General features: G+C 43.2%; 7 protein-coding genes, 1 long non-coding RNA gene and 1 pseudogene across 30 annotated transcripts; 4 read left to right on the top strand and 5 right to left on the bottom strand.

Moving 5' to 3' along the window:
- The first annotated feature begins 237121 nt into the window (after positions 1–237121).
- ZBTB20 (zinc finger and BTB domain containing 20) lies at positions 237122–863542 on the top strand. Of its 4 annotated transcripts, none has more exons than XM_048818071.2 (12): positions 237122–237377; positions 305979–306038; positions 349497–349618; positions 429451–429526; positions 560551–560685; positions 621378–621470; positions 706404–706458; positions 749207–749348; positions 816809–816910; positions 825401–825588; positions 849607–851208; positions 862011–863542. In XM_048818071.2, the coding sequence occupies exons 9-12, from the start codon at positions 816846–816848 to the stop codon at positions 862427–862429; spliced, it is 2274 nt and encodes a 757-aa protein (XP_048674028.1). In that variant the 5' UTR covers positions 237122–237377; positions 305979–306038; positions 349497–349618; positions 429451–429526; positions 560551–560685; positions 621378–621470; positions 706404–706458; positions 749207–749348; positions 816809–816845; the 3' UTR covers positions 862430–863542. The 4 variants fall into 4 exon arrangements, with proteins under 4 accessions (XP_048674028.1, XP_048674004.1, XP_048674056.1 ...); XM_048818047.2 differs by having other exon boundaries at positions 560548–560685; XM_048818099.2 differs by lacking the exon at positions 560551–560685.
- On the bottom strand, positions 834184–834458 carry LOC125621338 (small nuclear ribonucleoprotein F pseudogene; annotated as a pseudogene).
- Positions 863543–883042: 19500 nt separating the features above from the next.
- On the bottom strand, positions 883043–926733 carry TIGIT (T cell immunoreceptor with Ig and ITIM domains). Its single transcript, XM_075124600.1, has 6 exons — positions 926622–926733; positions 925877–926113; positions 898037–898360; positions 894534–894643; positions 892776–892994; positions 883043–883356 (listed from the first exon to the last, which is right to left on the bottom strand). The coding sequence occupies exons 1-5, from the start codon at positions 926731–926733 to the stop codon at positions 892806–892808; spliced, it is 972 nt and encodes a 323-aa protein (XP_074980701.1). The 3' UTR covers positions 883043–883356; positions 892776–892805.
- A 6133-nt stretch (positions 926734–932866) lies between these two features.
- DRD3 (dopamine receptor D3) lies at positions 932867–957591 on the top strand. Its single transcript, XM_048818034.2, has 7 exons — positions 932867–933369; positions 938207–938494; positions 947143–947255; positions 949328–949470; positions 949992–950188; positions 951240–951579; positions 953270–957591. Exons 2-7 carry the CDS (start codon positions 938225–938227, stop codon positions 953464–953466), a joined length of 1260 nt encoding a protein of 419 aa, XP_048673991.2. The 5' UTR covers positions 932867–933369; positions 938207–938224; the 3' UTR covers positions 953467–957591.
- A 13896-nt stretch (positions 957592–971487) lies between these two features.
- On the bottom strand, positions 971488–991210 carry QTRT2 (queuine tRNA-ribosyltransferase accessory subunit 2). Of its 9 annotated transcripts, XM_048818023.2 has the most exons (11): positions 991124–991204; positions 988817–989046; positions 987864–987919; positions 985714–985790; positions 985283–985364; positions 984444–984538; positions 982728–982937; positions 980703–980902; positions 977387–977538; positions 974053–974170; positions 971488–972890 (listed from the first exon to the last, which is right to left on the bottom strand). In XM_048818023.2, exons 1-11 carry the CDS (start codon positions 991193–991195, stop codon positions 972659–972661), a joined length of 1524 nt encoding a protein of 507 aa, XP_048673980.2. In that variant the 5' UTR covers positions 991196–991204; the 3' UTR covers positions 971488–972658. The 9 variants fall into 9 exon arrangements, with proteins under 9 accessions (XP_048673980.2, XP_074974935.1, XP_074974939.1 ...); XM_075118834.1 differs by lacking the exons at positions 984444–984538; positions 985714–985790 and having other exon boundaries at positions 985288–985364; XM_075118838.1 differs by lacking the exons at positions 984444–984538; positions 985714–985790; positions 991124–991204 and adding an exon at positions 989811–991029 and having other exon boundaries at positions 985288–985364.
- Positions 991116–1029208, top strand: CCDC191 (coiled-coil domain containing 191). 2 transcript variants are annotated; one of them, XM_048817857.2, is made up of 18 exons: positions 991116–991495; positions 992802–992840; positions 994632–994773; positions 1000996–1001127; positions 1001692–1001870; positions 1004627–1004850; positions 1005634–1005784; positions 1008106–1008296; positions 1009316–1009565; positions 1011915–1012028; positions 1012174–1012649; positions 1013114–1013253; positions 1021988–1022070; positions 1024111–1024212; positions 1025354–1025497; positions 1026308–1026460; positions 1026940–1027094; positions 1028488–1029208. In XM_048817857.2, the coding sequence occupies exons 1-18, from the start codon at positions 991427–991429 to the stop codon at positions 1028618–1028620; spliced, it is 2877 nt and encodes a 958-aa protein (XP_048673814.2). In that variant the 5' UTR covers positions 991116–991426; the 3' UTR covers positions 1028621–1029208. The 2 variants fall into 2 exon arrangements, with proteins under 2 accessions (XP_048673814.2, XP_048673825.2); XM_048817868.2 differs by lacking the exon at positions 1013114–1013253 and adding an exon at positions 1013291–1013364 and having other exon boundaries at positions 991220–991495.
- Positions 997163–1044342, bottom strand: ZDHHC23 (zDHHC palmitoyltransferase 23). Of its 6 annotated transcripts, XR_007352464.2 has the most exons (7): positions 1044105–1044342; positions 1043474–1043773; positions 1041837–1042547; positions 1040851–1041018; positions 1016944–1017098; positions 998529–999100; positions 997924–997972 (listed from the first exon to the last, which is right to left on the bottom strand). XR_007352464.2 is itself a non-coding variant. In XM_048817936.2 (6 exons), the coding sequence occupies exons 1-6, from the start codon at positions 1043578–1043580 to the stop codon at positions 997889–997891; spliced, it is 1320 nt and encodes a 439-aa protein (XP_048673893.2). In that variant the 5' UTR covers positions 1043581–1043953; the 3' UTR covers positions 997163–997888. The 6 variants fall into 6 exon arrangements, 4 of the variants coding, with proteins under 4 accessions (XP_048673893.2, XP_048673917.2, XP_074974929.1 ...); XM_048817936.2 differs by lacking the exon at positions 1044105–1044342 and having other exon boundaries at positions 997163–997972; positions 998529–998623; positions 1043474–1043953; XM_048817960.2 differs by lacking the exons at positions 998529–999100; positions 1044105–1044342 and having other exon boundaries at positions 997163–997972; positions 1043474–1043952.
- Positions 1044343–1046046: 1704 nt separating this feature from the next.
- Positions 1046047–1133271, bottom strand: GRAMD1C (GRAM domain containing 1C). 6 transcript variants are annotated; one of them, XM_048817900.2, is made up of 19 exons: positions 1130292–1130345; positions 1129234–1129362; positions 1105910–1106069; positions 1098931–1099015; positions 1093689–1093792; positions 1092366–1092461; positions 1090515–1090595; positions 1080398–1080516; positions 1079026–1079149; positions 1073821–1073995; positions 1066180–1066323; positions 1064175–1064293; positions 1063355–1063497; positions 1058055–1058158; positions 1055441–1055620; positions 1053657–1053714; positions 1052867–1052977; positions 1051710–1051815; positions 1046047–1046728 (listed from the first exon to the last, which is right to left on the bottom strand). In XM_048817900.2, the coding sequence occupies exons 3-19, from the start codon at positions 1106024–1106026 to the stop codon at positions 1046651–1046653; spliced, it is 1944 nt and encodes a 647-aa protein (XP_048673857.2). In that variant the 5' UTR covers positions 1106027–1106069; positions 1129234–1129362; positions 1130292–1130345; the 3' UTR covers positions 1046047–1046650. The 6 variants fall into 6 exon arrangements, with proteins under 6 accessions (XP_048673857.2, XP_048673848.2, XP_048673865.2 ...); XM_048817891.2 differs by lacking the exons at positions 1105910–1106069; positions 1130292–1130345 and adding an exon at positions 1132998–1133270; XM_048817908.2 differs by lacking the exons at positions 1064175–1064293; positions 1105910–1106069; positions 1130292–1130345 and adding an exon at positions 1132998–1133271 and having other exon boundaries at positions 1066184–1066323.
- Positions 1093499–1101584, top strand: LOC142068827 (uncharacterized). Its single transcript, XR_012664739.1, has 3 exons — positions 1093499–1093611; positions 1096196–1096236; positions 1101295–1101584. It is a non-coding gene; the product is annotated as an uncharacterized LOC142068827 (long non-coding RNA).
- Positions 1133272–1135898: the final 2627 nt, after the last annotated feature.

The following is a 1135898-nucleotide window of genomic DNA, read 5'->3' as shown; positions in this document are numbered from 1 at the left end:
AGAATGGGATGAGGATATGTATTCCCCATTGGAAATGGAATAGTCTACAGCTTCCTTTCTTCCATTTGGTGTACTTGGGTATTGCACTCCAGCATTCCAGATATCTTCTATACTCTATGTGCACCACAAAAATCACTCAGAATAGCCTGTTTCCTATTCCAGGCACAGGAGCGAGTGAAGAGGGGGCATGTTTGGAGTCTTCTACAGGCAGTACTAAACAACATGATTAGCTGTAGCAAAATCAACCGTAGCTGTTAGTGGAGATAAGCACTGGAGTCGAGTGGGTGCGTGCATGTGTGTGACTCTTCTCCTTTAGCTAACTCCACAGTCTAATTGCTCAGTGTGCCCTGTAGCTCCACACAATAAAACACATTGTCCAAATAGCCTGCTTGCTCTGAAGTCTAAATTAATCAGGTTTGTTTCTGTAAATGGGCTTGATGCATCCCATGTGCCCCGTCATGGCCTAGAGTCATACCACAGGCAGCCTGCCTCAGTTTCCCATCTTGGACTGTTGAAATAAAACTTCACCCAGGCTTTTTTGTGGTCAAAAATACCCTCCTTGGGGACCGAGTTCATTAATATAAAATAAACTTCAAACAAAATTCAAAATTCCCAACACAAAGTCAATAAACAGCAAAGGTTTCTCTTCCTCCTCCCAGACCTTCTTTTGCAGTCCTTGCCTGGCTGGAGTCTCAGGCCTGATTCTCTGCTAGGCCCTGATCTCTCTCACACACCCAAAACACTCTCACCCAAAGCTTTTCCCCCTTTTGCTGCAGCTGCATTCTGCTCTTTATAGGGCAAGCACCTGATCACCTTAGTGATCAGGAGTGGCTGGCCCCAGACCTTCCAGCCTTTAGGGGCATGCCAACATGTTATACTGTCCTAGGTAACTGGAGGAGTACAGAAAAGAAAGCCCAATTAACCTGCCAGCATTGGCTGGCATAGGGGCTTACTCTGGGCTCAGTTTGGGTCCTCTCTTTGTCTTCTTTCTGCATGTCACTGCACTAATGTAACAGCACTGATTCCGGAACAACATTCTACAAAAATAGTTGCAGTTTAAAAAGGGAAAAGAAAACTCTGGCCCCATGGATGCTGTGGGATTCAGCTTTCTGCATGTAACCCTTTAACTGATCTTTCTGATGAGGAGAATTTGATGCTTAGTTTTACTGCTTCCTGGATGGGCGTTATGCAGACCTCACTGGAACTAGGTCACACTTATTTGGAAAAAAGTAGATCCTGGGAAAGCATCTTTCAAGCTTTCCCAGAGAGTTCCTCATTGACCTCCACGTATGTGTGATGTCACAGAGGCACCTCGGGAATGAGGAGGTGGAGGGGCCCATGGTTCCTTGATGATATCGCAGTGTTCAGCACCATGTCACAGAAGATTCTTGTGTAGGAGGATGAGAGGCCAGGGGTTCACAGATAGCATCGTATGTTTTGCATTATAAAGAGGGAACTGAAGTTTGCAACGATGTCACAGTGGATGTCGCAGGTACATATTGGGTATGAGGAGGAGTGGCAGAGGGTATTGCAGTGACATTGCTGCGTACTGTATGATGTCACAGAGACTTGGTTGGTTTGAGGAAAAGGACTGAGGGTCCCTCTTTATAGCACTATTGACATCAGAATGCCACAAATATCCCACTTGCATGTTCTTGTGTGTCCCTTTATGGTACTGAGGCTTGTGTATCACCCTGTACCACCCAACTGAAGATATGTGGTGACCTCTTGATCAACTCAAAGGTCCAATTTTCAGGTACTTGGAGGCCTCTTCAGAGAAGTTGGAACTCTTGGACTGGCTTAGAGTCCTACACCCCCCCCAACCCCTGCCCCCCCCCCAAAATGTGGGTCTCCTTTGAGGCACATATAGGCCCCAAAGATCTCCCTGCAGCCCCCATTCTCAGATACTTGGGGAGCCCTTTGAGCACATAGAGCCCAATGATCAGCTTGCACCCAGACACTCAGTGACCGCTTCATGGCACAGGAGACCTTACTCTGTCACTGCTTCTAGTCGGAGCTATGTCAAAGGGAAGTTTGGGTCTTTAGTATATTTGCAGATAACTAGAGAATGCAGGTCAGCACAGCAGGGCAGAGGGGGTATTAAAGATCCTATAAAATATTTCAGTGTATTCCATCCAGCTTGTGGGACAAGAAAGGGAAAAGGGCTTTCTGTATTGAGATGTTTTGGGAGGCCTAGTCTAAAATTCATCATTTCTTGCCTAAGAAGAAACTGTACCTGTTTGGAAATCCCTATGGACACTTTGCCTGCTGTTGGAAGGGACTGGGCCTCAGCCTGGGCGAACAGAGTTAAAAAGACTCTTTGGAAAAGGAGACAAACCCCTCTTACCGAAATAATGACAATACTGTAGTGTGACACTGGCAGACCAGGTCCCAGCTCATGCCAAGGCCCCTAGGCTTCACTGAACACGGACAAATGCAAAGCTGGAAACCAGCCTGGCTCACCTGCGTGCTAGTATTGTTAAACAGGTATTAGAGTATTTAGTATTTAGACTTCATGAAATGCTTGTGAGTTGCTGCCTGCATTTATCTCACTTCTATTATCTGGATCCCATGCTACAAGGTAGTTTTTAGGTGTTTGCTCTGAAACTGTAAGACCCCCCACATCCGCACACACAGAGTCAGGAGTCTGAAATACTAGTTTTCCACAAGAGGTGTCGTCTCCGGCCCAACCAAAGAAGGCCGACAGCCACCAGACAAGCCATTGTGGAACCTCAGAGGACAAAAGACTTTGCTGATTGCTTCTCCCACACCTTTGAAAAGGAGCTGTGCAGATGGACTGATCCCATCAGCTTGAACTCTGGGGAAAGGCAATAAAAATCCCTGATGAGAAGGAACTGGGTCTTTATGGTGCTTGGCCTGGGTTAGCCCTCGTGGACACATAGAACTTGCATATTATGACAGCTTCTATCACCCTTTGGAACCTAAGACAAACTCATTTGTGTGTGTATGTTTACCTTTAACCTTGTAAATAACGCTCATTTCTTTTTCCTAGTTAATACATCTTTAGTTAATTTATTATAGGATTGGCTACAAGTGTGGTCTTTGATATAGGATCTAAGGTGCAACTGACCTGGGGTAAGTGACTGGTCCTTTAGGACTCGGAGTAACCTGAATATTGTTGTGATTTACGGTTTAAAGCAGTGGTTCTCAAAGCCGATCCACCGCTTGTTCAGGGAAAGCCCCCGGCGGGCCAGACTGGTTTGTTTACCTGCCGCGTCCGCAGGTTCTGCCGATCGCGGCTCCCACTGGCTGCAGTTCATCGCTCCAGGCCAATGGGGGCTGCGGGAAGCGGCGCAGGCCAAGGGAGGTGCTGGCCGCCCTTCCCGCACCCTCATTGGCCTGGAGCGGCGAACCGCGGCCAGTGGGAGCCGCGATCGGCCAAACCTGCGGACGCGGCAGGTAAACAAACCGGTCCAGCCCACAAGGGGCTTTCCCTGAACAAGCGGCAGACCAGCTTTGAGAACCACTGGTGTAAAGGACCATCTATCACAAAGCCAAGCTTACCTGAGAGGCAAGAAACTGGAGTACCCAAGGCGACTGTTTGTGACTCCACACTACAGTTGTTGTAGCACTTGAGGAGTTCACACTTGATACTTGGTTGGTGAAATCTAAGTATAGAACTCACAACCAGTTTGTGGTTTGGGCCTTGCTTCTTCACAGTCTGCCCTGAGGTTAGTACTCGCACTCATGAGCCACTCCAAACAGCCTGACAAATACTTTGTCCTTCTGTGATACTCAACAGCCAAACATTTCATAGATCAACAAATTTAGCCTCACCTCCGCCCCCCATCCCCCGAGAGAAGCATAAGCATCATCCACATTTTATGGATAAGGAAACTGAGGCACTGAAAGGAGAAATGACTTGTCAAGAATGGACAAGAACCCACGAGTCCCGATTCCCAGTCCTGTGCACTGCTCATAGATAAGTCTTCCTCTTTGAAGATAAGCCACTGGGGAAACACTCAGCTAGACCTGGAACACTAATGCAGCACACTTGACTGGGTCAGGGAAGAGGCAATGTGGAGGCTCCAGTCTTCACTTAGATGACACTGAGTAAAGGCCTCAGGATTTGGCCCTAGAAGCCTTTCATAGCCCTTGCCAGCTCTGTCACTTTGGGATGATGTAGTTAACAAGTCTTCTGGATCTTACGACTCAGTGTCATGGTGTATATGTGATGAAAACCAGCCAAATTAACACCTATCTAGCTAAAAATAAAAGTGTACTCCAAGGCTGGGCCCATAGTACATGGTGAGTGGTGAGGTGGGATTGGCAGAGCCATGCGTCCATCGTGGCTGTCACCACGGCACACCCACGCCAGCATCTCCACGGAGACACAGCACGTTGCTAGCTCTTGCATCACCAACTTGTTGCCAGGGAAACAGGAGGATGCAAAAAAAAATCTCAATGACATTCAATTTTGTGACAGTCAAGAAACCCCTGAAAGGGATTTAAAAGGTGCCTGGATACGAAGCGGAAATTGGTCTTCTAATTACAGATTCTCAACCAACTTCTTTTTATTCCCCGGTTATTCTGTCTGCTCACGTCATTGTCTTCCTGCCTTTCTGTGTCTTCCAAGGCACAAACACCCGACACCAGTGAAAAGAGAATGAGAAAGAGCTTTCCCTGGAGTGAAGGAAGACAGGAGTGGGAGATTAGGGGAGGTGGTTACTCAGTACAAGTAGAAGTAGAAGTTGAGCTCCCATAGCATAATAAAGGACATGGGTATAATTTGCAGAAAGAAGGATGTGTGGAAACAACACAAAGTGGGGGTGAATGCTGTTGTTAGAAGCGTGTATGTGTGCGCATCTCTGTATGCAGGAGTGTGCATGTGTGTGTGTGTGTATGAGTGAAAGAAAGGAAGCACAGTGTTTTGATATTTGCATGTGGGCTAGTGAATATTTGGGTATGTACCCAAGGGTGTACCAGTGCAGTGTGCATATGTGAGTATAACCAGAAGTGCATGAATGATGGAGTGCAGTGGTGGCAACCCCAAGTGGTGAAAAATTGAGTTGGGCCCCTAAGAAATCACAAGGTTGGCTTCAAAATCATGGGATTTTAAAATAATAATACTAATAATTGCAGGGTTCTTTTTATTTGGCTTCAGATTTTTGAGTCATTAAGGTCATATTTTCAGGCTTTTCTTCTCAACCACAAGGCCTAGAAACTTAGGGCTTGACTACACAGGAAAAAGCCCAGAACAGTACTAAGAGTGCCTTTGTGCAGTTTAGCTGAATCCACTTTGGAAGTGGAGTAACCTAAACCACAAAAAAGCACTCCTGATATGGAATAACAATGTTCATATGGGGAGCTGGTATGGAATAGTTTGCATTTTAAATTCACACCCTAACTATTTTGCACTAACTTCCACATGAATTCCCCATGTTGTTTTTTAAATGAAAGTTGAGATTCTCGTGTAATCACCTGACTCCAGGAGCTGGAGCATTAAACCCCCATCAAATATTGTGAGACTCAAAATAAAATCATGAGAGGTTGAAACACTGCATGTGTGTGAATGTGTGTGTGTATAGCCAGGTGTATCAGTGCCAACAGGTGTGTGTTTGTGAATGGGTGCACATGTGAGTACTTGCAGGCAATTTCAGTTCAATTCAATAAGATTTTATTGGCACTACACATTATACAAGTGCTGCCAAAGTGTTTCTGTCAGAGATATTTACCATCCACCCAGCATAGGGCTATATGTAGGCATCTTTTGGGGTGTGCATGAGCATGAAGAGGAGTGAGCATTTGGGTGTGTGGACAAATGTATGTCTACCAGAGAATGTGCATTTGTTTAAATCCACCAGCTGAGAACAATAGATGCAATTACTGCCTAAATCAATCTCTCTATCGCACACACACCCACACACCCTCCAAAACTGGGACTAGCAACTAATCCTTCATCTCCAAATATTACAGCCCTGTACCACTTGAGCTAAAGAAGATCACCATTAGATTGCACTGGTACTAAATCTGTCATACTCTCTGTGGACTAGCCTCTGGAAGGTAACATTGCTCACTCACTCACACCTGTCTAACAGCAGGCGTATCTGGGGAATCAGCTTGCTATTGTCCACTCACCATCTGGCAGTCACTCAGCCTGTTACCTAGGTCACTCGCTTTACGGCACCTCTCTTGCCGGTCCGGAGTTGCAGCACCTCGCCTTCACGGCATAGCCCTCCGGCCAAATCACTATCATCCTCCCCTTCCAGGGTATTATCAAATTCTCCTTCCTCAGAAGTCTCAGGCAATCTCCATCTCCACTTGGCTTACTCTACCACTCCTGCAGTGGCTGGTAGAGGAACCCAGGCCTGCCCTCTACACCAGCTTCCAATTCAGGGACCCTCAAACCAGCAGTTCACATCTATCCCTCTCAGGCCTTACTGCTCCTTCCCTAGACTGCTTCCAGTCCTGCCTTTCTGTGGCTCCTACTCTCCCCCCTGTACCAGGGAGTGTGACTGCAGTCTCACCTCACTGCAGCCTCTGCGCTATCCTCAGCTTCTAGGCTTTATAGAAGTCCCACCTGTTCCTGCCCTGGTGAGCTTCATTCTCAACCAGTGTCCTTGCCCCTTAGCTCCCCAGCAGGTGCAGCCTAAGGCTAATTGGCCTCTCTTGTCACTTTAACCCATCTGTGCTGGTGTGAGGTCAACACCCCAACACAGAAGCCTTTCATACCTGATCACACAAGTGGTACTGAGGAAAAACAAGGCCGGGGTTCCTTGTGTGTAATATGCCATTGGCTGGCTGGTTGATGACCAGAAGTGGTAAAAGCCTTTGTTTCACAGCTCATCTGAAAGACAACACCTCCAGCCACACTGTGGAGGGCCATTAGGTCAGCCCTGGCAGGGAGGGAAGAACTCTGTCTTCTCACTCACAAAGATCACCTGGGTTTTCCTGGAAGATCTTCCTATCCTAGAGCTCACCAGGTCTACCCCTGCTTAATCTTACGGGCTCCATCAGTCTGGCAGTCAGTGGTGGTGGTATGGCTGTAGGCCAGAGAGTCAGACATATAGGACAACAGTAATTACCACTACAGTGCATTGGGGGTTGTCAAGGTTCCTCCCCCACTCTGAACTCTAGGGTACAGATGTGGGGACCTGCATGAAAACCTCCTAAGCTTACTTTCACCAGCTTAGGTTAAAACTTCCCCAAGGTAAAAATTAATTTTATCCTTTGTCCCTGGATCTCCACTGCCACCACCAAACTCTAACTGGCTTTACTGGGAAACGTAGTTTGGACACGTCTTTCCCCCAAAAATCCTCCCAACCCTTGCACCCCACTTCCTGGGAAAGGTTTGGTAAAAATCCTCACCAATTTGCATAGGTGACCACAGACCCAAACCCTTGGATCTGAGAACAATGAAAAAGCATTCAGTTTTCTTACAAGAAGACTTTTAATAGAAGTAAAGAATTCACCTCTGTAAAATCAGGATGGTAGATACCTTACAGGGTAATTAGATGCAAAACACAGAGAATCCCTCTAGGCAAAACTTTAAGTTACAAAAAAGACACACAGACAGAAATAGTCATTCTATTCAGCACAGTTCTTTTCTCAGCCATTTAAAGAAATCATAATCTAACACATACCTAGCTAGATTACTTACTAAAGTTCTAAGACTCCATTCCTGTTCTATCCCCGGCAAAAGCAGCATACAGACAGACACAGACCCTTTGTTTCTCTCCCTCCTCCCAACTTTTGGAAGTATCTTGTCTCCTCATTGGTCATTTTGGTCAGGTGCCAGCGAGGTTACCTTTAGCTTCTTAACCCTTTACAGATGAGAGGATTTTTCCTCTGGCCAGGAGGGATTTTAAAGTGGTTTACCCCTCCCTTTATATTTATGACAGGGGTCCTACAGAATAACACGGGGGCATCCACATTAATGCCAAGAGAGTTCATCCAGGCTGAATCTTGACTCAGTTCATGATTTCATGCCATTGATAGTAAAAAGCTGCTGGTGTTGAGGTTTGGACTCCATTCCAGATGGAGAAGAACCATCGGTATCCAAAAATAAGAATGTCACTGCGTCCCTCCTCCTCTGTATTTCCTGAATGAACAGCAGGACCTGATGACTTCCCTTTTCCCTACCCATGTCTGTTGGAGGCAGTTGTGGAGAAGGGGAATGAGCATGCTTTTCCAACATCTTTCCTAGAATACTATGCAGCACCACCAGTGTTGGCAGGGTGACAACCTATCCCAGGGTTGCCATGTCCCAGAGGAAGCCATTACAGGTGTTGACCATTGACCCTTGACCTGATCTTGGAGGTTCTATAGTTGCGGGTAAAATATAATCTATCTGCTAAGCATGCTTTTAGACATCATAATGGAAGTTACCAAAGCCGTAACAGCAATTAGAAGAACCAAAATATATGTATTAAAAATTGGCTTGACACTAGATCTTAAGCATTAAGTGTTAAGGGCTTAGAGTGAAGTCCAGTAGAAGTTGGCAGTTGGCCTGAGTATTATGAGCTTGACCAAAGCTTATGAAATGATATGTGCTTAATCTAAGGTTATAAAATTAAGCAATATGTATCTTGTGATAGGGACAGGTAAACCACTAAGCAAACAGATGGTAGCATCTTAGGAGCTTTTTGCAATAAAAGCTAACTGCATTGACATATCAAAACTACTGGGAAAGGGAATGATGTGGTTGGTTGGAAATGTAATTATGAGCAACTGGAATACCACATATGGACAACCATACCCATAAAATTTGGTCGCCCAGAACACCAAATATGAATGGGGGCTGAGACTTAAACAGATGTGGTCCCAGCCGTCTGCGGTGGAATGGAAAAAGGTGTACAAAAGGTTGTCGAACACACCCCAAATCAGGACAGTAGGCGACAACATGGGGCAACAGTTTCTAAATGGTCCCTATAAGGTTGTAAGTACACACAATGTCACATTGTAAATATGGACAATTCAGGAAAAGCACTTATCTCGTTCTTATACTTACGTATATTGATTTTTCTATTATTTCAATTATATGAGTCTGTATTAAGTAAAGCTCAAAGTTTCTGTGTGTGCTTCACCAATGTCATCTTTTTAATTAACTCTAAGTAGCTGCCTGAACAAGGAACCTGTTATTTGTGACCCTAAATTAATCCCAGGCTACATGGGAATGGCATCAGAGCAGTGACCGTTAAAAGTGTGCAGGTGTTGTGGAGAATGTCAGGCTAGATGTAGACACCAAACTTATGTAAGAATAAGCAACTCCTGACCATTCGGTTCTGCATTAATTGATGTGGGATTGGAAGTCATAGTACATACCTGCCTCTGAGCTCTATTATTAAGGGGGATCTTCTCTCACACATACACAGCAGGATGAAAACACTGGGAACAAATAGCCTGACCAGTGCAGCCAAAACCAGGTAGGACAATCTCAGATTGTACACACATCCCTACATGGAGCCCTCCATAGACCCACCCACATGCTGTGACCCAGCCTCTACTTGGAGTGGTAATAACAGAGACCACCAACACAAAAACCCTCTGTTGGACTGGTGTGGGGGCCACCCCAACTCCTTTTGGGGCAGGCTAGGACTTCCCTCCTCCTTGGAATACAGCTCCCTATCTTCAGGAGGGCTGTGTTCCATCCCAGAGGACTCAGTATTCACCCACCCAAGCAGAAATATTGGCGGGGGCCACTGCAGACACCACTCCAGAAGAGGCATGATGGCATCTGATGCCTGAATTTGAGAGTAAAACACTGGTGGGAGATGGGAAAACAGAAGCTGCTGTAATAATGCAGGGGAGGTCTGAGTCAGTGAGCAGAGCATACATTTCTCCCCCTCTCTCTAATGTATACAGTGTAATCTTATAGCTCTTCTTGTAAAACCTGCACACAACCCTACCATCCCGCCTCTCTCTCCTGTTCAAAATCTTAACCCTCTCCCTCATACCACACACACACACACACACACACACACACACCATTAAGGTGACTATATTTGCAAAATAAAAAAGCAGGATGTTTTTATGCCAACAGTTTTAGGGTACTAAAAAATGTGTACAAAAGCAAAAAGTAGACCCTTTTCAAAAACGTGTGCTTGATGTCACTGCTGTCAGCTTCTGACTCAACAGTGACACGTGCATATTTCTCAGAACGGAGGATGTTTTCCAGTAATGTAAGTGCTCTGAATGAGTTTATCATGAACCTCTAACAGGTTCACTTTGGGGAACAGCTTTGATTGTGTCAACGCCCATTTGACTTTTCTCTTCACTCCCACCACTTGTTCGTCACAGTGAACGCTTGTTATAGTGGACTGGTAAATGCAGAGCACATTCCACTAGGTGTTGCAGTGCATCTTGAACAAACATTTTTTTCAAGTATTTTTTTTCAAATATTCCAAATATTTTAAGTTTCATCATTAAAAACAATGGACGTTTCAAGTGTTGGGGTTCCTTACTGGGACTCTCAAACAGACACAATGTAATCTCCCTCCCTTTAGCACACACATGGTGTAATCTTTCTCTCTCCAATACATACAAATGCACACACACGTGTAACATAATCTCTTTCTAACACACACACTGTACTCTAACACAGATGCACAGAAACACAATGTTCTCACTCTCTAACACTCACACATAGTAATCTCTCTTTCTAATACAATGTAATGTCTCTCTCTCCCAAACACACACAATCACGCACACACAAACAGTAATTTTAAAACACACTCACATACGTGCATAGTCTCACTCATTCACATAACTATGGTATCTACAGTAGTAGCAAGAGAAAGACAGAGGAAGATGTAGTCTTCTACTTGGCAGGAAAGGAGAGCTAATAATGGGCAAGATTAAAAAGATTCGGGTGTTTAATGCTTATTCTGCGTCAGTTTTCAGTAAAAAAAAAAAGTAAATTGCGATAAGATACTTATCCTAATTAACACAAGCAGCAAGAGGGATGGAACATAAGCCAAAACAGGGAAAGAACAGGTTAAAGAATATTTAGATAAGATAAATGTATTCAAGTCAGCGGAACTTTATGAAAGTCACTCTACGTACTTAAGGAACTAGCTGAAGCAATGTCAGAACTGTTAGTGATTATCTCTGAGAACTCATGAACGATGGGTGAAGTCCAAGAGGATTGAAGAAGGGCAAACATAGTACCTATCTTTAAAATGAGGAACAAAGAGGACCTGGGGAATTATAGGCCAGTCAGCCTAACTGCAATACCTGGAAAAAGACTAGAATAAATGATTAAATAGTCAATTTGTAAGCACCTAGAGATAACAGGGTGATAAGTAACAGCCAACATGGAATTGTCAAGAACAAAGTATGCCAAACGCAACTAATTTTCTTCTTTGATGGGCTTATTGTGCTAGTGGATGGGGGGAAGCTCTACATGTGATATATCTTGGTTTTAGTAAATGAATTTAGGGAAAAGTAGTCTAGATTAAATTTCTATAAAGTGGGTCCAAAACTGGTTGCAAGGTACTTAAACAGTAGTTATCAATGGTTCACTATCAAACTGGGGGGGGGGTGTATCTAGAGGATTCTCCTGAGGGTTAGCTCTGGATCTGGCACTAGTCAATGTTTTTATTAATGCCTTGGATAATGGAGTAGAGAATATGCTTATAAAATATACAGATGACACCAAGCTGGGAGGGGTTGCAAGCACTCTGGAGGACAGAATTAGAATTCAAAACGACCTTGACAAATTGGCGAATTGGTCTGAGATCAGTAAGATGAAATTCAGTACTGATGTGCAAAGTACTACATACAGGAAGAAAAAAATCAAATACACAACTACAGAATGGGGAATAGCTGGCTAGCTGGTAGTACAGCAGAAAAGGATTTGGGGGTTATAGTGGATCAAAAATTGAATATGAGTCACCAATGTGATATAGTTGTGAAAGAGGCTAATGTCATTTTGGGGTGTATTAACAGCAGTGTCATATGTAATTTGTCCCACTCTCCCCAGCACTGGTAAGGCTTCAGATAGGGTGTTCTATCCTCTTCTGGGCAGCACTTTAAGAGAGATGTGAAAAAATTGAGAGAGTTCAGTGGAGAGCAACAAAAATGACAAAAGGTTTAGAAACCCTGATCTGCGAGGAAAGGTTAAAAAGACTGTTTATGAGTATTCACTAGATTTGACTCCCTCAGACTGTTCCCCAAGTTGAAGGAAGACCTTAGTGGGAAGAGTTTCAAATAGGATAATGAGGTGATTGCAGCAGGGATACTGGAACTAAGGGTGCTGTGGGTGCAGCAGCACCCCCTGGCTTGAAGTGTTTCCCCTCATATACAGAGTTTACAGTTTGGTTTAATGGTTTTCAGCACCCCTACTATAAAAATTGTTCCAACACCACATCAAGGAGTTTCTGGACATACAGGACAAGGATTTCTACAAGCCAGGTATAGCCAAGCTGCTCCTGTGCTGACCAAGTGCATCAAAGTCAAGGGGGATTATATTGAAAAATAAATAAACTATTGAACGCGAATCATGGGGTTTTTGTCTTTGTCAGGCTAGAAACTTTCTGAACGCCCCTCATACATGGATAACTCATAAATAATAAGAGACTTAAATGCTTGATAAAAATGTGAGAGTCTACACAAAAATAGAATATTGGCTATATTATTATCATTATCAAACATTGTATTGATATGTTTCAGGATATGTACTACAAGCAAATTACAATATGCAGTTACACCAGTATCTCCTGTGACATATAATGTGCCATAAACCCTGAGAATTCAAAAGCAGAAGAGAAAAATGTATAGAGGAGGTTCCACCTCCACTTAAGCTATTATTTCTACAACAAAAGCCTATGGTTAGCTTGACTGTATTAATAGGATGATATAAATTGTTCTAGTTCTCTAACTGGAATAATGGAACCACTGCTTTGGGGAGCACAGGTCCGTGACATAACAGGGGTTGGATAGCTCAGGGAATGAGGTACAGAACATTTCACCTCCGGGTCACTGGTTTAAATCTGGTCCAGGCTGAAAGTGAGTTAATGACTTCCGTCCAATTTGTAGCAGGCTAACGTCCCCACCAAAAGCCCCGCCCTAGCATCTCAGATGATCTCTCCTGAGCAGTCTCAGTAGCACTGTATGGGCTATGGAGCCCGAACTATCCTTTCGCACCTAAAAATGGTGCTTCTAGGTCAGACTTTAGGTACATTGGCCCCTGCCAGGACAATACCTCTTCTGTTGTGACACTGAAGGGACTGCTCTCCAGAGATGTCAATCTGGCTTCCACAGACACTAACTAAGTCAATAAAACCGGGCATGTGACAAAACTAGAATCTTTCAGACCACTTTTGACAAGAGAAAAATTGACTCAAATCTACAGTAGGAAAAGCGCTTCACCACAGACCTTGAGAAATCCCTAGGATCTGTGCTAGCATTGGCCTCTATGTCTCCATAGAATTGATACCGCAGGAGCCGCTGCAGAGTTATAAGCTTCCCCCTCACTCCACATCCCCAATATGCCTCCTCTCCCCTGACCCTGTGAAAGGGAAGTTGCATCTCATGGCCCATTCAATAACGACATAACACTTATACGTACCATCTTCTACCTGAGGATTTGAAAGCACTTTACAAACTTTAAACTGCAAGCTCTCTCCTTACCCTGAGAGACTGATAAGCATCATTATCCCTGTTTTACAGATGCAGGTACTATCTGACTTACAGCATGTCAGTAACAGAGTCAGGAATAGAGCATAGGTTGGGGCTCTAGCCACTTGGCAATATTGCCTCTCTTGCCCTCTGTGCTAAGACCACTGATAGTATGGAAACCTGTCCAACAGAAATTGTTAACTAATAAACAGAGTGGGACATGAACTGCGGTAGCCTGAGCCACTCCAGGCTTGTTTACTTGTCCTGGCATTTGGGGTCTTTCAATGATCTTCATGAATGATATTTTTAGGTCATTCCTGGTTGACTCCTGAGGAGTATTTCTGTGTGGGGCGAGGAGGGGCGGGGGGAGTGTCTCTTTCTTCTGTCTGTTCTGCCAATTAAGGGTTTCTGACCTTCAGACCTTATTCCACTTGTGCATATGAGAAAATATAATTGTATTTAGAAGATACCTTCCACTCCCTCAATCCCCATCATAGTCAGTCTCTGCAGATATCTGAGGGGAAATCCTCGCAGGTAATACACAGTGGCCTCCCTCAGTTAGCCAAGCCTCCAGTGGGATTGTGCTGCTAGTCATCACAGAGTCAACACACAGTCGGTTCCCTGGAATAGTTGTTGGCAGTCTGCCTCCTGGCAGTGTCTGGGCCACACATATGCTACTGGAAACAAGCAAATCCTTTCCTCCAGTGGCAGGTATATGCTGCACAAACAATCCCACACAGGCAACAGGGGAGAAACACTCTCTGTGGATGCCACTGTCACCACCATCTTTGTCTCAGCTGCCCTCCAACCTTGTTGTTGTGCCTGCCATAACACAGGCCCTGCTGTCAAAGTTTCTTAGACTGGAGCCTCTGGACTCCTACAGCACTTCCTTTTTTAGCTCTAATGAGATTGACCTATGGGGGAAGCTCTGGAGCTTCCTGTCATCGGTGTCTGCATGCCTCTTGTAAGCCTTCTTCACCTCTTCTAAGTGGCTCTTGAGCTCCTACTGGATGAGATGGATCTGTCGGATCCAGCTGGTGTTGGCTGGTCGATTTGGGTGAAAATGGGGGTGGAACCCATAATTTGCAAACGCGGGGCTCTGACCTGTAGAGGCCTGGTCAGTGCTGTTATATGAAAAGTCTGTTTCTGTCAGGAGTGTGGACCAATTATTCTGGTGATAGTTTACGAAACATCTCAAGTATTGTTCTAGTACTTGGTTCGTTCTTTTGGTTTGTCCATCTGTTTGGGGGTGGTACGCGCTGGAGATGGATATGCAGATGTTCAATAACTGGAGCACTTCGTGCCAAAAGCAAGAGATAAACTGTGGGCCTTGGTCTGAAATGATGTGGTCTGAAAGTCCATGAAGATGAACCATCGTTTGCACCAGGAGTAGGGTGCTGGTCTCATCAGCGGGCAAGTGGTAGCAGGAGATGAAGTAGGACATTTTAATTAGTCCACAACCATTAAGACAGTGGATCTCAAACTAGGGCCGCCACTTGTTCAGGGAAAGCCCCTGGCAAGCCGGGCCGGTTTGTTTACCTGCCACGTCCACAGGTTCGGCCGATCGCGGCTCCCACGGGCCGCAGTTCACTGCTCCAGGCCAATGGGGGCTGCGGGAAGCGGCGCAGGCCAAGGGACGTGCTAGCCGCCCTTCCCGCAGCCCCCATTGGCCTGGAGCGGTGAACTGCAGCCAATGGGAGTCGCGATCAGCCGAACCTGCGGACACGGCAGGTAAACAAACCGGTCTGGCCCGCCAGGGGCTTTCTCTGAACAAGCGGTGGCCCTAGTTTGAGAACCACTGCATTAAGACTACTGTGTGGCAATCAGATGCTGGAAGTTCCACAATGAAGTCCAGCGTGATGGTGGACCAAGGTCTGGATGGAATATCCAGGGGCACTAAGATTTTGAGGGGTCTAGTCTGGAACCTAGTCCATCTAAGCATTGACTTTGGCCTGCATGTGGGGCCACCAGAAAAAACAGACAACCATGCAGGAGATATTAAGGCAGCCAAAGTGACCCACAAATGGAGTGCCTTGGCACAGCTATAGGACCTTCAGTCAGGGGAGCCCTAGTGGAACATATACGCTTGAAGTATGTTACCCCATCCCATATGTAGCAGTGCATCTTAGCCCCTAATGGAGTAGACTGTGTTTCTTGGGTGAGTGGATCTTCTTTTGAGGCAGATTGAATGAGGGAAATTAGGTCCTGATAGACTGGGGCAGTGACAAAGTTACTAGGCTTGAAGAGGTAGGGTGGCTCAGAGGTAGGTTCCTCATTTTCCTTATAGTATTCCCCCTTCCGTGACGGAGCATCAGCTTTCCCATTTCAGTTTCCTGGGCAGTAGGTGATAGTAAACTTGAATCAAGAGAAGAATAAGGCCCACCTTAACTTCCACCAGTTCAAAGCTTGGTCCTTACAGAAGCATGCCAGGTTCTTATAGTCAGTAAAAACCTGTACTGGGTGCCAAGTTCCCATGAGGTGGTGATGTCATTCTTGTAAATGAGTTTTGTCCCGTATTTCATAGTTCATTTCTGCAGGGGTGAGTTTTCAGGAGTCATATGCACAAGGGTGCAGAACTGACTGGGATCCAAGTCACTGTGAGAGTACTGCCCAGAGGGCCATGTTGCACACATCCACCTCCACTATAAATGGACAAGTCAGGTCGGGATTTGCAGAATTGCTCAGGAAGGCGATGGTGAAGGCAGACTTGAGCTAGTCAAAGCACATTGGGCTTCAGGCAGCCAAGTGAACCAAGCAGCTTTACGTCGGAGGGGATATTTGTTCGGATAAGTGGGTGATGAATCACCAATAAAAATTCACAAAGCCAAGGAAGCGTTGTGTTCTCAGAGAGTCTGAGATGCTGCCCACTTGTGGCTGGCCTCCACCTTCTGTGGGTTCATCTAAATGCCCTCCGGAGAAATCATGTAACCCAAACATTCAGTGGCTGCCTGGTTGAAGGTGCACTTCTCTAGTTTGGCGTACACACCATACTTCTGTAGATTCTCCAGGGTGCACCAGACATGATGGTGGTGCTCTTCGGGGCTCTCAGAAAACACCAGTGTATCACCAAAGTAGATGAACACATATTAGTGCAAGGTTTCCCTATACACATTGTTTACAAAATGTTGGAACATTGTGTGGGGGGGGTTGATTAAGCTAAATGGCATTACTTAGTATTCAAAATGCCCATACTGGGCATGAAAAGTGGTCTTCCATTTGTCCCCAGATGTAATGTGCACTGGATCGTATGCCCCCTGAAGATCTAATTTAGTGAAGATCCTGGTGGTCCTCAGGCAGTTCAACAATTCCAGGATGGGGGCAGAGAACACCGGTTATGAACAGTCATCTGATTTAGTGTACACAGATGTGCTGTGACCCTTCCTTTTTTTGCAAAAGAGGACTGGTGTCCCCCATTGGAGAAGTGGCTCGCTTTGCATGATTTTCCGGGATTTACATGCGTAGGACCTCAAGTTTGGTTCAGATATGGTGTATATCCATTCGTAGGATACCTTTGCCCCAGGTTATAGGTCTAATGGACAGGTGTAGCCCCTCTGTGGGGGTAATGAATCCACGTTTTTTTCCCTTCAAACATATCCAGGGAGTCTCCATATTTGTTGGGGAGGCCAGGGTTGTGGTCTAGAGCCTCCCCCTTCTGGTTAGCCTTTGCCATCTGTGGGCTCACTTCCGAGGGTCTTATCCAATCCTGGGGCCCAGGGTGCAGGTCACCTGGGGCTTGGTTGATTTGTTGCAGGTAAGCTGTCTGGCAATATTTGAAGGAGACGGTAATGCTCCTCTGCCACAAGGATATCCATGGGTCATGACCCTCCAACCAAGGAATGCCAAGAATTATCAGGAAGAATGGAGAGCAGATCACATCAAAGCATATTATTTCCCAGTGCCCTTCCATTGCAGTTTCTAGGGGGATGGTCTTTTGGGTCACTGGTGCCAAAGATAGGAGTGACCCATCAATCACCTCCACTAGGTCTGGGTTGGGTTTGGCTGGAGAGGGATCCAGATGGTTTGGGCTGCCTTAGTGGTACAAAGCTGGCAGTGGCCCCAGAGTCTACCATCACCAGTTACAGGGGAATCAGTCTTGCCTCCCCCAAGACATGCAACCGCAGCAGCAACTGGAAATGTGGAGAGGCCCTGTGGTTCCCAGCGTGTGTCCTACTCAAGGATAGGGACTGGCTGTGGAACTTAGAGCACTGGTGATGCCAAGGCTGTACCCCCTCCCCCATTAGGCCTGTTCTGGTCCTTTTCCTGAGCTCTTTTGAACTGGACAGGTGACAAGGGCATGTCCTGGACACCCCAGTGAAAACAGAAGTTCAGCTGCCATTGATGATCTTTCTCCTCCAGGGTCAGGCATTGTTGACCCAGGGTGACCTGCATGGGTTCTGGACTCAGTTCTGTAGGCTTTGGCATAGCAGGCAGATGTGGGGGATCAGGCTGCCCCTTCTTTCCTCCTTCTGCTTGCACAGCTGAGTCAATGTGCAGGGGGAGATCAATAAAGGCCTCTAGGCAGGTGGGCTCTTCAGTGCAGGCTAGCTCATCTTTTCCTTCTCACTGAGTTCCCACCAGAACTGGTATAGTTGGGCAGCCTCATTACATTTGACATCAGCTGCATGTAGGTTCTGTGCCTTGGCAGCAGCCTGCAAACAGGTGAACAGCTCATGCAGGGTCTGTGCTTTGGTTGCCAACTGCATAGCTTGGGTCTGCAACATGAAGTTCTCCGCCTGCAGGTGGGTGACTTGGTCCTGTAGGTCTCAGGCCCTGGAGGAACCTCTGTTCAGAGGGCAACCTGCCTCTTCCATCTTGTGTGGAGGGGTTGGATGCGGGGCTGAGCCAGGCTATGCACTGATCAGTTACCAAGCTGCAGTCAGGAGATAGGGGTAGGATCAATAGCCATCCTACTGAAGAACTAGTATCAAACATGTCAGGTAATTTCCCATTGTGAGGCATGGTAGTGGGGTGTGTGCAGGTGGGAATGGTGATTTCCAGCACAGGATACACTGGAGGAATGTTTCCCATGAGCCGTGTGCGTGATCAGTTTGGAGCTTAGTGTAATGCTGGGACAGTTGCTTTCAGATCTCAGGGTGAATTATTTGGAGGGAAAAAAAACCCAAGGACATACTTAATGACAGCACAGCCCTTTTTTAAGTTTGTCCAACCAAATCCCAACATTCTGGGCTGAGTTGGTCAGATCTCAGTGTTATGTTGCCAGACCCAAAGACCATGTTCCAAGACCGTACCTTCCCCAGAGAGTGGGGGGAAAGGGAAACAGGAGCTGGCTGTGGGAAGAAGCATCTGGTTTTGCTGTGTGTGTTTTCCAGGAGCCCTTTCCAAAGCTCAGGGAGAAGGAAAAAGCTGGCCACATTGGGAAGCACATGGCCAAGAAGGCCCTGTGAACCTGGAGCCAATTCTAGACATTTGGGAAAAGACAAGGGCTGGATGCTCAAGAAAGGAGCTGGTTCAAAGGAGTATTACACTTCAGAAGGCCATCCCTTGGCTGTCGAGTGGAGAATGTGCATTTCAGTTGTAACATAATTGCAGTATTGCCAACCCCAACCAGTCAAAATTGATGACTCAGGCCCTCAAAAATCATAAGATTTTTAATATAATACATGCCGGGTTCTTTTTATTTTCCTTCTGGCTTTTGAGACTTTAGGTGTTGTTTTCAAGTTTTTCTTTGCAAACAAACTTGGCGGGGGGAGGTTTAAATGAAAGCTCAGATTCTCCTCTAATCACATGACTCCAAGAGCTGGGGTTTTAAGAAACATATCCAACATTGTAAGACCCATGATTGACTCATGAACACTGGCAACATGTCCCTAAGAGAGGCATGTTGTCTTTCTGGCCCCGTGTTAAATCATCCACACGCACATTGCTCACAATTGTTTTTATGCCTATGGGTTTGTGGAACTTCTGAGCCATGACCCCATGATCAAGGCCCCATGTATTATGTGGCAAGTCAGACCTGAACTGGTGGCAAGGCTTCTTCCCCACAAGGCAGCCTATCACAGTGACTCTCAACCTTTCCAGACCATTGTGCCTCTTTCAGGAATCTGATTTGTCCCCAAGTTTCTTCTCACTTAAAAATTACTTGCTTACAAAATGAGACATAAAAATACAAAAGTGGCACAGCACATAATCACTGAAAAATTGCTTACTTTCTCATTTTTACCATATAATTATAGAATAAAGCAACTGGAATATAAATATTGTATTTACATTCCAGTATATAGAGCAGTATAAACAAGTCATTGTCTGTATGAAATTTTAGTTTGTACTGACTTTGCTAGTGCTTTTTACGTAGCCTGTTGTAAAACTAGGCAAATATCTAGACGAGTTTATGTATCCCCGGAAGACCTCTGCATACAACCAGGGGTACACGTAACCCTGGTTCAGAATCACTCGCCTAGTGGATCGGGAAAGCAGTGGGAGCTGCACCCACTGTAGAGCTCACACTGGGATTTTATGCAAGCCAACACTTTCTGCTAATGCAGAGTCCACATCTCATTGGAATACTCAGAGGGAAGTGGTTCCCAGTAATGCACATCATGGAGTCCTTGTTTGTTTCCCCCAGATCTTCCCAAGGGGGTTGAGGGCTGCACCCCCAGTCTCCAAGGGTCCGTCTCTCTCCCTTCAGTTTTACATCCTTCTCCAAGTCTTCAGACTCAGGCTAGCAAGGCTAACAGTGCACTAGAGGCCACACCCCATTGACCTCTGATCTGTCACCAGTGGCTCCTCTGGCTTTTTCAGGAACAACACTCAATTAAGTGCAATGGGCTGTTGCCCTAATACAGGTGGCTTGAAGATGAGAAAGAGAGTACAGGATATAAAACTAGGGTGAGCCTAACAGCTTTGAGAGTTGGAGAACCACAAGCCCATGGACACAATGCCTGCTTCTAGAGATTGAGGTTGCATAGCAAGTTTGCATGTGATAGCACCATCTTGGCTGACATACCAGCCATGGAACTGGGGACGTTCAGACCTGAAAACATAAGCTTTTACTTATTGAGCTAAAAATTCAACATTCTGGAGTGTGAGCAGCTGTAACAGACTCATGTCCTTTGTGGATTGCTCGGAGGGGGACCCAAATCACACACAAACCGGTGTACTACATGAGCATTCCCCAGATGTTTCTCATGCAGAATGTCTCTGCTTCTCCTATGGATCCTGTGTGCGTGGGACACAAACAAAAGACAAAAGGGCCCAGGGTCATGCCATCATTACTGCTTTACGGGAGCTCAGATGTTACTTGTTACTACAAAAGGAAATTATACAACTATGTTAGGGAGTTTCAGACTTAGGCTCTCTACAGGGGGTGGCAGGGCAGCCCCCTCACCATCCCCAAGGTGGGAACAAGGTCAAAGACCAGCCAGCAGGCAGCACAATGAAGCCCTCCCCAGAACAAGTTCTCCCCACAGCCAGTAAAACGCAGAGGGCAATTGCTAGGAAGGAGGAGGGCTAGCTCTCTGGTGAGAGAGTCCTGCTCTTCAAACTCAATTAAGTGGATTACAGATGAGCTCATTCCCAGCTGTGGGTCACATTCCATTAGAGGCAGGCTTGGTGCCAAGTGGAGTCAGCAGTGCCGGGATGGCAGTGCCGATCGAAGCCATGCTGCCACTTACCGTCTCTGCCTGCATTCTCACCGGTTTGCCATAACCTGTAGGACGTCCCATCTCACTCCCTGTCATGCTGTGGCAGACCCATCAGTCATCCTGACTAACTCTCCTAGTGAGATAATAGAGGTCAGCATTAGGTCGGCCTGAAAGGTCACAGGCTGCTACTACCCTCTCTGTGAAGGCCCAGTGCTCTGTTATCTTTAACGCTGAGAGAACAGCCTCATGGTGGGGAAGGAGGAGTAAAATTGATGAGAGCAGTGGGATTTGATGAGAGCAGGAGGAACAAGAAGAAAGGTTTCATGGGGGATATTCAAGCTGAGGGGCTTTGTGGGATGGAAACAGCTGGCACCGTGAATTGTGCCAACCTTATCTCATGTGGGGGGCAGCCAGGGAGGGAGCTCAGGGCTTTCCACTCACCACTGCCAGGGGTCCCTCCTCTCCCAGAAACAGATGTGATCTCACAACATATGTGCTACCTCCAAAAATTGTGCATAGATTCCAGAGGTGTGCATGTTTATCTGAGCGTGGGTTTGCTTGTGGGGGGAATGAACGAGTGTTTCAGGAATGGATATAAGTGTTTGCGGTGTGAACCAGTGGGTCTGTATGTTTGAAAGAGAGAGAGAAAGAGGAGGGTGAATGACTTTGCAAGAGGTGAATGTGTGTGTTTTGGGGGACAGAGATATGGGTGAGTGAGTGTGCGTGTCATATACATGTTAGAGTTGGTCAAAAAGTGTACGCACCTGTGAGCATTTCGCCGAATTAGTGACCAGATTTTGCTTGGGTCTGTTCATCCAACTTTGTTCTGCATTGTTTGCAAATGTTCCTAACAGCACGGTTTTATTCATAGAAACAGGCAGCCAGTGCAAAGAGCCAAGTGTGAGTGAAATTGATTGAGAAAGAGGAGGTTTATGGACATAGCCAACTCAGAGTGGCTTTGCACCATCTGGAACTTGTGTACTGAGTAGGCAAAGGCCTACAAGTGAGATCATTCATCCACTTCCCCATACCCCATGCAGAAAACAAATACATCAGACCAGCTGTGAAATAACACATGCAGCCTGGACAATGATTCTTATGGTACATGAGGCCTGCACAGCATAGGCATCTGCCATCCTGGTGCATGAGACCTCCTCCAATTGTCTTTTCTTCTTCTTCAAACCTACCCTTTATTTCTGTCTCTCTCTGTTTATTCAGCACCACCATCTTCTGTGGCCCTGCCTGAAATTTGACTATATTGTTGCAAGTGCCTTCTCCTCTCCAGAACAGCCTCACTGCACCCTCCCCATCTCACTGACCCTTCTCTTTTCCTGGCTGAAAATGTACTAGATGTTCTTGCCTATACGCTGACTTGTATATCAGCTGATCCTTTCGCTTCACCATCACCATACACAAACAGCAATGGGCATATAGAGTGACACCTTCTCCGTCTGGCCAGAAGGGAGAAGATGTGTTTCCCATCTACCAAACCCCTTTACCAGGCCGGAAGAGGAGAGAGAGAGCAGCAGATCCGCCTTGAACGCCAATGCAGGATGGAATGGAGAAAGCCATTTTCATATTGACTTGTGCATACGATGACTTTCACAGAAGCTGATGTGAAATGCTGGTGGAAATGTCTCAGTGACGTCCAGGTATATATGGTATCTTTTTTCCTTCGTAACTCCTCTCTCCTTCTGCTATTACCTCTGTGACTCTATTTCTTTTAGTCAAGCATGCTAGGACACAACTTCTGTGAAAAATCCTTTGCAAAATATAGCCTCACATCCCTTGAAATGAGCGATGATAGCTGCTGAACCTGCCACAGCACAGACAGCAAAACTTGCTGCTTGCATTTAATTACACTGAGAGTTAAATTAATGTGGTTGAGGCCACTGCTGTTCTTTGCTTTGGAATTGACTCTTCTGATAGGCAGCCAGGCAATCCCGCTGCTGCTGCTATTTCTACGCTGTCTCAGGAGGAGAGATCGGGAAGAGGACATTCTAATGGGCTAGCTATGGCTCAGACCTCTGAGCAAGGTGTATCAGTCATATAGCCCCCTCCCGGGGTGTTCTCATCTCCCAGCAGGCATTAGCTTTTGCAATATGAACTAGTTTTATTGCAGGACTTTCGGGCCCATCCATGTTCACTAAGAGCTCCTGTTTCCTCCTTCTTAAGGCTTTGTCCCAACTCCCATTAGAGTCAATAGAATGACTCACCCTGACTTTAATGGGCATGGGTCCTCTTTCTAGAGCTTCACATTCTTTGGCACCCCCAAGTCTCAGAACTAGAGAGAAACCTCTAGCCTGTGTCTCCCAACACTGTCTCCTGGACCATGCAGGTCATCCCACTTTGCCTCTAACTCTGGATCATTTGTTGGCATCATTCTTGGCAATCACACAGGATTTGAATTTTCAACAAGAATTTCCAGGATATTTGAGTGAATCCTTAGGCTTGTTAAAGTGAGTGAGCAAGTGTATTGCGTCAGGCAAACAACAGGCTGCCATGGATGCTTCAGGCCTGATTCACACTGCCTTGAGCCTTGTGTTGTCATTTACACTTGCACAAAACGGGTGTACAATATGATAACATTTTCCATCCATTTTGCAAGCGTAAATTTCCACACAACAGGCAAGGCCCTTGAGGATTTTGAGATGTATTCGCCCATACCCAAATAATCCTGACATGCAATACCATCTATCATTCCAGTACTCCACTAGCTCTGCTGATGCACCTCACTCTGACCTGCTGCTCCCTGCCATTCCAGTCCTGAGCTCCCCTCACATAGCTCTGCCAATGCCCCTCAGTCCTGACCTGCAGCCCCCCGCTATTCAGCCCTGCGCTTCCCACGCACACCTCAACCAATGCCCCTCACTCATGAGCTTCCTGCTGCTGTTCCAATCCCTCTCTTGAGAAGAGACTAACTACCTTGCCAATCTATGCTGTGGTTTTGGTCTATGTGGCTATCAAGTGGAGACTAGGCCCTGATCAACCAGTTCAATTCACTTTTAACATACAGTACTATAACACAGATTGTAATCCCAGGGCCCACAGAGCTGAAAAGCTGGTGCATTAACCCAGTAGCCCACCTGCAGTAGACCCTTGCAATTGCCACTTTACGTTTCATGGAGGGCACTGCTTTTCTACATCCCCATGGTAATTTTCCTGAGCATGCAAGAAATCATTCTAAACTCTGCAGTGAGGACAAACTCCACATATTATCCTCTGGCTTGTTTTGTCTGGGTGTGAATCCCTACATGATGGGGTGTCCACCCCACACAAGTCCTGAGCAAGTCAATGTGGGCCAGAAGGGGACAATGAGCCTTGTATGCTACTCCTCGAGGGGAACCAGGGATTGATAACCACTAATTGCCGATGAAGCCCATCTGGAGGTGGGGGAAAGGCTAAGCTAAGAGAATAATAAAGCCAGGGAGTGAGAGCAGGAAGATGCTATAAGGGGGAGATGTGCCGTCACTCGATAGAGGGAAAGGGAGTTGGTTAGGGACAGGGAGGATATCCAGGGGCTAGTAGGGAAGTTTTAAAAGAGGCCTAGAGGGGTGAAGCAGCCATGGCAAGTGGAGGAATCTTCAGCAGTAAACCCAGAGATAGGCATGGAGATAGAGCAGTGGTTCTCAAACTGTGGGTTGGGACCCCAAAGTGGGTTGCGAGTTCGTTTTAATAGGGTGACCAGGGCCGGTGTTAGACTCACTGGGACCCAGGGCAGAAAGCCTAAGCCCGGCCCCAAGCACAGGACTGAAACCTGAGCCTGAGCCCAAGCTTCGTGGGGACGAAGCCCTCAGGTTTTGGCTTCAGCTCCACATGGTGGGGCTCAGGCATGGGCTTTCTGCTCTGGGCCCCAGTGAGTCTAATACCAGCTTTGCCAAACCCTGAGTCCTGTTACATGGGGCTGAAGCTCATGCCTGAGCAACTTAGCTTCATGGGGCCCCCTGTGGCATGGGGTCGTGTAGTAATTTTGTTGTCAGAAAGGCGGTCACAGTGCAATGAAGTTTGAGAACTGCTGAGATAGACGGATGGGATAGGAAGGAGCCCTGGGAAACAGCAACAGGGCCTGAGGCTCAGCAGACCTAGCTAGGTAGTTAATCATAGGGTCCCTGGGCTGGAACCCAGAGTACCAGCTAGGGTACAGGGAAAGTGGCACAGGACCTGGAGTTGGAATAGAAGACTACCTGGAATGGCATATGGACAGCTGGTCCAGTAGGACTTCATGCCCTGGAAGCAGGGAGGGAGGGGGCGGACAGAGTATATAGTGAAGTGGCTGGAGTGGTGAATCGTGAAGAGGGAGCATTCCAAGTTGTGAAGAGAGAGCAGGGTCACAGAGTAAGTAACTGATGGCAGGGGCTGGCAGCTGGGGCAGGAGCTAATTCCCAGCCCCAGCCACAAGGAGGTGCACCTGTGGAGTGTGGACCCCTTTGCACCTTATCCTGGCTTTTCTAAAGCTGTGAGACGTTTGTCTTCACAAAACACCTTCTTCCATCCTGTAACCTAACACAACAGAAGTGCTGAGATGAACTAACCCTCCCACAAGAGCTGCTGGTGCTGCAGCTGTGGGATTCAACTGGGCTGACCTGCCTAAATGTTTTACAGGAGAATGGCCGGTACCTCTAACAAGATTCCTGACACAGAGCTCCCTGGAGGGCGCAGCTGCCGAGATGTATTTAACATTCACCGGGCCAGACCTTTATTAGAGCTAATGTAATCTGCAGCCTGCTGCAGTGGAATCCCAACACTCTCCTCTTCCTCCTCCTCCTCCTCCTCCCTGCATGCCCAGCCATCTCACTGAAGGCTCTGCCAATCAGTGAACTGAGATCCAGAAACTAGCCAATTATTCTCTCAGGGGGTAGAGCATTAGGAAAACTGCTCTTTGGATTTGTGGTGGGCATGGTGCATTGGCACAGCTGTCTTGACCCCTTGCACCTATTGGCACTTGATGGAAATGTGGTGCAGTGGGACAAAGATAAAGCACATCCTGAGGGGAAGAGAGTGTGCGGGGTCTTGGAAAGGATCCACTTGTTTGTGTCACCCTGGCATAAGGCACATTTTCTACAATATGTTTCTCAGGCATGAAACAAACGCACCCCCTGGTGCCTTCTCCTTTGTTTTTTTTTTCCTGGGCTTCTGACATGATTTAAGAATCTGAGCATTTGCACAGCAAAGGGTTAACTCCCTCTGCCTCGCTCTGCCTTTTCCTCTCTCCCTCCCTCCTTCCATCTCTCTCTCTCTCTCCATTTCCTCCCTCCCCCACTATCCCTTATTTAAATACAAATATCTCCCCCCTCTTGTCTTTCCTCCCACAATCTCCCCCCACTTTACATCATGCTAGAATCACCATGGAAACCAGAACACTAGCAGCTGGCGGCTGCTGCTGAGACAGCCAAGAATTCACAGATAAAGGCAACAGCAGCAGCAAAGAGGTGTGAGACCTTTCTGAGGAGATGCCATTTTCCTTCTTCACTGAGACATTGATGGGTCTGGAGAGGGAAGCATGGCTAGTGCAGAGGAGGGGGGTCAACATCAGCCACCTCCTCTACAGAGCAAAAAGAGTGGAGGCAGGATGATGAAACCTGCCCCCTGCCCTGGAGAGGACCCCAGGAGAGCGGAATTCAGTCCCGGCTTCTTTCCATGCTGCTTTACCTAGGGATGCGTCAGCTCTAACCTGGAGGTTTTTCTCTCCTGAGTATCTAAGTGAATCCAATCTCTGTGAACATTCACAGCATCCAGCAATGGAACCTGCAAGGTCTCCAGGCTCTCGGGAGCTGGGAGGGACAGTCTGTCTGGGCTCCCTTATGCTACCGTTGTTAGGAGTAAAGACAACAGCTTTAGTGGGGCACATGTGCACAAGGCAGCTTCCTTTTTTTCTGGATCTATAGTCAGAAGTATGGCAGGGGTGCCGGTGTGAATTCAGGGATCCATTTTGCCTTTTGCTCCTTTCCAGAAGGAAATCCAAATGGACTTCCAATGGCCAAACTCTCCTGAAACACAGCAGGTTAGCTTCAATCTCACCTTGGATAAATGACTCTCCAGCTCAGACATTCCACTGCAACTAAGAGATGCATCTCTGGAGACCTCCCTTCTACTGAGTGTATGTCGCCACTGCAGGGTTAGCCCAGGCTCTAACTCAGACATTGCCCCAACACACCACCCATCCACACACAACACCCTCTCACTCAAGTGTACTGGTGATTTCTGTGCAGATTAGCTGGTCCATCCTGGGCAAGAGGCTAAAACCCAGGTGCTGCTTTCACTCGGGCTGGTAACCAGTCCACTTTGCAGCAAGGACACAGGCTAAACCATTTGAGTACTGATGGACCTCCAAAGCCCCACAATTCCTCATGTACCCAAAAGGACAGACAAGCTCTCCCACAATCCACCAGGAAAGATTCATAGAGAAGTTCAGCTTACTGCCGCACAAAGAACCAGGAGCTATGCCCCCAGAAATCCTAGCAACACATATGGGGAGTGCAGTAACTCAAATATGACTTTGAAGTGTGGCAGTTCACACCTGGCCTATGCTAACCCACGTGTTTATCACCCAACTTAACTCCACAGTGAAGACATAGCCAAAGGCATGTCTTTAAACTGAATTAAAGGAGAGTGTGGAATGGGGCTTTGCCTTCCTACCATTCACACTGGACCCTATTTTACCCTATGCTCCTACCTCATATCCCATTGCTGGCAAAATATTGTCCCCGGGAGTGTCTCAGAGACTCACTATACCTACCCTGATGTAAAGCGGCAATTGTGTCCCAGCCCTGGCCTTAACCTTGATCTTACCCTTGCCACTGACCCTAAACCTCTCCCTCATCCTTTGCCTAATCCTAACTCTCATTCCAGCCCAGCCCAATCCCAACTCTCTCTCTCTTACCTTAGCCTTTTTCCTGACCCTAAACCTCTCGCTGATAGTAAACCTGTCCCTCGCCCTCTCTGACCAGGTCTCATTCTGCCCAATCTGTGTGTAATGCTGCATTGTGCCCCTAATCCTTGGCTGTAGGTAAGTGCCAAAGGGCAATAATAGCTTCTCTCCCCACCTCAGGCTTCTTCTGAGACTAAGATTTTGATTGTGGATGAGACAAACACCTATTCTCAAACTGGAGTCTGCTGCTTGAAGGCCACCAGCTACCTTCTCCCCTCACTTCTGCAGGTTACTCCTCCTCCCTCAGCTCTCTGAATCAGTTCTTTCTTCCCCTTTGCTCTCCACAATCTCCAGACTGGATCAGTCCCTAATACATGGAAGTGCAGATACTGAAATTGCTGTTTGATGTCACTCAGGAAACATCTGTCACTCAATGCCATTAGTTAATTAGAAGATCTGATACGATCTAATAGATATGGCTATTAGATGTGAACCGTCTCAGTCAAAAAACATCAGGTGTGAGAGCTGACAGTTCTGTGTAAACCACTCTCATTCTATTTTATGTGCTTCTGACATCATCTTTATTATGCCAAATAAATGTAAACTCCCCTACTAGAGTCACCCACCTACCAGCCATGCACACCCACACCCGTACATGTATTCAAGGCACTCCAGTAATACATATGCATGGAATGTTAAGGTTGTGATTTAAACACATAAAGAGTCTAGGGAATTCAAGCTGTGGTATGTGATGACAGACTAGTTCTTTAACCTTACCATCAAAAGAGGGTGTTAGAAAGAACACAGATCAAAGGGATACATATTTTAGGTGTCATGCTGGACACCTCACTACTCTTGGGTATACAGATTGCTGCTGAGGTGTGGATGAATTCTTCTTCCTTTGCCCAGTCAGGAGACTGTACCCTTTCCTCTTGGATGAGGACCTAGACATGAGGATCCACGCAGCTGTGACTTCCAAGGCTTGACTACTGCAATGACCGTGATAAACTCCAACTAGTTCAGAATGCAGCACTAGCCACTGAGCATCACAAATCACAAGTACACATTACACCAGTGCTCAGCTCTCTGTACTCATTCTCTATTGAATAAAGAGTCAAGTTGAAAGGTTTTAGTTCTTGTCTTTAAAGCCCTCCATGGGATTGGCCATAGTCATCTGAGATATCACCTCCCCCTACATGACTATGCCCTTCCATGACATCTACACTTCTTTGGAACAATGGAATGGCCAACTTCAACAATGAAATTCATGAATGCAGCAATTGGCCCACAACCATTCCACAACTGAGTAAAATGACCATGGATCTTAACGCTTCCAGAACCTCATGCAAAACTCTCTTCTTTAGACCCCACTTTGCGACAAAACAAACAATGAAGGAATCAATTGGCCAAAGGGAGAGGAAGGGAAACAGAGGGTTTTTAAAGCACTATGCCTTTTCAGAATTTGTCAGGAGCTCAGATACCATCAAGATGAGTGTGGTGCAGGAGGGCAGACATAGGTAGAAAGAAAATAAACCAACAAGAGGAGGTAAGAAAGTTAAGTAGTCCCCCCACTCCACTTTAGCTGACACTTTCTGACCCCTTCTTCTAGCCCCTTGGAGCATAAGGTATACCATCTTAGGTCTCCTTAGGCTCATTTGCCAATGTGTAACTTATACTGCCTAACGCAACAGTCCTGAATTTTAGTCACCTGCACCTTTGGCGCCTCAGGTCCTTCACATGGTCATTAACTGCCATGAAGTGCCCTTCCTCTTGATCAACATTGCCTGCTTAATCATAAACTGAGTGGACTGTTCAAGCCATCTGATTGGTTAATGTGCAGGGCACTAATTCTTTCGAGATGCCCTGCACATGCCAATGAAACATCATCACTCTGTGACAGGATCCTGGGACCCTGTTTGTTTTCTGGAAGACAGGGAGTTAAATTGCAGCTTAGGCCTCACCCATAGCTGGAAACATGAGGCAAACATGGGGACCCAAAGCAAGCAGAAACTAAGGTGACTGTTTAGCTTATGGTGCACATACGTCCAGAGCTGTACCCTGTAGGCTTGTCAGTTATGAACGTGAAAGAGTTCCTTCCTTCCTTCCTTCCTTCCTTCCTTCCTTCATTTCACCAGAGGAATTTAAATTTAAAAATGCTTTTTATGGCTGCACATGTTAAATCTCAAAAAATAACGCCAGGCAATGCCTAAATGAAGGCTTCTCCAGCAGTGTCACCTTGGACATCCTGTACATGGTAGACGTGTAACGACACTGAGGGAGAGTCTCACCCCTTCCAGGACTCTGCAAACCGGGGAAAGAGGTCAGAGCAGCATCAAGGGCCTCTAAAAGCCATAAGCTGTCTTCTGAGGACCCTTACAGGCCCTGATGATGAGGGTCTGTCATGGGCATGACTGGGGGCAGTAGAAGCATGTTGGGGGCAGGGCTGCAGCACATAGCACTGTGGAAACTTTGGGCACCACTGAGGCCCATTGGCAAGAAGGGACACATTGCCATAACCTAGCCCCTTCCCCTCCAGTCTGTCTCGGTTACCCCCGGGGCTGCTTTGGCCCCTACAGCAGCCCAGAATTGGGAGGGAACAAAGGTAGCTTAAAGCCCACTGGGTTGGACCTGTAAAGAGTGGTATACTGAGATACATATTTAACAAGGATAAGGCAACAGAATATACTTCATAGGCCAAATTTTTCTCTCAGCTATGCTTGTGCAACCCCACTGAAATCAGTAATGATGCTTCTATGTAAACGAGGACAAAAGGAGGCCCAATATGTGCCAAAGGGCCAAGGTAACATTGGCATAGGAACCTTCTTCAATCCACTTCCTAACATTTTTAGATTTAAGTCATATGTCCTTGACAGTGAATTAGTGTAGCTTTTCCCATTGTCATTATATTACTGTAATTAACCCATCCTGGGTCATCAGCCCAAGTTCCTACCATTGAGGCTAAATGCCTTGAGAAACAAACAGACTCTTATCCTCCGTGTGGACCAGCCATTACAGAGAAACTCCACCCCCTCAACTTAGCCAGCATGATTTGTGTTTACGTTATATTGTGTGGCGTCCTGCCATTTTGCTGAACCATATGTCTCAGTGTCCAGTGTTGGATGATCACGTAATGAGAGACACTCTTGTAATGTGTATGAACAAGAGGACAGAGATATGATTGCTGTGGGAGCCTTAGCTCTAAATTGCTCTGATTTTCGTGCGATTGAAATCTCAGCCTTAATGCTTCATTCACATAGGTTCCCCTCTCCTGTACCTTTTTCTATAATTTTATGTTGAAGGAAGCCTGTCAATTGTTGCCCAGTTCCTGGTCTATTCAGAGGAAGCATCACGACCTACACGTCTGCCCCTGACCTTTAGCCTGATCAATAAAACTACAAATTGGTCTTTTCTTATCCTTGGCACTTTAGTCATAAAATCTCCATTGAGATGAAATGAGACTTTGAACTTTATCTCTACAAGTTGGGAATATACTTGGGGTGGGGGTGGGGGAGATTGGCAGCATTTCAGCCACCAAATTTAAGGAGCCTCTCTCTCTTGGTGCATCATCCGCATAGTTTATATTCAGCCCCTGTAGCACATCTTATCGTCTCTATATCCAGACAGTTTCCCATCACTTCCTGAACTGACAGAGCCTCTGGTGCCTTTCAGCAGTGCTGCTGCTCCCCATAATCCTCCTTTCTGTGTCTTGTCCCTATTTGCATGCACAGAGGTACTGGGCTCTTCTGCGGGTTGGTGGCCAGATTCCACTTCCTCCTGAATGCTACCCTCTCAGCTACAACAATGTACAATAGCAGGTAAAACAACACTGACAAGAAGTCCTAGAAATCAACTTTGTCCTCAATGTATCAGCAGCTGAGGATGAGAGATGTGGATATGACATAAATACACTCCCGCTTGAGTGCCTAGTAATAAATACCTATTTCAATGCAGAGCACAACCTAGCAGGGTGGAAAGAGCAGAAATTGCTTGGTGGGTTACAAAGATGAGAGCTTAACTTAACGGGAGACTGATGAGTGAGTTTGAGACAGTCCCTCCCAGTGTGAGTGTCGAGTATTCAGACACTAAAGAGTTAAATAGGGTTACAGTGCATCCATAACTCAGGGACAAGCTTTCTCCCTGCTGCTCTCAGAAGCCTGCACTAGGAGCAGACAATACAGCAGACACAAAAAGGAAGTCATTCCCTATGCGTGTTTCCAATTATTCCTGAGCCATAATCACTATACTAGGCCACAGGAGACTCCAGAGGGAGAGGCACAGAGACAGCCCCTCCCCGTGTGGGGCTGAATGAACTGTGATAGGGAGAGATATATTCCAAAAGAACAACAGCCAGTGGTGGAGCTGAATTATAGTTCACCTGCAAAGTGAATTGGGTTGAATGTATTACGACTGCCACTACTACGAAGATGACGATGATGATGATACATTTAATTGTATTGTGGTCACACTCAGAGGCTCCCACTGGGGCTCGGGTGACATTGTGCCGGGCAGCATACAACACACAGGGAGGAACCGTTCCTGGACCTGATTCTCATTTACACCAAGACCCCTTACCACAGCTCTGGCAATGTAAAGGGGATTAAAGCAGGTGTAACTAATTAACTATAAGGACATTTACAACCATTGCAGTGTAAAGGGGCCTTAATGGGAAAGAGCATCCGGCCCCCACAGTCTTATTTAAGATGATACACATTGAGACACAAGTGTGGCAAATGATAGTTGGAAATGGTTATATAGGGTAGTTAAATGCACAACTGGAAGGATTTATTCCACCCATCCTACAGTGAATTTCCTGGTGGTGAAGTCATGTTACTCCTCCGCGCTGACAGAACAGAGTGTAGCAAGCGCATGGTGCCGTTATTGAACGGCTGAAAAACTATAGGTTTTCACTCTGCTCTACAGCCAAGAGCCTCTTGGGAGGGGCCCTGAATATCCTCTTGCTTCACTTAAGGGCATTTAGCTTAAGCACTGAAGAAATGAAACACAGCTGTGAATCAGAGAAAAAAAAATCACAGCAGCCTCTCTTCAAATTCCCTTCAGATAGTCAGCCACCTCCTCACACCTGAAACACACGGTGTCCCATCCAGCCAACAAGTGGCCAGAAAGCCAGCCTCAGGTGACTGCTCGCCGCTGGAAGGACTGGAAGACTGTCAGGTACTTGCTAGTCCAAGAGGAGTGGTGGGAAACTAACACGGCTTCCTGTGTCTGTAGCACGCTGTATCATGAATGGGCCAGATGTGTGTTACATACCCTGCTGAGTGTAGAGACATGCCTTCCCACACCTCTGCCTCGGCTGAAATACAGCAGTTATTCTGTGTTAGCATCACAGCACGACACAAGGGTGAGACTAATTTCTCCAGCTTTACACAGCAGATAAGGAAAGCCTAGCCTTTAGAATGGTATCGCAGGGCCTTTAACAATCACATGTGGTCAGGACCAGAGCACTACACATCTTAAATATTTGTATTGCAGGAGCACCTAGAGGATCCAACAAAGATCAGGGATTCACTGTGCTGGGTGTGGTAGCAGCATAGGGTTGCCACCCTCCAGCATTGTCCTGGAGTCTCCAGAAATTAAAGATTATTATTTACTTAAAGATTATGTCATGGGATGAAACCTCCAGGAATATATCCAAGCAAAACTGGCAACCCTGTTAAAAGCAGCACATAGTAAGAGTAACTTCCCCAAACAGCTTACAGTCTAAAAAGACGGACAGAGTGAAAGGGGAAGTAGAGGCACAGAGACAGGAAACACTTGCCCAAGGTTGGTCAGGAGCCAAGATAGGACGAGAGCCCAGGCCTCCTGACTCCCAGCAAAGTGTTCTATTCACTGGACCAAACAACCTCTCTCAGCAAAGTTTCCCCTAACACCATGCTGGGGCACTGCTTCATTGTACACTCCACATCAAAAACCTCTCTTCTGTCCTTTTCATAGTGCTTCTTCAGCTAGTGCCCTGATGTCTCTTCTCTTCATCTTCTTGTAACACCAAAAATGTTGTTCTTAGCTAGGACCACCAATGGGAATGTGTTTGATTTTATTGTTGATTATCATTATGTATTGCTATGTCCTTCTTCTACCCTTCCCCAGTGCTTTCGATCAAAGCAACTATTTAAATAGGGACCACTTCAAGTTGCAAAACTCAGATCTGACTCCAGATTTCAAAACACCCCCATGTCCATCGATCAGTCCAACCCTCTGTTGAATCTGTGGTTCCAATCCTGCCATCAGATAGATCCTCATGGGAGGAATCCTTTGTCCATATAGAGACCCACTAGATCTGACTGTAAGATCCAGTTTCAGGACCAGGGGTAATGAGTGAAATCCTGGCTACGGCAATAAATGGCAAAATTCCCAATGACTTCACCAGGGTCAGGATTTCACTCTGTGTGTTTACAGTGTGCTCACTGGTGCGGTCTCTGAGCATGTAACTTAAACCACTCCACATGATATAAATTTAAAATATGCTCCCTACCTACAGACTTATCTTGGAGAGGATGTGGTCATTCTGACCTCTTTATACATATGGTTGAGCTGTGTTAGGAATAAACATGTCTGGTACTGAGTTCAGTGAGAGTATATATTATTGTAGACAATAAGATATTATCTTCTCCATTGGCATTACTGGGAGCTGATAGCATTTTGCAAAATGCAGAAATAGTATGTGTCTTAATCTCTTGTGGGCTTATCACCATGCTAACTGCTACAATAAATCTTGGGTCAAATGCTGCTTTCAGTTATACCCCAGCAGCCCCAATGATTTCAGTAGTATCAAAAGGGGTATAAATTAAAGCAGAATTTGACTCCTTATAATATCTCATTAATTCCTACCAGTGATCATATTTGTAGATGGTACATATAACCACTCTAGTTTATTATATACTGAGCCAAATTCACCCTTAGTGAAACTCCACTGAAGTCAGAATACGCCAGGGAAGAACTTCCAGACCAATAATTTAAGATGATCTGTGTGACATATATTGGGATGCTTGCCCTTTTTCAAAATATATTGTTGGGTAATGCATAGGTTATATTGGGAACCTGAGACAGTAGTAAAAGTACCAAGTTCATGGAAAAATAATATTAGAATGTATCTTGCATTAACTTTGAAAGTCTCTGCCGCTCTACAGCATTCAAATGTTAAACTGCATTTCCTGTGTCCTAATCCAACATCAAACTGTCCGCTTGGGAGCTTCCTGTGTGAGCAATATTATTTTTTTATTATCATCAAAACGCTCTCAAAGAGTGGTGTCAAACAGCTGTCAAATGTGAGCTGAGACTATGCTTGCGTCTGTAGCTACTTGAGCTTGAAACAATGACTCTGAGACCTGTGATCTCCTGTGCCCCCTACTAACCTCACTGCAAGCCTAAGGCTTGCCCTTGAAATGTCACACTTAACTAGTTCATTGCTGGTCATTTAGTGAACAGAATGGAGAAAGATGGAGGAGTGATGATGGGGTAGAAACTGGAAGTTGCTACAAGGAAGGAAATGCAGATGCAAGAAAGGAGAGACACACAGAAAGATGAGAAACAAACAAAAAAAGAAAGACAGGGAAGGAAGAGAAAGAAAGGGTAGAAATAGCAATGGTCATAAAGGTGAGCACATTTTCACACTGGTAAGTGTGAAGGAGCCCTAAGGTCCCTGGGCTAGGCAATGTACAAACCCAGAGGTAGACTGAGGTCTATCTATTCCAAACCAAAACACATCATTAAAAAGAGTTAAGATTGAAAGTGTGTTTAAGTGGAGTCCAACTCACAGTCCCCCAAGATACTTAACCCTCTTCACAAAATATATACTCCTTACTCAAATCAAAGAGTTAAAAATCCTGGAAATGAACGGGCAAGGGATCCAGTCACTTCCTCGCTGCCATATAATCCCATCACCCCACCTGACATAGAATGCCCAGCCAACTTTAACTTTGTCCTCCTCCTTTTTTCTATAATAGAACGATGCTGTTGGAAGCATACTATTGATTTTATATATTATTTATTAAATGTGCAATAAAGATTTCAAGATGACTATAGTCCCAGGGTACATTACATTACATTTTATAAGTTTTCTCATAGGTGATGTGTTGGAGGAGCTGAAGAATATTTTTATGAATAGAAGAATATTGTTTTGAACTGAAATGATTGATCTGTTGGGTATTATGAAGAGTGTTGATTATACAGTGTTGTAGGTTTTTGTAAGTGTATGTAGACCTTAAAAGTGTTTATTTTAACTATAATAGTAATATTGTGTAGCAATTCACATGGCAGGGTTTTTGTTTGTTTTTGTAGTGAAGAATGTAATAGTATACGTTTCTGTTACTGTAAATTGCAACTGGATCTCTTGAATAGGAAATGTGATTTTATAATTGCCTAGTAGTTAATTCTGGGTAAAATTTTCAAAAGACCCAAAGTGACTTAGGAGCTTATGTGCTATCATAAAAAAGGATTTGGGTGATCCTGAGCCTAAATCTTATTAAAGTCAGTGCGACTTGAGAACCTAAGGCAATGAGGTGCTTTTGGAATGTTACCCTTTATCCTTTGTGTGTATTTTTACAAGTTTTAGGGGGGGGGGGAATTAAGGGTGGGTGAGTGGTGTCAGAAGGATGGGGAGATGGTGAATGATGTGTAATTTAGCATAGGAAATGTCAGGACTGGGGAAGTTAGGAGGGGGTTGAAAATAGAGCTTATGATCATAATGGGATGTTAGCTTCAACCTTAACAATCGAGCCACTAGTGCCACTCCATAAATCATCTATCTATCCCATGTCACACTCATCATTACACTTTCTGAGGATTTACTCTCTGGGCCAAACCCAGCTTATCTTAGTTAAGTGAACATTCCACTGAAGAAGGGTGAGTAGGATTTTGTCAGATGAATGCTAAAGGTGAGGCATAAGTATGATCTGGGGCTTTCACATTCCTGGATCAACCTGGAAACCATTCCACTGGAGCTGTGCCATTCCCCTCTTATCCAGTGTCAGCAGCACCCCCACAAGTCACTCGCCCAGGCTCCGGCCCATCACTGCGCCTGCAAAATGCCTATGATTTCCTTTTTACTTGAAAACAGCTGTTGCTAGGGAACTGCTTAAAGCAAAGATGAGAGGGAGGGAGGAGAGTGGCAGTCGAAGGATGGCAGGCCAGAAGCTGAGGAGTGGGAAGGGAGCTGAGGGGAAAAGAAAGATCGAAGAGAGTGGGATTGGAAAAGGAATTATTTTTCATTTTGCCACAGAGCAATAATTCATCATTCCTTCCAGCTCCAGCTTTTCTAAAACAACTTCCCCCGGACTTTTCCCGCACAGCTTTCCTTTCATTTAGCTCATTTTCACATTCTACTCTTGCACTTAATTTAATTTTTTCCCCAAGTCAGCTTTCTGTCTGTGAGGAAAAATACAACCCATACTTCAGCCTCTCTCTCCCTCTATGATCATCACTCTGTGGCAGTGAAATTTATTGTGCATGTCCTGTTTTACACATTCATATTAAACCAACAGCTTACTTTCTCTCTGTCTCTCTCGTGTATTATATGTCATTCTTCCTAGAATTACTGGGATCCTGAGAGGTGACTCTGGTTATGTGTCCAAGAATCACCTTGGGGCATATAACTACTTCCCATCCATAACCATCCAAGCTCCAGTTAAGATCTATTTTATCCAATCCTAGGGCTTGAGCCAAAGCCCAATGAAGTCAATAGGAGCCTGTCCACTCTCACTCCAATGGGTTTGGCACCAGACCCTTTGTGATGATATTACAAACCACTACGTGCAACAGACTCTAACACAAAGTCTTCAGCATCAAGGATGTCACCCTGCCAGCTGCTGAATACCCTCAACTCACAATGAAGACAGTAAACACTGAACACCAATCACTGCTTCCATTGCCTGCGGAAGTCACTGGGGATCTTTCCAATTACGTCAATAAGTGTTGTATCAGGCTTTCAGAACTTTGCCAAATCAGGGTTCAAGCTACTAATGTCAAATTCAGAAAGGGCTAGGTCATGTAAATCCTTACTCAACTGAGTAATCTTCACTCACACAAGGGATTCCTATTAACTTCAGGGCTGTAGGATTCGGCTCCAGGCTTGCTGATTTTATCATTTAGGGTATGCTCCAAAGTCTACCTCAGATTTTTCCTGAGAGTGTGTGAGTAGGAACGTATATATGGAGAGGGTGGTCTGAGTTGGGTAAATTTTAATGCTGGACATTGTTAATGCTGGAAACACAGCTGGAGTGGTGGATTGGTACATTTCAAATCAATCAATAAAAGTATACCTTTTTTTTTACTAAACAAAACAAAAAAAATTCCTTGCAATTTAAAAAAATAATTTCATGTGGATAAAAATAAAAGGATGTGTGTGTACACAAACACACACACACACACAATAAAGAAAATATAGCATACTATATGTGAAATCTCCAAACTTAACTGTGGCATAAATATCCCCTAAAAGAAGCCGTCACTTGTAATAAAAATGACTGCAGCATTGGTTCCAAATGCTAGAATTTACTTATGACGGGGGGGGGGGGGGGGGTTGGTGGTGGGAGATGCAATATTTCACTTCCAGGTGGCTGAGCCAAAATGAGCCCTAGTTAACAGTTATTGAAAGTTATTAACATCTGATGGCTCTTTAGTGGAACATGTGAAAGGAGCTGGAGGTTTCAGTGCCCATACCACAAAAACCACACCACTTTTGGCACTTGTGTTTTTGTTGGCAGTTGCAGTGGAGAGGCTCAGGACTGAATGAGCCTTGGAAACTTAACTCATCTTTCTGCCCCAGATGAGGTCCTCCAGTTCAGTGTTGTGGCACATTAATGGGAGTGTGTGAACAACAGTGCCCTGCTGCTGTCAATGCTGTACCTACTAGACAGAGGACTTCAGTCTTCAGTGCTCTCAGCCCCTTTCATCTACTTTTAGGAAAAAATATTGCTGAGTCTACAGCAGCCCATTCTTCAGTGTGACCCTGGGTGAAGGATCCAAGTCCCAGGGTCATGCCTGGGCTCTTGTTCCCAATTTGGCAGGCAGGTTTTGGGGAGAGGAAGCACCTTCTTGCATTATTCTGCAGTGATCCTCTTGGCTGGACTGATGGAGCCATGATGTCGATTGACAGCTCAGCACTGAGTCCAACTAGTCTCAGGCAGAGGCGTCACTGTCACGTTGCATGGGTGGTCCTGAAGACAGAAGAAATACAATGGAAGAATGGGGATGGAGTCATCCTCTGGACATGGAGAACTCCCTACATCCCGCTGCTCAGCTCCAGGGAAGATGACTGAACTCTGAAAATGGAGGCTCTTTGACAAATCAGAGTTGCTCTTTAGAGGTTGTTCACGGTGCTCCGTAGCATGCATTTGTAACTGACATTTATATTTAACATTTTGCAGGCTTTGCTTTCGCCATGTTTTCTTCCCCCATTGCTTCTTGGCAGACAAATAAATCCACCTGTCTTTTGGTGGCTGCCTGTCACGCTTCCCCTCCTCATCTCCTGGGCTCTCTTCATTTTCTTCCCTCAGTGTCATTTGCTCAGAGGCACATCTGCTTTGCAGCTGTATTTATTTGTTGCTTGACTTTGCAGCACCTGCCATGCAGTCCTCTGAAACTGTCATACCCCCGGGGTTCTCTGTGTATTGGGTGGTTGGCTCATTAACCCCTTTCATCTTTTACATCTTTGCTGCCATATGAGAAATGTGCTGTAAAAGTGGCTTGCAGAGCTTGAGGGGGTGAGCCTTGATCAGCAGAGTGGGGAGGGCAGGGGCAGCCACTGGGCCAAGGCCACAGGGGTTTGTTTTCTTTATAGTTTCCCTTGTGTGTCCAGATAGATTGTATGTAAGAAGATTCAGCAATTATCCTATTTCCATGATCCTAAGGAGCCCTGAATGTTGTCATGTGCCCTGTGTTGGGTAATAGCATGAAAAGACTTCAGACTTGTAAAACTAAGAAAACTATTTACAGGGATGCAGCCATTATAGCTAGAACTCCAGCCATGTGCACACAGATGGAGTTCCTTGTGCATTGTCCATGCTCTCCCCTACCACAACCTGTGCTCCTCCCACCAAGTTCCATGCAGCACCTCTGTGTCATCACGACAACTGTCTATACAGCCAAAGAACACAGATTGTGGCTTTTCAAGACTGCTCCTCCTGCTCCTAGCCAAGCCAGAGGGAGCTGCTGCAAAGGCATATCAAATACTCCCTCCTTCTCACCCTTTGAGTGTGTTGACTCCACTCTGTTCCCAAGCCAAGCCTGAAACAAAGAACAGGTGCTGAGCCTCAATCTCATCTCTACTCTAACTCTGTCCAAGAGTAACATGTTGCACCTACCCTTGCACCTCTCATAAATAGCCTCCTGGCTGCTTTACCGACAAAATTCTCATCCAAAATTGCCTATCCTTAGGGAAGTTGTGATGCTGGTTCCCTTCCCCCTCCTGTTTTTCCTCCTCATTTATATTATCCCCTCTCCTCTCTCTATAATCTTGGCTCTGTAGGCAATGGTTGGATCAAACTTTATCGGTCAGCCAGAGACCAGATAGCTGCTGTGGTGTCTCAGCACTAATTATTGTAGAGTCAAGAGCCTTCCCTGTGGAAACTAAGTGCTGAGGCTGAAGTTAATGGCACAACAAAGCAGTGTTGTGGTGTTAACAATAGCACAAGGCATCCTTGAATGGTAATTAATGGGATGGCCCTTTCCAATTCTACTAGAGGTTGGGCTCTTCCCAGATATCTCAAGTTTCTTTTTTATTTTCTTAAAGGTGAATTAATTGCTGGTGAAAGTTGCCAGAGTAGAAGCCCTGTAGACCTCTGTATATCCACAGAGCAGGACCATCACTGGCAGCTGAAGTGCAAACTTCCCTCACACACTCACTGCCCATTACCAATATGGATTCATAGATTCCAAGGCCAGAAGGGACCGTTGTGATCATCTTGTCTGATCTCCTGTATAGCACAGGCCACAGAACTTCCAAAATATATTCCTTTTGAACTAGAGCCTGTCTTTACCAAAGAATCCAATCTTGATTTTAAAATAGGCCTCAGACCTGACTTATAAAGACCATCTCTTGGGGCAGGAATGGGATTCATTCTCCAAGGGCTGCTCAGTTCTCAGCTCCACTGCTGTAACTACGAACCACAGCCCACCTATGATGGAGCTTTCTGTGATGTGGGTATTGGCTACTGTCCACTAGGAACAAGAAGGAGACAACCAGTTCTTTGCCTCTGTTACATTTATACCTGTAGTATTTGTCTTAGTTAAGATGACCACAAGCCAATCCAGGTTATGAAGACACGAAGGGCTTCTCTACATGGAGACCCGAGGCAAAGTTCATCCGAATTAACTAAAGGTGTAAATTAAAAGTGGATTAGTTAAATGGCACTAAACATCTGTGTGGATACTCATTCAGAATTAAAGTTGCCGTAATTTGGTTTGGCACCATCATTAGCAGAGCGAAGTTAAGGAAGTTCCTGCCAGCCTCAGTACATGGAAAGCCCGGCCACTCCAGACAGTTGGGTCAGTCACAGCAGACCAGGACAAGGGAGCCCAACAACCCCAGCTGAGAGGGGGCTGGGATTCTCTGGCCCAGTTCCAGTCTATCCTAGGGAAAAGGGATTGAAGCATCTCATATACACCAGCCTGCCCCTCTGCCTGCCACAGATCTGCACCACTCCTGGCCCCTACCACTGCTCCCACCCCAGTTAATCTGACTACTGTCACCACCGTTATCCTTAAATCCTCTTCTCACTTCTCTGGACCTCACACCAGGAAAAGTCTGTGTTTCTCATTTTTCATCTCTCAGAAGGAGAATCTCCTTTAACCCATTTCTCCCCGCATCCCATTAAGTTCCTCTGAACCCTCATCAAGAAGGTTTATGCCACTTAATTCTTTAGTAGAGAATGTTGTTTTTCCTGTTGCATTGTAGTTTCTCTCCTGTGAGAAGAAGCTGAACTTTGGGTTTGAAATGGGAATGTGCTCTCAGGTGGGGCTGCCTTGGTTCCCCCCCAGTTCACTGCAGACCATTACACCACAGCCGTATGGGCTCCTGGTCCTTTCAGATTTATACAGCTGGACTTCAGCACTTCTACCAGTCTCTTTTCCATATTTCCGTATAAGCAGAACCTCCTAGGAAACAAAACCCTGATTGAACAAGGTTCTTGGGTATTTCAGATGTCCTAAGCACCCCTGAATGGGTCGAATAGGAGACAGAGGGGTACTCAGCACCCATGAAAATCATCAAATCAAAATGATAAAAGGGGTGTCTAAATGCAGAACCAAACCCCAAAGTGTATGCTTCCAAAAGCCAAAGAATGCTCTGCAGTTCTGACTGAGCAATGAGCGTCAGCAGACCTGGTTCTGATTGTTTGACCTTGTACAATTTGTGTCACCTTTCTGAGCCTTAGTTCCCTCCTCTGTAAAGCAGGGGAATTGATACTGGTCTGCCTCACAGAAACAGGGTGCAAAGCTTAATCCATTAATGGCTGTAATGCACATTCAGCTCCCCAGGCGCAAGGTCACCTGCAATGGGCTGACGCTATTATTAAAGACACATATTCAGAAAAGGCAGCATTTGGAAATTGTTTGTGTATCTAGGAATGCTCTAAAAAGACATGTGCCCATGTTAGCTATGACCTTGCATTTTAATGAGCACCCCGGGTCCAAAATGTTGGCTTTTCTTTTCCAATCCTTCTTTTGCCTCTTGTCTACTTCATCAGAGTCTTTTTCATTTGCATTACAAGTTAGGGAGTGTCTCTTCCTAGGTGCTAGGTGCTCTCAGTGCCCACCAACTTCAATGGATGTTAATGGAACTCAACACCTTGTAGGACTGGCCCACAGTCCCCTGTATGTTAGAAAAGGAAAGAGAGAGCAAATGTGTGCATGCGTACCACTGAGTGTGTGGGTGTGCGCGCAGGAGAAAAAAAGGAAGTAAGAGTGTGTGAGAGCAAAAGAGAGACCAAGAGACAGAAGTGTGTGTGCGCACGCATACATGCATGCACGCATGTATGAGACAGAGACTAGCATTGCCAAAATTGAAGTGATAAATCATACCTGAGATCGCCCCAGAGACGTATAAATAGGAAACTGAAAGCATTTCCTTCTATTTATTTTATAAGAGCAATAAACTTTATCAGCTTTTACTACTGGAAACTTGTGCAATATTTATGTTCTGTTTACTTTAGAAGATATTCAGAGGTTAGTGTCAGGAGGCTAATGAAAAAGCAAACTGGGAAGGTACAGGGAAGAGGGCTTTTCCTATCTCTTTTCAGTAAAGATGTACAACTGCTGAGCCACTCTGCCCTTCTGTTGCCATCACTGGCTCAAGATGTGCTACTGATTCTCTAGTGAGCACCTACCGTAGGCCCCACCACTCCACAGAGGTCACTAGGCACCCAGGCTTTGTTACAAAAATAATGTACTTGCTCTTGGGCTCCCACAAGGAGTCAGTGGAGAGAGAAGAGAGGCTGTGCAATGAGACTGGTGTGGGGGAGTTGGGAATCCCCTGGACAGTTCAATTTACTAGAACCCTCTGTGTATGCACCAAAATCCATGTAAACCTTCAGTTAGTAATCAACTAAAGCCCAAGGGTAGGTTATGGAGGGAAGCTCCTGCCTTTGTTTTGTAGGCCAGGAGCTGTTATTAAGGATGGATCAACAGGTCTGGATAAAATAAGGGCCATCCCTACTCCCCATAGATCTTCACCCAAAACTCAGACCAAATGTCGTCTTTTTTGATGTCCAAAAATGGTTACTTTGCCCTCCTCCTCATTGTTTTTCGTTTATGGCCTTTCTACACTTCCAATTTCCAGATGGAATTGGAAGCAGAAGCATCAAGAAACTGGGACAGTAAAGGTTGTTCTCAACATTTTCATGTATGGAAGGAGAAAATTTGTCTGAATTTCTAGACAGTCTAAAAGAGTTTTCTACTATCTGTCAATATGGGTGTCCTTCTCTGAACAGGCTTTAGAGATAGTTTTGGTTTCAGCATAAGGAACAGTGACCGTAAAGAGGCTGCTGGGCACGGTTGGCACCAAGGAGAGCCCTGGCAGGGCTGTGGAAACAAGAGCACATTGAAAAACACTTAACAATGAGAGGAAGCAACTTCCTCCAGCTTGCCATAGTAGGAAGGCAGGCCCAGTCCACAGATGCAAAAGGTGAAGTGGTTCAACACATCCAAGATGGCATCAGCAAAGCACAGGGATCATGTTACCATTGCTTGGGGACACTGCATTGTCCAGAGCTGTATTTCTTCTACAAGCTAAGCGCAGAAACGGTGCTAAGAGGGAACATGATGCCCAGGCCCTTAACACACCTCAAGAGGACATGTAGTTTATCCAAAATAAGATGAAGAGGTGACTTGATTACAGTGTATAAATACCATTCTGGGGGAAAATACCAGATACTAAAGTGTTCTTTAATCCAGAGAAGAATGGCAAGAACCAATGGCTAGAAGTTAAAACCAAACACATTCAAATTAGCAATAAGGCTCAGATTTTAAAATAGTGGGGGGTCATTAACCAATGGAACAAAGTGCCACAGGAAGTGGTGGATTCTCCACCCCTTGAACTCTTTGGATCATAGAATCAAACAAATACAGAGCTCGGAGGGACCTCAAGAAGTTATCCAATCCATTCCCACTCTTCTGAGGCAGGACCTAGTAAACCTAGACCATCCCTGACAAGTGTTTGTTCAACCTGTTCTTACAAACTTCCAGTGACAGGGATTCCACGGCCTCCATGGGACGCCAACTCCACAGCTTAACTACCCTCATAGTTAGAACATTTTCCTAATATCCAATTTAAATCTCCTTTGCTGTGGGTTAAAACCATTCATTCTTGTCCTACCTTCAGTAGATAACGGAGAACAATTGATCCCTGTCCTGTTTATAAAAAGAAAAGGAGTACTTGTGGCACCTTAGAGACTAACCAATTTGTTAGAGTCTCTAATAAATTTGTTAGTCTCTAAGGTGCCACAAGTACTCCTTTTCTTTTTACAGATACAGACTAACACAGCTGCTACTCTGAAACCTGTCGTGTTTATAGCAGCCCTTGTTGTATTTGAAAACTGTTATTAGGTCCTGCTCAATCTTCAGATCTCAAGACTACACATGCCCAGTTTTTTTAACCTTTCCTGATATGCCAGGTTTTCTAAACCTTCTGTCATTTTTGTGGCTCTCCTCTGGACTCTCTCTAATTTGTGCACGTCATTCCTGAAGTGAGGTGCCCAGAACTGGACACACTGCTCCAGCTATGGCTCCTTGAGGGGAGCAGGATAATTACCTCCTGTGTCTTACATACACCCCAGAATATTAGCCTTTTTCGCAAGTGCATCCCATTGTTGACTCATATACAATTTGTGATCCACTGTAACCTCCAGATCCCTTTTCAGCAGTACAACCACCTACCTGGTTCAAGACTGGATGCTTTTCTGAAGACTATGCTTTAGTCAAACATAAGTTATTGGACTCAGCACAGAAATAACTGGGAAATTTTATGGCCTGTGATTCTGCAGGAGGTGAGACTGAATGATCTAATGGTCCATGGGGCCTTAAAAATCTATGAATATATGACAGAGGAACTCACTAACACCTATAAGTACAAAACACTGCATCTGCTATTTGATTACAAAGGAGCCCACCTAAGAAACTATGCCTTCCCACAACAAGACATTGCAGAATATGTTTGTTGCATACGGGTGAGATGGTGATACTGGGTGAAATCTTGGCCCGTTTAAATCAATGGGAGTTTTAACATTGACTTCTGTGGAGTCAGGATGTCACACATTGTTTCACGCAATGTTCCTCAGTCTTCCTCTGAGAAATTTCAAATATTCCACAGGAGAAATTCAATAAAGCACCCTAGATCTGTTGCTTGTCACCCGGCATCAAATGGCTTAGAGGAGCATTTTGTGAAGACATTTCAAAAGCATTAGAACAAACATTAAACTGGAAACTTGCACTGTCATATTGCAAATGTACTGTTATTGTATAAATCAACGCTATAGTCCACCACTCAGAAAATTCCAGCAGCATTGTTTTTAAACCATCATTTACAGATGAATGGTGATTTAGTTATAGCAAATTTAGCAAAAATTAAAAAAAAAAAAAAAAAAGTCAGAAAAGCAACAATATATACCTCCTTGGATTTTACACCTCAACCAGAAAGCTGGTTGTGAAATAACAGGGAGAAAGAAAGTGGGGACAAAGTGTCAGGAAGTTGATAGAACCAGTAAAAGCAGAGAGGTAAATGGGGAGGTAAGGAAGAAACGTGGATCAGCTTTTACAAGACAAGGTGTAAGGCTGAGGCCTTTTCCGGTAGCCATAATAAGAGCGCAGCAGCCATCAGCCGAGAAGCAGAAAGTCACATCCTCAAATTCCATCTAAATTACATTAAAACAATGTAATATCGGGATGTTAAGAAGGCGATCCTGTCCTAATAGTATCTACCATCACCAGATAAAGAAACAGATGTTAAGATAGTTAAAGAAAACTTGGTTTGATAGCATTCTGTCTGGCAAGAAATCACTTATCAATAGTTGTGGTTGTGAAATCCTCACTTCTTTATTGTTTTGTCATTATGGTCCCCATTATGGTCCTGGTTCTTTGATTGTTTCAGTCTCTTACATAACTAATTTTGCTAGGTGTCAATCAACTATGGTGGTGGAGTATGACGGGTTAAAGAATTGTTTTACAGTATGTTAGGATTGGTTAGAAAATTGTTTAGTAATACTTTAGTAAAATGATTGGTTAAGATACAGCTAAGCAAGACTCAAGTTCACTATATAAACTGCAGTCCAAAAGGAAGGTCCTGGTTCTTTGGAATCAACCCCAGGACACAGCCCCAAGATGAGAGCTGCCAAACCTCAACACCCTGCAAATCACACCATGCAGAAGCTGGAGTCCCCGGATGACCTGATCCTAACTGGCCATCAGGAAAAGTTTATCTGCCCTATTGGGAGTGGTGAGCATTGTATGCTTAGCATGTGTATTCTGTTTTGGTGATTGCTAATAAATAGAGGTTAAGGATATTACTGTGTAAGGCTCTTTCAGTGGTAAAAGACCCTGTAAACCAGCAAAAGATTACACCCTGAGCTCTAGGAGTGGGGTAAGGGTGACTCTGAGCCTTAGGAGCTGGGTAAGGTTGGGTGCCTTTTGTCCAGAGCGCATGTAAGGGAAAGGGTGGGGTGCCTAAATCAACCAGGTTATGCCTTGAGCCACGGAAGGGTAAAGGTGGGGTATCCTAGAGTGTAACAAAAGGGTTCTGAAAGGGGAAAAGGCCCTGAAAGTGAAATTGTCACGACCATGCAATACTGGAAGGAAATTGATTCTGCTCTTTACTGGCCTGAAGAAGATGTAAATGAAAATGTTACTCTAGAAGGTGACTCTCAGGGTGCAGATGAGGAACCTTGCTTCTCAGAAGACAGTTTTGGCCACAGCATAAACACAGATCTGCCAGAAGACAAAACCGATAAAAGGTTCAAATATTTTCAAGAGTGGATATGTAGCTGAAAGAGGATGGTGTGATTCTGTTTCCATACTGAAATAGTAAAGAAGTCTCCTTGGCTCTACTGCAAGGACAGGTGTAAGGTAGATGCATTTTGTGCTTCACTTCTGGTGCAGAATGTTACAATCAGTCACTGGCCTTTACTCTTGGAGACTTTATATTTGTTCTTTGTTTTGTGTACTCTTAAATAAAATAATCTAAAGTGGAAATACATGCTCTTTTGTTGATGAGAAAACACTGCATTTTGGGATTGATTGATTTATTTACTTCCTTCATTCTTTCAAAAAATAAAAAAAAAAAACGCTAGGAAATTCCAACCCAAAAAACTAAAGATAATGTTAAGATTAAATGGTTAAGCACTCCAAAGGCAGGAAATGCCAAAGGTAAGCTTTCCCATGAAACTTTAACTCTGTCCCTTGTGTTGATTTACCTTATGGTTGCAGCGGGACAGAAAACTTTGAAAAGATGCGGGGAGGGGGGAAATTTGCAAAATGTTCACAAAATGTTTTCAGTTTTCCAACCTGCATTAATTATGATACATCCTTTTTTCAAATAATATAATATAATATCATACATCTTTTTTTAGATACACATTTATAGCATTTTGTGTTATGGTGTGCTGCTCTGTGTATGCCTGACAACCAGAGCCCACACAAGTAATTTATATGAGAAGTACGTAATAAATTGTTTTTACGCAATATGCTAGTGATTAAGTAGAACAACACAGAGTACCAGGAATAAAATTGCTGCCATATGTGGTCACCTAAGTACACGGCTAAGTCAAACTCATAGTTAACTGCCTCAGCCCCAAAAATACACTCAAAGACTGAACTCAATAGGTATGCAAAATTAAATTAGCTGTGTAGTTACCTGGTTGATTCCCTGAAATGCACCAAAAGAAGATAGAGCAATTGCTTCCTGATTTCTAGAGGTATTCATATCCATAGTTCCTGTAAATTTAGAGTCATAGAATTTAAGGCCAGAAGGGACCACCTGATCAGCCAGTCTGACTTCCTGCACATCACAGGCCACCCACCAACACCACTCAGCGCCTGCACACTAAACCCAACAACTGAAATTGGAGCAAGGTATTACAGCCCTCAGGAGACGCATCTATAATGTGCCCCAGGCACAGAATAAGAGGGACTGAGGTGCACCAGTGCCTGATAGGGTTGCCAACTTTCTAATTGCAGAAAACCAAATATCCTTGCCCTGCCCCGCCCCTCCCCCAAGGACCTGCCCCTGCCCCGTGCCTTCTCTGACGCTCTGCCCCTGTTCACTCCATCCCCCCTCCCTCCATCGTGCACTCTCCCCAACCCTCGCTTACTCGCTCATTTTCACCAGAGTAGAGCAGAGGGTTGGGGTGTGTGTGCAGACTCTGGGGTGGGGCAGGGGATGAGAGGTTTAGGATGTAGGAGGGGGCTCTGGGCTGGGGCCGAGGGGTTTGGAGTGCAGGAGAGGCTTCAGGGCTGAGGCAGGGGGTTGGGGTGTGGAACGTGGTTTGGGGTGCGGGCTCCAGACGTTCTTTACCTCAGGCGCCTCCCAGGAGGCGGCAACATGTCTCCGTCTCCCAGGTGGAGGGTCAGCCAGGTGGCTCTGCGTCCTGCCCATCCACAGGCACCGTTCCTGCAGCTCCCATTGCCCGCGGTTCTTGGCCAATGGAAAACGCAGAGCCAGCGCTTGGGGCAGGGGCAGTGCCCAAAGTCCCCTGACTGCCCCTCTGCCTAGAAGCTGGAGAAACATGTCACTGCTTCCCGGGAGCCACACAGAGCCAGGTAGGGAGCCTGCCAGCCCCACTGCGCCACCAACCTGACTTTTAATGGCCTGGTCAGTGGTGCTGACTGGAGTTACCAGGGTCCCTTTTCGACCAGGTGTTCAGTTGAAAACTGGACACCTGGCAACCCTAGTGCCCAAGGCTCGTGCAATGGCAGGAAATTGATTAACTGAGATCTAAACCCACACCCTACGTTACCCACACCCCACATTGCAGAGGAAGGCAAGAAACTCCAAGGTCACTGCCAGTCTGATCTGGTGGGAAATTTAGTGGAACTTGTTGATTTTCAGCACCTCTAAACATCTGGTTAAAATTGAGGGCCATGTAACATGGAGAGAAAGGAAGTTACCATAAAAAATCTACTCACCGATGTCTAACTAAGACACATTACAAATGAATGGGCAGTTTTTCCATGCACAAAGAGCAGCCCTTGTCAGGAATCAGGGCCTGCAGCAGAGCCTGTCTCCAGGCAACCTAATGAGTGCAGCTGGCCTGTAGTAGGCTGCATAATTGGATAAACTACCTGATTGCATGGAAGAGTCAGTAGACCAGCTCTTAAGCCCAGCAGTAGCAGCAGCAGTTCAGTGGCTACTCAAAGCATTTGCCCATGGCTGTGATAACTCCTGGCTTGTTCCCCGCCCTGCCCTTGCCCTGCCTTGCCTCACTCCAGATAACTCAAATCTGACCCTTGGCTCTGGTTTCTGCCTCTGGCTGTGGCGCTGGGCTCCAATTCCACTGATGGCTACTGATGCCTGCACTATCCACTAGGTCCAACCACCCACGTCCCAGTCACTGACCGCCATCGATTTTCAAAAAAACCCTGACTTTTATTTTAGATAAAGAAAAACAATTGCAAGAAAGAAAAAAACTAAATCCCCAGGAGAGAGCACAGTGTGTTTGACTCCTCTGTAATAGGTTGCAGCATCTCTGAGAACAAAATGGATGCCATTTGTGCATACAAGCAGAGGTCTTAGGAATGTAAATGTGCAATACTCTAAAAAGAAATCTGGGAGGACCTATGTCACAGTTTCAGGGTAACTGCACCGGTATTTCCCCCTCATTTTCCCCCTTTTCGTCAAGTCTCAGGTCTCCAGCCGTCATCTGTTTCTGCCTTGTCCTGCTTCCTTCTGACCAGGGTTTAAAGGCTACATAGACCCCTGCCATACACTGTGATATCTCCAGCAAGCCACTGTGCGTAAGGGCCCCCACCTGAGCTGTGCTTTCTCTCTGAGGACGACTGTTTTAACTAGTGACCATACAGCTCTTCCAAAGCTTTATTCTTTGGGCACAAGCTTTACAGAGAAAACATATAAACATAATAAAAGTTCCAGTATGCTTACTAATAAATGAACCAGAAATCACCCATCTTCCTGGGCTGATAGGCCGGCGTCCCTCCCCAACCCTTCAGCAAGGGAGGGAGGTCTGTCCTTGGACAGAAGGTCCCTGTCCATTTTCGCATTGAGAAAGAAGGCCCTGTGTCTGTTTAAACTCAGCCTTTTATTCCAAAAGTCCTGCTTTGTCCCCCAGCCTCCTGAAAACAGGTAAAGGCAGTCCCTCTCCCTATAGCTCAGAAGATCAAGCTTCAAAGGCTGGGAATTAACATATCCAGCCATGGGATTTTGTATTAATCACCCCCTAGTCATTCCAGATTCCACAGGACACCCCTTCACCCTGCAGTGATCCAGGAACACACCAATACCCATCACCTGTCTGGATACAAAGGGCTCATATACAGCTCATGCTGCCTGGCCCATCTCAGTGTAACGGCTTTTTGAGGATTTCGTACTTTAAACATAAAATATAACATGGTCCCCAGAGGTGCTGCATATGGCTCTCGGTCCCACCTCCTCAGAGGTTGGAGCCTGGGGACCCATTTGGCCTGACTTCAGCTTCTCAGTGGGGAGGGGGTAGCGTATTTATTCCCTACCCCATTGGGGAAGCCTTTTGATCTCCATGCCCTGAGTCAAGGTGATCAACAGTTCCTTCCTCACCAGGCTCCGGGTCCTTTACATTTTCACAGACCAGAAGGCAGTCACAGAGTGTGGGAAGAAATTCCCCCTTCTTCCTGGATGTAGTTACCTCTGTCATCTCCCGAGCAGGTGTTGTACACTTTACATGGGCATTTCCCACCTTTGGGTGGGTGTCACAGATTTGGCAGTGCACTGTAGTTGCCTCAATATCCCCACTTTCAGATGGAGACACCATCATCACCTTGCTCTCTACTGCCCTAAATTTCCAGGTAAGGGTGGACAGAAAAGCTTATTTCATTGGCCTGGGCTTCAGGATTCAGGGTATGTCTGCACTACAAAGTTTGGTCAACATAAATTACAGCTGCCAACTTTAGTATATTGCTTGGGTGCGTACACACTTGGTTGCCTGCATCATCACTGCACGTCCTCACCATGAGTGGCTGTGTCACTGGAAAATGTGGTACGCGGTGGGTAGGTATCCCAGTGTAATCCATGCCACTGTCCACTGCAATGCCTTCCAGGACATTTGCACAGTGCTTTGTTATCTACCAGCAATTCACTCCGGGATTTCTGGGAGCTAGGGATCAAGTTCCCACAATGCCACTGTCTCCATCCCATAATGCTTATTCCATCCCATAATTTTCACACCCTTTTAAAAACTACCACATGCTGCCATCTCTTTGGCAGAAGCATGAACCCTGCAAAGCTCAGTGCAATTCTAGTAACCGTTGCTAACACATGACATCCAATTCTACTGTATTTGCAGAACTTCAATGATATACAGCTACAACCGGTGGCGCCAGGAGAAAGAAGAGGAGATTTTCCACAATCATGACTGGATACTGAGGGACACAGAGAATAAAAATGTCAAGTTTCTGCTGGCATTCATGGAGCTGCTCCACTCAATGGATTGATGCTTCTGGGCCCAAGAAACAAGCCCTGACTGGTGGGATCACAGCTTAATGCAGGTTTAGGACAATGATCAGGGCTGCAGAACTTTTGAATGAGAAAGGCCACATTCCTGGATCTATGTGCTGAGCTCACCCAAGCCCTCCAGCGCAGGGGCCTCAGAATGGGGTTGCTGCATTGCCAATGGAGAAGCGATGATGATTACACTTGACAAGCTTGCACACCGGATTGCTATTGGTCAGTGCCAATCAGTTCAGAGTTGGAAAATCCACTGCAGGGGCCATTATTATCCAAGTATGTAGGGCCATTAAGCATATCCTGCTGCACAGGACTGGGACTTTCAGCAGGTGCAGGAAATCATCGATGGATTTGGAGCAATAGAGTTCCCAAACTGTGGTGCAGCAATAGTCAGTATACATGTCCCTGTTCTGGCACCACCCTGCCTTGCCACTGAGTACATACACGGAAAGGGATTCCATGGTTATGCACACACTGGTGGATCACTGAGGGTGCTTCATTTATATCTGCTAGTCAGGAAAGGCGAATGACATTTGTGACAAGTTCAACAAGACAATTCTTTTCCAAAAGCTACAGGCAAGTGCATTCTTCCCCAACTGGTCTATTCTACTGCTGATACTGAAATGCCAGTAGTGATTCTGAGGGGCCCAGCCTATCCGCTTGCTCCCCTGGCTCATGAACTGGACACCTGAACAAAACCAAAGAAAAGTTCAACTACCCACTCAGCAGGTGCAGGATGACTGTTGAATGTGCTTTTGGTAGCTTAAAAGGTCACTGGTGATGTTTAGTAACTAGATTGGATCTCAGGGAAGCAAACATTCCCCTTCATTATAGCGGCGTTTGTGTACCGCATAATAACGGTGAAGCACAGGGGGAAGTCTACTGCCAGGGTGAAGGGGCCAGGTCGACTGGCTAGCTGTTACATTTCAACAGCCAGACATATGGGCTATTAGAAGTGCCAACCATGGAGCTATAGGGCAGAGGGAGGCCTTAAAAGAACATTTTAACAGTCAGCCACAGCTGTGTTGTGTAATGCTCTTATGAAGCAGTGCTTCCTTGTGTGCATGGAGCTTAAATATGCATGCGCTATTGACTGCTATTATGAATTTTTTAATGTGGCAGTTGTGCTTAGTGTCCATTAATAAATAGTCGGGGATTCAAAAATCAGACATTTATTGTGTCCAAAGAAACAGGAAACAAAGGATAAATACACAAGTTAAACATTTTAAATGTTACCCTTCTGCCAGGTGAAGCCAGCAGCAGCCAGGGCTAGGTTCAATATCTGGGGATTCCTTTCCATCGATCCAACACAGAACGATCTTGAGCCCCCACCCAGTAACCTGGGAAATTTACACATCACGTCCGGATGCCTCTGAAAGGCAATACTTCCCCACTCGCAAGCACAGAGTCTGAGTATAGAAAAGAAATTTTTAATAAAAGGAGGGAAGTAACAGAGCATTAATTTGGGAAAGCACCAAAAACAGAGTTCATAAACACAAACCATGAGTAAAAGGCCCACCCCAGGTAGGTTGGGCAGTGCCCTTTTCCCCTCAGGTTCTTAAGTCCAGCAACCCAAAAGTCCCCTTCACATGCCCGACCCTTCTATGCACCCCACTCACAGTTGCTGCCTCTGGTCAGTGCAGACCCAGAGTTCAGAGGTGCATCTGCAGAGTTCACCTCCCACCCTGGGTGCAGGGTAAATTTCTCTGCATCCGATGAAATGGGCTGTAGCCCACAAAAGCTTATGCTCTAAAAAATTTGTTAGTGTCTAAGGTGCCACAAGTACTCCTGTTCTTTCAATGGGTAAGAGGCATCTTACTCACTCATCACACCTCGCCACTGCTGCCCTGCTGACTGCTCATCACACCTCTCCACTGCCGCCCTGCTGGCTGCTCATCACCAGCCACCTGCTCGCTGCTCCCACCAGGCAGTCTCTTAGCGATTTAAGCTCTGTGCAGGCTAGGCGGAAACACAGTCCTGCCACAAGTGGTTTCAGCTCTTAGTGAGCCATTTAACATTACAAAAGCAGCTCCTAATGAAGCCTATTTAACTTTCTTCTTTGAACAGTGGGGAAAAACAGGTTGAACCAGTCTTACAGAGGACCCTGGTTGAGAGTGTGCAGCCTCCTGGCAGAGCAGAGCAGAGCAATCTATTCTCCCCACACCACCCCTTTCTTTCAGATGGGCTCAGCCATTGGAGCCCTTGTTTTCCCAAGGTTCTTTAAGCTAAAAGTGACTCCTTCCTTTGTGACAGGTTAAGCATAGTCCTTCTTTTCTGTATTCCCACAATAATTACAAACTTTGGTAACCATATTTCACTACCCCTGCATTCACTTCTATCATAATTTGTGACTGAACACCAGCCAAGTTGATTACAATGAGCAAAACACCACTCCATCAGCTGAATAACTAGCAAATCTAAGCAAAGCAGGAGCAAACTGTATTTACATAAACACACCCAGGGTCTCTTCCCCGCTCCCAGCTAGCTGTCAGGGAAGCATTCATTCAGACCCTGCTTACATATAAACACTGTAAGAGGGTGAACCACACTTGTAAAAATCAAGTGACCAATAACATCTGTGATTACATATTAAAACATATTACAAAGTTTCATTCATGTTACAAAACATGTAGTTCAATGTGCTTAGTGGCTGATCCTGTGGTTATCACAGGTCAGTATAGTTGTAGTCATAATTCTCCTTGTTTTCCTCTGGCATGGAGAGGTAGGGAGAAGGGTTCCTGCCATGCTACCACCTATTATGTGGGGGTTATAAGGAGCAGCAACCATGGAGTTTTCCCTGGACTGGAAAGGCTACTATGTCTGGGGTCAGCATATAGCTCAGTAATGACAGGTTTCAGAGTAGCAGCCGTGTTAGTCTGTATCCGCAAAAAGAACAGGAGGACGTGTGGCACCTTAGAGACGAACAAATTTATTAGAGCATAAGCTTTCGTGGGCTACAGCTCACTTCATTGGATGCATAGAATGGAACATATAGGAAGAAGATATATATATATATATATACATACAGAGAAGGTGGAAGTTGCCATACAAACTGTAAGAGGCTAATAAATTAAGATGAGCTATTATCAGCAGGAGAAAAAACGTTTGTAGTGATAATCAAGATGGCCCATTCAGACAGTTGACAAGAAGGTGTGAGGATACTTAACCTTGGGAAAGAGATTCAATATGTGGAATGACCCAGCCACTCCCAGTCTCTATTTAAACCCAAGTTAATGGTATCTAGTTTGCATATTAATTCAAGCTCAGCAGTTTCTCATTGGATTCTGTTTTTGAAGCTTTTCTGTTGCAGAATTGCCACCCTTAAGTCTTTTACTGAGTGGCCAGAGAGGTTGAAGTGTTCTCCTACTGGTTTTTGAATATTGTGATTCCTGATGTCAGATTTGTCCATGGAATGGACAACAGCGGATGGATCACTTGATGATTACCTGTTCTGTTCATTCTCTCTGGGGCACCTCGCATTGGCCACTGTCGGAAGACAGGATACTGGGCTACATGGACCTTTGGTCTGACCCAGTATGGCTGTTCTTATGTTTTTAACATCTCCTGGAGCAAAGCCATATGCCCTGGGGCACTTCCCACTGCATTTCTCGGTCCCTTTGCCTCTCCTACAGCAACCGCTCTCTCCATTCCTGTCCTTGACGGTGGACATTTGGTGCCTCCAATCCCTGTGTTCATAGTCATCAGCTGCAGAGGACGGGAGGATCTTGCAGAACATGTCCTTCCTGGTCTGCTTCTTTCTTTGCCTGATCCAGGTCAGGACTGCATTGGGGCTGGAGGAGGCGGCACCTCTCAAACAGGCAGACAAATCCTTAGATTTACAGTCACAATGGAAAGGGAAAGATAGATCTCCAAACACCCTGACATTATTCCCATAAAGACCTTTAATAAAAATGGTAATTGTTCCTTTAGCTTGGGAACATCTCGTTACAGCACTGCTCAGCAGCTTGAGCCATGGTGAGTATGGACTAGCAGAGCAGGAGGATTGTTGCATGGAAGGTTTAGATGCTGGGTGTCCCTGAGTATGAGTATAGGGAAAGTGCAGTGAATACAGCCAATATTTCAACAGGCAATGGTGATTTTAGCTGATATCTCACTCCAGAGGGTGACAAAGGGCCAGAGAACTCAGCTGGGACTGGTATCCTGAGGCTACCTGGGCCCGTACGCTTCTAGCCTATTTACTGCAATGGTGCCGACCAAATTCATTGCATAGTTGCATAGGAATGTCTTCCATTGTTGGGGAAGAAACAGGGATGCCACACTGAGAAATGTTTGGGAGAGTATTGCAGAGTAACTTCATGAAAGTTTCATTGAGATTGCTCAACAGAATAAAAGGACATCCCTATTCAGATAAAGAAAGTACTCCCTATGGGGAGAATTGTACTCCTCCCCTACCCTCTGCTGTGACCAACAAGCCAAAGTAAATAAACTGGATGCTGCCGCTACCTCTTTCTTCTACGTCTGCTGAGTGCAGGACAGTGATCAGATATGGACTGTGTAATTTGGATTGCATTACTAATCTTTTTGAAATTATTTTCTAATGTTTTACAAGTAAAGTGAGCAATCAAAAGTAATTGCTTTTGTTCTCTAAACACATGGATGGGAAGGTGCCATTTTTAAACAGGGAGGGAGGGACAGTAGGTTTCAGGCCGCAAAAAGGTAAACAAAACTTAAGGAATAATTAATATATATACTTACTCGAGCTTCTTTCCCCTTCATCCCAGGGCTCATCTGTGTTTGCCTGGCAGGACTGGTTTGACTCTGATGGAGTTTCAGACTCCTGACTTGCCACATGGTTTGCAAGACCCTTTAGTTCCCCCCCACCCCCCGCAGCCGCCGCCACTGCCCCCACCATCAGTCACATTCAGGGGGCTGATGGGTTCCTGCCAAGTCCAGCATGCGGTTTGTGGTAGAAGCAGCACGTCTGCAGGGCGTCCCCAGACCTGTTGTTGCCCTCCCTTGCCTTGCCAAAGTCCCTTCGCACAGCACTGCTCTTCATCCCTGTTGTGCCCCAGTTTTAGCATCCCTGAGCAGTCTGCATATAGATGTCTATATTTCTTCAGCTACTCCTTCGCTGGACTTGCTCAGTCTTTTCTCCCCACAGGGTGCAGAGACCAAATGACTTGTTTCCTGCTGCAGACAGATGCATGCCTAGGATCTCTCTGTGTACACAGAGCCTGCATGTTCAGATGCTTGCAAAAGCAGACAATCAGGAAAAGGCATTTCAAAAACATGCTGGAGGCTTTGTGGGCAGAGACAGATTAAGGTTTTCTGGGGTCCTGGGCCAGAGCAAGTGGAGGGCCCCTATCCACCCCTTCTGCCTACGATCCCGCCCACAGCCACACCCCTTTCTGACCCTTCCGCGGGCCCACCCCTGTTCCACCCATGGTCCCACCCCATTGCACCCCCCCCCACTGCAGCCCTGCAACCCATTTGCTCCTTTCTGCCCCTCCCCCCGGACTGCAGCCCCAAGACTGGAGAAGCTCTGTCCCCCCACCATGGCCTTGGGGCCGCAGTGCGGAGTGAGAGGTCTCGCAGCCCTGAGGCCGCAGCAGCGAGCAAGAGCTCCAGTCCCAGGGCCACAGCGGAGGTCTGGGTGCTGGGGCTTGCCCAGCCACCCCACACTTCTGCAGAGGATCAGGGTCAGGGAGCTGGGACTTCTTCTGGCCCGCCCAATGCTTCTGCCTGGCAGCAGGGTTGGGGCACAGGGGCTTCCCCTGCCCCATCCTTCCTACCTGGCGCTTCTGCCAGGGCTCCAGGCTTCCACTGCCCAGCGGCGAATTTCTGCTGGGGGCAGGGCCCCCATTTTTCCTGGGCCCCCCGATTGGCCAGGGCTCCTGGGCATTGGCCCTGTCGGCCCATTGGATAATCCACCACTGTTTGGGGGGTGGGAGCTTCCAGTGTCTGTGACCACTGGGTTGTTGGGTTCAAAATTATGACCGAAGCAACCAATGTTGCAGGGACAGGGATGTTATGGGACAGTGACTAAAGGACTGCTAGGCTGAACACAGGTTGACACAGGTCTCCACTGGGGACGAGATGGATCTGCACCCCGGAGCGGGTTGTGCAGCCTTTAAACCCCAGTCAGAAAGGAGTGGGACAAGGTTTCCCTACCCGGAGACAGGTGACGCAGAAGTCCTGAGACCTGACTGGGCACTCCTGGAGTGGACCACAGAGGAGGGAAAGAAGGTGCAGTTACCCTGAAATTCTAACAGTATAGTGGCAGCTTCTGAGATCTAGGACAGTGTGAATTGCTCATAAGTGCCAGCAACAATGAAAGCAAGTACAGGGGGTGGTGTTCTTGAAAAGGGTGATGGATACTGAAATGACATATACCAGGGAAATTTTCCCCATAAGAAATAATGTAATGGGGGGCGGGATGTATTCACAATGTCACCACACTCACCTATGAGAATGCTCTTTTCACCTAAACAGTATACCTCTTTTACAATGACAGGTTATACAGTACACATTTTACACATAAAACGTTGAATAAAATAATGTAGAACCCTAATAACACCATTCAAACACACAGAACATTTTAATACAGTACAGTAATACAGTATAAAACAGTGTTAATCACGGTCAACTTAAGTAGGAATGGCGACTGTGTTTTCTTGGGCTGGCTTTTCCGTGGCTGGCTTTTTAGTTGCAGAAGTATTTAAAAAGGATTTTATCAACGTCTGCTCTCCTGCATGAATCTCTGAACGATAGATCTTCCTGTAGCAAGCCACTGCATCATTGAGAGCCCTGGAGACTTTGGCAGACCGTTCACGAAAAGGATTACTGCTCTGCATGATTTCCATCATCTCATCCAGCAATCCAAAGAAATGCGGGAGACTCTTTGTCGTCCTGCCCTACGTCATCGTCATCATCGGCCTTGCTTTCTTCGGATAGCCGTTGTTGGTCCAGCTCAATCAGTTCCTCATTTGTCAGTTGCTCACCATTATACTCCAACAACTCCTGTACATCATCCCCCTCCACCTCCGCTAAGCTGACATCCTTCACCAACTTGACAATTTCTTGCTCGAGAGAAGGAATGGCATCAAATCCTAAGAAGCTGTGAACAGCATCTGGCCATGCATGGTGCCAAACACCATTCATACATTGTGAAGTGACCTCTTCCCACGATGCATCCATGTTTTCCATACCATTCAAGATGTTGTAGGACTTCCAAAACTCCTTTACACTGGGCTTTCCTTCACCTGCCATCTCCTTTCTCAGCATGGAAACCATCCTCTGTAGGTAATAAGTCCTGAACGTGGCCATCACACCCTGGTCCATAGGCTTCAGCAATGATGTGGTGTTGGGTGGCAAAAATAGGACCTTGATGTTTGGGCAGAGGGATTCATAGTCCAGTTCATGGGCACTTGTGTTATCCAGCAGAAGGAAAATCTTAAAGGACAAATTTTCCTTCTGACAGTAAGCCTTAAATTCAGGGACAGCATGGTCTACAAACCACTCACAGAAAATATTGCGTGTCATCCAGGTCTTTTTGTTCAACTTCTAAATTACGGGGAGATGAGACTTGATGTAGCCCCTCATTGCTCCTGGGTTTTCACTGTGGTAGACAAAGAAGGGCTTCAACTTGTAATCACCTTCTGCATTTCCCTCAAGCAAAAGGGTTAAGCGGACTTTTGGGGCTTTGCATCGAGCAGCAGTCTTCTCGTCATGAGAAATATAAGTCCTCATTGGCATCTTCTTCCAGTAAAGATCTGTCTCGTCAACATTAAAAACTTGTTTTGGAGAGTAGCCACCTTCCAAAACAATTGCGTTTAGCTGCGCAGGAAACATTTCAGCTGCTTCTTCATCCGCACCAGCCACTTCTGTGAGTTATACATTATGTAGATTAGCATGCTTCTGAAACCTGTGGAACCACCCACAACAAGCATTGAAGGTCTCCTTTTCTGCTGTTGAGCTCTCTCTCTCTCTTTCCTTTAAATCGTTATACAGGCTTTTGGCCTTCTCCTGAATTAAGCTTAAACTCGCAGGCGTTTTCTTTTCATGGAGGTCATCAATCCAATCAGCCAGCAAACATTCCATCTGCTCCATTGTACTGCTTCTCTGTTTTGTTATCTTCATGGATGACAATTTCATAGCACTTCTAGTGCTTTCGCGAATTCAATCAGCACTTTTAAAAATTGAGCATACCGTCGAAGCAGGCAAAACGAGAAAACGAGTGAGGTCGGCTGCACGCTCATCTCTTTCAATATGCTTTATAACATTTAATTTCACTTCTAATGTTACACTCTTACATTGCCTATTAGACACAGGCCCACTCTTAACACTTTGAATGCATTTTGCACTCACGATGGCTACAGGCCAGCACTGTACTCACTGCTGCCCCGCTTCTTCCCGCCCCCCTCCACCCCTATCCTGCCTTTTTCCACCCCCCTCCACCTACACCCCACCTCTTCCCGCCAAGTTCCACCCAGCCAAGTTCCAACAGCGTGTCAGGCAGGAGGCCCTGGGAGGGAGGGGGAGGAGTTGATGCAAGTACAGTACTGTACTGTACTGTACAATAGGGGAACGTGTTCCAATTCACATCGGTCCCAATCTGTGCAAATGATGGATATGTGGATCAAGACCAACGTGAATCCGGAACACGTTCCCCTATTGATGAGTGACAGATATCCGAAACAACGCATAAGGGGGAGATGTATACCGGGGACCCCCTGTGTTGTAGAAGGGGAAAGCAGAGAGAAAAGTGTCTCATGGTGTTTTTGGGAAAGGAATAGCAAAAAGAGAGACTGAGGGAAATGAGTTAAGAGCAGCTGAAGAAAAATCAGTCACGCTCCATCCAGACTGAACGCATCACTTCAGTGGAGGTTGTGGACAGATCTACAGGTAGAGCAAGAGAAGCAGCAGCTGCAGAGAGGCAGACTGCAGCTGGAAGCCCAGCAATTTGCAGACTGGGAAAAGCAGTGTCAGCATAAGGAGAGAGAGAAGGAAAAGGAACATCATCAGCTCGATATGAAGAGACTGCGCCAGCAAAACCCTAACTGGTAGGTGGAGCGAGATGCCATGTATGGTACCTGTCCCAGTGAGTAGCATAGACTCCAAATTATTTCCTAACTTTAGGGACAGGGAGGAGAATGATGTATTTCTAAATGCTTTTGAAATGGAGCATGAATTGAACAAAGTGGGGCAGGAGGACATGATACAGTGTCTGACTCCACTGCTGTCAGGGAAGGCTTTAGACACTTTCACCCATACGGACAGAGATGACTAAAAAGATTAGGGCCTATGCAAATAAGCTTTCTTGCAAAAAGATTGACCCACGAACCACAGGAGTAGAAGGAAGTTTCAGGAAGTTCAGGATAAAGGGGACATGACCTATGCTGAGGTTTCAACCCAAATTAGGGGTTACATAAGGAAGTGGAGAACTGGTTGGGGGATTGCCAGGGTCGATGAGGCCTATGAATTAATGAGTTTAGAACAATTCTATAAACTCTGCCACTCCAACCTAAAATCATGGTTAACAGACAAAGATACTAGAGAGGTGTGTTTAGCAGGAAAGCTGTGGACAGTTGACTGGGGTGTGATAGAAAACCTAATAGTGATGTAGTAGGATCAGATACCCTGAGCAAGCCAAATTGCCAAAGAGCAAGAACCTGGGTGTGCTTTCTCTCTGACGACCATGACAGTGTTATTACTAGTGACCACACAGCTCTCCCAAAGCAAGATACATTTATTCTTAAGGCAAAAACCCTTACAGTGCTTACTAATAAATGTACCAGAAATCACCCATCTTCCACTTGGGGAATTTGATAGGGCAAAGACCTGCCCAAACCTTCAGCAAGGGTGGGGATCTGTCCTTGGACCGAAGGCCCTGTCCATTTGTTCACTCAGCCTTTCATTCCAAAAGTCCTGCTTTGTCCCCCAGCCTCCTGAAAACACGTAAAGCCAGTCCCTTTCCCTATAGCTCAGGGCGTCAAGCTTCATAGGCTGGGAATTTACATATCCAGCCTTGGGATTTTGCATTAATCACTTCCTAGTCATTCCAGATTCCACAGGACACCCCTTCGCCCTGCAGTGATCCAGTAACACACCAATACCCATCACCAGTCTGAATACAAAGGGCTATGACTCGTGTATAGCTCATACTGTCTGGCCCATTTCAGTATAACAGCTTTTTGAGGTTTTCATGATTTAAACATAAAATATAACACAGCCCCCAAAGATGCTGTGTGTTTTTTATAGGCAGCAGGTTTAAAACGAACAAAAGGAAGTATTTTTTCACACAACGCACAGTCAACCTGTGGAACTCCTTGCCAGATGATGTTGTTGTGACAGGTTGAGTCACAGAGACCCCCTTGTGACTGTCACCTGATGTGCTGAGACTACCTCTGAGCCCATTTTCTCTGGCAGTTTGGGCCTCCAAAACCCTGTCTTGTTGAGCCAGATACGCTAATCTGATTCATCACAAACCCAGGGTCTGACCCACACCCCCAAAGCTGCAGACTTAACTGAAAACAGCTTAGCATATGCTCCTGTCTCTGGTACCCAGACACCCAGCTCCCAATGGGATCCAAACCCCAGATAAATCCACTTTACTTTGTATAAAGCTTATAAAGGGTAAACTCATAAATTGTTCGCCCTCTATAACACTGGTAGAGATATGCACAGCAGTTTGCTCCCGCAGGTATTAATTACTTACTCTGGGTTAATTAATAAGCAAAAAGTGATTTTATTAAGTATAAAAAGTAGGATTTAAGTGGTTCCAAGTAATAACAGACAGAACAAAGTAAGTTACCAAGCAAAATAAAACAAAACACGCTACTCTAAGTCTAATACATTAAGAAACTGATTACAGATAAAATCTCACCCTCAGAGATGTTCCAATAAGCTTCTTTCACAGACTGGACTCCTTCCTAGTCTGGGCCCAACCCTTTCCCCTGGTACAGTTCTTGTTAGCTTCAGCTCAGGTGGCTGTCTCATGACTGGAACCACCTTTGTTCTGTTCCACCCGCTTATATAGCTTTGGCACAAGGAGGGAATCTTTTGTTTCTCTGGGTCCCCACCCCTCCTTCTAAATGAAAAAGCACCAGGTTTAAGATGGATTCCAGTACCAGGTGACATGGTCACATGTCCTGGGAGACCCTCCGAGCCTTCATTCTTCCTGGCCTGACTCACAGGAAGACTTGCAAGTAAACAGAGCCATTTACAACCAATTGTCCTAGTTGATGGGAGCCATCAAGATTCCAAACCACCAATAATGGCCCACACTTTGCATTATTACAATAGGACCTCAAAGGTATATTTCATATTTTTAGTTTCAGATACAAGAATGATTCATTTATACAAATTGGATGAACACACTCAGTAGATTATAAGCTTTGTAATGATACCTTACAAGAGACCTTTTGCATGAAGCATATTCCAGTTACATTATATTCACATTCATTAGCATATTTTCATAAAATCAAATGGAGTCCAATGTCACAGTTGTGAAGGCCAAGACTATAACAGGGTTCAAAAAAGAACTATTCATGGAGGATAGATCCATCAATGGCTATTAGCCAGGATGGGCAGGAATGGTGTCCCTAGCCTCTCTGCCAAAAGCTGGGAATGGGTGACAGAGGATGGATCACTTGATGATTACCTGTTCTGTTCATTCCCTCTGGGGCACCTGGCATTGGCCACTGTTGGAAGACAGGATACTGGGCTAGATGGATCATTGGTCTGACCCAGTATGGCCGTTCTTATGTTCTTATGCGGTTGTGATCTCTGTTACAGCCTGGTTCTCCACTGCCCTTCATCTTGTGTAGTAATTTGTACCTGTGCAAGGTGGGTGTGAAATGCCACCAAATAAGGGCTTATCCACTTATTTTGCCTAGATATAAAGAACTACACAGGCGCAAGACCACAGGGAATTAGGCCCTCTGTGATCGGAGGAGTTGCAGTGTGGAGGTGAAGGTGGCTTTTTGAGTTGGTGATCAGCCTATAAACGTCAATGGGCATTTCATTAGGCTGGGAAGGAAGAACATGTACAGACTGATAAGAGGCTCAATGCCTACAGCAGCTTCTTTCCAGCACACGTGGCCAGCCTATGTCTGTCACAGTACAGACTGACTGAATTCACTGCCACTGCATGGTGCTTTCATCTTTAACATGCTAGCTAAGGGCCAGCTATTTAACACTTTAGGGAATGGCCATTTACCTGGAGGTTCTGTCGTGAGGTAAAGAGAGGATTTCTAGTTCCTGGGGAAGAGCCAGTCTTGTCCTGTCCACCCTGCCAGGAAGCCCTCTTCTTCTACCCTCCCAACATGATCTAATCTCTCCTGCCCACAGTCCCTTACATCTCCTTACGTCTCCTTCAAACCTGGAACCATCTTTCCCCTCAGTGAAGACTCTGACTGTGTCCCCATCCCAGCCCCTTCACTGTAGGCTCTGATTATATTCCTCCTTCCCCCCAAACCAGCCCTCTCAGTGCAGGCTCTGTGTCCTCCCCACCCCAGTCCTAGACTCCGTACAGGTTCTGACTATATATCCCCTCTTTTCACCACAGGCTGTGAATATTCCTCTTCTCCCCAGCACAATGCAGGCTCTGAGTGGCCCTGCAGCAGGTTTCTCAGCGATCTTCCTGCGCAGCAAAGGAAGAGGCTCCATGCAGCAGTCAGCTCATAATCTACCAAGGGGCCTGTCACCATGAAAGGCAGCCACGCCTGAAATAAATGCATGTGCTACAGTTTTGCCAACACTCCCTATTTTGGAGGAAAACTCTCCCCCCACCACCACCATTTTTTATAATCAAAAATTTTCCTGCTTTTCCCTCTGCCCCTGCAGAACACTCTCCTGGTGCAGGGCATCAATGGAGTTAAAAGGTGTATCCGTTTCTGGGAGCCTAGTCCGGCTCTTCCCTGGCAAGCTTGACTTTGCTCCTGGTTTCTATCTTCCCCCTCCTCCCTAGAGACTCTCCTCTTCCCTCCCCCTCCCATAGCTCCAGTGAGATGCTGGCTCCTAATTAAAGTGCTTGTGATTCCCTACTGGAGCACTGGCGCCATGGCCTGAAACTGTCCTGCTCCTGCATCCTCCAGAGATGGCCCAGGCAGCCTCAGACACCTTGCAGCTTCTCCTGTCACAGACTTTCTCATGTTCGCTCCATTGGGTTTGTTATTTGTGTTTTCTTCTGTGCTAATTTCCCTCCCACATTGCAGGCAGGGAAGAAGGTGGGGGCAGGAGACATGCAGCTGACGTGAAAATGCCACAGAGAAATGGAGAGGGAATCAGCAACTGGGGGAAGTGCCAGGATTGAAGCAAAGGCAGAGCGCTGTCCTGTGCTCTGCACGTTTCCATTTGACTCATCCCTGTCGTTTACAGAAGCCAAATGCACCACACAACCTGCACCAGCCAAACACAAAATACACGTGCACGTATCCCCCAGCTATGGAGAAACATGTTACAGACTCCACACTCACCTTTGTGCTACCAACACACAAATATTCCACACAGACTTGCCTCACACAGCACCATAAACACAAGCATGACACACGTCCCATACATTTCTGCCTGCATTATCCATACCCATGCCTCATACCAACATTGTGGACAAACCTATAGGGCAGGCATTTTGCACATTCAGCACATAGCCACCCCACACGTCAATACATGCATTGGGTAATGCACACAGACTACTGGCTCAAACTACAAATTCACATGCCTCACTCATACATATGTGTAAGCGGGGGAATGGTCCCTCTACTGTGGGGAATTTTCCTGGCTTCTGCACTACCCCGGTGAAGTAGGCTAGGGAAAGGATCTGAGTCCTCGCTCCCACTTCCTTTACCCAGAGGCCTCCCTGCCCTTGGGGACTCCCCTTCCACTCTCCTGTCTGGCAGAGTCTGCATAACCCAAACAAGACTGAGCCCAGGATTCCTGGGGGGGGGGGGGTGCTCAACCCCCAACCCTGCTGCAGTCACCTAGGACAGGGGCTAGGGTGTCCCCACTCCGGGGTGCTCTCTCTGCACTGGACAATTCCATGACCCACTGATCATTACATACAATTTAAAGAAAATACAAGTTGTTTAATCACAATTAATTTAAAAAAGAATAAGGGGAAATGGGAAAGGTTAAAGGAAACACATCACCCCGCTCTGTGGCAGGGATCATCACAAACAGTGTCCCTGGAACGTCAGGGCAGTTCACAGTCTGTCCCTCGTAAGTCCCAGGCCTTCTTCTCAGGCCCTGGCTGTGCTGCAGGGATGCTGCGGGTTGGACACTTGCTCTGGTGGTGGCCACAAACCTCCGGGCTTTGGGTGGTGGGACCCTTCTTCCCAGCGTCAGCCGCCCGTCAGGTTAAGTTTCCCCTCCCAGTCGGGCCTGCAAGGACCCTTGGCTGGGGGTGTCTTTCTGCACTGGACCCTCTGCCCAGGGTCCCCCCTTGGCTGGCCCCAGTTGCTCACCACATCTGGCTCTGTGGCTGCAGCTCTGCTCCCAGCACAGGATCTGCTCTCCCTGGGCTGCTCCTGTGACTCTGCTCCCAACTCTGACCTGCTTCCTGGGCTGCCTTTCTGGCCCCTCTGGATCTGGCATGGCTCTGCTCCCCAGCTCAGCTTGAGCTCCTGCTTTCCCCTTAACTCGGCCCCTCTCTGTCTGACTCAGACAATTCCAGCTCACACGGAAGAGGATGGGATCCCCATGGCCTCCTGACTCCCTGATTAGCCTGCCCGCCCTGTCATTCACGCTGACCTGGAGTATTGGCCTCAGGACCAGCTCCAGGCACCAGCAAAGCAAGAACATGCTTGGGGCGGCATATTTCCAGGGGTGGCATTCCGGCCATCCTTTTTATTCCCCCGGCCCCGCTCAGTCAACCAATGAGCCCCTGCATGGGGTGGGAGAGCAGGCTCAGCCCGGGGGTCTCAGCCTGGGGGCGGTCCCTGCCCTGGTCCCCCACCGCCAGGGGAGCAGGGCGATGCAGCTCCTCCCCCGCTGCCCACCCCTGCTGCACGTGTCACAAGCAGTGGAGGAGCCGGAGCTGAGCGGAGCGGAGCCCGGGATCGGGGCAGGACCCGCGGCCAGTAAGGGATCAGCTGCCCCGGGGAGCTCGGCGCTGGGCGGGCACCCCTGGTCCACCCCCGTCCCCGTGGCTGACCCGCCCCCCAGCAGCTCTGTCGGTTACTGTCCCCTCTGTGGGGGTGGGGCCAGGTGTGAGATCGGGCTGGGGGCCCACAGGCGGGATGTACAGCCTCGAGCACCTCACTCCAAACATTGCTATAGCATTACATATTCTTTTAACATTACCAGTATCAGTGGCTTCTGGTGAGCGCAATTTCTCAAATCTGAAATTAATAAAAAATTATTTGAGGTCCACCATGTCTCAAAATCGTTTGTCAGGACTGGCATTAATTTCAGTTGAAAGTACCATTGCAAAAAATTTAGATTTCACTGAATTATTAAAAGACTACGCAAGCATAAAAAACAGAAAAATTCAGTTCATATAAATTCTTGTAATTTATGAGAAACTGGGCGCATCGGAAGATGCTAACGCTTTTCATTACAGTGTATAGTTGATCCCAAATTGTTTGTAATTATGATTTTGTTAAAATTAAATGAGCACACTAGTAGGAAATTGTTTTATTTCACTAACGACAAATTCTCTGTTTTCATTTTTTTAAAATTTTAAACAGTTAAAAAAAACCATTGCAAAGTGCAAACGTGTAAAAGCCAAAAAAAAAAGGGGTGGTGGTGGAGTGAGGGCGGGAAGAGGCAGGGCATGGGTGGGGCCTTGGGGCAAGAGGTGGAATGGGGCGGGATCTGGGGCAGAGCCGGGGGTTGAGCACCCCCCAGCACTTGGAAAGTCGGCACCTGTGCATGTTACAACTATTTTGAACACTCCATACAAACCCACTCTGCACATCAAACACATGAATAAGGAAATGTGAACAGTACTGACGTGCAAACTCAGACACTTAAAATGCACGTCATATACATTACCCACATGTCTTATATGTTACATGTACACAAACTAGAGCCATCTACATGTAAAAGGTCAGCTGATTGAGGGCAAGTCACTCCTGGCTGCCACTGAAGGCATTTATGTCTACCTTATTATCATAAATATTGAACTACAAAAGAAAATTAGCTTCATCCTATATTTTGACTATGGGTAACTGTGACAAAGTTCCTGCTCTACTTTGGTGGGTCTTGCGCTTATTGGCGGATTGGCTCGCCTTGGAGCTTCAAGGCAGCCCTCAGCTAGGCTGTTTTTCTGAACCCACAGTCCAGGTCGACTCCTCCTGTGTCTGACCAGGAGTTGGAAGGATTTGGGGGGAACCCGGGCCTGCCCTCTACTCCGGGTTCCAGCCCAGGGCCCTGTGGAATGCAGCTGTCTAGAGTGCCTCCTGGAACAGCTGTGTGACAGCTACAACTCCCTGGGCTACTTCCCCATGGCCTCCTCCCAACACCTTCTTTATCCTCCCCATAGGACCTTCCTCCTGGTGTCTGATAATGCTTGTACACCTCAGTCCTCCAACAGTCTGTGTTCTCACTCTCAGCTCCTAGTGCCTCTTGTTCCCAGCTCCTCACACACACACCACAAACTGAAGTGAGCTCCTTTTTAAAACCCAGGTGCCCTGGTTAGCCTGCCTTAATTGAGTCTAGCAGCTTCTTGATTGGCTGCAGGTGTTCTAATCAGCCTGTCTTAATTGTCTCCAGTAGGTTCCTGATTGTTCTGGAACCTTCTCTGTTACCTTACCCAGGGAAAAGGGACCTACTTAGCCTGGGGCTAATATACCTGCCTTCTATTACTCTCCTATAGCCATCTGGTCCGACCCTGTCACAGTAATATTTTCAGATGTGCCTACGTGGTTTAGGAGCCCAAGTTCCATTTCCAAAAGTAATTTGGGCCCTTACAAGCTGAAGGCCTTTGACTTTCAGTGAAACTTAGGCTGCTAAGTGCCTAAGACCTGGATGCACAAAAGGAGTAAGGCGTTATGACACTGAGCATCACTATGCCTTACTTTTAGGCACCTAGAAAAATCCCTGCAATTCACAAAGCCTCTGAGTTAGATGCCTCTGCTCCTATACAAAGGGTGGGGAAAGATAGGTGCCTAAGAATGTGAGCCACAAAAGCCAGCTTTCTAGGCAGGGAGCTCCCTAAGCTAGCCAATGGGAGATGCCAACGAGAGGGCACTAAAGCCCAGCTCTCCTGTGGAGATAGGCTCCTAAATCTAGCTGCAGAGAGGTGCCTATCTCTGCTAGTGAGTCTCAGCTGTGAACCTTCTCCTAGAGTTAGGAACCTACACAATTTTAACAAGAAGCTGGAGGAGGACCTCTCCCATAGGTTAGGGTGCTCACCTGGGATATGGGGACGCCCATTTCAAATCCCTCCTCCACTCTCAGGAGAGTACTTCAACCATTGGAATACAGGATATTCTAATGTGAGGCTCCGTCAATATGAAAAAAAAATGCTATGTTTGTTTTACCTTCCCCCCCACCCAAAAAATCAATGAAAATATAAGTTGTCTATTGAACATTCCAGTTTCAGCAAACAGCCATTATCTTTTTTTGAAATTAAGTTTTGACGCAAGATTTTCAACCAGCTCTACCTGACAGAATGATTGATTTAGCTAGTGAATAATTTCTGCCAGGAATATGGCAGGAGCACTTGGGACATTTCAAACTAGACTTGACTGAACAGTAGTAAACGTACAATGGGTGCAGAACACGTAGTGGCAGGGAGAGTAGTCTGGATAACATACTGGAAATAGGCCTTGTCCAGCTTTGACTTCTGGGATTATGTGACTCAGCAGCTTCCTACCACGGCCGGCCCTCAGAACCATCTGGGTCTGAATAAGAAAGTACTCTTTTCCTGTGCTCACCCTGCCATCCCTGCTGCCCATCTCCATGAAAATCCTTGGCTTCCCTCTGTGTAGACTGGGTTGATAGGATATTACAATAAGGATTTCAGGGCTTGACACCCAGCAACAGTGATGGAGAATATGATAAGTAGGGGTGTGCTTCTGTATAGTAAGGCATTTCTAATTCATCCATTACCATAGTATCTCGGTTCCAGGTAGTGTGTGTTTTGTTCTTATGTCCTGGCCCGGTGGTGTTGCATACAACAACATGCACATGTGAATGGGTGCTTGAATGTGAGTTGCTTGTGTGTTATACCATGTGATGGGGTGTACAAACCCCACACTGAACCCGAAGGGATTACAGGACAATACTGGGCCCAGGTAGCCCTGCTCCTCCAGAGCTGCAGAGCACGCTCCATTCTAATATATGTTTCCATATCTATGGATATAATTTCCAGAGCTGATCAGGAAATGAGTTTTCTGCTTCATGGGAAATTCTGACTTTTTTGGTTTTGTTCTCAACTGGAACAAAACGTCAAAAACTTTACATTTCCCGTGGAATGGAAATTCCAAAAAAAAAATTCTATTAAGGGCCATCAGAATGTTTTGTTTTGATAGTATTAAATTGTTTCCTTTCAAAAATGTCAAAACATTCCACTTCAAGACATTACTATTTTGTTGAATTTCATGTTGACTTATAGCTTATATTAAAATATGAACTCTACTATATTATATATTAATATAATAAACATCAGAACAAAATGAAACAATACAGTCAAAATGAAGTGTTTTAGCTTATTGAAATGAAATGTTCTGATATTATCGAAACAAAATTAGAGTCACATTGATTTCACTGAGTTTTTCCCATCAAAAATGACACGCTCCCACACAAAGGTTTGAGTTTAATGAAACTGCATTTTCTGCTGGAAAACTCTTTTGCTGAAAATTTTTCAGCCAGCTCTAATGATTCCACAGTTTAAGTGTTTGTGGACAAGTATGTGTGAATGTAGCTCTGTGTGACTTTGTGTGTTTACTAATGGCTGTATGTGTGCATGAATGTATGTGGTTTTGTGGCTTCAGGTATATATGTACAGTGGTGTATGCGGAGAGGCCTGATGCTAGGTGTGCTAAAGTATGCAAGCACAGGAGTAGGTATGTGTCCAAATATTTTGGGCTGTTGTACATTCACACTGGAGGTCTGAACACTTGATAGTAGCGTTAGTTTCATTTCCTCATTTTACAGATGGGGAAACTGAGGCATGGCCACTTGCGCAAAGTCACAGTAAATCCAAACCCGAATTGGGACTAGAACTCAGGTCTCTGGACTCTCCGTTTTACATACTAACACGCTGCCTCTCTTTAGTGACACAGGGAAACTAATGTACACACATATAGAATTACTAGTACACTCATTTTCACCACAACACTATGGACATGCAGACACACATACACTTACCAGTATGTACACAAACTACACAGCCATCTATATGCATACATGCTACAATTCAAAAGTGTGCTGGGCAGTTGCCTAACAGGGAATATCCTGACTCCCAACTTCGGGATACTCACTCCCTCTTACTCTCTTTTAATCTGGGGGCTCCTCATACTTTCCATGCTGTCCTTGCTCATTTAATGACAGAGCAAGAGTACATAAGAACAGCTATACTGGCTCAGACCAATGGTCCATCTAGCCCAAGGCCCCACCCCCACCCTGCCTCTTCCTGCCCCATTCTGCCCCTCCCATGAGTGCGCCCCACCCTCCCTCCACCTCTTCCTGCCCCTGCTCCTCCTCCCCTGCAGCGTCCTCTGCATGCTGCTGAACAGCTGATCCCAGCGAGCAGGAGGTGCTGGGAGAGAGGGGGAGGAGCTGATCGGCTTGGCCCTTCGGCGGGTGGGAGGCACTGGAGAGGAGCTGACATCCGGGGCTGCTGGTGGGTGCTGAGCACCCACTATTTTTTTCCCAGTCGGTGTCTACTTAGCCCAGAATCCTGTCTTCTGACAGTGGCCGGTGCCAGATGCTTCAGAGGGAGTGAACAGAACAGGACAAGTTATCATGTGATCCATCCCCTGTTGTCCAGTCCCAGCTTCTTGCAATCAGAGGCCTAGGGACATCCAGAGCATGGGGTTGCATCCCTGACCATCTTGGCTGATAGCCATTGATGGACCTGTCCTCCATGAACTTATCTACTTCTTTTTTTAACCCAGTTGTACCTTTGGCCTTCATAACATGCCCTGGAAACCAGTTCCGGAGGTTTAGTGTGCATTATGTGAAGAAGTATTTCCTTGTATTTATTTTAAATCTGCTGCCTATTAATTTCATTGGGTGACTCCTGGTTCTTGTGTTATATGAAGGGGTAAATAACACTGCCCAATTCACTTTCTCCACATCAGTCATGGTTTTATAGACCTCTGTCATATCCCCCCTGAGTCATCTCTTTTCCAAGCTGAACAGTCCCAGTCTTTTCAATCGTTCCTCATATGGAAGCTGTTCCATACCCCTGATCATTTTTGTTACACTTCTCTGCACCTTTTCCAGTTCTAATATATCTTTTTTGAGAAGCATCTACCAGAACTGCACATAATATTCAAGGTGGGGGCATACGATGAATTTACATAGTAACACTGTGATCTTTTCTATCATATTATCTATCCCTTTCCTGGTGGTTCCTAACATTCTGTTCACTTTTTTGACTGCTGCTGCACATTGAGCTGATGTTTTCAGAGAAGTATCCAGAGTAATGCCAAGATCCTTTTCTTGAGTGGCAACAGCTAATTTAGACTCCATCATTTTATATGTATAGTTGGGAATATGTTTTCCAACGTGCATTGCATTGCATTTATTAATGTTTAATTTCATCTGCCATTTTCTTGCCCAGTTCACCCAGTTTTGGGAGATCTCTTTGTAACTCTTTGCAGTCTGCTTTGGACTTAACTATCCTGAGTAATTTTGTGTAGTCTGCAACTTTTGCCACCTCACTCTTTAACCCTTTTCCCAGATCAGAATATGTTGAACAGCACTGGTCCCAGTACAGATCCTTGCAGCATCCCACTATTATACCTCTCTCTACTGTGAAAACTGATCTTTATTCCTACCTTTTGTTTCCTATATTTTAACCAGTTACTGATCCTGGGAGAGGACCTTCCCTCTTATCCTATGATTCCTTACTTTGCTTAAGAGCCTTTGGTGAGGGACCTTGTCAAAGATTTTCTCAATGTCCAAGTACACTGTATCTCCTGGATCACCCATCTCCACATTTGTTGACACCCTCAAAGAATTCCAATAGATTGGTAAGGCATAATTTCTTGTTACAACAAATTGTGTTAATCTATGTGCCACATAATTCTGTTCTTTACTATTGTTTCAACCAATTTAACTGGTACCGAGGTTAAGCTTATTGGCCTGTAATTGCCAGGATCACCTCTGGATGCTTTTTTTAAAAATCGGCCACATATCAGCTATTTGCCAGTCATATGGTAACAGACTGATTTAAGCAATAGGTTACATACCACCAGTGCTATTCAATATACTCTGATCTGGAGAAAGTGCTAAACAGTGAGGTGGCAAAATTTAGTAATTAGTAGGTCTACACTTTCATATTTGAGTTCCTCAGAACTCTTGGGTGAATACCATCTGGTCCTGGTGACCTATTACTCTTTAATTTATCAATTTGTTCCAAACCCTGCTCTACTGACACCAGGGCCATCCCTAGGGGGGGGTGCAGGGCCCAGGACAAATCAGCCTCCCCGCTAGTCTCCTCACCATCCGCCTGGTGCGCCCACCCACCCAGTCACTGCTCGTCTCCTCACCCACCTGCCTGCTGCTCGCCTCCTCACCCGCCTGCCTGCCGCTCGCTTTCCCACTAGTCTCCTCGCTGTCTGTCCAGAGCTCCCCCAACCTCCTCACCTGCCCACCCGCCACTCTCCTCCTCGCTGTCTGCCTGCCCACCTGCCTCTTACCCCCCCTCCCCACCTGCCTGCCTCCTCACCCACTTCCCTGTCGCTCGCGTCCTCACAGGCCTGCGCGCTTCTCACCTTCCCGTTAGTCTCCCCGCTGTCCATCCGGCATGCCCCCCTCCGCCCCCCGTCCGCCCACCGGTTGCTCTCCTCCTCGCCGTCCACCCGCCCACACGCCCCCTCACCCCCTCCTGCCTGCCCACCTGCCACTCGCCTCCTCACCTGCCTGCCTGCTGCTCGCCTCCCCACTAGTCTCCTTGCCATCTGTCCAGTGTGCCCCGCCCCCCCGTCTGCCCGACCGCCACTCTCCTCCTCAGATTTATCACCTAAAAAGAATGGCTCGGGTGTGGAAATCTCCCTCACATTCTCTGCAGTGTAGATTGATGCAAATAATTCATTTAGCCTCTCTGCAATGGCTGTATTGTCCTTGAGTTCTCCTTTAACACTGTGATCCTCCAGTGTGCCCACCAATTGTTTGGCAGGCTTCCTGCTTATGCTGTACTTAAAAAAAAATGCTGTTATTTTTTGTCACTTTTGCTAATTGCACCTCAAATTCTCGTTTGGCCTAACTAATAACACTCTTTCTCCTTGACTTGCCAGAGCTCATGCTTCTTTTTATTTTCCTCAGTAGTATTTTACTTCCAATTTTTAAAGGCTGTCTTTTTTTGTTTCTGACTGCCCTCTTTTATTATTTTGTTTAGTCAAGGTAGTGTCTGTGGGGTTTATTTGTGCTCTTACCGGGGTTTTTTTTGTTTTGTTTTTTATTTGGGGTATAAATAGAGCCTCTCTTGTGGTGTTTGTAAAAAGTTTCCATGCACCTTGCAGGCGTTTCACTCGTTCAGACTTGTTTCTTTTAATTTCTGTTTGACCAACTTCCTCATTTTTGTTTAGTTCTCCTGTTTCTAGTTAAATGGTACGGTGGTGAATTTCTTTGGCATTTTCCCCCTAGAAAGATGTTAAACTGAATTATATTATGGTTGCTATTACAGAGCAGTTCAGCTACATTCATCTCTTGGACCAGATCCTGTGCTCTACTTAGGACTAAATCAAGAATTGTCATCCCTCCCCATAGGTTCCGGGACTAGCCACTCCAAGAAGCATGTGATGGGCTGTCCACCCCACACAAAGCCTGAAGGGGTTAAGGTGGCTAGGTGGGCCAATTAACCACCTAGGCTACACCTGGAGGAGGATCCAGGGAGCAAGGACTAATTAGAGATGAAGCTCCGGTGGAGAAGAACAGGAAGGGCCTGTATAATGCCCAGTAGCTGAGAACAGAAGGGGGCTGCACAGAGAGAACTGCAGTCAGCATCAAGGTGTGGGAAGGCAAGGTAGGAAGCAATCCAGAGACACAGCAGTAAGATTCAGGGCTGAGTAGACCTTGACTGATTGTTGTAGGGTCCCTGGGCTGAAACCCAGTGTAGAGGGCAGGCCTGGGTTCCCCTACCAGCCACTGGGGAAGTGGTACCATTAAGGGGCAGTGAATGGGAAAACTGCATGGGACAGTGGGTCCTGAGATGCTTCAATATCCCGGAAGGGGAGAACTACAGTGACCTGGCCAGCGGGCCAACCCATGAAGTGGGAGCAGCTGAGTCCCAAGAGAGTGAGACACAGGGCAGGTCTACGCTACTGCTTAAGTCGATATAACTTACATTGCTCAGGGATGTGAAAAAGACACCCCCGCCCCAAGTGACACAAGTTACAGTGACCTAAGTGCCGTCTACAATGGTGCCATGGTGGTGGGAGATGCTCTCTCACCGACACCGCTTCCGCCACTTGTGGAGGTGGAGTAATTATGCCGATGGGAGAACGCCCTCCTGTGTGCATACAGTATCTTCAACAGACGCACTACTGCTGCGCAGCGCTTCCTAGCGTAGGCCTGCCCACAGAGACAGTGATTGGAGTGCAACCACAGGAAGGGGCATTGGCCTGTCAGAGCTAATCTCCAGCTGTGGCCGGAAGGAGGTGCTCCAGCGGTGAGAAGACCACCCTGTGACAAGCAGTCATTAATGGTATCTAGAAACTTTTATCTCTGCATCATGTCATGAGGTGACTTGTAGCCACTCACTATGGGGATAGTTGAAATCCCCCGTTATAGTTTTCTGTTTTTGTAGCTTCCCTCATCTGCTTGAGCCTTTCGTGATCACAGTCACCGTCCTGATCAGGTGATTGGTAGTACATTTCCACTGCTGTGCTCTTATTATTCCAGCATGGAATTTCTGTCCATAGAGATTCTATGGTACTGTTTGATTCATTTAAGACTTTTACTATATTTGACTCTATCTTTCACATATAGTGGCACTCCTCCACCAGCACGACCTACTCTGTCATTCCTATATTTTAGCGCCCTGGTACTACTGTGTCCCACTGATCATTACCATTTCTCCAAGTTTCTGTGATCTCTGTTCTATCAATATTCTCATTTAATACCAGGCAATCAAGCTCACCCATCTGAGCATTTAGCCTGTTTGCATTTGTATACAAGCAATTATAAAATTTGTCAATATTTAGTTGTCTGCCTTCATGTCATGGAACAGACTCCATGACTCAGACTCTTTTTGTTTGACTGTTTCTCTTCTGCTTGTACCTGTACTTTATCAACTTGTATCTGCTCCTCTTTACTAGGATAGAGAAGATCCCCTTTAATACATCCTCCCTCACAAGGGACATGTCTCTCTGAGTCTTGTGTGCCTCCACACCTGTTGGCTTTCCCAAGCCCTTAATTTAAAAACTCTACAACCTTTTCAATTGTACATGCCAGCAATCTGGTTCTGTTTTGGTTTAGGTGGCATCCATTCTTCCTTTATAGGCTCCTCTTTTCCCACAAGGTTCCCAATAATCCCAAATCCCTCCTTTGAACACCGTGGGGTGCTCGCCTGGTATGTGGGAGACCTGGATTCAGTTCCCTGCCACAGACTTGCTGAGTGACCTTGGGCAAATTGCTTACTCTTTTCTCAGTTCCCCATCTGTCAAATGAGGATGATAGCACTGCCCTACCTCACGGGGTGCTGGGAGGATAAACTCATTCAAGATTGTGGGTGCTCAGATACTGTGATGATGGAGGCTAGAGCTGACTGAGAAATGCTGTTTCGTCAAAACAGAAGTGTTTCATGTTAACATATCGCTTTGGACAAACATTTCCTCAGGCCTAGGATGGAATTTCCACTCTGAGAGAGAGAAAGCCCCCACCCCAGAATAGCCAATAACCTGGAGGTTAGGACACTTATATGGAAGATGGGAGAGGCAGGTTCCAGTCCCTGCTCTGTCTAATTCAGAGCACGGATTGGAACCTGGTTCTCTCTAATCACCGTGCTATTGGCTATCCTGGATTGGAGCTCCCTCTCAACAAACTTCAAGAGCTCTTGGTTTTGTTCCATAGTGGAACAAAAACAAACTTTTAAATCCTTTGCAAAGCAGAATTGTTGTTTTCCTTCTGCTCTCAGCTATTGGGCTTTATATAGGCCCCTCCTTTTCTTGTCTAGACAGCCCTAATGGGGGCCATATAAGTCCTTAAGTTAGCTAAACTGGACTTTCTTTTATAGGGTAGCAAGGCCTTTTATATATAAAATCCCAAACCTTGAAACAGAATCCTAGCCTTTTTTGCTACAGCCATTGAGAAAGGTGAGGGGGAGGAGCATTAGGTTGAGAAACACCAAGAAAATGAGCTCTTTTTCCCTTGATCCAATACACGCAGCTCCTGTGAAATCTAGTAATAAGCACCCATGGGAAGGGAGTAACAGGGAAAGTGTATATGCTCAGGTTACAGTAACAGCATAGCAGGCTGAAGGGGGAACATAGTCTATTTGTGTGAGATATACAGAGAGCACCAACCAGATCACATAGGGCTGAGATGCCACCTTGCACACCACTTAAAGTTTCATGTCAGCAAACTATGAGCCCAGTCTTGAAAGGTCAAAATTGCTGGTACCTTTGTCACTGAAGTCCATGGGAGCCCAGGAGCAGGCCCAAACAGACAGTGCAGTGAAATGCTGCTGTAATATGATCATCTGGGAAAGAGGTCAAGCGCAGAGCTAGCAAGCATGACTTCCCTTTTCTGAGACACCATCCTGTAGGGCTTGAAAGGAGACGAGTTTGCTCCTGAGAGGGTCACAGGGCAAGTGTGATTGGAGCTAAAAAAAAGATAGATCAAACTGTTAATACAAACCAAACCAAAAGGCTATGGGTTCTGATTTGATTTGTATTCTCTCCGGTGATCTGTGACCCAGTCTGACCTTCCCCTGTGACTCCTTCCCCTCTACAATCAAGGCAAGAATTAGTCACTGTAAACAAGGACACAGACCCAAGGCTCTAGTGTGGTTCGTGAGCATCTAAACTGATTTCCTTAGGATTAGGGCTGTTTAATTCCATGCACCACCAGCTGCAGTTCAGGGCACTGTAGTGATAGCCATCCGTCTTGAGAGGCTCCCCAGGGGAGGGGCAATCTGTTGACTGGTCCCAAGGCAGAAGCACTCTCTAGTTGTTGTAGATAGATACCTGCCACCCTAAGTCATCTTGATGTCTTTCCCCTCTAGTCCTGCTGAAAAGGGACAGGACGGAGGGGAAGTCAGACTTTGCAAGTCTCCCTCTTCAGAACCACGGTTGGAAGGGTGAGGATTTGACCCCTGAGTTGCTGAGGGAGTGCAGAAGAGCTCCATGCATTTGTTTTTACTTACCGCTGAGCACAGCTGGGTCTGACTGACTGCATTCTTATTAAACAGGGAGTTAATCTTATCAGATGCTTTCCTTAATGAAGGCTGACTGCCCTTCCTCAGGGCCTAAGCCTGTCCCCGGAGAGGGTACAGCAGGGATACAAAAGTGAAATGGATGCCCTGCCCCCAGTGAGGCATCCCCAGATTTGCAATTCAATTCAATAAAAGATGGGGCAGGCTGCTGTGCTGCCTCTAAAAGGGTCAGGAGGTTCCAGGGCCTGCAAGAGCAGGGGCTGGGAGGCAGGGTGCAGGAGGAAGAATGGTCATTATTCTTCTTCATTCCAGAGTGAACGCTTTGCCCCAGGGACCTGGACAAAAAAAATCATGTCTCTGATTCAATTACAAACAAGCCTGGGAGAATACGTGAGCCCTGGGTTGCTGATACCAATTCCATTGGCTCACACGTTCCCAAAGCACCAGAGCCTTCACCTAAAATGAAAAGTGAGGCGGCAGTAGCTTACAGTCAAGGACTGGATAAAGGAACTCTCTGCCCTGATATCATACTAAAAAAAGGCTATCTCCAGTTGTCTGGGCCCCTGTCTGACCACCGGCTTCAGAACATTCATTGATCTTCATGACATATTCCGGCAGAGCACACCACTCTAGTAGCATCCTAATGGGTGGGTACAGAGCAGCTGAGCTTTTTTGGTGGCCTCACAATTACGTGATGCTACATCAGCCCAGCCTAGAAATATATGCGGCTGGGGTGTGTCAGTAGGCCATCTCAAGATACTGTTGTTCTTTCAAACACTTGACAGGCTGAGATATGTTGCTAGAGCACACCACTCACAAGCTATAACACCAGTGTAAGTTTTACCAGGCTGTTGTGGTCAGATCAGGCCAGTAAGAAGTGAGTAAAAGAGGGTCTGAAAACTGGTAATCTAATGATTCCACAATCTAGATATATAGAATTCTTAGCAGTCAGCACCTTCTTGTCCTGAAAGTTCAAGGTTTTATTATTGAGGATTACAGCACAGTGTGTACAAGAAGGATTCAAAATGGTTTAACCTGACTAGAAGAAATCGCCCAGCTTGCGGTATAAACCAGTCCAATAACACGTAAGTATGGCGCTCTATCTTCCCAGCAGCCTTATCCCCCCCCCTTCTGACTACATGATAGCTGTTTTGGATTGCCAGCATTCCCTCTCATAGCTTTTAGTCCCCAGCCCTGCTTCATAGCTCCACCCCATACGAGGCAGAATGTAACACTCCAGAATGGGCACATCCAGAATTTTTCTAAGGAAGAGGCCCAAGCTACCTGCCCAGCAGCCCCAAATTGAAGTGGTGGGGCAACTCCAGGCACCAGGTTGCAATACCACTCACTCAGATTACTCCCAACTGCCCCTCTGTCACTCCAACAAGGAAGGGGCTCCACTGTTTTACCACCCAGCTCTGGTCAGGGGCGAAGAGGAGCCCTGGGACTCCTGCCCCTGCCCCACTTATTGTGCCCCTGATCTCCAGGGAAGAGCTTGGCCTTTCAATTTCACTGTCAAAGAAGCAGTAAAATCTGATTGGTTTCCTCCTCTTAGCACCACTAAGAAGAGACGACAAATCCCCCAGTTGCCCTTCCCCACAGGATACAAGTGACACTTGTTAAAGTCAATGGTGGTTACTGCTTTCATCTGGCATGAGAAAGAGGACGTCCCTGAGATGGCATACTGTTACCTGAAGGTGAACTGGCCAGTGGCATAGAATGTCTGCTCTGCTGGTTTCTTACAACCCCTGCTTCCCTGAAGGAGGTGCAAAAGTTACTGTCCTGTGTCATGATGCACTGAATCATATCACGACCACATAACATATGCCTTACCCCATCTTGCACCTGGGTTTACACAGGGCAAGTGCAGGCAGCTCATCTGAGAGGTCTGATTTACGTATGCAGTGTTGCTGTAGCTGTGTTGGTCCCAGTATATTGGATATGAACTCATCCACCAGATCTGATTTACCACTTTTTTCTTTATTATAGGCAGGGCCAATAGCACAGCCAATAGTCAAGGCTGCCTGACACTTCCTGTTATAAGACTCTGTGTTCAGTTGCTTATAACTTCAATCAGTATGGTTAAAGATTGGCAACATTTTCCATGCTAGTGCCTACCTCAGCCTAAAGTTTTTTGGAAAGTTTCAGCTAAGATGGTTCTGCTGTTTCCAGGACCAAGATTAGGGCACCAATAGATTGGTTTGCCAACATGACAAAATATTTCTTACAACTTTTTCACTGAGAAGCATCCCTGTGCTTTGGAGCAAGTGCTTTGGAGCAGGTGCTTGAAATTTGGCAGGGGAGCTGCTTTCGTGTCAGGGAAGTTCCTTTTGCTGAGCCTTTGAAAAATCTCAGTTCACACAGGCTCAGTAGAGGTTTGCTAGCATTTGGCAGCTACATTCTCCAAAGATCCCATTGCAGGGGCTGAGCAAAACTTTCCCTCCTGGGCTTTCAATACATCTGCCGCTGCTACCCAGGCACCCTAGAAGGGGTAGCAGCCTGACTCAAATGCAGAGGTGATAAAAACTGGACCAGCGGGGTGAGGGGAAGGCAGCGAAGGGAATAGACTGGGGCAAGGAACCAGAGGAGGAGAGTGGGACTGGAAGCTGGAAGAGGTTAGGGGAGAAAGTGGGATTGGGAGTTGGAGGAGAAGTCTGGGACTGGCTGGGCAAGGAGACTGAGAGCCAATGGGGGTCAGGAAGACTAATCAGACATGGAGCCTGGGCAGGAGATGGGAGGAAATTGCCTGGGAAAGGAGACTGAGACTGGTCTGAAGAGTTTGAAGGTTGAAGACTGGGACAAGGACAGGCTGGAGGGGGCAGGGCCAAGGGGATCAGGCTTGGGAAGAACAGGGGTCAAAGGATCTGACCAGTAGAAAAGACTCTCCTCCAGAAGGAATGGAATCCAAGATATCTGAGACTTAACATCCCTGTGACAGGAAATAGCTGTGAAACCCACTGGCCAAGTGTGTGTCTGCTCCCCCTTGAGTGCTGTTCACAAAGGCAATGCATGTGTGTGTGTGTGTGGGGGGGAACACAAGGGGTCACCTGCCCCCTCTCCAATTTCTGCCAGGGTTTGCCAGCCCCACTGGGTCATATGTTGCAGCCAGGCCTCCTTCCTGCGTGGCAGCTTCTAGAGCCCATGAGGGGCAAGCTGCATCCTGTGGAGAGAGGCAGAAGCAATAGCTGGGAGCTGCAAGGAGGGGCTGTTGCTTTCAGTGGGGGGGAGAGACTTAGAAGGTAAGGAGGGGGATTGCCTGGGGGGCATGACTCAAGCTGTTCCAGGCATGGCTGAACCTTTAAATTGTGCGGCCCCCCGTCTTCCCCCCGTCAGCAGGCACGAGTCTTCTCTGGCTGTTCCACTGAGAGGGTGGAAAAGCTCAAGGAGTAGGGTCTGCATGGTGGATCTAAAGGTTCCAGCAAAGCCAGTTAATGCTCTGTGTGTCAATATGAGCACACAAGATGGAATTTTGTTTTCTTCAGGTTTTTTAATACCTAGAAAATTACTCACAAAAACCTACATTAAGAGGGCAGAATCAAGCTCTTGAAAGCTAGGAAATGCCAGAAATAAGGTGGTCTGTTCAGGCCAGGATGATCCTAGACACTCTACAATGACTGTCTTTCTAAAAGCTATTCTTTAGTGCAATCGCAAGTGATTGGGTTTGAAGCAGGAATTACTGGGTGAGGTTCTACGGCTTCTGTAACACAGAAGGTGAAACTAGATGATTAGAATGGTCTCTTCTGGCCTTAAAAAGCTCTGAATCTCCCAGGAGCCCTCTCTCTCTTTCTCCACCCTTCTTTCTTCCCCCATCACCTTTCACCCAGGAGCCTCAGCTGCTTGTTACCTTTGTGCTGCCTGAATTCAATTAGGGTTTCTGCATTGTGTCTCTTTCCTCTGTGCCTTTCCCAGGACAATTTGTGGTGACAAGAAGCAGAGATACCAATTCAATTACACACTGTCTCCTAGCTCCCATTAACGATCCCAAGCAGGTCAGTGTGGAAGGGTTGAGGAGGGGAGTCATCCTCAAGTGCATAGGAGGGGGCTGCAGGAAGCAGTGCCTAAGGGTCCTGTGATGTGTTAGTTTCCTAGACCTCTACGTGCTTATGAGGTTTCCAAGGGGGATGAAAAGAAACACAGAGAATGTCCTTCTCAATCAACTTGGAGAAGTAGTTCCTGAAAGAGGGAGGTATCTTGCATACCTGGTGCACATGCCTCCTCTATATAGACACTCATTGGGAGAGTGACACTCCTTATTCCACCAGCATGACTTAGCAATGCCATTTCTTCTCCTCTCCATAGGCTATGCCTGGCTTGCTCCAATATAGTGGGTCTTGACTGAGACAGTCATTCCATACGCCCTGTTCCCTCACTGTAACACCACTAGCTTCTCCATAATGACCAAACAGCCCTAAACCCTTCCAGAAAAGTCTCCAATCAGTATTTATTGGTCAGGAATCCACATTACTAAACCATGTGAGAAAGCCAACTGTCTCTGCCCAGGGAAGGATTAGCACAGAACAAACACGGGGTCAGAGCATCTTTCTTCTTTTTTCATCTGTCTCCCTTCATACTGCAGGTCGGAGAGCACAAGTGTCGTGCAAATATTGCCCACTTCTAGTTTCATGGATTCAAATCTCAGCTATTTCCATTCTCGTGGGTTTTCATTTTCTGAGCTCTGAGCTTTGATTTGAGCTACAGGTTTGAACAAACCCAGAAACTCAGTTGAAACTCAGAAGCCAACACGTTTCAGGTAGAAATGGTACAAAACAGGTGTTCTGTAGGAATCAAAAGCAAACCCAGCTTGGATCACAAAGGTCAGGTGAACCTCTTAAAGAGCCTGATCTGACTTTTGAGCTTGCACCGCTAGTTGAAACCAGGTGAATTCCATTCGGTTTCATCTGCCTGTGAAATTGTGGGGACATGTCAGCCAGTCATAGGGAAGATAGAAGAAGTCTCAGATCTTGCTGAAAGCTGCTGGTTACAGATGGAGTCCTGTTCTTGCAGAGAGCCACACTGAATAAAATGAGACTCTGCATAGGTATTGGGGTTAACCTGTGAGAGTAACTTGCTGGACTGGGTCTCCTGACTCCCAGCCCCGTTCCATATCTACCAGAGCACAATGCTTCTGACACAGCAGTACATGTATCCTCTGAAAGTTAATGAGACACAAGCTTCTAGGTCCCTTGGATGCTTTTGAAAATCTTCCCCCTCAGTCTTTAGGCTTGCAGTTCAAAGTCTGTCTTTCTCTCAAAAGCTTTGGAGTGGATTCTCTGGTGTTGCACTCTAGGTGAGCCCTGTCCACTGTATATGCAATTCAAACCCGAAGGACACGGACACGGACACCGTTAGGACTTACACCCACAATGTAAGCTAGTCCCACTGACCCACAGTTTTGGGCTCACTGTCTTTTGCCATCTTCGCCAAGAGGGTTAGTGTCACCAGTGCCAGGACTGTTGCTGTCACCCTTGTTATCAAGACCAGTACTTCCTGCAGCCAGCAACACTAGCCTCACCAGCGGCAGTATTAACAGCACCTTTGACTTCATCATACGAAAGTGTAAAGGAGGTAGAAGAATGCTTGCCACCACCGATCAAGAGCAGACAGACCTATGGGGACTTTTATTTTTCTTTCCAAACCCCATACTTATTTCCTTGTCTGACGCCAGTTCCATCCTAGAGCTAGGGTGAGCGTTGACCTCAGAGTCCTGTCCAAATGGCAACTCAGAGCCCTTTAAACTGCCCCAAGAAGTATCAGCTGGAGAAGTTATTTTTCCTTCCTGAATACTGCTGTGAAGTGATACTTGAGCAAACCAGCTGTGCTTCAGTGGTGGCCGAGTGATATTTATGCGGTAGAGAGAGAGAAAAATCAGAATAATTTATCTGAATTGCATGTAGTTGATGGGCCAGGGGAAGGTTGGATGCAATAGGGCAAGGTTCTAAACCAACCAGGTTTTGGTTCTGCCCAACCAAATCCTGGTTGAATAGGCTTTGCAAAACAGTATGTCTACTATTTGTGCCCATGTTTAACTAATATTTGTTTGATTGGGACACTTTTTGATAAAAGGAGCTAAAGAAATGTAAATGTATTATTATAAATAGTGGTCGTTATGCTTTATTCCACAAGAGCAAATCTTAGTCTTTATAGGCTTAGAGAAACAGAGGCATGTGGACTTTTAAAACTCCATCTGAGCTGCATTTCACCCATCTCCTCCTCCGCTATAGGGAATCTCATGGTGCAGAGATATCTAATGTCAAACTTTTTTCTTTTGGATAACTTTTAGCCAATTTCAAAACAACTCAAATATGAAGGGATCCAAAGTCCAAGTTAAATTCAAATATTATTAGGCTCTTCTTCTGCTTAGGAGATGTGGTGAAGAAAGGAGGAGAGGAGGAAAGCGAAAAATTAACGAAAATCAGATGAAAACTGCAGTAGAGAGAGAGAGACAAATACAGAGAGAAAAAGAGTATGAAATGATGAGCAGAAAGGGTGAGAACAAATAAAGACTGTCAAAATGAGCAGCAAAGATGTAAAGGAGAAAATTTTTAATAAAAAAAAAATACATGATGAATACAGCTGGTCAAAAATAAGTTTTCCCCCCGTACCCCCAGGGGAAAAAATGACAAACGACAAAAAGGCTTAATTTTCAGCAGAAAATTGAATTTTCATCAAAACATGAAATTTTTTGGCCAAAAATGGGCAATTATTTGGTTTTCACTTTTCTGCCAAAAAACTGAAATTGTTTGAGAAAAGTGGACACTTTCCTTGAAAACGTTCACTGACTCAAAAAATGATTTTTTTTCCATCAGAAAAAAGTTTCAATTAGCCCTATCAGTTACACATAGGTTGGCTCCCTCTGAGGCAGCCTCATTTTGGTCAGACTCTTCTATTCCTAACACCAGCTATTTCACATTTCCCTATAGTAAGAAGAAAACCCCAGCCCCTATATTTAATGTCTCTTGGGGGTTGGGGGAATCAAAGAAATTACAAGGGGAAAAAGGATTATTAGCACATATCTCAAAAAGGAGTTGAAGAGATTCTCAAAAGCACATATTCCAGATTAACACCCCTCCTACACAGCAATCTTGGTCACAAATAACTCTCTGGATTCACTTGTATCTTCTACAAAGCCATTAACAAAATCTTCCTTCCTCTGGGTATGCCAAATGAGCTTGCTCTCACACTGCAGCAGGGACAGAGGCAATCCGTCACCTGGCCCTTCCCCCACTCATTAGACATCCAGCACCAGCCAGGCTCTTCTCAGAACATAAAAGGCTGACTTTTAAAACTTGTTTCCACCAGCAGGCAGTGCTTTTAGATTTAAAACACTCCCCTGAAATAATTGCTGTGTTTGCATGGGAGTGTGCGGGAGATTCCAGCTTTCAGGATGCTGGTTTACAGAAAGCCCCCGTCCCCTAGGATTCTGGTTCAATAGGCCAAGCAAACTATGCTCTTCTAAAGGAGAAGGGGGTGTAAGGATGTAGGATCCAGCCTCATCCTGAGCTTTCTTCTACTGCTGATGCTGCTGCAATACTGTATATCACCCTTAACATACTGTGCCTTTAAGACATGACTGCTTAAGTGAGCTGTCAGTCCAGAGTATGCAATTTGCTCTTGCACAATCTACACCTTGCTCTGGCATTTTTATAATAGGACTGCATATCAGATGGAAAAAATCAGAAGGACTTTGTCTTTTCCATCTCTGCTCTATGATCCCTTATAAAAAAGGTTTACCTTACTATTTCTACAATTCTGCTGGGACTTTCCCTCCTAAAGGAGGGAGACCTGGACATCTCTTGGAGCAGCAGCCACCATGGAGCTCCCAAAAAATTGGTGTTGTCATCTGGAAACACAACAAGATGCTTGAAGGAATGAGATTTGAGGAGGAAGAAAGGGAAGGAAGTAGTAGTAGCTTTGCCCACACATCTCTTTCACATGAACCAGCCTTACTTTTTGAGTTCATTTAAAATCATCTAGCTGTGCATGTAACCAATCGCTTGTTTCCGATCATTGTTACCCAAATCCTCCTTTTCCCCTTCTTTCCAATTATTACACCCACCTGCTGAGTCTTGTCGTAAATTACATTGTCAGCGCTTTGATGCAGGGATTGTTCTTACACTGTGCGTACAGCACCTAGCACTGTGGGGCCTGCATTCTGATTGAGACCTCTGGGCACTGTTGTAACACATCTAATAATAATAATAATAAGGAAGAACTAGCTACATCTTGAAAGTGAGTGCACAGCTGAATGTTCCATTTACGCTGGGATTTTCAAAATAACCTAAGGGAATTAGGTGCCCAAATCCTATTGAAGTTCAATAAAAGTGGAGTACTATTAGGCTCTTTTGAAAATCTCAGCCTTACTCTTCACAGAATGGAAAAGGAAATGTGATACCAACAGCAAAAGTTCACTACCCTGTTATCTTCCTGCAGGCCCGTGATCTTCATCCAGAGGCACTTTGTGGGACTAAGGGACACCTCAATCTTCAGATCAGAGTCCCTGAGATGTGACATACAAAAATAGCCTAAACATTGCTCAGTTTGGGGTATCCCCATGTGACACCACAATGGTAACTGGGAACCACGCTGATAACCATTCAGTTCAGATGATAGGATCATAGACAAACACACACACACATCTCTGTACCAGACAGATGATCTAGATGGGTGCAGCGGGGAGTGCAGGCTGCCACCTTAAATGGGTGGCACAGCTCATGCTGCAGCATGTGGTCTCCAGAAGCCCAAGGAGGAAATCTGGCAGAGTCAGCTAGGCCCTTTGGAATCCCCCCCGGCACCAGCCATGACTTGAAAGCTACAATCTGAAAATCCAGCACCCACTCTTTGCACTACCTTGAGCTGAACAGTAAAAATCAATGAATTCAGTTTAATTTTTGTTTATAGCAGCTTTCACTTCCTCATTTTCAATGGTCCCATTTTTGGGGTTACCTTACAATCACTTCAAGAAAATTTAAACAACAATTTCAGATGGAATTTTTAAAAAAATAAAAAGTCACGGAAACATTTCTGTCAGTCTCAGATTTGGAAACAGTCTATTTTTACAAGATACAAATTTTGGGTCCAATCTGAGTCCACAAGTTCTCTTTAAAAACCAACTGGTGGCAAACCATTTTTTAAAAAATCTGCCGTGCCACACACACACACCCAGTGATTTTAAAATCTCCGTAGTACTTAACCCATTGTATGAACTTTCTATATAAACTAGTTTATATGAACTTTCTATATAAACTAGTTTATAAAAGTGCATTGGGTTTAATGGGGTAACTGGAGTCATAACAATTATGTGTTCTGCACCTTTAAATAGCCAAGAATTTGGCTTTCTAGTAGCCATTGTGTGTTTAATTCAGTGCAGACTTACAAAAGAGACATGCAATATGATCTCTCATGTGGACTTTACTTTTGTTCTTCTTTGTTTAACTCCCATAATCCAGATCAGAAGTCGGTGTGAAAGTTTCTGTTTGTGAGTGACATGTTGTAGGGCTAAATGGAATGCTGAATGTCCATGTGACAAGACACCAAATTAGCCCAATAAACCCCTTTGCGGTGCCCAGCCAGAAGGGATGATTGTTTTCATATTTTGTTTAGGTTAGGAAGTGACTTTAGTGGCTTGTGATAAGAGCTGAATTCACAGCCCTATAAACCAGAGATACCTGAATACCCAGGAAACAGGTGCAGCGTTGCAAACTCCAACACGCTGCTGAGCCAATGAACCCTGAACCTGATTTAGGGGCATAATTTCTTAGAGAGAAGGAGAGCTCATTCTGCAGGCCCATGCAGTCCTTGGCCTCTCTGCTGAGACTGCCAACAAGAGAGCTAAAATATTGCTGGTAGATTTTTGCTGTGTGGACACTTTGTCCACCAGGAACTGGACGGAGACCCATCAGCAACAACTTGCAACCCTTTTAATATTAATTTGAAAGCTAGCCTGTGCTGGATTCAGATCGATGTTGTAGAAAGTGGTTAGGGGTCAAGTGGCAAAGTTAACAGAGCTCTGGATTTCCTGTCTCTTTGCATTTGTGGGTGGGTGGGTGGGTGGAGTGGAGGAGTTGAAGTTTGACTGGTACAATCCGTCGCCTCTGTGTGTGTGTGTGTGTGAGAGAGAGAGAGAGAGAGAGAGAGAGAATCATCTGAATGAAGCACAGTAATTCCCGCCGCTCACTTGTTCTCGTTGTTGCTTTTCATCTCCATGCTGACTCTGCTCTCTAAACGTATCCAGAGAGTGTGTCTAGGAGGGAAGGTAGGAGGACGCCAATGAAGCGGAGATGTGCTTAATGCAGACGCCATTAATAAATCACTGATAGTTAAGATATAGATTGGGTGATGGGTGGCAGATGGGAAGGAGGAATGTCAAATTGCTTTTTTCATATAGATTATTGGATTAACAAGGAAGCAGCGGGTTTGTGGCAAACCGGTGTAACAAATTACTATAATAAAAAAAAGGAGCTCATTGCAGGCTAGTAATAACGCCATGTCGGCCATTAGCTCTCTGGAGAGGTTCTCAGAGCGCAAGCATCCGTCTTCTGGCAAAGAGACGGCCATTGGCACATTAGGACATAGAAGGCTCACACTTGAGTCTTTTTCCCCTCTGCCAGCTCACAGCACATGCTGTTGAAACACAGTGGTAAATAGAGGCTGAGTGAATAAATACCACAACTTTTCATAAGTGCAATGAATTATTCACCTCACCTCCCCGCTTACGCACTCTCTGCTTCTGCACACAGAACATGAGAATGAGATCATTGGCCAAACAGCAAGCTGCCAGAGTCTCTCTGCTTCAGGGCCCTGAGCCATAGTTTCCTGATCAATTTTTCCCCTGTTCTAAGTGCCAGCCACGTGTTCACATCCTGGGGTTCAGGAGGTTACTTACAAGTGTTACATGTTCCTCTTTATTCCACAAATGACTACTGTCCACATGCGCTGCATGGCATGCAACAGCATGTGCCTTCCATAGGCTTTACTCTTTCATGACTGCCAGAAACCCTGTTGCTTCCCAGCCCCACCGAGGAAAGGTACCCCAGAGATTGAGGGGCTAATGTAGCGGGAGAGGTCTCATTATCTGAGGGAGAGATGGGAAAAGTATACAGGTATATTTAAAAGAAACTAATAATACTAGGTGAAGGATAAGTTGTGAAAAATGAATATAGAAATATTCATAATATAAATAAATATACTATAATATAATACATAAAATATAATTAATAGAATGTAACTAGTAGCTGAAAGCCCATGATGTCTCATGAGTGTGGCAGTTGAGGGCAAGTAATCCACCCTCTGTTCAATCTGCCTCATACAACCAATGAAATTGTTTCACATGAATTAGCTATAGAGAAAGGGTGGTGACTGGTTGAATTACCTCTGATATCACAATGGTCTAGGACACTTGGAGTGGCGTAGATACATGCTTTATTGTAGCTGGAAGCCTTGTTGCAAAGCTATAATTCACAAAGTCAAAATGGCTGAGAAATAAAAATTTGATGGTAACAATCCATGAATCCCAGCAATGATTGAACTTGATGATGTTTTAAACAAGAGCTCCCAACCATGCTTGCAGCTACTTCCATCACTTCACACTGACTCAGACATTTTAGGTTTCAGAGTGACACACAGAGTGACAATTCTGGAACCTTAATGTAACATAACATAAAAGTTACAACCTGGCCTAGTACTCCACTGTATGGTCATCAGTCTGTTGCAAGTGGACACATTCTCTAGGTCCCAAGTATTTCCAAGCCAACTGGGTCTGAGCAGAGTCTAATCACTGTTTCTAGCACTGGGACGCTTGGTCACACTCCCAGGCTCAGATCTCTTGTCTGAGTCCCTTCCTTGGGACATGGGATGCCACCATCCAGCCGCACTGTACCCTAAAACCAATGTCTCGGACCTCTTGAGTCCCCCAGTTGCTTACGTGCACTCCCTCAGAGCTCCACCCAGGCTGTGGGCTCTCTGGGCTTCTAGTTAAACCTCTTTGGGGACAACAGAACAGCAAAGCAAGGAACACAGGCTTAGCAAAGGAATTTGTTAACCACAGCAACTTCACTGTTCTAGATATTTGACCATAACAAATGTCTTGAGATGAACACTCCCCTCATCTGACCTTGCCCCATCTGTTCGTAGGGACCTATCTTCCATGGGAGAAGGAACATAGTTGAGCCATTCAACATCAACAGCCCCCGATGGCTCTTAGTGATTGCCCTTCAGGAAGGTGCCAAACACCTTTGCTGGGCAGGGCAGCTGTGTGAAAGACAGCACCATAGGATGCTTTATAACAAGTCCAGACTAGGACAAAGGAGAATTAATAATTTGATACAGACATAGCCCACTCTGTCACAGTCTTATACTAGTATACATAACGTAATGTGTGATCATGTAATTAAAGACTACAGTATAATATGAGGCTATTATAAAAGTTATTATATATTGTAGCATATATTATAGTATATACATATAATGCACATACATAGCGGGGCTAAAGTAAAGTTGCACGGGCAATATTAACACCACCATTTCCTTACTTCCGAGGGCTTGATTTGCAACCTTAATAGTGTTCCTTTAACATAGATTTTGTGTGTGTGATTTCCAAGATTTTCAAATTTCTTGTTTAAAAAACAATATGTGGTGTCATACTGACACCCCAGCACACCCCTCTCGGCTCCTCATCCAGTCTATCTCTCCCAGTCCCAGTCTCTTTTCCTGAGCTCCTCATCCAACTTCAGTATACCCCTCCCTCTCCCACCCCTCACTGGTTCCTTGCCCCAGACTCTTTCCCCAGCCAGTCCCATTTCTTCCCCCATACCCTAGCTTCTTGTCAGATCTCTCCCCTGCCCCCCTCGAACCTGCCCCTACACCAGTTCCTAATCCCAGGCTTAATCCAGCCAGTCCCAGGCACCCCCTGATCCCCCAGCTCCTTGTTTTATCTCAATGCCCCGACCCCACCCAACAAACTGACTCCCAGTCACCAATCCTGTTTCCTTCACCAGGCCCCAGTCTAGCTTCCCCTTCCCCTTCCCCTGGCTTCCAGTCCCAAACTGCCTCTTCCGAGTCCAGTGCCTGCTCCCACCACAGCCATTACAGGGAAAGTCCGGTTTTGCCCCTGTAACCCTATGGTCAATCCCTCTGTAAGGATGGCACATGCACAATGCAGTCACAAGTAGGATCCATGAAGGCATGGAACATGCTCGGTTGCTCTGTATGGGGATTTTTCAAAGACTTATGACTTGGCCAGATTTAAACAGATTTTCCTAGGGATGGGAAAGGGCACATCTCTGACACAAAAAATGCCCCCTTCCAACTTTCAAGACTCTGCTCCAAAGAGGGGGGTAGTAAAGCTTTTTTCAAAGATAAGATCAACAGAATATTTTAACGTGGGCAAAACAATGCACTTTTCCTTCGCTTCATTCTCAGAAATGACTAAACCATTTTGGCTGAATGTTTCCCAAACAATTCAGCCTGAGGCAGACACCCAGCATAGAAAATTTCAGTCCAAACACATTTTTTTACAAAGTTATAAGCAACTGAAAACAGGATCTTATAATGGGAAGTGTCAGGCCACCTTAATAATAGGTAGTGCTACCAGCCCTGCCAATTAATGGTAAACTACTTAATACGATGTATAATAAATTAACTCAGAAGTGTAACCAATTGTTTGACTACACTCGTGGTTCATACTTAAAAATATTCAAAAGACCATATAACTGAACTTAGCCAAATTTATTGTCTACAGACAAAGCAATACAGTACAAAAAGGAAATATACATGCCTCCTACAGGAAGCAAATTCTCCCAGCATATTTACCTTACACAAAAAGTGTGCTTCAAAGATATGTATTTCAGCTAATAGTATTTTGTAACTTATAAAATCACTCTTTACATGTCACTAAAATCCAACCCATCAGCTCATAACAGTTCCTTAACTTGTTGTTTTGTACTCTTTTTATCTATGTTTTGGATACTACATCCAAACCAATTGGGCACAGAGGTACATCCCAACCTGTGCTAGGCCACACCACTCATGCATCTTGGCTTTGACAGGCTTCCTATATTCTAATGCCAAAGCTGACTTCAGCTTTGCAAAGTGTTGTGGAATACTTGACTCGGGTGAATAGAATTGTGGGGAAGCATAATACATTCAGCTAACATAACTTCCCAACACCCATACATGTAATGTATATTATATTAATGCCATTCACATAATACTTATTGATGTGGTGTATACTATGCCTGACATATATGTATTGGCTAACAATATAAATTACAATATATAATATGCAGCTCAGGGTCTTTTTACTTGGGGATTTTGGGTTGAGAGAGAATCATGTGTATGATAATTATAGAAGCCAAATATGTCTCAATGATTTGGAATCATCAGGTTATAAACATGGTGAGATCTTATTACCATTATGCATCATCCTCATTCCCCATGTTCTCTCCATTATCTGTTGCACTCATTTTTTATATCTTGCCACTGGATATACCATAGACTGTTTGAGGCAGAGACTGTGTCTTTCTATATGTTTGCATAGCACTAGGGCACTCTGATCCTGGTTGGAGCCCTTGGTATTAATAATAAATAATAATATATGTGTCCTAGCAGTAAACCTTTGGTGCCCCTGTCGTTACCTGTCTTGGGAATGGAATTAGCAGGTGGCAAAAAGGGCTTGTCTCAGGCATGGCAGCTGGACTTAACCCTGCCAGGAGACAAGGGAAAGAGCCTCCATCCCCACTGCCATGGTCGTGCCAGGAACATCCCATCATGCCAGACAGTTTTGGGAGTTCACCCATCCCCAATCATGTCAAGGAGCTCACCCATTTGGGGACATGATTGGTACTCCCAGTTGCATTGGAAGAGGGAACAGACATGTTTGGGGATATGCCAATGGCACACAGCTGAGCTGGGAGTAGGATTTTGGAAAGTCACCCATTCTGGGTCATGGTGGGCACACTCATCTGCTGTGAGGTTTTGTGCCTGTCCTATTGATGAGGTGAGGATAGACAGAAGGAGCAGGACAGCACAAGGTTCTGTTATCATGCTAATGCATTATCTCATCCAGTGGCAGATTAGCCACTGGGCCAACGGGGCCCGTGCCCAGGGGCCATGGCCAATTGAGGGGACCTCTGAAAAAATTGGGTGCCCCCACACTCCAACCCGCTCCAATTGCCCTGCTCTCCTGCTGGGGAGTGGGGTCAGGGCATGGGGCTCCTGCTCCCCCCGGCCCACCCAGCATTCCTGCCTGGGAGCAGGGGAAGGCCCCACACCCCAACCCAGTTCCCCAACAGGAGCTCTGGGAGGGCAGGGGAGACTGCAGGCAGAAGGGGTGGGGAGAGGTCCCCACTTGCTCTGGCCCAGGGCCCCACAAATCCCTAATCTGCCTCTAATCACAACACAACCTCCAAGTCTACAGGCAGCCCCAGCGCTCTCACTTTTCCTTGAACCCCTAGTTGGAATGCAGCCATCAGTCAGAGTCCCTCTGGCAGGTTAAGTGTCTCCAACCTGGGTCTGGACTGAGGGAAATAACCTGCAGATTTACAATATCTTAGGACAAATCCACTAGAAAACATCTAATTAAACTACTGCCCAAATTCCCACTCTTCAGGCTCTTCTGGGTCAGATGGGTGGGACAGAGCTGCATTCAATGGCCAGAAGAGGAAAGTCAAAGTCTGGGGAAAAAAGTGTTTTTTCTGTCTCAGTCCAGTTCCTAGCAGTCAGCTGTCCATACCACACAACACCACCAGCACAGCTGGTACTCAAGGACCTCATTGTTGGTAGTGTCATCAGAAAGGCCAAGGACTGACTGGATCACGGAGACAACCTCCCACTCACCACAGGTCAGGGCTCAGGCACATTGGCAGTCCTGCCACTCCCATGTTATACCTAATCTGTGAATAAACAGAGTTCAGTCTTCAGGGCTGCTAATCTGCACCTCTCGCCAGCACTAAATTCACATTACAGTTAAAACAAAAATCTCATAAAAAGAATAAAGTCAGATAAAATGCCAATGCCTCAGCGCTGACAGGACAACACCAGCTTTTATTACAGCTGGGCCACAGGTGCCGTAGGCTGCGATTCTCCATGGAAACTCTAATCCCTCTGAAACCTCCATTTGTTTTTTAAGAAACCCACAAAAATAGCTAAGAAATGGAAAGGCTAAATAAAAACTTTGGAAACATGAGAACAGCAGGCCTGTCCCTATCCACATTTCCAACAACCATCAAGCCATCTTTTAGGGTTAAATAAATCGTACTTCCAAATATATGCATCCCTCCCTTTTTCCCTCTCCTCCAACACACACCTCATTTTTTGACTCTCCTTTGTTATTTAAACAAAGAAAAGATAGAAAATCAGGGCAATTCCACCCCAACTCCCTCTTTATATAATTTACTCTGGAGGGACAAATGGAGGTTCTGAGTAGGTAGTGAAATATTTGTCCAGAGTACGTTCAAGAGAAATACACAGCATCAGCATGTACATAAGTCTTGTTAGGTAGGACACTACATATCATACTGGTGTGCAATGGATCCATGAAATCCAACATCTTGATAATGTACTAATTCACTGGCCATGGATAGCTCTGATCTTCAGCATCTGTGTTCTACACTGGACTGGGTTTCTAAATACACAAAACACCTCACAAAATCTAAACTATTACCTATCAGAAAAGACAGAATTTCTCTGTTGAGGAATCTGAGCCACAATTTCAGGGCTGGAATCCCTCACTTTAGGTTTCCATTTTGGGGCATTTGCTGCTTGCCATGTAAATGTAAAGCTGAAAGTCCAAACTATCTAGCCATGTTTGAATATTTGGTTTTGTACCCTTTCTTTTACATGAGGGTTGCCACTTTAAGTTGTTTATCTTACTGGACAAGCTTGCCTGTGTTGTGATGTCTGATATCAGCAAGGTGCTGATGTGGTGCCATGCTCATACTCCATGGTAAAGCTGATTGAAAAATGGAATTTCTGTCCCATGGAAAATTCCCATATTTGTTTTCATCTTCTGAGACTCCACAGGAGCTCAGCCACAGGAATAGACCATAGTGCATCATGGGAGTTGTAGTCCAGATGGGGAGCAAAGGCTAGGGAGGGGAATGGAAGCACAAAGGATCTGGAACTACAACTCCCATGGGGCACCACAATGGTTCGGGTACACACAGATGAATGTTCATGAAATTAGATATTTCATTTTGGGTTGACCTAATCTGAAATTATTTGTTTTTTGTTTCAATTTCTCTGATGGGGATATTCCACTGCAAAATTGATCTTTTCCTGTGGAAAATGTTGTTTTAGACCAAAAAAAAAAAACACCCCACATTTTCTCATGGGGTTTGTTTTGTCTGGATTTTTTTGAACACAGCCCTCCTCCAGACCTTTCTTGTACAATGCAAGAGTACACCTGAATTTTTTTCAAAGTGGGATGACCCTACAATATTCAGGGCTGGTAGCAGCTCTGCTATGTACATACCTCTGACATGTTTCTCCTAGTCTCCAGTGGGACACTGACTAGGTGTGGCATGAAGCAGTAGAATCTGCATAGGAAGCAGGGAGGAGTTTTCCACTGTCGAGTATTTATGTGATTTTATAAAATGTGCTTATCAAGCCCCTTAGGCATATGCATGTCTTTGAAGACACACTAATTACATAACAAATCTATCAATTAACACACTGACTCAATGTATGCAGTGCTGGTGTAGCCATGTCAATCCAACGATATTAGACACACAAGGTGGGTGAGGTAATATTTTTTATTGGACCAACTTCTGTTGGTGAGAGAGACAAGCTTAAAAGCTTACCTCACCCGCATTGACTCAATGTCAATAACATCTTCTGCAGGAAAGAACCTCAACCTCTCCAAACACCCTTTGAAAGTCTATGGCGTTGGATGAACTCTTTGCTCTGGCAGACCTATGGGGCAGTGAGTTCTAGAACTGAGGACCCTCCACAGTAAACACCCTGCCTGCAGCTCAGAAACTGTTAGTATATGCATTTACTTCTGTTGAAAGCATCTATGGACAGAACGGAGAGTTGCAGGACCCAAAACATGTAGGGCACTATAGGTCAAAACCAACTCTTTGAATTGCATCCAGAAGTGAATTGGAGGCTAGTGTGATCCAGAGAGCACAGATGTTATGTGCTTTCATGAGAGACACAACAAAGTAAAAAGAAAAGGAGGACTTGCGGCACCTTAGAGACTAACAAATTTATTTGAGCATACACTTTCGTGAGCTACAGCTCACTTCATCGGATGCATTCAGTGGACTGAATGCATCCGATGAAGTCACTGAATGCATCCGATGAAGTGAGCTGTAGCTCATGAAAGTTTATCCTCAAATAAATTGGTTAGTCTCTAAGGTGCCACAAGTACTCCTTTTCTTTTTGCGGATACAGACTAACACGGCTGCTACTCTGAAACCTGTCATTACAACAAAGTAAGCAGCTACTGTGTTTTTATATTAGCTGGAACTTCCAACTGGTCTTCACATGTAGTGCTGTGTAGAGAACCACAGGAGAGTAATACAATCTGCAGGTGACGAAAGCAAGGGCAGTCAGCTCAGGGGAGGAAAGATCAGTCTTAGCTGTGAACTAGACGAGAGTTCACACAGTAAAAACAATCTGACTGAAAGTGTGGGGAGGCACACCAAGCCAGAAGAGTAGCACAGGATGGGACTTTTCATAAATGCTATGGTAGTAAGGGAGGAGGAACTTTTACCCTCCCTGCACTCATGGCAAAGGAATGATGTGCTGATGACTGGATTCACTGCCAGGTCTCTGCCATCAGCACGCTCTTCTACCAACCATTGGTTGCAGGTTGTGGCAGCCCATGGCAGGAAGTGATAGGACAGACATTAATGGTTGTGAATGCCACAGTGCTTCAATATCCCACCAGGCTCACATCCAGAGACAGACTGGTTTTTATTTTCTCAGAAAACTTTAATGCAGCAGAGTCTAAGCCTCTCCTAGGATGGACCACCAAAGTAGGTTCACGGCCCTGCCATAAGAATAGAATGGGCCTGACCTCAGTGTGGAGGCAGGTCATTATATACCCAGGCTGGGATTTTCAAAGGGCCCGAAAGGAGTTAAACATCCAAATCACATTGACTTTCAATGGGACTTGGGCACCTAATTCCCCTAGGCTCTTTTGAAAATCCCAGTATCTACACCCCATGCCAGTGACCAGACCACAGCATGTCCACCTGTATACATCAGGCTAGAGGTTCCCTGATGTAGGCACAACACTGACACAAGAAATGGCCAATGCATGTGAGCTCTACGTAGGCTGAAGTGTCCCTGCTCCTCCCCACAGACGATTAGTATGCTCAAGAAAGGCTCTGTGTGTGTGTGTGAGATCTGCAAATCCTGGTGCAGGCTTCCTGCCAAAGCACTGATTTTCCTGATGGGCGTTATTGCCTTCTTCTAGTAATTATTGATAATGTTCTTGGATGAATTACAGACATTTGAAAATGAATTAGATTATACGTCTGTGTCTCTCCCCCTTCCCGGGCCGGCCCCCACAGGGTCTCCATCTCTCAAATGTTGATACATATTCATTACAGCTTCTAAGACTTGAAAGACATAGCTCAAAGGAGAGCTCAAATCAACAAGAATGGGGGTGCTGCAGTGAAAGCAGGATTCACTGATAGCAGGGTAGTGTATAGGCAGTATTCTAGTGGTTACAACAGGGGAACAGCTGACTGGACACTAGGGTTCTATCCGAAGCTCTACCACTGTCTCTGTGAGACCTTGGACAAGTCTTTCTGTCTCAATACCCCTCTCCCCTAGAAGGTGGGCAATGATACTTACCCAGTGCTCTGAACTATTCAGTGTGAAGTATTATTCAAAATAAAGTGACATCCCAAAGAGCTGACAAGTGGATCCAACTATTACCCTGCTTCCAGTTATCAAGACAACTGAAATACCCAAAGAAACACTCTTCAGAACTAGAAGGCATGAGTAGTTATTAGTTATTATTAGCTATTAGCCAGAGGCTGCTTCTGTTCACAGGTAAAGTTGATACGCTGGTGGAGAACTGATAAAGAAATGGATCCGTGTTCCAGCTCAGTGCAGATTGTCAGAGGAGATTGCACATGCACATTCATTGTGTTCTTAATGGAAACTTTTGTTCTTTCTTGCTTAGTTGTGCTTTCTATCGAAAATACATTCTGAATGAAGTTTGGAGGAGCCTCCCTATTCCTGCCCCTACAGCCTGAGATGATGTGAGGAACTGCAGCTGAAAGATGACTCTGTTGGTTTCGACAGTGGGCAGAACTGGCCTCATGTATATGTATTCACTTAGAGTCCTATGTATCCAGGAGCACTGTGGGGGAATCCAACCACTTCTCCCATGGTTCATAGCTTTCATGTAGATCGCTTCCTGTCTTCAGGTTCAGTTTCTTGATTGTATTTCCCCAGTGCCATATTCTTGCTGAGTCTCCTGCCAGTAGGCATTTTGCTAGTGGCGGTCCATTTAGGGGACGACAGAAGACCACAATGACTGCAAAGACTCACAAAGAGATGCACAGGATAACGGTTTGCTGTGACCAGATTGGGTGCTGGCAGGCAAACAGAGGCATCAGAGAGAGGAGCTGCAGGTATTCAGAGGTGGAAGAAGGATCCCCAGACACCACGGGGAAAGTGATGGAATCTTGTATGCCTTTCTTCAGATAGAACCCTGTGAAAACTAGGGACAGCGTTGTACCTTACAAACTGAGAGTAGCATCCACACAGACTATATCCTGCAGTTGACTAGAGCACTGACCTCTGAAGGTCTGTGAAACAATCATCTCTCCCCTTTCACACAGTCTAAGAATACAGATACATGGACTTCTGTGGGCCCTTCTGAGGAAACACTCTCTCCCCTTACTCTGCCTCAGGTACTTATTTAGTGCCTTTCCCCTGTTAGATACAAAGTTCTATTTCCCCCATCTTTGTCTCCTTCCCAGGGATTTTCATACGAGTCATTAATTTAACACTGGTGAAAGGTGCCAAGTTGACAGCACCAGAGTCCTTTCTCCACAGAACAGGATCAGTACAGGTAGTGTCAGGCAGGCTTCTCCAACCCTGCCCCTGCTAATGTGCCTCAGCACAGACCTACAATTACCAGGGGCGAAAGGATAGTTCTGGCTCCATGGCTTATTCAATTCTTATCCTCTCTGCTGATCTGGCCAGTGAGGGGGACAGTTCATGCCAATTGTGCTGGTGATCACTCCTCCACTAGGAACTGGACTGATACCTGACTCATTTCATATAGGCTGACATACAGCAATCAGATGGTAGAAATATGCAGTCACTGTCGATGTGGGCTGGATTCATACTGGCTAACTCCAGATGAATGGCTCTGTAAGCCATTACTAAACTGATGACATCTCCCCCATCTCCTGCAAAGATTCATCTTATAGTACTTCTGATGAATAGCTCTTGATTGATTGAGGTATGTAACTTTTTTAAAAAAAGAATATACAGGAAAGAAAACACATCTCTATTTCCCAATGCATTAGGAAGATCCTTCTCTGAGATATTCCATCTCAGCCTGAAAATGTGTGGATTGGACAATGGGTGCCATCAGATTTACAGGGAGATATTTTATGACCTACATAAAGGACATAGAACCCTGGGCTTTAACTATTTCAGGCTCATCATAAGAGGGATGTAAAGCAGCTTGCCAGCAATCTTTCAAGCAATCCACTTCCTTAGTCGGGTGTGAGGCCTGTTTCCATCGTACTTCATTCAAGTGGGTTTGGAATCCATTCTGCACAGGTGAGAGCATCTCTTGTAAAATTTAACCCAGGAGATAGATCATTAAAGGTTAGAAACTTACTGTACACAAGTATGAATGTGCTGAGACCTTACCATATCCTCAACAGAGAACACAAACTCTGAGTTCATGGCCAGACTCACCCCCTTCCTGGGGCCGGACTTTACTGATAATTCAAAAACAATTATAAGACAAAAACTGCAAACTGAGTTTCAATCCATATCTTTTTTCCCCTTTAGGGTTCTCTATAGGACCTCTTCTGTCATAGGTCCTTTGTTCCCACCTAATCTCTTTATATCAGCTGAAACTAATTGGACCCACGTGCCAACATGATTCAGATGAAAGATACAATGGGGCAGACACTCATCTGCATAAATCAGCATAGCTCCAATTAAGTCAATGGATCTATGCTGCTTTTGCACCAACTGAGAATCTGGCCCATTAATAATTGTAAAAAATTAGGTATTTAAGGTAATTTATTGCTTTAGATACATGTACTTCCCCTATTACATGGATATTATCTCAACTGTGCTATGCACACAGGAGACTTCATTGGGCCTTTCTAGAGGCAGTAGCTAGCTAAATAAAGAAATGGGAGTCAGCAGACCTGGGTTCTATCCTGATCTCTGCTGGTAACATGATAATCATTTTAAATCACAACCAAAAAAACCCAATCTTTCTGTGCCTCAATTTCCTCATCTTTTAATTGGGGCTAATACCCACTTGGACACTCTCTGATGAAAGGAATTATATATGTGCAAAGATTTATTATAGTAACCCCTTAGTGAGGACACACGACAGCCGTAGCTCCTCCTTAAACGATCACAAGTAAAACAGAGCCTTTGAGTTACTGTAGCAAGATAGTCCTGGTTGCTGACAGACAGCTTTAATGTGACTGTTATCAGTGCCTTCCTCCAAAAGATAAGGAAACTGTTAGAAAGATAGCAGTGGTTTAGGGAATGCTGGCTGAGGCTGTTCTAAATTAATAGTAGGGGCAGCCTCCTTTGATATCTCTTAAAATGATTTGATGGGACAAACTTGCTGAGGTTCAGCCACAAGGACTGTATTATTCATGACACCATTGTATTTGCAATGTCTTTCCTACGTATTGTTTGCTTCTTCTCTGCCATGTCCATTTCTGAGGGGCTGATTAGAATCCAAGTGGGCTGCGTATTTGTCCCAATAACAGGCTATTTAATTTCACACTGCACATGGCTTCAGAAAGTGCCAGGACCAGACTGCTCTGGGAAAAACAAGACAAAACTCAGGGGGCAGAATGGGTGTGATATTTTCCTTGCTTTAACATCCCAGAGGTTTGTATATCAGTTTCCCTTGTTTATTTCAGTGGGACAGTCAGTGAGACAGATCCATCCCACTGGCAGAGCAGACTGTAATGTTATAATTCCCACATCACTAACAATACATCAACAGGTTTTGTAAGGACCTATACAATGAATTATGTCAGTGTGAAACTCTGCAGTCACAGTTTATTCACACAATGGACCTTTACCATAGGTCATGTGGTTATAGAGAGACATTTCCATTTTACTTTTTCATGCTGGTGAAGGATGCCAGATTGACAGCCCTGGAGATGAAGGGCATGATTTTCAAAGCTAGAGATGGCAGTTGGATGCCTAATATGCTTTGACTTTGAAAGTCTCCCCCTAAAGGCATCTCTCCAACATGGGGAGCACTGGTGTCAGTTTCCTGCAAACTGTCCCACCAACATGCCTTAACCCTACCAGGGCTGTTTAGCTCTTCCCCCAACCACCTAAGGCTCAGAAGGCAGTTAAATCTCAACAGACCTATTCAAGCCTTGGCTTCTCTGCTTAAACTCACATGATGGATCCTAGCTAGTGCCAAACATGGCAGGGGGTTATGATTTGTATAGAAGCCCCCTGGGAACAGAACTGAGACCACCAGCTCATTTCACATAGACCAACAAACAGCCTATGCTCTGTGATTAATGTAGATCAGAGATTCTCAAACTCCGGGAAGGGGGTGTGCGGAATGTATTTGGGGGGGGGGGGCATGAGAAGCTTTAGGAAAAAATACTTACTGTGGGCATTCAGAACTGGGGGCTGCTGACTGGGCACCCAGCTCTGAAGGCAGCACTGCCATCAGCAGCAGCGGACAAGTAAGGGTAGCATGGTATTGCCACCCATACTTCCGTACTGCTGCTGATGGCAGTGCTGCCTTCAGAGCTGGGTGCCCAGCCAGCAGCTGCTGCTGCTGCTCTCCACTCAGCCTTCAGAGCTGGGTGTCCAGAGAGCAGCAGCTGCTGGCCGGGCAGCCAGAGAGGGGGAGGCATAAACTACTACAGCCACAAAGAAAGGGGGCATGATCAAATAAGTTTGAAAACCCCTGATGCAGAGCAACACAGAAGATGGAACTCACTGATTCTAGTTGTGGTATGTCGTCATGGATGGTGATGTCACATGATGAATTGACAATGGATCATCTTGTGTGAGGGAACATGGCGTGGGGTAGAAAATGAGCATACGAGAATAAATGCACCTGAAAGGAGCCCATAGCCCCAGGCAACAGTGTGTATGTGAATGCACACATGCCAGAGTGCAGAACGGTGTAAGGGAACATCGTTTATGCCCCCAATCATCTTCCCCAATGTGCAACATCATGAGGGTAGAGGGAACTCACAGGCCCATTCTGTTTCCCCTGGATTCCAACTGGGGAAGGGGAAGCTGGCTGCCAGGTTTCAGCTCCACCTGTCGCTCCCACTTCAGATGCTCCTGTGAGATATAGCCTTATTTTGCCAGCCAGTGAAGAGGCAGGAGGAAGGGGAGGTGAGCTCCCCTGAACCCAGGAGATGAGGTGAACGGTCCTGCTTTCAGCACAGGAGAGGAAGCTGTGCTGCTATACACACACACTAAGACCTGCATCACCCAACTGTTGACCCAAAAGTATTGAAAGGCTGCAAGTCTTTTTACTACTCCCCTGAATCATAGTGTCATCATACAGGGGACAACACTGCACTGGCAGGGGAAGGGTGAGAAGGCCTAGATACCCTAACAAACCTTTTCCAGCTCTGATTGTTGTGATTCCATGGACACAGCTACTTGGGGAGGATGCCGTCTCCTGGCTGTTTTAATTACTGGTGTGTTGTAGGGGAGGGAAGGAAGCCCTAGGGTTATGCACACACCTCTCCAAATTCATTCTCAGAATTTACTTACTGCCCTGAGGAAAACCAGGAAGCTGAGGTGTCAGATTAGCCCGGTTGCTAATCCCATAGAAAAACATGATGGCTCTTTCTCTGAATGGCCAGTTTAGGGCCAACTTTCATTACAGTCAATAGAAAGCTTCCCATTAATTTAATGGGAGCTGGATTGAGCTCTTATATTGACTGGCTCTGGGGTGGGAGGGCATCAGTGAAGAAATATATATGGATTTCCTCTGCAGAATCCTTAAGGTTGCCAGTTTTCTTCACTGGGTTTCCTAGACAACAATGGCTTCACTCTGTGCTTTCCGCCTTATGTATTATGATGTTCCTGATCCCCTTCTCCTCAGAGCTGGCTTTAGGGGGTTGGATGGCTTTAGAGGCAATTGATAGACATTCAGTATGACAATGTATAGTTATTGAGCTAGGGCAAAAGAGTCAGAGTGACTTTATGGCCAGGTAGTGTGGTATCCTAACAGAGGCAACATGTAGTGAGGTGTGGGGGTCATGTGCCCACCCTCAGATTTGCTGCTTGGCTTATACTGAGCATGCTTAATAACTCCTGAAGACAGCTGCCATCACTTTGCCACACACACACCCCACGCACACTATCAGCAGGCACGCATCATCTCTGTCTCCCACATCCTAGATGGGTGCCTTAAGTTCAAGTCCTTGCTTAGGAAATGTAGAACAGCTTCAAAGGAGAGAGTGAGGAAGTCTCATACTAGACAGGTTTCAGAGTAACAGCCGTGTTAGTCTGTATTAGCAAAAAGAAAAGGAGTACTTGTGGCACCTTAGCGACTAACCAATTTATTTGAGCATAAGCTTTCGTGAGATACAGTGATGCATCCGATGAAGTGAGCTGTAGCTCACGAAAGCTTATGCTCAAATAAATTGGTTAGTCTCTAAGGTGCCACAAGTACTCCTTTTCTTTTTGTCTCATACTAGAGTATTTCATAGCCCAGTGGTGAGGGCAGTGTCCTGAAATGGGTGAAACCCAAGCTAAAATCCCTTTGCCACCTCAGGCCCAGGGTAGGGGTGTGTGAAGAATTATACCTGGGTCGCTACCTTCTCATGGGAGTGCTCTATCCACTGGGACAAAACCCTCTTCCTGGTGGGTGAATTATTTGCATTATTTTGTCAAAAACAAAATTTAATGACCTTTAAGTCATTTAGACACTACCAAAATGGTTGGACTCTTAAGCTCTTGCAACTTTTCAATTTGCCAAAAAGTTTTGAAAAATTGTATTTTCAGTTCAACCCAAAGACCAATTTTCCCCCAGTGAACCAACAAAATCTATTATTTACCCAACTGTACCCCAAATACTACATTCCTCCCCACACACACACACTCAATTATTTCTGTAGGTTAAAGGCATTAACAGTAGCAAGCTCTCCTCACTAAATCTGTACTGTGACGGGCAACATCTAATTATTAACATCTTGGCCGTAACACCACTTGGCACAATGATTTTGCCCCATAGCGCAAAACAGCTTAATCCCATCTTGGCTGATGCAGAAGTAGTTAGCATCTTTTCCCAGACTTGCTCAATCATGTGGTCCATGTAGAGATGCTAGAGGTAACCAACCAATACCAATTCCCTCGCAGGCCCCTCCCTGACAATTCAGGGTCTCCAATTAATGCAGCTGTGTGAGGAAAAATGTGCAGAACCCACAGTGCAGTACCCATCTCCTCCACTGAGCACTGCAAACAGTCTATATCAGTTTCCTATGGTTTCCAAAAACTACTCCCCCACTGTGGTAAGGAACTAAAAAGGGAAAACATCTTTTTTTTCTGAGATGAATGAATGCCTTACGTTGCATTGCCCAAAGCTTTGAACTATCCCAAGTGACGGAGTTTTTATTATTTCTCTTGGGAGATTATTCCTCAGGCTTTTTGGGTACGTTTGCACAGGCCATGGTAGCAAGCTCCCCAGTCCAGGTCAACAGACTCTGGCTCACTGGACTTGTGCTACCGTGCTAAAAAATAGCATATGGATGTTAAAAACAATGAGGAGTCCTTGTGGTACCTCAGAGACTAACACATTTATTTGGGCATAAGCTTTCGTGGGCTATAAACCACTTCATCAGATGCATGGAGTGGAAAATACAGTAAGCAGGTATAAATATTCAGCACACGAAAAGATGGGAAAAAGAAAAGGAGTACTTGTGGCACCTTAGAGACTAACCAATTTATAAATTGGTTAGTCTCTAAGATGCCACAAGTACACCTTTTACTCGAATACAGACTAACATGGCTGTTACTCTGAAACTGAAAAGATGGGAGTTGCCTTACCAAGCTGGGGGTCAGTGCTAATAAGGCCAATTCAGTTAGGATGGATGTGGCCCATTCCCAACAGTTGACAAGATGGGGTGAATATCAACAGAGGGAAAGTATCAGAGGGGTAGCCGTGTTAGTCTGGATCTGTAAAAGCAGCAAAGAGTCCTGTGGCACCTTATAGACTAACAGTCTGTTAGTCTATAAGGTCTGTTAGTCTATAAGGTACCACAGGATTCTTTGCCGCTTTAACAGAGGGAAAATTACTTTTTGTAGTGACCCAGCCACTCCCAGTCTTTATTCAGGCCTAATTTGATGGTGTAAAGTTTGCAAATTAATTCCAGTTCTGAAGTTTCTCGTTGAAGTCTGTTTCTGAAGTTTTTTTGTTGAAGAATGGCCACTTACTTTACTGATACAGACTAACAAGGCTACCCCTATGAAATCTGTATAGATGTTGTGGCCCAGGCTGGAGCTTACCCCCCACCCCCACACACCTCCCTAGACTTCAGAGCCAGAGCTGCAATTTCAAAGTGCTGTCTACACAGCTATTTTTAGAGCAAGCCCAAGTCAATCAATCCAGGCTGGGAGGCTTGCCACTGTAGGCTGTGTAGACATGCCCCTTGCCCGGGGTGGTCAAACTTTTTGGCCCGAGGGCCATATCTGGGTATGGAAAATGTATGGCGGGCCATGAATGCTCACAACATTGGGGTTGGGGTGTGGGAGGGGGTGAGGGCTCCAGCTGGGGGTGCGGGATCTGGGATGGGGGTGGGGATTAGGGGTTTGGGGTGCAGGAGGGTGCTCCGAGCTGGGACCGAAGGCTTCAGAGGGTGGGAGGGAGATCAGGGCTGGGGCAGAGGGTTGAGGCACGGGGGGGTGGCTCAGGGGTGCAGGCTCTGGGAGGTGTTTGTATTGTAGACAAGGCCTTGGAGACAGTGTACGTGACATTGATTTTCAAGGCATCAACCTGTGAATTTGAGAGGTTGTGACTGATCTATATGCCTGACCAGGGGGAATTTAAGGTGCACAAAATTGAGTGGGATTTGATAGGATCAAGACTTTGGATCTCTCACTCACTCACACACACACACACACACACACTTACTTCAATCTCCCCTTTCAAACTGATATTTCAAACTTTACTTATTTCAGGAAGTCTTATACTTCCCTTGCAAACAACATAAAAGTCTGACTAATAGACAAAGATCAAGTAAAATGGCCTAAGCAGTAGACCTCTGTGACCATAACTCACTGCTGAAAATGAAGGCAATCCAAAATACTACACACTTCCCAGATGATCCCATGACCATCCACTAAAATAAAGAGGTTAGAACTTATCCATTCATTGTGTTTCCATGGAAAAGCAAACCCTCAAGTCATGCAGAAGTGCTTATATAGTCTCTGAAGTCCCTAAAATCTGTCTTTTAGTTCCCAGATGTGCTATGCTTGGCGCCAACAACATGTGATACATTCTGGGCTGCTTTTTCCCTAATTGCATATTTAGGTATCTCAAAAAAAAAGGACAAGCACGATCCAGCTCCACTATTGGTTCTGTTAACACCTGAGGGTAGATATTTACCAGAAATAGCAAAGGTCCTCAACACAACTATTCAGCTGTGGAAGGAAGCAATGGTGATGAAAACGGTTGCTCATTGTAAGTTGCTTGAAGCTATATGTACAGTTGGCAACCTTGAAAAAGGAATCTTTTACCTGTACTGTGATCCTGAATTTATTACAGTAAATTATAGCATTTTCCTACACTTAGACTTCAGTAGCACAGTGAGGTGTTCATAGTGCAATAGAAAGGGCTCCTTTTTAAGACAGTTGACTGTAATAACCATAATGATAAAAATCATCCAAGACTAGCCAAGATCTGGCCTGGAATTTTTAAACAGATTTTAAATGTGGGAATCTAATTTTGGAGAGCACATTTGGAGATACAGTTTAGAAATATAGGGTGAAATTCTGGGCCTATTTACATCAAAGGGAGTGTGACAGGTTGGAACCCCCCTTCTGGGATGCCACCTGATGCATTGGGGTTTCACTGAGCCTACTTGCTCCACTAGCCTGGGCTCCCTCACCCTGTTTTGCTGAATTAGGCTCTCTGGCCAATGGCAGCACACACACAGGTAGGGGCACACCAGCTGTAGAATCACACAGAGTCTGGAAACAGCTCTCTATGGGAAGACCCAGCTAGGAAATTGTCCAGCACTCAAGTGCAGCTCCCCTCTGGAAAGTACACCCAGAATAATATGGTCTTACACGGTAGAGAAATCTATACAACGTAAGCTCATAAATTCGCACCCTCCCTTAATGTGGAGAAAGATATGCACATCTTCTTGTCCCCGCCCCCAGTTATAAATTGCACAAACTGAGTTTTATCATAAACAAAAACAAGTTTATTAACTATAAAAGGCAGATTTTAAGTGATTATAAGGGATAGCAAACAGAACAAAGCAGATTACTAAGCAAATAAAACAAAACATGCATACTAAGCTTAAGATATTAAAGAGACTGGTTTCAAGAAGAAATTTCTCACCCTAAATGTTGCTTTTGGGCAAGTTGCAGAAATTCTTGAAGGTTAGCTACCCTGCTTGCAGCTTAAATCTTCAGACACCGTATTCACAGACCAGATCCCTTTTCCAGCCTGGGCTCAACTCTTCTCTCCTGTGTCTTTGTTTCTCAGATCTTTCCAGCTGTCATCCTGGGTGGGGTTTCAGTGAAGAGTGAGCCAAAATCAACTTATTCCCCCATCTTAAATAGAATTTACATAAGGCGCGAATCTTTTGTTTCCCAGTTTTGACCTCCCCCTCCTTTTCGTGGAAAATCACTAGAAGTCCAAGATGGTGTTTAGTACCAGGTGACATGACCACATGACCTTGTAGTGTCAAAGCAAAGTCCCAGGACACTTCTCAGGAAGGAGAGAGATTAGCATCTTCAAAGTCTTATTGTTTCTTCATAATGGCCCATCAAGGCTGATGGTCTGCTGTCTGGTGGGTGTTTCCCAAGTACACGCACTGCTGTAATTGTTACATAGTCAATATTCCTAACTTTAGATATGGAAATGATACATGAATATAAATTGGATAATGACAATCAGTAAATCATAACCTTTCCAATGATATCTCACATGACCTATCTTGCATAAAACATATCTTAGTATGCCATATTCATATCATAACAATATTTCTATGAAGAATATGGGATGTAACATCACAGGGAATTTTCCATCAACTTCAATAGGGTTAGGATTTCACCCCGGGCTCTGGTTATTTGAGCATTCCTGATATATAAATTATCAATGAAGTTTTACTATGAGATACACAGAACCCAGTTCACCATTGTGGCTGAATTGTGCGCAGCACCAAACCTGAGAGGAAGGGGAAATATGTCATCTTTACCCCTCCCCTATTCTGAATCTGTCTGAAGGTCATCCAAGCTCCAGGCAAAGATAAAGAAGCCCAAGGTGCTCCAACCTCTTTTCCCTGGAAACACCCAATACATGCACATCAGTAGCTTCTGGGTATGGAGAAAAGGAAAAGCATAAGACTTCTACACAAATTTGATGCCACAAACAGACTGCCCCCTTTGTCAGGGGTACTCCCTGAAGGCTTGTCAGGGGTACTCCCTTAGAGTAGCAAGGGAAAGTGGCTTCACAGTCCCTGGTGCAGAGCAGGCATAAAAGACCCATAGGGCAAGAGCAGGAATGAATCGGGTTCCATACATTTGATGTATACAATGGAGAAATGGTCTCCTTATACACAGTGCTTTTCGTCTGTAGAAGAGTACTCATCACTGGCACTCCCCCTCCTGGCTGCACACGATGTAGCAGACTCTTTGGCCAGCATGCCTTGTTGACAGTCACTTGAGTCCTGTGGGGGCCTGTCTTCTCATAATTCAGTCCTCCATAAAATAATAGAATCATAGGATATTAGGGTTGGAAGAAACCTCAAGAGGTCATCTAGTCCAATCCCCAGCTCAAAGCAGGACCAATCCCCAACTAAATCATCCCAGCCAAGGCTTTGTCAAGCTGGGCCTTAAAAACCTCAAAGGATGGAGATTCCACCACCTCCCTAGGTAACCCATTCCAGTGCTTCACCACCCTCCTAAAGAAATAGTTTTTCCTAATATCCAACCTAGACCTCCCCCACTGCAACTTGAGACCATTGCTCCTTGTTCTGTTATCTGCCACCACTGAGAACAGCCGAGCTCCATCCTCTTTGGAACCCCCCTTCAGGTAGTTGAAGGCTGCTATCAAATCTCCCCTCACTCCTCTCTTCTGCAGATTAAATAATCCCAGTTCCCTCAGCCTCTCCTCACAAGTCATGTGCCCCAGCCCCCTTATCATTTTTGTTGCCCTTTGCTGGAGTGCCGAATAGAGGGGAATAATCACTTCCCTCGATCTGCTGGCAATGCTCCTACTAATACAGCCCAATATGCCATTAGCCTTTGTCATAAATATAAAAAACACCTTTAAAATCCCTCCTGGCCAGAGGAAAAACCCTTTCACCTGTAAAGGGTTAAGAAGCTAGGATAACCTCACTGGCACCTGACCAAAATGACCAATGAGGAGACAAGATACTTTCAAAAGCTGGGGGGAGGGAGAAACAAAGCCTCTCTCTCTGTCTGTGTGATGCTTTTGCTGGGGACAGGACAGGAATGGAGTCTTAGAACTTAGTAAGTAATCTAGCTAGATATGCGTTAGATTCCGATTTCTTTAAATGGCTGAGAAAATAAGCTGTGCTGAATGGAATGGATATTCCTGTTTTTGTGTCTTTTTGTAACTTAAGGTTTTGCCTAGAGGGATTCTCTATGTTTTGAATGTAATTACCCTAATCATCCTGATTTTACAGAGGTGATTTTTTTTACTTTTTCTTCTATTAAAATTCTTCTTTTAAGAAACAGAATGCTTTGTCATTGTTCTTAAGTTCAAAGGGTTTGGGTCTGTGGTCACCTATGCAAATTGGTGAGGATTTTTATCAAACCTTCCCCAGGAAAAGGGGTGTAAAGTTTGGGAGGATTTTGGGGGGGAAAGATGTTTCCAAACGGACTCTTTCCAAATTATATCCCTGTTAGACGTTTGGTGGTGGCAGCGATAAGTCCAAGGGCAAAAGGTAAAATAGTTTGTACCTTGGGGAAGTTTTAACCTAAGCTGGTAAAAGTAAGCTTAGGAGGTTTTCATGCAGGTCCCCACATCTGTACCCTAGAGTTCAGAGTGGGGAAGGAACCTTGACAGCCTTCTTCACAACAGGGGCACACTGCTGACTCATATCCAGCTTCTCATCCACTGTAATCCCCAGGTCCTTTTCTGCAGAACTGCTGCTTAGCCAGTCGGTCCCCAGCCTGTAGCGGTGCATGGGATTCTTCCTTCCTAAGTGCAGGACTCTTCACTTGTCCTTGTTGAACCTCATCAGATTTCTTTTGGCCCAATCCTCCAAATTCTCTAGGTCACTCTAGACCCTATCCCTACCCTCCAGCACGTCTACCTCTCCCCCTAGCTTAGTGTCATCTGCGAACTTGCTGAGGGTGCAATTCATCACATCATCCAGATAATTAATAAAGATGTTGAACAAAACCAGCCCCAGGACCGACCCCTGGGGCACTCCACTTGATACTGGCTGCCAACTAGACATCGAGCCGTTGATCACGACCTGTTGAGTCCAACAATCCAGCCAGCTTTCTATCCACCTTATAGTCCATCCATCCAATCCATACTTTTTTAACTTGTTGGCAAGAATACTGTGGGAGACCGTATCAAAAGCTTTGCTAAAGTCAAGATATATCACGTCCACTGCTTTCCCCATATCCACTGCTTTTCCCATTTGGGGCAGCGTGCTAGATTGTGCTGAGGCTAGGAGACGGCTGGAGCGGATACCTGAGACAGTGGAAAGTTGTCCAGGATTGTGGAGGAGATGACAGAAGCAGAGAGAAATAGGGACACATGAAGAGAATGAAACAGAGGAAAGTGGGGGATGGAAAGGAGAACATTTTGGGACAACATGGACCAGGGGAGAGTAAGGAAGTGGCAGAAGAGGGAGGTAGGACACCAAAGGAAGTTGGAGAATAGATGTTAATGGCAGCTGAATGCTGAGATAAGTTGGAAAGTTGAAGAGGAGGTAAAAGCAGGGAAACTGGATGGAAATCATTAGCAAATCGGGGGTGGAAGGGAAAAGGAGTTAAATAAGTATGAAGGGTTCACAGAGGATCATAACAGTAGTATGGTCCTGCCATTAGAGCTGGAGACTGTGATTCAAAAGACCTCTTCCATTGACTTCCTGGGTGACTTTGGCCTCTTTACTTTGTTGTGCCTCAGTTTCCCCATCTTTATAATTGGGATAATGAAACCTTCCTTTGTAAAGTGTTCTGGGATCTGCAGATGAAAAGAGCTTATTAATTAATTCCCATGGTGAGTGTCTGAAATCACCTCCATACTTCTATACAACCTGAAATTTAAGGGCTGGTGCTAGTAAAAAGGCATTGTAAATCACCAGAAAATAAAACCAAGGCACTTTAAACTCATTGTACAGCTAGATAAATGGCACAGCTTTCCTCCTGCTTCCACAGGTGGCCACTGAAATGCTGTGCTCCCTGATCTAAGTCCAGTGAATATGCTTTTGGTGAGACGGACAAGAAAGCCTAACATTTCGCAAGGAAAGCCTCGATCCCAGCAGCTTTGTGTATTATGTACACACACACACACACTCCTCCCTCTCCATGGTCTGTGGTTAATACTGAGTTACAAATCACCCAATGACAGCCCTGCAGAGACAGGCAAAGCCTGCACTGCATTAAACCAGAACACAAAGCACACTGAACCAGGTTTGTCAGGAAATATCATGCTCATCTTCCCAGAGAAAAACAGGGCTTCATAACTCACATCAAGTGACAACTTGGGTCCTGGACATTTATGCCCTGAGTGAGCTAATTTAGCCTTTTGTCACAGGTGTTTCATTTTTTTGGCAAGGACTGCTGGAGTGAAATGCTTCTACCACATCAGCAGGCATGTCACTCCCTCACCAGTCACATCAATCACAGAGTCTCTGGCAATCAAATAGCCTTGTCTTGTGCTTTCTGGTGAAACAGGAAGTCCTTTCCCCTCATATCATTCCTCCCCTTTCTGAAGGAGCAGGAGGTTTGTTCAATTACACACAGAGGATGTGAAGAGGCTATCCACCACACCCAGTGGAGAGAGACTGCATCAAAGGATCAGTTTGAGATATTGCAGAACAACGAGGTGAAACAAGGGGATTCGTCCACACTACAGTTTTCTACTGGGTTTGCAACCAAGGTGTAAAATGGCTGACTCCATACACACTGGATCCACATGCAATATAGGTAACACAAGGCCAGATTCTTGGCTGGTGTAAACTGGCACAGCTCTGTTGACTTCAGTGAAGCTACGCCAATTTACACCAGCTGAGAATCTAGCCTACGTGCACATCTAGTTCCTAACCATGTTCATGCACCACATTTTGATATACAGCACTGGGGTCTGCTTTTCAAGCTGTGACTGGGGTGTAACATGGTTCTTCTGAGGTGCAGAAGAAGGGACTGCCTAACCACATCTGTGTAAGTTCACCAGTCCTCCTGCCTCCTAACTGTCTGTGCTGGAGGACATCCCAGAGTACACTGCACCATGTGGCAAACACATAAGTGAGGAAATTAATGTGGAAAATTCCAAATTGTCCCATGTGGAAAAACACCCATAATCCTCAGGCCCTGACACCAGATACTGAGGCAGTTGTCCCAGAATGCACTGATACAAACAGTTGTGCAACATGCTAGGTGCGGACAAATCAATCTGGTTCTAGGCGTGAAGGAAGAGTTGGAAACAGGTAATGCAAAAGTAGTCCAGGAGAGGAGGGGCTCACTATAGGGGGAAGCAAGACTAGTCAGAGCAAACTCCAGACAAGGTTTCTGAGCTGGACCTACCTTATACAGCTCTCCCTTAAACTGTAGGAGCTGCTTAGTCCCCACAGTGTGTAAGCACCTGGGAATACGCCATTGTCCTATAGGTTAAGGTGAGATTTAAGGATAATGGATTCACAAAGGAAACAGAAAAAGAGCTCCAGATAGATATGGCAGCACAAGTGAATGAGACACCACCAGCTGCAGAAAGTCTTGGGGAGAAAAAAGAGAGGAGACCAGAAGGAGCAGACAGAACAAGCAGGAGGAACAGCAGGATACAACATCAGAAGGGCAGGTACATGGAGAGTTTTGAAAACCAAGAGAGGGCAATATTTAATCAGAGCTGGAGATAGTTCGAAAGTCAGTGAAGCTGACAGAGAACGGGGAGGATAAAGTCTCACTTCCGGGAGCGGGACAAGAGTTCGCATCCTGGACTCCAGAAGTTCACAGAAAGTGGGGATTTAGGAAGACTGTAAGAGAGGGACATGCAATAGTCAAGAAGGGAAATAAACAGCCTGAAAAAAGATCTCAGCAGAAGCAGGATTATTGTGAGGGGTAAGGATCACAAGTTCTGGAGGCAACAGAGACTTAAAGACAAAGAAGAAGAAAAAAGGAAGTTTAGGGGTAGAGGTGGCCCCAAGATTTCTGGCCTCAGGAAGCAGCATTAAGGGCTGAGTTAAACAGTGTGTAGGGTGACAGTGATGTGGGACAAAGAATAATGTGCTTCACTCAAGAGGAAGAGGTCACTCTCTAGAAGGTTCAGTGGTAGGAAGTTCTGATGCAGAAGGGAAGTGACTGAGTCCAGCTGGGTCTGGAGATGGGAGATCAAAGGAAGAGTTTCCCATCGGAAGTGGTAGAAGCCCCATTTTTGTCCAGTCCAGTTTTATGTGAATTAGAAAAAACACATAAGGAACCAAGTGCACTGATAGCAAGGGATTGACTAGACGGGGCCAAAATATGTCACCTGGTGAGGCAGTTTAACTGTTTATCTCTGAGTACTGCACATGACACTCTCATCCATGTGCACAGGAGCGTGGACTCAAAGAGAAGGCTGAGCTGTCACAACAGGCCCTCGGAGAAACGGTTTGATACAATGAGTGATATTTCTTACAGGTTAAATATTTGGACAGGTGTTTTGAGAAGAGCTGGAAGTGTTGGGTAAACCTGGGATTTTGTCACATAAAGCCAGTCATTGGACCAAATCCTCTCCTGGTCAGCATTCAAATCCTCCCCTGGTCAGCATAAATCAGCATTGAAATCAGTGGAGTTCTGCTGATTTGCCTCAAGTTATATTTTAAGGATGGACAGAGCTCAAATCTTAGTCTGACATCTTTAGCAGAGGGAGGATAATGTATTTCAGCATCTCGGTTCCTAGTGAGCAGTGATTTCCCTGTCTTTAGAGAAAGATAACAATTTTCCAGTATGACTTGAAGGAAAGGCCTGGATTCAATTAACTGGCAGACAAAATGATTTCTCCTGCTCCTTAAGATAGCGGGTGGCCTTACGCACCAAGGCCACCGGCAGCATGTTAGGCAGTGGAGAAATGGGGGTGTGGAATGAGGAAGCTCACGCTGCAGCTGCCGACACCTCGGTAACCTTCACAAACATCAGTTCTGCAGAGATCTGTAACTGTTTTAAATGGGTTAAAATAAAGCCTATTATTTAATGTAATGTGCATGCTAGGAGGGTCAATATCTATCACTCTCACCCACTCCCTCTCACCCACCCTCAGGCCTCTAAGGGCAGAGGTTTAAGTCCCAGCTGAGGAAACAGGGCTCACTTCATTTAGTAGCGTCACAACATGACTGCTGGGGATATCATGCTTCTGATGAGACATTAAATCAAGGTAAACTCTAATCTCATGGGCATCCCTGTCTAAGGAGCACAGGAAAAAAACATAGCTCCCATGCTTTGACCTAACACTACAGTACAGCTCTCAGCCCTCCTTATGCTACAGCACTGGTTCTTAAAGAGGCAGTTTCAAGTGTTAGGCTGTAAAGAGGGTCACACCACAGGAGCACCTCCTCATGGCCAGACATGGCATGGAGGCTGGCTTTCACTCCAGTACCCCTTGCTGACAGCCACCCCATTGCTGCAGTGGTCTCTGTGACGGGTTCAGTCACAGAAATCTCCTTGGGACTGTCACCTGATGTGCTGAAGTTACCTAGTATTACCTAGTTACCTAGTATGTATTAGTAGGAGCATTGCCAGCAGATCGAGGGAAGTGATTATTCCCCTCTATTCGGCACTCCAGCAAAGGGCAACAAAAATGATAAGGGGGCTGGGGCACATGACTTGTGAGGAGAGGCTGAGGGAACTGGGATTATTTAATCTGCAGAAGAGAGGAGTGAGGGGAGATTTGATAGCAGCCTTCAACTACCTGAAGGTGGGTTCCAAAGAGGATGGAGCTAGGCTGTTCTCAGTGGTGGCATATGACAGAACAAGGAGCAATGGTCTCAAGTTGCAGTGGGGGAGGTCTAGTTTGGATATTAGGAAACACTATTTCACTAGAAGGGTGATGAAACACTGGAATGGGTTACCTAGGGAGGTGGTGGAATCTCCATCCTTAGAGGTTTTTAAGGCCCAGCTTGACAAAGCCCTGGCTGGGATGATTTAGTTGGTGTTGGTCCTGCTTTGAGCAGGGGATTGGACAAGATGACCTCCTGAGGTCTCCTCCAACCCTAATCTTCTATGATTCTATGAAATGTAACACACACATGGAATTTAACCATGTGTATATATATATAGTTTCTATATTTGAGGTATCTTTAAAATCTAATAGAGAGGTGAGGGGCACATCAAGTCAAGACACAAATAGTCAGCTCAGACTTGAAAGAGAACTCTGTGTAGCTCGTAATCTTGTCTCTCTCACCAAAGTCGGTCCAATAAAAATTATGACCTCACCCACCTTGTCTCTGTCTATATGAGGTACTACCATTATCATAGTAGCTGAGCACCTCACAGTCTTTAATGTATTTATCCTCACAACAGCCCATGAGGCAGAATAGAGCTATTATCTCCATTTTACAGAGAGGGAACTGAGATACAGATAAACTAAGGCTATGTCTACTCTAGAAGCACTACAGGGGTGCAGCTACACTGATGCAGTTGCACTGCTGTAGCGCTTCTGGTGAAGATGCTCTATGCAGACAGGAGAGAACTCTCTCATCAGCATAATTACTCTGCCTCCCATGAGAGATGGTGTGGATTATTCACACCCCTGAGCAACATAAACTATACTGAAGTAAGTAGTAATGTAGAGAAGGGCTAAGTGACTTGATCAAGATCATACAGGAAGCCTGTAGCAGAGCTGACAACTGAACACAGGTCTCCCAAGTCCCGGCAAGCTCTCTAGTCACTGTCTGGACCATCCTTCTTCTTATTGTCTTTGTGCCACGCCCCCCACACTCCTGGTCATTTTACAAACATAGGTTATCCCAGCTGATTTCAATCCTTGGAACAAGGACTTCCGTTCAGGTCAGGATATACAACACATTTCTCCCCAATGTAGACAGGAAGCCACAAGTATCAAAGCTGCACTATTTCAGCCTCGTCTCCTAACCCGTTCCCACAATGCAGATGCTTGTGTCTGGAAATAGCCCCAATGCCCCTGTTCCTTGCTGGAGTCCCAGAATACAGTGGTACAACTATGACTGTATAGGCCTGGTTCTCCGTGCGGATGCAGCAATGTTAGAAACAGAATTACCCTGAAGGAGGCACTGAGCCATCCCAAAGATAATCAAAGGTGCTAACTATCAAAGCAGCCACAGTGGCTTCCTCACTTCACCTAGATGCACACACAGAGTGAACGAGGAGAGGTAGATACCATGGTTAGAAGCAGAATATAAATACTCTTCATGGCCCTGCATTCTGTACAAAGTCAGAGCAAAGGGCGTTTAAAATGCTCCCATTCTAGCTTACACATACTTCACACTGGTCTAAAGAACTGCACAAGGCAATGGAGAATCAGGACCAGAGAGAAGAGTGTAATGGAGAGAAAGACTGATCATGCCAAAATAAGAATTAAAATGTTGAGGTGTTTATTTCTAGGCTTTTCTTCTGGGATAAATGGATCCTTCAAACAGCCCCTGCCACCCACCCTCTGTATTCTTTCACTTTTTCCAGTCCTTCAAAAGCACCAGTAAAATAAAGGGAATTCTGAACCAAAATGTACCATGCATATCTCATTTGTTTAGGAAGGAACTAAGGATGAAGCAGCCAGAAGGGATTCAAGGAGCTCAGATTTCATGAGATCAAACCAACCCCCCACTCTATACTGCCCAGCAACTTTGGGGAAGTTCTGATTGGGATCCAAGCTTCATAGCCAGAGCCCAGCTCTAGCATGTACGAGTCCAAAGCTAGGAGTAGGGTAGTATTTTAGTCATCATGTCTGTAAGGGTTAAACATAATGCAGTCCATCATGACACCAGCACTGCAGCTCTCATACTTCTCCAGTGATCTAGAAGTGTTGGGGACACGGAGGAGAGACTGCATTTTCCATTGGGGAGGAGGGAAAGTGAATAAAATATTTGAAAACGTTAGAGTATTATTTTAAATGGGGAACAGAGAGATCAGAGAATTCCAATACTACCACTTACTGAAAAACAATTAATCCCTCCCTTTAATCCAGTCACGTGCAATGAACGTACAGAGCCAAATTCAACACCACTGATTTCACTGGGCTCACACCAACAATGGATTTCCTTCTGCACACAAGCATGTTGTTATATTCCCCACCCCCAGCCATCTTTAAAACTTTCATTTGACTCTGTCTCTCCAACTACCTTCCTGTCTCCCTCTTCCCCCAAGCTTCTAAACTCTTTGAACATACTGTACTAATTTCCTCATCCCAAAGTCATTCCTGGATTTCCTCCAATCCAGCTTTCACCCTTTCCACTCTCAGAAACTGCTCTCACCAAAGTCTGAAATCAACATTTCCTGGCTAAATCTGAAGGCCTCCCTCTTCATCCTCTTGTCTCTCTGTTACCTTTGATACTATTGATCTCTCCCAACTTGACAGTGTGTCTGTAGAGCCCCTCGGCGTTCTGTCCTTGATTCCCTCCTCTTTTCCCTCTAGACTTTATCCCTGAGTGATGCTCATTCACTCATAGGTGTTTACCTATCACTTCTATGCTAACAACTCAAATATACGTCAATCACTCAGAATCTGGTCCTGAGTTTCATTCTTATATCCCTATCTCTCTGATATTTCCTCTGGGATGGCTTGCCATCTCTAGCTCAACGTAGCCCAATCCATACTCAAAGTTTTCCTCCAAAATCCTCTCCACTATCTGTATCTTCCAATGCTGTTAAAGCCCCCATACTCCTTATCAGCCAGGCCTGAAATTATGGGTGTCATGTTTGACACCTCCCACATCCAGACTGTGGCCAAACCCTTTAGCTTCTTCTTCCACAACTTTGCAACAGCTAGACCTCTTATTCAGGAAGATATGACTACAACAACCTCACCTCCTTTGTTCTTCTGGACATTCACTGGGTCCTCCCTCCCACCTGGCCAAAACTCAATGCATATAAATTGATCGGCTGTATAACACCATGCCCTAATATCTCAAGACAATGGCTAGGAAAGTCAAATTGCCAGGCAGGAGAGTCTGGATACAGGCCTTACTCTCCATCCCCTTGCTCCTAAGCCAGCCAGGCTAGGAATAAGGTGAAGAGAGAGTGCTAAACGCCTGGGAGGAGGACAGTGTTATACACCTTTTTAGTGACCCCACTTGGCTGACTGTAGAATGGCATTGAAGGGTTCGAGCAGAAGTCATGCCCAGCTCTCTTCAGCTGGCAGGATGCAGCAAGGGCTCTTTGATTATGATGGGGGTACCAAGAGAGTCTACATGGGGACACATCTCCACTCCCTGCCCCAGAATTATGCTAAGAAGATTTTGGCCTGATCGCTAGTATTGTTGAAGACACTTCTGCTATGTTTGGGAATAGTAAATCACCCCCATTTCCATGTCACACCCATAGGTACCAATGTACTTTTCAGGAATTCATTGTGCTAACAGTTCCCATTGTACCATCCAATGAGGATAGGATAGAAATCATGCACTCATGTCAGCCACTGCATGACATGGACCTTTTCTCCTTATTCCCATACACAAGCGCAAACTCTTTCTCTTGCTCACACACACTTCAGTACAGACAGGCACATGCTTTCTCACAGAATCTCTCAAACACAAATTCTTACATATCATCTTTCACACATATTAATTCACACAAAAAGACAAACACTCTCTCTCTGTTTCTCTCTCTCTCTCTTTCTCTCTGACACACACACTCTGTCCCTCAAAAATGACATACCCACATTGTCAGTTCTTTAGCTCCAAGAGAAAAGGATCTGGCTTCTCCCTTGGACAAAGTGTTACCTCTCTTTTGTACAAATAAATATAGTTCATGTATCTGATGAGCCATTTAGGCCCAAGGCAGGGAATGCATTAATGTTCAGATTATGTGTCTGTGATTATGATGTACAGAAATGTATTTACACTGCAGAGTACTGGATCTGTTTCTTTATTGCAGGATCAGGACCATCTTTTATCCAGAGAATAATGAAACAGCCTTGAAAGCTTCATCACTGCACTGCAGCAAGGAACTAGTAAAATGGGCCTTCAGAGCCTTTTTCTGCCACTTGAAAAAAAAACCCAACAACCCTGCACCACCTCCCAAGGGCTTTGGATACTGTTGCCATGGCAACACTACATCTGAGTCAGAACTATTAAGGATCACCATGGCAACAGGTGTCTCACTTGCCATTTCCAGAAAACTGACAGTGTTTGGAATGGAATCATCACACCATACAAAAAGGGGCAGGGTTGTTGCTGCACCGAGAACCACAGTATGGGCCAAATCCTGCTCTGGTGTAATTACACTGAGATCAATCGGCCAAACTGATCTACAAGGAACATCCACAGAGTTTGATGGAGCTACACAATTGATTACTTTGGATTTGGAACTCGAATATGAATACCCGATGTGCTATTTTACACCATAACTCTCAGGATTAGTGGGAGGCAGGGTTAAGAAAAGTTATGGTGAGTTGATTATTGATGTAAAGAGTTCAGTATAAGTGGATTGTAGCCTCTAAATTGCAGACAAAAGGATAACAGTAGGTAAAACGCTTGGCTCTGTTTGTAGATTTCCATCCACCCCTGAACACACATTTGTCTTCATGCTCCTCTGAATATTTTGCAGAGACAGAAGTCTTCAGGGATTTGCATTTCACTCTCATCAGCAAATGAGCAGCAGGAAAAAAAAAATCACACTCAGACTTTAGAATGGCACCAATACAGATATTTGCACTGGACATATAGCTCTAGGGCCAGTTCTAGGGTCCCATTGTTAGGGGGCAAGGGATATTCTGAGTCCTGGGATGTCGCTATTTAAAAAACAACCAACCTTCGAGCACTCCAGGGAAAAATCCTGGAAAATCTTGGATTTTAAGAGTTTAAAGATGTAAAATTTGGCTACAATGTCAGAATGTTGATGGGATTTATAATTTATGTAAAGGAGGAAGTCTGTACGTATTGTTCATATTTTGGCCCCTCTGACAATAATTTGGGGCCTTTTGAAGATCGTATGGATGGGCAAACATCCCTTTTGCTCCCTCTCCACCCCAGTAAGTGCAAACCTGCACAGATCCACAGCAATGGTGCTTTCCCTCTCCCTCTATCCTAGTGAGCAGAAATTGGCTTTGCAGCCAGCAGGCTAGGTTGAAACCACAAGGTAGAACAGAATCTGGACTGCAGTGAGGAAAAAAAAAAGCATTCCGAGATGTCCATTTTATGTTTCTATTTTCTAACGTCTGAAGTGACTCACACCATCCCCTCCTCACACAGTTTTTGGGCATAATCCTGTGAGATGCTGATCACTCAACCCCCAGTAAAAATCAGCAAGAATTCCAGGCACCAAGCACTCCACCCGCAGCACCTCACAGGATCAGGACCTTTAACTAAACAAAAGAGGGTTCACTTGGATTTGGTGTTCAGCTCTATGATCGCTGGGGCTGAACCTCCCCACACACAAGACACACGTTTTTATAACCAGCTGGAGTGGTAGCTTAACACCAGGGAGTGTTTGTTGGCATGGAAAATTTGTCAATATGGATTAAATTTAGTGACACAAAAGGTGTAGTTTGCTTGGCAAAATATATTGCATGTACCTGATCGTTGTTTGTTAGGTGGCATAGGACTTACTTTGCCCCTTACCACAGCTCTGAGATCCATTTTCAGTGCAGCGAGCAGGGCCTTTAAGCAAATCCTCTTGAAGTACACCCTTCATTCTCTAACAAGGGCCCCCTGCTCTCACTACACTGTCAAATAAAGGCTAAAACACCGGATGAATATGGTGATGCAGCTACAGGTAGGTGGCGGGTCTTGCACCCAGAGAAATGTGGGATCATCACTCAGTATAACCTAAGTCAGCAAGACAGACGCAAACTGGGATGTGCCACCTGGCTAGCAGAAGGTATGTCTATGGTGGAAACTTTTGTGGCACAGGGCACACCCTGGGCTACATCATGTGTTATTAATTTCTATGCGAGTCATACACTTCTGGCATCCAGGACCACTGAATGAGACATCTGTACATTTACAACCAAGAAGAGTAGCCAAGCTGTCCCTTATTATCCCCAAACTCAGTAGAGCTATGTTGTATCACATACACTATCATACTGCCATCAGGCCAAGTGGCTATACTGTGCCATTACACCCTGGAAAGGTGAAACCGGCCTGGATAAACCCTAATGCACTTTAAAGGCTCCTTTTGTGGCTGCCTGTGAGGAATCTTGAAGTAATGTGAGATTCTTGCTGTAGCTCATAGGCTTGTCAGTACTTGAAATACTCCTCTAGCCAGGGGTGTGCACAGGAATTTAAATTTGACTGCTTTTGGAGGGACACATTAAACACACACATTATACACATTAAACCATATCAACACATGCACATACGTCATACCCATAGAAATAAACAGTACCATTTCAACAAATATCCATGCTGTTCTTCTTCCCATTCTAGCACTACAGCTGAACTCTACTGTTAATCCACCGTGAATACATAATGGGGGAACGTGTGCAAATGAGCCTTAGTATTTGCATATCCATAAACCTCACATTATGGGGGTACGTGAATAACCTGAGTTTGTGCGTGCTCATAACTGCATGTTATGAAGAAATACATTTTACTTCAGTTTGTGTCAGTGATAGAAAGGATAAAACGTAGTGAATTGATCCTCAGAAATAAAGCTATTACCAGCAGGAGAGTGGGGTGGGGGGAGAGAAAACCTTTTGCAGTGATAAACACCCATTTTTTCATGGTTTGTGTGTATAAAAACATCTTCTGTATTTTCCACAGTATGCATCCGATGAAGTGAGCTGTAGCTCACAAAAGCTTATGCTCAAATAAATTGGTTAGTCTCTAAGGTGCCACAAGTACTCCTTTTCTTTTTGCGAATACAGACTAACACGGCTGTTACTCTGAAACCATATATTTTCTGACTAATACTGGGGGGGGGGCACATGCCCCTGCCTCTACCTCAAAGCCATTTCACACCAGTAGTTTTATAATGTGCAAACGTGATAGCCACCATCTCAGCAGATGTACCAGAGATTGAACCGGAGACCTCAAGAGCTAAAGCATGAGATGCTACAGGTTGAGCTAAAAAGCCAGCTCTCGTTAACTATGCCTAAAACAGACTCATAGCCTCAGTGAATCAGGCATAGAAAGTAGGGACTTCTAACACACACCTACTAGAGGTCACACATAAAAAAACCCTTTATAGCTGGAATATTCAAAGGGCAGCCGAAGGCAGTTAGGCCCACAGCTCCATTGAATTTTTGTGTCTAATTCCCTTAACCTCAGCTGGATATTGTAGCCTGCCTTCCTAACCAGGCCACGGACACAAAGAAAGTACAGGGTATTCTCAAGGCCTTTTCTGAACCACCTCCCCAGCCTGACAAAGCTCCCTTGGTAACACTGTGCCACCCAGACGGGTAGAGATAGTTCAAGAAAAGAAAGTGACATGCAGTAGCTCAGTAAAGAAGAAAAAGGGCTTAGTTTTCAGAGCATCCGCAAACCCAGCTGAAGTCAACGAGAGCTGCAGGATCTCAGCACCTTTGGAAATGAGGCCCCAAGTATCTGGTCCTTCAGGGATTAGTATTTGTGCAACCCAGCCTTCTAGGTGATGACAGGATACTAGAGAGACATAATGCAGGGTTGTTTTATCTCTCCAGACATCTACCCTATTGTAAATTCATCACTAGTGGCCAGTCACATGGCAACTTATTATGGAGCCTCGGGCTGGAAGGGTAAGCCCTGACTTCTGCTTCAGATCTGTTCCTATTCAGCCTCTTCAGCATCAGTCTTCCGGGGTGACAAAAGAGTAGGGGGGAGGGGGAAGGAAAGGCGGAAAATGCATGTGCTGCATGCACACCTAGTGTCACACAGTTCTCTCTACAAGCTTAAAATTCAGGGATACATTCAGCCTTGGTGCAGTTATTGAAGTCAATGGGATTTGCACCCATTTACACCAGGGCTGAACTGGGCCTGTACTGTAGTTTGAGTAGCAGTGAGACAAAGCACTAGGTAGCCAATCACCTGCAACTGCTTGAAAAGGACCCCTACACCACCCCAAGAAAGGGTATTCCAACACAGCCCCATAATTCAGAAAGTTGGAGCCAGCCATCAGATGTCTATCTTCAACACCGGTTCCCTTGGCATCCTGAAAATAAACAGCCATAATAGGGTGCCAAGTGGACCTGGCCAGAAAATTTTGCCCAAAATTTTGGAATTCCCCCCCCATACACACACACAAAAGAATTTCCCCCAAAAAGAATTTTCACTAAAAAACCCAAATAAATAAAACCAAAGATTTAGCTTTTGGTTGTTCATTTTTTCTGCTTCCCCACAGCCATTTGTGATTTTCTTGGGAATCTGAGCAGGCTGAGGGCAAGAAGGGGATTGGGCCATGCTTTCCATTTCTCTGGGTGGGAAGATTGGTACTTCCCTAGGAATTTGCTGTTCCTCCCAGTCCACTCAGAGGTGGAACTGATTAGCACTTTTAAGTGTGGCTGGAATTCCTACTATCCCACCTCCCACCCCATAACTCCCAGCTCACCCATACTCTAGCCTCCATCTATTCCCTCTCTTACATGTGTAGGTCCCGAAGAATAACCCTCCACAGTATACCAGGCAGTGATATATCTTTGTCCTTCTTCCCCAGGTCTGGACTGCAGCAGTGGCTATTCACATCCCCTCCTGGCCCCCTGCTACTTACATTGAGTAAGGAAGCAGCTGGTAAGGGAAACATAGAGAAAGAGAGAGGAAAAGGATGAGCCACCTGCTGCTATTCAGCATTCAGTCATTATTATTGCTATTTGATTTATTTGCATAGCACTACCCAGGAACCAGGTGCTTTCCAGGCAGGTATGAGGACAAAAAGCTTGATTATGCCTCACTGTAACTCCATGGGCCTCAGTAGAGTGCTGATTTACATAGGTGTGAGCCAAAAATCAGGCCAAAATCCCTGCCTCAAACAAAGTTCTAGGGCAGAGGTGGGCAAACTACGGCCCGCGGGACCCTCCTGCCCGGCCCCTGAGCGCCTGGCCCGGGAGGCTCGCACCCGGCCCCTCCCCTGTTGTTCCCCGTCCCATGCAGCCTCAGCTCACTGCGCTACCAGTGCAATGCTCTGGGCCGGGGAGCTGCGAGCACCTGGGGAAGCGGAGCTGCAGAGCCCGGCCTGATCCGGTGCTCTGTGCTGAGCGGTGGCTTGGCTGTAGCACCGCCAGCCACCGGTGCTCCAGGCAGCGCGGTAAGGGGCCAGGGAGATTGGATAGAGGGCAGGGGAGTTCAGGGAGGTGGTCGGGGGTGGGGGGGTGGATAGGGGTTGGGGCAGTCAGAGAGCGGGAAACAGGGGAGTTGAATGGGGGCAGGAGTCCCAGGGTCCTGGGGGGCCAGTCAGGAAGCGGGGCAGGGGTTGGATGGGGTGGCAGGGGGCAGTCAGAGCCAGGGGTTCCAGGGGCAGTCAGGGGACAGGAAGAAGAGGTAGTTGAATGGGGCAGGGGTCCCAGGGGGGCAGTCAGGAATGAGAGGAGGGGTTGGATGGGACAGCAGGGAGCAGTCAGGGGTGGGGATTCTGGGAGTGGTCAGGGGACAGGGAACAAGGGGGGTTGGATGGGGCAGGAGTCCTGGGGGGTGGGGCACATCAGGGGGCAAGAAGCGGATGGGGGCGCATGCCTCGCTGTTTGGGTCAGCCTCCCCTAACCAGCCCTCCATACAATTTCCGAAACCCGATGCTGCCCTTAGGCCAAAAAGTTTGCCCAACCCTGCTCTAGGGGAACATTTTCAAAAGAGCCACAGTGATTCAGGAGCCTAAATCTTATTTTCAAAAAGAGATTTGGATACGTAGGAGCCTAAGACATGGAGGCTGAAGTACTTTGGAAAATTTCACCCTTAAATCTAGGTAGACTGGTACTTAGCAGAAGCAGGACAAAACTATAGATCGGGGGTTGCTGCTTCCTGCAGCTCCTGTTGGCCGGGAACGGTAAATCGCGGGCACTGGGAGCTGTGGGGAGCCATGCCTGTGGACGCTCAACATAAACAAAATGTCTCATGGCCCACCAGCAGATTATCCGAAGGTTGCCAACCCCTGCTATAGATTAAGAGGATTTTTTCCCACCCATCTACTTTTCTGGGGCAAGAGGGGATGATGCCCAATGATGGCTTATTTCTGTCCACCCATCCTTTTCTGGGCAATGGAAAGGCACCTCCCTAGGAAGGTGGACCCAAGAACTGTAAGCCAGGGAAAAGAAGGGCAGCACTGTTAAAGCAGTGCACTCTTTTGAACCGCAAAAGCCCCTTTTTCGTCTCCAGTACCTAATGCTGTATCCAGCAAAAATGGAGAAGCACATTAACTGGACAGTTTGGCTAAAATCATCAGCAGTGAAATAGTTATCAATGTTATCATTAGACTTCCGAATGAATACCTATTGTGATGATGGACGGTTCTCTCTCTGATATGTCGCCTCAGGCACTCTCTGCAGACTCAGACTGTGCTATAGAAGGCCATGTTTGGAAGGGTTTCTCCTCTGCCAGAAGGACTGGAAATGTCATTTTAAAAAGATCAAAGCATAAATTCAGCAGAAACTTTTTTTATGGGGGAAGGAAAGTTAAGCTTGTAAGAACCGTTGGGATTAGCACCTGGGACCATGGGGGCACTGATGCTTCTGCATCACCATTGGAAGCTTAGACTGGGTTATCACTAGAGAACCCTGTGACGCCTGGCATTGCAGGAAGTACCAACCAGCAGGGCCTGAGTGGCGGCCCCTCATAGCCCACTGATTGGCTCAAGTTGGTATATAAACCAGGAAGCCATCATAAGGAGCTGTCTGACCAATGATGCAGATGGCCTGCTTGCTTCTGCTCCAGACCTTACCTTGCTGTGGACCTTGGACTTTGGCTTCTGATCCTGGTTTGTCCCCAACTTTGCTATTTGCCTGCTATCTGTAACCTGATGCCTGACCCTGACTCCCTGGTATCCTGACCTGGCTTGACCCCAACCCCACTACTCATCTTCTGACTGCAGTTTGATAATTGACAATGCATACAGGCCATCCATGGCTGGGGCCTGACAAAGCTGCACCTATGCCCCAAAGTCCTGCCCTGCTGGCAGAGGTTGTGATGAGGGTCAAGTGGAGAGATTCCTCTTCCGCTCTTCACTGGCGGGGAGGGAAGAGGGAGAAGTCAGGGCAAAGCTGTGATTAGCTAAGGAATGTGAGGTGCTATACCAGGGGTTGGCAACCTTTTAGAAGTGGTGTGCTGAGTCTTCATTTATTCACCTTAATTTAAGGTTTCGCGTGCCAATAATACATTTTAACATTTTTAGAAGGTCTCTCTCTATATGTCTACATATTATATAACTAAACTATTTTTGTATGTAAACAAGGTTTTCAAAATGTTTAAGAAGCTTCATTTAAAATTAAATTAAAATGCTCATCTTACACTGCCGGCCCGCTCAGCCCGTTGCCGGCCTGGGGTTCCATTCACCTAGGCTGGCAGCAGGCTGAGCAGGGCCTGCGGCCGGGACCCTGACTAGCAAGGGGCTGGCAGCCAGAACCCCAGGCCGGCAGCGGGCTGAGCGGGGCCGGTGGCCGGGACCCCGGCTGGCAAGGGGCCGGCGGCTGGGACCCCAGGCTGGCAGCGGGCTGAGCGGCTCAGCCCGCTGCCACTCAGTCTGCTGCCGGTCTGGGGTTCTGTCCGCCGGCTCCCGCCAGCCAGGGTCCCGGCTGCCGGTCTGGGTTCCCGGCCCTGTCCACATAGAGTAGATACCTACCTTCTCCCTGGTTCTAGCCATTCTCTTCCTCTCCCTGCACTGAGCTGAGGGTGGGAGTTTGTTGAGACCAGGGCTGCGGGTGAAAGAGCAGGTTGGGGTGCAGGGTCTGGCCAGGAGCTAGAATGAGGGAGGGGGCTCAGGGTTGGGGCAGGAGGTTTGGGTGTGGAGCACTTACCTGGGCAGCTCCCATTTGGTGTGAGGGGTCCAGGTGGGAATGTGGGGTGTGTGTGTGCAGGAGCTCCCGTTTGGTGCTCAGGGCTGGGGCGTGTGTGTGTGGGGGGGGGGTTGCTGGAGTCAGGGCTGGGGTTGTGAGGGGGTTCAGGGGTGAGGGCAGGGGGCTGGGGGGTGTGGGGGGTGCAGGAGTGAGGGCAGAGGGCTGGGTGTGTGTGAGGAGGGTGCAGGAGTCAGGGCAGAGGGCTGGGGTCATGGGGAGTGTTCCCAGCCCCCTGCCCTGAGCGGCACACGGCAGGGGGCTGGAGGGGATATGCCCTGATTCCCCACACACACACACACACACACACACACCCAAGGTTCCCGGCGCAGAGAGTGCGCTGTGGTTCCGCTTTTCCCTCTCCCCCTCCGCAGCAAGGGCCGTCAGCTGATTGGCCGCAGGGAGGGAGAGAAGGAGGGACAGGAACCCATCACGCTGGGGGAAGAGGCGGGGGGAGGGGGCGTGGTCCGGCAGACAGCAGCGTACCATTAAAAATTGGCTCTCGTGCCGTCTTTGGCGCGCATGCCATAGGTTGCAGACCCCTGTACTATACAGTTGCTTGTGCTAGTGCTTCCACTAGATGGACTTGCCTGAGGGCCTCAGTAGAACTTTGTATCTGTGTGTGATGCTGGAATGAAGCTTCTGTCTGTGTGTGGATATGTGCACATACTATACTACAGATGGCAAATTACTCTCCATTTATGCAGAGAACTAGGCTATTTTCACTCATGAGCCAACTGGTTTTTAATAATCATTCCTTGCATCTCATAGACTTTAAGGCCAGAAGGGATCATCTAGTCTGACCTCCTGCACGTTGCAGGCCGCAGAACCTCACCCACCCACTCCTGTAAAAGATCCCTAACCGCTAAATGAATTACTGAAGTCCTCAGATCATGGTTTAAAGACTTCAAGTTACAGAGTATCTTAGAATGTTAGAGAATAACAGCTCACTTTTCTTGTGGAAAGTTTAGTGGCTCCCAATAGAATTCAGGCAGCAGGAGCAGCTGAGACTAGGGAGGGATAAAATACCACGTTGGATCAAGTCAAACTGACTCAAATCTTTGCCCACCTCTTGGAATGAACCAGAACCTTTTTCAGGTTTATAAAAAATGTTGGGTTGACTCAAATTAAAAGAGGCTGAACAGCAAGACTAAGTTCTGGATTTTATATGCTTCAGGGTGTGTGCGTGTTTAAAACAGTGGTTTGGCTTTCAGGCGTTTGTTTCCATAAATGTTTATCTAGCTATTTCTAATGGGAAGAGCTGAAATATTAAACCTGTAGTCTCTTACTCATTAACAAGTAAGGCACACTTGAAAGTGGAGCTAGTCAGAAAACAAGTAGTCCACCCCACAAAAAGTTTTGAAATCTCAAGTCATCTCAAAATCAGGACCAAAAAAAAGGTCAAAACTTCAAAATTTTCACTGTGAAATTCTGAAAACATTTCATTTAGATCAACTGAAACGTTTCATTAAGACTTTTTAAAATAAAGTAAATTTCTAAATGGAAAATAAAAAATGTCTAAATGAGAAAACAGAAGGGTTGAAATGGGATGTTTCAACATTTTAAAATGGTTTTCCTTGTTTGTTTTTATAAATAAAATTTAATTGAACTTAGATGATTTCATCAAAATGTCACTTTCCAACTGAAAACTGTTTTGACTAACACTTTCTGACTAGCTACAGTTGAAAGGCAAATTCATCCACCAACATGGGGACATAGGGGATCTGAGGGCTGGTTTAGTGCTCAGTACAGGCTAGAACAACTTTGAAAGCTGCCCCGACTTGAGCCCCTACTTCAGTGACCTCTACAGAGCTTTGCTTTGGCACAGAATAAGCTGGATGCAAGTGTGGCCTGGCCACACTCCTCCTGCCCCTTTCCCTCTTCAGCTCCCCCAAGTCCAGCCCTCAGTCCACTTCAAAATGCCCCCTGTGCCAGGGGCTGCTGCCTTATGTAGGGGCTTTCTGCACTGGGCATACTCCTGCTTAGGGAGGCCTTACAAAGCCTCTACTCTTTTGTGTCAGCTGAACTGCTTGGAGCCCTAGGACAACCATCATTTGTCCCTCCTGTGTCAACTTCTCGTAAGTGAGAAGGGAGAGGGAGGTAGGGGTGATGTTCTGGTGTTGGAAGGTTCTTTGTGCTGTGGCTAGGCAGCTGTATTTTGGCTGAAACAAACAGGAAGCTTTTGAAGGATTTTTTTCATTCAACCCAGCATTAAAAAAAGCAGTATTACCAACCATAAGCTCAAAAAATTCAAGAGTTAGCAACACCCTACCCTCCAAAAATATCATGAGATTAGCTTTAAAAAAGAAAAGTTATTTTTTAAAGTGGGTTCTTATTTTCCTTTTGCTTTCCAAGCATTTAGATTAAACTGGAGTCACAAACTAAGTTTTTCCCTGCAATCCTGAGGGCTAGACACTTCTTTTTAAAAATAAAAGCTGAGATTCTCACCTGATCACACGCCTCCTGGAGCTGGGGCTTTAAAAGAAACACCAAATATCATGACACTCAGGCTAAATTCAGAACATCTGGCAACACTTATTCTTGTTCTCTTTTCTTTCCCTCAACCCCCGCTCGTGTTCTTAATTGTGCATTGCATTTAACTCACTCCTGTTCTGTTAGCAATAGATACAACAGTAGCTTAAGCAGCATTGGGCCAAGTTTAATGTGAGGAGAAAATAATATTTGTAGACTTGTGTCAGTGGAGTGCAGCCAGACATTCCAGCAAAGTCAAAGGGCGGGGGGGGGAGTACTCTTTAGTTAAAAAAGAGAGAAACCCAACAGTACTTTTGTGCTGTGAGTGCTGAAACAGAGACACAATGCTCCATCTCCCAGGCACATGGTGCACCGGTTGATATCAGATGTACTAAGGCCCAATCAAGAGAAATTTGATTCCTGTTTGCTGGGGCTCCACCCCCTTCCATTTCACTTTATATTCAGACTTGTGCAGGGGAGAGGGGTTAAGTTCAAGGCCCCAGTACAATTATTTCTCCTTTTTCCCCCTATCGTGTTATCCCTGGGTGACAGTGTACCCATCAATTGCCTGTACTGCTTATTTAAAATACCAGAGTGCACATATGCACACCCTGCCCCCCTCACTTACCTCAGCCCTGCCTTTGAGGGGTTGACTCATTCTAGGAGTAAGAAGGAAATTCAGTTTTCGCAGGCCATTTACCCATTGGACTCTGCTGATTTGTAAGGGAGCAAGGAGGTTACCAGTTATGTCCTGCTGAGATCTTGACTCTGGCGGGGCTGCTTTAGGACCATCATTTTCAGACTCTCACTTGCAGAGAGGCAGCTTTTGCCCCTGCTTTTCTCACCCACACATCCCGCTCCACCTCTGATGGTATTAAGACATTAGTAAGGGTGTCCTGGTCTTCTCTAGCAACAATCTAGTCCCAGCCAATGTCAGGCTCACTCCTCTGTCTCAAGTGTATAAATATTAAGTAATTTGGAAGCTTCATGGACTTGAATGAAATGCCAAGCCAAACATTAATTCAATGACCCTATACTGTTCTCCTACACAGGGATGGAAATATGAATGGGCCTGACTTTCAGAGTTGCTGAGCTCCTGCAGCTCCCACTGACTTCGACTGGGGCACAAGCATTCAGCACATCTGAAGCCAATATCCAAGTGAATTTTTTTGTGGGGGGAGGGAGGGTCATTTAAACCAAGAGGTTCAGATTATTTAGACAATCTTCCACACTTCAATGCCCTTATCTGGCCTGAACAACCTAATCCCTTTGGAGTCATCCAGCTGAGAGACTAACTGGGAGGGAGAGAAAGGCACCTGCCACTGGACCTGGCAAACACTGGGAGGGTGAGGTCTGGGGATGGGGAAGGAGGCCAGTGCAGGCAGCTGGTGCAGCTAAATGAAGGACCCAGGGGAACTTAGAGATACCGGAAGGGCTGAGACAGGCAGCTGAGGGACGTAGCAGAGGAAAATGAGAGAGATAGAGAGCTGACTGGAGGAAGATAATAAAGCTTGCCTGTCAGGGGAACTATATGAAGGGCAGACAGCAGAGGAAAAAAAGCTCACTCGAGTCCATGGACCCATAACTGGGTTATATAGCTACGTAATCCACTTAAGCTTTGGAACGGTCCTGCTCCCCCTCCCCCATCCCCATTCCCTCATGCTCCTCCTCCCCTTCACCTCCAATATACAGAAACGTTTCCTCAAAGCCTCACAGGAAGTCTTGACAGCAGTTCAATTTGATTAGAGCTAGCTGCAGAGTTTTCCCAGTGTATCTTGGGAAATACAGCCTCCGGTACACCTCAGGAACAAGTAGGATATTGATAAATTCATACTATGTAGAAGAGAGATTCTGTAGAGAGAAACAGAGGCGGGGGAATTATTTTTACCTGTATAAAGGTATTAAATGTGGATATGTAATACAGTTTATTCAATAAGTCATTAAATGTTAGTGACAGGAATACCTGTCTTTTCCATTATATGTCATTTACCCTCAGAGAGAGAGCATAGGAGCTTGAGATGTAAAAGGCCTCTTAGAACGTCTAGTCCACTGCCCTGCAAATGAAGGATTAATTGCATTAAGGGCCACCACTGACGTCAGTGGAATCAGGATTTGGCCTTAATTGCATAAACACAGATCCATTACAATACTGCAGTCTGAAAGAAACTTTCTCTTCTAAGCCAAGTGCAGTTCTTAATAAAATGGCTTATCCAAATAGTTTTTCCGTATGCTATGCAGTGATTGTCCAACTTTCTGTTGTTTAATTCCTATTAGCATAGCACCATGCAAGAGATCAACACCTCATGGCCATATCAAAAAGACAGGTCCCTGCCCATGAGGGTCTTCTCTAATTTAGTACATGGATTGGAGCCCTGGATTAACAAACTGACCAGTAGGGTTGATGTTTATGGGAAGGATGAGGGATACAGTAGCAATGCCTGATCCAAAGCCCATTGAAGTAATGGAAAGACTCCCACTCATTTCAGTAGGCTTGGGATCAGACCAGAGGAGAGCCAGATATGCTTTTTGCTATGTACGCATCTTGTTAATTTCCTTTAAATTAGTTATTAAGGAGCAAAGTCAGGGAAGAAGTCAGGATGAAGAGGCCCAGGAAGAAGTGAATGAGGCAGAATTTATAGGCAAGCTAGGCTGCATGAAGGACAGGGTCAGGGAAGCTGTTTCAAGCATAAGGCAGGGTGAGAAAAGATGAAGACAGCAGTGGGGGGTACAACTACATGCTGCAATTATACACCCATGACCAGCCTGTGCTGGCTGACTTGGGCTAAGGGGCTGTTTAATTCTGGTGTAGATGTTTGGGCTTAGCCTGGAGCCTAAACTCTGGGACCCTCTCCCGTCACAGGGTGCTAGAGCCAGAGTTCCAGCCTGCGCCCAAATGTCTACACCACAGTTAAACACCCCCTTAGCCCAAGCTGCAGCAGCCCACGGTCCAACCATGAGTTTTTAATTGCAGTGTAGATGTACCCTAGGAGACCACCAGAGGATTAAAAAGGCTCAATGAGCTGTCAGAGTATAGGGGCAGCTGGAGATAGGATATAGGCAAGGACATAGCTGTGCACGGCCTCAAGAGGAAGATAATGAGTAGGCATTTGATACGAAAAAGATGACAGGAGCCAGTGGAAGACTCAAGGAGGAGCTTATGCATTTGGAGTAGCAAACAAAGGTGACTTTAACTGCAATGTGTTGGATGGACCTACATGGTGCAGTGCAAGAACTGAGAAGGCAGGAAGTGGCAATAGTCAAGGCGATAGATTCTAATGGTCTTCAATAAAAAGTAATTAAATAATGTCACAATAAAGGCCAGAATATGAACCAGGTCCCAAGGAAGTCCTAAGGCCTGACTAAGGGGAAAAAAGGAATGGGATCTTACATTACCAAGCAACAAGGGATTATTTCACCTACTGTTGTCTGTAATAAGACTATCAGTCAGCCAGGATGGATGTTTATCCCCTAGTCAAGTATTTAAAGCCATTCATTCCCCAGACACAAACAAATAAATAATTGTTCTTAGAACCAAGAAGATGAGCCCCATCCCTTTGCCCCTTCAATCAAAACAGAAAGCACCACATGAAAAATATAATCCTGGTCAAGAAAAGAGGGCATTTCATGAGAGGCAGGAGAGCCCCAAAATAATAATAGCGTTTGCAGACAATGCAAGGGGAGAGCGAAGCAAAACAGAAGAATAAGATCTTAAAAGAACACCACACAAAAACACAACCAAACATTCCAAGAGCCATCCCCAGGATACAATGAACTAGTTAACAAATATAGAAGTCAGCACTGGAGGCTCAACTTCAACTGAACATCAGCAAAGTGTTGACAGCAGGGCACTGGGAACCAGGACTCCAAGGTTGGCATGACTTCTGTTAGCTGAACTTGAAGTAGGGCTGGTGCCAATTGCAGAAGATGTTTTCATACACTGTTGGCTGGAGAGAGGGGGTCAACATTAGAGATGTCTGAAGAAAACCAGGCATTCCCAAATATCATAAGAACCGTGAGCAAATCATGACAGCTGGCATTTTTCTGAATGCTGGAAGATCTCAACTCTTTTTTTTTTTAAATAAGTTTCTATCCATCATGGTTATGTTAAAAACTTGACTGTGTGAAGTGATTGGAGTTGAGTGGGAGATAAGTTTCCCATCCCACAAGAACTGTCATTATTTTGAAAATTTTCCCTTTTCACATCAAGACAAAACTGAGGCCTTTCAAAACTTTTTGCAAAAATGGTTCACCCCATTATAGCTCAGTGTTTAGAGCACTCAGCTGAGATGCAGGATGCATGGGAGAACCAGCTTCAAGAATCTGCTCTGCCTGAGAGTAAGAGCTTGAACTTGGCTCTCCCACATCCGCGGTGAGTCTCCTACCCACCAGACTGTAGTCTAGAATACTCTTTCCCACATCATGTCAGACTGGAATCGATCAGAAAAGGAGTTTTTTTCCTAAAAAAAAATTTTAAAGAATGTTTATTTTCAAATACCCTGTTTTTCTGTTTTCATTTTTTGATTGAAAACATGAAGAAAACTATCATTTTTCAACCAAAATGGGAAAGTTTTCTATGAGGCTGGAAATGTTTTTGCTAAAATTTCCACTTCACTGAAAAGCTGTTTTTAATCAGAAAAAAAGATTACTTGGAAAGTGTTAGAACTAGTCCTATGTCAGGCTATTCTCTCATGCCCTATTCTCTGTTGCCAGTAAACTGATTCCAATATTTTCCACACCATGTATGTGGTAATCACATGGTATGTATTGCACATACATGACAACACATGTGAACAGTTTGTATTCTTACCGAAAAAGAACTACAAATCGATCAAATTGTAGGGCTCCAGCATAACAATGCCAATTGTCCTTTCAGTTCCTGTGACAGCTGGAATGAAAGAGAACAAAAGGACAGTGGGATTGTGTCAACACACACAAGCATTTTAGAGGAAGTACAGATAAGCGTCATTCACTCTGCTGTGAACACTAAACTGTTGGTGCTAGGAGGCTTTCTTGGTACTTTGATCCTCATTCTTTTTGTCTTAATCAGTTCAGCCTAATCATTCTCATGATGTGATGCAACACTTGCAGAAGAAAGGGGTTCCTCGCTACCAGAGATAATTATTCGATTTCACTATGTATTCCCTCTTTATGGGACTGGAATGATTTAACCCATATAATAAACGTGTATACACAAATCCAATAGAAAATTTTGAATTTGAAATTGGCATTACAAGCGAGATAAGCATGGCCAAGGTACAAACAGGACAAAAAGTTTTGGGGCTCTTGTTGTAGGTAGGTGCACTAGATCAAGCATCTGCTCAGGCGGGGGCTACCCAGCATATTTGGAATTCAATCCGCCATGTCTATTTATTGTTTCTGATTCAGTGGCAAGTTGATCTGTAATGCAATATTGTCTTTGTCAACTCTCTCCTTTTTACCAGGGCTGGGCAGTTTTCCCTCATTGCCTTTTAATGGTAAATCTTGTCTCATTTCTAATAATTAGGGGGAAAAAATCTCTCTCACTCCCTCATTTTAGGCACAGAGAAAGATTTTCTTGTTCAATTTCAACCTCTCCTCCATCAGTCTGTTGCATGCTACTCTAGTTTATGATCACTGATTCCGTATTTGGTAAGAATCTGGCTGAGTCTGGCACATTTCATTGGGGTGAGGTCATTTGCTATCCTGAAGACTTTCTGTAGGGATCTGTAGCAGGCTGGTTGATTCCTGATTTTTAATCTGTTCTTCCCAGTAACGCACACATTGTTTCTTTAGGTTTTTATCTAGTGTTTTGAGTACCATTCCTCTTGTTTTGGTGAGGTTATTTGCTTCATGGTCCTAGAGATTGGTGTTGCTTAGCCTTGCAGTTTTAGAGGGTTGGATTATGCTTTCATTAAATTAGTCTTTTTTTAATCCTCACTGGCTCTGTGGTGGAGGGAGCATTTGCAGCATTGGTCAAGACGACACCAGAAACTCAGTATTCTTTTTCATACATTGCAAAGACATATGTGCTCTCTCCACATGAATGTAACAAGCCTATAGCAATGCCTGCCCTGATGTTACACCTTTTTGTATTTTCAGTTTACTTCAGTGAGGCACATGGAATGCATCATGTGATATAGAATGAGAGGAGATAATGCCATATGACAATCTCTCTGCAACCAATTATGCCTACATCCCAACCCTACTTTCTTTGAGTTCCTGTCATACAAAGTAGACTGATGCACAGCAGAAAGTAAATGGATACTGAAGAACTATTCAAATTTTATCTTGCCATATATTAAATGGCCCCAAGTTTGTGGGAGGGATGGGCAAGAGGAGAAAAAGAAATGTCTGTTTGACAGGGGCTTCGGACTCAAAGGGATGAATCCCTTAGCTTGTGTGTATGTGATAGGGAGGGGGTATAAGTGTCTGGGTGAGATAATCTCCCTTGCTTTACTCCTCCCCTCCCCCATCCCTCTTTCTGTGTGACTGTGCGTGCACATGTGCCTCTCTCTCCAGGGAAATGACTCACACCTGCTCTTCCCTTGATATTATCATTCCCCATCAGAAGCACACAGCCACTATGATGTCAGCCAAGCTGTTCTATGTTAGATCCCTGCATCGCTTACATCTGCTCCTTACCCTGTTGGATTCAAATCTATGGAAGGAGGTAGTAGGGAGAGCTCTCCCTAGTAACTAAGCATAGAGTCCTGCAATCCAGTAACCTCTGTGTGGCATTCTGTCCAGATGTCTTCCTTGGCTTTTGAGTCCTTCAGCCTGGTGGGAAATCCATTTCACAGTGGGTCAAGAAATTGCTCCCTGATTATTCCCATTATTAGAGAGGTGCTACTTTCTGAGGGCCCCAGGCAAAACATTCCTCAACAATTAACATCAGAGCCTCAAATAGCTTGCAAAAAGAAAAGGAGTACTTGTGGCACCTTAGAGACTAACCAATTTATTTGAGCATAAGCTTTCGTGAGCTACAGCTCACTTCATCGGATGCATACTGTGAAAAGTGTAGAAGATCTTTTTATATACACACAAAGCATGAAAAAATACCTCCTCCCACCCCACTCTCCTGCTGGTAATAGCTTATCTAAAGTGATCACTCTCCTTACAATGTGTATGATAATCAAGGTGGGCCATTTCCAGCACAAATCCAGGGTTTAACAAGAACGTCTTGGGGGTGGGGGGTAGGAAAAAACAAGGGGAAATAGGTTACCTTGCATAATGACTTAGCCACTCCCAGTCTCTATTCAAGCCTAAGTTAATTGTATCCAATTTGCAAATGAATTCCAATTCAACAGTTTCTCGCTGGAGTCTGGATTTGAAGTTTAAATGGACACAAATCAGATGTCAAGAATTATAACATTCATAAACCAGTCAGAGAACACTTCAGTCTCTCTGGTCACGCAATTACAGACATGAAAGTTGCTATATTACAACAAAAAAACTTCAAATCCAGACTCCAGCGAGAAACTGTTGAATTGGAATTCATTTGCAAATTGGATACAATTAACTTAGGCCTGAATAGAGACTGGGAGTGGCTAAGTCATTATGCAAGGTAACCTATTTCCCCTTGTTTTTTCCTACCCCCCCCCCCCCAAGACGTTCTTGTTAAACCCTGGATTTGTGCTGGAAATGGCCCACCTTGATTATCATACACATTGTAAGGAGAGTGATCACTTTAGATAAGCTATTACCAGCAGGAGAGTGGGGTGGGAGGAGGTATTTTTTCATCTTTTGTGTGTATATAAAAAGATCTTCTACACTTTCCACAGAATGAATCCGATGAAGTGAGCTGTAGCTCACGAAAGCTTATGCTCAAACAAATTGGTTAGTCTCTAAGGTGCCACAAGTACTCCTTTTCTTTTTGCAAATACAGACTAGCACGGCTGTTACTCTGAAACCTGTCAAATAGCTTGATGACTTCTCATTTCCAAAGGACTGACTCCTTTCTTCTGCATTTACCTTCTTCTACTCTCTCTCCCACCCTACTTAAAATGTACCTTTTTGCATGTGAATCACTGCATTATCCTTCTCTCTAGTGCTTTCCACACAAAGAGTTTTGTGAACATTAAAGAACTAAAAGTCCCAACCCTTCCATCAGGCAGGCAATAATTATCACCCTCATTACAAACTGGGAAACTAAAGGCACGGGAAGGTTAAGTGTCTTACCCAAGGCTAGGTAAGGAATCAGCAGCAAAGCGAAAAAGAGAACTGGACTCTCAATTCCGAGTTTTCCTCACAAGACCACTCTTCACCTCTACCAAAAGGGTAGGTGTAAACTGGTGTGGCTGCCCCTCCATGTCTGCCTCTGAGGGAGGCCACTCGCAACAATGGGCAAACATCTAACCTTAGTTCAGCTCCATGAGCATTTGCATCCCAAAATTTCACTTGGAGTTTCAGGATCAAATGGGCCCAAAGAGTTGAAATGACATTCAGTCAAGATGGCCCAGTTAACTGGTTTTGCCTCAAAAAAAAAAAAAAAAACCATGCAACTTCCATATGATTCAATGTAAAACTATATTTTTCCCCCAAGTTCCTGAACCCCAGGGAAGCTTCCAGAGACCTGGAGCTAAAGTCATTGAAATATGGCACAGAACAAGTTTCAAGTGGTTCTGAAATTCATTGAGAACATTTTGCCCACAACTACTTCCTGCTATTACTTTTTATAGCTGTGTTCCCAAAGTGCCCATTACTTAGGGTGACTAGATGTCCTAATTTTATAGCGACAAGCCCAACATTCAGGACTTTGTCTTATATAGACGCCTATTTTCCCTGTCCTGATTTTGCATACTTGCTATCTTGTCAATAACATCACTGCAGTATCTGGTGCTCTTTACAGTTATTACTGAGTCCAAGGAATATCCATGAAGGAGTATGACTCTCGTCTCCATATAGCCATTCAGCACCTGCCTATGTCCTTGGATAGTGTAGTTATGTGTTCTCTAGTACACTAGACACACAGGTAGCACTTGCAACCGGAAGGGTCTGATGTCTCCCCTTTCTTTATAGACATTCAGCACTTGTCTATGTAGTGTACTTCCAAAGCACACAGAACTACAGTATCCAAGCACATAGACAGGTAACCCTAATAACCTGAAGGGTCTGATTACAAAAGTAGTCACAGTGACTTCCAGTTATGAAGATGTTTGCCTCAGGAAGGAAGTCTTGCACCATGCCCTGTAAGGTTCCAAGGTTCAGGCTGATCTCCAGTGGAAGGCAATCCCACAGTGGCGGGCCCTTCCTGGAGAAAGCTCTTGCCCCTAAAAAGTCTTTGCTGGGCTCCATCAGTGGGAGTGTCCCTACAAATCACAGCTGCCACTTCAGGGCTTGGGAAAAGGGAAAGACTAAGACAGCCAGACATCAGCATGTTTTACTTTATTTTCTGAAATACTAAGTACCTGCCACTCAGTAGGTTAATAGGAACCTCAGGTGCCCAGCACCTCTGAAAAAAGATCAAGCTCTTAGGGCTCTGTTGATGTGGACCAGAACTTGGAAATAATTAGGAGGAAAAATAGGACTTGACTAGCCTTGTACATTAAAACCACAAGCAGCTACCCATAGAATAAAATGGCATCTGTAGCTGTGTTTCTCTCTGCTTTAATTTTCCACAGAAGAGATGCTACTGAATTCGTCCACTGGGCCTATCCAGTGACAGTGCTGGCAGTATTTGGGGGATATAGTGCAAGAAGAGCTCAGGTCAGGTTTCTGAGGTGGCCTTTAGGGTGACACAAAGCAAGGGGTGTGTGCGCTTTTCCTTCCAGAGTTTTTGTTCTAAGCCTCTGCTTGGTTTAGGGCTTGGCTACACTTGCGAGTTAGAGCGCCTTAAAGCAGCCCCAGGCACCCTAACTCCCAGCCCATCCACACTGGCAGGGCACTTAGAGCACCTGGACTCTGCAGCTGGAGCGCTCCTGGTACTCCACCTCCACGAGAAGCATAACGCTTGCTGCGCCCTGGCTGGAGCACTGCAGCGCCAGTGTGAATGAGGTGTTGCCTTACTGCGCTCTGATTGGCCTCCGGAAATGTCCCATAATCCCCTTACGTCAAGTGGCCACTCTTGTCATTGTTTTGAACTCACTGTAGGAATGCAGATACAGTATGCCCTTTCAAAGCTCCGTTCTGACAGCTGGCTGCTTATCTGCTCCCGGAAAAAGGAACCATAACTGAGGAATGCTGCTTGCTGTGAGGTGAGAGAGAGGCGTGGGAAGGGAGGGGGGTCTGCTGCCATCTGAACTTACAAGACAGCATGATGACACGCTCTCAGCTACCCCAAAACCCACTCTCTCCCCCCCCACATACACACAACACGCTCCCTATCATACTCCACCCCACCCCCCGCACTTGAAAAGCACCTTGCAGCCACTTGCGTGCTGGGATAGCAATCACAATGCACTGCTCTTTCTGGTGTTGCAAGAGCTGCTAATGTGGCCACTCCACTGCACTTCCAGTTGAGAGTGTAAACACTCAGCAGCGTTTTCCCTGCTGCGGTCTGCAAAGGCTGGTTTAACTCCCAGCGCTCTACAACTGCAAGTGTAGCCATGCCCTTAGTCTCTCATTGTTCCAGGTATCAAAGAAGGCCTAATAAAGGGCCTGTTGAATACACCTCAGAGTATCTCTGCAATTCACTAACCACCCGCTGAGCTCTTCTGCTTTCTTGTCTGTATCTCCCAGATGTTTATCTTTCTCTCCCTATCAATTTGGCTAATCTATTGCCTACCTGTCTTCCCTGGCTTCCTGCTCCCTATAATGTCACCCTGATGCATCACTTTCTACTTTTAGTTATTCTATCATTGATCAGATCAGTCATTTGGCAGCTTGCAAGGTCTGCCCAGTGCCTTCATTTAGTCTGATAAGGGTAATACTTAGCACTTGTGTAGCCCCTTTCTAGCTGAGGGGCCAAATACTTCATGAAGGTCAGTGGATGTCATTACTCCCATCTCACATATGTGGAAACTGAGGCAGAGAGAGACATAAGTGTCTCACTCACACAATCCCATACAGAGTCTGCGGCAGTGTCTGCTGCAGGGTCAGGTCTCTTCCTGCCTCCCAGCCCACAATATCCAGCAGACTACACCACAGAAACAGTTAGTACCATGCTTTTTGTCACACTATCCAGCCACACGGCCTTAAAGTTTAAAGGGCCTTTAAACAATTGCACTGATGAAGAGATACATAGTGCTGTTACAAAGATTGCTAGGCAAGTGTTGAGTTGGCAGAACTACTGAGCACAAATATATAGTCAGACTGTGTCCCCTGGAACCCAGCAGAGTCCCAGTATTTCTCAGTTACATTAATATTTTATATATTGTGCCACTAAGCTGTGTTGGTGCACTAGACCTGGCGTATCCAAAAGCCGGACAGGCCCCTAAAACTCCAGCCTGATCCTGGCATGTTATGTTCTTGCTGCTAGATTAATCTCAGATCTGATTTCCCTGCCACGAGCACCACAGTCCAAAACATTTTCCATTCTCCACCTTCTCACTTACAGGGCCTTTAAATTTTTAATAAAATGTGATTGATTAACATTTACATGCAAAAACAAAAGCATCTATCGAGCTGCACTTACGCGAATCAATGTTTCCAAGAAACCCAAAGCCCCAGCCCAGTGAAGATGGAGCCTTGCCTTTGGCTAGCAACTTCTCATGCTGTGCCCTGGCTTCCTTGGGTTAACACCTTTTGGATGATGTTTTAACAGGCCAGGATTAAACATGATCCCCCGCAGCCTCAACTTCTACCCAGTATCCTCCTCTGATCCCATGTGTGAAAGTGAGAAGGTGGCCTGGGTCTCTCTTTGGAAAGGAAGAGAAAGAAGAGTCATTCAGGGTGTGAGGAGAAGGGGGAGAAAAATTCAAGGTCTACCAGCGATGCAGAGGAAAGCAACATCTTTTCAATGGCTAGAAATCAAGGACCATAATTTCCTCTCACGAACGAAGGCTCATGGAAGGGGAGAACTTACCTGGAAGGATCAATGACTTCTACTGAACAGCTTCATCACCTTGGCAACATAGGAGGAGGCAGAGGCTTTGGCCTACAAAATACTTATAGGCTGAGGTGCCATTGACAATAGTGTCCAAACACCCAGGGATCTCCAGCTATGTGTGATGCCTGAGAACCCGTACAGCATACCCACAAGTCTCTGGGATCCCCCACACACATACTAGTAAATCCCTCCAGACACCCCTTTAACTCCCATTGCTGTCATTGACACCCCACTAGTAGCTGCACTCAAGTGATTCCTCCAGTAGGATTTACAGGATGTGCATATATAAAGTCATTAGATTACATACAAGGCCCTCACCCTTTAGACTGAACTAATTTTCATACATTTGTTTCAAATATTTTCTCCCAGGAGTAGTTAGCTTGGGTGGTTGGAAATGGGACACAGAGCTTTTTCCCTAAAGGTGACTGTTATGAATTTGGCCCGAGTCAGGAGAGGCCAAGAGTTGGTACCATCTGGTAGAGGTTTGGTGGTCTGTGCGAAATGACCTGGTGATTCTCAGGATAGCATTTTCCAAAGTGCCAAAGTGATGTAAGGCACTTAATTCCTATTTTCAAAAGTGATTTAGGCACTTAGGAGCATATGTTGCCGAGACTTTCAAGAGATTTAGGAGCCTAAGTGCGTAAACCTTTTTGGAAAGAGGTCTATTTTTTTTTCAAATGGATAAGTGTCCACGTCACAAGAACTCATTCAATATGAGTAATTTAAGTGACAGCTCCATTGAAGCGGCCAAGAAGTGAATGCATCATGAAGCCTGAACTCCCTTCTCACCTCCAGAGATTGAGCTAAGGGACATTGGTGGGACACTGTGGAGCAACATGCACCATGCGGCTGCTGGCAATGCTGTTTCAGAGATAACGGACCAACTTTAATCTCCAGGGTTATTAATCCAGCACCTTTCATCAATGCTAATTTCACTTTTAAGAAAGAAAGAGAGAAAGAAAGAAAGAGAGAGAGAGAGAGAGAGAGAAAGAAAGAAATTTCTAGTATAGAGAGGCAAACACTACTAGCACAAAGTGGAGCAGACCTAACGTGTTTAGTGTAGTTGCCTATTTTATTATTCCTTGGAGATGTATTATTTTAACAGGTTTATTTATGGTACTTGAAGTTAAAGATTCCTTTGTCCTTGGAATTTAAATAAACTGTTGCAGAGTGAGATTTCGGGTTGAGGTGGGCAATTAATCAGGTATTTGTAAAAATAGCCTCACGGGTATTTTTTTTAAAATACCTTTTCAGACCAATATATATATTTACTACAAAACCTCTGCTCGTATCAGACTCCATCTCAGTGCCTTGTAGGGGCCAGACCAGTATTTTGGAACAATCAGAGAAGAGACTGGCCCCAGAGAATCCATTCTGCACTTTCCACCAAGCCAAGCACATACTGGAGCAGCATTTTGGGGAGTTTAATGAGCGCTGCATGGATCCTCATGCAGTGCAGATATAATCAATAAAGCGAATCATTCTGTACCTCATTCTTGAGGCTCTGTGCTGTGAGTTAAGGACCTCCTAGTCAGCAGACAACAGGGCTCTCAAAAGTTGTTGCTGGAAATCCTGCAAAATCAAGGGGTCTCCCGCGTCTCCCCTTCCTTTAGCACAATACAATAAAGGAATTTAAATAGGTTTGAAAGGAAACAGCTGAATGTAATACTCCTCCTGGGCGTAATACACAATAACCTAGATTTTTAAGCTCTACAGGGCAGGCACCACATCTTCTATTTATCTATAAAATGCCACCATGCACCCATGGTTATGAGAGATTTTGGGGCTTTTTTTTGGCACAGGAGAAATCTAAAATAAATAAATAAAATAAATAATCCCTGAAAGGTGCTTAACACCAGTAATTCGGATTCCAATTGACTTCAGTGGCTGCTGTAGCAGCATAGTGCCACTCAGAATTTAGCCCAATATTAATAATAATACACTTGGGACAACACCTTTCATCCCAGAGATCTCAAAGCACTTCACCAACATTAATCAAGCCCCATAAAGTCCAGGGTGGGCAACAGGGCTGGTTTTGTCATACACAGAGAACAAGGATTAGCTTAGAGCTTCAAAAATATTTCAGTAATGCTGTATAGGTGACTACATGCTGAAAGAGGAAACCATTTTTCTCACTAGCTTATAGCAGCAGAACCCCTAGAGCCAAACATTATTACTCCAATTTTGCAGATAGGCAAACTGAGGCACAGAGACCTGAAATGATTTGCCCAGTGTTACCAAGTGACTCAGTAGTGGAGCTGGGAAGAGAACTGTAGTCAGTCCAGCTGCCTCCTTTGCACCTCTCATGGCCTTGGGTGACACTGAGGCAACCTGCCTCAGTGTCCCCTCTTGGACTGTTCAAATAAACTTGACTTCAGGCTTTTTAATTGATCAAAAAACACCCCTCCTTGGGGACTGGTTTTATTAATATAAAATAAGCTGTGAATAAAACTCAATATCCCAAAACAATGTCCATTCATAAGTCCATACAACCCAAGGTTTCTCTTCCTCCTCCAGGCCTTCCTGCCTGGCACACTTTCCTCACTCTCTTCAGATTCTACCACAGCTTCCCAAGATTTCCCCCTTCACTGCAACTTCTTGCTCCTTTTATGTTGGAATCACGGGATTCCCCTCAGATGGGGCTCATCCTGTAATCAGGGCTGGCTTAGCCCCAAGCTCTCCAGCCCATGGGATAAGACACCATGTTGCAAGAACCCAGGAATCCTGACTCCCATTCCTCTACTCTCGTTATCTGAGAAACTTCCAAATACAGAATGCCATTGCCCCTTTAATTCTATTCAGCCGATGTTTTCCTGCCAGCTGTTACACAGAATATGCTTTTGACAGTTTCCTAGGAGAACTACTGGAGCTCTCTACTGCAACCCACATTTTTTTCCTAGCAGCAGGGGATCCTCTCTGGCTGTGCAGGGGCAGCAGCAATTCCAACACACTAGTGTGAAGGACATAATTCGATACTTTGAGCCTTTTGTGGATAGGATAGCTTCTGTGACTTTGAATGTTGCTTTTATATTGATAAACACTAAATGACAAGAATAATAAAACCTCTCTCTCTGGAGGAGTTCCCAGGGGAACTCCAATCTTTTGAAAGCATCCATGAACATTTTTTTCCACTCTGCTTTATTTGCCAATCTGAACATAGTATTGGCATTTGGATGGCTCTGGGAATTGGCAATGAGCTATTGTGACTTTTACCTCCCAGGCTCTGGTTTGAATCCTAAGTCCATGGTGACTCAAAGTTGCTACCATACAATACCTGCTTGGTGGCACATGAAATGAGTTTGGTATGCCTCCGCCCAGTTCCTTATGGACAGATGTCTGCATTACCCTACCCCCACAATTATAACTCATAGCCAATCGGGGCAGAGAGGCCAAGGACTATATAAATATGGAGGAGTTACTTGGTGACCTTTTCATAGTAAGCTTGATGAACATTGATGGGCCAGTGAGGGGGAAGCCTGTGTTGTAAGCTTTTATTATTCTTGGCAGTTTCCAGTGTTGGGGGCTGCCAATAAATTCACCAGCACTAAGTTCATTCAAATAAATCAGAAGACAAAACACATGAAACTCTGTCCGGGACCCTGAAAGCAACTGGTGACAATCAATTCTTCTCCACGTCCCATCTGCTGAACCTCCCCATAACCTCCTCTATCAAAAGAGCTGTCTACTCCACCCAAAATACCCTCACCCCAGTTTCCATACCCACAAGAAGCTCCCCCATAACAGAACCCAGCCACATACCTCACACAGATGCAAATGATTACAAAGGGTGCAAAGCAGTGGAGTATCAAGCCCCAAGTATCTGTCCAGATAAGGGATTATGTAGGGATCTATAGAGGTGTAGAAGAGCAACTCAAGTTAATTTGGGAGCTGGTTAGTTTGAATCTCCCTCTGTTCAGAACCCACATTCCAGCTTCTTAACCTGCAGCTCAGGGAAGTGATATTTTACCCTTCACATAACATAAGAACTAGGGATCATCCGATAAAATTAATAGGCAGTAGGTTCAAGACAAACGTACAGTCACATCGCACAGTCAACCTGTGGAACTCTTTGCCAGGGGATGTTCTGAAGGCCAAAAGTATAATGGGGTTCAAAAAAGAATTAGATAAGTTTTTGAAGGACAGGTCCATCAATGGCTATTAGCCAAAATGGTAAAAGGAAGGCAGCCCCATGCTCTTGGTATCCCTAAACCTCTGACTGCCAGAAGCTTGGACTGGATGACAGGGATGGATCATGTGATAATTGCCCTGTTCTGCTCATTCCCTCTGAAGTATCTGGTACCTTCCACTGTCAGAAGACAGGATACTGGGCTTGATGGATCATTGGTCTGACCCAGCATGGCAGTTCTTATGTAAAATTATTAAGTATCACCCAAAAATATTAAAATCATGGGAAACTGAGGAATTCAGGGGTCCCATGTCTTAGGGAAGATCTTACAAAGGCCATGCAAAACAGTTAGCTAGCCACATTTCCATGGGAATCATATAGTATTTAGAGATGGGCCCAAATCAACCCCCCAGAAATGCTCTTCTTGAACTTGTTCAGATGTTGATCCAAACTAAGTGGCTCAGCAGCATTTCTTGTATTAGCAGTGTAAATATGTGTGGTGCTATATAAAACACAGAATACAATAGAGCCCCTGAATGACCCAGGAACTTTCTCCAGGAAGACAGCCACCAAAGTGCTGCTATTCAGGAGAGTGAGAGAAAAAAAAGGGTGGAGAAAAGAGGTAAAGCTCTTTTGTGGACAGAATTCAATGTTACTTGGTGTACATGGTGCTTAGATCCTAAGGTTGGAAATGTAGACAGATGGGCTGGATAGATTGGAGATGTTCAATGAACAGATGAGATACCAGAGGATGGATGGATCAAAACCAAGCCCCACCCTTTACAATGCAGCATAGAAGGGACAAAAATTCAGGGAAGGGAGGTTGTGGGAAAGAGGAGTTAAGTGGTTTGGGGGACTAAACATAGAAAACTTCCTGGAAGAAGCTGGGTTTAAAGAAGGATTTGATGAGGCAGAGGAGGCATTTGGACCCTCACCTAGAGCCCACTTAAGTCAATGAGAAGACTTCAATTGACTTCAATGGGTAGTGGATGAGAGTGTGGGCAGACATGAGGAGGGCAGGGCATGTTCCAAATGTGGCAGGAGGAAGGCTAGTCTTTGCTAAACTGAGACTTGAGGGGGAGACAAATGGAGAAGTGGGAGGAGAGCATGGAGGCAGACGGAGAGCAGGAAGAAGAGAAGGGAGACAACTGTAAGGTGCTCAGATACTCCAGTATAAAAATATACATGGAGATGGAAGTGAGGACAAGATTATGCAACAGCATTATTTATAGGTATAACAACATTCTTGCCAACATCATACTGCCTTTATTGTGCAGCATTAGAAATCAGCCATAACTGGAAATGGGAGATTAGAGGAGTAAATAATTACTTAATCAATTAACTCATTTTGACTTCAGAAATTATTTACAAACTAGAAATTACTGAAATCTCTCTCCTCTGGAAAAAAAAGTGCCACAAAATAAACTAATTGTTTAATTAGTAATTTGGGGAGTGAATCAATATTTACTTCAAAACAAGTTAACAATATATAAACACACCCCTTTTCCTTTTCACTGTGTGGGTGGCAATTGCTGGATATTGCTTAACTACCATGTGGGCTGTGTTTAGTAACTATTGTCAATCCTGGAGAAAGATGATGCAGACTCAGCTTGTTCCAGAATTCAGTATTATTAGCTTCAAATCTGCAAGCAGTGGCGACTGGTACAGAAACAGTCATATAGTATCTGGGTGACACACACACAAGTAAAAGGGACACAGCCATCCTGTCTTCCTCGATCAATGCGCACAATAGTAGACAGCAGAGACCACATTAATTAGAAGACTGTCCCAGTCACAGAGTTCTGTATGAGGCTCCTGTTTCTGTATTCTTCCAGGTTCCTTTCTAAGAGACTAATATGAAGCCCATTAAAATCAGAGGGTCCCAGATCCTCAAAGGTATGTAGGCACTTAACAGTGAGAGTTAGGCACCTAAATACCTTTAAGGATCTGGGCTTAGGAGTCTTTCCATTGGCTTTGGATCAGGACCTAAGAGTTCTGTTCTGTAAAGTGCTAATTCCTGGTGGATCTTGGTGCCCTCAACTCTCATTGATGACATTGGTGCTCAGCACTTCCAGGAGATACTCAGCACCTTACAGGGATCTTAGTCCACAACACCCAATTGTATTTTGCTTTGCAGGTGAATCTGCCAAGGCCATTTCACTCACATCTGAATAAGATTGAGGGGAAAAGCAGTTGAGGCCACCCATATTCATGGCATTAATGTCCGCAGGGCAACCACGACAGGGATACATGCCTCCACATCCTTGCATTCTCCAGTCAGGCAGGATTACATTGCAATGTCATTGGGAGTGACATACAGCCACAACAAATGGGTGTAATGTTAGGCAGTTGGGGTTTTATTTACTTTAGGGCCCCTAACAGCTCCTAAAAGGGTCTCTCAATTTTTAATAGGTTATATTTTAAAATAAGAGAATGAATGAAGCTTTCTGAAACTTAAAACACCCTTGCCGGATGGAAGCTTTAAATTACAGAGTATACACTGGCTTCAAACTGAAATGCACGCATTCATTATTTATAACCACTTATAAAATTTAAGTAATCTGCTACGAGTTATTACCTAACACTTGCTTTTCAGTATCCACAATATATTGGTTACACACACACACAGTCAACAAGCCTGCTTGTAGAAGACTTCCAATGAGAAGGAGGAACCGGGCTATCCTGCATGTATTTTCAATTCCTCTCCTTTGCCACCAGTAGGGCTCACGCTGGTCATCTCTTCAAAAGGGGGTATGATGGTCGGTTACCACAAATCTCTCCCTTTCCTGGAAGGTAGGAGTGGAGTGACTACAACAGGTGCTTTGCCAAAAGCACATTCAGAAGGGCACAGGTGGCCAAAACACAGCCCAAATAGCTCCATGAAGTGGTCCATGGCCACTGTCATTTATAATGTGGGGGTGCCACCCAGCCAGAGACTGCAGATCCCAGCCAGCTGTGCTCCATCTTAGTTCAAGCAGTGATTGTTTGGATCAAGATGGAGCACTGCATGCCAGGGCTTGTGGACTACACTCAATTTTCTTCATTTTTTAAAGTACATCTTTAAGCACCTATTCAATCCAGTGGGCTGGAATGTGCTCTATTTAAGGTACACTAGGGGTCATCCTCAGCCTCCCAGGAAGTTGCACACATGGGCTTTGATTGAGCAAAATGCAGATATCCCCAAAGTATGCTCTATGCTCAAAGTGCACAACTTGAGCCACACCACCATCATTTGTGCTAACCTGACTCCTGCATCTAAAACTCTTCATGATGAGTTCAAGATACACACACAACTACTGTATGGCCAACTGGGAGTTGTCCTCAGGGAAGCTCTAACATCCATCTAGCTGCATTTTTCAGGAGCATTTTAGGCCACTTTCAACTCCTTGACTGAAGGAAAGAGAAAATCATGAGGTGTTTAGTTTTTAAGAGGGCAAAACCACTTCAGATATCTACAGGATGCTATTTTTATCCTAGTTTCCTTAACCTCTTTCATGGCATGTAAGCCTTGGAATAAAAACAATATCACCTACAAAGCTGTATGGTGTCTCTGCCTTAAAAATCTATCTCCTCCCTCTCTCACACTCCCTCCCTGCAATTTATTTTTGTTTCCATCAAAAAGTTGAAAGTGTCTGAAATGCGACAGAACAAGGCAGCTGGGCTGACGTCAGAGCCTCACTGAGAATGTCTCCTAATAGGCCTTGAAGAGGATTAAACCGTGCTCTGTGACAGTAAGGCCTGTTGATTTTCAAATCCTTTTTACTCAGTATTTGCATTGGCATTTTCATGCATGTTACCTCCAAGCTAGACCAAGTATCAATCTGCTCTCACTGGCCCGCTCAATAGCATGCATGAAATAAGCATTAGCAGAGTGGACATCAGCAGTGAGTGATGGTAATCAGCTATATGGCTTTGGGAAACGAATGGCAGGCAGCTGCACATCAGAATCTAACGAGTGGGACTGAGTCAGGTTGCTGCTGAAAGCTCATGCATGGTATACCGTGTCACCAGTTAGAACACGGCCCGATCTTGATAGGTTGCAAGCTCCTCAGGGCAAAGAGCTTGCCATCTCAAACGACTGTGAAGTGCCATGCACGCCTAGGAACTCTATTAACGATGACAGTGACAGAAGAATAGGAGAAGGAAATATGCAGGTGAAATTACCTTTGACAACTTTGACATCCTTCTCCATGTCAATACCTGCACTGGTGGCAATAGGGAGGGGATGTTGTTTCAGGACACTGGTGGCAGGATCCTTCCATCTCTCAGTGACTGGTTCAAATCCATCCCAGGATCAATAATAAGGACCAAAAACTGATACCATACTATTTTGTTGTATACTTCATATGCATTGTCATTCTTAGTTTACTTGATTTTCCAAGATGCCAGGTGGGATTTCAGTTCTTCTCCAAATGCTTTGGTGAAGAGGCAAATCCTGGAGCACCATCTGAGAACAGCAAGGATTGGATTCTTATTGTTTTTCCTACGGGAGGCTGTTACATTAAAAACATAAGAACGGCCATTCTGGGTCAGACCAATGGCTCATCTAACCCAGTATCCTGTCTTCTGACAGTGACCAGTGTCAGATGCTTCAGAAGGAAGTAACAGAACAGGGCAATTATCAAGTGATCCATCCCCTGTTGTCCAGTCCAAGCTTCTGGCAGTAGGAGGCTTAGGACACCTGGAGCATGGGGCTGCATCCCTGACCATCTTGGCTAATAGGTTAATGGAGGAGAGGTCCATCAATGGGTCTCTCGTTCTTTTTTGTGCCCAGTTATACTTTTGGCCTTCACAACATCTCCTGGCAACAAATTCCAAAGGATGACTATGCATTATGTAAAGAAGTACTTCCTTACGTTTGTTTTAAGTCTGCTACCTATTAATTTAATTGGGTAACCCCTGTTCTTATGTTATGTGAAGGGGTAAATAACACTTCCCTATTTACTTTCCCCACACCAGTCAGGATTTTATAGACCTCTGTCTTATCCCCCCTTTGTCGTCTCTTTTCCAAACTGAACAGTCCCAGTCTTTATAATCTCTCATATGGAAGCTGTTCCATAACCGTAATCATTTGTGTTGCCTTTCTCTGTACCTCTTCGAATTCTAATATATCTTTTTTGAGATGAGGTGATCAGAACTGCACGCAGTATTCAAGGTGTGGGGACATTCGGATGTTTTCTGTCTTACTCTCTATCCCTTTCCTAATGGTTCCTAATAGTCGATTAGCTTTTTTGACTGCCGTTGCATATTGAGTGGACGTTTTCAGAGAATTATCCATGATGACTCCAAGATCTTTTTCTTGAGTAGTAACAGCTAAATTAGACCCCATCATTTTGTATGTATAATTGTTGTTGCAGAGTCTTGGACTTGCTCTTGAAAAAGATTTCCCTCAAGCTATCACAATGTGCTGGATTAGCACAGCTACCATTGTGGGTCTCAGAAGGAGAGGCAACCTCTGAGCAGAGTGTATTAAGGGCTTTGTAAATCTTTACCAGCACCTTGAAGAGGATCTACTACTAATGGGGATAGGGAGCCAGGTCTTTGCAGGGCTATAACATGTTTATAACACTGTTTGTTACATCTACCCAAGCAGGATCAAACAATGTTTGGATTAAAATTCAAAATGATCTAAACAAACTGGAGAAATGGTCTGAAGTAAATAGGATGAAATTCACTAAGGACAAAAGCAAAGGACTCCACTTAGGGAGGAACAATCATTTGCACACATACAAAATGGGAAATGACTGCCTAGGAAGGACTACTGCGGAAAGGGATCTGGGGGTCATAGTGGACCACAAGCTAAATATGAGTCAACAGTGTAACACTGTTGCAAAAAAAGCGAACATCGTTCTGGGCGTGTTATAAGCAAGACGTGAAGTAATTCTTCAGATCTACTCCACGCTGATTAGGCCTCAACTGGAGTACTGTGTCCAGTTCTGGGCACCACATTTCAGGAAAGATGTGGGTAAATTGGAGAAAGTCCAAAGAAGAGCAACAAAAATGATTACAGGTCTAGAAAACATGACCTATGAGGGAAGATTGAAAAATTGGGTTTGTTTAGTCTGGAGAAGAGAAGACTGAGAGGGGACATGATATCAGTTTTCAAGTACATAAAAGTTGTTACAAGGAGGAGGGAAAGGAACTGTTCTTCTTAACCTCTGAGGACAGGACAAGAAGCCATGGGCTTAAATTGCAGCAAGGGAGGTTTAGGTTGGACATTAGGAAAAACTTCCTGTCCGGGTGGTTAAGCACTGGAATAAATTGCCTAGGGAGGTTGTGGAATCTCCATCATTGGAGATTTTTAAGATCAGATTAGACAAACACCTGTCGGGGATGGTCTGGATAATACTTAGTCCTGCCATGACTGCAGAGGACTGGACTAGATGACCTCACGAGGTCCCTTCCAGTCCTACGATTCTATGATTCTATGTTATGATACAGCTAGGGCACAGTTCTGTTATAGTATGGTGCCCCAACACAGTAAGGGCCTAGTGTTCCCCTGTTCCCCTATATGGGTTCTTCTAGCATAGGGGAGTGGAAAGTCCATGCAGAATTTCTTCATTCTTACATTGGGCAGGAGTTTGCACCATGATGAGAGATGCTGGGTTGCAGCATTCTATACCCAGGGAGCCCTCCACCCCTTGATTTCTGTGGTTGTTGGAGAATCCACCCATATGCCTTGCCTCTGGACTTCTACCTGGCTCCCCATGACTCTCTGAAGCCCCACAACAGCTTGGCTCCCATAGGAGCCTTGGCAGGGGAGAAAAAAAGGGTATCCACAAGGAGGAAGTGGGGCAAGTTAATATAAACTCTGCAGTAAATTCCACTGATGTGCTCCATCACAGGCTTGAGGATGGAACAATCCACCAGGGAGCACCTTGGCCCCTCCCCACCCACATAGCAGGATCATCACAAAGTCACTTCAAAGGGGCTTGTGGGGGGTTGAGGGAATCATGACACAAAGATGGCTCTCCCTACACCTTCTTCTGTGCCTCCTGAGCCAGATCAGAAGAGGTCAACTCTCCACTCAGAGCGGCTGAACAGCGCATGGGACTTGAGTTTCTGTAGGGCACTCATCCAGCCTTCCATCCACAAAAGTAGTTCCTCCAGCTCAGCTGTGTGCAGAAATCTGCTTTGCAGCTACCTGTGCTGTTCCTAGTCTGGATAAAATTAGGCCTAAGTCTAGTCCACAGGTCTGTCATACTGGCACCTTTCCTCAGAACACCACCATCCCCAGAAAAAGACTATGTACAAACTCAATAAGGCAATCCCACAGGTGTGGCTAGAAGGACATAGCTTAGTTGCCACAGAGTAAGGACATCAGCATGCTTTTCATAATGCCCTGTCTTGTAGTTAAGTACAGGCTTCCCAAGGGTTGTGTTGTGCGTCTGTACTCTTCATCATTCCCTCCTGCTTCTCATTTTCAGGCACTCTGTGAGGTGAATTCTTATCACAATTCTGACAACACCACTTGGATTTTTGCTCAGGCTTGGTCAAGCCTGGCTGATGAGCAAATGAGGATTCTCACAGATTTTCTTAAACATGAATGCAGATGAAACAGAAAGCTGGAGAACTGGCTTCCCTCAACCCCCTGAGAGCTACTTCTGATTTTAAAGTTGTGTCTGAGGCTCTTTTCCAATGACACCGTAGTTTCAACGGGGCAAGGGAATTTCTGTGTTCAGCTGTACATAAGACTCTATGGTGCTGCCCGTCTCTAACATCAGTGGAGTAATACCAGGGATGAATCAGGCACTCTGTATTTCACTCTTCCTGTTAGCATCTTGTTCAAAATGCAAAATATGTTAAATCAGTCTAACACCAACGTGGTGGCACATGTGTTTGACATAACTTCTCGGGCTGATTCCAGAAAGGCTGAAATATGGGCACATAGTGTGTTGAGCACCCTCTTCTGGTAATTCTAGCTATTGTACTCCTTAGTATAGGAAATTGCCCAATAGATGTCACTTCCCAGAATTCTTAAGAGGGAGTTGGGTGTGCGTGTGTTTGAATAGTTAAACATAAGGACTAGTGGATTGTTAGATGCAAACTTCAGTCTTTTTCTTTCCTTATTTTACAAAAAAATGAATCTCAGATGCACATATTAGACCACAATTCCTGTACTATTTTTCGTGAGCTACAGCTCACTTCATCGGATGCATTCAGTGGAAAATACAGTCAGTATTTTCCACTGAATGCATCCGATGAAGTGAGCTGTAGCTCACGAAAGCTTATGCTCAAATAAATTGGTTAGTCTCTAAAGTGCCACAAGTCCTCCTTTTCTTTTTGCGAATACAGACTAACACGGCTGCTACTCTGAAACCTGTACTATTTTTGTTGCTCCTTGAAATCTTGGCTGTATCACCCTCAGGTTCAAAATGCTGCTTTTAGAAAATGTTACAGGTGAAAAAGACCTGCTTGAGTGTGTCTCAGTAATTATTACTTGTCTTGCACACTAAATATTTATGGCATTTCCAACACATATAAATAGATTTCCCTGAGATCCTGTCAAGATTAAAAATAATATGAGCTTTACCACTGTTTTGCTATCAGCAAAAATGAGATTCACATTGATTCTGCCCATAGAGGCCCAAACTCTCCACTCTTAACCTCTTTGTCTGTCTACATACAAAACTCAGGATGAACCACAAAACTAGCTTGGTAAGTTTTGCTATCCTTCTTCTGGTCAGTTTCATTTTCCAGTTCCTGCACACTTGCAAAATGCCATTGTGTTTGCAAAGAAATGTATGCGGAGTAGGGTGGGCAATTTTGGAGGTTTCTGGAGCTTTTATCACATGAGAATCTTTAATTAAAGGTTAATCTTTAATTCCTGGAGACTCCAGAACAATCCGGGAGGGCTGGCAACCCTAACAAAGGGACTTTTAAATTAAAAACAAAATAACCTCTTTTCACTGAAATTAGAACAAAAATCATAAATATACTTCTATTTGTATTAACTTTTGTAATCCCCCTTTTTACAAACAAATACCCGTACCAATTTGCTTCTAAACTAACTGGTGCTACTAGACATGCCATCTTTTGCCTGAAACCTAAAATGGAGATTCTGAATATTAATAATCATTAAGGGCGTGATCCACAAAGGTACTTAGGTGCCTAACTCCCACTTTTAGGCACCACTGCGATCCACAAAACTCGCACTTGGCTGCTGCTGAACCCTGAAAATGCCTAAATTTCTGCCTCTGAGAATGCGCACTGCAACCTCATTCCAGGCACCTGGAAGCATATCTCCTGCCTTAGACCCAGAGGGAGTCACAAACCGGGGGAAGTCATACGTTTGGCCGCCTAAGTTGCATGCAGGGGCCCGATTCAGTCAGCATGCTCAGAGACTGCCTACCAGATTGGGCATAGGGTTTCTAATTACTGAAAACCAAACACCCTTGACCCGCCTGGCCTCTTCCCCAAGGCTCTGCCCTGCCCCTTCCCTGAGGCCCCGCCCCTGCTCAATCCTCTGCCTCTTCTCTCTGTCGCTTGCTCTCCACTCCCCAGCCTGCTCACTCCCCCCTCTCCTAGGACTCACCTGCTGCCTGCAGAGCCAGGCTGGAAGGAGCTGACATGTAACCTGCCTGCCTGCCCAGTCAGAGCACAGCGGGGTTCAGTCGCTGGAGCAGAGAGGTCAGTCTCTGTAGCAAGGGGCCAGGACTAAGGCAATCGGGGCACAGTGGGGGCTGGTCCCCAGAGCAAGGGGCTGGGCCGGGGAGGGGTCAGGCTGTTCCAGGCCCAGAAGCTGCTCCTTGCCCAGGCTCTCCCGGACCGAGCTCTGTGAACAGAGCCCATCGACTGTGTGGTTTCATCCTTGCACCACAGCTGTCGCCAGGGAGAGGGGCCAAGCAGCCTAACCCAGTGCACTGGAGGAACTTGGAGCCGCCGGCCTGGCCCTGAGCACCTCCTGCAGCCTGTCTGTGAGAAGGCACTTGCAGACCCCTCACCCCTGGGCTCAGGGCCTTGTCACTTCAGCTGGGTGGCCGAAGTGAAAAAGAGAACCCCGCAGAGGGGAGTTCTTAACGCCTAGACTGCTGCGTAGTGAAAACACTGGGCTGGGACTAGCCTTAGGATGAAGGGGGGAAGGAGCGAGGGGCCTGACAGAGAGAGAGAGGGATCATTCACACACAGATGCAGAATAGTACATTACACACACTCGATTTTCAACACAGTTGTATACGCAAAAAAGGCACACTCACAATTATGGCAGTTGTATGTTCAAATAGTCAGTTTGCATGCTTGATCATGATAATGATGTAAGCAGTGTCAGGATGAGCTCCACCCTGACATCTGGTGGTGAGGTGTGGCAAGTTGTGGAAAAGAACTTCAGGGGCCAATCTCATTTGAATAGGCACACCCACCCCGCCTAGAATGAGACCATAGCTGCCCAAATGGTCACTTTGGCTGCTGTGGGATCCCCAGTGTCTCTGTTATTGGGGCAGGAAGAATAAATTGTTATTACCCTGATTATGGGAACTGTGCTTGGAACTGTACGTGGCCTTTTGTTATGATGGAGGGATTCACCATCAACTAAGTAGCACTCGCTAGGCAAGGGTCATGGGTTCCAAAACTGTGTGAATGGAGAGAGGCTGGGGACAAGTATTAATACTTGGTGGCATGGGCCCCTTGGTGAGGGCCTTACATGCTAATTGCACTTCCTCCTCTCTCCACTGTGGAATATCAGAGCTAATTTTGATTTCATTAGAAGTCTAGTTATAGGCTGCTGAGCTCACTTTGGGCTGACAGTGCACCAGCACTGGGGCTCCCCTACTACAAGCTGAATTCACCTAAGAGCTGAAATCACTGAGTGTTGTGTTAAGTAGTGGGGGAGCCTGAAGATATATTGTGGAGCAGTTTGCGGGACGGCTGGTGAAGCAGTTCGACGCGGAGCAGTGTGTGGATGGCAGGAGCGGCTTGTGGGCCGTGGAGCTGAGCGAAGGAGTTCGTGGGGCGGCTGGCGGAGCAGAGCGCAGCTGAGTGAAGGAGTTCGTGGGGCGGCGAGTGGAGCGGAGCGGAGCGAAGGAGTTCGTGGGGCGGCTGGCGGAGCGGAGTGCAGCTGAGCGAAGGAGTTTGTGGGGCGGCTGGCGGAGCGGAGTGCCGCTATGGAGCTATGGGGCGGTCAGCTTCAGATCACGTAAGGTGCCTCTTACCCCCGTCCCATTTCCACCCAGGTTGGGAGGTAAAGCTCCGCAGATAAACTTTCGAACTCTGGGGCTGCCCTGACCAGGGACAGAGACTTTTGGGGCATTGGACTTTTGGGACTTTGGGTGATTTGGGGTTGCTGGACTCAAGAACCAAAGGGAAAAGGGCATGCCCCAATTTGCCTGGGGTGGGTTTTTTTTTTGCTCATGGGTTGTGTTATGAATCCTGTTGGTGGTGTTTCCCCAACATAATGCCACATTGTTTCTCTCTGTTATTAAAAGGCTTTTGCTACACTCAGACTATGTGCTTGCGAGAGGGGAAGTATTGCCTCTTGGAGGCGCCCAGCGGGGGTGGTATATATTTGTCCCAGGTCACTGGGTGGGGGCTCGAGAAAGAAAGGCAGGCTGCCAGTGAGTTTTGGGAAGCCCAAACATCGGATCCAGCCAGCACAACACCACTGCAAACGGCCAGTGTACTGATGGTGAGCACCAGAGAGGAACTTGCCCAACAAATGCAGGTCCTGACGGAACGGATAGCTGAGCTGCAAAGTACCGTTGACCGTGTTAAGACTTCCAGGAATAAGAAGCCTCAAACTGTGGCGATTGAGAAGCCCGCACTTAGAGCCACCATCCCCCCCAGACGAAGGGGGAAAGGTCAATTCTTCTGCTACCGATGTGGTCAGGATGGACACAGTGCTGCCAAGTGCCGTAATGAAGAAAACCCCTCCTTAGTGTATGGAAAGCTGAGGATCAGTTGGGAGAGATCCGGTAGCTGCCAAAGGGTCTGGGGACGGGGACCCCCCAGGTCTGCAGGATTTGAAGATTCCCCCAGAAAAGACTGTCCAGCTGGGATCTCTGCAGGACTGATAGGGCCTCGAGCAGAGGTCAAGGTGAGGATCGAAGGGGTGGAGTGTAAAGCAGTGCTTGACACTGGATCTCAAGTGACTATTATATTTCAGTCATTCTACCAACAGATGCTTAGGCACCTGCCTATACAGCCACTGACTGGCCTTGGCCTGTGTGGCCTCAGCATGGATGAATACCCCTACCAAGGGTATGTCATAGTGCACCTGGAATTCCCAGAGGAGGTTGCTGGGGTAAGAGAAGAGGTAGACACAGCTGCCTTAATATGCCCTGACCCTAAAGGGACTTCTGATGTGTCTGTGCTGATAGGGACCAACTCCAGTCTCTTCAAGGTACTGGCGGATTACTGCAGAAGGCGGGCTGGGGACCAGTACCTGAATACCCTGATGATCCATACGCTTTGTGCTGAAGCCTATAGGAAAATTGAGAGCGCTAAAAGGGACACATCTGAGCTACCACTTGGGGCACTGAAGTACGCGGGCACAACCCCCTTAGTAGTGCCTGCAAGGACGGAGCAAGAAGTGCTTGTCATGAGTACCTGTCTGAAAGGCAGTAAAGGGACGTTAGCAATGATAGAGCAGCCGATGGGAGGAGAGCTCCCTGAAGGAGTGCTGGTCCCCAGTGGAGTCATAACCCTACCTGCTGACGCCCAGGAAAGGGTGACTATACTGATTGCTAATGAAACGAGTCGTGATATTTTTGTGAAGCAAGGACAAAAGATAGCAGACCTCTTTGAGCCTGAGTCGACTGTAAAACCCCAGCGTGAAACTCAAGTTCCGACAATAGACCCAGCAAAGTTTGACTTTGGAGATCACCAGTGTCCGAGGACTGGAAAGATCGCCTGAGGAAGAAACTTTGTGAAAGATCCAAGGTGTTCTCACTGCATGAGTGGGATGTGGGATGTGCAAAAGGAGTAGAGCACAATATCAGACTACATGACTCTCGACCTTTCAGGGAGAGATCTAGGAAGATTGCTCTCTCTGAGATGGAAGATGTGCGACATCATCTTCAGGAGCTGGCTGCGAATGGCATCATTACAGAGTCCCGCAGCCCATACGCCTCACCCATTGTGGTAGTCCGCAAAAAGAATGGGAAAATCCGGATGTGTATTGACTACCGCACCCTAAACAGCCGTACTGTGGTCGACCAGTACACTATGCCTCGAGTGCAAGACGCCTTAGACTGTTTGCTGGGAAGCCAGTGGTTCTCTGTGTTGGATCTTCGAAGTGGATACTACCAGATCCCTCTGGGAGAAGAAGATAAGGAGAAGACAGCCTTCATCTGCCCATTAGGGTTTTATCAGTTCGAACGCATGCCCCAAGGGATTTCTGGAGCACCTGCCACCTTTCAACGTCTCATGGAGAAAGTTGTGGGAGACATGAATTTACTGCAAGTGTTAGTTTATTTGGATGACCTGATTGTGTTTGGAAGAACCTTAGAGGAGCATGAAGAAAGACTTCTTAAAGTGCTTGATAGGTTGGAGGATTATGGTCTGAAGCTTTCAATTGACAAATGCCAGTTCTGCAGAACCTCAGTGAAGTATGTGGGTCACATTGTGTCCCAAGAAGGTGTGAGTACTGATCCTGATAAAATAGAAGCACTCACTACATGGCCACGTCCAAGTAACTACAGAGAACTCAAGACCTTCCTTGGATTTAGTGGCTACTACCGCAGATTTGTGAAAAACTATGCTACGATTGTAAAGCCTCTGAATGATCTTACCAGGGGACATCAGTCCAGCAAGAACAAATCTAAGTCCAAGAATAAGGGGAGGTCCCCAAAGCCTCCTGTGCAGAGACACAATGGCCCCTTTGCACCATTTGGGCCACGGTGGGATGAGAGATGTGAAAGGGCTTTTCGAGAAATCATTACTTGCCTAACTCATGCTCCAGTCCTAGTTTTTGCTGACCCAAGCAAACCATTTATCCTGCATACTGATGCCAGTTTGGAGGGTCTGGGAGCAGTCCTGTACCAGGAAGTGGAAGGCAAATGTAAACCTGTAGCCTTTGCCAGCCGAGGATTGTCTGATAGTGAAACTCGCTATCCCACCCACAAGCTGGAATTTTTGGCCTTGAAATGGGCCATCACTGAGAAATTTCGAGACTACTTGTATGGTGCTCAGTTCCAGGTGTGGACAGACAACAATCCACTGACTTATGTGTTAACAAGTGCTAAGCTGGATGCTACAGGGCAGAGATGGGTGGCCGCCTTGGCTAGCTATGAGTTCAGCATTCAGTACCGATCAGGGAGAAGCAATGTAGATGCAGATGCATTGTCCAGGCGTCCGCAGGCTCCAGAAGTTGCTGTGATACCCACAGATGGAGTGAGAGCTATTTGCAGTGTGAGTCGCCGAGAGCCAGAGGCCCGTGAGGGCTTTCAGGGATGTGTTGCAGAAGCTTTGGGCCTGCCCCCTGAATGCATGCCTTCTGCTTCGGTGAACTATATTGCATTAGACCAATCTCCTTTGCCCATGCTCAATGCGGCTGACTGGCAAGAAGCCCAGCGGCAAGATATTGACATTCGTGATACACTACTTGCCAAAAGGGAGGGGCGAAGCCCAGCTGCGGTTGTCCCACCTAACCCGGAGGGTAAACTACTATTGAGAGAATGGACCAAACTAAAACTGATTCAGGGAGTGCTACACCGAATGACCACTGACCCTTTACAAAAACAACGAGCACAACTAGTACTGCCAAAAAAGTACAGAGCCCTGGCCATGAGGGCCCTGCATGATGACTTTGGGCATTTAGGGATGGAGAGGACCCTGGAACTTATTCGTAGTAGGTTCTATTGGCCCCGAATGGCTGAAGATGTTCGCAGGAAATGTGAGACTTGCGCTCGATGTGTTCAAAGGAAAACTCTGCCCACGAGGGCTGCATATCTCAAGAACATCACCAGCAACAAACCTTTGGAGTTGGTATGCATTGATTTCTTGTCTGTAGAGGTAGACAAGAGGAATGTTGGAAACATTCTAGTAGTGACTGACCATTTTACACGGTATGCACAAGCATATCCCACACGTGATCAGAGGGCCACCACCGTTGCTCGAGTATTGTGGGACAAATATTTCTCAGTCTATGGATTCCCGGCTCGGATACACTCTGATCAGGGGTGGGATTTTGAGAGTCACCTTCTGAAGGAGGTGCTGAAGATAGCAGGAATTAAAAAGTCTAGGACAACGCCTTATCACCCCCAAGGTGATCCTCAGCCAGAGAGGTTCAATCGAACCCTATTAGATATGTTGGGAACTTTGCGACCAGAGCAGAAGGCAACCTGGAGCCAGCATGTCGCATTTCTGGTGCATGCCTACAATGCCACAAAGAATGATGCTACGGGAGTCACCCCATATCTCTTGATGTTTGGGCGAGAACCAAGATTACCCATAGACTTGTGCTTTGGTGTATCAGAGGATGGAGATAGCTATGAAACTCATCAGCAATATGTATCCCGACTAAGAGAAAAGCTGCGGGATGCTTATCGCTTAGCTACCGCTGCGGCTCGGAAGAACGCAGACCGCAACGAACATCGATATGATGCTAGAGTGCGTTCGCAGGAGCTCCAGCCGGGGGACAGAGTCCTGCTGCGAAATTTGGGTATTGCTGGCAAACACAAGATAGCTGACAGATGGAAGGCAATACCTTACCTGGTGATGGAAAAGCTGGGAGATCTGCCGGTCTACAAGATCAAACCTGAAGACGGTCCAGGGCAAATAAAGACGGTGCATAGAAACCTTTTGCTCCCTGTGGGGGAATTGGTAAGCACCCCTTGTGAGATGGGCCACGGCAGGGCCGCCGGGCAGAACAGAGGTGCTAGACCAAAGCCGCCATCCAACACAGACAGTGGGCCCCCTGCAGCTAACTTATCCCTGTTCTGCACATCTGAGAGTGAGTCTGAGGAGGAAGACACAACCCTGGTGTATCCTGGGATGGAGACAAGATTTCAGTCTCGATCAGCTGAACCAAACGAGAGTTTTCCCTCTTCCGCCCTAAACCCAATGGCGGAACTATTTAGGCCCCTTTCTGATACCCCAGTGCTGCTGATGAGACCCCCCTGTGATGACACACACAGGTTATTGGACAATGGGGACAGACAGGTAGAGGATGTCCTGGGCACCTTGGACCCTCCAGCGTTAGAACTAGGAGTGCAGGGGCCTACGCCAGTAGCCGAGGGACCCTCCAGGGAAGCCTCTCCATCCGTCACTCAAGAGGATGTTCCCCCTACCTCGACAACAGAGATTCTCAATAGACGAGACAGGGTGATAAGACCAGTGAAACGGTTAACTTATGATGCACCTGGGGTGACTAGTGAGGAGCCAATACATTTAGCACACAGGCTTGTGGAAGCTAAAGTGGGCTTCCTGAGGCCCTTTGGAGGAAACCAATGAGTTGGTATAAAGGGAGTGTGATTTGTCGGGACGACAAAGTCTCGGCTGGGGGGAGGATGTAAGCAGTGTCAGGATGAGCTCCACCCTGACATCTGGTGGTGAGGTGTGGCAAGTTGTGGAAAAGAACTTCAGGGGCTGATCTCATTTGCATAGGCACACCCACCCCGCCTAGAATGAGACCATAGCTGCCCAAATGGTCACTTTGGCTGCTGTGGGATCCCCAGTGTCTCTGTTATTGGGGCAGGAAGAATAAATTGTTATTACCCTGATTATGGGAACTGTGCTTGGAACTGTACGTGGCCTTTTGTTATGATGGAGGGATTCACCATCAACTAAGTAGCACTCGCTAGGCAAGGGTCATGGGTTCCAAAACTGTGTGAATGGAGAGAGGCTGGGGACAAGTATTAATACTTGGTGGCATGGGCCCCTTGGTGAGGGCCTTACATGCTAATTGCACTTCCTCCTCTCTCCACTGTGGAATATCAGAGCTAATTTTGATTTCATTAGAAGTCTAGTTATAGGCTGCTGAGCTCACTTTGGGCTGACAGTGCACCAGCACTGGGGCTCCCCTACTACAAGCTGAATTCACCTAAGAGCTGAAATCACTGAGTGTTGTGTTAAGTAGTGGGGGAGCCTGAAGATATATTGTGGAGCAGTTTGCGGGACGGCTGGTGAAGCAGTTCGACGCGGAGCAGTGTGTGGATGGCAGGAGCGGCTTGTGGGCCGTGGAGCTGAGTGAAGGAGTTCGTGGGGCGGCTGGCGGAGCAGAGCGCAGCTGAGTGAAGGAGTTCGTGGGGCGGCGAGCGGAGCGGAGCGGAGCGAAGGAGTTCGTGGGGCGGCTGGCGGAGCGGAGTGCAGCTGAGCGAAGGAGTTTGTGGGGCGGCTGGCGGAGCGGAGTGCCGCTATGGAGCTATGGGGCGGTCAGCTTCAGATCACGTAAGGTGCCTCTTACCCCCGTCCCATTTCCACCCAGGTTGGGAGGTAAAGCTCCGCAGATAAACTTTCGAACTCTGGGGCTGCCCTGACCAGGGACAGAGACTTTTGGGGCATTGGACTTTTGGGACTTTGGGTGATTTGGGGTTGCTGGACTCAAGAACCAAAGGGAAAAGGGCATGCCCCAATTTGCCTGGGGTGGGTTTTTTTTTTGCTCATGGGTTGTGTTATGAATCCTGTTGGTGGTGTTTCCCCAACATAATGCCACATTGTTTCTCTCTGTTATTAAAAGGCTTTTGCTACACTCAGACTATGTGCTTGCGAGAGGGGAAGTATTGCCTCTTGGAGGCGCCCAGCGGGGGTGGTATATATTTGTCCCAGGTCACTGGGTGGGGGCTCGAGCCGGTTTGCATTGTGTTATTGGAATGGAACCCCTAGATATTGAACCCGGCCCTTGTTGCTGCCAACTCTGACGGGCAGAAGGGTTACAATTGCAATTGAGATCATTTGCAGATGCTTTTTGTATTATTATTTTTTTTCATATGCAGTTCTGCACTTAGCACTTGAAAGAGCAGACCCATGGTGTGTGAGAGTAGGTAGGGAGGGTGTGTGTTTGTGCTCTCTCTTTTCTCTCCTACAGGTAGAAAGCCACCATCCTTGCTGTGGAGGGTAGAGTCTTCAGGCAAGGGCAGCCCGGCCCGGAGGGAGCCACTGCGTGCGGGTGCTGGGATGGGACGGAGCCGGCGCCTACTGCGGCCAACTGATTCGGGCCTCAGGTGAGTTTACACAAAATAGCAAGAGTGGGTGGAGGACTTCCCTAATAAGCTTTAGACGAGTGGATAGGGTACTCACCCAGGATGTGGGAGACCCACATTTCATGTCTCTCCTCATCCTGAGGGGGAGAGGAGATTTGAATAGAAATCTGCCCCTTCTCAAGTGAATCCTCTAATCACAAAACTATAGAATCATTCTAACTCTTTCACCAGCCCCACTCATATTTAATTATTCATCTATTTAACTGAAATGGAACAACTTCAACAGGAGAGACTGAGGGAGCCTCTTCCCCCCGTCAGACTATCCCACAGTCCCAGTGGTTAGAGCATTCTCCTAAGAGGGGGCTGAGCCTTGTTCAAATCCCTTCTCCTGCTCACAGGGACAGGGGACGTGAACTGGGGGGCTCCCAGACCCTGCTTGAGTACCCTAACCACTGGCCTAAGGTTATAAGAGAAGACTCCTCTCCCCCAGTCTGTTTTGTTTCAGGCCCAACCTGTGACTTAGGCATTCAGCTGCCTATCTTTCCCTTGTTTAAGTATCACAAGCAGAGCCAGGCACCCTGGTGCAGACTGGACTTAGACATCTATCTCCATGAGAGGAACAGGGCTTAGCACACCCTCCGGTTGGTGTCTCCCATTGGCAAGTTTAGGCAGCTCCGCAACTGGTGTGCTAGCGTTGTGGATTGAAGTCTACGGCTCCTATCTTTCGCCATTCATGGTATAAGATCCTAACGCAGGCTTTGTGGATCACATTGTTCCTGTGATTTTCTAGCAATGCTTAGCACTGCAGCATCTAAGTTCCTTCATGGATCTGTTCCCATAGCCTTTTTCACAAGAGTAGGGATGTCGTACTTCCAATCTCCTAGACCCAGTTTTAATGCAAGTTAGTATATTTTTAGCTAAATTTCTTCTCCAATTTCAATTGGATTCAGAGTTCTTTTTCACTTTCTGTCCGAAAATGTTGTGTACTGTTGGTTAAGCACCGTTAAATAGCTTCATTCTACACCAGAGGTTGCTGCATTTCAGTGGTAAATAACATGCTTCCTATATATAAGTGTGTGAAAAGCTTTGAGAAGAAAGTAAATAATATTGTAATTCATAGAGTGACTACTATCTGCAGAAGAATAGCTGGGGAATTATGAATAGCAACAGATGAACTACCATAAAACAAAGACCCTACTTTCATGCAGATATATTTAGTGAGGGGAGAGTAAAAGAGGAAACAAGATACATAAGCAATAAGGTTACTTAAGTAGGCTTTTCAGATTTCATCTATTAGACGCCAGTAGCATTTTTTCACAGAATAACTTTTCCTTGCAAACAACAAATGTCTTTAAACAGGAAACTTTATCTAGTACTTTTCATCTCCAGGTATTCACTAATTACACAAGAAGTCAAAAGCAGAACCAGGAACAGAGTCCCAGGAGTCCCAATACCCAGGTCTTCTCCTTTGATCACTAGACCACATGCCCAGTGTAGTTGGCAGTTACCCAGTGCCTAATGTCTAAGCCTGTGCATTTTGAATGTTTTGACAAAATTGTTCCTTGGGTGCATTTTGCATTCTGCCAGAAGCTCATCAGATATTAATGTTTTCCTGTGGCTCCAATGCTCTCAATCCCTTTAGTGCATGCAAGAAATACAAGAAAAAACACTGACCTCATTTGCTTGTAGCACACCAAGTGTCTTCACTTCCAATTGCAACCAGTCACAGACAGGCAAATCCCCTAATTTTCCATGGGAGGCAAGCATTTGAAAGATATCAGATGACCCTTGCTCTGACCTTTGCCATGATCTTTGGAAACGTTAATTATTGGGCGTGCCAAGTGTCCTCCATCTTCCTGCTAAAATCAGTTAGGATTAAGGCTTTAGATGAAGACAAGCAGCTCAATGAGGGTCTGTTCCTGCACAGTGCTGAGTATTCTCAGCTCCCACTGAAGTGCAGTGGAGGATGCACAAACGGTACCTTGCAGCAGGTGTTCTGCATCTCACAGGACTGGGCTCTAATTGCCTTCTTTTAACCAGCAGCCGTTGTTTGTGTATGTCTGGCCAACAGATCAAACCTGGCTGTTTCTAAACTACTTCTTTATGGTTTCCAGTTTGTGTCTGTGGGTAGTTCTGGGGTTGGCTTTGCTGTCCAATGGGCCCTAAGGTTTAAGTCCTGTGTACCACAGAGACCGACCTCTCTCCTCAAATTTTAAACCAGCAGTTGATATCCAATGGGATATTCCAGCTGGCTGTCCCAAGATCTGTTTGTCAGGGAGCGTGGCATTTTTAGTGGAGGTCCATAGACTATGAAATATTCTCTCTTCCTTAGTCTGACCTAGGCCAAACACATTGACCTGTGTTATGCATTGCAAAGCCTAACTATTTCCCCAGGCTTTTTGGAGGCACAGATTGAGTAGAGGGGTAATTGGGTTGAGTGAGGAGGGTTTAAAAGGCTTGGTAAGTTGGGAGTATTGATAATGGATCAACCTGACTTTTTTGTATGACGATTTAAGACTTGAAGTGTACATGGAGCTGCAGGCTTAGGTGCAGTCTCATAAATAATACTCAATGAATTATATAAGAAAAGTTCCACCTTTCCTTGGCTGTTTTAATTAATACCTAGCTTCTAGAGACAAAGGAGGTCAGGATCATTTTCTCCGTTTTACAGATGGGAAAACTGGGGCACGGGAGCTGATATGTGTGGCTAAGGTCACTCAACAGGCCAGTGGCAGAGCCAGGAATAGAGCTCAGGTCTCATGGGGGCTAGTCCAGTGCTCTAGCCACTCAGCGACACTATTTCTCTATGTGCCCCACTCTGGGTTTCTCAGGGCAGAGATCAGTGGAGCAGGCAAAGTGTTATTTGCATGAGAAACCCCAGTGGAGAAGGCAACTCACCTACCAAGCGTAGCCCTATATTACAAGCCAGAGTCTGACCTCTATTTCCATTTTCTGATTGCTTCTCCTGCAGCCCACATTTTTTATATTTGTGCATAGCTAATGAAAAGGTAGAGTACTCCCCCTCACTTCTTTTTCCTTCCCCGCACCCCACAATAAACTTAAATGTATTGCTGCCCCTTGTGAAATATAGAGCTGGTGCCTTTGTTCCTCTCAGCCACCCCTATGGAGCTGTCTGAAGAGGAGACTGCCACGCCTAGTGGCTGGGACAAAGGCAGGGATGAGAAACTGTGAGGTGGCATAGAAAGAATTCACTTTGACTTTATTTATAGGTGTGTGATAAATTGTCCCCGGCAACTCAAAGGTGTAAATCAATTGCTATCGCTATAAACAGACACATACAAAAGGGGCTTAAAATGAATGTCTGATCTAAAATGCCAGCTGATAGAGCATTCCTTTTCCTAGAAAGAAAGGGGTGTGTGACCAGGCAGCTCCCTTCTTTTCAGCTGAGGGAGAATGCTGCCCCCTCTCGTCTAAGGAGAAGAACTGCAATTCCACCCTAGCTACGTCCACAAAGAATTGAATTCCTGCCAGTCAAAATGAAACAATAAAACCAAACCAAAGGGGCTGGCTATTTGAGACATGGCTGAGACACAATATTTGCATGCAGAATTCAACCACTGTGAAGTTCAAGGGTACCTGGATCTCAGGTTTTAGTTTTGCCTGTTATAAATATAACAGAATCTGCAGCTTCTGAAACCCCACAAAGTGTTGTGTGCTTGGACCTGGAGTTACCAATGAGGCCATTGAGGGGAAAAGTGGGTTCCATTGTTAAAATGTGGTTTGGATTCTGACAAACCACCTCCACCCTGCCCCCTTCTCCAGAACTGTTTGGGCTCCCGGTTTTGCTATGGCCCATGACAGAGATAGGAGCTAGCTGTGAAATTCAGCTCCAGAACTGGGTTATGATTACAGTAACTTATCCTTCCCAAAGTCTGGCAGTGAATGCTGTGGAGTTTAGGTACAGTTCTACGAGCAACATGGCCTTTTTCTTTAAAGACTGGTTTGTAGATTGTGTGTTCAGTGGGATGGCTTTTCATACTGACTAACACTGAGCCATGCACAGACTTGACTTCTGCTGTGTCAGTTTATACAGAGGTGTCTCCTGAGCAGGGGTTCCTATTATACTGAATCTCCAGGGTGATTCCAGCGTGCTGCCATGCAAATCCCAGTGCTGTGTTTCCATCACTATCAGCAAGCTGCCAGGTGGATTAAACGAGTTTCTTTTATTCAAGCAAACACATAAATAGGATTCTCTTCTTTTCTCTTCCCCAGCTGACTCCTTCCCTTGGGCCCTCTCTAGTGTTCTTGTGTATGCACTGCATTCACACATTACTGCTCAACTCCATTGACAGTAGACACAGTGCTGCCATGACGTATTCTCATATCAAGGCGTAGGAAGCTATGCACAAACTCCCCATGCCTCTGGAACAGAAAGTATCCCCAAATCCACATTTGAGAGCTGAATATGTCATTTGCTAATGCAGCAAGCACATGTTAATATGTCAATGTAGCATCTTTCATTCCAAAGGAAACCAAAGCACTATGCAAGCTGCAGGATCAAGCCTGCACCATTTAAGTCGATGGGAGTTTTGCTACAAATTTCAATGGGAACTAGGTCTGGCCATGTAAGAATCACTTCCCCTGCTTTTGAAATGCTGCCAACTCCAGGCTGCAACACTACAGGCTAGAGTCTAGCAACATCAGACAACAATTAAGAATAGGAAGTGAGGAAGAAGTTCACAGCAGAGACAGTGAAGAGGATTTAGGGCGGCAGAATGGAATATCACAAATCAGCAGTCCATCAACGTTAGCAACGCTCATTTTGAAAAGGAGCCATGGAATCTGTAATGTCCACATGTTGTCAGGGACTCAGTTTATGTTTCATCTGAAAGGCGGTACCTCCAGCAGCACAGTACACCCTGAACATCATGGTAGGGTTTAGTTCAGTAACGATTCAAAAGGAAGACTGCCATCTAGTGTACTTCCAGCAAAACTTTATGGAGCAGCTTGGCTTTTCTTTGGATATTTCCTGCCCCAAACCTGTGGCAGCTAATATCTCAGATGTGCCAGATGGGAGGATGGACTCAAATATTTTATATTAGGTAGAAAAAAATGGTTTAACTTGCTGGTGACCTGAAAATATCTGGAAGGGGAAAAAATCCTATAAAGCTACTTTCAATGTTTTTAGTCAATTTAATCCTGAATTGACAACCTTTTATGGGATGCCTTGGATTAACATAGAGAACAGATATGGCACAATCATCCCCCACACCCTGCCCTGACAGCATGCCTCACTTCTGATCTGCAGGGACCACTCTAGGATTTGCGGAGCACTGGAGTCCTATATCTGTACCCATTTGTTCCTAGATCATTCTGTGCCCATCCTCACAGTGGGACAGTTGTGATGGTGCTTTTGTGATGTGGACCCTTATCCACTGGGAATGGGACAGAGACCTATCCAGCTCACTTCACAAAGACACACTGATTCTAACAACTTTAGTCTTGGGCTAGATTCAAGCCAATAGCATAGAGCAGAAAGTCTCTCTAGCCCACTCCTTGATCCATCCATTCCCCAACAACCACTTCACTGTAACTTTAAAAAGGAACTAAAATCCCACCCAGGGCTCAGACTTCATATCATATACTTCATATACTGATGCCTATGGGAGTTTTTGTCATTCACTTCAAAAGAAACAAGATCAGGTCCATTATCTATTTGTTTGGGGCATTTCAGCACTTCATAGCACAGTGATTTGTTTACTTTTAAAATATATATATATTTGTAGGCAACTCAAAGATATCGGGACATTCTAGGACATGTCTAAATGAGTTAGCTTACAGCCACAAGGCAAGTCACAGGAATTGTACCCTGAGCGCAGCACGACTGTCTGCACTGCATTGTAAATCTAGGTCTCTGGGACCCTGGGCTGGTGTGCTTGCTGGTTCCAAGCCTGTACTTGAGCATCCACACTCCATTGTAAACCTGGGCTTACAATTGCTGGATCCAGATTCCATAGCCATGTTAATGCGTCCATTCTGTACTAGGCAGACCTTCTGACAGGTCTGTGGCTTGACCTGTGTCCAAACTGCAATGTAAACCCAAGGTTAATGGAACTCAAGTCCCTGGATTCTGGGTTTGAGAACCTAGGGCTTGAGCATCTACACTGATTGCTGACCTTAGGCTAAGAATTTTTGAACCTGGACCCCAGCCCTGGGCTCCAGTATCCACACTGCAGTATGAAGGCCCAAATCCAACCAATCATATCCCAGACTTCCCAGCACTCTCCCAAAATGTAGCCACTCTTGCCCTTTATTGTGGTGTAGTGTGGGAAAACCTGACGGTCCACCCCCACATGTCACAGGAAGTTGGAGCATCCCACCAACACATCCTGCTGAGCCATCATTTTGGTCTACTGTGCCGCAATCCCATGAACTGGAGCCAGCAACATGGAGGAGTCAGCATTTGAAGAACTTCTTGCCTGTGCTTTCAATCCTGTTTCAGGAAACAGACAGAGCTTCCATCAGTCACTGGTGGACATTCCGGCAGCATTTTCTGACCCACCAAAGGCACCTGATGAAGCTAATGACAGCAGAGGAGGAAGAGGATGACATAGACATGGAAGAATCGCATAGGCTGATGCTGATCATGACTCCTTTTGTAGCTGCTGATGCCTGCTACATAGACTGGCACTGCTGGAGCAGGGGCGCAGGTACAGACTGGTGGGACCACATCGTCATGCGGAGCTGGGATGACCAGCAGTGGATCCAGAACTTTTGCATGAAGAAAGCTACATATCTGGAGCTTTGTGAGCAGCTCGCCCTGACCCTCCAGTGTCAGGACACATGCATGAGGGTGGCCGTGCCGGCCCAGAAGCAGCTTGCTATAACCATCTGAAAGCTGGCTACTCCTGATTGCTGGTTGTCAACCAGTCTGGTGCTAGGAAGTTGACTGTGACTAAAGTGGTGGCAGAAGTTTGTGAGGCAATCAGGTGTGTGCTTTACCTCAAGCTGGGGTACATTTATGGACAGCCTGGGATACTATTCTCACCACGTGACATTGTCATAAATGGAGTTTTGTTCCAGGGTTATTCTGGGGCACCCCACATAATCCCTTTTGCCTTGGCTTATGAAAACCTCTCCTGACCTCAGAGGCCTCAGCAAAAGAGAAGGTTTATCTACATTCTCAGCAAGCACAGAATGGTGGTTGAATGTATGGTTGGCAGACTGAAATCCCTCTGTCATTGTCTCCAGACCCGTTTGGATGTCAGTGTTATCAATGCTGGCCAAAGGGGAGTCATTTCCCCCGAATGGGCCTATGACAGCAAGGGGTTGCTGAACCGGTGCACTCAGTCAGAGAGTGCACTGACCACAGCTGGGACTGGATGCACCCAGGCAAAAGAAATCAGACATGCTCTAAGTTCCCACATTATGGACTTGCCTTGGCCAATGGAAGAGGGAGAATAGTACTTTTATGAATGTGTTTAAGGTACATTAGGTACTGTTGCACTCCGCAATGAAATGGGAGGGATTGTTTGCCATGCAGTATACTTATGAATGACATGGCCACTTATGAAATAGGGGTAGGGGGGTTGATTGCCATCGTACCTCTAAATGACATGACCACTTATGTAATGGGGGGCAAGAACTGTGTATTTACAGTATGGTTTGATGTAGATAACAGTACTGATAAATAGTGTTTATATACAACTTCCCAGTTGTTTCTTATCATGGGTTTACCTTTATTGTTTGAAACACACATTGTATGATGTGATGCAGTGGTGGCAATAAAATTTCTTTAAAAAATTAAAAATGTTTTGAGCATTTGTTGGAAAATATTATACCATTGCCAGGCACGTCAGCTGCCATTAGCAAACCAGAACACCAATAACAACGAACATTGCAGCAAAAACCTTTAGCAAAATAAAAACAAAGTGCATGAGCAGGGCAAACAATGAAACTATTTCCAAGACAGAAATCCCCCACTATTGCATGTCCCTTGGCCTCCTGTTCTTTCCCTTTCTTCCATGTTTACCACGCACTTGGTGCCGACCCAGGCAGGGCGGAGGGGTTCAACATGGAGAATTGCATGGAGGTATATATGCCCTGTCCAGCTGCTGCTGAGGCCTGCTTGCATGGGCCTCCCAGCTATGGAATTATCCAAACTATTCCTGGTGTGCAGCACTTACGGGAGAACCTCAGAGTTACGCACCCGTCGGGGATAGAGGTTGTTAGTAACTCTGCAATGTTCGTAACTCTGAACAAAACATTATGGTTGCTCTTTCAAAAGATTACAACTGAACATTGACTTGAAACTTTACTATGCAGAAGAAAAATACTGTTTTTAACCATCTTAATTTAAATGAAACAAGCACAGGAACAGTTTCTTTACCTTGTCAAAAAAAAATTAAAAATGCTTTTTATTTTTTTTAATAGTTTGTGTTTAACACAGAACTGTACTGTATTTGTTTTTTTCTTTTGGTCTCTGTTGCTGCCTGATTGTGTACTTCCGGTTCCAAATGAAGTGTGTGGGTGAATGGTCAGTTCATAACTCTGGTGTTCATAACTCTGAAGTTCTACTGTAGTACCATGGAGGGGAGTCAAGCTGTGATGTAGATGCTCTAGTACCCATGAGCAAAATCAGCTGCTCAAAAAGTTCTTTCTGCTGTGCTCTAACTTCCTGTCTTACCCAAGGTCTGCTCATTCGCTACAACCCTGTCCTCAAGTTCTGCAGCCAACTTGTGCCTTTCCTCTAGCCGTTAAGTCCTTCTCTTTTTTGGTATTGGACTGCTTGGTGGGGCTGTCTGGAATGTCAACCATAAGTACATCATGGAAATGCTTCCTCTTGGAAGGGTCCGCAACGGTATAGCGTCCAAGGCTTCTACTAGAGTGTGGGCAAATGGTCAAGGTACTGCAGCTTGCAGGGGTCAAGGGGTGTAGCAAAGTGATGACTCACCGGTGTAGCGCCTCCTGCTGGTCGTCTGGGAATTGGCTCTTTTCCAGCATACGGAGCATCCTGTGCAGGCTGGTGTCTCACCTGCCTTCAGGCCCCGGTGTCCCTCCCAGACCCCAGTGCCCCTTTACCTCAGGGTTCTGCCCCTGCAGTACCCCACCACATTCTGAGTTGCCCCTCCAAGGGGAACCCCCAGTCCTCTAAACCCACCTTGCCTCAGTGGCTACTGCCAGTCATCATCCAGCCCCCTTTCCCTGGGGCAGACTGCAGTCTGTAATGGCCACTCAGCACTGGCAAGGGGGGTTAGGACCTGCTGCCTTTGCCTATTCCTAGGCTGTATCTCTGCAGCTCCAGTACCTCTGTAGGCCTTCAACAAGGCCTGCAGCCTGGGGGTTTACTCTCCCCAGCCCTATTCCCCAGCACTGCTCCAGTTCAGGTACCATCCTTTCAGGCAGCAAGCCCTTCTTCCTCCAGGGCTGGAGAGAGACTTCTCCAGCTTCCAGCCCACAGCCCTCTTATCAGGGCCAGCTGGGCCCTAATTGAGCTGGCCATAGCTGTGGTTGCTTCCGCAATCAGCTTAGCTTGTCTGCTTTTAACCCCTGTTCTCCAGGAGTGGGGCACTACAAGGTGCCTGGAAGCAGACAAGGCCCAGAAGAGTTATTGTATGAGCACAGAATTTCAAGGACATAAAATGGTACTTTGCAGAACTTCACTTCAATAGGTTGTGAGAGGGATGCTTCAGACCACTGAAGCTCCCTGGAAATAGCCTGGTTAATCACAATGAAAGAAGTGCACAGAGAAGGCTAACGGAAATCACAAGTGTTTTTTTCCCTAAAAATTGCAGGCCACTTTGGGCAAGGGCAGTGACCGCGGCGTGCTACATAACCCTCTCTACCATTTCAGGCATTCCACCGTTTGGAGCACATAACAGATCTTGAGAGAGCTTTTATTCCAAGCTGCCAGTGCCAAGCCAGCTGTGCATGCTACTGAAGTATTCAGGTGTATGGTGACTGAACAGCCCATCTATGAGTGGAGTAGGCTGGCCAGCCCTTCCCTGAATGTGACTGTCTATCTGGAGTCCCTGCAATGGGAAAAAGTTTGCAGCTATCTGCACCCGGGACTGGGTTAAAATTCATGAGGGAATCCACAGGATGCTGTGTTAGCAGCTACATAGCTTAGTGCTGCCCCACAGCTCCAATACAGCCTTTTGTGACTGCATGAAAACACACCAAATTCCACTGCCATCCCCCTTCCTCTCGTCACATTTCTGGACTGCGTTCAACCCCCCAGCCATCGTTCAGACAAATGTTTCATCACCCATAGAGTGTGCGGACTACATTTAACTAAAACAGACTACATTTGTAAATGGACTACATTTCAACCTTCCCACCCCTACAGTTCACTTTTTGCTGGTGGCTCAGTACTCCATTGGGTCGGTACAGAGTGGTGTGTTTACAAGGAAGGCAATATAAAGTTCTTATTTTTAACAAACCGGCACGTCCTACCACAATTATGCTATTTTCTAGTAGGTCACTTTTAGATGCTTGTTTCACTATTTGCGCTTCCCAGTCTCCATTTTGAATTTCACATAGGAGGTGGTGGAGCCAGAGACACTAAGATGTTGGCATGCAATCCACCATTAGGCATAGTCGACGTGAGGGCGAAGTATGTGGGGTTATGTGTCTTCCCATATTTGCTGCTTGGCTTATATTGAGCATGCTCACATGGACTGAGCATGCTCAGTAACACTGCTGAAGCTGGCTGCCCTCACTCTGCCCCCTCCCACTATTGGCAGGCGCAGGCTGTCTGTGCATTAGTGGATACCCGTTGCTACCTGGGGCTTGTAATAACTTTTGTATTGGTTCATAAAACAGAAATCCCTCCCATAGCTATATTAATAAACCCCAAAATGGAGCCGGAAACATACCTGACTCTGGGGCAACTACTGCCTCTTCCATTTTTGCTGCTGGTTCCATGGAGGGCCACTCCTCCGGATGGGCATGAAAAAACTCCTCCAAGCAGCACCCCAGAATGTGCTGCAGCTGCTCTGTGACAATGCCTCTTTGGGGACCAATTCCAGCACCAGAGTCACTTCAGTGGCCTCATCTGGTACCTGCTGCTAGCTCCCATCCATTCCCATGCTAGAGTCTGGGATCAGCAGGTCGCCATCCCAGCTGGTGCACCACTGTTGGCTCAGCACAGTACCCAGCCCCTGTCAAACTCCTTGTAAAACGGGCACAATGACGGTAAGTTCCCAGAGGTGTGGTTCTGGTCCCTGGCTTTCCAGTCGTCAGTCTGAGCCACTTAATTTGCTCCCTGAACTATCCACTGGTCAGGTAAATTCCCAGGGCTGCAAGCTTTTTCGCTATTTGTTGGTACACATACTCATTCCTGGTACTCTGGCTAAAATCAAATGTTTTGCTTGCCTCACACCAGAGATTCACCAAAATTTGGCTGCAGTCCCGTGACTAGGATGGAGCGTGCTTCGCAAAGGACTTCTTGTACTCAGTGGCCATTACAAATGCAGGAGAAGGCTCACTGTAGTTTGCAGCTCAACAGACAGAACAAAATGGAAGGCTTAAATGCTGAGGAGCTGTACTTGAACAAAGGGGGTTTCCTCTGTTTCTTGGGAGTCAAATGGTGAATTGTGGGATAGAGAGGACAAAGAACACTGGCCCATGGGATTGTCAGATAATGTTGGCAGACTCTCAGGGCCTGAGTCTGGGGAGGCTGCATCCACATTGCAAAACAATAGGGCTTGAGCCCTGGGTCCCGGCAAGACTTGGGCTCAAACCCACTCCCCTGGTGGGGTTCTGGGGGGAGGCCTGAGTCTGACAGATTTGCATGTGGAGAGAAGGGGATTTGGACTGGAGCCTGAGTCTGAGCCCAGGCTTACTTTTCAGTGTAGGCAAACTCTTAGGTGCTTAGGGCCGATTGTAAAGGTATTTAGGCACCTAAATCACATGAAAATGGGTCGTGCGCTCCTAAGTCACATAGACTTTTGAAAATGTTACCACTTATCTTCTTACAAAGCACCCCTTGGTGAGGGTTGAAAAGAGTTTTGTTGGAAGCACAACTCCCCTACCTCTTCTAAACACAGGACAGTTCCCGCTTGACTCCTTCTAGGCTTCAAGCTGAGCTGCCCTCCTCCTGGCCCTTCACTTGCAAGTGAAATGAGGATGCATCAGGCAAGAGAATCTGCTGGGAGAGTGACAGGAGGGGCTGGTGGCTGGCTTGGACAGTATATAGGGTTCTAGGCCTTCCTAACATTGTGAAGAACAGCACTGGCACCTGATGGGAGAAGAAGAATTGTCCAAGCTGAGTGCCCCTATCTATCTCCCTGCAGGTATATCTGTCCCCTTGCTGGTTCTGCCTCTTCTCCAGGGGGATAAAGAAGGAAAGAGGCAGAGCCTGCTGCCTCCAGTTCTTCCTCCCCTACAAGAGAAAAGAGGGACCCTGCAGCCAGCTTCCCCTTCCATAGCCAGAATCCAAGGGAAACATAGTGGATCTGTGAGTTCCCTCTGTCCTCCTAGAATGAGTGATATGTGTGAGAGGAAATAAGCAGGGAGGTGCTTGGGAATGCGAAGATTGTCCTTCTTCACAGCTCCGCACTATCTAGGCATGTGCTTGCAGACACACACACACACACATATACACACATTCTTGACTAGCTATGTGCCTGTTTGTGGCTAAAGATTAGGGCTGGCTGGAAAACAACAATTCCATGTTTCAAAATTTGTTTTCATTCCCAGGCGGAATGAAACTGGCCTTTTGAAATATTTTGCAAAAACATGTAAGAAACCCAGAAAAGAGCTGAGGGGCCAAACCAAAATATCTGGGGGGAAAATATCCAGTTTGATTCAAACCAAAACAAATGTTTTTGTCAAATCGAAAAACTCCAGAAATGAGATTTTTGCTTCATTTAAAGTCACCAAAACTTTTCAGTTGACTCAAAACAATTTTTTTTCTAAGTTTTTCATTTTGATTTGGTCATTTTGGGTGATTTTCACCCTTTTTTGTGGGTGTGGGGTTTTTTATACTGGCCAAATTTAAAATGAAAAAGCTGTTTCAAATTGAAAAGTCTAAATGAAATGTTTTGATTTTTTCAAACCACATTTTCCCGGAACTGGAACTATTTACCAAATTATTGAACCCTGTGATGGGGTATCCACGACATACAAGCCCTGAGCCCATTAATATGGGCGAGATGTGGTTATAATTAGCCTTATAAGTTGCACCTGGGAAGAAGCCAGGGCTTGATAAGTATTAAATGAAAATGAAGCCCACCTGGGAGAGGAGCAGAGGGAGGAGTATAAAGCCAGGGGGTGAGACCTGAGTTACAATTCCTAGCTTCTGATTTATATTATTGACTACCAACTCTCCCTTCTTCCACTTGTTGTTATTATATTTAGCATAGATATTATATATGCATTTTATAGCTAACTTTGCTTCTCCTCTAAACCAGTTTAAAAATAAATAAATACAGCATTCTTCCTCAATTGTGGTATTTTGAGAGGCTAGTAAAGTGTTCTGAAAAATTCCCAATTATCTGATTAAATTCTTCCTCCCAGCTGATTTGGCTCATATTTGTTTTCAGCTTTGTGAAATTATATAACTGGTCTGGACTGTACAGTATTCAGTTTTCACATTATAAATGTGATCAAGTCACGACCACTTGTACCTAAGCTATCATTAATTTTTAGTTCTGTGATCAGTTCCTCATCTTCTGTCAAGACAAGGTCCAATAGAGAATTCCCCTAACTTTTTGAGTTAGGAAATTGTCATCTATAATATTTAGAAATTTCAAGGATGTTTTAGTACTGACTCATTCATATGTCAGTCAAATTGAAATCTCCCATCATCACTCAGCTTTTTTCCCCACACATTATAAATAGGTACAAAAGAAACTGGTCACCCTGTTCCCTAATGTGATTTGGTTGTCTGTAGCAGACACCAACAAATAACCCATCTTGTGCTCTAGCTGTTAGGACATTGATCCATAAGCATTCAACGTCATTTGCTTCCCAATTATCAGTGACCCGGAAACAGGTAATGCCGGTTAACATAGAATGCCACTTCCTAAATAGGTTATAACCATTGATATTAACATTCCAATCATACAACCTCCCACCAGGTTTCAGTAATACCAAGTAGGTTGAATATTTTGTTCATAAATGAGCAATTCCAATTCCTTTTGTTTGTGATCCAGGCTCCTAGCATTGCTGTATAGGCAATTTAAAAATTCTTTCTCTTCATGTTCTTTTGTGCATTAATTAATTCTGTTCTCAACATCTCAATTTTGTGCTAAATGAGTGCTCATATCTTCTCTCTTTTTACCCTCCCCATTTGTTATTAGTTTAACAACCCTCTTGACTAGTGTAACCAGCCTGTCCTCCAAGAGATTGATTCCCCTTCTACTGAAATGAAGGTAATCCAAACTATACAGCCTTTAGACAGCGGACCAATGTTGCACAAAACCCAAACCCTACACCACTTACCTAGCCAGTGGTTCACTTCCAGAATCTTCTGCCTCACTTCACCCATGGGGCAGGGAGGATCTCAAAGAAGATCGCTTGGACACTCTTCTTCTTCAGCACGTTTTTGAGTTCCCTGGATCACATCTATCCCTCTCAGGATGGATAGATGAATACAGATAGATCATCACCAAAGTCTCCATGCATTATTACAATTATTTTTATAAAAATAATAAATTTTAAATGAATAAAAATATGTTAAAATCACAGAAAAACCCACTCCAAAGAGTAGTGGTTAAAGTAGACCAAAAGAGGAGCATGATGCAGTCTATCAGGCCTTTTCTTCCCTCTGTTGGAGCCCCTGACCACCCTCCCTGCTCAGGCCAAGCTACCAGCAATACAGTCCTCTAGAGGTGTAGAAAGATCGGGAGGAGACACTGACTTAATGGGGAACTTCTTGCCTTGCACCCCACTGCCTATCTATGGCAAAAGGTGGTCTCCCCTTGCCCAGTTCAATTAGCAGATATTTCACTTCCTCATTGCTGTGAGTTGGTAATTTGTCACCCACCTCATTATTCACACTTTGCTCAATGACCACTGACACAGGGCTGTTCCTCTTCCTTACTGATCTCACTCTCAGGCAACTGACCTTTTGGTTGCCTTTCTGCCACAGGCTCCTGCTTCTTACATTAACTTACTGTCCCCCAGCACTGATGCGAACACTCAGCCTTAGGCTCCGTTCTGGGCAGTGCTCCTGAGTTGGTGCTACTCTGGTCCACTCCATAACTCCTTGGTTATGTCCTCAGGCAAGCTGTCTGTGCGCCACCTTCTTCTCAGGTCCTGTCAAACCTGATAGCAATTAGTCCTGCTGTGGTCCGAGGAAGAGCACTCACTTGTGGACATGAAACTGATTGATTAATCTGACCGCTTTCCACTAGATGGAATTGATGGTCATACCACAATTTCACAACAACTCGTTGTTAACAAGGTAAGGTTCCAATGCTGTGTGATCACTAGGCCAGGCTGTCATAGTGATCCTGAACCCTGAGATCCCCGTCCCATAATCAGAAAGGGCATGAGAGGGATTCAGTACAGAGGTGGCATGGTGTACTGCTGATTGCTTCTAGCTGACCATCTGCTGCTGCTAGCGCCCAGGGAGGAGAGGAGGAGATGCACTGGCACTCAAGCACCATAGTGTCCCATCAACTCCACAGATCATATCACAATGTGGACATCGGTAAGCGAAGGAGCAGGCATATGCTAGGAGCCATGAAATTCCTACTTAATCATCAGGTGCAGAGCACATTGTTGGCTGTCCAGGGGAAGGAGCCAACATTTCTTTTGGGAGGTAGGGGAAATGGGCAATAATTTGGTGGGGTCCATGCTCAGTCTAGTCTTAAATCCATTCCTACTGCTAGTATACTACATCATAGAATGTCACACTACTCCTTGATTACAGTTCTTATCCTATTTTCTCTTTAATAATAATAATAATTCATTGCACTAATATAGCATCTTGCATCCAAGAGTATATGTTAGTGAATATTAACCCTCTTAGTCCTTTTTCTTTCTGTATCTTTGATTCATTTATATATTAACTATTCTGTAGAATCTTAGGATATTAAAGTGTATGTTGAATTCTAAGGTCCAAGCCACTTGTCCTTGACCGATAAATAACCCTATTCAGGAATTCTATGTGTTAGATTGTATTTTATAATCCTGTATGCCTCTATGTACGTTGAATTCCAGATAGCCTGGGAAACCATTCCCTTCATATATATAATGCTTACAAAAGCATATATAAACCTGGGAAACTGATAAGGGATAATTGTCACAACAGATAGGGAAGAATGATTATGGGAGGAAAGACCCACTGAAATATATTATCTTGAAGAACTGCTAGTCCTCTCAGCTCTAAATGATTATGCTTTCACACATAAATCAGATACACTTAAAATGTTTAGAAATAACATCAGAACATATGTTTTTTTGGCAGAGATTTTCTTTGTTTGAAAATCCTATATAATGACACTGGTATGAAAACTTAGTGGGGGAATGAATCTGCCATGTCCCTTCAGCTACAGTGAAGAAGAGACACAGAGCCAGCTCTTTATCATATCATCACATAAAGGGGGAAATGCATCTATTATTTCTGTATTCTGTATAATGCTGTACTAATCTCTGACTGATAATCTTGGATTAAATAATTCCAGTTGAGCCTGTTATTCAACAATCTTGAATCGTCAATAATTCAGACATGCAACACAAGAATCTTAGTAAGGCAAGGTGTCTAAATATCATTATCCCTGTTTTACATAGGAAGCACAGAGAGGTGAAATGATTTTCCCAAGGTTCCACAATGAGTCAGTAGCACACGGAAGAAATAACCCAGGAGTCCTGATTCCCAATACCTTGCTCTATTACCCATACTACCAAGGCCCCACATACTGCATAGGAAGCTAGACCTGCATTTTATAACAAAATTCCTGGATTTTGCAGCATTCTGCAGCATTCTGCAGCAGCAGATTAAACATTCAGTTGGAGCTTACTTTTAATTATAAATGTTTATTTTTATTGATGTAAAAATGAAAGTGAATAATACGGTGAGTACACTAGCCCCTATGTTATGTATTTTACATTAAATTCACATTTTTATGTTTTTCTCACGTTTTCAGTGTGCCAAAGGTTTTGTTCTGACAGTGCATAACACCTGCATGGAAGATGTCAGGGACAAAACTTCACGTGAAGTAGGCGTCAGGTGGGGTTTTTTGGAACCTGGAGAGGTGATGGAGGGAATTTGGAACTCTGGTGTAAGCACATTAGCTGGATTAACAGTGAAATAGTCAGTGTTGAAGTGTAATGTCCATCATTAGGTTTCAGAATTAATAATCCATTGCGAAGAATGGGACAGTTCACATCCTTCAGAGTGGTTGCCTCAGACAGTTGACAGACTCAAGTAGGCAACAGTGCATCATTTACATTTGATTCATATTTTCAAGGTTTTCTTGATTTCAGAGTGTTAGACTGTATCAGCAAAAACAACGAGGAGTCCTTAAGGGCTTGGATTCTGGAACACAAATTTGTGGCAAAGAATGAATGCTCTTCCCCGAGAATCATGCAATACACAGGCCCCTTCCATAGCACATCTGCTTTGTGCTGAGTCCATCTCTTGCCTTTATTCTAATAGAGTTCTTGGGTTTCACATAGTCCATATGATGAACATTGCAGCCACTTTAGCTGCCACTCATCTGCTTTATAAATCAACAACTCTGGTACCTGTGTATTAGTACCCTGAGAGTTTTCACACATACCATATACTATAAATGAGACAAAATGGACGTAAAGTATACACCCTTCAAAATTCCACCTGTTCAGCAGTTATTTTGTACCCTGCAGGGTGAATTCCATAGAATAACATTGAGTTTCAAAAAGAAAAAGCTGCTCCATCCCTGCACGACTGGAGAAATATTAGAAGACCAGGATTCTAGGTATAGTGCCATGGGCATCACTTTGAAGTGCTGCTATCACCAAATGTGAGCAAAAAGGTTAACTCCATGATTTTACTGTAAGCCTCTGCTGTGTATTGAAAAGGCTTCATCTCTCACTGTAACACCAGCCTACGCTTCTTGTTGTAGGTTCTTAATCTTCCTCCTCAGAAGGTTCAGAGGTCACCTTTGATGCGTGCTGCTTTGCCAGTTATCGATCTTTGTGATGTGTGTGTAGTTCAGTCTTTTGGGACTCACCATTTTCATGTTCTGATTGTGTCAGAACATTTCTAAAAGAAGAGCCTTTTATTCACTCTGTACAGCCTGTCCAGATCGTGTGCTGCCCACACTGCCTGCTCTGGCCCAGCCTCCAGTGGAGCAGGCACTGCCCAGCCTGTCTGCAGTGAACCAGCCAAGGCAGCCACTGACTACCCTTCCTGCTCTGTTGTGTGGTGGTGCCTAGACATCCTATTCAGGAATCAAGGACTCTTTGCACTAGACACTGTACGTACAAATAATTCAAAGACAGTTCCTGCCACTGAGAGCTTTCATAGGATTATGAAAAGACATAACAGGTGAGGGTAAAGGTAACAGTAAAGGGGCATCACCCACCCTACCTGCTCTGGCCCACCTGCCTCTTTGGTAGGCAATAGCTATCTTACTTGTGTGTGACCAGCTGCCTCTGACACACACAGACACACACACACATTAAATAGTCTTTATGGAGTGTTAATAATTAGCAAATGCTAAACTCAAACCAGATGTAATGCCCTCCACCAGCTAGCGGGTTCGGAATGTAGTTCCGCACTGTCCAAGCAGGGCTGGCACCCAGTGGGCCTTTCTGGGGTTTCACTTTCCTACAGCTTAACATGTGCTGGATCCATAGTATCACTGCGAAAAAAAGTACAGTAGAACCCTGTTTATCCGACCCTCTGTTATCCGGCTTTCCATATTAACCAAACAACCAGTGTGCACAGGTCCAGAAGCGGGCGATCTCTCCTGTAACCACTAGATGGCGAGGCAGCCCCACACTTTCCCATTCTCTGGATTATCTGAATTTTTGACTGTCCAATCTGGAGTGCAGTCTCAATTAGATCAGATGAAGGGAGTTCTGCTGTGACTAAAATTTACATGATTTGACCCACCACAGATTTGCTGCAGTGAAACTGACAAGAAACATGTTAACTTAAGCCAGCCTCTCCCAGGCCTGCAGGATTCATAGCTTCATGGCAGCCCCACCATACTGACTGTTTCAGAATTGGGGACCCCAGGGCTTCCAAACTCTTGTGCAGGCTGGCTCACTGGGCTGCCCAACTCTCAGGGCAGTGGACTCACCAGACTGTGGGAATCAGGCAGCCCGGGAGTCAGGCAGACGAGGGAGCCAGCCAGCCCAGGAGTCTGGAAGCCATGGGGTCCCTGGTGCCGGGGGTCGGGCTGCCCTGGAGCTGGATCCTGGAAGCCTATTTGAGGACTTCCAGGCTCCTGACTCTGCAGCAGGGAGCCTGGCAGCCCTGAGAGATCTGACAGACTCCCAAGGCTTCAGGCTACCTTCCACAGAGGCAGGAGCCTAGACCTCAAGACACTTGGCTGGAGTGGGGGCCTCCAGGGATGTCTGGCTTGATGGTAAGGAGCCTAGAAACCCTGGGAGCCATCGCTGAGTTAGGAGCCTGGGTTGTAGTCATTGCAGGGCTTCCAGCTCCATGGCTGAGAACCTGGAAGCCCCGAGAGTCCCAGATAGAGCTGTCAGGCTAGTCGGATCCCTGGGCTGCAGGAGTCAGGCAGCTGGAGGAGCCAGCTGGTTCAGGAGTCAGGAAGTCCAGGGGTCCCTGGCCTTGGGGCAGTCTGTATGGCTGGGCTCCCCCAGAGCAATTGACACTAGAAGCCTAGGATTCCTGAATCCAAGGCAGTCCTTCAGCCAGGGTGCCAATAAACCATGCAGGTGAGCTTGCAGGAAACCAGGCAGTTTTCAACAAAACACTGGCAGAAGATTCATAAAAAATGACACATTTCTGCAAAATGTTTTGCTTTCAATGAGTTGGCATTTTCCAAAGGAAAACTGTTCTGCTGGAAAATGCCTGACTAGTTATAGTCTCAACCTTCTGTGCCTGGCAATCTGCAGGGAACTTTGATTCCAGGACTTCTATATAGGCCTGATGATTGTACTACTCTTTGTGTTATTCTGGCACCATGGCTCCTTAGAATGTGTGTTGGCATTGGATTCACCCCTATCCATACACTGTGGCTGAGCAGCAGATGCTGCAGAAGGTCCCTGATGGAATTAATGGGTTCATCAGCATGAACTCCCATGTGGCTTTTTGAGTAGGAATTTGCAAGACACAGTAGGCTGCAGCTGCAAACTATGCTACTCCATGGCTCTGCCTCCAAAAACCTGCTGGGCAGGAGGATTCCCTCTGCTTGAGAAAAAGGGAAGTATGACCCACTGGCTCCTGCTCCTCTTTTCCATGGGCTGATTGTTAATCCTTCACTTCCCTCTGAGCTAGTTAATGGTGGGAAAATCCAGCCCTTCCTGTGGGTTTCTCAAATAACTGTGGTCCTGGAAAAACACTTAGTGGCCTTGGCACTGAAAATGAGTGGGTTTGGGAAAAGAACTGATCAGAATAGAATTACAATCCACATGTCAATTTTAACTTGAACAAATTCATATTCTTGTTCAAAGTGATAGTTCTTTAACTTCCAGAGGGATGTAAAACATGAGTAAGCCACTGCTGAACACTCCTTTCTGATTAAGTAGAAACTGCATCCCAATTATTATTACTAAATAAGGCTCTTTGTTTGAGTTTCAGTCAATAAAGTACAACCAAATGACTTTTACCGTGCTATCTAAACATTTGGTCTGGTTAATGTCTAACTACAAGTATTTTTAATATTTGTAATAATTAAATTCTTCTGGGAGAAGCTTGGGCCAAATGCTGATCTCAATTACACCAACAACTAGCATAACTGTATTGCTCAACTTTGTCATGTGCTGTAAGCATTTGTGACACTGTTTACGTGCTCTTCCAACTATCCACCAAGAGGTGGCAGCATCTGAACTCGTTTCTTCTCACAGATTTTAAGTAAAAGGCACCCTGAGAAGCTCCTCCAGTTTATTTTCACTCTCTGAACAAGTTGGATTCCCCCCCCCCGGCCCCCGCCGTGATTTAAAGCTCACTTCTCAGAATAATGACAATAGGGGAGAGAGGCCACTCTCTGAAGCCCAGAGAAATACAAGAATGGATTTCACATCAATACATGAAATAACTAGGATAACTTCACAGTCGATATATCATGGAATAGCTGTCAGAAAGGGCTAAGAGTCAAATATAATTTTAATTTAAAAGCAAAAAGGAAGAAAACCTAACGGAATTCCACTATGACAGGTTTTGGGGCACTGCTGCCTCCTGCAACCATTTTTTGGAACTATACAAAACTGTGACTGGTTAAACAATGAGACTTTAACTAATGAAGTTAAATAATGAGACTTTCACTAATTAAGCTTCCTAACAGTCCTGTAAAGTAAGAATTTAATGCATTGAGCAGTTTGGGAATAGGAGGCAGAGACTACACATAATTTTTGGACTGGAATAACATAGTTATACTGATACAAACCCTATTGTGAAGACAGTTATACCGGTATAAAGGTGTCTTATAGTGATATAGCGTATTCCCCTTCTGCTGTGGAAATAAGCTATCCCAGTACAGTTAAAGCTATATAACTTTTGTGTGTAGACAAGGCCTGACTACTTTACCCAAAGTCCTGGCACAAGTCAGGCTAAGAATATTACCCGGGTGTCTTCATTCCCAGTCTTCTGCTCTAACTGCTACCCATCATTTTTTTCATATTACTTTCAACTATATCTTAACATAAAGCACCATGATCTGTAAGATTTCACAATGTTCTGGGTATGAAAAGTGATTTATAGCTACAGTGGAAAGCAAATATTCAAAGTACTTACCACAGCACACTTCCAGTAATACCTGGCCATTTTGTGGATGCTTTCAGTGGAGTGTAATTTTTATTTAATCGTGCTTTCTATAGGGCCTGACAAATTATATTTAGTTGCACAGCAGAATTACTGAAAAAATGATGTTTCTTACATTGAAAAACTACACACAAAGATTACTTCATCCACCCATGAGCTAAAATATGGCAGTTATTTAATAGCTCTCACCTATCTGATAGCTTAAGTTTTTGTACCGCGACCCATCTCCGTAATATCTGAGCACTTTCCATGTAAAATTGATTAGAAGTAGTCAAGTCCCTAGTGGACTTCCTGGAGTCTCTGGCTCTTCTCCCTTTCAGGGTAAAATAATTCTGCTTGGAGTAAGGTTTTTTGTTTCAGAGTAGCAGCCGTGTTAGTCTGTATCCGCAAAAAGAAAAGGAGGACTTGTGGCACCTTAGAGACTAACAAATTTATTTGAGCATAAGGTTTCGTGAGCTACAGCTCACTTCATCACATTCATCTGATGAAGTGAGCTGTAGCTCACGAAAGTTTATGCTCAAATATATTTGTTAGTCTCTAAGGTGCCACGAGTCCTCCTTTTGTTTTTTTTTGTTCGGTAGTTTGATGGTTGATATTTACTAGTTTCACATCTTCTGGGTTTTAAATTTTTTTGTTGGGGAGCGATAGATAGAAGGAGTGCAGGAGCTGTGAATGCAATACTGTGCAGCAGTGCAGGACAGGATGTGAAGAAGTATGCAGGTGAAACTGGAAGGAGTGTTTAGGAAGGAAGAGATCTTTTATATGTGAGGTCCTCAGTTACATCTCACATAAAAGATAACATTACTAGTAGCACAGGATCTGTTAGCACTGAGCTGCACCATTGTTATAATGCTAATTCACAGACACAATGACAGTCCCCAATACCACTGGAGTCCCCACGCCACTTCCTGAAGCTCCTGAGGCTTTTCACTGAGGTCTCGTATCATAGCACTGAGGCAGACTGTAACAGGGTGGTTTGCCTTTGGGCTGGAGAACCTGGAGCTAAGCCAGCCCTGATTACAAGATGAGCCCCATCTGAGAGGAATCGGGTGATCCAAATATAAAAAGCAGCAGGAAGTTGTAGAGGGCATACGTATGTTTCTGTGAGGGAACTACAGCAAAAGAGCATCTCCTGTGGTGGTCCCTGAGGAAGGGATAGCACCTCAGGAAGGAGGCGCTGTACTGAGTTCAAGGCTGAATAGAAGATTTCCTTTGTGTTTGCTTTTGGGACCTTTGATAATTTAATTTTAAAAAATGTGTGGAGCTTTAAGGAGCCCTGAAGGAGAAAACAGGGGCAGGGCACTTCAGAGGCTCCCCTGGTCACAAGGGGGTGGCGGCAGCCATGGCATTACACAGACCAACACTACTTGCTTGAGATGGGATAAGATCCAGACAGAAGGTGGTATTGCTATAGGCCCTGAAGATATCAAAAGGGCTCCAAGAAAAGAGTTTCTTAGCCAACTGGTGATGAAGAAAGGTGTTTTGTTTGTTTTTTCCCCTAGATCTGCAGTGCAACCAAGCCTGACACCTCTTGGGTTGGCTATCATGCCCACAATGCCTTTTTCCAGCTTTGTTCTAGTCTCATTCAGAGCATGTGTGTCGGGGGGTGGGGGGGTGGGGAGAAGATGCAAACCCTATCATAGCTGGCTGGGTGCCTAAACCAGTATCCCATTCCTGACTCAGCCTTCTCCTTAGGTTAATTCACTCTCAGATCCTCAACAGTGGTGAAGCAACAACTTAAATTGTGAGTAGTGACTTGCGCTGGTTGGGAATTTTCCATTAAAATGTTTTTTTCAATAGAAAATGAAGTTTTTGCAACATCAAAATTTTCTGCAGGAAAGTTGATTTTGCCATTTTTCCACTGGGAAAATAAAAATGAAATATTTAATTTTTAGTCAGGTCGACTTGAATTGAAATGTTGAATTTCAGACAGTTTTACTTTAATCTGTGTTCACCTGAGCTATTGTGGTGCCTCGTGGAGTGGTAGTTCAGTTGCTTCATGACCCTATTCTCCTCTATGGGCTGGCTTCCAGAGCTGGAATACATCTCCTACAACACACCGGAATCTCCCCGCAGGTCGGACCACCAGAGTGCATCATGGGATATGTAGTCTGTCTGGGCCATAGAAGAGAACAGGTTCATGAGCCACCTGAATTACAACTTCCACAAGGCCCCATGGCTGCTCGCGTGGACATAGATTAATGCTGAACCAAACCAAAATGAAATGTTTCAATTAATTCAACAGACTAAAATGAAATGTTTCCTTTCAACTGATAATGAAATGTTTTGACATTTTGGAATTGAATTTTTTGAAAGTTCAATTGCACTGAAAAACACCAATAATTTGATATTTTGGGATGAACATCAGCTTGAAATATCTCAGTTTCCCTTGAGATGGAAATAATGATGTCTGACCAGCGGTAGTAATGACTGACTTAAACTTCCACAGAACAAACCAGATACTGGTATTTAGATTCCTAAAGATCATAACCGTGATGCAATAATATTTTTAAAGTAGGCCAAATTGTGGGCATAAAAACCGCAACAATTATACCCTTTTAATCTCTTCCTAGAAGCAATAAGCCTTTTGATATTATTGCTATCTTAAATATTAAAGAGAAAGCAAATTACAATTACAATCATGAGAATACAATAGATCAACGCTATTGTCAGACCAATATTCAGTCAGATTGTCACAAATTACTCAAAAGTAAGTGCTATTTAAAGAATTAAATAAATTAGACTCTTTATACTACTACTACTGCTCCTGTATAGTGTATCATTGACCCTCCATCTTTGCCAGTTTAATTACCAATTTAATCCCCAGTCCTTCAAATATTTAAGCATAGAAGTAGTAGTGGATACTCGCATAAAGTATGTAACTGCAGGATTGGGGCCTGAGTTGGTTCCATCACTTGTGTAATTTTACAGATTTTTTACAACATCCCAGTTTCCAAAACTTTCTACCAGGTGGTTAGATAACAGATCTTTAAAATGTTATCCTCTGAAAAGACTATAAATAGGGACATAACTGCAGCTCCCATTGACTTGAATGAAGTTGCACCATAGCTGAATTTGGCTCAGAAGAAGCAAATATACTGATTAACAAGATGGCCTTTTATAGGAACACTTTTCTTACCATACTTGCTGTGTATCTTTGCTTCATCTAATACTCCCACCTTAAATACAGCACATATTTGTGGTCAGATGCAGGCAACAAGTATCATCAACTGAGGGGAGAATTCCTTCCCTAACACTTCTTTAACATTCCTTTTCCTTTATTCAAGGGTCCATGAGTCCATTATCAAGTGTACTTATTCTCAATCTAGAAACTCCACCAGGTATATATCATCTATCAGGCACGTGATTCCTCATTCAGTAAAACACCTCATTGATAGAAGAGTGTTTTAACACTATCCCCAAACTGATTTCAGACAGTTTAGACTCTGAAATATTTCTGTATAAAGTGTATTCAGTTTTTCTGTAGTGTGCCACTGTTTTGACAACCCAGCTGAAGTTATGGGTATGCTGCTATTAAACAGAATATACCTGAGAGATATTATATTTCTAAAAGCATTTTACTCCACAGTCTTTCTCAGCTTAAAGATGCCGAATGGGCCCCAGAAAATGAAATTAAAATGAAGGCTCCAATTCAGCAAAGAACTTCAGCACATGCTTATATTTCAGCACATGAGTGCTCAGACTAATTATGTACTTAAAATTAGGCATGCTGAATCAAGGCCTTTGGGGGATACTTTCTTTAATACTAATGGGAATTGTTTTGCTATGTCCTCCTACAGCATTTTGTAAATAGAGGGGTAGTGTGTAATGCAAAATGGATGTGCCTTATTTTCAACATGAATAGAATCCAATTCACCATTGCCCTCCACCTTGTGTGGTCATTTACACCTGTGCAGTATGAGTTCAAAATACCCTCAAAAATCAGAATTATAGATTTTTTACACATTTTTGGCAGTCACTTCACACTGATGTAAATAGCTACACAACATTCAAGGGCAACGGTGAACTGGCTCAGTCTTTTGTGTGGTTTTCATGTTGGTGAAAGATACCATTGTACTTGTCAGTCCTATAGACCAGAGTCCTGTATTTAATCACCAAATAACAGGTACAGTGTGGACAGCACAAACATCCCCTAAAATGCTCTTTCCCCCTGAATTGAAGGAACCAACATAGGGAATCAAATTCCCCTCATACTCCTTTTGCCCATTTAGTCCTTATTCTCTCTATTGAGCCTGTGAAAAAGGGGAGCAGTTGGCTCCTGTAGTGATGGTGGATTTTGTGGTGTGGACTCACACCACCATATTCAACAATCTATGGCAAGCATAAATGGCTGCTTCTCTGCAGGGGTGCTGGAACAATTTGTATAGTGGAAGGGCTCGGAGTCATTAAACCAAACTGTAGTAGCAGGCATCCTTCAGTCTCTAGAGACCATGGGTATGCGCTCCTGAGAGATATAGAATTTACTCAGTTCGTTTTATGGCAGCTGCAAACTTGGCTGAAGAGATCCACTCAAGAGAGACAATCTCTGCCGCATCCACCACATTTAAAGGTGATATTTCAACCCTTTGGACTCTGCCTTCTGTGAGCTCTTTTCTCCTCTACTAAGCTGGACTGCTTCCTCTTGTAACTATGGAGACCTTTGTTTAGCTCTTGTTTCCAAAGGCTGCAGTCTTGAGTGTGATCTTCCCAGTTGTCCACGTCCAGGTCCATTTCTTTGAGATCTCACTTGCACACATACTTGAAACACAATTTTGGGTGTCCTTTGGGTCTTTTTCTAGATGCCTGTTCGCCATAGAACATGTCCTTTGGGATGCGCCCATCATTCATTCAGTACACATGCCCAAGTCAGTGGAGGCATTTCTGTCTGAGAGTGTTTGCATGCTGGGTAAGCTGGCCTGCTTGAGCAGCTCAGTGCGGATGACTCTGTCCCTCCAGAAGATTCCAAAGATTTGACGAAGGCAACAGATATGAAAACTGTTGAGCCTCTTTTCCTGAAGAGAGTATAATGTCCATGTCTCACTCCCATTCAAAAGTGTAGAGATAACACATGCACGATACACACAGATCTTTGTGTGTTCTGTTATATTGTTGTTTTGTCATACCCTCTTGTTCAGAGGCTTTTCCAGTGCAGATGTTGAGTTCTGTTTCAAGTGAGAGGTTGACTGTGATAGTGAACACCAGGTATGTGAACTCGTTCATCACTTCAAGTTCATAGTTGTTGATCTTGATGGAGGGTGCTTCCTCAACTCCTTGGCACATTATGTTAGTCTTTTTTAGGCTTATAGTAAGCCTGGAGTCTTGACAGGCTTTGGAAAAACTGTCCATTAGGCTTTGAAGATGAGCTTCTCTGTGGGTTGTCACTGTTGCATCATCAGCAAAGAGGAAGTGTTGGATAAGAGCCTCCTGAGTCTTGGTTTTAGATCTGAGTCTTGCAAGATTGAACAGATTCCATCAGATCTTGTATGCAAGTAGATTCTCTCAGTTGAGGAACCAAAAGCTTGTTTCAGTAGCAGGGAGAAGAAGATCCCAAACAGAGTTGGGGCAAGTACACAGCTTGTCTTAACTCCGCTACGAATCTGGAAAGCCTCAGACACTGAGCCGTCATATAGGACTGTGCCGTACATGTTTTCATGGAAGGATCGAATCATGCTTAAGAGCATGGGGGGACATCCAATCCTTTCTAGAAGCGCGAATAGTCCACTTCTACTGACAAAGTCAAAAGCCTTTGTGAGATCAATGAAGACTATGTAGGGGGCTTTTTTTTGTTCTCTGCATTGCTCTTGTAGTTGTCTCAGTGAGAAGATTGTGTCTAAAATAGACCTTTCAGCTCTGAAGTCACACTGTGATTCACGATAGATTCTGTCTGCAAGGGTCTGAAGTCTGTTCAGGACAACTTGGGCAAAGGCTTTTCCCATAATACGAAGGGAAATGCCACAATAGTTGTTACAGTCGCTCCTGTCACCCTTGTTTTTACAGAGAGTAATGATGTTGGTGTCTCTCATTTCTTGTGGTACTTTGCCTTCTTTCCAGCATAGGCAGAGCAACTCATGAAGATGTTGCAGTAGAATACGTTTTCCACATTTTTTGACCTTGGAGGGTAAGCAGTCTTTTCTGGGGGGGCCTTTCCATCAGGGAGGCCATCTGTGGCAAGGCTAAGTTCCTCGACAGTCGATTCCCACCCATCATCGAGTTTGTTTATAACAGGCAGCTGTTGATGGCTGCATCCATAACAATATTTTCATGAGAGTAAAGCTCAGAATAGTGTTCTACCTAGCGATCCATCTGCTTGGTCTTTGATTGTTTCCCCTGTTCTTGATTTCAATGGAGCTATCTTCTTTGAAGTTGGTCGCAAGACTTTCTTGATCCCATCATACATGTTTCTGATATTGCCTGCATCAGTTGCTACTTCATAGAATCATAGAATATCAGGGCAGGCCTGATCTTAAGATTTTAAGCCTGACCTTAAAAACTTCTAAGGAAGGAGATTCCACCACCTCCCTATGCAAAGCATTCCAGTGTTTCACCACCCTCCTAGTGAAAACGTTTTTCCTAATATCCAACCTAAACCTCCCCCACTGCAACTTGAGACCATTACTCCTTGTCCTGTCCTCTTCCACCATTGAGAATAGTCTAGAACCATCCAACCATACTTGGATGCTTTCACAGAAGTGCAGCCAATAGTCATTAGCGCAGCATTGAGCAGCTTGTTGTACCTTGGTTCTTGCCACTCTCTTGTAAGGTTTTTTCATTAAGGTCTCTCTTGTAATTGGTTTGGGCTGTGTGTTTGGCCTCTATGACTGGTGTCAACATACTGGAATATGGGTCAAACCAGTTGTTGGTCTTATTTTCCTTCTTTCCAAAGACTGACAGAGCTGACATCATAGACTGTGTTCTTCAGTTGCTCCTGGGTGCTTGTGACACAATCACTGGTGTCAAGGGCTTGTTGTAGTATGTTCTTGTACTGCTGCAACTTTTATTGGTCTGCGATGGCACTGAGGTTAATATGAGGACATCCTTTTACTTTAAATCTATGTATTTTCTTTGGTTTAAGTCTGACCTTGCTGCATACCAGAGAGTGGTCTGTGTTGCAAACAGCACTTTGATAACTGCGGGTAATGAGTATGGTGTTAAGGTTGGTATGCCTTGTGATGATAAGATCCAGTCGGAGCCAGTGGCCAGATCTGGGAGGTTTCCAAGACACTTTGTTTTGTGACTTTGTCTGGAAGAATGAGTTTGTTACACAGAGGTAGTAATAGGAATAAAAATCTAGAAGCCTCTGACTGTTTCCATTCTTCTTACCAGTTTTGTGTTGACCAAGACAGTTGGTCCATGCTCCCACCCTTGCATTAAAGTCACTTAGCAGGAAAACATATTTGTGTTTCGGAATCTTGCTGATGGTGATGTTCAGCTGGTCTTAGAACTGGTCCTTGATATCAGAAGATGAGGAAAGTGTTGGGGTATACACACTCACAAGGTTGACTGGGCCCTCAGATGTGAATAAGGATAGTGCCAAAATTCTCTCTGATCCATTTGTAGGTGGCTCAACCATCCCCAGAAATGAGTTCTTGATGGCAAATCCGACTCCGTGCTCTCGCATTACTTCTGCGTTTTTCCCCTATCAGAAAAAATGTGTAGTCTTTTGTTGTGACAGATCTGCTTGACGCTAGCTGAGTTTCTTGGAGGGATGCGATATCCACATTGAGTCGTTTCAGCTATTCATTGATCACAGCAGTTTTACGTGCAACGTTGATCTGTTGAAAGTCCTCAGATACTCTAATTGTCATGGTGTGAATGTTCCAGCACCCTATCTTTAAGGATATTTTCTTTCTTTTACCTGGTTTGCTTGTGCATTGGTTACAGTCCACTTATCAAGTTATAAAACTCTAAGCTCCAAGCACCCATGAAAGCAGGCAGACTGTGGAGGGACAACACCCTATTGTCTGGGGGCTGCCCAGTTTTATAGGGGGTGGTGGTTGCCCAGCGAGATATGATGATCTCTCCCACCATCGGAGGCAGCCCCTGGCGTTCTACTCTACACCAATTGAGTAAGAGCTTAGAACCGGTGACTGCTGCCTCCCGTGTTGTGTCGATGCTCGAGGTGAAGCTGGAGTTCCTCTCCAGGGCGCAAGTCTGGGCAGATGATATGGAGGTCCTGAGTTTCCCATGCATCAGGACCCCCCCTCTCGGCATCATCAGTAAAATCCACAGGAGAAGAAGAACCAATACATCTGGTACCCAATGCGCTGCAGGAATTGCCAAAAAGATTAGTACCTGACCACCTTTGGGGCTCCACTCCAGATTTTCAGTCTGCGTTTACTCTCATATCCTTACATTCTCCCGAATCCATCCACTAGGCAGTGGGGCTTTTCTGTCAGGGGTTGCTCCCTTAATCTTACAACCTGCCGGGCTATCCACAAGGCAGTGGGTTTGATGAGCCGCAAATAGTACCCTCTACTCTCATTATGATAGCAGGCATAGCCTGACCTGACACTCAAACCAAACTGTAAACCCTTTATATGATGGAAATCACGTCAAGCCAAGAGGTGCTGCTGCACCCTCAGTACCCCTTCTCTGTAAGAATGCACACAAGTTGCTTTCAATGGGGATCTTTCTCAGAAAGTTGAAGTCCCTGAGAGAGAAACAGGGGGCTAGGAAACAGGCTGGGGGTGAGAAACTCCTAAATTCTTCCCCTAGTGATGTCACTGGAATGCTTTGTGCCCTTCGGCTAGTGACTTCACCACTGTATGCCTCAGTTTCCCCAGTTGAAAAATGGGGAGAATGATATTTTCCTGACACACAAGTTGTATTAGGTTTAATAAGCATTTGTGAAGGGCTACATGGATGTTAATATTATAAAATGAGTGCAGGTTTGCAAACCAACTTCTGTAAAATGTCCTTCAAACTTGGTTCCTTGGTTGCACAACAGAAAATATAATAAAATAAGGGATGAGTTCATAGCTTCAGCCCTTGCATGTCACTCATCCCATTTTCAGGAGGGAAACAATTGCAGGTCCCTTCCTCACACACCCACGGGCCTGACTGCTCGCACTCACCCGAAGGCATCCCTCTTACCCACCCGTTAACAGTGGGAAGAATCTTTAACTCTCACTTTTTATATGGGGACATTGGGCCTGACTGTCCTCTCACTCACTTCAGTTATACACAAGACGAACATGGTTCAGTACATCCAGCGGACCACTCCTTCCATGCATGGAACACTGTGGTCCCCTACACCTGCTGTCCACCCCTGCTGGGACACTACTGCCCTATTCTCCCCCCCCATGCAAGGGGTACTACAAGCCCACTCTCCCTCCATGTGCCCTACTCTCCCCTCCATGCCAGGGACACTACTGCCCCCTCCTTCACCTAGGCAAGGGGCACTATTGCTCCCTCTCTTCCCCAGGCCTGAGGCATTACTGCCCACCCCCTGCACGTTCCCCCCTGGCATTTCTCTTGCCCCCCACTCAGCCCTGGGGCAGTCCTGACCTCCCCCCTTCCAGGATGAACCTGTTCTAAATCCCCCCCCCCAGTAGTTTAGGTGATGGTACAGGCTGTCTGTCCCCCCCTCCCCCAGCTGGGAATGGTGCAATCCACATCCCACTCCTGGCACAGACAGTGATTAACTGCCGCCGGTGCCAGGCAGAGGGTTAAGGAAAGGGGGGGAAGGGATGATTGGGCCGGCCGCACGCCAAGAGCTGAGCCGCTGCTCTCTCCTTATTGGCCAGCACGGTTGTCGGCCATACCCCTTCTCCGTCTCCCATTGGTAGTCGTCTCCGTGAGGCCCCGCCCCGCCCCCTCCTCGCCGGGGTCATTTAAGTTTATGAAGAAAATAAATAAATAAATAAAATGGGAAATAGAAATGCGTAGAAAGAGGAGGATTCGCAACCTAACCTGCTGTGTTGGGCGGTGTGGCATCGGTAGCCAATCACCACTCACCCGCCGGGGGGACTGACAACATAACTAATCCAATGAACGTCCTGTCTTCGCGAAAGTGGACTTCATCTTTCGGATCTCTGCCAATGACAGACGAATTTCAGTTGATGAACATGTGGCTGGACCAATCGACTGGGCGAATAGCGGGACCTGAGAGCACCGCTACACCAATAAAGAACCAGCATCCAGAGGCTGGCGGGGAGGGAGAGAGTGCGTGCTGGTAGGCGGGGCTCGATTGGGAGTAGCGTGGTTCTGAGCCAATCGGTATCTGCGTATCCGGGGCAACAGGCCAATGAGGGAGCCGGCTAGGCGGCGGCGGCTGCCTGTGAAAGTGTGGAGCTGCTGCAGAGGGAAGAGAGAAGATGAGAGAGGTACCGCGCTTCCGGGGTCAGCCGAGGGTTAGGGGGCGGAGCCGGCAGGTTGCTCGCCCCGCCCATGGGGGGTACCTGTGGGGTGGGGATTGAGGAGAAGGGGAGGGTAGCTGGGGGCAGGCGGCTCCTCTGAGCCGTTACTGAGGTGCCCCGGCCGGTCTCGCGACTCCTCCCCCCCCCCCGCCGGCGGGGCAGAGCGGAGCGGGGTGCCCGAGGCGCTGGCGGGTCTCGGCTGGTCTCTCGGGGCCGAGCAGCTGCCCCGGGATCGGGCCCCCGCCTGAGCCGGCTCCGCGCGGCGAAGTTTGAGCCAAAGAAAAGTTCTGCTGGAGGCGCGTCCCGAGCGCGGGTCCCGCCCTGGGGTTCAAATCCGGCTGGAAACCGTTAAACCCCCGCCAAGTGCCGCCTCCCCCCTCTCGCGCTTCCAGCTCCCGCGCTGTGGCCCTAAGCCGGGGACGCCAGGGGAACGCTCCCGGCGATAAAGCGCGGTCTGCGCGGGCGCTTTTCAGCCCTAAAACGCTCGGGGAGGGGCGTGTTTTTTCACCCCCCCCCCCCCCCCGAGGGACTAAAGTTGTAGCGCTGGAAGTGGCCCTGCGCATCTCGTCCTGTCAGCGCTTTGAACCCCCGCCTCTCCCGCCGCGCGGCGCTCGCCCTGCCCTGGGGACAGAGTATTGCACCGGGGCGGTGAGCAGGCGCCGCTGCCGTCAGTCTGTTCCGTCCCTTAGGGCGGCACAGCCCCGGAGTCCCTGCACCCCGCCCGGCGCGCTCCCTGCGAGCGCGCTGCTCCGCCGCTGCCCTTCCCCCAGACGCTGACAACCAACCAACCAATATCTAAGGATTATAAATAGTGCTGTAAATAACTGTAAAGGGGGGGTGGGAAAGGGGAGAGCAGTGGTTCATGTGAAGAGAAGGCATGTGGGGTTTGAGTTGTCCGGGTGAAATTCAAGTGTTGAAGATACTAGGTTGACTCTGAAACAAATGTCTTGGTTCAGGTGTCCTTCCATTGCCAAGTCTGAGCTTGTCCCACTCATGGCACCAGGTGCTTGGAACTCTTGTTTTTTTTTGCCTGACAAAATAACACCTGTATCTCCTGCTCTACCAAATTATTTCCCTTTTCACTTTGTTGCACAGCAGTTAGGTACCATGTTTTATAAAAGGGGTGGTAAATTTATTATAAATTAAATGAATAAAGAGTAGCTTGGCTGGTCAGGAGGGGTAAGGTATGCATCTCTGTGGCACAAGTGGTACCCGTTTTGGATTTCAGCCTTCAGACTAGTAGAGAAGATGTGCATTTTGATCCTATGACAGGGACAGCCAGTTAGTACCTGAGTGCCCCCTTTGGACAGTTCACCGAGCAGTTTAGTTTTCAAGAAAGTCAGTTATTTGCAATTCCAGGGCCAAGCATCTGCAGATGCAAAGATCACAGGGCCTCCTGTCCCAGATTCCTGCAGATCCCTCAATAGAATCATAAGTTAAATGAAAGGGCTACTGCCATTTACATCACTTTTCTTTTTTTTAGAGGTGGAGAAGTAAATATAGCTGTAAAAGAGAAAAGATTGAAATGAGGATGCTCTGTGGATAGGCAAGAGAAAATCCACTTTGGGGTGTTTGGATAAATACAGCATCAGGACCGAAATATATTTTCACTTTGAAATTGGATAGTTTTTTTGGAAAACATTGTAAATGGTTATTCCAGTGTTTAAAATAATTTCAATAATTTAGAAAAGTTCCAAGGCTAACAAAGGAGAAATAGTGAAGTGTTAATTCTCTGACCATGTCCTGACTGTCTCAGCAGGTGATGAGAGGGTATCAGTTACATGATTTAGAGGCTGGGACTGCTGGTTGACCAATGTCAATGACATCCCTAAGTGTAATAGATTGGTCAGAAAGAAGGATGTGTTCCTCCCTCCCCCCTCCGAGACATAGTCACTCACACCAGCTCTTTCTGTCACAGTGAGTTTGAATGAAGTATCAAGAAAATCTTAGAACATACTTGTCTCCAGGAAATAGTTTTCATGAGATCTACAATATGTTGGATTCTAGAATCCCCATCAGTAACAGCACTTTTGCTCAAAGACTCTTACAGCACTCGACAGACATTAGTTAAGTATAACAACCCCCATGTAAAGTATGTAAGTATTATCCTCATAGAAAAGGACATGGAGGCATATATACGTTAAGTGAGTTGCTGATGAAATGGCAGAACTGGGACTAGAAGACAAGTTTCCTGACTCAGTCTTGTTATCCAGCCACAAGACCCTACTGTCTTCTCTGTCTAAATAAGTTCAGAATCTTGAGGATATGCACAATCTTGTAAAATTAAGTTGGCCCTTGTGCTAAACAGCATAACAATAATAACTGCAATAAGACAAATAAAGGAATCTCAATCGGGTAAAATGAACCAAGCCTGCTTGAAGCCAAGTTCTGAGATCTAAGTAATTATTATAGGAGAAAAACGTCTTTATATTCTAGAAATGTGATTATTTATGATTATACAGCAGACAATCCTGAAATTTGCACATTTCAGTGGGTCTTTCTGGAATGCATTTTATATACAAATCATATCTTTGAAATTAAGAGGATAATAATAAGACTGCTCTTCTACAGCATCTTACATCTCTGGAGCTCAGTGTGCTTTGCAAGCATTAATAAATTAAGCCAAAACCCAGCTCTGTGTGGTAAGAAAGGAGTATTATCCCCCTCTTATGAATAGGGAAACTCTAAGGCATGAGGAGGTTAATGGCTTGGATGTCTTTAATAGGAACTGTTTAAGAGTAGCAGACGTGTTAGTCTGTAACCGCAAAAAGAACAGGAGTACTTGTGGCACCTTAGAGACTATCAAATTTATTAGAGCATAAGCTTTCATGGGCTACAGCCCACTTCATCAGATGCATAGAATGGAACATGTAGTAAGAAGATATAGATATACAGAGAAGGTGGAAGTTGCCATACAAACTGTAAGAGGCTAATAAATTAAGATGAGCTATTATCAGCGGGAGAAAAAAACTTTTGTAATGATAAACAAGATGGCCCATTTAGACAGTTGACAAGAAGGTGTGAGGATACTTAACCTTGGGAAAGAGATTCAATATGTGTAATGACCCAGCCACTCGCGGTCTCTATTTAAACCCAAGTTAATGGTATCTAGTTTGCATATTAATTCAAGCTCAGCAGTTTCTCCTTGGAGTCTGTTTTTGAAGCTTTTCTGTTGCAGAATTGCCACCTTTAAGACTTTTACTGAGTGGCCAACTATTTCACATTTGGGGACAATATACACCTTCAAGTCAGCAGCACTGCTATGGGTACCCGCATGGCCCCACAGTCTGCCAACATTTTTATGGCTGACTTAGAACAACGCTTCCTTAGCTCTCATCCCCTAACGCCCCTACTCTACTTGCACTACATTGATGACATCTTCATCATCTGGACCCATGGAAAAGAAGCCCTTGAGGAATCCACCATGATTTCAACCATTTCCATCCCACCATCAACCTCAGCCTAGACCAATCCACACAAGCAGTCCATTTCCTGGACACTACTGTGCTAATAAGCGATGGTCACATAAACACCACCCTATACCAGAAACCTACTGACCGATATACTTACCTACATGCCTCCAGCTTCCCTCTAGGACACACCACAAGATAAATTGTCTGTAGCCAAGCTCTATGATACAACCACATTTGCTCCAATCCCTCAGACAGAGACAAACACCTACAATATCTCTATCAAGCATTCTTAAAACTACAATACCCACCTGCTGAAGTGAAAAAACAGATTGACAGAGCCACCTACTACAGGACAGGCCCAACAAAGAAAATAACAGAACGCCACTAGCTGTCACCTTCAGCCCCCAACTAAAACCTCTCCAGCACACCATCAGAGATCTACAACCTATCCTGAAAAATGATCCCTCACTGTCACAGATCTTGGGAGACAGACCAGTCCTCGCTTACAGATAGCCCCCCAACCTTAAGCAAATACTCTCCAGCAACCACACACCACACAACAAAAACACTAACCCAGGAACCTATCCTTGCAACAAAGCCCGATGCCAACTCTGTCCACATATTTATTCAAGTGACACCATCATAGGACCTAATCACATTAGCCACGCCATCAGGGGCTTGTTCACCTGCACATCTACCAATGTGATATATGCCATCATGTGCCAGCAATGCCCCTCTGCCTTGTACATTGGCCAAACCGGACAGTCTCTATGCAAAAGAATAAATGGATACAAATCTGACATCAGGAATCATAACATTCAAAAACTGGTAGGAGAACACTTCAACCTCTCTGGCCACTCAGTAAAAAACTTAAGGGTGGCAATTTTGCAACAGAAAAGCTTCAAAAACAGACTCCAAGGAGAAACTGCTGAGCTTGAATTAATATGCAAACTAGATACCATTAATTTTGGTTTAAATAGAGACTGGGAGTGGCTGGGTCATTCCACAGATTGAATCTCTTTCCCCATGTTAAGTATCCTCACACCTTCTTGTCAACTGTCTAAATGGGCCATCTTGATTATCACTACAAAAGTTTTTTCTCCTGCTGATAATAGCTCATCTTAATTAATTAGCCTCTTACAGTTTGTATGGCAACTTCCACCTTCTCTGTATGTGTGTGTGTGTGTGTATATATATATATATAATCTTCTTCCTATATGTTACATTCTATGCATATGATGAAGTGGGCTGTAGCCCACGAAAGCTTATGCTCTAATACATTTGTTAGTCTATAAGGTGCCAGAAGTACTTCTGTTCTTTTTAATAGGAACTGTGGATGCTCAGTACTAGAGCTGGTTGGGAATTTTCTATCAGAATAATTTTCTGATAGAAAATACCTTTTTTTGCAAAATTGAATTTTTCTGTGGGAAAATGTCAGTTTTGCCAGAACATTTCAGTTTTCTATGGGGAACATCAAAATCGTGGCTGGTTGCCTGGAGGGCTCTTGTCAGTTATACTTTCTGCCTGCAGAGAGAATGTGAAATTGACAAGAGCCTTCCAGGAAAAATTCCATTTCAGTTTTGATGAAATTTTTCAGAATTTCTGTCCTCTGAAAAATGTTAAGGTTTCCCCTTTTTGCCCCAGATTGGGATGAAATTTTTTCTGAACTTTGAAATTTTCCGTGTGGGACAGAAATTCTGTTTTCCTGCCAGCTTTACTCAGTATCTTTGAATACTGAGGATCAGAGCCTCAGATGGTGCAAATTAATGTAGCTCCACTGAGCTTAATCTCTTGAAAATCTGACCCTAACTCATGAGTAACTTGTCCAGGGACATACAGTGAGTGAGTTGCAGAGCTAGGAATTGAACCCAGAGTTCCCAGCTCCCAAACTTGTTAGATCAATTATACCACAAATTCCTTTTTCTTCATATAAACATTGTTTATATCTTGAACTTTAGTATAGGACATTTTATTCTTCCTCGACAAATTTGAGTAATGAGATCCAGAATTCATGAGATTCCCTGATTGTAACTTTTCTAAAAATTCACATTCTCAAAACCTTTTGAATTGTGGTCTTACTTGAAAAGATAGTAAATACGTTGTAATTAATGTATATAGAACACTGACTTAAGTGTGTGTTAGAGAGAGAAGCCTGAGAAACAGCTTTTGTTATTTAAACCTTTCTTTCAAAGTACAAAAGCATTTGATTGGCATTCCACTGATTTAATAGTCCATTTGTAATGCAGGAAGAACATTACAGAAGATTTGAGCATTATTTTAAATCCAATCATTTAATCTGTAGGTGTAAAAATCCCAGATTTCTAACAGAAGAATACTTTCTGATGGCATGTATGAGAGAATTTGTGATTTAATATCTAGTAAGTTGCCAAAGTTTTGGATATTTCATACCTTTCCAAAAATTAGTGCATGCCCCTCAAATGAGTCCTAACCCGGGTTCCTAATAATACAGTAAAATTAAGTGGCCAACTAGAATTTCACGGTCGCCATTACTTAATTGTGACACAGGGGCCTCCTGCTCTAAAATCACAGGTCTCTGCCACTTAAGCTAAAAGAGAATCTATAACTGTTAGTGGTAGAGGGCTTATGACATGGAGTTGAACTATTCTGAATCAATCTAGCAGAGGGCAGTGACATATATACTTTACTTTACTTTTACATACATTTGTCATCAGTACATGCAAAAAGTCACTTTGCAAAGGTGGAAATTATTTCTGTATTACAGATGGAGAAGTCACAGAGACAAGAAAAAGACGTCCCCCCCCCCACCCCCATAATCTAGACAGAGCCCCTGTAATTGATTAAAGGAAAAGAGCAGAGGACTTCATAAAGTCCATTGGGACTTCTCTAAGCCCATCTAATTTTCCTTGGAGGGACTTAAATAGTAAAGTGATGGGTGCTATAGAAGATCCTAAATTAGGTGAAGATACTTGGCCAGTCGTATACAGCAAATCAGTGGAGGAGCTGGGGACAGAATTTCTGCATCGAAGACTGTTAGGGGGCTTATTCCTTCACCCAGTTACTTCCCTGGTCCTTCTCGCATGAACAGAGAGCAACAATACCCGAAGTCCAAAGGTGCAAATAATTCGATGTTTATTGGGGTGAACTTCTAGTAAGCATGATTCCAGTTTCCTTCCTTAGTGTCCTTCTTCCCAGCTCTGACACCACAGAGCCTTACACCTGTGTCCCTGTTCCCGTTCCTGCCCTTAGCAAAACATGATTCCAACTTCCTTACTCCCATTTCCTGTTCCCATTTGCCCGTTTAGCAAAACATGATTCCAATTTCCCCACTCCCATTCCCTGTTCCCATCTCCCACACCCACCTCAACCCCCCCTCCCACTTCCTGATTGACTGCAGACTATATAGTAAAACTTGAGTTCTGCTTTGCTATACCTTAACCAATCATTTTCCTGAAATTTAACTAACCAATCCTAACATATTGTAACATGATTATTTAACCAATTATATCCCACCACTTTAATTAGTTTACACCCAGCAAAATTAATTATACAACAGACAGGAACAATCATAGAACCAGACAGAGATTATACAGACAAACAATAGCAAAGTGGGAACTATAATGACAAAACAATACAGAAGTGAGGATTTCACATCCCAGCTATTGATAAGTGAATTCTTGCCAGACAGGATGCTATCAAACTAAGTTTCCTTTTACATTTTCTAGGCACTTCCCTTTCTCTGGAGGCGATAGGCACTATCAGGACAGGACTGTATTCCTAAGAGCCCAATAGCACCTTCTTTCAATGTGACTAGTTTGGAATGTGAGGATGGGACCATTTGCTTCCCAGCTTATGGCTGCCTCTGTTGCTTAGCCAAAGGCCTTAGCCTAAGAACAGGGCCTCAGACTGTCACAGTAAGAGAAGGGCCTTACACCGGCAGACAGTGATTTTGATTCTCTTTTGTACCTCTATAACTAGCTAAGTGATAAGAATACATCTAAATTCTTAGAGTATAGGCCTTTACAGACAGACCTGAATATCTATATCCTAACACTCCACCCCTTTTTTTTTTCTTTTTCTTTTGGGATCCTCCTGCCCAGGTATCCCTGGAAAAGCATAGGACATATGGCGACACATTTCCTGATAGGGCCAGGCATCAAGGTGGAAGGTGTCGATATTCCATTTGTCCCACTGTCCCTTGTGTAGTATAGTGCCCTGCACCTTCTCTCATACGGGCATACCACACCTATTCCAGTTAGTGTTCCAGACTTCCCATTATAGTGGGCCCGAGAAGGTTGGGTCCGGGTTGTCTAGTACACTGCAGGGTTTGGAGGGCTTATTACATTACTTATAGGTTATCTCCCTATGCAACGTAACACAAGTACAGTTAACAATTCAAAATCCACAGCAACACCAAGTCCTGACCACTGCAGTATGATCCAACATCCGAGACACCACCAAAACACTGCCTCTCCTCCTTCGATGAGGTCACGATTTTATGTGTCCAGTTGCTGGTAGTTGCAACAAGCTGCTCCTGCAAATTTTGCATGCTTTTGTCCATATCATAAGTCCATTGAATGTTCACAGAGAAATGGGATATTGTCCACACCAGCTTGACCACTTGGTATGGAATCAGGCAGTATGCCCTGGTTTGATTATTCACAGCAATAAGATTCACAGATCCATTTGTGCACCAAAGTCCAGATAGCAGCATGTAAATGTGTGTAGTTTGGTTATGGGCTGGTGTAATTGTGCCCCCAGTAATATGTACATTCCCAGCAAAACACCACAGCTGTACCTCTTGGCTTTATTGATTTGGGTGTTCCCTCCAACCCAACTCAACTCAACATAAACCTCAGTCTAGTCTTGATTTGGACATACAGCAGAAATGTAATAATTCAAACTAATAACTCAGAGAGCCGTTTGTTGAATTACTTATTTTGCAAATTAATAACTTAATGAAGAAATGGATTAAAAAATCAAGTATACTCTATCATACAATCTGCTTTGTTCACTTATTTAAACAATGGTGTTATTTTCATTATCTGTAATAATTTAATAGTATAGGAAAAAGAAAAGGAGTACTTGTGGCACCTTAGAGACTAACCAATTTATTTGAGCGTGAGCTACAGCAAGTGAGCTGTAGCTCACGACAGCTCATGCTCAAATAAATTGGTTAGTCTCTAAGGTGCCACAAGTACTCCTTTTTGCGAATACAGACTAACACGGCTGTTCCTCTGAAACCTGTCATAGTATAGGAAATATTCTGTTGTATATTTTGTATAAGTAAGAAAGTCTTATGAGACCTCCGTATAACACTGTCTTTGCTATTAAATCTTTGATGAAAAGTGGGGTGTCAGGTCTTCTGTAGGGAGTTATCTGGTAGGGATTAAGAATTAATAATAATCGTTAGCACCCATCGTACAAAACCAGCATTTTTATAGTATTCTCTAGTGGTTAAACCACAGCCCTTGTATTCAGTAGTTCTGGGTTATTTTCCTAGCTTTTCTTCAGGCTTACTTGATTTCAGTGGGACTGCTTGATTAGGGGCAGGAAATCTCAACACAGGTGGGATTTTAAAGCTGTAGGTCTAACCTCTTTTGTGTCCAAGTTACTGAGATTCAGATGTAATTACATACTTTGTAAAATAAAGTTTTTTTCTAATCTTATTATTTCCCTGGGCTGTGGATGGCTTGAGTGATAGTACCTGAATTAAATGTCTGTTGAAATAGTCAGCTGTTATAGAAAGAGTGTACATATCATTACAGGATAGTCGGTAATGGGATGCTGACATGGGTGACTTAGACATAAACTGACATGGGTGACTTCAGCAAGCCTGGGCTGTTTCCCTTACTGAAGAACCTTGATGCAGAGTAGCAGTGAAGCATCATCAAAAAAAAAATTAGCTCCTTGTAATTTTCATGAGGAAGATATGCTGGGACTAAACATTTGGAGTTTTCAACCCAAAATAAAAGTTGGTTAGTAGAGGAGGGATTTTTCAAAAGCACCTAAATGACTTGTGAATACTAGTGGCATATTTGAATAATTTGAATAAAATAATTTGAATAAAACCCGATGGAACCTGATTTATGATTTATGTTCAGAATGTGGACTCCCTCCTGATCATTGATCAGGAGAGGGAGATATGTTAGTAGTCTTGGACTGTACTGTACTCTTACTTCACTCAGAACTACGGAAGACACAGAGATGAGACCAATCAGGAAAGATGGGAGAGTTATATTACCCTTTGCAATACACGTTTTTTTTCAGAGAAACAGACATGACCCACGTCTGACTTTTCATCTATATACAAGAGGAATGATTCCTTATGTCCTCCCTGCTTTGTTTTAAAATTGAAGTGCCTTAGTACATATCATCAATACTCCGTGTTCCATGATAAATATGGGTCAGGGTTAGGTTGCTGTCTTGGGATTTGGGGGACCTGAGTTCAATTTCCTGCTTTGTCACAGGCTTCTTGTGTGACCTTGGACACATCACCTAGTCTCTCTATTTCCCATCTGTAAAAATGGGTATAACAGTATCTTCTTACTTTACATAGGTGTTTGAGGATAAATATATTTAAGATTGTGAGGTGTTCAGATATTATGGTGATGGGGATTGTATAAGTACCTTAGATAGAAGGCATTTCATGGATCTTCTGGCTTGACATTAGAGGCCAAATTCTGGTTGTAACTCTATTGACTTTGGTGGAATTAGTCTACATTACACCAGAGAGCAGAATGTGGCCCTAAAGATTAAATTAATCTCTGGTGTAATTTAAATGACATCAGTGGAGTTACACAAGGGATGCATTTGGTTTTAGGATTTTTGAAAGAGATACTGTGCTGTGTGAGAACTTTGACCACATACCAAGCGAGCTAGACCAAAAAAATTTAGGCTGTATACACACTACATCTTAGGTTGATATAAATTATGTCAATCTGGGGTGTGAGTAAATCCCCCCTCCCCCCAGTGACATAAGTTACATTGATCTAAGCGCTGTTGAGGATAGCACTATATCAGCAGGAGAGCTTCTCCTGCTGACATAGCTACTGCCAGTCATGGGGGATGGAGTAATTAAGTCAACGGGGGAGCTCTCCTGTCGGCTTAGAGTATCTGCACTAGCAGCGCTACAGTGGTGCAGCTGCGCCGCTGTAAGCTCTGAAGTGTAGCCATAGCCTTAGTAAAATAGTCCAAAGTTTTCCTTGAATTGTATTGTACAAAATTTACTGTTGTGAGTTTATGTGTATTGAAGCTAGCAACTCTGTCTCTTGAGCAGTCTATCCAAGGGCTAGATAAGGGTATCAACACGGTCCTGTCCTAATGTAAAAGGAATACAAAATGCTTTGATTTTGCTGTCTTGTAGTACTGGAAAATGCATATGTCTCACACCCACTGGTTATTAAACAAATGACTTAAACTCCCACACAACCTCTTCCCCACCCATTCTGAGTTTTGGACAGCTAGTGCTTTTGGCTTAAAAAGGTCGAACACTCAAAGCTTGCATGGCAAACCACGCTCAGAGCTGTATGAAAAAATAAAAACACAGGGATCCAGTTTACATGTACAGTGTTCAAATATTAATCTTCACAAACTCCCTGGGAGGTACATACTGTAGTATTATCCTCCTTTTACAGAGGATGAAAAGAAGATAAATCAATAAAGCCCTAACATTTCAAAAATTGCTGTTAATTTAGGATGCCTCTGTTTTTGGGTACACACCTTGAGACACTTTGAGGCTGATTTTTACAGGTAGTGAGCATGTACTTCTCCTTTTGAAGCCACTTGAAACTGTGGGTATTCAGCACCTCCTAAAATCAACCCAAGCTGTTTTATGTTGGACACAAAAATAGATGCCTCCAAAGCTAGTGGACACTTTTTGACCATAGTGAGGCAGTAGCAGAGTCCATTGAAATATGCTGGGAGAGCCATTTGGGCCACTAGATCAGGTTGTCACTTAAATATTCTTCAGTATAATAAGGTGCAGCGGGAGATTGAAATAGCATCCCTATTTAGGAAAATCAGCCTCTTCTTGTTTTGTTTAGTTAGCAAATGATTTCCCACTCTATCTTCCCAAAAAGCTCTCCTAAACTAGTGTATTTCAGTGGAATTTAAAGGTATGTCCTTACTTCTATCCTAATCATACCTGGCCCCTCTTCTACCATCATAGCATATGAATAACTTCCACTGAAGTCCATATAAGTTATTCATATCATGTGGCTGGAAAGCAGGGTCGCCTGTTTATAGCATTCAAGTGTTGGCAAGTGTGAGACTAGTGAGAAACTTTAGTCTCACACATATAAATTAGTTTATTTAGAAGAGCCTTACATGCAGCAATAGCCACTTTTAACTGGGCTATTAGAATCACTGGTATCGCTCAGTAACTGTCTTCTTGTTTAGATCTGTCAGCTTGTATTTCCAGGCTGCTGTGTAATAAAGGGGGCCCTGATATTGCTGATTGCAATGATATACTTAGCTATGGCAGTCTTAGCTATTTATAGCAGTGCTAATTATATCAATAGAAATAGCAATATTAATACTATTAAGTGTCAGAATCCATGCTTGACAGCATGAAATAAACACAGCCACCGTGAAACAAAGCAGCCAACTCCTCTCCATTGCTAGTTCACCAATATACACTTCAGGGAAAGTATACACCCAGTTTAATTGCTCAGAGACTCATCATTTCTCACTAGATCTCTAGCATTTCTAGTTGAAAATTCATAAGATTATCTGTTCCCATGAGATTTATCCTGCATCCAAAGTCAATCCAGGAAATTCAAACTGGGATCAAAGCCACAGGGGTGGATTCTGTTTGAAAGCAGCCAAACCACTGATGCCAGAAACTCAAAGCTTTGAATTCAAAGCTCTGATTCTGACCCAAATAATTTTTAATCTGAATTTTCCCATTTTCATGTTGACTAACTCATTAGTGAAAACTCACCAAGATTTCAACACCCACGGTTGCCACGAACATTATAACCAGCCCTAATCGGCATCTTTTAAAGGGCACAAATCACATTACCAAAAAAATAAACAAAATTAAAAGAAAACAAGAGCATATTGAGACTTATTTTCTGGCTGCTTTTTTAACATTTAAAATGTGCTTGATTTTCTGTCATAGCTCTTGTTACTTCTGCCCACCTCTTGTGACAGTATTTTAGACTGGCTTCCCACAGGAGCTTACAAATCAAGCAGGTTAATGCCTTCATTAAAACTGAATAGCAGTTTACTTTGGGAAAAAACATATTTAATATTTCAAGATATTGAACACTAAACTACTATTAAGCTTTAACTAATGCATTTACTTTGCTGACACTTACTCTCCGATGGGACATGTAGCTCAAGTTAATGTCACTAGAAGTGATGTTTAGGGCTTCAGGAGAGAGTGTTTCCAACCCACTCTAGACGATTTTACTTCACTTTCGTCTTGCTGTACTTGAGAAAAAGTTTTAAATAAGTGATTCCAGCAACTCGCAGTTTCTACTTTGGAAATGCACTGAGTATTAATTTCCCCTTTGCCGTCTTAAATAACCTTTCAGTTGCCCTAGATATATGTGGTATATGCAGCAAAGAAGGTGGCAATCTAGTGGCCTTTGGACATGTGTGGAATGTCCTATCACTTCTTCTGCTTTCTGAGTAAAATATAAAGGTTGCTTGACAGGAAAGGTTTGGAGCTGTGTCACCTGAGATTGCAGACCTAGCTTACGGTCTGAGTGCTTTGAGGGAGGGTTGGTCAGGGCCGTCCCTAAACTAAATGGCACCCCAAATGAGGAGCATCTTTGGCTCCCCCCCACCTCCATTTGTTTCCCATCAAATTTGCCCCTGGATGCAAACTAGATTACAACTGAGCTTTCTGCTTCCTAGACTGAGCTTCTGAAGGCTTCTTCAGGGACATCTTTTATTTTCTACAGGGAAAAATACACAGTATTTGGGAGAGTAAAAATCTGTATTCCACAGATTTAGGAAGTCCTCAAATGTTACGTGTTAAGCATGGTAAAAGAAGTAACAATGCGTATGTATTTTATATTGTTGTGTATATAGGGGTTCTGGCATCTCATTAAATATGTCCTTTATTAGTCACTACTTGTACTCTTCAAGTCTTAAAACACAAATACACTTTCACAATTACACAATAAAACAAGGTTCACAATATTGAAGCTGGGCTTTCACTTCATTTCAGTTCATACTTATATATCACTGACTGGCGATGCCCTGCTCCTTATATGCCTGCGTGGGCATGGCTGACAACATTTTAGGAGGTTTGAGGAAAAAGTAGTTCTCAGAAAGTCTAGAAGGTTCCATGAGATTCTACAAAGGTCCAGAAGGTTAGTGAAAAATGAATCCATATACAGAATACCTGAAACATGTTACTTCAAATATTCTATTTTCCCTTTTGTTGCTAGGAGCAAAAACAGCACCCGAGCCTGGTGCCCCGCAACCCCGGCACCACAGCCTGAATCGCCTCCCCCTAAATCCGGCCCTGGGGTTGGTTACTAGTGCAGAAGCACAGCAATATGGCCAATCAGTGCAACTACTGGCAGATTCAACACGGACCATCATCACTGCAGGGTATTTTCCTATAAGATTACTGCTCTTTCCAAGAATCACTTGTAATAGTGCCATCTGGGGCACAGGGACATGAGCATTGGGAATTGGATTCGTTTGGGCTTCTTTTGTTCCTGTCACATTGTAAATCTCATGGGTTTAATTTGCTTTATCAATGATTTTTTTACCTCTGGGATTTAGCAATCCAGCTGTTTACCTATGTGTTATCAGAGCCACGTGAAACTGTACAGCATCATTGGTTCTGAATCCAACCATAGCAGCTTCTCAGTGACAGATGCATCATATAACATTCTTCGACCGGCAAATTCAGACCAATCCACCTTGGTATCAACTCAGCTTCTGCTAATTTATCTAGAATTAAAATAATTTTATAGTTCTAATCAAAGGGAATACTAAAATTTTGTCGTGAATTAATGAAATTTCTATCATTGGACTATAACAACCACAGAATTTCTTTGACATCTCTTTAAACCCCATGATCAGGTGATATGTGAGTAAGTCTCCCCAAGGAGTGAAGAACTTTCCTGAATTATTTATATAATGTGCAGGAATTCTGGTCATGTGTTGCATACTTGGCTGATTGTGTAGAGATTACAAGCTGAGTGATGAAGAAGGAAATAGTGGATGTGCTGAGTATATAGAGATATGAATTAGCGTGTTATATGCACTGGATGAAATAAGTACCTGGTATAACTCAATTGGCTTCAGTGGAATTATATCAGGGACAAAACGGGCCCACGGAGCCTAGGATCCTGGTTATATTCTTGAAAGAGCTCACTGGGGAAAGTGAATGGCTCACGATTGTTAATCCATTATCAAGACTTTCACTTCTAAGTCATCGATAGACACTTGGCCTAAATTGATAATGAGTGGCCAAAAGCCATCATCATTCGATAGCTGGTTTGTAATCCAGTTCCTTAAGTCCACATTCAAAGCTCCATCTCTCTTATCATAATTGGCTGTAATTGGTTACTGGTACTAGGCTAAAGGGTAATTAGTGAGTGGGCATGGAACATGAATTGTCTTTTATCACTAGACATGGTCCCTCCAGATTTGAGTTCAGTAGAGTTGAGAGAATAGTGTGCAGTGAATAACTGCATTCCAATAATTCTGTGTGTCATTCCACTTGCAGACTAAATTAGAGCAGATTGTGATTTCCTTGAATTTATTCGTTATGCACATTTGTTCAACATATTTTCTCTTTGACTTCATGGATGGATCACACGCACTTCACCTGTGAGAATTTGACACTACGTCATTTGAAAATAAATTTGTCCTTAGTTGTGATTGCTCAGATAAGTAGCATGGTATTGTTTCTGTTCCCTAAATGGTTGAGTGCATTACTACCAGTAGAGCAGATGCATCTGCAGACTTACCATTTATTTTTTGTAAATGCCCATGCATATGACTCTGAAATTCACATTCCGTGAACACTTGCTCCAGTAAAACTCAATCTCTTGAATGTTCACAGAATGCAGATATGAAAGGTACAACAAGGTCAAAATTAATTCATTTAGAAATCAGAGTGATTGGGTTGGGGGTCAGTAGTTGCCCTTCTGTAGGGTTGTGTCACATTTGGGGTGCCATGTGAGCAAAGCTTACTCTGCTGATGCCTGAGCTGAACCTGCCTTCTGGATAAATAAAGGGTTTTGGTATATAGGGCTGTTAATCTGGCAGTTTTTAGCAGCACCAAATTACAGGCAGCATTATAACCAGGGCTTTGAGAAATCAGTTTTAATTAATGCTATCCAGACCCCTAAACTAGTATTAACATTATTTATTATTTGTATTACAGTAGCACCTTGAGGTCTCAACTGAGACCAGGGCCTCACTGCAGTAGGTTCTGTACATAAGTTAGTAAGAGACAGTCCATGCCCCAAAGCGTTTATAGAGTCTAAATAGTCAAGACAGGCAAAAAAGCTGGGGAAAAGAAGTAAGTATTATTATCCCCATGGTACAAATAGGAAACTGAGGCACAGTGAGAATCAGTGACTTGCTCAGGATCACATGGGGGAGGGGGAAAGAAGATTTTCAAAAGCACCTAACTGCCATCTGTACCTTTGAAAATCTCCCTAGAGAATCAGTTGCAGAGCCAAGAATTAAACCCTGATCTCCTCGAACCCCCACAAGACCATTCTTCCTCTACTTTAAATACTTTTCGACTGATAAAAACAGTCTGAATAGTGTCTGTAAAGAGTTTACTTTTATGCAGGCCCTCCTAAACAAAAGAAAAATGATGGACTGCAGAAATAAATTAACCAGTGATCACAATAAAGAAAATCATGATCTTGTTATGGAAACCAGAATTGGTCTGTAAATACTGTCATCTTATTACACTACTGAACAAAAATCCACCTTGTAAAATGCTGGTACATTGCAGAACTACAGAAGTAAAAAATGATCTGCTTGAATATTTAAATCTCTCTTTTAAACAGACTTTAAATCCAAAACTAAAAATTGTTATACAGCACCAACTTCTCCTGTTGTATTTCTGCAAACACTATTTATAACTGGGTTGTGTTTGTTTTTGGGAAGAGAATAAAATTTAGGCTCACGTGAAGTTCCCATCTCTGTCTCCCCAAATAGTAATAACACTTAGCACTTTTCCTCTTCAAAAATCTGTACAAATGTTAACTAATCCCTCATGGCTCCCCTGGGAGGTGGGCATTATTCTCTCCATTTTACAGTTAAGGAAACAGAGGCAGAGATAGAGGTTGTCTGAGTTCACAGAAGCTGTCAGAGTCTGATTACATCTCTGGAGTGACCTGTGCTCAGGCCTCCCCTAATAATATTTTACAAGCATGACCCATCTGTGTGTGTGTGATGAGATCAGAAGCAAGGAAGTATGTGGTTGCCAAGAGAATTTTAGTAAGCAGTGAACATAGTTGTAGGACAAAAAAGAAATCCCAAAGCATTAATAAATCAAGTTAATAGAAATTTGCACTTTAAACTTTTCTTGGATGATCTTAGATTTTATTTTCTGCTCTTGTAACATTTTAGGGGTTCATTCTTCCCTCTGCAAACATAATTTCACTTATGGTAATAGGATTTTCATGCATGTATTGAAGGCAGAATAGACTCCAAAATGAGTAGTTAATCAGTTTACAAAAGGGAAAAATAATACTGCTTTTTCTGAATCTCTTCATTTACTTAGCTTAGCGAAAGCCAAACTTTCTGATATAGTTGCTTCACATTGATCACAAACTTAGGCTTTGGGTCCAGGACAGCTGATACACTGGCCCTAATACTGCTCACATTGAACTCAACAATAAAGTTCCCATTATCTTCAGTGACAACAAGACCAGGTCCATCCTGCTGTCTTAGATCACTGTATTGGCATGCATATTAAAGTCCTTTGTCACACACAATTTTTTGGTTAAAATAATTAGGGCCATCCTTATTCAGTCCTTACTCAGAGAAAACTCCTATTCATTGAAGTCAGTGTGGAGAGTTTTGCTTTTAGTTAGAAGATTCCTGGATCAGGCCCTAAAATAATAGAGCCCCAGATCTGCGTCCTATCTTTTTTATTCATTAACCTATGGCAACAAGTGGTACATATGGCTGCAAGCAATGACAGACTGTGATGCCTTCCTACAGCTGAGTTGCAGAAACCTGCATGTGAACAGTTTGAGAAGAGAGGCTTTCTGAGCCACAGTTCAAGGGTTGAAGAGCTGCATTTTTGTCACCCCTATAGAGTCTGAGTAAATCCCAAGATTAGAATGGGGATAAAGGGAGGGGCAAAGCAAAAATAGGTTCCGTGTGTAACCCCTAAAGTGTCTGATACCATTGGCAAAAATTCCATGGACCTCAATAGGAGCTTCACCTGTGTAAGAAAAATAGGATTGGGTTAAAGAGTTAGTTGGAATTGTATAAAATAGGTTTAAACATGTGAGGATATAACATAAAAATACATTGGGGCTTCACACTTCCTTGGGCATTGGAGAAAACCTAAAGATCCATGAAAGATAAGCAGATTTAAAACAACATTTTCTTCCTCTCTTTTTTCTCTTCAGTTTTGTGTCACTCTTTAGGCAATGAGGGTCAAGTTTTTCCGTATAATTTTGACCCAGCCTTTATTTTGCATATCTCAGACTGCACTCCCAAGTTTTTGTGCATATCATTTTGAGTGATCTATTTATGTATTTTTAACATGATCAAAACTTCAGGATTTGTGCACACAATTTATATTTTTTCACTCAAATTAATGCTTGAGTGCACATAAGAATTTGCCCATGCACATAAGAATTTTGGAACATACAGAAATGAACTACAACAGAAACTGGTTAGGCAAACTCAGAGATTTGGCCCTCAGTATATGCAATCCCAATGTTGACACCCCTTGTGAATTCACTGAGTAATGCAGTTTTTCTCTCTGCTGGAACTAGTCTTGCCATGACATGAGAAGTTCCAGCCCTGACACAATTTCCAGCCCTGCTCTCTTCGATTGGCTGCCTTCCCCAGTTGTCCAGCTAATGGGAAAGAGCAGCCAATCAGGGATTCTGTGGGAGGAAAGCACAGCTCTCCACAAATTTTTCAGGAGTTTAAAGGAGATTTTGGGAAGGGGAGAGGGAGCAGTGCCATGATTCACACAGGATGGGGACAGGAGAGGAGGGAGTAGAAAACCTAGGAGCTCAGGGCAGTTCTGCTTCCTCCCCTCTTGTGAAAAATGGATCAGTCTGGGCTCTGCCCCTCCCCTCTCTCTCCCTGTAATACTAGACTGCGAAGGGAACAAAAGTAGTTAGACTGTTGGGGTTTGGGGAGAAGCTGGGAGCTCTGCTCCATCAGGCAGCTGCGAGAGCTCCTGCAGCAGGGCCAGAATTACCTCACTCTGTACAGCTGGAAGAGCTGGCAACTGTAATGGTCACTCATACGTATTGGGGTGGTAGGAGGAGCTCAATAATAAAAAGACAGACCAAAAACAAAATACAACCCTTAAAAGCAATCTGATGATTTTGGGGCCAATCTCCTAATTTTTGAGCCTTTGAGAGCACTGCAATTCCCTCTCATTACTGGAGAGAATTTCACATCTGCTTAAATGTTTGTGAGTATGTCATTCTCTAGTGGCTGCATCCCACAAAAGCTATGAACCCTAATCCTATTATTGGTCCAGGTCCCCCCGCCCCACCCCATGGGGATGGGGGGGGGACAGAGAGAGAAAATCTACAGAGAATCTCCTTACTGAGATATCCCCAGTGTCCTATTGTCCCTCCTACACCAAAGAAAAGGCTGTGGGACCTGCTCCCAAACATAGATGATCTAGGGGCTTTTGCAGGAGGCTTGACCCATGAATATGTGCAAGCTCTGTACTTCCACACTGGTGCAAGTCCTTTTCTCTTTCCTCTGCCACCTACAGGCTCCCTCATTGTGCCTCTCCTCAGACATCCCAGGGGAGGCTCTATAGAAAAATTAATAACTGGGGTTGTATGGTGTTTTGTGGGGAATCTCCATAAAGCCAGAGAGAGGGCTGTGTGTGCCCTCCTAATCCCAGCTCTGCCTCTGGGAATGGGATTTCCTCACCTAGCCCTCCCACTCTCTTCTTTCCTCTGCATGGATCTTAGACCCCACACATTTCTGAGGAAATGGTGCTGTGGAGGTGGCTGACTCCCCCCTTCTGTGTGGGAATGGGAGAGCCATGTGAGCAGGGTCTAGGTAGGCTATTAATTTGGTTTTAAGTCGGACAGTCCTGCTACTGTAAGATTTGTCCCCTGTTTGGTACTGAGACAAAACCAGGTACGGTTTTGTGTGGTATTGGATGGGGGCCACCATTTTGAAGAGTGTGCTGCCCTGCCTCCACCAGCATAACTTGTCACGCACCATGCATGTGAGTTCACGCTTGTGGAGGCGGGGTCATGCAGGCGGAGTGGGCCCATGCTGTTCCTGGAAGTATAGGAATGTCTAGTATTCTGGGGATGCATCAGTGGCCACCTGAGTAAGGTCCCCTCCATTAATGGATATCAGGGCACAATCTGGAACATTTCTTATATCTTTATGCTATTATTTACTTTTGAGTACCCAAAACATTGTGAAGTATTTCATAGAAATAAATAACTGCAAAGGGTGGCATTTTCAAAAGGGCTCAACATTGGCCCAGTTCTGCTCCTGTTGAAATCAATGGGAATTTTACTTCTTTGGGAATGGATTTAGGGCAGTGCTGAGCATTTTAAAACATTCAATCCATAGTCTCTGACCCTAGAGAATTTAATTTCTAAAGGGACCATGTGATTGATTGGTTAATAGTAAAGTTGACTAATGAAGATGATTCTTTACATCAAGTAGCAGAACTCTGTGATTTTGGAATTGAAAGTTGCTGAGCTTTTTGTTTTTAGTAACCATGGGTTAAGTTCTGTTAGTGTTTCTGTCAGTTTGTTTTATTAGAAAACACAATTTATTTGACTGTGGTATGCTACCTAAAATTGTTGTAATTTGTTTCTTTATTTCCGTAAACATTGCTGGGTTTATTTGGAAGAGTGATTACTTCGAAACAGTTGCACCAAGTAATCCTAAAAATATATTGGTTATCTACAATATCTAATTTTGTCTTTTAAGCAGTGTATATAATTTTTCTATGACACCAGTTAAAAAAAGAAAGACATCAAAATCTATTTTCAGCGTGGCATATCAGACCACACACACTTAGTACGGAGGGGTGGGTTGTTATTTTGGGCAGAATTATGAAACTTATGTGAAGTTTTTTATACAATGTTAGGTCAGAGCAGATTAAAGTTTATTTCAAACTCAGCATATTTGACCTCAAGCATCATAAGAGTCATGTAGAATTGGCCCATGCAATTAAATTCCTACAGCGAATGTTATAATAATGATTAATTTATTTCATAACTCTCTTCATAATTAATATGGGTTTCATTGTGGACACTGATATTCTCTTATTGATTATCTCTACCATTTAGATTGGAACTAGTAAAACTGTGTCTCTTTTTAGTCTGATGACCAGACACTTATTTTCTTTGGCTAGCTCTCATCATTTGTGAACAGTACTGGGCATATTGACTATCATGGAAATTACAGGTATTTCAGTGCTTGTTTCACACAAGAGCAGGGTCATATTTTAGCACCTGAGGTTAATAGTGCTTTGATCTTCTCTGGCATCTTTCATATGAAGATCTGAGTGGATTATGAGCATTAATTAATGAAGTCATACAGCATCTCTGTGAAACAGGGAAATAGCCCCCTTGTACTGTTAGATAAACTGCGACTTAAAGAGGTTATGTGAGTTGCCCAAGGTCACACAGTAAGTTAATGTCAAGAATAAAATCCAGATCTCCTGATTCTCTGTCTTGTATTCTAACTACTAGAGCCTTCTCCCTCCTTGCATAATTTTTGATGTGGGATAGTTGCATTTGGCAAAAGATGCTTTTTAAAAGGTTATAGTAACAGGCGATATTTTAGCTGCCTAAACAAATATGGACCTTTCATGTTACTTTTGAGTTCATTTAAAAAAAAACAATTGTTTTCAGTATTGTAGCACATTACAATTTGTATTCAGTAAAATGTTAAAGAGTATCAGAATTTGTTTTGAAAAGAAAGCTAAGATTGTCACATACCTGCAGGGCTCCAGGGGACAAGGCTTTAAGAAAAAAACACTGAATATTGTACAGTAAAATTGTAAGAGTTGGCAATGTTGGAGGAAAACAACCACAAAAAAGTTTTGCAATTTGTACTATTGTGCATTTTATAATATATTTGTGCAACAGGTAAGCTTCCCTCTGAGACAGTTCCATATTTTAATAATAAGAATCTACTGTATAATACAATTGGGCTCACTGTGGACGCCAGCCTACCCTGGGAGAAAATTGGTTTTTGACTGCACAGAAGTTACTGCAACCTGGACCTGGCCCTTACTACAAACATCGAGGCTGGATTCCAGCGAAAAGTCAAGACCAGTACCACTTTCATCAATCTGTCAGCGGCATGTGACACAATCTGGAAGGATGGTCTGCTACTGAAACTGGCCAAAGTGATTTTCTGTATGCTTGGCAGCTGAAGGATGCACATATACCTCGGAGGTAAAACCAGCAAGCTGCACGCTTTGAATAGTGGGCTAACACAGGGCTCCGTACTCACGCCAGCACTCTTCAATGTATACCTGGATGATATGCCTGAAATGCTAGCACAGAAGTTTGTGTATGCTGATGATTTGGCACTCATAGTGCAGGCCTGTAGCTTTAAAGATCTTGAAGTGATTCTTACTTCTGACCTTAAAATCATGGAGGAGTACTTCCAAAAGTGGCAGCTGAAACCAAATCCAAGCAAATCAGTAGTCTCTATTTTCCACCTTGACAACAGAATTGCACAAATCACTCTGTCGATTTTTGTGGTGAAACAGTGCATTATGACCCAAAGTCAACATATCTCGATGTCATTCTTGACCACATACTGACCTTTCATGACCATCTCAAGAAAGAAGCCTCTAAAGCAAAGGCTTGAATCAACGTAATTCAGAAGCTAGCGGGAACAAGCTGAGGATCAACAGCCTCGATGCTGTGAACATTGGCCTTGGCCCTGTATACTCATTGCAGAGTCGCATAAACCGGTGTGGACAAGAAGCTGCCATACCCAATTTGTGGCTAGACAGCTGAATCAGACCACCCAAATCATCACAGGAACTTTAAAATCAATACCTCTACCGTGGCTTTCTGTATTAGCAAACATTGAATCTCCAGCTATCTAGTGAGATATAGCCAAAGCACGAGAACTTAAAAGCACTGATGACTACCCAGAACTTCCCATGTGGAAGGTTATGGATAACATACCCCAACAATGTCTGAAATCTCAAAAACCACAATGGACCACATGTGACTGCATCATGTCTCTGGATCCAGACAGGGAATGGCAAAGTGTGTGGACCCCATCTACTGTTCCAAACAAGCACACTATTACTGACCCAACAAGCCACCCTCCTGCCCCCCGCAGGTTTCAACCTGCCACACAGACTTTGGACCATATTGAACCGTATCCAAACAAACCATGGAATTTGCAGCTATGTGATGCACAAATAGAAAATTAAAGACCCCCTTTGTGTGACTGCAATGAGAACATCTAAACATTGAACACATCATAAAGCAGTGCCCCAAATATATATTCAAAGGTGAATTGGATGATATCCAGAATGTCACAGTGGAGGCCTTGAAATGGCTTATGGACCTACAAATGCATCTATAGAATGTTGCTCTGCAGATGTCATGCATACGTGCGAGAGAGAATACAATATGCAGACAAAATTCTCATGTGATCCCATCCATCAGAGATCTCAGGCATGTATTAGTTACACCAGCCTAAATAACCTTGATGCCCAGTTTTGAAAGGGGGCCTGAAGTGCTGTACCCCCTCTGCCACCACTGATTTCACTGGGAGTTGAGACAGTTCAGTCCCTCTCAGGGAGGTGCCCAGTATCTTGTAGATTCAAGCTCCTAGAGACGAACTAGGACAGAAAAATTCTAGCTATAATTCTAGCTTTTTAGATAAATTCAGCCATCATACAATTGCCAAATCCATGAGTAGGCAATACCAGGTCTGGCTCCAGCTTTTTTGCCGCCCCAAGCAGCCAAGAAAAAAAAATGAAGAAGCAGGGCCTGCCGCTGAATTGCCACCGAAGAGGGAGAGAGGGAGTGAAGCACCTGCCGCCGAAGACACAGACATGCTGCCCCAATCATGGACAGAGTGCCGCCCCTTTCTATTGGCCGCCCCAGGCACCTGCTTCCTTCTCTGGTGCCTGAAGCTGGCCCTGAGCGATACTGTGGATTTACCAGGCAGCAAGTATATCGTATTGATAATACGTGGAGTACAAAATCTCCCATGTCGGGGAGACTACTGTGTCCTTGACTGCACTTAGACTTTTCAAAAGTTCCCCATGTGCTGAGATGCCTTACAGTCCCTCTGTGAGTGGCCTAGCAAACACCACATGTGAAATATAAATATGTAGAAACTTAAAAGTGGAATGAGATTCCACCCCTTTGAGTTAATTTTATAGTATGCCACATCCAAGGGTTGAGTGTGTGTTGGATCTAATGCTAGTTGAATTGTGCGGCAGTTATTAAATTCAGTATGTTCTGGAGACACAACAGGGCCTAAAGGGAGACGTGAGAAAGGAGAATAATATGGTGGAAATATTATATTTCAGTGATTTTTTTAAAGAAAGATTGAAGTTTAAACCCATTGACTGTTTGTTTTCTTCAGTCAAAGTGCAAGAATGAGCTCCTGTTGTCATGCTGAGTCAGTCACCGTGACTCACTTTATTGGTCTCCAAATTGTCCAGCTTTCATCAAAACTGGATTACATAGTGTTTATTTTCCTTTTCTTCTTTTTCTTTTCATGTATAATATTAATAGATACACAAATCAATCTATATCACTTTCTTTCCTCATTTACTTTTATTTTATTTTTTACATTGTAAAATTAGCAATGATGCACAATTTACCAAAGATGTATATAATCCTGGGTTTGACTTGAAATTCTACAGAAATTACAAACTTTCTCTGTTATATATTTTTCTCAGTTAAAAAGTAATTTTAAGCCCATCTTTTACTACTAAATAAATGAAAGTCTTTTAGACCCAGAGCCCCAAAGGTATTTAGGCTCGTTTTAATTAAATAAACCTTGACACAACCTACTTTGTAAATATTGATTTAGGATAGATTTAGGTTTTCAGGGTATAAGAAAGGCAAGGAATATGTTTGATCAATCTCTTCATCTTTTTCTGGGTTTTACCCCTTACCTTTCTGGTTGGGATCAGTCATGTCAGCTAAGAAATTGAAAGATTCCAAAGGGCCATTGAATAACTTTTTATTTTGTCCTTCTGTGGTTTTAGTTCTTTGTTAATTAGATCAAACCACACTTCCACTGAGGTTCCAACCATAGTATCATTGGCCTGTAATCTAAGTCTTTTGTAAATGTAGTGCCTCTCTTTAAAGTTTCTTGCTGTATATCATGCAGGCTGTGTTTTGATCAAAATCCTCCTTGGCAGTGCAAATTTCACCATACTTGTAACTTGATGCAAATGTGGAGGCACATCTTCCTGAGAGTTGTTACTGGGGAATGGGGGCATCGGTCCTCTCTTTTTGCTCAGTCAGTTAAGTAGATGGTGGTTTCTGAAGAATTTTTAACTTCCAGAATGTAATTTATGACTCTTAGATTTTTTTCTCTCTCGATGTTGAAATACAGTAGGGAACATCAAAAGTCTAGAGGATTGCACTTGAGAAATTCTCTCTTCTTTTCATCTTATTTCTGTAGTCTGAGCAAATAGCAAAGATCTCCTTGTCATGCTTTTCCCTGCATTCTTGGATGGCGTCTTCAGCAACTTCATCACAATATTTGTGCTTTTAATTTCTGATGTAGAATTCGGTGTTATGCAATAGCACATATTTCCCTGTGTGGATGCTTTAGCCATTATTAGGTAACTTGTTTTATTCACCTAGCCACCTTGCATTAATGTCATTGTTGATTCTTTTAGTTCTCCCTTTAATTCCTTCCCCCCCACCCATTATTTCATTTGAGCATCTAGTAGTGGACCTCCAAGTTTAATGCTGTCTGATGCAGTGCTTCAGTCAGTTTTTTAAATTGCTGCAGTGAAGGCAATGGTTAATATAAAAGAAGATTGCATATTTCTTATAAAGTTCAAGTTGTTTTTATGGCATAATCACTTACTGATCTTTGCAATTGTTAGGGTGTTGAAGACAAACTAAGATAGCTGATGTTGAAAAGTTAGTAGGAGGGTTGGGCTTAAATTGACTTTGCAGCTACGTTTCAATGATGATGATAGCACTGAAAATCACTTTCAGGATCATCAAACTCATCAAAGGTATATCTGATCTTCGAGGATCTGAAGAAGCAAATTTTCTGTACTTTTTGAGATGAGCATAAATCTGTCCTATCTTGCTCATTAACACTTCTTGACAATGTTTACATGTTACTTTACAAGAATTATCTCTTTTCATTATGTCAGTCCATTCAGACACTTGTTTCCTGTCACTTCTTTTAACTTTAAACATGGTGAGTCCATTCCATACACTAATTTTGAACCCTGAACACAGTTTGTAGCACTGATCAGAATCTTTCTTATTGACTACAGTTAGAATGAGAAACAATTGTCTTGTGAATTCAGTGCTGTGAAGAATGAAAAGTGAGATGAGCTAGCTAGCTTTCTATAGAACCTCACTATCAAATGTCCTTGCCGTGTACCAGAAGTTTCTAGATCCTTGAAAACCAAGCAGTCATACCTGTTCACATCTACACCCATTAGCCTATCCACAACATCCAGTGACAAATGGTTCTGTTCACTATCCATATACCTCTCTCCAGTCATCAGTGACACCATTCATTCCCACACAGGCTTCTATGCAATTTGATAAATTTTTTACTATTTCCTAAAAGGAACAAAAATCCTGTTGTTCTCATCATTTCTCTATTAACTTTTTAGAATGGTTATTTTTTTTTCGCTCACAGATTAAAATTGGAGCCAAATGTTTCTAGTATCAAAGTGCTTTCTAATATATGTTATGTTCATATCAATGCTTCAGAGTGACAGGCATTAAAAAAAGAGAAAATTTGCAATAATCCCATTTGGGTTGTTGTTATATATGAAAATATATCTCAAATACAAATGTATATCACATTCCTTGCTGAACTGGCTATAAATAACAGCAACAAAAATGCAATAATTTATCACTATTTTTACAGTTACATCCCTTTGGACCATCAGATTGTAGAAAAGCATTCTAGAATAATTGTATTTTCTAGAGTTGCAATACTCCTTGTCAGTTTGCATTCTTGCTAGCAGGTTAGATGCAAATCTGATATAACAGAATAAATGTACTGCAGTTTTGCCTGTCTTTGCACCATCTCATCAATCCCATCTTTTATTAGGGATTTTTTTAATTGTGTCTCCTTATACCTGCTGTGCATCAGAGGGTTCCATCTTAGAAAGAAAAATGTTTTATGTTATCCAAATTGCACCAATCTTGCTGCCTTCAGTATTTGACTACTTCTATTCTCATCTGCCATCAGTTCATGTGAAGTTCTTCCAGTTGCCTATTGCTCTTCTTGGCTCTCTTTCATTGATAATAAGATAGCGACTCTCAGACTAAATAGGTGCAAGGTAGCGTGCATGTAGCACCTTTGCTCAACTACTTGTGGGCTATGCTTTTGGAGTCAAAGGATCCTGACTGTCCCCTGTACAGCCATGAAGTCCTGCAATGGAGATGAAGTGACTGTGGTGAAGTCATTTGTGGCCACAGACTCATGATTTTGGGTAGTGAAGGCAATAATAATTTGCTCATCAATTTTACAGACTCTCTTTGCCGGGACCCTTAGTATGCCTTCTGTTCTCAGTAATGTCATATTTTTAATCCATGCTCCTGTTAGCTTTAGTTAGAAAGGTTGGAAACATATTCTTATACACCCTTAAGGGAAGTTATTTCATGCTTCTTAAGGGGAGCTACTTAGCTTATGCTCTTCTTCCTTATTTTATTTCCCATTCTGTCCATCTGTTTTTGATAGATTTCATTCTTTGATCTAACTCATCAATTTTAATAGGAATGTTTTCTGCCTCCTTCTCCTGTGATGTGAAAAATATTAGCATCTCATATGTTTCTTTAGGCACAATAGCAGAGATTTGCAAAGCCATCTCTGGGATTTAGGCAACTATCTTCCATTAATTTTAATGGAAGAAGATGGATTTGAAAATCTGTAAATCCTGAGTTGTTTTAATCAATGAGCCTTGTTGAACTGAAGGGAACACCTGTTGCAGGTGAAGATGGGTGAGCTTGAGCCTTGCAAATAGCACTGAGAGCCTGTAAGTCTTTTGCCTTGTTCATGGGCATTTCTTGGTCAGAAAGGAATAGCCTATAAAGTAATTCAAAGATTTTTCGGTATTCTTAAGTGCCTGTCATCACAAACTCACATAAGTAATTATGTTATGGTTTCTCTCGGAGTTGATGCAATTTGAGTTTCCATTTTTTAAGGCAGAGGCCAGATGGAGCTGACTCTTGGCAGCTTGGTGAGCTGGTGCTTTTGCTTGGGGGCTGCCATCTTGTGCTCTAAAATTAAAGCTGTGATTTAGAAAATAGTAAGCCTCTACCCCTTATGGCCACAAATATAAGCTTTAAAGCGTGACCTGGATGTGAACTGATGCTGTGCTGTCTGCAGACAGCCTGAAATTATAGGTCTAGGTGGTGTGAACTGGGCCATTAACTCTGAAGTCTAATGGTGATCATATAAATGTCATAATTGGTAACTATTTCACTGATTCTCAAAGAACACAAGCAAGAAAAGGGATGATCATATTTATGAAGATCTTTACAAGTGTGATCACATTTTGGCATCGTGACTGGTTGGAGCTTGGATTGAGAGTGGAGTTTAAGAAAGTATCGCCCCTTAACTTTGACCAGTGACCCCTGGACTCCCCTTTCCTGTGTTTGTTTTAAATAGTGAATGGATAACATGAAAAATTCTTATTGATACACTTATCTGCAGTGAGGGTTTACGGTATTTCAGATAGATAAGCAACACTTCCGCATGTCTTTGTGTGTTACAACTTGTGTTTGATTGTTGTGCATTATTTATTTGTTTATTTGAAGCCTGGGAAATCCCAGATTTTGAGCATGAGTTCTGCCTAACTTATGGCTATGTGTCGTATAGGTTGGAATATATGTGTGGAACTTATATGCTTTATTTGAGAGAACATTAGACCTGAAGAAATGGATGAGATTTTGTTTCCATCTCCTGGCTGCACATGAAGGATGTAAGCCTTAATACTTGTGCAGCTAATGGAGACTTGCCTTTAGCTCAAGTGGGAGCACCATTGTTTTTTAAACTGAAAGTCCTGAGGTCTATTCTATTTATGATCCTCAAATGTGTGAGGCTAGGATAGTGTGGTAGAGGTGATGTCCATTAATTCTCAGGCAACTGCAAAATTGTTTTGAGTTATGTCCTTAACCTACTTCCTGCTACCTAATGTAGCAGGTATATCTAGTTAAATGCACACTGGTGTCAGATATACAAGTTAGATCCTAATGCTCCATTGACTTCACTGTAAACTGCAGTAAAACTCAGCAGGTGGAATAGGAGGCTGGCAATGTAGCTGTTATATAAAATGCCTTTTATCAATCTATTGAATGCTTTGAGTGTGACCTCAAAGCAGGTGAAATTTGGAAATTAAACAAATTAAAAGCAAAAAACAAAAATGAATGCAACATTATAGTTGGTATTTTAAAGACTGAAAGTCAAGAAATTAAGTTAAAGTTCCCCCAGCAATTGCAAACTTAATTGTGCTTAATTCCATAGACTTATTACAATGGAGGTCTCTTATTACGTGATCATAGATCATTTATGCAGTAATAAAAAATGCTGTTGTACACACCAGTATGTATACAACTGAGTGTATTTGCAAAGCCTGACTGGAAAAGCAATATAGAATATAGTGTCGTTCTTTTCCATTGTATCATTTTGAAAACACTGACACCTTAACCTGTATTGTGTGCTCCTGTAATGAAAGACCTTGTAGTAATGAATACAATGTATGCAAAGGGGAAGAGTTTTCTCTAGGAACCTTGAGCTGGATTTTAATCTCATTTAGACCAGGTTTACAGTGATATAACTCTACTGACTTCAGTGGAGTTTCCTCTGATTTTTTGCGGAATCAGGCCTCTGAACTCTGACTCTTGTGTAGTTGAAATCTGAATTAACATAGCCTTTTGATTTTAATTTGCATGGCTTTTAATAATAAAAACCACACTCCCTCTCTCGCCACCAAAAATAATTTCAATTAATATTTAGGTTTTTTTAAAAAATGTACCTCCAAATGGATACTATAAAACAGCTGAACAAACTGTGTTCAAACTATCCAAAAATATTCACCTCCAGGCAAAGAACTAAATTCTAATTGGAACCAGTCTTGCTGCGTTTTTTGTTGAGATCAGGCATGAGATCTTAAGTTTATACAAAATCAAGAAATATTCAAACAAGGACAACCCTTTGCTTTAATGCATCTAGCTATTGCTTCTTCACCAGTGTTTTCTTGTGACTAGACGCTTTAAGGATCATAAGGGCTAAATCCTGCTCACCTACACACACGAAGTCCCACTGAAGTGTGAACAGATGATCAAGATTTGGCCATTAATTTTTTGCATTACTAGTGAAACAGTGAATTCTTCATAAGTTGGTTCAGTGCTTTTGGATGCAGAGGTCTCTAATTCAATTGCTGGAGTGGATTCCTCAGAATAATAATAATAAGAAAGCTTTTTTTGATAGTTTAATTGGTTAACTTTCTGTGCTCTGCACTGTTACTGGCCACAGAACCCTTTGCAGCGTTTGGTCTGCTGAGGAACAGCAGAAGCAGACCTCGGGATACTTTTGTACACCTTGGATGTGATTTTGTGCTGTACCTCATAGAGGTGAGGAAAAAGGTGTCTATGACATGTTTGTGACTTCCTGATTCCAGGCTACCTTATGGCTGCATGCTGCAGGCCTGTCCCATCATCAGGGCTAGGTTTCATATGGCAGGCTTATACCGTGCCTGTGCTTGGGAAAATTCTTCCCTGGACAGCTCAGGGATTTATATGGGGCAGCAATCAGCATTGTAGTGGGGCCCAATATTGCTCCTTTTCACTGTTGTCATCAACTCTCCCAGTTTTCTCACAAGTGTCGTGATATTTGATGTTTTTCTTAAAGCCCTAGGTCATGGAGTCAAGTGAATATGTGAGCACTCACTTTAGTAAAAGGTAAGTTTCTAGTCCTCCTAGTTCTATACAAAAGCGTGAAAACTTGACCCAAGTGCACTTAAAGCTTCAAAACCCAGAAGTCCAATAATTTTTAGTTTTATGATTTGGGGTTTTGACCTATTAATTTTGAATGCTTGGAGTTGGCAGTACTGTCTTTTTTTGCCAAGTTCTCCTTTCTACATAGATATTCTTGTACTTACTCTGTGAAATGGTAAATCTAAAAAAAAAAGTGAATGTATTTATTTATTTTTCTTTCCGTGTTCTGATCCACATCAGAGTCAGTTTTTCCAAAAGAGGCCACTAATATTGGGTGCCTACATATGTGGGCCTGATTTTCTGACATAGTAAGCGCCCACAGCTCTCATTGATTTCAGCTGGAATTGTGGATGCTCAACAACTTTGAAAATCAGATCCTCATTGTCTCAAATTTGACATCCAAAATGAATGACCACTTTTGAAAATGTTGGCCCAACTGTTTTTCATGTGACTTGGGTGTAGGCTTACACACTATTGAGAAAAAACTCCCTCACTTACACCAGGGGAATCAAAATCCTAGCCTCCGAAGCCTTTGCTCGTGATGTGTCTCTCTTGTTTTTTTGCACGCTTAGGGTCAGTTCCTAAGCTGCTACAAATTAGTGCAGCTCCACTGAAGGATCTGGCCCATACTTATTAGGCAGTTGCAGTAGAGAATAGTGTTCATTATAATTTGATGTGAATACAGTAAGAATATGATAACTCTATACCTACTTAGGAGTCCATGGTTTTCACTACGTTCTATGCAATGGCCACCAGAAACCTCTGAGTGACAATAAGGACAGGCTGCACAGGCCCTACTACCTGAGCCAAAGGAGAATCTCTAATAGTAGTATAGAACCTCTGACACAAAGTTAAGCAATTCAGATTCTATCCAGGAGAAGACAGTGGTCAATGCACGTACTAACCAGTTCATTACAGTGTTTTCCTTTTTAAAAAATAGAATATTTTTAGTTTGTAAAACCACTTCATAGTCTATTCTGTGCCTCCCAGAGGGTATTTATAATTGAATCATGGGGTGTCTCATTCTTGTTCCAGATGGCAAGAGGACTGCTCAAATTTCATAGTCCTTTAAATGTTGCCTGAAATGCCACGAGGTACCCTATAATTCAATTATAGGTAGCCTTTGGGAACCATATAATTATATAACTAAAGGTGCCTTGCACAATGGACTAGGCTATGTAACAAGATCCCATTGCATTGTAACTGTACTGCGTGGGAGTGGGTCTTATACAGTAGCTGAACAGCTAAATTGGTCATGAATTGTCCACTGGTGCAAATAAAGGTAATGTCCAGCACCCCGTAAACTTAGCGGATGGGCAGAAAAACCAGATGCATAATTAGATAGTGGATGCTACGGGCTTTACTAGGTGCCAATAATTGTAGCACAATAAAGGGACGGAGGCGATTTATTTATTTAAAAAAATTAAAGAAATGAGGACCCCAAATGTGTGTGTGTGTGTGTGTGTGTGTGTTTAGTGTCGAGGGGCTGAATAGAGCATATTCATTGTATTGTTCTCTGATCTGGTAGTGTAGTAAAGTGTCATTTTGTTGTGAAGTTGCATCTTCACTTGTCATCACTCCGGATTTGTCTACATTAGGGCTTTCTGCACTGATATAAGGTTTACTGGTGCAGGCCCCCAGCATAGATGCACGACACCCGCTGAAACAGTGGGGATTTGCACTGGTAGAGCTACACAGGTGCAAAAATCCCTAATGTAAACTAGCTTTCAGTGATTCTGAGAGTCACAACTCTCTGTCATAACAGTACACCGTATCTTCTTTTAGGGGAGCAATGTCACCTCACAGTGGTGATGCAAATATACACATCATCCTGACATATGGATGCCATCATCATGCAGTGAGGTCACGTGATAGCAAAGGATGATCATATAGGATGTGGGTTATGATGCAGTACTACATTATGACTTGGACCCAGATCCTCAGTTAGTGTAAATTGGCATAGCACCATTGAAGTTAACGGAGCTATGTCACTTTCCCCCATTTAGGATCTGGTCCATAATATTTGACAGGACACTTGATTAAATAATATTAGGAGAAGTCAGCAACAGTTTAGAAGCTGTGACTCCACTCTTGTCAATGGACTGAGTTAATTGAGATCCTGTTCCTGATACAAAGAGGGTGTGTACTCTAATGGTTTGAGTATGGGACTGGGAGTCCAACATCTGAGTTATGGTCTCAGTGAGCAATTTGCTCTTTTTGCCTCCATTTTGCTGTCTGTAAAATGGGAATAATAACAGCCCTCCTAACCGAGGGAGTGGTAAGGTTAGATTCATTAGTGTCTTGTAATGCATTGTGAGATCTGTGGATGAAAGCTGCTATATTAGTAGAAAGTATTATTTTGTTGAAGTGGGTCTGGCTTTCGGTAATGACTACTGAGATGGGAGAACTATTGAGATGCTGTGCATTGTGCAGCACATCAAAAGCACATTGTAATTCTCTCCTTCTGTCTTCAGTGCATCCTCAACAGCAGTTCTGCAGGGATAAGAAGCATTTGCAAAGTCCTTTTAGATTTTTGTTGACCCCTGCTGATATAAATTAAACACACTGTCCTCTTGTTATCCTCAAGTTTAGAAAACCTGTTTTTTAATCACTTCATACAGGTATCTAATTTGAATCGGGCTACTGAACTGCAGGGCTCTTGTGCTTTTTTAATTGGCATCTTCCTCATTACATTTGAACAAAGTTGCACACACACTGCAGGACATTGATTGATAGAGACAATTGAATCACCAATCCTGACAGTATGGCAGCAGGATGGTGTGATGCACCCTGGGAGTCCAGGAGACCTGGGTATGCTGTGGCAGGGGCTAACTAGAAGTAATGTTATGTAACTAGAAGTAATGTTTCCGGATGACTGGAAAAAGGCTAATGTAGTGCCAATCTTTAAAAAAGGGAAGAAGGAGGATCCTGGGAACTACAGGCCAGTCAGCCTCACTTCAGTCCCTGGAAAAATCATGGAGCAGGTCCTCAAAGAATCAATCCTGAAGCACTTGCATGAGAGGAAAGTGATCAGGAACAGCCAGCATGGATTCACCAAGGGAAGGTCATGCCTGACTAATCTAATCGCCTTCTATGATGAGATTACTGGTTCTGTGGATGAAGGGAAAGCAGTGGATGTATTGTTTCTTGACTTTAGCAAAGCTTTTGACACGGTCTCCCACAGTATTCTTGTCAGCAAGTTAAGGAAGTATGGGCTGGATGAATGCACTACAAGGTGGGTAGAAAGCTGGCTAGATTGTCGGGCTCAACGGGTAGTTATCAATGGCTCCATGTCTAGTTGGCAGCCGGTATCAAGTGGAGTGCCCGAAGGGTCGGTCCTGGGGCCGGTTTTGTTCAATATCTTCATAAATGATCTGGAGGATGGTGTGGATTGCACTCTCAGCAACTTTGCGGATGATACTAAACTGGGAGGAGTGGTAGATACGCTGGAGGGGAGGGATAGGATACAGAAGGACCTAGACAAATTGGAGGATTGGGCCAAAAGAAATCTGATGAGGTTCAATAAGGATAAGTGCAGGGTCCTGCACTTAGGACGGAAGAACCCAATGCACAGCTACAGACTAGGGACCGAATGGCTAGGCAGCAGTTCTGCGGAAAAGGACCAAGGGGTGACAGTGGACGAGAAGCTGGATATGAGTCAGCAGTGTGCCCTTGTTGCCAAGAAGGCCAATGGCATTTTGGGATGTATAAGTAGGGGCATAGCGAGCAGATCGAGGGACGTGATCGTTCCCCTCTATTCAACATTGGTGAGGCCTCATCTGGAGTACTGTGTCCAGTTTTGGGCCCCACACTTCAAGAAGGATGTGGATAAATTGGAGAGAGTCCAGCGAAGGGCAACAAAAATGATTAGGGGTCTGGAACACATGAGTTATGAGGAGAGGCTGAGGGAGCTGGGATTGTTTAGCCTGCAGAAGAGAAGAATGAGGGGGGATTTGATAGCTGCTTTCAACTACCTGAAAGGGGGTTCCAAAGAGGATGGCTCTAGATTGTTCTCAATGGTATCAGATGACAGAACGAGGAGTAATGGTCTCAAGCTGCAGTGGGGGAGGTTTAGATTGGATATTAGGAAAAACTTTTTCACTAGGAGGGTGGTGAAACACTGGAATGCGTTACCTAGGGAGGTGGTAGAATCTCCTTCCTTAGAGGTTTTTAAGGTCAGGCTTGACAAAGCCCTGGCTGGGATGATTTAACTGGGAATTGGTCCTGCTTCGAGCAGGGGGTTGGACTAGATGACCTTCTGGGGTCCCTTCCAACCCTTATATTCTATGATTCTATGATTCTAATAGGGTTCAGACATATTGTTCTTAGTGCTTCTAGGGTCTGTCTATATTAAATGAAAGAGTGCTGCAACAAACAAACTTGTAACACCTTGTATAGCACCTTGTGTCAACTCACAGAAGCAATTGTACTAGTTGGTTGCAATGCCTGGGGCGAGGTCTTTCACTCAGGACCAGCTGAAGCAGTATAGCCTACCTACAGCAGCCAAAATGAGACCCCAAGTGTTGTGGCTGCTCTGGGTCAGTTGCATTTGGAAATTGCCCAAAAGCTCCTATTTCCAGGAGCAATGCTGGGCATTCTGGTAAAAAGTGCTTCAGAGAAGTACGAGGATGCACTGGTGCAGTTGCAGTTGTCAGTGCGATGTTCTGACATATCACAAGGATGAGCAAGACAACCAGATAGTTCATGGAGCCGATATCCCTGGATCAGTGTCCTCACTTCGAGTTCAATTCTGCTTCAGTTAAAATAACTGATAAAACTCCTATCAATTTAAATGGGAGCAGGATTATACCTTTAGACATAGTTCTAGCATACTATGCCTCCTGTTCCAACTGTTGCTGCTTAGAAGAGGTGTCCTAACATACCATGACAGTGAGCATGGGAGTATGAAATAGAAAAGGGATTTAAAAGGAGAGAACTGAGGAACATACCATAGAACATATTCTTTGGCACTGAAATATGCTCTTTCCATCACCGACTGCCTGCCATGCAGAATGTTGTCCCTTGTAAGCAAAGAAGCTTTCACAGCAACGTCGGTTCTGGTGGGTTCGCCCTTATTAACGAAGATCAGCAAGTTCTTAGGGCTTCTGCAGCTCCTTCAAAGAACTGTAGATGGGGCCCCTGCTGTGTGCATCACTGTGATTCCTTACCCACCTTTAGGAGCCTGTCATTATTTCATTAATTTTAAGGCTTTATTGGAGATGCCATCCTCCTGCAGCTGCTTAGTTTGCAGCTCCCCAAAAAAACCCAGCCCTGGACGGGAAAGGCAACAGAGATTAAGGAGGAGAGAAGGATAGAGCATGATGTACTGGTTAGAGCACCAGCCTGGAAGTCAGGACTTCCAGATTCTTTTCACAGCTTTGCCACTGATTTTTTAGGTGACTTAGCGCAGCATTTTCAAATTTGTAGGCTTAAAGTTGGACAGCTAAAATAAATGGCCTGATTTTCAGATGTGCTCAGCACCTGCAGCTCCCATTTTCTTCATTTGAAGCTGTTGGTTCTCAGCAGCTCTGAAAATCAGCCTATTTTTATTTAGGTACCAAAAAAAAATGGATTTAGATGCCTAATGTTATAAATGTATAAATTTAATGTAATACATTTTTCTCTCAACTTCCATAAACCATATGGAGTTACACCAGGGATGAATATGACTCTCTGTCCTTTCTAAAATGGGAATAATAGTACTTCACTATATCCCGGGAGGGTTGTAAGGCTAAATCAACTAATGTCTGTAAAGTATCTTGAGATCCTCTGATGGAAGCCACCACACAAGCATAAAGGATTGTTATTGTCTTCTAGTTATCACTCTATCATCTTAATTTCAGACTCATGGGGCCTGATTCCCCAGAGCTTTGCATCTTGTGCTATCATTTATACATTTGCAAAACACCACCAATCAAAATCCTCCATTCTCATATACCGCTGGTAGTGTTTTTGGATAGGTTTAAATAGCCAGCTGCATGAGTTACAAGATAGTGGAAAATCAGGCTCATGGTTTCTATGTTGTACCTCAGTTAGGCTGAGATCGCAGTGGTCAGGGAGGAAGACCTTGCCTGTTTTCCGATGCATGTGAATCATGATTGTGATATTAACACTAGTGAATCAAGATAGCTTGCTCCTTCTCCATGTGCGGTTTGCTGGAGGGGACAGAATTTACAGGGCTGTGTGGTGTTGTGGTAGCAGCGGATTTTAGCCCCAGGGATCTGCAAAGTCTGCATCTTTTTCTCCTCAGTTGCCACTACTTACAGTGCCCCCCACATCTCCTAACTATTTCTACTCAAGGGGAGAGATATACACCACATCTGACAGCTGTCTCTGCCTTCAGCCCACCACCATTACAACCAGGCACACAACTGCCTATGCCCCCAGGGACACCATTTCCCACATACTCTTAGTTGCCTCGGCCTGCGGGGAAAGCTTCCAAATTGCCTCTGCATGGGGAAGATAACTAACAGATTCTTCTTGATTCTTACTCTGGTTTCTCGGACAGTTTTAGCAGATTTTTGCTTTAAGATTTGGTAGAGATGGGCCTGTGTTGCAAAGTTTGGATCGAGAGCTGAACTTTTCCAGATTCCCAGCAGGTGTCTGATTGGAAAGATGGGGTAGTTTGGATCCATCTTATAAAGGATCCCAGGTTAAGAAGTTAAAATCCGGATCTCAGCTTCCCTACGGTTTGAGGGGACTCAGATACAGAGCTGAATTTTGCAAAGATTCAGGAAGATCACTTCCAGTTCAGCTCAAGATGCAATTTCTTTCATATCTTGAGAAAGTTTGGACCCGGCTCTCTGGTTTATATGAGACTCCAAACACCCTCAAAGCTTTGGGGAGTTCAGATCAGGTATTGTAGTTCTGATCTAGATCAAGACTTCAGTCAAATTTTCATGGTTTGTTTCTGGGGCTTCTGTTCAGACCTGGATCTGAACATTCCCAAAGCTAGAGGGGAATCAAATCCAGCTCTTCAGTTCTTATCCAGATCCAAACTTCCCCAGTGCTTGAGGGAAATTGATCTGTTTTTCCAATTTGGATACAGATCAGAAATTCTAAAAAGATGCAGTAAGTTCTGATCTAGTTCTGATTAAGATCTAAACTTCCATCAACTTGAGAGGGTTTGGATCCAATTCTCTAATATAGAGCCAAATCTGAACTTCCCCAGAGCTTAAGGGTTTGGATCCAGTTCTCTGGTTCAGAGCCAAATCTGAACTTTCCCAAAGCTTAAGAGGTTCAGATTCAATTTTAGGGTCTTAATTTGGATCTAAACTTCCTCAAGCTTGTGGGGCTCAGATCTGGTTCTCTGGTTCAGATCCAAGTTAGAATTTCTCCAAAACATGATTGGGGTTAAGATCTCTTTTCTGATTTGAATCCACTGTACATAGATGAGAGTGAACCAAGAAGTTCAGATCTGGATCCAATTACAGTTGCACCCAATATTAAGGGCTGTTTATGTCTGATGTCCTGAATTGGATCTCTATCTATATTTTTGGATTTGAATCTCAAGGACTACCAAGGTGATATGAAATGTATAGGTGTATACAAACCCCTGTGAACTTCAGATGCTGAGTTTCACATAGGTCAACTCATGCTTATCAAAAAGAAAAGGAGTACTTGTGGCACCTTAGAGACTAACGAGTTTATTTGAGCATAAGCTTTCGTGAGCTACAGCTCACTTCATTGGATGCATACTGTGGAAAGTACAGAAGATCTTTTTATACACACAAACCATGAAAAAATGGGTGTTTACCACTACAAAAGGTTTTCTCTCCCCCTGGTAATAGCTTACCAGCAGGAGAGTGGGGTGGGGGGAGAGAAAACCTTTTGTAGTGGTAAACACCCATTTTTTCATGGTTTGTGTGTATACAAAGATCTTTTGTACTTTCCACAGTATGCATTCGATTAAGTGAGCTGTAGCTCACAAAGCTTATGCTCAAATAAATTGGTTAGTCTCTAAGGTGCCACAAGTACTCCTTTTCTTTTTGCGAATACAGACTAACACGGCTGTTACTGTGAAACCTGTCATGCTTATCAGTAAATCTCCTGAACTTAGCTTCTATATTCTTCCTCGTAATGATAATGATACTTTATCTTTCTATGTTCCTCTGAGGGCCAAAGCAAATTAATCCTCACAGCTCTCTTGGGAGGAGAGTAATTATTACTTAGATGCATTTTATGGATGGGGAAACTGAGGCAGAGATGAAGTGACACATCCATAGCCAGAGAGTAAATCAGTGGCAGAGCCACAATTAGAGGCCTCTTCATGCCCAGTCCCCTGTCATAACCACAAGACCATATTTCCTCTCCAATAGTATATGTTCTTGAAGTCCAGGAAAACAAAAGAAATATTAGGGCCAGCATGTAGAATTGATGTAAACCATATATTTTCTCTAGATGTGGCAGATTTTTTTTATAATATCTGAGTTTTCTGTAGACATAAGCAGTCTATTGCTTCTTCCCCATTTCTTCTCCTCCCTCCCCCCGCCCCGTGGGAAAAATGGGGGTTGGGGGTGTATGCTTCAGCCCAGACCTTTATTTTAAATAACCTTGGCCTGGTTGCCATTGGAAAAAGATTTCTTTACTTGAGGGATTTATTTTTGTCCTTGCAACGCTATGTACTATATGCATTGCACCTGTTCAGACATAAGCACAGTTCATTATTATAGCTGTAGGGGCAGAAGCTTACTAATACATATATATTGGGGGGACAGAATGTTGGGGAGAACTGCCCTCTCTTTTAGTTTGCTTACTGAGCAACCTCTTGAACAGACTTCCTCCTCCAGATCAGTTTTCCCTGCTCCCCTATTGTCTGGGGAAACCTGTCTTCTGGAGCTTCGTTCTTGAAAGATCTCATGACTTTAAAATCATCAGTGGGCTTTGTGTAGCCTGCCTGTCAAAAGAGATATGTTTACACCTTCCCTGCATGTGTTAAAGCTATAAGGTTACGGAGGAGAATGGCTGATACATTTCAGTGTTTCATGCTAATATGCACAAAATGTATTTATGATAATTACATGGACTGTCTGAAACAATGCATTCCAACATTCTGTAACATAAATAAGAAAGGTGGAGCCAGCTGGCTGTAAACAGTTTATTTGCCAGCAATCCTGATCTGCACTATATACCTTTTTTACACTGTCTCAGTCTGGCAGTATTGAACCTGTTGCTGCATTAGCCGAGTTGTATTTTGCTAGATAGGGGAAGGAGGGTTGTCTGCTGTCTGGTAGGAGGGCTTTGTCTGTGTGTGCCTTTCTCTCTCTCTCCCTCTCACACTGTCGCTTGCTCTCTCTCTCTCTCTCTCTCTCTCCCTTTCCCGTCTCTGTGGTTTGTAAGGTAGGTTGCAGTGTGTGTATATACACAACATCAAGAGCAGGAAAATGGACTCATTAGGGAGGCAGGCAGTCATTACCACTCACACTGTACTTCCAGGGAGACAGCGACTATGAGGAGACAAACTGAGGACTGGGGAACAAGGTAGGCCAGTCAACTTTTATAAAAAAAAAAATCCTGCTCCCCCCAGCCCCGTGACACTTCTTTATTCTTTCACCCCCACCCTCTTGATTTTTAATGTAGAGATGTAAGTTTGTCAAACCCTTTTGCGAGCTTAAAATTTGGAACATCTATAGAAGGCCTTAGCCTTTACAAATGTTTTTTCTCCTTCTACTTATTTCAGGGTGTGCCCCCTTATGATTCACTTTAATTACTTTTTTTTTAACATCAATGAAGGAAACAAATATGTTTGTTTTCCAACACTAGTTCCAAGTAAATCAATATCTTTCACTCTTTTAAAACAGCCCTCTCCGTATGTCTGTGGGTCTCTGCTTTTTCTTTTCTGTTTATGCAGTTCCATCTGTCCGTCCATATATCATGTTCTCCTTATTTACTGCTAAATGGGTTTTTGTTAGTATTTGCCAATGAGTTTTAGCTGTATTGCCGGTGACCAGGTTTAACTGTGACTCTTGTTCTGTTTTATATTTACTATAAGTTTAAAGTCCATGTTTATTGTACATTAAATAAAAACAGAAAGCAGGTTCCACTCTTTCTGCCAGGAATTTTATTTTAAAAATTTTGGGTGGGGGGAGGGAGAAGGGGAGGTGAATTTAATTATCGTACATGTACTTTTCCCTGATGGATTTTTTAAAGCATTTATTTTAATTTTTTAACTCTTTATTTTACTTAAGAGGGAGTGGGAGATATATTCAAACTTTTATGTTGCTGATTTAATGTAACATCATAGAGGCAGAACTCGGTTAATATGAATTCAAACTTTCTAAGAGGGAGTTTGTATCTTTGATTGCCCTCCCCCCTTTATACATGGTTGTGCTTGTGTTTCAGTATGTGTATTTGGAGGGGGGAGGTAGATATCCTTTTACAGTGGAAACAATTTATGAAATCTTTTGAGCCATTTTGTCTAGAAACAGTAACTATTTATTTACCATATTTTCATTCCATAAATAACCTTTGTATATGTTATTTCAAACACAGAGTGTGTCTGTGGATTAATTATTATTATTTTTCTGGGTTTGTGTTGCGTTTCATAGCCCATTTAACATTGCTGAGTTTTTCAGGCTAGCCTTATCATGGGTTCTAAAGGCTGGTTAAATAGATCCATTCGAAATGGGCTTTTTATCTGAGCTCTTGTCAGTGCTGTCGGAGGGTAAAACTGCTACTCTATTGGTAAAAAAAAATTAAGACAGATAGTGAGTGGACCTGAGTTATATAAAACATTCTGGAGAATCCATGAGTAATTATAGAAAATGGACGCTGATCAGTGGAGATCTCTTGACAATAACAATCACCTTTTTAAATAGCAAATTATTTTATAGTAAAAGGCAGACTATTTAAAAAAAAATCTATTAGGCCTTTCCGATAACACATGTCCATAAAACAATATTCCTAGCCCACTTGGGATTGTACAGGAGATTCTTCAACACATTACCAGGGTTCAAATCTTGTGAAATGTTTATTAAAAATTCACTGTTTCAGGACAGTAGACAACTTTTGGTACCAACAGGTTTATGTTTTGTATTTTTACATCCTGTATCTTGTAACTCTCTCATCTCAACAAAAGTGACTCCGCACTGGACAAACCAAGTCAGTTTAAATCCAAAACAGCAAATAATCAACTGGCTGTGTAGATACAGAACCCATTCACTGTGTCTTATTAGTTTTTTTTCCAGGGCCTAAGTGGAACTTTACAGTGGCTTTCTGTAGGATTTTGTCAAGATTCGGTAGTCCATCTGTTAGTTCAGGAATGAAATTTAGTGTTTTCCACTCCCTTTCCTGCCTCTTTTTAACTCAGGCTACTAATTAACATTTGGTCGACAAACTTTAACTCTTTTTATTGCTACAAAATACATGTCACTGTAGTAAAATATCCCCCTCCCTCCCCCAATCTCAAACCTTGAAACTCTGATTTGAGCATATAGGGAGCTGAAGTATTTCCAAAAATTAAGGACTCTCAAATGGGGGAACATTTGATGCCATTTTTGGAGGGTTAACCTGGAGGGATGGAGCTGGAATATTAGCATTCTCTCTGCCCCCCCCCCCCCACCCCCATGAAGTACTGTATGTGTATGCATTTCTAGACACCCATCACTTTCTTTTGAACCAATACAGGTGTGTATGATCTCTTTCAGCACTGATTTCTATCTGTGTGAGTTTTTGTGAAACTGATGTTGGGACTCCTTAATATATGATTAACAGAAATCATGGTCCTATCCCAACTCTTCCAAATAACTTTAAAAAAGATTACAAAATATCAATTAATTTTATGTAAACCCCAGGAAAAAAGAATTGCCTAGTGAGAGAAGCAGAATGTATGAAACATTTTTTATCATCCAGCAGGAAGAAAAAAAATTTAAATCCTTTTTAAAAAATACTTTGCCATTAAAATGATTTAATTCTCTGTGAAACCAAAATATTTTCTATCAAAAGGCTCAGCTCTGTCTATGGCACAAAGTCTATTTGCAATGTGTATACAAAAGCAAAGGGGAGAGTGTGCCTAAGTAAACTTAAAGCCAGCATATGATGCTGTAGTTGGAACTCCAAAAGCCAAAAGTCTTTTGGCACAGGGGTGTATAACAGAGTTGGAAGACCTGACATTAGCCAACCTCAGGTTCTTGTGGGGTCTACATGTTCCAATCCTACCAGCCCTTTTAGTCTAACAGAGTAGAACCCCGCCGTGTTGAGTGGGTCTCAGTATGCTTTATTTTAGTGTTGGAGCAGACAGTTATCTAACACACCCACATGAGGAAGTACTCTGGAGCAGTTATTTCATGCTTTGCCATGCCCTGTAGCTAATGCAGTTTTGGACTGGATGGTGTGTGTGTATGCCTCTTTAACTCCTGTGAGATCAAAGTGAGTGCTGGATTTTTTAACAGGGCCAAAACATGGGGATACCAGATAGTTAAACCCAAATGCCAAATAAATACCAAGTCTAATTATTTTTAGTACTTTTTTAGGAGGAGAGATAAATATCAATTTTGTTTATTTTGATATACACAGTTGTTGTAATTTCCTGAGTTGGATATATCATAATAGTAAATATTACTCAGTTTTCCTATTTCCACATTTTCTCCATAGGCCCAGCTTACTCATAAGGGAACATCTGCAGAACATGTTTAAAAATGTATTATCATTTGTATAAAACTGAGATTTAAATGGAGAATGAGATCCCTGCTATAGAATTCTGTAGGATGGTTTAAAAATCCCATAGATAGGAACTCATATTCTGTTAGATTTTATAGGTTTTAAATGTCATTTCAGGAAACTCCTGCTTAATTTCTACAGCCCGTATTGTGCCATTAGTTTTTAAGCAAAAATATATCAAAAAGGGGTTTTGTTTATTAACTGACGGCATGATATGTCCCTATATAATCCAATTTGTTTCATTCCTATATCATTTTATAGGTCTTTTCCACAATGATGTGTTGGGGAAGATGGCTACTGTTGCGAGGAGTTTACAGATGTGAAAGGGAAATTAATAACTCAAATCTAGCTTCAAGTTATTTAGATATTTGGGGGGGAAAAAACTTTGACAAAACCTAAGACCCATAGAAGTGGTTCAGAATTCTTTTAAACATTCCATTGGGAACAGTTGTTTTTAAAACAACCTATTGTTCCCTCTGCATGGTTTGCAACTCAAACCTTGCAGCACTGAGAAACTGATGGTAAACTAAAGTGAAACTGACTTCATTGATTTGCTGTCTGGCTCAAGAAAATTCAGAAAATAAACAAACAGCATCAACAGTATAAAATTGGATTTTTAATATTCTTTCTCCTCTAATAATCCAGGGTTTTATTGGTACTTTTTAACTAAGGTCTAAATCGTAAGGATCTTATGAAATGTTTACTCAATTTTAGCTCAGGCATGCTCTTGTTGATTTATGAAGTTTTGAGTAAGGGGTGAATAAAGTTTGAGTAAAGAGGATTTGCCCCAATTTGGTTTTTTTAAGTCGACACTATCCCTTGTATTCCTGTTCATTATTTATCTAATTTTAATTTTAATGCTTAGTCCTATAGTAATTATCAAATTCTCCTTTTAGTAGAAATGGGGCTCTTCATAACGATGACTAATTATGTATGTTTGATTTTCTGCGTATACAGGACCTGATAGTACAGTCTTCCCATGTACACTGTGTATATTGCAGTCACTTCAATGGATGTTCTATTTGTATAGGGTTTGCAGGAATGGGCTCATAAGAAAGAACTGAAACATTTGTGGCTAGCAGGGATATGGGTATGTGCTTGTCCCATGGTCTGTGGGCCAGCAGGGACTGAGAGTATTATGGAGTCAGTTTGTCACATAGCTCTTCTGTGGCCAGTGTAGGATCAGTGTTGATAGACAGCAGGGGGTAGGAATGGGAGGTACATCCAGCTTTCATCAGGGAAGGCTATCTGACTTGGAGCATTTGAGAGTCCTGGATGGAAAACTGGGGTAATGGCAGAAGACTATGCTGAAAAAGAAAATAGTTACTCTCTGACAGCCCTTTGTATGTATTATATGAAATAAACATGGGACTCTCAATCCAGTTCCTAATGGGCAGATGTCTGTATTACAAAGTCAAATCACAAAAGCCATTGGCACTAGGTGGCAGTGTGAAAAGAAAGGGGAAGGACTAAATGGGCACAAAGACAGAACTCTCATGAAGTGGTTCCCTCACCGTCAGGAATAAGCCATGTCATCAGCATAATGTGAAGAAGATTTTATTGCTGCTGCCTGTCTTATACCTGTTCTGTGACTGTCAATCTGGCATTATTCGGCAACTGTGTGTGTGTGTGTGTAGCTAGATAGGCAGACAGATAGATAGATATGTTAAGAACAGTCCTGCCTAATTCAAACATTGGCACAACTTATAGGGCTTGATTCTCTAGTGTCTTGTACCTTGTGTCATTATTTACACCTGTGCAAAATGAGTGCAAAATATTACCACTGGTGTTTGTGAGTGAGAAGAAAATTATGCTTTGGTAGCATTTTATGCCTAATTTGCACAAGTATAAATGACAGTGCAAGGTCCCAGGAAGTGGCAAAGCATGTTCATTTTGTCCCTTCCTCGATGTCCCAGCCAGAATTAAATTAGTGGTTATCTAATTTTGTATTTTCAAAGTAGTGAGTTTGGTAAACTCAGCAGTGAAGAAGAAAGAAAACCTGAATGGTAGGCTGTGAATCTGCATGCAACACACTGTATAGTTCCTATAGAAACTTTTGGAGTACTGAAGTATTACCATCCTATAAATTACATAAAGATCATCTGAAAATGTAATGCTCACACAATAAATTTGCTTTGGAACTGTGGCACTGCTACTAATGCAAGGGTGGTCTGCCCTTTGATCCTGAGGGCAATTCATCATGGGAAATTACCTGCACTCTACTAGAATACTTTTACAGTAAAGTAGTTGCTTTCTAGTCACTTGGTTCCAAGGTGATTAGTGGCTGGGAATGTGATCAGTTCCATGGAAATATGAACATGGAGTGGGAAAAGTGCTTTGTGGGACCTCACTGTGATCCTTCCAATTGACTGAAAGAAAGTTAATTATAGATGTGTGCCTCAGGGAGTCCTATGTCATTCTCCTTGGCTGGGTAGATGGTGACCATGATGCAGGAATTTGACGATAATGGTTAAGGGGGAATCTTTGAGACTCCAACAGGGATGCTGAGAATCCAGGTAGGAAGTGAGGTAGGGATTGAAAACATATCCATAGGCATGCTTTGTGTGTGTGTGTGGGGGGGGGGGGGGGGTTAATATTTGACGGTGTGAAGGTCTTTTTTGTTACCTATACCTTAGCCCCAGTTTTTTTCCGTGTTCTTTATTTTAATCTTCTCTTTCAAAGATACTGTTTAAGCACCAAATTGTCCCTTCTGCTCACAGATGAAGGTTACATAAACCCAACAGATCCCTGCTTGGAAATTGGGTTCTGTACTGTTGCTGTGGTACCCATCTCCCCTTCTCTATAACCCTTAGGGTCTCTGGCTCCACCTGTTACACTCCACTGTGTTGGCCCCTAAACTCCTAACAATTTGGTAGATTACTGAATTACAAGAATTGGAGGTGGATGGAATGCTGAGAATTAGAAAACAGATGATTGTTTAGATACCAGGACAAATTGTTTAATTGCTCTTGTGCTCCCTCTGCTGGTTCTATGTCGAACTAACAAATCCTATCCTTGGAGTCATGCCCAAGCCCTCTGTGAGGGTGCAGTACAAAATGGGATGTTAAATAAGTTGATTTCAAGCTGTTTTGAAATGGACAACATTGGTAGAGGAAAAAAAGCTTCATATGAAGAATATGAAAAGCAGTGGATCCTAGAAAAAGTATTTTACATCATTGTTCTTTTAACATTTGAAACATGCTAACCTGTGATTCTTCCGTCTACCCTTGCTTTGTCATGCTTCTGTGGGACAGGAGTCTTTCTCTGTGTCATTTCCCAAAGTCTGAATTTCTCCCTATTGTTGCTGCTATCACTAAGTTATTTCCTACATGAGGGCTCTATAGAAAAATATTCTTACTGGTGCAACCATTATTTTCAGCTGAGCTACTGGCAGTAGTGGTGGAAACCTTAGTGTAGATAAGGCTCTGGCAGCTCTTAGTATTTTTACAGCTGCATCAGTTAAATCTGCTCCTCTGCTGAATACAGCTCTGCTCATCTCATCCTGTTCCATGGCCTGGAAAGCTTCTGTTCTTGTTTAGGGTTCTCTTTAGCCTCTTTTCTCATTGTGATGCCTCCTAATTTGTTTTTTAAGATATAGACTTGTTTGTTTAATGAACTCCCTTCTTAATAGGGACATTTGCTTCCCACTTCATATGTTTTTCACATCCATCACTTCCCACCTTCATAGTATCAAAGGTTTCTGAATGTTAGAGAAGACTGAGTCCTGTATAAAACCCAGGTCTGATTGTAGATTCCCCTGGAAAATCTGGAATGTACTGAAGACTTCTGAAGGGGTGATGAGGTCATACAAGATCCTGCTGCCTTTCCCACCTAAGCAGAGTATCGTGATAAAAAGGTTTCAGAGTAACAGCCGTGTTAGTCTGTACCCATCAAAAAGAAAAGGAGGACTTGTGGCACCTTAGAGACTAACCAATTTATTTGAGCATGAGCTTTCGTGAGCTACAGCTGATGAAGTGAGCTGTAGCTCACTATGCTCAAATAAATTGTTTAGTCTCTAAGGTGCCACAAGTCCTCCTTTTCTTTTCGTGATAAAAAGCCTTCTCTCACAGCTAACTGACTTTAGTGGGGGTTAACTGTAGAGCTTCTTCAGGACTGGGCCCAAATTGTTAGTCCAGACTTATGGAAGTTTTTGTGGGTGCAAGTCTCATGCTTCCCTTAAAAGTGACTGCTTGGTTGCTCATTGGTTGGAGTGACCCAACCCACATAAAAATCTCATTGTTACTGAATAATTTGAATCTTTTTGGCCAGAGCCCACTTCCTAGACCCCATCCATTTTTGAAGGGTCAGAAAATAAAAAGAAAACACTCAAACTCAAAACTTCTCCTTGTGGGTTCCCCCCCTTTTTTGGGAGGCCTCCAGCATCATCCTCTTTTATTTCCTTTTCCCAGGCTCCACTTCATAGTCACCCACCTGTCTGGGCCAGAGATGTAAGAAATTGACCTCCTTGTAGGCAGTCTCAGCAGAGATGTCATGAAGTGAATTGACCATTGAGAACTGAAGCTACTCTCTGACCCCTGACATAAGGTCAGACATGAGGAACAGTAGCAGGGAATGGTGTGGCGGTAGCTTGCCCTACTGCTGGACCTGCTTTGGGGTTAAACAGAGAATTCGGTGCCCAGGAACATCAATCCGGCCTCTTTCACTAGCACTAAACTAACAAGTACGAAGTTGTCACTGACTCACGGACAAACTGTTTGAATTCCAAGAAGTTTATTTCGTAATTTCCCCCAGCATTTCATAAAAATGCTGCTTTTTTTTCTTCTCCCAATGACTGCCAAGTTTTGAAAGCTTCAAACTTGCTCCATTTGGAGAGGATTTAAAAAGATACTGACATTTTCTAAACAAGTTGGTTCTTTCTGAGCTGTACAGACAGACTTCAAACCATTTGTCCACGAAGCCAATCCAGCATGCCCTGAAACATTTCATTGCTGTGAAAGTAACTGCTCCTAGATGGTTCAAGTGTTTTCACAGTATGGTCAGCTAAACTGCACTAAATATTGAAGAAAAAACCAATCGAAGAGAAAAATCAGACCTTTCCCCTGTTGTAGGGTTTTGCTAAACATCTCCAGAAATTAAGACTTCCCTCTCACAGAGGGTTGTATACCTGTGTCATTGGCCTCCTTTTTATGGCACAGAGCCTGCAAATTAAAACTTTGCTCAGCCTTTTCTAGACAATTTTCTTTACTTGCATGCAAGGAGAAAAATGAAGGGTTTTTTTTGGTCAGCGCAAAACCACAGTTCAGAGTGCAAAGCTGTAATGAGATTATAATGCTACAGCTGGGGTGTATGGGTAAGTAACTTTCTAATAAACACATCCATGGCATGTGGAGTCAGGAGGCTTGGTTTTTATTCCCAGTTTTGTCACTAATTCCCTATGTAATTCTGAGCAAGTCACTTTCCTCTAAGTGCCTCATTTACTCATCTGTGAAATGGGGATAAGAGTGTTTACCAAATTTTGGGAGGGTGCTTTGAGACCAATGAAGAAGCATTGGGTATAATTTTATTATGATAAGCACTTTTTACCCTCAGACTTGGGCCTCACAACACCTCCCCAAAGGTGCATAGCAACCTTTCCTTCCTTACTTCAGTGGGTTTGCTTTGGTCTTTTGATCTAGTTATTGAGCACTTAGGCTTTTCCAATGTGATTTCAGAAAAGGGCTGGCAGCACAGATCTCATTTGGTCTCTGTCTATAGCTGCCTCAAGTAAAAGAAGCTGTGTTTTGTTTTATTTTGTTTTTTTAATAGATTAAATTGTTTATTTTTACTTTATTAGACAAAGGCCCTGTCTATCCGTGAGTTTTAACTATGTTCGGCAGAGCCACCCTGACACACACGATATATGTATATAAAATATGATTCATGCTAGAAAGGCTCTCATAACATTCCAAATCCCAGTGTCACCTGGGCCTTAGTAGTGTTCTAAAATGGTTCACAAACCCATGTGATAGATTGGGTCTGGATGTAGGCTATACCATATAATGTCTTGGTGTCTCTTATAACATAGTTAGGCCCTGACTACACTAAGATTTGAAAAAAAACCAACCATTAGGATGGTAGACTGTGGTTCTGGTTAGACTGCTTCAAACTCCAATGTGATAGTTTCTATTTAAAGAGCTTTTGGGGTAGAGAATATATAGCTCATAGAAAATGAAAGCTTAGTCAGGCTTCTGCCATTTGTGGATCTGGGGGAAAACCTACGGCAAGCATTCCTTGCTGGCATCACAGGGCATCGTTTGCTCCATAGTTAAAGTTGCAACTGATTTCCCCTCCAATCCACAAAGACAGTCAGATCAGTCTCAAAATTTCTAGTTTAGTTGGGGGTTCAACTAGAATTTTTCAGGGAGATTTGCAGTGAATTGGATGCAAGGTTCCTCAGATATGACACCCTAAAAATAAAGGCATTAGACCCAGTTCCAAAATTCTTCTAACTTTTCTTTCCCACTTCTTAGGAAAAAAACAAAACAAAAAAGAGATAAAACTAACTTTATGGGAGTTCCTGTCAGAGCTAGTGCGCAGGACCAACATTTAGTTGATGGAAGTCTGATTAAAAAAGTTATTAAAATCCGATTTGGTAATGTTACCAGGGAACACCGGCTGCAACATGGGAAAAGTATACAAATAGGGCAGGATAGGGGAGAGGTTTGGGAAGAATGTGAGCACTAAGAAGGAATGAAAGCTGAGATGCATGCGGTGGGGAAGAGCTGTGTAAAGAAGATGAGGACAAAAAGCCTGAACTTAATGCAACAAGAGGGGGATAACTTGGTCACAGTGGCAGGAAACATAATTCTACCAGCAGTATTTGATATAAACAGCAGTGGAGGGATGAGGGCATAACTTTTTCCTTCTATCGCATAGGTAGTGAACTGGACTCATATTCTAACAAATTCAGAGGACTATGGCCCAAATCCTCAAACCTATTTAGGCACTTAACGCCCACTGATATGGGTCCTATTTTGCCCTGTGTTGCATCAGTATAAAATGGAGTGATTCTGTGGAAGTCGATGGGGTTACAGTATGCTAACTGAAAGCAGAATATGGCCCTATGTTTCTGTGCTAGAAGCTGAAGTTTGGATTTACTTCAAGCAGAAAAGATCACACATGAGATTCTATAAGTGATTCCTATCGAGCAGCCAGTTTCCTTTAGGATGCTGCTGCTGAGTGTGACACCTTCACTACCTTAGATATCGTTTCTCTAGTGGAAGCATATGTAGGTGTAATATCAAGCTTCTTACCAGATCTTTCTTTGAAATCTTACCTAATGAGGACACCCTTTCAAAGAGATCTGTGCTTAGGATTTCCTGAGAACTTTGAGGCAGATTTTTGAGGGGGCTTGCTTCCGGCTTCTTACTCGACAGTCAGAGAAGAACTGTTCATCCTCAGCCAGATTACATGCTGGGGAAACTTGCAAAAGTATTAAAGTCCACAAGAGAGAGCTTTTCTGTGTCAGTCCATATAGGTTCAAGTCAGTGATGCTGGAACTAGAGCTGCTGGGGGTGCGGTGCACACACTGGCTTAAAGTGGTTTCCATCATATACAGGGTTTACAGGTTTGTTCAATTGCTTTCAGCACCCCTACTATAAAAATTATTACAACACCAGTGATTCGAGTTGTATAATAGTCAGTCTTCATTTTGTAGCATCAGAATAAGACCATGATCCTAATATGATTCTTTTTGTTGTTCTTGCCAAAGGATCACGTCAGGTTTCACCTGACTCCTTTAGTTAAAGGAGCAACACAGGCACTTCAAAATGGAGAGCAATTATCAATGGAGTACAACCAGAGAAGGGAATGACCATGGAGCATATCTGGGCAGTTTAACCAGAGGCAGCTAATGATAACAACAATTTTGCTTTCCATTTCTGTAGAAACTCTTGTCCAAATACCTTGCGCGTCACTTTACAAAATTAATGAATTTAGCCTCATATCATCCTGAGGAGATAAGACAATATTGTTATCCCCATTTTGCAAATGGGGAAACTCAGGCAAAAAGAGAGGACTTGAATAATCCACTATTACATAGAGAGTCAGTGGCAGAGCCTGGGATAGAAGCTTAATAATCTGAATCAGAGCCCCTGACTTAGCCACAAAATCATTCTTCTGCATTTCCTTCCCAGCGTATTGAAATAAAAGATAAGGCTTGGAAAAGCAAAATCCATCTCCCCTGCACAAGGGAAGCTCAGATTAGCCTAATTCTCATTTACACTAAGGCCTCTTTACACTACTCTGGCAATGTAAAGGGGGGGTCCCAGTGACTGTAAATTACACTTGTATCCACTTTAGGGCCCCTTTACATTGCCAGGGTGAGATAAAAGAGCTCTAGTTTAACTGAAAATTCAGCCAAATGTGTCTAAGGATTTGCTAACATGTCAACAAATTCTCTCTTCTACTAGCAGTTCGAATAAAAAACAAAATGATTCTTAGGGTTTCTTTGTTTGCTTGTTTTATTATTTTTTAAGTGCCATCCTGGCCTAGTTAGCATAACTTCAAAGACTCGTAAAAAATTATCCAGTTGGCTTTTCCACACTTGTAGATGCCCCTCTGAGCTCCAGCGATAGTACTAACTCAGTTCAGTCAAGAAGGAGATGTTAGACAGCTGGACCGTTCTGGTACCTGTTTCTTGTGCAGTGATATCCACAGCAGGAAAGTGTGACTGGCTGGGGTGGCCAGTGGTGTTGCCTGCTTCAGTGAAATGAAAGAAGTCACCAAAGGAAGACAAAGGCTCCTATGTGTGAGGTAAGTGGTATATTAAACTTTTGGACTAGTCTCCACAGCTAGATAGATATAACTGCCATTAACCTCAATGGGAGTTACAAGCACATCGGGAGAAAATAAACCCTAAGGGTTTTCTGGACAGGGATATTTAGAGAAGATTGTTAGTTGTCTGTTTAAATCATCAATGGAGTCTAAGCATGTGCAAGTAATACTGGAGGGCACACAAGTGCTGGACTGTGCAGGGATGCATTTCTGCTGATACATCTGTCATTGAGAATAAACATTATGGTAGACTGAATTGCTCATACATTCAACCTGAAAACTGGAACTTGTAAGTGATAAGACTATACAATAGATTGTTGCACTTACCTCACTGTTACTTGAGATTCGGGTTCAAATCTCAACTCTTTCAAACTTGCAAATAAGTTTGTTGTTTCTGTCCTAGTCTCTAATTAATATCTGTCCACTTCTCAAAACCAGTCTGACTCTCTGTCAGTTGATGCTCAGGACAAGTCCAGGGCTGAAGAACAATAGGATTTTTCATTGGCCAGCGCAAGTAATACTTTTTTTCTTGAGCACCAAATTCAGCTAGTGTGGTGTGTTTATACGGGCAAAGATTGGAATGCTCAAAAAGGGTTTTCATTTATCAGAGACATATGGGACTCACCATCACTGGATATATTTGTGAGACACTATAACAAAGAACACTCCTCAGGCATGTCTCACATTTCAAGGATAGGAGGGCAATCTGGATAAATGTCTTTTCTAGGAAATTGATGAACCAGCTTTCTCATATGTACTCTAATTTCAGTAATCCTTAAGAAGCTAATAAAAGCCAGGAGGAAGTCAATAAAACCTCATGTTTTTAGCCTCCAGAAGGACACAAAAGTCTGTGGATCTCAGGGCTGGTCCAGATGCCATGTGCACACCTCTTCTGCATTTTCATTTTGTCTGGGCCTGTTGTTTCTGTGTGCTGTTATGATATAACTTTGGACTGGCACAGTCTGATAACATGGCTACAACAGAGTAAGGGTCTGGACTTGCTGGGAAGAATTCTGACTTGACAGAATGTAGAAGATAAATCACAGTCTCTCTATATTGTAGAGCTAGTAAATATATATTTGCTTTTCTCCTGTATGGAATTTTCCCCAGTTTCTTTCTCATTTATGCATAGTGATCTGTTTGAAGATGGCTCAAATGGGCTCTGAAATCCAGTTGGTCCTGTTGATGATCATTGGGGCAATGGTGATCCCATGAGATATGTTTCTATACATAATTGCAATCATATCCTTCTGGTCTTTAGGGCTTTTAAGATTATTATCCAATGTTAAGGTGTAAACTCTTAGAGGCAGGGACTGTCTTGTGTTTGTGCAGCAGTTAGCACCATGGGGTCTGTACCACGTAAGTGTCTCTGGGTGCTACTGTAATAAAATTACCAACTTTTATAAAGTTGGCAACTTCTTACTAGATAAACATCTCAATTTTGTCTTCAAAGTATTGCTTGCAGAAAAGCTCTTCTGAATTTGTGTAGCAGATTTATTACAGAGGTACCTCTGTCTTGCTCTGTGTAATGTGTTTATGGGATGCTTGGCATTCCTTGCCTATCTTGCCTGCAGAGCCCAGTCCAGTAGGCCTTTTCAGAGGCCACTTATTGGATTCCCCATACCCAAACAGTGATGGTACCAGTCCCCATGTAACCTTTAGCCCAGTGGATAAGGCACTCACCCAGGTTTTGGGAGACCCAGGCTCAGTTCTCCCTTCTGCAGGCAAATAATTGAACTTGAGCCTCTCAAGAGAGTGCCCTACCCTCTGGGCTGTGAGGTTTGTTTTTCTCAGGCTCTCGTGTTGGAGCCGTTTCACTTTGTATAAGTAAATATTCACTGGATCAGGGAGGATGGAACCTGGGCCTCCCATCTCCCCAGTGAGTGCCCTAACAAGTAGGCTTGTTGCCCTCCCTCTGGCCAAGATGCCCTCCCTCTGGCCCAGAGTTACATCTATAACTTGATAGGACCTAGTTCTCCACATGCATTGTATAGGCAGCCTAGGCGCTTAGTTCAGGGATGTGGATTACACTAGGCACCTAAAAATTAGGAATTGCTAAATCCCCCTGTGGATCTAATCCTAAAGAATGAAGCAGTATCTGGTGATTTAAAGCACGCAGGTGGGAGTTCTGAAATCTACTCTTCTTTATATTGAACTTAGAGAGTGAAACTATAGGCGGGGAAGGATTGTCTTGAGGAAGAAGTGCAGAACTGTGCATCAGAAGATCTGTGTTCTTTTTCTGGGCTCTGTCCCAGACTTCCTGATTGATCTTGGGCAAATCACTTCACCTCTGTGTGCTTAGTCTTCCAGCTACAAAATGGGGGTTATGATAATCTCAAAGGTGTGTTGAAGCTTAATTAATACATGTAAAGTGCTTTGAGTTTCTTGGATGGAAGGCACTACAGAGGGGCAAGCATTATTACCACATTCAACTTCTTATAACTTAAAGGAAAAATTATTAAAACCACTTGCATTGCTTTGTCTCTCAAAGCTATGCTTGATTTGTGAATTTCTTCAACAAGCCAGTCCATACCATCTCTAAATTTCTGCACAATGTTCTCTTTTAGAGCTTTAATCATTTCCTTCCTTTGGTGTTGTGCATGGTGAGATCATTCAAAAATGGCAGGTATGGTGAGTGGCAGTGAAACAAAAGAGTTAGATCCTAAGGTATATACTTGTTCCAAGCATGGAGCTCCCACTGAAGTCAATGGGAGTTCTGCTTTCCAGAAGGAGGGTAAGAGCTTGGTCCTTCCGAACAGCATAGGAGAAGTGGTTGGGATGACACTGGTGTTGAGGAAGGGTATACAGTTGTAGGGACAACAAGTGGGTGTCCAGCTGGAATCTCTGGGTGATTAAAGGGTCTGTAGATGAAAGGCTAACCTCCAGGTGGTGGAAGAACGTGGTTTTGGCTATACGGGGGGATGTATGTGTAAGGTATGTGATTTATATTTTACCTACGAAGGATAGAGGGTGGATTCAGGAGGAAGTGATTTGCAGGGACAACATGGGTGAATAATAAAGTAGATGGCTGCAAAGAGTGAAGAAGAACATGAAACTGGGAGATAAGAGGATGGTGTAGTTCTGCAGATTTTACTGTCTAGATGCTTGTATTTATTCTTGAGTTTCTGTGGCAGAGCTGAATAGCTGTATGTAATATTCTCAGTATAAACAGAATCCATAAATAGTTTTGTAGGGAGTCAAGATTTTATTTTTCTTGTGAGGTTGGACCTTCTGTGACTTTTTTTGCTCTGCCATTTTTTTTTCTCATTTTACTGGTGGGATAAAGTTTATATTGTTTAGCCCAATTTCAGATATACATATTTTAATAGATTTTCATCTCTTTCTCTGTCGCTTTGTTTATTTGTCTCCGTCTATCTCTCTGTGTGCCTGCTGCTTGTCTGCTTGCCAGTTTTTTCTTTGTCTCTATCACTTTATCATTGAACCCATCTGTGTAGAAAATGGGATATTTGGCTGTCTGGTATTTTTTTTATATTTGTTTTGTTTCATACCTCAGACTTAGGAGGATAAAACTCACACTCCTGGGGGTGTCAGGCGTTCCAGCTCTTGCATTTAGGAGGAGTCATGATGCTTTTTGCATCTGTTTGTCTGTCCATCTGTCTGCCAGCCTATAATAAGCTGTGCAGTGAGACAGCAGTTTACTATCTGTGTGTGTGTGAAATTAGCTAATTGGTGTTAGCAGCAATATTTTCACATGTTTTATAAGCAAAGTGCAGCAAGGTATATAAATGTAGATATGATCCAGACACACACACACACACGCACGCACGCAAGCCTGTCGCTGCTCATGCATAGACGCTCAGAAGTAATTAATGTTAATAAGATTTTAATGTGCTTGTGAGATCATAATGAGGAGAAATGAATGCTCTGATTAGAAAAAGGTAACTGTGTGTGTTTTGGCTCAGAACAAGATTTCCTATTTTTTTTATAAACCTCAATTTCAGAACTTGTTTGTGATTGCATCAATCGGTTTTTATTTTCAAATTAGAGGTCTGTTTAGCCATTTGAATGATTAGCCAAATAAACTGGTAAAACCCTGATCATAAGGAACGGTGCAGATCTTTTTTTCTTTACAAAGCAGTGCTAGTGTACTGCTGGGCTCCATCATCCTTTCAGCATTACATTTTAGTTGTTGTTGCTGCCTTTAAAGCCCCATCAGAAATTGCTTCCAGAGCCAGTGCTCATTTTTACAATCGTAGATGTTACCTATATGATTCTGGGATGAATAATCAACCACTAAAAGTATTGTGCCAAGACACGTTCCTGTCCATCAGTAATGGTGACTCCTTAGAGTCCAGATGATCACAAGATAGCTTGATAATGTGTTTTCAGATAATTATTTTCCTTTAAAACTAAAATAAAAAATCCATTATTTTTTCCTTCCAATTGTAAGAGGTTGGAGACTATTTGCAGGAATATATCACAAGGTAAGCTGATCTCTCATCATGGACTCAAATGCTGTACAGTCACCAGTCACACACTCCAGTCTGGCTAAAATCCAGATGGACGCTAGGGGTCCTTCTCTCCAGCAAATCATGTGAAAATGTGGTCTACCAGGTTTTAATTTTATTTGCATTATAATTAGTATTGTTATTTATTTTTAGTAATAACATGTGATAAAATATCGAAGAGTTTTTGCTCTGTAGTATTACCCAAAACCTCAAAAATGATTGGTGTAATTATTGCTAAATTTAAAAATTAAATAATTTTATGTTTATTTTTGAAAGCATCTTTTTAATTAAAAACACAAGTAAAAGTCTAGCTAGATTACAGTGCATTTCATTTGCAACAGCGCTCACTTCCTTCTGTGACATGTGGCAAGTTGCTTAAACAAGATTTGTGTTGTAGTGGGGCATTAGGCATAGCTCTGAATTCAGGAAACGAAGGTTTACTTCCAGAAGATGTTCAGATACCACGATGGTAGGTGCAGTATAAGAATAGAACCATAATAATGTCATGACAGTTTCCAGCCCCTGATGAATCAAGTGCAGTAGAGCTAGATATAGCTTTGACATGACTTGCAATCTCAGAAGATGAACTGACGCAGCCTTTATTTATAATGAATGAATTTATTCTGGGGATAGAAAACACCAGGCATTCTGTATAATCCCTAATATCCTTCTAAACACCTTCCAGCCAACTGCTCTTAGGGAAATTACCTCCAGATTATTATGGGGAACAAGGTTCAGACTTCTTAGCCAATAAAAATAATAATATAGAAACTTTTATCCTGCATGTGCCCCCCCCACACACACTTTCCAAAGAGCTGAAGAAGTAGAAACCTAGGCTAAGCCATTAAGGACGCTAGAGCAGGGCAAGAGAACATTGTAATTGTGTTAAGCACCTATATTTACATAAATAAAATACTATTCAATTGTTCTCTGTAATCTTCTGGACACTGGTTAGAAGGAAACCCCCTTCCTTTAAAATCACAGATCTTAGTTACAGCTCTAGATAATTTTATTAACAGCTTTGAAAAACTGAAAAAAATATTATTCTCCAGCTTGTTTCATCTGTTGCTTTTGTGCATTGCCTATTTCCACTTATTTCCTGTACACTAATTCTGCCATTTCCCAAGACTGGTTTACAGGATGTCAGAGAGTGAGAGTGGGAACAAAGTAATGGCAAACTCCAACAAAGCCAGCTATTGATCTCGGTGCATGAAGTGGCTAAATAATGCAGGGACCTTCTTTTTAATTTCTTTTTTAATAAACTTGTATTTAGGGATCCCTTTAATGCTCTAAGCTTCAGGGTTGAGAGATCTGAGCTCTCTTGAGCTGAGCCACTGGTTCAAAATCTGTCTGAAACAACTCAGCTTATCGTCCTTCTAAGAAGCAAATAAACACTTCCATTCAGTTCTCTGTACACGGGTACTTTGAACAAGACAGTGAAACTCAAGCGTCTCCCTACTATTGAAGGGAAATTAAAGATCCTACTGCACTCTTATTAGAATTTTCCCTGCTGTCCTTAGACACCATCATTTTACTGAGCAGCTGCTGGGTGTTAGCCCCAGAGACGGCTTCATTTCACTGATACTAATTGCATATGTAGTCTGAAGTGCTTGGGGATAAAAGGTGCCATAGAGAAAGGTGCTATATATTTGCAACAGATTAGAATCTTTTAAAGAAATGTAAATATCTTCATAAATTCAAAATTTGGTGACTTTAAAAAGAAGGTGAGTGGAAATACATCTCATGGGCTGAATTGTTCCTTTTGGGTCTCTTGGGTGCAACACTGCCAAACGAAGCTGATGTGGTAAGGTGTATATGAAGGATGGAGAAAGAAGTGATTGTTTACTTGAGTATAGTGGGACCATTGACAGTGACAGGCCAACCTGAGTGAAACAAATTTTCTCTTAAAGGGATCCAAACTTCTTGTGAAAAGGGGATCTGATGATTGTTTGTTCAGGTTGTGACCTATACAGTGTAGATGTGTATTGTCACTGCTTTTGCTGTCTCAGTTATATTACATTTATTAAAGATGAGTTTATTTCTAAGTGTACATATAAAATTAAAACCACATTAATTAATTAAAGTTTAAAATTGATAATTGACTGTGATTTAAGGAGTCAATGAAATCTTTATCCGAAGAATGCAAGTCTCATTTAGAGCACCCTCTTGAGCAAAACCATCTGCAAATAGATGGGCCTAGAGCAGTGATGGGCAACCTGTAGCCCATCAGGATAATCCGCTGGCAGGCCGTCAGACACTTTGTTTACATTTGCCCACAGCTCCCAGTGGCCACAGTTCGCTTTTTCCGGCCAATGGGAGCTGCGGGAAGCGGCACGGGCCACAGGGATGTGCTGGCCACTGCTTCCCGCAGCTCCTATCGGCCGGGTATGGCAAACCGCTGGGAATCATCAGATCTGCCACTGGGAACTGCAGGCAGCCGTGCAAATGTAACCAAACTGTCTGGCGGCCCGCCAGTGGATTACCCTGATGGGCTATGTGTGGCCTGTGGGCCGCGGGTTGCCCACCACTGGCCTGGAGCATGCCTGGAAGGTCAACATTCTCTAGTTCTGTCAGACCAGTGGATGAAGCAAGTGGTAGAGCTGAAGGTCCTTGACCGGAAACAGTTACCCATTAGCCCCAAAAACATTTAGAATTGGAGATGTTAGTTTTAGTGGCTTGGCTGATCTCAATTCCCTTGGTCCAACATGAAGACAGAGGCAGTCTAAGACCAAGACTATATAAGCCAAGATTCTTAAAAATGGGTGGCTAGAATTAGGAACTGAAATATGGACGTAAAAGCCTAAATAAGGGGCCCAATTTTTAAAATGCCCCATGAAGTCAATAGGAGCTGCTGGGTATTCAGAACCTTTGAACATCAGGAGCCTAAATATGGACTTAGAAGCCTAACTTTAGGAACCTATTTTTGAAAATCTTAGTCCTAAACTGTTAGGTAAAAAACAATGTACTACACTGTATCTGGTAACTTACTAAAAGCCAGTGCAGGCTGCAGAACACAGGTGTCAGATACTTCCTGAAAGCAACACCATTAAGTAAGTAGGCAACCACATTCTGCGGTAGCTGGAGCTTTTGCATGATCTTCAGGAACAGCCACTGTGTACAGCGCTTTGTACTAATCTTATCTAGGAGTGACAGCATGGATAACTGTAGGAAGATAGGAATTGGTGAACTGAATAAGGCAGAAAGTCCATCTAGTTTAGTATCCTGCCTCCAACCATGACCAGAATCAGATGCTTCAAAAGAAGATACAAGAATCTATTTAATGGACAATTATGAAATAACCTGCTTGTGGGGGAAATTGCTTCCCACCCCCTGTAAGAGAGTAGCTGGCTTTTTTTGATGAACAATCAAGGTATATATCCCTTACATAATTAGGATTCTATCTAATGTAATTGCAGGTGTTCTTATTATTAATCTAAGTGTCTAATCTTTTTTAGGATTCTGCTAAGCTTTAAGTCATATTATACTTTGGGGCAGTGACAGTGAGTTCCACAGATTAATTCCACATAAAAAAGACAAGGGCCAATTTTTCCAAATGTTTATGTTTGGAGGCTGGGGCAGATGCTTGAAAATTTGAGGTGAATATTCAAAGTAGTATATGAATGCACAGACCCCAACCCTTGATAGAATTGCCTTGATAGGATTCAGGTATGTAATTCACCACTCTGTAAATATAGTCCCTGGGCTCCCAGCTCTTGTGTACACGGCCATTAGCAGAATGCCACTGTAAACAAGATTGCCAGTATTCATCAGGAAAAATCCATTAAATACACAATATATGGTATATATGCAATCACTGGTGTAACACTTGCCTATGCTTATAGGTAGCACAGCTGGAAAGCAATCAGGCTGTATAAGAAGAGTATCTGAACAACATTGTTTAATACTCAATTAAATGTGATGTGATAGGGAAAATAAATGCTATGATAATCATCTGTTGAAAAAATTCTACAGCATTTAAGACCTGCTCTGGTTCCCCACTGAAGTAAAAGGTTTTGCCATTGACTTTAATAAGAGCAGTATCAGGCCTTTTTACATATGTCTTTGTGGCTAGTGAGGACAGAAGAGAAGAATGGCCTTATAGCTAAAGCACCAACAAGGGAATTGTCAGAGCTGGGTTCTAGTCCTGGCTCAGCTGTGGTGTTTCCTTGAGCAAGTCACTTCACATTTCCTACCTCAGTTCACCTATGTATAAAATGGGATTGATACTCCCCTCCCTCACAGTTTAATTAATGGGCAGCTCTTTGAAGATCCTCAGAGGGGAGGCATTACAGAAAGGTGGAGTGTTACTAAATGCTGGCTTAGAAAATTACTGACTTCTTTATAGTCTTTTCTATGATACTTGCTACAGTATCATCTGAGCACCTCACAGACATTAGTGAAAAATCTAGGTGTGAATAAAGGCTAGCTGAGGCCAAGGCCCAACAACTGCCTTTCTGCCTTCCCCCCAAACCTAGCAGTCGAATCCCATCCAACTACCCTGGACAGACTAGTGCTTGTACATTCTGTCCTAATAGGCCAACAAGACTGGCCTGATTTTTTTTTCGTCTCTGACTATGTCTTCAGCCCTCTCCTTCCTTCATAATCTGATCTGATTTAAGGATTTGAGATTCATCATGGGAGGGAAACATCATCTTTTCGTGAGTCCTAATTTTATTCTAATAGTAGAAGGCTCACAAGCAGTAATCAAGTATGATGTTTTTTGACTACTGCTGCTTGCTGTGACTTCCTGCTAGAAATGGCTAGGTGTTTGAGGTGGAACGGCTCACCAGCTACTGGCCCCATGTCCCAAAGATCCACTGTTTTTCTCCTGAAATGATTTGCTTGTTTTAAAGCATCTGGTGCATACTCACAGTTTAAGTAGGTATTTGACAATCCAGTGTAATGGAGCTATTTTGGAGGGTCATAAGAGGAGAGCCCTAAAACCCTGGAGTATGTCCACACTGCAGCTCAGAGCAAGACTCCCAGCCCAGGTAGACAGACTTGCAATAGTGGGGCTCATGTTAGTGTGCTAAAAATAGCTTTGTGGACATTGCGTTACCTGCCGAGGCTCAGATTAGCTACCTGAGCTCAGATTCAGAAGGTAGGGTGGGCTTGAGCTCGGGTTGCCAACCCAAGAGTTCACCAGGGCCACAACAGCCACACGGCTATCTTTAGTGCACTAGTGCAAGCCTCCCTGACACGAGTCTGTCTCCCCAGGCTTTGAGCCTCACTCCCAGCTGCAGTGTAGACATGCCCTCATTTATCTTGAGCTATATTTACAAAGAACATGCCGTAATGGGATTCAAACACAGTGGAGGAAGATCCCTTCTTGGGTTCTCAATAATGCAAAGTTTTAGCATATAAACTCGCTTCATCCTGCCTGGTGACTCTGGCCCTCCATACATAGCTGACATTCCTGCTACACCTATCTGAAGGATATTTTCATTATTCACATACACAAAGTAGGCACACAGCCACGTGAGTTTCCCTACATACAGTTTACAAAGTATTATTGCTAGTGTTTGGCTTTAAGGGGAAACCCCAGCTTTTGTTTTTCAGTCCTGCAGTACTTGCTTTCAAAGAAAGAGATCCCAAACTTGTTTGCTCTTTAGTGGGTTTTTTTTTATTGTTTGTTTTTTCCTCCTCAGGGGAATGCCTTGTATTCAAGTAGCCCAATCTTTGAGAAGTGTGGGTTTTTTAGTTTTGTTTTTGTTTTTTTATTTTGAGAAAGCATCCTTGAGTTCCTGCAATGTCCTGTTAATATTTTGGTGATATCTCTCTCCATTATTGGGGTTGTGATGGAGAAACCTTCATATTATTTGTTGGGCATGGCCGCCTTCTAGTAGACAGTGTTATGCCATTGGTTCACTTTCTTTTGAGACCTTCTTTAAGCTACTTGCTCTCCAAGAGTGAAAATCCTTTTTGTGTGATATAGTCCAATAAACGGAATCGTAGGTAAATACTATTCCACATTAACTGCCTCCCAGGGTGCAGTGAGGATTAATTAGTTAACATTTGCACACTGCTTTGAAAATGTTAGATTCTTTATATGTGTTAAATATTGTGATTTATGTGAATTTTTTTTTATTTTGCACACATTTTTGGAGCAACGGTTGATGCAGACATCTGCCAAAGATAGATGATCCTGGACAACAAATTAGATTGTCATTTATGTTGTTGGGTATGGAGGGATGACCATTGCTATTTCTGCACTGCACAATAGTCTGCATCTCATCATGAACCCAGGAAAGGATACTCTCTTTCTCTGTACAGCATTAAGGAGACCACAGCACTGTACCATTCTGGCCACTTTGTAGCCAAAATGTTGTCAATAATTAGTTGGCAGAATTCACAGAAGAGCAACAGTAGTTAAGAGACTGGAGAGACTGAAATATGAACAAAGATTACAAGACTGTAATATGTACCATTTGGATTAAATGATGACTACGGTATATAATAACTAGCTACATGGTGTAAAGCATTAAGACAAAAAAGGAATTATTTAAGGTGCTCCAATGGGGTAAAAGTAATGAGATAAAATTGAGTATAGAAAAATTTGAGTGAATATCAGAAAATCTTCTAGTAATGAGAAGTATTAGATATGTGGAATGGCTTTCAAAATATGTGGTGGAAACCTTTATAATTTCTTACAGCACCCAGCTCATGTTTAGAAAAGAAGGCACCATGACCTCCACCCCATCAATTTGTGGGCAACTGTCTGGAACACAACAGCTCTGAAGAACAAAACTAGAATTGAGAAAGCATTAAAGAATATACCATAAAAAGTAAAATATGGGATGGGCAAGATTATGGTAGATTTTTTTCCATCTCTAATTTCAGTGACTCACCACTTATATAGTTGGTAAAATCACATGGAGAAAAATGGCCATTTGGAAATACACTCTGTAAAGGTGTATAGCCTGCTGTCCCAAATGGTTACAGCCCCCAATTAGATAACAGTTCCAATGTAATACAGTATTCTCAGTTTAATTTAGATGTAGTTAATCAGGAAACCTGCATGATTAGGACAAATCCCAGGGCACTGATTTAAACCTAAGGATATTTAACAGCCCTGACTGCTGCTTATTAGGGATGATGACTCTGCTTAATGGGGACACCTTTCCTTGTTCACTGAAACTTTTAACCCTTCATTAGTGTGATACAGGCAGAAAGAGTAAGATTTTTCCCCATCCCAGGTTTCTTCATATTAAATTGTTGTATACATGTCAACTAAACATGCAGGACTGTGTTGCCAGCATTGCTACCACTGGCATAGAGCCGGCTCAGGCCCTATCCCTGTGCGGATTCTGCATTTGCTTAATTCCACAGGTTTCTCTAGTATCAAGATAGGCTCTGCAGCAACTTGGGCAATGATAGCACTGTTAATCCCATGTATGAGGGATTCTTTTTAATGGGATTGAATAATCATCCATTGGTCAGCCTGAAACACCCACATCTGGGTGATAGCCCCTTAGGCACCCTCTATTGGGGGCAGAAGAACGTTAAAGCTGAAGCAACTTAACTTAAGAAGATTCTATTGCATTGACGTATGCAGGAGAAAGGAAACAAAACAATTCTCTATAGTAGACTAAATGAGAAACCAGGAACCACTCCCAACATCAATAATCCCTCCTTTCCTTTAAGCCACTGGAAGCTGAGCAGGAAATCACACCTTGATGAACCAAATACATACCATGGGCCACTGATCCAGAGGGCTTTGGTATGCTGACAGCATCTGGGTCTGTCTTGTAAATGCACTTGTCTGGGCTAAAACACAGGCCATTTAGTGGTGTGGAGGCCACTGGGGAAAGTTCTGATTGGGGCTAGATTTGAAATACGGTCAATTTTGCACGGGGGAGAATGTGTGTCCCGTGTGATCTGTGCATAGAGTATATAGTATCGTGGCGTATGACCCAGCCAGTCCTCACCCACCCTGAACAATACTTTTAAAGTTGCATTTTACAAGAAAGCTAGCTATTTGCCTCCATCTCAAAAGAATAAGTCTCTCACTGGTTGAAAATGTTGGGCTCTCTGCCCCGGTTATTCTCTCAGGGAGTGTCTTTTCCATCGTTGCTGGCACAGCCCTCTGGCACGCATGGCCAGCTGCAGGCTAAACCCTGTAGAATAAGAATTCTTTTATCCCTTTGTCTGCTGCATTTAATTTTCTGAGTTTGGATGATCCTCTTCTGCAACATCAGGCATTGTTAGTTTTAAAAGGCAGCCTGGATGCCCCAGAGCAAGTGTTGCAGAGAAAGATACAAGGTTTTCGGGCTAGTTCCTCTGTGCTGTGTTGCTATAGATCATGTCACCTTGGTGGATAAACAGTCCAAAAATAAAAAGAGCAAATGATACAAGGAATCCAGTTATATTTTTATATCTCATTAGGTTTCACTCCTCCTTCCAGCCTCATTGGCAGAGGTACCAAGGGGAGTGTAAGTCTCCCATCCAAACAGGGGTGAGGTTGGCCTGCATTGGTTGTGTGGGTGGGACATTATTTTAGCTATAGATATGTATGGGAATTATATGGAAAGGAATTAGGATTTCCCTTCCCCCCCCCCATCTCATTTGGGAATACCCTTCTTTTATTGTGAGTGTAGAGCACCTGTTGAGTTTAAGTTTGTTCTTGTAGTCCACCCAGGAGTTCTTTATTTAGGTACTCAGCTGTAAGAGTTGCTGTCATTAAATGTCTTTTCATAAAGAGGGTTTCTCAATGCTGCCATGAGCTGAAGGAATAGAGTACAGGTGAGTGAATGGTTTCTGGTAGGCTGAGCTTTCCTTAGATGGTGGTGGCAGGCAGGGAGAGAAGCTGTTTGACAAACTTGTGATTTTGCACTTACTGCATGTGTCTCACTGGTCAGGTCTGTTCACTCATCTCATGAATCCAGAGTGTTGACTGATATTGTCCATACTCTTCCCCTTGGTGACTAATAAGGTTATCTCTAATTGTCCTTGGTGATTTTTTGAAGTCCCTGATTTTTGTTGAATAACCAAAATCTGGCTGGATGATTCTTCTGGGACTTGATTTGCTCAGCTTTCTCCACACAAGTATATAGTGCAGCTTGAGTCAAGAGAAGCGCTGGCAGAGGGTGTTGCATTCCCACTGTTGTGGTGCATAAACCGTTCTCTTATATTGTGAAATTCCTATCCCAGGTGACCTTTTTTTTTCTCGCCTGGTGCTAGAGTCATCCAACTGGATGACTTCAACATCTATGTGGACAGTGGCTCTTCTGGAGATTTTATGGCTTCAATGAATGATGGAGTCCTTTGACGGGTGGCTTCTTCCACCACATTCATGTGTGGGGGCACTCCAGTCTAGGTTATAGCCTGGGATACAAGATTGATTGCACCTTAACCTTGATCCAGTGATCATTTCCTCTGGTTTAAAGTTGGGGCTCACCTTTGGTCCTCTTGGGGTTGAGGACCAATCCTCTGAGTTCATCATGCAGATTAGTTTACCTGTGTCATCAGCCTTTGATACTGTTATCCGTTACATTTTGCTCTTCAGAGCTGCTATATTTCAGATGATTGTTTAGGAAGTGATAGAATGGGGGCTATTGTGCCTCTTTTTATAGACATGATCTTGGTGCTGTAGGAATTGTGTTTCACACTTGTGGCCTCTAGTTAGGATCTATATGTAGTTATTTATACCACCCTTGTTCTGGGGAGCATGCGGTAAAGGGCATGACTCGCAAGTGTGGCTCTGTGATGGTAATGATATTTGGAAAACACCAGTTACGGGTAAGTAACCTATTTTTTCTGTATTTCAATCACATAGCAATGCATGTTGCTCTTAGTGCTGAGAAAATGAGCACCAATAAGTAGGAGGTGACTGGATTTCCCCCCCCCTTCCATTGGGCCTGAGCACAGAGTAGATCAGGAGTAAATATTGATTAAGTTGCACTCAACAGCTGTAGAGGAGCATGTGACTGCTCTAAAGCCATTCTTTTCGGCAGGTGTTGCCATTATGACAGGGTGTCCCAGGAAGGTTGTAGAGTGTGATGGCCACAATGAGAAGGTTAAAGTTCTCCACAGAGAAAGAATATAACTTCAGTATGTACAAACAGTGACTACTGGTTTCCAATGAGAACACCAATGTTTTTGCTGCTCAGTTTTTGATCCCTTTGTACATAATATAAAGTTCCTCTGTGAAAAACAAAACACAAAACTCCCCAAAATATCCTAACTTCTTCCTTCCAAGTAATCTATATTGTTATTCTTGAACTAATTATAAAATAACAAAATTCTACTTAGTGTAGCTCATGCATTTCCATGGAATGTCCTTAACTATTCACTGACTCATTGCCTATTCATCTATAGCTAATATTAAAGCACTTTTGTTGTGGTTTTCTAAAGTATGGAGGTTATGTGAGTCAGATGCAGTTTAGAATGAAGATTATATTTAAATAATCAAAAACATGACTTGCCAAACAATATACTAAAAAGAGGAGAAAAATAGCATCTACTGCTTAAATATGAAGTACAGTACCTTTTAAAAGTTAAAAACAATAAGTAAGTAAAAACAAAAAAAGTTATGTAAACCAAAGGGTTTAGCAGACATCCTTTTACCTTCTTCAAGGAGACAAGGTGTTTTGAAGATTTCCACTTCTCATGAGAAAGGCACATTATTGAAGATTTTCACCAAGGATGTGGGGGAAGAATCTCTCCTTGAAGACTGTCACCAAGAAAACACGGGGGCACATGTGGTGCTACGGAGAACTTACTTCTTGAAGAGTTTCATCAGACTTTTTTGCGAGGCGCAGAGTGGGGGTGTAGATAGTAGATTTATTCAAAAACACTTTTTATTTAAATTGATTATGGCTTTCATACAGGTTTTCACTGATAGTGTGGAGTTAGCTTGGGGATTATAAATTTCATTGCTGATACTTTGAAGAGTTACCCTGTGTTACAGCTGCTAGGCCAGTATTTCCCAGACTTCAGTAATACATTGTGATTGTTTGCCTTGCTTCCCTTCTTTCTGATGGGATTTCTCAGGAAGAATGAGAGGAGTGACAGATCTGAATCCCAGTATAATAAAAGTAGGTGGATTAATTTTGCATTGGGGGTAGATAAGAGAGAGAGAGATCCAAAGAATTAATGACAGATACAGTATTGTAGTCAGCAAAGGCATACTAGTGATTTACAGAGAGAATCGTGGATAGGCCCAAAAGCTGGAAGAATATGTTTTTAGAATTTGTGTGCAGTGTTGTAGCCACATTGGTCCCTGGATATTTGAGAGACAAGGTGGGGGAGGTAGTATCTTTTAATGGACCGAATTCTGTTGGTGAGAGAGAGAGACAAGCTTTTGAGCTAAACAGAGCTGTTCCGTAGGTCTGGGAAAGGTATTTAGGGTAAATACAGCTAAATAGAAGATGGGACAGATAGTTTAGCATATATTGTTAGCACATATTCTAAGAAACCATTCAAGATCCAGTGACCCGTATCTAGAATTTCTCTCTTTTGGCACAAAAGGGCGCTTTTTGTTCAGTGTTGTGCAATAGTGCAGCGACTAATACTGCTGGCAGGCCAGAAAATGTCAGGCTGTGTACAGGCCAGATTACAGTAAAAAAAAATTCCACTATAAAACTGTGCATTGACTTGCATGTTTCCCTATCAAAAATAAAATACTTTTGGCCTTTTTTTTAAGTGATGCTTTGCACAAAAATATTTGCAACAATATATTAAAAGTCTCATATTCCTTTTTCCATTACAACAATTTTTTTTCTCTTCTGATCTTTTTTTAAATAACCAAAGGAACAAATATGTCTCAGTTCTGAGCTTTAATCTGGTGCTTCGCGTACCTCTGATGACCTCCTATTCACACTCTCTATGACACATCAATCCATTGCTATGGAGAGTGGGTGATTTGGACTGTCATAAAAGTGTTGATGTAACCATATATCCTGCACACTTAGGATAGAAAAGTTCAAAGAAATGCATCAACAAAATGAATGAAACGTTATGGGAACCCATAATTCAGCTACCAAGCATCCTTTTCCCACTTCATGAGTGGCTCTTTATCTGTGTTATGACTTTAAATGGGAGCACCAGGTGTGAAGGTATCTGTTCCAGAAAAGATAACTTTCTTTTGTTTAAGCAAAAACAAATATTTCAGAGCCGATGCAAATGATGAAATGTAAAGATGTGAGGGAGATTTAGTAAATAGTCACAGTGCCTATGTCTAAACAGAGAAGGAGAATGTAGAATGTGGAATTAATTTATGTTGTACTCTTTTCCTGGCTACATAACCCTTTGTCTCCGTGGTATGTTCTCTTTGATACTAGTGATCTTTCTTGTTAGTTTAGAACCTAAAAAGTTAAAATGATGTCTCCTCTGGGGATCGCAATTCTATCTAGACCACAAGATGTAAATGAGTGTCATTAGTTTTCATTTTGATGGACTAATTTCTTCCTCAGAAAGGAAAACTTAAAATTAATATTTTAATTTTTAAAAATGGTATTGACTTTAATATCGAGAGGCATGATATGAGAACAGAACTGGGAGCCAGGAGCTACTGAGTTGTTTTCCTGGCTCTGATACTGACTATCTCTGTGGCCCTGCGTAAATTACTTAATCTTTTTGCCTGAGAATCCCCATCTGTAATATGAACGTAATGCTGTTTGCCTACATAGCGGGTATTGTGAGGGTTAGTTAATGTTTGCAAAGTGCTTTGAAGATGGAAAGTTCTGTAAAAGGGCTAAGTGTTATCATTTGATGTTCTCATCAAATGGAAGACAAATATGTAATCAAACACTTTCATCTTCAAAACCCAACACCTCTTTCTTACCAGCTCAGTGGAGACACAGGCATACATTTATGACATTGTGGAATTGTCTTTGTTCAAAGAACATGATGTCCCAAAGTAAGAAACTACTTTTTGTTTGTAGGAGGTGGACTGTGATTGGAGAAAACCTGTCCTAGTATCTGAAAATAAAACATTACTTTGCCCATGAAATTAGTCAGTACTACCATTTAAAGTTAATTATTTAGACTTTCATTTTAAAACATGTTTGTAAGGTTTTTCTTGGGTCTGAGGCAGTGTTATTCTAGGTTAGAACAAAGGACGAGGAGATAAGAGACCTGGGTTTTATTGCCCACTTTATCTCTGACTTGCTGTGTGACCTGGCACAAGTCATTTGTATCCAATTCCTGCATTTAAAACCATGCAGTAACCCCCAGCCCCCAACACACACCTCTCCAAAACCCCACTCTAGTCAGTGGGGATGGCTGCAGGTCTAAATGCAGCATCGGGGCCTTAAACTCTGTGCCTAATTTTCCCCATCTGTAAAATGGTAATAATGCTTTAAGATCTTCAGAAGCATTCTGAAAGGTGGACGATCTGAAATGTGCTCATGAAAAGCATACAAATTGTTGGCATGCCTGTGAACACATGGCAGGGCTTACACCACCTTCAGCATAGCCCTATTTGATGCTCAGTGGTTTGAGCATTGGCCTACTAAACCCAGGGTTGTGAGTTCAATCCTTGGGGGGGGGGGGGCGTTTAGGGATCTGGGGCAAAAATTGGGGATTGGTCCTGCTTTGAGCAGGGGGTTAGACTAGATGACCTCCTGAGGTCCCTTCCAACCCTGATATTCTATGATTCTATGACTGGGTTTAAAAAGGGTGAATGTGTGTCTAACAGGCATGGCCTTGCACTAGCAAAGGGTTAAGAGATGAGGCAGTCCATTCTGGGTGACGATTGATTGATTGATTTGATTGATTGATTGATTTAAGATGAGTGACTTGCATCTCATCACTTAGGCAGTTCTTGAATGGTGGTGTGGGCGCTTTGTGGGTGTATACCACAGAGGAAGTTGAGATAAAATAGCTGTTTAAAAAGAGATTATGGGGTTTACTGTAGTGCCTCCATGGGTTGTAATTTAAAGGGAAAGAAGCCCAATTCTTTGTGTTGCTGGTTCTTTCATGAGCTGCAGGTTTTAACTTTTTGGAAAGAGTCCCATATCTTTCTATCAGCCAACTTCAGGAGCTAATCCAAACCAGTTGTCAAGGTTCCTCCCCCACTCTGAACTCTAGGGTACAGATGTGGGGACCTGCATGAAAAACCTCCTAAGCTTATCTTTACCAGCTTAGGTCAAAACTTCCCCAAGGTACAAAATATTACACCCGTTATCCTTGGAATGGCCGCTACCACCACCAAACAATTACTGGTTACTGGGGAAGAGCTGTTTGGACGCGTCTGTCCCCCCAAAATACTTCCCAAAACCTTGCACCCCACTTCCTGGACAAGGTTTGGTAAAAAGCCTCACCAATTTGCCTAGGTGACTACAGACCCAGACCCTTGGATCTTAAGAACAATGAACAATCCTCCCAACACTTGCACCCCCCCTTTCCTGGGAAATGTTGGATAAAAAGCCTCACCAATTTGCATAGGTGACCACAGACCCAAACCCTTGGATCTGAGAACAATGAAAAAGCATTCAGTTTTTACAAGAAGACTTTTAATAAAAAATAGAAGTAAATAGAAATAAAGAAATCCCCCCTGTAAAATCAGGATGGTAGATATCTTACAGGGTAATTAGATTCAAAAACATAGAGAACCCCTCTAGGCAAAACCTTAAGTTACAAAAAAGATGCACAGACAGAAATAGTTATTCTATTCAGCACAATGCTTTTCTCAGCCATTTAAAGGAATCATAATCTAACACATACCTAGCTAGATTACTTACTAAAAGTTCTAAGACTCCATTCCTGTTCTGTCTCTGGCAAGAGCAGCATACAGATAGACTCAGACCCTTTGTTCCTCTCCCTGCTCCCAGCTTTTGAAAGTATCTTGTCTCCTCATTGGTCATTTTGGTCAGGTGCCAGCGAGGTTACCTTTAGCTTCTTAACCCTTTACAGGTGAGAGGAGCTTTCCCCTGGCCAGGAGGGATTTCAAAGGGGTTTACCCTTCCCTTTATATTTATGACACCAGTCAACACAGCCATATATTGCACTTGATTCCTTGTCATTATAGAAAGCATTTTGGTGTCTGGCTTTGTCATGTGCACATCCTAGTGTTTCTTGGCAGATTTGGGATTGGTGGGCAGGTGGGAGAGTGCCAGAGGACCATATCCAAACTATACTTTTTCCATCATTTTCCAGAGCTATAAAATGTTAAAGTTTGGAAGGGAAAAAAAGGACACGAGGAAATAATAAGAAAATGATAAAGCTTTCTCACAGTTCAGATTAATACTGGATCCAAACTAAAGACTCCAAATCCAATGACCCCATAAACTTGTCCTAGAAAAAATATTAACTGGCTTCTATATAGTCATTTTGAGAGACAAAGGTTGAACTTTGGCATCTCAGTATAATATGTATATTCAGTATCAGCCAGCATCATTTTGCATGCTCGAAGCACACCTATTTGGCTAGTGACAATAGGTAGGGACTTAGCATTGTCCATCTTAATCAGTTTGCCACCACCACAAGATTTCCAGAGATAGTTGTGCCTGACGGCATGGCTTTGTAGGCGGTCTCAGGCAGCCTTGTTGGAAATTGGCTTTCATATGACAAGATACTAGATGGTTGAGATGAAAGGCTAAGTGCTGGTGTCACTTGCATTCAGTGGAAATTTTGCTACTGACTTCACTGGTAGCAAAAGTTGGCCCCTGAATAAGTTTTTGTGTGTGAAATGGAGTCAGTTGCATGTCCTGGTCTCACTGGATTTTTAATGCAGCGTTATAAAGTTCTTATTCTCCGCTTTACAGTAGTTGTAACGGGAATAACCTGAATTTGCTCTGCCTCTGTGACATGATTTTTTATTTAGTGTCATCTTGTACACAAGTAACTTCCATCTAATTTTTTTTCCAGGGAGGATCCTGAGTTTCAGTACTGAATCAGCTACCACCGGAACTTTGGGTAACATTTTCAAAACCTCCTATTTTTCAAAAGTGACATATAATTAGGTGCCTATGTCTCATTGAAAGCCATAAATGGGCTCCTAATGACATAAATCACTTTTGGAAATGGGACTTAGGCTCCCAAGTCCCTTAGGGTATGTCTACACCACAGAAAAGGACCCACAGTGGTAAGTCTCAGAGCCCAAGTCAACTGACTTGGTCTTGCAGGGCTTGCACTACAGGAGTAAAAATCACAGTGTAGCTGTTCACGGGCTCTGAGACCCTCCCCTCTTGCCGGGTTTCAGAGCCCAGGCTTCAGCCTGAGCCTGAATGTCCAATTGTTAACCCCATAGCATGAGCCCCAGGAGCCTGAGTCAGTTGTCCCAGGTGCTGCATCTCACTGTCGCTGGTGTGTGTGTGTGTGTGTGTGTGTGTGTTTTGAAAAATGTAACCTTTGTGATGAGGAACAGGTTGTCTCAGGGTCCCTGATACATCAGAGTAACCAAAAAAGAAAGTATCTACTTGTGGTGCTGAAGGAGCAGGGAGGAAGAATCCATTTGAGTGGTATGGAAGAGGAAGATCAAAGAATTGGAGGGACTGAAGAGTAACGGGAGGAAAAGTCTATGGGAATCTGATTGATTTTTTGGAGGGGTGAGGAGAATGCAGAAATTTTAGTATCATTTAGCCACCACTTAGTTGTAAAGGGGTTTTGCAACAAGTAGGGAGTTAACTCCCTGCTTAGACCCCACATAGATATGCAAGTCTAATAATGAGATGGGGAACAGTCAGGGGGAACTGAAGAAACATTATAATAACTGCTACTGTGTAGTGAGAATTTAGTGAAGGATTCTGAGAAGATAGAGCTCCACCCTTTGTGGTTACAGGGTTTGGTTGTGTAACAAACTGGGGGGAAGGAGGGTTTGGGTTTTTTGTAAAGCCATTTTTTTAAACCTGAGGTTGTAATCAACACCCTGAAAACTCAGAAAATAAAACCCAGAGGAAGATAACTCCCTGATCTCATCAGAAAGCTGCTCTGTATGCTTCCTTCTTGCTGACTCATACTTCCATCTTACACCAGAGTCCTACTCCATCTGTTTGAACTTCCCACTTGTTGAACATTTCAGGGTCTAAATGGGAGATTAGATGTACTAGATATGGCATATATTCTTATGTTCTTGCTCAAATCAAATAACCACTTTCCAGATAGACAGTATATTTGTGGCAAGGCTTGGCTGCAAGTGTTATGTGGGAGAGCTGCAGTATACCTGCTGTGTTTTATATTTACTAGCATTAGCAAGGTTACTGTGAGACTGAAGTGTATGGTGAATGGAATCTGGTGAGAAAGTTCCAAGGTCATTAGTAGTTTCAGTTTGGCACGGGGCAGTTTGAAGATAGACTGTGTTGATGACAATGAAGGTCCTGTTTAAGTGGAAATAGTATTTAGCTCCCCTCTGTGCCAAACATGCAGGTCAAGTATTGCCTTCTTTGTTTAGTGTTTGTGGATGTGCTCTTTCATGAAGCATGCAAGAAGAGCAGATTTTGCTGACCTTGGGAGATGTCAGAGAGCACTACACTTTGTAGTTGGGGCATTCTGCCATGGTTCCAGGACTCTATGATGAAGTTAAATATTTGTTTTTTAAAGACTTTCCCAGTTGCTATGAAGTTATAACATGCTAGAGTTGGTAGATAGGGGAAAGTTGTCTCGCCTGCCACAGACTCTTTGGTTCAGACATTCTTAATAAGCCCATTACTGATGAGGACAAGATAGATGGCCAGATCCTCAGCTATCATAAATAACATAGCTCCATTGAAGTCAGAAATTGTTGTGGAGCTACAACAATTTACATCAGCTAAGAATCTGGCCCAACTGGATAAAATGAGAACTCGGTCTCATGCAGGGTGATACACAATGATAACATAAGGCCATTATTGGGCTGGGCCATTACCTTTGATTCTGTACATCTGAACAACTCTTTTTCCCTAACTAAAGGGAAGAAAGGGAATTTGATTAGGGCTGTGTTTTGTAGCTGGTTTCCCTTTTCTTCACATTTCTATTTCTCTGATTACGTAGAATGTTCATTAATGAGTTTTTCCCCATTCTTTGGAAAGAGATCAATAGTAAAATTATTTTTATTTGGAAAATTTTAAATAAATATTTAAAATATTTTTTAAAAAAACCATAGACCAAACCCACTGTGGTTTCTGTCATGTCACTTCTTTTTGGTCTTTCTTTAATGTCATTCTTGATGCCGTCAACTAAACCAGTCAGTAATACTTAGCCCACATTAAAGCCTAACTTCTTATTTTTGGTCTAGAGTTTGGAAAGAAAAGCATCACATACCCAGAGAAATATATAAATATTTTGCCTCTGTAAATCAGAAACAGCTTGATGGATTAGCTGTATGTTTTTATTGGGTGTTGGTGGTGTTGAAGAAAGAGGGGACAAAAGGTTGCATCTAGGCAGGTAGGATTGTATGCCAAAGTCTCTAGACCAATACTATTTGAAACTGCTGGGAGATTTAACTCTGAAAATCAGGGCTCCAGAAGGCAAATGGGAAAATTAAGTGCAGAAATATTGCAGGAAATAGCCTTACATTGTGGTTCTTCCCTAAAGTCTGGCTCCCCAATCCTCATGCCTTCACCTTGCATCCCCTTCCCTAAAAGCCTTCTCTGGTCTAAGAAAATATTGAAATGTTTATTTTGTGATGGTAAGTATAATATTCAAAGTGCTCCAACTTTAGGGGCTGGCACTATGGTGGGATGGAGGCTCATCCCTCCATCCCTCCATAATAGTTCCTTAAAACACTGGACGATGGGGAAAAAAGTGTGAAAAGTAGCTTCAGAGTCTATATCCAGCACCTATTTGTTCAAAATACCATACATTTAATTTAAAAATGAAATGCATGCTTTAAATTTAAAAAGCATTTGAAAAATGTGCACCCGAATTGACAGTGTGCATGAAGATTCCATCCCAGTGCAATTTAAAATATCTGAGCTATTTTCTCTCCCCTCAACCTTCTGAAAATTGGAATTTATAATGAAGATACCTTTAAACAAAAGGTTGCTGCCATGGATTTTTGAAGAAATAATTGTTCTTCTTCAAGTGCTTGCTCATGACCATTCCACATTAGGTGTGTGTGCTTGCCACATGCACCAATGCCGGAAGTTTTTCCCTCAGCAGTATCCACAGGGGAGTGGCTCTGGCGCCCTCTGGAGTGCTGCCTGCATGGTGCAGTATAAGGGGCGCCGCCGGCTCCCCCACCCTCCGTTCCTTCTTGCTGCCAGTGACAGTGCACGGGGCGGTCGCTGCTGTTACTAGCGTTGCTTAGGCTTCGTTCGTACGAACTAGAGTTCTTGTAAAGTTAGTGTACATAGTTAGTAGTTGAGTTAGTTAGCCCTTAGCAGTAGTTAGAGTTTTGTTAGTCCCATCAGGGACTTAGCCGGGGGATCGGGCATGCTACAAAGAATATAGGGCAATCCTCGATGAGGGCACGGCCGCTGCCAGGGTGGCCCTTCAAGCGGTGTCTGACGCAGCAGACTCCGCCGCCCACACCATGGCATCTGCCATCTCTATGTGGCAAGTGTCCTGGTTGCTCCTCCTTGGGTTGTCCTCCGAGGCTCAGCAGTCGATTCAGGACCTCCCCTTCGATGGCCAGGCCCTGTTTGCATAGCAGACGGACAACAAATTACATGGGCTGAAGGACTTCCGAACCACCCTAAAAACCCTGGGGCTCTATGTTCTGGGCCCGGCATGTAAGCAGTTCAAACCACAACTACCCCAGGGGCAAGGAAGCCAGCCCCGGCAGGACCTGCCACACAAAAAGCCCAAGGGCTACACATGGTGCACAAGCCACCCACCCCCACCCTCTGCCCAGTTGGGCTCAACTCGCTCCAAGCAAGGAGCTAAAAAGTCATTTTGAGGGTATGCCCAAGGGCGACCTACTAGTCTGTTCCCTGGATCCAATTTTCCCAATTTTTGGCAACTGCCTTTCCTTTTTCCTCCTGGTGTGGTCTGCGATAACTTTGGACCACTGGGTCCTCAGTATGGTGGCGCATGGCTACACTGCCCCAATTTATTTCCACCACCCCCTCCAAACCTCCCTATCCCTCTTCAGGGACCCGTCTTACGAGAGTCTTCTCGAGCAGGAGGTTCAGGGGCTCTTACAGCTGGGGGCGGTGGAGGAGGTCCTGCCTCCTTACCAGAACAAGGGTTTCTATTCCCAGTATTTTCTGATCCCAAAGGCCATGGGTGGTCTGCGTCCCATCCTGGACCTGCGAGACCTCAACAGATACCTGAAGAAGCTAAAGTTTCTCATGGTCTCCCTGGCCTCCAATATCCCCTCCCTGGACTGATATGCTGCCCTCAATCTGAAAGATGCATACATTTATGTAGTGATCTTCCCAGGACACAGTCGCTTTTTCCATTTTACGGTGGGTTCGGCCCACTACCAGTTTGCAGTCCTTCCATTTGGCCTGGCTACAGCACCAAGGGGGTGTTTACCAAGTGCATGGAGGTAGTCGCGGCTTACCTCAGGCTTCAGAGTGTCCAGATTTACCCATACCTCGACAACAGGGAGGTAAAAGGCAGCTCCAAGGCTCACGTTCAATGCAACATCGCTGTACTACAAGCCACGTGCCACTCCTTAGGACTACTGGTCAACCACAAAAAGTCCACGTTAGTTCCAGTTCAAAGGATAGAATTCATCAGGGCTGTGCTTGACTCGACTTGGCGGAAAGTGTTCCTGCCGTTAGACAGGTTTCAGACCCTGATGGACCTCATCGAGGAAGTGTCCGTGTTTCCCCTGACAACAGCCAGGGTGTGCCTGTGCGTGCTAGGCCACAAGGCAGCTTGCATATACGTGGTCCACCATGCCAGGCTCCGCATGCGGCCCCTGCAGCAATGCCTGGCGTTGACCTCTTCCCAATCCAGGGACCATCTGGAGAAGATAATCATCATTCTCCTGGCGGTTTTCACCTTGCTGCAGTGATGGACTGATTGCAAGAAGGTCCTGGAAGGAGTCGCGATCGACAGGCCCGCTCCATCTGTTGAGTTAGTATTGGACGCTTCGGACCTTGGTTGCGGGGTGCACCTCGGACATCTCCGGAGCCAGGGGACGTGGACCCTGGAGGAGGCAACATTACATATAAATGTCAAGGAGTTCAGAGCGGTCCGACTGGCCTGCAGGGTCTTCCTGCCGCACGTGTTGGGCAAAGTGGTGAGATTCCTGATGGACAATACAGCCTTGATGTTCTGCATCAACAGGCAAGGAGAAGCACACTCGTTGGCTTTCTGCCAAGAGGCTCTCTGTCTCTGGGACTTCTGCATCAGCCACGACATCCATCTGGAAGCTGGTCATCTCCCCGGCATCAGGAATGCCTTAGCAGATCACCTCAGCAGGGACTTCTCTTCTCACCACGAGTGGTCGCTCCACCTGGAGGTGACCTGGATGATCTTCCAGAGGTGGGGAGCTCCCCAGGTAGATCTGTTTGCCACCAGGCGAAACAGAAAGTGCCATCAGTTTTGCTCCTGTCAGGGTCTGCCCCTGCATGGCTTCGCCAGCACTGGTTCGGCATGCTCATGAACAGGTGGTGGCCCCTCCCTGGCCCCTTCCCTTCAGTCCGGACCTTCTGTCACAGGATCACAGTTGGCTCCTACACCCCAACCTTGAGTCTCTACACCTCTCGGCATGGATGCTCTGTTGTTGAACCCGGAGGAGCGTACCTGCTCAGAGGCGGTCCAGCAGGTCCTCCTGGGAAGTAGGAAGCTATGCACGAGACTAATTTACCTGGCCAAGTGGACAAGGTTTTCCTGCTGGGCATTGGAGCATGGCATTTCTCCCTCACGTTCTTCAGTGCAGTCCATCTTGGACTACTTACTGCAGCTCAGGAACCAGGGTCTGGCGCATTCTTCCATCAGAGTGCATCTTACGGCCATATTTGCGTTCCACCAGCCGATCCAGGGTCAGAAGGTCTTTTCTCATTACATGACTGTCAGGTTCCTGAGGGGCCTCAAGAGTCTTTACCCACAGGTACGGGCCCCTGTCCCACAGTGGGACCTTAACTTGGTCCTCTCCAGGCTCACCGGTCTGCCTTTAGAGCTGGTGGGTTCCTGCTTCCTTTCCTACTTGTCCTGGGAGGTCTCTTTCCTGGTGGTGGTCATGTCAGCGAGACTAGTCTCAAAGATTAAGGCCTTGACCTTGGAACTGCTTTACACAGTGTTTTATAAGGACAAGGTCCAGCTGGGGCTCCACCCAGCGTTTCTGCCAAAGGTGGTATCTTCTTTCTGCATGAGCCAGGATGTATTTCTGCCAGTGTTCTGTCCCAAGCCACACAAGACTGCTGCGGAGAGGCGTCTGCACTCGCTGGACATCCGGAGGGCCGTGGCTTTTTACTTGGAGCATAGCAAGCCTTTCCATAAATCGACCCAGCTCTTCATCGCTACAGCGGATAGGATGAAGGGGCTTCCGGTTTCTTCGCAGAGGAATTCCAACTGGATCACCTCGTATATAAAGACCTGTGACGAGCTAGCAAAGGTCCCGCCGCCGCCGCTCATCAGGGCCCATTCGATTAGAGCTCAGGCGTCTTCAGTGGCCTTCCTGGCACACACCCCAATCCAGGACATCTGTAGAGCCATGACATGGTCCTCGGTACACACGTTCACATCTCATTATGCCATCACTGAGCAGGCCAGAGATGATGCTGGGTTCGGCAGAGCTGTATTACAATCTGCGCAGCCGGGAACTCCTACCCACCTCCATGGGAACTGCTTGGAGTCACCTAATGTGGAATTGACATGAGCAAGCACCCAAAGAAGAAAAGACAGTTACCTGTTCCATAACTGGTGTTCTTTGAGATGTGTTGCTCATGTCCATTCCACAGCTGGCCCTCCTTCCCCACTCTCCTAGTTTCCAGCAAGAAGGAAGTGAGGGAGGAGCCAGCAGTGCCCCTTATATCGCACCATCACAGGGCTCCAGAGCTGCTCCTCTATGGATACTGCTGAGAGAAAAACTTCCAGCACCGTTCATGTGGCGAGCGCACACATCTAATGTGGAATGGACATGAGCAACACATCTTGAAGAATACCAGTTACAGAACAAGTAACTGTCTTTCATTTTACATAGAGAGGAACCTTAATCAAAGCCCTAGCTATGATCTTGCAAAAAAAATCCACCATGGCTAACCAGTGGGGCTAGAACCCATGGCCTTTAGCACCACAAGCGTGAGCTTAAGAGACAACTTCTGTGCCCCACATTTCCATATTATCTGAGCACCACGCGCTTTTTAATATATTTACCTTTACAATGCAGTGCGGTAGGGAAGTGCTATTCCCATTTTACAGATGGAGAACTGAAGCACAAAGAGTCTATGTGATTTGCCCAAGGTGACACAGGGCATTTGTAGCAGAGTAGAATTGAACTCAAGTCCCATGTTAACACCTTAACCAGTGAACCATCTTCCCTGTCTGCTCAACGGTTTGTAAATAGAAGGCTCTTGTCCTTTATGTTGCAAGCCGCTGCAGGGAGAGATAGTGCAGACTTGTAGTTTCTTATACACTCCCTTTTTAAGAGAAGCTCATCTGTACTGTCTGAGGTCCACAGGAGTTTAGGTTTTTTCTGGGGTGCCATTTTATAATGAGCCTTAGCTGTAATAAGACATGACTTCTATAAATGTAAGTTTGGAGTGGAACTTTGGAAAAGTTTGGATCTGGATGTGAACTTTGCGCGTCCATTTTGTAGTTTTATAGAATCTTTCCTTGCCTCTTCCCACCCGGGGAAACATTCTTTAGTAAAGTTATGCAGGTGGCGTTTACCAGAAAGATAGGGAGCATTTTCTTTATTCTGGAAAAGCTGAGGATCTTCATCAGGGCCTGTGAATTCTTGATGAAATGGCTTGCCCAAGGATATGAAGCACTTCATTGGCAGAACTGAGGATAGATCCCAAGTGTACTGGGTTCTTTCTTGCCCTAACTGCTAGATAGGCTGTAAGGAAGGATTCTATTGTCTGACATGGTTCAGTTTTTTCCTGCTAAAATTTTAGTGCTCTGTGCATGCACATCTAGCAAGTACCAAATGCATTTGCTGTCAGTAAGAGGAAAAGATGGAGGTTAGGAATGGATATTTCCTGACCTAGGTGACATCTGGAGGGCATTTTAGGCAGAAGGCTAGGTACAGTCCTTAAAACCACCTTATCTTTGTGAAAGATGAGGAGGAACAAGAAATTGAAGCAATTTCTCCTACTCCTTTGGCTAAAACAAAAAGTACTAGAAGGGGGATGGGGGGGGGCAGAGTGCATGTTACAGATTCCATAGGCTCAGAGGATGCCACATAATCTATGAGAATCGGGTTCAGGATCCGAGGAGAGAGGAACCTAATCTTGAAATAAATGATTAGAGGATATAAACCTACCAGGCTGCCTTCTACCTTACTTAGTTTCCCCATCTATAAATTGGAGATAACACTTACCTACCAAATATAGGGGAGCGAAGGTCTTAGAGATGATTCATTAATGTTTATAAAGTGCTGTAAATTTATGAAAGTTATTATACAAGTGAAACATATTGCGATTTATGCTGTTTAAGGGGAGAGAGCTTTCAGTGCAGATCAACAGCCACATTGTCTGTAGTCTGCATTAGGGAACTCTAGGGAGCTAAAGGCCTCATAATTAGGCCATTGTCCACGTTACATATTTGCTTTGCACCATGTTACTTTTTAGGCCAGTAAACCAATTAGTTCTAAAATGTACACACATGGCTAAACTGGATTCTCTAGGGCTGATCCAGAACTCATTGAGTTAATGGAAAGACATTCACTGACTTTTGTGGGCTGGTACTATGGCTAGCTTCACAAAGAAACTTAGGTATTGTGACGCGGAGCATCACCGCGCCTAACTTTTACGTGCCTAGAAAATTACTGAGATTCACAAAGCCTCAGGTAGGCACCTCGGTCCCTATACAATGAATGGTGAGAGATAGATACCTTAGAATGGGATTCACAAAAGCCAACATGCTAGGCGACTCTCCTCCTAAGGTAGCCAATGGGAGGTGCTGCGTCACGGGGTGTGTTCTAAGCCCCGCATCTCTCTTGGAGATAGGTGAAAAGTCCATTCTGCGGGTAGGTGCCTCCCTCTGCTAGGGATTCTCAGCTGCAAACCTTCTCTTGGCATTGGGCACCTACATCATTTTTGCAAGAAACTGGGAGAAGGCGGCCCTCCCTCACAATTTTTAGTCCAGTGCTTAGGGTACTCACCTGGGATTGTGGGAGACTCCCACTTCAAGTCCCTCCTCCACCTTGGTAAGGGAGGGAAGAGATTTGAACAGGGATCTCCTACTTGGCAGGTGAGTGCCCTAACCACTGGACTCAGGGATTTTCTAATGTAGGCCTCACTCACTCACTCTTGTTTGCTGAAGCTGTTGCACTCTGGATAACTAATTTTTAAAAAGTGGGTCAGAGAAAGAGAGAGAAAGCAAGCATACATATGACTCTTTAGCTTGATGATTAGCCTACTGACCTGGGTAGCAGGAAAACCACAATCCAGTCCTCCTGCTCCAGTGTTTTTTTTTTAATTATTATTATTATTTATTTGGCCACAGTGGAATAGCTTCAACAGGAGAGCCTGAGGGAGCTTCCACATCAGAATATGCTATAGCCCGTTGATTAGGGCACTCACCTGAGAGGTGGCAAATCTCACGTAAAATCCCTTTTTCCCTCTCAGGTAGAGGGGGACTTGAACTGAGATCTGAGCACACCTACCGGATATGCCTACTGAGTTACGTGGAGGGAAGCCTATCTTCTTCCAGTTTGTGTGTTGCTCTGTGACTTAGGCATCCTGATGCCTGACATGGGATTGTACTGCACATGCTCGGAGGCAGAAACACAGGCACCTGGGGAACTTTGACTGTCAAGTCAATCTGGGCGCCAAGTGAGTGTAGGTGCCTACAGGCTTCAGGGGCCAATGAGTGGGGGTTTCTGAACCCTAATGGGGCCTTATGCTGGGTTTTAGGCTCCTGAAGTGTCAGTTTTAGGGGTCTGAGTCCTTTTGTGAATCCAGTCCCAAGGAACTGATCCAACTCCCACTAAATCAGTGGGAGTCTTTCCTTTGTCTTTAATTGGAGCTGGAGTAGGCCCAATGTGAGGTTATGTAATCCTATTGAACTGCTTAGAACAGTTTAAAGGTTGTTGCAACTGGTGTGCACCTACCGTGTTTACATCTAGTCTAATTAAATATGAATATTTCTACAGTGAAGTTTGAGAGCTGCTGGAGAAGCCTGCTGGCTGATTAGAATTCTATTTGGATCTCTTACTTCCTTCTTTGGAATCTCTTTTCTGTGTTAAATAAAATTAAGGATTTTGTTAAGGATATCCAAGAAGCTGGCTTGTAGTTTCTCAATACTGCACCACAACTTTGTGGCCAGAAAAAGGAGCTGTCTTAGCAATAGCCATCTGCAAAGCTTCCAGTGGGAATCATCTATACATATTCACCAGACGCTGCAAAATTGACAGCAGTGGACATTACATTTGGCTGCGATCCTTACACAGGCATTTTAAAGAGTTCTCAAAAATTTCTACAGTATTCATTGCTTTACAATTAGTAAAGAGGTCAAAGCAACGCTGTCAATTTGAATAAAAAACAAAAAACCTAACTCTTAAACTAAGTTTTTTTTAAAGACCCAGTTTTTGATAGAGTACCCTCTGAATATCACATCAAGAAATAAACAATAACCCTTTAATAGTTTTAAAAGACTTCCTTCTCCCCCATAGATGATTATAATCAAAGCTGTAAAGCAAAGGAGAGACTAAGGCTCCAATCCTGCAAAAAACGTTCTACATGGGTGAATTTCTGTATCTGTGTGGAGCTTTGTTCACTTCAGTGGGTCTGTTCATGAGCCCAGGGTCTGGGCACACAGGATTGGGGGGTAACTAACTGTACAGGGGAACAGTGAAACTGAATGTATGTAAAGGGCTGCTAGGCACACACACACTGGAAATTTGGTACGTTTTTCTCCCACTAACTTCCCTTAGTTCTAGTGATCCTTAGCTTTTACTTTTAACTGTAGTAGTACAAAAAATTTTTAGACAACTGTGATTTTTCAAGTGCAAGGAGTCTCTTTTTAAAAGAGTTCATTATTCGTATTAATAATCTGCTTCCTAAGTATTAACATGCTTGTAAGCACCCAGTGGTCTGAAAAGTTGGCAGTGCAATTCTCTGAAAGGAAAGTTTTACTTTCTAGTTCAGTTCCTAACATTCAGATCCACTATCCCTCCCTTCCAGCCCAAAGTTAGGGTGGGATGGATTTTCTTTTTTTTGGTTCCTTGAAACAGAGGTCTATGAAGTAAGTTTCTGAATGAAGAGTGAGAGGAGGAGATTGTTATTGAATGCTTTTGACTAGTGGATTTGTCTCAGTACCCATCAGGCTGGACTAGGGCTCCAAAATCTAGAACCTGAAATATTAACTACACTGTCCCATGGAGTGGAAGCATAGTGTCCTGGTTAAAGCACAGCACTAGGAATTGGGAATGCTAGAACTGTAGTAATAGACATCCTGCGTGAAACTGGGCAAGTAACAGCACCTTTCTGCATCACCTTTTCCATCTGCAAAAAAAAGGGGAGGGGGCAGGTAATTCATTGGAGTTTGCGGAATGCTTTGAGTGACACTCTCTACTGCCTTCCATCAGAGGTTAAGTGTTATTACTCAGTCTCTAGTGCCACTGAAAATAGTTTTTTTGTTTTTTTTTTTAAAGGGAGTAACTGCTGTGAACACTCGGACGATGGATGTAAATTGGACTCTTCTGAATGGCTGTGTCAAATCTATCAGCAGAGTTCTGTCCATATAAATAACACCTGGAAAATCTCCAGGTCCAGATCGTCAATTGATATAAACCAGTGTAGTGCATTGAATTATATCAGAAGATGATCTGACCCTTATTCCTTTCCCCCTTTATAATATTTTCAGAATGGCCACTAGTAGGCAGCTTGAAGATATTGTTGAACTTTTTGGGTGGCTCTGATCTGATACCATCTAACTAGGGATTATATATGTGATGCTGAAGAATTTTGGTAGAAACCAATCCATTACCTGCTGCATTTGAAGCTGGGCTCCAAGGGATATAAATGTGGGGAGAGGGCTAAAATATCATAAAACAAATTGTCCCCTGATTGTACCGCCCGGAACATTATTAACCAGCTATATGTTGCCTTTTGTTTCTTTGTGCTTTATTAATATATGTGCATATAGTATATATTCTATACAACCCCCACTCCCCAAATTAAGAGAACGTCTAAAGTTGTACTGTTAAGCAGTCAGAATTTACGAACCTCAAAAGTTAAGGCTGGGCATTCTACTTCAAAGGGATACAGCCAATTTAAAATTCACACTTCTCTCAAAACAAAATTATACCTAGTATTGTTACAGATAGCACCTTAGATCAGAATAACTGAAAGAGTTGCGGGGGAAAAACGCCAGACTCTTTCTTTGTTATTTCAGTTTGTTTACTTTGTGCATTTGATAGGCCTTTCTGTACAGTAAATTTGTTTCTCTTGTATATTCAGTTTCCCTTATTGTTTGTGTGGGTCTTTCACATAGCAACGCTGGAGAGAAAAACATTTTAAAAATGGGAAAATTTGCAGGGGGGCAACAAATAGGTGGGCAAGGGATATAGTGTACTTGGACTTCCAGAAAGCATTTGACAAGGTCCGAAACCAAAGGCTCATAAGCAAAATAAAGAGTCATGGGATAGGACGGAAGGTCCTCTCAGGTATCATTAACTGGTTAAAAGATAGGAAACAAAGGGTAGGAATAAATGGTCAGTTTTCACAGAGGAGAGAGGTAAATAGAGGGCTATCCTGAGGATCTGTACTGGGACCAGTGCTGTTCAACATATTCATAAATGTTCTGGGAAAAGGGGTACACAGTGAAGTTGCAAAATTTGCAGACAGTACAAAATTGGTCAAGATAGTTACTTCCAAAGCAGACTGCGAAGAGTTACAAATGGATCTCACAAAACTGGGTGACTGGGCAACAAAAGGGCTGATGAAATTAAATACTGATAAATGCAAAGTAATGCACATTGGAAAACATACTCCCAACTATACATACAAAATTATGGGGTCTAAATTAGCTGTTACCACTCAAGAAAGAGATCTTGGAGTCATTGTGGCTAGTTCTCTGAAAACTTCTGCTCAGTGTGCAGCAGCAGTAAAAAAAAGCTAACAGAATGTTAAGAACCATTAGGAAAAGGCTAGATAATAAAACAGAAAATATCATAATGTCATATAAATCTGTGGTACGCCCACACCTTGAATACTGAGTGCAGTTCTGGTTGCTCCATCTCAAAAAAGATATATTAGAATTGGAAAAGGTACAGAGAAGGGCAACAAAAATGATCAGGATATGGAACAGCTTCCATATGAGTAGAGACTGAAAAGACTGGGACTGTTCAACTTAGAAAAGAGAAGACTGAGGGGATATGCTAGAGGTCTATAAAATGAATGGTGTGGAGAAAATGCATAGGGAAGTATTATTTACCCTTTCACATAACACAAGAACCAGGGGTCACCCGATGAAATTAATAGGCAGCAGGTTTAAAACAAAAAAACGGAAGTACTTCTTCACACAGTGCATATTAACCTGTGGAACTCATTGCCCAGAATACTTGGGTTCAAAAAAGAATTAGGTAAGTTCACGGAGGATAGGTCAATCAATGGCTATTAGCCAAGATGGTCAGGGATACAAGCCTAAGCTCTGGGTTTCCCTAAACTTCTGACTGCCAGAAGCTGGGACTGGACGACAGGGGATGGATCACTAGATAAATTGCCCTGTTCTTTTCATTACCTCGGAAGTATCTGGCACTGACTACTGAGAGAAGACAGGATACTGGGCTAGATGGACCACTGGTCTGACACAGTATGCCCTTTGTATGTTCATTGTTCAAGTGATAAAATAGGGGAGGCCTTGTCAATTTCTCCCTGACAGAGCAGTCATCCTGCCTGCTTGCTTTATGTTGGCCCCACTCTCCGCATGCTGCAGTATTTTTTGATAGGGTTGTTGAGGGATAGTTTTATGGAGGCCTGTTATGCATTCTGCGTGGAGGTGTTTGGCTTTGATCAGTCACACTTATCTGTCCACATTTCAAGGATTTCCATGGTATTGACATTTCCATTTGAGGAATTTGAAGAATGTTCAATTATATACAGGCCATGAGACATCTTTCCTTTTTTTTTTTTCGTATACTCTTGCCAACTGTTCCCTGCCAAACTTTAAACTGGGCTGCTATAACTCTAGGATTTTTGTGTGTCTGTTACACTGAGGTGCGCGTGCGCGCTCACACACACACACTTAAAGCTCATACCATAGCATTATAACACAGCACTAGATTTTATCTGGAGGATTATTGCTTGCCTGCTTTTAATTTATATAATGTTTTTGTTAATGGCAATACTTATTTAAAACGCCCAATAAAATACTGTAGCATTAATTTAAATAGAAATTCCAGTCATTTTACATTTTCCCCTGTTATAACAGGTCAGGCTTTTAACAGATGTCTCAATAAGTTTGCTATTAGCAGGAATATTTCATGAATTAAAATCAGACCTCTTTGTCTCTGTCGCTCATTGAAATGACCTAGATATTTGGCAGATGGAGAGGACTTGCTCATGCCCTAAGAGTGGTGGGTAGGATTTTTTTTTTTCAGTTGTGATTTTTGGAGAGAAGAGAAAGATTTAACATAAGTTAACATAGTCTGTTTTTTATTAATACCATACTTCTGTTGCCCTTTACAGCAAAACCATTTTAGGCACAACTTTCCTGTTCTGGATAGGAAACATCTAGGACATTTCTCTCGGGCACGAAACTTCTGTCTTCATGTAAACCTTTCAATGAAGCAGGGGACAATTTGTTTGTGTGTGCGCTGAAAACTCGTCTTGAGATCTAAAACCTACCTAAGCTCATCTGGGGTGTAGATTTTCTGCTTGAGTATTTGCATTCTGCTTCTCAAGAGTGGAGATGGTTTCAGCATCCTGCTAAGGATCTTTCTAAAACAAGTTCCTGACATGCTGTCATGCCAGTACATGTTACTGTCTTCTTGCAAGTGTCAAAAGGGACTCTGAGCTGAAAACCTCATTGGCTGTCCTGATGACAGCAAAGCCTGGAGCCCCGCTGTGAACACGCAAACCATGGAGAGAGATTTAGTTGTAGATTTGGCCTGCTTAGCTGCTGCAAAATTGCTCCCAGGTGTCCTGTGCACCAGCACAGGTAGAAATTACTGTTTATTATTTTTAATGTATGTTTGATTGGAATGTAACTAATTACACAACAAAGTAAAATAACAACCTACATAAGCATGGTATTTGAGAAAGCAATACATCCTACAGCCATAAATCAAGAGATAAAAAACACAGTGGATTTGAGTAGAGTTACATCAGGGATACATTTGACCCATTATGTTTTTCTTCATAAATTAAGGGCCGGATTCAGAGACTTGCAAAGCACCTGCAGTTACCGTTGACTACAGTGAGAGCTGCAGGTACTCAGCATTGCCCCAGATCAGGCCGTTTGAAACTATTGTATTAGTACTATTTGATCAGATTAATTAAATTTGTTAAATATTTGATCATAAATATTTGGAAGTGTGTAGTGACAGGTACTGCTCTTAGGGTGATACTTCATTGCTGAAGATTCTGCCTGGTTACAGAGAGATGTAAATTGTTCCATCCATTGAGGAAGCATGGGTCAGTCTGCAACCATGAATGCTTTCCTACTGGTTTCTCTCATAGTAGATATTTTCATGGAATGAAGTGATAAATCAGGAAAGGTGCTCTGTTAGTGAGCTTGTCTTTCCCATACCTGCTATTCCACTCCTGCTAAACTGTGCTGGGATATGTGTGTGTAGGGGTAATCTAATAAATAATAATACTTAGCACTTAGCGCTTTACAAATATTAACTAATTATTTATTTATTGTAATGTGATTAAGTGCCCACTATACCTACTTCACATGTGATGTAATCCAAATGGAATCCTAAACCCTTTTGGGGTGAGTGGGTTTGGGATTCATTTTAACTCTTCAGTGCCAAGAGTCAGGACTTCGTGTTGTAAGATCTCCCAACAAGACAGGCACCTACCATAGTTCTACTGGGCCTCATCATATATATGTTTTACATCTGTGTACCATGCCATTAGGGGAAGGGGCTGAAAAGATAATGTGGCAACAAGGACTTTCTTTACCACCCAAGGGAAAATAATGATTGTTGAGGTAAAAGCATTAGATCATTGGGTTAATCATCTTGTTGGGTAGCACAGTTATCTCTTAAATGAAAAAGGAGGCTTTTTTGATTTATTAGAGATTTTCCTACAAGTAGGATTAAACACATAATCCCATAGAAAGCCATTGGATATTTATTATTTATGTAACCAAGCAAAAAAACCAAATCAAACCACATACCCTTTTTAAGCATTATCTTTTAACTCTTTTTTTCCTCCTCTTAATCATTCTTTGTACATTGAGAGAGAAACACTCACATATAAAGGCAACGGGCAGGGATGTGGTACATCCCGTACCCATTAACACTGTCAATTAGCACCACTTATCTTGAAATATGTCCAAGTTGGAACACACAGGATGTACGTCAGGGTTTGGGCCAGACAGAAACATGAAAAGATTATGGTATTTGTGGAGGTGGTGAGACACTGGCCAATGAGGGGGAGAAAGAAAAGGCACAGAGCCCATCTAAAGAGATGCAATTTTTTTTTGAAAATTTGATTATGTGATGACTCTTTCACCATAAATACAATTCCCTGAGGACTTATTAATGCTTCAGTAGCATTACAGTGAAGATACCATGCGGTCCGCTTTAATAGCTTCCTGGCTTGAACCCCAATACATAATGTTCTTGTAATAGTTTATGGGTGACTGCAGTAAATTGGTAGCGAATGTTTTCCATTTTTTTTTTTGGCTCTTCTTTTTAAATCTGCTGGTGGAACATTTTGTTTTTAGAAAATTGTAAAGGCAATCGATCTGCTTTGGAAGTGTGCTCACCAGTTCTGTGTCATGTAAATATTTTTAAAATGTATTTTTCTGCACCATATTCTGAGCTGTTGACCAACAAACAGTAAGTAGCTGAGGTCAATGAAATATTATGGGGACCTGAGCAATTGGTTAAAACCAGCTGGACTCCACCCACCCTGACTAAAGTTCTGTGAGCACTGCCAAAAAGGCAGTTTTTCCCCCTACTGATGCTTTCATTGTTCTAGTCTGTTCAGATGAAAGTAGAAAAATTGTTTTTGTCCCTGATGGAATAAAGTTTCCTCCTGCAGGTTCATACTGAACCCACACAACTTGTTGAAATACTAACAAAGATGGATTATTTTGCATTTAGTAATGGGAAAAGAGCCTATGAAGATTGGGTTACCTTTGATTCATAGTGAGATCTGGATCTGAACTTAACTGCAATTATGGATAAAAATTCTATGGCCTCTGTTATTCAGGAGGTCAAACTAAATGATCATAGCACCCATTCTGGCCTTAGATCTAGGAGTTCACAGCTCAAATCTATTTTTATAATGATCCAAATCAAAACTTCCAACTCAAACATCCCATGCCTTACAACTGGAATAGGGGTTGGAAATCTGAACCTGGATCACAATTTCATAGAGGGCTCCTGTCTATAATGGGCTAAACCAAAATTGTGGGTCCCAATGCCCCGGAATTGTTGTTTCTAGAGAAAGTAGAAGTGGTTGAGCAAACACTGTCCTTTATCGAGCAAGTGGTGCTTCAGAGCATAGAGTGTGTGCCACAAGCTATATTTCAAACTGTGAGTATCCTGGCTTATGTGCAATCCAAAAAAAAAAAAGTTTGTAGATTAGGTTGAAAATGAAAATGGGTAGAGTTCTCAGAGATAACATTAAACACATGTAAAATAAAGGACAGCTAAGTTCCACCCTATTTCCTTTAGTTTTCTGTGTGTGCTGAAACATTTGTTTTATATAAAGGTTATATTACCAGAAATACTGGACTGGGGCAAAAAGGGAATTTGAAAGAATGTGAGTTAGAGTCTGAAGATCTACCAAGTGCAGGTGGAGAGTTGTTCAAGGAACATTTAAGGCAACAGAATGTAGAGTCTGCCCAGTTAACGTTCAAGTATCCAAAAAGACAGCAGGAGTCAGCTGGGTTGTGATATAAAGCTGTAGAGAGTTGCAGAGGAACCAAAAGCACTGAAAAAGTGGCACTGAGACAATAAATGGAAGAGCTAAGCAGAAGAGTGAGAAATGCTAAAGAAAGTTAGAAACCGAGAAGCACAAAATTAATGATTTTTGTACCAGGACCACTTGTAATAGGGTTAATACTATCACTAGCCCAGTAGGATGAAGATCTCTTCCCCTAGAATCATAACAGCTTGTAAAACACAGGCTATAGACTCCTGGGAGAAAGAGAGTTGAGGAAGTAGATGTCTGTGTACAGGGGGATGGGTCTATGATCCTTAGGGTTGCCAAACCTCCTGGATTGTCTGGGAGTCTCCTGGTGGCTACTGAAACCAGTCCAGGAGAGTTTAATAGGCTGCTAAAAGTCCGGTCGGCGGCACATGGGGGCTAAGGCAGGCTCCCTACCTGCCCTGGCTGTAGGAACCGTGGCCAATGGGGTGGTGCCTATGAGCCAGACATGCCGGTCGCTTCTGGGAGCTGCCCAAGGTAAGCGCCGCCCGGCTGGAGCCTGCAGCCCTCACCCCCTCCTGATCCGCAACCCCCTCTCCCAGCCCGGAGCTCCCTCCCTCACCCAGCTCCCTCCCAGAGCCTGTACCCCTCCCATTCCCGAGCTCCCTTCCCCAGCCCTGAGCCCCCTCCCACACCCAAACTTCCTCCCAGAGCCTGAACTCTGAACCCACTCCTGCACCCCAACCCTCTGCCTCAGGCTCAGCCTGGAGCCCACTCCCACACTCTGAACCCCTTGGCCCCAGCCCAGAGCCCACACCCCTTCCCACACTCCAACCCCCTGCCCCAGCCCGGTGAAAGTTAGTGAGGGTGGGGGAGAACGAGTGATGAAGGGAGGGAGGATGGAAGGAGTGGGGGATGGGGCCTCGGGGAAGGGGCAGGGACAGTTGGCAACCCTAATGATCCTGACCTCACTGGATCTAGAACTAGTTACAGTCAGTTTTAAATAGATGTTGTTAGCAAGGTTCTAACCAGGTTTCACTGACCAAAGTGAACTGGGATTTTTATTTTTTCCTCATTAAACTGAGTTAATAAAATAATGCTGTAGATTAGTTGGGGTGGGGATGGGAAGGCTAGACTGTTACGTGTTGAGGAGGCATAAAATTTTGTGGGTTTTTTATTGTAAATCAAGACCGAGACCTTGTAGTTTGCTGCTAACAATCCACCAGGCTTCAAGTTTCACTCCACAAATACAGGTGCATTTAACTTCCTGTTAAGGATTCTGGGTGGTGCCATCCAACAGGTAATTTCCTGTACTGAAAAGTACTGTAATTAGAACTACCACTCGAGGACACGCAGCACCCTTTGTGTCCATATTACTGCATTGCAGAAATCATACTAGAAACAACTGTAGTGAAACACAGCTGTTGCTAGCAGTTTCCAATGTGGTAAGGAAGAAATGCAGTGGGGAAATGGTGAAACTGGAGAATTAGATGTTTGTAATAATTTTAATCAGAGACACACTTGCATATGTTGGACAAGGCAGAAGATGAAGTGGATGAACCACCCAGAATAGTCAAGCCCCTTTCGCCCAAGAAATACATTGCATGGTGTGTCTCATTGCTACTGGGAATTTTATTTTTAAGGAAAAGGTTCATAACTTGTATTTACACATATAATCCCATTTGTGGACAGCCAATAAGAAAGGTTCTGTGAAGTTGATTGTTCTAAAAATGTTCCACAATATTTTGTTAAATGCTGTGAAAGCTGTTTCAGAGCTTGGAAAATGACAGCATGATGGCAAACTCAAGGACACACAGTAAGAAGCATTGCAGTTAGCTACAGTCAGATTTAGAACAAATTAGCAACCCAGGCTAGTAGATGGCAAATTCTGCTCTTAAATTTTTGGGGAAAGAAGTCTGGGAACAGAGCACTAGAGGAGGAATATAATAGGCCAAATTGGAACAGTCCTATTTGAAATTAATGATGGAAACAAGAAAATCTGGAGATATCAATTACCTTTTAAGTTCACTGTAATCCTTCACTATATAAAGTGCTCTCTTTATGCTGTTATGTGTTTGATGGAGCACACAGTAAAGTTGGTATACTTCATTGCAATGTCTGTCTATATAAAGGACTGTCTCTGGTACACTGGCTCTCAGATCAGCTGTTTATATATTTTTTTAAAATGCTCCCATCTGTTAAATCAAACTTGTTAATATAGGTCTACAGGATTCAATAACATTAATGCTTTAAGTATCCAAATAAAATGTCAGAGTCCAATTGCATATACAGATGTGGCAGTGTCCTGAATCCACCTCTACTACTAACAGGCCATTTAATAATCCGCATAAGTATCTATAGACATCTAAGTGTCTGGCTTGTGAGGGGCAGATGTACAGATGCAGTTGCAGCATCAAATCCAAGCAGAAGCATTTCCATCACATTAAATTTTGGTCTGTTCTTTGGCTTTTCTGCCACAGCACAGTTTAAGATTTGAGCCTTAAATGGAAATCTGATTTACTGTGGCAAATCTATGAACCCACTGATGTTCCCATTGAAGTCAAAGGCAGTCCATATTTCTGGAATCAGAATCAGGCCCTCTGTGTCCTGCAAAACAGCTTGCCACTCCTCTACACTGCTTCCCAAACTTTGTAGGGTTTTATTATTTGGCATATAAGTAAGCCACTGATATTGTTGTTTTTTTTCTAGGGGCTACTGCAATTTATTCTTATAATGATCTGGTTGCAGTAAAGATATGTGCCCCTGTTTTGACCCTGGCAATAACAGAGGGCTGAATGTAGGTTTTGTATATTACCTTTCTTGTTTCTACTCTTTTGTATCCATGTTTTTTTTCATTTACATTGCATTATGAGAGGAAACCCTTGTCTTCTGTTGTATTTTTCCCTACCACTCAAATTTTGCATCAACACAAAAGGTTTGTTCCTCTCTTGGTCCTCAGTGTTTGGCCATGTTCATTATGAAGTGTATCTGGAATACACAAATTGCAAATTATATATTAAATATCATTTCTCTAAATATCTTTCTCTACTGATATCTGATTTTTAAAGACTGTTTCTCAGTCGGTAGAAGCCCAATCCATGCACAAAAGTGTATTCAAATAAGCTTTACACATGTAATTTTATATTGATTTTTATTCCTAATTTACAGTGCACCTGTCTGAAGTGCTAGGTGCCCTACAGTAATTTAAAATACAACAGTTATGAATTAGATTACAAATAGACACAGGAAACACAAAGCAAATGGCTACATAGGATCATACAATAGGATAATAATCCCACAATAATTAAAATAACCACGGTTGAGAATAATAATCCGTTTACTTGCCTTCATCCAACAACTAAACCCTTCCTCATCTCCCCTCCCATTGAAATCCCAAGAGAAAAAGATGGATTTTGCAGCATATCTGGAACATTAACAAATCTGGACTTTGTCAGTGTGAGCGAGTTCAAGAGTTGAGAACCCTTTCCAGTGAGCATCTTGCCATCATCTCCTGCTCATTTAAATTGATGGGGCTCCAACTGACCTGGAAATGCTGTGGTATCACATTGGGTATGTATGTGTTTGGAGGGAGTCTCCTGTATAGCAGGATCCAAAACATTTAAGGCTTTATACATCAGACCCCCAAATTGTTGAAATTATGCATACAAATAGTGTTTTCAGGGTCTTCATGATCGTCTATATGCATAAATCCTGGAATGTATGATTGTAGTCATGCTATTGCTCCCAAAAATGTGGGTGTGCAGTTGTGCATGCAAGAGGGTCTTTTTTTAAAAATACAGGAATTTATATTGTCAAAAATTGGCCCAAAATGCCATTCACTCAAGAAGAGCAATGTAGTGGTCTAAGCACAGACTGGGAGTTAGGATGCCTAATTTTTCCATCGCTGTCTCCTTTCACCTCTCTGTCTCATTTTCCCGATTTGTAAAATCAGAATTATGCCAGCCTTAATAAAAGTGCTTTGAGATCCTGTGATGGAAGGCGGTAGTGTTATGTTATGTTATCATTGTTAACTGTCTTCTGTTGATAGCCCCTTATTTGTCAGGTGTCCAGACCTAAAAAACCCATTCTGTGTTAAAATTGAAATGTAATGTAAAAAATCTCTCTCTCAAACAAATTCCACCTTGTCTATTGGTAGAAGAATCTGATTCTATAATAACTGATAAGTAAACAGTCAAGCAATTATCTCTGGTACATACTGTAATTCACGTTTTAAAAATTGCCTAATACAGATTCCCCTTTTAAAAACAGAGCTATTTGGGTGTATCAGGGGCATGCTGTACTTCTAAAAAATCTGCTATTTGAAAGAGACTGTTTAACCTTTGCTCCAAGCTAAATAATAGATGTTATTCTCAGATAAATACAACATAGTCTATAGCTTTCTATCAAGTAATGTTTTATTTTATTTGAATGCCCTACTCCCTCACTCTGTCCAATCCGAAAACAAAAACCAAAAGAAAAAATGCATTGCAAATAAATTTAATGTTGTTGTATAAATTAATAATTAAATAAAGTTAATATTTAAATAACTTGGCAATTATTAGCAAAAGTAGAAAGTTCAGCGTTTACGAAGTTCTCTTCCTCCCCTTAAACACTTAAAAATAAACAGTTAACAAATACACAGAATTCCTGTGTATGCTGTAGGTCTTGCTTCTCTGTGCATGCCTGAATGGGAAAGTTCCCTGTGTTATGGTGCTGATGCAGACATCACTTGGACAAAACTATTAGAATGTGACCTGCTCAGATTCTGATTTTCGTCATTGTTTGTAACTACCATGATGTGAAAAGGAGGAAAGGAGTGGTGGGAGAAGGTGATTTTGAGGATCTATGGCAGTTGCCAGCTAGCCAGAACTCCTTATCTTGATAGAATTTTCGGCACTATAGAAAATTACCACTGACAAATTGGCAACTGAAGTGGGAATTATTAGGAGGTCAATGTATGAGAGTGTCCCTGTGTTAGACTAGAGCACCTCATGCACTTAGTGGCAAATTCTGGTCCCATGATCTCAGCCTGAGTTAATGAGCTGCGCACAAGGGAGAGTGAGAGGGAAATTCTGTTCTACTCTATATAGGTTTGTAGGCCCATCAAGAGAAATGTAATTATTTTCAGGCCCTGGTACATCATGTTTGCTGGAGCTCTATTTCTGGGGATATTTATAAAGCCGTTTTGGGGGACCCCCTCAACATTAGCCCCCAGTACAATTGTCCTCCCTCTCTTCCCCATCAGCCCTGTAGGTTCATATACTGCGCTTATCACCTTAGTAACTGAGTGCCTTGCGGTAGTGCATTAAGCGATGTGACTAATATCTGTCACGTGTTGTTTGTTCTGTCATCATCTCCCCAGTGGGAGAAGGATGTGCTGTGGAGTGTCAGGTTTTGGTAGGGTTATTTATTTAGTTTTTTTAAATAGTTGTTACTCTGTATTTATGTTAAACAGGGCAAGGTCAAACAAATGTGCCGTGCATTTAGAGCAAAAGGTGGTGAGGTTTGTGATGGTATTTAGTTCTTGGGGGAGTTCATTCCACAGTCTTGGACTGGCCCCAGGGAACATTCTGTCTCCTCCACAGACAAGCCTCCCCCTTATTTTAGAGAGTTCCATTGTGCCTAGGGTTGCCATCTGTCTAATCGCACAAAACCGAACACCCTAGCCTCGCCCCTTCCCTGAGGCCCCACCCCCCGCTCACTACATTCCCCCTCTCTCGGTGGCTCGCTTTCCCCCCACCCTCACTCACTTTCACGGGGCGGGGGCTTGGGGTGCGGGAAGGGGTGAGGACTCCAGTTGGGGGTGCGAGCTCTGGAGTGGGGGCTGGAGATGAGGGCTTTGGAGTACAGGAGGGGGCTCCAGGTTTGGGGGGGGGCTGAGGGCTGGGGCAGGGGTTGGGACTCAGGCTTACCTCGAGTGGCTCCTGGTCAGCGGCACAGTGGCGGGGGCTAAGGCAGGCTGCCTGCCTGTCTTGACATTGTGTTGCATATGTGCCAGAAGCAGCCAGCAGATCCGGCACCAGTAGGCGGGGGGAGCAGGAGGGTTTGCGCACACTGCTCTCGCCCACAGGCACCACTACCCCAGCACACCCATTGGTTCCCGGCCAATGGGTGTGCTCAGCCGGTGCTCTCAGGGTGGGGAGCATTGGCGGTGCTGACGGGAGCCGCCAGGGTCCCTTTCAACCAGGTGTTCTGGTTGAAAACCAGACACCTGGTCATCCTAATTGTGCCAGAGGAGTGTGGTTAGACTCCTCTCACCATAAGCCCGGGAGCAGGGATGGAGGATGTCTTTAACTACTTCCATACCTCTGATGCTTCTCTACTGTGACATGAACAACGCTATGAACATGGTTTGGGAACCCCGGACATACGACTTTGACCATAAACAGAGAGACATGATATAAGAGATAATCATGTGAGTAGAAGAGTGGTGTTTCTAGCAGCTGGCTCAACTCTAATTGGTAGGGTTATGATAAAAGAAAAGGAGTGCATCCGATGAAGTGAGCTGTGGCTCACGAAAGCTTATGGCTCAAATAAATTGATTAGTCTCTAAGGTGCCACTAGTACTCCTTTTCTTTTTGCGAATACAAACTAACACGGCTACTACTTTGAAACCTAGGGTTATGATGAAGCATATAAGCTTGAACTTAATGCAGTACACTTCACTGCTGCGTTCTAAATCAGGACCTGAATTCTTTCTGCATGTACTTCACTGATGCTTTTTGCCAGTAACTGAGCGAAGAAGATTGCACTTACACTCAATATTTGGCATTTCAGGAATCATCATTTGTTCATGTCTGGAGGGAGAAATTAATCCCTTTTAGGACTGAGAAAGTGACTAACTGTGAGTGAAAGCTCCAGTGTCCCATCATGTGACTTCATCAGTAACCCGTGCTTTTTAGGGAAATCTTTCTCATGACGTATGTGGCAACAGCACTAACATGTATTATGTAGTATTATATACTTAGAATGGAATCTTCTGGAGCAGCTCATTCTCTTGTTGTACGTGCTGGTATCTTTCATGCATGTTGTCCTGTTTTAGTAAGATGAGAGTATCTTTTTAGTTTTGTGTTAATCTTCTCTTTGGAGGGGCAGTTTGAAATGTTACTTTCACAATGAGTTCTGCACTCTCAATCCCTGTTATGCAGTTGAATACTGTAATTTTCACCTCTTTCAAGTCTATCTGAGAGTGAAGCATTTTCTGAACTCTGCAGATGCCTGATCTTTGTGTTCCCAGAAACAGTGATCCAAACATTTTCCATTATTCTGAAAAGTCATTTCAGTCCCAGCCAAGTTTATTTTTACTAGGACTCCCAGTTATTTCCTTTGTTGAATAGTAAAATTTGAGAGCAATGTCTGGTAGCTGATTTTTATAAATTTTCTTTAGGATTTGCTGTGAATTGTTTTTTGCGTTTATCATTTTATATTGGGGTTGAACCTCACAGACTCAACCATATTGAGGCCTCTTTGTGCTAAGTGCTGTACAAACCTAGAGTGCCTGTCTCAAAGTTCTTACAGCTTGAAAGACTATTTGGGGGCTGAAGTTAAAGATATTTTGCCACAGTCAGCATTAGAGATTTGTACATTGGGAACAGGTGAAGTAGCACTGGATGTCTGATGGTTATCTGATGGAAGTCGGGGCTCATGGTCTCACCACTGCTTGCTGTTGTGCTGTTACCTCAGGCAAGTCTCTTCATGTCTCTGCTTTTTTCATAATTTATAAAAAGGGGATAGCACATGCCTAGTTCCATAGGCATCTTGTGAGGCTTCATTCAAACTTACAAGGTGCTTTGAGATCCCTGATGAAAGTCTTTATATAAAGGTGAAATATTATGTTTAGAAATGAAAACTGATGGGGACAGAGATTTATCACAGGAATTCCCGTGAAGCGTGTTTGTATTAATTAATCAGAAAGAAGGATGGCCTTGTTAAGGAGCTGAACTGGGACTTAGGAGATCTAAGGGCAGGTCTTCACTTAAAATGCTGTATCAGAGCAGCTGTACCACTGCAGCGCTTAAGTGAAGAAGGGAGAGCTTCTTCCGTGGGCGAAGTTAGCTACCACTTCTACGGAAGGTCAGTTATGTCAATGGGAGAAGCACTCCCGTCAACACAGTGCTGTCTACCCGGGGGGGGGGGTGTTAAGTCAATATAACAACGTCACTCAGGGGTGTGGATTTTTCAACCAATATAGATCTGTAGTGTAGACCTGATGTAATTTCAAATTTCCATTGTGCCACGGACTTCCTGTTTGACCTTGCGCAAGCAACATAATCTCTTTGTCTGAGTTTCCCCTCTGGAAGTGTTAATGGAACTCCTTTTCTCTCACTATTTGTCTCTCCAGTCTATTTAGGCTGTATGTTCTTGGGGACTGTCTCCCACTATGTATTTATGCAGTGCATAGCACACTGGGGTCCTGAGCTCACTTGGTGCCCCTATATGCTACTGCAATACAAATAATTAATAATTATAATAATGTATATTCTGAAAATATAGTATAACATGATACAGTTCAGAAACCGTATCTACCTCTGGTTAGTCTAAAAGGATATAAAGCTAGTCAATCCATTAAACTGTTTTAAATATAAATCGGTGAAAGTCATATATATATATATGTATGAAGTTGCAGGAAAATATTAACATTTTGGATCACAAATATATATACAGAATTAAAGCAACAATAAAAAATATCCAGGAGATCCAAAGTTCATGTTTTTGTGGCTATTCCCTAAGAAAACAGACTTCTTTATGTAAGAAAATATTTACACTAACAAGTTGTTAATTTAAAATAATATGTTATAACATTCATTGGAATGGGCTAAATTCATCCTGGTGTAAATTCATTGACTTCAGTAGTGTTACCCTGCAAAGATGACTTTGACCCAATAAAATATCCATGGCTCTGCTGAGTGCTGACAAGGAATCCTAACCTGAAAAAGTAAATCCTCTTTTTGGGTTGTTTCCTTCATAGCTTGAATCTCTATACACTTTGTGATATTGGTTCAAAAAAATATGGGACATTCTTGCCATGGAGAAATTTACTAGCTTGCAACATAATAAAAATAAGCAATATTTCACTATCTGGGCACACTTCATCCACGTCTTTGAACTGAATGATGGTGTTAATAAACCAGTCATCCCAATGTCCTTAAAACTGGATGAAATGTTAAATGAATGTTAATATTCTAAAATATCCCACTGACTTGATTGTCCAGGAATTGATGTTGATTATCACAATTGCTATTTTTATACGGGCATTAATTATTTTAATATATTGCATTGGGTTTGTGCTCATTATTGTTACTTCGTTTGTGTATACTGATTTTTACCCTTTTATGATATCAAAAATAAATAAATTGTATTGTTACAAGGAATTAATAAAAGAAAGAGAAGCAACTCAAATCATGACAACATTTATTTCTATGCTGGATGCCACTGAATATTCAAAATTCACTGTGCCAGGGACCTGCATTAACTGTGGTATTTTCCTATACTTACCTTAAGAGAAACCCATTGCAGTGGTTCAGTCACTGCAGAGTGGCAAACATTGAATTTTTAATGGTCCCCTCTGAATGTAAGTGGAAAAGATGTATTTTCAGAGAGGTTTTGTAGATTCTTTTTCCTAGAGGAAATGTTAACAGAAATCCTTTATTGTAATTTTAGTATATGCCATTTAAATGTTATATGTGTGTGCACATGTTGGAATATTTTTGAAAAATTCAGAAAAGTACTTGGGGAAGAAAAAGAACATGAAATTGTTTCTCTCTCTCTCTCTCTCTCCATTCCCCCCCACCCTTAATTAAAAAAATGGTTTGCATGTCACTTGACAAGCATCCACTGCAGTTAATGAGAAAAGCTTTGGGACTGAGATTTGTCAGGGATTGTAATAAACAATTAGATTCCTTTTGTAAAATGGTACACAACTACCCTTACCCTGAGAAAAAGCCATTGCTGTTGCTGTGATCACCCAGTTTTGCAAGAAGACAAGGCTGCCGTTTGCTAAAGCTTGAACCTCTAGCTCAGCTGCACAACTCATTGTAAAAGGATTTATAAGTCTGTTGACAAGTTATGGCTTTCGAAATATAAAAATCTAAAGCATCATGGATGCTAGCAAGGCCTTCTCTATGAATGGCATCAACTTTCTTAACTGAGATGCCTTGGGTTTCAGAACCAGGACAGGACTCAACCCAGAATTTTACTGAGACTGTCTTTCCCCCGCAGTGAATATTTACCTGCCTCAAGAGAATCTCAGAAAAACAAGAGTTTATAGAGAAATGTGAGTGAGGCATTTGCTAGAAGTCAAAGGTTATCTGCCTTTTTTCCGGCTTCAGAGAAACAGTCACTTAGTGTACCCTTTCCAAATCAAAAGTGGGTGGTAGAAGGTGCTGTCTCTTCAACCCATAATGGCTCGGTCATTTCAGAAACAAAAAAGATTCTAATGCAGATATTTGGCCAAATATATTCCTGGTATAATTCCATAAATCAGAGGAATCACATCATGGATGATTTTGTCCCACTGAGTTCAGTCCTTAGTGAGACAGAACTACAGAATGTCCTTGTCCCTGTGGACCTCACAGTTGCCTGTCAGTTTGTACCTAATTCAGCCATTTTTTTAAGTGCGAGGAGAGTGGAAAATAATATATTTTCTCATAATAAAGAAAAAATATTTTGGAGTCATTTTTGAACAGCTTTACACCCAAAATGGCTGGGGATAGGTAGTTGGAATTTGGCATGGAAATAGTCCTCACTGAAGTGCTTTTTGAATATTCTGGGGAAGTTTGGTTTTGATTTGACTGATTTCTGACCCTTTTGAAATTACATGCTCCTCATGCACAGGATATTTTTTACTGTCTTTTTTTCAGCTAAGTTTCCTCGTTTACATTAAGGAAAGTTGCATTACACATGAGCCTGTGGCTACCTTAAATGACTTTAAGTGGTCTTAAGTCAAGGGCCTCCATTCCTCTCAGTCTGTTGAGATGCAAAAGCGTTAGGGGAAATCTGCTGTGTGTTTTGTAAGGTGCAGAGAATGAAGTTCCTTTGAATCTTAAGATCTCTGCAATGAGAAAATATACTTTGTCCCTTTCTCAGCTAGACAGCATGAAAGGTTCAGAGGAGAGGGTTTGTGGTTGAAAGTATTAAAAAAAAAAGCTACTGTTAAAATTGCTTGTATAACCTTAACTCTGCCCCACTTGGGCCTATGAAATATAACATGGTCCCTAACTAAATAATTACATAGCATTTCTCAAATATCTGCAGTATATCCTATCATTTTTTCTGCAGTCTTAGATATATGTGTAGCAAATGTTATTACTCTGTGAGTATCAAACGTAATTCAATTTATATGAGAAGTATACAGTAAACTATTCTTATACAACATACTAAATATTAAACATAAAGCATAAAGTGAGAATAAAATTTTGCTAGCATATGTAGGCCACCTAAAATAGCAGCTAAGTTGGGTCTGTAATTAACTGGCTCATCCCCTGAATTGCACCTAAGGAAGGCTGTGGTTGGAATAAAAATGTATAGTGCAAGAGTATTGAAAAAATTATTAAAATACAAAGAGAGAAGAAACCTCGTCATATAACAAGTGTGAGACAATAAAATCATGCTGGATCATTAGAACAATTAAATAAGTAGAAAAGAATAAAAATATTACAAAATACTATGTATGTCTAAATGTGGTAAAAATGTTTTTTAAGAAGTAGCATGTGATCGTATTATTAAAGTTATATCATAAAGATATATCATAAAGGAGAGACAGAGTTAAGGTTCAGGGGCAAGTTTTGGCATTACTTGCCTTTTGCATGATTTACTGTGTACCTTCAGTTTGTATGCATATGTATTTTGTTGGACTAAGGCAAGGAGGAGGTGTCATGCCATCTCTTCCATTGAAAGGGTAGCTGGGAAAGGCCTCCTGCCAGTCAGAAGCACATTTGTTGAGTTATAATGATTTATCTATTTACTATGATCTGGGTCCATCTGTAAAGGCAACCGGATGTGTGATGGCATGGTCTGCTAGAGAGGAGAAAAAATTGCTTTGAGATTTGAACTTAAAGGGTACAGTCTATCCTCAGCAATCAATGCACAGTCCCATTTTCAGGAATGATGATGTTACCCACCTAATTTCCCATATGCTCTCACAACATATCAGTATACTGTATTCCATCAGAACCTCATGGTAGACTGCTGGAGGTCAGTCTTAGCAGATTGCCTGATCTGATCCTGAGGGATATATGATGTTGACTTTTTTGCTTAAGGTGCCAACAAGAAGTTTCTTGCAGTAGGCTTAAGAATAAGAATGACTAAGCTGTAGAAGATGAAGATGAACCAAGATAAAGTAGATACAACTCATTCGTTTGTAGTAGTGAGATCAGTAAGCATTGCCATATGGCAGAAAGAGCTACTTCTTCTAACATTGAACAAGAAATTTTACTAGAATAAAGAAAACAGGGTTGTCCCTAAAGCTACTCTCTTTCTCTGTTTCATTTGTAGAACTTCTGTCACCTTCACCAGCTCCCCCTCCTGCCGTGCTTCTTGCTGCAGATTTAAAGAAACAGTGCATATAAACCTCACAGGAATCACGTTTTCACTCAGAGTTACTAGGCAGGAGCAAAGAGCTGATTCACTTACAAAGTCTGGAATACAGATTGACTTTTAGTCCCATGCTTTAATACTCCATAGTGGTACTACTTGGAGGGTGGCAGCATGGGGTTAACAAGAGGCCTGTATTCCTTCTAAAGAATGCTGTATAAAGAAACTGTTTTTTGTCCTTAAAGAAAGCACGTATTTCATGCTCTAAAAGTCTGAGGTTTGTAGTTGAAAAAGATTAAGTAAATAATTCAGGATGTGTTGTGTTTACCTGTTAATAATTAAGCAGGTTAGACTGTGTATTTCTTATAGACATCGAGTTTTTATTTTATTTATTTATTTTATTTGGTTCATGTGGGCTGATTTTTAAGTTAAAGAAGCTTCTGCCAAGAGGGAGATAGAGAAAAGGGGATACACAAAGCCACACAATAAACCAGTGTGTGTGGAGAAACATCCTAGCTGGAGAGAATGGGGAGAGGTTAGTTCGATCAAGAACCCTTGCTCTCTCCTTTCACTAGAGCAGCCCCTACTGTACATGGTGCTCTGAGAGAAATTTTCTTATGGTTCATAAAGATTTCAAGGAAGGAGCACCAGCTTTGACTCAGGATATTCAATGACAGTGACTAAGGATAAAGGAAGCTTTCTTTGTTATGAGGTAAAATTGTAATTAGGTTTTTATTAACAGGGAGTCTCTTTTTGAGTGGAGGCAGGTTTAGCTCAAGCAAAGAAAATGACTGAGAAGATTTAATCTTGTCCAATATTGGAGATGGGATTCAAGTTTGCAGTAACAGGAGTATTCTGTGTCCTTTCTTGTCTGAATTGCATCTTGGTGACAGGTGCTAGGTTGCCATCTCTGAAGTCTAAAATCCTCCTTGTCAACACAACAGGCCAATGTCAAGATATGCTTCCATTACCAACGTATTTGATACTGCACCTTGAGGAGCCAGACCCTGCAGTGGAAGATAGTTTCTTCCACATGGCCCACGCAATGCTTGGCATCTTTGCTGTCATTAGAAATGATCAGGCCAAATAGTGCTGATTTGTTATTAGAAGGTGAATACTTAACTACTAAGAAATAGACTGAGATCAGCATTCAAGTAATTTTATGCACAGCATCTTATTACATTGAATCATTGTTGACATAGACTAGATTTGAAACTGTAACTTTGAGGGGGAAACTCCTACAGACTGCTACTAAACCTGTGAGCCATTTGGTACCCTTCTTCTTCATCCTGACAAAAGAAAGAGGTTTGTTTTATATGTTGTTTGTTTCCCCCTGCCGGGCAGCTGTCCACCCCACCATTAAGTCCTGATGTGCCAAAACAAAATCAATCAATTGAATCTTTCAAACTGTTCATTTGGTCTTGGCAGAGGAAGATATCACTTGGTAGTTTTCACTCACCTTTCCCAAAGCTGAGAGAAAGCACTCTGTTGTGAGAAAAGCCATTTGGAGTAATTGGCCTTAAAAGACAAAGCTGCTGAATTGTGAGAGTGATCTTTGAACTGTACATTAAAAACCAAAGATTTTAAAAAATGTTAATGTCAGAATTAACAGTCTGATTTTGTTGACAGTTGAGGTCTTCATATGTTATCATAGTATGATATGATTTATTTACCTATCTGCATTGGTACTTTCCTCTAAAGAAACATATATTGCAAGTGGTGCCTCTTTCCAGGGCTTCCTTCCTATCTTGCTAATATAACATAAACACATTTCAAGTCTCATGTTTCAGACTCTGTTTTTCCTTTTAAATTTAATTAAAGATTCAGTATGTAAAGATAATGGTTGGGTAGTATGGTGGACACTGCAAGTATTCTCTGATTCTCTTCCGCCATCATGGGGCTGGTGTTTTAACAGGTTTGGGTTTTTTTGGTCCTCTGGCCAGACAATTGACATAAGGCTTTCCCCAAGAAGGATATGGACAAACAGGCTTTTTCAGTTGGAATTTAGACTGGCACAGGGAACTGAATGGCCTGTTTCCTAAGAAATTGCTGAGAACAGACTTGTAATGCTGAGTATTGTTCCTTTAAACTTCATATGTAAGCATACCAAACTTCCTCTCTTGCAGCTGAGCCAAATTCAGATTCAATAGTTAATTGTCTTGTACTCAGCAGGTCAAGTCTACGTTTGGCAGTCTACTTGTTGAAATTCTCCAGATGCTACCATTGAACATGGTAGATTCACATTAGCCATTTGATAGTCTATTTTAAATTTTATTCAGTCAGAAAAGCTTAACTCCTGAAATGAGTTAGATGGATCTCAGTCTATTTCTCAGTGGACAAGTGTCCATACCAAAAAATCATCACCACGGTTGGTAGTAATTGGCCTATAGTTTGTAGCCCCATAAAAGAGGCTGTATCAGCCATTGAGACTTAACTAGTCCACAGTCTAACCACTGAAAGTGGTCTCTCCAGTGAAAAGTTGAGGCATAGTGGTGAGCCTATGTTAGGAAATGTGTACTATATCTGTTCTCAAGCTAGAGGATTTCAACTCCAAAGCTGCATGAGTACTAAATTCACACAAACATCTTTTTTGAAAAGAAAGGTCTTAACTCTGATGTATACTCCCTTTTGGCAAAGTCTTCCTTTTACCTAATAGTCATGTTGGGTTGACTGATGTGTGAGAAGAGCCAAGTGATTTGCTTGTGGTCACACAGTGAATCATTGGCTGAAATCCTTTTGGTTCCTGTGTTCTTACCATGATCAATAGCGTTTCCCCCCAAAGCACTGAATAAAATGGTTTGCATGTGTGATGACTGTGTTTGCTAGGTGAAGAATTGTGCTGAAGTGATACAAATATAATTGGAAATTGTATACGCTACTGAATACAGAATCTTAAAGGGAGAGAAGAATCCCCAATTACCATGCTCTGGGGTTCTACCCCATTTCAGTCATGCTGAAATCTCAGTAAACTCTAGGGCAAACATAAATAACACAGACGTTCTTGAACTGAAAGGTTAAGCTTATCTCGGTCTCTGTTGGTCAGATTGCAGTTCATTGAATAAACTTTTTATCAGTACTGTAAGTAAAGGTCACAAGCATTTACCATTTATGGTTGATGTCAATTATGCCACTCAACTTATTTTGGAATTAGTATGAAAAGGAAGCAATGAAATATAACAAACATGTAGTCTGTTACTGCTTGTGGGTGATAAATTCAGTTTAACACAGTATGTTACTGTTACCTATATGGACTATATCAATATATAACTTGCTTAGATTAATTGATCTCTGTTTTGTTATAGAACATTGACTGTTTAGGGATGTGCTTGGGTACCTTGTGTGCCTCCTGTGTTTGGGTGTATCTCGCTTCAATACGTTAATTATTTTAGAAATCAGTGAGTTCAGTTTATTGAGTTTGTTCTTGTAAATACATTCATTTCCAGCAAATTACAAAGGCTGTGTGTTTGTCTGCTTGGTGCCTATATGGGGATCATTAATGCCTTGCAACCTGGAAATAGTAAGTCAAACATGAGAGAGTATTGCAAAATCTACTGAAAATTAACTTTTGATTACTATGTGGGACTTGATTTTGAAAGGAGACTCAGCCTGATCCCCTAAATAGCACTCACCTTTTTGCATCCCCATTTTACATTTTGTGGGTGCTATTAGATACTGAGGTATCCAAACGGTAAGATTTGTACCAGCAATTAACTGTGGGCACAGAAATATGGGAAACATTAATTGTGGGTAAAAAAAAAAATTTCACAAGTTAGGGCTGGCACTGAAAATCTAGCCAATGGCTTGTGACTCTGAACTCCTTGCAATTTCAGTAGGACTTTTTGTCTCAGCATCTTGAATACTCAGTGTTCATCACAAACATAAAGTTTTGTTAATGTAAACCTAGGTTGTCAATTAAAATAGCAATTACAAAAACTATATAGCAAGAATGTTTACCATTAATATAATGTAAACATTGATCAGTTAAGATATAGTGTAAGTAAAGACTGTAATACTCCATCTGTTTATGAGAAAATTCATACAGCAGAGTCTAATACCAGCCTTAACTCTGTCCACAAACGTAACACATCACTTTTGTAGTTATATGATGTTTCAGCTGCTGATGGAACAGAGATGAAAAGTTGAGATCCAGATCTAGATCCAAACCTTTTCAAAGTTTGAGCAGTTAGGATCCAGCCAGAGTTAAGGTTGCAGTTGGAATGTCCAGTATGAATTTTTACACATTTTGTGTGTGCAATTGCATGGTTAATATTGTTTATAAGCTGGCCATGAATATAACTGTTTTATAGTTGTTGGGAATTAGTTGTGTGTTCCCATGCCTTCCTACCATGATGAAAAACTCTAGTGCTGTAATCAGGTTGTTAGTACGGTGCATGTGTTGGACGTGCCAACCCTTCCCCCTAATTTTTCCCTCCAAAAAGGATGAGAGACTCTTCAGTGAATCATAATGGGGTTACTCAGCTTTGTGCTAATGCTATAGCTATATCATACTGAAGGTAGGGTGACCAGATGTCCTGTTTTTATAGGGACAGTGCCTTTTGGGGGGAGCTTTTCTTATCTGGGCACCTATTAACTCCCCACCCCCTGTACTGTTTTTTCACAGTTGCTATCTGGTCATCCTAACTGAAGGTTCTTTCCAGGGGCTGTGTGAATTTTTGCTGACATAAAATTTTGGGAGGATTATTACTAACAAAAACTTAAGAAAAAAAAATTCTCAGGACTTGAATGTAGTACCTTCTAAATGGCAGGGCTGTAATACTAGGCTAAGTAGCCCCTTTGGACTCATCTGAAGAGTCTCAGGTGTTTGGGCAATGGAGAATTATTACCTCGCTTGGAGTGATGAGTTCTGAGCACCTCTGAAAATTGGGCCACTTTTATTTAGGTGCCTCAATATGGATTTAGGAACTTGGGGGGAGATTTTCAAAGGCACAAAGGTTAGTTAGGGACCTAACTCCCATTGCAAGTCATTGGGAGTTGTGTGTGTAATTCTCATTTGTGCCTTTGAAAATCTACCCCTAGTTTTTGGCACCCAGCTTTGAAAATTTTGGCCATTATGATAAGTAGTGCTAATACTTTGATGCTATCTAGATATCTTAAAGTTTCCAGGTTAAAACAAAGTCTTTTATAAATTATATATGTATAATTATAAAGCATTAGACTCCAGTTCTTCAATTTTGAAAATGTGTGATGTTTAACTCCGGAACTATTAAAAGTATTTACTTGTAACTTTTCCCAAAAATGCTACTGAAAGGCAAGAGTAAGTGGTATAATTTTGGTTAAAACAAGTATTTATTTTGTCCCTAATGATGATAAAACCCCACTTTAACAACGAAATGAAGGGATTTGTAGCCTTGGAGTCTCTGTGAATGCCTCCATAATATGATATTCATGTGCAACTTTTTCCCTATAAAGTACATGTGTGGTGTGATGTTTTCGTTACTAGTGCTTCTTGTTTACATGTTCTTCACCTGCATGCTGAATGTGAATGTGTAGGACTTTGTTTTGTCTTATTCCAGCAGATGGATATATATTGATATATACACAGTAAGCCACCTACTTCTCCAACTGAACACTGAGTCATCTGAACGTTATGAAAACTCAAGGTGTTGTCTGAGTAAATCCCTAAATATAAGCATTTCTTTTCTTTACAGCAGCATAAAAGAGAAGTGTTAGGAGCTGCTCTTAACCCTTTTGGAGTTGGAAGAGAAAAGGTAACATTAAGCAACATTTTCTGGATACTTAAAGGTACACATTGTATCTACTTGAAAATGCTATTTACCTAGCACACTCAGGCTGAGGTTTTTAGAGAGCTCAAAAATGAGAACTTTGAAGAACAGGAGGGATGCTGGGGCAGGAGAAAGAGAATAAAAAAATTACAAGAACTTTTTGGAAACTTCTGCAAATTTTGGCAGAAATTATGCAGGAACAGATTACAAATTGGAAACCACCACAAACATTAATATATATAATTTACAAAATACAAGTTCACAAATATTAGGAGCTCAGTGGGATTTTCTAAAGATTGATCATGGTGCAATAATAATATATATGTATGTATTTAAGTTTTATTAATTCAGTGAGACAAATGTTGCATCTCCTTTTTCAGTCAAGAATCCTTCAGTGAGAGTTTTGTCTAACTGAGTAGTGAGTAAGGTCTAAACAACTAATTAAAATATTCAGTCATTTTACTACTGTGTATAACAAAGCACTGGCAATATTAAAAACTGATAATCTTCCTACTTACTAAAATGTGAACTTCGTAAATACAATGTAGTTTTGCATTTTCTATCATTCATCTTGAAGTACATTAGTAGAGGTGAAATATTCTCCAAAAACTTTCATTTGAATTTCTAAAGGACTGACTTTGATTGTGTTCCTGTCCCTTTTAACAAATATTTGAGTGAGCAAATTTACAAGCAGGACTGTCTGTGAAAACACATATTTTAAGCAAATATTAGAGAATATTCACAGAAAACAACTTTTGAATGATCAATCATAAGTATTTGCACTTGAAACAAGATGCTCAGAGCTACTCATCCTGTCCAAAAACAGAAACATGATTTATTTGTCCAGTCAAAACATCTTGTCTTTCGAATGTAAGTGTTCGTAATTGTCTGCTCACAAATGAATTACAGACTACAAATTATTCAAATAATTTTCAATAACAAATTCAAGAGAATAATGCATAGATAATTCAGGAGCATATTCAAAAGTATAATTGGTTAACTATACTGTTAACTGTATAATTGGTTAACTATACTGTTAACTGTGACACTCTGGTTACCTTTCCCAGACCTTAAGAAGAGCTCTGGGAAGCTTGAAAGCTTATCACTTCCACCAACAGAAGTTGGTCCAATAAACTATATTACCTCACCTACCTTATCTCTCTTAAATTATCAGTCCTTTGCCCTGCTGTAATTTGCATTTGCAGCATAAATTTCCACTGTTTTAGAAGTAAGGGCCAGACTGTGGCCTGGTACTGCATTGTTGTACAAGGTCATAAATAGGGGGAAGACCCACTTTCAACCGGAACACTCAGTCAAAAAGGGGCCCTGGCAGCTCCGGTCAGCACCGCTCCCAGAAGCGACTGTCATGTCCCTGCGGCCCCTAGGTGCAGGTAAGATCAGGGAAGCTCCACGCCCTGCCCCTGCTCTGAGTGCCACCTCTGCAGCCAATGAGAGCTGCGAGGGCAGTGCCTGTGGGTGCAGGCAGCGTGCACTCCTGGCTACTCCTCCGCCTAGGGGCTGGACATAGTGACTGCTTCCGGGAGCAGTGCAGAGCCAGGACAGGCAGGGAGCCTGCTTTAGCCCCGCTACATCACCGACCGGGAGCCGCCTGAGGTAAGCACTGCCTGGCAGGAGCCCACACCCTGAATCCCCTGTCCTGGGGATTCTTCCCAGACCCTGCACCCCCACCTACACCCCAACCCCCTGCCCCAGGTCAGAACCCCCTCTCACACCCAAATTCCCTCCCGGAGACCACACCCCACATCGCCCCATGCACCCCAACACCCTGCCCCAGCCCTGAGCCCCGTCCTGCACCTAAACTCCCTCTTGGAGCCTGCACCCCACACCCCCTCCCACACTCCAACCCTCTACCCCAGCCCTGAGCCTGCTCCTGGAGCCCACACCCCCTCCTTCAAATCAACCCCCTGTCCCAGCTCAGAGCCCCCTCCTGCACCCTGAACCACTTATTTCTGGCCCCACCCCAGAGCCTGCACCCCAATCTGGAGCCCTCACCCCTTCCCACATCATCCCAATCCCCTGCCCCAGCCCAGTGAAGCAAGTGAGTGAGGGTGGTGGAGAGTGAGCCATGGGGGGAGGAGGGCTGGAGTGAGTGGGGGGTGGGGCAACAGAGAAGGGGTGGAGCAGGGGCACGGGGGCGGGACAAGAGTGTTGAGTTTTCTGCAGTTAGAAAGTTGGCAGCTCTAACCCTGACTCGTATACATCTTGGCTGCAGATGGGTATAGAGAGAGGGAGAGCCGGGTCTGCATGGTTGGTGTGTTTTGTCAAGAAAGGGCCAGAAAGGGAATTGGAAATGGGGGGACCCTACATTTCTTCTCCCACTTTTGGTGGCTGGTCCATGGAAGAATCTGATAATCTGTTAAATTGCTGTAGTGAGTTACTTTCCCCAGGGACAAGGCAGGGAATTTAGACTTTGAAAGACTATTCTTTTCCTGAGCTCCCTCTGTGGGGTGGTTGCATCTGTTCCTCACCACTATGCAAGACTGTGCCTAAAGACTCATTCTAGTCCTATGTATTTAATTGTTGCTAACAAAATTTGTTGCAAAAATAGGCCCCAATCCTGCAAAGTCTTACACATGAGCTTCTCTTCAGGCACAGTGAGTTGTCCTATTGAACTCAATAAGACTAATCACAGTGCTTAAAGTTAAGCAAGCATTTAAGTGTTTGCAGAATCGGAGACATAGTTTTTTATTTCTTTTTTGCTGAAAGTGTGGGAAAATATTTGTTAAAATGTGTTAGGTTTATGGGATCTTCCCCAATCATCTGGCAGTTTGAGAGAAGCAAAATTCGAATTTCTATTTATCCACAAAAATCCACAGTTTTGGTAGGTCCTTAACTGTAAGGCATGAAGAAGAATGGACTGTTATCATTTTTCTTTTTACAAGCACTGTTAAACCTTCCAGCTAGAAAAAGATGGGTCGTATAATTTATTACAGAGAAGTAAACTGCAGATTATATTGCACGAAGAAGGGAGATAGAAGATCCAACAGACGTGTGTGTGTGTGTGTGTGTGTGTGTGTGGTATAGAGTGTGTACATAAGTGTGGTATGGAGTGTGTGAACTCTCGCTTATAATTTCTTCACACTTGGGCACACCTCAGACATTTTACTTAGTAACAAGAAATGCAGATTGTTCAGGAGCCAGCAGCAGTTCTTTCAGATAAGATTTTTAAATCAAACCTCAGCAACAACATGTATTTTAAAGCAAGCAATCCAAAGATCTGGGCACCAACTGTGGCCAACATAGTGCAGAATTGTTTTCCCGCCCCTTTAATTTTCCCTGCTTTTATCTCTCTAATTACAAGGAGCACAGTTTCAGTGTAGATGAGCTATTAATCTATATGGAAGTATGATCAAAGAGCAGGAATACTTGTTGAAAACTGGAAGATTTCTGGCATTTGAAGCTGCCCAGGGAAGATGTCTTCTGGTTTTCCAGATGCATTTAAACAATTTTCCCCTTGATTTTTAAGACCCCAGTATGCTGCAGGGGTAGGTGGAGTGAACTCCTAATTCACCTGTTTCCTTATTTTTATTTTTTTGGGGATAAATGGAATGTGTGGTTTAATTTGCTACACAACTAATTACAGAAACCTTAATGAATGCTACCTATGATTGGGTGACGAGTTTTTTACCTGGTTTCAGAGTAACAGCCGTGTTAGTCTGTATTCACAAAAAGAAAAGGAATACTTGTGGCACCTTGGAGACTAACCAATTTATTTGTGCATAAGCTTTCGTGAGCTACAGCTCACTTCATCGGATGCATACTGTGGAAAATATAGAAGATGTTTTTATACACACAGACCATGAAAAAATGGGTGTTTATCACTACAAACGCTACAGTTCACTTCATCGGATGCATACTGTATAAACACCCATTTTTTCATGGTCTGTGTGTATAAAAACATCTTCTGTATTTTCCACAGTATGCATCCGATGAAGTGAGCTGTAGCTCACGAAAGCTTATGCACAAATAAATTGGTTAGTCTCTGAAGTTTTTACCTGAGATCCAGAACAGAACATTTTCAAAGTTTAGGGATATTTGGATCCAGGGCTTTTGTTTTGGCTTTATATACCGGGGGTGGGGGTGGGGGGGTCTGTGAAGTACAAATTGGAATCCAAACCTTTGGGGTGCTCTGCTCTGGTGTCCTGTGTCAAAATGTAAACATGTGATAACATTTCAAGGTAAGAAAATACTGCATAAGTCTCCAAGCTCAATACCTCTTTCCTTCTGCTCCCTCCTCTGCAAATGTCTGCAGATAACAATGTTCAACCCCCTACACTTTTATGTCTTCTAGGGGATGACTTTATGACATGTGCATCAATTAACCAATTGGCTAGATGGGCCAAAGACAACAGTTAGCGAGGGGCAACATAACTTTGTGTGTGTGCATGTGTGAGAGAGACAGAAAGAAAGATTTGACTGTTCAGATGATTTTTATAAAAGGCTTCTATTTCCATTCTGATTATCAGCCTCATTGTGACCCTCTGAATTCTCCCCCGTAACTTGGTCACTGTGTCCAATACATCCATATGTACAATAGACATGAAATCTCACTTAATCACTTCCCTCCCATTGCATGCACCTCAGGTATTGATGCACCTGGGTCCCTCCTGTTCTCTGCCTGTGGCATACAATAGTTTAGTCTCCTGAGGATTGTAATCCTTTGGTCTAATTGTGGTTGTTGGGCTTGCTGTGGGGGTGGCAGCCTGTGATATACAGGAAATCAGACAGACTAGGTGATTTGGTGGTCCTTGTGGCCTTAAGCTCTATGCCAATGAAAGATGACAATTTGCTGCTGTCGTTACCGTTCTCCTATGGGTGGGTTTTTATTTCCTGTTTTAGGTATAGTGGGCAGGAGCAACATTTTAGGCTTCTCCAAAGGCAAGAGAAAGGGATTATTTATTGCTCTGTTAGAATGAGATGACCTGGCCATGTAGGACAAATCCCATCATATAGTGCTCTTCAAGAGATACCATTGGCATAGCAGCTTCCAGATTCTCCAACAATGCTCCTTTTGAAAAGTGGTTTCTAAAATCCTAATTTTTTCCTTGAGCAAATTTGAGACAGAGCATATACAACGGAACATTTTGTTGTAATAACTAGTTCTAGAAACTACTTCTGTCTTGTGGATTCTTCACTCCTCTCCATCCTAACACTGCCTCTTTAAAATCATTAAAGTAAATGAATAATCCACACACAGAGCAAAGCCTTTCAGAGGGAGAGAGTTTGTTGAAGGAAGAATTTGCTTTTTTGGTAAATAGTTTCTTTCAAGGTCTTGTTAAATAAACAGCCAAAGCTTCTGTTGGAAAATAAAAAAGAAAGCTGTAACTTAGAAGTTTGCCTATGTAACTCTGCATAGCTGTGCAAAGTTAAATCACTGACAAAGCTAGAATAGGGTAGATTGACTCCACCTTCCTAACACTGGAGATCAGACATTAGTGCTGGGTGTCTGTGCTCTGAGATAACCCTGGGACAAGTACAACTGTTTTTGTGGTGGGATTCCTCTTTAATGTACTGCTTTATAATTCTTAAAAAGCCCTCGGTGGAGAGGTTCCACTAAGGGTTAGGAATTCCCCGATTTGGCTTTCTTTGCTTGTCTTCCTTTCGTTCCTTAGTTGGCTATGAGCTGCAGGTAAAACACAAAGTGAAGAAGAGTGGCTGTGATATGTTTGGTTTTGGCTGACCAGGGTTAGAGGCATCCACAGACTATCCCCTCAGTTAAATAGACACGCTTTGACCATCTGTTCAAGCCCTGGCACCATAGCCATGCCTATCATCATTGATACTTGCCAGCTACCGTTAAAGTCCTTCACTTGCAGCAGTGTAGGGAGTAATTCTAGACAGGTAGTATCAATAATGTTGCTACGTATAGTTAGTAAATAGTGATACTGGTATTTGTCACATCCTGTAAACACCAGGTATGCCAATATAAAGGGAATGTTGTCATCCCTGCAGATTTGTTCCTCATATGCAAGATGGAGAAATCGGCTTCTTACTTTTGCTGGCACTGGATTTTGCTGTTTTTCCTACCTTGGCTGGTTCGAAGCATCCAGCCAAGATTGGCAAGACTGCCTTATGGGGAGAGGCCACCAGCATTGCTGTGGTGGCTGCTGCTGTTCTACCTGCCATGAATAATAGCCCAGTGCACTAATTAATCATTACATTGTAACTTTTTCCTGTTCCCTCATAACTGATCACTGCCTAGGGAACATGGGCAACCGCAGTCGGGCCGCCAACACAAAATTCAGCATTGTGTGAGTGTGTATTTCTGTTTACACATGTACATATACGCGGCATTCTTCAGCATATGTTCCGGTAAAGCTAATAGATCTGGGCAAGTCTCTGTCAGCCTGTCTGTCTTTTGGGAAAAAAAGTTTTACCCCCCTCCTTCCCACTTCTCAAACCACATGCAAAAGTGTTTGGTCTCTTTATGCAAAACTCTGCTATGATGTTGCTCCTCATCCAACTTTAGTGGAAGAGTGGAATCACAGGATGCTAGGGTTTTGGCTGACTTAGAGAACATCTTAAGATGAGTTGCCCCTGAGCTGTCTTGGTTTTTGAGGATTGTGATCTGGCACTTGTGCAGTGAATAGGACAATCCTCCTGTCCTAATCTACCAGAACTCAAACCACTGGCATTCAGGAAAACTGTGGACTATGACTAGGATGTCAATGGAAACTTGGGGTCTATTGGGAATTAGATAATTAACCACAATGAACCTTGCTCGCATGCACATGATTGAATTAATTGCCAGGTTAGAAGTCAGGAAGGAATTTTCCTTCATAGCACTTTGTTTTTTCTTATTCCTCTGGTCCATGGACTGTCTTAGTGTCAGTTGGGTGTGGCCTACATCACCCTTTGCATTTGTGCAGGGTGAACAGACTTTGGTGTACCTGATTTCTTTCAGTCATCTCTTTCTGTGATTCCATGTACTGCAACAGCAAGGATGAGAAGTCATTCAGTAATAAGCAGTCATTTTGTTACTAAGATGCCTGTGCCCAAGTGTAAGAATAGTTTAAAATGTTGCCCTTTAGCTGCTGTGGTGTCTGTATGGAGCAAACTAGCTTTAATCTGTGAACAACTTGCTTAGCTCAGGCAAGTGGCTTTTTTGCCATTCACTGAACAAGTTTTATTGATGGAGCATCCATAGAACCACCAGGCATTCAGATACTGCAGTCATGGCTACCAATATAAGAACTTGGTTTGACAGAGAGAGCTGCTGTAAAAGGCAGGGGCAAACATCTCCTGCAGGAGGTCTGGGATCTTTGCTTTCAGCATGTTGTTGCATCCCACAAAATTCAACAGCCGTATCTTTTACTGGCTGGATGAGTTATGGGTTTTTCCCCCCCTCTCTCTTTTTAAACAGACAGTTATTTTCTTCTTGGAATTGATTCAAGGACCTATGTGGCAGTGTTATAATGTTATCCAGTGTACCCTCCGGGTGCCCAGTTAATTTGTAAGACTTTCAGTCAAGGCTGATTCAGGTTATGCAGTCACCACAGTAGTGCTACTAACAATAGAGTTTAAAAAAAAAAAGAAAGAAGCAAATAAAATGGCAGATGGCAGAGTTGGAGACATCAAGAATCCAACATGTGTGTGGGCTGGGCCACTGAAATGGCAGCAGCATGTTACAGGGTTAAGTGGAAGATGTTTTCTCAGAACTACATTTGGGGTCTCAGACTTAGAATAGGTAAAGTCTATATTATCTTTTCCCTTCCAAGTGCTTAGAGTCTTATCTGTGTAATTCTCATTAATGTTAATGGGTCTTCAGTGCATATGTCCCTTTTTAGGAAGAGGAGAAGAGGCCCTTTAAAGGTGGAAGAGAAGGCTCTGGAAAGTGGTCAGAAACTCCTGGGAGAAAACAGGCAGCTAAAAACTAGTTTAGTTTAATTTTTGCTGGCATGAGACCAATGACGGTAACCTTGGTAGTCAGTCCAGAGGATGGATTTAAAAAAAAAATCCTGAAGTAATGACCCCAGGCCACCAAAAGGGAGAGAACTTGGGTCCTTGAGCACCAAAAGTGCTTTTCTTTTTTCTGCATTAAAGTCTCTTTGCAGAGCTAGATATGGGCACATCAAAATGATCTCATAATGATGCTTGCTGTGTTCTTTGAGAGTTGGAACTGCTCAGCTTCTTTCGGCTTTAGGTCCCAAGGACTCAAAGCCCCACTCTGACAGCCTTCCCTTATAAGTGCCTCTCACCAACAGTATAAAGAGAGAGAAATTCCTGCAGTCTAGTTACTCTGTGATAAAATATGGCACCTCAGCCCCAAACTCTTTGCTAATATACAAACACACAATAGGCATCTTTGGGGTGAATTTTACCTTGTTTGTGCATATAGCTTAGAGTTCCAATACATGACATAAGCCTCCTTGGAATTCCACAGACCAGAAAATGGTAAGTTTCCCAGATGAGCTCCTCAATCAAGACTAGACGCATCTAGTTCTTATCCTGATGGTGATCAAAGGAGGTCTTTGAATCTTGGACTGAATAGTCTAATTAAGCAGATTATTATTATTATTTTATTATCGTAATTGCTAGAAGACCTAGTTATGAACCAAGGTCTCATTGTGGTAGGCGCTGTACAAACACAGAACAAAAAGATGGCCCCTGCCCCGAAGAGTTCACAATTTAACTTTAAGACAAGAGACCATGGATGGATACAGAAAAGAGACAGACTGAGGGTGTACCATAAGGAAACAACTGGACAGTATTGGTTAGCATGATAGGTAGTGGTCTCAGCACACCAACAGGTAGAGTCTCCTGGATATATGTTGGGAGGATTAGTCTTGTTACGACTCTTGAATCTACAGAAAAATAGGATCATCACCCAAGCACACTGTGGAAGTTTGGGAGATGCCCCTTGTTGGGTTGCTTTGTGGTTCCTCTTTAAGTATTCTTCTTCGCAAGGTGAATTGTTACAGCTGGCTAATCTCTGAGGATAGAAATAAAAATGTAGGAACAGCAATACTGGGTCAGACAGAGGTCCATCTAGCCCAGTATCCTCTCTTCCAACAGTGGCCAATGCCAGGTGCCCCAGAGGGAATGAACAGGTAATGATCAAGTGATCCATTCCCTGTTGCTCATTCGCAGCTTCTGTCAACAGAGGCTAGGGACACCATCCCTGGCCATCCTGGCTAATAGCTTTTGATGGACCTATCCTCCATGAACTTACCTAGATCTATGGAAGCAACATAGAAAGGGGAAAACTAATTAGCTTTGTTGCTCCTAGAGCCTCAGTTCTCTGAGAGAGAGAAAAGTGCTACATGTGTTTCTAATGTTAATGACCAATTGCATATGTGAAGTGGCTCTCTCCTAGGGTGATTTGCTTTTCATGGTTCTGAGCTTCACACATGGACTTCTGAGGAGAAAATACATAAAGAGAATTCCAGGTGCTGGCAAGTAACTTAGTTTCTCTAGGTCTTTGCTATAATACAGGGGGCCAATGTTCAGTTTCCTGGGTTTTGTTTATGGTTCAGAGCCAGTAACTGAAAGGCAGCAGCAGGTGAGGAGTAATTTGCACTTTCCCTTAACTAGCATTAGACAGTTGTGCTGAATGTTTTCATTCTCCAGTCAGATCGTTCATTATGCTGTCTTGGAATTGTGAGCTGTTCATGTTTCCAGACCTGCATAGTCATTCTGTAGCATTGCAAGTCATTACACTAAGCTGGCTGCTGGATTTTGATCTCAGCCAGTAAAATGACCCTCTCCACCCTCTGTTGTCTACTTCAATGTACATCCTATATGTTTGTTTGTGTGTGTGTGTGTGAGTGTGTGTATATAATATCATCTATCTATCTATCTCACAAAATAGATTCTGTGTTTATATGGATATCAGCACTTGTGGGCAAAAAGAATCACATATTGTCACTGCAGACTGGTGTTTTCACATTGTCACTACGTCTACGTCTACACTGGAGCCAGGAGTGTGCTTCCCAGCATGGGTAGACAGATGTGCTAGCTCTGCTTGAGCTAACACACTAAAAATAACAGTGTAGCTATGGTAACATGGGTAGCGGCTGGGGTTAGCTCACTACTTAGGTATCCAGAGGGTCTGGGAGGGTTTGTATTCAGGCGGCTAGCTAGCGTTGCTGCCTGTGCTACCTCCAGCTACACTACTATAATAAGCATGCAAACTCGAGCAGAGCTAGCGCATGTCTGTCTACCTACTTTGGGAAACATGTTCCCAGCTGGAGTACAGACTTACCCTTTGAGTGCCACTAACATGATCAGCAGTGTGGCATCAGAGCTAAACTAGGTCTTGCATGTTCAAGTTTTGCTCTTTTCAAATATAGAATTCAGAGGTGGTTGCAAAATCTGGGTCCCAGTAGGAGAGCATATTTCAAACCTCTCTAAAATTACAGGGGTGTTTGTGTATTGGATTCCAGTTTGGCCTATTAGAGAAATACCTGGAAGGCCCTACTTGTGAAATTTGGATTTGGATTTTGACTCCCCACCAAAAAGTTCAGGATACTGATGCAGGCCACCTTTAATGGAATTACAAGGTTTCACATACCGATCAGATAATACATTTAGTAATGGCACTACATTTTCAGTAGCTATAAATAACAGGTGAGTATTTAAACAGTACAGTGAACTATGTGATTATATATGAGATTTGATTGAGCTGTTTGCTTGTTTGTTTTTAAATACAGAGTTTTCCGAAGAAAGATTTTTCTGTTCGTGAATTTTTGTCAGCAGGAAAAGTAAGGAAATAATCCATGGACCCAATGCAGAATTCTCACCAGGCAGAAAAAATTCCTGAGTTAAGTCTGAGCAAACTTCACACTTATTTGACATGAACTACATGCAGAGCTCACTCTTTGGAATGCTTTGGAAAAATCAAAAGGATGAGCTTCTCTGGCTTCAGAACAATTTTTATCATCATCCTGGCCCCATCTCTCATGGCAAACAAGACCACTTTGTTTTCAGACATTTCCTTTGTAAAGTCAGTATCCACAAGGGACATCCAAGCGCCCCAAAGGGTCAAAGGGCCTACATTTTCATAGGTTATTGGAAATATGTAAATAAGCAACATCACAGAAACTTCCCCAAGGGGATAACAGATGAAGCTATGAAGGAAAGATAAAATGTGAAATTGCAGAGTGTAAAGGAACAACCCCCAGATCCATACTTTCCTGTTAAGGGAACACAGGCTCAAACCACAGCATTGTGATGCAGACCCTAGTTATTAACTTCCAAAGCCTGAGTGTTTGGATCTGGGATTTTGCTAGAGACCATTTCTAATCTGAAAAGATCTTAAGACATCTTGGTGCAGTTATAACCTGTCTCTAAAGCTATTGTAGTTACACACAATGCCTACCCATGGTGGATGAACAGTAGAGTAAGTCTTAAATATTTTTTTTACTTCCCTTAGAGGTGTTAAACGTTAGCACAGTTTTATTGAACTAGAATTTAGATGAACTGAAAATAGGTAATAACTTATACAGGAGACATTCCTGGGAACCAGCTATACAGACCAGGAGGAGAAGCTTTTCTGGGGTAATTTTTTTCTTTTTTTCAATGTGCTGCATACATTAAAGAGCTGGATAATGAAACTCGCTTCTCACAGAAAGCTGACAGTATTTTAAACCTGCACTGGTTCCAGGGCATCTGTGTTGAAACAGGTACCTCACTTGCTTGGCTCTCCTGAAGTAGTTTTATGGACTAAAGCACCGTACATACAGTGCACAGTGGCACCATTAGCATTTCAGAATGAGGTTGGGAAGCAAACTTATCTAGGAGCTACAGACTTAGGTGTAGTTAATAAGGAGAGACAGTAACTGTCATTAAGCATAATTAAGCCTAATATAGATTGTAAACTGTTACTTTCCTTAAACTTCTCTGCAGACAGTGGGAAAGGGATTAACCTAGCAGATATGGACACTAATTACTACCTCCTTCATATTAAAGTTACCATCAGGAAGGTCTGTATCATAAATAAAACATAGTAGGGGATGAGAGACTGGGAAATATGTAAATTCATTGCAGAAAAAAGACCAAATTAAAAAAGAAAGTTGAGTGATGCTAGTGGAAGCACAATGGCACTCTGGCTAATTAGCAGGGCAAGTATGATAAATCCTTGACTTCTGACTGATAGAGCCTGCAGAGTCCAGTCTCTCATGCATAGCTTCCTCTGCCTGATTTAAATGAACACCACTTTGAGGTTGTTGCTTGAGCACAACCTGAAGAACCCACAAGTGTTTTCTTTCTTTTCTCAGAAGTTATCATCACATTTTTCCCCTGGGAATGAATTGTGACCATTGTAGACATACTAGCTTTCTTGTCCTGAAAAAGGGTTGTTTTTTCATGCAACTGACAAACCTAAAGATTACAAAAATGGTCTTATGGTATGGTTTAATAAGCATCTTCTTGAATACAACCAAGAAATAGTATGTTGAGACAATGATAAAAATATAACAAATCTTCAGATGATGAGTTTGCATTTACCTATGAAAATATATTGTCGAAAGGAAGGATGTTCTTGTGTCCAAAGGACAAGAAAAGAAGCCAGGAATTCATGGGGTTTTATTTCTCAATCTTTCACTTGTGCCTTGTGTATTACTTTGGTTAAATCACTTCACCTCTGCGTGCCTGAGTTTCCCCATCTGTAGAATGGAGATGATAAAAACTTCATAATTCTCTGCCCTTCACAACCCTTATTTAGTAAGGTCTTCACTTGGGACTACTCATGTTATTAAGGATTACTCAGGTAATTCTGTCCTGCAGGATTAAGCCTTATTAGATTTTACCGTGTCACTGTTGTTACTACTTAATACTGTTGAGTACTTTTTACCTGAAAACGTATATGCACATTGATGTCAGTTTATGGAAACACTTAGTTTTCCATATATCTCTGTCTAGACCACCTTCAGGTTCAGTCATGTCAGTATAAACACTATTCGGCGCTAACTCATCAGGGAATAATTGGGGGTATAAACCTATCATTCATATCCCAACTGGTTAGTTGACAGAGCCAGGTCAGGAATGGAAGTATGAGTACTCTGTTGTTTTAACAACTGTGACATTATGATATAATCATCAGAATGGCATTTTATTAATCCAGAAATATTTATGCAAAATTAGTGTTGACTTCTACCACACATTACCTTTTAGTTGTTCATTAGCTTTTATTATCTGTGCATATCAAAGGAGACATGGTAAATGAACAAAGAAGACCTGTTATGGGTCAAGTTTTATTTGACATTTTGGGAAGCTCTTTTTATAGGGTTCCCTCCAAAGGAGGGTGAGGGAGAAGGTTATCATTAGTTACACTTCTGCAGACATTGTGCATTTTTTTAAACAGAAACAGATCCCACAACAATTTCTGTTTCCCCATAGGAAGATCTATCTAGTAAAACACTGAAGTGGAGTCCAGATATGAGCAGTAATGTGTGGTCTCCGGATTCTTGAATGAGTCAATGAAACATGATTCTGTCCAGTTAACAGTATACTACTGCTCTGGTAAATCTTGTACTGACTATGCAGTGCTGTGTGCACCTGACTAATGTTTACAAATGTTGGCCTCAGTCTTCAAGTCCTTTGTAATAACTCCCACTAAGGTCAGTGGGAGTTTAGAAAGAGTAAGTGTTGAGGAAGCACCTCAGATTGTGTATGAAAGATGTGTATTATGTTTAGGATTTACAGGGCCACATTCTGTAATGACATACACAATGGTGTGAAATGGTCAGGAAAATATAGGTGGCAAAGCACAGTGATGGTCACTGATGTGATGTTTAGTGGGTGTACCAAACAATGTGACCTGCACCAAAAACACATGTAGCAAAAAAAACAATTTACAGGGCTGGTATAAGATAGGCCCTTCCTAGCACATAGAGCATCTGCTTCCCTTCCCCTTTCTGGCCTAACCCGTTAGAATTGCAACACAAGGGCTTTCACGTGAAATTTCCTTTGGAGGCACCACACACTCCTTCTCCTTCTTTAGGGAGCTTTCAAATAGATTTATTTTGATTCTTTGCGTCTCCTCCATCCCTCACAGTGGAGGGGAATGGAGGCTTCATGGAAAAGAACAGAAAAGGGAGAGTAAAGAGGTTGTGAAAGGTTATGTGAATGGACTGTATAGCCTGTACAGTATAGACTATAACAAGATGTCTAGATAGACTCTAGCATGCACCCATATGATTCAGCCACTACTCTTTTGGGGGGGCTTCAACCACCATGCAGCGCCATTGCATCCCTATCAGGAGGCAGGACAGAATTTTGTCCTAAGCAAGGACTTCAACATTTGGTCTATTAGTAGCAGTTGTCAGTGTTTTTATTTTTTGTTCAAAAGAAACCCAGCATAACAGGCAGGCGAAGAGAGATACAAAATTTATTTTTGTCATAAATATAAAAAATTAAGAAACATAACTCTCCTGTTCTGACACTTTCAGCTACCCAGCAAGTGGGAGGTTAGAGAAGAGCTCCGAACTTTTTTAGGGTAAAAATAGCTATCCTTTGTATGTAATGCACCTGAAAGAAGACACAGATTAGTTCCCATCTTCTTTCCATCCTTTTTCCATTCATCTGGAGGTGGTACTGAACTTTTAACCAGCGTCCAATGGAGTACAATAGATAAAGCAATTAATGAGAATCTTCCTTGATTGTGTCAAGCTTGTTTCCTTTAAGTCATTTAATAGCACTGGCAGATACTTCTAAAAATCAGTTGCTTAAATCAAAAATATATTAATTCTTGGTCAACTCCAAACCATGAGTCATGTCCTGTGGTCTTTACTGAAGCAGAATTCCCACTGAAGTCAATTCAGAAGTATTGGTACCTACAGGATTTGGCTCCATATGAAGGAAATCCCCTTCTTCCATTTTACACAGTCTTTTAAATTGAATTTAGAGCTTGTGAACAGTATCAGGTAGGTTGATAATATATAAAAATTAAATCTTAGTTATCCAAGTACAGGTGTGGCAGTACATACTTCCCTCATACTGACTCACTCTTCACCTGAAGTGACCCTCCAGCAGGGGTGAGACATTCAGTCTCCATAGACTATTCAATCTTTTCTGCTAGGTCTGAGAACAAAGTGGCCAATTAGCGTGAAGTGTGGTGTTTTTGTGGGGTGGACACCTGTCCATTATGTACTGAATACAAAGGCCTTCCAACTAATTTCTCATGGGCTGCTGAGGAGCTGTCACAGAATACCTTCCTTTCAGTACTGACCTATGTCATTTAATAGCTTTATCACACCATAGAATAACTCATTGAGTATGGGTCACAGATATATTTTTGTCCTTTACTCCTGAATTCTTGCTGTAGGAGTTAAAGTAAAGGTGCAGAGGACAGACTAATAGGGAGTTGGTTCTTAAGGAGCTAAATTTACAGCAGTTTTAAGTGAAGGCTTCTGACCCACTAACTGGACCTTTTAAAAATTACTTTTTTATTGGACAGCAAAGAAGGGAACATACAAAGCAATTAAAATAATGGGAATGCTCAAGTGATCAACCAGTGATCAAGAAGAAAAAATATAAACGAGTAACACTGATTCTAAGGCTCTACTGAGCATGCATGGACTGTTGATAGAACATTCTGTAAGAGTCCATCATGGACGGAACCATTCTTGAGTCACAGCGCACTCACTCGCTGCCGGTGGCATCTCCTCCTGGCTATTCTGGGGATTAGCTCTTTTCCAGATCCAACACCTCCCCTTACAGTCTCTCAACCTGTGATGTTCTCTCTCGCTTTGTAGCCCCTCTCTCACTCCAGAGACTGCAGCTTCCTCTTTGTGAATTGGCCCTCCAGCCAGGTCACTATGTGGTTTCCCCTTCTGGGGTATAGAATCTCACTGGATCTGCTGTCCACTCTGTCAGTGGCTGGTAGGGGAACCTGGGTCTGCCCACTACTCTGGATTCCAGCCCAGGGATCCTACAACACACAGCTAACAGCTGCTCAGTTCCCAACCTTGCTGCTCTCTCCCTTGGCTATTTCCTACTCGCCTTCCACAGGCATTCTTCTCAACCCTTCTCTCTTCTGGATATGCTCTTCTCTCGGGGCAAGTGTCCCAGGGTCCTTCCCTCTCTCATGCACAGAGAGTGGCTGCAGACATCCTCACTGCAGCCATTTCGTTGCCCACTTTCTGGCTTTATACTAACCCATGCTCTGCTCAGCTGAACTCCTATCTTCCAAACAGGGATTGCTTCTCCCCCCTAAACTCTTTATGTGTGGCTTATCTCACGAACTGGCCCCTTTCTCAGCTTCCTTCAACTGTTTGGGGCTGGTGTGAGGTGAACACCCCATCAAAGGCCTTAAAACAGATCCCCTAATAATATCCATTGTAGGTCATGGTCCTATCATTTTCCAGAAAGGTTGGTAGTCTTTCTCAGACAGCAATACAGGCAGTCCTCAACTTTACGACGTTAGACTTATGACGAACGGCACTTACAACATTTCTGAATTGACACCCTGATTTGACTTAAGACAATTGGTTTTGACTTTACGATGCTCGATCCCGCAATGGAGTGGATTGTGGTTCCAAGTTATGACGTTTTGACTTATGATGCAATTTTCAGGAACCAACTGTGTCATAAATCTGAGGACTGCCTGTATCTTTCATTTGTCAGATCAACTGTCCAGTTTTCAGCTCAGGTTTCCAAAAGAGGGGTATTGTTTCAAGCACTCTGAACAAGCAGCCCTATTCTGTTGGTTACCAGAGTTTTCTCCCACCTTGCATCCTTAATGTAGAACTGTTAGGTCCACCAGCAACAACTGAACTTTTATTTCCTTTATAATGTAAATTGCCTGGTCTAAGAAATTTGATTTTAGTTCAGTCCACAAATTGCTGAAGATGTGTATCTGTCACAGAATGTTTCCATTGTGACCCGGTGGACCTCACTGCCTGGCCAGTTCAGATGGTTCCGCAGTCACAAACGCACACCAGGCTCTTTCTCTTTAACCAAGGTGTGCATTTATTTCCCTCTTACATAACAATAATGCAGGCTTATAGCAAGGACAGGCTTCCCTGCAGTCCTCATTCACGCTCTGAGCTTCTTTCTGAGCTCCTCTTGAGCTCCCCTTGTTTCCTTTCTTTATATTCTCCCCAATTACCTTGTTAACACAGTGATTGTCACCCAGATGCTCAGAATCTCCCACCAGAAAGTATATAATTGCAATAAGCTGGGTCTGCAGCCTTCTCCAGGCTGCAGCAATGTCAGTGATCAGGGTGCTGCTGATAGCACGCTGTCACAGTATCCCACTCCAAATCACCCATCCAACAAGCAACTGGGTAACTGATATTAAATCTCCAGTGATACATTTGTAAAATTTACGAGACACCTACTAGCTGGAACAGTAAATCTAACAGCCCAGGGTAGATATGAAAAGGTGAGTGATACCATTAGCAAGTTCTGGGGGCAAAATGCTATTGCTGCCAGTTTGAGGGAAGCTGGAGGGTGCTGGAATGTCTACTAAAGTGCTCAGGAGCTTCATCTTTCACAACAGCCCTTGGCTGACAGTATATGAGCTTTATCCCCCTTCTAGCTGATGGGAGAAAGAAGGAGCTTACTTTCTCTTCTCCCCTTCCAGTGCTTCCTGGCTGCTATGACCTGGACGGATCTGTGTGACTTGGCTCCTCACTCAGCCTTGAGGTCCTCTTTGTTAATAATACCAGTGTTTGCCTCTGCTTTCCTAAGCAGCAGTGACACTGTGAACCTGACATTCTCATTATTGCCCACAGGGCTTTGATTAGCAGCAGTGGAAATTACCCAGAATCTTGTTAATGTCATGCTATTGCTGCTTTGCAAAGCTCTGAGCAGTAGCAGAGGCACTGGAGCCATTGGTCTACAGACTAAGGAAAGGGATACTGCATTGAGTCACACTTTGTTTCTGTTTGAAATGTGTTCATGACATCTGAAAGGGCTAGAGACCTTTTTAAAGGAAAGCTTAACTTCTTCAAGTAGAATGACATAGGAATGGATTTGTCAAGTATTTATAATTCTGTGTAACAGGAATAATAACAATTTCCATCATAAGTGTATTTCCAGAAGCAAATAACCTTAGTTTATTTTAGAACTTACGCTTAGCACCTACGTGTTCAAAGCAGTGAACAAACATTTAAGTAATCCAACAATTCCCTGTGAGCTAGGTGTTATCCCCATTTTACAGACGGTGAAAATGAGCCACAAAGAGGTGTGCCCAAGGCCACACAGCAAATCAGCAAAAGAGCTGAGTTTAGAGCGCAGGGCTTTCCTGATTCCCAATGGTTCATTCCCCCAGACCACATCACCGCTCAACAGCTACCTCTTAATTGCTTGTGAGAGCATTCACATTAAACTAATTATGAAACAAAGTAACAAGCCCGAGCAGGTCTAAAAACGTGAAGAATGGTTTGCACCTTCTCAGCAAAATCAGCGGTACTCCATTTCTCCAGTGTTTCATTTCCAATTTGCATCTTAAAGATATGTGACCTCCTCCCTCTCCCAGCTTGGTGCCTCCATTGCCATATACTTTAACTTGAAGTGATTAGATTTTATTTGTACAAACTGCACTAGTTGTCTGCAGTAAGGATGGCTAAACACATTCATGCATTGTTCTAAAATTTGGGTAAAGATAATCCATTAAATTAAAAATAACTAATGCTTATTTTTTTAATTAGGAAGTGTACTTAAAAAATAAGGACAAATCTAATTTGATCAATGAGATTTCTTGGTTGTCTGTTAAATTTCCTGACTAAATAACCTCAGAAGATACAATGTTTCTGCCAGTTGTACCCAGCCCTTCCCCCTCTGGATGAGTCAGTCACACACTTCTGGATCTAAATTTCCTTTTCCCTCAGTCTTTGTTAATAATATGAAAAGAGCTGGGTTTTTAAACTAAGTTGGCTTTTGAAAAATGATTATAACTCCATTAGAATGAAGCGATATCTGCCCTCTGGATGAGATGTGGAATCAAAGTCTTGGCCATTAAAGATTATATGGCACTTTTCACAAAAGTTAAGGGCATAAATCCTCACTGATCTGGTTAAATATCAGTTGGGTTAGTTAAGTTCCACATCCTTAAATTCCTCTTTCACTTTCAGTTGGATATGTAAAAGGTTCTCCAATGTTTTTTATAATATGGATCACATCTGTCATCTTAAGATGTAGTCTCCATTTTTCCAGTCCAAAATTGTTCTTTATGAAACATTTTCTCATATGCTGTCCCATTGAATTTTAAATGTCCCCAGTCATGGGGCTTCCAACACTTCCCTTGGGATACAATATCAGAGGCTAACAAATTGGATATACTCCACCATCACTTTGGCTTCCTCTTGATAAATAAACATCCAGCTTCATGGTAACTTCATCAACCATATGGCTACTTTGCATCAGAAATTTTGCTGAGCAGTCATATAGGCTTCCATATATTCTTCCCCAAATCACTGCAAGGGGGAAGGTCTCTCCTATAGAAGATATATACAGTGTTTTGCTGTGCAGTTCCATAGGTTGTAGTTCTCAAATCTTATTTTGTGTAGTCTTTTTTTTCTCTGTTTTGTACCTCCACTGAGCTTTCTTTCATCTGTTGCTTGATACCACATAGCAGTGGCTGACCAGGTTGAAGGCGGTCTTAAGTGAATTAAGGAGGAGTGATTTCACAGACTGAAGATTTCTTCTTCTCAGTAAAGACATTCATAAATGTGGAGCTTTTGGGGATCATGTAGTGCAGAACATTTTTGTGGAGTTATTTCCATCATTTTTGTTTTCTAGGGATATCCCAGGAGTAGCTGCCCTGGTTGACAGATGTCAGATCACTGAAGAAAATAAATCTGTACAAGGAAAAATTAACTTTACAATAGCCATTAAGTAATTTTGCAACTTTTTTTGCTATTATCTTTTCTCTTTATTATTACAGTCAGCATTAAATATTATAAAACAGCAGTGTGACTTCATGGATGTGTGGATCACTAATCCTATCATAGGTCTGAAAAAGCAAGTTTGTCTCTCATTGTTCTTATTTTCTTCTCCAGAATGATCAGTTTTTGCGGAATGTTCTTTTCAGCATAAAGAACTCTTTGTAGTTAGCTTGGGGTCTCTACAGGATTTCCATCCTCTGGTGAGAGAGAGAGAGGGAGAGATAAAACAGTTTGCCAAGTGTTTTGACTTCTAGAAAATGCCCCTCTGCCTCTCCAGCAGTCACTGCCTGGGGCAAAAGCCCATATACTGGGACACCATCATAGCAGGGCAGGAAAAATTATAGGCCTCCATGTGATGCTATTTTTCAGGTAAAATTTGGAAGGCTAAAGTTGTTCATTCTCTTCCAAACTAACTTCTCAATCTTTTCCTCCCCGGTTTCTGTATTTGTTCCTTTTTCTTCCCTTTCTCCTTCAATTTGTTACTCCTACCAATATTTATGTATACATGTTAAGTGCAGAACCTGTCGTAAATACTCTGGATATAACCAGTGTCCTGATTTTGTATGTTAGGCTCTCATTCAGGAAGGTACTTCAGCATGTGTCTAACTTCAAGCATGTGAGCACTCCCATTGACTTCAGTGGGACTATTTGTACAGTTAAAATCACCTGCTTAAGTACGTTCCTGAATCAGGGCCTTAGAGAGATGCCATTGTGTTTCCATTGCTGGCAAAAGAAGAAAAACAGCTCTCACTCACTAGTGAGCTGATGCAGTGAGAAATGTAGGGCCGGATACGAGCTGTGAATGCCAGCCGAGTAGCATTGTAAGAAGTTATAAAATACCATTTCAGCCAGACTGCACAGATGCAGTTACAGAAGCTTCCATCAAACTAGAGAGTTCTTCACTCCATTTATCTATTTGAAGGTCCTAGTTTCATGACAAATGAAAGACTATTAAATATTGAGCAAAGAAATTTCACCTGGAGTCAGAGCATTTTAATAAATAAAGATTTAAAGAAACCAAAATAGCTCCATGGAATGTTGTCATTCCTATCCATACCTCTAAATTTTCCTGTTTACTCTTATCCTTTCCCCCATATGTCATCTATTCTAATGCATCCTTCTCATAGATTCATAGATTTGAAGGCCAGAAGGGATTACTGTGATACTCTTGTTTAGTCTGTCCTCCTGTGTATCACAGGCCATAGAACTTCATAAAATAATTATTAGAACTGATCTTTTAGAAAAACATCCAGTCTTGATTTAAAATTGGTCAGTGATGGAGAATCCACCACAACCTTTGGTAAATTGTTCCAATGGTTAATTACTCTCACCTTTCAAAATTTCATGCCTTATTTCCAGTTTGAATTTGTCTAGCTTCAACTTTCAGCCAATGGATCCTGATTATAGCTTTTTCTGCTAAATTGAGAGTCCATTATTAAATATTTGTTCCCCACGTAGGTATATATAGACTATAATCAAGATATCCCCTTAACCTTCTCTTTGCTAAACTAATAGATTGTTTTTCTCTCACTGTTGTTCTTCCTCCTTCATTTCCCCCTTGGCGACCCTGTTCATTTGTGGCCAAATCCTGAAGTTTTTACTCAGGCAAAACTCCTATTAAAATTAGTGGAGCCAGGTTTTAACTCCCTGTGTTTTGGCCTTCAGTTCTTACCAGGTAGTTAAATTTTACCCATAGCAAACTATATGCATTTTGGGCCATACATTTAAGCCAACATAAAGACATTGGTTGTTCATTTACTTCTAGAATGAGTCCATTTCCTTTCGATTCTCCATTTGGAATCTTATTAGGAATATGCATGATGCTATAACATGCAAATTCTAATGAGTAGTTGGAGAGTAAGTATTTTCTGTGTGAAATGTTAAGAAGTTTTGTTTTACCCATTTAAAGACAGAGATTTCAATATGCTTGTTTATCATTCAGCAAGCTCTCAAAGCTGAGAGTCCTGAGGGTACGAGGTGGTTAAAACAAAATAACCTACATGTTGAAGAGATGATTAGGTGCAGGAGGGAAGCTGAGAAATGTAGAGAGTTCAAATGGATGAGGGCCAAGATACCCTTAATGCCCCAAAGAACACCACCATTCTCTTCCCATCTCCCACAGGGCTGTCCTAGATAAACTGGCAAATGGATGCCCCCACCAGTCTGCAGTAACCCACTTGTGAATTAATGAAAATTTTACTGCACTTAATATTTTGTTGATATAAAATGTTATATTAATAAGCAGTGTATTTTACTACTAGCATTTATCTTTTGGTTTTTATTTTCTGCATGGAAATTGAGTATATATTTTTGACTTGAACAGCCTATGCCTGTGCATGGGAGTCTGTTTTCAGTGAAGAGCAGCATGAATTAGTGCGGAGCTGTCAATAATGGGCCCTGCACCCCTAATTCCTGTCTTCAGTGAACTGAAAGCATTCAGCCTACACAGTAGATGCCAGCAAATCACTTCATTGAGGAGTATCTACCTTCGAGATGGGACTTGCAATATGGATGGCATTATAAATCACATGCATTTAATTCCGCTGGCTGTTGGGATTCTACTAAAATGTAATGCATGATACTCCAGACAATGAGGTCCAGTAGGAAGAGCAGGGAACTGAAAATAAAAGAACCTGAGTACTGTTCCTAGTTCTGTCACTGTCTGTGTCTGCTTTGGAATAGTCACCTCTCCTTACAATATCCAAGTTTCCCCATCTGTGAAAGTGGGGATAATAATACAATTTACCAATCTTTGTAAAGTGATGTATGGCTCTAAAAGCGCAATATATAGTTGGTGCTAGGTATTTTTATGTCTTGACACTTCAGTACGAAGACCCTCAACTGGAACCTCAGAGACTCGTTAGTATGCAGTTGTGTCATGCAATTAACCTTTGGTAGAGCGGCTGCCCTTAAAAACATAACATTTACCTGTACACCGTGATTGTGATACAGTGGCTTAAGAAAATAGCACAGTTACTGCATGTACTTTGGTTAATGACTGTTGTGTTTTTAAGCCAGGTAGGGTGGAGCTAAGGAGTGAAATCTGTTGTGTTGAATACTCATTGCTATCCTTTCCAGTAATGTATTTTAATAAAGATTTAAGGCTATATACAGCCCTCAAAATGGGCTCGCAACTCTCATTGACACTATTGGGGATATTGTGTGTTGATAGAGGACATTAGTGGCCCTTGAAGCGGTGCTGTGAGACTCGGGGAACATGATGAAAGTAGAAACCATTACTGCTGTATTTTTTTACACTGCAGCACAGAGGCAGGGTCAGATCCTCAGATGGCATAAATTGGCATAGCTTCATTAAATTAAACCGAGTTTATGTTAGATTATACCTGCTGAAGATCTGGCCCACGGTAAACAGGAAAATGGACATACTGCTACAAAATCCAATATGGCAGCAAATGTACTGAGATTTGGAGTAATGACTTGAGGAATAAAAGTTCTGCCCTTTATGGCAGTGATTCAGCAAGATGATTACATGTGCATAATTTTAAGCATATGACTTCAGTGGGAATACTTATTTCCTTGCTCAAAGTTACTCTCATGCCATTAAGTACCTTGCTGAATTGGAGCCTATCTTAATGATGATTTTGATGGAGAATCTAGGATATCACATCAAAATAAACATGGCAACTTTATCCTTTTTTTTTTAAAGGCACATTCATTCAAATGCCACCTACAAGCCTGACTTATGAGTGAATAATGATTAATATGTTGGGAAATTTTGCTTTTTGCTCTGAAAACATAACTCCCAGTAAGTTAGGTCTAATTTGTATGTAAATTTGAATGTACATAAATCTTGATAAGAACTGGGTATCTAACATTGTTTTGTACATTGTTCCCTTTGTATTAAAATATGTAGTTAATTTTTAACCTGGAGAGGAGCTCTCCTGTAGCTTAGTTAACACCTGTAAATTCCTATCAGTTGTAACTAAAATTAAGTAACTTAGTGGAAAAAGTGTCTGCCTTGTAATTATTTTTCCATCAGCATGATTATTTTAGCATTTACTACATAGCAAATGCTATCACTAAGTTTGTGAAACAGCTCCAGCGGTTCTGACCCCATGTTTTCGGTTGCTCATGACTTCCATTTACTCTTTTGGGGCTGAAATTTTCCATGCTTGGTGACATCTGAAATGTAAATTGGTTGGGGAAAATTTCTTGGGCTGTTCTTATTATACAAGCCTGGGAAATAATATCATTTTTCTATAATACAAAATATTACATGCTTTTTCTTACATAGATAACTCATAAATGGCTGGACTATGAACTGTGGTGTGTATGTAGTGCCCATTTTGGAGTATGTCCATGTATATCTAGAAAGTGTATATCTGAATGGGGTAAATACACAAGGTACAATTCAAAAGCTACTCAGGTGACTAATAGGATGCAATGGATGCAAATTTGTCTGCTTTAAACTTCTAATAAGGCATCAAAATGTAATCATTTGTACTCTGAAAGGTACATATAAATAAATTAGTCTTTAAACCATCTCCAGATATAAAATTTAAGCTCAGGTTTTTAAGAAGTACCAAAGGATACATTGACTGTCAGTCAGTCTTTATCACTATAAACTTTCCTGTATCTCACAGGAATTTATATACTGTAGTGACTCCTCTTTGTTCTCAGTATCAAATGCCATCATTTTCAAATAATGGTGAGAATAGGGTAGGGGAAGCAGAACACAATGTTCTGCTATTGTTTTAGTTCTCTAATTATCGCACGCTTCATAAAATTAAATGATACTTTAGCTGAAGAATCATTGCCTGTGAGAAAATAATGTAGGGCCCAATCCAACTTCCACTGAAGTCAATGGGAAGATTCCTATTTATTTAAATATGAATTGTATCAAGCCCAAAATTCTCACAAAAAGGTAAAATCCTATATTAACATTGTATGGTGTCATCATATCCTCATATTATAGCTATAATAACCATAAATAATTCATTTGGTTGAAAATACACATTATATATACAGACAATTTCAGCATAGTTGTAAGAAAGGTATAAATTCCGTTAAGAGCACAATAGCAAGAAACTTTTCTAGCAAAACTTAATCACGCACAATATAATCTGTATCTTCTTTCAGAAATACCAGAGTGTTTTAGAAGTTTCAGCATAATAATAATAATAACAATAATACTTATTTCTGTTTTTTAATCTGAGAGTCTCAAAGTGCTTTACAAAGGACAAGTATCAGCATCTTCATTGTATAGATGGGGAAACTGAGGCACAGAGCATATAATTGACTTGGTCAGGGTTATGCAATAACTTAGTCACTGTGTGAGGAATAGCATTCATGTCTACCGATCCCAAGTTCAGTGTCTATTCACTGGTGCACTGCTTTTCTACATAAAATACAGTAAAGTACATCTATTACCCAGTTTGAAGAAATATGGTTTGGACTGTAATTATAAGTCTCTTGACTTCATTGGGATTGTATGCAAAAAATAGAGGGCAGAATTTGGCCTCTAAAATATTGTACTCAAAGGTGGTTCCAGGTGTTCTGCTTCTCAGAGCAGAAAATGTTTCTGCACTCCGAGCAGTGTATAAAAAAAAAAAAAGGCCAGCTGGCCAAGCAACATGGCACCCACACCCTGGCTGTTGATTTAGCATGCCTAGAAGTTGGTGCCCAAGGTGGCCACTATGGTTGCTCACTCTTGAGTCTGGCACTGATTGGGTGGAGTTTGCTCACATAGGTATCTTAATTTTTAAAGTAACATTTTGTGTATATTGGACCAAAACAGAAGGTTAGTAGGAGATAAATGCCTTGGGTTATAAATAATTGTGTGTGAGCAAAAAGCAATACAATGCACTTGAAAGAACAGCTTGGCATTGCTATAAAATGAAAGTGTATTAATCCAAAACAGAAGAGTTATGGCTTGCATGGTACCATAGATGCTCTTCAGAAGTAGTCTCCATGTTTGCTTAGGTCTGGATAAAGTACCCTATAGGTTTTTGAATATATAGGATATAGTTTGATGATTTTCTTTATGGAATAATGTCTTATATAACCATAACTTGAGTAAGAAGGGACAGTCTGTAAGAGATCTAAAGTTGGGTTATAGCCCTGCTGGGGCTGAATATATAATTGAAGCTCTTTTAAAATGTATGGTAGCTTTTACTGTGGAGTGGAGTGTCAATGGCACCCTCTGTGGTCTGGCACTAAACCCACTAGTCTATTTTACAAAAAGAAAAGGAGTACTTGTGGCACGAGCATGAGCTCATGCTCAAATAAATTGGTTAGTCTCTAAGGTGCCACAAGTACTCCTTTTCTTTTTGCGAATAAGACTAACACGGCTGTTACTCTGAAACCTAGTCTATTTTAAGAAGCTATTGGGGAAAAGAATAGTTTTCCCTTGACTGCTGTCAGAGCCATGTTGAGGCTCTCTCCCCTCTAAATTACAGCTGACTGTCTCATTTTAGAGAGGAAATAGTGCCTCCAGAGTTGTAGCCAAACTGCTGGTATTTGGCTGATACCATGCTGCCTATGGATGCTTATTGAGTGTTCAGAGAGAGCCCCTGGAATTGTTGACGCCATTAAATGCTGTCACACGGGGTGAACTTCTATCTGTTTTCCTTGAACAACTTAAGAAGTGTCTTTGTCTGCCATTCAGTCAATGGCAACCTTAGATTCAAAGAATGAATAATCACTTCCAGCTGACCTGCATTAGCACATAACTGGAACTGCTCTTCCAGTTCTCTTGCCAGTGATAGCATTAAAGTAGACATTCTCCACAGAAAATCAAAGACAAATTTTAATACAGAAAGAGACTAAGATCTACTTCTGGTGACTAGTAGCACTGTGTATGTATATTGTCAGGGTTACTTTGGCAGATTTAATCTCTACCAGCTGGACTGAACCAAATATTGCACAGCGGCAGAATTCTTTCAGATTTGCCCTCCTCAGCACAGGGGGAGACATCTCTGTTGTCATCATCTCATTGCAGGAGGAGAGAAGTACTGGAGGGTCCTGGTCACCTGCCAAATAAGGGATTGCAAATTCTTCTGTGAAACTCTTCTAGAGGATTCCTGAATCTCAGAATTTCATTGGCGTGCCCTGTGGACTTTCCTGTCTTCAGAGACTAAAGGCTTTGGGAGTTTGCCCTTTTTTAAAAAGCTGAATACAGATTAGGGAGAATCAAAGTCCCCCAACAAAATCTTGAGTTGCAGAAGCCCAAGGGGAAGTGTAACCTGTTAATCCATGATATTGTCTCTTTGAAATAACCAGATCACGAAAGTTGAAGTGGTCTCTAGTAAAACTGCTTTTGGGGACCTTATTAGTATGTATATACCCTGAAAGAGAAAAAATAGTGGTGCAGATGCCTTCCTTGCCTAGAGAAGTGGATGTTTCACTAACGAGGAGGGCAGCCTGGAAACAGAAGGCAAAGAATGAGCCTGCATTGGAAGCTCATAGTAATTTTATTGCAAACAGTGCCACATACATTTTTTCTTTAGCTTTTTGGTTTCCACAGGAGTTGCCTTTCATTTGTCGGATGGAAGATGAACTGTGGTCACAGGTTATGCACTACTTTTGATGTACAAATGTTTTGGTTAATCAGGCCATGCCACTCTTATCTCATACACTCCCACTGCAGTTTGTCTACAATCTCAGCCATGGCTCAGTGCCTGTCATACTGCCTAACCAATGTAGTATCAGTGCATTCTGAGACAATCTAGACAGCTATTCCATAAGGCCTCTGTTGTTGCTGCTGGAGAAGAGGATTGTGGGAGTTGTTCATGATGCCTCTTCTACCCCACTGCTTCTACCACACAGGGTACTTGGATTTCTTACATAAATCCCATAATTGATTGCCCTGGAGGAGGATACTTTCCGTTATAGAACCTGTCTGGCAGTTCAGGTTGCTGCAGCCTCTACTTTTAGGAGTTTTTGCTTAAGAGCTTTGATGGTAAGCAAGGTGGTATGCTGACAACCAACAAATGTAAACTGAAGTGGTACATGAAAGTGATGGACACAGAGAGGAGGCTGCACATGAAAACGTTTGGGTCCCACTATATTGCCAAAATTGACTGTGGGAATGCTAGCCTATGACCAGATCAATTTGTATCCACTGGAGGAATACTGTGGTTGGATTGACTGAATGACTGGTTGAGAAACCTTTGAATAACTAACCCTATTTTCATCGTTATGTGACTAGAACTATCACCATCATTAGAGCATTAAACCATCTATAGATGAGATGCTCTTCCAGGGGACAAGAGAGTTGCAGTGTTCAGCTGCCAAACTGATCTATGGCAGTGTCACACAAAATAATAAACTTAGTTGCCACCATAAACAATCTTGAAAATTATGTATATGGTTAGTTTAGGAACAGTTGCTTTGCCCAGGAAGATTTAGTTTAGTTGCAGAATTTGGTTTTTAATGGGGCCCTGTTTTTACATAGAGATGAATGTTTCCTTAGAACAAATGAAAACTTTACACATTTTAGCTCAAACTGTTCTCTGCTAAACCTATCACATTTATACCCATCTTCCTGGCAGTCATCCCAAAATATGTTTGGGTTGAGGCATTACACATTACATTTGGTAAGGCTTTAGCATTCCCTCTTGCTCACATCAATCCTTATTCTGTTTGCTCTTGTAATTTACAGTTAATGAAAATTCTAAGTTTACCTTTGTTTTCGTTGGCTTCTGTACAAGAGAACCCTTCAGCCTTTGCAGCCTTCCATCCAACTGGAAAGCAGAAGTGGAGAAAGAAAAATATAACAGAATAGTTCCATTTTAGACAGCAGCCTTGATGTTTATGTCGGTATGATTGCAATCTTGGAGAAACATTGAGAGAGTCTTGCTCCAGGCTTCACTTTACTTACTGGGATGAGTAGGCTTACAAAGCATCCCAAATGGACAGCAGCCCCCAGTTAATCATAATGTAACAGAGCCAATCCTGTAGTCCCTAATCAGTTTCTCCTCGATCCTTGCTCAGACAAGACTCCTGCTCAAATCAACAGGAATTTGCCTAAGTAGTGACATCAGAATGTGGCTCAGAATACACTCAGATGACCTTAATGTGATGTAGATGATATTGACAAAATAAACCATTCTGGAGCCATTACAGTCTCTCCTGACAAAATCTACTTTTAAAAAATATTCACCTCATGGATTTTCAATCCTGAAAGAATTTTTTCAGTCTGCTGCGTACCACCCATGCACAGGAACTGTATATTCAAAAGATTACTATGTTAAACAGGTGTCTGCACATATACAGTATGTATAGCATGTGTATATAATTATGTGTGTTTATATATATATAAATTATAACACTATGCATACTGTACGCTTACAGTTTAACATTATACACAAATATTTAAAATAGAAACAAAATTCCTACACATACTCATTTTTAAAAATTCTGCTTAAAAATATACAGTTCTCATTTATTTTGGTGGTCATACAATGTTCCAGAGTGACGTCTTTTCAAATTTAAAAAATCCTTTCTTGGATAAAAATGTAGACAAATTTAGAAGAATTATCCAACAGAAATTGTAATACAGTCATAAATTCCTGAAAAAAACAAGTCTTCGCAGACCAGAAGAAGGGCTTTGTGTGAGCTCGAAAGCTTGTCTCTGTCACCAACAGAAAAGTTGGTCCAGTCAAAGATATTACCTCACCCACCTTGTCTCTCTAATATCTTGGGACCAACATGGCTACAACACTGCGTACAAAGTCTTCATAATGGCAAGCCTGACTGACTCTTTGTTTAGCATCATGTGCACACCACTTTAGTCCAGACCATTGTTCTCATTGCTATAAATGTGTAGCTTATCAATATGGGCTCTGATCCCATTTTAAAACTTAATTTTCTGCTGCTTAGTTCATCTTGTGTAACCATTACTGATGCTGTGCAGTCTGATGCACTAGAGGACAAGGCATGGGAGAAAAGCACTGTTTGCACCTGTTTGAAATCTCCAATGCTTTGTGTGGTTCCTGGGCAACAGGCAGGAATCCTGTGAAAAGCTAGGCTGCACTTGCTCAATTGTTGCTGGCAGCTGTGACTTTGAGAGAGCACATAGCAGCTCCTTAGCAGGTTGCTTGTGTTATGTGACAGGCACTGATCATGGCAAACTCTTGGCTGATTTTTCTTCATTTGTGCCTTTGATCAAGGCTGGGTTACTTGAAGTTGCATACTTAGCCAAGAAAAGAATTAGAGAGCTCTAAGGTGAGTTTGTCATTGGTGAGGGGCAGGGAAGTGAGGCAGGGATTAATTGTGAACCAGTGCTTTCTTGACTGGCAAACGAGGAGAGAAGCACAGACATTCCTCACCACAGGGTATTTTTCTCTACATTTCATGTTCTTTTCAGGATCTTTTTGCAGTGATGCCATGTGGAGCACAAGGGCTTGTAGCCTGGGAACAGTGTGTTTTTTTGTTTTGGTTTGTTGGGTGGGCCGGTGTGCATTTTAGGTTGGAAATCTGATATAATTCATTTTTATTTTTATTGTTGGTTCTGATCTCTTGAGGTTGCCAGTTCTGTAATTTGTCTACTGGGGCTAACAATCACATCAGTCTTTGCTGCATGCCCTGTCTGGGTCTACCCTCAGCATCATCTTAGCAACTGATTCAGTCACACAGCACTCCCTGATTGGCAAATTCAGACCATTTCATCTTTGTATCTGCTCTATGTTTTCGAGCATAAACATCTTTTTTCTGCCCTACTCAAAGTAAGTCAGTATTTTATCAGTAGATTTGAACAATTGTCCAAATCTCAAAATATTATGAACGATTGACATCCCCATCCTCACAATGGCAAATTTGGCATTTCTTTGAGATTGCTTTAAACCCTATTTATGCTCATACTGGTTCAGCCCAGAAGGACTGAATACGCTATAGCCTGTTTCCTACTTATGCTTGTATCAGTGTCTTCTTTTCTGAAACTTCCAGAAAATCTCCTTTAGACACACAGTGGAACTGATGACAGTACAAGGTGTTACAACCACTTTATTGACCTAGATCAAGAAAGAGTGGAAGAGTATCTATTAGATGGCATGAAGTGTTGGCATGGACCTTTACTTGATATTGCTGTTGAACTTCTTAGTTAACATAATAGAAAAGTGGCTATTCAGCAATAAGAGTCAGTGTGGTGTAATGGCCAGAACACAAGGAGCCAAGGAATCCTGTGTTCTCATCCCAACACCACCATGACTTGCTGTATGGTCTGAGCCAAGTCGATCAACTTCCCTGTGCATTGATTTCTGCATCTATAAAATGGGGGTAATGATGGTTGCTCCCTCACAAGCTTAATTCTTGAATGTCAGGAATGTTGAGATCCTTGGATGGGAAGTAGTAAAGAAGTGAAAAATATTATTGTAAACTTTTAATTGTGTCCTTAAGTCCTGTGGCATTTGCATAAATTCAAAGAGAGTGTCTACTCTCATTATATCTTTTATCATCTTAAAAACTCAAGTCACATTTCTTCTTCAGCATAGAGTCCCTTCAGAGTTTATTAGCCACTGCTTTTGTGATTAGTCAGTGAGGGAAGGCAAGGCAATGTGGAGTGCCCGATAATGTTTTGAGATCTGTGGTTTTGGGTCTTTTATCTGCCCATGCAGGGTGAAATTCTGGCCCCATTGAAATCAATGGCAAAACTCCCCACTGACTTCAGTGGGGCCAGGATTTTACCTGCAGTGTTTAATTTTGGAACAGTAAACATGTAATATCAGTTTCCAAGACAATATATATGATACCTTTTAGTTCTATAGTTGAATAGCCTTTGACCTTGTTTAGCACTCATGTTGGTGCCGTGACTGCTACATGCATACCAGCCTACTGTACATAATGGAAGCATAGGAAGTTAGCAAATTCATTTTGATCCTATACCACTGTTTTTAAAGTCACAAAAGGCAGATATTTGTAAGACCTCTTCTGTTAGGTTAGGGCATGTTGTAAGCCAGTAATAATAGCTGTGCTGCACTGTACATGGAAGTCACATGTTGTGTGTTTACTAAACACATGATGATATGTGTTGCATTTTCATATACTGATTCCTTTTACATAGAGACGATGTAACACAACAGTGTTCTGACTTCCATTGTAAAACCTGCACATGTCTGGAAGGTGGAATGCAAAGTTTCTTCAGAGGCCAGTGTTCATTCTTCTTTATAATTCAGCCAGTGGGATTGACAGAGCGTGATACCTTTTGTGGTGCTGTTGGACCACAGGTGATGGTCAAAGCCCAGGAAATGGCTGCTGGAGCACTGGAATATACACTACAGCATTAGACTCCTCTCTTTGGCTGGCACATGGCAGATGACAGTGAAAAGCAAATTTAAACAAAATCATGGGTGGGGGAGAAAAAGTTCTGGAAAATAGTCAAATAAAAACATGAAGCATGATTTTCTCTTGAAACTCATGAAATTAATTCATGTGCAAATACAGATTGCTTGGGTCTTTTTAGGCAAGGGTGAACCTTTCTTATGAAGGCCTCTACTTCCAGCCTCCAATGAGGCAAGTTAGCAGGCATTTTTTTCATTGCTGGAAATTCTTAACTGCTGCAAAGCAAACAATACCAGGGAACTAATGTTACTTAACTCTTCATGGCCTGTAGTTTTGTGGCACCTGTAATGTCTCTTTGAATGTCCATTATGTATCCTTATACCCTGAGACAAATCAATGGCACTGCCTTAAATCAGCCCAACACCCAAAAAGACAATCGAATATGCATGGTGTTAAGGAGTTTGGAGCACAAGAACTGATCTCATTGAGCAGCTTTTTTTTCATACAAGGGTGAAGTGAGCTGTGTTTAATAGGCCAGGCTGTGTTCCTGTTGTCACTGCAGGTGTTCAGATGGAGTCTGTACAGTGAAAAGCTCTGTAAGGAGACCAGCCCCTTGGGAACACTGAAGTGCATACACAGGACTGGCACATTCCTATTATTTAAGAAGTTCAATAAACATTATTTGCAGTGGGTGGATGTTAGTACATAGCTTTGTCACAGATCTACGGGATCAGTGCTACACCCGTAGCGTTGGATCAGACTGTAGGAGGAACCCCTTCAGTGTACCGGACCCCAGAGGGGCTCACTCTTCCTCCAGGGTAGGCCATGCGGCCTCACTGCCTCCTAAGACTGAACCTCTGCTTCAGCACTCCTGCTTCATATCGTGAGCTCCGTTCATCGACTCCAACAGTTGTAGACTCCTTGTACACTCTTCAGGGATTAATGCAAGACACTAAGTATTTAAAGTGACACTTAGGCAGTGTTGTCAAAACAGTAGGGTTTATAAATCAACTGGAACACAGTATAGCAAGTCCTTAGGTTAGCACAGAGAAATGAAGGTTAAAGCATCGTCCATTCTGATTAGCCCAGAGCCCCAGCCAGGCTGTAGATGAACCCTGTGTTCAGGCTTTGTATCTCTCTCAGTCTGATCTCCTTGATCAATTCCCTGGTGAGAGTCCAGAATCCTCGCTTCCTCCAGAAGCCAACACTCTATCCTCCCACCTTCACTCCTTTGTTCTCGAGCTGGGGTCTCAGCTTCCCTGCTGAGAGGCAGGGAAATCCATCTCCCTCTGGGTTGTTGGTTGCTAGGTGCCAATATCCTGTTGATTGGTTTTTGCATTGTCTTCTTGGATTTTCCACTGATATGGAGTCAGCCTCGGCCAGTCCTTTTTAATGACCCACTCATACTCAGACAGCTAGGCGACATACACACTTATGTCTCTCAGCCTGCCCTGAGAGCAATCTTAGTCCCTTTTCCCCCACTGGGTAGCCATGCAAAATATAGAAGAAACTGAGGCATACATGTGAATTTTCTGTAATATTTTATTAATCCTACTTTGTCACAAGTTCTTTTCAGTGAGTAGTACACTCCTGTGTGTTAACATTTTCATATGCCCCCTCATTCACAAACTGCTTCTTATTAGCGTAAGATAGGGAAAGGAGGGTTATGACTAGGGTGTTTGTATTAGAGTGTGTGTGTTTTGCCCGATGTTGTCTTTAATAAAGATGGATAGACTTTGATTCAAATAATGCTACTTCTCCAAAAATCCGCATCCTAATGAATTTCGGCTCCTCAATCTGCATGCCCGTTTGCAAACATGTGAGGAACTCTCAAAGGTCTAAACTGTTGGATGCCCAGCAGGAGCCATCATCTGCCACCACTACTGACCTGTCCTCGCTGCTTAGTCTTTTCTCAGGTAGTTGCTTTTGAACTACCCAACATAGCACTGTGATGGGCCGCAGTATGCTACGTGCAGTGTAGGTACATCTAGCAACAAAGGATTTGGAGGATGCATGGCATACAGCACTTGCCAAGGAAGCAGTTAAAAAGGGCTCTCAAGTATCACACCTTTGTTTTATTAACAACTTCTGTAATTTGTCAAGTCCAAGGTGAAGACTACAGTGAGATAGTAAGATCAACAGCAAGGGATTTAAAACCCTCTTTAAGAGAGGTTTGTTAATACATATGATTTATTGTTACAAAACTAGAAACACAAGCAAGAAAATGCTTGGAGTAGAGGGTGGCAGAATATTATACCTTTCCAGACAAGTGTGTCTCAGTTCATCTGTATTTACTCTGCTCATTGATCATCCTCCTCCATTCCTGAACTAGCTTTATGTCAGCACCTGTCAATGAAGATTTGCTCTGGCTTTTTTGAATCTGCAGCATGGTAGTCTCTGGACATCTTCTTTGACAGTAGCTGTTGTCCAGTTTGTACAGATAGGATACTGAGCCGAATCTTAATCCCAAATTTCTCTTCAGTTAGCAATATGCAGTACTTTTTTCGTCTGGTGGTGGCGGTGGTAGTGGTGATGATGATGATGATTATTTCTGCTAGCGACCTTGTGTTCTTTTCAGACCCTGACCAATGGATATTGAATGGACATAGGATGGGAGAGACTAAGTCTTTCTTGTACAATCCAAAATGCATTATCTTTGTAGGCATTTATATTATCATCCTGCAATTCTTTATCACCTTCTACCCAAGCATCCCACCATAGTTTTCAACTGGTAAACCTCATAACCCCTTTTGGGACTACGTCTATGTGTGGTAAGGCGTATAATCCTTGTTCTACTGAGTGAGGAAAGTAACTGTACCAAGCCACACAAGGAGACTGTAACAGAGCCAGGAATAGAACCCAGGTCCACAAGACCGTCCTTCCTGTCTTTACAGTAAACTGTGCTGCATTGTTGTGGGTAACTCATGCTGACATTAAGAGCAATGTGAATTGTATACATCAGTTTCTCTGTCTTATAAATGAAGAGAGGTTTTTTCCCCCTTCCTTTGAAGTTTTCAAATAGAACTTGCTGGTGACCCACTTTTGCTAACAGTTCTCTTAACTAACCCCTGTACTCACTCATACGTTTTTTTTTCTCTCTTCCACCCACTGTCTGTCTAGCCCGGTTTAAAATTTTTATATATGTACTTTTAAAAAATTGATTAGTTGGAGAGCTGCCCGTTCTTCTGCGCTGTATAATAAGGATTTAAAAACTGCACTCTGAATTCTGTATAGTGTAATTAAAAATGACCCAGATTTGGACCTGAGAACACCAGGACTTAGCCAAACTTGCCACGAGCTGAGTTCTGATGGCAGATGGGAACTAACGAGGACACACTGCACTCCAGAATTTCCCAGCTGCTTGGCCCCTTTTTGTACAAACAAGGTTTGGAGTGAAGTCCCGATCCCAAGAGCATGTTCAGCAAATATGCTGCACCCAGTGTTTTGGGAAACAAGGCAATGCTGTCAGACTGTTTCAGAGTATTTTTAAGTCCTGAGCTCCAAAGGGCTTTCTCAGTATATTGTAGCATTAGTGCAAACATGCTACCCCCCAAGCTTCCCTCTTATCCCTAAGGTTGGAAATGATCACCTGCTTCCAGATCTATTTGAATTTTTCTTTTTTCCCCCAAGGGAGACTTGCACTTCATTTTAATGGGGCACTAAAATCAGAATGGACTTCGTCTCCCTTCAAGCTATGGGTCTCTTCAACCAGTTCAATGTCCTGGGACTATTCAGGCAGATGTAATTGAATCAGTTTGAAGCAGCTGTAGCTGGCATGTGGTCTCTCAGATTGCTAGCACCTGCTTGTTTTTCTGTAATTTGCTAGAGCGAAAGTAGTGCCAAAACCAGCATTGGTCTTGGAGCGGATAAAGCACTCCAGATCCTGTATCCCATTCCCCTTCCAACCTAGCCACCTCATTACTGGTGCCTGAATTAAAGTTGTTGGTAGTGAGCAGGAGCAGGTTTATGCTTCTCCTCCTGCAACCATGTCCCTCCCCGCTTAAATCAGTGCACTGCCAATACAGGCTCTCCTCTTCATAAGCAATAAGAGATGGCTTAATAGTGATCAGGTGCTTTGGGTCCCTCTGCCCTCCTTAGAAAATTGGGCAGACTCTGCCTTGCTGTATCAAATTAAAACACATGCACCAAATGTATTTGCTGCTCTAACAGTCTTGCTGGCACAATGAGGGGTTTGTTAATGTCTAACAAATGGCCAAGTGGTTCTGGGATGTTCTGTATAATATTCTTGTTCTCTTGTGGCGAGTCTGGTAGACTTTACTTATTGTATTGCTGCCACAATCTAAACTTTAATATGCTAAGATTTGAAAAGGGAGTGCAAGTCACTTGGTTTCCTTCCTGTATTGTGTGATCTATCATAATCTTACATTCAGATTAAACACACTGGTGCACTTGGTCAAATATGGTATCAACACAGCATGGTGTGGATGTGAGATTATAAAATGGCATATTGAAACATTAATTTCTGAACATATCCCTCCAGTGGATTCCCTTCACTTTCTGTATCAAGTTTATGCGTCAAGTCCTTGTCCTGTTTGTTTTTAAGCCTTTGCACAGCATTGCTCTAGTCCAAATCTGCCTCTTCTCCTGCTATTTCTCCCAGCTTTCTTTCACACTCTCCACACCTCACACCTACCCACTCTTTTCTTCTTCTATGCTGTTCCTTTCTCCTCAATCACTTATCTAATTTATCCATGTCTTTTTAGGGTGTCCATCATTGTAGTATCTAGGTGCTGTGGAAACACTTCATTTCCTGATTTTAGTGTAATTGTATTCTCCTCCTCCATCTATGTCTGTTTATATTAGGCTTCTCCATAGTAATAATCACCGTACTATCCTATTGCATTGACTTGTGTTTTGTAATGATAGGCCATACAACTATGAATGTGACCCCTTATTGCCCTGAAAAAGAGGGCCAGATCTTCAGTTGGTGTAAATTGACCTAGTGCCTTCAAAGTCAATGAAACTATGCTGATTTATGCCAGCTGAATATCTAGCTCAGAAATTCTTTCATGGGGCCTTAAAGATTTTCCTCTTCTCTTCTTTTTTAACATAAACCATTAGGAACTGTGGTTTGGCTGTTCAAATCCCTTCTCCTCATCAGGCAGAGGGGGAACTGAACTGCTCTCCCATATCCCCAGCGTGTGCTCTGACTACTCAGTTAAAGCATATAAGGCAGGTAGGGTGACCAGATGTCCTGATTTTATAGGGACAATCCCAATATTTGGGGATTTTTCTTATATAGGCGCCTATTACACCCCCCTGCCCCCGCACTCTGTCCCGATTTTTCATACTTGATATCTGGTCACCCTAAAGACAGGCCATCTCCACCTCTTCCTTTTTCTCCCCTTCCCTCCTGTTTTGTGTGGAGTCAGGTGGGTGCCTGACTTATTCTCATAAAAAATGACTTAGTTGCCTAAGCCACCTGACTCCAGGAGAGGGGTTCTTTATGGTGGATCACAAGCAGAAATAGGTGCCTCACTTCCTGAGAGGGACAGGGTTTAGGACACACCCCTCTCTTTGGCATCTCCCATTGGTTAGCTTACACAGCTCCCTGCCTAGTATGCTGGCTTTTGCAGATTATGTGCTAAGGTTCCTATCTCTGCCCATTCATTGTATAGGGAGCCTAGGTGCCTAACTAAATCTTGGTGTATCTTAGGTCATTCCAGGGATTTTTCGTGGCACCAAAAACCCCTAAGTCCCTTAGTGGATCGGGGCCTGATTTTCAGAGGTATTGAGCACCCTCAGCTCTCATTGACTTCAGCAGAAATTTGCATGCACACTCCCTCTGACAATCAGTTGCTTCAGAGAGACAGTGATAAGTGTCATATGAATATATAAACAGAGAGCTGTAGCACATTAGAAAGCAGTCTTTTGTAAGCTACCTTAGTAGTGATTGAGAAATAACCAAGGTTGCAGACATTTGACTTAGATAATCGGAATGGTCACTAGTAGGCCAATCAAAACTAAAAAAGGATCTGCAGAATGTATGGTTCTCTGGGAAATAACCACAGTTTTGGGTCAGTAACTATAGAGCATATAAAGTCACATATGCACTGCAGAGTGTAGTGTTGAGCTATTAATTTTTAAAATATATATATTTAATTTTAAAGTATTAGTTTTAGGAGTCATATACCATAGACCACAGAGCTGGCAAGGGCCAACTGGGCCATGGCCTGACCACTTTTTGTCTGGGCTAAACCTGAGTGGCAATGCCACTCCTTCAAATTGGAAGGGATGGGTGTAGGGACTCATGGGCCAGGGGGTTAGGCTGCTGGGAGGGGACACCTGAAAGGGGAATGGGATGGTCAGATGGGGGCGGAAGGGGAGTCTATGGCCCTTCAGCCCCCAGTATAAACCCTTTTCTTTGATTCAGTTAACCATCCAAGAAAATGTAAATTATGTCAACATTTTGCCCCTGGAGTAACGTACTTTCAGTAGGCAGATCTAATCCATCACCAGTACCAGGTGAGGGTGACTGAGTTCCATTAATAAGCAGACACTAAAGTGGAACCACACAGGATTGGGCATGGGAGATTGAACCTTCCAGTTGTGGGTAGGTCACTGTTGAGGACCAACATAAGAGGTTAGTAGCAATGGAAAGTAATCACCATCAGGTGAGATTTTGGTGACCTTACCTAGAAATGACTTGCTGAGTCTGCTTCCTCCTGGAAAATTACCACGAGACCTGGCACTTATTGACACCCTTGTCTGCAGTCTCAGTGGAGGCCAGGGGGTTCAATGAATCATAGAGACAAGACTCCTCTTTCACCCATGCAGATAATTTCTACAGAACAGTCTTAAAGCACATTGGGAAGCTTGCATTCCCACTGTCTGTGCCATACATGGTGTATGAATGGAGAACTTTATTCTCTGGGCTTGTCAATCCGTCACTGAATTCACACACACACAAAATTAAACAAACAATGAACAATTTAATACTACAGAGATTATAAAAGACACTGTGCTATATGTGTAACCAATAAATTAAATCCTCTATGCCAATCAAACAGGGATGATTTCCTACACTGATACAAAGCCATAAGAAGGGAAACAGTATTTAGTCTCACAAGAACATTTCCAAGAAAGAATCTCAGTCCAACTCCATCAGTTCTGCACTCTGTTAATTGGCCCAGTTGCTTCCTAGAAAACTCCCCCAGCCCTGTTAGAATGTGCAACTCTCCTAGGCAATTCCTTAGGTACAGAACATCACACCCAGGATTCCAAGCTTGGCCTGCAAACCAGACAGATGGGATAGGACTTCAGTGGCCAGAAGCCTTCACATGTTACATGCAAATTTACTGATTCAGTATTTTCCACTTAATCAGGATGCTCTTAATCAAGAAATCTGTTAAATTAGATTGTGTCCCAGGGAAATGATTTAGCCTAATGACAGTGAATGGTAATGGATGCTGCTTAATAGGGACAGCGTTGCCAATATTTCTGCTTAATGGGGACACATTTGGCTAGTGCTAGTGGGTTAAGTGGTGTTTAACCAGGTGTTTAACGGGTGTGAAATTCTAAATTCTAATCTTTTAATATAGCAGTCTCCAAATAAAGGTTAAGAGAAGAAGAAATAAAGATTAAATACAGCATAAATCATTTTTATACTTGTATTTTTATTCAGTACAGAATTTTACTACATTTCAAGTCTTTTTAGACAATTTTTTTTCAAATGGCTGCTTCTCTTAATTGAGACAACATATTAATCAAGACAATAGGCCATCCACCAGGGTGTCCCAATTAAAAGGATTATCCTGTAATTTGAACAAAATATCACTTGGTATGGTAGCTAGTGCCAATATCCAGCCCGTGCAGGCCTAAAATGCAACTAAATATGGAAATTTGGTCTTTTGTTTTCAGTGGGCAAATTTTAAACTTATGCTGCCACCAAATGACACAAATTTCTTTCTGTATAATACTCAGGGTGAAGGGTTGTTACCTTGATTCCTCTGAGATGTTATGGAAGCATGTTTTGAGGAAGGTCTGGTTAGACTTCTAGCCTTCTCCACTCACTATTATTCCTCAGATAGACCCTGTCTGGAATAGCAAAAAAAGGTGTCTAGATGTTTTAACATGTTTTAAAATCTCAGTGTAAACAGGGCAAATTGTACTTTAATACAGATTAGCTGGTTGAGGTGAACCTTGGTGGGGAGAATAGGGTTCTGCCTCAACAACCTAAGTCATCATAGTGGCCACATCTTAAAATTTTCTTCCGTGTTGAAAGATTCTACCTGTTTGAGAAATATTCCCCATACTTAAAAGGGAACTGTCAATACTTCTTAAAATGGACAAAGCTATAAGTGCTATCACTGTAGCTACAAAAAGCAGACCCAAAATGGAAATTTACTGCATGTGAGTAGGGAGTTTTAAAAGCACCTACGAACATAAGAATGGCCAGCCTGGGTCAGACCAATGATCCATTTAGTCCAGTAGCCTATCTTCTGACAGTGGTTGGTGCCAGATGCTTCAGAGGGAATGAACAGAATAGGGCAATTTATCAAGTGATCCATTCCGTCATCCAGTCCCAGCTTCTGGAATTCAGAGGTTTAGGAACATCCAGAGCATGGGGTGATGCCCCAACCATCTTGGCTAATAGGTTTATAAAAGCAAGAGTTAATTTATGTATACATTATATAAGTAGCAAAACACTTTGCACTTGATTCTCCTCTTGCTTACAACAGTTTCACACTTGCGTAGCGCAGTTGACTTCAGAGGAATTACTCTGGATTTATAACAGTAAAGGAGGAGAATCAGACCTTTGTGTATACAGAAAAATATATAAAAAATAATTCTAATGAACCAAACATGATTTTAACCTTTTAAACATGCAAAAATCATTGTTAAAGTGAAGTTAAAGTTTCAGGCCCGTATCATTGGTTTTAAGGCATATTACCGTCAAATGTTAGAGCATAAAACAAAAAAGACCCCTTCGAGTGCTAGTAACCCAAGAAATGCAGAATTAATGTTGCTTCCCAAACAAGGTATCCAAACTACCTTTGAATCATAGAAATCATAGAAATGTAGGACTGGAAGGGACCTTAATAGGTCATCTGCTCCAGTCCCTTGAAGGGAGATTATTTAGGAAATTATGGTGAAACAACTTCAGTGGTACTGTAAAGTATCTAGAGTCCTCTGGTCTTTTTGACCCCGTTAGAACTGATTTAGTTGTGAAAGTAGTATAGCAGTGACTTTGGTCATGTTGGTTGTTGATCTTCTGCTGAAAATAGATGAAGATGAGGTGTACATATTGATTCTTTTAGCTCTGTCAGCTGCCTTCTGTAGCACTGATGGTGATTCATCTGTGGCCGCTGTGTTGGTGAGGTAGCTCATGAGAGAGACTGTTGTTTTTTTTTTCCTGAGAGATCCCAGGGGGTAGTGTTGGATGATTACTTATCTTCCTTGAGGGCACTCTCATGGAAGGTTTGTGGGTTTTTATTTTGTCATCCCTATTGTTTTACATGTATATGGGGCAAATAAAAGGATTAGTGAGGCGGTTTGGATTGTATTGTTTTCAGGATGCAGTTGATATCCAGTGTTGTTTTCCCATCCCTTTCACTTTTACCTGCGTTGTGGGGTGACTTGCTCAGTGTTCAACAGAGATGGTGGTGTGTAAGAGGGCTAGCTAGCTGACACTCGCTCCAAGCAAGAGGTAATGCGTAGAGAGTAGGGGAACTAGCCAAAGCAAGTACTCAGTATTATAACTGTACAATATCTGACATTTTCCTGCTGTTTGTTTCTAAGTGCATTTCCCGAGCTGGGTTTGCTGGGTTTTCAGGTGATTCTGGATATTCAGGTAGTAGTGGTTGCTAATTGTGATTTTTATCATTTGCTCTTGGCAAGAGGGTTGCGTCCTTTCATTTTGGGACTTTGCCTTTTATCACCTCAAGATGGGATTACTATATTGCCGTTACGTGAGGCTAATTCAAGGTGTTACGTGGCAATTGTGGTAGTGCGCCTTTTAAGTGGAATGTCTCATCAAAAGCATATTGCATTTCTTCTGCATGAGCTGTATGGCCTGTCATCTGATTTTCAGTTGAAGTTTAAGGAGTTGACTTTGACCTATAAAACCGTAAATGACTTGGATCCCAACTACCTCATAGGATCCTTTCTTCCTGGGTGATACCATGGCAGCCACAACCCTCCAAGACACTCAAACTAACAAACCAAAGGTTTTAACAATAGGGGACTGCAGATATGGTCCTTAAGGGATATAACTATAAGGGATCCTTAGCTCTGGAACATCCTTCTTTCCTTGCTCTGCCACAATCAGGTTTTAAGAACATAAGAACGGCCACACTGGGTCAGACCAAAGGTCCGTCTAGCCCAGTATCCTGTCTTCCGACAGTGGACAATGCCAGGTGCCCCAGAGGGAATGAACAGAACAGGTAATCATCAAGTGATCCATTCCCTGTTGCCCATTCCCAGCATCTGGCAAACTTCAGCTTTTGGTAAACTTCAGGACACACTGCAAGGCTCACATGTTTTCTCAAGCAGAGCTGATTGAAAAATATATTAAAAATAGCTGGGGGGGGGAATTACCCCCATTTGAATTCTTTTAAAAATCAGATTTTTCAAAATTTTGAAAAATTGCAATGAGCACTAATTAAAAGTTTATATTTGTAAATATTTTGTAATGTGCCGAGAGCTCCAGTGAGGCACAGCAAGGGATAGTCAGAACAAAAAGAATTCCTGTACGCTCTCTGAGATCCTGATTTGGGCCTTCAGTCCTCAGACCTGCCTTGTTGTTAGTACCTGCACCATACACCTATGCAGGGTCTGACTAGGGAGTGATCCCCTTTCGTCATGTTAATCGGGTAAAGCTTCTGTACTCTAGGAGAAACTGAGCAGCCCAAATGATCAATGAGGATTTCAAATCTTGGGCCTGACTTGGAAATAATTACTTCTGGGCATAATGTTCTTGAGCATGAGTATTCCCATCCCATTGCCTTTAATGGATCTGCTCACACTAGAAAGTGCTACACCTGGTAGCACATTTCTGTGGGATCAGGCCCCTGTGGTCATTCACTTGCCCCAAAATGACTAGAGAATTTTTTCTTATTCAGTGACCACATGCCATGCTCTTTTTAAAATGTAAAATTCTAGAATTTCACCTTTGAGCAAAGAGAAGAGGTCAAAGGCCGGAGAGGCCAGAGTGATTTAAAATTGAACCAATCAGTGTAACTGGAATTTCCATTGTGAAGATTTGGAGGGAAGGCTTTTGATGGTGTATACTTTGTTTGGGTGGGGTATGGACAGGAGTCTCTGCCTTCTTTCTCTAAAGACTTTCCCTTATATGAGGTCTTAAAATTCTTTCCTCCTCTTCTTCTAGGGAACTAGAGGGCTTGACTTCTCCTTTACCTCCTGCATTTACTCTGACCACAGTCCCTCCCTGTTCTCACAAGTGGAGCTCAGCCCTGCTTCCCTTCCTGTTGATTCCCAGTCAGCTACATGGTAAGTTTCCATTATCTCTATACTTGTTGCCATAGGGTAAAGTCCTGGCAGCCTTTCTATAAAATCCATTAGTGGTGGGCATTGAGGGCAGAGTATTTGATGCCTATCAAAGATCATTCGGTCATATCCCAGTCTGACCAGGAAAAGGTGGTATTGAATTAGCATTGGAGCTGAGCTTCAATGTAGATTGTTATAACAATAAAATATGAACTAAAATATGTGACAGAAATAAATCCATCAGATTCTGTAAAGGAAACAGTGGACCCTTGGACCCTTAAATCCCATTAACCAGGCCAGAGAGAAAATGTGTTAAAACGGAGCTGCGCTGTATCTTTTTTCATTGTTTGATGAAATAATCTTTTTCACCCTTTAAGTGGTGTGTTTAAAAATCCTGATATTTCTGAAACAAAGAAAATACACAGCCACTGAGCTAGCTGGTTTTTATACCTTCCTTTTCTGAGTATTGTCCTTCAGTATAATACAGAACCATTTCTTTGTTCTCACAAGCTAGCAGTTAAATTGTATGTAAATGTATGCAAATTAGATGCTGTCTAATAAAGAGAGTCATTAGATGGAAGAAATATTTAGTTTGGGGGGAAGAAAAGAAAAGAAAGCAGGTGTATTTTGCCGGAGAAAATGTAAGATAGCAAGAAAAGAAACCCTCAAACTTTGGGTGAAGATTTCTAAAATAACTATTAAAATATTTTGTAAAAGGTCTGCTCTACTCTTGGTCTTTCCATTTGTGAGTGTGTGTGTGTGTGTGTGTATTTGTGAGTGTGTGTGTGTGTATTTGTGAGTATGTGTGTGTGAGAGAGAGAGAGAGACAGAGAGATTACACATATGCACAAACTTACACATTTTATGTGTGTATATGTTAAAACACAAATACCCCTACATGTGGCAGTGATATAAATATTTAACAGAAATAGCATTATATATAATATATTTGGGAAATATTTGTATCTCCTCCACGTAGGATATATATATGTGGGTACAGATTAAAATATACATATGCGTGTGTGTGTGTATCTGTATGTGGGTATACAGAGAGCTGGGTGAATAAGTGATGTTTCAGATCAGTGGCAGTTCTGAAAAAATAAGTGGTTCAGGTCAAACCGAATCTGAAATTTGTTGGAATTTTTGGTGAATTTAGAAAGTCTGTTTCAGCTCAATTCCACTGCTGTGATTTGAACCTGCATCTTGCACATCCCAGATGAGTGACCAAAACACTGAGCTAAAGCTTATAAAGGCAGGTGAGCAGCGATGCCACTTCCTTCTCTTCTGGCCATTTTGTGAATGGCTAAAAATATTAATCTCAAATTCACTAATAGTTTGTTAGACTGAAACTGCATTTTTCTTCTAATAAACTATTTGTCCAAGAATTTCACCAAGCTCTCTATGTATATATGTATGAAATAATTTAAGTGTGTATGTACGTCAGGAGAGTAGGGGAATAAATATGATTATTAGTGTATGTTTCTGTATACCACATATGTGCAGGTGATAGCCACGTGATAAATTGCAGAGGCATGGATTAATTTATTTATCATCCACTTTTGACTGCCTCTCCTGCACTCTCCCCCCAATCTGTCTATCTACCCAGGATTTATTCCAGTGTCCCAACTCCCAAGCACGTTCAAGTGTCCACCATTTAATTAATTAATTAAAATCAGCCTCCCACAGAAATGTTTCTCTTCTCTCCCTCAAATGTAGAATTTCCCACTAAATTACCACTTTTTGTGGGATGCGCAAGATTCAGTCCTGGGCCAGTGATTTTTCTGTAGATAAAAAAGTTAGTTTTTAAGTTCTTATATCTCAGTGTCCTAAAATCCTAGGAAGTGGGAACTTTATACCATTGAAAGTGGGAGATTACCAGCTTGTGGATAGAACACACAAAGTTTGTTTAGACCTATAAAGTTCTGAAGTAATGGACCTTATGTTCCTGCCTTTATTAGGACTAGAAGGCTACTTCTCATCATTTTTAGAGGTTTCTGTAGCTTCCTCTGACCTGTGTATCCTTGAAACCCAAGGAGCAGAACAGCTTTTAGGGTTGGGGCCTTTGTGTCTAAGGCACCTAACTTAACAGGTGGGAGGGCGCTATTTTTTTAAATTTTTGTCAGTTATCATGGTTCTGGTGAGTAGATATTTGTGCCTGAAGTGGTACATTTTTTCATAGCAGTTTTGCAAGGCTGGAAGTGTAGAGACATATATGTATATGTTATAAAATATATGTATATAAAAATAATGTTTTTCAAATATTTACATATAAAGCCAAAGGGATTGGCTTCCTTCCCAGAATTACTGGAACTACCTTCCCCAGGAACATTTGGACTTGAATAATCTCTGCAACAACACTTTTCTTCTGAAACTAAACAACTTTAGAAATGGGTGACTGGCTCTGGGGACCACTCACTCACTGTTCATTTGGGTTCCTTTTCTTATGGTAATAGAAAGGCCTCCATGGCTGGGTAATATATTTTTATTTAATTACTGTAAGGTTCCCTTTTATCGCTCCCTTCTCCCATAGTTTTCCCTTAATTTATTTCATGAGGGAAAGTCCCAGTACTAGAACTATGGGGATACTTTTGTAAATGTTCTAGGGCATCTAGCATTGTGTATCGTGGGAGATTTGGGCCCCTTTAAGATTTAGGCAGAAACCATGGAAAAGTTCATGGTTTCACACAGTTTTGAACCTAACCAGTGAAAATTTAACAGTGAAAATCAGAGGATTTGAACTGGAACAGAAACAGAAGCTATTTCACATGGTGCACTCAGGGTCCTGCTTTCCTTTCTCCCCAGAACATGTTTGTGTGAGGTAAATTACTTAGGTAACCAGTCCATACAGGAAATAAGAATGGTCCAATGGGAAAAGAAGGATTGTCCAGTGGTTGGGGTACTAGCTTGGGACTTGGAAGACCTGGCTTCACCACAGACTTCCTGTGTGACCTTGGGTAAGTCATTTAGCCACTCTGTGCCGCAGTTCCCCATCTGCAGAAATGGGATAATAGCACTTTCCTACCTCACAGCAATGTTGTGAAGGCAAAAACAGTAAAGATTGTGAGGTACTCAGATACTATGATAATGGAGACCATATAACTACCTAAGGTAGAAAGCTAGATATACAGACTTGGTAACATAGGAATGTAAGAGAGATGCTATACCGAATCAAACCAATGGTTCATCTATTCAAGTATCCTCCAACAATGGATATGATCAGGTACTTCAGAAAAAGATGCAAGAAACCCTGTAATGGACAGTTGTGGAATAATCAATATTTTTCTCAGTGTTCTGAAAATAATTGAGAATATTTCCACTTTTAATTCTCAGGAGTTTGAAGTTTTATTTTTATACATATAATATTTTTATATATATAAGGAATAAAATATGCTGCATTAAACTAATCCTGGCACTAACAAGACGGCTGTGGGACTAACGGCTTTTGATATTACCTAGTGCTTATTATTGTTATTATTATTATTATTATTATTTCTTTTTAATTATGCAAAGTGCTAATCAGTTTGATTATGCACAGTGCTAATCAGGTTAATTATGCAAAGAGCTAATCAGTTGTTCTTTAAGCACATGAGGAGAGCAGAGGTGCTGGTGGTGAATGGCGCTTCTAGATGGGGGTAGTCACGGCAGTCGTTCCTTATTAAGAGAGGAGTAGGTGAGATGACAGGGGGGTTTCGTCTCCATTAAAAAATAAAGAAGGAAGGAAAGAGCCCTGATGATGGTGGTTCTGGAAAGGTAATGTCTTCTCTCACAGCAAGGCAGATTTTTTGTTTTTCATACTGCCTGGTTGGACAGTCATTGTTAGACTTTGAGTGAAGTGACTTGGACAAACACAGTAGAGAGCGGTATTGTAGCAGGTGTCACATGTCAGGCAGTCTTGTCAGGCAAATTTTCGTTGGAGAGTTGGAGTCCAAGTGGCTGCCACTTGATGGGGAGGGATGTGTAATCAAGAAGGCTGAAAATATTAAGGAAGTCTGCCCTAATCTAACAAAGAGGACCATCTTTGGAGCACTTGCACTCAGAATGCAGATAATGAGTCTTGGGAGGTAGAGGGAACATAATATATGATCAACAAAGATAAATTTGTGTTAGGAGATTATCAGATGAGCACTCACAATGAATTTAATTAAGTAACCTATCCACAAGTAGACATTCTTCAGGCAAGTCTTAACAAGGGATCTTACTCCACGCTGCCCTTCTTAGTCTGCAATCATATGCTAGTTACACATTTTGGGTAAAGCAGAATTTTTTATGGACCAGTAAGCTCTTCGCTGGTTCTCAGAATTTATTGTTGGTCCAATTTGTCCATTTTGTGGTGCTTGATGATTAATTTCTACTCCGTATCTTTTATCTGAATACATTTTACTGCTGGCATGTGGGGAATAGGAATTATTTTTTACTGTTTGTCTAGGAAATGGCACACCCAGAGTGGAGAGTACTTGTTTCTGTCATGTTTTGGGAAATGCCTTGAAGATATTCTGGAATCATTAAAACAAAAAATTACTAGATTATAATAAATTCAGCATTTGAATTTAGTAGGCAACAATACACAGGAAGTTATGCTTGAAATTAACTATTGTAAATGGCTGCTTATTGGGAATACTGACAGATTATCAAATACATTCAGGACAGGAAGTAACATCAGTAATTTGTAGCAGAAACCAATATTTGAAAAAGAATGTGTGTTGCCTTCTTGATAGCTAGTGAACATCACTCAAAAGAACTATTACTATCTTAAGGAAACAATCTTCACATGAAAAGAGAAGGGTCTGCTGACGAGTGGCTGGGTTTACATTTACATGTATGCATTCTATTTGTTTCTCACTCACATGTGCATTTCCTCCATGAAAACTGCTGTTCTAACCTTAGGAGCATAAGAATCACTATACCATATTAGACCAGTGTTACATCAGGTTTTGTATCCTGACTCCAAAAGAGGCCTATGCTTGATGTTGAAGTGAAAAAGCGCTTACTGCACTCACCCACTTGTGCAAATACTGTATATGAAGGGAAGAATTCCTTCCTGACCCCAGGAGCAATGAACAAATGGCCTGAAGCATAAGCTTTCATTATTCCATTATTTTAAGTATTCAGGGCCCACTGAAGATAATGGAAAGAGACTCATGGACTTCAGTGGGACTAAACTCAGTCCCTTATAGAACACTGGCCACTGTAATATCTAGGTGCTGCTGCAGTAGAGTCATACCTACTTGCACCAAGCCTCATTTTGGCCTTGTGAGTTTGAGAAAGTGAATTCCGCAGGCTGACTACATGTGTTCTCCCATTGTTTCATTTGTTAGCTGCAGCTTTGGTACTTACGTGCCCGTCCTATGTCACTTTTGACTTTTGCTGAGTGATATCCCTTAACACACCCCCCACCCCCCCAGAAGAACCGTGTACTTGGGAGTGCTTTAACTATATAAGTCGGTTGGCACTAAGTGAATGAAACTATTTTTCCACTATTCTAATGTTTAAATTGTAAAGTGGTCCTGAAAAAGACTGCTGCAAGCAAAACCAACCAAAATGCAATGACTTTTTCTAGCCAACCCAAAATAGACTACAACTGGTGGGAGGATTCTAGTAACCAGGAATGTTTACTTCCATCCTGCATAACTCATCTGTGCAAGCAAATCTATGTTTGGTGGGTGTGAAATGAATCCACTGAACATGTCAGTATGCTATAGATGCATGGTTACTGTGATCTGATGTGATACTAATTGTTGCCCCAGGAGGCCCGCTAGTTGTCCAGAGCTAGATAGGTGCACTCAGCATCCTGTGCAGATAGCAAATGCTTTTCAGAGATGGAAACAAATTTTCTTCCTAGTCCAAGAAGCTATCAGAATAGACTTCATATCATGGTCACCAGATCGCTTGTTTGGGTTCCTGGTTGGCCTCTTGCTTCAGGTGGTTTTTGTATTACCTGCATTAAATGAGCAATTATAGCAACTTCACACACAATGACTTTCTTTTCAATAGTATTTATATTACTGTACTTTAGAGATACAATTCCCACTAGGAGTTATGTAATATTAAGCATATTGATACACGGAGAACAGCAATATTATGGCTGTCAAGCATAAATATTGGTAATGACATTGACGGAATTGTGTACACACTGTTTGCATGAGACAAAGCAGCCAGCCTAGCATAGAAGTTAGGTAAGGAATTAGCTTGCATCTTTATGAATGATTAAACTGAGACACTTGGTCTGTAACACAGTGGCCCTTCAAATTTGGATTTCAGCATCTACGTGTGGGCAAAACTCTCCCCTGCCAAAAAAACATCCTCCTAATTCTGGATGGATTTTCCCATGGTATTTAGCAAATGCTTAATCTGGTGACATTGGGTTTCTATAGCAATTAAACATATTCCAATCACTGGTGAATAGAAAATCTAATGCTGATGTGCTAACTGGGCGCCTGGGGTAGATATCATAAGTGCTGGAGGCTCTTCAAGTAAAGTCGAGCTGGTCAGGAAGCAGCCGTCTCGGTTCACTACTGTCTTTGAATCCTATATTTAGCATGTCAGAAAGGTTTAACCTTCGCATAGATTTACAAGCAGCTGGATTTTCCCAAGCGTTGGAGACTGTATGCATTCCACTCCTCCCTCGTCAGCTCTTTGATGAGACACAATGGGAGAGTGTGTGTAGTCAACCACAAGAGAAAAAAAAATCCAAATTTGCTCTTGTGAAGCCATTGGCATCATGCAGCTTCAGAGGAGGCAGATGCTCACTTGGGTGCTGTACTCTAGGAAGAATGGTGGCCATTTATACTGGATTATCTGTTTACGTTTCCATTGTTAATTGGCTGTATATGCTGTATGGGAAGGGAGGGAGTTTGAAAGTTAGGGTTATGTTTTAGCTGTATCCCTAGCTTTCACTCAGATCTTTACAAATTAGTCTTTGATTCTTATAAAGAAAATAGTTAAAGGTTTTGTTATATTATGAGTGGTCTTCACCACCTCTAAGAGTTGCTGTGTACTTTGACACCATTAGTATAATCCATGTACTGCCACGTCTGCTCATTACATTCTAAAATCTAAACCATCTTGAGACACGATCATGACATCTGTTGCATTCCACTAGTTCAGAAGGTTGCTCTTCTGGCTCAGGTAGGGGACTAGAAGCCAGGAGACTTGTGTTTTATTCCCAGCTCTGACATGGAGCCTTTTTGTGATCTTGGACAAGTCACGTCCTCTCTCTTTACCTCAGTTTCCCCATCTGTAGAATAGGGATAGTGATTCTGACTGACCTCATGGGAAGGGAGGAGGGAATGGGGATACAGGAGACTTAACTCATTGATTCTCAAGCACTTTGATATCCTTGGATGAAATGAAGTATGTAAGTGCAATGTATTGTGGGCAATTATGAGTGTTAAGTGGCATTACTGCAAATTTGAAGGAAGTTATAGTAAATTCACAATAAAAACACACGATCAGATTAGGTAAATCCTTCCAAAGAAATTTAAGAGGAATAAAACTTAGTTAGCTTGGTACTGGCTTAAGGGGTTAGAAATAGTTAAGGAAGCATAAACGAAGAATCCTGGGCCTCCTGTGGTTTGAGAAGTAGGTTCTGGTCTGACCTGGGATCTTTTAAGTCTCAGTAGCAGAATGTCAGCATTGTAAAAGTGCTTTTGGATCTCCTTGAGAGTGTATTTATTCAGAGGTGCAAAGCACCCTCAACTGTCATTCACCTCGGCAGGAACTGTGTGTGCTCAGTGGCCCACACGGGATCGGGCTGCGATAGGGGATTAATGAATAAAAAACTGTAGGTGCTCAGACTGGCAATTGTATGTTACTAACATGCATTCGGGGTAAGAACATACAACACTTCCTTTTGGGCTGGGGAGATTGTGAATGTTAGATCAGTAACTGGATTACACTAGCAGCCTTTTTCCTCTTCTGTTCTCTCATACCCAGTTGCCATGACAGGAGTAAAAGAAGAAGAAAAATATCTTAACACATACACATCTTATTATGACACAAATAGTTGGAAGAAGCCCCACTGGCATAAACTAGCACAAAGTGACACTTTGTTTAAAAAGTTGTTTTGAATGTCTTCTCCCATTGATCGTATGCAACTGAGATAAATAAACACCCTGTGTGTGGTGCAGCCAGGCTGAGCGTTTATGCTCCTCCAAGTGTTTATACATTCCCCAGTGGTTGTTTGTATTGCTGTTTGTTGACTGTAAATCCCAGACCTGTATATGTTTGTAATATATACATTAGCAGCAGTGGTGCAGTTTTGGGTGTATGCTCAGGGTAAGACTTTTTTATGAACATGACTAGATGAACGGGTTTTTTCTCCCTCCCGTACAGTGAATTAGTCTTTGTGTTTGTGGAGGAACAGAGGGGCTGCTGTAGCAGGAATTTTAGTCAAGCAGGACATGCTGTGCCCTGCTCAAATTCATTCAGGTGGATATGCAAGAAAAGCCACGTAGGATTTATCAGGTAGGAATCAAGTTAGTTTAGCCTTTTCTCTAATTAGGGAACAGGTCTGTTGGGCTCTCAGGTTATTCAGTGGTGATGAGGATGACATATTTTTCCCCTTGAAGTAAAATGACTGAAGTCATTATGCACACCAAAATTCATGGGGACAGAGACCCCCTCTCCGCTCTGTTTTTGTGGTGGTGGTTTAACAGTTTTTTCTCTCCTTTAAAGTCAAATACTCTCTTTCTTCATAGAATCATCATAGAATCATCGAATATCAGAGATGGAAGGGACCTCAGGAGGTCATCTAGTCCAATCCCCTGCTCAAAACAGGACCAATCCCCAACTAAATCATCCCAGCCAGGGCTTTGTCAAGCCTGACCTTAAAAACTTCTAAGGAAGGAGATTCCACCACCTCCCTAGGTAACCCATTCCAGTGCTTCACCACTCTACTAGTGAAAAAGTTTTTCCTAATATCCAATCTAAACCTCTCCCACTGCAACTTGAGATCTTTACTCCTTGTTTTGTCATCTGCTACCACTGAGAACAGTCTAGATCCATCCTCTTTGGAACCCCCATTCAGATAGTTGAAAGCAGCTATCAAATCCCCTCTCATTCTTCTCTTCCGCAGACTAAACAATCCCAGTTCCCTCAGCCTCTCCTCATAAGTCATGTGTTCCAGTCCCCTAATCATTTTTGTTGCCCTGCGCTGGACTCTTTCCAATTTTTCCACATCCTTCTTGTAGTGTGGGGCCCAAAACTGGACACAGTACTCCAGATGAGGCCTCACCAATGTTGAATAGAGGGGAACGATTGCATCCCTCGATCTGCTGGCAATGCCCCTACTTATACATCCCAAAATGCCATTGGTCTTCTTGGCAACAAGGGCACACTGTTGACTCATGTCCAGCTTCTCATCCACTGTAACCCCAGGGCCTTTTGTGCAGAACTGCTGTCTAGTCATTCAGTTCCTAGTCTGTAGTGGTGCGTGGGATTCTTCCTTCCTAAGTACAGGACTCTGCACTTGTCCTTGTTGAACCTCCTCAGATTTCTTTTGGCCCAATCCTCTCATTTGTCTAGGTCCCTCTGTATCCTATCCCTACCCTCCAGAGTATCTACCTCTCCTTCCAGTTTAGTGTCATCTGCAAACTTGCTGAGGGTGCAGTCCACACCATCCTCCAGATCATTTATGAAGATATTGAACAAAACCGGCCGAGGACCGACCCTTGGGGCGCTCCACTTGATACCGGCTGCCAACTAGACATGGAGCCAGTAATCACTATCCATTGAGCCCGACAATCTAGCCAACTTTCTGTCCACCTTATAGTCCATTCATCCAGCCCATACTTCTTTAACTTGCTGGCAAGAATACTATGGGATACTGTGTCAAAAGCTTTGCTAAAGTCAAGGAACAACACGTCCACTGCTTTCCCCTCATCCATAGAGCCAGTTATCTCGTCATAGAAGGCAATTAGATTAGTCAGGCATGACTTGCCCTTGGTGAATCCATGGTGACTGTTCCTGATCACTTTCCTCTCCTCTAAGTGCTTCAGGATTGATTCTTTGAGGACCTGCTCCATGATTTTTCCAGGGACTGAGGCGAGGCTGACTGGCCTGTAGTTCCCAGGATCCTCCTTCTTCCCTTTTTTAAAGATGGGCACTACATTAGCCTTTTTCCAGTCGTCCGGGACTTCCCCCGATTGCCATGAGTTTTCAAAGATAATGGTCAATGGCTCTGTAATCACATCTGCCAACTCCTTTAGCACTCTCGGATGCAGCGCATCCGGCCCCATGGACTTGTGCTCGTCCAGCTTTTCTAAATAGTCCCGAACCACTTCTTTCTCCACAGAGGGCTGGTCACCTCCTCCCCATGCTGTGCTGCCCAGTGGAATAGTCTGGGAGCTGACCTTGTTCGTGAAGACAGCGGCAAAAAACGCATTGAGTACGTTAGCTTTTTCCACATCCTCTGTCACTAGGTTGCCTCTGTCATTCAGTAAGTGGCCCACACTTTCCTTGACTTTCTTCTTGTTGCTAACATACCTGAAGAAACCCTTCTTGTTACTCTTAACATCTCTCGCTAGCTGCAACTCCAAGTGTGATTTGGCCTTCCTGATTTCACTCCTGCATGCCCGAGCAATATTTTTATACTCTTTCCTGGCCATTTGTCCAATCTTCCATTTCTTGTAAGCTTCTTTTTTGTGTTTAAGATCAGCAAGGATTTCACTGTGAAGCCAAGCTTGTCACCTGCCATATTTACTATTCTTTGTACACATTGGGATGGTTTGTCCCTGTAACCTCAATAAGGATTCTTTAAAATACAGCCAGCTCTCCTGGACTCATTTCCCCCTCATGTTATTCTCCCAGGGGATCCTGCCCATCAGTTTCCTGAGGGAGTCAAAGTCTGCTTTTCTGAAGTCCAGGGTCCGTATTCTGCTGCTCTCCTTTCTTCCCTGGGTCAGGAACCTGAACTCGACCATCTCATGGTCACTGCCTCCCAGGTTCCCCTCCACTTTTGCTTCCCCTACTAATTCTTCCCAGTTTGTGAGCAGCAGGTCAAGAAGAGCTCTGCCCCTAGTTGGTTCCTCCAGCACTTGCACCAGGAAATTGTCCCCTGGATTGTCTGTGCACCGCTGTATTGCTCTCCCAGCAGATTTCAGGGTGATTGAAGTCTCCCATGAGAACCAGGGCCTGCGATCTAGTAACTTCCAAGAGTTGCCGAAAGAAAGCCTCGTCCACCTCATCCCCCTGGTCCGGTGGTCTACAGCAAACTCCCACCACGACATCACCCTTGTTGCTCACACTTCTAAACTTAATCCAGAGACTCAAGTTTTTCTGCAATTTCATACTTGAGCTCTGAGCAGTCATACTGCTCCCTTATATACAATGCAACTCCCCCACCTTTTCTGCCCTGCCTGTCCTTCCTGAGCAGTTTATATCCATCCATGACAGTACTCCAGTCATATGAGTTATCCCACCAAGTCTCTGTTATTCCAATCACATCATAATTCCTTGACTGTGCCAGGACTTCCAGTTCTTCCTGCTTGTTTCCCAGGCTTCTTGCATTTGTGTATAGGCACTTAAGAGAACTTGCTGATAGTCACTCTTTCTCAGTATGAGGCAGGAGCCCTCCCCTCTTGCGCGCTCCTGCTCATTCTTCCTCCCAGTATCCCGCTTCCCCACTTACCTTAGGGCTTTGGTCTCCTTCCCCTGGTGAACATAGTTTAAAGCCCTCCTCACTAGGTTAGCCAGCCTGCTTGCGAAGATGCTCTTCCCTCTCTTCGTTAGGTGGAGCCCGTCTCTGCCTAGCACTCCTCCTTCTTGGAACACCATCCCATGGTCAAAGAATCCAAAACCTTCTCTCTGACACCACCAGCGTAGCCATTCGTTGACTTCCACAATTCGACAGTCTCTACCCAGGCCTTTTCCTTCCACAGGGAGGATGGACAAGAACACCACTTGCACCTCAAACTCCTTTATCCTTCTTCCCAGAGCCACGTAGTCTGCAGTGATCCGCTCAAGGTCATTCTTGGCAGTATCATTGGTGCCCACATGGAGAAGCAGGAAGGGGTAGCGATCCGAGCACTTGATGAGTCTTGGCAGTCTCTCCGTCACATCGTGAATCCTAGCTCCTGGCAAGCAGCAGACTTCTCAGTTTTCCCGGTCGGGGTGGCAGATAGATGACTCATATGACTCATATGTTGCTACTGCCAGCATCTTGGTCTCTGTGATGGTGAATGAGGAGAAAGCTCTGGAGCTGATGTGGGCACCTCTTAGTCCACAGAGGAGGACTGGTGTAACCACACAGACTATGGAATTACACCAAGGAAGAATCTAGCCAAATCAATCAGAGTCCATTCCTCTAGTGAATGGTCCTTGAACCTTTTCCTTTAACTGTGTCTCTATCATGTTAGTGCATTGTTAGTTTGAGTTAGCATTATTTATTATATAGTGACCCAAATTGCTGTAGGCATACTTCATGCATACGTTATAGTTATAAGGGTGGCTGGTAGGGGTGCCTATTTTTCAGATTGCCCAAAACTCCCATTACAAAACCCCTGTTTTCAGTTACTTAGAACTTTGCCAAATGGTAACCATTTGATCTGAAGTTTTCCATGTTGGATGGATGTCTGTGTCAAGGTGAATTGTTCTGGACAGTTTTAGGCAAAACAAAACAAGTTTATTAACTACAAAAGATAGATTTTACGTGATTATAAGGGATAGCAAAAAGGGAAAGCAGATTAGCTAGCAAATAAACAAAAACGCAATATAAATGTAATATACTAAAGAGATTGGATATGAGTAGGAAATTCTCACCCTAACTGCTGATTTAGAAAGTTTGCAGAGATTCTTGAGGGTAAGCTGCACTTGCTTGCAGCTTAAAACCCCAGGTATTCCTTTCAGCCCTTCTCCCCTAGTCCAGTCCTTGTTCTTCAGGTCTTTTCAGTAGTCATCTTGGGCGGGGAGTCAGTGAAGAACCACGATGATGTCACACCCCTGCCTTAAATAGCTTTTGTCTATGGCAGGAACCATTTGTCTTGGTTCCCATACCCAGTCAGTGGAAAAACATTGGTATTTCAAGATGGAGTCCAGTAGCAGGTGACTTGGTCAAATGAACCCGTAGTGTCATAGCAGCCATGAGTCAGAGGCTGTTTGTAGCGTCCTCAGGAAGACTCTCTAGGAAGGCTCCCCAGTGAGAGATTAGATTCTTCTAAGATCTGTTGTTCTCCCTCATGGTCCACTGACTTGTTCCCAGCCAGCCATCTAGATTGATTACAGTCTTCCTAGTGGGCATTCCCCAGATGTAAACACATTTGTAGTAGATGCATAGACAATATTCCTAACTGCAGATGCCAAAATGAAACATTCATACAAATAGGATAATCATATTCAGTGAATCATAACCTTTTCAATGATATCGTGCATGACCTATCTTGCATAAAATATATCATAATTATGCCATAATCATATCATAATAATATTACTATGAAGAATATGGGGTGTAATGCCATGCTTGGAATTTGGCACCTTTGAGTCAGGGATGTGGTTTTTATGACCTCATGAAAATCCACCCAAATTTGACCAAATTGTAAGTCTTTGAAGAATCATGGTTTGCATATGCTCAGGAGAGACTTCTTAGAGTTTAACAGCAAATTCTCTGAAGATTTCATCCTCACTGCTCGAGGGGGAGATTGAAACTGGGACTAATTCTAGCTAGGCAAGGAGACTGGGAGTGGGAGCCAGGGTCAGGGAAGGGTGACTGGGAGCCAATGAGGAAAGGGGACGGGGCAGGATTGGGAACCTCCTGGGCTGAGAGTAACACTGAGATCAGATGAGAGCTTGGAGGGAGGGGGAAGACTGGTACTGGCTGGATAAACAGACTGGGACTAGAAACCAATGTGGGGAGGAAATAGAGGTTGAGAGGAGGGGAGACAGTTCTGAAAAGGAGCTGGCATAAGGGGAGAGAAATAGGTCTAACTGAGCAAAGACTGTAGCAAAGAGGAGGGAAGGGGTGAGAGGGAGACGGAGACTGGATGAGGAGCCAGGGGAGGGAGGACTAAAAGGCAGTGAGGGATTTGGGGAAGAGAGAGACAGATTGGACAAGGAGCTGGGGGCAGGGAGACTGGGATTGTGTATGCAAGGAGACTAGAAATGGAACCCAAGATTCCTGAGTCTCACCATTCCTCTGCTGTCATGAAATATCTCTGAAACACACTAGCAAAGGATGTGTCTCGTATCCCTCTCGTGCTGGTTCAGGGGATGGTAACCTAGTATTGCTGTCAGTTACTCTGTTAGCTCAGGGGCCAGAGATCTGTACATGAGAATCTAAAGGTTCCTATCTTGCAGTGATCCTTGTGCTTGTCAATATCATGCCACATGATGGACTTTCTGTTTTTTTATGAGTTTGCTTTTTTTAAAACTGAGCAAATGACAAATAAATAAAACTATGTTAAAAATATTATTAAAGTTATGAAGTCAAGCACCCAAAACTTAGGAAATGCCAGAATTAAGGTTGCCAGTACAATGTTAACCTTTTCCTACATTCATATTTGAATCTATTTAGTCCTTTCTGTTCCCTTTCCTAGAAAATGTAATGCCTGTAACAACACCCCATTCCACCCTCTCTATGCAGAGCCCCCTTGCCCTTCTACCAGTATATTTCCTGTACTTCTTTCTCAGCAAACAACCCTTTCCTTCTGAACAAATCTCACTCTCCTGCACAAATTAGCAGATCTCAGAATGTTGACCTCACTGCTTTCACGTGGTGGTAAGGTTACTATGATGTGAATTCTGCCCTGACACACAAGCACAAAACTCCTCTTGATACTTCACTAGGAGCTGCAAATGTGAGAGTAGAATTTTTCTCCTTTTAGCCAGATCTCTTCATTTTCTAAGCATTGGAATTTAAGCTGTTTTCTAATGAATTTTCTCTTCAACACTGTATTGCTATTAAGAGAAACCAGGCCTAGGAGTCAGTTATTTTCATCAAAATACAACGGGTATTTGTTTTTGTTTTTTTTCAGTTGACACAATAAGCATTATCTGAAGGAGGAAAAAACCCAAACAAAATGGGAAATAGGGTGGGAAAATGTAATAGGATCTATGAACACTTTCTGCCTTGTCTGAGTAAATGAGACCTTATGAGAAACACAGCACAATAAGGGCTGGGGAATGCCAAGAGAACTGGTGTACGGGGATTGTTTTATTTTACTTCTTTTCACTTTACTGGATTGAATTTGAGAGAGAAAATTACCATGGACAGGAAGGCTTATGATGGAAATGCTCTGGGTTGCTGTATCCTTGACATGAACCTGTAGAAACACGAAAAGGAATGTTAAGTAAAGCGGTGTGTGAAATTTGTAGGTATGCATCTGAAAATATTTTTTGAGGAATGTCCAGTACTTTCTGGTACAAGTGGCTCTGCCTCTAGCATTCTCCTGCATCCCTTATATCTTAATCCATTTTATTTCCAAATTGTAAAATAAATCATCTCTTCGCCTTCCAATTTATGAGCCAAAAAAAAATGTTGATTTCATGGTGTAATGACATGGGGGCAACCTCACTTCATGTGGACTTTGGAGGAAGCAAAGAAGAGATTTCCCCGAGATAATACATCTCAAATTTTAAAATGAGTGTAGTGTGGGCTAGGACAGGACTTTTGGGAATTCAACAAGTATTGTCTGGGATAACTCAGTAGTGCACATGTGATTAGTAAATCACACAGGATCACATTGTGTCTTCTGTATTAAAAGCTGCCAGAATGGACTTTTTGGAGAAAATGTTTGTGCGAATTCCCTTGTGGAGATCCCTCATCCTTCCATCGGGGAAAGAAGCCCCCAAACACAGTGGATCCCTGCTGTTTCCTCTCCCCGCCACAACTAGAAATACACCTTGTCCCCAGTGTATACAAGGCTGGAGAGGGCTCTGCTGGCCTTTATGGTGTAATGGGGGAAAAGGTGAAGATCTGGCCAACAGTTATGTACCTCACTATCAAGTCTCAGTTCCTTGATTTTAAGGAGCTCCCACTAACCAGGGACATAACAGGCATATTTTTTAGGGTGCCTTTGCCACATCCTTTCTCACCAAGTTAAACTACTGTTTGTAATCTTGATCCTTATCCACACTATTCTTGAAACCACACCAGCAGGTTAGCATGCTTATTGCCATCTCAATTCTAGTATCATTTCCTTGACTAATGTGAACAAGGATTTGTTTTCCTACAAGCCATGGTATAAATATTCCCTTAGGGCCTGACAACATCTATAAAATGTACCTAGTCAGAACACTGTGTTATAACGTGGTTTGATCCCATCCAGGTAAGCAAGACCAAATTGTGGTATTTCATGGTCTAACTTTCCTGCCTGTGCAATTTAATTTAAGGTCTGTTGAATTTTTCACTTAACAAAAGCGTGGTTGTTAATTTTCTTATTTAAGTCTAACTCTAAATTTAAGTCTAACTCTAAACACACTTCTTATTTAAGTCTAACTTAGCCCTCAATCCTGCAAAGCATTCAAGCATGCACATCCTCATGTGCACCTACTCTTGTGAGCAAAATCTCATATATACTTAAGTGCTCTGTAGGACAGGTACCAAAAAGAGTATTGCTTAACACAACATAGCTAGTAAAAGAATGAGGCTCCAAAGACTCACTGCCTAGTGGTACTTCAACCATTGTTTCTCTCCTTTGTTGCTCTCATGCCTATGAGTTTAATAGCAAGTTCAGCCGAAGACAGGAGGTAGCAAGAGTATTCCATTGGTGCAGCTCCTTGCATGTCACTCACTAGAAGTGGAGCTGTAGCTAGAGTTATGTGAGATATTTTACTCCTGGGGGAATTCTGCAGCACTGTGTATGTGCAGAATTTATGTCCCCCACAGATTTTTTTGCTTCCCCACAGAAAAATGACTTTCTGATGGGGAAGAAAAGGGAAGCCACAAGAGCGATCATGAGACCCTCCCCAGCAATATGTGCCCAGGGCAGCCGGCAGAGAGGTAAATTACTGTTGGGCAGGAGGTGGAACTGGGGAAGACCCGGCTGGTGGCTCCTACCCTCTGTTGGGCTCAGCTGCTTGTCTCGGTTGGGGTGGAGAGAACGGGACTTCCTCTTCCCATGCACAGCATCTGGGGCCGGGTCAGAATACCTTCTCCCACCCCCCCACCTGCCGTCCCCCCCGATTTCTCCCCTGGCTGCAGGAAGCTGTGCAAACCCACTCACCCACCCCCACTTCCTGCACCTATCGCTCCTCAGCTGCAGGGGGAAGGATCCCTGTACAGGGAGCTGCTCCCCATCCGCCCAACTCCCATGGATCTAGACCCCCGAGCCTCACCCCCCGCACTCAGAAACTCCCCCCCGATGAGCCCCACTCCTCCTGCACCTGGGCCATACTGACAAGCCACCTGCACCCAGATCCCCACTCCACAAAGCCCCAGCCAGTTGCACCTGGATCCCCACCACACTGAGCCCCACTCCCAGACACCCCTGCTGAGCCCCAACCACCTTCACCTGGACCCTCTGCAGAGTCCCATTACCATTGCACCCAGAACCCCCCAACAAGCCCCTATGCATTCAGATCCACTCTGCACCCGGATCCCCAACTGAGCCGCCTGCACCCATATTGCCCCACACAGAACTCTCTTGAACCACACCTGGATCCCCCCACACTAAGCCCCTTAACACTTGGATCCTGCCTTGCTGAGCCTACCTGGTGCACCTTGCACAGAGGGGCAGGAATCCTGGGGTGTTTCTGGGACAGGGCCCATTCCTGCAATGTGTCAGGGTCAGGTGCAGCCTCACCACTGGGTCTGTGTCCAAGGAGGAGGTGTCTGCACAGTGATCTCCCCCAGGCTGGAGCCTCCACATTTATTTAACAAATAAAATTTGCAGAATTTTGGAGAATTTTAAAATATTATGTACAGAATTTTAAATTTTTCGGCACGGAATTTTTAATTTTTGGTGCAGAATGCCCTCAGGAGTAATATTTGTAACAAAATACTAAGGTGCACATAGTTCAAGTTTTGTTACCATCTCAGATACAGATAATTTCCTCAGAAAGTGTCATTCAGGTACACCATTAAAAAAAAAAACACGTAAAGCTGATCCATTTCAGAAAATAGAATAGCAATGAGCTTGTTTCTGTGTGGAAATAGCTATTTGTCCAAAAGTTTATGATGTTTTTTTTTTTAATCAGTTATAGGGGACTGAAATTGTGTGAATTGAAAGGGGAAGAATTTCTGCACAAAGTCCCTGAAAGCACAGGCTGTAAGCTTTGCATGGCTCCAGCTGCAACCACTAGTCTGATATGAAGACGTATTTGTGAGGCTGAAATGTTTGCAAGCTAAAAACAACCCCTGCTTTCAAATAATCTGTGTAAGTGGTAATGTTCAGAAATAAAGTGCCACATTCTGAGAGGTATGGGACATCTGCAACTCCCACTATTTTTGGTGAGGTTTCTGGTGTTCAGAGTCTCACTGGATTAAACCTAGGACATGCCCTTGGGCTGAGTACATTTAACTTATACACTGGTCTTTTGTGGGAGCATGGTTTAATTTTTGTTAACTTCTTGGATTAGTGTGCATTACTTTTTTGACTGGCAAGCAATTTGCTTTGTGGACTCTGGCCCCAACCTGAGCCCTGGGGGAAGGGTGTGCTTCTTGCAAAAGGATGGAATAATAGCAGCTGCATTGTGGCTCTGGTGCCACACTGAAGCCAGGACAGGGAGGGATGGTGGATTCTTTTCATGCCAGTCCCTGCAGTCTCTCTCCCCCCTCCTCATGCAGCCTGACAATTCAAATGATGCCCTTTAGGAAGGATTTACCCCATTTGAACTATTTACAGGAGAGCTAACTGAGAGAGATGGTGTGCTAAGTGTTTCTGGTTGTGACTGATTCTGAGAAGCTGAAATGTCCTAGTTTAAGGCTTGATTCAAATATTTCAAAAGTGTCACAGGGTAGTTGGAAGGTTTATTTATTTATTTATTTATTTAGCCATAATCCATTTCTCCCGCAGCTGCAGCTTTCGAAATGGAAAGCCTCCTTCCTTCCCCTTCAGATAAACTTCCTAGATCAGACAAGAAAATTCTAGATACAGTGACTGCAAAAGTGCTGCCTTCTTCCCCTGGAGTGGATATCCTGTGGGAAAGGTTACCTATGCTGTGGGTGTGATCACAGGGCACAATGTCTGCACAACACTGGAGATAGGTCTGAGAATGTTTTGAAAGAATTTAAAAGCTGGCTGTTATCCACAAATTATTGGAAAAAAGAGCCATTTGCAGCAGCCAAAACTTCCTACAGATTATTTTTTTCTAACCCTTTATGCTGTGCAGCCTAAGAGTAGTGATTCTGTCAAAAATATGTAATAATAATTTCAGTTGATTCTACTAAAAGGAATATTCCAAAATTTTGTTGTTTGACATGTGAAATGCTTGTACAATTAAGTTCCAGACAGTTTCTTTCCCCCCAATATTGTTTTGTCTCACCATAGAACCTTGAAAGTTTAAAATTGACTGGTTTACTGTAAGAAGCATTAAGTAAATGCAGTTTCTCTATTTTTAATAACAGTAGCTCAAATTTCATGTGAGATCACACTAGTCCTCCAAAGTAATTAAGTTTATGGTTTTCTTATGCACTTCAAATGCCCGTGATGTGCAGTTAATAGTATTTTTCAGACATGTATTAGGACACCTCGGCAGCGATGCCAATGTGGGCTGGTGTCTATCAGCAATGCAGACACCACAAAGTAATGGAAATTGCAAGACACTCTTCTGTAATTTGTCTAAAAATATGCGTGACAGCAAAGGCTGTTTTACCTGAGTTTTCAAAATGGTAAGACTTTGAGTTTGAGTGAAGCGTCACAAGTGAATAAGGCATGAAACAAGGTTTCCAACATAGGCTGCAGAGTCCTTTATAACCTACTATTTCGGTATGGCTGAATGTACCCTTGACCTTTGAACCATGTCTGAAACCCAAATCTGAATGAGGTTCCAGCTAAACAAGTTTCAGCTATAAATTGGCTGGCATAATTGGCACTCTGATTAAGTCCTGCTAGCTACAGTCATGTTTATCCAGATCTGAATACAGATTTGGTTCTCAGTTTGCAACTTGAACATTAGCTTTCTAATGGACAATGAAATCTGAACATACCAGAATTTGGGAACATCTGGATTTAAATCTGGAGAATCCACATTTTGGGAGTGTTCAGAAGTGGGGTATTGGTTCCACCCTTATGTACAACTAATGGAATTAGAGCAGGATTTTGGGCCCTGATTTGTTTTCAAACAGCTCTGCCAAAATAAAGTTTCATACAGTACCTATATTAGGGTTAATTCAGTAAATTCACACAAACACGCAGTCCCCATACACAGACACACTCCCTGTGGAGAGCTAGAGTACAATTTGCTTTGTGTAGGGATTTCAGCAGATAGTGGAGTACAGTGGGCAAGATGTGGGGCAGTTCCTCAGCAGCTGTTTAATCCGTGACCTGACGCCTAGGGACATTCCACACAGAGCGTTGTTGCTACTGGATCTGCACAATCACTGACCCTGTGACCATGCCCGAGCCCTTCCCTGAGTGTCCTAAAACAACATTTGTGTATGCAAATCAGATAGTCCGTCATCTAACTACCTGCTTTGTTCATGCAAATTTGGAGGCTTTTTTGCCCATGCAAATTTAGATGCCAGGGTTCTTCCATTACATATAAGTGGGAGTGGAGTGTTAGCTTGAAGGGGAATTAATAGAAACAAATGTCCAAGTATCGTCATTCTTTTCAGGGAGCTTTCCCTGTGTGAGGACTGCCGGATTTGGCCCCATGGGCATTAGCTCATAAATTCTGTGGGCAATTTTCTTTGGATTGTCTTGTACTTGAAGGGTTAGGATGAGACTGCAGTAACAGCACTGTCCAACACTGGCTGGGAGCTGCTAGGTGATATTTGAAAGCATATGCTCTATATGAAAAAGCAATGAGTGAATGGAAATTAAAACAAAGGGATTGAAAATAGACCTGTAACCAATCTAGTCTGGTATCTCAATAAACCAGGGACATTTTTTCCTAGCAAATTTGGGGCAGATATCACAGCAAGTGCCATGAAAGCAGGGTCTTTCTCCCACCCCCTTCCCGATCTATTAAATCTACATTTGGAAGGTGGATGGTGCTGACTCATAAATTAAATTGGAGTAATACATACAGTGTATATATATTTCTGTCACTTTGTCTCAAATTAAACACGAACCTTCTCCCCTGACAAGATGATAGAAAAGTTAATTGCTCGCCCTGGCTTTAAATTGGAATTTGAATTTGCAAAATGCTAAAGGTTTATGAGATCTAAATCATGAGGAGCTTAAATTACATTCCTGTGATAAAATATTAATAAATCAATTAAAACATAAGCCGAGTATAATATTACTTTTTTTTGTAGGAACCTTGAACACAATAATTCATTAGAGTGTGCAGTAACAATTATTGTATCTTTTTTAATTTTCTTTTTTTATTAGTTTTTTTTTAATGTGGAAAAGACAACATCAGATGGGAACACACCACACAATGGGGGAACATTATCCTAGTACAGAATCTAGGCATCCCATATACACACAGTGGGAGAGCCTTGCCCCAGTACAGAATCCAGGCATCCCATCCTTCCCCACCCCACACAGTGAGAAAATATTGCTCCATTATAGGATCCAGGCATTCCACAACCACATTCACCAGAGAGTGGAGGGGAACATTGCTTCCGTATCGAATCTAATCATCCTATAACCATACACATCACACAGTGGCAGAGCAGTATCACAGTATAGAGTCCAGGCATCCTGTAGCCACACACACAGTGGAAGGAGCATTTCCTCAGTACAGAATCTGGATGTCCCATTCTACAACCACACATTGTAGTATGGTTGCAATACAGCAAGATATATTCACTGTCAATCAGGGGAAAGAAAGAAACAAGACAGGTAGGGTAATATCTTTTACTGGACCAGCTTCTCTTCAGAGCTCTTTCCAGCCCGAAAGCTTATTCCTTCCACCAACAGAAGTTGGTTCAATAAAAGATATTACTTTTCCTAGTTTGTCTCTGCCATATCCTGCGACCAACACGGCTACAACAATACTGCAAACAGTCAGGGAAAAGATAAAAAAGCTCAGTGGGCCATTGTCTCCCCTCTCCCACCTGGATATTAGCAGTGACTTGGGGTACGAGGGAAGTGACTAAACTTCCCTTGTTTTTTTCTGCTTCCCTCTCTCACCTGCCTTTTCCATGTTGCTTTACACTTCTCTCTCTCTCTCTTTTCATTGGTACCAAGCTTCTCATGGTTTCAGTAAAGTAAAGCTGGGCTGAGTTTTGAGTTAGTAATGAAATCCAATCCTAGCTGAGTTTACACCAGGGTTTTGAGTTTTGTTATGAGCAATTCACACAGATTTAATCTTTACACAATCTATTTTCTGTGAAAGAGCACTTCAAGCACAGTATGAAACTTAGTTATTATTTGAGGAAGGAGGCGTTGTGGTAGCTCAGCATGCATTTCTTACATGCAAACACTAACACACAAGGAATGCAATTAAATCTATATACCTGCACACCTCTGGTGCCTGTCAAGGTGTGGATTCCTTAGTCAAGGGCCTTTCACGATGTGAAAAATGACTGGACTGTATGTCTAATACAACTGCACTTTGTTAATTGTCTAATTACTATCATTAAAATATTTTTGTTGGATTCTTTAAACATTATTATTGTGAATTCCATGCTGGTGAAAGGTGCTGAATTGACAGCTAAGGAGACTGAAATCCTTCTGTGTATTCATGGAACAGATACAGTAAGAAATGCAGCTGGGCAAGCTCTCCACAAACTTCCCCACTGCCTGCGCCCTATCTACACTACAGCTTCCACCATTTTTACCATTGGTGGAGCATTCTGGATCCCATTTTTGTCAGAACTGATAGAGAAGGCTGGGATGGCGGTTGCCTGCTGCATCCTCTCCTTGCTCAGGTCAGCAGAGTCACAACACAGAGAGAACTCTTCAGTGGAACATGAATCAGTTGGGGGCATCAAGTGTGGGCTCAGGTCAGGTCATCCTCTTCTGGCATGATTGGCCATAGAAGGCTCTGTTGGGTAGGGAGCAAGAGTGCATTTGGTTCCGTTCTGCCTACTACCAGTATGCAGCCAGCATTCAGCCTCACAGTGCAGCTGCTCTTGGCCAGCTGAGAGCAGTTGGGGCCACGGTCAGTGGGAGGAAGAAGTTGTGAGAGGAGGGGGTCGGTCTGGGACCAGATGTGCAGTGGTGCTTTTAGCTACCCTGTCCTAAAAATACTCTGTTGCGTTCATCAGTCCTCATGGCACACTACACTACACACCACTTTTTTGGGGCAGTAGAACTTATCCTTATGGATCCTCAGATTCCAACACTGTGAGTTCATGGGTCCCCTCCAGTTTGAAACCTGGATCAATGGACCCCTTGATCTTGTCTTAATCCACCCCTTTCCTACCTCAACCCTGACCTGGAGGGTCACCGCTTAAAGTGAGAATCTAGTTCATGTGCCTGTGAGCCATTGAGTCCTTCAGCTCTCTGCTTAGCATGCCAACTAGTGCAAGTTTGATGGTGTGATTTGTGATAATATAATACAAAGCTTTATTATATTTCTATTGTGCCCTTCAATTCATGGCCACTAAACTCTTCATCAATATTAAATCATTAATAATTCGCTCTTATACATGTGTTATTTTTTTTCACTATCCGCATTTTGCAGATGGGAAACAGAGGGAAGTGTCTTGCCCAAGATCACATGCATGTCAGAGCTAGAAATAGAACCCAGATCTCCTAACTTCCAGGACTGCATCCTGTATCACACTACTTCCCTGAATTAAGCCTCACACACATCAATGAGATAGGTAAAAGGTGATATTGGAAGTGAACTGAGGTCCATCAAACTCATTCCATGTAGATCACTGAACAGTCATCAGATGCTATCTCCTTTTGGTCATAACCAAAATGGAACAGTATTTAAATCAGCAAGCCAAACCTGAAAGCTCTAAACCTGAAAGTCATCTATCACCTGAGCCATTCAGTCCTCCTTTCAGCATTGAGGTCTGATCCAGTTGTGTTGGATTTCAGGATAGTACTTTCATTAGCTAAACAGATTCCATACTCCATGACATCCATTTTATAGACTGTCTGAATCTAGGACAGTACCTCTAAACAATTTAAAAATATTGGATTAGCTGAAATGGTCCTTGCTCTCCGCTTTTCTCATTGATACTGGATGTTTCTAGCAGAGATTAAGATATCTCTGCTGGGATGGAATGATGGGTTTTTAAGTGAAATTCTTTGTCAGTAAAGTCCCCTTCTTGTGGTTGTAGCACCTCACTGGGCTAATTGACACATTCGTTCTCTGCAAGCAGAATGTTGTGACTGGGGAGATGGTAATCACCCTTCATTAAAAGCACCCTTTGCCTCACCACCCAGTATGGAAGTTGATTTTAGGTTTGGGTCCTAGGTGATTTTAGGTAGTTGCTAGAAGTAGAGAAGGAAAGGGAGTGTAGAGCAGTGCATCAGTCCATGAAAATTAAGGAAGAGAGGTTAGGTTGGTCACTGGCATTGAGAGAGCGGACTACAATTTTAGTGGTTTTCCCCATGGACATACATCCTTCCCTGGCTTTTACAGGAAGCAAAATCAGCTCTTTACCTCTGCTGCAGGAATCCTCCTGTCCATTTGGACGAGAGCTGTTGTAAGAATTTCCATGTCTGTTGGGGGCACCGCGGTTCTCACAGACTATGGTAAACATGATTTGGCTCTCACACTCTCGTAATCAGGCTTACTTGTGCTGAAACAGAGATTGCCCTATTGCAGTGCCAGGCCTCTAGCAATACCAACTGTTAAATAATAAACAGGCCCTGGTTGTTGGCAGTCTCTCTCCCCTCCTGACAACATGGAGTACCCATTTTCTGGGTTTACCTGCCTGCGTGTGTTTAGAAACACAGAACAGTGTGTGTGTTTTATGAAGGTAAAAGTGGCACAGAGGCATCAGTCTAAATCTAATCTGCTTAGTTTATTATTCTCCTAGGACCTCGGGTGATATAGCAAACATGCAGTGCCTTGGCAGCACTAACAATGGCTGTGCTGTCATTCTAGATAATATTACAGACTTTTGCCTAGCGCTTGGGATAATTGTTTTTCCTCTGTTCATTTTCCCCTTCTTTGTTTTTTCCCCCCTGTTTTGTTTTTCTTTGGTGAATTGTTTCCTAATCGGCTCTACTTTTGCTTCTGTTTTTCCTTTGAGTTAAAAAAAAACAAAAACAAAAATAAAAATAAGAAAAACAACAAAGGTTTAACCTGCTTGTTCTCCTGTTGGTGGAATGATACTTATTGTTTTATCAAATTAGCAGACTTTACCATGGCTAGCTGTGCTGTTGCTCTATGTAGGCAGCAAATGTCTGGGAAGATGATGGTTGTGTTTAGGGTGGGGAAGGAGGGGAGAGTGAAAAGTGGGAGGTGTTTGTTTCAAATAGCTACCATGAAAGCCGTTTCTATTAAGGATCGACCATTGTGTTCTGTACAGATCACACATGGCGCTTGCCCTGTGTAGTTTACAATGGAAATGGTCAGTTGAATGAAAATCAAAGATTCAGTAAATTAAAGACCTCTGTTGAAAAGATCACTTCACTACCAGAAAAAAATATATGTATTCAACAATTCATCTCTCTGTTCTGGAGACATCTCTGTAGTTTTCATTTATTTCATTTTATTTCTCCTGCGCCTATTGCCATGCATGTAACTCACAGATGTGGAAGGTTGTATGTCCTGGGTTTTTTTGCCTGGAGTGAAACTCAAGAGTCTGAAAGCAAGTTAAGAAAAAACATCCACCTGGTTTTATGAAGAGGAAGAGATTATTCTGACAGAGTTAAATTGAAAGTGGAAGAGCAGGCTGGACAGTAAGTGAATTTCTGTTCTATCTGGTTTCCTAGAAACCGGAGCAGGGCGGGAACTGGATTTTTTTTTTAGGAAAATGTATGTTTTCAAAATGTGTTAGTTGTAAAACAGAACAAAACAAAACAAAAATAGAACTTTCCCACAAAATTACATTAAAAAATGTTTTGGATTGAAAGACTTTATTTCAATGCAATCAATACGTTTTGTTCCAACTTCGTTTTTTCAATTTTTGCCTTATATAATATAAAATAACACAAATACAAAATATAATATAATATATAACAACATTGAAAAGAAAGGTTGCTTCAAAATGGAATATCAAAACACTTCATCCTGAAAAGCTGAAAATGGAACTTATCAACCTTATCAAAAAGCTTTTTTCCCCATTTTTCCTTCAAAATTAAATTGTACTGAAATTGATGTTTCCATGAGATGTTTTACTTTTGACAAATTGGCATTTTTCTGACAAAAAAGTTCCATCAGAAAATTTCTGACTAGCTCTACTAGAAACTCTACCCATGCTCACCAGCACCATATCATGTCAAGTGACACACATTACAACATCGGAGTTAAACGTGATTAATGTTCATACCCTGAGGACATGACACTGTAGCTAACTCCTTCTAGATGAAACAACCCTCTACAAATTAAGTCTTTCCAAGGTTTCACATGCTCTACAGTTTGAGAAGTCTTTTAGGCCATTTCATCTTAGTATATAATATTTACACTAAGAAACAGGAGATGGGAAAGACTGAGGTTCGCCACTGCTGTTGCCCCTAGAAACAGATTGTGTGATACATCCTCATCTGTTCCCAACAGTTGATTGCAGCTGAATACTCCAGAGGAAGGCAGAGGGAAAAAAAGTCCATAATCTTTGGGTCAAGTCATGTGGAATAGTATTTTCAAAAATGCCGAAGTTCCTTAAGGAGCACAAGCACAAGTGCTATTGACTTTCAGTGGTACTTGGGCTGTTAAGTCCCCTAGGCACTTTTGAAAATTCTGCCCATAGTCTTTACCCCTGGAAAAGTGGAAGTTTGGTCAAATAAGGACTGCAGTGTTTGACCCTGTATATATTGAGCCTGAGGAAATGTACTTTTTCCGCTGGTTGTCATTTGACTTTCTACATACAGAGGTAATAAGTACTAAATACAGAGGTTCTCTTTTGATTTATTACTCATACAGACAAGCCTGAGCTGCAGTGTTCCTCTCTCTTGTTGAAGATTCCCAAATTTCATAGGTATCAGGGAATTTTTGGTTTCCATCCCTTCTCTACAAAACAGCAGACTTTGAATAGCTCTAAGTCAGTCCTTGGTTTTATTCTTGTGCTGGGATATTGATGCAATGCCAGCAGATAACTTTCAGGAGGCTAGAATGGGGCAGCTACCGGTATTAGGGAGAGGCGGTGCACACAGGAGATTAATGAAGTGTCTTTGTAGCTGCTATTGTAGAAGCTGAAAACCTTGTTTCATTAAGCAGAAAAATAAACTACGGAAACATAAGACTTGCTCTGCTTTCTATGAGTGTTTCCTTCCTTAAAATGCACATTTTAATCTGTTGGGAAGAATCCTTTCTTACTGCTGACCTACTCCTTAAATCATATTGTTTTCAGGCAGTGGGCAGAATATATAGATGAGTGGCATCTGCCAATCTGTAACTATAAAAAAAATCTATTATATTTATAATCTGAACTATATATAGAGGGCAGGAGGGAAATTTCAAATTAAATATTAAGGAACGTTTCATATCTTTTGCATGCGGTCAGCCCCACTACATTGGGCTGTAATCTTGTTAGTTTTCCTAATTTAAGTTGAGTTGGGTCTGGTCAGTACTCGGACGAGAGACCAGCCATGAAGAAACATATGCTACAGGGGGTATGTTGGCGATTCTGTAGGTGGCACTTTTCCTTCAAAGACAGTTCTGAAACCAGGGCCAGCATGGTGTTAAAGTACACTGTGCTTGTGCAGGTTCTGTCTTCCAGTTGAGGCCTAAAATCTGAGGTCCCTACAACTTATGGCCATTTAAGATCCTATTATCACTTTTCGACAGAGGTCTGCATCTGAACTGATTTTTGGTTTGGGGCTTACATACTCTGGTTTCACAGTTTAATGGGTGCATTCAAACCAAAAACTCAAAGCAAAATTCAAGGGTTCTTAATCCCCATGAACCGAAGCCAAAAATGGTTAAACACAGCACAAGCCACTATGAAGGGAAATTGCCAGGTAGTTTCACAATCCAGATTCAGACTGAATCTGGAGATAGGTGTATGATGGGGGGAATAAATTCCATAGTGAGCAACAAGGGGTTAAGGAACCACTCTGGGTTTAGCTAGCCCTGCCCTGTCACACCTGTAGCAAACACACTAGCTGGAGGAGGACTTCAAAAGCAGGAGAGCAGCTCATTTGGAGGCAGACCAGGGAAAAGAGCAGACTTGCCGCTGGCAGTTCCAGGGGAGATCAGCTGAGGGAAGGCAGAGTCTCTCCCAAAACAGCTGCCCAAAGGCCCCTCCCTGAGAGAACGGAAGGCCTGCTGCAGGGACAGCCTGAGATTGAAGCATTCCCCTCTGATATGAACTCTGGACTTGATTGATTCCCTTGTTTTTGTTTTCCCGTTTTCCCTTTTCCCAGCGGGGGAAAGCCCTTGGATCTAGCTGGCCCAGGAGGCTGGGCCATACCACAGGAGGAGGCAGTGGCTATGCCACCGCCACCAGGAGGCACCTTGTGGTGAACTAACAACCCTCACGCTGCCTTACCCTAGATGCACTTTGTTTGAATGCACCTTATTACAATCGCAGGGGGGGAGATAGGAAGTGGCCCAGGGAGGGCTGCCTTAAACATCTCTGGCTGGCAGAGTGCTGATAGCTCTGGCTTGGAGCCTGGTGGAGTGCGAGGGCCTGGGCTCCCCTACCAGCAACCCCACTGCATGCCATCTGCCTAAACCCTAACAACTAGGCAATGCTCCCGTACCAACCAACCCTGAGCTAGGGGTGTCCCAGGGTCCAAATAAAAAAATTTAGATTTGAATCTGATTTTCAAGCACTCCAAGTTCATTTGGATCTGAGGTTTTGGTAGAGAAGCCATCTAACTAACCCATATTAAAATGAACTACAGTCACTTAACCAAAGCAACTCTTTTCAGGTTAAACCTCACAATACATTGCCCTCCAGATAATCCCTGGTCAAGGATTGGCATAGACTGTCCTTCATATAACTGCATCTTTTGTGTGAACATCATTTGTTATGGTCACTCAGAACAAGAATATCCAGTAGTTTAAACACACTAGGTCGCATAAAACATGACCTTACGATTTTTAATACTGAGAGATTCATGGATTCATACTTCCACAGAGTTTAAGGCCAGAAGGGCGTTAGACCTAGATCTACTCTGATCTTCTGTCTACTACAGGCCATTACATTTAACCCTGTGTTTAGTCTAACAATTTATGTTTGATTAAAGCATATCTTCCAGAAAGGTATCCAGGCTTGATTTGAAGACATCAAGAGATGGAGAATCCACCACTTCCCTTGGTAGTTTGTTCCAGTGGTTAATCACCATGACTGTTAAAAATGTGTGCCTAGTTTCTAATTTAATTTTTTATGGCTTCAGCTTCCAGGCATTGTTTCTTGTTATTCCTTTCTCCTCTAGATTAAAGAGCCCATTAGTACCTGGTATTTTCTCCCTTTGAGTACGTACACACTGTAATGAAGTCACCTCTCAAACCTAAACATAATGAGCTTTTTAAATCTCTCACTGTAAGGTGTTTTCTTGAGCCATCAAATAATTTTTGTGGTTCTTTTCTGCTTACTATCCAATTTTTCAGTTTTTTAAAAACCTGGACACTAGAACTGGACACAGTATTCCAGTCTGGATATCGCCAACACCGTATACAAAAGTACGATCAGCTCCCTAGTCCTTCTCGCTACTTCCCTGGTTATACATCCCAGGACCCATTAGCACTTTTTGCCACACTGCTGCAGTGGGAGCTCATGTTCAGTTGCTTGTCCACTATGACCCGTAAGTTCTTTTCAGAGTCACTGCTTTCCAGGATATAGTATCCCGTTTTGTAGGTATGGCCTGCATTTCTTGTTCCTGGATGTATAACTTTGCATTTGACTGTATAAAAACACATTTTGTTTGAATGTTTACAAAGCAATCCAGGTTGCTTTGTATGACTGCCCTATCCTCATTACCATTTATCATTCCACCAATCTTTGTATCATCTGAAAATTTTATAAGCAATGATTTTATATTTATATCCAAATCATTAATGAAAATGTTGAACAGAATTGGAGTTAATATCGATCCCTGAAACACAGTAGTAACACACCCATTTGATGATAGTTCCCCATTGTCAACTACTTTCTGAGATCTGTCAGTTAGCCAGTTCTTAATCTATTTAACATATGCTTTATTGATACTGTATAATGCTAATTTTTTAATTAGAATGTCATGCGGTGCTAAGTCAAACGCCTCACAAAAATCTAAGTATATTACATCTTCACAGTTACTGTTATCAACCAAACTTGTAATCTCATGAAAGAATGAAATCAGGTTTGTTTGACAAGACCTATTTTCCATAAAATCATGTTGACTGGCATTAATTATATTCCTATCCTTTGATTCTTTATCAATAAATTCAGCCTTGGCATATGTGGGTGCAACTTCACTGATGTCAGTAGAATTGTGCATGGTTCTATTTAGCATCTTGCTTAATTACAGTATTTTTGAAGCGTGCTTAAGGTTTTTTGGTTTGTTTCCATTTTTTATAAATGCCACGAGTAAAGTATTTTAGTTAATGTCAGGCCCCTGAGAGCCAATTCATACCTTCTACTCTTAGGTGTGCATGAGTGGAATACATGAAAGACCCAGCTGATATTGTCCACTGAGTGGAGAGTAAGGAGGGTCTTGGACAGCATCTTTGCTCTTCTAATTCATCAACATGCCTGTAGAATTACTCATGAAGGTTAATGCTGGGTCTGAAACTCTTTCCCTGTGCCTTGGTTGGTGATGTGTCCCCAGTCATTGTGCATTTGATACTAAGAACACAACTGTGATCATTACTAATCGTGTATACACTACATGGCTGTCCACAGAATACCATCTAAACTCCCAAAGTTCTTTCTCATCGTACACTGTGCTCAGCGTAAAACTATGGGTGTGTTCTCTGGAGGCCAGGCTTTTCTTTTGTTATTCAAACTCCTGATCAGGAGTCTACAGGGAAATTCCTCAAGGAGTTTCAGAGTCCTAGACATGGGTAAGGTGACCGATGTAAATGTGTCATAAGGCAGCTGTGTTGCCGTGGGGGAGGGAGGCTGAGGACTAATGTAAATGTCCCAACTCTCCACTCACATAGCTTGAAATCTGTATGATTTCCCAAGAGTTCTTGGGACATTTGGAGCTTCAGACTCCCTGCCCTCTCTGTTGACCATGAAATGTTTGTCATAGCCCTCGTCTCCCGTTAGGAAAGCATATTGGAATCTCTGCAAGCAAGATTTCTTAGAGTTTTCTATTTTACTTTGGCCACCCTACAGGACTTTATATAGCCAGGCATGATGTGGCCCTGAGTTGTATATTTTTAATTTTTAAGTTTACTAAAAAAGTATGCATGCATTTGTGTCTGACTTTAGGGTGAGAGAAGTTAGTGAAAATTGGGCTGGCAATGATGGGGGGGGGAGAATTATAGTACAGAGGACTTGTCTACTTAAAAAAATTAAATCAGAAAAGACTAATGCTCATAGGTACAGAAAATGGCATTTGGAACACTGGTGGTTACAGTCTGTCCTGATCCTGTTTTTATTAATGGCAGACATGTGTGCTCTATCCTGGAAGGACATCATGGTATGAACATAACTTTACTGCATGCACAGTAAACCCACATCTCTCTCCTGCAAATAGGCCTGAGCCAACAAGTTAGGATCCGTCTCCAATATTCCCCCAAAATAAAGGGGCGTTCAGATCCAGAATTTTGGTTTGGACTCATCTCTTCTTCCTTCTCGGGGAAATTGACTAACAAGAACTTTTTTTAAAAGTCTTTTTTGCTTCACTGTCAGCCCAGTTTACCCTTACTTAAAAATAACCATGAACTTAATAAACACTTATATAGCCCTTTTCTTCTCCAAAGCACTGTGTAGAACAAGAACTAATCTTCCCAAAGCACTCTTGTGAGGTAGGTAAATATTATTATCCCTATTAAGTTTGTTGGGGGCAAAGACCATTTCTTTGTATGTGTTTGTATAGTGCCTAGCACAAAGACTCCCATTTTTCATTGGAGACTCTGGGCATTATTGTGATAATAAATATTTTAATGATGATAATTTATGGGTGGGAGAAGCTGAGGCATGAAGAAGTTAAATGATTTGTCAGTATTGTCCTGAGTGTTTGGCAGATATAAGATTCCTGATTCCCAAACCCGTTCTCTTACCACTAGACTATGCTGTCTCAGTAAGTAGTATACCCTGAACTATGATACAAAATATTCCATTTTGGTAAAGGAGTTTCCCTTCCCTTCTACCATACATATATTAAAATATGTAATAAAACAAGTTGAAAACAAATCTTTAGTCCCTGCCTTATTTTTCACCCTCTGGTTTATCATTTTGATTAACTGTATTTTGTTCATTAGCAGTTTAGCTATTAATTCATTAAAGCCCTCCACCTTAAAAGCTCATAGTAGATCTAGCATGGTACCTTACTGTGCCTTGGGGAACTTGAGTGATTCATTAAATCCCCACCCCTCGCCCCCTTCCAAAACCGACAGTCAGAATAAAAAGTGAGAATAATTACAGCTACGCAGTTATATTAGTGCTGAAAGACAGGGTAATCTGAAGACTCCCGAGGAATTGCTAACAATACCAATAGTTTTTCATGAAAGAGAGAGAGACTGTCAAACTAGAGATTTAAACAAAGAATAAATAAAATGAGTTAAATGCCATCCTGGGCCAGTTTAGAAGCAATACTCAGTGTGAACAACCAGGACAGAGTTGTCTAAAACCTCAGTGGTGCTGCCAGCTAAAGAGGTTTATTTGTATTAGTATATTTATTTTTTGTCACACTGAAAAATTCACGATGGACACCTGGGAGCAAAGAAGAATTCACCTCCTGTGAAACAGCAGGTCATTGTCTGTAGCCGCTAACTCCAAAGGAGGTGTATAGTACTGGAGCTGTGTGTGGCAACCAATTTGCATGAATGCTGCATTTATACAAATTAAATGGCATGGTGTATTGTTCAGTCATATATATATATATATCTCCTCTCTTTAAATAATTCATGGAAAAAATGATCTCGTCATAATGCCACAAACTCACAGCAGGCAAAACTAATTTTACATGATATGAAAACAGATTTTATTTATTTAAGAGTAATATTTAAAGAAAACAACAACTTTTTTGACACCAGCTGCTGGGAAATAAATAGAATATTTTATGACAAAAAAAATCCAAATGTGTTAAAAGCTGTTCCTGAGAGACTGAATAAATAAATAAATAAATGGGCAGATAAATTTAAATGCATCAATGCAATTTTGATTCTTAAAGGATGCTTTATCGGGGCAAGAGAAACCCTCAAAGATGGATGAGCTGTGTGTGAGAAAGTTTGCTTTACAGCTACTCTGCCTGTATCTTCAGCGCGGGGGAGACAAATGATCTTTAGAATTTCAGGTAGCAATACTACAAGACCTTTCACGTCCAGTAGTCCAGATAGTTCCTCCAATATATGTTACATAAAAGGCAACCCTCACTGGTGCTTACTTTCTCAATTTCTGACTGTGACTCGTAATTGGGAGAAATCTGTAAGGAGTGCAGATATCAATGTTGAACCACAGCATTTTTTCTTGATGTGGTTTAAAGAGTGCTGTGAAAACCATGTTGAAGAAAAAATAATAGGAATACTGTAGACCACTTTTTCTCTCTCTCTCTCTCTCTCGAGTAATTAAACTGAGAGCTGCCACACAGCTTGCACTATGGTGCAGGGGGAATTGAGGCTTGCAGTGCTATGTGTTAATAACTTAGTATCACAGCAGTCCGGCCGTTGGCTTTGGGCTGGGGATGGGCCCTGTGCCATTGGCACGTCTGAGTTTAATCTCGGATGGGTGAGAGTCCAAGTATCCAGGCAGTTTGCAGTTCCAGTGGGGCAGGCTGGGTGGGTGAGAGAGGAGGGGAAAAGGGAGGAGGAGAAAAAGGAAGACAGGAGGAGAATTGTGCAATGTTTTAGGGCAAAAGCAGTGGGAACAAATGCTGTTGGTAATATAAATGTTGTTTATTGCATTTTTATATAAAATTGTTTAACTTAAAAACTCTTAGTGACAGTGGGAATGTAAATCCAAGACTGAGAGCCTGAGTCACCAGCAGAAGTTTATTATTATCCCTTATAACAGCTGAATTCCAGCCTTTCTGTGTGCTATAAAATGGGGCAGTTTTGTCTATTATTGGCGCCTGGTGCACCACTATAGTTAAGGGTCTGTCAGTAGTTCCATTGTAACCCTATTTTCACAGGTTTATAACTCGGCTGTTAAAAAGTCACTTCCTTGCTGAAACTTGGCACATGAGATGAGGTCTCTCAGCAAGTGGTGGTGAAACTGGCTATCCTGCTTTAACTTCCCGACATTAAAATGCAGTATAGGTGTGTGAGCAGCTCCTTTCAGCAGGCAGATGAGAGCAGAGGTTATGATGTAGCATTATGCCTCTGATTATAGATGGTTTTAGAGATGCTGGCTTTCTTAACAGATCTACCCACATGCCAGACGGCATCCTTATGAAAGTTTTTATGTATAAACTATGGAGCTCCTTCTGATCTAATTTGCATTGGTTTTACCCAAGTAAAATTCCACTTCAAAAGCTTCCCTCCTGATTCGCGTCAGGGTGAGGTCAGAATCAAGGCCCATGTGATTCTTTCTTTGTAAAAATAAAATGTTCTGTTGTTTCCCCTCTTTTTAAGGCATAAAACCCATTTAATTAGTTAATGTTTCCATTTAATTAGCTCCCATTCATTAGTTAATATTTGTACAGAGCTTTAAGGATGTAATGTACTATGTATGTGCTAGGTATATTATTATTTCATAACAGCAATAATGCTCTCCATTCGGTGTAATTCAAGGCCATCATACTGATTGGGTGCTTACAATTATGCAACCTTTGCCCTGATCCCATCTAAGGCATTCTGTAATCACACTGAAGAATACTGTCTGTTGGGTTTCCTTGCTTTAATAAATCAAAGAACAGGCGTCAATACATTTATTAAAGGGTCATCTGTCTCTCAAACATGAGATGCCTTTTTGGGCTGTTCTTTTGAAAATATGGCAGGAAACTATTCTGGATGTTACAAGTGGTCACAGTGAGGGTTTAAGCTGTCCTCAAAATTGTTAGTGGTCCCATTGCTGGTGCAAAGGTCTATGTGTCCTGCAGACAAGCCTAGGCACTTTTCCAACTGTCAATGCAGATAGTGTAAGTTGTTAGTCTGTGCGGTCAGTTAAACAATTGGATTGGTTCAGCCATGAAATAGAAAGTTGGCTTGAAAAATGAATCTTTCTATATGTCATTGTCAGATGGATGGAGGACAGAGAGTTCATGCAAAGTTCATCTAGGAGGGTGGGATACAAAAAAAAGAATGGGTCCAAAAATCAGCCCCTGATTGTGCAACCAAAATATGCAAAAAAGGTACCATTCGCCGTGGGTAAGGAGACTTATCTGTTTGTCTTGTGCAGTTTGCCTTGCATAGTTTTGTGGATGCAAACTGGGATGTAGTTTTTGAAAAATTGACTCTTTGGATCCTATTAATTCTTGGTATAAATCAGTTGATGTTAATGTAATTATACCATAATAAATCTGGCCCAGGGGGCCAAATTAATCTCCCTTATGCTACTGTAAATCAGGAGTAAGTCATGGACATTTATAGTGCTGGTCTTCTGGATTTACACTGGTCTATCTGAGAACAGAATTTGGCTAGCTCTAGTAAAGTAAGAGATAATTGCATGTCACATTGAAGCCCAGAATTTGGATGGAAGAAATCTCTTTTGAACAGGAGTCATCAGGTCTGTCACCCAGCATCCCTGGTTGAAACAATTTCATTATCCTGAAACTACCATCCCTGATAGATGGGTATCATATCTAACCCGGATTATCTCCAGTGATGATAGTATAAATTAGTTATATGCCATCTTCTGGTAATTACTTCCAGATGTTTGGATTTATTACTCAGTGGAAGTAAAAGCCCAAAGTAATGGATTGTGACTAGCGATGGGTTGGAGCCAACCATTTGCCAAACTTTGAGGTGTTCAGATCCAGGCTTTTGGTTTCACTTTGCATCTAATAGTAACAACCTGGAAATAATTCTGGACAGTAGCCAATGCCCAAAATGGGACTTCGTCACTACAAAGAGATAGTATACTGTGGCTCAGATGGATCTATTTTGAACTACAGTAACTGCAGGTGTTGCCCGTGCTGCACCTACAGCAGCTTAGTTTTAATGGTAACAGCACAAGAGAGAGACTGAGTTCAGTGGGCTGAATAACTAGTGGATCTCTGCATGATCGGCCTTTGAGTCCTCAGTTTAAAAAGCATCATTAACTCGGTGTTACCTTTCAATGCATTTCTAAAATCTTTCATTTTAGATGAGAGGCCTGTGTGCAGAATCTAAGAGGCTTATTCTCTTACACAGAAGTAATGCTGCTAAGCTGCTAGAAATCTCAGCAGCTTAATATAAATGTTTAAATAAAAAAATTAGTGTTTTAACTGAATAACCTTCAGATATAATTAATAATGAAATCCTAAGCAGGGAACTAGGGGAAAGCATTGGAATTCTTTCTATTTGTGGAATAGGTGCAGATGGAAATGGGGACTGGATACGAGCTGTAGTTTGGAAAACCACCAGTGTGTGCTGCATGCATGATTAGAGTTGGGCTATGAAGTAGAGCACGAGAGCAGAATTGGGCCTAAGCTGCCAAGTTCAGGCCCAGATAAGTTTCCAAACTTTCCCAGTATGCAGGAGTGTTTGGATCCAAGGTTTTTGGTTTGGTCCCAGAGCTAGATTGGAGATGAATTTCCCTTAAATTCTCCCCTCTTCCACCAGTGCCCTTAACTAATATACCCTCATCTCCCTCTATTCATCAGTGCAAGTCAACCTGTCATAGCAGGGTATAACTCTAAGAAATACCGTGATCGTGAGTAGAAGGTAGTACCCGGAGTGATGCTGCGTTGCTAGCCAGGTGGGGCTTACAGCGCTGTGACTTTCTTCCCAGAAGTTCTGCCTCACAAGTGGGAGGGTTAGTATAAAGAATTAAGACAATGAATGTGGTGATATTGACAATGACTCAGAAGGAACAAAAGAAATACCTAACTTACCAAGGGCCTTTGTTCAGGAGGGCCCATATTCTTCACTGAAGTTGGAGCTATTCACTCGCTTCTGCAGTTTCAGTAATTAGAGCCTACATTAGCTCTTCTGCACTTATAGGATTCATGGGAGTGCTGCCAATTCACTCCTTCTTACAGTATTTGAGAGCTTGTTTATAACGAATACATTTGCAGTGCAGCATGATTATGTGCTAGTGTCTCTGTCCTTGCCAAATAGAAGGTAATGCAGGTTTGGGTGTGCATGCCTCAGAGATAAGGTATGCCCATCCACTATGCTTTCACAGCACAGAAGGGAAAGATGATCAAGCGAATAGACACTAATCTTTATTTAACAGCTCTTCATACAGTGCCCAGTACTCTCTACAGGCCTGATAAGGAGCTAAGCTAAGGGATAAATTAGGGGTTACTTACTCTACTGAAGTCCATGGAGCTACTTGAGCATAAAAATGATGAGGGGAGAATCACGTCCAGTATATACAGTAGTCAGTGTTTTCCTACAGCTATCACAATATGATATCTGAGGTACTATGGTTATTTCTTACTGAATGTATCAATTGATATTTTACTGGCAACCACTGTAGAAAACAGTGGTATTGGCTAATGAAGCAGGCCTATCATTTGTCCATGGCGTGACATTTATTTAAAAATAAAATGTGTATTATTCATAGATTCATAGATACTAAGGTCAGAAGGGACCATTATGATCATCTAGTCTGACCTCCTGCACAACGCAGGCCACAGAATCTCACCCACTGATCACACTTCAGTTACTTCATTAAGTCTGAGAGGAGCAAAATGAAAGAAGCCGGACCAGATCTCCTTGCAAACCTTTTTGTAAGGTATGTTTCAAATAAGGAGAGGCACAAAGCTCCCATTATTGTGATCAAGGCTAATATGGTTAGTCCCAGAGGGCGCTGCTAAACTATATACACTTTTCTCCACTGGCTCCTACATCAGTGTCAGTTTTCTTCCTTTTCCAGCATATGGCAAACACCCTCATCTCAAACTATAGGATGTTTAATCATTTCAGATCTTTTCTGTGTTTTTATCGGGGAGCAGGAGGCTTGATAGCCACCACAACGAGGTTCCTTGTGAGTGACATACTGTTTGTCTTGTGATTAAGGGTTCTGGAACTGGCAGCTTACAAGTGCTAGTTCACAGAACTGAAGTGGTTTGGAAATCAATTTTACCTCTTACTCACCATCATCAAGGTTCAGGATACTGACTCTCCTACTAACACCAGAGTTTCCTCTTATAATAAATCTTTACACTTAGCACCTTTCACTTGAGAACCTCGATGTGCTTTTTAAACATGGGTTTAAACATCCGAGTTCTCCCCATTTCATAGGTGAGTAAACTTGAGACACAGACTTGCCCACAATCACATAGCAAGTCTGTGCCAGAGCTGAGAATACAATTTAGGACTTCTGACTCCCCCTTCTGGTCTTTACCCAGCACAAGACTATCCTTTCTGACCTATCACTTTGGTGTAGAAGTTACCAAACATTATAGAGCAGACATAACAATACCAGCTGAGCTCCATTCAGGAATAACTTAATAGGAAGGCTTTAGTTGTGAGATGACACTTCCAGAATCCTATTCATCAGGACTGATGAAGGAAAGTGGAGTAGAAGGAAAGACTTTCAGTGGACTAAAAGGGAAAAAAACTTGATATTCAGGGGTCTGGGTTCTGCTCCAGGTTGATATTTGGCCTTTGGCCAGTTACTTCTCCAACACTAATATGGGACTAATGATACTTTCCTATCTCCTGGAGAGGGTTGGGTATTCAAATTCATGATGGTGTGTAAGATCCTTGAGATCTCAAGTGGCGAAGCAGTAGGGGAGGGGTCTGTAACAGGCCAGCAGTGTCTCCACCCTGTTTGCAGATAGTGATTCTGTTGAAAGGTTTAAGTGGATTCTGCTGGTTCACAAAAGCAGGTGAAAATGGCTCTGTAGAGAAAGGGTGTTGGGTATGGGCTGAGCAATCTGGAGGGATGAATCCTAGGAGCAGCCAAATTTGGGGAGAAAGTTTAAGCTGAACTCTGTTAGGTTGTTGTTTTCTTTTTAAAATAAAGACAGATCCCAGTAAGAGGTGAATTTTTCACTCTCCACAGTGTGCACTCTTTGTTTTAGAACTGGTTGGGAATGGCACTTGCTGAAAGGCGATGGATTATATAAATGTAATACCCAATAATTTAGTTTCTCCTAGTTTTTCTACACCAGTCTGGCTGTAACTAGTCAAAACACTGAGGCTTGTTCTCATTTCTTGTCTGTAATTTATGCTATAATCAGACCCACATATAGTTTTTGATAGGTCTGATCCAGTGTGAGCTGTGCTGCAAGAAGTTTGGTAGTGTTGATATGTGTGCTAGCTGCAACACAAACCCTGAAGGCACATGCTGGTGGCACTCCAGCCACTAGTGCTATGTGGGCATCAAGCACTTTGTTTAGTTCACCCAGGAATGACTGGGTGGTCCATAAAAAAGGAAGTAAAGATGTGTTGACTACACAAGGTGATGTGGCTACAAAAGTTGCACTAAGCAGCATTACACACTAAGGCCATATCTGCACTACAGCCACAACAGCAGCACAGTTACGGTGTTGCAGCTGTACCACTATAGCACCATAGCATAGATGCTTCCTACATCGATGGAAGGGGCTTTTCCGTTGGTGTAGGTAATCCATCTCTCTGAGAGGCAGTACCTAGGTTGATGGAAGAATCCTTCCATCAACCTAATTATGTCTACGCTGAGGTTAGTTTAACCTAACTTTGGTTCTCAGGACGCAAAATCTTTCACAGCCCTAAGTGATGTGGCTAGGTCACCCTAAGTTTTAGGTATAGACCAGGCCAAAGGTACACGTGCCTGTACCTGCATACTTACTTTCACAACACTTCAACTGCTCCATGTCTCTGCACTGGGAACCTTGCTTCTTCTGGCTTTTACCTGATCTAATTAAACTCACATACAACTAGAATGACCCTAACTTGGTCCCCCTCTCACAGACATTTCTATGCCTCTCCAATTTTTCCTGGCTGCAGTTCCAGAACTGAATTTTCTGTTGCATAACTCAGAGGCAAATGCTGATGCATTTCAGCTGTTAAATTTTATAGGCTCTAGAACAGTGGTCCCCAAACTGTGGGGGGCACCACCCTATGGGGGCATGGAAGAACATTCGGGGGCTCAGGCCAGCCCCCACAGGGAGCAGGGAGGGAGTGCCACCCTGTCCCACTCTGCCCCCAGCTTCGTTCCAGCCTGGCTTCTGGCCCCAGCTGCAGCTCTGGCCCCTGGCTCCCAACGGCGTCCCAGCTTCCAGCCCCAGCCATTGCTCCGCTCCTGGCCCTGGTTCCAGCCCCCTGGCTCTTGGAAGGGCACAGGCAGATTATGATAGGGGTAATGGGGGGTGCGACTCAAAAAGTTTGGAAACCACTGTTCTAGATACCCTAAGGCCTTATGCAGTTACATTTCAAGGTAAAATATAGCAATGTGTAGCTTGGCCCCTAGGGCAGTCTAATAGAGAGTTGAGGCTCTTCAGATTTGGTGTCTGAGATGACCTCTCTTATCCTTTCCTTGATTAGGGACAAGTCAATAAGTTGCAGATTTCTTGGCCAGGATCAGTTTTCCTTCATTAGCTCTCCAGCTCCTCCTTCCCTAACATGGTCCCACCTTACCATGTGGTTTCAGTAGCCTGTCCTGCTGTGCCACTGCCTTCCCAGAAAGAGGGGGAGGGGGTCACTTCTTGGGTCAACCCATTTCAAAGAGTTTCTGGCATCTCTCCCTGTTGGCCAGGCGGAAGATCCAATCTCGTCATCCTGGAGGGTCATAGGTTAGCAGGAAGGGGGTTGAGAATAGTAGTTAAGGTTTTGCTTAGCACTTCCCTCCTTGGCCTCTCCTGCCTTTTCTGTGACCCAGCTCCTTGACTGTTTCTCTCCCCTAACTGGCTCCAGAGAAATTTTCCTGCAGCAACCTCTTCTTATGGAATCCCTCTGACCCCATTCTAAGAGGAAGGATGGCTTTATGACAATGTGTATCCCAGGCCTGCCTTTCCTCATTGGTTTCCTGGAAGCTCCTTCTCTCATCTGAGGAACAGAGATCTGCCTGACTCTCCCTCTTACAACTCCATACCCCATAGCTCCCCAAATGTTCCACTCCATAAGAACATTCTGATTAACTGAGATGCAGCTTGTCCCATCTTTCTTGGATTTTGATTGCTTAGCTCAGGGTGAGACTGTCAGGCTGCCCATTGGTGCTGAAGCTGAGCAACTGAATATTCCATGAATTTTGTTTTCCCTCCTCATATAAGGGTAACATTGTCCCTTTTAGGATCTATTATAATACTTTATCATAGTTTGCTTTTGTTGCTCCATAGTGTCACTCAGAAGTTGAAATGATGCTACTCTTTCCATAGCTACTGCAGTCATGTAAGGGCTTTTCTACTATCAAGATGCAGGCTATTTTTGGTATTCTGGGGGGAGCACTTAGTAAGTATTGACAGGCATAATGTAAGATACCTTTAGGGTCCCCAGGTGGAAATTATCTATGACTAGACACGCCAAATTCAATTTAAACCAGATTATTGAATCAAGACCTTGCTATGTTTTTACCATCATATATTTATAGAAGTCTAAATCTTCCCAGTCATGGAAGGGCTCTGAGAACTTGAAATGCAGCAGAGACCATTGGTATCCCTGTCTAGTTTAACATTTAGTCTTCCATTAACAGTACTCATTCTTGTGGGTTTACTAAGGTTCTGTGGGAACTCCACTTGTGGCCATATGGTTTTAATTCTTCTTGGAAATGGGGGCTCTGTTTTGGGGCTGCCTCCCTTCTAATCTTTATTTTTTGATGGAGCCCAATACATGTAGTGAGAAGAAAATGCTCTTTATTTTGTTCCTGAAGTTTTTCCCCTCTTGCTTCTTTTTACCTTAAAACAGTGGTTTTCAACCTGTGGTCTGAAGACCCCTGGGGGTCTTTAGACTATGTCTAAGATTTCCAAAGGGGTCCACACTTCCATTCAAATTTTTTTAGGAGTCCTCAAGTGAAAAAAGGTTGAAAACCACTGCCTTAAAATATTAAGAATGGCAAAATTGGTCTTCCTTCGTTGTGCTTGGGAAATCCTTAGAAGTCTCAGATGTAGACAGTGAACTTTCTCAAGTCTTAATTGAAGGCTGTGTTGATTCTTTAAGTGAGCTCTGTTTCTCCCAAGTGTTACTCAAGCATTTGAGTCAAATAGAGGTTCACAAAACACTGTTAGAAACAAACAATCAGAAGACTAAAAATGTTTACTCTGTTAATAAATTACATTTGAATTTGAATTTGCAAGGCGATTCTGAAGTCAAAGTACTACTAATCCTCTGGTCATGCATAGAGTATTTCAGGAAAGAACTCTTTAGGTGCAAAGGCCCAAATTTGGGGTGTAATGTGTGACAAAGATCCAAAAGGATAACCACAAAAATTATTCATGCAGGAAATTTAAAATGCTCTAGGATTTCTTCCTTTAGGGTGAATAACTCTATAACCTCCCCTACATGATTTTTCTAAAAACGAATTCTGACGTAAGCAATTTTCAACAATTAAATGGGGGACACCAAGTGCGTGTGGAATGCAGGAAAATTTGGGTCTAATATGAGTGATGTCCCTCAGAAAAAGTGAATGTTATGAAAAATGAGATAGATGAGACCCAAATTTCTAACGTAAGAAAAACCCCTTCTAAAGCAAAAATCTCCCTCCCTCCAAGTCCCCATGTTTCAAAGACATGGGTTAAAAAAGGCACAAACCTGACTCTTTTTGGTGCAAATTATCTTTAAACCACACCACATCTTCATCAGTCTAGTTTTTCTGGTTTCTACCTTTCAAGCTGTGGCCATTTTATAATGTGGGGGAAACATTTGCAGAATACATATGGAATAACTTTTGAGGGTGACGTGTTTCAGGAACCTCCCTATTTTTAATTAAACAGTCAGTGTGAGGAGGTGATGATGATCCAGACACACTCCTAAGAACTTTTTGGAGTGGATTACATTTATGGAGCTTTAAGATAGGAATCCGCAAATTTTCCCATGGTATCAACCACATCTTAACAGGTGTCATGTCTCTGTACCAGATGTGGTCTGGCTACAGAGCTTGCTTATACACCCCAGATGCTCTACCAGCTATGGGTGAGGATTGTTTAAATAAGGTATTTTACACACAGCTCCACTTAGTGGCTGAACAGTATAATACAGTTTAGCATTCTATTACATCTCCCCCTTTAAATTCTACATCACAATTTACCATATTTACCCTATAATGCTGTCTTTGAAGTTCAGTATGTATTGGTCTGTTAAGTGTCTCTGAATCATACTGGTTTCCTAATTATACAACCCGAATTCATAACAAACATGGTCATCTGGCTGTCCATTAGTTGCAATGACTGGCTGTGGTTGGTTTGGAATCCTAGAGATGTCATCGTCTTGTTCTATGTCTGCCATCTGTACAATCTCCTCTGTTGATTGCTTTCTGAGTAACAAACTAGATGTGGATGGTTTTGGTTGAAGTCCTCACTGTTGATTTCGATCACATTATCTGGGCACTAACTTCTTTTTCTTTACAACAGCTGGAGTTGTCTATCCTCTTTCTTCATCCAATTTGATTTGAACACAGTCACCAGGTTCTAGACCTGGCAGTTCTCTGAGTGATGTCTGTTGTAAAAATGGTCATAAACTCTTTTAGCCTTTCTATCCAATTTGGTACTCTCTTCATGTCTGGCCATTTTTGAAATAGGTTATTTTCCAAAATAGGAACAGTAGTTCTGATTTGACTTCTCAGGAGTTGTGCTGGACTGTATCCAGGAGCCACTGTTGATGTTAATCTGTAACTCAGAAGAGCAAGGAATGGATCTTCCTGTGGTAGGATTTTCTTGGCTGTCTGTATAGCTGTCTCAGCCTCTCCATTTGCCTGTGGGTAATATGAGCTGCTAGTAATATGATCAAACTCATATTTCATTCGGAATGACTTAAATTCTGCAACAGTGAATTGTGGTCCATTGTTCGTCACTAGTTGTTCTGGAATACCGAAGTGAGCAAAAGTGCACTTCAGTCTCTTGATAACACTATGGCATTTTATGCCTCCCAAGTACATTATTTCTATATATCCGGAAAAATAGTCCACATCAACGAGGGAATTTGCAAAAATCTGCAGCTCGTCTCTTCCAAGGTCTGGCTGATAGTGGTGTTGTTATTGAAAGTTCTTTGTGTTATGTTCGTCTGTTTGTTCTGCAAAGTTCACATGCAGATACTTTATTCTTTACGGCCTTGCTGATGCCTCTCCGCCAAACACACTTGTTGGGCCACTCATGGGATTGAGTTAATCTTTGATGTCCTCCATGGATGAGATTTAGGATTTCTCCTCTCATTTCATTTGGAATTACGATGCAACTGCCTTTAATCATGAGTCCATTTGACTTGCTTAATTGTCCACACAACACAACACAACCTCTTGCCACTTCCTTAGTGTCCTTTTGTTACTTGGGCCAGCCACCCCTAATGTAACTTAGAACTTACTGAAGTTGCATGTCTTTTGAGGTTGCTTTTTGTAGATGCAGTAGTCTCATTTCTGATACTGGTTTGTATATATGCACAGCATCCACGTATGCCTTTACATCATATTCGAGCTCATAGGTAGTTGAGTGTGATGCTTGGCTCTGTAACAGAGGGTCTATTGCTACCAGATTTTTTCCAGGAATGTATTTAGCAATTGGGTTAAATCTCATTAGCCGTAGCAATAGGCATTGGCAGCTCAGCAGTGCTTGATCCAAGACTTTTCCGTTGATGAGGGTTACAAGTGGTTTATGGTCTGTTATCAGTGTAAATTAATTTGGTCCACACAGATATCTCCAAAAATTCACACATGCGCATCCAGTTGCCAGGCACGCCTTTTCAATCTGTGCATATCATTTTTCTGCTTCTGTGAGTGTGTGAGAGCAAAAAGCAACTGGCTTCCACTCAGGTCCATTGTGTTGTAACAATACACCACCTAATCCATATCTACTTGCATCCACACTGATCATTATGGGATTGTTCGTGTCATAGTACTTGAGAACTGGAGCTTATTTTACCTTTTTGAAGGTAATTTCTTGATTTGGCTCCCAGAACCACAATGTATTGGACTTTAACACTTCATGCAGTAGTTTTGTCACTGTAGAAAGATCTTGTAGGTATCAACCAAGGTAATTTACCATCGCCTTTACACATCTCAGTTCTGGTAGATTAGTTGGTACCTTCAATTCTCAAGTTGCATTTATTTTTTCAGGCCTAGGACTGATTCCATCTTTGTGTATTGTCTGTCCCAAAAGCTCAATGTGGTGTAGGCAGAAAATGCATTTTTCCTTGTTTACCTTCAGTCCAGACTACGTGATTAGGCTTAGGATTTCATTGAGGGTTTAGTTGTGTTCTTCTGTCAAAGATCCATATACCAGACTTATCATCTATGAAAACAACAACTACTCTTGTGTTTGTTAACAATTCTGCCATATTTCTTTGGAAAATTTTAGGTGCACTGATGTGATGTTACCCAGGGTACAGTCTGGACTGTTGAACAGATGTGTACCCTTAATTCTCTAGCCTGGGGTACCTTTTACATTATTTTACTTTTAGAACATCCAGTCCTGGCCTGGTCACACAGCCTTCAGCATGCAGATTCACTCCCAGCTAAATATATGAGCACTCTGACCAGTCACTCGTTAATTAAACTGCAGAGCTACACCCACAAATTCTTAGTCCCAGCCTTATCTCCCAGAAATATGCCTCTTGTACTGTCCAGCACACTACTGAACAATGCAAGCTCACAGAAAGTCTGTCATTTCATCAAAAGAAAATGATATATGCACCAGCTTTCTTATCGAAAATGGAGTTTCCCACACACCCTAATCCAAACATACTTGTAAATAAACTTATCTTATTATTTTATCTTAACTACAGAAAGGTAGATTTTAAGTGATTACAAGTGATGATGCATAAGAGTGAGGATTGGTTACAAAAGAAAATAAAAGAGTAATAAACATGCCAGTACCTAAGTTATCAAGCTAAGTGAATTTAAAAGCAAAAAAGTTCTCTCTCACCATACACTGTTGTTGTCATCATAAATATAAAGGGAAGGGTAACTACCTTTCTGTATACAGTGCTATAAAATCCCTCCTGGCCAGAGGCAACATCCTGTTACCTGTAAAGGGTTAAGAAGCTCAGCTAACCTGGCTGGCACCTGACCCAAAGGACCTATAAGGGAACAAGATACTTTCAAATCTGGGGGAGGAGGCTTTTGTTTGTGCTCTTTGTTTACGTGTTTGTTCTCTCTTGGGACCGAGAGAGGCCAGACAGAAATCCATCTTCTCCAACCCATCCTAATCCAAGTCTCCAATATTGCAACCAGTATAGGTAAGCCAGGCAAGGCGGATTAGTTTATCTTTTGTTTTTCTTGTGAATTTTCCCTGTGTTAAGAGGGAGGTTTATTCCTGTTTTCTGTAACTTTAAGGTTTTGCCCAGAGGGGGATCCTCTGTGTTTTGAATCTGAATACCCTGTAAAGTATTTTCCATCCTGATTTTACAGAGGTGATTCTTTTACCTTTTCTTTAATTAAAATTCTTCTTTTAAGAACCTGATTGATTTTTCATTGTTCTTAAGATCCAAGGGTTTGGGTCTGTGTTCACCTGTACAAATTGGTGAGGATTATTATCAAGCCTTCCCCAGGGGTGCAGGGCTTGGGGGGATATTTTGCTGAAAGACGTCTCCAAGTGGTCTCTTTCCCTGTTCTTTGTTTAAAACGCTTGGTGGTGGCAGCATACTGTTCAAGGCCAAGGCAAAGTTTGTACCTTGGGAAGCTTTTAACCTAAGCTGGTAAGAATAACCTTAGGGGGTCTTTCATGCGGGTTGTAAATTTTACAGGCTGAGCCTCCTTTCAGCCTGGGACCACTCTTCCTTAGTTCAGTTCTTTTGAGAGTTGTTGATGTCATGAGCAGAGAGATGGGATGGGGAGAGGTCAAGTCAATTGTTTTCCTCCTTCTTTATACTTCAGTTTTTGTGCTAGAAACATCCTTGCTGAGTCATGGTGACATGCAGTCCATTGTTGATGTGAGGTTTGAATTGTCCTTGTGATGTAATTTTTTTGTTTATACCTTCCCTCCTGCTGGAGGATGGCCACTTACATAGGTGATGACCCTTTAACACCTGTCTGTGGTGCTAGTGACTCTTTGTCTCTGAAAAACTGACTTGTGGGTGTCACCCAGAATTACAACATATTTCAGTAACAGTCACACAGTAGACTCTTATAACTGCATAGAGTGTCGCTACATATATTTTAACAGGATAATGATATTCAGCAAATTATGACTTTTCAAGTGATACCTCACAAGGCATACTTTATATAAAATGTATCATAGTCTTGTAAAAGCGGTAACCGTCACAGTGTAGCGTGTCACAACTGTTAATTCTAAAAGGTAATCTATGAAAGGAAAATCTCCCAAATGGTGTGATAAATGTAGTCAGTTTAACACTATTTGTCTAAAAGAATTTGCCAGAATCTGCTCCAGGCATCCTGTTTGGGGAATACTGTCACTCCTTTCACATTGGAAAGGAAGTAATTCAATATTGGAAGGATATATTTTTCTCTCACAACTGTTTCATTAAGTCTTTCAAGATCCACACAGATTTATATTTTCCATTTTTCTTTATAACTAGTACCATACAGGCACACTATGCTGTTAGCTCAGAGATTTTCTCAATTATGCCAAACTGTTCCATTCTCTTTAACTTATTTTCTACTTTATGAAGTAAGGGGATAGGAATCCTGTGAGGGGTGGCACACTAGATAGTTCAGCATTGTCTCTTAAGGTTATTTGTACTCAGTATCCTTTAAAAAGTCCAGTATCGCCAAATATTCCACTGAGTTCTTCAACCTTTCTCACTAGGCCCATCATGGCTGCCATGCTGTGGCTGAAAAGGCTATTGTTCTGTGGTCCTTTAATCTGTACACTCTGAATGCATGACTTTTGTCTTTGTAAGTTGTTTCTGTGGTAGACTGGACCATAGCATTCCAGGGCTAGTCTGATCTGTGTCTGACTTCAGCTCTGGGAGAGGTTGAAGGTGACTTTAAGTCCCTTCTGAGATGACTGTGATGTCAGCTCCTGAGCCAATTTTAAAGTCAGTAGTCTTGCTGTGTATATTCTGTTTTACTCTCTAGGCAGGCTCTATGACATCACAAATGATAGGTCCCAGAAAAAATGGATCTTGATTGTCTGTAATATGAGTCAATTCTTTGACTGCTTTGGTGTGGCAAACAGCTGCAAAATGTCCATATTTCATGCATTTATTACACCATGTATCTCTGGCTGGATGTGTACCATGTCATGATTTTTTTCCAACATTTTGCGCATGTAGGCTGGAATTTGTCCCTCTTATCCTGGGCATTCTCTCTCCTTGCCTCAGGGGTCTTATGAGTAATGACTTTTAGCACTCAGTTTGCATCTGTTAAGACTTTCTAAATTAATTTTGTGTTTTTCAGGTTTGGCAAGTTGCTCTTGGTTTTTTCAGTCTGACCAGCTCAGACAGCTTTGACTTTTGAATAGCCAGGGTTAGGGTTAAATCTCTCTTTAGTTGTAGCTGCTGTGAAAGGTTTTTATCTGTTAACCCAATAACCAGCCTGTCTCTGATATTTTCATGTTTTGCATTCCCCAAATCATTTTTTTAGCCAATATATGCAGAGCTCTTCTAAAACATTCAACATTTCCCCCTAATTTTTTAATTCTCTGGTAGAAACATGCACTAGCATAAACCACACTTCTCTGAGGTATAAAGTATGCATCATACATAGCTAAAACTATTTCAGAGTCATCCATGTGTCATCAGTAAAGTCAAAGGATTTAAAGATATGCTCTTCTTGCTTCCCCATAGCACAAATTAAAGAGGATACCTTTATATCTCCAGTTTCTTTGTGGAGTTTGTTTGCAATTTGAAATCTTGCAAAATAGTGCTTCAAGTCTGTCCATTATAAAGGTTTGTCAAAGCTGAAGTTCTCTGGGGCATTGAAGAAAGGCATGTTTATGAGATCCTGCAATCTTTGTTGCTTTGTTACTTCTGTCTGCAACCTTTTTTGATGTTCCTTCTGTCTCTGTTCTTAGTTTACTCCTGACACCGTGTCATGTCCCTGTACCAGATGTGGACTGGCTTCAGAACTTGCTTATACATACTAGATGTGTTCATCATAACATCCTGTAATGCTCTGCCGGGTATGGCTGAGATTTGTTTAAATAAGGTATTTTATACACAGCACCACCTAGTGGCTGAACAGTATAATACAGTTTAGCATTCCAATACAAAGGGATGGCATTTGTCTCGTGATCACCTCCCCTTCTCTTTGCAATCATGTGGCTCCCCTCCCCTCCAGTTTGCAGTTGCATAGCCCTCTCTGCAACAGCTACCACAGTTGCTCACAGGGAAGAGTAAAGTATTACATGTATTTTAGCTGCCTTTTTAATGCAGTTTAGCAGCTGGAAATAAGGTGAACCAATGCCATGTGGCCAGCCAGCTCTCTGCTGGCCACCAGCAAGTGTCCTACCAATGGCGTTAGGACCACAGTTTGAGAACCACTGCTTTAAGAGAAATATCAGTAGTGTATTGCCTTCCAGAAGTACTCCAGCATAAACACGGCACTGGAACATTTCATTAGCCTTTGGAGAGTAATAAAGAAATGCAGGGTATAATAGGGTAATGTGTTTAAGTGGCCTTGGTAGAACTCCACTTAACACAGTGAGATTTTCTACATCACACAGAGGTAGGAAACTGTTCAGTACACATTTACTGTGTGGGGCTTCCTCCTCCTGGGCTGTCTGTGGTTTAGAGCAAAAAAAGAAACAACTTTCCTCCTGTAGTTCGCCAATGAAAGAAGCGTTTTTAAGTACATTATTTGGAAAGATCTATATTTGTACCTGTGAAGGTCAGGGACCCAGCAACCCTTGTTGTTTGTCTGTAATGAGGACTTCCAGTCAAACAGGACAGAGCTGAGACTATGTGAATGAGTTACAATCCTGAATTAGGTTGGAGCTGTGTTTCAGAAGAGGGAGTGTTGCTGCATTGCCCAATCAGGGGGCTCAGTCATGATTTGAAAATATAAGGTAATAATGTTATAGGGCTGCAGGAAAGCTCAAAAGGCTGTGTCAAAAGAGGAAGACAAGAAAATGGGAGACAGTATGGTCGAATGGTTAAATTAGAGAACTGGGAGTTGAAACTTCTTGGTTCTGTTCCCATGTCTCCTGCTGACTAACTGGGTAATGCTGGGCAAGTCATTTAATCATTCAATGCATCATTTTACCCATCTGTAAAAAGGGGAATGCAATTATAAAGCACTGTGAGAAAACTGGAGGAAAGACTTTGTTTATAGCTGGCCAGTTTGTTCCATGTTATTGTGCCCAATTGATTTTAGTGGGGTTAGACAATGTAATGAGGGCAAAATGTGGTCCAGAAATTATACAGTATTATTTTGTATAGTAATATTCTTTTGACTTATTTTTGTTAATTTAAATACATCTGCGTAATGAAAGAATATTGTAAAGAACTTAGGCAGGAAGGAGGACACAGATACCAGTGCGTAATTGCTTAAAATTTTTGTTATTTAGAAGTGTGGGATAATGTGATAGGTTTAGTAAATTTGAAGGAGGGAACTAGTTTTATCTATATAATGTAAATGAAAAACAATGCTCTTTGGGAATAATTTCTGGACTGCAATTCAACATCAAGCTGCTGGAACTCTGAACCCTCTACTCGACCATGACTTGCAGAGGCATTGCCGGGAACCCCGATGAATGAATCCTGACTGGCCATCAGGTGAAATTTGTCTGTCTGTTGGGAGTGGTGAGCATAAGAGATTTGCTTGGTATATGTATTCTGTGTGTGTTGCTAATAAATAGATGTTTAGAGCACAACTGTGTAAGGCTCTTTCACTGAGAGAGGGTTTCTTTCTGAGCACCGTGGGTAGGATAGGTCCTTTACACCCTGAGCCCTCGAAAGGGAAAGAGTGGGGGTGCCTAAATTGATTGGGTCACGCCTTGAGCCTTCAGTGGAGTAGAGGCGGGGTGCCATAAATTGAGCGGGTAACAATATAGATGTATATTATATATGGATGCTGGCATTTGTCTTCTTTTAAACTGTCATCCCAAAACTTACCTATGTTATCTGACATCATAAAATTACATTTTTTTCCTTGATAGATCAAAATAGCAATACAACAGTCATTAGGGAGACACTTTACGTGGGTGGAATAGCATATTCAAGCCGTTAATGTAAGATGTTTTTATCCTGGCAAGCTCCTCCTCTTTTGCAAGTGCATCCACAACGGAAGATGTAGGTCCAGATTGTGTCTCATGGACACTCCCCCATATTGGTGGTGGTGTAAAGTGGACCTGAAAAAACACATCAGAGGGAACTCCAGGGGACATTGTGGCGTTCCTGAGCGTGCGGTGGTGGGGGGTTGGGGAAGATACAGGGATAGGATACAGAAGGACCTAGACAAATTGGAGGATTGGGCCAAAAGAAATCTGATGAGGTTCAATAAGGATAAGTGCAGGGTCCTGCACTTAGGACGGAAGAACCCAATGCACAGCTACAGACTAGGGACCGAATGGCTAGGCAGCAGTTCTGCGGAAAAGGACCTAGGGGTGACAGTGGACGAGAAGCTGGATATGAGTCAGCAGTGTGCCCTTGTTGCCAAGAAGGCCAATGGCATTTTGGGATGTATAAGTAGGGGCATAGCGAGCAGATCGAGGGACGTGATCGTTCCCCTCTATTCGACATTGGTGAGGCCTCATCTGGAGTACTGTGTCCAGTTTTGGGCCCCACACTTCAAGAAGGATGTGGATAAATTGGAGAGAGTCCAGCGAAGGGCAACAAAAATGATTAGGGGACTGGAACACATGAGTTATGAGGAGAGGCTGAGGGAGCTGGGATTGTTTAGCCTGCAGAAGAGAAGAATGAGGGGGGATTTGATAGCTGTTTTCAACTACCTGAAAGGGGGTTCCAAAGAGGATGGCTCTAGACTGTTCTCAATGGTATCAGATGACAGAACGAGGAGTAATGGTCTCAAGTTACAGTGGGGGAGGTTTAGATTGGATATTAGGAAAAACTTTTTCACTATGAGGGTGGTGAAACACTGGAATGCGTTACCTAGGGAGGTGGTGGAATCTCCTTACTTGGAGGTTTTTAAGGTCAGGCTTGACAAAGCCCTGGCTGGGATGATTTAACTGGGAATTGGTCCTGCTTTGAACAGGGGGTTGGACTAGATGACCTTCTGGGGTCCCTTCCAACCCTTATATTCTATGATTCTATGATTCTATGATTCTAAGAGTGAACTTCTGTCCATGGCTAGCCAGCTCTGGCCCATCTCATCTTTATGGTGAGCACAAAGACTGCAATTGTCATCAGCCCCTCCTGAGTGGGAGTGAAGGGAAGTCACCCTGAGCCCTTGCCAGCCTTGTCCACCCTTAAAATTTTAGTTTTTTCTCCATATCTTTGGATTAAATTCTTTCTAGTTTAGCTATCTATATAAAAATTATAAACACATCAAAACATGTCACTTGGCTATAGTTTTCTGGTGACATCATAAACCTCTGAAATATCACTGATGATGTTATACCTACATAACCCCTCAATGGAATAAAAAGCCTGGTCATGCAATATGTACTTTCTTCATTTTATCAGTGAATAGCACTCTCATTGCATTTCCACCTTGCTCTTAAATATTTGTCCTCTGCTTAGTGTTAGTACAGAAGTTTTAGGTCAGGAGTGTTCAAAAAAATCAGACTGGCTGCTATTTCCTTATACCCACACAACTGAAGGTTACCGGTTTTAAAATGCTTTTTTGTTGCTCATGAAATTCAAAAACAGCTTTGATTTCAAACATGAAACTTGGCAAGTGACTGGTCCATAATGTGTTCTAATCACTTCTGATATTTTGGAAAAGACTTGAAAATGATGGAGTCATTATTTTATTTAGACATCTAGCCACCATGCATAGACCTTAATTTTTCTCGCCCTGCCATGATAATATTCAGACAGATTTTTAGCATATGGCTTTGTTGTCCCTGCTCCGGCATTCACACTAATATGACAAATCTTAACTTTGCATTTTCTTGCTTTTCATAGTTCTTGCTTGTCACAACTTTAGTATTATTTTAAAATGTTAGGCTGGTTCTATCTCTGTAGTTTCATTGATCACCAGGGATGAATTTGATTGCTTGACAGTCCTAATTTAAAGAAAACAGAAATAATTAAAAACATGAATTGCAATTAATCATGCGATTAAAAATTATGTGATTAATCACACTGTTAAATAATAGAATACCATTTATTTAAATATTTTTGTATGTTTTCAAATGTATTGATTTCAGTTACAACACAGAATACAAAAAGAACAGGAATACTTGTGGCACCTTAGAGACTAATAAATTTATTAGAGCATAAGCTTTCGTGGGCTACAGCTCACTTCATCGGATGCTGTTAAGGTTCTTTCCCCACTCTGAACTCTAGGGTACAGATGTGAGGATCTGCATGAAAGACCCCCTCAGCTTATTCGTACCATCTTAGGTTAAAAACTTCCCTAGTGTACAAACTTTGCCTTGGTCTCGAACAGTACACTGCCACCACCAAGCGTTTTAAACAAAGAACAGGGAAAGAGACCACTTGGAGATGTCTTCCCCCAAAATATCCACCCCCCAAGCCCAACAACCCGTTTCCTGGGGAAGGCTTGATCATAATTCTCACCAGTTTGTACAGGTGAACACAGACCCAAACTCTTGGATCTTAAGAACAATGAAAAATTAATCAGGTTCTGAAAAGAAGAATTTTAATTACAGAAAAGGTAAAAGAATCACCTCTGTAAAATTAGGATGGTAAATACTTTACAGGGTAATCAGATTCAAAACATAGAGAATCTCTCTAGGCAAAACCTTAAGTTACAAAAAGATACAAAAACAGGAATACACATTCCCTCCAGCACAGCTTATTTTACAAGCCATTAAACAAAAGAAAATCTAACGCAATTTTCTAGCTAGATTACTTACTTGAATAAATATGTGGACCGAGTTGGCATCGGGCTTACACATATTTATTCAAGTGACACCATCATAGGACCTAATCACATTAGCCACGCCATCAGGGGCTCCTTTACCTGCACATCTACCAATGTGATATGTGCCAGCAATGCCCCTCTGCCATGTACATTGGCCAAACCGGACAGTCTCTATGCAAAAGAATAAATGGACACAAGTCTGATATCAGGAATCATAACATTCAAAAACCGGTAGGAGAACACTTCAACCTCTCTGGCCACTCAGTAAAAGACTTAAGGGTGGCAATTTTGCAACAGAAAAGCTTCAAAAACAGACTCCAAGTAGAAACTGCTGAGCTTGAATTAATATGCAAACTAGATACCATTAACTTGGGTTTGAATAGAGACTGGGAGTGGCTGGGTTATTACACAGATTGAATCTCTTTCCCCATGTTAAGTATCCTCACACCTTCTTTTCAACTGTCTAAATGGGCCATCTTGATTATCACTGCAAAAGTTTTTTTCTCCTGCTGTTAATAGCTCATCTTAATTAATTAGCCTCTTACAGTTTGTAGGGCAATTTCCACCTTATCTGTATTTGAATATATATCTTCTTCCTATATGTTCCATTCTCTGCATCCGATGAAGTGGGCTGTAGCTCATGAAAGCTTATGATCTAATAAATTTGATAGTCTCTAAGGTGCCACAAGAACTCCTGTTCTTTTTGTGGATACACACTAACATGGCTGCCACTCTGAAACAGAATACAAAGTGTACAGTGCTCACTTTATATTTATTACAAATATTTGCACTGTAAAAAGCAAAGGATATAGTTTATTTCAATTCACCTAATACAAGTACGGTAGTGCAATCTCTCTATAATGAAAGTTGAACTTACAAATGTATAATTATGTACAAAGAATAACTGCATTCCAAAATAAAACAATGTAAAACTTTAGAACCTAAAAGTCCACTCAGTCCTACTTCAGCCAATCGCTCAGACAAACAAGTTTGGTTACAATTTGCAGGAGATAATGCTGCCCACGTCTTGTTTACAATGTCACCTGAAAGTGAGAACAGGCGTTTGCATGGCACTGTTGTAGCCGGCATTGCAAGATATTTATGTGCCAGATATGCTAAAGATTCATATGTCCCTTCATGATTCAACCACCATTCCAGAAGATATGCGTCCATGCTGATGACAGGTTCTGCTCAATAACAATCCAAAGCAGAGCGGACTGACTCATGTTCATTTTCATCATTGAGTCAGATGCCACCAACAGAAAGTTGATTTTCTTTTTTGGTGGTTTGGGTTCTATAGTGTACACATTGGAGTGTTGGTCTTTTAAAACATCTGAAAGCATTCTCCATACCTCGTCCCTCTCAGATTTTGGAAGGCACTTCAGATTCTTAAACCTTGGGTCGAGTGCTGTATCTATCTTTTGAAATCTCACATTGGTATTTTCTTTGCTGTTTGTCAAATCTGCTGTGAAAATGTTCTTAAAATGAACTTGAGCTGGGTCATCATCTGAGACTGCTATAACATGAAATATATGGCAGAATGCAGGTAAAACAGAACATGAGATGTACAGTTCTCCCCCAAGGAGTTCAGCCACAAATTTAATTAATGCATTGTTTTTCTAATGAGCATCATCAGCATGGAAGCATGTCCTCTGGAATGGTGGCCGAAGCATGAAGGGGCATATGAATGTTTAGCATATCTGGCACGTAAATACCTTGCAACACTTGCTACAAAAGTGCTATGCCAACGCCTGTTTTTACTTTCAGGTGACACTGTAAATAAGAAGGAATCAGCAATATATCCCTTAAATGTAAACAAACTTATTTGTCTTAGCGACTGGCTGAACAAGAAGTAGGACTGAATGGATTTATAGGCTCTAAACGTTTATATTGTTTTGTTTTTGAGTGCACTTATGTAACAAAAAAAATCTACATTTGTAAGTTGCACTTTCATGACAAAGAGATTGCACTACAGTACTTGTATGAGGTGAATTGAAAAATACTATTTCTTTTGTTTCTTTTTACAGTGCAAATATTTGTAATAAAACATAATAACATAAAGTGAGCACTGTACACTTTGTAGCCTGTGCTATAATCAATAAATTTGAAAATGTACAAAAACATCCCAAAATATTTAATAAATTTCAATTGGCATTCTATTGTTTAACAGTGTGATTAATCACAATAATTTTTTTAATCACAGTGAAATTTGAGTTAATCATGTGAGTTAACTGTGATTAATCGACAGCCCTACTTGAAATATAAAATATAGAACAGGTAAGATTGGATATACAAGTTTAACTCTCTGATATCATCTCTTATATTTTAAGTCTGGTTCTTTTTGAGGTGCAAGTGGATCCAAAGTGATGTTCAATCTCAGCTGTTCTTAGTATTGATCAATCAATCAGGGACAGCAGACTTACTGGGTCAATTTCTCACCTGCCTTCTATCCTCTATAGTTATCCCACATGTTCAAAGTGGGTAAAAGTTGCATAGGTGTAAGTGATTACACAAGATGCAAGATAATGGAGAATCAGGACCATGATTCCTGGAATATATGCAGGAATCATCTCAATGGGATCAGTCCAGCAAGATGCTGAGCACTCTGGTCCCAGTCCTGCAAAGCTCTTAAGTATTCCACCCTCTCTGCCTCCAGCAAGAATGGGCCTATTTTACTCTTTCCCTGAACCTATTAATTGGTCCTTAAATCTAGTGATTATTTTGTTGCTTAACTGAAGTGGTTAACTGTTCCAGGGAACGATTGTCAATCAAAAGAGTTGTTTGTTTGTTTGTTTGTATGTTTATACTAATTTCTGAACTCAGATGACCATTGCCCCAACTTCAGCCTATTATTTTGTTTTAGCATTGGTGCCAATATGAATGCTTGCTGGTAATTTCTCTTTTCTGTGTTGTTTCCCCTAAGAAATGTAGAATAGACCTGAGCCCGAGCCAAAGCACAAGAGCCAAATTTCCCCAAACTTTTGGGAAGTTCAAAAGTGGGTCTGAATTTCACCACTTATGGGTGATTGCGTCCCTGTGTGTGGAGTGTGCTGAAAAATATGAGGGGGCTCATGTTGGTGGGTTACATTTAAAGATTAAAGGTCAAATTTTCCAGACTGTCTAGAGGATTTGGAAGCCTAATTCCCATTAATTTATTTGAAAAGCTCACCCAAAGATCTGTGAGATGTATGAAAGTGTTTTTATGCTGACAATGTCACTGTAAGATTGAGTCTCAGTCTCCTAATACAATAAGATATTGTTCCCCAGGCCTCAAACTCTAAAACTGCAGTTATATAAACTGGAACAATGCTAAATCTCTGGGCATGGCTTTTTGTATTGTGCAAGATGAAGCTGGCCTCAGACTTTAGATTTAATGGCCTAGTGGCAAAAGAATATGTGATGTGCCCAAGATAAAGTGTATATCTGGTTTGTGTTTCTGCCTGTACTAAGGCCAAAATGCAGCCCATGTGTAACTGAAAACAACTACACTGTCTCCAGCTGAATGGCACATAACTATCCCTGGTTTGAATTCTGAATTTGACCCAAATCTTGATTTACCAAAACAATTTGTGTGATTTTATTTTTTATTAATTTTCATAAATTAGAAGTACAAAAAGGATTTATAGCTTGGGTATGCTTCTGAATATAATATGCTTCATGGGCTCTCCAAAAGAATTATGCCATTTTACAACTTGTCAAAGCTGCAAGACTAGACCAGTGGTTCTCAACCAGAGGTACGCATACCCCTGGGGGTACTCAGAGGTCTTCCAGGGGTTACATCAACTCATCTAGATATTTACCTAGTTTTACAACAGGCTACATAAAAAGCACTATCAAAGTCAGTACAAACTAAAATTTCATACAGACAATAACTTTGTTTATACTGCTCTATACACCATACACTGAAATGTAAGTACAATATTTACATTCCAAATTATTTTTTTTATAATTATATGGTAAAAATGAGGAAGCAAGCAATTTCTCAGTAGTATTATGCTGTGCCACTTTTGTATTTTTGTCTGATTTTGTAAGCAAGTAATTTTACATGAGGTGAAACTTGGGGGTATGCAAGCCAAATCAGACTCCTGAAAGGGGTACAGTAGTCTGGAAAGGTTGAGAGCCACGGGACTCGACAATAGAAGACCAGACAACACTACATAGATGTAGGGGTTACGGTAATAAATTAGGAGAAGATGTCCATGAATAGGGAGAGGTCACGGTGAGATGGAAAGAGGAGGGAGTTATGTGGAATGGAGGCCTGGAATTCCTTGAGCAGTCTCAAAGTTTTTTATCTAAATGTATCTAGAAACAGAGGCCAGATATCTTCGAATTCATATAACTGATCTCTGCAGTGATAAACTATTCTTTAAAATGACTGCTCAGACAAGTCTGAATACCACTGCTCTATTCTGGACATAAGCCTCCTTTTCCATTTCTGTAAAACCATGTGCTTGGTAATCATTGGAGCCCTCAAAACCCAATCTTTTTGGTGGAGTTAAACCCAGCTTGTCAGGTAAATATTCTAGGATAATATAATTTTCTGCAGAAGTTTGGCTGTTGAAAGCAAGCATTGTTTTAACTTTCATGTCTACCTCTTTCCACAGCTGGATGACTGTTAGACAGTCTCATAGCATATGCATCAGCATTCCTCTTGCTTTATTACAGCACCAACAAATATCAGAGAATAAGGCCTTTATCTTGTGCAACCTCCGTGGTAGCCAGTGCATTTTGAGTAAAATCTTTTGTTGTATTAAGTGTAGCCCGAGATCCACAGAGGCATCTTTAACCTTATGTGGTATGCTCTGCCACCGATATTCTTTGTGGGCTGTGTTAAATCTGCTTTAGACTCTTTCAGAAAAACCCCAGACTAGTGGACTTCATCAATAAAGCACACATAATGGATATGGGCCTGGGGAGTTAATGAAGCATTTCTAAAGTTGCCAGTAGTTTTGGGTTCTCTGACAGTCCTGGGCTAAATTGGTATGTTAGCAAGCGTCTTAGCTGTGTGCAGTGCCGAGTGTGGCAAGCCATAGCACTGCTTTAGCATTAGAAAAGGACAGAGCTCTCATCATTGACCAGTTGGAAAATCAATATGATGCCCCTGCTCAGCCAGTTCTTCTAAACTCACAATATTTTTTTTAAAGTTGTCATGTCCCATCTTACAGGGCAAAACCTTGAGTTCCTTACTCAGGGCCTGATCCAAAGAACACTGAAGTCAGTGGAAATACTCTCATTGACTTTAACAGGCTTTGGATCAGCTCCTCAATGATTTTAGTGGGAGCTCGGACTAAGATCTTTAGGATTTGACCCATATGTCAAAAGGTCCATCAATGGCTATTTGCTAGGATGGGCAGGGATGGTGTCCCTAGCCTCTGTTGGCCAGATGCTGGGAATGGGCGACAAGGAATGGACCACTTGATGATTACCTGTTCTGTTCATTGGCTCTGGGGCACCTGGCATTGGCAACGGTTGGAAGATAGGATATTGAGCTAGATGGACCTTTGGTCCGACCCAGTATGGCAGTTCTTGTGTGTCTTGTAAATTAGCCAAATTTAGTTCCTGCAATGACTATCAGACTTTTAAGACGTCATATAATTTTGACTGACCTTTGAATCCTCTCTCTCTCTACTCAATGTAATTTTGGAAGTCTGGTGATCAGCACTCACAGTATTTCATCTGTGATCTTACCAAAACAATATGAAAGGGTAATATAACCACACTCTCTCTCTAACCTCTGTATAATCCCAGGATGGATTTTTTTCTAGTGGCGTTGCACTAAAAATTCTTGTTCAGTTTATCAATAGTTACTCCCAAGGTTCCTTCTTCATCATCACTATTTTCCACCTAAGCAACTTCTCACACACTTATGTTTGAGTTGACACTGTCTCATGCTTGTTCGCAGCCCAGAGGTAATTTTTTTTTAAGTCTGAAGAAAAACAACTATTTTTGAAGATAATTAAAAAACAAAGGAAATTAAATGCAAATAAATAAAAAATGTTGGTGCATATGTTCTAGGGGATACAACTAGGATTAAATTAAGGATGAGAAAATTTGGGCAGAATCTCAATCATGAACCGCTCCCGAACACTAAGTCATTTTAGGCTTAGAGCTTTCCCACCAAGGGAAGTGGTGGAAGCCCCATCACTTGTTGGGACATTTTAAAACTAGGCTGGATGGAATTCTAGATAATGTGTTATAGAAGGGAACATTCCCACATTGGCAGGGGAAATGGAATGCCTGGGACCTAATAAGTCTTATCCCTATCTTATTTCTCCAAGTTTATTCTCTGAATGTTAAGGTTTAGAGTTTAATTGCACAACACTTAGGGAGTTAAGATTCTTGTTTTGACCCTATCTATGTATGCATTGCACTAGGGCCTTTCATTACACAGTTATAACATTTGTGTCACTTTTCATCTAAGATCTCAAACTGGTTCACGGACATTAGGGGACAGATTGTGTCTCTTGGAGGCCAAACTGTACTGGGAATGGAAGAGGGAGAAGTACTCGCTGTGTAGTGATGGCTGGGGGTATTATATCTGTTTAAGGTACAATGTCTCTAGGACACTGGGAAAAATTCATTGAGCAGCAACATTTGATGCGTCTGTAGAAAAGCATAACAAGCACTACCTTCAGTGCTAGCTGACACACAGGCGTAAGGCTGTGGGCATGCCCGGGCCCCACCTACACATGCTTCCTCTGGGGTGGCAAGTACTTCTGGCAGCTCTACTGCCCTCTTCTGTACTGTCCAGAGTGCTTGCAGCCAGTTTATATCTGTTTCCTACATGGGGCTCCTTGTAACCTCTCCCTTCCTTCTGGCATACCCAGGTAAGAGGCCACCACAACAGCACTAACTGATTAAGTTTCACGATATCCCTTTGCTGTAAATAAGAAATATAAAAGAAACACTATCATAGAAACACAACCTCCTGTGGCATGAAACAGCAACTAACAGTACCTAGCCATACTACACAACAGCTTAACAAAGGGAGTAGAAAAGAATACTGTATCCAAATGAAACTGCCAGAGAATTTAAGGAAGTGGAATGGAATTACTTGAGTTAAAATTTGACCATGACACCAGAGCTAAAATCCTATTGTTAGGAAAAATGACAAGGTATCTTGAATGCCCACTAGTGGTCAGTACCCTGGTTGGAAGTAGTGTGATAAAAATTCTTCTTGTAATGTTCATTCACAAAGGAGCAGAGTTGGTTGTGAAATCCTAGATTCTGAATGTCTGGACTTCTACAGCATCTATATTTAATAGAGTTTTTTGCTTTTGATTCACGTGAAATAGGATTCCATTCTGACCCAGCCATACCTCAGTTATGCTGAAGTCAGTGCAGTTTTGATCTGTGTTCTCTGTCTGTATTTGGTATATGTCTTATCTTTGAGTCATCTACCAATCTGATCACTACTGAAATTTTAAATTCCTTTCTTGGTCTTTAACAAATCTGTTTAATAATAATGGTCCTGGCACCTATCACTGTGGCATCTGAGTAGATTCCTCCCTCCATTCTCATCTAACATCACTGATTAATAACTCATTGCTTCCTTTCTGTCAGACAGTTTTTATCCACCTTATTGTATTATTATCCAGACCATAATTCTGTAGTCTCTCTATGAGCTTCCTGTGTGGTACAGTGTCAAAGGCCTTGCTAAAATCCAAACAAATTATATCCGCCACATTTCCTTTATCCACCCAGTTTGTCACTGCACTGAAACACCCGTCACAATGAAACATTTATTGATGTAAGTTTCTGTGTTAAACCAGAGCAAATGTGAAGGTGCTGCTGTGATTATATGCTAGAACCTGCTTCTTAACAGGTATCATCATTTTATGCACTAAAGATAATTTGAGCCATGGGAGATGATATCATTCAACAGGAGTAGTGGGGCTGCGAAGATCAGAGCATTATGAACCTTGAAAGGAATGGGGAGAGGCTTATATGCTACAATGACTTGTAAAAAGTATAAGCAAAGTCCTCAAGCTGTGTTCTGAGTGATACTCAGAGAATATCAGCCTCAGAGCTGCCTTCACAGAGAATTGTATCTTTATAGAAAGAATTGTTTGGGCAAGGCCTTGCAAAAGCTGCATGCTGTCACTATTTCTGTTCCTTGGGAACATAAACAGGATCTAGGGACAGCTTGTGCAAGAAAACATTTGGAATAGGGAATATTGTGGTTTTCAGTAGCCAGCTTGATTATCATCATCATCACCCCCCTCCCCATAGGAGGAAAGCTTCAAGAGGTATTAAGAGGAATGCTGGGTCCCACCTCAGCTGCAGCATAATTAATAGCTATAGTGCATTTCAGGATTCCAGATTAGGACTTGCATATAGTTATATCATAGAATTTCAGAGTTGGAAGGGACCTCAGGAGGCCATCTAGTCCAACCCCCTGCAGGACCAATCCCCAATTTTTGCCCCAGATCCCTAAATGGCCAATTCAGGGATTGAACTCACAACCCTAAATTTAGCAGGCCAATGCTCAAACTACTGAGCTATCCCTCCCCCCAATAATGAGCTTCTGGATATATGCCATCATGTGCCAACAATGCCCCTCTGCCATATACATTGGCCAAACCGGACAGTCTCTACACAAAAGAATAAATGGACACAAATCTGACATCAGGAATCATAACATTCAAAAACCAGTAGGAGAACACTTCAACCTTTCTGGCCACTCAGTAAAAGATTTAAGGGAGGCAATTATGCAACAGAAAAGCTTCAAGAACAGACTCCAACAAGAAACTGCTGAGCTTGAATTAATATGCAAACTAGATACCATTAACTTGGGTTTAGATAGAGACTGGGAGTGGCTGGGTCATTACACAGATTGAATCTCTTTCCCTCACACCTTCTTGTCAACTGTCTAAATGGGCCATCTTGATTATCACTACAAAAAATTTTTTCTCCAGCTGATAATAGCTTATCTTAATTAATTAGTCTCTTACAGTTTGTATGGCAACTTCCACCTTCTCTGTATGTATTGTGACAAAGTTCCTCCTCTGCCTTGGTGGGTCCTGCGCTTATTGGCAGATTGGCTTGTCTCAGAGATTCACGGCAGCCCTCAGTTGGGCCACTTTTGCTAGTGGCTCAAACCTGCCATTCACTCAGCTAACCTCATCACTGGCCAGCATGGGGAAAGGGAGGAGAACAATCCCCACAGTCTCTGCTGACCCACCTAGTGGGTCGGGGGATAGGCCAGGGACCTTCCCCTCTGGTGGGACCCACAGTCCAGGTCACCTCCTTTTGTCTCAAATAGGGAGTTGAGGGGGATGGGGGGAACCTGGGCCCACCCTCTACTCTGGGTTCAAGCCCAGGGCCCTGTGGATTGCAACTGTCTACAGTGTCTCTTTTAACAGCTGTGTGACAGCTACAACTCCCTGGGCTACTTCCCCATGGCCTCCTCTCAACACCTTCTTTACCCTCACCACAGGATCTTCCTCCTGTAGCCTGATCACACTTCTACTCCTCAATCCTCCAGCAGCACACCTTCTCACTCCTTGCACACCCTCCCCTAACTGATGGGAGGTCCTTTTTAAACCAGGTGTCCTGATTAGTCTGCCTGCCATAATTGAGTCTAGTATGTTCTTAATTGGCTCCAGGTGTCTTAATTAGCTTGCCTATCTTAATTGGTTCTAGCAGGTTCTTGATTGCTCTATTACAGCCCCTGCTCTGGTCACTCAGGGAACAGAAAACTGTTTGTCCGATGGCCAGTATATTTGCCTTCGACCAGACTCCTGTACCCAATTGGTCTGGGTCTGTCACAGTGTGTATGTATATATATATGTCTTCTTACTATAAGTTCCATTCTATGCATCCGATGAAGTGGGCTGTAGCCCACGAAACGTTATGCTCTAATAAATTGGTTAGTCTCTAAGGTGCCACAGTGCTCCTGTTCTTTTTGCAGATACAGACTAACATGGCTGCTACTCTGAAACAAGTTATAAAGAGACTTACTCCAGCAGAGTGAGAAGTTCAGCTACTACTATGCTTTAGCAGCTGGGTTTCTGAAGAGCTGCTTTCTCATTCCTTGAATAACTCGGATGAGTGGACTGTGATGCAGGTGGCCTAAGTGAATAATGGGAACTAGGGATCTAGTTTTGACCTTACAGCAGGCCCTTACCTGGCAGTGACCATTATGATTATGTGTATGTAGCAGTTTCAGTGCTAGCCCCCTGTTTTCCCATAACTTTCTGAAACTTTCATTTTTCAGGCCAAAATTTTCCATGATTAGTTTCTGTCCAGAAGTGACTTTTCCACCTTAAAGTTTGAGTAAAAACAGTTCAGTAAATTTGCAATACAAGGAAAAAATAAACCTTTCCCATGATTAAAATGTACATGTGTGTCTGTTTGAAAACCTTTTCACCTGAAATTGCTATGATTTGAAAGTTGAAATTTGGCAAGGAGGAGGATATGACCTTGTTCTGCAGAAAACTGGTTTTGATTTGACTGAGTTATGAGCTTAAAAAAATCACACCCCGAGTATGATAGATTTTATTCACTAACTCACTAGGTGCGCACCAATGGAAGGATGTGGTGTACATTTGAAATGGGCCATCCTGATTACGTTGGCCTCATTACCACTATAAGAGTGATTTTTCCTCCCTTGGTGTTCTACTGTTGAGAATAGCCCACTTCCACTTTAATTGAATTGTCTCGTTAGCACTGATCTCCCACTTGGTAAGGCAACTCCCATCTTTTCACGTGCTGTGTATATATACCCGCCTACTGTATTTTCCACTCCATGCATCCGATGAAGCTAGGGCATGTCATCTAAATGACGGTGAATTGGAAGGCAGAACTGGAGCAGGGGGGGAAGCTCCTCTGTACTTCGTAGTGTTCACAGCAGTCTCAATTCAGGAAAGCATCCCTTCAGGAAGAGCAATTAAACACATACATAGCTTTAGGCACATGTTAAAGTCCCATTGAAATCTTGCAAGTCTTAACCAAACTGAGAGTTGAGCTGGTAGCCAAACTATTGAGTGTTGAGTCAAACTGGCTGAGGTTCTTGAGAGACTTCAGCTAAGATTTATTTTCTTTATTTTGTCTGTATCTATCCACCTACTTTACTTACGTGGCTCCTATAATCATAGTTTCTGAGCTCTATGTTTTCTCACAACACCCCTGTGAGGTAGAGAATTATCCCCACAGAGGTGCTGGAACAATTTCTATCATGGGGGTGCTGAGAGCCACTGAACCAAACTGTACACCCTGTATATGATGGAAATCACTTCAAGCCAGGGGGTGCGGCAGCACCCCCAGTGCCCCTAGTTCCAGCACCTATGTCCCCATTTTACAGAATGGGGACTGAGGCACAGAGGGAGTAGGGGTATGTACACTGCGATCCTGGGGTATGATTGCAGCATGTGTAGCCATACCTGAACGAGCTTTCGTCTTGCTAGCTGGGGTACCAGAGCAGTTCAGCTGCAGCGGTGCAGGCTTCATAAGCCTTCATGAAACGCAGGGTAATTACTCAGGTGGCTAGCCTGCCCTAGAGCCTGTGCTGTTGTGGCTGCACTACTATAGTACGTGAACTAGGTTGATTAAAGCAGGCTGAAGTATAGCTACATGATCTGCAATAACAGCCTGCAATTGGAGTGTGGACATACCCTTAGTGACTGCACAAGATTACTCATGCAGTCCACAGCCCTACCTGGTTTTCTGGTCATGCCTTCAAAACCAAAATGTGAGGGGAATCATTTTGGGCAATATTCTTTGGTCCTTATTTAGGCCCCCGTCCTGCAATGAGATCAATGTGGGTGGAACTTTGTACATGTGTGAAGCCCCACTGAAATCAATGGCCTTGGTTTTTACTCAGTTCTTGGACAGAACTCTCTCAATGAAATCACTAAAGTTTTACCTGAGTAAGGAGCAAATAAGGTTTTCAGTATTTGGCCTTCTGTGGTTATCCATTACACAGCATGAGCAGCTGTTGTAGGGATCCTGTCATGAAAGATCCACGGGATCAAGTGCCTTTGCTAGTAACAATAGAATTGGTAGTAATAAGAGGATTGAAAATGATTGACTGATGTTATAAATTGTCCATATGTGAATCCCAAAGCTATCATAGGTGATATACTGTTTTGATTGTGAAATTAAATCAATCTCCGATTGCTATTCAAAAAACATTTTAAAAAATCATCGATCAAGGAATATAAATAATCCTGATTAATTTACTACATCTGAATTCAGATGTTCAAGGAAAATCAAACACTTTCAGACTCACACGGTGAGTATGCCTGATACCTACAGCTGAGGAACAGGCTGCAGAAGGGAATGTGCTCTTTGACGGAATGATTTTCTTTTTATTTTGTGAATGAATTTAGTTCTCATGAAAGTGGAAGCCTTAGACTACTGATTTGAGCCAGACATAGCACAGACAGGTGATGTTAGGCTTCTACCATTCAAGTATGCCAGTAAACCTACATCATTCTACAACAGCTCTGCTCTCCCAGTCCTGGGGCTTCATACAGTCTTCTTAGGGCATAGGAGTGACCAAACAGGAGGGAAAATATGCTTACCTCTGAGATTTGTATTTAAAACATTTAATTGAAAGTGAAAACTTGTTCTAATATCTACTAATGCACCTACCAAGTCCTGAGATTTTCTTGAGCAGAAACTCACCACCTGTTTTCTGAGTGCACTTCCTTGATGTGCAGGCTAGTCACCTGAGTAATTACCCAGGGTTCAATATGGACTTGATGTGCACCACAGATCTAATGGTACGTCTGCACTGCACACTCCTTTAAGTGGCATGTAGAGTACGTATACTACATGACCTCCTAGCCCAGGTATAAATAGCAGTGTAGACAGGGAGGCACTGCTTGGGTAAGTAAAGACATACCTGAACCCTATGGGTATGTACTCTATGCAGCTCTCTACACGCCCAAGCAATGGCTATCCCATCTCTACATTGGTATTTTTAAAGATGTTGGAGCAATTTTCCACCTCAAGGAGCTGCCAGAGCCTTTCCCCACTGCAGAGAAAGACTCTGGCAGCAGGGAAAGGCTCTGGCAGTGGAGAGACAGCGGGGAAAGGCTCCCCGCTGAAGCCTTTCCCCACTGCCTCCCCCCTGACCGAGCTTTTCATTGATATGTATAGATACACAGCACAGTGTGGACACACCTGCTTTTTACTGTGCACATACTGTACATGCTGCTGCAAATGGTGTTCAGTGTAGATGTACCCTAAGACAACCCCGCCTTGCCTCAAAAGTGCTAAGCATGCTGCCTGGAGAACAGGAATACTGGCCTTGTGGTTAAATACAGAATCTGGGTTCTATTTCCAGCTCTGACATAGACTGATCTTGTGCAAATCATTTCTCTTTTTTATTCCTTGGTTTCCCCATCTGCACAATTAAGATGATAATACTTATGGCATAAAGTATGAAAGTCTGTATTTGTAAAATTAGTGGATATTTTTGGATGGAAAGTGGTATAAAGTACAAGATGATATTCCCACTCTTGCCATGTTTTCTTTATATTTTGATTCAGTTTCACTACCAACATGTAGCTGGAATAACCATCAGGATTTCTAAGATACACTTATTGTATGTCAAGGTTCCTATGTTAACTATGGTTATTTTCCCCAAATTCTTCATGATGGTAATGAATATGCTATGAATAAAATAGGCTGTCATGCAACCTTGCTGAGGCTCCTGTTTCTTGAGTTGGTGGATTCTAGGCACATGACAAGATCAGGGACTTGGACTGCTTTGTGGAGAAGGAGTCCTTTTCACCAACAAGAGTAGACCCTGCTGGTTGATTTGCAGAGTGACATTGGACATTACATTTTCTTGCCTCCTTTCCTAACTGAAAGGTGAGTATGGCACAGGCGAGGACTTCAGAATGGAAACTGACACTAGGAAGATACCATAGAACAAGATGCGTGTATCCCTGAGATCAGCCTTTAGGGGTGTTAAGACAGATAAACCTATGCTTGGATTTACTTGGGAAAGGGGAGAGCCCTTTCAGAAGAAACAAATATTGGGTGAAAATCACCGTGGTAAAGAGGGCCAGCATAAAGCGTATGCACCACATAAGTCCCACATAAGCTGTGAAAATAGGGCTTCGGGGTGTGTGTGTGTGTGTGTGTACTCTTTTTGCTGGCTCTGTGTGTGGGGATACATTTCACATTCAGTGAATATTTTTTGTTTTATCAGTTTTCAATTGCATATATCAAAAGGAATAGCTTTTGGCTGCAGCTGCCCCATTCCTTTCTCTGCCAGAAAGCCACAATGTGATCTTAGAAATGTTACAAGGGGGGAAAAAGAAAGAACTAGAAGTTCAGATCAGGATACTTTATCTCTCACCTGACAGCTGCACCATTAGCTAGTTCTGATAGACTCACCTTATTTGTCTGATTTTCTTCACTAGTGCTGTGTATATGCCAGTCAGGAGAGGAAAGGATAGTCTTGTACTCAAAGGACAGCACAAAAGGAGTCAGGAATTCTATTTCCAGCTCTGCCACTGATTCCTGGGGGCAAGTCACTTAACCTTCCTGTGCCTCAGTTTTTACGTCTGTAGAATTGAGATTGACATGCAACCTCACTGGGGGTTCTGAGGCTTAATTATTAATGTTTACAAAGCACTTTGAGATCTACAGATGTCAATGCGAAGTATTACAGTTATTACTGATATGTGACACATTTGTTGCTTTCTGATCCCAGACATGCCAAACCCATGGAAAAAAACTCAGAAATTGGGCTTGTGTTTGGCTTAATTGGCTTGTGAGTTGCTTGTTGGCTTGTTTTTGGCTTGTAGCTTGTTGCCTTTTTTTTTTTCCCCTTGATCAGCTCCAGACAAGCAGGGGCAAGTGGGGGAGAGAGTCAGGGGTGCACAGCTGGCCCACCACAGTCCCAGACTGCACACCAGGGGGATTCTAGTCACATAGAATGTTGGGGTTCTTAGGGATTGGCTTGTTTTGGACTTGTTTTGAAATGGGATTAGCTTGATTTTTGATTTATTGTGAAAGTCAGGGTGCTTATTTACCGCGTGAAATTTGGCAACTGTGTCTGATCCTGGATTACTTTAGTAATTTTATCTTATGACGTTGTATTACACCAATATGTGGATTCCCTTTACTTTCATTTAATTGTTTCTGCCAAAGACATCATAATTGTTGTTCTGTCAACTGAATTGGTGTCTACTGAGTTGAAGTAATACTTTTACTCCTTAGAATAAATTGTTGATCACATTCACATATGCACTTTGTATATGTGCATGCAAGAGCGTGTGGTGGGATGAGTTTGTAAATTATATGAATACAGTGGATACAAAAGAATACACAAATGTTTGTTTGTGTAATATTAGCACACTGATAGGTGCCTTACCAGAATCGTAAATAGGTAGGTAGACATGACATGGAAAACACCTTTATTCACATAAAATCACATTAAAAACTACTTTAAAATTTTATAAAATTACAATATATACACAAAAAGATATGAATAAAATACAGCAAAACACATCTTAAATGAACAATAAACATGAATCACTAAAGTAGCATCATTATCAAGTTCACTCAAAATTTGGTTTACATACCCTGTCAACTGAAAAGTGTCCAGATTACAAGTCCATTTATCAAAGGTGTAATCAGTCTGCAGCCTGGCCACAATCCGTGTGCAGAACAGCCCTACCACATCACACCACTCCACCCTAGCCTCTTTGTTCTGGTGAGATTTCAAAATGGCTAGTTTTGCCTGAACCAGCAACAACTTAGTCAGGCAGGAAAACGGTCTAGTGCGAGCACTGTATCTCACTCCGAAAACAAACAAGGGCTTGGAGAAAACCATTGAAAAGTTGCTGCAAAAAAACCCTAAAAGAGGAATTAAACAGAGGCAAGATAGGAAAAAATGAAACAAACCATGTCTGACACCAAAAAGACGGGGCACTGTGCAGGCACCTCAGAGGCCATATGGGGCACCAAACGATTAGTTGCTACAGTGCTACATGGGACCCTCCACTGCAAATCACCAGGACACTTAGGAAGAGGTTTGTACAACATCCTCCAAGCCAAAGACCCAGAGTCATCCAGGGACAGAGGCATCCTCCAAGACTATATCAGGGAGATCAGAGAGGGTGGTAGCATAACCTCACACTTGACACACAACACGGGATTCCCCCCTGGAAGAATCATGCCTGAAAAAACATTCTGCAAATACTGAGCAGTCCTCTGAGCGAGTTCCACCTGGAATTCAGAGAGGACCTTATCAAAAAAATGCACACGCCAGATTCTGCTCTGAACAGCAAATGCTGTTGCCAACTTGTAGCTTGACCAACTGAGAACAAACCAGTGGGACAGCTTGTTCAACCCAGCCTGAAAAAATGCAGAAAACAGGCTCCTGGAGGAGAGAGCTTCAGCTGGAAAAAGTGGGCTAAAAAACAGTGGCTCTTCCAAGAACCATAATCTGGAAAAATGCAGATTTCATAGCAGTCACCAGGCATTAAAAAGATCATTGTAAAATAGAAGCAAATCTAGATTCTGTAATTGACCAGTTGCCAACAAAAATAGGTGAGAATTAAAGCCCATCCCACCAGTATGATGGAGAAAAGAGAAGGCAAGGGATTTCCAGGCCAGGGGGGAGTCAGAGAACAGCAACCACTAAACGGACCAGAGATGAAAGGTTACAGCCCTGCTGACTAAATCAGTGAGTCTCTGACCCCATTCATCTAATGGCAGGAAGAGAAAAGCAGGGCACAACCAGAGGTGTGTAGTCCCCAAAAATATAATTAATATGCCTCTGAATTTGATCCAGGAGGAGAATCCAGACATGCTAGCTGGTGCCACGTTATTGAGGATACGTGGTTGTTGGCAATCAAAACCTATCCCCAAATAGAGAGAGCCTAGGAAGAAGCCACTGTCCTTTCTCAGGTGCCCTTGCACCATCTCTTCAGCCCCCTCCTAGTTCCTTAATATATATTGTTCAGATCCAAAAAGGTCCCCCAACATGTAAATCCCAGAGCTGCCCCTATGCAATTGTTGGGGCAACAAAGCGGGACTGCTGCACTGCCAAGAGCCCAGTAAGATCAAATTGCTTTTAGCCCAGTTCATGTAAGCAGATGCCTGTTCATTGTGATACAGCAGGGCTAGAAGAAAGCAGGAGAGTGATCGATGTGAGATATATAAACCCCAGGATGATCAGAGCCTTAATCCCTGTAGACTAAGGAGAGGTTACTACAGGTTAATTAGAACAACTAAAGCCAATTAAGGCCCCACCCCAGACCTAATAAAAACCCGCAGATAGGGGGAGGGAAAGAGAGCTGACTGTAGTTTGGAGGTGTACTGGTGTTGACCAGAGGATTGGAGTATCGAGGGAATAGAGACCCTGCCCAAGCAGGGCAGTGGGACTCCCCCAGCACAAAGGATGGAGAGAAACCCTTCCCAGGGGGAAAGAGGGTAAGAAGCCTGTGAAGCCGAAGGAGCTGGGACCGGAGTAGGGGTGAACCTGGGTCCCTTCCCCGCTCCCCTTCTCTCCCCCTCCAAGGCACTTGCGAAGCCCAAGAATAGGGGCAGGGGTGGCACCCTGATCCACCACACCAAGGAAAAGCGTGGGACCCACCAAAATAACATTGGCCATTTGCCACATCATGCACTTGTAAACAAGCACAAAGTGCCTGCTTGTCACTGTGAGATATGATCAAAACTGAGATATCATCAGGCTGACAGACGAATGGGGAAAGGATCTGGCACTCTTGGCACAGAAAAGCCAGTCAGATGGCTTTTGGGGAGGTGCAGAAACTGCTCCAAACTAAGAGCACCATGGATGGTGGTATAATAGGCCAAGGAAGGCTTAGTCTTCCCTGGTGCTGCTGCCCACCGCCATGGAACACCTGGGCTGCGGTGGCCCTGCCCCTTCTCCCAGGCCCCACCGCCAGCTACTGCCTGCCTGCCAGCCATGTCTCCTCCACTCCACCTCCCCTCCAGAAGTCCCCACTGCTCACACCATCCCTCCTCCTCAGTGTTGGGGGAGCGAGGAGTGACGTGGAGAGTCGGTGGCGCGGGCGGTAGAGGGAGGAGGCTCAGCTGGGCGTTGGGTCCGGCAGCTCAGCCGGGGCATCCGGCACTCACGGGACTGGCCCGGCTCTGGAGCCAGCCTGGCACTTGGGGGGCCGGTGGCTTGGCCAGGCTCTGGAGGCGGGGGCCAGCAATTTGCACGGGGATGGGCCTTCAGAGGCAGGGGGGGCTGGCAGTTCAGCAACTCAGCCCAGTGCTGGGGCTGGCCTGGCAAAAGGGAGGGCAGTGGGTCAGTTGGCTGGCGGCTCAGCCCAGTGTGGCTGGGGCAGGCGGGCCGGGGCTTCTCAGGTTGTGGGGGGGCCCTCAGGGCTTCTCCTGTTGTGGGGGTTCAGGGTTCCAGTGTGTGGGGGGCGGAGCCTTGGGTGGAAGGAGCGGGGCCAGTGGGCTAGCCTCCCCAAAGCAGGGATTCACCCACCGCCCATGAAGAGCACACAGCATCCCAGACAGATGATACCTCTGACAAATGCCTTTGCAAACTGGGAAGCAGTTGCTAATTAATCTTTAGGAAACTAAAAATGTTATGATACAGTAAAGAAATGTATGAAGAGAACACTGGCCCAGTCCTCAAAGCTTCTGACATTTTTAAAAGATAACTATGGTTAACTCTATCAAAGGCCTTCTCCTGGTTCATTGAAACAAGCCCCACATCCAGATTACAAGTTTGCTAACAGTAAAAACATCAAATTAAACAACAAATTAAAAACAAATTATCCAAAAATACAGCAGTTAAGAATACAATATGCTTGATGAGGGTGTGTCAAAGAACCCAGACAATCCTCCAGACAATTGGGTAAGGTCCTGGATAAAATCTTTTAATCAGATAAGAGAAGGGAAATAGGTCCCCAGTTCTATCACAGAGGTCCCTTTTTTGTGCAGCAGGGTATCACTGCTCTGAGGCAACTGAGGGGCAGCTCTTTCTCCTGGGTACATTGCAGCACCACTAGAAAAAAGTCAGAACAGAGAAGATGCTAGAAATGCTTGTAAAATTCAGATGGCAGCCCATCAGTACCTGAGGCATTGCTTGTAGAGAGCTGGTGGACTGCAACAGAGACCTCCTGCAGCGACAGAGAGGCATCCAGACACCGCTGTTCCTCACCAGTCAAATAGGGCAACTCTTGCTTGAGCTCCTCCATTGCCAGCACACCACAGGCTTCAGGTGAGTACAGAGTCTTTTAAAAAATAACAGCTGCTTTCTGGATCTCAATAGGGTCAGCTGTCAGATGAGTTTCCGGCAGCCGCAGGCAAAAAATCTGCCAACGGTCTGCAGACTTTTTCTCCAACTCGAAAAACAATCGTGTGGGAGTGTCAGTTTCATGCAGCTGAGTAAAATGAGCCCAAATCAGGACTCCTTGCACATTCATTTCCAAGAAGCACCTCAGAGGCTGGTACTTCTCAGTTATGGTTTTGTGATTCTGCTTCGGGTTTCCCGTATCAAGGTTGCCATGAAGGCCCAAGATTTCTCGTTCCAGGGCATTCATAGCCCGATGCAAGGACTGTGTGGGAGCCTGGGTATACTGATGGCAGAACAATTGGTTCTGGATCTTTCTGACATCCCACCGCTGTCTCAAGGACTCATATAGGGGCTTATGCTGCCACCAACACTCCTAGAATACAGCAAACATCTGGGTGAAATTCAAGTGCTGTAATAATTCAGTATTAAAGCACCAGTAGGAAGCACAGGCAGGAAAAGGAAGAAGCACACTGCCAGAGACATAATGATGATCTGACAAGTGAGTGGGAGACATGGACAACCGAACATACATTCACACCGGCTGTCATGGTACACAAGTGATCCAATCTAGTCCCTGAGACCTGGTAGGGAGTAGCCTTCAGTCAAGAGTACGGTCTAACAGTGGGTGAGAGAACCTCCAAACATCTACTAGCCCAAAGGTCTGCAGGACCTGGCATTGGCAAGTGTCTTCAGAAAGGGGCGTCCAGACACTGCTGTTCCTCACCATTCAGATGGGGTAACTCTTGGTGCAGCTCCTCCATTGCCAGCACATCACAGAGTACTGTAAAAAGAACCTGCTGTGTTATGGATCTCAGCAGCGTCAGCCATCAGGTGACCATCCGACAGTTGTAGGGAAAAAATCTGCTGATGGTCCATAGACTTTTTTTCCAACCCGAAAAAGAACATTGTGGGAGTGCCAATAGCATGCAGCAGAGTATAATGGACCTGAATCAGAGCTCCCTGCCCATCTCTTCCACCAAACATCTTAGGAGCTGGTACTTCTCAGTTAAGGTTTGGTGAATCTGCACTGGGTTTCCCAAATCAAGGTTGCCATGGGGGTCCAAGATGTCTCGTTCCAGGATACTCCTGGCCAAATGCAAGGACTGCGTGGCAGCCTGGATACACTTATGGCAGAACAGTTGGATCTGGATCTTTCAGACATCTCTCCACTGTCTAATACACTGTCCCACCACTGTTTCATATAGAGGCTTATGCTGCTGCCAATGTTCCCAAAACACAGCAAACATCTCAGCGAAGTTCAAGTCCTGTAATAATTTGGTATTAAAGCACCAGTGGGCACCACAGGAAGGAAGAAGGAGAGACACATTGACAGAAGCATAATGATGATCAGAGACAGGGAAGACCACACTGGCCTTCCTGGTATAAAAGTGATCCAGTCTAGCCCTGGAGACCTCCTTGGGAGCAGCCTTCAGCCAAGAGTGCTACCTAATACTGGGGTGAGAGTACCTCCAAACATCTGCTAGCCCAAAGTTCTTCAGGAGACAACACAGTTCCCTGGCTGACTGAGGGTGTAGTTCTTCCTGGTTCTTGTCTAAAACATAATCTACAGTGCAACTGAAATCCCTTCCCAGGACAGTATTACTATCAGGGTCACAGCCAAGCATGGCATGGACAAGAGTCTACAGAAAGGAGACACGATCTCGCCCCAGAATAGGAGCATACACAGTAAAAAGATTAAAAAGAGTAGTGTCAATATGTGTCTTCACCTGGAGGAGCTGGCCCTGCACAGTCTCCTTCACAGAGAAGATCTGTGTCCCTGCATCCCGGGGAAAGAAAACAGCTCCTGCAGCTGTGACATTGAATCTATGGCTCAAGAAAGTTTCCCCTTCCCGTTCCTTTAACCAGATCCCCTGATTATCAAGGTCTGAGTGTGTCTCTCCTGGCAGCCATTAGTATTGAGAGCCAAAGGTGAGCAGCACCACAGAGACTAGAAAGAGAGCCAAGCAGCAGAGGGAGACAATAGAAAGTGGAAATACTGTGAACAAAACAAGTCACGGTGATGGCGGTGTATCTTGAACAATCCCCACCTTGATCAACAACTTTTTGAAACAGAAATGTTTCCTACAACCAACTGAGTTATCTCTCAAGACAAGGGCAGCTGAAGGAATAAAGTGCTGTAAATCAACTCCCCACTTCCTTTTTAGAGCTATCCAAAAACGTCATTAATCTCCTTCACACCATACCCCCCCTTCCTATCTAGCTGACTGGCTGGGACATCAGGAACCAGTGAGGAGTTAGAGAGATTATCATCATCCTCTTCATCTCCCTAAGACTCCACCGGGTCAGAAGAACATTGAGCCACTATTGTCACATTCTCATAATTCACAAGGGAGAAAGATTCAGTGCGGGCAGCCAGCATATCTATATTCTCAAGAGGGGTAGGCAGTGGGCTGGGACTCAGCATCATCCCTGCAGCATACAGGATTGGGGCTTGAGGACTCACCATGCCAGAAGAGGACAGTATCCCACTGGAAACACCAGGCATGGAGCTGTCACCCAACACAACACTAGTCTCCTTCGCAGGGCACACAGCTCCATCCTCAGCCACTGCCAGCAGCTCAGAGGCCGCCGAAGTCTTAGTCCTTTTAGAAACAGTGCTGCATAAATCCATCTCATCGATCTGTTCTTCACCCCCATCTCTAGAACCTCTCTCTGCTTCCTCTGCAGGGAGGTGCACTGCAAACTCCAGGACTCGCTTTTGTCCAGGTACAAGTGATGGGGTCACGATAGAGGGCACCTGTGGTGGGGAGGCTTTTCTCTAGAGGATAGCAGACACATATGGCGATGGTGGAGGGAGACAGAATCTGGCAGTACAGATGCCCCTTGATGTCCCAACCTCCCCCACTATCCTGGGATCCCACATTCTTACCAGGGTCCCCCAAGCCAGCAGTGCATGGGCAAGATCAGGGTCACCACATAGGAACATTTCACATTTTCAAAGGTAACGAATACTGTAAAATCTATGCCATCTATGTGATGCTTTAAAACGTAATTCAAGGGCTGTACAGGGGTATTTAGGACCAAATGAATCTGGTACTGTAACGACATAACATGCCCCACATTTGGGTTCTTGCACACTAATGGAATCATCCTAAGAGCAGGAAATACCTTCACATCAAGAGAGATCAGACACTGGTGTCTCACTGTGAAGGAAGGGGGGACATTGGTACTTTAGTAGCAGGAGTAAACCAGGGAAAAATTTGAATAAAAGCCTCCTTGACTCAGAGTCTCTCCTTTACTAAACGATCTACTCTTGGGCCAGGAAAATTACTGTAGATTTGCTCATTCAAGAGGCAGATTTTATATTAGCACAGGCAATAATCTTAACTACACTCAGCAACACATCCTGCACAGTGTAGGAGACAGGAAGTATACACTGAATCCCATGCTTGTGGATTAAACTGCTAAACCCCTCTGAGGCGGAGAACTACACCAACTCCTGCAAGGAAAAGGAAATGGGGGACCAATAACACCCCTAAGGTAAAGAAACAGCAAGTAACAAACCAAACCATACACAGCCTAACAGAAACCTGGCTAGTGCATAGAGCACATAACAAACTCAGCCTCGCTCTCAGAAGCTTCCACAATCCCAAGAGAGAGAGAGAGAATCCATCTCTCTTTCCTGTTTTGTAATAATGAGGACTGGAGAGATCCATGAGAACATAAGAATGCCCATCCTAGGTCAGACCCGTGGTCCATCTAGCCCAGAATCCTTTCTTCTGATAGTGACCAGTGCCAGATGCTTCAGAGGGAATGAATAGAATAGAGTAATTTTCGAGTCATCCATCCCCCATCTTCCAGTCCCAGCTTCTGGCAGTTGGAGGTTTAGGGACACCCAGAGGATGGGATTGCATCCCTGAACATCTTGACTAATAGCCACTGATAGATGACATTATCTAATTTTTTTTTTACCCCAGTTTTACTTCTGGCCTTCACATTATCTGGCAACGAGCTCCACAGGTTGACTGTACATTGGGTAAAGAAGTACTTCCTTATGTTTGTTTTAAACCTGCTGCCTATTAATTTCATTGGGTGACCCCTGGCTCTTGTGTTATGTGAAGGGATAAATAACACTTCCCTTTTCCCTTTCTGTACACCATTCATGACTTTATTATAGTCCTCTGTTGTATCCCCTTTTAGTCATCTCTTTTCCAGACGTTCTGCAAACTTTGCCATTACGTCAGCTATGCTTCAGTCATCAGGTACAGAAGCTGTTTTAAGCGAGAGGTTACATACCACAATTAGTACTTCTGCAATTTCATATTTGAGTTCCTTCAGAACTCTTGGGTGAATACCATCTGGTCCTGGTGACTTCTTATTGTCACCTAACAATATTCTCCCTCTCATCCTCTGCAGTAAAGACTGATGGCAAGAATTCATTTGGCTTCTCTGCAATAGCCTTGTCTTCCTTGAGTGCTCCTTTAGCACCTTGATTGGCTAGTGCCTCACTGATTGTTTGGCAGGTTCCTGCTTCTGATGTACTTAAAACAATTTTGCTGTTATTTTTTGAGTCCTTTGCTACTTGCTTTTCAAATTCTTTTGTGTCATGCCTAATTATACTTGACCTTTCAGAGTTTATGCTCCTTTCTGTTTTCCTTAGTAGGATTTGACTTCCAATTTTCAAATTATGTCTTTTTGCCTCTATCTGCTTCTTTTACTTTGTTGTTTATCCATGGTGGCATTTTTTTGGTCCTCTGACAGTTTTTTTTATTTGTTATATACATTTAGTTGGAGCCTCTATTATGGTGTTTCTAAATGGTTTCCATGCACCTTGCAGGTATTTCACTCATGTGACTGTTCCCTTTAATTTCCATTTAACTAGCTTACCTTCAACTACACAGAAGAGGGGAATCTATCTTCCCCCCTACAAGGATATTAAATTAAATTACATTATGGTTGCTATTACTTAGCCATTCAGCTATATTGCCTTCTTGGACCAGATCCTGTGCTCAACTTAGGACTAAATCAAGAATTGCCTCTCCCCTTGTGTGGGTTCAAGGACTAAGCTGCTCTAAAAGCAGTGTTAATGGTGTCTAGAAATCCATATTTTCTATTAAAGACAGGCCTGAATTAAAACTCCACATTTGAATAACCCCAAAACTCTGGGGTGTTCAAAATATGAATCTGGATTCAGATCCAAAGTTTGTAGCCTGGGACTTTCTCTGTGTTTTGCTAATAAAGGGGACGGCTTTGACTGTGAATTTGTACATTCTAAAAGTTTCACTGCCATATTTTCAAAATAAAATATTTTAACCAAGATATGTACTTGTTTGTTTTTATTTCCTCTTATTAAAACATTATCTATATAAAAATGAATTTTTGTTACTATGAATCCCAAACCCTGGCAGCTTAATGTCAAATTGTTGTAATGTATTAATTTTCTCATTTGGATATCTGGGTTTTCCCTTTTTTCCTGTTTTCAGAGGTTTTACATTTGGATAGAATTAAAACCATTGATTTTTAAATGCTCCTATAACATTTATACTCAGACTAATGGTGTAACCCTTGGAGTTTTTAATGTCATTCCAACTGTTATTTGAAAAATAAAAATTGTTTTTGATTTTTCATCTGTTCAAGTGGTATGAATGTTTATAGCTATCAGTTCGTAATCTACTGTTTTTCACAGTAAAAGGGCATTGATTTTACAAGATAAAAAAACTTCACAACCAAATCAGCTATTTTGTATCCTTTAGCAAAAGGCTATAGAAGCCCTGTACTTTTTACACCTTGTACAACGCATTTCTTCTTTCTAAATTTGCCTGTCTTTCTTTTCCCCTCTGTGCAATTGTCTGACAGTACTACGTGTTGTCGAACGGATTTTAAAAATATATTTGGCTAACATTATTTAAAATCATATTTTCTCTTTCAGTTTGTACATTCTGGTCCTAACAGTTTCCTTATTTGGCTGAAATTAACATTTTTTCCGCACTCATCGGTATGTGATGTTGTCTTTCTGTCATTTTTAATTGTTATGCCTGGTTTTCCTTTTAGAAGGTAGATTGTTAAAATTAAGGGGCAGGAGGTTTCTTTCCATGTAATTCTGAGATCCTTTAATGCAGAGGCATATTTTGCTTTTGTGAATTGCTTCCCCCCCCCCTTTCTTCATTACAGACTACTCTGGGAAGAGCCTTTTTTAACCCAAAAAAAAAAAAAAAAAAAAAAAAAAGGCCACGCTTGACTGATAATGCATTGCTTTGGATGGTGAAACATTATGAAAGTTTAATTTTTAATTAAATCTGAAATACCAATTATAACTGAAAGAGATTTTAACCTGTTTCTTTTCAGACTGCCTGAAGTTACATTTTAGATGCTGAAATCACTGCACCTTAAAAACAAAAAGATTAAGCTGCACTGCATTCCTGTAAGTAAAAGCTTTTCCGGTACCTTTTGTCAGTATTTCTCTGAAACAGTGCACACAATAAAAGTGTTAGCACAGTAACTGGACATGGATAAAGGTCAGAGTGCCCTTGGATGGGATTTACAAGTTTAAATGACATTTATTTATTTTTTTAAAGGAAGTTGTGCTGGATCTTTACCAGGTTTTATGTCAGACCCCAAATTGCCAATTCTTTCCACTGGCTGTTTCGAATTTTATTAGGAATGGTGTGTAGCTTTGTCCCAATTGACATACATTTCCTGTCATCCTGTCACCAAGGATTCCTGCACTTTGGTGCAGGGATAATGGAAAGTAGCAGAAGATTCCTGATAGCATCAGAAATATAATTCATTCTCCTTTGTGATGTCATAGGACATTTTTGTCCTTTGTTATAAGAAAAATCAAAAGAAAGAGAAAGTTTCTGGTGACATCACAACAGGAGTCATCTGCCTGAGGACATTGGATGTGATCAGAAATGCATAATTCTTCTGTGTGTGTGTGTGTATGTGTGTTCCCTCTTGTGCTAGGAAACAGTCAAAATAGCATATCTTATGTTTTCGAACGAGAGATAAGGCTGTCTCTAAGAGCCCCATTAGTCCATAAATGCATGTCAGAGTCTACATCCATTCTGGTCTATTCTTATTTAGAAGCTGCTTTGTCAATGTACTCGAGAGAACAATTAATACTTGGGATTTCAGTGCATGAATAACAGGCAAGTGAATGACCAGACAGTGTAAAAGATTCAGATGCTCCGAGTTTAAAAATAATAAAGAAACAAAACAAAATCTTAAAGATGATAGGGGAAAAGGGATTTTAGTTGGGCAATAAAAGGTTGTGAAATACTACAAAGCAAAGTCAATCTGTTTTCTCATTTAAGATCAAAATGTAAGTTTGGTAATGAAATCCAGAAGTTTATGAATTCTTCCCAAGTGATATCTTTGTTTTATAGCACAAAGTGTTTCAGTGTTTTAACTGTTACATAAGGGGGTTTTCACCCCCTTTCAACACTAATGAATTTACTTTGGAGACTAGCTGAAGGGTACAGCATACTGCGGGTACATAATACCCCTTCCAGGAATGGAATGCCAGGCATGAGTCAGTGAGGCAGATTGTGCCATTCTGGCACTAATCCATTGCGTTTTTACATTACTGGCAGGGGCATGCCATTGTGTTGTTAAATACTGTGCATTAACTGCAGACTGTGGCCAGTGAGTTGGGTTTAAAATGTTCTGCTCATAGTTCTTAACTTCCTACCACAAGCAGTATCCCTGGCCACCATGGTCATCACTGTAACTCTGAGCCTATGACCTAGGTTTAAGGTACTAGTAGATTTAGTGGTACCAATGACATAACATTTTGTGGGGGGCGGAGAGGATGGGTTGGGGGGAAAGACTTTGAAATGTATGAACACTGAATCTAAAAGCCCTTTTGTAATTCCCTGTATATTATAAAATAATAATCAGGAGAATTTTGCTTCGAATGCATTAGACATTTTCTTTCCAAATTTTAATAGATCTAAGAGTGAATTAAGGCCGGTTCTTTGGATCTTTGGGATACAGGTGGTCACTGGGTCCTTGATGGAGCAGTGTGGCGAAATACTATTTAGCAGTATATGGCTCTGATGATTGACTGCCAGCTGGGCTGGGCGATATCACTTGGTAAGCAGATCAGAGACTCAGTGGTTGAGGAAAACAACTTTAAATGTAAATATGGAACAGACCTGCAAAAAACAGAACATTAATATCTTCATTTTAATGATGGGGAAACTGAGGCACAAAGGTTAAATGACTTGCTCCAGGTCACAGAGCGAATCAGTCCTAGAGTTGGGAATGGGACACAGGATCCTGACTCAGCACAATTCCATCCTTCCTTGTGCTCTATCAAACCATCATAGCTGGACCTCTGCTTTATGGCATGCATTATCTTATCTCCAACTTACTTCCATCATTCATTTTTCAAAAGTATCTTGCCTGTAAACTCCTAAATGCTCCTAGGTTCTGTAGCCTCAGCATACAGCCCCACCTCTGAAATATACCAGGATCATTGTACTTTATGATTCTTACGCTGTGAGGAGCATGGTGGAGGGATTTTTATGGGTGGGCATGCAAATCGTAATAATGAAATCTGGATATTGCTGTTACATTTGAGTGTCCATGTAGTCAGTAACACAAAACAGTTAAAATGCATGGTGATTAGCCATAGAAGAAAAGATGCTTTGAAGTCTTGCATTGTTTCTTACTGAGGTTCATTGTGAACAGTGCCTGCTAATTTCTGAGATCTGGGATGAGATTAATCCCAGAAAATGGCTTTCCTGTAAATAGAGAACTACCTATTTTTAAAAAAAATTAAATTTGGAGTCTGGAGAGATCATTCCCAGGCTGTGATGTCCCTACATCATCTGATTGTTCAGAATGTAAGCCATCTCCTCAGCTGGTGCAAATCATATATGCTGTTGACTTCCATGGAGTTTATGCCCATTTATGCAGCTGAGGATCTGCCTGATAGTCACCTGAAAAAGGGGCTTTCTAAAGGTAGTGCGACATGCTATTCAGAGGAGGTGACTGTGTGATTGAGCCTGCAATGTGCTGAGCACTCTGGGTCCAATCCAGCAATGTATTTAAGTGTATACTTATCGTTGTACATTTATTCACTGAAGTCAGAGGGATTACTCCCATACTTAATGTTAAGCACATGCTTAACTACTTTAGTGTATCAGGGCTAGCACCTAGTAGGATCAAGCCCTTTATGCAGAATAATCTCTGCTCCAGGTGAGTATTTGCTTTCCTTTAACATGAACAATAATCAGAGTCAGATCTTTGCACAAGGGAAAGATACTATACATATAAGCTAAAATTGTCCAAAACATATATGGGTGTGGGATAAATTTTCAAAGCAGTGTCTAGGAATTTAACCATGTTTCCCTTATCTAAGACTTATAAGAATTGCATATAGTAGGTACATTTTTAATGTATGTGCTGCCTTGAAAAAATTCAGCTAATATGTAGCCTAGTGGTCTGAGTACAGGATTAATAGCCAAGAGATCCTGTATTCTTTTCCTGATTCAGACACGCATGGCATTGAGCAAGTCACTTAACCTCTCTGGACCTCACTTTTCATATCTATTTTAAAGTGTGGCTAATACTGACATACCTATGTGAACATTATTTAGTTAGTGTCTGTGAAGCTCTTGGAAGTGCTAAGTATTGTTATTATTAACAAACACCTTGTGTGCACAAAACACCTGGGGTGGAGATACAGTCACTCACTGGGATGATCTTTCATAACTCACTTGTGCGTTTGTTTTGTTCCATCACTCAAAGGTATCAAGGCCAATTGTAATTTGCAAAAGTACCATATCACTCTCCTCACTGAGTATTTTTATTGTAAACATTCTTTCTTTATTTGTCTGTCTCCATACTTTCCTCCATGCTGAATTAACCTTGCTTACCAAACTTTATCCCCTCCTCTGCACTATACAGTAGAAACATTTGCATAGCCTCCAAATTACAAAGAACAAATTCATTTTGTCTACTAATTATGTTTGCTGATGATGTATGAAACAGACAGAAGACTGTTTGAATTTTCATAAGTTCAATTGAGTTTGCAGGCATAAGGAAACGAACTGGCAGAACCCAAGCCAATGTGACATGGAATGCAGGCATCCCAGAGTGCATGCTGCATGTGTAGCGTCAGGATGTCAGGGCTAAGAAGGGCCTCTTCCATCAGAGGAGTGCTTTTAAAAGAAGGAAATATTTTGAATCAACAAACAGTCCACCCTAACATATCCTTCAGGTTCTCCTTTACAGTACATTGAACATCATAGCGCTTGGGGGACATGGGCATCTGCTCACCAATATTGTAACTTACTGTTTTAACCAGAGTTGCAAGTCTGAGACAAGTTTTGTTTTCCCCAACAGTTCTCTAACTCCTATTCCTCTCATCAGCTCCAACACTGCTCACAGAGTGATGGCAAGCTAAGCTCTTTTTGCCAGAAAATTTGTGATAGAAAGGGGTCTGCTGGAGAAGACGTTTGGATACAAAAATTGTTTGGGATTCTGTCTGCCCTAAATAGAACTCAATGTCTTGGGGCTGTCACTGAAGAATTGTATTAGCACTAACAAAAGGAATTAATTTTGCCTTCTCTTTCTCCCACAATGAGGCATCAATCCAGAAACTCCTGGGGATAAATTCTACCCTGATTTTTATTCCTGCAACCCCATCAAAGTTAATGCTGTGGTATAGATGTAAGTCAAGGCAAAATTTGCCTCCAGCATTGGATTGGCTGAGAAGGTAGAAGTCTGTTTTGCTGCAGCATCTGACCTGGGGTACAGTTTCAAAAGTGTATAAGTGACTTAAGAGTCCAGGTGCCATTGGATTTCAATTTAGTCTCCTAAGTATTTGGCACTTTGGAAAATGGGACTCAGGCTTACTCACTTACGCTCTTTTGAAAATTTTATCCTTGGTCAGTTATATTGTCAGCAAGGCCCCTTGAAGGTAAAGGACCGATACTCTGTGTGGTGCTGACAACTTCTTAACCCTGTTTTTCAGACAAAGATGGGGAGGGTGTTAGTGTAGACATTTTGGGTCCAGATTTGTCGATGATGATGATCCGCACAGTTTCACTGAATTTGGTGGAGTTACACTGATTTACGCCACTGGGATATCTGGTCCTTAAACTTCAGATGAAATGAGAAAATCCAAGTTACTTGTTTGTTCCTTAAAAAATCACCTTATTTTAGGTCTTTTGACATGGGACATGGTCACAGTTTAAAGGTGAAAATACAGCGGATGATCGAAAGAATAAATATGCAGCGGGGTTTATGGTAATCCTTTTCTGCAGAAAGAAAATTTCTCAGGAGATTATGCAACTTCGGGTTGACTCTTTGTTGTCTTTGAATCTCCAGCTAAACATCCTCAAAAGAACAATAGTGAGACCATTTTGGGTACAATAGCCTTGGAACTCTGATAACGCAGTAGATATTTTTGTTTGCTCTCAGGTTGGCTTTAATCAGACCATCTGCAAGTCAACTGATAGCAGTTAGGACTGAACGTTATTTATGTCCATTTATGTTCACTTTTTGTTTTAGATATCTGGCTTTCCTTTCTAAGGCTGTACTTAAAATGCAGGCTGGAGCACTCACAGTTTAGAAAGTATATTGTAGCATGCAGCTTTTGTTTTAGCGGTGTGTTTGCTACATTAGGTAGAGAGAGGAAAATAGCTCTCTAGTGTACAGTTGCTCTATTAGGCGTAGGGATATTGGTCGTGATTCATTCATTTTAGAAGGTGCAGGGATTTCAGTGTCGATTTCCTGAGCAGTATTGCTTTAATAAGTTATAAAATAATGTAACATTTCAACACTTAAAGAGGCTACAGTGAAACGAGACAATCTTTCACTCCACTTATCAAAGCATTTGCTGGTCTCACTTCAAGAGAGATGAAAGACTAAAGAATATTGAGCAAGGAAAGTTAATCTATAGCCAGAGATGCCATTAGGTAAGAATATACAAAAAGAAAAGAGTTGACACAAACATGCTGGCTTTTGCCGGCCCTTGCTATAAATGTATTTCTTCTTCTCAACACATAGAGCCAAATTCTGCAGCTAGACTAGTGTAAATCAGGAGTGAATCCACTGAAAGCAGTATGGTTATTCTGGATTTACATTGTTGCCAGCATTTGGCAGAATAGACTGGCGATAGTTAAATAAATCCCTGGAAATGTCAAAGCCTCTGATATGTGAGATGCATGAACCTTCTATGCAGGATCCTCCTCTGGTGTAGGTCTGACTCACCCCAGTACATGATCTGGTCTTCTGTGTCTGTATCTCTTCCATCACCACCACCCATCCTTTTGATAACATCACCTCTGGGACAGATTTTTATCTCAGTTACACCAATGTAAATCCATCAATCTCAGTAATTTACACTGGTGCAGTGAGGATCAGAATGTTACCCTCTCCCTTTTCCTAAGAGTTCTCTGGGGAGTTCAACCATTGACACATTAGCAGTTCTGGTGCCAACACAAACTCTGCCTAGTCTTGTGAGCTCTGACAGGAAATGTTCTCATTGAACGTGTCTTTAAGAAGTGCTGTATTTTCTAATGACAGAAGAAGTCTGCTTCCAGAATACTTTGTGCTCATCCCAGAGCTCCCCATATCCTCCATTTAAATGGAGCAACTTCTTCCTCCCAACCTGTTGCTTCTGCAGCTCTGCCCATCACTGAGCCTGCTGGAGGTGGCAGTGGGGAAGCACAAATGGAAATGGAAAGCACTTGGCAGATGCTCTGTGCTGTTAAAGGCCTTTGGAACAGGGTCTGGCTTTGCAAGATGTTTTCAATATCAGTAATATTGATGGCATCCCTGAATCAGAAACTGCATCAACAAATCTTTTGAACCAATTGGTATCCATGGTTGGCTTTTTTTTTAAAGAGGCCTATAACATATTGTTAAGCATCTCATTCCAGTTCCACATACTGTTCTCATGGAAATTTTGAATAATGAAAGCCTTTTATAAGGTGGAAGTAGCTTATCTAATCTCTTTAAGACTGGCAAGAAGTAATCAGGAGTCCTGTGACTCTTAGCAGCAGCACATTTTCAGGGAATTAGGCATGTATTTCCCAGCAGCAATGATGGGAATTTTGTGCCAAATTACTGCAAACCCTTGCTGAAAATGAGCCCTCTTAGGTCATGATCCTGCAGCTCTGGCTCATTTGTGTAGGCTTCACTGGACTCATTAATGAGAATAAAGGCTGCAGGAGCAAGCCCTGAATGTAAGAAGTGCCAGTACCATTTTCATAATGTGTGGCAGGCAGCTTCCCTGTGGCCTTGGGAAAAATAGAAATGGAAGAAGATCAGTTTCCCATTTGGTCCATTTTCCTAGTAGCGCTAGCGTGCACTCCCTGTTTCATTATCTGCTTAGTAGAGCTTCTGGTGTTATTTACCAAGAATACAATCTTTTGTTTTCACTCTCATTCTTTCTCTAAAAAATGCTAATAGTCACCCCCCTGTGGAGCTTTTGAGAAATTTCTCCTCCCGCTACTGTTGTGCTGTGCCTTCCATGTGGGAGTCGAGGCTGGAGGATGTCTGTGGAATGGGCTTGTTTTCATTTGAACTGTCACTGCTCAGAGTCTGCCATCCCCAAACCCGTGCCAGAGGCAGACTAGGAAGTGAGCCTTGGATCCTTGGGTTCTGGGACCCAACTTCCTAGAGGATCTAAGTGAAAAATTATACAGAATAACAGGGGGCAGCAGAGCACACAGTTGGTTGAAGACAAACAGCTGCCTGCTGGAGTGGGCTCTAGGAAGAGTAAAGGACTTGTGCATGGGAGGAAGAAAAAGAGTTCAACCTAGGTTTACAGGAGGGAAATGAGCTGGGAGAAGTGATTGTCTTCGAGGGAAAAGGAGGAAAGAAGCCTGAACTGTTTTTGGCAGAGAGCCAACGTCTGGGAGAATCTGGACCCTATTTGGAATTAGACCACTCCTGCCTAGAGAGTAGAGTAGTGCAAAGGTTCCCAAACTACTTCTTCTTCTTCAGATAATATGGGAAACCATTCCCTTCATATATATAATGCTTACATAAGCATATATAAACCTGGGAAACTGATGAGGGATAATTGTCACAGCAGATCAGGAAGAATAATTATGGAAGAAGAAAGACCCACTGAAATACATTATTTTGCTAGTCCTCTTAGCTGTAAATAATCATGCCTTCACAGTTAAATCATGTAAACTGAGACTGTATAGAAATGACATCAAAACATGATTTTTTGGCAAAGAGGTTCTCTTTGTTTGGAAACCCTATATAATGACACTGGTATGGGAACATAGTTGGGGAATGAATCTGCTGCGTCCCTCCAGGTACAGTGAAGGAGAGACATCATCATCATCACATCAAAGGATGCTAATGTATCTATTCTTTCTGTATTCTATATAGTGCTGTACTAATTTCTGATTGATAATCTTTGATTAAATAATTCCAGTTGAACCTATTTGACAGTCTTGAGTTGTAATTAACTTAGACACGCAACGATATAGTTGATTCATAGATTCAAAGGCCAGAAGAAACCATTGTGATCATCTAGTCTGTATGTTATGAGTAGTCCTGAACCAAATCCTTGCTTCCAGCCACTCCCTGAACTTCAGGAGATTTCAGAGTCTGAACTGGGTCCAAATTTCATAATGGACTGTTATCTCTATAATGGGCCAAACCAAAACCACAGATATGAAAATTGGTGGGGAATGGGAAGGTTTGAAACCAAGATCCAGCTCTGCATTGTTTGGCTTACTCTCATCTCAAAGTCATGTTTAGAACCACTTCTCACTCTTTCAATATTTCCATTAACTAAATTATGCTGGTGTCTCTCAGTGGGAGCTAACGTTCTACAGATATTTCATTGGGCAGGATTTCTTGCTAGTAAGTAGATTAAGACACAGAAAACACATTCTCACCATTGCAGTCAGTAGCATCTGGGAGAATTTCAACGCTGTATGGTAAATTATACTTTTTGTTAGTATAACAGCAGCTAAAACACCTTTTAAATTCCCCTCTAGAATTTACATTTCAGCAACTCAGGAAATCTGAGATTGCCTAAGTATGCTATTGGTGAGACGTATTATTTATGGCCCTGTTTTGTCAGATTCTCATGGCCACAGCTCTCTATATGATTATTATATTTAATTATATTTTAGATACATTTTAATTTTGGAGCATATCTAGATGGACTTGGGGTATGGCAGTGACTCTGTTGCCTTCCCCTCTTCCTTCCACATGCACGAGCTAGCACCATGAGAGCTGTGTTGAGGGAGTTCGTGACAGCTGTAGCAACTGGTATAACTGAGCAGATTCTCCACGGTGTTGTCACTTCTTGAACAGAACTCCAATGCCACTGGATCTAGGGTACTGACTGTACTTTCTTTTGTGCTGTCAACCTCAAGGTAAAGGAGGAAATGCAGGCGTTTCCTGAGTTGACGTAGAGGAAAGGAATCTACAGGGTAAAGATAAATATTTGATGTCCTTTTATAGATTTCAAAGGGAACACTTCTTGGAACAATTACATTTGCCCTTTAACTATAAAACGGTGATGTATAGATAACTGTATGTGTGTTTTTGCCCAGGAGAAGAGAGAAGAGCTCCTAGGATGATCAGGGGAATGGAGGGGCTATCTTATGAGAGGAGACTGGAAGAGCTTTGCTCGTTTAGTCTTGCCAAAAGAAGGCTGAGAGGAGATATGCTTGATCTCTATAAATACATTAGGGCAGGAAAGATGAAGCGCTATTTAAGCTAAAGGACAATGCTGGCAGAAGAACAAATGGATATAAACTGGCCATGAACAAATTCAGGCTGGACATTAGAAGGAGGTTTCTAACTATCAGAGGGGTGAGGTTCTGGAACAGCCTCCCTATAGGAGTTGTGGGGGGATAAAATATAATTAGTTTTAAGAGAGAGATAGAAAAATGTATGAGTGTGATTGTATAATGGGATTGCTTGTGATGGTAGGGGGCAGGCTTGAACAATCCTGGGGTTCACTCTTGGTTTATGTCGTATGTTTCTAAAGTTCATGCTTCAGGGTTTCAGCTGGCCACTGGCAGGGATCAAGCTGGGATATTTTTCCCCATCATTTTCTGGGAGGTTTTTATCTTCTTCCTCTAAAGATCAGGGACAGCCATTGTTGAAGATGGGACTCTGCGTGGGGTGGCACCGAGCAGTCTTTCTTTCACCAATGCCCACTGTTGCTGACCTTGCCATGCACATTCACCAAGTACATCGGGATCCTAGATGCCAGTTAGAAGAGGCTTTAGTCGTGGGAACCTGTGGAACACATCCATGCCCCAGACCTGCTGTGGACCTTCCACTGGGCCTGCCCTGAGAAACCTGGCCCAATGGCTCTTTAGAGATTGCTGTCAGGGGCCAGTCCAGCTAGGACCAGCTGCTGGCCTGCTCCCTGACTAACTTCACTGCTAGGCAACCAGTGAGCCCAGATGCACTCCCTTGGAACTGACAGAGTAGTTACAGCACATGACTGGCTGATGGTTTAGTAGCCCCTCTTATAAGTCTGGCACCAAGAGCAGATCAGCAGCTGCTCAACATGTACCATGCACATAGCTGCACTTGCCCTGCTCTTGTTTCCAGTTCCTGCTCCTGCCCTGATCCAGCATGTGTCCAGTTCCTGCTACTGCTCTATGTCCAGCCTGTTCTGTGTTCAGCCTTGATTCCAAACCTGCTCCTGCTCCACCTGCTCCAGCTCCAGCCCCAGCCCCTGTTCTCCTGGGCTTCTGACTTCTGGCTTCAATCCTCTGCTCCACCTGTGGCTTATGACTCTGGGTTATCCTCTGGCTCTGGCATTCAGCTTCTGTCCCTCCAGTACTGACCCTGAGCTCGTTCCTGAACTTTGCCCCCGTGGACCCTGAGTAGTATGCTGAACTCTCGTTTCAGTCACTAGGCCTGACTGCCCTTGTCCTGGTTGGTCACATCACCATATATGGGGTTCAGGAGGAATTTTCCCCCAGGTCAAACTTGCAGTGGCCTTGAGGTGGAGGGGTTACCTTTCTCTGCAGCAAGTGAGGGCAAGTCCCTTGCCAGAATTATCTGGGTATATCTCACTTTATCATTTTCCTGCCATTTCAGGGGTCTTGAGCAGTGGTGCACCTCAGTCCCTTCCTTTCTCTGCCTGTGAAATATAATAGTCTAGTCTCCTGTGAGCCGTAATACTTTGGTCTCATTTTGGTTGTTGGGTTTAGTGTGCAGATGCTGGGTGGTGTCAGAGGCCTGGGATATACAGGTCAGAATAGATGATTTAGTGGTCCCTCCTGGCCCAAGCTCTGTGACTCTATCAACTAATTTTTGTTTTTTAGGGTGCATAAGACTATTTTTCTTATAAAGCATGGCCCCCTTCTTTGTCTTTCCACTTTATGAGTCTCCTGTGTTCCCTGGTCTGATTTAATCTTTCCAGCAAAACAATCCTCTCTTCTTGGGAAGTGACAAGGCACTAGTCAATTTTATCTGCATTTTAAACACACTGGTCCTGTACTAGCTCTGTGGCTCTGCTTTGACTCCCATTCAAATCAGTGGTAAAACTTTTCTCTTTCTATAGTTGATGCAGTCCAATCCCCAGATCAGCTCTGCTCTGGTACTTCCATGGAGGGCAGGTCTGCAAGCCCTCTTCATGCACTGAGGTTTTTGGATGTTGAGGGCTTGTGGATTGGGCCCATGGTCTGTATTTGGTTAAGTTTAGTGAAATAAACAAAGCACATTCTGGACAATTCAAACTCTCAATTTATTAGCCTAATGTCAACTCAACTAGTGTGTGTATTTAAAGCTAAATTCCACCACCAATTTGGCGGGACTAAATGGGAGACGGTGGAAATGTGTTAAGGATATATGGTTTTGTTATATTTGTGTGAGTAAAGCCCCCACTAACTACAGTAGGAATTTTACCTGCCTGTATATTTGAAGGTTTGGATCCTGCATTTCTTCCCACTCGTATAAAGCTGAGACCATTGTTTCTAATTCATTTCCAATATGGGGTATAAGCTTAAGCCACAAATCATTCTCAGAAACCTGTTTGTAAGCAGCTCTAGGTTATAGTATGTCTTTGATTGGGTGGAAGGGAGCAGAAACAGAAAAAAGAAAACAAACAAAAATTCTAACCCAAACCTAACTTAATAAAAATTACAGGAATTGGTGTTGCATATAATTGCTTCCTCCATGGCTCTTGTGTTATGTTTGTTCAATTTACCAGTCCAAACAAGATTTTGCTCCTCTCTGCCCTGCAGATCTGTACTGGTATAGAGGAAAATAAATTGTTTTTCTTTATTTCTGCTTCATACATCATACCCACAAACCCAGTGATGTTGTCGAGGAAGGAGGGGGAGGAATTTTTGGGAAATAGGTATGTATGTATATACGTAGGCACAGTAACTGGTGAGTGTAGCTCTTGCTGCAGGACCAAAAATAAGTAAAGACCTTTTAGTTTGGCTTATCTTAAATCTCTGTTAAAATAGAATCACCTTGGGTGATGAGCTAGCAAACTGTGTAAGTAGAAGTGCATGGCAAATCTATATACACAGTAGATCAGAGCAGACAGAGGGAGAAGGGGCCTATTAGGTCACCTGGAAGGACTGATGGGTTGCCCCAGGTTTAAACTCCTGGAGACAGAAAGGGTGGAGGATCTTCAGCTCTGGAATTTGCTCCTTGTTGTGGTCCTACAACAGCCAAAACTTATGCTCTTTACAAAACAATGAAAGATGCATCTCTGTCTCAATTTCTAACGTACCCAACATTCTTGTATCTAGGTGCCATGTATATACATAAAGGTCATATCTCATTCTCACTACCCCTCCTCTGGGACTAAAGTGGAAACATTTAGGTGGTCACCTGGCTTTTTGCTGACCTGATGTGGTCCAATAGCAAACTGAGTTTTTGCTGTGAGTGATGGGGGGCAGGAAATGGCACAGAGCTGTCTATGTTGTGGATAGTTATTACTGGACATAGGTATTTCATTGCAATAAACACTGTTAGGTATTGTCTCATTGGGTACTCTCGAGACTTGTAAATAAATAAATAAACCCTGCAGAGCATAGAATATCAGGGTTGGAAGGGACCTCAGGAGGTCATCTAGTCTAACCCCCTGCTCAAAGCAGGACCCATCCCCAACTTTTGCCCCAGATCCCTAAATGGCCCCCTCAAGGATTGAACTCACAACCCTAAATTTAGCAGGCCAATGCTCAAACCACTGAGCTATCCCTCCCCCCTAAGTATGGTTGTTCCTTACAGTATACTTTCCATAGCTAAATCCAGTGTAATTTTAGCTGTTAAAGTGGGCTTCTACCACTTCCTGGGGAGACTAGGAAAATAATTACAACATTTTCAGTCAACTGTAAAATTCAGTACTTGGTGTGGGTTCAGATTCCAAACCACCCCCAAATCTAGAGAAGCTTGGATGAAGCTGCCTTTATTTTGGACACTCTGTTTTCATCTGAGACACTATTCAAATGGGACTGGCTCCACACCCCTAATTCTTCATTGCTTTATTGTCATTCTCATCATTAAGCAATTCATCTTGGGGAAGTCCTGACTGTTCACAATAAGTAGGATCATCTTCTGACTTGGCAAATGGAGTCTCAGCATGGTCTATGGAGCAGCTGTTACTCATTTCATCTACATGATGGTGACCTGATCCTGGATTATTTTTTGGGTGATAAAGGAGATTTCACGTTTGTAAGCAACATTTACAATAGCTTTGTAGTATGCAGGCTTGTTGTAGCCATGTTGGTCCCAAGATATTAGAGATAAGATTAGAGATAAGGTGGATAACGTAGTATCTTTTATTGGACCAACTTCTGTTGGTGAGAGAGACAGGCTTTTGAGCTTACGCAGACTCTTCTTCAGATCTTTGTAGTAGGAATTAAAATCAAAACCTGGATCTGTACCCCCATGCAGAGGTGGATTAAGACTAATGGGGTCCAGATTCACTCCTACCAAAGGCCCTCCACACAACAAGTCAAATTTCTGATGCTCCTGCTCCCAATGTCCATGGCAGATGCCAACATACTGCGGTGGTGGGCCCTCACCCAATAGATCCTGCTTTAATTCAGCCTCTCTCACACAAACTTTGTGAAAATGCAGATCCAAACTTTGTAACTGTAGTCAGCAGTCTGTTGCTTAACTGTTTAATGCAAGTCAGGATTTAGAGAGCTAAAGAGAACTGCAAAGTCTGCCTGTTGAGCCGGTTCAGTAAGGAATGCCCCTTATTTTCATTACAGTCAGTCCCTTCTCCCCTCTACAAGGAGGGACACCATAGTGGCAGCTCTTATCTGTGCTGGGCCAAGCCATCTTCAGATATTGGTTATTAGACATTTGCTACCGTAGAGATGCAAATTCCTTTTAATAGTTGGTGCCTCATTCCTGTAGCTCTCTAACTCAGAAGAGATTCTCTGGATTTCTGATCCTCAGTCACTGAGCAAAGGCCACCAACCTTTGGGCCCTTGAGTTCAATTGCCATCCCGTGTGTCAGGCACTTGGTTTTACCTCATGGAAAGAATGTTCTTTCCGGGTGTGAGGAGTACTGTGGGACATTGTTTCTTTATTTCTGTCAGCTCATCGGATGGAATTATGTTCATCCAGTTTCTTTGGAAAAGTTATCTCGCTGTGTCCAGAATTTTCATACATTTTACTGGGATTCTGTTAACATTTTGGTATGGAATTCCCAACTTTTTACAATACTTAAATGATGGAAGCTTTGAATTAAGCTGAGCCCTAGTGCAGTGCTCTTGACTTGAAGGTAGAGATGAGTTTGAACTGCAGTTGGAATCCAGATTGGGACCCCCGTATTTCCAGGAGACGGAAGAAATTCAGATCCAGCATTTGGATTTGGGTTCATCCATACTTTTTGCAGATCATTTATTATCCAGAGCTTCAGTCCAGTGTATGCCCATAAGGATCACAGTAGCAAAACATCTTGTACTGTCAGATCTCACCCATGCAGAAGTGCATCTAACATGCTCCATCCCTTTCCAGTTAGAACTCACCACAGTATTTCATTTGAAACTTTTTTTGGGTCAAAAAATGGCCTTTTAAAAAACTAGATACATTTTTGGCAGAAATTTTCCTGGTTTTGAAATTTTATGATTTTTTTTGCGGGGGGGGGGAAATGACAATAACCAATTTTTAAAAAGTTTTTTTTACCATTCCCCCTTTTTTTCAGTCACAAAATGGGATGACAGGGAGGGAGGGAAGGAGAGGAAAAATAAACTAGAGAAAGAAAGGGGGGAAAACTGAACAAAAGTTTTCATTTTTTAAAATTTTTCAACGTTCACAAATTTTCAATAAAACAATGTTTTAAAAAAATCATAAAACATACTTACCATTTTCGAACAAGCTCCATTTTTGTTCATTTTGAGGACCTAAGTGGATGTCCAAGCAGTGCCTACTGAAGGAACAATTTCAGGTTACATGGTGTACATGACTTCAGTGAGCTGATCAGATGCGCATTTTTCCTGTTTCTAAGGAACAGAGACAATAAGTGTGAAATGAAACATAACAGGGAGGCACAGGAGTTCAGATCTGAAGGTGGAATTTGCATTGGCTGCTCTTCAGACAGATGGTGAGAAACTTAAAACTATTCTCAGGTCCTGAGACCTTTAGTCCCCTCAGGTTAGTAAACATATCATAAAGAGTGAAACTAGAGAGTCAAATTCTTCAGAGTCTAATGATTCATACTCCCTAAGAAGTAGGAGCCATGGGAAAACTGCCTGAGTTTCACTGTGTTCTTGGATGCACTGGGATGTTTGTTTAGTGCAGTAGATTTGATAATCATCAGATAATCAATCACATGCTTGATACAGTAAAAATCCTCCCAATGTGGAACATAGTTATCACAAGGTTTACATCCACTACAGGATGGCATGTCTCATTTATTGCTGTCATCTGGCAGCACAATGTTCCAAAGAGTGGCCAAAGTCCGAAGCATTCTCCCTGCTGTTCTTTGATTTTAAGCGGCAAAAAGACAGAAAGCCAAGGAGCTCTTCCTCAGTAATTAAAGTGGGATATCTGTGGTTTATTATGCATTCTCTCTCTCTTTCTCAGTGCTTTAATCACAAAAGGACTGATCTTGAGAGATGCGACGCGCCTGTAGCACCCCTTGATTTCAATGGAGGTTGGTAGTGGTTTGCCCTTATGAGGATTAGGCCAAATTTCTAGTATATGCTACAATTCCTGGTGATGTGAACACAGCTGATTTGTTAGTTTTTTCCTGCTTTTAAAGTTGCATGTTTGAACACAAACATGCATAAGCCACTCTCTATCCTGGAGTGGTCAATTACAAGGGCGAGAAGAGAGTTCAGTCTCCATTGCTGATTCACTCCTTGGTACCAAAGAAGCCAGTTAATGATCGCTATGGCGGTGATGATTTCTGTGATGCAGGGGCCAGTAGGAACTGGACTGATTCATAAAAGTCATCTCAAACAAGCCACAGAACGGCCATCAAAAAGTAAAACCTCACCTGGGCTGGATTTGAACCAACCACCAAGAGGTGAATGGATCTGTTACTATCCCATTGCCAATTTTCAGAGCCAGCTTACGTTTATGTGCATATGTATGTGTGTATATATTTTAAATCTTGAATTTTTATTCAGTGAATCCATCATTCAAAATCCGATGATAAAAACCTCCAAATCTAGATGAAAGTCCCACCCCCCCACACACACCTCTCACGAAGATAGAGAAAAGTGTTCAGGACTTTAAAATATATGTAAACATCAGTTCCTCCCAAATCAGTCATTACTCAGTTAACAGCATGGAGGATTGATTGAGAGAATGATTGTTGCTATAGTATGATGATTTCATAAGAGAAAATCTGATAGATTTGACATGCTTCATAAAATATGCAGAATGGTTATTCTTTGGCAAATTGCAACATTTATTTGCATGCTCTGCAGCCATCACTGTCCTATGCTTTGGCATATTTCCCTCTTGCATGTGCTTCACTGTGATCCTTTTCCTGTTATATTCTCTGCACTCCACATTGTGTTACCATGCTTACTTCTTTTTGGCTGGTTCCACATTGCCAGCACCACCTCCCAACACACACCTAGTACGTCCCTTACTCAGTAGGCCATTGTGACGCTTTCTACCCCCATCTTGAAAAGCTGAACTACAGGAAGCCAACCCATTTTCCCTGTTGCCAAAACTTTTCCTGCCCACATCCATCCCTTGCCCTTCTATCTGGCTATTATTTGTTCATTACTTGGAGCTGACAATGTGTTTGATGCAGTATAAGACACAAAGTACAGTCTGTCTCAGCCCAAAGAAGTTTGCGTTCTACAAGGCAGATGGATGAGGAAACACTTATGATGCTCCCACCTCCAGTAATGAGCTTTCTTCTCCCTATCTTTCTTCCTAGAATTCACAAGCATGTTTTTCATTGTCATTTTTTATTTATTAAGGGGGAGATTTTCAAAAGGGATTTGACCTCCTCAATCCTTTTGGTCTTTCTAAAAATCGCAGCCTAAGAGTTGTCAGTGTGTTTGTCTTTGTATAAAAGCCAGAGGATGATACACTCCAAGTCCAGATAATGGTGAGCACCCTGACCCTACACTGCTGCTATGTCCTGCCATGCCAGAGATGCCATGTGAATGACAGAAGTCTGCCCAAGTACAGTCTTCTACTTAGCACACAGAAATGTAGGGCTAGCCCTGGTGCGTGTACTATACAACTAAAAAAAAAAATCCTGGAGTCTGATTATAATTCAGATAAATTCCCCAGCACTCTCTGCACTGAATCTCTTGTAGTGTCACAGAGCAGAATGTAAAATGTCTGATTTTTACTGTATCAAGCATGTGATTGATTATCTGATGATTATCAAATCTACTGCACTAAACAAACATCCATTCAAAACAACAGCAATACCACAGTGCAATCAGGCACTAAACATATAAAAGCAGCAAAGAAACAAAACTGGGACCAAGCATCTGAAACCAGGGACAGTGTCATGAAAACCCAGCCAGTGGTGTGTTTCTACTATGAAAGGAAGGGGGGGAGGTAGTTACTTATGAATCAGTACAACCGTGCTTTGTTCTGCATGAGTGTTTTAATAGAGCGAGTGTAATATAAGGATCAGGTGGGCTCACGGGAATGGAACAAAAGGTTTTGTAAAATTAAAGCAAAATAATTATAGCTTTAGGTGCAGAGTGAGCACACTCCAGCAGTTGATAGCAGGTACCTGCTCAGAAGGGAGGAGGGGGGAAAGAAGCTGGAAGGTTGTTTTTGTGTGTGTGTGTGTGTGTGTGTGTGTGTGTGTGTGAACAAAGCCTTTTAATAAGTGTCAGTTGTGAGCCTCTTTTAAAGTAATTAATGCACCCACACAAAAATTTGTTAAAATAAAATTTTAAGGAATTGTCTCAAATGAATTAATTAATTAACAACAAAAAATCACTGCAGAACATTGTGTCTTTTTATATTAAATAAAGGAGTAAAGATGAACAGGAGGGGATCCTGCGATTTGGCATTTTAAGATGTTCTTGCTGGAAAAACTTAAGGTATATAGACAGGCTGCCAGAAACCAAATACAAACAAGGCTCCAAACGTGGGAGCAGATCCTCCCTCAGCCTGTGTGGGATGCAGAGGGGCTTTAAGCGGCATATCAGCATTGGACAATCTCCTGCAAAGGGGACTAATCCATCTGCATCCTGCAAAGATCTCTGCAGAACAGTGATGTTTGCTCATCATATTCACCCCAGTTTTGTCCATAAGGGCAAAAGTGTTTGGATGGCCAAGGATGAGTCTCCTTAAGCTGGTCATGTACCCCTCATACTCTGCATATATATATATATATATATATATATATATATATATATATATATATATATATAAACACCTGAGTGCACAGGAATCATTTCCCAAATAACTAGTTACTTCTCCATTGTGGGTGCAACTAAAGGTCAAGTGGCAGTGACCAGGATACAGAATAGGGATGCCAGGTGCTCAGGGGTATATCTTTCTCTTTCTCCATCTACACATTTCCCTTAGTTTCAACACATGCAGAATCCACCCCATTTTGAGGGCATAAATCTAGCGATAAATACATAGCACACCTGGCTTTTTGCATTGCTAATTTGCTTGTATGTCCTGGATCTGCTTATTCTTTTTGAAATTTCCAGACAAAAGTCCTGGTTAAAGTGCAGTCTACTCAGAAACTGAGCTTTGGCATTGTTTCTCTCAGTGACTCCCAAACAAACGTGCTCACTTTACACATATAAAGATGCTCTGTCTAACTGCCAGTGCCACCAACTCACCTTAGCATCTGCAAGTGTCAAGCTGGGTTCTTGCCTGCTTAATAGCCACCACCAAAAAACCTAGTTCAACTGAGGGTAGTTCAAGAGCAATTGAGGAGATGTAATAAGACTACTGGAGATGTTGCTCATGAGGAAATGAACCCAGAATGATTACGATCTGGTTTAGATATAGGTCTAAAACCTCCCCCAAGAACATGTAGGATCTGATAGGTGGAGCAATTCCACTGCACACTCAGGTAGGATATAGAGCCTTTAGAAGGTGAGTTATGTGGAGACTTCTACAGTCCCTGTGCTGCAATAGCAGGGATAGAGTTGATGTGTGGTGCTAAGAGACCTTAGAGAGAGAATTCCATCATCCCCCTCTTGGTCTCCCCTCCCCCCCCCCCCAATTTTCCTTTAATCAAGACTTGCTCAGGGTAAGTGGATTTTGCTCATAGACACTACAGTTTTGTACCCATAATAGAATGAGAGAGCAGTTCTCAATTAGGTTGTGGTCTTTGCCAGAATGTGGAGGCTGAGATCATACTGAAGCTTTGTGAGTTCCATTTGGTGCCTTTTACTTCCGTCTTGTTTCTCTCTCTGCAGGGGATGTGAAACTAGATTTGTCCTGTTTCCACAGCAGGGTTTTGGTTTATTTTGTTTTTCCATAGCATTTCATTCCATGGCCCGACTCCAGAGGAGAGTGTACTGCAGAGACGGATTTGAATGTCAGCTAGAAAATGTCTTGTGTATGATACACCCTTCATCGTTGTAAATTATGGTAGCTAGAGAATTATGGTACATTTTCAATGCATCAATACAATTGCTAAATTATCATGTTGAATATTTATCCCTTAGTATAAAGAAAAACTACATCAGACAGGTTTGCTGAAGGGTTGTTTAGTGGTGTAAGCTTCAAGATTGAAACTCCTTGATTCTGTGTAGTCCAGGGCCAAATTCCAACAGCCATTCATCTCTTTATACCTCTGTGAAAGGTAAATTGAAGTTCATGCAATTTACTTTAGTGGTTTTCCAGATGAGTCCTTAAAACTGAGGTCCTGTTAGGTCGGGGTCCTCATATAAAAGAGACTGGGGCAGTTTGGGAAGAGGAGGAGTCTACTTTGGTGTATGCAGCCACAACTTTCCCCTTCTCTACTGTTGTGCAGTATGCTGCTCTCCATTCATCTCTCAGCTTGATGTTTTACCACAGAGGTGGTTGCATCTCTAGTAGTTCTGCGTGTACGTATAGCACTTTGGGCTCTTTCAGAATGAAAGATCCTGTTTAAGTATAATATATTGTTTTAAGTTTACAATCTAATGTGGGCTATTGACCATATAGCTCCCATCAAATGTACAGTAATGGCATTTACTCATCTGTTTCCCTCTCCAACTCCTTTCTGAGAGTATTGTAGGCAGCGCAGCTTACATATTTGTGTTGATCTCATTCCCAAGTGATTTGTCGGCATGGTGTGTTATGAAATACAAGGTCAATAACAGGCCAAGCATTTGACAGCATGGTATTGTGTTGTACACTGGGAAGGGAGAGGTCAAGAGTACTTAGGCAAATCCCAGGTCCTTCGATGTGCCTTGAAAGCAGTGCAGTCAGCCTTCAGGAGTTGGAGTGTGGTGAGGTTCCTGAATTGCTCTCTCTCATTCATAGCAGGACAGAGTATGGTTCTGACAGAGGCTGAGTGCCCACAATGCTTGTTAAAGTCAGAGAATTCAAGGACTGGGTTCTTGTCACCACCTACATTCAATGCCTGTCCTCTTCTAGCTCTGTCCAGTAACACAGAGCCAAACAATATATTGGCATATTAAAGCCTTTCCAAAGCACAAACTTGAGAAGGTAAGGCATAAAAGCATCATTCTTCATTGGCCTTTCTTTCCCTTGGTAGCTATGAGCTACTCCAGAAGATGTTTATAGTCCCCTAGTGTTTTCCTCCAATCAGCCACACTTTTCTAGTAACAAAAAACAAAACAAACAACGACAACAAAAGAAATAAAAGCTGAGGGAGCCAGAAGGGGGGCACTGCTCTAAAGAAATCACCGCAGGCGGAATTTTTACAAACACTCAGTGTTGGTCTAGCTCTGCTCTGAGAGAAGTCAGTAGGAGTTTTACCATTACTTCAGTGGAGCAAAGTTAGGCCAACACTGAGTGCTTTTGACAATCCCATTCCTCTTTTATAAATTTGGCTATTACAACTGCACCTTGCCTTTAATACATATTTCTCTGGGTCTGACTCTGGGGTGGGGAGATTCCTCCTCTAAATATCAAGTAAATGTTCCCTATTTTTACTATTTGTATTCAGCACAATCATATGCAAGCTTCTGCCTTTCCTTGCATCCCATTTAGACTTATACCAACACAAACACATTGACTTTTCTAAAGATTGTTTCCACCCTGTTGTTGTTTCATCTGACTGTTCTTCTATCTGTAGGAGAACTAACTTAACCTGTCTGGAAAGCTAACACCTAAATTGTCAGAGAAGGGAGGTAATGATGACTAAATAAAGTAAGGGCCAAAACTTAGTCCCATTGATGACTTAGTCCCAGACGACTGGAAAAAGGCTAATGTAGTGCCCATCTTTAAAAAAGGGAAGAAGGAGGATCCTGGGAACTACAGGCCAGTCAGCCTCACCTCAGTCCCTGGAAAAATCATGGAGCAGGTCCTCAAGGAATCAATTCTGAAGCACTTAGAGGAGAGGAAAGTGATCAGGAACAGTCAGCATGGATTCACCAAGGGCAAGTCATGCCTGACTAATCTAATTGCCTCCTATGATGAGATAAGTGGCTCTGTGGATGAGGGGAAAGCAGTGGACGTGTCGTTCCTTGAGTTTAGCAAAGCTTTTGACACTATCTCCCACAGTATTCTTGCCAGCAAGTTAAAGAAGTATGGGCTGGATGAATGGACTATAAGGTGGATAGAAAGCTGGCTAGATCGTCAGGCTCAACGGGTAGTGATCAATGGCTCCATGTCTAGTTGACAGCCAGTATCAAGTGAAGTGCTCCAAGGGTCAGTCCTCAGCCCGGTTTTGTTCAATATCTTTATTAATGATCTGGAGGATGGCGTGGACTGCACCCTCAGCAAGTTTGCAGATGACACTAAACTGGGAGGAGCGGTAGATATGGTGGAGGGTAGGGATAGAATACAAAGGGACCTAGACAAATGAGAGGATTGGGCCAAAAGAAATCTGAGGAGGTTCAACAAGGACAAGTGCAGAGTCCTGCACTTAGAACGGAAGAATCCCATGCACCGCTACAGACTAGGGACTGAATGGCTAGGCAGAAGTTCTGCACAAAAGGCCCTAGGGGTTACAGTGAACGAGAAGCTGGATATAAATCAACAGTGTACCCTTGTAGCCAAGAAGGCCAATGGCATTTTGGGCTGTATAAGTAGGGGCATTGCCAGCAGATCGAGGGACGTGATCATTCCCCTCTATTCAACATGGGTGAGGCCTCATCTGGAGTACTGTGTCCAGTTTTGGGCCCCACACTACAAGAAGGACGTGAAAAAATTGGAAAGAGTCCAGTGCAGGGCAACAAAAATGATTAGGGGACTGGAACACATGACTTATGAGGAGAGGCTGAGGGAACTGGGATTGTTTAGTCTGTGGAAGAGAAGAATGAGGGGGGATTTGATAACTGCTTTCAACTATATGAAAGGGGGTTCCAAAGAGGATGGATCTAGCCTGTTCTCAGTGGTAGCAGATGACAGAACGAGGAGTAATGGTCTCAAGTTGCAGTGGGGGAGGTTTAGGTTGGCTATTAGGAAAAACTTTTTCACTAGGAGGGTGGTGCAGCACTGGAATGGGTTACCTAGGGAGGTGGTGGAATCTCCTTCCTTAGAAGTTTTTAAGGTCAGGCTTGACAAAGCCCTGGTTGGGATGATTTAGTTGGGGATTGGTCCTGCTTTGAGCAGGGGGTTGGATTAGATGACCTCCTGAGGTCCCTTCCAACCCTGATATTCTATGATTCTATGAAATAAATAGCCAAGCTCCAATTGATGTCACTGGGACTCAGATTTGGCCTTAAGAAAACATGAGGGGAGAGTGACATTTATCTGCCATTCCTCCTGACTTAGAACAGCACTTAGCAAGACCCAGTGGTGGGTGCCTAGGATACTGGCAGTTAATTTGGAAAATTATCAAAAGTTTGTGTATGCAAGACTCCATGAAACCCATTGTCCAAGGGACTAGAAAGAATCCAGACAGCCAATGAAAAACATGACTAAGTCAATCTAAAACTAAAATGGAAGCTTGTTATGAAAAATCATCTGTCTCCCCATTTATTTTCTCTTTTTTTGTCTATACAGTAGTGTCTGAGGTTATGCCTTTGGCCAAATTCCCTCAAAACCATATGTAAAGGGCATCTACCACTATATTCCTCAAACTGCAGTGCCAAGCTTTGTGAATGAAACACGGTGAAAGGAGGAAGGAGGTTCATTCTCAGGTACCCTTTAAAAGAAATGAACATATTTGGGGCAGTAGGCTGTTAACTTGCACTAGGAATCCATGTCCTAGGAGAGCAGATTCCACCTCTTTGAATTCCAGCTTTTAATTAAAAGATAAAAAAGTATTGCCTGGTGGTTACAACAGAGAACTGGGAGTCTGGAGAGGGCCAGGACAACAGGGAGTGGAGGACTAGGAGGCAGGAGAGGGTTGGGATGACAGGGAATGAGGGACTGTGAGTCTGGAGAGGACTGGGTGATGGTATGGGGGACTAGGAGACAGGAGAGAGCTTAGGACCACAGGGACTGGGAGGCAGGACAGAGTGCTAGGATGACAGGGAATGGGAGACTGCAAGTCAAGATTGGACTGGGACAAAAGGGAGCAGGAAACTGGGAGTCTTAATTCTATTCCCAGCTGTTGATTTGTAATCCTGGGCTGTCCTCTCTGTTTGTCAGTTGTCCCCATCTGTAAAATGGGTAAAATAATACTTATCCATCTTTGCTAAATACTGTGAGAGCTTCTGTCAAAAGGTACTATAGAGGGCAAAATAATCTTAAAAGAATAACTGTCAGGCCCCTAACCTAATATCACTCACTCACCTTGTTGCAGATGTGCGCGGTCTCTAAAGTATAACAAAGGATACCTGACTCTATATGTGTGTGTGTGTGTGAGGTGGTAGGGAAGGCAGAATAGAGATTCTACTTCCATGGAGCTGGGGCTGCATTTGAAAACATTTCCTTACACAGTGTTGTAAACCAGAGTTTTCCCTTTCCACATTTCTTGTAGGAGTTGAATTTTCCAGTTGGCTTGACTTTCCTGTCAAAAAAGTCAAGCTGATTTTTTCTTTTGTCTGATTAAGTTAATAATGGGGTGAATAAAATGTTAAGAGCAATTAAGCCAGAGAGAGTTTTTAATCTGTTTAAAAACAAAATACAATAAACCAACTTCACACATCCGATGTTACAGAGATGTTTTGAAGCTTCTCCTTTCTCTGGTGAAAGCACCATATAAAATCAAAAGTTTCTGTTCTATGGAAGTCTTTTTTTGGGCAGTGAAGTTTGACAGCATAAGATGGGAGTCCACATAAAAGGGTCAGCATGATCCCCACACGTCTGAAGAGGGATAATGCTACAGCAAGTGGTCTTGCAGTCTGGCAAGTAGTTTGGACAATGAAGCAGATTTCTTGCTCCTTCATTCCCTTCCACTGCAAAAAGCAGTGGCTCCTAAGCTGTGATCTATCTGTCTTATTGATTATTCACTGGTTTATTGGTGCCTTAACTAAAGAAACTGATCATATATGCCCTGGGCACAACAGAGGGACAGAGCTGTATCTGTGCATATGTACTGAAGCCTTGAAAATTCTATTGCCCATTCACCCAGGGCAAGCAATTATGTCTGATGGGCAAGTAAACTATATGTTATATTAATACTAGGACAGGCTATCACACTTTTGCCTATAGTGTTAGATTTTCATGCCAGATTTGCAAGGATATCCTGCATGAAGAACAACTGAAGATGTATATTTATTAATAAATTAAAAACTCAGGAAATAGTGATGATTGACAATGTGTATCACTGGAGCCTACTTAACATCCAGAAAATGGATTATAATTTCCATAGAATAATTCCTCTGTCTTTGAAAAAAACCAAACCCTCATAACCGTGAAAGTCTGTGCATATGCAATTACGGGATGCAGCCGCTAATCATTCATGCCATATCTTCCTTCTTCACTTTCTAACACTCTTTGCATGTTACACCTCCCCACCTGATCCAAGCTATGCCCTATTGCCACATTCTGAATAATATGTTGTTGCATATGTACAGAAAAAAATATATATATTTTTTTAATTTAGGGAGAAATTTAGCTCTGTGAAGAGAGCTAGCAAAAAGCTTATGTGCCAGTTAGGCCCCATCCTGAGACTGGGAAGCACAGTGTCCTCCCTGATCCTCTACTTCTTGTCCTTGGCTGTCCTGGTACTTCACACACACACACACACCCGTTCATTTGTTCTGTACACTTTGAGCAACATTAAGCACAACATTTCTCTACAATTGGTGAATTATGGCATCTGAAACCCAAGAGAATAAAACCCCAAGGTTGCTAACTTTGTGCATTCTTCCAATTACCCCGGTCTGAATGGGTGCTAATATTTGCTTTCTTCTTCATTGATTATTAGAGTTGAGTTTGGGTTGCAGAATTTAGATCCAGATTTTGGAAAACATCAGCATTTGAAATTGTTTTTGTTTCACGCCCATGGTTAGTACTGATAGCATTCAACTTTGTTCTCTAAGGCTGAGTCCTGCAACTTGTTCTGCTTGAGTAGAACTCTGTGCTTAGGCAGAGTCCCACTGACTTCCAAAACAGGTTGCAGGAGTGGAGGCCACGTCATTTTCAGATAGCTTCTAATTTCAAGTTCTCTGTCTGAAATCCTAACTGTCTTACTTTTTTTATAGTCATCCGCATCCAGGCAAAACCCCCAGTGGACCAGAATTTGATCTGTCACACCAGCATATATACGGTGTTAACTCTATTGATTTTAGTGGAGTTCCCCTAGTTTTACAATGTAACAGACAGAAACTGGCTCATTGACTTCAATAGGAATATGCCTGGATAAGGACCTCAGGATTTGCCAACTGATTTGGGCCACCTGAGCCATATTCATCCCTCATTTAACTCCAGTGACATCAGTCAAGTTACACCAGGGATGAATTTGAACTGCAATGTCTATGTAATTACACCTTTCCCCCCACCTCTTACATTTTACTAAAGTTTAATTGCTCTGTTTTCTGAGTGCAGCTTACTTGTTGTGGTTAGGGATGCTCAAATGTGGTTGATACCAGGGCGATAACTATGCTATTATAGCTTAGATAGATAGATGCTAATAGCTAATTCAGTGGGGAAGAGCAAGATTCTGTGGTATAAAAAAAAGCATTGAGACATTTTGAGAAAGATCCGTTTTCTTACCAGACATGACTTCAGAGTGTCTCTCCAACTTCTGAAAATAAGTATAAATTTCAAACTGAAAACAAATATGTGTGGTAAGAGCTTCTAATGAGAAAAAATACAGGCAAAACCTAGAAGGACATAACCGGGACAAGGTGCTCCTTTTATTTCAGACAAATTTGGAAGGGAACCCTCCAAAAACATGTATGTTTAAGCAAGCCAGGTTCATCACTGCTGATAAGACATCATGCCACGTCAACATTTGTTTCCCAGTCCATGTGGGAAGGGGGGACTCGCGCACTTTGGTGTCATCCCTCGGGAGATGAATGTAGAGAACTAAGCAGATCAGAGGGTATGCAGTCTGAGAAACGACAGTGTTTTGCACTAACGGCAGCTGCATGAGGTAACCTGAGGACAGTGTCTGGTTACACTATCTGATTGCTTACAGTGTTAAAAAAACAGTTAATGGGGACACCTTTTAAGCAAACCAAATATCCATTTTTGCTATGCAATCTCTGTTGAGAAGAATGTAATTTTATGTGAGTTGCAATGGATAAGTAAGAATTTGTTGTGTGTTGACTTGATCCAGTAAATTTCCGTTTAAGCAGTTGTCCCTATTAAGTGTGTCAACTCTTTTTTACAAAGCTGTCTTGTGAAAAGAAAAACAAGTACATTAATGTTAAATGTTTAGTTTAAGTCAAAAACGTTAAGAAACTCTTGCATTAAAGGAACATTATTATGTTGAAAATGTTTTTTTTCAGAAACAGATTTCTTTTCTGACAGTTTGCTTTTGATTATGTAAAGTAAATTTAAAAAAAATCCTACTTTACTTTCCATTCTTTGTACTTTTTATTTTCCTTCTAAGTTTGGACCACGGAAACAAACTTGTCAGTTTCATTTTTGTTTATAGTTGAAAGTTTCACTTTCAGATTCTCATATATCCTTCATATTAATAGTATTTAGCACTTACAGAGCACTTTTAATCTGTAGAGCTCAAAGGAAAGCTAAATTATTATCATTTTACAGTGAGGGAAACTGAAGCTCAGATAGGTCCAGATGTCCATGGTACTACTTGTGATATTTTGACATCATGTAACATTTTTGTTTCCTTGTGTGGAAATAAACTGTTGACAACAACTACACTTGATTATTCTTATTCAGAGAGATTCAGGCAGAATGGACTGTAGTGATGATATGCTCAGTATTTAAAGAAATCTGCATCACAGCTGATAATACATATCCCGGTGAATAGCACTAAGGTGACCACCTGCAACAGCACCATTTGACTTTTTGTAATGTTACACTTTGGAAACACTCGCCACCATGGTGTTTATCTAAGCACTAGCACCCACTCGCACAACACTGGACTGTTTGTGTTACACTCACTGCATGATAATGGGTTTATTTCTTTTGGGGAAATTTTATGAAACGATGGAAACATTTTTATTGGTTTTAAATGTTATAAAAGTCTATTTCTACACAACTGAAATATTGAAGAAAATTTGACCTGAGAGCATCCCTTAAGGCTGCTCTACTGGCCCTTAAATCATAGGTCTTGCACACTGGACATCAAAGTCAGATTTAATCCTAAATTTCATTGCATGTGTGAGACCCTTGGGGAAAATTTATGGCTGTTTAATATGCAACTAATATACCAAAATGTTCTTAGCTAAAAATGACTCTATTTTTCAAAGGCTTTGCCCTCATAAAGGGCCCTCATCTTTGACATCAGTAAGAGTTTTGCTGTTGTCTTCAATGGAAGCATATGTGGACTTAAGTGAATGCTGAAAATCTACCTGTCTTGTTCTGCAGATGCTTGCATAGCTAGTTAACCTATCAATGAGACATCTCCTATGAACTAATTTCAAGAGGAATTTTCAAAGTTATAGATTTGAAGGCTAGATGAGGCCATTATAATTTAAGGCTGTAAGAAAATCACAAGTAGCAATTTTGTTGCAGAAACCGCAACTTTTAACACAAGCCACAACGTTTTGTAGTTGTCAAAACTTTTAGAGGTCTTGCGACCCTATGCACCAGATCACAATGCCGTTCTCTCAAATTTGGCTTGGCCACCCCTCCTTCATGTTCGCCTTTTAGAGCCAGATGGGACACATGGTATCTCTTCTGCACTGCTGCCCTGCTTTGGAAGGTAGGCTGCATGCCTTGAGCCACAACTTTAGCAAACTAACCACAACTTTTCAATCAAAATATCACAACTTTCTTATAGCCTAATTATGATCATATAGCCTGATGTTTACTCTTGCCATTGAGATATGCCACACTTCCTCTCAGTTCTTTGTCTAATATTTCTTACATAGAAGGCATTGTATGTGCAGAAGATGCCCAGTACCCTTACAAGGTTCAAGGATCTACCTACTCCTTTTTTGCTATATTTCACATTGGCTGATAGGTGTATTGATGCAAGTTAAAGAACTCCTAATATCTTGTCTGCTTTTAAGCAGCTGATATATATAGTGCAAAACATGAAATCAATACATTTCATTAGGGAAGATTAATAACTTCGATACAGTTCATACATCCAAATCATGATGCTTTAAATTCTGTATTTATTCATAAGGAATTATTGTCGTGGTCTGGCATATTTTATCATTTTGAGTTGAGTGATATCAAAATAGGTTAATTCCATAGTTCCTAGAATCGGACCATATCATAGGAAACATGTGCAGAACTTCCAAATACAGCAGTGTATCAAAAGAGCAGGAAATATAAGGCCTTAATTGGCAACTTTGGTCACACAAGTTGCTCTTACTCATCTAAGTAAGAACCAGACCCAAAGTGACTTTGAAAACAGGGCCATGTTTTGCCCTAAGATACAATCTGAGTGATCCAAATTGGGCTCTTTGTCATACACCTATCTAGATATGTTACTTTGAAAGGACCAGATGGATGTATCAGTGTGCTATGGGTCACATTGGATCATTGTTCCTTGAACCTTGTAAAGATATTCCTGCTTCTGGCTCCAGACCCTAGATCTGCCTTTAGCAATTAATATGGGTAATTCAAGTCACTCTTGCTGTATTTTACTTATTTTTCCCAAATATACCATTTGTCACTCTCCTCTTAACTGGCACTTGGCTATATGACATTTCTAAGGAAATACAATGTGCACATCTAGATTTCTTACTATACCCACTTTACCCATTATTGCAAGGTGCTAATCTAGTTGTGTGAATGCTGCTTGCACAGATTTACACCCTCTTCAAAAATAGATTGTGTACCTAAATCGTTGACAAAGAGACTGAGACTCAGTGTGTACGCCCAAATGCTTAGTTTTTCAAAGCATGGGAGCATATGAATATTTAGCCCTTACAGTTACTACAACAGTTTTTGTGGGGGCATTTCCTTGGTTTTTTTCAAAGGGGTTCTTTAGTAAGTGGATTACTGATGTAATAGGCCATAAAAGCTGCTATGTAGCAAAAGTAATTACTCCTCATTTTGAGAATTAACTTTAAATTTTTAACAATGTTGAAGTACATTTTTGCAGTCTGGTTAAAATGGAGGCTCACAAAGAAAATGTTCTTGGTGTCTTGGTCCGAATGAGCTCTTCTCTAGTGCATGGAGGGACATATGTGCCCCATCTGAATACAAACTGGACCCAAAGCAGTAGTTCAGCTGAGTTGTCATGAATCTTGTATGCTGGGTGAATGTGGTTGAAAGTGTTTATAAATGGCATCTGATCCCCACAGACTGAGTCACTGCCTTCCTGATTCTTGGGCTGGAGGTGTAAGGTTATAGAAAAATGATCAGTAGGGGAAAGGTCTTAATTAAAGCTACAAAATAGCCTTTTGCTAACTGAGGCTTGGCATAGTTGGAGAATGATTGGTGAACGTGTTTTGCTTTGGAGAAAAGACTTTTTGTCCTTGTGACGCAGCAAGGGACGGATTATTGAATGTGCGAGTTAGGAGAAGAAAAATCACAGAACAAGCAAATGGAGTATTTACTGGCAAATAATTGCTCTGTTAAGCTATGGCTCTCTTCCTAAATTCTTGGCATTCCCAAGCACTAGAAACAGAAAAAAATGCATCATTACAAAGTACATTTAAAAAAACATACAAAGGCTGATGTTATAGGCTCGCGCAGGTATGAGGGTGTGTATTAATTTGTATGTTTCTTCCCAAGATTTAGATTGAGCTGTTGTTTACTGGAATACTGTACTATTTCCAAGGGAATTGGAAATTTGGTTTCAATGCGATGTTTGCTGCAAACATTAGGGAAGCAGAAGGGTCATCAAAGGCTGTTGTGTGTGCTTTGCATCAGCACTGATATGTCTATGTTTAAAAAAAATACTTCAGTACAAACTGAATGGGCCTAATTCAACTCTTAGTTAAATGAACACAGTTCCCATAGAAATGCCTGTAAATAACTAAACTGCCTTCATTGGGAATTAAACGGGGAAGAATCATTAGCCCCCTATGTGTCTACATCTAGGGCTATCTAATTTTATTTGGGAAATACAGCCCCCAGAGTTACAAATACCAGAGTTACGAACTGACCGGTCAACCACACACCTGATTTGGAACCGGAAGTTCACAGGCAGCAGAGACCCCAAAAAAAAACAAACAAGCAAATACAGTACAGTACTGTGTTAAACATACGCTACTAAACAAATACAGGGAAAGTTTAAAAATATTGACAAGGTAAGGAAACTCTTTCTGTGCTTGTTTCATTTCAATTAAGATGGTTAAGAGCAGCATTTTTCTTCTGCATAGTAAAGTTTCAAAGCTGTATTAAGTCAATGTTCAGTTGTAAACTTTTGAAAGAACAACCATAACATTTTGTTCAGTTACAAACAACTTCCATTCCTGAGTAGGGTTGCCAACCGTCCAGGATTGTCCTGGAGTCTCCAGGAAATAAAGATTAATCTTTAATGAAAGATTATGTCATTTGATGGAACCTCCAGGAATACATTCAACCAAAATCGGCAACCCCATTACTGAGGTGTTCATAACTCTGAGGTTCTACTGTCTCTATAGAGCTTTGACTATGTATAGATCTTTTTGAGTGGCTCTGAAAGATTCCCCACTTCAGCTGTAACCAGGACATGCCTGTGTCTGACTCGTTTTGTTTTGTTAGTTTGATATATAAATTCTATTTCATAATAGCAATAAGGCCAGGAAGTTCTAAATGTGGTCAAAAGTAACTCAGCCTTAACGTATAATCATCAGTCTTGTCTTGGTCATCATATACATGATCTATGTCGAGAAAAATAGTGCTGTTGATATCTGTGCCTAGGATCGGCATCATAATGCCCACACCATACACTGTGTATATGAGCACATACAAATATGTGAGAACATATTTTTGAATTTATGTCTACATGGACAGAATGATCTTTAGCAATTTTTGCCAAGCCTGTGAAATATTTTGCCACCAAAAAACCAAACAAACCCTTCAGTGACTCTCCCCATGCTCACACCATACTCTGCATTATTGTGAATGATCAAAACAGTCGCATTTTGAATGAGTAAATAGAGGTGGCATGTATCCCTGAATACCCTGGAATGCCCCCATGTCCCTGTTGGTTTTACAGGAAGCAGGCCTTTGTGCTCCTTTTTGTAAATGCCAGCAGGCCACCTGAAGGGATCACTGGACACTGAGCTGAGCAAACTGACGGCTGGCTGGCTGGTGAGCGCATGTGCACCTTATGGCCCACCCGCAGATTTGTCACATAATGATATAATACCGGCTCCCTTGAAGCTTCCCGATGAGCACCCCAGTAGACAGCATCACACGCTTCAGAAAAGAGTGCTAGAATCTCCCATAATGAACAGTTGTTGGATAACCTGCCCATAGGGGAAGTTTCTTCTGAACAGTTATCAATTAGAGATTGACTTCTGCCCTGAAACCATGAGGGTTTACAGTCCCTATATGTATAGTGTATTGTAATGTCATTGTGGGTGTTCTGTTTATCCGTATGAATGTCTAATTATTTTTGTATTTCTTATTCTATTATTTAACATGTTTATTACCATAGTGCATAAGGGCCAACAGATATTGAGGCCCCACTGTGCTCAGCGCTGAACAAACACAGGGAAGCAGACAGTTTCTGCCCTGAAGAGCTTACAGTCTAAATAGATAAGACAGACATAGGGCAGGAGAAGGGGTATAACACATAGGCAGAGTGACCTGTGTGATGGCAGCAAATGTCATGTTAGTTCCATGATTCTTTGGGGATGGTGCGGGTGGTATTTACTTATAGAAAGGGGTCAACTAAACAGAAAGAAAAGGGAAGGGTGGATAAGGGGGACAGAGAAGGGGAGAAGAGGATGAGAGGAGTAGGTGTGGAGTGAAACTTAGGTGAAGAGACTGTGAGGAGGGAGGACTAGGAGGGAAAGGAGGGATTTAATTGGGAATTGGACCTGCTTTTGAGCAGAGGGTTGGACTAGATGACCTCCTGAGGTCCCTTCCAACCCTGATATTCTATGATTCTATGAAAGTGGGAGAGTTGGAGCAAATAGCCAGTCAGCATGGAGCAGACCACTCCTTTTTTTAATCTTAGTAAATTCTTGGCCTTTCTTATGCCTTGTGACAATGAATTCCGCAGGTTATTTATATGTGTGTGTGTGTGTGTGTGTATTCTTTCTAAGTTTTAAATTTGTAACTTTTAATTTCAGTGAATGTCTTCTTGTTACTGAATTATGTGAAAGGGTAAATTGCAGCGCCTGATTTATATAATTTCTCTATGCTTATATTTTCATATCATCTGTACCATGTATCCTCCTTTTCCTCTCCTCACTCAACTGAAGCAATCCCAATCTTTTCAGCTTCTCTTCAGATGGATGTGTCTCCAGTCCTCTAATCATTATTATCACCTGTCTCTAAACCTCTTTTATTTCTGCTCTATCCTTTCTGAGATTGGGTGACAGACTATCCCAGATGATGCCATAACACTGAGTTATATAATGGCATTACAATATTCCCAAAACTATTTTCATCCCCTTCCTTATAAATCCTAATATTGTTTCATTTTTCGACTGCCACTGCACATGGAGCAATTTTTATTATGCTGTCCATAGTGACACCCAAAGTTTTTTTCCTGAGTGGTGACAAGGAATTTAACACCCAATGTTAAAATAGAGCAAGCCCTTGGAAAGGCTTGAATGTCAAAAGTAAGATCCAGTAGAAAACATAGCTGTACCTTGTGTAGACTGGAAAGATTGCAAAAAATAGTGCTGGCTGGGATGAGAATGAAGTACAGCCTGTTCTGTGGCTTCTGGACCATCTGCAAGTGACTTGCAACAGACATGAGGATGCCAAACAAAAGCACAATTGTGATATAATGAAAGTATGAATCAGTCATTGGTCCACCCTTCCTGGAAAAAACAGGCGAAGTTTGGGAATATTCCTAGGGTGGCACTATGATACTTGAATGATATGAATTGCAGGCATTAATTCAAGACTAACAATCACATTAAAATGTCTGGACCAATCTTCTTTCAGTCCAGAGTGGCAGATTTTTTTTATCTGTACCTATTTACAATATACTGATCAAGAAGAGCACCATCAATAAAAGGAGGCCTTGTCTCCATGTAGTGCACTTGCATGTTGAGTTTTGCTGGAAGTAATTGAGTTTCACCCCAATCTCCCTCCCACTCCCTCCCCCTAGTCAAAAATGCAGAGGCTGTCCTGGTATTTTTGACTACAGTGTAAATGATAACCTTCAGCAGTAAGGTGATAAAACATACTTACTGCCTTCTTACTTACCCAAAAGGTAGCAAATATATGTAAAAAAGCAGATGACTGAACAGAAAGCCCTGGAGTGCCACAGAACTAACAGGTGCAGCTTCCATTTTAGATTCTACAACACAAAGAAATGCTGTTTCCCAAACTGATCAGAGAATGATGAATAGTGATGAAGTGGACTTAGAGTCCAAAACAAAGGGCTAGGTTTTCAAAGTTACTTTTATGTTACATTATGCAGAAAGGGCATTTACATGTTTGAAAGCAACCACTGCTAAGAGGGAAGATGAGTATGTGGCTAAAGAACAGCACTGAGGCAGGACATCTGCTTTGAATACTGGCTCTGTCTATTGGCTTACTGTGTAATCTTGGGCAAGGCATTTCACCTTTGTGCTTGTTTCCCCGTTTGCAAAAGCAGGGTAATAGCTGAGGAGTTACTAATTAATGCTGCTTCACTACTTTGTGAACTTTGGATGGCAGATGATAGAGAAGAGAAAAGTGTGTTGTTATTATTAAAACCAGTGTCTGCCTTTTTATGTATTTATGTTTATTCTCTGTGCTTACTGTACATTCCAAAAATTTGTGAAATACACTTTTTAAAAACGAAACACATATGCTAATAGGCCTGATCTAGGCCCTGATTCAGCAAGGTACTTAAGCACATACCTTACTTTAAGCATGAGTAGTCCTGTCAAAATGAATGACACATGCTTGCTGAACCAGTTCCGTACAGTGCTGAGAGCTCTTCACTGCCATTGACTTCAGTGGGCCTGTTTATAACACCTTTTATCTGAGGATGTCAAAGCACTTCAGAAAGATGTGAGGTATTATTACCCCCATTTTATAAATGGAAACGTGAAGTCCACAGAGATGGAGTGACTTATGCAAGCCCACACAATGACTCAATGGCATGGCTAAAAATAGAACCCAGGTATCCTGGCTCTTAGTCCTCTGCTCTGAGTACTAGAAGACTGTATCCCTTAGTTCAAGAAGCAGAGAACCCAATACCTCTCAGAATCCTGAATGCCCCTCTGCCATGTACATTGGTCAAACTGGACAGTCTCTACGTAAAAGAATAAATGGACACAAATCAGATGTCAAGAATTATAACATTCATAAACCAGTCGGAGAACACTTCAGTCTCTCTGGTCACGCAATCACAGACATGAAGGTCGCTATCTTAAAACAAAAAAACTTCAAATCCAGACTCCAGCGAGAAACTGCGGAATTGGAATTCATTTGCAAATTGGATACTATTAATTTAGGCTTAAATAGAGACTGGGAGTGGCTAAGTCATTATGCAAGGTAGCCTGTTTCCTCTTGTTTTTTCCTACCCCCCCCCCCCGATGTTCTGGTTTAACTTGGATTTAAACTTGGAGAGTGGTCAGTTTAGATGAGCTATTACCAGCAGGAGAGTGAGTTTGTGTGTGTATGGGGGTGGGGGGGATGTGAGAAAACCTGGATTTATGCAGGAAATAGCCCGACTTGATTATGTAAAGAGTTGTCACTTTGGATGGGCTAGCACCAGCAGGAGAGTGAATTTGTGTGGGGGGTGGAGGGTGAGAAAACCTGAATTTGTGCTGGAAATGGCCCACCTGTTGATCACTTTAGATAAGCTATTACCAGCAGGACAGTGGGGTGGGAGGAGGTATTGTTTCATATTCTCTGTGTATATGTAAAGTCTGCTGCAGTTTCCACGGTATGCATCTGATGAAGTGAGCTGTAGCTCACGAAAGCTCATGCTCAAATAAATTGGTTAGTCTCTAAGGTGCCACAAGTACTCCTTTTCTTTTTGCGAATACAGACTAACACGGCTGTTCCTCTGAAACCTGTCATTATGCAAGGCACTGCATTTAGCCGTATGGAGTGGAAATCTATCAACTGCATGAAAAAACTTGTACAGATACAGACAGACATCATCTTCCTTTCCAAATGCAAACAGATGGACATCGTACCAAAAGGACTGAAGGTAAAAAATCCATTACAATCTACATACCACACAGACTATGCTGACAGCTTGTGCCACACGCTCTCAAAGAAACTGCGGAATCACCTGATCAAGATCCTCTACAGCAAACAGGGAAAGATTAAGAATGAGCTCTCAAAAATGGATACTCTCATAAAAAACCAACCTTCCACACAAACTTCCTCGTGGCTGGATTTTACTAAAACTAGACAAGCCATTTACAACGCACACTTTGCTTCTCTACAAAAGAAAAAGGACACTAAACTTTCTAAACTACTACATGCTACAAGGGGCCACAGCAATGGTTCCCTCAACCCACCTAGCAATATTGTTAACCTATCCAACTATACTCTCAGCCCAGCAGAAGCAGCTGTTCTATCTCGGGGCCTCTCCTTCTGCCCCTCCACCCCCACGAACATGATACAGTTCTGTGGTGACCTAGAATCCTATTTTCGACGTCTCCGACTCAAGGAATATTTCCAAAATACCTTTGAACAACATACTAATCCACAGAGGTCTCCCTACCAAGACTACAGAAAGAGGGATTCTAGATGGACTCCTCCTGAAGGTCGAAACAGCAGACTGGACTTCTACATAGAGTGCTTCCGCCGACGTGCACGGGCTGAAATTGTGGAAAAGCAGCATCACTTGCCCCATAACCTCAGCCATGCGGAACGCAATGCCATCCACAGCCTCAGAAACAACTCTGACATCATAATCAAAAAGGCTGACAAAGGAGGTGCTGTTGTCATCATGAATAGGTCGGAATATGAACAAGAGGCTGCTCGGCAGCTCTCCAACACGAGTTTCTACAAGCCATTACCCTATGATCCCACTGAGAGTTACCAAAAGCAACTACAGCATTTGCTCAAGAAACTTCCTGAAAAAGCACAAGATCAAATCCGCACAGACACACCCCTGGAACCCCGACCTGGGATATTCTATCTACTACCCAAGATCCATAAACCTGGAAATCCTGGGTGCCCCATCATCTCAGGCATTGGCACCCTGACAGCAGGATTGTCTGGCTATGTAGACTCCCTCCTCAGGCCCTACGCTACCAGCACTCCCAGCTACCTTCGAGACACCACTGACTTCCTGAGGAAACTTCAATCCATCGGTGATCTTCCTGATAACACCATCCTGGCTACTATGGATGTAGAAGCCCTCTACACCAACATTCCACACAAAGATGGACTACAAGCCGTCAAGAACACTATCCCCGATAATGTCACGGCTAACCTGGTGGCTGAACTTTGTGACTTTGTCCTTACCCATAACTATTTCACATTTGGGGACAATGTATACCTTCAGATCAGCGGCACTGCTATGGGTACCCGCATGGCCCCACAGTATGCCAACATTTTTATGGCTGATTTAGAACAACGCTTCCTCAGCTCTCGTCCCCTAAAGCCCCTACTCTACTTGCGCTATATTGATGACATCTTCATCATCTGGACCCATGGAAAAGAAGCCCTTGAGGAATTCCACCATGATTTCAACAATTTCCATCCCACCGTCAACCTCAGCCTGGTCCAGTCCACACAAGAGATCCACTTCCTGGACACTACAGTGCTAATAAACAATGGCCACATAAACACCACCCTATACCGGAAACCTACTGACCGCTATTCCTACCTGCATGCCTCCAGCTTTCACCCTGACCACACCACACGATCCATCGTCTACAGCCAAGCTCTGCGATACAACCGCATTTGCTCCAACCCCTCAGACAGAGACAAACACCTACAAGATCTCTGTCAAGCTTTCTTACAACTACAGTACCCACCTGCAGAAGTAAAGAAACAGATTGATAGAGCCAGAAGAGTTCCCATAAGTTACCTACTACAGGACAGGCCTAACAAAGAAAATAACAGAACGCCACTAGCGGTCACCTTCAGCCCCCAACTAAAACCCCTCCAACGCATTATTAAGGATCTACAACCTATCCTAAAGGATGACCCAACACTCTCACAAGTCTTGGGAGACAGGCCAGTCCTTGCCTACAGACAGCCCCGCAACCTGAAGCAAATACTCACCAACAACCACATACCACACAACAGAACCACTAACCCAGGAACTTATCCTTGCAACAAAGCCCGTTGCCAATTGTGCCCACATATCTATTCAGGGGACACCATCACAGGGCCTAATAACATCAGCCACACTATCAGAGGCTCGTTCACCTGCACATCCACCAATGTGATATATGCCATCATGTGCCAGCAATGCCCCTCTGCCATGTACATTGGTCAAACTGGACAGTCTCTACGTAAAAGAATAAATGGACACAAATCAGATGTCAAGAATTATAACATTCATAAACCAGTCGGAGAACACTTCAATCTCTCTGGTCACGCAATCACAGACATGAAGGTCGCTATCTTAAAACAAAAAAACTTCAAATCCAGACTCCAGCGAGAAACTGCTGAATTGGAATTCATTTGCAAATTGGATACTATTAATTTAGGCTTAAATAGAGTCATAAGTCATTATGCAAGGTAGCCTGTTTCCTCTTGTTTTTTCCTACCCCCCCCCCCAGATGTTCTGGTTTAACTTGGATTTAAACTTGGAGAGTGGTCAGTTTAGATGAGCTATTACCAGCAGGAGAGTGAGTTTGTGTGTGTATGGGGGTGGGGGGGATGTGAGAAAACCTGGATTTATGGAGGAAATAGCCCGACTTGATTATGTAAAGAGTTGTCACTTTGGGTGAGCTAGCACCAGCAGGAGAGTGAATTTGTGTGGGGGGGGTGGAGGGTGAGAAAACCTGGATTTGTGCTGGAAATGGCCCACCTGTTAATCACTTTAGATAAGCTATTACCAGCAGGACAGTGGGGTGGGAGGAGGTATTGTTTCATATTCTCTGTGTATATATAAAGTCTGCTGCAGTTTCCACGGTATGCATCTGATGAAGTGAGCTGTAGCTCACGAAAGCTCATGCTCAGATAAATTGGTTAGTCTCTAAGGTGCCACAAGTACTCCTTTTCTTTTTGCAAATAAGAAAGAAGAATTGAAAAGTCTGAGACTGTTAGAGGGGTGGGGAGTAGAAAATCAGGAGATGTTCGTAGAAAAGAGAGTGGATGAGATGGGGGTTTGATCACAGAGCAGTCTTGATGGAGAGTAATATTGTGAGGAGAGTCCTCTAGCCAACTGCAACAGAAGCCATTGATATACAAACATCCTTCTCCTACTCCTGCACCCGTGAAGTGGGACACGAATTCTGGCCTTTCAGTTCCGGTGTCCTCTGCATATTGAGCCAAAGGAGATCTCCCTTAGCTGTAAATTGTAGTAGGACCCTTAATCTCTCACTGGCCCCACAACTAGTGGGCAACGTCACTCACTTACTCATATGAACAACTCCAGTTCACTATAACTGTATCACTGCTGTCCTGCCTATTTCAAGCACTGCTCAGATAACTGCAGAATTAATTCACCTCTACGAGCATGTCTACACTGCAAGTGAGGGGGCAATTGTAGCATGGGTAGGCTGCTAGCACTGGTAACTATAATGGAAGAGATGGGGCAGCATGGGATTCAGCTAGTAATCTGAGCACATACCCAGGGCCCCTGGCAGGCGTGTACTCAGGTTGCTAGCCCGTGCGGAAGCCTGTGCCCCCATGGCTTCACTGCTGTTGTTACCCATGTTAGCTAGATTAAAGCTAATGCACGTTCACCTACCTGGGCTGTTATCAGCCCTTTGTTTGCACAGAAGACGTCCCTAAAGCAGCAGTGTGTACAAAATGACCTAGGGAGACCCTTTGGCCTGGAATGTAAAGGAGGTTTCAATGTTGTGGAAGCAGCAGTGAGCAACAATAGCGAAAGCAAAGGAAGAATTCCGTAAGTTTTATTAGTAAAAACTGAACTGAGAAACTTGCAAAAATTTCAAGAACTTTTCTTGATTGCCTTCTCTCTGTGACAGAATGGGAACTACTGTCAGATGACTCTCCAGTTTTGACAGCCCTTTGAGATGACATGTGAAAAATACATAGACTTTACCCTGTGATACAGTGTCCTTTCACAAAGTGATTTGCCCCTACCTTGCTTCTTTAGTATGGTTGTTTTTTCACCATGCCTGTTCACATAGCCTCACTTGTCCCTGAACTGATGTGATCTCAGAGAAATGCAAAGAAGAATAGAAAGCATATGGGACAAAATAGGTGTTACCCATGGGGCCAAATTACCCTAAAGACCATGGTAGTTTGTCAGCCCTCAAGAAATGATACTCACCAAGAGATGGAGGAAAAGGAAATTAGCTTCATGAGCTGCTGTGATGTCAGGGAGGTACTGCATGGCAGACTTACCTTTGAATTTACTGTTGGCAGTAGGACAAACTGTCTAGTAGGGAAGCTTCTTATGGGCATAGTATTTGTTGTATATACATAAATGATAGGTGGTGGTGAAATGAAGTGCAAAGAAATTGATTCAGCACTTTTCTGTTAGTGCCCTAAACCTCTAGACTCTGGTGGCCTAAATTCTGCCCTAACTTGCACACTCTCTGACTTTAGTGGAGGAGAATTTAGCCCAGGTGACTGGGGTTTTGGTTATTTTCTTCTTCATATTTGCCCAGTTTATTTTGTGTAACGCATCTTTTCTGCAACCTTATTTTCTGCTGTTTTATGCCTGATGCTTTGAATCCCACCACCCACATCACTGGTCTTGGCATTTTCCTTCCTCCTCTAAGGAAGGGAGCAAAGAAGGAGGATGGATTTTACTTGAGAGGAAGAGTAAGGTGCTGGTTCGAGGGGGAATAAAGTGTGCCTGAGGGGCCTCGTTGTGAGGAAATATTGTTCTATTGTGTTGTGGTGAAAAAAATATTGCCCGGGAGACTTTGTGCCAGTCATTCCAGTCCTAATTCCAGCTCCTACTGCTTCCCACCCACAGAATTTCTACTGCTGGTACTGCCTGTAATGCCATAGGAAAACCCCATCCAAATTCTTGATCAGAACTTTGGAACAAATGAAGGAGACTCCACCCCCCCACCCCCCCCACCCCGCAAATCCTGTTTTATGTAAGACCCAGCCTGCTGTATGTTGGGGCAGGACTGTGAACCTGTCTTATGCATGAAGTCAGACTAGATAATGATAATAGTTCTTTCTGGCCTTAAAATCAATGAATCTAGTCACTTCTTCATAGGTTCTCAATACGGATGTGTTCAATGGAGCTGATAGTTAGTTACTTTAATACAGACTATTAGTGCATTCATTCAAGAAGCTCTCAATAAATGAGGATCAGTCTCCTTTCCCTCCCCCTTCCACAGGACCTCTACTTCTTGTGGCTTTGACTCTGACCCCCTGTGCTCCAAAAGTACTTCTCCTCCTGTCTTCTTTCTTGGCACTTTCCTTACCCCTCCTGCTTCCAAGGCCTCCGCAAACTTCGTGCTGTTTTTCAATCTACCAGCTCCCTATGAGCAGAGACGTTCCACAGTGCGCACCTGCAGCACTCACTGTTCTTTTTTCTTTTTTATGTTAACCATTTAAACTGGTGTTGGTATATTGCTGTTTTCAAATATTTAAAAAAAAATTGAAGGCATCCCTAATGGAGCAGGAGTCATCCATATTGCTACATTTTAAATGCCAGCCCTGTGTTTTCTAAGCATGCATGTCTGTTTGCTTCTGCTTTCCGTTCCCGCCATTTTTTTTCACATTCAGAAATCTTACGTTCCCGACGGGAGTTTTCATTCCTCCCAATTAAGCTTTTTAAATAAAAAATAAAAGTTAAAAGCAACTGCCACGTAAGATTAGCGCTAAGTGAGCTGCTGCCAGCAGGTAGTTCCCATCTAGTGTAAATGGCTCTGTATTTCTGCAGCACTAAACATTGCAGTTTACACTTGTGAATTGCAGGGGCTGGTGATGACAAACACATGACTTCTAATGAGTGGGTGAAGGTGACAGAGCTATGTTGGTGTCTCAGACCTATGGGTTACTGAAATCAAGTAAGGCCTCATTTTTGAATTACAGTGCCATCACGCCCATGAAGTACTTTAGGGAGGAAGTGTTGTCTAGTTATTAGAGACAGAACTGGCAATAAAACACCTGGATCCTCTTCTTGGCTCTGCTCTAGACTCTATGTGACCTTGGGCAAACCAGTTAGTGTTTTTGGGTCTCAGTTTCTCCATCTGTGAAAGGGGATAACAAGAAATCCCTATTTCACAGGGCTGTTGGGAGACTTCATTAAGTGTGAAGCACTTTGTTGTTCTTAGATTTGCAGGTTGCACCTTTTATCTGGGAATTTCAAAGTGCTTCATAAACAATTGATGAAGTCTTGCGGTACCAATGTGAGATGGGGAAATGTTATCATCCCCTGTACAGATGGTGAAATGGGGGTGTAGAGACATTATGTGAATGCTTTTAATTTTAACAGTTAATACACAGGGCAAAGCAAAGTATTATAACAGGGATGGGCAGCATTATGGGAATTTTGAGGTAGTTTTAGTACCCTTTGACTAAATCCCAAAATTCAAGAGGGTCAAGAAGCTTAAATAAATGGTTCTTTCTTACTGATCTGGGATTTTGAACATTGTTGTGACAGATATGAATTTATTTAGGGGTTTTTAAAAGAGTTTAGCATCCAGCAGCTCCCATTGTATCCCATTGTGACACTTATCGTCAGACATGGTGAGCTGTTTCAAAAATCTGAAAGTGTCTAGAGCACTTTTCAAAATCTGGCCCGTAATGCTTGCGTCTTTACCAGTGGTACTGTCACTAATAATCTGCCCTTGGCTAGGGGCTTGGCCTACTTTGCAGAGATGAAGAAATGGCAGGCAGCTGGGCGTGACCTCTTGTTCTTGTGTTATGTGAATAGATAAATAACGCTTCTGTATTCACTTTCTCCACATCATTCATGATTTTATAGACCTCTATCATATCCCCTCTTAGTTGTATCTTTTCCAAGCTGAAAAATGCCCGTCTTTGCACAATGTCCAGATGGGTATGTCTGTAAATAACTAAGAGTAAAATGGAGTAGAACAGGAAAGACAGATTTAGTACTTAAATGTCAAGTGTGTACCAGAAACCAAGAACTTGAGGAGGAGGGGCTATGTGGGAGGGGAGTTGAAGTCTGCTTTTCACTGACCAGCCCCTCACCCTGACTTGAGACTGATGTCTGACTATAACTCCTTTGAGTCTAAGGGCCGGTGAGAACACTGCATTGATAAGGACTTCAGTTGTCTTTCTTTAGGTATTTGTTTTCCTAGGGCACTCCTATCGGTATATTCTTATTTCTAGAATTCAGCAAACCCAGGCTCCCAGTTCAGTTAGATATTTATGCACATGCCTAATTTGAAGCATGCAAATAGATTTAAATGCAACTAGTTGTGTGTTTAAAGTTTGACATATGCTTAAGTATCTACCTGAACAGATCACTAATCAAGATTCTCTAGTATGGGGCTAATAGGGCAGGTAGTAAAAATACTGTTATACCACATTCCCCAGGTTCATACCCTTTCACCCAGCTGAAACATTGCTCACAAAAAAACATGTTCTGCAAATTTCTTACTTCCTTTTTCATGCCCCTGAGATGCTTGTGTTTTGTGAAAATGATCATCATGTGGTTTCCCAGACATTCAAAAATGTATATGCTCCAGTGGGGGAAATTATTTTGCTTAATAGTAAATGAAAATGTTGCAAACATTTTATAAAAGTCAGAGCAATTGCAATAAGAATTCTGATTATTGTTGTGGATATTTTGCACAGCTTTAACCAAGAACCTCTTCACATACGCTATTCTTTATATCTGTTTTTAATAATATTCAAAAACTCGTAAGGCAGTATCCAATCCTGTGAATGGGAGTATACTATGGTCCTAGTAAGTAACTGATATGGAATGACAAACTGTGGATGTGAGGTGAGAGGAAGATACTGGGCTAAATTCTGCCCTCATTTACATCTCTGGAGAATCAATGTGGTAGCCTAGGGCATAAGTGAAGATAAAATTTGGTTCACTGTGTTGAATTACAAGGCTCATATCCTATTGTAATTAATTTTGGATTAAATATAGTATATACAGCAGCCTGGTACTGTAGTCTGATGTACCAAATAAAGTGATTAAATGGAAGGATAAATTCCCTTTGGTTTCACATCAACAATAATATTGTCACCTTTCATATGGAGATTTCTAAGTGCTCTGTAAACATAATGTATTACAACGTCTCTCAATGCTTCTGTGTTATGCCTAATTATCTCCAGTTTACAGGTGGAGAAAATGGAGCACAGAGAAATGAAATGACTTGCTGAAGGCCACACAGCAAGTCAATGGCAGATCTAGGAATAGTATCCATAAGCCCTGACCCCTAGTCCTGCGCTTTAAGCAGAAGATCGGTAGCATCAGTAGTGTGCACATCAAGTCAGGCTGATTTCAGTTTGTGCAGAATATGCTTCCCCTTCACTGGCCCAGTTCTCTTAATACCGTCATTGTTGCAAGATCCAATCTTCTAATAATTGATTCTGTGCATAAACACTGGCTCACTAGGCAGCTTTGCCTTTTTAATTCTGTGGCAGTTTATAGTCTGAACACATAGCAAATAATATCTCTTAAACTGTGTTTAACTCCTTTTATTGGCAGACTGTAATTATATAGATACCTATATACCAGTATGTATTGAATATTTAACTGCAATATGTATATGAGTCCCTTCCCCCTTGAGATTTCTTTACCCATTCATAATGATATAGGTGTGGTATCTAAGTGTCGTTGCAACGAAATCAGGTACATTATGGAAGAAGAACGAAAGAGAGACTTCAGCTGAGGTGACATGAAAATACTTGGAGGAGAGACTTGTGTGGCATGTATATACTGGCACAAAGTATTAATATTTGATTTCTGCAGTATCTTTAGGGTAGGCTTTTCAAAAGCTCTCAACACTGGCCTAATTTTCCTCCCATGGAAATAAATGGAAGTTTTACCATTCATTTCAGTGGGGGAAAAGAGTTAGGCCAATGCTGAGTACTTCTGAAAATCCCACCCTTAAATAGGATAAGGTTGGCCCATATGAGAACTAAATCCACCTCATCCCCTGCATTTTTTTTAGAGACACAGATAAGGAGAGGGCTGTGGAGAGAAGCAGTGGCCTCCTTCACATACAGAGAGAGCTGTGACATCCCACCTCATTGTCTTGATTTCCAAATTACTGCCTCCTCAGGTAACTTGCTGAGCTGTAGGAAGCCATTCATCAGTACAGCCAAAAGGCTAGCTAGGCCTCTGGTCTTTTTAACTCCATGATGTTGTCAAATCTCTGAGCCAATGACTTTTCTCCTTGAGCTTGTCTGTGAAGCACCATACACGAGTATCATGCAGTACAAATAACAGGAGATTATTAACTATATATGATTCTTCATGTGGGGGAAACACTGTAGTATTTAGAGCTGCGGAATGAGAGCGTGGATTCTTGAGTTAATTCCCAGCTCTTCCACTGACTTATAGTGTGACCTTATGCAAGTCAGTTAACCATTCTCTGTGTCTGTTTCTTTATCTGCAAAAATGTATAATAATGTTGCTGTAATAATAATTAATAAATGTTAGTAAAGTGCTTTGAAACCCTGGATCAAAGTTGCTAGATATAAATTCAAAGTTATGTCATCGGGGCAAATCCTAGGCTCAGTTTATATGGCAGCATTAGCCCAAGGCTGGCATGTAAAATGACTTTGCACCAGATAGGTCCTAAAGATGGTTAGTTTAGTGTATAAAGAGGATGGAAGGGATTCATCTCTGCTGTGTGCGCACAGGACTACCCACGGAACTCAGGATCTAATGCAAATGAGCTCCCTCCTCTGCCGAGTAGCCCTACATCAATCCTCGTTCTGTTTCTTCCCCACGTTCAGGCTGCAAAGGTTTTGCTGGCCCTGGATAGCAATAAAAGACCCTCTGCATCTTCTTGAGGGAGGAAGGCAGAGATGGTTTGTGGTCGCTCAGTGTGTTTTGGTTTTGAAGGGGCATTGTAAGAGGTCAGCAAGGGGGGATCTGCTGGTTAATCATAGGATTATGGGGGTGGTGATGAGTTTCTTGGATTTGATTACCCCCTGTTGTGCCTCTCAGCCTGACAGCTCTGTTTTGGATTAGTCCATTGAGAAATCTGTCTATGGACTGTGCATCCCAGTCAGTCTCTCTGGCTTTTACTGTGGAAAGCTCTGTAACTCAGACATCCCACCAGGGGCCTAGCTGCCATGCATGACTAGGAAGAGTCTTGTTCCTATGAAATGGGGTTGAGTTGGATGCATAAGGGCTACTCAGCCACTTGGGAGTAGGAGGAAACTCCGGTTTACGATTCTTTATGATTCTTGTTGCACTTTGTGGCTGTGGAGCCCTGGTGAGACTTGGTGCCCCAGTGGGCCCTACTTCATGGAAGCGGTGGGGAACAGGATTCGGCCCATTTACTAATAATTCCAGTAGTGTAAATTCACGATCTGTTCTCTCACAATGTGGTCAGGTTGGAGTCTGGTTCCAGTAACAACTGTGAATCAATAGCAGCCTTAGGACAGAGAACATATGGTTATTAAGTGCTGTATGCTCACTGGAACTATCCGAAGATTTTATATTCTGTATATCCCCATAGTGTAAATCATGAGGGAGGGTGCATCATGAATGCCGTGCTTATTCTTAGCATGATTAGCATTGTGAGGAAGGCATTCAAAGGTGGCATTAAGACTGGGATAACTTCAAAGAAAACTTCATGTTCTCTTTTTTGGACTAATTAATACAGAATGAGACACCAGATTATTTGAAAAAAGAACTTTAGAGTGTGAACTCAAGGCAGTTTATCTGAGAAAAAACTAAAGTTAATCTGAAAAACTTCCCATGTTGACAAGCCCCCACTTCCATTTCCTCTACACTTCTTCTCAAATTTACTGGCCAGGTCACATGCCTAACTTCGGATTTCTACTGCACTAGCTCACTTACTTGGCTCATAGGTCCATAACAGATTACTTGGCTAGCATTAGTATCCACTGCCATTGCACTGTGCCTGGCCTGGCATCAGGAGGGGATGTTACATTTTCCACCAAGCCTCTCACTATGTTTTGAAATAAAAAGTTGAAACAGAGTCCCCACTGAGATTTTAACAAGCTGAGAGGTGGTAACCATAGGAATTTGGGAAGCAAGACCTCTTCAGCTGGAAGGAGTCTTGGAAGACAATCTCAGTCCATCCCCTCCTTTGATTTAGCAGTTGCATGCCAAAATATTCTTTATATCCTAAAAAAGTATGTCTAATCCCTTTTTTTTAGCTTTCTGTTGTATTTTTCAGTGACTACACACCGTATGACAACATCCTGTCCAGCATGCAAACGGTACTGCCGAGTACAATCCACAGCTCCGCAAAGCCATTCCCACAGTCCAGACAGAGCTGTCTCCTCCCTCAAGATACACCAAAGCAGTCATTATGTCAAATTCCACTCAACCGGAACTATGGGATGCTTTCACTATATGAAATAATCCCGGTGAATAACTTAGAGGAGTTTTCAAATCAGAGTCAGGATAAAATATATGTGTGTCCAAGATGCACAAAAAAAAATGCCAAGAATATACTGTTGAAGCCAGTTGTCAATGACAGCTCCCTTTTCACACATTCAGGGAGGAAATTGTTTATTAATTGTTTACCGAGTGTGACAAAGTTTCTGCTCTACCTTGGTGGGTCTTGTGCTTATTGGCAGATTTGCTCGCCTTGGAGCTTCATGGCAGCCCTCAGCTTGGCCGTTTTTCTGAACCCACAGTCCAGGTCGACTCCTCCTGTGTCTGACCAGGAGTTGGAAGGATTTGGGGGGAACCCGGGCCTGCCCTCTACTCCGGGTTCCAGCCCAGGACCCTGTGGAATGCAGCTGTCTAGAGTGCCTCCTGGAACAGCTGTGTGACAGCTACAACTCCCTGGGCTACTTCTCCATGGCCTCCTCCCAACACCTTCTTTATCCTCACCATAGGACCTTCCTCCTGGTGTCTGATAATGCTTGTACACCTCAGTCCTCCAACAGTCCGCGTTCTCACTCTCAGCTCCTAGTGCCTCTTGCTCCCAGCTCCTCACACACACACCACAAATTGAAGTGAGCTCCTTTTTAAAACCCAGGTGCCCTGATTAGCCTGCCTTAATTGATTCTAGCAGCTTCTTGATTGTCTGCAGGTGTTCTAATCAGCCTGTCTTAATTGTCTCCAGAAGGTTCCTGATTGCTCTGGAACCTTCCCTGTTACCTTACCCAAGGAAAAGGGTCCTACTTAGCCTGGGGCTAATATATCTGCCTTCTATTACTCTCCTATAGCCATCTGGCCTGACCCTGTCACACTAGTTAATATATGTACTGATGCAGCATGGTCTTATAGTTGGAGTATGGATTGTATTACTGACTTGCTGCCTGGCTTTGGGCAAAGTTATGGAACCTCTTTTATTTTCCATCTGTAAACTAAGGATGCCAATACTGACCTGGATCACAGGGAGGTTGTGAAGATCATTGCTGTATAAGTGGGCCAAATCACATTAATTTCAATTGGAGATTTGCATTAATGAGATTTTGGCCTGTCATTATTAATATTATGCATGACTTTTTCTGTGGACTCCACCCCTTCTCCCTCCCAGGAAAAATACACCTGTCTGGGAATAAAGCAACATTTCAAACCTGGAGTCATCCAACTTCGGAGGAGCATAATAATTCTGTGTTACTAACCACAAAGTAGTAATCTCACTAAAAATGTCCCTTGGTGTTTGTGGCAGCATTGGTTATTGGTATCACCTGCCCTCTCAAGCCAATAGGGAGAGTGTGATATATCTCCATTGCTAAAAAAAATCTGCCCTATGAAAGAAACTGGTTCTCAATCTTATACCACATATTCCATCCCCTTGTCAGCTTACATTATAAATAAATAACAAAGCAATTTGACACATGCCCATTGATTAAAAATAAAAGTTGTCAGAGTGAGAGGAGAAAGACAAAAATATGAATTATTAATGGTAATATTAAACAATGCAAAAAAGATGCTTAACATGCAGGAGAGTCCCTAAAAAGTCACTTGGTGAAGGGGAAAGAAAGGACAACAAAAAAAGTCCTTTTATCGAACTCCTCTGTGGCCCTGTCTTTCGCTCCTTGGGTCCAAGAAGTTTATAGTGATAGTGTGAGGGGAAGAATGCTTATGTAGGCACCAAAAATAAAGAGTTATTCTGTCTATCTGATCTAGTTTACCTAATATATGGCCTTTCTAATGTGCCCTCCCCACAGCATCTAGGCGTTGCGCAGGATGGAATGGGCCCAATTTGAAGTACATCAGATCCCATCATGCTCTGATTATTGTCAATGCCTGCTTTATTTATGGCCTTTGTTTTACATTTTTGTGTGCGTTCAGTGCAGATGACAGTTTTATTATTGTTATTACTACTGTGGGGCCAAGGAGTACATCGGGCTTGGTGCTATCCAAATACCGGACAAAAAGACAGTCACTGCCCCAAAGAGCTTACAATCTGAGTGTAAGACCGTTGAGAAACTAATCAGCAGCACTGGTAAGAGAGTGGCACAGTGGTGGAAGACGCTGGACAAACACTGTCACATTGGCTAATTTCAAGTGCTGTGCACACATATGGTACAATATATACGTATTAAAAATATGTATCTATTTATTATTGCTGTTGCTTTTATTACAGTTACTTTGTGGTTTTGTGTTGTAGATATTATTTATATAGTGAGCGACATCTTACTCCTTTTGATACTTCTGTATCTGTCCCACTTCTTCTGGCTCTTTTGGTTTCAACCACTTTAAATAACTTCTTCACCATGCCAGTTTGGATGGATGTTTGGTAGCATCAGCTTCGAGATAACACTAATTAAGGGCATGTCTTCACTGGCAATGTTAAAGCGCTGCCATGGCAGTGCTTTAACATGGCTTGTGTAGTGGCAGCATAGCACTGGGAGAGAGGGGAATAGCTACCAGCACTAGGCGTGCGGCTCCCAGCACTGGTGCACTGTCTATACTGGCTCTTTACAGCACTGAAACTTGCGGGGCTCAGGGGTGTGTTTTTCACACCCATGGGCGAGAAGGTTGCAGCACTGTAAAGTGCCAGTATAGGCAAGCTCAAGGGGCTTTCCTCTCAGCAAGTTTGTCTGTGACGAATAGATTTACTTTTTGAACAATAACAAAGCAGAGGCAATTGTATAAGGAAAACAATACCCTAAAACAGTGGTTCTCAAACTTTTTTTTTTCGTGGACCACTTGAAAATTGCTGAGGGTCTCGGCGCACCACTTATTGATCTTTCCAAATGTTGTTTGTACTGTCAGCTAACTATTATAAAGCGCATTGGATAAAAGCGCTATATAAAAAAACGTAATAATAATTACCATTTTTGTTCTACAAATAAAAGCACACAACTCACATTTTAATAGTAGTAGTCTTACCTTTCTAATGCGATGAATGTGCCCTCTCTTCCCCACCACAGCAGCCCCCAAACTGGGGCTGGGAAGGAGAGGGGTATCTACCCGGCCACAGCAGCCCCCGAGCTGGGGCTGGGAGGAGGGCCGTCTCTCCCCAGCAGCCGCAGCCCTAGCCCTGGAGCTGGGGAAAGTCACCTCTTTCTCTGGCCACCGCAGCCCTGCACATCCCAAATTCTCCCCACCCTCTCTTCTCACCCCATTGCTCCCTCCCACCTACCCCCTAATCCCCCCAAGACCACCACCTCACCTTACATATGCATCTTCTCCATGGTCCAGGCACCTAATTAGTGGAGCCATGCCTGCACGGCTCCACTAATTAGGTGGGTGGCCCTTCAGTCTCTCATGTGCAGCTGCCCAGGCATGCACCTTAGCAGGAACTATCCGCGGACCACCTGAATGGAGCTCGCGACCACTGGTGGGCCATGCACCACAGTTTGAGAACCTCTGCCCTAAGAGTAATCCCACCCACAGACCAAGGCAGTTTTCACACTAGTTGAACAGGACTCTAGGTTAAAGCAAGAGAGCTGTACCTATGAACTGTAGACTATTTCAGTGAAGATTGGTTGTGAAGAGGCTTCTAATCCAGGGTGACCAAAGTGCAGTCCATAGAGCTCCCAGGTGTGGCCCACTGCTACCTTCTTCTTATCTATCCTGGCTTTAAAATGATGGTGTGTGCCATGCAAGTGTGGGATTACATGACCCAAGTACCTGTTTCAAGACTGTATCACATATCATTAGAGAGGTTGCATCATCTAAAGAAATGATCACAGGAGTTCTGAGCTCTACTCATGGCTCTGCCACTCACTGGATTCATTGTTACTTTGGGCATGCCATCTAGGTCAAATTTTTCAAAAGTGGCATCTCATTTTGCATGCTTCCATATTTGGAGGCTCAGTTTGAAATATCTGATTTACAGAGATGCTGAATTCCTGCAGCGCTTACTGACTGGACCTGGAGCCGTGTATGCTCAGCATCTCCTACAACCAGGCTCAAGGGGAGCACCCAAAAGTAGAGGCCACTTTTGGAAATGTTGGCATTAATTTTCCCATTTCTCAGTTTGCCCACCAGGAAAATGGGGATACTAAACTATCTATGTGGACGTTGAGAGGATCAACATTTCCAAATTTTATACAGCATTTTGAAAATGTGAACCACTATTAAGTGCTAAGTTGTTTGCTGTTATGCTTTGTTTGGTGTGTCCATTTTCTCATACATTGTCGGTCAAGTTTAGCCAGGGACTAAGTGGATACACCTGTTGAGTTCAATGGAAATAACTTACATCAAAGGCTGAATTTGGCTTTGCTTGGGATTATTGGACTTTCCTAAATATTAATTAATGTAACTGAATTCCCATTAGTATTTCTAACCTACAACACCTGACCCTCAACATTTTGATTAGCAGTGATTTGTGCTTTGAATGACCAAATCTCCTAAGCTATCTCACTGGTTTGGTAATGGTACATACTCTATATATTTGCTTCACAAAAAAAAACAACAACATAGAACACAGTGAACACACACTTTCAAGAGAATGGCTCCCTCCAGAGAGAAAATTTGAGAGAATCTACAGGGATGGAATTAATGAAAAGGACACAGAATTCCATACATACATACAACCAGAATTGTAAACAAAAGTCAAATAGAGCTATGCAGAGAGATGCCAGCAAAATATCACATTCTCTTCTTCCCTGTGCAATCAAGACTTCAAGACAATCAATTCATAAATTGTCAGGGTTGCTACATCCATATGCAGTATTATGGGTCAGTAAATGGATGCATATTTATTTTAAATGATTTGCCTGAGGTCATGGAGCGAGTAAGTGGCAGAGCTGGGAATAGAATCTAGGAGTCCTGACTTGGTTTCCTGCTGAGCTCCTAGGCACACTGTCTCTCAAAGAGTTGCATGGCATTGAAGGCAAGAAAAATGCTGAAAAACATGTCAGGTTCTCATTGCACAAGGAGACTCCTTTTTCAATTAATTTGGGGTTATAACAAGTCTGTACTCCACTGACCAATGTTCCCAAGGTTGCTTTCAGTCCAAACCCATGTCTCCTTTGTGGGTGCACATTGCACTACTAAGCCTTTCAGTGTTCTAAACCAAATGTCTTGTGTTTCATGTACAGATGGGGGAAAATATAGCCACCTAAAAAGCAGCACTACCAATGAAACACAGAAAGCATGGATAAAATAAAGGGAAATCTATGGAACCATCAGAATCTATGCTGCAGCCTGAGTGCTTCCACCAATCTTAGGCTTTTTCATTTAGAGCAGCGAACAGAAGATTGCGCTGTTAGCAGATGATATTTTTATCCAAACCCCAATCTAGTATTTGCCATCTCAGTGAGCTCTTGAATAAATATGGATTGGTCTCTGAGTTTTTAAATGAATATTTTCAAGTCTGAGAATATGCCAGTTGCGTGGTCTTTGGAGAGACACTCTTTTGGAGAGAAGCTTCTTCATGTCAGCTGGTTTTCCCAAGGGCTTTAAGTATTTGAGGGAGAAGGGGAGGGAACAAAGAAGCAAAACTCCCTCTTTCAAAATCTGGCTAAACATTTTAAAGCCCGTGGGACAGAAATTTGGCTAGTGGAAATGATTTACAGCTGAGGGTCTGGTCCAGTGAATCCAATACTGCAGTCCTTACTCAGACAAAGCTCACACTAAGGTATAAACTGAGTTCTTTGCGATTTGTTCAAACAATAATTTTGTCAGATAATTTTCATCAGGATTGTGCCCAACATATTAGAAGGTGTAAGGGCTGATATAGTAAGACAATACATGCATTCTTTCTTAGAATCCCAAACCCTTTAGTTAAGGGAAATATCAGATCCCACAAGCTATAATGAAATTCAGTTACAAACAAACAAAAATTCACATACTGAAAGGATAAAGAATGTCAGGTACTTACAGAAAGCCTAACTGGCATTGATACAATGAGCAAGTTGGTTATGTATCACTCTCCTGACTATATAGGAGTTTAACATTGGGAGTAACTCCATTGAAGTCAATGGAGAAGCGGCAAAGAGTTGTTGAGAAAGAGAGAATGACAGGAGATAGAAAATATCCAGAGAGTGCTGCTAGTGAATATGCCTTAATAGAAGAGATTTATGGGCAAAAATATTATATATCTTGTGGATGTTCTCAGCAGTGGAAGAATTCCCTCACATGGTTATTTCATGAAAAGTGCTGTTGTCTCCATGAGGAGTGTTGAGATCTCTTGCTTTCATTCACTTAAAGAAAGAGAGACTTGGTCTTTCTGCTTGCATAGGAAACCCATTTCAAAGATGTTCTAAGATGATTTTCTCAGGCACAATGGAATAGGGTGTCTTCATCTAAACTGAACAGGCTCTGTATGACTGGTATATGGATTGGAAAAAAATAGAATTTGAGATGTTAGATTACAAGCTTTCTTGTCAAAGGGAGGGTAATCATGACACAGAACCAGAGTATATGTGTGAGATGCCAATGTGGGATACATCTCTAATGTTAGCATTCTGTTGATTTAGCTCAGCAGCATTGTCCTAGCGACCAATAGTATCTATAAAAATATGGTGTTGGTGTAAGCAGAGAGTGGGTGATGAAAATGTTTGTTAGACATTTTGCTAAATCCTAGTCCAGTTTTCAACCAATGTAGCAAGGCTGAGGTTTTCATCCGATTTCCCTTTGGACATAGCTGGATTGGTGTGCATATATTTTCCAAGCCATGAGTAGCAATGTTAACAAAATTATGTTTAGTCCCAAAGTTGGTTAACTGTCTTCCGAAGATGACAAGCTGATTCATATGCTTTGCTTGAGGATATGGTCTATAACATCTTGCCAAAAGGGAGTTGTGAGTCTGGAGTTAATATTCATTTTTCACTTGGGGGATACTCAGAAGCTTATTTTCTGTAATATTTATAAAGGAATATTATGAGTTTCCCCAAGTTTATTGGTTAGGCACAGTTTGCCAGTGCAGGAAGGTATTTTTCTTTTACATGCAGAATAAATCTTGTAAAGATAAATGCCATTTTTGACGCAGTATTTATTACAAGGTGGGCTCATAATTCTCCCCAGCTCATTCAAAAAGGAGGTGAATAGATCTGCAGCTATTTTCTTTAGCAGGACCAAAAACCTAGGTCCGGTTTGGTTAGGCTGCAAAACAGATATATAGAAGTCTCACTTTCTCAAACTGGAAACCTTCAATTGGAGTGATAATCCTCCACTACAGTATAGAAGAGATCTGGATATGCACAAATCTTAATAATAAAGTTCTTATCCATTGAGCTGTTCATTGAAAATGTTCCCTAATGAACTGTTATGGATAAGTCATACATGAATGGAAAGCTAGCTCATAGTGTGTAGATGCCCACAATTGCTTTGTTTTTTCAAGTCAGTCAGCTGGTGACCATCTGGCACATCCAATAGGTCATGGGACTTTCTTACTAGTTGCAGCTAGTTTATTTTGCACAGATCGCCTGGGCGTGAGTGTTCAAAGCCAAGGCATGGGTGGTGCATACTGGGGTTTAGGAAGCAGAGATTTCTGTTGATTTCTTCATTCCGCTTTCTTGTTTTGCCAGAAACAGATGGAATTTGATTTTCTTGCAATTGCTATGGACCGAGAATAACAACTCTGAAATCGATGAGGATGTGGAAAGGTACAACTAGAAAAAAAAACACAGGCACTAATAATCTGGACACTGAAAGCATAAAAATGCAACTTAACATGCAGAATTACTATGACTGGCGCATGATTTATTGTCTACACTCCAATCATATGATAGTTTGAGACTATGCTCTCCTAGTAGCCATTAGAGGTATCTTTTAGCTATCCATTAAAATTATGTAGAATGCTTTATTTACAGGCAAGGGCCCAGATCCTCAGTTGGTGTAAATTGACTCAGCTGTACACCGATTTACATGAGCTGAGGATCTGCACGTACAAGTGTCAGGGCTGCCTGTGGTATGTACTGCTTATGTGGTGGGCAGTTAAAAGTAACTAGGAATGCATCAAATATGTCTTTCCATTTTCTTCATTGATGGTCTTCTGGACCCTTTTGCTCATCTTGAAAATAAACAGACAAAATCTGAAGTCCTTTACAAATTCTCTTCTCAATCCTTATTCACTCAAAGCTCCCATTGACTTCATTAGGTATTTTACTCAAGCAGGGGCCAAGTAAAAAGTTAGTAAAGTATTATAGGATTTGGTGCATTCAACTGAAGGAGAGATGAAGGGGCAGATTGCTTCAATCGCAAAATCTGAAGAGCTTTTGAATATTGCAAATCCTGTTGTGACCTTTTCCTAAAGCATTCTATACATATCTTCAATGGAAACATTTTGTTTTGTCCACAATCAGAGCTGAAAGATTTAGTTTCAAGGTACCTCACCTGGAATCGAGCTTGAAAGAACGGAAAGCCTCAAAACATTTTAATTTCTTTCCCCTGCTCTAATTTATTAATCTTGTGTGCTGGACAGTCATACTATTTCCTGTAAACACCACGTGGGACAGAGATATTGTAAATCCTTCCTAATGCTGATGCAGTGGGAATGAGGCACTGAGTTATGCTAGCAAAGCCTGTGTTGATTTAAAAAAATACAAACTGTTCTTTGTTTTGAAAACTGTATTTCTTACGTGTTAATAGATTTGACAAAGACAGGGTGCCCTAAAGGTGAGGATCATTGGTTACCTTGACTCACTGTTTATAACCATGCTCAGTGTTAATTGGATTGTGGAAAGCCATTGATGCTTTGCTAAGGCACAAAAACAGTTTTACAATTGAAGAATGGACTTGTGGTTAAAGCCCCGGTCTGGGAATCAGAAGCATTCCCAGATTTGCCAGGAGTTACTGTGAGACCTTGGTGCATGTCACCACTTGGTGCCTCAGTTTACCTATTTCATAAATATGGTTGTTAATGCAGGGGTATTGGGAGGCTTGTAAATTGCTCTGAGTTCTTTGGATAAAAGGCACCACAGACATAAAGTATTATTAATTGATATATTTGACACACTTAATGTAATATATTAAATATCTTTTGAGGGTATATATGTTACAGAAAGTGTGGGTGACTCAAGTGGAAGTAATTATGGATATGTCTTTAATTGGGAAGAACAGATTCTTAATCAGTGCATCACAGTCTGTCAAGGTTCCTCCCTCACTCTGAACTCTAGGGTACAGATGTGGGGACCTGCATGAAAACCTCCTAAGCTTACTTTCACCAGCTTAAGTTAAAACTTCCCTAAGGTACAAATTAATTTTATCCTTTGTCCCTGGATCTCCCCTGCCACCACCAAACTCTAACTGGCTTTACTGGGAAACGTAGTTTGGACACGTCTTTCCCCCCAAAATCCCCCCAACCCTTGTGCCCCACTTCCTGGGGAAGGTTTGGTAAAAATCCTCACCAGTTTGCATAGGTGACCACAGACCCAAACCCTTGGATCTGAGAACAATGAAAAAGCATTCAGTTTTCTTACAAGAAGACTTTTAATAGAAGTAAAGAAATCACCTCTGTAAAATCAGGATGGTAGATACCTTACAGGGTAATTAGATTCAGAACATAGAGAATCCCTCTAGGCAAAACCTTAAGTTACAAAAAAGACACACAGACAGGAATAGTCATTCTATGCAGCACAGTTCTTTTCTCAGCCATTTAAAGAAATCATAATCTAACACATACCTAGCTAGATTACTTACTAAAGTTCTAAGACTCCATGCCTGTTCTATCCCCGACAAAAGCAGCATACAGACAGACACAGACCCTTTGTTTCTCTCCCTCCTCCCAGCTTTTGAAAGTATCTTGTCTCCTCATTGGTCATTTTGGTCAGGTGCCAGCGGTTACCTGTTAACCCTTTACAGGTGAGAGGATTTTTCCCCTGGCCAGGAGGGATTTTAAAGTGGTTTACCCTTCCCTTTATATTTATGACACAGTCACAGCCCCCAGGATATCTTCCTGTAGACTTATGATTTAACTTATTTCATCTGAGTAACATATGGGCTAAGAACTGAGAGCTTCTTCTGAGCTGGGGAACGTATGCAGTGTGACAAAGTTCCTCCTCTGCTTTGGTGGGTCCTGTGCTTATTTCTCACCTCAGAGGTTCCCGGCAGCCCTCAGTTTGGCCACTTTCGTGGCTCAAATCTGCCGTTCACTCAGTTAACCTCATCACTGACCAGCATGGGGAAAGGAAGAAGAACAATCCCCGCAGTTGCTGCTGATCCAGTGGATCAGGGAACAGGCAGAGACCTTCCCCTCTGGTGGAACCCACAGTTCAGTTCAACTCCTATGGTATCAAGTAGAGAGTTGAGGGGATGGAGGGATGAGGGGAATCCAGGCCCACCCTCTACTCTGGGTTCCAGCCCACGGCCCTGTGGATTGCAGCTGTCTACAGTGGTTCCTGTAACAGCTGCATGACAGCTACAACTCCCTGGGCTACTTCCTCATGGCATCCTCCCAACACCTTCTTTATTCTCACCACAGGACCTTCCTCCTAATGTCTGATAATGCTTGTACTTCTCAGTCCTCCAGCAGTACACCTTCTCATTCTCAACTTCTTGCACCTCTTGCTCCCAGCTCCTCACACGCACACCACAAACTGAAGTGAGCTCCTTTTTAAACCCAGGTGCCCTGATTAGCCTGCCTTAATTGATTCTAGCAGCTTCTTGATTGGCTGCAGGTGTTCTAATCAGCCTGTCTGCCTTAATTGTTTCCAGAAAGTTCCTGATTGTTCTGGAACCTTACCTGTTATCTTACCCAGGGAAAAGGGGCCTACTTAACCTGGGGCTAATATATCTGCCTTCTGAAATGCCAGAATCCCTAAAGAAGAAGCTTGCTCTAACTGAATAGACAAATCATGGACTTGCTTTTCTGGTTGACCAGCATTAATGAGAAACTTCACTCATTAAACTTCTATATATTTGACCATGTAGGAGACTAAAACTCTGTGTCTGATACAATTATTGGTTGTGCCCTTATCCCAAGTGAGGGTTCAAAAACTTCTATTGTCATTATCTGTTTAAATAAATGGGAACTAGTGTGAAAAATACCACTCTCCTGTAGCCATCTGGCCCGATCCTGTCACAGCAGTTACTTTTGGCATAGGTGTCTGGGTGTTCTCTTCCTCTCTTTCATGGTCTTGTCCAAGCATTCATCTGTGACTTAAATTTCAAAAAGCAAAATCATTCTGAAAGGCATGTTGGTAGGTTTTTTTTCTTCGAAGTGGTTGGTGGAATGGAAAGGAGTATTGTGGTTCCTAAGTATCTTTGATCACTTAGATGTCCAACTATTCCCAATAAATGTAACACTCATACTAGTCTTATTACATTGAAGTTAATGGGAGTTTTGCCACTGAGCTCATCAGGATTTGGAGTTTTAAGGCCCCATACTGTATATAGGTATAAAGTATAGGTATAAAGTATTGCTATGAAGGGTTTAGCATGCATAGTGATATCACTGGATGCTTAGGGTGCTCAGCGCCTCCACAGAGCTGCTCATGGTCATGTGGAATTGGCCCTTAATGTGTAATCTCAATGCTTGTATATGTTATGTAAACCTGTGACTCTGTCCTGGACAGAGGGGATGTGTGTGCATTGTTTACAGTGTTGCCAATTGTCACAATTTTATTGTGAGTCTTGCAATTTCTGTTGTTTTTCTTAAAGCCTCAGCTCTTGGAGTTAGGCGATTAGGTGAGAATCTCAGCTTTCATTTAAAAAAAATTGTGGAGGAAACCTTAAATGTGTGAGCCCAAGGTAACCTAAAGGCTTAAAAACTAAAAGGCAAGAAAAAAGAACCCAGCACTGATTTTGTTTTAATCTCATGATTTTTAGTTAGTCGCAGGATTTTGGGAGCCTGATTCATTCAACACTTGGAGTTGGCTATGTTGCACTTACATTATATTTTCATTTTGGCCAGGGGGTGGATTAGTGATCTGAGCACCAGGTTTGCAGTCCCTTGCCATTTCTGCAAATTAAGTTCAAATCTCCACAGCAGCAACTTAGTTCTTTATCCTTTTGAGGTATATAAATTAACTGCCTGGTAGTATACTAGATGTTTGTATTTCAGCTGAGGTTGTAAAACTGTGGCCCGCACTGCTTTTGTGGGTGAAATTTACCTCTCTGCAGAGGGCTAGTAAAGCAGTGGGACTTCGTTAGGCATTGTGCTGGCTCTCTGAACCAGCATGAATTTCACCCTATGTGAATATTGAAGGGACACTCAGATTAAAAATTTGCTTTTTCTCTGTATCCATCTACATGCATATGCACATATAGATAAATAATTGATCTTTGTTACTAATGACTGGCTGAGCAAAGTGAGGTCTAACAGGGAACTTGATGGTATTTCTCCATTTGTCTATTTGCTAGAGGTTTAGCTCAATGTCCTTGGGAAAAATTTCCTCCTTCTTTCCCCACTTTATTGCAGCATGTTTTGTAGTCTGTCTGTCTAGCTGGCTCCAGGGGTGGCTTCACTGGTGTTGTGTGCTGATGGATATTTCCTCACATTTCATTAGAAATTTGGTTGAGAACCTTTATATACATAACAGGAGGTCTTCAAAGTGAGATTTTGCTCACATACTATGGCTATAGTTGGATTAGGGGAGCTTGGGACGTAATCTTTTGTCTTAACAGTATTAAGGACCTTGAATTGGTCTATGTTTTGCCAGCAGCACTATCAGAACCTCTTCAAACTAACTCCATTCAGTTTTCACAACACTGTGATGAGAAAGAGCTATCTAAGAGCAGACTGTAAAATAGAATAAAAACATAACCACTGGACCCAGGCTTTTCGCTTCAGCTGTTCTTTTCCTCTTTTCTCTTGGTCTCTATTCCTTCATCTTTGTCTCTGATGCTTCATGTTGTTTCATGGCAACAAGCATGCACATTAGTTCTTAGTGTCTATTGATGAACTAAAAGCTAAGCTCTATGCCATAGTTCCAGAGAATCACTGCCCACTGACCTCTGTATCTGATCTGAGGAAACATTTAATCTCCATGAGCATGTAAACTTTAGCTAAAAATGCTGTCTGATGTAGGGTGTAATAGGCTTTTGCTCACTAGATGATTCAGGAAGCAACCTTTTGCAGTCCATACTTGTGAGAATCTGAGGTGAAATCATGGCCCCAATGAAGTCAATGGGAGGTTTCCCATTGACTTCAGTGAGGCCACAATTTTATCCCTGGTGGTCCTGGCTAGCTAAAAACCTTCACTGCTAGCCATCTCTGCCACCAAGAGCAGGTGAACCTGTTCCTCAGTGAAGAGGAGTCTGCAGATATTTGAATCATCTGAAAAGACAGAGGGCAAAGGATGCCAAACTGTGAGAGTCTATAGCTAGGAGGCTGATCCCAGCCACAGAGCAACTGAAAAGCCTGCGACAAGTTTATAAATAAAATTTTACAGCTTGAAAATGCTCTTAAGTCAGTTATTGGGTTTAATTATTATCAATTAAATAGGCAGTTGTTTAAGGAGATCAATGCAGGTTAAAATAAAGGTGTTCTTAGAAATACCTTTCTAGCTGACTGGGAGAATTCCTGACAATGGGCTTGAAAGCATTCTCATAGTGGATGCTTGAAAAGTCCTTATCTTATTTACAATGGAGCTACACTGAATCCCTGTCTCAAGGCCGAATTGCCTTGCAGTGAAAGAGCAATGAGGGATTTGGATAAGGGAATGTCACTCATTCCATTCATTATTGATTACAAACCCATTTGCTTTCCCTGTATTTCTGTATTTTTATTATTTTAGTAAACCTGGATCTTTACAATGGATATTCTCAGGATCAAATGAGTGACTTCACATGCAGGACCTAAAATAATGGATGTTGATAGTTGAAACTAGAGATGAGAAGGAATCACAAGCCCAGATCTGAGCCCCTCCAAAATGCATGGGTGTTCAATATGTGAATCCAGATCCAAACATTGCAGTTTTTCTTGTCTTTGTAATGACTCAACTGTTTCATCCAAACACCCCTGAATATTAGGGCATTCACAAACCAGATAGATCTGATAAGCACCTGAATTTTAGAGCTTGGATCCATCCCTAATTAAGATTTTTTTTAAAACTGATCAATAGTTCAGCTAATACTGAGTTTGGCAAGTGAGAGTAACCACTGGAACAACTTACGTGGAGATGTGGTGGTTTTTCTGTCACTAGAACTCTGAATCGAGATTGGATGTCTTTCTAAAAGCTACGCCCTAGTTCAACCACAAGTTAGTGGGCTCCATGCAAGTATCGCTGAATGAAATCTTATGCCCTGTGTTATGCAGGAGGTCAAACTAGATGATAATAAAGATCCCTTCTGGCTTTAACATCTGTGAATCTTTGAAATTACTTTCTGGTCCTTCAAAATGAACAGCTGTCTATTAATTCTTTTCTCTATAGAATCCATTTTAAAAATAACTACAAAAGAGTTTTACAAATAAGATAACTTGTTTGCCTGATCATTTCTTTATTATTATTTTAGTTTATAAATTATTTGTATTGCAGTAGTGTCCAGGATCCCCAGACAAGATCAGGGCCCCACTGCAGTAAGTGGTATGCAAACACTGAGTAGGAGCCCATCCCTGCCCTAAAGAGTTTACAATCTAAATAAATAAGGCAGACAAACAGTGATAGACAGTGTATAAACAAAAATGTCAAAGGATGTGTCTGAGATTTTGAGATGGCCCATTACAGAGATGGGGCCAAGCAATGAAGTTCTAATCCAGATTCAGAACCCAATTCTTCACACTCAGAACCCAAGGGGGTTGATTTGTGCTCATTTCTAACATAAAATGAAACTATTTCAATCCTAATCGCATGCACACTTCTTCCCCCATCCCCACCTTGTCATTTTGAGTCTTCATACTCATATAAATTAGATATAGAGCTAATTGGAATTTTTTTCTCTGTGAAAAAGTTTTGATTTTTTATTGGAAACACACACCTGCACACATTCCATGAATATTCAGATGAAAACTTCTTGGGTGTTGATTGAAAACTTTTTGGTTTTCAACTAAGAGTTCTCTGACAGAAACGATAAATTTTTCAAGGACAATAGATACTTGTGGGGAAAAAATCATTTAGTCAAAACCCCAATTTTCTGCTGAAAAATAAAGTTTTGAACAGCCCTAGTTGGGAAACAAATAAAAAAAGTTGGAAACAATGGTCCTTGATTCAAAACTTTTGCATGTGGTATGGCTTGAAAAATACACCCAACATCTGCAAACCCATGACAACATCTGCAAACCCAAGGACTGAACCTACAAGCCAGGATGAAAATACTTGGTTTTCATAGAATCATAGAATATCAGGGTTGGAAGTGACCTCAGGAGGTCAACTAGTCCAACCCCCTGCTCAAAGCAGAACCAATCCCCAACTAAATCATCCCAGCCAGGGCTTTGTCAAGCCTGACCTTAAAAACTTCTAAGGAAGGAGATTCCACCACCTCCCTAGGTAACCCATTCCAGTGCTTCACCACCCTCCTAGTGAAAAAGTTTTTCCTAATAGCCAACCTAAACCTCCCCCACTGCAACTTGAGACCATTACTCCTCATTATGTCATCAGCTCCCACTGAGAACAGTCTAGATCCATCCTCTTTGGAAGCCCCTTTCAGGTAGTTGAAAGCAGCTGTCAAATCGCCCCTCATTCTTCTCTTCTGCAGACTAAACAATGCCAGTTCCCTCAGCCTCTCCTCATAAGTCATGTGTTCCAGTCCCCTAATCATTTTTGTTGCCCTCTGCTGGACGCTTTCCAATTTGTCCATATCCTTCCTGTAGTGTGGGGCCCAAAACTGGACACAGTACTCCAGATGAGGCCTCACCCATGTTGAATAGAGGGGAACGTTCATGTCCCTCGATCTGCTGGTAATGCCCCTACTTATGCAGCCCAAAATGCCGTGAGCCTTCTTGGCAACAAGAGCACACTGTTGACTCATATCCAGCTTCTCGTTCACTGTAACCCCTAGGTCATTTTTGAAGAACTGCTGCCTAGCCATTCGGTCCCTAGTCTGTAGCGGTGCATGGGATTCTTCCTTCCTAAGTGCAGAACTCTGCAGTTGTCCTTGTTGAACCTCCTCAGATTTCTTTTGGCCCAATCCTCTCATTTGTCTAGGTCCCTCTGTATCCTATCCCTACCCTCCAGCGTATCTACCACTCCTCCCAGTTTAGTGTCATCTGCAAACTTGCTGAGGGTGCAGTCCACGCCATCCTCCAGATCATTAATAAAGATATTGAACAAAACTGGCCCCAGGACCGACCATTGGGGCACTCCGCTTGATACCGGCTGCCAACTAGACATGGAGCCAGTAATCACTATCCATTGAGCCCGACAATCTAGCCAACTTTCTATCCACCTTATAGTCCATTCATCCAGCCCATACTTCTTTAACTTGCTGGCAAGAATACTGTGGGAGACCGTATCAAAAGCTTTGCTAAAGTCAAGGAATAACACATCCACTGCTTTCCCCTCATCAGTAGAGCCACTTATCTTGTCATAGAAGGCAATTAGATTAGTCAGGCATGACTTGCCCTTGGTGAATCCATGCTAACTGTTCCTGATCACTTTCCTCTCCTCTAAGTGCTTCAGAATTGATTCCTTGAGGGCCTGCTCCATGATTTTTCCAGGGACTGAGATGAGGCTGACTGGCCTGTAGTTCCCAGGATCCTCCTTCTTCCCTTTTTCAAAGTTGGGCACTACATTAGCCTTTTTCTAGTCATCCGGGATCTCCCCAGATCGCCATGAGTTTTCAAAGATAATGGTCAATGGCTCTGCAATCACATCCTCCAACTCCTTTAGCACTCTCGGATGCAGCGCATCTGGCCCCATGGACTTGTGCTTGTCCAGCTTTTCTAAATAGTCCTGAACTACTTATTTCTCCATAGAGGGCTGGTCGCCTCCTCCCCATACTGTGCTGCCCAGTGCAGTAGTCTGGGAGCTGACCTTGTTCATGAAGACAGAGACAAAAAAAAAAGCATTGAGTACATTAGCTATTTCTACATCCTCTGTCACTAGGTTGCCTCCCTCATTCAGTAAGGGGCCCACACTTTCCTTGACTTTCTTCTCGTTGCTAACATACCTGAAGAAACCCTTCTTGTTACTCTTAACATCTCTTGCTAGCTGCAACTCCAGATGTGATTTGGCCTTCCTGATTTCACTCCTGCATGCCTGAGCAATATTTTTATACACCTCCCTGGTCATTTGTCCAAGCTTCCACTTCTTGTAAGCTTCTTTTTTGTGTTCAAGATCAGCAAGGATTTCACTGTTAAGCCAAGCTTGTCGCCTGCCATATTTACTATTCTTTGTACACATCGGGATGGTTTGTTCCTGTAACCTCAATAAGGATTCTTTAAAATACAGCCAGCTCTCCTAGACTCCTTTCCCCTTCATGTTATTCTCCCAGGGGATCGTGCCCATCAGTTCCCTGAGGGAGTCAAAGTCTGGTTTTCTGAAGTCCAGGGTCCATATTCTGCTGCTTTCCTTTCTTCCTTGTGTCAGGATCCTGAACTCGACCATCTCATGGTCACTGCCTCCCAGGTTCCCATCCACTTTTGCTTCCCCTACTAATTCTTCCCGGTTTGTGAGCAGCAGGTCAAGAAGAGCTCTGCCTCTGGTTGGTTTGTCCCCTGAACTTTCCAAAAACTTCTTGGATTGTCTGTGCACTGCTGTATTGCTCTCCCAGCAGATATCAGGGTGATTGAAGTCTCCCATGAGAGCCAGGGCCTGCAATCTACTAACTTCTGTTAGTTGCCGGAAGAAAGCCTCATCCACCTCCTCCCCCTGGTCTGGTGGTCTATAGCAAACTCCCACCACGACATCACCCTTGTTGCTCACACTTCTAAACTTAATCCAGAGACTCTCAGGTTTTTTTGCAGTTTCAGACTGGAGCTCTGAGCAGTCATACATACAATGCAACTCCCTCACCTTTTCTGCCCTGCCTGTCCTTCCTGAACAGTTTATATCCATCAATGACAGTACTTCAGTCATGTGAGTTATCCCACCAAGTCTCTGTTATTCCAATCACATCATAATTCCTTGACTGTGCCAGGACTTCCAGTTCTCCCTGCTTATTTCCCAGGCTTCTTGCATTCGTGTATAGGCACTTAAGAGAACTCGCTGATCATCCTGCTTTCTCAGTATGAGGCAGGAGCCCTCCCCTCTTGTGCTGTCCTGCTCGTGCTTCCTCCCAGTATGCCACTTCCCCACTTACCTCAAGGCTTTGGCCTCCTTCCCCCGGTGAACCTAATTTAAAGCCCTCCTCACTAGGTTAGCCAGCCTGCTTGCGAAGATGCTCTTCCCTCTCTTCGTTAGGTGGAGCCCGTCTCTGCCTAGCACTCCTCCTTCTTGGAATACCATCCCATGGTCAAATAATCCAAAGCCTTCTCTCCGACATCACCTACGTAGCCATTTGTTGATTTCCACGATTCAATGGTCTCTACCCAGGCCTTTTTCTTCCACAGGAAGGATGGACGAGAATCACCACTTGCGCCTCAAACTCTTTATCCTTCTTCCCAGAGCCAAGTAGTCTGCAGTGATCCACTCACAGTCATTCTTGGCAGTATCATTGGTGCCCACGTGGAGAGGTAGGAAGGGGTAGCGATCTGAGGGCTTGATGAGTCTCGGCAGTCTCTCCGTCACATCATGAATCGTAGCTCTTTATCCTGGACTACCTGCTTTCCCTGAAGAGAAAGGGTCTTGCAGTGTCTTCTTTTAGAGTCCATCTAGCTGAAATCTCAGCATTCCACCCAGCTGTGAATGGCAGGCTGGTTTTTCCCAACCCAATTTGTGGCCAGTTCTTAAAAGGCTTAAAGTGTCTTTAACCGCAGGCACATCAGCCTCTGCCTCTCTGGGATCCCAACCTGGTGTTATCTTGGTTGACAGGGCGGCCGTTGGAGCCATTGGCAGTGTGCCCCTTGATCTACTATCTTCCTGGTGGCCATTACCTCGGCCAGGAGAGTTTCAGAGATCTGGGCCCTCACCTCCTAACCACAATACACGGTCTTCTTCAGGGACAAAGTTCGGCTTCGCTCACACCTGTCCTTCCTTCCTAATGTGGTCTCATATTTCTATGGTAGTCGGGACATTTTTCTCCGAGTCTTCTATCCTAAGCCTCATGCAAACAGACAGGAACAGAGGTTGTACTCTCTGGACATTAGATGTGCTCTGGCCTTTTACATAGAAAGGACCAAACCCTTTCAGAAGTCTACCCAACTTTTCATGGCTATCACAGAAAGGATGAAAAGGATACTGGTCTCAGCACAAAGAATCTCTTCTTGGATAACATCCTGCAACCACACATGCTGTGACCTGGCAAAGGTGGCTCCCCCATGCTTAACAGTGCACTTCACGAGATCACAAACCTCATCAGTGGTATTTGTGGCTCATGTCCCAGTCCTGGATATCTGCAGGGCGGCAATCTGGTCTTCATCTACACGTTCACTATGCCATCACTGAACAGGCAAGAAGCAATGCAGCCTATGGTATAGCGGTCCTCCAGTCTATATCTCAGATAAATTCCAATCCCACCACCTAACTGATTGCTTGGGTATCACCTATATTGGAATGCACATAAGCAAGCACTTGAAGAAGAAAAAATGGTTACTAACTTTTCCGTAACTGTTGTCTTTGAGATGTGTTGCTCATATCCATTCCACAACCCGCCCACCTGCCCCTCTGTTGGAGTTGCCGTCAAGAAGGAACTGAGGAGGCGGTGGATCAGCAGGTGCATATATACAGCACCATGGAGGTGCCACTCCAGGGGGCACTGGAGTCGACCCGACTGATACCACTAGGGGAAAATCTTCTGGCGACGGCGCACACAATGCATGCACACCTATACTGGAATGGACACAAGCAACACATCTCTAAGAACAGTTACAGAAAGGTTCGTAACCGTCTTTTCCAGAATAATCAGAAGTAGCCTGGCACAGTATATGGTAACCAGTGAAGTGAGTTTCATTTGGTTTCTTCTCATTTCCATGCGAAAGTAAAACCATTGCCCAAAAATATGAACCACACAGCACAGTCAGTCTTCAGATTTCCTCACGGCATCCAGATGTCCATCTCTGCAGCAGCCCTAACTCCAGGTTTTTTTATGCATCCATAAAAAAGATAAATAACCATTGCAAACCAATTAAGGAGGGGACACAATTTCTACAGCAAAATGGTGCAGAGATTCAAAAGTACTCTTTTGCCATAATGCCAACTAAATACCCAAAGGGGAGTGGGTATTACTGTTCACCAGTATATACTTGTCAGTATATACTTGTTTATCCTTTGTGGTTCTTTCTTGGCCATGGTGAAGAGGTTTGGTTTCTAGAACACCTGGCAAAATGTCTAGGGAACTATGAATTCTTGATTTATGGTATAGTGACTGTATGGGTTGTTTTATTACTTGCTGTTTTTTTGCTTTAAGATTGTTGTTGGTTTTCCCTTCTCTCCCATCCTTTTCCTTGTGGGGGTGGAGGGGTTTTCTCCATGGGGTCCACTTCAGAGGGGTTTGGCAGTTTGATCCGCCAGCATGGAGTTTGGTGTGTGTCTGCTGTCTTCTGCACTGGAGGATGTGTTGCTGAGTGTAGGTAAGATTATTGCCTGTGCTAATATAAAATCTGCCTCTTGAATGAGCAAATCTATAGTAATTTTCCTGGCCCAAGAGTAGATTGTTTAGTAAAGGAGGGACTCTGAGTCAAGGAGGCTTTCGTTCAAATTTTCACCTTGTTTATTTCTGCTACTGAAGTACCAATGTCCCCCCTTCCTTCACAATGAGACATCAGTGTTTGCGCTCTCCTGTTACAGGAAGGGAAGGTAGTTCCTGCTGTTTGGATGATTCCATTAGTCTGCAAGAACTCAAACGTGGGGCATATTATGCCAGGCTTATGTGGTTCTAAATACCCCTAAACAGCCCTTGAACTTCGTTTTAAAGCACCACATAGATGGGACAGATTTTACAGCAGTGGTGGGCAACCTGCGGCCCGCAGGCTGCATGCGCCCCGTCAGGGTAATCTGCTGGCGGGCCGCGAGACAGTTTGTTTACATTGACTGTCTGCAGGCATGGCCCTCCACAGCTCCCAGTGGCTGTGGTTCGCCGTTCCCGGCCAATGGGAGCTGCAGGAAGCAGCAGCCAGCAGGTCCTACAGCCTGCACCGCTTTCCGCAGCTCCCATTGGCCACTGGGAGCTGCGGGGGGCCCTGCCTGCGGACGGTCAATGTAAACAAACTATCTTGCGGCCCGCCAGCAGATTACCCCGATGGGCCTCAGGCTGCCCACCATTGTTTTACATTATTTGCTACCTTTGAAAATATTAAATGTTTCCTGTGTGGTGACCCTGATCCTGCCCATGCACTGCTGGCTGGAGGTCCCTGGTAAGAATGTGGGATCCCAGGATAGTGGCAGGCAGGGGAGTTGGGACATCCAAGGGGCCAGCAGGAGACAGAGCCTGCATCTGCACTGCCAGATTCCATCTCCCTTCACGACTGCCATACATGGTCTGCCATTGTCCAGGGAAAAGCCCGCCCACAGGTGCCCTCGGTCGTGACCCCATCACTTGTACCTGGACAAAAGCGAGTCCTAGAGTTTGCAGTGCACCACCCTGCAGAGGAAGCAGAGAGAGGTTCTAGAGATGGGGGTGAAGAACAGACTGATGAGATGGATTTATGCAGCACTATTTCTAAAAGGACTAAGACTTCGGCGGCCTCTGAGCTGCTGGCAGTGGCTGAGGATGGAGCTGTGTGCCCTGCGAAGGAGACTAGTGTTGTGTTGGGTGACAGCTCCATGCCTGGTGTTTCCAGTGGGAAACTGTCCTCTTCTGGCATGGTGAGTCCTCAAGCCCCAATCCTGTATGCTGCAGGGATGATGCTGAGTCCCAGCCCACTGCCTACCCCTCTTGAGAATATAGATATGCTGGCTGCCCGCACTGAATCTTTTTCCCTTGTGAATTATGAGAATGTTACAATAGTGGCTCAATGTTCTTCTGACCCGGTGGAGTCTTAGGGAGATGAAGAGGATGATGATAATCTCTCTAACTCCTCACTGGTTCCTGATGTCCCAGCCAGTCAGCTAGATAGGAAGGGGGGATATGGTGAGAAGGAGATTAATGACGTTTTTGGATAGCTCTAAAAGGAAGTGGGGAGTTGATTACAGCACTTTATTCCTTCAGCTGCCCTTGTCTTGAGAGATAACTCAGTTGGTTGTCGGAAACATTTCTGTTTTAAAAAGTTGTTGAGCAAGGTGAGGAAGTGTGTGTGGGGATTGTTCAAGATACATCACCATCACCGTGACTTGTTTTGTTCACAGTATTTCCACTTTCCATTATCTCCCTCTGCTGCTTGGCTCTCTTTCTAGTCTCTGTGGTGCTGCTCACCTTTGGCTCTCAATATTAATGGCTGCCAGGATGGTCACAGAAGGGCACAACTCTCTGAATTTCTTAGATCAAAGCAGGTTAATGTTTTTCTTTTGCAAGAGACACACTCAGACCTTGATAATCAGGGGATCTGGTTAAAGGAATGGGAAGGGGACGCTTTCTTGAGCCATAGATCCAATGTCACAGCTGGGGGAGCTGTTTTCTTTCCCCGGGATGCAGGGACACAGATCTTCTCTGTGAAGGAGATTGTGCAGGGCCAGCTCCTCCAGGTGGAGACACGTATTGACACTACTCTTTTTAATTTTCTTACTGTGTATGCTCCTATTCTGGAGCGAGATCGTGTCTCCTTTCTGTAGTCTCTTGTCCATGCCATGCTTGGCTGTGACCCTGATAGTAATACTGTCCTGGGAAGGGATTTCAGTTTCACTGTAGATTATGTTTTAGACAAGAACCAGGAGGAACTACGCCCTCAGTTAGCCAGGGAACTGTGTTGTCTCCTGCAAACCTTTGGGCTAGCAGATGTTTGGAGGTACTCTCATCCCGGTATTAGATAGTTCTCTTGGCTGAAGGCTGCTCTCAAGCAGGTCTCCAGGGCTAGACTGGATCACTTTTATACCAGGAAGGCCAGTGTGGTCTTCCCTGTCTCTGATCATCATTATGCTTCTGTCAATGTGTCTCTCCTTCTTCCTTCCTGTGGTGCCCACTGGTGCTTTAATACCAAATTATTACAGGACTTGAACTTCGCTGAGATGTTTGCTGTGTTTTGGGAACATTGGCAGCAGCATAAGCCTCTATATGAAACAGTGGTGGGACAGTGTATTAGACAGTGGAGAGATGTCTGAAAGATCCAGATCCAACTGTTCTGCCATAAGTGTATCCAGGCTGCCACACAGTCCTTGCATTTGGCCAGGAGTATCCTGGAACGAGACATCTTGGACCCTCATAGCAACCTTGATTTGGGAAACCCAGTGCAGATTCACCAAACCTTAACTGAGAAGTACCAGCTCCTAAGATGTTTGGTGGAAGAGATGGGCAGGGAGCTCTGATTCAGGTCCATTATACTCTGCTGCATGCTATTGGCACTCCCACAATGTTCTTTTTCGGGTTGGAAAAAAAGTCTATGGACCATCAGCAGATTTTTTTCCCTACAACTGTCGGATGGTCACCTGATGACTGACGCTGCTGAGATCCATAACACAGCAGGTTCTTTTTACAATACTCTGTGATGTGCTGGCAATGGAGGAGCTGCACCAAGAGTTACCCCATCTGAATGGTGAGGAACAGCAGTGTCTGGACACCCCGCTGTTGCTGCAAGCGCTCTCTGTTTCAGTCTACCAGTTTGCTACAGGCCGTGCCCTAGGTATTGATGGTCTGCTGTATGAAATTTACTAGTATTTCTGTCATATTATCAGTCCTTACTTTTTTCTGGTGGTGCTGGAGCGTATCCAGGAAAAAGAGCTGCCCCTCAGTTAATGCAGGGCAGTGCTCACCCTGCTGCACAAAAAGAGGACTTCTGTGACTTACAGAACTGGAGACCTGTTTCTCTTCTCTTATCTGATCATCAGATTTTATCCAGAACCTTAGCCAATTGACTGAGGGACCATCTGGGCTCTTTACACACCCTGATCAAATATATTGTATTCCTAACTGCTGTATTTTTGATTATTTGTATTTAATTTGTGATGTTTTTGCTGTTAGCAAACTTTGTAATCTGATGTGGGGCTTGTTTCACTGGACCAGGGGAAGGCCTTTGATAGAGTTAACCATAGTTATCTTTAAAAAACATTAGAAGCTTTGAGGATTGGGCCAGTGTTCTCTTCATATATTTCTTTACTGTACTATAACATTTTTATAAAAGCAGATCTTAGCCACTGCTTCCCAGTTTGCAGAGGCATTCGTTGGAGGTATCCTCTGTCTGGGATGCTGTGTGCTCTTAGTTTGGAGCCATTCCTGCACCACCACCCCCGCGAAGCTGTCTGACCGTCCTTTCTGTGCCACAGTGCCGGATGCTTCCCCGGTTCATCTGTCTGCCTGTACTGATGATATCTCCATTTTTTATCACATCTGACAGTGACGTGCAGGCACTTTGTGCCTGTTTACAAGTGTATGAACAGGCATCTTCTGCCCACACTAACTGGGCTAAGAGCAATTCAATTTTACTGGGCTCCTGGCACTGCAGCCCTTTGTTGTCTCAACAATTGCCATGGGGCAACTCTCAGATTAAGGTATTGAGGGTCTTTTTCAGATCAACAGGAACAATATATGTTAAGGAACTGGGAAAGGGCTGAAGAGAAGGTTCAGGGCACTTGCAGAAATGGTGCTAGCTCCTGGACTTTCTTTTGTGGGGGTGGGTTTTGATAGCCAACAGCCTTGTGACCTCAGTGTGTGGCACCAGCTAGTGTGTCTGGACCCCCTCTGGGCCTTTAGGACTGGATTCAGAGGCATATTTACCATTTCTTTTGGAATAGTTACCACTGGTTGAGCCCTCCTTTGCTGTTCCTGCCATTAGATGAAGGGGTCAGGGGCTCACTGATTTAGTCTGCAGGATTGCAGCCAGTGCTTAATTTATGCCAGGGCTTGCCTGGGATGAGTCCTGGCACCTCTAGGCTTGGCAATTCATAGCCCCGGCACCTCTGGGCTTGCCACATCAGTTATGAATATAAAAAAAATTGCTGGAGCCCTGGCACCTAATTGCTTGACCTCTGGCACCTCTTTCATTACAAATTAAGCACTGGTTGCGGCCTTTTGTTTCTGGCCTGTTCAGTGGTTGTTGCACTCTGACTCCCTACTGGCCTGTAAGTCCCTTGCCTTCTTTCTCCTCCATCATGCTAGTGGGATTTTCTTTTACTCACCAATTTTTTTTGGCACCTGGTTGATTACAGAGTCTATATTTACTTCCATTCTACAATGCTCTTCTTTAATGCCTGGCGTCTGCTGCGAAGTGTGCATCTGGCCCAGGCCTTTTCCAGTTTATGGCTCTTGGAAGAGCCGCTGTTCCTCCAGTTTCCTCCAGGAACCTGTTTTCTGCCTTTACTCAGGCTGGGTTAACCAAACTATCTCATCTGATGGTGCCTAGCTGGTCAAACTGGAAGTTGGCGATACCTCTTACTGTTTAGACCAGAATCTAGTCTGTATTTTTTTGATAAGGTCCTTTCTGAACTCCAGGCAGTGCTACCTCAGCAGGCTGCTCAGTATTTGCAGAATGTTTTTTTCAGGGATTGTTCCTTCAGGGGGGAATCCTGTGTTCCCCTCACTCCCCTTCTATGGATGAGATCCTTGTGCAGCCGGGCAAATTGTTGACCTGCAAGGATTTGGTGAATGTTGCTTTAGCAAGCATGACCAAGAAACAACTCTGTGGTATGTGTGTCAAAGTGCAGGGTTATGCTGCCACCCTCTTTGATCTCCCAGATACAACCTGGTGAATGCCTCTGTTCCTGAGTAACTCTATGTTTTCGGCTTGGAATATGTTGTACAAACCTCCTTTTCCTAAGTATCCAGTGACTTGCAGTGGAGTGGGGGGGAGGGATAGCTCAGTGGTTTGAGCACTGGCCTGCTAAACCCAGGGTTATGAGTTCAATCCTTGAGGGGGCCATTTGGGATCTGGGACAAAAATTGGGGATTGGTCCTGCTTTGAGCAGGTGGTTGGACTAGATGACCTCCTGAGGTCCCTTCCAACCCTGATATTCTATGATTCTATGATCCTGCATAGCATTGTAGGAACCAATCATTTGGTGCACCATATTACCTCTGAGGTGTCTGCACAGTGCCCCTTCTGTTCAATTTCAGACACAGCATTTAATTTTTTCCTACCTTGTCTCTGTTTGATTCGTCTTTCTGGGGGGTTTTGCAGCTTCTTTTCAGTGGTTTGGGTCTGGTTTTCTCAAAGCTTCTGTTTGTTTTCGGAGTGAGATACAATGCTCACATTTGGTCGGTTTCCTGTCTGGCTACATTTTTATTGGGTCAAGCAAACCTAGCTGTTTTTGAAATCTCATTAGAGCAGAGAGGCCAGGGTGGAGTGGTGTGATGTGCTTGGGCTGTTCCACACACTGGCTGTGGCCAGGCTGATTACACCTTTGATAAACTGACTTGCAACCTGGACACTTTTCCGTTGACTTGGTGTGTAAACAATATTTTGAGTGAACGTGGTGATGATGCTACTTTAGTGATCCATGTTTAATGTTCACTTAAGACATGTTTTTCTTTATTTTAGTCATATATTTTTGTGTATATATTGTAATTTTATAGCATTTTAAAATAGTTTTAATGTGATTTTATGTGAATAAGGGTGTTGTTTTTCATGTTATGTCTCTCTCCCCATCCTCACCCCATATCCTCCCATTCCAGAGTCTCCTGACTGCTGTGAGGAGGGGGAAAGCAGAAATTTCCACCACTGCCCCCCATTCCACTTCCTTTTTTGGGTTATCCTCCCCAGTGAATATCCTCAGTGTCTGCCTCTCCTGTTGTTTTCCCAGCTAGCAGCAGAATGAAATTGACCTGCTTCCTATCAATTTCACAGCTGCCTGGAAGATGATAAATGACAATATTGATTTGTTTTCACTTTGCTGCAGCTCGGTAAAGCTATGGGCAGAATCCAGAGGTACTGGAGCTGTCTCTCTGCAGACTCAGAAAGACAGCATCAGTTTTCACTTAGTTCATGATAGGACGGGTATATTATACAACCATAAAAACTAGAAACTTAGGGCAAGATACTCAGCTGGTGTAAATCAGCATAGCTCTATTGGCTACAAAGAAGCGATGCCGATTTCCACCATCTGGGAATATTGCCCTTTCATTTTTTAAATGAAAATGTAGGTACTGTAGAAACCAATGGTACTCGCCCAGGAAAGCTGCCTACCGGTCATAGGCAAGTGCGTTTTTCAAACCCTGCAGATTAAAATTCAGGCAACAGAGAAAGTGATGAGTATATCCTGCAGGTACTGTATAGTGTAGGGCTGGGGGGAATTTTGTATTAACAGGTTGTTTAAATGGTCATGTACAGACCACCACACAAAGTGGCAGAAGTTGTAATGCTTTAATCAATCTGCATTTACTTCAGCTACAAATAAAATAAAGGGAAGGGTATAACCTCACAAATGCTTCTTGATCTGATGTTATTTTTTGCAAGTTAGACAGATGTGCAGGCCCCGTCAGCTGGTGCTCAGGACTAGCTATCAAATTGTGAATCTGTGGACTTGCTCTTCAAATCCCAGCACTAATCGCAATGATAAAGAGCTACCTTTCGATTAATCCTACCCTGGACTTTAGACGAAAGATACTGTAGTTTAATTACTGAGTGAAATCCACTTTGTCTGATCTGCCAGTCTGCACTGTAATGTCATAATATAATCACCACCACCTCTGTCTGAATCTCTATGGCTGTGGAGTCCAAGGACCTATGTGCTTGGAAGGAATAAAACTATATTCAAACAACCACCAGCTTCAGTGTTGTAATTACCAGAACCTTGTTTGCATCTGTCTGTTATTATTGCCATTGGTTTCTTAAGTCACCAAGAGACAGGGAGAGAGAGTGATGGGAAAAAAACAGCAACCTGATGGGTACTGAGTAAGGTGTGGGAGGGCTTGCCTTCAGAAAGTAATCGGTGTAAAATATTCTGGCTAATTAAATTGGGGCTCTTTCTAATACATTTCCCATTGACTTCAGTGACTCCTACAGGTTCAAGCAGAGCCAACCATCTGCTGTGTCTCCTTGCAATTAAAATCTAGTAACTGAATTAGATGAACACTCATGGTTTCAGCTGATGTTTCTTTGCGGGGGGGGGGGGTGTAGGAGGAGGAGGTTGTGTGTGCATGTGTGAATTCACTGCTTGTGATTGATAGCCCCAAAGAGTGAAACCAGCTCTTTACCCACACAAGAGTTACAGCATAGTTGGTTTTGCCTCAGTGACCTATTAACAAGACTCATACCTGACTTGGAGGGACCATTTCTTTGGGCCAAGGGGGAGCCATTGCGTGGTGCTGTGAACTGATGATTGCTTCTTTGCAAGAGGCTTAGTGCCCTCCAGTCCCAGGGTAATGAACGGGAATAACAGGTGCTCAACATATCTCAGGATTAGTTCCTCAATCTCTGTGGCCTCTTTGCTGAGACTGCCAACAGGAGCACCAATCAGTGTCAGCTGGGACTTCTTTTTAATGTGCCATGGACACTTGTACTCTGGGAAGTGGACTGCAACCCCACACTCATTTCACAGAGGTCACTGAACAGCCACCAGAGAACAATGACTTTTGGTCACTACTGAGCGTGGCTTAATTTGGACCAGTGACCAAGAGATGAAAGGCTCCAAATATCCTAGCACTAATTTTATTTGGGTATTTTTTTATCCATTCCAAGGCAGCTGCTGAAAGTGTTAGAGATTGAAGCATGCCTATCTCAGCCCTGAAAAATAGTATACTCCAATAGAGGGTTGCCAGATGTGCACACTGCTAGGCACAGAAAGAATCAAGCCCCACCCCCTCTCTCCTAAAGCAGAGCTCACCCTCCCACCCAGATGCTGTTTAGCTGCATAGGGAGGTTCTCCTCCTTGATGGCATCTCTTGAACACCTGGGCTCTCTTCTCTCCTTCCTTTCCCTATCACGTCTGTCCTTTCCTTTCTTTCCCCTCTCCTCCCCTTCCCTGATTCGCTTGCACCTCATCATCTTCCCGTTCTCTGTTCTCCGCTCCAGCTCCCTCTCTGTGCCTTCACCCCTTCCTTCCTCCCTTGCTTTCTGACTCTTCTCTCTCCTTTTCCCATCCAGATCCCCATTAGGTTCCTCCTTCCCTAACATTATTTTCCCTTCATCCCACACCTTGCAATTTGCCCTCCTCACTCTCTGTTTTATCCCACCTAACCTTCTCTCTGGTTCCTCTACTGGCTCTCCTCTGCCCATTCACTTCCCCTGGTCACACCTACAATTTCCATCTCTGTTCCTCTGTTTTTACAGAGTGGGCACAGTGGATCCCTACCCACAGTTTGATCACCCTCCCCATGCTGACTCAACATCAGAGTATTGGCTTGATGGGCAGTTTTGACCAGCGAGGCCAACCACAAGGGGAGTAAGAGTCAGTCTTGAGCAGTGGACCCAGATGTGCTGGATTACATGCCATGGGCAGATTTCAGTGCAATGACCTTCCCTTCCCTGCCCTATAAAACCAGAGCAATATCTTTTGATTGAGACAAGGGATTGGGGAGAAATATCGGACAGCAGTGTGTGTGTGTGTGTGGGGTGGGGGGGGGTGCATGTGTGTGTCTTATGCTGGCAGTACATTTACTTTCTTCCTTTTCTTTTTGTAGCCTGTAGCTGACAGCAGTGCCAACCATTGCCTGTCAACAAGGATGGCATGTAGGGGTGTTTTGCAATGGAAATCTCGCTTTTAACCTAACTGAGTTTGTCACTAGTGTTTAAACTTCTAAATGGTATTTAAACATTATAGTGTGCAGACTCTGTCTAGGCAGCATGCACCCAGAGGGACTTGCCTAGGAATCTTCCCTGACCAATCTTTGATCAGCAGCAATGGCTCTAATGCTTCACTTGAACGTTCCTTTTGCCCTCGGTTTAATCCCTTGTTTTAAAAACAGAAATGGCAGAAATAAAATGTGAAGAGCCCCATTTAAACCCCAAGAGAGTATTTTTCAGCATGAAGGAGTTCATCTAGTGATATGGCCTTCCTAGTACCAGCCCGCTGCTGTCATGATCTTGCTTCTCAGGGGAAAAATATCTGATATCTCTGAGGCCTGAAGAGGGGTGGATGGGCAGTTAATACAGAAAAGATCACATCACCAAAGCACCATGTAGAGTGTAATGGAGGGCAGGAGAAGTCCATAGCAGTACCTTTTTTTAAAAAAATGAAATTTGTGCAGATAGATCCGAGTGAATTATGCTCCTTTCCAATGAGACAGTGGTCCCTGCAGGCTCAGCCTGTGGCTCAGTAATAGCATACACAGTGTGGGTGTGCCTGCCCTGTATGGCTCAGTGCAAACCTGTGGCTGTATAAAGGAGCCTTCATTATCCAGTATTCTAGAAGCCCTGAATTGCTGTCCAAGTGTTCAGTGCATTTATAAATGTTCACCCAGGGTAATTCTTATCTTTACTGTATTGTCTGATAAACACTTTGATGTCTGTAGCCTTGTGTCCAGGGTGGAATTTCCACTGAAAACGGTAGCTCATGATATCCCTTGTGGCTTTCTGTACAGTTGTGGAGTTTGGCATTGGCTAAGTGAGTGACCTCCAGAGTAGCAGCGTACTAATGGGACAGCCATAGTTGCTCGCCAGTAAACCAAATCAAACTGCTTATCTCTGGCTACGCAGTTTCTGCCTCCCCAGAAAGTTTTCATTGTTTCTATAGAGTGTGCAGCTGGTATCTGCAGGTCTTAGGTGAACTGCACCATCCTGTGGGATGACTGCTGTGGGACTTCCATAGAAGCTCTGCTGTGCCTGGTGCAACGGATTCTGTGGTATCTTCAGAGCTAGTGGTTCCCACTCCAATGGATCAAGGAAATGCAGGGGTGCTCTTTAGTCAGAGGAAATGTCTCACACAGGGGACCATATGGGCAGGTGGGAGCAACAAATAAGGGGGTGATTTGAGGAGACATCAAATTCCATTCTTCCTCAGGCACCAGTGCAACCTGGACTGCCCTCTTTGCATATTTACTTTTTGCCTTGTGCTGCCTCCTCTATCATTCTCTCTAAAAGCCAGATCCTGTAGCCATTTCTTTTGTGAGCCCCATTGGCTTTAATTGGCCTACATATGAGTCAAGGCTACAGGATCAGGCCCTCAAGCAATGATAGCAGCAGCAAGTGCTTCTGCCCAGCTCATCTTTGGTTTTTATTTCCCAGGTTAATGTGCAACTGGTCAGACAGCTGTTTACAAATGTGGTGGTAGATAATCAGGATATTGTTTTTCCTGGATTAATAAGATTAGAGGTTAATTTAAGGGGACAGCACATTAAAAAAAAGAAATAAATGATTTACCCAAGGGTTTCTGTCAACCTCTTCTCATACCCCAAAATGGAATTAGGGAAATTTGCTGGTAGAAATAAAGGGTGTGATTCTCCCCTTACTGACATTGGCACAAATCAGGAACTACCCCACTGAAGTTAAGGGAGCTGGTAAAACTGATGGAGAATCAAGTACCAAGGTTATACTTCAGGGGCTTTCAAGCCCTGCCCCAGGATGTGTGAGTAACTAGAACAGAACATTTTTTTTTTTAAATCGAGGATTGTATCATTGATTTTTTTATCCAAATATTAAGAGCTGGCCAAAATATTTTTGATTAAATGGGCTGTTTCCTCAAAGCTAAAGTGATTTGTGGAGATGTATTGGTTTTGACAGAGTTTTTGATGAGAGGGTTTTGAGGTCTAGGGCTCTCTGACGAGAGCGAGAGAGAAATCTTTGATCCAAACCCAGCCATTTTGGCTCAATTCTTTTCCATGACAGCTTTTGAAAAGTGTTGTTTTCAGTTCAGTGCAGAACAAAAATACATTTTGAATCTTTGAATTGCCATCCTCCGGCCAGCTGCAATTAATATTAACCCTCCCCATCAGCCCTATGTCAATTTGCAGGCCCCTTGTAATACACCTCATTCTGTTGTGAGTGTTTGTGCAGTGGGGAAAGGTCCTGGACTGAGAACCTTGTGGCTTTACGTTCTCCACTGAGCCATAACACAGGGAGAACGAGAGCAACAACAATGCAAGCTTCCCCCTTATGCACCTTCTAATAAGCCCCAAGGTGACCAGCAGGGACTATCTCTATTGAGAGAGGAGAGTTGATTTCTCTCTGGCCCTTCTAGTGATACTGCCAACAATGTGTGTGGAGGACAGGGGGGCAGTTAGTGGCAATCGAGACGTAACTGGAGTTGCGCCATCAACTCATGTCACAGAAGACGTTGGACAACGTATCAAACACTTTTGCTCACTGCTAACCTGGGCTGGATTCAATCTAACGAGCTACAGTTAAAAGTTCCTGGGCCTGAATCTCCACTTGCCCCTTGTGTAGTCAGTTGCCCCTAGTCAGAGTAGGTATAAAATGATCTTATTGTCAGAAGTGAGGAGTGATCTGCTAGTGTTTTACTCTCATTTTTCACAGGAGTAAATAACTACACAGGGGCAAGGCAAGGGGGAATCAGGCTCTCCATATTTGTTCCAAATTGTTTGAGCTATATAGTCCCCCCAGGGTCTACTCCTCTTCTGAATCTTGAAAGGTTTGCTCCTGGGTTATCAGTTGAAGGATCCCTTTCCCCTTCCCCACATAGTGCAGTGGAGAAACTAGGGGGACAGCTTACTTGGCTATCACAGCATCTGTTGAAATCATCCACAAGTCTAAAGAGTTCAAGATCCTTTGAATTGACTCTTTCTGTTACTAGTGTGGAGAGAAATCCCTTAAGCCTTTGGCTTTCTTGTCTTGTACAGTCTCCCTTTGTAAGTTCAGGTCCAAGGTCCCTGTTTTCATTTTTCCTGGGGCTAGCAGATGCACTAGCAGTGTCTGACTTGGTAATTCCTGCAGAGAGAAAGACCCAGCACTGGTGGTGTAAGATGTACGAGGTGAGCAGATGAACAGAGCCCGGAGTGGTTACAAAATTTGTATCTGCATCCGATCCGCGACCCACAAACATGGTCTGCGGATATCCGCAGGTTTGCAGGGTTCTACAGATGACCACGGCATTTCTCCCCCCGCCTCAAAGAACCACTTCCTTATCCAAAATCAAAGTATAGCGTCAGTGGCAAAAGGTGACAACGATGGTGGCTTCCCCTCAGCAATTGATATTTGGCTTTTTTCTTTTAAACATATTGGGGCAGGGATGCAAAAGGAAGGAGGGACACAAGTGTTGCTTTCTAGGGCCCTGCAGACTGAAAATGATTGTGTTTCTAATGCTATTGATTTTTTGCAGCAGCTGATATTTCAATCTGGGTGCAGCGTGTCTGTGAGTCTACGCACACTGTCAAGAAGAAATATGATAGTGTCTTAAAAGATTAATAATATCGCTGGTCCTCAGGAGGCCTGTCTTAATTCACTGGCCTGTTCCTTGGCATGTACTGTAATTTATCTAGTCTGATTTGAATAGCAAATGGCAATCGGCTGCCATTAGGGAAATAGGCATCATTCTTATTGATCCAGCATGGGCTGAATTTTATTTAAGGAGAGCTGCAAAATGTTATTAACTTCAGGGTGAAAGGAGGGTTTTTTCCAAATATTTTCAGGAGGGAGGGTGGTGGGAAATACTTGCATCTCAAAAATAGTAAAATGGGTTGTGGGAAGAGCAAGGGAGGGGGTAATCACTCCCACTGTGCTTACTAGGGCACAGGTTATTTTCAACCCAGCTATTTACAAGTTGTTACCTTTCTTCAGCCCTTTGCATGCTGAATTACTTCGGTAGTGATGTACAGAGTTGTCTCTAGGTGAAGGTAAAGGGACAGGAATGGTACTTAACATTTTGGAGAAAGAAAATGTGATGCTTGTTTTTCCTATTGACTCGGGTACAATTAGAGGTGACTATTCACTGTGATGCATGAGTAGTTGGTCTCCCATTCCCCATTAACCTTAATGGGAGCCATGCCGTTTCATCACCACACATCATGTGGTATATGTGCCCCTTGCTGACAGACTGCGTGCTGAGTATTTGTTACTGCAACCATACTAGATTTTGGTGGAGAGGTGGGAGTGGTTGGTCCAGGTGGAAGGGAGGTAATTTTCTAACAAAATGTTAGAATTACTGGCTGGATTACATATTTATATGAATCCCGCAAGAGAAGTCACTGTAAAGTAGTGTAAGAGCATTGTCAGTGGGTAACTTCACAGCTGCTCTAGTTCCAGTCTCTTTCAGTGACTGTGAGAAGACCTTGCGGGGGGAAGTATTGTGGGGTGTAATGCAGGAGCTTTAAAGGAGTTTACAGCTAATTCAGTCCCAGAGTCTACCAGCAGGAGACACAATAACAAATGTTATAGGGTTATTAAACACGTCTGTTTAATAAAATGAAATTAATAAAACCGCTGATTATCTGGAAAACTTTCTCACTTTGTAATTTATTAGGCTGTGGAATTTATCTCCCAAAGGACAGGATGAAAGCACTGTTACATGGCACATTTAAAATTAGATTAAACAAAATATTGTAAGGAATACCCTGCTTGGGGGTCGGGGGAGGAGGAGATGATTTAATACAGTGGGTCTTTCCAACTTTAATCTTTATGATTCTTTGATACATCAGTCTCTCCCCATCCGTGGTCACTATAAAGAAGGGCCCAGGGGTGCTACCTATTAAGGAGCACAAAGATACTGGAGTCCCAGCTCCTTCCATCCCAGCAGGAGGCACTGCAGAGAATGGTGCAGGAGGGCTGGATATAGGGGAGTTCACAGCTATTCTAGGTGAGCTTTGTAGACACTGGTACATGAGGATCCCATCTATCCCACCCTCTACCTGAAGGAGTCACTGTGAGGAAAACAAGATGTCAGAATGTGCCATGGAAACAGCTCCTAGCTGATGCATTTCTTTTCGATTGCACCTAAAGCTGCTGTAGGGAAAGACAATAAAGTGCTCTGGGAAATAGCCAAGTGCAAAAGCAATAAAATAAATTGAAAACAACTTTGTTTTTCTGAGCGGCAGTAATTGCTATACATTGTGATGTTTGCATAAGAAATTAGTTAATGAGTACGAGAATGACATGTGATACTTTTTATGTTCCTGACGAGTATAGTCTCTGAGTGAATGACTTATTAAGGTTAATAAAGAAAAATTTGCTTGTGACTTGTAATGATCCAGTTGCTAGAATTTAACATCCCCTTATGCATAGTTGCCTAAAGGGGGAAAAACAAACTGCACATATATTCTAATAGCCAACTGGCTATGCTTTTATTTATTATTTAACAGTGGTGTGAGAACAAACAGTGTGTTCTAAATTGTCAGTCTGTCTGTCTTTCTGCCTGCCTGGGCAGGAATGTTATGGCTTTCTTAATTCTCCTGTGTGATTTATCATCCCCAATTCATTGTTTTGCATAACTCTGCTCAAAATGAAGAAATGTCATTATTTTGCAGTGAAAAAGTTGTCATTTGCATAATGCCTGCCATTAATTATTGTGAGACTAATGCAGTTGTTGATATTTTTAGGGCACAGTGGTACAGCCTGCACCTTGTATAATGTCATTTTGAAAACATTGGTAGTTAATAGGTGCCACAACATTGCACAAAATGCAGAAAGGAGGAGGAGGAGGAGAAGAAGGGGACATAATAGAACAGGCTGTGATCTTTATTTAGCATTTTTTTGTGAAATACTTGGTGAGAGACGACTATAAAAGGAAGCAAAAGGAACAGGAAGCTGTGACACTCAGGAGCAAGAGGGAATGGAAAAGCAGAGATTTTTCCCTTCTGTGTTTATTAATCAAGATGGACCTGAACTAAAAAGCCTCAGATTGACCACCCTTAAGTTATGGGGAAATTCAGCATGCTGCAGTGACTAACTGTTCTAATCTCATCTCTGGCACTGACTCCCATTAATCAAGTCATTTGCTCTCTTTATCTTAGTTTCCCCATTTGCAAAATGGGGACCCTTTGTAAATCTCTTTGAGACCTACAGATGAAATGTGCTGTATAAATATAAGCTGCTGTTGTTATTATTTATTATCTGGCACCTGCCTCTCTAAAGGGGGAGAGAAAATGCCTGGATCCATCCTCTCCCACAAAACTTTGTACAAGGTTCTTGGTATGGTTCTTGGTATGAACTTTGTATCTGGGTTCATCTCTGTTTATTAGTATGATCTAGCTTCCAGAGGTAGTTTGGAGAAAATAAAACAGTCCTGTCCAATTGGATTTATGCATAGTGGATGAAATTCATCCCTTGTGTACCTTCATTAACTCAAAAGGAATGGATTTGGCCCATTGATACTGGAAATGGACAGAGATGAGGACAAATTTCTGGTTACGTGTTAATGGGTCAAGGCCTTGTCCGATATATGCTGACCTTATCACTGGAATTTTCATTTTTCCCTGACTAGTTGAGAGCGGCTTCTGTTTCTTTGAGCAGTGTGGGTGAAATAATGGGTGCTATGTAAACAGCAATAGTTTCCTGAAATAAGTTGATGGGCTCTGACTCGTTGGGTGAGACTTTCTTGCTTTTATAATTTGCATGCTTAGAGTTCTACTCATGTAGTTTTCATGCACCAAATCCATGGTACACTCACAGCTTGAATACTGCATGCAGTTCAGGTTGCCCCATCTCTAAAATGTTATATTAGAATTGAAAAAGGTACAGAGAAGACTAGCAAAACTTATTAAGGGTATGAAACAGCTTCCATACAAGGCGAAATTAGAAGGACTGATATTGTTCATCTTAGAAAAGAGACGACTGAGGTAAGATGATAGCGGTCTATAAAATCATGAATGGTGTGGAAAAAGTGAATAGTGTTATTTACCCCTTCACATAACACAGGAACTAGGGGTCACCTAATGAAATGAATCGGCAGCAAGTTTAAAATGAACGTATACAAGTACTTCTTCACACAACATATAGTTAACCTGTGGAATTTGTTGCAATGGGATATTGTGAAGGCCAAAAGTATAACTGGGTTCAAAAAAGAATTAAATAAATTAATGGAGAATAGGTCCATCAATGGCTATTAACCAAGATGGTCAGGGATGCAACCCCATGCTCCAGGTGTCCCTAAACCTCCATCTTCCAGAAGTTGGGACTGGATGACAGAGGATGGATAACTCGATGATTATCTTGTTCTGTTCATTCCCTCTGAAGCATCTGGCACTGGCCACTGTAGGAAGACAGAATACTGGGCTAGATGGGCCATTGGTCTGAACCAGTCTTAAGGTCATGGTAGCTAACTCTCTGCTTTATTTTTTTTTTTAATTGTCAGCAAGGGAATGGCAATGGGCACTCTTGATGTTATATTTATAGTAGAAAGCTAGCTGGGAAAGATGGGTTTTGAATGCCACCAAGTAGAGATCAGAGAGCAAGCTGTCCAATTCATTCATGATGCAGAGCTGAAGGACACTTTTCCTAATGTGTGGATAGCTTTGAGGATTCTGCTTGCGTTGCTGGTCAATTGCTGGTCGCAGTCACGAGTGGGGAGCACAGCTTTACAAGAGCAGGTTTGTTAAAACTTATCTTCAGTTGACAATGTTTGATGAGAGACTGACATCGCTTGCTATTTTATCACTTGAAAGTGCCATTGGTCAGTCTTTGACTCTCTCTGATGCTGTGAGGGCAAAGGTGAGAAAAGCAACCTTTTGACCTAAAGGACTAAGATTAACATTATAAGTCTGTCACATACTGTAACACTATTTAATACTTGTCCACCCAGTGTTGGTGCACAGTTCAGTCTCTTGATGTTAGTACATTTCAGTTATTCTTTAAATTAAAAAGGTTCTATAAGCTGAGAGGAAATGAATTTTTTTATTTGCTTATATGGCATGAATAAATACAGATTTACAGATCCTAGCATGCAAATTTAACATCTTATATGACTGGGATAAATCATGCATGCAAATTGTGCATCAAAATCATGAAATGGGCTACAAATGCAATAAAAAAAATAGGTATTCCAAAGTTTAACAAATGGGGGGGGGCGCCAAATATGCTCGTTGCCTGGGTTGTCATTTGGTCTACAGCCAGCCCTGGCTCTGATGCCAGTGGGGGGGGGGGGCAATTGCCCCTTCCCCAAGGTTTTTGCACTTGCTCAAAGTTCCATTGACAGTGGAACTGCAGGGGCCATGGTCCATTCACTTTTAAGCAGTGGTCCTATACTAAATCAGTACAGCTGCTTCTGGAGCAGTCCAGTGTTGCTTTGGCTGCATGGCCACACCACCACTCAGTTTTGACTCTGTACAGATGGAGGGGATGGCAGGCCAAATTTCAGTGAGTGGCATTGTGATCAGGGACCATAACATCACTCAAATTTGTCCCGAAAATTCCTCTGTCTAGACAGGAATTTTCCTCCTTCCTTTCCCTGCCCCCTCAGCAAGAAATATCCAAAATTGCACCACTGCTTATTCTGATAAGCATCATACAAAAGCAAAAAAGAAAAAGTCTTCTTCGGTGCAGGGTTTGGATGGTGTACAGTAAATAAAGCATGCAGCCACACATTGAACAAAGAGGATAAAAAAAACCTGAATCTGTCTTAGTCACTGGAGTGCCATCCATTCTGCAGAAAACCTAATGTATGATCATGGAATTGAAGGCTGTATTGTGATGTGTGCAGTTTTACAGGATGATTGGATTTTGTCATTTCAATTGTTGAATGCTTTACTTTGCAACCTTAATTTTAGTTATTTATTTTAGATGGAATATGCATATTTAACTATTCACTGTGGGCCAAATCCTGCTCCCATTGAAGTCAGCCAGAGTTTGGCCATTAACCAGGATTTGGCTCTGAGTGCCTGATTCTGATAGATGCTGAGCACTCTTGGCTCTCATTGAAGACAGTGAGTGTAGTGTGTCCTCAGCACGTCTTATAATCAGGTGCTATATCATTGATAACATAACATGATTGACACTTCTAATAAATTCTTCTAGAATTCTGCCTGTTTAGAAAAGCTGCTATACGTAGACCCCAAACCCCATGACTGTTCACACATTTCTCTCACCATACATATTTCACTGTAACTCCCACACTCTTTGGCTTTAGGGGAGGCTTGGTGGAGAGGGTATACTAGTGTTGCTGTATTTGTGCATGGAAAGATTCGTGTCTTGATAATCAATATCCAGCATGTCAGCAGTGCAGTAGCAAATCAACAGTAGCAACCATTAAAGCTGGAGTCTCTCTCTGAAATAGGATAGTGAACTGTAAATTAGCTGTGTTATGACTGCTTACCTATGGCTAGTTATCATGTCAGAGGGGCCTATCTTAATATCCAGAGATTTTCAGGAGGGCCTTTCCATTTCTGAACCATTAGTATGGTGTCTCTGCTTCTGCCTTTCAACCCTAAAGGCTAAATTGTTGTGAATGATCCTGTGTGAGTGCAGAAGGAGGAGTAAAGTGCACATGGAGCCAATGCACCCATGAAGAAGTCAGCCATAATCTTATTGGCTGTAATGGGGAGCATCGGAGAAGGGATATGCTTCTACTCATCCTCTGCACTGGCAGAGTTGCTCTGGGAGAATAGTTGGCTATACCTTTTCTTGACATATTAAGTCCTGTTGCCCAATGAACTGTTCCTGGGCATACTATTTCCAGGCACCATTGCTCAGGCAGTCAGCCTCCTTTTTCTCCCCAATATGTCTCAAGTCCCCTAGAGAGAGATACGGTTGAGCCCCCATATCCTAGTACTCATTTTGAGATAGAGCATCCTTGGACTGCAGACCACTTTTTTCTTGCAAGAGCCATTAGAATGAACAGCATGTTACTTAATACCTCTGGAAGTTTTGTCCTTTTTACATGTCCTTTATACTTTCTTGAATAGAGGTAAGACTCAGGAAAGAGACAATTTAGTATAAGATCTTACCAGGTAACATGCCATTGCGACACTCAGTCACTCATTCATACTAATACACTGGTGGGATTAGAAGCTGTCAGATTGCACTCAAGACATAGCTTTGCTTTTGTTTTATGTACAAAACACAGAGATGTTGTTGTCTGTTTACTTGTCAAGAGTGCTGCCTCCCTAAGTCGTGGGAATGCTTCTACCCCAGAGGACCTACAGACCTTAAAGCCCACCCAGTGACATGCTGTAGATGTTTTTTTTTTTAACAAATAATTTTCAGTGTACATCAGAGTCTGAATAACATGGGAAGGACACTGAATAAGTTTTAATAATAAAGTTTACCAATAACCAAAAGGACCTGCATGCCTATGGCTTTGTGGAAATAATTAGTAATAGATTCAATTTACCATTTAATTAATAAATGACAGGGAATATAACCTTGTTTGGGTTCACTGAGGTTTGGATAATTGAGGCTGTACCGTATTTTAAAATGTGAAAAATCAATCATTATTCTATATGCTTGAGATGACACTGGTTTAAAAAAAAAAAGAAAACTCCATCTGGCCCATATAACAGGATCAGAGCCCAGTGAAGTCATTGCCACAGAATGAATGACTATTTCAGAATGCATTGGACAGGCAAAGATTTGGTCTGTGCAGAAAAGGTATCTCCCTTTTTAACAGGTGTCTTGGATCTGTGACTTGTAATACTATAGGCTAATGTCGGCCTTGAGACTCTACATCTGTCCAAGCATCAGTGTGAGTGGTGGATGATCTTCTCACTGCACGAAGGAGGAACCAACACAGCACTGCATTCAGGGCCTGTTTCTGATCTCAGTTCCCCCAGCGTATGTTTGAGGTCCAGTGTCAGGTTTACAATGGTGTAACTGAGATCAAAATCAGACCCAGTCATGAATGGCCAATAGGAGTAGAGTTGGGTGAAATTTTCTAGCTGAAACTCTTTTTGGTGAAAAATGCAGATTTGCCAAAACTTTAATTGTTTAGAACATTTGTATTAATTTAGCTGCATTGTTCATTTTGAGGAATAAAGGGAAAATTGTGTCCATATTTTCAGAATGAAACATGTCAAGTTCTTCTCAATAAAGAAACTGTAAAGTAGAGATAGGAACTTCTTTGATTTAGGCTGCTGTCTCAATGTGTCTTTTAATCAGTTGTTCTGGAGATTTTGCTTTAGTAACTGTGTCTAGAAGGTATTTACCTTGTAGCATATAGAAATTCCAAGAAGGTAAATTAAATTAAATTCTAAACTATTCAGAATTCAGTAGTGCTATGCCCTGGAAAAAGTGATTGATAGTCCCTTGGCATCCCATCTTTTAAAGTTAGCAGCTGATTCTTGGTCTCTTTTCATGCTATATATAATTTCTGAATATTCTGTGGAGTTCTTTTTTTATATACCAAAAGTGGAAGTACAACACTTAAGGAAGGACGTTCACTTTTATCAAGTTGACTGTCAGTTGTAAATAGTGGTACATGGTATCATCTTAGAAGTTTGACTTTGGGTATGTAAAAGGGGTTGCAGATTTAGTATTAATTACCTAATTATACTGTGTGAAATGTATACCCCCAGTTCTTTGAATCTCTCAAGTGGCCATTGGCCTATAAAGTTAAAGAATCTCTTGTTGGATGGGTGCCTAAGATCATTGCCTCTGATTAGTCATATTTACACAAAAAACAGATATTGAGCTGTAGATGTCTGACTTCTTTGAAGCATTTAATGAAGACTCACATTTCATTGAGATAAATCAAGGTGAAAAGAGCAATCTTATATTAATTATTATGAATTGTGGAGTCCTGAATCTCTGGAGAATCTGCATAAGCTATTAGAACAATTCAGTGGACAAAGCAAACAGAGGAGTTGACAAAAGACATCCATGCCCTGGCTCTTTAAAGCCCACTGAAGTCAATGGGAGTCTTTCCATTGATTTCAGTGGGCTTTGGCTTAGGCCGTAAGTCTCTGATCAGGAACCTATCAAATAAAGCAATACAGATGGAAATATTAGATAAGTTCACGGAGGATAAGTCAGTCAATGGCTTTTAGCCAGGATGATCAGAGACGCAACCCCATGCTCTGGGAGTCCCTGAACCTCTGACTGCCAGAAGCTGAGACTAGACAACTGGGGTTGGATCACTCAATAATTGCTCTGTTCCGTTCATTCCCTCTGAAGCATCTGACACTGGCTATTGTCAGAAGACAGGATACTGGGCTGGGTGGATCATTGGTATGACCCAGTATGGCTGTTCTTATGTTCTTAACAGTTAGATGGAGATTATAAATTGATGTCTGAAATTAAAATTCCCTATTGCTTCAAAAAGATAGTCCCCAAGAACCCTACTGAACACCTTCTCCACACTTAATGCTAGGAAAAAGATACTTGTTTTGGTTTGTTTATTGTGATGAATGATGTTTGGTGTTTACTGAATATTATGGTTTATAGCTCTCCTTGAAATAAAGCCAGATTGGACAGTTTGAATTAGTAATGGTAGGACTAAAGATAGCTGGTTTGCTAAGACTGTTAATCATATTTTATTTTCTGGGCTAATAAAAGATATTGGTCGAAATGATCTACCACCTTCAGGATTTTTATCTTTTTTTGAGAGTGTGATTATACTGTCTTCCAAACGGGAAAGAGAGCTATTTTCCCAGTTCAAGGGAGTGACAGAACATTTGAGTTATACAAAGCACTAGAAGCTCCTGGAAAGACTGATAGAACTCACTGTTAAAGCCCTGGAGATTTGCCATTTGGAAGGTCCCATATACCATTTTGAACTTCATCTGTCAATATCTCTGATTCAGCTATTACATTTTGTTCTTAAATAAGCCACAGGATTTTGGGTTCTTCAAAAAAATATGCCTTTGTGCTAAAGAAGGGGTTCCTGAGGGTGTTCAAAGTTGGGGAGGAGGGTTGGTACAACTTAATAACTGTTTCTGTTGTTGCTTTCTTATCAAGTTTTTCTTCCGTTACAATTGGAGATGTAATGGTTGGGGCATTGGTGGAACGGCATATTTTTGAAAGCATACGGCTGGCTCTTTTTCCAAATTCAAAAAAACGTTGTTGGGCATATGAGAGAGCTGCTATTGCCTAGAGATGTGATAATGTTGCCAAGTTGCACATGCATATCTACAGCTTAAGCTTTGTTTTTGGGAAGCGCCAATGATTAGTTGTTGACGAGATTTGAGCTTTTTTTCTAAAAAGATCTGAAATGGCTCCTTTGGTTTGCAACAATATGTGTCATGGTCATTCCTCTAATGGATGCTTTAAATGTCTCCCACAAAACCTGTGAAAATAATAGCCTTTTGTCCTTTATTCCAAAACACCCTTGTATGTTCATTGATAACTTAGATAAGTGCTTTAATTTTTAGCATATAAGAGGGGAATCTCCATCTGAGTATCCGGCTGTGGTGTTGGGCACTGTGCATTTAAGAGCTGAGCTTCCCAGACAGAGACCCTAGGAGGAGGGCAGTGAAGGTCTTGTTATGCCCAGTCAGTTGGAACCACACACAGAATAAATCAGAGTTCTGGCAAACGCCTTGAGCACTGAGTGATCACTGAATATCATACAGGTCTTTGACAGCCTATGCTTCTAGCAAGGTGTATGCTGGTGCATGGTCTGAGATAAATATCACACTTATCTTAGAAGCTATATCTTTTAGGGCTGTTTCAGCCTTACTGAAATAATAGCTCCTTTAGATCAGGAATCACGGAAGTTGGAAAGAAAATCTTTACCACTTGAATTTAGCAGCCTGGTCTACACATAACTTGTATACCAATATAACTGTTTTGGATAGGGGTGTGATATTTTTGCCAAAATATTTATGCCATTACACCCCTTACTGTGGACACAATTATATTAGTATAAAGGTGTGTTATACCCATCTAGCATATTCCTTTTCCATTACAGGAGTAAGCTATATCTGTACAAAGTGGTCTAACTTTTGTGTTTAGTCAAGGATAGTACTGACCATTTTAGAGTTCAGTTCATTTGGAAATAGAGAGGCACTTTGTCTAATTTGGGTTCTACCAAATTAGAATTAAAATCTTCTCTAAGTAATAATTTATTATTTGTAAGTGTAATTCCCAGTGGCTGAAATGGTTCAGAGCCACCATCAAGTGGTGCGTGGATAAGCTGGTAGCCAGGGGATCAATCAGTATTAGACACAGGCTGGGGCAAGGTCAGAATTCTCACAAGGATTGGTAGCTGGGAGATCCAATCCAAGGGGGCCGGATTGGCAGGAGAGGGAGGCAAGGTCAGGCGAAGTGACAGGGTCAGGTGAGGCAGCAGGCAGGATCAGACAAGGCAGTATGGCAGGGTTAGACAAAACAACAGGGTGGCAAGGTGGTCTAAAAGGCAGAAACCAGCAAGCAATGGCCTGTTGCTCAGACAGCTTCCTCTTCCTGTTCATTATATAGTCCAGATATCCAATGAGAATGCTGTCTGGCTAGCCAATCAGGGACTTGGGGTGTGGCTGCTGTGGAGCTCTATATCTTTAGCATGAAGGCCACTGGTTAGAGGCAGTGGTTCAGAATTATTGCCATAGCATGGAGGCTAGGGATGCCATCTGGGGACCCAGTGGGCCTGGCTTCAATACTGGGGACCTGAGGGTAAGACTGGATTAATTGGTTTGTAAATCTGAGAGAGAAATTATCATGAGGTATTTACATGCACTTTAGACATTAAGATATATTTCCAGACAATGTGCCAATAAGCAAGAGGTATTTGTTTATGTATTAACATTACATAGTGACTCCCTTTCAAGCAATGTAGGATGCATTACATGCATGTCCCACAAAATATTTTCCCAATGTATTGTATACAGAGGAATTTAGATGCATTCCTGAATTTGAGCACCTTCATTTCATAAGAAAGGATAGCACTTTCTTACATTTTAGCAGGTAGTAGATACTCATAATGCTCTCTGTACAGAATTTTTAAAAATTCAGGAGAAATGAGGTGGGAAGTTGCACTAGTCTAAAAAGTCTCCTCTATGTATAAACGTTGCTTTGTAGGACACCCCCCACAGGTAGACTACTGGGTAATCGATAGGGCTGTCAACTGTCTAATCACACAAACTCAGACACCCTTGTCCCACCCCCTGCCCCGCACCTTCTCTGAGGCCCTGCCCCTGCCCCTTCCCAAGGCCTGGCCCTGCTGACTCCATCTCCCCTCCCTCTGTCACTTGCTCTCCCCCACCCTCACTCACTTTCACCAGGCTGGGGCAGGGATTTGGGGTGCAGGAAGGGGTATGGGTTCTGGGCTGGGGCTGAGGGGTTCAGAGTATGGGAGGGGGCTCCAGGCTGAGTCTGAACCAGTGGGTTGGGGTGCAGGAGGGGGTGTGGGGTGCAGGCTCTAGAAGAGAGTTAGAGTGCGGAATCGGGCTCAGGGCTGGGCCTTGGGGGGTGGGGGAGGGGGTTTGGGGTGCTAGCTCCAGGAGGTACTCAGGGCTCGAACACTGCTCCCGGAAGCGGTCAGCATGTCCCTGCAGCCCGGGGGGGGGGGGGGGGGGCGGCTCAGTGCGCTGCCCCTGTCTGTAGGCATCCCCCCCGCAGCTCCCATTGGCCGCAGTTTCCAGACAATAGGAGCTGCAGAATTGGCACTTGGGTTGGGGCCGTGCATGGAGACCCCCTGACCCTACCGCACGGGCTGCAGGGACATGCCAGCCGCTTCCAGGAGCAGCACAGAGTCAGGGCAGACAGGGAGCCTGCCTGAGCCCTGCTGCGCAAGCGGACTTTTAGCGACCTAAAATCTCCTGGTTTGGCTTCAGTCGCCTCCAGGAGATAGAGCCCGATTCCAGGAGAGTCCCTGCGAAACCTGAGGCGGGGGAGGGGTTGGCAACCCTAGTAATCAATCTGTTGCAAAATGAATAATTAAATACAATTTCTCAATTTAATAGTGTTCTTAAATGCACTAAAACTATAAACAATAACCTGATGGGGGCAAAATGAATAGACAGGTTATTATATGACCACAGCTAAAAATAGTACAAATGTCCAGTCATTACAGTTATCATGCAACTAATATTATTAGCTAATTGTTAGTATTCTCATAGTGGTGCCTAACTGATAGTGTTGAAAGAATGTAGCATGCTAACTAATGGTAATCTCTTTTCCCTCCTTTTAAACCCTTATTATTTTTCTAGGAGGGGGAGTTTTTCAAGCACTATGAAATTTGTTTATTTGGTTTAATATTAATAAGCTTAGCCATGGCAAAATGTAAAGTATGCCATCCAAATCTCTTAAAATGGCTGTATCAAACATTAATCAGTGAGTTAAGATGTATCCTTGAGTGTGCGAAGAAGTTTAGTTTACCCCAATTTAGCAGTCTTAGTCAAATATGAGGATCAAGAATTGGGACTGTCAAGACCATAAAGAAAGAAAAGAATAATGAAAGACTGTAGGAGTTCTATGTACAGGAAAAGGATATAAAATGGTATTTCTTATATGCACCTTTAAATAGTCTGTATATTATATGGAAAAAGACTGGTTTCAAACAGGACCGTCAAAGACTAGGTTGTTATAAAATGATTATAGGAGATGTTTTACAATAATTAACACAGAACATTGCAGCTAAGCATGGGCCATAGAACTAAAAAAAAAATTATTTAAATATCTTTCATTTAACAAATAATATTGCCATCTTAGTTACACACTAGCATGTGTAATTTACACCAAAAATATTTTAAGGTCTTTTTACGTTATGTTTGTTTTTATTTCTTAATTTTTATTTTTTCTTGACTCTGCTAATTTCAAATCTTTTTCGGGGTTTTTAAACATGCCATAAAAGTTTGCATCGTTTGAAAAATCTTTTGAGTCACTAGCTGTAAGCTTTCAGAGTAACAGCCGTGTTAGTCTGTATTCGCAAAAAGAAAAGGAGTACTTGTGGCACCTTAGAGACTAACCAATTTATTTGAGCATGAGCTTTCGTGAGCTACAGCTCACTTCATCGGATGCATACCGTGGAAACTACAGCAGACTTTATATATACACAGAGAATATGAAACAATACCTCCTGTAAGCTAAGATACCTAATACTCTGGATTCTGAGTAAAGTCCTTGCTGGATTGAAAGCAGTTCTTTGTTGCTGTAAAAGGGAAGAAACATCTTGATAAAATCTCTATATTGTCTGATTTTAAAGTTAAGTAGGCTGATAAGTACAGATTGGGATGAAGGCAGAGTCTTGCAGCTGTCCTTGGTGCCCAGTAGGATCTAGCTACTTCTATCTTGTTCCCTTTTACCTGTAAATCCAGTATTCTGAGGATCTACTCAAAGGGGTTTTACCAGAATCATTGAATCAAGGTTATCCACTCCTGGAAAAGTGAGGAGTTACATATTGAGTCTGTGACCTCTGTTTTCCAATGACTTTTAAGTAGTTGGAAAGCCACGATGTAGCTCTTGAAATGGAGATCTTCACAGGTTGGGGCTGTGCAGATCCTTGAAATTCTTCTGTATCTTGAGTGCAACAGGGCTGCATGCAGGTGCTCTTACCCACCTCCCTCTCACAAAATCATGGAGAGTTCTGTGTGTGACCCAGGGAACTCTTGATGCCCACTGGCAGCAGGCATAAGGGGTACATAAGGGTAACAGGATTCCCTTGGGCCTGATATTTATATTCTGGTTCACCAGAAGGGATCATGTGAGATCTCTAATAAAAGCCAGTGTCACACTGGTCATCAGTATTGATGCAAAATGCGTGTATGGATATTGTGTGAGGAGTTATGTATATACACTGAAAATCATGTCCCTAAGGTAAGCTGTGATGTACTGTTCCTTTGGGAACAGCAGGCCTGGTAATTCTGTGATTGTTCTGTGGATCGGGGTGGGATGCTACAGGGAATACTTGGAAGACTCGGGCGGGTGATGTGTGCCTATTGCTAACCTGTACTGAGAGAGCAAGGCCTGTGGAGGCCTGGAAGGCAGTGCAAGTGTTGCCAGAAGCTGGTTTCAGGGAGCTAATGCATAGTAGGCACAGACAAGACTGCTTCCCATAAGGGAAGATAGTGGTGAGGTGCCTCACAACCCTGGGTACCCCAGGGAAGCATCATAGCATGCAACCATGATTCCTTTCTATTATTGTTTTGGGACTGCTGGGCCCTGTTATCATTGAAGCCCTGGAGGAGATACCTTCTCATGAAGGTTCTTTTGTTACTGTTTGAGCGAGGCCACTTTCTAACACCTTGTCTAACAGGTGAGTTGGCAAGGGAAAAACCCACTTTGTGGTTAGGGCCTAAAGGAAATGTGCTACTGACATAATGTCCCTTTCAAATGCCTGATCAGCCTGGGTCTCTCATCATGGGGTACCACCCTCTTGGACTCGGAATCAGTCTCAGTAGCTGCTTTCTACTGATGTTTTTCACAAAATTTACTGCTGTAGTTTGTGGGCAGTTCCACTAGTGGTAGCAATGGTGGGAGTGCTAGTGTAGACTCAGCTTTTTAATTACTGTGTCACCCAGGCATCCTCAGGGCAAGTCTGTGTCACATGGCAGTAAAAACACTGGTGGGTGCAAATGCTTGCTACACATGGGTGTTCCTGGCACTGCTACCCCCAGCAGAGCTACAACAGTGGAGAAACGTAAGGAAAACTCAGTGTAGAGAAGGCCTTTGACTCTGAAGCCCAGTAGCTAACAAAGCTTCCAAAGGCCAGCTACCATGAAGACTTATTCAGACCCCCAGTATTCAGCTGTGTACCACTCTGTATGTGTTTATATACATTTCTATAATGCATGTGTTATATATATTTTGCACATGTTTATATTTATACGCCTGTGCTGTTGCTGATGGAAATTCATGAGCATACAGTACATTCATGCATATTCTTGGGTGTATCAGCATGTGTTTATATATATATATATATATATATATATACACACACACACATAATTGTGTATAAATGTATGTGTGTAGAGAAACAGATGCACTGTAGGCAGATAGAGCAGATAAATATAGATTCAAATAGAAGCATAAGTGTATAAATATAGACACTATATAGAGTGAAAGCAGGCAGATCAGCACAGTTTCATTATTACTTGTATTCCATATAATAAAAGAGTAGCTGACATTGAAATGACTGACTGGGTGACACTGTCAGATTTCAGAAGGCATAGTGTAAGGTAAGAAAATAACCTCTTTCTCTCTCCAGTATCAAGAGCATTTAAGGAGGAAGGTTTATTGCCTTTAATTATTTGCTTGATAAAAGTTTTTGCGTGATCTTTTTGGGGGTGAGGAAAGAAGGTGGAAGCAAAATATAAATATGTAATTTTCCCCTAAAATAAGTAAATAATGTAAAAATCTTGACCCAGATTTAGTGGAAGTGGAACCATCCCATTTAGCACACATTACATCCAATATCTATTTTTATAGTGAGCCTCATGTACGATTGTCAACTTTGTTTCTTCTGGTGCTGGCCAGGTCTGCTTTGCTTCATTTCTGCCTGTCTCTGCAAATGAGCTTGGGTGGCAGTGAATGAGGAAAGATTTTAAAGTATCAGGAAAAAAATTAAGCATGGCTAATGGTGTGTAAGTGTGTGTGAGTGAGAGAGAGAGTGTGTGTATATGTGTGTGTGAGAGAGAGAGAGAGAGCATGCACATCTTTGTCTCCAATTTGTTAATCACATTGTGTCTGCTTTTACTGGTGAAAATAGTTTTTTTCTTTAGTCCATTTAGCCCTGCAGGACAATCTAGTTTTGACTAGTCTATTCTGTGTTTTTAGTGATATATATATATTTAGAAACAAGATGTCAGGCGCTGTCTCCCAATATTTAGGCCTACTAGGATGGGGACTGGGCTCAGGGTAGCTGTTGAATTGAGATCCAGGGACACGCTGGGGTCAGAACTAGGGTTGCCAACTTTCTACTCAAACTCAGGGTGCACAAAACTGAACACCCTGCCCCCTTTCTGAGGCCATGCCCCCCACTCACTCCATCCCCTCACCCTCTGTCACTTGCTCTCACCACACTCAATCACTCATTTTCACCAGGCTGGCTCAGAGGGTTGGGGTACGGGAGGGGTGAGGGCTCCAGCTGGGAGTGCGGGCTCTGGTGTGGGCCAGGGATGAGGGATTTGGGGTGCAGGAGGGGGGGTCTAAGCTGGGGCAGAGGGGTGGGGTGCGGGGTATGTGTAAGGGCTCCAACTGGGTGTGCAGACTCTGGGGTTGGGCTGGGGATGAGGGGTTTGGGGTGAAGGGGGGTGCTCTGGACTGGGACCGAGGGGTTCAGAGGGCAGGAGGGGGATCAGGGCTGGGGCAACGGGTTGGGGCACAAGAGGGGGTCCCTTTTTGGCCGGGTGTTCCAGTTGAAAACCAAACACCTGGCAACCCTAGTCAGAACTGAGATCAGAGTCCGTAGACGAGCCAGTATCAGTACCATAGTGGAGTCCAGGTGCCAGCCAGGGTTCGATGCCAGGTGGTTAGATTCTGCAAACAAACCATGTCAGTACCATAGCTGGAGTCCAGGTGCAAGCCAGGGTTCGATGCTGGGTGGTGAAAGTCAGTGAACAAGCCAAATCAGTACTGTAGCCAGAGTCCAGATACAGGCCAAAGGTTGAAGGAACATATCAGTAACATAGTTGGAGCAAGCTCAAAGTAGGGCAAGGACAAAACTGGAACAGTGGCTCAGGCAAGACTGGGGCAGGAACTGGATCAGGCTGGGAGTTCTGAGAGGCTGGTACATAGTGAGGCAGCAGGATGGTTCCTGGCCAAGTAGTGCTCTTGCACAGACTGATCCCCTGTTCTGGCGGGGCTGGGAAAGTACCTGAGCCTGGGGATCATCTGACTCAGGCTCTCAATAGGCATGCCTGAAGCCTGAGTCACTGCAGACTCTGTGGGAAGGGTAAGTTAGTGCAGCTGACCAAGCAGCCCTGGTTTGCTTGCAGGTTTGCCTCACACAATAGGGTGCTAATCTTATTAGATTGAAATATTTCTCAATGCCTATATTCAGGTTGATCTGAAAAGGCAGAAAATTTGTCTTCCTTGGTGTTTCTATTAAGACATTGGGAAAGCTTGGAATTACTGGGGCTTTCCAGAATATTGTCAATAGCATGCTTTGTTTTCCTTTTCTACAGTAAATATGATAGTCAAAGAGGCAGTGTAACATGGCTTGAGAAGGGGACTGGCAGCCAAGTCTCCTGAGTTCTGCTTCCAACACTGACCTTGGCCACGTTGCTTGACTTCTCTGTGCCTGTTTCCCCATTTATAAAATGGAATTGATAATAGTTTTTGCACAATGATGAAGAGTTGAATAGTGCCTTACTCTGTGAGTAGTCACGCTGAGCTCATTGGGAATACTGATGAAGTAAGGTACTACCTACCCAAGGTGAGTAGATAAGTTAGAACAGGAGTGGCCAACCTGAGCCTGAGAAGGAGCCAGACTTTACCAATATACATTGCCAAAGAGCCACAGTAATACGTCAGCAGACCCTCCATCATCTCCCCCCTCTCCTCCCGCTCCCAGCACCTCCCAACCACAGGCAGCCCCGCTGATCACCCTCCCTCCCTGCACCTCCCGGTCAGCTGTTTTATGGCGTGCAGGAGGCTCTGGGGGAGAGTAGAGAGGAGCAAGGGCCTGGCAGGCTCAGGGGAGGGCGCAGGAAGGTGTGGGGTGGGGGCGGGGGCAGGGCCTTTGGCAGACCTAGGGGTTGAGCTCTGAGCACCTCCCGGCACACTGGAAAGTTGGCACCTGTCGCTCCAGCCCCGGAGTCGGTGCCTATACAAGGAGCCGCATATTAACTTCTGAAGAGCCGCATGTGGCTCTGGAGCCACAGGTTGGCCACCCCTGAGTTAGAATATGGCTCTTAATGTTTTCAAAGTGCTTTGAGATCCTTGAGGAGCAAAAGATACAAAAATGCAAATTATTAATTATTATCATCTACTATAAGCAAGCAGCCGATCTATTTGTAACTTTGTAATTGTTTTCAAACAGGCCCTATTAGCTGATGAGCATCTTCAGTTTTCTCTAGTTGGACTAGCTGAATGATAAAGCAGAATAGAAATAAACACCAACATACACACACACTCAGAGTATAAGCAACATTAAGGGTGTAAGAAAAAACCTAGGAAATTCAAACAAGGCTGGCAATCCTTTAGTAACATTCAACCCGTTGTGTGACACTTTTATGGTATAATATGTCACATCACCAATTGGGGCCTATTCGTCCCTTCTTGAGGACATACTCAACTCCCCTTAACGTTACATTTTGCAGGCCAGAGTATATTTGTGGAGTTTAATCTAAGGGGAGAGTTTAGTAGTAAAAGTAAAAGCCTGGAAGAACTCAGGACTCCTGGGTTCTGTTCTTGATTCTACTGCTGAATTGCTATCGGGCCTTGGGTAAGTCACTTAAGGACACAGTTTTCAAACTTGTATGCCTATAGTTAAGTAGCCGGATGTGTATTTTGACACTTACATACCCATATTAGGCATCTAATGTTAATGCTGATTTAGGGTCAGATTTTCAAAAGCGTCCAAGGGCCGTATTTTCAAAGGTATTTTGGTGCCTAAAGATGTAGATAGGTGCCTAGTGGGATTTTTAAAAGTGTTTAGGCACCTATCTGCATCTTTAGGTGTCTAAATACCTTTGGGGAAAGGTCCTAAGTGACTTAGGAGCCTAACTTTCAGTGGGACTCAGGCTCCTAGATCACGTAGGTGTTTTTTAAATTTTTGTCCTTAATGAGTAAATATGGATTTGTGTGCCTAACTTCAGGCAGCCAAGTTTGAAAATAGGAGCCATTTCCCTCTGTGGTCAGTGAGTATTACAATGCACATCTCACAGGCTAGTTGTGAGGCTTAATTGATGTTTGTACAGTACTTTTGAGTACTTGAATGGAAAGCAGAGAAGGTTTGTACCAAAAGTCTGAATATGGACAATCACCTTGGGGAAGTCTGGATTGGATATTGGCAGCATGGTGTAACTGTTAGGACAAGTGAAAAGTATGACACTAACTAGCAAAAAAGGGTACAGGACATGTTTTCTGCCTGTATTTTGAGTTAGTGGGATTGTATTACACCATTTTCATTGTCTATTTTAGGAGTGGCATTAAAGGGATACAAGAAATGTATCAAATTGACATGGTAAGCTATGGTATTTTAGAGACTCCTAACAACTATTAATGAGCCAGCAAGTTCTTACAAGTCCTCGTGGTCTCTTTTTTGCAGCTGTAAAACTACGATCCATAAAACGTTTAAATGTTTAATATGGCCAGATTTCGAGCTGGCATAAGTGAGCACAGCTCCATGGAAGTCAATGGAACAATGCTGATTTTCACCAGCTGAGGATCTGGCCCACAATATATACTAGAGATGGGAAAGCACCAAAACGCTGGGTCCAAACATTCCTTAATTTTGGGGCCATCTCTGCTATGTACCAGTTAATCCGTAACTGCTTACTACAGTGTTATCCGGTTATTTTTAACAGGTATATTGGTTTTCAAAATAGAACTCCTCCCCTAGGAATCAATCCAAGTCTGAGTGAAGTCATCAGAATGTCTCTCCATTGACTGAGACAGGAGTTGCGTTGGGCTCTTAGTTACAGGTCACTCACAGTACAGTTTCAAAGTCTGGCGTGGAGGTTATCCTAACAAAGTACCAAGAGCTTTTATCTTGGTTTCCAAATGTTATTTGCTACATCCCTCTTCCCCTCCTTCCCCAGCACTCAAAAAAAAAAACCTTATAAAGGGACTGAACTGTACTGTTTTCAATATTTGCAAAGAGAAATTTTAAAAAGCCTTGCCCCTGATCTGAGACTATGTGCATGTTGTGTTTCAGCTCATTACAGATCAGATCATTACAGCTGAGCTATGAAGTCTTAAACAATGAGGTTTATAATGGAAACACTGACACAGCCTCAATTATAGTGATTCTGGCATGGTTGGCCATAATATCCAGAGATACTTTCCTGTCTCTAAGTTCTCTGCTAATCTCCTTGGACCTTCTTTTCTGAGTCTCTGCCAATTGCACTGCCATTCGTTTTAGCTACAACCATCTTGGAAATGTGTCAGTGTGTAACAGCCATTATAAACCAAACCATTACGTGTGGCGTGATTTTTTTAATAGCTTCTGCTGTGTCATGGTAGTTTCCAAAATGGTGGAGCCTGGGAAGTTCATATGAAACAGAGAAGCCCGTGGGAGGAACATAAAGGTAAATAGCAAAGTACAGGATATTTCTTGCCAGCTACATCACTGTAATGAAAACAGTTTTACCGTTTGTCTGCAAAAGGTTCTAGTGACTCTCAGTAGCAGAAACAGTTGCTGTATATCACCATATTTATTTTTCTGTTCCCATTATTTCTGTTCTGTACTGTTCATTTTGTCACTGTCAGCCCACAGCCGCCTAGCACTACTCTTGTCCCTTCCGTTTATCCAGCGGTTCTCAAACTGTGGGTTGGGACCCCAAAGTGGGTCACGCCTCTCTTTTAATGAGGTCACCAGGGCTGGTGTTTAGACTTGCTGGGGCCCAAGGCCAAAGCCTGAGCCCTGATGCCTGGGGCCAAAGCCAAAGCCCGAGCTGCACCGCTTGGGGCTTCAGCCCAAAGGCTTCAGCCCTGGGGAGTGAGGCTTGGGCTTTGGCTTCAGCCCTGGGTAGCAGGGCTCAGGTTACAAGCCCTCTGCACAGGCTGAAGCCCTTGGGCTTGGCCTTTGCCCCTCCCCACCTAGGGCTGCGGGGCTCCGGCAGGCTCAGGCTTCAGTCCCTCTTTCTGGTGTCGTGTAGTAATTTTTGTTGTCAGAAGGGGGTCGTGGTACAATGAAGTTTGAGAATCCCTGGACTTCTATTCCATTAAAAGACAAATCCTGTATTAAGAGGATGTTAAGATTGTACAGGTAAGCCCCCAACGTCAGGAAATGCCAGAGTTAAAATTGCTTATAAACTTAACTCTGTCCCTTGTACATATACCTAATGATTCAGTCTTTAGTTACAGGACTACATATTATTTCTCGGCTAATAAAACATAATATCATGCTTCTTTTCTGCATCCTTAGATACACTCAGGTTCTATTCACATATTACTCTAAGTATATCAAATCCAAACAAACAACTACAAAAACAAACAAACAAAAATGTTAGTGGAAATTATGCTATTCGTATGTATCTAAGGTTGTAGAAAAAATGGTCATACTCTATTATCTGCGAAATTAAAGGCTGTACCATAATGCATATGCACAAGAGGGCAATTTAAGTTTGAATGTGCAAACTTAACTTTTGGATTTCATGACTTCTGAGTACTTAACCATGCAATTGTTAATCTGTTTGGGGTTTTTTATGAGATTTCCTACGTTTGAAAAAAGAAGAAAAGTTCAGAATCTGGAATTATTATTTACCTAGCCCCCCCTCCTTCCATCCCAGAATGTTGTATGCACACAAGGAATGCATTCTGTGAGACAAGGATGTATGCGTTTAGCTGCTTCACTCATTTTATAGCTTCTCAGTGAGACAGGAGCCCTTGATTCATTTAAGGCCCAGTCCTACTCCCGTTGACTTCACTAGGAGTAGAGTGAGGACGCCAACCCTAAGCACTTTTGAACATCCGACCGAAAGTTTTCATTGTTGCGGAAAACAATTTGCCCTTGGTATATAACGTTCTCAACTGTGTGAGCCAATGCACACTCAGTGAGACAGTGCTCCTGCCAAAGTTCATCTCTCTACCCCCTGATCCCACCTGCTTTGGTACTACAGATATTTAAAACAAGTTTGCAATAAGTACTGTATAATGGGTAAAGTTAATTTTTATATCCAAAAACAAATGAACTTCGTTCAAGCTTTCCTCAGAATTTTACCTTTAGGCAGAGAACAGGTCTAAAAAATTGCAGTCCGGAAGGCAAAACTTTCAAAAAGTTAGGAACAACTGAAAACAGGTTGGTCATATTGGAAACTTGTTGTCTAGCTTTGCCATAGCTAGATCAGTAGCTCTCTACCCATAAACTATATTAGAGATGGATCTGAACCATACAGGGTATGAACCCCCACATTTTAGGACAAGTTTAGATCCTGATCTGTATCTGAAATTTACAACTCGGTGCTCATCTCTATATATAATACATGTCCACACTCTGGGCCAAGTTCACTGCTGGTGAAGCAGGCATAATGCCACTCACTTGGAATTGCTCTCATTGAGTCCAGAGCTGAATTTATCCCAGTGTAATTGATCTTCTTTCCTCCCACTACATCTTTCCTGGACATGAGATTGCAACGTCTCATAAGGTGAGATGCTGCGTCCAAACTTTTAAGTACCGAAATCATACTGAAGTGTTTGGCCTAAACCTTGACACACATCGCCAATATGGGATGGTGAAGCTGTTACATTGTTTGCTAAATTTGTACTACTCTAGTTCAACCTGCCAGAAACAGTCATCCTACAAGGCATCACTGAGAGCTTCTTTGTCAAACCTTTTGCCAGTGACCCACTGACTATGAGGTAGTGTTTGTGTTCTCCATAGGTCATTCCTTTCATTAGCATTCTCCTATTCAAAAAAGGAAATGCACCTTAATACATTTTTTTATCAGCCCACTCTATTTTAATCTGTGTGCCTAATGCACATTGCATGCCTTATTACCCCTTTACAAATAACTTTCTCTTTAGTTCTATAAGGATCAGTTTCATTTTAAAACAATTCAGAGAGTTAAACAGGCAGCTTGTGACTTTTTGAGCCGACCTCTTCCAGAGGAATTTCAGTGCATTTTGCCCTGCCCATCAGACAACAAAATGAATGAGCATGTGTGAGTGATGGCGGGAGAAATGTGCTATCTTTCTCCCCATCCCTATCTAATCTACCTAATGTACTGACAAAGAGAAACCCAGGATGGACAGTAATGGTTAGTTAGTATCAGTATTGATGGTGTTCTGTATCAGATAACTTGTATCTCAGCTAAAGCAATTTGGATTGGCTATAGTGATTTCCCCTTTCACTGACTTCCAGAGTATCTAACAGAATAAATCCCTGCCCTTGGTGGGTGTGCCATAGGAGAAGAATATTCATGTGCATAGACCATGAAGAGTACTAGAGCCTTACAGAGCAATACCCCTACTCATGCCTCACACCGTGTCACAGAAAAATCCCTGGAGAAAACACAGGCAAATATAGCTCATTAACTGGTGTCAGAAATGTTGTGTGCGTAACTGCGCACCACCTGTGGCATTTCCTCAAAACAGGGTTAACCAAGTCGGTGATGGTAGGGATTGGTTTGTTTCTTGAATTTTGCAAGCCTGATTGTGAGACCCGGAGACTAAAGGACTCTATCCATTACCAGAATATGCAGGGGCAGTGCATTCTTCCCCTGCACTGCCCTGTGAGGGGCCCCTGTAGAAGCTCAAAAAACGCTGGTAGTTCATTCTCCTTCCAGCTTGCATGCTCCGTGTCACTGTTGAGAACATGTTAACAAGGGAGCCAATTAGTGCTATTGGCAGTTTTTGTGATGTGTTCCCTTCTTCACTGGGGACTGGACTGAGGACCAAACTTATTTCACATCTCACCTCAAATAGCAATCAGCTCAGAACAGTTTACAGTCACTACCAACCAGGGTCTTAGCTGCTGACTTAGTAAGAAGCTCCATAACCCATTGAGCCATCCAGTCCCCTTCTGAGTATAGGTCTGTATGTATCTTCACTGTAAGGATTTAGCAGTGATACTGAAGCACCAACGAAAGAGACTGACTTTTTTTGCATAGTCTATAAATCCCAGGAAATAAATCAATGAATGGCCAGGTGGTCAGTTTTCTGTCTTTCTCCTATAGAGCAGTTGACTCTGTTTTATAGGCTCTTATATCAGGTGGGGCATTTGGGACCCAGGACTGTGATAACTCCTGTCACACATCTGAGATGAAGGGATGGATTTCACAACTTGGAAATGAGAGCAGTAAGGAGGATGGGGAAGGGAGGATTTCACCTGCTGTTAGAAGGACTTGACTCATCATGCATGTCATTATAGGGCTATAGAGTTCTGGATACCCAAGTGCATCTTTCAGAATATGGAGTATGGGAGCGGGAAGATCCCAGCAAGTGAAAGAAGCAGTAGGTGTGCTGGGAAGGGGTAATCAGAATATCAAGTTCTCCCCTATCCCCAATAAAAAACAACAAATATGCATGGAGCAGCATACAGGTGTACAACTGGTGACTTTCATATCCTTGCAGCCCTTCTTGTAGTGGGTATAAATCAACCTGCGGCCCATAGGCTGCTTGCGGCCCAGTCAGTGCAGAGCTGTGGCCTATGTGACATCCTCAGGGCCATACAGCTGGTATTGGATGCATCCCACAATGGTAAATAGGTTGAGAACCAAGGGTATAAATCTACAGTTGATGGATTATGCAATATATAATGCCTTGGCTTCATCTTCATAACTGATTGTAAGCTCTGTGGCAGAACCTGGGTCTTCCTCTATGTTTGTATACCTACCACAACTGGCACCACTCCTGATTGGGGCCTCTGGGTGCCACTGCAATAGAAAATAATAATAATAATAATTAATATAATTAATAATTAATTACAGTTAATTAATAATATTTTCAGTCTTGCATCATGGGGGGTGGCAGTTGAGGTGCTCACATTAGGCACACACTAGGCACGGGCTTATGGTCATTGTATCAGGGCTGTGCCACACATCCATTCTCCCAAAGACCTAAACAAAGAGCTGTAGAACAGAAATGTTGGGAAATGAACATTGTTGTTCCAGGCAGGTGGAATTCTTCCTTTAAATGGTTCCTTTCCCTGCCCTCTCTTGAACCCCCCACCCCTCCCTGGCCCCCTCTGTCTTTCCCTGTGTGTGTCTCTGTCTCTCTTTTAGTGCTCTGAATTCATTATATGGAGTAGTGTAAATCAATAGTAAACGCTAACCGCCCACGCTGTACTCAGTTACGCAACATCACATACCGTGTACACAGAGACAAAAAGGGAAAAAGCACACACAGCCTTTACATTCAAGAGCTCTTGCATAATTTTACTTTTCTACAGCCAAAAAAAAAAAAAAAAAGGAAATAACAGATGGGGAGACTTACAGTTTTTTTCCCCTCTTCTCAGACTGTTGAGAGGGGAGTTAGTTTAACATCCATGGCCATTTCTAATTGCCCTAGGCTGCAGCTAAACAAGTCATAATTACCAGTGCCTTAACTTGCGTTAAAATAAGACTTTCTTGACCCTCCATGATGTGGTGCACTTTCCAGGTAATACAAGAAAAGCTATTGTGAAATGTGTAAGGCTGCTTGGGTTATTGATATATATGTTTTAATGGAAAGAGAAGAAAAAACACTTAAAGTACTCAATGAATTTTAAAACGGAAAAGGGGGTGAGAATTAGAGGAGGCTGGATTGATTTCTCGTATGTGTGCGTGGTGCTGTTGTTGCTTTTTTCCCTTCTCTGAAAACAAACTCTCTCTTGATGTAATATTTATGTAAAAAGACAGTTATGTAACCTTTGTCTGCCTCTTGCTTTTGTTACCTCAACAGACTATATAGCTTTAATGTTTTTTCTCACAACAAACTATATTCAAACATGCATATCCTGAGGAAGGGGCAGAATGCCTGGGTGCCCACAGCACAGACTTTAATTTCTAGCCTTTTTAAAGGCTTCAGACGGGAAGACAATGGATCTATTTAAGATCTCTTTTTGGCTTGTGTACTTCTCATTGAGCATTTTCCTGTTGCAGTGTTCCCTGGAACATCCGTGACTTCTGCAAAGTGTATGTATCTCTCTCTCCTTCTTTTAAAAAAAACTTCGGAGGTATACAGTGGAAGCTTTCTCCCCCTCCCCACTCATCCTAACCTGCAGTGTTAGGTCATTCTCCACATGATAGTGGCAAGTGCAGACACATAGTAAAATTTTACAGTGGATTGGACTTATGGTATTTAGTTTTTTCCGGTATAATATTTCATTTCAGTTAACTGATTGATGTCCACAGAGATCCAGAAATTCTTTTGATAAGAGTTGTTTTATTTTCTATTTTTTAATGAATTTCTGCCTGTCAGATAGATGTATGAAAGGATGCTTTGTACATATGGATAAACTGAAATAGATATCCTCACTAAGAGAAATTAAGATAATGGGTTCAGGGGGTTCGGGAAATGGAAGGGGCTGTAGTGAAAAATGTTGATGTTCCTTGGCTGATCGTATTTCAGGAGCAAAAACGTTTCTACATTTATTGACGTCATTAGATCTTCACTGATTTAATCCAGCTGAGGATCTGACCCATTGTATTTAAATGCATTGTTTTGATCAGCTTTCTTCTTCCCTTCATAGATAGTTCCCTGCTGGGTGCACATTCTTGATTATATTCTTCCATGGTGTAATGCTGCTGATTTTGCTGGAGTAAAACAAGGGACGTATTTGGCCAAATATAAAGTCACAGGGCCTGAATCTCAGTTATACTAAGGCTCCTTTATACCTCTCTGGCAATGTAAAGGAGCCATAAAATGAGCATAAATGTAATTTATACCCACTTTAAGGCCCTGTTATACTGCTTCAGCAGTTGCTGAAGCAGTGTAAAGGGGCCTTAGTGAAAATGAGAATCAGACCCAAAGAATCCTCTTTCACATTATAACTGATCACCAGAGATTTTACAGAGGATTTCCATATGAATAATAAGTAAGATAGTTTAATGCTAACAGACAGAGATCTTTGAACCGTAGACATCTTTTCAACCGTTGTCCTTGAGATAGCAACTTCAAAAGAAAATAGATATTTTTGTGAAAATAGGAAGAGCTTTTGAACACCATAAATCTTTGTAGTTCAAACTTGGGGAAGATATACATAATCAAAAGTCTATTTGAATACCTGGGTTCCCTTCCTGATTTTGATGTTGCCTCCTCCTGTTGCCTTGGCCAAGTCCCTTCAACTCTCTCTGCCTCCATTTCCCCCTCTGTACATTGGGGATAATAGTAGATGTCTGCTCTATTGTAAATCACAGGGAAATTATAAGGCCACTTCATTAAGGTTTGTAAAGCGCTTTGAGGTCCACATGTGGAAGCTGCTAAAATCATATTCATTAATAGCTGGTTAACTGCTTTGAAGAGGCAGAGCTTTATGCAAGTGCTAAGTATGATTATTAGTATTACAGTTAATATACTGTTGGCTGTTGGAGTGGCTCAGATATCTCAAAATGAAATGTCTTTCAACAAATCTCCTCAGGGTTTTATTCGTAAGCGTTCTAGACTGTACGAATCAGAACAAGAGATACACAGCCAGAATGGGCTTTCAGAAGTAGAGTGTCTGTAACATTGAGCATGCAGTTTTTCCTTCTCAAAGGCCTTTTCCTTTTTTCCAAACCACAAAGTAGCTGCTTTATAGGATCTTGTGTTGCCCCCCAGGGTCTGATTGGGCCTTCACTCCCCATCCTTGCTTTGTTATTACACAGTGTACACTTGTGTGAGGTCTAAGCAGGGAATTAGCCATTGTACCCTGTCACACATACTTATAATTATTTTCTTTGCAATTACTCATTAAGCAAAAATTAGGGCCACTGGAAATACATACTTCAGAGAATCTAGCTGTAATACACATTTAGGTGGCCACCAAATTTCATGTTTTCTACAGAATTCAAGTTCTCTTTTCAATTTTTAAGCACGTTTTTGGCCATTATGTTTGCAAAGAAATGCCTGGGAATTTGACCTTATGCAGTGCTGTCTCCCTGAGCTCAGAGGCAAAAAATGAGGTATGAACTGCTCCCATTCTTATCAACACTGTTGTAATACTGAATTCTAATGACTGCCAATTCACTTTGCATCTTTATTAGCTAGGGCTTTCTTTAAAGCAGGTCTCATTGTTGACATATCTTGTGATTTCTTCGTGAGTCTCTCAATATTTGCTATTTTGCTGAAAGTCTCAGCTCCTCAAGTCATGTGATTATGTGAGACTTTGAGCGTTCATTTGTTTAAAAGGCAAGCTGCTGGCTCTTGATATTGAAGAGAAAAGCTTGACAATATGACTCTCTAGAGTCTCAAAAACCAGATGGAAAATAAAAGGAAACTCAGATTGATTATGTTTTTAAAAATCTTGTGATTTTAAAGTCAATCTCAAGATTTTTGTGGCCTGACTCATTCTTGGGACTGGCAAGGCAATACTGTAGAAACAGCCAGTGCACATGCTTTTGCTTTGTCCAATGTGGTTGAATTGGTCAGAAAAGTCATTCATTACACAGGAGTGAAGTGGCAGGATTTATTTTTATTGACAAAAATCTGAAGGAGAATATTTTTTCTACTGACTGATGATTTGGGTGCACTTTTATAACAATTTTTTGTCCTTCACCTTCACTAAGGTATCACTGGTGAGCAAGATAGGTTGGGTGTTTTTTTTTTCCCTTACCTCCATTTGATTAGGAGATTGCAACCATTTCTTTGGGATTTGGACCTTACTACATGGCACTACTTGAATCAATTTGGAAACTTCAGACTTTTGCTAAGCAGCTGTGTGTCCAACCACAGGCACATTACACCAGTACTGCATAAACTGAATTAATTGCCTGCTGGAATTTCCAGATGGAGTTTATTTGTGTTGGTTTTGACCTATAAAACCCTAAATGTTTTGGGACCGACCTAGCTGAGAGACCACCACTCTCCTTGTGTGATACCTCTACATTTTAGATCAGCAGAGACACTCAAGGTGAAGCTTTCTCCATTGAAAGAAAAGAACTGAGAGCTGGGCATTCTCAGTTATAGTTTGTCCCCCACTTTTGTCCAAAGAAGCCTGTATCTGTTGAATTTCAGGAGAAACTGCAAAACTCATCTCTTTAGCTATACTCTGGAGGAGGCCGGGATACACCAAGAGCTGGCAGTTGTGGGCAAGGCGTTTGTCATCGAGCATTCTGTTTGGTCATTTCTGATTATGAAGGTTGCAAGAGGATGCTGATCTCACCATTTCATGACTGTGCTCTGAAAAGTGTCAAAGGCACCTTGAGTTTTCAATAGATTTTTTTTTTAATTTACTCCTTCTCGTAACACAAGAAATAGGGGGTTACCAAATGAAATTAATAGGCAGGACAAAAGGAAGTATTTCTTCACACAACACACAGTCAACCTGTGGAACTCTTTGCCAGAGGATGTTGTGAAGGCCAAGACTATAACAGGGCTAAAAAATAAACTAGATCAATTCATGGAGGTTAGGTTCATCAATGGCTTTTAGCCAGGATGGGCAGGGATGGTGTTCCTAGCCTCTGTTTGCCAGAAGCTGGGAATTGGTGCCAGGGGATGGATCAGTTGATGATTACCTGTTCTGTTCATTCCCTCTGGGGCACCTGGTATTGGCCACTGTCGGAAGACAGTATATTGGTCTGACCCAGTATGGCCGTTCTTATGTTCTTATGTATGCAAATAAAACCAAATAAATAATAGCTATATCTTTCCACAGTGAGAAATTATTTGCAGAAAAGGATTAAGAGAAAAGGGTAGGGAAGTAGCTGAAAACACTTTGGTCTATGATTTTGACTACAGTTATTTTTAAATGATTTTTCTGTAAAGGTTTTCATTATGTTCCCTGGATTTGCTATGCCCCTTCTCCTGACTAGAGAGGAGTGCAAAGTTGGGGTCCAATCCAACCCGTTTCCCTCTCTCCCAAGTTCTGGGATGCATTTGAGCATGGATTTTTGATAAAGGAGTGTCAGTCCCATAGTTTGCAGATGGAACTTGATAGGCTCTGTTTGGTGGTGTACAGATCCATGATGTTGGTTCAGGCCCATCTTTGCTTCTAAATGTCAGCTGCTCTTGCTTCGTACTGTAAAAATTAAACAGGGAATGTTAAACGTTTCCCAATTTAGCATTTATAATGGAAAGCGGCTGCAGCGCCAGAGCGCACTGCTGCAAGGGCAGACATACACATCAGGAGTGGTTTAAAACTACTTTTGTTTTCTCTTGAGGCCCATCCATTCCTCCTCCAGCCTGGCTGCTTTGCTTTGCTTTGCTTTTCAGGCAGGTGTAGGCTGTTTTAAATTTTACTTTCACTTAAGTAGGAACTAGTTTATTTTTGCAAATGAAGTTTGAAGCAGCCCAGCCATCTGCAAAGCAAAGAAGGAGGCAGCAGGTTTCTTTGACATTCAGATGTCGGTGATTCTCAAACAGCACCAACATGCAAGCAAAAATAGCTCCCTTGGCACCTATGATTACTAATATTTATTATTATAAATCTAGTGTCTTAGGTCTAAATCTGGACCTCAACTTTTAAAAAGTTTCCTTGTTGCTTTTGTTCAACCATTTGAATAGTTGAGGCCAGCTCAGAGGTGTTTTAATCAGGAGATTTGGTTCAGATCTAGTCCTGGAGTGCAGTGAAATCACATTCTTGACCTAGTGGCAATACAGTCCTTCCAATAACTTGGTTGGTGATGTCATATGGAGAATTGTGACTTCCCTTTTTGGACAGCAAAAAGAAGAAAGTCTGGGAACTCTTAAAGGTGATCCATAAAGGAAAAAAAACAAAACAAAACAGTCACCTCACAAAAAAAACCCCTACAACAAACCTACAACAAAACAAAAACAGTTGTGCCCTTTTGGTAGGATTAACATATTTCAGGTTCCCCAAAGAGAACATTGCCAGAGGAGGGGGGAGGAAGGCGGTACTTGTGGTGGAGGTACTCACTGGAGGTGGGGGGCAGTGTCACTCCCTGTCACAGTGTCAGGGTGGCTGGCACAAGCCCAGGGTGCAGCGACACCTGTCAGTCAGCACCTTCCTTCAAAACCTCCTTCCCAGGGGCGGGAGCCAGGGCCTGGGTGGGTGGGAGCCAGCAGATGTGCCTGCAGGGGAATGGACCAATCAGCTGTGGATGCAGGGACCAATCAGAAAGCAGACCATTCTTGGCTTTTTCTGAGCTGCAGTGTCTGCTCTGCAAAAGTCCTGGATATTTCCTGTTGTTTGGAAAATCTGCCCAGAGAGAGGACAGAGCCTCAAAAAAGAGGAAATGTCCAGGAAAGCTTGGATGTAGGGTAACTCTATTGTTTGGCAACTTTATGTTGAATAAGAAAGGCCTGAACGTTTCCCCCCCCTCTTTCTGGTTTTGTTTGAGGGCTCATTGGTGATCTCAAATACGTATTTCAAGCTTTCTTAATTGAAATACTAGGGGCAGGTTGTATTTTTTGCAAAGTTATCTTTTGTCCCAAGCATTTTTTATGTATTGCAGTTAAATACATGTCAATAAAATGCATTTTAAACAGTTTGACTAAAAACCCCTTTCTTTCTCAAGTGTTCAGCTTTCAAACACTTCTCTCTTGTGATATCAGAACTTCACTAGTTCTCCAGTCACTGTATAGTCTTTCAGAGTAGACAAGACCTGATTTTTCTTTCTGTGTGTATGTATATATATATATATAAAAGAAGAAAACCTTCTTTTGGATAAAAAAAATTCAGATCTCCTTTATAAATAATAAAATAAAAGAGAAAGGCAAATACCTGGGTTGTTTTTTTTCCCCCTCAGTGAAGGTAACTTTTAAGCACGACTTTAAACTGAGCATATTTACACACGAATACATTTATGTACATGAGTAGTCCCTTTCAGAAGTATAAATTTAACCATATGTGAACGTTTGCTGGACTGGGGCCTTAAATTGTGATTTTCTTTTTTCAAAGGGAAGCTTTTCTTTTCTTTTACTGTCTTCTTCCCCCCCCCCCCCCCCCCCGGCAAAAAACAAAGTTTTTGTTTTTAAAACATTTCATCCTCTTTTGATTGCGTCTGCTCCAGGAGGCTAGAATTTTTGTATTGTGCATTTATTTAAGCTCATGGAGAAAAGACAAGCCCAATATTTTGGCAGTCATGAAACTGAAGATGAATAATCCATAGTCTGTTCTCTCACCATTGCTAAAATTTATATCCAGAACACAAGTAGTAAACAAAACAAAAAAATCTAGTTAGCTTTTATTTATAAAGTGATTAATGAAAAGTAAAGTTCAGATGGGGCTACAAATCCTGGTGGTGCACAATGGATTGATTTATTTTGTAAATAGACCATGGATAATTAACCATAAAACAACCTTTTTAAAAAAAACTTGCATAATAACACTGGTTTCTTTTAGTTCCTGAGAGTTGCACAGAGGGATAACGACTAATTCACAACTGGTTACGACTGGTTACAGCCAAACAAGAAAAACCCATGAGCAGCTAGAGAAACAAGTCATTAAAACCCTGCTGCACATGCAGTTTTATAATGAAGCATCCACTTATAGTTACATGATGGCCAAAGCTACACTCTTCTGGTAATGCTAGAGGGGTGAATCTGTATTTAGGCTTTGCTGATGCTTGCCATGTTATCACATGCTGTAGCTCAAACCCTGGCTACAAAGGACAACCCAGCAGCTGGCCTTGGCAACTTTTCAGAGATTGGGGTAGAGAGGAGTCCACCATTCAGCATTCATTGCTGAATAAGCTTCTGAGGTGTCTGTCTATGCCTCTTTTGTCTGACTTAGGCGGAAATGGGTGATGGATCATTGTAGCCAAAGATCTACTTGCCCTTCTGCCATATCCCCCTTTGAACTGCAGTGAGCAGAGTATTTCCGTGGAGTTGAGATCTGTGGTATGTAAGATGTGTATGTGCCTGCCTGGGCTCTCCAAATTCTGCCTCTTCATGTTTCGTGGAGTGGACCACATTAGTCATGGGGAAAGGGCCATTCATGCTCAAGGAGGAGGAGGCAGGATTTGCCTGTGAGTACATTTACTGCTGGTTAAAGATGCTGCTGTTGTAGCCCTGGAGACTGCGTATGTACAGCTACAGCAGGGGCCCATGTAGAGCAACCAAGGAGACATCTCAGGCTTGTCTTCACTGAAGTGTTAACTTGAGTCATCTACACTCAAGTTAACTCCTTGCAAGTTAGCCTCACTCAAGTGAGAGTGGCTGCTCTGCAACATAACCCTCAAGAGGCACAGTGTTTGTATTAGCATCACAGAGGAGCTGGGTCCCCACTGCATGGTCCAACTTCTACCCGCACACCCTGACTGACCAGGTAGCTTGAGTTTAAAGCACCTCTTAACTTGAACTTGAGATTTTTGTGAGTGCATGGGAGCTAGGTGAGGCGTATGTTTGAGTTATACCTAAAGCTAACACTGACTGCAGTGAAGACAAGCCATAGATGGGAGAGGAGGGTTCAGTTTCCATGACTCAGTCAATCCTTGGTGTCTCTGCTGGAAAAGGAGCCAATTAATGCCCATTGTGGTGGTCGTTTTTCTTAAATGGACATGCTAGTCCACTGGGACCTGGATTGAAACCACCAGTTATCAGACATTTAATTCTGGAAGTAAATTGGAGCTGAACCTTTTGAATAAGTCTGTGAGTTTCTTTCATGTGGTGATAATTTGTTTGTAAAGACACGCCATCCATTTCTTTTCTGTCAGACTCCACCATCCGTCCATTGTCCCCCTCCACCAAACCTTCCCCTGTGCAGCTCTGACACTTTTACATAAACCCAGTGATGGTATTTCTTTTCCCAACAGTTCTCCACTAGAAGTTCACAGTCTCTGTTACACAGAGGGTGGCATCCTACAGATCAGCTGGTCCATGTGCAAGTTAGAAATAGTGTTCTCACGGAGAACTAATCGGCACAGTTGTTTAATACCTTAGATGTTCACTCCAAGGGGTTTGGATTCATAAGATCACTTTGGTCAGAAGTAAAATTAATTTGGTGTCTAATGAGATTTTATCCACGTTACAAAGAAGCTCTTTACAGAGTGGCACAGGAAGCAACCACTTCTCATGAGAGTCTGAAGACTGGAATAACAGGGGAGCCAATGATGGGGACTGAGATGCTGTCACAGTTACAGGCTAGCTGCATTTCACCCCGCTTTCTGGTCTCCCTGAATGCACCCCCTCAGTTGTTAGGTCTCTTGCCCTTACTTGCCTGTGGGTAGATATGGTGGGGTGGAGGTCACCCTGGCGTGCCCCCTTTCAATCAAGCATGATTGCAGATGAGCCCTGCTTCAGTTTCCCTTCACCCAGATTATAAACAAGTCCCAAACATATCTTTTTATCAAAGAGCGCCCCTTCCAAGGGTCTCATTTATTAACGGACAGAAGCATAAATAGGACCTTAGATACATGCTGGGGCATTTCTTGTCTTGGCCTCAATCCAGCTGGCAGTCTCTGGCTCCCCATCAGCAAACAGCCTCTTTTTCTGGAACCCATCCCAGATCCTTCTCTGGATTACTCCTTTTCTGTCCTTCCTTAAGCAAGGTGCCCCAGATCTCTTTGGAACTGGGCTGTGTCAATTAGTCCCTCATTCTCTCTTTAAACAGGTGGTCTCCCAGCTTGATCCCTGTTGGCCCCTGGCTGGGGGTGGAAATTTGGCCCAGCTGCCCCTCCATCATGACAGAGGGGTGGCTGGGCCAAATTTGAGTGGTGCTCTGAGCCTCTGGGCCTGGTCACATGCACCCCCTTGCCCACACACACATACACCCTTCCAGTCTTTCAGATGCCTAGAGGCACTGGGCACCCCCAGCCCCTGGGGAATAGCAGATCAGGTGGCACTGGGAATCCCCAGTCCCCAGGATGTGGGAGGATTGGATCTGGGATTTAGGTGCTTCCTGGGAAAGCAGAGGTGCAAAAGGAGAATGGGACTGGGTCTCCCAAAACTGCCTGGCCCCTGTGGGATGATGCTCTTCATCCCCTGTGGGGATGGCCTTTCTGGGTAGAGCTCAGAGCTGGGAGTTGAGTGGGGACACTGCAGGGCTGGGTGCAGTCAGTGTGATGGGAAGTATGCAGGGCTAGGCATGGGGCAGCAAGAGGTGAGTGTATGTAGAGCTGGATGCAGGGGGAGATTGCAGGGGAGAGAGCTTGAGGCTGGGTTAATGAGAGCTCTGGGCCTCCTCCTTAGGGAAATTCTGGTTGTGCTCCTGGGGGTCGTCAGCAGGCCGCCTTTCACTGCTGATCTCTCCTGGTGTCTGACCTGCTATGGGGGAGGAGGCAGCCTTTACACTGGTCCCCTTCTTCTACTTCATCCCCAGTTGGTTAGGGAAGAAAAGACCAGGTGATGACAGTGGTCCTTTCTGGCCTTGGAATCTATGAATCGACTCATTTTATCCTTTTGGAAACCTGTGATCAGTGACCAACAGCCTTCTTAAAACAAAGTATTTTTACTTAGTTGAAACAGGGCATTGGAGAAAAGGGAATTTTAAAATACCAATCTATACGCATATTTAATCTTGTGCTTCACTACCAGCTAAGTTGGACAGACTTTCTTCTTAAGTTGCAGGAACAAACAGACATAAAAAGATATACATTCTCCTGACCACCCCACATCCTCCTGTGTGGTTCCCAGTCTGGTTCTCTCTTCTGTTCAGACTTGTTTTGGGTGCTCCTCAAAATGGCTAGAGCCACTAAGAGTACTTGCTCTGGCATTGTCTCCTAACCGTTATGTAAGATGTGAGGTGAGGTAGGCTTTCCCTAAGTGGATAGGCTTTACTATCAATCCCCTATATGGTCTAGACCAGTGGTTCTCAACCAGGTATACGTGTACCCCTGGGGGTATGCAGAAGTCTTCCAGGGGTACATCAATTCATCTAGATATTTGCCTAGTTTTGCGACAAGCTACATAAAAATCTCTAGCGAAGTCAGTACAAACTGAAATTTCATACAGACAATGACTTGTTTATACTGATCTATATACTGTACTTTGAAATGTAAGTACAATATTTATATTCCAATTGATTTATTTTATAATTATATGGTAAAAATGAGAAAGTAAGCATTTTTTCAGTAATAATGTGCTGTGCCACTTTGTATTTTTATGTCTGACTTTGTAAGCAAGTAGTTTTGAAGTGAGGTGAAACTTGGGGGTATGCAAGACAAATCAGACTCCTAAAAGGGGTACAGTAGTCTGGAAAGGTTGAGAGCCACTGGTCTAGACACATCAAAGTAGTCAGATGCACTGTTGATAATTATTACAGAGCACCCCGCCAATTGCCACTGGTGCATTAGCAGAACGATAGAGCTATTGTATGCGAGGAACCAGGGGTACGATAGCAAGAGATACTGAAGATCAGGATGAGAGCTGGTTGAAAAAAAATCCCTACAGAATGTTTTTCAGCTGGAAAAAGCAGTTTTGTCAAAATCACAACATTGTGGGAGCATGTTGATTATTATTACATTTCACTCTGAAAAAAACCCTGAAACGAAGTATTTTAACATTTTCAGAATGAATTTTTTTTATTTTTTTGTTTCAAGACAACTTTTTGTTTCAAAATGTATTTAATTACAAGTAACAATGAAATGATTTTAACAAAACAAAGCATTTTGATTGACCCACAACAATTTTTTTAAATATTTATTTTGTGGGATATTTTGAAATTCGATATTTCATTCTGATTTGGAACAAAAACCCCTTTAGAAACAGTGAAGGTTCTGGTGAAATGGAAATTGTGGTTCCTGCACACTTCTGGGTGGGACTTCGGAAGAGCTGTTTGGGGACCCAGAATTGGAATATTAAGGATGCTGCAAAGTAGGATTGAAGAACACAGTCAGAGGTATCTGGGGATCCAGGAGTATGATAGCAGGATATATTGCAGCCAGTCAGAATTGAGACACACTGATAAAGCTTAGGCAGGGTGTGGAGAACCCTTAAATTGTGTATGACTGTACTGCATATTGAGCGTTGTCACTCACATTCATGAACCCCAAATGTATTCATATCTTTCAAAGGAATGATACTATTGACCTCACTTTCTGTGTGTGTCTATAAAATGATGGACGTGACTTCTTGGGGTAATTTAAAAAATCTTCTTTTAACACGACTCACCATCTCCGTTACACTTACTCAGAATTTGTCTTGGAGTAAGTACACTTAGTTCCCCTCCACCAAATGATCTGAGTTCCTGTTCTTATAGTCATCTAGCCAGTGAATTGGGCAAATCCATTTGAGCATTTCAGCTGCTCTGGCCTTCTTACTTGTGCAATGGGTTAGGCATGGGCAAAATCTGCAAAGTTTGTACCCAGAGCTGAATCCAAATATCTTCAATGTTAAAGGTCTTGGGCCATACCTGTATTATGAAAGTGAATGTAAGCAAGCCAAATAGAGTGTTGTGGATACACTTGCGTTCGTCATTGTCTGAGCTGTTGGTAAAAGAGACCCTTAATGGAGGAGTCCCTGCTTGTTGTAGTCAGCCTCTCCTGACTGTATCCAGCACCCAGAACCTCACATCTTTTCTCCTCAGTGTACTACATATCTTTTTTTCTCTTTGCTTGTACAAGCCTGATGTGTCTGAGTAGTAAAGCCCTTCTGACAACTCCGTGAGTCCGACCTGAGACAACGGTACGGCTACAGCTATACCACCTCAGGCAGTTATCTTGTCAAAACCCAGGTTAATCAGGATTGGGACTGGACCAGTAATTGAATGGGAGACCTCCATGGAAAGCCCAGGTGAATTAAGGAGTGGTATCTGTGACTATTAGAGATGCTTTCCTTCCTGAGTAAATACTAACTCTGCGCCATAGCCGATTGCTAGGGAGTTCTATACTACAGGTGCCATTTCAGATAAGACATAAGATTCATAACCACATTTCATTCTAAGTTCTGAGGACCTTTTTTGCAAGAACTGGGGCATTAACCATGATATCATGCACAGATTCCGATTTGGTTAGTCACGTTCAGTTTTCCTACATTCAGCTGGTACAATAAGGTTGTTCTTAATAAGAATAAAAGTGTCAGAATCTAGGTCTAGATAAATTACAGATGGGAATGATCCAAAAATCCAGATTTTAGCACTTCTTCCCCCTCAATTTAGGGGAAATTGGTGACTGCAGACTTACTTTGTAATTTGGGCCCATCTCTCATAAAAATGCAAATCCAAAAGGAGAGGGTTTTGCCTTCATTTAACTACCTGCTTTATGGTACTGTTTTTCAGACCTTGCTTTTTACTTTGTTAAATAGAGAAGAAAAAAAAAGCCTTTGTTAATCAAAGAGATGCTCTAGAAATGATGCTGTGTAGTTACAGTGCTTTAGAGTTACAGGCCTGTGACAATATAGTCAGAATAGATGCTCTGTCCAACAGGTGTCTCCTGTATTCATAAGAAATTTGATATGTGACTAAGCATGTAACACGCTGAATCAGTGTAAAGTGGATTTATTGTTAAGAAGGTTGATTTAATCTGAAGAATACATTTTCCATCGGCCTCGAAAGTGAATAGCTGAAATGGTGATGTGTTTAGACGTTTAAAAAATAAAATAAAAGCTCCCTCACTTCAAAGCTGTAAAAAGAAATAAATAAAATAATAGTTTACAATGTGGACATGGTCAAAAATGTTTCTACATGCTGGTAGAGCAGTGCACATGAAAAAGGTAATAATATAAGCAATAAAATATCCCAAGCAAACAGAAAGCATCTGTAGATTTTGCCTGGCTGTCTGGTATAAACAGTGAGAAATCTCTCTCTCTCTTTCTCCCTGTTTCTTTATTTTCCCCTGTTATATTTGTAATAGATGAATGCTATCACATCTCTCTGGGCTTCAACCCCAGGTTCTATTATCAATCTTTCTGCAGAAAGCAAAGGCCATCTCTGCAGTCTGGACGGGTGAGTGTTCCAGTGGATATATTCACGTAATGTGACTTCATATGATTTTTAATTAAATGTCTTTTGCCATATGCTGTGTGTCTTGTAGTAGAAAAGAGACAGGTAGGTTGCAATGCATATAGAGCAATTCCACCCCTTGACTTCAGTGGGCTTTGGATCAAGTCTGTTATGGGGAGTGTGCATTCAGGCTGCTGGAGACAGACAGATCCTGTGGTACCCTCTGGCTCTCTAGCTCCCAGACTGACTTACACAGCTTGTGCTGTCCACTGTCTCAACCCATAGTCTCCTTAGTCTGTGCTGCTCTGGCAGCTAATAAAGATATAGCCCTTCTGATGTTATCACAATATCGTGTGTTGCTTTGGGAAATTCCTCCCTGGTGTGGAGTTCTCCATGCCCTTGCTGGAGCGCTGAGGATTCCTCCGTCTTATTTTGCATCCTTTCTTACTCTCCTCAAGCAACCAGGTAGGCCACATTGCTGGCCGGTTGAGGTTGTTAAATGTTGTGCCAAAAGTAACCTACATTCAGCTCTTACTTGGTGGCTGTTAACAACAGAGACAGTAAGAAGTCAATCATTAGGCAGCACTCTTCCCTCTGAGTCAATGTTGGATCAGTGTGCTAGGTAGGGGTCACAGTGCTGCTGAAGGCATCATCTTTCACAGGAGACGTAAAAGCAAGAGCCTGACTATTTGTGACCATTGTCATTAAATTTCCCATTGCACTTTTCAAAAGAGTGTGGGTCTTAGAAACAGTTCCCTGGACAAAATCCAAGTAATTATAATGGGCCACGCCCATCCTGTTGTATTTCCTGTTGGGGCTACACCACTGATAGATTTGGCTAATTTCTGCTTCCCCGGCAGTTTCAGGTTGATCTGGGATCCTTCTTTACTTCATGTCCTAAACTACGTTGTAGTGTTGCTGTTTTGTAGTGTTGAGGTTAAAAAGCTGCTGCCTTCCACCGCATAGGTGACTAGATTTCAGAGATAGATGCTGTGATCTCTTGTATTCAGTAGTTTTGTATGTTAGTGTAAGGCCCTGATCCTGCCATTTGTGCACAAGAAGGCATGTCCCTGCTCTTGCACAGAGTCCCATTAAGGTCAATGGGGATCTGCAAGGAACCAGGCAGCCTCCAATGCAGTCACTTGCTGGACTGGGCCCTTCGTTTGTAAATGTATTTAGGATTCTTTAGGTTGAAAGGTTTTCTATAAATGTAAGCTCATTATTTTTCTTAGGGGAATCCTGATTTTGGCCATGCTGTCACAGAAGACTTACAAAAAGATCCTGAAATATCTTTGCTGCTGAAACAATAGAAGGTTGTTGACTTTGTGACAGAACAAGGTGAAATAATGTCATAACAAAATGTCATGTGGCAATGATAGGTAGAGCTGGGCAAATCATTTGCAACAAACGATTTGGTGGCGTATGTAGCCTTTTTTTTTTTATCTGTGCCAGAAGTATCCCAAGTCGATCAGTCTCTCTAAATTCAGTAATCACTGGACTTTATTTGATGAACATCTCTGAAATGTGGATTCTGTGGATTCCTTGTGAATGGAGGTTGCAGAGGGAAGGTTACAGATTAGGTTAAGGAACAAATTATGGCTGGTCCTGCATGAACGGAGTGGGGAAGAGGGCATAGTCACTCTCCCCAGTGCCCCGCTGCCTTTGAAAGCCAAAACGCGGCCCTTAGTAACTTGCCCAGTTGCACACAGAACAGTTGAAGGGCTGAAAATAGAATGCAAGAATTCCTGGCTCCTAGTCTAGTATTTAGACCACGTCTTATGTGAAGCCTGTGCTCCGTACCTGCCTCTGCATGCATATTCCTTTGAAAATGTGTGCCTCCCCCTAGCATGGAGATCCCATGGATTTTGTGTGCCATTATTAAAGAGAACCAGTCACCAAAGAACTGCTGATTTGCCTCAGCCTCTAAGACTTTTTCTCACAATTCTGCCTGTGGTGCCTGTCACTAGCAGTCAAATAAGGACAATTTTACCATTCTCTCCTGCTGCTCTAATTTTTTTTCAGTGCCAGTACATGTATTTGTTATTCTTTATAACTCCCTTTGAAGTTGGGAATCCAAGGGGAATCTAAAACCGACCAGATGTTTCTGCTGTTGGAGAGACAGAAGACAGCAAGGATTAAGTTTAACTGAAACTTAGTCCTGTACAAAAAACCATTACAGCTAGAAATCTTCCTCGGGTAGATTTAGTTATTTATTATTTATTTATATTTGCACTTGCCATCCTGGGTAGGTGATACCTCATGTCATCATGCCCAGGAGAAAAATGAATGGTTTATCCAAGTAAATAGTGTATCAGCGGCTGCCTGTGTTGATTTCCCTTATGGGATTTCAGTTCCATTACGCTGCATATTTCCCACCCACACTTTTTATACTGCATTTTTTCTTAAGGAAAATCACTCCCGTGTCACTTTAAGTTTGGAGGGTAGACATGCAGATCCATCCAGAGGGAGTTCAACGTAGCCAGCGGGTGGGGAGGGTGATGTGCATAGAAGAGGGGATTGGCCAGAAGGCAGGGATCAAACAACAACATTTATGTTGTTTAACTCTTTCTCCCTTCATCAGTGTTGCAGGGGGGAGCAGGGAAGTGGTGACTGATTTATGAACAGAGAGAGGCATGTTAATTTCAGCTCCCTGGGCATAGGGGAGGAAAAGGTGTCTACCATACAGAAAAGGACAAATCTATTCAGGAATAAATGTTATTTTCAGCGCCTAAGATTATGTTACAAACACTCGAGGGTGCAAAAAAAAGTTCAAAACTAGTTTTTTTAAAAAAGGTACAATACAATATTATGAATCTGCAAACCCTCCAGGACCTCTTAGATTCCAAGTCTGTGATCTGAAGATTCTCTCAGTCACGGCCAGGAAAGAGGAAGAACATAGTCAGAAATCTCAAGGCTCCCAAGGGTGTTTAAAATGGGGAGACAGCACACAGAGCACAGGGCTTTGGGGCATTCATTTCGAGGATAGCTGAAGCCATAAAATCCTGATCCAGATCCCCATTTAAAACACCACAAACTTCAGGAGTATTTGGTTGCTAAATATTTTTGGTTAAGGGCCATTTCTCTTCTTTACTGGTATAACTCTAGTGCCTTTGTTTACCTTCCTTTCTGTTATGGTAGTGAGGAAAGCTTCTCCATATCCTTTTCTAAGAGTCCTCTTTATTTTTTCCCACCAACCTGCCCTGACTGCACCATCAGAAAGGAATGCCTTTGGGTTCTCTCAGAGCCACTCCTTAATAGGCCCGAGGGGTTAGTGATGATCTCCATGATGCACTGTCATCCACCTCCTCCACCACAGACTGGGTGTGCTGCCTGCCTCCTTAGTACCCCAAACTCCTGTGCACCACCCTCATTTGTTTTTCTGTAGAAAATGGGAGCCCTGGATAATTACATTAAGCCTCATAAGCAGCAAATATAACGTGCATATACTGTTACAAGCACTTCTCAGTGTGTGTGAGAGAGAAAATCATTTGGCTGCTGATTCACTTATTTTAAGCTGCTTTCCCCCATTTTAAAATATAAAAAATTCAGATCCTGGAACACTGGGTGATGTGAATGTTCTGTAAGGATTTGAGAAAAGATACAAAAGAAAAAATTAATCACATTTAAAATTTCATGTTCTTTGGGGCCTGAAGTCTCAGCTTTGTACCAAGGGGAAACAGGTTGAAATTGGGGAGTTTGCGACCCAACCATTTTCTCTTCTTCCTTTTCCTTTATTTATTTATTGTCAAGACAGATAGTATGAAAAGCATTTATATTGGTCTCACTGCTGACGGAGCTTAACGTAATAATTCAAGACTTGGAACTGGGTGTTTCAATAAAGAAAACACTCTGAGATTTTTCCATTCAAAATGCCATTAGAAGTTTTTAATTTGACGACATCAGAAATCAATGTCCTGCCAAGACTGAATTTCTGTGCCATCTTGCTCTTGCGAGCAAGATACTAAGAGGACCTGTTCTGAACGATAGGGTTTTTAATAATTCTCCCCCCACTCCCGACTGAGACAGTTTCTGCTCCATGTTGTACAGCAGGATCATGAGCTCAGGAGATTCTACATCATAGCATCTTCCTGTGTGTGTTTTTTTCTGGGCACTTCCTTTTTAATATTGTGATGCTTTCACCACATAATCCCAGGTCTCTTTCAGACCTCGTGTGATCTCCCAGAGACATTCAAACGTGCCATAGAGCTAAGCAAGTAAAAAGACAAACAAAGGGTGGAATATAAATGTGAATCTAGTGTTCCAAAGCAGCAGTCGAGGCTCCTCAAGGAAGGTGGGATGGCCGTGCCTATCCCGATGTGTGTGATCTTTGCCATGCCAGCTGCTGTGTACTCGTTTTAACACCTTTATACGTCAGTCCCACCTGTCTTCTTTCAAACAGTATCACTCTCTACTGGAAGGGAGAGTGCGTGCCTTCTCCTGCTCATCTGAAGTGATCTGTTCTGGACTGTGTCCCCTCTATGGCAAGTACAAGGACATACTCCAATTCTGTCTATAACACATTTTACCATCATAAACAAAATCAAACAGCAAGGCCAGACAGATGATAAAATGAAATTAATCTCTTGTCATCTCTTGCAACCCTGAACACCAGAGACTAAGCAATGACTGTAAACCAACAGGGAGCAACAGGATAAACTGCAGCCCAGACTGTGAAAGACATCACCAAATCCAAATACTCGTACAAGCGATTTCTCCTTTGGTTCTCAGAGGTTGGCTTGGATTTTAGATTGAGGCCCAGACTATGTTCACACCTGAATGAATGCTTTTGTGGGGAGAGAGAGGGCGTGTTGTATCCATAATATGGCAGTTGGTGCTCTTGTGCACATGGGGGTGACTAATGCTGCCTGCTATGATGAGTCCTCGAGCGCAGAGAACATCTGGATGGGGTGTAGACTTGGATATGGTCCAGGCCCGCTATAATCCAGCTCAGAGATTTTTCAAAGATGTAGCAAGGACCTCCATTGAGTACATTCTGCACTGCGCCCATGGAGGCACTATATGTACTCTTTGTCTTGGGAAGCAAAATGCCTCCTGCCACCACTTCTCAAGCAGTCCACTTACTTTCTCCACTCCTAATGTCCCCATGTCTCGAGGGTATAACTGGGCCCTTTTAGCCCTGGATTCCTTGATCTTCCTTCCACGGAGCCCCAACTAGGCCTCTGAATCCCTGGATAGATACAGGGTGTCTCACTGACTTGCTATATTCACCTCTGAGATTGCTGGGCCCAGATCCCAAGAATGTAAAGATTCTAGCTAAATCCTCCCCTGCGCAGAAGAAATAATAATTCTCGATTGCTTTCTTAGCATTTACTGTGACATCCAAAGACAAATGCAAACTCATCTCTAGAATCATTATTCTCTTTGAAGAACAATAAATTGTCCGGGGAGACAATTTACTGTGTATGGCTTCACTTAGAAGTTCTGTCCCCCAGCATGGTTCTCCAGCTGCCCCGTCATATCCTGAGTTGTTTATGCAACTCTTAATTTTCTTTTCATTCTAGAAAGGGCCTCTTCATTTTCTGTGTGCATGTGTTTTTATTTGTCTCATTTTTAATGGTTTTAATTCACAACATACAAAATGTATAGGAAAAAGGCAACTATTTCACTAAATATATGTAATGTGTATGTGAGTCCTTTGTATATGTATTAGTTTAAATTTCCAAAGGTGGCTAGTGATTTTTTTGTCTCCATTTTTGGGTGTTCAACTATAGACGTGGTTAGGTTCATTTAAGGTGTAACTTGGTCACCTGAAACAGCTAGTAATTTTTGAAAATTTAGACCAATATGTCTATATCTATGTATGTACATCTAATCTATATCTGTGGATCTATATGCAGCCTCCTGTGTATAAACAGTGAGGTGGGAGAAGTGATTAGAGCAGAGGACTATGGGCATTGGTTCTTTAGTGACTCAGAAGGAAGAGTGACACCTACTGAATTACCAACTTTATTGCTGGTAGCACCTAAGCGTTCCATTATTTATTTAGATTTTCAAGACTGTTAGAGGCACCTATCTCACATCACAGGCACCCTCTGTCAGACCGATTAATTGGGTCTGCTTTTAACCCATCCCCGTTTTACAGTAAGAAGGACAAAACCAGGATTGGTGTGGAGCCAAGCCTGAGTTGACATTAAAATTCATAGGTTAATTTATTTTTATTAATATAAGTTCCCATTAAAATATTAAGGCAAGAGATCAACTCAGACTGATCCCACAGATATTGATAGCAGCACGCACACATCTGATTATGGTTCATAGAGAGACCACCATGAAAGTCCAACAAGCACTGCAAAATGTTGTTTCCTCACATCAGAATAACAATAACGAATTAGCCCGTAGCAGTAAGAAATGGAAACAAAATGCTTTCAGTTTTGTCTTTAGATTTAACTATTTTCAGTGCAATACTGTGGTAGGTAACAGCATCGGATTCTTTTTCTTTGCATTCTTTCCTGCTGGCCAATGTTGTGTAGCTCAGCTAGCCTTGTAAAGAAAATCATATCCCCAAATCCCCAAAACAAACCCCACATACCACTTTCAATTCTATTGTCTCTGGCGGGAAATGTAGAATGGAAACAACAAACAATGTTAGAGATAATCATCAGGGGTGAAATCCAGGCCCAACTGAAGTCAATGTGAGTTTTGTAATTGACCTCAACAGGACCTGGATTTCAACCACAAACCTTTGAAAGAATTGGGATAGCATATCTGAGAGAGAGAAAGGAAGGAAGGGCCAGTAGTTAGGGCACTAGCTGGAGACTTGAGTTGTGGATTCAGTTCCCCATCTGCAAAATGCGGATGATAGCACTTCCCTACCTCACAGGATCCTTGTGAGGGTAAATCCATTAAAGACTGTGAGCCGCTAAGATAGTACAGTTATGGGGCCCATATTATTAGTTAAAATAGGCATAGGGACTCAATATGATGAGTCAAGTGAATGAGTACAAGATAGAAACTTGGGCCCATGCCAGGAAATACTTCTTCCCTAGTCTTGGGGTCTGTTGAATATGCACTAATTATTGTTTTGCTGGCCCCAAGTTACTACACAACTTTTCCTTGTAACTTTCCATGGCCAAAGGCCTGTTGGCTCAGTTGTTAGGCTGCGTATTGGATTATATGTTGCTATTGTCCATTAAAGCATTTAAAATATAGAATATAGTATTTGTAATACTTAGATAATTGTATTATAAGATTGATGATCTTATTAGATTTATAAAATGATTATAATAGTAACATAATAATGATAAACATCCATTCCAAGCCATTTATGTACTTGTGCATGTAAATTCGTGTGTGTGTGTGTGTTGTTTCCATTGCCTCACCTCATCACAACTAGGCTGTATAAAACAGCAATGAATGCAGCTGTGTATATGGAGATCCTCGGGATTTTAAAATCAGGCCCTTACATTATGCTACATTTGAATCACTTCAGTAAAGAAGGAGAAATCTACTATGGGGCTGAGCATGAAGGAATATGAAAAGGTGCAGTAATCTTATCTGTGAAAAGAATATGATAATATTCATTGACAGGGGAGCTACAAGGAGCAATTATCCCAAGCTGTGTCTTTCAGACAATGCTGTCAGTTTTTCGTCTTTGATGAGTACAGCTGGGCATGTGATGCCAGGGCAAGAAATTCCTCAGTGTCTGGAAGCCTACTGTATTGGCTGTGGGTTTGTCCCTGAGTGCTGGCACCTTGAGGGCCAGACCCTCAGCTGTGTAAATTAGCATAGCTGAACTGATTTCACTAGAGCGGTTGATCTGGCTCTGAATTCCTTAACCAGCACAGCTCACTTCCTTTATAGTTTAAATGTTTGTGCTGGATGTTTCTTCTGTGCATAATAATTGGGACTTTTTACAGAGTTTTTTTTTCATCTTCAAAGCACTTTACAGATATTAACTAACTAAAGCTCCCTGATAGGAAAGTAAGTGGTCCATAAAGTTTATACACAGTTGTGCACTCTAACATGAGGTTTATTTGGATACAGCGTTTCAGTCCAGTCCATCATGGGGTCAGCCAACAATTTGGATGTGGATCCAAATTTCTCCAAGATTTAGGGATGTTCATAAGCCGTGTTATCATTTGGGTCTGATACTAATAAATGTTGTTATCCTCAGAGATACAGAGACAAAGAGTGATTTGTCTAAAGCCACAGTCGGGCAGCGTTGGTGACAGGACTGGAACTCCCTGCCTCCTACCCCTGGGCTCAGACCACTTCAGGCTGTTTCTCTCACATACATCAGATCTTGAATTGTATGGTGGTGTTTGAAATAAAAATCAGTATGCCATAGTGTGTTATGCCTTCTCTCGGGGACGGTATATACCATTCTTAATAGCCTTTTTCTTTGTTGGTTGTTTTGGATCAGTCCATTGATTACAAGTTAATCCCCTTTGATCATCTTTATACAGTATCACTAGCAACATCTTTTGTCCAGTACATCTGATTACTTTGACTCTTACCTGCTGTTTTGCTGTAATGAACTGAATAAATGGTCCCTGTTCTCTTTCTTAGTCTGTTTTTTCAGATAGTCCTTTCTAGGCACTGCTTTGTAATGTTTTCTACTTTCTCCCTTGACAGCTTGAAGATTCGGGGTAATTCACTAATCAGTCAAATAGTTCAAATAATGGACCCCAAAAATGTAGGTTGTTAATTATTTTTCAGTATGATGACAATTTAATGTTTTACAGTGGAGCCTTTTGGTAATACCTAAAATAGCTTTGGACATACTGAGAACTAGAATCATAATTTGCACTTACATAATGCCAGGCTTTGGAGGATATCAAAGCACTTTATAGCATTTAATGAATGAAGCTTTCCACACAGGAGGTACTAAACTAATATAATCCCCCTTTACAGATGGCAAAACTGGGGCATGGAGAGGTGAAGTGACTTGCTAAAGGTCACATGGATAGTTAGGGGCAGAGCCAGGAACAGAATCCAGATCAGGGCTCCTGCCAAAATAGGACAGCATAAGTATTTGTTCAAGTCCTGGGCAGGAGAGTGACACTTACCAGTGTGGTAGAGTGTTCCCCAGTCATTAGGTCTGATCTGTGTTGCTCTACATAGTGTGACAAAGCTCTGTCCTTGCCTCCGTGGGTCCCGCATTTCCTGGCAGATTTTGTGAACCTCAGAGGCTCACTGTGACCCTCCACATAACCCTTCTCTCTAGAGACAAGGGTCACAGTCTACTGACCCATTTTCATCATAAGCCAGCGAGGGAGGTGAGGAGTAGTTATCCTTCCTTGCACAGTCTCTGTTGTCTCCCGATCTCAGTGATTAATCAGGGGGCAAAGGTGGGTGGGGGAGCCCGGGCCCACCCTCTACTCCGGGCTCCAGCTCAGGGACCCTAATAGTATCAGCTATGGTAGCTGACCTTTTAGAAACATAACATATACAATTCCCTGGGCTACTTCCCCCACAGCAGCCCTCACTTCCACAAGCTCCACTTCACCCTTACATCAGGGCCTCCTTCCTTGTGCCTGATATGGTGTGTACTACTCAGCCTCTCCAACAGCACAACTTCCTCCCACAGCTCCTGACTAACTGGGAGGCTTTTAACTAGTTTCAGCCAGCCCCTGACTGGCTTCAGGTATCCCAATCAACCTAGCCTTCTCCCTGCCTTCTGGAAAGTTCTTAATTGGCCCCAGGTGTCTTAATTGACCCAGAGCAGCTGCCATTTCACTTATCCTGGTACCAGAGATTTGTTTAGCCTGGAGCTAATATATCTATCTCCCACTACTTTTCCATAGCCATCTGGCCTTGCCCCATCACAATAGCCAGAGTACTTGTTCCCCTTTCTCTAGGACACCACTGTGCTGACCTGATATATAGTAGTGGCTGTCCCACAGGTACTGCTCCCAGTGCCTGATTCTTTGGTGCAAAGAGCCTGATGCACTCCCTGGATTTCCTCATTCCCAGATGCCACAGGAGTGACTCCTCCTGGACAGCTAGAACCTCTTCTGTGCTCCTTTTGCTCTCTCTCTCTCTCTCTCTCTTCCACACAGGAGAGGCCCTTTCACTTTGGAGTGTCCTCTCTCCTCTGCTAGTCAACCCCTACAAGAGCAGGGCCCTGTCTCCTCTCCTTTTCCCCCTCATCTGCTGAAAAAGCTCTTTCTGATATTCTGGACCCCAGCTTTCACCAGTGCCTGCAATGAGTTCCTGCCACTACCCCCTCCTCCGAGCCCACGGGGAAGTTGACTGATGGATGAGAGTAAGTTAGGCCCGCCCGGACTCTGTGTATTTGTTTGGGTGAAGGTGAGTGTGGTTGGGTGAGAGAGAGAGAATGAATGTGTTATAACAAATGAATGGGTGCCTGGGTGATAGAAGGAGAGAATGAATGAGTGTAAGAGTGATTGAGAGCATATAGGCAAGAATAAATGAGCCAATGTGTGGGTGAATTAGAGAATGAACAAGAATGAGAAAGAATGGGCAAGGGAGAGAGTGACGTGGAACAGAAGCCATTCCTTTATTCTCTCAGTAGCCAGCCCATAGACTACCATTTTGTTTACTATATTTCTTACTATGTACTATGGAACTGGGTATTTTCTTGAAGCATTATAAGCTTTCAACTCTACAAAGTAAAATCTTCTACCTATATTTTGCTCCATCTGTTTAAACTGGACACACATAATAAATGTCACCATGCAATGGCCTAACAGGATTATTTCAGGATAATCCTGGTCTTTATGTTAAAAGGAATGAGGACATTGGGTAAAAACTGTGTTGTGGCTCATCTTTGTGGCAATATATGTAATGAGCATCTCCAATGTGTCTTAAGGCTATCCCTGAGATAAGGGTATCAGACTTCAGAGTCTGTGTAAAACATTTTTGTAAACAGGTGCAAGTAGCTTTGGATTTTTTCCTCAGTAATTGCAGCAAAAATGTTACTGCTTGATTGTTACCTGTAAGTTATATCAGCTGTTAGTGCCTTTTTCTGTAGATGTAGGATTTTACACATTACGTTCTGGTTCTTGAACAGGTACAAAATGTGAAAAAATTTATAGATGTGGGAAACTGACACTCCCCTATTGTAATGTAATATGGAATAATAAAAGACTGATTCAGACTTTTAGATCTATTCCAGTGATTTTACAGTAAACTAGAAATGACCAAACAAATAAATGATCACATATGTTTATAGCATACAAATCCAATCAGCCAACCAAAGGCTACTTTTGATAGCCCACATATTTATTAAAGAAAGCACGTTTTCAGACAGAATAACAATGTTTGCTTGATTCAGATCCTTCATGTCCTGCACATCTTTTGACTCTTATGAAGAGGTTGTCCTTGGCCTGACTTCATGTTCTCTTGGGCTACTAAACTGTGGGGTTCTTCATCCCTGATAAACACTAGACATGCAGCAAGAAAATGTTTGCAGATGAGTACCAAGAGAACTTCATTTGAAGCCTGTGGAAAACTAACATTTTTCATATAAAGGATTCATCTGCACAACTGTGTCGGATTCTGTTTTCAATATCAGGCTGCATCATCATGCTTCAAAGTTGTATTTAGTCCACTTGTGTTGCTCCTGACTAGCTCCTGAGACTCCTTTTGGCTGTATGTTTTATGATTTTTATTTATTATTTCCGGTCTTATTACAGTTTTCTTTTTAAATAGCAGGCCGAGCTGACTCACTGCTGTTGACTCCATGACCTGCTTCCCATTTCAACCTCCACCTGTTTAAAAAGTTTGCTAGCTGACATTATATCCCCTGGGATCATCTGAGCAGTGGACCAGCAAAAAACAAACCAAAAGGTAAAACTCCTCTTTGCTTGTGAGGCAGGAGTTCTATAGTCACATAAGTAAATCACTGATTTGCTGATTGTTGAACCTAGGGAATGGGAGAGAAAGAGGAAACCTCATGCTGAGCAAAAAGAGCTGCTTGAAGTAAAAAAAACCTGGGTTTTGCCATATCAGCTGCTTGGAGTGCTAGGGGAAGAATACTTTCCTGTTCTTGATATAAAATACCCTGAAAAGGAAGGGAGATGCAGAGCAATCTAGTCAGTAGTCATTGGAGTGGGAGTTAGGATTCTATTCTTGGTTCTACCATTGACATGCTCTGTGACTTATTATTTAACTTCTCTGTGTCTCAGTTTACCCACGTGTTAAGTAGAGGTTGTAAGGATAGGTACTGTAATGGTTGCTGTTACTATTTTAATTGCTTGTATTCTGGTAGTGCCAACAATATTCTAGGTTCTGTGCACACAGAATGAAAACACAGTCCCTGTCCCACGTAATTTACAATCTAACTAATTATGTGACTAGTATGGGAGTGACTATTGAGAAAGATAATATTACTATATATATATATATAATGGTAATCAGTAATTGTAATAAGCATCTGTGCATGCCTATTGTGAGCTAACTAGATATTTCTAGAGCTCTGAGCAGACTTTGACTGAGCCAAGTGCATTTCTTAAATGTGCCTTCTCTCCTGACAAGTCAAATTTCTGTATGCTTATAACTAACCTTTACAAGACCAGTAATTCTCACCCTTTTCATGGGGGTGTTGAGGCTAACAGGAACACATTGTTAGGTAGCTTTGCACCACAATCTAGGCTTTATTTTTGTTAAATGCCTTACAAATCTCATATTAATAGAAACATTTGGTTTATTTTTTTAAAATGCACATAGAAATGGGGGGGAGGGTGTTTTTGGATTTAAACATTTCCCTACAGTGTTTTTACAACCCCAAAGGAAATACATTGTTCTAGCATAGGAGAATCTCCAACTGAAACTGACTAGAAGCAAAAATAAAGCTGAGAAACCAATTTTCATTTCCCAAGATAAGCAGCATGTAAAAAATAAACCAACCTCAAAACATAATAATAGGGGAACATTAAATTAGTTTCAGCTCAATAGTCCCAAGTGTTATTAGTAACACAGGTAAGGAAATTACTTAATAAAAATATATGATTTTTAACTTGACAGTGTCCCTCTTAATTAAGTTATGAGATCCTCAGATGAAAGATGTTATAAAAATGCAGTATATAGCTTCTGATATTTATAAGAGAATGCTAAAGGTCTAGCTCAAACCGATTAAAGCAAGGAAAATCTCACTGAAACCTTTCATTCTATTATGGGTATTTCTAAAGACACCTATCTCACCATGCTGTCTCTAGTACCGTATCTGACTAGCTCCTTAAATCACCCTCTTTTGATGCAGGAATTGCACATATTTGCAGTCATTTTGGCCAAGTCATACATGTATTGGAAATACAACTAAGGGCTTCTGAAAAAAAAATTGCATTATTTTCAAAGGTGGTGACTGTGATGAAATAATGTTTGAAAGCCTGTATCTACTGCCCACCTAAATTACAAGTTATACTAAATCAGCCTCTTGCTACATATTTAGTTTTTCACAGAACCTTCAAATATTTGTGTCAGTCTATTAGCTGAGCATCCTCCCAGCTCCTATTATAGGGCCAAATCTTGCTTGCTTTATTGAAGCAAATAAGTCCCATTGACTTCACTGGAACTAATTAAGTGAATACATAAAGCAGTATTTGGCCCACATATGCAATTTTACTTATCACTGGTGTCCCTTTCCACAGTATTTAGCCCAGTTCTCTGGTACTGAGGTACTGTAGAAATTAAATTATTTATAATATAAATAGATTGTAAGGATGAAGTCCTGGCCCTGTTTAAGTCAATGGAAAAACTCTCATTGACTTCAGTGGGGTCAGGATTTCATCCTAAATATCCAAACTATAAGCCCTTAGGGGCAAGGATCTACTAGTAGCATTTCTTACCTTGCTTTAACTGCCTGTCAGATTCTTCAGCACTGTAAAAACAATAAATGATATTAAAAATGTATATGGCATGAGCATTTTTGTGATGCCCGGAAATCAGGCAGGTCAAAAGTCTGTCCCAATCAGTAGTTAGAGTTTGCACAAGAAGCAAGAAGCCCAATTGCTGGGTGGGTGAGTCAATCCAAGGGAAAGGTATGGCAAGGCAGCTGACGGAGTCTGGCGAGGCAGCAAGGCAAAGTCAGGTGGGTCTGAGTGAAAACGAAACCTTCCTGTAGGTGGCATATGCCTTCTTAGCTGCATCAAGATGTTGCATTAGCTTCTCTTGGTTTTGTTGGATGTGGTGTATCAGATCTGAGGCTGCAAGGACAGCAGGCACCGTGAGAAGAGCAGAATGAAAATGGGGGTGAAAACAGTAGTTAGCAAAAAAACAGGCTAATCCAGGTCAAGACATGGTCCATGTTATTCTATGCAAATTCTGTGTATAGAACCAGTGAAGAGCAAATGTTGGTGGAAATTTGTGAAACATTGTAGGTACTGTTCCAATACCTCATTCACTCTTTCTGACTGACTGTCTTTTACAGATGATAGGAGGTTGAGGTATGGAGACGCACCACTAGTAAGTGGAATACCACCCTCTAAAACTGTGACATAAACTGGGGTCCCTGGTTTGAAGTAATGTGGCTGGGAGGCCATGGAGGCAGAAAACATGGGAGATGAAGAGACAGGCAGTGTCCTCAGTGGTGGGGAATTGTGTGCAGGGAATGAAGTGTGCCATCTGTGTAAACTGGTCATCCCCTGGCCGGATCCTGACTAGATTGTAGGCTCTTGGGAGATCCAGCTTGGTGAATATCTGGGCTGTCCTTACTAGGCCTAGCAGCTCCGGGATCATGTCTGCACGGTATTTTATGGGAGGAGAAACAGCTAACCCTAGAAGTAACAAAGCTCTTTGTGCTGCTTGAGACAGTACACCCTCTACCACCAGACCTGGAGGACGGGTGGGGTGTCTGGCTGGGGATTCTGGAAACCTGGACTTGGGCCTGAAAGGCATTTGGTTCAGCAGTACTCTGAGCTAAAAGTCACAATATGGTGCCACCAGAAGATACTCGGGTAATGCTTGGCCAGCCAGGGGATTCCAAGTATCACAGGGAAGTGTGGGGACCAGATTAAGCTGAATCAATGGAGTTCATAATGTTCCCCAATTACTGTTTCCAGACCTGTGGTTTCCTGACTGACAGGACCAGAGGTGAGCAGTGAGCTGTCAGCTGTCTCATCCAAGTTGGGGCAGCCTGAGGGTGCCTGGAGAGACCAAGGAATTGTGCTTCAGTGGTGTCTGTGGATCTATCCCTTTCCCCAGAGTCAGTAAAAGCCTGCCTGAGAGAAACAGCTTGTCTGGAATTCTGATGTAAGAATTGCAGCTGTAGGTGAAGGGATGATCTTAAGGGGGTTCGGAAGATACCTGTAAGGGCTTGGCCAGTGAGGTTTTCTATGTTACCCAGGTTTGACCACCCCTGATTTAAGCTGGGCAGGTCAGCAATGCTACCCCTGCGGGTTCCATGCCACTTTCCTTGGAGCAGGGGCGAGACCAGGAGATTGAAAAATTGGTCTGAGCAAACTATCAAGCCTGGAAATCAGGCTGGTTAATGGGCAGTCCTGATCAGCGGTAAGAGTTTGCTCAAGAGATCTGATTGCTGGGAGATCCAATCTAAGGGAAAGGTACAGCGAGTTGACTTGTAGGATCGGGCGAGGCAGCAATGCAGGTTCAGGTGGGTTGGAGTAGTACCTGTGGGCAATGGCTCATTGCTCAGACAGGTCCAGAAGGGAAGCAGGAAGTTTATGTATAGTCACCAGCCAGTGAGGGCCAAGACCCTGTCGCAAATCAGGAAGTGTGTCGCAGAACCCTGGAAGCTGGCCCACCCAAGACTGTGAATTCCCTGAGCCAATGCGGCTTTCCAAACACCGACTAGGCCTGAGTTTGAGAGCAGTGTCCTGACAATTTGAAAGAGAAGTACTTGTTAATATATTTGAAACTCTTGCTTGTCTGCCTTCAGATAAACTCCTAAGTAACACAGATAATAAAGCTGTTTATTTTAAATACTTCCTTCTAGGAATATTGCCAGCCACATCTTCAAGGGGAAAAAATGGGCATGATATCTTAACATGATTATGATTGTAAGCCAGTTTTCTATAGGGGTTCAAGGTATAACGCCTAGAACTGATAAAATAGAATTTGTCTTATGACAATCATGCCTGGCATAGAAAATGAATATAGAGAAGACTTCTCCTTAGATTAACTCTGTGCTGCTGATGTGTTCAATGAGCCTGTTTCCTGTTTTGCTTTGTAAGGATCCCCCTTATAATCCAATCCCTTAGAGGCATTTTATCTGCTAATACGTGTAATGACAGGCATTCCTGCTGTCATTTATGAAATTAGAAGACATTTATTTTTATTCAGTTTGGGGGTTCAAATCTGCTAAGTTTCTTGACTGGAATAGAAGTTGTATATTCACATGTTTCTGGAAGAATTCACTGGCACACCTGGTTGTCCAACTTTGCCCTCTTTCCATTTATCATCAGTCAGTGCTGAACTAGTCACAACTCACTGCATGCGTGGATTTTCATCATATTTGAAAATGCTCTGTGCGTTTAATTCCTTGCACTTCATCTTAAAAGTACACTTACTTAGCTCCTTAGTCTTCTCTCACTCACACTGGTTGAGTCAGGAGTCTGAAGTCTATAGAGTTACACCATTGTAAACTTATGCAAGAGGAGACTCAGACCCATGGCATTTCAACTACAGAAACAGGGCACAACGTTTTGCATATTTAGCCATCTATATAAAGGGTTTTAGAGAGCCTTCTAGGGTGTGTGAGAGTGGCTCAGATTTTATAAAGTACTCTGAGGAACCCTCTGTCATAAATTACTCTTGGCTGGAGTGACTTATGGGGAGAGCAAACCATCTTGGAGGCCTGATGCTGCTGGATTTAGCCAATTATGCTTTTTCCGGCTCCAACCATTGTTTCTCCTTTAAACCAATAGAAACCTCCTTTGCCAATCTCCTGCCATCTTTTTAAGCTGCAAGCAATCAACATAGTCAAGATTTAGGAATCTACCATTGGCTGCCGGGACCAAAGTGTTTCCTTTGAACACCAATAGCAACAGTTACTGAACTGGGTTGATTATAACCTTTTCATCCTTGCTTAGTTTTATCAGTGTTTGTCAAAAACTAAATAAAGTTTATAAAACTAAATAGAGTTTATGCTTCTTAACTCTGCAGATAATAAATAACAGTGATTGCTGCTGGCTTAGTAGGCATCAGACATCTGCAAGTCAATTATCTGAATACTCAGGTGATCACTACGTGGATGAACAAAACCCAAGTTTCATATCTTTTACAATCAGCATGATATTGGACCATGAAGTCTGTAAGAAGTAGAGTGAGCAGGTGGGTGTGGTGAGCTTAGAACAAAGGGAGACTTGTATTACATTCTGAATTCAGATGTTATATCATCAGCCAGTCCCTAGTTCCCTAATTCAGGGCACAGGTATATTCTGTCTGAAGTATGAATTCAAGCGGTACTGGCCCTTGGTTTAAAGGAAGATGTGTTACCACTGTGGAGTAAGTACATCTGTAAACCAGACCATAATGCAGAATCCTAGGTTTTTCAAAGCATGTGGGGGGAATAATGTGCTGCTCTGGGGAGCTGCAAAAATGTTCAGATTAATCATCTGGACACAAGGTTGTGACTCTAGAGGCTATTTAGCATGGAGTTAGCAGAAGCACTAAAATCACAAGCAAAATGTTAGGGTAGGTCACTCAGTTCTGCTGGGAAGAAATATCATCCTTTTAACTTGCAAAATTCTGCTATCTAAAGATGAGCCTGTATAGAATAGCTCAGGCAGGGGCAGCACCAATAAAACCTGTAACTGTCACTAATTTCACCCTCACTGGTATTTGGTCTATGTAACTGCTGTTTCCTCTTCCTAATTCACATTATAGCTGAGATTTTTTGTTTATCCACATGAGTAGACAAGCTCATGAAATGGTCTCAAGCAGCAAATGGCTTTGGAAGCCAGACAAAGTGAACTAATCTCCAGTTTATGAATGTTTTGCAATGCTGAAGGAACAAATGCTGCAGCAAACAACTTTAAAGAGGCACTGGGGTGGGAGGTTGCTAAGGAGAAGTATTAGCGATGGAGGAAGAGCAATAATGCCCCAAGAAAAATGACATGCTGGGTAAGGACATTTATGTTAAGGAGGACAATAGAAGGATCAGCTAGAAGGACACAGGATTTGGGGTGAGGGAGGAAAATAGAGGAGATGGACTACGTGACCATGGAGAGAGAAGGGGCAAGAAAACCTGCTGGGCTCCCACTAGCCACACTTTGGTTTGAAAAGGGAGATTAGAAGTTTTAAAAAAAACGAACGTCTTCTCCAGATTGATGAGGAAGGGCCATGCAGGTGAGAATCTTCTCCACTATCATACTACTCAAACTGCTTCAAACTGCTATCCAGAGTAACAAATAATGCTTTGAGCTCTCTGGATGAAAGTCTCTTTAGAAGTCCAAAAGATTGCTTAAAGGCCAGACCCAACAGCTCTTAGTCCTAATTCAGGCAAAACTACCATTCAGAATTGAAAACAATCAAGCATCCATTCCTAACCTATTGTTCTTATAAGCCCAGCAACCTTGCCTGGTGCTACACAGTGTGTAAATCAGGTTAGAATGTTGTCCCGGGTTTCTTTGTGATTGTTTTTGGGGGTAAGGAGGAGAAATGTGGATATCTTCCATTTGTTTGTGAACAAATTTTACCTAAAGTTGGTAATCACTGGCCATCATCAAGTAATCACTTGGGCAGTTCTTTGGGTATATAGTCCTCAGCTCTTAAAATGCTAAACGATCCTTGCTGAACATTCCCATGAGGTGCTGAGCACCCTCAAGTTCCATTCAAGTCATTGTGAGTTAAGAGAGCTCAATAAAGTGTTCAGCACAGTGCAGAAACAAGTCCTAATGCTCATAGGCAGACCTTACTTGAGCAAAACTCCCACTGAAGTCAGTTGAAGATTTCCCTGAGTGAGGACTGAGTTAAAAACTTAGGGCATAATTCTGATCTCAAACTACCTTTTACCCAGGTGTAACTCCCATTACTTCAGTGATATTTCACCAATGTAAAGGAGACCAGAACCTGGCCCTGCATGAGGACTTCAAGATTTGGCCCCACATCTGTAGTTCTTTTTTATGTTATTTATTTCTTTACAAGGAGGGTTGCACTAGACTATAATAACCCTTACCTCAAAGTTCACTTGAAATAAGATTTTTTTATTTAAAAAAACCCACCTAAAAATAAAAGTTGAGCTACGCTCAGCCAGGGTGGGAAATTCCATTGTGGCTGAAAGCCCATGGCAGGTAGAGTGGAATTTAATGAAGGAAACTGTTGTGTTTTTGTGTCTTTCTGTATGTTTTTCCTTTAAAACCAAGAGCTGGGCAGGCTTCCCATTTGACCTGATGTGACCCAAGCAAATTACTTCTTATATAAAAACAACTGCAGACTTGGAGAATGTGAAAATGCACTGTATCCTTTTTCCAACTCAGGGAAAGCGAAAGCCTGAGAAACAAGACGGCCCTGTCAATATTGGTTGAGCAAAACTATCACTCAAGCCCAATAAAGGGAGATTAGAACAGGCTTCTTTATGCCAGAGGGATTCATTATAAGTTAGATCTCTTTATGTTTTTTTTAAACAGACACACTTACCGTCAGTAGGAGAAAAAAATCCATTTTTTGGATTGTGTGTTTTATGAAGGGAGGAAAAAGGAAGAACTGATTAGACAGAGGGAAAGAAATGTTTGATCTTATATTGCAAAACTAAGAGAAATAAAGTAATCATTTTAAGAGAGAGGGAGGAAAGGACAGCTTTTAGTTTTTGCTGCAGCACTGGAACAGCCTAGTTGCAGCGTTTCAGGGTGTGTCCATTGATATTGTATTCAGATGTCTTGCCTTGGCATGTGTACTGACGGATTTATTTAAAAAACAAAGCAAAAAAAAAAAAAGCATTGTGGGCTTGTGAAATTACTTCATGAAATCCTTCCCTTTATGAATTATTTTGATCACAGGCCTGTTGTTTAAATTTCTAAAGTACTGTGTTTTTTTAATTGCCTTTTTTTCAGAACTATCTGCTCTAAAGTTGGCGTCTCCCACATAACAGCATTCAGAAATTAAAGGCGGGAGGGGGCAGGGAGGAGGTATGGAGGCTTTAATCTGACCAGAGGACTAATGTAATGCATAATCAAATTCACATCTGCTGTGGGTCACAAATGAAATGAGTTTAAAGGTCTTGACTGAATGTCTAGTGTGCAGACAAATGTAAACTGGAGAATTTGTTCAGTTGAGGGACAAATAAACACTCTTTGATGACTGTCATACTCTGTCATTGTATGGGAGATAAGAATAGAAATTGTTTTCAGTCTCTTGCTGAAAATCAAGTTAAAGGGCTTCCCAATCAGGAAGGGACCAGTCTGTTGGAGAGATGCAACCTTGTGGAGTGTATACAAAGCCATTAAGAACCACATTTCCAAAACATGACATCTGTACACACACAATCACCTTCAGACACAATTTTTTGCACACTGTCACTAATGGTTGTGCAAATAGTTTTGAGTGTGTATATTTCATCACTGTGTGTACAAGTGATTGAATGGGCAAAGTGGCACGTGCACAAATGGAGGCTGTTTTGAAAATCTTGCCCTAAAAATGAAGCTGGCCAAGAAAGTTTTGATATTTAGGATCCTTGTGGGGACCTGCACTCTCGATGCTGCTAACTTGCACCAGGAAACACTCTCTGTCAGCATTGTCATTGGTTAGATCCTGTGTTCATTCAGAAAACGAAAGATGATACTCTTAAACTAGGCATACAAGGAAGCATGTTCTACTGGTTAAAGCACTGTGCTAAGAGTCAAAAGAAAAGGGTTCCATTTCTGCCTGTCCCCTGGACCTGTTGAGAGACCTTGGACAAGTAACTCTGTTTATTATTTATTTATTATTTGTATTTATAAGCATCATGGTATTTGGGAGTACCATTCTGTGTCTCAGTTCCCACATCTGTAAAAGGGGAATAATAATGCCTACCTCACATGTGTTTAGTGAGGCTTAATTCATGAATGTTCTTTAAGAGCTTCAGGATCCTAGGACGGTAACCAATATAGCTCTTGAAAGTACTAGTATTCGTATCATGTGTAAGTGGCGATACACAGAACTGGTGCCATCAGCCCATTATTAGTGCAGGGGGCTTGATTGGTGTTTGTTTGTTTGTTTTTCTCTGATTTGTTTTCAGTACCCAGCCTTCTGAATTTCCTAATTAGCTCATGATTTCTAAGTGTTTTGCAAAACCAAGAAAAGAATAAATGAAGTATTACAGACTGTTGTGAAGGAAATTTAAGAATAGCCATTTGGCTGCCTGACCAGCATGCTAAGCAAAATATATTTTGTTCTTTGCAATGTGGCAACTCTCTAAAGGCGGTATAGATCTCAACCCCTGGGTTATTTGTATTCAGCTAGATTCAGGAGGGTTACAAAGAGACAAATAGTGCAAAACCTATTACCAGATTCTAGAGAGACTTCACCAAAGCCTAGTGACCCTCTGTTCCCAGAAATTCCTTGCTTCTTCTTCTGTGTTGTATTAGGACAGCTTGAGATGCAACAGATTGAGTATCACTGAGTAGGCTTTGCCTGATGCTTTTCAGTGCTCATGCTCTCACATAGGAGGCAGTGGCATATTGTACCTGATGTCCTGAAATCTATAATCACATTAACCTTTCTTTCTTTCTTTCTTTCTTTCTTTCTTTCTTTCTTTCTTTCTTTCTTTCTTTCTTTCTATATTCATATTCTGAGACAGCATGTACACCAAGTCATATAACTTTGTTTTATATATTCTTTTAAACCTCTCCTCCCAGACCAGCTGACTCAAAACTCATTCATGTAGTTGTTCATTTAACATGTTATTTTTGGAAATATGACTTCTTTATCATAGTTTTTATAACTAGTCTATTAAAATGTACTGGAGGAACAATCAAACCATCTACATAAGTGTGTTTCAGGCTCTGTACTCTTTCTATAATAACAAAATAAACACATTTATACATGTCACCAAAATTTTGTGACATTGTGAATATCTCGCCTCATGCAATGCTGCTGAGAGTTACTGCAGTTGGGATTTGTTGGAATGTGTAAAGGTTTGTGTAGAAAAGTTCATTGATCTTTAAGGAAAGGCCTGAGCCTTCTGCTGCAGTTTTAAATTTGCCTTGTCTGTCTATTATGGAGTTTCAGAAAAATATAATTAGAGAAGTAGAATGTAATCTATATCTTGAGAAAATAAGGACTTCTCAGCATTTTACTGTGCAGGTCACACAGCACATTGATGAAGGCAGTATAATTAGACAGAAATTTTCTGAGAAAGAAAATGGGGATAGGTATTGAGTAGAATTTTAAAGGTTGTGCAAAGAACACTACCTTTTGTAATACATTAATAGTCAGGGAAGGAGAGCTTTGTTTTAAGGGATCTGGTTGGGAGGGTTCATTTGTTTTTGAGACATGAGGTTCAATTTGTGGATTGTATTTATAAATATTGTAATATGTCTAGAGCACTGACTGGATGCATTTTTAAAATCAAAATAATTAAGCTTTTCAAACATATTCATAGTTATAATATTTTTCATTTATATGTCTACTTTGACCTCAAATGTTTCCAAGGCACTTTACAAACTTAGGCCCAGATCCTGCATATACCTATGCATGCCCTTTAAGCACATGAATAGCCCCATTGAACTGAACGACATTCAGTGAAATTGCTCGCGTGGTTAAAGTTAAGCATATGCATAAGTATTTCATGATATGGGCCTTAAATTTCTACACAAACTATGCAAGTATCTTATCATCCACCACAAAAATATGACCATTTCTGGGGTAAAATACAGCAGCGGTTTGACTACACAATTGTTTAAGACAGAAAGCGAAGAGTCTTATGCCCAGTTGAAATTAGATTGTTTACACATAAACAAAATGTAATTACCCAAGTTGGAATTTGGCTGGGACACTGGAGTTAATGTACTAAATTCCTCCATAAATTCTGAACATCTCTTATTTTTATCTCATATAAAAGATGCTACAGATTTCTGAGAGGGCTCTAGTGACAATCTAAATGTCATGACTCACTCAGGAAAGATAGCCTTCTTCAATCCATGAGTGAATATAAGGCATTTGACAGGGTTGAGTGCATATCATTTGATATTTGAATAGCGTTTAGGTTTAGGGTTTATACAGTTTGGAGTTGGCCTCCCTGTAAGTAGCCTAATAAATACTGCAAACTTCCCAATTATTTGAAGCTAAAACAGGTGCAATATATGGTAGAGTTATTCTTTTCTTACCTTGCTCTTTGATTTTGCATTTAAAATGCTTGATTAGTCAATCAGGAATCAAGATGATCTTGACATAATTTAGCACTGCATAGGGTTTCCCTTTAGGCATACAGTGCAACGCTGAATCCCAGAGATGCATCACCATTTGGACACACCACAAACTATCTGTGCTTGTATGCTGCCCTCTAATAAATGAAATGAGAAAAATTCCAAATACCTCTAATAAACTAGTCAAGGGGACTTACCATTGACCTGAACATTTTAATAATCTCATGGGGTAATAAATTATTGTGGAGTATACATGCCTAGAGTCCTTCCCCTACCCTGTGACCTGAACTAGTACTTCTGAGTCCAGTGTAGGCTGAGCTGACTGGACTGTAACACAGTGATCTGTGTCAGCTAATGGGAGATAATTGTACTATTTCTGCTATGTTTAAAATAAAGTGGGTAAAAATTGGTTGTTATTGCTCTTCCTTGTACATCTACTCAGTTTACATAGCTTTGTTTTCTGAATGTTTAAATAACTCATAAGGAAAAGTAAATCCTCCCAAATGTCTAGCCTGAAATTATTTCTGCTGCTGGATCAAGGAGACTTGGATTTGCCAAGGTAGATGTCCTTTTACTGTGAAGCAAAGCTCTGCTACATTCTCTACTTCTTTGTTTTCCTTCGTGGCATGGGGCCCCAGATGTCTGAATTTTGAGTCTGTTTAAACTCTGGGTCATATTCTCATCTCAATGCATAGATGATTTCCTCAGAGCACTCCTACTAATACTAATGGAATCCATGCATGTAAATCCCTTTTACATCTAGGGAAGAAGGGATCCCAAAGATTTTATCCTCCCAGCTGTGCATTTGGAATGGTCTCAGTTGGGAAAGATGAGAAATATGCCAAATATTTAGAGGAAAAGTTTTATTTTTCCCCTGCAGCGAAATAGAATCAAATACATTTGAGCAGAAATAAGTCTGAGTTGTGAAGTTTGGTTCTGGACTTAAACTTCCCCAAAGCTTGAGAGAATTAGGATCCAAGGTTCTGGTTCAGGCCCATCAGTACTTTATGAGCAGAGTAGGACAGAATTAGGACTAGTTTTGGAAAAGCAAAACTGAGGGTAGTTCATATCCAGATTTCAGTTTATCCAGACATCCAAAGTTCAGTGTGTTCAGATAAATGACTGTAGATTTGCTTTGTTTCTTCTTTTGAGCCCTGCTATTGCTTGTTCCATGAGCCTGTCTATAAATTGATTAAATGGACCTTGTATCCCACAGGGGAGAGTGTTATTGGCCTAAGCATCAGTTCTGGCTTGCGGGTACTTAGACTTCATGCAGCCACAGTTTTGAGTCCCAGTAGGATTGACTCAGCCCTCCATCTTTCCAAGAGAAATGATTATGGTAATTTTTTATTGTGCCACATTCCCAAAGGCCTTCAGGTGTCTCATAAAGCATGTACTTAAACAAAAAAGGGACCATACCCTAATAAAATCGATAAAATGTCCCATTTATGTACAGTGTGTCAAGTTTGACCACATCATTTCTAACTGAAGTTAGAAAATTGGGATCAAAGTCTTTGGGTCTTTTTTGTGATGGTAGTAAGGAGATCTTGGTGTTAAGGCTCAGAACTGGGAGTAGACAGCCTCAGGTTCTTTTCTCAGGTCTGCCACAGAATTGTTGTGTGGCCTTCTTCAAGTTACTTAACTGCTTTGTAATTCAGTTTTCCCATCTGTAAAATAGGGTTAATGATACTACCAGAGATGTATGTGAGGCTTTATTCATTGATGTTTATAAGATGCACGGAGATCATCTGATGGAAGGTATTCGAGAACAGTACTGTTATTACTGTGTATCACTGCACTGTAAGGTCCGGGTGGGCCTGTAGCTTGCTGTTTGTACATCAAAATGGCTTTTTTATTCCAGTAGCCATTGAGTGGCTTAAGTGTTGAAAATTGCGAATTAGGGAATTAAGTTTTGTCCAGGTTTCAGAGGTCAAATTACTATAGATTGTCTGCTGAACCAAGAAGACGTTGACTATCTAGTTGCACAAATACATTGCTTAATAATATCTAATGTAAAAAAATGGTTGTTAGATAGAATAGCCATGCTGTTTAGTTTTCAGTAGCTGGCAAAGTGATCTCTCATAGTAATTCAATAGCTCTACAGGAGGGGTCGGCAACCTCGGCACGCGGCGCATCAGGGTAATCTACTGGCGGGTCGCGAGACATTTTGTTTAAGTTGACCATCTGCAGGCATGGCTCCCCGTGGCTCCCAGTGGCTGCGAATGGCAAACCGTGGCCACCGGAAGCTACGAGGTGCCGTGCTTGCGGACGATCAATGTAAACAAAATGTCTTGCTGCCTGCCAGCGGATTTCCCTGATGAATCGCATGCCGAAGGTTGCCGACCCCTGCTCTACGGTCATGTTCATGTGTTATTAATTTTTTTTGTTTCGTTTTGTTTTGCTGTTAGATTTTCAGATTGGGTTTTAGTCTCCTGTCCAGCTGTAATGAGCATAAATGCAAACCCGCCCCACTTGCCTTTTTATTTCCCCAAACTAATAAATATTTCACATGTATATGTTGTACCACATTTTACTGAAGGGACTCAGAGCTCTTTATACCTATTAATTAAACCTCAAAGTCTCCCAGAGTTAGGTCAATATTGTTATCTTTATTTTACAGATGTGGAAACTGAGGTACAGAGATGTGTTGTGACACGGGCAAGGTCACGTAGCAGAGCTGAGACTAGAACCGATGACTCCTAATTCTGTTTCTTAACTAGAAGAACACGTCCCTGATCTCACTTTATTAAAGGCAACTGTAATTTTTGTAAAGTCTGCTGCAGTTTCCACGGTATGCATCCAATGAAGTGAGCTGTAGCTCACGAAAGCTCATGCTCAAATAAATTGGTTAGTCTCTAAGGTGCCACAAGTCCTCCTTTTCTTTTTGTAATTTTCCTTTCACTGTCTAGTAGGGAGACTAGAAAGCTCAGTTTTCTTAGGACCCTGTGCTAAGCAGCTGTATAGACTTCCCTGGAAAGAATTGCTAGATGAGGTTATGCAGCTGTTACTCTTCCCTTCAAGATAGCAAGAGTGACACCTTCATGCTTTACAATCACTATTTGCTAAGCCTTGGAGAGAGTGAGTTGAGGGCACTTCTGGCCCAAGTCCAAGGTATGTTGTGCTGCCACCATGCCAACCAGTTCCATATTGTTACTTCTTGTGTGTATATATATTACATATATAAAAATATAAATATATACCCTAGGGATGCACTGGATATAGCAGCTCCAATCCCAGTGATCTGGGACTTAAAGCTGTTAAAACTGATTTTAATTTCCCATAGCACTCCTTTCTTCTGTGTAAAGCAAGTAGAAATGGTACATGCTCTCCTTGCAAAATTTTTTCCCCCCACCACATCTGAACAGTAAGGTCAGGACCTCACTTGTCTCAGAAAACAGGGAGAGACAGCTTTCTACGAAGGGGACCCAAAATAATCAGTGTGGGAGTTAATGATAGTGTAAATTGAACGAACTGCTTGGAAACTGCCTTGCCTTCCCTGATCTTGTGTGCACTCAGACTGGAAAAGGGTGATGTGGCCTTTAGAGTCTTTGCGATTAGGGTTGCCTGTTCTTAAATCAATTAAAAACTCAGTCCTCTCTCCTAAGACAGCAGGGCTGGAAGAAGGGAAGTAGAGTTAGTCGAGGGGCCGGTGCAGTTATTTGTACATTACTGAGAGACAGTGGTTTAGGCACAGGAATAGCGTTCAGGTGGTCCTACTTCTGAATAATCCTGGCTCTAGCAACTGTCTCCCTCTGTGGTCTTGGTCAAGTCACTTTACCACTTTGTTTCAGTTTCCCCATGTGTAAAACAGCAAAGATGATACTTACCTATCTCAAAGAGCTGTTGTGAGAACTAACTAGATAATGTTTGCAAGGACTATTTGACATAAAAATTGGCTGCATAAGTGCATGGAGGAGCAGGGGATTAAACCCTCTTACACGGCCTTGATGATTTCCAAGGAAATTCAGGTAAACATTACCTGAAATTTGAGACTATATTTGTAAGTAACCCAGGGAGTGCACATTTATTTACTTTTATTCCTTGTTAATTAAAGAAATGTTTGAAATACATGGGCATGCTTAGTTTCAACTGGCAGCCTGCAAGCTAAATTATCTTTTTCTGGGCTTGACTATGTGACCAAAGCACTAAAGTAGGGAGCATTAGATTTTTCTCTTCTAGTTATCTTGTGCATCATGTCCTACAGTTCATTTCTATTGCAGGGAGCAAATTCGGAACACCGCACCTTTAGTGACTTGGAAATTGACAAACATTTGTCATCTGTGTTTTCTTTTTGTCTTTTTCTACCAATTTTAAGTTCTGTGTCCTATGGGTCTTAGATTCACTCTTCCTACAGAGCACAGAAAGAATCATTTTTACAGCAGAGTTTAGAAGAAACACATTGCCACTCAGGTCCCTGTCCTGGTTTTCAATACCAAAGTAATGAGTACCTGAGTTCCACAAAAAAGTTTGTATCTATTGAAACGACCTTTTAGAAGCCAAATGAACTAACAGTAACATTGATTTAATGGAGTACAGCCTATAAGAAATTGTCTGTAACAAAAGCTTGCTTACATTTACTCATCCTTTGATTTAAGGAGTCACATTATTGCTCAATGACTCAACCTCCCTCTTGCAGTTACTGGGAAATTTAAGAAATAAAAAAGGCAAAATATATTCCTGCAGCACAACAATGCCATGCATTGTAAATCAGTGCCAGCCAGAGAGATATCAGGAAGCAAGGTGAAATCAGCATATATTTGTTAATTCCAGGAATGTTTCAGATATTTGAGGGCTGTTTCTGGACAGAACAAGGATGATGGAGAAACTTGGAGTTTCAGTTTGTTAGAGGAACGATGAGTCTTGTGTTTTGTGGTTTTTTGCACTTGGGCTCTCATCTAATTGCACTCTAGGTGATTAAGTCTAACACACTGTTTCTGCAGGCGTGGCAGAAAACTGTATAGACAAATGCAGCAAGTAGTATTTCTTCTCAAAATCCCTTCTGGGAACTGAGAGCTTTCTCCATCCCTTTTCTCTCTCTCTCTCTCGCTCTTTGAACAATAATTTAGTATGTATAGGAGGCCACAATTCAAGCATCACAGTTCAGATAATTTCAACTAACGAGTATATATTACATTTACTTTGTTTGATCATTTCTTGGTACACCTTTTTCTTTTCCAGTATCATATCTCACTCTTATTCCTTCCTGTCTTTTCTCTATGCCTCCATTACTGATTTACCAGGTCCTCCATAAATACCTAAATACCGTAGATAGGCAGCTATTTGCAACTCCACTCCCTTCATTGCATCTACTTGACTCATAGATCTTCCTTGGTGCCTGTTCTAGATCTCTTGTTTCTTAGATTTCTACTCTCTCTGATTTTTCCCTTATACTCCCACAAGTTTAAGATGTCTCTTATCTTATGGACTTTATGCAAAAATTACTGGATGAAATTATGTGGCCTGTTTTATACTGGAGATTAGATTAGATTACCACGATGGCCTCTTCTGGCCTTAATATCTGTGAATATGTATTTTTTGATACCATCACTCAACTTTCAACAAAATATCCATCTTGACTTTAAAACCACATGTGCAAGTTTTGCAACCAGGCATCTGTACATGCAATGTTTTAGATTTGTTTAGGCAAACTAGGAATTTAACTGTCACTCTGCCCAAACTATATGAGTACAAATTCCCAAACCAATCCAAGACCTCCATGCGAAAAATGTCTGGGTAGAAAGGGGGGGGAAAAAAGAGGCATGCAAGAAAAAAATAGATGCTTGAATCCAAAAATGTGACTGTTCTGCTTTGTTCTCTTCCCTCTACCAGGTATATCACCTGGTATCCAGCTTTTATGATGCTCCCAGGCTTTTCTCTTTCAGAATTACTGCACTTTTTCCAGCTCTACTTCTAGTCCTGCTATTTCTTCCCATCAGAGCTCTCCATTCACTGTTTCCGCACAGTTTACTGCTGTTCCAGACTCAGGGCTTGTCTGCACTACAAAATCAAGTCAGATTACGTTAAGTTGACGTACAGCCACCACATTAATTAAAACGGTGGTTCACATCCACACTATGCTCCTTCTGTTGGCAGTGCGCGTCCTCGCCAGGAGTGCTTCCACCGACTGAAATGGGGCCTTGTGGGGTACTGACAGCTGGAGCCCTGTGCTGGGGCTATCAGTGACATAGACTGTAACTCCCATATATTCCTTACCACAAATAGTTCTGAATCTCCCCAACAACTTTAAAGGTGCTCAATCTTTTTCTTTCATTATGGACAAAATTCTCTTTGCTCATTTTTCATATATACTAGGGCTGATGTGGGGCCAGCCCTGGTCTTCCTCATAGCTGAATGGGCAATGTAGAAAGCCGTGTATCAGTCAGCTCAGAGGTGACGGTGTATCCAAGCTCTGCTGGTGAGAGAGATGCCTCCTATCCTTTTATCTCCAACATCTGATGGGATTTGGTGAGCACCTTTTGTTGCGTCCCTGACCACAAATGATGGCCAAGGACAAATATGTCCTCAGCTACCAGTGAAGTTACAGGCTGACATAATCTCATGTACTCCTCTCTCTTCCACCTTCTAGTATAAAGCAATTAAATTTTAAGATAATTTGCTGTCTAGAGATCTGCACTGTCATGCAAGAGACCTGAGATAAATGCCTGTTCCTTTTTCTTCACAAACAGGCATAAGTTTGGAGTAATGCAGTTAGTGTGCACAGTACCACCAGGGGAGGAACTGTCTCATACATCATATCATATAACAGCAATCTGTCTGACCGGTGAAGGAATGGCACTGGCAAGGTCTGAACAGAGTTCTCTCCAGTAGTGGTAGCTGGGACTTAGGACTTCAGTGGTTGAAGCTAGATTTAGAGCTGGGAGAAAATGAGTGATTCTCATGGTTCCAGTCTGGACACAGAAGATGCCCCTGGGGAAAACAGCTAAAATTCAGGATAGTCATAGCTTTATGTTTTGGGGACTTTGGAACAGCACTGGAAGTTCTGTGCTAGTAGAGAGTTGGATGCCTGAACAGTGTGGAAATCCCTTCTGGATCTATATATAGGTCTTGGTCTGTGACTGTTCTCTCAGCAGATGTGTTACTTGTCATTTTAATGCATTAACTGAACATGTAACAAATGAAAACTACACAACAAGCAGGTTCGCCCCCCCCCCCCCCACCCCCGGTTCTAATTTGGTTTGATGCACAAACTGTGAAAGGCATGTAATCAATCGCAAAGATACCTTACTTTTATATGCTCTATCCTGACTGGCAGCCTACAGTTGCGTATAAAAGGATGTTCTTTAATCAATAAGAGTGTGTGTGTATATAATATATATATAATATGTGTATATATAATTTGTGTGTGTGTGTAAAAGAAAACCTCCAGTAAGTAACTGTTGAAAGAAGGACAAGATAGTTACAAAAATAAACATTCTGTGTGACAAAGAAGCATGCTGTACTGCTAAAGGAAACAGTGCAACTCTCAGGAATCGGTCCTTCATAAAGGACTAAGATTGTTCAAACCGTATGTTTTCCATGCACCAGGCCGAATGCTTTAATAGTTTACAACTGTATTTGAACACGGAAAACCTAAAATTAGCCAGGTTTTTGGAGGGATAAAGATTGACACCAGTCTTTCTAGATAGTACGGCACTTCTTTTCATCCTGAGCTAGAAGTGAACCCAATTATACAATGTAAGGGATGTGCTTAGGGAATTGGCCTGTCTGTGGCTGCTGAGCAGAACTGAATACAACTCTGTGGCAGCCCTTTGCAAGCACTCTCTTGAGGCATTGTGGCCTCATGGCTAGAGAACTGGGATGGGACTCAAGAATCCTAAGTGCTAGTCCCTGATCTGCCACTGGTCTGCTGGGTGACCTTGGGCAAGTCACTTCCCCTCCCTGTGCTTCAGTTTCCCCATCTGACCTCCTTGTAAAGCCCTTTGAGGGCTACTGATGAAAAGCACTTTATAAGATCTAGGTATTAGTGGGTTTGATCTGCCAGGGTCTGCACTCCTTTCTCACAAAGCTTCAATTTGACTTCTGTGTTCAAAGCAAAACTCAGGTGAGTATCCAGGGTTTCAAAGGTTTATGTGGAAATTGCACAGAACTTCAAATCTTGCCTGGTATCAAGGCAACGGCCCCAGGGTCACTCAAAACTGGGCCTGGATTCACTTAAAGGGTTTGTGAACCTCAGCAAATCTTTCATCTTCTGCTCTGAATTATTGCTTTGCAATGAAATCAGAGTCTTCTGCTGAGCTGTGAAGGCTTTGTCGATCTGTGTAGCAGTGTCACCACAAAAGCTAAATTCTGATTATGCAGCCCTTAAATGCCAGCTTTGCTCTGATGCACACCCCATCTAGCCACCAGCTCTTCCCTTGATGGCAATATCTTGGATCCTTCTTTCATTGTTCTATTATGTATGGCCTACATGGGAATGAAGCCCTGTTTTGTGACCTTGTAGGATGCTTCTGAGCATGTTCAGGCATCTTGCCTCCACCATACCCTGCTCTTCAGTACTGACATGAGGGCGGGCTCTCTGACTGAGAGGCCTTCACATTAAGTTTCCTGACATCCTGTTTTGGGTGGGTTCAAATAAATTACTGGGTTTAATCATGTTGTGTGGCAGAGTCACCTGACCCTGCCAAATTCTCTTGGCTTGAGCATGAACTCCATGAAGACATATGTTGGCTCCAGGTTCATTTGATAAGTTTACAGAGCAAAGTTTCAAGTTTGTAACAAACTCATGATATTATATTTTGTTGTGTAAATACTTATATGGCTGTAGCTGGGAGCAAGGCGCTGGTAAAGGTCTTACCCCGATGGACGGAGAGAAAGCACTTCACTTTGCTTAACAGCTAAGTATGGAGCTTCACCAGAATCCTTATCCAGGTCTCTTTTCTGAAGCATGATAAAAATGCACAAAAGTCTGTCAGTGTATCATCTCCTTTAGTAAATAATTCCTCTCAGTATCTGCCACAAATGGTCACGTGATAAACAATGAAGAAAAGTTTGAAATGTTAAAGGAATAAAACTGCTCAGAGAGTAAATTATCTTTACAACTGGCCAATATAAAATAATACAGTGCAAGCATCTTAAAGTAGTAATTGATAAAGGAATAAAACTGTTAAAAGAATATATTCTTCATGCACCGAGGCTAAGTGTTTAATAGTGTTCAGCTGTATTTAATCTCCAAGGGCGCACAGAAAATGAACTTACCCTAAAGAAAATAGATGTGGGTGATATTTCATGAGATCTCACATACATCTGCTTTACCTGCTGTCTGCTTCCAACAGCCATGGAGTGCTACAGCGAAATCAGTCTGAGGAAAAGTGTCGATTAACATCACAGTAATACTTTCCCTTTCTATAGCTCCTTTCATCTGAGGATCGGAAAGCACTTAATGGAAATTAATGAGCTATGCCTCACAACCTCTCCCCCCTTCCATGAAGTACCTAAGAATTGTTTCAGTTTTATGGTTGTGGAAACTGAGGCACGGAGAGGTAAAATTACATGCCCAAAGTCAGACAATGAGTCAGTGGTAGAGCTGGGAGTGGAGCTCCGGAGTTCTGACACCCAAGCCTCCACTCCCTTTGTAACTAGTGTTTAAATATCTCATCTCCACTATGAAACAGGACATGTCAGGCGACTCATTTACAACAATAAATTACCCAGAAGAGTACCCAGAAGTCACCTACTACAGGACAGGCCCAACAAAGAAAATAACAGAACGCCACTAGCCGTCACCTTCAGCCCCCAACTAAAACCTCTCCAACGCATCATCAGGGATCTACAACCTATCCTGAAGGACGACCCAACACTCTCACAGATCTTGGGAGACAGGCCAGTCCTTGCCTACAGACAGCCCCCCAACCTGAAGCAAATACTCACCAGCAACCACACACTACACAACCAGGAACCTGTCCTTGCAACAAAGCCCGTTGCCAACTGTGTCCACATATCTATTCAGGGGACACCATCATAGGGCCTGATCACATCAGCCACCCTATCAGAGGCTCGTTCACCTGCACTTCTACCAATGTGATATATGCCATCATATGCCAGCAATGCCCCTCTGCCATGTCCATTGGTCAAACTGGACAGTCTCTACTAAAAGAATAAATGGACACAAATCAGACGTCAAGAATTGTAACATTCAAAAACCAGTCGGAGAACACTTCAATCTCTCTGGTCACTCTATTACAGACCTAAAAGTGGCAATTCTTCAACAAAAAAAACTTTAAAAACAGACTCCAACGAGAGACTGCTGAATTGGAATTAATTTGCAAACTGGATACAATTAACTTAGGCTTGAATAGAGACTGGAATGGATGGGTTGTTACACAAAGTAAAACTATTTCCCCATGTTTATCCCCCCTTCCTCACCCCCCACTGTTCCTCAGACGTTCTTGTCAACTGCTGGAAATGGCCCACCTTGATTACCACTACAAAAGGTCCCCCCACCCCCGCTCTCCTGCTGGTAATAGCTCACCTTAAGTGATCACTCTGGTTACAGTGTGTATGGTAACACCCATTGTTTCATGTTCTATATATATATAAATCTCCCCACTGTATTTTCCACTGAATGCATCCGATGAAGTGAGCTGTAGCTCACGAAAGCTTATGCTCAAATAAATTTGTTAGTCTCTAAGGTGCCACAAGTACTCTTTTTCTATTTACAACAAAGTTATCCCCCAACATGGTTATAGCACAGCTCAGTTTTTAACTATAGACTCGATCCAACTATATTTTATCTAGGTGCCCCAGTTTTGGTGCCATCTTGCAAAGCCCAAGGCCGTAGCATACTTTAGATGTAGAGTTAAAACATGGTTTGCTTCCATTAAGGACTGTAAAACCAAATGGCATTTCAGTTGTAATTGTGTTGTAACTGAGTCCCTTGGCACAGTAATTGTTCAGCATAGACTATCCCAAAATTTCACAGTGAGCTGAAAGTGTTAGTTTTACAGAAATAAAGGGTTAAGGAGCTATTGCAGCACATTGTCTATAGGTTTCAAAGGTTGACTCCCCTGATATTATCTGACAAAGGGAGTGCATTCAGAGATAGGGTCGAGTTCTCACAGGGTGCACTATGGCATGATTTGATTCCTGTTTGACTGGAAATATGTCTGTCCCAATCTGATATTTTAAAAGATTGCATTGGGGGAAAAGGGAGATCTGCTTTTGATGTTCAGATGGAGCATTATAGAGTGTGTGGAAGGGATGGGGGGACAGATTGGGGGTTGAAAAGTATGAGTCAAAATGCATTCAGATAGCACTTTAGAAAGGTGGTACAGTGTGTGTTGTATGTCATGTCTTAGTAGAATCTCTGACAGAGCTCTGTGGCGATCACAGTTGCATTGATCACAGCTCATGAGTCATGCAGAATGCATCCAGCAAGGTTCTCCCTAACTCTGGCCATTCTGGACTGTTTATCTCCCATTCTCCCATTATTGTATTGGCTACTCAATCAGTCCCACCATACAGCTGAAGTTCATTCACTTAGGGCTCAGTCAACTTCCACTGAAGCTGGTGGATGGGTGCACCTTGATTTTGATGGGAGTTGTACTGGGTTTTTTAATGTATCTGTCAACTACTTTTCTGTATTCTTCTCTTTTCTTATTCTTGGCTAATTCTCAATTAGCTCAATTAGAAATGAACCTAAACCAAAACCACAAAGCTAAACACTCTCAGAAGTGAGTCCAGATTTTGCATCATTTCTGGATTTAATCTCTTTATAAAAGCTTGAAAATAATGGGCCAGATCGTCTGTCTTGCTCTGCTTGCTTAGAGATGCTCAAATGGAGGGGATGTGAGAACCTTCAGTGAGCAGGTATAGAAGAATAGAAGGTGGGTGGGTTTGGAAAGCAGCACATTAAGAAAGCTGCTCATAATCTGTGTTCTTGGATCACACAATACTTTCATTACTAACTTATTCATTGTATGCTGACCACAATAATTAATTCAGACGTAATAACATACTCTATAGACAGTGCTAAAATGCAGTTTCCATTTTTATTTCATACTTCCATGTGCTTACAACTTTCTCAAACTAATTTGGGGCTGAAATTTTTCATGCTTAGCTCAGAGGTGAATTTGTCTGAAAAATTAGTAAAAAAATATAGTTCTTGAAGAGTATGTGTGTGTGTGTGTGTGTGAGAGAGAGAGAGAGAGAGAGAGAGAGAGTAGATTATGTTCTCTCCAACATGTTCCAGTAACAAAAGTTTGTGTCTACATAAGTTAAAATAAGCTCAAAACCAATGTTGTTCAAACTTGGCTGGTTTTGTAGATCTCACTGAGATCTAAGTAATGAGCCAAATTTTGTTCAGTAGTTGCAAAGTGTGACATTTTGCACATTCATAATATGTATAGACTGGATAGCTCTTGTAACTGTACTTCTGTAATTTTTCCATTGAGATCAGTTCTCATGCTCATGGTGACCAACTTGTGATTGTCAGGAAATCCATACGTTTCCATTTATTAGCTAATATATTTTCACCAGCTTTCCTGAAAAGGGGAGCAGAGTTTTTCATTATGGAATATATGTGGAATAAAATTCAAATGAAAGATGTCTTGGGGTCAGCTAGAGGGAGGAGGTGGTAAACAGAAGCCATATTGCCTGTACAGGGTCCAAGAATGTGTTATTATTGGTGCCATGGATGAATGTCTTTTGTGGTTGCAATTATTGCATCTACTTTTGAAAGATGCACCATAAATGTGCTTCTCAGTCACTCTTCACTTTTGACCCAAATTTAACCTCTGCGCTATCAAATCCTATTATTTATCCCTCTTTTCTATTGGGAACATTCTCCCTGATGATCCATGTTGAAGACTTTTTCTCCTGAGTCTAGAGATGATCCTTAACTCAAATCCTGGTTCTGAACATCTTTTATTCCTTATCTGTTCTTAGCTGCTGATAATCTTCATGCAGTGAATTTTACATTGCATTGGGTCGTTGTTGACAATGATACCATGTAAGTAAAAAAAGTTGTCACCCCTTATTTTTGATCTTTGTCTCATATCCAGCTTTAAGATCTTTAAGTAGGTGAAAATTGGGGCCTAAAGTACTTGAATATCCATTTAACATATCCTGACAATTTCCTTTTAATCTATCAGATACTTTAAAAGTCTAATCTCTCTTGTTCTAGCAATAGCTTGTCTTATTTGAGTGGCACCTTTGGGTCTAATGAATCTGGATGTTGGTGACTCACCTCTAACTGTGCAACAGCTCCTGGGGTGAAAGTTTTTACCTGTCATGCACCTCGGAGTGGGAATTTTCTGCCTATAGCATTTGTGACATTGACACTATTTCACTTTCCTATGTCAGACACAGGTCTTACTTGTGGACTTGACAGATTTCAAGTTATGTGAACTGTGTCTGTTTTCGCAAAAAGAAAAGGAGTACTTGTGGCACCTTAGAGACTAACCAATTTATTTGAGCATGAGCTTTCGTGCTGTAGCTCACGAAAGCTCATGCTCAAATAAATTGGTTAGTCTCTAAGGTACCACAAGTACTCCTTTTCTTTTTGCGAATACAGACTAACACGGCTGTTACTCTGAAATGTGTCTGTTTTGTAAAACTTTTTAGGAACAGGGGCTTGAGGGGTTTAGTTTTCGTTTAGAAATGGGCCTAAACCAAAAGTTTATATGTGCACCGCCCTAGGGCTTTTGGGATTTTTGAACACAGGTATGAGCTTTGCATCTTGGGCCCACCTCTAGATTTTGTTGGTAAAAAATGTACTGCATTTATTGTAGGGTAAAGGTTCTCAGGTTAAAAATCCTGTTATTGTGAATACATGATTATTAAAGGTGGACTGTAGATACCCCGAAGGGCTAAATGTCAGATCATAGAGGCACACCATGCTTGTACATGAGGGACACAAGTTTGGAAGCTTGCCACACCTTCTGCCCAGGCTGGTAAAACTCACCTCTGAGTTAGGGTGAAGGCTGGATGCTTCATAAGCATCTACTGATGGTTTATATACAGGTCTATAGAGGTGTCAGTGTTGGAAGAGTTCACTCCTTACCCGGAGTATGCCAGCCTCCCAGACAAGTGGCTCATGATGAAGTGGAACTGTGGAAAGAGGAGGTGAGAAAGGAGTATGGAAAGAGAACCTTTGAGAAGCCAACATTAACCAAATGTCATGTGCCTTTTTAATGAGGTTTCAGGACAGGAATCATTACAACAAACAGTTTGTCAGACCCTGGTGCAGAGCTCCCAAACAAAATCCACAAACCCAAGTCTGTGAGTCATGTTAGGTTTGTCCCCTGGCGCCTGAGAGAGAAATCACCACCCACTGCAGTCTCCCTGGCTTCTCCTCTCTATTCCTCCCTCCCCGTCTCTTCTCAGTTTCCTATTCCTGTGTTTAAATAGATCAGCCCAAGGGCAAGATGGGGCCTCCTAGATTATTGCCTGGTTTCCCCTTAAAGGGGTAGTACACTTTTCCCCATACACTGTTTCCAACAATGGTTATATGCAGTGCCTTTTGTACACAAAGCCACGATGCTATGCTGGAGGTGCACATCCTGGCCCTCTAAATAGAAATGATTGAAATAATGTATATATGGGAGGGGGGGTTGTTGCCTGAAGCCTGTTCATTAGTTAATAATCCCTTCTACCCTCCTATGCCTAATCTTGTAAGGAAATTGAGTTAATAAATCCAAGATATTATTCAATAAAGTAAGTATTTAATATCACTTGTCCTCTTCGAATCCAAACTGCAATACAACAGAATTTCATTTTATAAATAACACCTTTCGTGCTTGCACCACAGGGCATGATACAAAAGAATCTAAATAGAACATGAATGCTGTAATCAAATGCAGACCCCAGGAAGGCAGATTAAAAAGGCATGTTGTTGGTTAGAGCAGCAGACAAGGTAAGTATAGTGGGTCACAACAGAAAAGCTAGTTGTAAATACAAGGGCACAGTCAAATGAAAATTATTTGCTTGCCCACTCCAAATCATGAGTGACTGTTCCTGCATCCGTGATCTATTTTTTCAAACACAAGAATATTTGGTGGGTTGTTACATTTTAGTAGTTTCTGCAAAAAAAAAAAAAAAAGACTAGCAGAATATCTATATTTATACATCTAGATACTGCATCAGGAGGAAACTGTTGGAAAGTCAGTTTATCTGATCTAATCTAATGTAGCACTACTTTATCTATAACCACAATATGTAGGCATCAGATACAAGAATTAAGTATAATTATAAGAGGGGTTTGGATGCTACCTTGAGACTTAGGAGACCTGGGTTCCATTCCTAGCTGTACAACAGTTTTTCGTGTATGACTTTGGTTGTCACTTAGGGCCATATTTCCAATGTATTTATGTGCCGAAAGAGGTAGAAAGGTACCTAGTTGGATTTTTAAAAGCACCTAGGTGAAAATTCTCCTACAGTATTCTCTCTGTCATGTAGTGGAGAGAAGTGGTCTGTGAGGTGGGCATGTCCTATTCCAGTAAAGGCTCTAAAGATGGAGACCAGGACCTTATTGTGAAATCAGAATTGGATGGTGAACCATTGCAGAGCATAGAGGAATAATATGATGTGATCCCAAATACATCTCTCACTCAGAAGATAAGCAGTCCGTCTGGTAGACCAGATTAAACTTCCATGTGACCATTCGTAAATGGGGACAGGTGTGTAAGGCTTGCACAGTCCATGCAGCAGAATTTTGAAGAGCAGGTTAAGTAAGCAGTGCACACACCTCATTCATAAATTCATAGATTTTAAGGCCAAAAGGGACCATTATCATCATCTAGTCTGACCTAATTGAATGGGACAGAACTGGTACGTACCATGGACATTTCTGGAGGCAGCTTTCCATGCAAATGCAGGCTTCATAGGATTCAGAAATTGGAAAAAGAGAGTTAAAGTAGGCTCCCTAATGTTCTACAACATCCAAAGGGGAGGAATAACTATCTATCTAGGTATCTACATGGCCTCAATCACCATAGTATCTGAACATCTCATATAGATTAATTAATTTATCCTTGCAGTGCCCCAGTGTCATAGGAAAATATTAGTAGTTTCATATTACAGGTAAGGCAGTGAAGGAAAGAGAGATAAATCAGACTTTGAGTCTGTGTGGAACTGAACCTGTCTCCTGAGCCTAATTCAGTGCTCTGAGCACATGCTCCCTGTTTCTCTAATATAACAGCATTGGCAATAGCCACGTCATAGTCTAGTAGTATTTGTGAGCTGCAGCAAATACAAAGTCCAAGCTTAGCGACAAACGCAGAGATGTGGTTTGATGAGTGAAAGGAGTATTATGTTACTGAGGTGAAAATATACTAGAATAGATTAGTTCCTTGGGAGTGGTGCTGTTTGATGGAATGTGCTCTAGTGGTCAGAGTAGAATACGGGTACGGGCAGCCCGGAATTCTGTGACTCTTAATTTGTGTGTGTCAAATGGTAAATTAGTGAAGTAATACTACGTACAATGGTTGACTAGGATGTTTGTAAAGCGCTATGAGATTTTGAGAAGAAAGGCTCTGCAAAGGGAACAAGTCATTACTTTCTCAAAGCTTTTGTTTATTTTGGGCACATTGCATCTTTCAACACACACCCTCACACATGCAGAAACATACCAAAGGGGACAAGGGTACCAGGAGGCTCCATGAGCTTTGTAGAGTTTCTATGAAGTGTTCTCATCAGGGTAGAGAGGTTTGGAGAAACCAGAAAAATAGTGTCTAAATCCAGTGGATCCCAAGAATCCTTGGAGGGAGGTAGCACAATCCCCAGTGTGTGTCAGCCTTTCTGTAGCGCTGCCCGGCCTGTGCTCGGTCATCTCAAGACCTCCCCACTGGGGTTACGGAGGTGGAGCAGAGGTTAATGGAGATACGGCGGTGGAGCAGAGGTTAATGGAGATAAGAGTTGAATTAACATCCATGTGGATATCTGCAGCTGATTCCCAGTGTTGTCCCCAGCATGAATCCTCCAGACCCACAGAACCCTAATTGCATGAAGAGGAGAAGGAGAATATGCAACAGTGTCTGCATCACTCTCCTGCACTCCCTCCTACTTCTAATAGTTTTTGGTCTCCTTTGCCTTGCATACCGGGTCATGAGAATATCAGGCTCCTTGAGACCTATATTTTTGCAGCATACATCAGACAGCCAGATGAGCCCCTGAGTTGCTCTTGTGTTTCTAAACGGACATTGTTCAGTAATACTGGGAAGTTGTGTATTTTGAGTGGACCTGTAGAATCACAGCCTGATGTGCCAGTCTGCCAGACTCTAGTCCCAGAGATAACAGGCAAGACGGGCTGCAGCAGTAAAGCTTCAGTGATGATAGTATATATATTAATATAAAGAAAAATGTCTCAAGAAGGAATCTCTGAAGAGACCTTACTAGAACATATAGTACACACAGTGGAGATGTTTCTGTGGCCAACTGATTATTTTTGTTTAATTAGGTATGAGCAAACGAGTCTAATAGTGAAGAACAAATCCCTAGAACCAGTGTGTAAACAATGTCAGTGAAGAAAAAAAATAAAAATAAAGTCTTCCAAAGCAGCCTGCCGCTTTGAAGGTAAATGAAATATTTAGTGGCGGCAGCAGCAAAAAAATTGAAATATGAGCTCTTGCATCCCAGGTTATTAGTGACCTGTTAAAAGACAGGCTGCAAAGTGCCTTTACCAAATTAAAACTTTGAAAAAGGGCACAAATGGGAAATGTCAAAATAAAGAATTGGAGGAAAATGATTGTCCTCCTGGCTCTTATTATTTTGTGATGCTGAGGCTGTGGCCGCTGGTAACGGAGGTGAAATAAGAGTGGCATGATTCAGAATTGCTCCTAAAATCTGTAATGGAAAGAATCTGCATTGACTGGCAACCAGTGGAATTTGCTGAGATTTGGATCATGATCTTCATAATACGTCTGCTGCATAAGTTGTTTGTTTAGTCTTAATTTTGGGAAACCTCGTAGGCTTTTTTAATGGAAGGTTTAATTCGTCCTTCTTTTCCCTGTTCGTATTGCTGGCATCCCTAATGTTCCATGATACTAAATAATCCAAATGCCAATGTGCTTAATTTAATGCCTACTACTGATCTCTAATTTATTAAGCACAGAGGGCCAAATAATACCCTCACTTTCATCTATGCAAATTCTTTGAATTCAGCAAATCATTGGGAACACAAGGTGAGTTGATCAGCTTGCAGATCTTATCTTCTGCAGGGAAGTGCTGGATGTTTTATGATGCTTGGTCAGGAATTATTTTCTCAATCTCTATTCTGTTCAGGTTCTTGTACCACACCCATCACCATGCTACCTGAGCACCTACCTACTCCTTCTGACTTTTCATTGACTTCAGTCGGGCTTCACTGAAGTGAGGGTATAAATTGGTTCAGTGTTCGTAAAAGAAGTGTCTCCTCAAAGCCCAAGCAGAAAACATCTTATAAAGTGAAGAATGAATGCAAGGATAATCCAGTAGATCACCAAACAGATGAGAATAGGTTCTGGGGAGCACATTAGAGCTGTGGGCTGAGTTCTGCGTTCTATTCTTGGCTTTCTCCTGAATCACTCTTTGACACTGGGCCTCTCTGTGCCTCAGTTTCACCATCTGTAAAATGGGGGCAGTAATACTGGTCTGCAGTACCTCACATCAGCCAGGTGATCAGATCTACAATTAATCAATTAGACTGGCAGGATCAAATAGAGTAAGTTTTCTCTTTCCCACACCTCGTCATGTGATGTGTTGCTGATGTCACTCTGACTTTGGAGGAGCCTTTTAAAATTCTTCCTTGGTTTTTTTTTTTGTTTTATGGTCTGCTTGGAGTTTTATACCTCAAAATGCTTTAACAATAATAGCTTCCCAAAGAGGCCTGAGTCTGAAAGAGCAGTATTTCTCCATAACTTTCATCTTCAATTCACTCAGCTTTTATTTTTGATCTTAGCTCCTATCTAAACATGCCTCTGTCTGTCTAATCTGTCTGCATTTGTAAAGCGCCTATCATGGAAGGGAGTCCAGAAAGGGAGAGCACCACTTCACCAGCAAGGCACCATATTAAAATACGGATTTTTAATTTGTATCTGATGAACACATTGGTGCTCAGGAAAGCAGTATGGGTGGGCTGTGCAACTCTTCCACTGAAACTCAGTCTTGAATGACAGAGCCCCTACTGTATTAGTAGTGGCCACACTCTCACAGCTCTACCAGTGGACTCACTGCTATTCCAACACCCCTTCTTGTTCCTATCCTATGTCTCCCCTTCCTGCAACTGACATTTAACTCGCAGCATCCCCTGCCGTTCCTGTCCTGGCCCAACACCCAACTTTTCAGTGCACCTCATTCTGACCAGCAGCCTATTCTGTTCTAGCCCTGGGCCCACACACAGCTTTACCAGTCTACCTGTAGCATCACTCTGCTCTTGCAGTCCTGGACCCTCCCGCATCATAGCTCTGATATCTAGCCTTCAGTGCCTATACTGTTGCAATCTTTGGCCTCTCATGAGCAGAGAACTGTGACTCACACTGCATTGTGCCAAGCTGTGCAGTTGTTTTGGTTTTAGACAAGAGTCTAGGGACTGTATTGAGATCACCATGCTCACTTCACTTGTGACCTATGATAAGATAAAACCCATCTATAAGTAAATATGAATTCCAGTCTTCTGGGATGAGAATCATGGCATTAGCTTGCTAGCCCATAAATCTTCTCAGAGCTAGGGAGGGGTGGAAAGGGAGAGCAATAGTACCTCCCTTGCAAATGCTCATGGCCTATCAATGCCTCTATATATTTTATTTGACCTTCCTCCTTCTTCCCCTTGCCTTGAACTTCCCTTCTGAAACTGTGCTAATGGCGCAGTGATGATCAGAGCTAAAGAAACTTTGTTAATAGGCTGTCACAAGAAATCCTGGAACAGTGACATCTGTTGAATTTGGACAGTTTTGTTTGTCTACTGGGAAATTGGATTAACGTCCCAACTAAGTTTTTTTGTTTTTTGGTTTTTTTTTAAGTTCATGTTGTGCTTTTTTTTTTTTCAAGGGAGGTAGCTTCAGGAGAAATGGCTGCTTTCTTGCTTTCTGATGTAGTGTAAAGTTTTCCGTTGAGAGACAATAATGTACATTCCTCTGGCAGGATGGGATGGATTTTTGTGTTTCTCTTGCTGTTGTTTATTTATAAGACATTTCCTCTTGGTTAGTGGAAGTTTGATCGTAAGAGGCTCCAGTGATTTTCCTTCCCACCTCTCCCCTCCCTAATTTCTCTGCCTCGGCACTCGCTTTGGAACACAGTGAACTCAAAAAGCCCATCAGGGCAGGGGGAGTTTAGCAGCCAAACCTTACCACTCTCAAGAGACTGTGAGGTGATTCTCCTTCGTCACTGCTTGGATCAGAACTACAGCCTTGGTGAGTGGTGAGGTTCCAGAATTTGATGTGTCAAGGATTCTATTCTTGGTGCCTTTGAAGCAAAGCAGGAAACAAAGGTTTTTTTGTTTTTTGGGTTTCTTAAGTAGCAACAATCACACTGGAAGATGGAGCTTTTAACAGTTTTTGCAGAGCTGAGGAAACTGCACTTTGTATTCACTAGGCAGTGACAGACCAAATCGATCCTGTGTTTAGGGTGACTTAGCCTGTGTTGGCCAACAGTGGGTGTCAGATTTAGCAACAGCTAACAAGGCTTGTGGGAGACAAGAGGACTGGATGAGCTGGTAAGAGGGAGGGTGTGGGGGGGAGAGAAAAATGTTAATCCTTCACTTGGAGTTTCTGTCTGGCAACTTTTCATATCTCTGTGTTCTGAGCATTTACATTATGCTCTGAATACCTGACTGCCCAGCCAAGCAGAAAAGAAACTCTACAGTGGATGCATAGGAAAAGAAAGTCGTTCTGTGAAGGCCACCTCTGGGAATAGGAAGAACTAGTTGGTTTACGGACTGCAACTCCATTTTTGGTTTTTGTCTGGAGGGTTGGTTTTTTTTCTTTGTTTTTTTCTACCCTCTCTCTCTTGCCTTGTTTTCTCTTTGAGTTCATATAGGGAAGTGGCATATCAAGGCACTGGGGAAAATACGAATTCCTTTGATGAGATTTGTGTCCAAATGCTTTACAAACATTAATAACTTAAGTATTACAACACCTTGTGAGGTATTTAGGTGGAATTATGCCCATTTTACAGATAGGGAAAGTGAGGCAGAGAAATCTGAATTGATTTGTTCAAGGTCAAGGGAGAGCCAGTGAAAGAGCAAGGAATAGAACCCATAGCTTCTCACTTCTAGTCCCAAACTACACCCAGTCTCTTTCCCCACCCCATGTTAAATAGATATCACTTTTCCTAATCTCATGATTGTTGTTGTGAAAGGGCAGTGGGTGTGTTGTTCTGACCCACCTTTATCATCTCCCATTTTATCTGATTTCAAGGAAAAGGCATATTTTCTACAGTTAGTAAAGTAGGAATAGGGAAAAAACACAGGGTAGGAGTCAAAATATTTGCATTTTTAGGTATTATTCTGTTCTCTGAAACATGTTGTCCTTGGCAGAAGAACAAAATCTTTAATGGTGCCAACATAACTCACATGGGATACTAATTGTGGAGTGCTATCCTCACCCACCCCCCTGCTTTTGAAGTGGATGCTTTCAATGGGTGTATCAATACATATGCATCCCCTTCCTCCGTGTAGACTTAACTCCTCGAGACATTGCCATTGACCCATAAGTGCATATTAGTGAACTTCATAGAGAAAATCAGCCACCTCCTGCCAGGGTTCTTAGGCTGTGTGGAGCACATATAAAGACATTGGGCCTGACTCTTCTCCAGCTGAAATCACTAGAAGTTTTGCCATTGACTTCAGATGAAGCAGAAATGAGCCCAGTGTGAAAGCAAGTACTTTAATTTAGGGTCGGATGGGATATTTCTTTATAGCCAATAAGTAAGATTTGGTGATTTCACTGTGTGGCTGCTTCTGCAAATATTTTCTGTGGTTTTGATCTTTGTGGGGTTCTCAATCCCTCCCAGAGTTTCAATTTCAGCTTTAAGTTTGACTGAACCTGAAAACTGTGTGTGGAATGCTGAGTTTCATCTGGTTTTGCATCAGAACCAAAAAGAACAGTGATTTCTCATGTTTTTGACATAATACCATAAATTGGCCCTAGGATTTCTCAAAACTGAGCTTAGGTTTGCTCTTAATGTTCACAGACATCAAGGGAACCTTCCTATGAACTTGAACTAAGTGTCCAGCTCTTAACAAAATCCACAACCAGGTGAATTTTGTGGTTTGGTTGCTCTCGTTTTGCCTGGTTCTATCAGTAATGAAGTTGTACATATAAGTAAAATAACTTCCTTGGTCTTAATTTACTAGAGATGGGCCCAAATCCAAATAGTCCCAAACTTTGAGGAGGTTGAGATTAGGATCTAAACTTGGCTGCTGGTCCCCCAGCTCTCTAATGTGCCGAAACAAACCAACAGCTCAGAACATCCCCAAACTTTGAGGAAGTTTAGATCCAGATCCAAACATAAAGGCTGTTCTTTGTCTCTGTAATGGGCTGTTCTAGACACCCACATACTTTAGGAGAGTTTAGATTAAGATCTGATCTTTGAAGCTTGTCATTTATTTACTCTCTCCCTCCAGATAGAGTAGATCAGACAGACATCAATACTTCTGAAATGGAAAGTTGGTCAAAGCTCAGTGCTTCTGTCTGAAACTTCTTCTGCCCATGCAGTTCTTCTTCTCTGGATATACAGAAGACTTCAAAGGCAAGGGCTGTCACTGGTATCTTTCACCAGCAGTCTGCGGATGAGAAACCAGTGCTTAAAACAACATTTAGTTTAGTTTTTAAGAACATTATGTTGTCCTAAATCTCTTGGAGTTTAAATTATTGAATTAATGTATTTATTTTGCAATCTTCCTCACTACAGTTTCAGCTGTATAGACTACAGTTCAGAATTATAGTGGAAGAGGACTACCAGGGGGTTGAAATATATGGGATTAAAATATGTGATTTCAAGGAGTTGGAAGTATTTTAACTCCTACTTAGACCACTAAACCATCCCCTTCAGTAATTGCCTATGCACTACAGAAAAGTTAGATAGTAAATTATCTCATTATCTGTAACTTCTTTGTCAGCTATGTAATATTTTATCACAATTGCTTTCACAGTCAGCACAAATATATATAGAATGTACATATGGATTTTTGTATAAATGCAGGTATTTGCATATGATAGTTAGCACTGCTATTGTAGAGCACCTTCCAGTTGAGGATCTTGAAGTGCTTTGTAAACAGTTATGAATGAAACCTCCCTATTTTACCCATGGTGAAATTGAGGCACAGAAAGGCACAATTACTTGCCCAAGGGAAAACAATGAGACTATGGCAGCACTGGGAATAAAACCCAGATATTCTGACTGCCAGACCTGTGTTTTACCCACTAGTCTGTACTTCCTTTTGCATAGATATGTTTTGCAGAATGAAAGCCATCATCAGTATCTTCACAGTGGTTTAGTTTAGAGTTTGCTGGTCTGTAGCTGTTAACTCCACGTCAGTCATGAACATGACACAGACAGGGATTCAAAATAGACTAATATTCCTCATTATAAACATCAGAAGTACAAAATGTTAAGCTAGATCCAGAGTCTGATTTTGCAAATGCCCCACGTTTGTTTAATGGTCCAAATCAAATGCCTCAGTTCAAGCACCTTGGAAGTCTGAAGGTGTCCTAAATCTAGATCTAAATTTTGTATCTTCAGCCTGCCTCTTTTGAAAATGTAACAATAGCCTTGACATCCATTCTCGTCAGATTTACAGAGTGATCCACACTTTAATGGCAACACCACCAAATACCTTCTTGTAAATCAAAAACAAAAAGTGAAACTAGATTTCATACAATACACATAATATGACAGGGAAAAATTATTGAAGTAAAAGAGCAAGGTTTCATTATAACTAGTCAATTGTTATAATGATATAGTTCAACCTAAACAGGACAAAGCACTAGAAAATACCTCCCAAAAATTAACTGTATATTAAGGTTACTTAAGTAATGTAACCTTATTAAAAATATGAAACTACAGCATTACCATTAAATAAAACATTAAAAATCAAGATTAAGGGCATTGCATTGCATCCATACATGGAAAAAAGTCGTGGTTAGGTTGTGGTTAGTTAAAAGACTTCAGCCTAACTTCGATCCATTTTTCTGTTGTAGACATACCCTTTGTGTGGAGAGTAATGGAGGTCCTCTTCTACCCGCTATAGGAGGACGGTGGGAATGTGCTCTCCTCCAGTTCTGCACACATACTAAGGTCCGCAGGAGCAGGGACACTATGGTCTTTGAGCTTTGCTGTCTAAGCATTATCATTTTTCTCTCAAGACACAGGCCAAGATTTTCAAAAGTGACTACTGATTTTGGGTGTCCAACTGAAGATGACTTAAAGGGGCCTTTAAGGTGTCTGAAATTGGGTACCCAAAAACTGAGGCACCCTTAAAGTTACTAGCTACATTAAGGTCTAAAATTGTATCTGCCAAGTTTTGATCTGTAGACTTTCCCTCTACTCATGCCTCCAAGTGAGGCATAAAAAAATGGCCACATGCATGAGAACAGGCACAAAGGAGGTCTTTTTTTGTAGTAGGGGGTGTTTGTTGTTTCAATTCCAGAGGAAGCTGCGACTCAAGAAATCTGAGTTCTAATCTTAGCTCCTCCCTTGCTGGGTGACTTTGGGCAAGTCACTTAATTCCATCCTGTGCCTCAGTTCCTGATCTGTAAAGTGGAGATAATGCTTCCTGACTTCACAGGGGTGTAGTGAGGATTCATTCCTTAGTGTCTGTGTGAGGTTCAGATACTATAGTGATTAGTGTTATAGAAAAGCCTATAAATACAGCAAATAAGATACCCTCATTGTGGGATTGTTTCTTTTTCCTCTGTGAATGTTTCAAGTTCCCATAATACATGTCAGTTCCAGAGCTAGCATGGGTTTATACTGCTGGCAAAACAAAGCAGGTACACATTACAGTGGAACTGAAATAGCCCGGTGCTTTGAAGCAGCGGATTGCCCAGTTCACCTCAGGGCATATGTCTGAGTTCACAGAAACATGGCTATCAAGTGCACCCTGAGTCATTAGGTGTGTTATCCAGCAAACAAGAAGCCTAATCATATTTTAGTGGGAACATTCTTATGATAAACTCTGCGTTAGTGAAGCTCCATATATACAGCAATTTCTCCTGGCCGCGTATATTACACAGCAAAGAAAAGCTACCCTGCTGCGTATCAGAAGGCTGTAATTTCATTTAGGGGTTCTATTGACATCGTAAACTGCAAGAGCAGAGCTCAAGTGGCTATTTAAGTCATAGGAACTTCAGGCTGAAATTACTGCCTAGCAGTAATTGCCCCTCCCCCCCAGGGTATGCATGCCCATATGCATGTACTTAATGTTTTCATCTATGTGCCTATAAATAATAAATCTCTTCAGAGTCTTGTGTAGTGAGCAGTTCCATAAAATGACAGTTATCTTCCACCCTTGCAATTGGTACTAGCTTAGTGCTTAGAAAAGCAGTGCAACTTCCAGACTGGTGGGGGAGAAGGATAAAAGAGGTGAGAATGTCAAGATATAAGGCAAGGCTGCATGCACAGGTATACCTAATGCTCCAGTGGAGGGAACGCAGTCTTTTCTCCAGTGTGGCTCAGGAAGCTGAAGCACGCTGGGAGCAGCAAAAGAAGAACATGCCCGTGCTCACTAGTGAAGCTGTTTGTTGCCATCATAGCTGACATATCTGACCTTTCCCACTTGTAATTTACAGATGTACATCCTTGCACATGTGAAGATAAATGTACTGTGCCATTTCTGTGATCCACCCCAGTACAGCGCATTTCCTATTTATACCATGCCTCACTAAAGTCATTCCCTGGAGTCCCACGAGTGACATGCTGCTGGGGAAAGAGACAATAGAGGAGATAGAGAAAATATAAGAAAAGGATTCATAACTAAACTGAGCGCTCATAGAATCATAGACCCATAGGGTTAGAAGGGACCACAAGTGTCTTCTAGTCTAACCTCCTGCCAAGATGCAGGATTTGTTGTGTCTAATCCATGAAATCAGAGCTTCGCAGAAGTGTGATCTGATGCAACTGAGAGGAAGGAATTAAACAATTTTTTAAGTGAAATAATGCATAGGGCCAAAGTCAAACTGATGAATGTTAGGACGTTTTGAGCTAAGATTTCTCCTCCATTCATCCCCTGCCTCACAATATCAATCCTCGCATACTCTGAGAGCAAAGATTCCTCAAATCTTCTCAAAAAGAGATGGATGGGGCAATGACCAGGATATGATCTGCCTGTTTTCCCTTTCTGCTGCACAGGTGACACTAACCAAAATAAAGGTCATTCAGTGGCCTCTCTGAATTGATTTTATTGGTTTCAGTTGTCTCCTACTGGACAGCTATCCACAGCTGACATCCCCCTCCACCACCACTAATGGGCTCTCTCACTGGGAGATTCAACAAAAATTGAATGGTCCATTTAAAATGAAATGTACTCTCAACCTTAGGGGACGGGAGGGGGTAAGGAAATGTGCATTGCTCCTGCATCCCTGTTTTCATAAGAAACAGAAGACGTCCTAGTCTCCCGATCTGTCAGTCTGACACATTGCACAAACATTAAAATTAATGTTTGGGGTTATTTCAAGGAGTAAGTGAAGGCTGAAGGATATTTGTTATTTTTTATCAAGGAGGTGAAGTGGGCCATTGGTTATCGTATAAGTCAGGAAGCCTAACTGAGAATCCTTGATTGATCAATGACTATGTGACCCTGGGAAAGTCATGTAGGCCAAAATTTTCACAAGTGCCTATTAATTTTGTGTGCCTCAGTGTTCAGGAGCCTAATTTTGGTGTCTCAAGTTGGGCACCCAAAAATGAAGGCACCCAAAATTGGTGTACACTTGAAAATTGAGACCTTAGCTTCTCTTCACCTCAGTTTCCTCAACTGTTAGGACAGGGATAATTACACCATTTGTAAATTTCCTTGAGCTCTCTGGGTGAAAAGTAGGTGCTAATTGTTACCAGTAGGAATACAAGTCATATTTATTTATTTTAAATGGACCAATTTTTCCATTCTTAAATTTCATTTAAATTAAACAGAATGACATCTAGTCATGTAAAACTTTATGTAAAAACCACTCAGTTAAGTTAGTAACACTTCCATCATTTACAAATATTTTTTTATTTTTATTCTGGTGCTATCTATGGCATCCATTGGCCTGGAAAATCAATTAAACCGATGTCTCTGCTTCTTAAAGTGACACCTGAGACAGCGGCACAGTTTAAATGAAAGAGCAGTGTAGAAATTAAATAAGCAACTTTGTATAAACATGAGGCATGAAAGTCTGCATTGAAAGGACAGACTTCTCTCTGGGCCGGGATTAAGCTCCGCATGCTTCCATTTACATGAGAAAGGGTTATACCTTGTAGTGTGTGTAAACATATTATCCCAGTGCTGTCTGTTACGTATTCTCAGTGAATCCATTAGAGTGACCTAATCTGCCTGTCAGTGGAATGCAAATAGTGTCCAGCACACTGAGGGGTGGGTGCTATAGGTCCAAAAGTTACTGGGCCAGCTTCTTAACCCTTTCATTCTGAGAAGAACCAGGCAGCTGCTGCTGTTCCTTTCTTTCACCCCATTATTGGTGTCTGGTTCTGATCACTGGTGTTGTCAAAGACTAGGTTGTAAATATAAAGCAGGTGAAGGAAAATTGATGACCTTGAGCCAAATATGCTCTGTGGCTGGCCTCATATTTAATGTAGAGGTGCAGCCCATGCAGACAGCAGGCCCCCCCACACAGTGGGGTCAAGATAATGCAGTGCATGCTGGGATCTGTCATTTCCATGGGCCACATCTCTACATTTAATAATGATGAAAGTGGCCACAATTTTTTAAAATTTTGTGCAAAATAGGCAACTGAATCGGTGTAGTGCTGAGCACCTTCTGTGAGGTGCTGAGTGCCTGAAGATACATATTCTCTATTCAGCACTCCAGCTCCTTGAGTGGAGCCTTCCTCATGCAGAATTTGAGTGCCTGAGATGTAAAGTTATGTTACTGTATTGGTGTCTATCCAACAAAGATGTGTGTTCTACTTGTGCCATGTGGAAAAATGAATAAAATATCTTAAGTTAAAAAACAATTTATAAACACCATATGCATGTACATACCGCACACACAACTTCTCACTGAAGAAATCACAATGGGATAACCTTCCAGATTCTGGATGTAAAGAGGCTGTAGAGTCTGTAACTTACTTTGTCAGAAAATGATGTGAGGCAAAGGCTATTTCCTCTAAAATCTGTATCGTTCTGCCTGTCTAATATATCGCACTTCTAATGGGCCCATCATCTTTGTTTCTGGGTTCCACGACAGTTTTAGCCACTAACTTGTGTGACGATGGGTGAGTCACTTCACCTTTTGGTGCCTCAATTTCCTCCATTTTCCAAAGAAGGTTATGATAGTGACCTGCTCTCCTGGGAGATTGTGAGGCTTAAATCATTAATGTTTGTGAAGGATTCTGATACTTGTTTTAAAGATGGGGAAACGGAGGCAGAGATTGGTGAATGACTTTCTTAAAGTTACACTGTGAGTGCAGCACACAATCAGGAACGGAACCAAAGAGTCCTGCCCACCAGTCCCCTGCTTTAACCATTAGGCCACATAACTGTACTTTTAGTAGCAGACAGAATCACAGATGATAATTCTGGCTTTCAACGTTTAGGAGTTTTGTTTCTTTTTTTAGTAACTTAAAATGAGCTGTGATGGGTTGTCTTTAATATATACAAGCTCATCAGTATCGTTTTGTGACTTCAGTGTGAGACTTCCAGCTTGCCTATGAGAGTGAGTAGTGTGAACATTTCCTTTCCATCCATCTTGGAGTCTCCATTCTGAATGCTGGTTGGGTTGGGCAATGCTATGGCTGTTTTTACTTTATTAATATTAGTATTTTTAGTCTGTTCAGTGATACCTTGTTATTTCATAACATTTACCCTCTTCTGTAGGAGCAATATACAGGTGCAAGAGAAAGCTGAATGACTGGTTACATTTTGATCTGTTTTCTTTGTGGGGAAGGAAACGCACCTTTGACAGGAGAAAAGGAAAATTCACGTCTTTCAAAATCAGGAGAAGACACACGTTTTAGTGAGCAAGAGGCTGAATGGGCTTGACTGTATTTTTTAATTCTGAGCATATCTAGGAAGCCGGTGGAGCTGAGTGATGTATAGAGAACTGCTCTGTCACTGTGGAAAATTAGAGATTTGAACAAGAAGATGGGCTTACTAGTAAAATGAAAGCAACGGCAGTTTATGATTAATGGCTTCTGGCAGAGGCAGCACATTTTATGTTTTTTTGAGAATTAGGAATTGATCCTGGGACAGTTATGGACTGGAGTGGCTTGTGGGGGGGTGCAGACTAGTAGGGAACCCCAGCTGGCTTGTGTGCTTGCACTGAACACTCCAAGCATGGCATTAAACATTTGTTAAAGGGGTCGTCTACAATTTGGGAAGTTTAAAACATGTTTTGAAATATTTTTAAAGGCTTAACAGATCCATTAGGAACACAGTGTTCACCCTTCTGGAGCAGACTGTCAGTCCTTCTAATCTGGATTCCACCTCTGAAGTAACCAATACTGGGTGTTTCTGGGGAAGGTGTTCCATCCTCAGTAGTGCAAGGAGCCAGTTGTGCAATACTGAAACTCTGGCACGTAGACTAATTCCTTACTGAAGCTTGCAGTGATCAGCTGCAGCCTGAAGCTTGCTATATTATACGATACACCTTAAAATGCAAAGGTAGATTTGTCTTATGTGTAGCTTCAGGTGTGACTCATGGTCATTAAAATTAGTCACCAATTTGTGAGGAAAACAAAGGAAATTATATATTACAGAAACTAAAAGAAAAAGCAAAAAGAAAAGGAGTACTTGTAGCACCTTAGAGACTAACATATTTATTTGAGCATAAGCTTTCGTGAGCTATAGCTCACTTCATCGGATGCAGTATTTTCCACTGAATGCATCCGATGAAGTGAGCTGTAGCTCACGAAAGCTTATGCTCAAATAAATTTGTTAGTCTCTAAGGTGCCACAAGTACTCCTTTTCTTTTTGTGAATACAGACTAACACGGCTGCTACTCTGAAACCTAAAAGAAAAAGGAAATTTGCAGAGCCCCCTTGTTGTCTTTGTTCCCGGCAAATAATTAGTCATTTCAGTACATTGTGAGGAACTTTACAAAAGATGTTTTTTCCCCAAAATATGTTCAGGGTCTTGTTGTTTGCCCCTCCCACTACCATTTTGGCATTTCCTTGAGAATAAAAATCACTTTTGCTTTGCACACCATTTAATTTTAAACAAACAAAGTACTATTTTCAGATTGATATTTTTTCCCATGTAAAATAAGCAAATGTATAACGACACTTAGTTCTTACACAGAATTTTTCATCTGCGGGTCTCAAAGCACTATACAAAGGAGATAAGTATCATCATCCCCATTAATAAGAGATGAGGAAACTGAGGCACAGAGAATTGAAATGATTTAGCCATGGTCACCCAGCAGGCCAGTGATAGAGGCAGGAATAGAACCCAGCTCTCCTGTTTTCCAGTCTAGGGCTCTATCCATTAGGCAACACCGCCTTTCCCAGAGAGTGACTTGTTTATGGCTAGCATAGCTTTTCATGCTTGATTGTCATCTGTCTGCTGAAACGAAGAGACTTGGAAACAATATAAATGGTAGCATCCACATCCTCTCTTTATTAGAGATTTGAGTATTGCTGTTCAAATATTCTATTATCAGGACATTAATCCCATTCTACCAATTCCCAAGAAGATATTTTCGCTTCTGGGGATGTATCCCAAATCTCTGTGACATGCAATTCAGAGACTCTTCCCTTTGGGAATTGATTCCAAATTCTGATTATTATTCCCATTTTGCTATTGGGGGAATTAATCACAAGCTCCTGGCTGCTCTTCTGGGACTGAAATCTGTCTATAATTAAGATTTTTGTACTAAATGGAGATTGACAGAGATCTCTCCTGTCTACCATCTAATTTTTCTTCTGGCTGGTAAACTGAATCCAGGTTCACTGAAGGGTTAACACAATCTATTCTGACTACCAATGTTTCTAGAAGGCCTCTGAGAGCTCAGGCATCTGGCTGAAGCCCGTGGGACAGTTGAAGTGTTCTCTAATGCTGAACTTCTGCAGAGAGGTGTGAAAATTGTCATAAGCTGAGCAAAATGGAGCAAACGTGGTGTGGGTGAAACAGCAGGAACATTGTATCAGAAAGGAGGGGAAATAAATGAATGCCTGCAGCCCAGCTCTTGTGAGCATAGTACAATACAATAACAAACCAGTTTGCACATGAGATGGCACTTAAAAGAAAAGTTCAGGGGATCTGTCACGGGAAACAGACTTTTTCCATCTCTAGAGATGTTCTTAACCAGCACGACCACACTGGTAGTGATCAAAAAAGTTGTTACTGTTTGGTTGCCTTGTGAAATGAGTTTGGTGGGTCTCACTCCACTTCCCAGTCAACAGGTGTCCACACCACAGTTGACACTTAAACTCATGGGCATTCTCAGCAAAGAAACCAAGGATTAGAGGGCCAAGGAGGCTGATCTATGCCATCTTCTCAAGATATGGTCTCTATGTAGCTGTGCCCAGTGACAAAGCAGCACAAGGAAGTTTACACTGGCACTGTGCATAACTTGTAAATATAAAAGCTTCATTCTCTAAGGCTGTCACTCCAGTGTCTTTCGCCAGCACAAAATTAACACCACTTTCGTTTAAAATATATACATTGAAAATTTCAGTAGGGAAACTATTTTCTACTTAAAGCTTCCAAGGAATCATTTAAAAAGATCTGTGGGGAGAAAAATGATAAAACAAAAAATCTGAAGAAAAATAACCTGACATCCAGTCGACTTCTTTTATGATTCCATCACCAGAAAGTAAGCCATTGATAAACTTTCAGTCCAAAATGACTGTTAGAAAAAGGAAAAGAATAACAAGGAGAAACAAAAGTAGTACAATGATAAGTGCCAATATAAAACCCATTGATGGGCTCTGTGTGTGCGCGCGCACGTGCCACAACACCAAGGACAAAACAACTGCTATCTCTCCACACAGACAGAGGTCTTACAACTGTAAAGGTGCAATACAGAGAAAACAAAAACAAACCCTCACAGTACCATAGCTACATAAATCCCCCTTTTTATTCAATCTGGAAAAGCTGGATCAGAACACCCGTAGATTTAGCAGTCATTGGGATCTGGACCTACATTTTGTGTCTCAGGCCTCTCTCTACTGTTACTAGAAACAGTGTTTCTAGCGACGAGAGTTGGCTCATGTGTTCTCTAACACTTCAGAAGAGATCCCAGGTTCCTCCTTTTCCCTCTTCTTTTGCAGTGGGCAGCCCTGCAACCTTTTGATCATGCCGACTTTGTACATTACATGACTGAATTCGGCTATGCCAAACATCCTTTTAGGAAGTTGACATTTGTGTGGTTTAAAAAAAAAAGAAAAGAAGAATTAATACCAACTGCTTCCTCCTGCCTTTTTGATTAAGAGAGCAGTAAGTCATCAGGAGTGGTGCAACTTTTAACAAGCAGGGGTGTGCATAAGTTGATTGAGATCTTTCTATAGCAAAAAGGAGGGGGAGGAAAGGAAAAGAAAAAAGATTGATGTTAAACAACTCTAATCAGAGCTGATTACAGGGATGGGAGAGATACAGAGACAACAAAAGAGATAGATAGCATAGGCAGGGATAATCCTAAACGAGGTGAAGGAGTTTGAATTTAATGACCAATGAGGTCTCTAATTTCTATGATTCGGTAATCCTTTGTTTCCTGCTACTTTCTGTGCGGGTTGTTTTGTGTACATATCCTGACCTGCAACACTCCATACTACACTTTGGCTCCACACAGCTCCACCAATGCCCCTCAATCCTCACCAGCAGCAGCCTCTGCTATTCCTGTCCTAGGACCCCAACACACTTCTGCTGATGCAGCGTTATAGCAATAGGGATGGAGAAGAGAGGACTGATTTTAGCACAGTTGTTGTTCAGACAAAACAGCAATGAGATTTAGTGAGAGCTCATCTAGGGGTTGTAAGAAAGGACTGGGAGCCGGCCTGATGTTGGGATCAATACGATGATATGCCAGAGATTCTTTGCACGAGCTTGGATAAGTCACAAGACTTATTCCAGCCCTAAATTGATCAAAATGCCAAAAGCTCATTGAAAAATCATCCACTGTTTCTGAAGTGAGTTAAAAAGTTGCGCCAATCACCCTTTTCACCTCCAGTTCTGTTGCTTTTAAAAATCTGTTTAACCCCACTTTATGATGTTCTCCTGACGATGCAGACAAACTTCCCATGGATGTTTGTTGCAAACAGCTCCATCTGAAACCCAAACCTATACAACTCCATCATTGAGGAGACAGCGCTTGCATTGCCCAGTGGTACATTCAACATTTGTGATGACAGAGATCATCACAGAATGGCCTTTGTGATAGGCCTGTCATTTCACAGCACAGACTTGGGAATGAAGTGTGCTGTACTGTCTGTAACGCAGCCTCAGACTAAGCAGAGTTCAGGGAAAATACATTTCAGTGCAACTGATTGAGAATGAGTGAGCAAGCAAGAGTCAGAAAAGAATAAAACATCTCTATGAATAACAAGAATACCTAGAAAGAAAAGGAGTACTTGTGGCACCTTAGAGACTAACCAATTTATTTGAGCATAAGCTTTCGTGAGCTACAGCTCACTTCATCGGATGCATGCTGTGGAATTACAATAGTTAATGCTATCAAATTCTGGACAATTTATTAAACCTCCTGCTTCAAGGCGGAAGCCAGTCTCTCTTGGGGAGTAGGATGAGACCTGCATAGACGCATATCTGCCTACTATGAGGTCTCTTGCGCCTTCCTCTGAAGCATCTGTTGCTGGCTACTGCTGGAGACAGGATACTGGGCTGGTGGACCACTAGGTCTGATCCAGAACAGCAGTTCCTGTGGGAGAGAGAGAGACAAATGGAGACAGGACTTTTGAGTGGTTGTTTGAACTAATGAAAGAATATTGAAGTACTGAAGTATTCAACCATGTTTTAAATGGATCCCTTGTGAAAAATCTGTATTTAATTGTTCTTTAATGATTAATGAAGTATTTAAAGAGGAACACCTGGACACATTGCCTCCTCCTCACCTATTTGAGTGCTCAGTTATCTGACAGCCATGTGAAATGCACGTTAGTGTAACCCACTGCTCCATGTGTGTTTCGTCTCCCCTCTCCATGGCTGATCCACAGAGGAGAGCTGCCCGCTACTCATGCCAGCTCCTGGATTTAGTCTTTAGCTCAAGCAGCTGAGTTTTGCACTGGAAGCACTGCAGAAGATCCTGGTTTAAACCCTGCTGACAGCCAGTGTTGGGGAGGAGGTCAGTACATTGGCACGTGGCTGCTGTAGCCCCCCACCCACACACACAATTTTGAAATTTCCATGTGTAACTTCACCAGTCCCTGTTTGAAATCTAACCAGCTTCACTAGGTGGCAGTAAGTGGTTTAAATGCCTCCCTTTGGAATGGATGATGGGAATGAATGGATGGACCATGGTAAAGAATTGGATGCCATTCCAGGGAAATTTACTTGGATCAGTACAACAGCAGTTGAGAGGTGCTCAGGAATGAGGGCTGCAGAACTGAGGTGGTAAGGCTGCAAACAAACTGTTCTTAAGTGCAGAAGGATTTCCAAGGGCCACCATGCTACTTAAAAGCGAGGCTGTGATGCCAGTAGTAGGAGTTCAACATCAGAAAGATCATAAACCAATTTCCATCTGACTTATCAGAAGGGGAGCTTTTTGGTTTAAAAATAAAATATTTTGCTTCGGCAACAGCATGTGACAGTCCTTTCATGTTAGCGCTCAGTATAGTGAGTGGGGGGGGGGGAAGTAAGTCACAAATAACCTGACTGGCAAAATGATGTGACAATAAAACCTCATTTGAATATTTTCCTCTTCTTAAAATGAACTTGTAGATGGCCAAGAGATAGAGGATGATGACATGAATATTTCTGGGCAGAGAGTTCACATTTCCCACAGTTGAAAATGAACTGGAGAACCATAAAGTCTTGTGTTAATGAAGCTTATGGATTGCTACTTGCTAGCTTGCTCACTTTCTCTCTCCCCACAGAAGGGACTACTCTCCAGTCTAGGATACTATCCCTGGGTGTAAATCATACCCAGCTACCTAGCTTGTAGCATGTGTGACTAAGCCTACCTCCCTCCACCCGCAGTGTGTCTGATATAGTTACTTTTAGTGACACAGCACACCAGGGTGAGGAAAAACTGCCCTTAACAGATGGGTGGCTTTTAATAATGAGCTTCATTTGCTTTGGAAATACACTCTGAGCATCTCAGGACCTCAGTTTAAATTCTGGTGATTCTGGCCTGGGCAGCACCTCATTTCTTGTGCAAGTCTTATCAAGTGACCCTGCAAACGGGTTGGGGGAGGGAAGAAGCTAGCCCGTAGCTGAACATCTCTTCCCACACCCCACTAGGTGTCACCACATTCAATGGAAATCTACAAGGAAAGTTTGTTTTGTTTTTTTGAAGGGGGGGGGGAAATAAGGACAATTCAGCCTGGCAGGAATTAACATCTGTGCTTCTGTAAACAATGGAACAAATAGCATGTGGATCCACGACTCCAACGTACTGTACGTAGAGGCGCTCATTAAAGCAGTATTTTTAATGTAGTTTGGTTATAAGTGTCCCATTTTTACCTTTGTGTGCATTATCCTCTCACTTTCCCCTTCTTTAAAATGATGTCTCGTGCATAGGGTTGTCATTTATGTGCTGACTGCATTTTGCATTATTACATTTTAATGGTGTTTGAAATTCTTTCATACGTATTCAGCTTCACCGGTATAAATGCAGAAAGAAAAATAATCAGCATACTTGTTATCGCATGACATTTCATGTCATCAGATAACTTTATACAGCTTCTTCTTTAAGATCTAGTATAGTACCTATAGTAAACAGGGGCTTCAACCAAAACTTTCTCTATCTTAATGTCCGAAATCCAGATGCAGATTTTGCAGTTTAAGCCCTTTTGCACCGAAAATGGCAACCATTTAACTGAACCTACTCCTTCGTGGGTTTGGGTAAAGGGAGACCCAGATCTGTATCATCCCTGGTTGTGGTTTTGCAAAACCATCATCATCTCAAATCCTGCCTTTGCATTAAGGATGTATGTGATGATCTAATACAGTGTTTCCTCAATGACTGGTCCATGGACCAGTGCTGGACCCGGAGATCTCCCTCACACAGTTTAGGAAGGCATTAAGCTGGTACCTAGTATCAAAAAGGTTGAGAAACACCAGTCTCATAGATCTTTGGGTTTTTCCTTCCTATACCCTCTTTAACTATAATGATCCTATACCATCTAATAGTGATTTCTACCCTTTGGAGCAGAGTTTTGTGTTAGGATAAAAGTTGATTTAATGTGGATGCTGTGGGGTTTGTTTTTGTTTTTTTTTTTTTTATTCTTTTTCTCACTCTCCATTTCATGAAAATTCATTAATCTGTGACATTTAAAGACTCTGTCTGAGAGGTGTCTGGAGCAGCGGCCGGCTGCATACATCAATAGTTTCTTAGAATCTGGCACTCTGTCAATATTTGGGGGCCTCAGTAACAGCACTTAAATGCAGCGCCTGCCAGCCGTCACGCTCTTAGCATGTCTGTAACAGTCTGAATGAACGGATATTAGCACGTCAAGTCCTTTCACGACTGGCAACACTTTAGAGACAAACAGCTTGGTAGGTATCTTACCTCCCCTGCCCCTCCCTCCTTTTGGGCTTCTTCTCTTTCTTTGTCTGATGTAGCTCATATATTTACACACAAATATGTATCCCACGAAGAGGCTATTGTAAAATGTGAGGTCAAAGGCGGTGTTATGGCAAGCTGTATGAAACAGTGGAAATGGGTTGAGGATAGGGCTGGCTTAAAAACAAGAGCTCTGTTTTGAGAGAAATTTTGAGTTTTGGGAATTTGTTTTCATTCCATATGCAGTGAATCAGACAGAGCAGGGACTTAGACCCAAGTCTCCTGCATCCCAGGTGAGTGCCCTAACCACTGCACTATTGAGTCAGCCTCTTGCTGTTTCCTCAGTGAATATTTAATTATAGATGTAAAGAGAACCCACTCCCACACGAGAGAGAGTGACTGTTTTGCCAAGTAATCAGGGCCCTGATCTGGAATGTGGGAGACCCACATCCTCACTTGTTCTTGCTCCCAGTCAGGCAGAGTAGGGTCAGGGTCCTCTCCATCTCTCGTTCTCTGCTTTCAACCAGAAATTCAATCCTGGACTTGAGCACCCCGTCGCAACAAAAGTTTCCTCAAACCTGTATGTTTCCATGAAAAAAAGTTTCAGTTCCAACAAACTGGCATTTTCCGACGAAAAAAAGCTGCTCCAGAAAATTTACAAGCAGTTCTGGTCAAAACTGTTTGGATCCCGAGAAAGATTAGGTTTACGGTGGAAGCTGGGCTGGATGAATTGGAAACAGTTTGGATTTAGATTTCATGGTGCCAAAAATCTTGTGAGAGTTCAGTTCCAAATAGTGAAAATCTTGGACAAAAATCTTATGAGAACTGCTGCTATGGCAAGATTTCAGCCAGCTCCAAACCGGAACTGGAAAATGGGCCAAACCCATAGGAGCAGGTTCAGAATCCACACCTTCCCGTCCTCTCTCCTTGCCTCCCCCATACTTCATAAAATGGATTTGAAACTCAATCCAAATGCTCCCAGTCACCTGTGTAACCCTATTGACATAGTGGAGAAGCACGAGGGAAGCAGAATATGGCCCATCATTTATTTTTGGCATGGGTGAGAAATACAAACAGAAAAGCTGATTCATAAACATCTATTCTATTGCATTTATTCTCCTCCCCCCCTTCGCTTTGCTGGTACACTATTAGCAGGCAAAGATCCTTCAACAGCTGTTTTTATTATTAATCATGTTTCTTACACAACCCTAAGGGTCAACCAAAAGTGAAACCCCATTTTGCTGAGCACTGTACAAAAACAGTAGGCGATCATCCTTGCACCAAAGAGTTTACAATCTAAGTAGACCAGACAGATGCAGGGTGGGGGGAGAGGTATAACACACAAGCAGAGTGAACTATATGATGGCAGCAAACTTCACTTTAGTGCCACAGTTGTTGTTTTGGGAGTGGGCACTTCAAAAGAGATCAGCTAAATGAGAAAAAAGGGAAGGTGAGGGGAATGGGGTGGGGGAGAAGATAGTAAGGGAGCAGCTGTGGAGTGAAAAGACTGCGGGGAGAGATTAGAGCAAACAACCAATCAGTGCAATTCAGAGAAAGTTCAGTCAATACTCTAGAAAGTTCTCTACCTGACCACATGCCTCTCTGCTTTGCTGTTTCAGCCCCTACCTGCTGGAGTGTCTCTGGGTCCTCTCTGTAGTTTTCCCTTCAAGGTCAATTGGTGGGTGGGAGGGGAGTGAGTCATGCTACTTAGAACTCACCTCCTTTTCAATACCCCCAAATCACTTCTAATAACCCCCAATTCATCCTCCAATAACAGCAGCCAACACCCCCTAACCTGAAATCACGTCACTCCTTGCAGTGATAACTAGAACCCATAACCTCTGCAATCCCTCAAGTAACATCCAGAAACACTCTTCATTGAAGTTCCAATCCTCCTCCGGTTACACTATGAAAGACTCTACCGCTCTACGATACAACCGCATTTGCTCCAACCCCTCAGACAGAGACAAACACCTGCAAGATCTCTATCAAGCGTTCTTACAACTACAGTATCTACCCGCTGAAGTGAAGAAACAGATTGACAGAACCAGAAGAGTACCCAGAAGTTACCTACTATAGAACAGGCCCAACAAAGAAAATAACAGAACACCACTAGCCGTCACCTTCAGCCCCCAACTAAAACCTCTCCAGTGCATCATCAAGGATCTACAACCTATCCTGAAGGACGACCCATCACTCTCACAGATCTTGGGAGACAGGCCAGTCCTTGCTTACAGACAGCCCCCCAACCTGAAGCAAATACTCACCAGCAACCACACACCACACAACAGAACCACTAACCCAGGAACCTATCCTTGCAACAAAGCCTGTTGCCAACTGTGTCCACATATCTATTCGGGGACGCCATCATAGGGCCTAATCACATCAGCCACCCTGTCAGAGGCTCGTTCACGTGCACATCTACCAATGTGATATATACCATCATGTGCCAGCAATACCCCTCTGCCATGTACATTGGCCAAACTGGACAGTCTCTATGTAAAAGAATAAATGGACACAAATCAGACGTCAAGAATTATAACATTCAAAAACCAGTCGGAGAACACTTCAATCTCTTTGGTCACTCGATTACAGACCTAAAAGTGGCAATTCTTCAACAAAAAAACTTCAAAAACAGACTCCAACGAGAGACTGCTGAATTGGAATTAATTTGCAAGCTGGATACAATTAATTTAGGCTTGAATAGAGACTGGGAGTGGATGGGTCATTACACAAAGTAAAACTATTTCCCCATGTTTATTCCTCCCCCCCCGCTGTTCCTCAGAAGTTCTTGTCAACTGCTGGAAATGGCCCACCTTGATTATCCTACAAAAGGTTCCCTCCCCCACCCCACCCCTGCTCTCTTGCTGGTAATAGCTCACCTTACCTGATCACTCTCCTTACAGTGTGTATGGTAACACCCATTGTTTCATGTTCTCTGTGTATATCAATCTCCCCACCGTATTTTCCACTGAATGCATCCGATGAAGTGAGCTGTAGCTCACGAAAGCTTATGCTCAAATAAATTGATTAGTCTCTAAGGTGCCACAAGTACTCCTTTTCTTTTTGCGGATACAGACTAACACGGCTGCTACTCTGATACATGTCAGTCTGTTACTCTGCTGTAATGAGCTTGTGAGAGTGAGCCAGCACCAGGAGTAACTATCTACCACTTCCAAATGTTGCTCCCATCACCTCAGCATTGTTTCTAGACACCCCCACATATACTGAGTATTTTCTTCCTCCAACCAGAATTTCATGTAAGCCCAATTTTCTATTTTATCCCCAGAACACCTGAACCTGTTTATTTTTTTTTCACTTGCCTAAAACAATCCTGATACACCCTAGAAGGCTTTTGAATAGGTCTGCAGGGGTAATTAGCCACCTGGTAACACTGCTTCAGGCAGGCAAGCAGCAGAGGGAAAATAAAGAGGCTCGGGAGCTCTGTGGACACTGATGGTGCTACTGGTAAGGCAGCAGCGATGGTCAATAAGTATAGACAGCCAGCAGAAAACAGCTTTATTTTGAATTATAATAATTGCTCTTTTAGCTTAAGCATGGGAGGGATGGGTGGGGGAACTCACGTCTTAAGGGGTTTGTTCACTGCGAATGAAACCCCTGGATGTGCTATGGTCACATTGCCAGTGATCAGCATGGTTTGTAAACTTGTGACTGTCCACTAGCAGGTGGCTGGGGGTGAGACTTAGCCTCTGGGGAATGGACATTCAGAATGGTGAGTGGTGTCTCCTAGTCCTGAGCAAGAGCAATATGTGTTTGCCAATTATGGAGTAGCAGCCAGAGGAAAATACAAGCAGGTTGAGTTTAAAACTTCAGTGAAACTTTTAGGTGAATGAAGTATGCAGGATCAGGCCTATGTTAGTAGAAGTGTCCAGCATGTGGGTTGTTAGAGGAATTGTCTGTACTGTTCTTTCTCAGTTTATGCTTTGTTCTGCCTTGTTAATGTCTCTGAGAAATAACACAGGAGCTTAGAATAACCATCCTTTTGTACCCAGGGAGCTTCATCTCAACATGTAATGGGGCACATCTTCAGCACTGTTTTAAAAACATGACTAAACTTCCTGCCAGTGGCAGACATTTATGCTCTGAAAAGTCCCCTGGCCCAGCCCTCAGTGCTACTTGTTGCAGGTGAAGAGTTTGTGGTGTTGTTTCATTTTCTATTCTTGTATTGTTTATTTTCTATCCAGTTCTAAGGACCCCCCTCCCCCTTCATAAAACCAGTACGGAGCGTGAGATCCATGGGGACTGCAAAACAAGTGCAAAGAGGCCTCTTTCCTTCAATCACACAGACTTTCTGTAGTGCTTTAGAGACATGCCTTAGGCTCATATTGGTAACTGAATGGGCTGCAATTTAGCCATGCGCTTCCCATTAACACTAATGAGGGTTTCCTGGCTAATGCCCTGTGCAGAGAATTGGGAATATACCTGTTAGCATTCTGTTAAGGAGTTCTTCCTCTTTTAATTCGGGTACTTCTCTCTTGCTGGGAGGGCAAGTGGGGTTGGTCCTTGGAAGCAGGGGCCCGATAGTGCTGAGAGTATCTTGGGATCTGCCTTGCCACTGTACAAGACCATGCTGGCCGCTTGTTTTCTACCTTTTAAAACTGGGCTTGAAGAGATAGAAACAACAAGCTTACACTTTAGTTTTATTATAATAAATTAATAAGACCATTGGTTTTCCCATGATTGTCAAAATACAAAACTAGCCTATTGCCCCTACTTTAAGATTGGACCACCATTGATTATTATTTGTATTGCAGTGGACACTAGAGGCTTCAGCTGAGATCATGGTCCTGTTGTGGTAGGCACTGTACAAACAGATAGTAAGACTCTGTCCGGAAGAGCTTACAGTCTAAGAAGATAGGACAGACACAGGGTGGGAGGGCAAATAGAGGTGCAGGGAGATGAAGTATGTTCCCCATGGGTACACAGCAGAACCAGGAACAGAACTGAGGCCTCCTGACTCCCAGACCAGTGCCCTAGCCACTAGGCCATACTGCTTTGATGGTCACACACTGTCATATGTGTTTGAACCCTATTGCATGCCTATATTAATTATACAGCCAAACTCTGACTGTGTGGGGTGGAAAACAGTACAGGAAACCTTTCCGTCTGAAGCACTACCAGAATTTTAGTACTTGAAATTCCTGAGCACAAAGTGATAAAGAGAGATTATGGTTGGGTGCATTAGGGGCTCAACTATGACATCATTCGTCTTCAACACCTCTGTGTACTTCCCTAGTGTTCCCGGAGCCATTCTGCTGTCCTGAGCTTCACAGACAAATTGCCTCCAGCAACTATTGTTGATGCGATACCCTTTGCTCTGCACCCCCCGCCCCCGCATATGGTAGTTCCTTGGGGCACAGGCTGTATATCCCTGTACAGTAGATGTGTACAGTGCCAAGAACCTGGCATGCTGTTCAACAATAATAATAGCATGCAGTACTGTACACTGGAGAGTTGAGTAGCATGGGGAAGATCTTATGCCTCAGGCTCTTATATTTTCATTTTCAAATGTAGTAGTATTTTGAAAAGTATTGCTTACAAGTTAAAATTTGCATTTATCAGAGCTGCTCACAAATGGGATTTATAACAAAGCTATCATTAAAGGGAAACAAAGCAGGAGAAGGAACAAAAGATACATTCTTAGCAAAGTTTGAAATGCAGACACTTTCAGCGTTCCTTGCTGCCACAGGAAAGATGTCTTCCTCCTCTCCTACCACTCTGTCCCCCTCCCAGAAAAAAGAGGCAGGCAAATGAGCAAATATAGGTATCTCCCAGGAGACTAAACTGCTGATGCTCAAACTCCTCCTTATCTCTGGTGGTAGCATTTCCCAGTGCTCCACATCAAAAATAATGTTTTAGGGTTTCCTGCATGATCATTCCCACCCTGACTGAGATTTCTGCTAGTTACAGTTCCAAATCACAGTTACCAGTTAGCTGTGTATTGCTGACGTTATCAAGGGGATGATGAACCATCTCTCTATCTTAGATATTTCTAATGCACTCATCACTATAGTATCTTTATCTAGCTTACCTATGTACAGTATGTTTTGATACCATCAGCATCAGTATGTTTTGATACCATGGTATGTACAAAATTTAAGTGTCACCTTAAATGTGTCTGTAAATTCATCTGTACCCCTTGCTTCAATCACTGTTACTTAATTTTTCCCCGTCGACATTTGTGCATGAGAAATGAAACCAGGACATTCTTAAGCCTTCATTGTTGGGAAAGACTTGTGCAAAAAGATGGAGTTTGCATCGTGCTCTGAATGTGCTCCGTCTAGTGTACATTCAGATACTTTCTGCAAAGGAATTGAACAGTAAAGAGACTGTTCTCCGGATTGCATTGGCACTCACTACCGAGAGCTTCATCCGGGGATTCGTCAGCCACAGTGCTCCTTTTGGGTGAAATTCGCTTCAGTATTCAATGCCTGCACAATCCTTGGCTCTACTCAAGCCCCACATGAAGGGCTCAGATGGATTGGGCCTTGTGTGTTTTTTCAGTAATGAGATTAATTTCTCCCTTTGAGCTTAGCTGTTTTGGTGAGTTGCAGATGGAGAGGGCAGCCTCTAGGATAGTCAGTCTGTATAACCTATTAAGGACTTTGAAGATTAGAACCAGACTCTCTAGCATATGCAGAATTCTTTAGCATTCATTTCCCTCAGTTCAGTTTTTAAAATCATAATTTTAAAAAGCACTAATGCCAAACCTTGACCCAGTAGACCAGAGGCAGATGGACCGTCAAGCAGGGAGCAATGAATAAAATGTAAGAGACAAGGCTCAGCCACATTCTCTCCAACCCTCTCGTCTCCTCTTGGATGTAGTGAGACTAGCTTTGTGCATATTTCAGATCCTGTTTATTAGTTTCCTCTTCTATGAAAGTCTCTCTCTGTCCTATCATCCATTCTGAACCATTGGCTTTCTCACTCCTTTCCTTCAATCTTACTTCAAGCCCCTTGTGATAAATCCGTGGATGGGGGCATTCACCTTCTCTTGTAACTTACTGTTTCTTCTGTCCTGCCTGTGCAGCACAATTTGCTAGGTCCCAGATAATGGTAGAATTAGAGTCCTGAAGCAAAACCCAGATCTACACACTTCAATTGAGACAATAGCGTGCAGGGAGGAAGTTAGTTGATATTCATTCATATTTGAAAAGGAATTTTGATATGACTTTGTTCACTTTCCATGAAGATTGTAGTAAAAACATTTTTCATTCAGGTGCCCAGCTATTCACCAAAAATTAATTTTGAATTAAATGTTTGCAGTTCATTCTCTGTCAGTTAGCGTGTGCTGCTAATTTTAACAATACATTATGCAATTCTCAATTAGCTTTTTGGGGAGGTTGGTTAGTTTTGTAAATCACCCAATTGGAGACTCAAACCAATACCACATGACTCACCAATGCAGCACAAGTTGCAATTTACAATTTGAACAATCCACAGACTTCCTTCACTGAAGAAAATCCCAAATAATTTAGTATAACAGACAACTTCCCCATCTTTTTGCTGACCATTCTGTGAAGTAGAAACAAAATGTAAAATTTCTCAAGTATTTAATTTACTGCAGATTATTCACTCAGCTCTACCCAGCACCCTGAATATTGAGGAGATTCAGATCTGGTACCAAATTTCTTTGTTGCCCTGTATCTCTGTACCAGGTCAATCCAAAACTATGAATCTGAACAATCCCAAGCTCTAGGGAAATTCAAATATGGTTCTGGATTCAAACTTAGCAGCTCATACCCATCTCTGTGTAGAACAGGATCCTATGCACTCAGCACTTGCTATTCTTTAAAATAAACAAATCGGTGACACGGTGCATGGGACAGCAATGATTAATTTAAAATTATAATGTCATTTATAGAGATAGGCGAGAGCTTGTATCAGTTCCATGTACTATAGTGGAAATGGGCAGTGGAAGGAATGTCTAAAGGCCTTTCAGGCATGTGGTTGAAAATAAGCCTATTAAACCATAATACTAAGTGGTTTCCCATGAAACCTCTTGACATCAGTGGTAGAGGATCAGTAAAGCAGGGTCTTATGCTCTCACAGCCAATGGCATACTTAAGAAAATGATGTCATTATACTCACTGTGCTGGAGAACTGCATAGAACTGCTGTTTTATTGGTGGTGGTTGCCTGCATTCCTAGGGCATCCGGATGTGTGTTTGCCCTCCCTGCAGCTGGTCCCAACCAAAGGCTGTCCTAAATTGGAACCTGAATCATGTAGTTCTGGGCTTACCTGTTATACCCTAATCCATTTCCTTCTGCTGGCCTTGGGTATAGTGCTCATCTTCCTCTTATGCCAACAGCAATTACCTGTGTGGATTAGTCAGTGGGGAGCTCTTGTACCTCCTGGGTACATCTATGCTGCAATTAAAAACCCATGAGTGGCCCATGCCTGCTGACTCAGGTTTGCAGGGCTTGGGGTAGGGGGCTGTTAATTGTGGTGTAGACGTTTGGGCTCGGTGTAAAGCCCAGGCTCTAGGACCCTGTGAGATGGGAGGGTCCCAAAGTTTGGGCTGCAGCCCGAGCCCGAACATCTACATCACAATTAGACTGCCCCTTATCTTAGCCCCATGACCCCGAGTCAGTATAACTGCAGTGTAGACATACCCTGTACAGCCATCATTCCTGTTCCTTCAATCTCCATCAACCTCTGAACCATTATCTTGAGACACAAGTTGGTGTGTTTTTTCTCCAAGAGCAAGACAACCACAGTCTCCTCTGAGTGCTTCTCTCAAGCAAACAGTAAGACTGAAAATTGGGAGTTTGCCAGAAAACATTAGAAGGAGTAGCAGTGGCAGGATAATGTTGGTATGAGTGGGAAGAGAACTTTGCTTTCCTTTTACTGTTCTTAAAGATTCTCCAAACATCTTGTGTCCATGTGCCATAGCCAGATTAGCATGTCATAGAAGATTAGGGTTGGAAGAGACCTCAGGAGGTCATCTAGTCCAACCCCCTGCTCAAAGCAGGACTAATCCCAATTAAATCATCCCAGCCAGGGCTTTGTCAAGCCAAGCCCTAAAAACCTCTAAGGATGGAGATTCCACCACCTCCCTAGGTAACCCTCCAGCGCTTCACCTCTCTCCTAGTGAAATATTTTTCCTAATATCCAACCTAGACCTCCCCCACTGCAACTTGAGACCATTGTACCTTGTTCTGTCATCTGCCACCACTGAGAACAGCCGAGCTCCATCCTCTTTGGAACCCCCCTTCAGGTAACGGAAGGCTGCTATTAAATCCCCTCTCACTCTTCTCTTCTGCAGACTAAATAAGCCCAGTTTCCTCAGCCTTTCCTCATAAGTCATGTGTCACAGCCCCCTAATATTTTTTGCTGCCCTCTGCTGGACTCTCTCTAATTTGTCCACATCCTTTCTGTAGTGGGGGGCCCAAAACTGGACGCAGTACTTTAGATGTGCCTTCACCAGTGCCGAATACAGGGGAATAATCACTTCCCTTGATCTACTGGCAGTGCTCTTACTAATGCAGCGCAATATGCTGTTAGCCCACTTGGCAACAAGGACACACTGTTGACTCGTATCCAGCTTCTGGTCCACTCTAATCCCCAGGTCCTATTCTGCAGAACTGCTGCTTAGCCAGTCGGTCCCCAGCCTGTAGCAGTGCATGGGATTCTTCCTTCCTAAGTGCAGGACTCTGCAGTTGTCCCTGTTGAACATCATCAGATTTCTTTTAGCCCAATCCTCCAATTTGTCTAGGTCACTCTGGACCCTATTCCTACCCTCCAGCATATCTACCTCTTCCCCCAGTTTAGTGTCATCCACGAACTTGCTGAGGGTGCAATCCATACCATCATCCAGATAATTAATGAAGATGTTGAACAAAACCGGCACAAGGACCAACCCCTGTGGCACTCCGCTAGATACGGAGCTGTGTACAAAAGTACTCCTTTATATCTTCCATGCACGCCGTGTTTGTTTGCCTCAGATATGTGGGCATGTGGATATGGATATCAGCTCTTGATGCAATCCAAGTATGAGGCATTCAGTACACTGCAGAATCTCCAGTTACTCTTCAGTATATGCAGTGTTAGTACACAGAGCCAAGTACTAAGAAGGGGTCACAATATTAAATTAATAGCATGAATTATTTAGAAACAGTTAAAGGAACTATATTTTCAACAACACTGGGTTTAAGCATAAGTAAGTCAAAAAGCTGCTTTTCCTTTGCAACCTCAGCAACTCATGGGCCGGCCATGTCTTCCCCTCGAACAGTGGAATCATGGGATCCCCCACTTCTGATCTCTCACTTCAAGTGAGTTGGAACACAAAACATGAGGCCACTCTTACTGACCACTCAGCATGTAGTGGATTTTGCTTATGCAGGAGCTGTTGGTATCAAATATGGTGGCTGGATTTTTAAAAGGGCTGGTTAGTTTTATGACAGGAAGGTATTTTTCACCTGTGGATAATACTGTTCAGCTGACAATGTGTTGTCACAATTGGGTTGTATTTTCTCTTCCTCTCACCATCCGGTATTGGCTGCTGTCTGAGAAGAGATACTGTTATTGTTATTACTTGTATTATTGTAATGCCTGAAGGCCCCAACCAAGATCAGGGCTGCAGTGTGTTAGGCAGTGTACAAACTCTTAGTGAGAGACAGTCCCTGCCCTGGAGAACTTACAGTCTAAATAAACAAGAGAGCAGGCTGGGAAATAGAGGCTCAGAGAGGGTGAAATGACTTGCCCCAGAGCAAGCTGCAGGTCAGTGTCAGATCCAGGAACAGAACCTGCCAGCCAGTCCCGTGCCCTATGCACTCTGCCTTCCCTGACTTGGCTCCTCAGTCACTATTAGTGCAGATGCTTTGGTATCACCTAATCATGCAGGGCTATGTTCTGTAGGTACACTAGTGTGTGGAGTGTGATCCTAAAGGATCATATTTTCCATAATTGCCAGTCAAGGAAAGTTTCTCACTGCTCTTTATGATCCCACTTTGTGGACTGAAGAATAAGGACCCGTTATGTTGGCTGGTGGCCATATTTATTTTGTACACTTTACTACTACACTTTGTCACCCAGAGGAGAGACATGCTTCACTTTCAAAGCCTTGATCTGAAAGGCATGGTTTAGCTGACTGTTCTTTCCGAATCATTGCTCAAAAGGGTCTAACCACAGAATTCTGTGATATAAATGGGCATTCAGATCTACCAGAGGAAACATTTTAGGTTAGTCTTTTTCTAGTCCTGACTTCTTTTTTTGGAGTACGCTGTACTCTGGCGATCATCTCTTACAAAATACCTCTGAAATAAAATATTTTCCCTTGGTTCCAAAAAGCTCATTTTGCAACTTAGCTTTACATTACATGTATCACTCTGTAACAGACACCAGGTCCTCGGAGATTGTTGTAATCAGATAGATGTATGGGGTGAGATTTTCAAAAGTACTCAGCATTAGCCAAATTCTGTTCCCATTAAAGTCAATGGGAGTTTTACCACAGACTTCAATTGGAGCAGAGTAATGCTGAGAGCTTTTAAAAATCTCATCCATGTCATAGAAGAGGTAGATGTCACTAGTGTTTGGTTTATGAAAACAAGACATGCACAAAGAGTGGTGTCCGAGACAGAGAGCAAGCAATAAAATTCAGTTCCTCACTTTTCCAAAAAATGAAGGGGGTTTGGAGCTGGAATTATTATAGTTCAGTCTGTTAAAGTTTGGATCTGAATCCAAATTCTTCCAAAATTTCAAGAGGCTTCTGATTGAAGGGTTTAGTTCATGGCCTTCAGAACAGGTTAACTTCTTGTACCAGCCTGTTTTCAAATACTGTGTCTATTTTTTTTCTGAGAAAACACACACGTGCGCGCATGCACACGCTTTTGGAGGTGGGGGTATAATGTTTCTGTTTATACTTTGGTTTAGTGACTGCAAAATGTATTCTTGTAATAGTTGTATTCTTTTAACAGGTGTCCCTTTAAGTGTATTGTATATTTCCCAAGATATTGTGTTTTTTAAAAAAGTATCCTATCATATTAAATAAAGTCTGGGTTCTTTTTTTGTTGTTATTCATGCATAAATTGTTTTGAAATTATCCCTCTAATTAGAAAAGGAGTACTTGTGGCACCTTAGAGACTAACCAGTTTATTTGAGCATAAGCTTTCGTGAGCTACAGCTCACGAAAGCTTATGCTCAAATAAACTGGTTAGTCTCAAAGGTGCCACAAGTACTCCTTTTCTTTTTGCGAACACAGACTAACACGGCTGTTACTCTGATCCCTCTAATTGTCAGTTTCAGGAAAACCTTTGATTGTCAGACGAGCAACTTTTTTATTTTTGTTTTCTTTCTGGTGCTTTTACCTTTTTATGCTATGTTCTGTAGAAGTGGGAATTATATATTCTGATTGTTATGTATGCAAAACTCAATTTGTGTATTTTATTGTTTCTTCTTCCCCCACCCCCTTTTCTTTGCATTTTCCCAACATCTGCATTGTGGATTGATGGCAAGAGCAGCAGTGGCTGGCACTTTTCCTCTACGGTGCGAGAGAGAGAGAATTGGCTGGAATTGCTTTCCATATAGCCGGCTTGACATGCAGCATTGAAAAGGTATCATCTCATTTTCTGTCCTGAAACCAGAGGTGAAAACCACAAGGAAATAGTCATCTTGGTGCCAAGCCACCTGTTGATTCACACCAGAAAAGCCATTGGCAATACATTCCTAACCATATCCAGTTGGAACGGTTGAATGCCTGACATCTGTGTACCTACAGTATCTGTCTGTAACTATGCATCAGCTACACAGGCTAATTCAGTAGCCTTTTGCCTGAAAAAACCTGGGTTCAAATTTAGGTTAAGGCAGAAGGGAATAGAGTTTTCTGGTCTCAGTCTAGGCCTTTGACTAGTCTATTGTATGTCTGCTTCACATCATTAATGTACGCAATTTGGCATGATTGTCAGTCATGTCTCAGTAAAAGCCCATTTCTGAAATAGCTTGGGGAGTTGTAAGACAAACCTGTTTTGTTGGGAGATCTGTGTGGCAAGAACAGGACTGAAGTAGCCAGGGGTGCTGCAGAACAGGATTGATTGAGATGCATTCGCAGAACTGTGTGAATAGCCCAGGACTGAATAGCAGGGGAGGCTGCAGGTCAGGACTAAGGTGCGTTGGCAGAGCTGAGTGATGGAATCTTGCATAGTGTCTGCCTGCACAATGCCCAGTTCCAACTCGTGCAATCAGTGCTTCAATTTCTGGTGCACTAGAATTCACCATATCAATTCAAAATTAAATTAAAACAAAATCCTGTCCTCGGACCATCATGCACACCCCCAGTTACCCAGTGAGGTATGTATGTAATGCAGACGACTGCAGTGCATTTAAATTACATTAAAGCGCTGAGCTAAAACTACAAAAACTGATCAAATTCTGAGTTAAGAGATTGCTAACTCAGCCTCTTTTGTGCTTACACCTTTTAGTATATATGTTCCTGTATGTGGGTCCCCCAAAGAGCAATAGCGCTAGAAATTATAGGTAACTTGATATATAGAACCAAATTCTGTGCTTGCTTACATGCTGTACAGCTCTGCTGAGGTTTATGGAAGGACATGAGCAAGGGCATAATTTGGTCCATGGTATTTATATTTATCCATATTGCTTTGTGCTTGACAGATGAATAATTCCTGTGGGTCTGAAGCAGGGCCGGCTCCAGGCACCAGCGTTCCAAGCAGGTGCTTGGGTGGCGGCAATTCGGTGGCAGCTTCTCTCCCCTGCCGTCCGCAGTGGCAATTCAGCGGCGACAGGTTTTTTCACTGCTTGGGGAAGCAAAAACGGTAGAGCCGGCCCTGGTCTGAAGCATTGTCCAGTGTTGTGCAGCCATCCCATATGTATCCTTGGTGGGATATCTAATCTGTTGCAAAACAACGGGGCAATGAGCAGTAAAGCTGCACAGTGACTGGGCTATCCTGGGCTCTCCAGACCAAAAAATCAAGTTATGGTTACTGTCCTCTGAAGCCTCCCTAAGGCTGAGGCAAGACACTCAAATGCCTTGAAAGGTGCACCATTCATTTATGAAATTTGCCATTATAAATATTTTATGACAGAAGGACTTTGTAGCCTGCACTCTAACATGGGCTATCCCACATACTTCAGATCCAGACTTCACAGATGGGTGGGTAGGATTAGTTGTGGTAGGAGTGATAAGGTCCACTGAAGTTCGGGGATGTCCAGAACTAGGGTTTTTGATGGGCACATTTCTAAAAACTAACCTCTAAATTCTCTAAGCTCCTGGTTGAGTTTTAGCTGTACAACTCTTATTAATGTCAGGGAGTCTCTGAGCTAATCAATCCTCAAACAATTCTTTGACCATTTTTCTCCAAAGCACCTTCGTTTCAAAAACCTGTGTCCTGCTGTTCAGACTAACATTTGGCCTATGGGTTAACTTTTGTGGGTGTGTCAAGTGGCAGCTGCTTGCTGTGTTGACAGAAGTAAAAAATAGTAAGAACATGTTTTGTCACTAAAATAAGCCAGTGTGGTATGGGATACATATGTGGGGCAAACTCAGTCATGTTTTAACTCCCTTGAAGTCTGTGGATAGGCAAAATTCAGTGGTTTTGACTTCAGTGGAATTACACCATTGATTAATTTTTCTAATTGTTGGGTTTTGGGGGGGGGGGTGTTCCATGTTGCGTGATGAATACATCATGTGGTTTATTTTTGTTCGTCACTTTGTTCATACCAACCACTTCCACAAAATTAACGCCTAGTGTATTAATGAATTGCATTTCTGAAATTCTTCCATTCAGTTTATAATGTAATCCACTTGAAAGACTGTGCTGCTTGCAAAATTTGAAATTTCAAAATTGCTGTGTACCTTCCTGGCAACCAATATAATTTATGTCATGTTGATGAGCCTGAGATATTTCTCAATGTTAGCCTCACGGGAACAAGACAAGGAAGAGGAACTTTTGACTGATCTTGTGGATGTGGCTGTATCGAAAACCTCTTATTTGCTGGAGTTCTTAGAAGTTTTTGATTTGTTTTTCCTCTGTCTCTGACCTAATTAATTTTATGGGACGTCCCCATGGACATAATTTATATGACAAATGAATTATATTAGCAATTGTTGTCGTGGTATGAAGCCCCTCATTTATGGTAAATTTAATGTGTTCTTCTGTTCTTTTCCTTTATAAACTGTGATCTATCAGCAATCATCTGTTTTCTTTATTTTTCAGATGATTTTGATTGCATAATGTCTTTATTGCCAATATAAAAATATGTAAATTTATAAATGCAAAGAGCAAAATATTACTGTAATTCAGAATTGGCTGGCACAAAAAGCCTCTGAAATTGCACCAGCTCTACATTTTTGGTGGTTTTCTTTTGGCTGATCCAGTTGAAATACATTTTTGTAGAAAAAGAATCAAATCGTATCTCCGTTCTCCACCTACTTGACAGTTTTCAGCTTGGTGCAATATGAAAGGATGATTATTAACCCCCCAGAAGAGAGTTTATTAAGGGAAATGCTGACATAACCTTAACTAAGCCAGTGCCAACATGAGCTGCAATCATTTCATTTGCCGCATTCAAAACTGTCCCACTTACAGGGCTCGTATTAGTGGTATTGTTTAACTCTTTCAAGCCAGTGAATGTTCACAGCCTTTTTCCAGCAGCAGTTGTGTGGTAATGTGTTTTGAGCCAAATTCTCCTCTTATACCTGTGCAATTTCACTGACTTTAATGAGGTTACATGGATGAAACTGTGAATCACATTTTAACATTTCTCCCTAAGCCCCACTCCAACTTCTGAAGGATTAAAGGGACACCGGGTCTGCTTCTGTTCCTATTGAAGTCAATTGGAGTTTTGCCTTTGATATCAATGGGATCAGAATTGGAGCAAATGTTGTGCAGTTTAGGGCCAAAATACATGTTTTGTGTGGGAGTTTTTTCAAGGGGTAAAGGGGTTTACAAAACACATAGAAATATAAATGTTTTCATGATTTTCTAAAAATACAATGAAAACAGTTTGTCTTTGGATTTAAACATTCCCCTGTAGTGCTGCCACTTGGTGCTTGTGCGTGAGGGCTGGAAAGAGAAACTGGCTAGTCTAGTTCCTCTTTCCAAGGTGAGTGAAGGGCAGAAAATAAACAGCTTAAATGAGGGGGAAAGTAAATTAGGTCTGTAGCACTCCTTGACTTTGAAGTATCTACAGTCATATACGTAACACAGGTAAGGAAATTTAATTCCTAAATGAAAGGAAAGCTAATGGTAAAAGTGTTGAACAGAACTTAAAATGCAAAGGTACGTTGGAAGATAACAGCAAAGCCAATCCTGGTTCTGATTCAGGAAATCACCTGCGAACATGCTTAATGTTAAACACATGCATAAGTAATGTGCCTTATTGGGGCCTCTATGATGTTCCATATCATGGAGCTGTGCAGAGCTCAGCAAGCAGGCCTGATTCAGTGACCACGGGCTGTAATATTCATCCTCAGAAGGAATCCTGGAAAATGCCTTGGCAGTCATATACTAGTTAGATGACTTGCAAAACATGCCATTGGGACTTTGTGCATGGAACATAACTGAAAGGACAGGATGATGTCTAGTAGTTTTCAGTTCTATGTGTGCATGTGTGGTTAATTTTTTATCAATTTTCCTAAAGAAATAGACAATGAAAAGTTCAGACAGTTTTGTTTCTTTTTTTCGCATTCTCTATTGTTTATAGAGACCCCTAAGAAACCTCAAAATAAAATGACATTCACTAGCAGGTTTGTAGCCTGTAAGAGGGTGCTCGAAAGGCTGGGCTGCCTAGTAATTGGTGCACCTGACATCTGGCAGCTTGCTTCCCTGGCAGAAGTGCCTCACTTCTTAAAGAGGAATAGTAGGGGGATCCAGGCCCTCTTTCTTCTCCACGTCCCGGCCCAGAGCCCTGTGTGAAGCAACACTGGCAGGATCCTCCCAGCAGAGAATCTAAGTCCGCTGCCCTGGGCTACTTCCTGCCTCTGTTTCTTCAGTTTGGGGCATGGCCTCTGTAGTCCAAAAGGTCTGCAGTGGCCCTACTCGAGTGACACCGCCTGGTGGACTCTTTGTGGCATCCGGCCCCAGTCTGACATCCCTCTTGGTGGGAGCAGATGTAATATTGCAGGATCTTAACTCCATAATGTCTCTGTGGTTTAGTCACACAGTTCACTCACTCCTGGGTGTTCCTTGGTCTCCTCAGCAGTCTCCCTCAATCAGGGACTTGGTGCTTCTCCCTGGTGGCTGGCCCGGCTGTCAGCCTCCTAGTGATGCTCCCCTCATGTAGAGGGGCAGAGGTGTCTCCTGCCTCTTCACCAGTCAGCCCTGAAATGAGCCAGGTTCTCCCGTTTTCTTCCCCCTCCAGGCCTGGCACTGGCTGCAGGAATAGCGGGGCAGGGCTAGCTGGGCCCATGGACTCTCTTTAACCTTTTTTGTGCTGTTGTGAGGTTTCTCAGCCTCACTGCATGGCCCTTTTAAATGTGGTGAAGACTGATTGCTCCCTGATCTCACTTTTTCTAATGGTGCTTAACAGTCACATGATGACTAGATGACCTCCTGAGGTCTCTTCCAACCCTAATCTTCTATGATTCTATGACATTTTTAAAAAAACCTTCCTTATAAGACTTTCTTTCTTTTTCTACTGTTGATTCAGAAGACAAGATAACAGTATTTTTTTTTAGGCCCTACACAAATATGTGTTTCTGTTTTGAGGTGGTGGATTATTTTATTTTTCCAAAAGTGAATTTCAGAACCTTTTACTCTCCACTTGCCCAACCACCACCTCCACCACCATCCTAAGTTAAATTTTAAAATTGGTGAAAGGTTCTGATGTTCTTGGCAGAACTTTAAAGCAGTTTCTGAGTTATCACAATTTCTCTTTTCCTTCTTTAGTAGAGTCCATAGTTCAAGATATTCTGTGGACTGCAGCTACTGCCTGCTAGCATTTGAAGGCCTGTGGAAAGGCAGAGGACATGCCAGCAGCTGTCAAGCTTGACCTAACATCTGTATTGTTTCTCAGTTCACTAAGGGGGATGAATGGAGCTGATTGTTGAGCTTTGCACTATAAGAAAGTGGTCATGATTTCGAGGAACAGCTGCACGTGTAAAAACAGTGCAGTTTTTACTTCCTTTGGGATGGTGTTGAAGAGGCGCTTTAGAGATTTTAAAAGAAAAAAAAAGTCATTGGGACAAAATCCATTGACTGCAATGAAGTTACACCAGGGATGATTGTGGCCCAGAAATTCCATGGTGTAGAATTGTGCATGGGACAGGCTCTGACTGTGATGGCCTTATGTAGACAGTGCTGTTGTTTCCTGAAATCTCTTGACTGGGTATGGTCCCAGAATTTGGAAATGCAGTATTAATTCTACTTGTCGCATGATAGCATTTCCTCCTGAGTAGGATTGCTTCTGAACACCTATCCTGAGATTGCCAACATTGTCCCAGTTTGTCAGGGTGACCTCAGAGCCTATAAGCACAGTTAGAGATTACTTTGGGGAGTCCTGAAACATAATTAGAGTGTTGATGTTTGTGACGCCTTGGAGTGATGTTTGAAGCATAGCTTTTTCTGTCTGCCAGGCCAGTAAATAATATCCAGTGTTTCCATTCGTGTAAAACATAACAGGTAAGCAAAATACACAGAGAAATGTTTTTACTTCAACTACATGGTTCAAAAATCTTTGGGCTAAATTTTAAATATGACATGGTGATGTCTATGCACCAAGAACTGTCAAATTGCATGTCAAATTGGGCAGGTAATTTTACTAGTACACTTATTATCACTTCAGTAGGCGGCACTTAAGAGCATAAACTTTATGGCAGGCTAAATGAGAGAGCAAAGATAACTTGGCAATCGTGGATCATGGTCATCTGGTGAAGCAGGTAAGTATGTACTAAAGATAGTTAGAGAGGGGAGTGCAAGATAGTGGGTAGCAAAGGGCCAAGAAGCCAAGACTTTGGGGTTCAACTCTTGGCTCTGGAAGGGAGGGAATATAGCCTAGTGGTGAGAGCAGGGGACTGGAAGTCAGCACTGGAGCTGTGTAAATCTCAGCATTTTTACACTAGAGGGAATCGTGCAAAACATTCTTGGTTTTTATTCACACCTCCTGGGGTTTGCTGTGAGTTTCAGGTTCAGACAAAACTAAAAAAAGTTAAACTCAATTGAAACCACCAAAGTTGTTTCCTCCCCCCCACTCCAGGTTGAAGCCACTGAATTTCACATAGTCTTTATGCAAATCTATAACTTTTTGCTATATTCATTTGACACTGGACCCAGATTTGCTCATAAGGTTTGTGATCCTCTGTAAACCTGATCTAAGAAGTATTCCCGTTGATAATGAAATCCCAAACCAGGGAAGTTTCACCAGCCTTTGAGTTTTGAAACAAAAAATTGGTCCAGTTCTACTTAGGACTAGCCATGGTTCTGATCCAAACCCCATCTCAACCCCCAAACTTTGGGAAAGCGCAGATCAAAACTGCTCAGCTTGGCCTATCAACTCAGTGACCCCAAATGCTGGGAAGGTCAGATTCAGCTCCAGCTTTCTGCTGCTCTGGCCGATTTGGACTTGGAACTCTCCTCACCCCATAACTTCTGTTCTCTGTTCTGACACACTAACTCTTAGTATGTTCTTGACCTTTGGCCTGGTGCACCTCAGTTTCTCCATCTGGCAAAGGAGGATAATACTTACAAGTAGCTCATCATGTAATGGTGGGGCTTAATTAATGAATGTTTGCATAGAGCCTTGAGATCGTTGGATGAAATTGTATAAGGGCATAGAATTATTACTGCTATTGTTATTAACTATGTGCTTAAACCTAGACAATGTATTTGCACATGTAAGTAATTATGATGCACTTCAAGGCATTCTGTTTGTAATGCTTTGCTCTCCATTTCCTGCAAATCAAATTACTGAGGGATAGATTTGATTTCCACATCATTTTGAAAATATTTTCTTTTTCTTTTTTTAATTTCCTTTGTATTAATTTTTGTCAAAGTTCAAAACACAACCAACTGTGACTAAATGCATAAAACCAAACAACCCCCCCCCAAGTATAATAAAATTAAAGACAGCATAAGATGATATGCATTCAAACAATGTAAATCATACCTAACAAACATGGTTGTAATAATATATCTTATCCATGTCTGATCCACTAATAACAAATACTTATTCAGAGTACAAATAAGTTATTCTTTTTCTTAGAGAGGGAGGGAGAAACAGACCCCCACATTCAAATTATATCTTGCAGTCTAAATAAATATGAAAAAGTTGCCAAATCTTATAATGAAAATAGGAGATTGTTGGGATTTTTATATCTTTTAGCAATAAGAAGACTGAAGAAAGAAGGGCAGCTTTTACTGCTAATACGGGGCCCGATCCCATAGCCTTTCTATGAGTAGGCCTGCTGCCTTCAGTCAGATTGCTCATGTGTTAGACCTGAAGGCACAGGCTGAGGTTATTTTTAATGCTTTTTTTCATAACACAAAGTATTTCAGAGGTGTAGGTTTGACAAGCAAATTATAATTAATATCCGTGGCCAGTTTAAAAAGATTGCTTCTAAAGGAAAAACTGTTACTAGAAGATAATTAATATTTTCATCGCAGCATCAAGTAAAAATAGGTTTTTGTCTTCTTCTCATTTCCTTTCTGATTACAGAGGCAATTATTGTTTGTGTAAAGGAATAAGATCATCATCCCTGTCCCTCACTCTGGCTACATCACCTTTATTTTTTCATTCCCCCTCTGCCTCCCTCTGTTTCAGTTCAATTCATTTCCATTCCAGGGGGATTCATTGGCATGACAAGCTATACAGGTACTGCTAAAGTAAAAGAAAAAGTCAGTCAGCCACCCACCCCCAAGAGGATAGTTATGACCCAGGGTAACACACTGTGCTTGGGGTTTGATTCCTTGTGTCCCTTTACATTAGTGCTCATTCCTGATCTGGGAGCATAATGCCACCTTTGCCATCTCTCTCCTGTCTCCCAGGCTTGGGCACTGTTTTGCCTCATTGCTTTCTGATGAGAACTTATCTTTTATGATTCCTGATAATTGGAGGAAATATCTTTCTCACGCTTCCTCCCATTAAGGACTTTGGAGTAGAAAGTCTCCCTTTGTGTCCATCTTTCTTTTGTCTCAGTAGCTGAACAGTCTCTTCTCTCTGATTTCAGATTGTGGTTTGTACCTGTAAGTTTTCACCTCTAGATTGTGGTCACTGATTTGGTAAGCGTCTGCTCTAGTTTTGCATATTTCATTATGGTGAAGAATCTGCTATTGTGATAGCCTGCGAGGTAAGCTGAGAGCTGCCTAACTAGGCTCTAGTCTGCTATCGTTTGATCCCTAATCCTTTTAGGATTCCTTGACAAGGGGGTGGGGCTAACTCAGGGAGAGCAGGGTTTAAAAAGTCAGCGCCTAAGTGACCAGACAAGCTAACAAACAAGAGCAGCAAACAGGAGTTTTGTGAGGAAACGTGAGAGCCAAATATGCCTAGCAAGCTTGTGCTAAACCTAGGCCAATAAACATCCCCCTTCCAAAAAAATAAAACAAACAAAAACCCCTTCAATAGTAAAAAGAATACAGGCAGAGGTCCAGCAGCGGAGTGGGGTCTATAAAGTTTATTGCACTCAATGCAGAATGTACGATTACTTGCTTTGTGGGCTGTCAAGGTTCCTCCCCCACTCTGAACTCTAGGGTACAGATGTGGGGACCTGCATGAAAAACCTCCTAAGCTTATCTTTACCAGCTTAGGTCAAAACTTCCCCAAGGTACAAAATATTACACCCGTTATCCTTGGAATGGCCGCTACCACCACCAAACAATTACTGGTTACTGGGGAAGAGCTGTTTGGACGCGTCTGTCCCCCCAAAATACTTCCCAAAACCTTGCACCCCACTTCCTGGACAAGGTTTGGTAAAAAGCCTCACCAAGTTGCCTAGGTGACTACAGACCCAGACCCTTGGATCTTAAGAACAATGAACAATCCTCCCAACACTTGCACCCCCCCTTTCCTGGGAAATGTTGGATAAAAAGCCTCACCAATTTGCATAGGTGACCACAGACCCAAACCCTTGGATCTGAGAACAATGAAAAAGCATTCAGTTTTTACAAGAAGACTTTTAATAAAAAATAGAAGTAAATAGAAATAAAGAAATCCCCCCTGTAAAATCAGGATGGTAGATATCTTACAGGGTAATTAGATTCAAAACATAGAGAACCCCTCTAGGCAAAACCTTAAGTTACAAAAAAGATATACAGACAGAAATAGTTATTCTATTCAGCACAATTCTTTTCTCAGCCATTTAAAGAAATCATAATCTAACACATACCTAGCTAGATTACTTACTAAAAGTTCTAAGACTCCATTCCTGTTCTGTCTCTGGCAAGAGCAGCACACAGACAGACACAAACCCTTTGTTTGTCTCCCTCCTCCCAGCTTTTGAAAGTATCTTGTCTCCTCATTGGTCATTCTGGTCAGGTGCCAGCGAGGTTACCTTTAGCTTCTTAACCCTTTACAGGTGAGAGGAGCTTTCCCCTGGCCAGGAGGGATTTCAAAGGGGTTTACCCTTCCCTTTATATTTATGACACGCCCCCCAAATCTCAGCTAGGGTGAAACACTGGCTGGGATTTCTTCCTGGAGCTCTAGGAAAACAGAGTTAATAAGACACATGCATCTCTAAATATACTACCAAGTACATAAAGACTAACAATATTTTCCACATCTCAAGGACGATTTTAACTAGTTGATTCTGGGAAACTTTCACGGGAGAGTGCATCAGCCACTTTGTTAGAAGCTCCTGAGATGTGTTGGATGTCGAAATCAAAATCTTGGAGAGCTAAACTCCACCGAAGAAGTTTTTTGTTAGTTTCTTTGACGGTGTGAAGCCACTTCAGTGCAGCATGGTCGGTTTGCAGGTGGAAACGCCGTCCCCAAACATATGGGCGTAGCTTTTCCAGAGCGTAGACAATGGCATAACATTCTTTTTCAGTGACTGACCAGTTGCTTTCCCTCTCAGACAGTTTTTTGCTGAGAAACACTACAGGGTGGAATTCTTGATCAGGTCCTTTCTGCATTAAAACTGCTCCCACACCACGCTCGGACGCATCTGTGGTTACTAGGAACGGTTTGTCAAAGTCTGGGGCCCTTAGTACAGGGTCAGACATGAGTGTCGCTTTAAGCTTGTTAAAGGCCTTCTGACACTTTCCGGTCCACTGAACAGCATTTGGCTGTTTCTTTTTGGTTAGGTCTGTCAGTGGGGCAGCGATTTGGCTGTAGTGCGGTACAAATCGTCTGTAATAACCGGCCAAGCCTAAGAAGGATTGAACCTGTTTCTTTGACTTTGGGACAGGCCACTTTTGGATAGCATCCACTTTGGCCTGTAGGGGGCTGATAGTTCCTTGACCCACCTGGTGTCCAAGGTAAGTCACTCTGTTTAGGCCTATTTGACACTTCTTAGCCTTAACAGTTAGTCCTGCCTCCCTTATGCGCTCAAGGACTTTTTGTAGATGTTCCAGGTGGTCTGCCCAGGAATCCGAAAATATGGCCACATCGTCAAGGTAGGCGACTGCATATTCTCCTAATCCCGCTAGGAGACCATCTACAAGTCTTTGGAAAGTGGTGGGTGCATTTCGCAGCCCGAAAGGGAGTACATTAAATTCATACAGCCCGAGATGTGTGATGAAGGCTGACCTTTCCTTGGCAGATTCGTCTAGCGGTACCTGCCAGTACCCCTTGGTTAAGTCCAAGGTAGAGATGAACTGGGCCCGTCCCAGTTTCTCTAATAGTTCATCTGTGCGTGGCATTGGATAGTTGTCTGGGCGAGTTACAGCATTTAGCTTACGGTAGTCCACGCAAAAACGTATTTCCCCATCTGGTTTGGGAACTAGAACCACTGGAGATGCCCATGCACTTTCAGAGGGGCGGATTACCCCCATCTGTAACATATCCTGGATCTCCCGTTCTATAGCAGTTTTAGCTTGAGGAGACACCCGGTAAGGTTGGACCCTAATTGGGTGAGCATTACCTGTGTCAATGGAGTGGTATGCCCGTTCAGTCAGTCCTGGGGTGGCTGAGAACGTTGGCGCGTAGCTAGTGCACAGCTCCTGGATCTGCTGTCGCTGCATACGCCCAAGGGTCATGGAGAGGTTCACCTCTTCCACACCACCAGCACATTTCCCTTCGTAGTAAACACCTTCAGGCCACTCAGCGTCGTCTTCTCCCTGGGCTGTAAACTGACAAACCTTTAATTCTCTGGAATAAAAGGGCTTTAGAGAATTAATATGGTACACCTTAGGCTTTCGGTTGGAGGTGGGGAATGCTATGAGATAATTAACAGCTCCCAGGCGCTCCTGGACCGTGAATGGCCCTTCCCACGATGCTTCCATTTTATGGGCCTGGAGCGCCTTTAAGACCATGACCTGGTCTCCTACTTTGAAGGAACGCTCTCTGGCATGTTTATCATACCAGGCTTTTTGCTCTTTTTGAGCATCCTGTAAGTTTTCTCTAGCAAGGGCTAAAGAGGTTCGGAGGGTGTTTTGTAGGTTGGTTACAAAGTCCAGAATGTTAGTTCCTGGAGAAGGTGTAAATCCCTCCCATTGCTGCTTCACCAACTGCAATGGCCCCTTAACCTCACGGCCATATACAAGTTCAAATGGGGAAAACCCTAAACTGGGATGTGGTACAGTTCTGTAGGCAAAGAGCAACTGCTGCAACACTAGGTCCCAATCATTGGAGTGCTCATTTACAAATTTACGTATCATGGCCCCCAAAGTTCCATTAAACTTCTCCACCATGCCATTTGTTTGATGGTGGTAAGGAGTGGCAACCAAGTGATTTACCCCATGAGCTTCCCAAAGGTTTTTCATAGTTCCTGCCAGGAAATTAGTCCCTGCATCGGTGAGGATGTCGGAGGGCCAACCTACCCTGGCAAAAATGTCTGCTAGTGCCTGGCACACACTTATAGCCCTGGTGTTGCTCAGAGCTACTGCTTCCGGCCATCGGGTGGCAAAATCCATGAAAGTCAGTATGTACTGCTTTCCTCTGGGTGTCTTTTTCGGAAAAGGACCCAGAATATCCACAGCTACTCGCTGAAATGGAACTTCAATGATGGGGAGTGGCTGGAGAGGGGCTTTGACCTGGTCTTGGGGTTTTCCCACTCTTTGGCACACCTCACAAGACTGGACATAGGTAGAAACATCCTTGCCCATTCCCTCCCAGTGGAATGACCCCCCCAAACGGTCTTTGGTCCTGTTCACCCCAGCATGGCCACTAGGGTGATCATGGGCTAAGCTCAAGAGCTTGGCCCGGTATTTAGTTGGAACTACCAACTGTCTCTGAGGATGCCAGTCTTCCTGGTGTCCACCAGAAAGAGTTTCCTTGTATAAAAGTCCTCTTTCTACAACAAACCTGGATCGATTAGAAGAGCTGAGAGGCGGTGGGTTGCTCCGTGCCGCCGTCCAAGCTCTCTGGAGGCTTTCATCTGCTTCCTGTTCGGTCTGGAACTGTTCCCTTGATGCTGGAGACATCAGTTCCTCATGGGATTGTGGACCTAGGCTTGGTCCCTCTGGAAGCGATATAGGGGATGGAGCTGTTTCTGTTGACTGTGAACCGCTCTCCGCTGGTGCGCTATGTTGGGATTCAGGCTCCGGCTGAGCCTCTTGTGTAGGGTTATCGGCTGCTGCCAGTTCAGGTTCGGTGGGGCCCTCTGGTGTTGAGGTTGCAAGTACTGGATTCAGTGCTGACACGGGGTCTGGTGTTGGTTGTTCGGCTGGTTCCGGTTCTAGGACTGGTTCCGTCTGGGTCTCTGGGACTGGATCCACTACTGCTGTTGCAGACATTGGCCTGGGGTCCGGGTCCATCACCTCTGACTGGGTCCTGATAGAAGTTTCCGGAACAGAGCTAGGCCTCACGGCTTGTTTAGCCTGGCTGCGGGTGACCATTCCCACCCTCTTGGCCTGCTTCACATGATTGGCCAAGTCCTCCCCCAACAGCATGGGGATGGGATAATCATCATAGACTGCAAAAGTCCACAGTCCTGACCAGCCCTTGTACTGGACAGGTAACTTGGCTGTAGGCAAATTGAAAGAGTTGGACTTGAAGGGTTGAATCGTCACTTGGATCTCTGGGTTGATTAAATTGGGGTCCACTAAGGAAGCATGGATAGCTGACACTTGTGCTCCGGTGTCCCTCCACGCGGTGACCTTCTTCCCACCCACACTCACAGTTTCCCTCCGCTCCAAGGGTATCTGGGAGGTATCTGGGCCTGTGGACCTCTGGTGTGATTCCGGTGCAATGAACTGTAATCTGTTGGGGTTCTTGGGGCAGTTGGCCTTTACATGCCCCAGCTCGTTACACTTAAAACATCGTCCAGCTGACGGGTCACTGGGGCGAGGAGGGTTGCTGGAGAACGGGGTGGTGGGACGATAAGGGGTCTGGAGGGTTCTTTGGGAGGTAGGTGGGGCTTTGGGCGGCCCCCGGTAATAAGGTGTGGTCTGGGGTGGTCCCTTCTGGTCTCCGCTCCAACTGCGACCAGTTTTCTTCTTCTCTGCCACCTCCACCCATCTGGCTCCAATCTCTCCTGCCTCAATTACAGTTTTGGGTTTCCCATCTAGGATGTATCTTTCTATTTCCTCAGGAACACCCTCTAAGAATTGTTCCATTTGCATTAGGAAGGGCAAATTTACTGGAGATTCAACACTTGCTCCTGATATCCAGGCATCCCAATGTTTCACAATGTGGTAGGCATGTCGGGTAAATGACACGTCTGGTTTCCACCTTAGGGCTCTGAACCTCCGACGAGACTGCTCGGGTGTTATCCCCATTCTGACTCTTGCCTTGGATTTAAACAGTTCATACTTGTTCATGTGTTCTTTAGGCATTTCAGCTGCCACCTCAGCTAAGGGTCCACTGAGCTGCGGCCTCAGCTCTACCATGTATTGGTCAGTAGAGATGTTGTACCCAAGGCAGGCCCTTTCGAAGTTTTCTAAGAAGGCCTCAGTATCATCACCTGCCTTGTAGGTGGGGAACTTTCTGGGATGGGAAGTGGTACCTGGAGAAGGATTGCTAGGGTTTGTTGGTATATTCTGCTGGGCCTTTATCTTCTCCATCTCCTCCACATACTTCCTCTCTTTTTCCTTCTCCTCCAGTTCTTTGTCCCTTGCTTCCATAGCTCTCCTGTGAGCAGCCGCTTGGTGTTGTTCTGCTTCTCTCGCTGCCTCCCTTTCTTGTTCCTTCTTCAGCCGCATGAGTTCTATCTGTCTTTCATGTTCCCTTTGTCTTTCCTCAGCCTGAAATTTGGCTAATTCCAGCTGTAGTCGAGCTGAGGATTTGGTCATTCTAACCTCTCTGTTTTTAACTAACTTTACACCCGAGGTTTAGAAATAAACAAACAAAACTTGGCTGTAAAATTTTGCTGTGCTGCAATAGAATACCTATTCTCTGATAGTGATTGTCAGCCTACAGAAAAAGACAATTCCCTTGTCTCTGCTCTGGGCCCAAATTAAAGCAAAAAACCTCCAACTGCTTGGAAACCTGCTTACCCAGCCCAAAGAAAAAGCAAATGGGTAGAACACACACCCCCTATTTACTTTTAGGAAGAAAAGAAAAAAAAAAAAAACAATGGGTTGGAAGACTGTGAATTTCCCTGCAGGAGTTAAGTACCCTGCCTCCAGGCAAAAAAACCTGCAATTCACAAGATAATCCCCTTTTGTCTCTGCTTGGCCAAAGTTTCAAAGCTGCTTTCTGGACTTTCTTTCCAAAGAAAAAAAAATTTCCTTTTTAAAATCTGTATTTCTAGTTCAAAAAATCTCAACTGGATCGCAGATGATTTCAGGTTAATCCCACCACTGTGCCACCATGTCAAGGTTCCTCCCCCACTCTGAACTCTAGGGTACAGATGTGGGGACCTGCATGAAAAACCTCCTAAGCTTATCTTTACCAGCTTAGGTCAAAACTTCCCCAAGGTACAAAATATTACACCCGTTATCCTTGGAATGGCCGCTACCACCACCAAACAATTACTGGTTACTGGGGAAGAGCTGTTTGGACGCGTCTGTCCCCCCAAAATACTTCCCAAAACCTTGCACCCCACTTCCTGGACAAGGTTTGGTAAAAAGCCTCACCAAGTTGCCTAGGTGACTACAGACCCAGACCCTTGGATCTTAAGAACAATGAACAATCCTCCCAACACTTGCACCCCCCCTTTCCTGGGAAATGTTGGATAAAAAGCCTCACCAATTTGCATAGGTGACCACAGACCCAAACCCTTGGATCTGAGAACAATGAAAAAGCATTCAGTTTTTACAAGAAGACTTTTAATAAAAAATAGAAGTAAATAGAAATAAAGAAATCCCCCCTGTAAAATCAGGATGGTAGATATCTTACAGGGTAATTAGATTCAAAACATAGAGAACCCCTCTAGGCAAAACCTTAAGTTACAAAAAAAGTACACAGACAGAAATAGTTATTCTATTCAGCACAATTCTTTTCTCAGCCATTTAAAGAAATCATAATCTAACACATACCTAGCTAGATTACTTACTAAAAGTTCTAAGACTCCATTCCTGTTCTGTCTCTGGCAAGAGCAGCACACAGACAGACACAAACCCTTTGTTTGTCTCCCTCCTCCCAGCTTTTGAAAGTATCTTGTCTCCTCATTGGTCATTCTGGTCAGGTGCCAGCGAGGTTACCTTTAGCTTCTTAACCCTTTACAGGTGAGAGGAGCTTTCCCCTGGCCAGGAGGGATTTCAAAGGGGTTTACCCTTCCCTTTATATTTATGACATGGGCTGATGGCATATGTGTGCATTTCTGTGCAAGCAACTTACGGCCCTCAGAGACCGAGTACAGGCTCTTGAGACCAGACTTGCTGAACCAAAGGAACTAAGGAAGACAGAGAGGTACACAGAGGAGACTTTCAGGGGCATAATAAACTGCTCCTCTGTGCAGTTGAGGAGGAAGAAAGTCTTGAGGATGGAGAACATCAAGCTGGAGTGAAGTGAAACAATCCCATAGTTGGGATCTTCCTTCCAGATGATGTCATGGTATCCTCTCGCACTGAGGATACTGCTCATGGTTAGGGGATCCAAGTTATTTGGAAGAGAAAAGTAATAGTAATGTGGGATTCGATTATTAGAAATATAGATAGTTGGGTTTGTGATGGCTGGGAGAATGCATGGTAAATTGCCTGCTAGGTGCAAAGGTTGTGTGCCTCTTCAGACATGTAGATAGACCTATGTGCAGTGCTGGGGTGGAGCCGGTGGTCCTGGTACATGAAGGTACCAGTGATAAGGAGGGAGATGTTGGAGGCCAAATTTAGGCTGCTACAAAAGAGATTAAAGTCCAGGACCTCCATGATAGCATTCTCTGAAATGCTTCCAGTTCTATGTATGGTTTCAGAGTAGCAGCCGTGTTAGTCTGTATTCACAAAAAGAAAAGGAGTACTTGTGGCACCTTAGCGACTAACCAATTTATTTGAGCATAAGCTTTCATGAGCTACAGCTCACTTCATCGGATGCATAAAGTGGAAAATACAGTGAGGAGATTTATATACACACAGACCATGAAAAAATGGGTGTTTATCATACACATTGTAAGGAGAGTGATCACTTAACATGAGCTATTACCAGCAGGAGAGTGGGGTCGGGGGAGAGAAAACCTTTTGAAGTGATAATCAAGGTGGGCCATTTCCAGCACATTTCCAGGAGTTAACAAGAACGTCTGAGGAACTGTGGGGGGGGAGGGGGGAGGAATAAACAAGGGGAAATAGTATGTATGTATGTATAGGGCCAATTAGACAGGGAGAGCCGCAGAGTCTTAATGCGTGGATAAGACAATGGTATTCAGAGGAAGGATTTAGGTTTATTAAGAACTGGGGAACCTTTTGGGAAAGGAGGAGCCTATGCAGGAAGGATGAACTCCATCTAAACCAAAACAGAACCAGGTTTCTGGCATGTAAAATTAAAAATGTTGTAGAAGAGTTTTTAAACTAAGGGCTGGGGGAAAGCTGACAGGCATGTAGCAGCGCACGGTTCAGACAGACGTGCTATAGGGGAGGATTTATTAAAGGGGATACTCTATATCCTAGTAAAGAGGAGAAAATAGAAGTTGATATAGTATGGCTAGGAACTGAGAAACAGTCAAACAAAAAAAGAGTCCAATTCAGTTACATCACATGAAGGCAGACAGCTAAATACTGACAAATTTTATAAGTGCTTGTATACAAATGCTAGAAGTCTAAGTACTAAGATGGATGAACTTGAGTGCTTGGTAATAAATGAAGATATTGGTCATAATAGGCATCACAGAAACTTGGTGGAACAATGATCATCGATGGGACATGGTCATATTAGGGTACAAAATATACAGGAATGACAGAGAAGGTCGTTCTGGTGGAGGAATGGTACTATTTGTGAACGAAAACATATATACAAATACAGTAAAAATCTTTAATTGATCAAACTGTATCATAGAATGTCTGTGAATAGAAATTCCATGTTTGAAGAATAAGAGTGTAGTAATAAGAATGTACCTAACCAGGATGGTGATAGTGAAATGCTCAAGAAGATTAGGGAGGCTAAAAAACAGAAAACCCAATAATAATGGGAGATTTTAACTATCCCCATATTCACTGGGTACATGTCACCTCGGGACAGCATGCAGAGACAAAATTTCTAGATACCATTAATGACTGCTTCTTAGAGCCGCTAGTCTTTGGATCTGGTCCAAGAGGTGAATATAGTTGAACTGCTCAGTAATAACAACCATAATGTAATTAAATGTAACATCCTTCTATGTGGGAAAATACCAAAAAAGCCCATCACAGCAGCATTTAACTTCAAAAAGGGGAACTACACAAAAATGAGGAAGCTAGTTAAATGGAAATTAAAAGCAACAATCGCAAGAGTGAAATGCGTGCAAGCTGCTGGAAGCTTTTAAAAACACCATAATAGAGGCTAAAACTAAATGTATATCACAAATTAAAAAAAAAGGAAGAGGACCAAAAAAAAGCCACCATGGTTAAACAAAAGAGTAAAAGAGGCAGTTGGAGACAAAAAAATTCTTTTAAAAATTGGAAGTAAAATCCTACTGAGGAAAATAGGAGCATGAACTCTTGCAAGTCAAGTGTAAAAGTATAATCAGGCAGGCCAAAAAAGAATTTGAAGAGCAAATACCAAAAGACACACAAAGTAACAGCAACAATTTTTTTTAAAGTACAGCGGAATGAGGAATCCTGCCAAACAATCAGTGGGGCCACTGAAGGACAGAGTTACTAAAGGAGCACTCAAGGAAGACAAGGCCAATGCAGAGAAGCTAAATGAATTCTTTGCTTCTGTCTTAACTGAAGAGGATGCGAGGGAGTTTCCTACCCCTAAACCATCCTTTTTAGGTGACAGATTTGAGGCACTGTCCCAGATTGAGATGTCAGTAGATGAGGATTTGGAATAAACTGGTAAATTAAATTGTAATAAATCACAGAACCAAACGGTGTTCATGCAAGAATGCTGAAGGAACTCAAATATGAAACTGCAGAACTACTAACTGTGGTATGTTTCAGAGTAGCAGCCGTGTTAGTCTGTATCCCCAAAAAGAAAATGAGGACTTGTGGCACCTTAGAGACAAACAAATTTATTTGAGCATAAACTTTCGTGAGCTACAGCTCACTTCATCGGATGCATGCATCATGTAGCTCACGAAAGCTTATGTTCAAATACATTTGTTAGTCTCTAAGCTGCCACAAGTCCTCCTTTTCTTTTAACTGTGGTATGTAACCTATCGCTTCAGTCAGCCTCTGTACCAGATGACTGGACGATAGCCAATTTAATGCCGATTTTTAAAAAAGGCTCCAGAGATGATCCTGGCAATTACAGACTGGTAAGCCTAACTTCAGTACTAGGCAAATTGGTTGAAACTATAGTAAAGAACAGAATTATCACACACAAAGATGAACGCAATATGTTGGGGAAGAGTTAACATGGCTTCTCTAAAGGGAAATCAGCTTCACCTGTCTATTAGAATTCTTTCAGGGGGTCAACAAGCATGTAGAAAAGGGTGATCCAGGTGATATAATGTAGTTGAACTTTCAGAAGGCCTTTGACAAGGTCCTTCACCAAAGTTTGCAGACGATACAAAATTACTCAGGATAGTTAAGTCCAAAGCTGACTGAAAAGTGTTACAAAGAGATCTCACAAAACTGGGTGGCTGAGCAACAAAATGGCAGATGAAATTCAATGTTGATAAGTGCAAAGTAATGCACATTGGAAAACATAATCCCAACTAGACATACAAAATGATAGGGTCTAAATTAGCTGTTACCTCTGAAGAAAGAGATCTTGGCGTCATTGTGGATAGTTCTCTGAATACATTCGCTCAACATGCAGCGGCAGTCAAAAAAGCTAATGGAATGTTAGGAACCATTAGGAAAGGGATAGATAATAGGCCAGAAAAGGTCATAATGCTACTATATAAATCCATGATATGCCTACACCTTGAATACTGTATGCAGTTCTGGTTGCCTCATCGCAAAAAGAATATATTAAAATTGGAAAAGGTACAGAGAAGGGCAACTAAAATGATTAAGGGTATGGAACAGCTTCCATATGAAGAGAGATTATACTGGGACTGTTCAGTTTAGAAAAGAGATGATTAAGAGGGGATATGATGGAGGTCTATAAAATCATGTATGGTGAGGAGGTGAATAGGGAAATGTTATTTACCCTTTCACATAACACAAGAACCAGGATCAGCCAGTGAAATTAATAGCAGGTTTAAAAGAAACATAAGGAAATACTTCTTCACACAGTGCACAGTCAGCCTGTGGAACTCCTTGCCGGTGGATGTTGTGAAGGCCAAAAGTATGGCTGAATTCAGGAAAGAATTAGATAAGTTCATGGAGGACAGCTCCATCAATGGCTTTTAGCCAAGATGGTCAGGGATGCAACCCAATGCTCAGTGTTTCCATAAACCTCTAAGTGTCAGAAGCTGGGACTGGCTGATAGGGGACAATCACTTGATAATTACCCTGATCTGTTCATTCTCCCTGAAGTATCGAGCACCCGCCACTGTTGGAAGACAAGATACGGGGCTGGATAGACCATTAGTCTGACCCAGTGTGGCCGTTCTTATGTTCCAGCTTTGTGTATGGATCTTTTGAAGTCTGGAATGTTATGGTTTTCGACTGTGCCTAAAGGCCCTTCACAACTCTATCCCTCCCTATCTGGCTGCTTTTGTCTCTTACTGTGCTGCTACCCCAGTTCTTCCAGTGATGGCCACCCATTTGTCAGCTTTTTACACAAACATCTTGGTGCCTTCTCCCATGCTGCCTCTTACACATCGAACACTCTCCCTGAACTGACTAAGGGAAGCTCCCTCTCCTTCTTCAGATCTCTCCTTAAGACCTACCTCTTTTGTGACAACTATTAAAAAAACCCTGCCAATTAATAACTGGATTTAGGGAAAAATGGGAGTAGTTGGCACTTTTTTTATCTATATATAAGAAAAAAAGAGGGGAAATTGCAAATGTGTGTGCATTTTGTTGTCATTTGCCTCTCTACTCATCACATGTAACTTGTCTTTTTATAGGCTAAACGCAGGGACCATGCCTTAATATGTGTTTGTACAATATGTAGCACAATGGGGTCCTGATCCTCTCTGGGGCCTCTGGGCACTGCTGTAATATAGGTATTAAATAATAATGAGCATACTTCTATAGTGCCTTTCATCTGCGCACCTCATCTCATCCAGTGTCCTGTCTCTGACAGTAGCCAATGATCTATACCTCACAGCAAGGTGCAAGTAGCCTAATGATAGAATAACCCACCTGTAGGGAAAATATTTTCCTAACCCTAATAGCTAGTGGTTGGTTTATACTGTGGAACACAATCTTTATTATTATTATTTTATTTTTTTACTATTATTTATTATCCTATATACTATAACTGTGGATGTTCTCAGTCTCCATATAAATACCTAATCCTATTTTTAATCCTAATAAATTCTTGGCCTAAATAATATGTTGTGGCACTCAGTTCCATAGTTTCCAAGTAATAATAATTGTTTTTTGTTTAAATAGCACCATGGGCACATGATGCTCTCCAGATATGAAGCAATATTAGGTCCTTAGTCCAATGAGTGTATAATCTAATATAGGATGTGGGAGAGGGAGTAGTAGGATATGAGAACAGAGGTAAAGGTGGGGATAGAGCCATGAAGTCTTGAAAGTCAGGAATAGAATAGAATACACCTTTATATAGCCCTTTTCAGATTAAAATGATCTGAAAGAACTGTATAAAGCAAAGTGCTAGATACTGACCCTGCAGTGAATTTGCAGGCAGATGTGGCTGCTCCCAAAGAGACTTGGTGATCAGAACTTGTTTTATTGAGAGATGGGAGTGTTTTTCAGGATGCTAGGTTTAGCTCTGGGGCACATTTTTCAGAGTTTTCTTTACAGTTGGGTGGGCTAGAAACATTGTTTTTCAAGGAAAGCTAAGATTCTGCTGTTGATGTAATGATATGACTACAGGAGGTAGGGCCCTAGGCACAGGCCTATAGAGCCTCTGCTTTAATATGGCCCTGCCAGAGCCAATGTGGGCAAACCGTCAGAGAAATGAAGACGTCTTGAGTTAACCTCTTATCTAACCAATGGTGCTTCTAGCATTGCTGTGCATCCTGGAACTGCTTTGTGGTGTCAGCACTGGTTCTTAGCCCAAAATCAGGCATGATATTTGGACCTATGTCGTGGTGGTCCACAGTGTTTTGACCTGAACTGCACTGACGCCTTCAGTTACTCTTCCCAGATCAAGATAGTAATGTACTTGTCTCTGTTGGGTACCTAGTGTCTTGTCTTGTTTTCCGATGCCTCCCAGCTTGTCCATATTTTAGTTGTTTAAATAGTCTTGGGCTTTAACCTTGTTGGATCTTCCTTGTATAAGTTCCATTCATTTAATCAGGATGGATACAGCATCTCTGATGGGGCCATGTGTGGTATGCATTGAGCGTCTGCTTTTAGGATTCTTGCCAGGTAGCAATTGTGCTTTTGGGAGTTGTTTAAAGAATGAGTATTCATATTCAATCAAAATACCTAATATTGCAGTACGATAGCATGGACCAAACAAAGATTCTGTTTACTTTGTGAGAGAGCAGTCCTGCAACTCTTACTTTCACTAGTAGTCCCACTGAAGTCAGTGGTTCAACTCATGTAAGTAGGGACAGATTTCTCATGTGTTGCAGAATGGAGACCTTAAACTGTACAAGCTCCTGTGCAACATATCCCAAATAATGTATCCTCTTCAGAGACTGACAGGAGCAGGTGCTTAGGAGTAACAGCACCTAGTCCGTGGTGTGATCAGAAGGCATTCTCAGTGGAAATTTCACTTCATTCTGTCCACGGCACATGAAGCACAGTTTCTGGATATGGCCAAAAAGTTTTATTCCAGTGCACGGTAGACAGAGATGTACACTGTAGTAAAATGTCCTTCACTGGCAGCACAACCAGTGTAACCATCAGACATACACAATGTCTCAAGCAGCCACCACACTGGAGAAAGTACACTCACACAGTACCTGATTCCAGAGTAGCAGCCGTGTTAGTCTGTACCCATCAAAAAGAACAGGAGGACTTGTGGCACCTTAGAGACTAACCAATTTATTTGAGCATGAGCTTTCGTGAGCTACAGCTCACTTCATCGGATGCATGTCATGCATCCGATGAAGTGAGCTGTAGCTCACGAAAGCTCATGCTCAAATAAATTGGTTTGTCTCTAAGGTGCCACAAGTCCTCCTGTTCTTTTTACAGTACCTGATGCCGTCCCTGTACACTATGGAACATATGACCCCCCCCCCACACACACACACATTATAGCCCAGCTGTGCAAGTGTAACCCACACACCTTCTGGGTGTGGTGTTCTGTCCCATCTAGTGGCACCAAGACCACTTAGAGAGAGTTAAATGAGTTTGCTCTATAGCCTTAGCTAAGAGCCAATTGGCTTTTAGCTCATATGGTAGAGGCTCATGCACTAAGCTCCAGAGGTCCCAGGTTCAATCATGCCTGCCGACAACTGGGGTCTGTTGGTGTTACACAAGCCTCACACTCGGAAATATATACAAATGTGCATGTTTTCACACGCCGACACAGTACCCTGTGCATGCAATAACCATGCATTGGGGAAGTGCAAACGGACACAATACCTGGTGCAGCCATCAAAATGGGAAAATTCATACACACACACACACACACCATTGTTGGCACAGCCACCACCGTCCAAAATTACACATATGATGACACATCAGGGAGAAACACAGACTACACCCCATCCAGCCATTACACCTTGAAAATAGATATAAAATGCCAAGTCAGTATGAATACACAGCTCATAATAGCCTAAGAGAATAGATCACACCACAGTCAGGTACATCTGTTCTCTGTACTAACCATTATCATTAGCTTAAAACACTTAAAATCACTGAGCTTCCTCAGATCTAGGGACAGATTATTCTAAGAAGAATCTGCTAAATAGATTTAGCAATGCAGTGAGTGGGGACCTTGACTACATTAAAGTGATACATTTTGCATCTCAAAGGCTGTAGGCTGTTTTCAGAGGAACAGTCTGAATGAAGAATGACACTAACACTGTATAACAATTTCTTTATCTCTGTTTAAATGTGGAAGTGAAGCCCTTGGATGAACGATGATGGTGCCAAGCTGGAAAGCAACTTGTTAGTAAAAAATCATATTTGCCTTGCACAATGGGCCACCAAATAACACATACCCTCTCCTCAAACTGGTCTGTGCAATGTAAAGATCTCAGTGAGGCTGGACTTCAAGTTATCCTGTTCAGCAAAAGAAATAAAAGCTACAGCCTTTCCTTCATGAGAGCTCTTTGCTTTCTAAGAAAGAAGAAATTACCAATGTCTCCTTGTCTCATTCTCTCCTTGTCTGGGCCTGTGGTGTTATTGCAGTGCTATGAAATTTGGATTACAAGCAACAAGAGAGCCAATTACTGTGGCTCTGTGATGAAGGATCCTAAGAAAGTGTCTAGAAGACGGGTGATGCTTTGACTTGTGTGCTTCAGTTACTGCTGGTGTGATGTGTTTCTACTGTGCAAGAGGTGTTCCACCCAGGCTTGGGAAAAGGATGTATAACTGTTCTCCGGGCAGTGGGAGAGGGGCTATTTGGCTGATCTGTGTAAAGAGGAATAGAGGAAGTGGGGCTAGGACTAAATGATTCTGATGGAAATAGATTGATTAAATAGCATCTTAGACTTTTTTTTACAAAACTGAGACTTTGCAAGAGCAGGTCGCATTACTCAAGTCATTCTATACTGGTTCAGAACAGATCCAAGGAAAAGGACAGAGGCTTAACTTGTGTTTCCGGGTATCACAACAAGGTAACAAAATCCAGCTGCACCTTGCAACTGACAGGACCTAATGACTGGCTAAGAGTGCTAGGGATCTGGGACAGGGCAGAGCAGAGGGAGTTCAAGCAAGGGTTCTGCACATTTCCACCCAGTCTCACAGCTTTGTCAGGCAGAGAAACTGAGGTTCACTGAACCTCGAGGGAGCAAAAAGCTACAGATGTGCCTGGGGGGCAGTGGCGATTTCACATCATATTCCCCCCAAGAAAGCTCTTCACTTTAGTGACTAGCCTGTGCGGTTAGGATAGAGGTGGAGACAGCTGCTGCCACAGCATCACCTTCCCACAAGCCTGCAAGGGTTTCTGAGGTGAAGCAGTTATGAGCCTGTCAGCATGAGCTTTTATAGCCTTTTCCCTACTGTTGAGTAGGCTTGCTGGACTGGTTTGGTGCCAGCTGAGGATTCTGCCTCAACACTCTGGTGGTGCAAAGTGACTTTCAGTGTGGACCAGTATCTGATCTGCAGTTACTTGAGCTACTGTTCCTGATGGTTAAATGCCAGATCTTTATCTCCAATGGACAAATCCAAAGGAGGGGGCTGGTGAGGAGACCTTTGTGGCGTCTTCCAGGAGCCAACCCATCGAGTTTGAAGCACCATGGATTTTGGAGGCCCTTTGGGAGGCAGACCACTTTCACATGGAGACAAGAGCCATCCTACATGGGCAACTGCAGCTCCACTGGCTCTGGGAGCATAGTTCCAGCAACAGCAGCACTGCCTTTGTCTGGGCACCCACCTTTAGTGCTGTACAGTTGGTGGAAATCCTGACAGAGGTAATATAACTCCCAATTGTGTTACCTCCTGACTGCATGTACACATTGAAATTCTTGGGCTCTGCAGGGGACAGTATCCTTGAGAGCGGCATCAGCCCTGCTTCTCCTCGACCCAACCTTTGAAGTCCACAGTGCTCTATCTCTGCAAAGCAACAGTGGAAGGGCATCCGCTTGGGTTAAGAAATGGAGGTAAAGTGCTGCAGAGATGACCATCTTGTATATCAGCCGGGGGAGATGGAGACACTCCCCAAACAAATCCCAGAGGGAAGATCTGTGCTTCTAGTTCTTGTCATCAGTACCCTTAGCATATGCCTAATACAGCAATTTAGGGTCAGGGTAGGAGAAATAAACTTTTTGCAAGAAAAAACAGCTAATAAAGTTGCCAAGAACAGATATTTTATAATCTGTGCTGAATCTCTGCTGGAAAACATGAACAGCAATGAAGCTGAGAAGACACTAAAAGAAATTCGGGGCAAAGTGCCAGACGCCCAGACGGAAGCAGAATGTGGACCAAAAAGATTGCGACAATCGGGTAATTATGGTTTATGAATTTCAGCTTTAATCTGTAGTTCAGTGAGTCCTGATTAAATATCTGTTAAACACAATTAAAGTTTGTTTTTGTATTTCACCGTCTTGATCAGAATAATTAGAGACTGCGTGTTTCATGTCAAAAGTAGCAAGAGGAATTTTAGTGAATGAACATCGTTTTTAAAAGCCATTTGTAGCACCAGCTGTTGGCATTATTGTATATTTTAGTGTTATCAGCATAAAGACGGGTCCTCTTGATGCTGAACACTTTCCAGCAGGACCAGGATGTTATTGTCCTCTATTGAGCCCATGCTGAAATTTTAAAGGCACAAGTTGGGAACCATGCTTGATCTCAGGGCTGTTTGGAGGTGGGGCTTTGGAATTATGATGTTAAGACCACACACTTAAATGGTGGAGGATAAGAAGTGCTGTAAATAGGTCATGTAGCACCCTTCATGTGCTGTTCTGTCAGAGATGCTTCACATAGATTATGTGATGAGTGATGGGAAAGAACAGTGCAAAGGGCACATATCTGATGATCTGAGTTTGAATTCCCTCATGACATCTTGGCAGAAGCTCAGAGAGTCCAGTGGCTTAGGTGTTAGAGTGATATCCTATAAAGATAATTGTGGTAGCATGATAAATGCTCTTGGGAAGGAAGCATTAGATTCTACCAGTGATCTTTAGCCAAGGTGACAAGCTGAGGTGATGAGCCCATGCAGAGGCTGAAAATGATTGACATATTCATTTCCATTACCCCAAGAAGTTCACAAGTACAATGTTATTCCACAGTGGGAGTTTCACCTGAGTAAGGAATTCAGGATAAGGACTTCTAAGCTCTTCCATCAAAGGATGAGAAGTGAAAATCAGGAAACATTTGACAGGGAAAAGAGGAATGAAATGGGAAGAAGACAGGAATTGCAAATAAAAGGGAGACCCATTTGGATACAAGTTCTGTATATGGGGGATTTTTTCAAGGAGTTGAAGTTTACCTGAGTGCCACCTGTATGTGGCAAGGATGTGTAAAGAAGTCACTTTTTGGTTCTTTGAAATTCTTAAACTGCTTTGAATATTTGTGATGCTGATTATGATTAGCCTTAATCTGTTCCTTCTTACCACTGGAGGTGAATCTTCTGTCACATTCAGTTGTCGCTGAATGCATCTTTGAGATGTTTTGGTCAAGAGGATAAGGAACAAGTCTCAGAGGATTTTAGAATTTAGAGATGGAAAATACCTACTGGGGACTCTTGACAGTCAGTGCGAGTTTCTTTCCTATAGTACATTTTTACTCTTCTGTGGAGTCTAATTTCAGATTTCCCAAGTCATGGGTTTTCCACTACGGTCTAAGGGAAAATATCTCCTGCTTTGAAACTTTAACTGATGTCATCCCAAGGAGAGCAGAAGTCATTGGGGTGTTTATAAAATTAATAGACAGAGTCTTCAGTTGTTCTTTGAGTAGTGTCACTTGGGTGTCCCACGTCGCGATGTTTGCATGCTCTTGCACTCTTGAATGGAGATCGTCAGTGTCTGTGGGTCTTTGTCTGTGCCTCTGATACCTTCATGTCCCGGTGAAAGGGTATATAGGGAAGGGGCAGACCTGCCACCACTCTAGTTCTTCTCAGCTGCCTGCAGCTTGAGATGGAGCATCACAGTGGCCATTAGCTTCCTATGCAGCTTGTTACCTCTCTCGCTTAATCTTTTCGTTGGCGTTTTCTGTTATTTAGCACTGATTGTGCTTTTGGGCAATGTGTGTGTGAGGGTTGTTCCTCTTACCTTCTTCATTTGCTAATTTGGGCTTTTTCCCACATGTCTTGATCCATGGCCTCATGTATAGGTTGTGCCCGAGACCCTGGGCTTCAAACCCTGCCAGACTTGCCATAGGTCTTTTCCCCACAGCAAAGGACATTCAAGCTGCCTCTGGGAGAGAGACTCATGCCCTCCAAACATAAGATCTGCTCAGGTTTTAAGTGCAGACCTAAGAAATTGAGGGAGGACAGACTAAAATTCCTGATAACGGAGCAGTTTCTGAGACCCGTGGGGTCCAATTCACTCCCTTGTACCTTGGATCCAATTGACCAGAGAGCCTTAGCAACAGTGTCTGCTACAATGGTAAGGAAAGACCCCAGGGGCACCTTCAGAACCATCCAGACTCTCAAAGAATAAAAGATCCCATTCTCCAGAATGGGATAAGACAAGGGAGATGTCATCCCCTCACTCTGGGTCTCAGGAGATCTCACATATCACACAATTACTGCTGAGGCTTCCATCACCTCTGGTATCAAGACCATGGCACTAGCTAAGAAGATTGTGCCATATAGTGAGAATCATCAGGTAAACAACTTGGAGCAGTACCAGCACTGTTCTCAGTGCCTTCAAAACACAGGGACTCCAGACCCTATCCAGAGTCCCTGGTACCTTTCAGGCTGCTATTCCATGAAGACCTTTGAATCCTATAATAGCCTGAATCACTGCGGGGTTATTGAGAGACACTCTCCACTGGTACCAACTCACTCCTATTTATCCTCTGATCCTACTTCAGCGGTGACTCATCCTCTAGAACCAACACAGTCACCATCCCCACACAAAGTCTTTGAGGTTACAGAGAGATATTTCCAGCTGGTAAGCAACACTACATCCTCCTGTGCTGTCTCACCAGCCAACCAACCAACCAACTAGACCTCCAGGTACTGCCACAATTACAGGACCCTCTCCAGACCCCAGTACCAACTCAACCATCTGTACCGGCAGAATTTGCCCCTCTCATAGATATGGGTGATAATAGCTCATCCAATTCAAGGTGTCTATACAAGGTTCCTTGTCCTTCCAGCCTCCATCCCTTGAAGTACACCCTGAGGAGGAAACTCTCAGCAGGAGAAACGCTCACCTGGCTATCCTGGTACAGACAACTTTGGGGCCCTGCCTCCTTGCTTTATGCCCCACCACAGTGGGCTTATTGGAAACCAGGGGCCCCTTGTGATGACCAGTTCTACAGGGTCCCATCTTGTAAGAGGGCACATCAGGAAAAACAACCTCAGCGCGTGGGACCTGCTCCATAGGAAGATTTTATAAAGGAGCAGAGCCAGCTGAGGAAGAAGAAACACCACCTTCCCACAAATCCTCCTCCTCATCAGATGAGGCTGTCATGCCTCTCCCACCATCTTACACCCATTTGTTTCAAGGCTTTATGGAACATACAGCAGAGACCTTACAAATTCCATTGGAAAAGATACAGGGACCCCAACATTCCCTGTTGGACATCCTTCATACATCTCACGACAAAATCACCTTGCCCGTCAATGATTCTTTTTTGACTCTGGCATGTATGGTGTGGCAAACTCCAGCTGCTATACTATCTACATATAAATTGGCTGACAAAAAATGGCCCAATCAACCCTTGGCACTTTTCTGCTGAGACTGGGGGGGGGGAAGGGAAGTGCAGCTGTTTCTCTTGTGAGGTGAAGATTTGTTTACTAGGAGATGGACTGAGGCCACCAAACAGTCATCCTCTAGTAACAACTTAAACCACACCAAACCTGTACAGGATTTGAACCACTGATCTACTAGTGAAGGTCTCTATGGTTCATTACTAATCTCTCGAGCCATCCCATCTGCCAGCAGCTTAATGTTTTAACAAGCAAGTTGTGAAGTTAGATGGAAAATGTTAACGTGGAAAAGAATTGGCCTACCAAAAGTTTCATGCTGAAAATTAATTTTAAACACTGACCACTTCCTTGTAATCTCTCACTTAGGTCTCCAACTAAAGAGAAGAAAACTAATGCAAGAAAAGACAAGATTTCTAAATCAGCGTTCCAAGAAAACTGTAGTTACTTTATTTCCTAAATGAAATCAAGGTTAATGGTGAAAGAGTTGAACAGAATTTAAAAATCAAAGATACTTTGGAAGATTACATTAAAGGCATATCAAAAATATAGTGGTCTTTTTTTCTTTATAAGCTACAAGCCCTGAAGATACAGTGCCCCAAGTAGAGCTGACGGAGAAAGGATCAAAGCAGATGATCATTTGAGTCTGTTTAAACTAGAAAGGATATCTGGAGCAAATCTAGGAAGAGATGTGTTTTGGATGAAACTTCCGTAGCATTAGGATCGTTTACCAAGTTTTGAAGCTGAGGTATGATAAAAATGATCGGCTCTGTCTAGGGAAAGAGGAAAAAGATATTCATTTCAGAGCAGGAAAATGAAGGCCAAACTTGTCTAGCTGTGGAATGTGGTAGAGTATGGACAGAACTTTCATGCTGACCTACTTTTAAAAAATACTAGAAAGTGTAGAGTTTCCTTGTTTTCCTCCATAAGATAGTTATTGTGGTGAGGCAAATGGCATTCACAGGATGTTTAGATGAAAAGATTGTTTTTGCTTTTTGTTAAAAACAAAAATAAAGGCATGAGAAGTCAGTGAGACTGCACATGTGAAAATGAGAGAAGAATTTAGACCTCTGACTCTTCTGTTATCTTTTGATGTATTTTGATTGACTCCAATCTGATACTCAGCACCAGTTGCTTAAATCCATCCAGCTGGATGAGTGAACTAGTCCAAATCCATTACTCCCATATTTGGGATAATTAAAGTCAGCATGGTATGTGGTTCTCAAACATGGTCTCCTTTATAAGTGGTATGAACAGTGACTTATCATTCAGTAGATGCAGGACTTTCATAATGCATGTACAAACCCCAGTGAAACAGGATCAATTTATTCCCTTGGCAATAGCATTCGTAGGTCTTCTATAATGCTGTATCCCATGCCTGAGGCTCATTTCTCTTTCAGAGAAGCATTGACAGCTGTGATGAATGGGAGTAACTGGGAAGAAGCATGTCTAGGTGTTTAAACAGATCAGATTTCTTGTTATAGAACAATAAACCTTAGGTCACAAATCGAACCATCCTATCTTCATGGACAATCTGGATCAATTCCATGCAACTTAAGTATGAGCTGACATTAACAAGGGCGTGTACTTTATAGTCTTTATACATTGTCACAGCTCTAAGCTCACATGAAGCTGAGATGAGTGCCAGGGGCCCATGTTGAGTTGCCTCCCTTATCAGGAGGAAAGATTATCCATCTATCACTATTATTTACAGCGAACCTCCTGCCAGCCAATAAACATCTCATTCACACCATCTTCAATTAATTACAAAATGACTAGAAGAATCAGGATCAGTTTGAATTGGAAAACGATTGTCAATTTCATTTTTATCTTTGGAGGCCCTTTGGAAAAGGGAAAGATGGTGACATGGATGGAGGAGAAGATGATGCCCATTGTCTGCACCCAAACAGACTGGCACTGCCATAGCTCTCAAATGGCTCCTCATTTTACCAAGGACAATAGATTCATAGCATGCAGGCACAGTCATTGATTTTACCCTTCATTGGCTATGCCATGTTATGATGTCATGATGGTGTCACCCTGACGTGAACAACAATAGATGTTGACCAGCTCCAAGAAAAATTATTTATAAAAATTTAAATTTTAATTTCAGTATAGCACAGAAGAGAGCTCCCGCCGTCCAACCCACAAAGTTCATATCCAGTCTAACAACGAACTGTTTGTAGTGTGGCAGTGGAGGGAAGAGAAGGAAATATGGGGAGCCCCATCTGTTGTTAAAATTGTGCCAGCCCGTGTTCTTTTTAATAGGTATCAGGTAGTTTAAAAAATGAGTGCACTCCTTTTATTTGTTACAAGAGTTACATTGTGCTGGTAGTCTGCTGGATAGACCTTGGGCTTTGTCCACTGCCAAGTCTAGATGTCCCATTAAAATATCTCTCTTAATGACTCACTTGGCAACAGTTGTATCACAGATCCACAGAAGAGACCCTTGTTTAGAAGGACAGTCAGGACTCTGGAACCAAAGCTGGGAACATTATATGGAGGGATCCTGCAAGCACAATAGAATCTGTCTGGTTGGCCTCCCAAACTTAGTCTCTGTGGGGTTTTTTTGTTTTTTTTTTCAGTTCAGATGTGGTGGGGGTGAGAGGAAACCTCGCACAAGGCAATGAGTGTGAACCCTATAGCCGTTGCCTGGGTTTATCCTGAATTTTGATCATCTGTTTTAAGGGAGATGGAAACCATTTGGTGTATAGCTTGGTGAAGAGTGAGTGACAGGATAGGCAAACCAAGGATGCCTAGATATCATGGTGATGGGCACATTGTTAATGGATGGATAGATTAGATATGCTGTTATTCTTGGTAGGAAGGAAGGAAGAGGGTGATGTGTGTGCAAGGGAGGGAATAATATTCCTATAGCTTTCCCTCCTTTGTCCTTCAGCATGTGCGCACACACACACAGAGCATAGTGCAGGATCTCTTGTGTTTATATATCTGTTCTTTCCCTCTCGCCTCTCACCTAGCAAAATGCAAAGGTTGGTTTGTTTGCTTTTTTAATGTTGTGATAAAAGTGTTTTGATATGTCAGTCAGTGGCCACATGTGTAGAGAGATTTTCTCTTGGAGCTCCCAAAGCTCATAACCATTGTGTGAGACTTAATTACACTCTTTAGAAATACAGTTCAGTCCATAGCACGTGGGGGTGGGAAGGCATATTATGGACAGATTTTAAGAATGTTTGGTCAAATTCTCATTCTCTTCCTAGGAGTAGCATGGGAGGGGGTTCCAGGCTATTCTATGCGCACATAATGGCTTGGCCCGTTGCAGAAATAGCTAGTATTTAGCACTCTGTAAGAGATGAGGTTTATGCCAGTGGTTTGGGAAGTGAAATAGAGTTAGGGAAGAGACCACCACTGGTTATTATCCATGTCTTTAGCTAATCTAACCTTGTTTTTATGCCACGCCCATTACTGTAGTATCTGAGCTCCTATTGGCTCCTGTGAGATCTTGGACTTGGTTTGCGAAGGAAAATGTACTTCCTAGAGATGATTTCTCAATGGAATAAGGCTACTGTTGTAAATGATCAGGAAATGTGCCTATGCTACTTGGTGATGAATATAGATCTGAATGACTGGAATTATTTTTAATCACAAATTTGCTATATTTTTCGTTGAAATAAACTATTTAACTAAAAACAAATGTACAATTATAGTTAGCATAGTTGGAGCCAAACTAAGGGCTCCATTAGCAATTTTCCATGAGCTTCAGGGTCACACCTGGTTTGTGTAGAAGTGTGGCAGATTGCAATGGCTGTCATGAGACTGGAGTGTAGCATTCAGAGACTACAGGGTGCTTAGACCAAAATAGAGAATCGTGGCATACTAGGTTGTGCAGTATCTATGAAACATACTTTCATACTCAAAAGAAGGGATAGTTATTGGCCACATTGTTGCATACTGTAGGTTGCATTTGGCCAGAAGTCTTCCTATGACCGCCTGTTTTTTTCACATATAGAGCATCCTCTGGGGAGCTGAGTATTGAGTTGTTTTCTGAGTTGTTTAGCCTAAAGATGCAGGTAGGTGCCTAGTGACATTTGTAAAAGCATCTAAGCAGGTTAGGCACCTAACTCCCATTAAAATAACTCCCATTAAAATTACTGGGAGGTAGGCACCTAACATACTTAGGTACTTTTGAAAATCTCACAAGGCGCCTATCTGCTTCTTCAGGTACTTAAATACCTTTGAAAATCTGGCCCTGGATTACCACACCCACTAATGTCACAGAATTCTTCTAGAATTCTCAGTATCTTCCAGTCTGGTCCCATATAAACCTGGGGGCTGAAAAATAGCTCCAGTCTGCGGCTTTTGAACCACAGCAAAAGCTTTTTCAGCAGCTCTGCTTTGAGCAGGGGGAAGTAGGCTATAGCACTGGAAGGGGCTTCAACCCATTACACAAGTGCTAAAGTAGCCTTGAACAATGAGGAATTAGTCCAAAAACCACCAAGGAAGAAGCTGAACAAGTACTAGAAGGAGAGAGGGGAACAAAAGGAAAGCTAGAAAATATGAAATTACAATTGACTTCCTAACGGATGGAGAAAAATGTGTACAGTCAGCACTGCACAGAAAGCCAGAACAACATACTTATTGTCCTCATGCCATGCTCCCTAAGGAGGGAGGAAACTGATCTGAAGAATGGCAGGCTTGTTGGGTGTCATGTTTACACTAGAATACTGTACAGACAAATCAACTGCAATTTGGACTTCAACCAGCCAATAGTGAACATAGCTTGACTTGATAAACAAATACTTAGCAATAGACCATATTCCACATTACTGGTCCAGTTATAGAGAGAGCCTGTAACAATAACTGTCCACTGTACTGTGTTCACTATCGCAGATTGATAGATAAGACTTGCAATGACACTGGGAGAAAAAAGATTGTTCAAGCTCTCAAGCAAGAAGGAAGCACAGCTACTGAAATATCAATTCAAAACACATCTTGAGTGACTGAAAGAAACAACTGTCCTTATCCTCAGGTGATATAAATCATCGTAGCTCCATTAATCTCAATGGAGCTATGGTGATATACACCACCTGAGTATCTGATCCATTGTGCATACTTAGGCACTAAATAAGTGGCCTGATGTTCAAACATACCAAGCCTGGGAGATTATTTTCACTAGCATTTTTGAGCCTAACTTTGGACTCCCATTTTTTAAAATCTTAGCCACGAAGAAATTTCTCTCCAAGGTACAGTCCTCTTTCTGTTGCTTTCCTGAGAGTCATAAAATGTTTGAGGGAAAGTAAAACGAAATCACCTGTATTTCTTTTATGCTTGAATCTGAGTTCCAGGGCCTCCTAATGAAGGAAACAAAAATACAGGGTTTGTCTGGCAAAGCAACTGTGCCAAAGAGCAACATTCCATATTTGCAGTTCTCTGAGGAAGCTAACAACAAGCAGGCTTGACCATGGTTTAGGGAATATTGTAAATACCATGGTATAGGAAATACACAGACACCATAGTAAAAAAAAATAGCATGGTTGCATAACTGTCCATTTTTAAAAATAGCACTCACTGTAAGGATCTGATTCAAAGCTCACTGTAGTCAATAAATTACCATTGACTTCATTGGCTTTGAATCAGGGTCCAGGGCCTAGATCCTCAAAAATACTTAGCTGCCTAATTGCCATTGATTTCAGTGGGAGTTAGGTGCCTGAGTAGCTTTGAGGATCTGGGCCTACATGCTGAGAAAAGAATTTAGTTGTCCAGTCTACATGCTCAAGCTTGAAAGTTCTTCCCATTGCTTAAGAATTCATTTTCATTTTTTCCTGGACTTAGTCCATCCAGTTAGTCCAATTACAGATCCCTGAATGCTCTAAAGAAAACATTTTCCAAGGAAAAATTTGAGGTTAATGTTCTGTACCCAATGAAAGTTAAAGTGACTGTGAGGAAAGACATTCAAGGGGCAGAACGGCTTTTGGAACAAGTTAACAAACCACTGGCAGAAGACTCTTTGAAAGTGGGATTTCAAGTAAGGTCCAGTTCAACTGAGGGCTTTATTGGTTTAATGTTAAAATGATTGTGGTTGCACACTGTTCACAATTGAAACACACATTAAGGGGATTGTGGATTATTTATCATGTAGTTCCTTTCCTTTTGTGCAATGTACTGAGTTCAGCAGAACCTGGAAAGAAATGATGGCCTTGTGTTCTTTAACAAGCAGCTTTGTAGTTAAGACTGAGATGGCACATTGATTTTGGAGATCTGATTCTGCAGTCTTCCTATATGCAAATCTCCCCCAGACTTCAATGAGAGTAATGCATAAGTGACAATTGCAGGTCTGGGCTCTTCGTTCCATTCACTTACCATTTTCCCTACAATTACCTTTTGGGTTGTAATTTCTTCCAGGTGTGGGTGCGGTGGTTTTTTGGTGAGAAAAGTTTTATAAAAATCCATTCAGTTGCTTTTGAGTTAACTGCAGGAGGGGAAAAAGCATTTGTCAACTATTGACTTCTCAGACACATCTTTGTGACATGGATAGCTCCATGTTATAATTATAGTATAACATACTAAAGATGAGTTGAGGAGACGATGTTCAGATATGGATTGAGTGTAATTGAGATTTGGGGCTTGGGTTCAAGGTAGAATCAAGGCTAGAGTTTGGGTTCAAATTTGAATTCAACTGCACTGATACCTCATGAGCTCTTTTTGTGACATTTTTGCTATCTTGAATGGAAATTATGCAAGACCAGATGTCTCACAAGATTTCTGCTATATTGTGCCACAGCTGCCCATGAATGGCTTCTTGTTGGGAGATTTTGGCTGCATTTGGACTGGAACTAGGAGCAAGCCCCATCTGGCTTTCTATCCAACTCAGCCAAAACTGTGGTGGCAGTTTTGAAATAGAGAAGTTTAATCCAATTTGAAAATAATCTACCCTCTTTCCTTCCTATCCCTGAAATTCAAGGGGGTTGTGCCGGTGCATGTAGATGGACATAAATAGAAATAAAGATAAAATGCTTTCTGGTAACTAAAACTTAACAAACTAGACTTGGTTCAATGTAAAATTCTCACCACATGTTTTCATCAGGATGGCTGACCAAACCCCGGGTCAGGATCTGTCCCCCAAAGTCAAAGGGCTAGTACCTTTGTTGTCTTAGGTGAAAGATAGATAACATGAGGTTTCCTTGCCTCTCTTTTTTATAGTCCAATGAGCCTTTTAAATGGATTCTTCTGAAAGATACCTCCAGACAAAAGTTTATTTCCAGCTGTGAGGTGGGCAACATGGAGTTTGTCTCGTTGGAAGTGTCCTGCTACTTCTTTCCCCTCTGGAGTTATCTGCTAAAATGCAAATTATTTAGTTTCTGACCCCTCCAGTGCAATTGAATGAACATTAGATATGTGATTGTCAATCTCTTTCCCTTGCTGTGATAGTTTGATGGGTCTGTTTATACATTTTCATTGTCTTTCAAAGTATTTTGGAAGTAACTCCGAGGTGCGGAAACTACATTCCTTTCTCTGGGTTAGACCTATTTAACAGCTTTACCTAGGCAAGAGCATCTTGTCTTGAACATATGTGAGTGACATCCTACAAGGAGGGTTCATAACCTTATCTATAATATTGGTACATACATTTTACCATTATGTTATTGACCAGCAAACTCTCAGTTTTCAAATAATACCTCACAAGGCATATTTTCTACAAAGATCATTAGAATCATGTGTAGGATGTGAATTGAGGGTACTTTGTATCGCACCTCCCTCTCTTACAAAGGTGCAAAATGGTTAGCCACTGGTTGACCCAGAGGCAGCAGATTAGAGCCCATTTCCCTGGACAGGGCATCTGCCACCGTGTCGTCCCCTCCCCCATTTTATATGTACAATTTCCATAACATATTCTTGAAGCATCATGCTCCATTGTAGTACTTTGGAATTGGAGCCTTTAGTTTTATGTAACCACACTTATGGATAGTGATGAGTTAGGACCCTGAATTTCTTGTTAAAGAAGTAGGGCCTGAGCTGTGTAACTGCCGACGCTATGGCATAGCATTCTCTTTCTATAACAGAATAGTTCTGTTCAGCCGGTGTCATTTTCTTGCTTAAGTGAGGTGTTTCTTGTAACTCTACCATGATTGCATTAGTACAGCACCTAATTTGATGTCTGACATGTCTGTGTATAGCTCAAATATTTTGTCAAAGTGTGGACTAGCGAGAACCGGCTTTTCAGACAAGATTTTCTTCACCTGATCAAACCCCTCTTGACATGTATTTGACCATACTATATTGTTTGGCTTTGTCTTTCCATAAGTCTGTGATTGTACCTGCAATATCACTGAACCCACACACAAACTCTCAGTAATAGTTTACAAGACCTATGAAAGATTGCACCTGTTTTTGGGTCTGAGGCACAGGCCAATTAACAATAGCTTCAACCTTTAACGGGTCAGATGAGATTTGACCACCACCTACCCAATGTCCCAAATAAGGTACTCTGGCTCCTCCAATTAATCTTTGACAACACAATCCCCAAGTGTTTCTTGTGATCAGATGTTGCTAAACACCATTATATCATGGACATAGGCCCTTGTGAAGTCCTGTAATCCATTTAATGCTCGGTTGACCAGCCTCTGAAAAGTGGCTCCTGCATTAATTAACCCAAATGTTAACATTTTGAATTCATACAGTTCCACATCAGTAACAAAAGCAGATTTTTCCTGTGCATCATTGTCTAAAGGAATTTGCCAGTATCCCTTCACTAACTCAAAAGAGGTGAGATATTTAGCTTTGTTTATGCTATCCAGCATATCATCAATTCTAGGCATAGGATAAGGGTCTAGGGCTTTGGGGCTGTGGACAGACTGCTGAGGTCAGAACTGTTGAACTAGGGCTGTCTAGCACACAGACACTCAGGGTGTCACCCATGTGCTTGTAGGCTGGTTGTGAGTGTCCCAGGCTGGGTGCTACATCAGCAAGGCATTGTAAGGCACCCAGGGTTGCAGGGCAAGTGGTGGCACAGCTTCTCACTGGTCTGGATTGGACCCTGAACCCAGTGACAGGATGATTTGAACCTGGCAATCTTTAGGACCTGGAGATATTTCTGAATATCTTACAGCAAACATATATCTTCTAAGAGTCTGGCTCTTTGTACTTGAGGCAAAGCAGTTATAACTGTCCTAAGCTTTCCAGTTTGTCATCTGTAGAATGCAGAATTTGTTACCTAGACAATTCTAAAGCTCAGTGATATAACAAAGTCAAATAATGATACTGAAGAGATGTAGGTACTTCCTGAGGTAACTAAACTGTGAGTCACAAAGCGTTGCCATTGGTAGTTGGATATTTGAGAGTGTAGCACTGGTACTGGTTTGGGCACGACAGATTCTGGAAGGTAAGCAGAAGAAAGTCGTGTTCTTGTTTGGATGAAGAATTAACAGCTTGTGAAATAACATATGCATCGTTTGATGCAGTGTTGCTAACCGGCTTCAGATAAGACTGACTCTGATAGGGAAAGGAGATTTTCTTCTAGCTTAAAAAGTAACCCTACTGCTTTAGATGCAGAGGTCCTGTATTGAATTTTGTGCTGGAATGAATTCCACCGAAAAAAGGATAATCCTTAATTTGACATTTATTCACTTGGTTACCTTCCTGTAGTCTGTGCAGTGCACATCAGACTTTGCAAATGTTTTTTGTTCTTGCCAGACTGCATTTATTCATTAGCTGTGTTTATTGTAGTAATGGTTAAGACAGCGCTTTCATTGTAAACCCCCTATCTTCAGTGGTTTATAACTTTCTGAAACAATTACCATTTTGGCTGAAATTGTTCAAGCTTATTCTAAGCTCAGAGGTGAATATTGTTGCAGAAAGTTTTTTTTAAAAAATCCATTAAGCAATTTATGAGGACAAGATGTTCCAATAAACGTAGGTGTGTTTATTTTTGATGACCCACTTATTCCAATAAAGTATAGTATTATTATTTATTATTTCCCCATTTTAAATTATTTTGCCTTTTAAAAAAGAACAAGGACATATTGTAGTGGATTTTCACATGTAACCTTGTGTGCACAAGTCATTTGCCCTCTGTTCCTTGTGCACAAAAATGTACAGGTGCAGAACCCATTTGTGTTCAGCATGAGGTTTTGCACATGACAATTCTGTCCTTTTGTGGCTGCAAGTGATAGTTCATCTAGATTGTCTTGTCTGCAAATGGGATGGCGCACTCAAGATTTTGTGCACTGGAATGGAAGTCATGTTTGGAAAGCAAGGCTCTAGTTTTAAAAATATGTTACTTGAGTGTTAAGATTGAGAATTTACTGGCACAAAAGCACAACCAATATATTTCCACTCCTTTGCAAGTGTGGGTTATATATCTTTCATGTTATATGCACTGAGTAATCTGTGATACTATCTGGCAAATAATACAACATAATGTAATTGAAAGATATTACACTTTTTCTGCACTGATCTTCCAGACAGACTGTAAAATGAAGCTTACCCTGTGCATGTTTTATAACTCAGATATGCTCCTTTATGCACATATGTAGTGTTTTATGTCTGTTTTGCTCTGTACATAGTGTAAATGAGATGAAGTTCTATTATCCATGTACATACAAGGGGTCCAGTTCTGCTTTTGTTTACCACAGTATAATTCTAGAATAATTCCAGTGAATTCTGTGAGAATACTACATATTTTACTTCAGTGTAACTGACAGCAGAATATGGCCTAGTGTGGGAGGATTAAGATAGTGTGTGAACTTTGACTCTGAATTCCTTGACTTTTTTACACAATTAAGACCTCAACTTTAACATTGCATTAACCTCACTTTTTTCATTTAGTTATAGATATTGGGTTAAAAGCTCTAAAAGTTGTTAATATTGTAAGTCTTCACTACTGTTAGTCAGGTAATTGATGTTGTGCTGTACTGGTTAAATAAAAGATTAGGTAGTCCATTTGATTATAACAGCAGATGAGCCCAGTTTAGCATGGTAGAATGGACCCCCTGGAAGCTAAATGCAAACCTGTATTGTGACTCCCGGGCCACTGGTAAAGTCCAAAAGCTGTTACTGATATCTAGCACAGAGAACCACTTAGTCTCCAGGTCAAAGGTCTGGCATCTTTGCCACAGTAGGGGCACAAGTAGGGGTGACCTGATTTAACCATCTGTAATCGATGGTGAGGTGCCAATAACCATCTGGTTTTTTAATGGGCCAAATCGGGGAGTTGGCTGTAGAAGTGCATCTACACAGGACTCCCTGTGCCAGCAATGACTTGATAGCCTTGGCTACGTAAGGTTTGGCCTGGTCTGGATAGGAATATTGTTTTTGGGCTGCACATCTCCCTCATCCACAACAATAGTGACTGCCTTGCACCCGCAGTCATGTTGTTTGTGTTTAGCAAAGACATCAGCATGTTTGCGAAGTATGGTCTGTAACTCTGGATAGATTGCGTGTTTGGCTATTAATGTGTCCAGGCCGTATTCATCTGGTTCTGGCCCCTCTGCTGGGGTGACCATACCACACTCCGGCATGAGCACTAGCAGGCAACCCAGCTCTTGTCCTGCAGTAAGACACAACAACTGATTAGCCAAATCAATAACACATTCCTGCCTACCTAGGAAATCAGACCCCAACAGATTACCTTTTGGGTCTGACAATGTGAGCAATGCGAAGACATGAGTTTTGCGCAGGTGACCAATTTCTACTTTGATAGGTTTAGATAGCATGGCCATAACTTGGTAATTTACAAACTTTGATAGCATCTTTGTTTTTCCAGATGCCAAAACAGAGGATCTAGGATCCTTCACATGGATGATACTGATTGCTGCTCTGGTATCTACAATAAAATTTAGGTGGCGGCCCCCTACCACTATAGATACTGTGGGTCTTCCACTTGCATCTCTTCCCAAAGGGCCTGCTGGCATCATGCGGAGTAATCTATAGGATAGATAGGCGGGTAGCCTTCAGACTCTTCCACCTCAGACTCCTCAGGGATAGCTGATCCTGCATGAGAATAAGCCACCCAATTGGGAGGAAAGGTTGAGTCCACAGAGGCCACTGGTTGGTTTAAAGGATTTGGACATTGATCTCCCAACACCAACTCGTTTAGGCGTGTCTGGAGTTCTCGGATATCCTGGCATTGGGTCTCCAGGGTTTGCTGCACCCTCTTGAACATTGACACCACTGAGAGGTCCTGCTCCTGATGAGGTGGTGGTAATCTAGAACCCTGAGGATGAGAAGAGTTCTGCACAGCACCTGCAAGAATAGGAACACTATCTCGAGGCCCCCCTCGGGGCCCAAATGCATATCCTTGTCGATTGTTCCATGAATTGAAATTATTGGCCCAGCGCTGAGATTGAGGGAACCTGGGATTAATCTGGTTCTGCCCTTGAGGTGTCCCGATAGGACCCTCAATCCTCACTGTGGGAGTAGCCTGTGGCTCTTGTAGGGTTGCAACAGGGGCTCCATGCCAACCTGCTTTACGGTTTCTCTGGGTATGGGCCTTGGCTAGAAGAGCCAGGGTCTCATCCAGGAATCCTGAAAAGCCTCCTGAACTGGTCTCATCCAGGAAGATCCCATCATGGATATGCATGTTAACCCTTTCCTGTAGGTAGGGAAGAGAATTATTAACCAAGAAGCTAACATACTGTGGTTCATCTGTGCCCTCTTTCACATGACTGCACCCTTCCTATACTCTGGTGGCAACGTGCTCCATAAGGCTCGATTTACTGTGAGCTGTAAGATTTTAACCCAATCATCACTTGGCAAACCAAATATTTGTGCTGTTTCCTGAACACGCTGTGCCTGTACTGCAACAGAAGAATCCTCCATCATTACTACTTGTTTAGCTACCAAATCCAGAGTTTTAATATCTGTAACTACTGCTATGGGACAGTCAGGAGTTACATCTGGAGAGTTTGGGCGGCTCCCACTGGAATCAGTATCTGAAGTTTCTCCCCCAAAACCTAGGGGCCTTCTCCTACCCGAGTCAGTACTTCCTTCAACAGAACTATCAGATATTTCATTGGAGTGGAACCTGGGAACTATATGGTTAGTGTAGCATTCTGGATAACTCCTATGAAGGGCACTCTCATACCGTACTAACACATTCCTTATACCAGTGAAAGGTATGGATGGAAGTTCCGCTGGCACACATGGTGACATTAACACATACCACAGAGTTACTGGAGTCGGAGTTCCTAGTTATTTCAGGAACCTGGGCGGTGCTGGTGACTGGCCCAGTTGCCATGACAAAGGACCGCCCCCCTCAGGAAATCCCACAGTATTAGAAAACTTCCTTAGAAGTTTTTAAGGTCAGGCTTGACAAAGCCCTGGCTGGGATGATTTAGTTGGTGTTGGTCCTGCTTTGAGCAGGGGGTTGGACTAGATGACCTCCTGAGGTCTCTTCCAACCTTGATATGCTGTGATTCTGTGAAATCCTGAAAAGCCTCCTGAACTGGATGATGCCACCACATTAGGTGGAGAATTACATCTCTAGGCTTCACGCTCTCTCTCTCTCCCTCTCTTTCGTGAATCCTGGTGATGATTGTACCACATGCATTAGATATCTGAACCACTTCTGATAGAGCACGCTCCATTTGAATCCATTTGAACCTCCAGAGGCGCTTCTCCTGGTCTGCTAAGAGCTGAGACACTTTTCCTGAGAATCTCCTTCTCTCTCTCCTCTGCAACATCCACTTGATTTTCTAGGATGACAGTGGCTGGTTCACTTAACTCCTCCTCTAGCACTGTGGCCAGAGGACTTCCCTTTTCTGCTGGCACACTGGCTCCTGTTACTTCACTGTCAGTTTCCTCTGCTAACTCATCAGGCTGTTCCTCTGTGTTAGCGGCTTCAGAAGCCATCTCCGCACTAGCTAGCTTTCTCGTTCTCCTTGTTACTGGCCCCACAGGCCGATCAATTTCTGTTGGTTCCACTAACCCAATAGGAATAGAAACCACTGCTGACTCATCTCCCATCTCTCCTAGCTCCTTTGCCATAATCCCTGGGGGCTCCTCTGTATCGACAATCAATGTCTGGACCCAGGTGCTTACAGTTGCAGGTTCTCCTGTGGTCTCTCCCATACAGCTTGACGCCGTACACCTTGCCTTTCCTTTCTGAGTGAATCACAACTGCCTTCTAACTTTCTGATCTGATCCAACAACCAACCATGGTCTTGTTTATAACCTTCCAGTAATTTTAAACTGGCAGCTGCTTGTTTCTGCCACCCATATACTTCCTCATGCACCTCATGGGCATGATGCTGACTTCGTTCTAACTTCCTTTTCAACTCTTTTCCTTTACAGAAAAGAGATAACTGCTCTTCAGAAGCAGTGCATAACTGCTCCTTTAACTCCTGAATTTCCTTATCCTTCTTCTCCACAGCTTTCTGTGCCTTCCTGAGCAGCTCCACTCTCGCATTTAACTTCCATCCGAGAAGACCACACGCTGTCAACAAACACTCCATTGCAATCCCTTTCACTTCACGATCTTTTTTCTTTCTTTCTCAGTTTCAGTTTCAAACACCTGGCTCACGAGACCCCACGGGTTACTATGCTTGGAGAGAACTTCCCTATCTTTCAATTGCTCCAATCCTCCTCCATGTTCCCTAATGTATCTTCTAACAAAAATCTCTAAAGCTATATCGAAGGCAGCCTCTACAGGCTCTGCCGCCTTTCTCTCATTCATTTTTGCTTTTTATACTGAATAGACTTACTTAACCTTTAAAATAACAAGGAGAAAAACTTAACTCTAAATCTTAAATCTAAATTAAGAGATCTAAAGGCACCTTACAAAACTAATAATAGTAATAAAAAAATATATATAACCCAGACCGGACCAACAATACTTCAAACAAGTCCAAAAAAGAAAGGATGGGGGCAGGATCCCTCTCTTCCCTTGATGGCCAACATATATTAGCAGATTGAGAGGTAAACCCCTGGCGGGACCTACTGAACAGAGGGACAAATACTCCTCAGAGACGGCTCAAGGGGGCAACCTGGGGAGCTGAGGGGACTACAAAGGGGGTAACTGGAACTGTACAAGTTCTGAGCTACCATGGCCCTTTAAATATTAATCAACTCCACCATCACCACGAGTGTGGGTCATTGGGCCCAAAGCGATTGCCTAATCAATACTCAATAATCAATACACAAAAACCCCACACCCCTTATCGCGTGTACAATACCATTACTCCCAATATTTGGCCATATAAAACAGACAAACAGACATGAAACAGTTAAACCATTCGACCCACAAGCTGCAAGGGGGGAAAAAAGGAAGTATTATAAGTTCTCTGGGATCGGTGCCCAGAATTCATCTGTTCCAAAGGAAACTGCTACCAGACTGTGCCCAGTGACTAGGTCACACAGAGTTTTGCTTTTTAACCTCTTAAATAAGTGTTTTAATATTGTTTGGGGCTGGAAAGAGGAGACTAAGGCTAAATCTTCACCTTCACATGATTCAAAGTCAGAAGGATATGAGGTAATCATAGGTGGCAATACACACAAAATCAGGGAAAATTAGTCACAGCAATAAAACGGCAGACCAACTATCCACCTGGGCTAATGACACAATACTAAAAATACACAATGTACCCGCATATACGTCCGGCAGGTATAGAGCAGGAATTTGTACAGTTCTCCAACCATTGCCTAATAATTGCATTTGGTGGAGCTATACTAAATTAATTGTTCGACCATCTCACATAAATGAGTTTTCAGAATTTGTAAATTTGGATCCCCATCCTGAATTCATCAACCATCCAATCCAACATGTTACAGGAATTAGGGGGGAAGAAGTCACCTTTAAGTATCAATTAACAGGGGTGACATCACTGCCATCAAGTGGTTGGAAAAAAATTCGGCCATTAGATGAGGATTCAAAGGGGGGAGGATGTAACACTTATATCTCCTCACTAACCAATTCCATGTCCCTCAGACATGGAATTCCCTATGGGGATTGGAAACACAAGGCCAATTGTGAAAACTCTGTAACTGGAGGAAGTCTAATCTTACACAACGTAGAATATGAGAATGAAGGGCTATATGAAGTCTGTCTCATAGCAACCTTTCTGACTAAATTAGGACATAGGAAATACATAGTGAATGTGACTTTTGAACTTAAGGTTCGCAACCCAATAATTGACTATGACTATGACAACACCATGGGTGATGTATTGATTTGTCCAGTAACAAACCCAGAACCAGCTGGTGGTCTCACCGCAACACCCATGTTTCGTGTATTGATTAATCAAGTTCGATTTATGCATAGTCCTGTGGTGTTAAACTTGTCCTACTGGCATCTGGGGGAGTTTGAATACTGCAGACACACCTTCTTCTCAGTACTCCTTGTGGATAAGATTGTAACTTATCAGCAACAAGTATGAGATGTATCAATGTTGGGGGCAGATAACAAAACAAAATCATATACCTCCAGGCAAAAATGTAGCTTGTATCTGCTTGGAGTTCTGGGATCCATATCAGGACTATTTGGTTCAGGGATGTCAATTTGGAACTGTATAGATGTTTGAAAAATCTGCAAGCACATAAATTATGTGTTACAAGAGGAAGCTAATCAAGTGATGAATCCAATGTTGCAAGGCATAAAAGGGCTATCACAGGAGGAATGTTTTACCATTTGTAACATGTATGACATAGCATGATTATTCAATGACACTCCATTCAAAATTAACCAGCTAATTGCTCATAATAATGATCCACAAAAGGACCAATCATTTGGAAAGGAAATTATTTGCTCTGCATATGGGGACTATGTCATTAACACTGTCACTGAGGCATTACAATCCCTAGAATTGGGAAGGATTCCCAATCTAATCAAAGATGAGCAATTATTAAATTGGTATTGCCCTAAATGTTTCAAAGGCCAGCAGGGGAGATATCTGTAAGTTTGAATGCATGTTCACATGTGTCCGTTGGAATTATGAAACAAATTGGGTCTGTGACACCACATCCCAGCCGAGACAGTTGTTTATTTTCTGAAAATTGTGTTGTAGCACGATCCTTGTGTGTTTCATTCACAGTCTCTTTACCTGTGTTTGACTCAGACAAGGATGTGTATAAGCAGTTGGCTGCAGTACAGTCCATAGGTCACCTCGAAGATGGCATCTACAAGGAATGTGTCAATGTGCCTCCCTTCATAGTCAATCACACTCCAACCCAAACATGGAAAGTTCCGCAGATGGCCTGTTGCTCTAAAAAGGGGGCTCAGTATATCTGCAGATGTAATGTGTTTGAGGCAAATACTATCTTGTGTGGACTGCAGGAAGAGCTCCAGAATCAATCATCAATCCAACTTACCAGATGGAAGACTCCTACAGAGAGGGTGACCTGTGCTGGAAATAGCCAATTTTGCATAGTAATCAACCAGGAAAGGTTCCTGTATGGTTCCTTGGAGTGTCAGGTCACAGATCCAAACTTCTGGTTTACTCCTAAGCAGTTTACCTCAATTGGAAATCAAGTGATTTCCCCTATTCCTGCCCTTGAAAACACAACTGTTGTTCTATCTGATCCCTCCTATCAGGATTTGACTATCCAATATACCCCAACATTTTTAGTACATATTCCCCCTCTGGAACTACAATTAAAACAATTGGTATCCCGAAAGGAAACCCACCTTATCCAAATTACAAATGACATGGATAAGGCTAGAAAAGCAATTGTCCAGTTATTAGATGGGGAAGGCCAAGAAGTAGATTCTCCCTGGGAGGAAATTGGATTGAATGGATGGATTATTATCCAAGGTATTGCAACCAGAATGGTTTTCATCACTTTAGGATGTATGCAATGTAAACTCAGTAAGTTACAAAGGCAAACACCTCTCGTACGACCAGCTGAATATGCCTCTATAATGCCCTTGATAGAGATATATCAAGAAATAGAGCCTATTCCCACACATGAACTATCTGTCCCTTCGTCAGTGTGATGGGATTCTTTAGTAATCACCTCATCAAAGGGGGGACTTGTAGCCCATAGGATTACTTTGCTAGCTATTATATCCTACTAATCCCGCCAGCTGTATCAAGTAATATGTTTCTCTTTCTGAGTTAATCAATTTCATATATGATTCTTATTTTATCAGTATTAATTCCTATGAAATTAGGATGTGTTGAGGTATATGATATGTGTTTCCTTATAATTATACATAGAATAAGTTTTGCTGAAATGCAAGAAGCCTACCGGCCTGTATCTAGTAAGATCAGCTAAATGTATGATCAGTTAAGAGTAAGTCAGCATAAAAACTGGCAACCTTTGGCACAGATAGAAATGGTCCCTGAACTTTGAGGAAGCGAAGGGAGGAACTACACACAACATTGAACAGGTTTATCCAGCATCTGCAACCAGTTGGTAACCGCAGGGTACACCACAAACCTGGAAGTCGCCAAGAAGCCTAGGTTGGCAGTTTTTGGAGTGAGACCATCCTTATTAATATGTAGAGAGTAAGTGTCATAATCCACTAACCTATAGGATAAGAGTACCCATAAATTTCTTAGGGTATAGAAATAAGATTTGGGTATAGTAGGTTGGGCCTGAATTACATAGTGTCAGGATCCTATAAAATACCATGTAAGGATATCTTAGGAGGCTTTTTCTTTTCTTAGCCTATAGAATATAGGAGAACAATCTTTTTATCTACCTATAATTCTATCTTCTATCACACTATGAGCTCAGCTTGTGTAGTATAGGATAACTACTCAACATTCCTAACTATTGGGGAAGCTAGAACCTTAGTGTTATCGGGCATGCCAGGAGTGAGACTGGTTGTTCACCTCCTATTACCAGGTCCTCAAGGAAGGGTGTGAGTATGTTAGGTTAAGGTACTTATAATAGGAGTGTTACCACCAGAAGTTTTGGAATTCTTTTACGGTTTTGCAGTCATAAATTTCATAGGATTTATTATTCTTTTGTTAATCTCAATGAAGCTTTTATCAATTTGGTATTGTCCTCAATGTAAGTGTTTTTGCCAAGCACCCCAGAGAGTCTATATCTCCTGATATAGAACTCTCTGAGTTCTCGGACCCTGTAGTCTGAATTGGACAAGAACCTATAAATCTTCTGGCCGGATGCAATCAGTGGCGAGCCGTAACAACTAACCCATAAAATTCAGGTCAACATAGACAAACCAAGGAGGCAAAGGGAATGTAGTTAATTTGAATAAGCTGTTTGTGGGAGGTTTCAGAGGAACAGCCGTGTTAGTCTGTATTTGCAAAAAGAAAAGGAGTACTTGTGGCACCTTAGAGACTAACCAATTTATTTGAGCATGAGCTTTCGTGAGCTACAGCTCACTTCATCAGATGTGTACCGTGGAAACTGCAGCAGACTTTATATACACACAGAGAATATGAAACAATACCTCCTCCCACCCCACTGTCCTGCTGGTAATAGCTTATCTAAAGTGATCAACAGGTGGGCCATTTCCAGCACAAATCCAGGTTTTCTCACCCTCCACCCCCCCACACAAATTCACTCTCCTGCTGGTGCTAGCCCATCCAAAGTGACAACTCTTTACATAATCAAGTCGGGCTATTTCCTGCATAGATCCAGGTTTTCTCACATCCCCCCCACCCCCATACACACACAAACTCACTCTCCTGCTGGTAATAGCTCATCTAAACTGACCACTCTCCAAGTTTAAATCCAAGTTAAACCAGAACATCTGGGGGGGGGGTAGGAAAAAACAAGAGGAAACAGGCTACCTTGCATAATGACTTAGCCACTCCCAGTCTCTATTACCAGCAGGAGAGTGAGTTTGTGTGTGTATGGGGGTGGGGGGGATGTGAGAAAACCTGGATCTATGCAGGAAATAGCCCGACTTGATTATGTAAAGAGTTGTCACTTTGGATGGGCTAGCACCAGCAGGAGAGTGAATTTGTGTGGGGGGGTGGAGGGTGAGAAAACCTGGATTTGTGCTGGAAATGGCCCACCTGTTGATCACTTTAGATAAGCTATTACCAGCAGGACAGTGGGGTGGGAGGAGGTATTGTTTCATATTCTCTGTGTGTATATAAAGTCTGCTGCAGTTTCCACGGTACACATCTGATGAAGTGAGCTGTAGCTCACGAAAGCTCATGCTCAAATAAATTGGTTAGTCTCTAAGGTGCCACAAGTACTCCTTTTCTGTTTGTGGGAGATATTTGTGAAATACAACAGTCTTTACCTTTCCCACCCCTGCAAATATTTATTTGTGTTTTGGGTTTGTATGGGGGAGAAAAGATTTTTCGATAGTTAGGGTGACCAGATAGCAAGTGTGAAAAATCAGGACGGGGGTGGGAGGTAATAGGAGCCCATATAAAAAAAAAGCCCCAAATATCAGGACTGTCCCTATAAAATCGGGACATCTGATCACTCTACTGGTAGTAAGGGTGTTAGACTTGGACATACAGTTCAGTTTCCTGCTCTATTATATTCTTCCTTTGTGACTTTCAGTGTGACACTAGTCTCTCTGTGCCTTAGTTCCCCAACTGTAAAATGGGAATAGTAGCATTTCCTTACCTCATCAGGGTGTCATGGGGATAAATAAATTAAAGATTGTGATTGTGTTGAGATACTATGGCGATGGGGGCCACATAAGTACATAAGAGAGAGAGAATGAATTTGAAATCTCAGGGCAAAACTCCATCAAAGCAGCCAAAGTTTCCTTGGCTGTACCAGATTTTGCATGACTTCAGTATCGTATCTCAAACACAGAGAAGGGAAGTGACTTACCCAAGCTGGGCAGACAATGCACATCTCGTGACTTTCAGTGCCACTGTTTCAGTGCTTTAGCTTCAGGATCATACTTCCTCTCATAGTCTATCCTCCTTTTGCTCAACCAGAATACTGATCAGAGCAGGTGAAAATCTGATATTTTGAGCCTACTACAATATATCCACTTAACTATTAGATGCACAAAAGACAACGGCTGTGAAAGAGATCCACAGAGCATGCATTTTTACAGCTTAACCTTTTAAAATTTTGAACATTCTGTTTCCAGAGGCTACATAAGGAATGGATGTGAGCAAGGCTACTTTGAACTCTTTTCCAAGACCTTGCTTTCTATATCGATCCAGCTGCACTTTTTCAAAGGAGTCCCAATTCTTAGAAATAGGAACAGAGGATTTGAGTATGTTCATGACAGGCGCAACCTTTATGCTAAGTTTCTCAGTTTCTTGCTGAGATATTGAGTGACTCTGGGCTGATGGGACTGCAGAGCTGTTCTCCTTATGCAGTTTCTTAGGTGCCTAGATTGTTCTTTTGATTCTGCAGTGTACTTATTTTTTTAAAAAAACACTTTATTTTACATCTGAAGATATCCTTTTGGCAAAGGGAGAAACTGAGGAACAGATAAATGAAGTGATTTGCCCAACATCATAGAGAAAGTGAGTGAGTGACAAAGTTGGGAATAGAATCCAGGGGTGAAATCCTGGATCCTTGAAATCAAAGGCAAAAGACTCAGTGACTTCAGTGGGGACCAGATTTCATCCCAGCTTTCCTGACTCTTTCTTGTGCCCTGTCCACATACCCTCTAGTAATGATGGTCAAAGAGTTTGGAGGATCTGTTCGGATGGGCACCCAAAATGGTAGAAAATCAATGTGAAGCTTTTGGATCTGCAGAGCTATGTAGAGAAGCTCCTGAGAACTGTCTTGTGTGAAGTTTATTGGCACTTATGCTTCCAGGCCTAATTAGAACCTGGAAATGTAGATGCAAAAAGCAACAACTAATTGACAGTATGCGGAAAGTCAACTGCGATTTTCAAACTTCAGATAAGGTTCAAGGCCCAAATATGCAGCAGCTTTCTGCATGGACTTCCTATTGATTTTGCTGGTCATTCCAGAACTGCAATGGCTCTGGGATCATTCCCTCAGTTTGAGTTTTGGGTGAGAGATCAGAGCTGTTTGTAGTTTCTCTGAGCCTCAGCACCCTTGCTGTCCAAACGTCATACCATCAACTCTGCCCCCAACCCCTGAGCTCTGGGCTAATACCAGGTGGGTGCTAGCGTAGCTTGGCACAGGGGGCAGGGACAGGATGAGGTGGGTGGGGAGGGACATCAAGGCTCAGGGTCTCTGGCTCTCTGTCCCCTGCTCTCTGTCTCTAGCACAGCAGAGTGGTATTGACATCCACATAAACTATAAAGCGGATTTGCCTCTTGCTGTAGGGTATTAGTCATTTCAGGGGGTTGGGATCAGGTAGATCTTACATTCATATCCCAGCTGTAAGACCGTACAGTATTTACAGGAGACTGAACAATCTAATTGTATATTTTTGTGGGCTCCAGCTACAGCACAATGCAGCCACTGCACAAACATCTGTTTAAGGAATGGCCCTGTTAAAAGAACATAATGTTACTATAATGTGGTGATTCATTTTAATAGTCTCCTACTGTACTTTCTCATACTCTTTAGATCCCGGTGGAAAACAATGTGCTCCTCTTGCCCGTTAGAAGTTCTCCCATACAATTACTTGCCCCAGAGAGACACCAGGAGAAAAGGAATTAGAACTCGTGACTTCTTGCACCACAGTCCTATTCTGGAAACCAGCATTAACATAATTCTAACTGTACAGAAGGTGTTGTTTGGGGTTTTTTAAATATATTTTTGTTGCTGCTGCTGCTATTTCATTACTGTACTAAAGGGCAAACAAGTAGATTTTGTGTCAGGGAGCCCTCTTCCCAGTCTATGGCATGGTAGGAAAGCCTCTCTGCAGAAGCTACTGGAACCTTGGGGCTGGTAGATTTTCCTGACAGTTTTGCAAAGCTTCCCTAACCCCTATACCGTGCTTCCTTCTCAGCTTCTATTTATAGAGCTGTGTGTGACTAAAGTACTTGGTGAGCACTCACTTGCCAACAGTCATGTTTTCACAAGCATTTGTGGGTTTGAGTCACAGCGTTGCCATTTCTGAGAGCAAATGCCAATTTGAGAATGGAAAGAATGGTGAGCGATTACCCTCTTGATTAAATTGTGATTTTTTTTTTCAGACATTTGCTCCAGCTAGACATTTGCCGAGCAAATCCAGCTTTTCCACACAAAATGACACTTTTACACGTACAAAATCGGGTGATAGTATGCTGTCTTTGCTGAGGTGAGGATGCTTTCACACATTTCTGTTGAGGAAAAAGAAGATGATGTTTGAAACTCAAAAACTAAAAGCTGTATCCTGCAACGTGCCCCCTCCCCAACAAGGTGTTGAGGGCTCTCAACTCCCACTGAAATCAGAAGGAATTGAGAGCTCTCAGCACCTCACAGGATCTGGTCTTTGGTTTTGTGTGGATTAAAACCTTGGGAGCCAAATTCAGCTTTCAGGTACCCAGTCACAAAGGGGCTATGTAGTTGTAAATGAAGGCAGAATTTAGCCTTGTCTTGCTTGTAGTATTGTGATCACTTGTGTACTGCAGCTTTAATAGTCTAGTTGTCTTTCCGTATTACACAAACCACATGGGTGTTTGATCTGATACAGCATGTTTATAGAAGAACAGGTTATGAATGACTTAAGTGGGTAACCATGTGTCATAGCATAGATGTCTTAATGAAGGAATGCTGACACAGTAGTCCCTTGTAAGGGGTTAATTTAGCATCAGCATATCTGTTTTAATCCTCATTTTTCTGGGAATTCTGACTCAGATGTAAAAATGTCACTCGTCTCTGGAAGCTGGCATATACTCATGGCTGTCACTTTTATGTGCCTGGCAGAACCCTGCAACTCAGGGATGGTGAAATCCCACCATCCCAGGGATTCCTGTCCTGAGGCTTTGAGTAAAGTAGGTGAGTTAAGACTTTAATAGGGCCTATCTCAATCTAAATGTTAGGCTACCTAAAAAATAGTAACTTCTAACAGACTATTCATCCCATCTCTGCTCTCAGGGAGATGGGACTAAGCATGGAACTGTTGATAAACACTGTGGCAGATGGATCTGCACTGCAAGACACTGATCCTATGCTGAAATGTGGCAGCTCCTTGGAGTCCAGTGCTCTGTGTTCTCAAATTCAGAGACCTTTTCTAAGCATGGGACCTGGATCTTCTGCTGCAAGATCCTGTTTTAATATGGTTTCAGAGGAACAGCCGTGTTAGTCTGTATTCGCAAAAAGAAAAGGAGTACTTGTGGCACCTTAGAGACTAACCAATTTATTTGAGCATGAGCTCAAATTCTGATGAAGTGAGCTGTAGCTCACGAAAGCTCATGCTCAAATAAATTGGTTAGTCTCTAAGGTGCCACAAGTACTCCTTTTCTTTTTGTTTTAATATGCTACCAGTTAGGCTGTAATGAGGAGACACTCCAAAAGTGCTTTAAAAAAAAAACATAGTCAACTTTTATCCTTTGTTACACCATGCCTCCTCATTGAAAGCAATAAAGTTGCACAGGGCTTACAGTATGCATATTTTGCAGGCAGTGGGGTTACACAGGTGTAGCTAATGGCATAAATGACAAGTAGTCACCTTGCAAGGTGTAGCTTATGTCAGACTGCGTTTGCACTGGTGTGGCTGATGGCATAAATTTCAGACAGTGGGTTGCACAGGTGTCGCTATGGGGAAAAATTGAAGACAACAGGATTGCACAGGTATAACTGGGGGGATAATTTGGCCCTCAATATTAGGGGAGCACACTGCAGCCATATTGTAGCTTTTATAGTATTAGGTTGGATTTTAAATCTGTCTCTGTCTACTTAATCCTGGGGCTTGCCTTGCAGCTGTTTCTTATTTTTTCAAATTAAGTTCATAGTTTTGAACTAGGATTAATTATTTCACTACATAAATTTAAGGAGGGAAATGTTCTTAAACCAGCACATTCTGTTAAAAAAAAATCTTTGCCCTTCTATAATAATTATACCAAGTAATTACATAACTTTACCCTTTGATGTTCATAGCACTCTTGTCAGGTAAGCATAGAAATGAGCCTGAATCAGAACGTTGGATCTGAGCTACCCACTCAATGCCTGCACTTTAAGGGTTGTTTAGATCTGGATCCAGGTACATTGTCATCTGGACAACAGGAAGTTAACACTGAAACTCTCCAGGAAAGCAAGTCTGTGCAGTCACCAGATGTAGAATTAATTTTGTTATTGTTAAATGTCAAAAGTCCTAAAGAGACAAACTTCAGTGGGTAACGAGGGATGGGGGGGAAAGGGGTCTGCAAGCTGACCTCTACAGAAGTCAAGTGAGGGAGCATGACTGTCCCCTCCCCTCCCGGGGTTTGACAAGCTCCTCCTGAATATGTCAGAGGGAATTGGTGTGCTGGTTTTCCCTTTGAACATGTCAAGGGGGAAGGAGGATAGCAAGCTACTGGGCCTACATTCAGAGAAGACAATACAAGGTATGGGGACCCAGGGCTATGTGGGCATGGAGGGAAGGAAGAAGCATTGTATGAAGAGGAACTGTAACAGGGACCCTTACGAATAAGGAGGTCTGGAATTCTGGAACCTCACCAATTATTTGTGGATTTTTCACAAAGGTAGTTTGAGCTTGCAGTCCTTTCCCCCTACAATTTAAACTCATGGTTTTCTTCAAGGTTGATTACAGTTTCAAAGTATTATCCTAGGTAAAGAGAAACCTCTGCTATATATTCTAGAAGAACCCCCCCCCCCAAAAAAAAGCAGGGCAGGTGCAAGTGGTATTTATTTTCCATTCACTTTTTTCTCTCTCCTTAACATTTAACTCTCTCTGTATTTGATTAGCACTCTGATCCTACTCTTTGCTGTGTTGTATTTTTCTCAATCCACCCAGAAGCCCTGCCCACTCCTATTGCTTCTTAATTCATAGTTTCTCTGTACATATTTGTTTGTTTCCCCTTGTCTGCTTCTAAATTCACAGTCTCTCCTGAGTGGAATGAAACTCAGTAACACTCGCACTGAATTTTAGAGCCTATAGTGAATGGGTGTGAAATCAGGCTGAGTGGGGCTCACCTCTCTTTGCTTCTTGATAGTTTGTGTAAGCTTCAAAAGGAGAGACACAGTTTTGGAGGGTTTTTGTAGATAAACCCAAACCACTACAGGTTCCTCCCTCAGTAGGTCTTAACAAATTTGACAATTTTGATTTAAATTAAACGACTAATTTAATTAACTAAATTAAGCTTTTTAAAATATATTAGTTAAGTTTGTTAGTTTCAGACTCTCTTTTTCAACATATGAGCCTAAAAATTGTTTTGATTTAAAATTTAAACTTGGCAAGGGATTAGTTCATATGGTAAGAATTTTTTTTAGTTTATAATATGTTTTAATCATTTTTGGTGTTTTCAAAACAAATGGTGAAATGTGTTTTTCCTTCTATATTTGGCTAGCCTCCTCTAAGAGGCCTTAGTTCTCTCTTGTGTGTATATTTTGCTGTCAAAGATGCTTTTAAATAGACAGAGGCCTTGTGCTAGATCTGAACACCCACGCACTTGGGGTAAATTCAGATCCAGATCCTTCAGACCTGGACTTTGTATCTGATGTCCATCTCTGTTACTAAGCAAATGTCTCAGGCCAGCAGGGCACCAGGTAATGGGGTCATGCCAAATGGTGCAATAGGTGGTGGGGCTGTGTTGGCGTGGCAACCAGTATTTGGAGGTAGCTCAAATATAAAAATAAGTGTGGAGCTAGCCCCATAACCCTGTTCTAAATAGCCTGTTTGCCTGAGAAGCTGTTTTTAAGGATAAATTTCTATTCTCCATGCTGAGGTTACAGTGACGCAAAATTGCCCTCAAATGGAGTTTACTCACTCTTCTCTTTCAGTCCTAGTCGTGTGTGTGTGTGAGTGTGAGAGAGAGAGAGAGATCCAGACATTCCTGTTTTGCCATTCCTGTGCAGCCTAGTTAGATCCTTGTTTTTAAGTGATCCTCCTTGACAAACAGGGGCCCTAATTGTGTAGTGGAAGGGAAAACAGGGTGTAAGTTAAAACTACATTTATAAGTTTGTTGTGTTCAGCTTAGCATCCCATGGTACAGAATGTGCATGCTTTCAAAAGAAATTTAAGATTGGCCTCTTGGCCAACCAGTAGCACCCAGCTGTACTGGAGGTGTAGGGCTGGGTGGTACCAAAAGATTAGTAATGGCATATGGAGCCCATCAGTTTGAAGTCACACATTCATATTTGACCCAGGTTAGTAATGCCCAGAAGTCATTACCGTAGGATAGCTGTTGGATGGCCTCTGGGAAATGAGTTGGGGATTTGAGCCCAGTTTCTAACAGGCAGGTGTCCACATCATGCATAACCCATTTGTACTAAGTGGCCCCGCCTTTTGTGACAGTCTCAGCAAAATGACCAAGTATGGAATGTTAGCCTCATGGACTGAATTACCCAATCTCTCCTGTGAGTGATCCCTCTATGAAAAGGTGGGAGCACATTAGCAGGGGCAGTACTGGGGAAGCCTGCCCTACCCTGTCTGTGCTGTACCTCTTCCATGGATAAAGTCAGGCCATCAGTTTCCAGAGCTCTCAATCCAGCACCTTCCACTAGCACTGAATTTACTTTGAAAGTTCACAGAAAGTATTTCATAACTGACAGCATGTACAACATTGCATATACATCCATTTGGTTTCTACTTTTGTATCATGAAAAATATAAACAGGAAAACTACATTTTGAATTCATTAAGTTCTTCCTTCGCTGTTTATAAAAGATAAAAACTGCTTTTTTTTAAAGAAAGGATTGATTGGTGTCATGTACATATTCATTCACTTCTGTTTCTGCAAGATAATAAAAGTATTAACATAGAGGTGGAATAATGGTGTTTATAATTCCATCACCACTGTTTATATAAGATAAAAACAGTTTAAAAAACAAAAAAAAACAGAACAAAAAATAGCGAGAACATTTGCTGTTACATACATACATTTTTTTCCACTTCTGTTAATAAAGAATGTGGGGGGAAAGTATAATCAGTTGAAGAGGACTTGATGCTGTTTATAATACGCTCAATCTGTTTACCTAAGATCAGTTAGTTTAGAGGCTATGTAATGTGGCTAGGGAGAGGGGAATTGAGGTGACAGAGGGGCTACTGGGACCGTGTCTCATATTCTAAGAGCCTTATAATCCTTTCCTTTATTAGGGAATGTGGAGGTTGTATGTTGCATCATTCCAGTGGGAATATGATACACTCTGTGAGGCAGGTTTCAGAGTAACAGCCGTGTTAGTCTGTATTCGCAAAAAGAAAAGGAGTACTTGTGGCACCTTAGAGACTAACCAATTTATTTGAGCATGAGCTTTCGTGAGCTACAGCTCACTTCATCGGATGCATACCGTGGAAACTGCAGCAGACTTTATATATACCGTGGAAACTGCAGCAGACTTTATATAAATAAAGACTTTATAAAGTCTGCTGCAGTATCCACGGTATGCATCCGATGAAGTGAGCTGTAGCTCACGAAAGCTCATGCTCAAATAAATTGGTTAGTCTCTAAGGTGCCACAAGTACTCCTTTTCTTTCTGTGAGGCAGGGACACATGGACATGTCATGCCCGCTAACGGCATGTATTCTGCCCCAGGGGTTCTGAAGCATTCTCAGGGAAGTGGGAAATGAGAACAGGGAAGATACTACAATAGTCTGAAGAGGTCTCATGAACATTAAACGCTTTGGAATCACAGACCATAGACTCTATCTAATGATAGATTTTCCTGTGTGACCTTATTTTGTTCTGCAGCTATTCATATCAGGCTATTCCTGATTTCCTTGAGTGGAAAAAGACTTTTAAAATGGCTGATCTTTTATAGAGGCAATGGAATGGCTCCTTTGATGATTGGTTCTACTCTCAAACCAGCATTGACTTTTTGATTCTGTCCAACCCATTTCTCATACATAGGGCATATTGACAGATCAGGTAGGCTGCTGTGTATGAATATTCACTGAGGCTGAATAATGATGTGTCCTTTCTTGATGTGAGCCAGAGGGACTGTATATGCCTAATAGAAGTAGAGTTGTGTGGACATTGCAAAAAAAAAATATTAAAAATTGCTTTGGCCATACTCATACCCCTTTTGTGTTTGCTTTGCGCAAACATTCAGGAACGTGTGCTTTACTCTCATGAATACCTGCAAAAAGTACTCTTTAAAATCACATGCGCCGGTACTTTTAGATAGGAAACTATCAACTCATTTATCTGCTCTGTAAAACGTATATTTTATATAGGATGGGATTCTGCTCTGCCCTGGCACAGAGACAAATGGATCAAACAGGAATTGGACCTTACCTTCCACAGCTAGCATTGTGCCTGCAAATGCAAGTATTTTGTGTGAATGTGATGAGAGAAAATTAAACTCTGTACCTATCTAATCAATTGGACAATATTAGTGTTTTTGGAAGTCATGCATCAGGAAGGATTATGTAGCCTAGAAAGTTACTAAAATTCCCTAAAACTATTTGTTTCCTCTCACTAAACTACTCCCTGCCCTGAGAACATCAAAATCCCAGTGACTTCTTCAAGACTTCCTCCTGATTATGACCTCAGTTCAGCAAAGCACTTAAGACGTGATTGAATACATCCCTGCCAAGCAAAGCATTTAAACATATGCTTAATTTCTAGCATGTGCTTAAATTCATTCCTGTTAAGCAAAATACTTAATTTTAATCACATCTGAGTCCCATTGAAGTCAATGAAACGTAATCAAGTGCCTAAAGGTAAGCACATGCTTAAGCGTTTTGTTGATTTAGGGCCTAATTTGCACTAATCCGGTCAAGATGCAGAACCAGTGACTCATGAACAAAAGCAACCAATTGTGTTGGTTAGTTTGGACCAGAGTACCAAATATCAAATATTTGGAGCAAACTGTTCATGATCAGTCCATAGCATTGCCCCACAAGTAACAGCAACAAAACCGCCAGTTACATTGAAGGTAATGGCAATCTGCTAATGGATAATCTATGAGCAGAGAAAGAGAGCTAAATTAGTCAAGTAAATTATTCCTTGAAAATTATTCTCTCTTCTCTCATTATTAGCTTCTACTTCCCCTAATACTGACACAGAGGTGGATGCAAATAGCAGGGACAGGTCCATAAATCATCTAGGGATGGAATTTTAAAGGGCTGCAGTCTTTAAAAAATTTTAAAACGAAAGGTAAACTAACATGGGATTGAAATTTTATTTCTGGAAATGAGGGACACCTCTACCATCTCTGGGCTTGTTTGTTTGTTTTAATAGGGCACACTGAAAGAGAGGGAACAAAGATTTTACCGTTCAAAGTTTCATAATGAAGTTGCTCTACCTTGGTATTAAGCATGAATGGCAGCATGTGCTGAAGAAAAGCCTAAGACTGGAATAACTAGGGTGGGGGGAGCAGCGGGTCAGAGTGGTGGTGCATTAGGAGAGCTGCGTGGGGAGCCCAAAACTAGAATAGCAGGAGGTGCTGCAAGTTACATTGAGCTGGTAGACGGTTAGGAGATTATGCAGCGTTTGCCTGTGCTGTGACTGTGTCTCAGTGATCATAATGAGCTTCTTTCCCATAAAGGCTTTGGGGAGAAAGTACTGTGTTTGAATAGGGTCCCTTTAAAAAGTAGTTTTAAAAGAGCTCATTTTCCATTCCAATCATGTATATCCCTCAGTAAGATTGGAGCCAGATGCTGGTAGATCTGAAGAAAGCAACCCAGCCCTTTTCTTATCATATACCAGAGATGACGGAATTTAAAAGCCCAGTGACTTTTTTGATAGCCTCTAACAAGAACTGGGACTTGCCAGGCTGCATTTGTCTGGCCAAGCAAGGCTATATTTCTGTGCTATATCCCATGAAGATTTTCAGCAGAACCTTACACTTAGTGTCTAAATTAATGATATTCCTTTGTTTTTGCCATGACAAAACCACTCTCCACTAGACACATAATGTTAAAGTTTTTGTCTTGGACGTATTCTGTAAAAGCTTTTTCAGCTTCATCATTTTGACAAGCTGATTCCATTAAATCATCCACAGTTTTCATGTATTTTTTCTTTCTTTTCTGAAGTTAGAAAACTGTAATAATTTGTGGGGTTACAAGGTGGCTCCTTTCCTGCCCTTCCCCCCCCCCACCCCATCACATTTTGGAGAAACATCAGCATTTTCAACAGAGCAATTACTGCAGTACCTATAGTTACTCCTGGGGAAATTCAGTGCCACTGCGCAATGCAGAATTTTGCAGAAAGTAACGTTGTACATGCAGAATTTCCTTTCCCTGACAGAAATGGGCTGCAATGCTGCTAGCTGCCACTAGGGGCTGCCGGACCTGGGAGAGCCTAGCTCGCACATAGAAAGCAGTGCTGGAGGGAGAGAGAGGGAGCTAGAGCAGCGGTTTTCAAACTTTCTTTCTGGCGACCCAGTTGAAGAAAATTGTTGATTCTTGTGACCCAACGGAGCTGGGGATGAGGGGTTTGGGGTGTGGGAGGGGCTCAGGGCTGGGGCAGAGGGTTGCGGTGCAGGGGTGAGGACTGTGGGGTGGGTCTGGGAATGAGGGGTTCAAGGTGTGGGAGGGGACTCTAGGCTGGGGCAGGGGGGTTGGGGTGTTGGAGGGGGTCAGGGCTCTGAGCTAGGGGTGCAGGCTTTGGGGTGGGGCTGGCAATGAGGGGTTTGGGGTGCAGGAAGGGGCTATGGGTTGGGGGGGCTCAAGACTGGGGCAGGGGATTGGGGCATGGGGTTGGGGTGCAGGCTTACCTCGGGCTCCCGGTCAGCGGGGGTGCTAAGGCAGGTTTCCTGCCTGTCCTGGCATCGCAGATTGCGCTGCACCCCAGAAGCGGCCAGCTGCTGGTATGTCTCCTAGGTGGAGGCACACAAGCAGCTCTGTGCGTCTCTCGCCCACAGGTACTGCCCCTTCCTCAGCCCCCATTGGCTGGTTCCCATCCAATGGGAGTGCGGAGCCAGTTGTTGGGGTGGGGCAGTAGGCGGAGCCCAGTGGCCCCCATGCCTAGGAACTGGACCTGCTGCTGGCTGCTTCTGGGGCGCAGCGTGGTGTCAGAACAGGTAGGGATTACCCTGCCTTAGCCGGGCAGCACCAACAACAGGACTTTTAACAGCCCGGTCGGCGGTGCTGACCAGAGCCACCATGACCCTGTGCCTTCCATTCCATGACCCAGTAATGGGTTGCAACCTGCAGTTTGAAAACCACTGAGCTTGAGGGTTCCTGGCAGCTGCAGTTCCCAGCATGCTTTGAGGGAAGGAGAGGGCAGCGCGCAGGAAACTCCATGCAAGCCTGATACCGAGCATCAGGCTGTTTCTCCCTCTGGATCCCTGGGCTCTGGGGGAGAGAAATGTGTGTTTCTGGGCTGAGGGGGCACAGCTGGGCTTTGTGGGGGAGAAAGTATGATTATCTGGGCTGGGGGGCCCCATGACGGCGCTACAGGAGGAAGGCGTGATTATGTAGTGTTGTTTTGACAACTAAAATTTGCAGAATTTTGCAAAATTTTAAAATATTGTGTACAGAATTTTTTGGCACAAAATGCCCCCGGAGTAATGTAGTGTCTACTTACCCTGGGGTAGCTGGACTGTTCCAAAACTTCTCCTCGAGCGCTTTCTTAGGATTTAGACATGATCTCATCTGATAGAACACCACTGGTGGTTTGTTAAACCCTGATTATTAAAATGCTCTGGACACAGATCAGGTTTCTTTACTTGGTATTTACCAATGTCTCACTTGCTTTGAAATGGAAATCACCAAGAATTTTGACAAATTAAGGTTTCCTAGTTGCACTCATACATCTGAGCAGGTGAGTGTCCTCTGCTGACATTCTGTTACAGGATGGTAGCATGCCTTTGTCAATCACAAAAGGCACCTTTCCACCTCCTAAAGCACCAAAGGGCTGTGTGCTGCATTGTGCTACTAGGACTGGCTATACTAATAAATGCTGAAGAAACAGCACAGATATAAACTGGAAAATCAGAAGAATGTTTGCTAGAGCTGATAATTTGTGGACGGCAAGAAATAATGATGCTTAATTTTTTTTTCAAATATTAACCCTCACAATGCCTCTGTGAGGAGGTGAAGTATTATTCTCCCCATTTTACACTGGGAGAAAACTCAGGCTTGACTGTGCAGACACACATATGGAGTCTAGGGAGAAACTAGACCACAAAACCACTGCTTGAGTTCCAAGAAATACTTTCTATCTGCCATGCAAGGCTTGGTATAAATGAGCACCATTACAAGGCTACCTCCTGGCATCACTCTGGTTGAAGTCAATGAAAGGGTATGACAATCAGTATTTATGAGGTGACCCTCAAACAGCCCTTTGTGTGTGTTCCAGGGGAAGGAAAATCTATCTAAGGCATTAATATGGTTCCTATTACTGTAGTATCTAAGCCCCTCAAAATCTTTAATGTAATTATCCTTAAAATGCACCTTGGAGGTAGGGAAATGCTATTATCTCCCATTTTACAGATGGGAAACCCAGGCAGCTAGAGACTAACCTGCCCACAGTTATGCAGAAAGTACATGGTGGAGAAAGGAAGCAAACCGACGTTGCACGAGTCCCAAGGTAGCCCTCAACTACTGCACCACGTTTCCTTTCTTCTGCCTTAAATGCCTGCTTGTTGCCACATATTCTCACATTGCTCAAATTGACAGCTTCCTGATCCCCAAGACCGAATAGGTGGCTAGCTCAGCTTCCCAGCTTATGCACAGTTTATTCCCCCCAGTTAAAACAGCAGAAGCAGTGGCTGCACACACAGACCATTATCCTAGTTGAGTTGTTAAAGTTACCTTAATGCTGGCTTTATTTTCTGAAGGAAAATGTTTCCTTTGAAAGGTCTCAGACCTCTATCCTCCCAACTCCTGATCACAGTAATAACCAACCTCAAGGAATCATTAGCGAAGACTCAAACAATATACTGTAACGAGTCAGCAATGAAGAAATTGGCATAGTTTATCTCTTGATTCATGTTCTTATAGAGATAATGAGTTGCAAAATAAAGCCAGTATTTCTCTTGTGCTGTACAAAATCTTTACAAGAGACATTGGGACTGATTCTTCCACCCTTCCCCCACTCTCCTTTACTAATGTTGAATATAATCTTGCAAGAGGCTGTAATAGCCAGAGTCCATCTACAGAAATGGCATGCTCTTATAAAGTGGTGCCACTTCTTTTACTGTGCTGATCTTTATGCTGACTTGGTCTTGGTTGGGGTAACGTCTTGCATTGTTTTCAGGTGCTGGGCAAATGATTTAATGATTATATTCAAATCCAAGCCATCTTAAGAGTTTTTTTCATTCAGGAAATTAATATGATGAGCTATATAAACTGGGTTTTGATAAACTCATGGATCTGTTTGCTTCTTTGTCATCTTCTTCTCTCTTTTGTCGTTGTTGTTGTTGTCATTGTGAAATAGACAAAAACTGTAACTCACCACTCAGTGACTTGTAAAATCTCTGTCCCTGCTATTTGGTTTGGCTTCTGCCATCAAAGGTTTGAGGTTTTCTTCAGCAAAAGGAATTTGCAGATAGATCTTTTTTTTAAATTTCTACTGTCATTTGATGTGGTTCAAAAACTGGGGATCGGGAGATTTGGGTTCATTTCCTAATTCTGCTGTTGATTTGCTGTGTGACTTTACACAAGTCACTTTACCTTGCTGCTCTTTGGTTTCTTCCTCTGAAAAATGGAGATAATGATAATTGGCCAAAATAAGTGAGGCCTAACATTCAACTTGATGGCATTTCTCCATTTCTCTGACTATAGTATGCTAAGATTTGAAGACCACATCTGATCAATTCCAAAAATTCAGGGAACAGTCTAGGCATCTATGGGAAGAAGAGCCCTACTGAATTTGGTGACAACTGGGAAACTGGAACATGGGAAAAGCCTGATTTCCACACAGTGCCTATTTGGTGCAGCAAGCAGAGGAGCACTGTGACATCAGAGATAACTCAGCCACTCATCGCTTTCTCCCTCCAGTTTATTTGCATACTTCAATCACATTGGTTGAAATAAGTCAGCAAATGAAACTACAGGTCAGAACTGAGGTGCTTTGACAGAATTGGGAGGGTGCAGGGGTTCAGGACTGGAATAGCAGGGACTGCTTCAGATTAGAAGCCATATTGGCTAATTTGAAGTGAGGCTAGAGATTTGCACATGGCTCCCTCCAAACTTTGCCTGGCTAAGGGAAGATTATTTGCCTTTTCCCAGTCAATGCTGTTTTACTTCCATCCCAACAGTGCCCATTTGGTACTGCAGATGGAAAAATTCCTCTACATGCAGCACCATCTGGGCACTGTCAAGGGGAGAGATGACCAAGGCAGGCAGCAGAATTAGGGTTAGGATTTAAGGTTAAGGTTACTAGCAGGGAATGAGTGATGACAGGCTGAGTTATCGCTGATGTCACAGTGCTCCTCTGCCTGCAGCACCAAATGGACACTGTCACAGGGAAGTTGATGTGAAGTTGATAGATAGATAAATAAATGAAGAGGAGCAACCTAACAATAAAATTTAAGTTTATTGGCAGTATCCTGTAAAATTGCTATAGGTTCAGGGACAGAGGCCGCCACCTCCCACCACCCAACAGGTGGGCCTCCACAAGTAATGAAGTGTGTGATCCCCCCCCCCCCACTTCATCAAGCAGGTGTTGTGAGGCTAAACGAATGTTGTAATTCACAGTGACAATATCAGATGAAAAGTGCAATGTATTATTTTGTGGGCCTGTTTTAGTGAGTCTTCATGAAGTAGTCTTGAATTTTGATAAAAATAAGGGTTTAGAAAGGATGTGCTTGTTCAGCAACATTTGATGAACTGGAATTTTAACTCAAATTTCCTAGCCACTTGTGTTCAAATTTTTGGGAGAGATTAGTTTTACAATCGAGGTTGGCTTACAAGAGTAAGTGCTGCGCTAATGTATAAATGTATGTCCTACGCCCCTGTGTGTACAGAGGCACCAGAGCCTCAGCAGCTGTCAGTTGGCACAGCACCTATGGAACTATTTCACTTGCATAAACTGAAAATACGGCTTTAAATGTGCATATGTTATTCTGCAACGTCCAGTTTGTGGCTATTGAGGCTCTAAATTGTGTTTCTTGAGGTCAACTGTGTTAAAAAGAAAATGTGCATTTTATTATGAACTGAATTATGCTCCTTCAGCTCTCGGAATGGCTGCTAGCTACTCTCTGTTGCAAATGCACAGCAGCTCCCCTGCTGGACACCTACTGAATTGCAGGAGAAGGAGAAGAGAGCAGTTCTTTCTGGTTCCTGGCCTGCTTCACAGCTGGGATATGGGAGCCCCAGGGAAAGGTTGACTTTTTCTGTCTGAGCCTGGGGGAGCATTAGCAAAGGATGGCAACTCCACCCCCGCAGCCACCCGGAGCATCCCAGGAGAAGCGGGGGAGGGAGACGTTGAGAACCAGCAACCAGTTACCGATCCTGATTCTTTGTCCCAGTGTAGATTAGAGCCTGAGGGATGGTTTTAGGTGTACTGGCTGGCTGTAATCCCGAAGGATCATCTACTGTTCCAGCTGGAGCTCAGCTTGTTCCAGTCTTCTCCCCCAAAACACCCCTCCCAATACCCAAAACACCGTCAGTAGGCAGGAATTCTGTGAATGAAGGCATAGGAGCCAGCTATCCCAGTTGTATGCCTAGTGGGGATTCCCCAAACTGAGGGGATTTTCCTTTTTAGCTCCTGAGAAGCATAAAGGGGAACAGAACAAGTTGGAGAATCATCTCCAAAATGTTGATTGTGACCCCTTGGCCTTTTTGAAATTATGTGTTTGGCCATCTGGCTGAAAAGGTTAGATACCACTGATGTATAGCCGTTCTCTGTTTACTGTGAACTTAATTCTGCACTTACTCATGCAGCTGCATAACCCTGTTGACTTCCGTGGGATTGGAGTGGTGTAAAGGAGAGCAATGCTTTTTGTTTAGGTCCAAATATTACATGCTACCATGAGAGCAGTGTTTGTTACAGGCAGTACAAATTGTAAAAACTGTAGAACAAAATGAATGCCACTAAGGTTAAGATCCCCAGGATTTGCTACTGTTATGTATGATGTCTGACAATTTAGCATGTTCCCATATATCTGCATAGTTTCATGGTGTGACTGTTTTATTGGGTTTACTGATGGAGAAGAAACTTTTGGTCACTTTTCTTCTAAATTTTGTATTGAATTTTGTTCTATAGGTCTAGGCTTAATATATTCAGGCTTCTTTATCATGACTCTGCTTAGACACTTCATCCCTGACTTACAATGCACCCTAATGTTCCAGTCCTAAACCACAACACAGGCTGCACAGCGCTCCCAATATACCATAAATCTGATTTCTAATGCCTACTTTTATTCTTGGGTCTTCACAGAGCTCTGCAAATGCACCTCAATTGTCTTCTGCAGCATCTGCTGCTATTCCCGCCCGGGGTTCTCCACACACAACTCTGCCAATGCACCTTAGTTCTGCCCTACATCCCTCACCACTATTCCGTTCCTGGGCTTCCCTCACAGATCTGCCCAAGCCCATCACAGCTGACCTGCAGCGCCCTTGAGGGAAGAGCATTTCTGAACCCGATGTCCCAAATTGAAAGTGTTAGTTATGTCTTGGAGTAAAGGAGATTTTGAGGAGAACTGGCATGTCTGATTTTGGAAAGGAATTACATCGAGCTCATTGGAGTGCCTTGGCTCTTGAGTTCAAAAGCCACCATATAAGCAAATTATCAGAACACACTAGATATTTGGATCACCCTCGGAAGTCTTTAATCCCTAGCAAGAAAGTAACCATCAATCAATAACTTAACTCATTTCCCAGGGTCTCTTCCTCACATCAGTAACCTATTTATATGAACCATTGGACTTTTAAAGTAATTACCTAATTATTAACACTAGACAACAAGCCAGACTTCAGTAATTGCTTTTATTAACTACCAATGCATGTCATCACTAGTACAACATTTTTCAACTTAACATTTCAATAGTTAGTGTTTGAGTTATTCATATTCAGTTTGCTTAATACTTCAGTATTAATTTTAATTTAACTTTGTGTGTCTCGGAACACCATATTCATAAAGACTTTGACTTCTGTCCAGGTGAGATAGGAATTTTCCGAGATGCCGGGTCTCTGTAATCTCTTTGACGTTCACTGATGGGCACAGAGGAAACCTCTGTTTTCTTAGGCTGTGATTCAGAAAGGCATCTCTATTCAGGATAACACTTACCACATACTTGAATTTAGGTATGTGCTTAAGTGTTGTCCTTCATCGAGACCTTAAAGCTGAGTCCAAATATTGCAATTAAGCCCTCTTTTAGAAATGGCCAACGGAGGAAATTTTTTAAATCAGTTGACTCAAAATCAACTGATTTTAAGCTGTCTCTTCTGAATTTCCTCAAGGAATTGATTCGTGACTAAAGCTATTACAAATTATAATTAATACTATTTCTTGTCATCTTTAAGTCAAAATATATACTTCAGATATAGGTGGTTGGCTTATGGATAACATAAAATTAACCCTTTGTGGCGCTTTGTGAAAACTCATTCTAGACTGCAAACTAGCCTCAACAGCTCAGCTGCTGAAGCTGTGCTGTATCTTCTGGAGAGCTCTACAGCCCTTTCTTTGAAGGTACTTTCTTCAAAGGTGCTTCATATGGAGAGAATGAAGATTCTCCTTAGGCAGCTAGAGACTCCTGATGGATGTTAATTGGAGTTCAGTGTTCAGATACTAGAGTCCTCTTTTATTGCATGTGTCTTTCACTGGTTTCTATGAAAACTGCAGTTCGGACTTCTTTTCGGTAGAGTTACCTAAGAAATGTAGCTTGTATACATTTAGAGTTAAGACTTTGATTTTGATTAGCTTCCTGTGTCTTATGTAAAAAACTGTATCACCCAATCTTATTGTCAAGCAGCACATATTCAAAAGTCTGTTTCCCCAAATTGTTCCTTTTATATCTTCAAGTGAAAGCTGTATAAACTCCTTGATTTGTTAATAGATTCTATGTAGTGTGTGTGTGTGTGTGTGTGTATATATATATAATATAGAGCCTTATACAGTTAGTATTCCTTAACCTTAATATGTATGTTACATCATACTAAAAGAGCAAAAAGCTGCAATCCAGGCTGTTTTTTTCATCTGTTTTTAATTACCAACAAAAGGAGCGGGGGGAAGCTCTTTTTGTTCCAATACAAGTGCAAAATGCAACCATATTTGAAAACAAACTAACTTATACACTAGTTAAAGGAAGGATAATGTATAGTTATCTTGCATTATGTACATTTTAAAATGTGTAATTAAGCAAACTGTAACTTTCTTATCTTTAAGTAGAGAAAAGGAAAATCTAGTTATTTCTCCTGTTATCTGAGATGTCTCTTCTGGAGATGTTTTATAAGCTTTGTCCTTGAAGAATAGGTAACCTATGTATCATCAGTAAATCAAAATTGTTAAGCCTTTATCATATCCCATTATGCAAAAGTTACAGAACCAGTAATTTGGTTACTTTTTTTCACACTGTTTAACTGTATCATACCTTTCTATCTTAAAATTCATTTTTTCAGTTTCATTATAAAACAATCCACGCATGCATATAAAATACACTTCACTTTTTTATCAAAACATGACTTAACTTTAAAATATTCATAAATATTGCTTGTTACTTGTTTCAGAGTAGCAGCCGTGTTAGTCTGTATTCGCAAAAAGAATGAGGAGTACTTGTGGCACCTTAGAGACTAACCAATTTATTTGAGCGTAAGCTTTCGTGAGCTACAGCTCACTTCATCGGATGCTTATGCTCAAATAAATTTGTTAGTCTCTAAGGTGCCACAAGTATTCCTTTTCTTCTTGTTACTTGTGCAACTCTCTGCTACTCCAGATGTGAGATTCCATACACAGACCTGCCATTGCCGTTTAAGCTTGACTTGCAGCATCCCCTGCTAATATTTTGCCTTGATTGGATAGAGGCAGACAATCGTGAGACCATCTTCTAGGTTCTTTCTGAGTCTTGGCTTCCCTAGCATTAGTCCATTAGGCTGACTTTCATGTCCTGTCTTGTTTGATAGCCCCAGAGCATCAAGTCATTCCCTTACTACATCTCAAGAAGGGATATACTGATCAGCTAGAATGTATTAGACTGAGAAGTGGCTGTCTGCTAATAGGAACAAACAGAATTAGAAAGATATGAAAGAAGACTGAGAAGCTGGCCATTTACTCCTTTGGTGTCTGCTTCCGATCCTGTCATTGAAATCTACCAGTATGTCTACACTGGAGTTGGTAGTGTAATTTCCAGCTTGGGTAGATGTGTGTGCATGAGCTTTGATTGAGCTAGCATGCTAAAAATAGCAGTGTGGCCATGGCAGCATGGGCAGTAGGATGGGCAAGCTGCCCAAGTAAATACCTAGGGTCTCAGACAGGATTGTAGTCAGGTGGCTAGCCTGTCCCACCACTCTTGCCACCTCAGCTACATTGCTACTTTCAGCCTGCTAGCTTGATCAAAGCTAGAGCACATACATCTACCCAAGCAGGAAACTACACCTCCAACTCCAATATGGATGTACCCAATGAGAAAACTCAATGGACTTCAAAGGGAATCATAGAATCATAAAATATCAGGGTTGGAAGGGACCTCAGGAGGTCACCCAGTCCAACCCCCTGCTCAAAGCAGGACCAATCCCCAATTAAATCATCCCAGCCAGGGCTTTGTCAAGCCTGACCTTAAAAACCTCTAAGGAAGGAGATTCTACCACCTCCCTAGGTAACGCATTCCAGTGTTTCACCACCCTCCTAGTGAAAAAGTTTTTCCTAATATCCAACCTAAACCTCCCCCACTGCAACTTGAGACCATTACTCCTTGTCCTGTCATCTCCTACCACTGAGAACAGTATAGAACTATCCTCTTTGGAACCACCTCTCAGGTAGTTGAAAGCAGCTATCAAATCTCCCCTCATTCTTCTCTTCTGCAGACTAAACAATCCCAGTTCCCTCAGCCTCTCCTCATAAGTCATGTGTTCCAGACCCTTAATCATTTTTGTTGGCCTTCGCTGTTCTCTCTCCAATTTTTCCACATCCTTCTTGTAGTGTGGGGCCCAAAACTGGACACGGTACTCCAGATGAGGCCTCACCAATGTCGAATAGAGGGGAACGATCACGTCCCTCGATTTGCTGGCTATGCCCCTACTTATACATCCCAAAATGCCATTGGCCTTCTTGGCAACAAGGGTACACTGTTGACTCATATCCAGCTTCTCGTCCACTGTCACCCCTAGGTCCTTTTCCGCAGAACTGCTGAAGATTGCACCCTTGAAAACAGAATTTGTGGGAGGACCACCAATTGACTGCCGGCTCAGTTTGTTTCCATGTTGTAACTGGTTGAGTAGCTGCACAGCACTGAGTTCCTGGTCCATAATTACAGTCCTAGGCACTACAGTAGTACAAATAGTAAATAATAATAATCAGTCCACAAGCAAATATCATTGCACCCTGACATCTGTTAATAACAGGCAATAAGAGGACTGCAGATATTTTAACTATTAATAGGTAGCCATTTAAGAGAGTGTGACAATAAAAATAAGTCCTTTTAGATCAGTTTTCCTTGTGCTTTGCCAAGGCACTTTTCCTGATGCACACCTCTCAATTTAATGCAGCATCCTTTGCCAATGCACTTTCACATTGATAGGAGGTTAAAAATTATGTTCTTGGAGTGAACCCCTAATATTAAAGAAGGATCTACCTCTGGCCTCCTTTGCAAGCTGATTGTAATATAGTTTATTACACAGGTGGGCAGGTCAGCACATTGTCAGAAGCATTTTAGGTGGCCACCTGCTACAGTGTGAGTTATTGTAAAGGAGATAGGAGATCTCACAGGGACTGAGATTTTGCTGGCCATTAACAAAGGTGATTGCAAATAGCAAGAGGTAATTAGTACAGGTTTCACTATACCAGTTTTCCATCTGCTGTTGGCTACTGGTTTTTGGGCTGATCCCTTCACTCTCTTGTCAGCTACTTGCATGCTCTGTCTTGGATTCTGGATGAAAAGGACATTTAGTGAAAAGGGGCATAAATCAACAAAATAACAATGTAACCTGTAGAAATATGAATCTATGTAGATTAATCCACGTTTCCTAAATTGCATACTAGGTCGTAATTCAATCAAGGGGCAGGGGTCTTGTGACGTTTATGAACATTTATGGATAGCATGAGGGCTCAGATTAAATGTCAGCCCTGATATTCAATTTAGGATCACGTATTATTGTTGTTCATTAATATATAAAAACAACAATTATATCCACTAAAATCCTCAATTTAATTTTGCTGTAATCTGTCTCTGCCCGTGTCAGACACGCAATGAACTTTCTCTCCACCTCAGATTCAGATCATTCACAGTGCTCTATTGAATTTCAGCTCAGAAGGGTCTGGTGTTTTGCGGTTTTTTGCAGACATGGGCTTGGATTAGTTTGGGCCCTATTTGGATTGAGAATGTAATAACATTAGGATTTCTCCATTGCCTTGCCCGTCCTCCTTTGGCACTAAGTTCTATATCAGATACTATAAGGGTAAAACACATCCAGAAGTGTAAAGGCCATGGAAAGCTTACAGTGCAACAGAACCTTCAGTGGAGTTGGTATACAGCACAGACTGCATGTGGTAGAGCTGTGCTCCATGCCAGCTCCACATAGGCTCTTGGAGAGGGCAGTCTGAGGTAGGCATGTCCAGTTAGTTCATGATTACCCGTCTTCCCTGTGTAATGGGAATTGCATCCTCTAGGCCAGTTCAGGCTTTGAATTAATAATAGTCAGCACCTCTCTAGTACATTTCATTTGTTAGATCTCAAAGCACTTTGCAAAGATGGGTAATTGGCATTATTTCTATTTGACGGATTGGGAAACAGGTACAGAAAGGAAACATTTTCAAAAGCTCATTCAGTGACTTAGGAGCATTTGCAGAAGTGACTTGTACACTTAGGATCCTGTGGGCTTGTCTGCATGAAGCAGCAATGTGCACTATGGGGTTGTGATTTCTAAAACACACTAATGTGTTACACATTGATTGGTCTGTGTCGATCCTGCTGGTGCATGCTAAAAGTTGCCTAGCGTGCTTCTAAGTTAAAGCACACTTGGGGAAACTTTATTGTGCACCAGCACCAACCAGTCTACACCGACCAATTAATTGGCAACTGTCAAGGTTCCTCCCCCACTCTGAACTCTAGGGTACAGATGTGGGGACCTGCATGAAAAACCTCCTAAGCTTATCTTTACCAGCTTAGGTCAAAACTTCCCCAAGGTACAAAATATTACACCCGTTATCCTTGGAATGGCCGCTACCACCACCAAACAATTACTGGTTACTGGGGAAGAGCTGTTTGGACGCGTCTGTCCCCCCAAAATACTTCCCAAAACCTTGCACCCCACTTCCTGGACAAGGTTTGGTAAAAAGCCTCACCAATTTGCCTAGGTGACTACAGACCCAGACCCTTGGATCTTAAGAACAATGAACAATCCTCCCAACACTTGCACCCCCCCTTTCCTGGGAAATGTTGGATAAAAAGCCTCACCAATTTGCATAGGTGACCACAGACCCAAACCCTTGGATCTGAGAACAATGAAAAAGCATTCAGTTTTTACAAGAAGACTTTTAATAAAAAATAGAAGTAAATAGAAATAAAGAAATCCCCCCTGTAAAATCAGGATGGTAGATATCTTACAGGGTAATTAGATTAAAAAACATAGAGAACCCCTCTAGGCAAAACCTTAAGTTACAAAAAAGATACACAGACAGAAATAGTTATTCTATTCAGCACAATTCTTTTCTCAGCCATTTAAAGAAATCATAATCTAACACATACCTAGCTAGATTACTTACTAAAAGTTCTAAGACTCCATTCCTGTTCTGTCTCTGGCAAGAGCAGCATACAGACAGACTCAAACCCTTTGTTTGTCTCCCTCCTCCCAGCTTTTGAAAGTATCTTGTCTCCTCATTGGTCATTTTGGTCAGGTGCCAGCGAGGTTACCTTTAGCTTCTTAACCCCTTACAGGTGAGAGGAGCTTTCCCCTGGCCAGGAGGGATTTCAAAGGGGTTTACCCTTCCCTTTATATTTATGACACGCCCCCCAAATCTCAGCTAGGGTGAAACACTGGCTGGGATTTCTTCCTGGAGCTCTAGGAAAACAGAGTTAATAAGACACATGCATCTCTAAATATACTACCAAGTACATAAAGACTAACAATATTTTCCACATCTCAAGGACGATTTTAACCAGTTGATTCTGGGAAACTTTCACGGGAGAGTGCATCAGCCACTTTGTTAGAAGCTCCTGAGATGTGTTGGATGTCGAAATCAAAATCTTGGAGAGCTAAACTCCACCGAAGAAGTTTTTTGTTAGTTTCTTTGACGGTGTGAAGCCACTTTAGTGCAGCATGGTCGGTTTGCAGGTGGAAACGCCGTCCCCAAACATATGGGCGTAGCTTTTCCAGAGCGTAGACAATGGCATAACATTCTTTTTCAGTGACTGACCAGTTGCTTTCCCTCTCAGACAGTTTTTTGCTGAGAAACACTACAGGGTGGAATTCTTGATCAGGTCCTTTCTGCATTAAAACTGCTCCCACACCACGCTCGGACGCATCTGTGGTTACTAGGAACGGTTTGTCAAAGTCTGGGGCCCTTAGTACAGGGTCAGACATGAGTGTCGCTTTAAGCTTGTTAAAGGCCTTCTGACACTTTCCGGTCCACTGAACAGCATTTGGCTGTTTCTTTTTGGTTAGGTCTGTCAGTGGGGCAGCGATTTGGCTGTAGTGCGGTACAAATCGTCTGTAATAACCGGCCAAGCCTAAGAAGGATTGAACCTGTTTCTTTGACTTTGGGACAGGCCACTTTTGGATAGCATCCACTTTGGCCTGTAGGGGGCTGATAGTTCCTTGACCCACCTGGTGTCCAAGGTAAGTCACTCTGTTTAGGCCTATTTGACACTTCTTAGCCTTAACAGTTAGTCCTGCCTCCCTTATGCGCTCAAGGACTTTTTGTAGATGTTCCAGGTGGTCTGCCCAGGAATCCGAAAATATGGCCACATCGTCAAGGTAGGCGACTGCATATTCTCCTAATCCCGCTAGGAGACCATCTACAAGTCTTTGGAAAGTGGTGGGTGCATTTCGCAGCCCGAAAGGGAGTACATTAAATTCATACAGCCCGAGATGTGTGATGAAGGCTGACCTTTCCTTGGCAGATTCGTCTAGCGGTACCTGCCAGTACCCCTTGGTTAAGTCCAAGGTAGAGATGAACTGGGCCCGTCCCAGTTTCTCTAATAGTTCATCTGTGCGTGGCATGGGATAGTTGTCTGGGCGAGTTACAGCATTTAGCTTACGGTAGTCCACGCAAAAACGTATTTCCCCATCTGGTTTGGGAACTAGAACCACTGGAGATGCCCACGCACTTTCAGAGGGGCGGATTACCCCCATCTGTAACATATCCTGGATCTCCCGTTCTATAGCAGTTTTAGCTTGAGGAGACACCCGGTAAGGTTGGACCCTAATTGGGTGAGCATTACCTGTGTCAATGGAGTGGTATGCCCGTTCAGTCAGTCCTGGGGTGGCTGAGAACGTTGGCGCGTAGCTAGTGCACAGCTCCTGGATCTGCTGTCGCTGCATACGCCTAAGGGTCATGGAGAGGTTCACCTCTTCCACACCACCAGCACATTTCCCTTCGTAGTAAACACCTTCAGGCCACTCAGCGTCGTCTCCTCCCTGGGCTGTAAACTGACAAACCTTTAATTCTCTGGAATAAAAGGGCTTTAGAGAATTAATATGGTATACCTTAGGCTTCCGGTTGGAGGTGGGGAATGCTATGAGATAATTAACAGCTCCCAGGCGCTCCTGGACCGTGAATGGCCCTTCCCACGATGCTTCCATTTTATGGGCCTGGAGCGCCTTTAAGACCATGACCTGGTCTCCTACTTTGAAGGAACGCTCTCTGGCATGTTTATCATACCAGGCTTTTTGCTCTTTTTGAGCATCCTGTAAGTTTTCTCTAGCAAGGGCTAAAGAGGTTCGGAGGGTGTTTTGTAGGTTGGTTACAAAGTCCAGAATGTTAGTTCCTGGAGAAGGTGTAAATCCCTCCCATTGCTGCTTCACCAACTGCAATGGCCCCTTAACCTCACGGCCATATACAAGTTCAAATGGGGAAAACCCTAAACTGGGATGTGGTACAGCTCTGTAGGCAAAGAGCAACTGCTGCAACACTAGGTCCCAATCATTGGAGTGCTCATTTACAAATTTACGTATCATGGCCCCCAAAGTTCCATTAAACTTCTCCACCATGCCATTTGTTTGATGATGGTAAGGAGTGGCAACCAAGTGATTTACCCCATGAGCTTCCCAAAGGTTTTTCATAGTTCCTGCCAGGAAATTAGTCCCTGCATCGGTGAGGATGTCGGAGGGCCAACCTACCCTGGCAAAAATGTCTGCTAGTGCCTGGCACACACTTTTAGCCCTGGTGTTGCTTAGAGCTACTGCTTCCGGCCATCGGGTGGCAAAATCCATGAAAGTCAGTATGTACTGCTTTCCTCTGGGTGTCTTTTTCGGAAAAGGACCCAGAATATCCACAGCTACTCGCTGAAATGGAACTTCAATGATGGGGAGTGGCTGGAGAGGGGCTTTGACCTGGTCTTGGGGTTTTCCCACTCTTTGGCACACCTCACAAGACTGGACATAGGTAGAAACATCCTTGCCCATTCCCTCCCAGTGGAATGATCCCCCCAAACGGTCTTTGGTCCTGTTCACCCCAGCATGGCCACTAGGGTGATCGTGGGCTAAGCTCAAGAGCTTGGCCCGGTATTTAGTTGGAACTACCAACTGTTTCTGAGGATGCCAGTCTTCCTGGTGTCCACCAGAAAGAGTTTCCTTGTATAAAAGTCCTCTTTCTATAACAAACCTGGATCGATTAGAAGAGCTGAGAGGCGGTGGGTTGCTCCGTGCCGCCGTCCAAGCTCTCTGGAGGCTTTCATCTGCTTCCTGTTCGGTCTGGAACTGTTCCCTTGATGCTGGAGACATCAGTTCCTCATGGGATTGTGGACCTAGGCTTGGTCCCTCTGGAAGCGATATAGGGGATGGAGCTGTTTCTGTTGACTGTGAACCGCTCTCCGCTGGTGCACTATGTTGGGATTCAGGCTCCGGCTGAGCCTCTTGGGTCGGGTTATCGGCTGCTGCCAGTTCAGGTTCGGTGGGGCCCTCTGGTGTTGAGGTTGCAAGTACTGGATTCAGTGCTGACACGGGGTCTGGTGTTGGTTGTTCGGCTGGTTCCGGTTCTAGGACTGGTTCCGTCTGGGTCTCTGGGACTGGATCCACTACTGCTGTTGCAGACATTGGCCTGGGGTCCAGGTCCATCACCTCTGACTGGGTCCTGATAGAAGTTTCTGGAACAGAGCTAGGCCTCACGGCTTGTTTAGCCTGGCTGCGGGTGACCATTCCCACCCTCTTGGCCTGCTTCACATGATTGGCCAAGTCTTCCCCCAACAGCATGGGGATGGGATAACCATCATAGACTGCAAAAGTCCACATTCCTGACCAGCCCTTGTACTGGACAGGTAACTTGGCTGTAGGCAAATTGAAAGAGTTGGACTTGAAGGGTTGAATCGTCACTTGGATCTCTGGGTTGATTAAATTGGGGTCCACTAAGGAAGCATGGATAGCTGACACTTGTGCTCCGGTGTCCCTCCACGCGGTGACCTTCTTCCCGCCCACACTCACAGTTTCCCTCCGCTCCAAGGGTATCTGGGAGGTATCTGGGCCTGTGGACCTCTGGTGTGATTCCGGTGCAATGAACTGTAATCTGTTGGGGTTCTTGGGGCAGTTGGCCTTTACATGCCCCAGCTCGTTACATTTAAAACATCGTCCAGCTGATGGGTCACTGGGGCGAGGAGGGTTGCTGGAGAACGGGGTGGTGGGACGATAAGGGGTCTGGAGGGTTCTTTGGGAGGTAGGTGGGGCTTTGGGCGGCCCCCCGGTAATAGGGTGTGGTCTGGGGTGGTCCCTTCTGGTCTCCACTCCAACTGCGACCAGTTTTCTTCTTCTCTGCCACCTCCACCCATCTGGCTCCAATCTCTCCTGCCTCGATTACAGTTTTGGGCTTCCCGTCTAGGATGTATCTTTCTATTTCCTCAGGAACACCCTCTAAGAATTGTTCCATTTGCATTAGGAAGGGCAAATTTACTGGAGATTCAACACCTGCTCCTGATATCCAGGCATCCCAATGTTTCACAATGTGGTAGGCATGTCGGGTAAATGACATGTCTGGTTTCCACCTTAGGGCTCTGAACCTCCGACGAGACTGCTCGGGTGTTATCCCCATTCTGACTCTCGCCTTGGATTTAAACAGTTCATACTTGTTCATGTGTTCTTTAGGCATTTCAGCTGCCACCTCAGCTAAGGGTCCACTGAGCTGCGGCCTCAGCTCTACCATGTATTGGTCAGTAGAGATGTTGTACCCAAGGCAGGCCCTTTCGAAGTTCTCTAAGAAGGCCTCAGTATCATCACCTGCCTTGTAGGTGGGGAACTTTCTGGGATGGGAAGTGGTACCTGGAGAAGGATTGCTAGGGTTTGTTGGTATATTCTGCTGGGCCTTTATCCTCTCCATCTCCTCCACATGCTTCCTCTCTTTTTCCCTCTCCTCCTCCACATGCTTCCTTGCCTCCATTTCTTGTTCCTTCTTCAGCTGCATGAGTTCTATCTGTCTTTCATGTTCCCTTTGTCTTTCCTCAGCCTGAAATTTGGCTAATTCCAGCTGAAGTCGAGCTGAGGATTTGGTCATTCTAACCTCTCTGTTTTTAACTAACTTTACACCCGAGGTTTAGAAATAAACAAACAAAACTTGGCTGTAAAATTTTGCTGTGCTGCAATAGAATACCTATTCTCTGATAGTGATTGTCAGCCTACAGAAAAAGACAATTCCCTTGTCTCTGCTTGGCCACAAAGCAGAGAGAAACCAAGCTGCTTTCAGTTTCAAAGCTGCTTTCTGGACTTTCTTTCCAAAGAAAAAAAAATTTCCTTTTTAAAATCTGTATTTCTAGTTCAAAAAATCTCAACTGGATCTCAGATGATTTCAGGTTAATCCCACCGCTGCGCCACCATGTCAAGGTTCCTCCCCCACTCTGAACTCTAGGGTACAGATGTGGGGACCTGCATGAAAAACCTCCTAAGCTTATCTTTACCAGCTTAGGTCAAAACTTCCCCAAGGTACAAAATATTACACCCGTTATCCTTGGAATGGCCGCTACCACCACCAAACAATTACTGGTTACTGGGGAAGAGCTGTTTGGACGCGTCTGTCCCCCCAAAATACTTCCCAAAACCTTGCACCCCACTTCCTGGACAAGGTTTGGTAAAAAGCCTCACCAATTTGCCTAGGTGACTACAGACCCAGACCCTTGGATCTTAAGAACAATGAACAATCCTCCCAACACTTGCACCCCCCCTTTCCTGGGAAATGTTGGATAAAAAGCCTCACCAATTTGCATAGGTGACCACAGACCCAAACCCTTGGATCTAAGAACAATGAAAAAGCAGTCAGTTTTTTACAAGAAGACTTTTAATAAAAAATAGAAGTAAATAGAAATAAAGAAATCCCCCCTGTAAAATCAGGATGGTAGATATCTTACAGGGTAATTAGATTAAAAAACATAGAGAACCCCTCTAGGCAAAACCTTAAGTTACAAAAAAGATACACAGACAGAAATAGTTATTCTATTCAGCACAATTATTTTCTCAGCCATTTAAAGAAATCATAATCTAACACATACCTAGCTAGATTACTTACTAAAAGTTCTAAGACTCCATTCCTGTTCTGTCTCTGGCAAGAGCAGCATACAGACAGACTCAAACCCTTTGTTTGTCTCCCTCCTCCCAGCTTTTGAAAGTATCTTGTCTCCTCATTGGTCATTTTGGTCAGGTGCCAGCGAGGTTACCTTTAGCTTCTTAACCCTTTACAGGTGAGAGGAGCTTTCCCCTGGCCAGGAGGGATTTCAAAGGGGTTTACCCTTCCCTTTATATTTATGACAGCAACATGTTAGTACACTTTAGAAAACACACCCCTATAGGGCACATTACCCTGCTGTGGAAACAAGCCAAAAGTCTTGTTGATTTTCAATTATAGGTGGGTTCCTAGACGCCCAAGTCATTTTTGAAAATGGGACTTGGACACCTAAATCACTTAGGTGCTTTTGAAAATTTTACTCATAGGGCCAGATTCTGCCATCCTTACTCACACTGAGTAGTAACTTAGACCACAAGTAGTCCCGTGATTTAAATAGGACTAGTCATGAAACAATATTAGAGGAAAGTACTACTCAGTGTGAGTAAAGGTGGCAGAATCTGGCCATTGGGAGTTAATGGCAGAGCTAAGAATAGAACATGGTATCCAGACTCCCAGATCAGTATCCTATTTACTGGACAACAATGCCGCGAAGTAGTGGCCATAGAGGCATTAGTGGCATGACCCACATCTTGCTGGTGAGTCAGGAATTTGATTTTATCCCCTCTCCCCGCCGACCACCACCACTCTGGGCCCTTATGGAAAATCCTCTTACATAAGCTTCAGAGAGGATGAGGGTGGTAAAAAGTGAAATTCTGCTAAGATTAGTAGCAGTGGCATTTCCTTGGGAATTGTTAAGTAATCCTAGGAATTGGAGAAGGAGAAGATCAGTTGGTCATCTTGTACACACCCACCACATATATTGATTTTGGGTTGAAAACACTTGACATTAAAAAGAACAAGGGTAATAGTGGTATATGAGTCCGAGGATTATTCTATTTATAACATGGAGTACTGGAAAGTAAATGGTCAATTTTCATAGATTTTATTTTTTTACATGTTATATAATAGTGTGTCCTGGAGAAAGCTGCTGTGTTAATTCAATGTAATTAGGTTGTGTGTCTCTAGTGACAAAGTGTGTCTCAAAGTGCCATATAATAAAAAGTTACACCCTATCATTTTAATGGGTCAAACTCTACTCTTAGTTGCAATTAAGTCAATGAGGTTGCAAAGGGGTAAGAGAGTAGAGTTTGGTCCGCATCTCATATGTTTTCTATACTTATCTAACATGGAGTGAATCACAGTTTCCTCAGATACATCCTGTTTTTTCACTACTTCCCATGGAAAGTTTTATTTTTATATTTTGGACATGATTTAAAATCAAGCGCCTGGACCCCTTGTGATCATTAAAGAGTTTATGGCACTTTTGGCAGAATGTTAGCCCTGGTGACTGGCCAAATTCCAATTTAGGCCTAGTGTAATTACTCATCTAAAATTTCCCTACCGTTTTCGTTGGATATAGTGCTCTTCCTCACTTCTTCTACCGAACATGTTTGTAGTGTTGCTATGCACTGGTAAACAGGTGTTGAATGCCACCCCAGAACTGACTGCCTTTCAGTAGTTAGTGATGTGATTTTTGTATACATTCTCTGTGGCCTAATTCTGCAAAAGCCGATGAATATCTTCTGCAAAATGGTGAGATTCCCAATTAAGTCAATGCTCAGTACTTAACTTTATAAACTAAGAACCCAGTCCTGTAATTTGGCATTTTTTGGCATTAAAGTTGTTACTGTAAATGATGCAAGTAGCAACACCTATACTTAAGACTGGCTGACACTTCCCATTATAACACCCTGTTTTCAGTTGCTTATAACTGCCAAACTTTAAGAATTTGGGCTGATGTTTTTTCATGCTGGGTCTGCCTCCAGCTGATTTTTTTCCCCCTCCTGGAAAATTTCAGCAAAAACAGTTCAGCCATTTCTCAGAACAACATTAGGGAAAAAAATACATTATTAAAAAATTACCATGGTAAAAGATTCTTGCAACGGTTTCATTGAGAAACTCTCGTGCCTCTATGCTTGGATCAGAGACTTGAAGTGTGGGTGGTCAGCCTGGTGTCAGGGATGTGCCTTTTGCTACTCCTGTGAAAATCTACCTAACTTTAACCAAGTTATGACACTTTCAGTTCGCATCTATTCAGTACGGTCTTGTTAGAGGTTGTCAATCAAATGCTTCAGTCTACACTGAGGATGCTCCATCCCAGGGCTGCAGGGGCTGGGCAGGACTTTAGGTTGAATTACTGCTTCCTGCTACTGTGGCTGTTGCCATACTGGACACAGAAATAGAAAGCAGGGAGACTGTATCTCCTGTGATCTCAATTCTCACCATGTTGACGCCCAGTCAGCAAGGACAAGGAGGAGGAACGGAGAGGGGGTGGCAGCTCCAAGCACAGACAGTGGAGAGGGGATGGAGGGAAAGGGACAGGTCAGTACATTGGGGAGGGGGGGTCTCCCAAGCCCCCACTGCAAAACAGCATACCCCGCCACCGACAACTTAGATGGAGGGGATAGCTCAGTGTGGGGGTACAATGTCCTTGATACCCCCCCACTGCAAAAATGAAACCCCCTCCCCCACTGCTTGCAAGCCAGATGCTGAGGAAGTGAGTAGGAAACCTTCCAGCTGTGCTACTGCTGCTTCCCTGACCCCAGCTTCGCCCCCCCCACCCCACCCCCCCAAAAAAAACCCTCTCTTCCAGCCCTTCCCCCCTGCATATGCGGTCCACGGAGGCAGGGCAAATGGACGGGGCTGTGTGCCCTGGAACTGCGCTGAAGGGCCAGGGTTGGAAGGGGAGTGGAAAGACACAGTTTTGGGGGGGGGGCAGAGCCCCTATATGCTCCCCAATCTCCACCTTCAGATGTGATGTCACAAGGTCACAAATGTTGCTCTTATGCGGCGGCTATGTTGCCGTTACCAAGTGGACCATTCACAGTAGGGACAGTGTTCCCAGGGGAAGTGTTCTCTGCAAGTGGCGATTGCTCTAAAAAGACGTTGCTGCAAGTAAGTTTCTACTGTATCAATTTCCCAGCATTCCATTCTGCTGCTGGGAGGTTCCACTTGACCCTTTTAAACTCCCCTACTAGGATACCAATTTGTTTGATGAAAGGATTGCAGTGCTCCTACTGATGGACCTCTTACTAGCGCTGTCAACGTTTTTTCATCAAACAGTAATTGAAATAAAAAGTGGGTTTTTTCTGTCAAAAATGAAATTTTTTACTAAAAAAATTAATTGGCTTTCAGTTTTTAAAAAATTGGCTTTGAAAATAGGTTTACCAAAAATCACAAATTTTTCTTGTCAAAAACAGTTTGTTTTTCATTGAAAAACAATATAAAACATTTTTGCAGGAAATTTCAGAGAAAAAAACAACAACCCTGAAAATGTTTTGGAATTTCCCATGGAAAAAAAATTGGTGTCTGCCAGTTATAGCTTGAATTGCAACCCTTTTTCTATAACAAAACTCATGCTCCTGAGGTCGCTTTGTTCTTGACGCCTATGCTAGCCAGCATGTTGCTGTTCCCAGGATGGCCAGCCCAACTGAAGCTGTATGCATCTTGCTAGCTGGCCTACAGTTCCAATGATTCTTCTCTACCCTGGAATTCTCTCTAGCTATTCTTTCCCACTTGTTAGCCTACTTGCTTCTTTGTTCACTCCACCCCCACTACTCTTCTCCCGGGCCCAGAATCTGCTGCCTCACCCCTCCTTACACATCGGGTTGCTAGGCGTCTGGTTTCTGACCGGAACACCCAGTGGAAAAGGGACGTTGGTGGCTCCAGTCAGCATTGCTGACCTCGCCGTTAAAAGTTCGGTCAGTGGCGCAGTGGGGCTAAGGCAGGCTTCCTGCCTGCCCTGGCTATGTGCAGCTCCCCATAAGCGACTGGCATGTCCCTGCAGCCACTAGGCAAAGGGGCGATCGGGGAAGCTTCCGCAGGCTGCTCCAGCATCAGCTCTGCAGCTCCCATTGGTTGGGAATCGCAGCCAATGGGAGCTGTGGGTGAGGTGCCTGCAAGCACAGGCATCGCGCATAGGCGCCCGGCCCCTAGGCAGAGGGGTCAGGCGGCTGACGTTCTGGCCACTTCCAGGAGCAGCGCGGAGCCAGGGCAGGCAAGAAGCCTACTTAGCCCCCCTGCGCCGCCGACCGGGAGCCACTTGTGGTAAGCGCAGCCCAGCCGGAACCTGTACCCCAAGCCCACTTCCCCAGGCCTAACCCCCTCCTGCACCCTAACTCTGTCCCAGACCCTGCACCCCAACTTTCTGCCGCAGGTCGGAACCCCCTTCCACACCTAAACTCCCTCCCAGAGCCCGCACCCCCTCCTGCAGCCCAATCCCCTTCCCCCACCCTGAGCCCACTCCCGCACTCCAAACCTCTTGTCCCCAGCCCCACCCCAGAGCCCGCACCCCCCAGCTGGAGCCCTCACTCCCTCCCACACCCAGCTCCCTGCCCCAGCCCAGGGCCTGCTCCTGCACCCCCAGCTGGAGCCCTCACCTCCCCGTGCACCCCAACCCCCTGCCCCAGCCCATTGAAAGTAAGTGAGGATGGGGGAGAGCAAGCGATGGAGGGAAGGGGGCTGGAGTGAATGGGGGCAGGGCCTCAGGAAGGGGTGTGGCAGCAGAAGGGGCAAAGGTGTTCAGTTTTATGCAATGAGAAAGTTGGCAACCCTACCTACACACACACACAATTGCTGCAATACTTACCTAACTCCCAGTCCCTCCCAACAGCAACACCAACCCGCTATTGCTCCTTTTCCACCACCATCCCTCCTTCATATTCCTTAATATATTTTAACATACATTCAGGAAAGAAGGGGAGTCTTTCGTTGGCTAGGGAAAGCTAAATAAGATTCTCTCCTCCTTATCTTCTGAGAGCAAATAGGTTTCCTTATAAGCACCTCCTTTTGCTTTACTGCTGACGGTTAGTTTGGATTTAAAACACACTGGAATTCTGTGCTCTTCAAACCATCTCCATGAAATGATACTTCAAAACATCAATCTTTTGTATAAACCTTTGCTTTCAATCTCAAATAGGAACAGATCATCCATTTGGAACAACTCATCAGAGTAGCAGGGTTTGACTCATTTTGGTCATTAATTCATTCCATGTTAATATGTCCTGGACGATAGGTTTACAGTATAGCTCAGATAATCCATAACATACATTGGTAAATCCAGAGACTCTTTGTTATGCTAAGTGTTTAGACTACCAGAAGGCAATAGTTCCCCCAAACATTCTCTCTTGAAGCAGCGATCTCTTTTCTGCTAAGGTAACACATCAGTTTTAGGCCAAAGACAGAAGAGACTGACATACCACTATTTATCCACAAAACAAGCAGTTGTAGTGTAAACTTCCTTACCTCTCTGCCCCCATAATGTACCTCACCTCTGACCTGCAGGGATTGTATCTAGGACCAAGAAGAGGAGTTCACTCTCTGTGGCCAATTTAATCCTTAACCTCTCTGCTGAGACTACTGACAAGGAGGCCAATTAGTGCCGATTATGGTGGTGGGCTTTGTGAAGAGAACACCTGTCCACAGGGACCACCATCTTATTTCACACAAGCAACTGAACAGCCACCAGATGGTAACATCACTTAATCTTTGCTGACTTGGAATGGATTCAAACTAGCATCCTAGGGATGAAAGGCTCCCTAGACTATTATCAATCCCCTGAGCTATCCAGTCACCTGGTTCTGATAATTTCTGAGCTTGTAAGGTTTATGTGATCCATGAAGTGAAAAATTTATTTTTTCTGCAGGAATTGCAAGAATCCCTGTGGCTCCTGGGTGTCTTTTTTATTTTGGTATAATTTAGCTTATTTATACCTGCTTTATTCTTCATGCTGTTTTTCCTGTTTTCCTCTCAGATCCTTGAAGATCAGTTTGTGCTCTTCTCCTGAAAGAACCTTTTCTGTGTTTCATGTAAGTACTCAGCATTTTGTACCTTTCAGCGACAAGAATCATGTGTTTTATTCAGGGCCCAGTCAAGCAAATCTGAAGCCCCTGTGAAGTATTTTATAGGTTTCTCTGGCTGCAAGGCTCGGTATTCGGTGTGTATCCTTATTCTGCCCAGTTGTCCCAAACTTCTGTACAGCATCAGTTTGTAAGATTCAGAATGGTTCATTTCCACTGTGTGATGGGGAGAATAGGGAGCATGTACAGAAGTGGTGTGTGCATTTCTGGATTGAATTAGGGAGGCAATGGATGGAGGATTCCTGTTAGAGATGGCGAAAGCCTGCCATGATTTCTTAATGGGTATTATCCCATCCCAGAGCTTTCATTAGCACAGAACAGCTTGTATTCCACATCATCCAGGACTGGAACAGGTACAGAAAATATTTCATTAGCATTTCAACCTGTGCTTGCTGGGATACAGCTTCATGACCTGGAACGCCTGCAACTGCAAAGTTGGCAACAGTATGTGAACCCTCGCTGCTTATATTGACACCAATGTGTATGACTGACCATTAGCATAGTTTTCATTAAGTCTTAGTGTACGTAATATAGTTTCTTTAGCATGCCCCAACAGCAGCGGCGACATGTGGGGGGCACACATGGGGTCACGTGCCCCTCCAGATTTCCGCCAGGGTTCATATGCCCTACTGCATACTACCAGAACCTTTAAATCAGAGGTTTTCAAACTTTGGGGCACACCCCCTAGAGGGTGTGGAGGAATGTTCAGGGTGGGGGGAGGAGGGGGAGTGATTATGCCAGACGGCTTGGGCTTCAACCCGGCGGGACTAGAGAGAAAATGCCACCTCCACCCCGAGTCGCCTCTTTTTTCTGCGTTGTGGGGTGCAAACAAAAGCTGTAACTCAAGGGGACATGGGGGGCTCTGCTCCAAAAATTTGAAAAACTGCTGCTTTAAATTGTGGGGCCCCCCACTATCAACAGTTACGGGTCATCTCTGTCCAACAATGCTAGAGTTAAAAAAAAAATCTATCAGTGGTTTCCTTTGCAAACCTATGCTATGCGTGGCTTTTCACTTGGGCTTGGTTGTTGGTATGTAAGTTGTCAGCTCAATGGGTTTTTTTCAGTGAAAAAAATATTGCTTTACTCTAGGGAGTTGTTTTTAGAGATGTGGGGCAGCAAAAATGTAAAAATTCTCATGGTTTGAGGTTTGCTTTTTACAAATGTTGCCAAGTTCTAGGATGTGGTGTTTTTTTAATTAAACAAGTTTACATTTTCCTAATATTTCATAATACATTGGCATTGTGAAATCTAGTGATTCTATAAAACAGTAAGACTTCTTAATACAATATATAAGGAACCTTAGCACTGCCAAGCAGTCATAATTGTAACAGGTAATTAGAGATTGTCTTTCCGTTCTGGCCTAAATTTTCAAAAGTGTCCGCTAACTTTTTGTGCCTCAGTTTATGGGTGCCAGACTTGAGACCCCTTGAACCTGATTTGCAGAGGCATTGAGAATCTGCAGCTCCCGTTGACTTCAACTGAGATTGACACCTTTGAAAATGGGACTCAAGCTATTTTTAATGGGAATGCAAAATTACTGGATGTTGAACATTTAGGCGTAAAACTCCAGATCCAAACTTTGGGGGTTTTAAGATGTGTTCTACTTTTTGCAGCCTAAACCCATATCCAGTACTTGTTCAGTGGAAAACAACTGAACGTTAAAGAACTGTCTGGAAGAAAAACAATGTAACAAGCAGCTCTTTTTTAATTTGCTGGAAGCATTTATATCTGCAAGTTTATACCCAAGTTATTTTTTGTTTCTGGGAATTTTTTTCAAAGTAGACCTAAAAAGGGAGTGGAAATTCTTAGTTTCTTCAGGTGTGTGCTGAAACATTCTAGCACCCTAAGGTGTGTTGTTTGGTTGGGATCAAACATTACAACATGTGACTTATATAGGTAGGAGTATATGCATATGCGTAGAGCTCCTATTTATATTAGTGGCAGTGCCACGCTTGTGCATCAAGGAGCACAGAGGCCTTCAGAAATGAAGTATGGTTTACATCTAATGTGACATTTATTTGACTGAGTAAGGAAATAGATTAAAGTCCCACCAGCCCTTTCCCATCATCTGTTGGTCCAACAGGGGTGGTTCAGAATGGCCCCTAACCAATCCTGTTATTCTCACTGCAGAACTTCAGAGTATCAGTAGAAAGTATGAATGATGCTCAAAGGCTTCAAATGTGTACATTTATGTTAACCCTTTCTGCATCAGCAGCCATTTATGGAAACACCGGGGACCACATGGCATCAGCATTTATTGTAGCTGACCATTTCATCATTGTTATAGTTTTGTTATATAAACCTGCTCTGTGCTTCAAATCCCACTCTGTCAGTGACTTACCATGTGATGGTGAGCAAGTGATTTCCCCTCTCTAAGCCTCAGTTTCCTAATCTGCAATGCTAGAGAGTTGCACACTTTTTTGTGTCTGTAGAGGGAGTTTGTTGCACACACCGAGGTTCCTTTCATTTCACCTCCCTCCCCCCCCCCCCGCAACACCCTCTCATCGCTCTCTATTTCAGGGACATATATAGATAAGTAAGATTGTATAATTTTTAATTTGTTAAATTATTTCTTTTCTTTCTTTCTGGAAGCTAAATTATTCAGGGTGTAGACATTTCAATTCCATTGGGACAATGGGCAGAGCTGAGATGGGGGTGGTGTTATGCCGGAAGGTGTTAGTGACCCTTATATCTTTTTGAATGTCCTGTTCTGAAAAAGCCATTTATTCCACAGCTTCATGAAGTCCTCTGCAGTAGAGTAATGATGACCTAAAGGAAGCTGAGGGGCATCCTGTTGACCTCATCATAGATATGAGAATCATTAGTCAGATGGTCAATGATATGTGTGTCAAAACACAACTGGCAGTGTTCCAGACTGCCAGTTGCCAGTGTCCGAGCATGACTGTTCATTATATCAGACAGATGATACTAAAATAGTCTCTGATATCCATATGTGTGTTCCATGCTGCTGGAACTTGCTCATCAATTAATTATCCTGTAGTCAGCATGCTGTAGCATAGAGTGGTGTACAAATGTCTACTAATTATCACTCTCAGCACTTCTGTGAAGTTTGTTAGTATCATTATCCCCATTTTACAGGTGAGGAAACTGAGACCGATAGCATAAGTGACTTGCTCAGTGCAACACAGGAAGTCAGTGATAGAGACAGCACTAAAAATCAGGAGTTATTGGTTCCTAGACCACTAGACCACATTGCCTCTCACAAGTGTCACATAATCTTTCTTGACATGAAAACAGAAGTTCTCACTGTTGCATGTCTGGAGTTAATGATTATTCAAGATTGTCAAAAAACAGGCTCAATAGGAATTATTTAATTAAAGATTATCAATCAGAAATTAATTTGTCAATATACAGAATACAGAAAGAAGAGATACATTACCACCCTTGATGTAAGATAAAGAGCTGGCTCTGTGTCTCTTCTTCACTGCAAACTGGTGGGATGTGCAGTTTCATTCTCCAGCTAAGTTCCACAACTTCTGTCATTATACAGGGTTTTTAGACAAAGAGACCCTTCTTTGTCAGAAATCCCCTGCCAGAACCATATGTTCTGATGTCATTTCTTATGTTCTGATAGGATTTCCTTTAATATCTGTGAATTCTTAGTTTAAGAACATAAGAATGGCCATACTGGGTCAGACCAAAGGTCAGTCTAGCCCAGTAGCCTGTCTTCTGACAGTGGCCAATGCCAGGTGCCCCAGAGGGAATGACCAGGTAATCATCAAGTGATCCATTCCCTGTCGCTCATTCCCAGCTTCTGGCAAACAGAAGCTAGGGACACCATCCCTGCCCATCCTGGCTAATAGCTATTGCTGGACCTATGCTCCATGAATTTATCTAGTTCTTTTTTGAACCCTGATATAGTCTTAGCCTTCACAACATCCTCTGGTAAAGACTTCCACAGGTTGACTGTGGGTTGTGTGAAGAAATACTTCCTTTTGTTTGTTTTAAACCTGCTGCCTATTAATTTCATTTGGTGCCTGATGTATGTGTGAGGGCAGAATTATTTATAGCTGAGAGGACTGATGTTCTTCAAGGTAATATCTTTCCGTGAATCTTTTTTCCCCCCATAAGCATTCTTCCCTATTGATTTCCCAACAGAAAACATCTGCTGTAGCAATCATCAAAATATCTGGAGTTCTATGAACATGGAGGTGCCAAGGATTATTAGATATAGTTTAATGCATAGAATTCTGAATAGGGTGACTTACAAATTTAGAATCGGTATATTTAATGACAGACTAACTTTCAGCAAATTCAGGAAATGTGAGGCAGACCGAATGCACCAGAAACAGCCAACAAAAGCTGTAGCAATGGTCACAACATAAAAAACTGCTGGAAAGCATCTTTCTGTTTCTGAGAGTTGTTGAGCATTTAGATACACTAGCACTTTCCCAGTATCTGACAAGAGGATATGACCACCTAGGCCAACTCTCCTTAACTGTGAATCAGTGAAAGAGCATTTGGATGACAAAAAGGCTATAGTACAATGAATCTTACATTTACAGTATCTAGTAATTTTCTTCCTGAAGTATACCAGGTTGCTTAATAAACTGATATACAAACTATCCATGAGAATCACTCCATCCACCTCTGAAATTAGAGGGGAATTCTTTGGAGGGGAAATGGAGGATCTGCTTAAGGTGGATGGTAATACTACACAACATTTTGGGATAGAAAATGAAGAGTACCTTTCCCAAGTACTGCGTATCTTCTGAAGAGAAAGAATGCTCTGAAAAGGGAGCAACATGGGCAGACTCTCTTAACTTGGCATGTGCAAAGAGAAGAAATAGTGAGACAAGCAACAAATTAGAAACAGAGTAAAGGTTCTATACTGGTGTGTGTACAGAAATCACATCATATGACTAAGGCGGCACTCCAGAAATGAAGGGCTTTAAACACAAGAGTCATGACCTTAAATCGAATTCTCCACCATAAGATGTAACCAGTGAAGGCACTTAAGCAACAGGATTACCTGAGAAAACTGAGCGTTGTGAAAAAAATAAGATGAACCTCATGATTTTCTGCCTGTTGCAACTTAGTAAGACTAGATTCTGATAATCTGGCCAGGAAGTCCTTGCAGAAATCCCCTCAAAAGAGGGAATCAATGTATGCTCTAGGATTTTGGCTGTATTGTTAGTTCAAGTGCGAATTTTCAAATTGTTTAATGATTGATAATGGCAAATGCTAACTAGAAGTCAATGTAAGGATGAAAAGTAGAGACAGACTTGTCAGTCTATGTAGTTTTATAGACTGTGAAAATTCTGAAACCCCGGGTTGTGGAGTCCAAAACTGGATCTGTTGAACTTGAATGATATTGAACCTAAGGGGTGGCCTGGACAGCAACTAAGGATAAGGAACCCTCTGATGGTGCTCGCTTGAGATGTTGTTGTATGTTCTCTCTCATACAAGTAATTGAATTTATTGAAGGTATTTGGATGCACAGAGACGTAACAGGCTACAGCTGCAAAATCTGGATCTGAATCTGGAAAATTCAGGGTGGGTAAAGATTTTAGATTTAGGAAGGAACCAAAGGAAAAGAGAGATTTTTTTGTCTCTCTCTTCTCGCTCCCTCTAATTTCCCAGTCCTCATTTATTCCACACTGGTACATTCATTCCTAGACTCAGATGGAAGAAGGCCACTTGATGAATCACTGGCAGTGCTGCTTGCAGCAACCTAGAGATCTTCCATCCAAATATTAAGCCTCGTTTGTTAGAGCTGATGGTCTGCAGTCAAACCACCTGGCGTTATGATCCCATGTTGTAGTTTTCAAGGTAGTGCCTTCGATGTAGTGGGAAATTATCTTGGTGAATCTGGCATGCCTGTTGTTGTTGTTCTCTACCTATATTGTCAACCATCGCACAATGAGATTCCACACTACCACCTTGGGTACGTTGGTAGTGCTGCTGTTACATTTTTACAGACCAAAAAACCCTGCTTCGTGCAGTCAGTGCTGACTAATTTCATTTTGTACACCTATCTCTGTATAATTTATAATGTAGACATGAAGCAAAACAGAGGCAGTAAAGACGAGTAACACTGAGTGCTGGTTACCATGAAAATCCCAATTTGCAGATGTAACTGCCTTTACTGGAGCTCCGGATCTCACATCTGGGTGCTCAAACTGGCACTTTTACACATACCCACTCAAAGACCTAAGTGCCAGACATAGACTCAAAATTTATTCTGGATGTCCTATATAAGATACCATATTTACAAATTAGTTCTTAAGAATCTTTCAGCAATTTCCTTTTCCTGTCTACCCCTATTGCTTTAAAAAAAAATCCATCTGCCTTCTGGCTGCCTATATACAATCAAACAGATGCACACATCTGTATGTGTGTCACTGATGATCCATTTGCAAACACACTTGGTGACAGTTGCTTTATTTAGAGGCTGGGAATAGGAATCTTAGAGATGAAAGATCTACAGCATATAAAGAAACAATGTTTTCTTCTCTCCAGTTTCCAGTTCACTTCCACTTCCTTCTTTCTCTTTTTTTCTCCCTCATGTTTGCACTCAGTTCATACTCGGGGAATACTTTTTCAAATCATTAGTGCGCCCACCAAGCAACACCAAATTTTCTGAGGACAACCCAATGGCAATTTTTTCTGGTGGTACCCACAGGACACATGCATGTCTGGTTTTGACCCATCTCAACAAGCAGATTTCTGTCTTTTATGGCATCAACAATGTCAACCCAGTGATTCCTATTTTTCAATTTTTGACTTGTTAAGCAGATGATAGACAGCTTAATTCTTTAAGCAAAACCTCCCATGCTGGAGTAGGCCAAACCCACAAAATAGAAGTCAGATACAGATTTCAAACACCATACCATTCAGGGTTGTTCATGTCGATAGTTCTGTTTCAGCCACTTGTAAAGTTGGAGGCCATTTGTAAAATTTGAATACGGATCTGGGTTCAAATTCAACTGCACCTCTTTATACACCTCCCCTGTCTACACACAAAACAAGATGATTAATGTAACTACAAAGCAAACTACTGCAAGAGTGAGATCAGCTTTCAGATATCTGGTATAATGTAGGGACTGCAGCTGCACTATAAGATTTCTTCTTTTGCTTTTGTATAAGGATGCATCACAACATCTAGCTTTTATGGAATCTGTGTGTCCCTAACAGTAGGATATCTGGTACTTTTCACACACTGCAGCATTTACAAGAGGGCACATTTAACAGTCCTGGTTTCAGGTCTTCCTGACATTGCTCCAGTGTAAATCAGGAATAATTCTACTGAAGCTATTCCAACATAAAACAGGTGTAAGTGAAATCAGAATCCTTTTCAGTATCCAGTAATGCAGGCCTTGCAAAATTCCATTTGTTTGCTCACCTCGGGAGGGTTAATTTTGTTTTGATAGGCAAGTGAAATCTCATTTGTTGTTTTTCATTGTCTTTGTGGCAAAGGGCAGGTGAGCAGATTTTGAGCCTTCGCTGGTGAATGTTCATGATGATTTTGCAAAAGTGTGCCTAGTGCCTTACAATAGAATCAGAGACATCTACCTGTACATGAGAGTGCCTGGGCACTTGCATTTGCAAACCCTTAATGTATGTATCAGTAATGAAAATCTTAATTAAGAAAGCTACATCATTGTCCATGAACACTCTTTCTTTTTCCCTGTGTGAAGTCCTTTGTGTATTGAAGCATCTACCTGGCTGAGACAGACAGAGCCCTCAAAGAGCTTGTCTGGCAGATCTTCTCTTGATTATTAACAGCTAGCGAATGACAAAGTCTCAGTCTCCTTTTGTCTTGTTACTGAGGCTCAGAACTGCAGAACACATAATGTACAATAGGGTTGGATGGTTGGCTGGTTTGTTTTTTCAGTGTTTTTTTAACTTGATTTTATTATGTTGGTGGGACTAAAAATCTGACACTGTTGATCAGAACTAATTTAAGTGGCTCATAGTTCCCAAAATTTGAAAAGATGCCCTTTCATATACACAAGTGTACCTTTGCATTTAGAAACAATACTCTTAGACCACATGATATGCGCGCACACAAAAATTATGCTGATGTAATGTGGAGATTGAGATTTTAATCTCACTAAAATCAGGAAATTCAGAGTTAAGGTTCCTGCAGCAACCTTACCTCTGCCCCTGTAAACTGTGTTCATTACAGTGAGGTCTCTCACTGATCATATGCTGCGTGCTGGGCAATGTGGTATACTACTTTTAGAAAAGACGGTAAGGTGGGAAGGAACTGTTGTTTTTTCTATAATCATATTGTGGAGATTATTTATTTGCTAAGCACCAATAATGTGTTTAATGCCGTTCAGAACACACACACAAAACTTCATAATCTAATGGACATATAAGGCCAAACACTGAGGTACATACAGAGGCAGATTGTGCCAACCCTGTGTGACAGCACAAATAGGAGAGAGGGCATCAAGAGTCTCTCTCTCTCCCTCCCTCTCTTATTCACACACATATATTTGCTCCTATGCAACAGCCAGGAATAACTGCACAGCTTGTATCCCGATGGGCCAGATTCTCCTCTCACATACACCTTTTGTAATTCCATTGACATCAACAGTTTCTCTTGATTTTTCACATAAACAAAAGAAAGATCAGGCTTAGGAAGGGTAAGGACTGTAAGGGTCTAGCGTCACCAATGCCACTACTCTCCTTGAGGTGGGTAAGGAGCAGCTGTATGCACAGATTAGTAGAGCTCAACCCCACACCTAGGGCTTGTCTATACTTACAGCTAGATCGGCACTGCTGTGATCAGTGCAGCGGTGTCAATTTAGCAGGTCTGGTGAAAACCCGCTAAGTCAATGGCAAAGCGCTCTCCCGTCGACTCCTGTACTCCAGCTCCCCAAGAAGAGTAAAGTTAGTTGGCGGGAGAGTGTCTCCTGTCGACACAGCACGGTGTAGACACCGCAGTAAGTGGATCTAGCTACACTGACTTCAGTTACTTTATTCATGTATCTGAAGTAGCGTAACTTAGATTGATTTACTGTGGTAGTGTAGATAAGGCCAGAGAGCAGTGCATGATGCATTCTTGAAAAAGTGTTGCAGCTACCATTCACCCTTGGAAGAGTTACCTCCACCTGAAGGAGGAATTCCAGCTGAGACCCTCAGATTGTCCAGTGGCTGAAAAGCACAGTTTGTCCCACATTGTGTATCATACATGGGCCCTTATATTGTAGGAGTGAGAAAAAAGGATCAGGAATCAAACCCAAGTCATCTATCAAATCCAATCTAATCTGTTTTAGGTATTACTAATATACCCATCACTGTGCTACCACACCATAACCACAGGTTAGTCCACGAGGTAAAAAGACAAAATCTAAAACATTTCACATTAAATTAATTATTAAGGGGCTGATTCTCACCTGCCTGGCACTTTGCTTTGTCATTTATGACTGTATAAAGTGAATGCAAAATGCCACCAGTCTGATCTGATACTGTTTTACACCCACGCAAAGGTGTAAATGACAATGGAAAATAAGTCTTAAAATCTTCAAGATACACCATTACCATCACAGAAGAGCATGAAGCCTAGAAGACCTGATATTTTCAGATTCTCTCCAGCCAAATAATAAGCCTGCTCAGTTTTCAGACAACATCAGGGTTATCCAGATCACTAAGCCATTTCTTTTCATGCCCTGAGCCTTTTAGTTGCAACTTTTTATGTCAATAATTTATGCATCCCAGCATGCACTTAAAGAATGTACTTATCATTATTTGATTTTTATATGCTAGTTTTAAAATGTTATAAACTCTTTCAGAGATGACACACTAAAAATTTATAGAGGGGTTTTGTTTCAGGAGAAAGGATGGTGCTGGTGATTGCTCACCTAAGTAATAGTTTCAAGTTCTTTAGAGGCTATATAAATTTTCTGTCTGATGATTCAAATTCCTGGGGGATTTTGCACACCATATTTTAAAATTGTGCAAAATTCTGCATCTTTTGTTTTTCAAAATAACACAATATAATCACTCCAGTTTCAATTATTTTGGTAGTTTATTTCCAAATACCTGTAAGCAAGTATGTCTGTAACAATACAGACAACAAAAAAGATTCAGGAAGTGGGGGGGGGGGGTTTACAAATAGATTACTACTTAGGCATATGAATAGAGAACCCCCACTCAGCCACCCCCTGTACTCCTGTCCCATGTGGCCTTGCACTCCCACTCCCATTCAGCTCCTGGCTCAATATTGTCACCCCCTAGCTTCTGTGCCTTCATCCCAGTGTGTCCACTCCACTACCCATTCTGAACCGCAGTATGTGTGACACCCCCCAGCAGCCCCATGTGCCCCACTTTTTCCGTCCCCCCATATTCATACCTCCTCACCTGGGCCTGTGAGTAGGGCACTGTGAGGAAGACCGCTTCTGCCCTGTCCCTCCCCACGGCTGTTTGCTCCAGCCTGTGAGACTGCCCTCTCTTCTGGCACCACATCAGCCTCTGGTGAGTGAAAGGTGTAATTGCAACTTGCCTTCACCTCCCCATCAGAATAAATTATTCTGGGGGGAGGAATCTGCAGGGGACATTAATTCTGCACTTGCGTGGTGACACAGAATTCCCTCAGGAGTAAATAGCCTGCAAGTCTAACTTCAGACCTCCTATTCTTATCCTTCACACAATTCAGTAGATTCACTAATGGCTACAATCTGAAAATCATAACACAAAGCATATTGGAATCTTTAAGGCAGTAAATGCTCACTTAGCTATTCTGAAATGGTAATAACTTTGTTATTTCAAAACCAAATGCTTTCAAACATGGCAAAGTTGCTACTTCTCTTTCAGGACTATGTATATGTCAAGTTTGATATTTTAAAACAAAGCCATATTTTAATTATACAAGCATGTTTAAGGGCAGAAAGCTTATGGAAAAATTAACAGCAGGAAATTATTTTTTTACATACTAGGATGACTCAAAAACGGCTAACTGGATTTTTGTGAAACTTTCCTAAAAATGTCACTTTTGGATAGAGACAAGGCATGACCAAGTGTCTGACCAAAAGGTAACTATTTTGGAGTGGTATAAGCAACTAATGGAAGGGATTTAGTATGACAGTCTCATCTCAACTTCAACAATAGCATAATTAATATGATACTGTAATAAAATGATAATTTGCACATGCATAACAGCATCCTTCTGTGAATCTCAAAGCTCTTTACAAAAATGTAATGAATTAAGCTTTGTCACATCCTTGTGACTTAATGAAGTGTTGTTATTCACATCTTTCGAACAGGAAAACTGAGGCACAGAGATGTAAGGGACATGCTAAAGGTCATATAGGAAGGTAGTAGCAGAGCCAGGATTAGAACCCATGTCTTATTTATCCTCATCCTATGCTTCAAAGTCCAATTCTTTTCTAAAACACAACTTTCTAAATATGACATAGTGGTGTTCCATATTTATTGTCTCTCCCTGATTTCCTTATCATATACGTTCAGTTTGAAAGTAAAGAGCTGTTCTTCTTTGAATGATTATACATCTCCATTCCACTTCAGGTGTGTTCATGCCCAGTGCACTAGTGTTGGAGATTTTCCCTTAGAGGTACCCGTCAGGGTGGCGCATGTGCCCTCTGCTGCCACATGCTGCTGTGGGATGGTATAGTTGGCACTCGTTCACAGTTGATCTTTTATAGTCTTAGTGCAGTTTTCTGCTAGTAGGTTTCCTTTTTTATGAGCGTACTTACTGTACACTTCTGTTCCCACTGGTCTGGGATACTGACGTCTAGTGCCAGTGCATGTTTCAGTCCCCAAGCTTCAAACTGCATTGGATGCAAGGTGCTGGTCAGTGACCCTAATTCCAGGTTTCTGAAGAGCCTAGGAGAAACTCACATTAGGGACAGGCGCCAAATCTGCAGGGACTTCAAGCCCAGAACTAAAAAGGAGAGGGAGGTCACACTAAAGCACCTTCTTATGGAGGCAGCTTCCACTCTCAGAGCATTCCGGTTCGGAGAGGGCACCAGGCGCCTCTACTTCACCTACAAGTGCTTCTCCTATCATGACAGAGTCCTGTCTCCAATCTCCTTCTCCAGTACCAAAGAAGAAGCACCAGAAGACTTCATCGGGGGACCCATCATCCAGAAGATTGAGTTCCCCAGCGCCAAAGTCCAGGAAACAAGCTGGGAAGAATGTAAAGTGTAATCCTGCCGAGGCAGTCCCTGGTACAGAGAGCACCTCAGGTAGGGTCATTGACTCTGGCGCTGGTACCAGTACCAATGATCTCTAAGGATGCACCATCTTATTCAGCAATGCCATCATCTTTGGTTCAGAAACAGCTGCAAAGATTCTCCCTGTGCCTTCAGTGCCTGAGGCATATGCCATGGCATGCGATCTCTCAGTGCTGGCTTCACCCTTGAGGTTCGAGGAGAGATTAAAAATACTGGGACTTTTCAGCTTGGAAAAGAGAGATAATGTGGAGAAAGTGAATAGGGAGGTGTGATTTACTCCTTCACATAATACAAGAACTAGGGGTCACCCAATGAAATGAATAGGCAGCAGGTTTAAAACAAACACAAGGAAGGACTTCTTCATACAATGCACATTCAACCTGTGGAACTCTTTGCCAGGGGATGTTGTGGAGGCCAAAACTATAGCAGTGTTCAAAAAAGAACTAGGTAAGTTCATGGAGGATAGGTCCATCAGTGGGCTATTAGCCAGAATGGGCTGAAAGATGCCGAGAGTGTCCCTAGCCTCTGTTTGCGAGAAGCTGGGAATGGGCGACAGGAAACGGATCACTTGATGATTGCCCATTCTGTTCATTCTCTCTGTGGCACCTGGCATTGGCCACTGTTGGAAGACAGGATACTGGCTTAGATGGACCATTGGTCTGACCCATTCTTATGTTCTTATCTTGCCTGGTACTGACAGACACTTTCATGGATTTGCTGGCTACCAGAGGTCTTCCGACTCATGTTTATCGTCTGAGTCAGAAGTTCGATCTTATGTGTAAAGGCCATATCATATTAGCCATCATTTTCTTCCAAAGGGCTTTCACCCCTGGTATTCAGTAGAACTTCTGCATTGGACTGCTAGTAGGAAGCCATGATCAGGAAGAAATTGGTCTCTTGTGCCATATCAATGGCTGTATTGGAACTTATGGGGTTTCCTCCAGTCTCCAGATCCTGACCATACCCTCCCCTTCTACATCCTCCACCAGACATCGTGAAGCTGCACTTCAAGATCTTCAGGAAGCTGCTCCTAGTACTGAGTTTGATACCAATCGTAGGTATTCTGCGTCAGTGAATCCCCCTTTGGAGAAATTGGGGGAAGCTCCACCTCAGCCAGCCTTGGTTCCTCCTCCTTATCATTCGAGAAGGCAATGTCTGGTGTTTCCTCTTCTCACCTGAATGGTTACAAAGCTCACTAGGACCTCTTAAAGAGGGTGACGTCCTTCCTAGATATACAGGTGGAAGTAGTTCAAGAGAACTCACACAGATTGGTTGATACCTTGGGATCTGTGGGCCTTGTCAAGTGCCACTCCTCACAAATGAGGCTACTCTGGATCAGAGCCCACAAAAGTATTGTGGCAAACGCTATCTTCCCTGCCTCCTACAGCTAAAAGGACTGAATAGAGGTCCCCTCATTGGGGTCTGTACATTATTACATGCAAAAGAGAATGCTAGGGTCAATGGGCATCTGCCCGAAATCAAAAGATGGAAAGAAGCTTGAGAGTTTTTTTTGGCAGAAAAGCTTATTCAACAGCTGGACTACAACTCTGGAATTCTAATCAGCAACCATTGCTAGGACATTATGATTTCTCCTTCTGGGACACGTTTTATTTATAATTTTTTCCAAATACAACAAATATACCAAAATACCAGATTCATCATAATACATAAAGGAACTAGAGGGGGTTAGGATAAAGAGAGGGGATGGGAAGCAATGTATTTATCTTCAGGATCTCCGTTAATCGTAGACCTCTAAAAAGTCAGTCCAAATTGCTTTGAATTTTTTGGGCATTCACTATCTGCAGAATGCCAGCCATTCATTAGTTGCAAGGTCAGCCATATCACTGATCCAGACATCAACATTTGGTGGAGATTGACTTTTCCATTTTTGCAGGATTAATTTTTTAGTGACCAAAGCTGCCCACTGGAACCACACCGCCTTGTTACTAGGTAATCTCTGGGACAATGTTGTAAAATTTACCAAGAAGTTCCTAGAGGAGGCAAGTCAAGAATTTCTCACAGTAGTGGACGAGAGAAAGATGGTGGCTAAGACCTTGCTTCAGGCTGCATTGAAGATTCTTGTGCCAGAGCCATGGCACTGGCCATTACATTGAATAGATGTTTGTGGCTACAGTCATCGGGTCTTCCTCAGGAGGTCCAACAAACCATTCAGGATCTCCCTTTTGAGGGACCAGTTCTTTTTTTCACAGCAGACTGATGACAAGCTTCATCACCTTAAGATTCTAGTGCTACACTCAAGTCTTTGGTTATTTACACTCCTTTCACAAAGAAGAAGCAGTTCCATCCACAACAGTCCTGCTATTATGCTTCCTTTTCACGTGCCAGCAGGACCAATCTAAGAGGAAAGGGGAAAGTTACAGAAGGACACCACCACCACCTCCTTTTTCATCTACTGTATGCTCATTCAGACAGACTGGGAAAACTAAGCAGTTAGTTTTATGTTCTTGTCAAGGGAAGCTTTCCAGGTTGCAGTTTGTCAGCCTTTCCCTACCCCTATTTTTTCTGATCGGTGTGGCAAAATACGTTGTTTGTCTCAGTAGGCTCAGTCCTTTTTAGACTTGGAGACTGAGATTTGGGGCAAGGCGAATCCTTATAGGTGGCACAGGATCCTGCTACTCCTCTCCTCAGTCAGTCCCTTGTGCTTGTTTTCCTTCCCTTCTGGGGAGCGAGTGCAGCCTTCCTACTAGGAAGGTTTGGTGTCTTGCTCCAAACAGCCTACTGGCAGCTTCCCTGCTCCTCTCACTCCCTCACTCTCCCACTCCTACCACCCAGGGGAGGGTTTAAAAAGGTCCCAAGTAGTTGGAGTCAGCTGAACCTAATTGGTTCCCTAGCAACCCCTTTTCCAGCTGAACCTGATTGCCCCATGGTTCTCTCTCCTCAGTGGATGGGGAGGGGCCTTTTAATCCCCTGGAAGTAATTACTACCCCCCCCCTTTTGTAGCTGTTTGTCCTGGTTTTACCACACTGGCTGTCTCATTTCCTAAGTGCTTGGACCCATGTCACTACAGACCAGTGGGTCTTAAGCATGGTGGAAATGGGATACGTGCTTCAGCTTAGTTCTAACCCCATCTTACCCCCCCTTCCCCATCCCTTCTCAGGGACCGTTCTCATGAGAAGGTTCTCCTTCAAGAGGTACAATCTTTCCTCATGTTGGGAGCCATAGAGGAAGTTCCTCCTTTGCACAGAGGAAAAGGATTTTATTCTTGTAATTTCCAAGCAAAAGGAGGTCTCAGACCCATACTAGACCTTCGAGAGCTGAACAAATACATAAAGAAAATAAAGTTTTTGCATGGTCACTCTGGAATCCATTACCCACCCCCATCCCCAGATCCTGGTGTCCTTGGCTTAAAGGACGCATATTTTCATATAACAATATATCAATGCCACAGGAAATTCCTCAGATTTATGGTCAACCAATCCCACTATCAATTTGCAGTCCTGCCATTTGGAGTATCTATGGCCCCCTGGTGTTCTTACAAAATTAATGGCAGTGGTGGCTTCATTCCTAAGGAAATCAGGAGTTCACGTGTTTCCATACCTGGATGACTTGTTGGTGAGAGGACAATCCAAGAGCTCGGTGATATCCAGTGTGGCCAAGATCCAGTCCACCTTCGATATGTTGGAATTGCTGATCAACGGCGAAAAGTCAATCCTCTCACCTATTCAGGAACCCAGCGGTTATGCTGGACATGCAGCATGGGGGTCCGGGTGGGATTAGACAAGCTGTTTGTCTGGTTTTAAGCCAGTCTGGCTTGCTGTTGTCTGCCTTGTCCCCTGTCCAGTACTGCAGGTATCATGCCCGGAGGATGCCATTTTGCAGAGCAGGTTCCAGACAGTACTGGACATTTCATTATATCTAAAAGCCCATCCTGCCATGATAGCACAGAATTGCCTCAGATTTCTTGGGCACATGGACTCATGGATTTATGTGGTTCAGAATGCCAGGCTGTCTCAGGAAGCTGCAGAACTGGCTGAGCTCAGTGTGCTTCCCAATGCTCCATCCACTGGATATGCTGATTCAGGTACTCACAGAAGTCTTCGCCTCTTTGAACTGATGGATGGACCCATCCAATGTATGTGTGAGAGTTCCTTTTGTTTCCCCACAGCCAACTTTGACTCTGGTTACTGATGCTTCTGCCCTGGGTTGGGGAGCCCATCTGGGAACTCTGGAGACTCAAGGTCTCTGATCTGGCCAGGATTTAGCTTTCCATATAAACGTAAGTGAGTCAAGAGCCATTCATCTAGCTGGTCATGATTTTTTCTTCTGCATCAAGGGAAGGAATTTACTAGTTCATACAGACAATGCAATGGCGATGTCCTGTGTGAACAGACAGGGAGGGGTCAGATCATCACTTCTGAGCCAAGAAGCAATACTGCTTTGGGAGTTTTGTATTGTCACCTATATCTACCTCAAAGCCTCCCAGTTTCTGGGTGTCCACAACGGTCTGGCAGACCAGCTGAGGAGATTATTCCTCAGTAACCGGGAGTAGTCTCTCCATCCAGATATAGTCAGTCATATTTTCCAAATCTGTAGCATTCCCGTTTGCAACCTGACACAATAGGAAATGTCAGTTTTGTTCATGAGCAGGTCACCAGCCCCATAAACTCACCATGGGCTCTGAAATCAAGCTTAGCTTTCCATCTCACATATCATCAGTAGGTAACATGTTCTATGTGCCAGCTTATACCCTCAGTTACAGGTGTACAACCCACTGGCTCCAAATGTTGCCCCCAGTTAAACCTGTGCATATGCCTTCCCATCTCCCACCACCCATCTGAAGGCTAATGAGGTTGAAAAGGTGATCCTGAAGACATGACCTGAAGACTGTTGTTCAAAATATCATCAAATTGGTAACTCAGAAACAATAGTTTATTGGCTGAAACCTCTGCCAGTGATTTAATATAATCTCACCGCTCCTTGACTTGGGTGAGGAGCTGAGCTGCAGAAATCTCTGCTCTGTTACTTTATATGTTTCCATATTGCTTCAATGCTTTAGTAAAATGGCATATTATTTGCCATTATGACCTCTACATATTTTCTGGGCAGTCATTTAAATCATGACAGGTCACATCTTTATTTCCAGAAAACAGAAATATTTTCGTGACATTTTTAGAAATATAAAGAGAAATGTATTAAAGCAGTGGTTTTCAACCTGTGGTCCGTGACCCCGGGGGTCTGCAGACTATGTTTAAGATTAGCAAAGGGGCCCACACCTCCATTTGAAATTTTTTAGAGGTCCACAAATTAAAAAAGATTGAAAACCATTGTGCTAAACTATTCTCATATGATTGTACTGGGCAGACAGAAGAAGAAAAGGTACAATAATGGGAAGACTCTAGTAAAAGCAGTATGATCTTATGGTTAGCTCAGGGGTCTGAGACTCAGAAGACATACAATTAGGGCTAGGATTAAAATATAAGTCCCTCTTTGATGTTAAACCAATCTCGTCACCTTGCAACTCCATGCCTCATTCTCCTCATCTGAAAGATAGTGATGATCGTGACTTTGCTCGTAAGAATATGAGGCTTAAAGTTCAGTTATGCTCAGAAAAGTGTCTTTACTAAACCAGTCCCTTCTTACTCCACAGACATGCTCTCTCTGTGTATAGGTTTCAGAGTGCAGCTGTGTTAGTCTGTATCCGCAAAAAGAAAAGGAGTACTTATGGCACCTTAGAGACTAACAAATTTATTTGAGCATAAGCTTTCATGAGCTACAGCTCACTTCATCGGATGCACTTCATCAATGCATCCGATGAAGCGAGCTGTAGCTCACGAAAGCTTATACTCAGATAAATTGGTTAGTCTCTAAGGTGCCACAAGTCCTCCTTTTCTCTGTGTATAGAGAGTCCTATCTGCTTTACTGATAAGTCTGCACCATTCTTGTCTCTTGTTAGCTCTGCAGAACCAATGACTCTGGGAGCAGGTACAGAATGCCATTCTGCCTTATGCATGATCAAAAGAATTGTTACCTAAGTTTTTATTTCAGAAACTGGATTCTCAGGATGAGTATGCAGCATGATATTTAGGGGGAGGACAACGGCTTTTAATGTTGTATTTTGAGACCATTTGATCTGGAGTCACTGAGATACAGTAAATGTAATCCCCACAATGCCATTTTTACAGTCACTTTCATACTAGACCCAAACTTTAATCAGTTACAGCTAAATTATTAATTTAAGCCCCAGCCCCACATCAGGGATGATGTGAAATTGCACCCTACCAGAGTGGGAGTTCAGAGAGGCAGTGCGTCTCAGGGAGGCGCATGCCTTCAAGAGCTCTCCGACACCTAGGGGGAACAAGGCCACATGACCCCTTCAGAGGCTATGGTGTGTTCTCCCCTCTGTGGCCAGCCTGCTCTGCCAAGCATGGTGAAGGGGTGGGCCATGGCTCTCCTACTCTTCTCCCCTTTTGTAGCGAGTAGTGCTGCTAACATTTCTCACCAAAAGCAATCTGGGTGCCTCAGTGGAGCACAAAGACTGCAGTTAAGGCCAGCTCCTGCTCAGGGATGGAGGGATAGGATGCTTTTTGCACTTTTCCAACAACTTCACTTGTGCATGTTTGCAAACAAACTTCTGATCAAAGCATTCTGGCCCATAACATTTAAATGCTTTGAGATCCGTGTATTGAAAGTACTTTAAATGCTGAATGTTGTTATTGTATTGTGCTGTATTATGACTGTACAGTACATATATATCTCACACACCAAGAGGTGTCAGGATGAGGGGCTTTGAGAGTCTTGGCATCTTTCAGATCATATGATTTTGGGTATTGGTCAACCAGAGGGGATATATTGAGATGAATGGATGGAGAAAACAGGAGAAAGAGTATAGAAGTTAAAATAATTGAGTTTGCTGATCTGATGGAGATAAATCCCTCCTTGGAGAAGGAGTTTGCATCTTTTAAGACTCTGAAGGATCTGTAAGCATCTTCTGTGCTCTAGAAAGACAGTAGTTGGTGTGACTGAGTAACAGGCTGGCAAATTCCCTGCTTTCCTATTCACTAAAATCCAACTAGAACTTACAAAACATCCGCCTCCAAAATAAATGAATAAATAAATAAATAAATCCAACCTAGTGCCTTTCCCCCACCCCACCCCCGAAGGAGGAACAAGCCAAAATCTAGTAAGTGAAGCAGCCTTAAAAGACACATTCCCAGCTGTAACTATAGCACTTTGCGCCATCCTGTGAGCTTGCTAGAGCTGGCACATATTTAATAATACAGATGCATGAATACAGCCTGCTAGAGACAGAACCGTTGCAGCAACCTCTTGGCTGCTGCTTCATTCCAAGGAGTTTTCACTGTGTGTAGTTTCCTTAGCAGGGCAACCTTTATATAAGAACATTGATTTCTTGTGTCAGGAGCAGCAGTGTCCACTATAAAGAAGGTTGCCACATGGTTATCATTCTAGCCTTCTTGTTTTCAGTCACTAATAACTTCCTAAAACCGTCACCTTTTGAGCTGAAATTTTACAGACTTGGCCTCTGCTCAAAGGTGATTTTTTTTTTTATGTTTTTTAAAATGTTTTTATTTTTCGAAAGCTTGAGCAAAACTGGTCCCGCTGTTTTTAGTGAGTGGCAAGTGTATGTGGTGGGAGGTGAAGGAGAGAATTACTCCTGTCCCATTTTTTAAAAAAGCCCAGTGACCTTGCAACCTTTTTGAATAGCTTGAGCCATGACAAGGGCAAAGGTTGTGAAAGAGGAAAATATGGCATGGAAATAGCCCACAGTGAGGAGCAAAACATGGCTTTGTTTCTGGGGAAATTGTTGTTGCTTTGACAGTTAGTCAATGACTAATTGAAAATTAGATACTTGAGCATTCACATATATTTTGTTTCACTAAAGCCTGTGAAGAAAGGGTGTGCTCCAGACATGCATGTAGCCCACTTGACCTTACAGGTTATTTAGGAAACCTTGTCTCAAACTGTTTGCACCTTACAGTGTGTTTTATCTGAGCTCTGCAATTGCCCACCCATTCATCAGATACAGTGTTAAAATTATTTCCATTTGTACTTGGAGCAGAGGGCAATGTGAGGAGTACAAACACTGATCAAAAACAAGAGGAAATACCCAGGTTCCTATGTGCTAAAATGAGCTCATTAGAGCAGATCTATTCTGAAATTCTAATGTTCCTATTTTCATTAATTTGTTGCGAATAAAGCAATGAAAGTACAAATGAAACAGCCATCTGAAGCTACTGGGTTTCCCAATACTTGGCAATGTATCATCCAGTAATAAGTAACAATAATGGGGTTGCCTCTTGAGTTAGTGACTGTGAGAGGTGTACCTGTTAGTAATAAAGCGTGAGGCCGGAACCATGCCATAGTTAAGTCTATCATTTTTCCATCTTAAAAATTCAGAGGCAATGACCCACAACAATGCTGTTTTTTCTGACAGTTCTAGCTTAGCTAGAAAAATCTGTGGACAGCTAAAACTTGGCAAATTAGATCTGAGGTCAGGAAAGACTTTTGTTTTACAAATTTAAAGACCAAAATCTGTTTTAATATTTCCTAAATGTCAAAACAACCCTCTGACCCTGAAACTGACTTGCTGTGGATTCTGTTCGTGCTTCTCTAACTAGAAAACAGCCACATATTTTTTGCCATGAAATGCTGTAGCCTGTTAGTCATTGATTCAGAGAATTTAGAGATGGAAAAGAGCTATTAGCTCATCTAGTCCTCCCCTCTGCCAAAACAAGAATGGGCATCATTCATTTCGATGGCAAGTGGAGGGAAGGAGACTTATTAACCTTTAACTAAACTTCCAGTTCATTTTCATAATGTACATTACTTCTCATACACTGCTCAGCCCTCTGTGGGTATCATTTCAGAGCACCTACTATTATTTCATAGAAGCATAGGACTTGCTATCATACACCAGTTCAGACCATTGGTCCCTTGAGTCTGGTATACCCTGTCCGGCACCTGAAGTTCAAAGGAATGTGAAAATTATGTTTAATGCACCTGACCAATTGCACAATGCTGTACCCTAAATGCATAAGTCCTTCCTGGGCCCTAAGGTGGAGCCTCTGCAGCATGACATTTGAGTAACTCATCTTATTTTACATAACTACAATAATACCATTTGCCATAAAATTAGCCAGTTTCCATTGCAGAGGGCCAGTCCATTGTGGTCCGTCCCTCCTGCTGCCATTCTAGCATCGCACCTGACTCTCACCCTTCGCCTCATGGGCAGTGAGCCCACGAGACGGGTCCTCATCGCCTTTTGCATGGAAGGCAGGTGCAGTATCTTTGGACTGGCAAATCGGGGTGGTGGTCCCGATCTTTCCAAAAAGAGACCAGACGGTGTGTTCCAACTACAGAGGGATCACACTCCACAGCCTCCCCAACAAAGCCAATGCCAGGGTGCTGGAGAGGAGGTTACGTAAGCCCATTAGTTGAACCCCGGATTCAGGAGGAACAATGCGGATTCCGTCCCCGCCGTGGAACAAAGAACCAGCTCTTTGCTCTCTTTCATGGATACTCAAGGGGTCATGGGAGTTTCTTTTTCCAATCTACCTTTGTTTTGTAGACCTGGAGGAGGCATATGACTCTGTTCCCTGAGATGTCTTGTGGGAAGTGCTGCGCAAGTATGAGCTGCCGGTGCTGCTTTTGCATGCTATCTGGTCCCTCTATTCTTGGAGTGAGAGTTATGTTTGTATTCTTGGCATTAAGTCGAGTTTGTTCAAGGTGAGCATTGGACTCCACCAAGGGGGTGCATCAGTCCCCACTACTGTTCCCGATTTTCATGGATGGGATATCAATGTGCAGCCGAGCTGTGGAGTGCGTCTGGTATGGGAACTCGGAGGTGACATCTCTGCTGTTTGCTGATGATGATGTCCTTCTTGCTTCTTCAGACTGTGATCTCTGACACATACTCGAACGTTTCACTGCTGATGTGAAGCGGCTGGGATGAGAATCAGCGCCTCCAGATCAGAGGTCATGGTCCTCTCCCGGAAGAAAGTGGATTGCTCTCTCTAGGTGAGGGGGGAGCAGCGGCCCTTAGTGGACAAGTTCAAGTATCGAGAGATCTTGTTCATGAGTGATGGCAAGCGGGAGTGTGAGATCAACCTGCAGATTGTTGTGGTGCCGGGAGTGATGCAGGCGCTGTACCAGTCCATGGTGGTGAAGCAAGAGCTGAATTCTCAGATGAAGCTCTCAGGTTACAGGTCCCTCTATGTCCCCATACTCCCCTTTGGTCATGAATTCTGGGTAATGACCGAAAGGACGAGATCACGGATACAAGTGGCAGAAATGAGGTTTCTCCACAGGGTGGCTGGGCTTGCCTTTCAAGATGGGGTGAGGAGCTCGGCTATTCGGGAGGGCCTTGGAGTAGAGCTGCTGCTCTGGATCGAGAGGAGCCAGTTGAGGTGGTCCGGGCTCCTGAGAGGCTTCTTTTGGAACTCTACGGGGCATGTCCCACTGGGTGGAGGCCCTGAGGCTGGCCCAGGATACGTTGGAGGGATTCTATCTTGCAGCGGAGCTAGAACTTGTTGTGGAGGAAAAGGGGCCTGGTCCTTCCTGCTCTCCATGCTGCCGCCACGACCCTCGCCAGGAAAAGCAGCACATACAGGAGAAAGAAGAAGGAACCATAACATTATCCAGCCTTTCTAAATTTTGCCTTTGATGGATTTTTCCCCACTGAAAATCTCCCCTACCCCTTCTTGACTTCCTCTTATTCTTATCCCTTCCAATTCTTTCAACGGTCAAACAGCCTCATGGTGACACTCTGTTCAGTAAAGTAAGGAGAGGATATGGCTCCTTCCACCGAATAGAAAATGTCATTTGAGAAAGCATTACAAAGCACTTCTCCCACCCCCAAGAGCTATGTTCCCAGCCTCTGCTAGTCTGGAAGCATAAAAACAAGACCAGATCCTTTTTAGTACTCTTCACAGGGGAAAGATATATTCAAAAGGTTTATAACTTTCCAAGAAATGAGTTCAGGGCCCAGGTTTTCTTCTGCTGCAGTTCATAATTGTAATTAATATTATTTTGCACTTCTCTATTATCTTCCATCTGCGACCTCAAAGTGCTTCAAAGATGTTAATGAAGTCAGCCTTCTAGCACCCCTGTTGGGTAGACAGGTATTATTTTTCCCATTTTACAGCTGAGAAAACTGAGGCACAGATTGACTTGGACCCCTAGTCAGCAAAATACTTAAGCACATGCTTCTTTTAAGCATGTGCTTCAGTCTGTTGACTCCAATGGGACTGAAGCAGATGCTTAAAATTAAGCATGTGTTTAAGTGTTTTGCTGAATAGGAGTAGATTGAAACTTTAACGTAAATGATCTGATGAAATGGGGACTTGGTGCAGAAAGGAACTAAATGAGCCTCACAACATCATAGGGTAATATTATTCCTACATCAGAGATGGGGAAACTAAGACACATTATTTTCCCAAAAAGAAAAGGAGTACGTGTGGCACCTTAGAGACTAACCAATTTATTTGAGCATGAGCTTTCGTGAGCTCACGAAAGCTCATGCTCAAATAAATTGGTTAGTCTCTAAGGTGCCACAAGTACTCCTTTTCTTTTTGCGAATACAGACTAACACGGCTGTTACTCTGAAACCTGTCATTATTTTCCCAGAATTTTTGGAATAAATTCTGAAAGCTGCTGCCCATGGAATTCAAACTTCCTTCTTTTCATTATCTTTTAAGGTAGTGTTACTTGCTCATGCCCCATAACTGATCCCTAAAGGATTTAACCAGAACCTTTGGATATTGGATAGAATTTGGAGACATTGAGTGCACTGTTCCACGGAGACAGTTGCTCTGCCAATTCATACTTTAAAATTATTAATAATTAAAGACATTCAAATGTAAAAATTTGTAAAAACCTGCTCAGCAATACACTAGCCTAATATAGAGCAAACACCTACCCATATGTAGTTAAATCACTTAATCTAGAACTAATCTATTGATCAAACCAGTTTTTAAAATGAAATAGTTATATCACAAGAAATAATTAATAGTTTAAAGTTTAAACCCATCGGGGCTAAATTCAGCAGTGATCTAAATGATACAGTGAATTGCAAGCTGGACATAAGTGAGTAGAAAAGTACGTGTAAGTGGCAAAATAGTGTTACTTTCACTTATTTTCCCCTACCCCTGCCTTCATCATCATATACTTTCCTGTCAGTTTCATTTTCTGCTACATGGGCTCTTTGCCTCAGCATGCAAGCTCCACTTGTTTTACGAGAACCTTAAATGGAAAATTGGAGCAAGTTTACCCCGCTTTGCCATCTACAGTAGAACCTCAGGGTTCTGAACACCTTGGGAATGGAGGTTGTTCATAACTCTGAAATGTTTGTAACTGAACAAAACGTTATGGTTGTTCTTTCAAAAGTTTACAACTGAGCATTCACTTAATACAGCTTTGAAACTTTACTATGCAAAAGAAAAATGCTGCTTTCCCTTTATTTTTTTAGTAGTTTATGCTTAACACGATATTGTATTGTGTTTGCTTTTTTTATTTTTTGTCTGATTGTGTACTTCCGGTTCCAAATGCGGTGTGGGGTTGACTGATCAGTTGGTAACTCTGGTGTTCATAACTCCGAGGTTCTACTCTACCTCCACTTTGTGACCTGACATTTAACTTGCATCATTACTGATCTTACTAATGCATTTGGCTCAATGGGCCTGATTCTGCAATCGTTTACACAATGTATATGCCAAAGTAATTCCATTGACCTAAGTAGAATTGCTCCTGATTCACTCTGACATAAGTGAGAGCAGGATCAGGCAGATATGCTTTGCTGATGGCAGGTTTCAAGCCTTCCAGTTTAGAAAAATAATGAACCTATTCGAAAAAAACTTAACCTTCTCTCCTCCAACACAACACAACACAATATATATAAACCAGTAACATTTTCTTCAGCCTGCATGAAGAAAAAATCTCTATCACAAATTAACTCAGGATAAAGAGACTGAAACACACCATCTGACTCCTGGAAATCCAGAGTAGAAAAGGAAGATGCTTAGTCCTGTGCTGTGCATTTAGTGCCATGCTTGAAGCACTGTGATGTGGCACTTAAAGCTCTAGGGGACCTGGAAAAAATGTTACAAATGCAACCAAAACTCTCATGAATATGAGCCTCTTAACAGCAGATGAGCTGGTCTGCAATGGCCTCAGGAAATCCCCCTGGCTATACAGGTCCTTTTTATCTGCTACATTGCTTTGATTCAAAGGGAAACCTCACATCACCTCCTTGACCAGAACTGAGCATACATGAAGTCTGTGATGTAGTGCTTTATTATTTCCTTATTTTCAATTAATTATTTCCCACATCCGTCCCCAAAAAAGCATGGCCTACTTCTACTTGCAGTTCTCTTGCTTCAAGCATACAGAGCCCAATCCTGCAAATACTTGTTATCAGGCATAGTGCTTCCTTTGGAGCCAGATCCTCAACTGATCGAAATTGGCATAAAGCTATGCTGATTTTCACCAGCTGGCCATGTGACCCATCGATTGTAATGGGATTTGACTGCTCGTGGTAGTAATACTACAAGTGATTCTATTTTTTTACAGGCTCAGGACCGTGTGGGTGTGTCTCTGTGTGTATGTGTATTATTTACAACAAAGAGCAAATCTGCTTGACATTTGATTTTGTTTTTCACATTTCATCACAAACTTGAAAATGAGCTGCATTTGCCAAAATATTGAGCCACATTTCACACATTTTTTCACTCAAAATGGGCCCATTGGAAAAACTGACATGTTAAACACAGAAAGAAAATGAATATATTGACATATGGCTCTTCTCCTGAGCAAAGAGGTCAGATAACACATCTTAAAAGACTAGACTCCCTATTCTATACCTCAGCACTGATGGTACTTTCACCAATCCCACTAATGCTAGATTCATTAATGGTTTAGGAAGTGGTGGTTTTTGCCCACAGATTATCCTTTAATTTGAGGGGAGGGAGTGTTAAAAAGTTATAAGGAGGAAACATAGAGAAATCTAGAAAGTAATATAAATATTTCTTGTGAATCTACCTTTAACAAGCTTTTAAAGCACTGGGTTTAATTTGTTTATTGGAAACTTTAAAAGTTTATCTCAAAATGAAAATAAACCCATTCAACCTAAAGATGTCTCTGAAATTCATAATTTGGATTTTCACGTTTCCTTTACAAATATGGTTGTTTCATAAAATTCCACCGAAATTTTAAAAAGGAAGAGGCATGAAATAATCTGAAGCAGCAAACATTTTTTGGTGAAATTTCACAGAAAAATTGTTTTAATTTTGTACAGATCTAATGTACAATATGTGTGTATCCAATTATTTACAGAGTAAATTAGATCTCTATGTATGTGTGTGTATTTACATATCTATATAGAAATATGCATTCTCATATATATCATTTTTAAAATAGCTTTCTTTCTGAAGTTTAACTTTTTATAATAATCTTTTAGGTGCCATCATTTGTGGGGAGAAAATTCTTTATAATCAAATGTGCTATGCAAGAATTAATGTACCTGCTCTGGAAATTCCCCTAAACATGTTGGGGTAGATTCTCATTTACACTAAGGCCTCTTTACGTTGCTCTTTATTTCCTCTTTAAAGCCACTTTACATTACCAGAGTGATTTAAAGGGGCCTAAATGTAAATGAGAATCTGGCCCTTATATAATAGAACTGTAAAAAGTTCTACCTTAGCTGCTATAATTATGGCCCCATCCTGCAATTGACTGCGCACAGTTGGACCCGGCACTGAGCCTAACGCTTAATTACATGAAGGCCCCTTTATGCCTCTCCAGTGGAGAACATGTCTAAGGGCTCTGTACCCTGCTCCCAGCCCCCAGTGTAGGGGATGGGTTGTGGACGTGTTAAGGCATGATTAGAAGACCAGCATGTAAGGTTTGTGAATGTGTTAGCAGGGGAATGAGTTGCAGGAGACATCTAGAACACACTTCACTTGGGCATTTAGAAGAATCTGGGACAGGCCTTTCCTTTAAAGTTTCTTGGAGCAGCACTCTAATCACCTACACAGGGAAGTGTGAGAGCAAATTAAGCCTCCTCCGTCTCTGAATACCTGCTACTTACTTGTTCATAGAGTCTCTTAAGAAAAATAGAGTTAATATAATATGCTGTGCTGTTTAACCATTTTAATTTTTGATTATAAATACAGTCTGTTGTACTGGTAATTGTAAATGTATTTTCAAACAACAAAAAGTAAAAAATGGATTATGGGGAGGAGATGGGTAAGGAAGGAAGCTAATGATTTCACTGTGTAAACATCTTCCCATGCCTTATTTGAGGCACAGAGTGCAGTGTTAGGTGTCTTTTTTTAATTCTTCCCTGAACGGTGACTGTACAAATGGAAACTTATCTAATCTTGCCTGTGTGTTGGAGTCAGATCTGCTTATTTTAGTGATGTCAATAAGTTTTTACTGCTTTTTGACCCTATACAGCTAAGAAAAGAGAGGGGGCAGGAATCTATTTAGTCTTGTGTCTCATCAACTAGATTGTTTATAAAATCTCTATAGGCTGAACTTTTGAAAATCAATTGAAGGCAATAGGACTGCAGAGATGTTGCTGAGGACATAATTTGCCCTTCAGGATTTTATTATTGCTGATCATGTACAAGAAGGGGAAAAAGACTTGATTCCTAGATCCCAGAGTGAGTTTGCAGTGCTGGCAGTTGGAAAAAGCTTAATTTACCAGTAAAGATAAGCGCATTTGATTTGGAGTCACTAAGAGACAATGAACGTGGAGCACTGGATTATGCTATTTTAATTGAGTCACTTTTCAGCATAGAAGCACTCCATAAGATTGGAGAAGATACAGCAAACGGCTACCATGGCTATTTTAAGGAATGAAGGCAAATTCCTATGAGGAAATGCTTTGGGAGTTGAACATGACCAGTACCAGATGCTTCAAGAACAGGTGCTAGAAAGCAGATCCAATTATGGTACACAAGGGGGTAAGCTTGGGAAGTAAATGCATAGGGTAAAGATGTAGGAATGAACCTGTTCATTGTGCACAAGGGTAAATTCCTTGTAATCAGAAACTAAAGTTAAGACAGGAGAGATGTAGGTTGGATAGCAAGTGTGGCATTTTTCACCTTATTGGCATGTGGATATGTGTGTCAAACATAACAGTATGAGCTAGTAGTGATCCTGAATGGATAGTGAAGGTATCTACATGGAGTCTCATAACTTTTTTGGTAATGCCTGCCCGTAGGCAGGGGACTGAGTATATAGTAAGCAGACTTTCATGTCTTCCTGTCAGAAAGGTTCCTGTTGTTTAGACGTTTATCCCTGTCCGCATCCCCTCCAACAGGCTGTGCAAAGTTAGACCTCTGCTCTGAATAGAAATTACATGGCATAGACTTAGAGCTCTTTACATCTGAAAGACTCAATGATGTCTGAAGGGATAAATTTTAACAAATTGTCCTGCGAGAATATAGTTACACCACTTTTGTCAGGCAGACAGATTTCTTAACTGGCTCATCTTATTTCTTAACTGTCCTTCATTACAAAGCACTTCACTCTTTTTAGAACTAAATTTTCCTCTGTACCACATAGACCTGGTGATTTCTCGTTAATGTGAACTGACATGTGAAATGCTAAATGTCATCAGTGGGCTTATAGCAAAAGTTGTATTTATTAAAGAAATGAACGTTGTCATTTCTAGCTCCCTCCTACCCTTCTGTTTTTATTGCATCCCTCCTTTTGGGTCATCTTTGTAACACATTAGGGAGTTGGCAGGTTTAGAGCTATGCTAATGGTGACTTTTGCTTGTGTAAATCGTACCCTTTGCTAACAGGAAACCCATTGGCAATGTTCATATGTGAATGTCTTTCCTCTGTTATATACTCATGCTGTACCTATAGAATGCATACCATGCATCAGGGCTTCCCACCTTCCTCCAATGTAGTTTACTTGTTTCAATTTGGATGGAAACAGCAAATACCACTCAGGCTGATACACTGGACTGTCATTTCAGTTCTCTGGCCAGAACTCCAAGGCACCCTCAATGATTTATATGAAGGAAGAATGATAGTGATAGAGAGAGACAGAAACAAAGAAAGAGGCCATAAGGGTGTAGCTGAATTAATAACTGTGATAAAATCTCCTGAGATGAAGGTATTGTACAATTCTAGACTTGTTCTTGGCCTCTTGCATTTATGCTTCATTTCTGCCCTCAGTTATATAAGTGAAATTCTAATTGAAATCAGTGGCTGTTTGACCAATGTAACTCAGGGTAGAATCAGACCCACTGACAACAGAGGCCTTAGGGCTGCTTTCTACACTAGGAACTATAGGAGATTCAGGAACCAGTTCATCAGGAGCTCATTGTCTGCTAATGAAATACATTTCCTATAGGAGAAATTCACCGAGGGTGAAATCCTGGACCCCCCGAAATCAATGGCAAAATTCCCATAGACTTCAAAAGGCTTGGGATTTAAACCAGAGTATCTAATACCAAGAAAGTGAACTGAGAAGTCAATTAATCAGGTTCCTCTGATAAATCTTTTGGAAAAAAACGTTCGGCCATTTCTGAGAATGACTTTAGAGAAAAATATGATGTTCTACCAATGTTAATATTCTTATAAACATTTCTTTTAGAAGCTTTGGTGCCTCCATGCTTTGGCGCAGTGACTGGCATTTGGCTGGGAGAGAGAGGGTGTCTTGTAGTCAGGTGTGTTCCTTTTGTTTTCCCCATGAAAATCCTGAATATGACCAAATTATAAACCTTTGAAATTAGCTGTGTGTGCGTGTTCAGTAGAGGTTTGTTAGAGGCTGACAGCTGAATTATCCGAACATTCCGTTTGAATGGAGATTGCTCCATTCCCCTCAGAGCTGCATACTAAGCACACTGAGCATGGTCAACCCCCACTGAGAGTGACGGACATGAGCAAGCCAAGGGCACTGGACACCAGAAGTGAGTGCAAGGAAACTGCCTTTCATGTGCTCTCAGTACTCAGTCTGCTGGTGCTCGCTGCCCAGGGAGCATGGACGAGAAGTAAAAAGCAGACTGATTTGAGTAGGAGTGGCGATGATGGGGATAGGTTGGACCAGGGGTGGGGATAGTAGAAGTAGGGTGACCAGATTATAGGGACAGTCCCAATTTTGGGGTCTTTTTCTTATATAGGCTCCTATTACGCCCCCCCACCCCATCCCAATTTTTCACACTTGCTGTCTGGTCATCCTAAGAAGAAGGGGGAACAGAAAGAGGCTGGTAGGGGACAGGCTGGTGCAGGGGGACAGGAGCAGGAGGAGAAGGGGTCAGACTGAGGGAGGCAAAAGGACAGGGGAATGGGATGGACTTGGTTGGGGGACAGGAGCTGAAGGGGATAGGAGCAGGAAATATGGGGATCAGAAGGGCCCAGACTGTGGGGTACATGGTTGGGCACAAGAGCAGCAGGGGACAAGCTGGGGATGGAGGCAAGAGGTTCTGTAAGCATTAGAGCTCCCTCCCTTCAGAACCTGGAATTGAACCCAGGATTCCTGAGTCACAGCATTCTTCTTCTGTCAGCAGATAGCTGTGAAACCCACTAGCAAAATATCTTTCTCATCCCTCTGTGGTGGCTGGTGCACTTTGAAGATAACAGTGTACAACTGCTACCAGTTACTGTGTCAGTTCAAGTGCTAGAGTTCTGTGCTGTAACTCTAAACCTTCCAGTCATGTAAGGGTCAGTATGGTCCCACATGATGAAATTTGATTGTTCAGTGTGGTTTTTTTTTTAACAAAACTGGGAAATTATATTTAAAAAATTCATTAAACTAAGATTAATGTTGCAAAATCAAGAACTCAAAAGTTATGAAATGCCAGTAATAATGTTGCCTGTGCAACCCTTTTGGCCCCCTTGTGCCATTATAATATTGCCTAGTGCCATAAAGATATTATGTGATTGTCTTTGATTACATGAGTACATACTATTTCTTCCACTGGACCCCTGACTCAAGTGATCAGGACCTCGCTGTATCTCATCAGAAATGTAGCACTTCTACCTGTACCGAGCCAGTTAGTACCTCATTGGGTTATTAGTTCAGTACTGAGCCAGAGAAAAGAACAGTTGTTTGTTTCATGGCGATTTCTAGAAGCTCCTTTTTTAAAATGGAGGATCTTTTCCTTCTTTGTGGGCTCTTGACTGCACTGTATTTCACTGAGATTTTCTTTTGCACTCCTCAGAAATGACTTCATTTCTGTAGCACAGCTAATGGACATTGCTCACTTCTCTATGGGCAACTGTTCTTTGTGTGAGGGAGGGGTACTTGTACGTTTATCTATCTGTTTTATTCTATTCTGTTTGCTTCTTTAGCGGATCTGTCTCCTTTTGAACGAGATTAGTTCTTTAGATAATCTGTCCTTAGTCAGTGGACAGCAGTTGATGGGCAGAGCTGGATTTAGGGGTAGGTGGGGTAGAGTCACCTAGGGCACTGAATTATAAGTGACAAATGGCCAACCCATCCTCTTCCTGGAGCACAGGGCATTGGGAATAGGTTATAATGCTGTTGCCAGTTATCAACTGTCCACCTACCATATGGCGCATACATACAGCTAGCACTAACCCTGCTGATAGGTTTATCACATGTAGAAAAGATAACTCTGAATTAATTTATAGAGCATGCTTCTTTTTTAAGCATTAACACCCAAAATATACAGTATGAGAGGAGATGCCCAGAGCTAGTCTTCCAGAAAGACAATCATCTCCTCAGAGTCTTAAGTGTAAAGGATTATCCCTTTTTCTCTCTACCCTGTTCCCACACTTCAGAAATGAACCTGTGTGGCATAGCTGTATCTGTACAAATGGTGATTTACAGCAGATATTCATAAAGTGGAATTCATGGATTTAGTTCCCCATCCCTACCCCATTTGGAATATCTAGAACATACCATACCTCCTGCACATAATACATTTTCCATGTGTGTGGGGGGGTGGGGAAGGGGGGAGGGAATTCCCATCATTTGGATAAATGGATGTCCTGTGCATAGTGTACTGAGGGTTAAACATCTTCTAGTAGTAGCAGTGATGTTACCTGATTCCCTTTTTTCAGGCAGAGAGGGTAGCTATTCCATACCTGTTAAAAGTAGAGTTTTCAGAAGTATCATAAATACCTCCCCTGCCTGCCATGCCATACTTTCTCTGCACTGTTTATCACTACAATTAAACCATTTTAGCTGCATCTCAGATTGCAGTGCAGGGCAGAATGAATAGATTGGTTTGCACCTATTTGTAGTTAGAAATTTTGCCTTTAAGGAGACCCTGTGCTATGCTTAGGACTTATCTATCCATAATACCTGGGATTGCCTTTCTGTCTACAGCATCCATCCATCTACAATTGGTATCTGTGTCTGTCTGTGACATCTGTCTACCCTACCTAGCCGTTGATTCCGAAGATATACCCTCACAGAGCATACAGTCTCTGCACCTTAAAAGTCCACCTGATCCATCAGGAAAATTCCTCTGAATAACATTAAGTTCTTGTTTTGAAAACAAAACCAATACCTCTAATAACAAAATTAAACCCCTTTTCCATGCTGCAGGACAGGTAGAATTTGAAGGCTCCAGAATTGTGTGTGTGTGTTTGACCACCAATAGAACTTTGATAGCATGTTAATAAAAAAGAGAGAGGGAATCTCCCAGCTTTTTACAGAGGGCCTCTGTATAATGCCATTTGTATTTTTACTTTTTGTTCAGTGGTAAGTTTTAATAGTTACCCTTTGAGGATTTTCCAGTCTAGCTTATCAGAATACACCAACAGTCTTTTTTGTAATATTCGCATTTCCCCTTTGGTTCAGCCGAGCCCACTGACAGATCATTCAAATTCAATTGTTTTATGTCTAAGCCGAACAGCTAATTAAAGTAGGGATGATTAACCTGACTGGCAGCGTCGCGCTCTCTCTCTCTCTCTCCCCCTCTCCCTCTCTCTCACTCTCTCCCTTGCTTTCTCTCTCTCTCCCTCCCTCCTGTTCCAATCAGTCTTTTTCTCACTCTCTCTCTCTCTCTCTCTCTCTGTCTTTTGCTCTGTTTTTTTTTTCTCTCTCTCTCTCTCTCCTAAACGTGGTCTGCTTGCTGATGGCAGAATGGCACTCGGAGATTTGTGCATTGTGTCTGGTTTCCTACGGGCAGGCTGACCCAGTGCCTCTAGGGACTTATCAATAGACCACTCAGAAGAGACAGAGACAGGAGAAAGGAGGAGGGGTGGGGGGGGGGGAGAGAGAGAGAGAGAATCAATATCAAGAATAGAAGGAGCTCCGAAGCCATTTTTTTTTTTTTAAAGAAGTATCAGGACTTGGGAAGAGGGTGACAAAGAAGGTTTTTCAAAGAGGCAGTGGAGGAGGTTCTAATAAATTTGGAAGGAAACAGTTCCCTGTCTTGAGAAAAAAGGAGAACTCCTGGCTGATTAGCATTCACACCAGGTATGAGATGTTCCCTACCCCTTATCACTGTGTCGCAAGCAAGATGGAAAGCTTTTTTTTTTTTTTTTTTTTTTTTTTGGAGATGGAGCGAGCATTTATTTTGGTATGTTTGTTGTTGGATGGAGGGGGAGAGAATCTGTGGGCATTCGTGTGATGGGAGCAGGAAGAATGGAAGCAGGGCAAAAGAGGGGGTGGGGAGAAGAGTATGGAGTATGTTACTGTGTCTCCTCTCTTTGTGCACTCCTGGGGGGGTTACCCAAGTTCATTTCCAGCAGGTGGATTTAGACGGGGAGTTACTTAACGCTTGACCGCCAGTTTTGAAAAAAAAAAAAAAAAAAAAAAAGCTTCCTATATCTATTAAAGGAAGCTCCAGTTTTTTTCCCTCTCTCTCTCTTCTCTCCCCCCCCCCCCCCCCTCCTAACCAGACAGCGGGAGGGTTTCTGGCTCTCAGCCAGCCCAAAAGCCTCTAAGTGTTTTGCACTTGTTTCAGGGAGTCGCTGCCCGGGGATTTTTTCAGCATTTTCACTAGAGAACAAAGAGTTCTTTACAAAGGGTAGGGGGAGAGCGAGCTTAACGCCTGAGATATGTTTTTCTATTTTTATTAGGGTGTTTTTTTTCTCCTTAATGGAAAGTGACAGAAGCAGACCACAGAATGTGTGACAGCAACAAAATATATTGAAAGGAGATTCAGTTCCCTTACCCCCCGATTTTATATTTTGGAATAAATCAAAGGAGAGATTGAGGGGGGAACGGGATCAAGTGAGTTTGATACGTTGCTCTTTTCTCCTTTTTTTATCTCTCTCTAAATCCAGCTGCTGCTTTGCTGACTTTACCTGGCTTTTATTTCCCCCCCATAAAAGTTATGGTGTAAGCAGTTTGCTTACTTTAAAAAAAAACAAACAAACAACCAGATTCTCATTGGGGAAAAGGGAGGATGCAATGGAAAATAAATAAATGAGTGGAGGCAGAAATCTTTCACTTTCTGCCACTTAAGAAAAAAGTTAGTCATGGCTTGTGGAAGCTGGGTTCCTAAAATACAGATGGGGCACTACGGCATGCATCAATGGCCACAGCTTTTTCCTGGCCATCTTTCTAAAAGTCACCTCTCATTGGAAGCCTCCGCTGTTTAGTGGGACTCAGGGGTTTTTTTGTTTTGTTTTGTTTTGTTCCTCCTGCTAGATGGGAACATCTCCAGAGTGACTACGTTTCATTTACAAACTGTGCTTAGTTCTCTAATGGAGCCACAGATAAGGATTGCCCAATCGATCTATGTGCGTTGTAGGTTTGTGTTTATGTATGTGCATTTTGTGTCATGTGCATATTCTTATGTGCACTTGTACATGTAATAGACATAGGCTATCACACATATAATATACAAACTAATAGTACAGTTGTGGTAAAGGAGATGCTTGTATATGAAATGTATGCATGCATAGTATACAAAATACACTAAATCCCATGCCTCATGTACATTTGTTCAGATGTTTGAGTACACAGACCGCTGCAAATTCGCAAGCTCAAGGAAATGCTTTTTAAGCTAAACTCTTTCTTCCTTCTTTTATTGGTTTATATTTTCCTTGCTTTGTCAAATTTCAGACCCAAAAACTACATTATTTATCAATCATACAGGAAGCAAGGAAGAAAACAATATATACACACCCAAAAAATCATAAATACACAATGTATAGAACTAGATCAAAGGCAGTTCTAACAATTCTTTCTGGATACAAAATATCATTAATATTAATTTTTTCTTTTATTCATGCTGCATGCCTCTCTTCCAGGAAGTGATCTTTTGTAGCTACATATGTACTGCATACATTTATACTACATTCTTTTTTGGCAATCCCGTGCATTTAATAGGTGCATATTCAGAATTAATGTGTTTACAGAAGATGAAAGGGACAAATTCTTCTCTAAGTTACAATGCTTTAAGTTCAGAATAACTTCTTGCAGTCAGTGGAGTTACTCTGGATTTACACTGGTGTAACAGTGGGCAGAGCCTGGTCTGAAGTGCCTCATGGACTCCATAGTTGCGTGTGAAATGCCAGAGTAATGAGAAGTTGGTGGACACTGCAAGAAGTTCAGTGGCCTGTTGACAGACAATTAGAAATGTCAAAAATTCCTTTCTGTTCTGTGGTGTTGGTTTTTTTTAAGCCCTCATTTCTGTCAGTATTCTGGAGACTTTTCCCAGCTTCTGACTTTTCACTGTTTTAATAAAAAGAAAAGGAGTACTTGTGGCACCTTAGAGACTAACAAATTTATTAGAGCATAAGCTTTCGTGAGCTACAGCTCACTTCTTCTGTAGCTCACGAAAGCTTATGCTGTAATAAATTTGTTAGTCTCTGAGGTGCCACAAGTACTCCTTTTCTTTTTGCGAATACAGACTAACACGGCTGTTACTCTGAAACCTGTCATTGTTTTAATGTTTTCTGTGATTTCGTCTCTCCCTCCCTCCTCCCCCACAAAAAAAAATTACCTAGAAAAGTAAATACAAACATGCTGAGAAGGAACTCGGCCTTTGAAGTTTTCCATAGAAGAAGAGATCTCATTACTCCTCCTTCCCGAATATTTTTTCTTTTCTTTTTCTATAACATGCTACATGAGCATTTTGTGACTGCAACCCTGGAGGTGGTGATAGAAGGAGCAGGGTACGCAGTACTGTAATCTACATAAGTCCCCCTCAGTTGCAACTAGAAGGCATCTTCCACCGGCTATCTCCATTTCCAGAAGTACAGTGAATGACGATAGCTGTCTTTCTGGGATTCTTCATGGACCTGACCTAAGAGTAACACATTCACAGTAGAAGAGAAAAGAGGAGGGGGGGGATAGAAAACAAGGAAAGAAAAGCTCTTTGAGCAGGAACACACTGGCTCTTTCTTCCTGCAGGCAATCTGCTCCAGCTCCTGGCGACGTGTCCTGCACTATCAGATATCATATGACTCCTTATTTGGACTCCCTTTTGCAGAATGGGTCTGTTAGGATTCTGTTTGTTTTCTTTTTCTTTCATTTCCTTCTCCCTTATTCCCCAGTTTTTGTGTGACTGTGTGTATGTTTTCCGTTCATTTTCTCAGCTTTTTGTTCTGATGCTTTATTTAAAGACAAAGCTTTAATTATTTCCAAAGGCTGATTATACTCCTCTGCCAAAATTAAACTTCACTGTAGATTTTTTTTAAAAATACCTCTTTTGGTTTTATTTCGATCATTTACCCCTTTTCTCTCCCTTACTATTCCTCATACATGTGTGCACACTTTTTTTATATATATACCTCTTTCTTTTCTACTTTAGTGGGATAAGTTAGGAAGCACCTGTCTTGGTGTAAGGGAGAGAAACACTGGGCCATTGGTTGCTGATTCAGATCTATGCTGCTAGTTTCACTTCAGTAAACTATTTATTTATTTATTTATTTATTTATTTAACATCTTTTATTTATTGCATTTGAAAGCTTCATGGATCATAAACTGTAGGCTAAGCTTTTGTGCGTCCATATGAGCAACAGTGGAAGTTCAGAAAGAGGCTGTTAGGAAACAAAACTAGCTTGCATAGGAAATACAGAATAAAGTACAGGATACAAATCAGACCTAGGGTGTGTATGTTACAATGGAAGTTGCCTGTAACAGAGCATTGAGGGGGAGGGGAAGACAGCAACTGGGAATCAGAGGTGTATGATCATATAAACAGTCCTTATGGAAACAGCATTTATTGTAGGGACCTACCTTTTAGCTAAGCGTTCCCCACTTGTGCTGGTTTTAACAATAAATCACTTGTGAGGAGATTATTGTTACAGTTTTCTGAAACTCAATGTATTTATGTCTTTACTTGAGGAGACTTCAAAAACCAGGTTCTGTCTGGTTTATAGACTCATTAAAGAACTCGTAGCAGTCTTTATAAGAAGTGGACGTTTAGCCTTGCTTTCCAAGGGCCAAAATTTCTCCTCCCCACACTGCTCTACAACCTGCTGTGCGCTGACTGGTTGCCCTCTTCAAGTGGAAGGAACATTTGTATTTTGTATATACAGTTAGTATGCTATATTTTGGATAGATGGTACATGTGTGCATAGACTGTGATATCAGAAATGGGCCACTTTATTATTAGTTTATATTTGAGTCAGCAGATGAGCCCTGAAGTCCCGTATGTCGGACATATGTCACTAATACAGACTTTGTTACAGACCTAGAGGTAGCTGCATTTCAGTGTTACCCTACATATGTAGAACCAAATGCAGAGGTCCCTACTCATTTTTTATCCAAATCTGACACTGTTGAACTCAGTGAGAGTTTGCCCGAGTAAGGGCTAAGTGAAAACAGAGTTGGGACTTAAGGATTAGGCCTAACACTTATAACTGGAAACAGAAAAATAATGTTTGTATGCATAATTTCGCACAGAATAACATAGATGTATAATATGTAGCACACCGTCTTTGCAGCAGAGATGCTATAGCAGTGATTGAGATGGCTCTTCCATTCTTAAACCTTATTTTTCATCTTCTCACTTTCAGCCTCAATGGTAATTTTCTGAGAAATATTTCATGATCTGTCTCAACAGTTTGAAGACAACGTGTTTCCCTTTTTTGCAGTCATCTAAGCATGAATGAAAAAGAGTCTTTAACCACTTAAGACATTTTAAATGTTTCTTTCTTTTTCTCTCTCTTTCTTTTAACATTTCGTATTTAGGCATGTACGTGGTGCTGAATGAATAGCTGGGGTTTGTCTTGGAAGAAATTTGGTTTTGAAATAAATGTTATGATCATTTAAAAATTTTGTACTGTTCCTGCATGGTACATTGTGTTCCTTGTTGCTTTAAGCACGTACCAATGTTCTGAATAGTCAGAGCTGCAAATATTTATTTGCAAGATCATTTTCGTAGCCACCCATGAATCTAGTTGACTTGACAATAAGTAAAAGGGTCAAATTATAGCTGGAGACATTTCTCGGTATGATGTAGAAGACTTCTAAAACCTTTTACAAGCTTTGACCATATGATGAGCTCTGCTCAAACTCTTTATCCTAGAACTACCTCTCCCTGAAACTTTTTAATTTGGTTATATGCAGAGTCAGTTATTAAATTGTAACACTCATGTAAATCCAAATAATGTTTTGTAGATGTACAAGTGCATCATGAGATTGTGGAGTCACAGAAAATTAAAACTGAAGTGACAGTAGATGGATGTTTGAAAGTGCAGGGCTGCAGTGGTCTTAGGCTAAATTTATGACTAGTGTAACTCCATTAGTATAACCTGAAGCCATTGGAATTACACCAGGGTTGTGCTTGGTTCAATGTGATTGCTCCCATCTGATTTTTAAAAGTTGGGTCTGACCATTATTTGGGTGGGTAAGTGCCAATGAGAAATCAGTTAGTGTAACACATGTATCTATAGTGCACCAGATTGTGCTTAGGATGACTACTGACAATAGACACTGATTCTTCTTTAGTATGATAGGTTACCCTGCTGCCTTCAAATACCAGAGATCAATTCATGGAGGTTAAGTCCATTAATGGTTATTAGCCAGGATGGGTAAGGAATGGTGTCCTAGCCTCTGTTTGTCAGAGGGTGGAAATGGATGGCAGGAGAGAGATCACTTATCATCACCTGTTAGGTTCACTCATATAATATCAGGGTTGGAAGGGACCTCAGGAGGTCATCTAGTCCAACCCCCTGCTCAAAGCAGGGCCAATCCCCAATTTTTGCCCCAGATCCCTAAATGGCCCCTCAAGGATTGAGCTCACAACCCTGGGTTTAGCAGGCCAGTGCTCAAACCACTGAGCTATCCCTCCCGCTGGGGCACCTGGCATTGGCCACTGTCGGTAGACAGGATACCGGACTGGATGGACCTCTGATCTGATCCAGTATGGCTGTTCTTATGTTCCAGTTAAATTTCTTGGTGAAAATGAGTGCTGACAAGTAAGGATAAACTCATTTAACATTTTGCAGAACATGGAGTTCCTCTGTTCTGTATTTGCCACATTGGGGCAGGCTTTGCAATTTTGGTTTATTTTTGTCACGTTTATTTTGCATTTATTTATTAGATGAGTTTATTATTGTTATGGGTGAGATCATATTTTCATCCTAAGCACCAATTTTCAGGGGTTTCCACTTTCACAATAAATAAATAAATGAGAGCTGAAGTGTCTAACATTTGTTCTCAGCTCAGAGGTGAATATTATTTTATCTTTAAACCATGATTTGATGACTTCCATAGCTCAGACATAGGTTAGGGGTTTGTTACAGGAGTGGTTGGGTTAGATTCTGTGGCCTGCGTTGTGCAGGAGGTCAAACTAGATGATCATAATGGTCCCTTCTGATCTTAAAGTCTATGATTCTATGAAAAAATAATTGTTTTGGGTTTTTTTAGGACTGGGCAACCAAAGACACTTCTAATTAATTACTAAAATACATTTTTTTCTATTTCTATTTTAATTTTTATTGTTTAATAAAAATATAAGTTATAAGCAACTAATTTCCTTAAAGTAATTACCTTTACAGTTTTTAATCTAAAAAAATCCAACAAATCCATGCAATGGTTTCTGTAACCACTGTAATTCTGCCACATTGCAGATGCCACTCTCCTCTTAACACCTCATATATCTTCCTTTTCATAAGCCTGGGAAAATACTTAGGCTTCTAGCAGGTGCCCAAAAAAACCTCAGATCCAAACACTCCTGAACATTTGGAATCATAGGGAATCCAGGTCCATATTCGGTGGTTTGAGTCCATCTGTGTTGAAAAAGATAACATTTAATTTCCAGACTTTTGTGCAGTTAAGTTTGCAATCATAGCATTGCATTTAAGATAATACATCAAAGTGTGTTCCTGATCCTGTTCCCACTGGAGTCAATGGGAGTGGAACTGGATCATTTGGATAAGATTTCTCATGACATTTTCCAAAAACTTATTTTACGTCAGATGGCCTTTACAGTTTTGACTGTCTGGAGAACAGTGAAGAAATTAGTTACCTAGAATATTTTGTGTGCATTCTCTTGAATAGCATGGATCATTAAACGCTTTCACCTGTTAATCTCAACTACATATCCCATAAAGTTTGAAGAACTAGTATGAGAAACAATTTTTATTCCCTCCCCCATAAAAAAATTGTGTGATGATTTTTCTGGCCAGGAAATACCAAAGAAAATGGTGTGTGCGTATGTAGGAAGGTGCCAGAGTCTTCTCCAGTGAGGAGATCAGCTGTTCTTGTCTTTCTTTCTTTCTTTCTTTCTTTCTTTCTTTTAATTTTGTTTGTGACTTTTCTTTTTGGCTTGCTGAAGCATATCCCCATAATCTTCAGAAGCCACAGCAAATTCCCAGTGCCACAACAACATTGTACAGCTGCAGAGAGGAAAACCGAGCTGATCAGCTGCAGGCTTCCCCACTAATGAAATGAGCCAGCAGGCTGCTCCGCATTTTGCGTACTGTTGCTGCCTGTGTGCTGCAGGGCCATAAGGGTGTACAGTACATGGAATTTTTCCCTCTGTAACTAATAACTTTTTCCCTCAGGGTCCAATCTTGCAACTGCTCTATGCATGGAATTCCCACTGAAGTTAGTGGGAGATCTGTGTCCTGAAGGCATGGTTGGAATGGGCGCTCATTGATCACATGGCCTCTCCTGCTAACACAGTTGAATGTCCAGCCTATTTATCTGTTTTTTTCTGAAGGAGATATTCATAAGGAGAAAATAAAACACATAGTGAGAAACGTAAGCCTGCATTTTGCAGCCACACATCCTTGTGTTTTGTTCCTTTCAGCCACAATCAGGCTTGGCCAGTATTTGATCTGGAGGACCTTCATGACATACAAGAGCACTGCAGAAAGTGGAGTCAGTGACTGAGTAGGGGACACTGTTGTGTCTGATCAGTATTGAACTAATGCCCCAGCGTGATGGTGGGGGGGTGATCTCTGGTGTTGGAAGTGCTGTCTTTTGGATGGAATGTAAAATAGAGATCTAGGCCATTTGTGTCCTGTCTCAAAAGCCTCAGTGGGCGTGGGAAATTGATGGGGCTGGCAGTGAAGGGGGGGGGCAGTCCCAGCAGCAAGGGAGGGGACATTTGCTGAGGGAGACCAGGTAACTCCTCCCACCAGCAGGAAGCTCTGGTACTAATTGGCCAGCATTCCCCAGCTCCCAGGATTCAACTTGGACAGGGACCATGTGGAGTCTCTCTCAGCTCCATTGCAGCACCCTTCCCCCTCAGCTGCCCAATGGGTGTCAGAGAGCCTCGGAGGAGAGGAGCTACTTGGTGTCCCTCAGAGAGTGTCCCCTCCCTCACTATTAGGACTGTCTACCTTTGCCGCCGGCCCCATCAGGTTCCGCCCTCATTGAGACAGGTGGTTAGCATTTGTGTCCTGACTAAATATCAATTCTGGTCATTGCATTCTGCCTCCTTAAATTCCCCCAGAAGTTACAATTCGATACAATATTTTTCTACACTTCCTGATGTGAACTGATGTAAAAGTGTTGCTGGGTATTGTTAAACAGCTGCCGGGGGGATATGGTAGAGGTTTATAAAAATATGACTGGTGTGGAGAACGTAAATAAGGAAATATTATTTACTCCTTCTCATAACACAAAAACTAGGGGTCACCAAATGAAATAGGCAGCAGGTTTAAAACAAACAAAAGGAAGTACTTCACACAATGCAGTCAACCTGTGGAACTCTTTGCCAGATGATATTGTGAAAGCCAAGACTATACGAGGGTTCAAAAAAGAACTAGATAAGGTCATAGAGGATAGGTCCATCAATGGCTATTAGCCAGGATGCACCAGATGCAAAACCATGCTCTGAAGTGTCCCTAGCCCCTGTTTGCCAGAAGCTGGGAATGGGCTACAGGGGATGGATCACTTGATGATTACCTGTTCCATTCATTCGCTCTGAACCACCTGGCATTGGCAACTAGATGAACCATTGGTCTGACCCAGTATGACTGTTCTTACATTATCTCCCATCCGGAGATTGCTGCATTTCAAAGATGAGTAAAATAAAAAATTTGGGAATCCAATCAGGATGTAATTGAAACAATAATATTCGCATTAACACACTGCACTTCTACAGCATAATTTGAATTAAAGATGACAAAATGCTTTATAAACATTAATGATTTAAGTTCCACAACACCCAGGTGATGTTTGTAAATATTATCTCCATTTTACAGATGAGGAAACTGAGGCACAGCGAGTTTTGAGTGACTTGTCTAAATTCATACAGCAAATCGTTGGCAGAGCCGGGAAGATAACTTGGGAATCCTGGATCACAGGCCCATGCTCTAACCACTAGGAAACACTGCCTCTCCAAATGTGAGTTGTTATTTACATATAGTTTCTCTTTCACATGAACTGTCATCTATTATATTGCCACATTTGCTAATAGTTACCAAAGCTATTTGTGTTTTAAACAGTGATTTGCACACTCACAGCTCCGTGTTTATTTAACCATGCAGTGGAGTCATTATGTTGAGATCTTGGCAACAGTATTAATGCTTCATAAGCTCAAAGCACTGTATAAATGATATAGTAAGTTACAGCAATGCCATAAATCCAAAATTTGGAACGGGTCTAAGCAGGGCTTGAAAAATCCATTCAGCTCGGGCCAGTAGAAAACATACCTGGGTGATTGTCAAATCTTCAGTTCTTACATTTCTGTGTTTTAAAAAAATCTAGCCCTTATGGTTATGAAGATAATCTTCCAAATGGAAATTCAGTTTAAATCAAAGTCCTGTCGATTTCATAAGTCTGCAGTCTTACAGCTGTGTTGCTGCTGAAAGCTTTTCCAGCCTTTTTCCAAGCTTCAGAGGGGTAAAAACTGACCGGTCTCCACAGTTTTTGTTGCTGCAGGTGGGAACTCTAGTGAAGCTGACAAGAATCGGGTCAGTTTCAATCTGAGGCTCTTTGGGAAAAGCTCTGAGTGGCAGCAGCCATGGCAGGCACTGGGACTGTGCACAAGGGAGGACCACCCAAAAGTGGAGGTTGTGGAGGGGAGTATATCAATGGAGATACCCATCACTGCCACTCTTTCAACAGCTGGCAGGCTCTGAGGTGGGAGAGGATACCCAAGAAGTAGGAGAATGCTCCTAATAGTCAAAGGGAGCTGAGTGGTTTTTGTTTATCAAACACTTACTTGCTGGAGGCTTCAAAAGATAAGACTGCCAAACAGAATCCAGAGACAGCAAGTTGGGCAGTATCTTGGCTTCTCCCTGCGGCATTGATTGAAATATATTCATAGATATTAAGGCTAGAAGGGAGTATAATGACAATCTAACCTGACCTGCAGACACAGGCCATAGAACATCACGCAGTGATTCCCGCTTCAGACCCATATCTTCTGGCTGAGCTACAGAATATCTCTTAGAAAGACATCTAATCTAGATGTATAAACTTCAAGTAGTGGAGACTCCACCACACCCCTAGATCATATATTCCAATGATTAGTTATCCTCCCTGTTAAATATTTACTCCTTTTTTTCTAGTCTGAATGTGTCTACTTTCAGCTTCCAAGCTTCACTGAATCTTGTTATGCTTTTGTCTGCTGGATTAAAGAGCCCTCTGCTGTCAGAAATCTGTTCCCCATGTAGGTACTCATAGTCCTTAGCTTGGTCCTCTGACTGTTAGATGTCTGCTGAACTTTTGAAGCCAGATGTGCATTGAAGGGTTGGGGGTGAGTGTATAGGTAGAATTAAGTTTTGGATGGGGAGGAGGGTGTAAGGGTATAGAAGGGGAAGGTGATTGATGGGATAGAAAAGAGAAGCAGCATACTTTGGAAGAGATTTTTTTTTCCTGGTGAGCAAGGTGGAAAAGAGAAAATTTAAAGAAAAAGGTGGAGGTCTCACTGGAGAGAAGGAAAGGAAAAGGGATATAAGGGGTTGGAGGGAGAGAAAAGCATCGGAAAGAGAGAGGGAAAACAATGTGAAAAGAGATACATCGTGAGCTATTACAGGCCAAAAAAAGAGGGGGGAAACGTGAAATGAGCCAGTAGTGGTCAAAAGGTACAACACAAAAGCATGAGAGACAGAGTAACTTTTGTTAAAAATATAGCAAGATAGTTGACAATGTTATAATTTGGTACAGTGCACAATAAATGTCAAATTGTTGTTTTAAAATGAAGGGAATGTGGCTTTACATGTATATTTCAGCCTGGCTAATAGGGACTTAGGGCCATATTTTTAAAGGTGTGTGTGTGTGTGTATATATATGTACACCTTAAAAAGTACAGCCCTTAGGCTCCTAAGTCACTTAGACGCTTTTGAAAATGATGTCTTTAGTGCTCAGATTAGTAGGGGACTCGTACATTTTTCAACCCGTGGCCTGAACACAAATGCCAATTTGGGGAAATTTTGGATCTCAGTTTTGTGACTTGGGCCCATCACTGCTCAGGATTACAGTCCTAGCCTTCAGGATCTAACAAAAGTGAAGCTGGGTTAGAAGGGAGAAAGCATTTCTTAATACATATCTATCTTCATTAATAGGAAAGGGACCAAAGAAGTGAGTGCTCCAACTAAATCTGTCTATGTGTAAATGTTGTTTTGATTTTCAAGTTTGTTCTGGCGTGAATACCTTGCTGTAGTACTGAAATGGTATATTGGCTTTCCTTTAGAGAGCATATTCTGGTGGTTAGGCTAGAGGATTCAGTCACTGATCTGGCTCCATTCCCAACTCTGCTACAGATTCAGTGTGCAACCTTGTGCAAGTCATTTCACCTCTTTGTCTGAGTTAATTTAACTATAAAATAGGACTAATAGTTCTCTACCTCACAGGGGGTTCTGACGCTTACTTCAGCAAGGCTTGTACAATGCTTTGAGATCATTAGATACAAGGTGCTGTAGAATGGCAAAATGTTATTAATCTTTGCTTCTCATGCAGTTAAGTATAGAGAAATGGGAATACTTAGCTCTTTGCCTCTCAGACTCCCAGTCATGTCTTTCTTGTATTTTTATTAACTTGTAAAATAAGTTTGATAACGCCTGTCAGTAATGTTATAAGAGTACTGTGTGTGAAGGTAATAAATTCCCCACACACTGAAAGTAATGTAATACCACTCTTCTCTTCTTAAATCTTGATAAGATCATTTAGCCAAGGTAGAACTAGGGTTGGCTTCTATTCAGAAAAAAATAGCATTTTTTAGAAGGACTTAGATTTCCTCTTGAAATCACAGGCCTGAGTCCTAACCAGACCAGAAAAATAAAGAGGGTGAGACCAAGTAATAATTTCTAAGCAGCTACTATAGCAGTGGGGGGCAACCTGCAGCCAGGGACCACACATGGCCCGTCAGGGTAATCCACTGGCGGGCTGCCAGACAGTGTGTTTACATTTACATGGCTGCCACAGCTCCCCATGGCCGCAGTTCGCTGTTCCCGGCCAATGGAAGCTGCAGGAAGCAGTGCGGACCACAGGGATGTGCTGGCCACCGCTTCCAGCAGCTCCCATTCGCTGGGAACAGCAAACCACGGCCACTGGGCACTGCGGGTGGCCGTGCAAATGTAAACAAACTGTCTGGTGGCCCGCCAATGGATTACCCTGACGGGCCGCAGGTTGCCCACCACTGTACTATAAGCTAAACACTGACACTGCTAATCTGAACCAATCTGTCTGATTTTTTAAGAAGATACGTGCTTTTGTAATACACTTAAAGCTGTAAAAAGCAACCCTTCAAACCGTCTTTGTATGGCTGACATGTCTCTGATTTGAATGAAGTCCATGGAAGTAAACTCCACGACACTTATTCCTTGCTAAAAACTCATATCTGGGTTTTCTTGTTGATTGATGAATCACTGAGTGTTGTACTCCAACACCTTTCAAACAGTGCTATCCCAGGGAAATTGTGTGAGCAAAAAAAGACTCAGAGCAAAAAGTATAACTGATAAAAACATGAAAATCATTTCTAAAACCATTACTGCCTGTCACTGGCATTGTGAGGATTTACATTCTGCTTAAAACAATTTAAAAAAAGGAATGATCAATATACTTGGGTCCTAAACTAACAAGGAGAGAACAATTTAATCCATTCCCAGTGCTGAAACCCAACTTTTACCTGCACGAAGTACAGCTCCAGTGTTTCCACATACTGTCCAATGAGATAGCTAACTGGAAGAGCTGGTGAGGGGAGGGTGAATGGTCACTATTTGCCTCAAATTTTTTTGAAACAAATGAAAATGATCTAAATATTACGAGAAATGTTTCCTTTTCTTGGCAAGAAAAAGAACACTGAAATTTTTTTGGTTTAACTAAAAAACAAATATTTGTGTCAGGTTTTGGTTTTATGTTGTTTCTGTTAATTTTTTATGTGAAAATTAGTTGCTTTTTAATTTTGATTAAATGAAAATTTCCATTAAAAATTATTGTTTGGAAAAAGTTATTTTTATAAATAAATTCAAGCATTAATTTTTACCAGTCGCTATGAATGGTCACTTACCATAAATAACTATCAAATAGTGCACCTGACAGAGTAAGCTTGATGTCAAGAAGAGTTGGTAGGAGTAGTTACTTTAACCTTGTTAATGTGAGGTTGGTTTGGGTTAACAGTGTGGATTAGGAAAATGACACTGATTGTGAGGGTCATTCATTGTGAAGAGTGTAAGGAATATGATAGCATCACTTCCTGTGCTGCTGAATATCACGGTGAAGGGGAGTATCTCCTGCTGAGGTGCAATCCAGACCAGTGACAGGTTGTGTTACCATCTGCCCTGCAACCTTGGGTGCCTCTCATTGCTTTGCTGCTGTAGTGCCCACCTGGGTTGCTCACAAACAGCCAAGCAGCACTCTGAGCATCTGTGAATAGCTGCAGCCCTGGTCCAGCAACTCTGACCCCAGCAGCTCATCAGGAACATACCAGCCACACTCTGGCTTCCAGTAGCCTTGGTAACCACTTGCAGAGTAGCCCCAACACACTCCCAGTCCTGGATTTTCGCCCCAAATGTGTGTTCTGCACTGTCCAGACCTCTCCTGGACAGTTCAGATATTATAGGTCCATTGCCTCTGTAAGGGATCAATGTACAACACTTTGCTACTATAATTGGAGTTACTAAACATAGAATGAGAGACCCCTCAGGAGGTCATCTAGTCCAACACCCTGCTCAATGCAGGACCAACCCCAACTAAATCAAACAATTTAGTTTAAACACAACATTGGATTAGTTTTGATTAGAGAATAAAACAAGTTTATTTAACTACAAAGAGAGAGATTTTAAGTGAGTACAAGTATAAGTCATTATGGTGACAAGAGAAATAAAGATAAAACACTTACTAGTAACTAAGGGTATGTCCACACTAAAAACTTAAGTCGACCTATATTAGGTTGACTTACAGTCACCGCAGTAATTACTGCTGTGGTGCATGTCTACACTACCCTCCTTGGGTCGGTGGTGCGCATCCTCACCTGGAGTGCTTTCACCAACCTAAGAGGGGCAGTGTGGGGAGATGAGAGCCTGGTCTCTCAGCTCCACTGGCAGCTCCCTGGAGCCCAGCTGCCTCACAGGCTCCTGGTGGGCTGTCCCCCTCAGCTCCCCATTCCCCACTGGGTCTGGGGGAAGCTGCCCGGGGCTTCTTGCCTCCCTGTTCCCTTCCGGGAATGGGGGGAAGCTGCCCAGAACATCTCGCTTCCCTGTTCCCTGCTGGGAGTGGGGTCCAGCCACCAGGGCTTCTCACCCCTGCGGAGGGGGGTCCAGCCACCCAGGCTTCTTGCCCCAGCTCCAAGTTGCCCAGGCTTCTCACCCTAGATCCTAGCCAGAAGCAGAGTCCAGCTGTCCAGGCTTCTTGCCCTGGCTCCCAGCCAGTAGCGGGGTCCAGCCACCCAGGCTTCTTTCATGGCTCCCAGTTGGGAGTGAGGTCCAGCCGCCCAGCTCTCCAGGGGAGCAGGGGGAAGCTGGGCTCTAGCTGCTTGGCTTTCTTGTGAATTTTACGGCTCCAGCACTAATAGTTGATGTAAGTAACACAGTGTCTACACCGACACTGTGTCACCCTAACTACACTTACTTAAGCCCAGCGCCTCTCATGAAGGTGGTGTGAAAGCGTAGTAGGGCACTTAAATCAGCGGGAGCAAGACTGTAGCATGTACACCGACATAATTAGGTAGACGTAAGCTGCCTTACATCAACCTAACTGTGTAGTGTAGACCAAGCGTAAAAGTTAACAAACTACATGTGGTTCAAGGTAAAATCTTTACCATGTGATCCCAGCAACAGGCTGACCAAATTCTCAGGCTAATGACCACATTAATGCTTTACACTTATATAGTCTCTTTTGTATAAGGATCTCAAACAATTTTACAACAGTTGGGATCATTGCTCCCACTGGAATTCCCAGATACAGAAACTGAGGCACAAAGAAGTTGCCACGGGTCACACACTGAGTCAGTGACAGAGTCAAGTGCCAAACCCAGGCACCCTGACTCCCAGTTCCTTGATGTAATCATAAAGTGCATGATGCCTCCCTGTTACCGAATGCACCCTGTATTCATACCCTACACGCTATTGTAATAATCTTTGTGCAAAATATGACTTGTGAGGTATCCTTTGAAAACTAACTCATTGATCAATAATATGGTGAAGTGTGTGTAGCAACATTGTATGTAAAGTTATGAACATAAGCTGAAGTTGTGGCTGAAATGTGTTTACTGGACAAGTCTAGGGAGGGAGTAAACCTGTTTCTCAAAAACAAAAGGCAAGCTGATGCCTCTAGCCAGGTGACATCAAAGTTCATTGGTCATAATTCTAGCAACAAAAACAGTGCAGCTTGGTTGATAGTTTGGTACTGAATTAATGGTAATTTTTGTATTGAAGGTGTAGTTTAGGTCCAAACTCCACTATGAGTATCTGCAGAGTTGATCATAGCTGAATTTACACCAAAGAAGCACCTGTTGAAAGAGAGATGCAAATCTGCCACAGAAAGGGCAGAAAGGGGTGTTTTGTTTTTGAGTTTTCCAGAGATTAACCCCTCCAAGAATCCCTATGTGATCTGGCCCGGTCTACAGCTATCAGGAAGCGTTACTCCTTTAGCAGTGGCAGATGCTTCATGATCGCTTACTGAAGCAGCTCCATAAACCACCTGCAAATGCTCCACAGACCGCAGTTGGAAAGCCACTGAGGTTAAGAAAATTGGAAGAGATCATCAGTAGGCTCAGGAAGACCATGTAGAACTGAGTAATTGGCTATGTACATTATTGGGGATTGTCACCTTCAATGGAAATAGTAGGTGTTGACCACTGAAGCAGAGGAATGATACCAGACAGTGCGAACCATTGGTCTGATGAAACAAGCTGATAGGGGTGATGTGATGTCTGTGGCCAAGCTGAAGGTAAATGAAATAACCACAGAGTGAATTGCTGAGAATATGGATTGTAGGATGCACTATAGACACGAGGCAGATGGGATGATTATGGGGATCTTTGTGAGACTGTGGATTAGTTCTTCTATTTCACCACCCTGGCATGAGGCTAAACTTGCTGCTGGAGGTAATGATGAATCGTTAATGAAGATCAGACTGCCTGAATAACGGGCCTGGCACTGAGAGCAGAAAGTTTTGCAGATTTCTGTGTGTGTGTGCACTTGCTGCTTCTGGTGTTCCTGGTGGGTGGCTGAATCATCCTGATGGCATTCAACAGGAGCCAGCTGCTGAGAATATTAAAATGCAAGCATTTATTCCTCTAGAGAGACAGTAGCATCTGCAAAGTTTTCCTGTCTTGATAGTACAGATAATCCCAGGGTGCATTCTCTAGTAGTTTTAACTCTCTATTCATTCATATGTTTTCTTTAAACCTTTGTCTCTGCAATGAAGGTGAACTTAGACCTAGATCAGAGCTCCCAATTGTTGTATGCAGGCAGTTTGCAAGCCCTCATCCAGGCTTACTTATCAGGTGAGTTATGTGGGGAGAGGGAAGTAGGACTTTACCCCATCCTGCATGTCTTTTTTCACCCACTACTTATGGTCTTAGAAGGCAATGCGCAATCAGTCATGGCTGGAGTCTTCCATAAGGCCATGTTCCTACACTATCAAAGTCAATGGGAGACCAAAGTCAGCAAGGTGAGACCCTGAGGATGTGTTTACATGGCAATTAGGCACCCCTGGCTGGCCCATGCCAGCTGACTCAGGCTGATGGGGCTCGGGCTAAACTGCTATTTAATTGTGGGGTAGAACATGAGTCTTGGGCAGGAGCCCGAGTTCTAGGACCTTTTGAGGTGGGCCAGCTGCGGGGGCCTAATTGCAGTGTAGACATACCATAAGAGACTAGGCTGTTGACTTGATGGAGCAACATGTTGATTTTGTCCACTGTTTTTCATATTATTTATTATTTCTGGAAAGTTTTTGATGTGCATGACACTTAACAGACATATAAAAACAAGAGCTCCATGCCCCAAGGAACTTAGGCCCAGATCCTCAAAGGTATTTAGGTGCCTAACTCCCATTGAAATCAGGGGCCTTACAGTCTAAGGACGAAGTCCAGAGAGGTGATGGGCACCTGCAGCTTGCGTTGACTTTCATAGGAGTGGTAGGTACTCAGCATTCCTCAGGAGCTGGCCATAAGTTAGACCAAATGGTACCATAGCACAGAGAGTAATAACCAAATTTGAGGAGGAAGGGAAGGATGAGGGCTACAATAATAAAAGATCATGAGAGATTCTTCTGTGAATTAGTTTACTTAAAGATATCTATCTATATATTTTCCTTGCTTTGAATATATTAATATATTAATAGTTTGAAGGAACAAAGTACACTAATAGGAGATGAAAGGAATAGATTCAGGGCATATGATGGCATGAAAAAAAGTGCAAAATCATTTGTTGGAGAAAGAGACACAGTGAGTTGAGACAAGGGCAGGCTTCAAGGAGGGCATTAGTAGGGGAAGAGAGACAAGATGTAGGCAGTGCCAGAGCTGTGCGGAGCTTTTAAACTGAGGATGAGGTGTATGAATCTGATGCAAAAGGAGGCTGGAAGCCAGTGCCAGAGGCTCAAGGGAGGGCCATCAAGGCTCCAGTTCAGCAAGATACTTAAGCATGCGCCTAAACCTAAACATGTGAATAGTTCGGTTGAAGTCAGAGGAGTTATTTTTAATTGATGCCACTGTACGTAAACAGAGGGTTGGCCCTGCTCCTCCTGAGTTTGGATATTTGTTGTGTCTGATCTAAAAGAGGAAACCAGCACATTACAGCAAGCAGTGCAGCACTCTGAATCCATTCTTGTTTCCACCTTGTTTCATTCCCAGACACATTGTAAGGAGAGTGATCACTTTAGATAAAGCTATTACCAGCAGGAGAGTGGGGTGGGAGGAGGTATTTTTTCATGCTTTTTGTGTGTATATAATAAGATCTTCTACACTTTCCACAGTATGCATCCGATGAAGTGAGCTGTAGCTCACGAAAGCTCATGCTCAAATAAATTGGTTAGTCTCTAAGGTGCCACAAGTACTCCTTTTCTTTATACTGTACATGACTGAGTGACAACAGCAGACTCTGTACCTGATAGGGTGTCAGCAAGTCAATGTTTTGACAGGATATTACATATGCAATGACGGGGACTGCAAATCTCACTCTGCAAAGTTTATTGATACCCCCTCTTGTGATGTGACAGGCCAGAAAAATTGTTGCAGGAGAGTTTAGATCTAAACAGCAGTGACTTTATTGCAGCTCCTGATTTTTGTCTTTCCTTGTAAAGAGCTGCGAAAGTCCTTCAGATGTGTAAGACGTGAAGTCAGAGCTTAGTATGGCATCATCAGAATGATGGATGGCTCAGAGAGTCTGTTGTGCTCTCATCCTTTTGCTTGTGAGTGTTATAATGTTTTATATTTTAAAAGATGATAATTTTAAGGAACTCCTGCACAAAGGTCTTTGGGCTTTTTAACAAAGAATAATTTCATGAACTAGCCAGCGTATTACTCATTGCCTTCAGCTAGTAAACGATGTCATAGGCTCTGGACTACAAATAATTAAGTCTCTTTTAGCTCACATGCTAAGGTCTTTTGCTTTCAGAGGAGTATCTGAGTTCTATCCCACTTAAGCACAAGTGCAATAAACCTGTGGTGACTTGTGACTTACAGGTTTGTTACAATAAATAAAAACATGATTTATCCTGAATAAGGTGACACGACTAAAAAAGGTCCTCGAAAGCTCCCAACAACACTCAGCAGCACTTCTCCTAAACATACATTACTGATGCTGCCCCCCATTTAACAGCAGAAGGGAACAAAAGAAGCTTATGCCCCACCCTGAAGGATGCCACACATGTGATTTGGCAACCATAAGAGAAAACAACCTTCCAGATTCAGGCCTTTGACGGAGAAGACCCTTCCCTCCCCATTGGATTATGTTTAGGGATGGACTGGTCAGTAGTGACTACGTTGATAGTTTCAGGTGCTGTAACAGAACAGAGGGTATCGACATGGTCCCTCAGGTATATAGCTTAATAGAAAGATGTTGCAGTGTACTGGCAGAACAACAGCCAGTGTGTAGCTCTCAAAGCCACACAGTTTATAACTCGCCTGTTCTCATGGCCCTGCATTCTCCTGTGCTGTGCAATCTGTGAGCAATCTGAAAAAAGGATCAAGTCGCCTTTTGTTGAAAACATGTTCGTTTTTCCACTGTATAATTTTTAGCAGGTCTGCTAACTTCAAACCAATAGTAAGAAAGGCAGCTTTCCCTTACTTTAATGTCTCTGTATTTCATCATGGACATTTCATCTCCTCTTTTCACTGCTTATCTGTGCTACATATGTACCACTGCAGAATGATAATGAGACAAGGGTTAAAAAAAACAATGTTTTGAGCTGTCTCTTGTCCTCTAACAGCATGATCCTCCAGGGTGATACCCCTCTCACCCAGCCTAAGCAGCTAGCAAAGAGAAATTTGGACACAAATGCAACCACCAAGAATGAAGTTGTAGTTCTGAGCTACAATAATACATTCCATCCTGAGGAGGAGGGAAAAGCCTCAGTGGAGCAATTGCATTTCTGCAGAGCTATGACCTGGTTCTCCATCCTGTGTTTTGAAACTGCATGAGATTGTTTGAGTTACGTTTTTGGCCATGGGAAACTGTAAGCCTTTCAATTCCATCAGTGTTGTCCACACTGACAAATAGCAGGGAGGCAGGGACTGTCCCTTATTCACCTGGAAATACTGTGTGATAGTTCAAGACAACTAAGTGGTAAACTACACAATAATTCTGTGATAAATACGATAATGGTAGTCACTGCAGCATTGCATTTTACTGAGTTAACCCTTTATGCAAACATTGGGCCCAATGCTATAAGTTTTTTAAGTCCCCCCGAGTGGGGATCCAGACAGCCTTGACTCCTCTACAAAAGTTTATCAAGAATTCCATGCACTCTTCAATTAAAGAGTTGTGGAACAATATCTGTAACATTTCAGAGCCAGACTGAACAAATGGAATAACAAAACTGGCGAACTGCTAACTTGGTGCTTCACAAAGGCAGAAGGCAAGAGATAATCTCTGAGATTAACACTCCACATAGCATTGGTTTGATCACCTCTCAAACTATATTGATGAGATATCCTCCTCTTTTATTAGATATTGTAGACCATAACACAGTTCTTAGAAGAATACCACTTCCAAAAACCATTTTGCCTTTCCTCCTTAGAAAAGGCAACATTTTCGCTTTCATCTTTAAAATCAAGAAAATTCCCCAAGGCTGGATAGATTAATGTTTATACAATGTAGGGTTATAGCTCCAAAAGTAAATTCTATAATTCCCATACCTCCCTCAGTGTGATTTTGCAAATGCAAGATTTTTGGGGCAGATTAAACTCTGCTCAGTGCACACAAGCTACTTCATTTCAAATAAGTTTAGTTATCTAAATCATGGCTGGGAGAAGACACCTGCAATTTTACATGCCAGTTTGAGGACCCTTTGAAAATGTGACCTGTAGGACCCAATCACACTACAAGTATAGGTGTGCTTTGGTGACCTGGTCATGACACTTCCATCTGATCCAGTTGAGTTGTAATTACACAGCAACTTTTTTCACAACACACACATGTCAAAATTGTTTGTGTATTCACATCTACTGTGCTGTTTAGCCACATTCTGCAATGTGCATTCTGGGAAAATCTGGACAGCTATTTTATAATGTTTCAGCCTTGGAATAGATTGCCCAGAGGACATGCACACAGAACGAAACTAGCTGCCTATGAGCCAGTGCACTCTGGGTTATCCAACTGCAAAGAGAACTGTGAGGAAGGAGAACCATCTACTAATGCTGTTTTCTCTCTCCCATTTTCTCCCATAGACAAATTAGCCAAGTGCCATATAGTGAGCTGTTGCATTATTGGTTCCCAGTTACCACCACTATTAGTGCAATAGAAATGCACGGATAGACAGCCACACACAGAATACGAAGACTTCATTATTTTTACAAAGTTTACTGTAGCACATTTACTGATACATTGTAAAGTATTTTCATAAATTAAAACTAAGCAGTTGTCAAAATAAATGAACAAAGTATGTTCTGTGATGCATTATCTTTGATATTTATTTTTATTTGGTATTGTCTGTTCACGTTTTTGCTAATTTACAAATTTTACTCACTTGTGATGGGTCACTCTCTCGGTCATTAGTGTGAATTAGCAAGATTGTATTCTCTATCCTGACAATATATACAAAATATTATGCTAATGGGAATAACATTATCTGAAGCACATTTATGTTTGTGCTGGAAGACTAGGGTCACAACAGATAATCCAAAGGATTATTCTGTGATGGATTATCCCAGTGAGTGTTTTCCCAAAATGTCTGCTCACTAAAAGGTCATGTCATTTCTGTGCTGGACTCTCTGTCAAACCACATCTTACCGTCTGCAAGAGGATAAATTCCAAAAGAAAATGATGGGGGTGACAGAACTGAGTGACATGTGGTAGGCATGTCAATGAAGTGAACGGTATGCCACACACCTGTTTTTGGCTGTGCCATGCCACAAGTTAGCATTTTGGATGAGCAATTTCTGTTCTGTTGTTTTCTCTCAACACATGGTGTTCAAAAACAGTTACAAGAAAACTGTACCCGTTTGCTCATCCCAGAAGCCTGCAGTTTCAAAAGATGATGCCAGATTAATTTTCATATCTACAGTATTTCAAAGTGGATACATTCTGAGAAATGTGGCTTATCTTTTGATATTGCAGTGCAATGGCTAGAGCAAAATGTATGTCCTTCCCTTTAACATTCATGAAACACACAAAAGCTGTTTATATTTACTGTAATCAAAATCTTCAAGGTATTTCTCAAATCCACATAATCTTGAATTCTAACATTTGCACTGAGACCTTAACATTAGCAAATATATGTGCAAAAATACAAGTATACATCAACCATTTTTGCTAGATGTACATTGATAAGGAGGCTGCTGTTTTTCATTTACTCAGCTTGAACCAGACTTCATTTAAGCCAGTACTAGGATAGTAAAATCTAATTTAATGGTGTGCTATGTTAAAACAAAAAGAACGGGAGTACTTGTGAAACCTTAGAGACTAACACATTTATTAGAGCATAAGCTTTCGTGGGCTACAGCCCATACAGACTAATACAGCTGCTATTCTGAAACCTATGTTAAAACAGTTTGTTTGGCCAAACCACTTCCCCTATCTCTCCCCCCCCCCCCCCTTTTTGGGAGGGGCAGGCAAAATCCATTACTACCAATGTAAATGTGTTATGACTATAACAAAAAACATTATTTGGAAGATGTGAGGATTCATTGGCACATCACCACACAATTCAGGCAGGAAAAAGGCCTGGTTCTTTTCTAATTTACACTGGTGTAACTCAAAAGTAACATTAATATAAGTGAGAAAAAATCAGACCCATATACTCTAGTTAAGCATCTTATCTGAGATCCATAGAAAAGATCTGGTGGTAGATTTTGGACCTTAGAAATGTGCTGTCTTGCAAGTGACTATATCTATATAATTGGAAAACAGAAGAGATTTCCTTACTTTAATCTGATGTTTATCTCCATCCTCCTTAAGGCAGGAATAAAGCTAAGGGACTTAGTATCTTTCTTGAATTCCTTACAACCTATTGATGTTGGCTGTGGTTAGAAGCTCCTCATGATGTATTTTATAGCAGGATGTCCTTATCGCTAAAAACTGAGCCATTTGTTGCTGGATCTGAACCCATTCAATCATCCCTTTATTTCTGTGTTCCATTGGAATGTCAGCCCGTCAAAGTGACATGACTAGCACAAGATCAGCTTCTGTCATGCCCTTAGCCTGTGTATCAGGTACATTACTCAATAGTCAAGCAATTTAAAGGCAGATGGCTTTAAATGCTGAAATCGAGTTAATTTTAGGGGGCCCTTTTTAAGAGACCAACTGGACCTGGCACCAGTGAAGACAGTTCAAGTAGGGCAGGATCGATGTGTTCACTGTACTTTTAAGAAGAGGTGTTGATGGGCTCCTTCATGGCTAGGCTCCTTAGGATAAAATTTCAACCTATTACATGGGGATTTAGACACTCCTTTCCCATTAACATCAATGGGAATCATGTGGCTAAATCCCTGTTCAGCACATGGAAATTTACTCCCTTATGTCTTAATGCATGTTGTTGTGTATACTCTCCTAGACAGAGAGCAAATGGAACAAAGAAGCAGCTTTGAGTACTAAAGCATCCTGCAGTGGTTTTTTTTTTGTAGTGAACAGCATTTCTGGTTGTGTTTGGGACACTAGGTTAGAGGCCAAGCTTCAGGACACTGGGAAAATGGATGTTAATATGTCTGTATTACTCATTGATCTATGGGATAAATTGGATAGATGGCTAGCTGGCCCTTCATCCATGAGAGTGGGATATGTCGTTTCTCTCAATTCTCCACCACCACATGCCTCCTGTGGATCCAGCTCGTGTGCTTTTGACTACAAGTTACCGTTTAGGATCACTGGCTTTCCGCTGATCTGTAGTCTGGATGCCTGCCCATAAATGTTTTGGCCTTCCTGCCCTGTTATGTGTAATTTCCACAGAAGTGAGAGGGTTGGGTGCATGAGAGGCTTGGGTGCATCCATGGACCATGCTTATCAGACACATTTAAGGTCATAATACAGTAAAAGCTTTTTTATCCGTTATGTTGGGGGCACGGGGGGTGCAGGTAAGTGAAAAATTCCAGTTAACTAAGAGGGAGAGAATTTGAGTGTGTGAGGGGGTGCAGGGCTGGGGATTGGGGCGCAGGAGGGGGTGCAGGACATGGGCTCTGGAAGGGAGTTTGGGTATGGGAGGGTAAGGGCTGGGGGTTGGGGCGCAGGAGGAGATGCAGGGTGCTGGATCTGGACGGGGCTCACCTTGGGTGGCTTCCTGCAAGCGGTGACATGTCCCCGCTGCTCCTCGGCAGAGGCGCAGCTAGGCAGCTCTGTGCACTGCCTCTACCCGCAGACACCACCCCTGCAGCTCCCATTGGCCAAAATTCCCAGCCAATGGGAGCTACAGAGCCAGTGCTCAGGGCAGGGGCAGCATGCAGAGCTGCCTAGCCATGCCTCTGCCTAAGAGCAGCTGGAACATGTCACCACTTGCGGGGAGCCGCCCGAGGTGAGTGCTCCCAGATCCGGCACCCCAAAACCCTTCCGGTGCCCCAAACCCCTGCCCCTCACCCCCTCCCACACTTCAAATCCCTTGTGGCCATTCCTCTGCCCAGGACCAGGCGGGACATGTCACCACTTCCAGGGAGCCACACAAAGCCGGGTAGGGAGCCTGCCGGCCCCTCACCAACCGGACTATAAACCAGGCTTTCAATAAAGATCAGAAATGCTGGTTTATAGAACTTTCCGGTTGGTAAAGTGAGGGATAACACAGCTTTTACTGTAAGAGGCCACTTTATTAGCTTCCTGAGCAAAGAAAGAACATGTTTTTGACACCCATTATTTTTCTTTGAGTAGATGCAGCCATTTATTCCACTGAGGTGTGCACACGCCCAGTGCGCTGGAGCTGGAGAACTTTTCCTGTAGGGGTGTCATTTTTGCCTCATGGTCATAGACCCTTCGCTTACTATATGAAATGGCGCCACCCCAACCCCTCCTCAGTTCCTTCTTACTGCCTGTGGCTGGAGCCAGGGCTCTACATGATTCTTAACCTCACAATTCCTCTATCCTTTTAGTGACTTGCTCTTGTATGTAGTTAGTACGTACCTTTAGTATTCGTTAGATTTAATTAAGTTTTCTGTGGTGATGTCTTCATCAGGGTTCAAACACTGTCTATCATCTGGGGGAGTGATCCCCAACAACGATCCCCACACAAGGTGCTTGCTTTGCTTAGGTGAGGCACATACCAAAGAGTGGTGTTTGATTTGATTCACAAAATGGATTCAGGTGGCTAAGGACTTTTAAGTAAAGCAGCATCTTCTCAAACAGGTCATGCAGCCTGCTTTGACACTGAGGCCTACATCAGATCACAGGTCGCCCTTGGGTTCAGAGAGTGTTACTGTTTCATGCTCTGGAATTGGTGCATTTCTAAAGAGGTGGAGAAGCTGCTTTCCCTCAATTGCACCAAGGAAAAGGTCTCATAAGACCAGTTGAGACCATTCCAAGTCTTACGGAGACTCTTCTTACTCCTCCAGGAACAGTACGGCATAGCATTACTGCAGGCATGTGGGATGGAGCAAGTCCTTCCAACTTCTCCCTGGTATGCATAGGGTGGTGAGAGATCTCATACTGTCAACTCCGGTTCCGGCCCTGGAGCATCCGATGAGTCCGGTACTAATGAGGGTGATGCCAGCACCAGCTGTTTCCATGCTGGTGGCATATCAGGCGGCAGTGGACTTCCTCTGCCTTTCCATCCTGCGTTCTCCCTGGGTGTAGGACTTCACCAGAACTATGGCGTTTACAACCCCGCTGTCTGGCTAGGCTGCTGAACCTTTGGGTCCATTGGCACCCTATCCCAATATTTCCATGCCTAGACTAAAGAAGTGAGGCCGGTGCTGGGCTCAGCCCAAGGGACCTCCTTGGCTCGGTGAGACTGCTTAGCACTGCTGCACTTTGCACTGCCAATGTTACCGTGGCGACACTTTCTACCCTCCACCTCAGCGCTGTCAGCTGCATTGGCACTACCTCTGACTTCAGGACCGACAGCACCAGAGACAGTGGAGGTGTATTCAGTGCTGTTTCCACCATCAGCGCCAGTCCCTCCCTTGTTCTGAGCAACAGATTAGTTGGACTGGTTGCTCCTGCCCCCGGTGCTGGCTCCACCCTTATCCCCGTAAACCCAAGATGCCTCAGCATCCAGGTTGGGGTCCTCCTCCCGCTCTCCATCACCTGATCCACATCGAGGGCTGTTCATGGAGCAGCCTGGGTACCAAAATTGGCACTCGTTTCTCAGTCAGGACAAGGGCCCTTGGCTTGGAGCTTTTTGACCACTGGTGTCCTACCCTTATGCCCAATAGCCTCCATGGAATCTGTGGGGTTGCTCCTCGGTCACAGAGGTTGCACTGCTCTTCACCACTCCAAGGGAAGATCACCAGGCACGTCCATGGTTGGGGCTGTCAATCCACTGCATGTTCAGGTCCCAGGTAATCTTCCCCTTGCAAAGCCTCTGGAGTTGTCCTATTCAGGTCCGCGAGTTCAGGAATGAGAACTAGCCCTGGCGCAGTTAACTGCCTCTTTATCATCCCTGGACGATTCAGCGGTGCCTGGCTCTTCCTTCCCTTCCGTGCCTGAGGACTTCAAGAACCAGAACAACCAGAACATTTTGTGGTGCATGGCTGCTTTCTGGGCATTTAGGCAGAGTTTCTTCAGGAGAATACCCATAAGTTGCTGAACATTCTGCAGCCATCAGCCCCAGGGAGAGTGTCCCTTCCCATTAATGATGTGATCCTGGAGCCTGCATAGGTTCTTTGAAGCATGTGAGCTTTGGTACTGCCTACTGCAAAGTATTTAGAGAAACACTGCTTTGTACTGGTGCAGGGTTTTGAGGGCTTCTACTCCCACCTAGCCCCTACTTCCCTGGTTGTAACCACAGTGAACATCAGAGCTCAGCAGGACAGATTTAAGTCCACTCCTAACGACAAGGACTCTGAGGATGGACTTAATGGGTAGAAAGATCTATACCTCCTCTTCCATGGAAACACAGATTGCAAACCAGCAGGCAATGTTGTCCAAATATGACTTTGTGAATTGGACAGCTATGTCTAAATTTACAGACCAGCTACCTGAAACCTCCAGGGAGGAATTTTGGTTTTGAAGCTCTAATTTAGGGGAGTGCAATTGTACTGTAGTTTGGGATAGATGGATGCATGCATGGAGGAATATTGTTTACTAGTTTGTGTAACCACAGAGTGGGAGGGGGGTCTTCATAATCAGTCAGTCAGTCGGGCTGACCTGAGCATTTTAGGGTGGGAGAAGCTGCTTCTTGGCCTTTTGACTTCAGTCATATGGTAGGTGATGGGAATGATGTTCTAATAGCTTTCTTCCATCTGGAACCATCCTAAACCACATGGATAAAGGATTGGTGTAATTTATTTTGAACTTTTACTCTACTTATCCCATGAAAAGGGTGTCCTGCAGTATTTTCTCCTTTCAGCCATCTGTTGGATATACTCAGTGCCATGGATGAAAAAAGTTTGGAAATCAGATGTGCTAGCTCCCATTTTGTATAAGCTTTGACCCCATCTGGTAGCAAGGAAACTAGCACCCTTTTTAACAACAATATATGGGGAATCCACATTAAAAATTGTACATAGGGAGTTTTGACACACTCAAGAAATTACTTGAAATTAAACTTTTTCTGTGCCCCTGACTATCTAGCTTGGTTCCCAAAGACTTAAAAATCCTGCCAGAAGCCTCCTGTGACAATCAATATAGAAGTCAGTTCATTTCTTGTATAGGGGGAATAGTGTTAATGGATAGTAAAGTTAGTATAGGGGGAACAGTGTTAATGGATAGTGAGTTAGAAGGACTTTCGGAGCTGAGCACTCTCTCCGTATGTATCTTCAGGAAGGTAATTTTATCCCTCTAGGCTTCATCCAGTCCAGCTATACAATAGCGTAAATATCAGAATATCACTGGAAGCCAGATGCTGCATCTGTACTTCCTTGTAAAGTAAATTAATAACATAATTACACTTGTTAAGGTAAAAGGGATAGGGAACTAAATCATATGCTTGGGATGGTATCTATTGCATAGCATGGTGTTCCCAATTAAAGCATGTCTTTTAGGAACTGGAGTATGCTACAAGATGTTAAGGAATTGTTTCAGGTTTAATGTTTTTATTAATAAGTTCCAAAAACTACCACCATCCATCCAACTCAACATTTACAATTTTTTTGGGGGGGGGGAGGGGGTTGATTTTTTAAAATGAAATGAGGAAACTAGTCAAAAAAGATCCTAATGTCCAGGTGAAGAAATTGAAATTAGCATAAAGTTTACTTAATCATACTATAATGGTGTCACAGAAGGCATACATGCCAAAAACAAGAAAGGAAGCAGGAAGGCAAGGAAAAAATCCAGTATGATTAAATGGCAAAGGTATAAGAGGTTATGCATGCCAAACAGATATCCTTTAGAAGGTAAAAATCCAACTCAAATGAAGTCATAGAATCATAGATTAGGGTTGGAAGAGACCTCAGGAGGTCATCTAGTCCAACCCCCTGCTCAAAGCAGGACCAATCCAAACTAAATCATCCCAGCCAGGACTTTGTCAAGCCAGGCCTTAAAAACCTCTAAGGATGGAGATTCCACCACCTTCCTAGGTAACCCATTCCAGTGTGTAACCCTCCTAGTGAAATAGTTTTTCCTACTATCCAACTTAGACCTCCCGCACTGCAACTTGAGACCATTACTGCTTGTTCTGTCATCTGCCACCACTGAGAACAGCCAACCTCCATCCTCTTTGGAACCCCTTTCAGGTAGTTGAAGGCTGCTATCAAATCCCCCCTCACTCTTCTCTTCTGCAGACTAAATAAACCCAGTTCCCTCAGCCTCTCCTCATAAGTCACGTGGTCCAGCTCCCTAAACATTTTTATTGTCCTCCACTGGACTCTCCAAGTTGTCTACATCTTTTCTGTAGTGGGGCGCCCAAAACTGGACACAGTGCTCCAGATGTGGCCTCACCAGTGCACATGAGAAAGGAACATAGTAAGTAAAATATAAAAGGGGAAAAAAGGACTAGGAGGTAATTTAAAGAGCAAATAACCAAACCCATGGCTCAGAAGATAATTTGTAAGTGTGTCAGAACCAGGGGAGTCTGAGAGAGAATAAGTAGGACTGCTGGAGTAAAGGAGCAATTAAGGAGGATATGGATATTGCAGAGAAGGTAAACAATTTCTTTGCATCAGTCTTCATCACAGCATATGTTGAGGAAGAGTCCTACTCTTCAGGTAATAAATATGAGATAAATGTATCAAAAGAGGAATTGCCAGAACAATCAGCTAAGAGACAACATTTGCTACCTACAGTCAGCAGTTCAGCCACTTCATTCTTAAGTTCCTTCAGATCTCTTGGATGAATACCATCTGATCCTGGATGATTTGTTGCTAATCTTTGAAAATGTCTATGGGTGATCTGTGAATTAGACCTGTGAACCTTATTCAGTAGGAGGTAGATTGTTTGAAACTACAGTATAGTTAAAGACAGAAATTATTTCTGTGGGCAGGTTGTTCCATAACTATTCTTTATGGAGATTTTAAACCTTCCTCTAAAGTGTCTGGCCATTGTGGGAGACAAAATAATGGACTAGATGGATTACTGTTCTGATTCAGTATGGCAATTCCTATATTCTTAAGTATTGTTGCAACAGAAGAGGAAATTTCAAAGCATTGAGAGTCAGATCTTATGCCACTTGTTGGCATCTGCTAACCTCTGTGTTGTGTGAAGTAAGCACTAATTGGCATGACAAAATAAAAATGTGTGTACGTTCTATCCAGAAACTGGCAGGAACAACTTGGGGAGCCAATGCAAAAACTCTATGGACCCATTCACCGGCCCTTGTTTACTCTACCACAGAATATTCCTCACCCTTCTTGACAACAGCTCCCACACATCGCTCATCGACTCTCAACTTAACACTGCTATACAGATCATTACCAGAACAGTAAAATCAACACCACAGCTGTGGCTTCCCATAATGGCACACAATCACCCACTCCAAATTCATTGTGATATGAGAATTCTTTAGGAGTCCCATTATATTCCAGGGAACAAGGATATCCCAATACATGAAGACCTAAATAAAATTCTGAGATTCAAAATCAAATCTAGAAAACCTTTTTGGCTTTCAGTGCAAGTGCTCAAGGACTCAGAGTTTCCCCCTAAAGATCAATGGTGAGCAAGGTGGAAAGATTTCAGCATCCTAAACAAATGTCTCATTGAGGATCCAGCTGAAGAATCAATGGCTTTTCCCTCCCAAGAAAGATAATAAACTGCATCTGCACACCACATGACAGATGCACCTACCTCTTTCATAAATGGGGACTGAGACACAATCCTATTTGTGACTGCAGAAATGGACTTCACACTGTGGAACATCTTGTCAACCACTGTCCCAAGTGATTATATCCTGGTGGTATCTCTGCCATCCACTCCATGATACCTGAAGCAATCAATTGGATCACCAATTTGGACTTAAACATCTGAAGTTGCTATTTTTAAGCCATATGAAAGAAGGCAACTAATGGGCAAAATAAAGGGGACCATGTATTTCAGAATCAATATCCTTGCATGTAAATGCGGAGAAAGAGACTGGACCAAATGTGTTGCTGGTGTAATTCTATTGAAGTTTAATGATTTCAGCCCACCCTGTATACATGGCCTTACTTTTGTAAAGGGCCATATTAGACATAGACTCATAGACTTTAAGTTCAGAAGGGACCATTATGATCATCTAGTCTGACCTCCTGCACAACGCAGGCCACAGAATCTCACCCACCCACTCCTGCAATAAACCTCTTATCTATGTCTGAGCTATTGAAGTCCTCAAATTGTGGTTTAAAGACTTCAAGGTGCGGAGAATCCTCCAGCAAGTGACCCAGGCCCCGTGCTGCAGAGGAAGGCGAAAAACCCCTAGGGCGTCTTCCAATCTGCCCTAGAGGAAAATTCCTTCCCGACCCCAAATATGGCAATTAGCTGAACCCTGAGTATGTGGGCAAGATTCATCAGCCAGATACCCAGGAAAGAATTCTCTGTAGTAACTCAGATCCCACCCCATCTAACATCTCATCACAGGCCATTGGGACTATTTACTGTGAATAGTTAAAGATTGATTAATTGCCAAAATCATGTTATCCCATCATACCATCTCCTCCATAAACATATGGAGCTTAATCTTGAAGCCAGATAGGTCTTTTGCCCCCACTGCTTCCCTTGGAACACTGTTCCAGAACTTCACTCCTCTGATCGTTAGAAACCTTCATCTAATTTCAAGTCTGAACTTCCTGATGGCCAGTTTATATCCATTTGTTTTTGTGTCCACATTGGTACTGAGCTTAAATAATTTCTCTCCCTCCCTGGTATTTATCCCGCTGATACATTTATAGAGAGCAATCGTATCTCCCCTCAGCCTTCTTTTGGTTAGGGTAAACAAGCCAAGCTCCTTGAGTCTCCTTTCATAAGACAGGTTTTCCATTCCTCAGATCATCCTAGTAGCCCTTCTCTGTACCTGTTCCAGTTTGAATTCATCCTTCTTAAACATGGGAGACCAGAACTGCACACAGTATTCCAGGTGAGGTCTCACCAGTGCCTTATATAACAGTACTAAAACCCCCCTTATCTCTACTGGAAATACCTCGCCTGATGCATCCCAAGACCGCATTAGCTTTTTTTATGACCATATCACATTGGCAGCTTATAGTCATCCTATGATCAACCAATACTCCAAGGTCCTTCTCCTCCTCCGTTACTTTCAATTGATGCGTCCCCAGCTTATAACTAAAATTCTTGCATTTAGGGATTAATAACATGACCCTACACTTCTCACTATTAAATTTCATCCTATTACTATTACTCCAGTTTACAAGGTCATCTCAATTCCCTTTGTCAGTTTCCCTCTAAGATGTGCTAGGGTTGTGAAATACTCAGTTGAAATCCCTGGTGCTTTGTGTCAGTGCAAGCTTTTCTTCATATCCATCTTCTACCATTCCCAAATTACAAGTTTGTCTCATCCTGAATAAGATATTGTTTTAAGGGAGGTGTCCCTGAGCGTAGATCGTACTAGAACACTTAGAATATGGCTGTGCCCATTATTGTAAGGTAAAATCAACAAACTGCATTGTCAAAGAAATAAACAGAGAGAAGTTTCATTCAGCATACAGGCATAATATCCTTGTCCTTGCCCCCATACCATGCTCCACCAGGCAGATGTGAAGTTTGATAATCATTATCTCTAAAAGAAAATGGAGCCAGGAAACAATGGCTATACAGTTTCCCTGTGACCATGCCGGGGGAGAGGGGTCCTTCATATGTAGTACTTCCACACACACACACACACACACACACACACACCAAGGAATGATATTTACACTTATTATTAACTGTATATGTCAGTCCTGGATTAGTGCCAAAAGCACTGCCAAATCAGGAGATGAGTAGTAATTTAATAGCCAATATATCATAAATCACCAGGCCTAAAAATGCATGCCATATACCATGGAAAGCTGTGGTTCTCAACTTCCAAATGTATAATGCATGCTTTTCATTATTCACCATGACAGTTCATGATATATGAAACCTTAAAGCCACATCTTTCTGATGATCTTGTCTTTTTACTCACTTCAATTCTGACATGATTTTAATGGCTACCATCTTGAGAACCAATAGAACTGGAAATGAAGGATCTGATCTTCTCAGGCCTTACTCATGTGAGACAATGAGACTGCTCACATGAGAAAAGCCTGAGGATCAGGTCTCCGTATTTGATATAATCTGAATGAAGGTTGAGAGCCCAACTTTCAGATAGCATGACTGTAAGAGCAGCCAGAACTGTGTGGTTTTAAAGTCTGACACATAGTGTCTACACTGCAGTTAGACACCTGTGGCTGGCCCATGCCAGTTAGCCTGAGCCAGCTGACTTGGGCTTGTGGGGATCAGGCTAAGGGGCTATTTAATTGTGTTGTAGACATTCAGGCTCAGGCTGAAGTCCAAGCTTTGGCACCCTCCCACCTTACAGGTATAGAGCCCGGGCTCTAGCCCAAGCCAAAATATCTACACTGCAATTAAATACCCCTTAGTCTGAGCCCCTTGAGCCCGAGTCAGCTAGCACAGACGAGCTACAGGTTTTTAATTGCAGTGTAGACATACCCCTCGTGACCTGCCAGTGTTAGAAACACTTTTGTGGCCCAGTAAAAAAGCTTTGAGGGTCAGTAAATTGTTCCCAACACTGGTTCTAGGCTATGAAGCAGAAAAAAAGATTCCCTCTGTCCCCCACACAACAAAAAGAGTGCATGAAAGCAGTCATACAGCATGATGCTTGCTATTCTGAGAAACAACAAGCTGAGCTGGTCTTAACTTTGAATTTGTCTGTCTGTATTCCAACCTTAATGTTGTTAACAGAAAACACAGCTTTTTTGCTTATCTTCTTCGGTGAGGGATTATATTATTTGTAAAGGAAAGTGAACCCCTTATGTAACTGTTTTCAGAGCTCACCATCATGCTTATCAGGGTGCAGATATATACAGTGATGAGCTGCCAAAATCTTAACAACCGGTTCCCTCCTCACCCCACGAGGGGGTCGTGGCCCACCCCCGCCCCCTGGGGACTCCTGCCCCATCCAACCCCCCATGTTCCTTGATGCCCCCCCAAACCCGGACCCCTGCCCCATCCACCCCCCTCCCCTGTCCCCTAACTGCCCCCAGAACTGGGCAGGTGGGTCTCATGGGCCACCGTAGTGGGTACCCACCCCTAAGAGCCAGAGGGACCTGCCGGGGGGCGAGGTGGGGAGTCACGGCGGTGTTTACCTGGAGCAGCTCCCAGGAAGCATCTGGTAGGTCCCTCTGGCTCCTAGGGGCGGGGGAGCCTAGCTAGCAGGGGAGCAGGGGGAGCAGCCACTCCCCCCACTGATCACATCAAAAGTGGCGCCTTAGGCACCAACTCCCTGGGTGCTCCGGGGCTGGAGCACCCATGGGGAAAATTGGTGGGTGCAGAGCACCCACCGGCAGCTCCCTGCCGTGCCCTGCGCCTGGCCCCCAGCTCACGTCCCCTCCACTCCTCCTCCTCCCCTGAACGCGCCGCCCCGCTCTGCTTCTCTGCCCCGCCCCCCCCCCCGGGTTCCCGCAAATCAGCTGTTCGTGCGGGAAGCCGGGGAGGGCTGAGAAGGAGGCGGCGGCTTCGCGCTCAGGCCAGGGTGGCGGAGGTGAGCTGGGGTGGGGAGCGGTTCCCCTGCACCCCCCCCCAGGTTACCTGTTGCGGCACGGGTGGCCCTTCTCTCCCCCCCCCCCCCAGCTCACCTCCTCTCTGCCTCCTTGGGCATGAGCGTGAAGCCTCCGCTTGCTTCTCAGCCCTCCCAGGCTTCCTGCACAAATAGCTGATTCACAGGAAGCCGGGGGAGCAGAGAAACAGAGCGGGGCGGCACGTTCACGGGAGGGGTGGGGTGGGGAGCTGCCAGTGGCTGCTCTGCACCCATCAAATTTTCCCCGTGGGTGCTCCAGCTCCGGAGCATCCACAGAGCCAGCGCCTAAGGCGCCACTTTTGGCCGGTTGTTAAATTTAGAAGCCCTTTTAGAACCGGTTGTCCCTCACGGGACAGCAGGTTGGACAACCGGTTCTAAAAGGGCTTCTAAATTTAACAACCGGTTCTAGCGAACTGGTGTGAACCGGCTCCAGCTCACCACTGGACATATATATATATATATATATATATATATATAGGGAGCGTTTATAAAATATGGATTATTGATGTGATCATTTGGTGCAATTGCAACCTTTAGTGTAAATCTGTAATGCAACAGGGCATTACATGCACAGCATTTGATGGCAAGGGTTGCTCAATTACCCCCTAGCAAAGCTAGAAGAAACTCTGTATTTTCACTTTGCAAACCTTGGCAAGGATATAATGTTATATTTGCCAAATTTTGTAAAATCTAAAATGATGGAATTTTGCTCTTATGCCCATCAGTGAAACAACACAAGGCATGGCCCTGAAAAAAAAAATGCCAGGGAAGTGGGGGTATCAGTCCACCAACCTTAGAACCTACTTTGTGAATGGGCTCTAACAGTTAGGAAGTGTTGTCCAGGAGCACAAGATGTGGAATCTGCCCTTCTGGATTCTACAAAAGAAAAAAAAACACCTCTCTTATTTACTATGTTGCTGATAAAAATACATTCACACACTGTATCCTTGTAGGGCAGTCTTCGCTGAAAGTGAATTTATGTGTCTGAAGTATAAAGCCCTTATGAAAGAATATGGGGGTATTATAATGGAATATATATAATCTAAGTTTGTATCTATTAGCTCTGTTATTAAAATCAAGAGGACAAGCTGTTTCTTGTCTTGATACTTGCAAAAGTTTTCCAAATTTCTCTCATTTTACAAAATGCCAGTTCATTGCTGCAGCCTGGAGTGAAGCTGTTTACAGCTCTGTGCTAAGTAGAAAGTTCAAATCAATTATTGTCCATTAGAGTTAGGTAGAACTGATGAAATATCCCCAGAGGAGTGTTGTAAATGTATCAAGATGTCCTCCCCCATTACAGAAATGGGGAAGCATGGTGAATTACTTACACTTAATGCCTCTGAAATACTGCCAGGCAGAAAAAGCGTATCTTCTCTCACTGGGGTTTAAGAGAAGTTGCTGCAGTCTGGGTTCTGGAAAACCAACAAAGCTCCAGGTGTTGACCAACCTTAATATTATTCCCAGACAGGAACAAGAATAAAAGATAGGGAAACACCATTTAACAACAGTAATAGATTCAAAATCTAAGCAGAAAATACCCAACCCAAAATCCAGGACTGGAGACTCTTTTCTAATATGGTTGGGAACTTTTTGTGCAAACTGTATAATAAATTCAAGCATTAAAATTACACTGACAGAGCTTTAATGGTAGAATGCAAAGCCAATAAAAGCCAAGAAATCCATGCTTAAGGATGTGCCCTAGTGCCAAGGAATACTGGGACATGGAACAGAAGCATGTAGGACTTCACCATTTGTGCCTATCATGGAACTACCCTCAACCTGCATTTTTTCACATCTTAGTTGTCAGGCCTCCTGTATTGGGCTTTGGGCTGTACTGCCATATAAAAGGACAGGGCTACTGCCCCAAGAGAACATTGTTTCATGTCAGGCCCTTACCATGCACATGAATGTTTATAATTGACAGTTTCTTTTAGTTTGTACTTTGAGCTTTAAATGCACATTTCATTTTTCAGTCCACAGCTCTGGCTCCCAGATGGGCCCAAATCCTCTTCAGGGCGGAGTTGCAGTGGTCCCTGCTGTATGTGACTGCCAGTGCCATTTAGCCTAAGTCAGCAGTGGCAGCAAAAATAAACAAAGGGAACCTCTAAGCAACAAGGGTTGTCCCTTTGCCTGTCTTTCACTGGCCACCATGCGACAGATTGAAGCAGCAGGAGGTGCTGGCAAAGAAAGGAAAGAGAGGAGAAATGGGGGTGGGGAACTGCCATGCTCCTAACTGGGCTGCAGAAGTGATTCCCATGTATATAATGATGTGTTTATTTAGATTTATAAAAGCCTCTATGAAATGCTCCAAGCACTCAATACAGAAATTAAAATACACAATATGATATGGGGCTGTTTATCCATCCTCAGCAACAGATATAATGAGTAGAATAAAATAAACCCAAACTCCTGCAACCCTCAGAATAGCCCTGCCCCTAAACCTAGGGGGAAAGAAATGACTTTGCAAAATGCCCAGGGGTTAACAGATCTGATGGAGCACAGACAGAAAGTAAGGTCCAAGGTCAAAGACCCTGAATGAAGGTTGCCCTGCCAGCAGCAACTTCTCCTCTGGGGGGCCTCCAGCTCAGCCGCCTCTGCTGCTCTCAGCTGCAGCAGTAGGCCACAGAAGGACAAGCGGTCTTTCAAGTAGGCCGGTCCCAAACTATTTAGCTTTAGAGATGAATACCAATGCTATGAATTCACCCAGAAACTGTGTGCGCATATCCCAGCCCATTGGTGAGCTGCACCTGAAATGAGAGCAGAGCGTGGCAGGTGGTTCTTTCTGCTCCGCTCAAGCAGCGGAACATGCAGCATGCTTGTTTTTTGCTTCCAGAAGAGCGCCTCTCCCCAAGGGCTCCTCCCCTACTTTCAGCATGGTGAATCCTGCTGATGAGCGTAGTGGAGAGGGAAGGGGTAGAAATGGGATCGCACCAAGGAAGATGAGAAAGGGGAGATGGAAAAGCCAGAAAGAGGTCTAGATGAGACTGAGGGGGAAGAATCTGAGAAAGAACGGTGAGAGCTGGGGGAGAAAGAGGCAAGAAGGGGAAAAAGTGGAGACAGAAAAGGTCAGCAGAGATGAGAAAAGAAAATGGGCAAAAACCTTTGGAAGAAGTCAGTGTGACCAGGGCATGGCATAAGAAGACATGGGAAGGACAAGTATGTTTCCAACACAGACTGAGGAGGCTTCAACACCAAAATGGAAAAGGAAGGTTGATCTAGTGGTTAGAGCACTGAGCGGCTACTTGGGAAACCAGAGTTCAGTTGCCTGCTGAACTAAAGATTTCCTGTGTGATCTTAGGCAAGTCACTTAGGCCTAGAGTCACAAAAATGTTTAGGTGCCTAAGTCCCAATTTTAGGCTCCACTGCAATTCACAAAACTCCCCATGAATCCTGTAGGTGTTTAAAGGTGATCAGTGCCTACGTTTTCTCAGTAAACGTTCCCTAGGTGCCTAAGTTTCTTTCTGCAACGTCTAGGTCTGCCTGTTTCGCCCTCTAGGCACCTGGGCACCTATCTCCTGCCTAAGCCCCAGAGTGATTCATGAACCACGGAAAAATAGGCATTTGGCAGCCTCTCTCATGTGCAGGCCCCAATCCGGTAGGCTCCCTCTGAGCACACCTGCCAGACCAGGCCTCTCAGATGAGTTCACCCAAAACAGCCAGGGAAGAGGAGAAGGAGGAGGACCTTCCTTATGCCTTTTAGCCCAATGGTTAGAGCACACACCTGGATTGTAGAGATCCCGGGTTTAGGTCCCCCTCCACCTGAAGGGGAGAAGGGATTTGAATACAGTTCTGTTATATCTCAAGTGAGTGCCCTAACTGCAAAGCTGTGGGATATTCTGGTTCAGGTCTCCCTCAGTCTCTCCTATTGAAGCTGTTTATGGACAAATAATGAGTCATTTGGGCCAGAGGGAGAGAGAGAACAAGCATAAAAATGATTCTATAACCTGGTTGTTAGAGCATTCACCCAAAAAGTGGGATCCAGTTCCCCTGTTCCAATGACTTTTTAGTTATTTGGTACATCAGACTATCCCACAGCCTAATGGTTAGAGCACTCACTTGAGAGGTGGAAGACCTCTGTTCAAATCTCTTCTCCCACTCAGGTGGAGGGGGGACTTGAACTGAGGGTCTTCCACATCCCAGGAGAATACCCTAACCATTGGGCTAAAAGTTGTGAGGGAGGTCCTCTTTCCCCTCCCCTCAAACCCTTGCTTCTTGCAAAAACAGCATAGAGGGTTCCCAGCTGTGAATTGCTGGCAGATCTAGGTGCCTTCCTGCTGCCTGGGCTTAGGAGCCTATCTCCATCAGAGGAGCAGGGCTTAGCATACATTCTGGTAGACAGTTCCCATTGGCTAGCTTAAGCAGCTCCCTGACTAGCATGCTGCCTTTTGTGAATCACAGTCTATGGTGTGTATGTCCCTGCATTCATTGTATAGGGAGCCTAGCACCTAATTCAGGCTTTGTGAATTCCAGTGATTTTTCTAGGCACCTAAAAGCTAGGTGCTGTGCTGCTCAGTGTCACAACATGTAACTATTCTTAACCTATCTGTGCCTTAGTTCCCAACCTGTAAAATAGGGATAAGTAGTGCTTTCCTACTTCAGCAGGGTGTTGCAACGATCAATATCGTATAGATTGTGAGGCGCTCAGATACTGTAGTAGTGGGGACTGTATAAATACCTAAGATAGATAAAAATGCTGGGAACCACTGGTCTGTGGACTGAAATGTAATATGTGAACAGTGAAATGTAGGTCTGGTCCTATGAAGTGCTTTAGTTCTCATCATAAGGGAAAGGGAGAGGGATGTTAAGGTCCTGCTCTCTTCCGCTTCTTAGGTGTAATTTTCAAAGCATTGCGCAGGGAGTTTAGTTTTATGACTCGTATCAAAGTGAATTAATCACATAGCTAAGTGTCTGACTCTGAGAGATGCTGAGCCACTTGCAAGTCCCACTGAAGTCAGTGGTGCAGGAGCTCAGTACCTCTCATGATCAGAAGAAATCCTTGCTGACAGCTTTGGGATTTTATCTTCTAGATTTTTTTTTCTCCTCCCTTCCCCCTTTATAGGTTAGTAAGTGTAAAAAATGAATCTGGTTGTAATGTAAAAGACTGACAAGAAACACACTGAAATTTAACATTGATTTTGTTTTTGTTCTCCCAGACAAAAAGCGATTCCCTTTTGCTGACTGCTCTGTCCGTGGTGCTAACAAGCAAACATCTTCTCCGCTTCAGTTTTCATCGCGATGCGACCTAGTCCACTAATGCACTACTATTTCACTTCTCAGTACATTCAGTTACGGTGAAAGCATAGCTTGCAGGATAGCAGCCAGCTAACAGTCTTACTTTCGAGATGGCGATGGGCTATTGCATAAATTAATCCACTGACTTTTTTCAGTGGGGTGAGGAAGAGCCCTGTAAGTTCCCTATACTCCCCACAATTTATTCCCCATTGCCACCACCTTCAGACTCCATGCGTCGTAACAGTCCTTTCTCTGACAGATGAGAGCTGAATGGTGCTCTCTACCATCGCTAGAAGGTTCACTAGAAAGTGACATAATTGTTCATTTCTCCCAGCAGCTAAGTCAGCTGCCTCCATATCTCTCCCAGCCTCTCTTGGTCAGGGGAGTCAGTGGACCTAAACTGGAATCCCCATGTAATGGCAAAATGCACTACCAGGCTAAATCACATAATTAATGTGTAGATTTCAGTTCGTATTGATGTAGTGTGGATAGAGTGTACATAGCAAGGCTGTGTGGCATAAAGTCTTTAAAGGCATGAGTTTGGGGTGGCCACATTGCTTGAAAGTAGGGAAGCCACCAGTAGGTAAGTCATGCAGAACTTCCGACATGAGTGCTGGTAAATCCTTTATTCCATCCCACCCCTCATATAATTCATATGTGGTTTATATATATCACACCAAAACTGTTTACAAATGTGAGAGTTTACGTTGTTTGTATGAGTTGTCTGATCTCTCCACCTTTAAACATACCTTAGTACTAGAGCTAGCAGGACACTGCAGAAAAGTTGTCAGTGAATATTTGTTCACATTTTTAATGTCTATTTGATTTGACTATATTTGTGCCTCTTTTTACTGGCATTTCACAAATATTCAGGTAAAAAGCTGTTAGTTAGCATCTGTCTGGATTGATTTAAATCACTGGTTTTAATCATGATTTAAACCAGCAATTGGAAAATCTTGATTTAAATCATCTATTTTAAGCTCATTTTGCATTTGTACTTCTTAGTTATTTTCCTAAAGAAAGGATGCTTCTCATAGCTTGGGAATTACTGAAAACATGTTGATTTGCAACGAAATATAGTCTTTGCATTATATTTCATGCTGCCTTCTTTTTCTTTTCTAACTGGGCAGATACACTGTATCTGTACACTGTCTACTTATATGTAAGTAATTATTCTTGATGTTTACCATTTTTATTATGTTATAAAATGGTGAATGATGCATTTCTTATTTACTAGATGATGATGAATTTTTTACTTGTGATTTATGTCAAACTCTATTTGGATGGAAATTCAAATTAAATTAAAAATGCACAAAACAAGCATTTTTTTTCTTAAGTGGGCTGGATACATAACAAAAAAAACATTTATAAGAAAGTTTATCAAAATGTGTTTTGCATTTAAAATTTAATTGATTTATTAAACAAAGGAAGTATTTTCTGTAGTTATTGAATTAAACTCATGGTCTCTAGTTACCACGTCGGTCAAGATTTTAGAACTAGTAGAATTCATCCTCTTACACCTAGTTTTTAGTCAAATATTGGAAGAGGAAAACAGTGTTTTTCTGCTTTCTCAACTCTGATTGGTTTCTTAACTTTGAAGAAACTAGTTATTGAACTGAACAAGTTGAATACACTGAAATTAATAAAACATTCTGACTACACCTGCAGAAAAGGCTACTAATGACAAAAGCTGGTTTAGTACTTCAAAAAACTCTGGCTCTAGTGCTTAGCCAGTGACTTCAACCAGCTCAATGGTTTGACTTTAAAACTTGACAGCAAATGTACTGTTTCATATTATTTTTTTAAATGTAATATAAATGATTCATAGAGTATAGTAAGATTAGGCCTTAACATAAACAGTCATGATTTCAAATTTAATTTTAAATAGGTTTATTTTTAAAAAAGAAAACTGTATTTAAATTTTAAAATATTTGAATTTAAATTTTAAAAATCCATTTTTTAAAAAATCATAGATTTCTATCTCACCTGGTTAACAAATCACGTAGCAGAAATTATTCCATGTGACTTAGCTGACCTGTGAATAAAACAGTATAAATAACAAATAGTAAATGTGAACAGTTCACAAACATTTGATTGGGTGAAAAACATACATCCGGGCCAGTCAGTGAATACTTAGGAATAGCAAATATGTTTGCAAAATTTAACTTGGCTCACAAATTCTTCCCAAACAGAAAAAAGGGGTAAATGAGGGTATGTCTGCACAGCAAACGCTGTATATTGGCTAACCTGCCCAAGCTACCTTGAATCCAACCAGCGCAGGTAACAGTAACGACCGAGTAGCGCAGGCCTCAGCATGGGTAGCACAAGCTTGGCACAGACCATGGGTACTACGTACTTCGTTCATTAGGTTTCTCTAAAGCCCATGCTGGCTTCTCTGTTATTGTTACTTTTACGCTAGCTGGATTCACACAAGTTTGGTGTATGCTATCCTGTGCACTGCTTTTGCTGTGTAGACATACTCTGAGTTTATTAATATATTCACAATGAATACTACAAATAGCTCTATCTTTATATATACACCTTTATATATTCTGTAGGTGCCACACACATTATGGAAAAAATATTTGAGGAAAAATTTAGATTTTTGGTTTTTTTAATGTATTGGAACAGTTTGTCACGTATCTTCATCTGCAAGGCCAGGTCCCTTAGGTTCATGAATCCTACAGTGTAGGGCACAATGGGAGAAAAATATTCAAACTAATAAATATCAAAACCCTACAAATGACCTAAAATAGCCTGTGAATGACATTACATTAATTTTGATCTGTTGGGCACAATCGGGGCTAGTAATGAGTGCTGCATATCCCGTTAGGAAGTTGGGAACCTCTCCTTCCCAAGTGGGATAAAACTCTCAGTTCTTCCAGTGCAAAATATCAGATGTTAAAGCAGTGACATTTGTATAGATAGAAAACCTGTCGCTGGGGCAGGATTGAACCCTCATGTCTTGGGCAGATGTGATTTTTTTTAAGGAGGATCTGTGAGGAGAAAGAGGAAATGTTGCTCTGGCTTGTTGAATCTTTTTAAATGGTGGCTGTCTGAAGATGCGCAGTGTTTTGAAATATTAGAATAAGCCTTAGGAGAAAGGATGTGTGCTATGTTGACTATGCAGTCTATGATAAATTTATTTAGCACATACCTATGTAATCTAACACAAGGATATCTGTTCTAGATGTATGTTGTTTTGTAAAATGGACATTACAAAGAATGAATCTGACTGGATGACAAAGGCTGTTGAGATTTCATTGCAGTTGTTGAGAGCTTATTAAGCTAATTTTGCGAAGTACTTTGAGGCAAATTCTAAGAGGTGCTGAGCACCTGCTTAGCTTCTCTCAGGGCATGACTTTTTATATTTCAGGAGGAAATAGTAACAACACCACATTCCTTATGTGTTCAAAGACACCTGATCTCCACCTTTGGTGCCTCACAGTAACCTGAGGTATGTAAATTTTTGCTGTGACCATGCACCTTGCCAGATGCTATTGCTGATCTATTTCATCAGAACCTTCCCTAGGCATCTGTGGTCCCTGTGATCACCCTCAGTGGAAGCAGGACTTAAAGGGACATAATTGTCATGGGCTTGGGGTGAGTGTGAAAGCTTCTATTTCTATGTTTATGGGGGGAACAGGAAGCCCATGCGTCCATGGGTCAATTGTGTAAGTACCATTATAAATAGACTCTTATAAATGAGAGGACAAATTGCTCTCATTTGTGCCAGACAGACATACAGTACGTGCGGTTTATCAGGCAAACACTCTCTCAGTGTATGCAAAATAAGCTTCCCATGAGACTTTGCAAAAATATAGCAAAAAAAGCAACTCTTTGTTATTGCAGTAGTCACGAGCTACTGAGCTATGTAAGCTAAGGCTACCCATAAAACCACGCATAAACTAAGGAGATTCACTGTCTATGTTTTCTGCCTTCCATCAGAACACTAGAGACACCATAGTTCCCAAGAGCTTTAGTGCCCTCTAAGACTAAGATAACTTTTATCCTCGACTTTGTTGAAAAGTGACCTGCCAAAGGACCATCCTATCATAGTTAAACCCGAGGAAAGGTTACATCTATCAGGTCAGATTCACAGCCTGTTGCAGCTGCACATCCTGGCTGGATTCCCCAGCTACTCATCCTGAGCATAGAAAAGCCCCTTCGGGACAGGCCACATAGAATCATAGAATCATAGAATATCAGGGTTGGAAGGGACCCCAGAAGGTCATCTAGTCCAACCCCCTGCTCAAAGCAGGACCAATTCCCAGTTAAATCATCCCAGCCAGGGCTTTGTCAAGCCTGACCTTAAAAACCTCTAAGGAAGGAGATTCTACCACCTCCCTAGGTAACGCATTCCAGTGTTTCACCACCCTCTTAGTGAAAAAGTTTTTCCTAATATCCAATCTAAACCTCCCCCACTGCAACTTGAGACCATTGCTCCTCGTTCTGTCATCTGCTACAATTGAGAACAGTCTAGAGCCATCCTCTTTGGAACCCCCTTTCAGGTAGTTGAAAGCAGCTATCAAATCCCCCCTCATTCTTCTCTTCTGCAGGCTAAACAATCCCAGCTCCCTCAGCCTCTCCTCAGAACTCATGTGTTCCAGTCCCCTAATCATTTTTGTTGCCCTTCGCTGGACTCTCTCCAATTTATCCACATCCTTCTTGAAGTGTGGGGCCCAAAACTGGACACAGTACTCCAGATGAGGCCTCACCAATGTCGAATAGAGGGGAACGATCACGTCCCTCGATCTGCTCGCTATGCCCCTACTTATACATCCCAAAATGCCATTGGCCTTCTTGGCAACAAGGGCACACTGCTGACTCATATCCAGCTTCTCGTCCACTGTCACCCCTAGGTCCTTTTCCGCAGAACTGCTGCCTAGCCATTCGGTCCCTAGTGTGTAGCTGTGCATTGGGTTCTTCCGTCCTAAGTGCAGGACCCTGCACTTATCCTTATTGAACCTCATCAGATTTCTTTTGGCCCAATCCTCCAATTTGTCTAGGTCTTTCTGTATCCTATCCCTCCCCTCCAGCGTATCTACCACTCCTCCCACATAGTGTTCATGTTGCTGGACATGCCTTCACTTTACCAGAGGCAGTCACAGATTCAATGAGGAAATAGCATTGGAGTGGGTTGCATGATGCCTCCCAAACATCCATGCAGGTAGCAGTCAAGAAGACTGAACTGGGCCACATAGCCCCAACAGTAGTCTCCAGTCTGATACCTTTGAAGTGGGCATGGATTCCCTCTGCCAAGCTGGTTACAGGACCATCGGGGTCTCATGTGCCCTCTAGAGGATTTGTTACATATGAAATACTTGAACCACAGAAGGTAAAATAATGTGTGACTTCAGAGATTTTTTGTGAGTTTTTGCTGATAAATTAAATTTTTCTTTCTTTCTTTCTTTCTTTCTTTCTTTCTTTCTTTCTTTCTAGAGAGGCCACAGTCCTTATATGTTTATCATAGTAATTAGCTGGAACAGCTGGAAAGTTAATCAGATGGGCACAAGTCTGATAGTCCATACCCGTGGAATCTGTGTAACGCACTCTTCATGATCATTGCAGATCTGGCCTGTATTTTGGTTTCTCCTCTGTGCAGGCACAAACCCAGTTAGAAAACCTGTGATTTCTCTTCAGTGTACCAGGCTGACAGCCTGTGAAAAGGACGTGAGGAGGATGCAGGGAGTCATTGAGCTAACAATGATCTGCAGTCACACTCAAAATGTCTATCCAATCAAGGAAGGCGTATTGGGCACAGAGGTCTCACCTCACTGTACAAACTGTAGCGTCTCGGCGCTTGCAGATGCTGTGCTTGCTGTCAATCAATCTCTGACAGCCAGCATTGCCTCTACAAGTACCTAATTCCCCCCTGTGCTTGGTGTGAACTGAGGAGATTAGGAAATAAGAGTTAACTAAAGGTGTGGGAGCAAGGCTGAGAGAGTTTATCATAATAAATGCAAGATAAAGGTAAACATAAAAATTATGACCCAGCACTAAGATGCTACCCTGATGGATGACATCAACAAACCTGGGAGACATGGACAGAAAAAGCAAGAAAGTAAATTTAAATGAGAGGATATTATCATAAAGTAAGTAAATCTGAGTGTAGAAAATAAGTGGAATGTTAAAGAAGGACAAAAGATAAATAATGGATAGCCAAAAGGAAAGAAAAAGAAAAGGGAAAATGAGATGAAGCAGCCAGGTACAATTTATAATGCATCCATTCATAAGAATACCTACTCTAAAGGATTTTCAAAACTGCCTATGTGAAATAGGTGCACAAATCTCATTGAAATTAAATGGGACTGGTGCTCCTAACTGCTTTTGAAAATCCCACCCTATATTCTTAACAGCACACATTAACGCTAATGAGTGTTGCCTGACTAAAAGCCTACAAATTAAGATTAAAATAGACCCCTGGCACTTCATTAAATGCTAATGCATATATTGTACAATGTGTGTGTCTGAGGGGTGGTATTTTTTCTGGGTTATGGGTGCAGCTGGTAACAGTGCCAACTGTTAAGGTTGCCCATCACTTCCCATTATAAGACCGTGTTTTCAGTTGCCTATAATTTTGTCAAATTTTAAACATTTGGGCTGAAATTTTCTATACTGCATATATGATTCAGACAATTTGTTCTGGAAAATTTCAGCCAAAGTTGTGGAGCTATATCCAGAAATGAGGCTAGGAAAAAATAAGGTGTTTTGCCCATCTGAAAATGTTCTGGTGACTTTTTCTTTGAGAAGCTGTACCACCCCCATGCTTTGAAGTAGGTACTTGAAATTTGGTAGTGGGGTAGCCTTCCTTTTTGCATCCTGTACAAAATCTGTACAAATCTGGCCAAGTTATAAGCCTCTGAAAAATCACTGGTGCCTCTGCTCCATAGAGATACATTAGTCTCGATCACTGAAGATTCTGTCCACACTGAGCATGCTGCAGCTGGGAGTTGAGCAGGATTTTCCCTGCAGTCGCAGTTCTGGGTAGCTGCAGACTGTGCTGGATCTCCATGGGGGCACCAGAACTGAGAGCAGGAAGAGTCTGTTTCTCCTATGCTCTCACTGCCTGCCCCCTCCTTACCCTACTGGACAGTTTGTGGGCCTGTCTCTAAAAAAGTAGCAAAGAACATAATGGGCCTGATTCTTGACTGCCTTGCGCCTTTTGGAGTTACTATCACTAGTGCAAAGTGGGTGTATGATGCTACCAAACCAGAAATCAGTATGGACCAACACTGGTGGGAATATTTTCCACTCATTTTGCACAGGTGTAAAGGAGCAAGGCAGTGGAAAATCAGTATGCTTCCTTAATTTGCTGGAAACCAAAATCTCACTGGGACTAAAGCCACGTATGCCAAAATTTCAAACCAAAGTAGAACTTAATTCTATTGTTGGAGGTTTATTGTGTACAACCTGGTCAGATGCTCCCTTAACTGTAACTGAACTGCTAAAACAAAATCTATGTTTACCTACTGCTGCCCAGAAGATTTGAAATTGAACAGATCCGTTAGCAGCAATGCAAAAGTTGCTGTGTTCATGCTTTGGGCTTAATAGCATACCTCCTGATCTGCCCTGGAATATTGTTCTGGGCAGTGAGAAGGAGGTGAAAATATGCTTTGCCTGGGCAGAAAATGCCTTTGGACTATGAAAAGCCCTCTGGATGGGAAAAGGTGCCTCAGAAGAGCGTCAAAAGGAGAATTGCAAGCAGGGTCAATAGAAAACTATGGGCAAAATCTGCCAGATTTAACGGAACATTAATTCAACATGCCAGGCTTTAAAACTGTGCTTTTCTTTAGCTAGTTTTTCAAGGATATTAGTGAAGAATGCAAATCAGGGCATGCCTGACCAACCCAGGAGTTTAGCTGATGATTAATTTAAAAATGAAAAAAAAAAAGATGTTTGGCATATTTTTAAAAAGTCTTTGGTAAAAATTAACCCTTTACTTCAGCATTAAAATAGTCCTTTTCCAGAGCCAGGCGCCGCCTTTCACATGGTGCATGGGGCTCCCATTAGCTTCTGTAGGATCACTTTGTGCAAATCCAAAGGGCAGAATTTGGCCCCAGATGTTTCATAATTAAGTTCCAGTGGCTCACACTGTAAGCTTGTGTGTTGGATAACTCGCTTAAGGCTGTTAGCATTTAAATAGCCACAACTGGGGCTTTCATGTTAATGCACCATTAATCCTTCCACTCTGGTAGCTGTTGCTACCAGCAGTAGATGCGCCCAGATTGCTGGTGCACAGGAGGTCATATGCAGGGAAGAGATGGTGCAGATCTTTGCTGGAGTTATTTTTGTAGCAGCCCCACAATGGTTGTAGGATAGGCTTGTATTGCATTGTTTCTGTCTAATGAGGCTTCTTTGTGTAAGATTGTCAACCAAGTCTAATAATATCATGGGTGTCATAATAAAATATCCTAACTTTCCATTTGGATCTGATTACTCCTGAGGGAATTCCATGCCAAAAAATTAAAAATTCTATGCCAAAAAAAAATTCTTCATACAACATTTTGAAATTCTTCAAAATTCTGCATATTTTGTCAATACATAAATGTGGAGGTTCCAGCATGGAAGTGGGGAACACAGGCCACTGCGCTGACTGCAAGGAGGTGGAAGATCACTGTGCAGCGCCTCCCTGGAATACAGACTCAGCAGTGAGGCTGCACCCAACCCTGACAAAGTGCAAGGGTCAGGCCTGCCCCAGAAAAACCCCAGGGTCCTGCCCCTCCATGCCAGGTGCACGAAGATAGTAAGCAAGAGGAGCAGAGTCTTGCAGGCACACTCAGCCCTGGACCCTGATCCAGGTGTGGGGCAAGCAGGCTCAGGATCCAAGTGTGGAGAAGTTTAAAATGGGGGGATCCAGGTGTGGGTTGAGATAGTTCTGTGTGGGGCAATCTGGGTGTGGGCAGCTCAGTGGGTTTGGGGAGAGGGGGCATCTCGATGCACAGGGGCTCACTGCGTGGGGGGAGGTTCCAGGTACAGTGGGAATGGAACTCTGCAGGACGGTCCAGGTGAAAGTGGTTGGGGCTTGGCAGGGAGAGTCTAGGTGTGGAGGGCCTCAGCAGGGGTGTCCGGGTGCTGGGGGAGTGGGGCTTGGTGGAGTGGGGGTCTGGGTGCAACTGGTTGGGGCTCAGTGGGGTGGGGGGTCTGGGTGCAGGGGACTCAGGGGGGAGGGATAGCTCAGTGGTTTGAGCATTGGCCTGCTAAACCCAGGGTTGTGAGTTCAATCCTTGAGGGGGCCATTTAGGGATCTGGGGAACAAATTGGGGATTGGTCCTGCTTTGAGCAGAGGGTTGGACTAGGTGACCTCCTGAGGTCCCTTCCAACCCTGATATTCTGTGATTCATCAGGGTAGTCCAGGTGGGGATTTGAGTGCGGGGGGCTCAGCAGAGGGTGGTCTGGGTGCAGGGGTGGGGGATCTGGATGCAGAGAGGAGGGGCTTGGTGGGAGAGTAGGGGAGTGGGGCTCATTAGGTGAGGTTGGGTGCAAGGGGCTCTGGATGCAGGGGATGAGGCTCAGCCAGGTGGAGGGTTTGGGTGCAGAGGCTCGGTGGTTGTGTTCTGGGTGAAGGGGGAGTGAGATTCAACAGGGGGACTGGGTCTGGGGGGGTCTGGATGCATGGGGGTTGGGTAGACAGGGAAGCAGCTCCCTGGACAGTGATTCCTCCCCCTGTGGCTGAGTAGCAATGGGGGCAGGAAGCAGGGGGCTGGGGTGCAGCTTCCTGCAGTCGGGGAGGTTTTTGGTGGTGGCCTTGGCCCTGGCTGCTCCTTGCAGGAGAAGAACAAGTCCCATCCTTCCCCAGCCAAGCCAGGACTAACAGCTGAGCCCAGCACAGGGTAGGAATCACTAGCTGGGGCATCCCTAGCCCTGCTCCCCACCACCTGCACAAGCCCTGCCCCCCATGGTGATTTACCTCTCCGTCGGCTTCTCCAGGCACCCAAAGCCATGCCCCCGTACTGCTGGGGAGGGGTGGATGACCGTTATTGCAGCTTCCCTTTGCTTCCCCATCATTTTCTGCAGGGAAGCAAAGAAACCTGTGGGGGACATGAATTCTGTGCATGTGCAGTGGTGAAGAATTCCCCCAGAAGTAGGCTCTTCAAGATCCTAATTTTTACTTCAGGAGATGTTGGATCAGACATCAGATTGGAGGTTAGGTGTATTATAACCTATTTTGTGGGGCTATGTCCTTAATGGAGATGTCCAGGTAGGTAACTATATTTGAAGATTAGGACCTAGATGAGTCTGACTGACTTTTATTACTCAGGTTTGTAAGAACCTGGAGTTCTTGTGCAAAACTGGTTCCTTCTGCATATATGTGTGTTTTTTTCCACCTGTATTTGGCAAGGAGCTTACAACTGGATCTTTCTGGATATGGGCCTTGCCAATGTTATCTGTTCCATCCTCACTATCAGATGGGATTATTCCAATCTGCTCTACATGGGACTACACCTGAAGGCCACTTGAAAACTTCATCTGGTGCACAGCCCAGCTTACTGCTTACATAAGAGTGTTTCCAGTGTGAAGCATGTCACGCCATTGCTCTGGAGATTGTACTGGTTTCCAGGTCATTCCCAGGTATAATTCTAGATCTTGCTTTTTGACCTAGCAAGGGCCTTTATGGCTTGGGTCCTACCCATTTAGCAATGGCTTCTCTCCTTGTGCTTTTACTTAACAAATGACTGGGATGCTTGACCTGTCATTCCCTTGCAGTGTTCATTGTCTCACTGGTGGGTGATCAGCTCTGACATTCATTTTTCTCTCTTGGTCTGGGAGAGCCAAAGTTTGTTGACTTTCAACAGAAAGGCCTATCTATTTTCCCAGGCTTTTTCTGAGAGGGTGAATTGAGGAGAGGATGAGTGAATAGAGGGAGGGAGGGAGGGATTTGGTTTCTGTGGCTTGGGAACATTTTAATGGCAATAGTGGGCAAATTCAGTCTCTTCTTTGTATCTGAGTTTTAGGTTTAATTTATATATGTGCCTAGTGTTTTTGTGTAGGCTCATTTTTATAAACCTTAGCAAATAAAACTGAAAAGCACTTTATGGTTTAGGGAGTTGTAAATATTGTCAAAGTGATAATGTAATTTTTGTTTCCAAACAGTTATAGTCACTAGTGAGTTTTGTAATTCTCCACTCGAGTGTTTAGAAAAGCTATCAGCTGTCAGTCACAACAGCAGTGCCCTAGGGCAAAGATTGCAGGGATGGCCAGGCTGAACAGAACCCTGGGGTAAGAAAAATATCCCCATATATATATATATATATATAGATTTGTGGATTTAACTTTTTTAATTAGTTTTCACATGTGGAGAGAGGGCTGTGATTAAACATTGCATTTCTCAAATACCTACTTAAATAGTATCCTCACTAGAATAACTGCCAGAAATGCTTCGTCTATTGGCTATGCAGAAGGTTTTTTATGGTGTTGCTTAGGTTTTTGAGCACAGTGCCTGCAGAAGATATGGTAAGCAATGAAGTATCACATGTAGCTTCTAAATATGAAGATCAAGGTACCAACACGCATAATCAGTTGGAAAGCACATGCAGAGGCAATCAACTGTGTTTGACACAGAATCAAGCCCTCTTTGTTGTAATACCTCACAGTATCATGTCTTCAGTATCATGACTGCATGTCTTTCCTAGTACTTTCTCAGGCTCAGCAGGGATTCCCTCCAATTCTTTTAATGAGAACTACAAGTGGCCCTACTGTATATCTGGACAGGTACATGGGGTTAGTTGGCAGGGGGCAGCAGAAAGCTACAAAACTGTTCAGAGCATGGACCACAAGGGAGCATTCCTGCACACAGGTCTAGCATCACATGCAAGTAACATTATTACTGCACATAGCTTTAATTCTCTAGCGATGTGTTATATGCTGGACCATACTCCTGTAGGTGGAGTTAAAGGAAGGACTCTTCTGGAGCCTAATCCCTGTTGGGGTTTCTGTTCACCTCTTAAAACCATCCCATGGTTGGCAGGCCCTGCTCAAGAGGTCTAGGACTGTAAGGGTTAGGATGGAAGTGCATTGGCTGAGCTGTGTGGGAGGGCCAGAACTGAAGTAGACAGGGAAGCTGCAGGTTGCTGAGGTATAGTGGAGAGCACAGGGCTGGGTGGAGAGCACAGGGCTGTAATATCAGGCCAGTGGCAGGTGCATTGGCAGAGCTCTGTGAGAGACCCTTACGAAGTGCCTGAGCTCAATCTGCCTAGCATTAGCCAGCACTTTTAGCCTTTCTCTTTCATGGGAGCTAACATTTACCAGGTTCTCTCCTCCTCCACCAGAATAATAAGGTTTTGGAATCTGCAGAAACTAAACTGTGAGCATTCTTTGGAGCACTTCCTTTGTAGGCCGAAAAAAGAGGCTTCCGTTCCTGGGTCTATCACTTCATTCTTTTGCCCAGAGAGAAGTTTTTACCCTAAAATTTAATGAAAAGAAATATAAAAAGAAAAGCAAATGTCATTCAGAGAACATGCTGATAACGCCTGTTTTTCCATCTGATGATAGGGCCGAATGCAGTGAAAAGCCACTGTCCTACTGAGCCTGTGATTTCAAACTTTCAGCAAAGAAAAGTTTATTTCCCTTCCTCCACCCACCTGAATTCCTTACTGTCCAGTTAGTTAGGGAAGCTGAGAACTAGTTTCACTGCAGGTTGACACTGCACAGGATCTGGTTTGGCTTATCTTTGTGCAGGAACTTGCACATTACAGGTTTTGCTGGTGGTTATCCTGCCTCCATTCACTGATGCTAGTGTGCTTATGAATGGGAATTGAAAGTAGCTTTTCATCTCATCGCTTCCAGATGTCTGCCCTCCCTCCATTCCCCCACCTGAACAACACTGTGATTTTTCTATCTGTATCTATGGGCTGCACTTCGCAGCATTTTAGTGCTCAGCTAGGGAGAGAGTTGCTTTTTCCCTTCACGAGCCTAAAAATAATGTTCAGAGCTAAAGAAGCATTACTGATGTAGATTGAGCCCCTCTATTGTGACAGCCTGCTCCTGCTCCTCTTGATGTCACTGGGAGTTTTCACTTCAATGGAACAAGATCTAGCCCTTTCTTTGCAGGGCCAGGTGTGCAGAGTTTTAAATCTCTGCTGATTGTAATAACACAAGTTATCCCCTCAGTGGGCCACCTAACCCCAATTCAGAAGGTCATTTGCCCCCTGTGGCCCCACTCATAGTTACATTTGATCCTTGTTCCATAGGTGTATCTCTCCATTCACCTCAGCCATTACCCTGCTCTGCTAGTCCGTCTCTCCTCACTGTATCACCTGAGTTTAAAAAGGCCACTTCCCCCGTGCCCTCAGAACACAATTTGCCCCTGCTTATTCAGCTGTCTCTTTACAGTGCCACCTTGGACTAATTCATATTAATTTAGTCCCCTTCTGACTATTCATCATTTTGTCTGCTGAAGTTTGTTTCACATGTTTCCATATTTTTAAAACAGGTTTGGTTTTGGCCAGAAAAAACTCTTGTACCCTTAGAGTCATGGAACTGGAAAAACTGTCCATATCAAATCCTTCCCAGCACATCTCCCAGAGTCCAGTGCAGGATTGTTTTCTGCATCACATCTCTAGTGCTTTTTCCAGTCTAGTTGTAAAGTTCCAGGCAAGAGGGGCTTCTGTCTCTTTCCTTAAGAGGCTATTCCACAGCCTAGTATATTTTGCTGTCAGCCTAAATTTTCCAACTCTTAATCTTATGTCTATACCTTTTGTGCTGTCACTCCTCTCCTTTTTGGGGATTTACACCTTTCAGCTGCATACTGTTGTCTGTTATCATGTCTCTCCCCTCTCTTAATCATCATCACTTAGCCAGTCTATACAGACTGAGCAATTAATGTTAGCTAATAAGTCAGTCCTTCCACCACCTGGATGATTTATGTGGCTTTTCTCTGAACTCTGTCCAATCACTCTGATGAGGAAGTGCCCAGAAATGAATGTAGCAATCCAGGTGATGTCACCTCTGAGTCATATAGAGACTGTATTATTGTACCTCACTGTCTTTGTGATGTGATTGCTCAGTTTTTTAATGGTGCAAATTTTTCTTGACTTTTTCCTCTCTGTGTTTGGTTTGGACTATGGCCACCATCTGAGATGCTTATAAAAGATTCTTTGGCAATTTTTATGCTGTTTCTATGGATCTGAACTTCATTTTTCCTTCAGGCCACTTCTGATTGAAACTCTCTAGTTTAAATTCCACTTCCTTAAGTTTCTCACTGAACTTTTGATATGACCCCGCACCCTGTGTGGCTGTTGTTATGGTCACTGTTATTTAATGGATCAGATACACTTATGTCCTGAACCAACTCCGATGGACTGGGTTTTACACCGTTTTTCCCAAGTATATCAAAGACTTGCATTCAGCTAGCCATACAACTCCCACTAAAGTCAATCAAGTGCAGCTGTTTGTAATGTAGGGATAAGTATGATATCTCGCACATCCAGGGTAGTGGTCCCTCAGTAGAGTGACTTTAAAATGACATGGGATCTGTAGCAAAATGTGGGCATCAGACTTCTTCCCCATTCTGAACTTCTGGAGGAGCTGAACCCAGATGACTGAAATCTATCTATATAAACAATGGATGGAATCAAAACCCGATATCCATGTATATATGAACTTTGAAGATGTTTGGATTCAGATATAGGATTGCCAAATTTCTAATCGCACATAACCGAACACCCTTGCCCCACCCCCTACCCAGCCCCTTACCTGAGGCCCCACCCCGCCCTGTCCCTTCTATAAGACCCTACCCCTGCTCACTCCAGTCCTCCTCCCTCCATCACTCACTCTCCACCACCCTCCCTCATTTTCACCGGGCTGGGGCAGGTGTTCAGGTGTGGGAGGGGGTGAGGGCTCTGGGATCCAGATGGGGCCAGAAATGAGGGGTTCAGGGTAAAGGAGGGGGCTCTGGGCTGGGGTTGAGGGGTCCAGAGTGCGGGAGGGGGAGCAGGGCTGGGGCAGGGGATTTGGGTGCAGGAAGGGGTGTGGGCTCTGGGATGGGGATGAGGGGTTAGGAGTGCAGGAGGGGGCTCAGGGCTGGGGCAGGGGTTGGGGTGTAGGCTCTGGGTGGAAGTTAGGATGCAGGAGGAGGTTCTAATCTGGGGCAGAAGGTTGGGGTGTGGGCTCCGGAAGGGTGGTGCTCACCTCAGGTGGCTCCCAGGTATGTCCAGCTCCTAGGTGGAGGGGTGAGGAGGCTCTGTGCGCTGCCCACACCTGCAGGCACTGCACCCACAGCTCCCATTGGCCACGGTTCCCAGTCAATGGGAGCTGCGGAGCTGGGCAGCCCCTGCGCCTGGGAACCAGACGTGTTGGCCGCTTCCAGGAGCCGCACGGAGTAAGGGCAGACAGGGAGCCTGCCTTAGCCCCGCTGTGCCACCAACCGGACTTTTACTGCTGACCGGAGCTGCCAGGGTCCATTTTCCTCTAGGCATTCAAAAACTGGACACCTGGCAACCCTATTCAGATATCAGTTTTGCGTTAGCCCCTAAAATCATAATTGAAGTTGGTTTAAAACAAGCCAACAAATAACCCAAGCAAAGCTTCTCAAAACATGAAGCATGAAGAGCAGAACCTTTTATAAAGTCCATGATGGCCATGCAACTCTAATATGCCTGTTCAGCAGTTAGTTACTACACTGACAGGCTCTATAGAAATACTAGATTGATGGATTAGATTCTGTGGGCCTGACTGTTGTCTGCCTTACGTCTTCTGTTGTTATTTAGACCAATGCAAAGTGGGGTGGAAAATCTCTGTAGCCTAGTGCACTCTATCCATATCCCTATTTATCTCTGTCTCTCTAATCTATTTTATATATTTACTCTGTCTAGGTTTTTGTATCACACCCATCACTGTAATATGAGAATCTTCCAAAAAGATGACATCCAATCAGGAAGTGGTCTGCTTTCCTTGTCTACTTCCCAAGTGGCAATTAGTATTATGGATTCTGATTTGTGGTGGATTTGAGGGTGAGGGGTGTTTAGCATCTCCCTCATCTCCTCCTTCCTTCTCTCACTTCTCTCTATAATACCTTCCACACAAGCAGCTCAGGACATTTTCTCGACATTAATGAATGTCAGTATAGTATTATCCTGATTTTCCAGATGTGAAAACTGAGGAGAAGGACAGGGACCATGCAAGGCCTGAGCTGCATAGCTGGGAACAGAATGCAGATCTCCTTGCTCCCTGGCCTGTACTTTAACCACTAGATCATAGTTCCCTTTGATTGATGAACATTCTATTGGATGATGATGAGAACAATGCAAGACTCATTTTTTATTTTAAAAATGGATTTTTTGATTATTTATTCTTGATCTTCTGTTTTATAGATTCATAGATATTAAGGTCAGAAGGGACCATTATGATCATCTAGTCTGACCTCCTGCACAACGCAGGCCACAGAATCTCACCCACCCACTCCTGCAAAAAACCTCTCACCTATGTCTGAGCTATTGAAGTCCTCAAATCGTAGTTTAAAGGCTTCAAGGAGCAGAGAATCCTCCAGCAACTGACCTGTGCCCCATGCTACAGAGGAAGGCGAAAAACCTCCAGGGCCTCTTCCAATCTGCCCTGGAGGAAAATTCCTTCCCTACCCCAAATATGGCGATCAGCTAAACCCTGAGCATATGGGCAAGATTCACCAGCCAGATACCCAGGAAAGAATTCTCTGTGGTAACTCAGATCCCACCCCAACTAACATCCCATCACAGGCCATTGGGCCTATTTACCGTGAATAGTTAAAGATCAATTAATTGCCAAAATCATGTTATCCCATCATACCATCTGCTCCATAAACTTATCGGGTTTAATCTTGAAACCAGATAGATCTTTTGCCCCCACTGCTTCCCTTGGAAGGCCATTTAAACCTTTTTTTTCTGCCCGTTCTCCTTCATAGCTTTGATTTTACTGGCAGCCATGTATTTTCTATCAAACCAGTAGAACTTTAAGACATCCACCTAAACTCTTTCACAGTCGGTAAATCAAAATTGACTGGGTCTTTTTGAGGTAGAGGAAAGGATGTTGTGCAAAGCTCTTTTAATGTAAGCAAATCAAACTGTGCTGCTCTGCGTTTTCACGTAGCTTCCTTTGCTTGGTACATTCTGATTGATGACTCTGTTTTCTTGTTGATCCTTTTCTTTTTTATGCTTATCCACTTGTAATAAAATACCCAGCTATCTTCAGTGTTGCATTTTCATACACTAGTCAGCAATCTCATAGCTGTTCTATAACCAACTGAAAATCCTTTTTCTTTTTTTCCTCTTGGGAGATTTGTGTGGCAGCTCAATCCTGCTGCAGACTTAACCTTTGCCTACTTTTTCGTTATTCATGAAGTCATAGCTGTCTGTGATATCACAGTGGGCTACTGTGGGAAATCTTGTGATGTCTGAAGGAGAGGATTATAACTAGGTTAACAAAGCAGTGGCAGGACTGGAGTGATAAAGGTGTTTATCATACCATAAAGCATCTCAGTAATTAGAAATGTAAGGAAAGACATTTCTTGTTTTTGAAGGGAGAGCTGGAATTTCAGTTGTTTTTTTCAAATGTATGGTTGATTAAGAAAGTTCACATGTATAAAGCAAGCAGAATTGAAACCATACTTTGTTTTTTCACACAAACAAGAAGAATGGAGAAAATGTGCAGGCAGCCTTGGTCTATAACATTGATTTGTAACCAACAAAGGAAACGTCAACTTATGAGACACAAATCAATGTAACCAGACTGTGAAAGTGCAAACAGAGATGTGAGAAAATTATATGATCATTAGTCTTCCTTGGAAAAAACAGAGGGCCAAAGTCTGTTCTTTTTAACATGGATAAAACTTGCCACTGAAATCAACAGGAGATGTACCCTTGTAAGTGAGAGGAAAGTTTAGCCTAGAATTTTTCTGATGAGTGGTGGTTAAATATTAGATTCAGGGGAAGGGGTGTTTGTGCTCTAGAGTCACCAGAGAAGGCAGGGGAGAAGGGTGGTTGCAGGCCAGACTTTGTTGTAAATGAAGTGGCAAGTTCAGAAGCTATATTAATATTCCCCTCCTACAGAGGTGATCTGCATGAGTTGCATACCTAGTTGATTTCAGGTGAAATCTCCAACAGTTTTCACAAACCTGAGCTCTTGCTGCTGTAAGATGAGCCATTTCTTTAGAAATGGAGTTGCTTTAGGAAAAGAGAAGAAACCCAGTGCTGCAGTTTCTAGCAAGCAGGGTCATCCCCTAGAAAAACCCAGTATTACCAAACCAGGCAGTCACTTATCCTAGAAAATCTGGAGGTCAAAGTCCAACTGGACTTCTGACAGTTATGGACATTGGATTGGAGAATCAATTTCCTCTGTTCTTCATATATTCCTTGTGCCTGAGGGCTTGGCTTTGCAGGTGCTTTTTGCACCTGTGTAGTTATACCAATATACTAGAATAAGTGCAAAAATCCTCAGTATAGACCAACCTTGAGCACATCACCCAACAATTCCAGTGGGGAAAGTCTTACTGATTTTAACCTCAAAAGTTGCACCAGAGAAGATGCATACTCCATTCCTTCAGTAGCATGTTCTGCTTCATTCTAGCCTTCTATCCACCTTCACCTACAACACGTCCCTGTGCTTACACTGGTAATGGGCGTTCTCCATACTTCTCAATTTGATTTCATTAGTTCCATTACATGAAAGACCGGGAGAGGGACACATACATGGCCTGGTTCCTCTAACACTTAGGCTGTGTCTACACTGCACTTTTGTCGTTAGAAATTTTGTTGCTCGGGGGGGTGAAAAAAACACACCCTGACCAACAGAAGTTTTAACGACAGAAAGCACGAGTGTGGACAGCACTGTGTTGGCAGGAGACACTCTCCCACCGACAAAGCTACCGCCCCTCATTGGGGGTGGTTTTATTTTGTCGGCAGGAGAGTTCTCTCCTGCTGGCAAAGAGCAGCTAAACTGTATACCTTACAGCAGCATGGCTGTAGCAGCGCAGCTGTGCCGCTGTAAGGTACACAGCATAGACATCATCTTATATCAGCTTAGATAAATGGACAGTATTTCTCTGATTTATGGCAGCTCATTTCTGTGGGTTTACTCTTAGTTTATACCCTACAAGGGGAAAATCTGGCCCACAGTTTCTCAAAAGATAGAGCCAATCCAAGCAAGTGATATATCTTTGAAAGAGTGTTTTTTTGGTTAAAATCTATTTTTAATCTAAAATGTGTTAAATGAGCTTTTTTAAAAACCAAACAACCCAAAGCTGACATCAATTTCAGTTAAAGTCCCCTTCACAGCATGGGATGCAACAAGTCATATTGTTTTAATTTGCAACAGCAACAAAGTGGGACCCCTCACTATTCTAGCTTCTAGAATGAATTTGGGGTTTTTGAGATGGAAACAAAGCTTGCCCGCAAGCCTCGCACACAGAGCGTATTTACTCCTGGGTATGCTCTGTGTCCTAATCTTTTACATTAAGTCTCTCACTGTCAGGGATTGCTGTTATATAATACATGTTGTCATCTGGAGTGAGGCACAGTTGTGCATATTTAGCTGGTTTACTTTGTAATGCGTCATTACAAGTGACCGAAAACATGGTACAGGAAGTTGTTTGTGTGCTTTTTTTCATTGCTTATGCAACTCCCAAGCAGAAAATGTTCTTGAGACCAGATGGTAAAGAACTGTCTATGGCAAGTTCCATTTTCCAGATGCATTGATGTTTCATGTCTACTTGAAGCTACTTCAGATGGCTTTGTAAACTTGAGTCTAACTTTTGTTTGACCCTTCACCATGCTGCTCGTGACAATTTTCTGCACTAACTTCAAAAAAAAATTGTCAAGATGCACTAGAGACTGTGTGTCAAGTTATCTAGGAGGTGAACATGTCCTGGACATTGTGCTGTGATCAGGAATGAAGAGATTAACTCTGTTCTTCCCAAATTAGTGTTACAGATTCAGAAATTCATGTCCAGGCTCAGGCTTCAATAAGATTCTTTCCTGCTTCTTTCTCTCTAACTTTCACACAGTAGCACAGTGACCAACACCTGAATGTGTTACTGGCTGACTTGGGGATCACTAGCCAGTGAAAGAAAGTTACTTTCAGTCCCTGCAGAAAAGCCATACTCCTTGCGTCAGGGCAATAACACAGTCCTGTGACTATGTCTGCACAATACAAGTCATCTGCAGTTACAGCCCAGCATGATTTGGGAGAATTTTTACTTGCTTGGGCTCCTTGGAGTTTTTACAGTGAAGCCTGGTGCAGCAAAGCTCTATTTGTATGCATTTTATTTTTTACTACAAATGAAGTTATTGGCCCAAATTTTTATCTCAATTATACCCATCCAAACCTATTAACAAGGTTGCATGGTTGTAGCTGAGGGCAGAATTTGGTTGGCCATGTCTGCATGAAAGTGAGTCTGTCATTGCTGATTAGCTTCCATCAGTCCTCACCACATCTCCACCTTTTAAGGGAAGGCTGCTATGTGAAATAAACCACCTTTCTTTTCTGAATGAATCCTGAACTAGCACTAGGTTCCATCCTGGATGCTCCTAACACATCCACATCTGTCCAGGAGACATTGTCCACACCTTTCCTGGACTACAAAGTTTAGAGAGCCACTTTAGTGGTGTTTTGTTAGGCTCAAATCCTGGCTTCTTTTCACTGGTGTATAGGACATGTTAATAGGCAATAGTAGAGACCTAGTTTGGAAATGGATCTGCAGCTTAGAGAAGAGGAGAACAGGCTTCAAAGAGTTTTCACAGGAAGTGTATCTGAACTGCTTGCATACCGCAGGGCTGCCTTCTGCTGGTGCACCATCCATGGTAGCATGAAGAAATGGGGACAGGGGCAAGGGCATGGTTAGAAGATCCATGGTTAAACAACGGGGTGGGAGTGGGGGCAGTGTGTGTTAGGGAGAAGGGGAAATAGCAGTCGAGGCTGCTGCGGACCAAGGGCTGAAGTAGCAGCCGTAGAGCAGCCTAAGAGAAGATTCCATCCCCTTTGCCCCCGCCTCCCAACTTTAGTAGAGAAACTTGTACATTTACTTCAGCTTTGTACAGGGAGGAAGGATTTAGTCCTCTGTAGGAACAGTGTCTTCATTCCTTTAGTAGCTGCAGTGTACAGTAACTCCTTACTTAACATCCTCCCGCTTAATGTTATTTCAAAGTTATGTCGCTGCTCAATTAGGGAACATGCTCATTTAAAGTTGTGCAATGCTCCCTTATAACGTCCTTTGGCTGCCTGCTCTGTCCACTGCTTGTAAGATTCTGTGGAAGAGCAGTGACTTTACAAGGGAGCATTGCACAAGTTCCTCTTCTCCGCCTCCTTCCCCTCCCTCCCAGCACTTCCCCCACTGCCTAACAGCTGTTTGGCGGCACTTAGGACTTTCTGGGTGGGAGGGGGAAGAGCGGGGAAGTGCTGTGTCTCTGCTCCTCCCCCTCCCTCCCAGAAAGTCTTAAGCACTGCCAAACAGCTGTTTGGCGGCACTTAGGACTTTCTGGTGGCGGGGGAAGGAGTGGGGATGCAGCGTGCTCTGGAGAGGAGGTGGAATGGGGGGGCGGGAAGAGGCAGGCCTGGAGCATCCCCCGGCAAAGTCAGCACCTGTTCTTCTTCGAGGAAGCTGCCGCTGCTGCTGCAAAGTTGCTTCCTAGTGTTCTTGCCAGCAGTGTCTGTGCCTGTGTGGAGTAAGCCTGGGGCACTTCCCAACCACAGTACAGTACAGTATATAATGCCTTTTGTCTGCCCCCCAAAAATTTCCTTGGAACCTAACCCCCCGCATTTACATTAAATCTTATGGGAAAATTGGATTCGTTTAACATTGTTTCACTTAAAGTTGCATGTTTCAGGAACATAACTACAACATTAAGTGAGGAGTTACTGTACATCAGTGTCACCGAAAACATGCAGTGGGCTCTAAAGGTTGCACATGTGCGCACATACACATGCACAGAGCAACTAGCCTGGCTCTGGCTGGCTCTGCAGAGCCAATGCACAGCCAAAGACTGAAAGAGAAAAACCTTCTCCTTTATCCTTCACCTCCCCTGGTGCTAATGTGCTTGAGCAAACACTTGACTCAGTGGCATTGATAGATATTGTAGCATTGCCTGACAGTGCTAGCATGATGGTAGTGATGGTTTTGCCTGCGATTTCTAAGAAGCTGTTTTCTTGTGCTTTAAGACATTTGTTAAAACCCGTTAGTCTGAAATTTCTTGTTTCAGACCAGCAAGGATCTTTGGATACAAAATACATTTGGTCTTCTTTTTGTCATCAAGTGAAAAATAAAGGTATTTGTTGCATAAAATATTTCTAAGAGATACTGGTCCAGTGGAATTTTTTGAACCATATCTGAATTTCAAACACCTCAACATAAGTTTGGGTTCAGGTCCAATTTCAGGTGCTTTTAATAACTTAGAACCACTTTGTTTTCATAATAACAATACTTGCTATATCACATATAATCCATAGATCCCAAAGCAGGTAGGTAGCATTACCTCCAGAGAGAAGTGCTTTCCCCATAGTCATACAGTGAGTCACTGTCATAACTTGGATTACAACCGAAATCCCTAATGTGTAGGTTGGTGCCCTGTCCATTGGGCCACATAACCTCCCTGACTTTTAGAGTGACAAACTTGTTGGAAACATAGTCATGGCTGAGGAAAACATTAAGATGAGAAATAACAGTTGTAATCGACCATTTTCCACTAGGCCCTCGATCAAGTTGACCACTTACTGTATGCCCACAGTACACAGCTAAGGTTGTCAACTCTGACTGAAGCTGTTGCAGGAGATTTTTTTTTCCCCGACATGACTGTGACGGTGCCCCCCATAAGGCTTTATGGAAATATGCTTATGAATATATATATGACATAACTAGAATGTGTTTTATGCTACATATGCCATGTAACATATCTCTGTAAAGGTTATGCTCTACTGAATCTATTAATCCTATTTGTATGTATGTATCATTTTTGTATTCGAAGTTATGAATATTGGCTGCATACTTGTTTGGTTCTGAGTAGGTTTTAGTGAAGCAGTTGGTCAGCTTCCTGAGAAAAGACTATTCTCAGTAACTGCCAAATCAAGAAGCCCTTAAGCCAACAATGAATTTGGAGATGCCAGTCCACATCTGGGCTTTGCCAGGAATGTGGCCTGGCTGGTAAGAAACTCAATCGTGCATGGACATGTGACTTGCCCAGGTGACTCCAAAACTCCATTTTGTAGCTGGACTTTGCGTAGGAGAGAGGAGGGCTCTCCAGCCACAAGAGAAAGTCTGTTTAAGCCCGTGGGAGACCCCTCCATTTGGTCTTCAGCTGGCTAAAGAGAGAGCCTTTCCACCCCCAAAGATACCTGAAATAAACTGGAACAAAGGACAGTAACTACCGGGGGTGTGAGTGATTGCTAGACCCAGTCTAGAAGGAGATTAGTCTGTAAAAGAAAGCTTTCTGGAATTGGTGAGGTCTTTATCTGTATTCAGTTTTTATTACTGTACTAGACTTAGACTTGCGTGTTTTATTTTATTTTGCTTGGTAATTCACTTTGTTCTGTCTGTTACTACTTGGCACCACTTAAATCCTACACTCTGTATTTAATAAAATCACTTTTTACTTATTAATTAACGCAGAGTATGTATTAATACCGGGGGGGGGGCGGGAACAGCTGTGCATATCTCTCTGTCAGTGTTAGAGGGTGAACAATTTATGAGTTTACCCTGTATAAGCTTTATACAGGGTAAAACGGATTTATTTACGGCTTGGTCCCCGTTGGGAGTTGGGCATCTGAATGTTAAAGACAGGCACACTTCTGTAAGCTGTTTTCAGTTAAGCCTACAGATGTTAGGGGACGTGGTTCAGACCTGGGTCGGGGCTTGCAGCAGGCTAGGGGGTCTGGCTCAAGCCACGCAGGGCACTGAAGTCCTAAGTTGACAGGACAGGAAAGCAGGAGCAGAAGTAGTCTTGGCATATCAGGTGGCAGTCCCAAGGGGGTTTCTGTGATCCAACCCATCACAATGACATAATGTCATTTTCTTAAAATATACTATTAAAATCTCCTAGATTGCTTTCCATGGTCACTGTGAGACTCCAGGCCAGTCCTGGAGAGTTGGCAACCCTATACACAGCCTGGTTAAGTTTAAACTGAATGCCCCAGATCTGAACAGCCCTGAACTTTAGGAAAGTCCAGATCCAACTCCACTTCCAAAATTAGTTGCTCGGAGCCATCTTAAATATGTTACAAAATAGCAGTTTGGGATAATCAGGATCTGAGTTTATTTTGGAAGTGCAGAATAAACTAATGTCATATGTCAGGGTGAAAACTTATAACTGCAGAGGTCAGGAGGAATTTGTTCTCTGTGAGCATCATTATGCAATAAGAATATAAGAACGGTCATACTGGGTCAGCCCAGTGGTCCATCTAGGCCAGTATCCTGTCTTCTGACTGTGGCAAGTGTCAGATGCTACAAAGGGAATGAAGAGAACAGGCCAATCATCAAGTGATCCATCCCCTGTCGCCCATCTCAGCATCAGGCAGTTAGAGGGTTAGGGACACCCAGAGCATGGGGCTGCATCCCTGACCATCTTGGCTTGTCGTCATAAATGAACCTAACCTCCATGAACTTATCTAATTTTTTTTAATCCAGTTATAGTTTTGGCCTTCACAACATGCCCTGGCCATGAGTTCCACAGGCTGACTGTGCGTTGTGTGAAGTGCTTCCTTTGTTTATTTTAAACCTGCTGCTTTTTAATGTTATCAGGTGGCCCCTGGTTCTTGTGTTACATGAAGGAGTAAATAACACTTCCTTATTCCTTTTATTTACATGATTTATGATTTTATCTACCTCTATCATATTTCTCCTCAGTTGTCTCTTTTCTAAGCTGAACAGTCCCAGTCTTTTTAATCTCTCCTTGTATGGAAACTGTTTCATACTCTTAATCATTTGTGTTGCCCTTTTCTGTGCTTTATCGAATTCTAGTGTATCTTTTTTGAGATGGGATGACCAGAACTGCACACAGTATTCAAAGTCTGGGCTGTTATTAATAAGCCATTATTGTTGTTATTACTGTGTATTATTTGTATTACTATAGTGCCTAGGAGCCCTACTCATGGACCAGGACCCAGGGTGCTAGGTGCTGTACAAACACAGAACAGAAAGACGGATCCTGCCTCAACGAGCTTACAATCTAAGTGCAGTGTATTATGGCTGCGTTTATGACTTCCTTTGAAATATCAGATATTTATCACTACCAGAGGCAGGATACTGGATTTGATGGACCCCATGGTGTGCTCCATTATGGCAAATCAGATGCTAAGTTTTGTCCCATTAAGGAAAAGTACAGATGGTACAATATCCTGCAGAACATAAAATGGCAATAAGGTTTTTTTAGTTTTAGTCTGAACGTTTATAATTTCTGTGAGATCTCATTCACACTAGATAATTGTCCACACTGCCTTCCTGAGAGCTACTTTTGAGTTACAATAAGACTTTGAATATCTATCAACCCCTTACTCTGAAGATGTAAAGGTGCTGAACAAACATTAATTAATTTAGTCTCAGAGTACTCTAGGAATAGGGTTTGTCTTAATACCTCGATTTTACATGTGTGGAAACTGAGGCACAGAGAGACTAAGCAGCTTAACCATGTGTCAGAAGCTGGGAAAGAACAGATGTGCCAAATCCCAAATCATGGGTTTTAACAAAAAGACCATCCTACCTAGTTGTAAGTTTAGATTGAAGATCTTTTAATTCTCAAGCTAATGAAATTCACTTCTCATTAAAATCTCAAGGTACAAGGATCTACTCTAAATCTGTCCTGACACACAGCAGGGATCCCTGTGTACCTGATGTAGGCTGAAAGGAGGGTAGGGGAGAGATGACATATCATATAGCTGAATCCATTCTTCAAAGGGCAGATTTAAGTTTCTTATGCCATTTGGAGCTAGATCCAAAACTCAATATGTAAGTCTGTGGAAAAACTCTCAGTGACTTCAGTGGGCTTTGGATCAGGCTTTTGGTGAGGTTCTCCTGTTCTGCTATTTTATGTGGGTGTGTGGAGGGTTTTGGGTGGTTCAGAAATAAGATTGGTGTTGAAGACTTGTGAATTTCCTGAGTTTCTAGCATTTAGATTTTTAAAGTACCTCTGAAACATGCTATTAATATTGTTTCAAAGTGATATACTCTCAGTTTTAATTCACCTCTCCCGGAATTATACAGTAATAAATTATTTCAGAAGTTGCCTGCCTGGGTAGAGTAAAGAAGGACCACAGATCCAGAGACAGTCAGGCTTTCAGATCAGATCCAACTGTCAACTTTGCAGCTCAAACTCATCTCAAGCTCAGAGGCACTGGCTGGGTTTCTTGTTGCTCCCTCTGGGTGCTCTGATTTTGCAGGAAGTATTGCACATTCCTGAGGTGTTTAATATATGAGCTGCATTTTAAAACAATAGTCACCAGCTCCTGTAATTCAGAATTTTTAAAAATCACCTTTACTCCCTCCCTGTAGTGAGAGCACTGGGAGTGTGTGTGTATGTCTGGTAGGTAGACAGATTCCCTACCTGGAAATGGCTTGCTATTATTAGACGTTCAGTTACCAGGGGTTATGTAAGACAAGTGAAGCTCTGTTTTTTAACAGAGACATGATTCATGCTACTTGTAGTAACAGTAACCACCTCCAAACGAGACAGAAAGCAGACACAGACAAAAGGCTAGAGAAATCAATGCTGGCTGAGTACAGCTATTCTCCTGCTATCTTCTTCCTCTCAAGCGGAGGACTTGGGTTATCAGGAGAGGAGATTGCTGCTAATTCGGGATCTCTTGAAGTCTCCCAGATTCACTGAGCTGATGCATCTATGTCAGTGGCATTGGCCTGGAGAGGCTGAGTCTGCAGGAGCTTTGGCAATGGACCACAGTCAGCACTCTTTACACCATTCCCAACAGGGTCTCCACTATGCTGTGTGAGGCTGAAGTAGCTGTGACCAGAGCTAGCACTCCTACTCTGTTTTCTCAGTTATTTCTGCTGGGGAAGACTGGAACCAAGACAGCTTCTGGCTTCTCTGTAGTTAACACATCTACATCATTTTTATAGTCATGTGCCGGGAGAGTTAAGACCTGGAGTAGCTTTGAACTTCTGCCAATACTGTTCATTAGAGCAAATTGTGAAATCTGATTAGACTAAAATAGTTGTGAGCCTCCTACAGCCAGCACTTCTGCATCATTCTCTAGAGTGCCTCCTGCTGGGAGAGGCAGGGATCAAAGTAGCTGAGAGCTCCACCACAGCCCCACTCACCTACATCATTCTCTGCAGTGATTTCTGCTGGCACAGGGCAGGTCTGAGCTTCCCTAACAGCCGATCCAGCACCATTCCCCTCAGAACCTCTTGCTGATATGAGAATGGAGTATTTGTGAGCCCGACAAAACCAACACACTTACACCATTTCCTACAACGCCACCTTCCTGGAAAGGCAAAGGATTACAGAAGCTGTTACTCACCCAAAGCCAGGGTTCCTGGGCCACTCCCTGCAGTGCCTGGAAGACTGATGTAAATTTCAGCAAAAACACATCTAAACCATTCTACGTAGTAACTTCTGCTGTCAAAGGAGAAGAAACTAAGGAGTTGGAAATGGTCTTTATAGTACTCAGAAAACAGCGCTCCTACATTAGCAGCATTTATCTAACAGTAGAGGCAACTGCCTTCAGTTTTTCTCAAAGCCTTTTGAAATAACCGGAGAAATATCCCTTAATATGCACAGGAGAGAGCTAAATACTGAACTCCAATAAACCCCAAGTGAGTAAGACTGGCAAATACTGGAATAAGAACAATTAAAATAATATGTATTATTATTTTATCCTTACTAATGCCCTATGCCATATGCAACAGGGATCATTTTACCAGCTACTGATATTCAGCAATCATTCTGTGTGAGCCACACTATATACACTTTCAGGAGAGAAGTGAAAAGTAGCACATACAATTCATTACAAATAGGTCTGCACTCAAATTCTGAATCCAACCTTTCCTACCAGACGTACAGTTTTTTGAAAGCCAGATCCTAACATGGCAGCTTTAGCTGTCATCTGTACATTTTAGACATACTTAAGGAATCCTGTGTTGAGACAGTTAATACATTAATTTATTTAAAATATCAAATCATTATAACAAATATACATCTGACCTCAGGACCTATTGCATTCAGTGACTTGATATTTAAAATGATATATTTCACAAGTGTGCATAACCATCAGTTTGGTTAAACAATGGTTTGGAATAAATTCATGTGTTCATCTAAAACTTCTAAACCTAGTGTTTTGTCACTGAAGTGTGAAACATGAAGTCTACGGTGGCTTTCTCCCTGTTTTTCAGGAAGCAATCTCTTTGATCAATCTTCAAACTCCAAGACTGCAGTCAGTTATCACTCAATGGATAATGGAGCCAAAGCTCAGAGTTTCCCTCTCTCACCATGGATCCTGTGTATTTTTCTTTAATCCTTTTCAACATAAATTAAATGAGCATTCAGCTGTGTAATTTGAGTCTGGAATCATCAAGTATACAGGAAGAGCCATATGAACATCTGGAAAAGTATGTTGCTGGTTCTTTTTACCTAGTCTTTTCACTGGGTTTGTTACTGATTTTATAACTGTTGACTTGCAAGAGAATTGGGATGCTGTTGCTGGTAACATCATGTGAAACTTAGCATTTTTAGCATGGTGAGAATCTCAGGAGCTGGGGATGAGACATTCTCAGTGAAGGATGTTTGGTTATGAACTCCTTACCCTACAAGGTTAAGGAGAGCTTATGTCTTGCATCTCTTAGAGCACAATGCAAAATTCATATTTTCAAATGGGCCTGCTGTGACATTCCCTAGGGTACAATCTGGACTGTCGAATATCTGTGTCCCCTCAATTCTCTAGCCTGGGGTGCCTTTTACACTCTTTTCTGTATAAACAACAACTTCTGGCCAGTTCATACATAGCCCCTAGCATGTAAAATCACTCCCAGCTGAATACATGAATGCTATGGCCAGCCATTCATGAATTACAAACAGGGCAATACCAACAACTCCCTAGTCTCAGCCTTGTTCCCCAGAAATGTGTGTCTTATACTGTCCAGCCTACTACTGAACAATTCAAGCTCATAGAAAGTCCATCATTTCATCAAAGGAAAATGATATATGCCCCAGCCTTGTTATCCCAAATGGAGTTTCCCATGCATGCTAATCCAAACACATTAAGATAAAACAATAATACACATTTATTAACTACAGAAAGATAGATTTTAAGTGATTACAAGTGATGATGTATAAAAGTCAGGATTGGTTACAAAAAGAAAATAAAAGTGTAAAACACAAGCTAATACCTAACTCAACAAGTTAAGTGAACTTAAAAGCAAAAGGTTTTGCCTTACCATACACTGTGGTAAATTTCACAGGCTGGGTCTCCTTTCAACCTTGGACACTTCCCTTAGTTCAGTTCTTTGAGAGTCATTGATGACCTGAGCAGAGATGAAGGAGGAAAGAGGTGAAGTGGAGACCACTCACTCTCTCTCTCTCTCTCTCTCTCACCACCCACCCCTCTTTGAGGATTACCCCCATCTGGGGTGCAGGCGACAAGTAGTCTCTTGTGGAGGTGGGGGTTGAACCATCCCTGTGAAGAAATGTAAATTTCTTGTTTACACCTTCCTATTGCTGGAGAATGGCTGCTTAAGCATGTAGTAGATCTTTAACACCTGTCTGGGTGTTAGTCTGTCCTTTGTTCCTGAGAAATTGGTTTGGGCCTGCTTTTCTTAAACTTGGAGCATGTTATAGCAATGTTATATTGTAGAAACTTATAACTTTACGTACAATGTTGATACACATTTTTACCAGGACAGTAATGTTCAGCAGATTATGAGTTTTCAAATGATACATCACAAGGCATACTTTGTACAAAATTTATCATAGTCTTGTAAAAATTGTGACCATAATAGTGCAGACCATCACATTCTCATATTAGCTAGCAAGTTTTCTTCTTCCTAAAAGACATCTCTCTCCACAGAAAGTCATCTGCTAAAATCTTGCTAAGGGAGGAAAATAATTCTGCCAAGATGATGCTGAGATATTTTTAATTCTTGCATTTGCCCATTTTAATACATTTTGGTGATTGGTGTGTTAGAAATGGATGAGTAGATGAAAATACATGATGAATCCAAATTTTCATTTGCTTCTTTTTGTTCTCTGCATATCTGTGACAAGTTGATCAGATAAGTCCAAATTCATACCTGGTATAACTCCATTCACATCAGTGGAACTACACCGGGGAGGATTGTGACCTATATTGCATAGTTACTGCATATACTTACAGCATCTTTATTGTAAGGTGAACCTCAGGAATGGATCAGTTAGCAGCCAGTTTCTTTTCATTAGCCAGAAAGGGATGAATCCAGCCTGCTGTTTGCAAATAACTATGAAAGAGTGAGAACCAAGGATCTTGTGGCCACCAAAAAGGACCAAACTGTACTACATTAAGTGTTGTACACTTCTGACCATTCTCTCCAGGATAGTTGCCAGGAGTTATATTATACAGTCAATGTACATAGGTGAGAATCGATTGTCAGTTTGCAACCCTCTTATCTATGAGAAATGGAGATCTTTTCCTCTTTCAGGAATTCTTCCATTTATTGACACCTGTGGAGCTAAGAGCCTGTTGTTTTGGAGAGGTGCTGAAAAGTTTGCAAGCATAGCAATAAACTGAACCAGTTTGTGAAGAATAGATGAGCCATTCTCTCTGATACTCGCATTGTTTTTGTTCTGCCTCAAAAATAATGTCCTTTCAGGCTTCATTTGACATCTCCATGATGTTGAACAGATTTGGAGAAATCACCAATATTTTGACAGGGTTCCTTGGCAATGAAATGTTCATGAAGCTCATCTGTCATAACTAGCCAAAGCAGTGGAGGGGATGGATACATTACTGTTACAATGTTAATTCCTAGTCATTTTCTTGGTCCCTAGTGGGTGCAGTGATGGCAACTCATATTTCAGTGCAGGGGCGTTGGCGATGATAATGGTTTCTGGGAGTGGATTCACCTTTATTCGACTGCAATTGCAAGACAGTGTCATTCTGTCCAAATGTTTTTCTTGGTGACTAAGCAGCTGCGCTCTTGCTGCATTGGCCATCTTCAATGACTGCTGCTGCTTGTGGCTTCAAAAAATTTCTGAAGGGAAGCTTTTTTTCTTCTTTAATTCTTCCTCTATCTATGACCTTGTTCTCCTTTTTTGAACTCCTAACTCATACATCTGACTCATTGTAAGTACAAGGCTGTGTCTTAGTGTTGTACTCTTGGCACATACATTTATGAGCCTGTTTCCGAGCTCACACTGGTTTTAGTCGTAGAAGTAGTATGGTATATATTTTCGGACAGCACCCAGAGTCCCTAGTCAGGATTGGGGCTCCACTGTGAGGAGTGCTGTACTAATGCAGGTATGAAACAGGCCCTACCCCAGAGGCCTAACACCAGTGTCACTCCATTCACCACAGGAGAGTTCTTCTTTATTTCCATCTGCGCAAGCGAAACCAGAATCAGGCCTCAAATATTTGTCTCCCTTACTCATGTCTGACTTCTATAGGGTGATAGGAAATGTTTACACACTTTGTAATTTTGTGAGGCAGTCAAATACAATAATGATGGACACTTTATATGAATGTAAATAGACAGAATTGGATGTGATATAATGTATTTTCAAAATTTGAATAAGATATTTTAAAAATGTAGTAAAGGAATATATGTACATTATATATTAGACATACCAGGTTTATGTGAGTGAGATAGTTTTTCTTTTCTATGCCTGTGCATAAATCTGGGCTTGATGAGATCTTTCTTAACAGCAAATAGCCAGGTCTTCTGTTTTATATCTTAAATGAAAGTCAACCTCTCCAGTGGCTGCTAGCACAGTGTTGGGCCATTGGTGTTTGAGCTGACACAATGAAGAGCAGCACATTGTGGCAGGAGGGATCATTTATACTCTGTGGGATTTTGGCAGGAAGGGGCTTGTTCTTTAGACAGGGGAGACTTTGAACTGGGAACTGTTATTGCAAAGGGAAAAGGAATATCAGATACTGACCATGAACACTACTTAAGAGTCAATCCAATCAGTGACGCAGGAGCACAAAAATTCACAAGAGCCCCTTGATAAATCCTCCTCTCTGGCCTGCTAGTTCTCCAGGAACTGACAATTCAGTGTATTATGATGGGATCAGGACTTTTTTAAAAAAAAATACCAAATTCCAGCTTAAGCAAAGAATTGCGGCTTAAGCATGGTGAAATGTTACACTGTCAGATAAAAAAGTGGGGGGAGGGGGTGGCGGCTAGGGAAAGAGATAAATACATACAGATAAGTAATAGAGATTTTGTATGACAAATACTGGGAACATGATGCAGCCTTTACTATAAACATGAATTGCTGTTCCAGATTTTGATAGGAACCCTTGGGATTCGAAGGAAAGTATTTCTCTCCAGTATTTTTTACAAAGATATATTTATGAGAAACTGGCCTTTACCAGACTAAAGCAGCATCCCAGTACATCTCATTTAAATGGTTTATCTACAAATATCCAATCCATGGAGGAATGATTGTCTGAGTTTCAGGACCACATGTCTGAAATGGATACACAATGCTCCTAGCAGGGCAGAGGAAAGGCAAGTTTCCCTTCATTGGTGGTATTTATTAAAGCTCTATCTGCTATGAACAAACCACAGTCTGGTCTTCTTACAGGGTGCCCTGTGCTCCTGAGATTTCATGTTTTCTGAGGTTCAAGTTCTGCCCTCTGTTGTACAGGTGTACTGTGTGCAGTAGTACACACACACACACAGAGAATTCTGTCTTCCTCTCCCTCCTTGGTGCAAAGCAGCACAGCTGGTTATCTACTGACTGCTCGGAGGAGGGCCCAACTTCTACACTGATGTCCGCAGTACATATTTGTCAGGGTGCATATCGTACCATTCCAAAGGATCAGTATCATTCCTACTCTAGAGGACCTAGAATCATTCATTTGTGCCACTAGACAGCTCTTGAACCTGATATGCTGGATAGCGCCATCTCCTTGCAGTTGCTTGAAGAATTCCACCCAAATATGTTTCTGGTTGTCTCCAGTTCCAGAAAGTAATAATGACAAAGACCAAAACTATACTTGGCCTGGACAACCCAGATTTAAAATATCTCTCTGATCAGGAAAGTGGCTGTAAAAATAGTTCCTTCTTATTCAAGAGATCTGCCCTATGTGTGTTCAGAGTCAGATCTGCTCCTTTTAATGACATAAGCAAGTTCTTACCGCCATTTAGTCCTGCAGAATCAATACCACATGAGGACAGCAAGTGGAATTATTTGCTGCCTCACACATCATCAACAAACTAGTTCGCTGGTTATGATATAAGAGGCAAAAGAAACAAAGATTTTCAGATCCCAGTGCAGGTTTGCAGCACTGTCAATCTCAAAAATCAGCTTTTGACTACAAAATTGAACCCATTTGACCATGTATCACTGAGAGAGAATTACCCCAGATCCGGATATCAGATACTGAATCCCTGCACAGAAATGCATAGCTGTTTTGCTGACTGACCATGGCATCTAGATCATGTGAGTCTTTTTATCTCCAAACAGGGAGTAGAAAAGGAGTTGTCGGGTGCCTGAGGCAAAAGGAACTAGAGTTAGGGACAGAGACAGAGGGGCCCTGCAAGAAACAACCCCTGGAAACAGCCAAGATCAGGTCCAAGAACTGGCAGGTAGCTTTTGTTTGCTATTATTTAAGTTAACAAGAAAGGAAACCACAAGAAAGTGGATAAGTCTAGATTATTTTGCTTGTGTGTACTGTGTTAGGAGCAGAGTAGGAACACCACCTGTTTTTGTGAAATTTAAATAATAGGCTTTGACAGACCATTTCTGATCGATGGTGCTGATTAATGAACAGTTCAGGTAAGGTAGCAAACAAATAAAGATGGTTGAAGACACAAATTACAGAAAGGGAAAGAGCAGGATCAGAGCATCAGGATGTGGAGTTATGGTAAAGGAGCCCATTAATCATCAGCACTATTATAAAAGACCACATTTTGTGCTGACTTTATGTCCCTTGCAACTCTACTGAAGCCAACACAGAAATTGACCTAAAGTGCACCTCTTAAATTACAATCTGAAGTACCTCACTGCTGTCATGAATGGACCTTCTTTAATACAAATAATGAAATGATTAATGTGTTGTCCTCCTCTAAAATACTAAATAAGATTTGGGTGGGTTGGAATACATGTAAATATGTATAAATATATATAAAATACCCAAGTTAGTAACATTAATGGAAAGTTTTTAACTAATTCTTTGTACTTCCATAGTGCATTCATGGAAGAAACTCAGTGTCTTCAAAATCTTAATTAAGCTTCGTAGCACCCCTGTGGAGTAGATGTTAATATTCTTCTTTTATAGCAGAAGGAACCAAGGTACAGTGGGGCTATGTGACTTTCCAAAACTCACACAGTGAGTCAGTGGCAGAATCACAGAGAGAACCTAGGAATCCTGACACCCAGTCCCCTGCTTCCTTACTGTTATTTGTGAAAGATGTTTTATGCTCCAAAATCCATGTCATCTGTTGGCCTTCCCATCTGGCTCAAGACCCGTTTCCTAAAGTGTTTCTGGATGCTGCTTTCCCTGCTGTGTCTGTCTGTCCGTCTGTCCCCCCCAGTCCCGTCCCCCCGCCCCCAGGTCTGATCAACCTTCAGTTTCATTGATTTTGTATTTTAAATAAAATCAGCTGTGTCATGTATCCCACTACAGCATTTTTTAATATTAAATCCTTAATATTTAATCATTACTAGTCTGATGCGATTAATGCATATTATTGAACGAAAACAGCCAAGCTGTTCAGGCCATGCAAGAAGCTCTCAAGAAAGGAACTATGAAGCTGGCTAAGTGTTCTGGGACTTACAATTTTCTTCATACTCTTCACCCAGAGTGGATTTTTCAAAAATACCTAAGGGAGCAAGGCTCCTAAATCCAGTTGACTGTCAATGGGAGTTCAAATACCTGATGACCATATGTGATTGTGAACAGCCCATCCCCAACATCCTTTCTTCCTGCCATGCTTGGTTATGAACCACAGGGTGAGTGCTGGCCATGCCACAACCAAGGATCTATTAGATTAGAGTCCTAAACACCAGAGGCGCAACAAATGACACAGAAAAAAAGAGATGTAACAAAATACATCTGGCTAACTCTGTCACCCCTTAGACTTGACTTGTGTGAAATTTCTAGGCAATAGACATGTTGTCTGGCTGAAGAAGGACTGGGGGCCTGAAAATCTATTGTGGGAGTTAAACATGCAGATAAACTGTATGATTGGATCTTCTGTAAGGACTTCAGGATTTTGACTATAAAAAGGTGGGGTGAGGGGCAGAATAAAAGACAGAATGACATGGATGAAATGTACATAGAAAGCAAGGTTGAAATTAATAGAAGGGGAGATGAAGGGTGTGTGGAAAACAAGGTAAGCAGGGAGAAGAATTGAAAGGAAATCTTATGCTGAATGTAAATATAAATGAAATCTAATGAAATCTAAATGAATGAAATCTAAAACCATGCACATATTGGGCATCATTACACCCTTGACATTCAACCCTTGATGTTTGTCACTGTGGTTTGTGAAGCTTTCAAGCAAATCAGGAACTGACTTACGGCTCCACTCCAAACATAGGTTAAACTCAGTGGTTCTGAATAAGTTTTGTATTGAGCTTTCAGATTCGTTTAAATATGAAATTCAAAACAAACTTTAGGGAGGGGTGTGTGCCTACAAAAACTGGAACCTCAGAGAAAATGTGTGCTTGAGCCCCTGTGAAGTGTAACTGCCAAGTGGTGCATCGTCTGTCTATACAGATCCAGCTTGCCATTAGCCGTCATTATGACAAAAGGTGTACATTAAACTGATCCTGAAAGTATGCTTTGTGAAATGCAGTATTACAGTGTCATCTAAAATGCACTGAGAATACTTAATTGTATTGGGAGGCACTCATTCCAATGTGTCTGCTCTATTAATTAGTGGTTTTGAATATTATTGTGATGAGTTTCCTAGCATACATTCAGAGTAATGCTCAGTAATGTTAATTACCTGTGAAATAACAGTGACACTTTGTAACATTTTTGTTCACCTGTGGGTTTGTTTGATTTTGCTGATAAAGCAAATATTCGTTTTTCTTCACTGATCCTACTGAAAATCCTATATTCATGCAAGTAGCACCATTGTGGGCAGGATTGGAGACACTGATGTCCATGGAGCTACTTGCATGAGTAAAGTGAGCAGGATTTAGCTTGTCATCTGGATGTTGGTTTAAGATACACTTCCATCCTCCACAGTCAACTACCAAAGGATTATAATAGTTAGAGAAAGAGAAGCCCTATTAGTCTAGTCATGGATTCAATCACAAAAGATTTCAAAAATCCCCATATTTCGTAGAGTTCCGATCCAGAGATTTGGTCAAGCCAGTTATAAAAGCAGGAACCATTGCAAAAGTCAAGTCTGGATACTGAATTCCCCCTTCTACCAAATATCAAGGATGCTCGGTTCTGAAGGGTTTTTTGGGGGCCCATTCTGTATTAGCTCATTGAGTTTACCTCCTCCTCAGGGCAGCATATGGCCTCCAGAGAAGACATTTAAGATATAAAACTGCTACTAAGGTTTGATGTTAGCTGAAAGACTGAGAATAAATTATCTCCCTGGTTGGTTTTTGTCACTAAAGTAGCACCCACTGGTGTCCAAATGAGGAAGTAGGTGGAGTTTCTGCCTTTGGACTGATACACTTTTATTTTAGCCACTGTTTATGTGATACAAAGAAAGCAGGAGGAGAAAGGCAGGTCCTTTTCCTTCCTTCATCTGTATTTTAGCTTAGAGGCAGCTCTTTCTGTCTTCTCCTCTGAGCAGGGTTAGATCACATGATGGGAAAAATTCTGGTGCCCCTTCTACATTAGGGCTCCTGCTGTTGCTCAGTGCAGCTGCAGTCATAGCAGGCAACCTGCAAGACCAGGAAGGAATTCTATTGTGTGGCAGTTTGCTGCTTGATTTCCCCTATCTTACCTACCCAAAATAGTTTGGATGGTTAGGCCATGGAGATGAGGGACCGGAATCTATCCTCATTTATAGCTGGGGTTTCCCAGATGTAACAGAGGACAGAATTTTGCCCTGCTAGGCCTCACTCTGCCATATAGATGTGGAGAATACTGATTAACCTTGCAGCAAATTCTCTCACTCTTGATAAATTATTAACAATTCCCCCATCTCCTTTCCTTTTGTTTCTTTCCAGTACAGACACAGCCTCTCTCTGTCCCCTGCCCCAATGAATGTCTGCACTAGGGCCAAGGCTTGGAGTGATTTACCTGAAGAGTAACACCATTTGGAAACCACTGTAAGTAAATTTTATGTCCTACAAAAGATTTCTTGTTTCAGCAAAAAGGAAACAAAAACAAAAAAACACCCAAAAACCTTCAACACCTGGCCATTGCTGGTTAACACAAGCTAAATTTTACATTACACATTTACCTGGGAAGTAAGTGGGGTGAAAAACAAACCAGTAAAAAAGTTGGTAAGTATTGGCCTGGTTTTGTAGTTCAGCAGTGGTTTGACCTCTTTGCATCTTCTAGCTGTGCCCTGCTCTGGTAGGAGTCCCCTGCCTATTACTCAAGTTTAATGTGGTGTCTTCATGTCTCTCAGTGGTGTTTTGCCCTGTTTTTTTATTAGATTTCTTTGTCTTTTGTAGAGTTACTGGTCTGGTGCAATCATATTATTTCTTGTTGCAGTTCTGTGCAGTGCAGTTTGGTTTCCCTGCAGCTCGTTATAGTTTTGAGTTGCTCTTGTCAAGTCTCAATGATTCTTGTAGTTCTGTATAATTCAGGCTGGGTCTCAGTGTGTCACTGGAGTTTTGCAGAAGCTTGGTTGGACTCTGTGCTTCTCAGTGAAGCTTCCTGATGTTCTCAGTGGGTTTTCTGTCTCTTGTAGTTTCACAGTGTTCTGAAATGAACTCTTACCTGCTGCCCTGGAGGGCATAATCTTATAGTTTTAACCAGTAATGGACAGATCTCTGTTCCTCTTACTATAGGGTTTTTTTTGTTTTTTGTTTTTACTGCTCTAGTGAAATTGACTTGATTCTCACTTGTAGCTTCCTGTTTCAATGCTCAGGCTTTTTGTGCCTCACACTATAGTTTTATCCTGCTCGGGCTGGATCCCCGTGCCATTCTGATCAAGTCTCCCTACCTCCCATCCCAGTTTTGTGTTCTGTTCAGATTTTTCTGTCTCTTGTAACTTTTTGTGGTGCTGCTTTCAGAATTCTGTGTATCTTTCCATCTTAGTTTTGTAGTCAGGTATCTGGTCAGACTTCTGTGCTCCTCTCAGGGTGGGTTGGTTGGTTTGTTTTTAACTGAACATACTCATCTCTCTGTCTTGCATAGTCAGTTTCTAACCACACATCACATATTGTCAATGTCACATCTGAGAGAGGGTCAGGACTCACAGTGAGAAGCACTGATATCAGGAGTGGCATGAGTATCATACATGCAGGCGGGAGATGAATGTGTAGTGAAACACTCAAAAAATATTGCTTAAAAATTCTGATGAATAGCTTGCTCTCTCCTATGTTTTTAAAACCGGAAAAGCCAGATATCTCGATCTTTATATATATATACTGTGTGCACTAACTATGTTAATGCCAAATTATGACTCAAAAAGTCAGTGGAATGCTTGCTTGGGTACTACAGATGCTCCTCATCAGGGGACAGTGGCTGGAGGGAGACATTATGCCTCTGTTAGGTGTAATACTTGGAGTGTGGAGGGTGGAAACTCAGTCAGTAGCAGTCTTTGTTACATCATTAGCAATCCCCTGGCATTGTCCTCCAAGCACTAGCTGATATTCCAGGGAGCAGGGCTTAACCATGACCCAGCCCATCCAGACACACTCCTTCGGGTGTGTAGTGCTGCTAGCAATGCTAACATATCCTTGACTATGCAGAGGGTCACCTGGGGTCATGTGCCCCCCCCTCAGATTTCTGCTAGGGTTTATTTGCCCTGCCCTGAACCCTGCTGCATACCACCAGAACCTTTAAATTGTGCCCTTCCCCCCCCCCGCCCCCCACTATCAACAGTTATGTGGCATCTCTGCTTGATCCCTTGTGCTCAGGGAGTGCAAATGGCCTTATTATGACTGCCTCCTTTACAGATGCACTAGGGAAGGCAGGGCTCATTCTAACCTTTTTGTCACCTCCCTTTCCCAGTGCATTCACACAGGAGCAATCATAATTTGACCATTAAATAATAATTCATCTTTGTAGTTATCACTGAAAAGCTTTACTCTAGAGAATGTGAAAGGCACCTGCTCTGTATTTTCTCTGCTGCCATAGCACCCCAGCCCTGCCCACAAATAAGTCCCTTTTCTAGAGGCTGGAGAGTTCAGCCTCCACCTTTACCAACTCACCACCTCCCCATGCTAACAGATGCTGATCTGAAGGGCCTGAGGCATCTTGGTTACCTTTGGGCTCACCTATACCTTACTCAGTTCAGCTGTTTGGTAGTGGGTTGTGCTCTGTGATGGGGCTCAAAGAAGTAACTAGTAGAAACTCATAAGAAACCACTCAGGTGCCCTGTCTCACACACTAATCCCAGATCACGCTGGACTGAAGAGTAACCAGGAGAAATTGAATCTTTTCAATAACCTGCATCAGTTGAAATGGGTTTGATATGCTTCTAAAAGTGGAGAACCTCAGACACAGAGCATTTGGGTCCGTTTCCAGAACTGGGACTCGGGCCGATGTCTGTTTCAAAGGGTCTCAAACGTTCGCTAGCTGACATGTGGGAAATGCTAGCAGCTGAGCAAACTAAATTGCCTGTCTGTGAGGGAGACCAGACTGAGAGGTTTGCTTGTTGTGACATGTTAATACATCTGGGGGAAATTAATCCCAAACACAGATAATTGTTGTGAGGGAGAAACCTGGGGAGACGTAATGTTTGAAAGAGACTGAGGAGGATTGCTGGACAGCAAATTGCGTGTGAGTTTGCAATGCAATATGGTAGCAAGAAAACTAAGTGCAATTTTGAGTTTGAGAGGCATCCTGACACAAGGAAATAGTTCTCCCTACCTATATAGCTCTGAGTCTACCACACCCAATCAGTTCTGATCCGTTCTGCCTTTAAAATAGACAGACACAAAAAATTACGCTACTCTACATTCAGTACCTAAAATCATGTTGTAGCTGCATTATTGTGAGATGTCAGGTTTCTAGACCTTTATGACAGAACACTGCAGTACTTATATACATAAAAGGGGGGATACTTCGTTACCAAAAAGATATTGGCACTTCGGCAGGATCAGAGGTTGGAGGGACTGATTTATAAGAAAAGTTTGAAAGACCTACTAAATAAGTGCAGTTTGGTTAAGTGATGATTAATGCATGGTGGGGACTTGATAACAGTCTATGGATATTTGAAGATTATACAGCCAAGAAAGAAGGGGAAATATTTTAAGTGGTGAATATCATGAAACACTTCCCAAAAGATGTATCTGGCTGTGGAAGAGTCTTCCAAAGGAATTGTGTAGAAGCCTCATTACAAGGGCCATTTAAAACTAGTCTGGATGACACCATACTAAATGAACTCTAAGGAACAATCCTGCACTGACTAGTTGAGTAAGATAAATAAGTCTTCGCCATGTCTAACTTCTATGATTCTATACATCGGGGCTATCTACCATAGTGTCCTTTCCCCAGTGTGTTGGCCCTGTTTTCCTTTATAATGAGGATAAAGATGATGATGGTGCCTTGAGTGTTTTCAGACTCAGCTTCAATGTCTGGAAGAGCTAATATAATAAACCACAACCACATACAGAGAAAGAGCGTGGTCCTCCCTGGGGATCAGACCACCCGCACCTGGGGCCTGATTCATAGCCTTATGAAACTGAGTAACTCTGTTAGCTGGCAGTAAATAGGCTGTTCGTTACTAGAAGGCAACATGATCACATGTATTGAAGTAGTGCATTACACTGACACCCACAGGTGAAATTGTTATGTGGTACTGCTAAGTACTGTAGCCAGCTCAGAGGAAGAATCTGGGAAGATGTACAAACTGCAATGACGTTGGAATACTCTATGGTCACTTAGAGAAGCTGCCCCTCCCACCAAACCCAAACCACAGCCATTGTTGCCTCCTTCTCCCATTTGTTTATGCACCAGCCAAATCCAGCTCTTCCATTCCTTTTGACACAGCCAACCAGCGGTCACATTCTGAAACTTCTGACTGAAGTGAGACAGTGCTCCAATTTACCTCCTGGAATAAGGAGATAAGAACACGTTGTGTAATAAACGGTTTGGGATTTGCTGCCTGTCCATAGCACTGACTATAGGAGTCTAAGCTTGGGGATTGGAGAAATGGGGAGGGGACCATTCATAAGGCCTCAGTGCCTGGGCTCCTACATAGGTAATTTCTGATCAAAGTGAGTGCCAAGCCTTGTTTCTAATACGTTTTCTCTAAATTCTAAGTTGGCTTTGATGTTTCCCTAACTTGAGCTTCCCTCCTCCTGCTGGTTCCCTCTCATGTGTTTAAGTTACTTAGATACAGGGAAAGCTCTCTGATCAGTAAGAAAGGAGAGGAGTAATGCTGTGAACACTTATTTCCCTGGTGCCAGACAGCATCATTGCCTCCTTTCCCTTTCCACTGAGTACATGTAGTAGGGCCACAGCATTCTGATTTGGAATAGTTTCTGTTGTGAGGGCCTCCTGATAATATACTGTCTCCCTTGAGAGCAATGGTAGCAAATAAACCCATTCAGAGAGGAAAGAGATTGGAGATGGGGGTAGAGGATGCTATCCATAGTGTCACTGGGGCCACAGCCTATAGTGGACTACATCCACCCTGACTAAATTGGCCTTCAACATTGGTTCTCCACTTGTAAGGTAATTCCCTTCTTTTCATGTGCCGATATATATTTATGCCTGTATCTGTAATTTTCACTCCATGCATCTTAAGAAGTGGGTTTTTTACCCACAAAAGCTTATCCCAAATGTATCTATTAGTCTTTAAGGTGCCACCGGACTCCTCTTTGCTTTTTTAGCCTATAGTTAAAACATTTTCTGGTCTGCCTCTGTACTTGATTCTGAGTGCTTGTGATGCAAGAGAAGTAGAAATTATTTAGCAACATGGCACTCAGGCTATTTCTTCACTGCAGAATTAACTCAAGTTATCGACACTTGAGTGAACTCCTCTCAAGTTAGCCTAGTCTGAGGGAGAGCAGCCACACTGTAAGCTAATACTTGAGCTGCACAGAGTGGTTGGATTAGCAACACACTAGTGTGCACTAGTGTTAGCAGCTGACAAATTGTGCTAATATGAGCTGTCACCTGTACTCTATGATGGGTCAACCAACTCAAGTTAAAAGCATCAACACACTCGAGCGCAGGCTTTGTGTGTGAGGATGGGACATAAGTTAGGGGCAACACTTGAGTTGTAACTCGGATTAACTGAGGTGACGACAAACACTTAGTTGTTGTAAATCTGTTACCACGGATGTTTATTACCACGGATGTTTATTACTACGCCATATGTACAGCCACTCCAACTACCTTGGCCCCCCAGATCCACTACTGGCTGAATAAGAACTGGCATTGCCTGAAAGCTTCACAACTAACAGTGCTGTGAAAGAGACTTGTGTGTGTATGTACATGTGCAGAGGGAGGAAGGTACCGGGAATGAACGGAAGGGGGGATATTTCTCTACAGGCCCTAGGAAATGTGACAAGAGTTAGCCTGTGAGGATGTTTGAAGTGCTCTCATGGACAAAAGGTATACTTTCCTTACTCAAGTTTCTAAAATAAATTGCCATGTGGCAATAGACTGTGTGACCAGAAGTAGATTTTAGCAGCAGAATTGGTATCCAGATTTCAAGCATGCTGGAATTTTGAGGGCTGAGATGCTGAGATGCTCAATTTATTTTTCAGACCTTTCTCTGTATGAAGTATACTTAAAATATTTCAAAACTGTCTGATTTTCATGCAGTTTACAGTGATGCAGTTCTTGCCTCAGTTAGTCAAGTAACTCTGTTAGCTTCAGTTGAGTTACAAATTTGGAATAACTCAACTGAAGCTAATAGAGTTACTTCAGATTTACTCTGGTGTCAGTGAGATCAGAATTTTCAACATATTTGTAATATATGTTGTTCCCTACCATATAGTGTATGGCACAGAGTATTCTCCACTGCGCTAAGCCTCTGATTTTGGGAAGGGTGGCTCCCCCAACATAAAATACACTAAAGCTGCCAGCACCACTGGGGTTAACAACAAATCTAACTCAGCCTCGATTCACCTAAAACTCCCGTCTAAAACCCTGGAGCAGCCTCTTTGGAAACAGAAACATGAGCAGTGGGAAAGCCTCTGAAGGGTGGCTCCCCCAACATAAAATACACTAAAGCTGCCAGCACCACTGGGGTTAACAACAAATCTAACTCAGCCTCGATTCACCTAAAACTCCCGTCTAAAACCCTGGAACAGCCTCTTTGCAAACAGAAACATGAGCAGTGGGAAAACCAAAAAGTTTTTGTGCTTTTCATCCAATTTGGGAGGTCCAAGCAGAACTGACCAGCACAAGACAGGTGCCTGCAGCCATGTAGTTTTGTCCACTGAACCCAGTCACTAGGGCATGAGGAAACCCGGGGTGCTTGGCCTGGATTCTCCATGCCTCTGTGTGTGTGTACTCACCCAGTTTTGCTTTGTGTTTGTTTATGCAGTGTCTGCCTTTTCTTTATTTCTTTTTCTTTTTCACATTTTCCTTCCTTTTTTCTATTGTTTTACTTTGGGTTTGGGTGCTCGGTTGGGTTTTATTGGTGGGGGGGGGGACCTGAGGGCGGGCCTGTTTAACTTTTTTCACTTGAGCTTTCATTTTCCAGCTGAGGAGACACTTCATTGGAGTGTGTAATTTTAACACTTACGGCAAAGAATTTAAAAAAAAAAAAAGAAAAAGAAAAAGCAGCAGCTTGGCAGACTAACCTCTGGCATGGTGACCAGGAGGAAGATTCTAGGGAGGTTTTGTCTCACTGCAATGTAGCCTGGAGCCAGATGGTGCTTTGCTGCCCTCTGAAGGTGACCAGCTAGAACTGGCAGCCACCAAGGTTTGACAAGAGCTTCCACATGCTATGCCCTCAGATATGCCAGGCTTATATAATTCTTTTATATAACCGGAGACAATGTTCTCGATTAATGGCAAAGTGGCTTTGCTCTCTGTTGCGTGATAGATGCTCTTTCTTTCTTGTGTGTGTCTCTTTCTCTCTCTTCCCCTCCCCCCCCTTTCTGGTGCTTGGACCCTAGAACAGGTTTTGTAAAATCTGTTAAATAAAAAGATAGGCAAGAGGCAGGACTATTTCTCAAAGGTATGATTTTGCTGTCTTAATGAGCCTGTATCTTTGCAAGACACATTGAGTGGGGATTTTGATGGTGGAGAATATAGGAGAAATCTGGTTGTTTTGTTTATTTGCATTTACCAGGGCAATAGGCACTTCAGAAGGGGCTGCTGACATAGCAACCATTCCAGTCGTTTAAGGAATTACGGTGATGGATGGTCCAGTGCTCTGTTTGTAGAATGGTGCTGTGATGTGGGGAAACTGGGTAAAACAACTGGAGAACCTTCAGTGCTTCTGTAACACAAATGAAGATCTCCCTGGGTGAAAAATAATGCATAGCTGTTGTTGTAGAGAAAACATTTTATTCCTCAACAGTTATTTGTGTTTTAAGTGGGCATCATTCTAGGCCAAATAAGAGCTTTTGAAATCAGGTTTCATTAGGTTGTACCTATGAACAGCAGTATGTGACACATCCTGCCATCAAGGCAGGTAGTACCTGAATTGCTATGTTTACCCCCCATAACCTTCTGCTCACTTCCATGAGCACTGCACCTGCCTGGATCCAGACATACAGTAGGACAGCCAGTCTGCTGGCCAAAAGTTACAAGTCATTGCTTCTCCAGGACAGTGATTTTGCAAATTAAACACTGCAATTAGAGCTTCAGCTGTAACTTACTTCTCTAAAGAGGGAGGTAGCATTTTCTAGGATTTAAAGCACAGAGATCTGGGCTTTTTTCCTTTCTGTGACAGACTTGCTGTATGCCCTTGGGCAAGTCACTTTCCCTCTTCATGCCTTAATTTTCCCACCTGTAAAATGAGGATAATAATGCTTACCCACCGCACGTGGGATTTTTGAGGCTTCATTCTGGATGTTTCCAAAGTGCTTTGAGGTCCTGGATGGAGTGCACTAAGGAAGTACAAATATTAGACTTAGCAATTAAGGGCTTTCTTCTTTTAAGGGAGGTAGAGGAAGCCAACATGCAGTGTGGCTATTGCTGGTTGTGTAAGGTTCCAAATCTTATTGCTTCACCTGCATAGATGACCTTTGCCTCTCTAAATTACCCCCTTTCACCATCCTTGCCCCCTGCACCCATAATCTTCTTCATAAAGAGGCAGCTTAACTTTCACACTTCTTGAACTGGAAACAACAGTGTTTATTTGTTTTCCAGATACATTTGCTATATATTTCTGTATAACTTTAAATTCAGAGTGTTACAGCGTTGATCAATATTTGTCACATGGAGCTCAGACTGTGTAAAGTACTCAGACAGGTTTTAATTTATATGTAGTCAGTAGGGACACAATGGGGAGCTTCTGACTTGGTCTGTATGCTTTAATGTGGTCTCAGGGCCATTGCATCAGAGTGAAAACAAGGAGCAGCTTGTTTCCAAACAAGAGGCATGGAGTCCTCCCTGCTACCTCCCTTTAAGGAGAGAGAAAAAAAGCAAGTTATCTTTAACAGATTCTAAAAATGCCTTTTCCCAAATATGCAGTTAGTCCCTTCAAAGGTTTCTTTGTTTATTTTCAGGAAGAAACCCAAGACAGCTGAAAACCAGAAGGCGTCTGAGGAGAATGAGATTACTCAGACGGGTGCATCCAGCGCCAAGCCAGGCCTTCCCTGCCTGAACCTTGAAGCTGTTCCGCCTCTGAGCCCAGCCCTCACCCACTCATCACAGTCACCAACAAACCTGCCCGCACACACAGGGTCATCTGATTGTGAGTACACCAATGTACTGACGAGTCGCTGGGAGCTGGTGAAATACCATTCCACACTGTGGACCAGCTTTCCCAGCCTGTTGTATGTTGTTTCCATAATGTCATCAGCAAGGCCTCATCAGCCTTTCCCTTCTCCCTTTTTTTGGCCCGCTTATCTTCAGAATATTTTCCAGGAAGTTTTCTGTGATAAGATCGTGATTATTCAGTCAGCCTAAGAAAGCTGAGAGAGTTTCACAGATCAGGTATGCAAGGCTGGCTCTAACTTCTGTGAAGTAATATGTGCATGGCTCCCCACCAGCTCCCTCCCTACCTAGGACTGGGGTTCCTCATCTTCGTGTAGCTGTTTTTCTCCTCATCCCCGCTTGTCTTCTGACTGGAACACCAACCCCACCCCAGGCCACAATGGAGGACAGCAATTAGGGAATGCAAATCTCTAGCAGACCCCGGGATATAACAGGACTTCAGGCAAAGAATCCCGGTGATGCTCTATGAGGTGAATTGGGTTTAGGGTGTTGGGGACCTGGAAGACTCAAGGCCCAGTGCAACCAGATAGGCCAGATGCCTTTGCTGTTGATATGTTTTCAGTGTATTAACTCAGAGATGGGTCAGCACAGATTTCCAGGCCTTTTTAAAATGTTCTTTTCCATTTCATCCAGGACACCAACCCCCCCCCCCCCCCCCAAAAAAAAAAAAAACGCCAAAACAAGGAAATGAGCAATTGGAACTGGATTTTGAAAAGGCAGAAATACACAGCAGATCTTCAATAGATTGAAATTTTACCAGCATCCCTTCATTGGGTTATGTCAGCCCTCACCGTCTCCATTTTTTAGGGGACATAGTTTACCTCTTTTGGAGTGGTTTTAAGATATTGTAAAATTTACAAGGGGAAAAAGAAGTAAGATGAAAAAAACAGCTTCCAAGAACTCAGAAGTCAGCTAAAGTTTGCAGAGGTCAATAAAAAGAAAATCTAGGCATGGCAATAAAAATACCAGATAAAAAATAAGATATCATTTTCTTTTTTTAATTTAAACAACCTGCCTGAGGGCCAATCTTGGAAGCAAACGAGTTATTGGGATAATTGCTATCCAAATCACTTCAGTGGCAATTCATTCCTGCCACCTTCTGACTTTATGCATTATGAGCCTCTTCTTGAGATCTCAATTTTAATAGAACCGATAAACAGAATCGGGAGGCTTCCCTAAAGCTAGCCCAGTGACCTGGTAAAGAGAAAGAGACATGAGACAATGGAAAAGGAAGCACCATACAATTTGCAAAAGAAAATTCTCTTCAAATTTGAGATGCCTGTCACTGGATAAGACTGGGATTCGGGTTTGTTTTGTAAGGTGGTTGAAGCACTGGATCCAGATACCAGGTATCTGAATCTATTACAGCAGGTTACATGAGTCCTTATTTATTTTACATGTATTTGGAAAAGAGAATTTTATGGACAATATTTTCAAAACCAGATTTGGAACGTGCACTCACTATTTTACATGTGCAATCACTTGTGCATGAAAAAACAACAAACATTTACAAGAAGAAAAGGAGTACTTGTGGCACCTTAGAGACTAACCAATTTATTTGAGCATGAGCTTTCGTGAGCTACAGCTCACTTCATCGTACTCCTTTTCTTTTTGCGTTGCATCCGATGAAGTGAGCTGTAGCTCACGAAAGCTCATGCTCAAATAAATTGGTTAGTCTCTAAGGTGCCACAAGTACTCCTTTTCTTTTTGTGAATACAGACTAACACGGCTGTTACTCTGAAACCAAACATTTACAAGGTGATCCTCCCCAGAGTATCTGGGCGCTCTGTACATAGCTCAGCTTAAGAGCAATTTCCTGAATATAGGTAGCAAATACACCAAGACAGCCAGCTGCACCTCATCTTTAAAAGACAAAGACGAAGAAAGTCTAGGCAGTAGTTTGAATGCCAAGGGTGCTGAGGCAAGCAGTTAACAAGAAGTCTGTAAAAAGAGATGTATTATACAGTGCTCTCTAAGTGCCCCATCCTGTGTGGTGAGTGCCCCCTGTGTGGTTCTGTGTGCCATCAACCTGCGCTGAAGTCACATTGACTCTGCCCCATGTAGGATTGGGTCTTAAATGTTCCTATTCTTGGGCTTAGAAATATTACCAGTGAGAGGAAATTCCTGAAGCAAGGACTTTCAGTCTAGAATGCATTGCCTCAAACTCCCATCGCCTTCTCTCCTGGGAGAGATTAGCTTAAGCGTTCTAGGCAAATGTAGGTGGAATGGCAGTTCAGAAGGAGAGGTGGTTTCTGAGATAGCTGGGTCCTAGTTCATGTAGGGCTTTGCAGACAGAAACCAGTACCTTGAATTCCCTTGGAGTTATACCAGACAGATTTCTAAATACCTCATGGTGTACATGCGGATGCTGGTGTGCAGAGTGAAGAGTTGTGAAATGTGAAGAGTTTGGGTGTAAATTGCAGACACAGGCTAAGAGCTTCCATTGAAAATCTTGCCCTATATGTTCAGAAATAGTTACAAGGAAGCAAGGGGTTATTGTCAGATGGTGCACATATTCCACACACTTTCCTAATCTCCCAAAGAGCAAATGGGAATAGTTAGTAGGGGCCAAAACCTAAGGCCATACTCCACTTTCTACTCGAGCAAAACTCCCCTTGACTTCGATGCATGTAGAGTGAATAACGACTTCAGAACATGGCCCCATGTAATAGGTTAGGCTTTCAAAAGTGTAGATAACACAGGAGTTGTTCAAACATCAATGGCTATATAGACCTATGTTTGGGGAGTTCCAAAAGATAAGAACATTCTGGCAGAAAATTTCAACAAATGCTTAAGGATATAATAAAAATAAAGCTTCATTCAGACTCTGCTATATATACATATCTTAGCAGATGTGTCTAAACTCATAGGAATCTCACAGGAACAGAGCAGCTGAATTTCTTTGTGTCTGTTGATAGTTAAAAGCGTTATTCTTAGACAGTGGAAGGGCAAAGATGGCCCGTCTATGGAGGAATTTGTTCCAGATAAGGGAAAGACAACACCTTAGCAAAGAGTTTCCATGGGACTGAGGAGCAGGTTGGATGATTATTGAAAAAAATGGGTGGTATGGGGTTTATGAATTAAGAGGACACAGAAAAGGGGGCTGGCCTGAAGGTAAATTGTCACAGTGAGTGTACGTCCAAGCAGGAAAGTAAGACGAGATGAAGAAGAAACATGAAACAGCAGTAGTAGGTGGAGGGGATGAAGGGATGTGGAGGTCATTTATTTTTCATTGGGGGCCAACACGGTTCTTGCATATAGAAAGGAATGCACTTTTTAATCTCTGGCAATGGGCCTGAACCACAGCCCTCTGTCCATACACCCCCACATTTTGTGCCTGTCCAGATCCTGGTTTGGGCTTCACAGCATTGCAGACCAGGACAGAAACATTGAGCCAGATTCCATTTGCATTTTTTTCTTAAAATCTGACTTTCTTATTTTGATGGCTGTTTGCCTTTTAAACTCCACGGGGCCTCTAAGGGAAAGGGAGAGAGAGGGAGGGAAATATCCTTCAGGATTCCTAAACTCCACAGAGTACTGAGCTAGTGGGGAAGGAAACTCAGAATGGTATTTTTCCTGAGCAATCAGTAAGGGTCTATACACCTTCCTTGTGACTCAGTGGGGCTGCTTTCCCTAGTGCTAGTGCTGGGTTTTGTGAAGTTGCAGGTTAGTGGAATTTTGTCATTTCCAGTTTTTATGTTTTAATCCTTCTATGTCCCCCCTCTGAGGTTCTGTAGTAGGAACAAGATGGATGTGTATCCTCCTGGCCTCCTGTCTCCTTCTCCTGGGCTTCACTGCGCAGCCCTCCTACAGACTGCATTGGGACCTTACAGCCCAGACAGCACAGGGGAGATGCTGGGACACATTGTTAGAATGCACCTCAGGAGGGCCCCAGTCCTGTTCCCATTGAACTCCAGGGAAAAACCCGTGTTGACTTCCTTGGGTGCAGGGTCAGACTGCGTGTTCACATTAACAGTTATCTCATCTATATATTTTTTAAACTGCATGTGATATGGAATGGTATTTCAGTTACGTAGTCAATGGGTAAATTTTCAAAAGCACTTAAGTGACTTGGGCTCCAAAGTTCTATTGGTGATTAAGTCAATGGCACTTAGGCACATAAGTCATTTAGGTGCATTTGAAAACTTTATGTAATGACCTTAATTGAGATCTTAATTGCTAATTCCCTTTTTGAGTGTCTTTAATGTTAAGTTGATGAAGTGTTGTCTGGTCTCATGATATTTGGTGCTTTTCGTAAAGCCCCAGCTCCTGGAGTGAAATGATTATGTGAGAATCTCAGCTTTCCTTTCTGAAAGAAAAAAAAAGAGTTTCTAGCACTCGTGGTTGCAGAGAGGAAAAAAAGGGTTTCTAGCCCTCGTGGTTGCAGAGAAAAGCTTGAAAATATGTCCCCAGTGTATCCTAAAGATTCGAAAACCAGAAGGCAAAGAGAGAGAGCCAGGATTGTATTCATTTATTTATTTATTACTCCCATGATTTTTGGACACTTGGGGTTGGCAGTACTGTGATGCTTTTGTCTATGAGTCACATTACACTCCCCTAGATATGTTACAGCTATCCACTAACATTTCCCAACTATTTTCCTGACTCTAAGGTAAAATGTGCTGGTCTCTCTAATTCTCAAGGTCACCCATTAGTATCACTCTTTAAAGGTGTGAGTCACCCTGTAATCCCTCAATTACATACTTGTACTAGTAGCTCAGCAATTTCATTCATAGTTCCTTGATGAATGCCATCCATTACAGTTTAATTTCTTAAGATATTCTATTACCTCCTCCTTTATTTATTTATTTGTTTGTTTATTTTATAATGTTCTCCTGGACAGTGCCATCACCTTCATACCCTGGGATCGTTTTCCTTGCCCCATCATTCTCCATGCTGAAAACCAATGCTAAAAAAATCACATAGATTGTGAAATTTCTGTGTCCTCTTTGATTACCCTACCTTTTTTACGCACCGGTGGCCTACCTAACCCACTAAGTCTCTTACTTGTCTGTTTAATCCGTCTGTCCATGCTTTCTAAGGTATTTCTTAGGCACCACTCATTGCCTTGTGAGCTTCTTCTTTCTGATGTATTTAAAAAATTTGTTATTACAGTACTTTCTTTATACCTTCAGCTATTTTTCTTAAAATTTCCTCTTCATTTCTTTAATCTCCATGTTACATCTTGCCTGGTACAGTTTATGCTCTGTTCTATTAGCATCACTTAGGCATGATTTCCATGTTTGGAAGGAAACTTTTTCAGCCTTAATAAACTCTTGTGCCTTGTTACTTAACCATCCTACTGTTATTCCACTTCCTTTTTCGATTGTTGCTGTTGACTTGGGATATGCATATTGATCCTAATAAAGGATTTTTAAGGCCACCTCCCTGCTGATTTAAGGATTTTAATTTCTTATAATTTCCTTTCAGGCTCTTTCAAACTAACTTCTTCAGTTTTCTTATTAATCCTCCTCCTTGAAGTTGCATGTCAGATCCTACCTTGTGATATGATCCTCCTGCAAGGGTGTCAAACTTAATAATATTCTGGTCTCTGTGATTTGATGGCTTAACTATACACATTTCCTGAGCCACCTCCTACTCAGGTGTGTGAAGACTTTTAGTTAAGAGAAGCTCCTTCCTAGTATGCTCCAGAATGAGCTGTCTCATACAAAAATTATGTGTCAGCAATTCCCACACTTTTGAAAGGTGAGTCTCCCATCAAGAAAATGAAAAGCAATCATACCCCTTTCAGCACTACCACTTGGTGTTAAAGGCCTACTCGTCTTAAGGTACACACCTCCTGTGCCCCTTCTGGCTAGTCATTTGCACTCCCTTAGGATGCACAACCCACACTTTAGGAAACATTGATTTAAGGGATCGAGGAATTATTAACCAGACCATGTCCTGTTACCCAACTACTTTGGGTAACCAAAGTTTACAGTTATTGGTAGGATAGATTTTGTTGTCATTCTGTTCTCTCATCACTCTGAAGTCTCCGGCTTAGGAACTTTTTGCTACCCTCATTCAGTGTTCCAGATTCACTTGCTCTGCATTTCTCTTGCTTTCTCTCTTGAAAGCAGCCTTAGTACCTTGTGCCATGATCCCATTCAGTCATTCCAAATAGGGTAGGGCCTGGTCAGCACCTGAAGGAGAGGAAAAACCCAGGTGCTACTTGAAGAGCTGTCCTTGACTGAATAGGGCTCTCGCATGGGCTGTGCTGCTGGAGATACTAAACCATAAAATTGAGATCCTAGTCATTACAGTCCATAAATGTTTGCAAAGCATTTTCGCATTCTCTGGTAGAAGGCACTAGAAAAGATCATAGTATTACAGTACATACAATATGCTTTGAACTATTAGGGGGGAAAAATAAGGTATGTGTGACTGAAGGGTGCCACCCAAACTTCTGACCGACCTGCTGCTTTTATCAGGGATACTGTGTCCTACCAGCCTGCTGTGTGATGATTGAACACAACTGTCTGTTTATGGAAGCATTGTGTATTTGGGTTCCATAGCAATTCAAATATTACTATTTATAGTGGCACCCACAGTGCGTTCAGTGCTGTCTCAGTATTTATGTTTGCTGTGAATGTTTTCGTCGTTTCATGGAGTCATTTCTGAGGACAAAATAACATGAGATCTAGTGTTACATTTCCACCATTCAGGAACTGAAATAAACAGTGAGAAGTCTAGATCTCTAGTAATTCATCACTATAAAAGGTTCCTTGAGGTGTTCTCAAAGCCCATGGCACATGTAAAAACAAATACTAGAACTCTCACGCATCCCTAGTTTGTGCAGTATGCTTGGCTATGTTAAACACTGAAAAGATCTCTGCATAGGTAGGATACACAGCATACCCTAAACCAGTATGTGACATGTGGGGCTAATGCTTCTCCGTGAAAGCCCCCAAGAGAGAAGTAGTGTGAGTTAAAAGTAGTCTCCCAAAAGCTATTTTTCAGTTTTAACCAGTGACAATGGCAATATTGTACATCTATTAAAAATCTTGAAAAGTTCTTTATACCTAGAAGAGAGGGGTGGTAACATGTAATTTATTGATGTTATACAGATAGAGAAAAAAGACAAAATAGATTTGGGGGCAGGGGGGAGTGTGCTAGAGGAAATAAAAACAAAAAAGGTGACTTCTCAACACAGATTCATCGATACCTTAGAATCATAGACTATCAGGGTTGGAAGGGACCTCAGGAGGTCATCTAGTCCAAGCCCCGGCTCAAAGCAGGACCAATCCCCAACTAAATCATCCCAGCCAAGGCTTTGTCAAACCTGACCTTAAAAACCTCTAAGGAAGGAGATTCCACCACCTCCCTAGGTAACCGTTCCAGTGCTTCACCATCCTTCTAGTGAAAAAGTTTTTCCTAATAGCCAACCTAAACCTCCCCCACTGCAACTTGAGACCATTACTCCTTGTTCTGTCATCTGCTACCACTGAGAACAGGCTAGATCCATCCTCTTTGGAACCCCCTTTCACGTAGTTGAAAGCAGCTATCAAATCCCCCCTCATTCTTCTCTTCTGCAGACTAAACAATGCCAGTTCCCTCAGCCTCTCCTCATAAGTCACATGTTCCAGTCCCCTAATCATTTTTGCCCTCCGCTGGACTCTTGGGGTACGCCGCTTGATACCAGCTGCCAACTAGACATGGAGCCATTGATAGCTACCCATTGAGCCTGATGATCTAGCCAGCTTTCTATCCACCTTATAGTCCATTCATCCAGCCCATACTTCTTTAACTTGTTATGAAGTTAAACTTCTTTAACCTTATGCAACCACGTTGAGTTTAATAGGTGTACCTTGTGCTGTGATCCCTTTCAGTCATTCGGGAAAAGGTAGAGCCAGGCCAGTACATGAATGAGAGAAAACTCCTGCTTAAGGTGATGTTTTTGACTGAGAAGAGTGTGGGATGTAACTGAGGGCAGAATTTGACCCACAGGTGATAACTGTTATCCACTATATTAGTATCCCCTGTTAGTGTCAGTATATATAGCACATCAGTTTTTCTAATTTTTTTCAAATGTTTTACTGGAATATTAAAAATGGCAATATCTTCTTATTGTCATAGATCAGTCTAATAACATCAAATAACCCTAAATGTAGCCTAGGGCTGAATTTGTTTTTATTACTTAAAGTTCCCATCACACCAAAACTAAACGAGGTGATGTTGGAGATATACCTTTGCTTGTGGTTGCACAGGTGTAGCTGAGGACAGAAATTGTTTTAGTGTGCTGTAATGTCCAGAAACAAAATCATGTCTTATGCTGAGTATGTGCCACTATCACTCTGCTCATATGGGCTAGATCATAAGCAGCTGCTGAACAGCCATGCAGAGATGGAAGGATGCACAGAGCTTCTTCCTGCATGGTGCTGTAAAAGGACCTTTCACAATAGCTGTCTGTGCACTCCTAGCCTCTGGTGTTTCTTCTGGGGGAGACAGCTCCCTCCTTTCTCTGAAAACTCAACATAAAAAAGCACAGTCCAACCTTTGAGATCTCTCTCTCTCTCATGTTATTTTTTATGTGTGTGAAAAACTGATCTTTATTTTCCAGAAATATACAAACTTATTCTCTCATTTCTCCATCTTCTTCTACTCCTCTGATGTACAGGACATTGTTACATCTTATCAAAACTTCACCAAGGTGTCCTGACAATGCACCATCTATGTATTCTTCTGTGTTTGCAAGCTGCATGTTCATATAGCCCTTGTACTCCATCCCCCACTTCAGCTTCACCATCACCGGCTTCCCCGTCAGCCTGTTCAGGAAGGGCTTGGGGTTCAGGGGCAAGCTCATGGTAACACGGCCTGGCACGAGGCAGCGGTAAAAACAAAAATTACTCACAGAGCCGCACATGCACCCGCTGGAGTCTAGGTTGGAAAATTTACTGCAGCAGCTAGTCTTACTAGTTAAAAATTACCCTTTAGTTAACAGATCAAGGAGACACATCAAAAGACTAACCAAACAAAGCATTCTTCTTCAAGTGATGTCCCCATGGGTGCTCCACTGTAGGTGCGGCAATGCCTTTGGGTCTGGAGTCGGAGATCTTCAATAGCAGTGCCCATCGGACCAATTCCCCTCCCTCGCGCTGTGCGTGGGACGTATATATAGCGCTTTGTGGTCTGACCGCCCTCAGTTACTTCTCTACCGCCTGATGTCTGATGGTAGCTTCTCTCCAGACAGAAACCTCTTTCCCACTTCTGGCTAAGGTTTTCACAAGCTGCTTCCCCACTCCAAGTTTTTCCAGTCAGCCACTATGTCTGTAGATAAAACAGATTCCACATGCTACTTCCCTATAAAGCTTCCTTTTCCTTCACAGACTGCTACAAATACTCCCTATAGAGGGATACTGGGTTGAGTAAAAACCTTCTAAACAGGTAATTATCTTAAGGGGGTTTAATCTATATTTTCCTTTTAACCAAAGCCCACAGGCTTTTAGACTTACTGTATTTAACCACACTCAAACTGATACACTTCCTCCCAGTCTTGGGAAAAGGTAATGATACAGGGGCAAATCCAGAGATGCCTAAAGGTTAATAGTTACCATTTTGGGAGATGGTCGTCAGTGCAGCAGTGCCAATTATTACATTCACTCCCCTCCTAAGGACTGTTTTCATTGATGATATAGATCCCTGAAGTCAAATGCAGAGAAAAGAGCAAGAAGAGCCCACATTCATCTTTCTTATGGGGCTTCAGTCTCAGGGGCACCTTGAGGGTTTGGTCAAAGTCCATTGAAGCTAATGAAAACATTCCCAGTTACGTCACTGGGCTTTGAATAAGGACCTTAAAGAAGAAAGATACATCACCAGGGAAGCCCACATTTTCCTGGGAGCAAATTCTTCCCTTCTCCAGTAAACATCCCTCCATTTTAAACTTGAAGGAAAAACCCTCAAAGACACAGTAACTTCATGGGCATTGTTGGCTCCATCTCAGTAGATGATACACTGTAACAAGCACAGCATATCCTATGAGTAATACAGATTGGCTCTGTGAGGGAAATACTAGCAATAGAGAACACCCGGATTTTAGTCAAACAGCCTTAAACCCATAGCAAATAAATGAAATCAGGGCCAAATTTGGATTTGGTGTAAGCAGGTCTCACTCCTGTATCTTTGGGAACAGGTGAGCACAGCAAAAACCGTTTTCATTGAGACATTAAAAAGTTCAGTAATAAAGACAGTAGCTGTAGTAGTAGCTTGAATTCTCATCTGAGGAAATGGTGCCATCATGTGGCCATTTTGTTTTGTTTGTTTCCAATTATGGGCGGGCACTTTTATAAACTGTTTTCTTCTATTGTTTTGGTTTTTTTTAATACGCTGGAGCGGAGGGGAGCGTAGTGTAAATCCATGTAACTCGTGAAGTCAATGAGGCTATGCTGATTTTTACTTGCTAAGGATCTGGCCTTGGAGTTTTTGATTTATCATCTGATTCCTCACCGTTTTCTGTCCAGTTTGCCGTCAGTCTTGGAGATAAAAATCAGCAAACCCTGCAGAGGACTGAAAGAAGGGAAGTAAGTGTGTGTGTGTGTGCGCGGCGCATTTATGCTGGAGGAGGTGGTGTGTGATTTAAAACCAGAAAACAGATTACATCTGTTTATCAAAAATTGAAAGGATACAAATGACTATAGGATAAATGCTTTCTGCTCTGTGCCTCCTTGTGGGTATGAAGGGCCCTAAGCATAGTAGTGCTAGTCCAGTTCCACTGTGCAAGGATGGAAGAAGGAATCAGGAAGCCTGTTTCAAGGTATACACCCCAAGACAGAGGCAATTTTCAGTGGTAGATGGGAGGAGAGGTCACATACATTGCATGTGTTTTTAAAGCATTCCCCTGAATTTCAAGGAACTATAAAGGTGCAGGATGCTGTTTACAGGCAGGATGCTGTGCTGGATGGACCTATCATCTCTTCTACTCTCCCTATGATCCAAGAGTACATGTCTGAAGAGAAAATGTGAGCGCTAAATCTTGTTTCTTGTAACAGGAATAAATCTTTTAACTTAAAAATAGTTGGAAATGTCATTGGCACTTAGAAACCTATGGTCACCAAGATACTGTGAAAGGAAACTGCCATTTATAACCAGTACATTGCAATTATAAGTAGGCTGCAGAGTGTCAAGAGACATGGGTGGGGATGAAGGCATTGAAGAAGTGTAGGAAGAAAACTCAGGGTCTTCAAGCCTGGAGAACAAAACTCTAAAGGAATCAGAGGAGCTAATACCTGGCCTGTCTCTGGTGCCTTTCATCCAAGGAATTCCAAACAATTTGTAATGGTCATTTAAGGCTCACATCCCTTCTGTAGGTTAGTGCCAGTAGTATTATCCCCATCTTAGGGATGAGGAAACTGAGGCACAAGAGAGTGAAAGACACGCACCACATCATTTCACAAAGCTGGAGTAAACAAGCAGAGGGCAAGCAGAATCCTCCTCCCATCCTGCAGGCAGAGCATGGGGTAGAACCATGGTGGCTGCTCCTCCAGCCCATGGGGCAATGGAGAGGCTGCCATCCCCAGCATGGGAGTTTGTGCTTGCTGGAGGTAGGACATTCAAATCCTGGGCACCGCACAGTTTTATTTGAGGAAGATCCTGTATTTAGTCTTTGTTTAGATGCCAAATGGATTCGTCATAATTGGGCAGACGAGCAGGGAATTGTGCAGGACAGTTTGCGCAGGAAAGGAGAAGAATCTGTGCTGCATAAAATAAAAGTAAAAATCTTTTCAACTAAGATTTCAAGGCAAAGATAGGAAATCAATGGGAAGTGCAAATTCTTGCTCATTTGCCAGACACCTGGAGAGCTTCCACGTTTTTTATTCCATGTTGGGGCAAGGGCTGTTTTCTTTCTTTCAGATGGATTTAGTTATTGGGCTAGAAAATCCAAAGATGTTTGGTAGATTTTAGCAGACAGGCCTTTCTTACACAGAGTACATTACTGACATGTTAATTGTTGTTATACTAGTAAAAATACAGTACTTCCTGTTAGATGTAGACTGCTACATATTTTGATTCTAGCAACAATCTGGTAGGGTTAAAGGCAACTTGTGTAGTGTCATCTGGTGTTTGTTTTAGACAGATACTATACAAAGAGATACTGATTTTCAAGATGTTCAAGCAGATGATAAGGCAAAAACTCCAGTAAACCTTTAAAGCAACAGAAAGCCGGGGTGTTCCTGGTCAGCTCTCACGCAGAGTTGGCAAATGTTCCTCCATCCTCCCACAGCTCCCTACCAGCATTTCCCCTTAAAGTCCCCTTTTGAGGAGGCCACACGGTCATAAGGACCACCCTGAGCAGGACAGGATAGACTTTCAAGCATTTTGATTTGAAAGCAGATCATTCCCGTGAGCAACAGAAAGTTCTCCCACTCGGCTTGGCTTCAGGAGGTAGGATCCTGCTAGAGGCCAGGTATATAAAAGCACTGAACTGCATTACTCCGGTTGTATTTTGGTGTAATTCCATTGAAATCAATGAAAGGTAAAACAGTGGTGAATCAGGCCCCCAAGCTGTTAAATGAAAAGGAAAAATAGTGTAGTGGTTAGGGTGTTAGCTGAGGACTTGGAGACCTGGGTTCAGTTCCCTTTTCTCTTTGACCTGTTCTTTATCATGTGGACTTGTGTTATATTCTCAGTCAGAATCAAGGGGTTGACTACAAATCTTTTGGTGAAATTTTATGAAAATATATTAGCATTCCATTCTAGGTCCTTTCCAGTTCAGGAAATTCAAAATATTTAAGAAATTGACTGGTTCCTCCTCAAAACATAGGACTACCAACATGTTCATGTGTTTTGATGTGAATGCTGAACTTCAGCTGAACCAAATGTCAAATTTATGCAAATCTTCAAGTTTTGACTCCAAAATAAAGTTCCTTTTCACTCAGAAGTGGGTTTACTTTTTAATGAAAACATGTAAAATTTCCAATTTGGAGGGGGGTGGGGGCAACATTGGACAATTTCTTTAATATAAAATGAAAAAATCTTCAGATCTGGAGGATTTCTGTTGCTATTTCGCGGAGTCTTAGTGAGAATGTGGTTCCCATCTCAGAAGGTTAATTTGGGGAAACATTTACTAAGTCTCCAGTGTATTTCAGTCTAGATTTTAGAACATCAGGACTGCAGGTTTAATGTGCCACTGTCTTCTAAATGAGAGCAGGAGTGCTGAAATGAATCAAGCAAAGCCTCCTAAGTGGTACTCAACCTGCTGCACCTCTTTCTGCTCTAAATGCAACACTGAAGAAGCACAGTGATGACTTGTTGAATCGGCAAAGAGAAGACGCTTGAAGTAACCACAGCAGAAATAGCAGATACACAGGCACCCCTTTGTAAATCAGAGTTCAGGATGATTGGCCGCCCACAATTGTTTTGAAGAGTCAGAAGATTGTGTAGCTCCAGCATTTGTGGAGCAGTTTTGTAGAACCAGAAATTGCAGGTTTCCAACAATGCTTGTAGGGAAGCAGAGGGTTGCAACAATAGTGGGCTAAGAGGAGCAGATGGTTCTGCTGGGACCCAGCTGAGCTGAAGTAGCAGAATAAGGTTATATTACTTTGCTCTGATGGGGCATATAAGAGCTAGTCTCTGGGCCACTGACGCACAGTGAGTAAGTGGCAGGACCAAGAAGAGAACCCAGGATTCCAAACTCCTAGGTTCCTGGATTATACACCCCTCTGAGTAGGAAGTGGCATTTTGATGATGGATGGGCACTGACGGGGAGTATGAGAGTTAAATATGCTTTTTCAAAGAAATTAGCAGAAAAAACAGGTTTATCCAGTGTGACATTTCAGGAGAAGCACTGACATGCATTGTGACAGGCATATCAGAATGTATCCCAAGGGTAAAGTAGCGGGAGTAGGAAATTCCTCTTGGGATCCTATCATGACTTCAGTGGGAGTTCAGGATACTCCGCACCATTCAGGAGGTGCTCAGCACCTCTCAGGATCAGGCATTTGGTATGCAGGCGAAAAAGCTCACAGCCAGTGTTTTCAGAAAAGAGAGGAATCCAAGTCAAAAGTCCAGGGCTAGATTCTATGCTACATCTACTGAGTGATACAGCAAAGAAGACACAGCCCAGGGAGATGGGGGACTTTATGTCACCTTTGCACCCTCCAGGTTCTGGATTTATATTAGCTCTGTATTCCTACTGAATAGGGGTAATTCTTCTCCAGCCCCTTGTAGCTCTTGCACACAGCACTGACCCTCCAGATCTTGATTTAGAGGAACTCCAACTGAAGGGTATTTGGAGCCAGAAAGCAAAGCCCATTTACAAAATTTGAATCTAAGCCCAAAATCAGATTTCAGACTCTGCCAAAGTTTGAGCGTGTTTGGATGCAGGGTTTGGGGTTTGGCCCATCTATTTTTCAGAAGTATAAGGTTATTCGTGATGATCGACTTGGTCTAGTTAATACTGTATAAATATCAGTCTGACAGATTTCCAAACAATTCTCCATTGCTACTGGCAAAAACCTAGGCAAAGCCTGACTCCAGCAGAGAAAACTCTTCTGGGATAAGGAAAAGGAGTACTTGTAGCACCTTAGAGACTAACCAATTTATTTGAGCATGAGCTTTCGTGAGCTACAGCTCACTTCATCAGATGTATACCGTGGAAACTGCAGCAGACTTTATGTTCAGGTAATAGCTTATTACCAGCAGGACAGTGGGGTGGGAGGAGGTATTGTTTCATGATCTCTGTGTGTATATAAAGTCTGCTGCAGTTTCCACGGTATACATCTGATGAAGTGAGCTGTAGCTCACGAAAGCTCATGCTCAAATAAATTGGTTAGTCTCTAAGGTGCCACAAGTACTCCTTTTCTTTTTGCGAATACAGACTAACACGGCTGTTACTCTGAAACCTGTCTTCTGGGATATAGGCTCATCTTTCTTTTTGCCCTTCAGGTGAGAAAGTGAAGCAGGGCCCTTCTGCTCCGCTCTGCTGGTTATCCCCATTAAAGATCCCCTTGTATGTTTCAAAAAAGAATAAGGGACAATGCTGGTGTCCTGCCCACCATTCCCTTTCTGAGTCAAAGAGGTTTAAAGTACAAGACTGTCTGTAGAGATACTGCTGAGCTATAATGGCTTCCGTGGTTGCCCACTCACTGCTCCTCTAGCAATGCAATAGTCATTACATTGTAATGAACTTTGAGCTATCATGATGAACACTATAGAAAATCAAGTTCTGTGATTTTTTTCAGCTGTCAGCATTGAAGAATTGAGCGTTTACTTTGCAGTTGAGGACACCTTGTCGCCACACAGTAGAAACTTACTACAGTAAACAAGCTTTAAAGTACTTAACAGTAATGGGTGGCCGTAGTGGTCTTCAGCACCACTTACATCCCCTGCTAACTAAACTGTTACTGAAGGTTCCCGGGGATCATTTTCTGCATTTATGTTAAACATACGGCCACGTTTATTGGCCAGAACTGCCAAACTTTTCACAGCTCTCTCTGCAATATTTTTGCACATTGAAATCCACATTCAAAACTGCTCCATAATTCAGCTTCTCATCACTACTATCTACATTTTCCATAGCATCTTCCAGGAGACTGCTGCCTGCTGTTTCCTTCTGCCATCCCTTTCCCATATAGTACTTTGCATCAATGACTCTTTCTCATTTTTATTCTAATGTTAAAACCCTACTTCTTTTTGGACACCTGCAGCATAAAGGTCAGCGGGAAGTGCTGGATTCAGGAAAGCAGTAAACTAAACATTTGGTCATTTATTACGCAACAGAAGTCTTTCCCCTTTCCCATCCATGTTGTGCTCCTTCTTACCAGCGGAGGATGCATTCCATGCATATTTCTGTGAATAATCTGACAGTTTAATCAATACATTTGCTTATGGGAAAAATGAGCATTTTTCAGACATGCACAGTAATACATTTCACCTTTATACCATGACAGCTTCATATCCCAATCCCAGAAGAGCTGCAAATGTGCATAATCTGTGCAAAAAAAATATTTTCTTTCTTTCTTTCTGAATGGGGCAAATGCCTATTCATTGCCTATCTAATGGCTTTTGCATTTTCACACTCTTTCTTTCCTACCCAGTTTCTGAATACCCCTCCAATCAGAAGTTTCTTTCACAGAACAGGGACAAAACCCTCCGACAGTAGCTTCTCAGAATGAGTCCGTCAAGATCGATATGTTGCTGTTCACTGGGTGAAAAGAAAGGGAGCACTTAACAAAGACTGCTTGAAATTTTACAGAAAGGTTTCCCACTGTCTTAACTCTAAAAAGAGTGGCAGGCCTGGGACTAGACCGAGACCGCAGTCTTTTCCCCTGTGCCAGGCATTCTGTGCAGTGACTGTTGTGTGTATGTGTGTGTAAGCATATTTCCATTACACTTCATTCTGATACCTTGGGCTTGCAAGAAATTGACACACTTTCTTGCTTGTCATATAGTGTTCACCCCTCTCTGTATTCTTTGTAACTAAGTAATGTCTATTTTAGATTTGCAGACTACAAAGCTCACATTTTGTGGTGGTGTCTGACTTAGGACTTTTGGTTTGGCACATTGTATAGGTAAGGGACACACACAAAGGTTGGGTCCGAATTCAGTCTTCCTTAGAGTGTGGAAGGTGCTGTTTGGACCTGGAGCTTTGATTCAGGCCAATCCCTAAAGTTAATGTGCTTGCCTGGGTGAATTGCATGTTTGTACTACTAGATTTTGTGTATTAGCATGTTTGACAATGTGGCAAATGATTTGTTTTCAAGCTTTCTGGGATTGTCTTTACCTTGGATAGGTACAGCTATATCTAGTGTTTCATAGAATATCATGGTTGGAAGGGACCTCAGAAGATCATCTAGTCCAACCCCCTGCTCAAAGCAGGACCAATCCCCAATTTTTGCCCCAGATCCCTAAATGGCCCCCTCAAGGGCTGAACTCACAACCCTCAGTTTAGCAGACCAATGCTCAAACCACTGAGCTATCCCTCCCCCCTTTGAGCTATCCCTCCCCCCTTTGAGCTATCCCTCCCCCCACAGAGACCCAGAAAGAACTTCATCATATTCTTTCCATGCTTTTCTGCCCCCACTCTCTCCCTGTTTCTCCAACTCATCCCCAGTCTCTCTTGTTTGTCCTAGTTATTCGTATGCTAGCTGAGGCTCTCATAGGTATGGGCACTTCAGCTGCAGGTCCCCTCACTCTCACACAGTGGGCCAGGGATCCTTTTGACATTTGTAATAGGTGTGTAGACTTGGAACCTGGGTGTGGTGATTGGAAGGGAGGGAGGGAGGGAGGAAGGAAGGAAGGGGATAAATGAAAGTTTTGTAGTAAGTCACTAAACAATGGATTCAAACAAAAAGTTTTGCCATGATGCTAGTAACCAAAAGCCATTACTGTCTGTCTGCTCATTGGCTTGTATATGAAGTGACTCTAGTGAGGGGTCAGTCCAGTTCCTAGACGACAGAGGCTAGATTCACAGAGGGATTTAGGCACTTCACAGCCACTTTAGGTGCCTAAATCCAAAATTTAGAGGCTCAAAAGCCCCCTCTCAGCAGCCAGCTAACCCAGTAGGCACTTAAATACCACAGGTACCTAATTGTCTGCCAGTAGGCGTGCACCCAGGTGCCTAAATCCTGATGCCCGGAGCCTAGCACATGTCTAAGCCCCAGTGGGATTCTCAAACTAAGCATTCCCCCACCTATCTTACCTGTGGGGCCTGTTCCAATAGGTGTGCTACTGGATTGGGCCCAGTACAAAACGAAGTGGGGGTGTTACCTGTTCACCACAAGAAGTGGGAAACCCAGGTTCAAATCCCCTCTCTGCCTGTTGTGGAGCAGGCATTTTTAAGTGTTTATACAAAATGAAAAAACTTCAACCAGGGAGATTGAGAGAGTTCCCCTCCTCCCCCCACCCCAAAAAAAATCATAGAGCCCAGTGATTAGATCACTCTCCTGGGAGGTGGGAGACCTGGGTTCAAGTCCCTGCTCATCTCAGGCAAAGTGGGGGTTGAACTTGAGTGTCCCATAGCATGGGTGAGTGCTCTAACCACTGGGCTCTAGGTTAAAAGGGAGAGGGCACCAACACCACTTTCCTCAGGATCAGAATTAGGCACCGAAGTTTCTTTGAGGAGTGGGGCTTAGCCTGCATGCCTCTCCTCAGTATTTCCTGTTGGCCAGCTGAGGCAGTTCCCCACTCAGTTTGCTGGCTTCAGTGAATCCCAGCTTTCAGAGCCAACTGTTCCTTATGCATTCTATAGGGAGCCTGAGCTCCTAACTCAGGGGTGTGGATTCCATTAGGCGACAGGGCACTGCAATGCTAAGTCTAAGTTCCCTTTGTGGATCTAGCCCCTGCTGTCCACATCACATCAAAAATCCCCTCACAATCAGTACATGGTTGTACTGGTCCCTGGTTGACCATTTCAGCAGAGAATCATAGGAATAAAGTCATCAAGTCCAGCTCTCTGTGCTGAGGCAGTACCAAGTAAACCTAAACCATCCCTAACTGATATTTGTCCAACCTGTTCTTAAAAACCTCCAGTGATGGGGTTTCCACAACCTCCTCTGAAGCCTATTCCACAGTTTAACTACCCTTATAGTCAAAAAGTTTTTTCTAATGTGTAACCTAAATCTCCCTGGCTGCAGGCTAAGCCCATTACTTCTTGTCCTACCTTCTGTGGACATGGCAAGCAATTGATCCCTGTCCTCTTTATAGCAGCCCTTAACATATTTGAAGACTGTTACCGGGTTCACCCCTCAGTCTTCTTTTCTCAAGAATAAACATGCCCAGTTTGTTTAACCTTTCCTCAAAGGTCAGGTTTTCTAAACCTTTTATCATTTTTGTTGCTCTCTGGACTCTCTCCAATTCATCCACACTTTCCTAAAGTGTGGCTCCCAGAACTGGACACAGTACTCACCAGTGCTGAGTAGAGCCTGGCAGTTACATCCTGGGTCTCCCATTTGACCCTCCTGTTAATACACCCCAGAATGATATTAGCCTTTTTCGCAATCATATTCAAGTTGTGATCTACTATAACCCCCCCAGATCTTATTCAGCTGTACTACCACCTCCCCAGTTATTCCCCATTTTGTAGTTTCGCATTTGATTTTTCCTTCCTGAGTAAAATACTCTGTACTTACCTTTATTGAATTTCATCTTTTTGATTTCAGACGAATTCCCCAATTTGTCAAGGGGGTTTTGAATTTTAATCCTGTCCTCCGAAGTGCTTGCAACATCTCCCAGATTGGCGTAATCTGCAAATTTTATAAGCACACTCTTCATTCCATTATCGAAGGCATTAATGAAAATATTGAATAGTACCGGACCCAGGAGCAACCCTGTGTGACCCTACTAGATATGCCCTTTCAGTTTGACAGCGAACCACTTTTTGAGCACGGTCTTTCAACCAGTTGTGCACCCACTTTACAGTAATTTCATTTAGACCCCATTTCCCTAGTATGCTTATGAGAAAGTCATATGGGACTATGTCAAAATCAAGATATATCGCTTCTACTGCTTCCCCCTAACCACTAGGCCAGTAACCCTGTCAAAGAAGGAAATTAGGTTAGTTTGGTTTGATTTGTTCTTGACAAATCCATGCTGGCTCTTTCTTATAACCCTATTATCCTCTTGGTGCTTACAGATTGATTGTTTAATAATTCGTCTGAATATCTTTCTAGGTATTAAAGTTAGGATGATGGGTCTGTAATTCCCCAGGTCCTCTTTGTTCCCCTTTTTAAAGATAGGTACTATGTTTGCCGTTCTCCAAGATAATTGCTAATGGTTCTGAGATTGCTTCAGCTAGTTCCTTAAGTACCCAAGGATGAATTGCAACAAGCCCTGCTGACTTTAATACATCTAATTTATCTAAATATTCTTTAACATTTTCTTTTCCTGTTTTGTCTTGTGTTCCTTCCCCCTTGTTGTTTGTTTTGAGTATCTGATCACCATTAACCTTTTTAGTGAAGAATGAAATAAAATAGGCATTAAACACCTCAGCTTTCTTGATGTCTTCAGTTATTAACTCTCATTCCCCACTAAGTAGAGGACCTTTTTGTCTTTCTCTTGCTCCCTATGTATTTTTAAAACCTCTTCTTATTGCCTTTATGTCCCTGGCTAAGTATAATTCATTTTGTGCCCTCACCTTTCTGGTTTTGTCCGTACATGCTTGTGCTATTCTTCTGTATTCCTCCTTTGCAATTTGCTCAAGTTTCCAGTTTTTGTAGGATTCCTTTTTAATTTTCAGGTCATTAAAGAGCTTGTGATGGAGCCATACTGGCCTCTTACAGTTCTTCCTATCTTTCTTTTGCATTTGGGATAGTTTGCAGTTGTGCCTTTAGGCCAGATCTCCTGAACTTCTTTTTTCCCTTAGGTTTTCTTCCCATGGGAGCTTACCTGCCAGTTCTCCAAGTTTGTTGAAATCTGCTGTTTTAAAGTCCTTACTTTGTCCTTACTCTTCTTTTCTCATGACTTTCTTTCCTTAGAATCATGAAATCCATCATTTCATAATCACATCACCCAGACCTTCAGATTCGCTATCAATTCCTCCCTGTAGGCAGAATCAAGTTTAAAATGGCTGCCTCTCTGTTTACTTCCTCCTCTTTCTGAAACAAAAAGTTGTTCCCAATGCATTCCAAGAACCTATGGGAAATGTTGTGTTTTGCTGTATTACATTTCAAACAGATGTCTGGGTCGTTAATGTCCCACATTACAACCAGGTCTTGTGTTTTGTGTATTTGTATTGCTTGTTCTCAAAATGCCTCATCCACCTCCTCTTTCTGATTTGGTAGTCTGTAGTTGACCTCTACCATGAATCATGCTTATTTTTTATCCATTTTATCTTTACTCAGAAACGTTCATCTAGTCTACTTCTGACCTCCTTCTGGATCTCAGAACAAGTGTATTTATTTTTGATGTGTAATGCAACACCTTCTGCCTTTTTATCCTGCCTATCCTTCCTGAACAAGCTATACCCTTGTAATCCAAGGACTGAATGGAGCATAGATACAGAATTCCCCTTTCTCTTCAGGTTAGGGTATGGGAATGCTAGAGGGATGTATGAACAAAGCTTCCCTGATGCTGCTCAAGTTGTTCATCTGTCCTGTGAATAAACAGCAAACTTCAGTCTCCAAGGGTTGTCAGTCCAGCAACTTTCACCAGCGTTAAATTACTTTGAAATAAATAAAGTTGAACTGAAGTATCTTCTCCTATGAATGTGTTTGCAAAAGTCCAGCTTCCAAACTAATGTGGGCTGCACTGGTGCATCAAAAGAAGGGACTCACAGCACCTCTGAAAATCAAACCATACGTTTATAGAATCAGCCAGGTGCTTCTGGGGTATTCCCTCCAGTGTTTTTTGGATGTGAGAGGCTAAGCGAGGCTGTTGTATGTCTTGCTATTATTTAATATATCTTTTTTATAAAATGGAACAAAATTACAGGGAGAATTGGTTTTAAAGATCGGTTTGAATTAAAAGGATACCTCATGATCAAAGCAGATTGTGATAGGTATGTTTTGACCAAGCAGAACTTGTGAAAAAGAGAATGTCTTGTGTATCCGCTCAATTAGACATCCTCATGCCCTTGTCCAGGGATGGCCTTGAAGAAAGGAGGTGTCATCCCTTAAACAATCAGCCACAGCACACTCCCGCTTCTGCAGGGGCCCTACCCCCATAATGCCTCCAAGTTCTCTGTCTTTCGGAGAGAGATTCCTTGTGTTTTATCTTGAGTTCATCTTGAATTCTCATGTGATCTGACACATAAGGATGTGTCCATGGCTGGCCAGGAGGACTCTGGGAGGTGGTTGACTTGGTGTAGGAGGAGGAAAAGACCCATTCACATTACTTGGTGTGATACCTGCAATATCTATGAGTGAATGCCTATGAGGTACCTGCAGTATCTTTCCAGTGCCCTTGTCAGTCGGGGATAAAGCTCACATGTCCTGGCAAAGCTTGTGAACAAAACAGATATAATTCACAGTCTCCATGATTCCATTAGTGATTTCCCAAGCATTGCTGCCATATGAGCATCTCCCGGGAGAGCAGTTTCATATGGAAATTAGTGTAATCCCTAATACTGGCCTGTTTCCTTCTGTAAGCATCAGGCTCCTTTAGGCAGCTTGTCCCCATCAGAATTTCCATTTCCTGACATTTTTGGTCCCCTTTTATCATCAGAGAATTTAAATAACCACCTGTGTCCAATATGGTTTCTCTTTGAAGCTCCAGAAGAGAGGGTGCTTTAGATAGCAGGAATGGGTAAATGAGGAGGAAAGGGCGTGAGTGAGAGGAGGCTGCATTGTTCAGCAAATTGCAGTTGGTAGCATTTTGCTGCCTGTCTCTAAGATGAGAATAATAACAATGGCCAAATGTTCTTTATGTTGGACTTAGAAGAACACTGGCAAGTTAAAAATCATATATTCAAAAAATTAAACATTCTTACATTTGTTATTAATATCACCTTAGATGCTGTTTCTTTGCTTTACATTTTTTCTTAAACAATAAAAATAAGCTAGTTTGATTTACTGATTTTATAGAGTCAGTTCCACTTTCAGTGTCTCATGCACTTGCGCATGACTGCAGTGAGTGTGGGTTGCAGACATGGGATGGGAAAATTTCTGATGGAATGTTCACAAACATGCTAACAGTGACATTTGCGTTGGTCTTGGATCTTAGCACTCAGATACTGTGTGAGGGTTCATTAATAAGGCTATTATTTATTTAGCCTTCAGAGTGTGGTAAGTTTTTTGCAGGCACATATGAAGACACATCTGCCTCCAAATTCTTGTTATCTAAACCAGTGGCTCTCAACCTTTCCAGACTGCTGTACCCCGTTCAGGTGTCTGATTTGTCTTGCGTACCCCCAAGTTCCACCTCACTTAAAAAGGACTTGCTTACAAAATCAGACCTAAAAAGACAAAAGTGTTACAGCACACTGTCACTGACAAATTGCTTATTTTCTCATTTTTACCATATAATTCTAAATCAATTGGAATATAAATATTGTACTTACATTTCAGTGTATAGTATATAGAGCAGTATAAACAAGTCATGGCCTGTATGAAATTTTAGTTTGTACTGACTTAACTAGTGCTTTTTACATAGCCTGTTGTAAAACTCGGCAAATATCTAGATGGGTTGATGTACCCCCTGGAAGACCTCTGCATACCCCCAAGTGTATACGTACCCCCTAGTTGAGAACCACTGATTTAAACGGACAAGAGAGGGGAGAGAGAATCAATATTAAATCAAAATAATTTTTGGGAGAGAGAGAAGTGGACTGAGAGATTAAAAAGATAGTTATTTTTTAGCCAACTGTAAAAGCAGTGAGAGGTAAATAAGAGAAGTTCTCCTTAGAACAGGCATTTTGGCCAGGTTCCTTTTACTTCCCACTTCTGGTCAGGCAATAAATACCCTCAGACAGCTTTTATCTTGGTATTACAGCACTTCTAATCCCAGCTGGTGTAGTGTCAAAACCCCCACGGTGGAGTGAAAACAGGGGAGAAAGTTAATGGATCTTCTTTGATTCTTGACCGAGGGTTAGTTCACTTTTGAGTAATGAATGACCTAAACCAAGCCCCCAGACACACAAACAGTTGGAATTTTGGAAAGGTTTCAAATCCAAACCATGGTCCAGATTTGGATTTCGCAAATGGCTGCCATTTTTATTAAGGGCTGAACTACAATACCCAGGATCAAACTATGCCCTAACTTTGGGGATTTCAAAATCCAGATCTAGATAGAGGGCCAGAAATTTTTAAACTACGGCCTCATCATATTACCAGTGTGATGTGAAGATCATGACTGTAAGTGAGAATCTGACCCTTAGTGTCTTGTCTAGTTTTTCTTGAAGAGTCAAGGCACTCATCCATCCCATAGAGATCCTGATAAATCTTTTCCCTGGGGAGTTGATTGTCTCCACGCATAGAGGTGATGCCTTGTGCTCAGTGCCCCTTTATGGTACCTCTAAGATGTTCCCTGTGCCGTATATCCAGTGGGTAGGTGTTTTAGCCAGCTGTGGACATGCAGAGGACAAGCCCTGATCTGTCCCTCTGTTTTGTCTCATCCTTTGCTACAGGTAACATCAGTTGCAAGGGGATGACAGAGCGCATTCACAGCATCAACCTTCACAACTTCAGCAATTCTGTGCTCGAGACCCTCAACGAGCAGCGCAACCGTGGCCACTTCTGTGACGTGACGGTCCGCATCCACGGGAGCATGCTACGCGCCCACCGCTGCGTGCTGGCGGCTGGCAGCCCCTTCTTCCAGGACAAGCTGCTGCTGGGGTACAGTGACATCGAGATCCCCTCAGTGGTGTCGGTCCAGTCCGTGCAAAAGCTCATTGACTTCATGTACAGTGGGGTGCTGCGGGTCTCACAGTCAGAGGCCCTGCAGATCCTCACAGCTGCCAGCATCCTGCAGATCAAGACTGTGATTGACGAATGCACAAGGATCGTCTCGCAGAATGTGGGGGAGGTCTACCCAGTGATTCAGGACTCTGGGCAGGAGACGCCCAGGGGGACCCCCGAATCGGGCACCTCAGGGCAGAGCAGTGACACGGAGTCTGGCTACCTGCAGAGCCACTCGCAGCACAGCGTGGACAGGATCTACTCAGCTCTCTATGCCTGTTCCATGCAGAATGGCAGTGGGGAGCGCTCCTTCTACAGTGGAGCAGTGGTCAGCCATCATGAAACGGCCCTGGGGCTCCCCAGAGACCATCACATGGAAGACCCCAGCTGGATTACACGGATCCACGAGCGCTCACAGCAGATGGAGCGGTACCTCTCCACCACTCCAGAGACCACACACTGCCGCAAGCAACCACGTCCGGTCCGGATCCAGACCTTGGTGGGCAACATCCACATCAAACAGGAGATGGAGGATGACTATGACTACTATGGCCAGCAGAGGGTGCAGATCCTGGAGCGTAATGAGTCTGAGGAATGCACTGAGGACACTGACCAAGCCGAAGGCACTGAGAGTGAGCCCAAGGGGGAGAGTTTTGACTCTGGAGTCAGTTCCTCCATTGGGACTGAGCCTGATTCCATGGAGCAGCAGTTCATGGCTAACCTGGGCCGAGAGGGTCAGCAGGAACCTTCCCAAGCAGAGCAAAATGAAGTCCCTGCTGAAGGCACACAGACCCATCCGCAGCACCTCGATGCCAACACTTCCTCGCCGGACAGAAGCAATGACATTGAAATGGACAGCAAAGTGCTCACTGTCAGTAACAACAGCGAAAAGGGGGCCTTGCAGCCTTCTGTCAACACAACAGTTGCTCAACCATTGCCAAGCACCCAGCTCTACTTACGCCAGACAGAAACCCTCACCAGCAATCTGAGGATGCCGCTGACCCTGACCAGCAACACACAAGTCATTGGCACAGCTGGCAACACCTACCTGCCCGCCCTCTTTACCACACAATCTGCTGGCAGTGGACCTAAACCTTTCCTTTTCAGCCTGCCCCAGCCCTTAGCTGGCCAACAGACACAGTTTGTGACAGTGACCCAGCCTGGCCTATCAACCTTTACTGCCCAGCTGCCAGCCCCACAGCCCTTGGCCCCATCTGCGGGCCACAGCACAGCAGGTGGACAGGGTGAAAAAAAGCCTTACGAGTGCACTCTCTGCAACAAGACTTTCACCGCCAAACAGAACTACGTCAAGCACATGTTTGTACACACAGGTGAGTGCATGGCCATTTGGCTTATATGTGAGCCCAGGGACAGGCCTTTACAAATATGCAGTTGATTTTGACATGTATTCCATTTTCCAGCATGCCAGTGCCTAATGCAGACGTGAGACAGCCTTCAGATCCTTACAGGGTTCCAGTTATCTCTGGGCACTGTTACTGCCGTGATGAGAATATAACTAGTGTTTGCCACAACATGGGAAGGGAGAACACTGGGTGCCTGATCCATCAGCCTTTACTCAGATGAGGAGTCCTATTGAAGTCAGTGAATGAGTAAGGGCCTCAGGACAGGCTCCTGGTTAAGCCTATAGATGGTCCCTTTAGGGAGGTAAGGGTGTCAAGGGTACAGGGAAGGAAACTCTTCCTATATCAATGAAATGTGTCTTAAGTGACTATCCAAGGAAATAATTCAGATGTGATGCCTAGCACAAGTTGATCTTTGATTAAAGGTCAGACAAAATGTTGCTGGAAACAACATGAGGAATCTTTAACAGAGAGCCATTAAAGATAGAATTTCTCTGTTGGAGGAGGGGTTATTAGTATTGGGTCATTCACTGCTATGTACGTCTGTGTGCATGGAATACCTGGTGGTGGTGTGAGGTTCGGTTGGTTGCATTACTCATGAGTGATGAAACCATGTCTGAGTTATGCAGGTCAGCCTAAATAAGTGCCAAGACAGCCTTGCAAAAATGACCTACAGCAGCTTTCCTATACATTCAAAATGTATCTACATTAAAGGCTGGTGTCTTGGGACCTTCTAGGGTTAGAAGCAAAAGATTTGTGTCCCACTGGGAAACTATACTTCCCACTGGGATAAAGCTCCCTTTTTTAGCCTTGTAGAGTCTTTAGATTTCAAAGCAATGACATTTCTTGTATGGAAAAGCTGTCCTTGGTTCAGGACTGAATCCTGGCTGTCAGGCAGTTATAATTCTGGGAGGAAATTCCACATTTGGAAGGAGAAGGAAGAAATATTTATCTAGCAGTTATCAACAAAACAGGTGCTGTGTGAGCACGGAAATACTAGAATAATATGGATGGGGGGGAATGGGCAGAGTGCAGCAGAGGCAATCACAGGAGAAAGAGAAATGTCTCTTGTGCCTCTCCAATTTCTCACATAGCTATTGCTTCCACACACCTAGCATATATGTATATATCAAATAGCGTGTACATATTTTTGTTTATATTTTTATATAATTAGCACTTATATGCTATTGTGAATCATGCTCTAAAACATCTAAGATATACATTATTGGTTATATAGTCTATTGCTTTATAAACCATATATAAAAGCTCTGTGACACTGATATATACACTTGCTATATAAACAGTAATTGTTACAGCAGCAATAAGGACTTCTGCCTTGTAAAACCTTAGAGGAGATGGTTATTCAGGCTGCTTTAGGTAAATCACATGATCAGCATTGAGGACATCTTTCATGCAAATGCATAGAAAGCAGTCTTAAAAATCATCAGGCTGAATTGGAGCCCCTTCCTTGATCCACTCACACACACTATAGAATCACTTAAGGGTCACCCAGGGTTGGACTGGGCTACAGGGAGCTGTTATGTATAAAAGTATTGTGGCGTTCAGGGTTGACACAGCAAAACTGGCATAGCAGCCCCTTACCAACCTTCTCTACATGCAGCACTTGTGTCTCAGGATCTCTTGCCATCATCAGCTGATACCTGTAGTAGTTAATTGGCAAAACATTAGTCTAGTGGTTGAGAAATAGCCAGGATCAACCATAGAAATGCACCCAGGTGAATCAATTCAACATGAGGTTCACCTTGCTTGTCTCAAGTGGAGCATTTCCATATACACCTCACTTCCTCTCACTTCTAGGCCAAATATAAAGCAAATCAATGGTGAAGCAGTCCTGAATCCAAAGAGTACCAAGTATCTCAGCTCCCTCTTTCCAGTCATGGATCTGTAGCTAAAGCCTCTGCATTGGTGGCATTGCCTCACTCAGAAAAATTAGAAAATCAAGTCACAGAGTGAAATAAACTAGTTTCATCTCAATTCCCAGAGCTAGAATGGCTCTTCCATGAAATCTCCATTTGGGTTAGCTGTTCCAGTAACTAAGAATATGTACTGCAGGTTGCAACAGGAGCTTCAAGCCAGCAGAAGGATAGCACATGTGGAGTAGTTAAGGAAATATACAGGGCCCTGCCTAAATATTTGACCTAGAGTTGCCACTGACTCTCTAGATCCGGGGTGGTCAACCTGTGGCTCTGGAGCTACATGTGGCTCTTCAGAAGTTAATATGCGGCTCCTTGTGTAGACACTGACTCTGGGGCTGGAGCAACAGGTGCCAACTTTCCAATGTGCCGGGGGGTGCTCACTGCTCAACCCCTGACTCTGCCACAGGCCCTGCCCCCACTCCATCCCTTCCCGCCCCCTCCCCTGAGCCTGCCAGGCCCTTGCTCCTCTCCCTCTCCCCCAGAGCCTCCTGCACGCCATGAAACAACTGATCAGGAGGTGCGGAGAGGGAGGGGGAGGTGCTGATCAGCGGGGCTGCCAGTGGGTGGGAGGCACTGGGAGCGGGGTGGAGGAGCTGATGGGGGGCTGCTGACGTATTACTGTGGCTCTTTGGCAATGTACATTGGTAAATTCTGGCTCCTTCTCAGGCTCAGGTTGGCCACCCCTGCTCTAGATGTTCTCAGTCCTGAGTCAGCAAAGATTCTCTTTGTGTGGATTGGAGATTTCAAAATTCATATACTTTCAGTGACAAGTGTTTCAGTGGGCAAAGAGGCAAAGGGGAACTCTTAACATATTTCCCAAGTGACTTGCATTTCCATTTGGGAGCTAACTGACCTCTGGGATACTCTTGAAAACCAGTACATGGGTGAGCAGATTCCAGGCACACCCGAAAGGAATCTTTAAGAGTACTGTGCAAACTTGACTAGGTCCTTGGCCAAACAACAGAAGCCAGGGGAGTAGAAGACCAACTGTGTCCACTGCTTGGATGGCTGGAGGAGTGGCTTCATTGTCAGAGTGCTCAGGCCTGTTAAAAGAATCCCAGAGAAGAAGCTCTAGAAGGGCATCAGAGCAGCAGGGAACAAGTGGGGAACCATAAAATGCAAAGGCTATGGATTGGGCTTGCTGTATGAAATGCAGTCCCAAGAGGAAACAATAGGAGACTTTGAGCCCAAATGAGAATTCAGAGACCTGGAGTGTATAAAATATCTTTCCAGCTTCCATGCTTCCAAAAACTAAATGTTGGTGGGGTTTGCTGTAGTACACAAACACACACGTACGCATGCCTCACTCCCACAAATACAGGATCAATACTCTACTGTCTCATGTAGACTGGCATTAACCTATCCAACAGTGCAATTATTTAACTAAGATCTGCAGTATTATGAAATTAAAGCTCTAGAAAAGCTTCCTTACACATTTTAAAGTGTCACTGCCTTTTCCTTCATGTCATGCTTTGATAATTTTTGGTCAGTATCTCACACCACTCTCCTCAGTGAGATTCAGATATGGGAGAAAGGCCCAAAATGAGGAACACATGCATTTTAGAAGTGAACGTGACTAAAACTGATATGGGATTCATGTCCCGAAAAGTAATGTTTCCTGTAACCTTAGTTTCTTCTTCAAGTGCTTGTACATGTCCATTCCAGTGTAGGTGTGTGCGCACCCCGAGCACAGTTACTGGAATTTTTTCCCCTAGTGGTGTCCATCGGCTCAGCTCTGGTGCCTCCTGGTGCTGCACACTCATAGCGCCAGTATAAGGAGCCCTGCTGACCTTACACCCCTGCCCAGTTCGTTCTTACCACCCATGACAGTTGCTGGGACTCCTCTGGTTGCTTCAGCAAACTTCCCAGGGGTTTATCACTATCTTTCTAGGGTAAATAGTTAATCAGTTGTTTGTAGTTAGTCAGTTTTTAGTTATATTAGTGTAGGACCCTTCCCTGATCAGTTAGCGAAGTTCATCTGTCCCCTGGTGCCGTGGGATGCCTCAGCTACCGGGCTTCAAGCCTTTTGCTTCCTGTGGCAAGTCAATGCTATTGAGCAACCCGCACTCAAGCTTTCTCAAGTTCTTGGGAGAGGCACATAGGAAGGACTGCTGCCAGATCTGTAAGAACTTCAAACCTTGCACAAAAAAGGCCAGGAAGTGAGATTGAAGGTCCGTCTCATGGAGGAATCTCTGAGACCCGCTTCAGAGCCGAATTGCTTGGACTCGGTACTGAGTAACTCAGCGTCAGTGCGGAGCACGCTTGCCACCAGGCGGAAGTCTCGGCACCAGTACCCGGCTCCAGTGCCTAAGAAAAAAAACAAGAAGCAGCTGGAGAGTGCTCAATCCCCAGCACCAAATTTGGCCAGACGTGGAGACTGGGATAGAGTGAGATCCATGCCAAGCCACTCTTCCACCTCAGTACCTCAACACCTGGTACCGGCAACTCCGGCACCTATACAGGCTCCGCTGACTCTGACTCCGGAGGCACCGACCTCGGGCAGGCAACATGGCTCCAGTATGTTTATGGTGCCGTCAACTCCTGAAGCATTCGCAGCAGCCGAGGACCTCCTTTCGTTCCCAGTCTCTCCGTCTTTGGCGGTGCCACCAGTGCCATTGAGCGGCAGGGAACCATCTTCTCCCAGCCACTGCCCAGTACCAGGACTATTTTCTAGGGAAAAACCTTCCTTGATAGCCTCATTGCTGGCTTCACCACTGCGGCACCGATCTCCAGCACCAACAGGGTCCACACTGCCCTGGTTGCATCACCGAGACTCCTTATCATCAGAGTCGGAAATGGGGTCGTACTCCTCTTGCCTTCACAGCCGCCCACGCTACTCCCTGAGGCACTCCTACTACTCTATTGCCCCAAACGTAGGGATGCCACCAAGTGCATGACCCTTCTGGAATCTGTGGTGGTTCCCTCCAGCCCAGGGATCTCTCTCAAGATGCTCCTACTTGATGGCTTCTGAGAGCAAAGCACCACCAGTGCGTTTCCAGGAGACTCCTGATCTGGACTCGGGTACTGAGCCTGCTACCGAACTTCAAGAGGAGGCCCCATGGGTCTGGGGCAAAATGGAAGGAGAGGTGGAGGCTCCCCAGCTGGTGCTGGCTTCCTCCTATTCCTCCCTGGATGAGGCTGTGGTGACAGCTGGTGTGTCTCCTCCCCAAGATAACCACAAAGCTCTCCTGGTGGCCTCAAAGCGGGTGGCCTCAAATCTGGGCATCCAGGCAGACGTGGTCAAGGAGTCCTCTCATAGCCTACTGGACATCCTGATGGCAGTGGGCCACTCAATGAAGCTATCATGGACCCAGTTAAGGTGTTGTGGTAGACCCCCACATCCCTTCCTCCAACGGCAAAGCGTACAAAGCAGCATTATTTCATGCCAGAGGAGGGTTACGAGTTCTTACACTCACATCCCACTCCAGGATCCCTGGTAATTTCAACTGCTCATGAAAGAGATTGGCAAGGGCAGTCGGGAGCAATGCCTAAAGTGAAGGACCCCAAAAAACTAGACTTCTTTGGCAGAAAGGTGTATACTACAGGAGGGCTGCAACTTCACATCGCAAACCAGCAGACACTACTGGGATGCTGTGACTTTAATATGTGCAATGCCATCCAAAAGTTTAAAGACTGGCTGCCTCAAGAAGCCAGACAGGAGTTCTCTTCGCTGGTCGATGAAGCAAAAACAGTAGTGAGGGCCTCCTTTCAGGCATCCCTGGACAGGTCTGACTGTGCAGCCAGATCCAGGCCTTAGCTGTAACCATGTGTAGGAGCTCATGATTGCAGTCGTCTGGGTTTCCTCAGGAGATTCAGCAAACCCTCAGAATCTCCCTTTTGAAGAATCTCGCTCTTCTCGGAGCAAACTTGATGCTAAACTCCTAAGGACTGCAGGGCAACCTTGACATCCCTGGGGTTGTATATCCCAGCGACTTCTAGGAAACATTACAGGCCCCAGCAGGCAGACCAGTACTTTGCCCGATCAGACCAGCAGGACCCACAGAGGAGAAAGAACAGGCAAGGTGGAGCATGCTCTTCCCCTCTATGTTGGGAAGCAATTCATCTGTGGGAGTTCTGCATAGCACATTCAATCCATCTCGTGGCTTTTCACCTCCTGGGAGCGCAGAACCAGCTGGTGAATTTCCTCAGCAGGTCCTTCTCCACTCACCATGAACAGTCCCTGTGGCCGGACATTGCAAGGATCATTTTCCAACAATGGGGAACTCCCCCATTAAACCTACCCGGATCAACAGGAAATGCCACCAGTTCTGCTCTCTGCAAGGCCACAGCCTGGGGTCTCTCATGGACAGTTTCCTGCTTCTGTGGACAGATCATCTGTATTACACCTTTCATCCTTTCCCACAAGTGCATGAGGTTCTAATGAAGGTCATTCTCATAGCCCAAGCATGGCCAAGGCAACATTGGTTTGCCACCTTGTTAGGCCTCTCAGCAGAGGCTCCACTTCTGCTTCCTTTGTATCTGGATCTGATCTCCCGAGACTACAGTCAACTGCTCCATTCAAACCTCAGCTCCCTCCATCTGATGGCCTGGAAGTTCCATGGCTGAATCCAGAGGAGCAGGCATGCTTGGAGCTGGTCTATAAGGTCCTGCTAGGCAGTAGGAAGCCCTCCACCAGGACCAATTACTTGGCAATTCTCCATCTGGTCTTCCCAACACGGAGTTCTGCCCTTGTGTTCCTCTTTGCAGCTTATTTTGGAGTACCTATTACATCTGAAACAACAAAATTTGGCTATTTCTTCAGTTAAGGTCCACCTCACAGTGATTTCTGCTTTCCATCCCCCAGTCAACAAGCAGTCTGTCCTCTCGCATGAGATGGTTATTCTTTTTCTTGAAGGCCTAGAGAGGTTGTACCCCAGGTTGTACCCCATTTCTTCCTGGGACCTAAACCTCATCTTATCAAGGCTTATGGGTTCCCCATTTGAGCCAGTGGCAACATGCTCATTAGTTCACCTCTCCCGGAAACTAGCCTTTTTAGTGGCCATCACCTTGGCCAGACAGATTTTGGAGATTCGTGCCCTCATGTCGGAGCCCCTGTATATGATTTTCTTTAAGAATAAGATGCAGCTGCATACGCACCCAGCCTTCCTTCCAAAAGTGGTTTTGCAATTTCACTGCAGTCAAGCTTTCTAGTGAGTTCTTCACAAAATCGCATTCAAACAGGGAGGAGCAACCTCTACACTCTTTAGATGTTAGACTAGCCCTGACATTCTATATACAAAGGACCAAGCCATTCTGTAGATCTGCTCAGCTATTCATAGTGGTAGAGGATTCTCAACTCACTGTGCCGTCACCCAGCAGGTCAGAGATGATGCCAGCTTTGACCTTTGCTGTCAGCATGTTCCTGAACTCCAAGTCCACCTCTTATGCAACTGCTTGGGAGTCACCTACATTGGAATGGACATGTGCAAGCACTTGAAGAAGCAAAAACAGTTACTAACCTTTCTGTAGCTGTTGTTCTTCGAGATGCGTTGCACATGTCCATTCCAAGACACGCCCCCATTCCTCTCTAGTCAGAGTCAGCTGGTAAAGAAGGAATTGAGGGGGCACAGGGTCAAGAGGGCCCTTTATACCAGTGCTATGTGCATGCGGCACCAGGGGGCACCAGAGCCAACCCGATGCTACACCACTAGGGGAAAAAATTCTGGCAACTGTGCTTGGGGCGTGCACACACCTACACTTGAATGGACATGTGCAACACATCTTAAAGAACAAGAGTTACAGAAAGGATAGTAACTGTTTTTTCATGGGTCTGCTTGTTTTGATGCAAATAATTCTCAGTAAGAAAAGGTGAAAGAAGGATTGTTTGGTAAGGAAATAAATTTGCATCTGAAAAAATATTGATTTATTTGTGAGATTCCTAGGAGAGAAGACCCCACACAAAGATTTTGAAGCAAATGACGGGATAAATACCGTATCACAATATATATGAGGATATAATAATGCAAACGGTAGCAAACATAGGGGGAGAGCGGGAGAATATATTTTCCTGGCTAGGAAACTATTGACCATCTGAAGCCAGGGAACAGGAGTTCAGAAGGATATGAAATGGGGAATTTCTTGGTTGACACAGGTAAACTATTGAAAGTGTGGAGTATGCATTGGAATGGGTTGGCTTCTGCTCCCATTGAAATCAATAGGCAAAAGACTTATTTGCTTCAATGGGAGCAAGATTGGTTCTGAGGAGGTATAGTTCAGCTGAGCTGATTAATCGAGTTACAGATACAGTTAGATAATCCCATCTTTGCAGCAGACTCACCATGCTAAAGCCTCGTTACAGCCTGACAGTCGTGTTATAGGTGTGCTTAGAAACAGAGCCGAAGTGCTGGAAATTCACACGTTTAGGAATCATGTGTTTACCATGTTTTGCATTGAGTCAGTCACACTACCTGCTATTACCTTTTTAAAAAACCTATAGTGGAGTAAGAGATCCTTAATTTTGTATATTTGTACAATCCAGACTAATGCACTTGCATTGAGAAGGAGGTAAAATGGGGAAGTGCAAATGGAGGGATATCAACAGGCCTCTGCTTCATTTGCTCAGAAAGCTCAATTGCATGATGTATGTGGTCATCACACCCAGCAGTTCTCTTTCTACCAATCTCATCGAGGATCTCGGGGATCAAAACCCTAGCTGTTTGCCATACCAGATGGGAAGGAAGCTCTCCCTTCAGCCGCGTTTATCTGTGCAGATTATTGCAAACCTGTGACCCTGATGACTGGCAACGGTTGCTAAACCTTTTGCTTAAATCCTAGATGAAAGAATTTGTTATTTGGAGAGGCAGAGATGAAAACAAGTGGTATAAATTTGTACCACATTGGCGTACACTGCGGGAGAGAGGAAGTGCTTTTGCCAATAATTTTGCAAGCTATGGGACAGATTCACCACTGCTTTAAGGAAGTGCAATGCCTGAAGACAATGGAGTTGCACCCACTTACACTAGCCACTGATTTGGCCCCATGCATTCTTTGTCTAGTCAACTGCAAAGTAACTGGAGAGGAATAAAGGCTCATAATAAAAGTATAAGCCCTTCCCCGCCCGGTCTGAATTAAATGATCTTTTCTGACACAGAGTTTGAGCCGTATACTCTAATCTCACAGCACAAGCAAGCAATTAAATGTTGCCAATGACATGTTCTTGTCTCTGCACGTTGATATGAGACTATGCCATGTTACAGTTTAAAGTAGCCAACACATATACTCTAAGAGAAAGCGGAAATATCTCTTCAAAAACATGAAGCATCTCCAGGGGCTAGGAAATTGATGAGTAACCAATGGGCAAAAAAAACCAAAAGTGCCATTACAATCTTTTTAAATGAAATGTTAGAATCCCTCTCAATGACAATAAATTCTTGGCATGATGAATTAAAACACTTGACTACCCCAAGTATGATTTAAGAAATAATGTTAAGGAGTTACAGTTTTTGGTGTGGCATTTAGGGATTTAGATGAATGATAAGATGTGGAGTGAATATCGTGAAAACATTGCCTGATAGTACAGTATATGAGGCTGGGAACTGTCTCCCAAAGTAAGGGGTGGAACATCACATGGGACAATTGAAGCTAATCTGGACAAATCTGTCACATATACTGGACTAAATGATGCCCTCAGTTGCACCCTTCTGGTCACTGGGTTGCCTGGATCATATTGAGGGAAAACTTAGACCTGCTGTAGGGAAAGATCTTAGATTGGCTGTGGGTGGAGAATACACTGTGATAAGAGGGCCACATCCCTAATTCCCATGATTTTTGGTGTTCAATTGAAATGACAGTCACACAGTTTAATTCTCATGTCTGTCATGCTGGAGATGTAGCCATTGTATGAGCTTTGACTTTGTGCAGCTGGCCCAAGAATTTTTGTGTGTTCAAATATCCGTTGTAGTTATTCTTGCAAATTGTTTAGCTGCCATGTTTGACCAGAACAAGGAGCAATAAGTTTAAACCTCTCTTATGAAATAATAATCCTTTGCCCTTCTCTAGCACCTTCCACCTGAGAATCTCAAAGCACTTTACAAACATTAACGTATTAAGGGTCACAGCTCCCATGTGAGGTGGGTCAGTATCATTATCCCCATCTAATATTTGCAGGTGGAGAAACCGAGGCATAGAGAGATGAAGTGACTTGACCAAGGCCAGCCAGGAGGTGAGCGCTAGAAAACAAGAATGAAACACATTTCCTAATTCCCAGCCCTGTGCTCAGAGATCAACTGTAGCTGAGTGGTTAGAACATGTGGCAGGGAGCAAGGGAGAGTTGGGTTCTCTTCCTGACTCTGCCAGCGACTTGCTGTGTGACCTTGGACAAGGTCCAGATTTTAAAAGGTATTTAGGCATTGCTGTGCTCAGTGATGCAACGCCAAACAGATTTAAGAGCCTGCATCTCATTTCAAAAGGGAGTTAGGCACACTTAGGAGCTAAAATCCCATTGACAGTTGATGGAATTTAGAGTCCTACATTCCTAACTTCCGAAAATGAGATATAGTCTTCTGAGTCAGCTAGGCTTTGCAATGCTGAGCACAGCAATGCCTAAATACCTTTAAAAATCTGGGCTGAATCTCTTTCATCCTCTGTTTAATTGGGGATAATGATCATGCCCTTTGTAAAGCATTTTGAGATCTATAGATGAAAAGTATTGTTTATGTCCCAAGTTTTGTATTATTATTAACAAAACCATTCTTCCTCCCCCAGATCATGTCTCCAGAGATTCCAGAAAGACCTGGAACTATTCCAGAGAGCCTCACTGAACTGAGCTTAATTTGTTAAAAAAATATTTTGTCTGTTTATTTGTTTATATTTCTCTCTCTCTCTGGTACTGGGCAGGTGAGAAGCCCCACCAATGCAGCATCTGTTGGCGCTCCTTCTCCTTAAAGGATTACCTAATCAAACACATGGTGACGCACACCGGCGTGAGGGCCTACCAGTGCAGCATCTGCAACAAGCGCTTCACCCAGAAGAGCTCCCTCAACGTGCACATGCGCCTCCACCGTGGGGAGAAGTCCTACGAGTGCTACATCTGCAAGAAGAAGTTTTCCCACAAGACCCTTCTGGAGAGGCATGTGGCTCTGCACAGTGCCACCAACGGCACGGCCGGCGCAGCAGGCACTGGTAGCAGGGCTGTCCCTGCCGGGGTGGTGGCCTGCACAGAGGGGACCACGTACGTCTGCTCTGTCTGTCCAGCTAAGTTTGACCAAATCGAGCATTTCAACGACCACATGAGGATGCATGTGTCAGACGGATAAGTAGAATCTCTGTCTCTTTGTTATGAACAAAAAACAAAATAGAAACAACAACAAAAAAGCTATGGCACTAGAATTTAAGAAATGTTTTTGTTTCCTTTTTACCTTTTTCTTTCTTCCTTTTTTTTCTTTATTTTTAGTTTCGTTGTTTTTGTACTACATGAAGAACTGTTTTTTGCCTGCTGGTACATTACATTTCCGGAGGCTGGGTGAATAATAGTTTTCCCGACCTTCCTTGGATGGTGGCCTTAAGGCCAGGTAGTGCTTCAGGAGCTCCACTGGTTGGATCTCTAGCTACTGGCCTCTAAATACAACCCTTCTTTACTACAAAAAAAACAAACAAAAAAATAACAAAAAAAAAATTTAAAAAAATCTTTTTTTTCTCACTTGTGAAGAGCACTACAAAAAAACAAAACAAGAGTATATTACGAAATCTACAAGGCCTACTGTCGTTTTAAGTACACCGTTTGCAGTGTTTCAATGGACGTAATTCACAATTCTGACCGCTCTCGGACTTCACAGTATCCAGTTAGAACTGTGGAATATATCACTATTGGTTGAACAGCAACCAGACGAAACAAGGCCCTGCTGGTTTCCACCGTTTGTCTGCTTTATCTTTCTCTCTCTCTCTCTTTCTCTCTCTCTCTCTCTCTCTCTCACACACACACACACTCTAAAAGGGCTGAGGAGAGGGCTTGGGTTGGATGGTGAAGTGTCCCTTCAGGATCAGGAATAAGAATCACAGCTTCTTCTCCTGGATCCTGCTCCATCCCACGCTCTTTAGCTCACCCTCCCATCCCGCTTTCCCCTCACCACCACCACCTTTGAGCAGACACCAGGAAGATTCAGACAACAAGCAACGGTGGCTTTCTTTTGTAATTTATTCAGTGTCTTCGCTGAGCCCAGAGCCTCAGCACAATCAAGAGGGACTTTCACGGAAGGCAAAGAGAAACGCAGAGAAAAACAAATATTGAGGTTTGCAAGCTGCGAATGGAGGTACAAGAGAAGGATTAGTTCCCACAATCTTTGCAAAAAAAAACAAACAAAACAAAACAGTTGCATCAGGATTTATTCTTGTGGAAGAAAGAGGAATAGAGGGTGGGTGGGTGGGAGGGGATAATTTAAAAAAAAAGAGTTCTTGGGACTTTTTTAATTGAAAATTTTATAGAGGGGCAAAAGTGACGTTTACCAGATAGAATGCTGATTTTTTTAAATATATTTACAACAGTATTTGTGTAAAAAAAACAAACAAAAAAAGTGAGATTGCTAAAAGTAATTTTTCTTTGTTTTCTTTTTTGTTTTGCGTACACTGCCACTAATATCTTCTCTTTTATTATATATATACATATATATATATATGTGTGTGTGTGTGTGTGTGTATATATATGTATATATATAAACTTTTAAACGGAGACTGTTAAGGTTAGCTAACCTGCTTCCAGATAAGAGGGAGGGTGGGGGGAGCGATCCTGATTTTTGATTTAAAAAGAGGAAGGACATTTCTTTATTTTCTATTTTAGTATTATTGTTTTTTCCTTTGTTTTTTATTGTTTGAGAATTACCTGGGTCTATGGGGGCATTGTGAGGTCATCTACTATAGTCTGTCCATCCTGCAATAGCATTTGAACTGCTACTTTGTTTGGATATTTGGTTCTCTTTTGGCTCTTATCAAGGTCCTGTTGTTTATTTTTTGGTGTTCCAGTTAGGATTTTGTTCCTATTGAAGGGAGGTTCATTGTGAGAAGCAGGTTTTCTAGCAATGTTCATTTTGCCTCTGGAATGATAGAATTTATAGTCAAAAAGTATGTAAGATCCGGAGGTTAGGATTTCCCTTCCTTGTGGTCACTGGAGAAGAGTTAATCTGCTGTACTGCTGTCACACTTCCATCTTGCTCACTACGGATCTTCCATAGCTGTGTGGAAAACGGATCTCCCATTAATTTGTACTGATGCCAAAATAGCTTTCTTTCCTTACAATTTCAAATAACCTGCCCTTCCCTCTCATTTGCAAAAATGTCAAATCAAAGGACATGACTTACATTCTTTGTGCACCCAAAACTGCAAGGAATGCAGAATCAGCATTTAAGATTCCTGATCAGCATGTATGTCAGTATATTTATTTTGTTCTGTTGTCTCTCACCTCTCACATTACTTCCCTCCATAAAGACCTTTGTGAGAATTCCCCCAAGGCAAACTCTCAAAGTACTTGGGTTCTTTACTTCAGCTGGAACAGTGTCTGACGCTATCTTTGTATTGTTTGAAATCCTTATCTAGGATTAGCACCCGCTGCGCTCTGGACTTTATATTTTAGGCAGAGAAGCACCTAACAATAATATGCAAAGAAAGAACGAAAGAAAAAGAAGGAAAGAACAGAAAAATCATTTCTTTAGATTTTAAATGGGTCTGTATTTAAATTAAACTTTCTTAAGTTTACAAAACTTTGCTTGTAAAATCTGAAAATTTCCAAGTCATTCTTTCCAGACAACTTTCTAAAAAATGAATCAGTAGATTTTCTCACTAAATGCTGAGTATTTCTTAAGCCTACAACTTCTATTTCAGATGTCTGTAATTTAGCACAGGTGACTTAATTGCTGTGGGTCAGGTGTATACGATTACTGACTGAAGGGGATACTGTCAGATACTTTAGGCTCACAAGATCCTAAATATGAAAGGCATGATTCTTAATTACAATAAGATGGTATAAAGGGACTTCAAAGCAGGCTCAAATGTAAATAAGAACCAGGCCCTATTTTTTTTTAATTTACATATTTCTGTTACCAGTTGTTTTTAGAAGTGACATATTTGTATCATTCTCCAATATTTTGACTTGGCTACGAAAGGAACGCAAGTTAATTAGCACATATTATTCTCACATCTATATTGATAATACTGATGCTGTCATGATGAACCAGGAAGTGAAAGAGAGAGAGCCTAAGGTACAAAGAGCAAAAGTTAATGTCTGCCAAATAAAGAACCCGCTAAATCTGTACAGGAAAAAATGTTCCAACGACAATGGGGGGAGAAAACTATACAAAAGTATTTGATGGTGTCCCTTGGAAATGAAATTAAATGAAATGACAGGACACAACTTTGTCTCATGAAAGATTTCCCACACCTTTATAGTTGTAGCCTGCCCATTCACCAGCTGAGGCCTGGAGAAAAGCTGTTTAATTTGCCATTGAGAAATTTCGTGAAGAAGCCAAGACATTGGATAGTTGCAGTGTGAGTCTGATGTCAAAGGAGATACACCAGAGTGCGTGAGATCAGGATTTACATCCTCAGACTGTTGAATTTAGACAGAACAATCGTGTTCAGATTAGACAGCTTCCATTTTCAATCTTCCCTAAAATCAAACAAGCATCATCTGCAAAGTACAGATTTATAGCAGGACCTCATCAATTCTCACAAGTGAATTAAAGACCCATTGTGAATGATTAAATTGTGCTAATTAGAGAATAAGCAAGGAAACAGATTTTAAATAGATAAGAGGTAAGGGTAATGCAGCCCCAAATGAGCTTTAACTGCTTTGACAAGCAGTTTAGGCCAAGATTTTCAAAAATGGTTGCCTTAAATTTAAACTGATTGTAGTATATTATTAGGTTCAGTAATAAGTGGCCTGGATTTTCTAAAGTGGTGAGCACCCTGCTGCTTGGCTTTAGTAGTAGCTGATAAATGCTCAGCATTTGAAAATCAGGCCACTTATTTCAATGCCTCGTTATGGAGTCAGGAGCCTATCTTTTAGGCACTCATCTTTGAAAATGTAGGCCTTGTTTTTTAATTATTTCATCATGCATGCAAGGTCACGCCCATGGAGAAGCAGGGTGGCCCACGCTGTTCTGGAATTACCAGAATATCCACTGTTCTGGGCAAGTGGCCTCCCTACCCTGTACAAAGGGCCTTATTCTGCATTCCTTGGACCTGATTCTCATTTACCCTGAGGCACCTTTTAATGTAATTTACACCCACTTTAAGGCCCTTTTACAGTGTTAGAATGCTGTAAAATTGGCCTTTGGATAAATGAGAATTAGGCCCCTGTGCACCCAGAACTCCCATGGAGACCAAATGAAGTCAGCTGAACATATAGGAAATACCATTTTAGATCTGACCAGTATCCTGTCTCTGACAGTGGCCAGTACCAGCACCTTCAGAGGAAGGTGCAAGAATCTCTGTAACAGACAATAATGGACTAACCTGCCTGTAAGGGAAGCCCCAGTTAGTCAGATATCTGTTTAAGGCCTGAATCTTGATGGTTCCTTTCCCTTAATTTTGTGCTCTAGCTAATGTAACAGCCAAAATTCTCATTCACCTATAAATGTCTAGTTCTTTTTTTTTAATCCTGCTAAGCGCTTGGCATCAATAATATCTTGTGGCAGCGAGTTCCAGAGGTTAATTATTATTTGCATAAAAATATTTCCTTTCCAGTATTCAATATATTGCCATTGTCCCTTTATTCTTGTATTATATGCAAGGGTAAATTGGAGGACCAGATTTACCTTCTCTCTGCCATTCAGTTGAAGTCTGCCTCACTGAGAGATTTGAATGTGCAAGGAATGCAGAACCAAGCCATATATCTTTGTTGAGAAGTAAGGAGTGAACAACTGTTTTGTGTGTAGGTGTGAATTGGGGGGGTGTGAATTAGTGAGGGCCTACTGTAATTATCTCTTGCAAAGGAGGTGATGGCACAACTTGTATTTCATGAGAGTTATCTAGCAGGTAGTACAGTGGGTGAACCCACCAGCTTTACACCTCTGGAGACTTGAATAGGATGAGTTTCACCTAATGTTTGTCCCAGTCACAGAACTCTCACAGTTTGGCACAATTACTAGTCTCTCATAAGGGGAGGTAGAGGAGTGGAATAGGTGCGGGTATTTTGCATGAAATGCTTTGAAATAGTTTGCACAGCAGCTGTCTCCATTATGCCTGCTTCTAGCCAATGCTTTTCGCTGCACTCAGATTCACCCCAAATTTGTGATGAATTTCTACTGGAAGGAGAGATGTTTTTGGAAAGGCAACAATAGCACTTAAGGCTGCCATGAATGCCCTCAGAGAATTAGATTTGCACCAAGATCAGCGGCCAAGCAAAGTCCATTTTTCTTTGTTAATTGTTTGCATTTTTTTAATCCAAAAGAGACATGAGTATAACCACTATGAGCACAGTCCCTCATTTCTTGCATACCCAAACTCCTAGTGGAGTTTGAGATGCCCACTTAATGCTGGATCATTCACTTTGCAAGCAGCAAGCTTAGAAAACAAACCTCTTGAGTTCAGTGGGTATTTTCCACTGGGACAGTCTTCTCTTAGGGGTGAAACCAAAAACACTGAAGGAAGAGACACAAAAGAGATTCATTTCAAGATACTTGAATCCAATCTGATGTGTGAAACATCCAAACCATGTCAAATATGGCCAGCCCCTCAGGGTATGTCTACCAAGCATTTTGTCTGAGCAGGGCTGAGTCTCCCAACCCACAGTGATAGACTTGGGCTTGACGAGCATTCTAGTGTCTAGACAGCACTGAGGGCTTGTCTACACTACTGCAGTGGGTCAATTCAGCTATGTGAATTTTAGAGTGCTCTAGCCCAAGTCTGTCAACCCAGCTGGGAGACTTGCTCCCGCTCGGTCCCAAATGCTGTGTGAACACACCCTCAGTGTCCAAGGCTGTAGGTCTGTCATCATCCTAAGGCAATCTGCACCGCTCCCTGCTGAAAATGACTCCTGCTCAGCAGGGCGCACCCCCAGCCCTGCAGTAAGTTGCCCAGCCCTTCCTTCTCCCCATCCCTGCCTACATCACAGCATTGTCTATCTTAGCGGTTAGGAGGGAGCTTCCCTGTTCACAGTCTCCCTTCTCCTTCTTAAACAGCAGGGATTGTCACTGCAATGGCACAGATCTCTTTCTCACCTGCTTTGCTTCTCCACAGTGCCTAAATCCTGCTGGTTTTGTCTGCCTCCTCCTCGGATTTGCCCAATCTCACCCTTCCACAGCAGCACAGATGTGACTGCTGACTTACAAAAAAAAACCATGTGGTCTGAAGAAGGAAAGATGCATCTTATTCATACAGATTAGCTCAACCCAGAGCAAAAGCCAAAGGAAAGTAGAAACTCCTTTTAGCATAGAACTGTCAGATATAATCATTCACCATGACACACAACCAGGCTAAGAAGCACCTGTCTAAAAACGAGGCAGCCTCACTCCCTCGTGTATTATTTTAAAAGTAAAAGGCTGTTTGTTTCATTGTGCTTGCAGTGACAGTGGAGGGAAATATTTAAATAGTGTAAGACCATCAGAAACCGAGAGTTCTGGGGCTGGAACTGATGACAGGAGGGAAGAAAGAGGCGGGGCTTTGTAATCTGATTATCCCTGATGTTGATATCTATTCAACCAGAATACTGTCTCTACAAAGAGGAGGAAGTTTTAGGAAACCATTTGGACTAATTCTGACCTCTCACCAGTGTAAATCGGCAGTAACTCAACTGACATCAAGGGAGCTACACCAGTGTGAAACTGGTGTGAATGAGAGGAGAATCAGACTCAAAGTTTTATATATGAAAACTTACCAACTCTAATATTTCTAGTTATTAAAGAGGACACTGTCAGGTAGTGTTGGTCCAAAATGTAGGTTCTCTAGTTTAAAAGAAAACAAAATAATGTTTTACAAACCTAATAGAAATAGAAATGTTCTTGTGGTACTGTTTAACAGAGTCAAACAGTATTTTTTTGGTTGCATTTAAACAGTTTCCAGCAATGGTTGTTCCCCACACATCGCAGCCCTGTGCTAGTGCATGAGAACCAGAAGGTGGAACTGACGGTTGTCACTGCCCCTGCCATGAATGAGAAACTAAACCACTGCCGTGAAACTAAATAGGAGGGAACGAGGAAAAGTAAATTGGAATTGTAACATTCCTGCAGGCTAATAACTTAAGATATTGTTAGTAACACAAATATGAATATTTGTATGTTTGTTATAAAGTAGGAGGGGGCCAAACTCAACCCCACCGTAACTGCAGGGATGGAGTTGGCCAGTGGTTTTTAATCTCATGGTGCTCTCCCTTCAGTTACCAATTGAAAACTATCCAAAATAACAACAAAGGAGACAAACTTGAATAGTTTCAGAGACTTCTGATAATGTAATGAGTGCAATTACCATGAGAATCCACCTTCATGGTTTCTGAAGTTAAAAATACGATCCTATGTCTACAGCCTAAAATTAAATCTGTTTCCTTATTGCCATTCCCTTCCCTGCACTCAGTGAAATGAGCTTATAGGCCCAACAAGAAATATACTAGGAAAGCACCTAATGTTTCTTTAATGCACATTTAGCATAGCAGAGATCTGATTATCAATAGCCCCTGTAACCTCTACAGCCCTTTGTCTTGAACTGGACTCTGCATAGCAGGATACAGCCATGCAGTGAAAACAAGGACCCAGTCTCCTCATGAGTAAGGACTGCCAGGGAGAAATGGGAGACAAGAGGAGTACGAAATCAGTTTGAGTGGGGTCAGGAAGGAGGAGTGTCTTCCGAAGCGTACTGTTAATTTAGATTTTAACTCTCAGCATTACACGTTTGTGCTTAAAATAAAATTAAATTAAATTAAAATAAAACCCACCCTAGCACTATGATTCAAAACCTAGGGAAAGTAGGATCAAGTGGAATGTTTCTTGGGGAAGCAAATGTATTGCAGCCTTATGTAGAATTGCTGCCTTAAAACAGAAATCCCTCTGGGGAGGGTGGAGTGTCGTTATTTTTTGTATCGCTATATAAATAGATCTGATTTAAAACATTTATTTATGTGAAATGCAGTATTTTGTGTTTTCCTGTTCAAGATGTGTGGCAGCACTTGGGATGGGAGGGGACAGACAAGCTGTGACAACTTCATCAGTGGGAAAGTATCAGCGCTAATTAAGAAGTATCTTGAATCTATTTGCACTGCATTCTCAGTAATCTGTTAATTTCAGTGATGGCTCCAGGTTTGAGATCTAAAATAGTCCTCTTGTCATTTTCTTGCTCTTGACATTGTCTCTTCATAAGCCACTACAGGACAAGTCTTGATCTCTGACAGAACTCCCTTGATGTTAATAACTTGAGTACAGGCTTTGAGATTTGGCCTACTCACTCAAAGTCACCAATCCCAACAGAGTTGATGAGAGAGAGAGACTCCACTGAAAAGTTACATCCCTACTTTTATGAAGATTTTCTTTCTTCCTCTTTCTTTCCTACAAGTCTTTATGTTAAATTCAGGCCTTCGTTTACGCCAATTCAACCCCTTGATGTCGGGATTGCACAGGTGTCATTGACCGCAGACATTGTCCCTTTGTAGTATTCAGTGATGACTTCTGCTAGGAAAAATGTAGTGTCCTCTCATAATCTTCGTACTACAGTGGATGTGTCACTGGGGGCCCAACATGCATGATACTTCTGTCAGATTAATCCCACGAGCTGCAGGCTCGTGTTTCCTCTTCTGGTGCAATGCAATTTCATTATCAGCTAAAGCTTGCTTATGCTAAGACGTTTCAGACCTGTTTTTCAGCGATGGTGCAGTTGCACCACTGCTACCAATGATATCAGCGCTAGGGTAGGCCAAACTCAGGTGAGATTGTGGCAAAAACACCTGTGCATCGTCTCCTCTAGACCTTATGCTACTGGCAGCACTAGTGCAACTGCAGTAAGAAATTTCCTAGTGTAGACATTCTCTTAAAAGAAGAATTGCAGCAACATGCATTGTGTACATCTCCTGCAGTTGACTCACTGGTGATTTCCACCGTACTCAGTATTCAAAATGCTCTCAAGAGGTGTTCGTAACTTGGTTACACATTCACTGAACATGGACCCCAAAATGGGGCTTCACGGTTCTGCAGCTCCATGTTCCTTAGGAACAGCCAGGTATATGCTGTGATTCCTAGTTTCAACTAGGTACCTTGTCCATCTAGGTTTGCTTCTGTTCTCACCTCTAGTTTGCAGCACTGATGCTGTCAATATTTGTTGATGCTTGTGTTGTCTCAAAAATCACCCAAATACTGAATATGTAATATGAGATGGAAAAAGAATATCACGTTCATGAGGAATTATGACATAATCACACAAATGTACATTTCACTGAAATCCATTGCCACTTTTTCCTGTGATCTTTCAGTGAAGTCCTTAGTCAGTTTTCATTTTGTCTGAATTCTCATTGACATCAATTAGATCTTTGATAGAATGAGAACTGATTAAAGACTTCAGGTTTGGCTCTCTGTATATGGGGCTTTGTTTTGTTTTGGAGTGGGGAGGGTTGGACAAAGAGAGATGATCAGAAAAAGGGCTTAGAAAGAGAGGATGGTTGCAACTTTAACTATGGAGCCATTAGCATGACTTCGTAATACATTATGGACATATATGTATGTATACAGCATATATGCAGGTCTCTCTACTTTATAAACACACCCATTTCTGTGGGCCAAATGCTATTAAGTGGGTCTTTGCCCAAACAGGATCTTGGTTAAAAACTGAGTACTGACTCAGGATTTTGCCCAGTATATTTTCATGTGTACACGTACCGGTACTGCAGGGATGGCCAAGTGTGCCTCACAGCACCTCATGTGGCCTTACAGCGCTATCAAGATAGCCCAGCATTGCTTTCCTCACTGCAATGGAAATGTTCACACATGAAGGCTCTCTGCTCTGTAACTCTGCTCCCATGGTCAGTCGCTTATTTCCATCTGCTGTGGTCATGTCTTTGAGTTAATAAGAACAAACATAAGTTACGGGACTCGAGCACAGCGGCAGTAATGGAGTTGTTTGATGCCTCCATCCCCCTAAAAAAGGATAGGAACTGAAATTAGCAAATCATCAAAAAGTCAACAGCATTTATGAGAACGAGGACTATGGGACTTTCAAGGTCCAGAATCTCTAAAGCCCCATATCAAACAGCTTCTTCTTCAGCTCTTGTAAGATACTATGCGTAGGCCTGTGCATACATGTACACATGTATCTAATCCAGTCTGCTTGTGCAGTGACTAACAATCATTCATGAACTGTCTCCTGAAACCAAGGTGGCCTTTGCCAAAGTCTTTCCAGGAGTATGTGTTTTTACTGTGTCTAGCAGTCCAATCAACTATCAGGAGGAGGAAAATTTCAGTGAGCTATAAGAGTATTCTGGGTGTAGTTCGTGCATACATCAGACTGCCAAAAATCATGTCACGCTAGTTCATTTAGTGGGCTAAGTGAGCAAGTTTGGCTTTGGTCACCTACAGTGGAAGCATGATAGTCCTGAAATAATAAAAACCAATTTCTTCACTCCGGAGTTCTTTTGCCAGATTGGGGTTTTGCTGTTGTGACATGTATAGATAGATACATAGTTTTGCTCATACAGAGTTGAGTAAATGTTATTTCTCTTCATGTATCTTCAAGTATTGGTGGCGTTTTTCTTCCTTCTGTAAGTGAGGCAACAAATGCAACCATTTCTTTTTTCTTTTCTTTTGTTTTTGTTTTGTTCAATGTATGTTCATTGTCTTTCTATCGTTAAAAATGTCTGTGACTGTCACTGAAGGTATTTTTTTTCTTGGAAAAATATGTTATTTTTATTAACAGTAGTAGTGACTTTGTGGAAGAAGAGAAGTTGCTATTTAGCTCTGCTTAGTTAAATACAATACACTACAATGCAGTATTTCTGAAAACTAGAACATACAGTACACTATATAACAACTTTACATCTCTATATATACGTAGTATATTCATTTTAAATTTTGCATCTGCCTGTGATCATAGAAAAATGATTGCTTATATTTATCATTCACCACCGACCTGCTGCAGCTATTTTGAAGCATTTAATGATCATTATTACAACTCTAGTTTGCTTTTTGTATTATTGGCTTGTGTATTGTCTTAACAGGTTTTCTTTTCTAGATATTTTTTTAATCAATCTGTTTAGCAAAATGTAGGAAGGTGAATGTAAAAAAAACCAACATAAAACAGTATTAGGCTCTACAAAAACTTCATGATTGTGTCCTATTATCCCTTTTATAACAGAAGAAAAAGCAATTAAAAAACATGAAGGAATCTGTGAGCTCTCTTCAAGGATATTCAGTTTCATCGTTTCATTTGGGGAAAGAACATGGCAGGTTTCCTTCTTGCCTTGAAGAATGGTGCCATGAAGTATCTTGATCCCTTCACTCTTCTCTATTCTGTTTCTCCAAAAATTTTCAAAGGAGCGATTATGACTTCCTTAGATTCCCCACCAAGTTAATGTTACAGTAGTGGAAACAAAATTCTCTGCTGCTGTCTTGAATGCGACCCGTGGAGTTTGATATGAGTCAGATAAAGAATTATCTTTGCCTGTTGCCATAAACATGTTCTGATCACAACTTAAGTGTCATCTTTGCCTTCCCCATTTTCAGATCTCAACAACCTCCAGTAGATATGAATGTCAGCTCAGGAGGTTTCATGCTTTAGTTTCCATGTTGGATGTTGTCTTTTCTAATTTTTGTGCAACACTCCAGAAATGCCTAGTTGGTTTGAAGTCTGGGCCACATCTTATTTTATCCAAACAGATTTACCTTATCCCCAAAGAGTTGCTGAAAAGATTTAACTGGAGAAAGGCTTAACCAAACCCCATATCCAAATGCTCCTGAACTCTGAGGAAGATTTGACCTAGAACCAAACTTGATGGTTCAGACCCATCTCTAGAGTCAATGCAACAGCCATGCCTCCATTGATTGAAATTACAGGGTGACTTTTCTTTTCCTTATTTTTTCATCAGATAATCAGTATTGATACACCAGATGGGCCCAAGCTGCAAGTCCAGATCTAAACTTCATACAAGTTTGGGGGAATTTAGATCTGTTGTTCTCTTTCATGCTCATCTCTCTTTGGGTAAGATTTATCATTCTCTCCTAACTGAATATGGCTAAAGTGAAGTGGATGGGGATAAAGTATCTATTGTACCTAATTTCTTCATTCTCTGTACAGAGCTGGTGGGAATGAGGGATAGTCCATATAGAAGTTGTACTTCCCCAAATATGAGAAGAGTTGTGTCACCGTAAATCAGTTTACTTGGAACTGGTGTTGGAGGGAAAATGTTATCCCCAGGCTTGGTCTACACTTGCAACTTATGTTTGTATAACTACGTCACTCAGGGGATTTTCCACACCACTGACCACCCAGTTATACTGACCTAACTCCCAGTATAGACAGCGCTATGTCAATAGGATGTCACCATATCTACTGCCTCTCAGGGAGGTGGATTACCTAGGGTGACAGGAGAAGTCCTCCCATTGGTGTAGGCAATGTCCTCACTGAAGCAGTATGGCAGCGCAGCTGCAGCATGTTAAGTGTAGACTAGCTCTTACTGTGTTTGTACAATAACAAAGTAGGGACTTCAAGCTTAGAGATCAGCAGGTATTGAAATTCTTTACATACTCTATTCTGATCATCTAACGTATGCACTTCCGTGGAAACCAGACTACTACAACTTCCCATTTCTTTCCTTTCCTCATTTCCACTTGCAATTTAAACATTGCAGTCTTCCAGCAGCGATGTCAACATCCAACCTTTCTTTGTTCTCTGTGTATCGTTTTGACTCTTTGAGACACGAGGGGGAAGGAAGCAGCCTCCATAAAGCAATTGCGCAGGTAACAAACAGTATCATTTTGTGAGTTGAGGAGGCTTTTTTTTTTTTTTTTTTTCCTGACAGGCACCTTCTGGTCCAGTTAGTCCAAGGAATTACTGCTTGCCATATTCATAAAGCTAATTCCATTTCGCTAATGACACAGAGAGCACTGAGCCAAAGGTCCATGATTTCTCATCGCAACCTTTGCCTTGTCCTTCAGTTAGTTTCAAAATCATGTTTATTTTCCTAAAGAGCCTTTTCTCCCTGGTGTGAATGCCTGATCATTTAAGTAATTACACACCCATTCCACACTTTCTTCTGCTAATCCTTCGTAAATTTCAATAACTCACTTAGGATAAATTATTAGTTACCGTCCTGTCTCTTGATTTGTTATCTTTCCTGTTGCTTTTATTTTTCCCAATGCATTTTTTTCTTTTTTCTTTTTCTTTCTTTCTTTTTTTTTTTTTTTTGGCAAAACCTCGGTTCATTTTACAACTATGCAGTTTACAGTGTGTATTTTTAGGCTAAGAAGTGGTCTGACAAACAGGATGGTAACAGACCTGTAGATTATCCACACTAGAGATTGTACTTTTAGAATGTAGTGTGTATAGGATACAATCGCCTAAATGAAAGTGAAACTAACAAAATAACTAGCTGGTGAAAACTACTTTAACATATCAAGACAGTCATTTGTTATCCAGAAATCTTGCATTTGAGCAGCATTTTGAATTCTTATCTTTTCTTTTGTATTCTCTGTAAAAATGTAAACCAGAAAGATTGTGATGTTCTAAGGACCCGTTTTTGAACTAGCATTCTTTGTCATTCTCTTACTGTGCTGGTTTTGAAGATTTATAGACCCCTGGATTTGATACCTACCTTGGCATAGACATCAAGGAAAGCTATTATTGCAGTATATCATTCATTATTACTTTCTCTTTCTAGTTCTTAACTGGTTAAGTAGACCTTGTAGACTAATGCAAGCTGCAATCTCATGTTTCTATAGACTGTAGCATAGGATGAAGTGAGCTGTAGCTCACGAAAGCTTATGTTCAAATAAATTGGTTAGTCTCTAAGGTGCCACAAGTACACCTGTTCTTTTTGTATTCAGCAGGCATCCATTTCAAGTTCCTTTTATTATTAATTATTATTATTATTATTACACAGCAGTTGAGTAACACAACAGGTTAAGTAACATTGTCATCACTAGAGGGAGCACTTGTACTAACAGAAAATAGTTTATGCTACTTATACATGGCTAGAAAGGGATTTTCTTTACAGATCTTCACTGTAAGGTTGGATAATAAAGGAGAGAAAGTTTCTCCTTTGGAGCCCCGGTACCAAAATGAGAGGTCTTGCACCAAAGAAAGGGAGACTTCCCAGGAAAAAGGAGGGCTTGCACACCCACACAGGGGCTTCTGTTCACCCATGCCCAGTTCAGGAAAAGAGTGATGCTTCTGCTCTGCTTTAAAAAAAAAAATTTTTAAGCTCAGAACGCTTTTTTATTGGTGGGATGCAGTCACCTGAGTCAGGGCTACCATTCTTCATAAACAAGTTTCACTGCCTTGCAGTTTGCCTCATCTCCTTTTTAATTAATGTCAGGAGGTAGGTCAGCATTATCTGCAAACCTGTCAGATTATTCCCGATTTCTGATATGTTGTGGGTGCGCACCCCTGAAGTTTTGCTCTGAATTTCAGGTTCAAAGTCTCAAATAAAAACTTGGGGAACTCAGTCCTTTCCCATGAACTCCATCTGTAACCATAACTCAGCCTAGAAAACTGGGCAGTAGGAGCTAGTCAGCACAGAAAGGATGGGCATTCTTAGTCAGATTGAGTGGGATCATTACTTCCTATTGTAAGCTGCTCTGAGCACAACTTCGTGGGCCTCATTCTGCAAGCCTTATTCACGTGAGCATTCTCCTTGGCTTCTGTACACCCACTCACATCAGAAAGGCAAACCTAGCCATATGGAATGATATAACCCTAAATATCAATTTCCCCTACTCTCTTTAGTATGTCACAGGACTTGCCTGAACATGGCCTGTTTCTGCCCAAAGGTGAACCCGACTGAACATTTGGGTTTCCCCCACCAGGCAGCTTTCACCTCATTCAAGGGTTTGATGATTAAAAGTTTCTTGCCACTTTGCTAGGCTGATGCTTTACCTATTTGAAAGAACTGAACAGAGACGAAGCTGCTTCGTTTAGAACAAGGCACAAGATGTTTGTGTCAGCCTCATTACTATCTTGGAGCCTTTCTTCCTCCCACAAGTCCACATTTTTGGTTGGCCTTTAAACATGTAATTGAATTTTTATCATAACTAGAAAATAATGAAAAAGGTAGCCCAAAGTATGGACACAATCATTTACATGAAGACTCCTTTACAGTGCCAGAGTGGGGCAAAGGGGGTCCTAGTGTAACCGAGCAGCAGGCCCTGTGAATTTCCAGTGATGTTACTTGGAGTCAATTGATTTTAGTCATTAGGCTATTTTAGCCAGAACTATTTACATATCACTGATCTCATGAAAACAAGGTGGGTGAGACGACCCTGCTTTTGTGCAATAGAATAGACTTGCCACCCCAGGACCAGCACACCCATCCTTTGAAGTTTAGAAACACACTGCACTATTCAAGGTTGTCTGTAGGCAACCTCTCTTCATAAGGTACCACACTGTTTTGTGAAGGAGAATGGATGTGAGTGACTACCAGGTGGCATGAGCTCAACATTTCAGCAAATAGAGATTATGGCCCTGACGTGCAGCCAGCTGAGTATCTAGGACTTTTATTGATGGTATTTTGTATTGAGTAGGTTGGTGTTACATATTTTACATAAGAGCTAGTTGTATCAGTTTTATATTTTATAGATTCTCTGACATGGGGAGGCTCTGGGGAAGGCCTTCAAAGAATGATTATATCTTTTGCATCTCTGTCAACTCTGATTCCATATAGCTCTTTTCATGGTGGGCTCTCAAATAGCTATAAACAACAAAACTAGTTCTTACAACTGTCATTTTTCTGCAGTTGAGGTGTACAGGGTAGATTTGAGATGTACCTCCAGGATCTCCACATCCCTATTTGGACTCTGCCTGCTTAAATACATCTAGGAACAAAGAATGCAGGCCATGCTTACAGGATGGGGAACACTATCCCGGGAAGCAGAGCCTCTGAAAAAGCTGTGGGGGTTGTGGCAAACATGAGCTCCCAATGTGATGCTGTGGCCAAAAGAGTGAATGCCATTCTGTGCATCTCAAGTAGGAGTCAAGAGGTTATTTTAATCTCTGTATTTGGCATTGGTGTCCACAATTATAGAAGGGTGTTGGTAAATTGGAGAGAGTTCAGAGAAGAGCCACAAGAATGATTAAAGAATTAGCAAACATGCCTTACAGTGATAGACTCAAGGAGCTCAATCTAGTTAGTTTCACAAAGAGATTATTACAGTCTATATATACCTACATGAGGAACAAGTATTTAACAATGGGCTCTTTAGTCTAGCAAAGAAAGGTGTAACAACGATCCAGTGGCTGGAAGTTAAAGCTTGACAAATTCAGTCTGGAAATAAGGTGTACATTTTTAACAGTGAAGGTAATTAACCATTGGAACAATTTCCCAATTCGGGGAGGGTAGTGGATGCTCCATCACTAGCATTTTTTAAATCAAGATTGGATATTTTTCTGAAAGATCTGCTCTAGGAATTATTTTGGGGAAGTTCTGTGGGTGGTGTTACACAGCTGATCACAGTGATCCCTTCTGGCCTTGGAATCTATGATTCCTTCCTTTCTTCTTTCTGATGATTTGAAACCATGTTAAATCTTTCCTGCACTGAAGTGAAACAGAGTGTGATGAGTACTCCTGTCTTCCTGAAAAGGCTCAGAGGGAGAAAGTAGGTCTTTTTCCTTTTCCCCCTCCACTATCAGTCCAGGATTCGGGGTGGGAGTAGGGGTGTTTGTCTGGACTCAGTGTCCTGCTGAATAGCAGTGGAAAAATCATCCTACCGCATAGCACTTTGCATATGTTTATGTTTTAGCTCATTGCCTGTTCTGTTTCCATGCTCTCAATGGCTTCCCCACACTCCTTTCTGATTGTGTGAGGTTTAAAGGGGGACCCTCAGATGTGTAAATAATCTTCAAACTATTGAGAACTCCCAGGTCCTTCCTGTGCTTTCCAAGATAATCTTCTAATGATCATTAACTAAGTGGCAAGCCCTGAATGGTTATTGTTTTTATAAAAACCACAAGGGAAGGTGAGCACTGCAGGCTGATTGGGATTCAGTAACCCTCTTGTCCATTTTAGAAGTGTGCTTTATTTTGTTTTCCTTGTGCATTTTTGTTTTTAAATACTGAACAGTTTATATCTGTACTGATAATTTCCATCTCTACCACCCCTCCCCCACCCGCCAAAAAGGGCCGTGAGAATATATATGTGTGTGTGTTGGTGTGAGAGGGAAAGGACTAAGGCTAGTGTTGATCCTTCTGGCTGTTTTAGGGTGGCTGCTGAGAGTTGCCACTTCAAAGAGTTGATTGCACTACAGAACCTTCAACTGGGCACTGTTGAAGTAAGGACTGTGTTTTGGGAACAGAGAAGCTTTATATCTTTTCTACACTTACACAGGCCCTTTACGATGGAGCCATCTGATCATCTTTGTGTAAAAACCACTACTGTCCTTTTGCTGTATCCATTCAATTCTCTCTTCCTCATATTGCCCCTCCACAATGACCTGCCTCCTCTGCTTTTCAGCCATTTGACTTTTATTGTTCCTTTTTGTTTCAAGTAATAAAGGTTACATCTGCTAATGACAACTCTGCATTGAGCAGGCAGAGAGAAGATGAGGCATGTGAAAGTATGGCTGGGAGACTGCAAATCCCACTTTGTTTTGGGGCATGTGTATACTTTAATGAGAGTTGATTTGGGGGTGGGGGAAGTTTGAGCTTTTGGTCTGGATAAGACTTTTTATTTTTGCACTAAGTATGACTGCACTGCATTGCACTACTGAAATGTATTTACATGTGGTGGGATTGGAAGGGTACACAAGGGCCCAGTGAGGGAGAAGAGAAGGGGTAGGGACAGAGCATAGGGAGCAGCAAAACACTACATCTTTTCAGATCCACCTTCATCTGGCAGGATAACGCTGGCGATATCTTTACTCCAGGCAACTAGTCAGACACTGAGACAGCTCCACTGAATGTCTTCTGTCCATCAGTTATGGGAGAAAGAGATAGCACTGCAGATGAAACTAAACAGGCATCCTAGGACAAGTGGTTTCAAGGTGTTATAAATCTTGTTTTTCAGCCGAGTTTTCTATGTGGACTGAGGGAGATCTGGGAGAGCTGTTCAATATGAAATTGAAATCCCTGTTCTAGGCTTCAGCACAAAGTCACTAATCTCTAGTACAGATACAGACAAACTCCTAGAAGAGCACTTGATTGCTCTGTATCCCTAGTTTGAATTCCTTCAGTCACAGTATGAACTCAGCCCAAAAGGTGAAAAAGGCTACCAAAGGTTGGAAGGTCATTGAAAAAGCACTTCTTTTAGAGGGCTGTTAAGGGAACAGTGCAATAAACAAGAGTCATGAACATGTGTTTTAAGAAGTGCTGGTCAAGCCTTTGGGGGGGGGGGGAATGGAATGGAACCACCCCAGATTAGAATATTCTTGCTTATACAGAACATTCTTAGTGGCATTTATAAGTTCCTTTTGAGATTGCTGAAGGGATCAGTGTTCTAAGATTCTTTCATGTGGCCCTCAAGTGAATAGCCAACCTTAATGGGGTCTTTTGGCTGGAACCAAACAGAACCCTGAGCTGAACAAAACCTTTGTACTCATGATGTAGGTTGGTCTATACCTTGATTTTAACAAGCGTAATACAAAAGAACGGTTAGTAATATGGAGCCAGATTCACCCCTGCTGTAACTGCATGTGAGCCACAACCTCACAAAAGATTGTGTTGAATCGATCAAATGTTATAAAATTAAAGCATGGGCATAACCTCTGCCAAAAGGGTAGAGATTAATCAAATTACTCCAGGTACGGAAACTCTGCGCTTCACGGAGTAGAGCAAGCACATCTCCTCCAGTTCTGCAGTGCAGAAGTCAACTCTTGGAACAAAACGGTCATGGAGTGAAGATTTCAAAAGCTGAACAATGGGAGTTGAGCACCCAACTAACTGGCCATCTGTGCCCTTGAAATCCTCCCCATTGTACTCCACAAGCCAACAAATTTCACAGCAGATTTTAGGTTGAAAAATAACATCTGGCTTCACGGGCACCTTGCGGTGAATTAAGGAAGAATTGGAGCTGAACCCTACACTCAGAAGGGGGTCACTCTTATTTAGCAGGGTGTGTCACAATGCACAGCTAATTGCTGCTGGTCAGTCTCTTCGCTTGAGAAAAAGATCCCGGACCTAGGAGTGTTGGGGAGGTCTGTTGCAGGGGCTGGGAAGAAACAAATCTATCTGGTTTGAAGGGAGTGTCTCTCTATGGGGCCCTGAAGTGCCAACCACTGGTTAGCTTTAACCCACCCCTTCTGGTAAAGTTCAGGAGAGAATAATTAGGGATGTCTTCTGCTGCAGTGAAGCCAGCTGCATGTGTTGCCAGTGGCAGTCCCATGACTACGCCAGAGAAAAGTGAAGCTGAGGGTTGACTGAGCCTGCTGTGTCCAGAGTGCCTTTTCTGCTGTGGTAAAATAACAAACTTCTTTAATTTGAGCACTTCTGGCTGATTGCTGCAAACTCCTTCCATGAGATCTGACTGGACGTTGGCCATCTTTTGGCAGGGGGTAGAACGCCGCGTGCCTGCACTGCTGTGATAAGATGACATTTTTGCACTAGATTCTAGCAAATAATGCAAACTGGAGACTTAAAGGCCCTGTCTCCACTGGGCTTTGAACCATGCTCAAAAAGTAGGTTTGAATTCAGGTTCAACTTGATTCCAGCCAAACCAGTTTCACCCAAAGTTTGGCTAGTGCTTGCAAATGAGGACCAGGCTAGTTTAAAACTGCTTTTGAAAAGCACATTCAAGCCTAGGTTCTTTCACAGTGCCACCGCTCAATCAGGTCCCTCCATGGCCTTAAGCATGGTTGTTTATTTTTAATGTTTTTAAAATAGGTTGTTCCCAGTTACATGTTAAGCCAAGCCACATTTGAAATCAGTTTAACTAGACCTGAGATTAAATACAAAACAAAATTTTCCAGCATGGTTCCAAAGCCCACTCTAGAGTGAGAAACTAAGGCTAACTTGAGGTTTATATTAAGAATCCAAAACAAGTACTGTCAGCTCGGGATGCCACATAATTCAATGGCCTGTGTTATCTCCAGATGGAGAAACACTATTTTTCCACAATCCTCCTCCACTTTTCATCGTGCTTCTTTTCTCTTAAGCCCAAATGGCATTGGCAGTTGGTTAGATCCAAAACAGGACTGCGCCTTACTAGTTAATCATCGTCTTGTCTATAGATCTTCTCTTCCTAGTCATTGAGAAACACTATGGATGCATGCTGTCCAGAACTGCGTGGCACAGCTAGGGGGTCAGTAAGATGCTGATGGTGTTTGCACTATAACGGCTCTGCGAGCAGTAATTTGACACCGTAACTGTGGCGAGGGATGGGGGAAATGAAAATGACACTTTTCGGAAAAGGCCCAGAAAATATCACAGAGCCATAGTGACAGCTCTATAGCTAAGCTTCTAGGGAACATGGTTGCGGTGGTTGGTTATGCTTGAACACTATAAAGGCTGTTTTCAAAACAGTAGAAAGGTTATGCATCCCTGCTCATAGGGTGACCTTGCACATTTCCCCAGATTAATCAGCCACTTTAAGGAGAAGGCTGGGAAATCTCAGATGTTCACACTGTCTGGTGCAGTCTTACTTTAGCTCCAGAACTTCAGTCTCTCCCTACCTGGCCAGCCTCATTCTTGTTAGACAGTCTGTGTTCTGCACTGGCCTGATGGGTTTTAAAGGCTACCAAGAAGACCAAAACACTTACTTGACCCCGCCTACATGTCTTGGTGTCCCCCCCTCCCTTCCTTTTTGGTTTTTACATCAAAGCAGCAGTGTGATTAGTGGTGAGTGGATGACAGATAAATTGTTAGTCCAAATGACAAGCTACTATGCTGAGTTGGGATTGGATTGCTGAAGTCCTTGAGGAGTGCAGCAGAATCTAGAGGCCAGGCTCAGTTTGCTGGGAGGTTATAGAAGCCTATAGCTTCTGTTGCTTGCCTCGCCGAGATTGTTTTGTTCAGTCCCTGCTGGCACCCCTGTTTTAAAAATGGAATCCAGCTGTTCTGTCTTCTCTCTTCTGCGCCGGGGCTATGTTACTAACCTCTCAAGATAAGTTGGTTTTTATTTTGCTGTTATTAACGTGTCATTCTTCTGCAGACCAAAAAAAAAAAAAGAAAAGAAAAATCAGTTTCTAGACATATAAGACGAGTGAGTGAAAGGTGACAATTGACAAGAAAAGGTGAGCGAGAAGCAACGGTTAATCAGGTTAAGTTAGAAATCTAAGCGTAGCCATACCTATTTCTTAACCAGTGCTCACGAGTCAACCCGTAGTGGGGTCAGGTAGGTTTCTCTGCTCATTCATGCTTGTATCCTATATATATATGTTCCTTTTGTTTGTTATTGCAGATGCACACAAGGTTGTCTTTTACAATGTCTGATTTTTATTGTATTGTATTTTTTTAATCAGTCTGTTGGTTTCTTTTTGAAGGACGGGGGGGGATCCTTTTTTTTATTTTGAATTTTTGAGAAAAAATGCACTGGAAGTAAAATTGAAAACATTTGACTGTTTAAAAGGAAATCACACACCCACCTAAAGGAACAGGCTAAGAAAGATATAGCCCCCCCCCACCCTTCCATATTTTAGAGGATGTCCTCTAAAAAAGGTCCCTGTATATAGAAGCTAAAAAGACCAAACCCAAACAAACAGCCCAGAGAAGCGGTGTTGATCCCAGCAATGCAACTGGGAGTATCTAGCACAGAAGGTTTCCAGGGTTGTACAACAGTTATGAAATCCAGCCCCACATGGGCCAAATTCATCCCAGCTGTAAGCAGCTATCACTGATCATAATGGTCCCTTCTGACCTTAGTATCAATGAAGTAAGTTACACGAGGGATGGATTTGACTATATGTGTTCAATCTACAGCAAGACTTCCCCTTGGCACCCCAGTCCCTATAGCCATTTTTGTAATTGATGTCAGAATGGTCTTTTGGTTGTGTGTCCTATTAGCATAATAGCCAGTGGAAGTTGCTCAGAGTAGGCAAAACCCATTCCCTATTGAGTAAATGGGTTTAGTGTGCACCATTTATGCATAAGTTTTTCCTGTCAACCTTCCAATGTAATCCGCCCCACTGGTAATAACCGATATGATCAAACACCGGTGCTGAGATCCTGCCCTTGCAGGAAAATTGACTTTGAGTACTCAAAACAGTAAAACTTTTCCATAATCTGATCCAAAAAAAGTCCCCCGCTCCCTTGCACTTTCGGGGAAAGTCCTCTGTGTCTTTCAAAATGGCTACAAAGTTCCTTTGCAAGTAAAATAAGTAGAACAACCTCCCATGATCCTGTTCTCTGTATAGCTCCTTCAGCCCTGAACAATATCCCTTCAGCACGGTTCCTGTCACTTGAATACAGTAGAGCTGTTGAAATAAAGTACAAAGATGCAACATTTTGAAAGGCAGATGATTTCCCCTCATGCCATAGTCTTTGGCTTTCCCTACATCAGCTCATGATATTTTCTAGCCTGCTGGCTTGAAATCATGTGTTAAAATGTTTGCTTGCTTCTGTTTTGTTTTCAAAGGAGGGTATGTGGGTGGGGAGAAGGCAGGATCCACTGTTTGTCACATCACGGTCCTAATAGTTGGTTTGTATCTTCCATATTTTATGCAAAAACATACATTTTAAATCAATAAATAATTGTGCCCTAGGCTGAAAGATAAATGTTTAGGAAAGGAAAAAAAAAGATGTCAGATTTTTCTCTCTACATTTTTTTGAAGATTTATTTGGAAAGGAAGGGTACATATTTTTGTTGTGTAATATTTTCTATTTTTGAATGCATTTTCTTGGTACAAGACTTTTGTGGATTTTTTTTTTCTTGTGAAGACATTATTTAAAAAAAAAAGAAAAGAAAAAACTAATTGAAAAGTTTGCCCTTACGGATATGCTGCAGTTCTGAGGTTTTAAAAAAAATCACGATGTGTTAAAGTTGGGGGATTGTATTGTTGGGTTTTTTTGTAATTGTTACAAGAAGAAGTTTATATCCACTGCTGTTAAATATTGTTTCAGATGAGTAAGTAAAGGGATTGTTATTTTTTTTTAAGAAAGTTATTTATGAAATGTCACAAACACTGGATGGTGAGTTTGTGTGGAAGCATTTTACCACCTTGTGTCTTCATTGAGCTGTTGGTGACCCTATTTTCCCTTCCTCTGCCTTATGACTTTATGAATGAGGTGAATTCAGGGGCAGAGGGGTGACAAGGTAGAGCCTGATGGGGGCAGGAAGCAGAAACAAATGAGTCTTCAACACAGAGGCTGGAAAAAGGAAAGGCAAAATTGTATTTTGGAATCCTGCCTATGATGTGATCAGCCAGCTTTATTTCTCCTTCTCATAGCAGCGTGAGGAGAGAGGCTTAGAATGCAAGGGTCTGAGTGAGAATAGCGGTGCTCATATCTATGTCTGTAAATGACACCTCAGTTTCTCAGTAACCATGCCCCTGCTCTTGTAAGCCCCACCAAGCTCGCCAAGTAAGAGCACCTGGAACTTTGTGCCCAACCAACCCAGCTGAGACCTCTGGGCTCTGTAACTTTGTTTCCAATTGCTTTCTGTAAACTAGAGCTCTGGGATGGGTTGCAGTTTCGGCCACCAAGTCCAGCTTCCTTGGCGTTCCTGCCTTCCATTAGTGGGGAGCCCTGGCTATCTGTTAAGTTGGAGGGATAAAGGCTGTAGGTTGCCACATAGCTTCTCCGTGTTTCCAGCTTTGAAGAAAAAAAAGAAGAGGGCTAAAGTAAGAGTAAAGCTGTGATCTAAAAGCTCCTCAGTTTGGAGGGAAGGGAAAGGGACGACACCAACAGCTGTAATAATCAACTGGAGATATGTAACTGGGCTACATTCTAGGCCAACCAGAATCTTTTCTGTTGTGGACAATAACAGAGCTAAATCTTGAGACTGTCAAACAGACAGAAAGCTGAACAGTGGCCTTCAGTTCTCCTGCCTTTTAGTCTCCCTCGCTGCCTCTTTCTCTGTCCCCTGAAACTATGGCTTTGTGGGCATCCGTTCCAGTAAGCACTTTTTACCCTCCACCTAAACTGCCCTTGCTTTCAAAACATGGGGTTCGCTCAAGACGGACTAAAAATCACGTGCCTTCTTTCCCCCCTTTTGTAATTAAGCCACCTTCTCCCCTCCCCGCCGCTCACACACGCACGAGACAGAGGAAGCTGTCAAAAGTGCTACTTGTCTACTGGCATCCAGCAAAACAACATGGGGGGGGAATATTTTATTAAATCTTTTCTTTTCACACACTTACACAGATCTTCCCAGGGAGACATCTTCCTTTCCTTCCCTCACACCCATCTCATCCACAATCCAATCTTAATGGGGGGAGGGGGAGGTTTGCTCACCTTCCCATCCTAGCACAGTGAAACAATTTCTCTCTTGGGGAGAGTTCACACCACTTAAAATGTTAGTGACAAGGAGGAAAAAAGTTTGTGGCCTTATGGAAATGATTTTTAACCCATGATTTAACCCTAAAAATGGCCAACCCATTTGTGCCCAAAGTTTGTATCATTTTTATAATCAGCCTTTAGGACCTTTTCCCTCAGTCCAGCCTGAGGGTGATGGTAATGATGGAGGCTAAGCTGGTAGACTAGCAATTAAATTTGGACGTTCTAGTCTTATGCGTCCCTTACTCTACTGTAAGTCAATCAAGTCCAGAGCCCTGCTGTCTGCTTGCTTTACTTACATCCTTTCCACTGCATTCTCTGCTTTACTAGTCAACTTGAGTATCATGGTGACCCAATGGGAGGTGGCTGATTTGGATTTCATATAGTTCTGGATCTTTTAGAGGTGGAAGGGCATAACAGCCGCTAGAGCAAATGAAGCTTCTGATGGGCTGACTGCAGTATTCCTAGGGTCAACAAACCCCATCAAATCATTGTAATACACCTGTGCTGTCCCCGGGCCAAAGATGAAAAATAAAATGGCTCTTTGGCTTAATTAAAACTGAGCCATAACTGCTACTGTTCAAAGAAAGACTGTTTAAAGGGAGACTTTCAGAGTCAGTAGCGCCAAACTCTGACCTACTTTCCCCCACGTATTATATTGTTGCATATAGTCAGGATCATTTTTATGGCGGGGGGGTAGGATGCATTGTAAGGAGTGGGGTTTTTTTGTTTGTTTGTTTTAAGAATTAGTGCTAGAATCCCCCTCCTCTAGCAAACCTATAACAAACACGTTTGCACCTGGAATGTGAATGTGGCAAGAAAGGAGAGGGATTTTAAACCCAAATTTCCCACAGTGTTGTTCTAAACAATAGCAAACAACAATATGAAAAATTTCTCAACATCATGAAATGATTTGGAACATCATAAATATAAATAGTTGCTAACCTTGGACAAGGACTTGAAATTTCTACTTGAATGTTAAGCTCTAGAGCAGCGGTTCCCAAACTTGTTCCGCCGCTGGTGCAGGGAAAGCCCCTGGCGGGCCGGGCCGGTTTGTTTACCTGCCGTGTCTGCAGGTTCGGCTGATCACGGCTCCCAGTGGCCACGGTTCGCTGCTCCAGGCCAATGGGAGCTGCTGGAAGCGGCGTGGGCCGAGGGACGTGCCGGCCGCCACTTCCAGCAGCTCCCCTTGGCTTGGAGCAGCGAACCCCTGCCGCTGGGAGCTGCGGATGTAGCAGGTAAACAAAGAGGCCGGCCCGCCAGGGGCTTTCACTGAACAAGCAGCGGAACAAGTTCTCTAGAGCATGGGGGGAGAGAATTTATTCCCCACATTATTGCAAATACTGGGTGGTGTGGAGACAAATGGTGCATTCCTAGAGGTCTTTGGTGCTGACTGGGTTAAAACTCTTTTCCAAGACCTGGATTTAACAGTTAATGTGCACAAGACTAACCTGTATCACATGCAATATTTTGATGAGGGGAGGAGAGTATCGTGGGAAATGGATTGGTAGGCTGGCTGGGTAGTTGCTCCCCAGCCCCAGCTTTCATAAAGTTGTGACTTCTACAGTGCCTTATTCCTAAGAGATGCTGGCACTCAAACACAAACCCCCCTCCCGTACACACACAAATCCGGCCTCAAAAACAACACAAACTGAGGGAAGAGTCCAAGTGTACCTTAGGGTCACACAGAGGAAGGGTAGAGGTCATGAGCAAAAATAACTGAAGCCATGGTGGGAGTAATACAATCACCTTGAAATCTGGAACATTTCAAACATTCCGAATTTGAGCAATATCTCTTCCACCTCTCCTCCCACCCTCCCCACCAATGGTGCTGCTATACTGCAGGAGTCCAGTTTGCCCAAGAATAGCTGCCCATCCAGAGGCCTGTCATGCATGGCCCCATTTGTTTTTGGCATGGTTAAGTCCAAGGAGGTTTAGATGAGTCAGGCTTTTTCCACTACTAAAAGTGTTTTCCATGGGGTACATGAATGCCATTTATTTTGCTTTAAATGCACTTTAAAAAACAAAACAAAAACCAGTGCTCCAGTCTGTTTCAAATACACAGGAGGAAGCTAGTGCATGAGTGTCTGAACCCAGTTCACTTTATCTCCAGTTAAAATACACTCTGTGGTGTATGTATGTATAGAACATATGGATACGTACACACATACCTGTATCCATAGCCACACACCGAGACACACAAAGCTTAAGTAGAGAGTCTGTCTATAGTTAAGCTCACAAAACCAGATGCTACACGAACACAAAGGCAGCAGAGGAATTATGGTTGGGCTCTTGAAACACATCACAAAACATGAAAACAGCTACTTGCAAGTGACTTTGGTTCTTTCTGTACGTTCAATAACTATCGTAGGTGTGGGCTGTAACCAGAATAAAAAGGAACGGTGCTAACTGAAGGCAACTGAATGAATGGGCAAAAACCCTTTCGGTCCAATAATGCAATTCAAGTGCTACACCAATTCTCAGCTGGGTTGTTTTGGGGTTGTTTTTTTTTGTCTCTTGTTGTTGTTTTTTTTAAAACTAAAAATAGAAATCTACAAAAATACATGCTCCTCCCACAAAAACGAACCCTGTCCTGAAAAAGCCCTTGTTTATGGAAGATGTCAGATCTCAAAACTCTTGGCCTTGCTCTCAATCAGCCCATGCAAATCAGTACTTTTTAAATGTCTGAAATGAAAAAAAAAGAAAGAAAAAAAAAAAAAACTTGTTGAAGCACCTTAATGTGGCTTCCCATTCCAGGAGTGGTAGCCACCTTTTTCCTTTGAGCACCTTATTGATGTGTTATGCTATCTGCTGTCTTTTTGTTACCTGTTGGCTGAATGGCTGGCTGTTAACATGTACACACATGTGCGGGGGCGAGGGTATGGCTGTGTGTGCGCCTAGTGCATTCCACAGGCCTTTCTATGAAATGCACACACATGCACGCACACCCTGCTGTGAGATCTGTGTGTGTGTGTGTGTGTGAGAGAGAGCCGCTCCATCTATGTTCCCGTTCTTCATTGGATTGGTTTGAATTTAGAGGGAAATTTCTTAACCCGTCTCTGCCCTTTTTGGCGGACAAAGTTAAAAATTCATAAATGGCTGAGGGAGGGGGACATTTCCTTATTGGGAACAAAGAAATTCCCAATAATCATTCAAAGCTGAGTGAATGGGAAACTGCATTCAGGCCTAAATCCTGCAGTCTTTGGGCAGGCAGCACCCCCTCACCCCCCCCCCCCGGCGCCCTGCTTTCAGTGGCAGTTATGCCAGAATAAAGACTTCATGATTTGGTCCCCAGTAGGCAAAGCTGCTTCTCAGGAGACAGGTCTTTGCCTCTAGCAATGTGCGTTGTTGTGGTTGTGTGTGTTTTTATACACTCACACACATTGAGACATGGTTTGTGAAGATATGAAGAGCAGGTCAAAAGTTTGGAGGGGTTATGAGTTCCTTTTGTTTCTCTTATTATACTCTGTAAATGGTATGTCAGTTATTAAACAAGCAAACAGAAAATTGTTTAAAGAAACCCTTGCATACGCCTTTTCTATCAAGTGCTTTAAAATATAGAATCAATACACACATCCTGCCAGTTTTTCTTACAGTGAGAGTATCCTTACCTGCCATTTAATATTAGCCTCGTATTTTTCTCACGTATATTTACCTGTGACTTGTATTTGTTATTTAAAACAGAAAAAAAAAGGAAAAAAAAAAGAAAATTAACTAGCGCTTCATTATACTATATTATTATTATTATTATTATTATTGTGACATTTTGGAATACTGTGAAGTTTTATCTCTTGCATATACTTTATACGGAACATTACGCCTTAAAAAATACGGAAATAAATTTTACAAGGTTTCTGTTTTGTGTGGAAGAGTAATTGATGTTGCTAAGAATGATGTTTGTTTTTTTGTTTTTGTTTTTTTTTTGTTTGTTTGTTTTTTGGGGTTTTTTTTAATGTTACCAGCACTTTTTTTGTAAGTTTCACTTTCTGAGGTATTGTACAAGTTCACACTGTTTGTGAAGTTTGAATATGAAGGAATAATTAAAAAAAAAAAGTAAAAAAATTGGCAGGTGTCTTTGTGGGTTTATTTTCCTCCTAGACTATACAAGGTTGCATGTAAATACACAATCCTGCAGTTGATAGGACAGAACCACATTGGCGCACACACTGTATGACTACACTGCAACATTTGACTCGGGGGCTAAACTTCTCCAGAGGACCCTGTAACACAGAGAAATCACTGAATGGAAGCTTAATATCACAAAATATGGCCAAAAAAGAGGCTTCTTAAAAATAGAAGCTTTTTGGTCAAATAATATTTTAAAAATCCATTACAACAGCAGACTAAGTAACCTGCCCTGCATCTTCCCTTGCTATTCCAGTCCTTGGCTCCTCACACACAGCTCTGCCAATGCCCCTCCATCCTGATCTGCAGTCCCCCTGCTAGTCCTGTCCTGGGACCCCTTACAGATCAGCTAGTGCATCTAAGTCTTAATCTGCAATATCTTTACTATTGTACACCCCCTGTACAATTCAGCTTCTATATTTCAGTCCTGAGCTGCAAAATCTTGGTTCAGTGATTTGTATAAACCTACTCTGAAGATAAGGCAAAGGTCACCAAACTTGCTCATTGGTGACCTAAGTCAAGTTTGAATCCAAGACTCCATTGGTAAAAAGGCAGCAGTGGCTGCTGGAAGTTACATGATTTCAAGCCAGAGCACAAGACTTGCCAGGCAGGAGATGCCACAGGAAGGTCAAGCAGGAGCTGAGAAGGCAGATGCCCTACGTATCCTAACCTATCCCTCCTCCCCAAACTCAATTACTAGTTTTGATTTTTCTTTCATGTCCTTAGCCAAATCCTGGTCCCACTGAAACTAACAACAAAACTCCCAGTGATGCAACAGAACCACAGTTTCACCACTGGAGCACACTTTTCAAATATGGAGGCTTAATTTAGGGCACCCAGTTCTGCACTTGGATTGAGTCCAAATGCATAAACAAGGTATTCTAATTTAGATGTCTTCTTGTGAAAGTTAGGGGACACACACACCCCTCCTTCCTTGGGGCTTTTGGTTTTGCCCTAAAACTTCAAGACAAGATATCTTCCATTTGTCATAAGCCTGGAAATGAGATCCTCCTCCAATGGGATGCATGAGAATTATCCCCACAGTCCTGGCAAAGCAACATCATTGCTAAAAGATGAGGGCCATAGAAATACATTGGATAATCATTTCCATAGCAGGGGTTGAAAGAGCATTTTAATGGAAATCTAGACTTTTTTTCCTCATTCTACAGCCAGGAGGCGCTCTTCTCAAAACAAGGTAAACTCACCAAATCTGCACCGCGAGGCCATATTGACAATCCAGGGACATATTCCAGTGGGTCTCAGCCTGAGGATTGCAACCCCAAGGCATGTCATTAACCAGCAGGGTCCTGTGGGATCAAAAGGCTGCTTCCCATTATCCAGCAGGTCCCATATGCAAAGCGAGTGGCAACTGACTGCCCCACAGCCATTTTCATGCCTAAATTCTGTTGCTAGTGAATGGTGCTGCACTGACAGCTTTGGAGACTGAAGTCCTCTATCCATCAGATCAGGTATAGTCCAAGCAGCAGCAGGTGGGTTGGCACCATTCCCACACAAAGCCCCCCAGTTAGTGTTCTTCAGCCCTGCTCGAGAGACCATCTCCAGAGATGAGAGGAGAAGTCAATATCCATGACTCAGTCATTACCTTGCTTCTCTACTGAACCAGTTTTCTTCCCCCAGTTTTGATGTGGTCACTGGTACCCCTAGAAAACTGGAGTGAGACCTCCATGCAGCCCTTCAGCTAGTAACAACTTCTTGTCGCTACTAGCCTGGATGGGATTTTGAACAAAACCCTAGAAGGTAAAGGCCTTCCCAATCTCTTGATTTATCCAGTGCAAACACCCTGTGCCTGTACAACAGTGCTCTGTACTTCTCCCTTCCACCACCATCACCACACATACCCTTTCTCTTGACCAGCCAACCTCCAGACCGTTTTACAGGACTTAATAGGAGGAAGCAGAAAGGTTTCAACTAAAGAATTGATGCAGGAATGCTAAGCTTCCCCACAGCCAAAACTCCCTCCTCCCCACCCAGCTACCCCATTTGTACCGCGGTGCGCCTGCTGCTGTGGCTTTTGTATTACAGGACATTGAAATAGTCGTGACCATCATCAGACTCCTCCTGAGCTCCCACGCTGCTGGCAGGTGCCACCCTGGCCTCTGCTGAGCTGCCTGTGGTAGGGTTTGGTGAGCTGCAGTCCTGCCCGCTGCTGCTGGAGGGCGCCTTCTGCAGGACATGGGATGGCACGTGGATCTTCCGAGTTTGTTTCTACAAAACAAAGCCACACGGTTTTTTTTCCTCCAATCATTTTAAACCAGAAATGGCCCCAAGGGCCATTGTTCAGATCCAAACTTTCCCAGAAATCTAGAATCTAGGCAGGATTCCTGTTTACAGGTTGAGATCAGGCTCATCCTTTTATTTAAACAGCTGCTCAGGTTTCCACCATCCTTCCACCTCTTTCCTAAGAGAGAAGAGCGATAGAGGAGGGTGTGTTATGGAGGGGTTGAGAAGGTTGGGTATGAAGGGGGCCTGAGATGTGCCCTTACACTGGTGGAGACCCCCTGAGAAGCAACCTCACCTTTGACTGGTGTTTTGTAGGGTCCTCCATGAATCCAGCCCTCAGCCGGTATGGAATAAAACGCCTCCCAGCATCCACCAGCCCCCTTGTCCAGTGAAGCAGGTACGGGCCCATGAGATATGCCAGCATATTTGACAACTTGACAGATTGGGTCCCCCATCTGACAGGCCCTCATACCTAGCGGGGGACCCCAATCTTCGCCAGTGGGATGGGCAGGGGGCCTGAAATGGACCCTCACACTCAGACCATTCCTGCAGGAGTTGAGAGGTGCCCACATAGTAGCTAGTGAAAGGAAAGAGGGGTAATTACTGAGACACACTGTCACACTTCAAGGGAACCTGAAATATGCTCTCAGCATGGAGTCTGAAAGAAAGGGGGCCCAAATATACACCCCCTTCTCTGCTGACTCTGAAAAGGTCTTCACACTCATCTAAGAGGGGATGCTGAGATGCATTCAGCCCGGATGGGGAAACATGAACTGTGCCTTCACCCTCAGCTAGGGGAATAAGGAGAGACCCCAGATATTACATCATAGTCAGGGGATGGGTGATATGAGCAATTCCCTCACACTCAGTCCAGGTGAATTAGGGTGGTCAGCAGAGCCCTTATACTCACTGGGGAGTGGGGAGGGAATTATGGGCCATAGCAAAGCCCTCACCCTGAGCTGGGTGCTGACTTACTAGAGCTCAGGGTCTGGGATGATTTCTTGGCCATGCTGGGTATTTTTCAGCAGATGCTCAAAATTCAGCCAAAACAATTGAGTTCTTGGGGCTGTGGGCTGCAGAGCCAGTTTAAGGGGGAAGGGATAGTTCAGTGGTTTGAGCATTGGCATGCTAAACCCAGGGTTGTGAGTTCAATCCTTGAGGGGGCCATTTAGGGATCTGGGGCAAAAAAAAATTGGGGATTGTGCCTGCTTTGAGCAGGGGGTTGGACTAGATGATCTCCTCAGGTCCCTTCCAACTCTGATAGTCTATAAGGTGAATACGCTAGGAAGCACAATGAGTAACTCTAAGTGAATGCTGGAGTTGGGGACAGCAGAGATCTGTCCACTTAGACAAAGTTGCATCAAAGTCTGCATCAAAGTTACTCTGCATCTTTATGTTTAAATGTACATGTGTACATATGTAAATGTACACAATCAATGTAATTAAAGATTCACTAGCTAAGAAAAGTAATGGGATGAATGGAAGGGGGATCTGGTGACCTTATTGAAACTATCTTCCGGTTACCTTTCTCCTAAGGATCCAGACTATGAAACACGTGAGGAGCAGAACTCCCAATATCAGGCTGATTATTATGTATGGAAGGTTCTTCCAAAGGGTCATCTCCTCTGATGCTCCTGAAATTAAGTGAAGAGAAATGTGAGTTTGGCATTAAAAACACCCTTGGTCACACTCACCAAAGGCATGCAGAAGTGGGTACAAAGCTACAGCCGTGCTCCTCAGGCCTGATGCTAATCTCACACTTTTTTTACACCTGTGTAACACCATTGACTTCATGAGAGTTACTCCATAATTACGGTTGTTTTAATGAAATCAGAATCAGGCCCCACATGTCCATGCTTGACAATGAAACCCTGATAGGAGGGCACTCTACCTCCTTCTTCCTCAGGACAGTCTGGATCTTCGTCCAACTGGTTTCATCTTAAACAATGTTGGGGGGTAACCTGGTGACTATAAATGCCCCATGGAGACCACCCTGTTTAATTATTTCATGCATAATATAACTCAAAGATATGCTGTATCCAGCTCAGGACATTGAATCCTGCAGCCCAAGTCAGTTTCCGTTTCTGAGTAAGCAGAGCATCTCCAGGAGAAGAGGAACTGCTGACAACTGTACCAACAAGCCTTCCTTACTCCAGCAGAGATCACGGGCACACATGTACACCAACACTTCAATGGGGAGCCCCATCCTACGCTGACTGTGCTCAGCAACTCCTAGGAGAAGCACTCATTCCACTGCAGAGTCAGCCTGTAGTGAACTACCTGAAATAAACCTGGACTATAACGCCAACCTTCAGTAAAACACAAAAACAACCTGTCCAACTGTCACCAAAACAATTCTTTTTTCAAATCTCACTTCGGTAGGTTACCACCAGGTGACAATTGTTTTTGGAAAGCCCTGGAGAACTGGATACCAAAAAACTGGGTGGGGAGAGCAGGATGGGAAAAGGAGGCAAACATGGTACCAATCTGCTAAAAAAAAAAGAAGAGTGATTCTGGCAGTTACCGCCCCGGAATTCGGACTTCTAGCTCTAAGGAATTGTAAGTGATATTCCTTGGTCTCAACAAGTGCCTCACCCTCTGGTCCCTGTTGCCCTGGATTTGAGGGGTGTGTATATCCCAGAATGTGATCAAGCTAATTGCAACCATATTATGTGCATTCAACCATCCTGAATTAATAAAACAGACCCACCACACAGTTAAGGGTTAGTTTGGAGACAGGCTTTCAGAAGCAGAGTCAAAACTAGCTACAGTTTCTGCTAATCAAATGGGAGGAGGGGACAGACAAGTCAACTGAGACTGAAAACCTTGGTGGCTGGAAAACCTTGAATCTAGATGCCTCTGATATTAAAAGTGTATTGAAAATTAGAAAAGTGATCATAGAATCATAGAATATCAGGGTTGGAAGGGACCTCAGAAGGTCATCTAGTCCAACCCCCTGCTCAAAGCAGGACCAATCCCCAAATTTTGCCCCAGATCCCTAAATGGCCCCCTCAAACCACTGAGCTAACCCTCCCCCCAAATGACCCCTCCAGTAGGGGTCATTGTGACCTGTGTTTTGCAGACCTTAGTTATAAAAGATCAGCTAATATAATGTGCTTTGGAGCCGTCCTCTGAAGCCATCTTGAGAGACATTTTCCCTGACACCCTTTCTCCCCAGCAGGTGAGCAGCTGGCCACTGTGAACCTGCTGTTAAGCAATCAATACTGTTTCAGACAGTAGATAAATATCTGGGATGTTCTCAACCTATTGCTCCTGTCTGCGTGTGCTTAAATCTAATACACTGCAGTGTTGGACAAGAGCATGGTCACTTGCCTTTAATCCTTTATCAGACAGAATTGTTGTGTTCCTATGATTTATTCCTGGCCCACCGAGAGTGAAATAGTTATGTTGCCCCTGCTGGAGGTTCTGAAAACCCCAGGTAACACCCCCACCAGCCGCTGTATGCTTTCCTCTCTCCCCTCAGCAGCAGCAGGCCCCTACAATGAGAATTATACCCTTCTATTAAGGACAGAATTTGGCCCTAATTAGCCTTCAAACTCCCTGTATGTTAAGTATTATTAGAGCCAAATCCCCAAACCAAATCAGGGGCAGATCACTTCCTTTCTCTGTCCCTCTAAATGCAGTCATCTCTACCAATCACTAGACCATCCTTACTTTTGTAATTCAAGTAAATAGATCCGGCAGAGCACTGAGCTAGTGAAAGGAGAAATGGCAAGTGAAATTGACCACAAACAGAAAGTGACATTGGCCAATCTAGCTTTATTGTCCAAGCTAAGCGAGAAGAGCAAAATGTAAACAAACAGTACCAAAATGACAGAATTGATTAAAAGTAAATTAGATCTTAAAACCTTTCAGCTTTAACAATATAATTTACTAGTAACAGAGGCAAAAGATAAATGTTAAAAATAATAATTTTGGCCATATCACCCATAAAATGAATCTACTCTAGGGAAAGGATGAGGGTATTTTGGATGATGCTAATTCTTCAATTGCAAAATAAACTTGCTAAAGGTTCCTAAAGGGGTAAATTTTCAAAAGTGCCTAAAACACCACTCCTAGGCTCCTAAATAGAAAAGGGTGACATTTTTCAGCTAGAACTTTTTTCACCAAAAAAAAGTAGATTTGAGTCAACTGAAACATTTCAAGAAGTCATATTAAAAAATTGTATCAATCAAAAAAATTCATTTTGAACTGTCAAGACAAAATGTTTCAATATTTTATTCGAAGCATTTTTTTGTTTCAAAATTTACTTCAATTTTATTTTTTTAAACGTTAACAATCCTCACAATCATTTTCAGTCAAACAAAAAGTTTCATTCAACCTAAAACAAATTCATTTTCGACTTTTTGGTTCATCAACTTTTTCTATTTTTTAATGTTTTTTGGTTTTTCAGTACAGCCCACAAACTGAAAAAATCAGTTATTCATGCAGCTCTTCTCCTACAGGCTTGTCTACATATAAAAATTAATCCAGAATAAGATAGGATGTGAATTTAAAGCAGTTTCGCTATTCCTGATTAACTCCATGTGTGGCTACTATTAGGGTTTGTCTACACTGGCACTTTACAGCACTGCACCTTTCTCGCTTAGGGGTGTGAAAAAACACCCCCGAGTGCTGCAAGTTTCAGCACTGCAAAGTGCTGGTGTAGACAGTGCACCAGCGCTGAGAGACGTGCTCCCTTGTTGAAGTGGGTATTTTAGAGCACCGGGAGAGCTCTCTCCCAGCGCTGTGCCGCGACTACACAAGCCACGTTAAAGCGTGGCCATGGCTGCACTTTAACGTTGCCAGTGTAGACAAGCCCTTATTCTGGAAGAAGAGTATTTTATTATGAATTAGCTTAATCCGCTTCCAAAAAGTGCCTTGTTCCCTTTGATTAACATGGAGTTAATCAGGAATAGCTATTCTGAAATAACACCCATGTAGACAAACCTTGAGTCACTTAGGTGCTTTGGAAAATTTTACCCACATTCCATATATCTGAGTTATCTGTAGTTTTGTTGGCTCACCTGCCAGTTCCAGGAACATTCTCCCTTCATATATCCCATAAGGGAAGGTGTGAAATTCACAACAGTAATCTCCAGTGTCATTGACACCTAATAAGTGGATTGTTATCCCGTACTCTGCTGCCAGTGATACCTTCTCAGTGAACACCGGCTGGACTATGCCTTTCTCTTTGTTTAGATAAACTGCAAGCGTGACCTTGTTACACCTGTTCCAGTTCACCTGCGACACAATGGCATTGGTCAAAGAGAGAGAACACCGCAGGGTGATGTTGCTGTTTTCAACTGCAGAAACGTTCCCAGCTGTTAGAATTTTTTCAGTTGTGTCCCCTGGAAGACAGCAAACCAAAGTGCAGTCATGAGAGTGATGCAGTGTAGGGCTCCCAGGCAGCTTGTGAGAGAAAAAGTTTGTTTGATTACCTAAATTCCCACTCCACTGCAGTCACTGAAATCAGATAAAACAAGCAAAAACCAAACAGGGAAGAACTACCAGTATATCTGAGAAGAAAGGGAATTCTTTGTGATGGGTTCGGTCACAGAGATCCTCTTGGGACTGTCACCTGATGTGCTGAAATTATCTCTGAGCCTGTTTTCCCTGCCATCTTGGGACTCCAGAACACTGCCTTGTTGAGCCAGACACACTAGCCTGCTGCAACACAGACCCAGGATCTGGGCCATGCCCCCAAAGCTGCAGACTTTAACTAAAAACAGTGCAGCAGGTTACCTGTCTCCAGCACCCAGACACACAGCTCCCAATGGGATCCAAACCCCAAATAAATCCATTTTACTCTGTATAAAGCTTATACAGGGTAAATTCAAAAAATTGTTCGCCCTCTATATCAATGATAGAGAGATATGCACAGCTGTTTGCTCTCCCCAGGTAATAATCACTTGCTCTGTGTTTATTAATAAACAAAAGTGATTTTATTAAGTATAAAAAGTAGGATTTAAGTGGTTTCAAGTAATAACAGCAAGAACAAAGTAAGTAACCAAGCAAAATAAAGCAAGAACACGCAAATCTAAGCCTAATACATTAAGAAACTGATTACAGGTAATATCTCACCCTCAAGATGTTCCAATAAGCTTCTTTCACAGACTAGATGCCTTCCTAGTCTGGGCTCAATCCTTTCCCCTGGTACAGTCCTTGTTAGTTCCAGCAGACATCTCAGGTGGTAAGCAGGGGTCTTCTCATGACTGGCAGCCCCTTTTGTCCTGCTCCATCCCCTTTTATAGCTTTGGCACAAGGCAGGAATCTTTTGTCTGTGCTTGTCCCCACCCCCGCCTCATCAATGGAAAAGTACAAGGATTAAGATGGATTCCAGTATCATGTGACATGGTCACATGTCAGTGTAAGACCCCTAGTCTCCATTCTTTCTGGGTTGGCCCACAGGTACACAGGAAGTTTTGCGGGTAAATAAACCATTTACAACCAATTGTCCTAGTCAATGGGAGCCATCAAGATTTTAAACCACGATTAATGGCCCACACTTTGCATAATTACAATAGGACCTCAGAGTTATACTTCATATTTCTAGTTTCAGATACAAGAATGATACATGCATACAAATAGGAGGAATATGTTCAGTAGTTTATAACCTTTGTTATGATACCTTACAAGAGACCATTTGCATAAAGCATATTCCAGTTACATCATATTTACACTCATAAGCATATTTCCATAAAACATATGGAGTGCAACATCACATTCTTCTCTTATCCTAAGAGAAGATGGTCCCAGAAAGGGAGGGCTCAGATCTCTTGGTGGAGCAATGTATGGAAGCCCAAGATTGAGTGGTAGTAGAAGACCAAATTGCTGAGGAAGGATTTTCTCCAGGTCAGGGAGGACTGAGAGAGACGCTTATATAGCTGTATGCAACTGCCATAAGCAAACATCCCAAAAGTTTCAGATTAGCACTCAAATGTCCAGGTACTTATCTCAAACTCATTTAAATGATCAAACCTCCTTTGGCCTGGAATTTGGGAAAAGCCAGATTTGAAATATTATTTGGTTTCAGAAGGTTTGGAAAGATATCAACAACAGTTTTTTGGAGAATTGGGTTTTTGTTTATTTATTTGATTGACTGTTTGGGGTTTTTTTGTGGGGTGGGGAGGAAGGAACTGTGGGCAGTTTACTCTTATCTTTGAAGCACTATGTACAGAATCCTGCTGGTGAAATGATACTGATGTAGATGACCCATAGTTTGATCTGCTAGGGCAACTTCTATAGGATGAAAGTCTCTTGAGTGTACAAGTGTGTTTGATTTTAAAATAAATAAATAAATAAAAAGTTGATTCATACCACTAGTTTATGTTCCCAGAACTAATTTCACACACACACCCCCCATGCCCAATATCCCTTCCTGTCCTCACAATTTCACTGGACTTAAAACCTGGAAACAGATGCAAAATCCAGTTGTGCAGTCACTCATTCATTTAGATTGGTTCAGGCATTGTGGCCAGAGCAAAAGAACCAAGTAATGGCTCCCGGACTCTGTTCCTGGCTCTACTACTGACTCTCTGTGTGGCTTCAGGTAAGTCACCTAACTGCCTCATGCCACAGTTTCTCCATCTGTAAACCAAGGATAGTAATGCATCTCTAACTGAGTTACTGCACGGTTTAAATTGTCAATGTATAAAGTGCTTTGACACTAAGGATGGCCAAATAACTGAATTTTCAGGTCTGAAAAAACAAAAATTCTTTTTGGGCCAACCCAAAACAAAAGTGTTCCAAAAAATCCAAAATAAAAACATTTTGACTTTTTACTTTGGAAAGATATTTTGTTTTGGAAATGCCAAAATGAACCATTTCAACATTTCTGATTTTTTTTAAACCAACACAATTGTCCAAAATTGACCTGAATTCATGCATTGTATTGGTCAGCCCAAATGTGCATTTTTTTGGCCAAAAAAAAATAAAAGTTTTGTGAGAAAATTTTCATCCAGCACTAAGATCTTTGGATGAAAGGTGCTATTAATAACAACAATAGAAAAGTTAAGTATAGCCTGCATTCAGCTGTACTAAAATGCATATTGTTTGCTTGCATTCAGTTTACCAAACAATCTAGATTACTCAGTATCAATGACCTGTCCTCTTCATTAAATACAATTCCCCCAATCTTTGTCATCTGCAAACTTTACCAGTAATGATTATGTTTACTTCAAATCTTTGATAAAAATGTTAAATAGCAGATGGCCAAAAACCTATACCAGCAGGACCCCATTAAACAAAACAAAACAAAAAAACCCACAACACACCTTCTAAAATTACATTTTAAGGTCTCTCAGTTACCCAGTTTCTAATCCATTTAGTGTATACCATGTTGATTTTCTATCATTCTAGTTTTTTAATCAAAGTGTCGTGCAATATCAAGTCAAATGCCTTATAGCAGTCTAGGTATATTACATCAGTACTATTAGCTTTATCAACAAAATTTGTAATCTCATCAGAAAAAGATATCAAGTTCGTATTGACAAGACCTATTTTCCATAAGCCCATGTCGATTAGCATTAATTATATTACCAGATGGCTGGGACAGAGCTAGCAAGGTAGCTGTACAGTTTTACTGTGATTCCTATAATGAGCAAGACTAAAAAGAAAGCAGCTGATGGAAAAAAGAAGAGGGACCCAAACCCAAGAAAATGATAAGTCTGCCAACAAAACTACAGATAACTCAGATCTATGGAGTGTGGGCCAAAATTTCCAAAGCACCTAAGTGAATCAGGGTTTGTCTACATGGGAGTTATTTCAGAATAGCTATTCCTGATTAACTTTGTCTTCCTTACTCAATTTCAGATGCCACCAGCAACCAATAAAGCAGAGAGAGGTCAAAACTCACTTGCCCAATGTCACCCCGCAAATGAATGGTAGAATTAGGAATAGAACCCAGGATCCCTGACTCACAAGTCTCTGCAGTAACTTATAAGAAATCATAATAAGACAGAAAACTCCTAGAACTATACCTGAAACATGTAGGAGAGGAGCCATATGCCACAGCAGCTGCCCCACAAGGAGAGGATAACCCATGCTACCAGAGAATCACAAAAAAAGCCACTGCTTGCTCTGGAGACTGGCAGGGCTGCCGAACTGCAGCTGTGAAAACACCGCAAAGTTCGAGTCGGGGGCGAAGGGAAAGAGCTTTGGGGCAGGTGGGGGGAGTGAACTCCTTCTTGATGCAACACAAACCACAGAACCGTGGAGAGCATGTTTCAGAAAAGACAACACAGAGAACGCTTTACAGCAACAACAGGCAGTGGTTACTTGTCACTGCAGGTGACTCAAACACCGCTTTACTCATTAACCAAGGTGCCCTTATTTAGGCTTCCTGACCACAAACTCTGAGAAGCGGCTTACGGGAATCCTGTGATAACTGATTTGAGCAACAGCCCCTTCCTCATTCCCTTGTGTGGATAATTACTTTTGAAAGATCACCATGAAGTTCCATGTCACCAGGAACTTAACCTACCAAGCAAAAAGTTTCCACCTTACAAGGAATCAGTGAGCTCCTTCAGGCACTGAGTGCTAACACGGATAACTGATGTTGCTATTGCCTTGCTCCGGTTATTCCTATCAGACAAAAGGCTGGTCTTAAACTGAAGCCAGCAGGTCACTGCCCTGCCCTTCAGGAAGATCTTCCATAGACTCAGGAAGATGTAGCCTCTTCCTCTTCCCTGCTGCAACTGGGCTGAAGGGGGAGGCAACTCTCAATCCAATGTCCCCCCTGTAAATAGCACAGTGAGAATGGAGGCTTGGTGTTTTGAGGCAGCCACCTGACACCTTCTCTGCCTGAGGCCACACACACTGTAAGGCTATCCTTGCTCCTACAAGCAATAGTACCCTTGCTATCAGTACAGTTATGGCTTTGCAAAGAACAGTGGTGCTCAGTCAGGGATCCAGGGCCCCCTAAGGGGCCATGACCAGGTTTCAGGGGGGCCGCCAGGCAGGGCCAGCATTATACTCACTGGGGCTCAGGGCAGAAAGCCGAAGCCCCACCACATGGGGCTGAAGCCCGGGGCCTTGAGCCCTGCCACCTGGGACTGAAGCTGAAGCCTGAGCAGTGTAGCTTTGTGGGGGGCCCTGTGGCATGGGGCCCTGGGCAACTGCCCTGCTTGCTCCCCCCTAACGTCGGCCCTGGCTTTTATATGCAGAAAAACAGTGATTGTGGCACAGGTGGGCCGTGGAGTTTTTCTAGCATGTTGGGGGGGCCTCCTGAAGAAAAAGATTGAGACCCCCGAGCATAGAAGACTGAACAGTCCACCTTAAAGAGCTCACCATAAAACAAACAAACAAACTATGGAATAGCAGCAGCCATGTCTCTTTCTAAAATAACTGTAAAGAGCGTTGGCTGACCTGTGCCTGGTTAGTTTTATTTGGGATCTATTTTAGTGCCAAATTTAGCAGTGGCAATGAGGAAGACAACTCCACCTCGACACCATGCTCCGGGGGGGGAAGAGAGCAGGCCACTTTTTAAGAAATAAAATAATCAGCAGACCCAATTTTCTTGCTGCAGGAAGTCTTGATAGAAAAAGGATTTGTGAGTCTGATAGATCATCATTCTCTGAAGTTTATCAGCAGCATATTCCAACTCTAGCTGCCAACAAAACAGCCAAGGAGTTTCAACTGTAGTCTGCTATCTGCATGCCCATGTCTTGGGGCTTGGTCCTGCTTTGAGCAGGGGGTTGGACTAGATGACCTCCTGAGGTCCCTTCCAACCCTGATAGTCTATGATTCTATGTCATTCAGCTGTACTCTACTGTAGTACAGAATGGCTGAATGACATGGCCATGCAGGCTGCTTGTCTAGATTGCTTTTGCCATTCAATCAACCTCATGTCTTTGCCAGTTATTTTTTACTGCTTCAGAGAGAGAGAGTGTGTACAAGTGAGATCCCATAGTGTCTCAGGTAGTTCTAGATCTTCCCCATCTCCAGCACTTCTAAGGGTTAGAGGACAGAGGCAGGACTGATTTGTTCTGTCCTGAAAGCTTTCTGGCCACAGGCCTTAATGGCAGATTTTCCCACTCTTCTCTCACTTTGCCGCTTTCTGTATTCACAGACTGAAAAAAAAAAGGAAGGTGAGAGTCTTCACTGCTGGGGGAGGACCATTTCTCATCTCCAGCTTCATGCTCATAAAAGCATGCTTAACAAGCTGAATTCAGAGGTGAACAAAGAATTTAGAGGGGATTTAAGTTGGTATAATTAAATCTTCTTTAAATTGGTGTAACTGACACCTCTTTACACCTGACTCACCTTGACATGGAGATAACACCAGTTTCAATGCCCTGAGATTTAGGACCTGATTAGGGTTGCCACCCTCCCAGATTGGCCAGGAGTCTTCCGGAATTGGGCTCGTTCTCCCGGGGGCTACTTCAACCAATCTGGGCGACTTTAGGCTGCTAAAAGTCCAGCAGTACCGCCTGGCGAGAGCCTGCACCCCAAGCCCCTGCCCCAACCCTGAGCCTCTTCCTGAACCCAAACTCCTTCCCAAAGCCTGCATCCCCTCCTGTACCCCAACTCCCTACCCCAGCCCCCTCCCACACCCGAGTCTCCTCCCACACTCAAACTCCCTCTCAGAGCCCGCAAACCCTCCTGCACCCCAAACCTCTGCCCCAGGCTCAGCCCAGAGCCCCCTCCCATACTCTGAACCCCTCGACCCCACCCTCCAACCCCCTGCCCCAGCCCAGTGAAAGTGAGTGAGGGTGCAGGAGATCAAGCAAAGGAGGGAGGGGGGATGGAGTAAGTGGGGGCAGGGTGTCGGAGAAGGGGCAGGGCAAGGGCAGGGCCTCAGGGCAAGGGGGTTTGGGTTTGTATGATTAGACAGTTGGCAACCCTTGACCTGATTCATCACTGTATTACCACAGCCTTACACCACAACAGCACAAAGGAAGCAAATAATCTAGCTCCCTACCCACCATGCTCCATTTCTGTACAGTTGCCAATAAAACCTCTTTTTATTTAAAATTGCCTGAATGGGGCTATTAGTTGAGACATTTATTGGCTGGCAGCTTTGAAAGAGAAACTTACCCTGACCCTGGAAACAGCAGCAGCAGCAGGAGTGGGTAACAAGTAGGCCACAAAAGGTCAGAAGCACAGTGGAGGCTGTGGTCTCCCTCCCCAAGTGCTGCCAGGTGGTTGGAGAGGCCCAGAATGGACACACAGCAAAGCAAAGAACCTGGAATGTACCAAGCACTGATCCCCCTCCCAAGAAAAAGGAGTTGGTCAGACATCACATTTTTGCTTACAGACCTCACATAGAACTATGGCTGACAGGGAAAACCAGCTTCTCCCTTAGATCAGCAGACAGGCAGCCAGGCTGTTCTTAGAGGCAGAGACTTCTGGTTAAATTTCTAGCCAAAAACAATTCTTTCCCAGTAAGGAAAAACCTTCATTTGATAACTACATCATTAGATACGTTCCTGACTTCCACAACGCCTGCTCCATCCCCCTCCACACATTTGGAAAATTAAAAAAAAAAAAGAAATGAACTAACATATGAAACTTCTCCACACAAAGGTTCCCCTATGAATTGAGACTGTGTGAGAGAAATTTTAGCCCAAAAGGTCATTTGACGTGGGTGGGTGGGGAAGTTACACATAATTGAAAATTAGAGGTTACACTGGAAAGATCATCTCAGATTTAGTATCATAACCACAACCCTCTACACTTATATTCTCGCAGCATGTGTGTTGGTCCTTCTGTAGAAGCAGAATGTTCTTTGCACTTCAGAGGACAGCACAAGCATGTGCTGCTGACATCAGAAATGTTCCTACCACATTCCAATGAACCCTAGATACACGTTCAGACTCTTCTTTACATTTCGTCATTGTGCTGCTGAGCTTCATGCACTTGCTTCTGCAGCCATCAAGTGTGGAGCAGTTTGGCTGGCTTACTTGGTTTTCAGGAGCTAGACTCAGCTTAGAGGACAGTGCGGGGCTTGGAGTGCTGGCTGTTGGTGGGCCATCCTTAGGAATAGCCATGTAGTCTCCTTGCTAGCACCTGGATTTCCAGTAGCCATTAGAGCCACATGGAGAATCTGGCAAATGGGCCACCAACGAAATCTATGGGAGAGATGGTTTCTCACAGAGTGAAGTCTTCCATATTGATTCAGTGCGCCTGATCATTTGTATGCAGAGACTATGGGCCTCTCTTCTGTTCCCACTTTCTGTGAAATGCAGGGTGGGAGAGCAGGGCCTCCAAGGAGCCAGTTACATCTTCCTGGTTCCCAGCCCAGGGCTGGTAACAGGCCGCAAGGGGCTATCTGAGAATAGCTGGAATGCACCAGCACTGGTCCTCTCTCCTCCTGCTCTTAGACCCACACTGTGCCTAGGAGTGGTAGAGTGTAAGAGCCAACCATGCTTGCTCTCACGCAAGCTGAGGATTCCTCCACACTGGGGGGGAATTATCAGCTGGGAAGATACGGTCAATTTCCAGCCTCTTTTGCTGCCAGAGCAGAGTAAAAGGACCAGATTGCAAGAGGAAATCTGGCCCTATATCCTAAAGCACCATATAAAACACAGACGTGCCAATGCACCTCAGTCTTCACCAAGAGCACACACCCTGCCATTCCAATCTTGGGCTCCCTGCACAGCTCTGCATGGCGTGAGCAACAGCACTTCTCCTCTTCCAGTTCTCGGCCACTAACAAAATGTTGTCAACAGCGCTGCTGCTAGCTCAGATCTTAGCACAGCTCAGACTCTGCATTTTAATCCTGACATTCCAACGCGGCACAAACTGGCCAGGGACTTCCAAAGATTAAGACAACTTCCTTGTCCTATGTCACAGCACATAAATCTCCAAAAACACAGGGTCTGATAAACTGAACGAGAACATATCCCACTTCTGGAGTCTTGCCTGCTGCCAATAGTAAAACACTCACCCTTGGAGAGGTCTCTACTTATGACCTCAACCAACACTGCTAAGGGCTTTAAGATTCAGTGGAACTGATTTAGGGCATGAATTTTAACACCTTTTTTTAAGTCAAAAAGCTTGTCTCCAATTTTTGTGGGTGTGATTCTGCGGTGTGACTCCAAAGGAAAAGCACCAAGCCATTGAGCAGTAATTTTATTCCTCGTTCTGCCACTGAACTGGTCTGTGACATTAAGCCAGTCACATTTTGTCTTTCCTTCCCTTCCAATCCTTTGACTTGCTTATTTAGACTGTTAGCTCTTTGAGGCAGTGACTGTCTTTCACTATGTGTTTGTACAGTGCCTAGCACAATGGGGACCTGATCCTGGTTGGGGTCTTGGGCACTACTGTAATATAAAATCAAGAACTACAACATGTGCTCCTCCACCCTCTGTCATTGCAAGGACTCTCTCTCTCTCTCTCTCGCTCTCTTTGGAATCTGTATAATTTCATCACTCCCCATACTTAAATTTTTCTTTCTGGTTGGTTATTTTTCTATATGCTCTTTAAATAAGTGAGCACCATGCATATATATACAAAGTTGCTATTGAATGTGATCTCTAACTTGACTTGACTGCTTTTATTACTCTCAAGATGTTGTGTGGCCTTTACCCACATGACAACATTATAATTCAGGTGTAGGATTTTAATTTTTTTGCATTTGAACCTTATTTATTTTGTTCTGACTTGTGCCTCCAGGTTAGGAAGCAGGATCACGCTTTAAATATGAATACCCAAAATGTGGGGTATTATGTATCTTCTCCATCTTCCTCTGGACACTAAGCTGTGCTAAGAAGACATCTGCCTGCACACACACACCTGATATTGGATGAGTAATATGCAGAATTTAGTTAATTTAAATACTGATGGCCATGCAGTTGTCTAGCAGATCTCAATACAGGAGACATGACTACTCCACCTGAGGTTGTCAGTGCTACTGAGGACTGGTGCTTAACTGAATAGGTCTTGAATTAATTAGGGAATGAATGCTATGACAATTTTGAAGACTACCTGTGTGAATTAAACATACAATACTTGGTCTCCTTAGAGAAAGTTCACAACTCAAAAAACAAAACAAAACAACATAATCTGATTGGCGACAATAGCCTTTGGATGGATAGAAATAGAATGAGACTTCCTGCAGGAATCCAATCTGGATAGTCCTGCAGGGAGCAGAATGAGGTTCCACTGTTGCATTTTATAACCAGGCGGGAGTGGAATAAGGGCTGACACATTAAGGAAGCATTTAAATTGTTGGGATTTGTACAAAACGTCCTCTTCTTGAACATGCTGAGAACATCATGCTACTGAAACTTGACCTTTTTTGCTTGGATACTCTTATACACCCACAACAAGGCCCTCATGACGGAACTAAAGGCTACGTTTCACTGGTGCAACATGTTGTTTAAACTGTGGACTTTGCACCAGCCAGCAGAACAAGTTCTATTTGTTGACCTTTCTTTTGGGATCCATTAGAGCAATAATCACTTCTCACAAGTGTTTGTTTTAAACCTGTTTGGTCCCACATGGAAGATAGGTCTTGCAATAGTAGATCTCTTCTGTGAGACAGAGATGACATCGCCAGTGCTACATCAATCAGGCCCGGGAGTCATAGCCTCTTCAGTCAGAAAGGCATAAACAGGATCACTACTGCGCTCTCGTTCCTATCTCTTGTATTGTCCTGGGGAGCAGTGGAAAAGGTGGGAAGACACGTAGCAGGGACTTTGCGCAGATCTGTGAGAGGTCATTCATCACCTCATGTCCCACCAAATTAATTTACAATCAGTGAGAGATTTCTGGATGTCAGAGCCACTCTACTAATCCAACATTGCCATGCTGGCCTTGGTGTTCATCACCCCGTTGGTGGACAGTAAATATAGCAATAGGAAACTTTGCTCTGCCCCGGACAGGAAAATTTGTCTATGGGATGGGGCCAATCATGTTCTTCCTAGTGATTTATGAAAACCCCATCAGACATGTTGATTGTTACCACCAGAACAGAGATTGGTGATTCTTGGATGGCACAGTGCTCTGTGACCTCAATGGTATGCATTCCCTCAACTGAATGGGAAGTCCCCCTCAAAAAAATCTGATCTTCTACATTCTTCAGTTGAGGGAGCAGAGACTATACAACTGGACCTAGATCTCTGCCAAGGGATGAGATGGAGAGATGCAGAGGGGATTACTGGAAATACTGGATCGGGGGCAGCAAGAAACGTAGACTCTCCCTTTTGGCTCTGGCTTTTCTTGGCCCAACTCACTTCCTGAAGCTTGGAGGGGCACCAGCTGCTGCAAATGCCTCAGAGGGGAAGAAGAGCTGATTGGACAGGCAAAGGAAGCCCTGGAGCATGGCTAGGAATTAGATGCACACATCATTGAACCAAATTGATAGTCAGAAAGTTGAAAAAAGTTTAGCATTTCCCTCAGAAAAAGCTCTGAGCAAGGGTATCGGGCTGGTGAGTTTTACCTACATGCTCAGGGTCTAATTGATCACCATATTTGGGGTTAGGAAGGAATTTTCCCCTGGGGTCAGATTAGCAGAGACCCGGTGGTTTTTTTGCCTTCCTCCGCAGCATGGGACACGGGTCACTTGCAGGTTTAAACTAGTGTAAATGGTGAATTCTCTGTAATTTGAAGTCATTAAACCATGATTTGAGGACTTCAGTAACTCAGCCAGAAGTTAGGGGTCTATTAAAGCAGTGGGCGGTGAGGTTCTGCGGCCTGCGACGTGCAGGAGGTCAGACTAGATGATCATGATGGTCCCTTCTGACCTTAAAGTCTATGAGGCCTGGCTGAGCCACCAACCACTGGGGAGGCAGAGAAAACTGGAGGGATCTTCGGGGCCAGGGCTTCCCCTGCTTTCAGTGACTGACAGGTCTGGTTCTGCCCCCAAGCCGGATGCACGCTCAAGTACCCATTGTAGCAGATCTGTGGTCCTTTGTTGTACTAAGAAATAAAGATTTAAAGCTACACAAACTCATTTTTATAACTATACAAACAATGAAGAGGTATCCATTAGAGAGGCAAAAAAATACCTCTCATTATTTGGTCAAATACTGCCTTTAATTGGTGCAAGTACAGGTCCCAAATAAGAAGTATATAAAATAATGACTGGTGCGTGCTCCTATTTATCTTCTCTCATATAGGCAACAGTTGATGATGTTAAAAAGCGACCAACACTGAAAAAAGGGAACAAACATTCTTTTACATACCAGGTAATTATCGTGTGTAATTCATTGGCACCAGGTATCATTGCAGCCAGAAGCTTAGCAGGATTAAAAAAAAGATTAGACGTTTATATGGCTAATGAGAACATACATGGCTACAGTCACCTGGAAAAACAATGTATATGGGATATAAAAACTCTCCTGCATCAGGACACCAGCCAGCTACTGTCTCAGGTTAGAAAGAAGCTTCCTCTAAGGGCAAATTATTCTACAATTCTGCAATACAAAGTTTCTTGCGCCTTCTCCTGAAGCCTCTCTGGGACTGGCCTCTGTCTATTCTCTGTAGCTCACCATAGTATCTGAGCACCTTCCATCAGTGCATTAAGTGACATGACTAATATCTGTTACATGTGATTTGTTCTCTTCCCTCAGGAGGGGAATTGTGTGTGCAGTGTAGTGTTTTGTTTTAGCAGGGTAGCTTTTATGAACATAGGCATTACTATGTTTTGGTTTTTTGTCAAACACACAATACTGGACTAGTTGGACCACTAGTGTGATCCAAGCAGCTTTTCTGAAATGGTCTGACCTACCTGGAGTGAAAAACTTGCCTGAGCCCAGTGGTGCCTGACCCCTTCAGTGTGTAAACACACAGTTACCTGTTTCCACCCCTGAATGCCCTAAATGCTTCTGAGAAGCCCGAGGGAAGAAACAGGCACGGCAACTTCCAAATACGTTCAGGAATTTGGTGACCTTCCATCTTCAATTCTGGTTTTTGCCTGGCGTTGTGAGCACTTTAAAGACAGGTTTATCAGCTAACCACCAGAGCGATCTAAACAGGGCTCTGGTTTCCTCTGGCGACCACTTAGAATGTAAGTAGTAACTTCGGAAGAACGTGTTTCCACTTGTAGCTGAACCAAGAAACCTATTTTTGTTAACTTGTCAGAGCCAAATAATGCAGAAGCCAACAAAAATACATGATCAGTGTTGGCCTTTGGCCTGGGTTTATGTGGAAATTCACAGGGCATTGCTTTTCCTGGGGCTCCACACCACGTGCAAACAAAGTGATGGTTAGCGGGGTCATCGGCTCAGATGCTATACAAGCACAGGCTATGGTGGATTTATGAATGATGTATGCCAGGAAGGTCATAAACATACTTCTTAAGAACACATTGCTTGCCTTCAGAATGGACCAAACAAAACATCAGAACTGAGAATTTTCTGCCCAGGGAGAGGGGTGGCTTGCATCCTCTGGATATTGGATCGGGGCCCGTCCAAGTTACAGCAACCTTCCTGAGGTTTTCCTATGGGCCACAGCATTGCCTACAACCTCCGCAATGCTGTATTCCATGGCCCCATTCCCAGAATGCCCCCTACACCAGGACTTGCAAGGGAGTCCTTGCAGGGCAACGTTATGGTTGTCTTCTGCAGAAGGTGCTACTTCAGCTGCAAGTCTCTCATCACCTGAGTCCTCTTGGTGAATGACTTGCAGATGGAGCACCTCTCTTTAACATGTCCCTTGCAAAGACATGACAAGCACCTCACGTGGGGGTCGCTGTTGGGGTGGTCCCCTCTACATGATGGGCAATGCTTGAACCCTGGTGAGGGCATCACACAGGGCAGCCAACTAAGACTTAAACCTCACCTAAGGTACTACTACTACGATATACAAGAAGAGTTCTCAGAAATCTGAGTGTGAAAACATGAGGCGAAGACAACACACCAAGCTCCGATTCTAGCCACAGGTGACGAAAAAGAACTGAGAGGGATCAAGGCAGCGCTGCCCTTTTACAATCAGGGGAGGAGCTATGGCTGCAGGGTATGAGTGCTGCCCCGATGGGTACTGCTAGGCAAAGCTCTCTGGCTCCGGTGTGCACACACCCCCATACGGAAGACACGGCTGCATCTACTTCACGATCAGGCCCTTTATCATGTATACAAAAGGAGCCATCCGTACAGTGAATGAGAATGGCACATTCCCATGCACATCCCTAGAGTGAACAGCCGTACGAAACATTCCATCCTCCATAATTTTATGATGTCTTTTACTTCAGTGAGTTAGAAGAGCGGGCAACAGTTGCACTGCCAGGTATTATGTGGACAAGTGCATATGGAAGCTTCCCCCATCCCAAACACTATCTCTGCCAATGACTCTCAATCCTGACCTGCTGCAACCCCTGCCATTCCAGCCCTGGGCTCGCCACCCAGCTCTGCCAATGCCCCTCACGCCTGCCCTGCAGCACGCCTGCTATCCCAATCCTGGGCTCCCCACCCAGCTCTGCCAATGCCCCTCTCTCCTGCCTTGCAGTACACCCTGGTGTTCCAGTCCTGAGCTCCCCACACAGATTTGTCAATGAACCTCCATTCTGACCTCCAACACTTCCTGCTTTTGCAATCCTGAGCTCCCACATAGCTCTGCCAGTGAATCATAACGCGTGATCTGCAGCATCCTCTGCTATGCTAGTGCAGGGTCATACACAGCAATGTGCATGCACCTTATTCTTGCTCTTGTACACTCCAGTCCTTGCCTGCTGCTGAGCATAGGCAGCCAACTTTGTACCAGATTGCCAGGAAAAAAAAAACCTTCATTAAACTGGACTTAATGTTGAGCAGAGGTGCCATCAAGTTTTAGTGAGAAAAAGCCTTAAGAGAGTGTTTCAATTGTTAAATAAAGTGAAAGTTCCACATGAAACCAAATACACAAAATAAAATGCTGAAAACGGTTAGCCAGCTTCAGCCTTAACTATGCTATTCTCCAGGTCTCATTGTTTTGCAATGAGAAGCAATTTTCACCAGCCTTAACCAGGCTGCTTTTAAGCCCTCGGAGGCAGTGTCATCTCATAAGAGGAACACAGACTAAGATATTTCTTGTCCTCCTCAGGAATTCACTCCGGGGAGCTACTGTGTACAATTTAAATACATTCCTGGGGCAACACTATTTTTTGTTTCTCACCAAGCTCAACAGGCAGCTCATGCTCTCTGCATGGAGAGAGCTGTGCTCTGGGACTGGGGCGGGAAGAGAGGCTGTGCCTGTGACTCCATAGGACAGGTATGGCCAAACTGTGGCTTGCGAGTCACACGTGGCTCTTTTACAGTTAAAGTGCAGCTTGCGGAGCTTGACCCCGACCCAACCCCATTCTTCACTTACCAGACTGGGGGGGGGGGGAGGAGCTCGGGACCTCTGCCTTGCAGCAGGGTAGGGGTTCTGCCCAGCAGGGAGGAGGGTTTCGAGGCTTCAGCCCCGTGGGCTCAGGGTTTTAAGCAGGAGCGAGGCTGAAGCCCCGAGCTCCAGCAGGTGCCTCCTATGGGGCAGAAGCCCAGGCTCTCGAACTTCTTAAAATTGTTGTATGTGGCTTGGAGGCTCAGTAAGTTTGGCCACCCTTGCTATAGGTCCAGCTTCACTCTGTGGGACCAATTCAGCCCTGGTGTTAGCAAGCACTTCTCTACTGACTTCAATATAGTGCCTTCTGCTGTGAGTAGTGGCGGATGTAGAGCTTGGTGTTAATGACTATAGCATGTGGTAAATCTGCCTCGGAGTGAAATGGGTTAGGATTACACTGCTGCTGGGGGAGCAACAGACTGGCCTGTGTATGCCCATATCATGCCTCTATTTATCCGTCTGCACTTGAACTTCACATTTTGCAGTTCTCTTCATGGCCACATGGTGTCCCCAGTGTCTCTGTGCAAGAAAGCAGTGGGTAGAAGCTGTTCAAAGGAAAGCAGTTCATCGAAAAAGCAAAAGTTTATCTTTAAAATGTCCTTAGCCACTATCAGAGATAAATCCAGCATTTGTCATTGTAGTAATAAACCTATGAGACTAAGGGGAGAGAAAGAGGAGCAAGGGAATGTCAAATACCATGATGAATCTGCAAAGTGAGAACTCACTTTCTAATATATGTCCAGAGCCCGATTACATCCATTCTCACTCCAGACAGCAGTCTCATATCCAGGAGGCTCTGCCTTCTCAGTTCCAACAAACTGGTTCAATGTATTGTTTGAGGCCCATCAGTTACCAGGAAAGCTTCCAGGCAATTCTTCGATTGACTCAGACTAAGAATATGTTTTATTGTCACTCTTTCTGCATGACACTTACATTAAGGTGCAGATACTGCCCCACTCAGCTTCACTCTGCCACCTTCCTCACTGCCCCAAGCAGCTTCCTCCATAGCCCCTCTGCCACCTCTCACCAACACAATAGTCTCACCTACCTCTCCCATTTCACCCTTCTCTGCATTTTTTCTCTGTTGCATCTTCAGGTAAAATTCTGATCTGTTAAGAATTATAGATTTTTCAATACCCTATGGTTCCACACCAGGGATTCAACCAGGGACCTCAAGAAACAAACACATGAGTTGCTATAACTAAAGAGCCAACTGTAATAGATGCATATCCTCTGCAAGTCAGACCTAAACTGGGACCTGTAACACACAAACACTTACTTTGGGTTATAAATATATTGTGGGCCTAGCAAAACTTTTCTGTCAGTAAATGCAACTTGAACTGCTTGATTTCTCTTCATTCCATCAACAGCCCCATCTCCCCACCGGGTACGAATTTATTGTTTCTCATTACTGATATTATAGTCTTACAAGAACAAGACAATGCTCAATGAAACCAAAAGGCAACAATTTTAACAAAGTGAAACTTTCCTTACAAACATGTAATTGACATGTGGAACTCACAGACGCCAAATATTTTTCAGACAAACTGCTTAGTAGGATTCAAGCAAGAATTAGATATTTATCTGCAGAGCAAGTGTGCCATCCCCAGTTATCCTAGCTAGGATAAACATTTATAATTGATATCAAGATTTAAGCTTCAGGGCACAAGTCAAACTGACTGACCTACATTCGGAAGAAACGTCCCAAATTGGTATGTTATTGCAGAATTGTCCATCACAGCGGCTGTACTCCTTCCTCTAAAGCACCTGCTACTCAGAGGAAGTATAGCCTTGTGGTTAAAGTATTGACTGGGACTCAGGAGAATGGCATTCAATTTCTCCCCCAGACTTTCTATGCGACCTTGGACATGTCACTTAATTGCTCTACCACCATTTGTAAAACTGGAAGGATACTACTTCCTTTCAGCTAATCTTTGTATGTCTTGACTGTTTAAGGTCTTTGGAGAAAGGACTGTCTCTTACTATATGTACAGTACCTAGCACAATGGGATCATGACTTCAGTTGGGGCTTTGGAAGGTTTGCTTTAATATAGATAATTACATCTGAAAAAAACTACCGTAAAGAGACATGAAGGTTGCAAAGTGAAGCACTCCAAAGTTGGGAATTTCAGAATTAAGATTGCCTATACAACCTGAATTCCCGCCACCCCTCCCCCACATGTGTATGCATTATGATACAGTCTTTAATTACATGATCACATAATATTTGCGGAGATGGCGCATACACAGTGCTGTTGGCTCATAAGGCTTGTATGGGGCTGGAGCATGCCCAGTGCAGATAGAATCTTCAGAGAAGCTGGCTGCAAACTCATAACAAGTCTCTACTGAGCATGTGCAAACACATTTTTCAGAGGGTCACACCTTGGCCAAATTTGGGCAAATTCTCACAGGACCAGGAAAATTCACATCCTGGACATTAGGGCTAGCATTCCTCAGCAAAATGATTGTTGAAGCTTGTCATAAATATAAAGGGAAGGGTAACCACCTTTCTGTATACAGAACTATAAAATCCTTCCTGACCAGAGGCAAAACCCTTTCACCTGTAAAGGGTTAAGAAGCTAAGACAACCTCACTGGCACCTGACCAAAATGACCAATGAGGAGACAAGTTACCTTCAAAGCTCGGGTGGGGAGGGGAGGGAACAAAGGCTCTGTCTGTCTGTGTGATGCTTTTGCCGGGAACAGATCAGGAATGCTCTTCAGAACTCCTGTAAAAAGTTAGTAAGCAATCTAGCTAGAAATGTGTTAGATTTTCTTTTGTTTAATGGCTGGTAAAATAGCTGTGTTGAATGGAATGCATATTCCTGTTTTTGTGTCTTTTTGTAACTTAAGGTTTTGCCTAGAGGGATTCTCTGTGTTTTGAATCTGATTACCCTGTAAGGTATTTACCATCCTGATTTTACAGAGGTGATTCTTTTACTTTTTCTTTAATTAAAATTCTTCTTTTAAGATCCTGATTCCTTTTTCATTGTTCTTCAGATCCAAGGGTTTGGGTCTGTGTTCACCTATGCAAATTGGTGAGGAGTTTTATCAAGCCTTACCCAGGAAAGGGGGTGTAGGGCTTGGGGGGATATTTTGGGAGGGAAGATGTCTCCAAGTGGGCTCTTTCCCTGTTCTTTGTTTAATACGCTTGGTGGTGGCAGCATAGGTTTCAAGGACAAGGCAAAGTTTGTACCTTGAGGAAGTTTTTAATCTAAGCTGGTAAAAATAAGTTTTGGGGAGTCTTTCATGCAGGTCCCCACATTTGTACCCTAGAGTTCAGAGTGGGGAAGGAACCTTGACAAAGCTTTTTTAACATGAGCAAAAAAACCAACCAAACAAAAAAAAAAAAAACCTTATTTTTCCTTAAGCTTGTGCTTGGAAAGAGCTTAACTGTTTTAGCTGAAACTTTAAAAAAAAAAAAATCAGTTTGAGGCAGGCACCTAGCATGAAAAATCTCAGCCCAAATGGCAAAGTTTGGCACGGTTATAAGCAACTAACAAGGAATATAATGGAAAGTAACTAAAGGCAACATTACCTGCATTGCCTATAATAAAGGTACTGTCAAATACTGAAGTAGATGGGCTGTTGGTCTAATCCAATATGGCAAATCTTATATTCCAATTTGCTTAGCACCAGTGTATTTCACAGTGCATAGAACACTGAAGGAGACATAGTCCCCGCACCAAGGAGCTATCAATCTATTTAATGAATTATAGAAATCAGACACAGAAGTATCTTATTTATCTATAATATTGAATCAACTGCCAATTTACTACCCTTACTATCTCTGCTTCTAATAAAACCTTTCTTCAATATAACCACTCCATCCTACTCTCAAAGGGATTCTGTTCAGAGTAAAGAAACTGCACAAGCACCCAAAATGTGTGTTCTTCACTCATCATATGCGCCCCACTAGAGTGGTGTATTTTTGCACCAACCAATCAGTACATTTGTTGATGGAGACTCTTCATTCCATCTGAGTACAGTGTCCAGTCAAAACAACCTGGAGGGAATAAGAGAGTCCCCAGTTTGGGGAATGGATGGCACCGGTGACTGGTACTGGGGTATAGTGCCTTTCACTAATAGATAACGGATTCATGTCCAGCCCACATTAGTAGCAATTTAAAGCTGTTACCAGCTGATGGCTGTTCAATAGTCTGTCATTTTTCTTGTCTGAGTCAAGTGCCCAGTGATCAAGCAATCACACCACAAACACTGCCACAATTGGCCCCTTTCTCGGCATTCTCAGCACAGAGGTAAAGGAGTGAATGACAGGCAGAGACTGAACTCCCTTTTTCACTATGAGAGTGGGTCCCCTTGGTCAGGGTAGAAAGCATGCTGGAACGAGGTTTTGGACAAGCTTGTGCCACTACCTGTTCTGTGGGATAAGCAGGGAACTTCAGTCTCCAGAGTTGTCAATTAGACATCTGTCACCAAGGCTGAATGGTCGTATGTTCAAAAGGGTGGCCCCCCCTTTTGCAGGTGAAAATCAAACAATTAGAGGTACAATTGATCAGCGTCTCTCCTGTGAAAAAGGGAAGCCAGTTGTCAGCATGTGGAAAATTTGCCCCAAAGTTTATATCTTGCCAGTCACTGAAGACTTCCCCCCACCTTACATCTTAAGCTTTAGCATTCAGAGAAAGAAAGGAAGAAAGAAAGAAAGAAACGAACTGGGGAATCAACTCAGTCTTGCCAGCTCTCATGATTTGATCATGAGTTTCACCATATTTGGCATTTTTCTTAAAGTCCCAACTCCTGGAAGCATGTGATTATGGGAGAAGTTTCAGGTTTCATTTAAAAAGAAAAAAGTTTCTAGCCTTTGTGGTTACTGAGAAAACTTTGAAAACAGAAACCCTAAAGACAAGGGAACCAGAAGGCAAACAAAAAACAACAACATGTAGTAATTTTTTAAATCTCTTGATATTTAAGCCAATCCTGTGATCTCTGGGGCTGGCAACACTGTCCTCGACCACAAAGTCTTGGGTTCGTTGTTTTTGTTCCAGTGCTCTTAAAAGTCCCCCCTTTCTGACTTCAGTCAGTCACAATAATTTTGAACAGTTTGATCTGCTTATAGAACTTATCAAGTGTATTTTTCTCCATTATAGCTTCACAGCATGACATCCCCATTGTTCTCACTCCTTCTCATACACTCTGCTCTGACTAATCTATACATCCCTAAAAGAAAACTCCAGCAAACTCTATTATCATTGCAGGGCTGTACATTAATATCCCAGAATTCTAGTCAGTTCTTTTCACAGAGTTCTGGTTTTATGGAAATAAATTAATCAATCCCTGGCTACATTAATATTTCACAGATGCAAGTGCTGTGCAGATGGATTCTGATTAAGCTGCTATTAGGTCCCTTGGGAACAGCTCTTAAACCAAGATTTTAAAACCTGAGCAGCGTGTAAATGGCAACTAAAAAGGCAAATGCAGATAAGAAGAGAGAGTTAAACTGTCTGCTCTTCTCTTCTAGATGCACTTCAGGGATTGTACAAAGTAGGAACACAGAGTGGCAGCAATAAGTCTTATCATTTTTTCCCCCACTAGCCAGAGAGAACGTGGCAAAAGTTTGTATTGAAAGATTTTCAAGACAGGCAGCAAGGCAGATTGTGCTGAGCTTGCTAAAAGAGTCACACGGGGGTCCTTGAGTCAGCAAGTCACTGAGATGTGAGTTAGAAAGGAATCCGAGGGTGTCTTGGTTGGAAAGATGGGGGTGCACAGACAGATTACAAGTTCACACCCAGGGAGCAACCTCTCTAGTGCATACATCTTAGGTTCACAGAAGCAATTTTCACTTGAGATTATTTTATTACATGCTTTGTGTGTGTGTTACAGTTGGAGCTCCACTGAAAGCTATAGTTAAGGTTACCAGACTATTTCCTTTCTTACCTCCCTTTCTTCATTTCCTCATAATTTTCTGGCATTGTCACCTTCGGGGCTGTAATTCTACAGTTCTGGCATCAGCCCAATGATCAAAGAGCGCATGAGCAAAAATGGTTAGGGCACTTTTGAGAATGAGAGAAAATATACTTTCCTCTTGTCAAGGTTCCTCCCCCACTCTGAACTCTAGGGTACAGATGTGGGGACCTGCATGAAAAACCTCCTAAGCTTATCTTTACCAGCTTAGGTCAAAACTTCCCCAAGGTACAAAATATTCCACCCGTTGTCCTTGGATTGGCCGCTACCACCACCAAACTAATACTGGTTACTGGGGAAGAGCTGTTTGGACGCGTCTTTCCCCCCAAAATACTTCCCAAAACCTTGCACCCCACTTCCTGGACAAGGTTTGGTCAAAAGCCTCACCAATTTGTCTAGGTGACTACAGACCCAGACCCTTGGATCTTAAGAACAATGAACAATCCTCCCAACACTTGCACCCCCCCCCTTTCCTGGGAAATGTTGGATAAAAAGCCTCACCAATTTGCATAGGTGACCACAGACCCAAACCCTTGGATCTGAGAACAATGAAAAAGCATTCAGTTTTCTTACAAGAAGACTTTTAATAAAAATAGAAGTAAATAGAAATAAAGAAATCCCCCCTGTAAAATCAGGATGGTAGATATCTTACAGGGTAATTAGATTCAAAAACATAGAGAACCCCTCTAGGCAAAACCTTAAGTTACAAAAAAGATACACAGACAGAATTAGTTATTCTATTCAGCACAATTCTTTTCTCAGCCATTTAAAGAAATCATAATCTAACACATGCCTAGCTAGATTACTTACTAAAAGTTCTAAGACTCCATTCCTGGTCTATCCCCGGCAGAAAACCCAGCATACGACAGACACACAGACCCTTTGTTTCTCTCCCTCCTCCCAGCTTTTGAAAGTATCTTGTCTCCTCATTGGTCATTTTGGTCAGGTGCCAGCGAGGTTACCTTTAGCTTCTTAACCCTTTACAGGTGAGAGGAGCTTTCCCCTGGCCAGGAGGGATTTCAAAGGGGTTTACCCTTCCCTTTATATTTATGACACCTCTTTATAAAAATGTACCTAATGACATTTTCTTTGCACAGCAGTACAGTCGGAATGGCTGGGGCTAGAAAGTTGAAATTTAGAAGGGAGATACAAGAAGTGCTTTGGAGCATTTTGGAGAATTTGATTTGAAAGTGAAGCTTCTGAAAAAATCATACTTTGTATAAACAGTGGATTCTTCAAGAACTACCTCCCAACCTTCTAAGGGAGAGAAAGCTGCACTACACATGCACAAATTATCTGCCGAGTAAAAAATGTAGAGGTTGCAACAGCATTTCACCCAAAGTGATGGTTTTCACAGTCAACTTTTGTCAGATCCATAGCCTCACCTCCAGCTAGCTGCTCAGCTCATTCAACCCAAGTTAACAGCAAACAGGAGAAAGGGCCCCAAACATGCCTTCCCACAAGAGCCCTGAAAACACACACACACACAATTATCTCATGCAAGAAAGGAATTAGACAGATAATTTAAGGCTTTTGATAGGAGTGTGATAAAAATAAACATTTTAACTGAGAGTAGAACAGAGATGTCAGAAAATGAAATTTGAGCTGAGAACCTGTGGGTGCCAAGTTGCCAGGCTTGAGTGGGAGAATAGGATGTCACGAGATTTGTAATTAAAGGCACTTGCATAATTACTGAAAATGAATATGCAAGAAAACCCTTTATGTTGCAAGAAGCTACATGATATATAGCCCAAATGAATCAAAGAAGCATAAACAGCACTGAAAAAATCTAAAGCTGTCCAGTGTCTATATGTCAGTGACACAGGCAATCAACCAGGGTAAATCCAGAAGGGATGAAAGTTAGAAAAGAACACAAACTTCAGGGTTGTATGGAACAGGAGTTTTGGTTCAGGCCCATAAGACCCATACTGTCATTTAAACTGACTCATTGTAGCGATGAAAAGTTGAGGCGATTTATGGAAAGTCTTGGTACGTTCTAAGTAAAAAGCCCAGGCCCTCTGGACGTCCAGGGCACGAAGACACCTCTATTCACTGGTCTTGTGCGGTTTGAAACAGAACACCGGGGGGAAGATGTCCTGGTTCATATGGAAGGTGGAGACCACCTTTGGCAGGAAGGCCAGGTGGGGCCGCAACTGAACCTTATCTTTGTAGAAGACGGTGTACGGCAGTTCCGGGGTTGAGGCTTAATTTCCGAGACCTGTCTCGCCAACGTCACCGCCACCAGGTACGCGGCTTTCCATGACAGGTGGAAAAGGGAGCAGGCACCCAGCGGTTCAAAGGGTGGGCCAGTGAGCCTAGAGAGGACCAAGTTAAGATCCCACTGCGGGACAGGAGCCCATACCTGAGGAAAGAGTCTCTCCAGCCCTCTCATGAATCTGACCGTCATGTCATAGAATCATAGAATATCAGGGTTGGAAGGGACCTCAGGAGGTCATCTAGTCCAACCCCCTGCTCAAAGCAGGACCAATCCCAACTAAATCATCCCAGACAGGGCTTTGTCAAGCCTGACCTTAAAAATATCTAAGGAAGGAGATTCCACCCCCTCCCTAGGTAACGCATTCCAGTGTTTCACCACCCTCCTAGTGAAAAAGTTTTTCCTAATATCCAACCTAAACCTCCCCACTGCAACTTGAGACCATTACTCCTTGTTCTGTCATCAGCTACCACTGAGAACAGTCTAGATCCATCCTCTTTGGAACCCCCTTTCATGTAGTTGAAAGCAGCTATCAAATCCCCCCTCATTCTTCTCTTCTGCAGACTAAACAATCCCAGTTCCCTCAGCCTCTCCTCACGAGTCATCAGCCTCTCCTCATAAGTCAGGGGAGAACACCATCTGTCCTTGGATCAGCAGGTGAAAAGTGGAGACGACCGCAAGATATACTCTAATGGAAGAGAGTGCCCAGGCGCTGGCTCCTCAAATGGAGCAGGTAGTCCAGGACAGCCTGTATGGAGGAACACAAGAGAGAGATGCCCCGGTTGGACGCCCAGCGGGAAAGCCTTGTCCACTTGGCCAGATAAGTCAGTCTGGCTGAGGGCTTCCTACTTCCCAAGAGGACCTGTTGGACTCCTTTCGAACAGGTCTGCTCCTCTGGGTTCAGCCACGCAGCATCCACGCTGGGAGGTGGAGGGACCCGAGGTTGGGGTGTAAGAGCCGACCGTGGCCCTGCGACAGCAGATCCAGTCAGTTGGGCATGGCCAGGGAGGGGCTGCTGACAGGCTCATGAGCGTGCCAAACCAGTGCTGGAGAGGCCACGTCAGGGAGATCATGATAACCTGCACCTGATCTCTCTTGATCTTTACCAGGACCCTGCTGATGAGTGGAATCGGAGGGAACGCGTACATCAGGCTCCCTGACCACAACAGGACGAAGGCATCGGAGAGGGAGTCAGACCCTGTCGAGAACAAAACCGGTGGCATTTCCTGTTCTGTCTGGTAGCGAACAGGTCCACTTGGGGAGTTTCCCACCTTTGGAAGATCATGCAGGTGACCTCTGTATGGAGCAACCACTTGTGGTGAGAGGAGAAGTCCCTGCTAAGCTGGTCTGCCAGCGTATTCCTGACGCCGGGAAAGTAACAAGCTTCCAGGTGAATCTCGTGGCTGATGCAGAAAGTTGCACATATGGAGTGCCTCTTGACAGAAAGCCGACGAGCGCACTCCCCCTTGCCTGTTGATGTAGAACATCGAGGCTCTGTTGTCCATCAGAATTCATACCACCTTGCCCGACAGGTGGGGAAAGAAGACTCCGCACACCAGCCAGACTGCTCAGAGCTCTTTGACGTTTACGTGTAGCTGCACATCCTCCGGGTACCGCATCCCCTGTGTCTGGAGGTTGCTGAGATGTGCCCCCCCAGCCGAGGTCCAAGGTGTCCAACACCAACTCAACGGAGGGAGGGGGGTTGTCAAACGGAACCCCTTCCAGGACTGTCCTGCGGTCAGTCCACCATCTCAGTGAGGTAAGTATCGCCTGGGGAATGGTAACAATCTTCTCAAGGGGGTCGTGGGACTGGGAATAGACCGTCGCCAGCCATTGTTGCTGGGGCCAGCATGGTGGACCACAAAAGTGCATGTTGCCATGTGGCCCAGCAGGTGCAGACAGACCCTGGCTGTAGTCAGAGGGAACATGGAGACTTCCGCAATGAGGTTCGCCAACATGTGGAATCTTTCCAGTGGCATGAATGCTCTGGCGCAGGTAGAGTCGAGGACCACTCCGATGAGCTCCATCCTCTGCACTGGCACTGTCAACTTTTTGTTGTTCATCAGTAGGCTCAGGGAGTGGCATATGGTTGAAGCACCATGACATCCCTATGATATTCTATACCTTGGGGGAGTGTACTGTAACCCCCATATTCCTCATTTTAACATAACCGTGATCTTACATATAAAGCACACCTTGTAAGGTATCAGGGAAAAGGTCATGATCTGCTGAAAGTTGTTTCTGTATCCCAGTGGTTCCTAAACTTTAACAGCCCGTGAACCCCTTTCACTAAATTGTGAAATCTCGTGAAGCCCCTCCTAAAAATGAATATTTCCAGGATTTATTGGAATTTCCTCCACACTCTGTGAGACTCCTGCTGCTGGACCCCATTGACCGCCCCGGTCAACTGAGCTCCACTGAGCTTGGGCTGCAGTCCCGCTGACCGCCAGGGCTCGGGCTGCCAGCCCCATGCGGAGCGCTTGGGTTTGGGCTGCCGGCTCCCCCGTTGACAGGGGCAGGGCTCGGGCTGTCAGCCCCAACTGCCCTGCCCCGCTCTCCCTGGAGCTCGGGCTGTCTGCCCTGCAACCGGGTCCCATCGGCTGCCCGGGGTCCTCTGGCCGCCATTAGTGAAATTTTTCTGGTGAGCCCCCTGTAACATTCTGCGAACCCCAGTTTGGGAACCACTGCTCTATCCATATATATGTATCATTAATTCATATGAAGTTATGAGAATTGTGTTGTATGATGGTTACTAAAATAATCTGTAAGTTGGGGAATCAGCCAGATATTAGCTCCCCAGAGGCAACAGCAAGGAAAGTAACCAATGCCCGGGCGGGATGTCAAACAACCCATCAGCAGCCCTTGTCCAGCAAGGGAGCTACAATGCAATGACTCACCTGCATGAGGCCCCACCAGGGGAATTGCTCAACCTTGCTTGGAGAGACTCAGCAATGCCCCCCAGACATGCCTGGACTTGTGCTCCCCAGCACATGGACTGAGGGTATAAAACAGACAGAGTGGACACATGCTGGGCCCTTCTCCTGACCCCACCTCCGCAGCAAGCAACAGGGACACTGAGAAGAAGACAAGACTCCAACACAGGAGATTGGCCCAGGTTTAAGGAACAAACTTGTATACTAAGGAGTGCAATATCCAGTGGGGTGAGAAAAACTGCTTACTCTAGTTGCTGCCCAGTCTAATAGGGTTAAGAGTTTAAACTGCGTGCTTATATTTTATTTTATTTTGGTAACCACTCTGACTTGTTGTGCTTTGACTTATAATCCCTTAAAATCTATCTTTGTAGTTAATCAATCTATTTGTTTATTCTACCTGAAGCAGTGCGTTTGGTCTGAAGCATGTCAGACTCTCTCCTTGTGATAACAAGTCTGGTACATATCAATTTCTTTGTTAAACTGATGAACTTATATAAGCTTGCAGTGTCCAGCGGGTATAACCGGACACAACAAGACAGAGGTTTCCAGGGTTGTGTCTGGGACTGGAGATATTGGCTAGTGTCATTCGGTTGCAAGTAGCTGGGAGCAGCTTATATGCCAGAGGCTGTGCGTGAACAGCCTAGGATTGGGGGTTCTTACAGCAGAGCGGGGTAAGGCTGATTCCCAGAGTCAAGGATTGGAGTAACCTAGTAGATCACAAATCCAGATAACACCAGAGGGGAATGCCATAATCTGTTCGGATTTGAGACCCAGAACCGCCCTTGACGAGCCAGTCGTCGAGGCAGGGGTAGATCTAGATACCCCAGTGCCTGAGGTAAGCCGCTACCACTGACATACACTTGGTAAATACCCTCTGTGCTGTTGTCAGGCAGAATGGGAGGACCATAAACTGGTAGTGGTGGGGCCCCACCATAAACCGGAGGAAGCGTCTGTGTTCTTGAAAAATTGCTAAATCGAGGGGTCCAGGGAGGGAATAATAGAAGCCAGAGAGACCATGCATAACTTTAGCTTCTGTAGGTCCTTGCTGTGGTCTCACAAGTCCAGGATAGGCCGTAGACCACCCTTGACCTTTGGGATTAAAAAGTACTGGGAATAGAACCCCTTGTTCCTGTACTTGAGAGGAACTTCTTCACTGCACCCAGCTGTAGTAACCCCTTTACATCCTGCACAAGGAAACTCTCATGAGAGGGGTCCCTGAAGAGGGACGGGGACAGAAGGTAGGAAGAGGAGGTAGAAAGAAACTGGAGGATATAATCCCATTCCACTGTGTGAGGACCCAGCAATCCAAAGTTATAGCAGTCCAAGATGGGAGGAAAGGAGAAAGGCAGTCAGAGAAAGATGGATCCAGGCAATAGTCTTGTAGGTCACCCTCGGTCGCACCCTCAAAATGACCGTTTGGCCCCCTGCTTATTACGGGTCCAGTCCATCTGGGCAGAGGCTGGAGGCGGGCGGCACTTGTAACCCTTGGCTTGTTTATGGGGATGGTCCTGCCGAGGCTGGCTCCCCTGGCCCTGACGCTGCTGTGGTTTGAACCGCTTATGCGCCAGGAGGCCAGGAGGATTGTCCTGAGTAGGGCGATCTCCTTCTTGGAGGCAGGCGATGACGGCTCGGCAATCAGCGGTCTCTGGTGTCCGATCAGTCCCAGGATCCGTACCAGGTCCTTGGAGACGGTCGGGGCCAGTCCTGGAGTTCTTGCTGTGTGGCACGTGCCCCACAGGGTCTGCACCAATCCACCGGCGAGGTACACTTCAAGTCCCTTGATCGGTGCCCCTGTGGCAGGGACCAAAGAGGGCTCAACTGAGCCTACCTCTCTAGTCCTGAGGCGTGATGGGTTCAGGCGGGCAAGAGATGGCAGGATGCCCCTCTTGATGGGGACAGTGCCGCTGAGGGTGGGAGGGACACATGTGTAGGTCCCAGCACAGGTTTTCCCCAAGACCAGGGTACCGCTGGAGCTGGTGTGGGCGACACCGGGAGGGTCAGGATCTCCTGAGCCACTTGAAGGGCTTCAGGCGTCGACACCACCTGAAGCTGGCCTGGCACTGCACCTCTATCCGGGGTCGCAGGTGAAGTATGGGATGGGCTGCTCTGCTCGACCTGAGCTGGAGCCCAAGTTCCCAATGGTGGCATTGAGCTGCCCAGCATGGGTCATGGCTTGCCCCCAGCCCTCTCCTTTCCCTTAAGGAAGGTAGGAGATCTTCCCCTCACAGTCTTTTTTGGCTTCTTCATCAGAGCCATGGAGGGGACCGGTGCCAGCTAGTGGACAGCGCCGGCGGAGCACTGCGCACAGAGGCCGCGGTGCTCAGTGAGGCATCGGACCGCTGCTCCGGTGCCGAATCAAATGCCAAATCCATCAGGAGCACTTTCAGACGGATATCGCGTTCCTTCTTCATCCTAGGTTTGAAGGACTTGCACATACAGCCTTGTCACTTGTGCCCTTCGCCGAAGCACCTTAGGCAGCTGGTACGTGGATCATTGACGGGCATAAGCCATTTTCAGCGATTACAGGGCTTAAAGCCTGGGGCATGCCCCGTTCCCCTATCTGAGTCCCATTCGGGACTCACAAAGAGTTGAGAACTACTATGAAGGGTAACTAAGAACTACTAATACAACTATATTACAGGTTTTCAAAGTTTGCAAGAACTGAGAATGAAACAATGCTAGCTGAAGCAGCAGAAGTTCCAGTCCCATCACTGGCGGCAAGAAGGAACTGAGGGTAGGGGGAGCCGGTGGTGCCCCTTATACTGCACCATGCAGGCGCCACTCCAGGGGGTGGTGGAGCCAGTCCCCTACGGATACTGCTGAGGGAAAAACTTCCAGCACCAGTGCATGTGGCGAATATACACACCTAATTTGGAATGGATATGAGCAAGCATTCGAAGAAGAAGGGTGCTCCATGCACAAGGAAATAAAGCAAAACAAGGCTTCTAACAGAAGCAGAGAAATGATGGAGGTTGGCATTTTTGGTAGAGAGGGGAGGATAAGAGAATTGCTATAACAATTTACAAAAGAAAATAAATAGGGAAGATTTCAATTGTGAAGAGTCTGAAGGATATGGACCTGAACCAGAGGAAGGATGGTCTTATGGTTAAAGCAGTAGATTCGGCAAATCACAATCTCTCTGTCCTCAGCTCATGTCTATGTCACCTTCCTCATTGTGTCTTTCTACTGATTCCCCCTTTTCCACTGCAGCAGATATACAGGATTATTAGTAGAAATACTACAGTGGCACCTCCTAGAGGCTCCAGCAAGCTAAGCTCTTGATGAACATACAATAGAAAACTGTCCTTGCCCCCAACACAAGCATTGCATCTAAACTACAGACAAAAAAACTACATCAAAAGAACATTATTAGCCAAAACCAAGCACTCAAAACTTAGGAAATGCCATTATTCAAGTTGCCTGTGCAACTTATGCATATCCATTATGATACAGTCTTCAATTACATGACCACATATTATTTTATCCACCAGACCCTACCTCATTCAGTGCACCTCCTTGTCCCAGTCTCACTTCATGGCCCCCCTCAGCTCCTTGTCCCAGAGATCCCTGTGAGCTCTTCATCCCAGTTCACACATACCCTCAACTCCCTGTCTCAGTCCCTCCACTTCTGCACCTTTGTCTTGGACCCCCTGCCCTTTGTCCCAGCCCCATTCCCTCTCAGCTCTACATCCCAGTCCCAGATCCCCTACTCAACTCTATATCTCAGTTGCTCACCTCTGCCTCCCTGGTACCTCTTCCCAGTCCCACTCCCCACAACTTCACCTTCCAGTAACTCCATCCTTTGGTTCTTCATATCAGTTCCCCCCTCATCCTCAGAGCCACAGCCCAGTCCCTTATCCTGAGCTCCTTATCCCAGTCTCCCCACTGGTCACCTGCCCCCAGACCCAGCTCCTCACCCTTCTGCATTACAGTCATTTTCTTCCTCCTTCCCCTCTATGCTGCCTGGGTGCCAGGAGGGGTAGCATTGAGAGCACAGGAGAGAGAGGCTCCCTACTCTCAGTTCCTGCATCTGGCATCCTCCCAGCAGATAGAAAGAGTAAATGCAGGGAAAGTCCTGCTCAGCTCCTGAAGCCCTGGGCTGAATGGAGCATGCTCAATTGCTGGGTGAGGATAGTGGCAGAGCATGGGCAGTCTGGTCAGCACAGCACAAGGAGCTGAGAGGAACAGGAGGATGGCCAGTTGCTCTGATCCCCCGCCAAATTTCATGTCCCTGCTCCAAAGTCTGGAGGCACAAGAGCTTCTCCACAAAACAGTTGTAAGAATTTTTCAACATGGGAAAAAACAAAATATTTTCCCTTATCTTGTTTTTGGAAATGGCTGAACGATTTTTGCTGAAATAAAAAAAAAAATCAACTTAAACCGGCACCCAGCATGGAAAATTTCTACTTAAGTGGTTAAAGTTTGTCAAAGTTATAAGCAATTGGAACCAAGGTCTTATAATGGAAAAGATTAGGCAACCTTAACTATAGGCAGCGCTACTTGTAACAGGCAAAACAGATGAAGGGTGGAGATGAAATTTCCCTCGATTTACAGAGGGGAACTGAGGAGTAGAGAGATCCAGTGACTTATCCAAAGAAATCCAGTTCCAGAGCTGTGAACTGACTGGCAGTATCCTGAGTTCCAGTTCATTGCCTTAACCATAGGGCTATCCTTCCTAACTTTCTAGCCTTGACCTCGCTGGTACAGAAAGAGGAACTTGTTCTGTCAAGTAAAAATTTGCTGATGGCAGGGGCCATCTTTTCTTCAAATAACCAGTGAAAGGCCTCCAGCATTTCACATCCATCTCCACAACAGACTGCCTGAAAACTCCAGCTCTCTCCTTCCCACTACTCATGACATGGTGCGTCTCCTTGGTAAACATCACTGAGTAGTGACTGGGAATGTTTTCCCTGTGCTCCTGGAATATGCTCCCAGAAGGAATATGTGGAAATGATCATTATTTCTCCCCTTGATTTTGGCACCAAGATGTGGGTGTATTGGGCTGTTTCCCAGCTCAGCATATTCGCTGTTAGGCATTAAAGTGCCTCTGTTCAGATATTTTTCCAGTACTGCATCTATCGTTTCAAAGTGAATTCCCTGATGGTGAGAGGCGCAGGACTGACAGCTCTGGTTCTCTGTTAATCAACAGAACAATTACAGCATAGGCAATAAAACTTCTGTTACTCTGTGTCTCAATCCACCAACGCACCACAACAGTGAAGGAGCAGTGCTAGGGGCAAGAGGCTAGCTGTGTCTCCATGGACCATCCAGACTTCGGGCTCTCTGTTGAGTCTACCAGCAAGGAGGCCAATTAGGGCATCAGTTTATGGGATATGAACAGTTATCTATTAAGAACTGGACGGAGACCCACCAAGTTCATCTATTACAGGCCATTGAATAGCCTTCGGATGGTAACAAGTGTCACTCCCAAGCTGGGTTGAATTTGAATGCCTCACTTAGAGATGAAAATCTGTGGCACTCATTGCTCTGTCCCACAGACATCCAGTCCTCCATACTTGCTATGCTTTGTTCCCCCCTCCTCTTTTCCTCCCAAGCAGTCCAATGTAAGCATTCGCCAACTTCTCACATACACTTGATTCATATCTGCAACTCTGCCCCATTTTCTCCTAGGACAAGGTTCTCTTAGGCATTACCAACATGGCTTCATATCCCAGCCAGTGAAAGTCCCAAGGCATCCTGGCCAAGATAGGCCATTTGTAAGCTAAATGACCTGTTACATTTCCTCTCCTTCTCTTCTATCTATGAGTTGGCCCAATGTCACTAACTTTTGTATGTCAAGGGAACAACACTTTCTTCCTGAGAGTGGATTCCACCAGGCACCTGCTGCAGCACTCCCACCTTGAGTCGTCATCAATCCCTCAGAGTTCGAGGATGGTTGTCTTCCATAAAACGATAGCCAGGTATCACTGGTGGATCCAAAGGTGGCTGATGAGACCAATCTGCGATCCATAGATCTTGTCACAATTGGGGCAGACTTTTCCCAATGGAAGGGGTGGATCTGGATTGTTGAGTCAGGCTGCAGCGCATTCTTTCTGCCTTTCCCGTTTCTCTGTTTCCTGTTGTCTCAGTTGGATTTCAAAATACTGGAATCCCTGCTACAAGGTACTTTTCCATTTTGGTCGGTCAAGGGCTTGGGTTTCCCATGAGTTTATGTCAATAAATGCATCTTGAGTAAGGCAGAAATCAAGGATGGGTTTAAACTCTATTCATTGTGGCAACATGTTATGTGCCATCGCTTAGGGACACTGGAGCTGAAAATGGGAGAAGCAAATATGCCTAATCCTGCGAAAAATAGGAGAGCCGGCAAAGATAGCATCACAGCACAGAGCACCCCACCATAGCATCAGGAATAGACAGTAATGGCACCTGGGTAAAGAGGATCATATCCCAAATGCACCGTGAAGCCCTGTCATGGGCAGATTTGTACAGACGTCTGGGGCCTCAGAGCAGGGGGCAGGACCTGATGATCTCTCAAGTTCCCTTTCAGCCCTACATTTCTATGATTCTTTCACATGCTGGGCATGCTTGTATAGCTTATCAAGCCAATGAAGTATTACTGAATTGAACTGCATGCACTGCTAAATCTTGTCAGCAACAGAACTGCTGTGATTAAATTTTTCCTGCTGTTCACAGACTCTAGTGACCAGGACTTTTTGGCCTTCCACCTTAGTTTTCATGGGTATGTTTAATGTTCTCCCTTTTCCTTTTGTGTCTCAACTTAGATTCTCTCTCCTTTGATCTTGATAGGTTTCTTTCAAATATTAATTACTTTTTACCTTTAAACTCGAGCTATATTACACATAAAACCTCTGAAGTGAAGCTGTCTGGGGGATATAGGGTAACAGTCAACCAGCACACAACACAATTGCTTGGGGAAGAGAAATTGTGGCCAAAAGAAAAACCCTACTCGCACATGGAGTGATGTGAATTCTTTAGGCCAAAATGCTCAAGTTAGGGGTGCCAACTTTCTACTCACACAAAACTGAACACCCTTGCCTTACCCACTGCCCTGCCCCTCCTCTGAGGCCACACCCCTGCTCACTCCATCCCCCCTCCCTCTGTCGCTTGCTTTCCCCACCCTCACTCATCTTGCTCATTTTCACTGGGCTGAGACAGTGGGTTGGGATGTGGGAGGGGTTGAGGACTCCAGCTGGAGGTGTGGGCTCTAGGGTGGGGCCGGGGATGAGGGGTTTGGGGTGCAGGAGGGGGCTCTGGACTGGAGCAGAGGGCTTTGGAGTATGAGAGGGGGCTCCAGCTGAGGTAGTTGGTTGGGGTGTGGGAGGGGGTATGGGCTCTGGGCTGGGGATGCAGGTTCCATGGTGGGGCCAGAAATGAGGGATTTGGGTTGGCTCTGGGCTGGGGCAGGGGGATTGGGTGCGGGGAGTGAGGACTCCAGCTGGGGGTGCGGGCTCGGGGTGCGAGGGCTGGTGATGTGGGGTTTGGTGCAGGAGGGTGCTCCAGGCTGGGATCGAGGGGTTTGGAGGGGGATCAGGGCTGGGGCAGGGGATTGGGGCACAGGAGGGGGTCAGGGGTGCAGGCTCCGTGCGGCGCTTACCTCAGGGAGCTCCCAGAAGCCGCAGTATATCCCCCCTCCAACTCTTAAGTGGAGGCATGACCAGATGGCTCTGTGCACTGCTCAGTCTGCAGGCGCCAGCCCTGCAGCTCTCCCAGCCAATGGGAGCCACGGAGCTGGTGCTTGGGGCAGGGGCAGCGTGCGGAGCCCCCTGGCTGCCCCTGTGCCTAGGAGCCGGAAGAGGGATACGCCACTGCTTCCAGGAGCCATGCGGAGCCACAGCCGGCAAAGAGCCTGCCTTAGCCCCTCTGCACCGCTGACTGGACTTTTAACTGACCGGAGCCACCAGGGTCCCTTCTCAACTGGGCGTTCCAGTCGAAAACCAGACTCCTGACAACCCTAGTTCAAATGTGGCAGTCTAAAGTTAAGCTCCTAAATCCCTGTTTCAGGCACCTACATTGAAGTGGCCTGATTTGCATTAGATGATATCCTGATGCTCCCCTTGACTTTAGCAGAAGCCAGGCTTGCTCAGCACCTCTGAAAACCTTCTGTGTAGGTGTTTGAACAGGGCTTTAGGAACTTGTTTTAGGCCCCCAAGGGGTTTGAAAGTGTTGGCCTTAAAGTCTCTGCAGAGGGCCTCAGTCTGAATTCTCAGCAGGAAAACCCAAGCAAAGTAAATTGAATGACACTCAGAAGGATGAAGAGCGGATATGGCCCTGCTCAACTTTTAAGCCTGACTGGATCTGAGCCTGAGCCCAGAATTTTAACCTATGATTCCAAGCAGTCTGAGCTGAGACTTAACCTATTAAAACCTTCTCCTTTTAACTGCTTTTTTCCCCCTAGAAAGCCTTATTGTATATTTATGGTTTGCAGTCACCAATCCTGTCTTGCATCTCAACTTGTGCTGCAAAAACTCATACCAACAAAAGGGGAGGACGACGACAAAGATGGACCAGCTGCTATAGCAATATCGGAGCACGAGAGAGAGAGAGAGAGGAGGGTGTGAGTGAAAGAGCGAGATAAAGAGAAGTGATGTCAAATGAAAGACAATGAGATGATGTAGAATTAGATGTATGGGACACAGAAAAATTGTGAAACTGTCTATACTGAAGGGAAGAGACAGTGAGGGAAGAGAGAAGGAAAAAAAAAAGAGGACAGAAGAACAGAGGGAACCTTCCACCTTTTATCTTGTTGGCATCAAGGATGAAGACTTGGAGCAGCTGGTCCACAATAGCCCTCAGAGACCCTCCCAAAATCATCAAGGGAACATACGGTTCTAAAATCAGCTCCAAGGCACAAAGTAAGATGTGATGGGGCGCCTGAGGAACATTCATAGCACAGACTTCACTTTGGAGTCGAACACGGGCAATTTGTTTCTCCCATCGTTTGCTCCATTTCTGTGCCCTGAGAAGGGCAAAGTTTGCCTTCCTCAGGCATGTCTTGTCAGCTCCAAGCAGCTGCAGGGGCTTAGATATTCAGCTTAACATTCTTCAGGAACACAATCAGACTGAGGGTAAGTCATTATTTCTCTCTGTTGTTTCTTAATTGTGTCTGTGAAGATCTGGCTTACAGTTTCTGCAAGGCTCTAAGAATACACTCAGTCCAAAAGAAAAATGAATTATTGCACCAAAAACATTGCTCTCAACCTACAATCTGGTCTGAAAAAAATCCTCTCCTTTGTGTCTGAGTGTTTGGGGGGCATCGACCTTTTCTTTCTTCTTATTTTTCTTTTCCCAAATAAATTCATTTGGATTTTCTGAGGTTCTCTCACCTCTTTCACACTTACAAGGCATTAAAAAGGGACCGGAAAAAAGGAAGCTTGGAGTCAGAAGTAAGTTGATATTTTTTCCCTCCTAGGTTCCTGTAATTTTGAGGCTCTTTTACTTTAGATTCCTTCATTTTAATGCTGCAGTGAGCTAACTTAGAAATCTCTGACAGAAAAAGACTTTTCTTTTTACAGCACCATATATTTCAAAGGAGACAGGTTTCCAGACAAGAAAGATTATTCTCCAACAGAGAAATGCTAATCAAAATGGGAATTGTATGCATTGTCTTTATTGATGACATTTAAAAAAACATGCATGAGGTGAGATATTGACTTTATTTAGTGTCCTAGTTTTCACAGCAGTTAGGCTTTACTTCCACTGTGTGCATTTGATTTAAACACAAACACACACACACACACACACAGAGCAGCAGCACCTGCAGCACATGGAGTCTGATATTAAGGTACAAATGCCTTGATGGGCTATGGATTTTTAAAACTCTGCTTCTAAGGTCTGCCACTTCCAGGTCATCTTGGTGTTTTTGTCCTTGAATGTGAATGCCTACCTGGTCTGAGAGCAAGGAGAGAGATGGGGAGAAAGGGGGAGCTGATAGGGAAAGAGATTCACAAAGTTGTTGCTGCTTCTCCAGACTGAAGTATCCCAAAAGATAGCAATGGGGAACAGAATAGGACAGGATCAAAACTAGCAATGGATCAACTCTCCTCTGATCAGTTGTCCCTTTAACCAGACTCACTACAGCAGGCATGATCTGTACTCAACAGAATGAGAGAAACACACAGTGCTCAGAGGCTGAGATGTGCAACAGCTGAAATAGAGTTGAGGGCTGAATTCTCAGCTTGCCCTTATTTTGCTGGGTACATCGGAGCTCTGTTTCTTTAAGACTGTTTGCTGCTTTCTTGATTTGATGTAACTCTCTGTACATTCTTGTAGCTTTGGACCTTGGACATGTGAGGTTTGTCCACTCTCCAGCTGTGCTATCTCCCTACAGGAGATAGCACAGCTGTCCTTTTTGCCTGCGCACTGTGGGAGCTTCCTTTACCATACAGAGCAGTTGTATGCATGTGCATGGAGAAAATGACTAATCCTATATAATGAGTCCCTAGTTGATATTTGTCCATTTGTACGCACTACAAACTATAGCATAATTTGGCATGATTTATAGTAGGGAGTCTACTCAAGATGGACTCTGGGATGGAATAGTAAGAGGTGCTGCAGGTCAGGATGGAGACACATTTCATAGAATCATAGAATATCAGGGTTGGAAGGGACCTCAGGAGGTCATCTAGTCCAACCCCCTGCTCAGAGCAGGATCAATCCCCAATTAAATCATCCCAACCAGGGCTTTGTCAAGCCTGACCTTAAAAACTTCTAAGGAAGGAGATTCTACCAGCTCCCTAGGTAACGCATTCCAGTGTTTCACCACCCTCCTAGTGAAAAAGTTTTTCCTAATATCCAACCTAAACCTCCCCCACTGCAACTTGAGACCATTACTCCTTGTCCTGTCATCTTCTACCACTGAGAATAGTCTAGAACCATCCTCTTTGGAACCACCTCTCAGGTAGTTGAAAGCAGCTATGAAATCCCCCCTCATTCTTCTCTTCCACAGACTAAACAATCCCAGTTCCCTCAGCCTCTCCTCATAAGTCATGTGTTCCAGACCCCTAATCATTTGTGTTGCCCTTCGCTGGACTCTCTCCAATTTATCCACATCCTTCTTGTAGTACGGGGCCCAAAACTGGACACAGTACTCCAGATGAGGCCTCACCAATGTCAAATAGAGGGGAACGATCACATCCCTCGATCTGCTGGATATGCCCCTACTTATACAGCCCAAAATGCCATTGGCCTTCTTGGCAACAAGGGCACACTGTTGACTCATATCCAGCTTCTCGTCCACTGTCACCCTTAGGTCCTTTTCCGCAGAACTACTGCCTAGCCATTCGGTTCCTAGTCTGTAGCGGTGCATTGGGTTCTTCCGTCCTAAGTGCAGGGCCCTGCACTTATCCTTGTTGAACCTCATCAGATTTCTTTTGGCCTAATCCTCCAATTTGTCTAGGTCCCTCTGTATCCTATCCCTGCCTTCCAGCGTATCTACCACTCCTCCTAGTTTAGTATCATCCGCAAATTTGCTGAGAGTGCAATCCACACCATCCTCCAGATCATTTATGAAGATATTGAACAAAATGGCCCCAGGACCGACCCTTGGGGCACTCCACTTGATACCGGCTGCCAACTAGACATGGAGCCATTGATCACTCCATTTAGTAGAGCTGGAGGGTGGGCACAGGACTGGAATAGCAGGGAAAGCTGCAGATCAGGAGTGAGGTATGCTATCAAAGCAGTATGGGGAGCCAAGGACTAGAATAGCAGATGGGTGTTACAGGTCAGGACTGAGGTGCATTCATAGAGCTGCGCGTGGGGAGTCCAGGAATAGAAGGGCAGTGCGGGGGAGTCCCAGGACAGGATTGAGGGTCACTGGCAAAGCTGTCTGGGGCCTGGGACTGAAATCTCAGGCAGAGGTAGCAAGTCAGGATTGTCATCCAAAGCTGGAAGGGGAAAGACTAGAATAGCAATTTAGCTCTAGGAGAAAAACAGGTTTCCAATACAGTTTTGTTTAGCTTTTCATTAAAATTGTATTGGTCCTTTGGCTTGTTCACCAACCACGTAGTTAAGACATGGAGCTTGCTTATCAGAGGTGTAGATCCTTAGCACAGCCTCTTCTTTAGGTGAAAGAGTTGGTATTACATAGTTTAAGAGAATAAATGCTGATTGATTGCTAGGCGTTCAGCACAGCATTTACAGTACCAGAAGTGCTCTGCCATAAGAGATATCACAGAATGGATCATGGCTGGGCATAGCTCTAGCTGGTCTTCTTTAAATCAGGACCAGCATAAACTCACATGCAACCTTGTGCAAGATGTGGAAAAGCTCCATTAACTTTGATTGCTTTGTTTTTTTAAAAAATATCAATTTCTTGCTGGTGGAAAGTGCTGACTCATCAGCACTGGAGACTGGATTCTATTCTATACTGATTCTTATTCCAAGGCCAGCACTGAAGTATCTGAGCACCTCTATGCATCTCCACAGGTGGTGCGGCATAGACAGAAGCAGGCTAAGCTTCCTTCACACCCCATAGCTAATAGGTCTCATCCCCCGCCTGGGGGACCCACATTTAGGGAAGAGAGAGGACTTCAGTTTCCATGGCCCATCCAGCCTTTAGCCTCTCTGATGAGATTGTCAAGGAGGGGAGCAGTTAATGCTCGTTTAAATTATGTGGATTTCTGTCCACTGGCAATCTAGCCATCTGTCCACTTATTGTTTATGACAGAGTTTCTGGTCAAGCATTTGCACAAGTCTCAATTATTACAGGGGAGGTTTCATTTAGACAGGTTGGGTGGAACAGGGCTAACATTTGCAGCGCCTCCAGGACAGTCCTGTGCAGTGCTTTTAAGAAACATGTGCCCAGATGCTTCAGTGATGGGGGCATTAGCAAAATAATTAAAGTAAGCAAATGAGTTAAATGTCACAGAGTGGGACACTGGGACAGCAGGCTTAATACATCTGGAACATATTAAAATAAGTCATCTATCTAAGTACTGTAAATGGAGAAAAGTATGTTTGTTGAGGATGATTGCAGCTGCCTCATAAGAGAACAATTTGAAGCCCCTTGAATTTGGCTCCTGCCCAGTTACCTTGAGTGGTGAGTCTATCAGCTGAGCTCCTAGTGCAAGGATTGCTCCTTCTACTGCGTTTAGAAAGGGCAATGCACAGTATCAGTGCCACAATAAAAAGTAATAAGCCTACAAGCTAAAACACAATTGGACCTGATCAGTAATTGGATGGGATACCTTCTTCAGCAGAGAAGTACTGCAGAAAATGGTAATGGTGATTCAATAATGGTGACTCTCTCTTGTTCTGTTGAATACAGATCATGCCTGCTGTAGTGAAAAACACAGTGCTCAGAGGCTGAGACCTGCAACAGCTGAAACAGAGTTGAGGGCTGACTTCTCAGCTTGCCTTCTGAGTTAGTACTGAACCTAAGGCCAAATATGACTGTAGGGTGCTCCTGATATTGGAGGTGTCATTGTTCGGCCAAACTATACAACCAAAATCTTGATCACATGCAGTTATTAAGAAGTCCATAGCAGTTTTTGCAAAAGAAGAGAGGCTAGCTTCAGGGTTCTGCCCAAATTCTAGTTCAGGTAACTACAATTCTGCCCTTCTGGACTTCCTCTGCTCTCTCAGTTGGATGGTGTTTTCCACTAACTCTCTTACACAATTGTGCAGCGTTGTTGTACATTGCTAAACAGCTGCCCAACTCCACATGGCTGCATTTCATTGACAGAGGAAATGTGCATTAGATACATAAATAGATTAAAAATCCTGAATCCTTTACTCTGTTTGTACTTAGGCAAACCTCTCACTGGCTTTAAGAGCCTCTCCTGAATAAAGGCTTCAGGATCTGGCTCACAGCCTGTAGAGAGCAGTGAAATAATTTGGATGAAAGATGCAGGTCACAGCCGAAGCTATTGCTTACTAGAGTTGCTCTGTGTCTCTTTTCAGCTCTCCACCTGCCTCCCAATGGCGCTCTTCACTAGAGTCAACACTACTACCTCAGTCACACATGGGCAAGAGAACTCAACAGAGCCGGGCCTGCCACACTCCCATGCCTACTACGCCCTCTGTTATTGCACCCTGATTTTGGCCATCATCTTTGGGAATGTGCTGGTCTGCCTGGCGGTGCTAAGAGAGCGCACCTTGCAGACCACAACGAATTACCTGGTGGTGAGCCTGGCCGTGGCAGACTTGCTGGTGGCCACACTGGTGATGCCGTGGGTGGTATACCTGGAGGTGAGTACATCTTAGGCCATGTTTAAAGAGCAACAATGCCTTGTGGCATTTATACATGAATGAGACACATTCAGAGCACAGGAAGGCCACTCCTGAATCAGCCAGCAGTGTCACTGTTGAGCATTCCCCATTGCTATACTTCCACAAGCTGAGCCTACTGCCCAGACTGGTCTCTCCTTTTGCTGCTCTAAGCAGCAGAAGGCCAGAAGAAAAAAGTTGAATCCAGGCCTCCTACAAAGTTATTCCTGGGGAAATTCTGCACCTCTCCACATGCAGACTTTGCACAAAAGTTAATATTTTTTGCACAGGATTTCCTTTTTCCTCCACAGAAATGGGCTGCAGAGCTGTTGGCTGCCACTAGGGGCTGCTAGACTTGGCAGAGCATAGCTCAGCTCACAAGTAGAAGACACTGCTGGGAGGAGGGGGAGGGAGCGGAGGCTTCCTGGCAGCTGCAGTTCTCAGCACACCCTGAAGGAAGGTGGTGTCACACAGGAAACTCCACACAACCCCGGGACCAGCATCAGGCTGTTTCTCCCTCTGGGTCCCTGGGCTCTAGAGGGGGTGGGGTGCAACTGTCTGGGCTGGGGAGTACTGCAGCTGGGATCTGTGTATGCCCCCCGCCCCCACTAGGCTCTGGGAGCAGGGAAACAGGAACTGGGTTGTTGTAGGGGTTTCGTTAACTATGTACTCGTGGAGGAATTTCTTTTGTGTCTGTTGTTACACACATAGTTGTGGATAGGTATTTTGAAATAAATTACCAAAATAATTGAAATGGGTGTGATTATATAGTGTTATTTTGACAAATAAACTATGCAGAATTTTGCAGAATTTAAAATTATTGTGTGCAGAATTCCCACAGGAGTACAAAGTGTACCAAAGCACTAATGGTGTTAGGCCAGTCCCTGGCAATAATTTTCAAGCCCTGCTGGCACAGAGAAAGAGAGACAGGGAGCCTGACTCTCCATTGCCCTGCATCCAATGCGGTCAAATACACCAGTGCTAAGTGGGTAGAAGGTTGTACCTTTTGACTTTGCATGGGTGTAAATGACTACAGGTGGTGCAGAGCAATGGAGAATATGACCCTAAAATTCAAGTTTCCCCACACAGCAGTGTAGAACACTAACTGTAGGGCCACTCCTGGCTTGGTCATTTTTATTGATGGAAATCAGTGAAGGTTTATTACATGGGGCTTGTTAAAGCTATTTTTGCACAAGTTCAGAGAAACCCACTGAGATATGTAACAACTGTAGCTAATGCGCATCGATTACAGTCAGTAAGCCTGGTTAAACCTACAAAGGCTTTGGAGACTGTTATTCCATTAATGTTTCCTTTATGTTATCTGGGTCATTCTCCTAAACTGACATCCATTGCAGAATCACCCTGAAGAGAAATGAAGGACCTGTTCTATTCATAGGTGATATGAATAGTGACACTGATTATTATTTATGACATCATAGTGGATCAGAAATGAAAGAATACCATATTGCATGCCACATCACATTCCTAATTAAGTCAGTAGCAAAACACAGAAAAATCTACGTAGAACTACCCCACAGCTAACATAAGGAATATCTAGTACTAAGGTGTCAGATCTATGACCTCAAGAGGAGAAAGCAAACAAAGATAGAAAGGAGGCAAAAAATGAGGGGCAAAATGAGAAAAGGTAAGGAATAAAGAAAATAAAAATACTCAGGAAGGAGAGACTGGAGTGAATGGAATTTTAATAGTGAAAGACAAATGCTGTTAGAAAACTATCCTCATGTCACACCAACAACACTTTACATCTACAATATCTTGAGATCCTAGAATGAAAAGTGGTCTGTAAGCATCAATGAGTTCATTAATCCTCTTATTATCTACATTTTATGGACCAGGAAACTGAGGAACATTGTGGTGCAAATTCCATCTCCATGCAGCTTTGGGCCACAGCTTAAGAATGGGAAGGTGGTCCACTTTGTAGCAGCAAAAACCTTTTAACCCCTAAAGTGCCTTACCCAAAGGAAAACAGAGAATCAGGAGCCAGTCAGGAAGAGAACCCAGGAGTCCTAAGTCCCAGTCCACTACTCTGACCATTACACAGCACTTCCTATGCATCTAGTAATACAAAGGTGAGAAACTCAGAGTACAGAAGGTGGATTTTTCCCATTGTTTGTAGAATAGGTGATCCCACCTATTAGCTGCAGTCTCTCACCTGTGAGCATCATTCTTTAGTATGATGGTGAGTCTGCTGTGTTTCGTCTAATAGTGCAGTGACCAATCATTCCCAGAGAAGACTCAATAATTCACACCAATATCCAAAATCATGTAAAATAGTTATTTCCAGGGTCCATGTTTTCCAAGACACATCTGAAGCCTGCTGCCATCCATCTCATAATTTACGGTACAACCAAAGGTGGTTGAAGGCTTTACATTTACAAGTCATTTGCTATCCCAAAGCACTTTGTTAACATTTTGATAGGCAACCTTCACACAATCTGGCCTGGACCCTGTCCAAGAAATGAACTCTGGACCCTAATGTCCTTGCCAAATGTCACTGAGCCAATAGCCATCCCTTTCTGAGAAAGATTGAGATGGTGCTAGCAGGCCAACCATGGCATCATCTTATAGCTTCAAAGTCTTGGAACCCAACCAGTCAGGTTTCTTGGCACAAAAACACCCATTCATCACAGTGACTGATGATTTCCTGAGGGAAGTGAGTGAAGCCTAGTCCCCTTTATGGCTACTGCTACCACAGATCTTTCAAAAAAATATTTGATCATGAGCTGCTGTTGACATGAGTGGCTGCAAATTCCATCTCCACAGGGGTGGATGGAATTGTCTGACATCTCAGAGGAGGGGGGTGGGCAACTGCTTATCCCCCTGGTGGCCTCTCTCTTTCTTTCCTTACATCTCTGTAAAGTCAATGCAGAACATGGGCTGCAACATCAGAATGCTAGTGATACCTAGCACCTTTTCTTCAGACCTAGACGGTAGCCACCACCAGTGTCTGGCAGAGTTTGAGATCTGGAGGGAAGCCAGGTGGCGGAAGCCACGTTTGAATAAGAGAGACAATGCTAATGGACAGTGAGAAGCACAATGAAGTAGACCGTCAAGTCCACCATAGCTTTCAGCCAAAGTGACTCTCAACCTCATGTTTTCACGTGGGTCATCATTGCTCCTGGACTCCTAGGTGTGGCATCAGTGCCCAGACACAACTTTTAAAATCTGCAGGTGGCCATATTTCGTTTTGTACATTTTCAAAAGGGGCTCAGTGGAATGAAGACTATAATCCTATTATTCAAGATGTGTTTGAGACTGTCACATTTTAATGTTTTTTCATTTATCATTTCTACCTTTTTTGAGTCTCCATGGCTGCCAATCCGATACCTTTCACTGGCAATATTTCCAACAGTGGTGGAAAAGCTAAACATAACATTGATCTTGTGGATAAAGCACAGGACTAGCAGTCAAGAAATCTGAAGTCAAGAGGAGTTTTGCCAGGATTTCACCCATGGGCTCTATTCCCAGCAATGTCACTGACTCAGTGGGTGATCTCAGAAGCCTGCCACCCCATCTGTCTATGTTTCAGGTTCACCATATGTGAAATGGAGTTAAAACCCACTTAATTCACAAGGGTGGTTGCGAGGATTAATTTAGTAAAATAGTTATGAAATGCTTTGAGATCCTCAGATGAAAGGCACTAGGAAGGTCATATAAGTATCCCAACTACAATATGAGAACCAGAAAGGCAAACTGACAAGTTCTAGTTTCATTAACAAAGCTAAACGGAATAGAAGAAGAAAAGAAAGATCAAAAATAGCAAAAGGCAAATTAGGTCTATAAAAATTTTTCAACTGTAATAATCTACGTCAAATTCGGATCTCAGCTACCCTGGGACAAATATTGAGTAATTCCACTGACTTCAATAGAGTTACTCCATATTTAGAAGTGCTGACTGGGGCAAATGAGAACAGATTTCAACCCATCATTTTGATCTGACAAACATCCCTTTTCTATATGCTAAGACTCAGTATGTAGTCAGTCTAGTCTGAATGTGTAACCCTGAGAGGTTTCACTTCAGAGCATTTTCTGCCAAAATTTTCTTCAGTATCACTTCCAGTGGTTCATATTCCCAGATTTTCATGCACTAATGAGCCCAGGACTTTGTAAGCTACCACATTTGACATACATGAGCTGTGTCCTCTGCACCTGGCTTTGATGCAACCTCCTGACTCCAACTTCTGGTGAAAGGTTCTTGAAGCACCACAGACCTTATGACGAACTTGTAATGAGTTTTGTGTTTGCATCAAACTATGAAGCCAGATGCCCTTTTTGTGATTCTCTTGCAAAAATTTCAGTATTGTCAGCTTCACACATTCAAAAAGTCATGACGTTGGTCTCAAAATATCATAACATGGGTTTACAAATTTAGATTTATAAAAATAACTTGTAGGGCCTTTGTTTTCTAGTGTCATAGCCTTTATGGTTCAGGTTTTCAAGCTTTTCTCCACAGCCATGAGGGCTAGAAACCTAGCTTTCATTTAAAAGAAATAAAATAAAAATTAAGATTCTCACCTAATCATGTGTCTCCAGGAGACACATGATTAGGTGAGAATCTTAGCTTTCAAGAAAAGCACCAGATAGCACAATATATCACCACATTTTGCACATCTCTGGGAATGCTGGCATGAAATAAACAGTAACTAATGAATAACAACAAGCATTTCAGATACTGAGCAGTAGGACCAGGAAGGGGAGCTGAACAGATGCTGAATGCTTCATTCACTCAAGCACATAGTTTACAGGAATTAAAAACATTAAGCAGCAGCAGAGTGGTCTCATTTCAGAGAATTGCCTCCTCATTTGCTTTCTGCACTTTCCACACTGCCTGTTGCCTTAGAAGCTGAAATTAATAACAGTACCACTTACTAACTGACCTTGCATGAGTGTTCCTGATGTGAGGAATTCTACAACTTGGTTGCCCATGGTGTGGTAGGAAGCCACTTTCATGACACCATCACGCTCTGCTCCAGACCTCATTCATCACTTTCTGTAGGTCCAGAAAGGCTGGATGCAGACTGGGGATAAGAGAGGGAGCCCATCATTCCCCACTTACCCCACAGGAAATGAGGAGGAAAATTATTACACTCAGATACTGCATTAGTTTTCTTGCAGAGCCGCTCTCTGCTGTGATGCATCCCCTTATGGGGAAGCAGCTGTCTGTTGAGGAGTCCTTGAAGCCATACTCTCAGGAAGCTGGCGTAGGTTGCAAGGAGCCAGTGCAAATGTCTGGTTGATGTCCAGGATCCACTTGGATCCCAGGAAATCTGCAGAGTTTGGAAGCTGAACTCCCCCAGTTCTTCTGCAAAAGGAGGGCAAATCCAACCGCCTGAAATAAGAATTTGGATTCCTCCTTACTCCTCCCCACAGGTTTTCCCTCGGGAGGATAAAATTAGACCCCGGCACTAGCTCACTCTGCACCTCTGATTATACTTAGTTTATGGAAGGGAGGCTTCTTTCTGGTTTCTCTCCTCCTACACAGATCACTATGGCAGCAGGAGCTGAGAGCAAGACCTCAGGCCATCCCATAGCTGGGAATCAGAGATGTTTGTTACAGACATAATATGCTTCCAGAGGTAACGTTTTCATTTCAAAAAATGAATTTGGTTTTATTTTTTTGAAGGCCCCCCTTTGCCAGCATGGAGAGAGGCATGTGTGTTAAGAAACATGCTGTCGGCAGCCTTACCTAATGGTCAGGACAGGAGGCTGGCCAAATGGCTGAATAGGGATGATCAGGCCTAGTGACCAGAACCCAAATGAGGAACCAAATTACCCAGTCCAGGGAACAAGCCAGAGCCAGGAAGCAGGGGGCAAGAGTCAGAACCGGAGCAGGAGCAGGAACTAACTACAAAGAGCAAGGAGTAGGCAAGATCAAGACCAGAAACACAGCTGCAAGCATGGAACTGTACTGAACAGCCAGAGACCAGGCCTTGCTACAGGTGTTAAGAAAGTGCCTGCTGGAGTCTTCAACCAATCAGGAGACCAGATTCATTAGCAGATGGGGGCGGATAGGGTGTGTGTGTGAGAGAGAGAGAGAGAGAGAAAAAAATCCTGGCCCTCCGAAACTGATATCCAGAACAGGGAAGCTAGTGCTAGGGGACTGGTACGAGCTAGGGTTGCCAGGCATCCAGTTTTTGACTGGAATGCCTGGTCAACAAGGGACCCTGGTGGCTCCAGTCAACACCACCAACCGGGCCGTTAAAAGTCCGGTTGGCAGCGCAGTAGGGCCCCAGGCTAAGGCAGGCTCCCGGAAGCGGCCACTAGGTCCCTGAAGCCCCTAGACACATAGGTGGCCAGCGATGCTCTGTGTACTGCCCCCACCCCTAGTGCCAGCTCTGCAGCTCCCATTGGCCAGGAACTGCAACCAATGGGAGATGTGGGGGTGGCGTCTGAGGGTGCGAGGACAGCGCGCGGAACCGCCCTGTGCCTAGGGGCTTCAGGCACCTGGCAGCTGCTTCCAGGAGCTGCGGTAAACATCGCTGGGACCCCCACATCCCAAACCCTCTCCCGCATCCCAACCCCCTGCCCCAGCCCGGAGTCCCTTCCTGCATCCAAACTGGGTGCCAGCACCCCAGACCCCCCCAACACCCTACCTCAGCCCTGAGCCCCTTCCTGCACCCCAAACCCCTCATCCCCAGCCCCACCCCAGAGCCCACACCCCCAGCCTGAGCCCTCACCCCCCCATACCCGAACCCCCTGCCCCAGCCTAGAGCCTTCTCCCACACCCCAATCCCCAATTTCAACAATTTCAGACTCCTGTGGAACAGCAAAGAAAATTACTTCTGGAGTCAAGCACCCCTCCCCCCTCCAGGCCCCTTCCTTGTCAATGAGGGGACAGTAAGTCTGAGCACTTCTGCTGATCACAGCTGCCGTGGTATCACCCAGGGAGGGAGGCAGCTGCTGCAATAACCAGCACCCATCCTCTTTAGGGATTTATTGCTTAAAGCCAACACATCAAACTGCCCCCAGAAATGAACTGGGAGCCAGTGCAGATCACGGAGCACATGGGTAATACGGTCTCTATGAGAAGCCCCAATTCAACAAGCTGGCAGCCACATTCTGCACTCAGCTGACGGGTCCGAATGGTTTTCAGGTGTAGAGCACATTGCAATGATCCAGTCTGGAGGGAAAAATGGCAGGGATCACTGTGGCGAGATCCACATCTGAAAGGAAAGGTCGCAACACCCTGACCAAGTGCTCTTGGTCATTGCTGCTGCCACTGCAGTGAAGCAGGTGAGGAGCCCATTGAAACCATGAGCTGTGATCCTAAGTAAAAAAGTAGGACAAATTCCCTCATTCGAAGCAGCTTTTTCCTCCACTATTTCTGCGGGGTGGAAAGGTTGGGGGAAGCAATCCTTTCTGCTGCCCTTGATTTTCTGTGGATTAAAAACAAGCATTCTGTCTCCGTGGCTGTCACTCTAACACTTTTCACCAGCACTAGCAACAAATTTATTAGAGGTCCTGTAATGGACAATTCATCAAGTGCTCTGAACAGCTTAATGATCCTTGGTGCTTTACGACCTAGCCAGTGGAATTCTAGCCTGGCATCAGTGTCAGAGGTGAGTCAGCAACATTGAGTCTTTATTAGAAATCTAGAGGGAATGAACAGTCCAAGGAGCTATGGTCTATTCTTCAGTAACTAATAATCTAGGAGGTGATCACATATGACCCTTGGTGTGTTCAGAATTCCCAAAGCATCTCCTGTAGATTCAACTTCCCAACACTAGCACTTAAAGAGGACATTACAATTTTGCAGTTGGGCCTCCACACTGGAGCTTAGCTAGGTATACCAGGCATTTACATGCCAGAGTGTTGATCTGAGCGTGTGCAGAATTTGAAAAAGTCCTCACTAAAATCTGACAGTTGGGCTGAGCATGTGATTTATCCGTCACTGGACGCCTCCATGACATTATTCTATATATTTTACATTACATTTTAAATGTAAATGAAAGGAAACTATAAATGGGTGCAAACCAAACCCCCAAATTTCACGACCGTGTGAATTTTGGGAAAGTTTGGATCCAGATCTAATATTCAAAGTTGGCAGCTCAGGCCCTCCTTTAGAACAAGTGAAATAAGATTTCAGACAAGATTCTGGAGAAGGATCTGTGCGTCATATGAATATGCAAAATCCCTGGGCAACAGAGTCAATTTCCCAGTTCATTGGCTCTGGAATAATTCCAGAAGCCAAGCTGAGAAACATTCTTAGCCACTCATTTTGTATTTGTTTTGTCTGTGATTTTCCTTAAACAGAGGAACTGTGTATTACATTAGTTGTAATTCAGTTTCTGTGGCAGTCTTCATGCTAAAATGTTGGGGTAGGGGCTGTTTTCTCCTAATTTTCTCACCTTCATCCCCTTGCAGCGCACACAAAGCAGTGGAATGGGAATCAGGACTCCTGGTTCTATTCTTGACCTACTACTGTATGATTTTGGGCAAATTGCTTAAACACTACATGCCTCAGTTTCCCCCTCTATAAAAAAGGCATAATAATGCATCATTAATGTTCACACAGTCATTTTGATATCCTCAGATGGAAGGACAAATAGACGTGCAATGCATTGGTATCCAGTGTGAAACAAGGCTAATATTTTGAAATTGATGCTCAGGTGACTGGAGGAGTCTGGAATTTCAGCCGCGTCTGCTGCGACATCTTTGTCACTATGGATGTGATGATGTGCACAGCCAGCATTTTAAACCTCTGTGCTATCAGCATTGACAGGTAGGAGCCAAGGAGATTAGCATGAAGCTAGGGGTAGGTCTCGGGACTGAGGATGGAAGGGACAGCAGGCTGGGCCTGCTTGCACAATGGTTGGGTACAAATAACTTGTCTAAATGCCAAAGGTAAAGCAGATCATCTGGGAGAATCCAGTCCTTCTTGAAAGCCTCCAGCCACCATCATCATTATGACTAGTATTGTTGTTGCTACAGTCGTGCCTCCCATGTGCTAGGTGCTGTACAAACACGGAAGATGGCACAGTCCCTGCCAGAAAGAGCTTATGCTATAAAAAGGCAGAGAAACAGAGGGTGGGGCAAAGACGCACATCATACAAGGAAAGTGTTCATGGGGTGGTTTTCCAGGCCTTGATAATAGAGGGGAAGATTTTCAAAAGTACAAAAGTGAATTAGGCCTCTAACTCCCACTGACTTTCAATGGGAGTGGGCGCTTAAGTTCCCTTTGTCTTTGAAAGTCTCACCTGTGAGGTTTTACTAAACACAGCTTAAAAGAGAGAAAAACTATCTTGATGTGCTCTCCAGCCTTGCCATAGTTTTAACACACCCTGAAGTGGAGCAGATGACTGGTAACATTGTGGGACTGAAGGGATTAGTGTTTAAATCAAGTTCCAGTGAATGTCTGTCAAGGTTCCTTCCCCACTCTGAACTCTAGGGTACAGATGTGGGGACTTGCATGAAAGACCCCCTAAGCTTATTCTTACCAGCTTAGGTTAAACGCTGCCACCACCCAAATGTTACACAAAGAACAGGGGAAGTGCCCACTTGGAAACGTCTCCCCCCCAAAATATTCCCCCAAGCACGACACCCCCTTTCCTGGGGAAGGCTTGATAAAAATCCTCACCAATTTGCATAGGTGAACACAGACCCAAACCCTTGGATCTTAAGAACAAGGAAAAAGCAATCAGGTTCTTAAAAGAGAATTTTAATTAAAGAAAAAGTAAAAGAATCACCTCTGTAAAATCAGGATGGTAAATACCTTACAGGGTAATCAGATTCAAAACACAGAGAATCCCTCTAGGCAAAACCTTAAGTTACAAAAAGACACAAAAACCGGAATATACATTCCATCCAGCACGGCTTATTTTATCAGCCATTTAAACAAAACAGAATCTAACGCATATCTAACTAGATTGCTTACTAACTCTTTACAGGCGTTCTGACCTGCATTCTTGCTCTGGTCCCGGCAAAAGCATCACACAGACAGAGCGAACCCTTTGTTCCCCCCCCCACCCTCTCCAGCTTTGAAAGTATCTTGTCTCCTCATTGGTCATTTTGGTCAAGTGCCAGCGAGGTTATCTTAGCTTCTTAACCCTTTAAGGTGAAAGGATTTTTCCTCTGGCCAGGAGGGATTTAAAGGTGTTTACCCTTCCCTTTATATTTATGACAATGTCTGTGTGTGGTGGTGATAGGGATGGCCACAAAACTCGGCACAGACCTCAGAAGGTGCAGCTTTAGGGGGCTGAAGTCCCTGGGGGTTGGGAGACTGGGGGAGAAACACATCCTGCCATTCTCCTTTTACCATGATTCAGAGGAAACTGTGCAAAGCAAGCCTCACAGAGGGCCTAGTCCAAAGCCCACTGAAGTTAGTGGGAGCCTTTCCACTGATTTGAATGACAGGATCAATGAGTTGGCTCATGCCCTGAGTTTCCAGCCATATCTGTCATCTTCCCCAGATCTCATGGCATCCAGAGCTGGTAGCCTTCATTCTAGCCTTCTGCCTCACCACTGGGGCAATATCAGCTGTTCATCATTAACCTTAGGGATGATAAGTGACAGTCTGCTTCTCTGTTGTTTCTCTTGTTCCCTTTCCCACCCTGCTTACCACCATTGCAAATCCTTGCTCTAATTATTCAATCTCCTGGTTCTCTCCCTCTCTCTTATATCCACTACTTTCACTATCATATTCCCTGTCTCCCATTCTCACGCTGCCTTCGCTCATCCCTGTCAAACCTGGGCCCTTTCTCTCTCTCTTTCACTCTCTCTTTTGTTTTGATCACTGTCTCCTTTCCACGCCTTTCTTCCTCCTCCCTCTCTCTTTGGAGCTGGTTCCTTTCGCAGGTACACAGCAGTGGCGATGCCAGTTCAGTATCAGTATGGCACAGGGAAGAGCTCCTGCAGGAGGGTTTCCATTATGATCGTGATGGTCTGGATGTTGGCATTTGCTGTGTCCTGCCCCCTCCTGTTTGGCTTCAATACCACAGGTAACAGCAATTTCCAGAGCAGGAGTGCCTGAGCACGATTAGAAATGGGGGTGCCCAAAGTTGGCCCAATGGCCAAACGTGGCCTACAAAGTCTAACTGTCAGAGGCAGCTGCTGAGAACTACAAATCCTGCATCTAAAGCGGGGAAAGGGTTCAATTCACAAGGAGGCCCTATATTTGAGGGCACTCTCCAGTCTGACATTGACCTGCTGCTGTTCTAGTGCATTGGTCTGTGCTTGACCAGCTCAGCCTAGACTACCCAGAAAGTGGAGGCACTCACATACCACTGTGATGAGTAGAGACAAACAGACAGATAGGCCGAAATGTAACTTGGCATGCTGGCCTATATCTCTGGAGTTGCACCTCTATGACATAGTCCTCGGCTGCATTAAACACAGGCCACATTTGGCTCATGAGCAACACTTTGGTTCACCTTGATGTGCAGCAAAACATGCTTGTAGTTCCTGAAGTCCATAGAAGTCTAACCATTCCCGCTCTCTTTCTCTCTCTCTCTTTCTCCAGGGGATCCTAGTGTCTGTTCCATATCCAACCCTGATTTTGTCATCTATTCTTCGGTGGTATCCTTCTACCTTCCCTTCATGGTCACCTTGCTGCTTTATGTCCGGATTTATTTTGTGCTGAAGCAGAGACAGAGGAAACGAAGCCTCTCCAGGCAGGGCAGCCATAGCATCAGCATCAAAGCCTGTTACACACAGAAAGTAAGATCCACATGAAAGCAGTCTGAACTCACCAAATGCCAGAGCATTCTCTGCCTCCACTACCATCCCTTAAACTGAGCCTGGGGAGCTTATTGCTTAGCAGTTTCCATCAATACATAGGAAACCCGGGTTTGACTCTTGCTCCCCAGTCTGGGGGGGTGTTGCAAGTCAAGGCATTCAGTGCTAGGTGTGGAGGAAGAAAAATACCTCCTGTTGCTCCGCAGAAACACCCCTGGAATAGGGGCTCCAACCAAAGCCTTGTCTGGTCCTCAAACAAGGGGATACTGTTCTGGAGCTTGTATCCGTATCTCCACTCTCTAAGACCATCACAGCAGAGAAGGGCAAGGCCTAAATCAGTGCTTCTTCAGAGCTGTGACAGAATGACCCTACAGCATTCTGGCTTTTTTTTTTCTTTCATTTTTATGGATATTTTTAATTATCAGAGCCTCAGGGATTGCAAACTGTTAAAGCTCTCCTCACAAAGGGTCAAACAGCTACAGAATTCTGCTTGCTCTGCTCCATATGTGGCTCCACAATATTGAATTAACGTGTGAGGTTTCCTCACAATAATGCTACACTGGAAAATATGCATAAGGGGAGGCAGGGAATACCATTAAGCACAAATATACTCCAAAGTCGGGCGGCTGGGAAATGGAAGGTTCACATCCAGGGCTCTTGTTCATCCAGTTAAAGATAGAGCTAGGGCACAGGTCCTCAAAGGAATTTAGACTCCTAGCTTCCACTGATATTAATACAAGTTAGGAGCCTGAACACCTTTGAGGTTCTGGGCCTTAGTGCAAAGTAGAAATGCAGGGTTCTAGGTCATCCCACTGTGAGATAGGGGTCAGGTGCAAAGTTCAGCTCCAGCTCCAATAATGGATCTGGAACCTACCCAAAGTTTGGGTGAATTTGCATCCTGGGCGTTGATTCAGGCCTACTCCTTGCTGCTGAAAGGGAACAAGAGTTCCCTTGAGTCCCGCTTTACACTTGCTTTGGCAAACTGCATTGTTCACCCTATTTCCTGACATTTCTGTGGATTCCTCCATTTCAGGAGCACAAAGAGAAGGAAACTTTGCACCATGGGCACCAAGACCCCCTCTCATCCCGTCTGCAGCTAAAATCCCCAATCCAAGAGCTTTCCCCTGAAAAGAAGCTGCTGACCCCCTCTGACCTGCAGCCGTACTGCAGCTTCTGCCACCAAGCTTCCTTCCCCAGGACCGGGACCAATGGAAATGAGCTAAAAGAGGAGAGAAGAAGCAGGGAACAGAACTTGGAGGTGCATAAACTCAGCAATGGCAAAACCTTGACCTCTTTGAAGCTAGTGCACCAGCAGCCCCGGACAGTACAGCTGAGAGAGAGGAAGGCCACACAAATGCTGGCTATCGTTCTGGGTGAGTGAGAAGCATTCTGCTTAACCATCTCACTGTGAGGCTAAGTGTTTGGAAAGTGCTTTGAGATCTCCACATGTAAGATGCTATTGAAATTCAGAATACTAGCATAAAGTGATATAAGGGACTTTTGTAACTGAGAGCCCCAGCTGGTGTGAATCATTGTAGCTCTACTGAATTCAGAAAGATCTCTTCTTCCACAGAAGGAAATGTTAAGGGACAAGGAAGAGAGACTTAAAAGTTCTGATAATCATCTCAACTTTTGGGTGCCCCTCTGTACTGTGAATCTTTTGAGCTATCACTTATTTTTGACCACCACCACCCCAGGTGTAGGTCAATAAGAAAAGTCCCTTAGGGCTTGTCTTCCCTCTGGGGTAAGTTGACCTAAGTTACGCTACTCCAGCTACGTGAATAACATAGCTGGAGTCGACGTAGCTTAGGTCAACTTACTGCAGCGTCTACACTGTGCTGAGTTGACAGGAGACACTCTCCAGTTGACTTCCCTTACTCTTCTCAGAGAGCTGGAGTACTGGGTAGGGTTGCCAACAGTCTAATCACACAAACCCAAACACCCTTTCCCCACCCCTGCCCCACCCCTTTCCTGAGGCCACAGCCATGCCCCTTCTTCCAGGCCCTGACCCCTGCTCACTCCATCCTCCCCTCCCTCTGTAATTTGTTCTCCCCCACCCTCACTCACTTTCACCAGGCTGGGGCAGGGGGTTGGGTGCAGGAGGGGGTGCAGGCACTGGGAGGGAGTTTGGGTGCAGGAGGAGGTGCGGGAGAGTGGGGAGGGTGAGGGGTGCAGGCTCTAGGAGGGAGTGTGACTGTGGGAGGGGGCTCAGGGCTGGGGGAGGGGAACCAGGGTGCAGGCTCTGGCCAGGTGGCGCTTATCTCAGACGGTTTCCAAAAGCGACCGGCACATCGCTCTGGCAGCGGCTATTAGGTGGGGGGGGGCAGCAAGAGGGTCTCTGTGCGCTGCCCCCACCTGCAGGCACCGCCCCCGCAGCTCCCATTGGCCATAGTTCCCAGCCAATAGGAGCTGTGGAACCAGCGCTTGGGCAGGGGCAGCATACGGAGACCCCCAGGGGCCGCAGGGAGATGCCGACCGCTTCCAGGAGCGGTGCGGAGCCAAGGCAGGCAGGGAGCCTCCTTAGCCCCGCTGGAGTTTTAGTGCCTAAAATCTCCCAGTTTGGCTGCAGTAGCCTATGGAAGATCAAACCTGATTCTGGGAGACTCCTGACGAAACCAGGAGGGTTGGCAACCCTGTTGATCACCGAGCACTCTACTGATTTAGTGGGTCTTCACTATACATGCTAAATCAATCCCTGCTGCCTCGATTGCAGCAGTGTCAATCTCCCAGTAGTGGAGATTAGGATGATGCCCCTCTCTCTGTAAATAAGATCACACCTCTCTATCGGTTTCTGTAGTTTATTGAGTTACATGTGTCTTAAAGAGCAGGAACGAGCCTGAGTTGGTGAACATGTGCATGCAGGAAACATGACTGTGGTGGGTGATATGAACCTCACTTTACAAAAGGGGAAACTGAGGCATGGTGAGGTGAGGTGACTTGCCCAGTCACACTTCTGGCAGAAGAACCCAGTCTGGCATGGGTATAAGTGGGGCAGAGTTTAGCCCTGAGCAACAGCGTTAATCCAAAGTCAGTATGTTCTCTCGTCTCTCCTTTAAACCCTAGGGACATTCATAGTCTGCTGGCTGCCGTTCTTCATGACCCACATCCTGAACACTCACTGCCAGGCTTGTCACATAACCCCAGAGCTCTACAGTACCACCACATGGCTTGGTTATGTAAACAGCGCTCTCAACCCCATCATCTACACGACCTTTAACACTGAGTTCCGCAAAGCTTTCCTCAAGATCTTGTGCTGCTGACAGCGGGGCTGGAAGGACGAAGGCTTGATTTAATAGTAAACCCAAGAGGATGTTGCAGGCAGAAGCCTAACGAGATAGTTCCATAGCGAGAGGCCACATGGATAGACGCTCTCAGCCATCAACGGGGAGAAAGCTCAGGATCTTCTGTCCCACAAGTCCCAAACACTTCAGCTAAAGAAGAATCTCCATTGGCTGTTGCCATATCAGGGTTTCTATCCCCTGCAAGCTGTAGCCACTAGAGTGCAGCCTGACCCCACACACTTCAGCAGGTCAGGTGCTCTGGCTCTGGAGTGCAGAGCATATACACTGCCCAGTGCAAAACAAATGGGAGCGGGCCAAGTTTGGCTGGCTTCATTCACTGAATCACAAAGCTCCCACTTGGATTCCCTTAAATGCTTAAGGTTTCCTCAAAAGCACAGCTACAGGTTCTGGGGAGATGGAGAGCCAAAGAAGCAGCACACACCTCAGTGGCTCTCCAATTCAAACACAAGCACACACTTGAACATGAATCACAGCAGTGTATCCACATTAAGAGTTCTCAGGCATCTCTAGCCTTTAGGAATACAGGAGACACATGGGAGTCTTAGGTCTGTCTACACTGTGATGGGAGGTGTATTTCCAGCACGTGTAAACGTACCCAAACTAGCTTTAATCTACGGTTTATCTACACACACATTTCATTTGCAGCAAGATAGGGTGCGACACTATCCCACACAAGCCTCCCATGGGCTAACTGTACAGAGGGACCCTACTGATGAGCTGGGATTAGATCAAAGCATATTAATGAACTATTAATGCATGTCAGCAGGATCCACACAGTCAAGTTTGTCTATGGCAGGCTAGCATTAGGTAGATTCACAGCCCAGCTTGCCACGAACAAAATGTTTGTGTAGATGAGCCTCTAGCTAACATGAGTACCAATAGTAGTGAAGTTGTGGCCATATGAACCTAAGTATGCACTGGCTGCACAAGTAAATACCCAGGGTCCTGCATGGGCTTGTACAACCTGCACTGAAGCTGGTGTTACTGTGGCTAGCATGAGTACTAGCTAGATTAAAGCTCATCTGGGTCTGTCTACATGCGCTGCACTCACACCTCTGACTGCCTCCGTGCATATGCTTTAAGAAGTTAGTCATCCTTTTGTTGCTGGTTTCTCTCACTGTGGAAAACATATTGCTAATAGCGGGTGTGTTTGTACTGTCTTCTTGATGAGATGTCAGGAATGTGCCCACTGGGGTGTATAAGAACAAGAGAGAAATTGCTCCCCACAAATCTACTGATGAGACTAAGTAAGTGAGCTAGTAAATAATGTACAGAGGAACAAGTGTTCCCCTGTTGTCTCCATCGAGGGGTTGCCCTCTACAATCAGTTCAGTTTGAGTAACTAAAAGACCACAATCCAAGCACTCAGATATTACAGAGCAGTGTAGTATGAAAACCTAGACAGGGTGGATAGAATAAGCCATTAAACCAGATCAGGGGCCAGATCCTCTGCTGGTGTAAATCAGCCTAGCTCCACGGAAGTCACTAGCGCTATGCCCATCTACATCAGCTGAGGATCTGGTCCTAAGACCTGCCTGTCGGTTTCAACGCTTAGGTTGTTCTTTCACTCCTAGCAGTGATAACATTCACTTCACACAGCCTCTTTGCTGCTGGTACCTTGTTGTTGTTTGTTATATATAAACTCACGTGACTGTGCCTAAAATTAAGTAATTTTAGAATCAGTTTTGATGATGCCAGCATAATCTAGCTTGCATAGAGTCTGTTGTGTTGATACTTCATGCAGGGGGAGTTATTGTTCCCTTGGTGAGATTTGTATTAGTAAATTAGATTGTGTCAGCAGAAGCTCACCAGGTTACCATATGTATAACGTTGCCTTTCCTCCTAACCCAAGGATCAGCAACAAATTGACAACTAATGATCTACTGTATATGCTCTCATCTCTTAGGGCCATTAAGCCAGTGGTATTGGTTGTGATTCCACTATCCAGCCACATATTTCTGTCTTCTGCCATGAGTGGCCTTCTTGCTGCCTAGCTGCTATAAAGAACCAATAGCTAGAAAGAGACGCGGGTGCAGGAAGGTGACCACTGTGGAAGGATTTCTCCTACTAGTCTCTGACCTCTTTGACTGCTCTATTCTCACTGCTGTTCCTCACAAGAACACAGCTTGAGTAAGTGCTTAGCTTTGTTTTTACTGATGTTATAATCTTCAAGTGCACACAGCTATGGCAACTGCCCCGTAGTGTCCCTGGTGGTAGGGAAGAGTGGTGACTCAATTGTAAAGATAGAATAGAAGGATTCTTTACTGAGGCTGCTGGATGCAGGCGGACCCTGTGATTCCCTGATTCTCTTGCTCCCAGACTGACACAGCCTGTGCTGCCTTGTGTCACCACACAGGATCTCCCTAAGTCCTGGCCTGGAATAAGCAATCATTACACTCCCTTCCCTTCTTGGTGGATATTTATCCCTTGTAATTTCTGAATGCAATGGTTGCTCTGAAGCACAGTATAGGTTGATCACATCAGTCCTGTGCAGCATGGGCCCCATCTCAAGAGCCAAGGCATCTAAAGCTTGTCTCCTTTCACAAGAAGCCCTTCCCTGGCTGATCTCAAGACATTTCTTTCAGATTCTCTCATTGTACAATATTAAGCCTGTCAAGATTCCTTCTCCACTCTGAACTCTAGGGTACAGATGTGGGGACCTGCATGAAAACCCCCCTAAGCTTATTTTTACCAGCTTAGGTTAAAACTTCCCCAAGGTACAAACTATTTTACCTTTTGCCCCTGGACTTTATTGCTGCCACCACCAAGCGTCTAACAAATACATAACCGGGAAAGAGCCCGCTTGGAAACGTCTTTCCTCCAAAATCCTCCCAAACCCTACACCCCCTTTCCTGGGGAAGGCTTAATAAAAATCCTCACCAATTTGCATAGGTGAACACAGACCCAAACCCTTGGATCTTAAGAACAAGGAAAAAGCAATCAGGTTCTTAAAAGAAGAATTTTAATTGAAGAAAAAGTAAAAGAATCACCTCTGTAAAATCAGGATGGTAAATACCTTACAGGGTAATAAGATTCAAAACATAGAGAATCCCTCTAGGCAAAACCTTAAGTTACAAAAAGACACAAAAACCGGAATATACATTCCATCCTGCACAGCTTATTTTATAAGCCATTTAAACAAAACAGAATCTAACGCATATCTAACTAGATTCCTTATTAGCCCTTTACAGGAGTTCTGACCTGCATTCCTGCTCTGGTCCCAGCAAAGGCAACACACAGACAGAGAGAACCCTTTATCCCCCCCCCAGCTTTGAAAGTATCTTGTCTCCTCATTGGTCATTTTGGTCAGGTGCCAGCGAGGTTACCTTAGCTTCTTAACCTTTACAGGTGAAAGGGTTTTCCCTCTGGCCAGAAGGGATTTAAAGGTGGTTAGCCTTCCCCTTATATTTATGACAAAGCCAAATACATCAGTGGCTCCAGCTCAGTCTCTTGTCTTGCTCCCAAGCTCAGACTTTGATGTGTTGTTACCCACACACTTGTCATCTGAAGCTGTCAATCTATTCATGCCCTTGCCCATGCCACAGCTCCTTTGGGAAGTGCTTCCTTTCTCTTTAGCATAAAGGCTAAACATTCTCCTTAGTTTCTGGGCTATATAGCTGAGATCTATTAATATCATTTTGGATGCTAGCAATTGGCATCCTTGGGACTGTTTGCTTGGGAAGGTGCCCTGGAAACTGCATCAATCAAATAGAATGATGCAAAGCAAGCTTGCAGCTGCAGGTTGTCGCTTGGTATAGTATTGGCACTTCTATAACACCCTTCATCTGCAGTACACAAAATGCTTTACAAACATTAAGTGATGACTGGCCTCCCAACACCCTGTGAGGATGGCATCGTTACCCCCTTTTTACAAAATGGGAACAGGAGGCACAGAGAAGAAAAGATTTGCCCAGTGTCATACAGTAGATCAGTAACATAGCTGGAAATCAGTCTGTGCTCTAAACACTAGTACCATCATATAGTAATATTTGTACTTTGAAAAATGTGGCAAATGTTTTTTCTGATCTGTGCTAAGACAAGCCCATCGTGTAATTCTTTCACCTGGCTAGTGTCTCAGGGCAACACAAACCATCATACAGAGTGTGTTCAATAAGTGGAACATTTGGGGGGTGGGGCGGGAATTTAGCATATAGCTCAGGGGCAGGCAAACTTTTTGGCCTGAGGGCCGCATTGGGTTTCTGAAATTATATGGAGGGCCAGTTAGGGGAGGCTGTGCCTCCCCAAACAGCCAGGCATGGCCCAGCCCCCGCCGCCTATCCTACACTCCCTCACTTCTCACCCCCTGACAGCCCCCCCAGGACTCCCGCCCCATCTAACCCCCACCCTTCCTAACTGCCCCCCTGGGACCTCTGCCCCATCCAACCACCCCTTTTCCCTGACCGTCCCTGGACTGCTCGCCCCTAACTGCCCCCCACTACCCCATTCAACCCCCCCTCCTTCCTGACTGCCCCCCCATGACCCTTGCCCCATCCACCCCCCCTGCTCCCTGTCCCCTGATGGCCCCCCGCCACCCCATCCAACCCCTCCTCTCCTTCCTGACTGCCCCCCCAGGACCCCTGCCTCCATTCAACCCCCGTTCCCCGCCCTCTGACCGCCCCGACCTCATCCACGCCCCTGCCCACCCCCTGAACTCCCCTGCCCTCTATCCAACCCTCCCCGCCCCCCGCTTCCTGCCCCCTTACCGTGCTTTCTGGAGCACCGGTGACTGGCAGCGTGGCTGCACCAAGACAGGCAGCCACGCAGCAGAGAGCACCGGGTCAGGCTGGGCTCTGCAGCCCCGCTGCCCAGAGCATTGCGCTGCATGGCGGCATGGCTGTGGGGAAGGGGGGACAACAGGGGAGGGGCCAGGGGCTAGCCTCCAGGGCCAGGAGCTCAGGGGCTGGGCAGGACGGTCCTGCGGGTTGGATGTGGCCCATGGGCTGTAATTTGCCCACCTCTGCTCTAGCTTGTCTTGCTGCTAATGCTCTGAGAAGTTTGCTGCCCTTCTGAAACCTCTATTATTTGCATTATGGTAGTGCCTAGAGGCACCAACCTCAATTGTTCTATGTTCGTATAGCGCTGAGCACAATGGGGTTGCGCTGGTCCACAACAGAGCCCCTATACTGCAATACTAATAATAATAATAAATATATCCCCAGAAAGTGAGAACAGTCCTTCAGATGGTGTGTGTAGTGTTGGTTCAAGATCAAACTGTTCTCTAACCTCTAAGGTCATTTCAGAATTGAGGGAGGCATGCGCAGGGCAGTGATAAAAGCCCAAGCTGTAATCAGAATGATGTGATTTTAAGGTCAGATTTCTTGGGAACCACTAGGGGTAGGAAAGATCTCCTGTGTGCAGTTGCCAGTTTTCCACTGGTGTACTGTTTAGTATTAGTTTATGTCCCTGTCTGTTAATGAACTAGGGGATCTCAGATCTTAAAACAATCATTGATCTCTGTGACAGGGTTGGGCCACATGGCTTCAGGAGAATGATCCTATTGGGATCCAGGAAGTAGGCAAGCAGAAGCCTGCCCACTGCTAAAGGATCCCCCCCAGCCTACGAGGGGGATCCACAGGACCTGGAAGCCCAGTGAGTATGGGGGACAACTAATGAAACAACAGGGACAGGAGCGTGGTCAAAGGGCCAAACGAAGGGAACCGGAGAGAGACACCAAGCAGAGAACCCCAGACAGCGCCCACTGCTCCTCAAAGGCATCAAGGGAGTCAGTGGACGCCGCCCAGAGGAACTCTGCCCAGACATGTAAATGGACCGAGGATCAGAAATAGGCCCCACAGTCACAGGAGACTCCATTGGCCAACCTCCTTACCCTGGTTTTATAGATGGAAGGCAGATAGATTAGCCCCGGATTAAGCAGGTCCCTTTTCCCTGGGTAAGGTAACAGAGGCGGTTTTTTGTTTTGTTTTTTTGAAACAGAAAAGAAGTTTATTTGTAACACTTACAAAGAATTACCAAAGGAAACAAAACAAACTATGCAACAAAACAACGCAAACAGAAGGTATAACACAGCAGCTTTCAGGAGGGAGAAGTGTTCAGGCTAGCCTGGGCCCAGAGCGGGGGGGCTTCCTCGACACTCATGGTCTTCCACCCTCCTGAGTTACCTGGTGGCCTAGAGCGGGGGGGCTTCCTCGACACTCGTGGTCTTCCACCCCCTCGAGTTACCTAGTGCCGCGCCCAGTGTCACCGATTATCCCTCTCCTGAGAGTGCCCGGTAAGAAGGGCACGGCTGCGGGGTGGGCGGTTTAGGGGTGGGGGGGTAGACACCCATGTATTATAGGACCCCTCCTAGATGACAGTAATGATGATATCCACAGCGGCAATGGCTGGGGCTGGTGTCTCTCGCTCTTCCCCTCAATCAAAGGGTCAGACGGAGGGAACCGGACGGGGTCACCGAGCAGAGAACCCCGGACAGCGCCCACTGCTCCTCAAAGGCATCAAGGGAGTCAGTGGACACCGCCCAGAGGAACTCTGCCCAGACACATAAACGGACCGAGGATCGGAAATAGGCCCCACAGTCACAGGAGACTTCATTGGCCAACCTCCTTACCCTGGTTTTATAGATGGAAGGCAGATACATTAGCCCCAGATTAAGCAGGTCCCTTTTCCCTGAGTAAGGTAACAGAGGCGGTTCCAGAACAATCAGGAACCTCCTGGAACCAATTAAAGCAGGCAGGCTAATTAGGACACCTGGAGCCAATTAAGAAGCTGCTAGAATCCACTGAGACAAGCAGGCTAATCAGGGCACCTGGCTTAAAAAGGACATCACTTCAGTCAGTGAGGGGCATGCAAGGAGCTGAGAGGGTTTGCTGCTGGAGGTCTGAGGAGTACAAACGCTATCTGGCATCAGGAGGAAGGTCCTGTGGTGAGGATAAAGAAGGTGTTGGGAGGAGGCCATGGGGAAGTAGCCCAGGGAGTTGTAGCTGTTGCAAGGTGTTACAGAAACACAGTAGACAGCTGTGATCCACAGGGCCTCGGGCTGAAACACGGAGTACGTTCCGCCCATATCCCTCCCTCCTATTGGATATAAGAGGAGTTGACCTGGACTGTGGGTCCCACCAGAGGGGAATGTCCCTGGCTTGTCCCCTGACCCACTAGGTGGCTCAGCAGAGTATCACAGAATATCAGAGTTGGAAGGGACCTCAGGAGGTCATCTAGTCCAACCCCCTGCTCAAAGCAGGACCAGGCCCCAATGTTTGCCCCAGATCCCTAAATGGCCCCCTCAAGGATTGAACTCATAACCCTGGGTTTAGCATGCCAATGCTCAAACCACTGAGCTATCCCTCCCCCCAGAACTGCGGGGATTGTTCTCCTTCCTTTTCCCTATGCTGGCCAGTGATGAGGTTAGCTGAGTGAATGGCAGGTTTGAGCCACTAGCAAAAGTGGCCAAACTGAGGGCTGCCGTGAACCTCTGAGGACAGCAAAGCTGCCAATAAGTGCAGGACCCACCAAGGCAGAGGAGGAACTTTGTCATATCTCTCAAGCTACCTACCTAACAAGTAAAGATTTTTTTCAGCATTCCAATCACCCTGGTCCAGTCCATCACACAGGCAGAGCATGGCTCCAACTAATGCTTTGCATCTCTATATTTAGTGCCTTTCCAGCAGAGTATTTCAGATAGCTCACTTTACAAGCAAACATCCTTTTGACCAGCTCTGCCAGCGTGCATCATTGGGTGAATCACTTCACGGGTCTGTGCCCTTGTTTTACAATGGGGATGGTAATGCTACTGTTCCTCAAAGGAATATTGGGGAAACAGACACAGAAAAGTGATTTCCAAGGTCATTCAGCACATCAGTGGTCAAGCTGGGGTGAGAACCCAAGAGTCCTCCTTCATGATCCTCTGCTTTGACAAGTGGACTGTACTCCTTCACTTGTTTCTTAATTGAAATGTTTTCTCTTAACTTACAGTTCCTATTATTTTTGTCCTTGCTGTTTATTTGGTTTGTTTTTTCTAACATCGATAACAGGAGGGGAGAGATGAGCAATGACCTCGTGTTCTCTGCTCAGGGACACCAACCAGCCTGAGTTGTCTCGTTTTGCAGCTTGGCTATTTTATTGATTTTCAGTAAGATACAGATAATCACATTAGGGGAGATAGAATATACAAATGCACTCATGGAGGCCAGGAGGGAGGGGGGTCAGCCCTCCGGGCGCTGTGATGCAGCTCCCAGTGCCAGGAATGAGGAAGAACCTATATTGCCACTGTGGCCTGACAAGTGGCAGGGAACAGGGAAGGTTTATGCAGTGTGTGCCTGGATTGTAATAGTACTTTCCCTTTCACCCCTTATCCGCAAGGCAGCAAGAGAGCCTTAGCTAGGCTGGCTACTGTGCATAAACGGCTGCACCGAGTAGCAGATGGCTCCTTTATGACTATTGAAAGATGCCAGTCTATTTGATAACTGGGGTGGTGGGTGGAGCCCACCAAATCAGGAAAAGGCCTGCCCCCCTTAGGTGTGTGTTGTGGCAGGAGATGCACTGTGCACCATTTTTACAGTCCTGGAGACAGACATCCTCTCTCCATCTGTCTGTGCTGCATAAATCAGATGACAGCAGAACGTATCTCACCCCTGACTTGGAAGGACAATCTCTAGAGATGAGAGGGAAGTTCAGTCTCAACGGTCGGAGCCATTCAGTCTTTGGCCTCTGCCAACAAGGGGGCCCATTAGTGGCAATGGTCTTTGCTGTGGACATATTGTCTGCAGATCAGACACAGAAGGGAACCTATAACACACGCTCACACCTGTGGGTTATGCTTGCAGGAAGGAACCACATCATCTAGGCTGTGGTGTCTCTTTAGGTGGAAGAGAATTAAACCTCATTGGGAAGAAGGTAAAACAAGCTTTAGGAAGGGGAAGCTGACTGCAGCCAGGGTACGGAAATAGAGCACAAGACATGTTTCTTCAACAAGTCTGGGCCCTGTCATTCTGCTGCTGAATCTGTTTGACTGATTAACTCAATTACATCTTTGGTCTGAAGTGATTATGCACCTCTGTGTACTTACCAAACCTGTTGCATCCAGACTTAAAATGAAGCAACTTGCTGGAATACAGAGCAGGAGCAGAAAAAAAGACACAAAACAAAGATACCATACCAGGCAGTCAATTCCCTCCTCAAAAATCCTTATGGTTTTGATCAGTTGATCTAACAGATCGAGTTCAGTAGGATGCTGTTGTAAGACTCAGTGTGTGCAATGCCCCTTCAACAACTGCAGCTAGACAATCACTACATACAGCTCCACAAGAACACACAACCTACCTGAACAGGCTCAGGGAAGAACAGTTGCCATCCTGTCTAATGCAACTCATTCTCTGCTTGCAATTTAGTGTGGACACAGGCCCGTGGCGTTATCAGCTCCACTCAGCTCTTCCAGTTGGGACCAGCCTTAAACACAAATCAGAGTATTTATTGATCATTGGCCGAGCAAAGTGAAGCCCAACACTCAATTATCTGTTTGTATCTAATGTGATGTGATAACTTTGGAACATGGCATCTAAGCACTTCCAAAACTTCAGGGAATGTTCTATGCATCAATGAGCAGAACCCAACTGATGTTGGTGAAAACCAGAAGGAGAAAGGGAGCGACGCATGAAGTCCCTGGCATCTGGTTAGTAGACCAAGCAGCTTCAACCACCTCTATAATTGTTTATAGAGCAAAAAGAAAAAGGAGTACTTTGTGGCACCTTAGAGACTAACAAATTTATTACAGCATAAGCTTTCGTGAGCTACAGAAGAAGTGAGCTGTAGCTCACGAAAGCTTATGCTGTAATAAATTTGTTAGTCTCTAAGGTGCCACAAGTACTCCTTTTCTTTTTACGGATACAGACTAACACGGCTGCTACTCTGAAACCTGTCATTATAAAGCAAAGAATCCCTTGATAGCAGCCATTAACATGTTAGCACAACAACACCCCCCAGCTCAGTTCTGCCCTTTTCCCCAGTGGAATTGCAAATGCTGACACTGTGAGTAACTTTCTCTCTCAGACAAAACTGTCATGTCAGTTTTACCTTACACATCATCCAGGCACTCTGAGTTTAGATAACTACACTGCCCTCTGGGTGAACATTTTAACTGAGCATTTTACTTCTCAATGGTAACAGTGCTTTCCATCTGGTCTGCTGCCTTAGTACCAAAGAAAGATATAATACCATTGTTTCAAATGATTGCAAGTAGTTGGGGTTTCAGACTTACCAACAGCTAGTTTTGATACCGCGTGTCTCTGTGTCACCGTGCCTCAGTGAGTCACAGCTGAGGATGCCAAATTCAGAACAAACTGCTGAGAATTTGAGCAGACTCACCCCAAACTCGTGATTATTCTCTAATTAGATTATACCAAGCCAGTAACAAAAGTAAGCTTCTGTCTCACCACACTGGTTAACAGGAAATCAAAAATGCAGTTTCCTTAGGCATTCCAGCCCTAGTCTTACCACCCAGACACTGGACTCTATGATGAGTGGTTACTGAAAACTGATGTCATCAAGCATAGGGTTATTCTAATCCCAAGAGACCAGCCACTTAGCCAGGTCAATATATAACTCAGATCTTACCCAATAATCACACCCATGCCAATCATTTAGTAACTAAAAGGTAAAGGTTTAATAATAGAAGAAGAGAGTTAATAATGGTTAATAGATCATATACATACAAAACAATTGCAAGTCCTTATTTTAGGTTTGTAGCAGTGATGTTACAGACTGCTAGCTTGTGAAGTCTCTGGTAATTTCCAAGAGGTTGGTAGGTCCTCAGTCCATAGTTCAAAATGCTCCTTTTAGTTGTAAATCCACAGTCCAGAGCAGGAAAGAGGCAAAATAGAGATTTCTCAGGGGTCTTTTATATCCTCTGCTATGTGCCTGGAAATTTACTGTCTCACAACAAAGCTCACACACCAGTTTGTGGAAAGTTACTTGCCCAAGATGGAGTCCAGGGTAACAAGAGCATATCACATGTCCTTATATGCTTTGATACTCACAGGGGCAGCCATTGCCCATATTCTTACTAAGGCGTCCACAGGAAGGCTTACTGGGTGGGATGAGTTTCTTCTATGGCCCATTGTTAGAGTGAAGTATCCTTACAGGGCCGTCAACACATAGCTGTCTGGCCTTGATGTAAATTTTACCTGGTGAGAGTTACCCAGGAATACAGTACATGTGTAAGCTACTAATGTATTCATAACTTCAGATACAAAGATAATACACGCATATAAACAGGATAATCATACTTAGCAAATCATAACTTTTCCATTGACACCTTACATGACATACTTTGTCCAAGATTTGTTGCAACTGTATAAAGTGGTAATATCAATTAAATCAATGGTCATATTCAATCATACAGAATCACCCATTGGCAGGCTGAGGTTGGACAAATCCTAAGCATGGTATCTTCTAGCTTTTGTTCAATGAGTCCTTGCAAGGTCAGATGCTACTGATTCAGTCCAGCTCTGTTAGTCCCAAACTAGCCATTCTCAGGCCCCTGCAGGGCAAAAGCCCTTCCAGCACTGCTTCCCTGACCATCACCACATCAGCCCTTCCTTGGCTCAACACTTCTCTGACTGCCATAAATAGAACCTACAATTTCTGATTCCTAGTTCCACTCCCTGCTTTAACCACGTGACAGTGCTGGGGGCAAGTGAGGAAGGCCCATGAGAGACTATCTCATGAATTTGGTCACACACGGATAAGTGTCTTCTTGCTGCCAAGCACCAGGCAGAAGCTATATCTCTCACCTTCCTGACCCCCCAGGAATATGAGGTAGGGAAAAAACCTCACAACCAACAAGAGAATTAATGTAATTAAAAATTAATATCAGCATAATTATTTAAATATCTTTAAGAGGCAAAACCAGGCTGCTGTCTGATCAGCAACATGGGGCTGACCTTTCTGGCTCCCTGCCCCAGGAATCATTGTCAGTTTTAATAAGCTTTATCCCATAGCCACAAATGAGGCTAATTGAACAGTACAGCAAAGGCTGTTTCTAATTAGGCAGGAACAGCTCGCCATTTCACCCTGCGACTTTCTCAGCAACTCGTCACTGCCTCTGTCAGCAAGAAGGAGCCTGGATGTGACGAGGAAGTGGATTCGGGTGACCTGGCGCATTGAATTGGCTGTCGCATGACAGCCTTTCTATCCAACCGCAGTGTGTGAACCAGCTGGGTAAATGCGGGTGGCTGATTGTCTTGTAGATATCTGTGGGTTGGGAGGGGATGGCATAATGGGCCTGAGTATCAGGTGTGAAGCAAGAGCATCCAGCTTCTCTGGAAGCACAGGCTTGAAGCTCATCAGTTCCATTTCAGCCCTATGTCCTTCTAGTCAGACACGCAGCATTGGTTTAGAAAAGGGCTGTTAACTCATGCGATTAACTCAAAAAAATTAATCGCGATTAATCACACTGTTAAACAATAGAATACCAATTGAAATGTATTAAATATTTTGGGATGTTTTTCTACATTTTCAAATATATCAATTTCAATTACAACATGGAATACAACGTATACAGTGCTCACTTTATATTATTTTTTATTACAAATATTTGCACTGTAAAAATGATAAACAAAAGAAACAGTATTTTTCAATTCACTTCATACAAGTACTGTAGTGTAGTTTCTTTATCATGAAAGTGCAACTTACAAGTGTAGTTCTTTTGTTACATAACTGCACTCAAAAACAAAACAATGTAAAACTTTAGAGCCTACAAGTCCACTCAGTCCTACTTCTTCAGCCAATCGTGAAGAGAAACAAGTTTGTTCATATTTACATGAGATAGCGCTGCCCACTTAATTACAATGTCATCTGAAAGTGAGAACAGGCATTTGCGTGGCACTTTTGCAGCTGGCATTACAAGATATTTATGAGCCAGAAGCGCTAAAGATTCATATGCCTCTTCATGCTTCGGCCATTGTTCCAGAGGACATGCTTCCATGCTGATGATGCTCGTTAAAAAAATATTGCATTAATTAAATTTGTGACTGAACCGTTTGGGGGAGAATTGTAGGTCTCCTGCTCTGTTTTACCTGCATTCTGCCCTATATTTCACATTATAGGAGTCTCGGATGATGACCCAGCACACGTTCATTTTAAGAACACTTTCACTGCAAATCTGACAAAATGCAAAGAAGGTACCAATGTGAAATTTCTAAAGATAGCTACAGCATTCAACCCAATGTTTAAGAATCTGAAGTGCCTTCCAAAATCTCAGAGGGATGAGGTGTGGAGCATGCTTTCAGAAGTCTTAAAAGAGCAACACTCTGATGCGGAAACTACAGAACACAAACCACCAAAAAAGAAAATCAACCTTCTGCTGGTGGCATCTGACTCAGATGATGAAAATGAACATGCGTCAGTCCGCTCTGCTTTGAATCGTTACCAAGCAGAACCCATCATCAGCGTGGACACCTGTCCTCTGGAATGGTGGTTGAAGCATCAAGGGACATATGAATCTTTAGCACATCTGGCATGTAAATATCTTGCTACAACAGTGCCACACAAATGCCTGTTCTCACTTTCAGGTGACATTATAAACAAGAAGCAGGCAGCATTAACTTCTGCAAATGTAAACAAACTTGTTTGTCTGAGCAACTGGCTGAACAAGAAGTAGGACTGAGTGGACTTGAAGGCTCTAAAGTTTTACATTGTTTTACTTTTGAATGTTTTACTTTTTTTGTACATAATTCTACATTTGTAAGTTCAACTTTCATCATAAAGAGATTGCACTACAGTACTTGTATTCGGTGAATTGAAAAATACTCTCTCGTTTTTTACATTGCAAATATTTGTAATAAAAAATAAATATAAAGTGAGCACTGTAGTCTTTGTATTCTGTGTTGTAATTGAAATCAATATATTTGAAAATGTAGAAAACATCCAAAATTATTTAAATAAATGGGATTCTATTTTTGTTGAACAGAGCAATTAATCGTGATCAATTTTTTTAATCGCGTGACAGCCCTAGTTTAAAACTTTCTCAGCACCAAAAGAGATCCTCCCCACTATTTAAAAAAAAAAAAGGAGAGAAACTGACAAAAGAAATTAGAAACGTATTTCCCAGTAACACTTTTACCCCAGTCTTGGCAACACCTGTTGTGGGCACTCTGAACAGCTCCCACTCCATTCTGTGCAGGCCTTGCCAAGTCCAAATCATCTCAATCTTTGCTCCATCCCCCAGATACCTTATCTCCATTCCCTCATCCACTCTGTGAAAGCCATGACACGTACTCCATCCCAATCCCTGTTCTGTTCCAAACCACCTGCTCCTCCTCTATTTTAGCATCTAACTTTCCTAAGAAATAAGGAAGACACCCCTTTTACATACAGCACACAAAAGTGTTCTTACACATTGCAAAATATCAAGTACAGCTCTGTGCAGCAGAGTGCAATACAACTAGAAAGGGTAATATTAAGGCACATGGTTAGGAATCAAGGGTTCTTATACCCAGCTCTGCCACTGACTTGCTGTTAGACCTTGGGGAAGTCGCTTCACTTCTCCGTGCCTTGGTTTCCCTGTTTCTAAAATACAGATAATTCTGAGCTATATCCCATGGGGGCATTTCAAGTCCACATAAGTACAAAGCATTATTACACAGCATCCTTCAGCCCAAGGGAGAGCATCACAACACACAGCCCCAGTGAAATGCAGCCATCACTGAGTTGGAAGGTAGCAGTCAGGGGGTGCACAGCAGAATAGAGGGAGCAGGAAAAAGTCTGGCCAAGGATCTAGGAACAAACCCCTCCCACGTGAAACATCTGTGGGATCTAATGTCTAAGCACAGCAGATAGGACCTTGGTATTTAAGTTTTTTTCTAAAGGACCCACGTGCTGAAAACTGCTGTGAATCTACCTTGGAAGGATGAAGGGCTAAGATAAAACGGATGACCTTCACACCTGAGGTTCTATTAGAGCATTTGGGTGCTTCAAACTTGATACTTAGGCCCCTATGCCATCCCTTTGGCTAGAATGTGGTATATATGGTGGAAAATATTAAGGCTGAGATGTTCAAAGCTGTCTAATGGATCTAGATGCTCAATTCCCATTAACTTCAATGTGAACTGACTTGAGCATCCAAGTCACTTAGAAACAGCTTTGGAAATCTCAGCCTTGAAGTTTAAATAAGCCAGGTCAACAACACAGCGAGCCCCCTCCATCGAAACTACAATCACAAAGTGCTCTGTGGAGTATTCATACGCATACAGGCATAAAAAAAACTGCGGGGGGGGGGCATAAGCAAGGGAGGGGGTTTTCTGCTGCACTTTTAATGAGATAGAGGTAGTGAGATAGAGACCTATAGAAATTGTCAGAAACCTTAGATAGTGTCAGTCTTTCTCTTGCCTTCACAGATCTCATTCCTTATCTGTTTAATTAGACTGAATGGATGTAGAAATAACAGAGCAGCCAGCTTTCATCTCTCACCTCACAGCACAGAAGCCACTGCATCTCCCATCTGATATGCCCTAATGGGAAGATGGAGGTAGATGATCTTGTACCCTCCACCCTTCGTACAGTGGCAGCTTCAAAGCAGAAACTGTAGGATGTTAACTCTTCTTTATCCCCTTTCATGCCAGAGCCAGGTCTGTCTATAACCAAGTTATCAGAGGGTTTTAACTCCACTCCCTTTGTCTGATTGCTGTTACCATGCCTACGACAGCGTGCGCTGTGCATAGGCTAGCTGCATTACTGAGGAGAGATGAAGCTACTAGTGAATTATGCTGGTCACCTCAAAGCAGCACCGATTAATCCTTTGGATTGCTCTGCAGCATCAATTCTATGCAGCCTGTCCATGTCTTAGGCTGTCTACGCTGGCAATTGAACAACAAAACTTTTGTCTTTCAGAGGTGTTAACCCCACCCCCCAAAAGACAAAAGTTTTGCCGTGACAAGTGCCAGTGTGAACAGGGTGTTGCCGGCAGGAGCGCTCTCCTGCCGACAACGCAAACGCCACTCGTTGGGGGTGGAAGTTTTTTATTGACAGGAGAGCCGACAAACAGCGGCTACACTGTGAGACTTTTAGTGGCACAGCTGTGGCAACACAGCCATGTCGCTAAAAGCTGGGTAGTGTAGACACAGCCATAGAAAAACTATTTCAGACACAACTTAGAGGGGGGTTAAATTTTTTATTGGAGCTGGTTTTTATAGCCCTCTGCCTGCAAGGCCAGGTCATGATTGAAAATGCGCAGGGCTCAGTTAAAAAAAAGAAGAAAATAGCTACTATTTAAAGCACCTCTAGAATTTACAAAACATTGATTTTCTATCTGTAAGAGTGTCATGATTTTAAAGCTCTCTGGACCAGCCAGATTTAGAAGGAAATTGTCCATTCAGTTGGAAAGCTGGGAACCCCCCATTTCTAGAGGGGTACAACTTTTGTAATCCTGCAGGGTCACAAGATATCTGCCCTTAAACCTGCCATTGATGCAGGAGTGTACATGGCCTGTAATGGGTATTAGGACTGGATAATTTATGGGAGGGGAGAGAGAAATCAAACATCTGGGGGAAAGGAGGAAATATTTTTTCGGCAGACTGATCTGAATTTATAAAACAAGCAGATCTTTGAAACTGCTGAGAGGATGGAATGCTAAACCAGCCCTGGCAGCAATGAAATAGTGAGCAGAGTGCAGGCAGAGTGGTCAGAGAAGCGTGGTAAATATAATTTATCACATGGCCCTGTGAACTATCCCCACCACATATGGTACATAGAACAACATTCTACAGCTGCTGCTCAGAGCTAAACAGGGCAGCTGAGATGATGATATTGCAGAACATTACACTTCTGTGCCTCACCCACTCACTTCCACCCCTTGCCTCCAGTAGTTTTGGGGAGCAAGCCACCCAAGAAAGCTTCCAGAGATGGCGTTCTGTACCAGGGTAGCACTCCACTCCCATCCCTTTTAGTTTTTGCTTCTCAGGAGCTAAACAGATAGGGAGGGGAAATTGCCTTATAGTGAGAAGGGTATTATAGGCTCCAAATGAAACTAGGTATCTAGTTGGAAGCAGATCTGAGAAGTTGGTAGGTTATTAAGAAAAGAGCTGCTTACTCTTTTCAGAGTCACTGAACACTCTCAACTACCCCCATGTATAGCAAACCTGGTCTATGGTCTGGGTTTTCTCAGTGGCATTTGAGATTGGCCATTGTTACAGGATGCAATCGAGACCACTCCTCTGTTCCAGTATGATAATTCATACCAAATTAAGAATCTAAGGCCAGGTATTGGGGATGGGTGTGGAGGTGTTCCACAGCAGAAGCAGTTCCCACAGGCATTCTGCTTAGGGAATTTTCAGGCAGAATGCCTTTGATAGGTGTGGATGGTGCAATTCTCACACGTTTTTGAGATGATGCACGCACACCCCTTTTCTGGGAGCACCAGGTGGTATGAAGAGTCAGTGCTGTAGCCCCTACCCCACACAACCCCCTTTGGGGTTTGTTTTGACCTGCACATTGTATTCAGGGAGCACAACCACAGGAATTCTGGGTTCACAATGTGTGGAGCATGCGATCTCTCTTCCACTTTGCATATCCATACAGGGGCATTCAGAATCTAGCCCTAAACTGGCGTATGTAAACATTCATGTTAGCTTTCGTTTTGATCCTAGTTCCCAATTGGTGAAAAAGAAAAATAATCAATGAATCCATCTCTACTGCCAAATCAAAAAACCGCAACTAAACAACCTGTCACTATGATGGCATGTGCCAACAGCTCAAGAGAGTCAGGAAAGGAAGTTAAAGGCTGGCACATAACATGGTGTAAAAAAGAATGTAAATCCATAATGCCCTAATAAAATCAGGCCATGGGAAGGTAGTAGTATTTGTGGGGTTGACAGAAGACAGAACTGAAATTTCCTTGTGATACTGAGCAGCTTTTCTTAAAGAGAAACAGGTGTAGCTGCAGCTTCCATGTAGGTTTTAAGGCTGTAAGAATGAAGCGGGAATTAATACAGGGAAACCGTTTCGCCTGTGTTTGGTTGGTCAGACTAGGAAGCAATTCAGAGTGTAAAAAATAGTTTTATTGATGTTTTCATAAAATGAGATAAATACATCAATGATTCCAGTATAAGGGACATAAAGAACCTAGTAAGAGGAATATAACAGAGCAAATTAATATTAAAAAAGGAGTCATATGGTTTTAAAACAATGCCTTGTCCTGGGTTCTCAATCATTTATGTGGCTTCATCTCACATCAGCGTTTGTGTAATCCACTAGGATCTCAGCAGCTAAATATAGCCGACATGACTGTGGTATGTTCAGTGCCACCCACGTGCCAGTATGGGAGTGAGATTCTAGCTCATAAAGGCAGAATGGCAGAGTCAAAAAACCCTGTAGCAGAATATATAGCCAGAAAGACTATAGATCAAATGCCCAAAGAGCCATGGATGGGAACCAGCCCTGTGGCTGACGCTCTGCAGTACTGTGCAAGGCCAGACCTTGGTTAGAGGGTCCCAGGCTACCAAGGGGGATTGGTGAGCTGGCTTAGTGGCAAGTGCTCTGAATTGCGACATGGGAGATAGCTATATGCTATCCCTCTCTCCCTGGACTGGAACTGTGAGGCAGCACGGAGGAGAGGACGAAGAGGGGTTGGCATTGAACAGCTTTGAAAGCCCCCCATGCAGTCAACATCAGTAGGAGGAATGTTGGCTGTGGCCTTAAGAGAGGCGTTAAGATGAGGCCGAACCTCACTCCAAGCAAATACGTGAAGACTCTCCCTTCCCTTGTCCCCCACAAGGATTTCTTTAAAGAGATACAAATCCTAACTAGACTGACATTCATCTGTTACATTCACTGAGGTTGAAACAACAGCCCAAAATGGCAGCTGGGAGTCTCCCATCATGCATCTGTCTCTTTTTCTCCCCACCCCAAGCCTGAGAGTTCTGTTGCCTCCAGAAATACTTTTTGATCACTGAATACAAAGGTAGTCGCACTGGTCCTGCAAGACTCTAGAGAGTCTTTTCCAGCTAGTCTCCCTCTCAATTCTTCCACTTTACTGGTGTGAGGGGGGAAAATCCTCCTTTCCTGTCATCTAGCCTCACAAATCCGGAATGCACTGCAGGCACTCCAGCCTGATCCCAGTGGGAAGTGACACAACCTGGAGCCTTCCCCACTTCTCTCTCACCCCTTCTCCCCTACACTCACTGGCCTGGCTATGCATTTCCTGGGTCTCAGAGTGCCTGCCTGAAGATGAGCTTCTTCAGCTGATCCAGCCTGTCATCTCTCAGTGCATCTCGGATGGAGTGGAAGAAGCTGAAGTAGTGCTGAAAGTTATGCATCATGAGCAGGACGCCAGCCAACAGCTCATTGGTCACGAGGAGGTGATGGACGTAGGCTCGACTATGGTTCTGACAGCAGTAACAGGTGCATCCGTGCACCAAGGGACCAAAATCATCCCGGTACCTAAGAAGGTAGAGGGGGTAAAAGGGCAATGGGAAAAAAATGTAATTCCAAGTAGTAGGGAGCACCCATAGTTACCACATAGCAGCTGTTTGGTGGCTTGCGTCAAAAGGTTTGTGGGTTTCAGTCCAGCTCTTAGGAGACCACATCAGACTCCACCCCTGACTGACACTAACTGCATTGCAAAGGGCACTACATACAGGCTCATGAACTGAGTGCAGTAAAGGATTGTTTTAATGCCAGTCGACAGGCTATGTGAGCGATGATATTACATCCACACATGAAATAAGTCATAACAGCTTTGCTTGCATTACTGTACTAGATTATCAAATCAACAAATTACTGCTTTTAAAAGTCACACCCCTGCTGCATCACAACACACTAAAATGAACTGATAGGGAACAGGGGAAACAGACAGTTTCATTCACGGATATAATGTGAGAGCAAACATTAAGGGCCTGACCCAAAGCCCACTGACATCAATGGGAGTCTTTCAGGATTTTTGATTCAGGCCTTAGCTGAACAGAATAATGGTTGCAACTGAGGGTCTTCTGAGGGTGCCACACCAGTGATATTTTAATCATTTTCCGCATGGGGGATCTTTTCATCCACCTCTGAAACGCAGGATTCTCTGTGATGGTAGATTAGATCATCGCTACGTTCACCATTTGTGTAGTGGTAACAGAACTGAAATTATGTCGGATGTAGGGAGGGAGAGAAGGAATATAGGCCAAAATGTTCAGAAGTGTGGGTGCCTCCATTTTTGGTGCCAACCTGAGACACATTAAAAGGTCCTGGTTTTCAATGGGTGGGGGTTCAGCACCCCCCAATGAATCTCAAGTTGGCCACAACATACTGTGAATATTGCCATAGGATTTTTAGTAACTAAATGGCCAGAAACTTGGTTTTAAGTCATTTGAAAGATGACACATTCAGCAGTGCATTTCCCCCCAATATCAATCCGGGCCATTTGTCCAATACGAACTCAGAGGGAAGAGGGCCACCCATTCAGTGATCAACATTTCCTGCAGCACCCTAACCGTTCAATGGATATTCCCCATCCAATGACTGTCCAGGTATGACCCTGCATGGAGGATGAAATCACAGCTCAAAGTGGGAAGGCTACAGACACTATTTAAAAGCCACCACGCACAAACCCATTTACCTTTTCTCCTTCAAAAATATCTCGAATGAAGTTATTTCTGGGTCAGCTTTTGAGGTTTCATTTATGCCTTTTTCAGTGCCATTTTTTCCTGCATCCTGGATCCCATTTTGCTTAATGACTGTAACAAAACAATATCATTTCATCAACAGGCAGAAGCGGACAAGTAAAGGTGAAAAATATTCTGACAAGAGGCATCTCAGCTGCCCCTTGTCATAGACTGAACTTCCATCTCCATTGTCCCCCTTTAATAATCATACAACAGTCAAGCCAAATAAATTTTAAGTGATCAAACTCAGACTAGAAGAGTGAGGTGGGAGGGACTCAGCTAATCTGATAAAAATTCAGAACTGAAATAGCTGCATAGTTTTTTGCTGATCTGAGTTTAATTCCTTTTATTAAAGTCATTAAAAATTCTTGTAGTCTAAATTCCATTTTGTACAGTGTTTGATCACCTGGATTATTGATCTATTTTACATAACATAAGAACGGCCATACTGGATCAGACCAATGGCCCATCTAGCCCAGTATCCTGTCTTCCGACAGTGGCCAGTGCCATGCTTCAGCAGGAACGAACAGAACAGGGCAATTTATTGAGTGATCCCTCCCCTGTTGTTGGCAGTCAGAGGTTTAGAGAACATGAGGTTGTGTCCCCGACCATCTTGGCTAATAGTCATTGATGGACCCATCCGCCAGGTAATTATCTAATTCTTTTTTGAATCCAGTTATACTTTCGGCCTTCACAACATCCCATGGTGATGAGTTCCACAGGTTGACTGTGTGTGGTATCAAGAAGTACTTCCTTTTTCTTGTTTTAAACCCTATGCCTATTAATTTCATTGGGTGACCCTTGGTTATTGTGTTATGTGAGGTGGTAAATAACACTTCCCGATTCACTTTCTCCACACCATTTATGACTTTATAGACCTCTATCATATCCCCCTCAGTTGTCTCTCTTCTAAGCTGAACAGTACCAGGCTTTTTAACTTCTCCTCATATGGAAGCTGTTCCATACCCCTCATCAATTTTGTTGCCCTTTTCTGTGATTTCTACAATTCTAATATATCTTTTTTGAGATGGAATGACCAGAACTCAACACAGTATTCAAGGTGTGGGCGTACCATGGATTTATTTAGCAGCATTATGATCTTTTCTGTCTTATCATCTGTCCCTTTCCTAATGGTTCCTAAAATTTGGTTAGCTTTTTGGACTGCCGCTGCACACTGAATAGATATTTTCAGAAAAGTATCCACAATGACTCCAAGATCTCTTTCTTGAATAGAAACAGCTAATTTACACCCCATAATTTTGTTTGTATAGTTGGGACTATGTTTTCCAACACACATTACTTTGCACTTATCAACAATGAATTTCACCTGCTATTGTGCTGCCCAGTCACCCAGTTTTGCGAGATCACTTTGTAACTCTTTGCAGTTCACTTTTGACTTACCTATCTTGAGTAATTTTGTACAGTCTGCAAAATTCACCCCCTTTCCCAGAAAATTCATTAATATCTTGAACAGCACTGGTCCTAATACTGATTCTTGGGGGACCCTGCTATTTATCTCTCTCCATTGTGACAGTTGCCCATTTATTCCTATCCTTTGTTTCCTGTTTTTTAACCAATTACTGATCCACGAGACACCTTCCTTCTTATCCCATGACCTCTTACTTTGCTTAGTAAATTTTGGGGAGGAACCTTGTGAAAGGCTTTCAGAATGTCCAAGTATACTATATTATTAGATCACCTTTGTCCACGTGTGTTGACCCCCTCAAAGAATTCTAATAGATTGGTGAGGCATGATTTCCCTTTACAAACACAGTTATTGATTCTTCCCCAACATATCGTGCTCATCTGTGTGTCTGATAACTCTGTTCTTTACCATAATCTACTATAGTTTCAATCAATTTGCCTGGAACTGAAGTTAGGCTTAATTGCCAAGATCGCCTCTGGAGCCTTTTTTAAAAATCAGCATTACATTAGCTATCCACCAATCTTCTGGTACAGAGGTTGATTTAAACAGCTTACACACCACAGTTTAGATTTAGATTCTGCTGGAGTTGACAAGGGATTCATGTGCATCCAATCTACTTTATTTGAAGTTGCTGAGTTTGATTATTTTTTCGGGGTGAGGGCGAACAATTTAAGTCAGAAAGTCTGGACTGTGGTGGCAGTGATAATGCAGTTATGGGTGAAGATTCCAGACCGGAATTTTCAGCAGCACATATCTTTCACAAATCATTACCTTGGCATCTGAAACTTCTCTGGCTTGCTCTCAAGTCAGAGGGGATGTTTCTGGGAAATTATTACTATGATGTATTATTTGTATTGTGATAGTGCCAACGAGGCCCAGTCACGGACCAGGACCCCATTGTGCTAGGCACTGAACAAACACAGAAAGAAAAAGGTGGTCCCTGCGCCCGAAGAACTTACAACCGAAGTATAAAACATGAGACACAAGGATGCAGATGGATGGAGGAGGGAGCACAAGGAAACAATGAGACAACAAATGTGCTGCAAGTCTATTCAGCTGGTTTGAATTACCCAGGCATGAAAAACAAAACTAGATTCCAGCCATTAAGAGAACTGTTAGATACCTTTTTGTATTAAAACACTTATGTATAGGAAGGATGACAGTCTCTCTGCACTGCTCAGACATTTGGTGGGACCATGTGTAATACCAAGCCTTTACTTATTCATTTAAGCAGATACCTTCGGTCACAGGGATTTGACTAACCTGCATTATTTTGGAAGCATTTATATTAATCAAGGGAGCAAACTGGGTGAAGGCAGGGAAAAAAAACTGCCCAAGAAGACTGGCATCCCCAACACTCCCCAGCTGGAGAGGGAGAGAGGAGCTACATTACACACTGAATTTGACACTGCCAGGTGCCTTCAATCCCATTGAAATGTATAGGCCCAATCCTGTCCTGCTGAAGGGAAGGACAATTCTGCCATAGACTCCAATGGGCGCAGGCCCAAAGGGAGATGAGGGGACTCAACACATGACAGGATCAGGTATACAAAGGCTTCTGTTCAATGAACCTCAGAGGATGTATAACTATGTTTTGGTTAACTGGATTTGGATAACCCAGGTCCTAAATTAAGGTCTCAAGTTCTCTTTGCTTAACTTCATCCCAAGTACTACCCAAAGCAACTTCTCCCCTGGAACGAGCAGGACTCAGCTGTTCTTCTCTGACTCCAGTGGTTACGATACTTTTTCCTGTGACAAATGAGGCACATGGAAGATGACTGTGGAGCATGAACTATATTGGGCATACCACCACTGTTACATCAGCTTACAACCACAATGGCAAGGTTATCATGAAAATCTACCTGCAGCTTCAGGGTCAGGATTGTAATCGTAGCTGAAGGATAGGGCACAGCCCCGCTCTGTCACCTGGTAGGGAAAAGAGCTCTCAAACATGTCCACTCCTCTTTCGATGCACTCCAGTACCTCATCCGGCTTGCCAATACCATGAATGAGTCTAAGAGAGAGATACAACAATATAGGTCTAAAGTGTACTGAATGGAACTTACTGGGTCATTGCAGTCTCTCTCCAAGGAGAGGACATAGGTACATAGGAATTGCCTTAATGGATTAGACCTGAGAGTCAAGCAGTCCAGCATCTTGCCCCTCACAGTGACCAGCACCAGATGCTTCAGGAAAGGCATAAGAAACCCCAAGAGTGGAATTCACAGGAATGTGTTTCAGCCAGTGAAAACAGTAACATGTGAGCCCTGCTGTCATTAAATAGGATGAAAGTTGACACATGGTCTATCGCCAAGCATGAGACCATCCTTCTCCCACGTTCCATCTGTCTGGTATACAGCGCCCACTGTTCTGCCTTTGTTTAGAAGATTACACCAGCCACACATTAACTCAAGGATAATGTCAAAACCTTATCATAGAATCATAGAATATAAGGGTTGGAAGGGACCCCAGAAGGTCATCTAGTCCAACCCCCTGCTCGAAGCAGGACCAATTCCCAGTTAAATCATCAATTGTGTTTAAAGTGATTTGGCTTCCTCAACACCCATGTACATTGATTCTATCTCACGAGCCATCTCATACCTTACGCTCTGGGTCAGATACTTTGTTGCACATTCTATGCCCGGGGTAGCAAATGTTTACCAGGTATGGGGATTTATTTAGTACATTAGGCTCCTAACTAGCAAAGTACCATTCCATGTATTGGAGGGTCCTTTTGAAATCCAGCAACAAAGTCACAAATCCACCCCAAAACCAGAACCCACAAACATATAGGTAACGTGAGTGATATTACTTGTGTGTAGTCCTCCTTAAGGCAGTGGGACCACTCATGGGAATAATGTTATTCGTGTTTACAGAACTGGGTGCTCAGAGCAAAGAAAGGAATTCATATTTATTTCACCCTGCTGTCCCATCACGGTGCATGGGAGATAATCTGCAGCTGATCCTCAGTAGAAGGTATTTGGAAGGCTCTGGGAGTAGATTCCAACAGGTGCAAAGGGTATTAGGGGATGATACGTCTCAGCAGTGGGGAAGCATTCCCCTTTTGGGAAGCACATATTTACTTTATAAAGTGTTTGGGATCTGTCTGCATGAGGCGGCACTAATGAGAAAAGTCACTGTGGGAGGGCTCAGTTGTCCTCCCCTCCCCATGTCCAGCTCTAATGTGCCCAGTTCACACAAGGGGATTTCCTTTCAGCTGATTTTCCTCAGAGGCAATTTCCCCCAACAGCCAGCACTATCAACTCCTCCGGGACTTGGCAATCCAGCTGGGCTCTTCCTGTCTCTTACGCCATCAGTGGTAACACAGATACTGCTCCTGTCCTAATTTAGCTGGCAGCTTTGTCAAGCATGGGTGAGGCAGAAGAGAATATAATAGTCGTGCTTTCCCCCAGGTGCACTGGCTGTGCTGACAACAGTACAAGCTAATGTACGGCAATGAACTAAACAGATCACTAGGAAAATACACAGAGACTGAGAAGTGCAGTAATAAGGTGACATTTTTAGTCATTTTTCTGACCATAATTACATAAGACCCTGTATGAGCACAGAACATGGATGGGAAAAGTTTACAAGATGATTTTGTTACATTCCCTGCTCCAGATAGGAAGAAAATGCTATTTAATAGTTAAACAATCAGTACTTATTATACATGTGATCGAGTCCCTTACTGCAATGTTTCTTACAGAGGGCAAGGGTATAACCTTTCTTGCAGATGCTGAGATTTCTAAGAATGCTCTGGTTAAAATGAGAAGACAAAACCTTCTAAGCAATAGGTTTAGGTAGCATCTTTCATCTTAAAAGATCCCAAAGGGCTTTAGAGACCATGTACATAGGCTATACTCCTTTACCATAGAAAAGCAGCCATCTTTGGAGTGGGACACAACAGCTGTTCTTCACCAACTACACAACACATTTTTAATATGGGCATGCATACATGCGTATGTGTAAAATAGCTTCTACAACTAAATGTAAGAAAGTGGGGTGTAAGTATCACACAGGACCCACAGGACCCCCACCTTTACTCTTATAAAGAGCGGTTATGATCACTTATCTGAAACAGAGAAGTAAACTATTTGATAGATGAGGTTGATGCACTTGTACAGTCACTCAGGATAGCTGGACTGATAAGACTTTACAGCTCATTGGGGAACCTATTTAAGGTAGCTTGGATGGCAGCAACACGAGCTACGGAGAGCTCCAAACTCAAGGTACCTCTGAGCAAAAGATAACTGCAAGGCTAGAACCAGGCTCCTGCATTGCCCTTCCCTTTGATCACCATAAATTGAGGGTTCAAGTCTTAGAAGGTGGTCAGGACAAAGGGGTGCTCAGAGGGAAGCTCAGCTACAGGAGTTAGCAGAATGTGAATCATTCTCCTCATAAGACACTGGAAAAGACAGCATTCATTGAGTTGAAACATGAGCTCCACAAGAGCCACAGAAGAGTATAAATGAGGCATCTGTTTTTACTGCTTCCTCCCAAAAGACTCCAACTGCACTATCTTGGCACTCTTGGCATGCACTGGATTGTGTTTTCTGGAGCCTCTGGCATGTTTATAAACATTTCTGGGAATCTTGAATGAGTGTCTATCATTTATAAGATTCAGGGTAATCTAACGGCTGGAGCCAGGCACAGTTCATGCAGGCAACATACAAGCATTCCCCATCCTCATCTGCCAATGCCTCTCTCTCCAAATCTACAGCCCTCCGATATTCCAGTCTTCTGAGAGGAGACAGCTATAGCAAACCAGATAGGAGTTTTTGCTAAGTGGATAAACATTCACTCCAGATTGCAATGACTGAAACTGTTTTTAACTATATTCCAAGTTAGTCATGATCCATGGAGGCCAAAGGTGAAGGGCTCATACCAATCCCACCCATGATTCTGTCTAGAAATAGGTTTGAACCCAAACCCTGAATCCTCCTCAAAGGAAGAGATCATATCCATACTGTAGGCTGTTCCATATTTCTCACCAACTATTCCTTACAAGTAAAATTGGGGCCATCAAAGTCAGCACTTATATAGCAAAGGACTCAGCATTTGGCTCACTCAAGAATCTTCAAGAATAAATGGATTTCCTGGACACTGGCCAGAAGCAGCCTGTGGTAATTACCTACAGAAGAACACATGGATTTTGATCTCTCCCCCATTAAATCTGACCTTGGTTTATCCTCCGGCAGCTCCGCTGTGACAGAGGCCATCAGTTTCAGCTTGGTCTCCTTGGCCATGGCTTGTCCCTGAAAACCATCCAGCAGGAAACCACCCACAGGTCGCTTAGCAGTCTCTCTAGCTGACCTGAGTCTCTCCTCCAACATGTCTCCACCTTCGATCACTCCAACCATCACACTGTCCTGCAGCTCCTGGGCCAGGTGAAAGTTTCAAATTTAAAAGAAGTGCACTTCACCAAACAAATCTGTTTCAGGAAAGCCCACCATCACCCAAGAGTTGGTGGGGTGGCCCAGAGTCTGGACACTTGGCACTCTACATTTGCTTCCCGGGCACCGTTGGGTTCAGTGGTAGTTGAACCTTCCTCAGATGTATCAATTAGGACCAGTTAGGACGTAGTGTATGTGACATTACACTCTATATGATTCTATGAAAATATGCTAATGATTGTGAATATAATGTAACTGGAATATGCTTCATGCAAAAGGTCTCTTGTAAGGTATCATTACAAATCTTATAATCTACTGAATGTGGTCATCCAGTTTATATAAATGTATCATTCTTGTATGTGAAACTAGAAATATGAAATATAACTCTGAGGTCCTACTGTAATTATGCAAAGTGTGGGCCATTAATGGTGGTTTGGAATCTTGATGGCTCCTATCAACTAGGACAATTGGTTGTAAATGGCTCTGCTTACTTGCAAGCCTTCCTGTGAGTCAGGCCAGGAAGAATGAAGGTTTGGGTCTCCCAGGACATGTGACCACGTCACCTGGTACTGGAATCCATCTTAAACCTGGTGGCTTTTCTATTTAGGAGGGGTGGGGACCCAGAGACACAAAAGATTCCCGCCTTGTGCCAAAGGTATATAAAGGGGTGGAACAGAACAAAGGGGTTCCAGTCATGAGAAATCCCCTAGTTACCACCTGAGCTGGAGCTAACAAGGATTGTACCAGGGGAAAGGATTGTGCCCAGACTAGGAAGGAGTCTAGTCTGTGAAAGAAGCTTACTGGAACATCTCTGAGGGTGAGATTTCATCTGTAATCAGTTTCTTAAATGTATTATACTTAGACTTACATGTTTTGCTTTATTTTACTTGGTGACTTGCTTTGTTCTGTCTGTTATTACTTGGAACCACTTAAATCCTACTTTTTATACTTAATAAAATCACTTTTTGTTTATTAATTAACCCAGAGTAAGTAATTACTACCTGGTGGAGTAAACAGCTGTGCATATCTCTCTATCAGTGTTATAGAGGGCGGACAATTTATGAGTTTACCCTATATAAGCTTTATACAAAGTATAAAGGAGATCCTGCCCCAATGCCTTGCTGCTACCATGGCTGTCACCCACCACTATGCATGTCCCATGGTCTTTCAAGGGATTTCTAGCATCAGTTCCTGGCACCCCAGGCTAGGCCCCTGGTCTCCTTGCTAGTCCAGGTACAGGCATGTCCCCCAACACCAGGAACAGGGGAAGTCTCTCAAACCCACAGGAAAGGCTAAGGAGTGGTACTGATGAGTCCTATTCAGTTCCCCTCAGCTAGGTGGACTGTGGTGGCAACACAGGGCTCGACAGAGTTAAAGCTGGAAAAAATAAAATGGAAAGGCAGGGTAGGTGGGATCTCTGATTTCTGAACAAGGAGAAAATCCTATCCCCTGCTCTACCAAGGAATACAAAGTGACTCTAAAGGATAGGAGACCAGTGTTCTGTGAAAACAGAAGGAATTAAAAGCCATGGAGGCTGAACTCCTCCTCACTCCTAGAGGTTAATCCGTCTGGGTCAAGGCTGAGGCACAAGGGCAGCTTGAGAGAAGTTTGCTAGGCTGCTGCCCATGTTGTGCCTAATCTGGGGATAGACTAAAGACTTCCATCTCCACTCCAGCCCTAAAATCACTCAGGTCTAACCCCACTGTGTGCACTACGTGTTCTTTTGCTCACGTGCTGGGACCTTCACAAGGCTCAGCACACATAGAAAAGCAGCTGCAGTGCTGCTGCCCCTGATACATTTGGACCTTACCGGTGATTTTTCCTGCAGCTGAAGGCACTCATCCAGGAAGAAAAGCGACCGGTCCACAGACTTCTTGGCCCGCTTTCTGGAAGTTTCACCAGAAATAGTGTCTCCGTCAGAGAGGCACTGAAACCAATCTGGCTGGAGAGCACGCTGCATGCTCATGAACTTGGAAGCTGTCATTTCCATTCGCCCTCCGTATCCCCATATGGACACTGTCTGTCAAATGCAAGCAAAGGGAACACAGGGATGGATGTTAATTGAAGAGGTTAAGAAACCTTTCAGGGGAACAATTGGTCCTGGTAAAATGCCTGCCACTGCAATAACATTCCCTGGACAAGCTCTCAAAGGGACACAGCTCAGAAAACCAGCCACCTCTGGCATAAGGCATGAAGGTCCAGTGATTTGAGCAGGGAACTGGGAATCAGGAGTGCTGGGTTCTCTTCCTGATTTTGACACTAACTCCCTGTGAGACCCTTGGCAAGTCGCGTCATCAAATGCCTCAGTTTCCCCATCTTTACAACGGGGATGGCAACACTAACCTACCTCCCAAGGATGTTGGGAAAACAGACTTGAAAGCTGAAGTGACTTCCTCACAGCCATCCAACAAATCAGTAGCAGAGCAAGAAAACACCTAGATCTCCTGATTGCCACCCTGTGCTCTACTCCGTGAATAGTTGCCAACTATGGCAAAACAAATTGCAAGTCATTTTGCAGTGCCTACACAAAAAAAAGTTTTTGAACAGTGAACTTATACATACACACACTCCTGAGGGTAATTCCACCGTTTCCCAAGTGGTCAGATGTGAGGCCTGAAATTAAGGTATCTCACTTTTTTTCCCCATTCTTCCTAGTATGTCTGTGTGCGTAGGCCTTCATCTTCCATTTTCATTATTCTCATATTATCCCATGTAGGCTTTTTATATTAGGAAAATAAAGCATTGGCCCAACATTGTAATTCTTGCATGCAGGCTTCTGAGCAAACAAAGGTGTTGCTCTTCAAGTGCCAGCCTTCTTCAGCATCAAGCATGGGCCTGAACAAGAGAGCTCAGGAAGGGTTATTGAAGCCATCACCACTATGGACATAATGTGTTTCACCTCTATCTGTGGATAATGTAATTACGTGGTGTGGGCTGCCTGGCAAGTGCTCCAGCTGAGTTGTTATTGGTCTTGCTAGATCTTATGATCTTAGATTTTTCATGGACGCCCAAGTAATTTAGGCCTCTACATTTAAAAAAAAAAAGAGGATTTTACAAAATCTAATATGAACACACATTTTCATGAATTGTTATTACTTTTTTTTGTTCACTGAACAGCTTTTCTGTATTTAAATATAAAATTAACTCTTCTGCTGCATTGGAAACCCATAATAAACAGCATTGTGTTAGTCCACAAGACCCACAACGTGAAATTAATCAGATTTGTTTCACTTCTCAAGCTGATGTGGAAAATATAAACACTGTTTTGGTTTTTTATCAGAATGGCTATTTTATTTAATAAAACTAAACCATGGGGAACGAGACGGCCCAGGTTCAAATCCAACCTGGGACACCGATTCTGCAAAGCAGATCTTTATGACCAAAGTCACAGTAACTTTAAAGAGACTTCATACCAGGGTGAGCATCTGCCAGTCCAGATCCAGTTACAGTATTGGGCCCTAACAGCCTGATCTTATTCCCTTTGAAGTTAAAATTGCCACTGACTTCAATGACAGCATGATCCAGCCTTAAGCAAATAGCGACAAAAAGTTGTTGCCATCTGACAGCATTGTAGCCTGTGTGAAATTAGTTGGGTGGGATTCAGCCCAGTTCCCAGGTGTCCTAATCACAAAAATCACCACCACAAAAAAAAATTACCCACTTTTGTTGACACCTTCACCAGATACTTCCAAGACTGAATGGTTCATAAAGATTAAATTCCCTCCCCTGACCCCTCAGAGGGGGCTTCCCTATGGTTGAGGTACGACAGTGAGCAGTAAGGGCAGAGCAAAGTGTGCGAGAGGAGTCTGAACTGCGGCTGTACATAATCTGTGAATATACACATTTCCTGTTCTTGGGCACGCATGTCAGCACCTTCCACGAGCACTAAGTTTCCCTTCATGTGGTCCTCCTGAATGTACGGCTGTACAAGTGAGGCTAAAAATATTATGTGGTCTCCTAGGGCTCCATGTTTATTGCCAATAACACCAGAGAAAGTTTGCTCAATTTACAAGCCACGACTTTTTTAACTGACATATAATCAACTGCACATGAATCCAGTCTGCTCATCCATATTTGTGTGGCCTTATAAAGTCAGCAGACAGGACATGGGCACTCAGGAGCAGTTATGATGTGTAAAAAAGTGCCTCTATCTGACGATACCTCCACTTTAAATCCCACTGGAAGATGGTGGGGAAAATCTGGACATTGTATCCTAGCATACACTGGTTCATTTTCCTATGACCCCAAAGAGGGCATTCTGTAGCTGCTAAGCAGGGCGCATACAATGGTAGATGTGGACACTGACTCTTTGGCATCTGGGAGACATAAGTTCTACGTTGGATTCTCATAAGTTTTTACACTCACGGTACCTTGTTGTTGTTGTAGCCAGGTGGGCAGGGGCTACCGGGGTCATGGAGAGAGCAGTACAGCACTGACTCTGGCATACCTGGAGGCACAACAGAAAAATAAATGTCAGCTGTAATCTTGTAGACCACTATGGCTATGTTGGCAAGTTGCTAAGAGATGGCTATGAATTTACAAAAAAGGGAACCCAGGAATAAATGCACACACCTGACATCTTTGTCAGAGACAGACATAGCTTGTTTGATCTCCATAGCAACAAAACATTCAGTTGGACAGCTCTGTCCACACTCTGCTTAGTTACAGGGAGGGGAGAAGAAAACCACAGGAGTAGCATTATATAATGCCACAAACTATGTGTAGCCTTTGGACTGTTTACTTGATTAATGCTACTGCTGCCAAAAATAAACCAGACGCAATGACAGCTGACTCACTTGTCCGCTGAATGAATGCTCTGGGGACATCTGATACTTGACATCATCTAGGCTGGGTGACATAACCAGTCTCAGACCTGGAGTTTAAAGGAAGGGCAATATATACACCAAGATAGCAGAATGAGCTGTAGCAATGAGAGATTTATGATCATTTCACATGTAACAGAACAAGCTAGATGCAATGAATGCAATAAAGGTTTCTGTTTTATAGATACAGGTAGAGATTTTTCAAAGCCATCTAGGGCAGTGGTTCTCAACCAGGGGTCTAGGGCCCCCTGGGGGGCCACAAGCAGGTTTCAGGAGGTCCTACAAGCAATGTCAGGGTTAGACTCGCTAGGGCCCAGGGCAGAAAGCCAGAGCCCTACTGCATGGGGCTGAAGCCCAGGGCCCTGAGCCCTGTCACCCGGGGCTGAAGCCAAAGCCTGAGCAATGTAGCCTCACGAGAGCCCGTCTTTTATATGCAAAAAAACAGTTATTGTGGCACAGATGGGTCGTGGAGTTTTTATAGCATACTGAGGGCGCCTCCGAAAGAAAAAGGTTGAGAACCGCTGATCTAGGGGATTTGATGCATAGGCTATGACTTTCAAAAGAGCCCAAAGAGTTAGGTACCCTAATGCCACTGAAATTCACTGGGGTGTGAATTTCACCTAACGTCCTTAGACTCCTTTGAAAATTCCAACCATAACTTCCACTACAATTAATGAAAGGTGTCTAAATCCTCTAGATGGTTTTAAAAGTCTTTGCCATATTGTATAGAACTGAATATCCCCAATAACTAATATATTCACACAAAAGCCTAACTGGGCACTCTCTGCACTCAGAACTCCCTCCAGTAAGCGTTTTGGATACATAAGGAATGCAGAGTCAGGCCTTTACTCACATAAATATATCCCTAATCAACAGAGGGGACATGACAAATTTGTGTACATACCATAAAAAAAAATTACATCAGGAGAACTCAGAGGTTTCAGTGTTAAGAATTCTAGAACCAGGAAATGCCACAGTTAAGGTTTCATTTACAAACAGCGCCTTTAAGGAGTCCTGAGGACCACAGAGGATGACTGACCCTGGTTCAGTGCTGCTAGATGGCTGATATGCAGTGGGGAAAGAGGAACACAGGAAGTGTCTGTCTAAGGTAGATAAGTGATGCCCTGGTGACAGGCCCTGGAGCCCTTACTTCTCTTTCCCTGGCTACTGGGGGGTGAAGGGCACAACTGGTCTGAACTCCTGTTTGTGTTTCTTCCTGAAACAAAAGGAGCATTCCTGTAGCCAGTCAGCCACCATGGATCAAAGCAAAAAAAGGAAGAGAACAAAGGGAGCAAAATAAGGAGAAGTTTGGTGGGATAGGTAAATGTGAGCTCCCCACTGGTCCAAAAGGATGGCAAGATAAGTTTGTTCACATCCTTAAGCTTGCCCTTCAGGGATTTCTGCAGGCCTGTAACATGGTTCCTTCTCCAGACAGCCACCCAAAACAGTTCCTTCAGTTAACAGATCTGCTCTAGAGGCAGGAATACCTATCAGGAGAGCCTACCACTTTTTTAAGTGAGACTGATGGGTCCTGTGCTGCTCTGCACTGCCGAGGCGAAATGAGGGCTTTGTATCAAACTGATCTTATTTTGTGGGGGAAGTAACCTAGCCCAGATCAGCAGGGACCTGAAAGCTGTTACTATCTGGGGACTGCATGAAGAAAGTTGTTCTTAGTATTGTTTCTAGGGGGAGAGGTGTTCACATCACCAAAAAAAAAAAAAAAAAAATCACAAATGGCACTTATTAACACTCACAGTACAGAGGCCAAGGACTGAAAAGGCCAGCGATACTCAACTCCCTTCTTAACCCAGAGTTAGGTCCCTCCAAGTGAGTGCTGAAGCCCATTCCTGGGGTGTTGTGGGAGAAGCTGTAACTGTGAATAAGAGAACTTCAGTCTCTACTATAGTGAGTGTAATAGTTTACAACTGCATTAAATCCACTTTGAATAGAAAAAAAAAAAAAGAGCTTCTCACACAACTCACTTGGGATCAACAACAGATTTGCACTCAAGTTTCTAGGGCTGGACGGCTTGTGCCCTAATTCATTGCACCAAACAACATGGAAGTGTAGACGATGCATTAGATGAGATCAGACTGCATCTAAACACACACACAGAATTTTACCTATAAATTTCCCAATTCCTTCCTTATATTCCTCCAAGACCTCGTGAAGTTCTACCCTGTGTCCAAACATAAAAGAATACACATTAGAAAAAAAATAATGAGAATGAGCCTGCAGAGAGGACTGTGGATGAGCTAATTCCTCAGTATATTAGAAGACACACTCCAATCTTTCCAAAAAGAGCCCTGAAGTTTCAGCCACATAATGGAGTCAGATGGAGGAATGACATTATCACTACACCAAATCTCACAAGATCTTGTTGCCCCTGTACCTGCAAGATGGAGCTGTCATATAGAGAAGACTCAGGCTTCTTTACTGAAGTGTTGTCCAAATTTGGATTAGACTAGATAATGGAAAAGAAGCATAAACCCTATCTACACTACAACTTCCACCATTAGTACCACAGTGGATCTGCACAAGTGGGGAGTAACAGGTCCCGTTTTTGTCAAGTACATGCAGCCTAAGACTACAGCTTTTAGAATTAGATGAGGGTGCTCATTAGAGAGTTTTACAAAAAGTCATAAAGAAACAGGAAAAGGCCATTTACACCATCCTGTTCACTTTTCAAAAAAGGCTTCCCCTTACATATATCTGCTTTTAGCTCTCACCTACAATAAATGCACAGCAACCCATCCATCCCCAAGAAATCCAACCATAAGGCAGAGTGTGATGGTCAACATCTTGGCCAACACACCAGTGACTGAATCAGGGACCTCCACTGGTAGAAATCATGAGCAGCTACATCTTGAGCTAAGATGCCAATACTCGCTAGCTGGGGCTGTAACATCATGTGGTCTGAGGTGGAATAGCTGTTTCTCTATGACCTCATTGTCCTGACGAACTTTAATGAGGTAAGTCTCAAATGCTTCTGGTGAAGCAAGGAAGTATTGTTTCTTGTTTCCAATGGGGAAACTGAGAACACAAAAGCGGTGTCCCAGCTAGGCTTGATACTTACAGAGTTGAAAGCGTGAGTTGAACAATGGCAGGAACCCCTTTAATTGCCTGCAGTGTGTCGTGGGTGAGGTGCGGTGGGGATCCTGTTTTGGTATACAATAGGCAGCCTGGAAGCTCCATGGTTTGAACCCCATTCTTGCCAAGGTTTGTCAGTGTCCCAAGACGACACCCACTGACCACTTTGGAGAGACTCAGCTTCATCCTGGTTAACTGGCAGGCAGTGTCCACGTCCTTTAAAGAAAGAGATTATTTAGGTAGGTCTTTCTCCATCAAGATTTTGGGTTAATATTTGTATCTGTAAAAGCTTAGCAATTGAGGGAAATGAAAAAGTAAATTAATTGTTTCTAAGGCTACTTGGATTCCAATACACCTGCAATAGATTCATTAGTAACAGTGGGGGAAGAAGTAGCTCACAAGACAGGTATTATGGTATGAACTTTCACTCAGGAGACCTTGATCTGTTCCTAGTTCTATTGTTGTGACACCTTGGGTAAGTCACTTCATTTCCCAGTGGTGCCACTTCCTCTCCCACCCTTTGCCTGCCTGGTCTATATAGATGGTAAACTCTTCTGGACAAGAACCGTCCCTCACTGTATTTGTACAGCACTTAGTGCAATGAGACCCATGTCTTTACTAGGGCCTCTGGGTGCCAATACAAATTATTATTTTTAACACTTAGATTAGTCAGGACTAAGGAAGATTATGAGGAACATAAATCAAGATAGTACAATGGCAGATAAAATTCAGTGTTCATAAATGCAAGGTAATGTACATTGGGAATAATAATCTGAACTATTCACAAACATTGGGGGGGGGGCGGGATTCTAAGTTAACTGTAAAAACAACACGGAGTCCTTTTGTGGCACCTTAGAGACTAACAAATTTATTTGGGCATAAGCTTTTGTGGGCTAAAACCCACTTCATCAGATGCATGGAGTGGAAAATACAGTAAAGGTATAAATACACAGCGTATGAAAAGATGAATGTTGCCTTACCAAGTGGGGGGTCAGTGCTAAAGAGCCAATTCAATTAAGGTGGAAATGAGCTATTCTCAATTGTTGACAAGGGAGGAAAAAAATCACTTTTGTAATGCTAATGAGTTCAATGTAATCAAGGTGGCCCATTTCAAACAGTTGACAAGAAGGTGTGAGTATCAGCAGGGGGAAAATTAGTTTTTGTAGTGACCCATCCACTCCCAGTCTTTATTCAGGCCTAATTTGATGGTGTCCAGTTTGCAAATTAATTCCAGTTCTGCGGTTTCTCACTGGAGTCTGGTTTTGAAGTTTTTTTGTTGAAGCATTGCCACTTTTAAGTCTGTCATTGAGTGTCCCGGGAGACTGAAGTGTTCTCATACTGGTTTTCGAATGTTATAATTCTTGATGTCAGATTTGTGTCCATTTATTCTTTTGGGTAGAGACTGTCCCGTTTGGCCAGAGGGGCATTGCTGGCACATGATGGCCTATATCACATTGGTAGATGTGCAGGTGAACGAGCCCCTGATAGTAAATACCCAGGGAAAAAAAATCTGGACAGTTCAAGGAAAACTTCTGTTCAATGCATAGCTGTGGTTTAAAAAGGCAAATTAAATGACTGACAGACAAAGGAATAGGATAACGTGGGCAGAGTTGATAACTTGTGATTTTTATGTATCACAATTTGAGATGTACCCCAATATTCAATATTGATCATAAATCCTGAAAAACTGGAGTTATGTGAATCCCTTAGAATCGCAACTCTCATTTAAAGAAGTCTTTCTAGCCCTCCAGAAAAGAGCTTGAAAACGGGAACTCTGAAGGTTCACAACTCAGAGGGAAGAGGTCTCCAGATAACATTTAGAGCTCCTGACTTTTAAGCCAGTCTCCTGAGATCCGGTTGCGGGAGGGACTCACGCAGGAATGGATATTTGAACGCGTGGGGGTGACCTGAGTTTCCTGCAGGCCCTGCCACGTTCTTCTGCTCGCCGGAGTCTGAGTCCCCCGCGCCATTTCGCCACCTTCCTGCTCTTTCACCTCAGCCCCGGGGGAAGCCGGGCCCTGCCCTGGAAGCGGGGGAGGGGGAGTTACGGAGCGAGCCCGTCCCGCGCTCACTGCGCAGCGGCGGTTGCTGTCGCACGGGCCGGGCCCGGCTCCCTGACTGGGGCGCGGGGACCTGGCGCGGGGGGGTCGAAGCCCCGCTCGGCTTAACTGGCCCCGGCCGCACCGATCGTGGTGACCGAGGGCAGCCGGGCCAAACGCGCGTGAGCGGCACCGGGCCCCCCGAGCCCCTCGAGGCGCCGGGCACCGACCCAGCCGCCCGCTCTCGCCTTTACCTGGCTCGCGCCGGCCGCCTCCCTCGCATGAGCGTCTCTCTTCCCGGGTCTACTCAGCGTGCGACACGTCATTACTGAGGGACGCGCAAGATCCTTGTCGCCTGGACGGGGGGTGTAAAGGTGGCTGCGCCGTTGCCATGGAGAAGCGACCCTCCCGGCGCGGTGCATTCTGGGTCTTGCAGTTCGTGCTGATCCAGGTTTCCGTGCGCCTCGTCCAGTGGGGAACTCCGTTTCCCACAAGGTTCCTCTCCCCCCGTGTGTCTGGGGCGGGGTGGGGACGCGGTGTCCGTCTGAGCCTTGGCAATGGCCTTCCCAGCGCCCAGGCCCCAGCTCTATCGCTGGCAGCGCCTCACCGCCGCGGCCAGGCCCAAGGTAACGGAGGGGGCGGTGTCCCCCCGTCCCCAGCGCCCAGTCCCCGCGCTGCCCGGGGGCTCCCACGGGGGTCACCAGCAAATCCATGGGGCGCCCCAGGTCACCAGCGCCCAATCAGGGGGCTCCCCGGGCTCACTGTCAGCCCCATGCGGGGCGCCCTGGTCACCGCTGGCCAATCAGGGGGCTCCTACCCCTGCCACCCGGGGCCCGGCAGCCGGGACCCCTTGGGGTCACTGCACCCGCTCTGCCCCCGGCCTTCCTGTGGCGGGTCACGCCCCCGGGGTCAGTGGAGGCCAAGCCCGGCAGGTGCCCCCTGGGCTCAGCTTTACCCAACTAGGGCATGTGGCCAAGCCCAGGCCTTCAGAAACCACGAGACTGGCTTAAAATCCCGAGATTTATTTGAACAGTAACAAATGTGCATTTATTTTTCTTTGCCTTCTGGTTTCTGAGTGTTTGGGTTCACGGCAGTCATGTTTTCAAGCTTTTCTTGGCCACCATTAGGATTGGAATCCCCCCCCCCCACACACACACACTTTCTTTTTTTGAAATGAGAGCAGAGATTCCTGAATAATCACTTGACTCCAAGAGCTGGGGCTTTAAGAAAACCATGAAATATAGGGAGCGTGTGTGTAACATCACAGGAGTTGGCAACATTGTCAGCCCCAAATCAATGACATCATGGATTTTAAAATACAAGAACGGCAATTTTTAACGGGCAGTATTATTACTGTTATTTGAATTATAGAGGCCCTTTCCAACCAAGATCAAAGCCCCATTGTCTTAGATGTTGCACAGTCGCCGCCGCAAGGAGTTAACAGTGTAAATGGACAATACAGACAAAGGGTGGGATAAAAAGAAATGTCTCCATTTTACAGATGGGAAACTGAGGCAAAGATTTATTTAGTTTCCAACCCTGTAAAGATTTACAAATATACTTAATTTTAAGCATGAGAGTAGTGCCATTGAAGTCAACTGGATTATTCACACTCTGAAACACATAAAGATAAGTCTTTCAGGATCAGGAGCTAGGTGACTTGCTCAAGGTCACATAGGAAATCTGTGGCAGAGCCTGGAATTGACTCCAGATCTCGAGTCCTCATCCAGTGCTTTAACCACAAGACCATTTGATTCAGAAATGAATGAGAAACAGGGGGAGTTGTTTGAGGATGGGAGTAATATTTCTGGAGAAAGAGCACAGGCTTTTTCATTGTACTCAAGTGACTGGCTCTAGGCATGACAACATTAAAATGAGAGTTAAAAGGAAGCAAAAAAAATTTTAAGTTAACATTTTGTATCTTCTTTGTAGCCAAATTTTGACTCTGATAATGTGGAGCACTGGATCAAGGTAAGGTCATTTGCAAATGAACTTGTGAAACAGAAAAGTAATTGAGTCAGGGAATATGCAGGCTCAGTGGGATGGAAGTGGGACAGAAAGCCTTTCAGTCTTATGTTTGCATCCAGTTCAGGTTGACTGTGCCAAAAATTTGTACCATCTGATAATTGATTGATGGATTCTAGGGAGTAAATTGATGGCTGTCTGGTTTCCTTATGTCTACAACACGCTGTCCACCATCACGGCTGGTAATCATCAACATACCAATGCTTATAACTTAATTACATATAAATCAAGTATCTTCAGACATGTCAAAGGTAATAAGTCCATGAGAAATGCTAAGTTTCAAAAGAGAGCAAATTTTTGTGGATATTCAAATTCATATTCCATATTCCCTTTTGTTATGATCCTGTTAGTACTGGGTTGAACCTCTGAATACTTGGATAAGATGCAGCCAGGAAAAATTCGCTAACTACAGGATGTGGTGTTGATGATTCAGTAGATGGTACTGTTCATTTAGAGCCCATACTATGCCAGTCCCTGGCAAGATGTACAAGGTCTCTGTGCTACTGGTGGTGCCTTCTTTTGTGTGAAATGTAAATTTGAGGTCCAGACTGCTAGCAATCGTTAAAAAATCCGGTGAAACCGTTTGCAAGACTGGGTGTTAAACTCAAGTATCCTGGCCAAATTCCAGTTTGGTAATTACAGTCTGCCTTCCTGCATTTTCCCAGCAATTAGACCTGCTTACAGTATTCTGTACATCCTATCCTGCCCTCTTGTGAAGTAGTGCTGTGAATTGCCAAACAGCTGCCACATTCCAGGTGACAGCACTTGCAGGATAAGAGCTCCCCTTAACATTTTGGCATGGGCTTATGAAACACGGATCTGTGTGCGCCAGCCCCACTTATAACACATCTCTGTTCCCTGTTAACACACTGCTATGCTCAAAGGCAGCCTCAGACTTTGGGGGAGTGATTTCATGATTGTTTAGGACGTGCTTTGTTATAAAAAGCACGTGTGAGAGTGTTTACGACCTTCTGCTATAGGAGTAAAACTCCACTGTGCTTGTTTCCTCAATCCTATTGATTGATTTATGTTTTCAATGCTATCTTCACAAGGTCTAGAAATGCATTATTTTAAAAAACAAAAGCCAACATTTTCTGCTACAGTTTGAGCTCCTCGAACACAGAGAAGCCTGCAGCCTGGGGGTCGGTGGGGGCCTCTGGCCAGCTCAAACCACAGAGAGTGAAATGTTCCTTAGATACAATCTCTAAAGCCCTTTGTCCTTTTTCAGGGTGAAAGGTGCTGTATTGATTCAAGACTAACTATTCATTTTCAGTGATCTGAGCACACACAATGAAGGATCAGAAGATTTTATTTAATCCCCCCCATTATTTATCTTAAAAACAACCAAATGCGATGTGCCTAGATCTATCTATCCTCTGTCCCAAACAAATCCACCACAGCCTCTGGACTGAAAACAAACCTCAGAAATTTCCACCCCATGGGGTAACATTTTTGGAAAGTTATAAGCATCTAAGGACAGAATCTGATCACGTAAGCACTATCTCAGCCTCATCAATAGCATCATGCCCATGTAGTAATGCTTAGGGCCTCAATCCTATATACATGGATGAACCTTATTTCATGCAGCTCCTTCTTCAGTCAGTGGTGCTCTGCACACATGCAGGGGTCCACTCCTCCAGAGTATCTTACAGGATCAGGACTTGGAATCTGTAGTGTTTGACACTGAGTATGTGCAAGTTATAAGAAATGTTTTTCTTCCCTTATTTATTTTTAAAGCGAGTGGAACAAGCCTCCGAGTTTGCCGTTTCTGAAGCTTTTTCCCTTAAAAAGTCAGCTTATCCTCAAAGGCCACGTGGTCCTGTGGTGGATCTGGAAACAGTAGAGCAGCTGCAGGATCACGATGAGGCTTATGCAGAAGGTGAGTTTGAATAGCACCAGCCCAGAGCTGCTTGAAGGGACTCTGTGAAATCCAACTGGAGTAATGGGCTGAAATTGTGTGTTTTACAGGAGGTGGGACTAGATGCCCTAAATGGTCTCTTAAAAATCTATGAACAAGGGTATGTCTACACTACGAAATTAGGTTGAATTTATAGAAGTCGGTTTTGTAGAAAGCGTTTTTATACAGTCAATTGTCTGTGTCCCCACACAAATGCTCTAAGTGCATGTAGTTGGCGGAGTGTGTCCACAGTACCGAGGCAACCATCGACTTGTGGAGCATTGCACTGTGGGTAGCTATCCCACAGTTCCCACAGTCTCTGCTGCCCATCTGAATTCTGGCTAGAAATCCCAGTGCCTGATGGGACTAAAACATTGTCACGGGTGGTTCTGGGTACAAATCATCAGGCCCCCCTTCCCTCCCTCCCTCCGTGAAAGCAAGGGCAGACAATCGTTTTGCGCCTCTTTTCTTGAGTTACCTGTGCAGACGCCATACCATGGCAAGCATGGAGCCCGGTCAGCTCACCGTCACCGTATGTCTCCTGGGTGCTAGCAGACGTGGTACTGCATTGCTACACAGCAACAGTTTATTGCCTTTTGGCAGCAGACAGCGCAGTATGACTGGTAGCCATCATCGACGTAGTCCAGGGTGCTCTTTTAACTAACCTCGGTGAGGTCAGGGGCGCCTGGGAAAACATGGGAGTGATTCAGCCAAGTCATTTCCCTTTTAAGTTTAGTTTCATGGCGATTCAGTCCTACCGGCAGTGCACTGTCTTTTAATCTGCAGCCAGCAGAAGACGATGGCCAGCAGTCATACTGCACCGTCTTCTACCAAGCACCCAGGAGATGACGATGGCTAGCGGTCATACTGCACAGTCTGCTGACAGCAAGATGTATAAAGATAGATGAAGTGGATCAAAACAAGAAATAGACCAGATTAGTTTTGTATTCATTTTCTCCTCCCTCCCTCCGTGAGATCAATGGTCTGCTAAACCCGGTTTTGAGGGGGCCATTCTGTTTCTCGCAAAGCCATCCCCTTTGTTGATTTTAATTCCCTGTAAGCTATGTCGTCAGTCACCCCTCCCTCCGTCAGAGCAACGGCAGACAATCGTTCCGCGCCTTTTTTCTGTGCAGACGCCATACCATGGCAAGCATGGAACCCGCTCAGATCACTTTGACAATTAGGAGCACATTAAACACCACACAAATTATCCAGCAGTATATGCGGCACCAGAACCTGGCAAAGCAAAACCGGGCGAGTAGACAACGTCAGCGATGAGGACATGGACACAGACTTCTCTCAAAGCACAGGCCCTGGCAGTGTGGGCATCATGGTGCTAATGGGGCAGGTTCATGCGGTGGAACACTGATTCTGGGCTTGGGAAACAAGCACAGACTGGTGGGACCACATAATGTTGTGTGTCTGGGATGATTCCCGGTGGCTGTGAAACTTTTGCATGCATAAGGGCACTTTCATGGAACTTTGTGACTTGCTTTCCCCTGCCCTGAGGTACAAGAATACCAAGATGAAAGCAGCCCTCACAGTTGAGAAGCAAGTGGCGATAGCCCTGTGGAAGCTTGCAACACCAGACAGCTACCGGTCAGTCGGGAATAAATTTAGAGTGGGCAAATCTACTGTGGGTGCTGCTGTGATGCAAGTAGCCAACACAATCAAAGATCTGCTGATATGAAGGGTAGTGACCCTGGGAAATGTGCAGGTCATAGTGGATGGCTTTGCTGCAATGGGATTCCCTAACTGTGGTGGGGCCATAGACGGAACCTATATCCCTATCTTGGCGCCAGAGCACCAAGCCGGCAAATACATAAACCGCAAGGGGTACTTTTCAATAGTGCTGCAAGCACTGGTGGATCACAAGGGACGTTTCACCAACATCAGCGTGGGATGGCCAGGTAAGGTACATGACGCTCGCATCTTCAGGAACTCTGGTCTGTTTCAAAAGCTGCAGGAAGGGACTTTATTCCCAGACCAGAAAATAACTGTTGGGGATGTTGAAATGCCTATAGTTATCCTTGGGGACCCAGCCTACCCCTTAATGCCATGGCTCATGAAGCCATACACAGGCAGCTTGGACAGTAGTCAGGAGCTGTTAACTACAGGCTGAGCAAGTGCAGAATGGTGGTAGAATGTGCATTTGGACGTTTAAAAGCGTGCTGACGCAGTTTACTGACTCGGTTAGACCTCAGCGAAACCAATATTCCCATGGTTATTACTGCTTGCTGTGCGCTCCACAATATCTGTGAGAGTAAGGGGGAGACGTTTATGGCGGGGTGGGAGGTTGAGGCAAATCACCTGGCCGCTGGTTACGCACAGCCGGTGCTACCAGGGCGGTTAGAAGAGCACAGGAGGGCACGGTGCGCATCAGAGAAGCTTTGAAAACCAGTTTCATGACTGGCCAGGCTATAGTGTGAAAGTTCTGTTTGTTTCTTCTTGATGAAACTCACCCCCCCCCTTGGTTCACTCTACTTCTCTGTAAGCTAACCACCCTCCCCTCCTCCTTCGATCACCACTTGCAGAGGCAATAAAGTCATTGTTGCTTCACATTCATGCCTTCTTTATTAATTCATCACAGAAATAGGGGGATAACTACCAAGGTAGCTCAGGAGGGGGCGTGGAGGAGGGAAGGACAAGGCTACACAGCACTTTAAAAGTTTAAAACTTATTGAATGCCAGCCTTCTGTTGCTTGGGCAATCCTCTGGGGTGGAGTGGCTGGAGGCCCCCCCACCGCGTTCTTGGGCATCTGGGTGAGGAGGCTATGGAACTTGGGGAGGAGGGCAGTTGGTTACACAGGGGCTGCAGCGGCGGTCTGTGCTCCTGCTGCCTTTCCTGCAGCTCAGCTATATGCTGGAGCATATTAGTTTGATCCTCCAGCAGCCTCAGCATTGAATCCTACCTCCTCTCATCACACTTCCGCCACCTTTCAGCTTCAGCCCTCTCTTCAGCCCACCACTTACTCTCTTCAGCCCGCCACCTCTCCTCCCGGTCATTTTGTGCTTTCCTGCACTCTGACATTGTCTGCCTCCACGCATTTGTCTGTGCTCTGTCAGTGTGGGAGGACAGCATGAGCTCCGAGAGCATTTAATCGCGAGTGCGTTTTTTTCGCCTTCTAATCTTCGCTAGCCTCTGGGAAGAAGATCTTGTGATCCTTGAAACACATTGCAGCTGGTGGAGGGAAAAAAAAGAGACAGTGGTATTTAAAAAGACACATTTTATAGAACAATGGGTACATTCTTTCATGGTAAACCTTGCTGTTAACATTATATACATAGCACACGTGCTTTCATTCCAAGGTTGCATTTTGCCTCCCCCCAGCGCGTGGCTAACAGCGGGGAACATTTCTGTTCAGTTACAGGCAAACAGCCCAGCAGGAACGGGCACCTCTGAATGTCCCCTTAAGAAAAGCACCCTATTTCAACCAGGTGACCGTGAATGATATCACTCTCCTGAGGATAACACAGAGAGATAAAGAACAGATGTTGTTTGAACGCCAGCAAATATACACTGCAATGCTTTGTTCTACAATGATTCCCAAGTACGTGCTACTGGCCTGGAGCAGTAAAGTGTCCTACCATGGTGGACGGAATAAGGCTGCCCTCCCCAGAAACCTTTTACAAAGGTTTTGGGAGTACATCCAGGAGAGCCGCGAATGCCAGGGCAAATTAATCATTAAACATGCTTGCTTTTAAACCATGTATAGTATTTTATAAGGTACACTCACCAGAGGTCCCTTCTCTGCCTGGCGGATCCAGGAGGCAGCCTTGGGTGGGTTCGGGGGGTACTGGCTCCAGGTCCAGAGTGCGAAACTGTTCCTGGCTGTCGGGAAAACCGGTTTCTCCGCTTGTTTACTGTGAGCTATGTTCCTCGTCCCCAAAACCTGCTTCCATGTTGCCTCCATGTCCATTGAACAACACAAACAACACGGCTGGGGTAGTGGTGGCTGAACCCCCTAAAATGGCACGCAGCTCATCATAGAAGCAACATGTTTTGGGCGCTGACCCGGAGCGGCCGTTCGCCTCTCTGGTAGGCTTGCCTCAGCTCCTTAAGTTTCATGCGGCACTGCTTCGGGTCCCTGATATGGCCTCTGTCCTTCATGTCTTGGGAGATTTTGACAAATGTTTTGGCATTTCGAAAATTGGAACGTAGTTCTGATAGCATGGATTCCTCTCCCCATACAGCGATCAGATCCCGTACCTCCTGTTCGGTCCATGCTGGAGCTCTTTAGTGATTCTGGGACCCCATCATGGTCACCTCTGCTGATGAGCTCTGCATGGTCACCTGCAGCTTGCCATGCTGGCCAAACAGGAAATTGAAATTCAAAAGTTCGTGGGCCTTTTCCTGTCTACTTGGCCAGTGCATCTGAGTTGAGAGTGCTGTCCAGAGCAGTCATAATAGAGCACTCTGGGATAGCTCCCAGAGGCCACTACCGTCTAATTGTGTCCACAGTACCCCAAATTCAACCCAGCAAGGCCGATTTCAGCGCTAATCCCCTTGTCGGCGGTGGAGTAAGGAAATTGATTTTAAGAGCCCTTTAAGTCGAAAAAAGGGCTTCATTGTGTGGACGGGTGCAGGGTTAAATCGATTTAATGCCGCTAAATTCGACCTCAACTCCTAGTGTAGACCAAGGCTAATTTTATTTGATCTTTTTCATTCCCATGGATGCTTCCCCTCCCCCCAAATTAATAAGTGTTCCCTGTGTAATGTTGCATCCCAAACCCTGCAGAACTACAAATCTGAAACTTAAATGTCTATAAGCAAAAGGGAAACTGACTTCAATTATTTCTGTTGTCCAAAGTGAAGGAAATGCAAAAGCTAAACTGACGGGGCCGGGGGGGAGAAGAGTTGGAAGCAAATTGGAGTTTTATATATATTATTTTGCAGCACCTAAAAATGTTCTAGAACAAATAGAAAGACAAGGTCTCTCAGAGTTCATTCTAATAAATTCAAAGTCAGTTCTTTCACTTGTAATAATATGAGGCACTATTAATAGCACAGATGAATAAGTCTGTCTACACTCAGATTTCTGTATATAATGTCAAATGTCTCTCACAGATGGAGCTAACTCTCTGTAAGTGTCTGAAATATGGAAGATGCCTCCTTTTTTTCTTCCCCTGCCTTTGTATCAGTGTTCCGGAACTGCCTGTAAGCCTTTTATCTATGCCCCACAATTATAATACATAAGAATATTGATTATTTGCAGCACCCCACCATGTTAAGAAGCATACTGATAAGGAAAGCGTGAAAGCTCCTTTACTCCAAATATGAGGAGTCTGCACTCTCTTGTCCAAGAATGACACAGCCTCAACAAGACAAACTGACTTCTGCTTTTCTTATTGAATAAACTTTGTTGTTGTTGCTGTTAAATTGGGCTAATTATAGACTGATAAAAGGACTTGAAAGGGATTAAAAAGCCTCAGTTTGTCTTTTTTTGAACCTTTTTAGAATATTTAAAGAAGCCTAAAAGGGAAATTTTTGGTGGTGGTGGTCTGTTTTTTTTAAAAGGTTGCTTATACTTTTCCTAAGAAATATCTGGAAGGCTAAGTTATATCCTCCATGATTTTTATTGTATAACTTAGGTGCAGTACCAGAGAGACTTGGAGTGAGTGCTTTCTTAGTTCTCAATTAAAGGAGTAGGATTTTGTATTTAAAAAAAAAATTCTTCCAACTGTTTGTCAGGCATTTGAGTTAACCAAGTATTAGCAAAAAACCATGGCCACATTCCTACAAACAGACTTACATATGGTTTTGATTTTATGCCAATATGTAGTCCTGTTGAGGCTACATGTATGCATTTGCAGGATCAGGGCCGGAGTGAAAAACCAAATGTTTTAAGGCGTCAGTTCCACTTGATCAATGAATTAGGTTTCACCTTATTGGTATCCGATGTCATGATCGTAATAGTTCTCTGGACAACAAGAGAGTCTTGCAGGAAAAACAGACTAGACAATTTCTAATGTATGTAACACAGAGAAATAAAAAACCCCTCCACCTTTCAAGCCTATTCACATATCAAGAATGGGAGAGGTGGGGAAGCACCAACCCAATGAGTTTTTCCTTTACAGATCACACTTCAGTCATTTTAAACAAACTGCATAGCACGTTGCATAACAATCCCAAGAGGACAGAGTCTTGCCATCTTACACTTACTATAATATTTCCAATCCTAGTAAAACCTTTTATCACCATAGCCCAGGAGCTGCTCAATGATTGGATGAATTCCAAACTGAGACTGGAGTTAGAAAGTGACCATGAAGAGAATGTTGGAGATAATGCTGCTGAAGAGGCCCCTGCTGGGTTTGTGAAGTACGAGAGGTTTGATGGTGAGAACACAAAACATTTTTTAACTTATTATTTGGGGATTATTATTAGTGTTTGGGGATAACAGTGGTTAGTTCGTAGGCTTGAAAGGCAGGAGTCATGTACATACCAAGGTAATAGTCTCCTTAGGAACAACCAGAGTCAGTAGAGTCCTTGGTTTTTCCCAGCTCTGACATTAATTTGCTGTGTGACATTACAGAAATAAGCCTCAAAATCTTTGTGCTTCATTTTCTCCTTATGTAAAATGGAGTTAATATTTCCCTAACTCAGAAGGGCGAAAGGCTTGTAAGATTTGTGCAACAGTTTGAGATCCTTAGATGCAGGGCAGTAAAGATTGGGAAAGTATTATCATCCTCCTCCTCCTCCTCCTCCTCTAAACATAGTGAATTTGAGACTGCTTTAGATTCTTGAGTCTAAATGGAGTGCAATCAATATGGCTTCTTTCATCAGGATTACATTTATAAACTGGGCAGTTCTCTGTTTAATCACTTTATGTTTGATGGCATTAGGCTCTGGAGTTTGTTAATTACAAACTAGTGTGAGGTGATCTGGATTCTTTGTTATAGATTTGTGTGGTTATCTGGAACAAGAAAAGGAAAGTACCACTGTTAAGGATTTTCTGCAGAATCTTCTGCAAAATGAAGTGGTAGATTGTGGGATATTAGAAGGCCTCAGGATTGAAGAAATCAAGGAAAAGAAAAAAACAAGGGACCCACGAATTACCATGGAGCTAAGACACAAGCAGGTGAGGAAAAGGCAGTACATTGAAACCGATATAAGGAAACACTCTTTTTATGCAACATATATTCACCTGTGTAACTCATTGCCACATCATATAATTGACACAAATAGATTAGGACAGTTCTCAAAAGGTTAAGGCATTTCTGTGAATGAGGATAGCATTTGCACTAGCTCAGGGCTGTAATATTGTTCTCCACCATGGATCTGTGCACTCCAGGAATGGACAGCAAGTGACTGTTCTTTGCTAACCTCCCTACTCAAGTCAGGAGTAAGCAGAGGGCTAATTGCATCTCCCTATTTAGTAACCAACCTCTTAAGCATTAAGGTCTCATCCTTCTGTTAGTACTCATCTCGAATACCTGGGCAAATGGGTGGGGGGAAGGAATCCTTCACCCAGGCTGCAAAGTGGTGTGCTGCCATTTACCTGGCCCTTTTGTGCTAATGCACGCAGAGGACCGCACAGTGTGAGGCTCTGTTCTACATATGGGATGCTGCTTTCACATCACCCTACCTCTAATCCAGCCTTCCATTTGAACTGTGGAGCACTGATGTAGGGTCCGGGCCCTAGAAATAATATGGAATGTATACAGTTGTCCTGTAGGCTTAGTACAAGAGAGTCACAGATATCTACAGTATCCATCATACTCTGAGTTCAGTCATTTTGAAAAAAAAAAAAGAAAAAAAAGAAAAAGTGTTCAGTCATTTCTGATGCTGTCTCAGAACAAGATGATTTTTAATGCTTCACCATCAATGTTGCTGGCCCACAGTGAAAACCAGGTGCTAAGTTTGGGGGTGGAGGGGACAAAAAAAAAAAAACCACCCACAAAAAAAAAAACAACCCTCACAATTGTTAAGAATCACAACGTTATAAACAAAAACCAATTGTAAATGGGTATTCTTAAATGGAGCATTTAATAGTATTTCAGCCATACGACCACAAGACTCAAACATTCCCCAACACAAATTATTCCCACTCACAGCTACCTTTAATATGGCATCAAAGGGAGTCCATCCTACAGTTTTAAACCTCCTGTGCTCTGGGGCTGTGTCCCCCAGTTACTGATCCGGTGGCCTCTCTGTTGTGCTTCTGCCACCATCTATTTCAAATTGTGCTTGCTCTGAAAGGCCCTCCACATTCTGCTTAGATCCTTAAAAAAAATTTAAAAAAATAGCACTGGTTGCTACAAGACTGATAGCCCAAAGTGCTGATGTCTTCATAAATCCACAGAAGAGTGTACACCACAGGTAGCAGGGCAAGCTTTCCTCACCAAAATACCTCAACCGTGTCCAGATAAACTTGGATGCAAGTTTGAGGAACTTTCTGGATCATTAGTGTTGATTTTTAATAAATCTCAGAAATCTGGAGTAGTTTAAGAGAACTGGAAGAAGGCTAATGTGCCAATATTTAAAAAGGGTAAACAGAATGACCTGAAAAATTATAGGCCCGTCAGCCTGACATCTATCCCAGGCAATATGTTCCTAAAGGTTGAACCTGGATCAATTACCCTGCAAGCTGCTTAACCCTTTCTAGCCATGTTTCATACTTGAATCAGGTAACATCACAGTGTGTATATACATACATATACACCCACTACTGGTTGGGATTGTACTCTGTGCACACAAGTGTAATCAAGTCATGATCACTTGAACCTAAGCAATAACTAATTTTCACTAGATCTGTTCAGAATTTGACTCCCTTGACAAGACTACCAACAAGGGAGACTGATGCTGATTCAGATTTTTGATTACATCAGTTTTACACTGGTATTACTCCACTGACTTCAGTAGCATTAATCCTGACCCCTCGTGACAGAGGTGCCATCCCTGTAACCCTCTTATGACATGAGACGGTGTTGCAGCCGCTCTGCTTCAGTTTCCCCAACAGAGCTTAGCATGCTTCAGTTAAGGATGTGGCTTAGCCCTACAGCCAAGTCACTGAGGGAGTTTTAACCCTTTCCAGTGTATCAGAGTCCTCAAGTCAAAGTCCAACATAAATACGAACCAAAAGAACCTTCAGCCCACTGGGCTCAGCATACAGCCCCATTGCTTTCAGGCTGACCCCAGCTGCAGCAGCTTGCCTTAATGCCCACCAGTAGGTACCTGGTAACAAATTAAACCACAGTCTGCATCAGGCCTACCCTCCCACAGGGAGGCTCTAGGAGACTATAGCCTCCAATCAGCTCCTGGCTACAGCCAGGCTTCTCACACAATACAGAAGCTGCCATTCTGCTTCCCTCTTTTTAACTACTTTTTCCAGGCCTGACTCAAGAACAAGTATAACAGGGTGGGGTTCATTGCAGACATTGCAGCTTGTTAACCCCTTCCTGGCCAGTGTGGGGTTCACATACCCCATCCCACCCACCCCCACTGGTGCGCCTAAAAACACAATCATATCCAGTGAATGTCAAATATAGAGATTATAGCTTGTTATTATCATCATCATCGCACCCAGAAGCCCCAGCCAGGGACCAGGACCCCACTGTGCTAGGTACTATACAAACGTTGAACAAAAAGACAGTCCATCCCCCACGTTACTTACAATCTAAATGTAGGACAAGAGACAACAGGTGAAAATGGACAGATCAATGGGCGAGTACAAGGAAAGAATGAGATTGTGTGTAATGTGGCCATCTGTGTATTGGCAACCTGATTGAGACCCACCCTCTTAGTTCAAAGAGACTCCCAGAAGCCTTTTCTTCAGATGATATAACTCTTGCCACTACCGCTGCCTTGACTCATTGCTGTGCTCTTCCTTCCCAGGTTAAAGAAAACTGTTTAAGGCGTCAGAAGGAGCTAGAGCTCCAGAGACGAGAAAAGACCCTGAAAAAATTAGCCCTGGCTGAGGCTAAGCAGCGAGTGCAGGAGGAGAACAAAAGGCAGGCTCTGAAGGCCAAGAAGGAAGAAGAGGAGATCCAGCGGGAGATGGTGAAGCTGCGGAAAGAGATGGCAGAGAAGAGGCACTTCATGGGAGAAGCACAAAGAATGTAAGATGGGGTGGGGAGGGAGAGCGGAGCTCAAACTCCATCTAATCATTTGGACTACACGGCTTATGAACCCCAAATGATAGGGAATTTCTTCAGTCATCAGCTTCTGGCTGCAGTGAGCTCTCTAAAATATATAAGACATGGTAGTCTCAAAGGAAAACTGCCTCCTGGGGCCCTGAACTCTCATAATGTATGTATTTTTAAATGACTAATCCTGGAGGCAGCATCATTACTGTCTCTAGTTACATCACAGAAGCTGACAGATTGAAAGAAGGAATCAAATTCTGACATCAACTTGTACACATCAAAACTCTAGCATTTAAAATTGGAGACATCCCCTCTTTAGGAGGGGAAAGAATGTGCCTGTCCAAGGGAGCTCAAAGCCCTGCAGAGGCAGAGTCTTTGCTTCTGCTGAATTTAGGAGCTCCATAGGGCTCATACCTTCCATAGTGCTGCAACCCCCAGGGGGCACTGCGAGGGCCACTTATCTCCATAGGCATCTATGAGATCCTAGTTCTCCATGTGTGCTATATTGACATCCCAATACCCTCTTACTGCTGTGTTCTGTAACCCCTTCCCGACTGTTGAATTTGTGTAGCTCATGTGCACTGGACACCCAAATCTACCCCTGTTCTCTAAAGGCTGGGCTTCAGTAGCTATCATCTGTCCAAGCTACAGAGGTCATTTTCACAGGATTGGTTTAGAAAGGGGTGAGACCCATACCACAGTACTCCCTTTATTTACTATCTACCTTTGGTTCTTGGTGTTTGTCTTACTTTGCAGAGAGAGGAAGAGGCAAGAATTAGAAAAAGCTCAGAAACTGGCAGCGGTGGGCCTGTCTCACACTACGCCAAAGCCCCTGGAGCAGGACAAAGAGGAGAAAAAAAGGAGATTGCAAGAGCTGCTGAGCAAGAGTCATAGTGAAAACCAGAAAGTGAGCATCCTCTTCCTGTATTTAGCACTCTGAGCCAAATTCTACCCTCAGCTATGTGCTTATGCAACACTCACTGAAGTCAAAAGCCCTGGCTGCCAGGCCTTCTGCCTCCTCCTGAGTGTCCTCTGTAGGGAGAGTAAGATAAAAGATCCGTTGAGAGAGAAAGTAGAGGATGGCTTGGGGAACTGTTGCGTAGTAGTTAGAACAGGGAACTGGGAGCAAGGGACTCCTGAATCCTAATCCTTATTCTGTTGCTGGGTATCCATGGGCAAGTCATTTAATGTCTCTGTGCCTCAGTTTCTCCAGTGGGGCTTCAAGGGGAGTTGTGGGTAAAACTTCACTGTTGGAGCAGTTGTGGGCAGAGAGCAACCCAGTGTGACAGATCAGGCAAACAGACACACAGAGGGGCCTTGGAAAACTCATGATGAGATCCTCACCCCCAGTCTGGCCCTTCAGCACCAAGTAAAAGGTCTGGAGTGGTATAAAGGGGCCCTAAAAGACCCACTTCTGCTATAAGTACTGTGGAGCCAGCCATAAGGCTTCCTTTTGAGGACTTCCTCATATTCCTTGGCATAGGAAAGGGTGGGGGTAGGCTGAGGAAGGTGTGGGGCTGTCCATGAAGCACTGTGGCCCCGTGGGGAAGCCCCAGAGCAGTGGTGGGCAACCTGAAGGCTGCATGTGGCCCATCTGCGTAATCTGATTGTGGGCCACAAGACATTTTGCAGACATTGACCAGCTGTAACTACGGCCCCCAGTGGCCGCGGTTCGCCGTTGGACATATGCCCTGAGCACTTTCTCCCACCCCTCACAATTCAGAAAAATAGCCCAAGAAAGGAATGTTGAATGGCCATGAAGTGCAGTGGCACATAATAAACTTGTCTCCTCGCTTCTTAATGTCAAGTTACAGTTTTAGGTGATGCAACTTGGTTAAAACAGCTGATAGGAAACAATCTGTCTTACAGACTTCCATGCCAAGACCAACTACACTTTGTCTCATGAAACACAGATGTAGGCACAGGAACTTCTGTATGTTTCCCCAGACATTTCCCTTGGCATTTCTGCTAATTGTCAAAGACAGAATTTGCAGAATGGAAGGGAAAGTCTCAAACAGTAAGACAAAGTCTGTGCTAAAAATTTAGGTTTATTAGACATCTGGAAATGAAAAGACCCTTTTGTATTGAACACCCTATAGAGTGAGTAAGCTCATTATAAGGAAGAAGGTTCCTTGTGTGGAGGCAGGAATGACATCATAATATTTTTAATTAATATCATTTACATCATATATACCTGTAGCACATTTAATACAGAAGAATCCCATAGCACTCAAATTGAGAAGCCAGCTATCCCAAAGGATCACTTTGTCTATAACTCAAATGCCACTGCTGCTGGAGTGGAATGTGCACAGCAACACTACACCACAATTTAAGATAGGGAGTGAAGAGTCCAAATGAAACTACAGGGGGATTTAGGACTGGTATAATGTGAGCTGTACATTTTCAAGGGCAGAAACTGCAGCTGAGCAGAGATCAGCAATAATGAATCCATTATTATCTTAAGTAGCTAGCGTGTTGACATTTTATCCTCTTCATAATTCTCTGTTTGGATTTCCATGTCTAAGAATGTTGATGCAATTAATACAGGACATTATGAGAAAGAGGAACAGCTGAGGAATTGTTATGAGCTGACCCACTTGGAGGATCAAAATGAACAGCATCTCCAGTGACAGGTTTAGAATTAAGAGGTAGATTAGATAACAAATTGCTCTTCTGTCTGAGGTAAATCACTCCTAGAGGAAGCCAATATGATTTTACTCCTTGGGAGGAAACTATAACTTCCCAGTGAGATGAGGGTGAGTCTAGGTCACATTGTAAATTTTAGCACTGGGAATGGTCTTGTTGGTGCTTAAAGAATAGCTTACAGTTTATGGAGTAATTTGAAAAAAAGTTCTACATTGAGTTCACCCTTCTCTAGAATCAAATGCTTTCTAGATTTAGAGACAATTCTGATTCTAGAATTTATATTTCTCTCTCATGGTTTATTCCTTTTTACTTGTAAGCTGAGCACATTTTGCTTTGGAGTCACCATGAAACAATAAACATGGGGTCCCATGATGCTATTTTTACAGTCAGTTTTCAGAGTAGAACTGCACAATAAGCATTGCTCTCCTCACATTAGTCCTCCGCCCTCCGGAAGCGTTTGCTGGGGGTTTGAAGATAATAAGGGGTTGTTCAAAAGGAAAGGCCCAGGGAAGGATTGCGAGGGTCAGCATTTTTGTGATGAAATGTTCTCGTTCACTGGCTCTATTCACCTTTTCACTGCAGTGCCTACAGCAGCATTTCTCCACTTGGTACAAACTCATTCTGGATCATAGGATTAAAATGGGGAAAGCCAAGGCCCTTGCTGACTGGAAGTGCCAGCTGAAGGCCCTGCGAGCCTGGAGGAACTATACATGGGTCCAGAAGTTGGAGCAGGAGACTGAGCAGTTGGAGACTCATCTCAGGGATCAAAACAGGTAGTGGCCCTTAGCCTATGGAATGCCTCCTTCTCACAGAGAAGCTAGCAGCCTTCAACCAGAGTCTAGTGCTAAGCGGAGGGTTGTGAAATGGTACGGTCTATTTAGGAGCATGTGGAAAGCCTTGTTCCTAGAAAATCTACACGTCACCTGCAGTTGGAGACACCATGGCATACACTGAAACGAAGCTGGATCTGAGCAGAGACTTGAATGCCTCTTTCCAACAATCTCTAATTTCTTTGTTTGGGTGTCCTCCATGGAACCTCCCTCATTGGCTCGTCATGTGTTTGGGGCCTGCAGGAAAAAGAGTGAGCCAAATTCATCCCTGATGAATCCAGTCATCGACTGGAGTTACATCAGCACTTAGTTAGGCCTGATGCCTTCAAGAAGGAGCTTGCTGGTTGGATTCCCCATACACAGCAGCGTATTCTGCAAGTGGGGCTACCCCTCACCTCCAGACAGCTGAAGAGGGAAACAGTGTATCCTTCTCATCTTTGTGCTGTAAAAGAGGAGTGAAAATGGGGACTGTAAAACAAGCAGGAAAATATTTAAAGAACCCAGTTCATGCCTTCTGTATGCATCACAAGCATCCTTTCACCTTTAGTAGCAATAGATGGTTTTCAAAGACTTCCAGAATCAAGTGATATCAAGCAGACCTCATAAAAATATGAAATCTCATGACCTGTTCTGGATTGCTCCACCAATTTGGTAAATGCCAACACCTGGAGAGACAGTGTTGCCTAATGGCTAGAGTACTGGGCTGGGACTCAGGAGATGTGGGTTTTAGGCCCAGCTCTGCCACTAGCCTGCTGGGTGTCCTTGGACAAGTCATTTCATGTCTTGGTGTCTCCGTTTCCCCATCTTTAAAATGTGGATAATGACACTGAGTTCCTTTGAAAAGCACTTGGAGGTCCACTGATGAAAAGTGCTAGATAAGAGTGGGGTATTATTAATTTTAAGCAGGCTAGGAGGGAGGCCTGTCCAATGTCTGTTGGTAATGGGAGTGCTTTATTTTCCAGGAAAAAACAGTTGGCTATTGAGCATAACCGGAGACAGGTTTTACGGTGCTGCTTTATAGAGTGGCAGCTCTGGAGCAGAGCCGAGGCTGAAAAGAGAAAGCTACAGTTGAGACAGAAGGAAACTAGGAAGAAGATGGCACAGCTGCTGGAGGCAGCATCAGTGGGGAAACTTGGCACAGACGGATCATGGGATGTTGGCAGGACCAGGATGAGAAAGGTGACCCAGGATCAACCTGTGAGGCAAGAGGAGGTAAAAGTTCTTTCCCATATGTTTCCTCATCCCAGTCTCTCCCGCAGTGATTAATCATAGCTCTATTAACCTCTGTGGTGCTTTATGACACAGGGATGGGCACTCTCCTAGTGCAGCTTCATCTTCCTGTTATGTCATGTGCACATTCCAGCAGTTGTTCAGGCACTCTAGAAACAAGTCTTTAAAGATCAGAGGTGGATGGGGAAGGTGGTAGACTTTGAAAGCACTAGAGACAGATTTTTTTTTTTTAAAGTATAATCCCACCATGTAGCGTCTACCAACTGAGGCGTGCATTCTCTTGATCGCTTTGGAAGGGAGATTAAAATCACTTTTTTAAAATGACTCAATACGCTAAAGAACCATGTACATTGACTAAAACCATGGTAATAGAAGAAAATGCTAAAGTCTGCCCTTGGTTAAACAGAGTGCAATCCTCTCTACTTTAAAGAATGAGAGAGCTGAATTTGGCCCAGGAAGCGTCCAGGAAATGCACATCAAAGAAAACAATAAGTGTGCGCACAATTGGATTGTAAGCTATCGGGCAGGACCATCTTCCTTAGGTGTTGTATTGTTCCTAGCATAATAGGGCCCTGATACTTGACAGAGGTCTCTAGGTGCTACCATAATATAGATAATTAAAAAATGAATATATACTCACGTCAGGCCAAGCTTTTCCTTCACTTATACCAATGTAACTCTTCTGAGCTCAGTGAGGTTGCATGGGGATAATTGAAAAAATTCTTCAGTTCCATCTTTGCAACACCAGTGGGACAGTTTCTTCACTGAGATACTCCCATTAGAATGGGAGTGTCATATTTGTAATTACGGGCAGAATTTGGCCTAGGAATCAGATCTGAGACTTAAGTATTCACTAATCATACAATTCTGAGAGGGAAGGCCACATGTCTTAAAGTTTGGGCCTGGTTTATCACCACGCTGTAGTTTTATGACTGTGTATCTACTTTAATTTCAGGTTTCAGAGTAACAGCCGTGTTAGTCTGTATTCGCAAAAAGAAAAGGAGGACTTGTGGCACCTTAGAGACTAACCAATTTATTTGAGCATGAGCTTTCGTGAGCTACAGCTCACTTCATCGGATGCATACCGTGGAAACTGCAGCAGACTTTATATATACACAGAGAATATGAAACAATACCTCCTCCCACCCCACTGTCCTGCTGGTAATAGCTTATCTAAAGTGATCATCAGGTTGGGCCATTTCCTGCACAAATCCAGGTTCTCTCACCCCCTCACCCCCCTCCCAAAAACCACACACACAAACTCACTATCCTGCTGGTAATAGCTCATCCAAAGTGACCATTCTCCCTACAATGTGCATGATAATCAAGGTGGGCCTTCTCACATCCCCCCCACCCCCATACACACACAAACTCACTCTCCTGCTGGTAATAGCTCATCTCGCTATCTTAAAACAAAAAAACTTCAAATCCAGATTCCAGCAAGAAACTGCTGAATTGGAATTCATTTGCAAATTGGATACTATTAATTTAGGCTTAAATAGAGACTGGGAGTGGCTAAGTCATTATGCAAGGTAGCCTATTTCCTCTTGTTTTTTCCTACCCCCCCCCCCCCCAGATGTTCTGGTTTAACTTGGATTTAAACTTGGAGAGTGGTCAGTTTGGATGAGCTATTACCAGCAGGAGAGTGAGTTTGTGTGTGTATGGGGGTGGGGGGGATGTGAGAGAACCTGGATTTGTGCAGGAAATGGCCCAACTTGATTATCATGCACATTGTGTAAAGAGTTGTCACTTTGGATGGGCTATCACCAGCAGGAGAGTGAATTTGTGTGGGGGGGTGGAGGGTGAGAAAACCTGGATTTGTGCTGGAAATGGCCCAACCGGATGATCACTTTAGATAAGCTATTACCAGCAGGACAGTGGGGTGGGAGGAGGTATTGTTTCATATTCTCTGTGTATATATAAAGTCTGCTGCAGTTTCCACGGTATGCATCCGATGAAGTGAGCTGTAGCTCACGAAAGCTCATGCTCAAATAAATTGGTTAGTCTCTAAGGTGCCACAAGTCCTCCTTTTCTTTTTACTTTAATTTCAGTGCATCTCTGTAGTGTAAAGCTAGAGTAGTTCCATAGTGAATCAGTCCCTTCACATTTTCCTTAATTAGCCAGATTGGTCCTGTAGACCCCCTTGTCACAGCTGCGTTTCTTTTAATCTTAGCCTTAATGCCTAATCAGAACACCTGAGTCCAAGTAAGAGTTCATTAACATCGTTTGGGTTTAGACCTGCTCATTGAATTAATATCCCATGTCATCAACTGCATTACAACAGTTCTGAGCCACAGGACCTCCCCATAATAATCCTGTCCAATCCTCTAGGGGTACATACCAACCATAAACCAGATGGACTTGGCCAGTTCAGGAGACTTGGATGGTGTGGACCAACCTTGTAGCTCCTGTACCTCCTCCCACCCTGGGATAGCACTACAAATGGTAAGAATTGTGTCCAGAGTACACACCTGAGGTTACCCTGCCTCTCAGACCGATTTCACTGTTGCTCCATTCAGAAAAATGCTCCTAGCTCTTCAAGGGCAGCAGAGGTCTTGACTTCAGTCAGTGCAGAATCCTTCCCTTGCAGGTGACTGAAACACCCCTTCTTCAGGAGGAGCCAATCAATCCTGTAGAACCCTGTTGTCAGGGTGCTGGTCAGACACCCAGTCTTCATTCATGCAAGAAGCCCAAGTATGCCTGGCAGGTTACCCTACAACACGCTGCTGTGAATTCACAGGATCACGCTGAATCCAGTCATCAAACAGTCAGTCCCATACAATGGTTTGGGGCACCTGGGAAAAAAGTGGCCCCTGCATTCAGGGGCCACTTTGAGCACCGCTATGCCTTCCAGCAGCAGCTGATTGAGAAGCAGAGGAGGCAGCTTCAAGAACAGCAGGAGGTGATCCTCGAACTGCAGGAAAACCAATGGCTGAGGAGGGCTAAGCAAGAGGCAGAGCAAGCCACAGCTGTCACCATGGCACTCAACAATCCAGTCCCAAAAATTAAGGAAAAAATGCTGAAGAGAGGGGATCTGTCAAGCTGCAAGAGCGTGTCATCTTTAAGGTACGGCCACCTTACTGAGCCATAGTGGGAGCAGACTGTACTATCCAGAGCACCTTACTCCTGCTCACAAGCTGAACAAGGTCATTTGGGTCAGCACTCGCATGGTAAACCTCCATGCAATACCTCTGTGCACCTGAAAGTGGTGTTAATGGTGCACTAGGAGTTGCTCTTCCTTTCGAGCCAGTACCAAGTGTGGTGTTAGCTGGGCCAGATCCTTGACGCTGCTCTAACTGCTTTGCATTGCCCCGAAGGCATGTTAAACTCGTAAGGCACCTTGGGATGCAAAATGCTCTATTGTTAAAGATAGAAGCAAAGTGGATTTATTTAGTACAACAACACTATCAGTACTTTGTGCTTCTGTAACATCCTTCAGCCAAGGATCTTAAAACGCTTCACAGGCGCTAGTTACTTGAGTCTCACAACCTGCTTGTGATGTAGGAATATGTTATTACCCTGTTTTACAGATGGGGAAACTGGGACCAAGAGAGGTTGAGTGACTTCCCCAAGGTCCCACAACGAGACTGCAGCAAAACTGAGACTAGAAGCCATGAATCCGGACTCTCACCCTTGATTATTATACGCAATGAGGCCTTGCGTAAGGAAGGTGATGATGCTAGTTTCTTTTCTCTTTCACTTCACAGTTCACCTTTGCCTTTGGGGCCAAAGAGCACAAAGACTGTGACCCAAAGCCGGAGGAGCTCAAACCTGCTGAAAGGTATCATTCTGCTTGGTAGTAAAGGCTATTCCTGCCCTCTTCCCAGAGAATAGCATCTCTCTCCTCTCCACATCCTCCTCCATATGGGTGTTCAACCATGCATGAGCAAAACCCACTCAATCCCCTCCCAGCAGAATCAAAACTACTAAACAACACCACCAAAAGGGTGGGTTGCTTTAAGCATACACTGGCAGCTTGTTACAGGGTCTGGCCCTTTAATATCCAAGTCAGGCATTTGGGTCCTTGCAAGTTCTGTGGTCAGTAAACCAAGGTGAGTTGTTGTCCCCAAAGATCATGCTGGATTTTTCCCCACACAAGAAATTATAGAGCTGGCATTTTGTTCATGTCACGCTTTATCCTTTTACTGCAGGCTAAAGCTATAGAGACAAAGGCAGTCTGGCTTCCCTTCCCATCCCATGTGATTTCACAGCCTCCCCCCCCTGCAGTCTATATTGAGCGGTGTGTAAATGTCAGAGATGGGCGGGAGTTGCATTTGTTATAGCAATATCAGGTTCCTTTAACCATTCCCAGGGCCTGTAGCATTGTATAAACTTATGTAAGGCCTTAGCCTGCTTGAAAGGTTTTCCAAAAGGTGGCCATAGTAATATTTTAAACAGACCTAGGAATCACAAAAATTCAGTAATGTATTTTTTTGGCCGTGGTGCCTGCCTGGCTTCAGCCTTTTCAGCACTCAAGCATGCCTTCAGCATCCATAGTGCATGAGCCTAAATATCCCACACTTTGCTTCACTCAGACTCTCTGCTGCTCTAGGTGGAGAAGCACTTCTCCAGCATAAATGGGTGTTTCTCTACAGACATCCCAGTGACTAAATTATAATCAAGAGAACGCAGTGCAGGATCAGGTGCTGCTCAGTTCTGGTCCATTGCAGAGTGTAAAATAGCAGGTGTTCTTCAGACTACATAGAAGAATCTAAGATACCAGTCACGGGGTTTGCTACTCACCAGTTTCATTAGCTTATTCCAGTCTGATGGCCCCACTTCCCACAGTTGCTCACACTGCACTCCTCCTCACTTCCCAGAACTCTCTCTCTCTCTCCGTGGCTCAGCCTTTCAGCCAGGCCACTGTACAGTCCTCACCTTCCAGGGTATCAAAATATCACTGGATCAGCTGTACTCATGCTGCTCCAGATAGTCTTCCAGTCCATGGGCAGGTCCTCTGCCACTCTTCTAGCAGCTGGTGGGGAACCCAGGCCCACCCACTACTCCAGGGACCTTGTGTCTGGCAACTATGGTCTGCTTGTGTCCAGACACTGTTGCTATTTTCCTAGACTCCTTCCTACTTCCCTGCTCTAGTCTCTGGCCCCTCTTCTCTGGGTTTACCAGCCCTTACTCCTTCCTCTTGGGGAGTAAATAGAGGCTATTTCCCCCTCTGACTTCTTGCCAGACTGTGTAGCACTAAACATACCTCCCTTCTAGAGAACAACTGTAAACTGCTTCCCTACAGCCCCCTTCTGGTCTCAGTTTGCTGGCTGTATACAAGCTCAGCCTGCCCCTGCCCAGCTGGGCTTCATCTTCAATTAGTCTTTCAGTCCCTGGCTGTGCCCCAGGTGCAGGCTGTCAGCTTAATTGTCCTAACAATCTACTCTGCCTTGTGTGAGGTGGATGCCCCGTTGCAGTACCACCACAGGACAAAGGAAGTAACCACAGATTTTGGTGGGTACTTACAGCTGGGTTCTCCTCAGAGTCCAAATCTAGTTTCACATGCTATCCATTGCTAGGGTCACAAATAAGGATCAGCTGGTTCCATCTGCTTAGTCCTGAGGAGCTCTGAGGCTGTGCTAAGCCACTTGGGGCTAATGTTATTCCATCTCTAACAATACAGGCCGTCTCGGTTTGTTCCTCCAGACCATCTCCTAAGATCACACCAGATGGGAAGTCACCCTCCAGACCCTCTGCTCTCAGCCCTGCCCCTCCTTCCCAGCTGAGTAATACCTGAACCTGCACTTGTACGTGCAGGAAATCCCCTTAGGGGAGGGGCAGCATATTTTTTGGCTAGATCCAGCTACTGTGCTCCATAGATCTCTCATCATCCACTTTCCAGAGTCCTGGCACCTGATTCCCTTTAACATGCATCAGTGGGAGATGGTTCTTTGTGGGGAGTGGTTTAAGAGCTTTCTCCTGTGCATTTGAGACACTGGCTCCTGTGTCAGGCCTGGCTTGCCCCTTTGCTCTCCGTGTTGGGCAATTCTATGGTAAATAGCCCATTGACTGGCCCACCCAGCACCTTTCCCCCTTTATTCCTGTTTTACCCTTATAGGGGTGACCTGGAGTTGGGCTGGACTTTGGCCTCACTGGGTCATCACTGCGTCTGGACCTGTCCCTCTGACCCTGTTTTCTCCCTCCTCCTTCCCTGCCAGCACTTCACGGTCTTGTGTACAGTGGACATGTTCCCCTCTGTTAGCACGGCAACCTCTTGAAGGGATTCACACAGAGGCCTTCATAACGCCCCTCGGGAGCTGCTGTAAGGCTTGTGTGTCCCTCATTTCCACACGGTGGCAGCCTGCACTAACTCCACCTCTTTATTAAATGATTCCCTTTTGGCCTTTAGATTCACCAGCCCCTTCCAGGGGCAGCCATGGAACTGGCCGGTACCGTTTCATCTCTGGCTGCTGAGTCTGTGGCTCTGGTCCCTGTAGCAGCATCTCTGTCTCAGCTGGAAATGGTGATTATGTAACAAACATCTCACGCTACTGTCACTCCAAGTGAAATTGTAGTGCATTAGTATAAAACCCAAATCAGGGCCAATTATCCTGCAAAATGAGGAGACTCTAGGAAACTGAAGTGTCCATAGCTGCAGCCAGAAAACAGGCAGGGCCAAGGTGCCCCAACAGGCGAGCCCCCTGCAATGGCAGGGAGCTGGTTTTTGTGCTATAGGTCCAGGTGATCCTAGCAGATGAACTCATTCGATGCTCCAGAGGAAGGCAAAAAACTCCAAGGTCTGTGCAAATCTGACCTGGAGGAAAATTCCTTCCCAACCCCAAATCTTGTGATCAGTTTAACCTGAGCATGTCAGCAAGGATCACACAGCTAATACACATCTGGCATCAAGGGATTTATTGTTACTGCCTCAGACCATTGGCCCTCTGGGCCAGTGTCCTGCCTCCAGCTGTGACTAAGATCAGATGCTTCAAAGGAAGGAAAAACCCCACATAACTGATTCAGCAAGTTGTGAATTGGGGGGGTCCTTCCTGACCCCAGCAGAAAATCAGCTGAAGACCTGAAGCATGAGACTGGATTCCTCTAATTATCTCACCAACATAGATACTAGTGTGAACATAGTGAGGGCAAAGCAGAGGTGTGGGTGTGGGGGATGCAGGAAGGTAAGGGGCTGTCATCTCTCCATGGCATGGAAGGGAGAAATGTGGGACATTTGTGTGTTGTCCTATTTACTTGGTAAGCTATTCAGGGCAGGGATCTGTTTTATCCATGTTCTGTAAAGTGAAGTGCTGGTAAGTGCTATTTATAGCTCAGTCAATATGCACTATGCTTTACAGAACCCAGATAAGGCAGGTAGGTCCCTGCCCCGAAGTCACAGACTAAAAGCACAAGACAAACATACCTGCACTGTTGAATGCTGGCTTCTCTGAAGTGTGGGTGCTGATGCTGCCCTGATGGGGGGGTCCTGGGCAGCTTTGCTTGTGGGTCCCAGTCTCTTGCTGCAGCACTTTGTGCCTCTCCCTCTTTGTAGGTTGGAGATGCTGGTCATTGTGAGACCTGTGCAGAGAAATTTTATTATTCTAGCAAAGTGGTACAGTTGAGCTTTGGTGTTGGCTGTACCTCCCAATCCCCTAGCCTGACCCCAAGGGCCTGGGACATGAAAGACAGTAATAGAACTATGGTGCCATCCCCAATGTGTTATCCCCATTGAGACAGCCCTTTTGAATTGCAGCTCCCCTATGGGGTTGCTGCATTTTGACTGTTCTGTTTCCCCACTCCACTATTTGTGCCTGTCTTTTCAGCCACCCAACTTCCACCAGAATTGAATCCTTGTTCTTCCTTTTACAACTAGTTTTCTGGTTCCATTCAAGGCAACGGAGTCCATAGAATCATGTGCAGTAGGGCCAGGAAACAACCTCAGGCCAATACTTTGATTTTTTTTTTTTTTTGGTAAATATTCATCTTAACCAAGATGCTTTGCAATTATTAAAAAGAGGCAAACTGATATAGAATTGAAGATCTACTAAGCCAGAAAGTTCAAGACAGGAAGGGAGAGACAGACAGGAAAGGAACTGTATGAAAGAGAGAAAACTATAGATGAGAAAGGGAGAGAAAAATATTGATCGAGAGTTATGGACAATAGGACATCATGTCTGAAGCCTGCTTAATGACTGTGGGTGGGATCTGCAAGCGTGCCCTGGAATACAAGTCCCATTGATTTGGATTATGCTCCTGCCTCACTTAGGTACTATTAAAAATCCCACCCAAAGGCCATTTGTGCTAAAGCCTGTTCTCAGCTGTTCATGAATCTCTGCACTGGTGGAACTGCCCCTGCTAAAGTTTATTCCAATAACCAGTCCCTCTCACTGTTAATATATTTCCCTAGTGTCTCAGCTCTGTGTTTCCCTCTTTGGCTGTTGCTACTGATCCTACCACCATGTGAAGCTGTGAATAATTCCTGTTCGCTATTTATTCTATTCCCTGGCAGAAGTGTATCAACACTCATCAAGTCCCCTCAGCCCATGGGTCCTTTCTGTGCTATGTTGCATAGAGTTAACACCTCGGTCATTACCCATGTCTCTTACTTTCTCTCAAGCTGCCTCATTTCAGCCAGTATCGGGGCAGTACTAACTGGGGAGGGGCCTGAACCAAATTCACAGATCAAAGGACTCCCAAACTCTGGGGAGGTTTGGAATCTGAACCAGGATCTGGACCAGAATTTAAGAGCTGTTCACCCTCACCCCCCAATCCCTGTAGTGGATCCAACCAAACCCAGGATTGACACTGTGGTGTTTGAAATCTGGGTCTGAATTTAGCACCTCAGTCCCATCTCTAGTGTTTATTACGGATAAATCAGTCAGTGAGATCTCAGGGATACCTGGGAGCCTTTTCTTTCTCTCCCTCACTCCCACAGAGAGAGTGAACCCAGGACAGCTGGGGAGTGGGCAGCCATCCCTACTAACTCCTGCTATGTACAGTCCCGTGACTCATTGCACTTATCTATTGGAAGATGAGATGCTTTGCTGATGGGTCCCACTGCCCTGCTTTGTTGTTATCACTGTATCAACTAGAGATGCAGCTGAACCAAAACCCTAGATCCCAGCACATGCCCTTCCCCCAAGTCTTAGAAGGAAGGGATCAAAATCCAGATTCATTTGACTTGGGCCCATCTCTCACAGCAAAACAGCCTGGCTGGGAAAGCCCTAGCAGAACTGGGGAAGCAATTTCTTTACTGTGATAAAGAGACTGAACTGCCTTTGGTTGTTGACTGCACCTGTCACTGCCTCACTCTGACACTGAGGGGCAAAGACTAGCTCTGGCAGAACATACTGGAGAGATGAGGTCATCAGCACTGTGACACCTTGATGATGAGTTCACCCTCTCTGCTGACCAATGAGAGTGCAGCATTTCAACAGATCTCACAAAAGCCATGTGAGAAGCAGTGGCATCTCAATAACTGTACCCATACCCCAAGAGTCAGAACAACATGAAGAGCTGCATCCTGAAGTCCTTGTGAGTAAGCTAAGGAAGCTGCTTGCATGAGTAAGGTCTCCAGGATTGAACCCGTGGATTTTACCTCTCTCACCAGTCAATCTGTCCAGGTCTCTTGGAGATCCCATTGCAGCTCCCCTTCAATCAGCTGCACTGCACCTCTGCACCCAAACAGAAGAATCAGGAAAAAAAATTCTCCATGGGACTGTTCTTAAAGTCTGACTGATGTGTACTGCCAGTTTTTATTGGTAAGGGAGGTAACAATCCCAGGCATTGTAGGCTGGCTGTTGAGGGTTGCAACAAGAGCTGCCTCCTAAGCACCCCCTTGTGGCGGTTCTGTGGCACTCTGCCTCAGTTTCCCCTCCTGGACTCCTGTCACAAGTGTAATAACAACAGCCCTTCCTGGGGTCTGGTTAATTAACAAAGTTCAGAATAATTCAAACCATGCTTAAGGTCCCAAAAATAATTGAAGCAGCCACTCCCAGGCTTTTCCTACCCAGGCCTCTGTCTGCTTTGTCCAATTCTCTGGCTCCAAGAGGTCATCAGGCAAACCCTTCTGCTGCTCTCCTGGTTTCTCAGGGTCCCTACAAGAGCCTAGCTGCTCTCAGCAGCTAGGCCACTGATGAAGTTTCTCTCCCCAGATACCTCTGGGTCACTTCTCTATCCAGGCCTCTCCCTCATTTATCCAAGAGGCCCTGATTGAATCACATGACCCACCGGTCACATGTTCCCACCTGAGGAGTACAGTTGGCCATGTCACAGGTGGGGCTGAGACCAGTGCTTAATTTGTAATGAAAGAGGTGCTGGGGCTCAAGCAATTTTTTTAACGTTCATAACTGATGCAGCAAGCCTAGAGGTGCCAGGGCTATGAACTGCCAAGCCCAGAGGTGCTGAGGCTCAGCCCTGGCAAGCCCTGGCACAAATTAAGCACGGGCTGAGATCCATCTCCTTTTAAAGTGCCAGCCACGCTGTGAAAAGGATGTTTTATGTGGATAGCCTGAGAATAGAAGAGTAAAACCTAGGGACCATGCCTTATTGACTCTGCATTGTCATGCTGGCAACTCTCTCTGTCTCTGCTCCCTCCCTGCCTTGTAAGTCCGTTTTCAGTTACCACAAGGAGAGTGAATCTATACAGTCCCATCCTTGGACACTTTGTCTTCTTGTACTTAGGACAAAACTCATCACTTTTGAAAAGTTTAGAGCAAAGGCCTCTCCTATCATGCCCATAACCCAGCTTTCTCCACTCAATAAGAGATGCCCATCTTACAGCCTTGGGTAGGAGTTTTGCTATGATACATGCATCAGGCTGACATTTGCTGAGAGGCCTTTTTAGCTTATGCCCTCTCTCTCTTAGTTCTCGCCATTTTAACTCTAGTACTATGCGGTAAGCTGTGACTTTGAACAGTAGAGGTCAAAAGTCAGCCCAATCACTCTGCCATGGACTAACCTCTGGTCTCAAATCAATTCTTCATGTGAACCCCAAGATTTTTGTGATCTTTGTGATCCAGGATCTGATGGCTGGAAGCTGACCATCTAGGCATGGTTTATTTCCAATGTGAGGTGTCTTCTGCTAGCAGAGGCATCAGTGGACAAGCACATCCATTCAGTAAAAACAAAATTGCAAAGACATGAGGCCGCCTGGGGGATTGAGTCTCCTTTTGTGTTACCCCAGGTGTGGGTCATTTTTGCTGACGAGCTACATGAGACTGTTGTGGATGTTGGAATAATTTATAACCACGTTGAATGATTCCCCAAACACTGCAAGGAAGCATTGCTTAGCTTCTCAAACAAAATCAGTGGGAACGCTCTGCTACACCTAAACTGGCCATTTCCGGGGATGGAGAAGGGCTGCTTGGAGAATGTCCTGTACCATTATACTGAACCTACTATCTGCTCAATATCCTTAGCACAATGGTTCTCAAACTTTTTTTTTTCCACGGATCACTTGAAAATTGCTGAGGGACTTGGCACACCATTTAATGATCTTTCCAAATGTTGTTTGTACCATTAGCTAACTATTGTAAAGCGCATTGGATAAAAGCTCTCTAAAAAAAATCCTTAATAATAATTCACGGTTTTTTGTTCTACAAATAAAAGCACACAACTCATATTTTAATATCAGTAGTTTTACCTTTCTAATGTGATGGATGTGCTCTCTTTCCCCAGCTGCAGCAGCCCCCGAGCTGGGGTTGGGAAGGAGGGGGGTCTCTCCCTGGCAGCTGCAGCCCTGGAGCTGGGGAAGGTTGCCTCTTTCTCTGGCCACTGCAGCCCTGGACGTCACAAATTTCCCCCAACCCCTCTTCTCACCCCACTGCCCCCTCCCTATTCCCCTCAAGGCCACCACCTCACCTTACATGGGTGTCTTCTCCAGGGTCCAGACACCTAATTAGTGGAGCCATGCCTGCGCGGCTCCACTAATTAGGTGGGTGGCCCTTCATTGTTGTGTGTGCGGCCGCCCAGGTGCACACCGTAGCGGGAACTATCCACGGAACACCTGAATGGAGCTCGGACCACAGTTTGAGAACCTCTGCCTTAGCATATCCTGATCACATATAGAGCTTACTAAGGCCATCATGTGTCTCATAGGGATGGGAAAGAGGAAAGGAACAGATTCTCTGCATTTACCTCCTCTTAAAGGTCCTGTGTTGCAGAAACTCTGGACGTGGCTCCTATCCGAGCCCATCAATGTTGCTCTGAGAGGTGGCCACAGGGGGTCAGTCATAACCAATGTCAGGCACTCCCATAACCAGTGTCACTTCTTCCCACAAGTCCTCCACTGCACTGCCAGACTGAAGAGCTGGCGGGACCTGAGCTCCTCAACACTGATGGTGCCAAGTCCAGCTCGAGTGTGAGTTTGGAGACAGTTTGCACATTCGTCCTGTTCCCAAACTGCTACCATGGCCTTGTAGCTCGTATATACTAATCCTCTTGTCTCCTTGGTCCTAATTCTCTAGCCATGGAAGAGAGAGCAATTCACCGAGCAGAACGGAGGAGGGAACTGGAAGAGGCCAAGAGAAAAAGAGAGGAGGAGAAACTGGTAAGTAAAGCCGAGAGCTAATCTGAGACACCCCGGCTGAGGGAGTGGCTGTGAAAGGAAGCCCCTCACAGTCAAGTGCTGGGAAAAGCACCTCCTCCTTCATTTACATAATGAACTTGAGCCCATTGGTAAGTGTCTGATAGATACCCCAAAAACAGATAAACAAACCCTATCACAGCAGGACATCCCCACCCACACAGCCTGGTGAGTGATTGACCTCCCTGCTGGAGCGCTGAAGTCGCTCATTTTTCCCCACTTCTGCCCCTCTTCCAAGCCCCTGCCTCATGCCTACTTTCCTTCCAACCAGGGAGGATGGGGTGGGATTCTCTTCAGAGCCCATCAGTTCCAGTACTGAATGGTCCACATGGGTCACCATTGAGTGATGTGAAATACTAGACTCTCTGCCTCTCTTGCTCCTGGATGAACATGCTGCATCTTCAGCACTTCTAGAAATAAAACATCTCTTATGCATCTGGGGGGAGTCCCTGAAAATCCTAAGCTCATCCGAAAAGTGTCACCATCTCTTCACCTGCCAAACTGTCTCTCCCTCCACAAGGTCCTTAAACCTAAGGAAAGTGGTTGGACTTCTGATTTTTGCTATCATAGACAGGGCTCAGGGGTCATCATAGACAGGGTTTTTTTCCCCTGCTCCACCCACTCATGTGCAGCACTGCACATCCAGCCAGGTATGTGGTTTTTTTTACCTTCCTCTGTAACATCAGGAGGATACGGAGCTTGATGAACCTTTGATCTGATCCAGTACGCAAATCCTACAGTTCTTTATTTAGTAGTAAATGTCTACCAGCAAATAAGGATAATTTACCATGTATGTGTGTGTCTGTGTAATTAATGTGATTAGCCCCACCCTAACCCATGGAAAGTATTTTCCAGGATCTCCAACCTGTATAGGCTCAGGTAGCACTTTCAAACAAATGCCTGGAAGGTTAGAGGCAGGAAGGGAGTTGTTTAGATGTGAATTACCTTATTATAGGGGAAATAAATCCTGAAAATAAGAAGATCAGATAATCCACATGAAATCCTGAGCCCAGCTGCTTTCAGACAGAGCAGCATCTCACCAAGGACCTGAGTTAGGTGGAATGGAAGGAGGCCAAGCCAATCTCCATGGTTCTTCTATCACAGGGGCTCTTGTGGGTTATAGTCTGTGCTGGAATTTGTCATAGATGTTCCTTTGACAGAGTGGCCCTTTTAAATGCAACCAACTGTTACTATAATGCTGAGGTTGTGATGTTATCTGCACTGAAATCAGGAAGTTCAGAATAAGGATCCTCCAGAAAATGATGTTTTGCCTCCTGTGGGATGGAAGTGGGTTGAAGAGGCTTAACCAAACCGTAGAGAAGGTTTCAATTGGTGGGCAGGCCAGGATCTAGGTTTCACTGTGTACACCTGGGTACACAAATAGGTTTGCCTATCTGTGACTGACACGCCTTGAGGGCTTAGACAGTGTGGTTTTTGGTTCTTTGATGTGTGTGCTGAAGGTGACAGCATTGTTGAATTGAAAGTGATTGTGCTACAGAAGGTGTTGGTATGTGGGAAGTTTGTGACAGGAGAGGGTGAATGCTTGGAGAATGGTGCTGTGCTGGGTGTGAATGTTGCCTCAGTGAAACAACTTTCTTGATTTTTAGTGTCCATGGCACATCAGGGAAATACAGTTGAGCCACCATAACACTAACTTCATGATGGTTTTGTGTGGGAGTAAAAGTAGAACAGCCCAGATCATAGAGGTAGCCTGTGAAACTCAGGGCTGAGTGAGAAACTGGGACTGAATAACCTTCAATAATATGTAAAGTTATTCAGGCACAGAGAAGGGTTGTCAAATGCAATGCTTCAGGCTGTACAGCGATCACTTGCAGGAAGAAGTGTCCTTCCCCACCCTAATGTACATCATTGCACAATAGTTGCTGGTCACTGCTAGAGGCAGGATGCTCACCTCTCTGGTCTTTGGTCTGAATGTCCTTTGTTCCTGTAAACGTTCAAATATGGTGCATCTGGTTTTATTCCAGCCATGTCCTTCTTTTCAAGGTGCAGCTGAAGGCCGAAGAGGAAGAGCGTCAGAGGAAGGAGGCTGCTGAAAAAGAGGCCCAGCTGGAGAAGAGGAGGGAAGAGAGGAGACAGCAGAAATTGGTGCGCAGAACACTGTGTGCCTCTGCCCCACATCCACAATGGTAGAGAGCAAAAGCCATTACCCTCTGGCAACTGTTCAGTGGCCAGAATGAAAAGAGTTGGTATCTCAGTTACTGTACTGGTGTCCACAGAATAAAACCCACTATCATTCTTGGATGCTCCCATACTGGCAGTTTCAACAGAGGCTGAGGTTTGAATGGACTGGGGACGCTGCATTCACTGTCCAGTTGATGGTCCCTGCAGATGCTTTGCCAGGTTTGAGGTGCATCAGTGAGGCTGTGTGGGGGAAGCCTGCATTGTGGCTGGCTGTGCTGTACCCACACCTCGTTCTGGGTTGCTCCTTTCATTCATGTCCCTATACCCTGCTGCACCAGTAACAAATATGTAGCCTCAGCTAAATAAGCCCTAGAAAGAGTTCCATAGTGTGGCAGCTTCCCGCCAAAGAATGGGAATATCTCCTCTGGTACACCAGCAGTTTCTGCCAGGCAGGAACTGCCATCTCAAGGCTATTGCTTGGGAAGGAGCTGTGGCAAGCGAGATGCTTTTAAATCCCAGAGATATGCTTCCTCTCTCCCATTCAGTAACCTAAATGCTGCTGTAGCACTTCAGTGTAGACACGGCCTACACCGACAGGAGGGGCTCTTCCGTCAGTGTAGATAATCAACCTCCCCAAGAGGCTGTAGCTAGGTCGATGGAAGAATTCTTTCACTGACATAGCTCTAGTTACACGGCGGGCTTGGTCGGTATAGGTGCGTCTCAGGAGTGTGAATTTTTCACACCCCTGAGAGACCGAGCCATACCAATGTATACATGTGCTAGATTCTCCATTCCTTTGACATGCAAGTTGGGGGTGACTTTCTCTAATACTGTGGTCATTCTTCCAAAATGGTTTCAAGCCTTCATGATTTCTTGAAGGAGACTGTTCCCCTTGCTCCACACAGCCATGGTTGGCTCATTCCAGTAGCAGCTGATGCGTTTGTATGTGTCAGAGATGTTTGGCCACCTTGTGGTAGTAGCTACACAAGCTGCAGATTCCTATTTCTGGCCAGGTCAGGATCCCCATCTACTCACTGTCTGTGGTTATATGCCTTACCATCCATTTCACCCCGGATGAGTTAAACTGCTGGTCTTTGAATTGCAGAAAGAACTGGAGAAGCAGAGAAGGCTGGAGAAAGAGCGGCAGCTCCTGGCAAAAGCCAGAGACCATTACGAGAAGGTCCTGCTGAGAAAGCAGGGGCTGGAGCCCTGGAAGAGGCTGAGGGAGCAAGCCAAGGAAAACATGGTGGTAAAGTGCCTATTGAAGGAAGAGAAAGGGAGGAAGCAGCAGCCAAATGGGGTTGTGGGGGAGAAACGGGTAATGGACTCTGAAGGCAGAAGGAGATGGAAAAAACTATTGACTGACTGAGTCCCTCCCCCTGCAAGAGCAGGGCACTGCATCCTTCCTTAATAGAGGATGTTTCCAATATTAAATTCACACAGCAGTGGATCCTCAAAGGTATTTAGGTATCTAACACCAATTAATTTCAAGTACCTAAATACCTGTGAGGGTCTGGGGCTTAGTGCTTTGGAAAATTTGGCCCTAGGACTATTTCATTTGAAAGGAGAAGAGCAAGAGGAGACATGGTAGTTGTATATGAAATAAAGAAGGACAGACGAAACCTCAGCTGGATGCTCCCATGTCCCAAGAACAAAATGGCACATAGTGAAATAAAGACAGCAAATTGAAAGCTGATGAAAGTAAATCATTTCTGATTAGCCTGCAGTTACCTGCGATACTCCCAAGATTTGAGGCTGATAGCATGGTAAGAATCAGTGTGACGTTCTGTCTGAGTAAGGAGGGCATCTGCAGTTATACAAAGATAAAAATGACTCGCAGTCATGAGGGGCTTTCAGTCCTCAGTCCACAAGCTGATCAGCCACTTGGTCAGAGACATAGTCAAGCCAGTGTAGAGTGTGGCACAGTTGGGTATGGTGCATCATGGGATCTTTTACATTAAAGCTGAGGTAGTTTTGCAGTGGAGTTTCCCTGGCTGCAGTCCTACAACATATTTATTTAGGTAACTGGCCCTTTTCTCTCCCTCCTAACTCTGCTCAGGTGGCACAAAAGCACCACAGCTCGGGATTGCAAAGAAAGTGCCTGCTGGCCTGGCTCTGGCACATCCAGGAGAGCCTCGCTGAGAAGATGGCTCAAGCTGAGGAATTCTCGTCCCGCATGTTACTCAAAAGGGGCTTCAGGAGCTGGTTAAAGGTGAGCCCAGACCAAAGGGGAGGGGATGTTACTAACCCAACCAACTGTTCTCACACTCCAAACCCAACTTCAGGGCCTACCACATGCACCCATGGGCTCCAGGTGAGCCTTGCATCACATGAACCTTGCATGCTGCCTGCTACGTCACACTGACCTCCCTTTCACATGTCACTTGCCTCCTCAACCCCTTTCTCCCTTCTCCCCTGTCCGCATCACCCCTTGCCTTACTCCACTCTGCTCCCTTCCTCCCCTTATCACTCCCCCTTCCTATTGCTAGTCTTCTCACCCCTTCAATCACAGCCTCCTCTTTGCTCCCCTCAGTCATTACCCCTTTACTCCGCTGCCTGTTGCTCTTCCCTGCCTCTCGTTCTCATTCCCATGCCCATTACCTTCACTAGAGGTTTCCTTGATACTCTTCTGTGGTTGTTTAGTGGGGAGGCCAGGAGAACAAGCTTACTTTCCCTCTGTCATTTCTCCAGCTCAAGGATTCTCTCTCTGCTCTGGAAGAGAGAGCTAGCAGGCTCTATGCAGCCTCCCTCAAGAAAAAGTTGTTCTGGGCATGGTTTGACCTGCTCAACGAGGAGAAGAGTGTATTATGGGAAAAGCAGAAGATCGCAGCTGAGCACAGTGATAGGTAAACATATTCCCCTAGTGGGAGTTGTTCTTACTTGGCATGTACCTACCTTATGGGACATTTTTGAGTGTCTGGCCTTTCCCCTTCAACCCACCATATGTAGACAATACCCTGCTGTCACTTACATGTGAAAGGTGGCTCTTGCTTGTGATATTCTGGTCTCACAATACGCACGGGGCTGACAATGGGTGCAGAATATCTGAAGAAAGATGGCTCCATGCAGATTGGAAAAGGGAGTTTGGTCTTTAATCTTTTCAGCAATTCTGAATTCCCTGGAGGAGGGGCAGGGAGAAGATGATGAACGGCTGAAAGTTTCAGAGTCAGTCAGTGGATCTGGCCACACAGCTCCTGTTAAAAAGCCAGCTTAGAAAAACTTTTACGTACAGTGATAGTGAGTCAAGTGATTGTATGGGAATAACATTGCAGGGTTTCCAGAGCTGCTGTTCTTGGTGACCTTGCAGATTGAATGGGCTCAGTTTATGAATCCAAAACTGATTAGCTGCAAAGAGCACTTGGGATCTGAGAATCCAGGTGGTTCTTTCTGCCTCTTACCCGATTCTGCAGTTTTGTCAGTCCCAAGCTGACAGTTTTGTTGACGATGAATGAAGCTGAATAGATTCCAGTTTACTCTCCCATAGCTGTGCTGTAGTGCAGGTTTAACAGGACATTTCTTACCGTCAGTACAGTGAAGAGCTAAGTCTCAAAGACACTGCAGGAAGCAGAGAAGTCAAATCCCACTCCTATGGGTTTGATGCAGACAGGCTCCATCACTGGCTCATGGGAAGAGTCAATGACATCAACGCGGTTTTTGGTTTTAATTTGCAAGTTTAGCTCACACTCCTGCACAGTTTAATGCTGAACCTGACTGACAGGGCTAAGATCGGAATGGTGCCTGGTTATTGGTGACAGGCACAGTGAACTGGAGGAGTAGAGGAGAATCCAGAGAGACTGGAAGTGAAGTGACTGGGCCTGCAAGCCGTTGAATTGCACTGAATGAGGCTGCTCTTCTCTCTCACTCCTTCCATGAGGGAGCCTCCCATGAAGAAGCCACCTTCACCTCCTCTTTCTCAAGGACCCTCGTTAGCCTTTATATAACACCTTTCATCTTCAGAGCACTCGGCAAACACTGACTAATGAATCCTTCCAGTGAGAGGAGTGAGATCTGGAGGGAAGGCAAGCGAGAAGGGCACAGTGTTAGTATTCTGGGATGATTGACATCTGTAATTAAACTGCCTGCACTGGACAGTTTTAATCTGTCACTGACCTGACTGTAGCAATAGAGGGGATGAATCCTGGGGGTCTCTGGCTGTTTTAGAATAGAGCAGAGGCTTTTAATGGCCGTGTGTGATGGCTCTGTCCATTCATCTGTCCTTTCCCTCTCCCTTTTTTAAAGGAGAATAACACTGACCATGTTCAGGGCCTGGAGGCAGTACCCAGCACTGATGAAGGAGGAAAGAGAAAAAGAGGCAAGGAGAGAGCAGCTACGCAAGAGAGTAGCCGAAATTCTCCCCGACTTCCGAAGATGACAGGAAGGACTCTGGGCAACGCTCCCTCCTTGATGAGCAGAGTGGACCTAAGTGGAAGGCTTCAGCTAGTGATGTGAGCTTACCCCTGTGAATGACAGGAGCTCTTCCTGGTTTGGTGCAGTGGGGGGCAAAGCAGGTGTTCTAGGGCCCATGGCCACTTGTGTTTCAAGTGCCACTTTTACCGTTCAGTCTAACCTGAGGATGACAGTGGAAACTGGACTGTTGGTGTCACTCTTTAGCCACAAGGCTGCTTTCCCACAGTGGGAACACACCAGAGCAACACCCCATCAGACAGGCAGTGAGCAGGGCTAGAACACGAGAATCAAGGCAGGATAAATTCCAGGCCAGATGCACTTTGCTTCCAAACCGCCCCAGGGATTTTTGCTGCCTTTAGCATAGGGCTGGCGAATTGAAACACTGAACTTCCTCCCTCAGGGACAGGAAGCGCAGAACCGAAACGTGCCTTTTTGCACTGGAGCAGAGCCCGGGAAGCCTTTCTGTTGTCAGTACTCTTGTCTTGTGGTTTGACACAATGTGGCTGTATCTGCAAATAAAGCAGCGGACATGTTGTTCCTTGACTTTAGCAAAGCTTTTGACATGATCTCCCACAGTATTCTTGCCAGCAAGTTAAAGAAGCATGGGCTGGATGAATGGACTGTAAGGTGGATAGAAAGCTGGCTAGATTGTTGGGCTCAACGGGTAGTGATCAATGGCTCCATGTCTAGTTGGCAGCCGGTATCAAGTGGAGTGCTCCAAGGGTCAGTCCTCAGGCCAGTTTTGTTCAATATCTTCATTAATGATCTGGAGGATTGCATGGATTGCACCCTCAGCAAGTTTGCAGATGACACTAAACTGGGAGGAGAGGTAGATATGCTGGAGGGTAGGGATAGGATACAGAGGGACCTAGACAAATTAGAGGATTGGGCCAAAAGAAATCTGATGAGGTTCAACAAGGACAAGTGCAGAGTCCTGCACTTAGGACAAAAGAATCCCATGCACCGCTACAGGCTAGGGACCGAATGGCTAGGCAGCAGTTCTGCAGAAAAGGACCTGGGGGTTACAGTGGACGAGAAGCTGGATATGAGTTAACAGTGTGCCCTTGTTGCCAAGAAGGCCAATGGCATTTTGGAATGTATAAGTAGGGGCATTGCCAGCAGATCGAGGGACGTGATCGTTCCCCTCTATTCAACATTGGTGAGGCCTCATCTGGAGTACTGCGTCCAGTTTTGGACCCCACACTACAAGAAGGATGTGGAAAAATTGGAAAGAGTCCAGTGGAGGGCAACAAAAATGATTAGGGGACTGGAATACATGACTTATGAGGAGAGGCTGAGGGAACTGGGATTGTTTAGTCTGTGGAAGAGAAGAATGAGGGGGGATTTGATAGCTGCTTTCAACTATCTGAAAGGGGGTTCCAAAGACGAGGGATCTAGACTGTTCTCAGTGGTAGTAGATGACAGAACAAGGAGTAATGGTCTCAAGTGGCAGTGTGGGAGGTTTAGGTTGAATATTAGGAAAAACTTTTTCACTAGGAGGGTGGTGAAGCACTGGAATGGGTTACCTAGGGAGGTGGTGGAATCTCCTTCCTTAGAAGTTTTTAAGGTCAGGCTTGACAAAGCCCTGGCTGGGATGATTTAGCTGGGGATTGGTCCTGCTTTGAGCAGGGGGTTGGACTAGATGACCTCCTGAGGTCCCTTCCAACCCTGATATTCTATGATTCTATTAAATGAATGGAGTCCTTTTACCCTCAAAAATAGCTGCATCATTGAACAACCCATGTCCTGCTGAGCTTTACACGAAGCCCTGCCCCCATAAGGAACTGTTCCTAAACTGTTGTATTGGGGGAGGAGAGGGAGTCTAACCTTTAGAAGCAGGTGTTTTGCCATTGAGTTTGCTAACAGGATTTGAAACACAAACATAGCACTTTATGTAGACACTTGAACATCGTTAAAACCATTAGTTGGATGGGGATCGACCCTAGCAGCAAGTCTAACTTATAGCACAACCCGCTAACTCAAGTGTATAGGCATGAAACTATCTACTCATGGTGCTGAGTGGCGTTTCAAATCATAGCAACTAGTTCCATTTTTAAAAAAGCCCCCTTTTTCCTAGTCTGTTCCTAGTGCTGCTACATCCTTTGTTTGTAACCACACGTAGGCCTTGTCTAGACTAGGATTTAAAGATGTATTGTTAGTTAGATCAAGCTAGCTACCATGATCAGATAACTTCTAAAACTCTAGTCCAGAACAAGGCAAGCTGAACTTTAGCATAAGCTAAAGTGGTGGTGTTGAAGCCTGGGCTCCCCACAAGTTAATTTAACTCTACTAGTTTCGCATGTGCTGAAGTACAACTTGCCTTGTCTCGATTAGAGGTTTAGAAAGCGTTTGCTGGACACTAACTAACATGAGTTACCATCACCCGTTTACATCCTAATCAAGATTAGGCCTTAACTTGTTACAAAGTGTTGCAGCTGAGTTAAGAAATAGTGCTCTAGCCTACACATGGGGATTTGGTTAGTACAGTTGTTTAAAAAAATCTCATGTCTATATTAGATAGTTGTGATTGCTATGCCTGCTGAGATCCGCTAGGGCATTCTTCCTAACAGTCCCCAGCTCTGAACACCTGAGTAATAGACACAGGCATTTGGAGACTGGAATTTGCTTCTCTCTCACTTGTGTAACAAAGCTGGAAACAAGGGTCCTCTCTTCTCAGGCTTTTGTCTACTTGGGTGCGAGGATTGGATGGAGAGCAGGGCGAGTTACAAAGCACACCCTGTACCATGACAGCCTAACAGCTCCTCAGTTCTATCCTAACAAGACTATCGTTCCCTAATTTTCCCTTCCACAGCCTACTTCTCAAATGCTAAGTAACACAAGGCATGCCTGTTGCCCAAATCTTGGTTACAGACCTGACTGCTGTCAAGTCATGTGGGCACTTACCTTGGGGTGGAAAGGAGTTGAAGGTGTGTGGATGGAGGACAGGTGAGTGTGGTGGGAGATCAGCTAGAAGCATTAAGGTCAGATTGTGTGAGAGAACAGCAGCTGGAAGGGCACTGGGGAGATTGCTTGTGTAGGTGGGGGAGAGGGTGGGCACTGCAGAAGGGATAAGATCTCCTTTGGAGAAAGATCAGCAGACTGGGAACATGGGCAGAAGGGAAGAGCGGAGGACCAACCTAGCCAGCTTCAATTCTTCAATGCAATTTAGACTCCCCTCCACCCATTGGTGCGTTCCTGGCTAATGTGTGATGATAGAACAGTAGCAGCAGTGTCTGCCTCTTGGTGCACACTGGACCCGTGGAAATCTCACCAGTGCAGTCTCTACATATTAGGATGCATTAGAGCCAGCCCTTCCGTTCTCAGGTTACCGGCCTCCTTTTTATAGAGAGAACATTTTAATCCTCCCTCATCCTCCTGTATTCGTGCACCAGTCAGGAAGCTGTCATGTGGGAACGGTATGTTCTCCCGCTACCCCCCTCTAAGGCTGGATTCCTGGTATAGGTAAAATTGCAGTTAGTGAGATGAGAAACCCAATGTGACCCTGCCTTTGTCATCAAGGTAGAGCAGCAGGCAGCTGGTGACGGGACAGTTCAGGGCTTTTCCAGGGACAGCTGTGGGAACATAGGAATTGCCATACTGGAGCAGGACATCATCCACCGCTATCCTGTGTCTGGTACGGGCAAAGGAAGATTCTGGAATAACCTTGCCCTGGGGGAAGGTTCTTCTGAACCAACCCCTCATATGGCTTGAAACAGATGGGTTCAATTTTTGGATGCTAAATTTGTGGCACCTTGGGTTTGAGCTGGGCATGCACAGCTCTTACTAACTTCAATTAGTGTTTGCTCAGCACTATCTCTGAAAATAATGCATCTTAGATAGAGCACACAAAACATGAGGTATCTCAAACCCATGGTTATGCATGATAGATGGGCCCTAGGTGCTCTTCAGCATTCTCATCCTCCCTTTTCTTCCTGCTAGTTTATCAGACCCACCCACACTCTGGCAGACTTCCTAGTTTGGAGGATTCCAGCAGAGACCATGTCACTGGGTGGTGCTTAGCTTTTTGTCAGATGCCTGTGAAGGCCTGGACTGCTGCAGTTATGTCCCTCACAGTCTAGGATTTAACAGTTCAGATAGGTGCAGTTTCTCATGAATTTAGTGCTAGTGAACGGGTTAGAAATGCAGCTCTTGGGACTAAAGTCCACAGGGATGAAACTTTACCATAACACCAGTTTTCTTCTGAATCAGACCTTGCCCCCGCTGATTTCAGCCAAACAGCTGAAATAATCGCACACAGAGCAGCCAGAGCCCAGGCTCCTTCTGATAAGGCTATTGGCAGATTGTACAGGACACCTGTAAAACATTCTGAGTGGATGCTATGGTTTTCCAAATTTAAGATTTATCCCATCAAACACTTACACCTCACCCCCTTGATGGTAAGAGATTTTGGCATAATGAGAAAATAGATTCAGCCTCAGCTGGTGACTGTTTTAGAGTTTGCCTCCAGCTTTCAAACTTGAATTGATGCAGAATTTAAATGGTCGAAACCTATGTCCTCGAGGTTATGAGGAAACACTTGGGGAAGTTCAATCCTTTTCCCTTTGAGACTAGGAGTGACAAGGCAATACCAGATGTGATGATGGTGTCGTACTATGGCTGCTTACTCACTGGGAATTGGGCCATCTCCCCCCAACATCCAAATTCATTTCACAGCCCCTAGATGGCGGTAGCTTTCAGTCACTACTGACCTGGCTGGATTTGATTAGAAATGCAAGTCTCTGTAACCCAGTACGATTGCCCGGAAGCATTCAGTTAATCTGCACTGTAACATAGTATAAATTAATCAAGACCACTCTAAAGATAGTTTTTATTTATTTGAACTCATAACTACACCCCTCTGAAAACACTGGGCATGTTACAAAGTGGCCACCCAACACAATCCTTTTAATAAAGCTCACACAACAGCATTTTATATTTAGGGTTCCTCCTGTCATTTACGAAAAAACAACCAGGTTAGAAGCAATTCTTCTTTCAGACACTGTATTTTTCATTTTATCATTAAAACCATTTCCCTAATGACGTAAACTCTTGGGAAGTCAGATTCCTGATTTCAGGAAGGATCTCACCTCGTCCCTTGCAGGGTTTTCATTTGACAAACATCCTTGCCGGTGCCTCCATTGAAAACATAGCAGAGATAGGGAAAATACATCCATAATCACACACACACATCCTGCTCTAATGAGGCAATATGCATTTACACAGGGAAGGAAGCCATAGCACATGTGATTATTAAGACACTAGGCAGAATTCGTTTGTCTAGAGAAGAAACCTTTAAAGCGCATGATTTTTTTTAAGACACTCGAAGCAGTCTGTTTCGAAGGGGGAAAGCACCATTACAGCCTGGAGTCTGAAATAGGATTGGAATCTCTGGCATTTCTTGGTTAGCAGGGACTTCAGTCATTTGGGTAAAGGTGAAAGTCAAGAAATGGTCTTCAAAAAAAGGTCACTCATCTACCAGAGCACGAATGCAAAATTGAGAAGAGGCAGTTATGGCAGAGTGCCAAGTTATCGCTCGTATCATGCATTTAACGCTTTCACTAAAATTCACCAACCAGGATGCTAGTATCTGTGCAATTTTAGTAGTATTATGACAGTCCTAGTCCTTTAAAATTCTTCCTGGTGTGTAAAGTGAATCCCACTGAATAGCACTGAAAGTCTCTAAGAAGGATGCTACCAAAACGGGATAAATCTTTTTACATTTCAAAATGTTGAGGCAGAAAACCAGGAAAAACAATTTAAAAATTTGCTAGAGTCCCCAGACTTTTACCAGCTCTAGACACTCCTCTTCTGCAGCTCAGGAGAGCCTTTAAAGGGCCAGAATGGTAATGATTTTGTGATTGTTATGAGCATGCATGACTATTTACAGACAAGTAAGTGACTGCTCCCTGCCCCAAGGAGCTTAGATTTAAGTATCTGTTGGATCCAGCTGGGTGCCCAACCTGCAGCTCATCTGTCAAATGCAGTGTGCTCCCCATCTATCCCTCACCAGCCTGCCTTCCTTTATTGCACGAACTGCATCTCTATCCCTTTTTCACAGCCCCAAGACTCTCTCTTTATGTCCACTACTGTGGTGGATTTTAACATTTGGCTGGAAGTTTAACCTTGTGTCATTGGACTAAGGGTGGGCAAAGCAAAGAATGTGAGATAATCCACCCTCAATAGAAATGAAAAGGGGGGCATTGCCCTTCTTGGACTTTCTGCTGCACTGTAGGTACTCAAAGGAAGCTCCAAACCCCAAAACAGAGTAAATCTGAAGCTCTTACCATGAAAAGGACAGAACAGCATTACTTCCCGATATTAGTATTTATATCACTATAGTGCCTAGGAGCCCCAATCATAGACCAGAACCCCATTGTGCCAGGCACTGTACAAACAGAGCAAAAAGTCAACATTGTGCTTTCCCTCTCCAAAGACATTCATGAGGTAATCCTCTCTCAGGAAGGCTAGGACTGTAAACAAGAAGGTGGCCATTTAAGACAGTGCATTTGCCACCAGAGTGCATTCTATGGCCACTTAGAACTTCCCATGCAGTAGGAATAAAATTCAGATCCTCCTGCAGCAAAAACACAGGCCTCTAACCACTTGAAGCTGTTTGGGCCTGACACACAGTTGAGCAGCTCCAATTCCACCCACTAGATGGCACTGGTAAACACACCAGTTCAGAGTTTTATTCCCCCTTCACAGAGGGGTTAACAAGCATAGAAAGGTTAGGTGACTTGCCCAAGGTCCTAGCTCCTAGTTCTGTGCTCTACACCACATGCCCTCTAGTGGCTTTTTTCTGCCCAGAAGGCAACATTATCTCAACCTTTCCAAGTTCCCAACAGGACAGAGGTTTGAGAGAGATCACTGTATGAGGCAGAACTCTTCCATCTAGGCTCCCCACAGCCCCACTAAATGTATTTCTGCTACAGACACATTTGCAGTTAAGTAGCATTAAGGCAAGCTCTTGATATGAACATAACTCCAGTCCCAGGAGAAGTGAGATCATCATAATCATGCCAGGTTTCAGAGTAACAGCCGTGTTAGTCTGTATTCGCAAAAAGAAAAGGAGTACTTGTGGCACCTTAGAAACTAATCATGCCAGTGGACGAGCAGTGTGATCCATGTGACTGCTTTCTCATTGAAATGGGGATAATAAAGGGCCAGAGGTCTCCACATCTCTTGATTTTCTTCTTTCCTTCCCTCTGACTGGAGACAGAGGTTTCTCCCCTTTAAAGTGATCACAAAAAGGGGACTGCACAAGTCAGCAGCTCTTTCCATGTCACTGGGCTCCAAGCACAGCAGTTCCTAAGGCTCATTAATTATGCTGTAGGGCACAGAAGTTGCATATACCACTTTAGCAAGCAACAGAACAGTGTAAAGAGGGGCATATTGACTTGAACTTGGGCATTGTATCTTGAGCGGTGATGGTGACAGGTGCCAGACTAGCAGATTGGGGGCTGAATGTACAGTAAGACGGGGAGGGGAAGCTTGCCTTTTTGCTCTCTCCTCCCCCACCCCACACACACCCTTTGGTAATACACTTTATCAACCCTGCCCTAAAGAGTTGACCTCTAAGCAAGGAGAGGGGAGTTCAAGTCTCCAATCAGTCCTTGGTCTGTCTGCCACCAAGGGGGCTACTCATTGATTGTTGTTTTTGTGGAGTGGACACATATTAATAATTACAGTGAGATTCCTCTCATCTCTGCCGGTGCATCTCAGTCTGGATCTACAATACTCCAATGCTCTCTGAGCCCAGGGCTTGTCTAGCCAGGCATATCAAATTACAGTGGTGTTTACAATGTGCACAAACAGGGATAGACATAAGATCTGCAAATGACATCCCTTGTGATTTCAGCTAAAACTGGAGCCCAGGTAGGTGTGGTTGAGAGGCAGGTGCACTCAGTCCTCACAGGCCTCTAGCAACCCCGCTGTAACCCCCGCCAACCATTTCACTTGAGAGACACGGTGAGGGAGGTAATATTTTTCATTGGATCAAAGTCTGTTGGTGAAAGAGACAAGGTTTTGGGCTTACACAGAGCTCTTCTTCAGATCACGCGAGCCTGAAAGCTTCTCTCTCTCACCAAAGAGAAGATGGTCCAATACAAGATATTACCCCACTCACCTCGTCTCTCTAATATCCTGACTATACAACATTGCAACCAACATTTTCATTTAGCAGTCTTCTGTGAGGCCCAACAAACCCTCCCCTCATCCCCAGACCTCCGAGTTAAATCTTGCCTTTCCAGTTCCTTTGAGAAGCAGGTCTACTGGGGGTAGAGCACATTCTCAATGATTGGGGGACAGAGATCTGGGCAGCTGTACTTCAGCTGTGAGCCATCTCCCAGGAGTACTATTATTCCTCTCTCATCACAGGGAGGGGGGGAAATCACAAGCCAGTAGCAGCATCAGACAAAGGTCTATTTACTTCCCACCTGGGCCACTGCCCCAGAATGAGTAACAGCTACTTGGGAACTTAAAGCTTTCTTACTTGAAAAATATTTACCAGCTGTGTGGTGCTAGCAATTGCTAATGGAACAAAAATATTTCAAGGGAGTCAAGCTCTTGGATCAACTCAGAGAAGCAGAGGAAAGAAATCACTGGCACAGGAGGGATCAGTCCTCCGCTCACACACAGATGGAATAGCCCCTTTGGGGGCGGCTAAGAGAGGACAGGACCTCAAACAGCCCTATAGCTGTACTGCTCACAAAGGCACTTAAGAGAAGCACTAATAGCTGATGCAGCTTTATGGATAGGTTGGAATGGAAGATTGAAAAATATGCCCACAAGAGAGAAGAGTGGTCCTAGTTAGTTCTTAAAGCTACCACAAGACAAAGCCCCTTTTAAATATCTTCCCCTTAATCCTTTATGATTGCGATCCTGTCTCTTGGAATGGCTTGCTCTTGGTACACATTATAGTTCGCCTCATCAGCACAAGGCATCACATCATTTGTGAAATGCTGCACATGGATAAGAGAGGGAAGTCTGTCCTGAACCCTGCAGTGTCCAGCTGAGGCCTGAAGCCTGGCATTTGATTATCTTGGCTCTGAAATCTAGACATGGAGCATCCATGTTCTCAAAGTCTTGTGTTGTTAATCTTCCTGAACTGTGCATAATTTCTTTGTGTGGAGACAGGTGGGGTAGGAGTGTGATTTCATCTCTCCTGGTTGGTGCATATGGCTTAATTCATTCTGCACCCTACTTTTGGCCTTTGGTGTACAAGAGCTATCTGTCCTTTAATGCCTCTTCAGACACCGATGATGAGATGGGCACAGCCTCCAAGTTCGTAGGGAATGGCAGTGGGATCCCTGTGGAAGGAGCCATTCACCTCCACAGAATGTCACTGCGATCAGTGGGAAAGGGATTTCACACAATGTCTTCAGCAGAGTGCTGAGGAGTGGGTGACCCCAGGGTCAAAAACTGGCCCCAGTTGTACAGGAAGCCCTGGTTATACTTGCCCGTGTCTACCACAATCCCGCCCAGAAGCCTGCGCCCGGTGTCCTCCCGCAGAGCCAGCCGAGCTTCCCTCTCGGTCACGTTGTAGCTGATGTTCAATAGCTGGATGAGGAGGATGTAGCCCATCCCGGCCGTTACAATGGCACAGTACCACACACACGTGAATGACAGAGCGGAGCTGGCAGTGGGGAAAGAGATGGGAAGGAAGCCATTTAATGTGGGCACAGCTGCTTTAATCCGTAGCTTCAGAGATTGAGAGAGAGATTTCCCCTGGTAACAGATCTCCCTTCTGTCCCTTTCCATATCTGCTACAACAGCCCCTTTCATCAGGTGATCCCAAAGGGTTTTACAGACATTAAAGCCCCACAACATCGCTAATAATGATGCTTAGCACTTACACAGCCATATACATTTCCAATAATAAAAAATAATAATAATACCCAGCTCTTATACAGCACTTTTCACCAGTAGAATGCCACATGTTTTACAAAAGCCAGTATCATCCTCCTTTTACAGGTGGGGAAACTGAGGCCCAGATTGGGGACTCATAATAATAAAACTAAGCTCTTATCTAGTGCTTTTCATCAGTAGAACTCAAAGTGCTTTACACAGGAGGGCAGTATCAATATGCCCATTGTACAGGTGAGGAAACTGAGGTCACCACCAGAGCCAGGATTTGAACCCGGACCTCCTGAATCTCAGTCCAGTGTTCTAGCCTCTGTTTCAGCACTGTATAAATGTTAATGTTTTTGTCACCATGCCTGGGAGAGAGGCAAGCACTAAGCCCTTTTTATAGCTGGACAAACTCATGCAGAGATGTGAAGTCACACACTCAGAGTCACACCAGCAAATCTTTGGTGACGCTGGGTAAAGGAGGTCTGACTCACATTCTACTGCCCTAACCACTAGATCACACTGTTTTACAAACTCTAAGGGGAGCTCAACTTATACAGTCACAGAAGGAAGCAACTGCAGTCTGGGACCCACCAGCCCTCATTCCCTGTCTGCTCATTGAATCTAGCCACTCAAATGCTCTAGACACTAACAGCCTGGTCCACTCTCCCACACCAGTTGCATGGGAGTAGAAAGGGGTGATCTTTCAGGACACCTTATAAAATCCGCTAGACTATGAAGGCCAAACTCTGCATGGCGGCAACCACTGGATGTCCTGACCTACACCTAACTTGGACTGGTTAAGTCTCTGCTGCAGTCACAAACACAACCTCTCCATTGCCCTCCCACCTCCTCTCCTACAACTCAACCTCTTTCCTTCCCTACATCACCGCCACTCCCCAGCTACACACCACCCAGTAATCCCCAAAACTCTTGGACCTGGCATTTCATCTCCCAACCTCCCTGATCACTTGCTTGTATATTGAATTCCTTCTCCCCACTCCCGATCTTGTCTATTTAGACTAGGGGTGGGCAATTTTTTTTGGCCCGAGGGCCACATCTGGGTAGGGAAATTGCATACAGGGCCATGAATGTAGGGCTGGGGTAGGGGTACGGTGTGCAGGAAGGGGCTCAGGGTGCAGGAGGGGTGGAAGCTGAGGCAGGGGGCTCAGAGCAGTGGGTTGGGGTGCAGGAAGGGTTCAGGCTCCAACCTGGCGCTGCTTACCTTGAGCATCTCAAGGGTGGAAGCAGCGCGCAGCGGGACTAAGGCAGGCTCCCTGCGGCCCCTGGGGGAGGGGAGGGCAGAGGGCTCTGTGAGCTGCCCTCACCTGCGGGTAACTCCCACAAAGCTCCCATTGGCCACAGTTCCCTGTTCCCAGCCAATGGGGGCTAGTGCCCGCAGGTGAGGGCAGTGCTTGGAGCCCTCTGCCCCCCCACTCCCTCAGGGGCTGCAGGGACATGGTGCCGGCCACTTCTGGGGGCGGCATGGGGCCAGGGCAGCCAGGGAGCCTGCCTTAGCCCCATGGCTCCACTGGGGTGGCAATCCCGCGGGCTGGATCCAAAGCCCTGATGGGCCGGATCCGGCCTGCAGGCCGTATTTTGCCCACCCCTGATTTAGACTGTAACCTCTTCAAAGCAATGGCTGTCAGCTACTGTGTAAGCTGTACAGGATCTAGTCCAAAGGGGAGCCCATCCCAATAGGGGCTTCTAGGTGCTACTGGATAATAAAAATAAATCTTGGAACTACAGGACAACACAGAGGCAGCTGAATGGAAGGAGGATCTGTGGAGCTGATGAAGGGGTGGCAGGATGCAGCCAGGCAGCATGAGAGCTCCTAAGCACTGGAGAGGCAGCGAAAGGGAGCAGGTGAGGATCTTTGAAGGGAGCCAGAGAGTAAGAAAGGAAGTCTGGGGACTCAGGCAGCAGGGATTGGTGGAGGGAGTCAGATGAAGAAGCAACAGCTTGGAAGACTCATACACTGAGGATGAGGTGAAAGGACAGAGATGGAGGGACAAGTAGGATGGTCTTATGTTTAAGGCACAGGAGTGGGACATAGGAGAACTGAGTTCCAGTCCTGGCTCTGCCACTGACTTTCTATGGGACCCTGAGAAACTAACTCTGTGCCTACAGCATCCCTTGCTGTAGAATGGGGACAGCACTTCTCAGTCTCCCAGGAGTTGTGAGGATAAATTCATTGTTTGTCAGGCATGATGCGGGCCATAGGAGATGGACTGGGGCCTCCGGAACTGGAAGCAAGTAACAAGTGGGAACTGAGCTACATGATCTGACCTCTGAGGAAGGACCCATGTCCCCACCCCGTGCCCTGTCCCTGAGAAGATTTCTCACCTGTAGTCTGCATAGGTCCCTGGGCAGTAGAACAGCGCTATGAACATATTTTGGCCCCTACAGATGGTGTCCAGGGTCAGTGTAATTCCATAAATGGAGGTGAGCAGGAAGAGTGATAGCACAAGGATAAAGGCTCGGTGGTTCCGCTCCCCTACGCAGCTGTTAATCCTCCAAAGGAAAGAACATTTTATAAAACATTTTTCTTTACTTAAAAAAAAAAAAAGTGTCTCTCTCCCTTGACTGGCAGAGAATTTGGTTCCAAGGTGTGTCTGTATAATACACTCACCAGAGTGCACATAAAGCCACTCAAGGGCACAGGCTAGTAATTTAGGCCAATAATTAAGGAAATGTAAAAACAGCATATTCAGATCCTGCCAGTGTCAATATAGCTCTGGGAGAGCCTCCCACATCCTGTCAATTGCCTGCTGGCAGGCTCTTAGCCTTTCCTAAAACCCTAAGAAAGGTGACGTCTCTTTGCTTGATATATCCACACACCACCATCCCTGGGATCTTGGGCTGCATTTACACTGGCAATTTTAGTGACTCTCCCCCTGCTGCTGTAGCACCAGTGCGGCTCCAGTGGTGGAAGCAATTGCAGGAGTGCTAGCATGTCACAAAATTTATACCTGCTTAGAGCATATTTAAACATCATGGCGGTAAAAAAAACCGGACCCCTTTCTTACATCACTAGCACTCCACTCAGTGGAACTGTACTGGTTCTAAAGTCACAGTGGGAAATTTCCCTAAAACTGTCATTGCAGACAGACTAGGACCCAGAGACCAAAACCTGGTCTTGAAACACAGATCTCCTACACCAGAGTTGGCTAGTTATCAGGTCACCCTACTTAGGGCAAATGACAGCTCTCTGTACCAAAATGAAAGGCACCAAATCCAAGTGGCAGCCCTATTTGACTGCTAGCATCTGGATCAAAGAGCAACAACTTCTTTAACCTTAAACAACAACCTCAGAAGTCCATGGCACCTACCAGACACAGTGATGGTCCAGTCTCCTTACACATATGCCACACAACCGGCAATGTCCAGCCCGAGGTGGCCTAATCAGCTGACATTTGGTGCACCAGTCCTCCTTTGCTCTGTCTAGTCCCTCGGCCAACGTTCTAGAATAGCCCTTGGCATCACTGTTCTTAGCATGACAGCTGGCAATGCCAGACACAGCTGCTCCGTGAAGCCCATTGGAACTCCCCAGGATTTTCCTGTTTGGCAAGTCATTGCTGCCTTGGCATGGTGATTTGTCATTGCTCATTTGGCTGGCAAGGTAGCCAGGGTCTCTCTTGGCTTGAGACAGGGCCACAAGCAGGAGAATTAGCCCACAGGTGAGAATAACCACCTGAGTTTGCCCCACATGGCCTCGGGGAACCACTTCCCGGAGGAACACATAATACATGTACCCCAGAGAGAACAGCCCCAGGCTCAAAAAGAAGAGAGTCCGTCCCTTTCTTCTGTGTGTGAGGTAGTAGTACCACAGCACCACCACAGGAAGGGATGTCAGGATAACAAGTGCCAACAGGAAGTGCAGAGCTGCTATGTGGAGGAAGACTGGCAGCAGGACGAGTGGTGGGAGCAGGCTGATATTGATCTTTATGGCCCCCTTAAGCCAGGGGATGCGGAAGCGATCCAAGATGGTGTCTGCAATTCTCTCTAAAGTCCCCGGGGGCAAAGATCTGCACGTCAGCCACCTGTTAGGGAAAAGCACAGATTTTGCTCACATACATGAGACACTTCTGTGCTGTCTACTCCCCTCTTAGTTCAGTCTCTCCTTACAGTCTAATCAGAACCCACAAGATTCAATCACTTCACATCAATCACTTTGACTCACTCCCTATTTCCCTTCCCATTTCTTCCTATTCTATGCCTATCTGATGTAACCTGTAATCTCTCTCAGACAGGACATGTGCCTTTTTAAAGAAATTTCTAAAGACCAACGCAAGGTTATTCTATTAATATTAAGCCTTTCACTCTCTAACTTCTGTGATTCCATCTACCCACTTCAACAAAATCTGTCCCTGATTCAGAAACCAGATGAATAGCAGCTGTGAAACTGACAAGAATCAGGTCTGGGTGTCCACAGATCTCTGGCTCTGGGGCAGTCCACACTGTGGGGCTTACCCTAATGCTGCAGACCCTGGAAGTCCTGGGTCTCTAGCAGCCCTGCATGCAAGCTGGCAGGAAACCAGGCAGGCAGGAACCCTGCCTGTGCTTCAGTGAAAGTTCTTTGAACCCAGTAAGTTTCCACATAACATTTTGGGTTTAACAAACAAGAATTTTCTGATGAAATCCTGTTTTGCTGTGAAATTCCCAGCCTGCTCTATTACCCCAGCCTTTATCCCAACCAGGCAGAAGGCTTTTGACATTCCCAAAATGCCCAGTCCCTTGTCAATTGGCACTTGACACAGACAACCACTCCTATCTGACAGGGAGATGTTTAAAAGTACCAAATGGAGCAGCTATGTGTAGACTGGGTTTCCAAAGCTGAGCCTGACCACACAGTGCCCCTTTCTAAAGAAGCTGGTTAAAGAGTGGGGGGAGACACTCAAGATACCACGGTAATGAGCGTGGTATGAGCCCCCCTCTGTAAAGGCAGATTAGAGACTAGGCTCTTTACCTTTCACAGCCCTCATCGAGGTCCTCGCAGTCACAGCAACAGGCCACTAGATGGTTCTTCTCCCCCCTCCGGTCAATGTACTCGCAGCAGCAGAGCGGCTCCTCCATCTCAGACCCTTCGGCCTTCTTCCTCCTTTTGCCCGGTTTCCAGCCGCTGATTCCTCAGGCAACTGAGGCTCCCGCTTGCTCCGGCCGGCGTGCGATGGCGACTCCTGCGGGGGGGCAGCGGGGAAGGGCACAGGGACCCGGCTGCCCCGGCACTGCCTGCTGGGGTCCTGCAGAAGCGAGTGGCCGGCTATTTCTGACACAAAAGCCAGACGTGAGTGGAAAGAGGGGCGGCGGGGCTTCAGGGGCAACTCCGCTGCTCCCCGGCTTAGACCAGCAGCCCCGGGCCCCCACGGCTCTAGCCCGGGCCAGCCCGTCGGAGGGAGAACGGGGGGGGGGGTCCCAGCTGCCCCCTGAGCCCACCCAGGTGCTCAGCCCGCCCTCCCCCGGCCCCGCACACCCACCAGCCCTGCTCCACCCGAGCCCCCTCCTCCAGCCGCCCCCCTGCCATTCACGCCGCACACCCCATCCCGGAGAACAGCTGTGATTGGCTACGCCCCCTGCAGGCTCTCACCCCCGTCACTCACCTCACGTGAGCAGGGCGCCCGGCTGAGGGTGGGCAGCCGGCAGCCTCCCCGCCCGCCGCTTCCGAACACCTCCGTGCCAACGTCAGCCGGGATGGCCCAATGCCGGCGCGGGCGGGGCGGGGCCAGCCATGACGTCACGGCAGAGGCCGGCCTGCTTAAAGGGCGAGGAGGGTGGCGACAGGTGGGGGGCGGAGCCCGGCCGCGGGAACGGTGTGCTCCACCCTGCCCGCCGAAGCCTGGCACAGAACGCGGTGCAGACTCTTACGTCACAGAGCCGGCCGCGCGCGCTCCCGGCCCGTACCCAGGCATTGCCGCGCGCGCGGCGGTAGCTTTGCCCGGCCAGGCTGGGGCGCTGCGCTCGCGCCCAGCGAGCCCGGCTGGGGCTAGAGGAGCCGCGAGCTCCCTTGCGAGCCAGCGCTGCCGTATCCGCCCCTTCCCCCAGGCCGCGCAGCCGTGGCATCGGTTTAACGAAGCGGGGGCCGCGCTTGGGTGTGTTGAACTGGTGCAACTCCGCGGGTGACCGGCGCCACGCACGCTTGCTCCGGTTTAACGTCGCTGTCTCCTCGCACCGCCGCAGGCCCCGCTGGTGGCTTTTGAAAGGCGCAAAGGGGAAGGATCTGCCCAGCAAAGTAGCAGCTGATGAGCAAGACAAAGCACGTCCCTGCGGGTACCGGTTTGCCAGGGGCAGCTTGCAAAATCAGAACTGTTCAGCGGAGGTCTGTAGCCAAAAGGCTGTCGGTGAATCCGACTCACCAGCAGCTGCAACAGAGACGAGCAACTACAACTATCCTTCCTGCTCAGTACACGGTCCTGGGAAGTTCTTGGTTCCAGATATTCATAGTGTGGCCACAAAACACAAGCCAAAGTATTTCAGTCAGTAGTAGACAAGCACCAGTCTTGCATCCTAACTGCTAAAAACTAGCTGCCTTTACCCATATGCTTACCAGATGACAGGCAGGCCGGCCGCCAATAGATAAGGAGGGGGAGATAATGCCCCAGTAATTTGTCACGGACTTGGCTCCCTGCAGCTAGTGGATACAGAGCAAGGCACTGAGCTCACGCTTTCATTGCCACACAGCGTACACGTCTGCAGCGCCATCTACGCTACAACTGCATCAGGGAGCTGGTAACAACGGTGGTCCTTTGGTTGTAACAGCTCTAGTTTACAACAGAGACAAGACCATAACTATTAGGCTGCTTATAAAACACTCAGCATTCCATCTACACTGGAAAATAGACTGGGTCAGGGACAATTATAACCAGGTCCCCTGACACAGTTCATAATTGTAGTGTAAACAGGACGCTAGTTTTTGCAGGCTATAGTCCTGTTTGAAAGGAACTCCAAAATACAACATACACTGGTCAGTAAATGGGTTTGTAGCACAGTGATGCACTGCATACACTGGCCAGGGAAATTGTGGCCCTTCCTCCACAACAAAACAGCCAATTTTCACATACCTGTAACCCAGCCATGTTATAATATAGTTTCTTCGTGCTTGTATGAACATAAAACCAAAACCATGACAATCACAGCAGGGAACTACCTTTGAGGGTTAAAATACACTTCCCTCACCTATTTAATGTGTTGTTTTGCTGTCCACAAAGACATGAAAACCATAACACAGCTGGGGTACAAGCATGTTTTTCAAGCATGATTAAACATGCCAGTTTCTGTAATGTAGAGTTGGCAATGTTGTAGCAGCAGCCATGGTTAACCCTGGTTTAGGTTTTTTAGGAAGTTGCTAACAGGGCTTCCCCCAACCAATATAAGGGCCCCCTCAATTTTGGTTTCTAATCTGGCCATTTCCCAATGGTCTGTTATCATTTCTGGGTATCACACCAAGGATTGAAGGAACAATTTCTTTTGGAGTGCCGAAATTTCATTAGGCAAGCTGAACAGATGTGGTGTGGTGGGGTGGGGGGGAGGAATTAGCAGAGCCCATCAGTGTGCAGAACAATTTAATAAGAGATTAAACATGGAGCTCTTTCATTTTGAGTGAAACAAAAAAATGCAATCTTAAAAAAATAAATATGGGTATTTCAAACTGCTGACTTGTTTTACACAATATGTATGTCTATGAAGGAGCATATGAATATCCTGGATATGTGAAATCACTGCCTGCTGTTATTTCTTTACAGAACATCCCCCGTCCTGCCCCCGCTGTAGCTTAGTGCCACTGATTCTTCAAATCAATATAAAAGAGTTCAGTTTTCATTAGATACAGTCATTGCTGTGCTGAGGTTGCACTTCTCTGTAATTTGCACATCACAGTTACACAGTACAGTATAATGTTCTCACTCATTCACACCTCTGGCTTGTTCACAAGAAAACCAGATGTATGGGGGTGGTGGGTAGAGATTCTCAGAGTTACAGGACCTCAGAACCTGCCCTGTTTTATCCAGAGGTCTGTATTAGCTGCACCAGGAGCTGCTGAACAAAAAATAGTAAAAAGCTCTGAGGCAACAGAATGTCAAAACCCCCACCCCCAAACAGATATGCAGCATCTTCATTCTCATGACATCTTGAGTTGTGGGTGTTGGTAATGTTAACTCTCAGTCTCATCACTCTTGGTCTTGTTCAGGTGATCAAAGCTTCTCTGAAGCATAGAAAGGGAGCTCTTCAGCTGTGGAGATACAACCCCCAGCCCCCAAAAGTATATAAATTATGCTGCTGCAAGGATGAGATGTAAATGTTTTATTTTTACATTCAGAATAATTCCCTCCCACCCTTTCATATTAACAGTAGTTTGCAGTAAACCATTTAGAATCAACCGTAGAATCACAGAATATCAGGGTTGGAAGAGACCTCAGGAGGTCATCTAGTCCAACCCCCTGCTCAAAGCAGGACCAATCCCCAACTAAATCATCCCAGCCAGAGCTTTGTCAAGCCTGACCTTAAAAACCTCTAAGGAAGGAGGTTCCACCACCTTCCTAGGTAACCCATTCCAGTGCTTCACCACCCTCCTAATGAAAGAGTTTTTCCTAATAGCCAACCTAAACCTCCCCCACTGCAACTTGAGACCATTACTCCTCATTCTGTCATCTGGTACTGCTGAGAACAGTCGAGATCCATCCTCCATGGAACCCCCTTTCAGGTAACTGAAAGCAGCTATCAAATCCCCCCTCACTCTTCTTTTCTGCAGACTAAATAATCCCAGTTCTCTCAGCCTCTCCTCATAAGTCATGTGCTTCAGCCCCCTAATCATTTTTGTTGCCCTCCACTGGACGCTTTCCAATTTTTCCACATCCTTCTTGTAGCATGGGGCCCAAAACTGGACACAGTACTCCAGATGAGGCCTCACCAATGCCGAATAGAGGGGAATGATCACGTCCCTCAATCCGCTGGCAATGCTCCTACCTATACAGCCCAAAATGCCGTTAGCCTTCTTGGCAACAAGGGCACACTGTTGACTCATATCCAGTTTTTCGTCCACTGTAACCCCTAGGTCCTTTTCTGCAGAACTGCTTCCTATCCACTCGGTTCCAAGTCTGTAGCGGTGCATGGGATTCTTCCGTCCTAAGTGCAGGACTCTGCACTTGTCCTTGTTGAGCCTCATCAGATTTCTTTTGGCCCAATCCTCTCCTCCCAGTTTAGTGTTATCTGCAAACTTGCTGAGGGTGCAATCCATACCATCCTCCAGATCTTTAATGAAGATATGAACAAAACTGGCCTCAGGATCGACCCTCGGTTTGATACCAGCTGCCAACTAGACATGGACCTGTTGATCACTATCCATTGAGCCCGATGATCTAGCCAGCTTTCTATCCACCTTATAGTCCATTCATCCAGCCCATACTTCTTTTAATGTGCTGGCAAGAATACTGTGGGACACCATATCAAAAGCTTTGCTAAAGTCAAGGAATAACATGTCCACTGCTTTCCCCTCATCCACAGAGCCACTTATCTCGTCATAGAAGGCAATTAGAATAGTCAGGCATGACTTGCCCTTGGTGAATCCATGCTGACTGTTCCTGATCACTTTCCTCTCCTCTAAGTGCTTCAGAATTGATTCCTTGAGGACCTGCTCCATGATTTTTCCAGGGATTTATATTACAGCTGCTAGGCAAGCACAGTACACAGCATAGACTGTCATTTCTACATAGTTACAGAGCTGTCCTAAATTCTGTTACCCTGCTAGACTATGCTGCACTGGCTACATTGCAAGAAAGAAACCATTACATTGCCATTTTTAACATAGTTGCTGCATATGGCAAATACTGAAAGGAACACCCCAACAAGATGTGCACTATAATAGAGGCATGATGCCTTCAGTGTGCTCTGAGGACAAGGATGAATGCAGAAAACTGCCAGCACTCAGAAAGGGCACAATATTATAGCAATCTAAAGTGTACCATGACTTGCACAGGAAAAAAGTGGTGAGTGATTTTTTTTTTTAAGATAGGAAATGTGGTTAAATTCTCACTCAATATAGTTCAATATTTAATTTTCTATGTTCTTTAAAAATACCATTTTAGCTATTTGGAATTAACTACTGTCAGAATGGTAGGAAGTTAGGAAAATAGGAGAGTCGGAGTCAGAAAGAGAAGAAAAAAAATAAGTTAAAAACGTTAATAGGCTAAAAAGTTTTAAAAAATGAAATCAACCAATTTTGCAATCTTTCATTTGCTAAGCCATGGCTTCTCAATCCAGAAGTCAGAAATGCATCTGCACCCTCCTTGTTTTTATAGCTAGATGGAAGTGGGGCAGGTCCCCAAACTTTTCCTGTTATAATATAGGGTCATGGTATGGAGAAAGTTTGAAAACCACAGTGTTATGCAACTGGAGGAGCCTGGAAAGGAAGAAGGATGAAAGGAATGATCCCACAAATATCTGCTCTCTCTCAAACTCCCTTATCAGATATTTTTAAAATGTGGAGTTTTTAAAATAAAAACTGAAATGGAGACAGAGCCAAATATCTGCACACTGATGCCATTGCAGGTGAAGCCAGCTCATCTTCGCCTGTTGCCATCTTACATATATGTAGAGCAAGAGGGATGACCACTTAAAAGCCTGTGGCACGCTACACAAAAAAAAATCCTCAGAGCAAATTGAGCAATTGCCCAGTTCTCTCAGAAAGAAGAGAATGGAGCCATTCAAAAGTAATCCTATCTTAGCTTTTCATGGGTTCACAAATGCACCAAAGCCACCTCATAACCAACATCAAAGGTATTTGATAGATGTAAAAGGATCAGCATGGACACTTGATCTTTGTCCATCGCAAGGGGGAGATCACAGAATCATAGAAACGTATGACTGGAAGGGACCTTGAGAGGTCATCAAGTCCATCCCCTGCTCAGAGGTAGGACCAGGTAAACCTAGACCATCCCTGACAGGTGTTTGTCCAACCTGTTCTTAAAACCTCCAATGATGGGGATTCCATAACTTCCCTTGGAAGCCTACTATAGAGCTTAACTACCCTTTATAGTTTGAAAGCTTTCCCTAATATCTAACCAAAATTTCCCTTGCTGCAGGTTAAGTCCATTACTTCTTGCCTAACCTTCAGTGGATATGGAGAACAATTGATTCCTGTCCTCTTTATAACAGCCCATAGCATATTTGAAGACTGTTATAAGGTCCCCCTTTGGGTTTCTTTTTTCAAGACTCAAAACAAAACAAAAAAACTAAGTATATTTAACGTTTCCTAATAGATCATGTGTTCTAAACCTTTTATCATTTTTGTTGTTCTCCTATGGACTCTTTCTTAAAGTGTAGCACCCAGAACTGGACAGAGTACTCCAGCTTAGGCCTCACCAGTGATGAATAGAGCAGAACAATTACCTCCTGTGTCTTACACACAAAACTCCTGTGTCTACACCTCAAAATTATATTAGCCTTTTTCACAACTGTATCTGAGGTCCTGGCCACACTGTGGCTTTTAACAGTGTTTGAAACCATTCCCAAACAAGCTTACAGCCAATGGCTTCATTTATGATCATCTTCCAGCAAGACCAACACAGTCTCTGTACTCTATTCAAGCTTAAAATGAAACTGACAGTGGTCAAGGAAGTCTGTGGTCTCCAGGTAACACTAGGGCTGCCTCACCACAACTTTCACCAAAACAAGGGAGCAAAGTTAGAAACAAAGATGTCATTGGAAAGGATTATCCGTATCAAGAGGGGGTTCTTAAGTGTGGGCGTAAATCACCAGTTTGTGAGATGCTGGTGCCTTTCCTGCCTGATGGTCTCCCACCAACAAGCGGACCAAATATTCTTCCACTAGGATGTGCAGTTCAAAGCCCCCGGGGCATCCTAGAACTTCACTTAGCAAAACAGGCTGAGTTTCAGCCTGAGAAGACTTCTTGTTTGTCTCCACTCCTGCATTGATTGCTCTCAGAAAGGCAGCCAATCCAATCTGAATCCAATTATCTTGAGGTAGGCAGATAACTCCTCACAGCATAAAGAAAAGGAGTACTTGTGGCACCTTAGAGACTAACCAATTTATTTGAGCATGAGCTTTCGTGAGCTACAGCTCACTTCATCGGATGCATACCGTGGAAACTGCAGCAGACTTTATATACACACAGAGAATATGAAACAATACCTCCTCCCACCCCACTGTCCTGCTGGTAATAGCTTATCTAAAGTGATCATCAGGTTGGGCCATTTCCAGCACAAATCCAGGTTTTCTCACCCTCCACCCCCCCACACAAATTCACTCTCATGCTCAAATAAATTGGTTAGTCTCTAAGGTGCCACAAGTACTCCTTTTCTTTTTGCGAATACAGACTAACACGGCTGTTACTCTGAATCCTCACAGCATGAAATTTTCCACTGTGTATCCAAGTCCCACTCTTCTTACAAACACCTTTCATTTGGAAACAACTTGAAATCCAGTGGCTGTATGAGTCTTCCTGCCAGGACTTTATCGCTAGGCCATACTAGCATAGAAGCAAACTCAAATCTACCTGCCTACGTTCCCTTTTTAAGCATTTTAGTATGATATGCCTCAAGCTCCTGGACTCCCAGAGTTAGCTATCCTGGCAAATATGATTTCTGCCTTAGCACAGGGTGATCCAAAGAAGCAGAACTATACATTATGGGAGAAAAAAAATTAAAGGAAAATTTAGACAATGAAGATTTGCTATTTGTTAGATTTACCAGGCTGTGGAACAGTCTCCTAAAAATAGTGTTGAAACCCGGTCATAGGAAGCTGAACTAGGCAAACCAATGGGGCATGCACTCTAGGGCAGAATCCAGCACTGGCAGGAGGAGGGACTAAATTATTTAATAGGTGTTCTCCGCTTCTAATTTTTATGATTCTTCAAAGTGCAATGAATATATCAAATCAATGTTTTTTCTATTTCTTCTTCTGCTCTAGGCAAACAGAAATACGGAGTGCTCAGGAAACAGGCAATTTGTACAGAAAGACAAATGAAGCCCAGCAAAAGAAAAGGGGCAAGGCCTGAAAATATTGCCACTTTCTTACACATCCTGCTGCAGCTTTGTTCTTCCTGAAGACAGGTAGCCGCAGACCGGCTCATTTATTTCATAGAGCAAGACATTTTTTAAAGGGGATTTTAAAACTTTTGAAAAATGACCTCTATTTTTTTGTTTCCTCACAGCTACCTCAGAAGCGACAAAAGCATGTGTGGGAAGGAAGCCTACCTGTTCAAGCATTGCAATAGAGTCTTGCAGCACCCCCTTCACCTGCTGGACCTGTTCCTTGTCACGCTGAGGGATATCCTCTCTGGACACCATGTCAGGGACTAAGCTGAAAAGGGAACATGATGAGAATCATCAATACCATGGAATAAACATCTGTACATCCATACCCAGCAAGCACTGGTCTCTACCTGCACTCTTTAGCACTTTTCAAGCCAGGACCGCATTCAGACTGTGTACAGTTACATTTGAAACTATGTTACCACTTTCTTAGAGATGTTGCCTTAGTGCATTTTTATACACTGGACACTAAGAGGAAACATGCATTGTAATTAACAAACTGAATTCCTCAGGCTTCTAAACAGGAGTAAAATCTTTCATCTGAAGGAAAGTTAAAGTGATCTAGTTCTTTTGCCAGTCTTATGTTGCAAAGGTCTGTCCTAGCAGAAAATTAGAAGGACTGCCATTCTCTGTCCCTGCTAAAGATTAGGTTAGATTTTGAAACTCTGTCTTTCAATGCTATGTCCAACAGAGGTGAAGCAAGACAGGTATCAAGGTCTGCATTAAACAAATAGAAGCGGGGTAGCCAAAGGTGTCAAAGTCATGAACATATCAGCCCTCACACTAAAATCCTTTAAATATAGAGACACCGCTTCCCAAATTGTCTCCTTCAAGTCAGATACACAAACCTAGTTATTGAGAATATCAAGTCCATTTGCAAATGTTGTAATGCATTTAATTGGATAACATGTTCACAGTGTTGGAAGATGTAAAGCACAACAGAAGTGCAAAAATGTTAAATTACATCACACTCCAAAACTGGTACTTCATCCTTTTAAAAAGTGAGCGGGACATGAACTTTGAGATATTTGTACCTTGCAGGGATCAGCAGAAATGAGGAGGCTACAATTCTGTGTAGATCTCCATGAGACAAGATGGAGAAAAACAGCAGAAAAAGGGCAGGCTAATTCTAAAATATCTTGGAGAGGAAGAAAGCCAGTGGTGCAATGTGAAGCCATTTGCTGGACAGCAGTGTCAACTGTAAAAGGGCTACAGGTTACAAAAGTATTTAAAGATTTGCCTCCTGAAATCTGCTTGTTATGAGTCCAATCCAAGTTATCAGGTTCTTATATCTGGATGAAGATGAGGAATTCACTCACTTTAAAGACTTCTCATCCTGAAGGTGGACCCGGTAAAATGACTGAGCTGCACGCTCTATCTTTGATAGTTTAAGGAAGAGAGTCACATTCAGCAAAACCAAGAGCAGCAAACTGTGTAAAGAAAATCAGACTGGTTTAATCATTGCTATCATTTTGCTTCTGCAGTGTTACTTGGGCCATGATGGCCAGAATGAATAATGTTCTATCCTATCTGAACAAACTCTCAGGAAAGAACCTGAGAAAGCTTCATGCAGGACTTTAAGGTATCAAGAGCATCTGAGTGGGATGTATTAGGCTGTGAAACAGTCTTTCAAAGGAAGTGGTGGAAGTCTCACCCTTTGGCATTTTTAAAACTAGAGTGGATGAATACTAGAAAATGTACTGCGTGAACAATCATGAACTAGCAGCAGCACTGACTAGTTCAACCACGCACATTTTTCATTCTACATACAACGCAGTAATTGAGCTCCTCCCCTGGAGTCTTCCTCCCATTCCCCTGGATGCCAGGATGCACGGTGACCACCCTGATCGCCTGCCCCTCAGGCCAGCCCTGATTAGGACCCGACTGTGCTAGTGCCATGTAAACACAAAGAAAGAGAGAGTCCCCTTACAATCTAAGAAAATGATGAGTAACAAAGGGTTCTACTCTGAAGACCACTGAAGTTGACCTCACTTGGGGCCCATATACCACAGGCTGCATGAATCGTCTTTTTCTGCTCCCATATAGGTGTAAATACGATTAGCTCTCAGACATCAGTCAAATTGTGGTTTAACCTCAGTGAGTACTTACAAGATGCTCATTATCACAATGATGGCTGTGGTCTTCCTTGCAGCATCCCTTTTCCTTCCTGTAGGGAATGGAAAAGATCAGGTTAGAAATGCGCAACATTAATTCTCCTAAAGAGGAGTCTACAGTGCACAGCAAGTGGTGGATTAGATGGCAGCCCCGATGGACAGTCACACCAGCTGTGTGCAGTCTGGGATGCCCATTTATGCACATAACAGAAACTATTTCTCTGTCCATCCCAATGGAGGAATCAAGTTTATATGTCCATCTCTTATGCTAATGCAAAGCAGTGGTGTGAAGTATGTTCCTGAGTTAGGCTTGTTCTACACTTAAAACTTAGATTGACCTAGCTACGTTGCTCAGGGGTGTGAAAAATTCATGCCCTTCAGAAACACAGTTAAGCTACACTAAACCTTGATGCAGACATCGCTAGGTCAGCATAAGAATTTTTCTATCGACCTAGCTACTGCCTCTTGAGTGGGTGGATTTACTGTAACGACCAAAAAAACCCTTCTGTAACTGTAGCAAGTGTCTACTCTACAGCAGCACAACCGCAGCTCTGCTATGTGGACAGCCTTAGACAAAGCAGCTCCCAGTGGGTACTCACTTCCATATGCCTACCTGATCACATTGCCAATGCTGCATACCAGTGACCATTCTGGTCACATGGCCAATGCTGCGTACCAATGACCATTCCAGTTTCTTTTCTTGTCTATCGAACCAAAAGTCAACCTGGTTTCAGTAATTATCATCCTGCAGAAAACACTTTAAATTCAGCTGACTGCAAAACCATTCCCCATTGGACACCTTTGGGAATTTGATATTGGCATAGGGCAGGATGAAGTGTACATTTTCTCTCAAACTAAAAGGTGTCACCCACCACTACCGACTGGTTAACCTAGAATTGTGTAAGTTATCTGATCTTTTACAATAGTTCCTAACATTCAGATTTCCTGGCCTGGCAAAGGGACATACATTAAGGCTGCAACATGCACGGAGACAAAAGCACTCACCTGGAAAGCTGGAGCAATGGTGGCAGATTAGGAATGTGGGAATTAACACAGTTACATCTGCTACTAACCCAAGTTTACTCTGGTATTCTCAAGGGCTTTTTTCCTGGTTTAAGGTCTGTGTTCTCCGTTCAGTGGTTACAATTTAAGTTGTTTCATATAAGTCAGAGTTCTCTGGCACTCATTATTGCACAGATGTTCCTTTTCTCTTTCAAAGTAGTTACTGTACGCCATGGCGAGTCAATCTGTCACGTCTAGTGGCAGGAAGGGGCAATAATGCTAGATGAGCTTCAGTGCCCCAGAAACGACTGAAGCAGCCAGAAGATTGACAAAGAAGTCAGTTTAATTAAAAATACAAAACAAGATGATCATTTGGGATGATGAGTCCAGGGGGCAACTGTAAAATTGTAACTGTTTCAAGGACTGCATTCAGTTACCTGTTTAGTCAAAGTCCAAAAATTAAATGCTTTGGGATTTTGTGCAAGTTCTTAAAATCAGGTTGCATTGCTTTTCCCATGCAAGCTTTGTGCTGTGTTTAGAGTTACCTTGGAGCAGAATACATTATAGATTGGACTTGAGTTCAGCAGATGCTTGTCACTGCAAAGAGGATCAGACATGCTCCAGATCCTGTATATCTAAGCTTTAATAATGTAAAATAAACATAAACTATTAATCCAGCTGTCTTTATCTAACTGGGTCTAACAAATACACATAGTGGCATCACATTTGTTCTGTTTTACTAATTAAAACACCCTCTCTAACTGCTGCTATACCCACCTACTACGTTGCCCTGGGACTCTAATCCAATGTCCCCAGAAGAGTGCTGTGAAGAACGCTTAGGAAGCAGCTCTGCCATATTCCGGTGTAAATTCCGTCGTCGTCTTCTTAGGGCAATAAGTTTCCCAGGATCTTCTATAGATTGGGTTATTGCATATTCTTCCATTAGCAGATCTGATTCTACAGTTGAAAATAAGTATTTATTTTTCCCTTTGCTTTTCAAATGGAAAGCTCACATTATCTGGCTATGATAGAGAAAACAACAGGCAAGGCAAACAAATCAATAGAGGCTGTTGTCTTCTAGAAAATATATATATGATACATAAGAGAGATTCCTTAAACTGTACCATCGACTTGTACTACCATCATTACACTCAGTACTTTACAGGTATGAAATGTATACTTTTCCAGCACAGTACAGCTCAATGTATTTGCCAAGCGCTGTTGCTTTCTTTCTCATAGCTACAACCAAGGAAGCACTTTGATTTAAATGGGAAATCAAATTAATGGATTTTTTTTTTTTTGTATCCTCACACCTCCTCCTTGGGAGCTGACCCCAATCCCCTGGACACAAGACTATTGATTGCTAAGTGGAAAATGTTTGTAGGAGCCCTTTGATAACATACTGGAAGCACAATACAGTGGCACCCCAGAGTTAGCAATATATTGACCTAGGGCAGGGGTGGGCAAACTACAGCCCGCGGGCTTTGGATCTGGCCCATGGGATTGCCACCCCCATGGCACTGTGGGCCCTGGCACCACATCCCTGCAGCCCCTGGGAGAGGGGGCCAGAGGTCTGTGCACACTGCCCTTGTCTGTGGGTACCTCCCCCTGAAGCTCCCGTTGTTGGATCATATTAAAGAAGTTCTGTATTAAAATCACAAATAAGTTTGATTCCCCATAGTTTAAATTCCAGGGTATTACTAATTAAGAGGTCTCTTGGTTTTTGGTACTGTTTCTCTCCCTCTCTTTGTGAAACTTGCAAGCTGCTAATTGTGTTAGTACGTTCTAAGACAGAGACAGTTCTCAAAGCAATTATTTGTAACAACAACTGCTCACACAGATTTCAGAGTAACAGCCGTGTTAGTCTGTATTCGCAAAAAGAAAAGGAGGACTTGTGGCACCTTAGAGACTAACCAATTTATTTGAGCATGAGCTTTCGTGAGCTACAGCTCACTTCATCGGACGCACACAGAGAGAGACTCAAAGCAATACTCTGTAACAACAGAAACAGCACCCAGAGACTCCCCGCCCTTTTGTTGTATTCATCTCACTTTGTTAACAATTGTGATTAAAATAGAGATAGAGGATGTATGTGGATGGTTGACTGGTGTGGATAATAACTGAATGATCAGGGAGGTGCCAGCCTAAGAATCCAGTGTACATCGGCTGAAGAAGGCGTCAAGTGGAAATAACCAGAGGACCCCCGGAGGGCAGACTGGAATCCACCCAACAGCCTCAAGGATGGGAGAACCAAAGAACAAGATAACATCTAGCAGCACGGAGCCGTCAGGAATGTGCCATCTGCTGATTGATTCAGCAACAGCATGATGAAGCAATTCCCATAGACTGCCATAGGAATAAATTCCTATAAAAATGGACTCTAGAAAGTGAGAACTTTGGGGTCTGATTCTGCAAACCATCTTCCAGAAGCATCAGATGAGCATCTGACAAGGCCCTGCTCCTTCCTCATGTCCAGGCCACCTGGCCAGTGGCTTGGCATGAGCAATTCTAAGGCTGGTAACTATGATAACAACCTTGCAGAACCTGTGTGTGTGTGTGTGTGTATGAATGAATGTGTGAATAAATAGGAGATTGAATGGAATGTTATAGCTATAACTAACTACTTACTATGATTCTTTCTATATTCACAATAAATGTGGCATTTTGTCTTTTCCCCTTTAATAAGATCCTGCTAGTTTTTATTTTATTGGTATAACACCATTGCCCGGGCACGGGGAACCATGGCCAATGGGAGCTTCAGGGGAGGTACCCACAGGCAAGGGCAGCAGGGGGAGCCCTCTACCCTCCCATCCCCCAGGGGCCACAGGGACGTAGTGCCGGCCGCTTCCTGAAGTGGGGCTGGGGCAGGCAGGGAGCCTGCCCTGGCCCTGGTGCATGCTGCTGCCACCCTGGAGCCGCTCCAGATAAGCGGCACCGGGCCAGAGCCCGCACCCCGAACTCCAACTCCCTATCCTGAGCCCCGTGCATGCACCTCAACCCCCTGCCACACCCCACACCCCTCCTGCACCCCAACCCCCTGCCCTGAGCCCCCTCATACACCCCGGACCCCTCCTCTGCCTCAACCCCTTGCCCTGAGCCCCTTCCTGCTCACCGCACCCCCTCCCACACCACATTCGCTCCTGCACCCCAACCCCCTGCCTCAGCCCTACATTCATGGCCCTGCATGCAATTTCCCCACCCAGATATGGCCTTCAGGCCAAAAAGTTTGCTCACCCCGACCTAGGGGATCCTCTGACTTGAAGGACACATGAAGAGAATCTCACACTTTGTAAATTTATTTCTTGTAGAATCAGTTTCATGACCACTAAAATTTACCAGATCCATCCACAAAAAAGATTTCACCCTGTTACTACGAAAAGCAAATCCTCACCAAGTTGTTTGAAATTCTCCTCTATCCCGCTCCAGGTGTTCTTCTCAATCAGAGACTTGATGAGGCCCCATGGCTGCTTTTTGTATTTCACATCTGTGGAAAGCCTGCCACAGCACAGAATGGAATGATAAAGTGAGTGATCAATGGTAAAGTTAGTGGTTGTCCATAATCCAAAACAGTCACTATTATAAATAGTCAAGACTTTGTCAGGTGGCAGCACTCACACTGAACAGGTAGGGATTAGACATGGGTAGAGAAAAACTATAAACTGCATTGCAGCTAGAGTTCTGTGGGAACTTGAATTTCCATTTCACAGGACATTCCACATTTCAAAATTTGCTTTAGTTCCCAATAAGAATAAAAACAGATGTTTATATCTCACAAAATAAATGTCAGGGGAAAAAAAATCCTTTTCAGGTAATTTGTAATGTTTCATTTTGACTTTGACTGTTTTTATATAATTTTAAATAAATTTCAAAAAACAAAAAAAAAAGTTAAAATGTTCCATTCTGAAAATGTCAAAATGTAATGTCTTTGACCTTGTCAAAATGCTTTTCTCTCCCCCAGTTGTTTTAAACAGATTTTTGTTGCAATTAACACGTTCCCTTGGGAAGTTTCTGGTTTGATGAAAGCATTTTCCAACAGAAGAAACTGTATCAGAAATGTTTCAGAGTAGCAGCCGTGTTAGTCTGTATTGGCAAAAAGAAAAGGAGTACTAGTGGCACCTTAGAGACTAACCAATTTATTTGAGCATAAGCTTTCATGAGCTACAGCTCACTTCATCGGATGCATTCAGTGGAAAATACAGTGAGGAGATTTATATACATACAGAACATGAAAAAATGGGTGTTGTCATACACATTGTAAGGAGAGCGATCACTTAAGATGAGCTATTACCAGCAGGAGAGCGGGGGGGGGGGGGGGGGGCGGGAGGGGAAGAAAACCTTTTGTAGTGATAATCAAGGTGGGCCATTGCCAGCAGTTAACAAGAACGTCTGAGGAGCAGTGGGGGGTGGCGGAGGGGGGGATAAACATGGGGAAATAGTTTTGCTTTGTGTAATGACACATCCACTCCCAGTCTCTATTCAAGCCTAAATTAATTGTATCCAGTTTGCAAATTAATTCCAATTCAGCAGTCTCTCGTTGAAGTCTGTTTTTGAAGTCTTTTTGTTGTAACATTGTGACCTTTAGGTCTGTAATTGAGTGACCAGAGAGATTGAAGTGTTCTCCAACTGGTTTTTGAATGTTATAATTCTTGACGTCTGATTTGTGTCCATTTATTCTTTTATGTAGAGACTGTCCAGTTTGACCAATGTACATGGCAGAGGGGCATTGCTGGCACATGATGGCATATATCACATTGGTAGATGTGCAGGTGAACGAGCCTCTGATAGTGTGGCTGATGTGATTAGGCCCTATGATGGTGTCCCCTGAATAGATATGTGGGCACAGTTGGCAACGGGCCTTGTTGCAAGGATAGGTTCCTGGGTTAGTGGTTCTGTTGCGTGGGGTGTGGTTGCTGGTTAGTATTTGCTTCAGGTTGGGGGGGTTGTCTGTAGGCAAGGACTGGCCTGTCTCCCAAGATTTGTGAGAGTGATGGGTCGTTCTTCAGGATAGGCTGTAGATCCTTGATGATGCGTTGGAGAGGTTTTAGTTGGGGGCTGAAGGTGACGGCTAGTAGCGTTCTGTTATTATCTTTGTTGGGCCTGTCCTGTAGTAGGTGACTTCTGGGTACTCTTTTGGCTCTGTCAATTTGTTTCTTCACTTCAGCAGGTGGGTATTGCAGTTGTAAGAATGCTTGATAGAGATCTTGTAGGTGTTTGTCTCTGTCTGAGGGGTTGGAGCAAATGCGGTTGTATCGTAGAGCTTGGCTGTAGACTATGGATCGTGTGGTGTGGTCTGGGTGAAAGCTGGAGGCATGTAGGTAGGAATAGCGGTCAGTAGGTTTCCGGTATAGGGTAGTGTTTATGTGACCATCGCTTATTAGCACCGTAGTGTCCAGGAAGTGGATCACTTGAGTGGACTGGTCCAGGCTAAGGCTGATGGTCTACCAGCTCTAATTATAGCTCCTGGACACTACTGTGCTAATAAGCAATGGTCACATAAACACTACCCTATACCGGAAACCTACTGACCGCTATAGTTACCTACATGCCCCCAGCTTCCATCCAGGATACACCACACGATCCATTGTCTACAGCAAAGCTTTAAGATACAACTGCATTTGCTCCAATCCCTCAGACAGAGACAAACACCTATAAGATCTCTATCAAGCATTCTTAAAACTACAATACCCACCTGCTGAAGTGAAAAAACAGATTGACAGAGCCAGAAGAGTACCCAGAAGTCGCCTACTACAGGACAGGCCCAACGAAGAAAATAACAGAACGCCACTAGCTGTCACCTTCAGCCCCCAACTAAAACCTCTCCAATGCATCATCAAGGATCTACAACCTATCCTGAAAAATGATCCCTCACTCTCACAGATCTTGGGAGACAGACCAGTCCTCACTTACAGACAGCCCCCCAACCTGAAGCAAATACTCTCCAGCAACCACGTAACAAAAACACTAACCCAGGAACCTATCCTTGCAACAAGCCCAATGCCAACTCTGTCCATATATTTATTCAAGAGACACCATCATAGGACCTAATCACATTAGCCACGCCATCAGGGGCTCGTTCACCTGCACATCTACTCATGTGATATATGCCATCATGTGCCAGCAATGCAGCTCTGCCATGTACATTGGCCAAACCGGACAGTCTCTACGCAAAAGAATAAATGGATACAAATCTGACATCAGGAATTATAACATTCAAAAACCAGTAGGAGAACACTTCAACCTCTCTGGACACTCAGTAACAGACTTAAAGGTGGCAATTTTACAACAGAAAAGTTTCAAAAACAGACTCCAAGGAGAAACTGCTGAGCTTGAATTAATATGCAAACTAGATACCATTAACCTGGGTTTGAATAGAGACTGGGAGTGGCTGGATCATTACACATATTGAATCTATTTCCCCATGTTAAGTATCCTCACACCTTCTTGTCAAATGTCTAAATGGGCCATCTTGATTATCACTACAAAAGTTTTTTTCTCCTGCTGATAATAGCTCATCTTAATTAGCCTCTTACAGTTGGTATGGCTACTTCCACCTTTTCATGTTCTCTGTGTGTGTGTGTATATATATATATACACACACACACACATATATATACACACACACACACACACATATATACACACACACTAATATATATATATTGTGACAGGGTCGGACCAGATGGCTATAGGAGAGTAATAGAAGGCAGATATATTAGCCCCAGGCTAAGTAGGTCCCTTTTCCCTGAGTAAGGTAACAGGGAAGGTTCCAGAACAATCAGGAACCTTCTGGAGACAATTAAGACAAGCTGATTAGAACACCTGCAGCCAATCAAGAAGCTGCTAGAATCAATTAAGGCAGGCTAATCAGGGCACCTGGGTTTTAAAAAGGAGCTCACTTCAGTTTGTGGTGTGCGTGTGAGGAGCTGGGAGCAAGAGGCACTAGGAGCTGAGAGTGAGAACGCGGACTGTTGGAGGACTGAGGTGTACAAGCATTATCAGACACCAGGAGGAAGGTCCTATGGGGAGGATAAAGAAGGTGTTGGGAGGAGGCCTTGGGGAAGTAGCCCAGGGAGTTGTAGCTGTCACACAGCTGTTCAAGGAGGCACTCTAGACAGCTGTATTCCACAGGGCCCTGGGCTGGAACCCGGAGTAGAGGGAGGGCCCAGGTTCCCCCCATATCCTCCCAACTCCTAGTCAGACACAGGAGGAGTCGACCGGGACTGTGGGTTCAGAAAAACAGCCAAGCTGAGGGCTGCCGTGAAGTTCCAAGGTGAGCCAATCCGCCAATAAGTGCCAGACCCACCAAGGTAGAGCAGGAACTTTGTCACTATATATATGTCACTACTATATGTTCCATTCTATGCATCCGATGACGTGGGCTGTAGCCCACGAAAGCTTATGCTCAAATAAATTTGTTAGTCTCTAAGGTGCCACAAGTACTCCTGTTCTTTTTAATTATAGCTCAGTGTTACATATGGTGTTACATACTGTATTTGCTATTGTCCTACACGTACACTCTACGTGCATTGCTTGTATATCCCTCTCCCCTTGACACGTTATGATCACCATACATCTGTATGAGAAGGACCAGAGGAGTCTCTCTTCAGAGCCAGTCAATGCTGCTTCGTAGGCCAGGTTTACACTACAGACCTATATCAGTATAATTGTATTGCTCAGGGGTCCCCTGAGTGAAGTAGTTATACCAACCTAACCCCCTGTGTAGACAGCGTATGTTGACGGGATAGCTTCTCCCAGACATAGCTACTGCCTCTCAGGGTGGTGAATTAACTATGCTAACAGAAGCAGCTCTCCCACTGGTGTAGTAGTGTCTTCACTAAAGTGGTGCAGCTGCGCTACTGTAGCGCTGTACATGAAGACAAGCCCTTACATCAGCTAGGAGGGTTGCTCAAGGCATTCAGTTTTCCCCAGGCACAGAGTTCACCCCTTTCCCTTCATACTCCCAGTGCCAGAGATCCCAGCCTAAAATCAAACCCGGGTTTCCCACACGGCAGTGTTGAGCATTAGCTGCTACTAGACCTATTCTCTTACGCAGTGTGCTTCAGCGCCAAAAAGCGACTGTAAAAATGGTATTATGAGGGTTCATGTTCATTGTCTCAGTGATTTTCACATCAAATGTGCTCAGTTTATAAGATGATTTTCCTGACTCCCAAGTCTGCAAAGTCAGCTTGGGATCTGAGATTCAAGCTGGGTTCTCTCTAGTGAGCACCATCCCCACTAGTAGAGGTGGTGCAGGCCAAATTACACTTTCACTTACACCTGGGCAATTTAATAGCTTCAAGTTATGCCTTTGGCAATAACAACTGTGCAGGAGCATGCACAGGTGTAATTTGTTGGTACTTGGTAAACAATTCCACGGAGAGTTCCCAAGGAGGAGGAGTACAACCCAGCTCATTCTCTTGAAACTACGTTGGCTGTGCAGGGCAGAAGAGTAAAACCTTATTTTTGTCACTAAAAGCCACCAGAGCTGACTAATACTTGCAGGAAACACATACAGTGAATGAGAAGGGGCCATTTTTACATATTTTTCACAGTAGAACCACACTTTAAGGGAAGAAATTTGTGCAAAGAAATGCAACTTTTCCATGCTGTAGACACCTCTTTTAGTAAGTATATTTCAGTGCATACAGCATGGCTCTCCCGCCCCACCTGCTCCACACCATTCTGGCTCACCGTAATCTGCATTTCTGATTGCATGTGCGGGTGATGGAATATCTGTTCACAGTGTAGAAGTAATCATGATATGGGACATCATGCGTCAGCACCTCTGCATCTACGCGATAAGACTGACCTTTCTGGCTCTGTTTATTCAGGGTCTACCCATAAAAAAAGAAGGGGAAAAAAGACATTTTAAATACCCTGTCTCAGTTCTCTTTCATTCAGTCTTTGGGTTCATCATGCCAGCATAACTACCACCTAAAAGCTACTGGCAGTAGGGAAAGAATCTGAAATAGTTTGAGAAAATGAGACAGGTGGAGAACTCATGATGGTCACAGATAGGGGTCGGGGGTTGGCAACCACTGTCCTTCCCACATTGCCAAATGGGAGAAGGCTCCTAGTTAGCTCCCAGCAGGACAGGACAGTTTTAGTATGAAAGAGGAGGAGAACCACTGGTCTAGAACTCTCAGCGTGGGCCTGGGGGGGGTGGGGGGGAAAGTAACTTCTGAGTTCTAGTCCTGGCTCTGCCTCTAACTCACTGTGTGACCTCTGAATAGTCATTTCACTTCACTGTGTCTTAGTTTCCTTGTCTATAAAATAAGGCTCACACTTACTCCCGCAAGGATTGTGGGGAAGAAGTAAGGTTTACTAACCTCTCTGAAGATGAAAGGCACTATATAAGTGTTTATTAAAGATGAGGAGGGCAGCTGACCATCATCATTTAACTGCTGAGCCACATTCAAAGTCCTAAACTCTGCAGTGTGGTCATTACTGTAGCAGATACTGAAGTGAGGGTTTCTCTCATTTTGGCACACATTGTGAATGCACACAGTACCTGCTTTTCTGTTGCAGTTGTGTACTTCCCAATGAGCGGATTGTTAATCATTATAGTGTAGGTGAGGGTCCTCAACTGATTGCCACTGCTGTCCATATTCCAAGGGGTCGATACAGCATCTAGTCACAAAATGTATAATTATTAACGTCCAACAATTGATAGGGAGTGGTCTCAATCCTTAACTTAGTTGAAAGTGGTTTCAGAGTGAACAGGTTAAAGGTCTGCTCCTCTCCTTCGTGAGTCCCTGTATGTTTACTATTTAACACAATGTAGAATCAGCTCATGTTACTCACTGAGGGATGCCAGAGAGCCTGATTCTCCCTTGCCTTGCATACCTTGCATCATCATTCACACCTGTCAGCAAAACACCATCACTCTGATCAGAGACCATTTCACACCAACTCTGAATTGGTGTAAACAAGGACATGAAGGTAAGGCAATGGAGAATGGGGTCTGAGTGTTTAGAGGTCAGAATTCAGAAGTGTGCTGGGGGAGGAGGGAAGGAATACTTCAACACACACTGTCTTGTCACTTTCTGCTTGTAACTCCTTCCTTGCTGTTGGACATAGAAGTTTTCCAGTGGAAAGGCCCACCTGGAACCAATCCAGATGGTTGGTAATTTACAAGAAGAGGGAAAAGTGAGAGAAGCGCTGGCCAGTATTTCTGGACTTTTATGTCCGCTAGATGCTAGAAGAGCAGAATAGACCATGGGAAAAATTAAAGAAAGGCTTTAAATGAAAAATTACACTGTGTTCTATCTGCCTAGGATGACTATAAGGTTCATTAGCATTAGTAAAAGAGATAGTTCTTGCTGATTAGCCTTAAAATCGGACACTGAAAAAATATTACTCTCTTTCGGACTTTATCTTCTGTTTCTATGATCCCAATGAATAAAATTTACTTGCCCAGAAAATTAAAGCCTGTGAATGTTATTTAGGAGTATGCAATGATTTATTCTATGTGCAAATTGCATGGACTTTACTATTATTTGAGTATAACATGATTAAAAAAAAAAAACTATTGAGCCAATACCCTAATCAATAAAGCAGAGACTTTAAATAATTTAATATGTGATTGATTTTAATGTTGTAATATTACAGTGTACGGTGAATGTTCTACTCCGAAAAGTGAATATAAAGAGGGTATTGTTTCTATGTTCATTGTCTCAATAACTCCAGAACAATCATGCTCAGTTTATAAATAAAAATTGTTTTTCTGACAGTCCTGCACACTCATATCTAAAAGTCAAGCTCATTTCTTTCTGACTCTTGTATAACCATTATTATTTTACAGCACCAAAAATATGCTAGGCAAAGTGCAGCACAGATAGAAAGATATGGTCCCTGCTCTAAAGAAACTAAGATTTGATATTATCTAGGACACAATGGGTGGGGTTAAAACAATAAAAAGGGTGTGGGGTGAGGACAGACACAGGTTACAGCAGTAAAATCCATGAGGTTAATCAATCTAATCTTGTACACACCTTGGTAGTTTAGTTACATCTCTTTTCATTTTGAATAAGAAAGATTATGTGAAAAAGATCCTGCCATTATTACTCCTGGCCAACCCTATTACCTTCACATTCTTCCCTCAGTTACGCTTGTGCTAGCTGTTGTCGTCAGTGAGGCAGCACAGGTCCAACTGATTAGCTATGTTCCAGTGACAGGACTAACAATTCTGATGCTGATGTAGTAAGTAGAAAAGACTCCAGCTCATTGTCCTAGAGCTGGACTTGGCAAAAAGTAGTAAAAGCGTAAATACTTATTACTTCAGTCAGAGCTTTGAGTCTTGACACACACAGAGAAGGAAAGGGCCCATCTTACGTAGTCATTTTCAAAGCAGAACCTTATCTTTAAAAGCAGGTTTAATTCCCCCTTTATGGGCAGAATCTGTTGAATTTTGGTTATTCATCTCCAACTACATTAACACTTCTCTCACCAAGATTGAGCATGTAATTTTTTCTAGCATAAATCTTTACGTGAACTGAAAGGGGAAACTATATTACCTACTATATTCCTGGTGTTGTGAAATTTCTGCACAAAATGGGAATTGGTGAAAAGCATTTCAAACATCTTGTCTGCGCTGATATTGAAAACTCTATTAATAAAGAGTCTCCCATGCAGGTCATTCTCAGGCACAGTCTCCTTGGCTGATAAGGAAATGGAGAGAGAACACGTTAAGGAAATGGATGGGCCCCATCATCTGCCCACAGTAAAAAAAGACATTTTTATGCTTGATCCTCTGTTGTGGCTCAACCAGTTACCAAACATTAATCCACACTTCTCTCCCACTCCCACAAACCTAACAGCACAGTATTTACCATTATGAGACAGCCCAGAGCTGGTCTTCCAACCAGCCCCATCCACTATCTTTTCACCAGTACTTTTCCAGGTAGAAAGCCTCAGTTGGGGACAATCAGTCCCTTTCAATAGCGTCACTTACTCCTTCAATAACATGGTCCCTGTCAGGTTAAAAATCTTTCTTAAATGCATTACTAGCCCTCCAAGAACCATCTGAGGGGATTAGAACAGAAGGAACACTATGTTATTGATTTACTTGTCACTATTCACTCTAGGCCAGCTGTTTGCCTTGTATACATCACTCAACTGGACAATGAAAATAGACAAGTCACTTTCATTTTTGTTGGTAGTCAGTTTCTAGTCAGTTTGGTTTTCAGCTTGCCATACTCTTGCAGGATGCTACCATGTTTGCTGTGTAAGTGCTGCAGGAGACTACTTGTAAAAACATATATTTCATTGGCTTTTTTTTTTTTTTTTTGTAATTTGGAAAAAAAAATATTGCTCCTAACAAAAAATATCTTCCTCACCTACCATCTGTCTCTGTATGAAGGGAATGTAAGGGGGTATGCTCCCACACTGTAATCCTGGGTAGGGCACTGGTACCTGCCTTACCCTCCTCCCCCATTAACACAGAGCTGTGAGGAGATGCTTTCTCCTGCGCCTGCATCCACTCCTGCTGTCTCTATGGAGACCCAGTGCTGCTCCACTGCAGAGTTTCATTCTTTAGCTGCTGGGCTACTTGCTTTTGCCTTCACCCTCTGCTACCAGGCAGGAATGAGCTTTGAGGTTTCAGATGTGATAGCGGGTGGGGGGGGAGGTGTTGTTCCTCTTAAGGGAGTCTGGTGTCCTTGGCAGCTCATAATCTATTCTCAACTTCCCGTCCCCCATGCCCTCCCCCTGAGGATGCTTTCAGCCAGCTAGTATTCTAGTCCTGTATCTGTCCCATTCAAAACTTCCAGTTGCGATATGCAGACAAGTGATCCAAAACAAAAATCACCTTCATGATACCATCACATTTTCACTTCTGGGGTCCTGAATTCAAAGTTGAACATCCTATTTACATCCCAAACAGGAGACTAAAATAAGGTATACATAAACACACGCACTTCTCTTCCTGTGATATGTTCTGATTACAAAATATGCTTTTCCATTTGTAATTATAGGGTGGACCCAAAGATCAAGACTATGTTTACAGAGATGCCTAGTTAGCCAACCAATTCCGTAAAGTGATTACTCACTATGGTAAGAATTTTTCTGCGTTGAAATACATTACAAGGAGCCAGGACTTCGGGGAGTGTTTACAGCCTACACAATGACATTTACAATATTTACTCTGGGTAGAGGCCCACGTAAATGCCATCAGGGTCCAGACTTTGGGTGAGCTTTACAAGTATCATGTTAGCTCTGACAGCTTTAACATCTAACCCTAACCCACTTCTAGCCTTTTGTACTGCCTATTTACCGTCCTCATAGACAGAGAGCAAGCTTTATACAGTTTGGTATAAACATCCATTTTGAACAACTGGGTGCCAGCTGATTTACAGGGAGTCAGATACTTTATTTTATTAACATCTCCCAGAAAAAAAAACTACCTAAAATTTGTTGGTGCATAACAACTCATACTACTTATGCTCGTTACGAACCCTCATCCTCAAATGGTCTATATCATCCTTAATTAATCACCACTAACCAGCATTTTACATTGATAGTGTCCCTTTCATAAATCTAATCATTTTTTTTAAAGAGTAAGACGTAGTTTTAGTTATTGTTTCTGCCCCCAAATCTCTGACAAATTTACTGGGTTTGTATAATTACATGTAAAAGTGTTTCTCCCCCATTGCTGTGTGAATAAACCCACACAAACCCTGTAAGACTTGCGGGCTGTATAGGGAAACGTGAAACTGATGAAGACACAAAGTACAGTCAAAGGGACAAAGTAAACAGCTATGAAAACGGAGAGAAATATTTTTACCTGCAGTCTCTCTGAACTCTTTGGAACACTTGGTGTTACAAGTAATGGTACTTTGTTGAAAAATTAAGTGTTGTCATTAATTTGAGGGATTGATAGAACATGAAGCAGAAGTCACTTTCTGTGTTAGGATTCAAACCTGATTCCTCTTTAAACACAGCTGCAGCCCTTTTTTTGCCACAGATTTATTTTTTGTTAATGCTCATATGGAGTTGATGCCTGTGAAAATGAACTCCTGTTAAAACTGGTACAAGTTAGTAACAGTGGAAGCAGATGCTGTGCAAACATCCTCCAGGCAGTTCTGCCCATATTCTTCAATATTCACTTGTAGAAGTCCCTGCTCTTCCAGCCCTGTGCAGGACCATGTAGTGATAATCTGTCAGAGGCACATACCCCCTGTGTGGACCCTAAACTCATTTTACTAACATCCTGGATCAGGCTTTGAAATAAAGATTCTACAAGTGAAAGGTTAGATTGCTAGCCTAATGTATCATTCTAGGTCCTCCAGTTTTTAAACCTGTAAGGCAAGTATATGGAGTGCAATTGCATGAATATTTTGGCCTGAACAGATTACATGAAAAAGTTATTGTATAACCAAAACCTAGCTAAACCCATCACCTCAAATGTCCTGATTCCAACTGGAGACAGCATGCCTGGTTCTCTGGTACCCTCTACTTTATGTGTTCATTCACACCAGTGCAAAGTGAATATAAAATGCTACCACTTGGACTTGGTAGTATTTGCAACACTTTGCACCAATGTAAATGACAACAGACTGTGCTGGACAACACGGAATTAGACCCATTGCATTATAAGGTTTCCTGTAAGGTTTGCTGCACAAAATTAGATAAATTAAAAAAAATAAACCACCTAATCCCTCATCTACAAATTAGATAGTTGGGAAGACACTCAAAATCTAATTCCTCTCTTTTCAAACAATGCCTCGGCTCAAATCCCTTTAACTCCTAACAGCAGAACAAGGAACCCAAAATAATACATGCCAGACCAATGAACTCTGAAGAAGCCAAACTGACAAGAACAGGGCATACCAAACAAATGAGAAATTGATTTCCACTCCAATGGAAAAAATATATCAGCAACACTGTATACACAGAGACCTGGCAACCAGAAACAGCTGGGGTAAAGATAAGGAACCAAACAGATTTCCACTCCACTGGAATGAGCACAATTATGCAGTCCAGACATGCCACATTTTAGGATTGCACTGGTTACATTAGTCATGGTTGGGCTGATCATTCACATGATGGATCTCATCTCAAAAGTGATATTAATTTAAAATTTTTTGTGCGATTTCTGAGTCAACATTGAAAGGAAAACCTTATTTTTCCACTAATAAAAAGCTTCAATTTTTTTTTAATTTTAGATCAAATAGTTTTTAAAACTTCAAAGCTATAAGTATTTGACATTTGTATACTAAGCACATCCTGTAATATGCTTTTATTAACATTTTAAACAACATATTGAGATACACAGCTCCTGTTCCTCATGTGAATTGGCGGCTGTGATTGCAGAGCCATTGGCCATTATCTTTGAAAACTCGTGGCGAACGGGGGAAGTCCCAGATGACTGGAAAAAGGCTAATGTAGTGCCCATCTTTAAAAAAGGGAAGAAGGAGGATCCTGGGAACTACAGGCCAATCAGCCTCACCTCAGTCCCCGGAAAAATCATGGAGCAGGTCCTCAAAGAATCAATCCTGAAGCACTTACATGAGAGGAAAGTGATAGGAACAGTCAGCATGGATTCACCAAGGGAAGGTCATGCCTGACTAATCTAATCGCCTTCTATGATGAGATTACTGGTTCTGTGGATGAAGGGAAAGCAGTGGATGTATTGTTTCTTGACTTTAGCAAAGCTTTTGACACGGTCTCCCACAGTATTCTTGTCAGCAAGTTAAAGAAGTATGGGCTGGATGAATGCACTATAAGGTGGGTAGAAAGTTGGCTAGATTGTCAGGCTCAACGGGTAGTGATCAATGGCACCATGTCTAGTTGGCAGCCGGTGTCAAGTGGAGTGCCCCAGGGGTCAGTCCTGGGGCCGGTTTTGTTCAATATCTTCATAAATGATCTGGAGGATGGTGTGGATTGCACTCTCAGCAAATTTGCGGATGATACTAAACTGGGAGGAGTGGTAGATACGCTGGAGGGCAGGGATAGGATACAGAGGGACCTAGACAAATTGGAGGATTGGGCCAAAAGAAATCTGATGAGGTTCAATAAGGATACGTGCAGGGTCCTGCACTTAGGACGGAAGAACCCAATGCACAGCTACAGACTTGGGACCGAATGGCTAGGCAGCAGTTCTGCGGAAAAGGACCTAGGGGTGACAGTGGACGAGAAGCTGAATATGAGTCAGCAGTGTGCCCTTGTTGCCAAGAAGGCCAATGGCATTTTGGGATGTATAAGTAGGGGCATAGCGAGCAGATCGGGGGACGTGATCGTTCCCTTCTATTTGACATTGGTGAGGCCTCATCTGGAGTACTGTGTCCAGTTTTGGGCCCCACACCACAAGAAGGATGTGGATAAATTGGAGAGAGTCCAGCGAAGGGCAGCAAAAATGATTAGGGGTCTGGAACACATGACTTATGAGGAGAGGCTGAGGGAACTGGGATTGTTTAGTCTGCAGAAGAGAAGAATGAGGGGGGATTTGATAGCTGCTTTCAACTACCTGAGAGGTGGTTCCAGAGAGGATGGTTCTAGACTATTCTCAGTGGTAGCAGATGACAGGACGAGGAGTAATGGTCTCAAGTTGCAGTGGGGGAGGTTTAGGTTGGATATTAGGAAAAACTTTTTCACTAGGAGGGTGGTGAAACACTGGAATGCGTTACCTAGGGAGGTGGTAGAATCTCCTTCCTTATAAGTTTTTAAGGTCAGGCTTGACAAAGCCCTGGTTGGGATGATTTAATTGGTGATTGGTCCTGCTTTGAGCAGGGGGTTGGACTAGATGACCTCCTGAGGTCCCTTCCAACCCTGATATTCTACGATTCTATGATTCTACGTGTACTGTGGATCTGGAAACAGGCACACCCAAACAAATGCAACTGCACTTATTTCAGTCATCCCAAATTTCAAATGTGTGATCCCACCTACCTGTGAGAAAAATCAAACATTCAGTGCACTTATTTGGCTCTCACATCACACATTCAAGCAAACACTTCTATTTTCTCTTTCATCCCAAACCGCATTTTTAAAAATGGAAATTAAATCCAAAAAAGAATACATGTGTTTTAAGATTTTAAGCAAAGAATTCAAGACACTTACAGTTGTCTCTCTGTTGTACATAGTTAAGTAACTGAAAAGACAGGCTAGTCTATTTTCTGTGTACCATCTTAGAGTTTTTTGTTGTTGCCCATCATGGTAGCATGTGGGTGCCTTCCATGTAAAATTGCTACCAAAAAGTGAAGTCCCTGGAGTCATATGCAGTCTCTGGCACTTCTCCCTTTCTGAGGTAAACACCAGTTGGGATTGGGGGTTTCATTTTTAATTAATTAGATTTTATTAATTTCTTTTTTGAGCTTTGTCGGGTTTTTTGGTTACAAGGGTGTGTCAATGTTGGGCATCTGCAGGATCTGAATTCAGGACTATGGTACCACAAGTAGAAACCCATATACCTGGGCCACCAGACAGCTGTGGACGGTTAAAGCCTTTTCAGCACGAGAGAATGATAGAAAAAAAATTCCACTGGTGCTAACACTGGTAAAGCTGAATACATAAAAGAACAAACAGACCCCTAGTGTAGGCAAGACTCTGTCAGCCTCAGGTTTAGTTGATGCTGTGGTAACAAGAAAAATCCAGAAGCTGCTGGAAGAGGAAGACATGTGGTCATTCCCCACGGCACCTGCTACAACTGCATTTCCCAAAGTGTGAAGCACGACTCACACAGAATGGGCGGGCACAAAGGACTAGCCAGAGGGCGTAGATGAGGTCTAAATCAAGATGGATAGGCCTAAAATGTCACATGTTGAAGGGCAGTTGCAACTGGTTTCTGAGGAGGACTCAGCTTTCAAAAGTTTGGGAAACGCTGGGCTAGATCTCTTTCCATTTTGTGCAGTGGAACCAGAAAGTCCTGCTTTCAAGAATAAACAAAGAGCTCACCCTAGAAAAGCAGGAGGACAAGAAGCATGAATAGGAGTTTTTCTTTCTTGAACAAAAGGCCTTGAATCTACTTGAGTCTGTCAGCTTTTATTTGCTTAACATTAGAAGTCAAATAGTCTCAACTAGTCTTTAAAGTTACCATTAAGATAGAGCCTATCTTTGTTGCTGCTCTTTTAATGTTGGGTAAATTTTCTGCCCAGCTGGGTGAATAGGACAAAGAGTCAACTGATTACATTATAAATGTCTTCAAAATGGGGAAAGAAAAAAAAAAAAGAGAGAGACTATAAAAACCTAAGGCTCTAGGACAAACAGGAAAACTGCAGAAGGACACTAAAATGATAAAGCCTGCAACTTTCTACTGCTATAGGCAATATATCTGTGATGGAGAAATGTATGTAAATTATTTATATAGCACACAAACTATAAAGGGGGTAAGTTATTACACAACACCATGTAAGATTTGTATACGTGTAATGCAGATTCATAGTGCTGAACATGCTCTTTTGGGGAGTTTAATATTCATGTTACTCTGAAACAGAAAGCCAAGTCATAGTCACAAACATTTTGTAAAGTTTCTTTCCTCTTTGTTCCCATTTCTTTCTTAAATATTCGTTATATGCTTTGAAGATGAAAAGCCTTCAAGAGGAAACATGGTCTAATAGTAAGAATAATGGACTAGGAGTCAGGTGATCTGGGTTATGTTCCTGACACTGTCACAGATACATTGTGTGATCTTGGACAAATCTCTCCCTGCTCTCTGACTCAGTTCCTCTCTCCTCCCTCCCAAGCCCCATCTGTACAATTGGGATAATTACTAGAATTAGATGGAAAATAGGCATTGTTCTCTGTGAAAATCAGAGAGAAAAATCCCCGTGTGAAAATGTTCCCATTGGAAAAGTTTCAAAAATGTGGGGAAACCCTTTCCCTCCCACAGGCTTTCTTATTGTTTTCCAACTGGGAAAAGCTGGAAAAGTCAAAGAGTGGGGAAATGCCCACAATTTCAAAACTAAAACTTTCAAAATTGCATGGTTCCCCTCCCCCCCCCCCCACGTTTGTCATTTCAAAACCATTTTGGAAAATGAATTTCTCTAAAAAGATATAGCTTTTAACAAAACCTTATTTTCTGACAAAACCACGTTTTGTCAGAAAATGTTCAAGCAGCTCTGACATGTAACCCCCTCCCGGGGAACTGTAGAGTACTTTGAGATCCAGACTACAGTCATGTTACGGATCTCAGTTGGATTTCTAAATGAGCAGCTATTTACCTTCTTCCTCACTATCTGAGGCACTGCTCTTCTCCAGAAGATTCTCATTATCGATTGGCTCCAGGGACTGTGCTGGGAGCCTGCGTCTCTCTAGCTTAAATGGTTTCTTTTCTGAAGGCAACAGAAGGCTCCTCTTGTCCTGTTTCTCATTTTGGGATTCCTCCTGCTCAGACCCCTATGGGAAGAGCGGTCAGCAAATGGTATAATTGACTATAATAACCTTCATAAACACTTTATATACAACCTTAGTTTAAAAAAAAGTTACAATTGACAAGTGTAAACAAGCTGGCTGTCCAAATTCTATTTACCACTTACCTGGCGCAAGTACTGCCCCTAATACTGGGCTGTGAAATTCCTTCTCTGCATCCAGCCTCCCTCATCTATTTATATGGCTCCAAGGCAGATTCTGCCAAATGGAAGCTTGCAGCTGAAATCAGTTCCTAGTCACTATTCCTGTGAAGGTAACCTTTCAAGAGTGAAATGATGCAGCACCATTTGAGACACTCAGAGGTGTGAATTATCCCATCAATCCTATTGACTGACTGACTCATAATGACTTAACTCTGAAACCCAACTATGACACTTGTGGGGCCAGACTATTACAGAAATTCAGGCAAGCAACTGCACACCTAATGAAATTCAATAAAGACAAATGCAAGGTATTACACTTAGAAAGGAGGGGGGGGAATCAAATACACAGCTACAAGATGGGAAATAACTGCCTAAGCAGTAGTATTGCAGGAAAGGATGCAGGGGTTATAGTGGATCACAAATTAAATACGAGTTAACGTGATCCAGTTTCCAAAAAGGCTAATATTCTGGAGAGTATTAACACAAGTGTCATATGTAAGACACGGGAGTTTACTGTCATGCTCATGTGAAGCCTCAGTTGGAGTACTGTGTCCAGGACTGTGATCAATTGTTCTCCATGTCCACTGAAGGTAGGACAAGAAATAATGTACTCAATCTGTGGCAAGGAAGATTTAGGTTACACATTAGGGAAATCCTTCTAACTATAAGGATAGCTGAGTTCTGGAATAGGCTTCCAAGGGAGGTTGTGGAATCCCTGTCATTGGAGGTTTAAGAACAGGTTACACAAATACCTGTCAGGGATGATCCTGCCTCAGTGCAAGGGACTGGGCTAGATGACCTCTTGAGGTGCCTTCCAGCCCTACATTTCTATGGTTCTATCATTCTAATTTGCATATATTTATTGAGATTGAGCATGCAAATCTGCTAACTACAAGTAACACAGCCAAAGAAAGGGCAGGGATGGTGGTCCTCCTAAAGGTTTAGTTCCTATATAAGAGTCATATTCTATCCTCAGTCTCTGTGCAAACTTCTTGTTGTCTTCAGTAGGACATTGGTTGTGGATCAAGAGCAGTATGTGGCCCCAAACTTTGTAGCTCTGATGTGTGCAGCATAATGCGATCAAACTGTCTTCCTAAATGATTTTAACTCATCTGCCTTACCACCATGTTGGAAGACTAATTCAGTGCTGATTCACAAGGAAGAGCTCCATCTACATGAATAATCATCACCACTTTCTGTAGCGCTCGTGTGTTTCTTGGAAGTCTGTTATCAAAATGTAGACCTGACCTTACATAGCTTGGGTGATTGAGAGATTCAAAGTACAAAGCTGGATGGCTGAAGGGCATAAAAGCCAGCACTGAATTTGTGACTTCAATATAAAGAGGCAAGGTATTTTCTATGCCAAAATAAAGGGAAGATTGAATTACGGAAGCAAATTAATCAGATACTGGTATTGAATTGGAAGCAATTCGTAAATTCCATGCAACACACTGTAGTGCAAAGGAAGAAGTAGGACAATGGGAAGGAGAAAGAATAATTCAGTGCATCAGTATTTCAGCATCAAGGTTCTCCAGTCTGGGTGAGGAGAGCGATGAAGCAGCCACCTGTGGCAAGCACTTTTTGTACAGACAAAGGTCCCATCCATCTTTCCACACCTGATACAGATCCAAGGAATTCTTATTCTGATGGCATTTTGAGAGAGACCATGGATTTGAAGACAACAGGGGAGTTTAAACCACCCTGCATGGGCTTAACCCAAGGCAATGGGTGAAGCATGACACTTCTGAGAAGAAGACCCTTCCCAAGACATACTGGCCCATCAGAAATTTTTTTTATGCACGCATGACATATACATTCTAAACCCAGATTTCTTGTACCTTCCAGCCATTAGACAAGGGCTTTTAGACAACGGCTAAAGAGAAATATTAACTTTTTAAAAAAAAATTAAACTGCTACTAAAATCAAAAAGCGGTAGGAGGCACATACGTAGTCTAGTGGTTCCATGAGTCCTCAGGAGGAGCTGGAAATGTACAGTGAGGGAGGAGGTGTCGTACATCTCTTTGAAACCCCAAATTTGGCACCACGCTTGGCAAACCTCCTCCTAAGACTTGCTCAGTGCTACTAGTGCCTAGTCAAGTCCAAGAATGGGGATCAGTGCATGCAATTTTTGTCAAGGAGAACAGCACCATATGTCTTGATGGCTGTGCACCAATTTCTGGTGTCAGGGAAAATTTGGCAACCGACTGGTGTATACTGTTAGGTGCACTGTGCTTTAAAAGAAAACCATGACTGATGGTGCACACAAAGGCTGCACACTTTCTTTTTTTTAAAAAAAAAGAGAGAATTAATAAAAACAAATTCCTAGTTTGTCAAGCAAAAGCTAAAACATTAACTGTGGGATACAAAAGCCCTTGAAATGTTCTTGAGATAACATTATATCAACTCTAAGAGTATCAAAATGTACCACAAAAAGGTTAATCATAGCAAAACTGAAGACAGATTTGAATGCAGAGATGGCTGTTCAAGATCCTAGCAAGTCCTGTTTGCAGGAGTCTGACACTGCCCTCCCGCCCCCCAAAAAATCAAGTGGGATTTGTCATAAATATTTATGAAGTTGCAATACTCTTCATTCTTCCTTGATCCTTTTGCAACAGGGCTTACTAGAACCAGGCTATACTTTCCGCACCACTCTCACTGTCAGGATCAAGGAGCAGTCATGCTGTATACTGATGGCCTATTTCCTTATGGCTACTGAAATATTTATTATTGAATAAACTCAAATCATTGTGACTGTTTGCAGGATGCATGTAGGATTCAGAAGACATGCGTTGGATGGATTTATTAATGTAACTGGAAATACCACTTGGAATAATAACGGAAGCAAAAACACTCCATTCAAAAGCACAACCTGGCAGATATTTGCTGTATTTAAACAGCATTAAAGATGGCCTACAAAGGGGGGAAAACTGTGCATTTCCCTTGTTTTTCTTCTTTTGGAAGAATAAATAAGGCATGAAATATTTTTCCTCCTCCCTCAAGTTACTGGGCTCAATACAAGGGTAACTGGGAGAAATTCTTCAGTCTGAGTTATGCTGGAGGCCAGCCTTGATGGACCCCCCACAGAGGACCCTTCTGTTCTTAACATCTATGAAAACTATCATGATTGTCAAGCATCTTGTCTTTCTGAGGTCTCCATGGATGACTAAAATGTGTAACAGGAACTAAAATACACACCATAAATATGATATTACATTAGTTCCTATGATGTCAAAACCCTACTAGTTCTCCAGAAGCAGACAAGATCTGAATTTCTCATGTGAAAAAAAAAAAGACGAATCCTTTAGGCCTTTATCTTTTTAATTTTCTTTTGGAAAAATATTCCGTCCCCCTTTATACATCAAAAAGCAGCAAAAAGGGAATGAGTCAGTTTTTCCCCTTTTGCAGGTCACCTCTAAACTACATAATGAGTTTTCACAGCTTTATTCAGACATCTTATGGCAGCAATACTTCAATAACTATTGAAACCCTCTATTCCTTCTGTAATCCTGAAATATTTGCATTCTGTCGCTCAATTACTCTAGCAAAGACCACACAAAATGTATACCTAAATGTAACTGTCATACATATTGTAAGTTATACAATAATAAAATCCCCCAGATTCATCTCTCTCAAACTTCAATGCGCTCGGATGCTAAGAAATATACTTCAACAAATTGAGCCTGTACATAGGATTGGAGCCTATATTCATCAAAATGGCATTACTGGGTGAGATTTTCAAAGGCACTTTCATTGTTACAGGATTAGCTCTAATTTTTTCCCGTTAGGTCTCCCTTGAGCACATACATGCTTGACAGCACATACATGACACCTCCACTCCTCTCAGGGTGGAATCCCACGTTTCTCCCACCCACAAACCAGGTCCCTAGGCTACAGTACCTGTTCACCATAGATGGTTCCTCAGCAGGCCCAAAAGCGTTTAGCAGTGTAAGAGACTTCCCTTTGCGAGCTGTGACCAGTACAATGCAGTGACTCAGAATAGTTTCTTTCAAAGTATTACTTATCCATAGGAACATAGCATTCTGAGAAAAGGGATAAAACTACAAAGCCTATACACACCTTGTCTTACCTAAAGCCACTATAGGTCTAACTTATCCCACACACTCCAATCTCTAGGAATGAAGTGTCAGTCTGTTCCCCCAGTACTCCCATCTTCCCTCTAAAATCAGTTCTTTTAACAAACCCCTACGTCTAGAACAATTACAAAGTGTGAGGAGATTCTAATCTGGAATAAAAACATCAGGTGAGCGGGTCTGAACACAGAAATGGAAAAAAGACAATAAGAGGTTTTATGGAGTCCTTTTCATTTGTAGATCTTAAAGAGCTCTGTAAAGATGGATAAATAGAATTATCCTCTTTGTACAGATAGAGAGACTGAGGCACAAAGAGTTGCAGTGACTTGTCCAAAGTCACATGGTGAATCAATGGCTGAACAGGGAATGGGACACCAGGAGCTCCCCACTCCCGACCGAGTTCCCTACCCACTTGACCACACTGCCAATAAATAATAAAAATAATAAAATAATAATAATAATGTATTCTTTAAGTAAAAGAAAATTCAAAACTGATCAGAACTATAAACAATCCATTTCATGTAAATGCTAGCAGCCAGCAGGCAAAGTCTTAAAACACTGAAAGATGAATAACTGACCTTGACCCATTCACCTCCAGATGCTAAATCTTCTAAACTGTTCTCATCTTCACATCCTTCATAGGTAGGAGAAGGAGTAATCCTTATATACATACATACATACACACACACTTACACACTTAAGGATGTATGATCTACACATTTGTATTTGTTAAGTAAGCAAGAGAGGCTGTCTAAATACTTACTCCTGTCAGTGTGTTTCCATGGAATGGCTCTGCCTCTACTATCTGAATGATGGGTTCATGAATTTCACAGATTGCTTTGGGTAATTTTTCATCTCTGTCTCCAGAATCATCACAAATGATGGATCTGTCCAAAGCAAAAAGATAATAAAGACAGAGTTAATTTAATTTCTTAGCATTTATGGCACCAAACTCATACTTTTGGAGATTTATTCAATTTAAAAACATACACTACAAACCGTTAATTGAATTGCCACATAAGACTCCCAGCTCAGTCATCCTACATCCAGTTCATTAACCCATCAAACTACCCTGTCCCCAAGTGCCTGTGAGAAAACCCTGGCTTAGCACTGTGTCTGGAAAGTTAATAAATCAAGGTTATGGTGAACTGAGGGAGAAAGTTAATGTTGTGGATGGTAGGGAGATAAAAGTATCTTAGGCCTCAAATTGAAAAGTTTTGTCCTTTTAATGATTATTATAATAGGCATTTTTCTTACACCCATCCCTCTAGCATCCTATGTCAAAATATTTTGAAGATTATACTATGAAACATTTTTAAAAAACAGGCAGGGGCTTTTTTTGGGATATACACATTTCCTCAACATTTTCATTCAAAACACAACAGCACTAAGTGTTAGTGCGTTCACTAATTTTTGTTCACTTTTATAAGACGTTACCATCTAAGGGCATGTAGACAATTAAGACCACATTGTTTAAAGAGTAAAGCTGAAAATTAACAATTTTGCTCAAGGTCATTTGAAGGAGTCAAAGAAACTGTAACAGAACCAGAAAGAGACATTGATAAATCCACTTTCATTGGCCAAAAGAAAAAAAAAAAAAGAATTAAACTGTAAAACGGTGAAAAATAAAGCAGCAGTTTTAAGTGTTTCAATTTTAATAATCTAAGACAGAGGGTCTCAACCTGGGGTTCATGAAAAGGTAGCAGAGGGTCATAATCACTCAGCAATATCCATACTGCTTACTAGGATGATGGGCCTGACTAGATTCTATCATGGGGAAGATTGAGAATCCCCAATCTAAAGTGGTATTAGTAATAAAAGTATGGGATTTTTTAAAAATATTACACACAATTCCTAGATTCCTTTATCTGAACAGAACCAGGAAAAGCCAGGGAAACACAAGCTTCCTCATACTTCTCTGCACTAAGGGGTCTCAATTCTGCTCAACCTACAACAGAGTGAAGACAATCGAGTCTTTATGCCTAGTCAGTACTTTAGCCCCTTTGCTAAGGCTGCTAAAAAGCGTACAGATTAGTGTCAGTAATGGAGGCAATTTTGAAGGAGGATTTTAAGACAGAGTTGTAGAAACAGTGTTCTATTTCCATAAAAGATAAGTATCCGTAGTATCTTCTTACCTAGACTGTCCATTGTCTTCAGAGGACGAGTAAAAGCTCTCCATCTCCTCACTGTTCAGGCCCAGCTCAGAGCCATAGCTCTGTTGTACCAGTTGCCAGAACTCCTGTTTGGTCAGTCTCTGAAAAGAGAAAGCACATTGTTGGTCAAAAGCTGCAGTGAAGAGCTGCTACTTCTACCTGTTCACAAACAGATTATTTTACCCTAGATATATCTGGATCCATCCCTGTTATTGTCTAAGAAAGCTTTCTTTCTAAGAAACAGCACACATTTCAGGCCCCACTGCAGTTGGTAACCCTCCTTAGAAATATAAAGGAGACTCTCATCTTCCATTTTTAAATAGCTAAACTTCTAGCCAAAATGGATTTGATAACATAACCCAATCTAAACTGAGCACTAGAGCTGAAAACTTCTGACTGGTTTTTCCTTAATATCACAGGCTACTCCCATTCTCCCCTCCACCTCCAACTCCAAACAGCTGCCCAGAGCTGACCTTTGGAGCTCGTGAAAACTATAAAGTCACAGTCCTTTGACTTGAGCCGCATCATTCAGGCTGCCACTGATGACAGTGGGGTATCACAAATTCCTTCCCAGCCAAATTGCCTACAGCTCAGTTGGCTTCTTCGCTGAATAACCCATGTGACCTTTGGTCACAAGGAAGGACAGTTCAGCACTTTGAGAGGTGGAATGGTAGGGTGACCAGATGTCCCGATTTTATAGGGACAGTCCCGATTTTGGGGTCTTTCTCTTATATAGGCTCCTATTATCCCCCACCCCCTGTCCCGATTTTTCACACTTGCTGTCTGGTCACCCTATGGAATGGTCTAGTCAGTGACTGAGCACACGGGACTGCGACATTCAAATCCGAGCTCTAAACAGACTACCTTGGTGGCCTTTAATCTCTCCATGCCTCAGTTTCCCCATCTGCAAAATGAGGATGATCACACTTACCAACCTCACAGGAGAGATGTGAGGAGTAAGCAGTCAATGCCTAGGAAGCACTACAGTTCACAAACCATACAGCTAATTTGGACAACTATCCCTTTTAAATTCATATTTTACACACACACACACACACACACACAGAGTTGTATTAGTTCTATTAGACTGCCTACATTGAACTGGGCACTCTAGAGAACACAAAGCAGGCAAGCTGCCTTCCCTAATTTGCTTACAGTCTCGGAGCTACTACTGTTATTTGTTGTTTTGAGTCAAGTAAGGCCTACAGGTCCCAATCAGGCTCTGAGCCTTCTTGTATGAGGCACTGTGAAAACACAGCATAGGAGACAGTCCCTTCAAAGAGTTTACAGTCTAATCTAATACAAATTGCCAACAATAAAATCAGACACGTGTCACTTTATGAAGGATTATTAGCACAGGTTAGGGTAGCAGATCCACTGGATCGGCACACTTTCACTGTACTAAATAAGTATAACGTTATTTGTTTCTAGTAATAGCTTTGAGGATGCACAGAGAAAAGCTTGTTTGAAGAAGTGATTTGAAAATCCCCAAATCCTTAAACTGCTTCTGGGCATAGAGGTGTGACCACGGTGAACACAAAGGTGGCAGAAAATGGTTTCATAAGTCTGTCCATACATACGAAAGCTCTCTCTAGCCACTCCCTTACTCTCACTCATCCCTATGCCTTCCTACCATGTTGCCCCCATATGCCTGAAATGCTTCCCAGTGCAATAAAACACATCCCTCCTCTTTCAAATAGCTCCTCAAAGCACACTTACTGTGCATCCTCAGTCTCTATTGTTTATAAATATTTATTTCTGGTAGCATCCACAACGCACTGGGACTGAGCCCCATAATCTGGTGCTGGTAATCGGTCAAAGACAAAGTAATACTTGTGCAAACTACTGATAACAAATCACACTGTATTTGATCCTGAGCACTTCAGGGCAAGAACTGTCCCTCTAATATGTTTGTACAGCACCTAGCACTGTAGGGCTCTGCGCCTGAGTCTCTAGGTGACACCGCAATCCAAATAAATACTACTTAGAATACAAACACAGATCAGGACGGGCACCTTGGGTAAATTTTTCAGAAGTGCTTAAGTGACATTCAGAATTACCATGATCTTAATTCGGTGTAGCTTCATTCACTTCCAAAGTGACTTAAACTGAACTCAATGAAGGTCGCTAATTCTGAATAAAGAAGTGTCTGAACAATTGAATTAATCCACTTTAATTCACACTTCCAGTTAACTCAAATTAACTTTCCTCAGTGTGCCTGTGTAGTCAAACCCCTCATCACATTTGTCAAAAGGGATTTAGGAGATGAAGTCTCATTGTCTGATTTACAAAAAGAAAAGGAGTACTTGTGGCACCTTTTGCGAATACAGACTAACACGGCTGTTACTCTGAAAATTGTCTGATTTAGGTGCCTAAATCACTTTTGAACATTGTATCCTGTCTCCCCCATGCTCTGTAAAGACCCCATATACCGTTAGCATTCAGCTACATATAAATTATATGCATACAACATTTTGAAAAGTAAAGTAATATAAAACAGTTTAAAATGCAACTAATGTAGTAATGGCCACACTTCAGTGTTTCTTCACTTGTCATAAATGTTTTCTTGGACATTCTTAGAACAAAAGAACCGTCTGCTTTCCTCTCAAAATCTAAAGGATAGGGCACTAGACCAGTACTTAGGAGTTCTGGGTTCTTTTCCCAGCTGTGCCAGTGACTTCCTTATGACTTTGGGTAAGTTGTGTAATAGATATGTGCCTCAGTTTCCCCATGAAGTTTACACACTTTTGTAAAACACTGAGTTTTACAGATGGACAGAACTACCTAAATTGTAAGTTACTATTATCCGGTACTGACTGCTGCCAGAGACAAGATACTGGACTAGATGGACCACTGATATGAGACACTATGGTTATTCTTATGACTAAACAAGGATATTACTCTCAGGAAGGGTGAGGGGAATCTTAGAAATGTGTTCAGATTTCTTTATAGAAGTCCAGTGCTAGGTTTTTCCTTTCATTGTTAAGAAATTGAGCCAGGTTTCCCAATCCACCAACAAAATTCACACTTTGACCTGTTCAGGTGCTCTCGGGTATTCTCAAGAGGGGTAAGAAAAAGAGAAAGGATCCTGACACTTAAACCTATATCCACAAAGTAAACAACCAGTCTCAAAGTCCATTTTTCTTATTGAAAAGAACTCGAAGAAAGTGGGAAAGAAGGCATAAGGAGTTTATGGATGTGAAAGAAGAATGTCATTAATGGTCTCTAAAGACGCTGGAAACTGTGTATCAGCCATGATCCATATAGATCAATGGAATTGAACATTACGAATGAAGAAATAACATAAGAACAATTTACAAGAAAAATCATATTAAATATCTGTGCATTAACGACATTTTAAAAAGACACCACTGTCCTGCTTACGCAGCTTGCAGGGTTTTGCAATAGTGACAGAAATTTAAAGGTACAAAAAAGGTAACACACAAGCACAAATATGTGGCTATCCATATATATATTTATACCTACACACACACACGATTTTTCTTATATGACTATTATACCTTAAGACTTCCACAAATGCAGAATGTATTTGGAAGTTATATTTAAAATGTTCAGCTTCAATAACTATTGATTTATTAAGGCTACTAGCAGATTTCTGATTATGAAAGCATGGTTTTTAATCACATTTGCTCTGTGTCCCTTTCAATAGAAAGTGGTGAGAACCTTACATTTTCAATTCTCAAATTCTGCACCTACTTAGCCAACTTCATATTGATGCTCAGGAAACAAGCCCTCACCAAAAGACAGCAACCTGTGCTTCTGGGACTGTAGAACTCTCCTGCATTCAGAAGCACATCATTTCACCCCAAAGGGCTGAGTTTTCTGTGAAGCAGATGAACCCAAGGGGCTGCATGGCTACCAAGCAAGTCCAAAAATTCAGAAGAACAATTCCCAGCCCATGCTAGTTTGGCTGTAATCAAGACCCAATGGGCCTTGAGCTGTCGTGAAGACGACTCCACTACACAGTGGCAAAACTCCTGGGGTAAGCAGGTTGCTTACATTGTTGTTTATTAAGACATATCTTTGTCTTGTCGAAGATGGATGTGCTGCTGTTTCAAACCTGTTTCTCCGTAACTTCCTGCTTGGCAGTAGCAGAGCTGTTCACAAGTGGGCTGGTCTGCCTGCAGAACTGGAACTTGTGCTAGATTCCGGTCTGGTTCCTAGGCCGCTCCCACTAAGGAAGCATAGGTAAGCAGGGTTTGTTAAAGACACAGTCTTTTCCTTTCCTCTTCCAGACATATTAAGCTGTACGTAAAGTTCCATTACAGCAAGAGACAGCTGGAGACAGACTTATTTAAACTCATTTGGAGTTTTACAATGCCCGTTCAAGCAGTATTTTAAATATCTAAAGATGTTAAAGAATGCCTTGAATCCAACACACAGCTTCTCAAGGGAGTGGCTTCAGAAGCTGCAGCTTTTGTCACTAATATCTCCACTTAAAGCAGCTTAAGCCACTGTTTACTGCAATCAGAGAACCTTCTTTTTTAACGACAGGTTTCAGAGTAGCAGCTGTGTTAGTCTGCATTGTTAGCACAGCTCCCTTATCAGGCCTCTTCATTTAACCTTTTCACTCCTGTCAGTACATACATGTGCCACAGCGTGAGTTTTAAATGGAAAAGCAGGACATACTATGCCCAGCCACAGTGAAAGAGAAAGAGTCCTTGGTACCTTTACCTTTTCAGTGCTGAATTGCATAACTTGTCTATTACAGTTTAATAGCAGGCAAGTTTTTGTGCTTTATATAGTAACAATATGGCTTTGCATTTTATATATAGATGTTGATCCTATACAGGGGTTTTCTTCCACAGATTTCAAAGCTGGGATGCACCCAGTTCTGTTGCTACTAAAATCTTTACATCACACCGCATCATCATTTATTTTAGGACATAATTCACTAGAAGATCGATTTGCAAAGGTGTTAGAGAGTTTAAAAGATGAATTATACTATTTTTCCTATCCCTCTACCTCACAAATCAAACTGCCTTAGTACGAGTCCAACTGTACATGGTGGGGGAGAAGAAAATATCTAATGCATTTTTAAAAGTCTCCATAAAATAGTTTTTATATTCTTAACATTGCAGTATTAAAGGGCTGATATTGCAAAATCTACTAATTCTAGAAACAAAAGTCTTACACCACTGGAAAGAAGAGATTCTCAATTCTTCTATTTATAGCTCTGATGGTTGATAACGGACGTTAAACCTGTCACTGGTCCAATATCAAATCCTGCTTGTCCTAGCATTGAAGGTAGTGCAGTTTTGGGAGTGAGAAAATTATTTTTGGGGCAGGCGGTTTTGTGGTTTTTTTAGGGCCCATTTGAAGCAGCTCAGAAACATTAGAGGTTATCTCAAGTATTGCTGAACTAGTAAGCAAAATACAGGTGGAAGGGTCAAGGGAACACAAATGCATGCAATTTGCTCATGACTCTCTCATATTGCCACACATGAAAACCAGACAAAACGCAATACATGTTTAAGAATGGCTCAAACAATATAGTTCTTCCTTCAGGACCAGGTGGTCACATGTTACAATCCAACACAAGCACTTGGTCTTGCATGCAGTTCAGGATACTGCCCTACAATACCTTCAGAGTGAGCATGAGGATACATTTTTACAATTACAGGAGTTTGGATGAGAAACTGAACAGAAGTTCTTTCTGTGCATCTCTGCAGACTTTCAAGATAAAAGTTAATAGATTCTGGCCAGTTGTGCAGGGGGGTAGGGAGGGAGAGGCACAACACATTCCCCCTCCCTCCCATATTCCCTTGTGACCCTGCACAGGGATGGCTAGAATTAGTCTGGGAGGATGCAGTCCCTGCTCCCAATTAGCTCTCTACAACAGCACTAGCTGCTCAAAAAGGAGTGGGGAAAAGACACCCCTCTCCCCCCCGCCCCCATCAGCGCTGAGGAGTTGGCTGGCTGCAAGGGTGGTAGAGCTACTTCTCTGGTATGTATGCCTCGGAAACATCAAGAAGAATTCTAGCTACTTCATTCCACACCCCTAAAGCTCCTTCCTTCAATGTAATTGCACTCAGGAGCAATTCTGTACCCAGCAAAGCTCAAAACAGCTAATTGACTAAACTAAAATTCAGAGAGGAAAATACATCCAAAAAACTGATAAGGAAGAAAACTTGCAGGAGTTGAAAGTGAAACCTGATTATGAGTTATAACTGTTCGTTAGAAATTAGGAGCACTTTTGTTATGTTCTTTTTGCGGATACAGACTAACACGGCTGCTACTCTGAAACCTACCATTTGTTACGTTTGTTCAGGGTTTTAACGACATGCCTGATAAGATTTTGTTTTGCTGATGCTCCCTTAACAAAATGCAAATGGACATTTATGACACCAAAAGACTGCGATGATGAAGCTACTAATATACATTTCAGTGTCTGTGAAATTTATGATATTACGAATAGGTCAGTAGTGACTCTACATTAAGACAACATGCAATTTTAAAATATTGACTAACTTGCTGAGGAAATTTTCAAAATGCTCCCTTTTTTGACTAAGGACAGAGATAGTTTTTTAAAATATTGCCACAATAGCTCTCTAATGCCATAGGCTTCCCCCTCATTCCACTCCCCTAGCCACCATGCCAAAGTGACAATTATTTTTCTCCCTCCCAGGGCATGCACAAGGGGAGACAAGCAGGGGCACAGGCTCCCCAGTAATTGGCCAGGGCACAGCGCTCCTCCGGTCCTGGGGGCATGGTGGGAGCTGACAATTCCTCTGACCCTGGGGCCCCGGTGGGAGCTGACAGCTCCTCCAGCCCCAGGGCTGTGGTGGGGCCCAGAATGTGCCCCTCCAAAAACAGTGAAATTTAAATTCTTGCACATGCCCCTGCCTCCTTTTATTATTACTAACATCAATTTATATTCATGATGAGCTGGATTAAGATACAGTATCCATACCCAGTCCTGTAGTGGTAACATCTACAAGAAAATGTGTACAAGTAAAATATGAGGTTGGAGTGAAGGTTGCGCACTTGAATAGGGGATAGGGAGGAATTGGGTGGATACATTGTAGTTGTCTATACTGGATGCTGGAATGGAAAAGGAGTTTGACATGGAGTTATGAGTGTGACAGTGTGTTCGGTTTGTAAGGGATGTGGATTTGTGGCTGATCTGGATGTTAAATGTTACCTTAAATGGTGTTTTCCTTGAATTTTAGCATTTGTGTTTCTTTTAAACACATTTGAGCCACCTTAACTCTAAATTAGCTAAGATTATGTGCAGGATATGTATATAAACAGTGCAGCAGATTTAAGTCTCTGGGGGACATTCTTCTTCAAAGTTATATTTGTGTATCTTTGAGTTTAGCTGCCTCTACTTTCAAATATTAAAACAATGAGAACTGTGAATTACAGGAAAGAGATCCAAAGAAGCATGTTATTTGCACTGACTCTTTGCAACAAACATGTCATTGCATTTTCAGGAAGAAGCATCAGATTAAGTGTACACAAACTGCCATATAAATCAAGCTACCTAGCAGAAGTTGCCAAAACACACCTGTATGTAGTTCAGCCTTCATCTTTGTTGGGTCTTTTCAGCTCAGGGGTCATATTGAGCTGGTTGGCAGAGGGTTTAACCTGCTTTACTTTTCTTGAGATGATGCCAATTTGTTTTCCAGAATCTAATCTTATTCCTTAAAAAAAAAATCTCTAACTCTTATGGTCACAAAGATGACCTTAAAAACCTGAACCAACTATAAATCAATCCAGTAATATCTGCCTGAGTTTACAAATAGCCTGAAACAATAGCTCCAAAAGAGGTGTGAGCTTCTCTGCCATCCCAATGGAGTTATTAACTTCACAGATAATGACTACATTTAAAATGTAAATGCAAGAAAAGCGAAGGATCATCATATTATGAAGATCATCTTTGACAGGAGTCTCATTCTGGAATCTGAAGTAAGTGGAGCCTGGGAGAGTACCAATACTTTCTCCCACCCCACCCCCACTTCGACTCTTGATTGGAATACTTGAAGAACCAAACCTCTGTTTCTGAAATCATTTAGCCTCCAGTGCAGATCTAGTGCTCACTAGAAAAAGGTTTATTTTTCTCTCCTGCTGGTAATAGCTCACCTTCCCTGATCACTTTGGTTACAGTGTGTATGGTAACACCCATTGTTTCATGTTCTCTATTTTCTAAAATCTCCCCACTGTATTTTTCACTGAATGCATCCGATGAAGTGGGCTGTAGCTCACGAAAGCTTATGCTCAAATAAATTGGTTAGTCTCTAAGGTGCCACTCGTACTCCTTTTCTTTTTTCAGAGTAACAGCCGTGTTAGTCTGTATTCGCAAAAAGAAAAGGAGTACAAGTGGCACCTTAGAGACTAACCAATTTATATGAGCATGAGCTTTCGTGAGCTACAGCTCACTTCATCGGATGCATACCGTGGAAACTGCAGCAGACTTTATATACACACAGAGAATATGAAACAATACCTCCTCCCACCCCACTGTCCTGCTGGTAATAGCTTATCTAAAATGATCATCAGGTTGGGCCATTTCCAGCACAAATCCAGGTTTTCTCACCCTCCACCCCCCCACACAGATTCACTCTCCTGCTGGTGATAGCCCATCCAAAGTGACAACTCTTTACACAATGTGCATGATAATCAAGGTGGGCCATTTCCAGCACAAATCCAGGTTTTCTCACACCCCCCACACCCCCATACACACACAAACTCACTCTCCTGCTGGCAATAGCTCATCCAAACTGACCACTCTCAAAGTTTAAATCCAAGTTAAACCAGAATATCTGGGGGGGGGGGGGGGTAGGAAAAAACAAGGGGAAATAGCCACTCCCAGTCTCTATTTAAGCCTAAATTAATAGTATCCAATTTGCAAATGAATTCCAATTCAGCAGTTTCTCGCTGGAGTCTGGATTTGAAGTTTTTTTGTTTTAAGATAGCGACCTTCATGTCTGTGATTGCGTGACCAGAGAGATTGAAGTGTTCTCCGACTGGTTTATGAATGTTATAATTCTTGACATCTGATTTGTGTCCATTTATTCTTTTACGTAGAGACTGTCCAGTTTGACCAATGTAAATGGCAGAGGGGCATTGCTGGCACATGATGGCATATATCACATTGGTGGATGTGCAGGTGAACGAGAGAACACTTCAATCTCTCTGGTCACGCAATCACAGACATGAAGGTCGCTATCTTAAAACAAAAAAACTTCAAATCCAGACTCCAGCGAGAAACTGCTGAATTGGAATTCATTTGCAAATTGGATACTATTAATTTAGGCTTAAATAGAGACTGGGAGTGGCTAAGTCATTATGCAAGGTAGCCTATTTCCCCTTGTTTTTTCCTACCCCCCCCCCCCCCAGATGTTCTGGTTTAACTTGGATTTAAACTTGGAGAGTGATCAGTTTTGATGAGCTATTACCAGCAGGAGAGTGAGTTTGTGTGTGTATGGGGGTGTGGGGGGTGTGAGAAAACCTGGATTTGTGCTGGAAATGGCCCACCTTGATTATCATACACATTGTAGGGAGAGTGGTCACTTTGGATGAGCTATTACCAGCAGGATAGTGAGTTTGTGTGTGTGGTTTTTGGGAGGGGAGTGAGGGGGTGAGAGAACCTGGATTTGTGCAGGAAATGGCCCAACTTGATTATCATGCACATTGTGTAAAGAGTTGTCACTTTGGATGGGCTATCACCAGCAGGAGAGTGAATTTGTGTGGGGGGGTGGAGGGTGAGAAAACCTGGATTTGTGCTGGAAATGGCCCAACCTGATGATCACTTTAGATAAGCTATTACCAGCAGGACAGTGGGGTGGGAGGAGGTATTGTTTCATATTCTCTGTGTGTATATAAAGTCTGCTGCAGTTTCCACGGTATGCATCCGATGAAGTGAGCTGTAGCTCACGAAAGAGCATGCTCAAATAAATTGGTTAGTCTCTAAGGTGCCACAAGTACTCCTTTTCTTTTTCCTTTTCTTTTTGCGGATACAGACTAACACGGCTGCTACTCTGAAACTAGAAAAAGTGATCCTTGACTTTTTTTAATAGTGTTGATCAGCTACACCCGCCCCCCACAGAAACAAAAAACAACAACAAAACCTTACCTTGTCCAGCAGTGCATTCTGCCATAAGCGGAAGATACTGAGGTAGCTTCTATCTCTAGCACTGAAGGACGTGAAGAAAAACTGGATGGAAGATAAGATGATAGCTCGCTTTATTGAATTCCTATGTGAATCCATATTGTACAGTTTCTAGAAGAGGCAGTAGTAGTTATACGATGTCCATGGTATGGTCAAACGATATACCTACCCTCAAAATCATGGCCCCAGGGAAATGGATTAATACCTACAACTAGGCAGTCAGTGGGATATGCAGCTATTGAGGACACTTACTGAAGCCTGTAGATTCCCACTGTCTATACATTATATAAAACATTTTTCTTGCTTTTTGTGGCATCTACTTGCAAGCACTTACTCCAGTATAAAAAATATCCTCTATATCATTTATCTGCTCCCTAAACCTCTTTCTCCCACTTGCACCTTCATGTATCCCTCTATGCTTGCACTAGTCTCCACCTATCAGTACCCTCACCCTCCTCCTTCACACCCACTGTTTGCATGATTTTATCTTGCTAGTCTTCTCACCAAGGCCTAGCACATCATCCTTTACCTCAGGGGTTCTCAAACTGGGGGCTGTGACTTCTCAAGGGGTCACAAGGTTATTACACGGGGGTCACGAGCTATCAGCTTCCACCCCCAAGCCTCGCTTTGCCTCCAGCAGGTATAATAGCATTTAATATAAACAGTTGTGTTTTTAATTTATAAGGCGGTGTTGCACTCACAGGCTTGCTGTGTGAAAGGGGTCACCAATACAAAAGTTTGAGAATCTCTGCTTTACCTAATCTGCTCTCTTGGGTTTTGCCTTATCATTCACTTTTACTCATTCCATTTTTAAAAGTTTCTAACCTCTTCAACACACGGATAGAATCATGTCCTTTGCAGCAGGGAAAAACTAGTAAGACTCATGGGCCCCATTATGGAACTGCAAAGGTCTCCCTTCAGTGTCAGCTATATTTGAATAAGCTATATTGAATAAGCAGTCATTCCTCAAAAACACCAACAGACTCACACTAGGCAACTGTCACCCTGTTTTCAGCCTAACAGTTTTGTTTTTCTGGGAGGGGAGGTTACTGAAAAGCTGGTGATTAGCCAACTCCCATCCCAATCCAGATTGGGCAGGCTAACCTTTTGCAACTTGCTCTTTGGAATTCCTTTGAAATTCACCCAGAAGCTACAGCTAGTGCAGAATACAGCACCCAGGAGGCAGGGAGAAGCTCCTAATTATACCAAAACCCATTACAAAACAGCCCTTTTAGCATATAGCAACTGTCTTCCAAGGATGCGTTTTATTTATAGAGGTTGCAAAACATCAAATTCCAATGCAAACCCACTCTGAAAAGGAAATCCCTAAAAATGGCATTATGGGGCCCTGTGTTTATTGTGTTCACTGATTCCACAGCAACTCTGCTCAAACAACAAGTAAAAAGATGATATTACTAGTTATTAGCTCGGACTCACTTGGTTCTTTCTGGCCCAGGCATCATCCCTAGTAATAAAGATTTTGCAACTGAAACTTAGCTGACAATTCTGTTGATGTTACAGAATAGACTTTGACATCCTCTCCCACAGGTATGCTGACACTGCAGTGCTAACCCAAGTAAAGAGTAGTAAACACTTGTTTTAGTCACCAAAGTTATCAGATCTGACTGTGACACACACAGGGAGTAGATGTGTGGTGTAAGATTTTTTTTATTTTTTTTTTAAAGAAACAGTCACTTCTCTGATCATAACTGCAGTTTAAATATAAAATTGGGACGGTTGCCTTAGCCAACAGGAATCAAAAAATGCTGTGCCCCAGGAATTATTGTTATGAAAAAGAAAATACTAGCTTTTCACCTTCTCCCCTTCTGTTACAATCTGGATGGCATTTGGAATGAGCCGTGCAGTCTTCTCCTTTGTCACGAAGGTTATATCCTTCAAGGCAATAGAAATCTGAACAGAAATAGATACAAAAAAACACACATAGAAAAGTTATTAAATCCCAGAAATCCACAGGGCACAAGACATGCAAGAGGAACTCAACATCAAACTAACCCAAGCTACTTGAATAAAGCATAGTAGATGTAGGGCACAGGACACCAGGACCACCCTTAAGCAAAAGCATACCAAAGCTTTGTCATTCACAGCCCTGCCCAGCCCAGCCGAGCGCACCAGAACCAAATAGTGAGCAGACAATTCACTGCACCCTTACCACTCCCACAGCAGGACTAGAGGATTCATGACAAATCCTATCCTGACAGCAAGCTGAGTCCCACAAATCTGAATGCCAATCCTGGCTGCTACACTGGAAAAGACATCTGTACTCCCTTCTTCTGCTGTAATGTCTCATTTCTGCTAACAGCCTGACAGATGTGCATGTAGGTACATTTGCCAAGTGGCGTGCAGCCTAGGGCACGGGTCACTTGCAGGTTTAAACTAGTGTAAATGGTGGAGTCTCTGTAACTTGATGTCTTTCAACCCTGATTTGAGGACTTCAGTAACTCAGCAGAGGTTAGGGGTCTATTACAGGAGTGGGTGAGGTTCCATGGCCTGTGATGTGCAGGAGGTCAGACGAGACGATCATGATGGTCCCTTCTGGCCTTAAAGTCTATGAGTCTATAAACACTGCTGTGGAATCTCCCAGTTGACGTGGGGGGCGCTCTGCACATTAGGACAGGTGAGACTTGAACTGCAACTATCTAGAATGTTAATAAGCAGCTCCCCAAGGTGATCCAAAAAAGAGCTTCCGCCTGGTCAATCAGTAAGAGTTATAGCATGTTTGTTTCAGCTGGAAGCCATCTTTGCATAGCTTATACACACAAGGCTGAAGATCCAAATAGAAAAATCCCATCATGGTCTTTTGGCATTTCTTTTTCGACACTTCACCTCACATCCATCCCTCCAGCGCTGAGGGATAGAGACAATTTTAAACAGACTGATCTTAGTGTTCCATTGACTTCCAGGCTGCTCTTTGGTTTTACGGTGCAACAGAGATTTGTAACTCCAGTCATGACGGCCGGCTGCCTTTTGCAGTGTCAGCCCCAATGGAATGCCCTCCATGATTACCATCACCAAGAAGGATCCCTCAACCAGAAAGCTTCAGGTATGATTCCCCAAAACAAAAAGGGATAAGGGATTTCTTTTAAGCAAACCAATAATCAAACACACAAAGCAACTTACCGTGGTCTCCCATCGGAAGATGTTGCTGTGGAAACAGAGCCAGTTTTCAGAGAGGTACATGCGTCCTTGCAGCAGAATATCCTTCTGGAGGGCACAGGCATAATCTAGACATAAAGACCAAGAGGAGCTTACTCACTCATTACAGTCCAATCGGATCAGCCCTATTTTTTTCCTGTAAACCCAACTCTCTTTGATTTGGAAATCAAAACTAGGGGAATATCTTTCATTACTCAAAGGAAAATTCCATAAAAATTAAACTCATATTGGGCCAAATCCCATTTATTTATGGTGAGGAATCCTGTTGATGTCCTACTTTACCAAAGTCAATGGAACTATTTGTGTGAACAGGGAAATCAGAACTCTGGCCATTGTGTATTACCCTCTGGTTTCAGATATCTGGCAAGGTGTGGCAGACAATGAACTTCTGCTTGATTTTCTTTGCAAAACAGAATATTGAAATTGCACTCTACAAGTCAAGCTTCAAGTCACTTGAATGAAGTAGCCGAATACAAAGGCAATATTTTGTCTACTAATTCAGAACATATAGTCAACCAGTCACACATACCACAGTAAACTGTGCGTTTCTAAGGTGAATCATTTTACATTCCTTATCGTATCACAACCCACAACGAGTTAAAAAATCCTTATTTAGTAGATATCCACATTCCGGCAGGGATACTTCAGCCAGAGGCCTTTTTCAATCAAGGTTTCTTTTTATTACCTGTATGAAATGGCCTCTGGCTGAAATATTGCTGCTGGGAACTGACTGTATCTTGAACAGTACATTAATGGATCTCCATTAACAACAGCAAGGAGCTAATTTATCTCTTTACTGGTGTCACTCTGATTTAAGGAGCAGAAAGATTCACCACTGAAGCAGTACGTGTGAGATTTTCATAAACGCCTAGTACTGGCTTTGTTGCTGCCACTGAAGTGAAGGGTAAGAATCCTCTTAACCTACACTGAAAGCACCGTTAGGACAACATTGAGCCCTTTCGAAAATCCCACCCTAAGAATTTAAATTCTGTATAAATACTAGGTTGATTTATTTTACACATTTGAGGTATTAATTACATGCATGCGGCTGAAACAACCATGACTATTACAGGGAAACTGTCAGGTGAAACTGGCCAAAATTTAGCTTTAGTACACATCAACTTTTACAAATTGAGGACCAATAAAAATATTTCCTTGAATTTCCCCCCTAAATTCAAATTGAACCAGTGTTTGCAAAGAAATTAAAATTACCTGGCAATATTTGCAACCCCAATATATGAGAAACTGAAAGCGGAACTGACGAACAAGTTAGAAGAGGCTGAAAGAAATTCAGGTTAACAAGCAGCACAGCAGAAATTAAGAGAGACACTGTCCAAATCAGTCTTCTGATAGAGAATCCTTTAAATACTGTGTCCTGACTTTTAAAAGAATTCCATCTTAATTCTTTTATTAAATTTTTTGATGTCCTTCTGTGTTTATAAGGGTCTTTTGGGCAGGTATAAGATCATCACCACCACCAAAACACACAGGGGCCACTTCTCCTCCCTATCTCCCTTCTCTCTGTACACCTGCCAACCAGCCTCTTTGGTGTCAGCTTTGCTGCTACTAGTAAACACGCTTTCTTGCGGAGCTCAGGGAAGAATATGCACATGGGATCCCCCCAGAGTAGAGAATGAGCGTGATGCAAGTGATCAGCAACAAAACAGTGGAACTGACTATACACAATGGGATGTCAAAATGCAAAAAATAGGCAAACTGAAAATTGAGAATTAACATTAATCCCAGTTCTAGTAACCTACGAGCCTAATTGTAAAAACGGATATAAAATGTTAAAGATGAAAAACTTTTTAATTAAATGGTGATCTTCCAATCAGATTTTTTAAATGCTTACACTATGAAAATCAAAGGCACTTAGTTTATAGTATAGGTATGGAATCACAGTCATTTTTGTATAATCTTTAACTCCAGTTCTCATAATTATAAGAATGTACAAGAGTAACCAGAAAAAAAGAAAAACATATTATAAAGAACAGCAGTAGTTACATTTCTGTGGATAACAATGAGTAGGTAATTACTACCTTAAATATTTATAGATGAATAACTAATACAGCTTGGGTTCAAATCCACTATACCAAGCAAACAAAAGGTTTTAAGACTGGAGGTCAGAAAAGGTCCTTTTAAATGAATGCTACTCCCATGGGGTAAAGAGTAATTACATAAAAGAATGCCTTTGTTTGCTTCTGACTGAGGAGGTGCTATATGGCTGGGGTTAATCCATCAGCAAGTCTATTCTTCAAACCCTAGGTAGCCTGTTCATGGCAAATATGCTTCATAGAATTTGCTTAGTTGCTTTCTTAATCATCCCTATCAGAGAGTAACTTAATAAACTCAAACTATGTTTTGATATGTTTCTTCTAATTTACTGTGTATTGAACCCAGTCCACAGGAATGTCCTATTTTTACACAGAAGTACACTTGATGGCATAGAATAACTTCGTTTTCCATTGCAGCCTGAGAAGGATGTAAGGATTTAGCATGTCACATCTTCCAGGTGGGTGAAAGTTCTAATTTCTCTTCTATAAAAGCACTTGGCTGTTTCTGGGTAGACGGTGCTGTAGCCTGAACACCAAGCATCTAGCAAGACTTTCTTGCTGGATTAAAGGCTGCCTTTTTATTGCAAGAGATAAACCCTGATGTTATGTTGGTATCAGAATACTTATCTCTGATACAGTGTATTTGTTAAGTGGGTCTCCAGTGGTGCAGTCAGGCTTGCTTGCTGAGTGACCTTTTAAGAAGTGGTGAGGTGAGTCAGCAGCAGCAGGTACAGAGGCAAGAAGATAGTGGGTCTGATGGGTTTTAAAAGTTCTCCATTTGGTAACATCTGGCAGAGTGGGCTCAAAATAGGTGTTTCAGTGCCTTCAGGTAAATACAACAGCCTGATGTTCTTTTCTCACAAACCTCTTGTTTTTCTTCTAGTCAAACCATTCTTTTTCTCCAGATCTGTAATCCTGTTGTTGCAGTTCCACCGATGTCCTCTCGATAGAATACACGGTTCCAGTTCACCCTGGTGATCAGCAAGCTTTATCCTTTTTAGCAGTAGTCATCCAGTTAAGATTGTAGAGTTGTTTATATATTTCCCCATTCATTTCCATAACTACAGTGAGATCTGGAGTAATTTTCACTATGCATTTCTTATAAGTATCTGAGGCAAAGGGGCTGGTGGTAGCTGATATCATTGTATTTTCTCTCTGAGTCCAACAAACTCAAAGTTCTTTTTAGATTGAAGAAAAGACTCCATGGAATGGTCCTAAATTCTGCAGACCACTTTTTAGTGAGGTTCTTGGGGGGAGGGATAGCTCAGTGCTTTGAGCATTGGCCTGCTCAAACCCAGGGTTGCGAGTTCAATCCTCGAGGGGGCCATTTAGGGATCTGGGGCAAAAATTGGGGTTTGGTCCTGCTTTGAGCCGGGGGTTGGACTAGATGACCTCCTGAGGTCCCTTCCAACCCTGAGATTCTATGATTCATTGAGGTTCTGAGCTGATTATTAAGTAGCAGGGACAGAGCTCATGGTAAGTGTGACTTACCTAGCTATTCGAGACACCTTAGAAATACTTACCACCTGTCTAACAGCCAAAAATATTCTGACATGTTTACAAAAAAAAAAATCTAAACTTATTTCCCTGGGTCATGGTGAATTTAAAATGTGCATCTTTTCCGCTTAGCACTAGGCTAGCATCACAGGTCCCCAAGAAATAGGTAAGATTTTTACCTGAGAGTGCCCCTTAGAGGTACATTAATCCCTCAGAAAGACACTGCTTGTTGTGCTTCATTTCTTGCATAGTCTTTCCCAGACCTGATGGTATAGTTCTTTCTCCTTCCCATTCACTACCTTGCCTCAAAGCAAGGTGAGTTTAGCAACACAATTCATAGGCCATGACTTTGGGGACAGGGAGTTTTCCCTTTACTTCCCCCACCCCACCACCACCAAAAAAACACCACCCTTGAGACACAGGAGCTGCCTCTGACAAATTAATTTTTCACAAACCATTCACCTGATGAGACACCTGACATAGGTGCCAGGGCATATCACCTTCCAGAAGAAATGCCTTCATATTAGACTTCTGCCTTATACAGTCCTTTGAAATAGCATATCAGGAAGAAGTGACAGTTCTGGGCTGCAAGTCTCTTTCTCTCCTCCCTCCGCCATGGGCGGTCTATTGCTTCAGAAAGAAGAACATCCCAATTCTTCTCCCTGCAACCCTGACCGTCTTAAAAACAGACTCCTATGCAAGGAGAAAGCTTTCAGGAGTCCCTCTGGACATTTGTCTGTCTGTCTGTCTGTCAAGGTAACATCTACTAGCCTCTGTGCCATTGCTGCTTTTTCATGGGTGGCAAAATCTCTACTGGCAGTGGCGTATACGTGCCAGAAACAGGACTCATGCAATTACAACAGTGAGCAATGCTTTCTGGGACTTTATCTCCTGCAAAAGCCAGACTGATAGGCATCACTAACACAGTGTTCAACTCCCTGCCAGCCTGAGAAATGGTTGCACTTGGACACATTTTTAAAGATGCTTCACTTAAACCCAGTGTCACCTTAATGAGAAACATGATTTTATTTTTTTAGGCTTCATTTGCTGAGACTCATTTCAAGAGAGCTTTGAGTTTAGATTCTGTATTAACCCCCTCTCCTCTGTTAAACCTAGTTAACCTTTGTTAGTTACCGTTTTAAAAAATTGCCCCCCTTCACGCCCTTCTCATTCAACATCCGTTAAGTGTCTGAAGCAGCAGTATGTGAAGATGCACCAAATGTATTGCCCATGCCAGAAAAGAATCCAGTGGCACAAATCAAAATTTCTAGGATATAATTCTAACTCTGCTCTTTCCCCACACTCTCCAGACTAGTCATAATCCAAATATTTCTGAGCCTATCTATTCAATATGCTGTCCCAGCACATCCTTCTCAGGATGCCCTGGCCTCGCCTTTCCCCTCATGATTGCCTGTGACAGATGCTACCTTACATACGAACCCTGGCCAATAGATGTTTGGCCACCTATGGGACGGGTAGGAGAAGTTACCTATGGGACGGGTAGGAGAAGTTACCTTAAGAGACACCCCATGACCACCATCCAGAGGGGCTGGCAGCATTCCTCCAGCATAGGAGTCTACTTTTAAGAAGTAAAAGCTAAAGTTGTTTGACATTATCAGCAATAACACAGTTTGGTTGGTTTGTTCACATCTTACCTACTATGAGCCTCTCCAAATCTGGCAGATGTGAAAACTGTCTCTTAAACTCCTCACTCCTATATTTATAAGTGGAACTTGAGATCTGCAACAATGAAAGGTGAAAGGTTAAAGTAAACAGCTTTATTTTCAGCTATCAACTATCTTCATACTAGCAGGAAACTAGGGTTATAGTGTAAAGAAAATAAACACCAGAAAACTGGAAAAGAATAGACAGTATCTAAATGTATTTATCACTGTCATTATGCTCCGTTATACAATGCTATGCTGCTATAAACTAAAATCCCAAACCGAAATATCAGATCTGTTAAATACAGCATTGTCTCAGAAATGCAGCTGCACAATGGGATTTTTGCCACTTTCAGTAATTAAACTGGTAGACTGGTGACACTAAAGACTGAAGTCCAGAGAACAGGTACAAGGTAGGTACCAGCAACACAAGATTCCTGATCCTGCTTTACCTATATGATTCACCCCTTAATAAAGGGATCACATTTAGGGGTAACAGGGTAGTTTGGTCTCCAGGGACCCTTTAAGACTATAGGCTTGTCTGCACTTACAGCACTGCAGAGCTTAATGAAGACACTACCTTCAGTGAAGGGAGAGCTTCTCCCATTGGCATAGTTAGTCCACCTCCCCAAAAGACAATAGCTCTGCTGATGGGAGAAGCCCTCCTGTCCTATCGCTGCCTACACCAGGAGTTAGATTGGTATAACTACATCGCTCAGGCGTGTGGATTTTCCCTGAGCGACGTCATTATACCAACATAAGTCTGTAGTGAAGACCAAGCCTTAGCCTCTCTGCTGAGGCTGCCAACAAAGGGGCCAATTGGTACGAACCATGGTGGTGGTTTTTGTAATGTGGATCTAAACTTCAATAATACATAAAGAATTTTGGAACACTTTCCATAGAAAATGGTATTGTAAAAACAAATTCTAATCGATTCCCTGTTAACAGTAAGGTGATTTACAATAAAATAAATTGCTCCTGTACAAATCATTGTGTTTTAGCAACATTACAACTGAAAGAGGAAGAACTCACCTCCCAGTGTCCCAACAATGGGATATAAACATACCATAAAAGCCTCATTAGATCTAGTGTATGAAACTTTTATTAAGAGATGTAAGCAACAATTGGCCATTGCTCTTTCTGAATAATAAAGGTGTCAACAGATGTTTGACATGTTCCGTACACACACATTTCTGTACCATTGTATCAAGCAGTTCAGTGTAAAATACAATGAATCACTTTTTGGCCATTTGACCAGACTCTCTTATAAACGCTTAGTCCATTTTCCATGCACTATTACGATATGCATTGCATCAGTTAACAGCCAGTTGTAGCTGTGAATTTTAAGTTTTCAAAGTAATTCTGCCCAGAGTAAATTAGTCTTTAGCTAGGAGTTATTTTTAGTAAAGGAGTGATAGTGATGGCCCAAACGCATTAGCTCTAGGTATACAATCATAGAAATGTAGAAATGAAGGGCTGGATGGGTCTCAAGAGGTCCTCAAGTCCAGCCCCCTTTGCTGAGGCAGGGCCAAGTAAACCTGGACCATCCCTGACAGGTGTTTGTCCAACCTGTTCTTAAGAATCTCCAGTGACAGGGATTCCACAACCTCCTTTGGAAGCCTGTTCCAGAGTTTAACTACCCTTATAATCACAAAAATTTTCCTAATATCTAATCTAAATCTCCCTTGCTGCAGATTAAGCCCAGTACTTCTTGTCCTACTTTCAAAGGACATGGAGAACAATCAATCACTATCCTCTTTATAGAAGTCCTTCACATTATTTGATCACAGTTATCAGGTCCCACCTCAGTCTTCTTTTCTCAAGACTAAACATGCCCAGTTTGTTTAACCATTCCTTATAGGTCAGGTTTTCTAAACCTTTTATCATTTTTGTTGCTCTCTGGACTCTCTCCACCTTGTAGACTCGTATTCAATTTGTGATCCACTATAGGCCCTAGGATCCTTTTCAGCAGTACTACTGCCTAGCCAGTTATTCCCCATTTTGTAGTTGTGCAGTTTGATTTTTCCTTCCTAAGTGAAGGAAGCCTCATGTAACCTCACTTCTATGATTTTAACATTCCCATCTGGGACTTCTGCTCTGTACTGCCAGAACTGATGACCCTGTGTAAATCAAGCACTGGTTGTCTGCCTATGCTCAGGACTCAAGTTCTTTAGTCAGGATGACAAGGAAATAGATACCATGAGGTGATGAGTTGAAATGAATAGTCCTCATAAGTTTGCAAGTGCTCTTTTTACATTTAGCTAACTGTATTTTTTTTAAGTCAGCAGTGTTACAAATACCACCTATGACGACTCCAAATAAAAGGAATTAAAAATATTTTTCTTTATTTTTTAGGTTTGTTTACTGAAACAGAACTTTGGGTACAGCCAGCACCTCTGGTTGATGAGCAGCTCTCATACAGCAACAGGAGAGAAAAACACATTTTTAAAACTGAAAAAGATGTGCTTTGTAAATCAGAAGAATTGGCAGGGGAATTCAAAGGCTGGATGGCATTTGGAAAGGAATTGGCAGGAAACTACATTTAATCAGGGCCTGTGTGTTCTACAATTCAGTAACTTTATAATTTGGGTATGTTATGGAAACTGTAAATATTAACATCCGATGAAGTGAGCTGTAGCTCACGAAAGCTCATGCTCAAATAAATTGGTTAGTCTCTAAGGTGCCACAAGTACTCCTTTTCTTTTTGCTAATATTAACACTGTTACAATATGCAGGAGTTGTTGCCTGAGAATTTGGCACACGTACCACAGCATACATGCTTTTAACTCACTGTTTGGAACTGGCTACATTTTGTGAAAGTGCCCCTTTAAGGTCTTATCCAAAAGATTCAGAGTAAACTTCAAGGAACTCAATTTGTCTACCTAGGAATCTTGGAAAGCTGAGTCAACTCTGCTGAGATTCCTGTGGTTTCAGGGAGTCTAGGGTTTTTGAACTTGATGCTTAATGACTGCAATCTGTGCTTGTGAAGATGGAGCACTGGTACACACACAAACAAATGTATTTACAGTCCAGTACAGTAAATGTGACACAGATAATCAAACTACAAGCTTTCTCACACTGGCTTCAGTATCATCAGTTTAAGGAACTACCCCTCCAAGGGGAAGGAGACGTAATGTCTCCAAACAATGTGTGTGAGAGAAAAGAGCTATGCAAAAGCTAGATATTCGGAAAAGGGCATGAGGCAGTGGAGAAAGCGTGAATGTGCCTGTAGAAGCCTAATGCCTGACACAACCCAGGCAACAGCACTGAGAAACAAAACTCTAGAGAGTCTCCAGAATCTAAACACTAAGTTTCACTCAATCTCTAGGGCATTAAACCTGTTATCTCTATGTTCCTTACCTGAGAGCCCTTTGTTGGCATATAAAATCATGTCTGTTTTTCCAATCATTTGAACAGAGGACAACAAGAAGAAATCATCCTGCTTATGTGCACACTAAGCTTTTCAGACAGCTAGGAAAAACCTGCTCTGAATTCTTATCTAATCAGTCCAGTTCCACTGGAAGGAATTTAGACATTGAACTTTCTTAACCTTCTCCTTTTCTTGCTTTGTATGGCAACTGGTTCGCATTCCTAGGGCTAGAATTAAGTGTTGACTTTCCAGCCACCCAATCTTTTAAATCAGCCAGCCATAACCAGCAGGGCAAGTTGTGCTGGAAGACAAATGGGAGAAATTTCCAGACCACTGGCACAAAAAGGCTGGAGCTCATTGATGCTGTGATAATACAAATAAATGAATAATATAAAAAAAAAAAAGAAAACAAAAAACTCCTAAGACTTTTCAACTTCTCCAAGAACTATACCTCAATTGTTCTACAAGCTTAAGTGTAGTGAAATTTATGATAGGCTTTCATTCTGGGCTACATGAGATGCCACAGAGGTTATGCAGAGGACTGGCAATAAGTAGACAAAAGCTCTAGCATTTTATACAGGAAGTAGAGGTTTCAATTTTAGCACTATAGAGCCTGGGCATTTCTCACAGTTTAATTACGTCATCATACATATGATATCATGCAATGCCACACTACAACAATACTATAATGAAACTAGATAGCTATATGTGGAGACAACCTGTGAAAAACTATGCACTACCATATCACCAATTATCTGATCAATTTTTGTAAATATTAAAAATAAATCATTGTAGGAAAGGTAGGTAATGAAGACTAATTATGAATTTTTGTTGCCCATTATATAAATGCCCTTAGGTATGCCATGCAATTTGTGAAAAAAATATCAGCAGAGTTAAGCAAGACCTATCCAGCATTCCTGAACTAAAAGTATTACAGAAGAGACTGTTACTTCAGTACACAGTATCTTTAGAAAGCACCCAGACAACCCACGAGCTTTCCAGATTGTCCTACTTAAAACTGCATCCATCAGGAAATTCAGAGTTAACCTTCCAAAAGCAACCTTAGCTCTGTCTCTTTGCAATAAAACAGAGTCTTACTAAAAGATACCTTCAGCTAATAATGTATTATTCAGCAGATAAAGAACTATAGTTTTCTATGCTGTTTTTCCAATGAGGCTCCATAGGTAAACGGAACTGTTTAAACTGCACCTTATCTTTCTATCCCTAAGATGTAATGTTTCCTAGAAAGTGCAAAAAGTCTGAACACATCTCAGGCAACCACTTGGAAAGGAAGTTACTTGAGAACATGCATAAGTCAATGGGATGACACACATGGTTAAGAACCTTGCTGAATCAGGGCCTGAAGGAGAAGAGCTATACAGTCTATTGCATTTGCCTTTTGTTGTTGGTTGCAGTGTCCCAGAGCAGGAAGGACAAACCACATCACACACTAGTTGGCATCTTGCGTTCTCTGGATTTTATTTTACAGATATGAACACAAATATAAATAGCTATGAACAAAATTATGGCTTCACCAGTGGTGACATACCCCCATATGTATCCTGATCTCAACCACAGACCCTCACACCTGCCAACAGTGCTTTCTGACCTACGCACAAATTCCTGCTAAGTACTCAGGGCAGCACGTTGGGTCCCAGTGCCATGTAAAGCCCTCAGGCCATCAGTGTTAGATATTCACTGCTTATAGCCGTTAGCCTCACTTAGACCTTAAATTATAATCAGCAAAGCCTGTCTTTTCATTTCTGCTCCCCGTGTCTACAGCCAAGCAGTGCTGAGCCACCTCATCTCTCCACCAACAATGCAAATCCTTCAAAGTAGAAGAGTAGAAGGAATGTAGTGCTGAAGTCAGCCTGCAGGTTGGAAGTAAATATGGCCTGGAGTGGTGTATTTTGAGAAGACTGGGCTGAAGAAACCGAAGAACAGAGACCAGATGTGCACCATTTTTCAGGGACAGTGAAGTGCAGGTTAACTGTTTTCATCTGGAATTCCTGGACATTGTCTAGCAATAAAATTCAGAACCGCCACTTAGGTTACAATCAAACTGCATTTACCTCACCACTACCACACTCAAATATATATTGCAACTTACCTAAAATCAGCATTTGAAGCCCAGTGGTTTTCCCATGGATTTCAGTAATGAGTTTCTTCCTGTTCAAACTTCTCTTACTTCAGCCTCCTTAGGATCAAACATCCATCCCTAAGTCTTTTTCAGAGTCATTGCTTCCTAGGATAAAGTCTCCTCATCCTGTAAGTATGGCCTACATTCTTTGTTCCTAGATGTGTGACCTTACATTTGGTTATATTGGAACACGTTACTTGTTTGCACCCAGTTTAACAAACGATACAAATCACTCCATATCAGCAATCTGTCCTCTTCCTTATTTGCCACTCCACTACTCTGTCATCCACACATTTTATTAGTAATGATTTTATATTTTCTTCCAGGTGACTGATTAAAAAAAAATTAAACAAAAGAAGGTGAAGAACCAATCCCAGCAGGATCCCACTAAAAACACACTCACTCACTGATGTTTCCCCATTTACAATTACATTTTGAGACCTATAATTTAGTAATTTTTAATCTATTTAACGTGTGCCTTGTTTATTTTGTATTGTTCTTATTCCTTAACATGTCATGCAGTACAAGGCTTTACAGAAGTATACCTAAGTATATCATATCAAAATTGCCTTTATCAATCAAATTTGTAATTTCATCAAAAAATAATCAAGTTAGTTTAACAAAATCATAAATCCATGTTGATTGGCATAAATTATATCACCTTCCTTTAATTCTTTAGTAATCCAGTTCCAGATTAACCATTCCATTATTTTGCCTGGGATTGATATCAAGCTGACAGGCCTATAATTATTTGGGTCATCCCATTTACCCTTTTTAAAATATTGGTGGAACATTAACTTTCTTCCAGCCCTCTGGAACATCTTCAATTTTCCAAGTAGTATTAAAAATCAACATTACTATTCAGACAGCTCCTCGGCCATCTCTTTTAAAACTCCTGGATGTGAGTTTATATGGCCCTGCTGATTTAAAAATGTCTAACTTCAGTAAATGTTGTTTAACCAAGAGGAGGTTGATGAAGGCCACAGGCTTGTTTCACATAAGCCAAAAAGCTGTATGATGGTAATGACTTTTAATCACTATCAACATGGGCTACATGTTCAGACAGGTAACTTGTAGATGAATTTTGTCCTGTTCCCAACCATGCACCAGACTGTTCTTTTCTCTAGCATGTAAAGTGAGTGGTTTAAACCGTCCTGGACAGGGTGTGTGTGCATGCTGTCAGCCGTTTTGTTTTTTGAAAATAAGGAGCCATCTGAGCATCTGTAGTCACCTATTACTAGATTTTCCAAAGAATTATGCTTCATTTAACAGGACACATGAGGCACTTCTTAACCAATAAGAAGAGGGAAAATAAATATAATGCTGGAAGAAGCATCCCAGTTGCTGTAGGATATGTAGAAGTCCGTTTACCAGAAACTTCCAGGCAATGAAGGAAATGCAAGCATATTCATAGCCACTGCAGGAAAGTGTTTAAAGAGCCAGGACTAGGTCTTACTTACATTCATTTTCTGATCCTCTTCATTCGCCCTGAGCTGCTCTGGAGAGGAGAGTCTCCTAAGCACAGGGAACTCTTCCAGCTGGTCACTGGCAGGCACAGGTCTGTGTTCTAGTGTCATTATGTTCCCTTCTCTGGCCCAGCCCCCCTCCTATTTGCAGAGGCTGAAGGAGAAACAGATTTTAAATGTTTTCAGTTTATCTGTGCTGACAGAATGGAGAGAGAGGTAGTTTTCTCCTTCAGTCAGACCTGGGGTCAGGTGAGATGTTCTCCAGTAGTATTACAAAAGGTTTCATTCCAGCTACATCATTTCTGCTTTAGGAGCACAACCCAGAAAATCTCTAGAGAAGGGACATTAAAATACAAAACACAGAGTGAATGCTCATGTACTAAATATTCCAGCTGAAACACAGAGATGAGGTGTTTCTGCTTTGCCACTGCTGGAGCCTTTCCCTGCTGCAGGGAGCTGCCAGAGCATTTCCCCAATGGAGTCTTTCCCTGCACCAGGGAAAGGCTCTGGTAGAGGGGAGACAGCATAACACTACACTGCTAAAAACAGTAGTGTAGATGGGGGATGCATTGCCTGGGCATGTAGAGAGCCATGTAGGGTACATACCCTAAGGTTCTGGCGTGTCTTTACTTGCCTAAGCAGTGCCTCACCATCTACACTGCTATTTATACCCATGCTAGGGGGCCTGTAGTGTATGTACTCCACATGCGGTCATAAGTATGAAGTGTACTTAGAGTGGGGTCAGCTTACTTAAAGGGGCAATGCACATCTCTCTCTCGCTCACACACACACACACTCCTGGTGTGCGTGTCTGTGTCTCACTTTGGAAAGTGGAGGGAGTGGTGCGCTCCAGTGGGATAGCGTGGGTTCATCCTCCCATTCAGTTTCCGCAGGAAATGTTTGCAGCCACTGCCATGCATCTATTGTGTCCCCTCCCTCCATTCGTGCTGCCTTGTCGGGCTACATTGACAACAATGTGTTAACCCTTGAGGGCTCAGCCAAATGCTAGTTCATCATTTAGCAGCAAGGCATTCCCTGGGAAATATCCCACCCTCTTCCACCCTCTGACTCCTCCAGCTCAACCAAGCTTCACTATCATCATTGCTGCGTACAGTATTAAATTGTTTGTCTAAAACTTATACTCTGGTGTGTGTGTGTGTGTGTGTGTGTGTGTGTGTGTATATATATAATATTGTATATCTATATTATACTACTCTGGTGTGTGTGTGTGTGTGTGTGTATATATATAATATTGTATATCTATATTATACTACTCTGGTGTGTGTGTGTGTGTGTGTGTGTGTGTGTGTGTGTGTATATATATAATATTGTATATCTATATTATACTACTCTGGTGTGTGGGTGTGTGTGTGTGTGTGTGTGTATATATATAATATTGTATATCTATATTATACTCTGGTGTGTGTGTGTGTGTGTGTGTGTGTGTGTGTGTGTATTTATTTCCAGGGAAATTTTTTTCACCAGACAAAAGACTATATATAGTCTATATATATAGTCTTTTGTCTGGTGAAAAAAATTTCCCTAGAACCTAACCCCCCCCCCCCATTCACATTCATTCTTATGGGGAAATTGGATTCGCTTAAGATCGTTTAACTAGCATTTTTCAGGAACATAACTACAACATTAAGCGAGGAGTTACTGTAATCCAAATATCAAGTGTCTGTAGAGAAGATTTTGTGAAGGAACACTACCATGTTCCCTCTAATTTTTTCCATCCAGGTGCGGAATGAATTTTGTTACGTGCAGCACCAGTATCGAGGTAATGTGTGGCTGTGCACCACCAGTAGAAACAAAAAACCCAGATATAATATATATATTTTAAAAAGTTATAGGTATGGAAGAAGAAAGAATATTAAAACAAGGGATAACTAACAAGGTGCACCGCTTAAGATGTTGATTTAATATGAACGCAAATAAAAAGAAAATTAACACTGCAAAATTTTCAGTAGCCTTTTCAAATCTTACATGTATCTATTCCTTTGAGGCATAAAACAAAATTATCCATTTTCTTGACATAGGAAACAAAATATTTTATCATTAGTATTGGTGCATGAAATAAAATAATTGCTACGGTTTCTTTATGCTTGAAATACGTTGACCTCTATGGGGGCCTCACAAACTCTGAAGCAAGGGGTTTGGCAGGGCTAGGTTTGGGGATTTGAAGGGGCACCCCCAGACCCAGAGCTACTGCGTCTTTCCCGGCCACAGCCCTGCATTCCCCAAGCTCCCCCATCGCCACCCCCCACCTCGCCCCACTGCCCCCACCCACCCCCTATTCCCCACCTCACCCCACTGCCATCTTCCAGGTCCACCTGTGGCTGCACCCCTCCGTGCGGTGTGCACGCCTGCATGGCTCTGCTAATTAAGTGAACGGCCCTTGGTGGGCTCTTGTGCAGCCACACAGCCGCACACCTTGGAGGGAACACAGCCCAACACATATCCATATAAATCCAACCCATGTCTGAAAAGTGAATTTTGAGCTACACAGAGCTCTTCTTCAGGAAGAGCGTCTCTCTCTCCCCAATAGAAGTTGGTCCAAAAGAAGATATTACCTTACCCACATTGTCCCTCTAACATTAGTTTTAAAAGCCAGGTGTAGTACAATCAGATGCTATGCAAGCTCCCCCTTACACTGCCCTGCCAACTCACTTCCATGTTGAGCATAGCACCCTCATAGTAGCCCAGTCCTGGATTCCCCACATGCTGCTCTGGGCTGATTTGCTTCAGTCCTGACCAAAGGTATCCCATACTATCCCAGTCCTGGGCCTTGACCAAGGCACCTCAGTCCTGACCTGCAGCATATTATGCTTTTCTGAAAAGCAGCTGGAGGTGGTACTGGAATACTGTAGTCAAACAGTTCACAAACAGGCATAGCACATCACAAAACTTATTTAATCTTCTGACTCCATTGGATTGGTACTCTGATCTTTAGAAGTAAATTCTTTGCACACACTCAACTCCTTCCACCACACAGATCTCACCAACTCCCTGGTCTTTACTAGAGCCTAAACCACAGTTTCTTAATATGGTTGCAACAACATAGGTTGGTTTCATCCACATAGGCAAGATCAAACTATGTTATAACCAGGTCAGGGCACTATCATATTGAAGCACATTTCTTGAACAGTCACATTTATAGTGCAGATTACCAGAATAATATAATTCTGTTGCTTAAAAGACTAGGAACTTGTTCTTAAAAACAATGTTACTCCTGCGGGAACTCTGCAGCACTTCACACGCACAGAATTTATGTCTCCTGCAAATTTTTTTTCTCCGCGGAAAATACACTGTCAGAGAGGTGCTGCAGTTATGCCTTTTGCCCACCAGGGGCTGCTGTGGCACCAGAACAGAGGGCCTCCAGCTTATCATCCATAGCAGCTACCAGCCAACAGGGAGGAGAGGCTGTGTTCCTCATAACGCCCTGCCTGTGGGGCCAGGTGATGAGCCAGGGGATATAAGGGGGGACAGAGAGAGCTGGGCACATGGGAAAGTCACATAGACTGGGATTCAGATAGGCTAGAGGGGGGAGAGATTTGGGCAGGGGCAGAGTGAGGGTGCAGAGCCACATGGGGGTGGGGGACAAAGGTGGGTGAGTGGCGGTGCAGGGCCACATGGGACAGGGGATGGATAAGTGGGAGTGCAGGGCTACATGGATGGTGGTGTCTGAGTGTGGGGTACAAGAACACATGGGGATGGGAGGCAGATGTGTCTGACTGAATTGGAGAGGCTGGAGTCAGCCAGAGTCTGCATGGGGAAGGCTCCTCAACTCCCTAACAATCCCTCATTCCTCCCCAAAAAATCCCATTTCATACTTCTCCCACCCACACCCAACAATCCTCCAGGTTCACGCCAAGGCTCCTTCCCAGCAATTACTTCCCTCTCCCGCAGCTCCTCTGTTACCCCTGACTCCCCCAAGCCTTTGTACTGCTTCTGACAGGTGTGAGAAATATGTTTCAGCATTGTAGTTTAAATGAATTATTACTCAAAGTTTAAATGAATTAATATGCCTAGTAAGGAATCTCTTTATCAAAAAAATTTCCTGAATTTTTTTTGTTTTCTGTATTGTTACAGACATACTTGCTGACAGATATTTTCAAATAAATTACCAAAATAATTGAAAGTGGCAATATCATATTGTGTTCTTTTGACAAATAAAATATGCAGAATTTTAAAATACTGTGTGCAAAATTTTTAATTTTTTGACACAGAATTCCCGCAGGAGTAAAACAAGCTATTTAACTAGAGCTATGTGGCGGATCCTCTGATTCGCAGAGGATTTTGAAATTTGGCTTCTTCCAAATTAGAATGAAAACCAAAAATTTCAAAATTCTCCATGAAGAAAAATGCAAAAAAAATGTTTTTTTTTTTTGGTTTCAGTTCATTTAATTGATCTTTAAATATTCATGGTAAATAGGTCCAATGGCCTGTGATGGGATGTTAGATGGAGTGGGATTTGAGTTACTACAGAGAATTCTTTCCCGGGTATCTGGCTGGTGAATCTTGCCCATATGCTCAGGATTTAGCTGATCGCCATATTTGGGGTGGGAAGGAATTTTCCTCCAGGGCAGATTGGAAGAGGCCCTGGAGGTTTTTTGCCTTCTTCTGTAGCATGGGGCCCGGGTCACTTGCTGGAGGATTCTCTGCTCCTTGAGGCCTTTAAACCATGATTTGAGAACTTCAATAGCTCAGACATAGGTAAGAGGCTTTTCGCAGGAGTGGGTGGGTGAGATTCTGTGGCCTGCGTTGTGCAGGAGGTCAGATTAGATGATCATAATGGTCCCTTCTGACCTTAATATCTATGAATCTATTTAATACATTTCATTTTCACAAAATCAAAACATTTCATTTTGATTTTAACCTTTTTTAATTTGTATTATCATTTTAAAACTTAGAAACAAAATGTTGTTTCAAAATGAAAAATCCCAGTGTTCCATTCCAAAAACGTAGAAGTGGGACACTTCAAAATTGTCTGAACTCCCCCCCCCCACACACCCATTTTCTACCAAAGAAAAATTCCAACAAAATCAACCAAATTTTGCAGAGTGTTTTGATTTTGATGGAACTTCATAGTCTCATGGAATAAGGTTTCATCAAAGTATCTCCAACCAGCTGTATAGTAAACCACACTTGGTTTTATTCTCCACTCAGTGCAAGTGGGATTCATGCACACAATTATATCCTTTAACACGAATGGTAGTTCAGGATTTAATTGCCCTCCCTCACCCCCTTCCTATCCATACCTAAGAGACCCTAATTAAAGAACCTCATCCTCCAGATGCAGGAGGAAATGCACTTTATAACCATAAAAGTACTCATCCCTGCTGGAAACATGGTAGCGATGCTTCAGTTACAGCTGAGATGGCATTCGTGCAAACTTGGTTTTAGGAGTATTATCTCTCTTGCCCTGCAAATTATCATTCTCAGCTCAGAAGTGTAAGTTCATTTAAAAAAAAACAAGTCAGATACCGTTGTGCTTTGAAGACTCAGAACCAATTTGGATGTAGAACTTCAAACTTGGAATGTACTTTGAACTCAGGAACACTCTGTTCAGTTAAAAAAAAAAATTGGTTGACACACAAATTTAGAAGCCAGTGAAAACCGCACAATGAACATGCCCTCCGTGTTACTTTTCTTACAGAGGTCTGCTGTTATCCACATAGATCTCTGGCAAACCCTGACCACTTTGGAAATCCCTGCTCCATGAAAAGTGGTCCCTACAGTTCCCCTCTATAACCCCTTTTGCTCTGAATGCTCTGATGAGACCCAGCAGACCTGGCAGCATTCCCAGTTTTTGTCTGTTTTCAAAGCTGGCGTACTCTTCAGGCTTCAGTGAAGGTGGGAGCACACACACCTCTCTTTCAATGTGCAGTCTAAGGAGGGTATATACAAGTCTGTGCCATGCTTCCTCCCTGTCCTCCTACAAAACACTCCTGTATAAGTTGATTTTGGGAGCCAAACCAAGCCCATTTTTAGTGGTGGAGTGAGCTAGTTTATAATCAAGTCCATCCAAACTGGGATGTCCAATCACAGGTAGGAGAAGGGATCCACCATCACCAGGGAGACATTGGTCTTTCCTGGAGTGGTCAATTCCCAGGCAAGTAAAGAGAAAATGCACGCTCCTTCCCCACTTACCAATACAGTATGTGGAGCTTCCACAGCCTGCAGATCTTAAATACTATCTTCATTGTTATCTCATGCTCCCTCCCATCCATTTGTTGTATCAACCTGTTGTCTCTTCTCTTATATTTAGATTATAAACTCTTCAGAGCCGGGCCTGTTTTTTCGTGCATTTGTATGCTGTCTAGCACAATCGGGCCCCGATTCATGACTATGGCCTCTAGGTGCTGCCACAGTATATATAAGCAAATAAATGCATACATACATACAAAGGTTTTAATCGCCATGAGGAGAAGCATGCAGAATTTTTAAGCTCTGCATGTTACATCCACTTCGTTCACCTGGGCATTGGGCATTTAGCCCTTTTCTGGAACTTAACCTAAAATATTCCTAATAAGATACAAGGCAGAAAAGAACACCGCTCCCTCTCCCAGAACTGTACAGTTCTGGAGGCTTAACAAAGAGGAATAGTATGAAAAATTTATTTTAACCACTAAAGTCAACAGATGTGATGAGTGAAAGGAGCAGATATGTTGTATAAAAAGGGGCCATAGTTACAGATAGTTGACCATAATTTCACTTTACCGTTATCCAAATGCCTATTTACATATAACTGGGTAGTGACAATATAGTTGGCCAATATGTACTTTGTCAAATACCTAAATAAGTCCCGGGAACTCGTTTTTCCAGATAAACAAGGTAACCATTACCTGCCTGGAATACATAACATGCATACATAACATGGAGTCATAGGGTGTTACTAGCATACAGGATTAGGGTTGGAGACTGAGACCTACAACAACACTACAGTGAATATTCCCTGATTGCTTCTTCCTTTCAGGAAGCTGTCAGGCACGTGAAAATGATCTCAGTGAACAGAACTGGCAATACCAGCATGCCAGCAAGACTCGGGTATGCCACAAGACTCTAGGCTACACACCAAGAGCACAGGTATTATAATTGTAACTTGAGGGTGCTTTCTGTTCATGAGATCATCATCATCATCTCCTGGGCTGACTGAATTCCCAGACTCATATGTTCAAAGTGAATTACCTCCAAGGCAAAAAGTCTGAGGATTTTATTCTCCCAGAAGATGGTTAATAACAGAGTAACCAGGAAGCAGCCTCAAGTTAGGATATGAACATTTTAGATTCATATTCAAATTTTAAATGAAAGAACAAAATTAAAAAACCCAAATGGGCTGCGAAACTGCTGGAAGAAACAAACCTCCATAGCTCTGAATCAATAACTATACAGTGCCTTTGTTGACTGAGGCAAACCCACTTCTGTATTATCCTGCATGCCCTCACGTCTCGAAAGGTGGTACAGCTTGTATAAAGTTTTCTGAAACAGACCAATGTAACTATTGAGGTGGTTATAAATATCCAGGCAGTTAGACAGGATATGAGCCATATTCCTTTGGGATTCCCAGCTAACCAAAAAATCTTCTTTATACAGGCTCTTTTAATAAGGAACTAGAAACCCTGCCAATTTCTGTTACCTTAAAGGCAAGGAGGCGTGAACACCTGGAAATGTATGAGGAAGTTTGAGTTGCTTGGAGTAATAGCATTAACACATGTGGGGGCAATTCAAAGAAACATCAACATCACAGCTCTGCGCCAACAGGATACTGAAGAACTGCTCAGGCACAAGAGACAAATAGAGTTGGGTCATCAAAACAGCTCTCATTGGCTGATCACTAACCATAAGGTCATGACATGCTTACCAATATCTAATAAATACTGGCATTTACCTTACCTTTACCCTTACCTAAATGCTACTTTATGTCTGGTTTGGGGACCTATCAAAGGTAGTGCTAACTACAGCAAGTAGTTGGATTGAAAGCTAAACTAAACAGGATTACTGTTGAAAATTAGTATTACCCTGGGTATTAGAGCTTTGGGAATTACTGATTTTTTCAGTTTGCTGGCAGTTTTGATAAAATTAAAAAATTGGTTTGGACCAAACAAAAACCAACATTTTAAAAAATTTGCAGCAAAACAAAAAAGTCGGAAAAACATTTTGCTTCAACAGCAATGTTTTGGCTATTTTTAGTAAAACCACAGGAAATGAAGGACTAGATTAACAAAAACCAAGGAGGAGGGGGTGAGCAACCCCCCCCCATTGATAGCCCAGTCATTATGGCACTCACCTGGCATGTGGGAGACCCAGGTTCAAATCCCCAATCTGGAGCAGAGACTGGAGCCAAGGTATCCCCACTCTTAGGGAATGCCCAAACCACCAGGCTATAATACTTCAGTGGTTCTCAAACTTTTTGTATTGGCAACCCTTTCCCACAGCAAGCCTCCGAGTGTGACCCCCTGCCCCTTATAAATTAAAAACTGGGGGTGTGTAATTTTAATTTAACAGAGGCGTGGGGCTGACAGCGCCTGTCAGGGACTTGTGACCCCCACGTAATCACCTTGCGACCCCCAGTTTGAGAACCCGTGGGCTAGTCTGAGGTGGGAGTCTCTCCTGTTAATGCTGTTCCACTGTGTATAGCATACTTGAATAGTCACTGGCCCAGAGAAAGAGTGAGACTGACTCTATAACCCAGTAGTTAGGGCACTCACCTGGGGGGGGGGGGGGGACGACACCTGTGGGGGGACACGATGTTCCACTCCCTGCTCCAAAGATAATTTATTTATACAAAGTGGAACAGTTTCAAGGGAAGAGATTGAGACCCCTACCCTAGAGTAGCCAGGTGGTTAGGGCATTCGCCCGGGTGAGGGAGAACACTTGGTTCCAGTCCCTCCTGCAGAGTGGAGATTCAGACCTGCATCTCTCACATCCCAGGTGAGTGACCTGATCACTGTGCTATTAAGTATAAGGGGGAGGGAGAACCACCTCCACCTTCTCCTGAGGACAAAATCCCTTTGTGAATCTAGGCCCCCAAAACTGAGATGTTTTGTCTTGATATTTCCTTTTTTATTTTCCTTTCAGCCAAACCAATTTATTGAGATCCACATGAATTTGCAAAATGTTTGGTCAACCCAAATCTGCATTTTTTGGTGAAAAGTTTCATCCAAACTTGTTTTTTTGCCCAGCATTAATTAATAAGAAATTAAAGAATTAGGCCCCTTAGATTGGAAACTCTCTGGGACAGTGAATGTGTCCTATTCTGTGTTAGTATACATTCACACAGCATTTTACAATAAAATAAATTAAAATTAATGCTGCATATGATGCAGTGCTATCCCACTACTATTTCTTGGTGACATCATGAGAAGTTCATTCACAGATTAACCCAGTTTTCCAGCTACAGCAGGGTTAACAAGCGTATTGGCCACAGAACACACTCCAGCACAGACACTGGACAAGACACTGACAGCCCAGAGCTACAAATTCCAGAACAAACTGTACACATGGAAAAAGGATAGAGATAATTGCAATAATAAAAAGCAATTAATACTTCCTGTTCGCACCATGTGCTATTAATATATGTTAATAGCATTTATTCCTCCTCTGTGGAATTTATAGGAGCAATTATTCACTCTAGCTAACATAAAGCCAACTCTAGTCAAGCCTCCCAAGATACTGGTCTTTGCTTTTACAGATGGTTTGGTACTCGGTAAACATGCCTGATTGAAAGCACTGAAGTCCATTTCTATCCAGACAGCAGTGGTACATGCTTCCCCATCCTGCTTTGTCAGTGTGTCACAACCTTGACTTAGAGACCACTTGCAAGGACGTTAGGGGTGCAGACCCCACGCCCTATGACAGTGGACCCCAAACTTTTTACCTCACATCCCCCCCTTATGCCTGCCTGCCATGCCCCCCCATTTCCCCACCCCAGGAGCAGGGCTGCAGCTCCAGGAGAGTGGGGGGGATGCAGACAGGGTAAGGGGGCCAAGGCTGGGGCCACAGCTGGGGCTGGGGGCCAAGGCTGGCAGCCGGGGTCCTGGGCGCAGGACTGGCAGTGGGGCTCCGAGCACAGGGCTGGCAGCCGGTGCTGGAACCAGGAGTGGAGCTGGGTGGCACTCCCTCCATGTCCCCCCCCTCCCGTGGGAGCTGGCCTGGGCCCCAGCCATGCCCCCCATATGTTCCTCCGCAACCCCCTATGGGGGGTGCCCCACAGTTTGGGGAGCTCTGCCCTATGACATGCTCTCTCTCTCTGCCTAACTATGGAAACCAACCTGGCTAGAGCATATTTTCACCTCCTGTCTTCTGATCGGGGTGGGCCAACAAGGGTATGTTACACCTGTGCTCAGGTCTCCACATTAACTGCTAAATGATTTTTGGTTGAAATTCCAGGTGCTTGTAAATGGCCTAGGCCCAGATTTCCTTAAAGGCCATCTCCAATACACCATCTGATCTATGCTTGTCCAGAATACCGGAGAAGAGTGAAGCTTGAGAGAGGCAGAGGGCATTCTCAATTCCAAGTCTGTTCCTCTGGAATTCACGGATGGAAATACATTAAAGCATAAGCCTGACCATATGCATTAAGAACTGTGAGCTGCATCTCTTTGCCCAGGTTTCAGATAACTGAACTGTGAAATCCTGAGCTCTTAACTGATTGACAAGGTCCCTCTCCATCCAGGCCTTAAAGATGAAGGCCATAGGGAAGCAAAGTGGCTTTACAGCTATTCTTTGGAACAATGATCATATTCAAGCCATGTAAAATCTGTTCAGTTTCTTCAGTGATGGGCTCCATGTAAATGGAAGTGTGATCATTTCTATACATATTTCCACACCACCACCACCACCCGCCAATAAGGCTATTAAAGTTGTTAACAATCTCCATGCCCTATGGCAATAAGCTCTAGCTAAACCTGAAAGCCATTTTGAAACTCTGGCTAGTGCAATTATAGGCTGGTGCAGGTCTAGTATATTCAAAAAGGGTGGGGAAGACTTCTCCTGAACCACAGAAAACTGTATGTTAAGGTCTTCCAAAATACCTCCTCCTAGAATGTCACAAGAGTTAAGGGAGTCACTGAGAAGTGACAGGGAAGAGATTCCAAGATTTTCATTCACAGAGATCAAAGAGGGAACTGACTAGTCCTTCAGACATGTATTTACAGCTCCATTCAGAGTCTTTACTGCATCCATCACTGCGGTATCTGAGTGCCTCCCGGGAATCTGATCAAGGCCACTGTCTAACCATTATGGGGCAACAACTATCACTCAGCACTATCCTGGAAATATATACCACTGAGGAAGAGGGTAAAGGCTGGATTGTCTTATTAAGAACATCAGAACTATCAAGTTCTATATGTAGAGCTGGTCAGAAAGTTTTCATCAAAACATTCTTGACAGAAAATCCCGTTTCTGTCCAAATTGAAGCTTTTTGAAAAAATATGGCAACTCTGACCAAAATCCCCATGGGGGAAAAAATGTTTGAAACAAAAAAGGTTCAGTTTCAGAAAACTTTAATTTTGTTTTGTATTTTACTTTTATGTGTTTTTTCATTTTTGTATTACATTTATTACTACTACTGATACCATGAAATAATGTAAAGTACTGCATAATATGTACTATTACTCATGTTATGTTAGAATAGTTGAAACGGTCTGGTTTTTATTTATTTTTAAATCATTAAGGGCAGCTGCTACTTAGTACTGATTTAAAAATCTTATCTACTAACTCCAAGTGTCTCCTATTTCTGTTTTAATGAAACAATTTGACACTGACACAAAGCACTGTGTATTATGTTACTCCTGACAAATAATAAAATGTTAAAATGAAAAAACATACAATAAAGTGAGAGACAAGCTAAGTGAGCTAATATCCTTCACTGGACCAATTTCTGTCATCTTCCTCTATGTAGTATAACAGTTGGTCCAATAAAAGATATTAGCTCACCTACCTTGTATCTCATATCCTGGGAACAACAGGGGTACAAAACACCGTGAAATGAAATAAAATAATCTGAAACAAATTTTGAAATTCCTCAGTGAAAATACACAATTCCAAAACAAAATGTGGAAACCTGAAACAACAACAACATTTCCCCAAATTTATGATTCACAGGAAATTTCAAAAATACTTGTGAACGAAGAAATTTAAAATTGTTGAAATTTCCAGCAAACTAGAAATTCTAAGTTTTGACTAGCTCTAGTCCTATATTCATTACATAACTGTTCCAAACACATTTAACAGAAACTCTCATAAAAAAAGAACAGGTAAATTTATTATGTGACTATATTAAACAAAGACAAATTATATACTTCGCACCTTTCAGGTCATTCAGCTCTACCTGTGTCCTCACTGGCCCTTTCCAGCTTGTCTGTGGCACTATTCACCACTATTCTCTGCTGTGCCTCTGACCATGTATTCAAGCTGTTACCTACTACTGTTTCCACCAAGGTCAGATCGCATTCTGTGTCTCAGGGAAATTAGTAAATGCCTGAACTAACAGCACCAAGGCCAGTTAAGGTAACCTTTTATTGGCGATTATACAGAAATCTAGAAAAAAAGTGACAACATGAAATAAAAGTCTAAACTAACTTGAATAGATGAATGCCATTATTATTGAAATATTACCTACATTGCATAGCAGAAAAGAACCTTTTTTGTCCTCAAAGCCCAAGATATCTGTTTCTTGATGCTGGCTCAGTCCATTTGACATATCTCAACGTGTCTGTATCCGCAGTTTAACTGTAAGCCCTGTAGATATAACTCTCAAGCTTCGTCAGTCTGAAATCTACTGACTTGACATTGCAGCATGTTCCAGATCAGCCCAAGATGATAATTTTCTTCCGAACAAAACCACATTCCTTTCTGAGTATCTGTTTTGGCTGATTCATGTTTCTTCCAGTCCCACACATGTGCGAATATTAGGCAATATTATTTGTAAGTACATCTTCCCCATTCACCTTTGTTTCCCTTCACCAGCTCTTCCACTTAGGCCGTGTAAATAAGAAAAACTGTTTAAACTTTATTTTTCCCCCTAAATTTTCCCTATCTGCTGTGACCCTGAAAATCATCCTGGATTTTGTTTTAAACATAATACATGTATAGATACAAGGGCACACAAATAAAATTAAGATGACCTCAGCACTAGAGTCCCCTAACACTCTCATTTGTAGCTTGACCTCAGGATTGGACCAGGTAGTCTCCCACCCTGCAGCTTGAACTCAGCACCAATCCCCAGTGGTTGCTCGGAAATGTCAGTGAAATACTGTCTTACAGAGGGACACTAGAAACATTCACAGTTATGAAGATACTTTGAAAATGGAGACATGTTGAAAATTAAAATTTTAAAAATATAAATTTGTGGGTTTTTTTATTTAGTAATCCCAGGTGACATAATGGATCAATGAAGTTTTCCTTTAAGAATTTTGCTAAATAAGGTTTTGTATTTATATCAACCATAATCCCCCATGCTTTTCACTTAGGTTCCAGTTCGGCAAGGTACTTACGCACATAAGTAGTCCACAGAAGTCAATGAGATAATTCAAATGTTTAAAGTGCTTACGTACCTTGCTGAATCAGGACCTTCACCTGCTTTATTTCCTAATATCGTCTCTAACTATATTACCTCTCACTGGACATTTCTCCATGTTTCTAACCTATTCAGATAATAGAAATTTTTGCTCTGTAGTTTCTACATAAAAATTGCTGCCAAATTTAGAACTCACTATCAACATGGATCACGCATTCACGTTTTTTTTTCTGTTTTCATGTTTTCCACCCTACTTACACACACCAATGCAAAACCATGAACAGAACTAGATACACACAATGTAACTTATGAAACCTGATAGCAATCATCAAAACAAAACTACAACATGGCTGAGTTCCAAGACAGCTGTCAGCGTTCAGAATGAGAGTGGAGATATGTGAGCTGTGGGTGATAGACGGAGGGAAGAAGCTGAGGATGAGATGGGAAACTGATAGTGTAAATTGGGCATTGAATGATTTAACTACTAATTTATTTTCTCTCTCGCTCTTATTTTAGGATTTGCATTGGTGGGATATGGGCAGTCTAGCAAATCTTAACTTTAAGGCCTGGTCTACACTACAGAGTTATATCGACTCAAGGCATTTTACATTGACCTAACTACAGAATCGTGTACACTAAAATTTTGGCCTTGCCAAAATAATTCCTTTGTTATACTGACTTAATTCCACCTCCACAAAATGTAGAGACAATGCTGATGTAGTCAGGTTGATGCAGTATCAGAGTAGACACTTTGTTGCTTACATTGACTATTACTGGCTTTCAGAAGCTATCCCACAATGCCCCACTCTGACAGTACCATCCATACAAGCGCTCCGGGTGAGGACACATGCTGCCAACACAAGCAGCATAGTGTGGACTCACAAAAGCAATTGAATTAATTGTTGCAGTGGCTGTAACTTAGGTTGACATAATTTTGTAGCGGGGACATGCCCTAAGTTTTTAGTTGGTGTAGGAACATTCCCCCAGTCTTGAACCGCACTAGCTCAGCGATTCTGACTGCAATAAGAAAAAAAAGCACTTTGTTTATTGCTGGGATTCCTGGATTTACTTAACTTATTCCAAGTTATTGCCAATGATATTTTTAGCAATATCAGTAATATTTTACGTCTTGACAAAGCAAATCATCATGTACTAAAGCTACACAGAGAATATAAGAGTATCCTAAATAGCTCTGGCCAAGGTAAAACAAGTTACAAAATAGTTTGTATACAAAAAAAGCCCCAGTCATTTATCCATCTCTCCAGAAAACACTTACCTGTATCAAAAAGTATTTAAATGCCTCAAGTCTTCTACACATACAGCTCAAGAAAATCCTGAGTGCTTTTTTTATCTATTTTTAGGATTTTCTCCTCCCACTCATTTCTAATGACTGATCAATAATATGAGAAGTGACTCTAAACAAATACATCTGCTGCAGTTCTCCGCTTATCTGCTTTCCCAAAGGGACATAAGTAGCTCACCTAGAACAGACCATTTTATTTTTTAAAAGAAATATGGGGGGAGCTATTTTGCTGCTGCTTGTTTACAGGAACAACAATTAAGTTAAAATCAAGCCCCAAATGTAAAAAGCTTACATAGAGGGAAAAAATGAAAGTCTTCTTTTAAAGTTCTCCTTCAAATGCACTCTGGAGTCCCCTATCTTCAAGGCCAAGTCTACAATTGGAAGGCTTTGCCAGTATAGCTATGCTGGTATAGTACAGGATCGGTCGACGCTACGCACAGCTCATGCGGCGCCTCGTGGTCTCAGACACCATCCGATGGTCCAGGGACATCCATACCAAACACATCCCCGGCCACCGACAGTAGCAGGAGGCGTGAGCCGGAGCGACGTTGTGCATCAACTATGAGAAAGGGACCGAGAGACTTTTTCCGTTGGACCATATGAACTTGAACCGTAAGCTCACTGAATGTTAAATCTCACCAAATGAGGGTCAATCCATCCTCCTCATCATATCCACTTATTATACTCCACACCCGAACATAACCATTATATGAACAACATACCCTCATATCTCAATGTCTGTACTTTGACCCGTTAACCTTTTACCCCCAATCGGGGATATTGCAGATTATGTATTCCTTACACCATCCAATCTTAAACTGAATTTCGCACTCCTTGATAATCTGTACATTATTCCCTGATAACCAGAAACTTCCATGCTTAAACTCTGTACAGTTTACTTTTATTTTTTTTAAAAACATCATCCCAATAAAATTTTAAAATCTGTTCTTACCTGCAAAGCGCTCCTAGTGTGGACGCAGTTTATACCCACTCCGTGAAATAAGATACACTAAACAAAGTGCATTTTCCCCCCAGTACAGCTGCATCTATACTAAATGTTTTTGCCAACACAACTATGTCTGTCAGGGATCATATCCCATCAAATCCCTGATCGACATAGCTCTACCAGCAGACATTTGTAGTGTACGTCCGGCCTTAGGTATAAATATGATCAAACATTCCTTGTTGGTCTTACACAATAACTCAAGTATTTCTAATGGAATTTTGTTCCCAATGGCAACACTTGAAAAGGAAAAGCAAAGCTCTGAGCCTAAAATTAAAGGAAACTTTTTTTTCCTACCAACCAAACCCAGATAATCTGATTCGAGGCTCACCCTCAAGAGCCTTGTCTACACTAGATTTATTTTTAAAAATCTCCCATTGCTGCATTACCATTGCCACAGTTTAACAGCGATAGACGGGGCACCAGCATTTTTATCACATGTATTGTTTTATTTATTTATTGTTTCAGGCTGTTCTGAACAGAGTTCAAGAACAAAGTACATATGCCAGAGCCACAGCTCTGCTAGCTGCACCATCACAGCAACACAACAGACAGATTTCCCAGAAAAGTCCAATGTAGAGACAGCCCATTTGGCGAAAGTTCTAGGCCAACTAAACAATAACCAATTTCTCCTTTTGTAGTTCCTGCTACCAGAGAGCTCCTTGATGTGTCAGTAGTTAAAGGACTGTTATTCTTGTTTCCAAGATAACTAAACACTGCTTCCAAATAACTGCAATTACAACGCATGCTACATGCAACAAGAGCGTACGCGGAGGTTTATTTATGTTACAAAATGTGCCCGTGGAAGGTTTTTATTTATTATTTCAAGAACCACAGACAATACTTATTTGACCTCTCTGGATCCATAAACTGAAAAGCTGCTATTAAAATTCTGTAGCCATAAAATAATAGTAGGCATTTAAGAAATGATTTACACATTCAAAGAGCAGTACACACATTAAGGACCAAGTCCTGAAAACCTTTATACATGTGAGAAGTCTAGGCACATGAGACTGGGGGCGGGGAAATGCAGTACAGAGGCATGAAGTGACCTTCCCAGAATCACCCAGCGTCAGAGCAAGGAGCAGAACCCAGGAGTTCCTGACTCCCAATCCTGTGCTCATTCCACTAGATCACAGTGTCTCTGTAAAATGGCAGTCACATCTGGCCTGACTTTCAGAGGTGCTGAGCATCCCAACCCCCACTCAAGTCAATGGAAGTTGCAGATTTGAAAATCAGACCAATCAGGATTTTACAGAGAAATGCCTGGTTTTCATCTTCAAGGAAATCATAGTACTTACCTGGAGAAGGAAAGCAAAAAAGCCTTTGAAACAAGTCAGTGGCTAGTCAGCAAAGTACAGTTTTGTGCAGCAAATATTCCAGTTAGCAGAGCTGACATCTGTGCAGTGTTGTGTATGTTAACGTTTAGGGAGTAGCTCCATGTTTATTACAATTTCCCAGCCTTTATACTGGCTAAAAGAGTGGGAAGGACCCTACGAAAAGTCTGTACCCGTCATAGAAAGCTACATCATCTTTGACTGAATGTTACTGACATATGCTTTACGTAATAGCACAAATGGTTTGCTGTGTTATTACCTACACATCTATTATGACTCACGGGAGCTATAAGAACCAATTTATATTCAACAGCTGATAGCCAACCAGGCAAGACATTAGTGAAACATGTGATTTTCATTCCCTGGGACAGTAGGCAGAAAATGACATAACACCATTTTAATGGCAGTGGAGTCTAATGACTTCATTTTAGCACAGGAATGCTGTTGTCTGACATGGCTCACGACATCATTCTTTCTGCCTCCTGCTGCTTCTTCATTCTATCCCCACTAATTATGCTGTCACCTTTAAACTTGGAAAATAAATATCTCATCATCACAGCCCCCTAACAAGCACGTGAAAGATTTACTTCCCATTTTTAAATGATGGGTTGTTGTTTTTTTAAGCAAATAACTGGGAGGCTTTTTTGAGATAATCTATGACAGCATCTGGCTCCTGCAGCATAGGTATTGGTGGTGCCATTCAATGGCCAAGTATGTGGAAATATTATACAACTTCCTTGTTTTAAATACAAGAACATATTTATATAAACAGGTAAACGTGAATTACAGGCTTAAATACATCCAGGAGTTCAGGAAATAGCAATCACAAAACAGTGTTGTTTTATTTCACTCGATAGAACAGAGATACATAATATATTAGAATACCTACATAGCATCCTTCATCACAGCAAAGAATCCCAAACCCTTGACAAACTACACACAGACAGGTTTCAGAGGAACAGCCGTGTTAGTCTGTATTCGCAAAAAGAAAAGGAGTACTTGTGGCACCTTAGAGACTAACCAATTTATTTGAGCATGAGCTTTCGTGAGCCACAGCTCACTTCATCAGCTCATGCTCAAATAAATTGGTTAGTCTCTAAGGTGCCACAAGTACTCCTTTTCTTTTTACACACAGACAGCACCACTGAAATTTAACCATTTCTGAGGCAGACTGCGGCACTCCATGGATGAATGACACACTTTACAAAAATGGGCAGGAAGGAAAATTTTGGCCAAACTTCTACCTTTAGACATAGTGCCACAGGACCCTACAAGTTTCAGAGTAACAGCCGTGTTAGTCTGTATTCGCAAAAAGAAAAGGAGTACTTGTGGCACCTTAGAGACTAACCAATTTATTTGAGCATGCTCTTTCGTGAGCTACAGCTCACTTCATCGGATGCATACCGTGGAAACTGCAGCAGACTTTATATACACACAGAGAATATGAAAAAATACCTCCTCCCACCCCACTGTCCTGCTGGTAATAGCTTATCTAAAGTGATCATCAAGTTGGGCCATTTCCAGCACAAATCCAGGTTTTCTCGCCCTCCACCCCCCCACACAAATTCACTCTCCTGCTGGTGATAGCCCATCCAAAGTGACAACTCTCCACACAATGTGCATGACAATCAAGTTGGGCCATTTCCTGCACAAATCCAGGTTCTCTCACCTCCCCACCCCCCTCCCAAAAACCACACACACAAACTCACTATCCCGCTGGCAATAGCTCATCCAAAGTGACCACTCTCAAAGTTTAAATCCAAGTTAAAACAGAACATCCGGGGGGGGGGGGGGGGTAGGAAAAAACAAGGGGAAATAGGCTACCTTGCATAATGACTTAGCCACTCCCAGTCTCTATTTAAGCCTAAATTAATAGTATCCAATTTGCAAATGAATTCCAATTCAGCAGTTTCTCGCTGGAGTCTGGATTTGAAGTTTTTTTGTTTTAAGATAGCGACCTTCATGTCTGTGATTGCGTGACCAGAGAGATTGAAGTGTTCTCCGACTGGTTTATGAATGTTATAATTCTTGACATCTGATTTGTGTCCATTTATTCTTTTACGTAGAGACTGTCCAGTTTGACCAATGTAAATGGCAGAGGGGCATTGCTGGCACATGATGGCATATATCACATTGGTGGATGTGCAGGTGAACGAGCCTCTGATAGTGTGGCTGATGTTATTAGGCCCTGTGATGGTGTCCCCTGAATAGATATGTGGGCACAATTGGCAACGGGCTTTGTTGCAAGGATAAGTTCCTGGGTTAGTGGTTCTGTTGTGTGGTATGTGGTTGTTGGTGAGTATTTGCTTCAGGTTGCGGGGCTGTCTGTAGGCAAGGACTGGCCTGTCTCCCAAGATTTGTGAGAGTGTTGGGTCATCCTTTAGGATAGGTTGTAGATCCTTAATAATGCATTGGAGGGGTTTTAGTTGGGGGCTGAAGGTGACTGCTAGTGGCGTTCTGTTATTTTCTTTGTTAGGCCTGTCCTGTAGTAGGTAACTTCTGGGAACTCTTCTGGCTCTATCAATCTGTTTCTTTACTTCCACAGGTGGGTATTGTTGTTGTAAGAAAGCTTGACAGAGATCTTGTAGGTGTTTGTCTCTATCTGAGGGGTTGGAGCAAATGCGGTTGTATCGCAGAGCTTGGCTGTAGACGATGGATCGTGTGGTGTGGTCAGGGTGAAAGCTGGAGGCATGCAGGTAGGAATAGCGGTCAGTAGGTTTCCGGTATAGGGTGGTGTTTATGTGACCATTGTTTATTAGCACTGTAGTGTCCAGGAAGTGGATCTCTTGTGTGGACTGGACCAGGCTGAGGTTGATGGTGGGATGAAAATTGTTGAAATCATGGTGGAATTCCTCAAGGGCTTCTTTTCCATGGGTCCAGATGATGAAGATGTCATCAATAGAGCGCAAGTAGAATAGGGGCTTTAGGGGACGAGAGCTGAGGAACTGTTGTTCTAAGTCAGCCATAAAAATGTTGGCATACTGTGGGGCCATGTGGGTACCCATAGCAGTGCCGCTGATCTGAAGGTATACATTGTCCCCAAATGTAAAATAGTTTTGGGTAAGGACAAAGTCACAAAGTTCAGCCATCAGGTTAGCCGTGACATTATCGGGGATAGTGTTCTTGACGGCTTGCATTCCATCTTTGTGTGGAATGTTGGTGTAGAGGGCTTCTACATCCATAGTGGCCAGGATGGTGTTATCAGGAAGATCACCGATGGATTGAAGTTTCCTCAGGAAGTCAGTGGTGTCTCGAAGGTAGCTGGGAGTGCTGGTAGCGTAGGGCCTGAGGAGGGAGTCTACATAGCCAGACAATCCTGCTGTCAGGGTGCCAATGCCTGAGATGATGGGGTGCCCAGGATTTCCAGGTTTATGGATCTTGGGTAGTAGATAGAATATCCCAGGTCGGGGTTCCAGGGGTGTGTCTGTGCGGATTTGATCTTGTGCTTTTTCAGGAAGTTTCTTGAGCAAATGCTGTAGTTGCTTTTGGTAACTCTCAGTGGGATCATAGGGTAGTGGCTTGTAGAAACTCGTGTTGGAGAGCTGCCGAGCAGCCTCTTGTTCATATTCTGACCTGAAGAGGTGACTGTGATAGTGGCATGGTGAGGTGCTGTATTTATTATTAATTGTATTACCACGGCACCTGGAAGTCATGGGCCAGGATCCCATTGTGTTAGGTGCTGTACAAACTTGTAACTTAATGACTTCAGCTCAGATTTGCCAAGTTTACAAATAAAACTCAGGTTTCAGAGTAGCAACCATGTTAGTATGTATTCACAGAAAGAAAGGGAGTACTTTTTTTTTTTTTGTTAGTCTCTAAGGTGTCACAAGTACTCCTTTTCTTTTTAAGTAAAACTCAGATGTCTTTTTGTGAATTATCAACAATAACAACAGTTGTTTAGGCTGAATTACACAATGGCACATGTGCAACCTCATTTAGCCCTGTAAACAAAACGTAGTTAACAGCTACTACATCTGTGTAACTCCATTAGTCCTTAATTCAGGTACCCAGACATAGCTGAGCAGGCAGAATATTTGCCTGTAGGAGCTTTAACATTGGTGAGAACATGTGAAAAGAACATAAATGTGAATCTCAGATCCTAGTGTACATTTGCAGGGCTGACAGAAAAACAGGTTTACTTTTAAACTGAACAAATTTGATCTGGAGTAACAGAGGATAAACATGAAACTCTATGATGCATTTTTGACAATCAGAATTGTAACTGTCACTTTGGCGTTCACACAGAAGCTTTGTGAGGATACACAGTACAAATCACAATGTTCCATTTGCTTCAGCAGACAGAAGGGCTGAGTCAACCCTAATAGGTTTAAGATTCCCAGAGGTTTTTATTTCAAAGTCAATGCTTTGATTATTTAAAACATCACATTCCAGCTTGAGGAGAGAGCTGGGGGAGTGGGAAAAGAAAGATATGTGCTAGAGGTATGAGCATGGGACTGGGAATCAAACTCCTGACTTGTATTCCTGGTTATTCCACTGATTCACTGACTCATGTGACTTTAGCCAAGTCACTTAAGTTCTCTGACTCAGTTTTCTCATCTGAAAAATGTGATTAATACTCTTTACGCGCCTCACATGACTGTCACCAGAGCTGTTACAGTTAATGCTCCCAAACCTATAGCTGCAGCATTGTGATTATTTACCACATGGTGTGGAGCATGAGTTACTTTGCAATGACTGAGTTTTGGAGTGAGAACCTTAGCCCCTTGGTCAGGATATTGTCCTCCTAATCTAGCTCTGGCTGGGCACAGTTCATGTTCCCCACTCCTTCATGTTTACAAGGAACCCCCGCCTCCCTCCAACCACTATCTCCCACTGCAAAAACACCAGTTCTAGACACATTATGCGTGGCCCTTCCTAGGCCCCTCTGGTGCTATTTCAAAGAAATCTTCAGCAAGTAGTGGGAGAAGGATTTAAACGAATGATTCTTATTGCCCGCTCTGAGGTGTGCTGAGTATTCTCTCTCTCAAGGGCTTGGCTGGCTAGTTCTTGTTCAGCTGCTCAGGGTCTAACTGATCACCATATGCCAGGTCAGGAAGGAATTTTCCCCCAGGTCAGATTGGCAGGGACCTTGGGGTTTTTTCACCTTCCCCTGCAGCGTGGGGGCGCAGGTCACTGCCAGGATTATCCAGATATATCTCACTTAATCATCTGCCTGCCATTGTGGGGGCCTCTGGCACTGGTGCACGTTGGTCCCTCCTATTCTCTGCCTGTGGCACATACTAGTCTACTCTCCTATGTGCGGTAATTTATTAGTCTTATTTCAGTTGTTGGGTTTAGTGTGCAGGGGTTGGGTGGTGTTGGTGGTTTGTGATATACAGGTCAGACTAGATGGTCCAGTGATCCCTTCTGGCCTTAAACTCTATAACTGATGGCCCTTCACTCCTTTCAGTGTTAAGTCATCTGTACAGGCGTGGCAAAATAGACGCCTACACACAGCCTGAGTCTGCAGCATCTCATTCTCTTATGCAGACGTATATCAAGTCTGGACACGTTTTCCACAAAGGAGGTGCGTAATATTCATTTTGTGGTGAAATATAAAAGTATCATCAGAGCATGCTACATTCTCATAGCAATTGAAATTCAGCCTTTACCGAGAAAAAGTAGCAGCAATAAATTTCTACAAGCATAAAACAGGGAGGAGGTATGGTCTAATGACCCAATCAAGAAACTGGGAGTCAGGACTCCTGGGTTGTATATCCAGATCTGACACGGACTTGATACACGGCATAGGGTAAATAACCTCACCTCCTTGTGTCTCCATTTACCCTGCAGTAAAGTGATAACAATAAGTTACCTAGCTCCCAGAATGGGCTGGGAGGCTTTATTAATTAAAGGCTATGAAGAAATTTGCATAAAAAGCACTTATAGTTTATATATAAATAAGGCATACATTTTTAAACAGTCAGGGTAATTCACCATTGGAACAATTTACCAAGGATCTTGGTGGATTCTCCATCACTGGCCATTTTAAAATCAAGACTGGATGTTTTTCTAAAAGATCTGCTCTAGGAATTACTTTGGGGGAAGTTCTATGGCCTGCATTATACAGGAGGTCAGACTAGATGATCACAATGGTCCCTTCAGGCCTTAGAATTTATAACAATGAATTAAGAGAAAAAACAATTGAGTTACCCAAAAGCTCCAGTCAGTACTCCAGTTATATGGAGCGGGGGCCTGCATTTTCGCAGTACATGCACCAAAAGTCTCCTCTGAATTGGCAAGCAACTGGCGGATAAGACCATGATCCACTTCATGGATTTCCTGTGAACCAAGCAGCAAGCAAAGCATGTAGTTTGATAATGGAGGGGAAAGGTATTAGAATAAAAGGTGGTTAATCAGTTTGCAGGCTTTATAAATAAAACCTTAAAGGGCTACATTTAACAGGATAAATTATGGGGAAACATTTCCCACTTATTGATTCTTAACAAATGAATGACATTTTTCAATGTCAATTATATTATAAACATTAAGGTTTTATTTCCAAATGTCCCTCAACTCAGACATCAGTGTTTCGCAAACAATCAAAAGGCAGTTATAAATGTTATTTTAGCCACCATTAAACTGACAATCTCAATGCAAATTATTAAAAAATAAACTACAAATGAATCCTTTTTAAAAAAAAGAAAGGGAGAACATCTGGTTTTACTGATTCCAACCTTAATTACTCACTGTCCATACACATGTACATAAACACAGCACTTCAGAAATGTCAAATTATATTATTACTAATACTCGATTAATATATGGAGCTTTTCATCAGTAGATCTCATAGTATTTTACAAAGGTGATCAATAGCATTAGCACTATTCACAGATGGGAAAACTGAGACAGAGAGGCAAAGTGACTTGCCCAGCAGACCAGTGGCAAAGCCAGGAATAAAACCCAAGTCTCTTGAGTCCCAGTCCAGGCCCCTAATCATTTACCCACACTGCCTGTAATATCCAATACTGCCTGTAAAAGACAAGACACTATGTCAGGGTGGCCAAACTTATTGACCCTCCAAACTGCATATGACAGTCTTCAGAAATTCAATGCCGGGGCATGCCTGCCGGGGCTCGGGGCTTCAGCCTTGCTCCTGCTCAAGCCCAGAGCCCCAGGAGGCTTGCTCCATGGGGCTGAAGCCCCAAAAGCCACCTCCCCACTGGGCAGAAGCCAGAGGCGACGCGTGGGAGCCATGTGGAGATACATACCCTCCCAGATTTTTGCCTGGGTTTGTTGGCCCCTCTGGGTCACACAGTGCTGCTGGGCCCCCTCCCTGTGCAGCAGCTGCTGGAGCTAGCAAGCTGGGAGCTGTGGCCATGGGGAGAGGCAGTGGCAAACAGCTGGGAGCTGCAGGGAGAGCTACTGCTTTTGCCGCTGCCTCTCCCTGAGGAGCAAAAGCAGCAGCCCCTCCCTGCAGCTCCCAGCTGTTTGCTGCTGCTTCTCCACACAGAGCTAATACTACCTGGGAGCTGCAGGGAGGGGCCACTGAGAGTAAGAGGGGGGCATGCCTAAGGGGGCGTGACTCAAGATGTTGGGAGGGGGCGAACCTTTGAATTGTGCCCCCTCCCCAGCAGGCACCAGTTGTCTCTGACAGAAGCCCCTAGCTCCACTACCCTCCCACAGGGAAGAAACCCCAAGTTCCCCCCCACCAAGTCTGGTAGGTGGAGAATGGGGAGAAGGTCTGTAAGCCACATGCAGCTCACCAGCCACGGTTTGGCCACCCCTGCACTATACCATTTTTAACCAATGGAGCCACCATGAGTAAGGCATCTTTAGCTGCTCATCAGCTCATGGAGTGGGGGGGGGGGGAAAGAGAGCCCACTGATCAGCACCATACTACTCTCTGCTGGGGTTGCTTAAGGATGAGCATGGCACCAATCACAGGAGCATTCCTTACTCAGCCTGCTTTGAGGGGAAGCACGCATGTTCAGTGCTCTTGAGCTCAAGCAGAGAGAGGGCCAAGTGACAACCACAGGAGCTCTCCCTTTGCAATAAGACAGAATAGGGGGAACACTCAGCCACCAGGGCAGCTGCTGTGTGCCCCCCAGTAGTGGGAACACCTGTCACAGAGCACTAGAAGCCAACCTGCTCCAGCACGGGAGAGGGAAAGAGGAGATGCTCTCATCTCCCTGATGAGATGTAATGAGAGGCACGGGGTGGATGAGAAGAGAAGTGTGTTTTCTCAAAATGTCCCACATCCGTGCAACCTTAATTCTAAACAGCTGGGATTCACCACGGCGATTGTCTACATATCACCCCCAAAAACTTGTTAGTGCAACATGAGGAGCCTGAATTTCCTGACCATTTGTACAATTAAAATTAAGAAGTTGTCACAGCCATCTTAACTCAGCTCCCTTGTATGTATTCATTACAGTGATACAAGCTTTTCAGAGTACAGCTTGCAACACTGCTAGCTAAAATAATCTCATTTTGGAAAGTCTGAAGCTTAGAAAGGTCATGGGACAGATCAACACTAGGCTGTGGTTTAGAACCCAGCCCAGGTCATAAGGGACCAAAAGTGGTTACCATCTGATGGATGGTTGGTGGCTATAACAAAGGAGAAGGCAGGTTGTCAGCCAGTTTCTAGTAGGCAGGGGGGAAATCATAAAACTGGCAGACTCAGCAAAGCCAGGACTGCCATCTCCTAAAGCAGTCCCTGCAGAACAGAGGCCAATCATAAGGTTAGCGTGGGGAAGCAGCCATCACCATTGCCTGTGCCTTATGCTCTGTAGATAGTTTATTACAGCTTCCAAGGCTTCCTTCCCTCTGATACCTTTCACCAGCACAGCTATCATTAAAAATACTTTAAAAATACTTTAAAAACACATATTCTATAGACACCTACAAAAGGGATGTGGAATATTCATGCTCCATTTCCTATCCTAAATTTGTACAAAATCTACCCTCAGCAAAACAGCAGCTAACAGGCTTAAGAAAAGACACATCATAATCGCCAGAATCCAAGGACCCCTAACAGAACAGTGCTGTGGGAGCGAGTCCCCAGCCTGCAAGGCAAAGTCAAGTTTTGAATGTTGCTGCCAAAGAGTGGGACAAGCAGGCAGCCCATTCCCCTGAAGACACTGGCTGTATATGTGAGATCAAGTGCAGAAAGAAAGCTGACTTGCTACCCCTCCATCCCATCCCCAGTCCCCATTCACAAATACAGGAATGGTGAGGGAGCAAGCAAAGGAGTCCTTCCCTGCAGAGCCCTGAGCGAAGATGGACAGCCCCTAGCCAATCAACCCCCACATATAGCAGAAATGAGGGGTTGGGAGCAACACCACTCCTCTTAGTCACTATAGGCCAGGGGTGGCCAAACTTACTGTCCCTCCGAGCCACATATGACAATCTTCAGAAGTTTGAGAGCCGGGGCACGTCTGCTGGGGCTCGGGGCTTCAGCCCCATTCTTGCTGAAGCCCCAAGCCCTGGCAGGTATGCCCCACAGGGCTGAAGCCCCAAGACCCCCTTCCCTACTGGACAGAAGCCCCTACCCCACCACCCCACTGCAAGGCAGAGGTCCTGTCCTGAGCTCCCTCTACCCAGTCTGATAGGCAGAGAATAGGGGGCACATGGGTGGCTTGCGAGCTGCACTTTAACAGTAAAAAAGCCACATATGGCTCGTGAGCCACAGTTTGACCACCCCTGCAATAGGGCCTATCTGGGCAGTTTGTTGCTTTAGCAGCTGTTATTGGGTAGCTAGCTTGCAAGGGAACAATAACTCAGCAGCTGGCATTGCAGGACTTAGGATGAAACAAACAAACTGGTCGAGCATTAGGTCTCACATACACAGAGTTTGAGGAGACTATTAAACCGATGGTTAAAAAGCCAAGTAGCTTAAAAATCACCCCTGAAAGAAGCAGACCCTTAGCAAAGCTAGAAAGCAAAAATTTAAGAAAGAAGAATCAAATACTTACCATAGAGAGGAGAAAGAGATGCAACCTGCAAGCTGATTGTCTCTAAAATGAGCACCATAGGGCTACAGCTGCTGCTTTCTCTGCAATTTAAAGGGCCAGAGGCAATAAGACGACTATGTGGAGAAAGGCTTCAATATATAAAAGGAGTAAACCTGACACTAAGAGAGTTAGCTGATATCTAAGTGCTACGGAGAACAAGCTGGCTAGTGAAAAGAGATATGAAGCTAGTCAGGGCCTGGTATAGAGCTCCCCTTACAGCTAGCACCTTCCTTAGAACGTTTAATATTGTATGCAGGGACGTCTAAATTTTTGTTCACAGCTGAAAAATAAATTACATTTTGCTACAGACTCCTGTGTCCTATGTGTGAGTGGTATGGTGGAATAGCCACTTCGCACAGTCCCCTTCTGGGACAAAGGGAAGATGTTAGTTGCTTCCCTGGCACTCTTCCCATCTCATCCCCCCTAATTCCACAAAGCCCAATCTGCAGAGAGAGGGATCTGCAGCTGGAAGAAAGTATTGTAAGGGGGAACCTTGAGAGATGCATGTCCCACCGGTCCCAAAGAGAAGCAAGAAGAGCACTAATGCAGCTTGTGGATGCCTTAACTCTTCTGTGACCCTTTCTGCAGTAGGAAAATGACAGCCTGTCTCCAAAGGTTTCAGAAGAGAGACTAGGTATCCCAGAGCTGGTGCAGAGTCAGAAAGCTTCCAGCACAGAAGGCCCTACTCTCCTGGGAATCTAGAGGGGACCCTATTACCACGGCCCTTGTCCCCAAAAGGACGACCCAAGGAAAACTCCATGAGGGGATCCTCACTGGGTTTTCCACTCCCCAGCCCCACAAATAGTTTCACAGGAAGAATGTGTTCTGGGCGGTAATTCTACCAGCATACCTACATGCATGATTTCTGTTTTCTTTCACTGTTAAGTCTGTAACTAGATTTAAACCTGAATAAAGTAAAATCAATAAAAAGAATTTAGAAATCCAACTTCTGTAGTGATTAAGAACTAGGTGTTATTATTATTTATTTTATTTTATTTTATTATTAGTGTTGATTTAGTGGTATGTGATTAACTGATCCCTAGCTGTTTAAAAACCACCTTGGGGACCAGTACTTCTGAATGAAAGGTCCTGTATAAATATGGAGTGATAGTGCATTTTATGTCATGTAGTCCATCAATCTGATTTAAAAATTTTGTTAGTATGATGTTTGAAAAAAAAATGAACAGTACAGAGTTTAAGCGTAAGAGTTTCTGATTATCAGGGACAAATGTACAGATTATCAAGGGGTGCGAAATTCAGTTTAAGATTGGATGGTGTAAGGAATACATAATCTGCAATATCCCCGATTGGGGGTAAAAGGTTAACGGGTCAAAGTACAGACATTGAGATATGAGGGTATGTTGTTCATATAATGGTTATGTTCGGGTATGGAGTATAATAAGTGGATATGATGATGAGGATGAATTGACCCTCATTTGGTGAGATTTAACATTCAGTGAGTTTATGGTTCCAGTTCATAGGGTCCAACGGAAAAAGTCTCTCGGGCCCTTTCTCATAGTCGATGCACGATGTCGCTCTGGCTCACGCCTCCTGGTACTGTCGGTGGCCGGGGATGTGTTTGGTGTAGATGTCCCTGGACCATCGGATGGTGTCTGAGACCATGAGGCGCCGCATGAGCCATGCATAGCATCGATGGATCCTGCAGGTCTATTACACAAATGGATTTCCCTAGTTTTAATGTAAAATGAATTTTAAATGCTACTCTACAGAGCCACCTAGAGGGGAAAGCGTGAAAACCTGCTTTCAAGGAGAAGAAAATAAACTTATATAACTGAACAAATGTTTAAAAGTAGTCTAGCCCCAACATGTTTCCAGGAGAAGAACAAGGGTTATAAAACCTAATAGAAATGGAAATATGTTCATGACATTAACAAAAATCTGTGAAAACATAACTGGATTTAAATGTTGACCTGGTATGTTGGAAACAGAATTTTGCCAGTGCAGGGGAACAAGAAGGTGAAGTAATGTAGTATGTGGTGATGAGAGTAAATAAAAAACCAACAGTTGTGACTGCGCTTAATGGTTTTTAGATTCAAGCACACACAAGAGTTTGCTGAAGATGTGTTCTCTGAGGGAGCAATCATCATGAATTACTTTATTTGGTAAGTGTTTTGATATACCATCCATTCTCTCCAGCTTTTAGTTACATCTACGACAGATTTCAGTTGCACCCTACACTCTGCCAGATTAATGCATCTTCTTCCCCTGGTCTCTTTCTCTCATGGCTAACTCTCTGTCCTTTCTCACACTGCCCTTTATTCCTGGGATATTCTTCTTGATCCTAGGCACTTCAGGTGAGATTTTCAACAGAGTTACGCGCTCACAGATGGGGCCAAACGTTCAGACATGCTCAGCACCCAGCAGCTCACAGAGTGATGCTTGTGGTTAGATTTTCAAAAGAGCTGAGTATGCGTCTTGCACCCAACCTGCTGAGCTCTTTTGAAAAAAATGACTATGGCTACTGAGCTCACTTGAAAAGCTGGCCCCATGAAACCACCTTCTTCTTTAAATACCTCCTGAAGCCAGGAGCTCATTGGTTGAATAATGCTGGTCCAGGAATAATTTCTTCTTCACCACTCCTGCCTGACTGGTGGACTTTACTCCTTCAGGCTGTAAGTATATTAATAGCATAGCCAAAATAAATAAATAAAACAGTAAAGCAACCAAGACCTGTACATAAAGCGTATCTCATACTGTTTTATAACCCCCATCCTTCTCATGTCCCCCAGCCTTTGTCTGTCATCTCTTACCATCTAATTTAGGGCCCAACGCTGCTCCCACTTAAAGCAATGGGAGTTTTGGCGTAATGCCATCTCAAGGATGTGAGCATGTCAACTTTTG

Source organism: Caretta caretta, chromosome 1 (genome assembly GCF_965140235.1).
Source record: "Caretta caretta isolate rCarCar2 chromosome 1, rCarCar1.hap1, whole genome shotgun sequence".
In the NCBI taxonomy this organism is placed as follows: Eukaryota; Metazoa; Chordata; order Testudines; family Cheloniidae; genus Caretta; species Caretta caretta.
The sequence above is the reverse complement of the archived record's forward strand: the minus strand, read 5'-3'. Positions and strand labels throughout refer to the sequence as shown.

What these genes read in the sequence shown, in the direction of transcription:
- QTRT2 (XM_048818023.2), bottom strand. Translation starts at nt 991,195, where the DNA reads ATGACGTGTCGCACGCTGAGTAGACCCGGGAAGAGAGACGCTCATGCG. An exon ending in TCCTGACCCTGAAGCTGCAG is followed by an intron (nt 974,171 to 977,386) that starts GTAGATTTTCAT and finishes GTTTTGTTACAG; the next exon opens with TCATTAAGCAAAATGGGATC. An exon ending in ATATTTTTGAAGGAGAAAAG is followed by an intron (nt 972,891 to 974,052) that starts GTAAATGGGTTT and finishes CTACCTTCTTAG; the next exon opens with GTACCGGGATGATTTTGGTC.
- TIGIT (XM_075124600.1), bottom strand. Translation starts at nt 926,733, where the DNA reads ATGAAGAAGGAACGCGATATCCGTCTGAAAGTGCTCCTGATGGATTTG. An exon ending in GGCCTCCTGGCGCATAAGCG is followed by an intron (nt 898,361 to 925,876) that starts GTTCAAACCACA and finishes GCTGTCTTCCAG; the next exon opens with GGGACACAACTGAAAAAATT. An exon ending in TCTGGATCCTTAGGAGAAAG is followed by an intron (nt 892,995 to 894,533) that starts GTAACCGGAAGA and finishes TTTGTTTTGTAG; the next exon opens with AAACAAACTCGGAAGATCCA.
- CCDC191 (XM_048817857.2), top strand. Translation starts at nt 991,427, where the DNA reads ATGGCCTTCCCAGCGCCCAGGCCCCAGCTCTATCGCTGGCAGCGCCTC. An exon ending in CCGCCGCGGCCAGGCCCAAG is followed by an intron (nt 991,496 to 992,801) that starts GTAACGGAGGGG and finishes TCTTCTTTGTAG; the next exon opens with CCAAATTTTGACTCTGATAA. An exon ending in AACCTGTGAGGCAAGAGGAG is followed by an intron (nt 1,009,566 to 1,011,914) that starts GTAAAAGTTCTT and finishes CCAATCCTCTAG; the next exon opens with GGGTACATACCAACCATAAA.
- ZDHHC23 (XM_048817936.2), bottom strand. Translation starts at nt 1,043,580, where the DNA reads ATGGAGGAGCCGCTCTGCTGCTGCGAGTACATTGACCGGAGGGGGGAG. An exon ending in GGGACCTATGCAGACTACAG is followed by an intron (nt 1,017,099 to 1,040,850) that starts GTGAGAAATCTT and finishes TTCTCTGCACAG; the next exon opens with GTCTCACAATGACCAGCATC. An exon ending in AGGCAGAGAAGGGACCTCTG is followed by an intron (nt 997,973 to 998,528) that starts GTGAGTGTACCT and finishes TCCCTCCACCAG; the next exon opens with CTGCAATGTGTTTCAAGGAT.
- DRD3 (XM_048818034.2), top strand. Translation starts at nt 938,225, where the DNA reads ATGGCGCTCTTCACTAGAGTCAACACTACTACCTCAGTCACACATGGG. An exon ending in GTTTGGCTTCAATACCACAG is followed by an intron (nt 949,471 to 949,991) that starts GTAACAGCAATT and finishes CTCTTTCTCCAG; the next exon opens with GGGATCCTAGTGTCTGTTCC. An exon ending in AATGCTGGCTATCGTTCTGG is followed by an intron (nt 951,580 to 953,269) that starts GTGAGTGAGAAG and finishes TTTAAACCCTAG; the next exon opens with GGACATTCATAGTCTGCTGG.
- ZBTB20 (XM_048818099.2), top strand. Translation starts at nt 816,846, where the DNA reads ATGTCTGCACTAGGGCCAAGGCTTGGAGTGATTTACCTGAAGAGTAAC. An exon ending in AACACCATTTGGAAACCACT is followed by an intron (nt 816,911 to 825,400) that starts GTAAGTAAATTT and finishes GTTTATTTTCAG; the next exon opens with GAAGAAACCCAAGACAGCTG. An exon ending in GCACATGTTTGTACACACAG is followed by an intron (nt 851,209 to 862,010) that starts GTGAGTGCATGG and finishes GGTACTGGGCAG; the next exon opens with GTGAGAAGCCCCACCAATGC.
- GRAMD1C (XM_048817891.2), bottom strand. An exon ending in GTACTGACTGGAGCTTTTGG is followed by an intron (nt 1,099,016 to 1,129,233) that starts GTAACTCAATTG and finishes TCATTGTTGCAG; the next exon opens with ATCTCAAGTTCCACTTATAA. An exon ending in GAAGACAATGGACAGTCTAG is followed by an intron (nt 1,079,150 to 1,080,397) that starts GTAAGAAGATAC and finishes TGCTTTGGACAG; the next exon opens with ATCCATCATTTGTGATGATT.